Raw genomic sequence first — 932,908 nt, 5'->3', positions numbered from 1 at the left:
CACATCCTAGAACTGCTGACATGTTCCAAGGAACTCCAGGCAAGGTGAGCATCACAGGGGGGCCATGACACAGCAAAGCTTGCACCAGGCGAGTTGCACATGCAGGCTTAGTCACAGCACTGAGGGAGAGCTTAGACGAATATTGGTGTGGAAGCACACAATGCAGCTCAGATCTGTTTGTGGACTGATGGCTGTTGATAGTAGGGTTGTCTGGGACACATGCAGGGGCAGTGGCACATACCCTGCGGTACACCAAGGTTCATTGAGGCACTTGTATCAACCATGTAGCCTTCAGAGACATGGAAAGGGGCAGCTCACAGGGACATACAGCAAGGGACATACTTGGGTGCAGTGCATGTCTATTCCACGTACTTCATAATAAATGCACTGCCAACTTTGTTTTGGTCATGGTGGTACGCAACTTGCTCTGTAGTCATGGCTTGCCATATGGGTCTGTCTGCTTACCCAGGGAACATTGCATGTTGTGTGAATTGTGACACATTGGTGTTCCATTTGCCACGCACCCACCAGCGCCTGACTCACTGCATTGACTGTGTATGACCCGTCACAGGGGTGATGTTATTTATGGGTACGAAGCATCGAGCACTGATTGTCTGTTTGTAGAGTAGTTTTTTGCTATGGGGCATGTTTTGTGTTGTGTTTTCGTGTAATTGGCACATACAGGTTGTTGACTGTGTCTCTCTTTGCAGCATTGGAGTGCTCCTGTAACCGGCCCTGAGAGTGCGCAGGTAGGAGGCCAGCACTCAAAACCAGAGCTAAGTGTCTTGTTGTTTTCCTTACAAACTGCCCTGCATAGGCTTGCTGGGGAGTGTACTGATGCACGGATGTATGTGTGGTCCTATTTGGTATGTTTTTTTCCCTAATCACCCGTGATCCTATGCAATTATGAAACCTGTACCCTCTACCCGGTGTTCCTGCTTCCCCTGCCTATCCAAGCAACGTTCCCTGACCCTCTTTCCCCACTGGGGTTGCGGATGCCTGTGTAAGCCCCGAACTTGCAGGCGCCAAAACCCTAGAGGGGGTGGTTGGTTCGTACCACTCCTGAGCCTGGACTACAGAATGTCATGACAATGATGTCCAAGTTTGTTTGGATTGTGTATGTGTTCATGCAGGTTGTACATTTTCGTGCATTCCCTAGTTTCATGTGTCATTCCTCCTCCCCTCACCTGCCACTCATTCCAGTCATCCAGTGTGTCTACACCTGTCCCGACTGCATATCCCTGAACCTCATTCCCCACCATGATCTCAGGGGCCTGTGTGAGTTTGACCTTGCAGGCACCCGGGACATGGTGTGGGTGGTTGTTTCATGAGACTCCCGCGCCTGTACAGGGGACCTGTGACAGTACACATCCATTCATTGTGCATCATCCTATGTCATGTACCACACATGTCTCACATCCTGTCGTGACATTGTTCTGCTGTGCTACCTTGGTTGTTGCATCATTGTGGTAGTACTTGGCGTTTGTGAGGTACTGCTACGTCAAGTCATCTACTGGAGGGTGTTTGGGTTCGTTTTCATGCCTTGGATTTTGTGATTTTGTAAATGAGTGTGGATTCTGAGGGTTCAGGCATCTTTTTACACACAAGGTGGGAGATGGACACGAAGGGTAAAGGTGATCCTGTGGCCAGGTGGAAATGAGGGTTGGAGGCTCCATGACCCAGGTGCAGTTGTTCAGCGGGTCATGGTCATTTGCGCGGGAGGGGGGGGTTGTTGGTGATAGTTGCATTGCCCTGCAGTGTGATGGGAACTCTGACATTGTAATGTTGTTGTCCTATGTACATGTTGTGTTCTGCTGATCAATGCCTGTTCATGTGTTGTGTTTTCCTTTCAGGTGCGAGGGGATAGTTGTGGTTTGACATGCTGGGGTGTACACATGGTGGATGTTCACATGTGATGTGTAGGGAACACTGATGGTCACTTGAGTGCACATGCATATGTGGAGTGCATGTCCCTGCAGAACCACACACTTGCACTCGGATGCACTCCATGTACTCCCACCCTTGCATATCCACGTGTACACTGTTTGCCTTCTGGTGCCCACTGTGTCCCGGCAGCACATGTTCTGTGACAGATTATGGTTCCAGTACATGCCAAATTTGATGTTTGATGTAGTCTGTCACTTAGATGTGATGCTCAGGGTGTGCATTACACGCAATGGCTGTTCACTGTGCTGTGCGCTGAGCAGTGTGATGCAGGAGTGGGACACTGCACACATGAGCTGCAGTGTTGATTTTGCAATGCATAATGTGCATATAGACAGGCATTCATTGTGATGTTACGTCTACGACTGTTGCAATGCATTTGGAAACGACTTATTTTGGGTGGGACATTTTGTTGGTCTGTCATTTCATCTGATTCCGGGTCAGGCATCATTGTCCGATGCCACTGTACATTTAGGACATGGCAATGTGTTCCTTATTGTTACTGCGTCAGTGTATGGGTATTGCTTGCCATGTCATGTTGATGTTTGGGAGGGTTTGAGTGACATGACAATGATGGCCATGGCCTGTTTTGCAGGTGTGTGTGATGCACACCTTGCATGTCCAGGTCATCCGCTTCTCAGAGCAACTAGCTGGGGGTAGGTTTCTCTCCGCAGCAGGGCCCTCCCCCTGGAACAGACTTCCTGGCTGACTTGAACTTGAGGGGAACCATCTCCAGTTCTGGAAGCACCTCAAGACCTTCCTCTTTGCTTCTGCTTACTCTCTGCCTCTCCCTTGCAGAATTCTTCACTGGAACTGCACAGGAGCTGCTACTGGGACACTCTCACCAACCTCGGTCCCTGGCCCAGCCACTGTCCACTTGCACTGCCACCCTGGCAACCCCTGCACTGCAGTACTGTCTCTCTATCCCTACAGCCCTCCCTTCCCAGCACTTGTCTGCACTTATCTTTGCAGTTGCCACCAGGCGACCTATGTATTATTCTCTTGGCCTACTTCCCCTGTACTGGACTCCCCCCCCCACCCTTCCCCTTGCACTTTTCCCTTCCCCCTACCCCTGCACTTGCACAATCTCAATGACACCTGGCCTAGTAGTACCGTTCTCTGTGTTCCCTTGTTCCCCCCCCCTGCCTCATTGGGCCTTGGAATACTTGTGTATGGCCCATGTCATGTCATATGTGTGCCTTTTGGTTGCACAGGATAGCTTGTGTTTAAGTAGCTAGGGATGCAGACGATGTGGCACTTCCATGGCAACTATCTCAGGGTGGTAGGGTTGTGACAGTTGACTGTCACTTTGTCATCATCGATTGTCACCTGGTATGTGCCAGGCCTGTGTGCACTCCGCAGGGGTGGGAGTTTAGGTGAAAAATGTGGCCACAAGCTGGGTCCGGGCTTCCTCGCCACGTGCCCTGTCCCCTCCCATGGGCAGCGCCTGTGCCTGTGGTTGGGGATGTGGGGGCACCACCATGTCCACCGGGACGCCCTGCCGTGTTGCAACATTGTGCAGGACACATGCTGCCACAATGATCCTGCACACTACTGGTGGTGCATAGAGTAGTTGCCCACCAGAGCGGTCAAGGGAGCGGAAACGTGACTTGAGCACTCCGAATGTGCGCTCCACTATGCCCCTGGTTGCAATATGGGCGGCGTTGTATCTTACCTGGGGTGGTGTGGTGGGGTTCCGGATTGGCGTCATCATGTGGTTGCTCAGAGGGTAGGCACTGTCCCCTGGGGAGGTTATAATAATTGAGATTATTAGGGTTGGGATATTTGTCTGTGTGTGACTTGCATGCATGTGCAAGGGCATTTGTACTGACCTAGGAGCCATGTGTCGCCATGCTGCCCACCTTCCAGGGCTCGTCTCAGGGCGGACATTCTGTATATGAAACTGTCATGGGTGGAGCCAGGGTAGTTTGCATAGACAGAGGTGATGATTCCCTTTGCATCGCATACCACCTGTACATTGATGGAATGCCAGTGCTTGCGGTTTCGGTAGATGTGCTCAGTGGCCCTAGGTGGACGTAGGGCCACATGGGTGCAATCTATGGCACCGAGCACTTTGGGGAAGTGTGCCACCCTGAAAAAATCCAGGACAACGGCCTGCCTTTCTGCGGGTGTTCTGGGCATGTATATGTGCCTGCGGACTGAGGGGCGCGCTGTCATGATTGCCAGTACCTGGTGTAGGCAGCGTGACTGCGTGGCCTGTGAGACCCCCCCCACTATGGCAGTGGTCCGCTGAAACGACCCAGTGGCCAAAAAATGCAAGACATTGAGCAGCTTCTCCAAGGGGCTCAATGCTTGGGAGCAAAGGGTGGGGGATGTGAGGTCATCTTCCCACTCCCTGACCAGGTCTAGGATGATATGGGGTGGAAACCTATACCTGCCGTAGACCTGGTCGTCAGGCATCCCAAAAAGGCTTGTCCGTGGTGCAAAAATGCGTGCCCTGGCTATTCTCCTCCTCCTGCGGTGTCCCACAATCAGTGCAGCAACAAATGGGGCATTCATCGTCGCTGTATATACGCGTTTGTTGTTTGCGCGCACTTTTATGCTGTGCGCGGGCGCGGGACGCCTCCGTGAGGGCGGACTCGTTGGTTTCCCGTATTCGGGTGTCATCGCGTGTGATCGGAGGGGAGCGAGCGTACACGCGATTGGCCTGGGTACGTGTGTTTCGGGGTGCGCGGGTAGTTCCACACGCCATTGGCCTGGGTACGTGTGTTTCGGGGTGCGCGGGTAGTTCCACACGCCATTGGCCTGGGTACGTGTGTTTCGGGGTGCGCGGGTAGTTCCACACGCCATTGGCCTGGGTACGTGTGTTTCGGGGTGCGCGGGTAGTTCCACACGCCATTGGCCTGGGTACGTGTGTTTCGGGGTGCGCGGGTAGTTCCACACGCCATTGGCCTGGGTACGTGTGTTTCGGGGTGCGCGGGTAGTTCCACACGCCATTGGCCTGGATACGTGTGTTTCGGGGTGCGCGGGTAGTTCCACACGCCATTGGCCTGGGTACGTGTGTTCCGGGGTGCCGTGAACTTTCACACGCGATTGGTTGAAATCCACGTGTGTTCTGTCATCACGTGCAATGAGGGATACTCCCTCGCACGTCACGTCACAGACGCGCTCACGCGCTGAGGGCCTTTGGTCCAATGAAAATGCGTATGCGTGCAGACGCGCTTACGCGCTAAGGGCCTTTCCTCGAATTACACGCTGACGTGCAGAATTTTCACGTGCCAAATCACTCCGTATCAAGCTGGCCACGCGTAAGCACACGGAAGACCACGCTCCTGCCCAGAAGGCCGAACTACTGCCCCCCAGAGCCCCGAGCACGCTCCCACCTGCCATCTGCTGCTGCCTGACTGCCTGCTGCCCACGTGCCCTGCCATTTGCTGCCTGCACATCAGCCAGGGGTGCTGTTGGTGTGACCACCCCTGCTGGAACCAAAGACTCCCGACTGGGATTCCATCGCTCCACAGCCCAGCCCCAGGACCCAGTTGCCCACCCACTCCTGCCTCTGGGGTTGTCATGTCGGGGCAAACTCCATCTGTGACCACTGACAACCCCCGGCCAGAGAGGCAGAGGGGCACCAGCTTCAGTGCCACCGAAGTTGGGGTCCTGGTGGAGCAAGTCCTGGGGCAGTATGATGCCCTCTTCGGAAGTTCCCGCGCCGACAAGGAAGGACGGACTCGGATCTGGACTGACATCGTGACTGCCATCAACGCGGAGGGGGTGGCAGTCCGCGACTTCCAACATGTCAAGAAGCGCTGGGAGGACTTCAGGTCCAGGACCCTGAACAAGGCCCGGCGCCTCTTGAAGGCAGCGGATGCCAAGGGGCGCCGGGGCCACTTGTCGGAGGAACAGATGAGGGTCCTGGAACACATATCCCCAGCGCTCCACGTCCAGGTCCTTGAGAGGCAGACCCGTCTGGAGTCGAGCGGTGAGTGTACATGCATCCTGATTGTGAGCAGTGCGTGTGGTGATTGTTCAGTAGTGTGCAGGTTGCACATCTGTTTGTATGGGGTCGAGTATGGGTGCGGGTGTACAGGTCCGTGGGGCTGACACATGCGAGGGCTGTAATGTGTGAGACATGGATGGTGCCTGTGTGTGTGGGCTTGCATGCCAAATGCAGTTGTGTGGGCACACAAGTTTGTATGAATGTGTATGTGAGTAGACATGTCCGTGATGTCACGCATGTATGTTGTTTTCAGCTGCATGTATCAGCGCTGTGTACATGTGCATGTGTGTGTATTTGACAAGGGTGCAACAGTGATGCAACATGGATGCATGTGACAGCGGTATGTGGAAGCCTGATGGGCAGATGTGACATGGATGCCCGTCTGAACACTGCGACACTTGGCAGAGGTGTACACATGCATGCAAGTGTGGTGGTGTGTGTACATGTGTGGTGCACTTCCTGTGTTGCATGTGATGTCTGGCTCACCTTTGGCTGCTCATGCTGTTGTATGTGTATGGATGGTGTTGGCAGTTGCGATATGGCTGTGGTATGGCTCGTGTGTGCGAGTTGTAATGACATGTGTGTTGGGGATCGTGATGACATGTCTGAGGTTTGCCAATGCCACTCATGTACAACTGTCATGTGTGTATGTGTCCATTGTACATTGCCCTGATGCATGTGTTTTGTTTCTCCCTGTCTGCAGCGTCAACTGATGAAGAGGGCGGAGAAGGTGCTGTGGAGCACAGCAGCGGGGATCCCACCGCCAGCCGGAGACGCAAGGCCCGGCTCCCCTCCCATGTTGTCATCTCGTCGGGGAGTGAGGAGTCCGGTGCCGCGTCCCAGGCCGCAGCTGCCGGGGGGAGGTCCAAGAGGCGGAGGTTGCAGTTGGACTCCTCGGCAGCAGAAGAGGCAGCTGGGACCGCACAGGGCCCAACGGGGGAAGATGGCACAGAGTCATCCAGGTTGGTGGGGGGTTTGGTGGAGGAGGAGGCCGTGCAAGCACCAGAGACGGGGTCTGGGGGTGGGGATCCCACTGGTGCTAGTGGTGCAGTGCAGGACCAGGGACAGGAGGCAGCACAGGCCGCCGCGGAGGTGCCTGTGTGCAATCCTGTCCCTGATCCTGTCCCTGCATCATCTTGCACCAGCAGGGATGCCTATGTCCAGACCAGTTTTCAGGCAGGGGATGAGCTGACGTCAACTGGCCTTCCTCTGCCTGCGGACGTGGCTATCCAGGCCCGGGTTGAGCCTGTCCTGGCTGGTGTGGCGTTGCGTCAACGGGCCATGCGAGGTGACCTGCAGTCTTTTCATGAAGAGACTGCAGGTCATCTCGAATGGCTCGTTGACCACGTCAGCCTGCTGGGACAGGTCACCCAGGCCGGATTCCTCCGTCTGATGGGGCTTGCCACGACCCCCTCCTCAGCTGGACCCCCTACGCGCCAGTCGTACTCTGTGCCATCTTCCTACCCATCAGTCACCTGGGTGCCCTGTGGAGCTGCCTCTGACGGTGCGGCCAGGCTGGTGGAGGAGGCATCCCTGCCACAGTCGGGAGTCGGACGTCCAGCAGGGGTGGCCACGTCAACGACTGCACCCCAGCCGGCGGAGGATGTGCAGGCAGCAGGAGGCAGTGCAGGGGCAGAGGCACAGCAGCACAATGGTGGGAGCCATGAAGGCTCGGGGCCTTCGACATCGGAGGGGCAGGCATCGGCCGGAGGGCAGGAGGACCCAGGACAAAAAGTGTCTTCCGTGTGGCAGCGGTTGGGCCACGCCATAGATGCGGAGCGGCAGCGGGCGGAAGAGGCACGGCTCTCAATGGTCAGGGCGGAGAACTCCATGCAGAGGGCCCTGAGGCGGGCCGAGTGCCTCGAGGCAATCCGCAGGGGTTTGGAGGTGGACACGTCGACGGCCCTGCGGACCCTCGGGGCCATGGAGGAGGACCGCCTCCGGGACATTGAGGAGGAGTTCGATGATGCCCTGGCCCGGCACATCCAGAAGTGAGCCGTGGAACTAGCCCGCTGCCCTTGTACATAGTTATGTAGGTAGTGTTAGGTTTCATTTTTGTTTTTGTTTCATTTGGACCTTTTGGACATTGGCCACATTTTTGTATATATTTTTTTTATTAGTTAGTGTAGTTAGATAGGTTTCCTTTATTTTGTTGGGATAATGGACCCTGGCTTCTTGCATTGTACATAGTTGTAGACTTGTACATACTTTCTTTTTTAACATTCTCCATGGATCAATGGCTTTTATTTTTATTTCCCATTGGATTTTGTTTTGTGGACATTGACTTAGTACAACATTACTTTGGATTTCAATATATTTTTATTTTTTTTATTTTGAACGGACATGCTTCTTTTAATTTTTTTTCATTCACATTTCTGTTTCTTCATTTTTGATTCTATTCATGTTTCCTTTAATACATTATTTTTTTGTTGAACTTCATTGTGTGGTATCTCATTGTTTTCATGCATTTCATGTTATGTGTTTTGAGATTCACTGACACCCATTGGGTGTATGTGAGGGACATGTGTTTGTTTCGGAACTTGCAATTGGTGTTCTGTGATGTGATTGCAAATTATGAGTGGGTGGATGCAATACTCGGGTGGGTGTTTTGCATTTGGGGGCTGACCATAGAGACCAGGGTTCTGGATTGTGATGACATGTTGGGACAGGAACATGAGTTGGACATGGGTGGGGGCCTGGTGGAGGCTGTCCCTGCACTGCTGGGGGGTGGGGGTGCAAGGGGACATGAGTGGGACATGGTTGGGGGCCTGCTGGCAGGTGCCCCACAGTGCTGGGGGGTGGGGGTGCAAGGGGACATGAGTGGGACATGGTTGGGGGCCTGCTGGCAGGTGCCCCACAGTGCTGGGGGGTGGGGGTGCAGGGGGACATGAGTGGGGGCCTGCTGGGGGGTGGGGGTGCAAGGGGATATGAGTGGGACATGGTTGGGGGCCTGCTGGCAGGTGCCCCACAGTGCTGGGGGGTGGGGGTGCAAGGGGACATGAGTGGGGGCCTGCTGGGGGGTGGGGGTGCAAGGGGACATGGTTGGGGGCCTGCTGGCAGGTGCCCCACAGTGCTGGGGGGTGGGGGTGCAGGGGGACATGAGTGGGGGCCTGCTGGGGGGTGGGGGTGCACCCCCACCCCCCAGCACTATGGGGCACCTGCCAGCAGGCCCCCAACCATGTCCCACTCATGTCCCCTTGCACCCCCACCCCCCAGCACTGTGGGGCACCTGCCAGCAGGCCCCCAACCATGTCCCCTTGCACCCCCACCCCCAGCAGGCCCCCACTCATGTCCCCCTGCACCCCCACCCCCCAGCACTGTGGGGCACCTGCCAGCAGGCCCCCAACCATGTCCCACTCATGTCCCCTTGCACCCCCACCCCCCAGCAGGCCCCCACTCATGTCCCCCTTGCACCCCCACCCCCCAGCACTGTGGGGCACCTGCCAGCAGGCCCCCAACCATGTCCCCTTGCACCCCCACCCCCCAGCAGGCCCCCAACCATGTCTCACACCACCCCCACCCCTCCAGTCACCAGGGGCAGCCTCCACCAGGCCCCCACCCATGTCCCCTTGCACCCCCACCCCCCAGCACTGTGGGGCACCTGCCAGCAGGCCCCCAACCATGTCCCACTCATGTCCCCTTGCACCCCCACCCCCCAGAAGGCCCCCACTCATGTCCCCCTGCACCCCCACCCCCCAGCACTGTGGGGCACCTGCCAGCAGGCCCCCAACCATGTCCCACTCATGTCCCCTTGCACCCCCACCCCCCAGCATTGTGGGGCACCTGCCAGCAGGCCCCCAACCATGTCCCCTTGCACCCCCACCCCTCCAGTCACCAGGGGCAGCCTCCACCAGGCCCCCACCCATGTCTCCCACCACCCCCACCCCTCCAGTCACCAGGGGCAGCCTCCACCAGGCCCCCAACCATGTCTCCCACCACCCCCACCCCCCAGCAGGCCCCCACTCATGTCCCCCTGCACCCCCACCCCCCAGCACTGTGGGGCACCTGCCAGCAGGCCCCCAACCATGTCCCACTCATGTCCCCTTGCACCCCCACCCCCCAGCAGGCCCCCAACCATGTCTCCCACTACCCCCACCCCTCCAGTCACCAGGGGCAGCCTCCACCAGGCCCCCACCCATGTCCCCTTGCACCCCCACCCCCAGCACTGTGGGGCACCTGCCAGCAGGCCCCCAACCATGTCCCCTTGCACCCCCACCCCCCAGCAGGCCCCCACTCATGTCCCCCTGCCCCCAGGTCCTGACGAAACACAATCATGGCAGTAATGGGCAGCATACCCAGCACAAACACCCAGGCAAGGATTGCATCCACCCACATAGTAGATGCAATTACATGATACAACCCCAATGGCAAGTATGTAAATGAACACATGTCCCTCACACACACATACACAATGGGTGCAAGTGAATGTCAAAACCCATATCATGACATGCATGAAACCAATGAGAAAATACCACAAATGTAAGTAATAAATATATGTATTAAAGATGAAAATGAAGTAAAGAAATAAAACACACAACAATGGGGATGACAAAACAAATGGTCCATGTCCGAGAACAAATAGAAAAAATCAAAAAACAAAGGAATCCAAAAAATAATGTAGTCCAAAGCAAAATAATGGGGGGAAAAATAAGGAAAAACCATTGCCTCATGGTGAACACAAATATAAATCCAACAAATGTTTTCCAAACATCAAACTATGTACAAGAATATCCCAGGGTCCATGAGCCCAACACCATAAATTAAACCTACTACTACTAACTAATAATAAAAATATATACAGAAAAGTGGCCATTGTCCGAGCGGTCCAAAAAAAACTTAAAAAATAAAGGAAACCTAACACTAACTAACTAAAGAACTATATACAATGGCAGCGGGCAAGTCCTGCGGCTCACTCTGTGATGTTGCTGGCCAGGGCATCCTCGAACTCCATGTCGATGTCCCGGAGGCGGGACTCTGTCCTGGCCCCGAGGTCTCGCAGGGACAACCCCGTGTCCACCTCAAACTCCCTGCGAGCTTCCTCGAGGCACTCAGCCCGCCTCAACGCCCGACGCATGGAGAACTCCGCCCTGACCATGGTGAGCCGCTCCTCTTCCGCCCGCTGCCGCTCCGCACCTATCCGCTGGACCAACTGTTCCCACACGGAAGACACTGCCATCCCAGGGTTCTCCTGCCCTCCGGCCGATGCCTGCCCCTCTGATCTTGATGGCCCCGAGCCATGATGCCTCCCACGTCGAGCCTGCTGCTGCCTCCGACGCCACTGCCTCTGCCAGCACGACGGCATCCAGGCTGATGGAATCCACCGATGCCGTCGTGCACGTGCCCTGCCAGATGATGCCGGCACATCCTCCATCTGCAGGGGGACAGTTGCTGGTGTGTCCACCCCTGCTGGACCTTCGACTCCCGACTGTGGCAGGGATGGGGTCCCCACCGAGCTGGCTGCGTTGGTCGGGGCAGGTCCACAGGGGGCCCTGGTGGCATCTGGGCCGGAAGACGGCATGGAGCACGACTGGCGCATAGCCTCCACAGAGGAGGAGAGGGTCGCCAGAAGGCCACACACATGTAGGAAACCCCCAACCATGGCGGCTCCCAAATGGTTCACGTACGCACGGTGCTCTTCGTGATGATGTGCATGCTCCTCCCGGGAAGCATGCACCTCATCACGAATGCCAGCCGTGCGCAACGCGACACCAATCAGGACCCTCTCCACACGGCCAGGGGTCCCCTCGTCCGCAGGTAGAGGAGTGTCAGATGACATGGACATCTCCCCTACCTGCGGACGGGCCTGGGATGGGGCATCCCTGCTGGTGCATGGTGGTGCAGTCACAGTGTCAGGGACAGTGACATGCACAGGCACCTCCACGGCGACCTGTGCTGCCTCCTGCCCCTGGCCCTGGACTGCACCACTTGCACCAGCGGGGATGCCCCCACCAGGCCCCATGTGTGGCTCAGTAGCGGCCTCCTCCCCCTCTGTGGAAACCACCAACCTGGATGTCTCCACGCCGTCTTCCGCCGGTGCAAGCCCCTGTGGGGGCTCACCCACCCCTTCCGCTGCAGCCGTGGTGGCATCCCCGCCGCTCTGCTCCACAGCGCCTTCTCCGCCCTCTTCTTCACTTGCCACTGTGTAGAGGGAGACATAGAACACAAGCATCAGGGTACTGTACAATGGTCCCCTAGACAGGAAGCAACAGCAGATGAGTGGCACTGTCATACATCACTTCCATCATGTCCCGCCACAACACATGGGTCAGTGCAGGCAAAACACATACAGTAACAGGCATGGCGCATGCCATGGACATTGGCATACATGACCAAGGGACACATGATTCATACAATGTTGGTTTTAAACTCACATGCATCATGGGTCTTGCCATCACATGCACACACCTCACTGTAGTTCCATCCATCTGGCCTCGTACACCACAGACGCAGTGGATACAAGGATGACTAGGCTGCATCAGTGAATCTGAACATTGTCACAGACATGTGTCATGCATCCATGGCAGTTACAAGTCACAGACACGCAGTTCAGACACACACACATGGGCACCATACGTGTACATGGGACCAGCACCCATCCCTCACCCCCACCCATGTCCAGGAACAGAGACTGCCATGCTTCCATGTGTCCATTCCGCACAGAGCCCCCCATGTTGCAATAGAACACATGCACCAACCATGTGGTTCACACATCACTGTACTCACATGCCTGACCATGATGTCCCTGCACACACACATACGTACATGGCCTATGTCACACATACAGGCAGGTATCAGACAACCAGCACACTGCAACATGCCCTATCTCACACAGTAATGCTTGGCCACTTACCGGCCAACTCCAGATGGGTCTGCCTCCGAAGTATCTGGGCGTGGAGCGCTGGGTCTACGCGTTCCAGGACCCTCATCTCGATGTCACTCAGGCGTGCCCGGCCCCCCTCCGCGAGGCGCCGGGCCTTATTGAGGGTCCTGGACCTCAAGTCCTCCCAGCGCTTCTCGATGTGCTTGATGTCGCGGGTTGCCACCCCCTCCGCGTTGATGGCAACCACTACATCGTCCCAGATCCTCTCCCGTCCTTCCTTGTTGGCGCGTGGTCTTCCGAAGAGGGCATCATAATGCCCCAGGACATGCTCCACCAGGACACCAACTTCCTTCTCACTGAAGCTGGTGGCCCTCTGCCTCTCTGGCTGGGGGTCGCCACTGGTCTCAGATGGTGCTTGCCCCGACATGGCGACCCCCGAGGCAGGCGTGGGTGGGCAACTTGGTCCTGGGGCTGGGCTGTGGAGCGATGGTATCCCAGTCGGGAGTCTACTGTTCCAGCAGGGGTCGACACAGCAACTGGACCCCTGCAGATGGCTGATGTGCAGGCACCAAATGGCAGGGCACGGTGGCAGCAGGCAGGCAGGCAGGCAGCAGCAGATGGCACGTGGGAGGCTGCTCGGGGCACTGGGGGGCAGTGATTCGGCCTTCTGGGCAGGAGCGTGGTCTTCCGTGTGTATTCGCGTGGCCAACTTGATACGGAGTGATTTGGCACGTGAAAAATCTGCACGTCAGCGTGTAATTCGAGGAAAGGCCCGTAGCGCGTAAGCGCGTCTGCACGCATACGCATTTTCATTGGACCAAAGGCCCTCAGCGCGTGAGCGCGTCTGTGACGTGTCGTGCGAGGGTGTATCCCTCATTGCACGTGATGACAGAACACACGTGGATTACAATCAATCGCGTGTGAAAGTTCACGCCACCCCGGAACACACGTACCCCGGCTAATCGCGTGTGGAACTACCCGCACACCCGGAAAAACACGTACCCAGGCTAATCGCGTGTGGAAAACTGCACGTCCGCGTGTAATGCGCGTAATTGCGCGTGAAAAACTGCACGTCTGCGTGTAAAGCGCGTAATCGCGCATGAAAAACTGCACGTCCGCATGTGACGTGACGCGCGCGTGCGTTTCCCTCAGCACGGGTTAAAGGTGAGCGGGCCCAGCAGTTCGCTGTACGTGCCTTCCGTGGAGACCGACGTGTGTTGCTGCTTCCAGTTGTTTCGCGCGCCATCTACTTCACAGCTCTCAAGGACGTATCTCTTCTTTTGGCGGGGGTATTGGCTACGCGTGTTTTTCTGCATCGCGCTAGTCAGACGGTGAGTCGCAAACGCTCCTTTTCCCACTGCGGGTGCCCCTGTGTATTGCACCCATTTTCGATGTCATCGTAGCCTGCGTGTCCCACGCGTACGCGTTATTCGTGTTACTGGGTGCCACCGCGTACTGCGGGAGGTCAAATCCACGCACGTAGGCTGCAGGGTTGCGTGCACGGTTTTACTGCAGTTTTGGGGTGCCTGAGCGTTGCGTGACCCGTCACCACATCACCGGGGTCACATACAGCCTTGCAGGTGCAGGGGGGCTGTTAACATCTTGCTTCCCACCCCCTTCACCCCAATTGCCCAGGACAATTGTGGTGTACACCTCCCATTGGCACCACTCCATCTGTGCCAGCACTATTACATCTGTGCCATGGTTGGGAGGCCACCAAAGGTGAGGGGCGCCTCAGCTGGGCGTACTCCTCGTGGCGGGCGTGGTCGGGGACGTGGCCGTGGTGACCAGGGAGTAGGGGGACTCCAGGGTGTCCAGGGCAGCCACAGAGGGGGAAGAGGCAGGGGTGCGCCACTTGAGCACAATGTAGTGCCATGTGTCGGTGCAGCCATGCCACCACCCCCTGTGGTTCCGGGGGATGCAGCTCCTGCATCTGGCACTGGCACCCGTATGACCCAGCAGTCCGTTCCATCGACTGCCACGGGCCCAAGGGTAGCGGTAGCTGCAGGTGCAGCTGTGGACACCGCCACCCAGGCTCAGGGTCTGCCAGCGCAGGCTGCGTTGGCACTTGAAGAGCCCTTGGTAGATCTCCAACAGGCCAGGGGGGAAACCATAGGGGCACGCCGGGCTGCTCAGACCAAGACACGTGTCCCTGGGGCAGTCATGTCATCTGCTGCCCCGAACAGCCGGGTGTTGGCAAGTGCAGGGGCAGATGCACCCAACAGCACCCCGGTTGTGAGTCTGCCAACCAGGACCGTTGCGGTCAATGACCCTGCCACAGCTGATGTTGCTGCGCAGGGTCCATTAGTGGGCACCCAGCTGCCACTGACACAAGTCAGGCCTTTGGTCATCCCTCCACCTGCCACTCCCTCGGCTCAATCCACCGAACCCACTGGCCATACTGGTCAGGGCGGCATTAGCCAGCCAGGGTCTGCGCCACAGTCCAAGAGGAGGAAGGTTGCACCTGCAGCACAGGCTGGGACCCCACACACAGCCACGACCTCCTGCACGTCGAGGAAGAAGCCTTTCTGTAAGCAGGAACTGGACTTCCTCGTGGACTACGTGCGGGGACACAGCCGTGACATGCTAGTGGGTGCCAATAGTCAGACTACGGCTGCCCAACGTGACACCCACTGGAAGCATGTTGCGGAACATGTCAGTTCATTCGGCCATGAGGTGCGCACAGCGCAGGAGTGCAAAAAGCGCTGGAATGACATCAAGCGCAGCACTAAGGCTAAGCGTGCCTCAAATTACAACTTGACTCTGGTGACTGGCGGTGGGCCTGCACCAGAGGAGGAAGAACTCACTCCGCATGAGGCTCTCGTTGCGGAGTTCATACCACCAGAATTGGTCGAAGGTGTGGGAGAGATGCTGGACTTTGATGCCCAGTCCAGTGAGTGTTGAAGCGTAGTTGTTGAGGACGTGTGTGTTTCACTTGTGGGATGTGTTGTGCATGATTGCTGCTACATGTGACGTGTACATGGTTCTGAGGTGTAAGTAATGCAATGCTACCGTCATGCATGTCTCCTCTGCCTGCATGCGGGACTCCATGTGGGCATGCTCCCTTGCCCCTCCTCCGCCACTCTGCACCCCAGTTCCACCTTTGCACTGGTCTGCTACATTCTTGCCAATGTGTAGTTTCTTGTTCATGTGTCCTGTGTAGATGCTAACTTCCAGCTTAGAAACTGCCAGACATATGCCATGTGGTACAGCCTTAGTACTCGATGCAGGGTATCCCACTTGTACTGTGCATGGGTCAGATGTCCCGCAGGGACATGAGTGCCCATTCATGCTCCATGTGCATTGCACGCATGCCCCTATGTGTCCTTGACTGGATGATCACTGTAATATGAGTCCTTGGTTACATACATTGCCTGCCATATTATCGGCCTCCCCATGCCAACTGTGGCTCAGTCCTGCGTTGCACACATGTTTAGGCAATGACAATCTGTGTGGCTCACAGGCCTCAGCCTGTTCAATGGCCAATGACTCTGTCCAACTCTTGTCGTGTCTTCTTCACACGTGGCTGGCCTCCGGATCTTCCATCATGTGTCCTGCCCACTGTCCCAGCATCATTAGCAGTGTTGTAATTTGATTCACATTAAGCTGTTGATGCCAGTCAACACTGCTTGTCAATACACAGGTGTATGGGCAGCCTTTTGATACCATGCTAGGCATCCCTGCTTTGGTACTGGGGTGGAGGGGTGCTTGGCTGCTAGACATGGTACACATTGAATACACAATGCACGTGATGTCTGAATTTGACATTGCACTGCCTTCACATTTCCTGGCACACACCATGGAGTGCTTGTACATGTAGGTAGTGAGTGGCGTACACATTTTCAGCACTGCATAGACCCACTTCCATGCAAACTGCCACCTTTCAACAGGTCTGATCACAGTGGCTATTCTAAGTAGACCCAGCATGCATGCCAGGTCATATGTTGTGTGTCACATGTCTGCCGGATGCCTTTGCTGTCGGTGTGTGTGTGTTGTGTGCTTCTGACATGTGTAGTGACCTTTTCCTCTCTATTTTTCAGGTGATGACGCAATGGATGCAGAGGATGGTGTTGTCACGCCAGACACAGGGTTGGTAAGACCACATCAACCCGGCACTAGTGGGGGTCATGGGGTGGTAGGCCACGAAAACCCCCAAGTGCTGCAGTCCATCCTGTCTCTGGCTGCCTATGAGTCCAGCCTTGATGACGACTCTGACGTCCATGTTGAGTTGGATGACCATCAAGTCCATGTGTCAGGGGTGAGTGATTCTGATGTGGACACTCCTCTGTCTGCGACACCTGCACTGAGGGATCAGACAGTCTTGGTTCCTCCGCCCGTGGTGGATCGGGACGCAGGGTCACCCTCCACACCAGTCACTGATGTGCCTGGGACATCACGTCGACGGGGGCATGTAGTCGTGCAGCCGCAGGCGGTGCCAACACAGCGAGGACCTCCGGTCCTTGGGTCCCGCAGGGGTCAAGCCCGGCAACGCGGTCGCCGCGCGCAACCGCTGTATACTGAGTGGGAGCAAGACATGACTGCCAATTCCGAACGGCAGGGGGCAGCAATGGAGAACATCGCTGACAGCATGGAGCGTGTGGCCCGATCTGTGCTCCCCCCTGCTAGGCAGGTGCTTCTCCAGCAGCAGGCGGCACGGTCCACGGCCCGCTCGCTCAGGCTGGGCATGGCGGCCTCAGACAGGGCACGCCAGGCTGAAATGTCGTCTCTGCGTCAAGCAATTGCTGCTCACGCAGAGGCGCACATGGATGCCCTGAGGGAGGAGTATGCCTCCCTCAGATCCACTCTGGGCGTCCTTATGATGTCCCAGAGGCAGCAGGCAGAGGAGAGGTTTGCACAGCTTGAGCGCACCATCTCAGCTGAGCTACAGGCTTGCCGGGAGGTGCAGCGGTTGTCCAGCCAGGCCTTGCAGGAGGAACTCCGTGTTACACGTGCTACCTTGCAAGAGGAAGCACGTGTATCACGTGAGGTTCTGCATGCAGACCTATGTAACATCGCCACACAGAACCAGGCTCACCTGTCCGGCAGACTTGCTGCCGACGAGGGGCAAGCTGCGGCTAGGCGTGGCCAGGCTACTGTGCCACGTCCTCCTTTCCGGGATGAGCCAGACTCGGACGACCATCTATCTCCCACATAGGTCGTGCTGTGCAGGCGTTGAGCCCATGGAGGTATTTTTTTTTGGCTCAGCATCATCGCATGTGGATGTTGAGCAGCACCCTGTACCTCCCCCCTCCTGGGTGCCTCCCCTCCCCCCCGGGTCGTATGTGGCCATTTTTGATTTTTCGTTTAGTTTAGTTAGTTAAGTTTCTGTTTGATAGTTAGTTTAAATAGGTAATGTAGGTTTTCCATAGTTAGTGTAATTAGTTAATAGTTGAGTTAGTTTAAAATTTGTAGTCTATTGTGCTTTCATGTGACAGTGCGGTGCCTTGTGGTTTTTGAAGGCATCCACTGTCTGTTCCAGCTGGGCCCTTCATGGTTGTCTTGTGTATGTGTTTGCTGCTTGGGTTCCTTGACTCACATATGCCACTCCTGCCTCCCTTATCCATGGGCTCGCAAGGATGGTTCGGTGTTACAGAATTTTACACAAGGGCTTTGGACTGTCATATCTGTGGCATGTCTGGTGCTTTGTGACTTGTGTTGACACCCCTAGTGGGGATGATTTAGGTGTAATTGTCCACTGTTCAGCTTTTGCTAGATGGGGTGTGTCATGATTAATGTGGACATTGATTGCTATGCATTGTGTATTATGTCTCATTTCTTTCCTGTACACGTGCCTGTTGCAATTAATGCTGTAGATAGTGTTCCACACTTTGGAAGTCAAAGACGGACTGATGGTGTGATTTGTGATGTGACTCTCTGACATGGTCAAGTAATGAGATGCCTGATGAGACACACACAGATCACTTTGATGCATTAATCATTTGTTTCATGCACTTTCTGCAGGGGGATGAGGCACCAGAGCACCTTTGCCAGCAGACATGGCCCATTGGACGACGGAATTCCTGACCCGTTTGTTGGTGCCCACATGCACATGTGTGCACGAGCAGAGCCACAGTGATTGCAGACCCACATCCTAGAACTGCTGACATGTTCCAAGGAACTCCAGGCAAGGTGAGCATCACAGGGGGGCCATGACACAGCAAAGCTTGCACCAGGCGAGTTGCACATGCAGGCTTAGTCACAGCACTGAGGGAGAGCTTAGACGAATATTGGTGTGGAAGCACACAATGAAGCTCAGATCTGTTTGTGGACTGATGGCTGTTGATAGTAGGGTTGTCTGGGACACATGCAGGGGCAGTGGCACATACCCTGCGGTACACCAAGGTTCATTGAGGCACTTGTATCAACCATGTAGCCTTCAGAGACATGGAAAGGGGCAGCTCACAGGGACATACAGCAAGGGACATACTTGGGTGCAGTGCATGTCTATTCCACGTACTTCATGATAAATGCACTGCCAACTTTGTTTTGGTCATGGTGGTACGCAACTTGCTCTGTAGTCATGGCTTGCCATATGGGTCTGTCTGCTTACCCAGGGAACATTGCATGTTGTGTGAATTGTGACACATTGGTGTTCCATTTGCCACGCACCCACCAGCGCCTGACTCACTGCATTGACTGTGTATGACCCGTCACAGGGGTGATGTTATTTATGGGTACGAAGCATCGAGCACTGATTGTCTGTTTGTAGAGTAGTTTTTTGCTATGGGGCATGTTTTGTGTTGTGTTTTCGTGTAATTGGCACATACAGGTTGTTGACTGTGTCTCTCTTTGCAGCATTGGAGTGCTCCTGTAACCGGCCCTGAGAGTGCGCAGGCAGGAGGCCAGCACTCAAAACCAGAGCTAAGTGTCTTGTTGTTTTCCTTACAAACTGCCCTGCATAGGCTTGCTGGGGAGTGTACTGATGCACGGATGTATGTGTGGTCCTATTTGGTATGTTTTTTTCCCTAATCACCCGTGATCCTATGCAATTATGAAACCTGTACCCTCTACCCGGTGTTCCTGCTTCCCCTGCCTATCCAAGCAACGTTCCCTGACCCTCTTTCCCCACTGGGGTTGCGGATGCCTGTGTAAGCCCCGAACTTGCAGGCGCCAAAACCCTAGAGGGGGTGGTTGGTTCGTACCACTCCTGAGCCTGGACTACAGAATGTCATGACAATGATGTCCAAGTTTGTTTGGATTGTGTATGTGTTCATGCAGGTTGTACATTTTCGTGCATTCCCTAGTTTCATGTGTCATTCCTCCTCCCCTCACCTGCCACTCATTCCAGTCATCCAGTGTGTCTACACCTGTCCCGACTGCATATCCCTGAACCTCATTCCCCACCATGATCTCAGGGGCCTGTGTGAGTTTGACCTTGCAGGCACCCGGGACATGGTGTGGGTGGTTGTTTCATGAGACTCCCGCGCCTGTACAGGGGACCTGTGACAGTACACATCCATTCATTGTGCATCATCCTATGTCATGTACCACACATGTCTCACATCCTGTCGTGACATTGTTCTGCTGTGCTACCTTGGTTGTTGCATCATTGTGGTAGTACTTGGCGTTTGTGAGGTACTGCTACGTCAAGTCATCTACTGGAGGGTGTTTGGGTTCGTTTTCATGCCTTGGATTTTGTGATTTTGTAAATGAGTGTGGATTCTGAGGGTTCAGGCATCTTTTTACACACAAGGTGGGAGATGGACACGAAGGGTAAAGGTGATCCTGTGGCCAGGTGGAAATGAGGGTTGGAGGCTCCATGACCCAGGTGCAGTTGTTCAGCGGGTCATGGTCATTTGCGCGGGAGGGGGGGGTTGCTGGTGATAGTTGCATTGCCCTGCAGTGTGATGGGAACTCTGACATTGTAATGTTGTTGTCCTATGTACATGTTGTGTTCTGCTGATCAATGCCTGTTCATGTGTTGTGTTTTCCTTTCAGGTGCGAGGGGATAGTTGTGGTTTGACATGCTGGGGTGTACACATGGTGGATGTTCACATGTGATGTGTAGGGAACACTGATGGTCACTTGAGTGCACATGCATATGTGGAGTGCATGTCCCTGCAGAACCACACACTTGCACTCGGATGCACTCCATGTACTCCCACCCTTGCATATCCACGTGTACACTGTTTGCCTTCTGGTGCCCACTGTGTCCCGGCAGCACATGTTCTGTGACAGATTATGGTTCCAGTACATGCCAAATTTGATGTTTGATGTAGTCTGTCACTTAGATGTGATGCTCAGGGTGTGCATTACACGCAATGGCTGTTCACTGTGCTGTGCGCTGAGCAGTGTGATGCAGGAGTGGGACACTGCACACATGAGCTGCAGTGTTGATTTTGCAATGCATAATGTGCATATAGACAGGCATTCATTGTGATGTTACGTCTACGACTGTTGCAATGCATTTGGAAACGACTTATTTTGGGTGGGACATTTTGTTGGTCTGTCATTTCATCTGATTCCGGGTCAGGCATCATTGTCCGATGCCACTGTACATTTAGGACATGGCAATGTGTTCCTTATTGTTACTGCGTCAGTGTATGGGTATTGCTTGCCATGTCATGTTGATGTTTGGGAGGGTTTGAGTGACATGACAATGATGGCCATGGCCTGTTTTGCAGGTGTGTGTGATGCACACCTTGCATGTCCAGGTCATCCGCTTCTCAGAGCAACTAGCTGGGGGTAGGTTTCTCTCCGCAGCAGGGCCCTCCCCCTGGAACAGACTTCCTGGCTGACTTGAACTTGAGGGGAACCATCTCCAGTTCTGGAAGCACCTCAAGACCTTCCTCTTTGCTTCTGCTTACTCTCTGCCTCTCCCTTGCAGAATTCTTCACTGGAACTGCACAGGAGCTGCTACTGGGACACTCTCACCAACCTCGGTCCCTGGCCCAGCCACTGTCCACTTGCACTGCCACCCTGGCAACCCCTGCACTGCAGTACTGTCTCTCTATCCCTACAGCCCTCCCTTCCCAGCACTTGTCTGCACTTATCTTTGCAGTTGCCACCAGGCGACCTATGTATTATTCTTTTGGCCTACTTCCCCTGTACTGGACTCCCCCCCCCACCCTTCCCCTTGCACTTTTCCCTTCCCCCTACCCCTGCACTTGCACAATCTCAATGACACCTGGCCTAGTAGTACCGTTCTCTGTGTTCCCTTGTTCCCCCCCCCCTGCCTCATTGGGCCTTGGAATACTTGTGTATGGCCCATGTCATGTCATATGTGTGCCTTTTGGTTGCACAGGATAGCTTGTGTTTAAGTAGCTAGGGATGCAGACGATGTGGCACTTCCATGGCAACTATCTCAGGGTGGTAGGGTTGTGACAGTTGACTGTCACTTTGTCATCATCGATTGTCACCTGGTATGTGCCAGGCCTGTGTGCACTCCGCAGGGGTGGGAGTTTAGGTGAAAAATGTGGCCACAAGCTGGGTCCGGGCTTCCTCGCCACGTGCCCTGTCCCCTCCCATGGGCAGCGCCTGTGCCTGTGGTTGGGGATGTGGGGGCACCACCATGTCCACCGGGACGCCCTGCCGTGTTGCAACATTGTGCAGGACACATGCTGCCACAATGATCCTGCACACTACTGGTGGTGCATAGAGTAGTTGCCCACCAGAGCGGTCAAGGGAGCGGAAACGTGACTTGAGCACTCCGAATGTGCGCTCCACTATGCCCCTGGTTGCAATATGGGCGGCGTTGTATCTTACCTGGGGTGGTGTGGTGGGGTTCCGGATTGGCGTCATCATGTGGTTGCTCAGAGGGTAGGCACTGTCCCCTGGGGAGGTGATAATAATTGAGATTATTAGGGTTGGGATATTTGTCTGTGTGTGACTTGCATGCATGTGCAAGGGCATTTGTACTGACCTAGGAGCCATGTGTCGCCATGCTGCCCACCTTCCAGGGCCCGTCTCAGGGCGGACATTCTGTATATGAAACTGTCATGGGTGGAGCCAGGGTAGTTTGCATAGACAGAGGTGATGATTCCCTTTGCATCGCATACCACCTGTACATTGATGGAATGCCAGTGCTTGCGGTTTCGGTAGATGTGCTCAGTGGCCCTAGGTGGACGTAGGGCCACATGGGTGCAATCTATGGCACCGAGCACTTTGGGGAAGTGTGCCACCCTGAAAAAATCCAGGACAACGGCCTGCCTTTCTGCGGGTGTTCTGGGCATGTATATGTGCCTGCGGACTGAGGGGCGCGCTGTCATGATTGCCAGTACCTGGTGTAGGCAGCGTGACTGCGTGGCCTGTGAGACCCCCCCCACTATGGCAGTGGTCCGCTGAAACGACCCAGTGGCCAAAAAATGCAAGACATTGAGCAGCTTCTCCAAGGGGCTCAATGCTTGGGAGCAAAGGGTGGGGGATGTGAGGTCATCTTCCCACTCCCTGACCAGGTCTAGGATGATATGGGGTGGAAACCTATACCTGCCGTAGACCTGGTCGTCAGGCATCCCAAAAAGGCTTGTCCGTGGTGCAAAAATGCGTGCCCTGGCTATTCTCCTCCTCCTGCGGTGTCCCACAATCAGTGCAGCAACAAATGGGGCATTCATCGTCGCTGTATATACGCGTTTGTTGTTTGCGCGCACTTTTATGCTGTGCGCGGGCGCGGGACGCCTCCGTGTGGGCGGACTCGTTGGTTTCCCGTATTCGGGTGTCATCGCGTGTGATCGGAGGGGAGCGAGCGTACACGCGATTGGCCTGGGTACTTGTGTTTCGGGGTGCGCGGGTAGTTCCACACGCCATTGGCCTGGGTACGTGTGTTTCGGGGTGCGCGGGTAGTTCCACACACCATTGGCCTGGGTACGTGTGTTTCGGGGTGCGCGGGTAGTTCCACACGCCATTGGCCTGGGTACGTGTGTTTCGGGGTGCGCGGGTAGTTCCACACGCCATTGGCCTGGGTACGTGTGTTTCGGGGTGCGCGGGTAGTTCCACACGCCATTGGCCTGGGTACGTGTGTTTCGGGGTGCGCGGGTAGTTCCACACGCCATTGGCCTGGATACGTGTGTTTCGGGGTGCGCGGGTAGTTCCACACGCCATTGGCCTGGGTACGTGTGTTCCGGGGTGCCGTGAACTTTCACACGCGATTGGTTGAAATCCACGTGTGTTCTGTCATCACGTGCAATGAGGGATACTCCCTCGCACGTCACGTCACAGACGCGCTCACGCGCTGAGGGCCTTTGGTCCAATGAAAATGCGTATGCGTGCAGACGCGCTTACGCGCTAAGGGCCTTTCCTCGAATTACACGCTGACGTGCAGAATTTTCACGTGCCAAATCACTCCGTATCAAGCTGGCCACGCGTAAGCACACGGAAGACCACGCTCCTGCCCAGAAGGCCGAACTACTGCCCCCCAGAGCCCCGAGCACGCTCCCACCTGCCATCTGCTGCTGCCTGACTGCCTGCTGCCCACGTGCCCTGCCATTTGCTGCCTGCACATCAGCCAGGGGTGCTGTTGGTGTGACCACCCCTGCTGGAACCAAAGACTCCCGACTGGGATTCCATCGCTCCACAGCCCAGCCCCAGGACCCAGTTGCCCACCCACTCCTGCCTCTGGGGTTGTCATGTCGGGGCAAACTCCATCTGTGACCACTGACAACCCCCGGCCGGAGAGGCAGAGGGGCACCAGCTTCAGTGCCACCGAAGTTGGTGTCCTGGTGGAGCAAGTCCTGGGGCAGTATGATGCCCTCTTCGGAAGTTCCCGCGCCGACAAGGAAGGACGGACTCGGATCTGGACTGACATCGTGACTGCCATCAACGCGGAGGGGGTGGCAGTCCGCGACTTCCAACATGTCAAGAAGCGCTGGGAGGACTTCAGGTCCAGGACCCTGAACAAGGCCCGGCGCCTCTTGAAGGCAGCGGATGCCAAGGGGCGCCGGGGCCACTTGTCGGAGGAACAGATGAGGGTCCTGGAACACATATCCCCAGCGCTCCACGTCCAGGTCCTTGAGAGGCAGACCCGTCTGGAGTCGAGCGGTGAGTGTACATGCATCCTGATTGTGAGCAGTGCGTGTGGTGATTGTTCAGTAGTGTGCAGGTTGCACATCTGTTTGTATGGGGTCGAGTATGGGTGCGGGTGTACAGGTCCGTGGGGCTGACACATGCGAGGGCTGTAATGTGTGAGACATGGATGGTGCCTGTGTGTGTGGGCTTGCATGCCAAATGCAGTTGTGTGGGCACACAAGTTTGTATGAATGTGTATGTGAGTAGACATGTCCGTGATGTCACGCATGTATGTTGTTTTCAGCTGCATGTATCAGCGCTGTGTACATGTGCATGTGTGTGTATTTGACAAGGGTGCAACAGTGATGCAACATGGATGCATGTGACAGCGGTATGTGGAAGCCTGATGGGCAGATGTGACATGGATGCCCGTCTGAACACTGCGACACTTGGCAGAGGTGTACACATGCATGCAAGTGTGGTGGTGTGTGTACATGTGTGGTGCACTTCCTGTGTTGCATGTGATGTCTGGCTCACCTTTGGCTGCTCATGCTGTTGTATGTGTATGGATGGTGTTGGCAGTTGCGATATGGCTGTGGTATGGCTCGTGTGTGCGAGTTGTAATGACATGTGTGTTGGGGATCGTGATGACATGTCTGAGGTTTGCCAATGCCACTCATGTACAACTGTCATGTGTGTATGTGTCCATTGTACATTGCCCTGATGCATGTGTTTTGTTTCTCCCTGTCTGCAGCGTCAACTGATGAAGAGGGCGGAGAAGGTGCTGTGGAGCACAGCAGCGGGGATCCCACCGCCAGCCGGAGACGCAAGGCCCGGCTCCCCTCCCATGTTGTCATCTCGTCGGGGAGTGAGGAGTCCGGTGCCGCGTCCCAGGCCGCAGCTGCCGGGGGGAGGTCCAAGAGGCGGAGGTTGCAGTTGGACTCCTCGGCAGCAGAAGAGGCAGCTGGGACCGCACAGGGCCCAACGGGGGAATATGGCACAGAGTCATCCAGGTTGGTGGGGGGTTTGGTGGAGGAGGAGGCCGTGCAAGCACCAGAGACGGGGTCTGGGGGTGGGGATCCCACTGGTGCTAGTGGTGCAGTGCAGGACCAGGGACAGGAGGCAGCACAGGCCGCCGCGGAGGTGCCTGTGTGCAATCCTGTCCCTGATCCTGTCCCTGCATCATCTTGCACCAGCAGGGATGCCTATGTCCAGACCAGTTTTCAGGCAGGGGATGAGCTGACGTCAACTGGCCTTCCTCTGCCTGCGGACGTGGCTATCCAGGCCCGGGTTGAGCCTGTCCTGGCTGGTGTGGCGTTGCGTCAACGGGCCATGCGAGGTGACCTGCAGTCTTTTCATGAAGAGACTGCAGGTCATCTCGAATGGCTCGCTGACCACGTCAGCCTGCTGGGACAGGTCACCCAGGCCGGATTCCTCCGTCTGATGGGGCTTGCCACGACCCCCTCCTCAGCTGGACCCCCTACGCGCCAGTCGTACTCTGTGCCATCTTCCTACCCATCAGTCACCTGGGTGCCCTGTGGAGCTGCCTCTGACGGTGCGGCCAGGCTGGTGGAGGAGGCATCCCTGCCACAGTCGGGAGTCGGACGTCCAGCAGGGGTGGCCACGTCAACGACTGCACCCCAGCCGGCGGAGGATGTGCAGGCAGCAGGAGGCAGTGCAGGGGCAGAGGCACAGCAGCAGCAGCACCATGGTGGGAGCCATGAAGGCTCGGGGCCTTCGACATCAGAGGGGCAGGCATCGGCCGGAGGGCAGGAGGACCCAGGACAAAAAGTGTCTTCCGTGTGGCAGCGGTTGGGCCACGCCATAGATGCGGAGCGGCAGCGGGCGGAAGAGGCACGGCTCTCAATGGTCAGGGCGGAGAACTCCATGCAGAGGGCCCTGAGGCGGGCCGAGTGCCTCGAGGCAATCCGCAGGGGTTTGGAGGTGGACACGTCGACGGCCCTGCGGACCCTCGGGGCCATGGAGGAGGACCGCCTCCGGGACATTGAGGAGGAGTTCGATGATGCCCTGGCCCGGCACATCCAGAAGTGAGCCGTGGAACTAGCCCGCTGCCCTTGTACATAGTTATGTAGGTAGTGTTAGGTTTCATTTTTGTTTTTGTTTCATTTGGACCTTTTGGACATTGGCCACATTTTTGTATATATTTTTTTTATTAGTTAGTGTAGTTAGATAGGTTTCCTTTATTTTGTTGGGATAATGGACCCTGGCTTCTTGCATTGTACATAGTTGTAGACTTGTACATACTTTCTTTTTTAACATTCTCCATGGATCAATGGCTTTTATTTTTATTTCCCATTGGATTTTGTTTTGTGGACATTGACTTAGTACAACATTACTTTGGATTTCAATATATTTTTATTTTTTTTATTTTGAACGGACATGCTTCTTTTAATTTTTTTTCATTCACATTTCTGTTTCTTCATTTTTGATTCTATTCATGTTTCCTTTAATACATTATTTTTTTGTTGAACTTCATTGTGTGGTATCTCATTGTTTTCATGCATTTCATGTTATGTGTTTTGAGATTCACTGACACCCATTGGGTGTATGTGAGGGACATGTGTTTGTTTCGGAACTTGCAATTGGTGTTCTGTGATGTGATTGCAAATTATGAGTGGGTGGATGCAATACTCGGGTGGGTGTTTTGCATTTGGGGGCTGACCATAGAGACCAGGGTTCTGGATTGTGATGACATGTTGGGACAGGAACATGAGTTGGACATGGGTGGGGGCCTGGTGGAGGCTGTCCCTGCACTGCTGGGGGGTGGGGGTGCAAGGGGACATGAGTGGGACATGGTTGGGGGCCTGCTGGCAGGTGCCCCACAGTGCTGGGGGGTGGGGGTGCAAGGGGACATGAGTGGGACATGGTTGGGGGCCTGCTGGCAGGTGCCCCACAGTGCTGGGGGGTGGGGGTGCAGGGGGACATGAGTGGGGGCCTGCTGGGGGGTGGGGGTGCAAGGGGACATGAGTGGGACATGGTTGGGGGCCTGCTGGCAGGTGCCCCACAGTGCTGGGGGGTGGGGGTGCAAGGGGACATGAGTGGGGGCCTGCTGGGGGGTGGGGGTGCAAGGGGACATGGTTGGGGGCCTGCTGGCAGGTGCCCCACAGTGCTGGGGGGTGGGGGTGCAGGGGGACATGAGTGGGGGCCTGCTGGGGGGTGGGGGTGCAAGGGGACATGAGTGGGACATGGTTGGGGGCCTGCTGGCAGGTGCCCCACAGTGCTGGGGGGTGGGGGTGCAAGGGGACATGAGTGGGGGCCTGCTGGGGGGTGGGGGTGCAAGGGGACATGGTTGGGGGCCTGCTGGCAGGTGCCCCACAGTGCTGGGGGGTGGGGGTGCAGGGGGACATGAGTGGGGGCCTGCTGGGGGGTGGGGGTGCAAGGGGACATGAGTGGGACATGGTTGGGGGCCTGCTGGCAGGCGCCCCACAGTGCTGGGGGGTGGGGGTGCAAGGGGACATGAGCGGGGGCCTGCTGGGGGGTGGGGGTGCAAGGGGACATGGTTGGGGGCCTGCTGGCAGGTGCCCCACAGTGCTGGGGGGTGGGGGTGCAAGGGGACATGAGTGGGACATGGTTGGGGGCCTGCTGGCAGGTGCCCCACAGTGCTGGGGGGTGGGGGTGCAGGGGGACATGAGTGGGGGCCTGCTGGGGGGTGGGGGTGCAAGGGGACATGAGTGGGACATGGTTGGGGGCCTGCTGGCAGGTGCCCCACAGTGCTGGGGGGTGGGGGTGCAGGGGGACATGAGTGGGGGCCTGCTGGGGGGTGGGGGTGCAAGGGGACATGAGTGGGACATGGTTGGGGGCCTGCTGGCAGGTGCCCCACAGTGCTGGGGGGTGGGTGTGCGAGGGGACATGAGTGGGGGCCTGCTGGGGGGTGGGGGTGCAAGGGGACATGAGTGGGACATGGTTGGGGGCCTGCTGGCAGGTGCCCCACAGTGCAGGGGGGTGGGGGTGCAAGGGGACATGAGCGGGGGCCTGCTGGGGGGTGGGGGTGCAAGGGGACATGGTTGGGGGCCTGCTGGCAGGTGCCCCACAGTGCTGGGGGGTGGGGGTGCAAGGGGACATGAGTGGGACATGGTTGGGGGCCTGCTGGCAGGTGCCCCACAGTGCTGGGGGGTGGGGGTGCAGGGGGACATGAGTGGGGGCCTGCTGGGGGGTGGGGGTGCAAGGGGACATGAGTGGGACATGGTTGGGGGCCTGCTGGCAGGTGCCCCACAGTGCTGGGGGGTGGGGGTGCAGGGGGACATGAGTGGGGGCCTGCTGGGGGGTGGGGGTGCAAGGGGACATGAGTGGGACATGGTTGGGGGCCTGCTGGCAGGTGCCCCACAGTGCTGGGGGGTGGGGGTGCGAGGGGACATGAGTGGGGGCCTGGTGGAGGCTGCCCCTGGTGACTGGAGGGGTGGGGGTGGTGGGAGACATGGGTGGGGGCCTGGTGGAGGCTGCCCCTGGTGACTGGAGGGGTGGGGGTGGTGGGAGACATGGGTGGGGGCCTGGTGGAGGCTGCCCCTGGTGGCTGGGGGGTGGGGGTGGTGGGAGACATGGTTGGGGGCCTGGTGGAGGCTGCCCCTGGTGACTGGGGGGGTGGGGGTGCTGGGAGACATGGGTGGGGGCCTGGTGGAGGCTGCCCCTGGTGACTGGAGGGGTGGGGGTGCTGGGAGACATGGGTGGGGGCCTGGTGGAGGCTGCCCCTGGTGACTGGGGGGGTGGGGGTGGTGGGAGACATGGGTGGGGGCCTGGTGGAGGCTGCCCCTGGTGACTGGAGGGGTGGGGGTGGTGGGAGACATGGGTGGGGGCCTGGTGGAGGCTGCCCCTGGTGACTGGAGGGGTGGGGGTGGTGGGAGACATGGGTTGGGCCTGGTGGAGGCTGCCCCTGCACTGCTGGGGGGGGTGGGGGTGCTGGGAGACATGGGTGGGGGCCTGGTGGAGGCTGCCCCTGCACTGCTGGGGGGTGGGGGTGCTGGGAGACATGGGTGGGGGCCTGGTGGAGGCTGCCCCTGGTGACTGGAGGGGTGGGGGTGGTGGGAGACATGGGTGGGGGCCTGGTGGAGGCTGCCCCTGCACTGCTGTGGGGTGGGGGTGCTGGGAGACATGGGTGGGGGCCTGCTGGGGGGTGGGGGTGCAAGGGGACATGTGGCTTGGCTGGGGGGCATGCCCATGGTGGATGGGCTGCCTGCGGGACATGACCAGGGGTGCAGGGTAGTCCCCTGTGGTGTGGGCTGCCTGCAGAGGTCGTGGAGGGGGTAGAGGGGAGACCTGGGAGGACCCACACTGGCAATTCACCACTTCAACTTCCCGCACACCTACGTAATACACTGCCCCACTCGCACAGGCCCAGTCGCGTGTAGGATTTCTCGCGCACCCCTGAAATCCACGTACCCAGCCCAATCGCGTGTAGAATTTCTCGCGCACCCCTGAAATCCACGTACCCAGGCCAATCGCGTGTACATTTTCTCGCGCACCCCTGAAATCCACGTACCCAGCCCAATCGCGTGTAGAATTTCTCGCGCACCCCTGAAATCCACGTACCCAGCCCAATCGCGTGTAGAATTTCTCGCGCACCCCTGAAATCCACGTACCCAGGCCAATCGCGTGTAGAATTTCTCGCGCAACCCTGAAATCCACGTACCCAGGCCAATCGCGTGTAGAATTTCTCGCGCACCCCTGAAATCCACGTACCCAGCCCAATCGCGTGTAGAATTTCTCGCGCACCCCTGAAATCCACGTACCCAGGCCAATCGCGTGTAGAATTTCTCGCGCACCCCTGAAATCCACGTACCCAGGCCAATCACGTGTAGAATTTCTCGCGCACCCCTGAAATCCACGTACCCAGGCCAATCGCGTGTAGATTTTCTCGCGCACCCCTGAAATCCACGTACCCAGGCCAATCGCGTGTAGATTTTCTCGCGCACCCCTGAAATCCACGTACCCAGGCCAATCGCGTGTAGAATTTCTCGCGCACCCCTGAAATCCAGGTACCCAGGCCAATCGCGTGTAGAATTTCTCGCGCACCCCTGAAATCCACGTACCCAGGCCAATCGCGTGTAGATTTTCTCGCGCACCCCTGTAATACACGTACCCAGGCCAATCGCGTGTAGAATTTCTCGCGCACCCCTGAAATCCACGTACCCAGGCCAATCGCGTGTAGATTTTCTCGCGCACCCCTGTAATACACGTACCCAGGCCTATCGCGTGTGGGGACACCCGCACACCCCTGAAATACACGCTCCCCGCTCTGCGTTTGCTGCTGCCCTTTGCGCTGGATTGGGGATTTTGATGGCTTTTCCCTGCGCAAGGGGCGTTCTTGGGGGCGTAACTGACGCTGCTGCAGGGTCGCTGCGCCACTCTGCGCCACGGCTTTTTGTGGATGTTGGAATCCATGAATACGCTGTGCGCCTGAATGTGTTTCGGCGCACGCGGCTGGCGCAGACTACCGCACGCGCACACTGTGCGCCAGCCGCGTGCGCCACTTGTGCGCCGAATTCTATGAATTGGCCCCTTAGTATGTTAGGCACCATGTATGTTTCTTTAAGCACTTATTTAACCAAGTAAGCCTTCTGTAACAGCGCCATGATGCCCAAGGGCTGGTTGTGCGCTTTATAAATGCAAATAAATAAATTCAATACAATAAATAAAATAAAAATGTATGTAGCGATAGCAAAATCTGACGGCACGTAAAGTCATTTTTTGCTGCCCTGCAAAGCCGCCTGTGAGGAATTTGACCAATTTAACCCTATGGTAGCTTGTCACCATCCTTCCCGGGCAATTGGAGCTGTGCCTCAGCAATTGTAACCCTATGTTGCAACATTTATGTAGCAATACCAAAATCTGACTGCAGCCTAAGCAAAATCTGACGGCAGCGTACACAAAATCTGACGGCACGTAAAGTCATTTTTTGCTGCCCTGTAAAGCCGCCTGTGAGGTATTTTACCAATTTAACCCTATGGTAGTGTGGCACCATCTTTGCCGGGCAGTTTGAGCTGTGCCTCAGCAATTTTAATCCTATGTTGCATCTGTGTGTGCTCCTGCCCTGCAACATGGGGTAGGCTCCATATTTATGCCCACCGAATTTGACTCTTGCATCTGTGTGTGCTGCCGCCCTGCAACATGGAGTTAGGAACCATTTATGTCTTCTTTAGCACTTATGTAACTAAGTATGTAAGGCGCCATGAATGTTTCTTTAAGCACTTATTTAACCAAGTAAGCCTTCTGTAACAGCGCCATGATGCCCCAGGGCTGGTTGTGTGCTTTATAAATGCAAATAAATCAATTAAATACAATAAATAAAATTGTTTGTAGCGATAGAAAGACCTGACGCAGCAAAAGCAAAATCTGAAGGCACGTAAAGTAATTTTTTGCTGCCTTGCAAAGCGGCCTCTCAGGAATTTTACCTAATGGTAGCTTGGCATAATCCTTCCCAGGCAATCGGAGCTGTGCCTCAGCATTTGTAACCCTATGTTGCAACATTTATGCAGCGATACCAAAATCTGACGGCATCCTCAACAAAATCTGACGGCACGTAAAGTCATTTTTTGCTGCCCTGCAAAACCGCCTGTGAGGGATTTTACCAATTTGACCCTATGGTAGCTTGGCACCGTCCTTCCCTGACAATTGGAGGTGTGCCTCAGCAATTCTAACCCTATGTTGCATCTGTGTGTGCTGCTGCCCTGCAACATGGGGTAGGCTCCATGTTTATACCCACTGAATTTGACTCTTGCATCTGTGTGTGCTGCTCCCCTGCAACATAGGGTAGGCTCCATATTTATGGCCACCAAATTTGACTCTTGCATCTATGTGTGCTGCAGCCCTGCAACATGGCGTTAGGCACCATGTATGTTTCTTTAAGCACTTATTTAACCAAGTAAGCCTTTTGTAACAGCACCACAATGCCCAAGGGCTGGTTGTGTACTTTATAAAAGCAAATAAATAAATAAAATAAAATAAATAAAACAAAAATGTATGTAGCGATAGCAAAATCTGACAGCAGTCTAATCAAAATCTGACAGCACGTAAAGTCATTTTTTGCTGCCCTGCAAAGCCCCCTGTGAGGAATTTTACCAATTTGACCCTATGGTAGCTTAGCGCCGTCCTTCCCGGGCAATTGGAGCTGTGCTTCAGCAATTGTAACCCTTTGTTGCGTCACTTATTTAGCGATAGCAAAATCTGACGGCTGCGTAAGCAAAATCTGACGGCACGTAAAGTCATTTTTTGCTGCCCTACAAAGCAGTCTGTGACAAATGTTACCAATTTAACCCAATTGTAGCTTGGCACTGTTCTTCCTGGGCAATTGGAGCTGTGCCTCAGCAATTTATGCCTATGTTGTGTCATTTTTGTAGTGATAGCTAAATCTGACGGCAGCCTAAGCTAAATCTGACGGCACGCAAAGTCATTTTTTGCTGCCCTGCAAAGCCGCCTGTGAGGAATTTTACCAATTTAACCCTATGGTAGCTTGGCGCCGTCCTTCCCGTGCAATTGGAGCTGTGCCTTAGTAATTTTAACCCTATGTTGCATCATTTTTGTAGCGATAGCAAAATCTGCCGGCAGCCTAAGCAAAATATGCGGGCAGCGTTAGTAAAATCTGCCGGCACGTAAAGTCTTTTTTTGCTGCCCTGCTAAGTCACCTGTGAGGAATTTGAACAATTTAACCCTATGGTAGCTTGTCACCGTCCTTCCCAGGCAATTGGAGCTGTGCCTCAGGAATTTTAACCCTATGTTGCAACATGTATGTAGCGATACCAAAATCTGATGCAAACTAAGCAAAATCTGACAGCAGCGTAAGCAAAATCTGACTGCACGTAAAGTCATTTTTTGCTGCCCTACAAAGCAGTCTGTGACAAATGTTACCAATTTAACCCAATTGTAGCTTGGCACTGTTCTTCCTGGGCAATTGGAGCTGTGCCTCAGCAATTTATGCCTATGTTGTGTCATTTTTGTAGTGATAGCTAAATCTGACGGCAGCCTAAGCAAAATCTGACGGCACGCAAAGTCATTTTTTGCTGCCCTGCAAAGCCGCCTGTGAGGAATTTTACCAATTTAACCCTATGGTAGCTTGGTGCCGTCCTTCCCCTGCAATTGGAGCTGTGCCTTAGTAATTTTAACCCTATGTTGCATCATTTTTGTAGTGATAGCAAAATCTGCCGGCATCGTAAGCAAAATCTGATGGCACGTAAAGTCATTTTTTGCTGCCCTGCAATGCTGCCTGTGAGGAATTTTACCAATTTGACCCTATGGTAGCTTGGCGCCGTCCTTCCCGGGCAATTGGAGCTGTGCCTCAGCAATTGTAACCCTATATTATGTCATTTATGTAGCGATAGCAAAATCTGCCGGCAGCCTAAGCAAAATATGCGGGCAGCGTAAGCAAAATCTGCCGACACGTAAACATTTCTTTGCTGCCCTGCAAAGTCACCTGTGAGGAATTTGAACAATTTAACCCTATGGTAGCTTGTCACCGTCCTTCCCAGGCAATTGGAGCTGTGCCTCTGCAATTTTAACCCATTGTTGCAACATTTATGTAGCGATACCAAAATCTGATGCAGCCTAAGCAAAATCTGACAGCAGCATAAGCAAAATCTGCCGGCACGTAAAGTCATTTTTTGCTGCCCTGCAAAGCCGCCTCTGAGGAATTGTACCAATTTAACCCTATGGTAGCTTGGCACCATCCTTCTGGGCAATTTGAGCTGTGCCTCAGCAATTATAACCCTATGTTGCATCTGTGTGTGCTGCGGCCCTGCAACATAGGGTAGGCCCCATATTTATGCCCACCGAATTTGACTCTTGCATCTGTGTGCGCTGCTGCCCTGCAAAATGGGGTTAGGAACCATGTATGTTTTCTTTAGCACTTATGTAACTAAGCATGTTAGGCACCAGCTATGTTTCTTTAGGCACTTATTTAACCAAGTAAGCCTTCTGTAACAGTGCCACGATGCCCAAGGGCTGGTTGTGTGCTTTATAAATGCAAATAAATAAATAAAATAAAATTTTATGTAGCAATAGCAAAATCTGACGGCAACCTCAGCAAAATCTGACAGCAGCCTACGCAAAATCAGATGGCATGTAAAGTCATTTCTTGCTGCCCTGCAAAGCCATATGTGAGGAATGTTACCAATTTTACCCTATGGTAGCTTGGCACCATCCTTCCTGGGCAATTTGACCTGTGCCTCAGCAATTTTAACCCGATGTTGCATATGCGTGTGCCTCTGCCCTGCAACATAGGGTAGGCTCCATGTTTATACCCACTGAATTTGACTCTTGCATCTGTGTGTGCTGCTGCCCTGCAGCATAGGGTAGGCTCCATATTTATGCCCACCGAATTTGACTCTTGCATCTATGTGTGCTGCAGCCCTGCAACATGGGGTTAGGCACCATATACGTTTTCTTTAGCACTCATGTAACTAAGTATGTTAGGCACCATGTATGTTTCTTTAAGCACCTATTTAACCAAGTAAGCCTTCTGTAACGGTGCCAAGATGCCCAAGGGCTGGTTGTGTGCTTTATAAATGCAAATAAATAAATAAAATAAATTAAATTAAAAATATATGTAGCAATAGCAAAGTCTGACAACAGTCTAATCAAAATCTGACGGCACGTAAAGTCATTTTTTGCTGCCCTGCAAAGCTGCCTGTGAGGAATTTTACCAATTTGACCCTATGGTAGCTTGGCGCCATCGTTCCCGGGCAATTGGAGCTGTGCTTCAGCAATTGTAACCCTATGTTGCATCATTTATGTAGCGATAGCAAAATTGGACGGCAGCCTAAGCAAAATCTGACAGCAGCGTAAGCAAAATCTGACAGATCGTAAAGTCATTTCTTGCTGCCATGCAAAGCTGCCTGTGAGGAATTTTACCAATTTCACCCTATGGTAGCTTAGCGCCGTTCTTCCCGGGCAATTGCAGCTGTGCCTTAACAATGTTAACCCTATGTTACGTCATTTATGTAGCAATAGCAAAATCTGACATCAGCCTAAGCAAAATCTGACGGCAGCGTGAGCAAAATCTGACGGCACGTAAAGTCATTTTTTGCTGCCCTGCAAAGTCGACTGTGAGGAATTTGACCAATTTAACCCTATGGTAGCTTGGCACCGTCCTTCCCGGGCAATTGCAGCTGTGCCTTAGCAATTTTAACCCTATGTTGCATCATTTGTGTAGCAATAGCCAGATCTGATGGCACATGAAGAAATGTTTTGCTTCCCAGCAAAGCCGCCTATGAGGAATTTTACCAATTTCACCCTATGGTAGCTTGGCGCCATCCTTCCCTGGCAATTGGAGCTGTGCCTCAGCAATTGTAATCCTATTTTTATGTAGCGATAGCAAACTCTGACAGCAGCCTAAGCAAAATCTGACGGCACGTAAAGTCATTTTTTGCTGCCCAGCAAAGCAGTCTGTGAGGAATTTTACCAATTTAACCCTATTGTAGCTTGGCGCCGTCCTTCCCAGGCAATTGGAGCTGTGCTTCAGCAATTTTAAGCCTATGTTGTGTCATTTTTGTAGCAATAGCAAAATCTGACAGTAGCCTAAGCAACATCTGATGGCAGCGTAAGCAAAATTTGACAGCACGCAAAGTTATTTTTTGCTGCCCTGCAAGCTGCCTGTGAGAGATTTTACCAATTTAACCATATGGTAGCTTGGCACCGTCCTTCCCGGGCAATTGCAGCTGTGCCTTAGCAATTTTAACCCTATGTTGCGTCATTTGTGTAGCAATAGCCAGATCTGATGGCACATGAAGAAATGTTTTGCTTCCCAGCAAAGCCGCCTATGAGGAATTTTACCAATTTCACCCTATGGTAGCTTGGCGCCGTTCTTCCCGGGCAATTGGAGCTGTGCCTCAGCAATTGTAACACTATGGTGCGTCCTTTATGTAGCAATAGCAAAATCTGACTGCAGCCTAAGCAAAATCTTCCGAGCAGCATATAGTAAATCTGCCGGCACGTACAGTCTTTTTTTGCTGCCCTGCAAAGCAGCCTGTGAGGAATTTGACCAATTTAACCCCATGGTAGCTTGCCACCGTCCTTCCGGGGCAGTTGGAGCTGTGCCTCAGCAATTTTAACCCTATGTTGCAACATTTATGTAGCATTACCAAAATCTGACTGCAGACTAAGCAAAATCTGACGGCACGTAAAGTTATTTTTTGCTGCCCTTCAAAACAGCCTGTGAGGAATTTTACCAATTTAAGCCTATGGTAGCTTGGCACCATCCTTCTCGTGCAATTTGAGCTGTGCCTCAGCAATTTTAACCCTATGTTACATCTATGTGTGCTGCTGCCCTGCCACATGGGGTTAGGCACCATGTATGTTTTCTTTAGCACTTATGTAACTAAGTATGTTAGGCACCATCTATGTTTCTTTAGGCACTTTTTTAACCAAGTATGCCTTCTATAACAGTGCCACGATGCCCAAGGGCTGGTTGTGGTCTTTATAAATGCAAATAAATAAATAAAATAATCAGATTTCTTCAAATATCATCGTTTCCACCCACAATCTATTTGTTTCCTTATTTCTCAATTTTTCATTTCCTTAAACAGACGATACGACAATACTGACAAACTGGCCTGCCCACATGTACTTTAGTCCACGCTCCTCGTGACTACTTCTGCCCCTACAAATGACTCCTACGGAGTATGAGCTGTCCTTCTTAACGAGACCTTGGTCGTTTGTAGCCTAGATATCCACTTGGATTTTAGGACAAGCTCCTTCTAAACGTCCTTGACGTAGGTTAACGGGCTTCCTATATAGATCACTGTTTGTCTTTATACGTCATCGTCTCACACTTATGACGCTCATCATCTCAAATAAATAAATAATAAAATACCCCAACCAACCCTCTGTTGCTCTATCCCTGTTATCACTCTTCCCCTCTCGATACTCATTCAGTTTGCCACCTCACTCAGCCTACTCACCATTCGTGTCTTCGACTTCCGACCCTCTGGATCGTCTCCTCCTCAAATCAGTTGCTTCAGCCTTCAGTCCACTAGCTTTCTGTAGATGTCGGGAGGGGATTCTGCCTGAAAACAAGCGCCCATCCCACCTATACTTGCAAGATTTTTAAACTAACCGCCCCTATCTACAGGGAGCCTTACGTTCTTCGAGTTCAATGGTGGAGGACGTCCGATATTACTGGGGACCCCAAAGCTTACTAGATCGATGGGTTTTTAACCATCAGCTCTGCTACCACGGGAACGGGGGCATTATACTCAGCCCTTTAAGATAAGGTAGCAATACTTAGAGACAGATGGAGATGCAGAATATTACTCAAACATCAATCCTCAAACCTGACTCAGGAAGTTGGCAAAGTGTTTTAATATCAATTATCTAAAACAGGGAGTTACAACGAACATCAACACATTAGCTCGGTCTTCACACTCAATTCCACGTATTAAAAAAAGCAGATTATATTCTGCTATAGGGCTCTCTATTACTGTGATTATTGGCCTCCGCCGCACCCTTAGAGATTTATGCATATTAATTTGAATCACATCTAGAAAGCACCACAATAAGAATAGTGCTGTGATTATTACCCTGTGCCTCTCGAGGATAGCACAGTGATTATCACCATGTCCCACAATGGGATATTACCCTGATTATTGGCCTGCACCACACTGGGATAGCACAGTGAATATTGGCCTATGTCCCACCATTAGTTAATTGTTAAGAAGGCCTTTAAATCACATCTAGAAAGTGCCACATTGGGATACTACTGTGATTAATGGCCCTGCCATTCTGAGATGGTGATGTGAACACTAGCCTGCGTCGCACCCCGGAGAATCGTTTATGTTGCATTGAGCCTCACCCAGTGAGGGCCACATTGGGACAACAACTGAATTACCCTAGCGATATAACCCGACTAGACCTCCCCCACCAGACAGAGGCCAAGCTTGTATCAGACAATCCCCCACACCCAGTCCAACACCACAAGACAGCCGGACCAAAACACGAAAGACTGACTCTGCAACAACAAACCAAACAAAACCAATCAGAAAAATGCATACAACCGTACAATCATAACAATAATGAGCCAGCCAACAAAGCACTGCAAGAAGGCTACCGTCCCTGCAACCGCAAACTTAACCCCAAGGAAACTCAAAGGAAATACAAACCAAACACGTTCCCGAGAACGCAACCGTGACAACCCAAACTAGCAAAATAAAAACAAATGGGAGAAACAACCCTGTGTTACTCACTGCACCTCTACTGCTAGGGGCAATGTCGTCTTGGAGGTAGACAAAGCCACAAAGTCGAAATCGACAAGGAGCTTGATTTGAAAACGACCTCCCAGAATACAAGCCTCCTCAACTTTAGGGAAACTCTTTTTTACGACACACCCCTCTGCTGTTATAAAAAGACAGGCAGAGGAGTTGATCCCACAAAAGAGCGGGGAACACACGCACCGCTTACACCAATGCTGAAAAAGAAATGACAAGCATTAATGGCCCGAACACCAATAAACACATGCAATCTAACTAGAGAGCGGAACAAGCACCTTGTTATTGTCTTGCTAAGGACAGGATTCCCAAACCTAAAGAAACAATGGGTAATGAGTATTGGATAGATAGAAGAACCCCTAATACCACCCCACTCCCAGTCAGGGTTCAATTCTTACCACCAGAACGTAGGTCAAAGCCAGCCAAAGGGTAACAACAGCGGGAGAAAATAACAAACGGGAAGGTTAGTATAGGATATCACCCCGGGTGGCACTAGGGACGCACTGGTGACGAGATGGTGCACTGATCAGCAGAGCGTTCAATGTGCACTAGAATTTCCAAGGGTTGAGCGGTTCGTAACTGTACTGATGTTAAACAATAGTATGAAGAAAGGTACTCCGAAGTTGATAGTTGCAAGGGGTATGGTACAGGTAGTTTGGGAGCACTGGTATGAGGGAGCCAGGTGAGAGAGCAGAAATACAATTTGTTCTCAGAATTGATTCAGATAGATTACCGCAGCATGAAGAGTTAAAGTTGCAAAAGGACACTGAAGCGCCGAAGGTGCCAAAAGGCGATGCTGTCCTCCTGCAGGATGCCGCAAGGTACGGGAAGCAGAGTTTAGAAGGAAGCGGGCTGGAGTAGGAGAGGAGTCCTACAACGGTAAGCAATGCCATGGAATCGTAGAGAGAAAACAGGTCAAGGAAGTCCGAGGTCAGTTACCAGAAAGGTAGCACTTTAGCAGAATCGAGAGGCGAGGTCAGGTCCAAAAACGAAGAAGGAGTCGAAAGTCAGATATCCACAAGTAAGTCTCAGGCAAGGACGAAAAGTAGTTCGTCAGAGGAATGGAACAACTTCAATTAGAAGCACTGGAGCAAAGGAAGGGAAGACTATTTAACTTCCTGGGAGGGCAGAGACAAAACAAAATGTAGAAAGGACGTTGCAGCGTACGCCGATTCCTCAGGTGACTCGGGAGGAATGACTTTGTTGTTAATCTCCACAGCAACCTCCATTTACTCCACATGAAAGGGCTGCCGGACCGAATCTTAATGCAGGATCGTAGTCCGTTCTTAAGTGATTTCCGAGGTCGCTGAGTGGCCACGGATCTGCGCGTGAAACCCTGACACCATCTCCACAGCAGACCGCCAACTAACTCAAAATGCTGCGAAAACGAATTGGACCAAAATAAAGTCAAAGAGCAGAAAGAACAAACCTAACTGAACACCAACAAATACTCACATCTGCAGAACACACTCCGACTGACAAGAACGAAAAGAGAACCAGCGCCAAGAGAAGAAAGAAATCCCTATACCTAACAACATACCTTGCAAATAACCACTCAACGGAAACAAACCAACCCAACGAACAAATCAGGAAAAAACCGACAACCAAACACAACCACGCAGAAAAACGGACAAAGCTAGAGGTAACAAGAACACGATCGATGCCCTAACCCCCTACATCACCAAAACAGGAGGGCCCTCCCCTCAACAGCCACAACATTTAGAAGAGGAACCTGATGAAAACAAAAACCCAAGACTTAACCTAGAAGAGCTATTCGACGACACAGACACAGCTGTACCAACACCTCAACTATAGATCGACTTGGAAGGAAACCAAAACACCAGTCAGAAGACAAGGCCGACAGTAAAGCACAAACCAAATTATACCATAAAAATCCACTGCAACTTAATAAGGGCAAGATCCATGTCAAAACACTCAACAGAGATCTTCGACCTTCTCTGTGACAACAGTATCAACATCCTATTCATCACAGAAACATGGCTGGATGACAACTACAAAACCACACTCCAAAGCTGCCTACCCACCAACTTCAAATGCCTTCAGTTAAACAAAAAAAAAAAAAAAAAGAGGAGGCCTCGCAATAGCATTCAAAGAACACCTGAAAATAAAAACAGACGTACCTCTAAACATCGTGAACTGCGAATTACCAGGTTACTCACCGTAGTGACCACCTTACTCCTAGTCCATAGTCCCCTTTCCTCCATACTTATGGGACATCTCTCCGTCCTGTGGGACGGGACCGGAGCACTTTGTAAAAAGCATCCAAATTTTTTCCAAAAATGTGTCCCTCCTCTCTTTCCTGCGCGGGGCCCGGCACGCGGCCGTAACCCTGCCCACCTTGGCTCCGCCCCGTGCATCGCCCATCAGTCCTTTTCTATCGCAGGGTCAAAGACCCATTAGCAATAACAGAGGAACCTTATTAGAGGGGACGGCGGGCGAATGGAGGAAAGGGGACTATGGAATAGGAGTAAGGTGGTCACTACAGTGAATAACCTGGTAATACTCCTACGCCCCGTCCCCTTTCCTCCATACTTTTTTTTTCAAAAGAATTTTATTGATTTTTCAACACAACCAACAATACAAACCAAACACGCAGTGCAATTCACAACCATTACATTAACATCAATTAGTCTTTGCCCACTGCCCCCCTGATCCCACCCCCCTTTACAAGCCTGTTTGTCATTCACACTCAGTATCTGCTACACGCGGCAGGGCGTCATTTTCATCGGATTCCTCTGGATCTAATATTGTTCCATATAGCCCAGATATCAATGTTTTCCATGCCATCATGGTACCTACTTCTTCCTCCCAAGTCATGCTACTTGCCTCCTGCCATACAACTGTTTCAGCCTCTGCCCATTTCTGTAATTCCTTCCACCACACCTCCACCCATGGCTTGTGACACTTTTTCCATCCCATAGCTATCCTTCGCTTTGCAAACACGTGTGCCAAGTCTTTCAGTTTCCCAACATGCTTCAGTTTTCGTGGCCTAGGGAACCCTCCCAACAGAAAGGCCCAGGCCGTGTCTATGATGAGCGTGACCCCTTTCTCTGATAGCTTTTGTGCCACTTCTTTCCAGAAACACTCGATTACTGGGCATGACCAAAACATGTGTGTCATATCAGCGTTCTCCTCATCGCACTTAGGGCACGCCTGTCTCCCAGCATTTCTAAACTTAGATATCCTCAGAGGGGTCATATACGCTCTATGCATTACATACAGCTGTATTTGCTTCAGTCTGGCATTCCTAGATACCTTCTTGTGGTATCCCAGGGCACGCTCCCACATCTCATCCTCCATTTGGGCTCCCACCTCTGCTTCCCAATCTAATCTCAAATGTATGCATTCCTTCCCAACCTTAGTCATTACCATCTCATACAATCTAGAGATCTCATGCCCCCCTTCAGCTGTGTCATATATCATCTCCATAATGGCGTCTGGTTCTTCCGCCAATACTATCTCAGGCCACGTTTTCCGAATTTTCCACACCAACCTGTGATACATAACATATTGGCCCCCATGTAATCCCACCTCCTCCCCAAGTCCTTCAAAATCCCTGATGGTCCCCTCCTGCCATATATCCCCCAACGTGTCACGGATGGCACTCTATTAAGAGTGGCATAGGACACCCAGAAAGGGTTTGGGTGGTTGTGCCAAATAAAGTGGACAGACAAGAACACACACAGCGGAAAGGAAAGAGAACGAAGAGTAGGCAAGAGTAGCAAGGGAAAAGATACAGAATGAATACCCTCTTGGGGTGTATGCAGATATAGGAAAAGAATATTCCACGAACCTTGGTAATACTCTAGCCTTCTGCACAGTTTGCTATAACAGAGGCCCACGCTGTTTGCTCATGACTTGGAACAGCAGCTATGGATGCCTGTAATGTAGAAACGAGACAAGGGAAGGGGCAGAGGTTGACTGATGGGAACCAACAGACAAGCTCTGTACAAAAGGGTCTACAAACAGTACAAGAGAAGATACTACAGACAAATCCAGGAAAGGAGGTGATAGCAAACCAGCAGAAGGAAATGAAAGGAAAGTCGTGTAACAGGATAGGATAGCAGAGGACAGTAAGGAACAAGGTTGAGAGCTCAGAGGAGCAGGAAAGCAATGAGTAAGCCCACAGGAGTAGGACTGTAAGGTAGAACGCCCAGAGGAAAAGGGCTTAGGGCAGCAGAGTACAGCAGACTGCACGGCAAGGATCCCGTAAGGCCGGGCAGTAAGGAGTGAACCCTGAGGGACAGGGCCGCTGAACGTAGAAGGTAGCAGAGGACTGTAGAGGGCTGCTAGGCCGAGAACCCAGCGGAAAAGGTAGGTAGTTGGCAACGGAGCGTGATAAGCTGCAAAGTAGGAAGGCCCAGAGGACAAGGGCTGTAGGTAGCCAGAGTGAGGTAGGCTGCAGAGCAGGGAGCCCCAGAGGACAAGGGCTAAGGCAGCCGGAGTGAGGCAGGCTGCAGAGCAGGGAGCCCAGAAGACAAGGGCTGAAGGCAGCCGGAGTGAGGCAGGCTGCAGGGCAGGGAGCCCAGAGGACAAGGGCTGAGGCTGGAAAGCAGCAGAGCGTGATCAGCTGCAATGTAGAGGGTCCGCAGGGCAAGGGCGGAGGCTGGAAAGCAGCAGAGCGTGATCAGCTGCAATGTAGAGGGTCCGCAGGGCAAGGGCGGAGGCTGGAAGGCAGCAGAGCATGATCGGCTGCAATGTGGAGAGCCCGGCAGGGCAAGGGCGGAGGCTGGAAGGCAGCAGAGCGTGATCGGCTTCAATGTGGAGAGCCTGGCAGGGCAAGGGCGGAGGCTGGAGGGCAGCAGAGCGTGATCGGCTGCAATGTGGAGAGCCCGGCAGGGCAAGGGCGGAGGCTGGAAGGCAGCAGAGCGTGATCAGCTGCAGTGTGGAGAGCCCAGAGGAGCAGGGCTGTGAGGCAGGGAGCCTGGAAGGCTATGGCTGGAGGCAGCAGGGTGGAGCAAGCAACAAGGCAGGGTCCAAGCAGGAGTGAAGGTAAGCAGCATACAAGATCCGTAGGAAGATGCAAAAGGTGGAGGAAGGACTCTCAGATGCAAGAGGCTGAGCCACTGCAGGCAGCAGTCTTTATACTGCCTAGCCCAGCACAGGGGCAGGCTAATTGGTTGCACCTGGCGAAGCACACCTGCAGGCAATCGGCCACCTCCCTTTCTGTTCCTGGGCTGGTGGAAGCAGGGCAAGTCCCTAGGGCTTCTGGGGGGTGTAGTTCCTTTGATAACCAATAGGAACAGCCAGGAATCGATGCTTGTAGCCAGGTGCATTATGGTATGCGTAGTTTGTTGGAAATAATAATAAAGCACCAAAGTCTCGCAAATGGGAAATAAAGTTCCCAAAGTAAATATAGATGGATCCAAGAGTCTGTTGTAAATAAATGATAAACATATAGTCCAAATTGAGCGTAAATGGATGCGCCCATGGCGCAGGCATGACAGTATGCCCCTCTCCAGGCCCCTCTCCAGGCTCCCTGAAGACCGACCTACAGGAAGAATGTCTGTCACACCGTACAAGAGTCTTAATCCAAAAAGGCACATCATGAAGCACCAGAAACGGGTTGCAAGGTGAGAGTCTTGAATGACGGCGATAGTACCAATGTTCAGAACCTTTGATGTAGCAATCAGAATAGACAAAGCCTTTGGAACACAGACCCCAACTGTGTGAGCATGAAAAGAGGAACTGCGAAAAACTCCTGCAGGCTCCATGATAGATCTTGCTTTGACGGGCAACAATATGGTGCTGGAAAGTGGAGCCCTAGGTACAGCAGAGTTGGTAGCTTTAGGAAGGCTTTCCAAGACATCCAGAGCAGCAATGACAACATTAGGGTTAGCCGCAGAGAGTTCAGGAGTCACAGCGGCGGTTTTCCCATGATTAGTAGACAGATCAGAGGTTACAGCAGCAGTGAGATCTTGAATGGCTGTAGAGAGTATCAAGGCTGTAGCAACTGGGTGTGTGGGTGTCATGAGAGAGCCAGCGGGCTGGAACGCACCTGAGACTGGTAGAGTAGAGTCTGGCAGTCTTAGTGCCATAGATACACCAGCAGGAACAACTGGAGCAGTAGTCTTATCAGGAAAACTCTTCGCTGAATTTGCAACAGTTAGCATGGCGGATGAGGGATCAGGAAGAGAAGGTGCTGCGGGATCAGGTTGTGTAGCAGAGGAATCTGCTGCAGCGAGCACAGCTGCGAAGGAAGTAGAAATCTGGGCATCGGGAGCATCAGAATTAGCAGTAGCTTCAGGAATCACAGTAGCTATAGCAACCTCAAGATTTGCAGCAGAGACTTGAGGAGTCTCAAATGTGGCAGGGAGTTTAGGAACCACAGCAGCAGGAAGATCATGTATTGCAGTTGGAAGTTCGGGTGCTGTAGCAGCTACAGACAGTTCAGGTGTTGCAACTACTGGTGGATCGGGTACCACAACCACTGGCGATTCAGGGGGTATCGAAGAAACTGAAGATGTTGATTGCTCAAGAATGTTGTCTGATAGCACAGCCACACTTTGGCAAGCCCCGCTTGCCAACTCAGCATGCTCGGTGTGAACTGCGCCAGTCTCTTCAGCTGCCATTGTCATTTCAGAAGAGGTTGTAAGTGTGAGTAATGGACAATAGGCAAGGGTGAGGGCGGAACCATCCTTTGACTCAGAGGGATTTCCAATCAGAAGACCACCCTTGTTTTGTGGTGTAATGGCTGTGTGCGTGATTTGACCCACCGGAGGAGTCAATTCTTTTCTGTCAGTACAACAACCTGAGTTTCTGTGGCTGGAAGGTGAAAGAGCTGTGTCAGTCTTTAGAAGGGATACATATGCTATATTTAGGTCTTCCATCTGCTTGGTATAAGTCTGTATACTTTTCTGTATGGCAATTCCAGGCCTTATCATGTCGATCTCTAAAGATAAGATGTCAGGTGTTGGACATAGTGTCAGATGGTCTGGTGACTTGTGTCCCTTCATAAGATTCTTATAATGCAAATAAACAAAGTCATCATAGAGGTCTTCGGTCTTTCTTTTAAGGCGTAGGAGTTGTTCATGTAGCAGGTAAGTATCATTAGTTTGATCTAAAGCTTCAGAAGCTGGTGTGGCAGAAAATTCGGTTGTAGCAATGGGAAGACTGACCTTAGGGTTATTGTGGTTAGTAGATACTGTGGAAGCATTAAGACAACCGATGGTTAGTATAGGTCTTTTGTACCCAGGACCAGATGCACAAACCTCAGGATAATGACTGCCTTGTCCTGTCAAATAAGGGTTTCCAGCATTCTGGGGAGCTTGCCAAGCTGATCTTGCGCATATCACTCTGGCAACAGCGTATTCTGGTTTAGAGTCTCCCACAATGAGTGCTATATCCTTGTCTGTTGCGGTGTTAGAAGGCTTGTCAAAAGACGCAGGAGTGTTTTTCACTGTTTGGTTTAACAAGATCTGTAAGAATTCATTATCTTGCTGTAGCTCTGCAACAGATAAGGACTGCGGGTCATAGTCGCAAATATCATAATAATTGTACATGGAAGAAGGGTCAGCTAGCCAGTGAGTATAATACCGTGCTTGTAAATCTTTGTTTACTGAGGCGAGACTGTCCTTTAGACTAAGGTTCTTGTTTGCTGTCTTTAGGGAAACCATAGGTTTATGCAAAGGTTTCTTAACCCGAAAGGAAAGCATCTTTGTTCTGTGTGTGCCTTTCCGGCCTATGGAACAAGAAATTTTTGGCTCTTGCATTCTGTCACGGATGGCACTCTATTAAGAGTGGCACAGGACACCCAGAAAGGGTTTGGGTGGTTGTGCCAAATAAAGTGGACAGGCAAGAACACACACAGCGGAAAGGAAAGAGAACGAAGAGTAGGCAAGAGTAGCAAGGGAAAAGATACAGAATGAATACCCTCTTGGGGTGTATGCAGATATAGGAAAAGAATATTCCACGAACCTTGGTAATACTCTAGCCTTCTGCACAGTTTGCTATAACAGAGGCCCACGCTGTTTGCTCATGACTTGGAACAGCAGCTATGGATGCCTGTAATGTAGAAACGAGACAAGGGAAGGGGCAGAGGTTGACTGATGGGAACCAACAGACGAGCTCTGTACAAAAGGGTCTACAAACAGTACAAGAGAAGATACTACAGACAAATCCAGGAAAGGAGGTGATAGCAAACTAGCAGAAGGAAATGAAAGGAAAGTCGTGTAACAGGATAGGATAGCAGAGGACAGTAAGGAACAAAGTTGAGAGCTCAGAGGAGCAGGAAAGCAATGAGTAAGCCCACAGGAGTAGGACTGTAAGGTAGAACGCCCAGAGAAAAAGGGCTTAGGGCAGCAGAGTACAGCAGACTGCACGGCAAGGATCCCGTAAGGCCGGGCAGTAAGGAGTGAACCCTGAGGGACAGGGCCGCTGAACGTAGAAGGTAGCAGAGGACTGTAGAGGGCTGCTAGGCCGAGAACCCAGCGGAAAAGGTAGGTAGTAGGCAGCGGAGCGTGATAAGCTGAAAAGTAGGAAGGCCCAGAGGACAAGGGCTGTAGGTAGCCAGAGTGAGGTAGGCTGCAGAGCAGGGAGCCCCAGAGGACAAGGGCTAAGGCAGCCGGAGTGAGGCAGGCTGCAGAGCAGGGAGCCCAGAAGACAAGGGCTGAAGGCAGCCGGAGTGAGGCAGGCTGCAGGGCAGGGAGCCCAGAGGACAAGGGCTGAGGCTGGAAAGCAGCAGAGCGTGATCAGCTGCAATGTAGAGGGTCCGCAGGGCAAGGGCGGAGGCTGGAAAGCAGCAGAGCGTGATCAGCTGCAATGTAGAGGGTCCGCAGGGCAAGGGCGGAGGCTGGAAGGCAGCAGAGCGTGATCGGCTGCAATGTGGAGAGCCCGGCAGGGCAAGGGCGGAGGCTGGAAGGCAGCAGAGCGTGATCGGCTGCAATGTGGAGAGCCCGGCAGGGCAAGGGCGGAGGCTGGAGGGCAGCAGAGCGTGATCAACTGCAGTGTGGAGAGCCCAGAGGAGCAGGGCTGTGAGGCAGGGAGCCTGGAAGGCTATGGCTGGAGGCAGCAGGGTGGAGCAAGCAACAAGGCAGGGTCCAAGCAGGAGTGAAGGTAAGCAGCATACAAGATCCGTAGGAAGATGCAAAAGGTGGAGGAAGGACTCTCAGATGCAAGAGGCTGAGCCACTGCAGGCAGCAGCCTTTATACTGCCTAGCCCAGCACAGGGGCAGGCTAATTGGTTGCACCTGGCGAAGCACACCTGCAGGCAATCGGCCACCTCCCTTTCTGTTCCTGGGCTGGTGGAAGCAGGGCAAGTCCCTAGGGCTTCTGGGGGGTGTAGTTCCTTTGATAACCAATAGGAACAGCCAGGAATCGATGCTTGTAGCCAGGTGCATTATGGTATGCGTAGTTTGTTGGAAATAATAATAAAGCACCAAAGTCTCGCAAATGGGAAATAAAGTTCCCAAAGTAAATATAGATGGATCCAAGAGTCTGTTGTAAATAAATGATAAACATATAGTCCAAATTGAGCGTAAATGGATGCGGCCATGGCGCAGGCATGACACAACGTTACCAGCCCGACCGACTCCCAGTAGGTTCTAATAATCACCATCAGTTGCTTATCTCCTTCTGCCAAAGCAACCAGCGGTACCTGCGGGGAACACGGGAGCGGGTCCCTCATCATCAAACATGCTCGACGCCACATTTTCCACCCCAGCATCATCATCCCCGGACGCTCCTTCATTTCTGACTCAGGCAACCAGATAATTTCCTTCAGGTAAAACGGGGTACAGTCCCGCCCAAACAATCTAAATTCAGGGGTCGCTTCATCAGAGAGCCATTTGGCCACATATTGTAATTGACCCACTACATAATAAACCTCAAAATTAGGTAGTTTAATACCCCCTTTCTCATGAAAATTCTGCAACTTCCATAGCGCTACTCTATTCCGGGTACCATGCCACAGGAAGTCTCTACACATACCATTCAGTTGAACAAAAAACCTCTTGGGAATCATAGGTGGAATATTACTAAAATAATGTAGGAGCCTAGGCAGAACCACCATCTTAAGCATCGTCCCTCGTCCCATCATGGCTAAGGGCAACGTCTCCCAAAACCTCATACATTTGCGGATTTTTCCAATGGCCATCTCAGTATTATGCCTATGTTCCTCTTCCGCGTATGGTACACATCTATTCCAAGGTAGCGGAAGGAACCAACAGTCCATGGCACCGGTAACACCGGCAACCTTTCTACAGAGGTTCCCTTGTAACTGCCCAAAGGGAAAATGCTAGATTTTTGGGGATTCACCGCTATGCCGGACAGCCTTGCATACATTTCCATCACCTCCAGAATATACTGAAGATTTTCTTCCGGGTATCTCAAATATAATACCAAATCGTCCGCATATAGGGATATCAGGTGTCGTTCCCCTCCTACCTCAATACCTATTGTGTCATATTGTTGCCTTAGGTATAGTGCCAAGGGCTCCCGAGCCAGAATGTACAACATCGGGGACCAGGGGCACCCCTGTCTAGTGCCACTGCTAAGTTGCCATCTCTCAGATATCACTGTTCCTGTTCGAACCCTGGCTAGCGGTGCACTATACAGCATCTCCGCCCACCTGATGTACTCCGGCCCCATCCCATACTCTCCCGAAGCCGCCAGCAGCCACGCCCATCTAACCTAGTTGAAAGCTTTTACTGCGTCTAAAGACACGATTGCCATTTCTCCTTCATTGTCACAACCCCATTCGATCACCCGATGGAGTCGTCTGTGGTTGTGAGTTATATTCCTGTTCGGGACATAGCCCGTTTGGTCTGGATGTATTAATTTGCTAATTACTTTCCGCAGTCTATTCGCCAGGACAGCCGTCAATATCTTGCCGTCCTGGTTCAGCATCGACAACGGCCTGTATAATCCACAGCTATGCCCAGGTTTATTAGGTTTAGGGAGCGGTATTATGATCGCTTCTCTGAGCGACTCCGGCAACGTCGCACTTCAAACGCCTCATTGAGCATTTCTAGCATTGGGGTGAATACTTCTGCCCTATATGCTTTATAAAATTCACTAGGGAACCCATCTGCCCCTGGGGTCTTACTGGCAGGCAGCTGCCTAACAACCTCCTCCAACTCCTCCAAAGTAATTGGCGCCTCTAGTTCTTCTCTTTCTTCTGCACTGATCTTGGGCAATCCTATATCCTGCAAAGTTTCAAGTATCTCATCCTGGCTGCCCCCTCCTCTGTCCTCGTATAGTTCCCTATAATAATCCGCAAATTCCCTATTGACTCCCTTTTGGGTGTCCGCTACCTCACCATCTTCTCCGGTTATTGTCCTAATCGTGGGCCTAGGGGTTTCACTCTTATATAGCCACGCCAAGAGGCGGCCCGTTTTATCCCCACCCGCATGTTGTCTCTCAACGTACTTTTTGTAATTAAGGTTGCAGAGCCTTTCCCAGTGTTCGGCACACTGCTGCTGTAGTTTAAGTACTAGCTCGGTGTCTACACTCATCTTCCACTCTTTGTAAATCAGCCAGGACCCCATCCTGCAGACCTTTCGATTTAGCGATGGCCACACCCCGCATCACCACCTTGAAGGCCTCCCATAGTGTACCCGCCGAGTCAACACTGCCTGTGTTCATCTCGAAGTAGTCAATGATCTCATCTCTTATATCCTCTCTAAAAACTGGATCTTTGAGCGCCTCCACACGGAGGCGCCATGTCGGAATCCGTGCCCTAGGGCGGCAATATTGCCACCCCAGGACCAGGGGCGAGTGATCCGACAGGACCCTCGCTTTATATTCTATGTGAACGATCTCTATCATTAGATCTGGTGTGGCAAAAACATAATCAAGTCTTGTGTGCAACTGCTGCGGGGCTGAGTAATGTGAATATTGCCTCTCGTTAGGATGCTTTGTTCTCCACACATCTACCAATTCGAAATCATCCAGCAACGTCTGCAATGCCCTAGCTGCTGGGGCGGGCCTGTCAATCTTGTTATCCGATCTATCTACTTCGGGGTTCAGCACACAATTAAAATCCCCTCCCCAGATCACCGCGCTACCCACGCACAAACCTAGGTTGGTGCACCTAGTCCTGAAGTACGCCGCCGTGTTTTGATTGGGGGCGTACGTGTTTACAATGCACACCTCTTTATTCTCCACCAACCCTCTCACTATGACCAAACGCCCCTCAGTTTCCACTATTTCCTGTATTAGCTGGAACGGGACGTGCGGCGCCACCCAGACCAGTACTCCCCTAGCAAGGCCGAGTACAAAGACCCCACTACAGTACCTTTCCATTTTCTCCCCACCAGCTCCAACTTTTCCTGTGTCAGATGCGTCTCTTGTAACAATGCAATATCTATATTTTGTCTTTTCAAATACAGCATGACCTTATTCCTTTTTAAATAACTGTTAAGTCCCCTGACATTCCACGTCACTATTCCAAGATCCCCCATAGCTCGTTAGTACCCATCTCCCTTCCTCCCAGCCACTCCCACCCGCCCGCTCAATACAGATACAATTCTTGGGCTATTCCATGTAGGCTCGTGTTTAAACTCAAACTCCCCAAAACTATATACACATCAAACTCCCCACCTTCCTCCCCTCCCCCCACCCATCCCTTCCCCAACAACTCCCTCCCCAACTGTTGCCCAGCTCCATCCCTGGATCTCAGGCACCCCCACATCTAGCCCTCTTTAGTACGCTCAGAGCTCAGTAGGGTGAAGTCGCCCTAATGGCCACTTAACTATTAATACTAAATGGGGGTGTGAAGACTAGCCCTGCAAGGCTCCTTAATAAAGCAACAATCACAGTGCACACAATACATTATCTATTCTAATCTGTTCTCATCTACTAACAGGCCACATCAATGACTATAGTCAAGTCCCATAGTCTTAAGCCGCACCATCTTCCAGTGCTCCCATTACTCATTACTTATCTGTCCGTCTCCTTCTCTCGTCTGGATGTCGGAATCCTGGGGGAAACCCTGCGTATCAAGCCATCCCATGGCATCCTCCGGAGTGTCAGAAAACAAGGTCCTGTTTCTATGAAAAACTTTCAATTTTGCCGGGTAAAGTAACATGTACTTATGGCCCGCTTCCCTCAGTCTCCTCTTAACAGCCCCGAAGTTCATTCGGCTCCGCTGCACCATCAGGGTGTAGTCCGGGTAGGCTGTTATGTTTGCCTCCCCTCGCTTGATTGTTCCACCTTTGCGGAAGTGTTCCAGTATCCTCTCTCGGTCCCGGTAGTTAAGGATCTTGGCGATAACTGGCCTAGGTGGGTTGCCTGGCGGCGGCCTCCTCGTTAGAGCCCTATGCGCTCGTTCCACAGCGAATCCCTGAGACAGAACTCCTCCAGTTATCTCCTGCAGCAACATGTTTTTGACAATCTCCGTGGGGTTGTGGCCCTCTGTACCTTCCGGCAAGCCCACAATGCAGATGTTGTTCCTTCGGGCGCATCCTTCCGCTTCCTCCGCCCCATTCTCCAGGTTGCCCACTTTTTGCACCAGGGCATGCAGTTCCGACTTGTGTGAGGCACAGTCCGCTGTATTCAAGCTCCCTTCCTTCTCAAGGCTCTCTGTGCGCTCCGCCAGGGACCTTACGTCCTGTCGGAGTAGATTCACCTCTTCCTGCACTTCACCGACCTTAAGGTCCAACGCTGTTTTCAGTTCAGACACAACTATTTCAAGCTTGGTCTCCCAGGCCGCTTTCAAGTCTGCGTTCAAGTCTGCAATCGCAGCCAGGACCTCCTGATGTGTACCCGCGGCAGCCATGCCACCTGCGGGGGGCTTGTCTTTGCTCCTGGCACTTTCCGGGCCCGGCGGTGTCCTGGTGAATTCGTCCAGCGTAGGTTGCTTCCCTTTTAGTCTTGGAGGCTTGTTAGACATGACGCAGCAGCCGTATGCTGTGGGTCAGCCCACCTCTTATGCTCCACAATTAGGGGGGGCACACACTCAGTCCCAATATCCCAAGCCTTACCCAGGCATGGGGGCATCAGTACCTCAAAAGCTCAACCAGCCTCCTCCTTGACATGTCCTAGTCAGTCTGCAGTAATCAACAAGTCCACTTACACCCACCTTCTCTGCTATCTGGGCAGCGCCGGGACACACGTACTGGTCGACACCTTTGTATTATTTAGCGCGCTCGTGATTGCGCTCGGAGGTGCTACGCTGCGATGCAGAATGTCATCAGGTTCCATGCAAAGCATCCGGATTACCGTTTTCCAGCGCGTTTGGTTACTCACGCTCAAGGGGGCCACCTCAGGATGTTCCAAGCTGGCCCTTGTTAGCCGCAATGGACTGTGCTCTCCCACGTACTAGCATAAATTCCCACCTCAGCCTCACCTCGGGGTGAGCGGCACCCCCTTAGTTGCAGTATCACACGCTCACCTAGTTGCTTTTCTGTGTCTCAGTTGCCGCACTCTCTCCCACGTATGCGGCACTACTGTAAATTCGCAGCCAGCCTCCTCGGGGCGGGCCGCCTTTGTGTGTAGTTGCAGGCGTCCACAAGATGTGCCTGCCGTGCCACCCGCCTGGGGTGCCCCAGACGTATGTGCCAGGTCCAGTTGCGGCGCTCAGATGGGGCGTGCACCTTTTTCGGTCCCCCAGAGCCTTGCCGCACTGTTCAGCGCTTGTGCCCCCTGCCTGGCTGCTCCGCCGCGGGTGCACCCACTTGCTGTACCCACCGTGGCTCCTTCACAGCAAGGAAGTGTTCAGGCCGTCCTTTGTCATGCTCCTCGGGCGTCCCGATATGGTCCTTCACAGGGCTCCCAGACGCTCCACGTGCGTCTGCCTCCTCTTTGAGCCGCTCCGCTGCCTGCCACAATGTTTCACGATATTATGCAGCGCGAGCGCCAGGGCCGCGAAAACCCTGTGGGGCCTCCCCTGCACTGTGTGCGCCCGGACTTACGTCCACTCCGGCGTCAATAAGCAGCCATGTCCTGCCGCAGATTAACTTCAGGGGCGATCCGATTGGGGGTCTTTCTCGCCCTGTGCCACGCACGATTCCACTCTTCCGCCCCCAAATTCAGCTCGCTGATGTCCTAGCGGGTGGCGCAGCAGTTCCAATGCGCTGCACCCTGCATCCAAATATTTTAACCGCAGTCCCGTCACCGCCCTCGTACTATCGGCAGGCTCCCTTGTCTGTGCCTCCCGTCCGCCATTTTGGGTCACAGCTCCAGGATCTGCGGCCTCAACGAAGTTCACAGCGCCGTCCCCTTGTGTGTTACAGGCTCCAGGATTTCAGTGGACATGTGCACCGCATTCATAAGCGGGCACACGAGTTTTCAAAGCATATGCGCATGCATATATGCACTTTTGACAAGGATCAGATTCCGGACCGCAGGAGCTCTTACAGAACACGACTCCTCACATGGCTCTCGTAGCCACGCCTCCCCTTTCCTCCATACTTATGGGAGATTCCTAAACACTCCTTACAGGAACTATGGGTGGATGTAAATACCCCTTACTTAAACAGGTTCTTCAGCATAGCCTGGCCGAACTGAGCCTCTGCTCTAGAGCTCATATCGAGGCAGTAATGCTTACAGAAAGCAGATGGGGAGGCCCAAGTAGCCGCTTTAGCGATGGACTCCCAGGGAACATACTTCTGAAAAGCAACCGCGGCTGCCTTGCCTCGCACCTGGTGTGCATGGATACTTTTAGGAGATTTCAGCTTTTGGACGGTGAAAGATTCCGTGATACAGGCGGTAATCCATCTTGAAATAGATGCCTTCGACGCCCGCCTGCCCTGAGGCTTACCGAAGGTCACAAAAGTTTCGGAAGAGCTCCAAAGCTCGGAAGTCCTGTCCAAGTAGAATCTAAGAGCTCTTCGGACATCCAGGCAGTGTAGAACCCTTTCCACCTCCGAGGCAGGGTTCAGAAAAAAGACCGGAAGGGAAACCATCTGATTCAGATGGAATTCGGTCACTCCCTTTGGTAGGAAGCTGCGTTCGTCCTTGTGAAAGACCAAGGAAGGGTGCTCCACCGACAATGCCTGGAGCTCACTCACTCTCCTCGCTGACGTAACAGCTACCAGAAAGGACACTTCCCAGGACACGTACTTGAGGTCAACCGTAGCTCAAAGGGTTTATGGCACTGCATCGTCAGGACTACATTTAGGTCCCAAGGCGGGTGCAGACTACGAACCGGAGGGTAAAGGAGTGGCAAGCCTGCAAAATGCCTCTTAACCACTGGGTTACTCAGAGAATAAGAGCATTGGTCTATAGCAAGATAAGCAGAAACCGCTGAAAGGTAAGTTCTGCATGACAGAACGTAAACATCTGACTCTGCTAGGGAGGACCGAAGGACAGCACCTTGTCAATCGTAGCCACCCTTGGATCCAACTGCTTTTCCAAACACCAACGACAGAACCTGAGCCATTTACTCCTGTATTGGGATCTGGTCGAGGGTTCCCTGGCTGCCTGGATAATACGCATGTTATCCGTAGACAAGTTAAAATACTCTAAGACTTGAACTCAGGCACCATGCCGCCAAGCTGAGCGATTGTGGGGAGGGGTGCCACATCTGCTGTTCCCCTTGATGAAGAAGATCTGGGGTTACTGGTAACCTGATCAGCAAAAACACTGACAGGTGTTGAAGTTCTGAGAACCAAAACTGGCTGGCCACCACGGGGCCATGAGCAGAAGGGAACAATTCACAGAGTTCTTCAGCTTCCCAATTGCTCGATGAACTAGAGGCAGAGGCGGGAAGGCGTAAGCTCTCATGTTGTGCCATGGAATCTCGAGAGCATCCCCCAGAGAGGAGGCTCTCAGCCCCCCTCTGGAGGCATATCGAGGAAGCTTCTTGTTCACCACCGCAGCGAAGAGGTCCACCTCCGGTGTACCCCAACGCAAGAAAATCCATGAGAGGATCTCCGCCTTCAACTCCCACTCGTAGCTGACCACTCTCCGCCGGCTGAGGGCATCCGCTGTGACATTCAGCTGGCCCAGGATGTGCATCGCAAGCAGCCAGACGCCATGACGCATGGCCCACTCCTATATCTGGATGGACAGATCAACCAAAGGTGCCCACCCTGCAGGCAACAAAAAATTGTGCGGAAGGGGTATCCGAGCATTCGGTCATAAACTGACCGATAAGGATGCGCACAAGCCCGAGAAACCTGACCCAACACCTGAGGCCGATGGCACACCTGTAGGGGTAGCGTTCAAAATGGCCGCCGCGGTCGTGTCGGGAACGGGCGCCATTTTGTCATCACCTGAGGGGAACTGCGGCACGTTAGGAAGTGAGGTAGGGGTCCCCGTCGATGGATCAGGGGTCTTAACTTTAGCCTTAACAAAAGGAACCTCGGCAGAGCCGGTAGTATGAGGCCTGGAATGTTTCTGCGACATACCAACCATCAAATTAGCCTTCTCAGGAAGGACCTTGGCGCTGCCGATAAAAGAAGAATTTCCCTTCTTTGCCCCCTCAACAGATCTGGTGTCACCGCAAGAGCAGGAACGGTGAGATACAACCTTCACTGATAAGGCCTTGCAAGACCCTCAGAAATGTTGGTAGCTTTAGCCTCTGTACGAGGGACCTCAGACCCAGGTCCGGTAACAGCCTTACTCGCGCGGGTCTCGAACATCCGTTCGGTAGCACCAAGCCCCACCAAGGCATCGGGGCGCACCCCGGCATAAGAGCCAGTCGTCCAAATAAGGATACACATGGATACCCTGGAGATGAAGATAGGCCGCAATCACCCATCGTGAAGACACGCTGCGCCAAGCTGGGGCCAAAAGGAAGCACCCGAAACTGGAAGTGCTCCTCTCCCAAAGAGAAACGGAGGTGCCTCCTGTGTGGAGCCCAAATCAGGATATGCATGTACGCGTCCTGAAGATCCACTAAGCTGAGCCAGTCGCCCATCTGCAAAGAGGAGCGTATCTGGCTTGGCGTAATCATCTTGAATTTCTTTTGGGGTAGAAAGAGGTTGAACTGGGAAAGGTCTAGGATGGTGCGCAGGCCAGCCTGGTTGGGTTTGGGCACCGTAAACAGCTGGGAGTAGAAGCCCTCCCCTCGCTCCCCAAAGGGAACGGGTTCCACAGCCCTGAGGTCCAGGAGTTTCTGAACCTCAGCGTTGAGGGAGGGCAAGCCCAACGGCTGAAAAAGAGGGTTGAGGGGTGGGGTAGGGGGTAAAGGTAAGCGGAAGCCCGCCCGAGCGACTGACAAGACCCATCTGTCTTCTGTGATGGTCTGCCACGCCTCCCAATGAGACGCAATGCGCCCTCCCACCAGGGTCTCGTGTGAGCGCAGAAAACCCTCATTTGGCAGAAATACCGCATACGCTGTTGTCTACGGTGGTTATTCCCCGCAGGAGTATCCCCTCTGCAAATCTTGCGGTCGAGGAATCCCCTAAAACCAGAGGAAGGTCGCCCTTGCGACAACAGCCTTTGAGCCTCGAAGGGAGGTTTAACCAGAACAGACAATGATTTAGCCGTCTGAGTGCTATCCTTGGTTTTGGTGAGCTCTACATCAGTAGAAGAATGAAAAAGCTCCTTACCATCGAATGGAAGGTCCAATACTTTGTCTTGCACTTCCTTCGAAACTTAGTGGCATGCAACCACGCTTGCCTCGAGGTATCAACCCCGAGCATCATGCCCCGAGCCGAGGTGTCTACGTGATGAGCCGCAGCCTCCAGGAGATCCTGGACCAAGACCCTGGCATCGGAATGGCCACCTCTGAAGTCTTCCAACTTCTCGACTGGAATGTGCTCCTCAAACTCTGACAGACCTTTCCACATCCGCATGTTAGCTTCCGCCAAAATCAATTCGGCATTGGCCTGCCTGAGCTGCAAGGCCGAATTGGCAAAGATCTTCCTCCCTAGGGAGTCCAGGAGCTTGTCCTCCTTTCCCAAGACCTGAGTAGCCATCGCGGAAGAGGATGCTGCAGGTCTGGACTGCAATGTGGCCGCAGCCACCACTGTGGAGGAGGGAGGTGGACAAGACGACAAGGCCACTTCCTCCGAAGAGTGCAGCCTGTACCTTGCGTCAATCTTTTTATTGACAAAAAGTCCTGAGTGTGGCTTCTCCCAGACTCTTCGGACCTCGGCCAAAACATCCTTCTGCAGGAAAAGGCTGGTACGCTCCAAAGGAGACAGGGTGAACGCCCCAGAAAGCACGCCCTCCTGTGGAGCAGGTGCCTCGGGAACTGGAACATCTAAGAAAATCATCATGTCCAGTACCCAGTCATGAAAAGCTCTAACAGAGCGGGGAAGGTCCTCGTTGTCCTGCTCGCCTTGAGGGTCATCTGACAGGTCAGCATCCTGCTGAACCGTGTCAGGCACTGCCTTGTCCACTGGGGACAACAGTGGCAAAGGCGGAAGAACAGGGGCAGGCACCACGGGCAAAGGAGGCGCCGGCGGAACCACCAGAGGAACGGGTGGAGCCGGGGGCGCTGGTGGACAAATTTCCTTATAAAGCCCTTTGAAATACTCCCTCCTGGGGTGGGTGCGCATAAGTGCTTGAAATTTACCGAAAAAAGCGTCCTCAGGAGATTGCTTCGGAACCTGAGGAGGCCTCTCATGAGGTGGACAAACCCAGGGACGTAACGGAGAAGGGTGCCACGCCGGGCCCTCAGCCGACGTATCCACATAAATCAAAGGGGCCGCCCCTGCAGGTAACGAAACATTGTACGGAAGAGGCATTCGGGCGTTCCATTCATAAACGGGCCGGTAAGGATACGCATAAGTGACCTTAGGTTCACCCAAAGGACCGAACCCTACACCAGGGGCCGATGGCGTAGTTGTAGGGGTAGTACCTAAAATGGCCGCCGTGGTCGTGGCGGGAACGGCCGCCATTTTGTCTTCATCTGAGGGGAACTGTGGCACGTGAGGAGGTGAGGCAGGGGTCCCCGTCGATGGATCAGGGGTTTTAATTTTAGCCTTAACATAAGGAACCTCGGCAGAGCCGGTACTATGAGGCCTGGAATGTTTCTGCGACATACCAACCGCCAACTGAGCCTTCGAAGGAAGGACCTCGGCACTGCCGGTAAAAGAAGAACCTTGCTTCTTTGCCCCCTCAACAGATCTGGTATCACCACAAGAGCGGGAACGGTGAGAAACCGCTTTCACCGACAGGGCCCTGCCCAGCCCCTCAAAACTGTTGGTAGCCTTAGCCTCTGTAAGAGGGACCTCGGGCCTAGGCCCGGTAATAGCCATATCGGCACGGGCCTCGAACATCCGTTCGGTAAACACAAGCCCAGCCAAGGCCTCGGGGCGCACCCTGGTCTTGTTTTTGAGGTAAGCCGAAAGAAAGGCCTCAGAGCAAGCTCCTGTACCCTGTGACTCAGCAGAACTGGCTCTACACACAGCCCCCACAGGAGGGGCCTCGGAGGTTATTCCGGTGTACACAGGCCCCTTACGGAGACCCTCGGAGAAAACTCTGGTAAAATTATTAGGCTCGACAGGCACCTCAGGGCGAACCCCGATGACAGAGCGATCAACGCCCCTCCCGGCTCGAGAGGAACCCTGAAATGTATCCCCTGGCCGGGGTGCTCTGAAAAGAAAAGAATTACTGGGCATTTCTTCTTCTCGTCGATGAACGCCTGAAAATGAGATGGGGGAGTGCGTCAGAGCACCTCCTCCCACCGTTCCAACCGACGTTGAAGAGCCCGGACCGAAAGGGAGTCACAGTAAAAACAGGAGTCCCAACGGTGTTCCGGACCCAAACACTCTAAACAAAGAGGATGGGACTCCGCCCTCGCGAAGCGACGATGACACAAAGAACAGTCTGGAAAGTCTAATTTAAAAGACATAGACAGACTAGAAGACGAACGCTAGCGAGAGCCAGAGAGGAAAACAGGGAAGAAAATCTTCCGAGGATGCAAGTGCGTCCGGCCCCGATCGAGCGGAGAAAAGGACTGATGGGTGATGCGCGGGGCGGAGCCAAGGTGGGCGGGGTTATGGCCGCGTGCCGGGCCCCCCGCAGGAAAGAGAGGAGGGACACATTTTTGGAAAAAATGTGGATGCTTTTTACAAAGTGCTCCGGTCCCGTCCCACAGGACGGAGAGATGTCCCATAAGTATGGAGGAAAGGGGAGGGGACGTAGGAGTATCCATGGTCATACACCTATCTGCGAATTCAAAAACATACATTAAATTCATACTGGTTTACAGACTACCGACATACGATGCAACCTTCGTCAACGACTTCATAGAAGCCATCACTAACATAGCCATTCAACACGAGCATCTGATAATCCTGGGGGACTTCAACATTTGGTTCGAAGAAAAACACACCAACTCTCAAAACTCAATAATCGGGTAGCTAACAACCATGAAACTACAACAGCTGGTCAAAGGAGCAACACACTCAGCAGGACACACCCTTGACGCAATCTTTGCCAAGAAAAAACGTATCACCACTGCACCACTGATACAAATACTTTGGAGCGACCATCTCATCATTCCATTCGTGATCACGCTACCAACCAAAGTTACCATCCAGCCCCTTAAACTCCCAACAACCACAAAAAGAAACTGGAAAACCATTGAAGCAAGCAACCTAATAGAACAACTGGAGCTGAACAAACCTTCAACATCAGAATTAGAGAAGGCAGACATAGACAGAAAAATGGAGCTACTCCAAAAATGGATTGCTGATACAATCAAAAACATCTCCAAGGAAAAACCATTTACCCCCTCAAGAAAAAGAGCAATGGCAAAATGGTTCACCCCAATACAAAGCATCATGAAAAAGAACAATAAGAAGCTGGAACTAGAATGGAGGAAAGAATATGACCAAGATAAGAAAACCCAGTTCCAGAGACAAATCCAATATTATAAGAAGGAAATTCAAAAGCCAAAGAAAATACATTATGACGACAGAATCACCAAAGCCACCAACACACATGTTCAACATCATAGACGAAATGAGAAATTCACCAGGTTGCGACAACACTCCAATATCCTCACAGAAACTATGCAACAACTTGACAGACCATTTCAAAAACAAAATCAACGACATCTGACAATTCATACGAAACAGACCGACCAACCCTAACACTCAACCAACCAGACCTGACAAGGAGCCAGAGCACAAACTCCAAAACTTCCCAGAAATATTAGTAGAGACATTCATCAAGCTGGTAAAACACAGCAAGAAAGCAGGATCGCCCATGGATCCCTGCCCCCTTGACATCTACAAATCAATCCTCGCACAAGGAACGCCATCTGAATATGACAGAAATCTCCTGAATCTGTCGATTGTGACAGGAACTGTACCACGATCCTTCAATTCAGCATATATAAAACCACTTCTAAAAAGCACAAGTGGCGACGTGGAAGACCTCTCCAACTACAGACCGATTTAAAACATTCCCTACCCGGCTAAACTCCTAGAAACATACGTATACAAACTAACCCAAGAACACGTAGAAAAACACTGGTTGGTAGACCAAGCACAAATCGGCTTCAGACCCGCAAGAGGAACAGAATCGTCACTCCTATCCATCTGGGGCAACCTAAAAACGAACGCAGGCTCCAACACACCCTCGGCCCTACCCTACACAGTAAGCAATGACACCCTAATCAAAAGATTAGAAGATATAGGTATAATGGAACTTGGCACTACTCTGGATTAAATCAAACAGAACAGAAACTGTATGGATAAAACTCTTGAAATCTACTCCACGAGTTAACGACTGTGGAGTACCACAAGGATCCTCACTATCACCACTATACTTCAAGATCTACTAGTCTCTGTTAATCAAGATTTTCAAAAAATACAACATTACATGCTACAACTAGGCAGACGACACTCAAATCATCTACAAAATCGAAGATACACAAGCATATCACTCAACCCAAGTAGAATGTCTAAAAGAAATCTATGACTGGATGAATGCCAACAATCTAAAAATCAAATCAGGAAAGACAGAAATCATGATTATATCCAAAAACAAAGAGAACAACACCTACATTCCCTGGCCGACTGAATTGAGAACCGCCCCACACCATCTAAGGTAGTAAAAAACCTGGGAGTCCTAATGGACAACGCTCTAACCTTAGAACCACAAGTAAACGCGATAATTAATAAATGCTTCTTCCTCCTTCACTCAACAAGAAGAATCCTACCTGTCCTCTCCTTCACCCACAAAACACTGAGAATCGTCACCCTCATCATGTCAAGAATCGAGAACGCAAACAGCCTCTACCTCGGGATGCCAGAACACCTCCTGAAGAAATTACAACGCACCCAAAATGCAGCATCTAGACTCCTCCTCAAACTATCTAGAAGAGACCACATCACTGCAGCGCTACAAATGTTACATTGGCTTCCAATCAAACATCGTATCACGTTCAAAACATTGTGCATAACACACAGGGCAATCAACGGACAGGGAGCAGATTTCCTACAAAAGAAAATATTCTACAAGCCAACGAGACTCCTCAGATCAAGCAATTGAATCCGCCCAGAACCAAAACCATATGCCAGGAAAAAACGAAGGGGCTCCTCTTTCTCCCACCTAGCCGCAAAAACCTGCAACAACCTCCCAAAAGAAATAAGAAACACCAAAGACCGCCTAAAATTTAGAAAACTTCTAAAAACCTGGCTCTTCAACACCTCGGAGCCAGACGTAAACAATCAAACAGATAAATACAAAAATACAGACTGACAGAATATATGACGGCACAGACAACACCTAGGACTGACTAAGGGAAACTCCTACAAGAACTAGAGAGATGGTGCTAGGTGGAACAGAACACGAGCGACAACCCCATCAGAACAGAACAATATCAAACATGCCTAACACAAAGGCACTACCACCAATCTTACCCCCTCAGAAAGGGCGTAGGTTGCAAGTAAAGCGATCCGAGCGGACTAGGTTGCACCAACCACAAACTGGGATGTAGGGGTGGCCAAATACAAAGATAGAAACACAAAGAGTAGCTAATTTAACATAAGGACGGAGAGATGAGACAGACGTATCATGCTGAAACATAATCACTGAAAGGTTGACAACCTTCTCTAAATCCCAAAAGACAGAGAATATGAGTGTGCATTTTTGCAAACAACAAGGCTACTACCCAACCCCACAAAAACTACTTTAAAAAAACCTCACCACTCCTCACACACTCTAAATAAACACAACCACACCCCTTAAAACCGCAACAACAAACACACCACACAGACTCTCACACAACAGGACATGACAAACTCAGACCGGATACCACACCTAAAAGCTCAGTGAACGGTGTTAACCGAACTGAAGCTGCCAACAGTACATCAGAGCTCCCTTGCTTTTCTCCAAACGTTGTCCTACTAACACGCCTAACTTACCGCCCTTTTTGTTTCAGATCTGCCAGAGCGCCACTCCGGTTGTGATAGTGCGCACTACAAATATCCTTTAACATTAACATTTCTGTTGGTGCATTCCATGTGCAAATTAGGAGGTTTGTATCATACATGCCAACCCTCCCGATTTAGGTGGGAAACTTCTGATTTTTCACGGAAAAATACTATTTTTCACGTTCTCCTGCCTAAAATTGTACATTCCCCAATGCATTCCTATGGGGAAATTGTTCTTTCACGATTTCTCTGAAGAAATCTCCCTGCCAGGTGCCTTGTTGACATGTATGTTGTATGTAGTTTGCCCCAGAGCATCAACAGAGCTCTAATAAATGAGTTTCCTACATTTGTAATAATTCTGCATTTTGTTTTTTTTGTTATCTGTTAAAAATGCCATCTACCACTTTAGCTTATCAAAAAAGTAGATTGGAGCATGGGTGGGCGGTTCGTAGGAGCGAATGAGACCATATGGTTTCCCCCTTCCGATACTCCCCTGTAAGTCTCTGTGTCTTGGGGCACGCTGGCACAGTGGCTTAAGCTAACAACCTGGTCCCCTCAAACTTTTAAAGTACAAATCATACAACTGTATTTGAATTGCAATGATTTTGGAGAGGGCGCTGACTAGTGCGGGGTAGCAAAGGAGGAGCAACCCGCTGTTGTATGCTATCCTGCATCCCATGGTAACTTGTGGGAGGCAGTGCTCGTCAATCTTCGGAATCACGCCCACTTGATGGCTACAGCCATACATACAGCCCGAAATGAAAAGAAAATGTGATAGCCCACCCTCCAACATCTCTGTTCAGGGATTGGCCAGTGATCTTCTTGTAACTCGACCCATGTCCTTGAGCGTCCGTGCAAGATAGCATACAACACCACCCTCATGAAAAGCTAATGTGATAGCCCGCCCTCCAACATCTCTGTCCAGGGATTGGCCAGTGATCTTCTTGGGCGTGAGCTACCCGGTGGGCGTTGTTTCAGGGCCTTCACTCTGTCATGGGAAGCCGAATATCATACTGTACCGTATAATATACGGCTTCCCATGTTTTTTTTTTTTTAATACTGTGCAAAGTTACTTTCCCCACAGCAGGATCTGGGAGCCTAGCATTCGCTCATTTGTACATTTGCGCACATGTATAATCATAAGAAAGGTTGTACTGTGACAGCAGATGGGGCACTTTAAATTTTTTATGGCATAATTAACCTTTCTATATTTTATTCCAACATCAAAACACGAGCAATCACTGCAGGAGCCTCTCTTAAGGATAAAGGGGGATGTGGGCTGTAGCATTGTTGTATGTCACGGGGCTCTGTTAGTCACACAACTCTGTCATAATGCAGGGGGGGGCACGGGAGGCTCTCCCTTCAGCATGTGTTATTGGGAAGGGCAGTCAACAGTATTTTCCGTAATTTTTGTTAAGCTCCCTGTTCACTTGGTAAACTGTACACACTATCACACGCTGCTGCATATGGGGATGAAATGCAGACTAGTGAGAGTCTGCGCAATTACTTTCCTTTTGTCCTCAGCAGTGCTGGTCTTAGGCATGCATTCAGCCATCACGCACTAAAATGGGGCATTTCCAACCGAAAGAGCCCCTCCCCTTACAGGTACAACTATCAATTCTGTGTCTGCTTCCAAAGCAAGATTTATGTGAATACTGTGCCCCAATTACTATGACCCCCTAAATGTTGACTTTTTTATTTCGACCCCATTTTCACCCCATATATGCAGGGAGAGACACCAGCAGTACCCCTACATGTATTATGGTAATTCGCATCCCCTGTCTCCCTGGGGTTAACTCACAATGACACAAGTGGTCATCCTGTTTTACGTTTAATTTTGTCCCTACCAATGTATCGGCACCACCTATCTCCTCCCTTGACACCCCCATATGTTTTCATTGTGGGGGTGCATGGTATCATGGCCTGAATGCACCTAAGGTAATTCACATACCTGTTTTTCTGGGGTTAGCGCACACTGACACAGGTGGTCATCCTGTTTTATGTTTACTCTGGTCCCAAATAATGTAGAGGCACCACCTAGCCCCTCCCTGGATACCTCCATACCCTTTGATTGATGAACACAAGCGGTCATCCTGTTTTATGTTTAATCTGGTCCCAACCGAAGTAAATGTACCATCTAGCCCCTCCCTGGACACCACATACCTTTTGATTGTGGGGGTGCAAGATATCATGGCCTGATTGCACCAATGGTAATTTGCATCCCCTATTCTCTTGGGGTAATTCACACTCACACAAGTGGTCATCCTGTTTTATGTTTAATCTGGCCCCAACAAATTTAGATGCACCATCTAACCTCTTCCTGGACACCCCCGATATCTTTTGATTGTGGCGGGGGGGGTGAAAGATATCATGGCCTGAATGCACGTATGGTAATTTGCAACCCCTATTTCTCTTGGGGTAATTCACACTGATGCAAGTGGTCATCCTGTTTTATGTTTACTCTGGTCCTAACCAATGTAGAGGCATCACCTAGCCCCTTCCGGAACACCCCCATACCTTTTGATTGTGGGGGGTGCAAGATATCATGGCCTGAATGCACCTATGGTAATTTGCATCCCCTGCCTTCCTGTGGTTAATTTACACTGACACAAGTGGTCATCCTGTTTTGTGTTTACTCTGGTCCTAACCAATGTAGAGGCATCACCTAGCACCTCCCGGAACACCCCCATACCTTTTGATTGTGGGGGGTGCAAGATATCATGGCCTGAATGCATCTATGGTAATTCGCATCCCCTACATCCGTGGGGTTAACTCACACTAGCGCAAGTGGTCATCCTGTTTTGTGTTTACTCTTGTCCCAACCAACGTAGAGGCATCATCTAGCCCCTCCCTGAACACCCCCATGCCTTTTGATTGTGGTGGTGCAAGATATCATGGCCTGAATGCAGCTATGGTAATTTGCATCCCCTATTTCTCTTGGGGTAATTAACACTAGCGCAAGTGGTCATCCTGTTTTATGTTTACTCTGGTCCTAACCAATGTAGAGGCATCACCTAGCCCCTCCCGGAACAACCCCATACCTTTTGGTTGTGGGGGGTGCAAGATATCATGGCCTAAATGCATCTATGGTAATTCGCATCCCCTACCTCCATGGGGTTAACTCACACTAGCGCAAGTGGTCATCCTGTTTTATGTTTACTCTGGACCTAACCAATGTAGAGGCATCACCTAGCCCCTCCCGGAACACCCCCATACCTTTTGGTTGTGGGGGGTGCAAGATATCATGGCTTGAATGCATCTGTGGTAATTTGCATCCCCTACCTCCATGGAGTTTACTCACACTAACGCAAGTGGTCATCCTGTTTTATGTTTAATCTGGTCCCAACCAATGTAGAGGCACCATCTACCCACTCATGGAACACCCCCATACCTTTTGATTGTGGGGGGTGCAAGATATCATGGCCTGAACACAACTATGGTAATTGGCATCCCCTACCTCCCTGGGGTTAACTCACACTAGCGCAAGTGGTCATCCTGTTTTATGTTTAATCTGGTCCCAACCAATGTACACCGCCAGGTCTTTTGATTGTGAGGGTGCAAGATATCATGGTCTGAGCACAACTATGGTAATTTTGCATCCCCTGCCTTCCTGTGGTTAATTTACACTGACAGAAGTGGTCATCCTGTTTTGTGTTTACTCTGGTCCTAACCAATGTAGATGTACCATCTAACCGCTCCCGGAACACCCCCATACCTTTTGATTGTGGGGGGGGTGCAAGATATCATGGCCTGAACACAACTATGGTAATTTGCATCCCCTACCTCCCTGGGGTTAACTCACACTGACGCAAGTGGTCATCCAGTTTTATGTTTAATCTGGTCCCAACCAATGTAGAGGCACCATCTACCCCCTCCCGGAACACCCCCATACCTTTTGATTGTGGTGGATGCAAGATATCATGGCCTGAATGCACCTATGGTAATTCGCATCCCCTACCTCCCTGGGGTTAACTCACACTAACGCAAGTGGTGATCCTGTTTTATGTTTAATCTTGTCCCAACCAATGTAGATGCACCAGCTAACCCCTCCCTGGACACCCCCATGTCTTTTGATTGTGGGGGTGCAAGATATCATGGTCTGAGCACACCTATGGTAATTTGCATCCCCTGCCTTCCCGTGGTTAATTTACACTGACACAAGGGTCATCCTGTTTTGTGTTTACTCTGGTCCTAACCAATGTAGATGCACCATCTAACCCCTCCGGAACACCCCCATACCTTTTGATTGTGGGGGGGTGCAAGATATCATGGCCTGAATGCACCCATGGTAATTCGCATCCCCTACCTCCCTGGGGTTAACTCACACTGACGCAAGTGGTCATCCAGTAAAATGTTTAATCTGATCCTAACCAATCTAGAGGCACCATCTACCCCCTCCTAGAACACCCACATACCTTTTGATTGTGGGGGGTGCAAGATATCATGGCCTGAATGTACCTATGGTAATTCGCATCCCCTACCTCCCTGGGGTTCACTCACACTAACACAAGTGGTCATCCTGTTTTATGTTTAATTTGGTCCCAACCAATGTAGATGCATCATCTAACCCCTCCCTGGACACCCCCATGTCTTTTGATTGTGGGGGACTGTGCAAGATATCATGGCCTGAACACAACTATGGTAATTCACATCCCCTACCTCCCTGGGGTTCACTCACACTAACACAAGTGGTCATCCTGTTTTATGTTTAATCTGGTCCCAACCAATGTAGATGCACCATCTAACCCCTCCCTGGACACCCCCATGTCTTTTGATTGTGGGGGGTGCAAGATAGCCTAAACACACCTGTGGTAATTCGCATCCCCTACCTCAGTGGGGTTAACTCACACTAGCGCAAGTGGTCATCCTGCTTTATGTTTAATCTGGTCCCCAACCAATGTAGATGTACCATCTAACCCCTCCCTGGACACCCCTATGTCTTTTGATTGTGGGGGTGCAAGATATCATGGTCTGAGCACAACTATGGTAATTTGCATCGCCTGCCTTCCTGTGGTTAATGTACACTGACACAAGTGGTCATCCTGTTTTGTGTTTACTCTGGTCCTAACCAATGTAGATGCACCATCTCACCCCTCCCGGAACACCCCCATACCTTTTGATAGTGGGGGGTGCAAGATATCATGGCCTGAATGCACCCATGGTAATTCGCATTGCCTACCTCCGTGCGGTTAACTCACACTAGCGCAAGTGGTCATCCTGTTTTATGTTTAATCTGGTCCCAACCAATGTAGATGCACCATCTAACCACTCCCTGGACACCCCCATGCCTTTCAATTGTGGGGGGTGCAAGATATCATGGCCTGAATGCACGTATGGCAATTTGCATCCCCTATTTCTCTTGGGGTAATTCACACTAGCGCAAGTGGTCATCCTGTTTTGCGTTTACTCTTGTCCCAACCAACGTAGAGGCATCATCTAGCCCCTTCCTGAACACCCCCATGCCTTTTGATTGTGGGGGGTGCAAGATATCATGGCTTGAATGCACCTATGGTAATTTGCATCCCCTGCCTTCCTGTGGTTAATTTACACTGACACAAGTGGTCATCCTGTTTTATGTTTACTCTGGTCCAAACCAATGTAGAGGCATCACCTAGCCCTCCCGGAACACCACCATACCTTTTGATTGTGGGGGGTGCAAGATATCATGGCCTGAATGCATCTATGGTCATTCGCATCCCCTACCTCGTGGGATTAACTCACACTAGCGCAAGTGGTCATCCTGTTTTATGTTTAATCTGGTCGCAACCAGTGCAGATGCACCATATAACCCCTCCCTGGACACTCCCATGCCTTTCGATTGTGGGGGTGCAAGATATCATGGCCTGAATGCACGTATGGTAATTTGCATCCCCTATTTCTCTTGGGGTAATTCACACTAGCGCAAGTGGTCATCCTGTTTTGTGTTTACTCTGGTCGTAACCAACGTAGAGGCATCAACTAGCCCCTCCCGGAACACCCCCATACCTTTTGATTGTGGGGGGTGCAGGATATCATGGCCTGAATGCATCTATGGTAATTCGCATCCCCTACCTCCGTGGGGTTAACTCACACTAGCACTGGTGGTCATCCTGTTTTATGTTTAATCTGGTCCCAACCAATGTAGATGCACCATCTAACCCCTCCCTGGACACCCCCATGCCTTTCGATTGTGGCGGGTGCAAGATATCATGGCCTGAATGCACGTATGGTAATTTGCATCCCCTATTTCTCTTGGGGTAATTCACACTAGGGCAAGTGGTCATCCTGTTTTGTGTTTACTCTTGTCCCAACCAACGTAGAGGCATCATCTAGACCCTCCCTGAACACCCCCATGCCTTTTGATTGTGGAGGGTGCAGGATATCATGGCCTGAATGCATCTATGGTAATTCCTATCCCCTACCTCCGTGGGGTTAACTCACACTAGCGCAAGTGGTCATCCTGTTTTATGTTTAATCTGGTCCCAACTAATGTAGATGCACCATCTAACCTCTCCCTGGACATCCCCATGCCTTTCGATCGTGGGGGGTGCAAGATATCATGGCTTGAATGCACGTATGGTAATTTGCATCCCCCATTTCTCTTGGAGTAAATCACACTAGCGCAAGTGGTCATCCTGTTTTATGTTTACTCTGGTCCGAACCAATGTGGAGGCATCACCTAGCCCCTCCCTGGACACCCCCATACCTTTTGATTGTGGGGGGTGCAAGATATCATGGCCTGAATGCATCTATGGTAATTCGCATCCCTACCTCCATGGGGTTAACTCACACTAGCGCAAGTGGTCATCCTGTTTTGTGTTTAATCTGGTCCCAACCAATGTAGATGCACCATCTAACCCCTCCCTGGACACCCCCATACTTTTTCATTGTGTGGGTGTATGATATCATGGCTTGAACGCACCGATTGGAAAATTTGCATCCCCTGTTTCTCTGGAGGTAATTTGCAGTAACTAAAAGCACTAATCTGGTAATATATGTATCCTCGTTCCCCCAACCGATGTATAGTCACCTTTAGCCCCTTTGTAGACACCCCCAAAACCATTTGATCAGTGAAGTGCACTGATGGTGAAACCGAGTGCTGAAGTATTTGAGGATGACTTGGATAGGGGCACAGTCTGTGTGGGCGTAGTACCCATTGGCGAGAGTGGAGCTGCGATTGTGAGTGTATGTGAGATTGAGTGGTAATGTACTGGTGTGCAGGAGGTAGAAGAACGGTAGGGGGAAGAGTGTAGATGTCGAAGGAGAGCAAAGAGAGTGGACGTGAGAGGTGAGTGGTGGAGAGAGGGTGTAGTTAGTGGTAGAGCGAGGAAGGTAGAGGCAGGAGTTGTAGAGGGCGCTTATAAAGGGGTGGAGACTGTCATAGGTAAAGGAGGGAGTGTGAGAGATAAAAGGGTGAGGCGTTTGAGAAGATCAGACGGAGAGAGGTGGGAGGAGACAGGAAAAAGACAGAAGGGGAGAGAATGGAGACTGTCGGTAGTCAGAGAAGGTGGCAGAGTATTGTGGCAAGAGGTCAGAGAGAAGACACAATAAAGAGTAAGGACGTATAAAATCATGGAATGGAGTGAAAGAGAGTGCGAGAGTACAACTACCCAGTTCTATTTTTATACACAATTCATTTCCGCAGCATTAAGCCCTTTCCTGCATCCCCCGCTCTTTTTTATTGTTAGGCTACAAGTGATCATTGTCCCATACGATAATCTGCATCTCCTGATACAAAAGGGTACCCACTTATACAGCAGGCTTTCCTCTTTTCTATTTATTTGATTTGTCTGAACTATGCAGCAAAAACTGTACATTCCATTAAATGTTCATACATATTTCTCTCTCTGTATATATATAGCTCCAACTCATATGCCAAATTTAGCCCCTATCATACAACCTCATCTGGGATCATTTATATTGTTATTCAGAAAACTCCACCTCCTCTCGATTCGTCCTTGACCAGCACCTCCTTTTCATTTGCAATATTTCTCACTGAAGGCTCTCAATTCATGTTACCGTAGATCAGCAGAATTCAAACTGTGGGGCGCGCCCCTCTGGTGGGGCACAGCCCCATGCCAAGGGGGGCGCGCACCCACAGCCTGAAAAGGAAAACACAAAAAATGGGATACATTACAAAAGGATGGCGCTGTTGCTTCATCAAGCAGCAGCCCGATCCACAGCCCCTGTCCTTAGTGCGACAGGGGTCGGACCTTTTGTGCGGCCTCAGGCTCCATTAAGAGCCGATTTAGGAAGAAAAAACAAAAAAGCACACACCTTCTTTTGCCGTGATGACCAGTCATCGCGGCAAAAGAAGGTGTGTACTTTTTCTTTCGTCTTCATGGAAAGGCTCCTAATGGGGCCTGGGCCACACAAAGGCCCAGCCTCTGTCGCACTAAGGACAGTGGCCGGGCGTTTGTGTGGCCTCAGGCTCCATCAAGAGCCTATTTATGAAGATAAAACAAAAAGCACAGAACTTCTTTTGCCACCATGACTGGTCATCACAGCAAAAGAAGGTGTGTGCTTTTATTCTTAATGGAAATCCAAAACATTGTGCACGACTAAATAGCACCAATGAGGATTGTTGTATGCTTTGCATTAAATCACAGAGCATTTCAGGACTATACCAGTGATCAGAGATCACTGCATTTGATAAACCAGTCTGTGATAAAAGGATTGTATGTGTGAATCTCTAAATTCATGACGGATGCGTGGCTTGGTGCTCACATCACGGTTCACAATACTCACTCTAACATTAAAATGTTAGGAACCATGAACCATACATGCTCTTGGACACCTTACGTTTTTGGAAGCAACTAAAAAATGGCTGCAACATCAGCCACTAAAATGTGGTACAAGGGCTCTTTTGCTTCTTGTTTCTGAAGGAAGGGCTGGGTCTCAGTGTGGGCATCCCCAACCGCAATACAGCTACAACTTTAGGGAATCATATCTACAGACAGGGCAGGATACCACACAAGAGAGGCCCAATAAACAATGCACTGAAATGCTACACAGAAAGGATTGTACCACTTTCAAACTTTAGCATGACCAGTAATAAACTGATGAAGCGTTTTAAAAAAGAAATGTCTTCTAATGCATGGTAGAGGGTCCACAGATCCTCAGCCGATACCTCCTCAATATTATGCAAGCCTCAGGGGTTATTTCGGCAAAAAGGAGCAGGCCCATGCTTTATCTAACAGAGTTGGCATTAGCATCTCTTATTAGTGCTAGCCTGCAGCTAGTGAAAATCATGGCGTGGCAGTGTAGAATGGGCATTTGGCCTTCTGGATTTACAATGTGAGGCAAGTTCTTTCATTGCTTTGTGTGTTTAAATGTGGGCACAGTATGGCATGCTCATCAGAGCCACATATAGAAAACATTCTATTGTGCTTGTCTATGGACATCACGCATTCCGCAGCCATCTCTATAATTAAAAATAAACACCAGCACAAAGGTGCGGGGCAGGTGGGTCCCGAACAATTTATATTTTGCTCAGTGGGGCCTTGGCATAAAAGGTTTGAAGGCTGCTGCCGTAGATGTTCCAAAATACTATTTCCCCAGTTGGGAAATCTTTCAAGTTTTTATTCTTTGAATTTGGTAGGGTAAGTGGTTAATTTAAAAAAGATAGATGGGGTGGGGTAAGGGTATAGGATAAGGTAGAGGGGAAGTGGGGGGCTATAGGGAGTCTCCCCCGCATATAAAAAAAATGCAAAGAAAAAATAATTCAAAGTTTTCGCCATTAGGAGAAATGTATTTGGTGAAATCACATACATCCCTCCATTCATACTCAATATAATTTTCTTGTATCATATAACATAGCAGTGAACCTCTCCATTTCAAAGATATCTATCCCCAGACACCAGGGTCTAGTTTTGTTTTTATTGGAATCTCAGGATATGGTTCTGTATCATGCAGCACTCTCATAAATTACCCCCACGCTTTTTTATTGTGGTGGTTCAAGATATTATAGGCCCCCCCCCCCTCATAATTGCATCCCCTGCCCTGTACAGGCAACTCATGGATGGATCCAGGTAAACCGGCTTTATGTTTGTGTTGCAAGGAATTGTTCTGTACCAATGCTTAGAGTAACTTTTTTAATACAATTTTTTTAAATAACACAGATTGATAACAATAAACTACTTTTATGAAAAGTAATAACTTGAAAACAGAAACATAACTGTTTTTAAATACTGCAATTGTTCAAAAGGAGGCACCAGTTTTAATGGAGACGGCGCCCTAGGGTCTAATGCTGAAAGGGTAGTGATGGCAGCAGCAGGGCTTCAGTCACTTTATACTGAGTATGTTGTGGCAACCAGGCCTGTACAGTATTAGTTGCTGAGGTATTGGTTGTAGCAACTTGAAGATGTTGCTGCTTTTGTGATGAGGCCATGAATCTAAGAAGCCTTCGTAGCAATAGGTCTTCTCGAGGATACTGACCACTAAGGGATGAAGTTGTGCAGCCTTGTCTTCTGTCAGCTCTTGAAATTTCCCAGCGCACTCCTTTCAGTTCTCATTATGCCATCACATATCTGTAAAACTACATGAGAAAGTCCACCCAGTGTTTTAGACCTCTGAGCAACCTGATGCATGGGATCGACAGCATGGTTTCGATCCAGTGAAGGGCACCTCGGTTACATGTACCTCTGAGCAACTCATAGTCACCCTTGCTTGTGTGCATGGAGTGATGCCCCAGAGAGTTACACGAGTCACACTCAACAAAGACCTGGAGGAAACAGCTGTAGAGGTTTGCCTGCAAAAAAAGGAAATGCTTACGTTTCACATTTTAAGGTTTACATAGATTATTGCCAAAGTGAGAAAGAAATTAATGGGCCTCATTACGAGTTTGGTGGTAGCCGTGCTGGTAAAAACGGCGCGGCTGCCGCCAAACTCATGATTTTACCAGCACCCGGCAATGGGGATGAACGTGAGCATTCCGACCTGGGCGGACCTGGTCCGTCCCCATTGCCGTGTGCCGGTATTCTTTATTCCCCATTCCCATTGAGCCCCATAGGGCTCATTGCTAATGGGGAGGTTGGATGCAGCGGCACCGTTCAGAACGGTGCCGGTGCATCCGACATGCTGTGCTCGCGGGTGCCGCTCTGCCCGCCAGGTCCGACCTTGCAGGCAGAAAGGCACCCGCAATCACAACTCGTAGTTCCCAGACCAGCAAACTCGTAATGAGGCCCAATGTATTTGTTTTTAGTACCTACTTTAGAAACCATCATTGTTAACTGAAAAAAGCCATTACGCTTTAAATGCACGGCATTGCAAATTAATTTAACTGCTTTAAGACATACATATGTTTTAAGAGTATTTTAATACTCCTCTGTGGTGAAGTCTGTGATGCTCACATGAGATGTAATCGGGTGCTTGACAACTTCTTTTGACATCTGTTACACAGAAATTGTGCCTTGTCCACATCTACCGGTCTTTGTTTTTCATCCACACAGTTCCACTTGAACCATAGTTTGCATGCATCACTTGCAACCTGAAACAAGTTAAATCATATTAACAGAACAATTTTTATTACATAAGTTTAATTTCATTTTGTATTCAAATTCTACTTCCCATTTTTGCTACAAGCAGTCACTTGTTTCACACACTATCACAATCAGAAAGACGCACATTAATTGAATATATATCTGTCACAAATATCAGATATATCCAAGTCGCTCCCTACTTCTGTCACCTCCCCCTCCTCCTCACCTGAGGAAATGTCTTTGGAGAGCTTCCTTCTTCTTTCTCTGGCGGCGGATTTCTTTTTTAGGAGATATGGTCTACCACGGAACGACGCCACAATGGTTGCCAGAGTTTCCGGGAACCGGTGGCCCCGGATCTGTAATATCCGGAGGGGAAAAAGCCTGAAAGGCAAAAAACCCCTGGAGGACTCGCCAAGAGATGGTTTCAGCAGACTGCGATGTCCGGTAAGTAATAAATCCTCGGAAGATGGCGATGGTATTAGATACAAGGGGCGAAGAGTACTGGCAGAAGACAACAGAGGAGCAGCAGGCAGAGCGGGACGCCCAAGAAGAGACCCTGCACTAAGGGAGAAGCCACAGGGGAGAGGACAATATCCTCTAACAGGTAAGGAGAAGGCAGGGAAACCAGACTGAGAGGAGGCGCCGAGGGGAAAGCCCAGCGGGCCGGGAGGCGGAAACAGAAAGAAAGATAGGAAGGCGAGGGGCCCTAAGGACAGGAGGGGGCTCAGCAGAGCCAAGCGGAGCACTGAGCGCAACAACCAAAGGAAGCGAAGAGCGAAAGTTGCAACGCAGCGAGCCGGCAGCAACTGGACGCCAATATGCTGGAGGCGGCCATATTGGAAAAAAAACTAGACCGCTCTCGGAATGCGTCTCAAGACGTGGCGGGACATTCCATGGCGACCGAGCCTCCATCGGTGCCAATGACCGACAAAAAAGGGTTGCATGACAGTATGCCCCCCTCCAGAGCGGAAGAACCCTGGTTTAGCGGGATGCATCCGATAGAACCTTCTCACCAGACGGGGGGCACAAACATTGGAGCTGGGCTCCCAAGAGTCTTCGGATGATGGGTAACCTTTCCAGGAGAGCAAGAATTCCAATCTTCCCCGATGATAGCAGGAATCCTTAATGTTCGCCACTTCGTATTCCCCCTCCTCTAGTTTTTGTTCATTGGCCAAGCGAACCAAGGGTGCAGCAGGAAGGTCGGTAGGGGCCGGCCGTAACTGGGATGCATGGAACACAGGATGGATTCTCTTCATGCAGCGAGGCAGCCGAAGGCGAAAGGCCACGACATTGATCTTAGAAGTCACAGTATAAGGTCCTATAAACCTGGGTGACAGCTTAGACGGGTGAATCCACCTGGGAAGAAACCGGGTGGACAGCCAGACCCTTGAGCCTTCTTCTATGAGCAGAGTATTAACCCGTTTCCTATCTGCCAAGCGCTTGTATCGGTCACGGGCTTGAGCCAGGGCAATCTTGGCGGCTCGGTGTGCCTCCACAATCTTATGTAGTCGGTCATCAACCGTAGGACATACTGAGGTGGTACCGGTTGTTAGCAAGATACCTCTCGGATGTCTACCAAAGGTAACGAAAAAAGGGCTGAGACCCATGGCAGAATGAATACAATTATTATAGGCAAACTCAGCTGTGGGTAATAGGTCATACCAGTTGTCTTGTGCATGGTTAGTATAACATCTAAGGTATTGCTCCAATGTCCCATTCAGTCTCTCAGTCTGCCCATTAGTTTGTGGATGGAAGCCAGAAGACAATGCCCGCTCGATACCAAGTTTCCGACACAGAGCAGTCCAAAACTTGGAGGTGAATTGGCTTCCCCGGTCCGAGATGATCTTGTTGGGCAATCCATGCAAACGGAAAATGTCCCTCACGAACACCTCGGCCATCTGAGAGGCCGAAGGTAAGCTGGGGAATGGGGAAAAATTCGCCAACTTGGTAAGTGAATCAACGGTAACCATAATACACGTGTGGCCTCGAGACTCTGGAAGGTCCACCACAAAGTCCGTAGATATCTGCTCCCAGGGGTTACAAGGCAGGGGAATCTGTTCTAGCAGACCTATAGGTTTTTGTAACAATTCTTGCTACGAGCACAGCGGGCACATGCTTGAACATACTTCCTAATGTCTGAGGTCATTCCATGCCAAAAAAAAAGATCTTTGGACCAGATCTACGGTGTTCAGTATACCCCTATGTCCAGCTGTGGGATGGTCATGACACCAGGATATGACCTTTTGTTGTAGATCGGCCGTGGGCACAAACAATCTCTTATCCACAAAACACAAACCTTCCTTCATGTTAATCTGAGTTTGGGGGGAAGGAGGAGCCGGGGACTGCGCTTTGGTGGTAGCTGATCTTACTTGAGAGAGAAAAGATGTGACCGAGGCAATAAACACTCGGTTGGGAAATAATTTCTCCTTAAGGCTCTGAGAAGGATCTTCTGTAATGTATCGGCGAGAGAGTGCATCTGCTATCAAGTTCTGACTTCCTGGCACATAAGTGATCTCAAAGTCGAACTGGGCAAAAAAATGTGCCCATCTGGCTTGCCGCAAATTGGCACACTCCATGTTCTGCAGAGTTCTGAGGTTCTTATGATCCGTTCTAATAAGGAAGGGGTGTCCCCCTCCTTGTAAGAGATGCCTACACTCCTCGCAGGCCAGCTTAATAGCTAATAGTTCTCGTTCGATCACCGAATAATTCTTTTGGCTGGCCGTAAGGGTTTTCGAGAGATAAGCGATGGGATGTTCTGCGCCCGCCTCTTCTTGCAGGAGAACTGCCCCAACCGCATAGGCAGAGGCGTCAGCTTCCGCGATAAAGCTTTTGGCTTGGTTGGGCTGGATAAGAATAGGGGCAGAGCAAAATCTTTGTTTCAGGGCAAGGAAAGCTTCTTCTGCTGCAGAGGTCCAAACAAAGGGTTGGTTTTCCTTTTTCAAAAGGGACGTAATGGGGGCCACAGTAGCAGAAAATGTTTGAATGAACTTGCAATAGAAATTGGTTAACCCCAGGAACTTCTGTACTTCCTTGGTGGTCTTCGGGGAAGGCCATTCCATAATTGCTGCGACCTTCTTAGTGTCCATCTTTATTCCCTCCTGGGACAGGACAAAACCCAAATACTGGACCGAAGAGACCTGGAATTAGCATTTACTGGGTTTTACTAGAAGGTGATTTTCTTGAAGGCGGAGGAAAACCTCATAAAGATGAATGGAGTGTTCTTGAGGGGTCCTAGAAAATACCAGGATGTAAATAATAACAGAGCGGAACAACATATCCGAAAATGTGCGATCCATGAATCGTTGAAAGATCGCTGGGGCATTTACCAGGCCAAAAGGCATTACCCTGTACTCGTACAGCCCGTAGGGTGTTCTAAACGCAGTTTTCCATTTATCTCCTGCCCTAATGTGCAGGAGATGATATGCATTTCTGAGATCCAATTTAGAGAAAATGGTAGCGCCCCTCACAGCTTTGAGTATGTCAGAGATCAGGGGCATCGGGTATCTATTCCGGATGGTAACCTTATTAAGCCCGCGGTAGTCAATACAGGGTCTAAGTTCCGTGGAGTCTCTTTTGGCAATAAAAAACAGAGGAGCCCCTGCGGGAGATCACGAAGGTTGGATAAGGCCATTCTTTAAATTTGCGTCCAAATATTCTTTGAGTACTTCCTTCTCTTTGACGGAAAGGGAGAACATTCTGCCGAAGGGAACCAAGGCATTGGGTGCTAATTCTATGACACAGTCCTCCGGGCGATGTGGGGGTAGATCGTGATCAGCCTTTTCCACGAAGACCTGATGATAGACCTGAAACTGCAGAGGGATCAGATGAATACTTCTGGGTTGAGTCTCCAAGGCCTGTATAACAGCTGGCTGATAGCCCGAGGATTGCAAACAGAATTGATGGCAATGGGATGAGTGCAAACTGAGGGTATTCTTAGCCCAGTCAATTGTAGGGTTGTGTTGGCGGAGCCAGGCTATACCCAGTATAATATGAAAATGGGCAGCCCGGATAATTTTGAATGAAATGTCCTCTCGGTGTTGTTGAATGGTAAGGCCGAGGAGTTCAGTAGAATGGGTAATGGGACCGGAACAAAGAGGGGTTCTGTCAACTCCCTCTACCTTAAGATCTTCCTGGTTTTGGACTCGACGGATTCCCATTTTGTCGGCCCATAATGTGTGTACAAAATTGCCGGCGGCACCACAATCTATTAGGGCTAGTGTTTCCACTGCTTGCTCTCTCCATGTCAGCTGTATGGTAACCACCATCAAGCGGGTGTCTTCCGGTTGTGAAGATGGAGTGATGGATAATGATACATAGGGACCTTCGATAATACCTCGAACCATAGTCCCCTCTAGGTTCGAGGCGCCCCGTTTCCCGACCGTCTTGGAGGGACTTCTGGACAATTCCGTAATAAATGTGAGGGAGAACCGCAATACATACAGAGACCTGCGTCTCGACGTCTCTTCCGTTCTTCTGGAGTAAGTGGAGACCTCATAGACCCAATCTGCATAGGTTCTTCTTTGCTGGGTGAATTTGAGGATAGGGAGGGAGACAGAATAGGCCCCGGGAGACCGGTTGTACCCTTAACCTTCTTTCTTTCTTGTCTGCGCTCATTGATCCTATGTTCGATCTGTAGAACCACTGACAAAAGTTCTGAGAAAGAAGCCGGACGGGGAACTCGGGCCAACTCATCTTTCAGTTCCTCCTTGAGACCACGTCGGAATATTGTAAACTGTGCTTGTTCTGACCAGGCAGATTCCGAGGTGAGTCTTTTGAACTTCGTGATGTAAGTCAAAAGGTCCATCTGACCTTGGTGGACCTCCAACAATTCCTCGCATGCCATATATGTAATTTCTGGCCTTTCAAAGGTCTGTTTTAACTTGGTAAGAAATGCTTCCCAATCTTGTAGAACCGGATCATTACCAGTAACTAGTGGTTTGGCCCAGGCCAAGGCATTTCCTGACATGTTAGACACAGCAAAGCCTACCTTGCTCAGTCCTGAAGAGTAGGCGACAGGCCGGAAAGCAAAATATACGTTGCAGGCTTCAATGAATTCTTTAAGTGACTTGGGAGTGCCATCAAATTTACCCACTGACAAAGGCATAGAAGGAAGATCGGAGCAGGTTTCCCGATCGCTCACCAATTGACGGAGTACATTGTTCTCCACCTTAAGATTCTGTACTTCTTGGCTGAGATTTCGGACTTCCAGGTTAAGTGATTGGACAGCGGAAACTAATTCCTGAATCTGTTCAGGGGTAGCCATTTCGGTGTGGGTTGGGCGTTGCAAACTGTCATAAATATCAGATATATCCAAGTCGCTCCCTGCTTCTGTCACCTCCCCCTCCTCCTCACCTGAGGAAATGTCTTTGGAGAGCTTCCTTCTTCTTTCTCTGGCAGCGGATTTCTTTTTTAGGAGATATGGTCTACCACGGAACAACGCCACAATGGTTGCCGGAGTTTCCGGGAACCAGTGGCCCCGGATCCGTAATATCCGGAGGGGAAAAAGCCTGAAAGGCAAAAAACCCCTGGAGGACTCGCCAAGAGTTGATTTCAGCAGACTGCGATGTCCGCAATATAATAAATCCTCGGAAGATGGCGATAGTATTAGAAAACGGGCGAAGAGTACTGGCAGAAGACAACAGAGGAGCAGCAGGCAGAGCGGGGTGCCCAAGAAGAGACCCTGCACTAAGGGAGAAGCCACAGGGGGAGAGGACAATATCCTCTAGCAGGTAAGGAGAAGGCAGGGAAACCAGACTGAGAGGAGGTGCCGAGGGGAAAGCCCTGTGGGCCGGGAGGCGGAAACAGAAAGAAAGATAAGAGGGCGAGGGGCCCTTAGGACAGGAGGGGGCTCAGCAGAGCCAAGCGGAGCACTGAGCGCAACAACCAAAGGAAGCGAAGAGCGAAAGTTGCAACGCAGCGAGCCGGCAGCAACTGGACGCCAATATGCTGGAGGCGGCCATATTGGAAAAAAAACTAGACCGCTCTCGGAATGCGTCTCAAGACGTGGCGGGACATTCCATGGCGACCGAGCCTCCATCGGTGCCAATTACCGACAAAAAAGGGTTGCATGACAATATCAAATAGTACAGCAGATATGGGTGGTAATCATATACTCTCATTAGATAATAAGAGAAAAGGTTTTGAAATGTACAACTCTTGTGTAAGTGTATACCTGTGATACCATGCCTTTCTCACATACAGCACATGACTGTCATCTGTGGTATCAGTAGGGGTGGGTGAGGAGGGCTCAAGCACCCACAACCACCTACAGGATAGCTAGCCCTCCTCTACCAACCTCAGATTCATCACCTGCTAGAACTGTAGTGCAAGGCCCATTGTTCCTATCCTGCAACTCTTAGTATTGTTCCCCTAATGTACCAATTGCTGCCACACTGTATGTGCCTCCATATTGTTGCATGGGGTAAATTTACCCCCACTTCCTCGTGAATGCTCTGTGGTAGGTCACTGCCTGCCACCGTAGTGAACTTTTTACCATGGAAGAGGAAGGATAAAACAGAACATGTCTCCATCGAGTGCATTGCAGAATGACCAATGAAATATGACAGACACCATCACCAGACTGCGTATTAATGCTAATGACATTGGCACTGGCGTTTAATGTGGGCAGTCACCATTTACACCCTTCAATAGGCATTATTGAAGGATTGAGAGCTCTAATGTGGGCCATATTGATTTATCCCAAAATAATGTCTTGTGGAGAGTTTAGGATTTCCATATTGTGTGGTATCTGTAGTGATCATCACTGGAATACATGAATAACACAAAGCATCTTGAGAATGATGCATTTCAGCACCATTCTAACATTTTACTCAGAAGAAATATTTGTACTTGAGATACATACATCAAAGGTTTCAGGCACTTCCAATGGGTATCTTGCCTCACGTCCAAACATTAAGAAATATGGACTGTGCTTTGTGGTCATTTGTTTTTTTGTTCTTAGTCCAAAAAGTAAAGCCTTCAAGTATATATCCCAGGTCTCTGGTTTCCTGTTTACCAATTTACTCAGTGCTCTAGAAACATAACACATTTTGTTAATTTTCTGGCAGCTTTAATAGGACTCAAATCACAGGTTGAGCTACAAGACATACACAATCCACCTGTAAGTCAAATATGTAGGACTGGAAATTAATTACATTCACTTAAATAATTAGCACAACTAATTAGCACTGTTATTTCTTTGAATCATTGCTGGATTTGGTGATCAAGAATTGGGTAATATGTAGCCAAAAAGTAAAGCCTTCAAGTATATATCCCAGGTCTCTGGTTTCCTGTTTACCAATTTACTCAGTGCTCTAGAAACATAACACATTTTGTTAATTTTCTGGCAGCTTTAATAGGACTCAAATCACAGGTTGAGCTACAAGACATACACAATCCACCTGTAAGTCAAATATGTAGGACTGGAAATTAATTACATTCACTTAAATAATTAGCACAACTAATTAGCACTGTTATTTCTTTGAATCATTGCTGGATTTGGTGATCAAGAATTGGGTAATATGTAGCCGATGCATTTCAAATTGTTTAATGGTAAAGGTTTTTCAGATGAAACAATGTTTACCCATGACTGTAGCCTGTGACATAAACGTCTTGTATGCCTAGAAGCCAGATGTATTGTCCAAAAGATATTGATGGTCATTGTGGAGCGTTAAAATCATGTAGGTGGCAGTACTTTGCAAGTCCTCATGAGGAATAACGCTAACACCAGCAAGCTACAAGACCATGCACAAAAATGACAAATTCAAAGGTTAAAAATAACTTTGAAACAACCAGGATCATTAAAGGTTGGTGACCATATACTGAGTTTGTTTGTTTGTTTTTTATTATTTATAATGCGCATATAACCCAAAGGGTAACAAGGCGCGAGAATAGCAAGAAGGTTGTATAGCTTGGTTACATATAGCATATTAGCTAATGTCCCATGGAGTTACAATAGGGACACAGTGACAGCATAAGTAACAAATACCAATGACACTTTTATCTAGGGCAATTACATAATAGCAAAGAAAGTAGCAGGAGTACACTTGAGCATTCAAACCTACTGGAGATCACACTGGCCATAAATAAAAATAAAATTGAATAAAAAAAAAAATTAATAATGAATAATGCTGGCCAGGCATGAGGGATACCAGGGAGTATTAGTTATCATGGTCCTTCATCCATTGGATAATATTCGTCCTGAACTGAGGATAGGGGATGTCTTTCCTTAGAGGTGGCGGTAATGAGTTCCAATGTATTGCTGCTTTGACAGGGAAGCTGCTCCCTCCTGTCAACGTCTGTTTGAATCTTGGGACTAGTAGTAAGTTGGCATTGGCACACCTGGAGGGGCGGTGGGAAGCTTGTCTAGAGAATCTCGTTGTAAGATATTTAGGGGCCAGGTCGTGGAGGCATTTGTGTGTCAGGGAGACAGATTTAAGGAAGATCTTGTCTTTCGTGGAGAGCCAGTTAACAGATCTTCTGGTATCTTGAGATGTGGGCTTTCCTAGGGATACTTAGGGCTGCTTTTAGGGCGTTATTTTGTAGGATTTGGATCTTATTTATGATGTATTTGTTACTGCCTACATAAAGGGCATTACAGTAATCCAGCTTAGATAAGATCAATGCTCCAGCCAGGGTAATGGAGTTATTGGGGGTTAGGAATGGTTTGGCTGCTCGGATGAGTTTACAGGTATAGGCAGTGGCGGAGGCCATCGCGTTTACCTGTTTTTTGAATGATAATGAGGAGTCTAGGTAAAAACCCAGGGTTTTTACCTCCTTGGCCACAGTGATGATGTTGCGGTCAATTACAAATGAAGAGTAGTTTTGGCCAAGTTTGTTAATATTAGCTGAGGTGCCAAGAATGAGAAGTTCTGTTTTGTCATCATTCAGACATAGTCCATGTGAGGCCATCCATGCCTTGATGATGAGGTACACTCTGTTTACAAAGGCCAAATCCTTATCATAATCCCCCGTCAACGGGATGAGGATCTGGGAACCATCAGCATAGTTCATGTAGGTGATACCCAGACCATCGAGATCATCGAAAAGGGGCTTTGTAAAGATGTTGTACAAGGTGGGTGCCCTGAGGCACGCCGTAGGCAATGGGCGTGGGGTCAGCAGCTGCTAACGGTGAGAAGACGCGAATTGTTCTGTTACTGAGGAAGGACTGAATCCAGCCTATTGCCTCTTGGGAAAAGTGTGCGGCCGACTCAAGGTGTTTGCACAGAATCTCATGGTCGACTAAATCAAATGCTGCTGAGAGGTCAAGGAACAGCAGTAGTGTTGTCTTGCCCTGGTCTCTCAACTCGTCAATTTGTATCTTAAGGTCAATCAATGTGGTTTCTGTTCCGTGTTGGGGTCTGAAACAAGATTGTCGGATTCCTAAGAGATGGTTGTGTTCTAGATATTGTTGGATTTGTAGATATGCCATTTTATCGAGGATTTTAAGCATGAATGGTACTGTAGGGCAATAGTTCGTAGGGATGGAAGGGTCTAGGTTTTGTTTTTTTAAGTAATGGAGGATGAATGATGTGACTCCCACTTTGTATTTATTTTGGACATGGTGTTTCGACAAGATACATTTACAGTAGTCAGGGAATTACAGTAGAATATGTGTAATGGACAGTGAATCATATGATGTTGGTGGAAGGTAGGATTTGGGGCAGTGCGTACATACAGGGGACCAGGTAGAGGTATTTACAGGGACATGACTTTAAATTGTTCAAATGTTCTGGCAGTATTTGCGATACATTACAAGAATTATAATTGTTCAAAAGCAAACCAAATAATAGTCCAGATAGTACTTAAACTTACAATTGAATAGTTCCATTCATTCTTTCTACAAGTCAATTTGTCTGTGAGTGGTATGGTGAGGAAAGACTCTGTTGAATATCTAGCAAACGGCACAGAGCTGTGTTGAGCTGTCAAAATAAATGTTACCATGAATATGTGCACAGTTGGTGACAAGTGTATGCTGCTATTAAGATTAACTATTGTGATTCCATTAAATGTACAGCATTTTGAACTAGTTAAATAGGTTAGTTCTCTGTTTTCCCTTTGTGAACCTGATTACCTGTGAAAAATATGTAATGTAGTTTGTATACTCATTCCTCGTGCAAGTGCACATTGTCAGAGGTTGAAACAGAACACCCTGATTTCAAGGTTTTTTCCAGGTTTATTAACAGAATAAAAAAAGAAATATGAAAACAGGATGCCCTCAGAGGAGAAAGGTGGTACCTTATAAACGTTATTGTTGCCTCCACTTTCCCAGTCTCCCTGCCAAATTCTGTCCACAAGCTGGCCAGGATATTCCCAAACGTAAGGAACAACACCGAAGCTTGTCACCCAAGGCAAGACTGTCAATGTTCCTAGTCCCTTTTTCATTGCAGGAGTCTTTGACTTTTGACAATTCACCTTCTTGGGTTTTAGGGACGTGTTTGCTGAATTCCATTGTTAGCTTTTCCTCTTATACAACCAAATGGGGCAGTTATCTAATCAAAGTGTCAGTATGGGTGAAACAATATGATATAAACCCCACTCTATATGCAATGATGGTCCTGAGTCCAAACCCTACTCTATAAAGCAAGTGCCCATGGGGAGTCTGGAGTCTGCCATCTCCTCTGACAAACAGCTAAGCTGGTTCTGCTGAATGCTTGCGGTTGGAGATAAACTCTGCTCCACGATCATTCCAAGATTAGGGACAGAGGCTGCCAAAACGTGCAATGCATTTGCGATATGATAAGGTCTGGTATCCCCAAATGGGAAATTATATTACTGTGTCTGTTACACCATTGCGCCGATGGCAGATTAGGCGTCATTGGTCTCTGTGTGGAGCTATGATACGAGGAAACTCCGGTACAGCAAAGGAAACCCGTGTCAGCAGTCTAGTTGTCTCACATTGCCGTCAGAAACACGTGACCGATCATCTGATTCCTCTTAAGGAACCCGAAACTCCGCTCCGGCGCTTCTGTTGAATGTGATGCTCCGTAAGTTCGCAGAGAACCTGACCTTTGTATTCTATCCTATTGAAAACTATCTAACCCTCTTTTTTCTGACTAACCTTCCTTTTGTTGTAGAATTGTGTCCTGTCACGGGCTGCTCACTTCCTCTCCCTCGATCAGTCCATGGGTTTCTCCTGTTCCTTCAAGCGGGGCTCTCAATTTGATATCCCGCTCACACAGCAAGTCCGCCTTGCGGAAGTAAGTCCCGCTGCTACGTTTGACGTATCTTTTCCTTCTTGTGGAGGACTATACTAACCATTCTTCTCTTGCCAGTTGTTCTCCTCCTCTCTGGATTACAACGGTTTTAACTGCCAGGAAAGACCTATTCGAAGGACCTAACTCCAGTCACATCAAAGTTAGTTTCCGTACTCACCACATCAATTTACCCTTTCCTTCTGCCCTTCCTACCACTTACCTGTTATTCTTTCGTCCTGTAGGCCTATTCCCACTGCACCATCTAGAGAAGGGCCATCCTTTGAGAAAGCAAGTCCTGAGACATTCATCCAAGAAGACCGAGTCAAGATCTCCAGGGTTTTTTTCCCCCAGAGGGTTTCCCTGGGGTTCGTGTTTCCCCTCACCGGTTCTTTTATGTCCGGTGCTTGGGGAGGAACAGGGAATCCGGGTGATCCTTCTCCTCAGCAGTTGCTGCTCCGAACAAGTTGGCATCCGATCAGGTTAGTATATGCTCTCCTAAAATCTCCTTTTTGCGATTCGGTTATACAATACTGAGAGATACTAATATCAACGGTACTATAACTGTAACAGTGTCTTAGAAGCAGTGACAACCCAAGGGAAAGCTGCTCTATCCACCTTCTTGCAAGCACATTGGAAAATGGCTGGAATGTTGCAGTCACCTGTGGCCCAGCCCCATCATAGCAGAGAATGCAGGATGCCTCTAACTTACCACAGCAGCCAGAGACAATTTTGCTGTTCTTGGATGTATGCTGGGTACAAGTCTTTTATTGTATGTGCCCCAAACTAAGCTTTCCTGATACTGTATTGAAAATACTAAAATAATCCAGAGATGCCATGCTAAACCATTTTTGTCATCCATCAATTCATCACAAAATCCTATTAAGAATCATCTATTGAAAAACTGACCACGCTCTGCTCACCACTGTCTCCTTATCAATGTCAGAGCAGCTACGTTAAATATAATAAAACTTCATGACTGAGCACTAGTAGCCGTCCTAATAATTGCAGACATTTTGTTCAACACTTGTTTGGCCACATTCACCCTAGCAGGTGCCTCTTGGCTACTCATTTTGTAAAACAGACCAGAAGGCCGAGTGGTTGATTCAGCAATATCAATTTAGGCAGTATACATAGATCTATGGATCAGGTTAGGGTAGGTTCTTATCCACAATTAAGAGTGGACAATGTCTTAAGTGTGGGGATTTACCATAAAGGTTGTATCAATGCATGTGTGAACTTTCCTTGTGTGTCCCCATAACTATCCAACTTGCTTCCCTTAACCTCTTCCCAGTTTTCCTAACGTCTCCAGAAACTCCCCCTAACCCTCTTCCACCCATTGCCTGCCTCGTGGTCCTCTGTTGTGTACAAAATCAGTAACTCGTACCAACCAAGCTGGGTTGGTTCTCAATTCAGCTTCCGTGCTTGGGCAGTGAGTGTGGATACACACACATTCCCCTTGCTGCTGACATTAAGCTCAACTAATTTGAATTCATTAACATTTAACCACACATCAGTCTGCTACAAAATTCTCGTATTCTATCGTACCCATGACCCCAAATGTCTTTGTTGACTTTCTGTCACTCCTGATAGACCTCTGCATTACTTTGATTGACCGGATAATCGCAGAGGTTTTGAACATCTATCCTCCCTCAACATCCTCTCCAGAACACCATGTCACTCTAAAGACCACTGTCCAGATACTAAAATGGCTTACAGCAGTCCATCCATGTACACCTGCAACCTGCTTGTTAGCTTGTCTGATAACTCCACGATATTCTTCTCGTGCTTTGAACCTCCTCCCTCTTAGAAGATGCAAGCCTCAGCAAAAATCTGCCTCTTCTCATCTATCTAAAACATGTCATCCCCTTCTTAACAAAAAAGCCCTACCAATCATTCCCAGTGACAAAAGCTGCTTAGTGATGGGGTCTTTGATCAATGCCTGCTTGGACTATGGCAATGCCCTTTATGCTGGAACTTCTAACCGCCTAACAGAAAAAATAAACAAAGTGCAAAATGCCACCATCTGTCTAAGTGTGCCATTATACAAACACATCATGTATCCCCGCTTCGCAAAAACCCTTAATTGGCTACCAATGGATCCACCTTGAAATGTTCCATCTTGAAATTATAACAGTTAGAGGCAATTTGGTTTGCAGTTTGTGCTTAACAAATTAATAAACAAAAGTATGGAACAGAGGAGACAGGACATAGGAGTAAAGTCCATCCTAACATTGTGTCTCTTCCCCACCCACTGAGAGGGCTTTGGGCAGCTGACAACACTTTAAAGGATATGAATAAGGGCACAAGTTAATGATTTAAAGCAAGCACCTTGGCCACTGATAGCTTACGTTTTGAATGAAGTTGAAGGTGTTGCCGTTTATATTTATATTCAGTGATAGCTTTTTATAAGTTTATCTAAGTTTATTTAAATGGGCTGTCTACTATCCAGCACACTTACTCAGATACCTGGTGAAATTAAAATAAGTTACTCACTGTAGTGAACTTTGTAACCTTTTCCACTGTCCCATTACCTCATGCCCCATCACCATAGGAAATGATAACCCACAAGTATGGAAGAAACTGGATGTGATGTAGAAGTACAAAAGATTTTGGGGCTGATTCGTGGAATTTGTGCACTGAAAAACAGGGATTTGTGGGCCATTCTGCCCGCAAATCCCCATTTGTTAAACAGGGATTTGCGGGCAGAATGGCGCACAAATCCCATGAATCAGCCCCTTAAACTTTTGGAGAGTCAAAAAATGAATCACATACATTTAACAGATACCTCATTAATAAACTCTTTTCCATGATCTGTCAATATGCGCTTTGGTGCACCGAAACGGTAAACAAGTTTTACAATACGCTCGGTGACTTCGGCTGCAGTCTTGGATCTTAAAGGATATGCCTCTACCCATTTGGTCAAGTAATCAGTAATTGTACATATATACTGATTTCCGTTTTTTGTTGAAGCTAGTGGCCCAATGAGATCCATACCGACAAGCTCTCATGGTTCTTTCACCTATAGAAAACAATGATAGAAAATTTGAATTAATGTATGGAAGGCTAACATTTGAAGAAGCAAGACAATGCAAGGCTGGAGGTAGGCGCCCAAGATATTCCAAAACAAAGAGGTATGGTGAGCCCTAACAAGCAGATACATGTGTTTCTGGCACTTGAAACAGGACTGATGAAGAGGAAGGTTCAGGAGGAAAATGAAGTCGTTTTTTATAAATTACCAGTATTGGTGTGTATTGGAGCTGTGATTTAATATTGATTTTTTCCATTTGACACTCGGTGCACTGCGATACCTAAAACAACATTGAATTTCAATGTTAGTTATACACATTACACATTTACCCTTACACTTTACAATTGTATCCTCTGAATCCATGCAGTTCAGGAAAAATAAAAAGATGAACATAGTTTTCCATTAATTTGTAATAACAAATCAAAACTTCAAATACCTTAAGAAAAGAAACTAACATGCAGTGTGGGACACTGGGTGTGCATCACCCAAAGAGAATCTTTGGCTTGCAGACAATAATGGCAGAGATTTCAAAGATCCTGATCACTTACTTGCACACCTCATCGATTCGGACTGAGCTAGATCCCTCTGTCTCCTTCCTGACTTAGCAATCCTGCAGTTGTCTGATCTCACTTTTCACCTCTTATTTCTAGCAGGGTGCACCATGCACGTACGACTTTCTATTTGTGTCCAGCCCCCATGTGCACACCTGCTGCTCTGAACCTACTACAAGTGAGGGTCATAGGAAAAAGAAAAATGACTTCTATTCCCGTGTCTCCCGTCCTGTCACACGGTAGCCTTCTGTGAACTTTTTGAATCCGGGTTCGAAATTCAGGGCAGCTGGGAACTATTTAGTTCCTGCTTGCAGCCTAGAACCGCCTGATTAACTTGACACCAACAACTACCAGCAGCTACTTTTGGCCCCCCAAGCCAAATTATGGCAAACAAACATTCCTATTAGACATTATGTATAAATAAGCTTTATAACACATCTGTACAACATGTAAAAAAGCATAAGAGGTCATAAATAATGGACAAAATGTTAAGATTGCACATTACGTAGAAGTTAGATTTGTGGAACGCCATTTACTAGCCCCTCGTTCCCCACTGGTAGCTCCTCCACAATGGTTAATGCCGGATACACAGGAGCTGCCTTTAGCTCCTCCTTCTCCAATCTTAATTTCGATCCCCGTGAATGAATAAATATTAGGTATTATGTTGTGTTTATGAAAACGTAACCCAGTATCCAAACTTGTCTACGGGAACCCACCGTGGGGATGCTTCATTTAAATTTCTTTTTATTAAGCATTAATCACAGGAAATAGCTTGAAATCATTGAACAGAGAAAATAAGGCAACAGTCAAATTAATCCAGCGTAGATCATGCTAATGGATACAGGAACAAATCTGAGGAGCTCAAAGGACAGAGGGTTGTGGAGTTGCTTCAGGGAACGGGAGCCCTTGTCCCCAAGAGGGGAGACTTTGCCTGACCTTATTAACAGGACATGTCCAATGAGATAGCTGAGTTTTAGCCTTTCTACTCTCAGGCAGCGTTCGAAGACAAGATATGCGTGTGGATTTACACGCGAGCAGGATTCACGCAGTCCAGACCAGCAGCGCTTGAAGATAGCGTGCGCGTGTGGATTTACACGCGAGCAGGATTCACGCAGTCCAGGCCAGCAGCGCTTGAAGATAGCGTGCGCGTGTGGATTTACACGCGAACAGGATTCACGCAGTCCAGACCAGCAGCGCTTGAAGATAGCGTGCGCGTGTGGATTTACACGCGAGCAGGATTCACGCAGTCCAGGCCAGCAGCGCTTGAAGATAGCGTATGCATGTGGATTACACGCGAACAGGATTCACGCAGCCCAGGCCAGCAGCGCTTGAAGATAGCGTACGCGTGTGGATTACACGCGAACAGGATTCACGCAGACCAGGCCAGCAGCGTTTGAAGATAGCGTGCGCGTGTGGATTTACACGCAACCAAACAGCTCCAGGAATCAGCGTGTGACGGAAAACACGCTATAGAAGGCCCAAAAAGTAGCTGTAGTAACCTGCAAGGAAGCAGACCGGAGGTTCAGCTACACAACGCCAAATGATTCGATCAGAAGCAGCGAGTGAAGTTTCCACGCTGCTTAAATACGTAATGCCGTAGTTCACGTGACGAAGCAGAATACACGTGAAGTTAGCGACGTGAAAAGTGCAAACGTCGTTTTCCCGGCAACGTATCGAACAACCGCCATTTGGAATAGAACGGTCTAGCTGTTCTACGAGCGTAGGAGGTAGGACCACGTCCAGCATGCATGACAGTGGGACGGGTATGCCCAGACATGGGTCCCGTGCCTGCTGGGCCTAGAGACCCAAGCTACTCCTCACTGATGAGCCCCAACAAGTGTGAAACATGTTTGGGGATGCTTGTGGTCTCGTGCAGAAGGGATGCGACCTACCAGTTCGGGCTGGACTTCCCCTTTTGGGGTAGGGCCAAGCCTGATTTGCATATGGTCTTTCCCCTTCTGTAATGGCTTGGCAGGCGAAGAACGATGGTCTGGAGGGTTGCCCCGAGCAATGCCAGTGGTTAAGATTCAGTCTAAACCTTCCAGCCATCACCTCTTTGTTTTTGCTTTGTCACCCCGAGTGGGACGGGTATGCCCAGACGTGGGTCCCGTGCCAGCTGGGCCTAGAGACCCAAGCTACTCCTCACTGATGAGCCCCAACAAGGGTGAAACACGTTTGGGGATGCTTGTGGTCTCGTGCAGAAGGGATGTGACCTAGCAGTTCGGGCTGCACTTCCCCTTTTGGGGTAGGGCCAAGCCTGATTTGCATATGGTCTTTCCCCTTCTGTAATGGCTTGGCAGGCGAAGAACGATGGTCTGGAGGGTTGCCCCGAGCAATGCCAGTGGTTAAGATGGAGTCTAAACCTTCCAGCCATCACCTCTTTGTTTTTGCTTTGTCACCCCGAGTGGGACGGGTATGCCCAGACGTGGGTCCCGTGCCTGCTGGGCCTAGAGACCCAAGCTACTCCTCACTGATGAGCCCCAACAAGAGTGAAACATGTTTGGGGATGCTTGTGGTCTCGTGCAGAAGGGATGTGACCTAGCAGTTCGGGCTGGACTTCCCCTTTTGGGGTAGGGCCAAGCCTGATTTGCATATGGTCTTTCCCCTTCTGTAATGGCTTGGCAGGCGAAGAACGATGGTCTGGAGGGTTGCCGCGAGCAATGCCAGTGGTTAAGATTCAGTCTAAACCTTCTAGCCATCACCTCTTTGTTTTTGCTTTGTCACCCAGAGTGGGATGGGTATGCCCAGACGTGGGTCCCGTGCCTGCTGGGCCTAGAGTCCCAAGCTACTCCTCACTGATGAGCCCCAACAAGGGTGAAACATGTTTGGGGATGCTTGTGGTCTCGTGCAGAAGGGATGTGAACTAGCAGTTCCGGCTGGACTTCCCCTTTTGGGGTAGAGCCAAGCCTGATTTGCATTTGGTCTTTCCCCTTCTGTAATGGCTTGGCAGGCGAAGAACGATGGTCTGGAGGGTTGCCCCGAGCAATGCCAGGGGTTAAGATTCAGTCTAAACCTTCCAGCCATCACCTCTTTGTTTTTGCTTTGTCACCCAGAGTGGGACGGGTATGCCCAGACGTGGGTCCCGTGCCTGCTGAGCCTAGAGACCCAAGCTACTCCTCACTGATGAGCCCCAACAAGGGTGAAACATGTTTGGGGATGCTTGTGGTCTCGTGCAGAAGGGATGTGACCTAGCTGTTCGGGCTGGACTTCCCTTTTTGGGGTAGGGCCAAGCTTGATTTGCATATGGTCTTTCCCCTTCTGTAATGGCTTGACAGGCGAAGAACGATGGTATGGAGGGTTGCCCCGAGCAATGCCAGTGGTTAAGATTCAGTCTAAACCTTGGGGATGCTTGTGGTCTCGTGCAGAAGGGATGTGACCTAGCAGTTCGGGCTGGACTTCCCCTTTTGGGGTAGGGCCAATCCTGATTTGCATATGGTCTTTCCCCTTCTGTAATGGCTTGGCAGGCGAAGAACGATGGTATGGAGGGTTGCCCCGAGCAATGCCAGTGGTTAAGATTCAGTCTAAATCTTCCAGCCATCACCTCTTTGTTTTTGCTTTGTCACCCCGAGTGCGACGGGTATGCCCAGACGTGGGTCCCGTGCCTGCTGGGCCTAGAGACCAAAGCTACTCCTCACTGATGAGCCCCAACAAGGGTGAAACATGTTTGGGGATGCTTGTGGTCTCGTGCAGAAGGGATGTGACCTAGGAGTTCGGGCTGGACTTCCCCTTTTGGGGTAGGGCCAAGCCTGATTTGCATATGGTCTTTCCCCTTCTGTAATGGCTTGGCAGGCGAAGAACGATGGTCTGGTCGGTTGTCCCGAGCAATGCCAGTGGTTAAGATTCAGTCTAAACCTTCCAGCCATCACCTCTTTGTTTTTGCTTTGTCACCCCGAGTGGGACGGGTATGCCCAGACGTGGGTCCTGTGCCTGCTGGGCCTAGAGACCCAAGCTACTCCTCACTGATGAGCCCCAACAAGGGTGAAACATGTTTGGGGATGCTTGTGGTCTCGTGCAGAAGGGATGTGACCTAGCAGTTCGGGCTGGACTTCCCCTTTTGGGGTAGGGCCAAGTCTGATTTGCATACGGTCTTTCCCCTTCTGTAATGGCTTGGCAGGCGAAGAACGATGGTCTGGAGGGTTGCCCCGAGCAATGCCAGTGGTTAAGATTCAGTCTAAACCTTCCAGCCATCACCTCTTTGTTTTTGCTTTGTCACCCCGAGTGGGACGGGTATGCCCAGACGTGGGTCCTGTGCCTGCTGGGCCTAGAGACCCAAGCTACTCCTCACTGATGAGCCCCAACAAGGGTGAAACATGTTTGGGGATGCTTGTGGTCTCGTGCAGAAGGGATGTGACCTAGCAGTTCGGGCTGGACTTCCCCTTTTGGGGTAGGGCCAAGCCTGATTTGCATATGGTCTTTCCCCTTCTGTAATGGCTTGGCAGGCAAAGAACTATGGTCTGGAGGGTTGCCCCGAGCAATGCCAGTGGTTAAGATTCAGTCTAAATCTTCCAGCCATCACCTCTTTGTTTTTGCTTTGTCACCCCGAATGGGACGGGTATGCCCAGATGTGGGTCCCGTGCCTGCTGGGCCTAGAGACCCAAGCTACTCCTCACTGATGAGCCCCAACAAGGGTGAAACATGTTTGGGGATGCTTGTGGTCTCGTGCAGAAGGGATGTGAGCTAGCAGTTCAGGCTGGACTTCCCCTTTTGGGGTAAGGCCAAGCCTGATTTGCATATGGTTTTTCCCCTTCTGTAATGGCTGGGCAGGCGAAGAATGATGGTCTGGAGGGTTGCCCCGAGCAATGCCAGTGGTTAAGATTCAGTCTAAACCTTCCAGCCATCACCTCTTTGTTTTTGCCTCCTCCTTCTTGCACCAGTGTTTGTAGAAAGGGGGCAGAGTTGGGAGAATCCTATAAAATAAGATGGGGTGTGAGTACAGGAAAGGGGGTTACCGCATCTCACCACTGGCTGTTCACCCCCACTCCCTGAAGATTCCTCACCCAGGTGATCCTCCTGCACTGGTCCACCACCAGGGTCTGGATCCAAAGGCGATGGGCGTGCCCCGGCCACCTGAGAGAGAGATCGATCCCCGGGGACTAGCAGGTGAGACACCCTTTGGTTTCTCACAGCACTGAGTTCCACAATGTAGGTGCCAAAGTTAAATATGTGGCACCTCCAATCTTGGCTAAATTGGAGGCGGGGACCACTAGGAGGAGGGCAGTACTTGACCTTAAGAGTGTGGCTTGGGTGGTAAGACGTAATCTTTTCCTGTCAGTATTTTGGCCCAGCTTTGTGCACCACTCGCTGAGTAATGCACAGGATTTTGAAGGTGACTCTTGGTCCAGTCAGGAGCCAGTGTAGTGTCCGGAGTGCGGGGGAGATGCGATCCCCTGGTCTGAGCGCAAGGTGACGTCTGGCAGCCAAGTTTTTGACTCTTTGGAGTTTGTTTATTTAGTAGGCCGGTGCATCCCGGTAAAGTGAGTTTGAATAGTCAGGTCTGGACATGACAATCAACATAATTGCTGCCAGTCTATTGAGGTAGGTGAGGTAAGGGAAGATGTGTTTCAGAAGCGTAAGGTGCAAGTGGTAGGATTTGGAGACATTGTTAATGTGGTTTGACAGAGTTAGGCCAGAGTCCATTATGCAGCCAAGGCTTTTGACAGTGGTGGAGTTTTGGAGGGGCTGATCCACGTTGTGAACTGCACCCTTGCATCCAGTGCCAGAGTGTGTCACCCAGTATGAGTGTGCCACCTTCCCCCGTGCTATACAAACGTGGGGAGAGTGTTTGCTCCTAAAATTGTAGTTGTAGGGCAAGGTAGGAGTTTTCCAACCCCATTCAAGTTAAAATAAAGGTTTTGAAAACTTGCAGCTCTTGTGTCAGTGTCTCCTTGATGATATCATGCCTCCCTTACAGATAGGAGTATGCATTGCAGACAATCAGTTTTGCCAAGAATCTGGTGTTGGTGTGAGTGAGCAGGCAGTCACAGGCCCTCGAGGGAGGACTGGCATGAGGTGGGAGTTTGGGTTGGAAGTGAATAGCTCGGTGAGGTGGCAAAAGTTGTGTGGGCATACAGAGGTGGCAGGCTAGGTGCCGATTGGGATTGGTGTCCAGAGCGTGGGTGAGTAGGTGTTGTGGGTGGTTGGAGATGACAGGGGTAGGAGCTTTATTCAAATAGGGAGGTGGAAGGCATAGGTGACAGAGGGGGCTGAGAAAGAGGGGGTGGGAAAGGGTAGTAGGTAAGCTGATGTAGGCCAGAGAGGCGTGTAGAGCTGATGGTGAGGAGTAGTCCACTGGCCTTTGTGTTTTCTGTGTTTGGGTGGGAGAGGTTTGCGCAATCGGGTCGAGGGAGGCAGGGAAGGGGGTTGAAGCGATGGTTCAGGAAAGGGCAAGACGTGCCATACTCAGAAAGGGGAAGAAGTGGCAGGGGGTGGTCCTGTGATGGTGGTCGGGGGGGGGTAGAGTCGTTCAATAGTCGAGGGGTCATGTTTGTCAAGGGAGGTGTGGACAAGGCAGGGGAAATGGATGCTCGGTGGACTTCTATCCCCATAACCACAAGTAAGCTGGGACAAGGAAGAGGAATCGAGTAGTGCAGAACATAAAAGACCAAAAGCACAGGTTGCACTCTAGTTGTTGGGAGCCCAGTCCTGTAGCCGTGTGATTTAAACCACAGCCACAGCTCACAGGGACGGGCTACTGGAAAGAGAAAGCTGCTTCTCTCGGGAAGCCCAGAGAGACTGTGGAGCTGCAGAGGCCTTCGTGGAGCCATCTGGCTCAGGTAGACAGAAGCAGGAAGTGGACCACAAGAGAAGGCATGCTGCGAGAACACCAGAAGCCAGCACATGGCTCCTGGGCATTCGCATGTGCGGAGCGGCAGAGTTTCCTTTGCCAAAGCAAAACGGAAAACAGAAGAGCCCAGGAGGAGTCGTGGGAAGTGTATCAGCCAAGGAACGAACGGCGCGAAACAGAGAGAAGCCAAACGACCACCTCAGGCTGATCGCGGGAAGATAAAGGAACGCCAGCAAGAGCCAGTGAATTCCTTAAAGGGTTAAAGGGAAGCAGGGACACCGGGTGTACAGGGAGCTACGCCTAAGATGAATGAATGTGAAACATGTGAAAGACGAGAGAGAAAAGGAAATACTGAACCCTTTACAAAAAAGGAAAGCAAAAAGAGACATTACGTTTTGCAAGTGTATGCAATTCATATTGAAGAAATGCCCTGACAGGATATTGTACCAGGCAGGTGCTGTGTTAGATAAAAGTAGACTCAAGAGAATATTACATTTAAAGGTGTGGGCAGATGACATGGGAAGGAAAGCTCTGACACGAGAGTACCAGGCAATTGCAAGAGTGTAAAGAAAGCTCTGGCAGCTTAGTATACCAGGGAAGAACAAGCATGTCTGCAGGTGAACGTCCTGGTAGATCAACACACAAAGACAAAGTGAACAGTGTACAAAGAATACATCAGCAGAAAGGGGTAAAAGACCGTGTAAAACTAAGGCAACAGAATATTACCTTTGAAAGTGTGTACAGGGAAAATGCAAAGGAAGCCCTGTCATGGGTGGATACCAGGCAAGTGCAAAGTACGTGAAAGTCCTGGTAGGGGAATACAACAGGTGAAGACAAGTTGAACAGTATACAAAAAATATATCAACAAAATGGGGTTCTGATAAGGATAAATAAGGACCAGCCAAAGGTTGGATGAAACAATTCTAACAAGAAGTGAAAACCTGGCAGGAGAGTACACCAGGGATTCTAATAAGATAAGGATAAAGAACCAAGTTGTTTTAGTGGAACAGTTGCACTATGAATTAAGAGAAATTCAAGGGACTGATATCGTTCAGCATACAACAGAAGAAAGAGAAATCCAGGGAAAGGGAACTACTCTATGGAGGAAGGAACTCTGTCCCTCTGGAACTTTTGTGTTAGAGTTACGCATTCTTCTTTTGAACATTTATAAACCACTTAAAGCCAAATAATTTACGCTTTTAGCACAGAGTTTACTTTGTTAGCGTGTGATGGCCAGAATAGTACTTTGAACACGGGGCGGTTTTACTTTGGACCTCTTAACTCTGACAGACTCTTAGTTTTTGTTTTAGGTACGGAAAGACATCCAGTGCAGGGAAAGAGGCATTCCCCGCCCCCTTTTTCTTTGATTAAAAGTCTTTAACCAAAACTGTGAACCCCTTGTGTCCGAGTCTCATTCCTGGCTCCTCACACCACCCTCTGTTGTATTCGATGCGTGGCCTGCTTTGTGCGTAGTACAGATCCATGAGGCAAGACTATCATGGAAATCGCTACATGCCCTAGACATGCAATGGTTGACAGTATGCTAAAGAGTGTTAAGTGTGAGGCGAGAAGAAGGCAGCTGAGGAACATGCAAAACTGGGACAAATAGTCCCAAATAGTAAGATTAAGCAAGAATACATGAGGGACACTAGAATTGTAATGCAGGGTTTGAAATTGTGGGGAGCTGGGAGCTATTCAATGCCTGCTTCTAGCACGGTAGAGCCTCGTTAGGTTGAAACCAATCGTTACCAGGATCTAGCTACTTTTGACTCCTTCTGCCAACTGGTGCCTTCTAAACATGTAAATGTGGCATTAACTTTCAGTATTTGAGAATGTTAATAAATAAGAATTAGAAGACCTCTAATATACATTTAAACACAATGGTTCATACAAACTGGACAAAATGTACAAAGGAGCATCTTTGGTAGCTTCTAGTTCACCAGCAGTGGTTCCTGCCTAATGGGTGATGCCTGACACCCAGAAGCTGGTTTTAGGTCCTGCTCATAGAATCTCAATTTCGAACCCTGTAATGTTTTGAGTAAAGAAAATGTGGTATTGTAAAATATCAAGGTCAAGAGTTAAGAATTGGATTTTGTTTGAAGTAAGGTGTGGTATGCATGCAATTGAAATGTTTAATACTACAGTCAGCCAATAACTGGACTCATAAAATGGTATGCAAGAAAAAGCATATATTAAAAGCATGCATGAAGATATGGAACACATAAGATGCTTGAAATGAAATAAATGCTAATGGGCATATCACGACTGCTTCTGTAGACTTATTATGCAAAATAGCCAACTTATAGTGACCCAGTTCCTAACATCGGCATACATGTTTGGCCAGTAGTAGCGCTGGGCAACTGCATCACAAGTCTTATTAATGCCACAATGGGCACCAATTCCACTGCCATGGAAATGTTTAAATATTTCTTCTGCCTTTTCAGCGCTAGACACCACTTTTTCTGAAGTTATCGTGCCGTCCCTTTTAACAGTAACGTGACACAAATCTTCACCTGTAGAGAGGAATAATGGCAACATAGATGCGGATGAGAAAGGTATTGTGTATGAGCAGGATATATTATTCATATAAAAAGCCATGTAGGTGGCTGCTCCACCATTTACAATCACAGAATTGATTTTAGGAATAATCTTTCTTTTGTGATTTTTGTTCATCTATTGGTTTTATATAGTATACATTTGAACAATAATTGATAATTACTACAATGCACACACAAATTCACATGTTTTAAAAAATGATTGTGCATTTGCAGATGCAAATATTTCAATGTGAACAAGGATGATTATTATTTTTTTTAAACTTTATTTATTGAAGAGCTTGGCAACGCAACAACGGACATCGACAGTACATACCTGATCAGTGAACATACATCAGGTGTACATATACAGTCACAAAACGTTCATGAGCAGTAGAACAACTGTTTAAGGTGACCAGGGGAATGACATCAATACAAGTAACATGAGTATAGCAATACAAAGGGACTAAGCAACTTCAGGAGGGGGGGATGGTGGCTCGCTGACCTCGTCCCCCGAACTGGCAGACAGGGAGGAGATGTATGAGCGAAAGGGGCCCCACATATTACTTGGTCTAGCTCTTAATGGTTGTAGTAGTAGCCAGCATTATTCAATGTCAGCAGCCCATGTGACGGTGCAGTCATTGTTCGTGTGGGGGGGTCTAGGTCGGAGCCAAAGTAAGAGAATGCACCGGGTGGAGAGAAGCAGGCACAGACTCGACAGTCTCCTGGAGCCATGGTTTAACATGGGAAGATCGTAAAAGAAACACATCAAGGGGGATGAGGCGATGGTACACTCAAGCATTGAAGAGAAAGATGCACACACTTCGGTCCAGAATTGTGTAAGTCGCGGGCATGACCACAGCATGTGTATATAGTTTGCGCTATCAGAATTACATCTTGGGCATGTGGCGGGGTGTTACTGTGACATGCGGCGAAGCATGATTGGTGCATAGTGGAACCTGTGTAGGATCTTAAATTGCATGAGTTGAATGAGATGACGTGTGTACGAGTGCACATATATTCCCACCGTTGATCTGAAATCTCGGTTCCCAGATCCCTGGTCCACAGTTCCCCGAGCCTAGTGAGCTGTGGGGATATCCCACTCTGAAGGGTAGCGTATAATCTGGAGACCTTGCCCCTCAATAGTGTTTAATAGTTCTGATAGTAAATGGTTATCTTGCGGAAGTGAAGGGAAGTCAGGGAGTCTGGACTTTAGTGCACGTTGCAGTCCCGCATAGTGTAACCAACGATAAGGCCTGCCCCGCAGGGACCCCGGCAGATTGGCCCATTCAGTGAAAGTGCCCTGTACAAATATATCACGTATAAAATTCAGGCCGGCTTCCGCCCAGCGGTTCGCGGTCGTTATGTCAACCCGAGGGAATCAGGAAAAAAATTCCAGAGGGGGAACTCTCTGTGAAACGGCGGTGTGTCACCGGTCTCTTTCCACATCTTGCTTAAGGCTAGGGCGCTGGCGGCTACAGGATCGGCGGGTTCAAATCTGGTATCGCAGGGAGGACGACTATGGTAAGGATACCTTTGCTATCCACAGCAAGACGCTCCAATTTGACATGAAGGGGAGGGTCAGAGGGCATGAACTAGAATGATGCAAAGTGGGCTTGAGCTGCTATCCAGTAGCCATCAAAATTCGGAGCTCCGAATCCTCCCTTTGTTATTGGGGTGGTTAGTGTTGCTAGCTTCAGCCGAACCGCGTCAGAGTGGCATAGAAATGTGTTATGGTACGAGTGAGTGTAGCAAAGAATTCTCATCCCGGCCACAGTGGGACATTTAAGAACGTGTAAAGTAGTTGCGGCAGTACCAGCATTTTGAGAATGGCTATCCTACCAGCTAGGGTAATCGTCAGGTTCGTCCAACCCGCGCACTTCCGATTAGAGTGGCTAGGTATTTACTGAGGTTAGCATCATACAATGTGGCTGGATCACGAGCGACTACTACGCCCAGGTATGTAAACGCATTCTGGGCCCATGTGAACCCCTGGAGATTCGATGGCGGGGTGGTAGCTTCTTATTGGTATTGGAGGAAGGTTGAGCTCGGGTTGGCCAATGAAAAGGAGAGCATCATCCACATATAGTGGGATGATCTCCGATGGGCCCGCCAATCACGTGCCTCTGGCGTATCCTATCGGCTAGTGGTTCAATAGCCAGGGAAAAGACTAGTGGCGAGAAGGGGCAGCCCTGACTCATGCCTCTTGCTATCAGGAATTGGGTTGAGCAGAGATTGTCGGTGCGGACCCTAGCAACAGGGGAGGAATATAACAGTTTGACCCATGCTTTGAAACCGGGACCAAAGTTGCATTTCTCAAGTACCTGCTAAAGGTATCCCCATGAGACAGAATCGAAGGCCTTCTGCATATCTAATGTTGCTGCAACTGCTTGCCTGCTGGGATCAATGCGCGTCAGTACATTAAATCGTCGGTGTAGATTGAAGGAGGTAGCACGGCCAGGAATAAAACCGGATTGGTCCGGGCGTATAATATGGTGCATGTATGGGGCCAGACGCAAGGCTAACACTTTAGCGTAAATGTTAACGTCACAATTTATGAGTGACAGAGGGCAGTAGGAGCCGCATTGTGTGGGGGGGGGAGGGGTTGCCCGGTTTGGGCAGAACTGTTATTACTTCTTCACGGAGGGAAGGGGCCAGGGCTCCCACGAGGCACGCCTCATTCCATAAAGTCAGGATTGGTGGGACAAGATGGGATTTATAATGTTTATAAAATTTGATAGGGAGACCGTCGGATCATAGAGCCTTTCCCGAAGCCATCTGGTCAATGGCATTAGATATTTCGTCTGATGTGATCGGGGTATCAAGGGTATCTCTAGTTGTCGAAGAAAGAACCGAGAGCGGGAGACTGTCCAAGAACTACGCTATTTCGGTTCCACTGGCTGTATCAGTGTTAGAGTAGAGCTTCTCATAGAAGGATCGGAATTCAGTGTTGACTTCTTGTGATGTCACAGCCAGAGTGCCATCAGCCCTTTCTATTGCCGGGATATGTGATGCACGCCGTTCAAGTCTGATCAACCTGGCAAAAACCCGACCTGGGCGTTCGGCCTCGCCGTAATGCTGTGCGGCCTGGGGGTAATCCAAGAACTTCCGTTCCCGCTCAGCATGCGCACAAAACATATCTAGTTAAGTGCCAATATCAGTATGTAGAAAAAAGAGGGAGGGTGAGGCGCGCACTCTAGTTCCCAGCTTTGAATACCTGCTGCAGTTTCAGTTGCTGTTCTCCTCCAAGCGCTTTCATGTCTCGAACAATCTTCAGGGAGGCAGTCTTTTCAGGTGTTACAGATTAGTCTCAATTGGTCTCAAGGAATTCTGTTAGCTGTAGTGTATTTTGGTAACCAGGAACCAACTCCCCTCCAATAGCACAATTTTTGAAAACCCATTTTGTGGCTCTCCCGAGTAGGGCATGGTGACCCCGGTGCCGCTGCATCTAAAGCCTGGGACTTTTGAACCAATACGTAGAAAAAAGAGGGAGGTTGAGGTGCACAATCTTATGGGAGGCAGTCTTTTCAGGTGTTACAGATTAGTCTCAATTGATCTCAAGGAATTCTGGTAGCTGTAGTGTATTTTGGTAACCAGGAACCAACCCCTTCCAATAGCATAGCACAATTTGTTTTTCCCATTGTGGGGATCTGCCAGTATCAGCCAGAGTGTCGGTTGATTGTGTAGTGGCATATTGGGTTTCAAGAAGGGTGGGCCTCGTTTCACTTTTATCAATGTCCCTTCTAATAGTCCTGAGATTCTCTGCCTCCTTGGAGATCGCCATGCCTCTATTATAAGCCTTAAACACCTTCCATAGGGTAGCATGGGATTGGACAGTGCCCGTGTTTAAAGTGAAGAGTTCCTCAAAGTTAGTGCCCAGTTCAGATGCAAAGGTAGTATCTAACAGGGAATGTGGTTTGAGCCTCCACGACCGAGTTTTGTGTTCATCAGTGCCCCACCACAACGAGATTGTGACTGGGGAGTGATCGGAGTGTGTCCTAGAGAGAATAGACATATTGGAGACGCTCCCAACTAGGGTATCTGTGAGGAGCCATCTATCGATGCAAGAGTGAGAATCATGCACCGAAGAGTAGAATGAAAACATACGAGAGTTTGGATAAAGTAGACGCCATGGATCGGTAAGGTCGAATTGGGCTTGCAGTTCCACGATAGTTTTAGCTGCCTTGGACAGTTGATGGGGTTTGGAGCCTGATCTATCATAATGAACATCAAGAATGGTATTGAAGTCACCCGCCGCCCCCGGAGAATTGGAACAAGCGGGAATCCAGCCATTAGCGAGGAGAGATATGTATAGAAGTCGGGGTCGTCGATGTTGGGGCCATAGATATTGAGCAACACTATCTCCCTGCCCTGTAACAGCCCAAAGAGTAGGAACTACCGCCCTGCAGGGTCTATGTGTGCTTTCTTCAACTGGAATTGAAGACGGATGAGTGTCATAACACCTCGGTTCTGGGAGGAATAAACAGTGTAATACGGTTGGGAGCCCCAGGACTTCACGATTCCCTCACATGAGCCTGTAAGGGCATGTGTTTCCTGTAAGAAAAGCAGATTAATCTGGTGTCGTTCAACATACAGTAGCAATTTCCTCATTTTGACATAATTGCCCATCCCTGATATTCCAACTCATGCACTGTAAACAATCAGCCACCTACACATCGGTAGTATGGTTCTAGAAACAAATGGTCTCGGGCAGGTGTAGGGGTATAGTGACCGGGCCAAAAAACATGAATCAGAGATTTCACTGACCTTGCAAGAAAGAATAAGGAGATTCGAGCTTCCCATTGCTTGCCAAGCATTTTTCTACCTATAACTCCCTCCCCTCCCTCCTCCCACCCACACCTCCCTCACAATCAGAGAAGTGATACCCAAACACAACTTAACCCAACACATAACCTGTGGCGACATTGCCTGGGGTGCTTAGCGCCAAACGAGCGGCAGCAAGACTGCGTCGGGGCGTTTACTAGACATGATGCAGTGCATAGCATAGTGGTATTGCAATAGTTGAGGCAGAAAAGGATCGAAGTAGCGGGTAAGGGCCAGAAGCCAACGGGCTCAACACAGGCAGAGGCCCCCATCCAGGGAACCAATCAGGGCCAGACCCAAACTAGAAACTGAATGAAAGCATTTGGAAGAATTGTGATTGCCTCTAGTGCACCATCCCAGGTGTTGGGTCACCCGGGGAAGTGTTCCTCAATAAACTTGGATGCCTCCTCAGGAATGGTGAAGAACAGGGCCGGGTTGGATTGTTCGATTCTGTTAAGTTTGGCAGGATACAGCATTGAGTACTTGACCCCAAGGTCCCGCAGTCTGTTCTTGACGGCCAGGAATGTTTTCTGCCCTTGTTGAATTGCTGTGGAGAGGTCCGGGAAGAGGTGGACCCTGGAGGATCCCAAAAAGAGGTCACACTTGACCCTAGCAATACGCAGCAGAGCATCCCTGTCCCGGTAATTCAACACCTGTGGTATTATGGGGCGAGCTCAGGTCTTGGTTTCAATGCCAAGGACAGATGAGCCCTCTCAATGGCGAATTGTGGAGACAGATTCTGGGACTCTAGTAGAGATAACAACGTGCGCTCTATATAGTCTTACATGGGGCGCTCTCTGTTGTCTTCCGGGATACCAATAATGCAAATGTTGTTGCGTCTAGAGCATCATTCGAGATCTTCATTCTTCTTGCTGATTTCCTGGACCCGCCTGGACAGGGCATTCACTTCAGAACAGAGGGCTCCAATATCATCTTCGGCAGTGCCCACCCTATTTTCCACCTCATTCACTCTGGAATCTGTCTTCTCAATGTGAGCTTTGATTGAGTATATAGTCCCAATCATGTCATCCAACTTAGAGTGTAGAGCGGTGAAGCGCTCGCGCATGTATTCAAGCATTTTTGATGACTGTGGGGCATCTGAGGGTGCAGACGCCTCTTGCTTGGACTGCAGTCCGCCTGATTTTTGCGCTGTCTTTGTGTACATATTAATAGAACACTGATATTGGCCCCCTTTGTCATGGTATCAAACGTTATCCGTATAACAAAATGGCACAACCCACCCTACCGCAACCGAAGGTACAGGATGTATGCCCTTACCGCAACCGAAGGTACAGGATGTATGCCCTTCAATGGTTGCCAGCTGAGTCCAGGACACGTTAAGACGTGATGCCATGGGGGTAGGGCGGAGTGCCCCTTAGGTGCTGCGGGATAGGTCAGTCTGGTATCTGGGCCCGAGTCGCCCAACTCAATGAAGGGGAGCCCGCACCATCACACAGGCACAGGAGGGGTCCACACATGTAGCACAGATCCTTACAATAGTATGATCGGGGAGGGGACCCTGGTGTACACGGCTTTAGAGTTGGCAGATTGATGCATCATAGGGACGTGGCTTGGTGTAAGCCGAATCCCCTGGCTGTCCAAGGCTGGACTGTAGCCCCCCCACGTAGGTTCAAAAATGCGAAAATTACAACAGGAGGGCCAGTGCCGCTAGTTACTATGCCAGACCAGTAGTCCGCTTCAGCACAACAAAGTCACAGCCTGCTGAGACTCCCAACACCTGTGAGCCGGCGCTAGCAGTAATATGTAGGCAGAACCACTGGCGCAATCAAGGAGCACTGCACTCTGCCTTGCCCCCACGTGCCAGGTTGATGTATGTGCCCGCAGCAGGCAGGATTTATGAAAGGAGCACAGTGGAGGTTGTCAGACAGTGCATGTCCGCGTCCTGCCACCGTGGATGCTTAACTATGAATTCTTGGCAGTAATGTGAGAAGCCAGCTTGGTCTGAGTTTAGTTAGGAGACTAGGAGCTGTGCGGGGGGAGGGTTCAGAGGAGCCCCAGGTAGAAGGGGGACAAAGTGAGGCCAATGTACCAGGGTGCCCAGCGCAGCGTATGATCGTTGACTCCACAGTCGCCACACGTCGCACAAGAGCAGGCAGTTCTGACTGCCCGGCATGCTACAGCCGTAGGGGGCCGAGGAAGTCCTTATAACCTAGGAGGGTTTGTGGATCCCCTGCTTCTCATGCGCCGCCGCGCAGCATCCATGCACTGCGGGCTTCCCAAAAGCCCCTGCAGTGCCGCCATTGAAGGTCCTACCTTGCCCAAAGATGCGTCACATCATGCTGTGAGCGGCGGGAGGGGAGCCACAGGAGCACCCGGGAGCTGAGCCAGGCACCGGCGCCTCACTCTCCAGGCGCACAAAGTTCAGTGACCAGAGCGAACCGGGAGATGGGGGCCCAGCGCCAGTCTGGGAGGATCTCCAGAAGTCAACAGCCGCCCACCGAAGAGCCGCAGGCGTGATGGGGTGCTGTCTCCAAGTGGTGGAGGGCTCAGGCGCAATGAACACAGTGGCACCAGCAAGCATCCAACAGCCTGAATAATAGTGCTGCGGTATGGCCGTAGAGCCTTCCCCTGGGCAGAGCAGCAAAGGCGAGGCGCGCAGTCAGGGAGGTGACGCCCCGCCACCACCAGTCCTGCGAAGCCTCTCCTCTTGATTGTAGAATGAGCAGCGCCGCCTGGAGCTGCGGCCTGGGTCTTTGCAGGGGAGTCCCGCGGCGGTCTTCAAGCGGTTGTAGCTCCCAGGTCTACGGCCTCCCAAGGCTGCAAGTTAGCCAGTATCTGCAGGAGTGGGAGATGTAGTAGAGTTCAACCCAAGATATTCAGGATTTACTGCACCGCAGCAGGTCGGTTGCGGAAAAGGATCTTCCCCAACATGGAGCCCAGCGTTCAGGCGGCCATATTCATCGAGCGCAACAGTCCCCCTAACAAGGATGATGTGTGACATGTCATGAATGGTTCAATCACAGCTACTGAGTAATATGATTGTGAATTACATGTCTGAGAGTTGTATTGTGAAATATTTAACGATTCAGGTGTAAAAAATAAGAGTGACCAAAGACATTTTCATTGATGATTACTGTGGCTGATTAAGCTGGTGATTTCTCCATGTTTTGAATGTTTTGAACCTTAGTTTCACTGTAATTCAAATAAATATGAAAGAGTAGGCTTAAAATAGAAATATGGAAAAATGTTACCTGATAATTCAAAATGTGAGGCTCTTCTTCGAATTGTGTGCTTTTCTGACTTTGTGGCACCTAATGGATAAGTCGTATTTGACTTGTAATCAATTATTTATTTTATTTTTTGGGGATCCATTATCTAAAAGAAAACATTGAAAATATGATGCTAGTGGAATATGGGAAACATGAGTATATACAACTGTAAGGATACGCCTTGGCAAGAGCCGCAGGGCGAATCGGGCACACCCGATTCCAAGGACACTGGGGTCCAAAGCGACGTGACCACTCAACGGATCACGAACATTGATATGGTTGCGAGAACAGGAAGAGGAACCGCTGCTAACAGCCGCGGTAAAGCGACACATCACTCACCTGATCTGCGAGCCGGCTCGGATAAAGGTGAGCAGTGCTCACGGAGGCTCCAAGACGCGGGGGGGGGGAGCGGCCGACACATCGCCGCTCTACTTCTCATGTCGGCCCCAGAGCTGCCCGTAGCTGGAGGAGGGCACCCAGCGTCCGGACCCGTCCGTACTCAGCGCGGCCACAACCACGTGACCGACGCAAATGTTCCCCATTACTCCAGGAACGGGAATGGCAACACGCAGGAACGGCGGCCTTTTAGGGAGGCGGAATAAAGTCTCAAGAGCCAATGGGAAAGGGGCTAGTCAGGACACACTATGATTGGCGGGGGCCTGAAACCGACTACTGTTACAAAAGCGCGCCAAAACAATCTGATGGGTTGATCTCTTTCTACAGGATACAGAGAAGAGAGAAGAAGGAGAACCGGAGTGGTGGGCCTATCCGGACACCACGAGATAGGACCAAGTTGGGAATAACGCCAGTATACTTTGGAAGGCCAAGACACCGGTGAAGGAAACCGGAAGGACTTGATTATTATTTACCTTTTGCAATTAGCCCTTTCACTACTGAAATTAAATAGTTTCAGCATCCGCCTGTCTCCTGAGTCTTAATTCCACACTGGCGACGAAGGTAGTATTTAAGACAGCGCTATGGAGGCATTGATAAAGACTCTGGGCCTCATTACACGGTAGGTGGTAGGGATTTACCGGTACCGGTAAGGGATTACCGGTATCGTTAAATCCCCTCCACAATCACAACCCGAACAAACCGCTATTAGCGGCACCGCTAAGTACGGTGCCACTATTAGCGGCAAGTCCGTGGGCGCGCGACCCCTCAGTCCGGAAATAGCGCCATAGCGCTAATAGCACGCCATCACAAGCCATGCGGACATGGCAATACCGGCATGGCGAAGACCCAAAAAACCCTTACCGGCAAGGCGCTAATACCGGCATCGCGAACCACCCGTTAAAAGACCTGAGCAGTGTTCCCACCTGCCACAGGTTGACAAAATCAGCAGAGGTGGAGGCAATGGAGACTGGCAGCACAAAAGAGCACACCACACCCCTTCCCATACCCATTTCCACACCAAGATGGATGCAATACTAGCAGCATTACATGGGCTGGAGGACATGATTGCAGTGCAGCCGCTACAACAACAGGCAGCACAGAGGAGACGCAGGAGGAGGAGGAGGAGGGCAAAACAGGCGCAGCAAGCACCACCAGTGCACCTAGTGATACCACAGAGGCAGCCACCAATTCCCAGGATCAGAGCCAGTCCATTCAACGTAACCCCTGAGCAGATACACACCCTGTACCGTCTGGACCGGGATACCATCACCACCATTGTAGACATGATATACGACGACATTGTGAGTCTCATAGACATCCGTACTGCCATCCCCCATCTACTGAAGGTGGTAACTGTGCTCCACTTCTTGGCCACAGGCACCTACCAGCATTCGGTAGGTCAGATGCATGGCATATCACAACCAGTATTCTCACGCACGCTGAACCAGGTGCTCGATGCCCTCCTGAAGCACACAAGTCAACACATAGCCATGCCACGGACTGCCCAGGAGATCTCCAACACCAAAGTTGGCTTCCATTCACTGGCAGGCATCCCAAGTTGCATCGGGGCCATCGACTGTACCCATGTTGAACTGGTGGTCCCACATGCCAATGAGGTAGTCTACCGTAACAGAAAGCAATACCACTCCATCAACATCCAAATGGTATGAGACTCCAACAAGATCATCACACATTGTTGTGCCCGATATCCCGGATCAACCCATGATTCAATGGTCCTGCGGAACTCGACAATACCACGATACATGGAGCGACATGCTGGACAACGTTCGTGGCTACTTGGTGAGTAGCAGGCCAACCACATGGCAGTGTGATGTGGATTGTGAGTGTGGGGGGGTGCATACTCCAACTGGGTGTGAGTGGGGGGGGTGCATACTCCAACTGGGTGTGAGTGGGGGGGTGGGAGATGCATACTCCAACTGGGTGTGAGTGGGGGGGTGGGAGATGCATACTCCAACTGGGTGTGAATGTGGGGGGTGGGTGCATACTCCAACTGGGTGTGAGTGGGGGGGGGGGATGCATACTCCAACTGGGTGTGAGTGGGGGGGTGGGAGATGCATACTCCAACTGGGTGTGAGTGGGGGGGTGGGAGATGCATACTCCAACTGGGTGTGAGTGGGGGGGTGGGAGATGCATACTCCAACTGGGTGTGAGTGGGGGGGTGGGAGATGCATACTCCAACTGGGTGTGAATGTGGGGGGTGGGTGCATACTCCAACTGGGTGTGAGTGGGGGGGGAAATGCATACTCCAACTGGGTGTGAGTGGGGGGGGTGGGAGATGCATACTCCAACTGGGTGTGAGTGGGGGGGTGGGAGATGCATACTCCAACTGGGTGTGAGTGGGGGGGTGGGAGATGCATACTCTAACTGGGTGTGAACTGGTGTCAGAAGAATGGACATACATATTAGCATGACTGTCCAGTGAGGCAGCCCACAATGGACCAGACACAAAACCACATGCAAGTTGTGATTTGCCGGACAAAGATATCAATCCATTACGCCAAACATGCCATTTCCAACCACATGCACACCGCACAGCACACCATTTGCCCCATAACACAAATAAGCAACATGCATGGAAAAATCACATCAGAAATGTACGCTGAACAACATCAGAAATGATCCGCGCCCATGAGTGCATACAAATGGATCTCCTGTAGCCATTGAAGTGAGCCACACCCGTACAACACTACTGAATTGCCATTAAACAGCATGGTGACTTCAAATGAGGAATGGCAGTATACTAGCAGTGTGGTACAAACGTTGCCAGGGCCGGGAAACATGAATGACTTAAACTCAGCCAGGACATGGCAATCTCTGCCGTATGCATGCATGGTGCATGTCCACTTGCAAGGACTACCTCACCTTCCCACATTGCAGTTACCCTGATTGCCATGCGTGCTTGAATCAGTGGATGTCTTTCACAATGCTATGATTGTTTGTGTGATATGTACAGGTTCCACTTGATGTAAACACTTACACATACCCATTGTTGCACCCATGCAGGTGATGCCGGTTATCCCCTGAAGAGGTGGCTCCTTACCCCTGTATGGAACCCACAAAACAGGCACGAAGAGGACTACAATCGTGCACATACCCGTACCCACGTGGTAATTGAGCAGACATTTGGCCTTTTGAAGGCACGCTTCCGGTGCCTCAGCAGATCGGGCGGGGCACTCCTGTACGGGCATGAGAAGGTGGCCAAGATCACCATGGAATGTGTCATGCTGCACAATATGTGTATCAGACGGAATGTGCCAATGCCCCCTGACATTGAACTGGTACCACCTGCTGAGGATGATGACGGGGATGAGGATGGAGGAGAGGGGGCTGCAGGTCATGCAGGTGGCGATGCCCTGGAGGGACGTGCTGTGCGCCAGCACCTGATAGACCATTGTTTCTGATACACATGGATTAGGAGGGTGCAATTGATGTGGAGCTCAGGGCACTGGGTATTGGGAGGACATTGACACTGTGCACCCTTCACCAATAAAGCACACATACACAGTAATCAATGTCCAGTCATGTGATTATCCATGCCATAACGTGTGTATTGAGCATTATGTGAATCAAAAGTGCATGTACCCTCCACCCCAAACATCCTCTCCCTACCCCCCTCCCCCCACAACTCCCCCAAACACCCTCACCCCGCCCATAACTCCCCCAAACACCCTCACCTCCCTCCCCCCACAACTCCCCCAGACACCCTCACTCCCCTCCTCAACTCCCACAAACATGGTGTGCACATCAGTGCTGCATTAGTCTGCAAGTGTCAACAGTGACAGGCTGGCCCTACTTCCCTCCTCCACTACCACCATTGGGGGGTTGTGAGTCTGGCCGCCGCAAGGACCGGCTGGACCTGCGCAGGGTGCTTGTTTGGTCGGAGCTGGCAGACGAGGAGGTGCCTGGTTGATCAGGTCCCTGTGTGTGACGCATGCTCTCCATCGCCTCAGCAATGTGGGTTAGGACCTGCCTCACAGCGGCCATCTCATTACATAAGCGCGTCGTGTTGCTGTCCATGGCAGCTTTCATGTCCCTTGAAAACTCCCGAATCTCCTCCCTGGACAAGGCAGCCTCGCTCACTTGCCGGCCAACCTTATGCTTTCGTCTGTGGCCCTGCCCCTGTTTCTCCTCGGCGCAGCTTGCTGCATGTGGCCGCCATCAGGTGAGCTCGCCACGGGACTCAATAACCCTGCCAGTGATTCTCCGGCATACACCTCATGGATGCTGCCATTTGGTGTGTTGCATGGGCTGTGGTGTGAAGACAGCTGGGGACTGGGTGTACGCTGCACTTCCGGTGTCGGACCTGGGTCCTCCACATCACTCATGGGTGCCGTGGTAGCTGCTTCCCCGACGGAACTATTGGCTGCGGACAGCGTGCCTTCTGCCTCTGGCTCCTGAGTGGTGGGGGTGGGTGGTGTGGGTGCTACCACAGTGTCGGATGGGATATCAACCCTTGGTGTAGTCGGTGCGTGTGTGGCTTTGGACTGCTGGGCCACTCCAGATTTCCCAGTGCCGCTCGATGTACTGGGCCTTGGTGCCTGCATCCTTGCCGTTGCCCTGCTTTTTGGGTGGTGGGGCCTGCGTTGCAGAGTCCAGCTCCTCACTGTCAGATTGTGAGCCTGTGGGGGAGCAAGACAGGGATAGCATCAGTGATGGGTCAACGTGCATCATGCATATGTTGTTGTTGCTGCAGTTCTATGGATTTGGACATCTAGTTTGGACATGCAGTTGTTGGCCAGATGGGTGGGTCATCCAGACATGAGTCAGGGTGACACGTGTGTGAGGTGCTGCATGCATGTGGTTGTGTGGGGATGTGCACGCCATATGTGCAGGGTTCTATACATGTGTGTGTGATGCCCCCATCCATTAGATAATTCCCATGTCACATTTGGGGGAGGACCTCATGCTTTGCATCGCAGTGTTTTGCGTGGACACTCACCTCCATCTGACGTTGTTGCCACACCGCGCTCCATTTGGCCCACTCCCTCGATGGATTCAATGCTGATGGTGCTGGCACATGTCTCCTCCCACGCCTGCATCTTCATCGGGGATCCTCCTCCGCCTCCTGTGCCCATGGCCAGACTCCTGTTGGCCGATAGTATACTGCGTACACGGAGGCGCAGATAGCCCCACCGCTTGCGCACGTCCTTTACGGTGCGGGGGGTGGTGCCCACCGTACTGACTTTCCGCGCCACCTCTGCCCAGATCTCCTTTTTTCTCAGCAGTGCAGGACGCCGCATGTCGCTTGCAAACACTTCATCTGCGTTTTCAGCTAGTGTGTCTGCTAGCATTGTCAACTCCTCGTCGGAGAAGCGTTGTTTGCGCTGGCGCGCATCACCTTTTTTTAGGGCCTTGGGCATTCTTTGATGTCGTGGGAAGAGGTTTTTCCAGCTGTGGTGTTGCTGCAGGTCCTGCGTGCAGAGGATGGCAATGGATTGTGTTTTTAAAGATGGCCGCCGAGCTCTTTCCCGTTCCTGTGCGATGACGCTATTTCCGGTTCCGCTTTTTTACGGTGACCGCTAATAGCGGTAACCGCTAATGGCAGTAAGCGCTATTAGCGGTAACCGCTATTTCCATGTAGCGTGAGGGCGGAGGTGCTATCAGCACTTTGGTCAAAGCCGGTAAGGTGCTCTTGGGGGACTTTTGCGGCATGGCGGTAGGGTCATTTACCGGCATGGCACTATGCGCGTGTCCGCGTACTCGGAATGGGGCGCTATTAACGGTCGCCTGCGAGGGCGGACACGCTAATAGCGCCATGCCGGTAAATTCCGTTTTTTACCGCATACCGTATAATGAGGCCCTCTGTCTGAGGGCCAGCAGCAGTTGCAACAACTAGTACAGCTGCAGTCCCAACAAGCAGCTGCGGATCGGCAAGCCTTCCAACAGGCCATCCAGTTACAGGGCACCATACAAACCACTGCTCAGGACAAACAGCATGAGACTATTTCCCGTCTCACGGACGCAGTGAACAATACAAGAAACCAACCACTGGTGCCATCAGCGCTCCTGCAGAAGTATAAGGATGGAGAGGACCCTGCCTTCTTTTTCACCAGTTTCAAAAGGATTGCTAGAAATGCGCAATGGCCTCCGGAACGATGGGGACAGTATGTCGCCCCCCTCCTGTCTGGGGTGATGCAGGGCGCCTACCAGGCGGTGAACCCCAATGGCAACACTCCGTACGGGGAAATTAAGGCTGCAGTACTAGATCGCCTAGGCTTGGATGATGAAGCCTATAGGATCCAACTGAGGGAGACCAGGCTCAGGGCTGGGGAAAGCCTGCGCCAGCTATACTATAGAATAAAGGACCTGGTCGAGAAATGGCTACTGGCTCCAAACCCAACTAACCAACCCCTACTCAATAAAATAATCCTGGGACAATTTATCAAAGCCCTGCCAGGACAAATGCAGAGGTGGGTCAGGCAGCACCATCGACCCACCTTAACTGAAGCAGTGGATATTGCGTTGGCATGCCAGAAGGCGGGTCACCACCGACTACAGCCTACAGGAGTAACAGCCCGCATAGCCATCCCAATATCCGACCCTCATATGTTTAGGAGTGGCCGAGACCTGCCCATAACATGGAGACCTTCCGATGAGACCACCAGGAGACCAGAGGACAAGAGACCAGGAGTCGAAGAGAAAGCCCCTATGTCGACACCTGGATACAAGCAACCACAATGCTATGATTGCAACGAATGGGGCCATATCGCCCGGTTTTGTCCCAGGAGAAGACCAGTCAAACCAATGAACATTGGATACCTGAACCCGGTAGAGGAGGAGTGTACCCTGGGACCATATGTGGTGGATATTCGAGTCGACGGCAGACCATCACGCGCCCTCCTCGACAGCAGGCAGACCGCCATATCACCAACCGTAAGTAACACTCTGTGCTTATCTAATATAACGGTACCCATTAGATGCATTCATGGGGACGTAAAGTGTTATCCGAAGAAGGATGTGGTGATTGACTTGAATAACACATCCACTCCCTTGAGGGCTGCCGTCCTACCTTTTCTTCCTGCCCTGGTAGTAATCGAGACCGACCTACCCAACTTTGAACAGGCATTAAGGGTCCTAGAGGACGGGAAGAAGACTCCGCCCGAACCCAATGTTACGGGGACGGACTCTGTTTCCCTGAAATCCATACGAGGACGAAAAAGGCGGACCCGGATGGCATGGTGTCAGGCCAGTTACATGACCCGACCCATCGATTGGAAGTTAGAAGATAACGAAGACACCATTAGGGGGGAGACCCTAACCGACCACACTCTACGGGTGGCCCGGGAAAGGGCAGCCCAAGAAGGGGAACCCAACCTAGCCAGAGGACCAGGGTTCCTTCTACGGCAGGGTCTCTTATACCAGAGGTATAAGGGCAACGACGACGCTGTTAAGGAACAATTGGTGCTACCAAAGAATCACTGCATCATAGTTCTACAGCTAGCCCACAACCATCCCTGTGGAGGCCACATGGCTTCTCTTAAGACCCAACAAAACCTACTGAAAAGGTTCTACTGGCCAGGCATTTATGGTGAGGTAGCACAGTTTTGTAAAAACTGTCCCACTTGCCAGTTAACTAGCGGGGTCCTACCCGCAAAGGCACCGCTACAGAAAGTGCCCTTATAGCGATCCCATTCCAGAGGATCGGCATGGATATAGTCGGACCCTTGGAACCTGCAAGCCGGGGATATAAATACTTACTAGTCATAGTCGACTACGCCACCCGATACCCGGAGGCTTTCCCCTTGAAGGGAACGTCGGCCCGAGTATTATGCGATCAACTGATTCCGTTCTTTGCCCGAGTGGGGATACCTTCAGAAATAATCACGGACCAAGGTACGAACTTCATGTCGACCCTCTTACGTCAAGCATGTGGATAGCTCCAGATTAAACAATTGAGAACCTCGGTGTACCATCCCCAAACTGATGGGCTGGTAGAACGATATAACAAGACGATTAAGAAAATGCTGAGAAGGGTGATGAGACCAGATGGAAAAAACTGGGATCGGGTGATCCCTCTGGTGTTAATGGTATTAAGGGACACCCCCCAGTCTTCCACCGGCTTCTCCCCCTTCGAGCTCTTGTTTGGGAGACAGCTTCGGACGATACTAGATTTAGTTAAGGAGGAGTGGGAAGCCACCGAAGAGGTATCCTTAACCGAATACACAGAGGAATTAAAGGAACATCTGACCGCATTGCGCACGCTGGCCCAAGCCAACCTTAGTCATGCCCAAACAACCCAGGAAAAGAATTACAATAAAGGGAGTCGAATGAGAACCTTCAAACCAGGAGACCAGGTACTGGTACTCCTGCCTACCAGCGCCAACAAACTCTTGGCCAGATGGAGAGGGCCATACCACATCACTGATGTGCTCAGTCCAGTGACCTAACGGGTACATCAACCTGACCGAACCACCCCAGAAAAGGTCTATCACATCAATCTTCTGAAATAATGGAACGAGCCTCTTCTGGGCACTTTTGTGAATATCGAAGAACCAGAACCGGAAGAGATCCTGAACACCGTTCCCGATACCCTGGACTCCGTCAATTGGGGAGACGCCCTATCCCTGGATATGAAGACAGAGGTCATTAACAGGCTGTCCCCCTATGCCGGCGCCTTTTCCACCTTACCCGGGCGAACCAGTATACTAGAACACGAAATCAAAACAGACCCCGGACAAACCTTAAGACTTAGGCCTGTTACTCACCACTCCGGAATAGGTCGAGGATGCAGAGAAGTGACCTTGGAGATGATGGTGGTATAAGAATCGATATACAGCCTTCCATCCCAGCTCCCCTGAGTACAAGACTCAGGCTTCCTCAAAGAGGGGCTCTTTTCCACAATGTACCCCTCTGCTGTTTCAGTTGGGACAGACAGAGGTGTCAATTGAATAAAAGAGCGGGGAGAACACACACCGCCAATACCAATGCTGCAAAGGAATACAAAGATATTAGACAGTGTTGAGGTTTATGCAAGTGATTAGAACAGTTGAAGTAAATGGGCAACTACCTAGATAGATATTGGAGTGGAGCTTCCCCGGGGTGATCTACAAGGGATAACACAAAATGAGTGGAATGGTCTAATTCAATATCGGTTCCAACTATAGATATAGAATTGATAACAACTGACCTGAGTAAGGATATATTGAGGAAAGGAGTCCAGGAAACTGAAGACAACGACAGGAGAAAATAACAAACAGGGATGTTATTATAGGGAAGTAGCCCCGGACGGCACGAGGGACGCACTAGTACCGGGTTGGTGCAGTTTCAGGAAAGCGTTTATATGCACTTAAGGGCAATCTCACAGGAAAGTCACTCATTGTCGCAGAATCCAACAGAAGACAAATATCCAAACAAGTCGTGGAGGTAACCAAGCAGAGATGGGGATAGCCAATTAAATATGTACCTGAGTACACGAGTATAGCTGAGTAGATGTAGAAATGATCCGGATAGTAGACAGCAATTTGGTTCTGAGTGCAGAGCGGCAACCAGGAACAAGTACCGCAAGAGACAGAAGGGAGCCGGATCCAGTAACGTTCTAAGTCAATCAACCAGACGAGCACGACATGAGTAAAGGAGGAGGCGTGGCAATCCAGAAGTCAGGCAAAGGTCAAAACCAGGAGTTCAGATGAGGAATCGTGTAGGAAGACACGAAGAGGAAACGGACGAAACCGCTTGTAGCTTGTAACGCTAATTAGCAGCAACGAGCCCCTTGGAAGACGGTGGTTTTATAGTCGTAAGAGGGGCGTGGCTTGCCGTACGTCTTCCACGTACAAGACGTGTCAGGTGACCTGGAGTCCGTCGACGTTTGTACAGACGCCATGGTAGCCTGTACCTGGACCATAGAGGAGCTTGTAAAGAAGTTGCATTCTGCAAGGAGGCCCACGGGGAAGCCTGAAGTGTAACAGCATCCTCCCCCAAAGACTCCGGCAACCCCTTGGCGGAATGGAAGCTCCTCAGAAGAACCGGACAATGCAAATTGGAGAGAGGCTCCTAAGTACGGTCCTCAGGACCATACCCCTTCCAATCCACAAGGTAGATCAACGTACCCCTAGACACCCTGCAGTCCAGGATACGCGAGACCTCATATTCCTCCTCACCATCCACCAAGATCGGCGAAGGACGAGTAGGCAGAAGGGTCCCATGGATGAAAGGTTTGATCAGGGAGACGTGAAAGACTGGATGTATGCGCCATGATCGCGGCAGAGAAAGCTTAACCGCCACAGGATTGATAACATCAGTAATGACATAGGGTCCCACATATTTGGGCAGAAGCGAGCGTTTGCCTGCAATTCGTAAATTACGGGACGACAACCACACCTTCATGCCACTGCGATAGACTGGAGCAGGTGATCGATGCACATCTGCATACTTCTTGGCACGGTCTTGAGCTCGGAGTAAATGACAGCGTACATCCCGATGAATCTTATCGAGATCTCTCATGCAATCTTTTGCTGCAGGATTAATGGCTGGTAATACCGAATCAAGTGGGAGTGCCCTAGGATGACCACCATACAGGGCAAAAAAGGGAGAAACTCGAGTTGATGTATGCATAGAGTTGTTGTATGCAAATTCTGCATAAGGCAGAGAACTAAACCAAGACTGTTGGTACTGAAGGCATAAACAGCGTAGGTACTGTTCGATGGTAGCATTAGTTCTCTCAGTCTGCCCATTCGTTTGAGGATGGTAAGCCGAGGAGTACCTGTCCTCAATACCCAGAGAAGCTGTAAGAGCCTTCCAGAATCGTGACGTAAATTGTGTGCCACGATCGGAAACAATAACCGAGGGTAATCCAAAGAAACTAAACACATTCGTCAAGAACAGTCTCGCCAATTCTGGAGCTGCAGGCAAACCAGATCAAGGTATGAACAATGCATATTTAGTGAAATAGCCCTGAACGTCAGGAAGTTCCACAATGAAATCCATTGACAGCATCTGCCAAGGTTTGTATGGCACAGGAAGAGGTTGTAACAAACCGACTAGTTTGGCTTTAGAAGTTTTACACTGAGTGCATATGGAACAAGTCAAAATGTAATCCTTTACATCACGAACTATGGAAGGCCACCAAGCCCAACGCCGTAGGACTTCAAGAGTTTTTTTACTTCCTGGGTGTGCAGCAATCAAAGAATCGTGAGACCACTGAAGCGCTAAATCTCTAGCTTGACCTGAGGGTATATAGACGCGCCCTTGAATGAATGGCATACCCTGAATTATTTCCAGGTTGAGGTCAGTGATCTCTTTTGGATGGGTTGAGACCCAATCAAGGATGATTGAACGCAAAGAGGGCTGAACCGAACAACCACAAACAACTTTGTTCGGTAGAAGAGGAAGTGCTTCGATCTGTTGAGACTGGCCATCCGCATCTAAGCGAGAGAGAGTATCAGCCTAAAATTGAGCTTTAGCAGGACGGTATGTGATAACAAATTGGTATTGTGAAAAGAATAAATGCCACCGTGCCTGTCTAGCTGTAAGACATTTCATAGATTTGAAGGCTAACAGGCTGCGGTGATCCGAGTATACAGTTACAAGGTGTTTGGCCCCCAGAAGGTGATGTCTCCATTCCAAGAATGTGTCTCTGATGGCTAAAAGTTTGCGTTCTGTGATGGAATAATTTCTTTCGTAAGCTGTCAATTTACGAGAGAAGTAGGCAACAGGATGAATCTCTCCCGAATAAGGACAGGTTTGAGACAACACCGCCCCAAGAGCATAACCTGAAGGGTCTGCTTCAACAAAAAAAGGAAGCTCGGGATCAGGATGTTTGAGGACAGGGGCGGAAGTGAAGGCTGATTTTAATTGATCAAAAGCTCTCTGAGCTTCTGAAGACCATACAAATGGCACCTTGTCAGAGAGGTAAGAGGTACAGAGATTTCAGAAAATCCATTGATGAAGCGTCTATAAAGGTTTGCAAATCGCAGGAATGATTGTAAAGATTTGACTGAATTGGGCACAGGCCATTCCAGGATCGCACTAATTTTGGACTGACTCATGCGCACTCCATTGTTAGTAAGGTCATATCCCAGAAATTCCACCTCTGAGGCATGAAATATGCACTTTTCGGCTTTTACAAACAATCTATGTTCTCTCAGGCGTTGGAGTACTGTTTTGACATGTTTTTCATGGTCTTCCTGGTTTTGTGAATAAATCAAAATGTCATCCAGGTAGACAACAACAAATTGATCAAGAATGTCGTAAAACAGATCGTTCATGAATGCCTGAAAGGTGGCCGGGGCATTACATAAACCAAAGGGCATGACAAGATACTCAAATAGACCATAACGTGTTTTGAATGCGGTCTTCCATTTGTCCCCTTCTCTCATGCGGACGAGATTGTAGGCTCCTCTGAGATCACGCTTAGTAAATATTTTGGAAGAACCCAATTGATCAAGGAGGACAGAAATCAGAGGAAGAGGGTACTGGTTTTTTATGGTTGCTGCATTCAAAGCACAATAATCAATACAAGGACGTAGATCCCCTTCCTTCTTAGGAACAAAGAAAAGTGGTGATGAAATTGGTGATTTGGAAGGACGAATGAATCCCATGGTCAAAGCCTTGTCTATGTAATCTTTAAGGACTTCATCTTCTTTGAGAGTGAGGGAGTACACTCTGCCGGATGGTATCTTTACTCCTGGTATTAGGTCTATTGGGCAATCATAGGCTCTATGTGGGGGTAGAGTCTCCGCCATCCCTTTGTCAAAAACATCTGTGTAAACTGCATATTGAGAAGGTATCACAGAGACAACATTTTTAGAGACAGCTCCAATATGCATAGTAGGAGAAACTAGTGCCCTGACTGGACTATCCTGGGTAATACCGAGTAATGTAGTACATCGAGTATTGCATATATTGGGAGGGAACTGAATCTGAGATGTCGACCAGTCGATGGCAGGATTATGAAGCTTCAACCATGGAATGCCCAGAATGACTTTGTAAGCTGGTGCTTTAATGATATCGAATGATATGTCTTCAGTATGGCCTTCATCGGTACTCATATGCAGTGGAACTGTTTGGTGAGTTACCATTCCTGAGACAAGAATTGAACCGTCCACTGCATTCACTGTTTCAGGTATAGTTTTGCGAACCAGTGGTATTCTTGACATGGAAGCAAAGCATTGATCAACATAATTACCTGTTGCACCTGAATCAATCACAGCTGTTGTCTGGAATGAAACACCGTGATCTAAGGAAAATGTAAAAGGTAGGCGGACTAAATGACTTGGATTCTGTAATGTAGAGTCCAAAGGTGAGTTTCCCGACATAGGGACTCTGTCTACTGTCGGGATTTAGCGTTTCCCGCCTTTCTTTTAGGTTTTTTGGAACACTCAGGTAATAAGTGATCAGAGGCCCCACAGTACATGCAGAGATTGTGTGATCTACGATATTCTCGTTGAGCAGGGGTAAGTGGTCCCCTAACCACACCAATCTGCATAGGTTCTGGTGCAGGAAGTGAAGAAGACGAGGCCTCTGCTGAAACCGTGCTGAACAATGCTGGTTTCTTTTCGCCACGTCTTTCGGATTTACGAGCATCAATCTGAAGGACTAAATCTAGCAGTTCCCCGAATGCCGTGGGAACTACAGGAACAGTGGAGAGGATGTCCTTTAGTTCATCTGAGAGGCCTTGATAAAAGACGGCTGTCTTCTTTTCTTCAGGCCAGTCAGTTTCTGCTGCCAACGGATTGAACCGGGCCAAATAGACCAATAAAGAATTGTTCCGTTGTCGATGCTTTAAGAGTTCCAGGTCAGTAGCTTGAGTAGTATAATGTGTATCAAATACTTTACTCATCACAGCAAGAAGGGCACCACAATTGTAGAGAACATGACTATTGGATTCCAACAATGGGTTAGCCCAGGCGGCTGCAGTGCCTCCTAAATGAGACAAAACAAAAGCCGCTTTAGTTGTAGAGGTGGGAAATGAAGCGGGGCGACATAGAAAATGTAATTTGCATTGGTTAATGAAAAGGGGGGGACCTACAGCCTGTGTGCTTTATCAGTCGGAAGCTACTGTCCCATGAGTCTGCGTACTCGACCATTGAAAAGGAGTGTTTGGCCAACAAATGGGCCGTTGACTCACTCAGGTACTATTTGCGGGGTCGCCGGTTCACACTATACACGGTCCATGCACCCCTGCAATGGCTGGCCCAACATGAAGACACTAACCAGAGGGTTCTCCGCTGGTTTCTCTCCCTCCATTCTTTTGACTTCCTCACGTTGCACAGACCTGCCAGGTTCCAGCTGGTGGCCGACTACCTGTCCAGGTGTGCTCCCTGGCCCGATCGGCCTGGGGTTGGGGTGGGGATGTGTAAGGATACACCTCGGCAAGAGCCGTAGGGCGAATCGGGCACACCCGATTCCAAGGACACTGGGGTCCAAAGCGACGTGACCACCCAACGGATCACGAACATTAATACGGTTGCGAGAACAGGAAGAGGAACCGCTGCTAACAGCTGCAGTAAAGTGACACATCACTCATCTGATCTGCGAGCCGGCCTGGATAAAGGTGAGCAGCGCTCACGGAGGCTCCAAGACGCGGGGGGAAAGCGGCCGAAACATCGCCGCTATACTTCTCATGTCGGGCCCGGAGCTGCCCGTAGCTGGAGGAAGGCACTCAGCGTCCGGACCCGTCCCTACTCAGCGCGGCCCCAACCACGTGACCGATGCAAACTTTCCCCATTACTCCAGGAACGGGAATGGCAACACGCCGGGACGGCGGATTTTGAGGGAGGCGGAATAAAGTCTCAAGTGCCAATGGGAAAGGGGCTAGTCAGGACACACTATGATTGGCGGGGGCCTGAAACCGACTACTGTTACAAAAGCGTGCCAAAACAATCTGATGGGTTGATCTCTTTCTACAGGATACAGAGAAGAGAGAAGAAGGATAACCGGAGTGGTGGGCCTATCCGGACACCACGAGATAGGACCAAGTTGGGATGAATGCCAGTATACTTTGGAAGGCCAAGACACCGGTGAAGGAAACCGGAAGGACTTGATTATTATTTACCTTTTGAAATTAGCCCTTTCACTACTGAAATTATTGTTTCAGCATCCGCCTGTCTCCTGAGTCTTAATTCCACAACAACCAACAAGGCATCCACCATGAAGGGTACAAAAGGTTACTTAAATACAGGATTGAAAACAGGAAGCCATAACGAACGCCTCCCACCCTATACTCTACCACAATTCCTTGCCTACTGTGCTAGATTCTATGGATCCCTCACCAAATCCCTGACTAAAGTCTCCTCCCATGTGGCCAGGGAAAGGCGGACACTTCCTGATCCTGAGCTTGGAGGTGGTGCTCTGCGGGAGGATCACTTGGGAGGAGACAAGGCTCAGAGGTGAGAGGAACCAATGGGGTAGAGACATAGTATTTAACTTCCTCTGAGGAAGACAAGTTACAAATGCCAAAATCCTTAATTGCTTGTTGCCACAATAATCTAACTGTTCCACTTGTTGACCATATAAATGTAGGTAAAATCAGCCAAGGCTACAGTGTTATAAAAGAGAATACTCATTGTAAAGCCCAATGGTTCCCCAACTCAAAAGGGGGTAATGGAAAGATGTCTGAATAATAATCACAAAAAGCCTAAAACCCCTTAATCCTCTTTTCAAACAAGAATGGTCACTCAATTGTATAAAATTCCTTCAAAAATGGTGCAGAAAATAGAAGGCAAATCAGCAAAGCACAAAGAGCAAGAGAAACTAACTTTGTTGCAAGGGATTTCAAGTCCAATAATTCCCTCATTACTGGGACCAGAAGAGGGATGGCAAAGAAACACCACTGTGGGAGTGATCTCCTAATTGGTGTAAATGACCTACACCTGAAGGGGACTGAGAGGCATAAAAAGCCCCCTCAGGTGCAGGCATTAAGAGAGAGAGAAGAAGAGCAGCGGAAGAGGAAGATGTAGCATGGGCCTTGGTTGCAGCTCAAAGGGAAATCTGTGGCAAGAGAAAACGCCAGGACTACTGGTCCTGCGAGTCTTTGCCATTGCCTCTCCCTGTTGCAGAGGTCGCTTGCCCAGTGACCTTTCATTGTGAAGAGTTTGTGCAGCAGGAAGCAGCAGTAGCGAGGGAAGTGTTCCCTCTTCGGAGGTTCTAGGTGGCTGGGTTGCACCTGGCCCTCTCATAAGCAGAGAAGGTCCATTCCCGAGTGGCGTGAGCGGAGGAGGATCAGAGGAGGCTATCCACCTAACCACAAGGTGCCACTAGTACCGAAGACCTGTGAATACCGAGCGAAGTGTAATCGAGCGACTTACCCGGTGAGTTCAAAGCTTGCAAGTGACTCTGGAGCTCTCCGGCTCTGTCCGTGTGCTCACGGCAGGCCGCTTCATTTGCGAGTGTATGAAAGCAGCAGTAGCAGTAACTTTGAATACTGAACTATACGAAACCAACAAAAGTGGTGCCTGTTGAAATTATGTGGCTGTATAAACAAGCGTATGACAGTGTGGAAAGCCCAAAAGCCCCAAGGGAAAGCTTTAAACAGTCTAAAAGCTACAAGTAATAACCAAGCCAAGAGTGTATATTCAATCAACAAAACCAATATAACAAACCACACTCAAGGCCAGAGAGCAATACTGGGAGGCTTAAGGATTGTGAGACTTACTGCTTATGTGCTATGAAACACAGATCTTATGCTGATAGAAACATACACAGACAAAGCCGAGACAGAGGAAAAGTTAGACTATCTGTTGAGCATTATTTGTTTTTTGGTACAGAGGGGAAAAAAAAGGTGACAAACAGGCTGCCCTCTGGAGAAGGTTATCCAGAGAGAGGGGAGCATAGTTGCCAAGAAGTCTTAAAGAGGACTAATGTGGTGTCTTGTTTCCCCACAACTCGTTTAAAGTTTTATGCTGAAGAAGCCCAATGAAGTTGTTGTTATTCTAAGTTGGAAGTTACCACTGAAACACTTTTTTTCTGTTTTGTTGTTGAAGACGTAGACAGGCAGGCGAGTATACCTGTAGGGCAGAAGGTGTTCCCTACAAGAGCCCGGCAAAAGAAGGAGCCAGGTACTAGTTGATGCAAGTGCTGAACTATGGTTCTAACAGAAACCACTCATACTGATTAGTGACATTTGAAGAAGAATTGTAAGAGCTGGTTGAAGAAAAAATACAATTCTCTTTGAAACCAAGATAGCAGTAAACCATTTGTTAGGCAGAATTATATGCAGTACCCTTTGGGAACACCACACACAATTAAGACTACAAGTGACAGTACAAATTCACCTTTGGTACAAGCCTGTACTACACAGTTAAAGTGGTAGCGATGGCTGAGCAGCCAGACTTATCAGTATCAAATAGACACAAAAGACAGCAATTACTATGATTCAAACAAACACTGATTCAAGGTTTTCAAGTAAAAGAATATACATTTATTTTACTCATCAGTTGTATAACATTTCACCAAGTTAAAGCAGTTTAAAAGTCACACTCTTAATACACCACACCACTACCAATAAGTTCCAGACAAGTTAAGCTCACAAAATGAAGTGGGAGCAAAATGGCACTCCAGCCATTTAAAAGAGAGGGAAAGACAAAGTTAATAGAAATTGAACCACACAAACAGGTAAGTACTCAGGGCAATTGAGCAAGAGGAACTACAGTGATAGAATCAGGTAAAAAAAGCTTAGGGCCAAAGTCATTAGGTCAGAAGTCTTTTGCTCAAGATCACACAGTTCAGGGTAGTTCGTGGTAAGGTTTGTGCCACGAGTTCCGGACGGAGTTGGTTGCGCAGAAAAGTTAGTTCAAAGAGAAGAGAAGGACAAGCCCTCGGATTGGAGAAAGATTTCACACACTTTCCCCGCGGCTGGACGAAACGAGCAACCGGATTTGCACAGTACCTTAAAACGGAGAGGAAGCTGTAGCTGAGGCGGACGTTCCTGGTAGTTTCTGCAGGCTCACGGTTCCTGAAGCGACTGTCGGACTGACAAGAAGTAGGAAGACTGGAGGGTCCTGCACTACCCAGGGAAGAAACAAGCAGCAGAGCAAAGCAACGCTTAAAAGGTGCGCTCCTTAAAACCCAAGCAGGGTCCGACCTTCCTGGCTATCCGGCCCACTGTAGCTCTGTACAGCAAATTCAACCAAAGGAGGGGTCCTGGCTTGAAGTTTGGGCAAACTGGTTGGTCCCACCAGCTCAAGGGAAGAAGATTCCTGGAGGATCCTCTCTTGTCGTCGGATTCTGAAGATTCGGACCTGCAGCAGGGCTTCACCAGGTGGTTCAGTCGTTTTAGGACTCCTCTTCTGTCAGCTCCTCGTCGGTTCTTTCTTTCCAGTGGCGACTCTGCTTTTCTAGTCCCAGAGACCTGCTTTTTATGCAGTTTCCCCCATTCACACAGCCTGGCTGTCAATCACACAGCAGGGTGGCTGTCCTGGCAAGGACAGTCCCCCAGCCAATCAAACAGGAGTGCAACTTGGGTTACCAAGAGAACCCATGGCAGGGGTACTAAGACACCTCTCTCACATCCTGCCTACCCAGACTTTCAGGCGCCTTAAGGAGGGCTTCTGTGCAGAAGCCCGAAAAAAAATGCGAACAAAGGAACCAAACCTAGTTTGCTGCGCAGAGTAAAACATGAGAAAGACTTTAAAAAAGAAATGGTGAATAAACCCAGCCGGAGCCGAAATAAAATATATTTGGTCAAGCGGATTGATGTTCGAGGCTAATAAAATAGCCTAAAACAAATACCATGTTTATTTAAGATAACCGCGGTATGAAAAATAGGGTAGTTACCACTGCCATCAGCCAAGTCTTGATGAAAAGGGAGCGAAACAGTGCTCCAAGAGAAACAGACAAAAAGGGATACGAATTAACCCTTTCCAATTCTCCATGTAAGATGGGGTGTACTGGGTTTGTGGTTTAAAGAGACTACATAAAGTTAATGGCAACTTTACATGTTTCTGGGAGACAGTAGTCAGTCCCAGAAAAATGGAGTCAGTGGGAAGTCTGAAAGACAACCCTGTGTCACTGCACTGGAGGTGCTGTGTAACACACAAAAAAATGATGCCCATGGAGTAGGTGAGGCTCCAGAGCCCAAGATCACACAAATGGTAAAAACACACACAGCAAAGCACATGTAAGAGTGGGGAAAAGGCTCACACTCTTACCAAGTGAAAAGAAATAAACCGAGTGTATGAAAGCAGCAGGAACAGTAACTTTGAATACTGAACTATACGAAACCAACAAAAGTGGTACCTGTTGAAACTAAGTGGCTGTATAAACAAGCGCATGACAGTGTGAAAAGCCCAAAAGCCCCAAGGGAAAGCTTTAAACAGTCTAAAGGCTACAAGTAATACCCAAGCCAAGAGTGTATAGTCAATCAACAATAGTCTAGTGTTAACCCTGATGGAAATACAAGTGAGGTGGTTCAAACAGAATGCCTGCAACATAGGGCCAGTGAGCCCTCATACCGTGGCAGGCTGGTCACACCAGTGTGCTACTATGGACAGTTTTAAACTGCATTCAAGCAATGCATTCCCTAAGAGCAGGTGACTAAATTACCATTTACTTGGATAGAAACAGCTGGGTTTTCACCTTGAATTACAATGTAATGAAACCAGCTTCCTTCATTTAGCAACTATTCATGGATATTGAGGAGGGTTTTATTGTGTGAAACAGAGATGTAGTTTGGGAGTGACAGTTGCCAGTCAGAGGAGGTGCATTCTAGTTTGCCTTGGTCACCAAGTTGGTTAGGAACTGCCCTGGTGGGGGGATGTGCATGATCTTCCCAATGATCAATGCCCTGTCTTTGATCTGACTAACACATGCAAATGCAGTACAACGTATGTAGTTACAACACAGGAACTGGTGGCCAGTCTACTGCAGGGTGCAATTTGGACTGGCTGCCCTGCGGCTGCAGTGCACTAACACAAAAAAGCCCAGCACACAGGGCACAGCTTGCTATTGGTGTGCACTAGGCGACTCGCCCCGGCACAATAAGGAGACTTGAGAACAGGAACTGAGTCCCGCAGTGCGAACACGATCCAATCAAGAAGTGTTACGCGAGGTGACGTCCAGAGACCTGGAACTATAGGGGCTTTAACACACAGCACCCACAACAGGTGAAGAAATACGACGCTACTGCTCAACTGCGTGACATCTGAAAGGAACATACAGCCCCAGGCTGAGACCCACATAGCCCTATGGCCTCGGTATAATGACCACTAAGGGGGCGAAAGCCAGGCAAAAGCAGACCACCATGAAAACTTTCACAGCTGGGGGGCTACCGATAATCAAAGCCATCCCTGCTAGTAATGAGATGGCGTTTCCCGGAACAACAGAGCCAGCGGCGGAACCAGGAAATGCACAGATACTAGAGGCCATAAAAAACGCTGCAGACAACCATGGAGAACAAAATAGACGCAATGGCCATAGACTTGGGTCTATTGCGACAAGATGTCCGCAATATCTCTGGAAGGACGGACAAGCTTGAAACCCAGGTTCGTGAAAACACTGAGGCCAAAACTCGGCTCTTGAAAAACGTAGACGAACTGGCACAGAAAGTGAAGCAACTAGAAGATAGGGCTGAAGAAGCTGAAGGAAGGGCACGCAGAAATAACATTAGGATCCTGGGCCTGCCGGAGGGCATTGAGGAAACGGATCCCACTAACTATGTGGAGAACCTGCTGATACAAGAGATCGGGGCACAGAAACTTTTGCAGGGTTTTACCATTGAAAGAGCTCACCGGTCCCTCACTAAGCGACCGCCGCCAGGAGCACCACCTAGACCAGTAATAGCCAAAGTGGTTAATTACAAGGACAGAGAAGCAATCTTGGCTTTTTCGACAATGGGATGTCAGATCCAAAGAGACTCAGCGAAGATTGCCATATATCCTGATTACACCTTCCAAGTGCAAATGAAGAGGGCACAATTTATTTACACGAAAGCTAGGTTTAAAAAAGCCGGTCTACGCTATATGGTTCTATACCCAGCGAAACTAAAAGTACTGCACAAATAACAGGGTGCTACTCTTCGAGACGCCAGCTGAGGCCAGAGAATGGATGGACGGAGAACAGATACAGGACCTTGAAACAAAAGGACGCAGTGTACATTAAGGACAGCCCAGCGAGGACACAGGCTAGTCTAGTCCAATTACCACACAAAAAGAACTAAGTTTACACAAGTATTAGTTGGAACATATACTAACACACAGCAAGATTGATCAGCCTAAGGAGCAAGTCGGAGATAGTCTGCTCCCCACAAATGAGTAGACTACAGCAGACCTCTTAAACCCTGAAAGTTATTTGGGTATAGTTAACCGACTCGTAGGGCATCAGGAGACAAGGACAAGGTCGAATGGAGGAGAAACCCCGCTGGACAATGTTTGTTACACAGGAGTTCAAAGGTGGGAGAGGGAGGGCAAACAGGAGTTGGTAAACAAGTTGGGGGAACGACAAGAACAAAGATGAGAACACCCAGAGCTTCGCAGATAGTCGAGACCTGAGAGGACAGCGCTGAATGTGCCACTCACAAGAATAAACAGACCTTCAAACACCATGGCTGACAAGATCAGGATTATGACGTAGAACGTCAGAGGTATGAAAGTTTTGTCAAACAACGCCGAATCCAGGCACACGTTAAGCGGAATAAGGTCGGAATCGCCCTGCTGCAAGAGACCCACTTGGACGCAAGTAAGCAAGCCGCGTTAGCCAGAAGCTGGAGAGGTACATTGATAGGCTCCGCATATTCTACTTACGCCAGGGGGGTCCTGATATGGGTAGACCCAACCATCCCTCTTAAAATTATCACCATGAAAATTGATGACGAAGGGAGGATGGCCTTGTTACATGGCACAATAGAAGGGAAGGAGGTCTGTGTAATCAACACTTAAGCCCATAATCACAACGCCACTGTTTATTTCCACTCACTATATAAACATCTGAGTCCATTCAGAGATAGTACCTTGATATGGGGAGGAGATCACAACTGCACAATGGACCCCCCGAAAAGATAGATCAGACAACAAATATACACGCCCATCCCCACCTGCCAAAATCTTAGCAACACTAGCTCAACAATTCAGGCTAAAAGACCTATGGAGAGAACAGCATCCAGAGACCAGAGAGTACTCATTTTATTCACCCCTGCATGCTGTCTTCACTAGGTTAAACTATATATTCATCAGTGAGGAACAACAAGCTATGTTTGGGGATACATATTACTTGGCTAGAGTGTTATCCGATCACACCCCACTCCTGACCACCTGGACGGTGTTTGCAATCAGACCCCCCGTACCAGCATGGGGGCTTAGAAGTGAGGCCCTGCTAGACACAGCCTTTCGAGAACAGATCAAAAGATGCACACAGGAATACTGGCAGATAAATGAAAACAGTGTGCGACACGTTGGCACAGTGTGGGAAGCATTTAAGGTTGTTGTAAGGGGGGAAATGATTGACGCAATAGGGGGAGCCCAGAGATCCACTGAAACCACTTTAGCGCATACTGAAGAGGAATTAAGAGCATAGAAACGAAGGCCGAATCAAACTCAGAACATCTGGCAAAGGAAGGAGCTCAGACAAGCTTGCTAAACGTAGTGGGAAAAACTGAGCAAACTTAGTTAAACAAATTTATTGAAAGGAGCCATGCCCTTGGTGACAAACCAGGTAAACTATTGGCTATACAAGCGAGAAGCCCCTAGAACACCCACATGGCAAGTCCGTAACTCGGATGGCAAGGTAGCGCATACACAAACCGAAATGAACTCTTCTTTCTCTGCTTTTTACCAGGACCTCTATGCTAACACTCTCTCGGCCACAAATGCTGAAATAGAAGATGTCCTAGACATCATTAAACTACCCAATTTAGATGCACAAATGGCGGAAGCTCTAGATGAACCTATAACCCCGGAAGAGGTCCTGGTCACTAGCAGATCTCTACCATTCGGGAAAACCCCCGGAATTGATCCCAGGAGAGTTTTACAAAGCGTACGATGAAATATTGGCACCATTCTTAGCTGAAGTATATAATGCAGCGTATGAGGTGGGGTCACTCCCAGAATCCATGAGGGAAGCTGTCATCATCCCGCTATTAAAACCAGGAAGGGATGGGGAGGATTGCGGCTCATACCAGCCATTGTCTATGTTAAATCAAGACAAAATATTGACGGCACTCCTGGCGAGGAGACTGCGTAAAGTAATCCCTCTACTGATCCATCAAGACCAGACGGGTTCTGTGAATGGGCGAACCATCTCTGAAAACCTGCGCAGACTACTCCACGTTATATACAGCACTAGCGGCAGTACCGACAAATGTGTTGTGGCGTCTCCTGACGCCACTAAAGCCTTTGACTCGGTTAGGTCGAACTGGCTGTATGCTACCATGACGAGAATGGGGATTGGACCGGTTTTCTTAAAATGGACTAAACTCATATACACGGGCCCTATTGCCAGGGTGCGCACGGGCAAAACATACTCTGACAAATGGCAGCTATACAGGGGCACGCGACAGGGCTGCCCACTATCCCCCCATGTTATATATCATAGCCACTGAACCGGTGGCTGCGTATACTTTATTCTTGTATGTAACTACTCAGAGCCTGGACTAATGTATGCTCTGACTGGTGTATTAAGGTGTTTGTGTAACGATATGTAACTCTGCTGTGCACATGATTATGCGCCCAGCTACCTGAGGGTTCAGACGCGCTTTATAAATAAACAAACTAAACTAAGACAGGAATATGGAGATGGGGGCATAGTAATAGACGGAGTAGCCCATTTGGTGTCAATGTACGCAGATGACACGTTGCTATACCTGAACAATCCTGAACACATACTGCCATATATATTGGAAACACTAGATGGGTTCCACAGATATACAGGGATCCAAATTAATAAGGAAAAATCATGTCTCTTTCCCCTAGCTGCCCTGAGCGAGGTCAAAATCGAGAGTCTCCCGATCATGGCCTTTCAGTGGAAGACCACCTCCTTCAAATACTCGGGAATAACCATCCACCGTAACCCCGAAACTGAACACGCACTCAACACGATAAAAGCCTGGGAAGGCCTGGAGAAATCAATGGTCTTCTGGAGCAAATTACCACTGTCAGTGGCGGGAAGGGCTGGACCCCTCAAAATGGTGGCATTACCACAACTGCTACATTGCTTTAGCAACATTCCATATAACGTTCCTCCACGGTTCTTTAAGGACCTAGACAAGCTCTGCAGGCAATTCCTCTGGCAGGGAGGTAGGCACAGAGTCGCACTACAAGTGATGCAGAGACCCTATGAAAAAGGAGGCCTGAAAATTCCCAATTTCGAAGTGTACTTGGCAGGACAATTGCGACACATAGTGAGTTGGATGGTAGACAAGATCACGACTGACACTCGACTCCTACAACCAGCCATCCCACAAATGCTCCTCAGGGATCTACTCTGGACCCCGCAAAAACTAACACAGAACCACCCCTATTTGGTGAAACTTGGAGTTCAGCTCTGGAGACGGACATGTAAAACCGTGAAGGTAACGGACCCAATCTCCCCCCAGATCACCGTCGCAGCGACCATGGTGGGTAGACCCTGGGGACAGAAGGAGGTAAGAACTAAGTGGGAACCCTGCGGAGTAGCCACATTGGGGGATCTAATGAACGACCAGTGGATCCTGACATTCTCTGAATTGCATGAAACAACGGGCTGCCTGCCGGTCAGTTCCTGCTTCACAGAGCAGTGATAGGGGGGCTCATGACAAGATGGCCTGATATCAGTAATCAAGTAACAGAACGCAAAACTATTGAAAGCTTATTAAATGTCGCTGAAGAGGGCCACGAAATCTCGAGGCTTTATGAAACATTACTGAACAGAACAACCAACAATGAGCTTAAAAGTAAGGCGAAATGGGAGCATGAACTGGGCTCAGAATTTGAGGATGAGACATGGGGAACCATAATCCACTACCACAAAAAGGTATCCAGGAATGCCAGATTGCAGCTCATACAATTTCTACATCACCAACAGAGCGTACCTCACACCTGAGATGATCTCCAAGTTCAAAGGAGCAGGAATTAAGGAGTGCCCTAAATGTAATGAACCAATTGCAGGAATGACTCACATGTTTTGGGGGTGTCCGGTGATACAAGCCTTCTGGACACAGATAACTGCAAAGGTGGCAGTGGCGGACATTGTCCTGGACATACAACCGCCAGTAGTATGCATCCTGGTTAGATATAAGAAAAGCCGAAAGAACAAACCATTGAACAAACTAAAAGATTTGATGTACATACTAGCAAAGAGACGCATAGCCATGGGGTGGAAAAACACCAGGAGTCCAAGTGTGGCACAGTGGTGGGAGGACCTTCGGAAGTTGGTGGCAGCGGAAACAGGGGCATGGGAGAATACACTCCGAGAGGATCTAGACGTAAGCGAAGACTTGCAACAGTGGGTGGCGCTCACAGTGTTGTTACTTACCTCCACTATGGACAATACTACTACAGACGAAGAAGGGAGTCTGCAACCGGCACCTGTATTGGCGGATCCCTAGAACTGAGGGTGGTCCAGGGTGGGGGGGAGGGAAGAGAGTTGGGGGTTACACGTGATAATGAAAGATAATGTATTGATGATCATAACCAGTTTGGCTTATGTTGGTTGTAAAATCTCAATAAAAAAATTAAACAAAAAAGAAAACGTATCTAGTTACAATCATCAGGGTTCTGCCATGGGGGTATTGTATGATATTCTGCATCGCCATGGCAGAATGATGGAAGTGGTGTTCGGGAGTCTTAAAAGCATCGATACGGTAGGCCAACATCAGGAAAACTAGAGAAGGGGAGATTCTTGCAGTAAGAAAGTAATATATCCAGCTACACTGCACCTGTTGACTTTCTTAAGAACTTATGATCCCTCTTGGCTTTTCTCAATGCATCGAGTATTCCCTGGCCTCGCGATTTAAGGCAGCATAAACTCCATCATAATTTTCCCATTGAACGAACTGCACCTGATCCTTTTGTATTAATTGTTCCGTTAATATCAGGCAGAAAAGTAGGGGGCACATACACTGTAGAACGTATTATACACAAACGCACATGTTAAGTCAGGGTACATTATGTTGCAAAGGAAAGTAGCTTGTGACTACTGCCCTAAACGTTTTAATTTCCATGAAAGGTATTTGTGATTTCTTTAACACTTCGCAATGTCATGTGTACATGTTTTGGGCTAGTTTAACTATTTAATGAGATATGGTGAGGGCAAATGCGCTGGGGGGAAAGGAGAGCTGAAAAGATGGTCTGTTGTAAAACATTTAATCCAAGTTGAACATTAAGTAACGGGTTGTTGTGATGCGTAAGCAAGAGTTCCGATTTCTCACGTGAATGAACTACATTTTTACACCCATGCCCTGCCTTCAGCATAAACGTTGTGTGTGGACTGGATGAATATTTTAAAGGGTGAGGGAAGGAAACAGGTTATTTTTAAAAGTGAACAGAAAGTTAAAGTGGGTGTAAAACTGCTTTATATTGACTGTTTGAAGATTAGAAAGTGCTGCCATGGGGATGCAGAATATCATAACACAGGTGTATCTACATTCATTAAAAAGCTAAGGATTACACTTATTACGAACAGCATTGCTTGAAAATGGGTTTAATCATTATGTTTCTTGTATCAACCCAAAATGGAGAGGTGCCATTGAGGGAAGAAGTGCAGGCATGAAGGCAGGGTGCACCGAGAGCCAAAGGGTAAGTCTGCGGGCAGGGAGCAGGGGGCATAAGACGATTGAGGGAGGCCATGGGGTGTTGCCACGCAAAGAGCAGGATGGTGGAGGCAAGGAGCTGAGGAGGACCAAGGGTCACTTATGCAAAGACCAGCTCTTGTCAGGTCCAGGGGGCTGAGGGTAAGGGGAAAGGGGGTAAGGGCAGGGGGAGAACATGAAACAGCTTGTGAGCAACGAATGGTAAGCATACAAAAGGGCAGCAGAATATCGTACAAGACGAGATCCACCTTGCAGATCGCAGAGCTTACCTTGAGGCAGGAAAAATACGGCGCTTGCTGTACACTTTGGAAAACTGCAAAAGAAGAAAATACGGTAAGTTATGTGCACGGGCGATACAAAAGAAGAAAATTAGGACAACTGCGCAAGTTATATACACGGGCGCTATAGGACAGGGATGGGCAGGGGCGGATCTACAAAGAAGATCACTGGACAATCCCAGGAACAGAGCTGTTGAGCGCGGGCTATCACGTTATATTTTCATTTCACGCTCTATGTATGGCTGCAGCATCGGTCTTCCAGAAATCCGAACATGTCATACACACAGGTGCTGCATATGTACTCCTGGATGGATTCCAACTGAATTGTCTGTCAAGGATCAGGAAGTTAGATTCCATACACTCATATGGCCTTAATATGAGTTTGGTGGTATTAATATGGTAATGCCACTAAACTCATTTACGTTACCAGTGCCGGCATGATTCAGAGTCATGTGAATCCTTCTGTTAGTCCACATTTTGGAGTGCCATGGGACTCTATGGGCACCTGTAATTAATACATGTGGATATTACTGCAAGCAATAATGCATTTGTGGGAAGGTAGCTACCATGACACAGAAGCAGGTCTCGGGAGGATAGCTCAGGGGAAACGTGCTCGCCTTGGAAGCAAGACGACACTGAGCAACAAAGGTTCTAAGTCTTCGCTTAGAAACTTCTGGGTATTAAGCACGTTAAAAATAACCAATAAAATAAAATAAATAAATAAGTGAGAAATTGAGTTTCGGTAACAAAACTCAAAAGTGTGGCAGAGCGTGGAAGCATCCGGTACTGGAGGCCCAGGGCTGCTGAGGTTTGTAGCGGGGTAGATCCAAGGGACATGGTGGAAGTTAAGATCCATGGCATGTTTGGGGGGACGGGGAAGGACAGTAAGGAGTTTGTAGAGGGAGCTTACCTTGCATGCTAACATTTGCCCTTTTGCGCTATGTGAGTGTGGGGGTTTCAGGTCTGGACTAGGCACAAAGGTAACTGGGACCCAGGACAAGCCATAATTTATGTTTTTTGGAAACTAGTAGGATTTTGGGCTTGGGATTCACTTCCACAACAATCATAGTCAAAACGTGACCGTTTTTTCCTGCACACTTTTGCGGTTTGGTGTTTCTTCCTGATAAAATCAAATGCATATATATACTTTTTTAAACATGTTTATGGGTCTATGTAAATAGACTCAGTGTGAGCACGTATTAAAGATTGCAAGCTAAATCTACAACCACATTACAGAACATCACTTAGTTATACACAGGCCCACCAGCTGGAAAATGGCAACACTAAAATCGAGAACAAGGGTCGGGCTAGGACAAACATGAGCATCAAGGCACCTACACAATGGCCCATCTTTACAAAATGCATTTCGCAACTTAGTTTTCAATAAACAAATGCGTTCCCAGATGCTCGTAATCACTTTGTCTTGACAATCTGTGCAAACGTGTCCATTTTAGAGAACTTTGGGCTAACAACACTTAGTTATCCACAGGCACAACATCTGTAAAATGACAACATTGGCATCGAGAACCAGGGTCGGACTAGGACAAAAATGAGCAACAAGGCACCTACAAAATGGCCCATCTTTACAAAATGCAGGGAAGAACATGAATAACAGAGTTTACCTAGAGGCAGGGAAACTATTATGAGCAAGGCTGCTACACAGAAGAAAATACTAATACTAGAACTGGTACTTTGGGCACGTGCACTCGAGGAAAGCGGCGGAGCTAAAAAACACAGACAAAAATGAACACCAAGGCGCCTACAAAATGGGCCATCTTTACAAAATGCAGGGAAGAACATTACTCACAGAGCTTACAAGCAGAGAAAATATTGGGCTGCAAACTGCAAAATGAGTTAATAGAGTAAATTATGAGCACAGAAGAAATTCCGAGAACAACTGTGTAAATGATGGGCACGGACGCTTGAGGACAGGGGTGGAGTAACAAGAAGATCACTGGCCAATCCCTGAACAGAGATGTTGGAGGGTGGGCTATCACATTAGCTTTAGATGTTGGAGGGCGGGCTATCACATTAGCTTTTCATGAGGGTGGTGTTGTATGCTATCCTGCACAGACGCTCCAGGACAGGGGTGGAGTTACAAGAAAATCACTGGCCAATCCCTGAACAGAGATGTTGGAGGGTGGGCTATCACATTAGCTTTTCATTTCGGGGCTGTATGTATGGCTGTAGCCATCAAGTGGGCGTGATTGCGAAGATTGCCAACCCTGCCTCCCACAAACTACCATGGGATGATGCAGGATTAGGATAGCATACAGCACCGGTGTGGGAGGGTCGCATATTCTGGGAGTTTCACCAACGGCGAAATATTATCTAGCAGTTTCCCTGGTGACTGCACTGGATGATTGCAATTTCTTCAGCCGAACTGAATAAATCGGGTGTTTTAATATTCATTTGCGAATTGCAATTCTAAAAACTTAGCCCTAATTATTTCTGAATTTTTTTAAAACAATGAAAAATATAATTTGTATTCCGTGTTCGCTTTAAAACCCTGATATAAAATAAAAACCAACAGATCAAGCTTATTTTCACTTGTAAAATAAACGTATTAGACAGAGTCCAAGATGGCCACGCTCGCACATTGGTTTTCTCTGCGTTGGAGATGTCCGTTTGTGTGTGCATTCATTATTTCTATCACCAGAGGTGCGTCGATTTCGTATGTGGCCAATTAGAACGGAGAGTGTAGATTTACCCGCGAAAAAGCGAGCGTGTAACAGTTTGTTTTCAGCCGAGTAGAGCATGGACCCAGAGACTCTTCGGCGACTAGCCCCGAGGGTGGGGATCAGCGCTGCATCTGTCATCAGGTACAGTAAACAAGAATGGAGTTTGGGGTACATGCATATTACCCGTAGGAGGCTCAGGCTGACAGCTGTGCATCGTATGCTGCTGGATGTGCCGACTGCCATACTAAATTGTCATCACAGTATTAAGGACTCACTGCTGGACTAACATTACCAAACGTGTGCTACCGGTGCTGTTCAATGTCGCTGTTGCAGGTCAAAATACCGAACGCCTTCGAATGAATCTACCATGGCATTTATTTTGGCATACAACACCTTTGAGACATCTGGTTGCAGCGCACGCTTCCCATTGAGGGGGAGCAGACAGACTACTGTTTTTGGCAGTGTTGTTTGCGAAATTGAAACCCGATTGCGGGTTTCGTAATTGTTTCTGACAAGAATTAAACCCGCTTATTGTCGCGGTTTCCCAGGAGCAACATGCCAGACTTTTAATTGCAAGAACTGAGCGGCGATCTAATTAACTTACAGAATGTGCAACCCCACATGAAGTTGGCACACGTGAAATCATACACGTTTAGCAGGTTGACCTAATTGGCAGTAGTAAAATGCTTAGAAAAGAAATGACGAATTCCACCAAACCTGGTAATGTTTGTATTATTTACTTATCTTCATTATTCCTAGACCTGCTCTTTCTCGTCGCAGTACCAATGTGTGCGGCACGTCACCTCTCCCAGCCCTTTTGATATTTGTATTCTTTTTCCATCCAGCCCTGCCTCCCTTTATTGTATCTAGGCCCTCGTCCCCGATGCAACAACAGCTACCTTGGTAGGTGCCAGTACTGGGACGAGGAAGTGTAGGACTGAGAGTCGTGAAGATTACTGGTAAGTAATCCAGGCATTACCTGCAAATCCCTATTCCTTGTTTCAGTACTTGCGTGTAAAGTATACCAACCCAAGGTAAGGAATGGGCCTACAACATGAAGGAACCAACACCATGATGATCTGCACACTAACCATCACCAGATTTTATTTAAGAACAGGATAGAAAAAAGTATCCTGATCATGGCCAACACTAACCACAGTAGTGCTACACTGAACACTCTCGCCCCCTCCATTCCAAAGGCTCCTGCTTTATATCTTTGCAGGTTAATGGGTCTGTGCCCAATGAAAGTGCCCCGGTACCCACTCTACACATGTCTTGGATGGAGACTCCCCTGACCTCTGCCTAAAAAGCTGCCATACCCCTAGTGGATCACCCCAGAGGGAGGCGTGGAGCCCAAGGATACACAGTCAGGGGATATTGGGTCTCTTAGCCAATGGCGTCTGGAAGGTACTGTTTCCTTTCTCCCTGGGGAAACCCCCCCAGAGGTGATAAACTGGCTATTGCAGGAGAGCATGGCCCTGCTTTTTTCAAATGGGTGAGTACTGCACTTCTGGGAACTAAGGGGTGCCAGAGTTCCTCTTCTGGGGAGGCTGGCCTGGAAAAATAAGAGCAGGACGATCTCCTGAGAAAGATACAATTTGAAGACTACTGAAAACCGAGGTCACAAACCATATAGCTCTCTAACTGATATTTGCCAATAAAGAGACAACAGAGTGGATTGTGGTATGCCAAATGCAAGGTAACCAGCTTCAATTGCAATGTAAAGCTGGAGGAAAAAACTAGATTAACAGCCAAGCACTCACTCTTTTCTCCCACATTTCAACAGGAAACGGCAGTTTATATAGTCATTTTGATGTCATAGTTATGAAAACCTTTTGTTCCTGGTCATTGGTTCCCTCTACTAAGCTACATATATAATTCTATATGTCAAACAATAATGATTGGACAATTCTTTATTTAAGATCCCACCCATAAAACATCCCATAAAATGTGCTTCATCATCATGCTTGAATATTATTGGTAGGCACTAAATTACTTAAGGACATGTGCTTATCGGTTAACATGCAGTCACGCTCTCCGTGAATTGGCGGCATGACATGTTTTATGTAGATGGGAGGAGAGGATAAGCGTATCGCCTTTGTTCTTAATTAAATTAAACGGCCCATGTTATCTCTGCCATGAGTTTCAAGGACCTGTTCTTGCAACAGTAACTGTCATTCTGTTCTTGACACATTTATGAATAACTTATTTTGTAAGTCATGCTACTTCCACCATGTTAAGATTTCATCGAGGCAATTATTTGTCTTTTTAGCCGCATCTGCGTTTCTCTGTCACGCCTAGTCGATCGCTGAGACACTAATCTGTCTGCCACTTAGAAAATTTCCTGGGATGTTCAGTTCGTCCCATGGACTTCAAATAGTCTGCCGTGTTGTCACAACTTGATTTACCTTGTTGAATGCTCGCAATGGGATCTTGTTCTGCTATGTAACCCTCCCCTACGGAGCTCTGGGTTTTGACATTCCTTTGAGGCAGCTACCATCGAGCGCCATAGCATTTTCCTGAATGAAATGTATTTGTTCATATAAGGGGCTTAGCTGGGGCATTTCTTTAAAGCTACAGTGCTTAATTCTCTGCTGTGTTTGTGCAATTTAAAATAGCAACTATTTGTCACATTTTTCCTCTGCAGGGCACATTTGCTTGCTACCTACCTATTTCCTGGTGCATGCCTGTCACATGATCTCCCTTCCTATGGGTAGCCGCAACCTTATTCTGCCTACAAATTTCTGCCCTACTTTTGTCGTGAGTCCCTATCTTGTGTGCACGCCTTCCTGTCACCTAATCTATGCTGTTTTAAAACGCACTAATTGTGCAAGCTAATGCCTTGTCTGTTCCCATTTGTGTGGCGCAAAAGTAACTATTCTTTGTGTCAGCTGCATTTCCAGTGTCCTTTCTTATTTTGTTTCTTCTGAGGAAGGCAGGGGACAGAGCCTGAACATGCTCTCTAGTCACCAATTGCCGCACTACATTCCCCCTTCTGGCCGATCGACCACTCCTACATTTTCTCTATTATAGCCTTCCTTGGGTAGCCACACTCTGACTCTTCCTGATTAGCCCCACCCCCCCACCACCACCCTCCTCAAGTTACCTCCTTGTGCTAGGTATTCTGCTCGATTGCATGTCATAAGCCAGCACTCGCCATTGTCGTCACATTTCATCCAGTGCTCGTATTTATGGGTATCCTTTGGGCATGTAAACAATGCTCCAGGTTGTCTAGCTGGCTGACCCAATGGGTACATGGGACAATAAATGTCATCATTTCGAGTGTACAGAGTCAGCCACATTAAGCATTAGTGTCATTTGGATGCATTCTTGCCAGTCTTTTTACATTGGCTTATTGCTATTCTCAAGATGCAAGAAGCCATTAAGACCAGTCCCAAAATTGCCAACAGAATTTTGAATGCACCTGTCAGCCAGGTAGGCATCCAGGAGAATGGATAACTGAACCCGCTATCATCCTCCATGTCATCCACTTCTTCCTCCATTTTATTGTGCAGCTCTTTCAGGGAGTATATGGCCCCTGTCACGGTCCCATTCACCTCATCATGTGCAGGTATGTATGTACAGCAACTTTGTGCACACTCCTCCCTCTATGGCTCCGAGGTCCAGAACATACCGGTTCTGTAGGTAATTAATCTGACTGCTCTTAACTCCTCATTGATGGCATTGAAGCCTTTTATTGTGGCATTAATAGTTTGTAACAGTTCCCACCTAGTTATCTGGATTCTGTGTGCTTTGCTGCTGCTTGCCAGCCAGGTATTAGAAAGTATGTGAAGAACGTTGTTGTTTTATCAATTTATGACTCTATGGGATTTCATTGAATGCAGCACTGGCCTCCTTGAAAAAAATAGTTCATTCTTTTTGTGCGTTTTAGGCCTAGGGATCTCTTCTTCCTGTTGTGTGCCATTGAAGGAAAAGTCCCAATGTCAACTTCACTTTGTGGTATTACTAATGCTGGTGCATTTAGCAGTACTAGTGTACATATGCGACCCCAGTTGAGTGGAAGCTGCATATAAGCTCTTGTACAGCTGTGCCAACTTTTATACCTGGTAAATCTGCAGTGTGTTTGTACCCTTCATTGTTGTCAAGCTTTGCTGAACCATTATTCTTTTGTTTAGATATGGGTAGTGGTCCTGCTTCATCTTCCACCCTTGTTAAACATTTTGCAGTTTGTTTCCATTCCTCATGGCACACTGTCTGCATTTTTAAATCATTTCTATTGGCAGTCCATACTGCCTCAGCTTTGCATCCTATTCCATCAACCCATCCTCATGAGGAATGTACTTTCTCTTTTATTTGTAATTGTGGTCTGTTGGCACAATGAGGTATCAAATTAAACTGGGCATCTGGTCACCTTAATATTTGGTGATCTGTACTTCGATATCTCCTCTTTTTGGACCTGCTAGTATGTACTTGAGCACTTTATTTTTCGTTCTTATATTCTACATTATGTGTGCCTCTTTTACATAGGTCTACAAATGGGAATTCTGATCCTGTGAGGTACTTCATCATTGCCGATTGTCCCTGAAATTGTCCTCTAGTCTGGCATACTGTGAGATGTACCAAGCAGTGTGCTCTGTACTCGGGTACTTACTGTTTGTTTCTTTATTTGTAATGTGCGCTAGTCCATAGGGTATCAGGCCGCAGGATACATGAATATTTTCAGCTTGGTTACATTGTTACAGCAATACACAGATATTAGTTAAAATGTGATTTACAGCTGCAAGATGTATACATACAGTAAGCAAGTAGGCGGAATATACATAGACATAGTGGGACAAGGAATGAGTGGTACAGTATGATATAGTCTATTTACAGTCTATTGTCTAATTACAGTGAAAATGAGTAGAGATAGGACAGTAGCTGGTGTATGTTTAGTGGTCATTTTCTTTGAACCAGTTGATGTTATGTCTGAAGTGGGAGTATGATTGATCCGTCCTCAGGAAGGGAGGTAAGGAGTTCCAGAACTGAGCAGCTTAGACTGCGAAACTGCTGTCTCCAGTAAGTGAGGCCGTTTTGAGCAGAATTTTGTCACTGGTGGAGAGCCAGTTATTTTGTCTCCTTACCTCAGAGATATGCTCTGTCCTAGCTATGCCCAGGGCTGCTATAAGAGCGTTATTCTGTAGAATCTGGATTTTTCTGACGATATATTTGTTGGCGCCCAGATGTAGGGCGTTACAATAGTCCAGTTTGGACAGGATTTAGAGCTCTAGCCAAAGTAATGCAGCTGTTTTTAGATGAGAATGGTTTGCCCGCTCTAATCAGTTTACATTTATAAGCCGTGGCAGAGGCCATGGAATTAACCTGTTTGGCGAAAGACAAGCTAGAATCTATGTAAAAACCAAGGTTTTAACTTCTTTGGCAACCTTAATGGTGTTACTATCAATGTTAAAGGAGGTGTATTTGTGGCCAAGTTTGTTAAGATTGGGTGTAGTTCCCAGAATGATTTTAGTTTGTCGTCATTCAGGCATAGACCATGGACTGCCATCCATGCCTGGATGATGAAGTACATTTTATTTACCAACGCCAAATCCTTATCATAATCTCCAGTAAATCCTGGGTACTTTATTCTCAAGTCCCTTATTCCTTTTATCTTCTCTCTCAGCATGCACCTGGGCTCTTGTCCTGGGTCTGCTTTGTTCTCTTCTAGTACAAGTTGGGCAGGGAGGCGGCACTCTTGTATGGTTTTGCATCCGTAAGGTGGACCCGCGCCTTCCTGTCCTGCAATTTTACTGATGTAGGGCTACAATAAGTCCCAATATGGGGACTCGTGAACCTTGGGTGGTGCCACTTTCGCACATGGTTGAGGCACAGCACGAGGTGCCCAGGGAACAGTTGGAGAGGTGGAATAACTGTGGTAGTGTCCAATTCTGTCTTGTCTTCTGTGCCTTTTGCGATACCTCCCAGCTTTTCCTTTACCTGTTGAGAAATGAAAGGGAAAGATGTGTTTTGGGCATCTGTATGCGCGCGGTGTAATGGGTACATGTATCCTGCGACCTGTCACCAACTTGTGAGGAGTCGGGTGATGGTCTCAGCCTGGCTGATTGCGTAGGGCGAAGAGCGCCAGCGGAAGGCAATACATCCAGTCCTTATGCAGTGTGTCACGCCATCTTGCTATGTGGTCTTTCAGGAGGTCATTGAGGCGCTCCACAACGCCATTCGCTTGTGTGTGGTAGGCCGAACAGAGTTTATGCCTAATGGGGATGTTATTTTTGCAAACAGTTAATTTGTGACATGAAGTCCTTTATCGGATCTCAGCAACTTGCTCACTCCCATCGGGGGAACACTTTGCGTGCAAGGAATCTCGCTGCTGACAGGGCATCTGGGTGGGTGCATGGGCCTGCTTATATCGATCTGTAGAAGGGACCCACCACCACAATTACATATTTGTATCCCCTGCATGTTTGGGCCATATCAATGTAATCCACATGTAGGTGTCTGAATGGGCCAGTTGGGTGGGGCATTGTTCCTCTCAGGGGCCCGCTGTATATTTCTAACAAGTTGCACAATTGATGAAGTTTGTCACATGCTTGCGCAAGTTGTGCACAAACCACTCAGTGGAAATCTGCACTGCAATCCTTGGAATATGTGCTGGGTAGTGTAATGTTCTAATGCTACTGTAAGTAATTCTAGTGGCATTACAGGCTTTTCTGTGCTTCTCTGTCGCCATAGAAGATCGGTGGAGCACAATGATTTTCTTTTTTTCTTTTCACAACTTCTGCTCTTCTGGTAATGCCCGCCCTTGTATCTTTATTAACTGTGCTACTGGCAATACATTGTAACTTTCAGTCACTGCCCTCATCTTTGTCTGGCAAATGCACGGCCTGTTTGGCCTCGGTATCTGCTGCTGTTTCTGCAGGAAATAAAATCTGAGCCTCTGGTATGTGCTAAGCATTTTACCACTGCGTCCTGATGGTTATCAGTTTTTCTAACCGTGTGGCATGCTGTACCGTTGGCGCGCAGGAAACCCCTCCTTATCTGCCATGACAGTCCAGAATGCACTGTGGACATCACATAGTCGGAGTACACCGTAACTTCTTTATCTCTCTCTAGTGCCGTAATCATTGCCACTATATCTGCTGCTTGTACTGAAAAATGTGCAGGTAGTCTTATGCTTTCAACAGTCTCAAACTCCCATTTTCTTTTGCTCTTATTACTGCAGCTCCTGTCATTCTTGCTCCTGAATTTCTATCTATTGTTAACTGCCATCAACAAACCATTTTACCCCTGTTTCTAAGGCCACCTCCTTGGCGCCGGTCCGATAGCACAGCGAGTAGAGTGCTCGCTTTTGACATCTGCGCCAAGCCTGCTCACGCAGGTTCGAATCCCGGCAGGGCCAAACTCGGCCTTTCCTCCTTCCGAGGTCGATAAATGAGCACCACACACAGTGGTGCTCAGATACCTGAGGGTTCGTAGCGCTATATAAATGCTAAATTTATTATTATTAAGGTATCTCATAATCTGTGTATGTGAGGCTAAACATGCTAGGGCATTTGTCCTAATCGATACTGATGGCAAGAGGTTTAAAGCAGGGGTCTATTCTGGCCCCTGCTTTATTTAACCTTTACTTGGCTGACATCAGGGTTTATCTAGCTAGGAGGCCATTTTGTCAAATGGCTCCTGTACACGGATGGCCTCGTCTTGGTAGACCAAGTGGGCCTCCAAAGATCATTACAGGGGCTGGAAATATACTGTCAGAAATGATATGCCTTCTCCCTAAACGAACTAAGAAAATAAAAATGAGGACTATGAAGGTCGAGGAAGCCCCTTTGGAGACGGTGCACGAGTACCGATATATGGGTATTTAAGTAAATGATTCCTGGACAGAGAAGCCTTATTTGAATAAATTGAAAATGGTTACACCAGCTACCCAGGGACTATTGCTACACAATACGTTTGGTAGATACTCCTACGATCCACTGCTGTTTTATTATTTTTTTATGAACAGAAAGTGGTCCCAACCATGACTTAAGATGTTGTTTAAGGGAAGTTCTTTGTCAAGTTTGGACTGGAATAAACTTGAAGACCAATTTGGAAGAAGGTGCTGGGTCTTCCACGGGGGGATTCCGATACACATTACAAGACATAAAGTAACCGCTATCGCATCGCAATTCACTAGACAACCATTAATTGCTTTTCATTTTATAAATCATGTTGCACTAACTGCGATGTGATTTCAGGCAAGCTGAGCATGTTTATTCTTTGCACCAAACTCTAGGACAGTACATGGACTATACAAAGGAAAGCAGAGATCCAGGCTGCAGGCTGACCCCAGTGTTTACTTTTAATAAGCACTTTGGGTGATGGAAACTGCAGAAAAGGGTCACACTGTGGAAGCTTGTCTGTCTTCCACTGTAAATATTGGGAGGGAGTCAGAATGGTACTAAATAATTTGGCCCTTCTCTCTGATCTGTCGTTTATTCCACCTGTTCCCCAGCAGTTTTTATTTCATTATTTGTTTGCTCACTTTTGTATCCTTTATTGAAGGTCTACCCCACTTTCTTTTCCTTCACTTTCTTCACTTTTTCCTAATGTATCCACCAGTCCCTATACCTTTCTCTCTTGCCCATCTCCCTTCGTTTCTTCTTCCATCTATTTCTTTTCGCACCTCTAGCTTCCTAAATCAATTGTCTTCTAATTCCCCTCTCTTCACTGGCCACCTTTGCTGAGCTCTATATTCCACTGACTGCAATGGCCTTAAATATGATAGCATTTTGCATGCGCACATGAAATCCTATTGTGGGCATGCATCTGAAAGGCTGAGTGTGCACATGGGCATTTTTGATGTGCATGCATGTGAAGGGCTATAGTTTGTGTGCCTAATCAGCTATGCTGCATATGAAAGGCTAGATGTGCAGGTTGAGGTCTGTGTATGTGAATGTCTGCATTGCTTATGCAAAGCGGTGTGCATGTATTGTACATGTTACCATTTGGACACCATCTTAACCCTTATCTGCCATGGGATTTCCCCCCCAGTGCCACAACCTTTTTTGGTATGTTGCCATTCGATCCACTTTTTTTTTTGTTACATGAGATCTAGGCCAAATTTGGCCCCCTTTTTCCCCACATGTAGGCAGTCGTAACGTCACTTCTGAATCCTAATTTGCTGTAGGGGTGGTGAGAGGGTGAGAGGAAAATAACCAAAAAGGGAGAAGTTTTTTTTTCTTTTTCAGAACATGCCAATAAAATGATGTACAAAGAAGCCTGTTTTTTTTCCTTGTAAGAGCTAGGAACAAATGGTTTGCGGTGCTGAATTCCCCATTTTCCCAGCTGTGAAAACGAAAAAAACTTTTTTTGATCTGGGTATCGCCGTTTTGTGAGAGGTAGGTTTTTTTTTTTTTGGCCTTTTTTTTCCAATAGGACATGCATGGACGGAATGGAAGAAAAGGGTAGGAAAGCTGAATGGGAGGACATAAAGGCATACATTTCTGAAAAGTAGACAAAATTCAAGTATAGGCACAGGTGATTTGCGCAGGTCAGGCAGCAACTATGTAGGGGAAAAATTCCATAGTTTGGGGAAAAATTGGGAAAATTACAGAGAAAGGTATGTGGTGGACAAGGCTAGCCCGGTAAGGCAATGGCTTCTGTGAATTTTGAGAAAAACAAAGCTCTGCTACATTCCCCGACTCTTCCAGTTAGGAAATCGCAAATGTTTTGTAATGTTTAAAAAAACAAGCAATACCACAAGCCGAAAACGGAGCCATGGTACACAGGAGTTTTATGCTTGCGGCCTAAACAGACCCACTTAGCATGTGTAAATAAGGAAAACAAATGTGGTGAGGGGCAAGCATACATTTTATTTGAAAGAGCACAAGCAGACCTTTTTAAGGGTAGGTGACTTGTGCAGGTTACAAAGTGTATAGTGCCTAAAGCAGTGACTAAATGTAGGTCACATTTGGGAAATGAAAGTGTTGTGTGACAAAGGGCAGCAGCAAATGGGTCGAACGTTATGCAAACCACGCAAACGCAACAAATGTACCTTCCATCGTTCCCACAGGTGTCCCGATGAAAACGTTACCTGACGTGTGGGTGCACCTAACTGGCGCAAAGGGAAAAGGCAAAAACACGGGTAACCCCAAGTCTTTCGGCACAGTGGATTTTCAAGAAGTTTGCTCATGCGGACAACCTACAGATTTGGGCCTACGGTGTTGAAGCCACCCACGAAAACGGGGAACCCCATGCATTTCCAAAAAGAGGACACCTGTGGGAATTCAGAGGTCTGATTTGCGCAATATTACCCACAACCCCCAGCAAAGACCGAATGTGGTGGAAAAAAAAACTCTTTTCGCACATTTCACTCTGCTCACCCACCGAAACATGCCGCCAACAACACATGGCCTACCTTCCCGTGTTCCCCCAGGTGTCCCAATGAGAGGAGGACCAGGTATGCATAGGTGTCGTCACCTGGGTGAGAATGGGTAAATCATTTGTACAGTACATGCTCTGTAGTGCTCTCGGTAAACCGTAAAGTGCTGTCAGTAAGCTCATTCACATGCACCTTTGTTCACACTTCTCATACATACAGGTCACAATGCAGTCGGACAGACAAGGTGGGGTTTAGCACAAGGAGGAACCGCCTTGTTTAGCACAAGGAGGAACCTCATTGTGAGCAGTGAAGCCACGGCAAGGCACCCACCGTTTCACTGACCATTCATACACCTTTTTGTGTCTGCAGTCAGTAGGCATCCATTTCAGCAGTTGCACCGCTACCAAACCTCTGGTGCCGCAGCAAGCATATCTGCACACTTATAGCATGTGGACATCTGCTCACAAAGCAACCGTTTCTCCAGGGAATATCTTTCACATAATTTTCCAGCAATTGCATATCAACTGTGTATGCATTCAAATGTCATCTTCCAACAACTGTGTCTGCACACTCACAGTAATTGGACATCAGCACACATTGCAACTGTGTCTCCAGGCAATATAATTAACACCTTTTTCCAGTACTTGCATATCAACTGTGTCTGCATTGAAATGGCATGTGGCTCAAATCGTATCTGCACACTGATAGCAAGTGCACATTGGCTCACTTTGCTACCTAGGCTAGAGGTGCTGTCTTTCCCACCAACTTTGAGTATGCCCATACCAAGTATACCTACGTTCACCGTTCATGTTGAAACATTCATATGTGCAACCTTACCCACACTAAGCACCCCTTCTAACATGCTAATAATTTCTGCACTGCTGGGAAAGTGCAGTCACAGAAATTACATCTGCATGTACTACGTAGCTTTACCTCGCTCACCAATTGTATCCAAGTCATTCCTACAGAAGACATCAGTTACACCACACAACATTATTTCAGGTAAACAGTAAAGAAGGCAGGGTGGTAAGAGGTACGCAAGGCAACGCCGCCATATAGATGGTGTCCAAGTACCACTTTCATGACACTTGGACCTCAAGCGAGGGAGCCAAAGTGACGTGTACTATTTTCAAAAGACAACCCTTGAGTGGACAGGAACTAGAATGGTGTTCCTGTCTTCTCCAATGCACCCCTCCAGTACAGGGAGCAGGATGGACGTTTTCTGTAAGGCAAGCCTCAGGTGGAAGGAACCAGAATTGCGTTCTTTTCCAATGTACGCCTGACGTGAAGGGAGCTTCAATAGCATGCCTTGATAAGACCCCCCAAAGGGGAGTGAACCAGAGTGGTGTTCCCTTCATCTCCAAGGCATGACTAAATTGGAGGGAGCTGGAGTGTTAGGGAGAATTCTCAAAAATGTGCTATTTCCCTCCACCTTAGAGACCCCCAGCAACTTTGCTGGATTTTGAGGACTTGATTTTTTACCTGGAGTGTGACCCTTTTTTCCCCCCCACACTCTTGTGTATTTTAATGTGATTTTATACACTGTCTTTTTTGGTTATGGAGTCTAACCAACTCCATAGGCATCATCTTTTACAATTGTGTCACAAAGCACCTTCAGTGCAGTGCCACAGGGAAGTCTTCCAGATTTCCCAAGGTTTAAATAGATCAACTACTGTTTCCCAGAGCAGTAAAGTGAACTTGACTTTAATTAGCATTGTACTTGCTAGACCCAGCACACCCTATTTTACAATAGTGCTGGAGGGGTTACTAGGTATCCCCTGTGTTTAAATGCTCATGTAACATTTTTCATGTTGCCCTTTCCTCAGTTGACAGGCTGGTGGCAGTGGTTTTGTTTTGAACTACCTTGGTTTGCATTTACTGCGACCGTTCGCGCCTCCGGTCAAGTAACCGCGGGAGCCATCTTTTTCAAAATGGCGTCCAGCCATCTTTGCTAAAATGGCACCAGTTCTTATTTGAAAGGGCCTTCTAGAGTTTCTCTGCGTGCCAAACCAGGTTTGGTCTTTGTTCATTTTGTCTTTGGCAGGGTTTCTGAGAGAAACCTGCTTCTGGGGTAGGCAGGAAGTGAGGGAGGTGCCCAAAACTCCTTGTGCTTAGTCTCCTAGGAGACCCAAATGCACTCTGTGGTGATTGGCTGGCTGACTGTCAGGCAAGGAGAGTCACCCTGCTGGGTGAGTGACCGCTAGGCTGGAATGAATGGGAGAGAACTGAATAAAAGGCAAGTCTTTTGGCTTGGAAGGCAGAGTCAACCACTGACTGGCCAATAAGTGTCATACAGAAGGGCCCAAGATTTTTCAGGCGGTCATGGTTATTGCTGGCACTGTGGCGGTGTCCCAAGACTTAATTCAGCATGAGAGAGCATTCAGCAGGTGAGAACAGCAGCCCAGCTTGTAAAGGACTGCTCTCCGGTCCACCTAAAGATCGCTGGCAATGATTTGATCCAAAAGGTCAGTCACCCTAGAATGAGATGGCTCAACATTAAGATTTTGTAAGCAGGGCCTACAAGCAGCTACTGGGTATCCAGCGGTAACCAGTCACCAGAAGCTGCCATTGAGGAACGAGGAGCTTGTACATACCGTTAGCAAATCTAACTTCTGCATAAAATGCAAACCTGTAATTATACCTATCAATTTTGATTCCTCATGCTATAAATGTACTGATGTATCCTAATGTTTAAACTACTAGCCAGTGATAAACAAGTCACTTGCCACCGCAATTATACACATACATACAGCACGCAATTTCTTACGCGCCAAGGGTCAATTTTTACTGACTACTGGCGAGTGACAATCTTGCACCCTGAGGAAGTACAGGTGTCCAACACCTCTGCAAGCTGGCGATTCTCACACTGCCTCTATGGCCATCTTTATATTTGTCAAACTTTTAATCCGTCTTTGATGTGCCACAAGAATTGGCCATCACAAGTAATTGTTAGTTAACACTGCCATTAATGTGATTTTAGGTTTCTTTGCAAAATTCTCTGCTTCGTTTGGTCCCAACAATGTTTGTATTTATAGAGCACTTTACTCCAAAGCGCTTTACACAATATAAAAAAGGTACAAATCAGATAAAAGGAGTTCAGGAAGAAAGATGGTGCTTAAGATGGGAATGAAACAAAGTGTAGGACGAAACGGAGCGAGGAGGAAGCTCTTTCTTGTACATGGGTGCGAGCAGAGAAAGACTGAAAAAGAGATTGAGCACACAGAGGATGAGAGACAAAAAGAAGAAACAATCATTGATGGCTTGGACCGTGTAGGGCTATAGAAGAATATCAATGAAGAGCGATGAGGGAGGGGACAGATTATGAAGAGATTTGAAGAACAGACAAATGTAGAGTTGAGAGTGAAAAGAGAGCACACAAACAGATGCTGGAGAGGTAGAATCGCAAGAAGCTATATAAAAGATGTGTAGATGCATTATAGATATAAAAATGCAGACAGAGATGAGTTGCAAGAAGACTAAGAGTGGTGCAGTAAAATAAACGAGAAAGAAAATAAGGGAACACAAGTATCTTTGTTGCTTGAAATAATAAAGGAAAAGGCCTAGTTGTCCGAATGTTGAAGAGGTGAAATCGACAAGAACAAGAAATGCAAATGAGAGGTGAAGGCTAGGGAAGAGTCAATATGACCACTAAGCTTGGAATCGGACTGCGAGATAGGAAGTGACATGGGTGTGAAAGAGATGGAGGTAGGAGTGTGAGGGAATCATGGTAGCTGGGAAGAAGAGAACCTCGGTCTTGGATGGATTAAGATGGAGCAAGTGATCAGATAGCAAGACTGAATAGCAAGAAGGCAAGAGTTACATGGATGGTGTGAGAAACCTGAAGGTACTCGTCTACTCCCCAGGGACCTTCTGTTCAAGTGGCAATGGAAGGGCCATTTGGATCCCAACCCTGGCGGCAGACAAACGAAGGAGGATCTCCGGAGTGGAGGGAGCTTGGGAATTGGAGAGAGGGTAATTGAAGGCGAGACATGGTATTTTCCTCCCTCCCCTCCCCCCTTTCCTGATACTGACCTACCGTACCCTCCCCTCCGTTAGCCTTTATGGGTTATTACCAATGTTATCCCCCCCGCCCCTGTAGTTTTCCCTTAAGTACTGAGAAGTGACAACTGGGAGTAGTGCAGATTTTCCTATAATAAACACCATTCTGGTACTTGGCCGAAGAAAAGTGGTCTGGTGGTATGTAGCTATGAAAATCGAGCATATCACACTAACGGGCTCAAGCAGGGTCAGGCAATGGAGTATACCTCGTTTCACCTGCAGCCTGTTAATGGTAGAAGAGTATAAAAGGTGGAGTCCAGAAGCACATGAGGGGTGCAGCCACAGAAGGAAAAGAGCTGAAGAGTTGCCGTGCTGAGGAGCGAGATGCCGACGAAGATCCTAAGTTTTGCCAAGGTCACTGGGCAGGACTGGGAGCCCTTGTGAGGGAAGGTTTATAGCAGGCGCTGCCAGGGAGTAGAGGCAGAGCCAAGCATGAAGGCTGGCGTGTGCTGAGCAGAGCACCCATTTTACTAGCGACTTGGTTGTTCCCCTATGGAAGAAGCCCCCGAACAGAGCTGCAGAGATCCGGTAAGTGTCGGGAGACTTTAGTAGAGCCGCAGCGCTACAAGGGACCATGGGAATGGTAAAGGGCCATGGAAGTAGTGAAATAAAGCATTTATTGAATGCCGAACTGCATACAAAAATGTTGTTCAAGCTCACATAACTTAAAACTGCTTTTATTGAAATACCAAACTCTATGCAGGTTATTTAAACCTGCACAACTTGCATTTACTGAATACCAAACTGAATTAAATGTACTAGTCAAGCCTTCACAACTTAGAACTGCGTTTACAGAAAACCGATTGAATGAAAGGTCTTATCCTAACGAATACAATGTAAATTACATTTATTAAATATTGAGCGACAGGAAAGTAGTGGTTTGAGTGAAACCAAGAGAATGTTGCATTTATGATAAATTGAATGAAAAGAAAACTGTTACTTGATCAAACTATGAAGTGCTAAAGACTGCATGAACATTCTGGGACAATAGAGTATAGCAGGTAACCCACTGCCAGAAAAGCACCTTCAGAATAATATGAAGGACCTATAAAGGGATTGTAGAGTTCTTGAATAGTACTCAACGGCTTTGTGGCAACGTATGTTTGCGTGACCTGTGATGGGTGGACCGTGTGGTCCGACAGCTGCGCCTAAACCAGAAACCTCTAAATATTGGAGAAGTGGCAGAGGTGTGTGCCTTTGGTGAAGCTCTTCTCTTGTGAATAGAGGTCAACTGCTCAATATAAATATTGGGGCAGGAAACCCTGAGAACTAAAGAACTGCAGAGTATTTATCTTGCAGAAGGGAGTCCCGCGATCAGTGTTGTATGAACTTGATTACATTTGAACTTGGGGAAGGGAAACCTAAGACGCTCTTTAGATGTGAACTGATGCCTGTGAACCTACAGAAGGTAACTTCAGAACTTGATCAAACATTTTTAGAGAAACAAAGTTACATTGGAAATGTATTGAACTTGAGACAGAGAACTCTAGATGAACTTAAATTACCAGTAGCTGCACATTTATTTTTGAACACTTGTATTTGGTTGAGAACGTTTCCCCACTAGATTTTGTTGTAGTTGTGAGTATAGGTTTTGACACACAATTCTTGGTTTTACTTGTGGACACAGACTTTCCTAAGATTTCTTTAGGCAGGGAAAGTCCCACCATAGCCTGGGGTTAGTTATTAAAGCTTTGTTTAGAAATATGTATCTGTTGTCTGTGTCCCCTCTCTTGATACCATGCTTGTCTCACAATGGAGTAAAAGAGAAAGCTAGGAGTAGCTGGGTGTTCTCAGCATATAAGTGATGTGATGGACGGAAAGAAGTGATGATGAGGTAAGAGGAATAGTATAAAGAGAAAAAAGATGACCAAGGACAGAACCCTGAGAAAGGGTCTGAAGAGGGAGTGTATAGGAGGTGTGGCCAGGCTAGAAAACGAAATAAGTGTGTTTAGAAAGATGGGACCAAAACCAGTGAAGAACATCACCTTTGAAACCTAGAGAAGAGGGCCAGGGAGAGTGGTCGACAATGTTAAAAGCTGCTGACAAGTTCAAAAGTATTAAGAGTGTTTGGCATAGTGAGCCATTAGAAGTCAGTCACAGAGCGAGGAGAGCAGTCTCCTTTAGTGATGAGGCTGAAAGCTAGATTGGGAAAGGGGGGGGGGGAAGCAAGTTTGAAATAAGTTAGATGGACAATATACTTCCTAACCTTACAAAGGTTATGAAGGGGAGAAATGGGTCTGAAATTTTACAGAGATGGATTAAGAAGGCTCTTTAAGAATGGGGAGAATAATAGCGTGCTTAAAAGAAGATGGGTCTGGGGACAAGGGGAAGAAGACTGAAGGGGAAATCAACAGATGCAAGGTAGGAGAGAAGAGGGTAGTACGGATTAGACTAGTGGAGTGAATTAGCAGGCAGCTGAAGAAGTAGAATGAGTATTTGAGAGAATAGCATTGTTAAGGAAAAAAGTCGGAGGGGGAGGAACAGAAGAATGATGGTTGAACGTGGAGGGTGGGGGAAATAGAGGCGCATAGAAGAGCAATCTTAGAAAAGTAAGCAGTCAAGCGGATGGATTAGGAATGTGTGTCATGCCTGCGCCATGGGCGCATACATTGGCAATCCATATGGACAAATTGTTATTCATTTATCTACAGAAAACTCTTGGATCAACCGCTATTCACTTTTTGGACCTTATTTCCCATTTGCGAGACTTTGGTGCTTTTTTATTTTTGCCAAAAAACTACACCTACCACAATGCACTTGGCTATAACCATCTATTCCTGGCTATTTCTATTTTTCTTCATCAGAACTACAATCCCCAGAAGCCCTAGAGATTTGCTCGGCTTCCACCAGCTCAGGAACAGAGAGGGAGGTGGCCGATTGTCTGCAGGTGTGCGCCAGGTGCCACCAATTAGCCTGCCTCTGTGCTGGGCGGTATAAAAGCTGCTGCCTGCAGGAGCTCAGTCTCTTGCATTGAGAGTCCTTCCAGCTCCTTTTTGCTTCGAGCCACAAACTTTGTATGCTGTTTCCTGCTTACACCTGCTTTTGTTCCAGTGCCCTGGCGGGCTCCAGCCTTGCAGCCGATCACGCTCTGCTGCCTTCTACCTTCCGCCCTGGGCCTTTTGGGCTCCCCGCCTCAGCCCTGCTCCTCGGGGCGTCGTGCCTTGCAGCCTGCTACACCCTGCTGCCTACAGCCCTAGCCTTTTGGGCTCCCTGCCTCAGCCCTGCTCCTCTGGGCGCCCTGCCTTGCAGCCTGCTACACCCTGCTGCCTACAGCCCTAGCCTTTTGGGCTCCCTGCCTTACAGTCTGCATCTCTCCACTGCTTACAGCCCTTGTCCTCTGGTACCCCTGTCTTGCAGATTGCTACACCCCTCTGCCTTCAGCCCTTGTCCTTTTGGGCTCCTTGCCTTGCAGCCTGTTTTCACTCCGCTGCCTACAGCCCTTTTCCTTTGGGCTCCCTTCCTTACAGCCCTGCTCCTCTGGGCCTGCTCCTTGCTGTCCTGCTCCTCTGAGCTCTCTACCTTGTACCCTACAGCCCTCAGCAATCCACAACAGTTTACCTGCATTCAGTTATTGCAGCCCCCCTGTTTCCTGACTGCTGCTCCCTTGCTTTCTTTCTCATTTTCAACCCTTAGTTCTTTATCCCTGTCCAATTCAGTTATACTGCTTTCATTTCCTTCTGCTAGTTTGCTTATCGACTTCCCTATTTCCCTGGATTTATCTGTCAGTGTCTTCTCTTGTACTGTTTGTAGACCCCTTGTACAGAGCTTGTCCGTTGGTTTCCGTCAGGCAACCTCTGCCCCTTCCCTTGTCTCGTTTTCTGCGTTACAGACACCTTAGCTGTTGTTCCAAGCTATGAGCAAACAGCGAGGGCCTCTGTTATAGCAAACTGTGCAGAAGGCTAGAGTTTTCCTAAGGTTCGTGGAATACTCTGTTCCTATATCTGCATACACCCCAAGAGGGAATTCATTCTGTACCTTTTTCCTTGCTACTTTTGCCTACACTTCGTTCTCTTTCCTTTCAGCTGTGTGTGTACTTATCTGTCCACTTTACTTTGGCACAACCACCCAAACCTTTCCTGGGTGTCCTGTGGCACTCTTAATAGAGTGCCATCCCTGACAATGTGGGGCAACACTTGTGTATAGGCGCGTTACAAATGCCATATCATATCAATATCTGAAAGACATCGGGATGGGAATAATTGGAATCCAGATCCGTATTGTATTGTTTAGCAGAAAGTAAGCCAACATCAAAACTAAGAGTGGAGGGGATACAGAAGGTTGGCCAAAGTCCTATTCCACCTCCGATCTCAAAGACCTTCAGCGCGGTAGGGAGCATGACTCGGTGAGCGAAATGAAGTGTTATCCAAGGTTGGGGAGGCTTGCATGCCTGAGTGAAGAAGGAAGGAAGCGGGGTATAGTGCAGAGATTTTGAGTTGGGCGAAGGAAAGAGATCGCAGAATCAATCAGTGATCCAGCAAGGCAGCCAACCAAGGGATCTACGAGGCAAAGGCTGTAATGAAGGTGGCAACATTAAATTCACGAAGAAAAGTATGGTAATATTAGAGGTGGGATAACGGAGAAAGATGGAAGAGAATATCCAGAATACAAAGGAAAAGCAGGAACAGAAGTCAAAGATAACGGAGAAGGAAAAAATTGGGTCCAAAAAAGAACCATATTCGAAGGAGTAGAGACTGGAGAAGGATGAACTAGACAATTGAAACCAGAGGAACAGAAGAATGGGCCATGGACATGAGGATTAAAAGGAGTGTTGGAGAGAAGAAAATACAGACCAGTATCTAGTCATCGCAAAAGAGTCCAAATATCTGATAGAGTTTTACTACGCAAAGGTGGAAAAAGAGGAAGAGAAGGAGAAAAGGTAGAATGCCTTTACCCCAGGGGTTGAGGGTGTGATAAAGAAGTAGAGGGTGACGGAGCAGCAGGAGTAAAAGACTTCGAAGAAGATGTTCTGCTTCACTGAAACGTGGACAAGTGTACGTTAAGATGAAGAAAGTATCAAGAACAGTGATCCTTATGTTCTTAATATATAACGCACATTACACATAGCGAGATAACTGGGAGAAGTATGTTCCGGGAGGGAGAAGTTAACATCAGAAAGATTAAGTGTAGACTGGTGTAGTGGGGGCGATTGATGCATGAGAGGGGGTGAGACGGAACAGGACATGGTAGTCCAGAGACAGAGAAAGGAAAAAGACCAGGAACAACCAGTCTGAACGAGTGAAATACCTATGGTGGTAAAAGAATAAATGAAGGGATTTTGGGTGCAGAAAAATTCAGAAGCTGGAAAGGCATTTGAAGCAGGATGGAAGGGACAGTGGGGGCAGAACCATATAGTAAGTAGTACAGTAGAAAACGGCTAGAATGTGCAAAGAAATGGGGTTCTGCAGACATCTGCTGCCAGTCCACGACTTTGCCCGGAGTGGAGGATGACGTGTGGGAACAGTGGGTGGGTTGGGGGGCTGGGGGGCGGGTGGCTGCATGGCCAGCTCGAGTAGGGTGGGTGAGAGAAAGTCTGCTGGGAGCCGTGCAGCACTGCGGCGCAGACATCACAGGAGCAGGTAAAATGGCATTTCAGCTTTGCTATGACGATGGCTTTAGCAAAGCTGAAATGCCATTTTACCTGCCCACGAGGTGGAAAGTGGGCAAGCAGCTATGTGGGGCAGCAGGGCATGGGGCCTAGCTGCTGAGAGCTCTGGACGTTGCTGACATTGTACAGGATTTTTCTGTTACTCTTTGGACCGTCTCCTTTCTTCCTGCCCCAACAGGAGTCTATAGATTGTATTGTCTGTGGTGATTAATATTTTTTTTTATTGCGGTTGGCTCATGGAAAGGATGACGCATAGGCAGCCTTTTCAGGGTGGTTGTAGGTAGCCTGTAGGAGACACTGGGACTATTGGAGACACAAGTTTACAATTTTCCCATCGCTTGTTCAAACAGAATGTGCACTCCTCTCTGGGATGTTCCATAAGGGACTCCATGGTATAGATTTTTCACGTTGGCATTGTGCTCCCAACTGACCTATGAGCTGGAATGGCCTTGCAGTTGCTCTGCTGACGTAACACGTTTTGCTCAGTGCCCTAAGAATTTACTTTTCTGTTTGGCAACACATGCTTACCCTCAAACTAGCAATAGCTCTGTGCTTCTCAAATGCTTGTAGGTCACTAAATGGAAAATGTCTTGGGGAAACTGGAGAGTCGGGACTTTCAGTCATTGGCTGGGAGTGCTGATATCTGCTACTTTGCTTACAAGCAAATAGGATCCGCCATTTGCATGTATTCTGAAATGACGCATGAAACGAACCTTTTGATTGGGGTGTATCTCAGTTAACACCTGGCTAGGATTTGAGGCTTGTGTAACACACACAATTATATTCGGCAGGGTCTATAAATATTTTTACTATTTATTTTTTGGTGTGGTATGCAGCAGAAGCTGTCAAGAGTGTAGGTCATCATTAAACCCCATGTATGAAAATTTTGCAAAGCTGCCCGGCTTTGCCAGATATAATTATTAGAGCACCTTGGTTTAAAGTCTGATGCCTACTTCATACAGAATGGTAAGTTCATATACACAAGGTAGAACCTGATCATGAAGTCTGTTTTTCATTAATTTTGGCAGTTTTGTCTGCATAAAGCATAGTTAAATAAGTTCACACTAGAAGCTCTCTGGAAATCCCCAGATCGGATCATGTAGAAAGGGACACGCAGTTTAATAGATGGAAATAAATAAGATTAACACGTTTTCTCGGACACTGTAGCACAACTGCTTCAGTATGAATTTAACATGCAGCTCTACCTCAAAATATCCTCCATCGAAGACCTCCACAGGCTTAAGGGTTGCCTCACATCAATCCAATCAGCGCTTGCATTAATACCAACTCTTCCAAGACCGCATTGCTACTGCTGACCAACAACGCTAAACACCCTGACCACCAGACCTGGCTCTCTGCTGTGAACCTCAATGTCTTCACACCCCAGCTAGCCTCTTGTGTCAAGTCACTTGGGTTTGACATCAACAGGCACCTCTTTCATACTGCCCATAGCATTAAAAGGCCCAAATGGCTTGGCACTAACTTTCTCTCCTGCAGAAAATGAAACCTTTCATCCCTTTGCCCTTTTCCAGCTTGGTGGTGGCAATGCCCTTTTTGGTAGGCCTTCTGGCAAATACCTTGTCACCCCAGAGATATGTCGTACGTGCTGCAGCACGACTCAACAGGTTGAAAATTTGACCATCACCCCAACCCTTATCTAACTGCATTGGCTCCCGCTGCAAGTACGTATTCTCTTCAAATCCTGCGGCATCATCTACAAGGCTCCCTCCATGAGATACTCCACATCTCCGTACGCCTTTGAACCACTGGATGTATGTATGCAGAGTTTAACTTGACCGGGGAAGGAAGGAAAGAACCAGAAAACGGGCCGCCCCGGTCTGTGCCCCATACTCTGAAACCTCCTCACTGTCAACACAAAATTATTTCCCTCACGTTTCCAGAAGCATCTAAAGACCCTCCTCTTCAAGGAAAGGCTCCCCTCCTAACACCCAAGTCCATAACCATCCAACCCTGACCTAACCTGGGACTGGGTGATCTACTCACACTGGCTTCCTCCCCTGGTTGCTTGTTGATCGCTTGCTGCCAGGCAGCCTGCCCTCTCGCATTACCGGCTCCGCGCCCTGTTGTATCTCTGCTTCCCTCCCTATGATTTGTGAAGAGCTCCATTGCTTTTCGAAGTTAGGTCCGGACTCAACAAATACCCTAATAATAATCCATGAAATGTTTGCTAGAACCATCCTTGCCAGGCAATCGATTGGTTCATCTCCCCCCCCTGCATCGGGATTGGTATGGAATTGCTGCATCCATGTTTTATACATGTCTTTGCCGTTTTTTTTCCTTCTTTTTCTGATTGGTTGCACTTTGCAGACTACATGTGCAGTGTTTTATACTGTTTCCTGTGCACTGACATTGTGTCTGTTAACTGCCCTGCCTAAAAACTCCTTAAATTGCATTTAACGACGGTGGAATTGTTTCCTCATCCAACATTTCTGTTTTGTTTCAAAGAAAAGCGGAGGAGTTCCTGCGGATGTCTCAAGTGAAATGTGCAGGACTTGGTGCACACACAACAGCCACAAGTAATGCAGTGATGTGCCTCCATCTAGCCGCTAGCACTGCAAAGCATCCAGTAGACAAGGTAAGTGTTCGGCAATATTTAGTTCATGTCAAGGATGTCCAAAGAAGCTCAACCTAGCACATACACTTGAAGGGGGTACAATGTAAGTGTTCACTTTGTGTGCATGAGCTTTATTTTCACCTACTGGTGAGGTGGTTCAGAAGATTAATCCAGTTAACCCTAGATATGCACTCCTACCATAGGGCTTATCTGTAATTCTCTCAAGCTCACCAGCCACTAAAAGTGTTAGTGTTGCTCAGCTGCTTGCCTCATGAGAGTTAGGCCTAGAGTGCACTGCTTGACAGAAATAGAACACACTTTGCATGAATGCCAAATGAGAATGCCTACACCGTTTATTTTAGAAATGCATTCTTTATATGAGAAAAGGCAAGAGCTAAATCACTATACTTGCAGGTAAGTAAACCTTGTAAAATAAAGGAAACACTAAGTGGGAAGAAATGTTTCCAGAGAGTTCTTTAAAGTTCAATGAGTCTTTCCTAGAAGGGTAAATGCAATAGCAGGAAGGTAGAACGCTTGTATATAGGCCAGAAAACTTTAGAAGTGACCAACTGAGAAAAGTGCAGTTGCACAACCAAGGCCAGCACAGACTCCTGGAGCTTCTCAGATGGGTGAGATAGAACAAGGTTGCTTGCCTTATGTCCTGGGATGATTACCTCCAGTCTGGCCAGTAGTTTATGCAGCAAAGGGCGCCTAATTTTGGATCTGGTTATGAAGGCCGTCGCTTACTCCAGAGAGGCTAGGCCTTCGAGGAAGAGCTGTGATCAGGAGCGCCATAGTCTGTTCTTTCTAGGATTCTGGAGAGGCAGAGCCTTGCCTTTCTATTTGTCAGATGGTGAAGGGATGCTAGTTCAGAGCTTTGGTTCTTCCTCTAGCAGGGCTTCAGGAGTGCAGGTGTGAGTTCCAGCTGTAGAAAAGGAGTCTTTCCATCAGAAAACATTGTGACGCCACACTAACTGGGGTGGTGATTGGGATGTGTCTGGTATTCTAGGCTGCATGGAATCCACCGGCAGCCAGAGTGAAGCTCAGCACTGAACCAGTGAATAGCCCCCCTCGTTTGAATTGAAAACCCCTATAAGTACCTGAAGGATTCAGTTTGTGTAATAAGTCAGTGGCCAGATATCTAATATAATCGCGGTAGAAAAGTTAGGGTAGATACCACTGCCACCAGCCAAGTCTAAATGTTAAAAAGAGCAAAACGATGCTCTAGGAGGTACAGATAAAAAGGGATACAAATTAACCCTTTCCAGTACTCCATGGAAGATGGGGTGTACTGGATCTGTGGTAGATTGACTAAGTAAAGTTAATGTTAACTTTACCCGTTTCGGGGGGATAGTAGTCAGCCCCAGAAATGCAGGTCGGGAGGGTGGGGGGGGTTGGGAGTCTCAAAGACAACCCTGTGCCATGGCACTGAAGGTGCTGTGTGACGCACAAAAGAAGGGGGCTACTGACGTGGTGTTCTTCAGAGTCCACAATCACAAAAACAGAGAAATACACATGGCAAAACACAGGTAAGAGTGGGGGAAAAGCTCACACTCTTACCAAGTGGAAAAAAATAAACTCCAGAAGTCCAGCAAAGCTGCTGGGGACTCACTAGGTGAGGGAAATTAGCCATAAAAGGGAATTCTCCCTAACATGCAGCAGAATGGTCCCTTGTCTAACTTTGTAGAAATCATTGCAGCAGACGACTTGATGCCCCAACTAATTAATTTTGAGTTTTTCTGGTACTGCTGAAATAGTGTTGCCCCAACTGCTGGGGTTCAAACTTTTAGTTTAAACTAATTGCATATATGATGGTTATTTTGATTTTAATTTAGAGAAGCATTATTGGCCCTGATAAAGACTAGGTGTTTTGATACTCTTCGACTAATTTACCCAATTGTGGATAGATTGGACCGATTCCTGGTCCCAATAATTAATGGGACTATATTTGCATGTATTGGGATAACATTTAGACCAGTAGAGAGGTTGTTACATCAGTTGGCCATGTTCACCACGCACAATTAGCTGATTTTATGGAGGTTAGGAGTAGCACTCAGACCATTTTTTAAACAGAGGTTTGTGATGTGCTTTTGATATTGTGTAAAATGATTTATGTATGGAATGCTGTTTAGATGTAACTGTTGTAATTGTTGTTGGTCTGTGACATTATGTAGAAAATGTGTTATGAGATTTGTAATTCAGATCTGCTATTAATATGAATGCATTTGATCAATAATGGCTGATTTCTTATGGAAACGGGGCACTGGTTTGACTGAGCGTCAAATTAGAGGTGAGCTTTGTCATTAGATCTTGAATAATTAGAATTAATTTTGAAAAGTTATTTACTTCACATCTATGAAGAAATAGTGTGTAGTGGTACGTCTCTGGTCTTTGTAATTTTTATGGTCCCGTGTGTCTGGAAGAGAAGTTTTTGGGAGGTTTAACTTTGGTGCCATTCGATTTGCATGAAACTTTGCAAAACAAAAGTATATGGCCACCTCTGAATGATTTTGCAAAGATTTGTGTGGTTTCGTCAAGGGCATGCAAGTTATGGGGTGGGGGGAGATCCCAAAAATAAAACTCTTGGGAAGTGCGGGGGTGATGAGGATGAGATGGGATATGGCCATAAAAAGCGAACAATTGGGTGATTTTTCTTCTCCGATGTCCATGAACATAGATGTTCGGGGACATTCCTGTGATGTTCGCAAACTTGACAAATGGTAGAAGACAGCCATGCATATTCCTGCATTATAGGGCCGGTGAAGAGCAGTTTTTGGATGGCTTAGAACATTGGCGCCCATCAATGAAACTGTATGAAAATGTGCAATATCAATTTAGACCCAACTTCGAATGCTTCTGCAAAGTCTGGTGCTGTTTTGCCAAGAGGGGGCAAATGTAGAAGGGGTGCTCAAAATGCAAAACTAGTTTAGACTCCACTTTGTTTTTGTAAGTTTGAGATATTGTCAAGAGGGGGGGCAGAATTGGAGGGAGGGTCTCAACATTTTTAGATGGCTTATAACTTTGGTGGCGTTTGACGAATCTGCCCAAATGTTTGCATACAGATTATAGACCCAACCTTGAATATTTGTGCAAAGTCTGAATGGATTTTGCCAAGTGGGGGCTAAGTTATATCATTATTTCTTTTGTTTGTACATTTTGACACTTTTAAGTAAAATATGGACGGATTTGCAGCAAATTTGTGCGAGGAGCATTGGCAAGGACCCGAAAGCATGCTAAATGTGTCCGTGTTTTATTTTTGGAAAAGTGTCATAATGCAGGTACAAAAATAGTGATGCAACTTTGGTGTCTGGGCAATGAGCCTGGCCCTTGTTAAGGAGAAATGTCTACTCTGATTTGCTTATTGGGGCATGCGCCATGGCCGAAGGCCATGTCCCATGGATTGTGGAGACTGGTCATGGCAGTAAGCCATGAGCACTGGCCATTATTCACATTATGAGGGTGTAATGGACACTGAACTAGGATGCAGGGTGTTGGGGAGAATTCGCAGAAATGTGCTAATTCCCTCCACCTTAAATACCCCCAGCACCTTTGCCGGATTTTGAGGACTTGATTTTTTTAACCTGGCGTGAGTGAGATCCTTTTCCCCACTCATGTATTTTTTTTTGTTCCCATTAGACTTATTAAACATGTTAAGCAAAACAACAGCACCAGAAAACAACCAAAACGGCGATGGAATTCCCTTCCCCTACTCACGCCCTAAGCACCACTGGGTTCACATAAGGGACTGACGCCAGCAGCACCAAAACAACGCAAACGTTATCGACTGACACCATGGGTTCTGACAAAAGTCAACGCACCAGACCAGAGGCACATAGTTTCACTAGGGCCAGGAGGAATGACCCATCCACTGGAGGAAAGCTCAGAGGTGCAAAGCACCACAGTCGTCATGAAGGAGTACCAAGGTCCAGTCCAACAAAAAGGATTCCATTGTATCATGGGTAAGTGCCGACAACTTCTCATAGGTAAAAAATGACCCACAGTTTTGCCAGCCATTCCGATTTCGAGGGCACTGCACCACTCTTCCAATTCTGTGCTAATGCCAGCCTACCAGCTCTCAACATGCTTTGGGTTACCTTCCAGACAGCACCCGAGTCTGTATCTGGGGGATGGGCTACCAAAGAGAATTTCAAAGGGCCGCTGGTCGCGCTCTACACCCAAGATGTCCTTAATCCAACTCAACAGTTCAGCCCAAAAACTGTGCACACGCGGACATTCCCACCACAAGTGGTACCATGTACCTCTGTGCCCACACCCCCTGGGGCAAAAGGGGGAAACCCCAGGAAACATCTTGGACAACCCCACTGGGTGAAGGTGCCACATGTGCAGGATCTTAGTTATTTTCCATTGCCGCAGTGTACAACGAACCTGAGAATAGCGCCCCAAAAAGATTAGCCCAAGTGGAGTCATCCAACACCATCCCCAGTTGATCCTCCCACCGTTTCTTGAACCCCTGCCTACCTGACACCTGAGCCGAGTTTAAAACACCATAGATCCTAGACAGGGACCCCTTTCTAGAAGAAGATTCCAACACCTTTTCTAGAGGCTTGAGAGGTCGTGAGAGGAACTCCTGCCTATGGGCGCTGCTTAAGGGACCCTTCACCCAGAGGTAATCAAACTGTCATCGAGGCGTCTCCCATAGCTTCTGCTAAGACTTCGTAGTCCATGAACCTAGCCTGGCGGAAGAGTTGGGCGACTCGCTCTAAACCTGCATCCGACCACTGTTGCGTATTCCTAAAGCCTTTGCTGCCCAATCGAGTGGGGGTGGGGGCCTACAGAGGGGAAGGCCAAGACGAGAGGGCCTGGTTCTCCTTATTGTTTTTCCAAGAGCCCATAAAACTGACAGTCGGGTGCAATTTCACATTGAACAGTGACTATAAAAAGTCCCTGACTTTCTTTGGGTGCGTGCGAGTATCTTCAATATAAACCCAATAGGTACACAGCTCGTCTTTCATCGGGTCCAGCATGACTCTCAGCTGTGCAGCTTTGTGGTATAAGCGAAAGTCAGGGTGCCCAAACCCTCCTGCCCCCTCCCCCCCCCCCCCCCCCCACTGATCTCGACAAGGTCAAGGAGGAGAACTTGATTTTAGGTTGTTTGCCCTTCCAAATAAACCGTTGGATCATAGACTGTAGGGAGCTAAAAAAAAAAGCCTTCGTGGATCTGGACTGGTAAGGACACAAAAAGATACAAGAGGCGAGGAAGAATATTAATTTTGACGGATACCTTGCGTCCAAACACGATGGGGTTAAGGGCGCACAACGCTCCAGGTCTAATTTAATTTTGGCTAGGATCGTGGGGGGGGGAATTCAATTCGAAGAGGGAACTCAAATCCCTGGGGACTAACACCCCAAGATGATAATTTGCTCTCCGCGCGACTCTCAAAACCAAATCAACCCCCCCCACCCCCCAGTGTCATGGTCACACTCCCCCATTGGCGTAATGCAAGACTTTGATGGATTAATCTTCAGACCCGAGAAGGTCCCAAAGTAGTTAAGACCCAGGAGATTGGGAAGAGACACATTCAGGTTGGTGAGGTAAGCCAGGATGTCATCCGCAAATGGCGAGAGCTTAAAATCTAGTTCACCGACTCTAACCCCGAAATCCCCTGATGTTGTTGAATGGCTATGTTGAGGGGTTCCATTGCTAGAGCGTAAAGGAGGGCAGAGATCGGGCACCCCTGCCGAGTTCCCTGGAGAGGAGGAACTGAGCAGAAACTACACCATTACTGCCACCCTTTCCACAAGGAAGCCACCCACCCACAGAACTTCTCACCCAGACACATTTTCCCGAAGAACTTACCCATGTAAGACCACTCGACCCGATCGAAGGCCTTTTCCGAATCAACTGCCATAAGGTACGCCTCGACATTGTTACTCGAGGTTTCGTGTATAAGGTCCAGCGTCTTTCTAATGTTGTCCGAACACTGCCTACCCAGAAAAAACCCAACTTGATCCCCATGAACCAGCGACGACACATGACTTGCCAGCCTGTTGGCAAGGAGCTTCGCTAAGATCTTCACATCTTGAGCAATGAAATGGGACGGTAGGACGAGCATTGGGTTGGGTCTTCCCCCTCCTTGGGAATCACGATTATTCGGGCAGAGAGCATGGAGTGGGGAAGGGCTCCCGACTCAAGGGTCTAATTAAACAACTTGGCCAGAAAAGGAGCAAGTGTGGAACGGAAGGACTTCTAGAAAGTGACTGTGAAGCAGTCATCACCCGGGGTAGTGCCACTCTTCATGGAGCTTATCGTATCGACAACCTCCTGGGGCGTTATGGGGTTGTCTAGGGCGCTCAAAACCTCCGGGGCGAGACGGGGAATGGGGAGCGACTCCAAGAACCCATCAGCGTCCGAGTCATCTCCTATGTACTACGTAGCATAAAGCTTTTCGTAAAACTGACGGATCAGCTCGGCTATCCCTTTTTCATCCAAGCATTTGCCCCCCCCCACACCCCCTTGACCGAGTAAAGAAAGAACTCTCCTTTTGTTGAGTGCCCTTAATTTCCAAGCAAGAATTTTGTCACCTTTTCCCCCTTCTCCATATATTTTTGCTTAAGGAAAGCTAGTTTTCTCTGTTTGGCCCACCACTAGTGCGGACAGTTTCCCCTTAAGCTGCTGGAGTTCTGCGAATTTACCCGGGAGCATCTGGGACCTCAATTTACCCACCATTTGGAGGGCCTCTGTCTTACTCCTAAGGGACTTCTTCTCCTTATCCCTCTCGCGCTTCCTTCTTGCCCCCATCTCAATAAGAACACCCCTAATTTTGGCCTTTAAGGCCTCCCAATCACTGGCCACCCCCACTTCCTCATTGTTGTTGCTTAAAAAATAGCTCCTTATCACGCAACAAGAGATCATTACACGTCCAACCCGAGCCTCCCGACAAGGCTGAAGGAAGCCCAATCTGAACCCTCACCAAGTCATGATCCGACCACGGGATCATTTGTACCCCAAAGTCTGCGATCCTCTATAGAAGTGCAGAATCAACTAGGACCTAATCAATCCTGGAAAACGAGGAATGGGGGGGCTAGAGACAAAGGTGAATGTGGGATTGCAACCGTCCTGAGTAGAGTGAGGCCCAGGGCACCATTAGTGCTACGAAAAGAGGCTGCCATCTTCTGAGCTCTCCCGTCAGTGCCAGGGCGGTCTGATTTCCTGTCCCGTTCGGGAAAGGGAACCATATTAAAATCCCCGCCTACTAAAAGTACCCCCTCTGTAAAAGCCATAATTTTTTATTTCATCTCCCAGAACAGGTCCTGCGCTTCATTGGGGCAGTAAACCGAGACCAGTGTAATTAGGGAGCCTCTAATCTCCTCCTTAACCATACTGGAACGGCCCTCTGGGTCCTTACGTTGGGCACATGCTACAACATGAGCTTTGGGAGATACTACCAGCGCTACTCCCTTCTTCTTGACCTGACCCAATGCGTGGAACACCTCCTGTATAGCTTTGGATCTGAGGGACATTTCCCTACCCCTACCCCAGTGCGTTTCTTGAAGAAATATGAAGTGAAGCTTTAACCGGGTGAACTCCTTAACCACGAGAGACCTCTTAGGGGGGGGAATTCAATCCACGGACATTAAGGGAACCCAGTGTCAGATCCTGGAGAGAATCAGCCATTCGGGGGACGGGACTTTCTCCCATTTGCTCCAGGAGGGCACATGTTGTCCTCGACCCCCTGGGAAAGCATTCTAGAAAGATCCCATTCCGCAAGACAGCCTCAACGGGAGTAACCTCAACGAACAACCGCAACCCTCTCCCAAAACAAACCAGACCCACACCCCAACCTCAAATTACCCCCCCCCCCACCTCCCAGAGAGCCTGGGTAGCCTGCCACATCGAAGACGCCATCTAACCAGGCCACCAGTGCCTCTCTCCATCGGGATAGAGAATCAAAAAATACCACAACTTGAGGCTGTCAACTTTGTGCAAGCCATAGCTGAACCCCCCCCTCTCCATCTCTTCCCTCCCCCGCCCCCCCACACGCCAACCCCAAAGCCAACAAACCGCCCCGTGGACAGGGGCAACAGTGGGTCAGAAACTAGGGCCAGACCACAAGAGCCTCTAGAGCTTCCAATAACTACGAGGAGCGACCTCCACAAGGCTTACAAGGTACCACAAGGAGGAAGTCGGTCAGCTGAGGGATTGGGGGAGACTGGGGCCACCCTCCTGAATTTCCTGTTGCCACAGACCCTGCGCCTTTCCAAGAAGCCAGAGGGTTTGCCGGCCACCGGGGCATCAACTCTAGAAACAGCCTGGCCACTCTCGGGCGGGGGGTCCCCCATCAGCTCCAGGGACACTCTTCGGATGTCGTCCTCCGTAACCAGAGAGTATTTGAAACCATCGTGCTCAAAAGAAAGTGAAAAAGGATGCCCTCATCTGTACCGGACCCCCTTGGAGAGGAGCCATTTCGTTAAAGGACCATATAGCCGGCGCCTGGCCGAAGTAAAAGATCTTGATAAATCGTGACTTGTGCACCGTCCCATGTATCGGCCCCTTCTACCTCGCCAATTCCAAAATGTTACTCTTTTTCCAAAAAATAGTGGAACCGCACGAGAATAGAGCGCAGACTTCTATTGGGCGCCCCTGCTCTGTGGGCCCTGTCAATGGTGGGTTCCTTGGTGTTGGTTCCGTTGAACAGCTTGCTGACCGACAGTTCTTAGGATATCACCTGGTGTTTCACTGTCACTGTCCCTCTCCGGAATTCCCAGAAACCTCGTTGCCACGACGCTCCCTATTCTCGAAGTCATCCAGCTTAAGGGCACATTTCTCCTCCCTCCTCTCCAATTCTTATAACGAGCATGTCCAGCTGAGTCTCCAAGAGGTCATTTGAAGACTGGTTGGCCCCCAGGGCCTGGACCCGATCAAGGGAGTCAAGCCGCTTACTGATATCAGCCCTAAAGCCCCGGATCTCTTCTGACAGCGTTGTCGTGTTTCTATTCACCGCCTGGGCATCCACCAACTCCGACTGAGCTGAAGACTGAGCTGAAGACTGAGCTGAAGACTGAGCTGAAGACTGAGCTGAAGACTGAGCTGGAGGAGGAGGAGGAGGCTCTTCTTGCTACTTTGTGAGGCTGGAAACCCTGGTGCCTGTGGGGTTGGCCGGCAATGGCCAGGAGAAACAGAAAAACCACAAGGAAACTCCAACTGGGGAGTTAAGACGAGTAATCGTGAGTCCCACTAATAAAAACATGAGAAAGGTCAATATGTCACTGGTAGGAATTACAAGAAGTTTTCCAACAGGGGATGTCAGACCACGGACTACATCTCCCATAATGCCTCTGGGTCAGCACAAATATATTCCTTTTAAACTAAAAATGAATTAAAGGGGGTTGCATACCAGGAAGGAAAGGTTCCCTTTTCCCTATAGCCGTGACGGGAAGAGATACGAGGTGGGCAAAGTACGGGATATGGAAGTTGCACTGAGCCATGATAAAAACAAAGAAGCAGAAAACCAACGCCTCGGGAGGTGGAGAGGGAAAGGGAGGGACTGACTGGGGAAAGGTGGAAGGAATTGCGCACACCTGAAGGTGAAGAGGGTGGAGGGGAGGTGCGGTTAAAAACAGCCACCTGGAACTCATTAGCTCCCGATTCTTTCATCTAGGAGCCGAGTGCAGGCGCAGAGGAGTGGAGCCCGGACGTCAGTGGATTCGAGTGGGCATACTAGGTCAATCTATCCCTGGGACAGAGAAAGCCCCTACAGCCGCACATTCAAACCAGGGATCCGGACAACCACAGCGAAGACAAAGACGGCAAGGAAAGGGTGCTCTTGGAACTCCTGTGACATTTTACGAGCAGAGCTCTAATTGCGAGAGCACAACGCCGTCTGGGAGGAACGTTCGTGGTTTTGTTTTCTTTATTTTCCTTCCTTGTTCAAACACGGCTCACGAGGAAAAGCCGGCAGAAAAAAGGGAAATGTTTCGTGATATGGCCAGTGCAAGTGAGGTGCAGGACTGAAAAGCCGACCATGAACATTTGAAGTTCGTTTTGTTCCTCGCCAAGATTTATACCTTTCTGCCCCTGGACACTTTAACTCTGATTTAAAGAAGGCAAATCGGAGGCGGGACCTTTCTTTACTGCACAGTGCCAGCGAGAAGCATATTTATTTTTGCATTATTGGTGATTTAAGTTTCAAAAGCTGCAATTTCGTTCTGAAAGCACAGTGCCAGTGAGAAGCCTATTTACTTTGCATTATTTGTCATATGAGTTATAAAAGCTGCAAATTCGGTCGTAAAACCTGAATAAACCCCTTCTTTGATTTAACCTGAATTACTGACTCCTGCCTGCTATTTAACACACTTTCAGGGGAAGAACACCTCCAGGGCCACCCAACCACAAGGCAGCCGGGCGCACAGACTGTGGCGGGGGACAACCTCGGGCACAGCAAACCAGCCTTGCCCAGGACCCAGTGGGCTGTGGGGGCACACCCCGCCGCAGGGCTTCCTCAAAGTGGCGCTGATGAGCAAAAAAGTCCAGAACAGCAGGGGCGCCAGCACACCCAGAACCACAGGGGGAGAGCTACCAAGATCTCCAGCAGCTGAGATTAAGCCCAGACAAATGTGTAACACATGCAGGATCTCGAACCTGGGCAGACGAGGGCTTGCAGCCAAACTAGATGGCAAAAGCTGGCTCCAAAGAATCGCCACCAAGGGGCTCCACAGACACCAGGTAGAATTGCACCCCCGAGGCAAGCTGGCAAGGAGACCTCCAACTCGGGGAGGACCACTCACAGGGGGCTCACCGGACCACTAGGTGACCTTCCGCTCAAACAGTCGTCCCAGGCAGGGACCGGGGGGGGGGGGGGGCCCTCCAGGGACCAGGAAACTCCATCCACGGGCTTGAAGTCGGGGGGGGGGGGGGGAGGGGCCACCGCCGCCTTCCTGAGCCCCCCCGCGTGCTCCCCCTGCCCCTCATATGTCAGCAGGTGAAAACGCGGGCGGGAAACTCCAGCCGCCCGCACCCCGTACTCCGGAGTCCGGTTCCAGCAACTGCAGGGGGATCCAGCAGCCGCTATGCAGTGGAGCGAGAGCCAGGGATATCTGCACTTGAAATGGACAGCAGAGATCCCCACTCCGCAAGCGATGGCGCCCACATCACTGCACTCGGCCCTCCACGGCCGACAGGGGGGCACTCGGGGACGATCCCTCCCGAGCCCCACGACAAAGGTGCTACTCCTCCACACGCCCCAGATGCAGGGCTCACCAGCTCATCACATCACCGGGGCCTTGATACGTGGCCCCGAGTCGCCACAGCCCCTACTTTCGCCCCCCCGGGGCGGGAGGAGGCACAGCCAGTCCTCCACTCCAAACGCCGTCCCACTTGGGAAGGCGTCCCCAGGGGCGAGGGCGCGAGAGCGCAGAAGCCTGCCGCCTCCAAGGCACCACCGGAGCTCAGGAATCGGAGTGCCCCGCCGCAACAGAAATACCACCAACAGCACCCCAGAGCAGGGGCCGTCACCTGGGGGTGGAGGGGTCTGCTTCTCCAATCTACAGGCTGGGGGTGGGGAGTGGCTCAGATCCCGTTCGGCCTATCTTGATGCAGAGACAGATTGGTTAGTTAATCTCTGCGCACCCTGGTGGCTCCCTCTCATGTATTTTGATGTGATTTTGAACTGTTTCTTTTGGTTGTGGAGTCTGACAAACTCCATAGGCATCATCTTTTACATTGTCTCACACAGCACCTTCAGTGCAGTGGCACAGGGAAGTCTTTCAGATTTCCCAAAGGTTTAAATACCTTCTCTTGGATAAACTACAGTAAAGTGAAATTGACTTTACTTACATTTGCAACTTTCCAGACCCAGGACACACTATCTTACAATAATTGTTGGAAGGGTTACCTAGCATCCCCTTTGTCTAGCTTCTCATGTAACATTTTTGTTACCTTTTTCTCACTGAATGGTTGGTGGCAGTGGTTTTTTTTTTTTGACTACCGTGGTGTGCATTTACCACGGGCTGCGTTCGCAGCTGCAGTAAAGCACCCAAAGGTGCCATTTTTGTCAAAATGGCCCGGTCGTCTTTTTTCGCCATTTCTTAGTGAAAGGTCCTTCTAGAGATTTACTTTGGGCACCAAACCTGGTTTGGTCCCATTGTTCGCTTTTGCCTTTGGTGGGATTCACAAGTGAAGCCCGCCTCTGGCTCCAGGGTGTCTGGGGTAGGCAGTGAAGTGAGGGGGGTGCCTGAAACTCCCTGTGCTTAGTTTCCTAGAAGACCCAAATGCACTCTGTAGTGATTGGCCGGCTGACTGTCTGGCAAGGACAGCCACCCTGCTGGGTGATTAACAGCTAGGCTAGAATGTATGGGAGTGAACTGAATAAAAGGCGAGGCTTTTGGCTTGGAAGGCAGTCGGCCACTGGATGAAGGAACCGAAAAAGAACTTGAAGAGGACGCCTGCTGCAACTCCTGGACCGTTGGTTTGCCCGGTGAAGCCCTGCTGCTGTGCTGAAACTCCAAATTCGTATCGACAGAGAAGCCCCTGCAAGGATGACTTCTCCCCTTGAGTTGGTGGGACCAATCAACTCCAAAGTAAGCCACCTGGACATTCTCTGAGCTGTTTGCATTTCCACAGAGTTGCCGCTGGAAACCGAAACACCAGGGAGAGGAACACCAGATTGTGTGCGTTGCTTTTAAGTTGGCCAAGAGCTCCAGGAAGATGTCCCAGGAAGCAGGACTGACGGAGCTTGAGCCCCCTCAACAGAGTGTGGGACTCCAGAAGCAAGGAAAGTCCATTTCGACAGCCAGAAACTGCAGTGTTGCTATTTGTGGTAGTCCAGAGGAGCTTGAACACCGAAGTGCCACTTGTTTGAAAGATTGCTGGTTGCGAGCGGTGACATCCCATTGCAGAGCAGTAGTCCCCAGAATTCCTCCCTCTTGTCCCCACAAGGAGTCTCGGGAACAGTGAAAGCTGCAGAGCTGTACAGGAACAGAAGTCCTCTGCTGCACTTTTTCTTCAATACAAATGTACTGTAAAGTCTGAGAGAACTTAACTCTCATTGTAGAGTTGCTTGCATCTTCTACTATCACAAGTCTAATCAGCTTGTGGCCCTACATTTTCTTTTCTTTAACGGCTTCTAAAACATTGTGCAAAGACTTTTCTACTTATTTACCAGAAGTGCGTCATACTCTAGAAGACTGTTGCCCTGGCTTAACCTGTTATACTGAATGACTCTGCTTAAGAGATCCAAAAGTATTTGCCTGCTTAAGAATCTTTGCGGTCTCTTGTTGTTCTAATAACCTTTTCCTTTTACCAACTTCTAAAAGTATTCTAAATGCAAACAGTAAGATATTAATGTCCGCAGCACCCTAGCTATTGAAGTCACCTGAGGGTGTTAGTTGTGTCTGTGGGCCATCCCAAAAGGGTCTTTACTGATTTAGAAACTAGAGTGTACAGTATTGAAGTGTATTTGTGTGTTATTATATTGCTCCCTTCTGAAGAAGGCTTATTCTAACTGACCAATCAATTAATAATTGTTTATGCAAGAAACCTTGTATGTAAGAGCTTATTTGAATACTTGCCACTGTGAATCTCTGTGTAACTCCCCTACAGCTCACATTGACCCCTCTTGAGATGAGCCTGGCTGCTCAACACGCTACCAACATGCGTAGTACAAGCTTATACCAAAGGTTGGGTTTCTGATTACCTGTAGTCAGAGTTGTATTGCACCCTAAGGGTACTGCATACAAACTTTGCCTAACACAGGGGAGGTGCAGTGGAGAACTGGGATGGTTTGGTGGGGCAGGGTCATGGTCAAGCCTCATGCCTGAAGCAATTCAACCATGACTTGCATGTGCTGCTGATGACCTATATCATCAGTATGTGCTGCAAAAAAAGTTTGAGGTTTATAGTTATTTTATGTTTTTAAGAGGAATTATTAATAACTTATATATAGTGATGTATTATCATGAAACCTTTTCACCAATAAAAACCTAGGAAATTCACCAAGACTTTGTTAAAGGGACGTCATGGTTACAATTAAATTTGAAAAACCCAAGAAATTTGCCAGTTATGGTTGACCATGCAACTAACTTGCACCATCAGCATGCACTGCTAAGATGAACACCCAGGACATCAAAGATGACATCATATACGAGCTCTGATGAAGCGTCCCTACAAGGGGTTCTGATTAGAATGTTGCTAGTAACATATTAAAGTTGATCGGGAGACCTCTCATGAACTATTGCTTGCATCAAGAAATTTACTTATTTAAACTGCAGAGTTCTATTGAAATTTTGTATTAAATACACATGGGCAATGGCTGCAGCATGGTCCGTTTTTGATCTGGTAATATTGGCCAGTATAATCATAAATCCAAGCCCATCAGCATCTTGACTAAAGTTAAACTTTGAATGAACAGTTAACAGAATAATGCACACAAACCATACATATGAAGAGCATCAATGCATACAAATATGAGGAACATAGGAAAACTCTAGTAAGGAAGAAAGATGCACCATGACCAGAAAATGACAATAAGATGAGTTTGTGTATAAAAATGAATTGTCTGTTTCGGGCTGGCTTATTGTTCCATGTATGTGCACCATGCGCTCAGGCCCAACCCTAAGGAAAGTAGAACATATGACCAGGTTTACATCTAGATATATAGTACCTTTTTAGAATTTAAAAATTCTCACTGTTACTGAATAAAAAGAACTAGCCCAGATGTGTGATCTCATCAATTATGCCATTTGTAAAGTCTTCTTTGATGTTCAGGGTGTTCGTTTTAGTGCATGGTGGTGGCACAAGTTATGGTTGCTTACCATAACTGGCAAATTTCTTGGGTTTTTCGATTTTGCTTGTAACCATAACGTCCCGTTTTAACAAAGTTTGTTGTTCTCTGAATTTGATAGGTGTAATGTCCCTATGTCCCTTTTTAACGTTTTTACACTGATCTACATAATTGTCCCGTGATGTCGTGAGTTGATTTGAGATGTCTTGGGCAGGAGCAGGGATTGGTAAACATGTTTATCCCCAGCACCCCTGAAATTTAGCTCAAAATGCACTGCCGCATTGGAGGGTACTGCAGTAAGGGGTGGGGAAAGGTGCAGGGATCCCTCATATTGCGATAAGAAAAATCTGCGGCTGAAATAAAATGCACAGAGAACCGCAAGGAAGCTGTGGAGCATTGAGTCAGTTGTAGCCATACTGCAGAGGCTTGCACCTTTCGTCCACGAACTACATGGACTAGAATGCTTCAAGTAGAGGATCGGCCAGTGTGGACATGGAGTTTGAACATGCAGCACTGGATGGAAGCAGACGGAGGGTTGCAACAGCGGCATCAATAAAAACGATGGTCCACCACCCCATCTCGCCGGAAGCCTTTGAGGTGTAGCCCGCCCTCACTAGCAAGACCTGCAAGGACAGTGGTAACCCTACCCCATCCCCTCTTCCTTGCACTTGCGTGATCTGATCTGAATGGCACGAGGCCTAGTAAGATCGTTGTTTGAAATGTTTCCCTTGTCTTTTCGCACCTAGAAACACTTGTGTATAGGTGCGTTATGACTAATTATATCAGATCAATTTACAACTATGCACAATTGAAAGATTTGGCGACCAATTTTGGATGGCCAGCCAAATTCTGCATACTCTGGTACAACAGAGATGTGCAGTAAGGTAACTTGGAGACCTTCATCCAGCTGAAACAAGATGTTAGTCAAAAGGTGCTTGTGTATCTGTCCGGGACCTCCTCGGGTAGACTGTCCCTTATTGGCTTTTAGGATTTTGCTCATGGTCTGTTCAAACTGCTATTTTTGTGTTTGGCCTCATTGCTCACCCACGGCTGCTGCTGGTCACTGATGGATGATATGACTGTCTACAACTACTCAACGTTACAAACTCCAGTGTGACCTACAACCTTAATGTTATCCTGAAGGTATCATCTAAATCAATGTGAGCCTGGTTTCTATCTTTGTTGCCTTGCAAGGCTGGGATATGATTGCTCTAACCCGACCTGTCCTCTAGACTCCGTCCACAGGGCAACCAGTGATGGTAAAGTGGAACCGCAATATCCAAGTCTCCTACAATAAACCCTATGAGGGAATTGGGCTGTGATGTAATGAGGGTGTGATGAATTTTATTCCATTCTTGTATATATTCTTAACTTATTTTTTTATTTATTCACATGACACAATTTAAAACCTGCAGACATGTTTGCCTCATTAAGCAATCTGTGTGTTCACTCTATGAACAAAGGCGCCTTGATGCAATTACAAGTCATGGGAGGGGGCGTGGTAGCGGTGATGGAGACTGCTAATCAGTGGCCATCTAACTAGTGTTTGGTACATGTGAGATGGCGTTCTGTGCTATTACTAATCTTTTTTGAATGTGCTAAGTAACAATTGAGTTTATTTTTTCTATGTATTTGGGAAGTGAATTAATTGATTGCAAATGTATAGCCTTCCAAAGAAGCATATCTTTTGTAATCTAAAGCAATGCTCTGTTTGGACTATTACAGTACTCTTTTTCAACTAGGGTTAATTTGGTTGTAGCTTGAAGTACTGGCACGGGGAAGCAGAACGGGGGGCTAATGTGAGGGAATGAACGAATGCTGCTGTGTCTGTGCGAATTGAGTGAATGGAGAATGAATGCTGTATGGTCAGTCAACAATACCTTTATTCGACTTGCAGTCATTTGGCAGACAAAAAATGCATTGCACATATCCTAATTTAATAAAACTGCAGAAATGCAGGCACCCAACACCATTACCGTAAAAAATGCTATTTACAAAAACATGGAATAAAATGTGGTCGTTGAAGGATTAAAATATTAGCATGGACAGATTATAGTGCACATTTTACACAACAATTGTGGGCTGACTGAGGCTGCAAAGCTACATTTGAGTCAGGAGATCGGCTGTTAAACGTTCGAGTACAGATGTCCTGTTCGTATTTTCGTGCAGCGCATTTTCTGTCAGAGCTATATTCACATGTTTCCTCAGTCAACACCTCCTTAACTAGCCTCAGAGGGATACATTTAGCCACATGGTAAAGTGTTATAATCATGGACTCGTTTGCACATTGCCATAGCATTCTCGAGCCTGCGAATGTTAGAAGTGTTCCTAAGATCTCTATATTGCTGACACAAAACAGTGTACCAGTGACTCCTTTACCCACATGCTAAATAAACTATTTACTTGGTTCCTTGACCTTGTAAACATGGCCACATTGAAAGGGCCCATTCTTAATTTCACATACATGCACGTGCAAGTGGGGGTGAAAAGAAGTCCATATAATCTCGTACCCAAAGTCATGGGTACACGACGGATATGAGGATCCGACGGAAAGGCTTAAAAGTCTCTATCTTTGTTCGTGACAGGATCAAGGCTGCATGTTTAACAGTACCCTTGGATTATGCATCCATTTCACAAGGGTTGTACCAGTAGAGTGTTGCTAGTGTTTAATATGCTGTAGGCATGGGAGTGCTCGCCCTCCTTCCAAGGTCTTTACGTGTTGGAGCGCTTAATTCCTTGTACTTTTGGAGGTCTGCAGATACAAATACAGTACAGACCTTTTTCCAAAAAAGTTAGCAGGCGCCCCTCTCCAGAAAGAACACGGCATGATAACCTTTTATGTGTTTTTTTTCCACTTTGAGAGTTCGCAGCCATCGCTTTTTGCTCACTGTACCTTTCACAGATGGGGAATTTGCATATCAGTCTTTGTTCGATCTCGGCGATTAATGTGGAAATGCGTGTACCACCCAAGAGGAGCAAGAGCAGCCAGTAGGACTTAAAAAAAATAAAAATAATAACTAATGGTTGGGTGAATATTTGTCCAAACTGGACACACCAACCTGATGGGTCCAGTTTGGACTAATATATTCAGTGGCATCTTAAGTACTTTTTTTTTTTAAACTGGGCAACAAAGGTCGGCCAGTATGGACATGTTGCTTTATTTTATTTTTTACTGGGCAATACAAAGTGCTGGGGACGCACAACTGTTTTCAGTGTAGTCAATTATGCAGCAGTTCTACAACTTAAAAAGGTGGAATTCGGGAACACTCTTATATTTACCAACATGATCATCGGTGCTCGAATTGAATATACTAAGGAAGCCGGTGTGTTACAGCCTGAAGAAGGGACAGACTACTCTCGAAACGCGTAATGAATTCAAGAGACAATAAAGATCCATCATTCATGTATACATAGATTACTATTTAAGGGATTATGAAGAATGTTTTTCAATACGTTTGTTTCTAGGGTTGATTCAACCATCTTTTGGTGCATTTTGAATGTCCATTGTTTGAAACATTATGAACTGTTACTGAGTGTGCAATTCATGACCAGAATATAGTATATGAACGTTGATCATTTTTTTTACCTGCTAGTCTTGTGGGAATATAAACAAACATAATTTCTCATAACAAGACTCTAGAATTGATCTTGACTGTGTATGTTTTGGGAGGGTGGTGTAGGAGTGGCTGACATTCCTTCCGAGACTATCTGGGCAACAAGGGTGAAGGCAGCAGAAGGTTCCTACGTGGTACTGACCCACATTTGTGTGTGTGTAGTCCGGCCATATTTGCATAACTGGCATGCCATTTGGTACTGGTAACGCCAACAGGCTATGCTAATACTGGCATATATTGGTGCAGTCCCAGAGATATGTATAGGCACCGATGACTTGAAAATGTTTTTATACTTGTATAAATTGTGTGTAAAGGTATCATGAAAATGTGGTGAAAATTGCTAGTGCAGTGTAGACTTGCATCTATTGGATTTTATCATGTTGCCCTACAAAAACGATTGCTTTATTTATTTTTTTTGTATTTTTTTTTTTTAACCTGAATATTCAAAAAAAAAGTCATGGGGGAAGAACCCCTGCTTGATTCAGGCTACCTTTCTATGTTGTCACTCCACCCTATTCCAGGGAAACCTTTACGTCCCCTCAAATTAAGAATTCACCAGCTGCCAAGAAATAATTACCTTTTTGGTCGCACTGCAATTAATGGTATTTCTTTCTTTGAAGGACTATTTGGTTAAACTGTCGGGGTTACCCAAGAAGAGCTACGAGAGCTATTTGAAGTCTTTCGAGTGTTTGCTGGGTGTGGATTCTCACCTTGGGATCCGCGAGCTTGCTGTACAGTATGGCTGCTTGGAGGCAGTCAACACTGCCTCAAAGATCCTGCAGAGGTAGGAAGTACAGTGCTGAAATGACCTCTTCTGTAACTGCCAAGACTTCCACTTTTGTTTGCAAGCAATGTTGCTATGATGTTAGTCTGAAGTATTGTAGTTGTGGTAATGGCTAGTTATCGGACTGCTTCTTACCCATGCTTTATGACTTTCAGCACGTCTAAATTTCCCTGCATTTGTCTTTGAAAAATGTACAACAGTGTTTTGTGGCTTAATAGCTTGCCTACTCCTATTGCCAGCTATAGACCTATACAAGTTGGGGCCCTTTAACAGATATATACTTTTTTCTTTTTTTTTTTACCACCTTCACAATTGCTAGTGCTTAATCTAGGAGAATCCCAAAGGTCCATTTCAAATCAATACCTGGACAAATTGGATAAATTGATTTCAACCTGGGCCATCTAACCAGTCCATCCCAGAGTATGAGACTCATTAGCAAACCCTGAAGGTTGTGAGCTGTGCAAGTATGGGTTGACTCCTGGAAACTACCTACTCACTCTTGCTTTCACTCCCCTTTCTCCCTTTCCTAATCAACGTGCCTAATCCCTTTTTGTCTGTTACTACTTTACCTCCTTTCATGCGTTCAGTCCCGAGGTGACTGCCCCTTTCATGCTCCCTAATCAATCACATTAAATGTGACTGTACCAAAGAACAACCTCCCCCACCCTTTCTTGAGAGTTGCTGTTTCTGCTGTACTGTAGAAACCTAATCTAGAGGCCACCTTGCTAAATTCTGTAATCCCGTTTTCTGTATCTCCAATGTCATGGCAGAAATGTTATATGAACTGCACCAAACCACCAGCGTAATAGTTTCAGAGTGCCTAGGCTTGTTTGTCTAATGGTGTACTCTGCACCTGCCGGAGGTAGTCAGACATGGGTCTGCTGGAGGAAAGAAAATGACCACACAGAAGACTAGGATGGGAAAGCTTGAAATAGATGCTATGACCAAAGGGAGGGAGGGGAGAATGTTTTGTGATCTCAGATTCATGTCAGGCCTGGTCCATAGTTCTGTAACGGGAGTCTGTGTCCTTAAATGCAATGAAAATGTCATTTCTGTTGCCAGAGAAGATTTTAAGATTGCATGTTTTTGCATTATGTATTGTTGCACCAGAGTTGTGTGGTCAGCTGATGCTGGAAGATTAGTGGCTTATTTGTCTGGGTGTCTAAGGGTTTGAAATTGAGGGGCTTTGGGAGCTATGTAGCTCCTGCTTCTATCCAGAAAGAGTCTTGTTAGTTTGAAACCAACAGCTACCGGGAGCTACCTTTTTGTCTCCTAGGGCCAACTGGTGCCTTCTAACCATGCAAATGTGACATTAACTTGGAGTATTTGAGAATTTTAATATAGGAGAATTGGAACACATTTAATACACACGTAAACGCAATGGATCATAAAAAATTGCCAAAAAGTTAAAGGAGCATCCATGGTTCCCCTGCTGTAGCTCCTGCCTTCTGGGTGATGCCCAGCTTCCAGGAGCTAGTTTTAGCTCCTGCTCTTTGAATCTCAATTTCGAAACCTAACGTCTGTATACGTTGTACCCCAGGTCTAATGCCAGTATGTTTAGTCTATGGTTGCCCATCCTAAGGCAAGAGTGGCCTCATCCAGAATCGACTCAGTAAAGTTGAATTTTGTTGGTAGCATAACAGTGGTTGAACCAATGCCGTAAACTTGAAACCTCATACCTTGATGTAAAAAAAAAAAGTTGTCATAACCTCAAAGAAGGGGATAATATCAAAATTGTACAGGGTCCTGATCACCTGTGAGCTTGAAGGCAGACCACTATAAAAAGTATTGGGATTCGCTTTATGGGAAGGAAATCCTGGAGCCTATATGGGGACAAAATATGATGTCTCCTATGGTATAGAGGCGTGTTAAACCTATCTAAAATGCATGTGAGTGTCCCCTACTGTGGGCAAGTGGGGTCCCTGGCTCACTTGTGGTGGTCTTGCTGGGTTATCCAAATGTATTGGGCAGATGTTTTAAGCTGGAGGAAGGAGGTGACTGGTGTACAGTTCAAATTGTACCCCTTGCTTGTATTGCTGGGTATAACCCCGATGATAGTGAGGTACACAGTTTGCCTAGGATGTGGGAAACAATGTTTAGGGCGGGTAGGCGGACAGTGGCCCAGAATTGGAAAAACCGAGTGGTGCCTGACAGGCAAGACTGACTGAACAAGATGTGGGACATATGCTCAAGGGAGGAGTTACTTACCCAGTTCATGATGCTAGGGGATCCTTTGCGGAAGACTGGGGGGGGTCTAGTCACGGAGAAATGGGGTACTCAATGAAGTTTCTAGGGGGGCGAATGTCGTGGGAGAGGTTTGTGTTCCTAGGGGCCTGCACAACCATGTGGTTTGTCCAGTAAGTGAGGGGGAACAAAAAAGGATTACTGCTGTGTTGCTTGACGGCTTGAGTTTATTTTATTCAGGAATGTATCATGCAAGTCTGTTGATCCCTCTGCTGTAAAGAAATGTTTTTGTTTGGGGGTGGGTGGGGTGTTGTGGCGGTTTACCACATGCATAAACTTGAATACAAATATTTATGAAGTTGCCATTACTTTTTTCTGTGTAATGGCATGCTAGATTTTATTTTAGTTCAGTGAGACGGCGTGGTGCTTTGCTGGTGATTAGGCTATCGAAGTACAGCAATCCATAACCCATCTATAGTGAGAAAATAACCTGGAGCTCCTTTTCTCCTTATGCAGACTTTGTTCATAGACTGTGAAAGACAGATCTGTGACAAGCAAGGTAGGTAGGAAGGCGAGGGCTTGTTATCTGCCCTCTACGCAGGGACAGCCTGCACCCTTTTGTATGGAATCTGTGCTTCGAAGTCTAGTATTGTATGGCCGAAGGGCCCTGCAGCACCTTCGAGCATACGTTGCATCTGTGCCTGGAAGTTGAGTCTAGTGCTTTTACAGGCTTCTAGTTGCTATAAAAATGTAATTTGCCATTTTAGAATTCACCACGCTCTCCTGTGCCTTGGTTTCAGGGCTTTGAACCCTGTTTTGGGCTCTGTTTCTCTTTCCCGACCTCCTCCCGTTCCCCTCCACCCCTGATTGGCCTCCCAGTCCGGTATTGTATGGCAAGGGCCCAGCCCTGCAGCACCTTCGAGCACACTTTACATTTGTGCCTCGAATGTGAGTCTAGTGCTTTTCCAGGGCTCTAGTTTCTTTACAAATGTAATTTGCCATTTTTAAAATTCACCAAGCTCTCCCGTGCCTTGGTTTCAGGGCTGTCAACCCTGTTTTGGGCTCTGTTTCTGTTTCCCTCCCTCCTCCCAGTCCAGTATTGAATGGCAGGGGTCCAGCCCTGCAGCACCTTCGTCGAGCAAACTTTACATCTGTGCCTGGAATGTGAGTCTAGTGCTTTTCCAGGGCTCTAGTTTCTTTACAAATGTAATTTGTCATTTTTATAATTCACCACACTCTCCTGTGTGTTGGTTTCAGGGTTTGAACCCTGTTTTGGGCTCTGTTCCTGTTTCCTGCCCCCCCCCTTCCCCTCCTCCCAGCACCTCTCGACACCTGATTGGCCTCCCAATCCGGTATTGTATGGCAGGGGCCCAGCCCTGCAGCACCTTCATCGAGCCCACTTTGGAATGGATAGAGTGGATAGAGTGGATGGATGGATGGATGGAAGGGAGGGTGTGGATGGACCGGATGAAGTGCATTGATCTGATGTAGTGCTTGGAACAGATGGAAAGGATGGAGTGCGCGGAAAGGTTTATGTAGTTCAACGATCGAATGATGGAATGACTATTAATCCAAATGAAGAACCAGGCGAAATGTATGAACGGACAGAGTGAATAAAACGGATAGAATAAATGGTTCAAATGTGCACTCATCTCAAGCGCCTTACTGAAAACCACCATATCGCATCACCATGCTTGCACTCTCCTATACAGCACCACTCAACTAGAACACAGCGATACTATGACACATTCGGTATAACTGTTCTCATACGAACACCCGACACATACTCCTCATCATCCTAATTAAACAGAGCACACCCGCTAGCCTATGCGTCTCCTCAGGCCTAACGCAGCAAGAAATCAGTCTGGGTATCGCCCAACCAGAATGAACACATACTCCTGATCTCCCAACCACCACACCTACCGCTAAGAAGCAGCTATCATACGAGTGCTACACCAGCTGCGCACACATCCGGTGCTCCCACGCACCTTATGTATCTCCCTCTCTCGCTCTCTCTACTGACTTGAACTACAGTTCCTGAGGGCGTTCAACCTACCAGCGCCTTGAGATCATACCAATGAAACATAAGGTGCTATATAAATGCAAAGTAACATAACATGTGTTGGCTCAGCGGCAGTCAGGCTTTTAAGCTGGACGCAACTGTAGGGTGTCCTTGTGAGCCTGGATGTGTTCTAATCATGCACAGGAGTGCATGCATCATTTTCAGCAAGTATCTACCTGCTTGAATTCTATGATCGATGAATAATTAAACTCACCAATGGTATTTTTCAGTGTTGGTCTGAATTCTTTGTGTACATCGTGGGTTTTATGCTCGAAGTGTACTGTTATGGCAGCCATTAACACATGACTGTTTTACTTCCAAAGGTATGAATCCAGTCTTCCAGAGGCACAGCAAAATGACTTGGATTTATCAAAGCCCCTCTTCACCACGGCTGCTCTGTTTGCAGCATGCAGGTAAGACCTTAACACACACCACTATGCTTGAAGGCACACAGGCCAAAGCATATCACCTTATTTGGAACGCCTAACAGAGTTCTAGGGAAGTCAAACCAATAACTTCTTTTTAGATTACATACAGTAATTCAAGGGTAGTAGACCCCAACAGTTGCACCGTGACGCTTCGCAAGAAATCACATAGTAAGTCAACAGGACTATATACTTTTGGTAATAATGACACTTATTCTAGGAACAGTATCAACCTAGAACTTCTTTTGGGGTAACTTATTTATACTCCAGGTAGGTAAACCCTTTTGTGTAATATAACACTACAGGAACTTTTCAGTTCAGTGACACACTTCCCAAGAGAAGCAACTTTGTAACTTATTTAGATTGGCACGCAGCTAACTCAGGGTAAGTGAAACCGCTATACTTTTGTAAGGAGCTACCAGCTACCTAAGCAGTCTTATTCAGTACAGGCTGACAGCAAGTAGGGGAAAGCAAGACCCAATTGGGGACACTCATACAATAATAAAGTGAAACCAACAGCATTACCTTTGGGAAGACGATGACTCCATTCTCAGGTGAGTAAATTAACCATCAGCTACTTTCAGTTGGAATGGCGTGACAGTTTCTAAGGTAAGCAAGACTTCCAGATTACTTAAGAAGGCGCACAGCTTATTCAAGTTGTAAATCCTATATATACTTTTCAGCATGGCAGAACATAGCTGAGGCAAGTAATAATTTTTGTAACTATTCACTCAGCTTAAAGTTGCCAACTAACTCTGTTACAAGTAAGTACAGTTTTCAACACTTACTTTAAAAGGCAGACCCCAATTCTAGTACACAAGTTCTATCAAGGGTAGAAGAGGGACCCTAGTGGTCTAGGTGCCAGCAGTAGGCAGTGCGAGATGAGGCTCAGTTGCAGTTAAAGTCAGAGTTCCAGAGGAAGACTGGGCAAGTAGTTCACTTTCAAAATAGTTGGGGGTCCAGGGGCTTCACAGAAGACACCCTTGGAGGATTCCAGCAGTGGGCCTTGGGGAACTGTATGGGTGGCCTCCCCAGCACAGCAGCACCCCAAGGATACACAACAATCGCTCAGGCTTAAGGTAAGTAAATACCCAAGTCAGCACAGTACCTTATCAATGAAGAAGAGTTTCAGCAAGAAGACTTCAGCAGCTGCAGCCAAAAACCCAGTTGTTTGAATTCCTTTACCAAGAAGTTTGATGACGCTCTGGAAGGACGTTTGCAGCAGGAATCGCAGGGAAGGCTCTAAACAAGATGATCTTCACATGGGCTTCTCGGCACAGAAGAAGAGGATGCCAAAGGAGGGACTCCAGGATCTGCAGCCAAAAACCCAGGCACTACATTCCTGGTTAGGACAGCAGACAGGACCCTGGATGGGCTTTTTCATCCGGGATCAACACAGAAGCACAGAAGGCTTCAGGCAAGATTTTCTTCACGGCTGGTTGTGTTTCTGTAGATTTGTTTTTTTTAATAGCACAGACTAAGTCAGAATATCTTGGTTGGATTCTCGTCATTTGCAAGGTCCAGCATTCTGGTGAGGGTATTTTGGGACTTGAATCGTGCCTCTGGGGATCCATCAGGATGCCCACGAAGTTTCAGCAAGATTTGGAATTCACAAGACAGTGCACCGCGCAATGGCTCGAGGTCCCAGGGTATTGGGGTATTGCAGCCTGCGAGGTCACAGCACAACGTGGGATGTCTCAAAATGCAGGTCTTCTTGAGTCTAGTGGGTCTCACCAGGCTCTGAGCCGTCATTTTTGGAGTCCCCAGTTCAGTTGGAAGGAAGGGTAAAAGCAGGCTCTGGTTACACAGCAGGCTCTCGCGCCTATGGAAATAATCACTGCTGCAAATTCTTAATCTTTCTCTTTGATTTTGGTTCCAGTGGTCTCTTCAGCTTCCACGATCAGACTTTTATGCAGGAACACAGCCAATTAAACGGCCATGCAACATTCAAACCTGACAGGGTTGGCAGTCTTTTCAGGACAGATAGCTGCCCAGTTTGAACTCGATTCTCACAAGCAGACTGAAAGACAAAGGGCTGTGGAGTTTTGGACTCCTCCCTCGCTTCCTTAAAAATCGCATAAAGGAATTTCCTGCGGTCGTGCAAACAGCCTGCGGTAAAGGTGCGCCAAATTAATAAAAAGGTAAAAAGCTTCAATCCCACCAGCAATTAAAGGTAAGTTTGTCCTTGTAACATAAATGTTACATTTAGAAAGCCAACTTTTCTTGGATTACTTGTACCCACCCCTACCCTCCACCCCCCATTCGTCGTCCTCATTCCCTGCACTGTTAGGGGAGTTTTCCTCAAGTCCACTTGAGATAAGACTTCATAAACCTATCCCTTGGCATACAGGTCCTGTTTCGTTAAGTACGCTGAGACTAAAGGAAAGTTGCATGCAGTTCTATTTTATTTTGTAATGATAACTTACAAGTAGTCCAATGTTCTGGTAGCCAAGCAGTGGTTACCTCACCCTCCCAACCCATCCCTCACCACCCCGCCCGGGGCTTGTCACTTCTTGGAAAGTTCTGGCACAGACTGTCCCAGTTATTTTAACAAATCCCACGTGGCAGCGTTACGCAAGAGTTCACCACTTTTCTTCGCCCCAACCCCCTTTCTCTTCTGCAAGTTCACCTCCTCCCTCGGTGGCGGCGTACCACGTGGCACTTGCCCCCTGGATTCCCAACGTCCCCAGCAATCTTTGGCAGGCTCACCTGCTCCCCCCATTAGCAGTGTTCCGCGTGGTATGCCCTGGTCTTCCGCTGTCGCCTCTTCTGGCCGTTATTCGCAAGTTGTGCCTTGTTACCCAACTCGCACTGCGATCATTCACGTCAGCCCTGCGGCACAGTTTTCCAAGGCCGACAATACGCCCAGACGAATGCCTCTTTCACACTCTGACCTGCAGAGTCCCTCGGTCCCTCGTGGCACACCCTCCCCCCTCCTGGCAGGCCTCTTCTTACATACAAAGAGAGAGAGAACTCATTAACCCAACTCCGCCTCTCTCTGCATACGCACCCTGGCTCACACCTGACGGTCCTTTATTCTCTCAAGTCTTGCACACCCTGATTAACCCCTTCCTTGCGTGCAGCAGACTGTGCTCCCCTGGTTTTCACTGTCCCTGCCTCCCATACCCTCCCCACCAAGCCCTGACGTTTGGGTAAGGTATGCGCTCTTTATAAGAAACCTGCATGCTTTCGCAGTTTACCCGGCTGATGGACAGTCGTAAAGGTGAAGAGCTGTAGTGCCAGAAACCACAGCAGGAGCCTGGGGTTAGAGTCCTCATTCCTTGACATCCAAACCAACGGTGCATGATCTGTTGCCAGGGTAAATTTGCATCCCTGGAGGTAATACCTCGGCTTCTCAATGGCCCACTTAACCGCCAGACACTCCTTCTAAATATTGGCATAGGCCCTCTCCTGGGGCAACAATTTCCTGCTGATAAACTTAATCTGATGCTCTTCTTCACCCTGTTTCTGAAATGGAACCTCCCCTATCCATTTTCCAGACTCATCCGTATGCAAGAAGAAAGGCGCCGAATAATCCAGACAATGCAACACTGCATGTTCCGCCAAGGCCTTCTTCAGGTCTCTAAACGCCTGTCCGGCATCTCGTTGATTATCCTTGTCCTTAGTGGTCCGGGTCGATTGTAGGCGATCCGTCAACTGGGCGCCCAATGTTGAAAAGTGCGGTATGAACCTTCTATAGTAGCCTATGAAAGCCCAGATTTGTCTGGCATTGGAAGGGAACGGAAGCCGATCAATAACGTAGTAGGTGCCGTGTCCAACCTAGTATCCTAAATACTTAGCATGGGCAAAGGCGACTAAGTCTTCTTGGGATTAATGTTGAGAACGGTGGTTTCCAAAGCCTTAAACACGGCACGCAGATGGGAGCTCCAGGAAGTGCCATATATAATTACATTGAGGTAAGCTACTGCATACATTTTGTGCCCCTTCAGGGGTGAGTTCATGAGAAGTTCAAAGGTTGCGTGGGCCCCATGTAGGCCAAACGGCAGCACCGTAAACTGGTACAAACCAGAAGGGCTAGCAAAGTTATCTTTTCTTTGTCCCCTGGCCAGAGCGGGATCTGTCAATACCCTTTGGATAGATTGGTGGTGAGGTGCACTGCCTTTACAGTAGGTTGTTAATCCTGGGCATCAGCCAGGCATTTAACTTGGAGACCTAATTTAGTATACAGAAATCCATATAATCGTATGCTCCCATTTGGTTTAGGTACCAAAATTATGGGGAACACAATTGGCAGTACGCAGGTTTTATGACTCTCGCTGCCAACATGGACTGTATCTCCTTGTTCATGGCTTGCACCCTGGCTTCTGGAATTCAATAGGGCCGTACACTGACGGTGGTCCCCGGGGTGGCATTTATCTTGTGATATGCTTTCGTAGTCCTCACGGGCAAGGACGAGAACATCTCCCGGAACTCTTGTAGGAGCTGGTCAAGTTGTTCTCTCTCCAGTTTCCTCAAGTTCAGACTAATTTGAAAAGCCTCAAACCCAAGTCTGTGTTTGGTAAGAATTGATGCAGTCACAAAATGTGAGACTACACAACATTTATCTGCTTGGTGTTGTTTGGTATTGGTCTGTACTACACAAGTTGTTGGTGTGACTGATTGAGCAGCCATGCCTATCTCAAGAGGGGTAAATGTGAGCTATAAGAGCTGTAGCAATGACTTTTGTCAATACAAGTAGCCAAGTAACACTTACACTCAAGGTTTGTTATATTTGTTTAACATCAAGTTAAAGGCAATTCATGTAACAGTAAAAATATACTTTAAAAATACTTTTCAGAATCAAGATAAGTTTGTGGATAATCTTTGGATATGCTTCTTACACAATTCCTACACCCTGAGGGAATTTCGTTCACAAGGACAGTAATGGCATTTATATATCACACTAGTTATAGTTTGCAGGTTCTAAGGTTGCAGAAAGGAAAGGTTTAAGGAAGGAAAAAGGTTAAACAGATTCTTGGTGCACGTGAGGACACTTAAATCCTCCAATGAAATCTAGACCAGCCTTTCCCAGCAATAAGTCTAAAACAAGTTGCCACCTATGAGGAACAGCAATGTCCAAGTCAATGGGCTAGAAGAGGCTGCAGGGAGCCAGGACAGCCAAAGCCAATTTGAAACAGTCTATGGAGCTGAGGCACTTCTTAATCAAAGTCTTGCACAAAGTTAGGGAGTTTAAAATAAAATCACTTGTAGGGTCACAAGCTGTTAAGCCTGTGAAAAGAGTTGGAATCCACTCTCAAGGTAATCCACTGCACATTTCAACTGAAAAAAGCATGGCTAAAAACAATTGGGTAAGTGCCCCAAGTCTAAACAGCACCTCTAGTTTGAAGAGGAGGGGGGGTCCAGCTGGATTCTGTCCGGTTGCAGCGATACAGGCCCTGGGTTCCTGAGCCTCAGTCGTGGAGACAAGAGGGAGAACATCTGGAGGGCTCCTGAGACGGCACTTTGGAGGTCGTCTGCAGCTACGGGCTCTCTTTGGTTCAGCTGCACTTTGTGGTTTCAGGGCTCGGTAAACCGCACAGTCACGGATCTTGGATACTGGTTGGGCTTCCATCACTCCTTGGGTTCTGTGCTCTGGTGAGGTGACTCGAATCTGGTCATCCTGCTTCGGGAGAGTTCTTGGGAGACTCCTGGCCTGATTTAAAGGGATGGTCTAGTAAAAATGTTTATTTAAAAAATAGATAGGCAACATAAAAAAAAATACTAGCATGCTCCGTTTTAAAACTTCCTATGTAAAATTTTGAGCTATTCAAGCTCAAAATTCACAAAAGCAAGCACATGGGCGCATCCATTTTGTGAAATGGAGGCCCTCCTGTGCTGGCTTTTGCGGCACTAATGAAGGAAAAGCCAGCCAGCTGTAGTAAACAAAAGCTACCGCTGGGTGGCTTTCCCTTCATTAGTGCTGTAGGCGGAGGACGGGGACCGCAGAGCAGGAAAGCTGCAGCTGAATCTCGGTAAGTGCTGTTTTTTTTTTTTTTTTTTTTTTTTTAAATAAGCACTAGCTGCGTTTTTTTTTTTTTCTAAGTTTTCCGGGCTGGAGGAGCCTGGAAAACTTAGAAATAAAACCGCAGCTTTAAAACCTTATTTATGTTTGCGGTCGCTTTTGAAGCGACCGCAAACAAAAACAACGTTATTGTGTTGGAAAACACTGCGTTTTTTTTTTCCAAGTTTCTCAGGCTCCTCTGGCTCGGAGGAGCCTGAGAAACTCGGAAAGAAAAACCGCAGCGTTTGGAGCCCGAGAGCCCCAAATGGGAAAGCAGATTTAGGCAGACGCAGCATTTAGCATTTTAGCAAATCAGCTGTAGGTAGAAACACTACGCGGCATGTAAACATAACCGCGTTGTGTTTCTGCCTGCTGTGGCTTTCACTTTGGGTCTCCGGTGCTCCCCTGGGAGCACCGGAGACCCAAAGTGACAGCCACAGCAGGCAGAAACACACGCGGTTGTGTTGCAAAACGCTGCGGTTTTTATTTCCAAGTTTCTCAGGCTCCTCCGAGCCGGAGGAGCCTGAGAAACTTGGAAAGAAAAACCACAGCGTTTTCCAACACAATAACGTTGTATTTGTTTTTGCGGTCGCTTCAAAAGCGACCGCAAACATAAATACGTTTTTAAAGCTGCGGTTTTATTTCTAAGCTTTCCGGGCTCCTCCAGCCCAGTAAACTTAGAAAAAAAAAAGCAGCTAGTGCTTATTTTAAAAAAATAAAAATAAATAGCACTTACCGAGATTCAGCTGCAGCTTTCCTGCTCTGGTCTCCGGTCCCCGTCCTCCGCCTACAGCACTAATGAAGGGAAAGTCACCCAGCGGTAGCTTTTGTTTACTACAGCTTGCTGGCTTTTCCTTCATTAGTGCCGCAAAAGCCAGCACAGGAGGGCCTCCATTTCACAAAATGGATGCGCCCATGTGCTTGCTTTTGCGAATTTTGAGCTTGAATAGCTTGAAATTTTACATAGGAAGTTTTAAAACCGAGAATGCTAGTATTTTTTTTTTTTATGTTGCCTATCTATTTTTTAAATAAAATTCTTTACTAGACCATCCCTTTAAGACCTTGCACTTGACTACGATTTCTCGACCCCTGGCACTCGGTTCTTGCAGCAGTGAAATACAGCTAGTCGGGGAAGATGGTCCAGTGGATTTCGTCTCGGCGGGGTTAGTAGGTCCCACCAACCCAAGTGATGAAGTTGTCCCTTCCAGAGCTTATCTGTCGAATTGAAAAAAGAGTTTCAGCGGAGCTACAGGGCTTCACCGGGCAATTCAAAGGTCCAGGAGGATGCAGCAAGCTTCGTTCACTGTTTCCTCGTCGGGCATTTCTCCCAGTTGTCTACTCTTCCTCTAGTCCCAAAAACGTTGACTTTTTAAGCAGGTTTCTCCCATTTATGCACAGCCTAGGCTTTCATTCACACAAAGGTGGCTGTCCTAAAAGGACAGCCAGCCATGAGAGGACAGCCAGCAAGCCAATCATGACTGGTTGCATTCAGGCATTCCTAGAGTCAAAGGTCAGGGGACTTTCGGGAACCTCCCTTACATGATGCCTTCCCAGACAAACTGGAGCCAAAGGCAGGTTTCAGGGCTGAAGCACGCCAAAGGCAAAACGAACAAAGGCTCAAACCTGGCTCAACGCACAGAGTAAAACCCAAGAAAGATCTCACAAACAGAAAATGGTGACAAAAGAATAGCGTGCCATTTTGACAAAAAGGTCACCCATGGGTGCTGTATTGAAGCTGAGCGGTCAGCTTGCAGTAGACTAGCACAATGGTAGGAACATTAAACCACTGTAACCAGATATTTAAAGTAGTAAGGGTAACATAAAAAAAGTTACAGAAGAATGTTGGATAAGGGGCTACTAGGTAAACCCACCAGCACTCCACATAAGATGGTTTGTTCTGGACCTACAAAGAGAAAGGGTAAGTAAAGTCAATATCACTTTACTATTCTTGGGAACAAGAAAAGGTATTTAAACCTGAGAAATCCAAAGGACTTCTCTGTGACACTGCACTGAAGGCGGTGTGTGTCATCATACAAAAAGCAGATGCCTATGGAGTTTGTCAGACTCCAAAAATAGTGGAAACATACAATCCAAATCAGGTCAAAACACATGGGCGTGACAAAGGTCCCACTCATTCCAGGGTCCAAATCTGAAGGTGCTAAAGTCCAGCAAAAGAGCTAGGGGGGTCTCTAAGGTTGAAGGGAATTGGCACAGAAATGAGAATTCTCCCCAACAGTCGGTCCCATCTGAAATGCATCTCTGTATTGGTTTGGGGTTCCGTACTGATTAGGGCGACCGTCAGGACCCGCACCACCCATTTCTTCAGTATGTTGAAGTGATGGGTTTACAATGGGAATCGCCAGTCTTCTTGTTCTTGCCAGACCTTGCATGTAACCGGTCCCAGTATTTGCTCTTTCGTATACGGACCCCTCCAAGCCGCCAACATTTTTTTCTCTGAGTGGAAACGCCACCAATACCTCCCCCCCCCCCCACTTGAAAATTTTGCATCCTAGTTCCTCGGTTCCCTGGGTCTCATTACCCGTTGTGCTTGTTGCAAATGCCTTCTGGCAACCGCTTGCAGCTTTTAAACCCTTTCCGTCAACTTACTGGCATGTTCTGTCAAGGACACCTCTTGATGGAGCTGTTCCTCTCATTCTTCCTTCAGGATATCCAGGAGGGACCTCACTTGCTGGCCAATAGCTCAGAGGGGGCAAACCCTGTGGAGGACTGTGGTGTATTTCGAAGAGTCTTGAGGATCCCTGGTGCCATTCCATCCTAGTCCTTATCAGTGGGGATCCCCACTCGGGAAATAAACTACATAAAGACATCGCAGACCTGTTGCGTTTTAATGCTCCAAAGGGGAAATACTTTCTGGGACCATGTACCACAATTACCAATAAATCTTTATGCCCGCTACTGGAGGGATCAAGTGGCCCCACAACGTCCATTCCTAACAGTTGAAAGGGTACGTTAACTGGGGGCATTGTCTGCAGCAGTGCTTTCGGGATGTTAGCTCTGTTGGTTCTCTGACACTCGTCACGTTGCTGACAGAACCTCTGTCTGCCCGTACACACTGGGCTAGAAGAACCGTGCCAGGATTTTCTGTAAAGTTTTCCTGGACCCCAAGTTGCCCTCTCCCATTTGTATGAGCGACTTCCAATCCCGTAGTCAGAAAAGTAGGGACTGATAGCTGTTTAAGGGGTTCTTCCCTGGGTTGCGGTACCACCCGGTAGTATAAACTGTTTCTGTGTATAAAGTGCGCCCCTTGGTCTCTTTTTCCTTCATGCACTGCGACTCAGGCACTTTTTTAAAGTGGTGTCCAGCTCGTGTGCCAATCAGTAACTGTCCCCTTGCTCATCTATCTTCCAATCGACTGCGACGGGCATCATAACCTGTTCCTAAAAAATGTTCTGTATTGCCGGTTTCTCTGCCTGACTTTTGGGGCTGCCTCCGGCCGGAGGCTTAATTTCATCTCCCTGGAAGGGAGTGCTAGCCCACCATTTCTCTTCGATGCTCTGTATGAGTTTAGGCATTAGCGCCACATCCAAACCCACCACTAGAGGTTCAAGAGCACAGGTAGGACCGCAACCTTGACCTTAAAGTTCTCGCCTGCCAACTTCACCCTGACTTCCTGGGTCGGATACACTTTCACATCTCTATGCGCACAACATATCTGTATTTGTTCTCCCTGTTTGTTCCCACCACCTACCAGTTAGGCGCTGACAGCTGTTTGCGGGGTTCCGGAGTGCAGTAGGGCTCTCGTGGGGATTCCTTCCACTTCTGCCTCAGAAATAGGGTCTTTATGGAGAATTTTCATTTCTGTGCTAATTCCCTTCAACCTTAGAGACCCCCAGCTCTTTTTCTGGAGTTACGACTTTTTAATTTTAACCATGGAGTGAGTGAGACCTTTTTCTCATTCCCACATGTTACCCGATTTGGATTTTGTGTTTTCACTGTTTTGGAGTCTAACAAACTCGTCATCTGCTTTTTGTATGTTGACGCACAGCACCTTCAGTGCAGTGTCAATTTTTTTTTCTTATGTGAACTGCAGTGCCCAAGATTAGTAAAGTGAAACTGAGTTGACTTTTCTCTCTAGGTCCAGCACACACCATCCTGTAGAGTGTGCAGGGGGGTGGATGTGCGGAGGGGGGGTTACCTAGTAGCCCCTTATCCTACTTTCTAATGTAACATTTTTGTTACCCTCACTACTTTAAGTGACTTGTGGCAGTGGTTGAATTTTTTCCTACCATTGTGCTTTTCTACTGCAGACTGAACCCTCAGCTGCAGTACAGCACCCATGGGTGACCATTTTGTCAAAATGGCCCTGTCTTCTTTTTTCACCATTTTTTGTTTGTGAGGTCTTTCTTGGGTTTGCGTTGAGACAGGTTTGAGCCCTTTGTTTGTCTTGCCTTTGGCGGGCTTCAGCCCTGAAGCCCGCCCCTGGCGCCAGTGTCTGGAAGGACAGGATGTGAGGGAGGGTCCCGAAACTCCCCAGTCCTTTGTCTCTAGGAATGTCTCAATGCAACTAGTTCTGATTGGGTGGCTGTCCTTTCAGGACAACCACCCGCCTTTGTGATTGACAGCCTAGGCTGTGCATGAATGGGAGAAACCTGCTTAAAAGGAGAGCATTTTGGGAATACACGCAGTGTTGACCACTAGGAGAAACACCCGACGTAGAAACCGTGAACAAAGCTTGCTGCAACCTCTTGGACATTTTGAATTGCTCAGTGACGCCCTGCTGCTGTGCTGACCTCCTTTTTAACCTCAACAGAGAAGCTCCGGAGGGAACGACTGCTCCCCTTGGGTTAGTGGGACCAACTAACCCTGAGAGTAACTCCACTAGACCGCCGTCCCCGACTTGTTGTGCCTCTGTTGCTGTGAGAGCCCAATGCCCGAGGTCAAGTGTCCGTAGTAGAGTGCAAAGTCTGCGGCGGAACGAATCCGACTACAAGCTCCAGGAGACTCCTAAGGACCCTCCAGAAGCAGGGTCCCCCCCACCAGAGTGCAGGACCAAGGGAGTAAATGAAGTTCACCCGGTGTCCAAGAATTACATCAGTGCTGTTAAGCGCTGAAACTGCAAAGTGCAGCTGAACCGAAAAGAGCCGTAGCTGCCGACGACCTCCCAAGTACCGCCCTCCAGACGTCCTCCCTCTTGTCCCCCTGACTGGGGCTCAGGAACCAGGGTCTACGCCGCTGTAGCAAGACTGAATCCAGCTGGACCACTCTTCTAACCAGAGTTACTTTTTTAGTCTTTGGGTACTTGCCTTATTGCCTTTAGCCATGCTTTTCTCACTTGGGAATTGCATTAGCTAACCGAGTTGATTCCAATTCCCTTCTCACAAGTTCAACAGTGTTTGACCTCACAAGTGATTTTACTGAACTCTCTAACTTTGCAATACTTTCATCCAAGAAGTGCGTCGGAGCCATAGACTGTGTACCAAATGACTTTGGCTGTCCTGGCTCCCTAAAGGCCCTCTTCTAAATCCATTGACTTTGATATTGTTTGCCCCCTCGTAGGTGGTAGCTTGTTGTGTACTGGCAAAGGCTTATCTAGACTTCCTTGGAGGATTTAGTTGCCCTCACATATTCTAAGAATCTGTTCTAACCTTTTTGCTTCCCTTAACCTTTCCTTTCTGCAACGCTGAATCTGTAAAGTATAGTGTGATATAAATGCAAATACTATCCTTGTGACTGAAATCACCTCTGGTTGTAGGAGAAGTCTATGGAGCATATCCAAAGATTATTCACTGGCTTGTTCAATTCTGAAAAGTAATTTTAAAGTCTATTTGAATAGTTTTAATGGATTGCTTTTTTAAAGAATGCTTAGAAGTAGAGCTAAGGGAGTGGGGTAGAGTGGAGCGTAGTCCCTGCAGGCACCTAGGCAAGTGGTCTGTTTAACTTGACATTCTTGAGAGGCAGAGCTTTTGGTGAAAAACAACCCCAGGTCCGTGGAGCAGGGTAGAGTTTGTCCCTGCAATCCGAGCAGGCAAACAGTGCATAGCATCCAGCTGAGTGCATTAACAGGAAAAAGAGACTTCAACTACGGCAAACGGTGAGTGCAACGGGTGGGTCACATTTTCCCTTTATCTCCCACACTTCAAAGAATCAAGAACTAAACGCTGACGAGGAAAGAATGAGTTGTTGGCACTGAAAACCCCCATCAACCACACGTAATCCTGCACATCAATCACTAATTAGTCATTGGAAGGAGCAAGTCACTTTGATCCTCTGACTAAAATGCAATGTATGCGCGGAAGAACTAATCGCTATGTGATCCTAGCGCTGACTCCCGTCCAGTTGGTGACCTCATAGAAAGAAATGAGGTAAATCGGACTGAATCTTTGGGCACAAAGAAACCAGGCACGATCTCTGCATTTTTCACCCCCAAACCTTCTGAAACTGTTCAGTCAGGTGATCAAGGATGGGGGAACCGTGCCAGACAACACCATAACAGTTATAAATTAAACACAACCACAATTGCCTCCTGCACAGAAAATCTAGAGACTGAAATCGCTGGTCATGTTCTAACTGATTTAGAAGAATCACCACGACCTTAGAATCCAGTAACAAACGACTCAACATCACAAGATCATTCCTCAATACCATTTCATGGAAACAACTCCACTAACAAGTCAATAGAAGGCAGAACTTCGTCTCTGGCTGCCCTCAACATGGTTTTGCAGTCATTCATCCGCCTCTGACACTGGTACATGAAGTACGACTTGATACACAATCCCTGAATGAAATGAGACGAGACTACGGTCTAAAAAAACTGCCCAACGCGCATCTCAAACAAGCGAGAAAACGGTTCATCTTTACCCAAGAAACCACCTAGCAAAAAACCAGGAGTTATTGCAAACACAGGGAAATGGGAGTGGCATATTGTACCAATAGAAGACAGCCCGAGTAATGCCTCTTTACTAGTCAAACCTATCAATCCCAAAAGACCGAAAACTCTTGTTAGAGGAAATCAACAAAAGCGGATACTAAAAAAAATAGAAAAAATAAATAAAAATGAGGGGAACATAAACCTCTAATAAAGGGTCAACTTTTGCTATGCAACGTACTGCAGGTAGAAAAGAGGACCCATCAACAAAGTAGCGAGGCCAATTCTAGTGATATTAGTATCAATGAATCAGGATCATCGGGCCAAAGAGGAAAATTGAATCGGCTCAAGGTGCTGGCTCCTTAAAGAAAAAGTTCCAACATGATGAAAGGCCAGAAAACAAATACATAAACATTCAAAAAATGGTAGAAAAATGTATCATTGACTGACAGGAAGAAATTGTACTCTTAGGTTTCTAATGTTACTACACACGTCAAGCAGATTGACATAACTAACTTCCAGTCAAAACAACTATTTGATTCGGATAACAAGTACACCACTGCCTGTAATCATGAAGATCTGAACTGGGGTTGACCTCCCCTCCGTCTTACCCTCCACAGGAGGAAGTCGACCAGGCTTCGCCTAAAACATGGAACATCTTTTGTTGGCACTCAAGGGGTCACAATTCCTTTTTTGAATAGGGAAACAAACGCGGTATGGGATGATTTCAATCTTATTCTTCTCCAGGAAACATGGCTAACATGTATACCTGTATGGGATGGCTTTACTGTTGTGTCAAAGTTAGCAAACAAGGCGAGCAAAGGTAGGCCTAAAGGTCGGCTCATCACAGCTTACACAAACCAACTTACAAAATGGGGGTGCTCTTAAAGTCATACCCACATGGTACAGTAGCTTTGCATCATCGTCTATTGATTATATCTTTGTTAGAAATGTTGAATTGCAGCACACCGGAGCGCTTCACGTTATTAAAACTACTAGTGATCATTCAGTTCTCCAGATAGCATTGATGGTTGAAGGTTTTACAAATAACAGAGTATTGAAGTACGAAAAAACAGTTGTGGTGCTCAGCTCTGGGAACAGGGTGTTCATCTCCCAAACCCTGGTGATGTCAATCCACACCTACTGGAGCGGTGGAACACCCTTGGTGATGGTGACAAATGTGAAAATACTTCCTCTGCAAACTTTATCAAATTATTGGAAAGATTTAAAAAGAAAACAAAGGGTAGGATGACGTGAAAACAAACACAATCAGTTTTGCCCAAAAACACAGAGCTATGACAGCACCATCCAAAGCTGAAAACTATTGGAGAAATAACTAGATTATTTAAAATGAAGGACGAGAAAGAAAAACAAAAAAAATGTAATTTGATGCCATCAGATATGGTGCAAACAGCATAAATTACACATTTAATGACAACCAAGATTTGCTGAACAAAACAGTAAAAAAAGACACTAGATCCTTTTGGTAGGAATTGAATAACAAAAATCTCCAACAAGCAGTCACTCAATCAAATGGAGTAATTGAGGGCGACTGCGTGCACTATTTTTCCAGCAAATGCAAAGCGATCGCGGCTGTAGGCATGCATGATAAAAGCCGCAAACCATTATTCCTTGATTTCGATCACCTAGTTATAGAAATAATTGGCAAGCTAAAAAACACCAGAGGAAGTGGTTCTGATGGAATAACCAACAGAATATTCAAGGACAATCCTGTCCTTTGGGCAGATATTTTCTTCCATCTAGTTGAACACATAACCTCATAACTGCCCAGTGTCCTGGACAAAAATCAATATTGGTACCAATTTTTAAAACGGGAAACCGTGTGAAACCATCTTGTTATTGACCAATCTCACTCTTTGACAATTAATCAAAAAAATATCTAATCTAGTACTGGGAGATTTAGGAGTTTGGGAGAAAAGGTTGAACTTGCTCAGCCCCTTGCAGACTGGGTACAGAAACGGTATAGGCACAATAATCAGTGGGCTAACATTGAAAGCCTGTTTGTCAGACGTTGCAGCCTACTCGGGGCGCTCATATGTTGCAGCAGTAGATTTAACATCTGTGTCCGATAACATAGACATCTCTAACTTGTGGTCCAAATTGCTGAAATGGGATATAGACCCTTCCTTGTTAGCATTGATCGAACGCCTTTATTCAAACAATTCTACAAGGGTAAGACTGAATACTGTGTGAAATTACATTGAACAAAGGCATTCGCCAGGACTGTGTGCTGGAGCCTGCTTCTATCTGGCCGACCTATGAGAGACCAGTAAGAAGGATACGTACCAATGTGGTCCGGTCTGAAACTGAGGTGCATTGCATTTGCCAATGATATCCTCTTGCTGGATTATACCCCAGCGGGCCATCAATGGAATGGGCTCAAATTATTCGTTATTCGAAAGAAAAATAATTACAAATAAATACTGCTAAATCATAGGTTTATGGTTAGTGCTACCTAAAAAGGTAGGTAGGGAACACAACTCTGCAATCAAGTGAGTTTATTCAATAAGGTAAAAAACAAAGTGAAACAAACAGTGTCTGAATGGTTAAGAAAATCACCTCCTGCTTATCATTGCTGAAAATGGTAAAAAGTCAACTATGTGCCTATTCTGTAGCCCCTCTAATTGAGTTCTATAAAGTGAAAATGTTGACCATTGTGTTGTATGGGTGTGAACCTATGAACATCTCTAGCAGAAAGGTTTAGTTTAGTTTCTTTATTTATACCGCGCGCCGAACACTGAGGTAACTGGGCGCCAGAGTCTTCGACTTGTTAGAAGGTAAGCTTCTAAAACAAGTACTGAGACTTCCAGTCTCAGTCCCTATATGCGTAATAAGACTGGAACTGGGTCTAACATCCTGGTGGGCCCAGCCTATCTGAGCTCCATCGTTTAGAAAGGTCAGACCAGAATTCTTTGGGATTTTATCTCAACATCCTAATAAAGCAAAACACCAACCCACATTTAAAGAAATGGAAAAAAAGATTTGATAACTTTGCCACAATTATAGATTTGGATGGCTCAGTCAGAAATAGTTTTCAAAAACAAAATAAAAAGGTGGGATAAGCCAATGGATCAGAGTCACCTAAAACATTACAAGGGCAACTAGTGTATCTACCACTATCCCAAGACCATACTTAGCCAAATTTCCTAGTTCCCTTTATTGTGAATGGTATTTGAAAATCAGGCTCAACTGTTTGCCAACACTGGAGGTGGTGGGCCCGAAGTCGGGAGTCTTTTGGGAACTAAGAACTTGAGAATCCGTCTCTCTTGAGTCATTATTCTTTCTAGTAATGGAGTGGCCAACAATCTTGAGTTATTGGATATGGCATCTGGAATGGTTTATTCATTCACTATCTACAGTGCTGATGAATTGTTTATGGTACCGTCTGACATCTTCCCAATTATCACTGCTGATAGCCCTATTAAAGATGCTATTTGAAATTCTTGCAGAAATTGACAGTCACTGAGCAAAGAATTTTGGACCTAGCCAAAGTTATGTAACCCCTGAGCAGAGATTTAAAAAAATATTATGAGTGCATATCTAATTATTTTATTTGAGCTTTGGAACTGTAAATTATTTTTGGTTGTTTTTGATTTTATTTTTATATTGCATGCTAAATTTGATTTTTTTTTTTTAGTTTTTTTAATTTGAATGCAAAATTTGGACAATTGTTAGTGTAAACATAGTGATTCCATCGTTCTTGCGGCCATTGCGTGTTCCTGGCCCTCCTCTCAAAGTTAACAAAGAAATGTGCCGGGTCCTATCGCTATACTACCTTCTGGCGGTTGCTGCCTCTGCTAGTTCCGTTTGCTGTACCTGCAGGGCATGTTGAAATGTTTGCCTGTCTGCCTGGGCCTGCAGACTATGTATCTGTAGTGCATGTTGAAGTTGCTGTTGCCCTTCCGTTAGTGCTTTTAGCAGACTCTTCATGGCGTTATCTCCTTGATACCACTGCTGCCACCACTTGGGTTTTGTTACACAAAGTACGCTGAGTCTAAATGAAAGTTGTACATGGTTTATTTTATTTCTTGATGGTTACTTCCAAGTAGTCCAACAGTCTGATAGCTGAGCCGTGGTTACCTCAACCCCTGCCTGGCGCTTGTCACTTCTGGCACACTGTCCCGGTTATGAAAAAAATCACCCCTTTTCTCCGTCCTAACCCCCTTTCTCTTCCCTCGGCGGCGTGCCGTGTGACACTTGCCCCCTGGCTCCCCAACGTTCCCGGCAATCTTCAGCAGGCTCACCTGCTCTCTCGTTGGCAGCGTTCTGTGTGGTAACCCCTGATCTCCCTATGTCACCTCTTCTGGCCGTTATTCACGAGTTGGGCTTCATTAACTGGCTTGCACAGGACTGTGACCTTTCGCGTCGGCCCTCCGGTACAGCTTTCCCAGGCTGGCTAGTAAGCTCAGATGAACGCCTCTTCCGCACTGTGACCTGCTGTCTCCTCAGTCCCTCGTGGCATGACCTCCCCCCTCCTGGCGGGCCTCTTCTTCCTTACAAAGGCAGAGCAACCTCATTAACCCAACTCCGTCTCTCTGCATCCGCACCCTGGCTCACACCTGGCAGTCATTCATTCTCATAACGTTCTCGCACACCCTGATTACCCCCTTCCTGCCATGCGTACCACAGACTGTGCTCCCTCGGTTTTCACTGTCACTTCCTCACATGTCCCCAACTCTTTAGTATAAGGCTGTACTACTCAAGGAATCTTGGTAGAGTGGCAGAGCAGTCGGGCTCATCAGGAAAGTACACTGAACCCAGTAAATGCAATAGTCCAAAGAAACACTTAGACATAAAATGTTATATTAAAATGTGTATTGATTATATTTACACAAGGAAGGTAGATAAATACTTAGTTTACTTAACCAACACACATAGAATTTCATAATACTTTTCAAAGGCCATTGCTTTAATGGTAGTTGCTCGCTGTACAATTAGAGTTTGACACTGATAGTTCTGTATTATGAGTACTACTGCACACTCGCGCGAAGACAGATATACAGTAATTGTGTTTTTAGTTAGCAAAATCACTTAAGATAAAGTCTTTTTGGAAGGAAAAAGGTTGGTTAATCACACAGCAGCAGAGCTCAACTTTCTAGAGACACGTTTTGGACAAACTAATGCCTTAAAATTCCAATCCCTAACTATACAAAAAAACTCAGTGTAGGAGTCGATTCAAAGTCTTAAGCAGCAGCAGAACAGCAAAATAACACAAGGGGGGGGGGACTCTACAATCCCTAAAGGGACACAAGCTGGCCACTTGGGTCAGAGGTAGGGTGCACACCCTGGACACCTACACCTACACACCTACACACACACACACACGTCACTTGGTGGCGACCTTTCAGTTAAAGGCAAGTTATACCTCACCCTCACAGTACCTTGGGTTGGAAGAAATTCTTGTAGATGGATTCTCCTTTGTGCAGCAGCGACGGACCTGGTCTCCTAATTCCTCGGTCTGTTGATGAAAGTAAGTACTCTGAATGGGATGTCTCAGCAGCAGTCTCGAGAGAGGAACCTTGGCTCACCCGGTCAATCTTCGCTTCCGACGTCTTGCACTCTGGTGAGGGGACTTGGATGAATGGGATCGTGCCTCTGCAGCTCAGCAAAGACTTGGACGGATTCGGCCTTGCAAAGATGTTGCACAGCAAATGGGTTGGAGGTCTCCTTGTTTTCACGGCCAGCAGCTCTGGATAGGCACAGCACCTCGGGAGAGGGCACCATTTATAGTTAATCTTGGGGTTGGTTGGCCCCACCAGCCAAAGGGAAAGAGTCGTCTTTGGAGCTCCTCTGTCGAGTAGAAAACGGGGTCTGGGCAGCAGTGGTTGCTTCATGGTGATTGGAAGGGTATGCAGGCATCTCTGGTCGTCTTCAGCTTTGGTTACTTCAGTTTCCAGTGGTCAACTTGCCTTTCACATTGGGAACCTCCCCTTTTTTTTTAATTCAGTTTTTCCACACACTCCTCTGGAAACTCATTATTTTACAGAAAGGGGTGAGTGGCTGTCCAATCAGAAGATAATATCACGGAAAGATGCAGGTGACCCTACACTCTGTGCTGGGGTATTATGATAATTGAGCTCAGAAATTAGACCAGAGGAAACTGATTTATGAACAAAGTATCAAAAGGAATTTTATTAGACCGGATACATTATTTAAATGAATTAATCATGATTTAATCAGCATTCAACAAGTTATTCACATTGCAGGGGAATTGGCTATTAAGATAATTTCATAAAATTGACAATAAATCATACTCTTTATCCACAGTCACCATGCATACAACAATCTATACAAGTACTACCCAAAATCTTATGTGGTAGAACCTAACACACAACATTGACATTTTTATTTTGGAAAAGTGCATTCAATGTACAAGACCAACACAATTATATCGTATATGGTCTACTCCTGGAGTGGATCAATACGATGTATAACATGACCACATCCCCAATTTCTCTTTCGACCGGTTTCAACGTATGAGGATCACTTGGAACGTCTTGTCAGGAAAATACAGTTAGACTATAGAGAAAGAGAAACATAAAATGTTGTGTGAATCCCTATCTCTAAATTAACACATCAAGCGCGGACAGGGACCATCCAAAATGGGCATGCCCACAATATAGAAAATGATTTAAACATTAAGACCAAGAAAAACCACTAAAAAGAGGTGCAGACCAGGAAACAACCATTCTGAGGTGTACTGCTTATTTCCTATGGCGTCAAACAGGAAGCGCTACCATAAAAACACTGGTGCCCAATCAGAACAGCCAGCCCCCAAGTTGGAACTGGTTCCATTCAGGCACTGAGGCAGACGAAGGGGGGGGGGAAGTGAATAACTCCTCCCCCCACTTCATGCCTGCCCAGACGCACTGGAGCCATGGCGGGGATACCTAAAGCAAAACACATACATACCTCCCCCTCCCAGAAGAAGGGCTAACCAAGAAAAAACACAATAGAAATGGTGAAAAAGGGAAAGGGGCACCCTGTTGGAACATAGGTGACCTTATTTTGCACAAACAAGATTGTGAATACAGTCTGCAGTAAAATGGCACACCTGTTGGTAGAACATGTCCGCTGCTCCCAACTATAGGGCTGTCTGTAACTAATAGACTGGTGATCTGTGGAACGAAAGCGCTGTCCTACAGATGTCCAACACTTCTAGAAAAACTTCATCCATTTCCTCACGGAAGGAGCGACATATATAGAATACTTGCGGGCATTACGGTGTAACATCCTAACATGGCACTTCTATATTGTAACATCAGGATATTACGAGTCCTTTTGCCACACGCATCGGAGAACAGGAATACTATTAAATGTCCTGGTATTTTTCACATGAGGTCCATACAATCGTTTTTACAGAAGACGCGATCTCCCTACCAAGACAATCATTTTTCATTTGACTCTTCTTACAGTCAAGGTATCCTGAACTGACAACAGGAGACCAGCAGTTTTTTGGTTTCTTGGCCCTGCCTTGAAGAGGACCAAATCGGTCGACACACGTGTTGACACTTTTCTGGGCCCATCCTAGTGGAGGAATCCAGGTTGTAAAATTTTGTGAATGTATGTGCGGACGACCATGTGGCATCCGCACATAGGTCTCTGACCAGTACCCCTCTTTGGAGGGCCGAAGAGGCTGCGATACCCCTGGTTGAATGAGCCCTAAGATTCTGGGGTGGCTCTTTCCCTGCCAGTTTGTAACATTCCAGAATGGCCAAAATAATCCACCTGGAAATGGTTTGGTTTGTTATGGGTAATCCCGACTTGTGACCCGAGTATCCTACAAACAGTTGGTCTTCTTGCCTGATCCTAGCCATTCTGCTGATGTAAAAGCTTAGAGCTCACCTTGGGTCCAGCCTATGTAGGCTTTCTTCCTCTTTCCTGGATGGGGAGGAGGGTAGAGCGAAGGTAAGGTAATCTGAAATCGGAAACCACCTTTGGGAGGAAATTAGGCTTCACCTGTAGGACAACTTTGTCCTTGTGGAAAATTGTATGTGGGGGTTTACAGGAGAGAGCTTGTAGCTCGCTAACCCTCCTAGCAGATGTTAGTGCTACCAATAGGACAGTTTTAAGCATGAGAAATCTCAGTGAACAAGAGTGAAGTGGTTCGAATGGAGTGCCCATTAGGAAGTTTAAGACTAAATTTAAGTCCCATAAGGGAACTTGGAATGGTTTTGGAGGATAAACATTAGTTAATCCCTTGAGAAATTGTATCACTAGAGGTAGTTTGAAATACGATGGTTCCTCCGCAGTGCACTTGAAGATTGAAAGTGCTGCGAGATAGCCTTTTACAGTGCCAACTTGAAGGCCTGAGTTTGCCAAGTAGAGTAGAAAGGATCACACCTTTGGTGTACCACATGAAAAAGGGTCGATATACCCTTCTCTACACCAGCTGCAAAATTTGTTCCAACGGCAGCGGTATAAAGACTTTGTTGCTGGCCTTCTGGCCGAAAGCAACACCTCCATGATGTCATCAGGGAGATCCCAATCCTTGTACCTCACCCTTTCAGAAGCCAAGCGTGAAGGTTGAGGGTTCTGATGTCTGGATTGAGAACCTGACCTCCCTTCTGTGAGATAAGATTCTCTTTGAGTGGAAGACGGATTGGAGGGCAGATGTACATATCTAGAAGGTCCGGGTACCACGTTCTCCTGGCCCAGTATGGGGCAATTAGGATCATGGTTTTCCGGAATCATCTCAACCTCCTGATCATTTGAGGAATAACAGGGACTGGTGGAAACACGTAAAAGAGTGGAAACTCCAAGTCCACTACGAACACGTCTCCTACAGCTCCTCTCGGGGGAAATTCCCTTGAACAGATCGCACTTCCTGTTGGTGCTTGTGGCAAACAGATCCACCTGAGGGGTTCCCCAAAGGGCGAAGATCTCTTGAAGGACTTCCTGAGCTAGCTCCCACTCGTGGGAGACTGTGCTCTGCCTGCTCAGTGTCCGCTGTCAAGTTCTTCTCTCCGGCTAGGTGGACTGCCGATAGAGAGATTCCTTCCTGAATTGCCCAAAACCAGAGCTGCATTGCCTCTCTGCACAGTGGCAGTGACCCTACGCCTCCTCTTTTGTTGAGGTAGTGCATGGCCACCGTGTTGTCCGTCATCAGGACATTTCTCCCCTGTACTGATGGCAGGAAAGCTTTCAGCGCTAGTCTGATCGCTCTGAGCTCCAATAGGTTGGTGTGTAGTCTGGACTCCGATGGAGACCAACGACCGCTGATGGTCAAGTCGTTGGCATAGGCTCCCCACCCCGTGAGTGAGGCGTCTGTGACTACTGTTATCTCCTGCCATGGTTGCCAAAACAGTTCTCCTTTCAAGATGTTCTCTGGATAGGCCCACCATTGAAGGTCGCGGGCTACCCTGTCCGGAATCCTGAGGAGATCTGTCATTCTCCCTGAGAATTGCAACCACTGAGTTCTCAGTGCCCACTGAAGAGATCTCATTCTCAGGCGAGCCTCTGGATCAAAGGAAGATGCAGGATGCCATGAGGCCTAGCAGCCTCAAAAAGTCGAAGGCTGGGAGACGTTGGGCATTTTGAAACTTGTTGACATCTGCAGAATATCTTGATCCCTCACCTCTGGTGTCGAAGCTTTTCCCAGGGAAGTGTCCAGGACTGCTCCAATGAACTGGAGTCTCTGTGATGGTATCATCTGTGACTTCTTTAAATTGAGGGAGAAGCCCAGTTTGTGAAGGAAGTGGCAGACGTAATCTAGCTGGGTCTGAGCTTGTTCCGAAGATACAGCCCTGATCAGCCAATCGTCCATGTAGGGGTAGACGTGGATCCCTTCCCTCCTTAGACTCGCAGCCACTATGACAATAGCTTGGTGAAAACCCTCGGGCCGGAGGTCAGCCCAAATGGCAGAACTCAAAATTGATGAGTCGCCAATTGCGAACCTCAGGTATTTCCTGTGTTTGAGATGGATTGGCACATGGAAATAAGCATCCTGAAGGTCCAGAGATGCCAGCCAGTCCTGGAGCTGGAGGGGCCTGAAGGATCTGAGAGAGAGTTACCATCTTGAACTTGTCCTTCCTGAGGAACTTGTTCAATTCTCGTAAGTCCAGGATAGGTCTCAGTCCTCTGTCCTTCTTTGGTATGAGAAAGTAGGGGGGGGTGGGGGGGGGAGTACCAGCCCTTGTTCCGGTCTGCTACAGGTATCGGTTCTATGGCACCTTTCTCTAGCAGGTCTATAATTTCCTGCAAGAGGAGCGGATCTGGAACTTTTAGAGAGCTGTTCCCTGGAGGATGACTCTGAGGGATGTGTAGAAAGCGTAGGCAGTAACCCTGGGCAACTGTCTCCAATGCCCAAGCATCTGACGTAATAGCCTGCCATTCCGTCAGATGGTGAGTTAACCTGCCCCCTACAGGTGTTTTGTGTGGAAAGACCTCAGAGTGGTTTGGGGGAGGCTGATGCAGATGCCGAGGGTTAAGAGGCACCTGCTGCTGCTGCTGCGGTCTTAGTACTTTTGACCCGTCCACCTCGGGTGGATCTTCTTTGGCCTCTTTCAGCCGGCTGTCCCCTGCCTTTCCTCTCCCAGAGGTTCCTGAGGGGCGAAAAGGAGTTTGGCGATAGCAGCTCCTAAAGATTTTGCTGCTGCTATAGATGTCTGCAACTTTTCCAGACTCATCAGCCTATTTTCCGAATAATGAAGAGCCGTCAAAGGGCATATTCAAAAGTCTGGCCTGTACATCTGGAGCAAAGCCCGACTTTCGCAACCACGCATGCCTGTGGATTGTTGTACTAGCCGCCATGGCCCTGCTGATACTGTCAGCGGAATCGATGCCAGTTTGAAGTGACTCGCACATGGCATCTTTGCCATCTTTAATGTTAAGGAAGGCTTCCTTTTCCTCTCCTTCGGGTATGCAGTCAGCCGCCGCTGATGAAGCAAACTCCCACAGTGTGTGACTGAACCTGGCGAGCGTACAGGTGGCGTTGATGGATTTCAACGCCATACTACAAGCAGAGAAGACTTTCTTTGCCATAGAATCGTACCTCTTGCCATCTCTGTCCTGTGGGACAGTAGGGTAAGCGGTCCTGCTGCTTGATGAAGTTGCCACTTGGACCACCAGGCTCTCTGGAATCAGGGGGTTTTGATAAGTATTCAGGGTCAGCTGCAGCTACCCTATATTTGGCTGATAATCTTTTATTGACAGCAGGGATAACTTCAGGAAGTTCCCAATTAGATGCAATCTTTCTCTGTTAGGCTGCATGGAAGCGGGACCACAGGATCCTCCTGTGGACCTTTGTCTAATATGTCTGTCAGGTCATCCTGTTGAAAAACAGGCGAAGGCGCAGACCAACCCATGAATTCAATAATTCTTGCCATCAGGGTTCTATAGGGTGTTTCGGCATGTTCCCATGGGTCTGGCTTAACAAAATCCACTTCTGGGGAAGTGTCCAGCCCACTTGCCTCATGTAATGACTCCTGTAGGTCTTTCAACCTTCTTTCCTCAGAGGTGAAATCCTCAAACAGGTAGTGTGGTCCTCTGCAACTCGAAGGTTTCCTGGTCAGAATCTTCCCCTTCTTCATAAATTGAAGATAATCCAGGGTACTCTGACCCCTGAAATGGTATAAAACCCATTTCTAAGGCAGAAGGAGCCAAACTCTTCATTATTGGTTGAGAAAACGTCTGTCGCCGATGTGACAGGCTTCGAAGGAGTTGAGAAAACCGGAAGAGGCCTCAAAGAACTCGAGAGGATCGGGATCCTACTTAAGGTCTCTGCATCGTGCCGGAGGCTCTTGGAATCACCGTTGGCTGTGGAGTAGCCATGGTCTTCTCTTTCATCGGTAACGATGGCGTTGAGTCGATCGACCGAAGCGTCGAAGAACCCTTCGACAACGGTGTCGATGGCGCCGATCCATGCGTCGAAGGAATCTTCGGCGTCGAAGACGGTGCCTTCTTACCCAATGGCTCGTGGCACTCTCGGGTGGAATGTTTCGCTGGGTGCTGCGACTTGTGGCGTTTTGCTTTTTTGGGTTTTTCACCCGGGGTATCACCCTCAGCTGTCTTCGAGGGGGTAGAGGCCGCTTTCTCGGAGACGCTTAACATTTTCTTCCGGAATTCCTCCCACTCAGCCTGAGAGCTGTGTTTTGTGGGGCAGGAGACCCTTTCTGGGGAAACGGAAGATAACGAGGAAGGGCATCTTCGAAGTCTCTTCTTTGAATGTCTTGATTTCGACGAATGGTGGGAGCTACTTCGAGATCTAGAATGGGAATGTTTTCGACGGCGAGGAGACGAATGCCTCGACTCAGCCGAAGAAACTTTCGAGGAGGTTTTGACTGACTTGCCTCTCTCGAGCTTCCCCTTGTGCTCTTTCAAGGCTTTCGCCGTCATGGACATGCAGTCCTCACACTCCGAACAATGGTGCTCGGCTCCCAAGCACCACAAGCAGATCCTGTGTGGATCCGTTATCAACATTTTTTTACTGCAGTCTCGACATTTTTTTAAGCCGGATCGCGGCGTTGTCAGTCCGATGAAGATGCCATCGAGAACGAGTTAGTATATTTCGAGTAGATGTAGATTAAATTATCTGACTGAACTGAGCAACGATGTTCCGAGGCCCCACGAAGCGTGGAAAAACAGAACTGTAGCAACGGACGCCACGCGTGGCTATTCATGGGCATGGTGACGTTGGCGCCGATACGGTGGCCGTCGAGGGACATCGACTCGGCGGACATCGACGGGCAGCGCCCTCTACAGAAAAAATTTCCGAGGCCAGCAAGCTGGAAACGTATTATCAAAGATAAGGAATACGTCGGAGGACACGATCCCTTCGAATAACGCACTTTCCTGTGCTATTTTAGCCCTCACATTACCTACCCCTTCACTGGCTCACTCTGCTAGTTCACCGGGCTAACCATTACCTGTCTTTTCTCTAGGGGAGGCATTACCGACAAGGAAGCATACAAAAGGGGTCTTAAGCCCTGCACATTACTTGTACGCAGGTCTGCTGGTTTCAGGCAGCGTTTGCTTGCTCGATTCAATGTTCGTGTGAAGTCTTTCCGGCAGGTTTGAGCTGCTGGTTGAGGATACATGGAGCTCTGTAGTCTAGCATTAATTCTGTGCCCTCCAAAGCTGCTGCTCAATCGGGATAGTGCTAGATTTCACCCCCGAGCGGCAGAGGAAGGGAGTGGACTCCTATTCCAACAGTGGGTGAACAATTTTTCACTCCTTTATAAATCAGCTCAATTAGCTGGCCTCCTAATAAACCATTACCCAAGTCTTTAGTAGTAATGCTTTCTTCTTCGCACAGTGTGACAAATCTGGGTAATTCATCACTTGACCTCAAAGGGGAGCCAGCGCCTTTGGGATTGGGGAGGTAAGCCTGCTATGCAAGGTCCTCTTCCCCCACAGGACAAGGAGGACCCGAGTGAGGATTTGACTAACCTTTTTTTCTGAGACAGTCCCCATTGTTTATGGGATATGAGTTGAACCATGTTCTGAAGACCAGGGCCATGGCTGCTGACCCACTCTGGCCTATGTTCAAAATAAGTGGAACCAATCCTGTTTTCTCTCTTGCCAGATGGGAACATAAGGATGCCAGATTGAACATGCGAGTGAGGAAGAGCAAGTGTGAACCAGCCCGCACACAGGCAGAGCCTACGCCGTTGCACTGGCTGGATTGAACCTCAAGGCAGGACCACATCGGACACATGAGCGGAGGAATCTCTGGGCGCATGACACTGGCAAGCCCTGCTGGGCAGGACACCAGACAATCCAGTCTACGGAAGCAGGAGATTTATCCAGAGGAATTGCAATGCTGTCGACCCAAGACCGTGTCTACAAACTGGTGCCGGAGAGTCTAGTGCAAGGGTGTGGTCACAGCTGCCTTTCCCGAACCATGCCGCCAGAATCCAGGTACATGGCCGGCACAGAGAAAGGGGGAGGGTGGTTGGACTCCAGAGAATCCCTGATGGGGTGGTTGGTGGAGGGGTGCAGACACACAAACCCCTCCCCACCATATGGCCAATGAGGTCAAGCAGCCCACGAGAGGCTGGAAGAACCAGGGCCCCCGTAGGGGAGAACAGTGCAACATACATATGGTGAACTAAATCGATCTGCCCATGGGAGGATGAGGGGATCGGGATCCTTGAAGAGGATATGGAACTACAACACCAGATTCTTCAACCAGAGAAAGAACTTTGATTTTATGGGAATCCTGCTGAAGGGGTCACTTCTAACAAAGTGGCAAGGAAAGAACAGAAGTTGTTTAATTTTGAACTGTATCCAAGCTTCGTTGAGTGGATCAGGAGGAGTTCTCTTCGGAATATCTGGGAAGCCAGACACTTTATTATGAATATCTACCGACCGGTCAAAAACCCAGCAGGGGGAAAAGAACGAACTACTGGGAGGGTGGGGGAGGGGGGGTTTTAGGGAGTCCAGCCCGCCCCAGGACACTTCCCTTGGCTGATGTCTTGTTTACTTGTGGTAGGGCAGGCAGTCGGACAGAGGATGATTATTTTTGAAGACATCCCGACAAGCACCTTATTATTTTGTTGCATAGGGAGCTACCATCAGTAGAAGTAGGGCCATGATGGGGTTTTCTTATAGTCAAATCTGTAACAAACCTGTCCGTCTCTTATGACTGACTTGCCAGAACAGTAAGATAAAACTATGCATTTTCTTTATAGAGGCAAACGGGCCACGTTCTGATATAGGCACCTGGATGAAATCTCTGGCATTTAGCTTATCCTGCCAGACTTTTGCAGCAAACGGTGGATATTGCAGTTCGGGCGGGCTGTTTTTTCTCTAAGACCCCATGTGTGAAGAGCTACTGGGATGGCTTTCAAGACTTGTTCTCAATACCCTCCCAACCGCCTCTCCCTGCTCATAGGACTACTATCCAGTTAGAACTTTACTAAAACAGTTATTGCATGTTGGAAAGATTTAGACTTTCTTTGGAAGAGCTTTTTAGTGTTCATAGGGGCGAAATTGGTTATGGTTTGGTTTGTCTTCCCCCAGAAGCTCACTGTCTCCAGAGCCCTGGTTCTCTCGAAGCTGGACTACTGTAACAGCCTCTATCTAAATCTTCCTGCCTCTACTCTCCGCCCTTTGCAACTCATCCAGAACAGGACTGCGAGACTTGTCCTTGGCCTCAAGCCCAGGGACCGTATCTCTCCAGGACTGAAATCCCTACACTGGCTCCCAGTGGCTGCGAGGATTAAGTTCAAAACCCTCTGCATTGTCCACAAGGCCTTCTGGGGCCTTGGGCCAAAATACCTTCAACTCTCTTCCTAAATATCTTCCTTCTTGAGCTCTTCGCTCATCCACCTCCAACTACCTCAGGGTCAGCCGCTTCTCCAAGCAACGAGCTGGGGGTAGATCTCTCTCCACAGCAGGGGCCTCCCTCTGGAACAGCCTTCCTGCCTCCCTGAAACTTGAGGAGAATCATCTCCGGTTCCGGAAGCACCTCAAAACCTTCCTCTTTGCCTCCACCTTCTCTCCCTCTCTCCCCTGCTAAAATCACTGAATCTGCAACTGGGCCACTCACCGATCTCGGCCCTTGGCCCAGCCACCCTTCCCTGCACTGCCTACCTGCACTAAGGGACTGACTCTGTATCCTACAGCCCCTTCTCCCGGCACTTACCTTGCACTTGCCACCAGCTGGCCCTATTATTTATCTTGTATTCTACTAACCATGTACTGCACTTTCCCCTCTCCCCTTCCCCTTGCACTTTTCCCAGTCCCCCTACCCTTGCACTTGCGCGATCTGAATGACACCTGGCCTAGTAGGATTGTTGTCTGTTATCCCCTTGTTCCCCCCCCCCTCCTCGTCGCGCCTTGAAACATTTGTGTATAGGCGCGTTACAAATGCCATAATCATATCATCATAACTCTGCACTGCAGGAAATGCTATTGAGACCTGCTCCTTTTCTACAGACTTCCAAAGAATGACCTTCAGCATAGAGCCTCACCAGCCCTGCGTGTCTTCCAACGGTGTAGCAAAATGGTGCAGCTGCTTCCTTGTTACTTTTCCAATGGCGAATGCATACTGCGTCGCAACAGGACCTGGTGGCTTTAGGATTTTATGGTTTACACTTGTTTGTTCTTTTTTTTTTTTTCTTTTTTTTCGGTACGGCTCTTCTTCAGCTGACAGTTGAGTTGAAACGGAGTGTTTTAGGCTTTTTAAAAGCCTTCTTTGATTAGATCCTTGGACTTGATTTTCACTCGAGTGCTGCACTTACAGCATTTTTGTGTCCAAGGTCTGCTATCAGGGAACAATGGCAATCACCAATGTAAACTCTTAAACTTGCCTTTCTAAATAAAGATTTGCTTGTTTTCCTACTCTATACTCCTCCCCTCCCACCCCACTGCACCTGTCCTTGCTTTGGTACCTAAAGTTGTTATATTGCTCCAAAACATTTTTAAATAATTTGTTTACGTTTTGTTAGGTGTCGGAAAATGAAAGTCGAGAAGACCAAGCTTGTGACTGCTTCTGGTGTTAAGAAGACCATCTTTGACCGGCTGTGCATCCAGTTGGAAAAGATTGGCCAACAACTCTATCGTAAGTTGGGCGGTTCACACACAACCTGTCTAAGATGCGATAGAAGAACACAATTGCTTGCAGTTACAGAACCATTTGATGTTAGATGCCCCTGCTATTGACTGTAGGCTTTGCATTAGCGTGCTGCTGTCAATGATGTGATGTAGCTGTGAGGACTTGCTTTAATCCTGTGATTTGTTTTCACAAGGACATCTGTAGAAAATGTCAATGAAGGAAACCTATAATGGGTGCTAGAATACCCCCCTTGTGTCTTCACTGTTAAAAGGCAAATTGTCTTTTTGGCGCGGGCCAGCTGCCTCTTCTTGGACCTCTAAATCTTTTGCCCCTATCCACCCTTTTTTATGTTGGGATCTGTGACCTGCCTTTGTGGTTAGAGGGACTTCTACTGAATATGCCCAGCCACTGTAAATTTAGCCTAAATGGTTTTTTAAAGTAGTCTGGTGGCATATGTAATTTACTTTTGACTTCACCAGTAGCACATACCGATTTACCACATTAGTAGCCCAATGTACCTTTATTGGTAACCATTGGGCTAATGTATTTAAGTCGTGTTCTCCTTTGTCTTTTGCAATAATGAGGCAGGGGATAAATGGCTGTGGTCCATGGGAATCACTGTGAGCCCACCACCCTATATTGTGATTTGGACTGGTTTAGACCAGTCCTCGGACAGGCCATTACACTTTCTGTTTGGGTGGACCTTAAATCGTCATTTTTGTGGGTGTCTAACTGATTGGGTGACGAACATAATCTTTGTTTGGGTGCCCGGATGTATAATTTAGGGGCTAGCTTAGACCATGCATGTAATCCTGCCTCAGTTATGCTAGATTGTTGCTAGCAATTAAACGAATGTGCAGGGTTCTAAATTAAGATTAGAAGAACAGACGATGAAACCAGCTCCTCTGTGTCTGGTATCATCCAGTAGGCAGGAGCTACCTCTGGGAACTAGGAATGCGTACCCAGTGCACAACGCATTAGAACTTCCACATGAGATGCACACTTTAACTTTTTGCCCGTTATCTATAATGCATTGTGTTTAAGTTTGTACTAGGTGTGTCCTAATTTTTCTCCAAGAAGCTGCTACAGTTTTGGGACCAGTTTTGGCCGTACGGTCTGGGCTTGTGTCCTACATGCTTGGCTCTGGTATAAATTTGTTTTTGCTGCTAAATGTCCTTCCTGGGCTGTTTTCCTCATTGAATGGGCTAGGACTGATTATGGGTTTATTATTTTGTGTCCCTTTCCTGTTTTACTGCGTTGGTCCCGTACTGTACCAAGTGTAGGAAGATGCCATCAGCCAGTAGGCTATTGGGACTGTAATACCCAGTCTATCTTGATCCCTCTTGGGTCACTTCGGCTGTTTCTTCTGTAGGACAGTTTCCTGCTGGTTGGCTGCCTCTTTGTCCTTCAAGTAGCCGTAACTCCTTTCTCTGGTGGTTCTGTCCTCTTGGACCCTCTCGATCATTGCTTTCACTTCAAGCTGGTGGGTCCAAATCCAAACGAGACCAACTGTTCTTTTGGACTCTAGAGGTGTCTTTCTGGGATTCAAGTCCCTGGAGGACAGTATCCTTTAAACCAACCTGCAAGTGATCTGATGGTTTTTTTGGGTGATCCTGACATGCGTTATCCGGATCCACCACCATGAATACCCTTTCTGTGGCCCATGGTTGAGGGTTCCTGCGTAGGGTTTGCTGCATTTTACCATTTTCTTGGATTGGCCCGAATACTCCTTTGCTTCTAGTCTTCCTGGGGCTGCTGAAGAGTTCAAGAGGGTCTCCTCTACATTCCTCATAATTGCAATTGTTTCACTTATCTGAAACTCTCCTAAAGTTGCTGAAGGTTACGTTGTTAGGCAAAGTTTGTATGCAGTACCCTTTGGGACCACTACAAACAACTAGGACTACATGTGTAGGCAAAACCAACCTTTGGTAGAAGTCTGTACTACACAGTTTTATGGTAGCGTTGCTGAGCAGCCAGGCTTATCAAGAGGGAATGTGATCTATAAGGGTGTTACACACAGGTCTAGAATTACAAATATTCAAATAGACTCTTATACTCAAGGTTTCTTGGTAAAACACTTATTAATTTATGTCAGTCAGATATGAAACCTTCACTAGAAGGAGGCAATCTATATCACACAAAAAATATACTTCAGTATTTCACAATATCAGGTTGTGAGGCATTTAAACTACTTTGAAGGAGGAGCAAAATGGCATTCAGAGCATTTGAAGTAGGAGCAAAAAGGCATAAGTTAATAAAACAAATATTAGTTACTCCTAAACAGTTCAAATAGTTATAGTTCACCGGAGGAGTTGATTCAATGCTAAAGGGTAGTCCGAAGTCAATGGGCTAAAGTCTTGTATAGGATAAAGCAGTTCTGGGAGTTAAACAGAAAAGTCTTTGCCAAGGTTCTCAGAAGTAGTTTGTAAAAGAAAGATTCATATGTTGGGTCACAAGCTGACTAGGCCTGCAAGTTGCCAAAGTTTCAAGCACTTTCGCAGTGAGAGGTAAGTTCTCTCGGTCGGGTTTTCACAGTACCTTACAATGAAGAAAAAGATGCAGCTGAAGATGTCTGTTCCTGGCTGTTGCTGCAGATCTCGCTGTTCCTGAGCCTCAGTCGTGGGGTCAGGAGGGAGGACGGTGGAGGGGAGAAGGGGTGGTTGGGGGATGCCTGCACTGCACTGGGACTGGTCAAAAAGCTGGCAAAGGCAAATCTTCAATTCCACTAGCTGTAGTCAAGCACACAAACTGGTGTCCTTCTCCCTGGCTATTTGGTTTCCTGCAGCACTCTGAAGAAAATACAACCGGCTCAGAGAATGGTATCCAGGTGGCTTACAAGTTGATTGGTCCCACCAACCCAAAGGGAGAAGTCGTCCTTGAAGTGCTTCTCTGTCGAGATGCACTTGGCGATTCGGACCTGCAGCAGGGCTTCAACGGGTAAACCAACGGTCCAGGAGTTGCAGCCGCCGCCCTCTTCCAGCTCGTCTTCGGTTCTTTTGTTCCAGTGGTCGACTCTGCCTTCCAAGCCAAGAAACTCCCCTTTTATCCAGTTTTCTCCCATTCATTCCAGCCTAGCTGCCCCCTCACCCAGCAGGGTGGCTGTCCTTGCTGGACAGCCAGCCAGCCAATCGTAACCAGAGTGCATTTGGGTCTCCTAGGAGACTAAGCACAGGGAGATTCGGGCACCTCCCTCACTTCCTGCCCACCCCAGACACTCGGGCGCCTGTGGCGGTCTTCAGTCCTGAAGCCCGCCAAAGGCGTAGGTACAAAGGGACCAAACCTGGTAAACTCTAGAAGGACCATTCCAAAAAGAAATGGTGAAAAAAGAAGACTGGGACCCGTTTAACAAAGGAGGCTCAGACGCCATCTTGAAAAACATGGCTCCCATGATTTGACGCTACCGTGTTCACGGTCGTGGAAAATCATGGTAGTTTGTTGTAAAACCACTGCCACCAGCCATTTCGAGAGGAAAGTGGGTAGCATTTGACTGCTACATGAGTTTCTAGACATGGGGGGGGGGAGGGAATAGTGTGTGCTGGGTCTAGGAATTTGGAAAGACTAGTAAAGTCAATTTAACTTTACATTCTCCTGGAAACAGTAGTTCATCCCAGAGAAGGTATTTAAACCTTGGGACAACCTGAAAGGATTCCTCCCTGTGTCACTGCACTGAGGGTGCTGTGTCGCACACATGAAATGATGATGCCTATGGAGTTGTCTAAAACTCCACAATTGAAGAACACGAGTAAAATACATGAGAGCGAGGGGGGGGGAAAAAGCTCACTCTCTCCAGGTAAAAAAAATGAAGTCCTCAAAATCCAACAAAGTTGCTGGGGGTCTCTTAGGTGAAGGGAATTAGCACATCTATGAGAATTCTCCCTAACGTAAGTGCCCGCCTTGGACATTTTCCCTGGGCCCATCTTGGGTCTGGGGAGTTTTAGGCTAAAGATTTTAGCAAGTACCACCGATTTACCTGTATTAAAGTCTGATGTCTGAAAAATGACTTGTTGCGTCTATTCTTTGCTTATCGAATGAGTCTGGTGCTATAAGCCTACTTATATTTTACCATTTGGTGGCTCTCTGGGTATAGCTTCTAAAGTATTATCCCCTTTCCATTTACTGTATTTTGTGCATTTGAAGCTTTCATGTTTCCAGGGACGTCATTTCAACAAAATGCCAAGGGTAGCGGAAGTGACATCACACAACCCTTGACCCCTGGTGACATCACAGGAAGTGATGTCATTTGACCCCACCCCAAAGTGGTATCGTGGGAACTCGACCTTTCACCCGTTGACAGAGCAGGAAGTGCTATCACAGAGCATTGTACACTACAAACAATATGGTTAGGATATCGCTATAATATGATGTACATTTCATACAAGAATGGATCGCCATATGTATCGTTAAGATCAGTGTGTATAGGTCCATATTACCAAATGACTGTGAATGCAAGCAGACGTCCATAGCCAAATGATAATGTGTTTTTATATAGCCCTTACACCTTTTTATATAGAAAAAATATACACCCAATATCACCCAACCTGTGTTGATACTCATTTATCAACCTCAGAAGGATGAAAGGCTGAGTTGAGGCGTTTAAGAACAGACAAAATCAGTGACTCACCCCCTGAAGTGTGCCTGAAATAAACCTTTAATGAGTCTAGCAATTATTGTATAGAATCCCAGAAAGACACATTATTTGGTATTCCTAATCTTTGTTATTTAGGGTCAGTGCTGAAAGTGTTACACTTGTGCCACTCCTTTTCTTCTTTTTCTTCTTTTTTTAAGGGGCTTTAACAAGAAAGCCAGCCGCTCCACAACTAAAGAGCCACATGGTGCTGGTCACAGCCCATGAGCTTGCATTACAAAAAAACCCCCCCAAAAAATACTTTTTTTTTTCTTTTCTAGAGGTCACAAGGCTGACCAGAGGTCCCAAGGGAGACCTCAAGGTCGCAGTTGCGACCTCTGGCGACCCCCAAATGACGTCCCTGCATTGTTTCCACCTCCTAGGGGGTTAGGAATGCTTGCGACTGTTTTTGACATATGGGGACCAGAATGGGGCTACTGTCATGCTCCTTTTAAATGGGACGAAGTGGTAAATGTATGCCTCAATTTCCACTCTTCCCATTTTCCTACTGACAAGGTGGAGGCGGGGCACGGAGAGATCTGTCATGCTCCCCTGTCTCGTGTGAGCACTCCTGCATGAGATTGTCATGCATGTGTAAAATGGGTTCCTATGGAATCCGTCTGTTTTGCTCCCAATTTTTTTTTAAAAAGTGGCGTTCGTAGGAATCCCCTTAGCTGATGCCACCTGAAAATCACATTTGCAAGCAGCCTTTACTCCCCCCCCCCCCCCCCGAGACCAGTGGAAAATGGAAGAATAAAGGGGAGTTTGCCTCACTTCGAATCTTTCCTTGTCCACTTGCCTCATGGAGCTCCAATTGTATGCGTGCAATCCTGCAACATGTAGGTGCAAACAGTGGTGGTCCCCTACATGCAATTGCTGCATCCTCCTTTTTTTAAGTTTTTTTTTTTTTTTTTTTTTTTTTTTTTAAATGTTGAGGCGCTGTTTGGCTTGGGTCTATTAGTGCATTTAGGTTTTGTGCTGCCCCAGTGCCAACAAAGTGCATGCATCTCCCACACCTTACTTCACCCTATTTTCCAGACTGTGCCAAACCTGTCCGCTGCTCATTTTCTACATTAAAAGCAGAAATATTAAATTACAATAATGCCTTCAAGTCTATAGTGAGGTGTTATTGTAAAATGTTGCACACCGCAATGGTATGGACCATGGCCACTGCGGTTCTAAAGGTGCTTTTTTGTTTGTTTGGCGAAAACTGCAACATCACTTTTGCCCCATTTGTTTTTATCCATAGAGCTACACGTCTCTAATATGGTCTTTCATGATGATAAAAATAATTTTTATTGTATTTATTTGTTTCATGCCCAGCAAATGAATACTTTGCAAGGTTAGCATAATCATGCAGGGGAGCCCTCTCATTCTAAACTATGCGAACTGTTAGAAAATCCTTTTTCTATAAATGTTCACTTTCAGATTTTGTTGCAGCCGCACCATTTTAAAATGGAATCCAAAAGAAAATGTTGCTACATTTAAATTATGCCATTAACTATATACACTACTCCTCGTTCTGCGCTTCCCTTTGTTTGCTAAATTGGAAATGCATGTATTCCCCACTTCCCAAACCAAGGCATGCACAGTGTAAAGTGAACACTTTCTACTGCATTCATTGGAAGGGCCAGTTGGAAACAAACCGAAGGCTTCATATTGCTTAGGAAACACCTCCGTGAAAAGGCTTGCATTGTTAGGCTTTTTGGCTTGGCATGATCTTTGTGAAGGGAAGCAGTGCTTAAACTTTCCAGCAGTGCCAGAGGGCTTAATTAGCCCTAAATATTCTGTTCTACTTGGCTAATACAGAATAAGGAACTGTACAGCTAACTCTGGACCCGAGTGCACCTCAGTCTGAAGTGCTTTGTTTTGTTGAACAATTTTTTTTTGTTTGTTGAAAAAGCATGTGAGATTTTTAAAATTATTAAATAATGGATTGAATAAGTAAATCCATGTGTTGCTCTCATTTTGAAAAGCATAAGACCATGGAATAACCTCCTTATTTTACTAGTTGCTGCCTGTCTGGGCTGAAATTAACCTCACTTGCCAGAAAAGCTCACGAGTCTGGTATATCGAGGGTCTGAGTGCAATGCTCTTACTGGGAGAAACGCCCGCATTAGTACACTTTTTTTCGGATACTTATCTCCAAGTTATACACGTAATTCTCCTATTACCTGTTTCCAGCAACCCCCGCTTATCTGAGCGCAGGATCACCCTGGCGCACCTGTGGGAAGTGGATGCAAGATGCAAAGGTTGATTTCCCTATTCCCCAGGGAAGAAACACTGGGTTATTATAACTTTTAAATGCGCACAAGGAAAGGCAGGCAACGAAATCCTGGTGTACGGCTTTAGTTGGTAGATTAGTTATGTCTTTTCTCCAAGTAAACCAGAAGTTTGTTTTGTTAAAAAAACAGAGGTAAATGCAAGACCCTGCATACACTATTGCCATACCTAAGCAACTGCTTGACTTTAAAAAAAAGTTCCAAATGTCCTTTAAAAAAATTTTTAAAAATATATATATTTCTGAGGCTTGTGGAATCTGCTTAGATCACATGCTGTGCATAGGCCGACATCTACTGGAAGTTGCGGAGTATTAGTTTGTTTTTCGAAACTCGAAAGTGGGCGTCGACACAGGGCGTGCCAGTAATACTATCCCTAGTGTGACGTCCACTGTACCCATGATCCCTCACGCGTGTAGGACCATCAGATTGGTTTTTTCCGCCATACTGGTCGGAAGCATTCAGCGGAGTTCCCTGGCATTAGCCATACTTTGAAAAATATTGTTATTTCCCCCTTTTTTCTCCACCCTAACGTCGAGCCACCGAAATTCGACACTCGACGCCGAACCGGAGAAGAAGGTGACCGTCGAGAGCTTCACAACAGAGTGGGCCTAGGAAGGCCTCTGGCCTTGGCCCTACAAGTAGGGAGAGTGGGGGTGGACATACTCTACACTCTTATATATTCTCTTATATATATTCCTACACTTACCAGCCCGCTGCCTCAAGGTGCGTGTACCCCTTTCCAATTTTGCCCAAAGTGCAACCGCAAGTATCCTTGGGTTGACGGACACGCCACGTGCAATCTCTGCTTGCCAAGGGATCACCCGAGGCAAATTGCAGAGCGTGTAATGGGTTCAAACCTAAAACACTAAAAGACCGTTCCACCAAGCGTTGGGCCCACCACGCCAGGCGTCAAGAGGCCATGGCCGCGGAGTTTGCCGGCAGCAACGCCGTACTTTCGGACCGCGAGGGCAACGCGATGTCGAAAGACAGCCAGGCGCAGGTCCCCGACCTCGGAAGGTCGTCCGGCAGGGCGGCTATGGGGAAGACCCCGGCGACGTAAGCGCAACCCACAGCACTTCCAAACACACGAAGTCCCACCGAGACTCGACGCGCAAATCGAGCTCTCGGAAAGAGGCACATAGGGAACGGTCCGAATCGGCGTCCTCTGGGCGTTTGCGATCTAGATCGCCGCATGACGCCAGGCAATCATCCACTATTGCCAAAAGTGCCTCGCTCCCCAAGGTAACCGAGGTTCGATCGTCGGAAGACGAAAGTGACCGCTATCCCCAGACTGCACTCCAGGAGTTGGCGTCGGTACAAGTAACGCCCATTCCCGAATCCCAACCTACACGGTCGAAGGATAGTACCACCACTACCGAAGCTCGACGCCAGGCGTCAAAGCTCCGAAAGCCCAAAGAAGCAGGGCAAACACTCTTCCAGCCACAGGGAGGGGGGGAAAACAGAGGAAGCAGTCTCCGCCTACTTCCACACCGCAGAAACATTCCACTCCTCTCAAACAGACAGGTCTCACACCTCTATTGTAGATGAGTCGGGGAAACTCCCCCCAGGCAAAGTCATTCCCAGTTCAAGAGAGTGGTCCAGTGAGGACATAGTCATGTCAAGAATGTCATCATTGGCAGATTTCTATTCTAAAAATCCCGAACATTTTCTCACTTATAACCCTGATGGGTCAGCACCCTCAGGCTCCAAGGATCCTATGCCCCCTCCCCCCCCCCCCCCGTTTGCCCCCACCCCCCAAGTAAAAAGTCCCGGTTCGAAACAACAGTCTTCAGATCCCTTCCACATTCACCCTTATTCTCAGGAACAAGAAGATCCTTCCCTTTGTGAGGATACAGATTTGGGCATGTTGGAAGAACAGACTGGGACAGGCTACTATTGGGACGATGAGGAACAAGAGGAGGAAGAGGACGACCCAGAAATATACAGGGTAGATTCCCCGGTAGATAAAGAACCACCGGTTACCGACTCCCTTGTCGACAACCAGCCCCTCCTAAATGAGGACCTATCTAGAGCAGCAAACCACTTCCACATTGGCACCCAGGTTGCTCAAGAGGAAAGAGATTTTGCCAAAGAGTTGGTGGGAGAAAGGAGACCTGTTGCGCAGGCCATCCCTATCCTTAAATCCATCCAAAGAAGAATAGACCCTTCACTGGTAAACCCCAATCTCACCAGGGCAGTCAATCCCAGGATTGAGAAGCTATTCAGGTCAGCCCAATCAGACCCACTGTATATAAGAGGGCATCTGAAACCGGACTCCCTAGTCGTTACAAACACCCGCAAGAGGGCAGGAACACCCTTATCAGAAGCTCCTCCCGACAAGGAGAGCAAGAAAATCTGTGGGTTCGGCAGAAAGGTTGCCTCCACTTCAGCCTACGAAGCAAGAATCGCCAACTCCACCACCCTACTGCCGAGTTATAGCTGCCACCTGTGGGAGGAAGTCACGGCACTCATAGATTCCGCCCAGAGCCCCTAAAGAGTCAATTGGCATGAGTCTCAGCGGAAGGGAGAGCCGTATCCGGTTGCATTTTAAAGGCAACCTTTGATGCCGCAGATAATGCCGGTTGATTGATACCAGAGGGTACTGTTATCAAGAGACACGCTTGGTTACGGCAGTCTGGATTCAAGGCCGAAAAACAAGCATCATTGTTAGACAAACCCGGTGGAGCCAGATCTATTGTTCGGTAAGGCGGTCGAGGACGCTCTGAAAAATGCCAAGGACGAGTATGAAACACTCAAGTCCCTAGGTCAACTAACCACCAAACCGCCTAATCAAAGGGGTAATGGCAATTTTCGCTGCACACGTGGACAAAATTCCCAAAGGGGGTCAAACTATTCCCAGGGCCACGGTACGCAGTGGAACAATAACCAACAGTCTACCCAAGGTTATATTAGAGGGAATAAGAGAGGACGGGGTAAAGGTAGAGGCAGCCCCAGTAGAGGAGCGGCACACCTCCACCAAAACACTGACGCTCCGTTCAGTGTCCCTTCTCACTCCTCCCCAGTAGGACGACGCATTTCCAACTTCACCCAAGCTTGGGAAGGGATCACATCAGACAGAAGGGTGCTGTCCACAGTGTCCGCAGGATACTGCATAGAACTCTTAGAGCGTCCCCGAAACCACCCTCCACGACAAAGAACACATTCTCTAGACCACCAAAGAATCCTCCTCGAGGAGATCGTCAATCTGCTAGCAAAGGACGCGATCGAACTCGTCCCGGGACACCAGGTAAACAAGGGTATTTATTCAACTTACTTCCTTGTACCAAAGAAAGGTTTAACAATGCGCCCAGTATTAGACCTACGGCCTGCAAACAAATATGTCAAGCCCCAAAAGTTTCGCATGACTACTCTCCAAGAGGTAATCCCCCCCCCCCCCAACTCCTAAAAAAAAAAAAAAAAAAAAAAAAAAAGGGAGACCACATGGCAACATTGGATATGAAAGATGCCTATTTTCATATTTCCATGTTCCCAGCGCACAAAGTACTTGCGCTTCAAGGTGGACAGTCGGCACTACCAGTTCAAGGTACTGCCCTTTGGAATAGCCTCGGCTCGAAGGGTATTCACCAAGGTACTGGCGGTGGCGGCAGCACACCTACGCAGGGAGGCAATCCCGGTGTAGCCTTACCTGGACGACTGGCTCATCACGGGGGAAACCCCAGCGATTTGCAGAACGAACATTCAAAGAACAATCGACCTCCTCTTCCAATTGGGTTTCTCAATAAATGAGAAAAAGTCAAGTCTGGTGCCAAGCACCTCCAAACAGTTCCTTGGAGCTATCCTAGACACACAAGATGGGTTGACCTTTCCATCAGAGGAGAGAATTCGGAATATACTACTGCAAATTCCTCAATATCAGGCCGGTCGTTAGATAACGGTACGCAAAGCAATGCATTTGCTAGGCATGATGGCGTCATGTATTTACCTGGTCCTCCACGCGTGCCTGCGCATGCGTCCCATGCAGGAATGGTTGGTGAAACAGTGGTCTCAGGCAAGTGGTCAGTGGGACGATCTAGTGGTCGTTTCGCCAACACTGGTACAAGTCCTTCACTGGTGGACAAGAGAAAATCTGTCCAAGGAGAAACCCTTTTACGATCCCGAGATACAGGCGGTGGTCACATCCGATGCATGCCTGACAGGGTGGGAAGCTCACCTCCTCCACCACACAGCTCAGGGGCTCTGGTCTCACTCAGTGGCCAAGAATCACATCAACCTGCTAGAGCTTCTGGCAGTATTCAGAGCGCTTCAAGCGTTCGAACCCTACCTGCTGAATCTGTCAGTGCAGATCCGGACAGACGGCACTACAGCCATGTTTTACATGAACAAGCAGGGAGGGACTCGTTCGCCAAATCTGTCCAAACTTGCCCAGAAAATTTGCACATGGGCACTCAAACGGAACATCGTCCTGTCATCGCAACATGTTCCAGGGGATCTCAATTCTCTAGCAGATGCACTAAGCGGAGATCCCCTCCCAGAGGAGCACGAATGGTGCCTACACAGAGAAATCGTAGAAGATCTCTTCTCTCAGTGGGGTTCCCCCACCATAGACCTATTCGCCACAAGCGAAAACAGACAATGCCCAAGATTCGCGTCCAGATTCCCACAACCAGGATCCCAGGGGAACGCCCTGTGTATGAACTGGTCAGGAATGTTTGCATACGCTTTTCCACCAACTCCTCATCAGGAAGGTAGTGAACAAGATGAACAGGGAATCTATGACGCTAGTCCTAGTTGCTCCCATGTGGGCGAGACAACCGTGGTTCCCACACTTACGCAGACTAGCGATGTGCGACCCCCCCCCCCCTCAAACTCCTGGGCTGGTACAACCTACTGTCCCAGCATCGAGGTCAAACAGTACATCCTCTACCCAGCTCAATGAACCTACAGCATGGCTCCTGAGGTTATAGAGTTCGGACATCTAAATTTACCTCCAAGATGTATGGGCATCCTAAAAGAATCTAGGAAGCCTAACGCGAGGCACTGCTACTTTGACAAGTGGAAGAGATTTGTTATCTGGTGCCAGAATAGACAAATCAACCCAGTTGATTGCACTCCTTCAACTATTGTTACATACATGCTCCACCTGCTGGATGCAGGACTGGTTTTTAACTCACTGAAGGTGCATCTGGCAGCTCTGTCAGCATACACCACCTCCCATAACAAGGTGTCGTGGTGGAAAGTTCCAGTGGTTAAAGCCTTCATGGAAGGAGTAAATAGACTTCACCCTCCTATTTCAGAAGGGTTAGTGAAATTCAGACTGTGTGTGCAAGATCCTTTCTTTACAGTTCACAAGGATAAACTGGTTTTGCGTACACACCCTAGGTTCTCACCTAAGTTTATTTCCAAATTCCACGTGAACCAGTCGATCGAGCTTTCGGCTTTCTTCCAAAACCCACAAAGCTCGGCTGAGGTGAAACTACACACCCTAGATGTGCGTAGGGCGGTCCTCTACTATGTAAACAAGACCAGACCGCTAAGAAAAACAGACCAACTGTTTGTCTCCGTAGCTACAGGCAGAGAGGGGGGGTCGCGTCTCTAAAGGTGCCATCTCTAAGTGGATTATTAACTGTATCCAGCTGTTACTCCCTTTCTGAAAAAACTCTGCCTTTCACGCCAAGAGCCCACTCTACAAGAGGCATTGGGGCCACTCTGGCTTTCATTGCAAATGTACCCCTGGACACCATTTGCAAAGCAGCTACTTGGAGCTCTATTCACACTTTTACTCAGCACTACTGCATTGACACACATTCCAAGACAGATACACAAGTGGGACAAGCGGTTCTAAGACATTTATTTGCTCATGACCCTTCTCACATCCCACCTCCTTCAGGTACTGCTCGCTAATCTATGCACAGCATGTGATCTAAGCAGATTCCACAAGCCTCAGAAGGGATACATTACTCACCGTAATCGTATTTCTGATGCTTGTATCCGCTTAAATTCATATGCGACCCACCCTTCCTCCCCTCTGAGAGAAGGCGCATGGATGCTTCTAGTCTTACCTTTCTTTCTATCTGCTTGGATTATCTGTACTCCTGCTATTCCTCATGCTACCTCATGTCAGAAAAAATACAATCTGAGGGTCCTACACGCGTGAGGGATCATGGGTACAGTGGATAGGGATAGTATTACTGGCACGCCCTGTGTCGACGCCCATTTTCGAGTTTCGAAAAACAAACTGTAATACTCTGCAACTTCCACTAGATGTCGGCCTATGCACAGCATGTGAATCTAGGCAGATGCAAGCATCAGAATAAGAATACGGTGAGTAATGTGTGTATGTGTGTGTGTGTGTGTGTGTATATATATATATATAATTCCTTTTAGTGTTAGACTTTCCATATTACTTTACAGTGCACTGTAAACTATATATGAAAAATCCTTACTTGGGCGACTGCTGCCCGGGTTGTCTCACGGTCCTTCTTTGCTGCCCAAGGTGAGCGTGTGCAATGGTGCTCACTGCCGGCGCTTCCACCGTGGGACAACCCCCGGAGGCTGTGATGCCTCAATGTCATGACATAAGTCACCTCTTAGGTTGGGCAGCCTGACTCCGAGAGCCGTCTGTAAACTCGGGAGTGGGTTGTCAAAAGAATTATTGATCCGAATGTGCCGCTTCCCTGCACTTTGCTGATCTATCTTAAACCAGTAACTTGTTGGTTGGGGGGGGGGGGGGAGGGTGTCCCCTTTTTCTCCCAGCCAGCCCTGTTTTGCCTACCACCAGGTAGGTGGGCAACACAGATGGTGGCTTGGATTTGAAATGACCATTAATGTTTTTATACACGAGACTGCCCTTGGGTGGTGGCAGTGCGCAGTATACATCAACCTAACCTGCACTAAGTTTACATTATGTGTTTTAATCCAAGTACTTATTTGACCTTCTAGATTTGTAAGCATGATTTTATTAAGTGTGTATTTTTCAGTATTGTGCGTTGTCTTTATACTATTGTTGAATAACTGTACTTCACTACCAGCATTCCTTCCTTACTTGAGTTGAAACTGACTCCTCTGCCGTTGCTAAACCATCCGAAAGCATGGCCATTCCTTTTGGTGAAAAACACTGTTCTGCGATTGGGTTATATTTTTGCACACCCCCAGTGAGCGCTCAAACAATCTCCCTGACATTGACAACATTTAGATGACAAATCTGTTACCTTTCCAGTTCTTCCTAAGGCAAGCCAACAGAATATTGAACTCCGATTTAAAATAGTTCCTAGAATGGAAGCAGTGGCTTGCCTCTATAGTGTCTCCCTGGAGCTAATAATACCATTAAATTTATTTCGGATTACATATAAAGCATGCATGCATACATCTAGAGAGCATGAATTCATACAAAAGGCAACAAAAAGATAATACAATGACATCGCCTTCGAGTACCATCATATACTTAAAATGCAATATCAAAATACTGTGTTGCAACACTTTGGTCATGAAGGGGCAGGGGCGTGCACAATTCAATAAAACCACAGAATAAGTAATTTGGCACTCCGTCTATCCCAAGGGCTTTAAGGGGTATTAGAAGTCCGACAGAAGGGACAGACAAGAAGCTCTGGTGATTCAACAGTTGTTCAACAATTTAAAGAAGCCCCTTAGTTTAATCCCTACTTTCTAATATGTGTGCCCTACTCGAGGAACAAATGGGTGCTCGTCAGGATGTCTTCATACAACTTAAACTGTCCTCTGTCCAACTCCTATTGAACTTATTTCCACATGGTCTAACATGAATAAAGATAAAATTACTAGTCCTGTCAACCCCAGAACATTTTGCTGGACTGGTAGATTTTTTCCTATACCTCCCAGTGAGTAGGAATCTTTTTCCACACTGTCTTTTACTCTTTTTATGGGTGCCATTTTAAGACTATCCATACTGTCTTATAAAAGTTATCCTCTTTGACAACTTTTTGCAATACGTGCCTATTGTTGGGTTGCCCAAGGGGCTCCCCTTTCTCTGGCTAAGCTTAAGAACTACAGTTCCCAAGGGTACAAGGATCTTTGGATCCCTTTTACATTTTATTATGTGGGGTGCTTGGGTGATTAGAGTATCCCCTTTCTCATTTTAAATGTAACATTTATGTTACAAGGACAAACATATCTTTAATGGCTGGTGGCAGTGAACCTTTTTATTCGGTGCACCTTTACCATGGGCTGTTTGCACAGCCCCAGTAAAGGCACCAATGGGTGCTAATTTGACCAAAATGGCCCAGTCTTGTTTTTTTTGTCATTTTAGTGTTCCTTGTCCTTTCTTGTTCCTTCCCCTGACATCCAGGGTGAGAAATTCCTTTCATTTAAAAATAAAAATGTTTTTAATCTTCGGCGGGAATCCTGTTGATTCCTCACCCAAGCTCCAGTCTGTGGAGGCAGGAAATGAGGGAGGAGTCCAAAACTCTGCAGCTCTTTGCCCTCCATCCTACCTGTGAGAAGCCAGTTGAAACTTGAATGTTGCAAGGCTGTTTGATTGGCTGGGTTCCTGCATAAAAGTCTGAGCCTGGAATCTGAAGAGGTAGTCTACCACTGGGACCAAAACCGAAGAGTAAGATGAAGAAACTGCAGCTGAGACGATTTCCAGCGACTGGGAGGGCCTGCTGTGCAACCAGAGTTTGCTATGGCCCTTCCTTCCAATCGACCTGGGGACTCTGAAAACGACAACCCCGACCCTGGCAAGACCCACTAGACTCAAGAAGACCTTAATTTTGCTGCTGGTGGTGCAGGAGAGTTTCTGGTCAGACACAGGAGCTTAGTGTAACCTCTTTTCAAGAAACACAGATGCAGGCCTCCTCTCTAGGCGCTAGATCATGTGCGTAAAAACCGGGTTTCAGAGACTCGCCATTGCACAGCGACAGCAGACGTCAGTTGTCGCAGTTGAAGAAAGCCTCCCATCTCAGAACCCACTGAAATTTCGCAAGACCTCTTGTTGCACAAGCTGAACACACCTGGAGGTCCGGGCTGAAACCCGGAAAGGCAGCTCGTCTGTCGCGGTAGCCCAAACTGGAGCTGGTCAGCCCACTGGGTGGTCCAGGGACACTTCTGTAGGCTTACCTGTTGGGGTACCAGAAGACACCAGGACCCAGTTGTTCACACTAGCCCAGAGGGTCAAAGCACCAACGAGGGTCTTCAGAGATCAGTAGCCAGACAGGGGTCTGCCAGGACTGCAGCAAGAATCTGTCACCAGACGACCTCGGGGAACATCCATAGTACTTCACAGCTACGACAGGATACTTGGCTCCACTTCTGATCTGCTGGAATGACTGCATGACACCTTGGTGAGTGATCAGACTCAGCCCTCCAATGGCAAGATCGGGACCACTGTGGGTTTCACTCAAGCATGAACACCAGTCTCTCGGGCACCAGTATGTGGATTGCGACCAGACAGTCCCAGCCCACTTCCTGGGACCCTGCACACGTGGTATGCACCAGCCCGCAAAAAGCAAGCCTTTCGCCGACAAATGCATGTTCATAAAAGGATTTTCCTAACCTGGCAGGGCAAGGAACAAACAAATCTCATGGCACGGCCATGTTGGGACACTAACCAATGTTGGTAGCCAAACGCAGTAGGGCTGACAAAGTAAGGTTAAAAAGTACGAGTAACTGTTCCACCAGTTTGTCCTTGGGTAACCAAAAAAATCCCCTTGAGTGAAGTCTGTGGTCATACATTAAAAAAAAAAAGAAAACATTGCGCTTCATTGTAAGATGCATTGGGCAATGATACTGTTACCCAAAAAAAGTAACAGTCAAACATAGTTTCCCAGTACTGACCGCCTGAAGAACTAGTTAAAGGCTCAGTCGAGTGAAGCTGGAGGTTTCACTTCACTGTAAAAAGGCAGGACATGCTAAAAAACGAAATAAAAATGTTTGGGGGTCCATATGGAGGGAAAGCTGCTAAAAAAAAAAAAGAACTTTCCAAACACCAGCCTGTCCTGGGCGTACTGCATTTGTAACCCGAGTTACAAAAGGAAGATCGAAGGATGCAAAGTATCCTAACCCCACTTCACTTTAGAGCAGTGGAGTAACTGCTGAAAATGTTGTGGGGTGAGGAGCGGGTGGCATGGCATCTAAAGGAAGGGGGACAAAATGGTGTGCCACGAAGGTTGGGGGGTGGGAGGGATGTGGTCAAACTCACTTGTCTTCCCCACCAGCCAAAATGACACCCATGCTTTAGGGTGATGTGTGCAGTTGTAAAAGTACACAATCAGCGGCCAACTCTCAGTACTGATGCACCTAGGGAGTGATCAGTCTCCGGTTGTGCTCATTTTTTTGGGAAGTAAAGCAGAAGGCTTTACCAAAGGTCAGGTTCAGGCGTTAAAACCAAGCAAATAGAAAGGGTTGCCCATAGTCTGTGGGAGTAAAGCGGCAAAAAGTAAATCTCTCTCCAGAGTAAGAATTGACGGCGGTTTGCACTTGTGATAAGGTTCTGGAGTGTTCTGTATTTATTAATCAAACTGTGGATATGATGTGGAACACTGGCAAAACCATCTGGAGGGGAGTGGCAGGTATGCAGCCTCCCTCATCTTGCTTACCCTTGGGTAATGAGATGCTATATTATTTTTTTTTACAGCTCTTGCTAGTCCCCAGGAGTTATAGCTTTGATATGTAGGGTCCTACAAAGACTGACAAACGAAATGCAAAAATTAACACTCCACCCCCTTGTAATGTGATCCCGATTGTGCGGTGCAAGAGCCACAATGCCACTCCAACCTGCAACTTTAAGCCACATCCTGCAAGCAAGCCCAAATTAAATGCATGATGAAGAATGCCAGCTAAATAGTGGGTGACTGACGGGTGTGATATGAAGGAGCTAAACAGGGACCCTAACTGAGACCCTTCCTCCAACCCCTGGTAAGGAGTCTAGCTTTCTTTTAGTTTACTTGAGGCATCAGGAGTCAAAGACCAAGCTTGCAACTGTGCAACCAGATGCCTTATGATGTCACTACTCCAAATATAGTGCATTATTTCTTGTGTTCAATGGTTCTCGTAGGCTGCAAGGTTGCAGGTAGGGTTCTACTACATGCCGATATTTTAACCAATCCAAAGAGGGTGAATCTCGCCAGAAGGCAGTTTTATATTTACTTGGTGGGGTAGTTTCACAAGAGGAGTTTTTTTAGTTTAGTGAGATAGGCTTAAGTTTGGATTGCTCCCTATTACTAAAACATGCGGATGGGCTTCCAGCCTTATAACTGACCAAGGGATGGTGGAGATTTGCACAGATCTGAAAGGGCATTTTTAAGCGCAGTCCTCAATATTTACTCTCGCCATTGGTGAGTAAGAAATGATGTGCTGTGGGCATGTGCAGAATCTTGACTTTTTATGCCTGGCTAGAAGTTTGCAACCTGAAATTGTACCCCTGACCCAAGATTTGTAAGGCTGTGTTAGGTACGATTTGCACAGAACTCGTAAATCTTCCTGACCTGGGTCAACCCCAGAACTTTTTGCTTTACTAGTGGGATATTTTTCCTTAAAACCTCAGTGTGTGGGAACCTTTTTCCACACTCACATAATCTCAAACTCTTTTTATGGGTGTCAATTTTAAGACTCTCTAGTGTCTCTTTAAAAGTTATCCTCTTTAACAACTTATTGGCAAAACGTGCCTGTTGTTGCTGGGTTGCCCTAGAGGCTCCCCTTTTAACTTTCTTGTGCTAACCTGGAGTGAACTACAGTTCCCAAAGGTAGAAGGGAGCTTTGGATCCCTTTTACATTTTAAGTGAAACCAGCATAGCCCACCTTATGTGGAGTGCTGGGGAGATGCAATGTATCCCTTTTCACACTAAACAATTCTGTTACAGTGACACGCTTACCTTCAATGGCTGGTGGCAGTGATACCTTGTTTTAATTTAGCGCACCTTTACCGCAGGCTGTGTTCACAGCTGCAGTAAAGGGACCTAAGGGTGTCAATTTTGACCAAAATGGCCACTGTCTTTTTTTCACCATTTTAGTGTTTCTTGTAGTTTCTTGTTCCTTCCCTTTTCCCCTGGATGTCAGGGGAAATTCCTTTGTGGGATTTGTCTTCGGCGGGAATACCCTGGAGTCCCCGCCCAGGCTCCAGTCTGTCTGTGAGAGAAGGAAGTGAGGGAGGAGTCCAAAACTCCCCTCCCTTTGTCTTACGCCTTGCTTAAATGGGAACAAATCTCAGTGGGGGGAGGGGGGGTGCGGCTGTACTGATTGGACAACCAGACCGCCCCTTCTTGTAAAATATCAGGAGAGAATGCAGAGGTTGTGTTGTAATTCCGGATAAATACTGCAAACATGGAATCTGAAGAAAAGTCGACAACTGGAACAGAAGGAAAAGCGGCTGAGATGATTTCCAGTGACCAGAGAGCCTGCTGTGTAACCAGAGCCTGCTGCAGCCCTTCCTTCCAATTGACTTGGCGACTCTGGAAATTACGACCCTGACCCAGAGCCTGGTGAGACCCACTAGACTCAAGACCTGCATTTTGAGCCATCACACGTGTTGCTGCGTTGTTGCAATACCCTGGGACCTCAAGCCACCGTGCGGTGCAGTCTTCCGAATCCCGCTGAAACTTCGTGGGCATTCTGGTGGATCTCCAGAGACACGAATCGAGTCTGAAAAGTCCCCTTAACAGAGTGCGGGACCTTTTAAAACTACGAGAATTCAACTGTGATTTTCTGTCTTCTGTGGATTTGGCACCTTTTCAAGGAGCACAGAACAGCATTCAGCCACGAGGGAAACCTTGCCTAGAGCCTTCATCGATCCCTGCTGCAAAGTGCCTTCTGAAGTCTTTTCAGTCACCATGACAAGGAATCCACTGACCGGGTATTTGGTTGCAGACCCTGAAGTTCTCCTGTTGCAAAATCTTTCAATGCTCAGGTACTGTGTTGGCTTTGGTATGTACTTGCCTTAAACCTGTTAGGATTTCTGTGTAGCTGTGGGTTGTTTTCTGTGATGGGAAGGCCTCTAATCCAGTGCACCTAGACCCACTGCTAGAATCCTGCTAGGGTGTCTTCTGTGAAGCCCCTGGACCCTCGTCTAACTCTAAAGTGAAGTACTCGCCTGTTTTCCCAGTTTTCCTAAGGAATTCTGACTTGCTACTAAAGAACCCATTCTGACACTGCTTGTTGGTCACTAGTCCTAGTGACCCACCCTTCTGCCACTGAACACTCGTGCTCCAAGAATAAGGGAAAGACTTTCAAGGGATTGGGACTTCTGCCTAGAAAAGAAAGTAAGTGTTTAAAAGTTACTTACTTGTAAAGAGTTGGTTGGTAACTGTAATTCTAAGAGTGAACAGTTACAAAAGTTCTTACTGGTCTTGAATGTGTGATGCACTATTCTTAAAAGTATGATTAACATAATTTCTTCCTTAGCCACTGTTTTGCCAGTCTAATAGAAAGTAGATGAGAAGGTATGTTACTCTCCTGTGGTTAGGTTGGGCCTCTTCCCAAAAGTAAAGTGTTGGTTTCCCCAGATTAGCCCTTTGAGGATGTGAGTGTCCCCCAACTGGGTCTTGCTTCCCCTGACTTGCTGTTAGCCTGTCCTGAATGAGTCTGCGTTAGGTTGTTGCCTACTTTGAATAACTTTGTGTCCTTCAGTAAAGTGTAACATTGGGTTTCACTTTTCCCTTCATTGTGAGGTTAAAAAAAGGTATGTTTTTGGACTTGCTAGGTGGAGCATAACAAAGTGATGAGCACCAGCTTCAACTGCTTCATGATTTATTTATCGCTTACTTGTCATCTACATATTTCTTTATTCTTAACAGTTCTCATTTTTTTTTCCTTTAAGAATATGTATGTTTTAAACATCAAAGGCAAAAAGGTTTGTAACATACGAACTATAAAATTCCAATTTAAAAAAAAAAAGTATGTGGGTTTTACTTACCTTGTGGTAGCTGTGTGCCGTCCCAAATAAGTTATTACCGCTTACCTCCAATCTGGGGTTTGTAAAAGTAACCATTGGTTTTTACTCCCCAAGAATATACTTAATCTATACTGAATGTGTATGAAAAGGTTTTGACTTCCCTAGAACTACTGTTGGGTACTTCAAATAAGGTCTATACTTGGGTCTGTGTAATTTCAAATATAGTGTTGTGTTTTTATACTGTGATTTCATATAATGTTTTAGTGCTTACTTACCCCTAGATTTAACTGGGCCTACCTGTATTTAAATAAATCCTTTATTTTCACAATACAAAGTGTTTCAGTGTTTCTTTGGATAATTTTTATTACATTTTCATTTGTACTGATTCTACAGCCCTCGCCCTCCTAAAATGAGCCTGGCTGCTCTGTCTACGCTATCATGAACTCTGGTGGCACAGCCTTGTACTAAGAGTGGAGTCTTGTACTGCCTCAGTTGAATGGTTTTACTAAGCCTTTAGTTGGACTTCAGAAAAAACGTTCCTAACAGGCTGCAGGCGTTTGCAGTACATTTAAAACTAACCTTTAATGTATGTATTTTTTAATGTGGTGTTTAGAATTAATTGCATCATACTGAAATGATGTGCTGGTGGGTATTCTATAAATGGTTACTGGAAGTATATTTCCTGTTGAATACCATTTTGGATGAATATAGGTTTGCTTGCCCTTCACTGATAGAAGGGGCAGAATATAACCGCATTCAAAATGTTTGAGCAAAAATATTGCAGCCATTTGCCATTGATATGTTGTGCAAAAATGAATAGGTAGTGTTGGGTACGTTTTTCTAAAGTCCAATTGGGATTGAACTCTAGAAGACTTGTGCCTTGGTTTTAGGGCCCCAACCTCTAGTGTAGGCTTGTACTACCCATGGTTGGTAGAGTGGCAGAGCAGCCTGGCTCATCTTAGGAGGAGGAATGTGAGCTGTAAATCAGTAACCAGAAATCGGAACATGCATAAACCCTTAAACACTTGTAGTTATATCAATAATAGTGATTTATTTTATATATACACACAAGGCAGTTGTAAACTAAAGGAATAGTGGATCAAATAGCATCATCAAACGTACGCTAAGTATAATAACGAAAAATAACGCGGGTGAATAAATGGCTATGTACGTTTCCTATAAGAGCAACAATCGCCGGTAAGCCAAACTGTAGCAACTCTTGTAAAGCTTAGGCAGTCTTTTCTCTAACAAGAAAGGAATACTTCAGTTCAGGTTTGGGAAACCAGCAATGCCTAAGCCAAGAGGGTTAGAAGATTTACTGTTCGGAAAACAAATGCCGAAGTCAATAGCCGTGCAACAGTTCTGATGCATATCCTCTTAGCACAGATAGGTAACAAGTTGGTGGTTCTTTGAAAAAGTGCAGGAGCTTAGGAGAAGCCTTCCCGTAGGGGCACAGGCTATTGGACCTGGGTGACTGGAAATGGGTGAACAGACAAACAGTAGAAACAGTGCTCCAGAAGCAAAGAAGCGACACAAACTGCTTAAGGTAAGCGTACCCAGAGCCCCACCGTACCTTGAGTTTTGAGAGTGAAGATCCTGATGCAGCTGGACACCTTCTGGATGCACTGCTGCAATCCCGGTCTTGTAGTCCTTGGTTGTGGCGAGGAAAGTGGGACCCTGGACGGGCTCCAGCAGCAGTCGAAAGTGACTCGCCAGCAAAGAATGAATCACTCCTGTGTCATTTCGTGGTTTTGATGCCTTTTTCTCAGCACGATCACTGCCTGTTGAAATCTTCTTTTCTTGGTCCTGCACTCTGGTGAGGGGACTGAGGAGAGGATTGGCGCTTCTGGAGGTTCACACGGATGCCACAGAAGTTCAGCGCGATTCCTCAACAGCAAGACCATGAACTTCAAGGTTGTCGAGGCACCCTGGGTATTGGGATTCTGCAGCCCAGGAAGGTCGCTGGATGACTCAAATTGAAGTGTGTCTTGAGGCTGGTTATGCCCACCAAACCAGATGAGGAAGTCATTCTTGGCAGAACTTTCCTGTCGATTCAAAAACGTGTTCTAGACAGAAGTGGTACTTCTGCGGTTACTGGAGGTGCTGCAGGCGTTTCTGGTGGTCGTCTTCAGAGCTTTAGTTCCAGTGGTCATCTTGGGCTGCTGTCTCAAAAGCCTTACCTTTTATGCAGGAACCCATTCATTCAGTCCTATGGACTGGTCAATCACCTGTGGGAGGCTGTCCTTGCAGGACAGCTGTCCAGTTCAAACTGGTTCCAGCCAGGCATACCTTCGGACAAAGGCCAGAGAAGTTTCAGATGCCTCCCACACATCCTGCCTCAGCAAACAGTGGAGCCTTGGCAGGGATCACAAAGGGATCCCGCCAAAGGCAAGACTCAAGAGGACCCAAGCCCACCTGCAATGGTAGAAGGGCCAATCTGGAACACGCAATGGAAAATGGCAATAAAAGACGACTGGGCCATTTTGGGAAAATGGTCAACCATGGGTGCTGTACTGCAGCTGTGAAAACGGCCTCAAGTAACTAACACAAAATGGTAGAAGAATGAATCCACTGCCACCAGCCATTTAGGTGTCTGTTGCTGTAACTGTAAAAGTTACAGGAGCAATGGGAAAGGAGCTACTGTGTAGCCGCTCAGCATTCCACATAGGGTGGTCTGTGCTGATCCAACTATCCTTGCGAACAGTATTTCGAATGGTAAAGTAATGAGAAATAAAAAGTGAAGCCCAGGGGACTCCCTAGCAACACCGCCCATAGGGTGCTGTGTGCGGCAATAATCCATTACAGATGCCTGTAGTGAAATACTTGGAGGAAAGCATAACTCCATTAAAAGTAAAAAGAATGACGGCTGAAAAATAGGGTTCCTATCTTGGAGCAAAAAGAATGATTGGTAAAAAATCCCACTCACTCAGGAGAATAATGCAAAAACATCCCAGAAATCCAGCAACAGTGCTGGGTGTCTCTCGTTGAGGGGAATTGGCATAAGAAATTAAAATTCTACCTGACGGGTCGCTACAAAACTTGCAGAATGTAATTGCTCATAGCCTTATTCGGAGTCCAAATTGTAAAATGGCCCTTACAAAGCTAGTTTAAATGTTATGTGCATGAGTAACACTGGTACGGAGTACCGGATAAAAATGGACATGTGTCCTTTATCCTGAATTAAAATGTGCCTGAGGGAGGAAAAAAAGTTTGCATCTTGTTAGTGGTTGCATTTCAGATATTTGGCATCACATTTGAAAATGGCGATTTAAAGTTTTTGTTGTTGCAAATACAAAATATCTATTCATGTTCAGGTCAGCCTGGCCTCCTCCCTCTTTGTTAGAGCCTCCTCAAGCTTCCAACATAGAACCTTCTAGTCAATATCAAACTTTACCAAGATTCCAAGCAATTAACTTGGGCGTTTTCTTTGAATCCTATGGAGTTTCCTACACAGTTCAGTTTGCCCGCAATTAGAAATGAGTCATTCTTGCTGTAATGTGTACATGTAAAAACACCAGATTGCCTGATTCTTAGCCTTAGGCAAATAATGACTAGAGATGTGTTCCTAATTTACTTTTGCTTCAGCACCCCTTTGTCTAGCAAACGTGTGATTTGGCAAAATGCTTGTCATTTTGATCTTCCTCTGTCGAGAAGATTTTCCTGCTTGCAATTAATGACTTCATCAAATTTGGATGGTAATGGACTGTCATGTGGTGTACACGGACCAATAAAGGCAGGTTTTCTTTCTAATATGAACATGTATTTGCCAATGTCTGATCACTACTTTGGAGTTGGTTGTAAGAAAGATTCATTCTTTGCAGTCCAAGTCTTGGAGTAGCCAGAGTTCTTTTGTTGAAAAAGAACATCTGCATATGTTGGCAGGGAAAGGGTGACTTGTATAGGATACCTCTAGATTGGGTGGTGCTTTTCTTTGCTTATTTTTTAAATGGCCCCATCTAGAATTTGGTCCTAACGAAATGTCTTGCAGACTTGAATATGAATTTCATTCACTGAACATAATTGTTCTATTGAGTCGTTCGTTCAGTCCATCTACAACTGATATTTGTCTTCTCTTGAATACAGAAGAGGAGCTGCTGTCTGCTCAACAACCAACCAAAAGAACAAAGACTTTGCTTGAGAGGATTGAAACTGAAGAAGGTAGGCTTTAATAGCAGCTTGTCTTTATGCATATCCATGTTGAATAGCTGGATTATTTTAGACGTGACATTAGTGAAGGCTCTTTGTTGGTACTGAAGTTCAAGTTCAGTTGGCTTTTGTTTTGCAATCCAAGATCATTTGGAGCAAAATGCCTTGTGCTCTTGAGTGGACATGGGTAAATAAGATTTTATCAGAGGGTATTGGGACAGACTAAGGTGACCTGTGCAGTCTGTGAAGTGGGGGAGGAGGGGCAAGTAGAGGCACAGGTGTGAAAGTGAGGGGGAGCTTTGGTTGAAGAGCAAAACTGGTAAGAGCACTAAAGTGCATTGTGGAACGGAACGTGGTTGTTGTCGGCTTTCTCCTTGAAGCCTATTTTTATCTTGGCTTTCATGGCATATGAGAAACCAACCCTGCAGTGTTTTTCTCCAAATCAAAAAGCAACCTTGCACAAATGACTGGCATGTGCGTGGGTATGTTGGTCTGCAATACCATAAAATAATATCACAAATTTATATAAACGGGGGAGATTGGGAGGGGTGGCGAAACTGGTGCTGTCATTGATTTCAAATGTTTTATTGTTTTCATTAGTTTGTGTGTGTGTGTATTGTGGCGGGTCAGAAGGACTCACACTTTTGGAGGACTTTTTCAAAGATGCATTTATTAAAGAATCGGGATAAGGCCTAACTTTCCCTATAGCTATGAGGTGTTCTCTACCTATCAAACTAAGGTGCTAGTCGGTCATCTGTGAATGTCCCCAAGAATATGTCCACTGTCCAAACTAACACTACCACTTTTCTAACAACTAAAGACGAGACTAGCTTCTCCTGGTGCTTTGCTTCTTGCAAATCTCTTCTTCCTGGTTCTTCTTAGTAGGCGATTAGGTCTTTTGTGACTTTCTTTTTTGTTATGTTTTTTATTGATTTCAAATACAGAAGATTCAACATTAACTCATCCCCAATTAACCCCCCCCCCCCCACCCTCTCTCCACACCGGAAGATCTCTGTTCCTGTATCTCTTATGCCGTGAAAATATAAAAAAATCTTATTTTATGCGGGCACCATTGTTCCATATAGTCCGATTGGAGATATTCCAATACCTCTCCCCATTCTTTCATGAAGGATCCCCTTGTGCCCCGTATATTATGAATTAGTCTTTCCATTGGCAATAATGTCCACACCTTCTGTAGCCAGCCAACAGCAGTGGTGGGTCCCGTTGTTTCCAATTCTGGGCTATTGCAGCCCATGCCACTATCACTAAACCCATAAAGCTTCTCCATTGCGATTTCGAGAATTTATTTGCTATCGGGTCCTTTATCCCACATAATCATACCTTCTCCCCCAGTAGGTCAACTTGTGGAAACGTCCCCTGCATTTGTCTTTACGTAAACCCAGAATTCCTGAATCCCTTTACAGTCCCACCATATGTGTCCAGTTGCCCTTCTCCATGGCAGCCTCTCCAACACAACTTGGATGTGTGTGGGTACATTGTGTTTAATCTCACTGGGGTTTAGTGTCATTGGGTCACAATCTTTCTCCAGCATTGGATCTTTCATGGATTCACATGCTTAGAATATTCCCCGTCGTCAGACTGGGAACCCTCGGTACACATATATAGTCGTTTCCTATAGGAAAAAACTTCGACACTTGTGTGTCCTATCCACGTCCTCTCCGGGGCCGTCCACGCATGCCCCGTAGGACGTAATGGTATAAAAGCCCCGCGCCCGCGGGACCCGTCAGATTTCAACCGTCTCCAAAGATAGTGGGATCTCCTCACGTAGTCTCTACTTTCTAGGCTATCGTTGAAATTACTCGCACGAGCTTCTGTGAGGTTATTGGTTTTATCAGAATGTCGGGAAAACCTCTCTTTCGCCTGTGTGCTACGTGCGGATTGAAGGTTTACGAGGGGGACGGCCATCTCGATTGTATTTATTGTCTCCACCCTCACCATTCGGCAGACCAGTGTGAAATATGTAAAGGTTTTTCCCAGAAAACCCTGAAAGATCGGAAACGGCGGCTGGTATCGTGGTTAAATGACGGGGCGGGAACATACCCTCAGTCGGAGGTTGGCTCCGTGCGCAGCGTGGCCTCGACGAAAACATCGGGAGCCCCTCGCCGCTCAACCTCGTCGGAACCACCGGCGAAGAAGACTCGACCGGCGGAAAAAGATGTTCCACGAAGCCACTCTTCCAAGGACTCTTCTAAAGAATCTTCAAAAAAGACATCATCTTCGAAAAAACAAGGAAAGGAAAGGCCAAAATCCTCCTCGGGCGATCCTCATAGATCTGCCACGAGTAGAGAATCGGATAAACGCAGGGAGAGCGCTGTTAAGGCGGGACCGCCTAAGCCACCTGCAGGCCCACCGTCGACGACGAACCAGTCAGTGTCCTCACTGCCGCTGACGCAGTTGGTTTCTCCCGTCATCAACCCAATGACGACGGCGACGATGTCCTTGTCGACCGAAGTTCTGGCCTGGAGACCAGAAGTTTTTGATCTGGGGTTGCCGGACACATTGCTGCAGGAACAGGCAGTGTCGATTTCCTCGAAAGAAGACGACGGTTTCAGGATTGCGGGCCCGGAGGACCTTGGCCTGCGAGCCAAGTCGCCATCGGGAGCAACCTGCTCTCAGGTCTTTACCCGACTTCCAGGCTCTCAATCGGCCCTGTCCATGGAGGTCCTGTCCTCCTTACACTCGCTGCTGAAATCGCTGGATGAAAGGCTTCCACCTGTACCGTCAAATCACCCCATCCACACCAACACCCACCCCCACCCCCCCCCCCCCGTCGACGAGCCCGGCCCGTCACACCGTCCAACCATAACGATAGGAGTTCTGGTGACTCCAGTAGTCCAGGCGGAGGGTGAGCTTTCAGACTCTTTATCTGACCGTGGGTCAGCATCGGATATCTCCCTGTCTCCATCTAGGGATCCATCCTGGGTTTCGGATGTGGAACTGGAAACACGAAAGAGCCCCACTCACCCGTCACCACCGGACGATATTGGCGCTTTTCATTCAAAAGGCGTGCAAGGAGTTTGGCCTGGTCCAGCAGGAGGAGAAAAAGGACTGCTTTCTTTTCGACCATATGGGTAAGAATATACGTTCAATATTCTCGATACCCATTTTAGATCATGTCTGGAAAGGTGTCCAAACCATGCGTCACCCGTTCTCTGAACAGGCCGTTAAAGGCCGCATTGAAAAGAAATTTAAAGTGTCAGACTCTACCCCGAAGTGTCTCTCGGCCCAACCTACACCTGATTCAGTGGTGTCGGCAGCGGCGACGAGGAAAGCGAAGGCTCAACATAAATGCTCGACCCCTCCAGATAATGAGGCAAGACGCCAGGACGTGTTTGGTAAGAAGGTTCTTTCCGTGGGTGCTGCAACTGTGAAAGCAGCCAACTCTCTGGCTATTGTGGCCAGGTACGACAGGGTGATGTGGCACAGGCTAGTCCCTATTCTGGACCACCTCCCGGAGGAACATAGAAGAACGGCGATGTCTCTGGTACGAGAAGGCGAAGAGGCGTCGAACCATGCTATAACATAGCGGTGGACCTGGCAGATTCGGGCTTTAAGCAGATAAACAACGGAGTTGTTCTAAGACGCCAGGCTTGGCTTAAGTGCACCAACAGGAATGCCCTGCCAGAGTTCCTCCCACTGTGCTTTACTGATGGGTTCCCCCAGGGTACGTTCCCATTTCAGCATGTAACTCCCCTAATTTCCTCTTTTTGTACATTGAATAACTTGTACATCGACACAACTAGTTTCTTGGACCCGGGGTTGGTCAGTGTACATTTCTCAAATGGTGTGAGGTCCCTAGTGGCTGCTTCTTTGATAGTTGGTGTCACTAGCCAGTGCCTAAGCTGTTCATATTTGTATCTTTCCGACTCTTTAAGGTTAATCAGTCTTTTACAGGCCGTGAACAATCTGATTTCATGATCTTTAAACATTTCTCCTATTTTAGTACACTCTGCTGCTTCCCATTTGCTGTACGCTCCTTTTTCCAACCCCGGGGGGAATTCTGGATTCCCAAACATGGGTGCGAACGGGGCAAGCTCATCTGTTAAGGTACCCTTCCGCTGATGCTCATCCCAGGCTTCCAGTGGAGCCCTCAAAACTTCACTAACAAAGATGTGGATGCCTGTATTTCCCTTTCCACAGCATCTCTACGGGGGGATCTCGCCACTGCCCTGTCTTGCTCCGCCCATATTTTTTGGTGGCCCCCCCCATCCATTCCTTTAATACCCACAGTTGCACCACTTGATGGAATCTATAAAAGTGTTGAAGAGACATTTCCTCACCCACCCCCCTCCTGGATTGGGGCTGTTAGTACAGATCTAGTTACCCTTGGGGGTTTGTTTTTCCGAATGAATGAGGATATTTTTGTGAGCGCTCTAAAAAAGGACTTTGGGATCCTTATCAGGATAGCTTGAAAGTAATAGACCAGCTTCGGTAGAATGGTCATCTTTACCAAAGTGATGCGTCCCCACCATGAGATCGCAAGTGGGTTCCACTGCTCTGTGTCCCTCTTTACCTTCGCCAGCAGTTCTGGATAGTTGCCCCCTGTATAGGTGGTCTACCCTGCCCATGAGGGTTATGCCCACTTATTTTATCCCCAAATCTTCTGCCAGGATTAGTATTTCCGATTTTGTTTCTATTAATTTTCAGCCTGGATATTGCCCCAAATTTGTCTAGTTCTTGTATTGCTTCTGGCAGTGTGCATGCCAGATCCGTAAGGGCTACCAGCATATCATCCGCATACTCTATTTCCTTGTGCTGCATGCCTGCCATTTCTATTCCAGTAAAGGCGGATGACTCCCTGATTCAGATTAGGAGTGATTCCAAGAAGAGGGCATACTAAAGGGGTGGGGGTATAGCAGGCATCCTTGTTTCGTGCCCCTTGTTATCTCCACTCTGCCCGTGACTTCCCCGATTTATGGCTATTCTAATGGATGGAGTGTTGTAGTTGGCCCTAATAATTTCCATGTATTGCTTCTCAAACCCCATATATTGTAGCATTCTGGACAGCATTGACCATTCCACCCGCTCAAATGCATTTTCGGCATCCAATGATGATGATATTGCCGGTATGTGCGAGATCCTGGGCTTCTCTACCAGGTGTATCTATCTCCTCAAATTATCATGAGTTTGCCGGTTGGGGATAAAACCTGATTGATCCGCATTTATCAGCTTGGGGAGTACCAGTGGTAGGCTTGCTGCTAGGATCTTTGTACATAGCTTCGCGTCGAGATTGATAAGGTAATTGGGCGGTAGGACCTCGGGTTAGATTGGTCCTTTCCTGCTTTGTGAAAGACTAAAACCGTGGCTTCATTCATGGAAGGTCTTGCGTTCCCCACCTCCCTAAAAGAGTTGAACAGCTTAGTTAAGAAAGGGGTCAAAATGTATGCGTATTTCTTATAAAATGCGGCCGTAAACCCATCTGGGCCCAGTGCTTTGTTTAATAGGAATCCTCTTATTGCTTTCTTCACTTCCTTTCCTAATTTCCCGGTCCAAGACCTCTTTTCTCCTGTTATTTGTGGTAAGTTAATAGCTTTTAAGTATGCTTCTTGGTTTACACTATCAGGCCTACCGGTTGCATACATCGATTGGTAGTAGTCTCTGAAGACTTCTCCTATGTCGCTAGTGCGTGTTGGTGTCTCTCCCTGTGCATTGCGCACACTCTTAATCGAGAGCGCTAGCTGCTTGGCTCGTAGTTGTCTAGCTAAGTATTTATCAGCCTTATTGGCCTTTGTATAGTACCAGTGTCTGAGGTGGAGGAAGCTCTTCTCTGCTTTTTTAGTGTGGAGCAGCTCTAATTGTCACGGCACATGTCTCAAAGCCTTCTTCATGCTTATTGTGGGATTCCTCGTGAGATCCCTTTGTGTGTTATCTTCTGTTCCTGTCCTTTTTCCCCATAGGTATCTGTTTATCTTTTGATGGTTTCAGGGCTATCCTATGGCCTCGCAAGACTGCTTTGAAGGCCTCCCAAACTGTTCCCAACGAGGTGTCCCATGTCATTGTGGGCAAAGTACTCTTCTATCTTTTCCCGTATAGTGTCTCCTAGGATGGGGTCTAAGATTATTTCTTGGAGGAGCTTCCATCTCCACAGCCCTCTACTCCTGCCTGGTATTATTTCCATCCATAGTGGGGCGTGATCCGATAGCGTAATTGGGCCGATTTCCATCCCTTAGACTTTCCCCAGTAACCCTGCTGATGCCCAAAAATAGTCTATCCTTGACCATGTATTATAAACATGGGAGAAGTGCGTGTATCCCCTTTGTTGCCCCTTGAGTTCACGCCACACATCACACAGCGCCATGTAGTCCATCTTTTGGCTGAGACTTTTAGGGGGCACCCCCCCGTCCCTGGTGTCCCCCTGAGCACCTATCTGTTGGGTTCCATGCCAGGTTCAGATCCCCTCCCAGAATTATCTCCCCGTTTGCAAATTACTCCAGTGTCCCCAGGGTCTCCCGCAGAAAAATGTCCTGCCCTGTATTGGGTGCGTAAATTGAGGCTAAAGTGAAACTAGTCCTGTCAACTAAGGCGTTGGCCAATACATATCGCCCCGGTTTGTCGACCAGTGTGTACCCCACCCCCCAGAACAAATAACTCCCCCAATGAACCAACAACTGTCCCGAGGAGAGCCCAGGGACCTTAGGTTGCTAGGGTGCTTGGTGCGACGCCCCTGGCCCTCTGATTACTCGGGTGTAACCTCACGGGTAGTCCTAATCCCAGCATTTACCTCTGATTTGCTGGATTCCGGTGGTGAGGCCCCTCGCCAGGCTGTGTTCCCAATTGACCTTTGGTTTCCTCATGTCACCATTTCTCTCCGGTCCTGTGTTTTCCGCCTCGCCTTGTTCATTATACCCTTCCCCGTGCATGTGGATGTCTGGTTGTGATCAGCGATCCCCTCCCCCCGTTTGTTTCTTCTTGTGCTGCACTGTTTTCCATTCCCATGGCTTCTTAAAGTCCTCCCTTCGCCTCTATCCTCTTCCTGAATGTCCATCACCTGTAATCCTTCCTCACATATTGCCCTCCGTTGCTTACCCTCCCACGAGAAGAGTAGCCCAAAAGGGAATGTCCATTTTATACCTTATTTTCCTCGTCACCAATTCCTTAATCACCAGGGCCATAGCCCTCCTTTTCTGAAGAGTCACCAAGGCTAGGTCTATATCCTCCCCGTTCATCCTAATGTGGTCCATGGCTCTTGCCTTCCTTAGTATCTGTTCTTTTGTGACTACTTTAATCAGTTTGTATAACTCTTCCAAGAGATTAAACTTTTGTTCCTTCTCAACCATTGCTTTCTTTGACCTTCGATGAATGCTTTGATCTGCAATAATGTTGACGTAACTTTGATTCTGTTCTTTGCCTCTACAAAAGGGGTTTGCTTCCCCTTTTCCCAGGGTAGTGATATCCAGCCTCTACAACTCTCCCTCTTTGGATTCTCTTCTCACTAATTCATAGTATTCTTTGTCTTTATAGTCTGTCTTTATAAAACTCTGCCTTTCTCCCAGGCTTTTGGCTTTCAGTTTCTGCATTTTGCTTTCTCTCATTGTCATTATTCCAGTTTCTCACTTTAGATATTATGGTTATTTTGATTTTGCTTGGGATAAGTAGTCGCTTAACTATTCCCTGGTGGCCTCCCGGTCTCCCATTTTCTGTTAGCTTGGATTCTCAGGGACAACGTCACTGTGGGCATCCGTTCACTCAGGTTTTCTTCACTTTCTTCATTTCTCCAGTTACTCCAGTGTCATATTAGCAACTGTGCGGGTATCCGGAGCGTATGTGGATTTGACCACTTGGTGGTTTTGGCATTGTTTTGTGCACCGCCGGTTCACCACAAAGATTTCATGGTCATGCCACCGGCTTCTCGCTCATTCCTTAGCCAAGGACACATCTAGCGCTCAGCCTTCGGTACCTGAGAAGTTTTCAAACTCTCTGGTTATGCTGGTCTGAGTTCAACCCCTCCCCGCCCTCTACCCCCCTCCCCGTCCCCTCTCCCCTCTTGGGTGTTATTTCGCCATGGGGCTTCCCTGGCTGACGTTCGTGTCCCTCTCCCTCGCTTGTTGCCTCGTCTGTCCGGACTCCCTCGCTTCGTCAGTGTATATATATAGAGCAGCATGAAGCAATAACCTGAGTCGGAGCAGACCAACCAGACATCTCATTAAAATTGAGCATTTGCCTATGCTTACCTAATCGTACATCGCTTCATATAAGCAACAAAAAAAGATGGATGCAGGCAAAGTAGCATTCACAGGAACTTCCTGTAGGGTTTTAATTTGTCTATCAATCTTCAAGTACATAAACATTCAGTAAATGAGGACGAGTTTGTATCGGACTAAAGTTAAGGGCAGCTAACCTCTCATTCCAAATCTATACCCAATCGAAGTACTGTAACTTCGAATGGATTGTGTCCTCCAACGTATTCCACATCTTTGACATGTAATGTCCACAGCTGTGCACTTTGGAAAGTTTTTCAGCAGAGGGCGTCCTGGTCGATGATGTCGGGGTCGAAGGCCTCCGTCGAGGGCGACGTCACTGAATATTATAAATGGGACACAGAGCCCGCAGCCTCAGTTCTGTTTATTCCGCGAACGTGTTGCTTCATGAAACTCGGCGCGCCTCGTGTGTTTCATCGTTGAGATGTCTTTTTCTTTGACCCCTCCGACTATGTGGTCTGGCTTCAAGACGTGCCGGGACTGGAAGTCGAAAATGTCGATTACTGACCTGCATCGCTTTTGTTTGTGGTGTTTGGTTGAGAGTCACGACACGGACAACTGCTCGAAATGCCAGTCGCTAACTGCCAAGGCCTTGCGGAAGGTGAAGCTCCAGGTAGGGTCTCTAAGCTCAGTATGTCCCAGAAATCCAAGTTGAAATCCAAAGGGGTGTCCACCGACTACTCGAGGGGCAACTCTCTGCGTCGGGAGGAGGCCCGGGGTTCTCAGTCCCAGAGTGGTTCCTGCCATTCGTCTTCCTCGTCGCAGCATTCGTGGGAGCGCAGTCACCGGTCACCTTCCCTGTCCTCGGAAGATGGAGCAGCGAGGAAAGTGGCATGCCCGACGAAGTCTCGGACTCGGAGGAATGGGCTGCTTTTAAAGAACAAATGTTAGCGATATTAGTCGCAGGGCACGGGTCAGGTCGTGCCTTCTAACAAAGCCGGCCAGGATCAGTCTTGTACCGTGGCTCGCACACCTTTGGCCTCAGGTCCGCGACGCGACTCATCAGGAGCTGTCGGTCAGTCGCAAGAGATGTGCCTTTAGGTCTCGGTCCTCGTCCCCAGCGAGACTGCTGCAACCCAACAAGAGCTCGAAGCCAACATTGATCCGGTCGGCGCAGTGTCCGTCCGACTCGGACGTCGACACTTTGCTATCTTATCAGCCCACAGTGACGTCGACTCCGAAGCCTTCAGCGCTCACGACGCCGAGGTTGTCAACGCTCTCGGCGTCTAAGCCTTCGGCACACTCGACTCCTTCAGGGATTTTTGCCCAAAATTTGCCATTGGAGTACCACGATGTGGTGGATCCTCCAAGGAAGGCTACTGTGAAGTCTGCGAGGCCAGTTGTGGACTCCAGGCCCTCTTCTGTCCCCTGGCCTGGGTTTCAGCTCCCTCTGGACGACATATATGAAGAGGAAGAAAGGTCTGAATTTGAGGATGCTGGTGAACTGGATGTGGCTCCTATTTTTTTCTGGAGACGGTCAGTTGGAGGAGTTGAGCCAAACCCTCCATGATGCCAGTGGGTTGGACACTTCTCCGGAAGTGGAATTTGGTAGGCCTGAGCCTGGGGCTCATGCAGAGTCTTCATACAGGAGGCTCATGGCCAGGGTCTTGGAGTATCTGGGCAGGTCCAGTCCTCCTGAAGACTGTGTGCAGGATGATCTAATGGACATCTTAGATCAAGGTCCATCCTCTGACCCGGTGTTACCATTTCATCTCACCTTAGAGACAGGGTGGCAGTTGCTTGGCAGTCACAGGAATCTCTTCCGGCTGTTGATAAATCTTTAACAAGTACTGCCCTTCAGTTAGAGACCCCAGCTGTTTATCCACTCGCCCCATTCCCTAGAGTTTGGTGGTTCAGGTGGCTACAGCCACCTCGAGGCAGGCAGCATACCCTACCATCCCTCCTGATAGGGACGACAAACTCTTCGACGGTTGGGCTCGTAAGGTATTTTCAGCGGGAAGCATGGCATTGAAAGCAGCCAACTCCACTTGTGCCTTAGCAAGGTTCTCACACACTGTTTCCTTAGCGGCTGAGCATATTCCCGAGGGGGAAGAAAGGGATGGCTTCCTGGCACTCGTGCAAGACGGCAAGGATGCTGTGTGCAAATCCCTTCAGTCGGGTTTGGATGCGGAAGACCGTGTTAGCCGGTCCATGGGTCTGAGCAAAATTATACGCAGGTTTGCATGGTTGCGGAAGTCTGGTTTTGCTCCGGATGTGCAAAGCAGTCTCCTGAACATGCCCTTTGATGGCACGCATTTATTTGGCAACAAGGCTGACTAGTCTTGAGAGGTTGCAGACCTCGAAGGCTGCTGCAAATCTTTAAGCGCAGCCATGCGTTAACCTCTGCCTTTTCGTCCTAGGGGACAACAGTGGAGGGGAGGTTCTTTTCGTTACTACTCCTCCTTTGGTAGTACGAGAGGGGCCGCCAGTCAAAGGGGCCAGAGAAAATGTACCTGTGGTGGTCAGGGAAAGAGGTGCAAGAGCTGCTCAGGCAGCTGCCTCTTTGCCTTCAGGCACTACCACAGCCACTTCCAAACAGTCATGAGGCCATGTCCCATGGTTCGTCGGTTGGGGGCAGACTGTCTCAGCATCTAGAAGAATAGCGAGCCATTACTTCAGATACGTGGATTCTGGATACCATAGCACATGGCTTCTGCCTTCCCTTCCTAAAGCGGCCTCGCAAAAACCACCAGGGAAACTCTTTGAAGCTTCCAGATCCACTCCTTACGCAGGAAATCTTAAACCCTGCTGGAGAAAGCGGAGAAGAACAAGGGTTGGTATTCCCCTTATTTTTTGATCCCCAAGGAAGACGGGGGATTGAGACCCATCCTGGACTTGCATTGGTTGAACAAACTTCTCAGGAAGGAAAAGTTCAAGATGGTTTCTCTTTCTCAAGTCCTCCAGGCCCTTTAACCTCAGGATTGGTTGGTGTCACTGGACCTACAGGATGCTTCCTTTCATATGCCGATCCATCCCAAGCACAGAAAATACCTGAGCTTTGCGGCTGGAGACTTGCACTTTCAGGTCCTGCTGTTCGGATTGGCCTCTGCCCTGAGGGTCTTCACCAAGCTCGTGGTGGGGGTAGCGTACCTCAGGGGAAGGGGCTTTCACATCTACCCCTACCTCGACGACTTGCTGATTGGGGCGCGCTCTCCCGAGCAAGCATTGGATCACCTCGGTCTCACCTGTCGCTCCCTCCACAAGCTTGGCTTCTCCCTCAATTTCAAGAAGTCTCATCTGACACCTTCCCAACAGCTCAGTACATCGGGCGTGTTGGAAACGTCCTTGGGGAAGTGCTCGCCTCCCAGGGTGAGGGCTCATCACATTGTGCAGATGGTGGACAGGTTTCAACATGCCCAGAGTATCCCGGCTTTCGAATTCTTAAGGTTGCTCAGCCTCATGGCATCTTGCATTTCTCTGGTGCCAGAGGCCAGGCTGAGGAGGAGATCCCTGCAATGGGTCGTCAAGATGCAGTGGTCACAGTTCTCAGGCAAGATGTTGGATCCTGTTCAGATTCCCGTCTCGGTCTCACAGGATCTTCTGTGGTGGGCCAACGAAGGGAACTTGATGAAGGGGGAGCCGCTTTGGCAGCCATGGCCGGAGGTGATTCTAGTGACAGATGCTTCCCTCACAGGATGGGGCGCTCATGCCAACGACTTGACCGCCAGCGTTTGTTAGTCTCAGAGTCCAGACTCCACATCAACCTGTTAGAGCTGAGGGCCATCAGGCTAGCCCTGAAGGCTGTTCTGCCGACTGTACGGGGGAAGAGTGTCCTGGTCATGATGGACAACACAGTGGCCATGCATTACCTCAACAAAAAAAGGGGGAGGTAGGGTCACTCCTGTTGTGCAGAGGCAATGCAGCTCTGGTTCTGGGCCTTCCAGCCAGCAGGGAATTTCGATCTTTCAATTTCACCGCTGCATTTTCTTCTGCGGCCAGATGGGGACGCTGTGAACAGGCAGAGCATGATCTCTCACGAGTGGGAGTTGGCTCAGGAAGTCCTTCAGGAGATCTTCGCCCTTTGGGGAACCCCGCAAGTGGATCTCTTCCTCACCAGTGCTAACCGGAAGTGTGAGATTCTGCTCAAGGAAATTTCCTCCGAGGAGCCTTAGATGCGTTTGGGGTGGATTGGTCATTCCCACTTCTGTATGTGTTTCCTCCAGTCCCCGTCATTCTTCAAGTGTTGAGGCGGTTCCCACGTGATCCTCATTGCTCCGGATTGGGCCAGGAGAGCGTGGTACCCGGACCTTCTAGAAATGTCTATCTGCCTTCCAGGCCGTCTTCCTTACCGAGAGGATATGCTCTCTTGAAGGAGGGGTGGGGGATGTGGGGAGGGGGCTGGATCAGGTTCTCCATCCAGAGGTCAGGAGACTCAACCTTCACGCTTGGTATCTGAAAGGTTGAGGTATAAGGATTGGAACCTCCCGGATGACGTGATGGAGGTGTTGCTTTCGGCCAGGCGGCCTGCAACGAAATCCTTGTACCATTGGCAAAAGTTCTGCAACTGGTGTAGGGGACACAATGTTGATCCTTTCCAGTGCTCCATTCCTATAGTTTTGTCTTTTTTACTTTCTTTGGCCCACAGGGGTCTTCAAGTTGGTACTATTAATGGTTACTTGGCGGCGCCGACTATATTTAAGTGCTCGTCTGAAGAATGTTCTTAATTTAAGATTCCTTTGATTTCTTAAAGAACTGACTAATGTGTTCCCGCCGTCTCCTTTCCAGGTGCTGGTTTGGGATTTAAATTTGGTTTTGAAATTTCTCATGGGTGCTCCGTTTGAACCTTTGCACTCTTGTCCTTTGAGATTATTGTCCTTCAAGCCAGTGTTCTTGGTTGCGGTTATTTCCGCACACAGAGTGAGTGAATTGCAAGCACTTTAAGCCACCCTTTACTGTGTTCCACAAGGACAGGGTAGTACTTGGGGTACGTCCGTCCTTTCGACCTAAGGTAGTTTCTGAATTTCATTTGAGCCAGAAAGTGGTTCTCCCGTCTTTCTATCCTCCTCCTCATCCTGGTAAGGAAGAGGAGTGATTCCATCGGTTGGATCCTAGGAGAGCTCTGCGCTTTTACATTTCTAGAGTGTCAAGGGTTTGAGTGGACGATCAGCTCTTTGTAGGATATGCTGGACACCGATTGGGCCAGGCTGTTACCAGACCTTGTCCAGATGGATTATCCTCACTATTACGGAGTGTTATCGATTGGCGGGTAAGGACCCTCCTGAAGGGTTGCAAGCTCATTCCACTAGGGGCGTGGCTACTTCCACTGCCCTCCATAGGCATGTTCCTTTTAGGAATATTTGTGATGGCGCTACATGGGCTTCGCTTCACACCTTTGTTGAGCATTATTCCCTGGATACGATCCATGGTCAGGATATGGCCTTTGGTAAGGGGATTCTTTATTCCGCAATATGATTGGGTACTCTAAATTCTTTTCCTTCCTCCATTTACTGGTACTGCTTTGGTAGTCTGTCAAAGATGTGGAATATGTTGGCAGACGCAATCCATTCGAAGAACAAGTTACTTACCAACTGCTAACGTTCTTTTGACTGGATGTTCCTCCAATGTATTGCACATCGCCCTCCCAGCCTAACCCTCTGGAGAAGTTCCTATGCGATTGCAGCTTCCGTTTCCGCAAGGCTATGTGCAGTCAAGCAGGCATGAAACTGGTGCCACGCCTTCTCAGGGGAAAAAAACTTCAACTATGCTACGGGTGCCATGTGTCTTTTATAACATCCGGTGACGTCGCCCTCGATGGAGGCCTTCGAGGGACATCGACCCGACGTCATCGACGCAGGACGCCCTCTGCTGAAAAAGTTTCAGAAGTGCACAGCTGTGGACATTACATGTCAAAGATGTGGAATACATTGGAGGAACATCCATTCGAAAGAACGTTACCAGTTGTTAAGTAACTTGTTCATTTACTTTATCCCTCAGCAGCAGCATCTGTGCTTGTTGGGATGCTGTCAAATTCTGCCCTAAGATTGCATGTAATTTGTTTCTCGTCTAACCTTCTGTGCCATTAACAATGATTCCTCCTAAGTTTTCAATGTCATAGTCTCAACTTTAACTCTAGATGCGTACGTAATATTGGAGATTTGAGACATTTTACATTTCTGCTCAGCATAGAGCAAAAAGAAAAACTTGCAATGGCCCTTACCCGCATCCTCCCTCTACAGTCCCCCAATCCTTCCCACTGCCCCATCCACTACACATTTTTCATAGATGTTTACTGTCCTTGCAACAGTCTTCCGCATGTCGCTTTATTGTATCACTCACAAGTTCAGTAGTAGCCCCAGTGCTCTAAGCGTAGGTGGGCAAGTACAGTCCCAGTTAATGGCCTTGATATATTGTAAAAAGCAGTCCCATTTTGTGAAGATCGTCTCCCAAATAAGAAGCCGCCACATGCTCTTCAGCCAGTCATCTGTTTGGAATGTGCGCGGATTCCCATCGAGCAGCAATAGTGTTCCTGGCCACCAGTAGCATCAGTTTCAGTAGCCGTATTGAGTTGCATTGGATGCTCAATTATCCACCCCTGCTGGTGTCCACCAGCCCAGTAGGTAGATCTGCCTTAACATGTCCACCACCTTGCCCCCAGTATGGTTGTAAATTGGGGCAGCGCCACCATATGTGTAGGAAAGTTCCTGCCGCACCACATCCCCGCCAGCAGATCCCAGAATCGGTGGGCCCCTATTTCAGGCCAGAAATACCACATCGCCAACCTCTTGTAGCTTCGTTCAGCATACTGTGTGCTCACCATTATTTTCGAGACTCCTTTCCATATTTCCGACCATTGCTTCGGCTCTAGCTCCTTGCCCATATCTCTCTGCCAATCCTTTGTATAAAATGGTAAATTAGCCAATGTTTGCGCATTGAGACATTCATACCGGTGTGATATTGATTATTGATCCGCTAGGAGTGAAGACCACCTTCTCAAATATGAGTGGTCTTGTAGCTCCAGCCTCATTACCGTGAAAGACCCAATGCCAAAGCTGTAGGTATGATAAGCATTCTCCCTCAGTTATTCCAAAGGTCTCTTTGCAGGCTGTATATGTTCTGATCTTGCTCCCCTCGAACATTTGCAAGATGTAATCGCAGCCTCTCGCCTGCCATGCGTGAAAGGCCTTATTACCAATGGTCGAAGAGGGCGGGAGGGGTCGTGAGCGGTTTTCCTGTTCTATACTTTTATTTTAAAAAAACCTTTCCGGAATGGTTTCGTATTCAAATAAAAGTGTAGGAAGGAGTTGAAACTTGCACTTGCAGAGCACTACACTGAACATTCCCTTTCCCAGCAGGTGCATGTGTTTTAGAGTTTGTATTGTGAGTGGGAGGGGAGTGGCGATGGGGTTTGCGGGGAGTGGTGCAGGCCAGTACGGATCATAGTTCCACTACTTCTTTTCATACACTTCGACCACTGCTTATTAGAGGCTTTTTATCCTTGGCGTTCCTCAATCATTAATGGGCCAGGGATCCTTTGATGGTTCTGGGAACACGTGTGCAGTACAATTTTCTAAATATTTTTGATTGGGAGGATTTTTTAAATATATGTTCCATCATTCACGATGGAGTGTAATATTCAACTTTGACTGACCTTGTTTGAGGACAATTGTTACAGGTAAGAAATTCCTTCTAAATGAGTGCGTCAGTCTACTACTGTAGCCCATCTGTTAGTCCTTTGGTGTCAGTGTGGAGTCGGGAAAAGGGGTTGTCAACTGAGATCGTAAATGTGTGCAGTCTCCCATGATCCTCTGCGATTGGGGCTAAATATGTCAACCTCTTTCCTTGCAGAGGATGAAGAGGGCCTATGCAAGCAGCCAAAGATGAAGAATGAAACCGAAGGCAAACCAGACTATGAAGAATGGAAGCGGAAAATACTTGAAAAAGCAGCACAAGCACCAACAACTGGTGTCTGACATGTTTTACAGATTAACTGTTGGTCCCATATGACTGGATGCCGGTGTGCACGAAAAGCTTAGACCAACAGGATGGCTAATGTGAAGCATCCTTGTTTGGCATAACACATTGCACCTGTAAATTGGGACCTCCCAGCAATCTTCATGTCCACGCAGAGTGCTTCATGCAGATGGTGTGATGGTCTACCACGTTCCTTTGTGAACCCGAACTAGGCGGTTTTATTTATTTGCTTTAATGTGGCAGAAACTGTGGGGGGTGGGTGTGGGGTAAGAAAGCCGTGTTTTATGAGCAGCGTTTTGGATGGCGCTCTCCTTCATGGCTGTGCTCTGCCATCCGGCCTCTTAATTCACTGGCTTGGCAACAGCCATGTTCATTCCAGTGCCTTTTCTCTAGCCGCAGCGATTTCATCTGGGCTCGATGGTCTGGCCCCGAAAGGTCTCGCAGCCAGGTGTGGTTCAGGATAGCAGACACATCTGGATATTTCAAAACTGACAGTGTGCATTTTATTTATTCACGAGGCAACGTGTGTACTGTTAATTTATTTGAGTTCTAGTCTTCCTGGGCAATAAAGCAATTTGCCGACGCACCATTGATGATTGAAAATGCTGGGGTTTGGGGTCTCTGTTGGGGAGGACGGCACGAGCATTGCATGCATTGGCTTTTCTAGAATACGGTGTTTGATGTGTTAGCGACTTTGTAGGACCCACATCTGTGTGCAATGGTTAGCAAGTGAATCGTGAAGTGTCGACATCGAATCATTGCGCTTGCCATTGCAGCAATAGGTTGCTACGTGGACGTGGTTGGGGTGATTCAGTAAGCCGAAAATAAAGCATGTATTAATTTTTGCTATATTTTTCATGAACTTTTAAAAATATCGCATTTTCTGTAACGTTTTATTGCAATTTTAGACCGGTTTTTAGTACAGCAGTGTTCCCAGATGTCAGAGTGGCATGGTGGTTTTAAATATTGCTATACAAATGCTGTTTAGACATGCAGTGGAGGTATAGCATCCATTTTATTTCCAAAATAAATGAACTTTTTTCGAACAGTGTGATTTAATGCACATAATGTTTGTAGTATTAGTGGAATATTTTTATCCTTCCTTGGCAAACAGTCTGACCTGCCCATTTTTTACACACAGAACAATTTAACCCACACAAAGGTGAGGCTGCACAGTACCTCAATGGGTGTCTGGATTTTATGTGCAAGGTGGGGCAGGACACCGGGCCTGAAAGGGATTTTGCAAGCAGCGCTTGGTTTTAAAACTGTAGTATTCCAGTGTACAGAAGTCTTAACCCTCAGCTAATTTTGTAAAAGTAAATAAAATAGCTTTTATATAAACCATGTACCTTGTTTTAACGTGTACGATTATCTATGTGTAGTATGCTACAGCATGTAAGCATCCGCCTGCAGACGTGTCTAATCTGCAGCCAAGTGCTGCGTCACCAGCCTGAATGGGAGCTGAAGGCTGTTGGGAGCGCCGTCAGGAATTGTTTGCAAGCCTGAAGCTTAGCTCCCTGGAGGTATGCAGATTGGCGGCTTGGATTGTTTCAGGTATAGGAATACTTGAGCATAAATGAAGGGACAGTTTGTCAGATCCCCCCAAATGTATTTACCACTACATATCCCCAAGTTTCACCACCGCAAACGGTGGCCAACAGACTGGGCAATGCTAGCAAGGGATTATTAAAGAATATGGTGCCGAGGTGAATCCGGGAGTTCACAATCGCTGTGCAGCTTTTCCATTCACTATTTAGATGCTGCCACCTTTTGGTACACCATGCAAAAAAAAGCACACGGCAACATTGGAAGAAGCTGGCACGAGCAGTGGTTTTGTTCCAGGCTCTGAACTACTGTAGTTTACGTTTCGTCTGTTTTTGTTATTGGGTCTGCTGTCCCATTTATGGGACCACCTAAACCTATTTTGCTTTTTACTCTTTGGTTGTCTATGATCTACCTTCTTTGTGGGTAAGGGGGACTTCAGTAGAAGTCTGTCAATACAAGCCATTTGACCTTTTTGTCCTGTGATCGCCCATATAGATGCTAGCACAGGGGTGCTTTCTAAGCACCCTAGGTTTGGATCTTGGGTAATATCGGCATGCAGCAGATGTTTACCACATTGGCAGCCTATTAAGTTACCTTATGACATATATTGCAGTACTAGTGTATTATTTCAAGTCCTACTCTCAGCCATTTTGTTTTTGTCCATCCCTTTTCGTATGGGAGCCTGGAGCCCGGGTCAAAATGGCAATTGCATGAAGATGGGCCCAATCTAAACCCACCCTGTGTATTGATTTGTCTGGGGCAGTCAAAACCAGTCCAAACTGTTTATAAAAGTTCGGTGGTTTTTAGTGCCAGTCTGGTTGGCTTGCCATCAAAACCTTTGTTTGCTTTTTGTGTTTGAGGGCTAGCCTATGGCGGTCCACCCTGGTAGGGTAGTTTTTCTGGAGTCCACCCAAAGGGAATTTATAAAACTATACTGTACCACCTGATATTACGCTAACAATAATAGAGCAGCCAGGCTTATCTTAGTAGGCAGAGGGATCTGTAGAGAGGTAAAAGGACTTGTAGCATACATATGGTCCAAACAAACCATTCTAATGATAATGGGCCTCATTATAAGTTTGCTGGTCCGGTAACAATGTTACCGGTAAGCTTGCCGGTACTGTTACTGGACTGGCAAACTGCGAGTTCTGCTCGCGAGTGCCTTCCAGCATACTGGCACCCGCGAGCAGAACAGGTCTGATGCACCAGCAACATTATGAATGGTGCCGGTGCATCCGACCTCCCCATTCCCATTGAGACCCAAAGCGATCAGTGGGAATGGGGAGCATTTTTTCCCAGCACCTGCGAATGTGCAATTACCAGGTCCGGCGGGGCTGTGATGACCTGGTAATTCCCCATTCGTGGATGCCGAAAAAAAGATACCAGCGGCAGCCGTGCCCCTTACACTGGCACGGCTACCTCTGGTATTGTAATGAGCCCCAATGTGTTTTATAGTGCCTTAATCCAACTACACTGATGTATTGTAAAAATATAGGTTTATTTATATATACACAGGCAAATAGAATTCTTTTAGAAAGGTAAGTACTATTAGAAGTCATAAACACATTAAAAACCAATACAATGCTAAGTAAACCAAAGCTTAAACCACATTTAGAAAGCAGTATGCAATTCAAGGTGAGTAGCAACCACATTAGTAGACTTTTTTTTTTTACAGTATGCAATTCAAGGTAAACGGACGCTATTCGTAGTTAATTGTTACTTATTCCGTTTCGTGGATAATATAGTTATACCAACATAGTTATAAGTACTTGGCCACTTGTGCAAGTTTTTCTATTTCAGTAATAATACAATTACACTACCAACCAAACCAGTAAGCACATGCAACATATGGAACGTATTCTTCTTTCAGGAATGATAGTTACACCAGATCACTTTTACAATAGTGGAACACAATTCAAAGGTAAGTAATAACTTATTAATTGCTTTTCAGAATGGCAGTATGCACTTCAAAGATAAGAACTCCATATTACACATATAGAAAGGCAGTATGCTATTCAAGGTGATTAAACCCCTACTGTAGTTCTGTCTTGGGAATATGTAGGCACACCAACATTACTTTTTTAGAATGGTGAAACACAATTCAAAGTTAAGTGAATAACTTTGTATATTTTTCAGACTTGCTGTAAGCAATTCAGAGGTACGTAAGAACTTTAACACTTGTAATCTGTTCTATTTCAGAGATAATCAGTTACAGCACGAACACATAGCAAGTAAGCACCTTGCAGCACTTGTTTTATTTTCTAGACAGAGGCCTTCTACTTTAGAAGTCCTTCCCTTTTCCTGGACATGAGTGTTCTCGGAGGCAGAAGGGGGACACTGGTAGTCCAGTGGCCAACAGTAGGCTGGTCAGGATAAGACACAGATGCAGGAAAGTCAGAGTTCAGAGGGTTTCTCATCCAACAAGTACAGACTTTAGAGTTAGCAGAAGGTGTTCATGGACTTCGTAGAGGACTTCATAGATGTGTTCCAGCAATAGGCCTAAGCGAACGTTATGGGCGAACTCCCAGTGATGCAAATCACCACCCTAGCCACACAGTAGCAACCCAAGACTTTAGGTAAGTATTACCCTCAGCCCTGCAATAGCTCAACAATGAAGAAGAGCTTGCAGACGGACGCCTTCACGATGCAGCAGCACAGGACCTAGCTCTGGATTCTTGTTCGTGGTGACGAAAGAATGGACACTGGATGGGAACTTGCAGCAGCAGTTGACAGAAAAGTCTCCCAACAAAGGATTCTTAAGTGCTTCGCGCGGCTCTGTGAATTTGGTGCCCTTTTCACAGTACCTGATGTGGAACGGTCGTCTTGTGTTATTTGGCATTTGTATAGCGCCTTTTACCATTGATATGATTCCAAAGCGCAGTGGGTTGTACTCCCTCGGGGACCGCAGTCCAGGTCAGTAGAAATTAGTGTCGTATAACGTGCTTTAGTGCACTTGTTATGTGTGCAGCCAGTGTTGCAGTAGGTCGTGTGTAGCTGCATTCTAGTGCTTGGTGTAATGCAGTGGTTGTGTAAGATCAGAATGTGTAGCAAGACCAATGGAGTCTTAATTCTGGCGGGGCTGGTATTTTGAGAATGATGTGTGCAACTAGGCCGATTTCGAGGGGGAACATAGCTGTGTTCTAAAGACTGTTGAGGTCAACGTGGAGGTATTCAAGTATCTGTGCAACTAGGCCGAATTAATATAGGTGTGTAGCTGCATTCTATTGTATTAGTGTAACAGCAATATTTAGCATAGTGGGGTGTGTTTTCTAGGGGAATCTTGTTCCTGTTCAACTTCCATTGCCTGAGGGCATGGTTCTCCCTGTTTCTTGATGGGTCAGATTGTTTTGGCGAAGACTGATGGGTGGCGACAGGCAGATCTGTCCCAAAACTCTTGTTGTTTTATAGGTGCTAGCAATGTCCTGGGTCAGCAGTTTTGCTAAATAGAATCTCCGATGGGTAGTTCTACTAGGAAATTCCCAGATAGTGCGGATTAGCAAAGAATAAGTGCTAGTACGCTCCTTGCTATATCATTCTCCACAGGGATTTCCAGATGTGTAGGATTAGCAAGCTACAGCATTTCCTGGAACGATGGCATAGTGCATATGCTTTTATAATTTTTCTACTGTGCTGCCTACATCTCTGCCCTGCCCTCAGCCTGCACCATTAGGCTGGCGAGCCCTCTCCATCATGGCCGCCTCGCGTGGCGTTCTCACCAGCTGATCGTAACATTCTGATCAGGCTCACCTGATTGGCTGGGGTGTGGGATTTCAGGAAGCCGAACCCCAGAGCTGGTAGGTGATCGCTGGCCCCCCTCAAGGGCCACCTGCTATAATGGCGCATTCACCCATGCTGTGACCTTTATTCTTTTCTACTGGGCTTCCTACATCTTTGCCCTGCCCCTCAGCACACGATGTAGCCTGCACCATTGGGCCAGCGAGTCCCCTCCATCATGGCCACCCGCATGGCATTCTACTCGGCTAATATTCACATTCTGATCAGGTCCACCTAATTGGCTGGGCCCGTGGGATTTCAGGAAGGTGAACGAGCCCCTTAGCCACGAGGCGATCGCCGGCCACCTAAAAGGGTGAGGGTCTCTCACTGTCTGGATCTGATGTCTTCAGCCTACAGCAGGCGAGTCACACTGAGACAGTAAGGCTTCCTCCACCTTTGTCAGATCCCCTCACTGTTTCTTTGTCACCATGCCACCTGATGCATTCTAGTTATGCCCACCTTCTGATTGCTGCTGCGGGCGCATGTTCCTCATGCCACCTGCAGTTCCTCAGCCCTGAGCTCCATTGTTTCTGCTAGTCTCTGTACGGATGGGCCTCCCCGATGCTGCAATTAACTCTATCCAGGACCCTCTGCTTCCACTTTCCTCTCCTAATTGGCTCCCTTGCCAACTTCATAAGCTGCCCACACTATCTGCTGTGCTCTATAAATTGCCAAGACAATCCTGGTATCTGTGTTCACTTTAACTACTGTACTGCCAAATGCTGCAAAATCGATTCTGATTGTTTAATACATCTTGCATCATCAATGTGCTCCAATTTGGCTTTTTGCTTTTAAATGTTTAAATTTGAATCTAGCTGTGCTGGACTTTGGTTTTGTGAGTTAACTTCTGCAACAAGCCTCATGACCTGTAAGTGACGAGCAACCTGTTTTCTCTTCACCTGCTGCTGCATCTTCTGTTTGGCTCATTGTATGCATATCCTTTAAACTGCATTCTATTGCCTCTCCCACATTGTGTGGCCCTGCCTTGCTCCTAACTGCACCCCAGTAAATGTTGCTGTTTCTTAAAGCACCTCCTCCGTCTGTGGCTGCTAGGCCGCCTGGTGAGTTTATTCGTGCACAGTACAGCTCCCCCGTCTTCTCTCACCATGTTCTCCATCTATAACATGGTGCTATCTACTATAACTGCTGCTCTATCACTTATCCTGCCTCCCTCATGAAGTCTGGGAGAAAAAAAGTTTAAAGGCCTCCTGGCCAACCTATTGCTAACACCTACGTCAATGCCACCAGGCAGACTATTACCTACATTCTCTTCTCTGTCCCCTCCCGAGACCTATGGACTCCTTACTTGGTCTCTGCCCTGTCTCGTCTTCAGCCATTAATGGTGGTACTAGATAGAAAGTACTCATGGCATACTTCTCATCCTCTAGGGGCTTCATTAATGTCTATCACAATGATACTATCATGGCCCAAGGTTCTCAACCTAATCTCCTTTTTGACCAGCGCCTGCCCTCTCATTAACTTCCTCCCCTCTTCTAAGCTCTCCACCACCACCAACTGGAGTACCACACCCCCGTAACCCCTTGAAAAACTTTCAAAGGTGGTAATCGGCATCTTAGCTACTCTGTATGCTTGCGCTGCTGTCACACTCCTCTGAAATCTGTCTCCTTCTTGAAGACCTTGACCTCAACGTCCTCCCCATTACTGAGATGTGGTTCAGTGCCAGCTCTGTGCTCTTGATACTCTCCTGAGGGCTACAAACTCCTCTCCATACCGAGCCCCAGCTGGCCTAGATGTGGAGTGACCCCAATTTTTCCCTGAGTAGGTCCTTCCTATCATACTTACTCAATCCTACTTCTCCTTTGAATGCCTCGTCTGTAGGCTTAAAGTCTTGCCTACTCTCGCACTCCCTGCCATTGTAGGATTGGGCCTTTTGAGCACTAACCAAAAGCAGGCCCATCGTTGGAATACATACACACTTTGTCCGTAAAACAAGTTTATTGTACAGACTGCTGGGAGGGTGTTAGGTGACATCAAAGACTCAAACTAAACTCTCTCTCCGAACCACACACTGCATATTTCTTTATAGAATTTGCAACAATTAAAACACTCCAAAAGATTTTGTTAGTCAATCCCCTCTCCCCCCCACACGATTGGTTAAACCTATACACTGTAACCATATTCCCTTTTAGTTCCTACACGCCTTATTGGATACATTCATCTAAGCACCATCCTCTTTAACTTATTGCATGTTTCATATAATTACACTACATCCCTCTCTGCGGCCTTTCCATATTTGGTCATAGTCCCATCTTCTAGTTACAGTATACACAACTTACAATTTCAATATTCACAGGTTCCATCTGGTTAGGAACATTTACACCTACTTGTGAAGCACACAGCTATTTTATGGAAATTCCATTGATGTAGGAGAGTGAACACATTTCTTTATCTATTGTTGCTGGTTTTAGCGCCCAAACAGGTTGGTGTCCACATTTCATTCTATAAACTACACAACTTGCCATTCCAGCGCACATGGCCCTAACCCACACCTTTACAACTGTATAGAAAATCCATGATCTATCGGTGCCCCTTTCCCGTAAGCAGCCTGCATCAGGTTTACTTGTCAGCCCCCAACAGGTGGCCGGAATCCTCCTTTTGATTCAATAACCGACTCCTATATACTTAAAGAGATTGCATCTCCCCTTCACAATGCACCTAGACAATAAAAAGACCTGCCCAAAACTGACCATCTGATATTAATCACAACTGCTGCTGTTTTTCCCCAACCTTGTAAAACTAGTTTTTCAGTCAGTTCTGTTTCCCAAACCAGGTTTTTAAACAACTCTGTGGCAAAGCAGATCTGTATATTGATACTGCCCAAAACCCCTATGCATGTATACCTACACATGTATATTCAGGAGTACTGCATCCCCTCGCACTGAATTTCCCATTGCAAATCTCTTACATCGTATGCAGAGCTCCCCGCTGCCTCATTAAGCGCTATGTGACATTACACACCTGTATTGCGTTATATATGGCATTTATAACGTGCCTATACACATGTTCCTAGGCATGACAAGGCAAGGGAGGGGAAAACTGGGAGGACAAAAAACAATATTACTAGGCCTACTGACATTCAGATCGCGGAGGTGCAAGCGAATGGGGAAGGGAGAAGTGCCAAGGGGTGGGAGGATGGTGAAGTGCGGGGCAAGGAAAATAAACAACAAATAGTGAAGCCAATGGGTGACAAGTGTGGGTGCTAAAATGTGCAGACAACGATTATTTAGTGTAGGATAGGTGACTGTAAGATTACAGATACAGACCACAAGTGCAGGGGTGCCAAGAGGCGGTGTGGATTTGCAGCAGGACAGGGAGGGACCTCGGCCCAAATTCAGAGGATGGCCAGGTGCCCAGTGTGTGGATCAGACAGGAGATCAGCAGGGGAGAGGAAGAGAAAAGGCAGAAGCAAATAGGGAGGTCTTGAGGTGCTTCTGGCACTGGAGATGGTGCTGCTCAAGTTGCAGGGAGGGCTGTTCCAGAGAGAGTCACCAGTCGACGAGATCTGCCCTTATCTCGGTAGAGAGAGAGTTGGAGGTATTGCGGTCCCTGGTCCCAGAAAGCCTTGTGGACAATGCAGAGGGTCTTGCTGCCACTGATAGCCAATGAAGACATTTTCAGTGCTGGAGAGAGAAGATCCCTGGTCTCCCCTCAAGCCCAGGGATAAATGCAATAACGGCTAGAAATGATGGTGTATATAAACAATCTATCCAAATGCAAGATGTGAGATATGGCTGACGAACACAATCTACCTAGATGTGAGATATCCCTAAATAACGCAGTTGGCCTAGGAGTTAGAAATGGCTAACATGCAAACGTGCGGCTGACTAAAAGCTTTTAGGTAATACGATCTGTTGGACAGTTTAATGGGGAGCAGCAATTGTCATTTGCTGCTTGTTGATGGCTCTGCTGGCGAACACAATCTGGAGCTGCTACTTTCCCTGGAGCCCCTTAGCTCAGGGGGCTGCCCTGTGAGAGAATCCTAATTGAACAAAGGGCCAAATAGGGGGATGGGGAGGGCTGGGAGGTGGGCACGGGGAGGGGGAACACGTAAGCGGTCCCGTGGAAGGAGGGACTTTGAGCGGCCTGCGATGCAGCAAAAAACACTAAAATCAAGGAAGAGGTTGAGGTGCAAGATATGATTCAGATTAATGAAGTGGAGGGCCAGGTTGTGAAGTCTTGGTGGGCCTAGATGTGGTCGCCCTGTATACTAGCATACCGCAAAGGGCATCTTTAGATATGCTAGAAGAGTGATTACTCATTGAATACCCGTGCTCCACGACCCCAATATCGTTTGTACTATGGTGCGCCGAAATGGCACTTGGAGTTATTTCCACTTTAACGGCGAGTACTTTAAACAAATACAGGGCACAGTGATGGGGGCTACATTAGCGCCTAGCGTGGCCAATTTGTATATGAAGCAATTCGAAGAGAACAAAATATTATCAGCAATGAACCCATTTAAACACAACATCAGAACCTGGAAAAGAGATATATATTTTCGTCATATGGCAGGGGAATCCACAAGAATTGAAAGCTTTTTATGCTGGCTCAATCTACAAGATCGTTACCTGAAGTTCACATACACGCAGAGCAATCAAGAATTGAACTTCTTAGACATTACGATTCTGTCCAATTAAACCAGCAGAGTGCTGAGTGTGAAACCATTCCACAAAAGCACAGATAACCCGTTATTGCACTACGAGAGCCTTCACGCCAGACATTTGTGGGATAACCTGCCATTGGGACAATTTTGGCACCTAAAAAGAAATGGCACTCACCCAAGACTTTAAGAGAAGCAGATGTTTTGCGTAAAAGGTTACTTGAGAGAGGTTATCCGGAGAAGCTCGCACATCGGCGAAGAAACGCGCCCATAACAGGCAAGCTCTACTCGCATACAAAACTCACCCCAAGACTAACAATGATGAGAAATTGTTGTTTGTTAACACATTTAGTCACATTTCAAACAAAATAAAAACAAAATTATGCTCAAGAATTGGGACATCTTAGAACAAGGCCTTAAACCGCTTGGCAAACCGATTGTGGTGTTTAAAAGAAGTCGCAATTTCAAAGAGCTAATTTCACGAAATTGTGCGTTTGAATCTTATGAAACAGAGTACCCTCCATGAACAATGGGGTTTTCCATAACTCGTAGGCCATTCAGCGTGTGGACACTGTTTGTGTTGCAGTTCTACATTAGAAGTACTGAACTGAACTTGGGTCTAAACACCTTGTGGCGGCAACACCAATTTAGTAACTAACTCAAGCATGTTGGTTTATGGAATTTGGTACCCGTGTGACCGGTTATACATTGGCAAAACTGAACGCAGGGTGAAAATACGGCTCAGTGAACATAAGAGCTGCATTTGAAATGGGACACTGAATGCCCACCTGGTAGACCACTGGGTAGAAATTCGTACATAAAGTTGAGGACCTGCATTGGAGTGTCATTTGGAAAATTAGTCCATCTGGCGACCGTAATCGAGACAAGATCAAACTTCTACAGAAGGAACAACGCCTTATATTCTTAACTAGAAGCTCAGTTACTGGACTTAATGACAGATTAGAGTGGGGGGTTTGATTGTGCTACGGTTGATTGACCCTTACCTGACACAACCCCCGGCCACCTGTCTATAGCTTATGAGCCCCACTCTTATGGCAACCTCTTATCTTATGGGCGATTGACACTCTTACCTGACACAACCCCTGGCAACCTGTGTTCAGTTCACAAGCCCCATTCTTGTGGCGATCTTCCACATTTTCCTTTCTGTACGCAGTATGGGCAAGTTTATATCATCATTCTCATAATGATGCTTCCATCAGTCCTTAAGATTTTGAAGATTTGGGCGATATGCTTACTACCTCTGGCTCACTGTTTTTAGATCTTCAGGCTGATATGCATGGTTCCTCTGATTTCTCCCAGACTTACATTTGAGTCTACACTAAGACTGGGTATTTTGAACCATCCTTTATGATCAACTAGATCCCGGCCACACCGCCAAACTAAATACTGTTACTCAGACGTTTGAACAAAGACAGGGTGCTATACTATAGTGGTCCATGCTGCTGCCACGGATGTAGTAAATATAGAACACCAGCATATCGCAGATTTCCTATTCCTGACTTTATGGACGACTGAATTGAGAGCATCTTTCATCAGCTCCTTGTTTTCAGGGTTGCCGACTTTTGCTTGGGATTGCCATCGACCACTGTTATTAGGTGGGACGCCATCACTAGACTAACAACCTAGTTGAGTGCTGCATTTTCAACTTTCACCCGTGATAAATACCATGTGCCAAACGCTACAGGATGGGGCAGTGGCTGGCAACCTGTAGTTAAGGGGATGTTAATTTAATATGTGCACCCTTACTATTCAACAGATACCACGATCGGACTAATCTCAGGCCAGGTGGGTAATTGTGGATCCAGCAGTCCACCTAATTAACACTGCGAACTTCATGTTGCAGTGACATGCAGACTGGTTACTCATATTTACAGGTACACACTGAACGTTGTGTCCGCTTGAGTTTTTTGTTTATTAAATCCCAACCCAGCTGCTCTCATTTGTTCCCAGCCTCGCTAAAATGGGATTCATTTGTATTTCTGTCATTTTTCTAGTGAATGTTGACCTTCACCCGCAGAAAACCCAGTGATTGACGACTGAAGGTGACTTCCCCCCGCCCCCGCCCCCTCCCCCTCCGTGTAAGAACATTAAAGATTTCCAACTTGATTTGTAGAGCGAGGTATGAACCTTGTAGCACGTTGTTGCTGGGCGGGGATGGGTGCTGAACTAGCTAATGTATACTCTGTAGCCTCCTCATGCCCCAGGTCCTGCTGACAGCATATACTCTGCTTTGATCACAGGTTCCACAACTGACTAGAGAGGGAGGAAGTTTACCGCGTTATATATTTTTTCACGGTTCTTTGTTTCGAGCGACATGCCTTCAAAAGCTGTCTACCTCTACATATCCAGGTGGTGCATATCACCAAATTTGGTAAGCAAATTGAATGTTAAGCTGGTATTCAGTGGCCAGTGTGTTCTTTTGGCTGCAACCTAACAAGTGTCAACTTAATGTCATTGGGGAAAGTCCAACTATAGTGGCTGTTTTCTCCCCAGGTGAGAAATCTATGTAGATGGCCTTTTGAACGAGTAATAGTAAATTTGTCCAACTACACGGCTCTTTTTGACATTTGCTATCCCCTTCTTTTAAATATGAGCTCTCCGTATCAGTGAGCCTTTGTGATGCGTGAACTTTGAGTTACTTTGAGCTCCACAGACCACGTAATTGTACAGTCTGTATAATTAAAGACCATTCACTAGTCTTTTTATTTTCCGTTTGTTCACAGGTGTGTTTAATCCAGCGGGAGATAGCCAAAAGGCCAAACTGATTGCCAGTGCAGGAATGAGCTGCCAGCATTCAACAACAATAGTGCTTGGTTGGGTTGTCGACTTTTTAGAGTGAAATACTCTTGAATTAGAAAACGTCTGTTGCTGTTTTCACAGCCCTTCGTTGTGTGAACTGTTTTTAGATATAAGTGCATAACCCTGATGAATTTCCCTTTACTCTGTGTGTTTTGAATGAGTGAGGAATGAAATGTTGGGTTGAATGGGATGAAGTGTGAGATTTAGTGTTTAATTGAGTATTGTATGGTTTGAAATCGGTCAACTTTAGTAATTCCAGTTCGACCGTAGGAAGTGATTTATTCAGATGCCCATGTTCTTAAACCTGTTTTTGTTTTGGTTTATTTACACTTTCCACCCCATGTGCTTTTTGTTTTTGCAATTTCAATCGTAATTTTCTGATGAATTGTATTCATGTTTGAAGGTGCTTTTGTCTTTTTAAACTAGGGATTATTAATTATTGTGAATTGTAAAAAAGTTATGTGAATATTTTGTTTGATGTGTAGGGCTAAGCTTAAGCTACCCCAATTTGCTTAGCAATCAACACCAAGGGTTGTTGTAACCCTCCACCTTGGCTCACTGCAGCGGGTGATAGATGTCCCACCTGTGACAACACACTGTTCACCAAACCTGATGTTGGTTGTGTATAGGATTGCCTAAGTCAGGGGCCAGTTTGACTGAGCAGTATAAATACTTTTTTGCCCTTTCTCCCTGTTTGTTGGATTGAGGTTCCTCAATCAAAGGAGCATGGACCTCAAATTATATTCAGAAACAAAAATTCCACCTTACCACGGTGCACTTCAAAGTAGAAATTGGTCTGATCGATTTGCCTCGCTATCTCAGTCCAGCACTCTGGGGAGGGGAATTCAACGAGTGGAATCTTGCTTCTTGAAGTCCAACAGGAGTCCACTGAAGTTTCAGCAAGATTTGTTCATGGGAAGACATTGCACAGAACTCAGCCTCAAGGTCCCATGGTATTGGCGGTTTGCAGCACAGGAAGGTCCGAGCTCGTCGTGGGATGGGTCCATGCAGGTCTTCGTGAGAATGATTGGTCCCACCAGTCTGTGTTGGAGTAGTCTTCAAGACTTCTTTGTCGCATGGAAGAAGGGGTCAGCACAGGCAGCGGTTAGACAGCAGGCCTCTCCTGTCGTCGGAGTCATCTTCATCCGTCGTCTTATTCCTCATCGGATTCAGCTCCCGTGGTCGACGTATCTTGAGCTTCCAGATCCAGCCCATTTTATCCAGAAACCCAGCCAATACGCACACATGCTAAATTAAAACTTTGGGGGGTCGCTATTCTTTCAGGACAGGCAGACATGCCAGAAGATGAAGGGTTGCAGAGTTTTTGACTCCTCCCTCGTTTCCTGTATTCAGACTCTCTGGTGCCTCGGCAGGCTACACAAAGGGTTCCTGCCAAAGACAAAAATTAAACCACAACCTCCCCCTCCCAGTACGGCAGAAGGTCCAAGAAAGGACAAGCACACTAATTGGCAAAAAAGGAAAGCCACCATTCTAGATGAATGGTGACCCTTCTGTGCATTACTGCGGCTGGTTTGACAGCCTGCAAGTAAAAATTGCAAAAGTCGGTAGAATACGTCCACTGCCACCAGCCATGAGTATATGCTTGTCACTGTAACAGAAATGTTACAGGAACAGTGAGAACGGGGATATAGAGTAACCTTCACGCACTCCGCATAAGATGGGGTGTGCTGGTCTCACAACAGGGATTGTAGAAAGGATAAAATGTATCCTTCTGCCCTTGGGAACATTAGTTCACACAGGGAGCACACCAGAATAAGCAAAAGGGAGCCCCAGTGGCACCCTAGCAGCACTGCACAGAAAGTGCTGTGTGCTGCAATAGAAAAATACAGATGCCAAAGAATTTTATAGGAAAGTATAATTCCGAAATATAAGTATCGAGAGTCATGAAAAGGACACAATAAAAAATGGTTAGTGGGGGAGAAAATTTTACCGCTCACTCAGGAACACAGAAAAAGAATCCAAGTTGAGAAAGTGCTGGGGGTCTTGCAGGTGAGGGAGATTTAGCATAAATATGAAAATATAACCTAACGCACCCCATGAGTGGGTAGATCTAGTAGAGATGCTTAGACGCTGGCCATTCCTTAGGTCTGTTCGGATTTTTTGCTTGTGTAGTTACCAGTATTGCTGGAGGAATTGTCGAGCATGGCGGTTAAATGGAGAGGTGGCGGTTTATAAGGCGAGGCTCCAAGTGAGAGTTATAGGGAAGTGTGGGAGAGAGCTATGTGTTCCTTAGATTACAAACTTAGTTTGCATGCAGAAAAGAGATTATTCTACACAAAACGGGCATGGAGAGAAAGTAGGTTCTTTAAGGGCTCAGAGGTTGAACATGAGATTGTAGACCGTATTGTTGATTTGAAAAGGAGAGTGGTGAGACTTCAGGGAAATATTAGATTTGTGATATTTTTTTTTCTTTTTTTTAATGACAAACACTATATCCCCAAACTGCAATTGTCAGAAGGGGAAATAGCAAGTGTCTTACTGCAAGAGTTGTCTTAATTTCTGCTATTGCAAAGAGATAGTTTGGAGTTGTAAGCATAAAGAAATTATTGAAGTAATAAATACAATAAGTGTGGGGTAAGAGTCCAGCACCGGATGGTTTACCAATCGGATTCTATACAAATATTCAGCCAGGAATGATCTGCTTTATTAACCAGGTTGTTTAAAACTATTATTGATATAGTAGCTATCGCGCCAACATGGAATCTGTGTTAATTATAGTAATATCTGCAAGAACCTTTTAGTTTGAGCAAATTATCGGCCAATATCTTTTGAATGTATGTTATATTAGGGGAAATCTATGCCAGATGGTTCGGTAAGTTGCCACCTTCTGTAATTCACATAAATAAGACTAGCTTTATATCTGGATGTAACAGGTCAGATAATGAGAGAATTGATTTACATAACTCATTTGCAAAAAAAAGAATAACAAGCGCTGCAATAAGTATTGATCCTCGAAAAGCATGTGATGGGGTTAATTGGAACGATCTACAGTTGGTGCTTGCGAAGACCAACTTTGGTCTGAATTTTCTTAAGCTTTTTGATGCACTTCACAATCCTGCTAATGCCCAAGTTACTGTGTATGGATAACAATTTGACATTAAAAGAGGAACTAAACAAGGTTGTCCACTTTCTCCCCTTCTTTCATTTGTTCATATAACCATTAACATGTCTGAGGAATGACGCAAAGATATCTGGGATAAAAAATGGTCAATATGAATCGCAAGTTTTATTATATGCAATTGATCTTTTAGTATTGTAATCTTTAATCCAAATGGATCCCTTCAATTATTAGAGGTTATAGAATACTTTGGAAATTGTTTGATTTTAAGGTAAATACCTCCTAAGACTGAAATGTTTCCAATAACAAGATCGTGTCAGAGGACTATTTGAGATTGAAAGTTGAACTGGGCGGGTCAGGGCTTTAAATATTTAGGCATCAACATTGTTAAGACGTCAGCCAAGTGTCTGCAAAGAAAGTGCTGATAAAGTTGTCAAATGTGAATTCTGTGTCAGAAATGGAAGAGATTAAATTTAACTTTATCGGGGAACGTAGGGGTTATTAAAATTACCCTTTTATCCAAATTATGGTGCTGTTTGGTATGCTTCCATTGCAGATCCCCAGCAAGACTATATATGAAATCCACAAGTGTTTCTTATTGGGGCTAGAAAGTGTGAATAGCTCTTGAGTGATTGTAGAGCCCAGTTAATAAAAGGTGCTTGGGCTTTCCAACAATTGTCCAATATCACAGGGCATACTCATTTCACACATTTGGTTATTGGGTGGACACAACATTAAAAGATCCCCCCCAAACTAGGTTAATATTGAGGTAGCATCTGTCCATCCTATTCCCTTGTACTATTTGCTATGCATGGATATAAATGTAATGGCACACACCACGCTAATTCCAATTAAGAATATAATCCAAGAATGGAAGATGAGAAATCACTGTGGGAAGGTAGGTAAAGTATCTATTGTATAAAGCCTTATGCATTTGGAAATATAAAGCAATCTGTAATTATAACAGTGTGATCTCATGGAAGACCTGGCAGAAGGCATAGATATGGAGAGTAGGACAACTCCTTGTTGATAATACTCTGTTGGATTTAGATTTCCTTAAATTAAAGTATAAATTAAAGTTTAAGCAAGTACAGTGTAAACGTGAACTTCAAGGTTGGTTTGAGGTTCTCCTTTAAATGCTAAAATACATGATTTACCTGCCATAATCCACCTCTCAATGTTGTCTATACCTTTGGCAGCCACTCTGTATTGCCTTAATTCCAACAATTGACTCGCACCCATGACTGGTAAGATAGTTATTTTAGCAGTACTTGTATAGCGCACCGTCACCAACGGAATTGGTCCCCAGGCGCTCTGGAGGATCTGTAAATGAGAAGGTGGGATGGGTTAGTAAGGTGAAGAGGGCATAGGATAGTGAAAGGAGTGGTGTACTGTTGGCAGCTTCAACTCGGTAGACACCGGGTGCTGAGCTTTGGTGCGAGTATTGGATCTGTGTCAGTCCGTGTGTGCTGTTGGTTCAGCTTATGTGTTGCAGTGTGGTGAAGTGCGTGCAGCTGGTTGTGCGAGAGATGGTTTTATGAAGTATGCAGAGATTTAGAGTTTATATTGGTTAGTGGGTTATGTGACATTTTGGGGCTGATTCATGGAACCTGTGCGCTGAAAAACGGGGACCCTTGCACCACTCTGCCCGCAAATCCCTGTTTAACAAATGGGGATTTGCAGGCAGAATGGCGCACAAATCCCCCTCCGTCGGCGCACCAACTCCAAGAACCAGCCCCTTAACATGCAATCATTCACAGTTCTGTTTAAGTGTAGCACTTGCTGACCTATACAATTCATTCTGAGTGTGGCACTCACCGACCCTCACAATGCTTTAAAAAAACAGACACATTAACTATTCACTCAGACATCTTATTGACCGCTCTGGAAATGTTCCTATTTGCATCATCGTTTTGCTTCTGTGGTTAAACTGCAGAGATTTTGAGTTACTCACCTCATCTGAATGGCGATGGGACACTTCTTTCCTGATTTTTCTCATTGTAGTTTTTCACGAAGAAAGTTTGGAAAGGGCTAGGCACGCGAGAAAAGGAGGAAGAAGCCAGAAATACGATGTTTCCTTCTTTGCTACGAGCTGCTTAATGGACAGGAAACGGCCTTCCTTCAGATGAATAGTGCGCTTCAGTAAGACGCTAAATCCACAGCAGCCGCTCCTTTTATTTTAAGATAAAATAGGAAGTAACCCTAATTATGGAGCAACTAGGTGAGTGATACAGTAAAGGTTATGAAAGCTCAGTCTATATGGAAGAAAATAACTGAATAGGAGTGTATTTGAAGTGGATTGGAGCTAGATATGTGCCAGACCTAAACATTGGAAAGTTGACCTTTGATTTGCCTTGTACACAAAGGATGATTCACGATCTGTATTGGTCCCCTGAAAGAAGGAAGGAAGATGGATCCATGAGCTACATGTTTTGGTACTGTGAGTGAGAATATTGGTAAGAAATCCTACACTGAATAGATTTGGTCATAGAGTTTACATTCCCCAGACTGCCGATTCATGTAGTTTGTGATAACAAACCTAGTATACATGGATTTCACTGAAACAAAGCAAAATGGGCATATCGAGCACTTATAATGGCAAAAAAGCAAATATTGCATTTGTGGAAAAGTAGCGCTAGTGTTAATCTCGGTTAGAGTTTACTATCCAAAAGCGTGATGCGATGGATGACTACAAAGATGTACGATGAATTTAACTGTTTGGTTTAGAATATAACGAAATGAGTTGGCGGTTGATGGGTGATTTGCCTATTTCACTCTGCCTTCCTCTTTCCTTAACTTCTTTCTCACCTCCCCTTTAGGTTTTTCTGAATTTATAATATCAATGTGTAATATGTTTAACAGACTTTTACCTTTTTTAATATATTATGAAAAATTAGATTTCTTCTAATTTTCTTTTGTTTACCAGTTTGGCCATGCTGGCTGGGCCCAGTTTCCTATCCCTTCGCTCAGCAGGCAAAATAAACCAGGACATCCTCCCTGTGGTTCCCTTTATCCTCCCCGGATATCTCATCCTGGGACTGTTTTCAAGCTTTTTTCCCCGGTCTTCCCATCTTGTCCTCCTGGTCGTAGCATATCAAGATAGGGGCCCTTTTTTGTCCTGATGGTTAGTGGGACACCCCTGCTGTCTTGGATCACCTCAACTGTTGTCCCTGGGATGGGACAGTTTTCAGCTGGCTGCCTGCTTTGCATTGTCCTCCCAGGTCCCTGGCGACTCATGCCCACTGCATAGCCGCCCTGTGCAGCAACTTTCAGTGTTATGCGAATGACACTCTGCTCTCCTTCAGGCTCCCCTCAGCTGCCGCTACTCCTTCTCTCATTGCTGACCGTCTTTCCGCAATTCAGGAGTGGTGTGGCACCAATGATCTCTGCTTTAATGCCAGTAAGACTGAGATCATCCTCATCGGAACTCCAGCTCCCTCCTTTCCTCTCACTCTCTGGCTGCCCAAACTGGGCCCGCTTCCTGCTCCTACCTGTGAGGCTATGAACCTCTGGGTCGTCTTCGACTCCACACTCTCCTCATATTTCTGATGTCTCTATGAAGTCAAACTACCCGCTGCACCTCCTCGGAGGCACTCTTCCCTCCCCCCAGAAGCTCACTGTCTCCAGCGCTTTGGTCCTCTCTAGGCTGGGTTACTGCAACTGCCTTTCTAAATCTTCCTGCCTCTAAAACTCATCCAGAACAGGACTGCAAGACTTGTCTTTGGTCTCAAGGCCAGGGATCGTATCACTCCAGCGCTGTAATCTCTGCACTGGCTCCAGGTGGCGGCAAGGATCAAGTGTAAGACCCTTTGCATTGTCCACAAGACTTTCTGGGGCCTGGGACCACACTACCTCAAACTCTTCCTAAATACCTGCCTTCTCGAGCTCTCTGCTCCTCCACCTCCAACTCTGAGGGCCAGTCGCTTTTCCAAGCAAAGAGTTGGGGGCAGATCTTTCTTCGGCTGGGGCCTCCCTCTGGAACTTAAGCAAAATCCTCTCCGGTTCCTGAAGCAACTCAAGACCTTTCTCTTTGCTTTTGCCTTCTCTCTTCCTCTCCCTTGCTGATCACCTGCCTGATCCATGCACTTGTCACCCTCTGAATTTGGGCGCAGGTCCCTGCCTGTCTAGCTGTAATCACACACTGTCTCTTGGCTCCCCTGCACTTACGGTCTGTATCTGTAACCCTACAGTCTCCTCTCTTGCACTTATTCGCCATTCGTTGTCTACACTTATGAGTACCCGCAATTGCCACCCATTGGCTGCACTCTTGTTTCTATTTTGTCCCGCACTTATCCAGCCACCCCCCCACACCCCTACTCTCGACCCACCACCATCGGCACTTCTCCCCTCCCCCCCTTCCCTGCTCTTGCGCGATGTGAATGACACAAGTCCTAGTAAGATTGTTGTTTTGTCCTCACTTTGTTTCCGCCTCCTTGTCTTGTCGCTCCTAGAAACACTTGTGTACAGGCGCATTATAAATGCCATATATCATTGTTGCATTAGCTCCTTGCTGGTGGGGCACTCTTCTAGGGAGATTGATCATTTGGGTTGTCTGTGGTCCAGGCTTCAAGTCCTTCGGTGACCGATACTGTGCCTCACACTGAAAAAGATGTGTACTTGCAGAGTTGTTTTGTTGTACCTGGTGAGTGCAGACTCAACCTGGGTTATTATTTGGATTTTTCCCTCTGAAGCTCCCTGTGTCCATGGTCATGGGTTTTTGCAGGCCCCCTTTTCTGAATTACGTTGCCTGAATGCTGTCTGTGTTGCCTTTCTTCTGAGTCCCAGACCTAAAAAGAACTCTACGGTTGGTGCTGCCACTTACACACGTGTGGTAGAAATGACTGCCCTGACTTTTCCCCATAACCCACTGGTTTGCCTATTGGATGTGTCCCATTTTATTATTATGGGAAACATACAAACTCCTAAAGTGACTTTCGGAGGTGCTGATCTGTACACTAAAACGGTGGGTAGGTGAGCACAACGTTGGTTGCTATAGTATAAATGTTCAACTGCTGTAGAGATGAATCTGAAATTACTGTAACCTGGAGCTACCAGTTTAAAAAAGGTCCTTTGGCATTCAGACCTCACAATACAACAACTGGGGAACAAATGGAGTGTATATACCCTATTTAGAACTGGTGCTCACAGTTGACCCTAATCAGGGTTGCATGAAGTAGTCGAATGTACTTTGTAAACTTATTCTCAATTTTTCAAACATATAATTACAAAACACTTGTATTTGCACAAGAGAAATGTTTTATTCACATTTCTATTCTCATATCTCATTTTTACTCTTTTTTTAAATGAGGCATCCCATGAATACGTGGGTAAATTTGTGACTTAGTACATGAGCCAATGCATTTCGGTCTAGGACCATCTTCAGGGCTGTACTACTATCTACTTTTACAACACTGTTCAGATTTGTCAAGTAGGACAACACAACACATTTCGTTTCAATCAAAGATGTAAAAATGTGTAAATGAGTAACACATACCCCATGGAGGTCCGAAGTTATATGGTAAAAGGGAAAGAAACCAACAACAGGAGTATATATTATGGTTACGCTATTTCAAATGAACACACTATTCGAAAACGGACAATCAGTAATATATGCTGTTCTGAACATTCTGTACCTTTTGCTGCAAATCGTATTGTGGCGTGTGTAAGTACACGTAGCGTCCAATGCTGCTGTATGGTATAAGGAAAAGAAACTCAGCGTGCCGCTGAATGCACGGGCAGTTTTAACATCTGGTGTGTGAGAGTCTCTTACCTGTGTGCTTGTAGGATGCAATCTAGACGCGAGTGCATTCGCGTGGGTAAGCGAAATGCACGCGAGCTACGATGCTTCGCTAAATGCCCATGGCAACGGGGGCGGGCGCCGGGGAGCAGCGCGAACGCTGACGCACGTACGCCTCTGGCCCCACCTCTCCGTGCGAGCACGGAGAGGCGGGGTTGTTGCCATGGTTATGTCAGTGCGCGTCTGAAGCTGGTGAGTGTGAGAAATATTTCTTCTATATCGTATTGCTTGTATCGCTTTCTCTCAAAGGAATTCACGTGAAAAAAGGGGAGCAAATTACTCGTCCTCCCTCCGTTGCCAATATAGTGCATCATGATGTAAGAAGTGTGGTGTGAGTGGAGTGAACCGGTGAAATTGAATGTGCATGACGTGGGGGAGTATGCATGAGTGTGGAGTAAATTGATATGTTCCTACTCTATAATGATGACCATCAGTGACCGGGGTACTCTCCATAATTGTCCTATATATGACAGTTGAGGGAACATTGTGAAAATTACCTATCACTTTGAGGATACCTATATTGCAAAAAATCAATCAATCAAAAATATGGTAGTAGAATGAAATAAATAAATCAACATATCCAGATAGTACTGTCATTAACATTTCATCAACAAAATGTATCTAGAGGCTACAAAAAAGTTCTCAATGTTCTGGTTTGAGTAACCAATTTGTGCACCCCCCACACCCCCAATCAGAAGAAACTCATGTCATTGATGCCTTTCGGTGTCAAGGAGCTCAGTCTGTCAATCCAATATGTCTCTCGTTGGTCCAATCTCTTTTGCAGATCTTCATGTTTCTCTCTGCTTTGGATCTTTTCTAAAATTACAAATTTGATTTGTGCCAAATTGTGCTGTTTACTTTGCCAATGTCTGGCCACTGCTGAGTTTGCGTTTTTATTTCTGATGCAGGATCTGTGTTCATTCCACCTTGTCTTAGCTGATCGCTGTGTTTGGCCGACGTAATGCAACCCGCATGGGCATTTGATCCCATAGATGATCTCTGGTGTATCACACGTAGCATAACCTGTTAGTTTAATCTTCTCTTGGAGAGACCAAAGGGAGTACGAGACATTTGCAGTTACTGTCAACAAAGATGCATGATTTGTTTTTAACCCGAATGCCATGAGACCTATTGCTTCCTATTAACAGTTGACATTGACGGCCTGTGAGAGGAATAAATAATTTGTAGTTTGAAAACTGATCATTTTCTGGCTACTATCATAAGTGCATTTCCTGTAAGCAAAAATTGGAATTGAAGATCCTGAATTTGAAAAAAATCTCATTGAAGCAGCTGCTAGACCAATCGAGACTGTATCATTCTGCAGCAGAAATGACATGCTTGGAGGAAATGGCTTCCAGTTTTGAAAAGATCCTTGGACATCATACATGGAGGCCAAGTACAGCCCCTGATTAGAAGGCTTCTATAGGCCAAGTTCGATGGCAAGTTAATGCAAGTAAGACTGAGATTCTCCTCACCGGCACACCTGCTCCCTCCTTTCCTATTTCTCTCTGGCCGGACTCTCTTGGCCCGATTCCTTCTCCCACCTATGAGGCTAAAAACCTCATGGTCATCTTCGACTCCACACTCTCCTTCTCTCCTCACATCTCGGATGTCTCTTAGAAGTCACACTACCAACTGCACCTCCTCGGAGTTATTCTTCCTTTCCTCTCCTTCCCTCAGAAGCTCACTGTCTCCAGAGCTCTGGTTCTCTGTAGGCTGGACTACTGCAACAGCCTCTTTCTTAATCTGCCTACTTCTACTCTCTGCCCTGTGCAACTCATCCAGAACAGGACTGCAAGACTTGTCCTTTGCCTCAAGACCAGGAATTGTAGCTCTCCAGGACTGAAATCTCTGCACTGGCTCCCAGTAGCTGCAAGGATTAAGTTCAAAACCCTCTGCATCGTCCACAAGTCCTTCTGGGGCCTCAACACCTTTAACTCTCTCTTCCTAAATATCTTCCTTCTCGAGCTCTTCGCTCATCCGCCTCCAACTCCCTCGGGGTCAGTCGCTTCTCCAAGCAACGAGTTGGAGGTAGATATTTATTCAGCTCGGTCCTCGCTCTTGAAAAGCCTCCCTGAAACTTGAGGAGAACCATCTCCGGTTCCGGAAGCACCTCAAGACCTTCCTCTTTGCTTCTGCTTTCTCTCCTCCTCTTCCCCTGCTGAACTCTTGACTGAAACTGCACTGGTCACCTGGTTACCTTCTGATCTCAGGCCCAGGTCACCTCCCCTGCCAGTTGCACACCTGCACTGCCTCCCAGGCAACCCCTGCACTTGCGGGCTGTTTCTGTATCCTTATAGTCCCCACCAGCTCTTGACACCTGATGTCTGCACTTACCCCTGCACTTGCCACAAGCTGGCCTCACTTTTACTTATTGTTTTATTCTATTATTTATTACTGTTGATCCTATGTACTGCACTGCCCCTTACCCCTCCCCACGCACTTTACCTTCCCCCCCTTCCATGCACTTGCGTGATCTCATTATCACCTGGCCTAGTAAGATCGCTGTCTGCCTTCCCTCTGATTCCCTTCCCTTGCCTCGTGGAGTTTTGAAACACTTGTGTATAGGTGTGTCAGAAATGGCATATATCCCACTACACGCATAGACTGTCCTATTGTTTACACTCAATCCAGCAGCTCATGAAGTCAAGAGGATTTATTTTTGTAAATATGTGCTATATAAATGTTCATCCTAATTACTTGGAATTGGTGTTTCTTGCCTTGAGACTTTGGCTGATTGAGGATGAGCTGTCCAGACTAGGGTTTGGTGTTGCTTATGAGAAGGTAAGATGGCAGTTTACAATTAATGGATTATAGTGCAAATGATCTTGCAGCAAATGGAGGATTTTGTCAGCCAGTAGCCAACGACTAGGGCCTCTGTTGTTCCGACCTTGATGGCCTCCATTTTTTGCATTGAATGGGAATAATTGTCTGCTACAGGAGCATCGCAGCTGGAGTCTATTTGGAACTTCACCAAAGGTGAAACCTGTGAAAGTTTTGCTTTCCAAGTGTGCACTAGAGTCTTTGCACCAACTCTGGCATCTTTTACTGCATCTAGATTGCTATGTTATTAGACCACCAGTCCTATTTCCCTTGCCCCAACCATCTTGCTTTCACTGTAAGAGTGCTTCCTCTCATGTGGCACCCCCTTAGACAAAGGGGTGGTGCACCACGCTTTGTGGGGCTCTTTAGGGAATCCACACCCCACCTTTTATCTTTCAGTCTCCTTATTTCATTGCGAATAACACCCTTCAGCATTACAGCAACATTCCTTGGAGCTGCCTCAACACAAAGTGATTGAGGACTGCAGGAGTTTTAGCATGTGGTTGTGACCATTGTCTGAGTGGTATCTAAGGCTTGTGGGAGACACTGTGTCTGCCAGATGTCTACCGCAATCAGGGCGATCCCTTGACAAATGCTTCTGCTCATAAGTAAGATTGTGTAGACTGCCAACCAACATAACAAAGGTGAACCACGGCCTGGCCTGCTCTTACTCCAAGAAGCCCTTTCTCTCAGCCAAAGGATCTTTACACCTGCGAGTGGAGTCTCCAGACTTCCTCTTCCCAGATCCTTGTTGCACACTGGGTACAATGTAAGTGAGAGATTGAAAGATATTTTGACTGGCAATGTGAGAAGGTTAAATGGTGCTCATCTATAAAGGGCCAGTGATAAGAGTGTTATTAGGACGCCACATATTTCCTCTTAAACCATGTTCCAGGTGTTTCTATCACTTTGAATACTTTACAATGACTTTCATGCCTTGATATGTCAAATTATGACTTGATATGTGGTTCAGAATTGTCTGCATCAGTCAGACCTGTCCATTGGGTTCTGATTGACCCCCTTCCCCCACAAACGTATCCTCTCAAATTCTACATTCCAACACCATACGCATTGCAACCAAGCCATAGGTGGCAATGAAAAGTGACCACCCCTCCCGACGGGCATCAACTAGCTGAACACTACACTTCTACAACCAACTTAATTCCACATCCCTGGTCTACCAGATTGTTTAGCCTGCCTGCTAGGTGGGAGGGCTCTTCATTGGGACAACTCTGGGTTTATCACAAGAGACCTTATCCACAGTTTGTGGCATTCCATCACATCACTTATTGGCAGCCTTTCTTCTTCTGTAGGAGGAATGATATAAGGAGTAATGCTTTCCTCCTGTCACTACAGACCCTGGCACAACTGCACTTGTCTGGTACCTGCACGCTCTCCCAGTAAACCTGAGTCAAGAACCGGTACAGATCTGCGTCACTGCTTGATCAGTGCGCATGTAGGTGTAGTGGGAGCAGAAGGTTCCATATGAGTGCATCAATGTTGTGGGATACAGTGATGGGCGCTACCTGCCTCCTTGTCCAGTTGGGTAGCACTAAGTTATCACCTTAACTACAGGGAAAATCGTATATGAAACTGGCATACATAACTGCTTCTGAAAAGTGTGTGTTCACCAGCCACACCATTCAGGGATCTGTTATTTCTTACCCATCCTGGTTCATTAGCTGTTTCCTAAGTATATGTGAGCCTGTGCCTGGAAAGCTTGTATTATAGTGTTCCATCTAGAATGTTTTGGTGTGAGTGCCAAGGTTCTCCCTGTTCAGTTGGAAAATGAGCTGAACAGAGGGGGGACCGGTGGATGCTGCCCTCCCTTATGTACTTATCCTGCCTGTAACTTATTACCTGTGACTTATGTACCACAAACCCACTAAAGTCTCTTAACCCAACCTGGTCTCCTGGCTCATCATTGCAACCCCTCAACCTGCGTTGTAACACTGGCGACGAGGATTACTGATGCCTGTTCCTTGGAAACAATAAAGAAAGGCAGGAGCAAGGAAGGAAAGAAAACAAGCAAGACCCAGGACATGCAGGACAAAAGGACAACCGATGACCACAGCGGCATTGAGTGGCCAGCAGGCAGAAGCAGGGACCTTGAAGCATCCACCGGTTCCCCCCCACACCCTGGCCCTCGTCCTGCATGACTGATTAGTGAGGGACATTTATAGTGATTTTGGGGGGCAGCGCTCCTCACTTTCATTTGTTCTGCATCTGCCACAGCAAGGGCTTCTTAATATATAAGGCATAGGCGCATTTTTAGTTTGGCGCTTCACAAGAAGTCAGTGGCGTGTTATTGGCAGAGCAAGGGGTCGGGGGAACAAAATAGAGACTCTGCTTATCAGCAGGGCAAATGGCTCCAGCGAGAGAGCGCATAGAAGCAGCCGGGCATTTGACAGCACGCCCACCTTCATAAGACTTTTACAAGCTGCGTTTGAACAGGCTGTAAAAAGGAGCGGCTGCAAGTCATATTAACACTGAGTAGGAGTTAAAGTCGCAGCTGGATTGACTGTTCATTACCTTCGGCATTACTGGAACGTTACATGTACTGCAATGACTGGAGGATGCATTTCAAGGCTATCAAAATGAAAGCGGCAGGCATTTATTTTCTATTAGCATTTCCATTTTGTCTGATCGGATCGTCAGGAAAGTGTTTCTGCCTTTCGATTTTCTTGAAAGTGTAATGTGCAAACTCAAAATGTTTTGCCTTATGTACATTGCAATTTTTTTTTTGTGACTGCCATTTTATTGAGCTGATATTTAAGAGTTGAAAGCAACATGCAATGTACCCATGCAACGTTTCTTTTGTAAATGCAAAGGCCATCACATGCTAAAATGTTTGGAAAATGAAGGCAATGCATCACTTTGGGAATGTGATATATGAAAACATGGGTCACATTTTGCAGGCATTGTGGTGTAGTTTTTATGGTTTGTTATATGGCATTCTATAACATGCTTCTGGGAAAGGAGTTTCCTGTTTTTTGTGCCAATAGCGTTGGCAGGAGTGTTGATTTACAGTGGCCATGTGCTGTGGGTCTCTTTATTGGTGTGAATATAGTTATTGGTGTGTGCCAAACTGTAAGCATGAGTGTTACCCAAGGGTGGGCAATTGAATTATTTTTTGGAGCCATATGGTGGCTATGTGCCAATAAGTAGTGTTTTATTATGGTGCCAATGTGTTTTGTTTGGCAAGTGTTTTAGTAATTGCATTGGACCTAAAGTTATGGTGCCAATGTTGGTTATTGGCAAGTTTTAATTGGAAATGGCTATGGCACCAATGTTCTTAGCAGGTTTTAAGTGGTAATGGAATGAAATTAATGCAACCAAAAGAAATGGCAGGTAATAAAATGTATAGTGTAGTTTGCAGTAACTAAGCCACAGTTACATATCAACAAAGACTCTGCAGGCATAACATTTTGAACTTTATTGCGGCGCACCTAATTTTCGGATTATCAAAATTTGTTATGCTGAATTCGCCTTGTTGTTTTTGTGTGGATATTGTGAGTGCCATAGAACTACTGCATTTCTTAGATATGTTCACTTTGACAATGTTTTTTATTAACCTAACAATTTTCCCACAGGTATATGTCAAAACTGAACTTTGCAAGCATGATTTTTGGGACTCTATATGGTGGTGTAACTTAAAACGTTTTATATTCCCAAATTTTTCAAGCTGAATTCGTTCATTAGTTTATTTAACAAACTGTGTAGGTTATTAATAAGTCAGCTGTGTGATTGTGGTTGTGTGAACGTCTGTTTGCCAGTATGAGAGCATGGTTTGCTCATTGTCTAGTAATAGGTTAGTTCCTTGACCTTTAAGCATGCCTATGTTTAATATGCTTAGTTGTGGCGAGCATTCTCTTGTTCAGGTAGTGAACTTACTTAGGTTCAAATGTTAATGTGCTCAGTGGTGAGCATTGGTGTTTCAAGGTTAGTAGCTAGGTTACAGACCTGGTTTTATGTTGGCACATTTTTTGTGTCAATGTGTTAGTTAATGATTGATCATTTGGTTGGGTATCAACATTGGTGCTATTTGTCACCGTTAATGTGGTTGGTGCTCAGCAGGATGTTATGTGGAGGCAATTTGTGTCTCTAAATGATATGCATTAGGCAGATAGAGGGTATTAACCCTGTAGTTTCTTTCAAGAAGCTTTTGATTTTGGAGAATATTGTAACAGGGTTAATGATATGATGTAGGTGGTCGGGTTTGTTTATTAGATTGTGGGCTGGTTCCCTGTAGCTGAGTTCCATAAATGGCCATTATGGTTCTGGCGAGTGTCTTGTAGTGGATTAGCTATTTTTAGCTATATCATGGAATTGGAAGGGAATAGCATATGACTATTAGTGGTTTGCTGGATGGGATATGGAAGGATAGTTTTTTTTTTAGAAATATTGTCCATTTATGACTTTTCCTTCTGTTTCCTTCCTTCATTGTATTGTCATGTAAGGGGGAAGATGTGTTATGTCTTACCCATCCTGGTTCATTAGCTGTTTCCGAAGTATATGTGAGCCTGTGCCTGGAATGCTTGTATTATAGTGTTCCATCTAGAATGTTTTGGTGTGAGTGCCAAGGTTCTCCCTGTTCAGTTGGAAAATGAGCTGAACAGAGGGGGGACCGGTGGATGCTTCCCTCCCTTATGTACTTATCCTGCCTGTAACTTGTTACCTGTGACTTATGTACCACAAAGCCACTAAAGTCTCTTAACCCAACCTGGTCTCCTGGCTCATCATTGCAACCCCTCAACTTGCGTTGTAACAGGATCCTTGATCCTCTATCCTCTGCTGTCTCTGACCTAGCACTATGGAATGAATAGAATCTAGTGCTATGGCCCACAAACATGATCACCTCAAATGGCCAGAACACTTGAGTACATCCATCATAACACTTGCCTCTTGCGTGGGGATACAAGGAGAGGGGAGAATGTTGGTTAACGCAATGGGGTGCAACTTTACAATAGAATTACTTGCAAATGGCAGCATCTTGTTGATATAGGGATCAATTGGGGAACTTTGTTTTAAGGACAAATGGACCAATAACCCGGACCCTGTCTTAAGCTTATTAAAAAGCCAACTCTGTAGTATTTATATGATGGCCTGTCATTAAACAGTATTCCAATAATGAGACTAGCAATAATATAGACACACTTAAGGGAAATGTTCCCCTCACCAGACTGTTTTTGCAGTATCCCTGCAACATGGAGTCCTATTCTAATATGTGCACCCTTAGAATACTACCAGCCTACAACTTCCACAAGGGGTGTGTTGGCTTTGTGGCACCGAAGTATAGAAAGCCCTGCTTTGGAAGTATTTGAATGGGTACTTTGCTTCTCTTGTTGCTTGCTGGAATCCGCAGGAGCTTATGCCGATCCCACAGACCCTCACCAGGAGTTCCCTACTCAACCCTGTATTCACAGCTGAGTCGAGAACCCCAAGGAAGAACGAGATACTGCAGACTCCCAACCTTCTGGACCATCTCTGGTATCGGTAGAGGAACAAATACACCAGGTTATATACGTTCAGTGTAAAACAAGAGTGTAAGAATTATACCTGTAGTTAAACAATCTGTTACCTGTTATGCCTCTGCTATTAGCTTGGAGGCGTACTGTTGACTAGCTGAACACCTTCTAAATGACTGACCTTGAAATACTCGGTAAAGAATAGTTGAGACAACAAGAGTTCTATTACTAGTCTCTTCCAGAAACTTTATCTTTTTTTAGGTTTTTTTTGAGTAATTACTTTCTGCTTTCTTTTTCTATTACTTTAAAGAAAACCATTTATTTTCCTGAGATGCGGTTGAAAACAGGAGTTAATGTCTTCATGAATTACTAGTATGGACTGGAAGCAATGTTCTTTCTTAGACTTGCAATTGTAGCAGAAAACAAGAAATCTTTGAAACTTGCAATGGTAGGCTATGAACAAAGTACTTTCATTTCTTGCTTTAATTAATCTGTAGTATGTTTTACAAAGTACTGTTCTTTCTCATTAGTTGAACACTAATGTTAAAAGCCTTCAGAATTGTCTTGGTGGTAGCTCCCTTAAGAAGAGCGTACTCCCCTTTCTGTTTCTATGAATGCGCTTTAAATGGGAAGTAACTCGCAAGCATTTGAATTTAAATGAACTCACTGGGATGTAGCTACTGTAGTTCCTGAATGCCGCCACTGGTACGGTACTGCGCCTTTACAAAATAAGCACCGTATCTGATGACGCCAGTTGTTAGTTCACATTGCTCGAAGCCTCACTGCGCTGATGAAAAAAAAAACAAGGACTTGCGCATGAAACTGCTTGCGATCCACCGCGCGCTGGTAATACAATGCTGGTTTTCTTCAAACCTTAAAATTCACAGCGCCTTCGAAAGAATATGAAAACATGCGCCTGAGATTACCAAGCAATCTCTTTTGACACGCGCACTGTAACGTGGCGCTGACTAGCTTCAGTTACAAACACCTCCACACCCCTCTAGAGGTTACTTAATTTGCGCCTCGCGTGTTAACAGAATCCCCGTTGGCAAATTCCTCAAATAGTTGCTGTGTCAAAAACAACTGAAAAATCATGCACTGCTTAATCAGGCGATGCAACCTGCACTGCTTGTCTTTGGCATAATGCGCTTATTCAAACGTTAAACTTCAAATTATTTACAAAACACTATGAAGATAAACTGTTCTGCTGCTTGCTATGACAACCTCAGCATGTTTTCTTAAATTAAATATACTGTTCCTTTCCATCTTAGATTTTCTGAATGAACAGCTAACTTTAGTCTTGATTTTTTTTCTCAAGCATTTGATTTAAAATTGAAATGCTCCCACCTGTGACCTTCTAGGGAAATGACTCACTGCTACAGCTGTCTTCTTACCTCTTTGAAGGAATTTCAGGACTCTGGATTGGGCCTAAATTAAGGAACTATAAATCACACAACCTGTCTGAATTTCTCTTGATGAAAGGCAGTTATAGAACACTCAGCACAAACCAAGTACCCCACGCTATTGTTCTCCCAACCAACCAATCAGATCAGCCCTGCATTCCACCATCTTAGCTTGGGAACCCTGTAATGCTTAACCTTATGAAAAGATGCAAAACACCCACTTATTCTATGAACCAGCACAGGCCACCTCCAACTGCCAGACCCCCTACACCTGCCAGCCCTATCAACTACCAGCCTCCCACTTCAACAAGGGTTTTTTGGCTTTGTGGCACCGAAATATACAAAGCCTTGTTTTGGAAGTATTACAAGGGGGGGGCCCGGGGGGAACGCTTCGCGTTCCCCCGGGGAGTTTTTGGCGCTGCACACGGCCAGTGAGTGGCCGTGGGGGCAGAGCGCCTCCCGGGGCGTATTTAAGGGCTCAGGGAAGGTTCGTGAGGCAGGCGACGGTTAGGACTTGATGATTGTCTCAGTCCTGTCGCCTGCTCCCGAGCCTTCCCTGAAGTAGCTGGGCAGTCGGTGCTGCAGGGTAGAGTAGGTGAGAGGGATAGTTTGTAGTATTGAGGAGGTTAGGTATAGTTAGCAGGAACATGGTTATAAAATATATATTCTTGTTATAGCCGGGGGTACCGTAGATAAGGTACCCCCACTTACTGTACTTGGCTCTGGTCCCAGCGTTGTCTGTGGTCCGGGCAGGGTTTTCTTGCACGGCATTTTGTCCCGGCGTATTTCCCATTTTGCTGTAGGGTGTGGGGTTTTATTAAAAAAAAAAACATGCTGTTGAACGCAGGTCCGGGAGGGGGAGGGGGAGCGGGGAGGATATTGGGCATCTAGTGTGGTGCTTCTTTCCATTGGAGTTGTAGGGGGTATTTTAATTAGGGAGCGCCGGGTCCCGTGTTTGCAGCTGTGAGGGGAAAGATACGTGCGGTAGCCGTCGCGTGTCAGAGGGGGCAGTGTGCTCACCTTAAAGGGACAGTGCTGTTAGTATTTGGTGCAGTGGTGCTTACACGCAGCCAGGGGGCAGTGTGACACGAGCATATCTCGGGCCCATTTATAGTTGGGCTGCTGGTTTTTTGCGGGTTTTCCTTTTCCCGTGGCACGTTATTGCCTGGGCAGGGGGTTTCAGGGGCTAGGGCAGTATTATAGGGGTTTTACAAAGGTAGCGGGCGCCCCTCTCTCGCAAGAACAGACATGATAACCTGTTTAGTGGTTATTAACCACTTGAGAGTTCGCAGCCACTGCTTTTACTCACTGTGCCTTTCACAGATGGGAAATATCCATTTGCATATCAGTCTTTGTCCTGCCCAGGGGCAGTCCAGCACCGAAATACAATGGCAATTCCAATCTGAACGAGAGTACCACCAGCAACCCCATACACGTGTTTCACCCTTGTTGGGGATCATCAGTGAGGTGAAGCTGATGCCTCTCTAAGCACAGTCATGTTATCATGTCTGTTCTTGCGAGAGAGGGGCGCCCGCTACCTTTGTTAAACTATTTGTTAAGGAACCTGGGGTTGGTAACCCTAGGTCTCCTGGGGGCAACCAGACGTGGTCTCCCTCTCACTGTGCTTAGAGAGGCATCAGCTTCACCTCACTGATGATCCCCAACAAGGGTGAAACACGTGTATGGGGTTGCTGGTGGTACTCTCGTTCAGATTGGAATTGCCATTGTATTTCGGTGCTGGACTGCCCCTGGGCAGGACAAAGACTGATATGCAAATGGATATTTCCCATCTGTGAAAGGCACAGTGAGTAAAAGCAGTGGCTGCGAACTCTCAAGTGGTTAATAACCACTGAACAGGTTATCATGTCTGTTCTTGCGAGAGAGGGGCGCCCGCTACCTTTGTTAAACAGTATTATAGGGGGTATATAGAGGTAGATAAATAAATTTAAAAAAGATAAATTTTTTTGTTAAATTGATTAATAATTTTGTAATTTGCATTGGGGATTTGATATTAAAGGTTGGGTTTCGCTAGTGCTTTTTTAACTCATTTCTCAGTTAGTAGTTGGTCAGTTGGGGTTTAGGTCCACGGGTAGTTTGGCTCGGGGGCTTAGGTTCGCTAGATTAATTTTCAAGGGGCATATATACTGTAGTGCACTCAGATTAGTAGTGCACAATGGTGGGCCAGGGAGCCAGCAAGAAGGGGCTCGTTGATGCTAAGGCTCTGAGGGAGGCCTTAGAAATAATTAGTAGGGCATCCAAGGCCCAGTTGGAGGGGGCAGTGGGGGAGGTCACTGGGGGAGAGGTCACGGGTGAGGGGGAGATAAGTGGGGGTAGGCCGCAGCGTAGAGCAGCGGCAGATGGGGCTCTCGCGGCAGTGATGGCTTGCACCCCTGCGGCGGGGAAAGGGGAGGTGTGGGAATCCAGGGGTAGGAAGTTGAGGAGGGAGATAGACAGGAGGGAGTCCGGGGGAGAAATGATTTTGGGTGGTCAGCCATTGAGGGAGGGAGTGAGTAATAGCCCTAGGGAAGATAGGAGTGCTCAGATGGAGGTGGCTCAAGGGAACAAGAGTGGGGCCAGTGAGGGGGTGCAGAGGGGGGTGTCAGGGCAGAGGGGAAGAGGGGGTAAATACCTGCAGAAGAGTGCAGGTGGGAGAAGGAGGGAGAGGTCCCCATCAATTGAGGAGGTTAGAGTGGGGTGCGGAACGGCCCCCCCGGGTAGGAGTGAGGGCGGAGGGTGCTGCGCAGCCCCCGCTGGTCAGGTGGAGGTAGAGGGTTTCAGTACGGCCCCTCCTCGGTCAGCGTAAGGAGTGCCTAGAGGGCGCAGCACAGCCCCTAGCAATGAGGATTCCAGGGTGGAGGACGGAACGCCTCGCCCGAGAGAAGAGGACCAGGCAGGGGTTTCCACAACCCCGCCGAGAAGACCTCAAAGGAGTGGCGGGGCGGACGCCCCGGGCTCGGAAGAAGATCATCAACTCAACTCGGGCAGGAGCTCGCATACGCAATGGTATTTAAGGGGTGATGAAGTGGGATGGGAGAAATATGTGGGGCAATGGGAAGTGGAAGATTATGGGGCGGAAAGGGAAAGGGGGGAGGAGAGAAGAAGCTTGAGGTGGGATAGGGAAGGGGAAGTGCAGGGTGGACGGGGAGGAAGGGGAGGAAGGGGTCAGGGGAACTATTGGCTGGGTGAGTGTGCTGACATGTTTTGTCCCCGCAGTAGGAGCCCTCTAAGAAAGGAGAGGAGGAGCATCGGTGTGGACGCCAGACCACAGGCGGCAGGTGTGGAAAGAGGTGAGCGGGAAAGGGAATGGTCATCTGCATGGCAGAGAGGGGTCGCAAGAAGGGGGACGGGATGAAGGGTCTGGACTGCAAAGTGTAAGGAAAGAAGTTGGTGTGCAGGCCATTGGAGCCGCGGGGGTTGAGAAGAGCATTTGCTCAGTGGAGGTCCAAACGGACAAGGTGGTGGAGCCATTGGTGCTCGAAGTGCAAGCCGGAAAAGATGAGTGTGAAGTGAAAAGAAAGGAGAAAAAATTGCCATACATGGGGATAACAAAACCATTGGGGGTGCACTTGATGGCAGCGACCAGGGAGAAGATTCAGGCAGGGGAATTTGTGGATGTCTTTAAATTGCTCCATAGGGAAGTGAGAGCAAAGGAGGGGGGTCTAAGGAGGAAGAGAGGGAACTGGCTTCACGCCCAAGGGTCCCGGTGACTATTGAGAATTGGACGTCGGCGTTTATCATTTATGCCAGTGTGTACTGTGAAAAATTCCCGGAGCGTTGTGTGGCCCTGCTTAAATATATGGACGTAATTGGGAAGGCTTTCACGAGTTTTGGGGGTTTTGCCTGGGTACGCTATGATGAGGAATTCAGAGCGAGAATGGCGGAGGACAGTCAGGCGGTCTGGGGGGAGATAGACATGGATCTTTGGCTGCAATGGATGGCTCCAATGAGGCCTGCCCTGACATTGCACACAGCAAGTGGGCTGCCTGTGCCTTACTGGCCCTTTCGTGGTCGCCCCAGCCATGAGGGGGTCGGGGGAGGAGGCGGAGAACAGCCCTCGACAGCATGTTGGGCGTTCAATAAAGAAGGCTGCACGAGGTGGATGTGCAAATTTAAACACGAGTGCAGCAGGTGTGCGGGTTGGCATCCGGTTACAGATTGATTTCAGGCAGGGGACAGTGGGTCAGGGCAAGGAGCGGGGCAAGGAAGTGGGGGGGGGAAGGACCGCATGCCAGGTAAATTGGGGTGTGCTGGTAGGTCGGGCTCAGTTTAACGTAAAAGGAGGGGGGGGCACAAGGTTTGATGAAAGGTTTTTGGGGGCGACTTAAAGGGGGTAGGAGAAGGGTGAGGAGGAAGAAGCGTAGGTAGGGGAGGGCCGCAGGGGGGATGTAACTGTGGAAATTGTTAAGGGGTGGTGGCCGTCGTTTGGAGGGCATGGACGACGGTGGCGAAGCCCTCACTCTTGCCCCACGTCAAGGTGAGTAAGCTTCAGGCTGCATGGACGGAGGTGCGGGAGTGCCTCTGGTGCAGCAAGGGGAAGTGATGAGCTGGGTCTGCATGGACGGGGGTGCACTAGGGCCCCTGGTGCAGCTGGGGGAAAGAAGTGGAGCAACGAAGCAAGGTGCTGGAAGAGGAATTTATGTGGAATGGACTGCATGGACGGGGGCAAAGGTTTGGCCCCTGGTGCAGCGGTGGAGAGGAGTAAGGCAGAAAAGGGGCCTGCATGGACGGGGGTGCACTAGGGCCCCTGGTGCAGGTGGGAAACAAGTGGTAATGGACGCAAGGATCTTGAAAATTAGTTATAAGGATGGGACTGCATGGACGGGGGTGCAGGTTTGGCCGCTGGTGCAGTGGCGAGAGGAGCAATAAAGTAAGGGGCCTGCATGGACGGGGGTGCACGTGGGCCCCCAGTGCAGGGGGGGGGCAACGCAGGGCCAATATTAATAAGGTGATGGAAGGTGGGGGGGCAAGGGGGAGCAGGGGGGTAATAGTTTAGAGGAAAAGGGGGGTCTAAGTGGGTTTAGGTGTATTGTTTAAAGGTTAGGTGAAAGGGGCGAAATATAGGGGGACGGTAGGAGAAGACCTGAAGTGTTTCCGGAGAGGGTTAAGGAGATGGCCAGAAAGAATAGGGTACTGAGGAGTTGTTACTAGTGGTGTGGGAAAGGTTAGGAGGTTGGAACTCATTCATTTAGGAGGGGTGCAGCATCTGAAAGTAGCAGGCTGGGCTATTAAGAGGAATAGGTGAAAAGGTTGGGACGCTGGGAGTAAGGGAGATACAAAGGGTATGTCAGGGACCGGGGCAAACAAAGTGATTTTGTAATTTCTTTTTCAGATGCTGCTAGGAGGTCCGGTCATGTCAAAAATCTGGTTTTTGGGACATTCTAGGGTTAAGTGGGCGGGGAAAGAAGTTGAGAAAAGGGTTGTTGGCAGGCAACTGAGGTGCAACTATAAAGATGTTGTGGTAAGATGTCCGGGTTTGGGGGGCTGGGATGGGATTAGTTGCTTCCTATGTTGGCTGGGGTGAGGGAAAGCTATGGGCCTCCAGATGGGGGGGATTAGTCTTGCTGGGGAAAATGATCTGGTAAGGGATACGGGTGTGGCTCTTCTTAGGTTCTGGGCTGGGAGACTGGGTAAAAAGTTTGAGGTAGAAAAGTTTGGGGGAGAGGGGTGGGGCAGAAAGAACTCCTCGGGGGAGGGTTTTTCTGGTGCCGGGGGCATGGCCCCTTTTGATGTGGGGGGAGGGAAGCACAATGGGGGAATGACACGGGAAAGGATGGGGTGGCGCTGTTTGCACAAGCAGGTCACCCCGGTGGAACAGGTATTGAGCCTTTAGGGGCATGGCCCCTGGGAGAAAGCGGGACGCCTGGAAAAGGGGCAAGGAGACGGTAGGATCCAAGGGATCATTAGGGAGGACTTGGGTTATTTAATTATTTAATTGTTCGGGGAAAATGAAAATGAAAATGGTTAATTTATTTAATTGGTTGTTAAAATATTTCTTTAGTTTGTTAGGCCATGGAGCCAGTTAAGCTTTTGATTGTAAGATTTGGCCTGTAACATTAAAGCGACCTTTTCCACTTTTAAATGAGTCTGGGTTTTTGTGCAGTAAGCCAAAATGGAAACTTTGCTTCTCGTGTTGCCCCTGCCAGGGAGAAGCCACTCCTACGGCTAGTACGGTTTTTTCACAGTAGCCGTCACAGGCCCCGATTTTCCCCCCCTCTCTCCAGTGACATCTCTCACCCGGAAAGGAAATAGGAAGGTGAAGGTATGGCCTGGCAGTGGCAGTAAGAGAAGTAAACTCCCCATTTAAATACTTATTCTGTTTAAAGTTGAGTTGAATGTGCAAGCCTTTTCTATCTCGGCTGTGTCTTATCATTGCGATTATTGAAAAGCATCATTCCACTCTGAGCAAAATAGATCTGCTCTGAAGAAGGCTGGGTTCTTTGAACATTTAAAAACCTGTATGGTTGTAACTCAAGTAGGCAAAGAGGAAAGCTGATTCATTCGTGATTTTAGTTTTTGTAAACTTTACTCGGTAGGTGTGAATTCACTCTGGTGCCATGTAATACAGACTAGTGGCACACTGTGTTTTGAGTCTATTGGTGGCGAGAGCTATTAGTTACCTGAATACTTTTGAACACGTACATTTCATGTTCAGAAAACGGTGTTTGCACAATACGATGGTCAAGCACTATGTTTTGGTTGTGTATGGAAGGATGTTTGGTCGGCTGCTGTGTGAGTGTTGTGTTCGAGTATTTTTATTGATGCTTTGTTGCTGTTGATCCAACTGTTAATACCCTGATATGTACTGTTTGAATGCCTTTTTGCACTAGAGGGTCTTTGCACTGCTGCACGTTTTGTAGCAATCATTCCATGTTCTTATTAAAAGTAATTTTTGCTTGAATAATATTGTTGATTAAAGACAAGTTGAATTTAAATGCACATTGGATCCTTCATGTGTTGTTGTGGTTCCCATTGATCCTTTGCTATAAAGTAATCCGTGGGTTGACCTTGTTATGTGTTTTAAAAAAAAGGAATGTATATATGATCATGCAGCACACATCAGGGAGTTTTCCCACATCCCCAAACACCGTTGAGTGGACTGATGGACAACCTTTACAAGCATGTTTGGGGGATAGGGGTCAAAGATTGTGGTTTCTTGTGGCAGGCATACTGATACTTGTAATAGGTTGCTTCTTTTTCAAGTTATTTGTGGCTTGGTGCGCGAGTAGCATGAACTCTATTACAACTATAGCTTTGCACACTTTGCTTGACACAGGTGCAGGAAGAGTAGATCACGAACTCCGCCACAAAGAATATTTTAGGCTGACTAACATTGCAGCATGAGGGTTTAGAGTGATCTTCTCAGAAAAGGGAAGTGTGAGGTTGCCATTTTGTAAGCTATACTTCGCATCTTAAATTGCTTACACTTGCATCATAGTGTTAATCCTTGGAACGCGCACAAGATGTCATAATGGTTAGTGGGAAGACAATGACAAGGCCACTTGTAAACTCCGGCCGACTTAACCTGTTAAGCAAGCAAACCTCATTGTGTGAGACATTACGGTGTGTACTAAAAACGAAGGTTGCCCAGTGTTTTGATAATGAAGCCACGAACAGAATGACGGGTTTATTTCAACCGTCAAGATTATTTTCAGCTTTTCAAGCGTTAAGGGGTTTTACAAAATACATGTCTGTCATTGCATATTTCTCTTTGCAGTTTTTAGCTATGAAGCTCTTGCAATAATAAATGTATCCTGCATTATGCTAATTACAAAACTGTGTGCAGGTCCAATTTTGTTCTAGAAGAGTATTTGCGTTATTCCCTACATTTCCCTCTGGACCAAAGACTGCCAAGGAATGCAAATCCGACACACTTAAACAGGGTCCAGACCCTCAGCGCCATTTTTGGTCTGCAAACCTGGCCTGACTCTCTTCTGGTGTTCCAGAGTGTTTAGCTAACTCATGGTGAACAGGGCTTTCAGTCTTGGCTGACTGCGAGAATTCTGGTTCTCACCCTAAAGGTATCCTGTTTGACAATGGAGCGTGGGCTGAGCAGACTGGAGACAAGTCAGTGCTGTTGAGGGGATTGGGGGCGGATGGGAGGGGACAGGGTGTGCAGGAAGGGGTGTGATGGGAGCTGGAGTAAGGTTGTGGAGGGGGGGGTGGGAGTACTCTCCAAAAGTAGACCAGAGGAGATGAGGGGGGGGAGTGAATAGCTTTGCAGGGGGCGACCTTCAGCAGGCAAAATTCTGCAATATCAGCCTTTTTTGAACAGAATGCAGATATGGATCCGAACATTTCTCACTAATTAACTGAGAATGTGTTAGTCAAAAAGTTTATTTTGGATACTAAGATCCATAAAACACCAACAACATGACCTACATCCATAAAATAGCAAATTTCATAAAATATCTTCTTGATCATATACAAAGACAATAGAAACATAGCTGTGGTTAAAAAGCATTTGAAGTAGTACAACATTGCTGTTCCAACTACTCAGTTACCTCAATAACTGAAACATTAGCGCCATTTCCAACTATGTTCCACCAAGATATTAAAGAACTCATTCTCCCTGGAGCCTCATCAGCCCCTTTCTAAAATACATCGCTCTCTTCAAAAAAGAGAGCAATGCCCAGTCAGTGAGGACAGAGTCTGCACTCAAAATTAATGTGAGTGGCGCTTTATAGTAGTGAATCTCTGCCTTCTTAAGCACAGGAATCAGAGTTGCTCTTCGTATCCCTGTATACCCTATACAAAACAGCAACACATGAGCCAAATCTTCTAAATGATGACCACACACCGGGCACCCGGCAGAATCCGGAAACCCTTTCCAGCTTGCCTCCTCTTGCGAGGGAATACAGCAATCGAACCTCGCCCTAGTAATTAGCCACCGATCTTTCTTATAGGAACCCCAAATTAAATAAGGTTGGATCACAAGGGGCTTACTTATCACCATATGTAATTGTACAGATTTGTTACCGTACTGTAAACATGTTCTTTTCCTCACAACGGGCTCGCCCAGCACAGATTTATAACTATTTCCCTCTGCTTTGTTAATAATACACCTTAGCAGAAAAAGAGCACTTGGGTTGGCTTCACCAAGGGATTTACAAATATAGTCAAGCCATGGGATTCTGTGCCCCCCCACCCTGCCCAAAACGGACCGGATGATAAAGTGGCAGAGAGAGATGCATGTTTATTTGCCCACAACCAGACCCAGAATAAGGTCGGTGCTAGCACCCACTGGTCCTCCCAAAACTCCAATCCCAGTTCTCGATGAATAGATATACATGCCGCGGAGTTCGGAAGGCCCAACAGACTCCTAAGGAATTTGTTCTCCTTAACTTGTACTTTGTCAGCCCTCTGAAATCCCCATAGGGGTGCCCAGTAAATTTGAACTGTATTGGCTTGCTCAACATACATTTTAGAGATCACCTCCAGAGGCTGGCCCTCACACCTTGACATTAAACAAAAGATGCCGCCTATTTGCTGACTCATTTTAGCCGATTGTTTGGCCAAGTGGGCCTTCCCAGTTAGAGCTTCGGAGAAGCTTATCCCCAAATAATCAGACCTTAACTCTAGGGATAACTTCTCTGGCACAGAGCATCGGTCTCATTGCCACTGTCTGTTTTCTGCCCACACGAGCCATCACAGCTGATTTTTTTTGGTATTGATTTTTAGCCCTAGTTTACTCATAAAGGTAGTATAAGCATTTATCAAAATCTGTAATGTTCTCAGGGTTCTAGCCAGCAATACGGTGTCATCCGCATATGCTAGCACAGGAAAAGCCTGACCCTCCCCTCAACCCCCCAGAACCAAAAGGTCAGCCAAGATGTTTGTTAGATGTAATAAAAGGCTGTTAATGTATAGGCAAAAGCAGATTGGGGCCAACACACAACCCTGCCGCGCACCACAACCGACCCTGAAGCATGATGTACAGTGTCACCCGCCCCCCCCCGACCACTGCTCACACAAGCCTCATTGTCAGTGTGGATGTCAACCAGGACCCTCAGTATCTCCCCCGGTCAGCCCAACGACCCAAGCACGGCCTAGAGCTTTGCCCTGTCTACCTTATCAAAGGCTGTGCTCGGGTCCATGAACACTAGGTATACCACCTCACCCCTACAGAAGACCGAATTAGCCACAAGAAGGTACAGATTGGGACTCTGTTCCATAGTTCCAACTCCCGAACGAAAACCAAGCTGGATATCTGATAAGACCGATAGTTCCGACAGCCATGTTTCGATATGTTATAGCAGGACTTTCCCAAAATTTTTAAACTAAGAATCCAACAGTGAAATAGGTCTATAGGCACTGGGAGAGGCCTGGTCCCCTTTTTTTGAAAATTGGAAAAATAATAGCCCTTTTCCACGAGGGGGGGATAACTACCGGATTCCATACAAACATTGAACACCACCGTTAATAGTAGTGCCCACAAGTCCATAGGATCCTGAAACAGATCTGATGGAATCATATCCGGGCCTGGCGCCCGATTATGTGCTTGCTGGTTAATGGCCTTCTTTACTTCCTCCACTTTGAATTTTAAACGGGATCCAGTTTGATCTGCCCATTCCCCAGAGGTCACTACCCCAAACAAACTCCCAAAGTGCTTTATCCATGTCCCTTCCTTTACATGGGTCCCACTACAGAGATACACCCGACAGAGCCACCCTTCACAAACTCCCAAAAAGCCTTCTGATCCCTTAGTTTATGCATTCAAAAAGCCCTCCTAGGAGACCCCTTCGATTTCCAGTTTCCTTTTTTTGAGCTTTATTCAATAAGATGTTCTAGCCTGTGTGATTGCTCTTCTACTAGATGTTGGATCCTTTAGAGTCTCCAGCAGGCCTCTCTTTGCCCCTCTACAGGCCTCATCAAACCACCCTTTCTGCGGGGCTCTCCCCTTGGCCCTAATTTCTATCATAAACTTGCTGGAGAAGGCACCCACTAACTCCACAAATTTATCCACAATTAACTTCGATAGTAAACTGTCCCCCAATATACCCACCAAAAGGGGTTTGTTCTCCACAATTGATTCATAATGCAATTTCTCCTCCAAAATAGTCCCCCATTTGATTCTTCTAGAGTCAATAGTTACCCCCTTCACTGGACAGGGAGTGACAACCGATGGTACCCTTACCCCCAACAATCCCGATAAGGTCAAACGAATAGTGTGGTGATCACAGTTCACATCAGGGATCACCTCAAAGCCTGTTCCCAGAGACTCACCGAAATACAAAAGTAGTCGATTGTTGAGGAACCCAAATAGTTGTTGGTCACCTGGCCTGGAATATCCGGGGCCATGTGACCATTAACAGTACGTAATCCCCATTCCGTCAACGACGAGCACATTTGCAGACCCTTTGAGCATGCCCTTGCATCCCTTATGCTTGAAGCAGGGATATTCATGGACCAATCCTCCAAGGGGTCTAAAAGATCCTTAGCCACACCCATTGCCATTTTGATGTTAAAATCACCTCCCCAAATATATACTTCATTTCTATTCCTACCTGCAGACAATAGGTCCTCATTAAACCCTTTAACCTTTGTTAATCAGCCTCTGAGATATGCAGGCTATTGTAAAAATTAATAATGCAGATCGATTCACTCCTTGCAGTAGAAAGATGAACCACCTGCAAATAATCCATACTTGTATCAGTCACCTTGACCCTACAATTTAACGAGGCCTTGATCAGAATAGACAGACCACCATAACATCTGCCCCTCGATTTATTTTATTTTTTCTTTCTTTTTCATAGCCGGAATTCCATAAGAAACAAAATCATCTAATTGCGGGGTATCCATTGCCCAGGTTTCTTGTAAAAGAATCACTTCATTAGTTTGAAGAAACTCAACAACAGAACCATTATCTAACTTCCTCTTTGAGCCAGCAATATTCCAGGAAAGCAAACGAAACTCAGCAGGTTTACTAACCTGCAGATTACCGCCCGAAATAGGTACCATCACTTGCTCTCACGTACTTGTCTCAAGAGCATTGCAGCCCCCTGGAGCAACCAACTATCAGTCCAGATCCTCACACGAGGTGAGGATCTCAAACTGATTGGCCAACTCCAGAGCGACAGAGGGTGCCCTTTCCTTCCGGACAACCCTCTTTTCGTGGGCATTAGGCTCCAGCCACCCACAGTGTCACAAACAGGTGCTGGGGGAACTGCTCCCCACACCCCTTCTGCCTTCCTTCCCTGAGACTGACCCCAGGCCGCCTGCCCCCGACCCTCACATAGAAGTAATCCAAGGGGAGAAGCTTACTGAAAAGTCTATTACCATTTGGTTTGAGGCCTCAGGCAAGGTTGGAGCTCAAAAGATAACCAGCCATAGTTGCATCCGAAAAAGTCACTACTACACAATTGCCAGGCAGATTTTTGGGCCTACTACCAACCCAGCCCACTCTTCTGGCCATACGAATGATTGTGGGATCTACCTTGGGCCCCATCAAGTTGGAATTTATCCAATGCAATGCTTTATTGATTAAAGAGAGGGTTAATTCTGAGCTTCCCTTTGGGAGCCCCGGAAGGCCAATAATAATCACCACAAACGGGACTGCTTCTGGTGGTAGGTTTAAAATTGTTTGATCCCCTATCCCTTGAGAAGAAACAGTCGCCTCAATGGCTTTATCCCTCTCTAAATTGCGAATGGGCACCATTCCTATCGGTTTATAGTGAAAGGGTCGAATACATTGTTTCGAAATGCAATAGTTTTGAAACAAAAGGACCGAAAAAAAAAAAGATTTTAATGCATGTTTTTTTTGGGGGGGGGGGGGATTCCCCCCCAAACCCCTGTATTTTGGGGAAACAATGTATTCGAAACTTTGACTGGACACCATTCCTATCTTATGAGCCACAGGCCCTTCACCCATAGCCACTGCAGTTGCAACAGATGATGGACGACTCAACTCTTCCATGACGATGACACAGCTGGGAGAATGTCCTCCCTTCATAGATGCACACAAAGCACAGGGTCCAGGGCCTGCCGCCCCTTCCAGCCTATCTTTAGCCAGATCATACATCTTCATTGAGAGGGCTCTGATAGTCACCCACAATTGCTAGAGTATTTAGGCCCCCCCCGCTTCAGTCCCTGCAGGGATTTTAGGATCAACTGGAGAGGCTTTAGTTTATCATCAAGTAGGGATTCCAACCACACTGTATCCCCCTCACAAGCCGAGGAGTCCAAATCCAGGCTGGCATGGTCCCCAGACAATCGGCTACCCAACCTTGAGGTACCCAATATAGATGATTCAAGCTCAGTCTCCCGAGCTGCCATCAAACCATCTAAGGCCCCACCCCTCAAACCTCTTCTCACATTGCAAGGGTCCTGGGCCATCGGCCCCAACATCTCCATTACAATGGCCTTCTAGTATTGGGGCTATCTCTCTAGATGCTAACTCTGCTTCCCCCTTCCCTGAGCCCCCCACTCAACCTGCTCTCCCCTCATCCCCAGCTTTTCTTTTCCCCATTGTTTTACTGGTACAAGTGGTTGATGGAGCAGAGAAACAGTAAATCAGTGGAACAGTAAGAACAATAAAAATCTAATAAAATAAAATCTGATAATAAAAAACTTTGCAGCACCGTTCATTGACTGACAATTAGCTAACAATGCCCTAAATGTATCAATAAAACCATATACAAACGCAGTATAGTGCAATAAAACAGTGCAAGCCCGTGCACCCCTATTTACCAATATAATACAGTGGTACAATAAATACTGTTAGCAAATAATAATGAATACCTTTTGATATTGGTGCTAGGGATTACTTAGACATACAATGGCCTGAAAGGATAAAAACACCACTAGAGCAAAAAAGGCGTATAAGAGGCTTAAAGACTGGGGGGAGAGAATAAACTCTCTCTCTACTCCCGCCTACTGACCCAAAGAAAAAGCGGGTGGGTGGAGAACATTATTTGCAGTCTCCTAAAGGCCCCTAATCCAAATCCGTCCAGACCAGTCCCAGACAGACTAAACAGACTCCAGATGGCCGTTTCCCTTTCTCCAGCAAAAAGGAAAAACAGGAAAACAAACAAAAATAACAATGAGGGTAGCGGATAGCAATTCAACTGGTGACGGGTGGCAGGCAACAGATAACACCTCTAACACTACCATCACCGCTGTCACTTATTCCCAAAAAGAAGAGGTTTTCCAATACGGGCCAAAGCGCCTCAGAACAAAGTGAACTGTCAAAGTCAGTACCACAAGATTAAAGTATACAACATGCGCAACCAGAGGGCGGGGAACACCAGGCAGCTTAAGGAGCTGCCAGAGTCCAACTCTTTCTCCCCCCCCTGCCGCCCTGCCCTCAGAGAAGTCTGGCGTAAAATGGAGTCTGTGAGCCCATTGGTGGTACCTGATAAGTAAAAGTTCTCCGTGCGCAGGCGTGTCACCCTTCTGCTACTGGAGGACTGAAGTTTCTTGCTGGAACGCCTCTCCAACTGCGGCGGCAACTTCATGGTGGAACAGGCCACAGCAATCCTGGCTACTGCCTCTTCACGCCGAATCGTGAAGGACGCCAAGGACTCTGCGGGACACTCCGCGCCTGGAAGGTCCTTTGTGGGGAAAGCTCCGCCTCCACCTCTTCAAGCACTGTTAACCCTTTACTGCCACAGGCAGGAATGACAGTTCAAGGACGCCAATGACACTGCGCCCGGAAGGTCATTTGTGGGGAAAGCTCCGCCTCCACCTCCTCAAGCACCGTTAACCCCTTACTGCCACGGGCAGGAATGACCCAGTTCAAGGATGCCAAGGACTCTGTGGGAATGTGTTTGTTGGATGATCTTTTTTGGCTACTGCATTTGTATTACTCTAATCTCTGTATATCCTCACTTTGTTCAGTGTATTCTACAGGGAGAGAGTTTTTTTTTGTCTGAAACCAATCCACATTGGAGGCATTATGTATTACTCAATGGATGGCATGAGCAGGTGTAGAGCATGCAGTTAGCTGACATTTCTTTCATGTACATCTTTCTTTCCAATTTTACATCTATAGCATTAAATCCAAAAAGTCAATCTGTATCACTATACTTCACAGTAAAATGAAGATTACTATTGTAATTTTATTTCGGCCACAAATTGCCATAAAAGTTAAAGGCCATTACAAAAAGCATATTAAAACAACCATACAATAAAATACAACACATACAACAATTGCTATACATTAGGCTAAAAATGAGCATTCCTTCAAAAAGGCCCAAACCAACAAAGTTTGCAAACCATACAGGCAATACTTGCATCATTACAACGTCCCTACTTACTAGTTAAAAATACTAAATACATCAAATACTTATCATAAAACAACTTAATTTCTCCTGCGCCAGCCATACAATACAGAAAAAGCAATCCATAAACAGAATTCAAGATCACACAAAAACACCTATGCACAAACAGTCTTTCGCCTTACACTTTAAGCCTCTGGTGTAGAAGATATGAGATTTCCTTAAATTCAAAGCTTCCTTTAAAAATCGAAGGCAGCACCCATGCCTGATAAGGGGTATCTGCTTTTACCATGAAAAATAGTGCGTTCCACATTATTCAAAATTAATCTGTTGTAGGACAGGCAGAATTGTGGATTGTCTAATGGATAAATATAGAGGGCAGAACATTACAACAGTTAAAATGTCCTCAAACTGGTACCCACAAACTGGGCAACTAGAAGAATCTGAGTAGCCCTTCCAAAACAGCGCTCAACTAAAACGGGCCCTAGTTAGTGTCCACCAATCCTGTAAATAAGCCCCAAAACTAAGATATGTCTGCATAGTGTCCACTGAGCTAATCATGACCAACCTCCTATTGGCCGGGACAAGCAATGCACTGATGAGTTCCTTCGTATTGTAAAAAATGTTTTACTTTCAAACTCGATACGTGTTCCGTGGTTAGCAGATCATGGTGGATAAAACGGTGAAAGAATATTAGACTGTATGAAAAAGCCATTCATGTATCTAAGCCATGAGATACTAGTCCATCCTTCCACCACTATAATAGCCCAGATGATAAGCTGTGTTAGGGCTGATCTTGGGTTAGACCAAATCCTTAACCAAAAGAAAATGGGAGTCAAGAGCCAGTCATTCTCTAAAAACCCCAGACCCAATTCAGCATGAATGGAATAAATGGGGGCTGAACTGGGTAAGCCCAGCAGCTCCCTCAAAAACCACAGGGTTCTCTCTCGCTGGGAGAGCGGTGGCTCCCTCAAACCACAGGTGTAGTCACCATATTTGGTAGCAGCCTTAGTCTTGGCCGTATAGACCTTCACGATCATGTGCAGTGGTTGACAAGTACACATGGCCCTGAAGCACGACACTGCTCCCAGAAGATTAAATTCATTTGAATTTAGTAATGCAACAAATTCTGGTAGAACTTTACAATTCTTTTCCTTTAAAAAAGCATGTTTTGTATTGATTTTAGAACAGCATAAACTGATAACTGTATACAGCAGGCAGTCATATAAAAACATACAATTTCTTTCCATACCGATATCAGTTGATGTATAAATTAAAGCCAAATGAGACCCATCTTTCCTGATATTACTATGGGAATAGTAAACCTGTTGCTCGCAATAACCCATCCTGCATTTATGTAATAGGAGCACATTTTGTCCCCATGGCATTTACATGGATTTGGTTAAAAAAATTAAAGGCAAAATATTTAAGGAACTAATTCATTCATTTCTAGTACCATTTCTGTGTGTTCTCTAAAATTAGAGAAACAATACCACAATGTTCAATGGTAACGCTAAATCACTGTCATGATGTCCAACAGATGCGCAGCATGACGTGACATCCAACTGTGGGGTGGTGGATTTATTTGCACTTGGCACAGGACAGGTGTAGGTGGGCACATTAAAACACTTTTGTGGCTTGTACCTTTACCGCGTCCCTGCTTGGCCAAAGCCCTGTGATCACCCTGGGTTTGCCGCACTGGGATAATGGAAAGGTCAGGAAAGGTGCTGGGATACCCCAAACCCATATAAAGGGAAACACTTGGGTACACCGAAACACAAGGGTGGGCAGACACAGGTACGCCAGTGTACAATCTCTTTAGTGATCAGATGTTAACATAGATAGATTTGCATTTAGCCCTGTACACCAGAAGTTTTATGCTTTGTATAAAAAAGTAGACACAATACACTCTACTAAGGAAACCTAATACGAAGGTGCATAAAAAGTTGTAAAAGCTAGGAGTTCTTAAAAATACATATGTTATGTTACTTGGCATTTATATAGCGCCTTATGTATCATTGGTATGACCTCTAAGCGCTGGTAGGTTGAATGCCCTCAGGAACCGCAGTTCACGTCAGTAGAGTGTGTCATATGGTGTGTGGGCGCACCGGATATGTGTGCAGCTGGTGTGGTTGTTGCATGATAGCTGCTTTATAGCGGAAGGTGTGGTGCTGAGGAAATCAGTTGGAATATGATCAGTCTGGAGGGTGGACACCCAGACTCAGATCTGGCTGTGTTAGGCCTGAGGAGATGCCTAAGCTAGTCCGTATGTGCTTCAGCTAGCTGTGTTTTATTAGGATGATGAGGTGTACGTGGGGTCATGCTAGTATGAGAACAGCTAGGCCAAATGTGTCATAGCATGGCTGTGTTATAGTTGAATGATGGTGTATAGGGGTGAGTAAGCTTAGTAGTGTAATATGGTGATTATCAGTAATGTGCCCGAGACCAAGCTCGAGAGCAGGACATCTGTTCCATTGCTTCATCCGTTCCATCCACTTCATCCGTGCTACCCGCTTCATCCGTTCCATCAACTGCATTCACTATATTCATTGCATCCACTCCTTATACTCCATTCACTCTGTCCGTTCTATCTACTGCGTTCGTTCTATCTACTCCATTAGTTCTATCCACTCCGACCGTTCTTTCCACTCTATCCGTTCTATCGCCTCCATTGGTTCCATGTGTTCCATCTGCTCCATCCATTCCATCCACTCCATCCGTTTCATGCACTCTGTCCGTTCCATCTACTCCATCTGCTCGTATCTATCCACTCATCTACTCCATCCATTCCATCTATCCATTTCATCCGTCCTTTCGTCTTTCCATCTGCTTTATCCATTCCATCCACACCATCCGTTCCATCCACTCCATCCGTTTCATCTACTCCATCCGTTTCATCCACTCCATCCTTTCCATGCACTCCAAATGTTCAATCTATTCATCAGTTCCATCTATTCCATCCGTTCCATGCATTCCATCAGTTCAATCCATTCTATGCAGTTCCATTCTTTCCACCCGTTCCGTCTTTCCCATCCACTTCATTGAGTCTAATCCGTACTATTTATCCAATCCATGTACTTCATCCGCTTAGTCCGTTTCGTCCGCTTAGTCCGTTTCGTCCGCTTAGTCCGTTTCGTCCGTTCAGTGCGTTTCGTCCGTTCAGTGCGTTTCGTCCGTTCTGTCTGCTTTGTCCCTTCTGTCTGCTTTGTCTGTTCTGTCTGCTTCGTCCTTGCCATTCGCTTCGTCAGGGCCAACCATTACGTCCGTTCCATCGACTTTAGCCGTTCTATTCATTCCATCTGTTCCATCAACTCGGTACGTTCTGTCTATTCCATCTGTTCCGTCCGTTCCACACTGTCCGTCCCGCTCTGTCTGTCCCATCCACTCCATCCATCCCATCCACTTCATCCGTTCCATCCACTTCATCCGTTCCATCCACATCACCCGTTCCATCTACTTCATCCGTTCCTCCACTGCATGCACTCTATCCACTCTGTCCGTTCCATCCTCTCTTGCCATTCCCGTCCACTCTTGCCATTCCCGTCCACTCTTGCTATTCCCGTCCACTCTATCCACTCTATCTGTTTCATCTACTCTATCAGTTTCACCAGGTCTCTTTGCTCTTTATTTTCTTGTTCAAGCAATCTTGGATTTCTGTTTGAAGTGGCTATTCATTCCATTTGTTCTACGTGTTTATCTCTTTGCTTAAGCGATCTTAGATTTCTGTTTGTTGTGGTTACTCATTCCATTTGCTCTATCTGTTGATTCTTTAAGGGAAGAGCCATGTTTTCAGTAATTTGCAGAATGACAGGTAGTCTTCGGTCTGTTGAATGTGGGGTGGAAGCGAGTTCCATAGGGAGGGGGCCAGGGCTGAGAATGACGCTCCTCCTAACTTGACTGAGTTGGTGTTTGGTATCACTAGAAGGAGGGCGTAGCTTGATATTAGGGCACGCGGTGGGCGGTAGAGTTTTAGCTTGTCTTGTAGGTATTGTGGGCCGGTTTTATTCACTGCTCGGTGTGAGATGCAAAGGGTTTTGAAAGTCACCCTTCGTCCAACCGGGAGCCAGTGGAGAGTTCTGAGAGCTGGGGAGGTGTGGTCTCTTGGGCCAAGTGCTAGAAGCAGTTTGGCTGCAGCATTTTGTGCTCTTTGTAGTTTAATGAGATGGCATGCTTGGACCCTGAGGTAGAGGCAGTTGGCATAGTCCAGTCTCGACATTACAATAGATTGGACAGCGGCCAGTCTGTTGGGGAAAGGAGAGGTATGGAAAAATGCGTCTCAGAATTTTGAGGTGGTAATGGCAGGATTTAGAGACGTTGTTGATTTGGCGAGAGAGGGTTAGGTCAGAGTCAAGAGTGCATCCGAGGTTTTTTACTGTGGTCGAGGTGGAGGGTGGGTTACCCAAGGTTGATGGCCATGGTAGAGGATGTGGGAGAAGCTCAGTGTTGCCGCACACCATGATTTCTGTTTTAGTGGGGTTTAAGAGGAGATGGTTTATGGTCATCCAGCGATCAATGTCAAGGAGGCAGGCTGCAAGGTTGGGTTGACAGCTGGGGTTTGAGTTGGGGAATTTTAGGATTAATTGGGTGTCATCAGCGTAGTTATAGCACAGGATATTGTGCGGGTGGATTATTTCTCGGAGGGTGGACATATTGAAGGTTGAACAGGAGGGCTGATAGGCATGCTCCTTGTGGGACTCCAGTATTGACTGGTCGGGCGGCGGAAGCAAAGGTGGAGAGGAGGGTTATTTGTTTCCTATTGTTGAGGAAGGATGCTATCCACTTGAGAGCGTTTCCACGGATTCCTAGGGAATGGAGGCGGTCAAGGAGGATTGAGTGGTTGATTGTGTCAAAGACAGCAGGGAGGTCTAGGATTAGTGCAGCGCATCCCGCAGAGTCTGCAGTGATCTTAAGGTCGTCCCAGATTGAGGTCAGAGTGGTTTTGGTTCCATGTCAAGCTCTGAAACCAGATTGTGCAGGGTCTAGGAGATTGTTGGATTTGACAAAGGCATTTAGTTGGGAGTATGCGGTTCGATCGATGAGTTTAGCAAGGAACCTGGTGTTTGAGATGGGGCGGTAGTTTTTGGGGTTGAGAGGATCGAGGGACAGTTTTTTCAGAAGAGGTTTGACATGAGCAGTTTTGAAGGCATCGGGAAAGATTCCTGAGGAGAGGGAGTCATTTATGATGGTTCTTGCGTACTCTCCTGCGCAGGTGGATGAGAATATATCTTTGAGGATTGAGGCGGGGCACAGGTATAGGGGGAAGCCAGATGGTTTCTGGGCAGAGAGAAGTTTGAGAAATTGGTCTTCAGATATTTGCGTGAACGAGTCGAAGGTGGGTTTGTGATGTAGTAGGTGAGGCAGGCGTGGGGGTGACTGGTAGGGTGGGTGGATTACCTGGCAGGGACATGGCGGCTAGTTTGTTGTTTAGTGAATTTGTTCTGTCGAGAGCAGTGGTGTCGAAGTGGAGGGAGAGTGAATCGCAGAGTGACTGAGATTGTGTCGATTGGGTGGAGGTACAGGTTGGGCTGGTGAATTCAGAAATTATTTTGTGAAGTTCCTTGCTGGGGTTTTCACATTTGAGAATTCGGGAGTCTTAGTGGACTTTTTTTGCTTTTCAGATTTCGGCTTTGTAGTGGTGATGGTGCCGGGCCAGATTGGATCTAGTTAGGTTGGTTTTATCTTTCCACCATTTGCGTTCGAGGGATTTATAGAGTTATTTTTCAGTTCTGGTCTTAACCTTTTGGGATAAGGGCCACAGCGAGTGGAGGATTGGCAAGTTGGGGTGAGCAGGATTGAGATATTGAGCCATGAGTCAAAGGAGTCGGTGGTTAAGGGTTCATTATGTGGGGTGGGTGAGGGAGGAGTTTGGAGTAGTGCATCGGCTAGGTTGGAGACGATTTTTAGTTTCTTCCAGCATTTGCGTAGATTTGTGGTTTCTGGTTCAGGAATGGGGAGAGGGGTCGGAAAGTGAATGGTGAAAGGCACAATGAAGTGATCAGACCAGATGATAGGTGTAGGGGGGCTTAGATGTATCTGGTCGTGTGAGTTAAAGATGGCATCAAGGGTGTGTCCTTTGGAGTGAGTTGGGCCGTTCATGTGAAGGTGGAGGTTAAGTGCATCTAGGGAGTCGACAAGTGAGTGAGCCATGGGGTTGGTGGGAATGTCGAGCCAGCTATTGAAATCCCCTAGTAGAGTGAGGGTGGGATGGTTTATTTGGATGGTGGCTATTGAATCACAGAGGTTGCTTGAGAATTGTCTGTCATAGCCAGGGGGTCTGTAGATGATTAAGAAGCTGTGGGACAATGATGAGGGTAGGGATAGTTTGACGAGAAGCAATTCGCAGGAAGGGATGATTGTCTGAGAGTCGATGATTGAGGCGGAGAAGTGTGACTTGAAAACGATTGCTAGTCGTCTTCCTCTAGAGGGATGGTTGAGTGGAATGAGGGAGTATTCTGGGGGGGGGAGGCTTTATGGGCTATGGGGGCAAAGTCATTGGAGAACCAGGTTTCTGTGATAAAGACTAGGTTGGGTTTGTCTGAGGCGAGATGGTTGAAGATGCTGTGTCTGCTTTAGTTACAGATCAGGCATTGAAGAGGATGCATCTTACTCCAGCAAGTGGGGATGTTGTGGAGGTTGGAGGGGGGTTGGCGGGAGGGAAGGAAGGAGGGAGGGAGGGAGAGGGGTGGGTAGGGACGGAGTGGGTGGGAGGCTGCGGGAGGCTGCGAGGTGTGGAATGAGGGGAGTGAGCGGAATCTGGGAGGTGAGAGAGGCGGTTTGATCGACGGTGGATATGAAGAGTAGGTGGGCGGGGGAGGGGGTAGGTATGGGGAGGATGGAGTTGGACAGGAAGGTGAGGTAGGGTGGGTGGTAAGACTGATTTGAGGCTGGTGATTCGAGGCTGAGGCCTAGGGGGTTCTAGGTGTGGTTGGTGAAAATTCAAGGGAGAGGGGTTCGAAACAGGATCCGGGAGGGGAGGAGAGTGGTGATTGTGCAGATTGAGAGATTGAGGAGGTTGGTCGGGACAGGAGGGGCGAGGAGTAGTGTGAGATTGAAGGAGACCAGGATTGTTTCCTTTTTTGGGGGGTTTGTAGTGTGGTTGGTGTTAGTAAGAGACTAGGGGGGTCATAGGGCGATGGAGCTGTGGCCACTGTTCTTGCCAGGGTGAGACGTGCAGTTTTTAGAGAGGGGAATGAATGAGGTTGGCGGAGTACGTTGGAGGGAGTTGTCACGGTGAAAGGGGTGGTGGTGGGGCGAGGCCGGTCTGGGGGGGTCGGTGGGTGGTTCGTCGATGGGGACAGGGGTAGCGGGTGGGTGGAGGGGACTTTGGATGTTCGGTGCGCCATCGGGCTCCTTTGGCTTGATGGTTGGGTCGGCGGTGGGGTGAGGGTCTGGTGGAGGGTGGGGTGAAATGGGATGGGGGGCTTCTACTGGCTTGAGAGTTGGATATGGGGTGGACTGGGAGTGTGGTGGAGGGTCAGATGGTTTGGGACGGGAGGGGGAGGGAATTAGGTGGAGGGGGGAGGGAGGCACGCCAGAGAGAGGTTCTGTCTCTGGACCTAGCTGGGCAGGAAGGATTCTTGGCATGGCAAAGGGCAGAGAGTTGGTTATAATATCAAGATTCAACTATACCACAGTGACGCTAGTTGTGCACACTTTGTAAATCAACTGTACTACAGTGACGCTATTAGGCATATTTTCTAGGTTCAGCTTTTGCACAGTGATGATATTAAGCACACTTTATAGATTAAACATTTTAGCACAGTGATGATATTGGGCACTTTTTCTTCAACAATACCACAGTGATGCTATTAGGTACACTTTCTATATTCAGCTATTGCACAGTGACGCTAATTAGGCAGAGTTTCTAAATTCTTCTATGTCATAGTTACACTATTAGGCACACTTTCTAAGTTCACAAATTGGCATAGTCACACTATTGGGCACACTCTCTAGCTTTAACTATACCACAGTGAGGCTGTTGGGCACACTTTCTAAATTCAACTGTACCACTGTTACGCTAGTTAGGCACACTTTCTAAGTGCATACTTTGGCGCAATTACTCCATTGGGCACACGTTCAAGATTCAGCTTTAGCACGGTGAACGGTATTGGGCGCACTGTCTAGATTCAACTTTGCACAGTGAAGATATTGGATTCTAAAATCAACTATACTCCAGTGACGCTGTTAGGTATATTTAATAGATTTAACTTTTGCAATAGTGATGATATTAAGCACACTTTATAGATTCAACTTTGCACAGTGATATTGGGGACACTTTCTAAGTCTGACAATACCACCGTGACAGTATTAGGCCCACTTTCTCAATTCAACTATACCACAGTGAGGCTATTAGGCACCCATTCTAGATTAAACTTTGCACAGTGGAGACATTGGGCACAGTTTCTAAATTCAACAATACCACAGTGAACGCTTTTAGGCACACTTTCTAAATTCAACTTTGTACAGTGAAGATGTTGGGGACACTTACTAAATTTGACACTACCAGAGTGACGCTATTAGGCACACTTTCTAGATTCAGCTTTCCACAGTGAAGAAATTGGGTAGACTTTCTAAGTTTAACACTACAACAGTGATGCTATTAGGCACACTTTTTAGATTCTACTTTGCACAGTGAAACTATTGGGCGCAGCTTCTAAATTCAACAATACCATGGAGATGCTGTTAGGCACACTTTCTAAATTCAACAGTACCACGGTGTTAAGCACACTATCTTAATTCAACAGTACCATAATGAATGCTATTAGGCGCACTTTCTAAATTCAACAATACTACAGTGATGCTGTTAGGCGTGCTTTCTAAATTCAACAATACCACGGTGATGCTCTTAGGCACTGTTACGCTCACCTGGCTCCCACAGAGGCGTCGATCTGAACTGGACAGCTGCGGTCTCCACCAATGTGACGCCTAGGGCCGAGATGACGGACTTGACTGGCCCACCTAGCTTCCTTTGCTTGGCCCGTAGGAATATTCTTCTGCAAATTGAGAAAGGGAATTAACCCCTTGTGGAGTTGAGTGTAAATCTCCCCACCCCCCGCTGTTCTCCTCACGGATCACCTTTGATGTCCCCTCTTATAGTCTCACCTGATGGTTTGAAAAGATGAGCTCTCCATCCTGCATTGAACGCAGGGGCGTGTTGATAACCAGTTGCTTCACTGGCTCGAAGGAATTGGTGAGTTCCAGAACAATATTGACTCCGAAAAGTATGTAGTTCGTAAGAGTTCAAATGCCTGACTTTCACTCTTGTCCGATTCCTTGCAGATTGCAGCTTGACCCTAGTGAAGAGTTCCTTGTGGCAACCAGTAATATTCTGGTAAGGATTTGTATTTCCAACACAGTTCGATAAATGTCAATATGTAACCTGTTGCTTTCTCCCTTATTCAGGCACTGAGAGAAAGTATGAAGTCTCGGGGAATAATACCTCTGGCGGTAAAATCAGGTAAGTCTAATGTAGTGAGGAGGGTTCCCCTTGATAGTCCCTTTGTTTCACTTTGCTGTCCTTTTGTTTCCCCTTAGGGGCCGGGGTCCGGTGAAGATGCAGTGGAAGCTGCGCCGACCCATGAAGAGGAATAGTACCCCCGGTGGTAAAATCAGGTAAGTCTATTGGGGGGTTACTAATATTCCTCCGTGTATTCCCTTGGCTCACCTTGCTGTTCTTGTCTATTCCTTAGGTGCCGGAATGCGGCGGGAACATGCAGGATGATGCAGTGGAATGTGAAGATGCTGCGAAGGCCGGTGAGTTCAGCGCGGCGCTGCAGCAGGCGAGGCGACGCGCATAAAATAACTTTTCTTCCAGCTCGAAGGCGCGATGGATCGGGAATTCAGGTAAGGATCAAAGGTATTGCTCTTGTTCTAACCTTTTCTCCTTCTTTCTCCCTTTTTCTAGGAGCTCCAAACTCGAGGCGGGCGTGGCAGAAGGCTGGATGCAGACTTGCAGGCATGGTGAGCGTTACGCTGCTGGATGCAGAATAACACGAAGTGTGTGCTGCTCTTCGGGCGTGGTTTAAATAGCCTCCAAAGTAGTCCCAAGTAAGTATTCCTCCCCAGCCCCGACCAAGTAAAAAAATAGTCCCTAAGTAAAATGGTCCCTTCCAAGCCTCATTTGGCTTGGAGCTCTTGCAGCATGGTCTGCATCAGGTAAGCTTGCAGCATGGTCTGCATCATGTAAGTTCTACTCTATGAGCCTGGCGCCTATGGCGCCAGGACTGACTCTCCATATGAGCCTGGCGCCATAGGCGCCAGGACCGCACCCAAACAGCCCCTAGCAGGGGTTTTTGGGCTTGCCCAAAATAACTTGATGCCTGCTTCCGGGGGTAGGCATCATGACAGGCACACTTTCTAAATTCAGCTTTGCACAGTGAAGCTATTGGGCACAGTTTCTAAATACAACAATACCATAGAGATGCTGTTGGGCACACTTTCTAAATTCAACAGTACCATGCTGTTAGGCACACTATCTAATTTTAACAGTACCACAGTGAATGCTGTTAGGTGGACTTTCTAAATTCAACAATACCACAGTGATGCTGTTAGGCGCGCTTTCTAAATTCAACAATGCCACGGTTATGCTGTTAGGCGCACTTTCTAAATTCAACAATACCAAAGTGATGCTGGTAGGCGCACTTTCTAAATTCAACAATACTACGGTGATGCCGTTAGGCACATTTTCTAAATTCAACAATACCACATTGATGCTGTTAGGCACACTTTCTAAATTCAACTTTGTACAGTAAAGATATTTGGGACACTTACTAAATTTGACAATACCAGAGTGATGGTATTGGGCACACTTTCTAAATTCAACTTTGCACAGTGAAGATATTGGGCACAGTTTCTGAATTCAACAATACCACAGTGACGCTATTAGGCACACTTTCTTAATTCAACAATACCACAGTGATGCTGTTAGGCGCACTTTCTAAATTCAACAATACCACAGTGATGCTGTTCGGCGCACTTTCTAAATTCAACTTTGCACAGTGAAGATATTGGGCACAGTTTCTAAATTCAACAATACCAGAGTGACGCTATTAGGCATCCTTTCTGAATTCAACTTTTCACAGTGAAGATTTTGGGGACACTTACTAAATTTGACAATACCACAGAGATGCCATTAGGCACACTTTCTAGAATCGGCTTTACACAGTGAGGATAATGAGGTAGAAGAGGTAGGGCTTTCTGGCATGAAACTATTGTTTCAGACCCTGCCCTAGTTAGTCACTTTTCTGGTTGTGGCTGGTTGACGGCAGGCTACTGGCTTCTTGCTTCTCCTGTGGATACCTGCAGATGCGATCTGGAGCTGTCACCGTAGGAGCCGTCCTTTGCCATGGTGTCCTTAGCCGTGGGGGCTGCCCTGGTAGGGCTAGTCAAGAGCAGTAGGAACAGCCAATCGGGGAGGGGTGGGTGGGTCGGGAGGGATGGGGAATCCGGAAGAGGGTGTGTGGTGGGATCGGGGAGCCAAGGGGCCTGGCAAGGGTCTCGGGCCCAACACAATCAGGGCAAATTCAAACAAAAATCAGGCAGCTACTGCCTGCAACACTCGCTGTGCTCCAGATGGAAGAGGAGCCGGTTGGGACAAAAAAGTTGTTCGACTCAAGGCAAGAATTTCACAGACCAATGGGAGGAGGGGGGGTCGGGAGGTGGGAGGGACGGGCAATCCGGAAGAGGGCGCAGGGTGGGATCGGGTAGCCAAGGGGCCTGCAAGGTTCTCGGGGACCAACACAATCAGGGCAAATTCAAATGAAAATCAGGCAGGTACTGCCTGCAACACTCACCGTGCTCCACATGGAAGATACAGTGTATTTAAAATGTACTTTATATTAAAAGTATGTACAAGGCATTTTTACTTGGCAGGCAGCATGGCCAAGGCTGCCTGAATGTCCACTTTGCAGAAAAGGGGTTTAAAGGTGATCCTGTGCTTGAACTTCAATTGTTTTAGGGCAGCAGCAGATTTGAGGGCGGCCCCCAGAGTCCTTACCCAGGCTTCAGCTTTCAGGTGCAGCCCGGGGTTGTCCTGATGGCCCTTTAATGTCTATATAGCTCATGCATGCAAGGTGTGGCCTAGCACAATCCACAGCAGTGAGTGGGCCCTGAAGGTAGTTTACTTTCCATGCTGTGTATGTCAGGAGCAGCCTGGCATTATCACAGCAGAAGGGGGCCCAGGTGAATCCTTTGTTCCTGTCCGTGGGTATGAAGTTTGCTTGGGAGTGAAGATGGGCTTGCCTAGGCAGTGGGCCTGCCCCACAGCACTCGCACCCTGCTCTCCTTCTGCACGGGGAGAGCCATGCGAAACAACGGTGCAACCCGGTGGTCGGCGGTGCTGGTGGATATGGCGCTCCCCGTAAACGTGGGGAGTGACAAATGATGAGGCACAGGACTGTGACGCTGCTCTATGGTACACAGCACCCCTCCAGGCAATCAGGTGCAGGTTGAAGAGAGGCTGGGCCACTCTGGTGAAGCTTGGTGAACGGCACTGTGTTAACGGCAGGATTAACCAGGTATGGCTGGATTGGGCGCACTGTGCAGAGCACTATTCGATCCTCCATAATACAGCTAATGGAGGTAACAATTGGATGCCCTAGGGTTAACGCTTAACTTATGCATCTTAGCAAATACATTAAATGTAGGAGTTGTTGGACATTTTACAAATAAAAAAATCTAATTCCTCCTTATAAATGAACCTTCTTTCAAGACATGGCATTCAGTTTGTTCTTCAATTTCATATTGTAATCTAAAGTTGGAGTTGCAGGCAATTTCTTATTACATGAGGTATGATATAGTTGTTTATTATCCTCCCTGAGGTGTGCAGTTCTACCCTTCTCCAGCATATTGCCCCCTTTAGCTGATGACTTAATAAGGAAAGCAGGGACAGTTCCCAAAGTAGTTTTTTTGTGTGCTAAAAACCCATGTATCTAAATCCGTAGAAGAACAAGTTACTTCTTACCTTGTTACGTTCTTTCGATGGGATGTTCATCCGACGTATTCCTTATCTTAGATATCTCCTTCCAGCTTTGCTGGCCTCGGAAAATTTTTCTCTAGAGGGTGCTGCGCGTCGATGTCCGCCGAGTCGACGTCAATGTCATCCCGCCTATATAAAGGCCGCGCGCAGCATCCGTTGCTCAGTTCCTTTTTGTAGCCCAGAATGATTCTTTCTGGACTAGACTAATCACCCTGAAGGAGCGTAAGATGCAACAACAAGGGAAGTAGTACTGCGGGGATGGATGGGAGGGTCGATAAGGAATACGTCGGAGGAACATCCCATCGAAAGAACGTTACAAGGTAAGAAGTAACTTGTTCTTCGAAGGGATTGTGTCCTCCGACGTATTCCTTATCTTAGATAGGCTCCCATAGCAGTATTCTGTTATTGGAGGTGGTAGTACTGACTTCATGCTTCCTTTTATTGATGAATAGAGTGCAATACTGCCCTTCCAAACCTAGTCTCTTGACTGGAGGAGGAATCCAAGTTGTAAAACCTTGTAAAGGTATGGACGGACGACCATGTGGCAGCCGCACATATGTCTCTAACCGGCACTCCTCTTTTGAGGGCCGATGAAGCTGCGATACCTCTGGTCGAATGAGCCCTAAGATTTTGAGGGGGCTCTTTTCCTGCCAGTTTATAACATTCCAAAATGGCTAGAATGATCCATCTGGAAATGGTCTGCTTAGTTATCGGTAACTACAGCTTGTGACCTGCGTAGCCTACAAACAGCTGGTCTGCTTGTCTTATCCTAGCCAGTCTACTGATGTAAAAACTTAAAGCCCTTCTTGGGTCCAGCCTGTGTAACCTCTCTTCCTCTTTCCCCGGATGAGGAGGAGGATAGAAAGATGGGAGGGTAATCTTCTGAGTGATATGGAATTCAGAAACCACCTTTGGGAGGAAATTAGGCTTCACTTGCAGAACAACTTTGTCTTTGTGAAAGATTGTATGAGGGGCTTTACAAGAAAGAGCTTGTAACTCGCTCACCCTTCTAGCAGATGTAAGTGCTATTAATAAAACAGTTTTAAGGGTAAGAAATCTTAACGAACAAGAATGGAGTGGTTCGAAAGGTGTGCCCATCAGGAAAGTTAGGACTAAGTTTAAATCCCATAGGGGAACCTGGAATGGTATTGGGGGATAAACGTTAGTTAACTCCTTTTAGAAACTGTATTACCAAGGGTAATTTGAAATAGGATGGTTCTTCCGCAGTGCGCTTAAAGATGGATAGCGCTGTGAGATAGCCCTTAATGGTGCCAACTTGAAGGCCTGAATTTGCTAAATAGAGTAGGAAGGACAAAACCATTGGTGTACCACATGAAAAGGGGTCGATATTCTTTTCTCTACACCAGCTGCAAAATCTGTTCCAACGGCAGCGGTATAAAGACTTTGTTGCTGGCCTTCTTGCCAAAAGCAACACCTCCATAACATCAGGGAGGTCCCAATCCTTGTACCTCAGCCTTTCAGAAGCCAAGCGTGAAGGTTGAGGGTTTTGATGTCTGGATGGAGAACCTGACCTCCCTTCTGTGAGAGTAGATTCTCTCTGAGTGGAAGTCGAAATGGAGGGCAGATGGACAAGTCTAGAAGGTCCGGGTACCACGTTCTCCTGGCCCAATCCGGGGCAATTAGGATCATGGTTTTCCGTAATCTTCTCAACCTCCTGATCATTTGAGGAATGACAGGGACCGGTGGGAACGCGTACAGAAGTGGAAACTCCCAGTCCACTATGAACGCGTCTCCCAGAGCTCCTCTCGGGGGAAATTCCCTTGAACAAAACAGATTGCACTTCCTGTTGACACTGGTGGCGAACAGATCCACCTGAGGGGTTCCCCAAAGGGCGAAGATCTCTTGAAGGACTTCCTGAGCTAGTTCCCACTCGTGGGAGACTGTGCTCTGCCTGCACAGAGCATCCGCTGTCAAGTTCTTCTCTCCGGCTAGGTGAACTGCCGATAGAGAGATTCCTTCTTGGATTGTCCAAAACCAGAGCTGCATCACCTCTCTGCACAGAGGTAGTGATACTACGCCTCCTCTTTTGTTGAGGTAATGCATGACCACTGTGTTGTCCATCATTATCAGGACGTTCTTCCCTTGTACAGATGGCAGGAACTCCTTCAGCGCAAGTCTGATGGCCCTCAGCTCTAACAGGTTGATATGTAGTCTGGACTCCGATGGAGACCAACGACCGCTGATGGTCAAGTCGTTGGCGTGGGCTCCCCACCCCGTGAGTGAGGCATCCGTGACTACTGTTATCTCCGGCCAGGGTTGCCAAAACTGTTCTCCTTTCAGAATGTTCTCCTGACAGGCCCACCACTGAAGGTCTCGAGCCACCCTGTCGGGAACCTGAAGAAGATCTGTCATTCTTCCTGAGAATTGTGAGTTCTCAGTGCCCACTGGAGGGATCTCATTCTCAGGCGAGCCTCTGGCACTAGGAAAATGCAGGATGCCATGAGGCCTAGCAACCTCAAAAAGTCGAAGGCTGGGAGACGTTGGGCATTTTGGAACTTGGTAATCATCTGTAGAATATCTTGAGCCCTCACCTCTGGTGGCGAGGCTTTTCCCAGGGAAGTGTCCAGGATCGCTCCGATGAACTGGAGTCTCTGCGATGGTATCATTTGTGACTTCTTTAAATTGAGGGAGAAGCCCAGTCTGTGAAGGGAGTGGCAAACGTGATTTAGCTGGATCTGAGCTTGTTCCGAAGATACAGCCCTGATCAACCAATCGTCCAGGTAGGAGTAGACGTGAATCCCTTCCCTCCTTAGACTTGCAGCCACTACCGACATTAACTTGGTGAAGACCCTCGGGGTGGAGGTCAGCCCAAATGGCAGCACTCGAAATTGATAATGAGAGTTGCCAATTGCGAACCTCAGGTATTTCCTGTGTTTGAGATGGATAGGCACATGGAAATAAGCGTCCTGAAGGTCCAGAGATACCAACCAGTCCTGGAACTGAAGGGCCTGAAGGATCTGAGAAAGAGTTACCATCTTGAATTTGTCTTTCCTGAGGAATTTGTTCAATTCTCGCAAGTCCAAGATGGGTCTCAGTCCTCCGTCTTTCTTTCGAATGAGGAAGTAAGGGGAGTACCAGCCCTTGTTCCTCTCCGCTACAGGTACCAGTTCTATGGCACCTTTCTCTAGCAGGTCTAAAATTTCCTGCAAGAGGAGCGGATATGGAGCTTTTTGAGAGCTGATCCCCCGGTGGATGACTCTGAGGTATGCGTAGGAGAGGCAGGCAGTAACCTTGGGCAACTGTTTCCAATGCCCAAGCATCTGACGTGATAGCCTGCCATTCCGCCAGATGTTGAGTTAACCTGCCTCCTACAGGTGTTTTGTGAGGGAAGTCCTCAGAGTAGTTTTGGGGCGGCTGATGCAGATGCCGATGGTAAAGAGGCACCTGCTGTTGCTGCGGCTTTTGAATATCTACCCCGTCCACCTCGGGTAGTTCTTCTTTGTCCCCTTTGAGCCGGTCGTCCTCTACCTCTTCCGAATGTGGAGTAGAAGCGAAAGGACTTGCCTCTCGCAGAGGATCCTGTGGAACGAAAAGGTGTCTGACGGATTGCAGCGCCTAGGGATTTTGCTGCGGCCTTAGATGTTTGCAGTTTTTCTAAACTGTCATCCGCCTTTTTCCCAAACAAAGAAGAGCCATCGAATGGCATGTTCAAGAGCCTGGCTTGCACATCTGGGGCAAAACCAGACTTTCTCAACCAAGCGAATCTCCTGGTTGTTGTACTTGCCGCCATTGCTCTGCTGATACTGTCAGCCGAATCAATGCCCATCTGGAGGGATTCGCACATAGCGTCTTTACCGTCTTGTATGATATTTAGGAACGCCTCCCTTTCTTCTCCCTCCGGGATGCAGTCAGCCGCTGTAGAAGCACACTCCCAAAGTGTATGGCTGAATCTAGCAAGGGTGCAAGTAGCATTAATAGATTTTAACGCCATGCTACATGCCGAAAAAACTTTCTTTGCCATAGCATCATATTTCTTATCGTCCCTGTGCTGTGGGACGGTAGGGTAAGCCGTCTTGATGTCAGTAGAAGATGCTGCCTGTACCACCAGACTTTCTGGGGATGGGTGTTTGGACAAAAACTCCGGGTCTGCAGAAGATACCCTGTATTTAGTAGACAGTTTTTTATTTACTGCCGGGACGACATCTGGGGTTTCCCAGTTCGTCATGATTTTCCTTTGAAGAGCTTTATGAAAAGGCACTACAGGATCCTCCTGTGGACCTTTATCAAGAATATCCGTGAGGTCATCTTGTTGGAAAGCCTGTGAAGGTGTTGACCACCCCATAAATTCTGTGATCCTGGCCATTAAGGCTCTATAGGGGGTTTCAGCATGCTCTCCCGGGTCTGGCCTAGCGAACTCCACCTCAGGGGAAGTGTCTAACCCACTTGCCTCATGTAAGGAATCATGGAGTTCCTTTTAACCTGCGTTCTTCTGAGGATAATTCCTCTTGAACTGGGGTTGCAGGTCCGTGCAAATCAAATGTCTCTTCTTGGTCAGCTAGTTCTCCTTCTTCCATAATTGAGGACATAGTTCTCAATTGGTCTGAACTCACAAAAGGTGTGAAACCAATCTCCAAGGCAGAGGGTGCCAAACTTGTTGTAATCGGCCTCGAAAACGTCGATGTCGTCGACGCCGACGTCGAAGGCTTCGAGCGTGGCGTTGAAAACAAAGGCGGAGGCCTCGAGGACCTCGATAGAATTGGGATTCTGCTCGAGGAAGTCAACAATCTCGACGCCATCGAGGACCTGGGGATAGCCACTGGGTGCGCCGCAACCGTGACTTTCCTTGGCGTCGACACCGGTGTCGGAGATGGCGTCGAGTCGACAGACCCGTGTGTCGAAGGTCCCTTCGACAACGGCGTCGAAGACACCGACCTCGGCGTCAACGGAACCTTCGTCGACGGAACCTTCGAAGAAGGTTTCGAGGTCATAGCTTTACTCGAGGGTTCGTGACGCGCTCGAGAAGCTTCCTTCGCCGGGTACTGCGACTCGTGGCGTTTTTGACATTCGGGTCTTTCGACCAGAGCATCGCTCTCGCCAGTCTTCGAGGGGGTCGAGGCTGCTTTCTCGAAGACGCTCATATTTTTGCGGAATTCCTCCCATTCAGCCCGGGAACTATGTTTCGTGGGGCAAGGGATTCTCTTAGGAGAAACAGAGGAAGAGGAGGACGAAGAAGGGGATCTTCGACGTCTCCTCTTCGAGTGCTTCGATCTCGAGGAGTGATGGGACCCACTCCGAGACCTGGAGCGCGAATGGTGACGAGGAGACGAATGTCTCGACTTCGTCGAGGAAGAAGAAGCTTTTGAAGTCTTACCTTTTTCCAGCTTCCCCCTACGCTCCTTCAGGGCCTTAGCTGTCATGGACATACAGTCCTCGCACTCCGAACAATGGTGTTCAGCTCCCAAACACCACAGACAAACTCTGTGAGGGTCAGTCAGCGGCATCTTTTTCCCACAGTCTCAGCATTTTTTGAAGCCGGACCGAGGGGTCGTCGGTTCCGACGAGGAAGCCATCGAGTATGGATCGAATATCTCGAGGAAATAGGATAAATTCTCTACGAAACTGAGCAACGATATTCCGAGGCACCGAGTAAGTGCGGAAAAAACGGAACTGAGCAACAGACGCTGCGCGCGGCCTTTATAGGCGGGATGACGTCGACGTCGATACGGCGGCTGTCGAGGGACATCGACTCGGCGGACATCGACGCATAGCGCCCTCTAGAGAAAAATGTTCAGAGGCCAGCAAAGCTGGAAGGAGATATCTAAGATGAGGAATACGTCGGAGGACACAATCCCTTCGAAATGTGTTTCTAAATTTAGATCTGTTCTGTTATAAAGCTAACCCTATAGTACTGTTCGAACGGTTCTGGGGCCTTGTCCACATCCTCATCAAATGAGTTCTGGATAAAAGTGTATTTAGTTCTGAAATTGTTTTAATCCGGCAGTCTTTAATGAATGCGCAAAGTGTTAAAATCCACTTCAGATATCTCAAAATTTTGGTCACCATTGACAGAGGTGGCCTCAAGAACACACCAACTCTGGAAGACAGTTGAAGTCTTTTTATTTGTTTAATGGTCAGTGACTCTCTTAAGGGTCGTCCCTCTCTATTCTATGGATGGGTGTTCCCACCTTAACATTGGCATCCCTCAAACCCAGGATAGTCACTAGAGCTCTGTAACCCCCTAGTGCCAAAATCTTATCTTACTAGAGGTCATGACCTATAGGCAAGCGTTTTATCTGACTTCCTCAGGGATCAATCTAGGTGGTTCCTGTACTAAACGTCCCATTGATGACTTGGGTTGTATTTTAGGTCCCTTCCAGACACTCAGTCCCCACTTCATGTTACCATTACACACTTCTCTCCCTACCTCTTGCTGTCATTCTCCTTTTCTCCTCCCTCCTGTTCAACCAGTCTTCCCGCCCTCACGCTTCCTCTTCTGTCCCTCCAACAGTCCTCTCTCTACTGCTTGCTTCCACCCTTCAATCTTCCTCTCTACTGCCTCTTTTATCCCAACTTCTACACACCACACCACTACTAGTCACTCCTGCCACTCCTTCTCCCCAATAACCCTCCTCTCATCTCCCCCCCCCGGTCACTCTACTCTCCCACTACCAATAGCACTCATGTACACTCAAACTCCATGATCACTCTCTCCCACCAACCAATACTTCACCCTGTGCATTCCTTCAACAAATCTCCCCCACACTCTTCTGCTCTGTCCTTTCTGCAGCTTGTCTTTCGGTCCTTCTGCTCCCTCCTTGACCTCACTCTAATAACTCACACCTTCCTCTCCTTCCTTGTATCCTCACGCTCCACCTCCATAGGCTCACTCCCTCACCCCGGGTAAACCACTAGCGGTTCTTTCCTTAGGGAGGTATTACAAACAGGCAAAGATTCAAAAGGAGTTATCTGCCCCACCAACTTTTCATGAACAGGACCACCCTTCCTTGCACGGGTGGCCCGCCACAATGAATGTCCAAGTTCATGTGAGGGTCTTCCGGCATCCCAAACATGCAGGATTGTTGAAGGTGCAGCTGCGTGGCCAAATTAGACCTTGCCCCACTGGGCTTGCACTGGTGTTCTGCATGCAAGTTTTCTTTCATGTAGAGTACCACTCCATGCTCCAGTTCGCTGTATTGTTTCTTCAGGAGCAGGCGGTGTAGCAGCATATTTGGCCCATGCTCACAATGTGAAGGACCTTTGATCTCCCACACCCCGTCTTTGCAAGGTCAGGTCTTTGACCTTGTCACTCCATGTTATAGCTGTCGTAAGCACATCACAATGCCTGCTTCTCTCATACTCATTAAGCTTGTCTCTTGCCCAATCGCAGGTGATAAATTCCCATGATTATAATTTTCAACATACATTTTAGGCAATCTCCACTTCCTGCAGGAACTTAAATCAATTTTAATATCAACACAGGTATAATACTTCAATTTCATCTTCATTCAATGTCCTTTGTGAGGAAATTAAATATTTCTACACAATGCTATTCAGAGACCTTTTAATGGGAGGCCAAAAGTGCAATCTTGGAGGGGTCCCCAGAAGCTGTCTGATCAAAAGTAGTCAGTTTCCATTCTTCACCAAACTTAAATGGCACATTTCAGGCTATTTTGGGACATGCTGCTGAAGCTCCAATCTATTGCCTGTCTGTTGTTGACAAGTAACTTCTGCTCTGCTACATTCATCCTGTAATGATGGCACAGCTCTTGTCACACCTTTCTGTGGGTATATTGATCATGTGCAATAGCCAAACTTGAAATGAATATTGATGAACTTGTGTGACGCAATGGTGCAGACGATAGCGCAGTATATTAAGCACTCATTTCAGAGATCTATGTTTATATACAATATTCCAATTTCCTAGGTCAGAGGTTGATAAATCCTGCATGTAATGTACTTTGTTCTGTAGCACAGCAGGTGCTAATCTCACTATGGTGCCTGCACCAGATAGCGGTTGCTAGAGAAACTAACATGGCATCAGTATGATGAAGTGCTAGAAATTGGTTTGTTCAAAACGGGGTTGTAAGACCTAGGCAGCCATCACAATGATGAGCATGACGTGTTTGTTAGGAGAGGTGATTAGGTATCCAAATTCAAGACATTGGGTTCAGTGTTAGGGAGAATTCTCTTAAAAGGCTAATGTCCCTTACCTATAGAGTCCCCCAGCAGCTTTGCTGAATTTCAAGGGTTTATGTGTTTCTCCTGCTAAGAGTGAGACTCTTTTTCCCCACTCTTTGGCATATGTATGATGTGTGTTTCAGGCTATTTTTGTGCTTATGGGCTATGGAGTTTTTCTCACTCCATGGGTATCATCTTTTTACATGTGTGTTACACAGCACCCTCAGTGCAGTAACACAGGGGTGTCATAGTGACCCCCAAACATAGATTCCATACCCTGTGACTGACCACTGTCTCCCAGGGCGTGCAAAGTTACCATTGATTTTGCTAATCAATAGTTATGAACAAAACCAGTACAATCCATCTTACTATGGAAGTACTGGGAAGGGTAATAGTTTTCCCCTGCTGTTCATTTTCGAGAGGGTACTGTCCAGCCCCTCTCTCCAAAGTTTCTGGCTGGTGGCAGTGGTTACTACCGTAAATATTCGGCCGGAAATATTTTCCTATGGGATTTACCCATTGTTCGAGGCTACCACTTTTACTGACAGCCTCTAACATACTGCTGGGTTATTTTTAAATTAACTTTAATCCAGTGGTTTTTTTTTTTGCCAGATCTTTAATATTTCTTTCTCGTGTCTCTCTCTGTAATCCAAGCCGATGTCGCGACCCTCCAGAAGCCCTCCTTTAGGCGCCAGTAAGTCTAGGGTAGACAGGATGTGTGGGAGGGGGAATAGGCACCCTGGACTGGGTTGCCTACGCAACCCAAGTCACACACTGCCCTGATAGGCCGGGGGGTTATCCCGCCAGGATAGCCACCCCACTGTGTGATTGACAGCTAGGCTGTATGAATGGGGGTTTTTCTGCATAAAAGCAGGGACCTGCGGACTGGAAGACAGAAGTTGCCACTGGACCTGAGAAATCCGAAGAGGAGAGAAGTGCCACAAACCTGTCCTCACTCGGGCGAGATTCATCCTGTTGCCTACTTCTCTCGTAAATTGACACCTTACGAAAGGAACTACTCCATTACGGAATGCGAACTCTTAGCCATCAGAGACGCATTCTTGGAATGGAGACATCACCTTCTTGGGGGCCAAACACCTTGTAACGGTATGCTCGGATCACCGTAGTATGTTAGCCTTCAAATCTATGAAATGTCTTGCAGCTAGACAGGCGCGGTGGCATTTATTCTTTTCACAGTACCAGTTTGTTATCACATACCGTCCTGCTAAAGCTCAAGTCTCGGCTGACACTCTCTCACGCCTCCATGCGGGTGGTCAGTCCCAACAGGTCGAAGCACTTCCTCTCCTACCGAACAAAATTGTGTGCGGGTGTTCGGTTCAGCCCTCTTTGTGTTCGATCATCCTTGATTGGGTCTCAACCCATCCAAAAGAAATCGCTGATTTCAACCTAGAAGTAATTCAGGGTATGCCATTTTTCCAAGGGCGCGTCTATGTACCATCAGGTCAAGCTAGAACCTTAGCTCTTCAGTCGTCCCACGACTCTTTGGTTGCAGCACAACCAGGAAGTCAAAAAACTCTTGAGGCCTTACGGCGTTGGGCTTGGTGGCCTTCCATGGCTCGCGATGTAAAGGACTACATTTTGACCTGTTCCATATGCACTCAATGTAAGACCTCTAGAGCCAAACCACTAGGCTTATTACAACCTCTGCCTGTTCCGTACAAACCTTGGCAGATGGTGTCAATGGATTTCATTGTGGAACTCCCCAACGTCCAGGGACACGACACCATTTGGGTGATTGTAGAATTATTTCCACTCACTGTGCTTATTCATATTTTGTAGATTCACCCCAGGGAAGCTCCACTCCAATACTTACCTAGGTATTTCCTGTATTATACTGCTGTTCTGATTGCTTGGTTTATTTTCAACACTGTATAATGTCTTTGTATTCCTTTGCAGCATTGGTATTGGTGGTGTGTGTTCGCCGCGCTCTTTTATTCAATTGACACCTCTGTCCGTCCCAATCGAAACAGCGGAGAGGTACATTGTAGAAAAGAGCCCCTCTTTGAGGAAGCCTGAGTCTTGTACTCAGGGGAGCTGGGATAGAAGGCTGAATATTGGTTCTTGTACAACCATCATCTCCAAGGTCACTCATCCACGTCTTGGGCCTACTTCGGAGTGGTGAGTAACAAGAAGCCAAAGACATCTGCAACGACTGAACCACCGGTGAAGCCTACCTGCAGATCCTCACCACTTTTCTCCGACAAGAGAAGATCTTCACCTGCAAGAGCCTTCTTCCCTTGAGCTGGTGGGACCAACCAGTTCACCAATCGCCTTCCAGGACCTGCCTTGGTCGAATCGCCAGTGCCAACCGATTTAAAGGAGCGTACCTTTTATTCCGTTTTGGCAGCACCGCGGCTGGCTTCATCCCTGGGCAGTGCAGTAACTCAAACCTTCCTTCACGACGAGAGCCTCTCTTCCTCTGCTTGATCTCCTGAACTGCAGGCACTACCAGGTACTACCGCCACCGCAGGTGCCTCTTGCACTTTTAAGGTACATTGTTCCGCCAGGCCTCCCGTTTTGCTGGGTACTGCTAAATGTGTTACCTTCTGGGTTGGCCGTCCCTCTCGTCTGACATTGTCTTTCTACCTTCTGCACCATCCTTTTCAATTGTTAAACAAAGACTTGACTGCAGCTACTAGAACCGTTTGAACCTAGGCACTTGGCCTTGTACCACTGACTCTGGCACAGGCCTATTGACTCTGGCTAAAGCTGTTACAACTGCCTTCTCTACATTGCTTTTCATCAAGAAATGTGTTGGTGCACCTAATCTCTTATAACCACCTTTCGTTCCCCTTTATATATTGTTGAACTGCCATTTTGCTCGGTTTTCACCTAAGTATTGCTTATGCTAAAGTACTACCATGCTTAACTTGTTCACAATCCAATTGGGAAGTGTTGCTGGTGTGTTTAGGAATCTAAACCTGTATAACTTGACCTTTCCCTCCCTCGGAAGAAATTGTTAGAGTGCCATTTCTGCTTGGTTTATACTGTGCCTTTTTGCTCAGTTTTCACTCTTGCTCAAACTTCTCTACAATTTAAATAGGGAGTTGTGTATACTTTTCTTGACTGTTTTAACTTGCTTTAAATATAGTGATTTATGTGAGGAACTAAGAGTGTGTAAAATAAATATATATTCTTTTTGATACAAAGCTTTGGTCAGTGTTTCCTTGTTCCATAGTACTGTGGTCCTATTGTGTAAACTCTGAATACTGCTCATCTCCCTCTTGAGAAACGTCTGGCTGCTCAGCCACATATGCCAACTAAATCTGTGTGGTACAGACTGATACCGAAGGGGATTTATTGCATATACCTGTAGTCCTAATCTTCTGTAGTGCTCCCTAAGGGAACTGCATAGGATTCTGCCTAACAGAAGTGATTGGGTATCCAAATTCAAGACACTGGATTCAAAGCGTTCATGCTTGTATCTTGGCTTTGTCGGCAGACAATAGAGTGATCCTAAACAAATCATCTTATATCATTGTCAATACTGTGCTGTCTTCTGTGAAAAGATTTGCTGTCTCACATTCCGCTGCCATTTCCCGATCTTCCTTTTTATGTGGGCCATTTGAGTGGAAGGGTCTCTAGACAGAAGAGAGCGGGCCAGATATTGCAGGCCTATGGCAACCATATTTTAAGATCTACTCATTTGACACAAAAAACTGTTTGCTGTTTGTACAATTCAAAGCTTTCTCTGCATGTTTTAAGTAACCATCTCACAAGTCTGCTTTGGGTGTATTTCAAGCTTTACATTATAAAAAGAGAAACCCAGATAAAGGGAGAAAATAAAGATTGAATCATTCCCATGTTGCATAATCTATTTTGCATAATGTTGCTTCTATAACGTTTTCTTTTTTTAAATGGTCATGTTAGGTTATGTGATTTGTGTACTTTCCACGTCAGTTCTATAAAATGGGGTTATTTTAGTTCATGGTAAAAAAGTGGAAAAGAAATTGGTAAAGTGCAGACATTGCAGAGTGGGTGCGAATGCCAGCTTCACCTCTTCACAAATGAGCCGCCCTGGGTATCGCATATAATCTGTTTTGCCTAACCTGCCACAATTGCAAGTGCCTAAACCCTATCAAAATTGTTAGCGCTTCAGAGGGATTTCGTTCTCAGGGAATGATCTTCAAAAAAAGCTGTACGCTTGGTTTCACAGGCTATATAGTTTGTCTTCGTTTATAATAGTGAGCATTGATATATTGTACACCACAGCCACTTGTTTCTTTGCTGTCTAATGGCAACACTATTTTAAAACCATGTCCTTCTAATCTTAGTCCGTCTGGATTCAGGCAACTTCCTCCTAAGCATCCTACACCTATGTTATGGTATGTTTAGCTTTCTCTTGGCTTCCAATTGGTCCCCTGTATCGATGCTTGAGCACTTGTGCATTCTGTGATGCAGCTAACCTTAGCCCTGCCTTTTCTGTATTATGTGCATCTCTTTCATAGATCACTGATCTGCATTTATACTACGGCCGGTAAACCTTCCTTGTGCCTGCGATTGATGCAAGGTTTCCTGTACCTAAGCTAGAAGATGAATGCCCTTGTCGTGGACGGCTAATGTTCCCTTGAAATTCGACGTGTTTATCATTCTGATTACAAGAATGAAGAGGGTAAGGGCACTGAAAGGGAGTTCCCCGTGCATATTTTGATTGCTTGGCGGCAGCATATCAAGTTGGCTTGTGATCATGACAAGGCGGGGCACAACCAGATATTCTGGCTCCCTTAATGCCTTTGGTTCGGTGGAGGAGGGCCCCCAACGTGGCCATGCCCCAAAACTGCTTATGATGGCCCTGGTGCTATACATCTTTTTGAGAGGGCTGTAGCAATTTATATTTGTGACAAAATATTGTGGGAGCAGATATATAATTTGGGACCCGGGGTACATTATAATTGTGTGCTCCCGGGCAAATCGGTTTATGTGGTGAGTTGGGCCGCTGCACAGTGGGCTGGGATTTTCATTGTGGGATGTACTTGCCCCCCAGACCAAACTATGCCAGTCCTCCCTTGCCATTGAGCCACTCCGCACCTGCACCATAAGGCGCTCGCATTAATACCAGAAGGTGGAGGCCCATTCAAACAACCAGCTGTGAAGTTAGGAGTCTGGGAAAGGTTGCTTAAGCTTCAGGCACTGTCTGTCTGAAAGTGCAGACGAGATATTTTAAATTAAAAAAACAAGCAAAGTGACACATAATACACGACATAGGATGATGAACAGGCCATCCCCATTTTGTATTACTTTCCTGGTTGGGGTGTTTAGTGCGCCGAGAGGAACACTGGTTGCTTTTTTAAATTTGATTTTCAAAAGCGTGTGATCTGTCAAGTTCGCTCCGGGTGTGATAATCGTGAAGTAGCTTCTTGGTCCGAATGTTCTGGTTGAACAGCAGATTACAAAGCAGGAAGTGAGTCTGTTATCATTGAAACAGAGTTGCATTGACTTATCTTTGCCAGCAGGCGCCGGGTATGCGCACTGTAATTAAACACGCCTGTCTTTTAGCTCCATTCATCTTGCCAAAGGGGAAGATTGCGCGCGAGCACATCGGAAGCCGCCTGTGACATCCGTAAGTATTCAGGGGCCCTGCTGACACTTCATTATAAATGTCCACATTTCAAGCGTGCATTGTTGTGAAGAAAAATGCATGCTGCGTGATGCGCGATTTTTAAGCAACTTCAACAGATATTGCAAGTGTGATTTGGGCGTGTTGCCAAGTTAAAAAAAAAAAAAACCCTGCATTAAAAGCGGTTAACATTGTTCAAATACCTTTTGCCCTATTATGGGAACTTTTCCTCTTTGCTTCGCACATTTTGTCGTTCCATGTGCCAGGGTCGTTTTTTCTCCCCTGCACCCTGTTCCTTTTGATTGATACCGTCCACAACCATCGAGTTTACCCGCCATTCACAAACGTGTGCGCGGTGTACTTAAATACCTTTTCTTTTCAGACCTGCATTGCAGTGCCTTTTTTTGCCAGTGTAATCTCTCATTGTTTCTGTGGTTCTCAGTTTTATCAAAAGTGCTGATGGAATGCAGGGGATTACCAACATTAGCACTTATGTGCAGCTGGGTCTGCTGTATACAATTTTCCACTTTCACAAAACGGAGTAGTGAAGGAAAGAGTAAATACAGGGGAAATTACCTTTTAAAGCTTTCATTTTAATCACCATTATGGGAAGAATGTAAATGCTGCCTGCAAGTTATTCTTTGCAGACGGAATGTGCACCTAAAGATTGGCACGGGGACCATAGGGTAGCTTGTCCAATGTGTGGAACATTGGAGGAGTCTATTGCCCATTTTTGTTTGGGTATAAGGGTTATAATGACCTCAGAATGAAAATATTTGATTCCGCTGTTCAAGCAGGCCGGCACTCTGCAGGTCGAGTTGGCCTTGGCTCTCTGTGCAGATACTTGCAATATAGCAGTCGCTTTTACTCTAGCCAGTGTGAGAAGCCTGAGGGTATTCTGACTCCTCATCCCCTGGGATCCTCTGTGCAGGTGGCCAGGAAAAGCCCATTGTGTTTGGATCCTGACCCTGGGGGTGGACAAGCAAGGGAGGATGTGGAGGATCCTTGGGTCAACCCAACCTCCCCCAAACCTTTATGGGCTATTACAAATCATCTCCCTTCATTTCCCCACCCTTGTCCTTTAACACTACTGTGATGAGGAAGAGGTGACTAGGAGTAATAACCACAGACAACTCCCACGTCTACTTTAACACCGGGACGAGGAAGAGACATCGTAAAAGCTATGGCAGCCAGGCATGTCCTCTTAATCAGTCGGGCAGAATTGGACAATGGTAGACACCTGAAGCCTATTGAATGATTACAGGTGTATAAAATGAGAAACCAACAAGTGAACGGAGGGAGACACCTGGGGAACTGTTGAGGCAGAGAGCAGCAGGAAACACCAAAAGAGGAGACAGCTGTGGTGGGACTCAATGTGGAGGCGGGATGCTGGCTGACATCACCAAGCTGTGGGGAGCCTCTGATGGGAAGTGGGAGAAACAGAGCTGTGGTGAGGCTAGAGCAAAGGGGACGCTGTGTCCATCCTCGCAGAAGCAGAGTGTCAGTCCACAGGTGAGTGGTGCTTGTGGAAACAGAAGTAGCAACCGGAGCAGAGGAGAAAAGCAGCGAGAGCTGCCGGAGGAGGAACCCGACGATGGTTGAGTGCTGGGAAAGCCAGTCGGAGACCGGGGTGCTCCGTCTGGCTGCTCAAGCGTAGAACAGCACTGAAGGATTACGTGCTTCAATTAGAGATTAATCTATGATACTAAGTGAATGCAAGAAAGGCAAGTTGCGCGAGGCACAGTAATTTCCAATATTTAACTTGGTGAAGGCAACTGAAAGAAAGTAGCAAATCCAGTCATATTAAGGACTCTGACTACAGAGTTGAAGTCAAGTCTGAGAAACCATTTGTTGAATAGCAAACTGATTGAACCTTAAAACTGTGCTTAAAGGACAGTAACCTACATACTTGAAAGAAGCTAAGCACGAAGGGGGAAGAAGGGTCACCAAAAGAGATCTGTGGTACTCTATGGAAAACCTAAAAGGCAGACACAAGGAAGCCAAGTTAAGGAAACTAAAGCGCAGAAGCAAGATACTGAGCAGCCTATGTGTGAGCAGGAGAACTAAAGGTTTGTTTGTGGTACCTGCAATGGGTCCGACAACTGTGACCATACCAGAAAACACCAACGTTTTGAAAAAGGTCAAGATAAATATGCAAAGTGTCGAGAAGGAAATCTACCATTGTTGCATTTAAACCTTGGGGAAAGAAACCCTGAGCTGTGAAGAATTATCGGGAATTACCTTGAGGACAGACTCTCAAGACCATTTCTTTTGTGATCACTGTTACATTGAACTTGGCGAAGGGAACCCCAAGACCTTCTGTGATGAAACTGTATTGAACCTGGGGAGGGCAATCCCGAGAAAGGTGTGGAACTGTATTACCTAACGTCCAAGAGAAGGGAACTTGAAAACTGTTGTGAACTTTTTTGTACTTGGGGAAGGGGAGCTGAAGAAGAAGCCCTGAGCTGTAAATAGCTCAGAACTTTACTTTTGCAACACTGTTCAGTTTATGGTTGACATCCCTACACATTGTTTTACTATAGGTGTGAGGGCCAGCATAGGATTTGGACACAGTTTGACTATTAAGTTGAACTTACTGACACAGACTTTGCTTAGTTTCTTTAGGTAGGGAAATCCTACCTTAGCATAGGGCAAGTTGGGCCTTACACCATTCTGACATGTAAGTTAATAAAAGTATTTGTGTTAATATATGTACACAGAGCTTGGCTGGGGAGATTTAAAAAGGACAGCGCTTTGGCCTTAACAATTGATTTGTTCTGTTGCAGTAATAGTTATGCAGACCAGAAGTATGAGATACAAATAATTGTACTGTATCACACTGTACTTTAATCATAGAAAATTACAAGATGTAGAAAGAGTTTTTGATAGGTTTTAAGCTGTATGTTATGTCACACTGTTACTAGGGCCTATATTATTAACAAAGGTTTTATGTAATTGTACGAATTTGAGTGATGTCATGGCCATGTGTCATCTTGCACAAATAACCTTAAAAGTAACCGTTATATTACTTTCATATATTTGTGCCAATTTGCAACCTTGCCATCACCCCAGCCCCCAATATGGTGCACGCAATTCAAACTTCTCTTTAACCACGGGACTTTTATTAACTATGCCAGCATTTATTTATACTGAAGAGCTGTATATCAAGGTAGGTACACAAAATGTATCTCCTCCTTTGTTGTATTGCACAGATACCCTGGTGGATCTCTTGGGCAGAGATCTCTTGAGCAAGCTCTGTATGTTGATTGCTTTCACAGAGGAAAGTATAGTATGCTCTACTCCAGGAGTGTATCCAGTAAGAGAAGCAGCACGTTTGCATGCATACTGTAGTGACAGTGAGATGCCTGTACATTCAACTTTCTTTATGGGGTAATGGTTTTGTTGAGTTGGGTCCTGGGAATTGGAGAACAGACATGGTGGGTACCGATTGAGTTTCTGTTTTGGCCTGTTGTGCCACTGGCGGTAACACCAGGCACCATTCTTACAATTCTCTTAGAGGCAGTAGTGATCAAGAAGAACAGGGTGGTTCTCTCAGGCACTGGTGAGGAAGGTGGAGAGAGGTGCACAGTTCTGTGCATCGATCTGACCTCATCGCTAAGGGACGTGTCCGATGAGCAATTGTTCGAAGACAATTGCAGGTTGTGCCGAATTCATAGACCTGACAATACAGCTGGATCACCGATTGCAGAACTGGCAATCTGATCGGGCCAGATCAGAGACTAGATCACTCTATGTTCGTTCAAAAGACTCTGGAACTCGTCCAATGACTGAAAGTCATCCTGAGCCAATGCAGTTAGGAGGTGTTCGGAGTCCCATATCTAAGGAAGAAAGAGATGAAAGAAGACAGCAGAACTTATGTCTCTATTGTGGTTCAGCAGGTCCTCATTTTCGAAACCGTCCAATGAAACCACCATGGAAACCAGTGGGAGCAGTAGACAAAGTGGACAGGAAGATCACAGAAAGTGAACAGCTGGAAAACTCCAACGCCCGACAACTTTTCGAGCCAGAAGAAGGAAATTCAGATCTCTCATTTCGTTGTTCCAGTCATCTTAAGTAGTGCCCTTCAACCTTCCAAGATATTTGCTCTGCAAGCATATGTGGACAGTGGTGTGATTGAGAACTACATGGATTACGACCTGGCAGGCAAGATGGGGTTTGGAACGCACCCAAAGGCTGTGGTAGAAAATGTCACTGCAGTAGATGGTACTCAACTAATATCCGGACCAGTGACGAAGTGTACTGAAGTTTGAACCTTGCTTTGCCAGAAGGGACATCGGGAAAAGATCTTGTTTGACCTAATTAGTGCTCACAGTTTGAAGTGATATTAGGAATTCCATGGCTAGACAAAACCTTAGTTTTTACTGAGGAATGCAGGTGTTCCTGCGATGTTCAAGGCAGAACCTTTGAAAAAGAAGTTTCAGTGAATTTAAGAGAAAAACACACCTTAGGGTTAATAGGTACCCTTCCGCCAGAGTGTCAAGATTTTCAAGAAGTATTTGAAGAAGAACAGGCTAAAGTGTTGCCTCCTCATCGGCCATATGATTGTCAAATTGATTTGATCCCTGGTTCAAAAACCCCATGCAGCAGAATTTGTGCCTTAACTGAACAAGAAAATATTCATCTGAAGACCTATTTGGATAATTACCTTGCCAATGGTTTTATTTGGCCCTCTAATTCCCCCATGGCGTCTCCTCTGTTTTTCGTGCCCAAGTAAGAAGGGGACCTTCATACTTGCGTAGACTACCGTGCCCTCAACCAGATCACAGTCAAGAACCAGTACCCTCCCCTTCCACTCATTCCAGTGTTAAAGGATCAACTTATGGATGCCAAAATGTTTACTAAACTAGACCGTTGAGGAGCTTACCACTTAGTGAGAATCAAAGAAGGAGATGAATGGAAGACTGCTTTCCGCACAAAGTACAGCTTGTATGAGTACCAAGTCATGCCCTTTGGCTTTTGCAATGCCCCAGCAGCTTTCCAGAATTGTATGAATGATGTTTTATGCAAATTGCTAGATGTCTGCACTGTAGTGTACCTCGACGACATTCTCATTTATTCAAACTCAGTCCAAGAACACATAACCATGTAAGAGCAGTACTCCAGAAACTGCAACAACACAAACTATTTGTCAAACTAGAGAAATGCTCCTTTCATGTGACCTCAGTGGAGTTTTTGGGATTCGTCCTGTCACCTATGGGAATCCAAATGGATAACTGAAAAGTTGACGTAGTTCTAAATTGGCCTTCCCCTACGTCGGTGAAAGGAGGCCAAAGTTTTTTAGGGTTTGCACATTTTTGACAGACACTTTGTTGCAGGATTTTCACAACTAGTCCACACAATAACTTTGTTACTGTGAAAGCACAAGACATTCTCCTGGACCAAAGAAGCAGAAGAGGTTTTCCAGACATTAACAGAAAAATGTACCAGTGCTCCCATTCTAAGACACCCACAGCCCGAAGTATCATTTGTAGTTGAAACTTATGCGTCCAGTACTGCAATGGGAGCTGTATTATCCCAGAAAGATATTGCAACCGGACAACTACATCCAGTGGCCTTCTGGTCCAAGACGTTTTTAACAGCAGAATTAAATTACAGCATCACAGATAAGGAATTGCTAGCAATAAAACACGCTTTCAAAGAATGGAGTCACCATTTATTAGGGGTCCGGCAGACTGTCACAGTTTTCACAGATAATCGAAACCTGCAATATTTATGCAACGCAAAGGCTCAGTCATCCCGACAACTCTGTTGGGCGTTATTTTTCATGGCATGCGATTTTGTTATCACTTATCGCCCAGGGGTACGTAATGGCAAAGTGGATGCCTTGTCAAGGATTGGAGAGAGAGAAGAGATCCGAAGTACAACAGATCCTGTAAATATAATTCCAGAAGAGAAGGTGTTGGGAGTCACGGGCTCTTCAGAAGAAGACTTGAAGACACAAATTCTAGTTAATAGGACCACTTCGGAATTAGAGCCTTGGGATTCAAGAGGACCTAAGTTTTACATTCGAGAAGGTTCACCCTATTTCCAGAGTCGGCTTTACCTACCCAATCGGGAGTTACAAAAGAAAGTCATGGCAGATTACCATGGAGCCACATTGGAAGGCCATCCTGGAATTGCTAAAACCACAGCCAAAATCAAAAGGCATTTCTGGTGGCCAACATGGAGCAAGGATATCATAGATTTGATTCAGACCTGTGATATTTGTGCCCAAAACAAAAGCTCAAAGCAGAGACCAGTAGGCCTGCTTCAATTGTTACCCGTCTCACCGGCGCCATGGCATACCATTTCTATGGACTTTGTTACGGAACTGCCCCCTTTTTCAGGTTATAACACAATCCTTGTAGTAGTGTACTTTATTTGCAAAATGGCGCGTTTCATAGCCCTTAAGGGGCTTCCTAGTTCCTCAGTCTTGGCAAAGGTGTTCCTGGAACAAATTGTGCATCTTCATGGATTTCCATTTACAGTGATCTCTGATAGAGGAAGTCAATTTGTATCCCAATTCTGGAGAAAATGTTGCGAGTTGGCTAAAATTGAAGTGCGCTCATCTACCAGTCACATCCACAAACTGACGGTCAAACAGAGAGAATCAATCTGACTCTTGAACAATACCTTCGATGTCTTCTCCACCAGATAGATTGTTCCTGGGTGGATGTCCTTTGGGTAGCAGAGTATGCTTATAATAACTCAGAACACACTTCCACAGGTTATACTCCTTTCTACATACTTAATGGTTCTCATCTTCAGACCTCCACCTTCAATAAAACAGAATCCTTAGAGATGTCAACAGGACAGTGCCTTCATGATAACATTATCGGAGTACAGGAAGACCTTCTACGACATTCGACTACAGCAAAGGAAGGCCAAAAGAAATTTGCAGATGGATTTTGAAGAAAATCTCCAGAGTATAAGATGGCGGAGACACGGTATGCTTGTCTTCAAAACACATTGCACTTAGAGACCCACGTAAATTATTCTACCTTGTAGATTGGAAAGGGTTTGATCGACAGGACAGAACTTGGGAACCTAGCTCAAACATTCATGCTCCCAAATTACTTCAGAAGTTTCATTGAAACCACCCTACTGAACCAGGACCGGAGGGTTCATCCTTGGGAGGGGTCTTGGGGGGGGGGGGTGGGCGAAACTGTCATGATCCCAGTAAATGAGCACAGTTCCCATTCAGGCATGCAGGAGAAGCAAGGGACATCACATCGGTCAGCAGGTCAAAAGTGGGTACAAGCCTGGCACAAATGGCATTTGTACCATTCATAGCATGTTCCCCCATAGTCTTTATCGTGCTTACAGTGGTCTCATACACTAAACATGGCTGCCGCCAGGTCCATCGATAACTTGCAGTAGATTCTATACCTATTGCAGAGGGAGCTACTTAAGCCCCGCCTCCGCTGGAACGCTCGCTTCGCGTCTACTCCGCTGAGAGCAGGTAATGCTACCGGTGTCTCTCCTCACAGAACCTGTCAAAGAAAAATAACGGACATTAATTTTCACAGAAAAAAATAGAATTCATAGTTACAGTAAAGACTTAGCGTACCGAAGTATCGCCGAAACGTTTCTTTAGTCAGCTGTTTTTGTTCATAGCCGCAGCATCTTCTGTCAGAAGTTCTCTCACAGCCGCAGTATCTTCAAGCAGCAGTCTTCGTTTGCGGTTGCAGAACCTTCATGCAGATGTTTACCTCAGCAGCCTCTGCATCTTCCGAAGGTATTTCTTCCTCAGCTTTCCGCAAACCTGCAAACAAATAAGGTATTTCATTAATGAACAAACTAAATAGAAATAAGAAAGAAGAAGTTTAAGTTACGTAGCTGACGTTTCTTCAAGTTTTCACTGCTTAGTTATTACCATGCTCTCTCCTGAAGGCTGCTATTACTCCTTATAGATGAACTTACGTTTGTTGAAAGTTTCTTCATTCCGAGTAACGTCGCAGTCATTCTGCAGCCATTAACCTTTCCGAATTCTGAGAACCTGCAAGAATGAGGGAAAATATTAGTAAGAGAGATCTCTCCGACGTAGGGACTATTCAGAATCTAACCACTATATTTTCTCCAAAAACTTACCAAAGACAATTCTTGAAAAGCAAAGACATTATAAAACAAGAGTTTATCGAATACCTCAGCCTTCCAAGTTTTGAGTTTCTTCATTTCCAACGCGACCCTGTAGAATAACAGAATGGAGAGCTCCATAAAACATACACACAGGTGAGAAGGGAGGGATTACCAAAAGTGCAGTCATACAGAAACTTCTCATAAAATAGATATTATAATAGTTCTATTGTTATTATTGTTGTTTCACAGATAAGAAATCCTTAAAGGGCCCAAGTAACAGATCAACTGGCCGAGAAGGCATTACGCTCCAGAGGAGTCCAGGTAAGCGTTAGAAAAGGAGAGATGGTTTTTGAGATTGCGGTGACTTGCCAGATGGCAATAGAGCAGAGGGGCGTACCACAGACCATGTTCATCATTAGAAATAAATTGCCACATTGGAAGGAGGATTTGGAAAAGGTGCCAGACTATTATTTATGGGCCAGCAATCCCTATGATGTGGGGCTGATAAAGAGTGTTGGAGCAGTGTGAATAAATTTGAAATCTGTTGCAATATTACCATGGGTTATGCAGTACCCCATGTCTAGAAAGGTGGACTAATGTATTATGACCATTATTGCGTTGTTGAAGCAAGGCATAATACAAACTTCTGTGTCCCTGTGTAACATGGCCATCTACCCTGTGAAGAAGGCGAAGGGGTCCAATTGGAGGATGGTCCAGGATTTGCACCTCCTCAATAATATTGTTGAGGTGGAATTTCTGGTGGTACCAAATCCTGCCACCATTTTCTGTAATATCTCTACTGGGTCGACCCACTTCATGGTGATTAATTTAAAAAATGCATTTTTCTCGGTCCCCTTATACCCTGATTCTCAGTACCTTATGGTGTTTACTTATCGTGGTCAGATATTCGAGCAAACAAGGTTACCCCAGGGGTACTGTGTATATCCAAGTTCAACAGGGTGGTTGAAATGATTTGGGGGAATTTTACATGTGCCCAGTACAGTGATCCAGCACTTGGATGATTTGCTAGTCTATTGCAATTCAGAAGAGCAGGGTTGGGGAGATTTAATAACTATCCTTACCATGCTTATGGAGAAGGGGTCCAAAGTGGACAAAGAAAAATTGCAGTACTGCCAGACAAAGGTAATATATTTGGGGCAAGCGATATCACCTTCAGGAAGGAAGGTAAATGCCAGAGAGAACAACCACAGTTCAGAATACTCCTCAGCCAGTCCTGATGCAACAAATGCTGCAGTTTTTGGTAACTATTGTAGATCTTGGATCTTTGACTACTCTAGTTACTTGAGGCCCTTACTGCAGGCACTTAAGGAAGCACAGAAGGTAAAGGGTCTGATTAAAAGAAACCATTTTATTTGTTTACTCACTCAAACGGGCAGGTGATGACAGCAGTCTTGACCCAGCAAACATTGTTAGGCCATAAACCTCTAGCATACTATAGCGGACTCCTAGACCCAGTGATGCAGAGACATTTCCTTGTGACCAAGCTTTAGCGGCAGTGACTTTCGCGATTCAAAAGTCCTCAACCATTACCATGGGTTGTATGGTGACATTGTACATGCAGCATGAAGTCTTTGCGATCTTGGAGAAGTCCAAGTCGACTTTGACGACCCAAAGAGTCTCAGGGCATGAGGTTATTTTATTGAATGCATCTATATATCCCATACGGTGTCACCTAGTCAAGCCTATGACATTTGTAGCCGAGCCCATGAAACCCAATGACATTGTCCATGATTGTGCAACCTCTGAGGGAAAAGAGAAAGAGAGGATGAGTGTTAAGGAGGAAAGTGAGGTACTCTTTGTTGATGGTTCCTCGACAATCAATGGCTGACACTGGTGAGAGGCATATGGGTGCAGCCGTTGTGGGACTTGTGGATGCGGAATACCAGGTCAGACTGAATACCCAGTTGCCTTTGCATTGCTCTGTGCAAGTGGCAGAAATAGTGGCACTTATAGAGGTGGTAGAAATGAGTAAGGGGAAGGCAGTCAATATTAATTCAGACTCTGTGTATGTAACCTCCACTGTGCATTCAGGGTTATCAAGGTGGCAGAGAAGAGGGTTTAGGAGATCTGACCGGACCCCTCTCTCTCCAGCATGCTATACTGCTATCCTAACTAATCAAAGCATTAACCCTGTCCACAGAGCTAGGAATTGTAAAATGCGCTGTGCACACTAATCATACTAACTTAAAAGCACTTGGAAATTATGCTGCAGACAGGGAGTGGTGAAAGAAGCTGGATATTTGCCATTTGCAGAGTCCCAGAACATGGAAACTGTGTCCCAGTAGGTACAGTTGCCAGCTCCATATATTGCAGTCCTATTGCTTCAAATCACAGAAAAGCACAGAAAAGCACCTAAAAAGGAACTGGAACTTTGGAAAAAAGAGAGGATGTGTTGTCTCACCCATGGATTTGCTGTGGAGACAGGAGCTGACTGGGAAGGTAGTAATGCCTGTAGAACTCCTCCTTGTGGCTCTAGAACAACTACATTTTCTGTCGCACACTTCTCAATGACAAAATGCAGCAGAGGTCCAGGAGGAATGGTTTATACTGAACCTCCAGGAACAGGTAAGTACATGTGTGGGAAACTGTGTTGTTTGTAAGGAATTCCATCCTGGAAATACCATGAGGTCAAAAAGGGGAGTTTTGTCCAGGCCCTCTGGGCCATTTCGGGAGCTCCTCACCTATGCCAACAGATTTGTCACTATTATGTCCATTGCTATGTCAAGACTGGACTATGCCAACTCCTTACACCTGGGTGCACTAGCATACCAACTTAAACTCCAAAGAGCCCAGAATTCTACTGCCTGACTCCTTGCTCTGGGACACAGGGATCACATCTCCCCCACTCTCCGCACCCTTCACTGGCTCTCTGTGCGAAGAAGGGCCACTTTCAAAACCCTATGCATTACCCACCGAACAGTGCACAAGACCGGGCCAACATGCCTACAAGAGAAGATTAAACCCTACCTCCCATCACGCACCCGAAGATCAAGCACTGCCCTCTTACTAGTGATCCCAGCCTCAAATTCAGCCAAGATTGGAGGATCCGCCTTCTCAACCTTGGCGCCAAACCTGTGGAACTCGCTCCCCCCACTCATTCTACCCACCCAAGAATACATGGCCTTCTGCATGGCCTGGTTCTTTCCGTAAACCTGATTAAGACAATTTAGGGCCGCTGAAACTCAGCAACACCATGGACCATGACTTCAATGACATTGCATTGGAAAGTAATTATAGCCTGTGGACAAATGTTCAAGGAGATACCGAACAATGACACGACTGAAAGCGACTAATCAATCACCAAGACAGAACCAGGAAACGGACACCATAGATGACACCCTTAGCGTCCGCAGGTGCTAGATATATGACTGCTGACTCCGCTACCTGAGTCTACTACACTGGTCTAGCTGCCTCCTGTGCCATCCCCCCTGAGTGCAGCTGCTGTGAAATGCGTGAATTTAATCCTGAACAGTGGGCTCGTAAAAATAAAACATCCACTCCAGACACTCCTCTCCTATCAGTATGCTCACTCTCTACTCTACACCAACACTCAATAGAGCACAGCTACACCCCTCGATCAATTTCAGCCTAGCTGCTCACATACGAACAATACTCCATGAGCACCTCAACATCCTGCTAGAACACAGCTATACCTCATGACAAATCAGCCTAGCTGTACACATAAGCGTCCTACACAGGTCTAATGCTGCCAAAATGCAGTTACTGAGACCAACCACCAGACTGCACACATTCAACTGATCTCTCAATACCACCACACCTAATGTTAGGATGCAGCTACCATCAGGCAATCTCATCAGCTGCTCACATATTGGGTGCACCCAAGCACTCTGTGCTACCCTACTCTCTCGACTGACCTGGACTACGGTCCCAGAAGGCGTTGAACCCACCAGTGCTTTGAGGTCATACCAATGGTATATAGAGCGCTATATAAATGCCAAATAACAATAACAACAATACGCTTATGAAATGTAATAACTACCAGCACCTTATAGTCATAGTTTTCCCACTCTCCTGATGGCATGAGGTTGGTCCCTGCATACACCCTGATGCTAAGTCTGCAGCAAAACATCTGGTGAAGGAGGTATTTCCACAGTGGGGAATATGTGAAGTCCTGAGATCAGATAATGGGACCCATTTTTAATGCATTATTTACTGAGATTACATCCCTTCTGGGGATCAAGCACAGGTTGTGCTCCATGTATCACCCACAAGCCAACAGGATAGTGCAAAGGTTAAATGGGGTCCTCAAGGTACGGTGTTGTTTAATTTGAGAAATCAGCCAGGGAAAGAGTACCACCTCAGCCCTCATCAGATCATGACAGGCATAGATTACACACACATCTCTCACCTGCATGAACAGCATCAGATGCACATAAAACAGGAGAGGTCCTGAGTGAGGAGTTTAGGGAGTATCTTGGGACTTTAACCAAAAGTGCCAGAATTATTTATTCACAGGTTGTGTCTTCTCACCAACAGTGTACAGGAGGAAGCGGTGAGTAATGTGATGATCTGCACCAGCTATCGTTGCTCCACAGGGACTCAATTTATTTCCGGACCTGCATACATCACTGTAATGAGTGGTGTTTTCATGGGCTGCACCGTGTGATTTTTGTGACTTGGACTACTGTGAAGGTGGAGGGCTACAAGAGCTGGATTCATATAAGCGACATACCAAAGGGATACCGGTACCCCTCCACCAGCAAAGGAGCAGAAGCAGCCTCAAAGTTAAGTGTGCCCGAAGGATTTGCAGTTCATTCTGCTGTGGAAAAGGGGGGTGCAGATAGAAATCCAGACATTTTGTTTGTTTTAAAAGGAAGAAAAAAACTTTGAATTTATAATGTATATTAGTATGATTGTTTATATGTTTTGTGTGTTTATTTTGTCATGTTCAGAGATGGCAAACAATGTGGATGGGAATGCTTTAAATTCATCCAGTATCATACATTTTGAGGACATATTATTGAGGCCAAAAGGAATATTGATGTTGATTTCCTGAATCATGAGAATAATAAAGAAATGTTGTCATAATAGTAGATGCACGTGGTTTTGCAGCAGATAATGTATGGTACAGCCACATGAGGAGGGTTGGGAGAGAGAGAGAGAGATCTGTAGGATTTTGCTACATCTGCTCAGTCATCCCACATGCTTGTGGTGTCCCGAGGGTGTTTACAGCGAATTAAATGGAGTTAGCAGTCGCACTGTGTCTAGTGCATCTAGCTTTGTGCAGGGTCCAAGGGCAGTTCAAAGGACAATCAGTCATAGCATCCATTTGACCTGTTGACAAAGAATGTTCAGCTACTGATCGTAAAGAGCAGATGAATGTTCTGTGTACGCAGAGTCCAATTGAGTTTAAAAGGGGCTATTATTACTAATAACTAATGGGTGCAAAGGGTGAAGGGTTGCAGAGCTGGAGGAATTAGGGGATTCTCACAATAAGGGGTGGCATGGGCAAGGCAAGAATGTGGCAATGTGTGGCAAAACTATCTACAAGATCTGACATGGCTCAACGAGCCAGAAAAACCTGTAGATACAGACTTTTACCCATTTTTCTCTGTGTTTTAAGGGTGATGGTAGAGGGGAATGTAGATGCACACACCTAATGTATTCAAAATCTTTAAGAAGTGAGTGTAGATCATTTTAAGTAATCTTTTAAGGTCCGGGGGAGGAAACGTGACCCTGGCACAGGATCACAAATACCTATCCGTACTGAGAAAAAAGAGGGTCCAAAGGTAGGAGCCCTCCCGTCCCCTGCACACTATTGGTGTCCCGTATAATAACGGTTAAGAATAAATTTAAAATAAAGCATAGATATATGGTGATGTAAAATATTTAATCATATAATTTCAAGACAAACAAATGCTTCAAATTTTAGAATTCAATGGTTAAAGACCATTTTAATTGAAGAAATATACATCAATAAATCTTGTGATGCTGAGACCAAAACCAAATGTCAAATGATATACAATATACAAATTGTTTGGGACCTTGTGGACCCAGTGCGTATATAATCACAACTCAAGTAAAAAATGGCTGACGAGTTTCGGGATCCTGTCCCTTCTTCTAGAGCCAAGTGAATTGTAATGCATAGTTACATATTCTTCCAAAAGCACCTATCCTCCAAGGGGGAGTTGGCAATGTGACCAATAAATAATCCTCACAGTTGATTTGTCTGAATTATAGCCGAGATGAGGTGAACAAACATATTAATTATATACATGAAAACATCACAGAAGATACCCAAATGTTGTTACAGGACACGAATTAGAGAGCACAGGTAGAGACTAACATACCTTTAAATAGTGTTCTTGAAAAGAAAAAGTGACAGCCTCAAGGGCGTGATGTACAGGTGTCGGTCCTCAAAATTCAGGACGAGTGAACAACTTCCCTGTCAGGGCGGCAATCTATATGTGTAAAGAACAATCATATGATATAATAATAACGTCTGAACTGACTAAAACAGAATGTCACTTCCAGACTCCAATAAATAGGTGTATGTTCTGAGACATATTCAAACATGCTAATAGATAGCCTGAGAAAGCAAGCTAATGTAACTCAGAGAGTAAATGTAAAGGCATACCTCTCACTACATATGCAGTCAAGTCCAAGATAGTTAAATGCTCTTAAAAATGCTGCGGGCTGAAGATGGTGCCCAGTGGTAGTTAAGTCCTCAGGATGCAATGGGTTTCTCAAGTGTTCTAAAGACCGAATCCTACAACAAAATAAATTGTCTAGTTATCTATTGTCCATATGCCCTAATGAATATAGTAGTATTATAAATGCAGGTGACCTATGGATAAGTGCTACATTGAAGGTTCTAATGCTTACCCACGGCTTGGATACAAGTGGACCAAAATGTTAGTAATCCGGGATTTACGGTGTAAGCCGCTCGAAGGCTGCGTCTGAAAATCACGCTAGCGTTTTGAAACTTCTTGAAATACACAGGTTAAAGGTTCCGGCCGCGAGTAGAAAACTGCGGCCGGAGCGTGCCTCTCAAGGGTTAAGGTGGGCTATGCTGTCGCTAGGGAAGCCGACCCAGACTGCGGACTGGTATCTAGGGGGCTGCTTGCAACGATCACGCTCGAATGGGCAACATAGATGACGGACAATGTGCTCTAATCTAAGAACAAACAGGTTATACAGGAATCGATATGGTGCATGGGCGCCATCATGGAATGGAGTTTGATGACACTACTACTTAAGTACCTAATGTACTGAAATGTAGCCAACATTAATGAAAATATTGAAAAATATGACATTCCATGGTAGCAATCTTAAATGATGAGACAAGTGCAATGGTGCTGTATATAGAGCAACATTTCTGATATTCCGCTGCTGACGAATGTCACAAAAAAATGGGTTTAAAAAGGGACCAAATGAAGATATAAACAACTGTTAAAGATTATAGAGTGGTCACAGTGGCAGGCGGTGCTGGGTAGGTGGCAGGTAATGATATCCTTAATATACATTGATATTAACATTCCTACACAAATTAACATTCATTACTGATTAATGGTGCTATAAATAAACAACCAGATGCATAGTAAATCTTACATAAAAACTATGACAATATTCTGCTTGACAACCCATTAATTCAGCGGGCCGGTTGACAAATCCCGGGCTTGTCAATGTTTAACAGGTATTCCACTGTACATTAATACCAACTTCAAGTACACTGCCTCAGGTGGATGATGCCAGTGCGAGCTACATGCAGATGTGAACACATACAGTGAGACAATGTTCTTGTCATATTGTAAAGGTCAACAGAAAGTAAAAACATATCCAGTCACATGTATTTCAAATAAAACATCTCAAGGAAAACTCCTCATTGAGTCCTCTGGGGCTGAGAGTGTCCAGAAGATCTATCCAATATTTTTCTCTGCGTGATAGCGTTGATTGTTAATCACCCCCTCTATATGGTTTCTTGACAACCTCTAAGACCATGTACTTCACTTGGGCTACTGTGTGTGAAGATTGTGAGAAGTGCCTGGCAAGGGCAGATTTCACATTGTTGCATCTAATGTTGGACTTGTGTTCCGTTATTCTCTCTTTAACTACTCTAGTGGTCTGACCAACATACAATTTACCACATGGGCATTTGATGGCATATATCACTCCTGTAGAAATAGAGGTGGCAAAATCCTTCAGTTTATATTTTTTACCGGTCAGTGGGTGTGTTACAAATTCTCCTTTAATCACATTGTTACAGTGTGAGCAGGCTAAGCAAGGATATGTTCCCTTTTTCCTTGAACTTAACAACATCTGTTGTTCTTTCGGAGGCTTCTCGGATCTCACTAGCTTGTCCCTAAGATTTTGTCCTCTTTTGAAAGCCATTATGGGGGTTTTTGGGAATAGCTCCTGTATGAGAGGATCACTATGGAGAATACCGCAGTGCTTCTTAATGCATCTCCCTACTTGAAAGCTTTGTCGGGAATATTTAGAGATATAAAGTAGCGGTGTGTCTTTATCTCTCTTTAGCTGCTGTTAAAACTGAATGTGGATAACCCCTCTTCTCAAATTTGTCCATAAGTTTAGTACACTCCATATCAAGGCCTGCAGGGTCAGAAATAATTCTTTTGAGCCTTAGGATTTGACTGTAAGGCAAGCAGTCCAACATAGATTTCGGGTGAAAACTTGAGAAATGTAGTAAGCTGTTCACATCAGTAGGTTTATGGTAGACATTCGTTGATATCTGGTTGTCTTTGATTTCCAAGCAGACATCTAGGAAATGTAGAGACGGGGCCCCTCTTTCCATGGTGAACTTAATGCTGTGATGTGTTGAGTTAAGGTAATTGAAGAATGATGTTAGTTCTTCCTGTGTTCCACACCAGATGCCAAAGATATCGTCGATGAAACGTTTCCATAGTAGTATCTTGTCTGACCAATCACTATTTTCCAGGACGTAAGTATATTCAAACTTATACATAAATGTATTGGCGTACACTGGGGCCATTGCCGACCCCATTGATGTCCCCGTGATTTGTAGATAGTAATTACCTTGGGATCTAAAATAGTTGTTCCTAAGTATCAGGTTCAGTAAGTTCATGATGAGTTGTGGATCTCCTCTGGTTGCTTGTGAATTCAAGAGTAGCTACTCCACAGATTGAATCCCTTCATCGTGCGGGATAGAAGTATGTAGGCTACAGACATCCATACTAAAAAGTATGCAGTCATCACTCAATGCTCTAACTTCTTGTATACAATTGATGAAGTCAGTCGTGTCTTTAAGGTAAGTTGGAATTACTTGAATAAGTGGTTGTAGTAAACGATCAATGTATATAGCCAGTGGATCGAATATGCTCTCTGTTCCGGCCACTATGGACCTGAGGGGAGGATCATTCCGGTTCTTGTGGATCTTTGGTAGTCCATAAAACACTGTTGTAATGGGATGTTGATTAATAAGAAACTCACTCGTTTTGTTGCTGATCCAGTCATTTTCTACAGCTTCTTCCACTACTCTCGTGATCAATGTACGTATTTTAAAGAGGGGATCTCCGTCCAGCTTCGTATATGTGTTAGTATCATCAAGGAGTTCTAAACATTTTCTTATATAGTCCTTCGTGTCCATTAGGACTATGGCTCCGCCTTTGTCGGCTGGTTTTATAGTTAATTCTTCATCCTTAGCTAAGGCTTCAACATGATCCAGTTGACACTTCTTCACATTGTGGGGTGTAGACATCTGATAGTTGATCCGTTTTAGATCTGTGAGGATGTTTTTCTCAAACAAGTTTAAGATCGAGTTCTGAACATGCGGGTCAAAGTCACTTTTTGGTCGAATCTCTAGCATTTCGCCTTCTGAGCACCTGGTTCTCAGGTTTTCATCTGAGTTAAAGAAAATCTTGAGTGTCAATTTTCTAAGAAGCCGATGAAGACAGATTTTTTCTTCAAATAATATGGTGTTATTGGTCGGGACAAAAGATAAGCCACGATTCAACATCTCGATTTGACCACTGTTGAGAATTTTCTTTGAAATGTTTACCACTAAATTTTCGATTATCTGTTCTTTCTTTTTTTATTTGATTTTAAGGGTGATGGCACAGTGCCTGTTGGCACAAATGGGAACTGCAGCTGCATGCTTCGCATCGACGACCTGCCTGGAGGTACAGCTGCGCTCCTGTACATTTTTGGACTTGCGGTTCATATGCATACAGGCAGTTGCCTCCAGCCTGGAGAGGTGTGTGCAGTTCACAATGTTACATGTGCCTGACATTGTCGTTCCAGAGGAACATTTAATCATGGTCCACCCGATGCCCAAAGCCACATCTGTGCCCTCCTTTGTCCCCTGTGCCTTTCGGCGGCATCTTCAAAGGCCTTAATGAACATCCCTGAACAGTACCGACTGTTTAGTCACACAGAGACCTTTTTCTCATCCCTCCTGGCACCTGGAGTCCAAGCTGCAGCAAATGCCAAGTGGCTCGAGGTGACCCGGTATGAACTTTTGCTATTTGTTAATTCATCCGAATCAGCTTTCAGTGCCATCAAAGAACTACTGCAGGCCCTGAGGCTTATAACATTGCAAAATAGGTATATTCTCGACCTCCTAACCGGTATATAGGGAGCAGTCTGCCAGTAGGTAGGGAGCATGTGCTGTATGATTGTGCCTCCCAATAATTTAGAGACTAGGGGTGTGGCAAAGTTGACGTGATGCTACAATTTTTTATGTATCCATTGTAGTTAAATGTCAATGGGATGTGTTACTTCAGGTGTTACTCTGTTCAAGATTGATACATATCATATTTGCATGCGTGTAGAAAGATAAATGCCAAAACCACCAAATGAAATATAAAACACGATCCAGATGTGCCTAGAAGTTGGATGGCCAGGAGTTTCATAATGCACATTTGAAAAAAGGGGACTGGTCACAGAGGACCCACTGTAAAGAAGAGACACTATTTATTAAACATTCAAGCACACTGTGATACATACACAGGGAATGTATACATCTATACGTGGTGGGCTTTTATGAATGTATTAAACTCTGCAGTCAGGAGTTCGCAGGGTGATTTTTAAGTTACTGGGAAAAACAAGTTCTTCAGGGTTGGAGACAGGAGTACTGAATAACCATGCAGAAGGGGAGCAAGTAAAATTGCCATGAGTTTATGGCCTGGTAGCTTCGCAGAAAGCAGATGTAATCTCTTTTAAGTGCATGGGAACTTGCAGAGGGGTCTTGCCGTTTGCTTTTGACCAACAATAAATGTGGCTGAGGTGACGCTCGAGGCCAGAGTGACTGATATTCCCTGTGTTTCGATAGCTTTCTAAGGATGTGGCCAGAGGCCATGAGGGTTGAATTGGTAGTCATATATATTAGAATGTTCCAATGACTCCAGTAAGCCGGTGTGGGTGAGATGGTTATCGACGGTTCAAAGGGAACCTGTTTATTTTGCTCTTCCTCATGTCATTTGAAGTATTTGTGCAAACCATGTGCAATTACATTTAGACTTAAGAGGTCTTAGACCAGCTGGGACTTGTAATGGATTGTGTTTGTATGTGAACATGCAACTGCGTGATGATGTCATGACCTGCCATGAACAAATCCAAAAAAGAGGTTTACTATTAATATGATCTAAAGATGGTAGTTAAAATAACAGTGACCAATGACAATGGATGGAGGAAGGGGAGAAAGATGAATCATGTATGGGGATGGATTGTAATAAAATATATGGGAGTGTTTTAACTGTTGCAAAAATGTATATAATATTTCAACATATGCGAGTCAGGGAGACTCAGGTTAGTTTGACTCTACAGCGCCATCTAGCCCCTCTCTCAACGATTGGGCAATAAACTTGCTTTACGAACAAATGTGCACTTGTTGCTTAAGTGTTGGGCCTGCTTTGGGTTAAGATGACTAGGGGCCCATCCATACAAGACACATCAAAATGGCTACTTCTTCCAGTGCGATACGTTGAGTTTGCTTCCCTTCCTAGGAGAACAAAAGACAGAATAGAAAAGTCCATCTATACTTCATCTTAGAGTTCTTGTAAGATCCAGTCCCTGAGCAAGCTTATGCCCATTCTGTGGGATTTGTTACAAATCCGCAGTTAAGGCTTTAACCAGTTTCAGGGCACCTTTAATCGGGCCTCTAGTCTCACTGAAGGCTCTCCACAATGTCCAGTAACTCTCCAGCAGGCTGAGGCACACAGTTAAGTAGCTGAACTAGGTGCATTTTTCCCTCTTGCAGGGAATGGCTTTGAGTGATGCACACCTCTTCAGAGCACCTGTGCCGCTCCCATGCTGATGATTGTTCAAAAACGTGCATTCTACGCCATCATTGCTATCCACGCAGGCAATGACTGCAGAGCTCATGTGCTACCCTCAGTCCTTCCTGGCAGTGACTGCGGAGCTTGAGTGCCCACGCTCAGTCCTTCCTGCCATCGACCTTGGACACCTCTACTTGCAGAAACCACCAGCACTCAAGTGCTTTCAGCCACACTACATGAGACCTGCGGCACTGCAGCATGAATACATGCCTTCCTGAGGTGCAATTCCATAATGAACATACAAACTACTTTTGAAGAGGCAAACATGCACTTGATTGAGTTAATCCGTGCAGACAGTACAGAGCAATCTTTGTTGCAGGAGGCAGGTGTACATAGCATGAAGGCTCTGCTGTTAAGTTGCTTGCATCAAAACTTCAATTACATATACAAACCGGAGACACTCACAGGTTATATAACTCACTCCAGTTCCACCCCAAACTATCACTCACATGGAATATTCATTGAAAACACTCAGCCAACATTGTCCAAACGCATGTGCACACAGCCCACATCCCAACACTCTAGCCCTCACTCCTTATGGCCAGCAGGACAGGCAGACAGGACACACCAATACACATGTGACCTTTTCTTTCCAATGCAGAGTAGTTCTGTTTTCCCTGCCTGTTACTATCTTCACAGCCTTCCCCCTTGTCCCCTCTGATTAAATGGGTATAAAGGGAGACATGGATGGGCCCAAGATATGGGTGGGAGTAGCATTGATGGAGGCATCAGTCAAAGATGGAAGCTCCATTTCTCCTTGTCTAGTGGTGATCCAATGGTATTGTATCTAAAGATATGGCTTTCTCCCTTATTTTGTTCTGCAGTTGACAAAGGAATGGTATAAAATGTAGAGCTTGCCCGTCTAAAATGATTTGTGTCATCTCATTCCAGTGATTGTAAGGGAATGTATGGCAACCATGAATCAGGATAAGGTGTTTTCTTCTATTGCCTTGCCCTTTGTCACAAGCATCAGGGTTAAACAAAGACTCAAAACAAGGATGTGCTTTTCCATTTGTCTTTATTCTAAACTTAGAAATAAAGAAAAATAACTTTCCCAATTCCGAAGAGAAGCAAAATAGATCAACCATACTAATCGGACTGAGGTCCATAAGTTAAGTCCTTACCTATCTATCCTTGTGGTAACCTTCCTGGCATCCACAGACAAATGTATCTCACATTCCTGGAGGTTTTTGACTGCTCAACACTTCTCCATGTCACTCCGCCCAGGTGACCTACTTCTGCTTCTCGTCCTGGTAATTGCTCTCTGCTGCTGTTTGTGATGTGACATCTTCTAGCACATGAGGCCCCCCAAGTTCTTCTACCCACTCTCTTGGCTCTTTGGGTAGAAGACTTCCCAGACCCCCTGCCTTCACTACCAGAGTCAGTGGTGATTTGAAGAGCGCAGCCTCCTAGTATACCACTATTGGTGTGTACTCCTTTCCCTGGGAAAACCTTTCCCAACCCCGCTGGCATCCTAGACCTCAACAAACCTCTCAGTGAACCTCTCTCCTAGCTTCCCCATATCTATGTTTGTACCATTGCTTTGTGGGTGCTCCTCTTTCCTCACCCCACTCCCTCTTTCAGGGTCTGTCCCAACTGGCCTACTTAGTTTCACTTTCCTGTTGGGTTTTCTACAGAGTCCTTATTTGTTTGGAGTCTCTACATTTTGTTCCCTCTCCAGGATTCACCTTCAAACCACTTCTTCCAAAGGTTCCTGCACATTTCTGATCGGTATTGTGGCTCAAGAGCCAGTGGATCGACAGTGAGAGATTTCTGGGTAACTGTAAAACCTATTGGGGTATCCGTGCTTACCGAAGACCACACATTCCCCTGGGAAGGGTCTGATGAAGAAACATGGTGCTTCTGAAAGTCTGCACAATTGGGGGGCTTATAAAAATCCAAGGAAATCTCCCTGTAGCTTTGTAACTGTAGTTTACAGATCAACCTTTTGTGTTACCTGTTCTGCACGGCTGCTTGCAGGCTGCCCATCTCACTTCTCGACTGGAAGTCACCTGCATCACATACCCTCCTGCCTTGCAACTCAGTGTAAGCACTTCCAAAGACCCCAGCTTCCCCATTGGAGTCTTACCTTGTAGCCGTTCTCTGCAGCCACTGGTGCTCAGGAAGCCAAATACTGCACGGTAGTCAGCATTTCAGAAGGGTGTCCTAGTCCAAGGACACTTGCTCTGGGGACTAGCGATGCTCGGCAGCCGGAATATCCGAAGGGCTACCTGGTCCAAAGACACTTGCTCAACAACTCCATTAAGGACTATCTTGTACAGACTGAATTGAAACATTACCATGGTCCAGAAGAGGGCTTCTCTGGGACCTGACATGGATATCTCTTCTATTTCCCCTCTGCTGTATCCAGCATTACCTGAGTGGGGAATTGCTTACATGTATTACCAGCTCCAGTCAGAGCTTCAAGAAAGTAAATGGTATCCCTTGAAGTTAGAGGATGTGATCTGGTTTATGGTATGGAATAAGCTTTTCTTTAATAGTCTTTGGCCCTCATTAGGACCCTGGCGCTAAGTGTTTAACGGCACCGTAAAAGGCTGCAGCGCCGTTAAACACTTAGCGCCTAATTACAAGGTCCCTTTGCGGGACCCGACCTTAACGGCTGGTCTACACCAGCCGTTAAAGTAGGGACCCGCAAAGGGACCTTGATGGCAATTACGGTACCGCAAATTGCGGTACCGTAATTGCCGCCTTCCCCATTCCCATTGAGCCCTATGGGGCAAAAATGGGAATGGGGAAGGGCCATGGGAAAATGGGGAAATACCGTCCTGCCAACCTTGGAATGGGGCGGTATTTCCCCATTTCACCATGGCGGACTCGTTACAACACCGGCACCAACCATGGTGCTAATAGCGCCATGGTTTAGCGCCGGTGTTGTAATGAGGGCCTTCGTCAAATTAAAAATTGATGAATATCATTCCTCGTCTGAGATGCCTTAATCTACTTTAACAGTAATCCTCAGTTCCTCAGGTTTAGGTGTCATTGCCGGACTGAATGATTATGAGACTATCCTCTCCTACACCATAGGCTATGGATCAACTGGAAAGCCTGGGGGCCCCAACTTTTCCACCTCCAGGGCTGATATCACGAAGGTGGTGTTGGCCCTGATCCCCATTGCTCCCCCGGTTCCATTCCTTAGCCTGAACCATGGGACTTCATCACATCTGCTGGACCAATTTTGTGTTCTGGATTTTTTAAATATTTTTTTTAGCAGCACAATGCCCTCGCCCCCTTCATCCAGCTGCTTCAGGGATGTTGTTTGTATTGCCAATTTCAAAGCTTGATTGGACATCGGTACGGAATTCCTTCCTTGGAGGGTCATTGCCTTTCACTGGCAGGGTCGAGGGTGGTGTGTTTTATAAATTATCATGTTTCAAATCAGCCTTGTGAAAGAACCTTTGGAAGCAATGAATAGATACATGGCCCTGGGAGTTTAATTTGGGAGGAAGGGGTGGCTAAAATCCCGTAATTTTCCTGCAGAGGCTCACGGAAGTTATGAACTTGCCCCTTTATGACAGATATGTCTTCTCTCCCTTGCCTGGCACCCTTAGTTGGCATAACAACGCTGTGGTTATGCCAGTAGTCCTTTTATGCATCCCAAATATGAACTCTCTCCCTCGCCCACCAAAAGCAATGCGATAGCTAGAAAGCTGGGTAGTTGGGGTTTCCCCTCATGGTTTCTGGGCTTTCCACACAGTAAAATGGAAGAGAAAGCCTTGAGGCCAGAACTACAGATGGCTGCCCATTTCCTATTGTTCTTTACCAGGGGCTCTTCTCCCCTTATCTCGCGCCCTTTTCCTAGGTGGCTAAATCTCTACCCTTGGAAATGATATTCCCACACCGCAGCAGCTTGATCCATTGGTTCGGGTGATACAAACTCTCTCGACATACTTTGTTCTATAAGGCCCTCTCCATGTTCAGAGGGTGGCGAAGGTTCTGTTGGGATTCTCCAAATAACAAGATCCTTTATCCGTTTGCATGGGCCCTGTTATTTTTGTAAGTCTTGCGACAATAACCGTAATGGGACGTGGTAGCTAATTCTCCATTTTGCTTCGGCCAGCCTACCCAAAGTCCCATCAGGGATCAGGTAGGAATCGTTTGCTCTGTTTGACTCAGTCTCCAGCGGTGGCTCTTGCCTATTCTTTTTTTTCAATATATGGGCGGGATGCATTCATCCTGCCCGGGCATGGTCCCTGCCTCCTTTTCACTGATTTGAGCACACAGCACCACTTTAGCACAATCCTAACCGCAATGGTCTAATGTTTCTGTCAGTATCTGGCCCTCTGTGCAGTCCTCCATGCATGACGGTAGGAGTTGGGCCCATTTGTCAGTAAGGCTTTTTTCCTTTCTCCGAACTTTCTCTACTTGTCTGGATCTCTTTTATACCCCTTCTATTCTTATTCTGTCCTTATGGAGCATTAATCACAGTTTTTCACTTTCCTGCTGAGTTTTTCCCCCATTGTTAAACTGCTTCTATGAAAGTGCTCTTTGCTGAGCGAGAGTTTCTTCATCTGTTTTTCAAGGTGGGTATGATGTTGGGAGGCTTTTATATGATCAACATGTTCCCAAACTATCACACCCATCACCCCTCTTCTTTTAACTGGCCTCGCCTTGAATCTGTTTGTTTTGTCTGCTCCCTCTTTCCCCTACCCTACACCCGTACCTTTTCCTCTTCCGCTGCAGAATACCGCCTGGGTACCCCTGGCAGGGGCACAATTCACCAACTTCCAGAAGAACATCTGGGCTCTGAGAGACAACTACAGTGGTGACCCTGTGCAGTGTAAGAGCTTTGTAACATAACGCAACTTCCCTGTTGCTTCTGGGGTAACTCTGTAGCAGGGAGGATGGCCAAAATCTTGATAAATAGCTTATGCTTTCCTTTGTCATCTTTTTTTAGGGACTTCCCCCAACAATCGTGCATTTGTATCCCAGTATGCGGACTCGAGTGGGTTGGGGTCTTTTTTTAAATTCGAAAATATTCTGCATTGTTGAGCTTTTTTCTCCTGCATCCTCCATTGCTCACCTCTGTTCTCTACATTAGGCTACTTAGTACTGAGGCTCTCTGTCTTCTGAAGAGGCCACACTTTCTTCTGTCCATTGGGAATTCTTTAACTGCAGTAGCTCGCTTTTGTTTCTGGCTGGCTTCAGCCTTCTGGTTTCCCATGGTGTTCTGACTCTCTACTGCCAGTTTCTGCCTCTCTTTAATGGGTGGATGCTTCACTGTATTCTGGGAGAGCAGAGAAGAGATGAAATATGAGCTACTATCGATAGTGACGTAGGCCCCGGTAGCCCTAAGTCTCTCTTTCCCTAGGTGGCCCACCACCCTTCTATATCGCCCATGTTGCGTTTGCAAGCTTTGTAAGAGAAGGCAATTGGGGAGGGCTTGGCTGGTGTATGGTGAGAGTGGTACGGCTTGGACCGGGCTGCGTGCCTGCCCGTCCATGTTTTACCTATTTTGTGGTCGGTGCAATTGACTCAAGGTCCAAATAGTTGAGCCATTGATGGAGTTTCGGTTCATGTCTTTGTAATGCCCAGGCGTCACCTTCCCTGGAAAAAGGGGGATGTATGGTTTACGCACTGTGGACACTTCCATAGAGTCGAGAGTAATGTAGGACCCTACAGCAGGGGGGCCTTTAGATTGGACTATGACCTCTTTACGTCTGTGTGTGGAAATCTCAAGGCGCCCATGTCACGTTTATTTCAGTGGAGAACCTTTATTAGTTTGAGCTATTAGAGTACAGATTGGGAGTAATGGCATATGAGGAGGGAAACCAAGCTTGAAGGTGTTGTTTGGTTATTTGCACACCCATTGACTGCCCATGACCAGGCTAATCCCTATGGTAATTCCCAGCCATTTCCTGCTCCTCTGTGTCCAAAACATCTCCTCATGGGAACTCTTTCAGCTTGCTTTAATTAAGCCTTACCATCAAAATTTGCACTAGAAGCAGTCTTCTGAGAGCTAATGACTTAAGTGGAGCTGTAAAAATGCCACTGGTGTAATAAACATATCTAAACTAGATCTGCCTTCAGCCACTCGATTAATAAGCACTCTGTGTGTCCATCACTGAAGTCCTGTTAAAAACAGGCATTGGCAAAGCCAACAGTTTTGGCTTGTCTGACATTGCTGTTAGATGCCTAGGCACTGTGAAGGTATCATGAAATATGACACAGACAACAGACTTGGGGGCTAATTCATGGAATTATTCTGCCCTCAAATACCTGTTTAACAAATGGGGATTTGCTGGCAGAATGGCGCACAAATCCCTGTTTTTTGGCGCAAATAATTCCATGAATCAGCCCCCTAAAGTTCAAATAAAAGATATTTAGTAACTTAAATGTCAGAATAGCTGAAGGCCTAACTTGCCCTATGCAAGGGTGGGATTTCCCTACCTGAATAAAACCAAGGAAACTCTGAGGCAAAGAGTACAAATGAAAGGTCTGTCTGTGTCCAAAACATATCCTTGCCCTCACATGAGTAGGGATGTCAAAGGAAATAGTGTTCAACTCAAAGTTCTGAGCTTCTTCCAGCTCACAGCTCACAGCTTACTTTCATCTCCCTTTCCCGAAGCAAGTGGAAGTTCCATGAAAAAGTCTCAAAGTTTAACTTTTCCCAGTTCAAGGTGATGTAGTTCAGAGCCAACCCTTGGGGTTCCCTTCCCCAAGTATCAAGCAACACATCCAAAAAGTAAAAGGGGTCTTCAAACTGTTCTCAAGGCAACACGTGTGGTTCCTTTAAGCCTTAGGGTTCCCTTCACCAAGACTTCAATGCTGCCATTTATACTTGTTACAGTCTTTCCAAAGAAGAGTCTTAACAAAACACTGGGTCTCTCTCTCTCTCTCTCTCTCTCTCTCTCTCTCTCTCTCTCTCTCTCTCTCTCTCTTTATCTCAGTCTCTCTCTCTCTCTCTCTCTCTCTCTCTCTCTCTCCCTCTCTCCCCCTCTCCCCCTCTCTCTCTCTCTCTCTCTCTTTCTCTCTCTTTCTCTCTATCTCTCCTTGGCACTTGCTTCTGTGCACCAAGTCACCTTCACTTAGATCCTTTTTGTGGCCTCTTGGCTTTGTGGGTATTCTTACACTTCTCTGGCTTCTCGTTATTAGCCTCGTGACCCTGCCACCATGTGTCACCCACCTCCTGCTAAGCTGTGGCCTTGCCGCACTGCATTCACTCATTAAAGTTCACTTGTTGATTCTTTTCCCCATTTAATACTCTTGATTTTGATGTTTCAATTAAATCGTTGTGCAACTTGTGCTCAATTTGGTTCAGTGTTTAATGTGCACTTTTATTGTTCAGATTTAAAGTTCTATTCATTTCGATATTCAATATATACCTTTTGGTTTCAATGTCCAAGTTTCCTCAATGAGCATTTCATTGTTCAAAGTTAAGTTTCTCTTTAGTTTGGTATTCAATTAACACATTTGTTTCCATAATACAGACTGGTGTTCCCTCGATGTCCTGTTGGAGCGCCCTGGAGCCCCTCAGCCCTCCAGGCAATCACCGTTCTTCTGTGCTTTACCAGCGTTAACCCAGCTCTCCTGCTTTATATTTAATTATTGTTTGCTTATTAGACGCTTCTACAATAAGAACATAATGTTTCAAAGCACTCACAAGGCAGGGCGGTAGCAAGGGAGGGAAATGCATTACAATACATTACAACAAAATATTTAAGAGCAGTGGGGGCTAGAGGGAAGGGATGAACCTACTATGCCTTGTAAGTATTCAGAACGTGCAAGTGCAGCAAGGAAGGGGGAAGACGGGGAAAGTGCTGGGCAGTTTGAGCTCATGGGTGAGCCACAGATGAAGTGCTAGGAATGTTGAGTACTACACAGACTGGGGCTGCTGAAGGTGTAAGTGCGAAACTCCAGAGCAGAGGGTGTGCAGATGCAAGTGCTGTGGATAGACAGGAGCTGTGCAGAATTGGTGTGGAAGGTCAGGGCCCGAGGATGCATAAGGGCCAAGGACACCAATACAGCAACTGTAGGATTAGCAGAGGAGGGAGGAGGGAAAAGAGGAGGAAAAGAGGAAGGTCTTAAGGAGCTTCCAGCCAGAGGAGCATAGTGGTCTAGAGGGAGAGTATTGAGTGAGATAGAGTTGAAGATAGTTTGGTCCCCGGGCCCAGATAGCCTTGTGGATGATACAGAGGGATTTGAATTTGATCCGTGCAGCAACCGGGAGCCAGTGAAGACTATTTAGTGCAATGAGCCTTGTGCCCCTCTCTGCACTCGGCAGCTTCGGTGCCTCTGTCAGCTCACAGGCAGTGTCCTCTCTACTTCAGCTCCAAGGCAGCTCCTGTTGCTGGCTCTAGGGTCGGAAGTGTGAGAAATGTAGGGGTGTTCTCCCATCCAGAACCTGAGAGTTCTCCATTCAGGTGGCCGGGGGTGGGGGCATCGCTTTTAGATCCTAACCCTGGGGGTGGATGAGTGAGGGAGGATCATTTGGGTAGAGGAGACCTGGCTTGTCTTGGCCTGCCTGGTTTTGGCACCCGGTGGAAGGCCCTCCTGGCCCCCTTCCACTCCTCTAAGACCATCATTAATGTCTACTTAAATGGCACCGTATTGGTCCTGGGCCCTCAAGCTAATCTCCTCCTCTATGATAGATGCTTCCCGCTCCTTATCAACTTCCTTTCCTCTCCTGCAATCCCTTCTTACCCCTCTCTGGCTTCTCTGCCACATCCTTCCTCTGCCACTTTTTCAGCACCCCTTGATGCTTCTCTGGCCATCCTGTTGTCTCTGTTCTCTGCCTCCCCTCTGGCACTCTCTTCACCCTCTGACTACCCTGCCTTCTCTTCCCCTTCCACCTCTGCCCATCCTCGGGCACCTCCAACACTGCCGCAGGGTGAACCTCTGGCCTGTACCCCTCCCGGAAGTCCTTCAAATGGTGCAACCTGCTCCACATTGCTACTCACATCTCTCATTCAGCTGTCAAACACTCCTCTGACATCTGCCATCTCCTGGAAGAGCTTGATTTGGAAGTACTCTGTCTCACCGGGACTTAGTTCACGGTCAGCTCTGTCACAAGTTTCGAAACTCTCCTTCACGATGGCTACAAGATCCTCTCCGAACTCAGAACCAACTGTCCCGGTGGGGGTGTAGCCTTGATTTTCCCAGAGTGGATCCCTGCTTCTATCATTCCAATGCAGCAGTACTCTTCCTTTAAAGCTGTTCTGCAGGCTCTCCATCTCTCCTGCCTTCTCTCTCACTGTGGGCACTATCAACAGGCCGCCTGGCCAGGTTGCCCTCTTCCTCTCTGAATAGGCTGACCTCTCCTCCTCGCTCCTTGCCTCTACCTCCCAACTTCTCCTCAGAGACTTGAACATCCACCTGGATGCTACCAGCCCTTTTTTCGGGACTCTTTTACAACCTCTGTGAGTTTCTCTCTCTCTATTCTTTCCTCTGGCCCGACTCACTCTGCAGGGCAAACCCTGGATGTTCTGATCTCCTCGGACCTCCCCTTTTCTAACCCTCTCACCACTCCTCTCTTGGAATGATCACTTTCTCCTTTCTTCCCACCTCTCTCTCTTCCCCGCAGGACAAGCTGACTCCAGCACTGCCACCTATCTTCTCGGTCATCCGACCCATGAAGCGTGTCTCAGTTGAGGCTTTTGCTGCTACTTTCTCTCCTCCTCCTGCACCTATGGCTGACTCACACCCTGACACAGCCCTCTGTAACCTTCATCTCTCTATCTCTAACCCTCTGGATGTCTTTGTCCCTGTCATGGGGATCGGCTTGAATCCCAAATCCAAGTGCAACTCTCGGTACGATTCCAACCTCGCTGCCCTTAAACGCACGTGTAGGGCGGCAGAGAGGATGTGGAGAGTCTCCTGCGCACCCCCTGACAAACTGGTCTGCCGCCTGCTCCAAAGGAAGTACAGACTCTCTGTCCTCTCTAATAGGAGAGCCTACATCCAAGCCCGCATCTCTGCAGCATCTAACAACTCGGCCAAACTTTTCAAAATCTGCAAGGAGCTGGCCAATCCTCCTGCAGTCTCTAACTCTCCTGTTCCCTCTGAGGCCCTCTGCACAGCCTTGGCATTTCATTTCACTACTAAAACTCAGGACATCCTGTCCACCTCCTCCTCTGCCACTCCTGGCCTGTCTGAGGCCGTCTCTCCTCCTCCTTCCCCTGTTCACCCCTGATGATGTTTCTAGACAAGTCCGATCTATGAAAGTCTCATCAAAGCAGGTTCTTCCCTGCTCATCCAGAACTATCAATGACCACATCGACACCCTTGCTCCAGCCTTGGCCGATTTTTGCAATCACTCCTTTGCCACTGGAACTTTCCCTTCCCCCTTAAGCACACTCTTGTGCATCCCGTTCTAAAGAAGCCCTCTGCCAATCCTTCCTCTCCGGCTAACAATCGCCCGATCTCCATCACTCCTTTCCTGGGCAAACACTTGGAAAACCCGGCCATCTCCCAGCTTAATCTACATACTGAATCGGTTGGTTGCTTCCATGACCACCAGTCTGGCTTCAGAGCTGGCAGAAACATGGAAACTGCTCTCCTGAACACCCGTGAACTTGCTCTCCAATCTTGACTCTAATCCCCCTTCTGTCCTCATTCTCCTTGATCTATCATCTGCTTTTTTTTCTCAAAATTAATTTTATTGATTTTTGCAGTATAAGGAAAACTTTACATTTACATCATAAGTAATATGTTACTACCTTAGTTGAAACAATGGATTCCAAAAAAACATTTAGGAGACACAGTCATAACAGTTTGCAAAACTCCCCTCCCTCCCCTTCAGGTCTATGGCATATGTGAAGCACACTACTTTGCATACATTGATCTATTTAACTGGGCCGTACATTGTCCTCTTTCCACATGTTGGTCACGACATGGCATTCAATCTTTTAAGGGCACAGCATTGGGCCATTTTTGTTGCAGTCTTTCGTTTGAGGTCTCCTGAGGGTAGAGAGTGCCCCTTGATTGTCCATGATACGTTTGTACCAAAGGTTTTGCGTCATTAGCAGCAAATGCATTTGTAAAATCACTCCACAGTGTTTCGTGGTGGGTCGATCTACCGTGGAGGGTGGCTGTAATCCTCTCCATGGTCTGTATATTAGTAGCTACTCCAATCCATTATTTCTTTGATGGGGAGGAGGGCACCTCACCTTCCATCTAATTACTAGGCATACACAAGCCACTAACAACAACAGGCCCACTAGCCCACCAACTCTTGATACTCCGTCCTCATCTTCCTCTAGACCAAAGAGTATAAGGAGGGGTGCCACTTCTCTGGTAATACCATCTACTTGCTTTATCCAACCTAAGACTTCATTCCAGTACATCTGTACCCTGAGGCATTCCCACCACATATGCCAGTATATTGCTTTAGTACCACATTCCTTCCAGCACCTGGGGCTAATAGACTGGAACATTTTGGATAATCTGTATGGGCCATATTGCTATCTGTGTAGCAATTTGATGGCGTGCAATTTGTACTGGGAAGCAATTGATACCTGTGATGGTGTTTTACAGATACTGGTCCATGTGTGTTGATCTAAGTCTCTGCCAAAGTCTTGTTCCCACCTTTGTTTGAGTTTTACTGTTGACCCCGAATCAACGTCAATTAGTGCACAATACATGTGTGTTATGAGGCCTTTAGTTTCGGTGACTGTGTCAAGGAATTCTCAAAAGGTGTCAATTCTCTTTGTATTTTCATTCTCCAGTCCTCCCTGGACATTACCCCCTTGAGCCATAAGTACAAGAAGATTGATATTGGGGTCAGCAGGAGTGCCTCCTCTAATTCGGATACCGTTATAAATACTCCACCCCTCCATAGTTGTCCCGCTCTCTCCAAGCCTGCATCGAACCATGGTTGGTAGTTAGGATGGTCTGGTATTTCTTGACAAATTCCCAGGGTCCAAATGTGACTTAGGGGAGAAGGCCATGTTGTGATGCCTACCAGATCTGCCCCTTCCCTCCATATCTCCCAGATAGTGCGAAGTATGGAGTAGTCTCTAAGTCTTTTCACAAGTTTAGACCGAGGGACCCATAGCCATTCCGACAATGTGACTGAAGTCATGTTGTTGTTGTCTAGCTGGACCCACTGTAAGACCTTCATATTTCTCAAATGAGGGATCAAATATGCTCAGTTGGGCTTCCTGATAATATAGTTTTATGTCCGGGAGACCCACCCCACCTTTATCCTTCGGGAGGATGAGAACTTCATATGATATTCTAGGTTTCTTTCCTTCCCATAAAAGCACAGTATGCCGCGTTTCACTTCTCAGAAGAATGAGTCCGGAACTTTCCGAGGAAGGACCTAGTAGGGATATAAGAATCGAGGGAGGCATACCATTTTGATGGCGTTTAGGCGTCCTATCCATAAGATTGTGAGGGGTCGCCATTTTGCAAGGTCTGCATGAAATGCTGTAAGGAGCTGCGGGAAGTTGGCTTCGTACATGTCACTAATGTCCTTTGTTAGGTTGATCCCTAGATAGCGCAGTGATGAGCCACCCATCACTAGCCCTAGTTGTGAGAGTTCTATGATGGACTCGTGAGTCAGGTCATGTAAGGGAAACAGGATTGACTTGGACCGATTTTATTTTGAATCCAGCTAATGAACCATAAGTCTCGATCTGTTGTTTTGCTCTGGGTATAGATGTGAGGGGGTTCTGGATGTGGAGTAAAATGTCATTGGCGTAGAGGGCCAATTTGTATTCCCTGCCGTGGACCCACAGGCCTTCCACCAGGTTATCCATTTGGGCCAGCGGTTCCAGGGAAAGAGCGAATAATATCACTGAGAGGGGGCAACCTTGTCTCGTTCCCCGTTCGAGCGTGAACCATCTTGAGTATTCAGAGTTCACCATCACTGATCACTGACTGGTTTTATCCCTTTTCCTAATGTCGGCCCCAGCCCTATCTTACACAGCACTGCTTCCAGAAAGCTCCATTCAACCCTATCAAACGTTTTCTCTGCATCCATAGAGAGTAGTGAGGGGGCTGTCGTCATTTTCCGTGCCTCGTGTATTAGATGTAATGTTTTACGGGTGGTATCTGCACCTTGTCAGCCTAGTATGAATCTGACTTGGTCTAGGTGTATCAGGGATGGCATGTGCACTTCGAGTCTTGTCTGCCAATTCGCGTGTGTATATTTTCGCATCAATATTAAGTAGGGAGATGGGTCGGTAGGATGTGCATTGTTAGGGTCGCTGCCTTCTTTGGGGATGACTGAAATAAGTGCCTGGGAGAAGGATTCCAGGGCTATTCCAGTTTGAAGTATATGGTTAAACGGGTCTACCATAAATGGGAGGAGGGGGCCAAGGAAGGTTTTGTAGAATCCAGCGGTGTAACCATCATTCCCGGGGGCTTTCCCGAGTGGAAGCCGCTTGATAGCGTTTTCAATTTCATCAGGTGTTATTGGGGACTCTAATGAGGTAACATTTGAAGGCGAGAGTTTTGGCATACATATTGCGTCCATATAATGGTCAATCTCTGCTGGCCCCTGTGTGGCTTCCGATTTATATAGATGTTTGTAAAATTCAGCGAAGGTCTCGGGGATGCTCCTAGGGCTAGAAGATGAGGAGTTGTGCGGGCTCTCTATGTCCATGACCCAGCGATCGGCCCTTTGTCTTCGCAGCCTAGCCGCAAGTAGTGCATCGGCTTTGTCCCCTTCTTCATAATGTTTTTGCTTGAGGAATTGCAGTTTACGGTTGAATAGGCCCTCCTCTAGATGTTTAAGCTCTTCTCTCTTCTGGACTGCTTCAGCTATCCTATCCCTTCTATCCTCATCGTTGGATTGTGCCCTGCGGTCTAGCTGTGCGATTTCTTTTCAGAGCTTATTTTCAATTGGGGCCCTTTCCCTTTTTTCCCCGCTCCCACCCTGATTAATATGCCTCTCCACATTGCCTTCCCTGCCTCCCAAACAGTTTTTTTTGGACACCTCCCGTGTCGTTCTGCTCAAACTAGTCTGTGATCTCTTTCTTTAGTTGCTCATAAAACACTGGGTTTTTCCATAGTGTTTCATTACACGGCCATTTTCAGTTTTTGTGCAGGAGAGCCATAAGGCTGATATTTGTGGTGACCAGGTCGTGGTCCGACCAAGAGATCAGGGAAATCTCTGAGGTAATTACTGCGTCCTTTAGGCCGGAGGTGAGATATAAGTAGTCATTTTTTGTGTATGCTGAGTTTGGGGTCGAATACAATGTGTACCCTAGGCGGTTGGGATGGAGGAGGCGCCAAATGTCACTTAGCCCATATAGGCTCATCATATTGATTACCTCTGTACGTCCACCGTCAGCTGGTTCGTGTGCTGCCGGGTTGCCAGCTTGTCTATCGAGAGCAGGGTCTGCCCACATGTTAAAATCACCCCTTATATTGACCTCCCCTTGAGCTTCTAGCATCATTTTTGGAATCATCTGTTGGAGAAATGAAATGATATTTTATTTATATTGCGTTCGTACACGAGTGGTTCAGAGCGCGATCAGGCAAAAAGGGAGGGGAACAAGGGAGAGAAAAAAAACCCAGCAAAAACAGTGGTCTTACTAGGCCCAGTGACATTTAAGAAAGTGCAAGTGCATGGGAAAGGAAAATGGCGGAAAAGTGCAAGGTAGGGGGGTGGAGTGGGAAGTGTGAAACAGAGGAGAGAAAACATAAATAAATATTAAATAGAATAAATAATAAATAGGGGCTTCAAACCATGGTAGTGCAGCCAGCAAGTGGCAGGTGAAAGTTAGTCAGAAAGGTATATCTGATAAGTGCAGAAGAAACGTGGGAGGGGGACTGTATAAGTACAGATACAGAACCCTAGTGCAGATGGTGGCCTGGAGGCAGTGCAGGAGGGTGGCAGGGTGAGCAGGTACCTGGGCCCGAACGAAAAAAGATTCCAAAATTGGTGCACTCCTAATGTGGTGAACTTTTGAAGATAGTAAATAATATTCTCAATTTAATTTAAGGTGCAGGGGAGAAACTGAGATCCTGGCACAAGACCTCCACAAATAACAAACAAAGAAGGAGAAGATTCAAGCTTTGAACCCTCCCCTCCCCTACACACTATTATGTGTTGGCTAAACCAACTACTATGACCTAAAGACAATAATTTCTGTGCGTAAATAATGATAATCAACCATAGCAAGTTTTGTAAAACACATAGGTGTATATATTTTGTTTTAGATTACAAATTAGATACAAAGACAAGAGCAATCTGTCATGCCTGTGCCATGGGCGCATACATTGGCGATCATTATGGACTAATGGTTATTCATTTATCTACAGAAAACTCTTGGATCAACCGCTATTCACTTCTTGGACCTTATTTCCCATTTGCGAGACTTTGGTGCTTTTCTATTTTTCCCAACAAACTACACTTACCACAATGCACTTGGCTATAACTATCTATTCCTGGCTATTCCTATTTGTCATCATCAGAACTACAATCCCCAGAAGCCCTAGGGATCAGCTCTGCTTCCACCAGCTCAGGAACAGAGAGGGAGGAGGCAGATTGCATGCAGGTGTGCTGATCCAGGTGCGACCAATTAGCCTGCCTCTGTGCTGGGCAGGGCGGTATAAAAGCTGCTGCCTGCAGGGGCTCAGGCTCTTGCATTAAGAGTCCTTCCAGCACCTTTTTGCTTCGAGCTACGGATCTTGTATGTGGTTCCTCCTTACTCCTGCTTTGGATCCAGTGCCCTTCTGGGCTCTCTGCATTGCAGCCGATCACGCTCTGCTGCTTTCCAGCCTCCGCCTTTACCCTTCCGGGCTCCTGCCTTGCAGCCGATCACACTCAGCTGCTACCTTCCGCCCTTGTCTTTGAGGCTCCTGCCTTGCAGCCGATCATGCTCCGCTGCTACTTTCCGCCCTTGTCTTCCAGGTTCCTGCCTTGCAGCCGATCACGCTCCGCTGCCTTCAATCTACAGCCTTCGTCCGCTGGGCTTCCAGCCTAGCAGCCCTCTACAGTCCTCTGCTGCCTTCTACAGTCAGCAGCCCTGCTCCTCTGGGCTCACTCCTTGCTGCCTGGTCCTTCTGGGCTCCTTGCCGTGCAGCCTACTTCACTCTGCTGCCCTAAGTCCTTTCCCTCTGGCCTCCCTTCCTTACAGCCCTGCTCCTTTGGGCTTGCTCATTGCTTTCCTGCTCCTCTGAGCTCTCAACCTTTTACCCTACCGTCCTCTTCTATCCACAACAGTTACCTACATTATTTACTTTCAGTTATTGCAGTTCCCCTGTTTCCTGACTGCTGCTCTCTTGCTTTCTTACTTGTTTTCAACCCTCTGTTCTTTATCCCTACCCAATCCTGTTATATGGCTTTCCCTTCATTTCCTTCTGCTAGTTTGCTTATCAACTTCCTTTTTCCTGGATTTGTCTGTTAGTGTCTTCTCTTGTACTGTTTGTAGACCGCTTTGTACAGAGCTTGTCTGTTGGTTTACGTCAGGCAATCTCTGCCCCTTCCCTTGTCTCGTTTCTGCGTTACAGACACCCATAGCTGTTGTTCCAAGCCATGAGCAAACAGCGTGGGCCTCTGTTATAGCAAACTGTGCAGAAGTCTAGAGTTTTTCCTAAGGTCCGTGGAATACTCTTTTCCTATATCTGCATACACCCCAAGAGGGAATCCATTCTGTTGTATCTTATTTCCTTGCTACACTTGCCTACTCTTCGTTCTCTTTACTTTCAGCTGTGTGTGTACTTATCTGTCCACCTTACTTCGGCACAACCACCCAAACCCTTCCTGGGTGTCCTGTGCCACTCTTAATAGAGTGCCATCCGTGACAGAATGCAAGAGCCAAAAAATTCTTGTTCCATAGGCAGAAGGCACACACAGACCAAAGATGCTTTCCTTTCGGGTTAAGAAACCTTTGCAAAAATCTATAGTTTCCCTAAAGACAGCAAACAAGAACCTTAGTCTAAAGAACAGTCTCGCCTTAGTAAACAAAGATTTACAAGCACGGTACTACACTCACTGGCTTGCTGACCCTTCTTCCATGTATAATTATTATGACATTTGCGACTATGATCTGCAGTCCTTATCTGTTGAAGAGCTACAGCAAGATAATGAATTCTTACAGTTCTGGTTAGCCCAAACAGTGAAAAACACTCCTGCGTCTTCTGACAATTCTTCTAACACTGCTACAGCCAAGGATATCGCACTCATTGTGGGAGACTCTAAACCAGAGTATGCTGTTGCCAGTGTGATATGCTCAAGATCAGCTTGGCAAGCTCCCCAGACTGCTGGAAACCCTCATTTGACAGGACAAGGCATTCAGTATCCTGAGGTTAGTGCACCTGGTCCTGGGTACAAAAGACCAATACTGACCATCGGTTGTCTTAATACTTCCCCAGTATCTACTAACCATAATAACCTTAAGGTCAGTCTTCCTATTGCTACAACTGAATTTTCTGCTACACCAGATTCTGAAGCTTTAGATCAGGCTAATGGAACATACCTGCTTCAAGAACAACTCCTACGCCTTAAAAGACAGACCGAAGATCTCTATGATGACTTTGTTTATTTACATAGTAAAAATTTAGTGAAGGGACACAATATTCCAGACCTTCTGACACTATGTCCTACACCCGATATTCTGTCTTTAGAGATCGACATGATAAGGCCTGGAATTGCCACGCAGAAAAGGATACAGACTTATACCAAGCAGATTGAAGACCTAAATTTAGCATATGCATCCCTTCTAAAGTCTGACACAGCACTTTCACTTTCCAGCCACAGTAACACAGGTTGTTGTACAGACAGTAAAGAATTAACTCCTTCAGTGGGCCAAATCACTCACACTGCCATTACACCACAAGACAAGTGTAATCTTCTGATTAGAGATCCTTTTGAGTCAAAGGATTGTTCCGCTCTTACCCCTGACTACTGTCCTTTACTCACACTTACAGCCTCTTCTGAAGTGATCAAATGAGAAATGTACTCTGCTTCTAAGGGTTTTTGTACACCAGACCACGATTCTAATTCTGAACAATACCCAGTACCTGTCTGGAATCTAGACTTTCCATCAGTCAATACCCCAGACCCACCTAGCAATCTGAGCACACCAGACTTTGAAGATCAGCCTTTAGAACGCCTACCCTATCCTGACCCCACATCTGTCATACTACCTGTTACTGTATCTGCTAGCCCAATCTCTGCTGCTTCTCCTGCTAATACTTCTAAATCTGCTACTGTTGCAGCATCTCACATCACTCTTTCTGCAGTAGAAGCACCCCCTTCCTCTCTGTCTGCAAGGACAGAACCTGTTGCTAAGTCAGATAACAACTTTTCTTTTAGGACTAAACCTCTGGTTGTTCCTGCTGGTGCCTCTGCAGCACTAGAACTACCAGATTCTACTCTATCAGTCTCAGGTGCGTAACTGCCCGCTGGTTCTTCTATGGCACCCACACTCCCAGTTGCTACAGCATCAGAACTATCTACAGCCATTCATGATCTCCCTGCTGCGGTGGCTTCTGAACTTCCTACAAATCTTGGAGAACCCGCCATTGTGACTCCTGAATTTTCTGCGGCTAATCTTGACTTTGCCATTGCTGCTTCTGATGCCTTGGAAAACCTTCCTAGAGCAACCAACTCTGCTGTACCTCTGGCTCCACCTTTCAACACCTTACTGTTGCCTTTCAAAGCAAGATTTGCCATGGAGCCTGCAGCAGTCTTTCACAGTTCCTCTGTCCATGAACACACTGTTGGGTTTTGTGCTCCAAAGACTTTGTCTTTTCTGAATTCTACCTCAATGGTTCAGAACATTGGTACTGTCTCCGTCCTTCAAGACTCTCACCTTCCAACCTTAAACAGTTTTTGGTGCTTCATGATGTGCCTTTTTGGTATGAGACTCTTTCACGGTGTGACAGACATTCTTCTTGTTGGTCGGTCTTCAGGGAGCCTGGAGAGGGGCCCGGAGAGGGGCATACTGTCATGCCTGCGCCATGGGCGCATACATTGGTGATCACTATGGACTAATGGTTATTCATTTATCTACAGAAAACTCTTGGATCAACCGCTATTCACTTCTTGGACCTTATTTCCCATTTGCGAGACTTTGGTGCTTTTCTATTTTTACCAACAAACTACACTTACCACAATGCACTTGGCTATAACTATCTATTCCTGGCTATTCCTATTTGTCATCATCGGAACTACAATCCCCAGAAGCCCTAGGGATCAGCTCTGCTTCCACCAGCTCAGGAACAGAGAGGGAGGAGGCAGATTGTATGCAGGTGTGCTGATCCAGGTGCGACCAATTAGCCTGCCTCTGTGCTGGGCAGGGCGGTATAAAAGCTGCTGCCTGCAGGGGCTCAGGCTTTTGCATTAAGAGTCCTTCCAGCACCTTTTTGCTTCGAGCTACGGATCTTGTATGTGGTTCCTCCTTACTCCTGCTTTGAATGCAGTGCCCTTCTGGGCTCTCTGCATTGCAGTCGATCACGCTCTGCTGCTTTCCAGCCTCCGCCTTTGCCCTTCCGGGCTCCTGCCTTGCAGCCGATCACGCTCAGCCGCTACCTTCTGCCCTTGTCTTTCAGGCTCCTGCCTTGCAGCCGATCACGCTCCGCTGCTACTTTCCGCCCTTGTCTTCCAGGCTCCTGCCTTGCAGTCGATCACGCTCCGCTGCCTTCAATCTACAGCCTTCGTCCGCTGGGCTTCCAGCCTAGCAGCCCTCTACAGTCCTCTGCTGCCTTCTACAGTCAGCAGCCCTGCTCCTCTGGGCTCACTCCTTGCTGCCCGGTCCTTCTGGGCTCCTTGCCGTGCAGCCTACTTCACTCCGCTGCCCTAAGCCCTTACCCTCCGGGCTCCCTTCCTTACAGCCCTGCTCCTTTGGGCTTGCTCATTGCTTTCCTGCTCCTCTGAGCTCTCAACCTTGTACCCTACCGTCCTCTGCTATCCACAACAGTTACCTACATTATTTACTTTCAGTTATTGCAGTTCCCCTGTTTCCTGACTGCTGCTCCCTTGCTTTCTTACTTGTTGTCAACCCTCTGTTCTTTATCCCTATCCAATCCTGATATACGGCTTTCCCTTCATTTCCTTCTGCTAGTTTGCTTATCAACTTCCTTTTTCCTGGATTTGTCTGTTAGTGTCTTCTCCTGTACTGTTTGTAGACCCCTTTGTACAGAGCTTGTCTGTTGGTTTCCGCAAGGCAACCTCTGCCCCTTCCCTTGTCTCGTTTCTGCGTTACAGACACGCATAGCTGTTGTTCCAAGCCGTGAGCAAACAGCGTGGGCCTCTGTTATAGCAAACTGTGCAGAAGTCTAGAGTTTTTCCTAAGGTCCGTGGAATACTCTTTTCCTATATCTGCATACACCCCAAGAGGGAATCCATTCTGTTGTACCTTATTTCCTTGCTACACTTGCCTACTCTTCGTTCTCTTTACTTTCAGCTGTGTGTGTACTTATCTGTCCACCTTACTTCGGCACAACCACCCAAACCCTTCCTGGGTGTCCTGTGCCACTCTTAACAGAGTGCCATCCATGACACAATCACAATATTATTACAGAAAAGAAACAAATTGAAGAAATGTTGCCAGTAGCCTGCTTTCAAATGGCGATGCGTTTCGAGGATGGGCACCTCTTCTTCTTGGGCCTAAACAGACTATAAACAGAGATATATATTACCAACAACAGAATTTGTCAAAGTTTGTCTTACATTTATACCCTAAAAGTTGAAGAATTTCTAAACTGAAAAATCAAGTGTGACACTATTTCTGAGGTTTAAACATAAACAATGCTAATGTATTCTAATCAACATCAGTTTGCGTTGCTTAAAGTTTGAATACCCCCAATTTTTCTGAAATACCAGTAGAATTGTTTCATAATACATAAATGATAACCCCTAGTGAGGGGAATCTAGCTTGAGTGGAGAGCGGTCCCGTACAACCTACCACCCGCCAACCAGAATAACAATTAAGAGGTGTAACAGAAATAGGAGGTCAAGATTACCTGTTAGTGAAAGGATGAATGATGAAAGCACAATATCTATCACCCCAAAAAAGGGAGGGGTAGTGCATATAACAGATGCAGAAGGCTGCTTCAAAGGATGAATGCTGGCGATCAGCCGAGAAGTGCCCAGAATGGGCAAATCTACAGCCGCTGGCTCAATCTGTAAAACATAGAGGTAGATAGGACACTAGTACCAAGAATGGTGTAGAACATAGTAATAGCGTAGCAAATATGCCTTGCAATATCCAATGATAACTAATTAGATAATGTAGACAAAAATATCCAAATCGCCCCAATAGAGGGGGAGATGGTGTCCCTAAACAGGTACAGAGTGAATGTTATGAGATGGATAAGCCAACAAAATACACATGACTTACACTGTTCTCATGCTGTGTGCGAGTTCAGTGAACATTTTCAATCTAATTTTCCTTAAGAGTCGATGTAAACAAACCTTCTCATCAAAGAATGTAGTGTTACAGGTTGGGACAAAGGACAAGCCTTTGTTCAGTATGCTCAATTGACCACTAGACAATGGGCCTCACTACAAATCAGGCGGTCCGGAAATAACGGTGGCGGTAAACCCGCCGCCACCGTTGTTTCTGGACCGCCTGATCCTGACTCCTGCAGGCAGGAGGTGATGTTCCCTCCAGGTTTGACCTGGGGGGTTTAACACCGCCCCCCTGCAGGCGGACGAGGAAACACCGGCAGCATTACGAGATGCTGCCGGTTTTTCCATGATCCCCATTCCCATTGAGTCCTATAGGACTCAATGGGAATGGGGATTAACACCATTCCGCCTCCGTGATTCCCGGAAAACCGGGGTTGTAATCACGGAGGCGGAATGGTAATACGAGTCCGGCGGTAACCAGGCGGTTTTACCGCCTCGGTTACTGCCGGACTCGTAATGAGGCCCAATGTCTTGCTAGAGATGCTCACTACTAAATTAACAGAGTCTATTTGTTCTTTTTTCTGGGCTGTTTTTTTGCTGCCTCTCCTGGCCTTTCTCTTGTGCCTAAAAAAACCCTGAGTTAGATGGTTCATTAGCTATTTGCGGTGTTGAGTTATTGTTTTGAGATCGATCTTCAGTTTGTGGAGCAGAACTAGGCTGTTGTGGAACTCGATTCTGTATAGGTTCCCCTATGCTGCTATCACTACTGTTACTTGAATTTGGTGACCCGTTCTGTCTTGGTCTTGTTCGATTAGAATTCCTCTGACGATGAAATTCCTGCCAATCGTACACTATGTAATTTAAGTAGTCGAAGGTGTCACTTTTGAATTTACGTAATTTTCTTTGTTCAATTTCAGATCTATAATCTGCCAATTTAGAATTAATCTCATCTAATAAATCAGACAATTCTCGAGGTGTTTTGAATTTTGAAAGTTGTTCTTTCAAGGTTGAAATGGCAGTATCAATAGTCGTAAGCGATTTAGATAGTTCTTCTATAGTGAGAAGAATCAAATCTAAAGAACACTTATTGAGGATTTGATCCCATCTAGCTACAAACGCTTGGTTGTCACTACAAAGTGTAGGTCTCAAGTAGACCCTAAGGCCCCTCTGTATTTTTTGTGATTTGTGGTACTCAACTAGGGTACTTGCATGGAGCTTTTGCCTTGGATGTTAAGGAATCGATCTGTGACTGTGCCCTTTTGCAGCAGAATCCTCGGCACACATTTAAATATGGTTTTCCCGACTCCATATCTGGATGACTGTTGAACACGTTAGAACTTATTCTTTCAGTTCTTTAATTATTTTGGTACGTTTTTCATTTTCCCTTCTCCCTACGATTTATTCTCTTTTTATTCACCCCTAAATACACATTATCTACATTTTCTTCCACTGTTTCTATTTACAGATCTCTGTCATTCAAAAAAATCTTTTTTGAAACTGCATGCTACTTTGGATTGTCACCTACTGCCACTTGTGGTTAGCAAGAAACCTCACCTTTAATTCACTGAACTCGCACACAGCATGAGAACAGTGTAAGTCATGTGTACCTTGTCGGCTTATCCATCTCATAACATTCACTCGGTACCTGATTAGGGACACCATCTTCCCCTCTATTGGGGCGATTTGGCTATTTTTGTCTACATTATCTAATTAGTTATCATTGGATATCACATGGCATATTTGCTACGCTATTACTATGTTCTACACCATTCTTGGTACTAGTGTCCTTCTACCTCTATGTTTTACAGATTGAGCCAGCGGCTGTAGATTTGCCCATTCTGGGCACTTCTGGGCTGATCGCTAGCACTCATCTTTGAAGCAGCCTTCTGCATCTGTTATATGCACTACCCCCTCCTTTTTTTTGGGGTGATAGATATTGTGCTTTCATCATTCATCCTTACACTAACAGGTAATCTTGACCTCCTATTTCTGTTACACCTCTTAATTGTTATTCTGGTTGGCGGGCGGTAGGTTTCACGGGACCCCTCTCCACTCAAGCTAGATGCCCCTCACTAGGGGTTATCATTTATGTATTATGAAACAATTCTACTGGTTTTTCGGTAACATTGGGGGTATTCAAACTTTAAGCGATGCAAATTGATGTTGATTAGAATACATTAGCATTGTTTATGTTTAAACCTCAGAAATAGTGTCACACTTGATTTTTCAGTTTAGAAATTCTTCAACTTTTAGGGTATAAACGTAAGACAAACTTTGACAAATTCTGTTGTTGGTAATATATATATCTGTTTATATTCTGTTTAGGCCTAAAATGAAGAGGTGTCCATCGTCGAAACGCGTCGCCATTTGAAAGCAGACTACTGGCAACATTTCTTCAATTTGTTTCTTTTCTGTAATAATATTGTGATTGCTCTTGTCTTTGTATCTAATTTGTAATCTAAAACAAAATATATACACCTATGTGTTTTACAAAACTTGCTATGGTTGATTATCATTATTTACACACAGAAATGATTGTCTTTAGGTCATAGTAGTTGGTTTAGCCAACACATAATAGTGTGCAGGGGACGGGAGGGTTCAAAGCTTGAATCTTCTCCTTCTTTGTTTGTTACCTGGGCCCGAAAGAACAGAGGGTGGCCAGGTGCACAATGCCATGAGAAGAAACAGATCAACAGGGGAGAAGGGGGGCAAAGGCAGAGGCAAAGAGGAAGGTCTTGAGAGGTTTCCGGAACCGAAGATGTTTTCCCTCAAGTTTCAAGGTGGCCGTGAGGCTGTTCCAAAGGGAGGCACCAGCCGAAGACAGGGATCTACCCCAAGCTCGTTTTTTTGCAAAACGACTAACCCTGAGGGAGTTAGAAGTAGAGGAGCGAAGGGTTTGAGAGGGGAGGTATTTACGGAGGGATAGTTGAAGGTATTTTGGCCCCAGGCCCCAGAAAGCCTTGTGGACAATGCAGAGGGTTTTAAATGTAATCCTTGCATCCACTAGGAGCCAATGAAGGGATTTCAAGGCTGGAGAGATATTTCCGGAAACGAAGATGTTTTTAGAGATTGTCCCGTATTGGGAGCATATATCGATGCGAGAGTGAGAGTTGTGTTAAGTAGCCTACCCTCCAGGACCATGGCTCTCCCCTCTGGATCAGCCCAGCTCTTCGTGACTTCAAACCTGAGGCTTTTCCTAAGTAGGATGCTCTCTCCCGCTTTCCGTAAGGGGCCGTCTCCTGCAAGAAGAGTACATCCAGGTTGGCTCTCTTGAATTCGTGGGCAACCAACGATCGTTTGGTGGGGGAGTTGAGTCCCTTAACATTCAGGGGGCCAACTTGAATGTGCCCAGGTTTACCTGTCTTACTATCCGTTGTAACTTAACATGATCGTTTTCAGTATCATTCTCCCAGAGCCCGACCCGGTGAATGTTCATTCCTTGAAATAAGAATATACCCTTTTCTGTGTAAATATGTGCCATGACCAAAATCTGGGCCCCCCTACCCATCCCTCTCTTGTTTGGCGTCCGGTCCAGCTGGGTTAACCTCACCCAGTTAGTCTCGGATTACCAGTTCAGACCATACTGAGATGGTCCATTGGTTTAACACTTCTAATACAAATGAGCCCCTTCTCACCCCCTGTACCCCAGCTTTCTGATCTCACCATTTGCTGTCAGCAATCAATCTTAATTATTACCATTTTTACAGGTCTTGTTCGTTTTTAATTCAAGTGCGTCCACATGGTGGGGGACTCCAGTCCCGCCTGTCAAGGCCTGTCGCCCCCTCAACTCGAGTTCAGTCGGATCTCAATGGTTTCCACAGACTGTTCAATGTTCCGTATGGAGGCGTTCATCCTCCTGAATTTTCACGAATCTGGGATCTTTCTGCGTCTCGGTCCTTTAATTCTCCATTCCCTATCTCTGTTTCTTCCTTCCTCTGTGGCCGAACCTCCTTCGTGTGCTTCAAGTAGGTCTGCCATACAGCCGTTAATGTCCTTTTCGGATTTCAATTTTATTGTGTTCCCCTCCCATTCAAAGGTCAGCGAGAAGGGATACCCCCATCGGTACCGAATTTCCTTGTCTTTCAGGAATTTAGTGAGTGGGAGGCATTTCATTCTCATGGCTAAGGTAAGAGAGGAGAGGTCTTGGTAGATAGTGATGCTGGCTCTATCCATGAGGATCTGGGTGCCGCGTTTGACCTTGTCAAGGACCCTAGCTCTGTCGGCATAATCATGGAATCGGGCCAAAATCGTCCTTGGACCCCCTGCAGTGCCACCAGCCCGGTGGATGCGTCAAGTTTGGGCTCATCCACTGAGTCGTCTTCAAATAGTAGTTTCAGGAGTGTATGTAAAGTTTTTTTCAAGTCGGATTCTGTTTCCCCATCTCGTTCCGGGACACAAAAGATGCGTATGTTATTGCGTCATTCACGGTCCTCAAGGTCATCAACTTTCAGGTGAAATTCTTCTTCCCTCCTTTTGATATCTGCTAGTCTGATGTCTATTTGTGTTTCCAGCGTGGACAGGGAGGTTTGATTGTGCTCTACCTCCTCAAGCCTTTCCTCCATCTTATCAAGCCTATGGTTAATTTTGTCTATCTTCCCGCTGATATCAGCACGCATGCTTTTCATTTCTGATAGTAGATCAGCAACATCAGCTTTAGTTGCTGTGGCTTCCGGTCCCGAGGATGCCATCTTGACGCCAGGAAGGGGAGCGTTGAGCTTGTTGTGTGGGGAAAACTTGTAGGGTGCAAATTTCTCTTTGATGTTCCAGCGCCCTGATTCCAAGGTACCCGAGGTTCAGACATTCCAGAAGGTGTAATGGGGAGCTGCAAAGGATGGTCTGAGGGAGCACTTTCTCTTCTAGGACTGGGGTAGTCTTTGGCTGCACCTGTGTAGGCGTTCGGGTCGTTTGGTAGCCTCTTGTGTTCTCTGGATAGTCCCACGCCTGTATTATTGTCGATGTCATCTACTTAGGGACCTCGTGATTGCTTGAAAGTGGGTCCGCTACACTGAGGGCAAAATAGAGTTTGTGCGCACTTGCCTCGCTCATATTCACTTGTGATGTTTGCTGAGTCGAACCCAGTATCTCACTTAAGGGAGGGTATCCAGCTGTGACACCTTTTGTTGGGTGGGTCGTGGGGTTGGTGATTTCAGAGTGATTCCAGGATTAATTTTTTCTGTTTATAATATTTACGCCTAGGCAAATACAGTGCTTCATCTGGGTCTCCTCAGTATGATACTCTTGGGAGGGGGGGGGGGTTATCTTGCTTTATTTAGTATAGTCCGGTTGAGGTTTGTCCCTGCACTGGAGGGGCATCCAAAGGGGGGGTCCCCCTTTATTGCCAGTGAGTTTAGGAGTGTAATGCTTAGCCTTTTAGCTGGGCAATGTGATGTTGTTCCCGTGTCAGGAGGCAGTATAGCGTCTTTGGTTTGTACTGCAGTGAGAATCGGGAGACTTTGTGTATTCCTGTTCACTCTCAGGTGGAGTTGCGTGGGAGGCCACGTATGAGAAGGAAAGCGTGGGTTGCAGAGGTATGAGGCCTGCCAGCCGGTTCTGGTTAGTGCTGGCGTAATAGGCTGTTGTGACACTTGTAGCAGGCCCTTAGTTTTTCCTCCCCCCTACTCGTTGCATGTATAATGGAGAGCTGAATGGGGAGTTCTGTGCAGATTGCAGAGAGTTTTGTAATGGTACTCCAGGCAGCGTTTGCTTGACTAGGGTGTTGCCCCTCTTGGGTCTGCGGCCCGCTCCTTTATCAGGTCTGTGTGGTGGCTCTGCGTGCACAGTTGTTCTGCAGGCGCGTGCTATGATCGCTCACCGTGCCTCCGATCATAGCGTGACCAGCCCCTGCCGCCTGGTCGTTGTTGCACTGTCTGTCCTGTGCGTGTTCCGAACCTGCTGCAACCGTCTGGATTGTCCGGGACCAGCTGGGAGTGTCGCTCCAGTCGGTGTGCTGAGTCCTAATCAAGGGGTCATGCCGCTCTGGTGTTCAGTGGGCCAGAGAGTACCAGAGCCATTGTGGATGGCGAGGTGTGCGTGTTATGAGCCACGGCTGTTGCAGTGCCCCAGCGCTCCGGAGTTCCCTTTGACTCGGCTCCCCCACGTCCTCTCTGAAGAGCTGTTCTCCAGTGGGGGGATCAGGGCATGTGATTCGTGTGTGTGCAGTCACCTCAGCTTGGCCGCCGGGTCTTTTGTGTTCTCTTCTAAGTCGCACGTGTGTTGGCTCTGGTTTTTGTTTTGATATGACGGGTCCCAGAGTGCAATTAGCTTCACTCTGTGTTTTGTCGGCCAGTCCTTCACCGATTTTCTTCACATTTTCTCCTGCTGAGGGGGGAGACACTCCTCTCTCTAGGAGCCGTTTTCTGTGCAGGGCGGGGGTCCAGATGTGGGGGCTCAAGCCACTTTGTGGACCATAGAGGCAGAGCTCACACAGTGCCAACTTGATTTTTAAGTAGCAACAGGCTGGTTCATTATTCAGACATATCCTCATAGGAATACATTGAGTAGCCTATCCTCTGCTTTTGACATGGTCAACCATGCCATCCTGCTCAATCGTCTCTGGGAAAACCTTGGTATTACTGATCAGGCCCTAGCCTGGTTGACCTCCTTTCTCACCGACCAACCCTCTCTTTGGCTGACCCACTATGGGCCCTTTTTTCTTCTACTTCCTGTGAGGCTAAGAACCTTGGTGTCATCTTCCACTCCACCCTATCCTTCTCTCCTCACATCTCTGATGTCTCTAAGAAGTCAAACTATCAGCTGCACCTCCTCCGAGGTATTCTTCCTTTTCTCACTTTCCCCCTGAAGCTCACTGTCTCCAGAGCTCTGGTCCTCTCTAGGCTGGATTATTGCAACAGCCTCTTTCTAAATGTTCCTGCCTCTACTCTTTGACCTTTGCAACTTATCCAGAACAGGACTGGGATACTTGTCCTTGGCCTCAAGCCCAGGGATCGTATCTTTCCAGCTCGGAAATCTCTCCACTTGCTCCCCATGGCTGCAAGGATCAACTTCAAGACCCTCTGCATTGATATGATATGGCATTTTTAACGTGCCTATACATGAGTGTTTCAAGACGTGATTGTCCACAGGGCTTTCTGGGGCCTGGGACAGCTCTACTCCAACTTTCTCATCCAAAACATCTTCCTTCTCGACCTCTCCGCTCATCCACGTCCAACTCTCTGAGGGTCAGACACTTCTCCGAGCAGAGAGTTGGGGCAGAGCTATCTCCTCGGCTGGGGCCTCCCTCTGGAACACCCTCCCTGTCTCTCTCAAACTTGGGCAGAACCACCTCTGGTGCCGGAAGCTACTCAAGACCTTCCTTTTTCGCTTCGACTTTCTCTCTTCCTCTCCTCTGCTGATGCACCTGACTGCTCCATGCACTGGTCACCTGGTCACCCTCTGAACTCTGGCCCAGGCTCCTGCATGTCCAGTTGCCCCTGCACTGCCATCGGGCTCCCGAGCACTTAAGGTTCTGTATCTGCAACCCTATAGTCCCTTCTCTCTGCACGTATGAGTCATCCGCTGGCTGCACTTGTGAGTTAACTGCACTTCCCCCTTCTGCTCCCCCTGACACTTCTCCCCTTCCCTCTTCCCCGCAATTGCGCAATCTGAATGATACAAGGCCTAGTAAAATCGTTTTTTGTCCTCCCTTGTTTTCCCCCTCCTTGACTTGTTGCGCCTAGAAACGTTTGTGTACAGGTGCGTTATGAATGCCATATTATATTATATTATATCATATCCCACTAATTGAGTCATGCAGAGTCAGGCATTTGATAATGACCACTCACACCTGACTGCACTTGACTGTTCACCTATAAAAGGTATGTTTTTGTTTGTTTATTTAAATAGCGCTCCAAACTCGGGGGTATCTGAGCGCTTTACAAGTGATTATTCAATTTACAAGTTGCATACGGTCGGGTACAAGAAAGTTACAGGACATTATTACATTGTTTACAAGAAAAAAGGAGTATGATACATAAGATCTATACATGAGTCCAGTAACATGGGTAACAACCGAATGTTAATGAGGCCGGTCTAAAAAAGTGCAGGCTTACGTTGAGCTTGAGTCTTTTGTGATCAGCCAACTTTTGGTACTTTTTCTAAAGCTGAAGAAAGACTGATTCGCTCTCAGGATTCTAGGTAGGGAGATCCATAAATGGGCCAACAGAATGGGAAAGCTGCTACCCCCTGCTTTTTTAAGTTTGAATGTGGGGACTTTTAGGCAGAAGGAGTTGACAGTCCTTGTGGGGTGTGTTGAAGAATTTCTGACCATTTCGTCCATTAAGTTCGGAGCTGAATTGTTTAGACATTTGTGGGTGAGGGACACTGATTTGAAGTTAATTCTATCCTTGACTGAGAGCCAATGGTTCATCAATGGCCTACACTCACTCAACAAGCTGAACTTGTGTGCTCTCTTCGAGAATAGAAAGTTGACTTTCAAAAACATCTACAATACATTTGAAATCAAATCAGCCTGAATACATATGTGTGAGCAAAATATCAGGGAAATAATCTCATAGCCAACTTTCAGTGCTATGCGGACAATACTCAGCTCATTTTCAGGCTACCCTTGGCCTCCGCCTCTTCTTCCCTCATCTCTGACTGTCTGTCTATCATCCAGGAGTGGTGTGCCGCCAATGACCTCTGCCTTAATGCCAGTAAGACTGAGATTCTACTCATCGGCACACCCACTCCCTCCTTCCCTGCAGCTCTCTGGCCGGCCTCTCTTGGCCCTCTTCCCGCTCCCACCTGCATGGCTAAAAACCTTGGGGTCATCTTCGACTCCACACTCTCCTTCCCTCCTCACATATCTGATGTCTCTGAGAAGTCACACTACCAGCTGCAACTCCTCAGAGGTATTCTTCCTTTCCTCTACTTCCCCCAGAAGCTCACTGTCTCCAGAGCCCTGGTTCTCTCTAAGCTGGACTATTGTAACAGCCTCTATCTAAATCTGCCTGCCTCTACTCTCCACCCTCTGCAACCTATCCAGAACAGGACTGCGAGACTTGTCCTAGGCCTCAAGCCCAGGGATCGTATCTCTCCAGGACTGAAATCTCTGCACTGGCTCCCAGTGGCTGCGAGGATTAAGGTCAAAACCCTCTGCATTGTCCACAAGGCCTTCTGGGGCCTGGGGCCGAAATACCTTTACCTCTCTCTTCCTGAATATCTTCCTTCTCAACCTCTCCGCTCTTCCGGCTCCAACTCCCTCAGGGTCAGTCGCTTCTCCAAGCAACGAGTTGGTGGTAGATCTCTCTCTTAGGCAGGGGCCTCCCTCTGGAACAGCCTTCCTGCCTCCCTGAAACTTGAGGAGAACCATCTCCGGTTCCGGAAGCACCTCAAAACCTTCCTCTTTGCTTTTGCTTTCACTCCCCCTCTCCCCTGTTGATTTTCCTGACAGATACTGCACTGGATACCTGGCCTCCCTTCTGATCTTGGGCCCAGGCCCGCCAGTTGCCCACCTGCACTGCCTCCCTGACAACCCCTGCACCTGGGGACTGTTTTCTGTATCCTTACAGTCCCCCTACAGTCCCCCTACCAGCACTTATGTTCTGCACTTACCATACACTTGCCACCTGCTGGCCGTTTTTATTTATCTTATTTTATTGTATTATCCCTTGTATTGCACTTCCCCCCTCTCCCCCCCCCGCATTTTTCCCTTTCCCCTTCCCATGCACTTGCGCGATCTGAATGACACCTGGGCTAGTAGGATCGTTGTCTGTCTTCCCTTTGTTCCCCCCTCCCTTGACTCGTCCCGCCTTGAAACACTTGTGTATAGGCGCGTTATAAATACCATATCATATCATATCATATCATATTCATCTGGCCTCAGAGATATGTTGTCTTCATGGAAAGCTGAGAGCCGTTCTAAGTGCATTGTTCTGTAAAATTTGAAGTTTGTTGATGATGTATTTGCTTGCACCTAGAAAAAGTGCATTTCAATAGTCGAGTTTTGCGAGAATTAAGGTTTTCGCTAGAGTAATGCAGCTCTCTGTAGATAGAAAAGGTTTTCAGGCATGGATCAACTTATGCAGTCGCTGAGGCTTTGGCGTTAACATGCTTACATAAGTCCAAGGCTGAATCTAAGTAGAAGCCCATGGTTTTTACCTCCTTGGCCACTTTAATGTCAATACGGTCAATATTAAATGACAGGTATTGGTTGCTGAGTTTGTTAAGCTTGGCTGAAGCTCCTATGAGAAGGAGCTCAGTCTTATCATTAAGACACAGGCCATGTACGGCCATCCACGCCTAAATGATAAGATAGATTTTGTTAACTAGGGCTAGGTCAGTATCATAGTCGCCGGTCATTGGTATGAGGATCTGGGTGTCATCTGCATAATTAGTGTAGGTGACACCCAGAGGGCAGGGTCATCAAACAAGGGCTTAGTGAAGTTATTGTACATCATGGGCGATACACAAGATCCTTGTGGAACTCCGCAGGTTATTGGAGTAGGGTCTGCTGCAGCCGAAGGTGAGAACACTCTCATAGACCTGTTGTTCAGAAAGGATTGAATCCAGGCTGTTGCTTCCGGGGAAAAGTGGGCCGCAGTAGACAAATGGTTGCAGAGCACTTTCTGGTCCAAATCACATGCAGCAGATGAGTCTAATAGGAGTAGGAGGGCAAGTTTCCCTTTGTCTTTAAGTTCATCAATTTGGTTCTTAAAGTCAATCAGAGTCGTTGCAGTACCATGTTGAGGTCTGAAACCAGATTGCCGAAGTCCTAGTAAGTTGTTGATTTTCAGGTAAGATTGTATCTGGAGGTAGGCTGCTTTGTCAAGTATCTTTAATAAAAAAGTGACTGTAGTGATAGGTCTAACGTTAGTCAGGATACTTGGGTTGGGGGAAGGTTTCTTTAAGAGAGGTAGGAACCATGCATCCTTTAGGTTGGTAGGGACGGTACATGATAGAAAATACGCGTTGATTAAGGTTGTAATGAAGGGGGCAAGGTCTCTAGCTGCTTCTTTAATTATGGAGGCTGGGCAGGTATCTCCCTGGCATCTCGAGGGCTTGAGTGAGGCTTTGATGTCTGCCACTTCTTGGGTAGAGACTTGTGCAAATTTAAATCGCTGGGCCGGTTTTTGGAAGTTAGATAGGGTACTCTGAGTTGGCCTACGCTGGGCAACGTCAGTACTTTAGCTGCTATTTTATTTTGGAGAAGGAAAATCTTAGTGGATAAGGCATTCTGGATATCCCTACACCAGTTTCTATCCTTGCTGCAGGTGTCTGTAGGGCGGGGATAGGAGCTCCCAATTCTCTTAGGATGACAAAGAGTTCTCTTGTACTGGAACTAGCTTTGCTGATCCTGTCATTGTAGGTGTCTTGTTTCGTTTGTAGTATTTCTAATTTGTATGCCGCTGTAATTTTCATTAAATTGTCTTTGTTGGCCGCTGTAAGGTGATTTTTCCCACAAGGCTTCAGCTTTCCTTTTTTCTGCTCGAATGGCTTTGAGTTTGGGAGTAAACCAAGAATTCAAGTATCTCTGGGTTTGCTTTTGCACATTTTGAGGGTTGCAATATTGTCTATGGCTTGGGAGACAGTGGCATTGTAGAGGTCTACTAGCATAGCTGGATCTGAGGTAGCTGGTAATGGGTTTAAGATGTGGTGGAGAAGGGGCCTTAGCTCCTTGTGAGTTGCGGGGGGGGGGCAAGCAGATTCGTGCTGGTGGGGGTGGGCTATCTTGGATAGTGTAGGTCAGTAAAAAGTGATCATTCCAAGCGTGAGGTACAATGGATGTAATAACTGTCTTGCAATTGAGGTCTGCCACCCAGTCTAAGGTTCTGCCTTTAATGTGAGTCTGCTGATGGACACTTTGCGTAAGTCCTAGCTCTGTAAAGGTGTTCGTCAGAGTCAAGGCATGCTGATCATTAGGGTTGTTGTTTTTTTTTTAAACTTTATTTTAGATTTTCAACAAATACAAACAAAAACAACTTGTATCAATAAATGCATGTACCAAGCCACGTCCATAACACATGTAGCATTCCATACAGTTTCCTTATCGGATACCATAAATAACATAAGCATCAACAATTGGGTTTACTTCCAAATCAGCTCGTCTTGGGTGGGGAAATGGGGAGTGATTGCTGGGTGATGTGCCAGTCTAGGGGCCTATGTTTGGGAGTTCGTGGTGTCGGTGGTGGAAAGGAGATAACTGATGTAGGGGCCCCAGATATCCGGTGGGCGTGCATGTAGAGGGAGGGTTCTTATAAACTCAGTGTCCATATCCTGACAATATAGAATGTCTTTTTTCCATGCTTTTAGTGTAGGTAGTGGTCCTCGACCCCACGTCAACGCCACTCTTCTGCGTACAAGGACAAGGAGCAGCGCGGCTAGTTTCCTCACCGGAGCTTGTAGCTGTCTGGTCAAACTCAGGAGTGCGACCATCGGGCAGGGAGTTAGTCTCCCCAATCACATCACCTGTGTGTTGCAAAACCGCGGACCAGAATCAGGCTATTCCGGGGCAGTACCACGCAAGGTGAATGAAGTCTGCCGGGGAGGCACTACATCTTTCACATTGGTGATGTCGTCGTTTTAATTGGGGTGGTATGGTACGTTTGATGCACAAAATTAAAATGGATCTGCTTAAAGGGTGTATTTAGGGCAACCTTTTGGGTTTGCCGGAGGACGTAGGTCCAGTCCTCTACTGGGATTGAGGAATGGATGGCTGTCTCCCACTGATGCTTCGCTCTGAGGGCAGGAGCAGCTGTGTCGGTTATCAGTGATCTGTATATTATAGAAACCAGTCTTCCCTCCCCCTTAGCTTGAATTACGTTGTGCAGGAGGGCCCATGTCGGTGGTTGTTTGGGGAATGTTGGGAAGTGGGCCTGTAGGGTATGTCGCAATCTGAAATAGATAAATATATCGAGTGACGTGGCGCGGCCCCTTTCTCTTACCATTTGTGGGGTGAGGAATGAACCGTCTGGGAATAGGTCGCCAATGGAGAGAATGTTAATTTTTTCCAGCCAATTCAGGAACACTTTTTCGTTAGTGAGGGGTATGCCAGGGATGAATTTGATTGGTAGAAGCGGGGAGTATCTTGTATGTATCTCATATTTATGGGCAATTTTCTTCCAGATGGCGTAGGATGATAGCACCGTGTTTAGTGTATTGTAGGTTACGGGCAGGTTGCTGAGAATGACGGCTGTAAGAAAGTTAGGCGAAGCCAAGGCGCGTTCAACCTGTACGTGTGGACAGACGTAGTCAGAGGCGTACCAGTGACTTAGAAATTGTGCCTGTGTGGCCCCATAGTACTTCTCTACATCGGGGAGGGCAAGGCCACCTTGTGCTACCGGAAGAGTTAGCATTGTGTAGGCGACTCTCGCGGGTTTACCAGCCCATATGAGTTCTAAGATAAGGCTTCTGATTTTTTGGAGGAATGAGCGTGGTAGTATTAGGGGTATATTTGTAAATAAGTATAAGAGTTTAGGAAGGATCATCATTTTAGTCAGCGAGACCCTCCCCCAAAGCGTTAGTGGGAGCGACTTCCACCTCTGGATACGTTCACGAAGAGACTGGAGCACTTTCCCGTAGTTATCTCTGAATATTTCTTCATGGTTAAGTGACATGAGGATGCCGAGATAGCAAACTTTAGTGCTTTCCCATTTAAATCCGTGGTCATCTTGGAACTCGGGAGTGGCAGCTGTCAGTGGGAGAATTACTGATTTGGAGTGGTTGATTTTCAACCCGGAGATCCCGCTAAAAAGAATCACCTCACGCATGATGGGATTAAGGTTAATTTGGGGATTGTTGATAAACAACAGTACATCGTTCGCATACAGGGAGACTATCAGCCTGTGAGGGCCCAGGGTAAGGTCCCGATTAATTCGGTGGGCTCTTAGTCTGGAGGCAAGAGGTTCCACGATTAGGGCGAATATAAGAGCTGACAAAGGGCAACCCTGTCGGGTGCCGCGCTCTAATTGAACTCCGGGGGATTTAGTGTTGCCCAGGGTGATGTAGGATGGGGGGTCTTTATACAGTAGTGAAACCATTTTAATGAAGAGTCTCCCAAGGCCCATTTGTGTGAGTGTTGCGAAGAGATATGGCCATTCGACAGAGTCGAATGCCTTCTCGGCGTCTAGTAGGACAGCGATAGCCTGCTGTGCGGGGTCAAGTGCTGCAATGACTCCAAACAGACGACGAATGCAGTATGTTGTGTTGCGCCCTGGGATGAAGCCGGCTTGGTCGCCCAGTACCAGCGCAGGCATGAGGGGAAGGAGCCGTGTCGCTAGAATCTTGGCAAAGATCTTATTGTCGAGATTAATTAGGGAAATCGGCCTGTAGGAGGAGCAGTCATCTCAGGGCTTGCCTGGCTTGTGGATGAGAACTACGCTAGCTTCGCGAAGGGTAGGTGGGAGGGTACCTCGCTCCAGGGCCTCTTCGTACACCCGAAGGAGTAGTGGGGCTATCGTGAGTGCATGTGCTTTGTAAAATTCTCCTGTAAGTCCATCGGGACCTGGCGCTTTAGTATTCGGAGATATTTTATTGCCTCAATCATTTCCTCCTGTGATATAGGAGCGTTCAGTGGTTCTCGCAGCTCTTGGATCACCCAGTACAGTTAATTGTCATTCAGATAGCTCTGGAGAGCCTCTGGAGTCGTGGCGCATTGAGAACTATATAGGTCTTGGAAGAATCCGTGGAATGTGTTGACAATCTCTTCCTCAGTATAGACCAGCTTTCCTTGCATATCGCGGACACATTCCACACGAGGGAGGGTCTGATCAAGCCTCAGGAGGTGGGCCAGGAGTGCCCCAGGTTTCTGCCCCTCGCCATACTGTCTGATTCTGTGCCTACGGCCCAGGAACCTCAGCTCACACTCCGCAGTCTCATAAAATTTTCCTAGTTCTTTTTGAGGTCAGCTCGGATCTGTGGGTCCAGGGATGTGGATTGTTTAATTTCAAGATCTTTCAGGCGTTGTTCGCTGTCTGATAGCTCACGCCGTATCAATTTTAAGGTACCATTTTCTTTAGCCATGCACACCCCACGTACAAAGCATTTTAGGGTTTCCCACAAGGTGCCGGCTGAGGCCACCGACTCCTGGTTGATTTCAAGGAAGGTGGTAATCTCCTGCTGGAGCTCAGATGCAAAGATCGGGTCAAGGAGCGCGCCCGATTTAAATCTCCAGTTGGGTGCAGTTTTTCGGGTATCGGGTAGTGTGCACTCGAGAGTGACCATGGAGTGATCCGAGAGGGACCGAGGCAGGATTTGGCAGTGAGTCCAGTGGAAGGGGCTGTCAGTCGTGGCTAGTATATAATCAATGCGAGAACTTGTGTTGTGGACCGCCGAATGAAATGTGTATTCTTTCAAATTCGGGTGGGTGTGTCTCCAGATGTCAGATAGCTCAAAGGTCTGGCAGATTTCGGCAATCTGCCGACTAGCTTCGGTGATCCTATTGTTTACGCTGTGGGATTTGTCCATTAGGGGATCCAAGTGAGTGTTGCGGTCCGCGCCCCAAATAGTCGTCGCTGGGGTATATGGTGCCAGATGTGACATGACCCAGTTAAAGTTACTCGGGCCGTCGGTGTTAGGGGCGTAAGTGTTCACCAATATTATTTCTTTCCCAGCCAGCAGCCCTCTCACCAGAAGGGACCTGCCCTCTTCGTCTTTCTTAAAATCAATCAGGCTAAAATTGGCTCTTCTGTCGATCAGTATTGCGTCGCCTCTCATGTATGAGGAGTGTGAAGAAAAGTAGAGATGGCAGCCCCATGAGAGGTGCTCTGCAGCTTGTAAGAGGTGGGTTTCCTGTAACATGGCAATATTGATCTTGTGCCTGCGCAGGTATTGGAGGACTTTCCTGAGTTTAGCAGGTTGATTGCCACCCCTGATGTTCCAGGTAGCGATTTTAATAGTACCCAGTCTGAGGAGGTAGCAAGGGGGCGACGAATGCCGTCCCGTCTGTGCGGATCAGATAGTGCGTATGCGTGTAGAAGGAGCTGTTGAAGACTACAGGTTGCGACAAAGGGTTCTGTGGTATCTGCATACTAGAACGTAACAAAGCAAATTGAGGTAACTTAGTAACTTTTACAACCCTCCCTTGCGTGGGCAACCCCCAACATGCCCACGATGTACCCACCCTTAACAGTCGAACTACAGACATTGCTGTGCTTGGGGCATTAGTCGCGGTGCAGGAGGCAGTGTGGCTCAGAGACATTTAGATGTGAGGTTCTGTGGTGAATGGTGGATGTCGATGACATCTAAAGGGTCTGTTTCGCTGCGCATTGCCGAGTTTGGAGGCTTATGGTGGGTCCCTCCGCATACGCTCTTCGCGTCGTGGGTTCAGGTTGTTTGAGGCAGATCTACAGCCGGTCCGATCTAGATATTCGGTAGCCTCCTCTGGTGTGGAGAAGAAGTGGGCTTTCCCGTCGTGCTGGATACGGAGTTTGGCGGGAAACAGCATGGAGTAGAGTATGTGATTATCTTGTAGCCTCCGTTTGATTGACATGGAGGAGCGCCTCTGTGCTTGAACTGAAGGTGAGAAATCGGGAAAGAACTGGATGGGGTCGCCATCAAATTGGAGTTTCCCTTTTTCTCTGGCTGCTTTGAGTATTGCGTCTCGGTCCTTGTAGTTGAGTATTCTGACTATGATTGGACGTGGATTCCCTCCCGGGATAGGCCTAGCTGTGGGGATTCTGTGCGCTCTTTCCACCATGAATAGTTGTGAGAGGACTCCCGGCCCGAACAGTTCAGAACAGATACGTTCAACGTGGTCCTCCATCTTACTCTGGAGTTGTTGCTCCCTGACTCCGATATTTCTAATGTTGTTCCTACAGGAATGCCCCTCCAAATCTTCGTTTTTGGCAGCGATGGCTTTCACCTGGGATTCCAGCGCGGAGACCCTAGTGGTTAGGGTCGCCGTGCCATCATCAAGATCTGACACACGTTGCTCCACATTGTCCAGTCTGTCAGCGTGTTGATCAAGGCGGTGTTGAATACGATCCACTTTGGACGACAAGTTGTCCAATTTACTTCATAGGTCGCCTATTCCAGCTTTTAGGTCCAAAAGGATTTCTTTGATATCGAGACCTGGGGTCCTGTTGTCGGTAGGTTCAACGTCCATAGCAGGGGACACGGGTCTGCTTGTGGTATTTGTTGGCCTGGCGGAGGAGCTGGCCTCAAAATTCAGTTTTTTCTGTGTCTTGTTGTTCTTCCCCATGGCTTGTGACCGTCCGGGGCACCCGCTCCTGACAGTAAGCGTAGTTGGCGCACTACTATGTCGAAACAGGGTCCACGTACCGAGATTTCTGGTAGTGCTTGGAGTGTGGTTGGTGATTGCTGGTCTCGCTGCAATGTGGTAGGGAGTGCCTTAACTTCAGTGGGTGCAGAGGTTTCCTGCAGCTGGAATGGCTAGGCGCGAATGGACGAAGGGTGTCTCGGGAAACAGCGAGGTCGTCTGTGAATAGTTGGACTGCGTCGGGGGAATGTATCAGCGGACCTCCAGGAGAGTGGCACTGCTACCGCCGGCCGGGGCCTCACTGTCCGCCCCCTTGGTGTAGGGGCGTTTGTTGTTGTGTAACAATCGATTTGTGTCCACTCACAATGGCTGGGCTCTGCTATATGGCGCTGGACCCCTGGGCAGGGGATTGGAATGCAGGAGTGTAGCGTGGTTTATTGCGGCCCATCCCCCAGTTTTCATTCAGTAAGGTCTATTTGGGGCACAGCATGATTTCGGGGTGCAGGTGTGTCCTGGTAGGCACCCTGTCACATGCTCCGCAGACAGAGTGCTCCAGGGAAGGCTCCTTATTGTGCAGTCTTTCCCGTGTGGGTAGCCTTGACCATGTGTGTATGCCGTTGCTTTATCACATCGCCTGGCGGTCAGGGTGTCCTGCGCTTTGATGTTCTGGGGGCCGCGCTGGAATCTGCCTTGAGGAGGGCGCCACAAGAATGATGGGACGGTGCGCTGCTCCGCAGCTCGTCTGGTATGAGACAGTCGGCAGCCGGGGAAAGCGTGTGTCGGATTTTGCGGGCAATTGTATCGCAGGGCATGGAGTCTGGCGCCAGCTCCTGCAAAGTCTCCGGGATGGTCACGGCTCACTGGGGCACAGAGACAGCGACACGCGTGCCCGGCAGCGCTCCTACCTTCTCCGCGGGTCAGAACGGACCGCAGGGCAGGCCGCGAGCCGTCGCGGGGACGGAGACCGCTGTGTCTCTTCGTGCACAGAGGGTGCGCACGTCAACCCGCCTCCTCCGGGAGCTTCTTCCTGGTAGGCAGTGTGGCTGCGGCCCGTGCCGACGATATTCTGGCGGTTGGGGGCCCCGGGGCGATCTCCACTTGGCCCGCGTTCCTACCCGCCTCGCGGGTGTCAGTTCACTCGAATCGGCGGGCTGCAGAAAAATGCCTGTAACTCAGTCAGTATTGGGAGTTTCAAGCTCAGAATAGTATTGGAGTGTGCAGCTCGGCTTCGGGAATCAGATCAGCGTGATCAGCATTGAGATTGGCACCACAGAAGGATGGATGGAACAGGATTAATTCTGAGCCACGCAAAGCTCCCTAGGAAGCCGCCATCTTGCTCGGCTTGCTAGCGCCCCCTTAAATCAGATGCATGTTTAAGGTACGGGACTTGGGGAGGGGTAGTTTCACTGTCAACAATTCATATGAAGTGAGTAGAGTTTCTGTCACGACTAAATCCTAAACCAGCCTAAGCGATAAAGGCAATGCAGCCGCCTTTTCACAGAAGAGAGCGAGCTGGAGATGTTGTCCAAAGAGGCGAAGGAGCAGAGAGCAGCAGGACCTGAAGCCTGGAGAACGGTGTGCTGAGACACTGGCCCGGTGTTTGTGAGGGGCTGCAACATGACTAGGGAGCCATGCCTCCAAGGAGCCGGAGTGAGGCAGCCTGCATCCTGCTGTTGGTGTTCAGCAAAATGCTCATTCCCTTGGGACTGGTGTCTGCCCCAAGGATGTCTGAGGGGCAGGTGATGAGACCTTGTCCTCAACCCTGTGTATGCAGGAAGACCGCTCATCAACGCAATGCTGCCTAGTGAATTTCATGTCAGTGAGAGAGAAACTCAGGGGCGTGTGGTTGATTGGAGTGGATCAGGAGAATGACACCGTTTGTAAAGCGGCATGGAAGGGAAAGCAAGAGGAAGCTTCAGAAAACCGTTTAAGGAAAGCAGAAAGAAGGAAAAGGCGCTAGCAGCACAGAAGGAAAGTGAAGACATTTAAGGTGTGCAGACGCGCAAGAAGAAAACAAACACGTGCAAGTGTGCACATTGAGGATAGGAAAGTGGGTACAGTGTGCAGAGGCACGAGAAGAAAACAAACAAGTTCAAGGGTGCACGTTAAGGAAAGGAAAGTGTGTAAAGTGTGCAAAAGGCACAATACAGATGGAACAGAGGAAGGTGCAAGTGTGCACAAGAAAGCAAAGGAAACAAAGGAGAGCAAGAAAGGGTGCAGGGATCACCTGAGGTTGAAAGGTCAAAAAGAAAGAGCAAGGAATAAAGAGAGGGGATACAGATCAGAGTGGTCACGCCTAGGAGAAGCAAAGAACCTGGCGTGTTCGAAAGTCTCTGATTGCACCCTCACGCGAAATGTGCATGAAAGAACTGAATTTAAAAATGAATGGTACATCCTGACAAGTTTGAAGAGTGAGGGCAAGCATAGGTTTAGACACAGACAGATTATTGTTTTGGACTTTCAGACATTGACGACCCTTAGAAACATTAGTTAAGGGAACCATACCTTTAGAGTTTTTTATTTTTTAAATTTCTTTTATTGATTTTATGCAAACAAAACAACACAAACCAAACAAGCAGCATAATCATAATAGTTCCATTACACATCAATTTATCTTAATCACTGCTCCCATAACCCCTCCCTCCCCCCATAAGCCTATTTGTCAATCTCATACCATACCTTTAGAGTTAGGGCCAGTTGGGCATTACACCAACCCAGGAACCTTAGTAAATAAAGGTTTTGAAACTAATATCTTGAATCTGTCTCTCTCTAGATACCATGCCTGTCTCACAGAAGGCTCTCATGCTTGGGGAAATCACACAGCCCACCTACATCGGGTCCCTCAAGTCCACTGGTTTTGTTGCTGGCGTCCTGGCTCGAATGGCTCCAGTCCCACCACGGCTGCCTCCTCAAACGTTGCTCCCTGCATCACGCTCCTTCTCCTTCTCTGTCTGACTGACCTCCCTTTATACAGGCTGCAGGTGTGGATATCCAATTAGCCCTGCCTGACCATAATCAAAGAGAAATACATTACCCTCACAATTTTTTGTAGGCATCTTCCTCGTCCCAGTACCAAAGTGGTGAAAAGGTGTCATCTTCACTGCTCTTAGTGGTCTCTTTTTTGCCCCAGTACTGTCAAGTGTTACATGTGGAATATTGAGGGGAACTGGCTTATAATAGCTCATGAAGGTTGGGGGAGGGTAAGGTTGGTTGTCAACAGGGAAAGGGGGATACATTGTCTCGCATGAGGACACCCCAGTCCCAATCCTCAAGGATCCTCCACCGAGGTGATCCTCCCTCGCTTCTCCGCCCCAGGGTCAGGATCTAATAGCGATGGCCTTTCCCTGGCCACATGCACAGAGGATCCCAGGGGAGTAGGAATAGGAATATCCTCAGGTTTCACACAGTACTCGCACCATTTTGCACCTGCTACTATCCATGCCCACTGGCCCAGTTAATAACACTATGGTAGTACCTTTCCTATGCTTACAAAAAAGCCCAAACTGTTAGCATTGCCAGTGCTTGTTTTGTTTTACGCCACTGCACAGTGCACCTGCTATTTATCATAGCCTATATTCAATACCCATAATTGGTATGGATTAAGCAGTAACAATATACTTAACAAAAATACTATTTTTTTTAATGGAAAATGTAGTTTGCAAACATGTTTACTTCATACGTGAGAAATGACTTTTTTTAAGATGTGTAGAGCCACAATAGGTTTGATGTGTGTGTCAGAGGTTAACAGGGGAAAGGACTATTGGAATATTCTCAGAGACCTTTAAGTACGACTTCTGAAGCCGACGTTCAGCAATAAGATTTTTTGTTTGCATTTTCTAGTTGCATTTCATATACAATGGGCCCGCTCCCTCACCCCGTGTCTTTGTTGAGATTTTAACGAAGTGCCACACATGTGATCCTTTAAAATATAGATCCCCCAAGAAGGCCCACAGCAATGTGGAGTAGCTAGGACAGATTACACGAGGGGAGTACACTTTTTGGGTTGAGAAATAGGGCCCTCTTTTTGTTCCTGTTATTTGTGTATTCTGTCTGTGCAAGTGTGCATTTCATACATCAATACATCTATCTAAAGTTGTAAAATATGTGTCGCTGTGCATATTGCGTGTATAGTTGGCGCGAAAATGGCGGCTTCAGCCTTTTCCATCTATACCAAGGATTTTCCTTTTTTAACTTTGGGGGGAAATTGAAAAGTTCCATTTGAGATCTGCCTTGTGCATTACGCACAGGATGGTAAATGGCAACCTGACTTTGCCAGAGGCCAGGATGACATCTCAGACGGGGAAGGGGGAAGAGCATGTCATGTGTGTCTGTGGTATGGAGGCCTCTCTGTCTCCTTAAAGGCGTGAGAGCTTAATGGGCCGTTTCTGCTTATTAGCATCCTCCAGCAGAGGCAGCTCACAAGGGGCTGCACTGCATTACGGTCTGCAGGAAGCCTCTGGGAGAATGCTTTCCCACAGTTTACTTTAAGGTGGACGGAAGTGCTGGAGATGTCAGCATTGCTCATCAAAGGCCCTCTAGGCCTGGCTCAATGGAGCTTGAGGTCTCTTGCTAGCGATGTTTAGTTATTGAAACTAGACGGCAACTCAGACCAGGGGACAGATTACAGAAACGTTCCCCAACGCAAGTGCAAAGTTTGCACAGTATTAGCACTAGGGCAAGGTTTCCCCTTTTTTTTTTAAAACAATGGGCCACATTAGAAAACGATTGCACATGACAAGTGAAGTTTGCCATGTTATAAGCACCAGGGCAAAAATTACCCCAGTGCAAAAAAGATGAATTTTCAATGTGTTTTTTTTTTTTACCGGGGCAAAGTTTGCCCTAGTGCTAATATCATTTCGTATTAGCACTAGGGCAAACTTTGCCCTGTTGCAATAATGCAAAGAACATTTATCTTTTTTGGCCGAGGGCAATTTTTGCACTGCTGCTTATAGCCTGCCAAACTGCACTTGTCACGGAGCAATAGTTTTCTAATGTGTCCCATTGTTTTAAAAAATAGGGCAAACCTTGCCCTTGTGCTAATACCGTGCAACTTTGCACTTGCACCTCTGCAAAGTTTCTGTAATCTGGCCCCAGGTCAGCTCCATGCCATCTCTGTTTTTCTGTGCATTTGCTCCTTGGTTGGTGGTATCTTCCTCCCATCACGAGTGCACAGTTTTGCATGCATGCAAGCTCGGCCTGAAAGCCAGACGTGTTGAGGGTGCAAGCAGCAGCTGACCTTTGAAGGCATACCCTTATTGTAGACAGCAGTGGCGGGACCAGCATTGGGGTCAAGAAATGGTTTCCTGTGTACAACGTGTGAAATGGCAACAAAGAGCACATTTGCTTGTACACTCTAGAATGAATTGCCTATTTGAATATATGGCTAAATGGCTGCTAACTTGGACCGCCTGACCCAGGTAGTCTGCCCAATTTCCATACATTCTTCAACATCAGATTCTGCTTAGTTTATGGCTTTGTCTTTCTCTTACATTAGAAATGCTCCCACCATCTTTGGTAGACATTGCTGTGATTAGAAAGCTTAAATTACTATGACCCACTCCTACCTATTGACAACCCCTACTGCCATTTCATCAAGAGACAGGGGTCTGACCGTGCTCGCGTCTGGTGAGCTTTCGAGATCTCCAGATGCGCCGAGACAGACGGGGCATCTCTCTTGGTGGGCAGCACCTGAAGCAGCTGCACCCAGAGAGGGAGGCAGAGGCCTCTGAAGCACCTACCAAGGCCTTGCAGGTGTATATGGAATGTTTCTTTTTATCCTCGTGTTGTGTGGGAAGGGAGACTGACCCACATCTAGGCAACAGGGATGCACGCAAGCTTTCCCTAGCTCACCTTAGTTATCCACGTTGCTAAGCAGCCAGTGGCAACTCTTAAAATTGCAATGGTGTGGTTAGGAGGATACACTGCAACAGGCACAGAACATTTAAAACAAAGATGTAATGTAAAGGTGGGATGTTAAGTATCTGTTGTGCATGTGAAGGTAAGTAACATTCAGCAAGAGAAAGGGTCTCCTTAGGAGAATGGCAGTAAATATGGTGGTAATTCCTCCAAACAGAATTACTGTTACTGGAAAAATGTCAGGCAGCATTACCACAATATTTATGATCCCGTGGCCTTGCACCAAATTAACCTGGTGGTCACAGTTACAGAGTGTTAATTCCACCGATTTCTGGGGGAATTACCATTACCCTCAGTTGTATTTGGAAGAATTACGATTCTGCCCAAAAATTGCAGAATTACCACAGACATAGCTTTGCACCAAAAATGGTAAGTTGAGCGGCAGCCCTCAGTAAAATCTGAATTTATTGAAAATTACCCATTTCCTGCTGCCATCCAAGAGTGAGGGAGGGTGCATTCGTGTCTGGTGGAAAAAGCAAAGGGCCTGAACTGGGACCAGGAAGCCAAAGTTTGGCTGTGGACACTCAACATGTTACACCAATAGGTTTCTTCTTAGTCTAGTAGACATGGCCTTCGCCCGTGTACAGTGTAAATGTTGCACCAATAGGTTTTTTCACGACCCCCCAGCCATGGCCCTTGTTCACGCTGTGGCCACTGGCCATGTTGCACCAATAGGTTTCATTGGGGCCTACTAGCCATGACCTTCTGCACAGAGACCCATTGCCCCCTGCCTAGGAGATGTGATCACTGCAGGTGTAAAACTGCATTTTTTATTTCTCTCTCTTCCCATTCCCGCAGGATTCCCCAGATATTTCCTGGATAATGGCAACAAACCACACATACAGCAGCATTGAACTACCCATACCTGAAGGATTCCTCTGGTATTCCACCAACAATGTTCAAAAATCCCAAACTCGTCCCTGTCCTCCCAGGAACTCACCAAGTACCCCCTTACTCTTTCCATAGTTCCTCCACTCCCGTTAATTGCTTGTTTCCTCCTTGGCCCTCTCCTGGCCATTACCCACTATCACGGTTTGGTTTGTGTCATGTATTTTCTTCTCCGAGGTGGACTTGATTGAAATGCAAGTTCTGAATTTCAGGGGTTTTGTTGCATTAAATATGATCAACTTAACTCTCTCTTAACAAATGGGTTTTCACTAAATCTGAAGGGTTTTGCTATACCGTAGTTTCCTGAAGGCCCACTAGCCGTGGCCTTCTGCTGTAGTCACTGTACATGTTGTACCAATAGTTTTATTTTGGGTCATCTACCCATGGCCCTCAGCCATGACCGAACAAATGTGACATAGTTTCTTGAGGTCTCAAAAGCTGTTGCCTTTTGGCCGTGGCATCTGTAAGTGTTGCACCAATATCTTACTTTTGGGCCTAGTAGTCATTGCTACTGGCCGTGTCACATCATTAACTTGTTACCAAACACCCATTGCCCTCTGCCCAGTAGATGTAGGCACTGTAGATGTTAAACCTTTTTTTTTTATCTAACTCCGTATTCCCATGATAATTTCACAGTAATCATTTCCAATAGCAGTAATTCCTGTGGTAGTTTGGCAGTTCGCAGATTCCCCCGATAACGGGAAAAATGGCTCTGAATTAAAAAGTCTTCAACACTCTCACAGGCACTCAAAATATGTCCATTTATGTTTTCCAGATCCCCTCACTCCACTCGCTATCCTATCATTCATTGCTTTTTGTGAGGCACGTTTTATTCCGAGCGCGTCTTGCGGTATTGCTGATGTAATCTTGTGAGATTCACACAGTCTTCCCCTGATAAACACAACATTTTCTACCCGTAACTGGCTCCCCAACCCACCCCCAAATCCCCAACTTTATATGGTGTCTTCTTTCCCATTGCTGACCTCCAGTCTGATGTGATTGCTATGGCTATTGGTATTGGTTTTATATAGCGCCTATGGCCAGGCCATCTCAACGCTGTTGTTCACAACAATCAGTGTTCCCCTATCAGTGACTACACAAACAGAAGAGTTTTGAGTCTCTTTCTGATGTCAAAAACGTGAATCTGAAAGGACACAGGGAATTCGTTCCAAAGTTCGGTCCAAATCTGCCCAGCGTTTTTCGCCCTATGGCTGTTCAAAAACTGCACCTTTTCTCTACAGGAAAACGAATGGGAGTCGGTTGAAATCTGCTATTTCATGTGTTCTCAATAACATTTCATTTTTTGACCAATTGTTCCTAAAATGTCCAGTTTAACGGGGCCCTTGACAAACCTTTGGTTTAGAAAATGTCATCCAAATCCATCCTGCAAGTCAAAAGTGATTAGCCTTTCTCAGCTGCTCTGCTGCAAAGCAACAAGACTGATATAAAGGTTTTAAAGGTGTAATGGCACCCTGTTCTCTGTCTAATATTTTTAAAACTATTGGATGGATTTACCCTAAGCCAGTTAATTCAATGCTTTGTTCCCAAATTGTTTCTCATTTGGCCTGAATCTGCCAAGCGGTTTCCACGCTATGGCTGTTAAAAAAAAGGCACTATTTCTCGGGAAAATGAATGGCAGTAGGCTGAAAACGTTTGGCAAACGTCATCCAAATCCATCCAGCAAGTCAAATGTTGCTGGCCTCGCTCAGTCTCAATTCTGTAAAAAGCACTGAGGCTGATTTAAAGGTTTTAAGGAGCAGGGGGTACCCCCTTTTAGTGAAGTAATTTTAAAACTACTGTATGGGTTTACCCCAAAGCAGTCAAGAGATTTAAGTCAATGTTTTGTGCTCAAGTTATTTCTTATTTGGTCCAAATCTGGCCATGGGTTTCCGTGCTACAGCTGTTCATAAACTGCACGTTTTCACCTATGGGCAAATGAATGGGCTAAAAACTGTGAAATTGTGGTGTATTGTTGTTTTAATAACGTTTTTATTTTGTTATGGATTGTTCCCAAAATCAGCAGTTTGGGGTGGCCCTTGACAAACGTTTTGTTTTTAAAATTACATCCAAATCCACTTAGCAAGTCAAAAGTTATTAGTAATAGAATTTTGGGGAAAAAATGCTGCTTTCTCATTTTTGAAAAGTCTCTCTGCTGCAATGCACCACAGGAGATATAGCTGTAATTTTAGGAGCAGGAGGCACCCCCTTCTCCGTCAAGTATTTTAACAACTACTGGTTGGAATATTCCCAGACCCCTCATGGAAATAGAGTCAACGTTTCGTGCCCGAGTTCTTTCATACCTGTTCCAATTCCATTCATCTTTTTTTGCTGTGCTTAGCGCAGACATTTTTACTTTTTCTCTATAGGAGGATGAATGCGAGTAGCCCGAAAATAGTGTTTTTTTGCTTTCTTAAAAACGTTTTCATTATACATACATATGTCAGATTGGCTAGGGGCAGCAGGCCAACCTGAGGACTGGGTGGGCGTTAAACGTGACCCCAGCAGTTAACAGGAAGTTGTGGTCTATTCGGCTGAGGTCAAAGGAGGAAGAGGTGGCAGACCTAGAGACCAGGAGGAGGAAGGACAGTAGAGGGAATTGAGGAAGCAATTTTTGGGACAGGTGAGTTATTGGTTGTTGAGTGCAATGGGTGCTGCGTACGTGTGCATGAAAGATTGGCGAGTGCGCTTAGGATAGGACAAGGAGTGTATGGAAGTTAATGTGAAGTGCCTGGGTGAGTAAAAGGAGGATTTATGAGTAGATGGTTGGGTGGAGGAGTAGTAGTAGTAGCAGTGTGGAGGAGAGAGTATTAGTATGGAGCAGGGTGTAGTAGTGCAGAGGAGGGAGTTGTGGTGTGAAGGTGGGAGTTGTAGAGTGCAGTCAGGAGTAGTAACATCGAAGGGTGGTGGAGGCAGTAGAAGGAGTGAGAAACATCAGAGGGACAGAAGAGAAGAGGCCCAGGGAGAAGAAGGTGGGAAGTTAGAAGGAGTCGGGAGAAGGAGAGTAGAGAGAGAGAGGTGAGAATGTCATGAAGTGAGAGGGAGAGGATTGAATGGGCATGACTGTCTGAAAGAGCCAATCCAATATCCCTGTTTAGATAACTAACCCCAGGATAGTGTATGGTCTGTCCAGAAAGTCACCGAGGGAGGTTAGACAGATAAGGGGTTCTGCCTTTAGGTCTTCACTGCTAGTATAAGTCACAACCTAGACAGTAGGGTGTCAATATTTGGTATATGCTAACCTGGTGAGTAGGGACACCCGGTTAGGGAGGATTGTTACTATCTAGACAACGGAGAGAGAGGGACATTCCTAGGCCACTGAAAAATCCAATAAAAAGGTTTCAACCATTTGTGAAACTTGGAGTATTCTTTGAGTCATCTGTGACATCCATTAGATTAGTAAACGGTATTGCTCTAATACTGTATTAATTGTAGTAATTAATTTCCATCCATACTCAGACTTTTTCTCTCTGTGCCTGTAAGTATCGTTGCATGTCTGGAGGTGATTCCCCATCCCATTTCTTAAGGAGGGTTGGCGTGCATCTATTTTTTCAATGTTATTTTCCATCTCATATATCGTGATCTATCACTATCCAAATCCTGAGCGTCATTCAGGGAAAACCTAAGTGACAGACACTTAAAGAGGTCTAGAGTCTTTGGTTGAATATTCATCTTGATTACTTTGATTCATCCTGTGAGTGCCTCCAGATCACCTTGAAGTTTAGTCAGCTGGGACGTATAATTTTCCTTTTAAATATTCTGTCAACTGTGATTTTAAATCCAAGTTATTTTATGGAGATGTTAGTTAGATCCAGGGCAAAGCCCTCCATATTCATCATGGGAATCTGGATTGTCCTCATTATTCAACTATCTGTTGATTTTCTGTTTTCTGGTTATTGCCTAATAAAGCTTATATGGTCTCCTACAGTGCTTCCATACATTTATATATATATCACTATTGAGTCTCTCTGAATAATATCTGCCATAGATTCAGTGGCTATTCCAAAATGTAGTGGGGAAACGGGGCACCCATGTCTTGTTCCTCTCCTAATATCAAGCCTTTTGATATTATCCATGTAGAGAGATGAAGTAAGAGGAGAGCTGATATAATTCACATTTTGTTATAGTATTCCAGACAGTATCCACCAGGGCCTGGAGCTTCTCCGGGCATCAGCGTCTCCAGAACAGAACCATATCTAGTTCTCCCTCTGAGGAAGGAATGCATAACTCCTTCCTCCTAGCCTGCTCTATTGTTTGTAGCTGTAGGTTCTTATGGGAGGACTTTATGCCACCATCAGCTGCCTTCTCATTGGTATAAAGGTGTGTGTTTTTTCTGGCACAGCGTTAAACTATCTTCCTTGCTCCTGTGACTCTTTGTCCAGTTTGAGCATCAATACGTTTGAGGATCTGGGTTCTTGCTTTACACTTTTTATTCTGGTGGGCCAACACTTTCCCAGCTTTATTTCCCTGCTTGTAGTATGGTTGGTGTATATGTCTAAGACCTCAATCCATGGACTCTTAGAGTATTGTGTGTATGACATTTCTAGATTCCATTACTTCTTTTTTAATAATAATGATTTTATTGTGATTTAGTCAAAAATTTGAACTTTTACACAAACAGAACAGTATACATCACAGAAAATATCACAATACCCACCCAATTAATAAAATAACCAATTTGAATAATAAAATAATAAGATAACATACAGCAAAATATGAAATGTAAATAGATACTAAAATATGAGATAAGTGAGTCATTCATGTGCCACTGCCAAACAACATCCAACTACTTCCCCAACTCATTTACTTATGTATGCGTGCCCTCAAACTGAATCTCAAAGTATGGTACGTCAGTTTATGCAATCCAAAGAAGTGCAGGAAGAAGAACTATACTCTAGGCTACAGGGATTGACCCAATTCGGGGGAACAGACAGGAGACCAGACAATGTCTTACATAGCACTCCCTCTACAATAGGAAGAATACCAAGTCAGGTCGCTTGAAAGGGTCTAATCCAGCTGGAGATTCCTTACATGGGACCAATCTCTAAACAATGCAAACTGAGATGAAATGGTGTCTGTAGTAAGGCAGTAGTCCCAAAACAAATCCTTGCTTATGGCCTCGTAACTATGCACCGGTTTTCCCAGCAAACATATGTACAACGGCCCCAATTCGGGGCATGATGTGAGAACATGTCTGATAGTCTCCAGGGAATCACTTCTCCCGCCGATACGATAAGTCCTGTCCTTCAGGACTACACCCAGTCGTGTGCCTGTGACAGCAAGGGCCTGCAGTTGGTTACTACGTAACCTTCACAGGAATTGTCTTACTACAGGGTCCGGACACAGGAGCCAGTAAGGTTGTATCCTCCTGTATCTATGTATTACATGAGATGCTGCCTTATACCCTTTCAGCTTTTCCAGGTGGATGTAATTTTCACACCAATCCCATCGATTTAGCTTGTGTTCAAATGATCTTTTAAAGTGGGTGCATGGCCTAGTTCTCTTCGTGGAGTGGATCCAGCCTATCTCCAGGAAAAGAGATTCATTAAGCCGTTTGAAGTTTCGCCCACGCGGGACCTTTTCTGAGTCGTGATTACAACCCACTATGGTAAGCAGTTTACCGGCAAGCGAAGTACATGCTTTCAAATAGAAAGCAACCCGGGCACGCAGCCCAATTATAACCTCAAGTATTGCATGGAACAAGAGGGCCCGAGGCCTAATACTGCCCGCCAGTAGTGGCCCTCAAGAATGTTAAGCCAACTCAGGTCCTGCATGGCTAACGCTTCCAGGCCATAGAATATGGCCGGCACAAGACACTGCTGGTGCAATTTTACAATACCGGCCATACTATACCCTGCAGTTCCCTTTGCGAATTTACAGGCCTGGAGCATGAACAATTTGTCGCGCCTCTTTTTTTGAGCAATTATCAGGCCGTAGTTAGATAGTACATCAAATTCCAGGCCCAAATAGGGATTACTTCTTTTTTAGTAGTATGATTTTTCCCATCCGTTTCCTCATATTTGTATTTTAGTGCCTTAAATGAGGTCTGAAGATTCAATATGTGTTCGTCCCAAGACAGCTTTTGTGGGAGGTGTATGAAATAATATGTCTGCTGAGCATCTTGTAGCCTATCCCATAGGAGCAGTGATGGACTGATGCGGGCCTGAGGAGAATGTAATGTGCTCGATATCCTAGTGTTTTGCCCTCTATGCATCGAGAAGATCCAGTTCCTCCATTACTTGAGTGGTTATTTTAGAGGCCTTCCCTGTTGTCAATCGGATGCCATTATTACCCCTATCTCAGTGGAGGTCAAGAACTGTGTTAAAGTCTCCATCCCATAGTAGTCTTCCAACTGACCACATAACTAGGTTTTCAGCCAAGGTTCAGTAGACAGTAGTCCCTGTGTGGTTGGGGGGAATACCTTTGAAAACAAACATATCTTCATTTTGGATCAATCCAGCAACCCATCAGTTTAAAGTTAAGGCTTGTGTGAATGACAGTAGCAACTCCTTTTGAAACCCCGTCAATACTCAGGGCTGCATACAACTGACCAACCAATAATGTATTGAGGCAAGTTCCCCTAAGTGTGTTTCTTGAAGTATAATGGCATTCCCGTTTAGTTTCCCAATTTCATTAAAATCTTCCTAATTTTCTCTCTATTGGTTAACCCATTGTCAGTGAGTGAGATTCATTTGATACCACCTACAAGGCAAATCTCGTTTTCCTTTACGCACAGTATGTGTATCGGAGCAGCTGGATTTGGGTACAGTTTTCTCTATTTTGAGTATCAGAGAGCATAACCATTTTGGGTTTTGGATAGGACTCTAGCAGTTCAGGTGGCGTCCATCTGGGCCAGTGTTGTCCAACTCCAGGCTTCGAGGGCCGGATCCATGTCCGATTTTCAGTATGCCCCTCATTAATATTCACGAGATACATTTGCATAACATTATTCTAAACGTATGCACATTTTTGCTCATGAATATTAATGAGAGATATTCTGAAAACCAATCAGATTTTACGCCCTCAAGGCCCGGAGTTGGACAACCCTGATCTGGGGGGATCATGTCGAGCAAGTTTGGATTTCCTGGGCTAGAAGCAGCCATAACCGGAAAGCCATTTCTGCCGATAGAAGTTCTTGAAATGTAACATATGATAAACCATAGCTGAAATTAAAAACACAGGTAGACTATATTTCTCTGGTCTTTGTCCCTTCGGGGAAAAGAAAATACGCATTTCTCTTTTACTTAAGTTAGCTCTCTTTGGGGACAGCCCAACTGGGAGTCATGAGGTCCTGTAATATAGGTGAAGGATGGTGAAGGGGCTAATGTGATAAAATAATATGGTTATACCATACCTGTGAACTCACATGCTTTTGGCCAGTGTCATCCGCTATGTGAGCAGCTCTCTCACCCGCCAATCGCCTTATTTGCCCATATAAGTCAATGGGCTTTCACCCACCAAAAACAAAATCAGCTGTTTTTACCCACCCTCAGGCCACAAAAAGTTGAGAGCTATGGCTATACTATTAAGGTGAGTACTGCGCATCCTTGTCGCCACTAGAGTTTCCGTAAAGTGTAATACTTAATGGTCGAGCTATATGAGAGATCCCAAGCTTGTGATTTCTCAGGAGTGAGATCACCCGAGTCATCTCAGCTTTATGTGGCTAACATAGACATAAGTATGATCAACTTTTCAGGCGTCCAATCCATAGAGTCTCCGACTAGTGGAGCCTCTGCGCTGCATTCCGTTGTTTCTTCCTCAGAGTCTGACTGCGGTGCGGTTTCCGTCCTCACCTGATTTTGTTTATTGGTGGGCAGTCAGGTGTCCACCTAGAAGGAATCCCATTGGCATAGTTGATCTTTATGTTGGTGCTCTAGGTAATCCACTGATTGCTCTGGTGTGGTGAACCAATTTGTTTTTCCTCTGTCCACTAGTCGTAGTTCTGCTAGGGCAGTGGTCCTCAAACGGTGCGTCTGGCACCCCTACAGGGGCCGGAAGGATGTCCAGGGAGCTCAGGGCTCTTTAAAAAGGGATTATGGTAACTGTTTTTTGTTAGAAAATATAAGCAGTTATAGCTTGTTTCGGGGCCCAGAAACAATATATTTACTCAAGGGGGTGTTCAGTATAAAAATTTTAAAGACCACTGCACTAGAGAAAGACGGTACGCTAGGAATTCTTTTGACTTTCTCTCCCAAAAGGTTAACTGAAGGACTGCATATAGCTAATGAGCATAGCTACTATATGCTTTTCCTTTAAGAAGACTATAATAAATATATAATAGCAAAAAAGACTGAAAAATTAGCTGCAGCAGGCTTCTGTACAGGGTTTCCCTACAAATATTGCCAAAGATAAAAAAGGGCATTTTGTATTCATTTTCCTTTTATTATATTCAGAAAAAGTGCTATTTGTTCAATAATACATGTCAAGATTGAGTTTGATGCCTCTGCCTATCAAAAGTGACATCTACAGTAAATATAACATTTGCAAAGTGAATTTACAATAAGGATATGTATTTTTCAAAGGCGGGTTTGATACTCTGATCCTGTTAAGAAAAAAAATCAGATAAACACTTGCAGAATTTCCATGCTGGTTTTCAAATAACATAAATCACAGATAAAAACAGTTTCCGGATACACAAAGTTTAAGTAATACATACAACAGGACTCTAGATGTCTGTGATCAATACAGTGCGTTGGACCATGTGGTACCTGCTGGTCAGCTTTTGGCTTCATCTGGCAGTGCCTGAGCAATCATACAGTGCAGTCTACAAGCAAATGTTAAATGTGACATCTCAGAAATAATGCTGCTAGACTGTAGGCCAAACCGCTTTTACGCATGCACACAGGCCGCTGCATGGCCGGTCAATCTGTTTCCAAGGGGAATGATCCAAAGATCCAAGATTCGATTCACAAAGATTTGCATTGGAACAAATTCCGGATAAGCCTCGGACGGATGTATGTGAAATTGTACGTGAAATTGTCAATCCAAAAAGTCAGCAGGAAAAATAAACGAGTAATGTTGAACCTGCAGCCACAGGCGTTGCTAGGGAATGGTTTAGGGGGCTATAACCCCGGGTCTTTTGGTTGTAGCCCCGGATAGAATCTCAGAGACTACAACCAAAAGGCTAGCTAGCCCCCAGTCCCGACAGTCCCGACATTAGCATAGCCCCAGATCTTTTCCAGCAACACCCCTGCCTGCAACAAAATGAAGTCTATGAATATATAGCAGAATCGCTATAAAAATAAAACTGAAATTACTTTTATCATTTATAAATAGAGAGTGCAAAGTATTTGTTACCTTAGATTAATTTGCCGGGTGAGAACTTCTGGGTTCTTTTGAGGTAAGTGAAATGGAAGAATTACATTGATCGGGAAAAAAAGTGAGTAAAGATAAGCACGCGTAATATGGCGGTGAGAAAATGATTACGCAATGACTAATAAAAAAAAGCAGTGGAGAGAATTTAGATGTGCAGCTTTACGGGCGCTCCATCCCACATGCGCATTGTGGGTTTTGCCACGTTTGTCGGCAGAGAAACGGAGAAAGCAAATAAAGACACACTTCTTTTTCCCAGTCCCCATGTCCCTCATTTTGGCGCGCTTCCGCGTAGAGACCGTTTGGGAGAATAGAGGTTCTATAAGAAGGGAAACACAAAATCTTGTGACGAGGATAGGATCTTTGCACCTCCTCATAAAAAAATAAATATATATACAACATTCGCCTGTGTGTACACACTAGCAGGTTTGAGTCGCACTCTCAGTCAGGGTATTCCACTGTGACAGCGCACAGTCAATGAAGGATCACCAAGTCCACAAAGTAGAATTAAAATGTCTTCTTTATTCAAAAAAATTATAAGTGTTAAAATCATCTGTGCAGCTCCACAAAGAGTGGTCAGGGAAGGCAGCAGCAAAAATGATGCGTTTCAAAACAACTAGTTGCTTGGTCATATATATATAAAGCTGGTGAGCACCACACCTTCCTGGAGTGCAAGGTTTGCAGTCAACATGTCCGGAAGTGAAGAGAGCGAAGGTCAGAGGCCGGCAAGGGAAGCGTCCGAGGATGAGGGGGCCAGCTGCCTTCCGCCGGCCAGGCCATTTTGACATGGGTGACCAACAAGCCTTGGGACAGCGATGGGAAAGATGGCTGCGAAGGTTGTAGAACTACATGGCTGCATACTACGAGAAAGCAGCAGATACATTTGCCAGGAGACTACTCATCAACTTAGTGGGAGATGAAGTTGAAGATCTCATCCCTGCATTCCCGCCTGAAGAAGTAAAGACATGTGAGGGACTCAGGGAGGCACTGTGTTCATATTTTGACCCTCAACGCAACATAGACCATGAGAGACATACGTTCAATACAACATGTCAAATGACGGATGAGTCCATGGATGCGTTGGCGACTCGACTGCGCAAATTGGTGGCTCAGTGTGACTTTCACAAATGTTCAAATGAAGAACCCATTAGACTGAGAATTATTGTAGGGTGCCTATCATCCCAGTTCAGGAATAAACTATACTTCGAACCTCTTCCACTTGTCACCATCTTGCAAATGGCAACGACCGAAGCGAGAGCTGATTCCTAGGCCACACAGATTGAGCAAGCAAGGGTGAGGGGAAAGCATATTACATCAGTCAAGGAGGAAGAGGCAACACATTCAGCAATGCCCGAGCCAGAAGGTATGGCTCAACTGGAAAATGCTATAGGTGCAGTCTACCGCTCCCACATGAGGAAGGCAAGCAATGGCCTGCATTTGGACACAAATGTGCCAACTGTGGAAGGGAAAACTACATGGCAAGAGTATGTAATGGTACCTCATTATCATATAAAAACAGATACATGAAGGTGAGGTCAGAAAGCAGCTCTTCCTGACCGCATCTCCAGTGGTTCCTGATCGAGAATCTCAATCGTGAACTATTCTACATCCAAGTAAGTTACAGATAGGCCACGCTCCTGTATATGTATATTTTTATTTCTGTTCTATACCCATTCCTTAAACCAATGCTCTCGCTCTCTACAGCTTGGGAGAACCGAGACAGCTTTATCGAGCGGCATGATGGGCACAATATCCTGCTTTTTGCTCAACCTCAATGATCAATGCTTAAGCATTCAAGCCTGATCGGGACTTTATCCCGTTTTTTACAATCTTTTTTCTTCAACCTTCAAGAAGAAGGGTGAGTTCCTTTTAAGGACACTTTCTATTATTTTAAGCAATGGCTTGCACAATCTTCTGTTGCTACCATTCTCTGACATTACAGACATCGAATTACCTTAGGTATATTAATGAGTGTATTGGACAAATACATTATGCTTACTTCCACAGACGCATTTTATATTTCTTCAATAGCAATACCTGTTCTCAATTCTTGAGTTAGGACATTTTTCTACACATAAAAAGTGGGTTTAGCATTTAGAATTCTCTTCCTAATATGAACTGTAAGAATGTACAACACATTCTTTACAAATAGGCATATTTATCTTCTCTGACCAACATGAATACATTTTTGCATCTAGGCATCATTAGGATCCCATTGGTATTTGTGACAGGATGTCTTCATAATGCAACAATGTTCTTGGAAAACTTTGTTTCAATAAATTTTTAACATTTAAATATAATTTTATCAATCTAAAAATTTAAAAATTGTAATATTGTAATTAATTTCCTCTTTTGTAGATACTTGTGAAATTTTGTTGAATTTGCTGCCCCTGATGAAGAGTGTATCAAACTCGAAACGCGTTGGGCCAATCAGAAACAAATAAAAAAGAAATGATTGTCTCTTCTAATGGAAAGGAGTCATTGAATCTTTATATGCTAATCATTAGAATCTCCAGTTTGACTATTTTGAATCATTTATGATAAGAAATTGATGTTTAGAATAGAATTCTATTTGTAATTCTACATAATATCTTTTAGGCTTTTGCCTCTTAGTGTGCAGGGGACACAGTTTTTCATAATTTGGATCTCTCTGTTTTCTAAGAGTATGTAATGCACCACTGCACCGGGCGCAAGGAAGCAGCAGCAGAGGGGCCAGACAGGAATACAGTATGCGTACGCCAGGGCCCAGAAGAGACGTCAACGCGAGAAAAGATCTGGTCAGTCATGCCCAGCAAATAACTGGGAGGTCTGTTTCATCCCCAGCAGTGCAAGAAAGAACCATGCATGAGTATGCATATATGATGAATGATATGGTGACTGGCCCGGAAGCAGACATCTATATCCAAGTAGGTCAACACCCTGCCAAGTTTGTCATTGACACGGGAGCTACGCTAAACATAAAGTGCATCTCAGAATGTCGCAAAATGGTGCATCCGCCCAACCTGATACCATCAGAGTTGAAATTATTCCAGTGGGCCGCCAGGGGTCCAGTCCAAAACCAAGGAACATTCTCGATACAACTAAGACACAAAGGGCAACAAGCCATGGCAGAGTTGCATGTCCTTCAAGTAGATGTGCCGGGAAGTAATCTTTTGGGGAGATCCGTGGCCCTCGAAATGAAATTGCCACAGTGATGTATACCATCCAACATGGAATGCCAGTAATGCAACGATTTCCAGAATTGTTCAAGGGAATTGGATGCTTGAAAGGAGACCCAGTTACCCTTCACATAGATGGATCAGTACCTCCAGTAGCGCAGCACCCTCGACAAATACCCATTCACCTACAACCGCAGTTAGGGAACGAGATTCAATGTTTATTGAGAGAAGACATTATAGAACCTGCCTCCGGTCCCACTCTGTGTGTCTTGCATGTGGTGGCAGTGCCCAAGAAAGGATCATTCGATATAATCCAGCTGTGTGTGGACATGCGTCAAGCCAACAAAGCAATCGAACGATAACGGCATCCTGGTATGCATCTGGACAATATGATTAGCATGCTAAATGAAGCAAAAATATTCACTGAGCTTGATCTATACAAAGGGTATCACCAGCTACTACTGGATGAACAATCACATTGCATAACTACATATGCAACTTGCGAGGGCTTGTTTCTGTACAAGAGATTAAGCTTTGGGATATCGTTGCCTGCTGAAATCTTTCAGGAGAGCATCAGGAGAGTAATTAGACACATCAAGAACTGCTTTAATTACAGCAACGATATTTTAGTTTTTGGTGTGGATCTCGAACAACACGATCGAAACACTACATCAGGTGCATCTGGCGTTCTCTCATGCGGGGCTAACACTAAAGGCCAAAAAATGTACATTTCACAAGAAGCACCTCAAGTTCTTTGGACATGTATTCTCGCAAGATGAAATGAGACTTGAGCCTGGAAAAATGACCGCAATGGCAGACATTTCTCCCCCACAAGACATTAGTGAAGTGAGGTCGTTTATGGGTATTGCCAGTTACTGCAGCAGGTACCTGAAGGATTTTGCTACGATCATTGCACCTTTTGGAGAGATCACCAAACAGCTATCTTAAAGATGGGCTGGGCACGAAGGGCACTGTGCCATGGTGGCCACTAAGACACAGATAAGAGATGCCATGTGGTTCCCAGGAATTGATGCAATTGTGGAAAGCACGATAAAAAGATGTCAACTGTGTCAGTGCACGTCAAAACCGAACAACCCAGAACCACTCGAGATGTCAGAGTTGCCAGAGTCTCTGTGGACACATGTGGCAGTTGATTTCTTTGGACCGTTTACAGGTGGAAAATACTGGATGGTGGTGATGGATGAATTCTCTCGTTTCCCTCTTGTCCAAATGATCTCCTCCACGGCAGCTGTCATTCCCAAATTGGACAATACTTTCTCGGCATGGGGAATTCCTAAAATACTAAATACTGACAATGTGCCACTATTCAGCAGTCTGGAATGTGCACAGTTTATGAGCTACATGGGCATAAGTCACCGGAAAATCACACCGTTATGGCCGCAAGCCAACGGAATGATTGAGAAGTTCATGAGGAGTTTAAAGAAAGTGCTTGAATAACATGAGCTGAGGATTACAGAGATTCCCTGCACAGAATGACGGGGAGGTGCCCGCCCATCAGAGCTGGTGTTTCAAAGAAAAGTGAGAATGAGACTTGCCCACAGAGAAGAGCATCGGGAGCATGGCCTCATGACTCTGCAGGCAGAGGATACAGCCAAAAAATGTGATATGAAAAGATAAGCTAATGAAAAACGGAGAGCAAAGTCTTCAACACTGCAAACGGGAGACATGGTGCTCGTGTGTCGGAAACAAAAACGAAAATCAGAGTCAAGGTTCGATCGGGCGCATTTAGTAATCACACAGACCAGGATCCATGGTGACTGCGCGATCTCCGGGCAGGGTGATCACCCGGAACATGTCACAATTCAAGCTTTATTGTGAAAGAGAGAAAGAGCACGACGGGAAGGAGAACCGTGAAGAAGGCAAGCATGACAGGTCAAGAAATGATGATGCAGGCTCAACGGAACCTAGACCCGCAGTGGAGATGTAGGCAAGACCAAAACGATGTATCACAAGACCTGTGAGATTGATTGAAGAAATGTAAAACTAACTATGAGTACAGTGTTTTATTTTGCCGAGAGTAGATGTCGTGTCTGGGAAGGACACGGTTAATGCAGCGTGACGAGAGGCCTCATCACGCTGGACTGGGACCAATAGAAATGCGCGCCCTCACGCATGCACACTGGGGGTTTTGCCGCATTCGTCGGCAGAGATAGGGAGGAAGCAAATAAAGGCACACTTCTTTCTCCCGGTCTCTGGGTCCCTCATTTTGGCGCGCTTCCGCGCTGTGACAATTAGGGGGAATAGAGGCCCCATTAGAAGGGGGACACAAAAAGGTGATTTTATCGGCTGTTACAAAACGAAACCAGAAGCATTATGAAGGCGGATGAAAACGATTGTTGGCTTAATCAGCATTTGCGATAGCGCATAAATGTAAAAATCATATGAGGCATGTGTATGAAAGCTGCAGATAATTATTTAAAATGGCAGCGTTCAATAGTGAAAGGTCATCACAATATGGAGATGATTATTCAATTAATCAGCGTTAGCGAGGTCGCACATATGTTAAACTCTTGTGAGGCATGTGACTGAAAGCAGCAGGCTATTTGCACGTTAATTGGCAAAATGTGCGTGCAATTCGGAAATGATTGTTGGATTAACAAGCGTTCGCGAAGGCGCATGCATGTTCATATAAAGTGAGGTATGTGAATGAAAGCAGCAAAATAAAAGCACAATACAGAAATGATTGTTTCATCTGGGTGAAGATAGAATAATTGTTTGAATTATTCGGCCGTATGTAATTTCCGTATAGGCGAAATGCGTACAGTTATGCCATATGTTCTTTTCTTCCGTCATTTTCTATGGAAAGGCTCCGGACATCTGAGATTTGCTCCTGCTGCCTTACACCTTATTCACAAAGCCAGCATCCGGAGCAAACCTGGAGCCTTCTGGAACATTTTTGAGGGGCTGATGTGCAAAAGTGATTCGCAAATATTTGCACATTTTAGGCTTTGTGAATCTGGTGTGAGGGAGAAGTAGAAAACCTTGGATTCCCTGGGCATCTCCTGATTTGTCCCACTGCAAATCTTTGTGATCCTGGTCACATGAGGGGCGAGGGTATGAACATCTACTTACTGAGGGAGAGTTATTGCACAGTTCGAAGCATTTATTGTGGGTCGTTTTCTAGCGGTAGCACATTGTCCGAATTGTCTCTCACACCATCATTCATTTCATGCCTTTAGTCTCCCAAAACTTGCTGGATTTGGTGGATCCTAGCTCTGAGACCACTCTGAGGAGGTTGCACGGTTGTTCTTTCAGCATGGCGTCCCTGGTACAAGAGCCCCCTGGTCCACTAAGGCGTCAAAAGGGTGGCTAGCTTGTCATGCTAGCTGTAGTCAAGAACATTCTCTGCCTTTTCCAGAAAAAGGCGAGTTTCTTCATTTTAGGCTATCGCATCATCAGAGGGAAGCATTGAAATGGTGAGAGATGTCCTACTGGAAAGACTGTGATAGAGACTACACGTGAAATGTGCTGATGCAAGACCTCTCTAAAACCAAGTCTTGGGCCTTAGCCTGGCCTATAGAGCTCAAGGAAACCTCTAAAACATGTTCAGTTGTTCATGCCATCCGGCTATACAGGGGTGGGCAGGACTCTGCCTTGCTAAAGAATAAGCAACATTCTTATCCCGATGGATTTTGTCAGTGCAAAAAAAGGTTGAAAAACCTTGAACTCTTGATTCCGGTCCAAACAGTTTGCAATAGCTGCAGGAAGTCTGGGTTGTTTTTTGAGAACAAAAGATTGGGTCAACCCTCCACCAAATTGCTAAACATTTCTAAATTAAAACCGGAGGGGGATAGTGGTGGACTGCATTCTGCTTGCACCGTAGGATCAAGGAAGGACCCTGGGGTGAATTATCTGGTCCTGTGGCCATCTGGCAGACGCACACGAAGGGAAGACTAGGAGCAATGTTGTGGGTGCTGAATGAGGAAGGCACAATAGTCAGTTTATTGGCAATTGGCGTACAGACAATTTCTGGTATGGTCTGGGGCTAACGGCAATTAACACAGGCAAATGCTGCTGGGTGCAACAAACACGGCTAAATCACAATTGAGAGACTCTCTCTCATCTGGATAACATCATAACAGGTGTATTTGTCGAGTGCACGTTCATCCCCAAGAGGGGCATCTTGGCGCTATTGACAGATAACAGATGTTCATTGTTACCATATTTAAGGGTACTCATTTTATCAACCTCTGAAGGATGAAGGGCTGAGTGGACCTACTGGGATCTGTACCTGTGACCAGAAGGACAAACACAGGCCCCGGTAGTGGATGCATTTGTCCACTGAGTCACAGACACGTCTCTATCCTCTTCCAATTTGACACCCCAGGTAGCAGGGCGTCTCCATTCCATGAAATATTCCAAAACTACATTAGGCCTTTAATACTGTTTGTTTATGGAACATACCATGGGGTGAGGGGTGTCAGTGACCATGAATAGGGCCACAAAGAGGAGTTCTGCGATTGTTCTATAATCGGATGCCTCATCTGAGTCAAACATTTTTATATTGTCCCTTCATCAAGAAAGGTTGCAGCTTTTCTTTCCTTTCCTTTTGGGGATTATTTGACTATCCTTTGAATGCAGAGTTTGGGGTGTGGTCCACTGCAATAGCGTAAGATGTGATTACATTTGCACGGCTGGGTTTATTGGAGGACCCTGTAGGTTTGAGAGATTTCCTGTTTTTTATGGATTTGTCCACATAAAATGATTTCCACCTGATGAGGGTCAACACGATTTAGCCACTTCACACTGAATGCCCGGGCCATGGAATTAAAACTAGTTAGGATTACATTTAGTTTATAGAATCTGGTTTCTTAAATGGATCCAGGAAAAGGAAAGTTAATTTACGGCGACTCTCATCTCAAGTCCAGAAAACAGGGAATCTGGTAGTTGATACCACCTGCATTATGAGTGAGTGAAATGGTGGCATTACTCATTTTTAGTAGAATTCTGCAATTCTGAGTGATACAACACAATGACAAGCCAGGCTCACCTTTTCTGATCATCAGAACTGTCCATTCCAACTTTTCATCTACATGCTCACAAAAAACATATTTGCACTTTAATTTGTCAGCTAGACTACTTAGACTGAACCCATTTCTCTGGCATCCTAGTCGGCTTTTCATGTACGCAGGAATATTTTAGCACAATGGTCACCATTTTGACTGCATTTACTTTTTCCAGCCCCAAGAACGATGTGTTCGAAGTCCTCATTCCCACCTTGAGTTGTGGTTGACCGTGGCCTGTGCATAAAACAGGCATTGATGGATTACCCTACTGCAACAGAGGTTTGTCATCTTCTCTTGTAATCCTCACCCAGAAGGGTATATCAATGCTGGAAATGCATGGGCTTCCCACTTTGGTCATAAACAAAATTGGGGATGTGCATTTTTTGTTCATGAGGATGAAAGTGGATAGACAAGTCATCCAGCATTGCATTTCTGCATTGCTTTTGTGTATGGGTTATGTTATGTTAAGGACATTTATTAAGCGCTCGTTCACCCAAGGGTATCATGACCCTGGTGTAGGAGAGAGAGCAGACCAGCATGTAGAACTACTAGAACAGGTAGGTTTTCAAGGCCTTTCTAAAGCTGTGATGATTGACCACATTTTTCAAAAAGCAGTGGAAGGCTATTCCAGAGCGGAGCTGCGGCAACTGAAATAGCACGACCACCAATACGGCAGCGTCGGATCAGAGGGACAACAAGAAGGCGAGCTGTGACCGAATCAAGGATTGTGTGGGAAGATAGTGGGAGAACTTGTCACAAAGATATTCAGCAACTTGAGCATGCAAGGTGCGATGGACCAGGCCTAGAGCTTTAAAAACAATGCGCTGGGTCACCGGCACCAGTGTAGTGAACGCAACACCAGGGATATTGGGCACCGTAGGGGGAACCAGTGGCGACCCGGGCAGCCACATTTTGTAGCCGTTGATGCCGCTGAATAAGACCCTTAGGCTGAGATAGATACAGAGAGTTACAGTAATCGAGCAGACTAAGCACAAGGGCAGCCACTTCTGGTGAATCCAGATGAGGAGGTAACAAAGGTTAAGAGATAGCGATTTTTATTGAGATCAAAATGTGTCGTTATCCCTGGAAGTATTTCTGGCTCATTATAAGAAACTGTCATTCATTTCGAAATTAGTTCTAGAAGTGAACATTTGAAATGTGTAACTTCTCAAGTTAACTTTACATTTCTTAACACTAACTAAAAACAGTGTTTCAGTCCCCATAATGTATTTAAAAGTATGCAAAACAATGTTAAGAATTTGAATTTGAACTTGTAAAAAGTAATCTATTGGTCTGCTTTTTAAAGGGGTGAATTTGTTTTGCATGACTCAAAACAGGATAAAAGGCTGCAAGTGAATTTTGGATTCCAAACTCAAAAGAGGAAATAATCGAGTTTCAGAAGCGAAGACAGGGGCGTGATCCTCTTTTGGGAAAGACATGTTTGGCTTTATCGTAAGGAGACAGGTTTAACGTTTTAGCCCAGCAGGTGAGTGTAGCCGAAGCATCCAAGAGTGACATCTTTGCTACAACCATAGTCGAATCAGATGAGGACATTTCCATCTTGGTACTTCAAATATCTGAAGAAGCTCACAGCAAAGAGCTACATCATTTAAAAGCATCGGATTTGGCAATTTGATGCATGTTTTGTTCCATGAAGGTCTGCAGCTTCGACACAGGTGTAGCAGCTCTTCCAATAGCAGGTCCACAACACCTCATTAGGCAGCATTCAGGGACATCTGTTGTAACTTCCTTAAACGGTTGGCTGCCATAACCACATGGAAATGTTTCTAGGAACCAAGAGGAGAAGAAAGGAGTCATTAATACATGTTTGCAATTAATCCTGCAACAGCGAGTTTAAATGTTCCGCAGTGAGAAGTTTGAAAGGATTAATGTCCTTCTGTTTGGACGTTGGTGCTTGTTATCAGTATGGTGGTAATGGTAAAACCGTGGGGTGCTGTCAGTGATGGTTGTTCTTACCTTGCCCGCCATTCTCATAATAAGATCTCTAGGAATTCCCACCCCGTTCCTCGGATTATCTGAGTAGGAAACATGCTCTATGATTCGCAAATGGGGTGGACATCAAGTGGCAAGATTACAAAGAATCTCTGTGGACCTTAATTGAGAGGTATAGGAGTCATGGCACAGAAGCCCTACTTTCTTTCAGGAGAGAGACAAAGAAGTGATATTATACACAGGTGTCCTACATTTCAGAAAGGTGTTCGAAAGGAGAAAGCTTAGAGATCTAGCAGAGCGATTGCCTATTTCAATGGATGCTTGCAGAATTTGCAATGGAAATTGCATATGCTCCTATCGACATTATGAATTGAAAGGCAGTAGCCAATTCTCAGAAGAGGGATGGTTTCTTTTTGCATTCAAAGTACATGACAGGGAAAGCATTAAATACAGTTCACATTTAGCTTAGCAGGGGTTTATTTTGTAAGAGGGAAAGGTAGTGGATCCTAGTTGACTAGAAGTCTAGATGGCATTTCAGCGTCAGTCAAAACGATCTGTGGTCAGCGTGGAGTTTTTAGTGAACATGTGAGTTGCTGTGAGTTCTGCCTATAGGACAGTGGTCTTCAAACTGTGGGGCTGGTCCCCCTGGGGGGGCGTCGAAGGATGCCCAAGGGGGGTACAAGGCTCTTCAAAAAGGGATTACGATGACTACTTATAATCGAAAATATAGCAGATATGGCATCTGGGGGGTCAGCAACAATATTTTTACTCGAGAGGGGGCTCAGCCCAAACATTTTTTAATACCACCGCTATAGGACATGGGGTGGGTTATATTGCGGTTTTCATGGTATAAAAATACGTTAAAAGTGAATTCAAATCTTATGACACATATTTTGCAGATATGCTTATACATCGAAATTGAGAAGAACATCGAAAAGAATTGTGAACATTGTGCATTTTGCATTAACGCATCCACAAATAACCATAGCAAAAATACAGTGTTGGCATAATGCGAACCCATATCAATGTCAGTGGTGTATTTTAAGGTTACAAAATAAAAAGAATTAAAACATGACATGTGAAGGGGTGCAGTGCCTGTCTAAAGATGAACCTTTGCACACATACTTGAGGAAAAGCAGAGGAAGGATTACAAACACACCAATGCCAGAAATGACATCACATAATGATATCTCTTTCACCAGCTGTACTAAACCATATGCTGTCATTATATGAGACAATTTTCTTCCGGCTTTAGAATTGCCCAAAGCATGGCTATCAGATGGCCACTAAGTGATGGAGGAATGAGACCGACTGCAAGAGGGTAGCGCATTGTTTCACCCCGAGGAGCTTTTTTGATGTAATTTTTGTCAAGAAAAAAAGCTCATCTAAACATATGGGGTGGGGCAAGGGGCTATAAGGGGTGGGGAGGGGGTTGTTGGGGTAGGGTTTATAATTAAGGGAAGGGGAGGGGATTTGGGGGGACACCCCAACAAAAAAATAAAAACATTCAATTCGTTTTATCAAAATAGTTTTTTTCGAAAAAAACTCACGGCGATATAGGGACATAGAACCGTGTAAAACTCAGGGCGGGTTTTTTTTTTTCATTCGGCATGAATAGGAAAAGCTATTGACTCCGTATTTCTTCATCACACTAAAGTGTTATTACCAAATCACAATGTATTAATGATCAGTCTATGTGATGGGGTAATTCTTAGTTCAAGCCCTAACCAGGATATTGCATTATTCTGATGATTCATCCATAGATCAAATTATGTTGTGTAGTGTTGTGGGGCTGTTTTTCCCATGAGATGTCACACATTGCCATCATTTCACAAAAATCATACAAACAGCCGAAGTGACATATCCTTTTACCCTACTGCTATGGATGACATCACATGATCTTTAACATTATGCTTCCGCAAACCACAATTTCACATATCATTTGAATATAAAAGTCGGTGGCAAAGAATATCTGGCCATCAATTCCTTTCCCTATGCAAGGTGCATGTGATCGGTTTTATGCAGCGTGAACCCAGCTTTGTAGCAACAGACCACTGTTCTACGAGGGGGTAGAGTAGTCATTGGCGTGTCCAGCGAGTGGCCTGGGGTGGCACGTGCTACCTCTGGAATCTGATTGGCCACACCAGGTGCCACTCCATTATCCTAAACTATGATTGTTGTGTGTGTGCTCATACTTCATGCCACCCTTGCATACGTGAGAGCCCCACTGGCGCCACCCCAGTCAAATGATAGTGGACACACCACTGAGTGTAGTGGGGTACAATATTATCGATGCAATTTACCCGCAGTAGATATATGGTGTGCAAAGCTGTCTAATATACACTGCTGTAGGAGCTAGAAGCACGGACGACGGCTAAGCAGTTAAAACCGCTGATAACCACTAAAAACACCATCCATGATTCAACCAAGTAATCATAAGCCCCACTCTTTTACCTGTCCGTGTTATTGTTCATTGCAGAGAGAGGACACTGGAGCACCATATCTGCTATCGAGAAGGGCAAGCGCATGCGCAACTCACCCTGATACCATATCATCTAGACTACAACTGGGTTTCTTTAAGGAATTATTTTTTTGTTTTGGCGCTTTTTGGCATAAGCCAAAATATCGCCAACACTGTTGCTACAGTAAAGAAAAGGCTTCCAAGAAGCAGTCTTCATCGTTGGCCTGATAACAGGAAATGCTTTGCCATACAATAGCCAATGCACTAAGCGTTCATATCTGTTGCACTACACAGATGTAATCCAATAGTGGATTGTTTAACGTCTTTTCTCCCAATCAGGAGTACTGTCACATGTCACGTGCCCGTGTGACTTTCAGAGCGTGGAGTGATCTGTATTCCAAAGGAGACTGAGGCAGGCCTCCCTTCTCGCGACTGGACGAGGGCAACCATCCTGTATATTTTTTTCCCTTGTTGATTGAGTTATCTGTGAGTTACCTTTCGCAGGGTTGGTTGTGCGCGGCCACCTATTGGCAACAAGGACTAGAAACTGCATCAGAGCGGGAGGGAAGCCCCCGGTGACCTGACGCAGCGGAAGCAGAGTGGCGCGGGCCCAAGAACGAGGCTACGAGTGAACATCGAGTCCAGCAAGCTATGAAAAAGCTCTGAAAACATGGGTAACACTGGCGACTGCCCAGAATACACCCGGGTCCACCCGGATGGGAGGCCCGGGGCCGTAAACTGGGAGGTGGGGGATTTGTGCGAAGTCCGGTGGGGCAGCGCCTTTTTGGCGTTGCCCCACTTAGCATGCACATGGTGGGGTCGGGTTGCTGGGTCCCTTAACAATGGAAACCCAGACAGCGCGTCTCCCGCACAGGAGGGTGAGGTGAGAGGGGCAGGTGACAACCGGTAGTCGCTGCCCACTGTCACCTTGCCCTCCATACTTCAAAAGCCCCCCTTCCCATCCTGCGGATGCTGAGCGGGGGCCTTTTGAAGTTCGAAGAAAGGGCCGCCTTGCCCCCAGGCCGAATTTTGCCTTTATCTGGCGGGGGCAAAGTGGCCCTTCTCATGCTTCCTCCCCGTCAGCCACGAACAGCAGCAGGACGGCTGCAGGTCGGAACTCGCCGGAAAAGAACACGCTTTTGAGACTGGAAGAAGTCTCTGCACTCCTGCGGTGTCTTTCATCTGGCCTCAGCAGAGCACTGCTGGACGTCAGCTGCACCAGCCCTACAGACAGCGACGGTGCTCAGAGAACAAACAAGCCGTCGTAATACAACGGACGGACAGGGAACTGAAGAGTGGCAGCAGGAGGCACAAAACTGGTCCGGGCACACATTCAGGAGTGGAAGCAGCAAAGAGGAATATTTTTGCCCTCTAATCGCCCAAGGCATGGTAGGTCTTTTCACATTCCCCAAGCAGCGATTGCCAACCCGGAAAAGCTTCAATGCGGCGACCTATTAACCCTGCGCAGAGGCGCTTGGAAGGGCGGCTTTCCGTCCCAGGCCCCTCCGACACAGTTGCGATTGCGACAGCTGTTCTGGGGACACTGAGGCGACGCTGCACAAACATAAGCAAGAAAGCAGCCCGTGCCTGGAACGGTAAAGGCTAAAAACCTCAGCCTTGGAAGCAGGTCGACACAGAGCAACCTCGAGAGAGGTAAAACTCGAACTGCGAACTTGGTATACATAATATTGAATTTTTCCGCATTAGCACATCAGCACATTGCGGAAGGCAGCCCTGCAGAAAGTGATCTCTGTAAACTCCTGGGGAGCTGAATGCGGTGATAATAATAAGCCGAACTGGGCGAAAGAAAAGGCTCTACATTAATCCTTGTTTCCAGGCCAAACCACCACAGAGCAGGACCACGGTGGTGCTGACAGGCCGTCTCCTTTCCAAAACACAGCACCAGCAAGCATCTGCAGAGAACGCAGACAGCTCTTAACTCAGCAAAAAAGCGCAAAACAAGTTTTTGGAAGCACGAAGACACGGAGCAAGAAGTGTAACTCATAACTGGTGCCATAAAGAAGAAGGAAGGCACCCTACATCATATGGTAGTGCTTGACCCCTGGCAGCATTGGTCAGAAGCGAGCACACAGGGGCACAGCACACTAAGTGGGCAACACAAGGACAGCCCACTACAAACTAGCACTCAGAGGCCAAAAGAGGAAAGTGATGGCCAACACTTTAACCCTAAAAAGAAACACTACTCCTGGAATGGGCCAAAGCAGCGGAAGCAGTCCATGGCATGGAGGTAGTGCAAGAAAGAATGGCAGAGCTCGCATCCACCAGCCTCAACGACGATGACACAGACGCCCTGGAAGATGAGTTCGACGGCGATGAGGGGTCTGCAGAAAGGGAGCAGCCGGCCAGGAAGAAGCAGCGCCTTGACGTCCGCAGCATGCCCGCCTATTCAGACACCCACCCAGGCACCAAAAGAAAATCAAAATCAGGTACTGTGAAAAGCAATGATTTGGGGCCTATGCTAGAACAATTTTTAATATGGCACAAGGGTGCGGGTGCTGGGAAAAAGATGAGGCACGGGGGTGACTCGAGCAGCTCCAGAAGCGAGAGTGGCAGCACAGACAAAGAGTCGGAATCTGGGGGCGAGGATGACCAGGGCCACCTTAAAGCATGGGTTGGGCCTAGCAATGATGTTATGTCTCCAAGCCCACATATGACTAAATATGGGAGGCGCACAGCCGGTAAAAGTGAAAATAGAAGCCTAAAAAGGACTATTGCACGGCACATAGAGCGAGAAATTAAGGGAAAGATTTGGAAAAAGCAATTCATTGATATTTTTTGCCTATTGGAATACAAAGAATCAGGTTTTGGCATTTCAAAAGGGGATAAGAAAGAGGAAGAAAAAGAGAGAGCAAAGAGGCCCACACTGGAGTAGAATAGTCAGGACTGAGAAGCCTCAAATCCTATCAACAATCATCCTAGAAAAATACCCAGAAAAGGGCACTGCACTGATTGCCTACCACCACAGGATTTTGGAGATTCACAAAACCTTTGGGTGGGAGTCATGGCTGAACTATGATAGAGAGTTCAGGAAGGAGATGCAGAGATTCCCTGACCTAGGCTGGGAAGAGGAAGACCCCAAACTGTATATTTCCCTTGTCTTAAAAGAAAACGCAGCTCAGAGTGCTCAGAATAATAAGGACCAAGAGCAGTAAAGCAACAGAAGGGATAGAAACAGGCAGCATAACCAGCATAGGTCACAACAAGACAGTGCAAATGCCAACAAAAACAAACACCCGTTTCGAAGACCGTCCCCAGGGGGCCAAAAAGCAGGGCAGAATCAAGGGCAGTTTGGCAACCGCAGCACGGGGGGGCAAAGGGAGCACCCCGGGGACCTGCTGGTATTTCAACAGAGGGTCATGCAACAAGCGCACTGAGTGCAGATACAAGCACCAATGCAGCACATGCAATGGTGGCCACAGCAGCAACGACTGCACAAAAGCCTCTCCCTCCAGGCCCAGCCCAAAAGTCACAGAGGGTAAAAACATGTACTAGTTATAAGATGGGGGCCTCACCAATAAAAATTGACCAACTAATAAAAATATTAGAGAACTGCCCTGACCCTGCAGCTAGATAATTCTTGGGTCAGGGCTTCAAAGATGGGTTTCAGATCCCATTCAAGGGCCAGGGATCTCCCACTATACCCAAAAACCTAAAATCTGCCTCTTCCCTAGCCAGCATAATAAGAGAATAAATTGGTAAAGAGCTAAACCTAGGGAGGATTGAGGGTCCCTTCCAACACCCTCCCTTCATTGAGTTCTTATACTTCCCCCTGGCCATTGTGCCCAAAAAACAGCAGGGGGAGTTTAGGATGATCCACCATTTATCGCACTCACCCGGAAGCTCTTTCAATGTTGGCATCCTTGCCGCTGAGGCTACTGTCTCTTACAGCTGCGTGCAAGATGCGGTTGACCTAGTAAACCGGTCAGGTAGACACGCTCTCATGGGCAAAGCCGACATTAAGTCACCATTCAGGCTGCTGCCTGTGCACAAGAACACTTACCAGTGGCTGTGTTTCCATTTTGACAACAAATTCTATTTTGATAAATGCCCCCCCATGGGCTGTGCCATCGCGTGTGCCTACTTTGAACAGTTCAGTTCTTTCCTAAAAAGGGTACTCCAACAGGCCATGCCTAGAGCCAGAATGGTACACTATCTAGATGATTTCTTCTTCACTGGCCCAGCAGGGTCTCCCCTATGCAGCTCATCCATAAAGTTATTTAGTGAAACCATGCAGGCATTAGGGGTTCCACTGGCGCCTGAGAAGACAGTAGGACCCACCACCACCCTGTCATTCCTAGGCATAGAGATTGACTCTTCCAAGAGGGAATGCTGCCTACCCATAGACAAAATAGAGGACCTTCTAAAGACAATAAGGTTGATGACAGGCAGGGACAAGGCGACGCTGCGGGAAATACAGTCCCTTGCTGGGAAGCCCAATTTTGCTACCAGAATCATGTTCCAAGGCCGGATCTTTAACAGGAGCCTGGAACTAAAAATGAGGGGGGTTACTAAGCCACACCACCACATCAGATTAGGCAAGGAAATAACACAAGACCTGGCCATATGGGAATCATTTCTTAACAATTTCAATGGCCAGGTGATATGGCGCAAAACCATGAATGGAGCAGACAAAAGGTCCTTATTCACACATGCTGCTGGCAGCAAAGGATTTGGGGTATGTTTTGGTAACAAGTGGTGCGCTGCGCACTGGCCTCCCAGCTGACAGAGGAGGGGCTGGTCCAGGAACATCACACTGCTAGAGATATTCCCCATATGGATGGCACTCTATTTATGGGGGGACTTGTTGGCTAGCACAGAACTGGTCACATGGTCAGACAACATGGCGGTTGTACACATTTTAAACAAGGGTGCTGCCTCCTGCCCTCTGGTGCTAAAAGTGTTGAGAGAAATGACAAAAGTCACCCTGGAAAATAACATGGTAATTATTGGGCGGCACATTGCAGGCAAAGATAATAAGGCCGCTGACGCTCTGTCCCGTTTTCAGTTTCTCCACTTGCAAGGCACTAAACCCACAGGCAGAAGCCAGGAGGACAGCAGTTCCAGAAGAGGTTTGGGCCATCATGGACACATCCAAGGCAGCCCCTCCAGCCAGCCGGTCACAGCTCTTCCATGAGTTGCCCGCTCCCAGCTCTACCCTCCCCTCCGGGCCCGGGCAAAAAAGGGGGTTTCCTTTCCCGGCACCACACTCCTACAGGTGAGCCTAAAGGTGTCCTAGGGGAACTGGCCAATAAAGGCGCCGGCACAGAAAACTGCCAAAATGTACAATAACTGCTTGACTGATTTTGGAAACATCACAAAAGTCACCAACATCAGGGATATACAGGAAAGTCATGTCAATGACTTTATGGAGTGGGCTTTCAAACAAAGCAAAAAGAAGGCATGGGCTTCATCCCATCTGGCAGCAGTTTCATATTACACTAGATTAGCGGGGACACCCGACCCCACCCACGGCGCACTAACCAGATATGCTCTCAAGGGTTGGTCCAATATGGAAGGGGTTCAAGACAGACACCAGGCGCCCCCTCAATTTTGCTAAATTAAAAATTCTGCTAGACACCCTCCCTGCAGTATGTAACAATGCCTACGAGACCTCACTATTTAGAGCTGCCTTCACACTCAACTACTCTGGGGTGTTCAGGATCAGCGAGATAGCCTCCAAAAACACAGGATCAGAGGTAGGGCTGTGAAACTGTGCAGGTCCAAAACTGACCAATTAGGAAAAGGGAGGATCATCAACCTGTACTGCATTGAGGACACAGAATATTGCCCCATCTGCACCACCAGGGCCTTCATGAACAAGCGCCCCAGCCGGGGGGGGGCAATTATTCACACACAAAAATGGGTCTGCCCTCAGTAGATTCCAGGTGAGGTCTGTCCTCAGGAAGACTATAATAGCTATAGGATGGAAACCTACTGAGTTTGGATCCCACTCCTTCAGGATAGGAGCAGCCACTTCAGTCTGGATGGGGGGGGGGGTTGCAAGAGAAAGCCATAAAAGGGATTGGGGGTTGGAAATCGGGGGCTTACAAAAGATACATCAGGAAAGACTTGATCTAATAGTATCCTCCTACCCCCCCCCCCCTCGATTATCCCATCATCCACCCATCTCGGGGGCAATGACTTGCCTCAGCTGGGCAGGAAGCTTCTTCTGGCTTAAATCTGCACCTCCCTCAGATCCCTGGCCCGCATGCTAAGACTTCGAACAGAAGTGATGATGTCAGAAATCATCCCGCGCCAACAAAGCCATGGAGATTTCTAGGCGCAAACTGAACAAAGCTGTGGCCGATTTCTGCCTTTTCTTAGACCTCAAATTTATTAAACATGGGATCTCGGTACACAACCAGGCCATGTTCTGCAGTGACGGGTTTCACCTGTCCATTGAAGGCATGGACATCTTCACCAGGAAGATTTTCTGGACCCTGGCAGCCGGAGGATATTCATAATATCCTATTTTGGGGGGACCTGGGAGACGCCGGTCAGCATCCCCTCAGGGTGGCGGCGGGGATCAGCCTCGAGCGGCCCCTAATTGGGATTAGGGCCCCCCGCTCATCTGTTCCCTCTGTCCCCAAAATATAGTATTGTTATCCTTATGTGATGCTATGGCTGGTTTTTCTTTTGCACCATGGCTGGTACTAAAATAAAGCTTGTGGCCAAAGTTTTTTCCACCTCACATCCTGGTCGTCAGTCTCCTCATTCCCGCAACTGTCATTACTGTATTGCCTGTCATGTCACAATTGTCACCCATCCATGATACCCGTCACCCGCATGCCACTCCCCAGCACAAAAACACTTCCAGGCTTATACACCCGGGCCCACCCGGATGGGAGGCCCGGGGCCGTAAGCTGGGAGGTGGGGGATTTGTGCGAAGTCCGGTGGGGCAGCACCTTTTTGGCGTTGCCCCACTTAGCATGCACATGGTGGGGTCGGGCTGCTGGGTCCCTTAACAATGGGAACCCAGACAGCGCTTCTTCCGCACAGGAGGGTGAGGTGAGAGGGGCAGGTGACAACCGGTAGTCGCTGCCCACTGTCACCTTGCCCTCCATACTTCAAAGGCCCCCCTTCCCATCCTGCGGATGCTGAGCGGGGGCCTTTTGAAGTTCAAAGAAAGGGCCGCCTTGCCCCCAGGCCGAATTTTGCCTTTATCTGGCGGGGGCAAGGTGGCCCTTCTCATGCTTCCTCCCCGTCAGCCACGAACAGCAGCAGGACGGCTGCAGGTCTAAAAACCATCCCTCCCACCCTGCAAATAACTGTAAGGAAAAGCTATAGCGAGGGCCAGGTAGAAGATGGAACACAATCATATCATTAGGGGAGGCTAAAACGCCTCACTTTAAAAAATAAACATAAAAATTCAACTCCAAGAAGGGCCTTTTTAAAATACCAGGGGGTCTTTTGTCTATTAGTTAATATTCTAGGAAAATACAGTTATAGAAGACACAGGCGCTCAGAATCCACCAGAGAACATCAATACAGGTGGGAGCTCTAGGGGTATTACAAAGCCGAAAAGGAGAGAGGAACTTGAGCAGAAACATGTACTAGCAAACCTCAAGTATCCACCTCCATGCATGCAGAAGGGGGGGTCTCACCACAAGTGGATCAGGAGCAGGGTAAGTTCCTAGTAAGGCTCCGGAACCCACCCCCTCGCATTTTTTATCCAAGATAAGCGCACTGGGGTACGCAAGTGGATCGTGGGCAGGGGAAGTTCCCAGCTAAGCCCGTAGAACCCACCCCAGCAACGAAATAGTACAACACAAGCACTGAAGGGGTTTCACAACACAAGTGGAGCGGGAGCAGGGAAAATTCTAGTAAGGCTCTCTTTTTGAACCCATTCCAGCTGTAAAAACAGGCAGCCTTAAGCGCTGAGGGGGTCTCACAACGCAAGTGGATCGGGAGCAGGGTAAAAACCTAGTAAAGCTCTTTGAACCCACCCCGGCTGTAAAAACAAGCAGCTTTAAGTGCTGAGGGGGTCTCACAATGCAAGTGCATCGGGAGCAGGGTAAAAACTCAGTAAGGCTCTTTGAACCCACCCCGGCTGTAAAAACAAGCAGCTCTAAGCGCCGAGGGGGTCTCACAATGCAAGTGGATCGGGAGCAGGGTAAAAACCCAGTAAGGCTCTTTGAACCCACCCCAGCTGTAAAAACAAGCAGCCTAATGCGCGGAAGGGGTCTCATAGCACAAGTGGATCAGGAGCAGGGAAGACCCTAGTAAGGCTCCTAGAACCCACCCCCGAGGAAACAACTAGCCCACAAACGGAGCGTGGGGGCTTCAAAAAATCAAGTGGATCATGTGTGTAGAAAGTGCCAAATTCACCTCCAAAGAGTAGACCAAGAGGCTAAAACGCCTCCATTCATGGAAAAGTACAAAACACATGATCAAAAAATCAAAATGGCTCTAAGAACACATCCCGAGGAGTATCAAGTGAAAGGCTTCACAACGCGGGGTTTTGTTTTATCAAGAAATATGGATCAAGAGCCATAACTTCAGCGAAAAACACCCTGTGAGCAAGAGAGGGCGCAAGTGCTAAACCTGGTCAGGTTGGACAGCAATAAAAGGCACACAAGCGCACACCTCCCCACCTCACCTGGAAAGGACAAGAGAAAGCAGGCTGAACCTGCTCCAAAGGACAAGCAATTTATGAACATGTCACAGCTCGCACGCTGGGGCCAAACAATTGTCACAAGCTTTCATATGATTGGCGGCGGGGATCAGCCTCGAGCGGCCCCTAATTGGGATTAGGGCCCCCCGCTCATCTGTTCCCTCTGTCCCCAAAATATAGTATTGTTATCCTTATGTGATGTTATGGCTGGGTTTTCTTTTGCACCATGGCTGGTACTAAAATAAAGCTTGTGGCCAAAGTTTTTTCCACCTCACATCCTGGTCGTCAGTCTCCTCATTCCCGCAACTGTCATTACTGTATTGCCTGTCATGTCACACTTGTCATCCATCCATGACACCCGCCACCCGCATGCCACTCCCCAGCACAAAAACACTGCCAGGCTTATCTCGGGCATACTTTGCATTCATTGGTAGTGTATCACCGCCACACTAACAAACCCTGGACAGGCGTCGTACCAGTGGTAAACATGGCAGTGATCCTGGGCAGGCAGTGCAACATTGTTTAATGCTGCCGGGTACAAAAAGCTACAAAGCACGGTCTGGGAGTACGTACAGAACGGAAACAAAACAGGCGCAAAATGGGAGCAAAAGCGCAGAGCATAGGACAGACACTGCGGATACCGCTAGAGGAAGCAGGGCCCCCGCAAAGGGTGAACTGAGCACCGCACACTGCAGCACACCGCCGCAGCGTCGAACTGCGGTGCCGGTCAATGGCAAAAAAACAGAATAACCTCAAAGCAAACGCAAACCCGCTCACAACAGAGCAGGCTTGCAAAAGGTGGCCAGAGCATGGTCTTGTGAGAAAACGCTCTGCGTGATCATCTTCTGGGATTTACTGTTTCCCCCGGCGGTGCAACGCTGTGCAGGTCATCCCCAGAGCAACGCATGGCAGCCTTGGAAGAAACCTGAAGGAGAGCGCCACAGCGCCGCAGCACAGGAAGTCCCGGACAGAGTTGGTGATCAGCGGGCGCTAACGAAAGGCTATGCCAGATCATTACGCAGAGTCAAGCATGATTGCGAGGCTCCAGACGCACTTATGGCAGAGCAGGGATCGAGGGAGAAGGAGCTTCACTCTCGATGAAAAGCACGGAAAGGGAGTATGGCACTAAATGGCAAAGAAAAGGGCAGAAAGAAAAATAATACAGGTGCTAAGAAAGGGGCAGGTTGAAAAGTGATAAGGCAGTATAAAGTGAAATTCACGCCTCCCAATAAATGAAATAAGGGCTTTGAGTCCCACCACACTCATACCGAGCTCTGTATTCTAAGGTGAAAGGAAGGGATCATTGAGTAGCGTAAGTCCTGGAAGTGGGCCAAACCCATGCAGAGCTCTGCGTTTTATCATATAGAGGAGTTAAACTGTACCCACTAAATAGCGTAACTGCTGGAAGCGGGTCCACGCCCATGCTTAGCTCAGCATTTTATCATAAGGTGATAGGAAGTGCCATTTACGGTGCCCGATAAATGGCGTAAGTAAGGCTATTTGTCGTACGCTCATACAGTGCCAACCATCAGCCCCGAGCAGGGCTTAATTTACCAAAATCTTTCAAGAAAGGCTTATTGCCAACCATCCGTTGCTTTTTGGTTTGCACTAGGATGCAAAATGAACCTCCTTGCCCTTTCGAGCTGCTGGACTTGTTGCAGTAACGATTGAATAAAGGAACACATGCCCAAAGGGGACCATTGATTGAGCCCGCCATTTTATGCTATCTAAAGTTTTATAGTTCTGTGCATCAATAACTTTAATTATTTTTTAAATTGTAATCTCTGAACAAGTCACACGAATATCTAATATGTTCTTTTGCAGGATCAAGGCCATACTTGAAGCAAACAAGCCTGAAAGAGTGAATCCATTCATGATCAGGGATGCACAGTAAGTCACATGTACTCTATCGAACTTCAAAAACGATCAAGTACGTATACTGGCTTTGCCAATGCTTGTTTCAAGTTTCTCTTGACTCATGTCCGACTTCAGTGAAAGCCAGTGGTGCAAGCGAATATTTTCATTGGTGGGGAAAAAGCTATACAATTTACACAATTGGTTTTGTAGGGTTACATTAAAAAATATATAAATATTTGCCAGGTTACCAACAGTACACGGGGGCGTTTTCCAAGATATGTTCGTGATGCCTTTGCACACAATATATCCCAGTATTCTGCCGCTGTAAGACCATATTTTCATGCTGCCTGTGTCACTTTATGCCCGTATGCCCACATAGGAACACACTCATTTTGGCTTTACCCTTGCCAGTAATATTGCCATGCCACGGGATAAAACATGTCCAAGAGCTGTGCCAATGGAGCACAGTATCACCAGGTAAGAACACTCTGCCCATACTGCCAGTAACAATGCCATGACATGGTATTAATATATGTCCATGCAGGCCCTGCCACTACAGGCCAAATATCCCCACATCCCCTCTGCACGTGCACAAGGCATAGTAGGTTTGTGTTCCCCTCCCCATTGGCTCTATTGTTTTGTTGTATTTAAGTATTTAATCATTGTTGCAATTCCATTGTCTTTCATCCCCTGTCCCCTCCCTATTGCCCTGTGGGCGCTTTGAAACAGTATTTGCTTCCCGTATAAGAGCATAACAAGTAAACAATAAATAAATAAATACAAACACACATGTCTTTGCCCATAATGGAACTAATATTGCTATCCTATGGTATGAAAACATGCCCATGTAGGCTGTGTCCCTATAGGCCAGTTACCCTCACATAAGAACACTCACGTCTTTGACCATAATGCCAATTACATTGCTAGGCTATGCTATGAAATCATCCCTATCCACGCTTTGCCACAACAGACCGGTGCCTTCAAGTAAGAGCACACCTGGTGTCTTTGCTCATAATGCCAGTAACACTGCCAGTCACTGTATGAAAACCTGCTCACTCAGGCTGTACCACTATAGGCCAGTTCCCACATTCAATACAATAAGTAACACTCGCATTGTCTTTGCCCATGTTGTATTGCCAATGTCACTGTATGAAAACATCCCATTCAGGCTGTGCCAGTATAGTCCAACCCCCCACCCCGCTTGCAACACACATTCCTTTGCCCTTTATTCCATTAACGTTGCCATGTCATTCTATGAAACACACACACACAGAATTGTTAACTTGCCTTTGGGCAGCACTACTGACATCTTCGCCAAAGGACTCCATCGAGGCACGGGATGTGCTGCGCAGGTTGGGGGTCAGGCGGCTTCCTTCACCCCTCCCTCTCCTCGCTCTGAGTCAGGTTGGGTGAAGGGGCAGCCTTCTGTTCCCGCTCTCAGCCTGAGACAGGCTGGGAGAGGGAGGGTTGAAGAGGCATTTGTTTTGTTGTAGGGGCCAGATTTCGAGAGCCCATACAGGCAGGGTCGACTCGGCCATCAAAGTGTCCCGGGCACCAATGAAAAAGTGGCCTGCAGTTGCAAATGGCTATTCAGTCCTTTTGTGACAGTTTGAATAGTACCCAAGGAGGAGTTTTTTGATAAAATGTGATGCAAATTGTGCATTTGAAAGAATATGTATTAAGCACCACTGGCCAAAACTACTAGCCACAGAGTGAAGTAATTCATCAAAATGGCCCACATTTATTTATTTATTTCATTTGTTATACGCGCCCATGACCCAGAGGTATCACAGCGCTAGATTATATACAGTAAAGCATAGGTAGTTACTGTACAGTATTTATTTCCAAAAAAGTGGCCCACGTTGACCCAAAAAACTAACCCACACTAGCCTTTTGCATTTTTGGTTCGGCCATGGGCCTATTGCCCTATAGGCCAGTCTGAGCCTGCATACAGGGAAATATATGTGATAACATTTGTCAAGGTCTCCCTAAAGTTTAAGCATGTACATGAGACACCAGAGGGCACTGACAGCCTCCAGCCCGGGCCCATAGTCATCCCTACCAGTCTTTGCATTTGCAAATAATGTACATGTTTTTGATTTTCTGCAAATGCAACGTCTTCACTTGCATTATGCAATGCACATTTAAAAGATTTATTTTTTGCTTGGATGTTTTCGGGACTGAAAGGTTCTCAAAAATCAGGGGCGAGGCACTATAACTCTCCGTATGATAGGCGTTGGACCGCCTGTGCGAGGTTTCTCTTGTACCCCAAAAGCGCCAACAATGGCTCGTGGTCCAGCCGTTCCCCAACGATACGCGAGATCTTGGACAACACTTCCCCCAGTACCAAAAAACCTGCAGACACTCCCAGGCCAGATGGAGAAACCTGGCCGGGCAAAAGCCACATCTGCCACATGAGTCCGGAGTGGAGGGGCATTGTGTATGGAGCGTTTTCGGGGTATGATACACCTGGTGTAGTAAATTAAAATGGAACAACTTAAAATTTGGAGTTCAGAGACACCTTTTGCGTTTGTCTGAACACATAGAGCCAGTAACTATCCATGATACCCTGGCCAAGGTCTTCCTCCCAGCATAGTTTCGGCACGCCCCCGGTCCCACAGGATGTCGGCCATAAAGCTGTGATACAAGCGTGCTACCAGATGGCCCTCCCCCTGCGACTGTATCACCCCATGCAATAGTGGCCATATAGGGGGCTGCAGGGGAAAGGACGGAAACGCTGCTTTAAAGACATCCAGCAAAAGTGGACCCACCCCTGACCTTCGCCTATTGCAGCGAGAGAAACGCGCCCTCCACAGAGAAAGCACCAAAGGTTATAAAACCCAGTTTATCGACCCACAGGTTAATCGACCCGCGATTGCCACAACGGTAACGGATTTAATGGGAAGCAGCAGTGAATACAAGATGCCAATGCCCACCTTGCTCGCTTGCCTTTCCCCATAACGCATAAGTAATCTTCACTATGTGTGGCGTTCCAGCAACCCCCCACTGAACCCCCAAGGATCACTGAGCGCAGGAGGTTGGGGGTGACCAGTGCCCTTTCCACCTGGACATGCAGACGGTTGAAGTGCGTGCAATACCAATGCGCCAAATAATGCGGCTGTGGCACCCAATCTTAGGGCTCCAAATCAGAAGGGCCAAACCCCCCTTCGCACAAGGGTTGTGTCAATGTGGCGTAGTCAACCCTGGCATGTTTTCCGGCCCAAACTAAGTCTAGAATAAGACCCCACAAACGGAGAAAGAAGCCAGAGGAAAGGAACAAAAGAACCTTAAGGAAAAGCTATAAAAACTTCGAAAGGATAATCATCTTGACCATGGAAATGCGGCCCAACAAAGTGAGGGGTAGAGAGTACCACCTCACCACTTCATCTTGGAGAGATCTAATAGCTCTTCCATAGTTATCCCGGTACAGATTGGACTGGTCCTGCGATATCTCCATCCCCAGGTACCGAACCCCTGCAGCCTCCCACATGACCAAACTCGTCATTGAACATCTCAGTCCCCTCAGTAAGCGGGAAGACCACTGATTTGCTCTGATTGACACGCCACCCTGAGAACTCCCTGAACTTGATCACCTTGCGCATCACAGGCGACAGATTATGGGTATGCTCACTGGGAAATAGAGCCACGTCATCTGCATACGAGATAATCAGTCTATGAGGACCCAGCTACAAACCCCTCTGAATGTGCCTCTCCAGCAGGATGGCTGCCAGTGGCTCCATTGTAAGAGAGAAGAGGAGTGGGGACAATGGACATCCCTGCATTGTCCCCCACCCCACATCAATGGTCTCAGACTGGTGGCGCCCCACCACTATCTTCGCAGCTGGGCTTGAATAGAAAAGCAACACCAGGGACACAAAATGGGCCCCCAGGCCCAGCTTCCGAAAGGACAGCGAACCTGTACAGCCATTACATAGAATCTAATGCTTTCTCGGCGTCCGATAGCACCGAGACCACCTGTGACTCCGATGCTAATGCTGATAAGACCCCCGAAAACCTGTTAGCCAAAGATGTATTCCTGCCAGGTATAAACCCGTACTGATCTGCCAGTACCAACCTGGGCATCATAGGAAGGAGCCGGTTGACCAACTCCTTAGCTAAGAGCCTGTTATGCACATTAATTAAAGATATTGGCTGGTAGTATGCACACTGCTTGTATGGCTTCCCCTTTTTATGCTGTAGAATAATATGGGCCTCACGTAACAAATGGGTAAAGACCCCAACGCGAGAGACTCGCCTTACAGATGCAACAACACAGTGCCGAGGATGGATGCATACGACTTGTAGAACTCCCCAGAGAGTCTGTCTGAACTGGGGGATTTAGAGCTCGGGAGCTCTTTTATAGCTGCTATTATCTCCTCTAATGACACCTCATGGTTAGAGCCTCTCTGAGTGGGGAGTCCACCCAATACAGGTCTATGCTGTCCAAGTAGCAATGCAGACTTGTATCCCAATTAGAATGGGAGACGTAAAGGCCACTTTAGAATTCCTTGAATGTGGCCGCTATTTCCTTCTCAGCATGCAGAGGGCGCCCCTGGGGGTCCTGAATGCATTCAATGTGTGGGGACCTCCTGTCCGCTGCAGGCAGCTGGGCCAGCAAGGCCCCAGGTTTTTGCCCTTTACCACTGTGTGACTCCGGTCAAGGAACTTAACCTCCCTGGCGGCCTTGGCCTGGACAGATCCAATTCCTGTTGCAGCTTAGCCAGGACCTTGGGACCCACCACAGATTCATACTTTCCCTCCAGCCACTTCAGGCGTACCCCACTTGCCGCAAGCTCCACCTTCATCAATTGCAGAATCCTGTTTTCTTTAGACATGCAAACGCCCAGCACATAACATTTAAAACATTCCCAGAGTACCCCCGATGACGAGATAGAGCTATTATTGCACGCAAATTAGGCCACAATCTTCTTCCGAAGCTCCCAGTGGAAAACCACATCTGGCAGCGCATCAGGCTTAAAGCTCCATACATGGTTCCCTCCACAACCCCCGGCAACCACACAGTCCAAGATGACCGGCGAATGGTCAGAAAGAGTCTGGGCAGAATCTGACTGTCACCAAAAGAAACCGCTCCCACCCTCCCCGGGAAGCTAACAGATAGTCCAGCCTGGAGCTAGAGCCATGTACCCAGGAGTGAAAAGTGTAATCACTACACTGACCGAAGAAGACAGGCGGAGGCCTCACAGTCGGCCACATGACCTTGTGGCTCTGCACCAGACTTGACGTTGTTAACATTGGCTCCTTTGAAGTCCTCTCCTGCCACTTCCTGCTCTCCCTGAGGGACACAGTCAATTTGCATCTCATCTACGGACCACCCAAACCCAACACTGCCTTCATCAGAGACTTCACCAACCTGGTCACCACCATGTCCCTCACGCACGCCAACCACATCTTCTTAGATGACTTTAACGTCCCAGACAACAAGGCCACCAAACCAATGAAGGAAGCTCTCCTCAGGCTTCTCAACACCCTCAGCCTCACACAGCATATGAAGCACCGAACACACGAGAAAGGTAACATCTTTGACCTAATCATCATTGCACTGTCTTCCCTCCACAACTGCTCTCCTATCCCGCTGGTCTGACCACCTAGCCATGCCTTTTAGCATCCTGAACACCACCCCAGTCAAGCACTCGCAGCGGAAACCCAGCAGACAAACCTTCAGGTACTTCAAGAACTTCCTTGTGGAAGTCCTCACGGAAGACCTTGCCAACCTCAACTGTACATTGACTGAACACCCCCAACCAAACAGTGACTCTCTACTGGAAGCACTCAACACCACCCTTTCAGCCTCCATCAAACAACAGGTGTCTCTGAAACAACGCACCTGCAAACTGAAACCATCAGCACCCTGGTACTCGCAAGTACTCAACCTCAGTAAAAGAGTGATCAGGAAACAAGAGACAACTTGCCACCGTTCCAGGACCACATCCAACCTGGCACTCCACAAGAACCTCTGAGTAACCCGCTGACAACTCATCAAAACAGCCAAGGCCTCCTACTATCAGAACACCATAGCAGAAGTCGACAACAAAAACAGAGCCCTCTTCAAACCAGTCAAGCACTGAATAAACCCGCGAACCGCCTCTGCCATACCACACTCCATCAAAAAATCCACCGCCATCAACACCCTCTTCATTGACAAAATCAGCAACATTCGTCTGCACATAGACACCTGTTCAGCATCCACAGACCCACCTCATGTCCCTCTTTGCAAAATCTCTGCACCCTGGACAACATTCCAGATACTCTTGACAGAGGACCTGTAAGAAACCCTGGCTGCCCTGAAAGCCACATCGTATACAGACAACAAACTCGCACCATCCATCCTCAAGACCCTCTACACAGAAGCTCTCTTTCCCTACCTGGAGATCATTGACAGCTCCCTAACTCAAGGCACATTCCCATCGACCCTAAAAACAGGAAAAATACTCCCTCTACTAAAGAAACCCACTCAGTATCCGGACAACCTAGGTAACTCCCCAGAGAGTCCGTCTGAACTGGGGGATTTAGAGCCCGGGAGCTCTTTTATAGCTGCTATTATCTCCTCTAATGACACCTCATGGTTAGAGCCTCTCTGAGTGGGGAGTCCACCCAATACAGGTCTATGCTGTCCAAGTAGCAATGCAGACTTGCATCCCGATTAGAATGGGAGACGTAAAGGCCACTTTAGAATTCCTTGAATGTGGCCGCTATTTCCTTCTCAGCATGCAGAGGGCTCCCTTGGGGGTCCTGAATGCATTAAATGTGTGGAGGTCTCCTGTCCGCTGCAGGCAGCTGGGCCAGCAAGGCCCCAGGTTTTTGCCCTTTACCACTGTGTGACTCCAGCCAAGGAACTTAACCTCCCTGGCGGCCTTGGCCTGGACAGATCCAATTCCTGTTGCAGCTTAGCCAGGACCTTGGGACCCACCACAGATTCATACTTTCCCTCCAGCCACTTCAGGCGTACCCCACTTGCCACAAGTTCCGCCCTCATCAATTGCAGAATCCTGTTTTCTTTAGACATGCAAACGGCCAGCACATAACATTTAAAACATTCCCAGAGTACCCCCGATGACGAGATAGAGCTATTATTGCACGCAAATTAGGCCACAATCTTTTTCCGAAGCTCCCAGTGGAAAACCACATCTGGCAGCGCATCAGGCTTAAAGCTCCATACATGGATCCCTCCACAACCCCCTGCAACCACACAGTCCAAGATGACCGGCGAATGGTCAGAAAGAGTCTGGGCAGAATCTGACTGTCACCAAAAGAAACCGCCCCCACCCTCCCCGGGAAGCTAATAGATAGTCCAGCCTGGAGCTAGAGCCATGTACCCAGGAGTGAAAAGTGTAATCACTACACTGACCGAAGAAGACAGGCGGAGGCCTCACAGTCGGCACATGACCTTATGGCTCTGCACCAGACTTGACGTTGTTAACATTGGCTCCTTTGAAGTCCTCTCCTGCCACTTCCCGCTCTCCCTGAGGGACACAGTCAATTTGCATCTCATCTACAGACCACCCAAACCCAACACTGCCTTCATCAGAGACTTCACCAACCTGGTCACCACCATGTCCCTCACGCACGCCAACCACATCTTCTTAGATGACTTTAATGTCCCAGACAACAAGGCCACCAAACCAATGAAGGAAGCTCTCCTCAAGCTTCTCAACACCCTCAGCCTCACACAGCAAATGAAGCACCCAACACACGAGAAAGGTAACATCCTTGACCTAATCATCATTGGACTGTCTTCCCTCCACAACTGCTCTCCTATCCCGCTGGTCTGACCACCTAGCCATGCCTTTTAGCATCCTGAACACCACCCCAGTCAAGCACTCGCAGCGGAAACCCAGCAGACAAACCTTCAGGTACTTCAAGAACTTCCTTGTGGAAGCCCTCACGGAAGACCTTGCCAACCTCAACTGTACATTGACTGAACACCCCCAACCAAACAGTGACTCTCTACTGGAAGCACTCAACACCACCCTTTCAGCCTCCATCAAACAACAGGTGTCTCTGAAACAACGCACCTGCAAACTGAAACCATCAGCACCCTGGTACTCGCAAGTACTCAACCTCAGTAAAAGAGTGATCAGGAAACAAGAGACAACTTGCCACCGTTCCAGGACCACATCCAACCTGGCACTCCACAAGAACCTCTGAGTAACCCGCTGACAACTCATCAAAACAGCCAAGGCCTCCTACTATCAGAACACCATAGCAGAAGTCGACAACAAAAACAGAGCCCTCTTCAAACTAGTCAAGCACTGAATAAACCCGCGAACCGCCTCTGCCATACCACACTCCATCAAAAAATCCACCGCCATCAACACCCTCTTCATTGACAAAATCAGCAACATTCGTCTGCACATAGACACCTGTTCAGCATCCACAGACCCACCTCATGTCCCTCTTTGCAAAATATCTGCACCCTGGACAACATTCCAGATACTCTTGACAGAGGACCTGTAAGAAACCCTGGCTGCCCTGAAAGCCACATCGTATACAGACAACAAACTCGCACCATCCATCCTCAAGACCCTCCGCACAGAAGCTCTCTTTCCCTACCTGGAGATCATTGACAGCTCCCTAACTCAAGGCACATTCCCATCGACCCTAAAAACAGGAAAAATACTCCCTCTACTAAAGAAACCCACTCAGTATCCGGACAACCTAGGTAACTCCCCAGAGAGTCCGTCTGAACTGGGGGATTTAGAGCCCGGGAGCTCTTTTATAGCTGCTATTATCTCCTCTAATGACACCTCATGGTTAGAGCCTCTCTGAGTGGGGAGTCCACCCAATACAGGTCTATGCTGTCCAAGTAGCAATGCAGACTTGCATCCCGATTAGAATGGGAGACGTAAAGGCCACTTTAGAATTCCTTGAATGTGGCTGCTATTTCCTTCTCAGCATGCAGAGGGCTCCCTTGGGGGTCCTGAATGCATTAAATGTGTGGGGGTCTCCTGTCCGCTGCAGGCAGCTGGGCCAGCAAGGCCCCAGGTTTTTGCCCTTTACCACTGTGTGACTCCAGCCAAGGAACTTAACCTCCCTGGCGGCCTTGGCCTGGACAGATCCAATTCCTGTTGCAGCTTAGCCAGGACCTTGGGACCCACCACAGATTCATACTTTCCCTCCAGCCACTTCAGGCATACCCCACTTGCCACAAGTTCCGCCCTCATCAATTGCAGAATCCTGTTTTCTTTAGACATGCAAACGCCCAGCACATAACATTTAAAACATTCCCAGAGTACCCCCGATGACGAGATAGAGCTATTATTGCACGCAAATTAGGCCACAATCTTCTTCCGAAGCTCCCAGTGGAAAACCACATCTGGCAGCGCATCAGGCTTAAAGCTCCATACATGGATCCCTGAACAACCACGGGCAACCACACAGTCCAAGATGACCGGCGAATGGTCAGAAAGAGTCTGGGCAGAATCTGACTGTCACCAAAAGAAACCGCCCCCACCCTCCCCGGGAAGCTAACAGATAGTCCAGCCTGGAGCTAGAGCCATGTACCCAGGAGTGAAAAGTGTAATCACTACACTGACCGAAGAAGACAGGCGGAGGCGTCACAGTCGGCCACATGACCTTGTGGCTCTGCACCAGACTTGACGTTGTTAACATTGGCTCCTTTGAAGTCCTCTCCTGCCACTTCCTGCTCTCCCTGAGGGACACAGTCAATTTGCATCTCATCTACAGACCACCCAAACCCAACACTGCCTTCATCAGAGACTTCACCAACCTGGTCACCACCATGTCCCTCACGCACGCCAACCACATCTTCTTGGATGACTTTAATGTCCCAGACAACAAGGCCACCAAACCAATGAAGGAAGCTCTCCTCAAGCTTCTCAACACCCTCAGCCTCACACAGCAAATGAAGCACCCAACACACGAGAAAGGTAACATCCTTGACCTAATCATCATTGGACTGTCTTCCCTCCACAACTGCTCTCCTATCCCGCTGGTCTGACCACCTAGCGGTGCCTTTTAACATCCTGAACACCACCCCAGTCAAGCACTCGCAGCGGAAACTCAGCAGACAAACCTTCAGGTACTTCAAGAACTTCCTTGTGGAAGCCCTCACGGAAGACCTTGCCAACCTCAACTGTACATGGACTGAACACCCCCAACCAAACAGTGACTCTCTACTGGAAGCACTCAACACCACCCTTTCAGCCTCCATCAAACAACAGATGTCTCTGAAACAACGCACCTGCAAACTGAAACCATCAGCACCCTGATACTCGCAAGTACTCAACCTCTGCAAAAGAGTGATCAGGAAACAAGAGGCAACCTGCCACCGTTCCAGGACCAGATCCAACCTGGCACTCCACAAGAACCTCTGAGTAACCCGCTGACAACTCATCAAAACAGCCAAGGCTTCCTACTATCAGAACACCATATCAGAAGTTGACAACAAAAACAGAGCCCTCTTCAAACCAGTCAAGCACTGAATAAACCCGCGAACCGCGTCTGCCATACCACACTCCATCAAAAAATCCACCGCCATCAACACCCTCTTCATTGACAAAATCAGCAAGATTCGTCTGCACATAGACACCTGTTCAGCATCCACAGACCCACCTCATGTCCCTCTTTGCAAAATCTCTGCACCCTGGACAACATTCCAGATACTCTTGACAGAGGACCTGTAAGAAACCCTGGCTGCCCTGAAAGCCACATCGTATACAGACAACAAACTCGCACCATCCATCCTCAAGACCCTCCGCACAGAAACTCTCCTTCCCTACCTGGAGATCATTGACAGCTCCCTAACTCAAGGCACATTCCCATCGACCCTAAAAACAGGAAAAATACTCCCTCTACTAAAGAAACCCACTCAGTATCCGGACAACCTAGGTAACTATCGCCTCACCACCCATCCATCCTAGGTAGGTAAGATCATCGAGAAACTGCAGCAACACATCAACACCAAGAATCTCCTCCAAACCTATCAATCCGTGTTCAGACCCAGAGATAGCACAGAGACAGCAACCATACAGGTGGTCGACGATGCCCTCAACACCCTTGATGACGGCCACTCCAGCCTCCTTGTTCTACTCGACCTCATGGTCGATTTCGACACAGTAGACCACCAGGCGCTTATGGACAGCCTACATCTACGGCTGGGGAACATCAACCTTATCCTACCCTGCTTCAATTCCTACCTCACCAACTGCCAGAAGTTTTTCAGATGGACTCATCTAGATTGCCAATGCTACCCGTCACCTGTGGAGTCCTGCAGGGTTCCATCCTCTCCCCATTGTTCTTCAATCTATACATGGAGCTTCTGGGTGCCCTCATAGCCACACACAAAATCCACATTCACCAATACACCGACAACACACAGCTATACCGGAAGATCAACTTCATCATATACATCCATAACTTCAAAACCTGCCTCTTGCTGATCCAGTCTTGGATGTCCAGCAGTGCTTACTTTGAAGCTCAACCCCTCCAAGAACGAATTCCTACACCTCACCAACAACACCAAAAACCCATACATATATGACCTGGGTATCAACCATGAACTCCCAAGGGCTTCACTCCTTAGCTCACGTCCTCCGCCAAGTCCCTCGGGTTCCACATTGACAAACACCTCTCCTTCAAGACGCACATAGGTAGGAAAACTCAGACAGTTTGGTATTAGCTCTCCCTCCTGTGAACATTCAAGCCCTTCCTCCCTCTGGACAGCTTTAGATCCACCATTCAAGCACTGTTCCTATCCCACCTGGATGGGGGCAATGCGCTCCTCAGCCTCCCATCGTCCTCTCTTGCACCCCAGAGAAGTATTCTACATGTGGCTGCACGCCTCATGAAGGGTCTAGGCCGACACAACCACATCTCCCCAGTCCTCATCGACCTTCACTGGCTCCCACCGCATGCACAAATCCCCTTCAAGTCTTGCTGCATCATCCATAAGGCAGTCACTCTCAAGTCACCCAGCTACCTTGTGGAGAAACTCAGCATCTCCGGCGGACAGTGCACCACCAGAAGCTGGGACAGTTGCAAACTTGGAATCTGCAGCTGCAAAAAGGAAAGGACCAGAAAACAAGCCTTCTCTGCCTACGCCACAAGACTATGGATCCTCCTCCCCACCAGCATCAGACTAGCCCCCATGCTCCTACAGTTCAGAAAATAACTCACGACAAAACCTCCTCAGGTCTCTGCCTCAACACCTAAGCCATCACATCACCCCTCGCACCAACTGACTTGCTAGAAGCTGTCCCCCTCTTCTCCCTGCCACCCGGTACAACTGTACGCCTCCTCTGTGCGCCTCTGTATCCCACCCCCGCTGTATCTCTGTTCTGTTGCTACCACTGAAAAGCACTCTGTTATGCATCAATTCTGTTGTATACCTCTGTAAAGCGCCCCGTTATGTGTCTGTATTGTTGCATACCTTTGTAAAGTGCTCTGTCTGTGCTCAATAAATATAATAATAATAATAATAATAATAATCTCAGATATCCCAGTGCTGCACCCTTCACGCATCCACCAGATAATAGGTGGCACAAATTTCCATGATTTTCCTGCTCGCCTTGGATTGGGGACCCTTGCATCCTGGATCTGTCACAGGCCAGGTCTAAGACTGTATTGAGATCCCCACCCCACACAATAGTGGTCTCCTGGCATTCTGCACCATCACCCAATCAAAGGAATTGGCACCGTCCACATTCGGTGCATATGTATTACCCACTCACCGCTTCCAGAACCCAACAGACCAATAGAGCCCTCCCCTCATCATCCTTTGCCAACGGGGTTACACTGAAATGAACACCCTTGTTGATCAGTATCGCTACCCCCCTCGCATATGCAAACTATAGTACCTGTGGCAGCCCCAGGCGGAAGCCCAGCAAGACTCCAACAAGGCCATAAAATGGGTTTCCTGGATAAACGCTACATCCACCTTATGCCTGTGCAAGTATTGAACAATCCTCCGGACCTTAGAGGGCTAGTCCTGCCACCTAATATTCCATGGGGCTACCTTCAAGGCCAACCCCCTTTGATGTTTAGAGACTATAGATTGCACCCTTCTCCTGCCACCAAAGATAAAGAAAGTTGCCAAAATCAGTATGCCAGTGAGTCACTGTGCCCACACCAGACTCTGCAAACACCCCCCCCATTCTCCCAACAACAATCCTCCCCAAACCCCCCACTCAGACAACCCCAACCTACCAGAAGAGTACCTCCCCTACCCACCCTCGATACCCGCCTCCCACCCCGAAAAATAAACATAGAGCTAATGCTGCGCTCAGGGCACTAGAGCCCAGTATGGACCGACTCAAACGAACACAGGAGAGTTAAGAAACCCATGGCGGCCCGGGCTGCCAGGACATTAAATGCCTAATGACCAATGGCCCAGGCCTATGACACAAACTAGTCCATGGCCCGCAACGTCCAGTATTCAGAATTCAGAGGTCCTCCTGGCCTTCCTAGCCATGGTTCCTCGCGATATTCCGTTGCCTCGGATGGTACGGGCGGTGTGCTCTATCGATCACATCCAGGAAGGAACTTGCTGACTCCAGTGATATGAAAAATGTGGTCTTCCCTTCATACTGGATCTGCAGCTTCATGGAGAACAGCATAGAGTATTGTATATTATTGTCTCAAAGTCTGCATTTGACCCACACAAAAGACCTCTTGGACGCCTGCACAGCTGTTCAGAAATCTGGACAAACTTGAAATGTATCACACTCAAACTGCTGCTCCCTCTTCTGCCATGCCAGGCGGAGAATGGTATCATGATCCCGGTAGTTCAAGAGGCGTGCAGTGACAGGGCGAAGGGCAGCCTCTGGCAGTGACCGCGATGCCGGAATACGGTGTACCCTCTTGACCAAAAATAGGGAAGAAAGATCTGCCTCTCTAAAAACAGCTCTGAAAAGGAACTCGACACATTCCTCCATTTTGGTCTGGCCCTGACGCTCCTGAATCCTAACCAGCCTGATCCTCATCCTTGGCAGCGACCAACTTAAGGAAAGGGATTGTATACAGGTGCACACCTAGTAATTTGTTTATGTATATAATAGATTCAGGATTGGTAGGGAGGTGCAGAGGAGTGTATAGCAACCCTGACACTAGGTTGCATTAGTCGTAAAACAAGAAGAAACGGTGTCCACGGTCTGTGGAACACTCGCGTCCCCTGCACACTCTGGGTTTTGTCAAAAGACAAACAATGGATGATGAATCCTTATTCTGGAAACAAGTCCAGAGTTTCAATGCTCTTTGTTGTGAGAAAGTGGAATATCCACTTCTAACATTTGTACTAAAGTAATACTCATAGAATCTTTTGGAAATGTCCATTAAAATTGTATTCATAAGTTTGCATGAACAAAATTGTATTCAACAGTATTTTGTCAATGAAATAGTATACATCAGTTTTCATCAATAAAACAATCAAATTGTGACAAATATTCCACAATATTCAATTCATATTGTATACAGCATATAGGTCAATCTATTTCATTATTCCCACATCTGGAAATGAGCTCTATGCGTTTCGGGAATCGTGTTCCCTTCGTCAGAGCACTATCTCATCTAATACTTGTGGTTCTTATTACTTCTGGAAGTTCATTCATCAGATTCTGTGTGGTAAAGTAAAAGAAAAGGTGTGTGTTAACTACATTCTTGTAATTAATCAAAGAGTCATTTTTAATTGATGCAAAGTAAATGGTGCATCCCTACCTCTCATGGGTGCGGTTAGGAGACCCCCTCTGGGGTTTGATAGGGTGGTAGAAAAGAATTCAAGACAGTTCTTTCCCCTTTAAAGCAATGTGGCCTGAGGAAAGGAGAAGAAATACTTAGAAAGTGGCTCTATCCCCGTATGAGTGTGAGGCAGTGTGGGATGAAAGAGATTCTGCTATGGTAAATCTCCCGCCTACCTGTTGGCAGGCCTTCTGTGTATGGTTCTTCTGTAATATTCTCTTGACTAGTCATCAGCTGGACACTATGTAAGAGTTGCTGGCTTGTGGCCCAATACGTTCTTTCACCTAAATTATTAACGATTAAAAGTATTCCCAATGAGGTTCTCAGTGTGTTGCTAACAGCAAATATACTGGGTTCTTTGTGTGTCTAAGACCAATTTAAGCCAGGCCTCCAGTGTGGATAGCATGGCCGTGAGTGACACTGAGCCATCCTCCAGTCCAAATACTCTCTGCTCCTCCTCGTCCACATGATCACCAGGCTCATCGTTTTCGGTGTTGTAGCATATCCACTTTCGTGGAGAGTGAATCAAATTTTGAGTCCAGATCTCCAATGCCATCCTTGCGAAACAGTAGAATCGCCCAAATGTCAACCTGTGGTTCCTGGGCCACTGCCCCAATGGCAGCCTACACCTGCCCCCGGATCCCCCTGCTGAGACTGGGCACGGGGCATCCTGGACGAGGATCCCCCTCAAAGGAGAGCTTTTTCTGCGATTTGTTGGTCTTCACCATCGTGGAGCCCAGGAAGCGCAGGTAACAATCACCATCCCCCAAACCCCAGAATAGGGCAGCCTGACCTGGCAGACCTTCAAAAGGCAACTGGAAGCTGTCAAATTCACACCAGAAACCCCAGACTCCATGACCAGCCAGCGCCATACAACTTCCTACACGTACAGGGCGGTGTTGTACCTAGAGCTGCCGCTGGGTTCAACAGGATCAAGTCCTCCAACTGAAGAAAGCCGAACACATGGCTGCACAGATGGGCCACACGCCTCAACAAGCCCACTGGGAGCCTCAACCAGGACTCCGGCAGATCCAACGTTATAACCCAGGGGGTCACCACACACAGGAAATCACTAACTGATGTTAGTGAATGCTGTAGTCTCAACCAAAAAGCCTGTTGTTGCCACCAGGTAATCCTTGTGCACTCGTAATCAGGTAATTACCCCTGAAAATAAAACTTGCTGTTTACACTACCTTCAAACCCCATGCAATAGATTACATTCTTCACAATGCATATTTAATATTTGCTTTTTTGCATGATCTCTCCTTTATCTCCAAATTCAAGTGAGAGGCAAAAAAACATAAATCTCCAATTGAAATCACTCAATATATTTATACAAATTTCATATGGAACATCATTACCAACTCAAAATACAAAGTTCGAAATTCAAAGTATAAAGAACAGAATACTTATTTAGTAATTCTGTAACTAAACCAATTTTCACATCAGTGGTTATTTTTACAACAAAAACCATTGGCGGCGAGTTTCGGATATTCTAAATTATCCTTCTTCCAGGGCTAAAATGATGTTCGAATGTATATTTCCATCTATAATAAAAAGATGATGGATCTCAGAATCTCTTGTGCTATATCTTCCTTATAATATGCTGATATGTAAGCAAAAAACGTTATATTTATCCACCTCCCGGTCTCACTGTTCTTTCACCTTGTGCATATCTAAAGATCAAAACATCAACAACCAAACCTCACTGAGTGCCCCAGCTAGACACTACCTAACATTATCCCTAAAAATGCTTAATTCATTAAGAAAAGAGCACTCATGTGCGCAGCTTCCCCGACTTCATGTTGGTCAGCGTTTGTGGCTCGTTGCCGTGGGTGCAAGTTTCGGCATGTTAATCTTGTAGACGGATTCTGCATCTAAAGGTACAAGAGGTCCCACTAGAGTAACTCTAATTAAAACGACATTCTGGAATCTTCCTTTGGGCTTACAGTACCTAATGTGTGTACTTACAATACCTTGGTTTGATTTCATGGTAGCGGAACACAAGTCATCCAACCGGCTAACCGGTCTGGAGCCTCGCATCCGCTTTGTGTTTATACCATTGCCATGGTTGTGCCCGCAGTGAATGCTGCAGTATCCGGCCCCAGCCCTCTGCACTGCCGGTCTACAGGTATTACAAGTGGGAGATCCCCAGCCTGTTGCGATCCTCTTTCAATGGGGCCCGCTGAGCAGTCAGAGACACAGCAGGTCACCCCAGAGTGTCAGGATGGGCTGCCACCACTGAGAGAGGGATGGCCAGCCCCTGATGCAGCTCCCCTAATGGGCTCCGGTCCTGAATCTCTGCTACGCTACCAGGCCAGCTGTGGACGGGCTCCCAACTGCCGCCACCTGACCCACACAGATCACCACAGCTTTGTCAGTCACCACCCGGCGAGCAGCTGTAGCTCTGCTGCTCCACCAAACAAAGCACCACTAGTCGATGATTAGGGGGGCAGGGCTCCCGTCCACTGTCTTCCACCCTACCACCCAGAGCCGGGTCGCAGCAGGGGCTGTCCCACCACCAGCTGAAATCGTTGGCCCCACTCAGCTGCTGCCCACCCCAGGTACGGTTGCCTTCACTCTAGTGTGTTCACCGCTGTTCACAGATGCAGCATGCACACTGCTTCCCGAGGCTGCACGGCACAACCACTTGCCAACAGCGCCAACTCAGGCCGGTGAACGCGGCAGCCCAGGGGACACCACCACCGGCAACCACAGCGCGAGCGCAGGCCGGCGCTCCGGATCAACCATTCACCCCACGCCAGCATGCATATGCAGAACAATAAGCTGAACTTCAGTGAGACACCAAAGGGAAGCATGGCACACATACAGAGTGAGCTAATGTGCAAACTACCAAAAAAGGTCTTGGAGCCCCTCGACCAAGAACGAACAAAGCCAAATAACACCTTCCCCTGGCAAGGTGACCCCTGCCCCGGGAAGGTCTACAACCACATTTTAGCTCATTTATTTCACAGAGGAGATATATCCATTTGCATATCAGTCTGGTCCCACCCACTTGGACTGTCCATCACCGAAATGCTAGGCAAATCTCCTCTGAACAAGAATACCAACAGCAACTCCCAGACATGTGTTTCGTCCTAATCAGGCCTCATCAGTGAGGTGAAGTTTTGCCTCTCTAAGCACAGTAAGCAAGGGGTCCAGGTCTGGATTACCCTGGGTAACTTAAGGTAAAACCCCAAGTTCCTAAAAATAAAAAAAGTGTCTGCAAGGCCCTCTACTGGAAATGGCTAAATAACCTGTTCTCTGGTAAGGTGCCTACTCGGTCTACAACCACGTTTTAGCTCATTATACCTCTCACAGAGGAAATATATACATTTGCATATCAGGCTGGTCCCTCCCACTTGGGCAGTCCAGTAACGAAATGCTAGGCAGATCTTCTCTGACAAAGAGTACCAACAGAAACCCCAGAAGTATGTTTCTGCCTAATCAGTCCGCATCAGTGAAGTGAAGCTGCGCCCCTCTAAGCACAGTGAGCAAGGGGTCCACATCTGGATTAACCTGGGAAATTTAGGGTGAAACCCCAAGATCCTAAACATTTTTTTAAAAAGGTCTGGGAGCTCCTCTACATATCAGTCTGGTCCCACCAAATTGGACAGTCCAGCACTGAAGAGCTAAAACGTGGTTACAGACCCTCGTGAGTGGAAGAAATTCCATAGAACAGGTTAGTTGACTAATGTTCGTTCTCAGTGTAGGTGCTCCCACACTCCTTTTCAATAATGTGCAAACTACTTTTGGTGTCGCTCGAGTGATCTGACGAGGTGGAACTTGCTCAGAACAAGTTAGCTCGGGTAAGTAGACACCAAACATGAAATCAATTTGAAACCAGCACTGATGAGAGAAGGAAAGACTGATGCGTGTTTGAAATGAAGGCAGAAGGTTGATGCCAAAGACATTAGGAGAAAGAGGAGGCTGGAGAACGAACAAAGCCAACATAGAGAAAGAAAAGCAGAGAGATTGCTGACATGAGGCTGCAAGACTCTGAATGAAGAGAACTAGTGAAAAACGGTGACAGCTTTATGTGTGAGGAGAGAGAGAGAGAGAGAGAGAGGGAGAGAGAGGGAGAGAGAGAGAGAAAAAGAGAGAAGGAATTGCAGAAGCTTGAAGTCATATCCCCAATGAAATGTTGCAAGCTGGAATTCCACAATAACATAAAAAGGTGATGCACATTTGGAATTTAAAGTAGACTGTGTACAGTCAGATACCACAGTACACACTCCACACATGGCTAGATTAACACCTTTGCTTTCACTCTTTTCTGAGGGGTTGGGGGAAGGCCTATAGGAGGGTGGCAAATAAATGAAAAGAAGATTCTTTGGGAAAAGTGCCTGGGTGGGGGAGTAACTCAGTCAGTGGAAGGCAGTTTCCGAACTAAAGAACCTAAGGTGCAGTCTCCAAACCCTACTCTAGCCTTCTGCAGTTCCAGGGCATCAACACACAGGAAAAGAGATTCGTATATCCCTCACAGTCTCAGGGTGGTTTTAAGTGCCCCAGCACACTTATTTACTTGGGCTTTGGCAAATTATCCCAATAATTTCCAATTATTTGGGATCTAGCCATCTAATGCACACCCACAGGGATAAGACTTGTGTTATACCCCTCTTACCGTAGTGGTCTCTGTAGCTTCTTTACCAAGTCAAGCGTATACCTTTTCCTTCTTGCACCGGGGGGGACGGGGTGGATCTTGGTAGGATTTTCCTCCTCCACCAGGCCCAGAAATGATTTGGCAACCTTCCCTGGCATGAGCCTACAAATGGCTCAAGTCCATTTTTTCAGGCCACGGTTGCTCTTAAGCTATGGTGGCTTTTCAGCACCCACTGAGATCTGGAATAGCACCACAATTAGGAAATATTTGTATTCAGACTTTCTATTGATTCCTGACTCCTGTCAATTACTCTGTCAGGGCTCCAGCAGGTACTCTAATTTCTTCTCTCCTGCCAACTTCAGCTTTCTTTCCGCGTGGCCTACTTGGCTTAGCCACCTCCTGTTGCCCAGCTCTTTTAAAGTCTGGCCAAGATGGCGAAGCCACCTCCGGTTCTCCCCTTCTCCTCCTGCCCCACTCCCCAAAGTTACCCCAGCACTGGAAGGCTGGCATAAGGGCCCAAAAATAATCTGAAGGCTTCTACCTCTTTTTATAGTTTGGCTTGCCAGCTAACTGTTGCAATGATGGTGGTGACTAGTGAGTGTGTTTCTCCATTAGCTTAGGGTGGGTGATGGATGAGTGGTTAAGGATTTCACCTCCCCCCCCTATCAATGCCCTTTGCTTTCACCTGTATTCAGGTGTCTTTGCAGTGGCCCCATGCCATCGATATTATTTAAAAAAAATGTAAGTGTGGTAACACGCATTTATCAAAACAACATTACATCATAATCATTGAATACAATACATTGTTCATTAAAATTGCAATCTATACTATACAAACATCCTCCTGCGTAAAATGGCGTGCAGCCCATACAAATTCGCGTCATCTGAAATTCATTTAAAGCAATATTAGTTCAATTACCATCTAAAATGCCATCAAAGCTATGATCAATGACGCCTTGTTACCTACACACCATAGTAACCAGAATCCTATTGATAAAAGAGGGACAATGCACATATCTATGTAGATAGGACCCTCTTCTGCTCCTCAGACATCCCCCTCTCTAACCCTCTCACCACTCCTCTCTCTTGGACTGACCACTTTCTGCTTTCCTCGCACCTGAAACTCTCTGTCCCTCAGGCAAAGCTCACCCCAGCACTGCCACCTAACCTTCTCGGTCATTCAGGAAATGAAGCGTGTGTCAGTGGATGCCTTTACCTCTTCTTTCTATGCTCCTCTTACTCCTGCAGCTGAGTCACACTCTGACACAGCCCTCTCTAACCTACATCTTTCTATCTCCAACACCCTGGACATCCTTACTCCTGCCATGAGAATCCATCTGAAGCCTACCTCCAAGTGAAACTCTTGGTATGACTCCGGCCTCGCCACCCTGAAACGCAAGTGTAGGGTTGCTGAGAGGCAGTGGAGGGCTTCGAGCCCATCCTGCGACAAACTGGCCTGCCGCCTGCTCCAAAGGCAATACAGACTCTTTGGTCCTCATCATGAGTTGGGATGAGTGGTAAAATGTAGCAGTAACGCAAATACTGCCGCATACCGCTCCGCCCAATCCAGAGTATGGCCACATTCACCTCCAGCTCCGAACTGGAGGTGAATGCGCTGGTGGTATGGGCTATTTTGGTGCTATTACCCCTGGCGGTATTTGCTCCAGTGGTAATAGCACCACCAATCCCCATTGGGTTGAATGGTCCCAATGGGGAATGGGGATTTACCACCTTACCACTATTCGTGATCGAACGCAAATTTTTCCGGACCAAGTAGCGATAGCGCATATTGCGTCGGGTGGTATCCTGGCAAAATTATAGCCGGGATACTGCCCAACTTGTGATGAGGCCCTTTGTCCTGTCCAAGGAAAGAGTTCACATCCAAGCCCGCATCTCTGCCGCCTCTAACAACAAGGCAAAACTCTTTAAAATCTACAAAGAGCTGGCCGACCCTTCTGCAGTCTCCACCTCTCCTGTTTCCTCCCAGGCTCTCTGTACGGCTCTGGCTTCTCACTTCAACACTAAAACTCAGGACATCCTGTCCTCGCTCTCCTCCTCCTCCTATCCCTCTCTCGGCCCCCCTACGGCCGCCTCTCCTTCTCCACCTCCTTTCTCCTCTTTCTCTCTGACAACACCTGACAATAATTCTCGACAAGTCTGATCTATGAAAGTGTCGTCCAATTAGGTGCTCCCCTGCTCCTCCAGAACCATCAAGGACCACATTGACACCCTCGCTCCAGTCTTGGCAGATTTCTGCAATCACTCTTTTGCCAATGGATCTTTTCCATCTCTCCTCAAGCACTCTGTTGTGCACTCCCTCCTAAAAAAGCCTTCTGCCTATCCTACCTGTCCGGCAAACTATTGCCCGATCTCTATCACTACTTTCCTGGGCAAACTCCTGGAAAAGCTGGCAATCTCCCAGCTTACTCTCCACACTGAATCTGTTGGTGCCGCCCTCTAGAATGGCCTCCCTGGCCCTCTCAAACTTGGACTGGACCACCTGAAGTTCTGGAAGCAGCTCAAGAGCTTCCTTTTCTCCTCTGCTTTCTCTCTCCCTCCCCTCCACTGCTGACCTACCTGCCTGCTGCGTTGACTGGTTGCTTGGCTATCCTCAGAGTCTAACTGGGTACCAGACTCCCCTTGCACTGCCGCTGGGCCTAACACGCACTTTGGGGATGTAACTGTAACCCCTACAGTCTACTGCCTCCTTGCACTTACCCAAAGCCGTGCTGCCCTGGCTGCACTTACTCCGTCTCTCTCCCTGGCACTTCCCCCTCTCCCTTCACCCTGCACTTTGCATTGGTGCACTTGCACGATCTGAATGACACAAGGGCTAGTAAGATCGTTTGTCTTGTCCTCCCTCTGTCTTCCCTCCTTTGCCTTGTCACGCCTAGAATCACTTGGGTACAGGCGCGTTATAAATTACTTATCATGTCATATCATAGTGAATGCATTGCATTGCAATAGTAAATGCCTACTAGTTTCAGGCATATCCCTCTTACCATAAAGTTTACATATTCTTCTTTTGGTAGGTGTTCCCCGTCTGGGACCTAGGATTGCTAGGCATGACAATTTATTAAGTCTTAATTTTAAAAATAAATGCCTTGTCATAGGACTCTGACGGTTGTGTTGGACCCACTAGGTAGGTTGCAGCAACTATGTCCTGTATACATTTTTTAGACCGGGTCAGTTCCCTATTGTAAAAGTTGTCTGATCAACTTGGCTTGATTTTTAATTGGCTGAGAAGTTGCTCATATGCAGGGTGCCAATCTATATTCCAGTCAATGGTATCAAAAACATTATTAGCACCTTTACATATGGTATCCAACCATACGTATCTTCTTGAGTTTGCAACTTGCCCCAATAGGGCCCATGCTGAGTGGATAGAACACGTCACTATCTGTATGCATAGTGCAGCCTCCCTTATCATCACCTGATTAAACAAAGACGGAATACCCAGCGCTAATCCTATGGTTGCCACTGGTGTGCAGTTAGGCAGTCGTAAAAGTTGTCTCCATATTTACCTTTCTATGCGATACAGTCTGCTTCTAGAGTATTCTAGTCCTGCATTCTTGCCATATAAAAAAGAAGGCACCAGACTACTTCTGTATACTTGCATTGTACCTTTCATGCTAAAGCCCCCAAAACGTCTGGTAATGTTTCTAAGTGCAGATACCGTGCTCAGTGTTTTATTGGCTATAAACTCCCATATAGCCTTTTCATTATGTCTACAATGTATGAGCTTGCCCAGATCAACAAATGAGTCGACGCGTTCCAGCATTGTATTGTTAAATATAGAAATAAATATAGGGCACTCCGGGAATCCACGAGCCGGATAATCTTTGTGGGCTCAAACATCCCCCTGGACTCAAATTAATGAACTACCAACACACAAGGTGTGTTGGTAGTTCATTGTATTGTTAAATGCCATCTGGCACTGGGGCATTCCTTTTTCCTTCCAAAATACATAATATTTGATTTCGACATGTTCATTGTTAGACTGTAATGCACTGAATAATGACGGAGGGCGTTTAAATATATTTTAAGCCCTATCGGCGTGTGGTCGCGCAGCACGATATCATCGGCATAGCCAAGCCAGTTAACATGCATATTTCCAATCTTGGGGGGGAAAGTTGTTCACCTTGTCAAAATAATGGATTTATTCACACCGTTGTCCGGCTTAACTACAACAGGAGTGTCAGTGTATAGATGCACTATTATATTAATCATATTAAGGAGGCCATTGGGAATTCCCCACTTATCAAGTTTAGACCAGAGCAAGAGATGGTTTATTGGATCACAAGCAACCATGTAGTCCATCAAGGCCACATAAAATGGGGGACTGAATTGCAAGGCGTGTCTAGTAAGGAGTCTGAGCAGCAAGATATGTTGTGCAGTACCGTATCCCTTTCTAAAGCGTGCTTAACAATTATGCAATAACGGCCTTTGCTACGCCCCCACCGTACGTTCTCTGAACAAGACCTATGTGAACACCTTACCTGGAACATCCAACATGGCCAGGAGGAGATAGTTAGATGGGCCCATACACTGCTTCTTTTTGTAGACTGGTACCAGACATGATTATCTCCATGAAGCTGGAATCCTGTCAGGCCTGACTATTTTATGGAAATATCACATGCGTATATCTGCCCAGACATCTATACTACTCTTAAGCATTACATTTGCCAGGCCATCTGACCTTGGTGCTCTAGAAGCCTTCAGCTTTTTAATATAGGAGGTGATAGCATTGTGTGTATACCAAGAGATGTCAAGTCTGGTCCCCACATATTTAGCTAGATCCCAAACGTGGCCAGGATTCACAAAATGATCCTCAATGACATTACACCCGGTTGCTTCTTCAACACAATTAACTATGGGTCTCTCATCTGGTTAATTACATTTGTTTACTAAATTCCAAACATTGTTGCTATCCTGTGTTCCCAGGGTTTGTAACATAGCTGCCAGTTTGCACTATTGTTAGAGTACCTATGCATTTTGAGCAAGTAACAATATTTATGTTTCCTGGCTAAGAGCAGCCAGAGGGTAGGAGGGAAGGAGGGAGCTGGGGTCGCAATGAGAAGGATCTCAGTCTTACTGGCATTAAGGCAGACATCATTGGCAGCAAACCATACCTGAACAGCAGTCAGACAATCAGGGATGAGAGAGGAGGAAGAGGAAGCAGTGGAGGGAAGCTTGAAGGAGAGTTGCGCGCCGTCTGCATAACACTGGTAGTGAGGAGATAAGGAGGAGATCAGGTGGGCCAGAGTGCAAGGTAGATGTTGAAGAGCCACAGCGAGAGGATAGAGCCCTGAGGGATGCCGCAGGTGGAGAGGGTGATAACAGAAGAGAAGGGTCCAGTTGAACCTGGGAAGATCGGTCAGAGAGGAATGAGGTCAACCAGTACAGTGCTAGGCCCATGATGCCAAGGGTGTCACAGAGCTGATTTGTCAGGGTGGCATGATTGACCGTGTTGAAGTCAGAGGAAAAATCCAGAAGGATAAGAACGGATGGAGAGTTGGAATCGAGATTTGAGAGCAAGTCATCACGGTGTTCAGAAGAGCAGGTGCTGTGCCTCTGGCTGCTCTGAAGCCAGACTGGTGGTCGTGGAGACAGCCAACAGAACCAGTGTGTTGGATCAGTTAGGAGATGACCAGCTTCTCCAGGAGTTTTCTCAGGAGGGGGGTAATGGAGATAGGGCAGTAGTTAGCCGGGCAGCAGGGGTCGGATGAGGGCTTTTTGAGGAGAGGATGCACAAGGGAGTGCTTGGGGAGTAGCGGGAAGGAGCAGTGGCAAAGGAGTGATTACAGAAATCAGCCAAGGCTGGCTCAAGTGAGGCAATGTTGTCCTTGATAGTTCTGCAGGAGCAGGGGAGCACCTGTTTGAAGGAGACTTGTCTAGAGAGCTCATCCGGTGCTATGAGTGAGAAAGAGGAGAGTAGAAGGGAAGTGAGTAGGGGCCCAGGGGAGGCCTGAGAACTGGGAGGAAGGAGGGAGGGGTGCATAGGCGAGTGATAACAGGATGTCCAGAGTTTTGGTTGGGAAGTCGGAGGCCAGTGAAATACAGAAGGTCAGGGATGGCAGGGGAGAAGTAGAGACTGTAGTATGATTAGTGAGTTCCTTGCAGATTTTAAACAGTTTGCCTGTGTTGTTAGTGGCCTCAGAGATGCAGTCTTGGATATGGGCCCTCTTCCTCAAGCGGATGGAGAGTCTGTATTGCTTTGGTGCAAACCTCCCATGGGTCTGCCTTTAGTACCTTAAGTGGCAGTTCAAAAAAATATCTTATAACCATCCAACACCTGATACCTAAACCAACATTCCTGGATTTAAAAAAATCTCTTAGTACTTTTGCCCCCTCCCCATGGCTCATCAGATGCTAAAACCCTGGTTGTTACATCAGCAAATTCCCAATTCTGAGGAACCTTTGTTAGGGGTGCTTGGCTAGCTGGGGCTGCAATGTGCCAGATAACCACTCCCAATTATCAAAGGCTGTGCTTGAATCTACGTATTTAACTGGGTAGGCATCATTTAGAATCCTCCTGCCTAAATGATCACAAATTATCCTGGTTTCATCCTTTATCATATAATGGTCAGGTACACCTTTTGCTAATGAAAGATTTTAACCCATTTCGCGGATATCTGCCACATACAACGTAACCTTACGAAACAATATGAGTCGATCCACAGTGTATGATTGCACTGCTGAAGGTGTTAGGGGCCAACTGCTCCCCATATTCAATGTCCCCTGAGGTTACCACTCTCAGTGAAGGTATCACTTGCAGCATTGATAAAATAAACAACATGTTTTTTTAACCAAATGGTTCCTGTATCAGAATACACTTAGTGGACATTATTGTTTCAGGGAGAGAGTGCGTCACTGGATTGTCATTAATATTCAGGTCTTGAAGACTATTACCTCTGAGCAATGCTGGTGCAGTTATTTTCAAAATACCCTGGCATGTCGAATTATCAGGCACAGATGAAACACTAGAACAGTTTTCCTCATGGGCAATGTCCGACGTAATCTGCTCAACTGTGATTGGGTCTTTCAGTGTCAAATATTGTATTTCTACTGGATTATCATTATGTGAAGTGAGGTCCTTGATAATCCAGTTATCCAGGTTGTCATTTGTACCTTTACTTTGCTTCTGCTTTCTCTTTTTAGATGTCTTCTTTGTTCTTTTTCTCTTTTTGTTTGAGATTATCTAATATTATAAATTCAGTTGAAGTTTCCTTCAATTCCGCTTGTTCAAAATGTAACTGTTCTTGTGGGGTTCTTCATTTTTTCTCTTCTCTTTCCTTTTGGGTTGCTTCTTTTCCATGTGCTTACAATCAGACTCCAGTTCTTGTAGATTGCTGTTCTCATTAATAGGCAAACTATCAATGGCATCAACCAAAGCCGTAGTAGGACTTCTAGCCCCTGAGGCTCACCCGCTCTTACGATGATACCCTCATTTCTGCACCTGAGAGTGCTGTTCCCGTTAGGTGAAGCCGGTGGATCTACACTTTTAGGTGATCACACAATCAGAATTGCAGACGTGAACTCCTGACAAGGAATAATAACAGATTTGTGTGCTAGGTCACATGATTTCGATCGATCCAAATGCTGGCCGACCTGATTGCTAATCACAGGGCGATGATTATAGTCACACAATAAACCTTCAATTTTTTTACACCATATCGTGTTTGGCATTTTGAAATATTACAGATGTCTTTGCATATTTTAATAAAATAGCTGTTGAGCCAGGTTTCCTTCTACCGAAACCATTGATTCCTGTAATGAGGTTTTGAAACAGTTTTCACCGATTTCGCGTCAGTTTTAGACTAACACTAATATTAGTATCATCAAAAGTTGTGCTGTCATTGCTCTGCTGATATCACTTTGCGCCTGACCAATCGACGCAGGGATTATGTCAGCCTTGAGGCTATGACATAAATTCAGAAGTGAATTATTGGCAATGGGTGCTGTTTTGTGTAAAGTCGTAGAAAAGGCTATTTCCATAGTCTCCCTACTCTGGGGGGCCATAATTGCTTGGTGCAGATTTAAGACATTGACAGAGTCCCCTGAGATATTTCGGAATCTGCTACACTAGCACACTCAGAGTGGCTATTACTACGCAGATTATAAACCATAGCAAAGTCTATTTCAAAGTCCTTTGGATGATATTGATGCTAAAAAGAAGAGTGTAGTACTATGGAAAGGACAGTGTTGCCAAGCCCTGTGCTCTAACTTGACTATTAGAGTGAATCAGAGAACTTCGGCAGTTGCAAAAACCATTTCCTGTGGACCACAGACTAATATGCACTTTGCAGGGCACTTCGCGGGTTCTCTTCGAGCGCCTGGTTTTTAAAGTGTGGCAGTCTATTGGATGAAAAAGCAGCCAATCAACTGTCAGCACTTCCTTTGTTGAAAAAAATTCACCGTCCTCTTAAGAGCTCCAGTCAGGTAAGACACAGCCGACACTGCAGACTGCGATGCACTTTGCGGGCACTACGCTCGCACACCTGGTTTTTAAAGTCTGGCAGTCTGTTATATGAAAAAGGAGCAAATAAACCGACAGCACTTCCCTCGTTGATACAAATTCATCGTCCCCTTAAGACCTCGAGCCAGGTAAAACTCAGGTGAAACTACAGACTGCAATGCACTTTGTATAAATATGCATTTGATAGATATTAATGAGCCCAACCACCTTCTGGGGATCAGGCAGTAGTGCCCTGGCAGCCAATTTATCCAACCTTTGGACTGAAAAGGCTGCAGGTAAGGTTGTTTGCTCACCTTCAGTATATGCCAGTGGAGCACAGATGCATATTCTTTCTGCTGAAGTCGAGCATTTCTTGTTGGCCGCACTCTGTGGGCCATACCAGTGCGCGCACACCCAATGTGTGCTAGCTACATAGTTCCGCTCCACAAGTTCCTCTCCTGGATAGGGCCCGACGTTCCCTTCACACTCCCTGCATATGGATTACACCTAGCAAGCCTGTACTTGGGCGGATGTTCGGTGGGTTTCTTCCCCCTTGTCTCATTTCCTCATAAAACGGTAGCACTACGCCGCCTGCCCCAGACTCCTCATGAGAGATACTTCCTTTTGGGGTACAATATGACTCCTCACATGCAGTGGTGGAAACCAGAGGAGATCTGGGAAATCCTCCATTTACAACTTCCGGGGCTTGCATCATAGAGCTGGTGGCTTCCCCTCTCCTGAGTTCCACTCCCTGGCTTCATAATAAGTGACTGAGTCACAGAGAACCTTCCAGTTGTTGATTCATGGCTGCAAGTTGAAATACCATGCTCATACAAAGAGAAGATAACACAAATGTGTATGTTAAAGGGAATGTGATACAGCACATCTGCGCTGGAACATTCTTGCCAGTAGGTAACAACATCTAACGAAAATCTGCGATCAGCTCTAAAGGTACCCTCTTGCTTTAATTCACATATTAAATTAGGACAATACATTTTGTTTTCTCATCTCAAACCACCAACCCGTGCGTCGCGACACCCTGCCGCGTGTTCAAGGCACAAGCGTTTTCTGTTCTCAGCACCTTTGGAAGACCCTTATACATGGTGGCTGCTATTTTTGTGTTTGCAAGCAGGAGTACTGGGTAGGGCCTTCAGCACTTGCAAATGGGCATACAGAGCAGGGACTTTATCATAATCGCCGTATTCCACTAGGCACCTAACCTATTGTCACAAGACTCGCCATGGCTCTTCACCATTTCACCACCTGCATTATCAGGGCATCGAATGCGTGACCCATCAGTTTGTAGAACCTGCTTTACTGGTCCAATGCAGGAGAAAGGGAACACCTGTTCTAGAATGGAATCTTATCCCTGTTCTTTGTTTTTGGTGTTCTGGGCTGCATCACCTTTATAAGCAAGGCGTCCTACACCTGCACTCTCTAGCATTTGGAATCCCTTTTATTGGCCCAATGCTGGAAAAATGGAGTTCCTACTCTAGCAGGGCTTGTCACCCCTGCCCCCTCCCCCCCCCCCGCCGCCAGAGTGCTTTGGTAGGCACTCAGGCAAGCAAGGCAACATATGTAAACAGGCCCTGCCCCACAGACCTCTGGGATTTCCGCACACCAATCCTTTAAGTTATCAGCCTCTTTTGCCAAGACCATTGACAACACAACGCACACAAAACTAAAGAAAGAAAGGGGCTAAGCTTAGATGCAGACAGCCTCCACCATGGTCGCTGAATCAACAAGAACCAGACTTGCTATGGATCAGGGCCTCCTTACAAGTTGTGCAGTAACAGGAAAACTAGAGTGACCAGATTTTCGCATTCATGAGAAGGGGCAGGGGTGATTACAGTTTCGCCTGCATATGAGCTGTGCTGATTTAGCTGTGACCCTGAGAACACCGGACACAAAGGAGTTTTTTCAATCATTGATATTCCCTGCAAAGTAGTTCTCTCAGCAGTCTCGGTTGTGCAGGAAGTTACTGCATAAGGCTGGGAACTGAAAGCACGCCCTTAGAACAATCATCATTTGATTGGCGGGTAAACAAGCTTTTCAATTCACCCTTTGTGATACTATCACAATGTCTGTGTTCCCTGCAACAGCACAGTCACTGTAGATGCAGAAATATTCACGGACACTCAAAAATACTTTGCAGACAAAACTCTCAGGACGCCGGGACAGGGGACTTAGTGCCTCATTATAAGGGTTCCATGTAATAATGTCCCCGCAAAAATGTCTCCTGACAAAAATGTTGCTGAATGAGTGCCAAATCAGTTACCGTTAGCCCCACTCAGTCCTGTGGATTCGCGCCGAGATTACGAGTGGTGACAAGGCAGTGTTTATCCCCGTTTTGGAGTCCATTGGCTACATGGGGATTTTGGCAGAATTACTGTGGATGCTAATTCTGCCCATTTTCGGCCTTAAAGTGGCGGATTTACCGCTAGCTCTGAAATTTGGCAGTGTAGTAGGTCAAACTCGGAATTCGGCAGTGCTGTAAAATGGCTGTAATTCTGTTACTGCAAAAAAAGTGACAGCACCAGATTCACCACCAGGTTTTCACTGCACCGCCAAACCCGCAATGAGGCTCTTAGTTCCCAGATAGCCCCGGCAATCCCGGGACATCTGGTCACTCTAAGAACAAAAGGCTGTAGATAATTCACTTATAATGCCTGTTTTAATGCTTTGCACAATTATGGGTTTCAGGACCCATGTACTAAACATGAGAGCAGTAATGACCAAGACAGAAGTACAGCATGCACTCTGTGCCTGCCCCTAGTGGAGCCCAATGGTACTCCTAAATGAGGATTAACCAAAATGACTGTTGCCGCATGCAGTACAGATATTGAGTTTGGAGGAATTAGCAGAGCTAATAATGCCAAACCCATAATGAGGCCAGAACAAGCAAGGTGATGTATGTCCTCAACATGCAAAATTATCACTGCTACTTCCTTCATTATGTAATTTGGTATAATGTGGAGTGGTCCTGCACAAAACACCACTGCCACATTGGCGGCCTTGTGCGTGAGGGGAGAGTGTATTTCTGATGCCTTTTAAATTAATCATGCTGGATTTCCACTATCCTTTTAAAAATCTGCTTATGGTGAGGCAGTGTCCTATGGGCACCCGCAGGTACCAATTTTTAGCTTCTGTAAATTATTGCATATGGCATAAAGTGCCCCCTACTGTACGTTAAACAGGTATTGCAATTCACTGAGGGGTTCTTTAATGAAAGAGAGGAACGAGGCTCAAGGCACCTAAAAACGTTTTTGTTTTATATAGAAATAAACAATAACATGCAGATTCTTACGTTCATGTGTTAAACGCCCCTTGTGCACAAAAAAACGAACACATAACCAGTTCCTTATCAGCTAATTTGAAAAGATGACCATGGTGGTGAGAGCTCTGGAGGTCAGCGTGCCCTCTGTTGCGCAGGCCCACTACTCAATTCGGCCTCTGCTTAAGGTCTGCATGCTCACCCATAAAAGCTCATACCAAACGCAATCCGTTGTCAAGGGACACGTGCTTCCACCAGAGATAGCAACACATCTCATTGCTAGGGTTGAACTTGCGAGGATGCATGCTTCGGCAGAGGGTCCTTTCCTCTGAGGTCCTGTGCGGGGACTGTGACGTCTCTACCAGGCGCTGAGGGCTCGTCATGTGCAGATGGTAAAACGGTGCCTCATAGGGGCACCACGGCTGTCACCCAATTGGACCGCAGACCTGCTAGACACTGCTACTAATTTCTCCAGGAGACGTGGTCAAACATGCCCCCTTCTCCATGCCCGCACACGGTCCATCGCACCTCAAGATCTCACTGCTGATTACCGCACCGGGGTGAGGGTCCTCTACAGGTGCCTCGTTCTGCCTCCTCCAGGGATCAACTCATCGCCATTGAAAAGATTACCAGGGTGGAGGCAGGTAAGTGTTTTATTAATCAGACCTGTAGAGCGGAGCCTTCCTGCTCAGTACTCCAAGAGAGAACTATAACTCAAACTTCAAACATAAACAGTTCTAAACCGACCTAACAAAAGTATTCTAAAGTAAACAATACTGAGAGAAGAACACAGATGTAGAACATGGATCCCAACATAATGGCCATACATTGACACACACAGTTATTTTACAAGAAAAGAGTTTGAAAAGCCTGTCCATTGATTATTTATTTTACAAGAAAATAATTTTAAAAGCTTGTCCATTGATTATATGTATCAGCAACTGGAAGATCTGTTACATTAGATTAAGCCAGAGGCCAGGTATTAAAGGTGGTGACAATGTGGGGCCATGCATTTTAAGGAATAAAATATCCCCACCCGTGCATAAAAAGGATATTGCACGTCACCTTGGAGTTCTGTGACCTCTATTTGCTCATCGAACCCCTCAGTCGAACCCCTCAGTTGGTTGCAGGGGGTGCTTTATCCTATATATAAACCGAGCTTGAACAATGAAAATTCAAGACTCAACATACAAATATACAATGACACTCATAATGTTAAAAGGTTGCTGAAATTACGTAAAAGGAGCAGGATATTTGTTCAGGTCGGGAAAACAGCAGTCATTTCTGCCTTAATGCTCCAGGTTATTCCATCAGCAGGACTTTATCCTTTCCTTTGGTAAAATAATGCTGCGAGTTTTGTCGGGATTAAACATCAGCGCCATGTGTTATCTGTATGTACTGGAGGGATGGGAAAGAAGACACACGCCCCAGTCTCATGTTGGAGGGATTAAGCATGTCCTAGAGGTGGTCACGTGTGTGGAGAATTGGAAGAAAGGGAAATAATGCGCCCACGCTGCCCTTACATGAGCAACAAAATACCCGCTGTGAAGATCTGAAATCACTCTCAGGGTTCACTGTAGAGGACAAATGGGAGAAGCGTAAAAAAGAGCGGACATTAATGGGGGGCAATAGAATGGTGTGGAGGGCAGGCCGCACATGGCATAAACCTGCAGCGGGAATATATCTTTAAATTGGGCATTGCAACAGAGTACATAGAGCTGGGAACAGGACATCAGGCTCCCAGCAGGTCTGCCCATTCTGATTTCACCACCTGTTATAACCCCAGGGATATCCTGCTCATGTCTTTGGTTTAATCTGAAATTGCCATACGTAAGTGTTAGGAAAGATTTCTCTTTTTGCGCAACTTTCCCGCCATAGCTCCCTGGTCCCCAATCTTTTTGCTCTATTTTTTTAACCTGTTCTTACCTTTTGAAGGGTGGCAAAGCCTTCAGATTCACTTCTCTGGCCTTTTGCCCATTGTTATGGGGAAACTGATCAGTCCTCCACAAGATCAGTACTGGGAAACTATGTTTACCTTTTGAATTCCTTAACATTGCACACAACACCTTACACGCGCGGTGCAATGGGGATTCCTTTGTATCACCCTAGCTTTTTACGTATGGGATTTTTGGTTACTTTGTATTTGTGCCTAAAGACAAGATGGTTACAGCAGATGCATTTTTACCATTATTGCATTATTTGTATGTGCACATTTGCATTAACCGCATTTGGCTGCTAAATATAGCTAGTGCCCTGAAATGGCCATGCCATGAGATTTTCGCTTGCATCTTTGGCCATATTGCTGTTTGGCCTTCTTCCTGCCTTGCCAGGTCAGGAAATTCCTTATAAGGTCATGCACTTTCCCAGAAAAGCTGCTGATTCACAGCCTAGTGATGCCTTTGTGTGTGTGGCCCAGGAAAGGGGTGGGACTCTCAAGTCCCACTCCTCAACCATGGTGCCAGAAAGTCTAGGTGTGGGGCAATGTGAAACCAGTAGTTGGCCCTCATTACAACCCCGGTGCTAAACCATGGCGCTATTAGCACCGTGGTTGGTGCCGGTGTTGTAACGAGTCCGCCATGTTGGAATGGGGAAATACTGCCCCATTCCAAGGTTGGCGGGGTGGTATTTCCCCATTTCACCATGGCCCTTCCCCATCCCCATTTTCGCCCCATAGGGCTCAATGGGACTGGGGAAGGCGCTAAGTACGGTACCTCAAATTGCGGTACCGTAATTAGCACCAAGGTCCCTTTGCGGCACCCTACTTTAACGGCTGGTAAAACCAGCCGTTAAGGTCGGGTCCCGCAAAGGGACCTCGTAATCAGGCGTTAAGGGTTTAACGGCGCCGACACCTTTTACGGCGCCGTTAAACCCTTAACGCCAGGGTCGTAATGACCCCCGTTGTCTCTGATTGGATAACTACTGGCTTTTTGAATGGTGCAGATCTTTACATTGGTGGGCTTTCACTTTCTTCCAGCTCAAACTTTGGATAAGAAGCAGACTTCTGCAGCCCTTTCTTCAGATCATCGTTGGAGCCAAGAATCCCTCGAAGAAGAACAGCCCAATGAAGATTTCAAGACGACTCCTGGAGAGGCTCAGCATCCCTTCCTGTGTCTGGCCCGGTGAAGCCCTGTTTGACTACCTTATCTCTGAAAACCCTGAGCAGTGCTTCAAGCCTTGGACTAGTGGGATCAACTTGTATCGATACCTTTCTGAGCCTTTGTCAGGGTCCCTAGACTGCCCAGTGGACTGAACAGCTCTCTCGTGGGTTTACCTCACCATAAGCATTGCCGTTCTGCATTCAAGCTCAGATCTTCAGTGGTCGCCAGCTCGTGCCACAAGTTGCCTTCTCCCTGAATGTTGGCATCCCACCATCAAGATATCCTCTACTGGAGCAGCTTCTATGACCACGATTTGAAAGACACCTGTTTTCACCTGTGTGCTGAGACCGTCGCCGGAACTCACCTTTCTTCAACCTGTGACATGTCTTGAAGAGGTCTGCATTGGCGATTCTTGCATTTTTACATCGACAGAGGTTGCATCTTGCAGATGCATCCAAGCGGAAGAATCCTCAAACCAATTTCTGGGCACCTCTCAAGGGAACCGATGGTGGAAGATCAAGCCCTCAGTGACGCCCAGACGATCCATCAAGACATCTGGGAAAATCAGAGTCATGGGGGGTAAGCAAACACAGTGGGCCTCATTATAACAGTGGCAGCCACGGTATGAACGGTGCCGGTACCGCACCAGCACCGTTCATACCGGGCCGCCGCATTATGAGTTCTCCTCGCGGGTCCCTGACAGCCCGCCAGGTCTTACCTGGCGGGCCGTGTGGCACCCGCAAGCAGAACCCGTGATTGAGCCGGCACCATTATCAACGGTGCAGGTGCAACCATGCTCTCCACCCACTTTCTGCCCTATCGGGCAGAATGGGGATCGGGAGCCCGGCATTACTGCCACCCGTGAATGGGCAATTACCAGCCAACTAATCTCGTAATAGGCCGGTTATTGCCCAATCGCGGGAGGCGGTTCTGGAGGGGAGCATGGCGCTAGCCGTGCCTGCCATGCAGGCACGGCATCCGCCATGCTCGTAATGAGGCCCAGTGTATCTGTCCCTCCCTGTTCTGCATAGGGTAACATTGGGAATAAGTCCCTTTGCTTGTAACATTCCATTTCACTTACGTTTTGGACATCGAACTTGGGTAGAGTAACCTGAAATATAAGAAAAGATTTACTTACCTTTAGTAAAATTGTTGAAGAACTTTTAGAACTTTCAACAACGCAAGTGAATTGCAACTTACCTGCAGAGATTCCCTTCAGGGGAGAAACATTGTGGCTCCTGTGACTTTTGGGCACAATGCTCCATTCTTCCTAGGATTTGGCCTGCTTAAGTTAAGGAATTAAATTGTGACCTGATTCCATCATTTATTGCATTCAATCTACATACCTTCTTGCTGAATAAGTTCCTTAATGAAGATTTGAACTGTGGTGATTGCATATATTTGTATCATAGAGTATTGTGCGATAGCACTACCTGTTAGATTCATTTTTGAGTGGATTCAGAAGGTCTATAATAAATACCTGTATGTTTTATACTTACTGTCTAAACTGAATTATTGTGTGCCATAATGTGTGGACTCATTGAGGGCCCCTGACCCCACTCACACTCTCCTTCGAATAATCTTGACTGCTCATCCATGTACCTTTATTGGGTTTTGGCAAACCTCTCAGGGTTCCCGCTTCACTATAACTTGAGGTGCCTTCTAAAATCTGTCCACCAGGCCAGGTTCTAGAAATCCATCTTAACAGTAAGAAAAAGATTTTTTCAAAAACATTTTCTTTTAATGATTATGATCATGGTATTTATTGAGCACGAACCTAGATTCGAGAAGCAATGGGGCACTTTACAGAGGTATACAACAGTACAGATGCATAACGAAGCACCTTTTAGAGGTAACCATAGAACAGTTATACAGCGGGAGGAAGGATACACAGGGACACACAGGAGGGCAACAGCTGTACAGGGTGAAAGGGAGGAGATGAGCGGACAGCGTCTAGCAAGTCAGGTGGAGCGGAAGCAATGTAATGGCCTAGGTGTTGAGGTGAGGAGGAGAGACTCCTTGAAGGGATGGGTCTTCAGTTATTTTCTGAATTGTTGGAGTGCAGGGGCAAGTCTGATGCTGACGGGGAGGGGGCTCCATAGTGTTGGGACATAGGCAGAGAAGACTTGTTTTCTGGGCTTTCCCTTTTTGCAGCAGCGGATTTCAGGTCTGCACATGTCCTGGCTTCTGGTGGTGCGCTGTCTGCCAGAGATGCTGAGTTTCTCCGTGAGATAGCTGGTGACTTGAGGGCTACTGCCTTATAGAGGATGCAGCAGGACTTGATGGTGATTTGTGCGTGTAATGGAAGCCAGGGAAGGTCGATGAGGGCCGGGATCATGTGGTCGTTTCTGTGTAGACCCTTGATAAGTCATGCACCGTGTGTAGGACACTTCTCAGTGGCACAAGGGAGGACGATGCCTAACACTTTTATTGTCCCTCTTTGTAGAGGACATTTCGCTCAAGCCTAGCAAGACCCATTTTGCTTCTTAAGGTCATTCAGCCATTCCACCTCTGCACCCTGTCTAGGTCAAATCAACGTTGCACCATACAGTTGTTCAGCTGCTCCTATTAAGGTCCTCAGCAGTGTGCCCTGAGGGCCATTGTCACACAAGAGTGGCATGCATGAACCATGCTGGTTGGACACTCCCTCATGGTTACACTTTGCACTTCATTAGTGCCACCACTTGGCATGCATACACAGTTGTGTTCCATGCCAGAAATGGATACACAGGTGAGGAATTCCCTCTCAGACACCCGCACAACTCTCCAGCATGTGTCAGCCTGAACTGGGATCACCAGGGTCAGCAAACAAGACCCCACAGTTCCAGTATGGACCTTGACGGTAACGGCCAGTACACTATGCAAAGTCATATGAATACAAACCAGTTGCTCTGTCTGCAGATTGCCCTCATTGGCTCTGCTGAAGCATGCATCACAGCCCAACACCAGATTCCCAAAATCTCACCAACCACCTGATTCTGTTCAACAAAAGCAGAGACCACTGTTGAGCAGCCTCCATGTCTACACTTGGACAGCCGTAGTTTACGGGTCGACTAGACTTGCAAAAGTTATGAAGAGAATACCACTGACCCAGGTACTTCGGGGAAGCAGTAAATGGGCAGTTCAGTACTAGGGCTGCCACCAGCATAGCAGATGGTATAGCATTCCCCACTAGTCATCTCCAACAGTCTCAATCTTCCTGTACCAACAGTTGTGAGTGGAATTCCATGACCTTACACCTTCCAAGCTTCTCGCACACATCCTAACTTCCACTGTATCATCGCAGAACGAAGAATGAGAGTTTATCAGGAGCACACATTGCTCAGAATCAGTCACAAGTGAGATGACAACAAAGGCAGAGCAAAAGAGGGAACATTGCCCGCAGACAGTTCTACAAAAAGGCAGAAAACACATAATCAGCCTCTGTGTTATATGACAGAAACTCTGGCCCAACGTGGTATCGGGTCAAGATCTTACTGGTTTGGTTGCTCTTTGAAGTTGCCTTTGTGGTTTGAAAATCTCATGGAAGCACTCAGGGGCGTTGCTAGGGGGGGTGTAAGGGGGCTATAGCCCCTGATCTTTTGGTTGTAGCCCCGGATAGAATCTCAGGAGCTACAGCCAAAAGACTAGCTAGCCCCCAGTCCCGACAGTTCCGACATCAGAGTAGCCCCGGGTCTTTTCCAGACCTAGCAACTCCCCTGGAAGCACTGTAGAAGCAGTCAGGCGTGAACCAAAAGACCTGCATATAGAGGCTGATGCGAAGCAAGTATTGGTGTTCGGACATCCAGACAGGCTTTGCTACACTATGTTAGGGCTGATGTAGCTGCAGCAGGCCACACACTTTAACTGTGGGACATTTGGCACGCAACAGTGAGCTTTATCCACAGACTTGCTTATTGCAGCACAGAGCCTTTGTTTATGTGCCTCTTCACACGCAGTAATTTCCAGCTTGGTGCAAGCTGACCTAGCATCCAACGGAACACTGATAAGAGTTTACAAGCTTAATTGGGATGCTATCACCAAGCTGTGCTTATCATGTATGGGGTGAAGGGAGCCTTCTGAGGGAAGTCCAGCGCTTTTTCTTTCCCATAAGGATAGTTGAACTAATTGGAAGGGTGTGAAAAATGCCCTTAATAAAGTCATGCATTGTTTACATGCTCATTGGTTGCAAATCATTGAAAAAGCTATGTAATATGATACCCTTATGGAGGATGGCACACAGGATCAGTATTGTCTGAACAGTCTTGTTGGTGTACGTTTCCTGTGTCCACCTCTCAGCTGCTGCTATTAAATAACTATCAGACTAACCTCGCCTAAATTGCAATACTGAGTCTGAATTTGTCATTGTCACGTAGGGGCTCATTTACAACTCTCCCGTAATAAGGCAGGGTGGACCAGTTACATTTACACTTGTTTGTAAGCAGGTCCCCAACCTCCTAATGTTCCTTGTTTGCATGGCAGAATGTAAAAGAGGAGTGTAAAAGGCCAGCTTTCATGCTTGTATGCCGCCCTTTTTCACAGCACTGTGCCAAAGAAGTGCAAACCGCCTGCCATGTATCCATGGAAGGCAGTGTTCACAATTGATTCCTATGGAGTCTGCCTGCTTTTTGCTGGTATAAAAAGCATATTAATCTGCAGCATTTGCACTAGTATACAAATGCTTTCTGGTGCAAATGCTGGAGTATTTGTATGGTGGAGAAGAAGGAGGTGGCAGAATCGTAACTTACGATCTGCCCCTCCTCAACATCCTTGCAATTGAATGAAAATGGGAACATGACATACGTGAAAGGTGTAAAAGCCTTGCATAAGGCTTTTATGCCTAATGAGCTCACAAGTATTTTGATTTGTATTCGGGTGGAGCTGCCTATACAAAATGAATAGCATTCAATAAAATGCTATATAAGGTAATAAAACTGAACTTCAAGACTCGTGGTCCCTGATTATGTTCCAGAAATGTGATGTATCGAGAATTAACAATATCGGTTTGCGATTTCGAAGTCTCTGCCAACAAATCTATTTTTATATAATCAAGGTTTGAGGCACATTTCCTAAAAAGGTGATATCTTAATAAGCTAACCACTTGTAGTCGATCAGCAAGTGCATTCAAGATTCAAAATCGTCTTCTTGCTGACACAATCTGCCATTTGTTACCTACCTTGGCATACTTCTCCAACCATCCGTAATTGGCCATATTTCTAGACTGTTAGGATGCAGTTACAGAAATTGGCTCTGGGAAATTGATGATGTATTTCTGGAAGGTCATTGAATCAGGGAGCGCTTTGAGGAACTCCTCTGCTAGACTCTTAGTTTTGAGGTAATTTACATTTTCCTGCCAATATGTAGGTCTCCTAACTTTAGCAGGAAGATGTGGGTTACATTAAGAGGTTTGTTTTCTGTCTATCAATCTATCCTTATATTTATACAAGTGAACATTTGTGTGTTTGTTTCTGGGTTTGTGGCTTGACAAAGCGTTGTTCCTTATACATTTCCACATTGTTTCACCGATCTGCACCATATTTTGCATAGTTACCTGTAAGGACCCTGCGGACAATACTGGCAGCATGACATATGGGCACCCCACCTTATTCCCCAGATTTCAGCAAAAGTAAAAATAAATGTGTGGGTTTGTGGCTTGACGAAGAGTTGTTCCTTATTCAATTCCACACCATTTCAGCAATTTGCACCAGATTTTGCATAGCTACCTGTTAGGACCCTGCGGACAATACTGGCTACATGACATTTGGACACCCCAACCCTTTCCCTTGATTTCAGCAAAACTCAAAATTTGTTTGCGCGTTTGTGGCTTGGCAAAGCGGTGTTCCTTATACAATTCCACACAGTGTCACCAATCTGCACTGATTTTTGCATATTTACCCGTTAGGACCATCCAGACATTACTGCCTGCATGACATTTGGCACTCCACCCCTTTTCCCAGATTCCAGCAAAACTCTAAATTTGTTTGCGGGTTTGTGACTTGGCGAAGAGTTGTTCCTTACACATTTCCACACTGTTTCACCAATCTGCACCAAATTTTGCATAGTTACCTGCTAGCACCCTCCGGACATTACTGGCTACATGACATTGAGACACTCCACCGCTTTCCTCGGATTCCAGCAGAACTCTAAATGTGTTTTTAGGTTTGTGGCTTGGCAAAGCATTGTTCCTTATACAATGCCACACTGTTTCACAAATATGCACCACATTTTGCATAGTTACCTGTTAGGACCCTCTGGAAATTACTGGCTACATAACATTGGACACCACTATCAATGTGGTCGTAGAAGGACCCTCTTCAACCCTAGAATGCATGGTTTCTGGGACATTTGCACCACAATGCACTGCACTAAACTGCACTACGTCAGGGTGAGGCAACAAGTGGGGAGGGAGCACAATAGGTCCCAGTATGCAGCAGCACACCAACTCTCGCCTCCCCCCAATGTCTGCTCTGGGGTATGTCAGCCAGCGACACACGCCCATTCTCAGTGTAGTTTACTTCAGAGTGCAAAGCACATCAAGTGATAAGCGAATCGGAACAGCAACCTATATTGATTTTCAACAATTGATGAGAGTGTTGTCATGTCTGTCCACCGAACCCGTTCGGAGAATGGGTACTTTTTGCTAGTATCTGTTATCTATAGGTGAAAAAGCATGGCAGCCAATACGCACTCCCGTCTCAAACCTCACTCTTTTCTATTAATGCCGATAAAGTACCACACATGTTCAGTGGACCCTAAGTTTTGTAAATTAATCAGGTAATACAATCATAGTTCATATACCCTGCGGTCAATCCCCCAGTCATGTAGCTTCCTTCATAAAGTGTTCTTGTCCACCCAAAGCTGTGAACTACCCTTGTTCGTAGCTTTTGTAGCCAACATTGTTAAACAGAGAATATTGTGAATAGTGAACAGGCGAGGACTGAAATCGGGTTAGAAGGGGAGGGGGAGTTGTTAATTGTTTTCGCCACATATTTAGGACCCTTTAGTAGAATAGATGCAAAGATTTGACTTGAGGCATCTAGGAAGTCAATGACGCAGTAGTTGCTGGGGTCCTCACTCAATATAAATGGGAACCAAAATAGCATTTTTCTAGGTCCCAGGCTGGGTCTACCACATGACAAGGGGCCTAAACAACCAGAACATGTAAAAGACCAGGTAGTTGTATTCTCTTTGATAACAATATTTGGGAGACCATTGGAGCAGTGGGGCTCTGGAATCTTCCCCACTTAAAATGATAGCCCTTGTGGTTAGTTCTGATGTCTCCCCTAACCGTTGATATGAGTTATCAATCAAATTATTTTGCCCCGATAACGTCTTTTGCTTAAAATTTCGATTGATGTATTGCTCCAATTGACTTGCTAAGATCGGGTTAATCTGTTCAGTAGACGAATCAAGCAATCTATTGTTAACTAAGAACCAGAATGCTTTGTCATTATTCTTACCCAGTATCGAAAGCATTCCCCCCCCCTTCATTGCAAAATTGTACTATACCTGTTTCTTTCAATCCACTTTGTTTAACGTTCCTAATATTGATAGGGAGATCAGCCAGTGTCATTTCTCGAGTCATTGTTTGTGTCTAGTTATGGAATTACATTCTCTGTTTCTACTCCGATTGCCCATCCTCCATTTTCAATAACATGTGCCTTTTAGGGGCACTTAGTTATCCACATTTGCACTCACTTGTTAGGGACTTCTCCATGGTCGGACTGGGACAAAAATTGGGCCCGGGCACCCCCAAAATAAGTGCGCCTCCTCCGTGAATCACGGCAATTCACAATCTTAAATGATACGCTACTTATGGAGTTTGTGAAGGGTTGATAGCGTTTGTTGTTTTGAATGTTTTGTGCAAAGACTTTGAGAAATCAACAGTTCTGGATTGTACGTGTGTATTAAACATTTGCAGGCACTTGCAGGCATTTGCAGGCACTGCTACCAGATGCCCAGGTACTCGCACCATTTTACAGATGCTACCATCGATGGCCAGTTAATACCACTATGGCAGTGCCTGGCAAGTGCCTTTCCCATGCCGACGTAAGCCCAAACTGTTGGCATTGCCAATGCTTGTTGATATTACCATTACAGTCTGTAATCTGCAGGCTAAATGCAAACCTCTACAGCAGAGGTACATTAACTCCAAACAAGCTCTATTTTTCCGCATGTTATATTTAAATCCCCTCTTTCTATCACTCTTCACCATTCTTATTTTTATTTGCACGCCTCGTCTACTCCTTCCCTCACTTCTTGCTGCCCTTCTTTGCCTCACTCCTCCCAAACCCTCTCTTCAATGCTTATTCAAATGTCAAATCTATTGGCTTTTCAAATGTTTGTCCAAGTAAAATTCAATTTATTTTCGTTATTAATCCATAGAATCACATAGCACACAATTACAATAAGATTTCGGGGGTGGGGAGAGGGGGTAGCAAGCCTGTTAAAACACATCAAGGATACATACCGACAACCTGCAGAAAACCAGATATTTTTCCCACAACCCAAATACAGGGCAAACTGCACATTCCGATAAACCACTGCTTTACATTAAAATGTCAGTGTTTTCTGTGCAACGCCATACTGAAGAGATGGCCATTGTAAATTAGCATAAACAAGTTGCGATTATTGGGGATTGTATGTGATAGTAAAGAATAGTAATGCAACAAATCAATAGGTAGCTAGCAAGTCGCATATAAACATATTTTTAAAGCAATGGGCTTTATTAGAAAACAAATATTCAGCCTGTCAAAAGATATCCTTTGCACACCATTTTATAGCATCGCAGGAGATAGAGCATAAAACACATGACTATTAAATTGTGTCAGGCCCCAATATGTGACTGTCCCTAACAAGGGCGGCATCAGGGCCTTTAACATGAAAGGGGGATCAGAGGGCCCACAGCCACTGCCCCCATGTTGCCATTCAGCAGTCTTGTAACAGGCAAATTATACATTTCTATATTTTCGTTCTGGGGCTAAACATGTGCACTTTGCAAATGCATTGCTCGCATCACAAGCTGCGTTTCCTCTTCTGGGATACGCAGAAGTGTTATCATATCGCGGTCACAGGTCACCTCATTGTCTCCAGATCAGCCGCTTGCTGACAAATAAGGGTTTAGACTACAGCTCTTAAGCCCTCTGCTGGCTATCGATCTTGTGCGAAAAAGGCAGGCATACTTGGCACTCCTCTTACTTGGTTCTCTTCTTTTCTTGTGGACCATATTCAAACGATATCTCTGCCTCCTTTTAAATCTGCCTCTGCAGCTTTGACATGTGGTGTCCCTCAGGGATCGCCACTGTCTCCCCTTCTTTTCAATCTGTATCTACATCTCTTAGCTGATCTAATAGCTCTAGATGAGGTGCATTTTTACATCTATGCAGATGACACACACATACTTTTTCGCCTCACCTATATCTGAGCATCCATCTAAATTGAGTAATTGTCTGTCTGTGATTGATGACTGGATGGCTAGATGGCTAGGAACTGGTTGAAACTAAATGGGGACAGAACTGAGATCCTTGTGGTTAGCTCCCCCAACACCAGCCCAGACTGGAGTGCAGATTACTGGACGTTTACTTTGGGCTTGTGTCCTGCTCCCAGTGAATCAATGAAGAGACTTGGTTTTAAGCTTTCTCCATCAGGCTCTAGAGAAGCCCACATTTCTTCAGTATGTAATGCAGGCTTTGTCAAACTGAAAGTTCTGAGGAAGATTTTGCCCTTCCTTTCGTTTGAGCTTTGCACCAAGGTGGTGACATCTTCCTTCATGGGTTCCTCGGACTACTGTAATGGAATCTACCTTGGCCAACCGATTTCTCTGATCCAATGGCTGCACTTTCTGCAAAATTCTGCAGCCCGTCTGGACTTGGGGGCCACTTGACTCTCTCATCAACTGCTGTTGTTACGGCAGCTTCACTGGCTTCCAGTGAAAATCTGCATTTATTTTAAAATACTATGTGCCTAATTAACAGAAGCCTTTTTTTTTTTATTTTATTTTTTTTTAAATGTTATAGTTTAATTTTTTTAACTTTTCATTTGTCTCCAGTTTTCAAAGTTTACTTTTAACTCGTTAAAGGTTTGCCAAGGCTTAGAATTTCTTGTAGAAATTGGCATAATGTAAGGATGAGTTTATGCTATCTGCCGTCAAGCATCTCCATCCATCTCTCTTCTGTCTCCATCGTCTGTTCACCGATCTTATAGTAGGTGCCAAATCTGGATCTTTGTTCAGAAAGTTTGTTACATTCCATTAGTAGGTGGAAGAGTGTTTCTGATTGTTGGGTGTCTGAGCACAAGCACCAGAAGTCTTCTTTTGGAGGAATTTGTCTGGTTTTTGCTAAGTAGAAACGCGTTGGTATTGTGTGGCAAAACCCCATTGGGAAACGTCCTGTGAATTAGGCCCTATGTGTTACGCACTGATCAATCCGTAATTCTGGTGCTGATTATCTTCCATCCAAACTGATCCCTTACCGGCCCTGCAGATCTCTGCGCTCAGCCTCACAAATTGTACTGAGAATCCTAACATACCACAGAGTTCAAGCGGGGCGACGCTCCTTTTCTGTCGTCGGTCCTACGCTATTGAATTCTCTGCCACTTCAACTCCAAGAAATTAATGATAGTCTTTGTTTCCGTAAAGCTCTAAAAACTAATTTATTCTAAATTCTGTTGCTCGCTGGAAGATATCCTACTGCTTGCATAGTGCCTAGGTGCCTGTTGGCCATAGTCACGCTTTATAATTTTTTTTACAATACAATACACAGGTCACACGGGTTCCACATCAGCTTGTCATTATTGACAAATAAGGGTTTCAGGTTCCATTAGCAGGAAATGTGCAAGTTAAACAAAAAGATAAACACACCACCATGGAACGTGGCGGCAGGCAGCCACGTCAGGCAGCTGAACCTGGGGAAAATAAGTTGTGCATATAAAGTCATTTTATACATAGTGACACGATGCAATATGGAGTGCATTTCTTCGGCTCCCAATGCTACTTGTAAAAAGCGTCCCACATGACTCTCATCTCGTTTGGCCCTGGGCCGTATGGCCAAATGGCCGAGTGGCCAGTCCACCGCTGGACTTCTCCCAGACTGAAAAATGGTTCGGCCAACAGAGCTCTCTGTTATTTACTATTCATTTCTTATCTGACGAGCTTTGCAAACTAAGCTATCTATTCATTTTGTTTATGTTCTGGTTCAACCATTTTAGGGTTTTTCCTTGGCACTTATTTCCATGCCACCTTCTTTTGCCTCACAAAAGTCACTTTCTGTGTGTTATTATCAGTAAAAACTTTTTATTGGCACTTAGAGTTGGAGTTATTTTTTTTTTTTTTTTTATTATTGAATATAGTTGTATTACAACAACTTTTTCAATTTTATACATGTTACAAAAATCCATTCTTGCTTAAGTAAAAACATTAAATCAATAAAACAAACGTTTACAATTACAACCATCTTCCACATCAAGTTTTCACAATTTAAAAGTGTTGGTTAACATGGTGTATATCAATCATTCCAGGTTTAGAGATTTTAAAAAATTGATAGTAGCAATCCTTATACCCATACATTCAGTTGCAGCCAGAGCGACCCATCTATTACTTGGGTCTATTTGTGAAAAATACACAAAATATTTAGCAAAATGCATGTTTCTTAAACTCAGAAGTTTAGGGGCTGTGCACTCCAATAGTAAATGTTGCAAGGTTTCAACAATTGTTGTGTTTCGACAAAACCTGCACCAATTAAAGTCTGATGTGATTTGTCTCCTTCTTACTTTGACTTCCCTAGTGGGCCAGATGTTAAACCGCAGCCTCAAGATCTCAGATCTAATAGCAGAAGAAGGCGACAGGCACAGGTACGAGGCAATGTCTTTATAAGATTTAGGACCAAATATTGCAGGATCAAAGTCTCTATAGGTTAAACACTTTACTCGGGTTTCAATCCAGTCCATCATGTGGACTTTCTTCTTTGCTCTCTCTGGATGATCTAATAAAAGGCTCAAAGAAATATCGGCCTTTACCATAATAGAGAGAACATTTGAAGACCACTGTTTCGGGAATTTTTCTGCTGAGTTTAGTATGTAACTGGAGATGGCCGACAAGGCAGAATTGTCCTGTGTTGATAGCAAACATTTACGCAATAAAGCGCATAGGCGCCAATTATGATGGGCACTTAATGAGGTTAAGCCCAATTCATAACGCATCATTGCCCCAGGAATACATTGCGGTAGATGCAAGATGGCTCGCCAAAATTTGGATTCTAAGCGGTTAAGAAATGCAGTTGGTAAAATTTGCGTTTCCATGCCATAAAGAATAGTTGGGACAACATTTTGATTCCAAAACAGAAGAGCTGCTTTGAGTGTAAATTTGCCATACTTAGATACAATTATTTGGGTCTGACAAATTGCCATGGTTAGCTTTTGTTTAATTTTATTCAACTGTGAGTCTGCAATGGGACAACCATCAAAAATAACACCCAAATAGACATAATTTGGAACTATCTTTATGGGGGTTGTCTCAATTTGCCACTCTAATAGATGCTTGCGTAAACCTTTAGGGATAAACGTAACAATCTGAGTTTTAGCAGTATTTACAAATAATTCATTTTCTTTGAAATAGCTGCAAAGTGCTGACAGAAGATTACGTAGACCACTGGGTGTTTTTGACACAAGAACAAGGTCATCTGCATACCATAATGCACTAATTTTAACACCATTCAGTATTGGAGCGTCAGCCGCTATTTTAGTAAAGATCCAGCGAACATCGTTAATAAAAAAGTTGAACAAGGCTGACGCTAAGCTGCATCCTTGTTTTAACCCTCTGTACGTATAAACAGGCGATGACAGGAGACCTTCAGCATTTAATCTTACAAAGATCTTGGTTTTTGAATGTAATGCAAAAATGATGTCTATAAGAGTGGGGGGACATTCCGCTTTGATTAACTTGTTGATAAGTTTAGGTCTTGAAACCGAATCAAAAGCGGAGTGTAAGTCCACAAATGCAAAATATCTAGGCTGTCTCTTACACTGAGCTTGTTGTCGGATAGCATTTAAAGTTAATAAATTAACACTAGTGCCCAGACCAGCCACAAAGCCAGTTTGTGCTGGATCACGTTGACCAGTTGCCGATGCCCAAAGAACAAAATCTCTTAATACTAACTTGGTAAACAGCTTCCCCGGGGCATCCAATAATGCTATCGGACGATAGCTTTTAGCGTCCATGCGATCACCCTTCTTATAAATAGGGATAATCACGGACGAGCGCCAAGAATCTGGTAAACATTTGGTGTGTAAGATGTGCTGAAATGCATTGTTGAGGATTAGAGCCCATTCATTTATGTTTTGTTTAAACATCCAGTTAGTAAGACCGTCAAGGCCTGCTGCTCTTGACGAAGACGCTGTTTTAATAAGGGACTGGATGATATTTTCAGTACATTGCAGCTCCCAACATCTTGCAGTACTGCCATTGTAAATATAGCTACTCATCTTAGGATCATCATATAAAGTGTTGAAATGTTTAATCCACACATCTTCATGAACACCATTAAGTTGGAAATACGCTTGTGGAGCCGTACCACATTTGTTTAGCAGTTCCCAGATCAAACCAGAGTTTTTATTACGGCATGTTTGTAAAAACCTTTCACTATCTAGTTGGTATAGTGCAGCTTTCCTTGACCGTGCCCAATTTCGATATTTTGTATTAGCAGACCTGACCGCCTTAGTTTGTTCAAGTAAAGGTAATTTTCGAAGTTTTCTGATCTCTCTGCGAAGGGATTTCTTTCTCTCATGAAGAGCTATATCAAACCCATGAACATGATTTCTCAATGGTCTGTCATGAACAGGCTGGATATTTGCAAAGGTGCTTAAAATATCTATATAGGACGTAGCCCCTTGTGCCCTTTGGTTGTTTAGTAAAATTGCTTCATTCAAGGCCAACAGATTATTCGTAGACCACTTAAATCGATTTTTACCATTATTCACTATCAAAGTCTGTTTATAATAACGTGCATATTTTAAGCAGTCAGGCGCGGGGACTGACCAAGATAGAGCTAGCAGATGATGGTCGCTAGCTGTTTGTTTTACAACGACAAATTTGGAGGCATTCATAAAGATATTGTTAGATATGAAAACATAGTCTATTGTGGATTTTGAATTGCCTCGCTCCCAGGTGTTCATTGAGGGAATATCTCCTCTAATTGAACCATTTGCCATTTTTAAGTTTAGATCTTTCATAAAAGCCATCCACCGAACTCCATTGCGATTTTTACTCGTTGGGTTATGCTCGACACATGAAAAGTTTAGATCACCCATTACAAGAGTTCCAAATATATTACCCTGAATAGAGATCAATTCAAAAAGAGATGACAAAGCTGTGTAAAAATTTTCATCAGTGATGCCTACAGGGTTTCGGTACACATTAATAAGGGCATATATGCGCTTCTGATAGGATATTTTAACCAATTGTATGTATTTATTTGGCGCTCTCCAGGGGGAAATTTTATAACCCTTGCTCACTTTCACCGCAACTAGTAGGCCGGCAGTAGGTCTGCCTTTGCCACTATGTTCCGCTGGGAGAAGACTGAGCTCGTGGTCATCCCAGACGGGCGACTTTAATAACCATGTTTCTTGTAATACAACAATATCATATATGTTCAATTGATTATTTAATGTCCATTGCAAATGAGAGGAGCCTCGGGTATTCCAACATGCTAGTGAGATTTCAGTGAAAGGCAAATGTATTGATGGTTATGAGTCGTGATTAACAGTAGTCAACATGCCTGTGCGTGGATCATTGGCACAGTAGTTACAGCCACATACTAATTGAGGTTTGAGTTTTATAGAATCTTTATTGCCTAACTCTTTAGTGGATTGGCGTGCTGGATCTTGAGCTAACAAGAACCCAAGATTAAATAATTCCATTCTTGCATTCCAAAGAGTATTGCGAACTAATCCAGATTTAATCCATAATCTTACTACGGAGAGATTTTTATCACACAAGAACTCTATTTGATTTATGTCAGAAGAAGCAATAGCATCTAGCCCTTCAATGTCGCCGAAGATGTTGAGAACACTTGCCCTACATAAATCATATTTCGGGTAGGACCCGTCACGACACTTCAAAATTAAAGTATGAAACAAGCTGAACTTCTTTGACAATGCAGTACTAACTTCATCCATATGATGGTTGTTTATAGCTTGGCCAGTTTCTGAGTTCAATCTGATGTTTTCTTTTGCAATATCTTGTATACAACAACCATTTCCTGGGAGTGGATTCTGATTTGAACTAGGACCAGATCTATTGTTATAGGAAGGTACTTCCATAACACTCTCATTAAGTGTCTTGTATATCTGAGAAGGAAGGGCTCTACCACTCGGAATTTCAGGCAGGGCCTCTGAGATTTTTTTTTGTAAGTAAGCATCTACCGCGACTCTTAATGAGGTTAAACGATCGGTACACCCTGCTAATGGGTCAACTATTTGAGCAGGCTTAGCTTCCATACTTAAAGATGGTTGTGAGTGTGCTGAAATGGTCGTCTGCAGAACAGGCAAGGGTTGTATCTTGTTAGATGATGTTAACAATAATTTTACCAACTCATTCAAGGGATCATGTTCTACAGGCAGAATTGGAGCCTCCTTGGGGGCTACGTGTGGAATTGAAGAAATACAAGTCGAGACATTAATTACCGAGGGTGTGCTCGCGGTGGTGTGTGGTTCAGACTGTATGATATCAGCACCACTATCTATGGATATAATCGGTACACCAGAAATAATTTTTTTTTGGACTTCTGCCAGGGGACACTTTTGAAGTTGTTTTTTTGAGCCAGTCTTGGTGGCTACAGCTTTCAATTTTTTATTATTCGCGGTTGTACGACTATTCCTTTGAGGATTAGGCTTGTGACAACCGCGTGCGTTATTATTGTCAATATGTTGAACATCATTCGTGGCTGGTGAATCTAAGCTAATCCAAGACTCATTATTTTTTGCAGTCCTGAGATCCTCAGGACACTCGATTGGTCGAATGATATTAGAGAATGTTGGTAGAGCAGAAGTTAAGCTCACGGGTACTGCACTGGCAGATTCCAAAGAGCGAATACGGTGTGTAATAGAGGCACCAGGATTTCCGAGCAATACTTGCTGAGATGAGACATATGTTTCGAGAAGGGAGACTCTTTGCTCCAAATTTCCTAAAGATAAATTTGCATTAGATTTCACTGTATTCACTTTCATCCAATCACTAATGGTGTTTAGCTTATTTGTTTGAGCAATTATTTTCTGCTCCAAAGAATTAAAAAGCTTAAATAGGCTATAAATCGTAGTATTAATTGCCCCCAAAGTGACCTCTAAAAGGGCCGGGTTTTCAGCTATTGAACTTCCTTGATTTTTCCTATCAGTAGCTAGGCAACGACGAGGAGTTGGTTGAAAAAAGGACTCCTCGACCTCTCTAGTTGAGTCAAGGGAGCAGGGTTGGGCATAATCGATCTTAATTGAAGCCCTCGAGCTCTCTAAATCTCTGCAGACAATGGTATCAGAGTGAGAGGGTGGAGGGGATTTAACGGGACTAACATGTCCCACAGTTTCAATGCTTACAGAAGCCACCGAATCATTCAAAATTGACGTTTCCTGAACTGCAATAAAATTTGTGTTTAATGGGTCTTCACTCTCATGCATTGATTCTTCTATAACTGTGGCAAAGGTTGGTCTGGGTTTAGAGTTCCTTGTAGGGGAATGTGATGCGGTTAAAAGCGTCTGATCAGAGATGGTGGTACTTAAAATAGAAGCAGGAAGAGCACTGTTTATAGAAATTACTGATAGATTCACATCGGTTGTAACTGATTTAGGTATACCCAATTTGGGCGTTTTGGCCACCGGAAAATGCAGGTTCATTGGCTCAATCAAAGTTCTCCCACTTTGAACTTTTCCATAAAATTTGCGTATGTCATTGTGGATAGAACTATTGCTAATTGGAGTCAAGATGATGTTTTTTCTTGACACCCGTGTACCACTTTTAGACTTCTCCTGGGTTTTTGGAGTATTCTTGTTAGAAGGAGTTTGCGGGGGGGATACTTGAGCTGATGCACTCTGCATTTCACTAGACCGCAGCGCCATGGAATCTCTACTGCTATCAGGAGGCATTCCTGACTTCAAAGTAAACATTTTAAAATAAACCAACAATTAATATACTATACCTATAAACCACAATATTGCAACATATAATGGAGGTGGTAGAAATTCACTTTAAATTTAAACCTGACGATAATTGGAAGAGAAAAGTCAACTGATTCTGCCGATCTTTAGCAGGGTCACCTCGCCACCATCCGCTTAACAGCCGAACAACAGCTTGCAGACTTTACACCTGACGGGCTTAACGCCGCGAGGGTGGTGCAAGGCAGTTTAAATGTCCCAATGAGGTCACGTGAAGCGTCACGTGTTGTCCGCCAGCCCCGCCTCCTCCAGGAAGCGGAGAACGAATGGAAATGGGCAGCAAGAGCTAGTAGATGCTCGCAGTGCTGCAGTGGTTAAACGAGCGTTCCACAGGTAAAAACGCCTTAGCACCGATTCACAACACAACCCGCTCGGGGGGTGCAAGGCAGTTTAAATGTCCCAATGAGGTCACGTGAAGCGTCACGTGTTGTCCGCCAGCCCCGCCTCCTCCAGGAAGCGGAGAACGAATGGAAATGGGCAGCAAGAGCTAGTAGAAGCTCGCAGTGCTGCAGTGGTTAAACGAGCGTTCCACAGGTAAAAACGCCTTAGCACCGATTCACAACACAACAAGTTGGAGTTATTACTTTCATGGACCATACTTCTGATCAAATAAAAACAACACAAAGGGCCTCATCACAAGTTTTTATCGCCGGGGATATTAGCCTTACCACCAAACCCCCTGGCGCTATTAGCGCCGGATCACGGGTTTGGTGGAACGGTAAGTTCCCAGTCCCCAATGGGCCCATTCGGGAATTTCCCATTCCCCATTGGACCCAATGGGGAATGTTCGGCGCTATTACCGCTGGCGGTATTACAGTAATAGCGCCAAAAAGTGGCAAAATCGTGGCGTATTTGCCCCCAGCTCAGAGCTGGTATTAAATCCTCCAAGCCTGTGATTTGGCGGATGCTTAAATGCGGCGTTAATAGCATTACCGCCACATTTAAGGGTTACCGCCAAACTCGTGATGAGGCCCAAAGTGTGAAGGCACTACCGTATGTCCGGTCACCCTTAGGGGTACTTAGGGTACTTAGCATTGAGGTCTCCTGCCAGAATTTTGAGGGCCAAACTGAATTCTGAAATCCTCCATTCCAAAATGTCAACAATCACATCTAAAATACAATTAGCTTGCAGCACACCTGGCAGTATAGGGCGGTGGGGGAGGAGGGGGCATAACCTTTCTTAAAAGTTGCACACTATTTTTCACCAAGTCTAAACCTGAGATATCAAGGGCAAGAATGTATGGCCAAGTGAGGGAAAGCACGTGCACTCTAGTCTGCATTTTGTTTTGTATGAGGATTAAAAAGCCACCATTGGCCATACCCCTCACGCCTTTACGAGCAGGGTTTGTGAACAAACCTTCTGCTGGCGCATAACAACATCAAAACCGGCTCTGTGCTCCAGTGCTGACCCATGTTTCAGAAAGTGTTGGTTGCCGCTGATTTCCAAGACAGCAATGTTAGTGCTGTATGTTTTAAAGATCATCGGTTGGGTTGGAGTGTGGCTGCCAAACACCTCCACTCATCGATGAGTTCTTGCTCTTCGTTGCGCTCTCCTCTGCAGCGTCCCACTGTTCTAGACTGACCAACGCCCCCATGCCGTTCATGTTTAAAGGTACTTGAAGGACTCCCTGCCAGGACATGGTTTTACAAGGCTGTGCATGAGCATCTCTATCCCGTTCAGGTGAAGTCTTTAGTGGAGCAATATCGAAGCCCATGGAGAGGAAACTCTCTATTTGACCCAGTGCTAAACTTGGTGTCGCTTCCGAGCCACACTAACCTTTTCCTTAGGTCTAAAAATTCAATCTTCTAAATCAATTTGTCTGAATCCAAAGAATTAACCATTCTTAGCACTGATATTTTGTACAAGATCTTCAAAATGTGGGCATCCATCTAGTAGTGTAGATTTGTCATCTGGAAAGAGTTCTTCCAGGGAGAAGGGCGGTGATATTAGTCCCTGCGAAAACCCTCATTGCAAAATGTGGGATCTGTGGCCTGGTTGCTGCCCTACTTTGATCACTGCAAAGATTACCTTTGTGGGCCTGTCCAAGTTCAACCACAGAATGAAGCCCTTAACCTGCAAAGTCCTCCTGTTCCGGATATCCCCCCCTGAGATTGCTATGAAACTAAAGACGTGGTTTGGGACTTGAAAACAGTTCTCATCAAATAAATGTAACTGTGCCCTGCTGCTGGAGGCCGAAAACCACGTCAATACGTTTGCATTTCACAGTCTCGATGAGGAACACAGCGAAGACGGCTTGCGGCTTTTAGCACTCTGTTCGCGGGAAGAGGAGATGATTAGTACTTGCTGCAGAAACTCTGCAAGCGGTGTAGGACTTCCCATTCGCCTTTGTAAAATAGTCAGTCCAATGGGAGAATTTAAGGTGAGCGAGAAGCGTCGCACTGCCGTAAGAAGCCACGTAATGAGATAAGCTTGTTGTACATAGTTCTCCAAAATCCTAGCGTTTCTTGGTTTTAACGCAGAGCAGTCATCTGTGCCATGTTTTTACATCTGTGCTTTTTATTGTTTGTCTCTAGTGCATTGGTACCTCTGCATTTAGGTTTGCTAATTTTTCAGGGAACAAGAAAAACAGATGCATTGAAGCTTAAGGGGTTAAAGAAAAAGGTGAGCGGCCAAAGTGGGCTTTTACAAAAAAGGTACATATTAAGTACCTGTAAATACATAAAGATGCAAATGCACAGATGTAAAGACCTCGTTCTTGTGAAGATACGAAAATGCATACATTATTCTAAGTGAACTATCCGTCCCAAACATGACATAGAGGCTGTCCAGTCATTTGGTCGAAAGACATTTGGTCGAAAGACAAATGGTCGACGGAATTTGGTCGAAAGCCAAATGGCTGAATTGTTTTATTTATTTATATATATATATTTTAGGTTTTCGTTTAGGAAAAAAAGGGTTTTTAAGCAAAAAAAGGGGGTCAGGGGACCCCCCCCCCCAAAAAAACAAAAAAAATGAAAATACAAAAAAACAAAATTCGACCATTTGTCTTTCGACCAAATTGTGTCGACCATTTGTCCTGTCGACCTTTTTTTTCGACCAAATGACTGGTAACCGACATATACACACCTATAGCAGCACAAACTGCTGTGCCATGGTGGTTTGGCTGTGGTCCATTCTGGGCCTGACATTCAGGCAGGCTGAGTGCATGGGCCTGGCAGTTGAACTCATTTGGCGTGGGACCTGAGGTAGTAGAAGCTGTGACCTCGTTTGCCTTTGCCTAGCAATGCTTCCAGGAGGCCAGGGCAAGGGGACATACCTGTCTGGCAGCGAGGGGGCTTTGTGGGGGTCCCGGGTTTGTCTCAAACCCAAGAAGCACATTGACTTACTGTGCCTCTCAGTGAGCACAGTATCTTTTGGATGCTTACTGGACGCCAGAGGCGTGACTCTTCTCAGAAGAGGTTGCAGGGGCATGCTGTCTGCTCCCTGGAACTTTGTTGGGTTCCTGGTGTAGGACTCCTCGTTGTAGCACCCCTCACTGTCTACTTTGGGCAATGCATGGTGAGCCCCCCCAAGCGTGCTATCTTCCTGGCATACAGTTAGCCTACTGTGCTTTCTGTGAAAGCAGCTCACTCTTTCCCAAAGAGTCTCACACTCTCCCAGCGGATGTGTGAAAGTGCAGTGTCAGCAGAGCACCAGACACTGAAATGCAGAGAGACACGGTAAGCAGAGAGTTGTGCGCTGCAATCTAGTGATGAACATGTGTATATATCAACCACTGCCCCAGTTAGCCTTAGCCTTTTATATGCTGTGTTTTGCTAGTCTGGGAGTCCAGAGTCAAACCCCGATTTATTGTAATTTGAAACAGGCGATCATTTTCCTTCCACATAGACCTAGCAATTCATTCAAATGTTGAAGGGGACAGAGGATAAGTATACTAAACAGAAGAAGCAGAAACATTTTCCCAGAACCCCACTGTGCCTTAGAGAGGCCCAGCTTCAGCTCACTGATGAGGCTCGACTAGGCCAAAACACGTGTCTGGAGTTGCTGATGGTACTTGTGTTCAGAGGAGAATTGCCATAGCTGTTCAGTGCTGGACTGCCCCTGGGCAGGACAAAGACTGATATGCAAATGGATATTTCTCCTCTGTGAAGGGTGCAGTGAGCTAAAACGTGGTTGTAGTCCCTCCTGAGTGCAAGCAATTCCATAGTACAGGGTAGTTGACCCATGTTCGGTCTCAGTAGAGGGGCTCTCACACTCCTTTAAAATGTATTATAAAACATTACTAATGAAATATAGACAAAACAAGGACTAATTATTAAATATTTAGAGGGGAAAGTTAGTGGTTAGTGGAAGGGGGCTTCTGGCTCTTTCTGTGAGCAAAAGTGTGCCCCACAGCTGAACAGGAAGTTACATCTCCCATTTTCTTTTCTTCCTTTCCTTCTTTCTTTCTTTCCTTTTTCTTTCTTTCTTTCTTTCTTTCATTCTTTCTTTTTTTCTTTCTTTCTTCTTTCTTTCTTTCATTCTTCCTTTCTTTCTTTCCTTCTTTGCTTCTTTCGTCTTATTATGAGATAATATTCATGTAGGGAGGGGGTAGCGACACTATGAGTGGGGTGCTTGTCTGGTGATGCCATTCTTCATACACTGTGGCTTCCGGTCGCAGAATGGAATGCCGCCTTCACGGTTGTACAGCCCATGGTACGTGGAACACTGCGACAGTTCCTTTGAGTTGGTTGAACACTCCGCCTGGCCTGAGTCATAGAAGGAGGTCATGCCGGAAGCGGTTTCTAATGTACTGGGACAGCTCTGGGTTAAATGTGGGACAAGGGAGCGGAAAGTGGTGAGGGCCTTGGGCTCACTGCACTAAGAACCTAGTATGCATTGTTAGAGGGGGACACTGAATATTCGGGTAAAGGAATAACTTGTTTTAAGAGAAATGATGGAGAGTGCTTTGCAGAGAGCACTGGCTGTTAGAGTTACCAACACAAGGCCCAAACGCCTATCCCATGCACCCTTAAATGAGAGGTACGGGCATAAGAGAGGAAGTCCAACTGGAATCCAGTCACATGGGATGGGACTGTGCTAATAGCGATGACGATTTGGATTGGGATGAGGTGATGCAAGTTCTGGTGGTAGATGCTGAGGAGGTAGTTGGGAGAGAACAACATATTCCCCAAAAAAATCATGAATGATATCACGGTGCAGAGACAGTGGATAAACTAATGAGGATTAAGATGGAAAACTGAAGTATTTTTCGTTGCCCTAGTTCATAAATACATTAATATCATGGCGCGCACCGAGTGAAGTACCCAGAAGTACCTCTTTGCCTCGGCACGCTCGTTTGCTGCTACTGGACTGTCTGAAAAACATTGTGGAGTTTCATGGTATTACAGACTTTGAATGATTGTAAACATCTTTTCGTTGCTGGAAGAGGGGTATACTAACAACTATTCCCTTTCCCTATATCCTTGCCATTCTTAATGTATACTGGAACCCGATAGCGTTGTCAGTTGATGTGTTTTTTAGAGACTTGAACGCATTGTTGAATATGGTGGCAGAAGAACCAAACATCAAGTACCTCGTATTGGCGGGGGACTTAAACCTAAACTGTATTGCTGATACGAAGTGGTGCAACAAAGGGAGATGCAGTAAATGCAACTTCTTGGTGAAATCTAGAGGTCTACATGTGCTCAATGGCGCCTTTGCCTCTGACATATCCCCAGTGGCAACCTGGCACAAGGGGGACAGCACATCAATAATTGACTAAATATATGTGACCACTGCATTGTGGCCTGTTATGAAAACGTTGTGTGTGATTAAATCTGACTTGAGTGACCATAACATCCTGATGGCGGAGTGGGGAGCCATGGTGGCAAGTCGAGTGGCATTAAGTGAACCCTCACAAGGTTGTTTGTTGTGAATGCTAGTGGGAACCGTCTTTGATGGTCGGAGCACAAATTGTTGCACTTTAATCGTCTATTGACTCAGGGTGAAATAAGCAATGACTTCTGGGGAGGGAAAGGGGGGATAGTATACTGCGATGTAATGCGAGCCTTTCAACAGGGGAAAAACAAATACAAAGCCAGCAGTGCAACATTTGCACACCTTTGATGATGCTGTAAGCCTAAAGAAATCACAGTACCGCTATGTCTTGAGAAAGCTTGCATTTTGTCCTCCCACCAGCAGGACGGCTGTAGCAAAACAGATTAAAACAACTTACAGAAATTGGATCAAGGGGCATAGAGCACTTCTATTTCAACAGGATGGTGCTAATATTCTTAAGATCTTAGCAAGTAAAAATATCTCGAAAATGTGGGCTGTCATAAATCAGTCAATCGTGGGTCCCCAAATAGCAATGCAATCCACTGCGATAAATAGGCAACTTTGGGTATCACATTTCACACAGCTATAGGCGGTGGCTAAAGGCAGAAAGACCCTTAAGCAACTTGAAATTCCAGTTGACTTCCATCTATCAATTGACCAATCAGATATCTTACATCTCATTACAACATCTAGCAACTCTAAGGCAGTCGGACCAGATGGTCTTTCTAACATACACTGAAAACACATCTAAAGATGTGGTCCTCGATACTGTATAAGATCTTTACAGCAGTAAATCACACCCAGACGTTACCCGGGACATGGACACAAGCCATCACGGTACCTAAGGAGATCGACAATCTCCGGCCATTTACTGCCCAATTTCACTCCTAGATGCACTGGGGAAAATATTCTGTCGACTAATCCTCAGAGAGGTAAATATTTGGGTCGCAGCCAAAAAACGTATGGATCCCCTACAAGCAGGATTTGTCAAGGGCTTGGCTACGGTTCCAAACATATTAGGCCTAACCATGACTCAGTTGCAATTTGCTGCTAGAGGTCAGGCGCTCTATTTGGGTTTTATTGACTTTAAAGCCACATTTGATTCGGTAGATAGGGCACTGCTTTTCACTAAATTGAAATTTCATGAATCCCCTAATTCCTTAATTTCTTTGCTCCTGTTATTTCATACGAACACCACTATGCAGGAGCGAGTAACTCTTGACAGCAAACTGTCTCCCACAATTCCCACCCACTGAGGCCTGAAACAGGGTTGTGCACTAGCTTCAGTTTTGTTCAATTTTTTCCTATTGGACATCGGAGCCTCGTTCACAAACTGTAATGGCGATCCCCCCAGATTAGGAGACCAAAAAATCCCCTATAAATTATAAGCAGATGATTGGTCCTCCTATCACAAACGCCAAAGGGTCTTCAACAAATGCTACAGCAACTGGGACACATATGCGCAATTGAACAATTTAGAGATTAATCTAACGAAAACACAAATTGTTGTCTGCAACGATACGCGGAACACAACAAAATGTAAGTGTACATGGCATCTGCAGGACTCTGCCATCGTCGCTCAATATAAATACCTAGGTGTAATGATTCGGCATGCTAAATCCGTGCAGCAAGATGCACTCGAACTTTAAAACAAGCTCCTGCCCCTAATTTCTCAAACAAAAATGTAAACAAGAAAGTTTGGAAAATTTTCTTTGAAACATATTGTTATGATTTATAAAATGAAGGTCATCCCCATTATATTATATGGTGCAGAAAGCACAATTCCCAAAAAAACGCGCATTCCGGGATCTCGTGGAGTCTAATTATTGGAAACAGATACTACACCTACCAGGTAGCACTCCTATCACTCTGATACGTCACAAACTAGGTGTTTTGTCACTATACTCAGAGGTAAATTGGAACAATGTGCTTTACTCCGAAAAAGTTTGATGGGATTAAAAAACACCACCATCTTGTCAGTAATAGCGCATTACTTGTTAACATCAAAGAATGGGTTTCCAATCACCGGGTGCCATCATGCACTGGACAGGCTAGCTGATGCTGATGTCACCATAGACCTCCTGATCACTAATCCAGATTGGGCTAAAACAAAAATATTTCAAAAGGATTGGGTAGACAATCTAACAAAATGCACTCTATACAAAGATTTTGATAACTCTCTGTTTGGTTCAAAAAGGTATGGAGTTATGGCGGAATACGTGGTGAAATGTCCCTCTTCCAACAAACAGGCAAAATATCTGAGATTTACATTCAATCTATGGAACACACGTGAAGTCTTGTGCAGAAGAAACATCCTATCATCTGAACAAAGTTATTGTAGATATTGTTTAGATCGAAATCAAAAAGAAACTCTTAAGCATCTTGTAGTGGAGTGCATGGAATTAAGAATGGGTCGAGAAAGATGCTTCAAGAGAGTACTCACTTTGCAAAGCAATCTAGATCGAGATTATGTATGGCAATTTCTATTTTCAAATCCGCGGACAACAGTGAAAATTGCTATAGTGCAATATTTAGTGCAATATTTAGATATGATTTTACCCACCTGCACAGAATGATTACATTGACATTTGCCTTTAGGTGTGGAGCGCATAAATGTGGTCAGCAAAAAGGTGGCTAGATCAACGCAGCTGTAAACTTTATGAATGGCAAAAGTAAAGGCAGGTTTATTTCTATATAACCTCCGTGTGTGCTGTGCTGTGTTGTTTTTATTTATATAGTTTTCGGTTTATCTCTTTCCTGTTTTATTAACTCTGCTTCACGCGCTGTATGTTGGATGCTCCATCTTCCTGTTACTCCAAAATTCCATCTTAGTACTATGTGAAGGATAATTGATAGGTAAAATATTTGAAAAATTGTAAATTGTTTGATTTTACTTTGTTAAGTATCCCTATGGGAATATTGTAATAATTTTTATTTTGGTAATATGTAAACGATAATGAGATGCAAAATATTTCAAAAGTTGTTAAATCAACTAAACAAATAATACAAAAAATAAAAAAAATATTATCATGGATATTTTGTGGGAAAGACCATTGATACAGATTGGGGTCTATTTACATTTGATATTAGAAGAATGAATCTGAACGTTGTACAGTGTTGGTTGGGCATGCAAAGTGGATCCAACTACATACCCTTACCAGAACTGGTATATAATAAACAGTACTGACTCACAAGAAGTCATCAAGGAGTTGGTTAGACAATTCAGTAATTGGTGCACGCAGGCATTGAGCTCCCTGGCACCAGCCCACATAATGTGCCTATTTATTTCATCCGGAAGCCTGATGGCTCGGTGAAACAGCATCCTCACCACACGAGCTCAGGCCACGCCGCTGCATGGGGACCTTTCTGTTCTTTTTGTCTTTGTTCACATGCAGTGCTGCTATTAAAGGTTTGACAAAATAACCTTACCCAAGATCATTAGTAAATAAAAATAAAAACTATAGGTTTAAGATACTCATTTTTAATATCAATATTCATAATGATGCAAAGAATATTCATGCAAACATTAGCAAAGCATGCAATATTCAAAAACACCCACCTTCCATTTCCGATGTGCCAGATACTTCTGCAGTTGAACTTGGGATTTGAGCCGCACTTTGGATTTCTTGGCCTTGGCAGGTAGGTCATTCAGCCACTCGTGCTTCAAACATTGAGCTGCACTCATCCTGCCACTGTCAAAAAGATAACATGATCAGTGTCACTGCAGAGAGACAACACTGATTTGCACAGCATATTCTTTCAAGGGCTGAAGAGGAGACGTTATTCAGTATGGATTTATATGTGTTCATATGTGAAAGATTGTTTTGTGCATGGAAAGAAAAAGACAAATACCTGTAAGACAGAAAATACTATGCTGAAGCTCTCCCTCAGCGCCCCTGCAATTATTTAGAAAGTTCCACTTGGTGGACCTACGTTTTTGACATTTTCCTGGTGAACTCTGATCCCTGATCCTAAATAGGGATTCATTTCCTGATGTGCGCCCCCAGGAGCCCAGCGTTAGCAAGAGAATGGGTGAGACTCTATACGCTGGGCTTTCACAGGTAAGTAATACTCATTTGGTTGGAATTAGGGAGGGAGGCTCCATGCTTTATGGCAGTTATTACCATTTTCATGTAGTGACGTTGCTTTACCTTGGGGTGCTATTATAGGAGACGCTTTCTTTTTTTTTTTAAAGTTTATTTATTGGCTGACATAAACATTACATATTCCATTACAGTGCATTTCACATTGAATGGTGCAATTTGTTACAGGTGGTTATGCATACATACAGTCCATGCGTTAAATTATTCATGTTATGGGGGTCGACCCGAGGGTGGCTTCAACTTAGCGATTCTGAGCGCTGGCCGGACAGGTCAAGATATCTCCGGACGGGGGCCCATATGTCTCTTGGGCAGTTGATTGGTGCGCTGATTCTTATACACCCTGTTTCACAATCGTGTGTCTCAATCAAGTCTCGAAGCCAAACTTGAATTGTGGGGGCGGTTTTAGCTTTCCAGTGACGGAGGATGTTGTGTTTGGCCACGCTGTTGCCACTGAAAAGAATTTACGGATCTTTGTTGGGAGCTTGCCCAAGAGGCCCAGGAGATATTTCAGTGGTGTTGCCGGTCTGCGGGTCTCAAGGATGTCACTGATACAAGCGGCCACCTCTCCCCAAAACCGTCTAGTGGGAGGACATTCCCAGTACATATGGAAGGAATTGGCCTCTTGGAGCTGGCATTTGGGGCACATTGATTGTTTGGGTTTATCGAATTTAGCCACCTTCCCCGGGAGAACATGCAGATGATTTAGCATTTTATATTGGATCAGTCTGAGGTTAGTATTTAGTGAAATATTCTTAGTGTACTGGCAATATCTGGTCCATTGTGTATCCTCAATCACTAGCCCAAGGTCTTTCTCCCATTTAATTTTTATGTTGTTTCGGGTAGGAGTGTGGGACTGGACTGTGCTGTAGATTTTAGAAATAGAGCCTTTGAACCATTCTTGGTCTAGTAAGTCTACCATGAATGGATGAGGAGGAAGTACTGCTGGGAACGATGGCCATTTCCGTTTAAGGGCAGATTTCAGGCTGTTATATTGTAGAGTTGTTATAAGGCCCTGCCCCGCTATGTTTTGGGATTCTGTCAGTGATAGGAATTCCCCATTAGGGAACAGTTCTCCCAGTTTCATGCCTTTATCAGGGTCCCACTTCCTCTGCATCATGGTGTCCTGTGTGGGGATTATGTCTGAGTTGTGCCATAGGGGGGCGTGCTCCCACCAGGGTTGTGTGCAACCAGCTCAGCCGAACAGTGCCACCCAGGCTCGTGAAGTGCATGTCACCGGGGAAACCCCCATCCGGCTACCGTGATTTCCGGTGAGTATACTTAATCGTATATCTGACGGGGCTACTAATTGTTTTTCCACCTGCGTGTGTGGATATGACTCGGCATCATGGAACCAATATATAGCATAGTGAGCCTGTGCTTCATAGTAGTGGAGAGTGAAGTCCGGCGCTGCCAACCCGCCACTCTCCACATTTTCGCTCAGTTTGATCCAGCTCTGTCTAGCTGTTCCACCTCTCCATACAAATCCTGATGCCATACGTTGCAGTTTTTCAAAGAGGTGTTTGCCCGGCCAGATAGGTATGTTATTAAATAAATAAAGTAGCCTTGGGACCACCATCATTTTCAATAGTGCAATGCGGCCGTAAACAGAAATGGGAAGTTTATTCCAAAGGGTTAGTTTTGTTTCCAATTGTGCGATATAGGGGGGGTAGTTGGCTTTGTAGAGTGTATCTGTCTGTGGCTATAATTATCCCCAGGGATCGCGCTGAGTTTGATGACCAACAGAACTTTGCCATGGCCTCCGACTTGGTAACTCTCAGAGTAAGGGGGATTATTTCCGATTTGTCCTGATTAATTTTGTAGCCGGAGAACCTGGCAAAGTCTGTGATGTCTTGCATGACCGGTGTTAGGTTGGTATTAGGGTTTAGTATATATGGAAGCATTCCAGTGCAGGTTTGTAGGATTTCAGTCCTGCTTGTTTATGCTTGGTCCTTTTTTTGTTGTTGAAATAAGGATGGCCGCCGTGTGCCTGGGGCGGCTGGCCGTGAGCCTTGGCGTGAAGTGTACTACTCGGTATAGGTGTGTGACACCCTAGCCGTCTGGCCTGTGTGGGACTGGCGTTTGTTTCCTCTGTGGGGAGACTTGACTGGAGTGGAGGCTTCAGAATGTATTCCACGCTCACCTGGGTTGGACCGTTGTTGAGGCTCTCAGCCTGTTCCTGTGTGCCTCACCCTTGTGGCAGTGTGTGAATCCAGTTTCTCCTTCAGGATCGCCCTGCCTGAACAGAGTCAGAGTTCCATGGAAGGGGTCCCAGGGGTAATCAGCCGCTGTCCGCCGCTGTCTTCCAGCTCACACCCTATTGGGGTGACTGGCCCCATCCGGGATGTAAAATTGCACCCACGCTCACAGGGCCCCTGGATTGTGTGGGGCAGCGAAGGATACAAAGGCCCACCCGCGTATCTTGATGCCCAGCCAGCCCTGGCACGGATATCTAGGCGGGGGGAGGCCCCGGCGCCATGTGATTCCCACGTGGGTCTGTTGCAGGTTATAGGGACTTGTAAGCTCAGTCTCCTCTGGATTTACACCATGTGGACCCCACTTATATGGCATTCCGGGCACGTACCTCCAGGCCAGGGACTTGCCCGCCGCTCCGCTCTCACCCGATCCGCCAGGCTGGATCCGCAACCTGAAGTGTTGGCGGGTGCAGAGCTATCACCGAGGAGCGGGCTGTCTCAGTCACTATAGGGCACCCGCTGGTGTGACTGCTGCCCGCTACCACTTGGCTTTGTGGTCTTCAGGGGGTTGGGTTCCCCCGGTCTGCCGTCCACGTGGGATCACGGTTTCAGGGCGGCCGCCAATCTTTGTCCCAGCATGCCGGGATCTAACACACCAGGCACCATTCATCTCCTCGGTCTGTTCATTGGGAATCTTCGCTCTGATCACCTCCACACTGAGCTCTGCTCCCCCTGAGGCACACGGATGTGCCCATAGTCAGTGGATCACTACGCTGGTGTTTTGGCGCGCAGCGAGCCAACCAGGCCCACAGCTCGTCCACAGTGTCTTTGCTCGTCCGAGGCACCAGGAGTTCTGATTTTTGCCCAAATTCGCACTGGTGCTGCTGACATCGGTATCGAGCACAGCCTTGACCTTGTTTACTACAGCAACAGCTTAACTCTGCAGCATTTCGTTAGCAGGATGTTTCGGGTTACGGAGCTCACGGTTCAGGCAGCCATCTCTATCGGCGCACCACAGCACCCGCCATAGGGGATGCTTTCAGAAATCCAGTGGTGGTGTACAGCCGCCAGAAGGGTTTCCTCAGTGTCTTTGTGTGACACAGATGTTGTTATATATGGTTATCAATTGTTTTCCTGGAACTTTCAGAGTCAGGATGAGGCAGGACCAGTTCTGACCAGTATAAATGGGATGTCCAGAAATGTAGTGCATCCACATATTGAGCCTTTTGCCTTAGATGTCCACTAATTGACAAGCCACCAAAATGTTTGAATGAATGCCAGCATCTGACTTGATTTTGGGGCCAACACCAACCCTCCATAAATATGCAGAGTCGAGGGCACCAGAAAGTGGCTTTCTACATGGCCACATTGTAAAAAAGCTCCAGCACCCACACTGATAATACTTTGAAAATTGTGGTATGAGGATAATATGTAGGAGAAGATTTTAGTTTACTGCCTAATGGTTATAGTTAGAAGATTTGCATCAGACATGCCACTGTCCGCTGCGATTGTAGAGGAACTCTACAGGCACACGTAAGCTGAGGTGCACACACAGTGACAAATAGAAGCAGTGAGATGTCCAGTCTCTGATGACAGTTTACTGGTTGGTGCAGTATGGGACTTGCCTGAGGTAGCAAATCACAAGCCTTATTAATGGACAAAGCAGCTCATGAGGTTCAGGTAATTTATGTATAAATCTGAATATCTAAACAGGGGTCTCTGGGCATGGCCGTGGTCCTCAGGTTGGCTTAACATTCTCACTACGCTGAGAAGCCGCTGGGCTGATGCTTGCACTCTAGGTAGAGTGGAAGTTGGACATGTGGAAACCCACTGGTGGGCTGCTGAAACATTTAGTTGGCCTGTCAGTGTTCTATTTGGAGTTCTCACCCCCTCTGTCTTTCAGGGTGGGACCGCGGCCATGCAGATTACCCTTACATGCATGTTTGCTTGGTACAACGTCCTTTCATCATGGGATGTTTTTTTCGCGGGGTATTTTACCGCAAATTTTTTGCCGAAAAAACTCATCGAATTTTTTTAGGGGGGTTAAAAAAATATATGAATTGGGTGTGGGTGTTCGGGAATATATACAAAATTAAAGGGGATGGGGCTTGAGGGAGAAACCTCTCCAAAATAAAAAATAAAAAATGTGATGACTTTTTTCGAGAAAAATAATCTGCTGTAAAAAACCCTGCAATGAAATGACATGGAACCGTTTGCTTTACCCTCGATGCACAGTTACTGTACATCGAGGGTAAAGTAAACATGATAAGTGTTATTACGAGGCTAGCCTGGCCGGGCCTTGATGCAGTTGTTGTGCATCAAGGGTAAAGCAAAAATGAAAAGTATTATGTGGCTAGGCTGGCAAACATTCAATGTATGCCAGCCTAACCATGTACTAACACTTCACTTATCGTATTTGCTTTACTATTGATGCACATTACTATGCATCAAGGGTAAATCAAGAAAATAGACCCATGTCCCCAGCAGCCACTACACATACATTGAGGGGCTTCGTTGAGTGGGGCAGCTAAATGTAGGGATGGGGCTGAAACACACATAAGCACACATACAACACTTGCACCTGTGCATTCACATATCATTCAAACGACACCTTGCATGCACGAATTCATAAAAACAAACACACTACCAACATACATGTGCACATACATACATACACAGACAAAACATAACAAACACTTGCTTGCACCCTCCACAAGTGCTGTACCGCAGCTGAGGACCCGGTAGCCCTGCTCTCCACAACGTTAGCATGCTGACTGACCCTAGAGGACTCCTCTCCTGTCAGTCAGCATGTCTATGCTGTTAACGCAATGATGAGAGGCGGCAAAATTGTCAAATGGACTGAAACTGACATCTGCCGGTCCCCAAGGACCGCTGCCATGCATAAGGTCTCCAAGAATGCCTATATTTGTCAGAGGGAAAACCTGGTATGGATACAGAAGAATCAGCTACAGATCTGGGAGAAGAACGACAATGGAGAAACCCTAAGCAAGTCACCAAAGCAAGTAGGTGTGCAGAGTTACCCAGATCCTGATAAGAAACCCACAAGGGAAGAACTACATCTCTTGCAATGACACCCCTTTGCAGAAGGAAACCCCAGAACTGATTTAGGAAACACATTGACAGAGAAAGGCACAGGAAGACTATTTGGAGGTCCTGAGAACCTGGCATAAGTGCTTTCTACACCCTGAAGAAAACATTCACAGAGGACCTACACCCCTATCCGATTTAACCCCTCGTGACATGGGTAAAATGCAGCCATTGGCAGGACAACAACCAATCAAACAGACAAGACCCTTCTTCAAACCAAAGGGAAGAAAGCTAATGTTTACCTCACAGCTGCAACCAGGAGACGGTGGGAGACCAAACCCTCCATTAAAAGTGATGAGTGAAACACCTACTTTAATCACAATACTGGGGAAACATAGTTCAGCCTTTGAACCCCTCAAAACTACTACACAGTAGACACAATGACATGTTAGCTACAGCGAATGGCCAAATCAGACCCCAGAGGGAAGGAGCACTGGAGCAACACACAGGGAGCGAAGCAGCAGCTGGGGCCCATCCACGAGGAAAAAACACATGAAAAAGATCCAAGATGGCAGCTGCCATATTAAAGTTTTCCTCCAGAGAGTGAGGATTACAAAGCATCCCAAATACTAAGCACGGTCAGACAGGGCACATGCTAGACAATCAGGGAGAACATTCGGAATACAAGCCCTACATAGGAGCTAGCTTCCAGGACAGCAGCAAAGAGAAAACCAGGAGTGCCAAGCTGACAAACACAGTGTTGGAGACTTGGAGACCTAGTGAAGAAGGAGGACAGAACTATCAAGGGGAGGGGAAGACCACCAGAGAAGTGAAATGGTGGTATCCTGGAAGTCCTCTAGAGCAAAGAAGCAGGCAGACTTTAAGACCTGAAGAAAGAGGTATGGCGAAGACTACCAGAGGAGAAAAGGGGGAGAGTGGAGTTGAGGAGAGCCATTACAGGTGGAGATGATGCAGAGTGGAGGGAAGAGAGGGTGATGTCACAGGAACAAAGGAGAGAAGGCACCGACTTGATGAGCAGAAAGCTGCTACAGTTGGAGGAGAGAAGTGGCAGAGTTGAGGAGAATTGATAAAGACAGAGGGGAGGACAGGCGAGGAAGCACTAACGAAGGAAGAGTTAGAAAGGCAAAAAGAAGGTGAGATGATAAATGAGTATGGAGCAGAGGAGGTGGTGAAGGGAAAGAGGAGGAAAGGAGGAGAACTCATATGAGGTGGACAAAGCAAGCAGGCTAGCTCGCCAGAGGGAAAAGAGAGTTGAGCAGGGCATCTCATCCAAGAGACAGATGGAAAAGACGAAAAGAGCAAGCTGATAGGCTTAAGCCCAAAGGAGAAGAAGGCGAGCAAAGCATCTTATTCCCTTAGAGAAGAGCCAGAGGCAGTGGCCTATGAACAGGCAAAGACGGGTGGTCTGGGGAATGACCACAGAGGTAAACGTGAAGGTCATGACTAAGGGAAAGAAGTCGTAGCCCCGGCTCAGGAGTGGGAATAAATCCAGAAGACCTGGACAAAGATGGTGTAATGAGCAAAGTTGCTGAAGCTATAGCCAAGGGAAGGGCTGAGGGAAGGACGGCAGAAGCCATCGCCTGGAAAATGTCCAAAGCGAAAAAGGCTCAAACTCAGTCACAGCAACAGACATAGGAAGAAGACAAAAGGGTAGAGAAATTAAGATGGATCCCTGACCCATAAAAAGACAGAGAAGGTGAAGATTGTGGCCCTGACAAGGGGAGAGGGCTGAGAAAAAGAGGCCAGGGACCCTTCCCAGGAGGGTACTGTATGATTAGACAGGATAGAGAGTCGGGGAGGGGAGGTGGGGTAGCCTGCATCTTAAGGAAATCATTACTAGCCTGGAAAATTAAGGGACATTTTATGGAAGGAATAGATTTTCTTCATATAAAAATAGGGATGAACTAAAAAACCGCAGTGAACATTGTCCTTATTTATCGGCCACCTTCATGCCTAGGCAAATTCAGCACTGAACTTGCAAGCTACCTTCTTCCGTTACTGAAACCCAATTCCTGTTTCATAGTGCTTAGTGATTTCAATCACTGGCTGGGTCATCCTAATGACCAGACCGCATTTGAACTTGCGCAATCATTTACAGATCTAGGCTTCACACAAATAGTTCAAGCCCTTACCCATAACCTGGGACATACCCTGGACTGGGTAGCAGTCATTAACAGTCCATATCATGACGTATCGGTATCTCCCTGTCCATGGTCGGATCATGATGCCGTTCATTTTTCGATCACTGTACCTTTTGTTACCAAAGTCCAGTCAGTCTGTTTGGAAGCGATCTCATATCGCAACACTAAATCCTTAACTTTGGATAAAATAGAAGCCCTCATTACTCAGACCCTACATATTCTAGAGACAGACGACATTGACGCTCTCTCTAAGAAAATTAGCTCTAATCTAAGCTTCTTCCCTCAAGCTATTTTACATCTGGAAAACTAATCAATCACTCATAGTATTATCTAACTATAAAGAAACCGCCAACAACTATAAAAGAGCTATCACTGAAGCCAAGAAATCTTATCTGGACTCCAGAATTTTACAGGCAACCTCGAATTCCAAGGAACTTTTCAAAATCCTGAAAGAACAAGAGGCTGTTCCAGAACCTGTAGTGTCTGTGATTACAAAAAACGACGACTGGTGCTTGGACATCCAGAATGCCATGGCAAATAAATTGGATGGTATCCGGGAATCCATAGCCACAAAAAAAGTGCTTCCGACACACAGGGCACCCATATAGTTAGTAATACCTTTACTAGGGATCCAGATATCCCTATTTTTGACTTCATATCTATATCCAAGCAGGAGCTGGCTTCCATTATTAACAAACTTAAAGCAACTAATTCAACAGGTGATCCATGTGCTTCTACTATCATCAAAACATGTCCCCCAACTCTGGTACAGGCCATATGTAAATTTGTTAATGCCTCACTTCGGAATTGTACCGTTCCAGATAATATGAAGCAAGCTTGGGTTACCCCATTACTGAAAAAACCCAATTTGGATCAAAATGTAGCCACCAACTGTGGGCCGATAACTAATACCCCATTCTTATTAAAGATACTGTACCGGCTCGCCTATATTCAAATGGCTGAACATCTCAACTCCTACCCTATACTCAATCCTTTCCAGTCTGGGTTCAGACAAGGCTTTGGCACTGAGACCTCGTTATTGGATCTCAAGTCACAACTGCTCCAAAGAATGGATACTCAGAAGGTCTCTCTCCTTATTTCTCTGGACCAATCGGCAGCGTTCGACCTGGTCGATAATGCCATACTGGCAGATAGACTCATGTCCGTAGCCAATTGTTCACGGGCCGCCACCAATTGGCTGCTCTCTTTTTTATCTAACAGATCCAGTAGGGTATGTGCCAACAATGCTAAAGCGCCGTCAATCCAGATACTTTTTGGAGTGCCACAAGGAACCAGCTTGTCGCCGTGTATTTATAATATCTTTATGACTCCTTTCTTTGCCCACCTTGCCCAGGAAGGCATACTATTCTCAAACTATGCAGATGACACTCAATATGTCATCATCCTCTTACGGGCCAGCATGATCAGGACGAAAGAGAACTCAACCGTATATTCACCATCATTGAACAATGGATGATGCAGAATAATCTTGCACTTAACCTTGGAAAGACGGAACTCATGGTGGTGGGATCTGATAGCAATCTAGCCAAATTAGATCCAGTTTACAAACACTTTCAGCTGGGAGACGCTCTAATCCCCACCCTCCCCAAGGTAAAGATTCGGGTGTGGCTCTGGACCAATCGCTCACCATGAAGTCTTATGTGGCCAGTACTGTGTCCTCTGCCACCTACTATATTAAACTGCTGTCCCACCTGCGACCACTTATTTCTCAGCCTAATGCAGAGTCCATCGCTCGTGCTATTATAGGATCAAAACTAGATTACTGTTGCAGCCTATTAGCAGGTTCTAGCAAAAAGACCATTAACCGTCTCCAGGTGATTCAAAACAGAGCGGTTAGAGTGGTTTCTGGACTTGCACACAGGGCACATGTATCTGAGGCACGTCGAGCATTGCATTGCCTGCCCGTGGATTCACGAATATCCTTCAGACACAGGGGGCCTCATTACGACCCAGGCGGTAAGTTACCGCCTGGGCCGTGACTTTACCACCATGGCGTAAACTACGTTTACGCCATGGTGGTTGGCGGACTTACCGCCCCATTCCGAGGTTGGCGGGGCGGTAAGTCCCCAATCCCCATTTACCCTTCCCCATTCCCATTTTTGCCCCATAGGGCATAATGGGAGTGGGAGGGGCGTTAAAAGCAGGTGTTAAAATCCATGGCGCTAAGGGACCTCGTAATCAGGCGGTAAGGGTCGGCGCTGTTTACGCTGCCGTAAACCCCTTACCGCCTGGGTCGTAATGAGGCCCATGGTCATTACCTTTAAATGCCTCAAGGGCAATATGCCCACCTACCTACAAAGGTATATAAGAATAAAACCCTGCCTTAGAAATCTTCGTTCCAATAATCAGAACCTGCTTCACCAGCCCAAAGTCAAAACCAAGAAAGCACAATGGGGCGACTTCGCTTTTGCAGCGCCGGCTCTCTGGAACACCCTGCCAGCTCATCTGAGAAACTCGGTAGCCCTGAGTAACTTCAAGAAGGGCCTTAAAACCTTCCTTTTCAAACAGTAGTCTTCGCACTTTTTAGTACCATCCCCCACGGTTACAGATCTCCCGGTTTCTCCAAGTCTTTTTTTGTATCGTCTGCGCCCTCACACCCATGGGTCTATGGTTGCGCAATATAAATGCAATAAAGTAAAGTAAAGGGACCCTGACCAAAGAGAAAGAGAAAGCACCCAAGGAGAGGGCAGAGAAAGAAACGGCAGAGGGCCTGATCAGGACCTATTTCTTCCTGCACAAGATCCTCGGGCCCTTTAACATTGCCAACAGGGCTTTTCCACAATGCACCTGACCACCAGCGCTCCTGAGTGGCTGGGGTTATGAACAAGTGATGCAGATGCCTAACTTACTCGATCCTCTGATGGCAGCCTTGCCCGGGCAGCCAGCTCAGGGCTCAGGAAAAAGGCGCCTTTGTTTGGGTGCTCACAATCCCTGCTTGTCTATTCGCCCTGGCTCTCTAGTACTCTCAGGTAACGTATGCCTAATTTGTAATTTACCCCAGAGTGTCCCAAATGTAGGTTTTGCTGCCTTGCTATCTCACCATTGTTTGTATTTTGCCACTACTTGCATTTTGCCCCAGAGTGTTCCAAATGTAGTTTCCACATCACTCACTAATCCAACTAACATTTTTCGATATGCTGCATACTCACCCTCAAACACCAAACAAACACCCAAATACCTGTACAGCAGTATAAACCTAATACCACCACAATTTCTCACACACCCAGCAACAACCAACTAAACACAACACCTCTACAGATAACTAAACCAATCATACACAAATCATCCCACACACTCATACAACAAACACCACCCAACCTGTACCAACTAAAAACAAACCAAGCACACAGTGACTGTTTTTTACAAACTGAAACTACCAACAGCACATCAAAGCTCTCTAGGCGTTTTCCCTGTGTATCCCACTAAGCTCTCCCAGCCTTTCTTCCTTTTCAGATCCGCCACAGCACCTGGAGACCATGGAAATGGCAGCCCTGCGCCCTATGGGTCACAATAACATAACATAACATAACAAAAAGCAGAACTCGAAAAGTGCATTCAATTGTTATTAATGCATTATATTGTAATTAACGACCAGTCAAACATTGACCACCATACATCCGGTGTCAGGAGAAATAACGCCATTTGTAAATACTGCGCCAGAAGATAGTTTGTGGGCCTGTAAATATCCCAGCAGTATTTCTATGCCAAAATATTAAATGCATTTGGAATTGCTGAATTGTATACCTTGCCACTACTCAAACATGGCAGCACTGTTTGGCATGACAGTGTTGTTCAGTATGATACACAGATGCTCTTCATTACACAGACTGACAAACATGAAAACATGCTGATCAAGGAGTCACAATGATATGGGATATTAATCACTTGTGCCTGAAATAACCTGCTGCCGGACAAATAGTGTCTGTCATCTCACAGTGCACTCTCTATACCACGAAGCGGCATGAAATGATGCAGTGGCACACAGGAAAACACGGTCCTGCTCAGTGTGGCACAGTGGGGCTCAGCATGCAAGCCTGAGCCGTCTTTCTGTGAGCCCGCACAGGCGCGTCATTGTATGCAGCAAAATCTACATGTACCTGCATTGCCTAATCAAGCTCCAAGGATCTCCTCGCGCGACAGGTAATGCAGTCTTTAGGATACTCTAAGGCAGTTCAGAAATGCAGCCTACCAGCCCATCTCCTCCATAGCGCATACAATTAAACCCAGGGTTTAAGAGCTTGAGACCATTTCTGGCCAGCCCCCTGGTCAAGACAATCAAAGCTCCAAGAGAATCCTTTAGGGTCAATTTATTCTTAACCTCCATTGCAATTCTGTTAAACACATGCTAATGAAAAAAATAATAAAACAGAATTATCAATATATTTTGGAGCACACTGTTTTGCAACAATTACAGAGCTTCTTTCAATGCATTCCCATGTAGCTATACAATGATAAGCCTTTAAATGCATTCATACCACGAAGAGGACACCAGAGGATGCTATCTGAGACTGCCCCCCCTAACTCTCTTTGTCTTGCTCTCTTTCTACATCCCATCACCTCTGTTTCCATTCTCATGCCCTTGGTAATCTTTCCAACCCCCTCTACCTCTCCATGGCTCCTTTGTCCCTAAATATATGCGTTCCTAAGGATGTGTGTGCTTTGGGGACTAGGCATACTCACTGTCCCAGACTCAGCTTCACCTCTCAGCCCTCACCACTTCTAAAATTCAGAGAGCACCAGATCTTGGACCCAAAGCAGTGATAGATGTCACAGCCATTTTATCCTCACTTCTAAGTCTTATGGCTATCGAAAGGCGTGTACATGGCTGAAGGATAGAAACATGTTGTTAGGGTGACTGTTGTGGTACAGAAATGAGTACCAAGCCTAGTGTACATTATGTGCTTTGTGATGAAATGTTGCATGCTTCAATCACTGAGATACTTGTAAGATATGAAGATTTCTCGCAAAATGCTCTTTGGTTTCATGCAAAGCATCCAGGAACCCTCATTGGTGTTATTTGTCCCCTTTCCCTTTCTCATATTGATATCTTGAAAGAGTATAATAGGAACTCAATATATGGTTATTCTAATTTTAATAAGTGTAACATTCTTATTATGATTTTAATACATACTGAAAGTGATCATTAGAAATTAACATTTTAACATTTTAAAAAGAGCCAATATACAAAGTTGTTACAATTAAATAATTTGTTATTTTCATTGTTTCTTTTTCCAACAACAGATGCCATTTTGTCCCCCTAAACGTCTTTTCTTCTTTTCGTCTTGGAAAGGGTTACGTGCAGATTAACAGCAATGATCTCTTACTTTTGTGAACACCAAGGCAATGTTTCATTGAGAGACACACAGAGGACGAGAGAGAGCGCGAGAGACAGAGAGGGAGCGAGGACAATGTGGAGATAGAGAGGGGGAAGCACCATAAATAGTGATAGAGAGAGGGACATATAGAAAAAGGGAGGAGAAGGAGGGAAGAATAGAGGGAGGGGGGAAAGAGAGGGAGAAACTAAAAGAGGGAGGGGTCTAGGGAGAGAGAAAACCAGACCCTACTTAGAGAGTGCCAGTGTACCAGACAGCACTGACACAGAGAGATAGAAAGGAAATACCGGCACAGCAACACTATCGGATGAAGAGGCAGAGGGCCAACCAGACCAAAGGACCACTTATAAAAAGAAACAGACTGCACTGAAGGAATGAGACAGAGGATACTGACAGAGAACAGAAAGGACACACATGACAACGGGACTCTCACCCAGAGAGAGTTAGAAAGTGAGGTACAAAGCGAGAGAGAGAGCAAGTTAGAGAGAGGGAGAGGGGGTTCGGAGAGAGAGCTAGGTTGATTTATTATATGGCGGGTACAGCTAGCACGTAGACACAGTGAGCAACAACATATGGCACTCTTCAGAGCTTGAAATGTAATATAGTCAAGTGCAAAATTCGATAAAAAAAAGATTCCGTTTGCAGACACAAGCGTTGAAATAATTATGCTAACTAATCACGTATTTAATTAGACCTTGAAAAGCAAATTACTTAAGGGCCTGTACCACACAGGAGGTTGATGAGAGAAGCTGTACACTTAACGTTTCTCTCTAATTGTAGCACTTTAATTAAAGACCCAGATTAACCTGCCGCCACCTTTATTTTGAACTCTGCGCTTTGAAATTTGAATTCTAAGCTTCATCCCATCCTGAAATAGGTAGTGCAGCCTCCTTTCCTGGTTAACATATTCCTTTGTCTCGAGGGCTTCCACGAGACTATGGAGGAGCATCGCCTCTTGTGCTTCTGAAATAATATCCTCCATTGAGGGATAATAGACATTTCTCTCTGGTCTGTCCAATTGCTTAAGGCAGTCTGGCCAATCCAGCCCATACACAAATAGTCTGCACCAAGCTGTATCTTTACTGCCTCTTCGCCATTTCACTTTGGAGATCTAAGCATAAGAATGGTGGCCAAAACAATGGGAAAGAATGTAAGCTTATACTAAGGGCCTCCTCACGATTGCTGCTGATTGTTACAACTCTGCCCGATCTCGAGTCCGGCGTGTTTACCCCCAGCTCAGAGGTGTTCTGTCTCTTTGTCTCTTGCCATGCTGCTTTACATTCCTTTACTTTTTAAGTTCTCTTTAAATAGATTGCTTTCCCTTTTATTTTATGTTTTCTTTCCGGTCAGGTCTTTCATCTTGATGCTGTCTCTCATTTAGTCGTTACCAATCATTGCTGCTCCATCTTAACTCTGCCTAACTCTGCTACTGCATGAATCTGTGTTGCTGTCTCTTTGCTGGGACCTCTCTTGTGAGGGGTCTTGCTCACTCGTTATCGCTAATCTCGCTGCAGAAGGAGGCCCCCATACATAGCATGCAACAAATCTGGCTTCCAAAGGATACCCTAACCCCAGTTCCTCAGTAAATTCTTTGGGTTTTGAAGAGTGGGTCCCTGGAATGGCCATCTTGACCCACATAAGCATGACAGCGCGAAGAGCCAGAAATGCAAGATGCCAGTCACTGTTTGGACAACCCCCAGCAAGGCCAGTGACATGCACATAATCAAACAGATATCCTCTCAGGCAACCATTCAAACCTTATCCAGCTGATGTTTTCGTACATACAGGCACCTCATTGATTATGGATAGAGGTGCCTCACTGGACCTGATCGACTAATGACAAATATCTAACTTTGTTGACGTCATTAGACAAACCACAATATAGTAACGCTAGCCATGAAGCAAACTCGCATCCCGGCACGAAGTTACATGGACTCACACGTGCACACACAAAGAACATACTTGCACAGTTCTGTAGACAGAGGACAGATACTTATACATACTGTTGAAAACCTTTATTATTTTTTCATTAACCAAATGCAGAAATGCAAAAATGCAAGAAAAGCAAGAGATGCAGAGCGAGCTTGCATATGCTTATTGCACTAACTATATGGAACTGCAGGATTGTATAAGGAACTTGGAAGAACCAAAATACGACTAGCCTATACGAAGAACAGCACAATATAGACATATAGCAATTATAGCATATCTATGGCAGAATTACATGAAGCTACAGGCCTCAGGACGAGAAGCGAAGAAAAGCAGAATTAGGCTGCACGAAGCACCAGGCCAGTGCTCGCAGCCAGGGTCAGAGATGAGCCGAACATTCCTAAGTCTCAGAGACAACGAGCTGCCTGCATAAAAGCAGAGTAAATCCTCACTAATTGCAGACCAGAAAGCACAATGTTGCCGTCTTCACCTACATGGTGCAGCCGAGCCGAACAATGGCCATTTTTTCATGGTGGGAAGAGGAGCAGTTCCCAGCGAAACAGACACAGAGCTATGCATGTGTTGTTTTACAACGTTGCAACCCTGCAAGCAATCTCAAAGGCAAAGTGGTAATACGGATGGCAACAAGGGGGACACATAAGGGCTCATTACGGGTCCGGCAGTAACCGTGCCATGCTAACGGCGGGTTGCCGCCAGACCTGTAAATATTTACCAGTGCCTGACTTCACAGTGCCACCGGGAGATTACAACCCCGGCAGCCGGAAAGTCAGGCGCCATAAATTGTAAGTCCCCATTCCTACAGAACTCTATGTGAGTGGGGACCACGGAAGCACCAGCGCCATTGCTAACAGTGCCAGTGATTCTGTGACAGTCTGCCTACCATGGCTGCTGAGCCCGGCAGGGTCAGACCTGCCTGGCATGGCATCTCTGGCAGGCAGACCGGTAGTATGCATGTCCGGAAACAATGGTGCTGGTAAGCTTACTGGCACCGTTGTTTCCAGACCGGCATACTTGTAATGAGCCCCATAGTCTTTTTCATCACCTTGAGAGGGTGCATTGAGCGCTGAGAACAGAGCTGGGTCTTAGGCCTGGGGAGATCAGCTCAAGCCAATCAGGGAACACAAATCTGGGGGTGGATGGCAAAGGGCAAGGGCCCATGGTAATCCTGCAACAATGCAATAAATAGTTTCCGGGGAAGGTTCAGGCAAGCCACCTGACATGCAAGAGCCAGTCAGAGAAACCTCTTTATGTGCCGGCTATAGGTAATACCACCCCAATCACCCAAGCATGCATGATCTTAGGTTTTTGGGGAAGAGCCCTGATGTGTGATGTCAGACCTTACCAAAAGCCTCTTACACAGGCACTAATTAAATGTTAGGTTCTATATTTCTCCTTTATCTCAGACTTTTTTCAGCGAATTCTTCTTAGGAAGATAAAAGATGTTTTGCTTCCTTCGGTTTTCCGTACAGGTAAGGACAGCAGTTCCAACATGATGGCTCTCTTTAGAGAGGCCACTATAGTAAGTGTTTAAATAGTGGTGGTGTTTACAGTTTTTCACAGATAGAAAGATTTACATTGAAAGTAGGTAAGTAATAACAGTTAGAATACATTCTAGGGAACATATGCCATTGTACACACCCTTGTACAGTACATGTACCGAACCACACTAACATTTACCTTTTATTTTGTAATGAATACAATTTTCACATATATTCAGATAATAGCATATTTTACCAATAATTAATTATAATTATAATTGTTCTTTTATAACACGCTTAATACAGGCGAGTGGTTTATAAGAGCGGGATCGGGGATCTGGATTCGAATCTGTGATGTACTGCGTCCTCCCCAATACAAGTGTGTCTGGGTGGTTTTTCATGACAATACACAAGTGGTGAGTGGTGGCATCTTTACTCAGTTTTTTCTCCAGTTGTAAGGCACTCAGTGACCCCAAATAGATTGTGGTGTGTAACACACACACACGAAATGTAGCAATTAAATTACACTTTTTTCTATTTGCCATTAATAAATATACCAATCATTGTGCTTGTATAACCAAAATAATCTAGACACAATACTTGTTACGTTCTTAAAGTAATAACTTGAATTTACATCTGTAAAAGGTGTTTAGAAAATAAGTATATTTTTAATGTGGCCTAAAAGTTTGTTTTTTCTAAAAGAAAATGTTTTTTTTCGAAGACTTCAAAAGTTCCAGACATTTTACTCCATCACTATCTGTGCCCGACAAGGGGGTCCATGAGGGCCAGATACCCTTCTTGGGTTCACGCAGTAAAGAAACAGTTCAAAGATGCCAAATTGCCAATGCAGGGAATGGTGCAGGAAAAGGTGATGGCCATAGTCGGGTCAGATTTCCACAGTATGGGACCAGGTACTCGGCTGTCTCCACTCATCCAGAAAATCGCAGGGTCTAACTGTCGAGAAAAGAACCAGAGTTTCTGAGGCCATAACAGGGTTAGGGATCCATGGTGTAAGCTCAGGCCTTTTTTTGTGTAAGCTCAAGGACACTTGCGACTCCTCCGTATGTTTTTTCTTGGCAATACATAGCTGCTGGCCATGGTCAAGTCAACCCGAAAGAAGGATCTTCACATAGTGCCATACATCCAAGCAGAGGGCCATGCTCTGAGTCTCCTGGTACCTTCTGGCTGCTCCTGGGTGTCCCCCTGTACCCTGAAACGTCTGCAGCCAGAAAGTCCCTGAGCAAAGTTAGTGAGATGAGGCCAAGGTCCTTCAGGTTAACAGCTGAGATCATATAGCGATTATCATACTAACCTGGGGCTAAGGAGGTCTGCGCTAGGGAGGAGCTGCTTGGAGACGAGAGGCACAGCCCTGGGGCGCATTGATTTTTCAATAAGATCCTTGAACCACCTCTCAGATTTCGATGCATTCTTGTGCCATCCGTGAAATTTGACACTCCAAAGACCAACATCTGCCGGGAAGATTCTCAGGCTAACTCATCAAGGATGGGAAATAGCTATTAATTTATATATGTCAAATATACCAACCAAGCAGAATATGAGGCAACCTTTTTAAACTTCAATGATTTATTGCCACTCTTTAATGTTTGACATATGGGTCAATAGGGTCCCAGAAGCCTTTAATGTGTTGCCTCTAAAGACTCACATGGCGGAAAGCATTGCAGCTCAGGGGGAAAAGAGTTCCCATCTCCACTTGACCTGTGGGCCCCATTGTGGGCAGGAGCGTTTGGGAGCAGTGCGCTTCTACTTTTTAAAATTACGTTTCAGGTTCCTATACTTTTATCTTAAAAAGAAACAGTTCCGGAATGGTTTTGTTTTAAAATAAATGTGTAGTAAGAAGTTGCAACTTGCAATTCAGTGCATCCCACATACCCTTACTCTTTTGTGAGTGTAGAACCTTTCACTTACTGGGGAATCGAACCAGGGACCTGCTGGACCAGCTCCGACCTCACATCACAGTGAGCTGTTGTAGAACTGCTGGGCTGCTGTTCTTTTTCGATGGCCTGCTTGGAACAAAGTTCATTGCTAAGCCCTATCATAGCCCTGCTCCCGCAGTAATCAGCTGTTTGTGCAGTTAATGGGGAGGAGTGGCTTTAATCTTTAGAGTGCCCTTTAGGTGGTGGGTCATTAGGAAGGTGAGGGTGGGTAAAGCTGCATGTTGTGTGGGAAAATGAATGAAGGTAATGGGGGTAGGTTCAAATGCATTTAGCATTTTCGTTCACTGTGATCCTTTCAGCCTTTACACAGGGATGGGGGTGGAATCATGGAAAGCCGGGTCACAGGTATCAGGTTTATATTGCAAGTGGGAGGAGGCATGGCGATGGGGTTAGTGGGGAGCTGGGCAGCAGGGAACATAGTTTCACTACTTCATTTCGTACACTTCGACCACTGATCTAAAGGTACACATCAGAGCATTTTGGAGTAACTGTCCATCGCCACAGTGCAAAGGTAAGGTGTGACTTTAATCAGGGATTTAAACACAGGGAGCTGAGTCCAGCAATGTTAACGCCGCAGACTCCTAGAGGCAGTGCCGGATTAAACCCTGTGGCGGCCCCTAGGCATTCAAAATGTCGGGCCCCCTCACAAATTATCTCCTAATACATTCTGCACTGCTTTATTTTGAGCCATTGTCATGGGGCCCCTAAAAGGAGTGAGGCCCGAAGGCCGGTGCCTACTTGGCCTAATGGATAATCCGGTACTGCCTAGTGAAGTCCCAAATGCAAACAGAATCGAGCAACAAATGAAGAAAAAACCTGGGGAAGCACACATTGACTGATGGAATCTCTCAGACCGTTACTCTCAGGTCTGATTCCTGTGACAATTTTGACAACAAATACGCTGCTAAAATTCAGAAAGTAAAGGAAACAGAGTTTTCCTCCTGAATTAGTAGAATACTGTAAAGACTGGAGGGGGGGTTTCTGTACTCCTGCCCTCTATATGGCAGAGTAGAAGCACAGATCACCCCAGCCAAGATTCTCTATAAGGTAGCTATGGACAAGCAATTAAGGCTTAAGTCGCAGGAGGTGATGCAGGCTGGCTCTTAAGTACAGAGTAGTCCCCAAGCCCCCACAAAGGAATGTCCACACACTATGTTAGTGATAACACAGTTCTTTATATAAATAAGGTTCAAGTTATATACACACAATAACACACTTTGTGCTCAGGCAATACTATAATGACAAATGTACAATTTCTATGTGGTACCACAATTACTCTTTGACTCCATTAAAATGCACCAACTGGGCCCCTACTCACTTCTGTGTGAGGATCCCCTCACCATGGCAACCTGTAGGTAATGATATATTGACAAGCCCAGTTCATATATTGTTTAGTAGAATCTTATTTACTTCTATAAATGTTCTACTACCCCAATGTACCTAGTTTAGCAGAGTTCGACATCCGGTCGTCTACGGATCCTTCTTGAGTGAACTCCCTTTAAGGCAGGAGCCATGGATTGTTGAGATCTCTTGAAGAAAGGGTGAACAATGGCGTCGAGGCAGCAGCTTCGGTCCTGGCGGTGCTAGTCGACAATCAGTTGTGGGTGTCCTGCGAAGATGAGGCGTGCGGTGCACTTCGACGACGATAGTTTGTTGCCGCAAAGAGTGGATGAAGAACGTAGGCCCAGCAAGGGTGTCGGGTCGTCGGCGTTTGGCATCGGCGATCAGGACTCGACCATGACTGGCTTCCAGATTTTCATCAGCGTCTGTCAAGACTTTGGGTGGGGGGAAACCCACCGGTGGATTCTCCTCAGTTCGGCAGCGACCTTCACTTTCTCTGGCCGGACAAAGCGGTCAACGGTGATGAGCAAGGGAGTCCTTGATTTCAAAGTGTCAACAAGGTTACAGCAGTCCTCCAAACCTCGGTCGACGGTAGCGGTTGTTGATGGCCTCGACGTCACGGTGCTTCCCTTCAGATTACTCAGAGGTCCCCGTATCCGGTCGGCAGCCTTTCGATGACTGACTTCCAGGGAGCTTTGGTGAAGGTTAGCTGATGCACGATGTTCCCTCGCAGCTCGGGAAGAGGTCTCCTATTCTTCCGGCTCGTCTTCGAGAGTAAGCATCAAGTTTCGACTTCAGCTTTCGAACAATTCCAGTAAGTGAGAGGTCCCCAGATATAAAGTTCTGTCTCTCATTCAGACTGCAGAGCCAAGCTCAGCAGCCAATCATTCAGAAGGACATTCATGTAGGCAGGCAGCCAATCAGACTCAATGTGCATTCAGGCCATTCTTCTCCATCCAGACACTGTCACAAATCTCTGGTCTGTCCGTAATGTCTAAGTCACTTTCCAATTCGGTCTCCTCCCCCTCCTCCTCACCTGATGAAATGACCTTCTTCTTTCCTTCTTTACTGTAGTATTTCTTTTTTAGTAGATATGGTCTACCGCGAAACAACGCCACAATGGTTGTTGGAAAATTCCGGAAACCAGTGGCCCCGGATCCGCAATAGCCAGAGGGGAAAAAGCCAGGTAGGCAAAAAAAAAAACTTCCTCGATTCCAAAGAAAGGAGCCCTGATGACTTTCAGAGGAAGAGATTTGTCCACAAGCATCCACGAGAGCCAGGTAGTGTCAGTGCAGACGTCCTACGTCATAGAAAGGAAGACTTCCTGCGTATGAGGCAGACGGGGAAAGGCGTGGATGTGGGGTCCGGAAACCCAGAGAGAAGCAAAGGTAAGTGCCGAGGGAGAGAGAGGCAAAGCGCTGGGAACCGTAAAAACTGAACGGACCCAGAGGAGCAAGAGAGAACAAGAGACAAGAGCCAGGCAAAAAGGGGACCGTCCGAAGGGCGAAACAGGACGTAATAAACAGAAGGGACGAGAGGGACGGGCAGGAGCCCAAGGAAGGACAGGGGGGCTCAGCAGAGCCAGGAGAGAAAACACAGCGTATTAACCAGCAGAATAGAGCAAAGTTGCAACGCGAGTTGCCCGCAGCCCCGGAGCCCTGATAACCCTGGTGGCGGCCATCTTGGGAAAGACTAGCACGCAGCCTAGCGTTGCGGCTCGAACGTGGCGGAACAACTCAATGGCAGCTGAGCCTCCATTGATACCAATGCTTCGTGAAAAAAGGGCACATGGCAGTATGCCCCCCCTCAGTGCGGGCAAAACCTGGCTTGCCGGAGTGAGCCTGAAAAAACATCTTAACCAGGCGTGGAGCGTGTACATCAGAGCTGGCCGTCCAAGAATCTTCCGAGGAAGGATACCCCTTCCAGGACAGTAAGAATTCCAATCTCCCTCTTCGATATCGAGAGTCCTTGATCTCCTCAACCTCATAAACGTCCTCCTCCGAACTCCTTACCCCTGGGGGGCGAACCAGAGAGGAGGTGGGGACCTTTTCCTAAGCCAGACACAGCAAAGAAGAATGGAACACCGGGTGAACCCTCCTCAAACAATTGGGCAACTTGAGGCGAAATGCAACCGGATTGATCCTGGAGATCACAGTATAAGGACCCACGGATCTGGGAGACAATTTGGTCGGGTGGACCCATCTGGGTAAGTACTTAGTAGACAACCAAACTCGTGAACCCACCTTGATCAAGGGTACTTCAGTGCGTTTCCGATCAGCATACTTCTTGTAGTCACTGCGAGCTTGAGTCAAAGCTTCTTTGGCTGTTCGATGAGCTGCCACAATTTGTTGCAATCGATCATTAATGGTAGGGCAGGCGGTATCGGATGCCGAGACAGGCAAAATGGTCATCGGTTGTAGCCCAAATGTGCAATAGAAAGGACTCAGACCTGTGGCTGAATGAATAGCATTATTATAAGCAAACTCAACCGTGGGCAACAAATCGTACCAGTTGTCTTGGGTATAGTTGATGTAACAACCAAGATATTGCTCAAGAGTCACATTCAATCTCTCAGTCTGTCCATTAATTTGTGGGTGGAATCCCGAGGACAATGCCCTTTCCATACCCAGTTTCTGACACAAGGCGGTCCAAAATTTGGAGGTAAATTGGCTTCCCCGATCAGAGATTATTTTCAAAGGTAATCTGTGCAAACGGAAGATCTCACGCACGAACACTTCGGCCATCTGAGAGGCAGATGGTAAACCTGGAAATGGGGAAAAATTTGCCAATTTGGTAAAAGAGTCCACTGTAACCATGATACACGTGTGCCCCCGAGAAGCAGGAAGGTCTAAAATGAAATCAGTGGAGATCTGTTCTCAGGGGGTCTTGGGCAAAGGAATCTGTTCCAAGAGGCCAATGGGCTTTTGATATCGATTCTTACTTCGGGCACACTGGATACATTCTTGAATGTATTTCTTAATGTCAGAGGACATGTTAGGCCAAAAGAACGATCTCCGAACCAGCTCTAATGTGTTCTTTCGTCCCCTATGACCCGCGGTAAAGTGATCGTGACACCAAGACATGACCTTGTGCTGTAGATCGTGTTGAGGCACAAACAGTCTTTTGTTTACAAAACATAGCCCTTCTTTCATTTCCATCTGTTTGCGGGGTGAAGTAAGGACAGGTAGAGAAACTTGGGCTGTAGCTGTCTTGACTTGAGTGAGGAATGATGCAGCGTAGGCAATAAACACCCGTTCAGGGAACAGTCTTTCCTTGTTGAGAAGGGAAGAATCTGTGGTGGTATAACGACGGGACAGAGCATCAGCAATAATATTCTGACTGCCTGGAATGTACGTAATCTCAAAATCATATTGGGAAAAGAAGTGTGCCCACCTTGCCTGACGGGAATTGGCGCATTTCATATTCTGTAAAGCTTTGAGATTCTTATGATCTGTACTGATGAGAAATGGACTACCTCCTCCCTGTAGCAGATGTCTCCACTCTTCACATGCAAGCTTGATCGCCAACAACTCTCGCTCGATCACCGAGTAATTCTTTTGGCTGACGGTGAGAGTCTTAGAGAGATATGCAATGGGGTGTTCTTCTCCTTCGCTTTCTTGCAGGAGCACTGTTCCCACTGCATTGGCAGAGGTGTCCGCTTCCAAAATAAATCTTTTGGTTTGGTCGGGTTGGACAAGAACAGGAGCCGAACAAAAACTTTCCTTCAAACTTTGAAATGCTGTTTCCGCCTTCGAAGACCAGGAGAAGGGTTGGTTCTCTTTCTTTAAGAGGGAGGTTAGAGGAACCACCGTAGAAGAGAAGTTTTGAATGAATTTTTGGTAGAAGTTGGTAAATCCTAAAAATCTCTGAACCTCCTTTATGTTAGCGGGAGACGGCCAATCCATAATGGCAGAGACTTTCTTTGGATCCATTCTGATACCATCTTGGGATAGAATAAACCCCAAATAAGGAATTGAAAAAAACTGAAACTCGCACTTACTAGGTTTCACAAGTATATGGTTTTCTTGAAGTTGGTCCAGTACCTCGTGAAGATGAACTAAGTGTTCTTGTTGCAATTTTGAGAAGACTATGGTGTCATCTAAATAGATGATCACTGAATGAAACAACAAATCAGAGAAAGTACGGTCCATAAACCTCTGGAATACAGTGGGGGCATTCACCAATCTGAAAGGCATTACTCTGTACTCGTATAAACCGTAGGGTGTCCTGAACGCTGTTTTCCAATCATCTCCTGCCTTGATGCGCAAGAGATGGTACGCATTTCTCAGATCTAGCTTTGAAAATATTGTCACACCTCTTACAGCCTCAAGGATGTCTGATATGAGCGGCATCGGATAACGGTCCCGAATGGTCACTTTGTTGAGTCCCCAATAATCTATGCAGGGCCGAAGCTCTGTGGAATCCCTTTTGGCAATGAAAAACAGAGAAGACCCTGCAGGAGATCTCGATGGTTGAATCAGGCAATTTTTCAGATTGGCGTCCAAATATTCCCTAAGAACTACCTTCTCTCTGGAAGAAAGGGAAAACATCCTGCCAAAGGGCACTAATGCTTCTGGGATCAGGTCTATAGCGCAGTCCTCAGGGCGGTGGGGAGGCAGATCGTGTTCAGCCTTTTCCAAGAAGACTCAGTGAAAACTTTGAAATTGTGGTGGAATCAAGTGGATTGTCCGAGATTGCAAGTCAGCCGACTGTGAAACTGCTGTTCGGTAATGGGAGGATTCCAAAGTTCTTGGTCCAGTCAATTGCAGGGTTGTGTTGACGCAACCAAGGTATTCCAAAAATAATGGGAAAGTGAGCAGCTCTGATAATCTTAAAGGAGATATTCTCTTTATGATGTTGAATGGTAACTTGAATGGGTTCGGTGGAATGAGTAATGGGACCGGAGCATAACGGGGTACCGTCGACCCCTTCAACCTTCATGTTTTCTTTGTTGGGTAGACGACTGATGCCCATTCTTTCAGCCCACATAGTGTCCACAAAATTTCCCGCAGCCCCACAATCAATAAGGGCCATGGTTTCCACAGATCGCTCTCTCCAGGACAAATGTTGGGTAAGTACCATCAGGCGTGTGTCTTCTGTCTGACTTGAGGGTGCTATCGAGAGAGATACGTAGGTACTTTCTGAAACTCCTCGAACCATGGTCCCCCCTAGGTTCGAGGCAATCCGTTTCCCGAACGCCTTGGTGGGACATCTGGACAGTTCCGCAGTAGACGTGTTGATGATCCGCAGTACATGCAGAGACCCGCTTTTTGGCGTCTCTTCCGTTCCTCTGGAGTTAACGGGGACCTCATGGATCCAATCTGCATAGGTTCTTCCTTTATGCAGGTTCCGGAAGAAGGTGCAGGAGTCTGTGAGGGGGCTGGGAAACCGAAAGTTCCTCTTCCCTTTTTCTTCTCTTGTCTGCGTTCATTAATTCGATGTTCAATCTGCAGAGTGACTGATACAAGTTCCGAGAAAGAGATTGGGCGGGGAACCCGGGCCAATTCATCCTTCAGTTCCTCTTTCAGGCCCCTACAGAAAAGAGTGAATTTGGCTTGTTCGGACCTGGTAGATTCTATGGCTAATCGTTTGAACCTTGTAATGTAGGTCAAGAGATCCATCTGTCCTTGGTGTACCTCCAACATTTCTTCACAAGCCATGTATTTTATTTCTGGCCTTTCAAAAGTTTGCTTAAGCTGAGCAAGGAAGGCATCCAAATCTCTTAAGACTGGATCATCGGTGGTAACCAGGGGGTTGGCCCACGCAAGTGTGTTACCGGTGAGGTTGGAGATGACAAAGCCCACCTTACTAAGGCCGGTAGCGAAAGTGATGGGGCAGAAGGCAAAGTGCACATTGCAAGCTTCGATGAATTCTTTGAGAGCCTTTGGCGTACCGTCAAATTTACCTGAAGCCAGTGGCAGGGATGGTAGGTCGGAGTTGCGTGGCTCCCTATTAGCCACCAATTGACAGAGTACGTTGTTCTCTATTTTTAAATTCTGCACTTCCTGGTTCAGGTTTCGAACTTCTACATTAAGAGACTGAACTGCTGAGACCAGTTCCTGGATCTGTTCGGGGGTCGCCAAACTGGAGTGAGTTGGGCGTTGCAAACTGTCACAAATCTCTGGTCTGTCCGTAATGTCTAAGTCACTTTCCAATTTGGTCTCCTTACCCTCCTCCTCACCTGATGAAATGACCTTCTTAACCTTCTTCTTTCCTTCTTTACTGTAGGATTTCTTTTTTAGTAGATATGGTCTACCGCAAAACGACGCCATAATGGTTGTCGGAAAATTCCGGAAACCAGTGGCCCCGGATCCGCGATAGCCAGAGGGGAAAAAGCCAGGTAGGCAAAAAACCCTGAACTTCCTCGATTCCGAAGAAAGGAGCCCTGATTACTTTCAGAGGAAGAGATTTGTCCTCAAGCATCCACGAGAGCCAGGTAGTGTCATTGTGGACGTCCTCCATCGTAGAAAGGAAGACTTCCTGCATATGAGGCAGACCAGGAAAGGCGTGGATGTGGGGTCCGGAAACCCAGAGAGACGCAAAGGTAAGTGCCGAGGGAGAGAGAGACAAAGCGCCAGGAACCGTGAAAACTGAACGGACCCAGAGGAGCGAGAGAGAACAAGATACAAGAGCCAGGCAAAAAGGGGACCGTCCGAAGGGCGGAACAGGACAGAAGAAACAGAAGGAACGAGAGGGACGGGCAGTAGCCCTAGGAAGGACAGGGGGGCTCAGCAGAGCCAAGAGAGAAAACACAGCGTATTAACCAGCAGAGTAGAGCAAAGTTGCAACGCGAGTTGCCCGGAGCCCCGGAGCCCTGATAACCCTAGCGGCGGCCATCTTGGGAAAGACTAGCGCGCAGCCTAGCGTTGTGGCTCGAACGTGGCAGAACAACTCAATGGCGGCTGAGCCTCCATCGATACCAATGCTTCTTGAAAATTGGGCGCATGACAGACACTCACAACAAGGAATGTGGATTGGGACAGCACCCAGCCATTCAGCACTCCACACTGCATTCATACCAGTTTTGGGCAGGGCTGTCTCACTCATTGTGTCACACACCAGAAACCAGACACCCATAATGTATATTGGTCACACACTCCATTCACCCAGGTCCCACCCCATGGGTGTACCCACAGCATACAGTAAATGAGAAGGCTCCAGCCAGTCTGACCTGTACTTTCCCACAATACCATATATGGAACTTCCACCCAACAGCCAGTCAGGGGAATGGACAGGGTCTGGGCTTCCCAGGACCTTTGGAAAACAAGGTCACAGGCAATAGAAAGCAAGAGGCCACAGGGGCCATCTTGTCTCCTATCAGGAATCAACTGATGATTCCAATGGCAGCGTCTGGGTATCCCAAATGGAGGATACTCAGAGCACCTGTCAAATTCAGCATGGAGCTGCCACCAGCCCATACCCTGCTCTGTGAGCCATATAGGGATCTGTTCACCAAACCAAAAAGAGGAAGAGCTGCACTACCAGGAGTCCCACATGGACTCCTGTGCAGAAAATAACACAGAACACACATGATAAAAGGACTACAGGACAAAGACATGGAGGCCCTGTCACTCCAATGCATTTCCAGCATCACAGTCGCCCCCCCCAGACTGAGGTTAGGGTGGTCAAATTCCCACAAGGTTGACACCCTCATCCAGACGCTCAACATACCTTCTGGAACGGCCATCCACATTATCATGACTCTTCCCTGGCCTATGCTCAATGGTGAAGTCTAGCCCTTGCAGGCTAATGAACCACCTGAGCAGTTTCGGGTTTTCACCCTTCATCTGCATAAGCTATTTTTAGGGCTTATGGTCTGTTTGGACCTTGAAGGTAGACCCTATAAGGTAGGGCCTAACATGCCTAATGATCCAAACTATGCTAAAACATTCCTTTTCAACAGTAGCCCATCTAAGTTCTCTACTCGTGAGTTGTCTACTGATGAATATGATAGGATGTTCCCTCCCTTTGTCATCTAACTGGGTCAAGACAACTCCAATTCCGGTGTTGCAGGCATCAGTCTGAACGATAAAGGGTTTGCTTTGATCAGGCGCACACAACACCGGTGCCCTACAAAGACTTTCCTTCAGACCAACAAAGGCCCTCTGACAGTCTTCCATCCAATGCACCTTCCTCAGTTGCTTGGGCGAAGTTAGAGCTGTCAGAGGGACAGCTATGGTTCCATAGTCCACCATGAAGTTGCAGTAATACCCAGTGAGGCCCAAAAAGGCTCTCACCTGGGTTTGAGTAGTGGGAGTCTCCCAGTCATGTACACCCTGTACTTTGCTGGGGAGAGATTGGATTCAACCCACCCCTACCTCATGACCAAGATAAGTGACTTTCCCCTGAGCTATCTGGCACCTGGTGGCCTTGACAGTGAGGTTAGCCCTTTTCAAGGCCTGCAACACCTTATCCAAATGAGTCAAATGCTCTTCCCAGGTGGAACTGTAGACAGCAATGTCGTCTAAGTAGGCCACACAGAAGGCCTCCAGCCCACTGAGCGCATGGTTGACTAATCTTTGGAACGTGTCAGGTGCATTCTTCAACCCAAAAGTCATGACTCTAAACTGGTAGAGTCCCTCAGGTGTTGAGAACACAGTCTTTTCCTTGCCATGGTCCATCAGAGCTATTTGCCAAAAGCCTGAGGTAAGGTCAAAGGTGCACACAAATTTGGCAGCACCTATGATGTCCACAAGCTCATCAGCCCTGGGAAATGGGTGGCGTCAGTTTTGGTGACGGCATTGACCCTCTGCAGTCCACTGTCAGGTTTGTCAGGAATTTCTGCTTCAGAACCACTGTGTATTTCAAGATCCACTTCCTCCTCGCCTGATTCCTCTGTTGAAGTTTTTGCCTACTTCCCTTCTTTCTTTGCTCGGTCTTCTTCTTCGTGAAGAGATATGGCCTCCCCCGGATGAAAGCCACAATGTTGACGTGTAAAACTATGGCATACACTGGACCCCCGCCCGGAAATGCCTGTACAAGAGGAAAAGCTTGGAGCAGTAAAAACCTCTTGTTTGGCTGGTCGTGTGTTAGAGTCTGTTGGAAGGGCGAGCGGGTCAAACCAGCATAACCCGTGGAGCAACGCAGCCTGGGAACTGCTAACTAGGACGGAGGACCAGAGAAGAGGCAGTGTAACCAGAAGACTGAGAATACTGGACTGAGTAAGATAGGAACACAGAAATGCACAGAGGATGAATCGGCAGAGAAGCGTCGAACGAAATCCGAGTGATGTTGAGAGACGCAAGAAAGGAGATACAGAAAGGAAACGAGAAAAAAGAGAGCTTGCGACCAAAGAGTGCCGTGAGGGAGGCACAGAGAGAAAGAAACACGGACCGAGATCCGTGATTTGCTGTAGGCGGAAGCTGCGCAAGAAGGCACACAGCCCGGGAGGCTAGAAGGAGAAAGAAAGCAGGACAGCAGCCCCAACGGCTGAAAAGAGGAAAACAATAGCGTCGAAGCCCAAAAGCAAAGGTAGCGAAAGGGTTGCAACGCGAGGGCGAGATAGAGAGGTGGAGTTAAGAACCCGAGTGAGAGGAAGACAAAAAAGACTAGCCTGGTAAACGGGATTAGAGTACAACGTAGTGGAACATTCTAATGGCGGCGGAGCCGCCAAGCTTTCCAAAAGCGCCAGGTTGGTCGGCGCATGACATCCGCACAGAACCGCCAATCCTTGGTACCTGCCTGGGAATTTGCCTTGGGGACAAGGACCACTGGACTGGACCAGGGACTGGTTGAGGGTTCAATTACACCCAGATCCAACATCTTGGTGGCCTCACCCTGGATGTGGTTCTTAACCCTGGCTGACATTTGGTAGCACCTGCTTTTGACAGGCACACTATCACCAGTGTCAATTTTGTGCCTGCATCACGGGGTGAGGCCAGGTGTCAGTGAGAACAGAGGGGCATACTCTGGAGCAAAGCCCTGCAGGCCCTCTGCTGCTGCAGTGTCAGATCTGGAGAGCGATGAACTCCCTCCACTGAGCCATCCTGAAGGTTGCTATGCAGCAAATCAGGAAGAGGCTCACTCTCAGCCTCTTCTTGCTCTGAAGCTAGCAAGAGACATGAGACTTCTGCTTGCCTATGGAAAGGCTTGAGCCTGTTGACGTGGAATACCTGAGGGGCTACCCCAGGGACTCCCATGTCAACCAGATAATTAACTTGGCCCATCTTGGAGATGATCCTGAAGGGTCCAGTCCACTTATCTGCCAAAGCTCTAGGCTTGGTAGGCACCATCAAAAAGATCTCCTGTCCTGGAGTCCAATCCACTTGTGATGCTTTGAGGTCATGCCAGTATTTGTTAAATTCCTGACTTGCCTTAAGGTTTGCTGTCGCCTGACCCATCATCTGTGTCATCCTCAGTCTGAGGCCTAACACATAGTCCCCCACTTGCTTGGAGGAGTGGCTTCCAAACCTTCTCTGATCAAGGCAAGGGGCCCCCTCACTGAATGTCCAAAGAGCAACTCAAAGGGGCTGAAACCAACACCCTGTTGAGGTACTACTTGTAAGCGAACAGCAGACATGGCAGGGGGAGATCCCATTTCCCCCTTAGTGGCTCTTCCAAAGCACCCAACATGCCCTTAAGAGTTTTATTAAATATCTCAACCAGACCATTGGTCGTGGAATGGTAGGAGGTGGAGAACTTGTAGGTTACCCCACTCTCTTTCCACATCGCTTTCATGTAACTCGACATGAAGTTGGATCCTCTGTCAGAGACCACCTCTTTAGGGAATCCAACTCTGGTGAAAATGCCCAGGAGAGCCTTTGCAAACACCTTGGCTGTAATGGTCCGAAGTGGTATTGCCCCAGGGTACCTGGTGGCATGATCAACCAAGACCAGGATGAACCAATGTCCACCTGAAGTGGGAGGGTCAAGGGGACCGTCAATGTCGATGTCCACCCTTTCAAATGGTGTACCAACCACTGGTAACGGCTGCAGTGGGGCAATGGCATTGCCTCCAGTCTTGTCAGACAACTGACAAGTGAGGCAGGTCCTGCAGTGGGACTCCATGTCTACTCCCATCCGGGGCCAGTAGAAATGGGCAGAGAGCATTTGCTTTGTCTTCTTGGTCCCAAGATGACCAGCTAAGGGCACCTCATGCACCAACTGCAGTAGGAAGGGCCTGTAAACATGGGGTACCACCAACCTCTTGAGGGCACCAGGTTCAGGCTTAGTGGGCTCACTACAAAGGGGCTCACCATCCCAATAAATCTGGAAAGACCTAGGCATTTCTCCTTGTGCCTGGGCCTGGGCCTGTTTACTCAGACCCTGGAGATGTGGCACTCTCTCTGACCCTTAATGAAGTCTCCCCTTGAGGGACCCTCTTCAGCCAGCAGGCATTGAAGGTCGGGGTGATCCTCCGGGTTGAGCACCTCTCCCGCAGGAGGGTCTTCTGGCTCTTCTCCCTCAGGAGTTGAGTTTGGGTTTACCACTGGACCCAGCCCATCCGGAGCATGAATCCCAGTGGGTGCTGCTGAAGCAGCAGGAAGAGAAAGGGCCCCACTCGCAGAGGTGGCCTTCTTGCTCTTCCTTCTTGCCTTGGGTTTCCCCTTAGGCTTGGGTACCTGACTCACTGTCCGACCCGGTGTTACCTGTGACCTAGTGACTGCAGCAGCAGTCAGGGGGAGACCATCAGAGATCAACCCCAACTCCACTAGATCATTGCCTAATAAAATGTTAGCAGGTACATTGTCCTGAACCAGGACAGGAAACTTTGCTGCCTTGTCCGCAATCGGGATGGTGAATAGGGCTACAGGAGATCATTTGGGAGGCCTGTCAGCTAACCTGGTAGTTCTCAGAGGAGCATCTACATAGTCCTCTGGCATGAGCAGGGTCCAGTCCACCACTGTCATGCTTGCCCCAGTGTCTCTCAAACCAGTAGAAGGCTGGCCATTCAGGAGGACGCTTCTCAAAGATCTACGGGAGGTTTGTGGGATTGTAGCCAGTTCTTCTGCTTACTGGTCCCAGGCCCCAAGGGACACTAGGGAAATCTCTGCAGGAGCACCGAATGTTATTCCTGTAGAGGACGGGAGGACATTGGCCTCCACCTCAGGCATGAACCAAGGGTAGGTCAGGTTGACAGCCTGGACTCCAAGTGCCTTACCTTTACACTTGGGGTAACCCTTCTTGTGGTCCAGAGCCCCACAGTCCCAACAAGTGCCAGTAATGCGGGGTACGGTACTGAAGCCAATGGGAGCCTGCTTTGCAGCAGGAGGGCCACTACCCTTACTCCCACCCACATAGGACTTATCCCCACTAGAATTTCTCGATCTTAGGAGAGGAAGGTTTAGATTTACCTGACTGTGACTGCTTTTGGGACTCCTCTGACTTCTGAGAGGCCCCCTTTTCTTTGTCCTTGTCCTTCCCACTGGGTTTCGTAGGGGACACCCGGTGGTAGACCAACTTGTCAAGTAGACTGGCCAGCTTAAAGGGATCTAAAATGTTCTGGTCGGCAACATACTGTCGCAGCTCTGGTGAACAGGCTTCCGAAAAATGCTCAAAAAACAAAAGGTGGGACAATTCAACAAATGTTTTCACCTTGTAACCATCAATCCACCCCATCATGTTCATATGTGCAGCACTCACCCAGTCAAAGCAAGACACATGCTCTCTTTTCTTATATTTCCTGAACCTTTTAAGGTTTTGGGTAGGTGTCTTGACAAACTTGGCAATAAAAGTCGATTTCATGCATTCATACTGACCCCTTTCTACCACACTCAGTTTCAGAATATATTCATAACCAGTCTGAGGCACTCTACTTAACACACACTTAGCCCAATCTCTTTTATCAGAATCATGGATTCCACAAGCCATTTCAAATGCTTAAATCCACTAGAGGATATCAGAACCAACCAAATCTTTCCACATACACACCAACTAAATCTCCACATATACACCAACCAAATCTTTCATAAATTTGGTGACAGGGGACCTGACACTCTCAACTGGTTTGGCTAAAGTCTCCACTCTAGCTTTCTCAAACTGGATTCTTTGACATTCAGTATCCCTATCGTTGAGTATCACTTGCTGTGCCAACTTTTTATATTCAAAGGCTAATTTCATCCTCAATAATTCAAGTTCTAAGGAATTCTCTGAAGAAAAATTGCTGGGTTTCGGAATAGAGGCAGCAGGAGTGATGGCACCCACAGAAACAGATTCAGTAACAACCCCAGGGGCAGGGTCCTCAATGGTGGCATCCCCCCCTTCAAGAGCTTCACAATCAGTCTGGTAGTCCACCAGGGGTACTCAGCCCTAGACTTGTCTTCACAGTCTAACTCCCTGGCTTCACAAGCACTCTGTAGAGCCTCTAAGCTCATCCTAGTCAATTTAACATTTGCAATAGATTCCATTGCTTGTAATGTAGTTATCTAGTACACAACTAAACCTCAAATTCACAAAGTTTCGATATTATGTAAGTAGCAAGGTTAGACACTGATTCTTAAAATCATAAACATCACACTGCAGCCACCAGTGTAAAGACTGGAGGTTTTTTCTGTACTCCTGCCTTCTATATGGCAGAGTAGAAGCACAGAGCACCCCAGCCAATGTCCATGTTTTAGCAGAGTTCAACGTCGGGTCATCGACAGATCCTTCTTAAGTGAACTCCCTTTAAGGCCGGAGCCACGGATCGTCGAGATACCTCGAAGAAAGGGTGAACAATGGTGTTGAGGCAGCAGCTTCGGTCCTGGTGGTGCTCGTCGATGATCAGTCGTGGATTTCCTGCGAAGATGAGGCATGCGCTGCACCTCGACAACGATAGTTTTTTGCCGCTAAGAGTCAAAGAAGAACGTAGGCCCAGCAAAGGCGTCGGGTCATTTGCGTTTGGCGTCAGTGATCGGGACTCGACCACAGCTGGCTTCTGGATCTTCATTAGCATCTTTGAGGACTTCCTGTGGTGGGAAACCCACCAGCATATTCTCCTCAGTTCGGGGGCGACCTTGACTTTCTCCAGCAGGACAAAGCAGTCGACGGTGATTAGCAAGGAAGTCCTTGATTTCAAAGTGTCTTAGGCAATGGAGCGTTGCAGCTCTGGTCGACAAGGTTGCATCCGTCCTCCGAACCTCATTCGACGGTGGCGGTCGTCAATGGCCTCGACGTCCTGGTGCTTCACTTCAGATTCTTTGGCGGTCCCTGTCTCCGGTCAGCAGCCTTTCGATGACTGACTTCCAGGAAGCCTTGGTGAAGGTTAGCTGGTGCACGATGTTCTCTCGTAGTTCACAAAGAGGTCTCCTAGCCAGAGCCCCTCTTGGATCAGTCCTTAAAGGCACGACAGCTTTCAGATTGCGTCGATGGAAAGCAACAGCAATTCTTCTTCTTCCGGCTCGGCTTCGAGAGTAAGCATCAAGTTTCGACTTCAGCTTTTGAACAATTCCAGTAAGTGAGAGGTCCCCAGATATACTGTTCTATCTCTCGTTCACACTGCTAAGCCAAGCTCAGCAGCCAATCATTCAGGAGGGCATTCATGCAGGCAGGCAGCCAGCCAATCAGGCTCACAGTGCATTCAGGCCATTCTTCTCCATTCAGACACTCACAACAAGGAATGTGGATTGGGACAAGCACCCCGCCATTCAGCACTCCCAACTGCATTCATACCAGTTTCGGGCAGGGCTGTCTCAGTCATTGTGTCACACACCAGAAACCAGCCACCCATAACATGAAATGTATATTGGTCACACACTCCATTTACCCATGTCCCACCTTAAGGTTGCACGCACAACATAGAGTCACTGAGAAGGCTCCAGCCAGTCGGACCTATACTTCCCCACAATAGCATATATGAAACTTCCACCCAACAGCCAGTCAAGGGAAGGGACAGAGTCAGGGCTTTCCAGGACTTTGGGGAAACAAGGTGACAGGCAATAGAAAGAAAGATGCCCTCTTGTCTCCTATCAGGAATCAACTGATTCCAATGGCAGGGCCTGGGTATCCCAATGGAGGATACTCAGAACGCCTGTCAAATTCAGCATAGAGCTACCACTAGCCCATACCCTGCTCTGTGGGCCACACACAGGTGCCCAAAAATATACACTAGGAGTACAGGTTTGTACTCCCACCCATGGGTGCCATATGGGTATCCCAAGGGTCTGTTCACCAAACCAAAAAGTGGAACAGTTGCACTGCCAGGGGTCCCACATGGACTCCTGTGCAGAAAATAACACAGAACACACATGATAAAAGGACTATAGGATGAGGACATGGACGCCCTGTCCCTCCAATGCATTTCCAGCATCACACATACTCTCCTGTTTTTGCTTTCTCCTCCTGAAAACGGCACAGCTGATTAAGATGGTTCCACCATGAGCTAGCAACATGCAAACCTTCAGCTATAAACACTGCTCTCCACCGAGCAAACAGGGGCTTTTGGGTCAGAAAGAGGGACACAAAGCCCTATTGAAATGCATTTTAAGTGTATTTCAACATTTTCACCAGACTAACCTTTTGTACACAGGATAGATTGCTGCGTCATCACAATTTTGAATATGGGGGAAAACTTTAATTGAACACGTTACATTTTGAAAAGATACATGGTTAGGTTGTGCAACATAACTTACACGAAAAACGTTTGATTACGTAAGTAATCTTTGTTTCCCTGCCTGTTTCTCCTCTCTCACTCAGGAGTTAGACTAAGGGTATACCTGCGTTCACAAGAAACTGGGCCTCCTTTGCCGCATCTCAAACGACCCATCGCCTTCAGATCTCACTGTTCTTAAAACCCAGGTGAGAGATGCAGCTTTTTAACAACTGTCTTGGAAATGGTCACAGGACTTTTGACAGTGCCTGCGGGCGCACGCGCGCGCAAACAGCAGAATCCCTACTGCCGCTGCTGGAGTCAGTGACAGAGGACATCCTTGGGTCTTCTAGACTGACATTTAATTACCTCATTAGTAAAGATGACTTTCAAAAACCCTTCTGAGAACAGCATGTGCAAAACATGTTGGAAATCATTAAATGTTCAAAAATTCACCCAAATTCTAAAATCGAATGATTGACTGTAGCGTATTAAAGACCAGATGAAAGGTTCTTTAGTCCCCTTTTTAAACTGAGTACAAAAGCTCCCATCTTTTACAGTATCCATAAAAGGGAAAGGGAGTCACTGTGCTCAGCCGCCCTTGCCCGATTACTCTGAAAGGTGTTCAATTGCATTCAGTCTCCTGGCAACGGGGCAATTTATGTTCTTAAGGTACCCTTTTAAATAACATGTCAAATGATAGGAAAATGGCATTGTCCTGAACTTATTCTCTTCATGCACTCTTTCAGATAAGACTTTTTTTGTTGTTGCTTGGATAAGAACTTCCATGGAGTCTGTGATGTACCTCTTTTCTTTCACTAGAAGTTGAGAAATGAAATCCCTGGCTTCGTCCGACACCTGTTCAAATGCTTCGGCATTAAAATCCCAGTTGCAGTTGATAATGTAATTCATCGTCTCTGTGTCGTTCTCGCCCAAGAAAGGAGATAAGCCGCTAAGCCTGAAAGACAACAACAGAAAGTTCAGACATTACTCACTAATTTCTCCAAATGGCTAATTGCTGGATCACCTCAAATGTGCAAAGGAAGTCTGAAATTACCCAGCTGTTTTAAAGCACGAGTCAAAACCAACAGGGAAATAAGAATAAACAACCAACTACCTTCTGAAATGGATGTACAGGTACTGGAAGGTTGCTGCTATGCCTGGATTTAATTTCTTTAAGGTTGGTTCACACTTATTTCGAGAACTGTGAACTGTGTCCTCCTCTTTGACATGCCACCCCCGTGCCGTGCCGTTGGTTTGGCGTCACTGGCATCTACCACTTCTGAGATCTCCTAATCACTTCCATGAAGTGATGGGCTGGCTCGAAATGTCGCGAAACAAAATTGATGGGTAGGCCCAATATTGATATTTGTACAGTCAGTTGGGAAAGGCGATGCGTTACTAGCATTTGTAACTATAAAGGCTGCAGTATGTTTTACACTGTGATTTCAAACATTCAAGTGTGCAGCAAACTATTAAGTTCACATGTTGCGCTATATAGGATCAAGAGGGAATTTCTTAACCTCAAATTAGTAATCATTTGAACTTAACTAAAGATTTTGTGAAGAGAGTGGATGCCCCCTTTTCAACTATTTCCCGCCAAAGTCTGCCAGTAACATTATTGAAGAAAATTATATTTTATAGACCATCCTCAAGCAAGGTAATTTACACTTAGTCAGTGTTCCCTCATTTTGTAAAATAAAGTATACTTAACTACAATGTGAGTACCTAGGAGCTAAAGGACATGTTTTGTTTAATATCCTAATTGCCATTGGGATAGTGGGTTATTCTAGGTACCCAACCATTCCATAAAGCATCTTGCCAATATTTAGACTTTAGTGACAGGATTGTGGATACATTTATAATTAAGATTCTGTGTCCTCTGGTTCTTTCCTAAAATAAATAAGGAACTGTTTACTGCCATACTAAATCAGAGCGCCACACCTGGTAATACTCAGACTCAATGAAAGCTATAATATATAATACTAAATACAAAAACTCGCTCAGTCTTCCAGGAAATACCTACAAGTGTCTGAAAGCGCTGCTCATGATATTACCAAAAAGTACCCCCTTTAGAGCTCTAAGCCTGCAGAGGAGCAAATTCGTGGGAGGCACAGGATCAGATGGGATTAGAGGGCAAGCTGGTGGAGATGAGATTTGACAGGCAAGGGCTGTGCAAAAGCGCCAGAAGGTACAAGAGGAAGGACCAGAAGTTATGGAAACTACTTGTAGTAAAGAACCTTGGTCAGAGAACACAGGCGGCAACGTTAATTGAGAAGCAAAAAGAAAAGTATGAAGGCCCCTTGCACAGTGATACTTCTGTGAAGGTGCTGCATCTCAGTGCAGTATAGAACATGCTAGTGCCGAGTGCTATCCCTATTCCCACCGCATGTGCACATAAGGAGTTCCGAATGCCACAACCATGTGGCAATCAACATCTTGTGAATCGGCCCTTGGCAGGCGAAGAACGATGGTCTGGAGGGTTGCCCAGAGAAATGCCAGTGGTTAAGATTCATTCTAATCCTTCCAGCCATCAACTCTTTGTTTTTGCTTTGTCCCCCCGAGTGGGACGAGTATACCCAGACGTGGGTCCCGTTCCTGCTGGGCCTAGAGACCCAAGCTACTCCTCACCAACAAGGCTGAAACATGTTTTGGGGATGCTTGTGGTCTCGAGCAGAAGGGATGTGACCTAGCAGTTCGGGCTGGACTGACCCTTTTGGGGTGGGACCAAGCCTGATTTGCATATGGTCTTTCCCCTTCTGTAGTAATGGCATGGCAGGTGAAGAACGATGGTCTGGGGGGTTGCCCAGAGCAATGCCAGTGGTTAAGATTCATTCTAAACCTTCCAGCCATCACCTCTTTGTTTTTACTATGGGATCGATGTGACATGAATTGCTAGGAATGAAGACATCACTGAGAGACCCCATCTGAAAGAGGAAAACTGCAAAGAATGTGATTAAGTCCCAGAGCCAACTGAATTCTGCTCGTGTGCTGCTCACGGGCCTGGGGTGCAAGTCTGGCGGAGAGATTCAGAGACAGGCGGTCATTCATTAGGGGCATCTACTGAAGAGGAGTCTTCTTCAATGGATTGGACTGCAGGACTCTGCACTGGCCACCTACCAGAGGGCTTATTCGAGGGGCCCTGATTCTCTCCCGAAAGAGAGCCAGAGGAAACTAGATTAGGTCTGAAAACAGCCTACCAGAGCATCGTCATTGATGTTGGAGGTGAGCCTCATTGTATGTTTCTTGGACCATACCCCTTCCAGTCCTCAAATACTGCAACTCACCTCAAACCAATGGGAGATTAAAGATCCAAAGGACATTTAGTTGGTGTTGCGTACCTTAAGCATACAGGGATGGGAAAGGTGCAAGCGGATCCCATTCACAAGAGGTTTAATGTTGGACATGGGGAATACCAGGTGGAGGGTCAAAGAAGGAAGCAGCCATCTGATTTATAATACAAGGAATATAGAGTAGGGATTCACAACAAGGATTGAGCTTGATGGGTCTTCATGGAGGCATGACAAAGAATCATCTTGGGTGTTTTGTTTTCCAGGCCGGAAGGTAATGCCAAAATCAAAACTAGAGAAAAAAAGAAGTCACCTAAAGAGCCTTTGGTTTGTACAGTGGAGAGTATCCAGGTGTTGAAGATTGTGGTTGTCAGAGAGGACAATTATGGTATCCGGTGTCCCTTCAAGCAGATGTCTCCTTTCTCAGTAGCTGTTTTACGAGGAAGATGTGGCTGACCATGGCTGACTTCATTCATCTGGACAGGTTTAAAATATGATGTTCATGACAGGTATGTTCATCCCTTTGGATAAAACTGCCCCATAATGCAGTAGTGGATCTCTATAATGTGAGGTCCATTCAAAGTAGTAAGAGCCAGCATGGGAGTAGAAAAGTAAAGGCCCACTTCAATATATAAATGGCTATCTTTGCTTCCTGCATTCAGAGGAAAGGGTGTTTCTTCTTGACCAATGCAATGAGAGGGTTGTGATAAGTATGAAAGCTGGATGTGGTATGACTCGTTGGTAAAAGTTTGAGAAACTAAGAACATGATGCATATCATTCAGGATGTAGGAGTAGCCCAATCAAGGTTTGCTTGTAACTTGGTGGTGGACATTGCTCTGACAAAATGTCATTTACGTGGGTTGGCAATTCACAGCTTTTAAAAAAAATGTGCAACATCTTTTTTTCTATTGTTTGAAACAGAAAATGATGTTGGTCATTATATCTCATAAGCTGAGCTCTCCTAATCGGGCCTCACCTTCCTGTATGTCTGCTGGGACTGTCTACTGATAACCCAAGCAGCTGCCATATCGTTTGGCGACATGCCATGTGCATTCCTGTAAACAGTCACATGTGCAATCCTGGAAAGAGTCTGCTGGAATCCACAATTCCAACAGCCAGGAGCTGCCGTTAACCATGGGCACCCCTGATCTAATTTGTATAAAAATGTGTACATCCCAAAGGCCTGGTGGCAGAATCATGTGTAAATTAAACATATAAAGACATATCTGCTTTGATCTAGTGGCTAATGGGACAAAAGAGTTGTACTGGCCAACACCCCTTTTATGTCATCTTTTAAAAGCGATTTCTGGTGACCTGTCCAACTCTCAGTGCTGTGTATCTGCCTGGTACTGGGTTTCACCCACAGTAAGCTGATGGGTAACATCAGAAGCATCCTTTGTTTTCCCAAAGAGTACAGCAAATACCCCCACAGGGTAAGACGTCGACCGGTGCTTCAAAGGAAAACCATGCCAGCACAATGAGGAACCCACAACTGGGCAGTAACTAATGGAGTCTCTTTGATGTATGTCAGCCAGGCAAAGGGAGGAGTTACAGAATCCCAGGAGAGAAGATACATCAAGGAGGCGAGTTCCATTATCTTGATATGTCTTAGAAGACTCAAACCTCCTGTGCCCCCTCCCCACTTCCTGCAGACAAGGCACTCTGGGAGCTGAAGAAAGAAGGCAAAACCCTTGCACAACAGCTGAGATTGGCTCCTTGCATAAGGTTTGAACTGGACCAATAGGTTGTAGTTAAATGAGTATATAAAGAGAGAAGATCCCACCCCTCAATCAATCATCTGTGGACCACAAGAAGAAGGTTTTACCTGGAACTTTATTGAGGTACAATCTTCCCAAATTCCTCTGCCATAGAGGTGAATATAACGTCTTTCAAAGAGGGAGCAAGACTCTCCCCTAACCCACTTCAGAGGGCCATTTGAAGCACCCTGCTGTTGGACAAGGCATGCCAGCTGCTGAGTCTCTGGTTCTAAGGACACAGCTTACTGGAGTTTTCAATCCTTGCAAGTGACCACAGCAACCTTTGTGGCTGGGAAGGGCAGAAGAAGGACTTGCCTAAATGTCTAAAACTCTGGACCAGGTCTAAAAACAACCCAGAAGCAAAAGAACAGCTTTGGACTCTGTTTCCTGCCTCAAACCACTTTTGAGCTGACTCAACCACTTTTATGTAGTTTAGGAGCCGTTGCAAGACCCACAAAGTTGCCTTTTGCACTGAGCGTATTTCGAACCACTTTGAGCTGCCGACACGACCTCTGTGTACCTGTTCTCCAGCTGCCTTAAGACGATCACCACTGCAGGACCACATCGCATGAATGGACCATATTAAGCCAACTTGACATTTTCAAGCCACCAACTCCACCATTGCCTCCATGCTCTACTCCACGATTTGAGCAGATCATCACTGCAGAACCACATCACATCTCTAGATAGCATCAAACTGACTGTACTGTCCCGACTCTGACTTTATCCATTGGAAGCACTTGGCTCAACTGTCTCCACGTTGACTCATCCCATTGGAAAGCACCAAGAATCCAGGATGATTCTGTCGAGCCCCAAAGATGGATATAGAGCTCGGGGGGTTTATCAACTGTGGTTTATTAAATATTAAGGAAAACATATTTTTGAAACACTTGTTGACACTCGGTATTAGTGCTCCTTCAGCCATCACCTACTTGGAGCTTGGAGTCACTGCGATTGGTGCCAGGCCATGTTTAGCTCTGTTTTCCTTTGGCCAAGAATTTGGCAACAACCAGGATTGGGCAAATGCAGAGAAGCGCTAGTGCATTTGTTGTCTCTGAATGGCGGGAAAGGTCTTAGTTGGTTCGCACGCATGCTTAACCCTCTGGATGCTGTAGTGCTGTGGGAAAATCCCATGGAGCACCTTTGCTGCCCTGAGTAAACTAAAAAAGATGCGAGCATGGGATTACCTTATAGCTGATGCTGCCATCTCCAAATACAGGTCTGAGTATCGTGTACATAGTTTGGAGATTAGCTCTAAAGAGTATTTATATTTAAAGTCTTTGGCTTTTGGAAGATCATTGTATGTGCGGCTCAGACTTGACATCCTCCCCGTTGCATCTTTTACTCATTCTTGGTGGGAATCAGCTCCGGAGATATGTTCGTTGTGCGGGGCGATAGAAGAAACTGTTTTGCATTTCTTACTGCAATGTGACAAGTCCCGGCGATTAAGGGATACGTGTTTGAGACCAATTTTAAAAGAAGCCGGCATTCGCTCATCCAGAACTGCAATGACTTTCTTAATGTATTGTCCACTCCCACACGTGACATTTGCACCTCCTCGATACAGCGAGTAGGAAAAAGTCTCTGAATCAACATTCTTAACTTCCAGGGCCGCAAGCATCGATCTCCCTGTTTTAGATGTTTAGATCATTTTACTCCAGAGAATCTGTTCTAATTTATTATCCATTTATTATTGAATATTGCCACATGTTTTCCATGGTTTTACACCCTTATCGTAATTTAACAAACTGAATGATTGTCCTATCTATGTTTTTTAATTTCCTGTAATTATGCTTTTATGGTCTTTTTATGCCGAATAAAGTTATGTTTAAGCAGAAGATGGATGTAAAAGGCAATCACAGTATTTCTGTCCCTGTAGTCTCATTTTAGGGCCATATTGATCATTTAAGACCCCAGTTCATAACCTTTAAAAGGCTTTGAACTTCACATTGCTGCAAAGACAATTTCCAGCAGACCCCTGCCAGAGTGCCCTGTTTAACCAAAGTCTGCCTATTCTATGCATTTCTTTACAGGGGTGGGTTCCTAGTATCTTAATATTGTGCTTGCAAGTTTAGTGTAAATAAAGACTCCAATTTTTCATAGAACCTTGCTTGGAAATGTCTTTTATTGTGTTAGCACAGTACTGTTGCTGTTCTGGATGCTTCATTTCCAGCTCACACACTTCTTGAAGGGCATAGCCTGCCCTCGGCGCACACTACCTTAGGAGGTGAAGGAGGCAGAGATATACCATTCATATTTTGCCTGTTTCACCTTTATGATTGAGATCACGGCTGATTTAGTAGTAGTGTGGGCCGAAGCAGGTGTTTAGAAAGCACTATTCATCCCCGCACCCCTGCAGAGCAATAGTCATTTCATCACAATCACATACCCTGTAGAGAAATCATCTAGCCCGAGGAGTGAATCGTGATATGGTCGAAACACCATTTCTAGGGGTTTGACCACCAAATGGTGTTCTCACGGCTTATTCAAGACCACACAAATGGGCTTGACACTGTTGGGTGTTGCTTGAGAATATGGGCAGATATCATTTAAACAGACTCAAAAACAGCGCTGTTTACTGCCGATATAAGCAATCAATACCATGTTATAACATGTATTAGTACCCGGCGAGAGTCAAGCAGAATGCAACACGCATTCTGATTGGCTCTCGCCGGGTCCTTACCTGGCCGAGAATTCCTCGATTCTCGGCCGGGACTCCAGCTGCCTTGTCCTCGGCGGGGGGGCGTGGCAGCCCCTCAGCCAATGAGGAGGCTCGAAGCGGGGCCATCCCCGCTCCGAGCCTCCCCACGGCTGAGAGGCTGCCTCCGTCCCCCGCTGGGGACTCGGGTAAGATTTATTTTTTTCTTCCCTCCCTCCTCCCTACCCCACCCCACTTACCTTCTTGCTCTTGCGTCCCTGGTGGGGGACGATGGCAGCCTCCAGCAGTGTGGAGAATCTGCGCCTCCACACAGCTGGAGGCTTCCATCGTCCCCTGGCAGGGACGAAGGTAGGTTTTTTTTTCCCCCCCTTCCCTCCCTCCAGCCCTCCCAATCCCACTTACCTTCTGCTTCTTTTTTTTTCGGGAGCGAACGCGCTGGGAACACTTGTGTTCCCAGCGCGTCTGCTCCCGAAGGCCGCCATGGAAAGAGAAAACGGACTCCCGTTTTCCCTTTTCCTCGCGGCCATTTTCTTGGTCGTTTTCTTTTTTTTTTCTGTCCCGAAACGCCGCGGCTGTTCGGGACAGAAAAAAATGCTTTTAGTGCCCCGGTCACGCATATAATGCGGTCCGGGGTACTAATAGCAATATGACCCTCGCGGCGGAGGCATTACCGACTCAGGTAATGCCCCGGGGCATTACCTGAGTCGGTAATGCCCCCGCCGCTCGGGTCATATTGCTTAATTAGCACCACCGCTAAGCCCATTAGAATGGTCAGAATGCAGTCCATAAATATGGTTATTGACTGCATTCCGATTGCTCTGATTTCAGAAGTAGACAGGGAAATAGCATAACGCATTTATCTGCATTCAAGAACAGCAACACAATTTTCATAGCAACCTTTCTTTCAACACGATATTTTCTCTCAGCTAGTATGTTTTTGTCACTGCCTCTTCAACGTGATGGACAACATCCAATTTACTGCATGAAAGTGAAAGCTAAAACAGGGGAATATGCTTGCACATTCGTATAAACTGTGATGTTTACATTACGTCCAATTCATGGTCATGTTAAAACCATTCCAGTTCAACCAAGTTTATAATTAAAAAGCGTACCTATATATTTTTCATCCTGTTATTTAAATACTAGAAAACAAAACCTAAATTGCTAACTCGTTTTGTTCATTTACTTTACTCACTAATAAATTCCTATGGTATCTGAATATTTTCATCACCTGCTAAAAGCCGGTGGATTCCCCAGGAATCCATTGTAAATCCTGTCTGCCATGCGTTTAGACTTTTGACAGCACACCGCGCAAAAGCGAAGGTACAGATGCGCTTTGGACTGGTTTTACACTTTGCTTTTGCACGTTGTTTTACAAAGTTGAAAACTGCACAGACCCCGCAGCACTTAAGTACTAACGTTGGCAGTCCCCTGCATTCAATTTGCACTTATTGTAAAATGAGCACCAAATAAGAGTAGCACAAAATGCGCCTGGCAAGAGAGGTAAGAGTTAAGCAGTTGCCTCATTCATCTATGTTCAGCCTGCAGGGCTCAGGTTTGAATCGCAGCAGCGCAAACTCAGCCACTCGACCTTCTGAGGAGGACACGTTGCATGTTATTAAATTGGGCAACAATGACACCTTTTCTATCAGTGCTTGGAAGTGGCAGGAGTCCAGCATAAAGTGCTACATACAAGTGTGATACTTTCATGCAGTGGATGCCATCTGTGCTGAAGGCAAAATATTTAGGAGTGATACCCTTTAACCTGATTGAGGAGGACCTCCTTGTATGCAAAATATAAGTACATTTAGCTGATGAATCCACGCATTCATGGATATATATATATATATAGCAATAACACTTCAACTTAAATGCTACTTACAGCATGTACGTAATGACGCCAAAACTCCACATGTCTGTTGGGAATGAAACAAAATCGTAGTTCACAACTTCTGGGGCCAAGAATTCCGGAGTGCCAAAATTTACTTTCAGCTTCTCACGGGGCTTGTACCTTCACCAAGAAAAGAAGAACCATAATTAAGATGGGAAGAAGCCACAGTTCATTTAATGACGCATTGGTGCTCACATTTAAAATAGAGAAATACGCTGACGTCAGGGTTCATGCAGCAGGTAGAAAATATTTGACCTGCATACAAAAATAATTGGGATAGAGACATGATTTACAAATGCTTATTTATAAAATGTTCTTAGAACGCTGGTGCACTGGCAACCGAGCATGTGAAAAGTCTTTCTTGCCTTGGGATCCTGCTAAAATGCTGTGCAAAGAAAGGAAACATTATCACAAGAGCCCAGGGGAGAGCCAGATGTGGCAGCCATTTTATCCTCGCATCCAAATCCTATGGCTGCCCGAATCAGCCTATAAGGTTAATTGCTACAAATATTTTTAAAGTTGGACTGAGTTGGGTGAAAAATTAAAAGAGCCCAGTGTGTATTATGTACTAAATTATTCAAGTCACATCCATTCCGCAGATAGCACTTAATGAAAAAGCTGAAGTCAGCTTCAAATACTGTGGGAAGTTAACCCTATCCACCACCCAATGCTAAATAGTATAGAGTGGCATCCAAATGTTTAATCCCAAATGAGGAACTATTATGATATGATAGGTTATTTATGATAAGTTATTTATAACACGCTTAATACCCGGTAATTGACCCTGTGGTTCTCTGTGTTGTCTTCCTTCCAAGGCGAGCACGTTGCCCCTGAGCTATCCTCCCGAGACAAAGATACGTCGATGGACCCCGTTTATGATCGAGAGAAGCAACCTCATCCATGAAACAACCCAGATCATCAGACCAGTTTACCAGTTCATGAAAGGGTCCCAAGGGAGGCGCAGCTTAGCATATTTCCTATAAAATCTCCTGCAAAACTATAATGCATTTGTATTGAATACAAATTATTTACACCAAGGTCACTGCCTTGAAAGGAAAGCAGGATCAGGAAGAATCAGTCGCGCGTCAGGCAAGCCTTCAGCCAGTGGCATATCAGGGAAGTCTTTATTCTGTTACTGATTATGCAAATTCCTACCCTCCTTTCGCTGGCAGGAGCACATCAGGAAATATCAGAACTTTCCCGCTGATCAGCTCACCTCTGATGAAAACAATTAGTTAGCCAGCCATCAGCTCACCGAATGTTCACCCACAACTTCCATCATCCCTAGCCAGCATGGTCAACGTTGAAGGATCATGGGAGTTGTAGGCCAAAATATATGGAGAACTGCGCGTTGCCGACCCCTGAATACTCACATTCAGTTTGTAGGCCTTCTTTAGGAGTCAAGTATCCTGATGTGAAAAGTGTTTAAATTACACTGTTAACATCATAGTGTCTGTGGCTCACAGGAAATTGTGTACTCCTCGCACCGCCTTAGAGTACATGGGATTGGTTAACTTAAAGTCATGTTCTGGAGTTTTCCTTAGTGACATATGTAAAGTTGCTACTTCATTTTACACACCTTGGCCCATATTACATAAACTTTGCACCAATGCTGTAACAATCTGCATCAACATTTACTCAAGAGCACAAATTCCCCAGGTGGAATTATGTATTGTAGCATAATTGCACTGGGTGACATTCCTGCCCACAGGATACACAGATGCACAATTGCACTACATATATTACCTATACATGCACTACTACAATTCACAGCATATAGGCCGCCTGATTGCAATATACAATGTCTGGTTGGTAGTTGAGAGCCGCCTGGGTATCTCTATTTGAAGCATCAGCGTGTTTTGGCCATTTCCTCCTAACAGGGTCAGTTCTTAAATTTTAATCTATGACTTATTATGTCAACAAATGTGAAGATATATATATAATGAAATACAGTTAGGGTTTTCTGAAATTTAGATTTCTAGGTATGTTATCATTGTATCTTGTTATCTTGTTCTAATGAATATATTAACCGATTTCCATGATTTTTATAATTTTCATATTTTAGGTTTTTACGATAGAATAGTTTTGTAAACAAGTGTCAATTGTGTAATAGTCAATTAATGTTTACATGTGAAAATAATATGTATTTGTATTTCATTGTATATGTGTAAAGTTTATTTATAAACTATATACATTAAAAAAAAAAAAATTGCACTACACCAGTGAAAGGTTCATGCAAAACTGGTCAAAACTGATTGGATCATGACCCAAGTGCTTTATGATTCTTCTAGTGATTCCCAGGATACCTTGCACCGGCTCTCTCTCGCCTTCTCTTTCTCTCGCTGACTCTTTCTCTCTCTCTCTTCCACACACATTATCTCACTCAGGATTGTAAAGTGCCTCTTTTGAACAATGTACAATGTGCATTTCTAATAATCACATCCAGTATATATTTTAGTAATAATCAGAATGTTACACTTGTTTAAAGGACATTATCAAAACTTAGAATAACCATATACATTATTTTCTAGTAGAAGTTTATAATTCCAAGATAGGACGTCTGGTACATACATTTGAAACCCTCCTCTGAGAAAGGAGGAGAATGGGACAAAGAGCACCAGTGAGGGTTCCTGCCAGCTTTGCATAAATCAAATAATGCATACTGGGACTGGTACTCAATTCCTTTTTTCACAACACTCACACTAAATTTCAAATGTTTGTAACATGGAACCATACATACTTGATTTGGACAGGCTTAGGATTTTGATGTGAGGATAAAATAGCTGTGACATCTGTCACTAAACGGGGGTCTGGTGATAATGTTTATTTTCTCTGTGCAAAGGTTTAGGCGTGCCTCAGCATAAGAATGGCTTTGCACATGCTCAGTTGCTAATGCACAGTCATCATAAGACAACTGTATGTATAGATTGTATCAGAATCTCACAATGTATTAAACGCAAGTAAGCCTGTGTGTAAGATGAAATGTCATCATACAGGGGCCAATCGGTAAAGGACATTTTCCGAGTTTACTAATTTCCTGGTGCAAGTTTGTTGCTGAAGAAATGGGGGCAAAGGGAATATAAAAGGGTAGTTGATTATGGAGTGGAATAGAAGAAAACTGTAGTTATTTAACTCTGTTTTATATGTGCCGTGTTTTCTCTCTCTTTTTGCATTCGACCTTTACCTGGATATAGGAAGCATTTGTAATGTGTGCATTGATATTTATGCTTTGTGTACTTTGGCAAGAAAAAAAAAAAGAAAAAGGTCAGTTGCTGTTGTCTAAGGAACAACTGATGAATACTTCGAAATAAAAAAAAAAAATAGAAAAACTACATAGATGGGAGTGCTTCTTTACAGGGTTTACAGCCCCTCCTTTTGAACCCTTGGATCGCGTACATTTGAATATGCTTCTAACCAATGTCAACTGTCATGTGGCCAGAACTTTGGCCGAAGGCTGAGTGAAATTGGGCCTCTCTTAATCACCTCCCTACCTCCAATTAAAATATAATGGGTCCCTTTTGCGCTCTAATCCTTCGTCCACCACAAAGGTGTTTGTGTGGTGCTACCTACCAAAATAAAATAAAATAAACTGCCTTGCGCAAAACCTTGAAAACCACCTTATTCACCTGATCACCATACCCCTGTCATGACGTCCATGGATATGTTAACTATGTTCATTTTATGTATAACTTGTATTACATCTCTGCACTCCAGTGTTGTAACTTATGCATAATGTAACTAAGCTTGCTGCAAGTAACAGCACCACAATGCCCCTGGGCTGCCTGTGCGCTATATAAATGTAAAAAATAAAAATAAATAAAAATAAATAAAATATATAAATATAAAAAATAAAAATAAATAAAATACCAAGCGATTTCTTTGAACCTATCCTCTCACGAGGATTCCTTTGCTCATCTTTTAGATGTGAACAAAGCTGCCGGAATGTGCCAGATGTTTCCAAAATGGATTCTCCTTTTGTTAATTTTGATTCATATCACAGGGGTTTACGGACTCCTCCACCCCCATTTTACAATAGATAGATCAGGCTAGCGAGTCAAGAATCCCACGCTCAAGCCGCGGCTGAACTTCCTCTGGTGGTTTTAGACCTGTTCCACCAAGGCATTGGTTGCCTCCTGGGCTAAATTTAAGGAGTCTTCCTTTGTGACATATATAAAGTTGCTACCTGGGCCTCTTCCTCTACTCCTATAAAACATTATAGACTTGTAATGGGTGACCATTCAGCTGATGTCTTTAATGTAGGGGTTAAACGTGCCACTTCTGATTGAATACATTATTTTATGCATTTGATTTTAAAAGTATGTTTTTGTATTTCTTTAGTTGGATTTATGTGTACATGCAGGCACATTGTGCTTTAATCAGAAACACATTACAAAAGGTAATACAGTGGGAGAAGCTTCCGTATTGCTGGATGCTTTCCAATAGTGGAGTAGTTACTGGTGATGGAGGGACTTCTGTGGAAATAAAAGGGGGACTGCACAGATACAGGGTACATGCATATTTGAGTTTGAAGTATAGTTTGAACAACATACAGTACACATATGTAGCTAAAGTGGAGGATTGGGTTGGAAATCCAGGAGGAATGAGGCCCATGCACATCCAAGAGGCTCCCTCGATACAAAAGAGGTGCATGTTTAGGATGCTCTTGAACCCCATCACTGTTAGGAAATGCTTGCGGTCAGACGGGGAGGCGGTGCAGTGGTGGGGAGCAAGGAAGGTAAAGGAGCAGAAGCGGGAGGCAGCAGCTGGTGAAGCAGGATGGTGTGTTAAAGGAGCGCTTGAGATTGCAGCGAGCGGAGGGGGATAATCTGCGAATGAGTGAGACAGAATGAGGGTATGACTGGGTAGAGGGCTAACCCATGAACAATTATGATCATGGTAATGATCTGGCAGTTCATTTGGGGCAAAGGGCAGCAGGTAGATGGGCTTTGCACTCTGCGTTTTATTGGGCATGTTATTTCTACATGCCTCGACTCACCGTGACACTGTGCAAGGCTCAAGGTCTGGCCATAAGCACTTTGCGCACAAGCCTAGTGTTTAGGTAACCATGCACATGAATGAGGGAATTTGGATTTCTGACATACAGCCCTTCCCAAATGTTGTTAGGGGCCTAGGAAAGTAAGCGTAAGGGCTTTGCCACATGTGTTTTCTTGGGCATGGCTTCAACATGGCCAGGCTCACCATGCAGTGAGTAATTACCAGACATACCCTCCTTGCATAGAGAACGCCTCCTCCCCAGCTATCTCTTCTTGGTGCAGAGCCCCATTGAATATAGCTGAATCCCATGATAAATTCGGGCCAGTTGTACACATAGCTCCTCTACCTTTCCCTTCCCATGCCTTCCTGTGCATCTTATCTATCCCTCGCCCTCATCTAAACTATCTACTCAACTTTGCTTCTCCCTACAACTACTGAATGTTCTATCATACTCCTCCTTTGCCTCTCTGACAGGCAAAACGCTTCAAAGCTATACACTATGGCAAGAGGCACTAAACAAATACAAGATAACATAACATATGTCTCAATCACAGTGATAATCAATAAACATTAACTTTTAATACACATTGCAACTAGTCAGAGAATGGGGTTTTCCCCACACTTCAACACTGATAGTCATGTCTGCTCCAGCCCCTATTGAAAAAGCACTGCTTACAATAAAGTGTCTATGTGAAAGGCACAGTAGTTATTCCCAGTGGCAGTAAAGCTGCTGGAGTGGGCAAGGAAACCCCACCCTCAACCAATTCATAAAAGAAATCAAGACTCCATCCTTCTAGTAGCACCTATTTTGAACCCTGTAACAAACACCCACAAGCCCAATATCGCATAGCCCAGCATCCTTCCAGATAACCACTATATTCAGCCAAACTCCCCAAACCCTGTCATCACTGTTCCCCACTAACTGTAAATATTAACCATTCCTTGCTACCCTGAGTGGTGTGCGCTAATTAATGCTAGGCTTTAAACTACCACTGGAGTCTTCTTCTGTACAACTGCCATGTGCAGCTAGATGGGTAGTGTGACAAATCAACTTCCGGGTACCAGTAGTCCAGGGGTGAATAACAGTTTCTAAATCATCAATCAGCCCCACACCTTTAATACACCAGAAGGGATCCGAACAGATTGGAATAAAAAGCAAATTATAAACCTCCTTGTCCAATTTTGGTAATGTGGACGGAAGGACAGGTTGTTATACAAAAGGTTGTGGATCGTTAGTTAGTTGCAACACAGTGAAAATACAATTATTACCCAATGATAAAAGGGACTGTCCACTCAAGGTTGTACCAAAAATATCTACTTTATTTTTGTCACAACAGACAGTTTTAGCAACACTGCAAAATACAATCCACCCTGTAAAGGAATGCAGAGGACAGACAGTTTCAAATAAGCAAACTGGATGCACTCTGGATACTGACAGGAGGGTAGTCGGTATGGTTAATAATCACAGCAGTTTGTTAAGGTTTCGTGGCTTTAGCACAAAGGGAGCAATGGGTCTTAAAATGTCTCTAAGGGCCTTCTGGTAAGGATCAGGAGGACAGAACCATAATTTACCTTGTGCTGTAGGTGTTCTTGGTGCTGGACAGGGTCAAGTAAACTTCAGGGCGCTTTGCAGACTTCTGTGACAAAGTTCGATATGGGAGTCAGCTGCGGGTATCAGGCGGCAAGACGGTTTGGCAAGCAAAGCTGGACTAATGGCTGCAGGCTAGCCTACACATCGGCTCAGGGTCAGGAATCGTCTCAGCGCTGATCAGCAGTTCTAAAGCACAGGTCGAGACGTCTCTGATGTCTTTAAGAAACGACGGCTTGACAGATTGAAGAACTCGACTGGCTTGAAAATGTCCTTTAAGGCGGACATCAGTAGATGCTCCTCGAGGGACTTAGGATATGATAGTTTATTTATATAGCGCCTATACGCAATTTGTTTCAAAGTGCTTCAAGGCAAGGGAGGGAACAAGGGAAAATACAATGACATTCTTACAGGCCATGAACAGTAAGGATGTGAAATTAACTATTGTACTTGGCCTGATGACATTTCAGTGCAAAAGCTAAGACATAGATAAGGAAGGGAGGGGGAGAGTGGGAAGGAAATGGAAACAGACAGGTGACTACCGTACTAGGCCTGACGACATTTCTGGTAGAGCCGGAGAAAACAAAAGGTGAGGGAGAGGGGTGCAGAAAGGGAGGGGAGGAACAAAACAAGCGACAATCGTACTAGGCATGGCGGCATTTCAGATATTGCTGGAGGGGCAGGGGAGAGAGGAAAAAAACAAGTAAGGGGTGGGGTGAGGAGACAGATGAGGTTGCTATCATACTAGGTCCAGGGACAATTCTGATAGCGTAAGTGCATAGAAGAAAGTAAGGGGAGGAGGAGAGGAGATAGGAAAAGGGAGAAAGGGAGAGGAGGAGAGAAGAGAGAGTAAGCTGTCAAAAAGAGTGGAGATGCAAGAGGGGAGAGTGAAAACAATAGTAGACGTCAGTAGTAACACATAATGTTGCAAGACTGGATACAAGATGAAGATGGGAACAGCATGATTCAGGGCCATCATGAGAAAGGGTGACGCACCGTGAATCAATGAAGTCCATAAAAGTCAAATCCAGCATTGGCCACAAGACGGTGATGGTGAAACCAGAATATATCAGGACATACTCCTGCAGAGGTAGGCTGGAAGGTGTGGAGGGGGTGCAGGGTACAAGATACAAGCAAAACAGGCAACACCAGTGTGCGAGACGGTGGGGGGCACAAGGGAACATCACGGGGGACCAGAGGGGTGGGGATGGCCTGTGGGGACAGAGGGAGCAAACACATGTTGGTGCATGCTTACCTGCTGTCTGAGCAGGGGTTCGAGCCCTGGATCCTCCTGGTCCGAACAGGTCCAAACAGGAACTGCCCTTTTCTTTGTCTGCCCATCGCTTAGGACGCCCGGGCGAGAGACGCTCTTGATCTAAGAGTTAAGAGCAGGAATGAAGAGGCAGGGCTAAGAAGGTGGGTGGTACCTATGCCAGGTGACCTAGATCCACTTGCACCTGCTCCCCGTCTGCAAGGGAAAAGAGGCTGGAGAGTTCCTTACGTAGGGAAAAATAGCGGCAACCAGGAAGGCACGAGGTGGGCGGGGCTTGCTAAGTGGGGAAAAAGAGCAGCAACCAGGAAGGCACCAGGTGGGGAGCGCTTAGGCCATGTGACCAAGATCCACTTGCACCTACTCCCCATCTGCAAAGGAAAAGAGGCTGGAGGGCTCCTTAAGTAGACAAAAAGAGCAGCAACCAGGAAGGCACCAGGTGGGCGGGGCTTGTTAAGTGGGGAAAAAGAGCAGCAACCAGGAAGGCACCAGGTGGCCGTGGCTTGCTAAGTGGGGAAAAAGCGGCAACCAGGAAGGCACCAGGTGGGCGTGGCTTGCTAAGTGGGGAAAAAGAGCAGCAACCAGGAAGGCACCAGGTGGGCGGGGCTTAGGCCAGGTGATCAAGATCCACTTGCACCTGCTCCCCATCCCAGCTTCTTCAGTGGGCTTGTGTCATCCGTTAAGGCAGACATCTTCTAGCTGTGTAGTGTGCTACAAGCAGCTGCCTTGTCTTTTGTTGTAAGTTCAGAGACCTTCTGGCACTTCCTAGCTAGGAAGCTTGCTGCAGAGTCTTGCAGGGCATGCTTTGTGCTGGCTGGGCACCAGTTCTGGAGCGGCTGGAGGGTCCTCTGAGTTCTGGATCTCCCTCTGTTCCCTGTGAGATGTTTAGGAGCGGGATCTTGCTTCCCTCTTTGGAAATCCTGGCCTTTCTTCACTGGCAGAAGATGTAAGACAGACTGTACCTTCAGCCAGGGTCCAAGGTTAAGTTCTTCTTTGTTACTTCTGGTGAAGTCATCAGATTATCTTCCAAAAGAGGGGCTCAGCCCTCTTTTAAAGCCTACCTTAATGAACCAATCCTGGGGTCCCTACCAACAATCTCATGTATGCATAAGGTCATAACCAGTGTGCTTTGCAACTGGAAAGGTAAATGGGTGAAAACTTGTGATACTAAGTCCCACCCTGTCATAAACAGAGTCTGGGTTACCACAGACTACAATCAGGTATACACCAGCCTCAGATTATTCGTAAAGGATACAAGGGGTCAACAAGACCTTAAAAAAGGATACGTGATGAGTCGGCTGTATCCCGTGTTCAACAGTAGAAGTATGCCAGAGAGACGGCTAGAAGATCAATAAGAGACCTTCCAAATGATAAAGCAATCTATCTACTTAATGAACAGACAGAGTGAGTGATCAATGGAAAGGGCCAAAAGAGAACACACACCAACCTGTAAAAGAAAAGTACTATAAGGAACAATACTATAGGCCAAAATATACATCCCAAACTAACCTGTGGTGGAGGAACTTCAGGTCTGTAGAACAACATAAATCCAATCCAGAGTCAACGACTAGGAAGAGGGTAAGGTTAGTGGGGAATCTACTCCCGAACGGCACGAGGGTCACGCTAGAGCCGGGTTGGTGCACACCAGGTTAGCGTCCCAAAGTTCGTGCACTTTAAATGTAAACTATGTTCATGCAAAAGTAAAGTATTCCATTCTCTGGAGGCAGTTCCAAAGGGCCCTTGAAAGTACTGTAATTATAATGTCCAACTGAATATATATTAAATTACACAAATGATGATAGCTTGACAGTGCTTACTTGAAGTCTTCTGGCCTGTGGATGAAGACCTTAACCTCTACAGGAAACGGGGACACTATCACAGGATCCCACCAGCGCAGTTGAACACTGATAAACACTTTCTTTATTCCTGTTGTAGTTGCCCTGGGTGCCCGCATGAAACAGAGGATCGCGGGAAGGAATGCTAGAATACAGGTGTTCCCGACTTGAAGGAGAGACTTTGTTGCGGGAGACATCCTGCTGGGCTGTAATACAGCGGGAACTTTCTGCTTGTAAGAATAGAGCATGACACGCTCTGCTTGGAGTCCTGGCAGTGGGAGACAGCCTGCTGGACTGAGATACAGCGGAAATGGAGCGGGACATGCTCCACTTAGAATACTGGCCGCAGGAGACGTCCTGCTGGACTGAAATGCAGCGGGACCGTTCCGGGTGTAGAATGGAGCGGGATACACTCCGCTTGGAGTCCTGGTAACGGAAGATGTCCATCTTGGGAGAGTGCAGCGGGAATGTTGCCGCTTGAAGGAGTGGAGAGGAATATTGAAATGAAAACCGAACTTGCTGAAAGGCGTTATAGTACCGGAGCTTCGGTAAGGAGGAACAAACAATCAGAAGTGCCGGTCAGCGCCATTGATTGCTTATATGCGTACTACGGCATCACGTAACAAATCACGTGACTACCGCGGGGCACCTCGTCTCTGCTGCCTTTCCCGAAGCGAACAGAACAGCTTCCATTGTGTAAAAAAGGGTCTTGCTGTTCTATGGGCGTAATGCTTATACCTTTGAACTTGATGTCCTCTGTGAGGAGGGGGAGCAGAGGCAGCAGGCATGACACACCCATCTTCCTGTCTGTTGTTGATTAAAGAGTCTCTCTGGTTGATGGATCTCTCTGTGGTTCCTGATTAAAGTGGCAGGTCTCCCTTGAAGCTGTGGTGAGACCAGTCTCTCTGGCTCCTGCAAATTACATTCTCATACCTTATGAATGGGGTCCCTCTAACAGGGTGGCCTACTGAAAACACCAGCCCCAGACATGACAGTTCACTGTCATTGATACTGACTGTTGGAGCTGGCTTCAGGTTGGCACATTTACACATGATAAGCGGTTGTGTTTCCTGTCTTCTTTGTTAACCTCTGCCGCCAGGCCCCCTGTGGGCCTGTTTGAAGTACCATCTAATCGGTATGTTAATCGCTGCCACCCGCTGCAGGGCCTAACAAAAGAGCTGGGTGGATCTATGGAGCTTTTTTTATTTAATTAGGCAGGCCATGGTAGGGGGAAGCTTGGCCCTCCCCCTTTCTGGAGATGACATAGTGTATTCCTGGCTGTCAGATCCAACTAAATATGACAGGGCAGACTGTGCCTGTAGGTTGTGTCCACCCAGAGTACATGGGTCTATGCGTTTGTTGTGGTGTGAGCATAGGAACATGTGTGTGGACTAGCCACACACATTTTCCTAAGGTTGGTCTACCATCATTCCATTTAATGAAAACATTCAAAAAGCCCAGGCGAGCACACGTCCACCATGCCGATGGACGAATTCCTCACAGGTGGTAGACCTGCACATTTGCCGGGACTGCTCTTCCAGTGAAGGCTGTAGGATTGGTGTCACAATTTGTCCCAACTAATCCAGTAGGTAGCAAATCATTACCAACATCACTCCATTAAAGGCAACTTGGAAATAAAAGAAATGATTTAACAAATGTGGTTTACAGCACCAGAGGCAAAAAGGAGTTCCAAAGAGACAACGTGACAAGAAAAAAAGCCATATGATGTATATAATGTAAACGAGTAGGTCAATGACCCTGCTGTAGACATCTATTAATAACCTGATATTAGCTAGTGTGAGCCATTGCATTGACAGTTGACTCTCAATAATTCAACAATAACACAATTATAACACAGCCATACTACATACTGAAACAAAACAAACGTTCCTAGTATTATATAGTTATGCTTCAGTAAATGCTTTGATTGTGGCTTAATCAGAAGACATACTTAGAAATGGCCCACCCTACGACTGGGAGTCGCATTGGTCCTCTATGGTAGGACGGTGCAGAGTAAAAGGCAGGAAACAGTGAGAGTGGCCACAGTCTATATTGAGGAGAAGGAGGTGACAAACAGGGCGCTGCAAAGATCCCTCGTTAAACGCCGTTAGCGACCATTGCAGCAGAGCAGGAAGCAATAGTGTATAAAAAGACGGTGTCATGGTCTTGCATTTGATTTGTACACCAGTAAGAGAGGCAGGGAGCGCTGCATGATGGGACATGAGTTTTGGAAGCTCACTAAAAAGATGAGACAAGTAAGATGAAAATACAGGAGAAGGAGGGAAGGGAGGTCGACACAAGTTATGGCGTCACATCCCTTTCAGAAATAAAGACAGTGCCGGGCAGCATTCTCAAGGACAAAGAAACAATGCGGAAAATAAATGTCGCAACTTGAGGCTAATGTCGCAATTTGAGGCTGTCAGGGATGTCGGAGGTGGTGGTGGTGAGGGACGGGGCAAGGGGTTTCGGGTGGTTAACTGAAAGGAGAAGTGTGGGTGGTTAGCAGCAGCATTAGACACTATTTGTTCACACACAGAATCTCATTTTCGAGTTCCTTGTAAATACGCAGAGTATCTGGTACGTTTAGACTTTTGCATAGGCAGGTCACCTCTGTGCAATTTTTCACTTTCACATACTTGTACGCTACTCTTTTGCACTCTGCCATGCAAAATAAGTAAATGCTGCTTGCCATTTAAGAATGGCAGGCAGCATTTACAATGGGTTCCTATGGTAACCGACTGCTTTTTGCTGGTTGTTAGGTAGAATCCTGTGCAGTGCCCTTAGGGACCACTACACACAATTAAGACTACAGGTGGCAATACAAGTTTTACCTTTGGTACAAGCCTGTACTACTATGTCAAAGTGGTAGCAGTAGCGGAGCAGCCAGCCTTATCTCAAGAGTATATGAGCAGTAGCAGAGATTACACAAAGGGACCACAATTACTGCGACTCAAGCAAATACTAACTCAAGGTTGCAGGTAAAAAATATAAACCATTTGTTATAAACACGACACTTCTATTAATTCAAAAACCACACGAAAAATACACTACAACCAACCAATTCACTTTGTATATTATAGCTCAAGGTAAGTACCCTGTGTTTTAGCGGACCGGTGTTGCGAAACAAAAGACGTTACCAGGAATACACTTGCAATCACTTTTTGACAGTTCGGTCTTACTAAATAAACGCAGATCCGAAGCAAGAAATGTTACCGGGGCAAAACACACTTAGCACCTGAGATACCCAGAGAGAGTTGGGGGCAAAAATCATAGGCAATACTTTTGTCATGGCAGACAGAATCAGAGAACACTCATGGACAGAAATTCAAGAGTCAATAGGCCAGAGCCAGTGTCAAGTGGAACCGGGTTCCTGTTGTTGAGGATCACACATTCGGACAGTTCACGATTCAACGTAGCTAGGAGTACTTAGATATTATCAACAGAGGAAGCAAATGTTATAAGAAGGAGGGAAGACAAGGGCAAGCCTTGGAGATGAAGAAAAGGGATTCACCCTAATTCCTCAAGCAGAACACAGTACCTTATTCAAAGAAGAGGCTGGTGCCACGGCAGTTGTTCCTGGTAGTTTCCTGCAGACCCTCGGTTCCTGGAGCTTCGGGGCGAAGGAGAACGTCTGGAGGGGTCTGCACCACACAGGGATGAAGCCGGCAGCAGCGACGGTGAATAAAAGGTGCGCTCCTTAAAAACAGGAAAGGCTCTTCAAATGGCTATCCGGACCACTACAGCTGTGTGCAGCGATTTCGACCAAGAAGAGGATCCTCTGGGTGTAGAAAGTGAGCTGGTTATCCCCACCAAGCTCAAGGGAATAAGACTCCGGACTGGATCTTCTCTGGTCGTCGTAGGGTAGATAGCTCAGGACTGCAGCAGGGCTTCACCGGGATGGGATAGTTGCAGCAGCTGACTTCTTCTCCACTTCTCTTCGGTTCCTTGTAGTTTCAGTGGCGACTCTGACTTCTAGCCCAAGAGACCTGCCTTTTATGCGAAAATCCCCCATTCACACAGCCTGGCTGTCAATCACGCAGCAGGGGGGTTGTCCAGCCCGGGCAACCACCTCAGCCAATCATGGCAAAGTGCGTCTTGGGTTTCCTAGGATACCCTGTGGAGGGGACGACTACACCCCTCCCTCACATTCAGCCCACCTAGACACCCAGGCGCCTAGAGGAGGGCTTCTTGGCAGAAGCCCGCCAAAATACAGTGAACAAAGAAGGCAAACCTGATTTGCCGCGCAAAGTAAAACACAAGAAGGACTTTAACAAAAAGAAATGGCGAATAAACCCCACCGGAGCCAAAAGAAAAAGTATTTGGCCAAGCAGGTTTAAGTTTGAGGCTAATATAATAGCCTTAAACAATACCACGTTTATATAGTATAATCGCGGTAGAAAGGTTAGGATAGATACCACTGCCACCAGCCACGTCTAAATGTTAAAAGAGCGAAACAATGCTCTAGGAGGTACAGATAAAAAGGGATAAGGATTAACCCCTTCCAGTACTCCATGTAAGATGGGGGTGTACTGGATCTGTGGTTAACTGACTAAGTAAAGTTAATGGTAACTTTACCCTTTTCTGGGGGACAGTAGTCAGCCCCAGAAATGGAGTTGGGGGGAGTCTAAAAGACAACCCTGTGTCACTGCACTTAAGGTGCTGTGTAAAACACAAAGGAATGGGGGCTACTGAAGTGGTGTACTTCAGAGTCCACAATCACAAAAAACAGATGGAACACACATGGCAAAACATGGGTAAGAGTGGGGGAAAAGCTCACACTCTTACCAAGTGAAAAAAATAACTCCAGAAAATCCAGCAAAGCTGCTGGGGGATGCACTAGGTAAGAGAAATTAGCCATAGAATGAGAATTCTCCCTAACACTCGCCCCCCCCCCGACTAAGGGACAGGAGGATTTAATCCACTCCTGGATGGTTCTCATACCTCTAGTCGGTTATAAACATCCTAGAGAGACCATCAGCATGTTGGCTGTGACTTTCTACTCTGTTTTCAAGGTTACAATCAAAGGTTTTCCTTTGTAAGCTATATGACCTACACACCCTTTGAGAGACATCTTTCTTTTTGAAGCTATAGGGGATCTGGCTGACCAGTCCCTCAGAAGTTGGTACAACTCCTGAACCTGTGATAGGCATTTTCAAGGGGTCCTTATAAAGGATACCCTTAGATCTAGAGTGGCCTCCAGGGTTCCTTACCACCTCTCTTTTGGGAGCAGGTTGGGTCTCAGGCATCATGGTTGGAGGGGCGGGGGATAAGCAAGGTACATGCTTCCCCTTCCTCTTAGATCTAACCTTACCTACTTTAGGAGTTCCTCTCCTAACATTAGGATTTGGGTTGGAGTCTTCTGTAGAAGGTCCAAGAGTCTGAAAGGCTTTGGCCTTAGACTTATCTTTTCTGGCTTTCCACCAGCACTGAGAATTACCAGTTCTCTTAGGCCTAGAGAGGGGTCCAGTTGGTCTATCCACCTTTTCCTCAGAAGCAGGGGGAGTCAGAGACTTTAAAACTGGGAGAACAATGATGGAGCGTGGTTTGGGCTCCCATTTCCCTAATATACTAGCCTGAAATTTGCCTGGGTTAGAGATCAACCTACTAACACCAGGGCTTGTAGTGGGGTTCTCTGTAGAGGTTCCCAAAGGCTCAGAGTGGTCCCTTAAGGTAGCCTCTCTAGCCAATTTGGTTTGGTTCTGCTTCTCCATACTGGGAGGCCTGGGGTACTGGATACTACTCCTAGAGTTTTTAGATAGATCATTCCCCAACAGGACTCTCCCAGGCACCTCACTCTGAATACTGACATGGATCCTCACTGTCATTTTGTTATACTGAATGAGAGCTGGTAGAATAGGAACCATTTGGAGAGGGCCTCCAGCAAGTTTGGTGGGGTCTTTGGGTGCCTTAGCAACATCCTCAGGCCTGGAAAATCTTTCATCCACAACTGTTCTGCTGGCCCTAGTGTCTCTCATGGCAGGGGTGTCCTGGCCATTTACAAGAACACTGTCCACATAATACTCCCTAGAGTTTTCAGGAATGGAGTCATACACATCACTATTTGGTTTCTTACCCAGACCCTTGGACTTTAAGGATACAGTTGCTTGAAGAGCCAAAGGTTCTTCAGCAAAAAAGTGAAAGTGAGCACTAGCCACCTGTACTTCTCCCTCTGGGGAGAACGTTAAGGAGGTAGTGCTGACCCCTGCAGGTTACCCTTGCATCTGGGATCTCCTCTCACATGGTCAGTTGACCCACAACTAAAGCATTTACCAAATGCTCTCTGGAATGGGGTTATGTCCTGACCTACCTCTGGTTTGGCGCCAGGAGGTACACTAGCCCTATTTGGTTTCCCTTATGGCTTACCCTGGTTATGTTTGGGGACCTCTTCTGGATGGGAGGTATTGGAATTCTCCTTGTCATCTTTCTTTAGCTGCTTTCCCTCATCCTTTTTCTGAGTTACCCCAGAATCCTTGTGAGTAGCCCTGTTGGCAACCCACAAGTCAGCAGCCTTAGCTAGCTTCTTAGGCTCTATCTCCTTTGAATCAGCCAAGTGCTGTCTAAGCTCAGGGGAGCAGACATCAAAAATAGACTCCAACATTACAAGATTCCTCAAACCTTCATAAGTGTTCACTTTGTAACCCTTAACCCAACCATCTAAGTTTTTCAAACATTCACACACCCCGGTAGCCCATGGGGTACCATCATGCTTTGTGAGGGTTCTAAACCTCTTAAGATACTGGGAAGGGATCTTCCCAAATCTAGGTATTAATGCTAGCTTCACACACTCGTAATCCTGTTTATCCTCCTCCCCCAACTCCATTACAGCATCACTTGCAACAGGGGGAAGCCTAGAGAAAAGCTAAGGAATCAACTGATTCCCTGAGATACCTTGAATACCATGATTGTACTCAAACATTGCTAACCAATCCAAAATATCAAGTTTAGTCTCATACATACCAATCATCTCCTTTGGCATACGGGGTCTCTTAGGGCTGGAAGACCTAGAAGACTCTGGGAGAGAAGCATTTTCTGCAGACAATTTCTTCATCTCTAGTTCGTGATTCAGCTCCATTTCTCTGAGCCTTAACTCTTGATGTTTCATGGCAGCTTGTGCATCAATACGTTTCACTTCCAATTCAAGTCTCATTTTCTCAAATGCAATACACTCAGGAGTAAGTGTAGCACCTGTGGGGGTCCCTGTGGACAGAGGTTGTGCTTTCTGAGCAGGCAAAGGAGTTGTAGAGTTTCCCAACAAGGACTCATCTACTTCTTCAAAATTAACACTCTCAGAATCATAAACATCAGTATCCACATTTCCTGGAGGGGTAGGCCCTTCTGACCCACTCTCCAGACTTTGTTTTCCCATTAACTTTGCAATCAATTCAGATTTCTTTCCTTTACCAGAGAGACTCCTCTCCCTACACATGGTTCTCAAAACCTCAGCAGTGTAGTTCAAGAGACCCTCTTCAGTGTAGCTTTCCATATTTGACATGATTTCTTAGTGTAATATAATTTGTGGTGTTAGCCTTGTGGTTAGTTGAACCCAAGCAACAGCAGCACTATAAGTGTAATCACTCTACTTCCAAATCCTCACCGCTGTACACCAGTGTTAGGCAGAATCCTGTGCAGTGCCCTTAGGGACCACTACACACAATTAAGACTACAGGTGGCAATGCAAGTTTTACCTTTGGTACAAGCCTGTACTACTATGTCAAAGTGGCCAGGCTTATTTCAAGAGTATATGAGCAGTAGCAGAGATTACACAAAGGGACCACAATTACTGTGACTCAAGCAAACACTGACTCAAGGTTGCAGGTAAAAAATATAAGTACATTTATTTTTAAACCATTTGTTATAAACATGACACTTCTATTTATTCAAAAGACACACGTAAAATACACTACAACCAACCAATTCACTTTGAAAAGTATAGCTCAAAGTACCCTGTGTTTTAGCGGACCGGTGTTGCGAAACAAAAGACGTTACCGGGATAACACTTGCAATCACTTTTTGACAGTTCAGTCTTACTAAATAAACACATATCCGCAGCAAGAAATGTTACTGGGGCAAAACATACTTAGCACCTGTGATACCCCGAGAGAGATGGGGGCAAAAATCATAGGCAATACTTTTGTCAAGACAGACAGAATCAGAGAACACTCATGGACAGAAATTCAAGAGTCAATAGGCCGGAGCCAGTGTCAAGTGGAACCGGGTTCCTGTTGTCGAGGATCACACAGTCGGACAGTTCACGATTCAACATAGCCAGGAGTACTTAGATATTATCAACAGAGGAAGCAAAAGTTATAAGAAGGAGGGATGACAAGGGCAAGCCTTGGAGATGAAGAAAAGGGATTCATCCTAATTCCTCAAGCAGAACACAGTACCTTATTCAAAGAAGAGGCTGGTGCCACGGCAGTTGTTCCTGGTAGTTTCCTGCAGACCCTTGGTTCCTGGAGCTTCGGGGCGAAGGAGGAGGTCTGGAGGGGTCTGCACCACACAGGGATGAAGCCGGCAGCAGGGACGGTGAATAAAAGGGGCGCTCCTTAATAACAGGAGAGGCTCTTCAGATGGCTATCCGGACCACTACAGCTGTGTGCAGCGATTTCGACCAAGAAGAGGATCCTCTGGCTGTAGAAAGTGAGCTGGTTATTCCCACCAAGCTCAAGGGAAGAAGACTCCGGACTGGATCTTCTCTGGTCGTCGAAGGGTAGAGAGCTCAGGACTGCAGCAGGGCTTTACCAGGATGGGATAGTTGCAGCAGCTGACTTCTTCTCCACTTCTCTTCGGTTCCTTGTAGTTCCAGTGGCGACTGACTTCTAGCCCAAGAGACCTGCCTTTTATGCGAAAATCCCCTATTCACACAGCCTGGCTGTCAATCACGCAGCAGGGGGGTTGTCCAGCCCAGACAACCACCTCAGCCAATCATGGCAAAGTGCGACTTGGGTTTCCTAGGATACCATGTGCAGGGGCTGACTACACCCCTCCCTCACATTCAGCCCACCTAGACATGCAGGCGCCTAGAGGAGGGCTTCTTGGCAGAAGCCTGCCAAAAGACAGTGAACAAAGAAGGCAAACCTGGTTTGCTGCGCAAAGTAAAACACAAGAAGGACTTTAACAAAATGAAATGGCGAATAAACCAGACCAGAGCCAAAAGAAAAAGTATTTGGTCAAGTGGGTTAAAGTTCGAGGCTAAGATAATAGCTTAAAACAATACCACGTTTATATAGTATAATCGCGGGAGAAAAGTTAGGGTAGATACCACTGCCACCAGCCACGTCTAAGTGTTAAAAGAGCGAAACAATGCTCTAGGAGTTACAGATAAAAAGAGCTAAGGATTAACCCCTTCCAGTACTCCATGTAAGATGGGGGTGTACTGGATCTGTGGTTAACTGACTAAGTAAAGTTAATGGCAACTTTACCCTTTTCTGGGGGACAGTAGTCAGCCCCAGAATTGGAGTGGGGGGAAGTCTAAAAGACAACCCTGTGTCACTGCACTTAAGGTGCTGTGTAAAACACAAAAGAATGGGGGCTACTGAAGTGGTGTACTTCAGAGTCCACAATCACAAAAAACAGATAGAACACACATGGCAAAACATGGGTAAGAGTGGGGGAAAAGCTCACACTCTTACAAAGTGAAAAAAATAACTCCAGAAAATCCAGCAAAGCTGCTGGGGGATGCACTAGGTAAGGGAAATTAGCCATAGAATGAGAATTCTCCCTAACACTCGCCCCCCCCCCCCGACTAAGGGACAGGAGGATTTAATCCACTCCTGGATGGTTCTCATACCTCTAGTCGGTTATAAACATCCTAGAGAGACCATCAGCATGTTGGCTGTGACTTTCTACTCTGTTTTCAAGGTTACAATCAAAGGTTTTCCTTTGTAAGCTATATGACCTACACACCCTTTGAGAGACATCTTTCTTTTTGAAGCTATAGGGGATCTGGCTGACCAGTCTCTCAGAAGTTGGTACAACTCCTGAACCTGTGATAGGCTTTTTCAAGGGGTCCTTATAAAGGATACCCTTAGATCTAGAGGGGCCTCCAGGGTTCCTTACCACCTCTCTTTTGGGAGCAGGTTGGGTCTCAGGCATCATGGTTGGAGGGGCGGGGGATAAGCAAGGTACATGCTTCCCCTTCCTCTTAGATCTAACCTTACCTACTTTAGGAGTTCCTCTCCTTACATTAGGATTTGGGTTGGAGTCTTCTGTAGAAGGTCCAAGAGTCTGAAAGGCTTTGGCCTTAGACTTATCTTTTCTGGCTTTCCACCAGCACTGAGAATTACCAGTTCTCTTAGGCCTAGAGAGGGGTCCAGTTGGTCTATCCACCTTTTCCTCAGAAGCAGGGGGAGTCAGAGACTTTAAAACTGGGAGAACAATGATGGAGCGTGGTTTGGGCTCCCATTTCCCTAATATACTAGCCTGAAATTTGCCTGGGTTAGAGATCAACCTACTAACACCAGGGCTTGTAGTGGGGTTCTCTGTAGAGGTTCCCAAAGGCTCAGAGTGGTCCCTTAAGGTAGCCTCTCTAGCCAATTTGGTTTGGTTCTGCTTCTCCATACTGGGAGGCCTGGGGTACTGGATACTACTCCTAGAGTTTTTAGATAGATCATTCCCCAACAGGACTCTCCCAGGCACCTCACTCTGAATACTGACATGGATCCTCACTGTCATTTTGTTATACTGAATGAGAGCTGGTAGAATAGGAACCATTTGGAGAGGGCCTCCAGCAAGTTTGGTGGGGTCTTTGGGTGCCTTAGCAACATCCTCAGGCCTGGAAAATCTTTCATCCACAACTGTTCTTCTGGCCCCAGTGTCTCTCATGGCAGGGGTGTCCTGGCCATTTACAAGAACACTGTCCACATAATACTCCCTAGAGTTTTCAGGAATGGAGTCATACACATCACTATTTGGTTTCTTACCCAGACCCTTGGACTTTAAGGATACAGTTGCTTGAAGAGCCAAAGGTTCTTCAGCAAAAAAGTGAAAGTGAGCACTAGCCATCTGTACTTCTCCCTCTGGGGAGAACGTTAAGGAGGTAGTGCTGACCCCTGCAGGTTACCCTTGCATCTGGGATCTCCTCTCACATGGTCAGTTGACCCACAACTAAAGCATTTACCAAATGCTCTCTGGAATGGTGTTATGTCCTGACCTACCTCTGGTTTGGCGCCAGGAGGTACACTAGCCCTATTTGGTTTCCCTTATGGCTTAGCCTGGTTATGTTTGGGGACCTCTTCTGGATGGGAGGTATTGGAATTCTCCTTGTCATCTTTCTTTAGCTGCTTTCCCTCATCCTTTTTCTGAGTTACCCCAGAATCCTTGTGAGTAGCCCTGTTGGCAACCCACAAGTCAGCAGCCTTAGCTAGCTTCTTAGGCTCTATCTCCTTTGAATCAGCCAAGTGCTGTCTAAGCTCAGGGGAGCAGACATCAAAAATAGACTCCAACATTACAAGATTCCTCAAACCTTCATAAGTGTTCACTTTGTAACCCTTAACCCAACCATCTAAGTTTTTCAAACATTCACACACCCCGGTAGCCCATGGGGTACCATCATGCTTTGTGAGGGTTCTGAACCTCTTAAGATACTGGAAAGGGATCTTCCCAAATCTAGGTATTAATGCTAGCTTCACACACTCGTAATCCTGTTTATCCTCCTCCCCCAACTCCATTACAGCATCACTTGCAACAGGGGGAAGCCTAGAGAAAAGCTAAGGAATCAACTGATTCCCTGAGATACCTTGAATTCCATGATTGTACTCAAACATTGCTAACCAATCCAAAATATCAAGTTTAGTCTCATACATGCCAATCATCTCCTTTGGCATACGGGGTCTCTTAGGGCTGGAAGACCTAGAAGACTCTGGGAGAGAAGCATTTTCTGCAGACAATTTCTTCATCTCTAGTCAGGGACGTCATTTCACCAAAATGCCAGGGGTAGCGGAAGTGACATCACAGTGCCACACCCCCAAGAGTGGCATCACAGGAAATGATGTCATGTGTCCACACCCCTACAGGAAGTGATGTCATTCGACCACACCCCCACAGGGAGTGATGTCATTAGACCACACCCCCACAGGAAGTGATGCCATTTGACCATGCCCCCACCGTGACATGGCCTCATGAAGCATTATCCCTCAGTGCACTAAGAAAAAAATGGTTATGATATCAGTGTATTGTGACATTTCATACAAGAATGGATCATCATATGTAGCAGTGTCAAGGTCCATGTTGCCACGTAAAGTTTATGAACCCCAATCCCAACTTGATGTAGATCTGCCCTGTTATTTCAACACCACACCGGAAAAACATGGCAGCTGTTCTGCTGGAACACAGCCTAGGTTTATTGTACATTAAACCCTGTACCAGTCGTAAAATCCGCAGACGACGACAGAGACACGTTTACTTGACTTTGTTCCCCTATATTCTGGGTTAAAGTCAGTACAGGAAAATGAGCGAGAGGGTAATCTAAACAAAATAATGCTCATGTCAAGGGCTGCCATAACTTGTGAGGACTGAGTTTCTAAAGTGCTAAAGGCCGGAGTCCATTCTTTTCTCTGGGTCAGGGCCGTGGCACCATGTGTAGGCTGGACAGTCACTTTCACACGGTTTTATCCCCTTTTGCCATCCATCTTTCTTCTCCATCTCTACCTCACTCTTACCTCAATCCTACTTCATTCTATTCCTTCTCTATGGCCACACAGTGCTTTTCTTTCATTCTGCTGACCTTCTTCCTTCCTCTAAGTGTTTACTTTTCTGTTGCTCTTCCTTTCTCCTTCCTTCCACCCTCCTATGTGGTTTTCTCTCTTCCTTGCTTCCGCTCTCCCTGCCTCTGTTGTTTCAATATCGCCTCTATACTCTCCTTGCTCCACTTGGCCACTTCTCTCTCTCTCCTTACCCCTAGCTCTTCCTGCTCTATCTCACCCCCTCTTTCCCTGTCCCTCCTCATATGCGGTCTTCTCTCTACACCTTGCCTCTTCCATCCTTCTGTCGCTCATCCATCTTCTTCTCACCTCTAATCTCTTTTAGTCCTACCTCACCTCCCCTTTCTCTCAGTCCCTCGTCACTCTTTGCAATCTGCCTCCTACCTTCCACCACATTTATTGGGACAAATGCCTTTTTATATCCGTGCTTTCCATGTAATTGGGCTGATTAGTACTGCGCTGGGGACACCTGTTTGCTCTTAGATATTCACAGGTCTAGGTTGGGTGCTTGTCCATTCTCCCACTTTCAACTGAAGTGAAACTCCTAACCTTTGTTACTCTGTTAGGTGGTCTGTTGCTCTATAGGAGGAAGCCACAAAAGGGTCTCCATAATTTTGGAGTAAGATGTCTTTGTCATGGTGCCTTTGTCTTTGAAATGGTGGGTGCCTCGGCCCCACCCCTTAGCCTCTTGTTAGTGACTCTGCCACAAAACATACATGTTTAATTTATTTTGGAGGCACTCATATTTCATTTCTAGCACCCGTTTCAGCCTCAGTGGTTGTGGTTTCTGAGGACTCGGATAGGGAATTGAAACACAGAGGAGTGGGACCCCAGCCTGATAGGTTCGCCCCATTGCATTGTAGATACTGACAATGGCCCTCATTAGGACCCTGGCGGAGAGGGGTTTACGCCAGCGTAATGCATGGCGTACCTCTCCGCCAGACTACGACATTCCGTAGCGCCATGGAGATTTTTACGCCTGCTTTTTGCAGGTGGAAAAATCCATGGCGCTACGGGACTCGTTGTTAATTACGCCACCGTAATTTACGGTGGCGTAATTGACGCCTTCCCCACTCCCATTATACCCTATGGGGCAAAAATGGGAATGGGGAAGGGTAAATGGGGATTGGGGACTAACCGCCCCGCCAACCTCGGAATGGGGCGGTAAGTCCGCCAACCCCCATGGCGGTATTGGCAGCTCTGCGCCATGGTCCATGGTGCAAATTGCACCATGGACCTCCGCCAGGGTCGTAATGAGGGCCAATCTCAGAACAATTTCCTGCCTCATCAAAACCTCAGCACAGGTAGGTTTTGCCGTTTGCTGCTTTTAATTAAGGAGTAGTTCCTATCCCTTCTGGATCTGCTCGATCAGTGGACCACATTGCTGTAGAATTAAGCAGCTTTGTTTAGATCTTACAGGATTCTCAGTTCATATATCCTATGCTCTTCAGATATGTTAACTTTCCTGCAAGACATGTATATTTATCTATGTTTCTTTTATAGTGGACCCCTGATCTCACATATAGTATGCACACAATCATAGGCTTTATCAAGTTCTCATTAATACAATGTTCATATAAATATAGATTGTTTACTATAATATGCACATGCACTCACTAACGGGGGAACGAGTGAATATTGTTTTTCCCACTGTCATAACGCAACCAAACAAGCACAACAAAATGCATAACCTTATAGAATATGTGTATTTGTATGATGTCCCATACCACAATATGGCATAGGTGGAGAAACTAAGAAACCAGTGGTGGGGCTGGCCTACAAGGAAGTCTGGAGATGTCCCTGTTGGCCTCTGCACCATGGGCCACGTGTGTGGGCGCTCTGCTGCATGGCTCAGTCGCAATGATGATGTAATCAAAACAGAACAAACTCTGCGTATGTTTATGCTATAGTGGCTGGGATAAGTTCTGCTTGTTTATTGGAAATGGTAACTGGGAGGTCCCACAAGGGAGGGCAGAAGGAGATGGTGAGGGTATAATATGTCCACCCCTCCAAGGAACGGAGCAATACTGTTGTGAGTCCTGGCTTGTTAAGGAAGGCTGTTTGTATTGCCTCTGACCTGTGAGGCAGGGATAGCTAAGAGGGAAGCTCGCGAAGTCCCCTGATTGCGAAGAGCAGGATTTAATGTTGTATATCATCTAGAGGTTTGAGAGGAAACGGGAACTGCACTACTAGCATGACCCGTACTCGTACAGCTACTAGTATTAGACAGTTTCCGTTTTTTGTGCACTGGTGGTTCATTTTGTGTAAGTACATGCAAGATCCATCCCTTAAGTAGGCCATTTTTGCTACTTAATGCTATTTCGCAGTGGAAAATGGTTACCACTAGAGAGAAGAAGGGCTACATTAAGTCAAACCTTTATCAACATATCAAACCCTTGCCCATTCGCCTTTCGGTATGTCCGGGAGCAAGTATATTACTTTCAGGTAACGGAGTGCCTGCTGTCGGCACCAAATTCATTTTACTAACGTGCAAATATGTGTCGGCGGCAGCTTGCAAGCCGCCGCCGACACATATGCACGTTGGTAAAATGAATTATGTGCTGCCTGCACTCGGCACCAAATTCATTTTACTAACGTGCAAATATGTGTCGGCGGCAGCTTGCAAGCCGCCGCCGACACATATGCACGTTGGTAAAATGAATTATGTGCTGCCTGCACTCGGCACCAAATTCATTTTACTAACGTGCAAATATGTGTCGGCGGCAGCTTGCAAGCCACCGCCGACACATATTTGCACATCAGTAAAATGAATTAGGTGCTGCCTGCAGTCGGCACCAAATTCATTTTACTAACGTGCAAATATGTGTCGGCGGCGGTTTGCAAGCCACCACCGACACATATTCGCACATCAGTAAAATTAATTTGGTTCTGGCGCTGCCCTGCCGTCGGTCGGCGGCGGCGACCGCTGGACTCAGTCACGTGTCACTCACCTCGAGAGACGAGTCGGAAGTTAGTCACTGGTCACTAGTCTGGCCTCCTGGATCAACGTGGATGCAGCCAGCCTGTGGACAAAACTCTCAGCCTCAGCAGCGCCAGCGAGATGAGAAGCGCACCACACGCTTTTCACATGCAGCAACAATAATCAAAATGGAGGCCACAAGCGTCGCAGCACGCTGTGGCCACGCCCCCTCCTCCTCTGATTGGTCAACGCCAGAGGTCGCAAGAGATTGACAGGGGTCGCTGGCCAATCGCCAGCGGTCGCTCTTGCGACCTCTGGCGACCCCCAAATGACGTCCCTGTCTCTAGTTCGTGATTCAGCTCCATTTCTCTGAGCCTTAACTCTTGATGTTTCATGGCAGCTTGTGTGGCAGCTTGTGCATCAATACGTTTCACTTCCAATTCAAGCCTCATTTTCTCAAATGCAATACACTCAGGAGTAAGTGTAGCACCTGTGGGGGTCCCTGTGGACAGAGGTTGTGCTTTCTGAGCAGGCAAAGGAGTTGTAGAGTTTCCCAACAAGGACTCATCTACTTCTTCAAAATTAACACTCTCAGAATCAGAAACATCAGTATCCACATTTCCTGGAGGGGTAGGCCCTTCTGACCCACCCTCCAGACTTTGTTTTCCCATTAACTTTGCAATCAATTCAGATTTCTTTCCTTTACCAGAGAGACTCCTCTCCCTACACATGGTTCTCAAAACCTCAGCAGTGTAGTTCAAGAGACCCTCTTCAGTGTAGCTTTCCATATTTGACATGATTTCTTAGTGTAATATAATTTGTGGTGTTAGCCTTGTGGTTAGTTGAACCCAAGCAACAGCAGCACTCTAAGTGTAATCACTCTACTTCCAAATCCTCACCGCTGTACACCAGTGTTAGGCAGAATCCTGTGCAGTGCCCTTAGGGACCACTACACACAATTAAGACTACAGGTGGCAATACAAGTTTTACCTTTGGTACAAGCCTGTACTGCTATGTCAAAGTGGCCAGGCTTATTTCAAGAGTATATGAGCAGTAGCAGAGATTACACAAAGGGACCACAATTACTGTGACTCAAGCAAACACTGACTCAAGGTTGCAGGTAAAAAATATAAGTACATTTATTTTTAAACCATTTGTTATAAACACGACACTTCTATTTATTCAAAAAACACACTTAAAATACACTACAACCAACCAATTCACTTTGAATAGTATAGCTCAAAGTACCCTGTGTTTTAGCGGACCGGTGTTGCGAAACAAAAGACGTTACCGGGATAACACTTGCAATCACTTTTTGACAGTTCAGTCTTACTAAATAAACACATATCCGCAGCAAGAAATGTTACTGGGGCAAAACACACTTAGCACCTGTGATACCCAGAGAGAGATGGGGGCAAAAATCATAGGCAATACTTTTGTCAAGACAGACAGAATCAGAGAACACTCATGGACAGAAATTCAAGAGTCAATAGGCCGGAGCCAGTGTCAAGTGGAACCGGGTTCCTGTTGTCGAGGATCACACAGTCAGACAGTTCACGATTCAACATAGCGAGGAGTACTTAGATATTATCAACAGAGGAAGAAAAAGTTATAAGAAGGAGGGATGACAAGGGCAAGCCTTGGAGATGAAGAAAAGGGATTCACCCTAATTCCTCAAGCAGAACACAGTACCTTATTCAAAGAAGAGGCTGGTGCCACGGCAGTTGTTCCTGGTAGTTTCCTGCAGACCCTTGGTTCCTGGAGCTTCGGGGCGAAGGAAGAGGTCTGGAGGGGTCTGCACCACACAGGGATGAAGCCGGCAGCAGCGACGGTGAATAAAAGGGGCGCTCCTTAATAACAGGAGAGGCTCTTCAGATGGCTATCCGGACCACTACAGCTGTGTGCAGCGATTTCGACCAAGAAGAGGATCCTCTGGCTGTAGAAAGTGAGCTGGTTATTCCCACCAAGCTCAAGGGAAGAAGACTCCGGACTGGATCTTCTCTGGTCGTCGAAGGGTAGAGAGCTCAGGACTGCAGCAGGGCTTCACCGGGATGGGATAGTTGCAGCAGCTGACTTCTTCTCCACTTCTCTTCGGTTCCTTGTAGTTCCAGTGGCGACTGACTTCTAGCCCAAGAGACCTGCCTTTTATGCGAAAATCCCCTATTCACACAGCCTGGCTGTCAATCACGCAGCAGGGGGGTTGTCCAGCCCAGACAACCACCTCAGCCAATCATGGCAAAGTGCGACTTGGGTTTCCTAGGATACCCTGTGCAGGGGCTGACTACACCCCTCCCTCACATTCAGCCCACCTAGACATGCAGGCGCCTAGAGGAGGGCTTCTTGGCAGAAGCCCGCCAAAAGACAGTGAACAAAGAAGGCAAACCTGGTTTGCTGTGCAAAGTAAAACACAAGAAGGACTTTAACAAAAAGAAATGGCGAATAAACCAGACCAGAGCCAAAAGAAAAAGTATTTGGTCAAGCGGGTTAAAGTTCAAGGCTAAGATAATAGCCTAAAACAATACCACGTTTATATAGTATAATCGCGGGAGAAAAGTTAGGGTAGATACCACTGCCACCAGCCACGTCTAAGTGTTAAAAGAGCGAAACAATGCTCTAGGAGTTACAGATAAAAAGAGCTAAGGATTAACCCCTTCCAGTACTCCATGTAAGATGGGGGTGTACTGGATCTGTGGTTAACTGACTAAGTAAAGTTAATGGCAACTTTACCCTTTTCTGGGGGACCGTAGTCAGCCCCAGAATTGGAGTGGGGGGAAGTCTAAAAGACAACCCTGTGTCACTGCACTGAAGGTGCTGTGTAACACACAAAAGAAGGTGGCTACTGAAGTAGTGTGCTCCAGAATCCACAATCACAAAAAACAGATGGAATACTCATGGCAAAACATGAGTAAGAGTGGGGGAAAAGTGTCACGTCCCCCGGTTTCTTAGGGTATTCTTATGCCCAGGGGAGAAGCCCGTGGCGTTTAACTTGGCGTTTGCGGCAACGCCGACGCCACCGCCGGTAATCAACTACATCTCCCAAGAGGACGATGCCCGCCAGGAACCTTTGGAACGCTTTCTACTTCCTTTTGCGTGCGTTCCACGCCTCGATTGCATTTCATTTCCTATAATTGGCCACGCCCCCAACAAGCCGGTGCTCCTAAACCATTGCGTTACGCGAGCTTCGTTCTTGGATTAAGTTCCTTCTCCCCTTTTTCCTTGCCTTTCTGGTTCCTGAAATTCTATGCTTACCTTGGACTTTGGACCTTTGTTATCGTCTCCTTGGTTCTGCCTTAGACCTTCGTTTGATCAACTCCCCTGCTCGACCACGGAATACACCTCGGACTGATTTTGGATTCTGCTTCTCATCTCTGGTTTCCGGCCCCCTTCAACCCCGTAGTCTTCAAATCACTCCTGGCCACCCGCTCCCCGAGTGGAGAGCCTCACTTCTTGGTTATATTTGGGACGCTTTGCTGTGCTCATCGTTTGTGGGATTATTTGGGACGCTTTGCTGTGCTCATCGTTTGTGGGATTATTTGGGACGCTTTGCTGTGCTCATCATTTACTCCGCCCCCTTGGATCTTGAGACACTTGGCTTCACTCCTTGGATAGTGGGACGCTCTGCTGTTTTCTTTGCCTATTTGCTCTTGGAACATTTGATTTTTGTTTTCACTCATTGGAATGGAGGACACTCTACTGTTGACATCACCAATCCATTATTGAGGGAAGTCTATGGTCCCCCTTCATTCTAGCCCTGACCTTCACGCACTCCCATTCTTGTGTATTGTCACAAGTAGGTGTTCCGCTGAAGGAAAAGAATACACAGGTAAGCTTGTGGGGCTCGGAGGGGGTAAAGGGACTGGAATTGTCAACAAACGGTATGTAATATTTGCTTTGTTTGTTTTCTTCCCTCTAGCTCCGCTGTGCGTTCTGCCTTTTTGCCTGAGCCCTTGGCCTGACAGGTGTTTCTTTTCCCTGCAAGCTGTGCTCTCAGGAAGGAAGTCTGGATTACTTTAGTGGCATCTAACCCAAGTGATTCCTCAGACTCATCGTGGAACCCTCGAACCGTGACAGATTTAGGAGCCTAATACTGGTGCCTGTCTGTCCGAGACGGATCCTAATGCAGATCCTATGGCTGCTATGATGCAAGCCTTTACCACGTTACGCACAGACATGGCAGCAGCACATGCCGCTTTGCACCAACGCATGGATGTCATGCAAAGCTTTGTGCAACCCTTGCCGGTGGATGAGGAGTTTGGGGATGTTCCCGCTCCTGTACCACCACCAGTTCCTCCGACACCCCTAGCCCCTGTGGTGTTGCCGGGTCCTTTTCCATTGGCACCACCGGAACGCTTCACGGGAGACCCAAAAACGTATAGGACATTTGTCAATCAATGTCGTTTACATTTCCTATGCCGTCCCTTGGCATTCCCTGATTCTGTAACAAAAGCAGCTTTTGTGCTCTCTCATCTAGGGGGTATGGCTGCGGCCTGGGCAAATCCGTTGTTGGAGTCCAATGACCCGGTCTTGTACGATTTCGATGCCCTACTAGTCGCCATGAATCTGGTCTTTGACACCAGATATAAGGCTCAGGCTTCGGATTTAGAGTTTTTGGCAATATCCCAGGGGAAACAACCTCTTTTGGCGTATCTAGCCCGATTCAATCAGCTGGCCGCAGAAACCTCTTGGCCTGAATCAAAAAAGGCGGCAGTCTTCTATAAGGGGTTATCAGACGAACTTAAGGACGCATTGTCCGTTGTCCCTTCTATCCCTTCCGTATTTCCTGAATTGCTTGATTTGGTGTTACAGGTCGATGCTCGGATGCAACAAAGGCGTGGAGAACGCCGTCACCTTGAGCCTCGCCCTGGCAGATCCGAATTAGGATCTTCTCCAGCCTCTGGAGAGGTAGAACCCATGCAAATTAGGGCAGTAAAAGGTCCCCTCACAAAAGCAGAGAGGGAGAGAAGAATGCAAAACAATCTGTGTCTGTATTGTGGACAAACGGGACATTTCATTCGTGTCTGCCCTAAACGCCCTGTTAAACGGGCGGGAAACGCCACGACCCGTCCCTAAATCGAGCCGACGTGACGGGTCAGCCTTCCAATGGCTCATTCCTTCAAACAGCTGCCGCGCACATATATTTGGATATGTCCTTTATGTTGCCCAATTCTCAAGTCTTTTCTAGTCCAGTCATGATAGATTCTGGGGCAACAGGTAATTATATGGATGAACATCTGGCAGCAACCTATGGTATCCCGGTAGACCCTAAGGAGACACCAGAACTTGTCTATGCAGTAGACGGCTCCTGTTTGGTTTCGGGTCATGTTGTGAAACAAACACAACCCTTACGGATGAGCACAACGGAAGGGCATGCTGAATACCTGTCCTTCGATCTCATTTCCACACCACAATTTGGGGTCATCTTGGGCCTCCCATGGTTGCGTAAACATAACCCTATCATTGATTGGGTGGAGCAAACAGTGCTTTTTTCTTCTCCCCTGTGTTTGAAGGACTGCTTTCCACTTCACGGGACATCTCACCCATCTCCATGTAAGGCTCTGATTTCAAGTATCCTCACTTGTAATGCTACTACTAGGATGACGGTGGAAATTCCTTCTGCATATCAGGACCTGATGGAAGTGTTTGACAAAGGTTTGTCTGAACAACTGCCGCCACATCGGGAATATGACTGTCCGATTGATTTGGTACCCAATGCCATTCTCCCCCACGGAAGGATATATTCTTTGGCACGGCCTGAGGAAGAACTCCTAAAGGAGTACGTTGAGAAATCTCTGAGATTGGGCCATATAAGGCCTTCCCGTTCTCCAGCTGCTTCTCCGATTTTTTTTGTCCCAAAAAAGGAAGGGGATCTCCGGCCTTGTGTAGATTATCGTACACTTAATGCTGTGACAATAAAAAACCAGTACCCATTACCCCTCATATCGGAGTTGTTGGATCGTCTCTCTACCGCCAAACTCTTTACGAAACTAGATCTAAGGGGGGCCTACAATCTGGTGAGAGTGCGTGCGGGCGACGAGTGGAAGACTGCCTTCAAGTGCAAATACGGCCTTTTTGAATACCTAGTAATGCCGTTTGGTCTATGTAACGCCCCCGCAACCTTCCAACACTTTGTCAATGACATCTTCCGAGAACTGTTGGATGTTTTTGTTGTGATATATCTGGATGATATATTAATATTCTCGGAAACGTTATCACAACATGAGAACCATGTCCGGACGGTGTTACTCCGTCTTCGGGAACATGGGTTATATGCAAAGGCTGAAAAATGCGTCTTTCATGTTTCCTCTGTGGAGTTTCTAGGATTCGTGATATCCTCTCAGGGTGTTCACATGCATGATGCAAAGATACGAGCAGTCCTTGATTGGCCTGCTCCGACTTCGCTTAAGGGTTTACAATCTTTCCTAGGATTTGCTAACTTTTATAGACGCTTTATTGCATCCTTTTCAGCCATTGTAGTCCCATTGACACGCCTTACCAGTCCTTCAGTTCCCTTTTGTTGGGACATTCAGGCTCAGGACGCCTTTCAGGCCTTGAAAGAGGCGTTCACTACGGCTCCGGTCTTGCTACATCCAAACCCCCTATTACCTTTCATCATCGAAGCTGATGCCTCTGCCCTTGCCCTTGGGGCGATCTTATCTCAGAAATGCCCCACGACTCGGCAACTACACCCTGTAGCCTTCTTTTCCAGGAAATTGACTTCTCCGGAGAAACATTATACCATAATGGAACGTGAGCTATTGGCTATTCGAGCTGCCTTTAAGGAGTGGAGACACCATCTACTGGGGGGTCGACACCCTGTCACGGTTTACACGGACCACCGTAACCTACAAGCTCTATCCACGGTGAAATGTACCAACTCTAGACAAATCAGATGGCATTTGTTTTTTGCACAATTCAATTTCACGGTTTCTTATCGACCGGGCCCCTTGCATGGCAAGGCCGATGCGCTTTCTCGTATCGGAGTTGATATCCCCTTCGAGGAGACAGCCCTTCCTGTTTTGCCACACAACACGGTTATGTGTGTCTGTGCTGCAACCGGTTCCTTATTAGAACGGGTCCGTCACTGGGCTGCTGACCATGGGGAGGTACTTCAAGGGCTAAAAGCACAATTGGGAGGCCACCAGGGGGCGCGGGCAGGATGGACGCCTGAACGTCGAGCTCCGCACCCAGCCCCGGGTGAATCACGATTTATCGGCGAAACGAGGGTCCCATATACTACGCGACCCCCCCCAAAAGACGTGGAAGCCTGTGGCCCCCACCTGGGTCCAACTTTGGTTCCGATCCGACGCTCCTGTGCGGAGTTACACGGACCAAGGCGATATCGGCTGCCCCTCCCCCACGACCTGGCGCGGAGTGGCGCAGGAGACAGCACGAGCCGCGCCGCCCACGAATAGGCCCGAGAGGGTGAGCCCGCGGCGCTTCCTCCCCTGGGCATCCTCCGACTTGAAGAAAACCGTCCACCCACACAGGGAACGCACGCCCGGCGCCTCTGGTGCCCGAGGCCCGGCCTGACCCGGAGAAAGGCGGCGTCCGTCGTAAACTGGCCGACACGAACCCCTCATGAACTGGAGAGAGAACTTGCTGAAATATCAGTTTGTTCCCAAAGAAAGGACCATGGCCGCCGGTAGCCCCACCGTCCCACCCCCGGATCTGGGGGCTATCCAGAACAACATCCAAACGATTCTGGAGGAGATACGAGGTATGAGGACAGACATGGGGGCCAAACTGGCCGACCTCACCACCAAGGTCGCCACCCTAGAAGACCGCGTGGAGGGCGTCGAGAATAACCAACTTTCGGCGACACTCCTCGAAACCCAAATGGACATGAGACTCCGAGACATGGAAAGGCGCGAGGAAGAGCTTCGGTTCAAGGTTGACGACATGGAAAATAGGGAGAGGAGGAACAACCTTCGAATCTTTGGCCTGATGGAATCTGAGGGCGAATCCGTACAAGGACTTGAAGGCAAAGTGCACGATATCGTGAGGATCGCCCTGGGAACGGAAGACGTGGGGGCGACCAACTTCGACAGGGTGCACCGAGCGGGGGGGGGAGGCAGAGGCCCACGCTCGGTTCTGGTTCGGCTGCACTACTACAGGGACAAGATCAGAATCCTGGAAAAGGCGAGACATCTTGGCACCATACAGTACGGTGATTCAAAGGTATCCATCTTCCAAGACCTCTCGGCCCTAACCCTGTCAATGAGGAGGAAATGCGGCACACTCACAAGATGGTTGCAGGGAAAAGGAGTCCGATATCGGTGGGGTCACCCCTTCTATTTGGAGTTTGAGTGGCTAGGTGAGAAACACCACCTGGTGTCGGAGGAGGACATACGAAGAGCCACGGACGATCTGGTGAACGACCAGGCGGGCCATTCGGGCGCCCAGGAGGGAGGACCACGGGACCCCCCTAGGGGTCCCGACGGCCCAGGAAATCACAGTGGGAAATCTAAGGTCAAGGGGGCCCGAAAGTTTCGGAAAACCAGACACCCGTCGATGAACCCGGAAAATCACACTGACTCATGAAAATGACGTTCGATTGGAAGGAGAGAAAATCATGAGGTGAGAGACGATTCAGGGTACGGACGCAGGAGGCCCCGGGCCCACGAACTGCCTTGAACGGACACCGCGGCGGTGTCGCGTTTGGCCCACCGGACCTTGGGTCGGCAGACCATTATGTTAAAAAGTTAACTGTTTATTTGTGTTGCCCCGCGTTTGGGTTTCTGGTTGTGGGTTGAGGGCCCGGGCGGGGTCTCTGGTTTTTGTCTCGGTTAAGTGCACCGAAGGCCTGCGGGGGCCGACCTGAATCGGACTTGCGATCTGGGACTCTCCAGACACACGAAAACCCCGGGGCTGGGGTTGGAGTCCTTGGTGGTTCGTTGACCGGCCCCAACACATGTTGGGGAGAGTGGACGGACGCCTCAAGGTACAAGGGTGGGGAGGGGGGAGGGAAGACACGGGGAGGGGGGTCAGTTGCAAGGGGGGAGGGGATGGGGGGGATAACGGGGTAGTTTGGGGGACTCAGGGGGAAATTCAGTTCAGACCGCAAGAATACGCTTGGCAAGGGGCACTAAAATTCAATCACCACGAGGGGTTCAGAATACGCACACGGTATGATGACAACGATTGAAGGGAAGGTGGGCACGTTAAATGTCAAGGGTCTAAACTCTCAAAATAAAAGATCCCTCACGGGCAACATGTTCCGAAAACAACACCTGACGGTCCTATTTCTACAGGAAACACATTATAAGCGCGGGAGGGAATCCAGAATCAAGGGGAAAGACATCGGTAGCAACTATTGGGCTTCACACCCGACCTCGAAGAAGGAGGGGGTGGGCATTCTCCTGGGAAGGGCTCTCCAACTAACGGGGGTGGAAACCAAGAGGGGGTTTGGGGGTCGATTTCTGGGTGTCAAGGGGCTTTGCGAGGGGCAGCGAGTTACTCTCGCCACCGTATACGCGCCCAACACGGGCCAGGTGGAGTTCCTCACACGGATCTTTGGTGTCATGGATGAATGGGCCGAGGGGGCCATGATTCTCGGGGGTGATTTTAATCTCATAGCCGACCCCCAACTGGACTGGTGGTCCGCCAGAGGTGGGGTACCCAAGGGGATCACGAGGGATAACCTGGCCTTGCAGAACCTCTTGAAGGATCACTACTGGGTAGATGTTTGGCGCAAGGCGTACCCGGCCCAGGGTGGTTACACATTCTTTTCTCCCCCGCACTGCACCTACACCAGAATCGACCTTCTGTTGGCCTCAGAGGAGGGAGATGGGGCGATGACCCAACCAAAAGTCGAGACCATAACGTGGTCGGACCATGAACTACTTATAGCTAACTGGTCCCTGCCCATCGCCCCGAGATCGGCTCGATGGCGGTGCAACGACACGCTCCTTAGGGATCCAGTATTCCGTGAGTTCATGAAGCAGGAAATGCTGGCCTACTTCGAGACAAATGACACGGGGGAGACGGACATGTCCATGGTATGGGAAGCGGGGAAGGCCACCTTCAGAGGCCTCCTCATAGCGGAGGGCTCGAGGCGTAAAAGAGAGAGGGGCCTGATCGAGAGCAGACTCCGAGGGGAGCTGCAGATCTTGCGGGCCAGACTGGGAGTCCCGGGAGTGGACCGGAGGGCACTATTGGACGAGATGCAGGGCAAAAGACAGGAGCTCCATACGGTTCTCATAGGGGAGGTGGTTAAGAGGATGCGATATACCAAACAGAGATACTACGAACAGGGCGACAGGGTAGGCACTCTGCTGGCTCAGAGGTCGAGGGGGTGTAGAGTGGAGAGAGGGATTACCCGGTTGACCGACGAAGAGGGCAGGGTTCATGGGAACCGGCATGAAGTGACGGAATGCTTTGCTGAGTACTACAGCAAACTCTATTCTAGGCAAGCGGGCGAATCTCGGGAGGACATTGCCTCCTACCTGGCAGAACACCCCCTCCCCAAACTGACCGACCAGGACTTGGAGGCCCTCGAGGGGGAAATTTCAGAAGAGGAGGTGGAGGGTGCCATCAAGAGACTGAAGGCCGGAAAGGCTCCTGGCCTTGACGGCTACACAGCGGATTTCTATAAACAGACCCAGTCCACCTTAGTGAAGCCCCTGACCAAATTGTTCAACCAAATTAGAGGCAACGACACGATCCCCCCGACTTTCCTACAGGCCCTCATCACCGTCATACCTAAACCTGGTAAAGACCGGGCAGCTTGTGGGTCTTACAGACCCATTTCACTTCTCAACTTAGATGCCAAGATCTTTGCTAGGATCCTGGCCTCCAGATTGGAAAACTCCCTCCCACGCCTGATACATCCTGATCAGGCGGGATTCGTCCTCAATAGACAGGGTTCCGATAATTTAAGGAAGACCCTCCATGTATTGGCCACGACCGAGGCCAGGAATGAAGGCGCTCTCCTACTGGCTCTTGACGCGGAGAAGGCCTTTGACAGGGTCAGCTGGGCTTTCATGAGGGAGGTTCTCTTGTCAGTGGGGATGGGTCCAAGGTGGTTGGGATGGATATCCGCGCTCTACTCCTCCCCCTCGGCCAGAGTGGTGGCTAACGGGATTGAGTCTAGGGAATTCCCCCTTGAACGTGGCACGAGGCAGGGATGCCCCCTGTCTCCGTTAATCTACGCATTGGTGATGGAACCGTGGGCAATCTCGATCCGCAATGATGCGGACATCAGTGGTGTACAGATGGGGGATATGCACTGCAAGATCTGCCTCTTTGCGGATGACGCCCTGCTCTATGTCACCAGACCGTCCCAAACAATCCCTCGGGTTCTGCAGGGCCTCGCAAGATATGGAGAACTATCGGGGTATAAGGTTAATTTGGACAAATCGGTCGCATTCATGGGTGGGAACCTGCCAGACACGGAGGTGACCTTTGTGGAGGGTCTCCCCTTCAAGCGGAGCGATGAGGGGTTCCGTTACTTGGGAGTCCAAATCACACGTAACCTTGAGGACCTGTATGGGGCCAACTTCCCCCCCCTCTGGTCAGCAATCAGGAGAGACATAGAAAGGTGGGCGGGAACGGGTCTCTCATGGATGGCACGCCTTAACCTTATAAAAATGGTTATCCTCCCAAAATTTCTGTTTCTCTTTCAAATGCTCCCGGTCCAAGTCCCCAAGGCCTTTTTTGACGAGACAAAACGCATCCTCCTTAGATTCCTCTGGCAGGGCAAAAAACACAGGATTTCATACGAGGTTCTGACTAGGACCAAGGAAGATGGAGGGGTGGGCTACCCTGATCTCGAGACGTATTATAGGGCTTCCCAGTTGAGGATCCTGGTCGATCACTTCTCACCGGGACCGAAAAAACAGTGGGTAGCCATGGACAATAGGCCCCTGGCGCCCGTCACACTAGAGGAATGGCTCTGGGTCCCAAGGAGAACGATCCCCAGATCAGTCTTGAACCACCCGATTCTAAGAGTACTGTGGTCCCTGTGGAGAGAGGGAGGTTACTATAGATGGCTCACGACATGGCCCTCCCCCTTGAGCTGCATCTGGGCCCCTCCTTTCCTGGCCAAAATAGCGGAACCAGCAGCCTACCAGACATGGTTCGAGGCGGGCCTTAGTAGGACCGGCCAGTTGTGGGTGGGGGGCTCCTTCCTCCCCTTGAAGGACCTTGAGGAAGCCCTGGGAATAGGCACGCTTTCCCCGTTCCGATATCTTCAGCTTAAGGGTGCCCTCACGGAACCATCTTGGGGTGATACCCTCAGGAGGGAACTCACAGACTTTGAAAAACTCCTTCTGACCGCAAGGGGCTCCAAGGGGATAATCTCCCGCCTATACAAGCTCTTTCTGTTCTCCATCCCCCGAGACCCGCCACCAGCACGCATACAATGGGGTAGGGACCTGGGCGAGGAAATTGATGACGAGAGATGGACAGAGATGTGTAGACGGGCCAATCGATCCACATCCTCCCTCCAATATCGCCATCAGGCCCTCAAGATATTACATAGATGGCACTACCCCCCGCAAAGAATAGCCAAAATGCGTCCAGGATATGACCCACACTGTTGGAAATGTAGGACAGAGAGAGGTGACTATATCCACATGTGGTGGGGATGCCCAGTGGTCCAGAAATACTGGGACAAGGTGCGGACCTGGATCAAAGGGGTAGATGGGATAGAACGAGTATCCTGCCCGTGGCTCTTCCTCTTCGGGATTAGTAACGAAGAGGACCGGGGTAACACTCATGATCACATGCTCCAGGTGATGCTGGTAGCAGCTAGATGCTGTCTAGCGCAGAAATGGAAACACCCGAGAATGCCAGGGGAAAAAACCTGGGTGACCAAAGTAAGGGCCATCTACGACATGGAGTTCCTCACACACCTGCTCGATGAGTCTAAGTCCAGTATCGAGGAAATTTGGCTCCCCTTCTTTGATAAGTACGGCCGAGTGGTCTAGGTCCTGAAGACTGAGCTGAGGGATTCCCCTCCTCCCCACGGATGTGGGACCATGGGCCAAGGACCCGGCTGAGAACTGAACTCGTTTGGCCCATATGACTTTGGCGTGCCACACGCATATTGTATTGACGCCTCCATCATTAAGAGAGCCCGTTGTGCAAGTGTTTATCAAGGCTATGTAAGCGCGAACTGAAGGGGGGTGGGGGGAGGGAGAGGGAGGGGGGGGGGCATGGGGTGTGTTTCGTCTGGTTTTCTCTTTATGTTAACTCACATTAATAAATGCAATGCAAGAATGTAACCTCGTTATGCACCAAGGAAACTTAATAAAATTGATTTTCAAAAAAAAAAAGCACAATTGATATCGGGATTACCTTACGTACAGGAACGTCTATATATCCCTGATGCTCGGACCCGCTTACAGGCCCTAAACTGGTCCCATGATACACGCCTGGCGGCCCATCCAGGACAAACTAAGACAGCTAATCTTCTCCTCCGGTGGTGTTGGTGGCCCAATATGAAACGGGATGTGGCAGACTATGTATCTAAATGTGCCGTCTGTACGCAATGCAAAACGGTGCCTGGAAAACCGGTGGGGCTTCTCCAGAAAATGCCCATCCCATCACGCCCATGGCACACTGTGTCACTTGATTTTGTGGTAGAGCTACCACCAGTCCAGGGGTTTACCACTATCTTGGTGGTGGTAGATGCCTTCACCAAGATGGCACGCTTTGTCCCCTGCAATGGTGTTCCTTCTGCTCCTACATTGGCCAAGTTGTTCTTCGAACAGGTGGTTCGCCTATTCGGCCTCCCTCTGATCCTTATCTCAGATCGTGGATCCCAATTCACCTCTCGTTTCTGGCTAGCTCTCACTCGATTTCTTGGCATTGACGTTCGTCTATCCTCAGCATACCATCCTCAGACGGACGGGCAAACAGAACGTCTCAATGCCACAATGGAGCAGTATCTCCGATGTTTGTGTTTACAATATCAGTCGGACTGGCTGTCTGTATTGGGGGCTGCGGAATTCGCTTATAACAATGCCTGCCATGCATCGGCTGGTTGTTCACCCTTCTATGCCATGTATGGTTTACATCCTCGAGTTCTACCATCCACCCTTCCTTCGGTGGCACGAGTACCCGCAGCTCAGGCAACAGCCCAGTCCTTACGATCTATCCGTGCCGCTGTGCTTCAGCATCTACGCCAAGCACAAGATCGCACGAAACGGAATGCTGATAGGCATCGCAGGACAGCCCCGGAGTATCACCTGGGGGACAAGGTCTGGCTATCCACTGTGCACCTTCGCATACCAGGAAAACGTAAGCTGAATCCCCGCTACGTGGGTCCCTATACCATCACGCGATGCATCAACGCCGTGGCCTATCGTTTAGGCATACCCTCGGCTTGGAAGATCCACCCCGTGTTCCACGTCTCCCTATTACGGCCTTATGTTGCCGGTACGCGTTTGGGTGATCGTCCCGCTCCCGTTGCGATTCAGGGGGAAGAGGAATATGAGGTTCAGGCCATATTGGATACTCGAGTAATCCGGGGCACCCGGCATTATCTGGTAGACTGGAAAGGCTATGGCCCCGAAGATCGTACCTGGGAACCTGCCTCAAATCTTCACGCTCCGCGTCTTTTGCGGGCGTTTCTCCGGTCTAATGGTTCGAGACCCGGGGGAGGCCCATCTTTGAGGAGGGGTACTGTCACGTCCCCCGGTTTCTTAGGGTATTCTTATGCCCAGGGGAGAAGCCCGTGGCGTTTAACTTGGCGTTTGCGGCAACGCCGACGCCACCGCCGGTAATCAACTACATCTCCCAAGAGGACGATGCCCGCCAGGAACCTTTGGAACGCTTTCTACTTCCTTTTGCGTGCGTTCCACGCCTCGATTGCATTTCATTTCCTATAATTGGCCACGCCCCCAACAAGCCGGTGCTCCTAAACCATTGCGTTACGCGAGCTTCGTTCTTGGATTAAGTTCCTTCTCCCCTTTTTCCTTGCCTTTCTGGTTCCTGAAATTCTATGCTTACCTTGGACTTTGGACCTTTGTTATCGTCTCCTTGGTTCTGCCTTAGACCTTCGTTTGATCAACTCCCCTGCTCGACCACGGAATACACCTCGGACTGATTTTGGATTCTGCTTCTCATCTCTGGTTTCCGGCCCCCTTCAACCCCGTAGTCTTCAAATCACTCCTGGCCACCCGCTCCCCGAGTGGAGAGCCTCACTTCTTGGTTATATTTGGGACGCTTTGCTGTGCTCATCGTTTGTGGGATTATTTGGGACGCTTTGCTGTGCTCATCGTTTGTGGGATTATTTGGGACGCTTTGCTGTGCTCATCATTTACTCCGCCCCCTTGGATCTTGAGACACTTGGCTTCACTCCTTGGATAGTGGGACGCTCTGCTGTTTTCTTTGCCTATTTGCTCTTGGAACATTTGATTTTTGTTTTCACTCATTGGAATGGAGGACACTCTACTGTTGACATCACCAATCCATTATTGAGGGAAGTCTATGGTCCCCCTTCATTCTAGCCCTGACCTTCACGCACTCCCATTCTTGTGTATTGTCACAAGTAGGTGTTCCGCTGAAGGAAAAGAATACACAGGTAAGCTTGTGGGGCTCGGAGGGGGTAAAGGGACTGGAATTGTCAACAAACGGTATGTAATATTTGCTTTGTTTGTTTTCTTCCCTCTAGCTCCGCTGTGCGTTCTGCCTTTTTGCCTGAGCCCTTGGCCTGACAGGTGTTTCTTTTCCCTGCAAGCTGTGCTCTCAGGAAGGAAGTCTGGATTACTTTAGCGGCATCTAACCCAAGTGATTCCTCAGACTCATCGTGGAACCCTCGAACCGCGACAAAAAGCTCTCACTCTTACCAGGTGAATAAAATAACTCCAGAAAATCCAGCAAAGCTGTTGGGGGACTCACTAGGTAAGGGAAATTAGCCATAGAATGAGAATTCTCCCTAACACTGGTGTAAAAAGCCGGCAGATTCCATGGGAATCCACAGCAGTTACACCAGCATCAAAATACATGCTGGTGCAAATGCTTGAGTATTTGCATGGCAGAGAGAATGGCAGAGGTGGAATGGTAGCTTACGATCCGCCCCTCCTCTCTTCCATGCAAATGGTTGAAAGTGTGCTATTGCAGAAAGGCTTTTACGCATTTTCTTTACGTCACGGCTCCACAAAAATGACTCCCCCACCCCCTATGTTGTAAACCACAACTCACAAGAAAAATCCTTCAAGGGAAACATTAACAATGGAATGATAGTGTGTGTGTGGCCCAAAGGGACCTCTGACATATTTGTCAGAAATGAAATGCTTAGTTTTGCACATGAAGAATACATGTGTATGTTTTATGTGAACTTTTTTGCGTTTACACATTTAGGGGAACATGATGTCTCCCTTCTTTTAGCACTTTGTCTTGCTTGTGTATGTTTTTATTATATTCATATATATTGGACTAAGACAGTAAATTGAAGTAACTCAATGTGATCCCTCGTTTTTCACCTACTCTTTGCTCCTTTCATCTATACAGTAGAGCACATTCCAATTTGGTTTATATTTGTCTTTTATAATTATAATTGTTCTTTTATAACACGCTCAATACCGGAGACCAGTTTCTAAGCGAGAGACCGGGATTCGAACCTGTGTTGCTATGCACTGCTTTGCTTGAAGACACAAGCATTGCCCGAAGCTATCCTGCCTAAAAAAAAGATTTTCACATTGGTCTTCCCCCGTGAGACATCACCCTGTTTTGTGATAATATTGACTCCAGGTGTCGACGGGTTATGGGGTATACCCCCCCTCTTTGTTAATGGTTGAAAGTGTGCCATAACATAAAGGCTTTTACGCATTTTCTTTACGTTACGGGTCCACAAAAATGACCTGCATAGGTAGTGAACCACAACTCCTCAGAAAAATCCTTCAAGGGAAACATGTTGAATGAAGCTGAGCAGTGCCTGACACAAACACAAGGAAAGGGCCAGAGGAGAGCATATCTGTCCCGGGCATGAAGGTTACCTTGCATCCGTAAAATAACTTCAGTCAATATCAATTTGGACACCTAAGTATGTAGCTCAGGTTGGGATTTTGAGTACGTGCCTGTCATGTCGTGACTAGGCGAGCTCCGCGCCCTCCCGCTTCGTTATGTGGGATGGTCCACGTTCGGGCCAGAACACTAAGGGAAGTGATGTTGGGATAGGGAGGGGGCGGAACAAGGAAAGGGGAAGTTCATTTGACCATGTAACGGCATAGATTCAAGTACGCTTGTATTCTACCGGCCGTTGTGCGTGTCTCTTTTGCTGGAGGTTGCCCTGCAAGACCAGGCTCTCTCCTCATCAAGCGCAGACCGCTCAACTTCACAGTGCCTACGATTCCCATCATGCGGAGTGTTGCAGACTACAAAAACATGGAAGCGGACCCGCATGGCAGGGGCTATTTGGCAGCTCTGGGCACTGTGGAGTCGAGCCTGAGTCTAGCGATCATGCAGTGATAGAATGTACGGGAATGGGCAGACGATGGGCTTAGCAGACCACAGGTCTCGTCCACCGTCCAATGCTGGATTTCAAACCATGTGCGCTTGAATGTTGTCAGGCCTCTGTGTGTTGTAGGATGGCACCCAGTTTCAAAACATGTTTGGTTAATTGCAAGGAGTGAAGTAGAGTAACAAAGCAAATGTCTTACTGAGGAGAAACATGACACAGATTTCAAGTATTCGTATTTAATCACTAAGCTTTGCAGCCTTCTGCATGCTTCTAAACTAACGAATACTTAGGTGACTGCCATAGCTATTATGGCGTCTTTCCCTACTAAACCCACACAGAGGGAAAATGTGCCTTTTTGAAGCATCCTCTAACAGATGACATTTCTTTCTGCCAGGCCCGATATTCTCCTCTTCTCATTCTTCAGAACAGAGGAGTCGATAAGTGATCAATGGCTTTCAACAGGGATCTGAAGATGCGCAGAAGCTGTTGTGACAAGCATCGAAAGATAACATGCTCTCACATTGGACGTGCAATGTTTCAGAACTCTCTGGGCTTGATGGGAACTGGCCAGACCTACGCTCCTAGGGATTTTATCATCGACAATGCAGTAGAAAAGTAAAAGAAATTATTATTGAAACCTGATTTCTACTCTTTGTGCTGCATTTCTCCCACGATTTTGAAAAAAGAGTATAGACTCAGGGAAATGTCTTTTGTGTTCGTTTTGGGAGCTCTGCCATGCAAAGAGTACTTCATCAGAAAACACTGAAGGGGGCTCATTCTCATGGGCCTCACAGCGGAAGGCGGTAAGAGGTAATACATAGTCAATGGAAAGGGCGTTATGATTAGACCCCTGATTCCGCTTGCACCGGCCCTCCACAAACAGTGCATATTGCATCGGTATGTGCTCTGCCAGAGGAGATCTAAGAAGAGTCTCCTTGGGTCTAGAGACATCACTGTTACCAGTGGCTGCTTTCGCTTCCACCGGCCCTCCACACACAGTGCATATTGCAGCGGTATGTGCTCTGCCAGAGGAGATCTAAGAAGAGTCTCCTTGGGTTTAGAGACATCACTGTTACCAGTGGCTGCTTTCGCTTCCACCGGCCCTCCACACACAGTGCATATTGCAGCGGTATGTGCTCTGCCAGAGGAGATCTAAGAAGAGTCTCCTTGGGTCTAGAGACATCACTGTTACCAGTGGCTGCTTTCGCTTCCACCGGCCCTCCACACACAGTGCATATTGCAGCGGTATGTGCTCTGCCAGAGGAGATCTAAGAAGAGTCTCCTTGGGTCTAGAGACATCACTGTTACCAGTGGCTACTTTCGCTTCCACCGGCCCTCCACAAACAGTGCATATTGCAGCGGTATGTGCTCTGCCAGAGGAGATCTAAGAAGAGTCTCCTTGGGTCTAGAGGCATCACTGTTACCAGTGGCTGCTTTCGCTTCCACCGGCCCTCCACACACAGTGCATATTGCAGCGGTATGTGCTCTGATAGAGGAGATCAAAGACGAGACTCCTCCAGTCTAGAAACTAGAGGCGTCACTGTCACCAGTGGCTGACACGCTTCCACCAACCCTCCACAAACAGTGCATATTGCAGTGGTATGTGCACCGACATAGGAGATCAAAGACAAGGCTCCTCGGGTCTAGAGACTAGAGGCGTCTGTTTAAGTAATGCAGGGACGGCTCGCCCATTATGGGCAATGGGCATCGACCCACCTCGTCTTGGTCTCCTTTCATCCATTATGGAGGAGCGAGCCCAGTAAAATACAAGCCCTCCCTCAGCTGTTTTTTTCAGCTCGGGGAGTGTTCTGAACTATGAAAAGGAAACTCAGTTCCCCTTTCACAGTAAAATGTCCCCAGCCGTGCAAGCTCAATGAGCCATGCAAGGCTGGGGGCGTTTGCTTCCCCAGCCTCGCATGGCTCATTGGAAATGCTGGCTAGGGAACTGCATGTCTGTATGTGCAAGGGGGCACTCCTGTGCCTGCTCGCACATACAGACAGAGCAGGCTGGAGTGGGGTGTCTCCGGACCCAGGCTCTGGCCCCTCGCACGCATGTACAGGAACCCGGAAGATTCCTGATTCCTGTTCATGCTTGCAGCAGGCTGGAGCACTGCAACCTCCGGACCTGTGGCAGAAGGTCATGTTTGTTTATGTTCATTTTTTAAATTTAAATTATGTGTATGGCTGCGTGTATGCTTGTGTCATGAGTGAGTGCATGATGGGTGCTCGTGACTGTGAATGAGACAGCGAGTGCGTACTGTGTGTGTTTGTGCTGGTCCGAAATGATTTTAGTGAGTGGGGGTAGGAGGTTAGTGCATGGGCGTGTCTTGGCCCCATTTCACCCATTATGGAAGAGCCAGACCAATAAAATATGAGCACTCCCCCAGCTGTTTTTTTCAGCTGGGAGAGTGCTTTTAATTATGAGAGGGAAACTCTGTAGCTTATTCAGAGATATCTGCCAATAATTACAACTTTACTTCCTCTTCAGGTACCTGCATTGGGAACTTACAAAGCCAGTATGGCATCTGTGGACCTCCTTCCTTATCCATAGAATTAGGACAGTTTGGGAAGATGCATCACCACTCTTATGTTCCTCTTGCTGGTTCCTTCCTTCCAGGTGTCCTTCCAAACTCATTACTTGATCCTTCCTTGTCTAGTCTCTGCCGACTCACCAGGGAACCAAAAACCTCATGCATTTGTTTGTGCCTCAACCCTTTCCACACTTAAAGGGGCTACTTCTAATGCAACACGTTACTCGACCAGCCAGGCAACCTTTAATTAACGTTTTGGTTAATTAAAGGTTTGGCATGTTATGCCTTATCCTATGTCTATGCCAATCCAGTACTAATCTGGACAGTTTGTAAGGTCTCTTTGTCCTGAATGCCGGAATGGCCAATTGGAGATAGGATAAAGCAATGTTCATAATTATGGGAGAAGTATGTTTAACAATGTTGCGTCCTTGAGGCCTTTGCCTAGGTTGGAGCAGCCCAGAGTCACCACACTGCGTGGTCCATAACCCACCTATGCCCAGAGCTTGCCTGTACCCTCTTCTAGATCTTGGACCCTGCTCCCTTCTGTGGCTCTGACTAAACCTTCACTTGCCTTTTTGACTGGTTCTCTTCCCTCCTTTTCCCCTACATTTGGCCCAAACTGGTCTCCTTATACCTTCCAATTTCATGATTACTGTCAGGTTTCCTTTTAACTCTCTCGGTTTTCACCTCAACCTCCTCAGAATCGCTTTCCCCTCCTGATCATACCATCTCCTCCTCTATGCCACCTTCACCGCCTAATGTTATCACCTTCTCCTCTTTACCCAATTATCCATCTGATATTGTCACTGCCACCTCTGTACCAATCCCACCTCTGTACCACCTTTACCTCCATATCCTAACACCTCAGGATCTATATCACCTTTACCTCATGATGTTACCACCTCCTCACCTGTATCGGTTTGTTGCCTGATGTTACTACCTCCTCATCTATGACACCTTAGCCTCCAGATGTTACCACCTCATCCTGCCCTGTCTCCCCCACCCCTCCTCTTGCCTCCAGATCTTGCATTGCTGCTCTCAAACACTCTCCAATCACCTGCCACAATCTCCTTCTCCAACAACCCACTGCAAATGACTGGGGTATCTGGATGTTATAGGGCTCTGGCTTTCCCCCTTGGCTGCACATTTTGTGAGGGGTTTTTACTGAGTTATAAGATTGGTGCTTTGCTGAGATTGGATTCCTTTCCTGGGCTGTAGGGGACAGACCAAGTCCTTATCAGGCTTGGACACCAGCTTGGAATTCACTTGTTACTGCTGAGTATTGTCTGGGAAAGACACATATCCTCTGATTCCCCTCTGTAAGCCTGCTGTTGGTACATCCCGTGACAGTCTCTCTGTCTTTTCCAACTGTACAGAGAATTTCAGCTTTTGGTAAATTTGCCATTCTGTTCCAGCTTTGAGGGAATCGTCTCTGAGAAAATAATGGTTTGGTAGGTTTGTATCAACCACAGACAGGGAGGCTGCCAGAAAACTGCAATCGCATAACATTTGGAGCCTCTCTGAGTGACTGCAAAATGACTTCTTTTCTCCAGCGGGAAAACCATAAATTGAGAACATTGTTTCCTGCACAGAAACTCTGGGCTCTGGGAACATCTCCTGTTATATCGGTATGTCCCGATGCTGTAGCCTCCCACCTCGCGCACCCCCAACACTACACCGCACACGGGTGGGAAAGCATAGGAATAAAGGGGCATGACCCAAGGCTTCCGAGTCAGTAAATAGCTGGGTCACATCCAGAACACACCTGTTGCCTCCTGTGTCTATCTCAGTAGTGCAGAGAGCCCGAGCCACAGATCGGGCAGCCCCAGACAGCACAACACTGGCGACGATCACAGGATCCGATGTGGCATCCTCGACAAGGAGAGCGAACGGGAAATATAATTCAGTACGCAGCCAGCATGTTCGGCTGAGCTGCCACACATCTAGTGTGCCCGCCTCCAACAACAGTGGCACACCCACCATCAGAGGCCAATCCAAACACTTCCACTTGTCCCCTAGCCCAGAGCCCAACCACCAGCAATCAGAACACCTAAAGCGCAGGCCAGTGATGGCCCCAGTTGAACCCATGTCCACACCAGAAACCAACAGCCCATCTGGCCACCGCCGGCCCACTAGCCACGCCACGCCAACCAGGCTGGCAGTCTTGTTTAGAGTCCGGGACCCTGATGCCCCCATTTTACCTGTACATTGATCCCTCATCGGTAGGCCACAGGTGGGCCATGTGGCCTGAAAAGACATCATCACCCCAAGGAAAATGAGGCCCCACCTGTTACTAAATATGAGATATGATGTCCCCTAGACCTTCAACTCCCTCACCAACACAGGCATCACAGATGACTACGAGTTAGCAAAAGAGACACTGGTAAATCATTTTTTTCCACAACTCAAATACTTAACTTCAAATGAATATGGGGTCAGCAAATGAAGGAAGGGTGCAGTGTGAATGATCGGGAGGGTAAGAGGAGCAGAACACCAGAATACCCACACAAAAGAGGCCAATTGTGCAGAAGCCCACAGAGAAACATCAACGTTCCCTGTAGGCCAGTCCACCTCTGCCAAGCTGGTGGCCTGGTTAGTAATACTTTTGGGCGGCAGAGCTGGTAGTTGCTACCGGGTGTGAGGCAGAGTGAAGGAAGGAGCACAGAACAGGTAGTGGAACAAGTGCTAGAAGAGTGAGATCATTAGAAAGGAAGGGTTTTAGGAAAACCAAGAAGAAAGAGAGTCAGTAAATTTGGGGAAAGGAGGGCATCAAGAGAAGAGAACCATAAGGTGGAAGGAGCGAGGTCAAATGAGTGAAGGGGAGGCATTGAAAAATGAAATAGACAGGAGGGAGGACAACATGAAGTCAGTTAGAGAGATGGTAGAAAGAGAGACACACAAGGAGAGGGACTGCTGCAAGGGAGAGGTGGGAAGGAGAAAGTGGTGCACAGTGAGGTCCAGATAATCAACCCAGCATTGGCCAAGCCAAGAAGACAAACAGCCAGAGGGGCAGTCAGTAGATGGAAGGAGCGAACAGTAGGGCCTTCGATGAAAAAGCACCAAAGTAGCTGAGGTGAGCTGATTGAAAGCCTTGTTGAAGTGAGGCCAAGAACTGGTGGTACCACACCTAAGGATACCATAATGAATAGACCTCAGTTAGGCTGCCTAGTAGCTGCTGGAATTGGCCTGTTGACCAGTGACAGTAACAAACACTGGCTTAGTGGTCTAGAGCCCCTTGTCTGCTACAGTGGAGGCTCCATTGTGCATGTGAGACTGGTAGGTGTCCCCAACTGCTGTCATGAAGTGCGCTGTTTGGTACTGATGGCGCAGTCTCAGAATGAGGAGAATGGGTGCGTCGTCACACTGGAACCAAGTTCATAACACTGAAGTCTAGTCTTTTAGCATAAAAACTGAGGTTACGTGTCTGTGCGTCCGGTTTCCATTTCTTTAGAGTTTGCTGGCGTTTACTTCATTGCAACGCTTCAGGTAAATTTTTACTTGCAGTTTTTTCAAGTGTTGTTCCATTTTTCCCTCTGCTACGCTCTCTGCCCTTGCTGGTTGTCTACTACTTCTTTGTGTCATTTCCCTTGAACACTTGCCCTCTGTGGGGCCCTCTCTAAAGTTCCCGTACATACCCTTAGTTTCAGCTGCATTGAAAAGTTGCCTTTGCTTCAGAAGAGCCTGTTTACCAGCACATTAGCACATCCTTACCATCTTCAACCTTGCTGGCGCTCTTAAGATCTTAACAAAACCAAAAGGAGGTCCTGAATCGGGTCTCTTGATTCTTTCCAATACCCTATATATAACACATTAGCGAAAGAATCCTATTTACTTCCAGAGTGCTCTATAGAGTCACTACCTTGCCCTCCATAAAAGCTACTGTCTGTGGTGTGGGGTGCAAAACCCTAGTTTTTCCTGGTGCACCACCTATCTATAAAAAGAGGAGACAGAAGGAGACACTTGCCCTAATTCTAGCAATGAGTGTAACATAACATGGTGCACTGTTTTTCGAAGTAATATGTGCAGTGGAGTGGGACCATCACAGCCGAGATGACTTATTAAACTTTATTCTGAAATTCATCTGGGTCGGTGGCTAAAAAAAACTAGAGGATCTGTTTAACAACATTGTCCTTAGTCCAAGTTGTGGTGAGTAAAAATCCAAATGACAGTGTATATAATAACGAGTTCCTCATAATGGAAGAGAAAATAATTTATTGGGGACTCAAATTAGTGAAAAGAGAAAGAAAAGAGACACATAGGGCCTCATTACGAGTATGGAGGTAGCGATGCTGCTTTTAGCGGCATGGCTACCCCCATACCGGGTACCAGGTTCCAGGAATGAGCAATTACCGGGCCATTCCGACCTTGGTGGAACCCGGACCCGATACATCCCCATTCCCATTTGAGCCCCCATAGGGCTCAATGGGAATAGGTAGGATGCTAACAACGGGCCCGTTAATGACGTGCCCGTTGTTAGCATCCTGGTCTGTTAGCAGGTCCTGTTTTACCAGACGTCCTTTGCGGAACCCACGAGCAGACCTTGTAATGAGGCAGTAGAGGGATAACGGGGCCGGCAGCTCTACCGGCGCCGCTATCCCTTTACCGCCTTCCTCGTAATGAGGCTCATAAACTTTAAAATGCTGCTCATATCACTAATGCAGCCAAAAGGTTCCTTCTCTTGGGGTCAACATGTTATTTGCTGTTTAACTCCCATTTCAACAAACAGTCAAGCTCCTAAGATCTTGCCACCTGCATATGTATGGTAGAGGGTTTTTTTTCTTTCTTTTGTGGGTTTTCCCCTCTCTGGTGACTCTTGAGTGAACACCTTATTCCATGCATTGTCCATACTTTTTGGGGAATGGTGGCTGCACAGAGGGTTCAGCCTTACCAGAGGGGACAGGTACGGGCAAATAACAACTGAGCCCAGTCGCTAAATACCCATAAGGAGAACCATTCCATTACAGAAGACCAGTGATGCGGGCAAGGCAATGTTTGTGGTAGCAGGGGGTTATAATGACGACAGCCTAAAAAGCCTATCTGATCACACTTGCAATTCTGCTGCATTGTTTTGAGGTGCTTATTGTGAGGGGCAGGCTCCTATTACCTTTTTCCATGCCCCTGCAAAACTCCACCACCCTCCTAAAACCTCAAAAATCACATTTTAAAGCAGCCTAACCCAGCCCACTCTCTAAAATAAGACAGCAAAAAATACGGCAAAGCTGTCATTTCAATAATTGAGCTGTATGAACACACAAAAATGTGTGTACGAGCGCGATATAAATAAAATATCAGTATCAATATCAAAAACAGCTGCGATCAAATCGTCTGGTACCGAAAATCAATCCAGACAGATGGAAAATAAATAGCATGTCTATGGCAGAGGGATATCTATGATCTATAAAGGTCAGGTTTTGTCTATAGACTTGCAGAGTGTGGAAAGATCAAAACACAGATAGCCAAGGAAATCGGTGTGATTATTTGATTCAAAGCTTGAGAACTGAGGCCTGGGGACCACATGCAACTCTTTGGTGCCATCCAGGGTCCCATAAAATGTGACCCCCCCCCCCAAGAACTGAGAATGCCGTGGTTCCTTTTCATCCATTAAATTAATTTGATGTATAACCTGAAGGTCTTCACAACATTGCAGGTGGCGCAAAGGCATTCAGGAATGGTTCACATGGAGGATTTCACATGAAAAATGCTACTTATGAGCCCAAGCATGATGTTCTGACATTTGAAATTCAAACACAACCGGCGCATATTCAAAATAGTCCCAAGGATGCCCAGTTACAATGGAAGTTGTTCCTTAACAAACATTGGGATTTGGGTTAAAAGATTTTCCAAAGAAAATACTTTGCCTCACACTCAGCTGAAGATAGAACAACACCTAGAAGTGGCTCTACACACGACGGTGCAAAATGGTTACTTGATCCTGAAGGAAGCTGGGGTTTACACAACAAGCCCCTGCTGGCCAAAACTCAAGTTCATCTTGCACAACTGACATTTAATTAGTTTCAGTCTCAGAACGTTCTGACACAATTCCACTGTCAGCTTTGTTTCAACGATTTGAGGTTAATTGTGTGCCCATTGTGTCCTCTACTTACTACATGTATTTAGTGGAGAAGTGATTATTATTTGTCTCATAATATGCTGTTATAATAATGTGACATGTTTTTTCTATTTTTGCTTTCTGTCATATATGCTTTCATATGATGTTGATTGTTTTGTAGTTCTCCTTTGTATATTAATGCAATAAATACACCCTAAGTTTACACCTTACCTACTAACACTGTTGAACTTGGAGCCAGGTTGACAGCCCATCAGAAAACGGCCATGAGTCTTGTGGACATTTCCTCTGAACCTATCAGTTCCATCGCCCTCACCATGTTTGCAGAGATCTTTCCCACATTGGCATCGCCTTCCCTCTAGTCCTATCCTATTGTGTACAGCCAAACAAAACCTGTTTGTTACCGGAATATTGCCTTTGGAGTCCCTTCACAGTTACAAGAGTCACCCACACTGGACTGCGTGGAGCTGACCATCTTTATTAGTTCAGATGCACAAAGCATGTTGGCATGCGTGCAAGCAGGGATTATACAACATAACACCTGTGAACATTTACAAAATCCTTGCAATGCTTTACTGAAGCGATTCACCTCAGAACTAAGTCCTTTTCCTTGTAAACACGCGTCTTTGCGGCGGCAGTACGAATACACTGTATTTCTGCAGAATATGAGGCCGATTCTGAGGTGCATGCGAAAATAAAAAAGTATTGTTCCATGGAGGAGCAACACATTCGTAAAAGCAACATATTCTGTTAAACTAAGAATATGGCGGCTGGTCAGCAAAGCCTCGGCTTTTGCATGTACCTGATTTTTGACCTGACAACAGCCCTAGTGGCCATCTTTAATTCAGGGCAGGCACTGCCGGGGCATTCCCCTTTGTAAAGCACTTGTTACATTTCTACACAAGTTTTTCCTTCGAAAGCTAGGCATTTCCCTGGAGGGCAACACCCCTTTTCTAATTTACTGAGTGATGGCTCAACAAGACTTAATGAGAAGTAAATGGGCGGAACCCTCTTTTTTTGCAGGGGACTTGACTCTGGAGGGCAGGAAGTACAGTAAGAGCAAGAGTGAGTCAAAGCTACCCTAACCAAAGGCGTGACATGGGGTCACAAATTAGCAGCGGAGCTAGGCAGCTGCTAGCTCAAGAGAAAACACCTTTAGATACAGGGATATCAAAACAATTCAAAGCTTTAATTTATACTAACAAAAAACAAGACATATTTACAAGCTGCGCCATTGCACTGAAAAAGTGCATTTTTTAGTCCATCATGGTCTGCATTTTTGTGAGTTAGTAGGCAGAGTGACAGAGGTATTTCATGTATTGCTTGAAATGACAATACATTAACATTGTCGACACACAATTAGGTGTTTCTGGTTCGGTATTCAGATGACAGGTGGCAGCGCTGTATAGAGTGAAGCAGCGCTGCTGAGTAGTACCGAACGGTCTTCAGGACAGTTTGTTTGTGGTCGGGTCAAAGTTAAAAAGAAGGAAGTGCGTCCACCAGGTACAGGAAAGTAGAGGCCTAGGTTCAGGTTTTGACGCGTACAGGTACAGGTAAGTAGACGCCTAGGTTCAGTGGACACGTTTTGAATGACACAGCTCGTTTCCACTCCTCGAGGTAGAGCTCCTGCCGTCGGCTTAGCTTCGTAATCCACCCAGCAGCCCAAGTCCTCTGACTTTCGCAGACAGGCTCCCAGTCCAAATCAACCACTGGCCCTTCAAGACCTGAACCTAGGCATCTACTTACCTGTACATGGTAAGACAACAAGACTTAAGTAAATAAGACAAATGGCAGATATTTTAGAACTCCTTATAGTTGAACTGGTGCACACTTTGCACCCAGAACAAAACATTTTATGAGCTTTTGCAACTGGAAAGCACGACAGCTCCCCTCCAATCCTTCCACCCAGCTCAGAATAGTGGTGCTGGAAACTGGAGGGGAGAATGCCGGTGTTCCACTCCAGTTTTTGCAAAAGCTCAGAATCGCGCCCCAGAGTAAGTAATGCGATAAAGGTTACTTTTCACCAACTGCTTTTCCAAAGAGAAATAGATCTTTTTTAGAGTATAAAAGATTCCTTAAAATGAGTCCCCACATTCCACTAGAGTTAGTTAAATGATTCAGGTTAATCTAGGCTAAATCATTTCCTATAGTAAAATGTCTTTTGCAGCAGCATCAACTGAGTGTAGCCCACTATATTGCTTTCTAAACTATTTGGTGTGTACTGCATATCGAAAATTCTGTTTCATTCCTCAAAAATGTATATATTTAGAAAACAAGATTGCATTTACAAATAAAATGGTAACGTGCATAACCTGCTTATTGGACATACTTGCAATTTGGAAGTACCCACATTAGCATCAAAAGGGGGATTCAATGGGACCACCAATTATCATTCGCAATGAGTTGTGATAACAAATGCGTTGCCTGGAAATGTCTATGTTTGATTGGTTTTAATGTGCACATTCTGCTTGCCTCTTAGGAGGGTTGCCCCATCCATCCCTCGGTCTTCCACTCATCCCCCTAATCTATATTTAACCCTGCTCTCCCCTGTTTTTTGATTTTTTGATTTGTTCACAAAATCCTTTTTTGGGGGGATTTCAAGGGTGTTTTGCTTTTTTATTATTATTCTTTTATTGTTTGGTTTATATAAACCTTTCACAATTTACAACATTTTCATACAAAATTTCCAACCACTAAAATTTTTCACATAAATTCACATGCTTCTAATCGCTAAAACTTTAACTAATCACACTATACAGACAGATCTTCACTTAAAATAGAATAACAGCATTCATACTTGATTCCATGCTTTCGTGGTATCAATTATTTACAGATCATACAGTTCCTCATTTAGATACTACTTTTTTACAAACTATTGAGTACTAATTAAGATCCAGCTAAGCAGTTGCCCCATCCTATAGTTCATTCTAGTGAACATATGGTATTTAAAAATGATAACACTTTCAATTTCAATGCTATTGAGCTACCATGTATGTATGTTTTGCTTTTTTAATTCGTTTTATTGTTTTTTTTTTCTGGGCATTCATCCATTTTATATATGCAGACTGCTCTGAAAATAATCTGCACATAGGTTATCCATACAGATACAGGCCTATCGAATCCTTAAAAATCCGACTACACCTGCAGGGAGAGTTTCTTAGTTTACACACTCGACCTAAAAGAAATGCACTCGCCCCACAGTGACAAAATATTTACCAGTTCCATCTGTAAAAATGTGTCCGTCACCGTAAGCACACTTCACATTTGGTGCAATGCTGCCAGACAAAAGGCCAGCCATGCACAGTGAAATGTATTTGCCATTTACTGCAAGGAGAGTTTGTTTGCAGTAAATGTCAAATAAACGTTTCTGACATACCCATACTCACCAGCATGGACGAGTACCATGGAAATGGTTCTCGCTCTTAACAAAATCTACTTGCCAATGCTAGTGGCCAAGTAGATTTTGCAAGGCCTGAATCCCACTACTGCCCGACAAACAAGGTCATGCAGAAGGCACTGAGAAGCGACAGTGTTCAAAGTTGAAGCCATATAAAACACCAGTCTATAAATAAAATAAATGAATAATGCACAGAAACAAGAAACATGCTTGAAAACTAAATTGCCCTGGGAGCCATTTATATGAAATGCACCTTACCTTCTGGCCAAACCAAAGTCAATAATTTTTATTTGGTTTCCAGTGTGGTTCACACATAGGATGTTTTCAGGCTGTAAAGGCAAAAGCACATTTTTCAATTACATACACGTATGTGCGAAAATATGTGCAACAATTTTAGACATAAAGAATTATAAATAGGAAGATATAGGTAGCATATATAAATCAAATTTGCTATTTTGGTGACTGACTATGTACGGGAATCTTATAAAATGTTTTCTTTGAGTCTTCACCGTTACTATGGCAGGTCTAGATGAATAATGGACAGTCCATATTATGAAGCTATAGCCTAAAGGGGGTGGATTTAGTAGTAAATAGCTTTATTCGGATAAGAAAACACATAACCATCAAAGCATAAAACACAACATTCATATAGTTCATACATTATAAATACATAGATTTTTCTATAAAACAGTCTATGATTCATTGACATAAAGTGTCCAGTCTGCATCCAGGTGTTTAGAAAAATCCTCAAATACTTCTTGCAACGTCAAGGTTTTAAAAAATACCATAGCAGATCTAGAACCCAGAATATTATTACTCGCCAATGCATACATAGGATCAAAGACGTTTGTCTGTAGACCATATAAGCGGGACAAAAGAATACAAAATGAATTAAGTTTTCACTGATATTTTTCCAAAACTGGCAGCCATCTGAATTCCCTTTGCACCACTTAGCAGTAGAAGTAGCTAGAGTAAGGAGATTCAATCTAAATTTAATAGACAGAGTCTGATTTCCTGGGCATGTTAACCTCTCCAAGTATTGTTCACAACCCCAAGTGGTCTTTAGGCATAAGTATTCAATTGACAATTCACCCAATTTTGGGCTATTAAAAAAAATTGCAAATTGACCATTCTTCTAAATTCTTCTTAATACTGCTAATCGGGTGGAGTTTAAAATGGAGGTTATGTGTATAAAATGAGTTGCGAGTAGAAAGCATGGCCACGTATGGTATGCACTGGCTCTCCTACATGTCATTCCTCCAAAGAGGGCCTCCCATGAGTCTTTCCTTCCTCCATTATTCCTTCTTATTGATACCCACCTCTTATTCCGAAATAGAAACTAACAAGATCCTTTACATTCACCACTTGGGGTCAGAGGCAATAAATGGACCTTATCCAGCACCAGGATTGACATTGTGGCCTACGCAGTCTACGCTTTACGGTTGATCAGTGTCCTTCTGACTGTCCTTAGCCAACATGTTCAAATTAAGCAGTATGGGGTAGATGGGAAGCCATAATAACAGTATAGCTAGCTTTAAATGTGTGGCAATAATAATTTCTTGGTTATTTTTTATATCTTGTTCGTATAGCAGGGCTGAAGCTTCAGCCAAATTGGATAGAAAACTCACCCCACTCATGACCCAATTCTGTAAATGGTCAATGATCCCAGCATTAAGATTTTATACACCAAAAATCCAACTAGACTTACTTTATGGTATAGAAGTAGTGGATACCCTGTTTGACAAAGAGCTGGATATCATCGAAGGGTTTTAAGTGTTCCAAAATGTACCCCACTAGTTGCTATTTGATTGGAGTTAGGATTGCAATCAATTAGCTCCCTTACATTATCTAGGAACCTGATAATTTTTCATAAAATGTTATATCATCCAGCAAATTCATTGTATTTTATTTTGAAAGAGATTGTAATTGTTGCATCATCAGCAGCCCTAAACTCCTTTTGAGATGGTTGTAATTTAGTATTACAGGAGGTGGGTTGTGATGCTGCCCTACTAGTACCAAAAACAGCCAGGGTGAAATGGAAATGACTCAAATTTGATGAGGCGAGGCAATATGAGGGTGTTCGAAACAATATCTCTTTACAGGAATATGCGAAGACTATTAGGAAATACGATACAGTTCGCAGCTATCTAAGACGATTCCCAGATCCCAAGTTGTGTTTAATATTCATGTGTTTTAGATTGAACCTGTTTCATTCTTTGGAAACCTGGGGACCTAGAAGGAGTCTTCCAAAGGACCAAAGAACTTGCAGTCTCTGGAAGGAGCAGGGCATTTTAGAGCCTGGTTACATTGTTATCATAAAATGTTTGTGTACTTGAATATTGTCCTTTGAAACTTTGGAAAATGTGTCTTGGGTTTTTGTTTGGCACCCCCAAATAAATTCCTGTCATCAAAGGAGTCGTGATTATTTATGGGTCACAATCATAAGCTAACCATTTCACAGACATACTTTATTAAAACCATGTATACTGTTTGGAGTGAGAGCTGGCCGTTCGGAAAAGATCAGTAGGGAAAAAGTGCCTGAGATTATTCTGTATTATATATTTGGAAGTATATTTTTGAAAAGGTGTGAACTGTAAAGCTTTATTTATTTTTGGTTTTATATTGTATTAGTATGCTGTTATTAATTGCTCAATATGCATTTATAGTTTTACATTTTTTCTTGTATTGCACAAAGGTTTTTACAAACCAAAATACAAATTAAAAACAATAAAAATAATAATAACATAATGACAACATATAGCGAAATAGGAGATTGTTAATATTGGGGAAAATTGCCTTTTAGGTTTAGTTCATTGCAATATTGAACGCCTTATTTTACATATAGTAAAATGTTTTCAAAAGAGTGCCTGATTTGCACAAAAGGGGAAAAGAGCAATGGCTCACCTTTGACATATTCTAAGCACTCACCTCGCAAGTTTAATTAACGAGTAGCATTAAATTGGGTAATATTAAAATCTTATTAAAGCACTTAGAAGCGGAAAGAATCTGACATTGAGTGCGATTTGAAAAGCTGGTCTTATTAATACTGGTCTTCCAAACTAGATGAACATATGTATTTAGGTTAATGTTGACACTATGCACTTTCTATCAGTTCCCCTTGGAGCATTGTTTGTCAGGGACTGATCTAACTGCTTAGCTGTCAGAGTTTAGTTTTATGAATACCTTTCACAGCCTCAACCAGTTCACCTAGGCTCTGTACACCATGAATGAATTATTGCATCAGGTTTTAAGCACTTACTGTATAGTAATTGCTCATGCCCGATAAAGCTGCCTTTTATGTATAGCGCTTCTCTGTACTGGACCACATTAAATAGCTGAATTATGAATGTTTTAAAAAGTTAAAGCAGCGGTTCAGTGATGAGGCTCCAATTTATCAGGCATAACTCCTCGATTCCATAAGCAAATGTTCAGGCTTTGACCTTCCCCTGAGTGCTCATAGAAAATGGTGCACATGTGTGTGTAATGGGCAGGGCATGCATTTGCAGTGCGGGATGCATTGACCCACTAGGCTCTGCCCTGCGACATCACTATGTGCTGGTGGCACCAGAACCAGCAAAATGGCCGCAAAAAGCCCTATGTGCGCTAAACCTCTCATAAATTGCGCAGCGAAACCGGAAAAGTTGGCTGCCAATCTACATTGCCTGTGTCAGTGGTGGAACAGGAGACCACACTGCTAAAACCTGTCATTGGTCTGCCCACAGAGGGAAAATAAATGGAAACTACATGAAAGGCAGTGCTTTATTGCCAGGAAACCCAAAGGTGCTCTGAAATCCGTTTTTACTTTGGCTGCTGAAATTGCAAAATAATGGTTCCAAACATCAAGAAATATCCAACATCCTTGCTGGGTGTTAACCATCACCTTATTTAAGGAATCCACATAAGCACACAATGTCAGGAGAAGCAGAATCCATCATAAGAATATCCACAGTGTGCTTGTCTGTGAAAATCTGTAAAAGATGGGCGCGGTACCGTCGGCCGCCTGTATGAAAGCTGTCCTTTATTTACGCTGTAAGCTTAACTTGTGCAGTTAAAATCACATGGTTGAAATTAAGTGACTTGCCATCAAAAGCAATATAGGTTGCCACTACTTAATCTCTATGCTTTAAAAAGACTGGAATTAGAGATCTGTTTGCCTATTTTGAAATGTAAGTTTATTTTATCAAAGACACATTTAAACAAGTTGGGTTTTAAGATGAACTGATACCAGCCAAAGAACTTCAAAGCACATTCCACAGTTTGCTCCAACAAGGCAGCTCTCCTGCTTCTCAGCAAAGCCAGGAACTCTCAGTCAGGTGTTAATGAAGTGGGGAGGGGATTTTGCTCTGCTGCCCCTGAGAGAGACAAAGGATTTCCTGGACTGAAAAGAATATGCAGATGCGAGTGTCAACAGAAACCCCTGCCAGAGGAAAGGGGTAGAGATTGCTCTTGACCCACCAAAACTTTGGGGGCGGGACAGACAGTTATGTGTATTCTTAAAGCACAAGAAAGTATATTTTTGAAATGGACTGACAGAGGACTGTGCAAAATTGTAAAAATGTGTAAAAGACAGTAGTGTTAATATGAAAATTATGGTCATGTTTTAAAACTACTCAGAACTCTGTGCTATGTTCAGGGGCATGACTACAGAATGTGTGGTTCTGTAGCAATTGTAGTGATGCCAGAAACAGGAAACTTCACATGATTATGCCCAGATATCATGCGCACATGTGTGTAAAAAGGTGGACAAATCTGACATTGGGTACCAGACCAAAAAAGCGAAAAACTGCCAAATCTGAACCCAAGCTCTCACCGACATGGGGCTGGCATGAATACTTTCTCCACCAAATCTGTGATATTAATATGCTATTGCTAGCTAGTTTGTAAAATTGTAAATATGTCTTGTATGAAAAATAGATATTCTGTGCAGAAACAAAGGGGAGGTTCTCCCTGGATCATAAAATACAGCGTCATCATGACAATCTGTTTTCTTCTCAAATCAGGGGGGAGGAAATGCTCTAACCAATAGAATTCCTAGGGGTGTGCCTAGCATAATTCAGAATACCCACCCCTTTAGAAAAGAAATGAATAGAGATAGCTTAGAGGACACACACATCCACCCACCATCCGATTGCCGGCGGAGCACTTTGCAAGAGAAATCCATATCCAAGACTCCAGACTTTAGACTCGAAAATTTGAAAGCAGAAAGGCCAACTTCCAAAGCTGAACCCTTCCCAGCTTGGCCTTTAATAAATCCTGAAACCAGATTTTACCCCAGACCTCCAAGGGGAACCAAAAAGAACAGCCTTGCTGAGCTGTTGCTGCTTTCTTGCTAAGAATTCTTGCCAGAATCCAGAGAGCGAACCCAGTATAGCAGAGCTGTGACCAGATAGCTGCGAACCAGAAGCAACCCGTCAGACCCAGTCCAGCCCCGCCGTGCAGTGTCCAGTGTGCCGTGCTGAGTGCAGAACCAAAGCGCCTTGAGTCCAGTCCGGTGTGCTAGCTGAATTCCTGTCCAGAAAGTCTCCCTGACCAGATCCCTGACGGGTCCATTCCAAACAATGGTAGTGAGTATACATAGCATAGGATTGTTGCTAGAAAATATATTATCCATAAGTAATCCTATCCAAACCCATTCTATTATATCCAGAACTGCTTTGTAGAAAATCTTTTGTTTTACCTGAATATTTCTCTCATCCCTATAGTCCTTTGGTAATAGTAGTGTTAAAATCATCTTTGCGCTAATATATTTTCTGAAGAAAGGCAAGCGTCTCGGCAGGTAGAAACCATCCAGAGGCGTCGCTGGGTTGGTGGCTGTGCTGTCGTGTAGCTTGTGGCTTCATAGTCTCCCTAGTGTAAAGAAATCTTGTGTATAATTTTAAAAGCGCATCTTTGTTTTGCAAATTTTGCCTCTTTCTGAAAAAAATCGACCTCCACAAAAACCTTCATAACTTCTTCACTGTGAAACGTAAATTGTGTCTAATTGAAGCTAACATCCTCAGCTTTCAACGCACCTAAAACTGCATCCCAACTCCTTCTAGTTTTTCCACAATCACGCTTACCGCGCGCGGAAAAGTTTGCCGCGAATTTTTCGTTTGGCTCCAATCCATCACGTGTGAAATAGCTGTTCTTTGCATCCGACCTCAGAATTAAGTTTTCAACCTGCTAGTTATTCAATAATAATTGCTAGTGTTTGTCAGATACCATAAAAAGCGGCTCCCACTAGTATTGAAACTATTTTAGTGAATTAAATCCATTTTCAGTGTTTTTTACCATTTCATTCAAAGCCACATTCAAAACCATTTTTGACAAGTTTGCAATCATTCCGGTTTTTCTCTGAGTTTGCTGGGGGAAATTGGGATTGATACTGTGTTGTTGAATTCTGTATTCCTGAAACCTGTTTTCTCTCCTTCCATCTCTCTATATTGCATATTGGGGGATTGAGTAGTGTGCAGGGGGGAAAGAGTAATCACATTGCATTTTGATTGAATCCACACAAAGTATTATTCTATGCTGCATTATTTCCTATCATTACTCCTTGAGATTCAAGAGATTTATTGTGACATCACCCATTGGTGATCCTTGTATAAATATTAAATAGTGTGATATATATATATTGTGAAATACATAAAATAAATCCTTTTAACTTTGCAAAACAGCCTGCTTCCTGGTACAGTGCGACCGGGGGAAGGAGGGGGGATTAAAAGAGAGGGGCGTGATATAAGGGTACATCATTTAGAACTAAAAGAACTTATAGACATAAATATATAATTAAGGGTTTCAATTGTGCATCCCACACTAGGCATTGACTTAGGTGAAGTGCCGGGTTGAAATCACTTACAGCAGGCATCGTGACCCATGTTGAAGGACTCAGAGACACATACGATTTAAATAATAAAGAGCTCCCTGAGCTGCTATATTGACCGTGTCTCATGGAGATTTTGGAACTGAAATAATGGTACTATGTTCTGATGATAGAACTGATGCAAGTGAGAAAAAACTGCGATATGCTCAAAAGTCCTTCTCATAAACAGTTATTCCAATTGGCTCTTGGTCTGACAAGCTAAACAGCACTTCCCAGATACAAGCTAATTCCAAGTACATTTTCAGAACAAGCATTGACACTACAATAGTTTCAAGTGATGTATAGTCACTGTATTGTTATTGTTCGGGTATTTGGATATATGTTGAGGCACTCACATCATTTTCCAGCTGTTGCCATCATATGCCCAGGGTACACCATCATTGCTCAAGTAACTGCATGCTAGGCTCTGATACTTACATACCCTTATGCTCACACTATTGCAGGTGTTACCATAAACACTCCTGGGGCCAGATTACAGAAACTTTGCAAGTGCAAAGTTTGCACAGTATTAGCACTAGGGCAAAGTTTGCCCTATTTTTAAAAACACTGGGACACATTAAAACATGTTCATTTGATTGTTATTCAGAACTACTTATCATTGAAGTCTTCGGCTTGAAAACGACCAGCGTGTCGAAACACGTGTCGGCTGTTCGCAACTGAATTAAAGTCATCATTTAATTCTCAAACTTGAGTGATTCTAACCACTTTCTTACTGGTGCTGAGCGCATCACCATCCCATACCCTTAATTCTGTATTCATTTGTGCCAACTGGGGTGGATAGGTTGGTGGGACCTGAGTGATTGCTGCTAGCACACATCTTCTCACCTGATATAACCTGTAATAGCATTTTGAGGGTGATCATTGGCGCACAGATTTCTAGTCTCGAATCCACTAGTCAATCCCATTTGTTATATAACAGACTAATAAAAGGTATTCAATTAAATAACGTTAGCCAAACAAGTGGTCGTGGACACATTTCAACATACCCATAGTGGTTTGGGTCAGACTTCATTTGTTTCCACATAGGTGCTGAATTTTACAGCCCAAAACATGGCAGCTCTCTTTTCAGTTAGCCATTGACACCGAAAAAGGACTTCATATCATTGTCATGGATACAATTATAAACACTCGTCTAGTCATTGACTCAGCGATTTTACAGAACTGCCGACGCGTGTCAAGGGGTCACTGCACCTAGCAGGTAAGCCACCAGGAGGATGGGCAGCACCATCCTTGCGGCCGCCCATTAACGTTACTCGGAGATAGTATAATTATATGTATGGGGACGTACAAAATGCAGCACAATTATGCAATGCACAAACAGGCACTAGCCACTTTTAGCGATGTGACATGGATGATTCTTTCACATTCACACAAAGCAATGTGTAGAACGTTTTCCCACGGGTGCACGCACAACCAAATATGATTATATGAATACCAGTAAATGCTCGCTAATTTTAAAAAATAGCGTTTGCCCGCGCGCAACTTAACGTCATTGGCACTCCTATTACCTTTAATACTATTCGATAATGACAGAAAATTGGCATCTGTCCAGTATACAAATCGAAATTAGCAGTCATAAATAGGCAATATCTCAGGACCTGGGATATGCAATGACCTATTGGAACCATTTTGCAATTTGTTTTATTTGTACAACATCCGTTTTAGGTGGGATTCTAACCCAGGGATTTGAACACAAGACAACTAATATTGGCTCGTACCAGACTCAACAGAGTGATGGTAAGACTATTACTCTATATTCATTAAGGTGAAACGTCACTTGGCCCATAGAGAACAATATGAATATGTTTAATCAAGTAGGCATGTGTAACATTCAGAGAATTATTCAGTTGGGTGTCAGATGAGAAACACCTTAATATAGTATACCTGATGTTTCACATCTAACACTGTCATGTGACAATTAACATGCAACTAACTCGAGGATTATTTATTCTATCCTTCTCATTTCCACTAAATCCCACTCTTTGCCCCTCCCTCATCTCTGTCTTCTTATACACTCTAATTTCATTGTGCTTTGAACAGTGATCATAATGGCATTGTGTTATGTTGTGTTATGCCCTGTTTTGAGAACGCGTGTCAAATAAAAAGGGCTCTCCCACGGGAGATTTGTGACTTACAACTGGTTTGCACTTATTTGGCTAAATTTGTGTGGCACAGTCACCGTGTGAAATCTTTACCTATACTTGTCTAAAACCTCAGAGGAGGGGTACGGGTTCCTCCAAACACCCTTTCACACAGACGCGACACGTGAGATTTTCATTAGTATAAAAAGGGCGCAAGGCCTATGAGGTTGACCCCAAACAACTACTCAACCACAGCATCATGTTTATGTTTATTGTGTTTATATAGCACTTTACGCCAAAGCGCTTTACATTATAACAACAACAAGGATACAATAAAGATGAAAACAGTAGAAGCAAATTACAAAATATGAATCAATCCAGTAAAATAGTAAGTAGAACAATTTTGAGAAAGGAGGGGGTGGAGAAGGAGAGGGAAGTGGTAGACAGGAAGTGGAATAGACTGAGGATGAGAGAGGAGGAGAGGGGACTAAGAGGAATGGAGCAGGAAGAGAAAGGTAGGAAGGGGAAGGTCTAAGGAGGAGAGAGGAAGGTGGAAGGAGGGGATAGGAGTGTCAGGGTGGGGAGTGGAGAAGAAGCGATTTCAAGGAAACACAAAAGGAGGAATAGGTGGGGGTGGAACGGATAGAGAGAGGTAAGGAGTTCCAGTGTAGTGGGGCAAGGAGCTGAAAGGAGCAGAAACGAGAGGAGGCACATGAGGACGGGGGAACAGAGAGAAGGAAGAGATCAGCGTATCGGAGAGAGTGGGAGGGAGTGTAGAATGAAATGAGAGAGGAGAGATATGGGGGAGCAAGATCGTGAATTTCTCCTCGCCACGTCTCTGCTGTTTCTACTCTTTTCCTTGTTTCAACCATCTCACCATTCTCATCTTCTTTGCAGTAATTCTTTTCTCCCCTTCATTCTGCTACTCCTCTTCTTCTCCATGAATCCTCATATTCCCCTGTCCTATTTCACCGTCTTCTCCTTTGTGCTGCTCCTCTTCTTCTTCTTATACCGGCTCTTCTTACACTCCTCCTCTCCTATGCTGTTAATACACTGCGCTGTTTCTCTGCTTCTCCTGTTCCTTTCTTTTATTTTCCTCCTCCTCTCCTGAGCTGTTATCTAATTCTCCACATTTCCTTTGTTCTCACACTCCTTCTCTCTACTCTCATCAACGTCATAGCCTTACACACTCCAATTCTTTGTCTCCAACTTCCCCCTTATTGCAACCTTCTCTCGGCATCCTCACTGTCTGAGTAAACAGTCCCCCCTTTACAGCACTGAGGAACTTGTAATTGAGGTCCTTTATTGGTTGCAGGGGGTAACATGTAGGGACTTAATGTGGAGCATTTGCATTGGCTATGGGTGGCTCTAAAGTAGTGTGCATCCTCATGCTACACGGGAAGGTCTCCTCCAGGCCATTTGGGACCTTTTGAGCCTATGATCTTGATTATCTGCCTTTTTCCTGACCAGAACTATTTTCTTTTTTTTTCCTTTAGGGTAATGCTTCACCATCCTACTCCACGTATTGAGGGTTATCTAGAGAAATATTGGGGCTGCTGGTGGTATCTTGGACCCTAATCCTAGGTTGGGAGGATAGCTCAGGGGCAATGTGCTTGTCTTGGAAGCAAGACAACGCAGAGCAACACAGGTTCGCATCTCGGTCCTATGCTTAGAGATTGGTCTCCCGAGTTAAGTGCATTATAAAAGATAAATTCATTAACCTAACTTTTTTTACTCTTCCCTTAAAGCTCCTTCACTCTTTGTGGCAATTGTGTCCCTCTCACAGGGTTGTACAGTCATCTCCTAAGGCTATTGTGACAAAGTCCCCTGATTGATTATTGGGACTTCTAGTGAGGTGGTCAAGGGGTACAGGTACTCCCCCAAGTTAGAGGATGGGTCAGAGGCGGCATTTTTAGAGTCTGTTCTGGCTGAACTGGTCTGCAAAAACCTTCCTGGTCCTCCCTCTAGTAGGGGGGCCTGTTTTCCTCCCGCCTCCTCATGTATTGTAGTCATATCCCCTCAGACCTTCACACTCAACCACTGATGTTTAGAACTTTAACTTCCTTCCCTTTTCTGGTCTGTAGATGTCCTGATATTTCCTCTTCTACAAACTCCTCTCTCGCTCGCTCTCTCTTCAGACGATATCAACTCACCTCTGGCCCCTTCACACCTCTCTTTCTCTTATAGTCCACATCCACGCCTTCTCAACAACACCACTCCTCCAGACGAAAGCCCCTTCTTTTTCCAACATCCTCACAACTGTCTTTCTCTGATGGTATGCCTCCTCCACGTCCCAACAATTTTTCTCATGTAGAAGGCCTCTCCCTTTCCCATATATGAAAGATCCCCCGTCCAACCTCATTCATTTTCTCAGACCTCCAATTCACTTGCTGATGCTTCCTTCTGCACCAATCACCTCCAGACTCTACCTCAAACCCCCAGCTCTCCCCTACTGCTCTACTACCTGTACTCCTCTGTCTCATCACTCTTCACCAAACTCCTTCTTCCAATCTTCCAATTGCTAATTGAATTCCCCACAGACTGAACTGGGAGTTCTTTATAGTACAATTCTCCCTCTCCTTGGGCAGTGCTTAAGCATATTAAGGATGCCCGTGTACTGAGGATCGCACTTTACTGTGATCGGGCCATGTGCTGTTGGTCACATGCTCTGGTAGGGAGCTGGCCTGGGGTTACATAAGCGCCTTTTGCCATCTTGGATTTCAGTGAGGCCATGGGCAACTATGGGATCTTCATCCCTCCTCCTTGAATCCCTGCTACGGTTACCTGTGTCAATCTGGGTCCTTCCTTTCTCAGCATTTGTATTTGGGGTCAGAAAATACTCTGATAAGTATTGAGTGATGCCTATTACCTTTACCATGTATTTGTCATGAGAAGTTGCAAGTTGGTGATCCCAGCAATGCTAGTGGAGCTGGGAGAATGGGGTTTGCTTACTTTTCTGCTCGCACTGTAGTTGGGTGAAAGTTTATAACCACAGGACTTCCGTGAACTGCCCGAGTATGAGCCACGCTGTGTTTTCTCATTTCTCAGATGCTTTAAAATGTTGTAACATTATTCCATTAAATGGAGAAGCTTTAAATTCTACAATGGATATTGGAGTTTGACTAGGGGACTTGAATGGCTATTCTAATATGCCAGTATCATGAAAAGGGCTTTGGGCCTCCCCTTTTCCTTGTTGTGGCATGAGACATGGGAGCCCATGTTCCAACCCCCTTGGGAGCCTTGTAAATTTGTACAGGTGGTAGTGGGGTGAGTGATCCTATACCTGTCTCTCAGGTGGTCCTGGATCTCTCTCTGCGTATAACGATGTGAGTAAACCTGTGACTGCCCCTGGGTTGTCTTGGATGCCTGTCGAATGGGTCAGGTTGGGATTACTCCTGTGACTGCCCCCTGCCTTAACACATAGATACAGTAGGGTTGGATCCGAGGATCCTCTGTATACTTGCGCTGGTTACAGCATCCACTAGTTTGGGGTGTACCCTAGCCCCTTTGACCACCTCACTGTCCGACAGGTCAGGCAAGGGACTTTCACACAGCAGTTAAGTGCAAGACTGGTTGAGGGTGTATTAAAAGGCTAAGCCCATAACCCCGGGTTGAGGTTGCTTGGCCTTTTTGTGGCCTGGTAGCATTTGACTGAGTCTGGGTGTACCAGCTTGTATGGGTCTGGGTTTCCAGATGGCTGCAGTCTGATTTGGCATAGTAAGTTGTAAAGAGTAGGACACTGCAGAATGGTAACATTTGTCCCATTTATGCTTCGAACATTGACATTAACTTAACATTGAATGCAAAATAAAAAAAAGAAAAGCATACAAGCCAACTATCCCTTGTCATTCCAGTCAACATTTTTTTCTCATAATGGAACTAGCACCTAGATACCGAAGGGTTCAGTGCGCTGCAACAAATGCAAAAATAAATAAATAAGCATTGTACGTTTATGCCCATTTATCTCAGTATGGCTAGATACTATTATGACTAGTTCATACAGCATGCCAGATTTCATCATATCCAGTTAGAGATTCCCTTACTCCGTGCAGAATGCCAGGTTAACACAGTAAAGGCAGATGCCATAAGCCAAGATTGTACAGTAAGGCCAAACTCCAGTATGTCCAGTTAGCACTGCAGTGCCAGAGTCCATTATACTATCAAGGCATTGGATATAATGGGACAGACCACTTATCTTACTTTCATATCAAAAGATATGATATAGCCGCCCCTTCAGCTAGCATCCTAAACTTGGATAAAAAACGACGAATAAGCAGTTTACAGTCGGGGCTAATCCCATAAACCTGCTGAGGTTGTTCAGCCTATGCATGGCCTGGCCACTAGGCCCTCATTCCAAGTATGGCGGTCCGGAAATAAGGGTGCCGGTAGCAACGTAATGGCACCCTTTCTGGACCGCCATACTATGCAAATGCTGGTAGAGGCTCCGGATACCCCGGGCAGGCCCGACCTGCTGGGTTTTCAGGTCCCTACTGGTGTGTCTCTCACTGAAGCACAGGCACCAATAGCAACAGTGCTTAATTGACCCTATTTCCAAGGAGTCCAACAGGGGTTATTTACCGGTTCCGCCACCTGCCATAATGTCCTGGTGGCTCCGGGAAGTCGGGCGGTGGAACGGTGTTGTGGGTTGCCGGTAACCCGACGCCTACAAACGGGTTTTCCGGCAAACCCGTAATGAGGCCCTAGGAGAACCAGCTTGCATAGGTTTGGTGTTCCAGAAGACAGTAGTCTGACATGTCAAAAACTGCAATGAGTAAGATACTGCAGAATTGTAACATTTGTCACATTGATGCTTTGAAATTCCATTAACATAACAGTGAATGAGGAATTAGAAAACATAAAACTATACATGGTAGACTATTGTTTGTTGGTTTGTTTGTTTATTTATTTGGTAATGCGCACCAGACCCTTAGGTAGCTGGGCGCAACAGGACAAAAAAACTTAAAGCTTAGTTAAAAGACACTTTGGGTACATATAAATACATACAAAAAATATCCAATTAATGCCACTTCCAGGTTACAATAGAGTGGTGGAAGCTGGGGGTCACATATTACATACTACATATAGCACTATCCCTTACCCGTAACAGTCAGAACTATACTGTTATACTTTCATACCCATTTATCTCAGTATAGCTAGATAACTTTATGGCCATTTAGTACAGCCTTACAGATTTCATCATGTCCACTTAGAGACTCCATTACTCTGGATTAGCATGTTACGGGCACACTCCATTGTGCCAGGTTAGCACACCAGATGCCATAGGCCACAATAGCATTCTTAAACCAGTGCAGGAGTGCCAAAGTCCATTATACTATCAAACAGCAGATATAAAGGGAATATCACCTTGTCTTGCTTTCCTACCAGAAGATATGGTCTGACTTTTCATGTAGTCAGCATTCAAACCTTGGATGAATAGCAAGGAATATGCGACCTCCAATTATGGACACAATCCTAGAGAGGAAAACCTCAAGTAGATAAAGAAAAATGGCAGGAGGGTGAGAACAGCATCTGCCAGAAAAGAACCCTGAATGTGGTGGGCGGGCAAGAGTGTTGTGCTGAGAGAATCAAAGATCATGGAGGAACCTGTGAGAAGCATGAGAGAACCAGAGGTCACAGTGAGACCTATGAGGAGCTAGGGTGAACCATCAGGTTCTGGTGAGACCCCGGAAGATTGATGTTTTAATTGAAACAAGGTCTATGGAGAGGGCTAAGGGATTGGTGCTGACCAGAGCCCTGCATGCTGAAGGCAGACCCTGGAGTAACATGAGGAGGAGGCTGCCCAGGAAGTCTTCTGATGTTTGCATCATTTCTAGAATAGGGAGGAACTTCAGAGGAATCGGTTTATGAACACTCTTGTTTGCCAAACTCAGAGAACTCTTTTGCTGTTGCTTAGGGTTAGCTTGGAGGCTAAGGGTTTAAAAAGAATAGATTGAAACGTTTTGTTGTCCTTTACTGTTGGACTCTAGTTGTTACAATACCTGTAAGAATAGGAGTAAGATTATTATGTTAAAGTAGTTCATCAACCTGTGATGCAGGGAGTGTCTGGAGAACTACGTTTTGAGTTCCCCATCCCTGACCCGAGTTTATTGAGTAGTTTTTTATTTTGGCTAGAATACTTGCCTGGTACTGATAGGCATTTAATGAACTGAAGATCTTGTGTTGCGCATCTTAAAAAAACGTGTTAAACTGTACTTGTACATTGTGTAATTGCTCAACATCCTCAAAACAAAAAGATGATGGCTGGAAGGTTTTGAATTAATCGAAATCACAGGCATTGATCTCCCTCCAGACCACAGCTTTTCAGTCTGCTATGCCATTACAGAAGGGAATGTACATATGCAAGTCAGGCTTGGTCCCTGTTGCATGCTGGGCATACCACTCAAACCAGACAGATCAGAGTAATTGTTATTGTTATTGTTATTTTGCATTTATATAGCGCCTTATATACCATTGGTATGGTCTGAAGGCGCTGGTAGGTTCAACGCCCTTGGGAACCGAAGGTCTTGAAGTAAGTTCCATTTATTTAGGTCCAAAGTTACAGGTACAATCAGGAGCGGTTCATCATAATAGGTGAGGGAGCACTGACCCACTTATACCGTTGCCCATTATGGAAGAGCAGCGGTTAAAACTGTCAACGGAAAACGTGGTTTCCCTTTAACAGTTTACATTCCCCAGAGCGCATGTCCAATGGACCATGTAAGGCTGGGGCATTTTGATTCCCCTTTGGGGATGCAGGCTGGGGAACTGCACTACTGAATGTGCGAGGGGGTGGTCCTGATCCTCCCCACACCTCCACGCTCAACGGCATGCTGGCAAAGTAGCACTCCGGCTCCTGCGCACATGTGTAAAAACCAGGAAGTGCTTTGGGGCGCTTCCCGTTTCCTGTTCTTGTGCATGGGAGCTGGAGGGTCCTTGTCACAGGAGGCAGTGTCTGAGGCGAGCATGATCCGGGCGGAGGTAAGTAAAATGTAATTTTGTATGTGTATGTTTTTATGTTTGTGTATGCACGTGTGATTGAACGAGTATATGAGGTATGGGTGGTTGGGACCATGCACGTGTAAATGAGCGAGTGAATGATGTGTGAAAGAGCGAGTGAATGTTCTGTGAATGTGTGTTTGAATGAGCTGTTGAATACTGTGTAAATGCTTGTATAATTGTGTTGGGTTTGTGCTGGCCCAGAAGGCTGGTTTGGGCGAGTGGGAGATCGAAGGAGAGATTTTCTACTGTGCATCTATGATACTGTATTATAAATGGGATCTATTTAGAAAGAGCATTTGAATTTGCGCATAATATTCCCATTTGTATCCTCATTGCACAAATAAGGGGCAATATGTGCTCAATTCAATGCACATTCCAAATTCACAAATGGGAAAACAAACAAATTCTCCTACTTGGAACAGATGCGGGGGTGGTCGCACAATGCATGAAAGGGTAATTTCTGCCATGCATTTTTTTAAGTGTGACAGCAGCAGCTTGAAATGCTTCTGTCAGGCTTGCATTTCTATCTACCAACCATGCTTTTCTTTTTTTGCATTTCAAAATAACAGGAAATGTAATGTCTTTCTCTGAGATTTTAACGTCTGTTAGGGAGAATTCTCATAAATGTACTAATTCCCTTCACCTTTGCTGGATCTTTTACCTGGAAAGAATGTGAGCCTTTTTTTCCCACTCTTTCATGTATTTTGAAGTGTGTTTTTCCTCTTGTGTTCTTTGATTATGGAGTTTTAAGATAACTCCATGGGCATCTTTTCATGTGTGTTACGCAGCACCTTCAGTGCCGTGACACAGGGATGTCTTTTTAAACTTCCCACAGGTTTAAATACCTTCTCTGGGATAAACTACTGTTTCCCAGAGAATGTAAAGTTAAATTGACTTTACTAGTCTTTTTAAATTCCTAGACCCAGCACACACTATCTTCCCATAGAGTGCTGGAGGGGTTACCTAGTATCCCCTATGTCTAGAAACTCATGTAGCAGTCAAATGCTACCCTTTTCTATCGAAATGGCTGGTGGCAGTGGTTTTACAACGAACTACCATAATTTATCCCGACCGCAAACACTGGTAGCTAAAAATCGTGGGAGCCATGTTTTTCAAGATGATGCCTTAAGCCCCTTTGTTTAAACAGGTCCCGGTCTTCTTTTTTCGCCATTTCTTTTTGAAAAGGTCCTTCTAATGTTTGTCTCTGCACGCCAAACTAGGTTTGGTCCCTTTGATTCCATGCCTTTGGCAGGCTTCAGGACTGAAGACCGCCTCTGGCGTCTGAGTGTCTGGGGTGGGCAGGAAGTGAGGGAGGTGCCCGAAACTCCCTGTGCTTAGTCTCCTAGGAGACCCAAATGCACTCTGGCGTGATTGGCTGGCTGACTGTCTGGCAAGGACAGCCACCCTGCTGGGTGAGTGACAGCTAGGCTGTAATTAATGGGAGAAAACTGTTTAAAAGGCTAGTCTCTTCGACTGGAAAGCAGAGTCGACCACTGGAACGAAAGAACCGAAGACGAGCTGGAAGAGGACGGCTGCTGCAACTCCTGGACCGTTGGTTTGGCCGGTGAAGCCCTGCTGCCGGTCTGAATTGCCAAGTTCATCTCGACAGAGAAGCTCTGGTGGGACCAAATCAACTCGTAAGCCACCTGGATACCATTCTCACAGCTGGTTAAAATTAACCAGGGGGAAGGACACCAGCTTGTGTGCTTGACTACAGCTACTCAAACTGAAGTGACTCCATTTTGTCAGCGTTTCCTGGCGATCCCATGCAGTGTAGGAGTCCCCCGACGTCCTCCCTCCTCTCCCCACGACTGAATCTCAGGAACAGTGAGATCTGCAGGAATTGCCAGGAACCAACGTCTTCAGCTGCATATTTTGCTTTATATTAAGTTACTGTGCCAACCCGATTGAGAGAATGCATCTCTCGCGGTGAAAGTTCGTGGAACTTGACCAACTTGCAGGCCTAATCAGCTTGTGACCCAACATATGATTCTTTTTCGTACAAACTACTTATGAGAACTTTGGCAAAGACTTTACCGTTTACTTCAAGAACTGCTCTTTCCTATGCAAGACACTAGCCCATTGACTTTGGCCTAGGCCTATTGAACCGAATCGAGTCCTCTCGTGAACTGAAACTATTTGCACTACCTAAGAAAGTATTTCACTTAGTGCTGCATGTGGCGCACCCCTACAGCAGCATAATCATCATATGCATTGCACCTTCATGGTGGCCCAGACAAGGCATTGTGGGAGTGGCCTGTGCTTCTCCAAGAAAATTGGGGGTCCTCACATTTGCGTTACGCCACTGACGCTAGGTACATGCCCAGGCCTCCATACAGAGAGCAAACAACTTGAATGTTTTTAGTAATTCAGTGCCGAAACAGGTGTTTTCTAATGGGCACTTTATCGTATTGCACAAATGTAAATATTTTCTATGGATGTATGCCTATATTAGGTTGCACTTGTGTTTACTTTCAATTTACCATGGTAACGTGCCCTTCAACTTTCCAACTGAAGGAAGTGTTGTACAGGTCAAACTGTATGCACTACTCTTTTTTTGATAGGTACCTCTCACTCCATGGTGGCAGATTTATCTCCCTTTTCTGGCTAATTAATTCTAAGACACATCCTTACTAGTAGGATGACACCTCCATAAGCAGTATTTATCCTAGAATCTTGCAGCTTGTATGACTCCCCTTGGAGCACCCCCGCCCATTAGCAGCTTGCGGTTCCATTAGACAGAACTCGATGCTGCCACATAATTGCTTAGGCCACCCTTTGTGCCTGATGTCACCATTTTATCAGAGTCCATCAGTCTGAATGGGGCCCCTGCACTGGCTCCTGCAGCACCCTTGCTGCTGAATGGGGCTTCCCGAGATCATGTTCCCATTGCGCATGCCCCAGGAACAACTGCTCACTAGCAGAATTTACATCACACGCCTGCCACCAGCCGCCAATACTACAAACACAGGGCATGTGTGATACTAGTCCACGGGGAGAGCGCTCTTCCTCCACAGTTGCTGCATGTGGTTTAGAAAATGAACAGAGCCTGTTAAAGATCTCGCACAATCACCTTTTCTACCGACATCACAAAACATGGCTTCACGGCAGCGCTCAGCTGAGCTGTCTCTACGGAAGGCGCTCTGCCTAATAACAGCTTCTTACTGTACGCTTCCAGCCTGTGACCTACCGGGCCTCTGTCGCCTCTCTACAGGGGCGCAACGAAACCTACATTTGGGGTGTGGGGGGCTAAGTGGTGATGGGAGGGGCCACATCAGAAAATAAGTGTGGCAAACTTGGAGGCTCCGCCCCCAGTGTTCTACTCACCCCAGCTCCCATGGTCTGCTGTGGGGACCAACTATCAAATAGTATTTTTTACAGTACAATATGCAGAGAGGCGATGGAAGTCTTTGTTGAAAGTAGCAGCTTTAAAGTTTTACTGCGTTTGTTCAAGTACATTTTTCTGAACAAACACAGTAAAACATTAAGACCGCCAGTTTCGGGGAAAGGCTTCCCTCACCTCTTTGCCTAACAAAATGCAAATGCGTACATTCAGGGGTGCACCTAGGCTAAAAAGTAGGCGCGGGCTACCCCATCAAATGTTGGGTGAGGCGCTAACTTCAGAGACGGTGGAGGAGTGGCAAACTTACTTGTGTAGGGGCATCTAACTTCACTACTCATTGTAATGAGACTATTCTAGTGCAGCTTCAATGTTACAATCAGTTAACTCTCTCCTTTAAGTCTGAAAACACCCACTTCTTGTAGATCCTGAAGGTCCTAGAAAGTGTGAACATGGCAGATGGTGTACAATGAAAGACTCGATATCATAGCATAACAGGACATTCCAGAGTGTGGGGCAGTACTCTGGACAGCCCAAGCAACTTCAGTGGCTGGAAGCAACAGGGGAGAAAATGTAATGTTGGTTCTAACACTGTTAGTCTGCTATACGAGAATCTCTGGTGCACTGACTGGCTGGTGTCACTGTCTGCCTGTCAAATCCAGTGTTACGAGACTGCCGCAGGGCAAGTGCAGCAATAATGCAATTCTATGTGACAGTTTTGGAGCCACTAGCAAAGGTGCACCAGGGTACGCCAATTTGTCTGTACACTTATTAAAACTGTCCTATTGTAAGGGTGTAAACGTAATCACTTATAAGCACTCCAATTTTTGCAGTTGAAGTCAGGGTGAGTTTACATTATTTGCCTGGGATCACACACTTATGCTAAACAGCGAAACAGGGATTTTAACCCACTCTGCAATTTGGCCATGGCCACCTTCTTCCACGCTTTATTTGAAACAAATATTTAAGATTTGGGTGTCAAGACCAGCAATAATAATGTTCTATAGAGTTTACTTGCAAAAAACGCAAATTGCATAGTAAACCATCATGACAACATGGAAATCCTTATAGCAGCATGTTGGGTCAAAATAATATAGTGTACCTTTATTTTTCCCATTCGGAATGGAAAACTATAAGATGCAAAAGGCAAAATATGTATTTACCCAATTTATTTTCAGTGCTTTAAGGCACAAAATAAAATAGGTTGTGTCATGAACTCACTTAGGTTTGAGATTCGTCACAAACCTCCAGCGTGTTGTTATGTATGGTTTTAAGAGCATTCAACTAAGGATATCAAAGCAAATTTAACTTTTTAGCATATCAAGCTATTAGACGTTATGGGTATGAACACATTTTGAAAAGGTGCTTTATTGTGTTGCTCGCTTTAACTGTCACAGATTTGCAAGGTGACTGGGGGTCTTTCAGTGGAAAATTCACCATCGTGCATAAGAAAGGCTATTCTGCTGATGACAAAAGAAACGTGTTGTCGAGTTCATTACTGCTCTAGCTGCAAAGCCAGTGATGAAGCCTGTGTGTCTCAGGGGGGCTGTGACTCTGGGAAACCGGCAATGCTTGATGAGCCGAGCTCGCTTCGACATCTGTGCTTAGAGCCTGCCGACGCAGGTTTGATTCTTTGCAGGGCCATACTCAGCCTTTCATCCTTCCGAGGTCGATAAATGAGCACCACACACCGTGGATAATAATAAGCAGCGCTCAGATGCCAGAGGGTTTGTAGCGCTATATAAATGCTAAATTATTATTATTTTTATTAGATAGTAGATTTGCCTCGGAAGAAACAAAATGCGCCCAGAAGCATGTTCCTGTCCTTTGAACTGTTAAAGGGCATGAAAGCCCCTCCCCTCAGCTAACAATTCAGGGGGGGGGGGGCTTCAGCCCAGTCAGCTCAATGATGTTGTGCGCATGTCTCCCTAGGTGGTGGGACTTCCACTGAGGGGTGTTGAGTCCTCTGCTGGCTGCTTCCCCATCACAGTATACTTCCAGATTCGCGTCCAGGTCACATCCTCATCGCCGAATCGCTGAATCCTGCTCATACCAATCACGCCGGACACATCAGATCAGTCTTGAAGTAAGTTTCATTATTTATGCCCCCAAGTTACATGCACAGTCTTAATAGGAAGATTAGCCCACCAGGTTCCACCACACAGCTAGGCAGCTCTACATGACATTGAAAGAGTGCTGGGTAAGGAACATATTGTCGATCTTATAGTGCATGACATTACACACTCACCAGAAGATATACAGGGAAAGAACCAGAATGCCACAGTCCCACCAGAAAAGGGGAAGTTCAGCCGGAACTGCTAACTCACATCCTTTCTGCAGGAGACCACAAGCAACTCCAGACATGCTTGGACCTCATTTGGCATCAGCAGTGGGGTGTAGCTTGGATATAATAATAAATAATAATAATGCATTTCTTATATAGTGCTACAGACCCAACTGTCTCAGAACGTTAAAAATGACAGAAGTCATTATTACCCACAGAGTGGCACTCAATCTATCAACCTCGCAAGGATGAAAGGCTGAATGGACCATGCTGGACCCAGAGCAGGCTGCGAACAGATATCAGGGGCGAGCGCTTAGCTCACTGTGCTATCTGACCGGCATCAAAAGGCAATCATGGCACAGCAGGCCGGGGGGCCACGTCTTGCCATGCCCATCCTACTTGTGGTGACATTTGTAAAACAGAAAGGTCAAGGCTGGAAAGGTTTTAATTAATCAAAATACTAGCATTGGTTTGGGAATGTTCCAGACCGCCGTTGGTTTTTCAGCCTGCCATACCATTATACCATTACAAAATGGCAAGACCGTATGCAAATCAGACTTTGTCCCATCCCCCCAACACTCATTTGTGTATACAAATTAGAGATTTTAAACATTGTGTCTTCCTGCAAAAAGCTTCCTGCCCTGCGTTCCAAAGGAAGGCTGCATAGTGGTGCCTGTTTTCCAAAATGTTCCCATTTTCAGAGTTGAAAAATGTGGGAAAGGACATGACGGACAGGAAGCACAGAGCAGAAAAATAGAAATGTAACGGACTGTAATGTAAATGTACAGGCGTGTAAAGGGGTGTCGGCCAGTTATACACTGGACATCGAAACCTGCATATTCTTTTTACATTTAGAACTACACAAAGCCATTATTGATTAAAGACATTGGGCCTCATTACGACCCAGGGGGTAGAGGGTTAACTGCGCCGGTAGAGCTGCCGGCGCCGTTAACCCTCTACCGCCTCATTATGAGGTCTGCTTGCGGGTCCCGCTAAGGATGTCTGGTAAAACTAGGCGTAACTTAGTGGGACCCGCTAGCAGACCAGGATGCTTAGCATCCTCCCCATTCCCATTGAGCCCTGTGGCGGCTCAAATGGGAATGGGGATGTCCCGGTATGGGTCCCGGGTAAAGGAATTACTGGGCCCTCCAAGGTCGGAATGGCCCTGTAATTCCACATTCCTGGAACCCGGACCCAGTACCCGGTATGGGGGGAGCCAGGCCGCTAAAAGCGGCATGTCTACCTCCATACTCGTAATGAAGCCCATTGACTTGCTCTCCATATTTTAAAGATCTGGGCTTGAGGCGTTGCTGGGGTGGTGCTGAGGGGGCAATAGCCCTGGGTCTTTTGGTTGTAGCCCCGGATAGAAGCTCAGGGGCTACATCCAAAAGCCTAGCTAGCCCCGAGTCCCGACAGTCCCGACATTAGCGTTGCCCCAGATCTTTTCCAGACCTAGCACCACCCCTGTTTATAAACATGTAAAGTTAAAACCAATATTTCACTCATTACATGGAAACGCTAGAAGATCCACAGGTCTCTTTCCGCCGAATGGTTGTATTTTAAATAGCTCCTATTTCTTTTAAATCCGACCAAATCAGAACTTCCGATCTGATGAGACATGTATGGCATGAGGCACATGGAAATTGCGTGTAGTGCTTTCAATGTACCCCATGCTGTAAATATCCCATGTGATGCCAACCTGTAATTAGCTATTATTTGTAAAATAAGAGAGATTTAAAGTACCAGTTGTTTTGATCGTTACCGTTATACCTGTAATGAGGGTTTTTGTGCAGTACATTTATAAAGTTTGCCCTTTAAGTCCTTATTCGGACTCTGCGGCCTCCCTTTGTTCCGCGGTTGCTTGGCAACTGTTCAGGCAGCGCACGAGAGTCAAACGAGCGTGCAGAGAGACTTGCTCTGGCCCTAAATGTTTTTATTATTTTACTGAAGAGGACATTGCAACTGGGGTCACAAACTCTCCGGCATCTCTGTATTCCGATTAAAGCAACCAGCCTGCAGGCCCCCACTCTGTTTCACATAAAGCTGCACACAGCTTGAGCCATTGTTTCAAAATGGACGACAGCCTCATAGAGAAAGGATGCCACATCCCTATGCACTGCCCCCAAATATGAGGAAACAAGGAACTGCAACAACCTTATGCTCGGTTGCTGTGATTTATGCCGCACACTGCTGCGTTCGCATAGTCTCCAGGCACTCTGGCGCAACTGAAAGAGAGGGTAAGGGGGGTAAATGAATGGAGAGGCGGGAAATGTGCGCGAGCGTTGCTGCTGCGCTGATGTGTGCAGTTTGGAAGTACCCAGGTACTGAAGAGGAACTCTCCCATGGAATCACTCACATGCAAAATGTGAAGACTAACGAACACTACGGGGGTCATTATACATTTGCTGATATCCCGCCAGTAATTCCAGCAGGATACCGGCAAACTGCCCGACCATTTCCACTGCCTGATATCCCGGTAGTACTGGGATATTCCAGGTGAGGGAAACGGTGGTAAAAAACAAGGAAAATCACAGTGATTTTGTCAAAGTAAATGACCAGGTTGTAATTTAATTTGCCAAAATAACATAGAACCCTCACCAGGCAATCCTTCATGAAAGTCCTTCCTAAGAATGGGGGGGGGGTCAAGGACACACACATCGGTAGCAGGATTGTTTCCTCTCAAGCCAGTGCTTAATTTGTAACAGAATAAGTGCCAGGGCCCACATATTTTGCAGCACCTCTTTGACCCATTGGGGAGGGCATCTCCATGCCATACCTGCTACCTCCCACGGCTGCTCCCAATAGTGTCAACATATTTGGGCTAAAGCTGCAACTCACATCAACTCTTTGGGGTTAATGGATGCACTGATTATGGCAGATATGTTCTTACAAATACCCATCAACATAACATAAACTAATCTTGTGATGAAACACATTTAATAGCATTGCATGTTTAAACACATAAACAATGTTAACACTTTGCTCTGATTCTACAGGTGGCAAGAGGAACATTTTGACTGTCTAGCCCTACAAGATAATTCCTCCATTGGTAGATTGATGGACAAATGCAGGCACAATAATTACTGAACTGACAAACCTTCCTGTGAAAGAATAAAGGAAGATCTTGTGGTCTTCCCAGGACAGGTTCTCCTCTTTGGCAGTGGCCTTGGTCCTGACATTGCCCCAGTGCTGGTGCTGTTGGATGCCCTCTTGTTGTTAACACACCCTTCTGTGGCACTCCTGCTGGTTATTACAGTAAATAACCAGCTGCACCATGTCATGCAAGCTGACTGAAGCAGTGTGTGGGCACGATCAGCACGAATGCCCAGCATTGTCAACGTCCAACTCATTGCTATTCATGAACATTGATACCTAGCACTGTCACACCAGTATAGGTGATCAGCTTCATGTACTAGAATGAGCTAGCCTAAGGTGAAGACACAGACCCGGTTCACACTGTTCCTTGTTGTGTACCGATCTAACTTAGGGGTGCCCTTAATCAGTCTAGTGAGGTGCAGGAATGGTTTACATGGGTTTGCACGCAGATTTTCTGCGTTTAGACCGAGTTATGATTTTTCATATGCATGTTGTTGGGGTACTGGCAATAGTTACTGGGAACCCTGCGCAGGGTCCTTGAGATGCAGGCCTGCTTGCAGGGGGCCGCACGCACTGTTTGAAGGGTGCATGTATTCACATCCGTGGAGCACTCAAAGGTAGCTGTTTCTGGCTGTTTTTCCTTTGCGTGGGGGCATGTCAGCGGCGATCATTCCGCGACTTACCTACACGGTTACATTGTGCAGAAAATTCCACGAACGTGCAGGCACGCATTTTTTATCCCCTGCAGAGGCCCTTGATTCAGATTGTGCTGCCAAGGCAGACAATGTTGGCATGCCCATGTGTGTCTGGCCATTACCACAATATGCTCTTGGCGAACACACACGGGTGGGTTGTAGTGACAAGTGCATCGAAATGTTACATCGCTATAAGGTGCAGAGTGGTTATGCTGATGATGAATGGATAAACACTACAAAGCGCACCATTTCTTTAACCACCGGTGATAATAATATTAATACCCACTAATGCTTCGTTGATCATCTGGTATCAGCACTAGGGCCCGACATTAAGGACCTTGCTTTGCTTGGGCCTATAACCTGGGCCCTTGGCCGTTATCTGCTAATCCAGCCTGCCACCCCAGGTATGAATGCTTAATTGAGACCTCTTTTGGATATCAAGATAATTCCTGGGTGATGAGCAACTGAACATGAACATGCTTTAGAATGCCAACTTAAAATGAAATGACCAGTGCTGTTGAGTGAACTGACCTTCAGATCTAGGTGCAGAATGTATTGTTGATGTAAGTAGTAAACCCCTTCACATATCTGCCTGGCAAACAGAATAGCATCCAGCTCAGTTAAAGTGTAGTTCTCATCTGCGATTCGGTCAAATAATTCCCCACCGTCAACACTAGTTCAAGCAGAAGAAGAAAGAAACAGGTCAGACACCGGAACTCAACATTTCCAGAATAAATGTCATCTAAATACCGCGAGTATTTTTTAGCGACTGACGTAAGTTTGGAGAGGTTTTTTAATTTTTTGCCAATGAAATTCATGGTCATAAAACAGCTCGAAACGTACTGCAGTTCATACAAATAATCCGCTAACACTAACAAATCCTTTTTTAAAGAAAAAAAAAATAAAACAAGTAACATTGCTTTTGCTGCATGCGACATTGTGTCCGTAGAACGTCAGCTCTTGCCTCTTTTGGCTTGCTTGACACCTCTGAAAGCGGCAAATGCTGCAAAAATGATTTGACAATTTCTTTTTTTGTTTTTAGCTAAGACACGTATTTATCAATTCACGGATATGACATTTACATCTGTTGCCATTTTGAATTTCTTTTGATCATGTAAAGCCACTGCCACCAAAACAGACAACAAATCCTAACAATAACCCTTTAGCGCTGACAGATGCTCGGCTCAGCAACCACAATTCATGTGACTTTGTTACTGCAGCGCATGTCTTTTCACCACCACACCTTATACTAGTGGTATTGCATCAAAGGCCTCTCCTCATTGCACGATTAAAGCCACATTCTACATAAACGGCGTTTGTTACTTATGTTCTCAGCGCTCAGGTGTTATTTTAGGGTTTGTGATAAGCTCTGAGACCTGTTTAATGTTTTGGCCATGTAAATTCACTGCCACCAAAACTGGCCAAAACCCTCAGCACTGACAACTATTTTGTTAGGCATACAAATGATAGTGCTTTGCATTTTACAGAGTGTGCTTACAGGCTGTCTGCTTTTACTCTTGAAAAACAGCCCTTGACAGCACGAGAGCTGTTTCACTGTACAAAAGTGTCGATTTGGGGCCCGATTCATGGAAAAATGCACATTTCTCCCGCAACTACCGAGTGCCCAGAACGTAACTGCACAAGCCTGCACGCAGAATAAAAATGCACACACCGCGTATTCATGGAATTTACTGCGCAAAGTAACCGTATTCGCAAGTCGCCCCGGAACACCCCTGATATACCCCCACGCAAAACATAAACAGCCAGAACAGCTACATTTGCGGACTCACCCTGGTACAATTACACGCACCCTTCAAAGAGTGCGTGGGGTCCCCCGCAAGCAGGCCTGCATCTCTGGGACCCTGTGCAGGGTCCCCTGTAACTGTTGCCGGCACCCCACCAACATGCGTGTGACACTTCGTAACTCCAGCATAACTCGGAATATCTGCATGCGAACCCCGTAAGCCGGCCCAGCACCCCACTACGCAGCGCACATTCATCCCTAAGTCCAATAGGAACCCCGTCAGCGTGCACACCCCCCTAAATCCGACATGCAAATTAACCTCTGCGCTGAGAATCCTATGTGCAAGTCTACTTACGCCTGCCTTCGGTTGCCAGAGAGATCGAGGGATTTGCATGGGCTTTTTGCAAGCAAGAGATTGCGCAGTCACATCCATGAATACGCTTTGCTGTGTGCATATATCAGGCATGATATGAACTGCCTGTGGACCGTCGCTCGTAACGCCCACTTGTTTCCCTGTCCTTCCTCATTTTCCGAGTTCTGCCCCCTACTCCGCCCTCTGCGCAAACCTCGCCCTCGTTCTGCGTGGAGTCTCGCGAAAGGCACTCGGCCGCTCGCAGAGACGTGCCGAGCCTGCGTGAAATCCAAGGAATATCCTGCACATTCGATTGCATGAATCGATGAATGGGATTTCACACGCAGTTTGGTGCGCAAGTACCCTATTTTCCGTGCAAATATTTCCATGAATCAGGCCCTTGACCTTTAATTGAAATGTTGTGCAACATTAGAAGGATGCAGAACAGACTGAGCATTCAATGGAGGCAAGCCAACATGAAATATTGAATTTAAAAAAACAGCAGACCGCTTGAACTGGGTAAAAAGGGGTGGAGTAATGATGCAATGGACCAATCAGAGGCCCTTTCTGCATCATGGAACCGCTGATTGACACCTTAATCCCTCTAGAGGTTCTTCTCCAAGATCTGTGGCAGAATGCTGTCTCTGTCAAGACCTTAAAAGGATTTTAAGCAGGTTGCACAAGGTGAATGCTGATTATTAGCATCTTCGATAAGATTCCTGTCTAACTTACTACTCCATAATCAGGGTGAAGCTGTTCTTGCACTCAAATGCGTCATAAAGCTGGATCAGGTTGGCGTGGCTCAGCTGGTTCATGATGTTTATTTCATTTTTAACTTCCTCCTATTTACACAAACGAAAGAAGGCAGTTGTCAAACTGGGCACTTCTGCCGCAGTCCAATCACAAAATATCTTTGCAAAGCACACATTTTAGAGAGGTTTCGGGATCTGTATGTCATCATTCTCTTTGCCTTTGATGCATTTGTGAAATCAGTTATAATAATGTGCACATTCCCGATGAATAGCAAAATCCCGTGCATCCAATGAGAGAACGGGGCCTGGTTGTGACTGGTACATTTACATTTACAGCCTTCCGGCAAGAAAAATGGCAAGTTGTAGACTACAAATCCATGATGTCATAGAAAAGGCAGGGGAAATGCACAGACTGGCGGGTCGGGTGCTCCTTAACAGCGTGTTCCTATTGGCTGCTGCCATGAAACACAAAAGGGTTTCAGTGGGGAGAAGCTTAGTGGCTCCTTCCACATGCCTTTCTGGATGACTTGAGCAATTCAATCTAATTTAGAAACACACTGATGTGTAGTGTATGATACCCTGTAGTGTAAGGGGTACCTGCGGATTTGTAGGGTCATTGCAGAATTCAATACTGTCCTATGGATACAAAGGTCGAGATCTGGGGCCTTATTACAGGACCTTTGCTTTGGGGTAAGTGCAATCTTGCATGGTATTAGCAGTAGCACAAAGATTGCCCTAGTGCAGTATATCTATATTTCAATGCATTGTTGCACAACACACGGTTTGCCTTAGTGCTTGGGCAAACTATGCCCTGGTGAAAAAATGCCTACAGCAATCTTTGCTCTACTGCTAATACGGTTCAATATTGCACTTGCGCAGGTAAAAGGTTACTGTAACAAAGGCTTGTTAGGCTTTATAGTCATTGCATCGAATGCAAGACCATAGAATGCCTTACCATAGAAGAAAAAAATGCATTGAATGGGTGGTCCCCCCCTTTTTTTAACCTTTAAAACCCATTATAATTAAAATAAACCCGTCCCTTTAAAGAAAATACATTTGATGCTTTTTTTCAATGCTTTTTTTCTATGGTAAGGCATTCGATGGTCTTGCATTCGATGCAATGACTAGATACCCTTGTTAGTGGTGGTTAGAGAGATGTTCTGAGCCTATCCAAATAGCAGTATTCTTATTTGAAGGACTCCAGAACATATGAAACTTCATTAAAAGTTTGGCAGCATTGGTAACAACAGGCATGGAAACACAGGCAATCTCGGATATGTTTCAGCAGGGGAAGCTAGCCCATAAAGGGGCACGGGGCGGCACCCCGCCAGAAGCACCGACCATTGTGGAGGAGCTGAGCCAGCACACTGAAAACACTGAGTGCTCCCTCAGCTGCTTGATGCAGCTGAGACAGCACTCCTGGGCTGGCTTTAACTATTAAAGGGAAACATAATTTCCCTTTGACAGTTTTCTTCCCCAGCGCCCATTTCCAATCGATCATGCAAGACAGGGGGTGTTTTGCTTCCCCAGCCTTACATGGCCCATCGGAGATGCAGGATAGGGACCCGCACCTGTGAATATGCGTGGGGGGTGCGCCCTGCAAATTCAGATGGCCTGGGACTTTGTGGATGGAGCACTCCGGCTCCTCAGCACATGTGCAGAAACCTGGATGCGTTCTGTGCTTCCTGGTTCCTGCTCTTGTGCAAGTGAGGACGGAGAGCAGAATTTGGACTGGGGCTGAAGGTAGCAGCAGAATTCTGCATGTATAAATGAGTATGTTGTTTTGTGGGTGTGTATGTATGAGTGTGTGAATGAGCAAGTACATGATGTATAGATGGTTTGGTGCATGTGTGAATGAGCGAGTGCATGGGTGTGTGTCGAATGAGCAATTGAATGCTTTATCAATGAGTGAGTGAATGTGTGTTTGAATGAGCGAGCTAATATGTGTGTGCTCTTGTGCCAGTGCTGGGCATTGATTGGGGCGGGGGGAGTCATTTCTTTGCTGGGCATCCATGATAAAGCTTGCGTGATAAAACACTCCGTCTCCCCTTTTAAGCTAACCTCCTACTCTACCACTGACAAAGCCTTTAATAATTGTAACACTGACTGCCCTCAACACTCACTTCCGTCTTTCAACATTTACTCCTAAACTCTCCCCTCCTGGTCCATGGATTAAACATTTCATTTGCACCTCAAAAACTACAATGAGAAAAAAACCTTTGTACTTCATCTCTCACAAAAGCTACTCCTCTGCTCTTGACATGGCCAAACACAACCTTGATCTCTCCCTCATTTAGCCCCAATGCGCTCAACCTAAGGTTCTCAAGAGATCACTAAAATCTATTCTCTCCTCTCAAGCCCTACTCCATCCCCTCTACTCTTTCTGCTACTGGTCTTGTGCCCTACTTTGCCTATAACATTTCTACCATTCAAACTACCCTAACTACCTATCTGGGCTCCTCCCCCCAAAATGCACTTCCTTTCTCCCCCACGCTCCTCTCTCACTATCATGTCTTTATTCACCCCCACAAATGCAGACAAAATTATTAGCCTCCTCATCAGGGCTAATCCATCCTGCGCCCCTAATGACCCCGTATTACCCCTCCCATTCAAATCCATAACCTTAGATGTTGCTCCACTACTTTCTTCACTCTTCAACACCTCTCTAAATCATGCCAATGTTCCAGATTCGTACAAGTCTGCGACTGACATCCCCATCCTTAAGAAACCTGGCTTTGATCCTAACTGCCAAGCCCAACTACCACTCTGTCTTCCTCCTACCGCACTACTCTAAAATTCTTGAGTGTGGTGTATTCAGCCGACTCACTGAAGTCCTAGATACCAAAAACCTTGGGGACCCTCTCCAATCGGGCTTACATCCTATGCACTTCACCGATACTGCTCTCCTCAATGTCAACAACCACATATCTTCTGCCTCTGATCCTAGCCTCTCTATAATCCTCATTCTTCTCGACCTCTGCTGCAATGGACACTGTCAACCATTGTGACCTTCTCTCAACCGTATCTCTCCTTGGTATCTGATATAAGGTCCTAATCTGGTCTGCCTCCTATTTTGCCCCGCCCCTTCCGAATCTCCTGGAACAACCTCCTCACCCACTCACCCTCTTACTATTGGCATACCCCAATGATCAGTCCTTGGTCTTCTTCTCTTTACCTTGTATACCTCTGCTCTTGGCACCCTTATTTCCGACTTTGGCTTCTCCTACAGCACTCAAATCTTCTATCGGACAAACTGCTATCTAAAATCTCCAGCTGTTTCTCTGTCATCAAACATTGGATGGCTTCAGACTCATGTTCAATGCAACTAAAACTGAAGTTCTTTACTTCCTGTCTAAACAAACTATCTCCTCCTCGCCCTCCTTTTCTCTTCTGTTCTGATCCCCTTCCCTACTTCAAGTCTGCTGGCTATCTGGGAGTAGTCTTTTACCCATCTCAGAACTTCTCTCTGTTCATCTTCAAATCTTCCAAAGCCGTCCGACTCAATGTCCTTAACATCAGAAAAATAAGCCATTTTCTAACCTTTAAAACTTCTAAACAGCTCCTCGCCTTCCTTGTCCTTTCTCGCTCTGACTACTGTTCCAGTCTCCTCTAGGACCTTCCCAACTATTCTTTCACACCTCTAGCTAAAGTCATAAACTTTGCTGTTTGCACACTCTTTGACCTTCCTCACTTTTCTTCTACCTCCTCTGCCTGTCGCCAGATTGGCTGGCTCTCAATGAAACAAGGGGCTAAAAACAATGTTTTACTCATTATTTTTAAAACAATTCATGGACTTGCCCCACACCACCTTTCTGCTTTTCTCAATACCCACTCACATGCTTGTTCCCTTTGATCAGCATTGGCCCACCTTCTAGCCACTTCTCGTGCCCCCATGCTTCCTCTCGTTTCCGCAGTGTCACTCTTGCTCCCCTATTATGGAATGCTCTCCCCTTCTCTCTCGGCACCACTACCACTCTACCGCTCTTCAAAACCAACCTGAAAGCCCTCTTCCTTATTGAAGAACTGACAGCCTAAAATCCAATACTTTTCTGTTCTCTCATCCACCTTCCCACTTTTCCCATCCACCTTAGTCTATTCTAAAGACCTTCTTCCCCATCCCTCCTTCCTAAACCTAGCACTTCCTCCAGATTCCCATTCCTTTCTTATAATGTCCTGTCTTCATTTCTTTCTTATTATGTCCTGTCTTCATCCCTGGTGCCTGTTCCCACCTTCCCCTACATCATCAGGACTTTGAACCCCTCCCCCAACCCCATTGTAAAGGACACATGTCCTCCACTCTGTTAACTATGCTTAGATCTCTGTTAGCATTTTCATTACAAAAATGCATTTGCTTTCCTGTATCGTCTTCAAATAAATACAATAAAATAAATGATAAGTGCTATTACGTGGCTAGTGTGGCATTTTGGTGTAGCCAATCTAGCCATTTCTTTCTGTGGCATGAACTGTTTTACTGGACCTATCTGATAAAGTAAACATGATAAGTGTGATTACATGTCTAGACTAACTTAGATTGGTGCAGCCAGTTTGGACATGTTTTCTTATTTTTTCATAGCATTTTTAATGGCAAAGCCAACAGGAGTATGTTCTTACATGGGGATACTGCTATATATTGACCAGATTGGAAATGTTTTCTTATAGTATCATCATTGACATTAAGCACAAAGCAAGTTTGAGTTATGTTACCTTTTTGTTTTATAGTTAGCAATTGTCATATTGTCATTGATTAATTAAAATGGAGTATTACACTATGTCAATGGTATTGGAAAAATAGACCTTTGCTGGAGTTTGTTGAATCTCGCGCACATGTAGTGTGTGCTCTACTTTTCTGAAAATACATTATATATTGTGTTATAATTGGACTTATGAATGGACCTGCTCTTATTAGTACCTGCAACATCTTATCCTGTAACTGAAACATTTGATAGGCCCCGAATGTCATGCTATACAAAACTTGTTCATTATTAACTGTAAGAACTTTCGAGCCAATATCTGTAAACATAAATAAATATTAAATGAATGACGCTATCATTTTCGTTGTTCCATTGGAAAGGTCTGGCACCATTGTAAGTTGGATGTTTCAGTGAAGTTGTAATTACTTATTGTTACGCTTGCTTGTCTTAAACCTTATGTTTATGATTTGTGCCTAAGAAAATAATTTAAGAAAAAGATAAATAGTGCAAATTCTTAGGTTGTTTTGACAAATACAGAGCACTAAGGGCTTTGCAAAAAATCCATATTGTTTTTTTAAAAAGAAATGTTTTATTTACTATTTTATTGATGGGCAAACTAAGTGCCGAGCGACAGATGTCAGAGCGCGTGAGTGGGACTCTATCATTTGGTTTTAAAATGTTTTTATTCTGTAGATAAAGTAACTATTGAAATATTAGGATTACTTAAGGAGAGTATGTCTACCTTTTAGGATTGGTCTGTTATGTTATAGTTGTACATTAATTTGGTTTTTAGTGGATTTCAATCTGATTGATGAAAAACGAAGATACATAGTAGAAAACGAAAAGGACTATTATTTAATATTTATTTATTTCATTTAAGCTTTTATACAAAGCTGACCCCACACAGAGGGTCTCAGAGTGCTTTAGAAAGTTCAGAGGGAAGAGGTGAAAAGAAGTTACAATGTTTTTAACAACAGGATAGATTAGGCTAGATAAATGATAGGGGCGGAGTAGGTCTGGATGGATTAGGATACGCACTAGTGGCATAGTAGATCTGGATAAATAAGGATAGATAAGCGATAGTGGCGGAGTTGATCTGGATGGATTAGGATTGATACACGATAGTGGCGTAGTAGGTCTGGACTGATTAGGATTGATAAATGAGAGTGGCATAGAAGGTCTGGATGGATCAGGATAGATAAACAATAGTGGCAGAGTTGGTTTGGATGTATTAGGATAGATAAACGATAGTGGCGTAGTAGGTCTGGATAAACAAGGATAGATAAACGATAGTGGCAGAGTAGGTCTGGATGGATAGGCTAGATAAACGATAGTGGCAGAGTAGGTCTGCATGGATTAGGATAGAAACATGACGGTGGTGGTGGAAGACTGGATGGATTAGGTGTGGGGAAAAAGGTATGTTTTCAGGATTTCTATTTTCATTTTAAGTGACCAGACTACTTTGAACAAATTGAACATGCTCAGTGAAATGTCCAACAGTTGGCTTCTATAAAAGGCTTTGCATATGGTCTTCACTCCAGGCAAAATGGTTTTCTGATCATTGTTATTTGTTAAATCTGATTATGCTAATATAATTTGCAAAGCCCACACTGCCTATGACACCTCCTCGTCGGGGACGGATTCCAGCCACCTTTGCTGCTGAAAGGTTACATGAAGCTGAGCAGGGGTAGAAAGAGATGTATATCAGAGTGGATGAACCTAAATATGTCAAAAAGATGGGTCTCGTATCATGAAATAGCTAGTGGGCTGAAACCGTGCCAAGGCCAAGCCCGGCACATCATCTGCCTGGGGTGCCCAACTGAGGAGTACAGCCAGGCATATCTCTTCAATGTGCTGATAAGTAGCCCCAACATCTTTTTTGGCTGCATCATCGTTGTTGCCTCCTTTTTCCAACTACCCGGCTGCAGTAACCTGTATCTGACTCAGGCCATACAATTATCTGGGCTGAGAGCATCACATCGCCTGAGTAGAAACCCAAAGCTAGAACATCGGCCCCTGCGGCAGAGTGCAACCTCTGATTGGCTGGCCTTCACCCCTTTGTGTCTCGATATGGATGGTGGGCATAGGGCGGCCAGTTTGCCTGTTTGCCGGCCTGTCGTCCTCTCTGACTGGCCCTGCTGGATTCCCAAATAACAGCCCAGGAGGAGATGCTCCCTCACCACATCTGTAATTACATCCATATGTGTGCCTTTTCTACTTATGGTCCACAGCTGGCATTAGGATCTCGTGTATAGCTCAATTTATAACAGGGGGCTGGAGCCTCTGGCTCTAATTCCCTCCTTTTGTCCCAGGATTATGTCCAGTTGCCAGTACAACACTTAACGTCCTATTCATCGGGCCTTTCAATCATACTATGTGTTCAATTGCATTGTGCTCCTTTGCCTCCCCTCCTTTCTTACCCTGTACTCATGTTCTTGAGCTACCTCTCTGAGGCCCTATCCCTCCTCCCACCATTTCCCCCTTTCCTCTCCTTATTTCCTCTCTCCAGGATAAGCAATGCAATCCCCTGGGTTTAGCTGTGATTGTTGCCTTTCCTCTGCCCTCTACCACTGTCCCTCTTTTTAGACAGGACCTAGAAGGCAACGCCCTGATCTTACCTGTGATAGGCCGCTGACCTTTACCCTCTTGCGTCAGTCAACCCTCTGAACTGAGTAGCAGGAATCAGACTGCAGGTTGTTTCAGTGACTGTGGCCTATCTCCCTTTCCCCTACCTTTGCTTTGAAGCAATATTGTTTAGCAATGCAGCACATTAGGAAACATAAAATATATTTTGGGGTGAACTCCAGAGTCCTGAATTTATCAATTCTGGCCTTTCACTCGCACGCTGTTTGCTGGGCAGCCATTTGTGTAGCTTGGTGTGAACCAGAACAATGAACCTTCTTTGAAACCACAAGGTAAGCTCTGCCTTAAACGCAGGCCTTTTTGGTATAAGTAAGGTGAAGGGGCAGTGGGCTTCCTATCGTTCCCTGAAATAGTAATGGCTGAATGGGAAAGTATGAAAATAAATCTACATCCTTAAACTATTCCTATTTGTTACCAGCAGTGAAGTATATTTTTGTAATGTATTTTCTTTTGGAGAAATGACCCATGGTTGACAAGAACACACAATACATATACCCAATTGTAAGGAAAAGAACATGTGTTACAGACAGTGGAATTTACACAAGAATCACAGGATATCTTTCTAATTCGCAACACGTGAATTAGTAGAAGTATTTCATGGGTTTTGGTCTATACCAGTAGTCTTCAAAATGGGGGTGCCCCCCTTCAGGAGGAGGGCTAAGGAGGTCCATGAGGGCCCAGACTCTTTAAAAGGGGATTAAGATTACTGCTTGTAATATAAAACATTATTGAAGTGACTGTTTTTATAGGAAATAGAAGCAGTAGATAATCTGTTTATATTCTAAAGAGCGTGGGCCCTCGTGGGCATCCTTTGGGCTCCTAGGCGGGGCTAACCCCTAGGTGGCGGGGCCTAGAGACAATATTTGTACCCAAAGGGGGCCTCGGAATGAGTACTGCTGGTCTATACAATGTGTGAATGTGGCAAATTATTTCAGTGTGCTTCACTATTTTTGTCACAGCCTGAGGCTAGACTAGTTTCCTCTCAAAATGCCCGACATGTTTTGGGACCTGTGAAAAGATTTTGAAGGCAAATTAGTTTTGTGGAACTGTAAACAAAGAGATACATGAGTGAATGCTCCAGGAGGTGGCCAGGGAGACTGGGAGCGAGGGCGAATGAGAGAGAGAGTTTTCCATTTGGTACACTATGTCCCCTGTCCTGTGGAATCCGGGTCTAGTTGCCCCTGTCCTTGGAGGGCTGTAGCTCCCAGCAGATCCATTCAGCTGCCAGCAATGTATCTTCCAAGGCCACATGCGCAGCCAGCAAGCAGCACAACAAACATCGTTCAGGCAGCAGACTTACCCTGTCCTTGGCACTTTTCACTTTGATAATTTTGGCAGCCAAGGTGAGGCCTGACGACATCTCTGCACACCTGTGAACTTGCCCAAAGCGACCCCTGCGCACACAAAGGACAAGAAAAGACATGCACTACTTTAGGAGAAGCATGTTTCGCCATTACAACACATAATTAATGCTATTATCTGTGATCAAAAATAGCCCAGTGCAATGTGAGCGGGATCAGCGATGCCCCTAGCAGGATTACTCGCATTGTCTGTCCCGGCCAGTTGTCCCATACCCCCCAGGATTGCTCGACTGCTTTGGACGGCCAGCCTCTTCTGGTATTTTGTTTAGGAGCTATAAGTGGCCCCTCGTGGGGCCACTTACTATGGTTAATCAGGGCGGTTATTTTTTCATCTGAACAGAGAAACCGCTGCACTGCAGAAGGGGCATGGAATGTTAATGTCAGCAAAGGGACCCTTCCTTGCACGCTGCACCAGTTCATCCACCCTTATAAATTCCCTGGATGCACGGGGGTGGTGCTGCACTCCTCCGATTTTATTTACACATCCTCCAAGAAGTCCCTACATAGCAGGGCCGGCCTTAGGGCAGGGCCGCCCAAGCACCCGCCCCGGGCGCCATTAGCCCCTGCCACACCAGCTCAGGGGAGTCTTTAAGTTCTCCCCCGAGCTGGCATGGTGGGAGAAGGCATAGCAGGTGCCCTATTGAAATTAAATGCACCCTGCTCGACCAGGGGTGCGTGGGTGGGGGTGCCCATTTTTGTTTTGCTGCCACTGCTAAGGCCAGCTCTGCTACATAGTGTGTGGGCCAGATCACGACTTTGGCGGTAACGCCGGTGGTATTACCGCCGGCGGTATTAGCCCTACCGCCAAACTCCCCGGCGCTAATAGTGCCGGATCACGAGTTCGGCGGTAATGTTCCCCATTGAGCCCATTCGGGAATGCCCCATTCCCCTTTGGGCTCAATGGGGAAAATTTGTGCTCTTACCGCCGGCGGATTTCCCGCCGGTAGTAATAGCGTGAATTTTTGGTGGATTTCCCCCCAGCCAAGAGCTGGGGCAAAATCCGCCGAAGTCCTAATTTGGTGGACCCTTAAATCCGGCAGTAATAGCACTACCGCCGGATTTAAGGGTTACCGCCAAAGTCGTTATGAGGCCCAATTTGGTCAGATAAATCATGACCCTTAAGATCTAAAATAAATACGTGCTGTGTGATCTGTCACCTTTTGAAGAATTGCGGTAGGTTACCTAAAGTAAAGAAACATTTAAACACTGCAAAAGGAATAGGATATAAATGGAACGGAATGCCTTCATAATGGCAACCTCCTATTTGGTATGCGTTGATAACAAGTGTTTATTCTCTGTACGGATTTTGGGAAGGCAGTCTAAAGTATTGGTAACGGCCGCGGCCTTGGTTGCTGGACTGACGCATTTAAAATGGCATTGCAGGTGACTGACATGGCCGCCGCCTCCTGAACTTAATGGTCCTATAATGACAGGCAGTGTTTTCAGGATGTGATTGCTGTAGGAGGCTGCTGTCAGAAAGAGCTCCTTCCGCAGATGGATTTGATCTGATTGGTGCCAGAAAGCTTCCAATGTTCGCTCGGTAATAGAGAAAAATAGCTGCATGCAGTATTTTTCTCCCGAATGCCCTGGGGCCTGTCAGGTGAAGGAGGATGGAGAGTATGCACTTTGGCACTGAAGGAAGGAAGGGAGCTGCCACAAAAAGAATTAAGTGATAATGCGGAGATGATATCCCCAGTTTAGTGAAGGCTGAGAATGGCAGAATTACAGACGAAAGGTTCAATTTCTAGATTTGGCGAGACAGATCTCCCGACATTATAATTATAATAATTGCTTATTTATAATGCGCTTAATAGCAGAGACAGGTTTCTATGCGCAGGATCATGATTGAAACATGTGTTGCGCTACGTTGTCTTGCCTCCAAGACAAACGCGCTGCCCCTGAGCTATCCCCCTCACCCCTCACCCCTCCCATTGTCACAAGACGTACATTTCTATGCTCAGTTTTATTCCACTCCTAATAATAATGTTAGTTATCAAGTGATGCATTAAGGCCAGGGGTGGACGGGCCTATAGGGAACTGTGGAGATTTTCCAGTAGGCCTCTGCCCTTTGGCTCTCTTTTGTGTGGTAACCTAATTTATTTCCATATGTTCTCATAGGAAAAGGGTGGGGCTTGCTGAAAATGTGCAATATGGGGTCACCTTAAAAATGATTTCCAGGGCCTCTTATGGGATTTAGGGGCACAGACACATTTCGGCCCTACGGATAAAATGTGTTTTAAGATCTCTGTTTGCCAATCCTCTCATCACCCCTCCATCTTGTTGGAATCCGAATAATAAACAAGTGGCATTTCAAGGGCAACACGTTTTGATGAGGTTACCTGTATTCTACCAAAGGTACATGATGCATTTCAACACTAGGCAGGAGGAGCTATATGTATGTATATATAAATATATATACGTATATAGATAAGTTATTTATATAGCGCCTTTATCCAAAGCGCTTTACAGAACACATGTTTACATACAATATCACCCAACCGAAATTGGTACTCATTCATCGACCTCGGAAAGATGAAAGACTGAGTTGGCCTTGCCGGGATTCGAACCTGCGACCCGCAGATCACGCTCAGATCGTAGCAGCGAGCGCTCAACCCACTGATCTATCTTACCGGCTGTGTGTTCAGTCAAAACACTTTGTTAAAGGGACGTTATGGTTACAAGTAAAACTGAAAAAAGCCAGAAATTCACCAGATATGGTACGCTAAGCAACCAGAACTCGTGCCACCATGGTGCACTGCTAAGACTAACACCCAGGATGACATCACAAATGTTTTTTTTTACTGAATTTCATAGGTTTTTATTAGTGCAACTTCACCATAATGTCACTTTTAAAAAGTTTTTCCACTGAATTTCATAGGTTTTCATTAGTGCAACTTAACCATAACGTCGCTTTAACAAAGCTTTTTCACTGAATTTCATTGGTTTTTACCAGACCTCTCCTTAATTTGCTACACGTTCTTTATATCATACTCACCCCAATGTTGAAGCTATAGAGTCCGCGGGCAGTGCGAAAGTCTGCAGACATCAGGTAGCATCAACAAAGCCCAGAAGCACAGGGGACTACAGAAAATGTTGTATCCACCAACCAACAAGCACATGTACATAAAACAACAATACTTATATTTACTACAGCCTAATATACCTTTTTGTACAATTCATCATTTAAAAATGTAAACATTATTTTTGATTTACCACACAATATAATGGTCTCTTGGTTCACATGACGCCTGAGAAAAAAGATTGTTTTGTAAGACCCAATGAGTTGAAAAATTGTTTTATTCATAAATGAAAGATTGCATAGATTTTAATGTTCAATTTGAAACTAAGCTCTTCATGCTTTCTTTTTGGATTTCTGTGCACCGTGTCCTTGTGTCCTCTACACCTGTTTCACCACCTCAATGTGGCTCCTCAGGAGGAATTTTTTCATTGCAAATAATATCTAATAATGTCCAAAATATGTTGGTGAGCAAAGAATCTTTGTATCCAGATTTGCAACATGTGCATTTACAGAATCCAATCCTGCCTTTTTGAATGGCGATGATTCAAGTGATAACCTCAGGTTTTCCCAATTATGTTGCTAAATCCATAACATGTTTTCAATTTCTGGAAGAGAAATATCTTCAATTTTTTCTTGAAGCAGAGGTATACGATTGTCCGTGCTTGTTTGGCCGCAATCGTTTTTCTCAGGTGCCATGAAAACCAAGAGACTGTAATTTCATAGCTTATTTTCACTTCTGGGCAAACACAGAAGGTAGTCTCCTTATAAGTGACAAGAGCATCTCAAACAATCAAGGAGAGTGCCAAGACCAAGAGGGAATGTTTGCAAGCTTAATTTCACACAATATAATGAAATGCACCAAGCACAAACCATAACTGTACACCTCATATTATCAATTTAGTGCAACTCTTCATACAAACTCACATAAAGCAGGAGCTCATTCCAAAACAACCTCTTCTAAAATAGCAAGTACACTGTATTTATTTCTCTGTTGTCACCATGCATTATATCAATATTTCTTATAAGCAAATACCACTATTTTTTTATTCTAACAGAAATGGCAAACACCCTTGAGTGGTTGGAAAAAAAACATCCCGAAAGAAGAAATTAGTGATGATGACATCTCTAATTGTAAACAATACATCTTTCAATATAAACAAATAATGTAATTTATACAAAGCTCATTGAAATAAAAATGTCTTCTTTTCCTATAGTACATACTTTACATGAAGAAACAACACCCCGTTTTAATTATGGTGAATCGCAAAAACCACAAAGACAAGTCCTATCACTAACTGTACATAATGAAATCATGATCTTGTCTGAAAAATGTGATGAACTTAGTAACGACTTTAAGGAACTTCTAAATTAGTTAAAATCATGTTGTTAGAAATGTTGATTATCAGTGTCCTTCTTGTACATGTCCCCATTAGCCCCAGCAATCACCCGCATACAATTTCCAAAATGTAAATGAAAGACGCTTTGATGAAAGTTCTCTCTCTGCCTCCCCTGATGATCATTGTATAGAAATCCCAAATTCTCCCATGTATTTTTTCCATTCCAATAACCCATCCCTTTCATAAATAAATGTATATTTTGTACTATAAATATCTTGTATATTCTTCATTGATACATTTTAGTTTTTTTTAAACCCCAATTAATAGTCTGTGGACACGACCTCAGTCCGGGGTGTACGTTTACGCAATGGGGTGTCTGCTGACATTGCGCCATGGCTGGGCATGTCCGGTTTGGCATTAAGCACTTTTAATTAGTCTGCGGACAGTGTGCCAGTTTGTGGACACCCATGCGCCAGGCAGTCTCCCACCCAATGCTGTCTGCAATTTGGTAAAATGTTCTTGAAGGCGGGCTTCGGGCTGAATCTAATCAGTAGAAAGCTGAGCCATGACTGCTTAAAAATCGGCCATATTTTAAGGAGTGGTAAGGGTTCCCTCTGTTGGGGTTTCAGACTCTGAGAAGGAAAAGGTCTTAACCCGTTCAAAGAAGGTTTCGAATTTATCTGACCATTCCGAGCTTGATATTGGTGAAGGGGTTTAGCCCAGAAATAAATGGTTCAGGAAAAGGTGGATTTAAGGCAGTAGGTCTAATGAATATATGGGAGGGTCTTATTTGTAAAACTATTCGGTCCCACTGTTGTATTTGATAATGGGTTATTGGTAGGGTGTCTAATATCACCTGGGTTTTGAAAAACAAACCTTGTTGGCTAACTGGGATTTAAAGTTGGGAGAATAAAGGCTCCTTAATGTTGGATATTCAATCAGAATCAAGGACTATTCTCCCCTTCAGGTGGGATGACAATTACGAACATGGGTTCTCAACTTTTATCAATTGAGTCAGATCTCACTCCTGATACCATATGTAGGGGAGGCATGGTATCACAAGTATTACACTGACCCAATGGGACCAATTTGTAAAACCATTTTTGAAATGGTTGGGGTTGGAGAAACTACTAGTCTGCCCTATAACTAAGATGGGAGTAGTCTCGACCATCAAATAACAAATAACCCAGTCCTAGTGGAGTCTCTCAAATTAAAATGGCCTGTGCTAACAAAACCTAATGCCTACCCAATCTCTTGTACAAAAAAGTGAATAAAGGAGAAATGTATGCAAAAGGAAAGATCAGTGTTCAAATGAATAAATGTGGTTGAACCAGCTCTCTTTCCCACGTTAGACCTCACAGAGTAAGACTGTTCCTGTAGACAGGATGACACACTCTGGCTCGGCTTCCAACACAAATACAGTTCCGGAACATGGATCGAGACCCATCTGGCCTTCAACATTTAAGTCTCTTTTCTCGACTTCCAAAGATTATGTTTCAACCAAAAAGTTCACAAAGACCCCCCTCTTTGGAGCTCAGAACTTTCACCACACAGTTCTTGTAGGTTCCCCTCTGCCAATGCTCAGACATCGCAATAACGTTCAACACAAACTTGCAGGGGAGGCTCCCTTCCCCAAGCTTACTTCACTTCGGGTCTCCCTCTGTCGGGCTCGGACAACTTTCGGATGTCGAAGGCTTTCAAATGTGCGTGGCTAACTTTTCAGACCACTACAGGACCACTTTGACTCAAAATGTATAGTTCAACTTTTACTTTCCCCTTTCTAGGAGTTAAACCTTTCCATATCACTTTTGCTGTATTTTTGTTTTCACACTTAGAACAATTTATCTTTTCACAGAGACTTTTGAGTGGGCTACTTCCTTTCACCTGACCACTCCATTACATAGTATCGCTGAACTCACAGCTGCCTTTTACTTCAATGTCCATTCACAGGTCTGCCCTTCCTTGTGTCTTATTCACACATGTGCAGCCTTCACTTTTGATAAATATTGCTATTTCAAACTTTAACACACACCAATCTTTCAGGTTGCTTGCCAACTCACCAGCCGCGTGCGAGTCAAGGTTAGTACCACATGCTTAGCCTCGCCTCCCCAACTCTGCCGTTCACCCGGGAGGGTTGCTGGTGTCCTTGAAAACCAATGCAGTTTTCACTTGTGCGATCTGGCCTTCTCCATATGTCTCCCATGGCCTGTCAGAGGCAACGACCTCCAGTCGGAAGGTCTGGGGATTTCTAACACGCTGTATCAGGGTACTTCCACCATCGCTTCATTGCCATGCTGCACTTCATCTGCAATAAAAATACCCCTCCACTTGGAGAAGTGGAACACTTCTTTTGGAGAAAAGAATATCAATCCAGAGGAGCACCACACATCCACATTATTTTGTGAATAAATGATGCTCCCAAATGTTTCCATGACAGTGATGCCACAGTTTTAAAATGTATTCAAAAATACTTTCCTGTGAAATCCCTTCAGAAACCACAGTGGCCTATGTACACAAATCTTACACTTCCAAAAACATACGTGTGCAAATACTGTCAATGTTGATATAAAAACAAAGGTACATACTATACCAAATGATGCTTTGGTTTCCCTAGATCAGTTTGCACAACAGAACAAGTAAATAGCTTAATGTCTTCTTTTAGACACGGTGTAAAAGGCAAATCTCCTAAAAACACATACAACCTTAAAAGCTTCATCCAGAAAAAGAGTACTAAAATCCTACCAAAAGATAGAAACAATAGCCACAAATGATCCCAACAGCCAGGCCATTTAAAAAAACAATGTAATTGACACATACAAAACAAACAGAAGTACTAGTGTGGAAAACGTGTCTATATGACATAGCTCAAAACTACTCCTACAAAAGCAACGTCACACCAGATGAGAAAACTGGCAAATATTCAGTCTCAACTTGGGGAGGAAGCCTGGTTAAACTTACAAAACCCAGCCTAATTAATCATATAAAGTTGTCATTCAAATCTCCACAAGATAGAGAACTTTATTACATGGCCCTACTACAACTTTTTATACCTTGGAGAAAAGAAGAATGATTTGCTGACCTTGACTCATTTGAAGCTGCATTCAAAGCAAATGAAAGCAGTATAACAAATGTCAATTTCAAACAATGCAAACAAATGTTGGACAATGAATGCCAACAAGAGGAAGCAATTGAAGCTATACTAGACAGAGACACTCCTGAGGGCAGTCAACCTTCCCTTACAGGAAGCCAAGAAGCATGTGGAGAACCACTCATTCTAAATGAAAAAGAAATAGCCACGACTGAGGTAGAAAATACAATGTATCAATCTAAACAATCTGAAGAAGACTTGTCAGTGCTCAAATCACAGCTAAATGATGACAACTCACCATTTATCTTGAAATCCCTGAAGAAATTGAACATTGTCTTAAACATGAAACTAAAACTTGTAGCTGTAAAAAATATAAACCTCTGCTCCTGTATGTAAGTGTTGAAGCTGGTTCTAGTAAAACATTCTTAATAGAAATAATCATCAAATTTCTACAAGACTTAACAAACAACAACCTTTCAGCTGTTCTACCATCCCCCACAGTTTTAGCTGCCTACAACATAGGAGGTGCAAGTTTACACTGACTACTGCTCCTCCAAGTAGAACACCAAAACAAATGAGAATACTACAAATTATCAGCAGAAGCTGCTACTGAAGTGTGCAGAATTCGTAAATAAATGAAAGTGCCCTTGAAAGATGAAGTAAGCATGGTTTCCAACCTCATGTTGGCTTTAATTCACCTCAGAATGCAAGAAGTCCTAAAAACCGACTACGAAGAACTGTTTGAACGAAAACATGTTATTGGTTTCGGAGACCTCCTACAGTTAACACCAGTGTGTGGGAGCGAGGGGTCCCTAGCACCCCCTGTCTCCCGTCCATTCAGTATAACTTGGACCATGTGCCTCCCAATGGTGGGGAACGCTTCCATCGCCCTTCTGTTAACATTAGCCTTATGCTGATGTTAGCGTAGATGGGGCTGTTGGGCAGGACATGTGGCATCCATTTTGTGCACCCTCGACTCCATCTTTGGACTATTTGACTAGGCCTTACTGCGATAATATGGAAAGGCTTCTCTTCCCTCTGCAACACTGCGCACATCGCTCTCATGGCCCCCAACTTTTCTCTCTGTGTCTGAAAGCTTTGAGGCCCCATTCTCACGCTTAAGCCAGAGGTAATTGCAACAAAACAAATGTAGCATCTCGGTCTTCCTCTGAGATCACTGCCCCGTGTGTGAACCAGCTTGTGCCAGGCCGCATGACTCATCCATCTCCACAAACCTGCCCGTGCCCCCTCACCCTCGCTGTAGGAAAATTACTGCCAGTATAACCCTGTGTCCCTGCAATGTATTCTCTTGATGTAGCAGATATGTGACCCTGCCATGAAGACCACCCCAGCCTGCCCTTAGCTAAAAGGAGACCTCTGTCACAATATATTGTCTTGAGCGACTGATAAACGTCTACTTGCCCCCAGCCTCTTTGATGAGTCCAGACCCTCCCCATAATTGATGTTATCATAGTGGTCAAGACCCCTAACCTGGTGTTGCATATAAACCCTAATGAATAATAGCATGACTGTATGAACAAAAGTTATACGTTTGCAATGATTTACTGAAAGGAACTGTGATGATTATTATTTAGTGCATGTTATCAGAATGTATTATGTTAGCTTAGTTAGTGGCCACCCTGCCTCACAGAGACCTGACCCTCACCCCTCCTGGACACAGCCAGATGGACCTTGTGATGTTCGCCCTCCCGCCAACCGCATAGCCAATCATGGAGGAGCAGCACCTAAAGGCACCTATACATTATCGTGTTGTGTCCAATTATAACGAACTTTGTAATCTTTGTATCAGACATCATTGATGATGATTTTTCATCTTATAATCACGTGTAAGTGTAAGATTTGTCAGAGCGCTCTCAGGCAGCAGAGTCCTCTGGATGCCAATTTTCCTATAAACGATTGAAACCTTCGCAGCCTGTCCTCTTAGCCTTATTCCCCATCGTGGGTGTGTCTCATTTATTTGTATTGCATGTGGTAAAACGGGGAGGGCTCTTACATTTGGTGACCCTGACGTGATTTGGGAGAGGTGCCCCGAGACCCTGTGCTGTGCGGTGAGATCCGGGACACCCCCTAGCAAAACCATTGTCTCTGCGGTCAACCAGCCTGTGCGCACAACAAGAAGGGTCCAAGGGTTCCCGTTTATCGAATACCCAACTAAAAAGCTGCTCGCCGAGGTGGGCCACAGCTTGGTTGGGGTGCGGACCAGATTGTGGATAGACTGTGAATGGTGGCTCTCGGACCACCCGACTGAACACGTGAGTACTGGTTGCAAAAGTTTCTGAGGGATAAAGAAAGGGTTGGGAGAAGGGGAGCAGATAGCAGAGTTAGGGTCTGTGTGTATGATATTGAGGCTTTTCTGATCTATCCTTTATATGGCCATTAGGTTTTGTGGGGATAAAAAGAGGTAAAAGAAGTGTAAGTGCACCTAACCCGAACGGGATAGAAGGCGGCGCTGCATAGCATTGTCTCATCCAGTGCAGGTAAATAAGTGAAGATGAAGAGAAAATAGTAGGAGCCTCATATATTTAGTAAGCTCGGAGTAGTAATTTAGAACATTCTTTTTCCGTGTGAGCAGAATTCTTGGTAGCCGAAGGGAAGTAAGAGGTGGGGCGTGCGTGAGAAAGCAAGAGCCAGGGGTAACTAATTGAGCTAATTAAAAGGGGAAGCTAAGCGCAGGGAGTTCATGTTACGTATTATCTGTTTTATGTTTTTACGTGTATCAAAGTGTTACATGTTGTTCTGTCGGTAAGTAAGTTAAGTGTTCGTAAAATTAACAAAACTTGAGGTTAGTTAAGAAAATTGGTAATAAAATGTGTAAGTAAATGAGATATGTTTGGATTCTGGTATACAATGAACATTTAGAGTTGAAAATAATTAACGGTTCTAGCAAAAAGGTGTAAGTGAAAAGGTTGTTGAAATAAGGTAACAAAGAAGTGTTATAGAAAAAGAGACCATTAGAAGAATGCCTGTGTATTTGTAACCGGTATACAAAGTGACCACAGATGCGAGCGATAAATACATTATCATGGGGGGGATAAAACCATTAGAACACATTTGTCAGCATCTCCCTTTGTATAGTGAGAAAATACAGAAATACCACGACCAGTGGGTGGTGGAAATAAAAGGAGATAGCGTAACACCCATATGGCCGGAGGGAGGGTCCTTTGACAAGAGGGTATTGGATCTAGTGTCCACACACTTGCTTGCGAAATACAGGGGAAAGCAATTGCAGAACAGAAGGGAAGTGTTAGATCTGTAGCGAATGTTCAAGGAAGTAATGCCCACCGGTGAGGTGAGTAAGGACGCAGTGACTGAGAAAGAGAAGGTGCCAGAGGGACGAGATGGGGCCATAGGTGGAGAATGCACAACAACCACAACAGAGAATGACCCCACTAGAATATACCCGCTGCTAACACGACCCACTGTAGGGTATAGTGAGCCTCAGTATGTGCCAGCATGCCCCGCACCAACAAATTCGACAGTTGCAGTAGCCACTGCACCGCCCTCGTACGAAAGAGAAGGACTATATGGTCCAACCAGTGCCCCTCCAGTAAATTTAGCGCGGTTAACAGGAGATCTGGACAGGCAACTTGCGCATGCAGAGGTAACGCGATTACGAGCCTTATGCGATATGGGCCAGATGTTGCCAGGGGGAGGGGAAGTGCCACCATTAACGGCGGCGGACCTCACACCTTCGCCAAGTGTTGCGGGAGAATGCACACCATCCACGCCACCACAGCCTGCACCAATACCAAGAGGACAAGAGCAGGAATGGCAATCGGGTGAGTTCCTGTTCCATTTAAACAGTAAACCTGTGAGGATAATACGGCCAACAACCTCGGACAGCCAACGAGGGGAAGGGCAAGAAGGAAGGGATCAAGAGGAGGAGGTAGAGGAGGTATGGAGCGATCTAGATGAGTACGAGGAGGGAGCAGCGGGGTCTCCACTGCCAGTGTTCTTCGACCAAGAAGATGAACGAGCACTGCAAAGATGGCAGGGGAGGTTAAGAGAAAGGGCAGGGAACATGCTGGTAAATAAAACAAGGAAGGGAATGGTAAGTAAAAAAGAAGGAAAACAAAAGCTACAAATGCCATTAATACACAAAGGAGCAGGAAGGCCGCACTACATACCGTGGGCTCAAATGGACAAAAATAATTTGCTAAAACTTCTCCCTCCACTATCGGGTGGGGCGGGGAAATGGATACATGCATTTCGAAAAGAACACAGCAGGGGTCCCTTTAGCAATAGGGGATGTGAAAAGTTTGCTAGTGTCCGCTGTTGGTGATCAAGCAGATGCAGTGTGGGTAAAGGGGGGGTTCCTGGGAGTGCCAATGAGCTGTGACCGCCATGATGGATCCCAATTCAACAACGTTCGAGCACAGGTATGGGATGCATTGCGGAGAACGTTTCCAGACATACCAGACTTACACTTAGTTATGCAGTGCACTATGGGAGAGGAGGAGGAGCCTACGCAATTCATCCTCCGGGTACAAGACCTGTAGAGAAGTGAAACAAGTACGGCATGGGATCAATCTACCGCCTTGTTCTATTTCATAATCAAAAAAGGGCTCCCGAAGGAAGTACAGAAGGCCTTGGATAAAATAGCTGGGATAGAAGCCAAGGGCTAGCCCGAGATTCAGAGAATAATTGTAAACCATTGTAGGTGGATCAAAGAAAGAGAAAAGAGGGTAGCACAGAAAAGGTTGGCAGACGAGGCAAAGCTAGTATAAAATAAATTAGTAAAGGTCGCAGCGCTGAATGCCACAACATCAACAGATAGGAACAACGAAGGAGAGGAGGGAATTGGAAACATACCAGCTAGAATGGCCGCAACATGGGCTGCAAATGGACAGGAGCAGTGGGACGGAGAAGAACAGTACGGAATGACCCAGTGGCAAGGAAGGCCAGCAAGAGGATGAGGTGGGTACATAGGACCGAGAGGGGGATTCGGAGTAATAGGGAATAGAGGATTTGGTGGGCCTGGGATGAGAGAAGGATCACAAGGGTCATGCTGGAATTGTGGGAGGTAGGGGCCTTATTCAAGAGAGTGTAGAATGCGACCAATGGGATATTACCAAGGACAGCCCGCATGGGAAATGACCAACAGTATGGGCACCCACACCCAGGCAGTCCCTATGGGTTGTCAATGGGAGGGGGTGGGCAAAATGAGCAATGCTATAATGAACCCCAAATACAACCAAGGCAGCAACCCCAACAACCGCCACAGCAGAGAAGTATGCAGCAGCAAATGGCGAGGCAAAACGCTGTGGGTAATGCCAACAATAACATTTTTGCAATATCTGCTAATGGTGCACCTGCACCTTTTCGCGGCAAGGCGGTGGTAGGAGACAACGTTTTCTCAGTGCCAGGAACTGAGGCATATGCAGATTAGGACAGCCCAGAGAAAGCACTTGCGTGTCCAGTCCTATCCACTACCCTATGTGCAGAAGACGAACCACTAGTGGGAGGAGAGATAGGCAACAAACAGTTTATCTTTATGGTGGATTCAGAAGCGGAGAAATCATGCCTTATGGGAGGCCAGTTTCCGCTCTCTGGAAGAAATTTGGAAACGCAAGAGTTCTCTGGAGCTATTTTGAAAGTTCCTTACACAAAAGATCTAGATATAACAGTGTGGGGAAAGACAGTGCGAGCACCTCTACTATATCATGAAGACGCGCTAATACATTTATTGGGAAGAGACCTTTTAAGCAAGCTGAATATGACCATCTCGTTTACTGAACGGGGGGAAATAGTCTGTTCAACCCCGGCAGTATGCCCTATATGGGCACTGTAAATGATCACCACAATGACAAATGAAGTTGCGGTAAGAGGGGTGCCTTTTGACATGAATATCTTTATTTACGGGATCATGGTGTTAGCATGAGTGGTGCCAGAGATAACAAGAAAAGATTGGAAGATACCCTCAGATTTTATCTTTCATCAAATTGTAAATACAGACACTGTGCCAGGAACCATTTTGTCCATTGATTTAGAGGGGGTTCAGGTCTCGAGCAAAAGTATTGCGGTGATAGGACTGGACACGCAGGGGTCCGAGTGGAGAGCGGTACTGTGCATAGACCCAAACATAATGCTGCGCTATTTAACTGATGAAGAACTGTTCACTGACAGTGATAATGATGGGGAGATAATAATGGAAATAAGTATACCATGAAACATCATGATCCAACACAGAGAAATACACAACCCTCTCATGGCAAGTATCAACGTGCCACCCACCATATTTGAGAAAGACAGGGAGAAGGTCCTACCAGAAATATGGACCACAGGCCCCCATGATGTGGGGTTTCTACACGAGGTGACGCCAATCAAAATAAAACTGGAACCAGGTGCCATACTCCCTAGAGTTAAGCAGTACCCACTATCGAGAGAAGCGGATGAAGGAATTAAACACACAATAGATGCACTACTGAACCAAGGGATAATAGTGCCATCTAATTCCCCATGTAGCACAGCAATCTTCCCGATCAAAAAAGCAAAGTGTGGGGCATGGAGGATGATACAAGATTTATGCCCACTTAATGATGTCATCCAGAAAGAATTCCCATTAGTGCCTAACCCAGCATCAATATTGTGCAGCATACCTAAAGATGCCACGTGTTTCACAGTAGTGGATTTCAAGAATGCTTTCTTCTCAATACCACTCGACCCGAGCTCTCAGTACCTGACAGCGTTTACGCTAGGGGGGAACAGATAAGAGCATTGCAGACTACCGCAGGGATATTGCGAGAGCCCCAGCATCTTCAACAGGATCTTGCATGAAGATCTCGGAAACATTGATGTAGAAAGCACAATAATACAATATGTAGATGATTTACTAATCTGCAGCAAAAGTGAAGAACAGTGTATAGATGACTCTATAACATTGCTGAATTTGTTGGCCACAAAAGGATGCAAAGTAGATAAAGGGAAGCTGCAATACTGCTTAGCAGATGTGCTCTACTTAGGGCAGCTAATATCAAAGGATGGTAAGCGAATACTGCCAGACAGAGCAGCAGCCATACGCCATATGATAATACCAAAAACAGTGAAAGACATGCAAACATTTCTCGGCATGTGTAATTACTGTCGCGCATGGATACTTGACTACACAGCATACACACACCCATTGCTGCAAGCACTGAAAGAGTCACAAAAGGATAATTTCCCGATAAAATTGACAAATGAGGTGATGATGCAGTACTTCAAAATGCAAGATCTGATTGCGAATGCACCAGTTGTCGGGAACTCAGATTATGACAGGGAATTTTATTTATTTTCACACTGCAATGGCACCTTAATGACTGCAGTGCTGATGCAGAAGACATCACTAGGCCACAAGCCACTGGCCTATTACAGCGGAACACTAGATTCAGTAATGCAAGGACATTTCACATGTGAACAAGCTCTCTCTACAGCGGCCTTAACGATTGAGAAAAGTGCCACATTCATAATGGGATGTTCCGTGACACTGTATGCAGAACACTCACTCTTTACGATTCTAGAAAGGTCAAAATCAACCTTAACAACACAAAGAGCAACCGCCTATGAGATAATCATTTCCAGCCCAAACGTCCATGTAGTAAGATGCATAACAGTGAACCCAGCCACATTCATTACTGAACCATGTACGGTAGAAGACATGCAAGAACACGACTGTGCCACATATGAAGGAGAGGAAGATGATATTCCCAAAGCGAGCGAAAATGCACTGCAGGAAGGAGAGACTTACTTCATAGATGGCTCAGCATCAATAGACAGTGAAACAGGAGAAAAACACGTGGGGGTGGCAGTTGTAAGAATGGAATAAGAGGGATATGAAATAATAATACAAAAACGCCTCCCTTCTCATTAGTCCGCACAAGCGGCAGAATTGGTAGCGCTGATTGAAGCACTCCGGACTGCAAAAGGATGTGCAGTAACAATATATTCAGATTCAGCATATGCCACAACAACAGTGCATTCAGGTTTGTCACAATGGCGGTGAAGAGGGTTCCGAAGGGCAGATGGGTCACCAGTACAACATGCTGCACTACTAAATGAACTGATAGAAGCCTTAGCAGAACCATCAGTAGTGGCAGTGGTGAAATGCCAAGCCCATACCAACAATACAGACGCAATGTCATTGGGGAACGCAGCAGCAGACGCAGCGGCGAAAAATGCCGCATACTTCAATGTACCCCCAGTAATAGAGTGCATCATTAAGACACATCAAATACAGACATATTAGAAGAGAGGTATAGCCATACACCGGTATCCCAAATAGTAGAATTGCAACGATGTGCACCAGTAGAAGAGCAAGAATTGTGGGTCAAAAGAGGGTGCAAGCAGTCACCAACAGATTTAATATGGAGAGAGGAACTAACCGGAAAGGTGGTAATGCCAGTGGAGTTGTTGGAAGTAGCATTTCAGCAGCTGCATTTCCTGACACATGTAACTAAGCAACATATTGCAGCAGACATACAAGAGCGTTGGATCGTACCAAACCTATAGGAACATTTGTCAAAATTCACTATAGAATGTACGACATGCCAAACCTACAGCTCAGGGATGACCTTAAGAACATTGCCACGTACAGTGGGTCCCTTTAGAGAGCTCCACATTGAGTATGCGGATATGGGAGAGAGATGCAATGGAGCAATATATTTAATTGTGGTAGTGTGCCCCTTCTCCAGGTGGGTGGAAGCTGGACCATGCCCCCACCTGGATGCGAAATGCGCAGTGAAATGTTTGGTTTGGGAGGTGTTCTCAAAGTGGGGCATATGTGATGTAATAAGATGAGATAATGGCACACATTTTGTGAATTACCTTTTTAAAGAAGTAACAGCATTACTAGGGGTCAAGCATAAACTGTGGTCGATTTATCACCCGATGGCTAACCGAGTGGTAGAGAAGATAAACGGCCTGCCGAAAAGCAAGTTATCAAAATTGTGCAACACACTCAAGAAAAACTGTGTGTATTGCCTGCCCCTAGCACTGTTCCAACTCAGGACACAGCCAAGTAAGGACCAACACTTGAGCCCTCATGAAATAGTGACGGGCAGGCGCATTCATATGCCACTTTCCCCAGTAAGAACAGCTTCAGATGCGCACAGGGATGCCACAGTGCTGGGGGAGGAGTTTAAGGAATATCTTACCCATTTGACACGCTCAGTGCGCAGCATAGCACAGCAAATTGCGCCACCCTTTACTGACAATGCAGCGACAGGTACTGCAACACCGGCCCAAGACAATCCAGAGGGCCCGTTGATGGCAGGTGAAAATGTTTTGTTCACAGATGGAACTCTCCAAGATTTCATGGCCTGTATCAGGTCATTTATTGCACACCTACAGCAGTGAAAGTGAAGGGATTGAAATATTGGGTGCACCTCTCAGACGTGAGGAGGGCGCGTGATAGTGTAATCCTCCAATGTGAGCAAACAAACAGCAACGGGGTTGCAAATGGTTAGGAAAATTATTACATGACCTATGGAAGGTGAAAATGAATGAGCAGAAATTGAAGATGAGAAATGATGCAGAAATGACACACCCTCCCTGTATCTATCGTTACTACTTTTCTTATCTCTTTTCTATCCACTCCCCTACCAGAATTAATTAGAGATCAAATAAACTGCTCGTTGACATAAATGATGTGTGAAACTAAAACAAAATGATATGCATGATGAGCAATTTGAGATGTAGCGGATGTAAAAATATTATAATGATGTAGATAAAGGAGGAAATAATATTTAGCAAACAAATAGAAATTAATAAAGATAATAATGACATGATGAAAAGTAATGAAACTGACTATGAAATGTATGCATGTCACTTAACAATTTCGTATCGCCCCTCCAGGTAACACATTGGCCAAAAGGAACGCGCTTATAGCCAATGGCACACCGTTAGTTAATAATGGGGTTGTTAGTAGAGCTGATATCTATTATAATATTGAATGTGGTCTTAAGTACTGTGCAATATTGTTTTCTATAATGTTATTTTTTATGGCCTGGTATTACACCATACTCTCTACTGTAGACGACATGCAGAAAGGGAGGAGTGGGGCACAACTAATACGTGAGGGGACAATGCTGATATAGGCAGGTGTGAAAACAATGTGGAAGCATAACTATTCTGTAAAAGACTACTCTGCTAACACAAACATCACAATGCTACACCCTAATAACACAACAATGACCCCCCTCCTTCCACTTACTGCCATAAATTCAAGCAATAATAATGAAACAAACTAGTATGATGGTGATTGCTTTTGGGAAAATGAACCTAACGTGATAAATGTTTATGCGTGAACAACCATAGAGCCTACCTCGCAAGGTACCATAATGTATTTCCACGATGCTGCTACCCAGGAGTCCCCAGATCTAAAAGCTGGGTACATTGTGAATGAGCTGAATGATACAAAATAGGCAGGAATGTTCCCCATACATTATCGAAGATTAAAAGGAATGAACAACCGGGAAGGGGGAAGGAGGAGGCGGCAAAGGGGGGCGGGAGGGAAAAGGTATGATATTTGCCACGGCTTGGGCTTAAATGAAATAGAAGACCCCTGCCACCCTGATCAGTACAATAAATGGTATTCAGACATGAGTGCTACAGCAAAACAAGCCACAAACGAGAGCTTCTACGTCTGCTCTCTCATACTGCACGCATTAGGCACACCCAAAATACTTGTACCACATGACGTGCCCTTGTCAGACGCCCAGTGTTTGAATCATCTCGTATTGTGTAGAATTCGGAGCACCTTCCAGGCACACACAGTTACAATAGAAATGCTGCAGAATGAGAAAACATGCGCAAGCAGGCACCAAGGAGTAATATGCATCAAAGAACCATTTTTCGTCATAAGAGGAACAAGGTTCACGGAAAATAAATGGCATGACGAAACGATCGAGTGTAAAACTGAAGAACTCAGAGGAGTAACGGAATAGAACTTTCCATGGGTCAAAGAAACTTGCGCTCCCATGTGGTCCCAGCAAAATCGCAAAACTCACCTGGTCAGCGCACTTGAAAAGCCTTTCAAGACTCCACATGAGCTTTGCTTCCACAGAGAGGGGAAAGTGCCAATGGGAGCTAACAAGCAGTGCAACAAAACAATCATAATCCCAGACATGAAGAAAGGAACAGCTGCACTTATGGACATGTATTGGGTCTGCGGTAAACAAGCCTACCTGTATCTCCCAGCATCATGGAAAGGCACTTGCGCCCTGGCCACCCTGCATTCAGCTCTGATGGTGATCCCAGAAAGACATATTGAAGGAGGTAAAGGTTCGGCTGGCATATCGGCAGCAGGAGAATCGGCTGGCATATCGGCAGCAGGGCAATCGGCTGGCACATTGGCAGCGTCCCAAGTAGCAATAACAGAACCTCCTTCAAATGAACTATTATCAGAAAATTACCTAAAAGACAGACTGTCTCGCAAACGCAGGTCATCAAACTACATCTCCAGTGAATCATCTGCTCTTCTCGCTGAGATCTACAAACTTTTCAGTTCTGCAGAGACATTCTTTGCTTCCCTCTTGGCACCGGGGCTCCAGGCTCGAACTAACGCCAAATGGCTGCAGATCGTCTGCTGGGAGCTGATCCAACTGGCCAACGACACTGAAGAAGGATTCAATGTGATCAAGGTGGAACTCTGTGGCTTGCGCCTAATGACAATGCAGAACCGGTACGTCCTAGACCTACTCACAGCGATGGACGGCGGGGTTTGCCGAAAAATCGGGAGCACATGTTGTACATTCTTACCCTCTGAAGATGCAGATAATGGGACCCTCTCCCACATGATCTCAGCAGTACACAATCTGGGCGAAAGGATGTCGAAAGAAGGAGGAATAGAACCAAGCAACTGGTTCGACAACATGTTCAACTGGATACCGTCCTGGTTCAATATCGTGATGAACATTTTTCTTCCTGTCAACGCCTTTATCTTACTATTTTTCTGTGTGTGCCAACTAGGTATCCGATGTTGTGCAAAATCTATGCCTAACTCAACAATGATGATGGTAACGATGGGCCGACAGACAACGATAGCTACTATGATAGATGCCCAAATACAAACAGGAGAACCCACCAAAGTATCGCATTACAGCTGTATATCGCCAGAATGGGGACAGGGTTGATAACTTATATCACACCACCATAAAAGAATCAAGGGAGCTGTAGTGGTACAGGGAAGGGTGAGTGGACCTGGATGGGGATGGGGGAATATATATGTCATGCACCCCAGATGAATATGCAAGAAGGGGTAATAGTTTAAGAGACGTATTCAGGGCATGGATGGCCATAAAAGGAACACCCGCTTGGGACGAAGCAGTAGCTGAAGCAGAGTATTATCGAAATGAGCACAAAAGTAAAAAATAGTTTGTTACTTTAGATGTAACGAAAGGGGGGAATGTGTGGGAGCGAGGGGTCCCTAGGACCCCTGTCTCCCGTCCATTCAGTGTAACTTGGACCATGTGCCTCCCGATGGTGGGGAATGCTTCCATCGCCCTTATGTTAACAATAGCCTTATGCTGGTGTTAGCGTAGAAGGGGCTGTTGGGCAGGACATGTGGCATCCATTTTGTGCACCCTCGAACCATCTTTGAACTATTTGACTAGGCCTCACTGCGATAATACGGAAAGGCTTCTCTCCCCTCTGTAACACCGCGCACATCGCTCACATGGGCCCCACCTTTTCTCTCTGTGTCTGAAAGCTTCGAGGCCCCATTCTCACGCTTAAGCCGGAGATAATTGCTACAAAACAAATGTAGCATCTCGGCCTTCCTCTGAGATCACTGCCCCGTGTGTGAACCAGCTTGTGCCAGGCCCCATGACTCATCCATCTCCACAAACCTGCCCGTGCCCCCTCACCCTCGCTGTAGGAAAATTACTGCCAGTATAACCCTGTGTCCCTGCAATGTATTCTCTTGATGTACCAGATATGTGACCCTGCCATGAAGACCACCCCAGCCTGCCCTTAGCTAAAAGCAGACCTCTGTCACAATATATTGTCTTGCGTGACTGATAAACGTCTACTTGCCCCCAGCCTCTTTGATGAGTCCAGACCCTCCCCATAATTGATGTTATCATAGTGGTCAAGACCCCTAACCTGGTGTTGCATATAAACCCTAATGAATAATAGCATGACTGTATGAACAAAAGTTATACGTTTGCAATGATTTACTGAAAAGAACTGTGATGATTATTATTTAGTGCATGTTATCAGAATGTATTATGTTAGCTTAGTTAGTGGCCACCCTGCCTCACAGAGACCTGACCCTCACCCCTCCTGGACACAGCCAGATGGACCTTGTGATGTTCGCCCTCCCGCCAACCGCATAGCCAATCATGGAGGAGCAGCACCTAAAGGCACCTATACATTATCGTGTTGTGTCCAATTATAACGAACTTTGTAATCTTTGTATCAGACATCATTGATGATGATTTTTCATCTTATAATCACGTGTAAGTGTAAGATTTGTCAGAGCGCTCTCAGGCAGCAGAGTCCTCTGGATGCCAATTTTCCTATAAACGATTGAAACCTTTGCAACCTGTCCTCTTAGCCTTATTCCCCATCGGGGGTGTGTCTCATTTATTTGTATTGCATGTGGTAAGACGGGGAGGGCTCTTACATTTGGTGACCCCGACGTGATTTGGGAGAGGTGCCCCGAGACCCTGTGCTGTGCGGTGAGATCCGGGACACCCCCTAGCAAAACCATTGTCTCTGCGGTCAACCAGCCTGTGCGCACAACAAGAAGGGTCCAAGGGTTCCCGTTTATCGAATACCCAACTAAAAAGCTGCTCGCCGAGGTGGGCCACAGCTTGGTTGGGGTGCGGACCAGATTGTGGATAGACTGTGAATGGTGGCTCTCGGACCACCCGACTGAACACGTGAGTACTGGTTGCAAAAGTTTCTGAGGGATAAAGAAACGGTTGGGACAAGGGGAGCAAATAGCAGAATTAGGGTCTGTGTGTATGATATTGAGGCTTTTCTGATCTATCCTTTATATGGCCATTAGGTTTTGTGAAGATAAAAAGAGGTAAAAGAAGTGTAAGGGCACCTAGCCCGAACGGGGTAGAAGGCGGCGCTGCATAGCATTGTCTCGTCCAGTGCAGGTAAATAAGTGAAGATGAAGAGAAAATAGTAGGAGCCTCATATATTTAGTAAGCTCGGAGTAGTAATTTAGAACATTCTTTTTCCGTGTGAGCAGAATTCTTGGTAGCCGAAGGGAAGTAAGAGGTGGGGCGTGCGTGAGAAAGCAAGAGCCAGGGGTAACTAATTGAGCTAATTAAAAGGGGAAGCTAAGCGCAGGGAGTTCATGTTACATATTATCTGTTTTATGTTTTTACGTGTATCAAAGTGTTACATGTTGTTCTGTCGGTAAGTAAGTTAAGTGTTCGTAAAATTAACAAAACTTGAGGTTAGTTAAGAAAATTGGTAATAAAATGTGTAAGTAAATGAGATATGTTTGGATTCTGATATACAATGAACATTTAGAGTTGAAAATAATTAACGGTTCCAGCAAAAAGGTGTAAGTGAAAAGGTTGTTGAAATAAGGTAACAAAGAAGTGTTATAGAAAAAGAGACCATTAGCAGAATGCCTGTGTATTTGTAACCGGTATACATAGTGACCACAGATGCGAGCGATAAATACATCATCATGGGGGGGATAAAACCATTAGAACACATTTGTCAGCATCTCCCTTTGTATAGTGAGAAAATACAGAAATACCACGACCAGTGGGTGGTGGAAATAAAACGAGATAGCGTAACACCCATATGGCCGAAGGGAGGGTCCTTTGACAAGAGGTATTGGCTCTAGTGTCCACACACTTGCTTGCGAAATACAGGGGAAAGCAATTGCAGAACAGAAGGGAAGTGTTAGATCTGTGGCGAATGTTCAAGGAAGTAATGCCCACCAGCGAGGTGAGTAAGGACACAGTGACTGAGAAAGAGAAGGTGCCAGAGGGACGAGATGGGGCCATAGGTGGAGAATGCACAACGACCACAACAGAGAATGACCCCACTAGAATATACCCGCTGCTAACACGACCCGCTGTAGGGTATAGTGAGCCTCAGTATGTGCCAGCATGCCCCGCACCAACACCTTCGACAGTTGCAGTAGCCACTGCACCGCCCTCGTACGAAAGAGGAGGACTATATGGTCCAACCAGTGCCCCTCCAGTAAATTTAGCGCGGTTAACAGGAGATCTGGACAGGCAACTTGCGCATGCAGAGGTAACGCGATTACGAGCCTTATGCGGTATGGGCCAGATGTTGCAAGGGGGAGGGGAAGTGCCACCATTAACGGCGGTGGACCTCACACCTTGCTGTAAGAACATTACTGCCACTATAACCCTGTGTCCCTGCAAGGTATTCTCTTGATGTACCAGATATGTGACCCTGCCATGAAGACCACCCCAGCCTGCCCTTAGCTAAAAGCAGACCTCTGTCACAATATATTGTCTTGAGCGACTGATAAACGTTTACTTGCCCCCAGCCTCTTTGATGAGTCCAGACCCTCCCCATAATTGATGTTATCATAGTGGTCAAGACCCCTAACCTGGTGTTGCATATAAACCCTAATGAATAATAGCATGACTGTATGAACACAAGTTATAAGTTTGCAATGATTTACTCAAAGGAACTGTGATGATTATTATTTAGTGCATGTTATCAGAATGTATTATGTTAGCTTAGTTAGTGGCCACCCCGCCTCACAGCGACTTGACCCTCACCCCTCCTGGACACAGGCAGCTGGACCTCATGATGTTCACCCTCCCGCCAACCGCACATCCAATCATGGAGGAGCAGCACCTAAAGGCACCTACACATTATCGTGTTCTGTCCAATTATAACGAACTTTGTAATCTTTGTATCTGACATCATTGATGATGATTTTTCCTCTTATAATCACGTGTAAGTGTAAGATTTGTCAGAGCGCTCTCAGGCAGCAGAGTCTTCTGGATGCCAATTATATATATATATATATATAATAAACGATTGAAACCTTTGCAACCTGTCCTCTCAGCCTTATTCCCTGTCAGGGGTGTGTCTCATTTATTTGTATTGCACGTGGTAAGATGGGGAGGGCTCTTACACCAGTAAAAGGTCAACCTATTTTCAAAACATTAGGACACAACAATGCCGCAACACACTGGGCAGTATGAAAATATAAATCTCTAGCAACATTTTCAGAACAGACAACAAACTCAAACCATGTGTCAGTATGCAGACCTCCCCTATGCTAACATTTTTAAAAAAGCATTAGGACTGGCCTGCTTACAAAAGATGGAAGATCCATCTCAAATTCTAGACTAATCCATGCGCTATATGGGCGAAACATATCTGCTCCTGATGTCATGGAAAAATTAAATCTGAAATGCATGTCCTTAATGGCAACCCTTGCAAGCTGTAGTCAATTCAACAAGACAATGTAAAAAAAGAAATGCAACCCATACTGGATATCAGCTCTACAAACTAGAAGTGCACGGCATGACACTCCCTATATGTGAACAAGCAACCGCACAACTAAATACCTTAGAAAATCTATCTCCAACACAGCTGGATTAGAGAAAATATTAACTTTGTGCCTAGCAGAGCAATTCTAAAACATAACCTTGATGTAGAACATGGTTTAGTTAATGGCACAATTGGTACAGTTGTTGATTTCCAAACATATCCACATGACAACAACATTCAGTTTGTCAATATCCACTTTGACAAACTTGCAGTAGTTAAAAAATGGCTGCACATTAGCATGTTCCTTCTTTTCAAAGACATGTACATACGCATAAAACAATTTTCTCTATCTCTTGCATATGTTGTCACTATACACAAATCGCAAAACCTAGATCACGCATTGATTGATATTGGCAGCACGGTCTTTAAGGAAGATATGAGCTATGTAGCACTTTCACGTCAGCGCACACTCAATGGTCTATTCCTAGTTAACTTTGATGCAAATAAAATCAATTCTGACAATCCTTGCATTCTACAATACAACAGGCTACGGGCACTATACACCGTCCCATCTAGATATGTACTCTGTACCTCAAAAAATAAAACCTTTAAAAAGAAAAGTAATGCTAACAGAATCTACAACACATCTCCCAACAATACTGCTAAAGAAACAATGACCAACTCCTCCATCAAATAATTCAACCACAAAACTATCTACTACAAACTCAACTGCACATCCATCAGAAAAGAAAGCGGCAAATATCTATTCTACACAGAAATCTGCAGGCCCATCAAATGATGGAGACATGCAACTTTCTAGTCCATTCAAATTCTGCAACACAACTGGAGTAAATTGCTATGCAAATGTAACAATGAATATTCTCTTCTAATCACCACCAATTGTTCACAACATTTACTTAAACGGCTCAGACCAGATGTGTTTGCAAATGCTCGTCCTTCATAGAAATTGCACAAATAATCCTGACAGCACTTGCAGTATCTCAAGTGTAAGGCAATAATCGGACTGTGCAGGAATGGTAAAGTTTACCATAAACACACAAGAAGATCCTCAATAATTCCTAATGTACTTACTACAAGTACAGGAAACCAAAAACATCCCAATAAATGAAATATTCCAGATCTTATACACATGGAAACATACATGCCTCTGCTACCATGTTTCACAAGAGTACATCCGTAATGAACGATGTGTATATGTATCCATATCAAATTGTGAATTCAATCCATTTCACCAGCTTCTGCAGAATGCAAATCATGGCATATCATGCCATTTTTGAAATTCAGACAATCGCTCCAGTATGCAAATCATCTCACATAGCCAATATGTCATACTAATGCTTCTTAGGAACAATGCAGATAGTACCAAAAATAACTGTAAGCTTACTAGCTTCACATACTGCCAAGTATCTCTTGGCAAGAAAACCTTCACAACAATAGGTATGTTTATTGGAATCCAATGGGCATTACAACTGCCAAGTTTTTGAAAGATATAACAGATGTCCTGGAAAATGTTATGCTTGTGCGAGAAATTATATATTTTGTTATTGCAGGTGACTTGAATTTGCATCTTCTTAACAAAGAAACTTTAAAAGATCTTGAGCGTATAAGATTATGGAACAAATTCATGAAGACATGGAATTTAATTATGCTGAATGGCACAAGTGCAGCGGATTCACCTCCATTACCGACATGGCATAGCCAAAAACAGTCAGCAATTATTGATTTTATCTTTGTTTCCAGAAATCTATTCGCGCACACTACTGATTTTGCCATCAAGTCATCACAATACAGTGACCACTGTCCATTAACATTTAAGATCAGGCTGACCCCAGCACCGTTTGTAGAAACTCAATCACTTATGGGCAAATACGAAACCAATAACTCTCTAAATCGATTAAAATGGTCTCACGAGTCCTTAACATGCTACCGTGACCATATAAGATCTTATGTAGAAATCTCTCAAATGTCAGTAGAATCATATAGATTGGTCCCTTTTGATCTTATGCAATTATATGCCACAAAACAAAACATCAAACAAAAGTCTGCTCAACCTTATGACACTGCCATTCGAACTAGGAAAGCTCTATTTAAAACACAAAAGCGACAAGCTCTCAAACTAGCCCCATCTTTAAAGACTCACACATTAAGAGCTATCAAAACTGCATATAGAAATTGGATGAAAGAATACAAAATAACAAAGCAACAAAAAGAAGGAGAAGCTATGTTAGACCAGATTAAGAACAAAAATACAGCACAAATTTGGCAATTCCTAAACTCAGTAACTAACGCATCGCAAGTATCTTCTCATATAAATGGAGTGTCGGAAAACGATTGGTGCAATCATTTTTCATCCATATATCTTGCTCCAACCGTAAGCGAGCCCTCGGACATGATAATGTCACCTTTTACTTTAAAATTTGATCAAGATGACATTCTTTATTATACTAATAAATCAAGCATGTCACGGGCTCCTGGGCCTGATGGACTCTCGAACGCAGTCTTAAAGAAACATATCGATATGTGGGCACCAATTCTGTACTCACTTTTTCAATTAATCATATACCTTCAAAAAATTCCAAGTTCCTGGACACATTCTATCATTGTCCCTATTTATAAAAAAGGAGATAGGCAAAATCCCTTGAGCTATCGACCTATTGCCTTATTAGATGTACTGGGAAAAATTTTCTGTAGGCTAATATTGCGTGATCTGAACAACTGGTCTCTCCAGTACAAGCGTAGAGACCCGTTTCAATCGGGTTTTGTAGCAGGTCTCGGAACAGCTATTAATCTGACCATTCTTAATGCAATTAAACAATCCTATGCAATGCGAAAGCAACCCTTATATGTTGCATTTGTGGACTTCCGCATGGCATTTGATTCCGTTGACCGAGTACGTCTTCTGAGGAAATTGGCGCATTACGGTTGCCCAGGGAGACTGTTAAAAATCGTGAGTTTGCTACACTCTAACACTTCTGTCCAGGTGAAACTTAATTTAGAGGGCCTGTTGTCTAAATCTATTCCAACTGAGAGGGGGCTCAAGCAAGGATGCATACTTGCCTCTACTCTTTTTAATCTATTTTTGCTTGATTTGGCGGATGATCTCGCGGCGGCACAATCTGATCCCCCAAAGTTGGGAAATCAAGCTGTTGCCTCGACTTTTATGTGACAAAAAATAACCTCACAGTGAATGAACACAAGACATAAATTATTATCCTTGGGAAACCAAAGTTGTCTCTACGGACTAAATATACATGGTCGATATGCAATAAAAAACTACAGATCGTGAACGAATACAAATATTTAGGAGTATATTTTAACAACTTTGCCTCAGAAAATGCACTGGAGACAATAACTCAAACCAAACTAACAGGTTTAATTTCACAGGCCAGAATAATTCATGCAAGATTTGGTAAGTTTACTTGCATTCCGATTATGAAATTTTACCAGCAAAAGGTAATACCTGTTCTTATATATGGTATGGAATCTCTGCTCCCACGAACTCTCAAATTCTGGAATAGTATTGAAGCAAAATTTTGGAAACGAGTATTTGGACTCCCCAAGTCCACACCGAACATGTTACTGAGGTTTGAACTTGGCCTGCTGTCCATTCATGCTCAAGTCACATGGAAAATGTGCATCCTTCTAAGAAAATGTCTTATGGGGATAAACAAGCGAGATAGCCTTGCCATCTTAGCAAATTACCTTTTATTCTCCACACATTTATTTCCACAAAGATGGAGAACACATGTCATGAATGCCCTAGTTGAAGCACATATATCAATTGATCTATTGATTGCAAATCCGAATCGAGCAAAGACTAAAATGTATCAGACCGATTGGATAACCACTCAAGAAAAATGCCTAAGACTAAAAGACTTTAATAGATCTCTCTTTGGTCACAAGGAATTTGGTAGTATGGCTGAATATCTCACTAAATGTCCATCTGTAAATTTAAGAACGAAAATCTTGCGCTTGCGATTTAATCTATGGCCAGTCAATTAAATTTTGGTAAGACGTGGTGTGGTCACAAAGAAGCAGAGCCATTGTCGGTTTTGTAATGATAAATCTCAAACAGAAACGCTTGTTCATATCATTGTCCAATGTAATGCCTTTGTTCCACATCGATTTAAATTGATGAAAGAAATGACACGAGAACATGTCAGTCGATCCTATGATGAAATATGGTATGAAATTTTCAGTGCAAGAAAAATATCGATCATCATTGCTGCTATACAATTACTTGACATAGCATTTCCTTATGTAAAAAGAATTTCCTAAAAAGTTGTATCCTTTTATACTTGAAAAAGAGGGAAAATATTTATTTATAATTTTATAGTTTTTTTTTTTTCTCTCTTTTTCTCTTTTTTTATATATGCTGTAACTAAATGGTGATTTTATTTGTTTATTTATAAAAAATGAAAATTTGTAAAGTTGTACTAACAACTAAATCAAATAAAAAAAATAAAATAAAAAAAAAAAAATATAGGTATTTTTTTTTTATTGTATTTGGTTTATTAGAATAAAAACCTTTACAAATAGATTTGAGATTAAAATATAAAATACTAGACATCATTAATTTAAGACACAACATTACACCTTGACAATTAAAAAGAAGACATGGCTTTCCCTAACAAAAAAGCTTTAACATCATTATAAATAAACAAAAAAAAAAATGATAATTCCGAATTTCCATTTGATTAGTAAAACTAAGACGATTAAAAAATACAATTGAAAGACAATGGAGACAAACACAAAAAAAAAAAAAATTTCTGAAAACAACATCCAAATAACATTCAAAAAATAAGGTTACAATTCGGTACTTAATGTGAATACCTAGGAATCATAATAATACCGTTTGATATTATTATATTAAGTGTTCATTCTCACCCATCTACATCATCTAATAGTAGGATTTACTCAATTTTGTTTGTCCTACAGGTCTTCTGCCAACTTCAATTCTATAAATGCCAACAGGTTAGTAAGACAGAGAGTAAGATTCTGACTAAAACCTTCCATACAGCGTTTCCAAAAGAGTTCCTTTGCAGTAACATAATTTGAGTAGAAATGCTCAAAAAATTGAATGCGATGAGCTTCAAAGAATGGACAGCTAATCACTAAGTGTTTAAGGGTTTCTAGTACTGTGCAGTTTTTGCAAAAACGGCAACTAGTATCAGTATTGCTATTTAGATAATCAGTCCAATGTTTAAGTCGTTCGCGGGTGTGAAATTGGTTGAGTTGAAAGCGCATATAAATGTTCCTTGAGCGAGCTGAGGGGAACTGTAAGATATATTTTATTCGGATTCCCCATCTGCCGCGGACTTCATTGTATTCTTTGAAGGAAGTATATTTACCCATTTCGTCCATCATTATACACCAAAAAAATCTTTGAAATTTAAGTTTTTGGCTTGGTAACCCCATACTCATGGATAATGGAGTTTCATTGATAAGAAGTAATATTTTAGTAAGTTTAAGCGAATAGGTATTGAGTGATTTGATATGTGATTCACTCAATAATTGATTCAGTTTAACATATAGAGTGTTTTTCGGTGGGTTGGAGATCTTAGTCAGATTGATAATTTGACGCCATGTATGTTTTACTGACAATTGTAGTAAGTTTAATTCATGGCAAATCATAACGTTGGGGATCGACATTGATAGTCCCAGAACAGTTTTCCATAATTTCCCCTGTAAGATATTTAAGTAGGTATCTAAATCATATGTACAAATGTCCAGTGAATATAAAATAACAGGTTCGACTTTCTGTAGATAAAATTGAATTAAGGGTATTAAAGAGAACATACAATATTTCTGATGAATAATTTTCATCTGAGATGTCAACCCCCTAACTTTTTGGTTAAGATAGTTTTTCCACATTGTAATTGAATATTGATCAGCTAAGGGATATCCCAAATAGCGAAGCATCGGAGAGTATTCAATTTTGACATTATTCATATGCCAATAATATCGATGACATCCTAATTTTTTTTTGGAGAAGATCGATATAAAAGTTTTCGTTGGATTAGGCGTAAGATTATGATTGGAAGCGAATTCCAAGAATAAGTCCAGCTTTCGTTGGAGACCAAAGGGCGTTCGATCAAAAAATAACAAATCATCAGCAAAGCCTAACCAATCTAAGTTCAGAGAACCAAACTTCACAGAATAGCATTCCCCAGCAATCCATTTATCGTCCAATCCTAACAAATACAAGTTGAACAATATCGCTGCCATATTACAGCCTTGTTTCACCCCGATCTTAGTAGGAATGGGGTCAGTCAGGGCTCCTTCCTTGGTAAATCGTATGCGATAATTAGTGTTTTTGTGGAGTAGTGCGATCAAGGCAACCAATTTAGTTGGAATGCCAAGATGGATCAGTTTTTTCCACAAGATTTCACGGATAACACAATCAAATGCTGCAGTCAAATCCAAACTAGCCATATAAATTGGCCCTGAGTGACTAACCAAGGAGTGTGCCTGGAGATGAGAAAGAATTGTAGCGTTTAATTGACAACCAATAAGTTTTCTGAATCCACTCTGATAAATAGACAACATATTTTTATCGTTCATATAAGTTTGTAGTTGTTGAATGAGTAGAATAGAAAATATTTTGGAAGAAGAATCAGTTAAGGCAATAGGGCGATAATTAGAGGGACAATCCGGAGAGCCCTTTTTATAAATTGGAATAACTAACGCAGAAGACCATGTTGTGGGGATGTGTCCTGTTTGTAAAATCAGATCAAATTTGATTTTAAGGATGTGAGCCCAGAATACTGGGTTCGATTTATATACACAAGATGGAATACCATCGGGACCAGGCGCTTTTGAGGGCTTCAATCTACCGATGGCATCTATGATGTCTTCTATGGACCATAATGAAGGAGCATCAAATTCCAAGCGTGGTTCACTACCCTTTAGGAAGTGAAAACGCTCGGGCATGGTATATTTGAGTTTTACATATAATACCCAATTTTCAGCGGAAATTACAGAATCAAAATTAGTTGTGGTTTCCGAGGTGATGGATCGAAGAACATTCCAGGTTTTCCTTGAATCGTGCTTAAGTAAATGGTAGAATAATTTTTGATTATCTGCGTAAAGAAGATGTTTTTTTAACCATTTTAATTTATTACGGAATCTTTGTCGTACTGCTTTAATCAATTTATCTCGAGTGAAGTCAGAAAGAAAGGTTCTATTAATCTGACGAATTTCATGATTTTTTTGCGATTTTAGGTGAGCGACTTGATTGTTGAATTTGTGCGCATGAACCTTAGTAGCTTTTTCGTGCATATCCCTTGAATGAAGCATAGCATCTAGATGGATTTGAATTCTAATAGAGTTTAGACGGTCTAAATGAGTAAGTGAATAACTGGACGATGATAAATGTGAAAAGATACTAGGATCACATTCTAGATTCCGAATAAAAATTGCACACACTTTAGGGTTCCATCTCACTGTATAGTGAGGCCGGTCAGTTTCTACCAGAGATAGGAAAAAATTGTCTTTAAAACGAGCCAAAGGAATATTCATCCGCATGGAAATAATCATATGGTCTCCTAAAACTGGATCAATAATTTTGATGGCATCTATATTCGAATATAAACTCGAGGAGATGAAGAAATAATCTATAAGTGAATTGAGGTTTGCTCTAGTCCATGTATAGGTATAATCATCTAGAGCGAAATAAGGAGTTTGAATATCCCATTCAAGAAAGAAGGAATTCCATATAGCTCCGAGCTTTTGGGAAGTAATTGAGTGCTTTTCCCTGATTGCATTATTATGAACACCTATTTCATAGCAGTAGCAGTTGAAGTCACCACCTACAATAATTCTTGCCGTGGGGTATAAAATCAGTCCCTTTTCTAATACATCTTGCATTTCCTCAATAATGATCTCAATAGGTGTAGACAATTTATTCCAATAAATACAGACCAATAAAAGAATAATAGAGGGATCCAAATCATCTTTCATGATGATTGCTAAGATGGAATCTGAACTACTAATCTTCTCCAATGAGCATTGAAGGGCAGAATTAACCAATATAGCCAGGCCACCTGAAGGACGACCTTCGCTGCCTCGCCTTGCAATCTGAAAATGTGCAGAATATCCGTCTATAAAAAAGGAGGATTGATTCATGGTCTCTTGAATGAAAATGAGATCAGGTCGATTGAACTGATTTAGGTGGTACCATTTTTTGAAGTTATTTATACCACAAGAATTCCACGAAATAATGTGGAGTCGGAGTGGGCTAAGAATGTTTCATTGCCTTTTGTTGGTTTGATTGCGTGTTGTTAATTGGGTCCCTCCAGGACATCTCCTTTAAAGCAGACATAAATGACATGAACTGTTTCATAGTATTAGCATCAATATTTGCAAAGGTATCCTGGGTTACATTATCGGTGACACTTTCGACGCTTGGAGGAGTAGTTTCTAGGTAACTTTGTGCGTCATCAAAAGATGAAAAAAATGATGCAGTTAAACCAATAAATGCCAAGTCATCAGAGTGATCCCATAACATCTTCATTATAAAAGGAGACATAAATTTACAAATCATTCGATTGTTGTTAATATCAGCCAATTTCACCCAATCTATGTCATTAGATCTAATGATTCGTAGGGCAGGGATATCCTGAAAAACAGTCATCATAAAGGTGCGGTTCAAGCGAGCCTTACCATAGCGAGCTTCATCGCTTTCCCAGCCCATAATTATAGCAAGATTTTGGGTCGCCATAATTATGGTTAGTCGGGGATTCCTGATTATCCGTAGAGGATTTCAGATTGGTCAATTTAGAGCACTCCTTAACTTGTGGACGTTGCAAACTCAAGATAGGTACCTTTGGGCTAGTACTTTGATGAACTAAGTTCTCAATTTCGTGAGTAATAAATTGTTTACTAGGGTCAACATTATTATCTGAGGTTAGTTCTTCCGGCTCGCTTGAACTTGCACCCTCCAAATTTTTATTTTGGGATTCAGTTGGATTATTAGGACAAGTGAGTATTTTATTTTCTCTTTGTACATTAGCTTTACCCAAGATCACTTTCGCCATTTTTTTAATTTTCAACATTGGATAATATTGGGAGAGGTCAGTTTGAACGCAATGGGGGGGCCCTGCAGTTGAATTAGCCGCCGCCCCAAGGTCAATATATCCCCTCTCCTCTTTGTCCTTTCCCTTGTTTGCCTTAGATCGTGATTTGTTAGATTCTTGCCAAGCTGGTTCATCAGACAAGTCCTCGTTTTCATTAGTTTTTTTGTTTTTTATTAAAGGTTTGCAGGGGGCTTTGATAGCTGCAGTGTTCAAATCTGGCTCTGAAAGGTTCAGCAGAGCCTTAGATTCCTCGCTCAACTGATTTAAATCAATGATATTATCACCCTCTGAAAGATTGCAAATATCTTTAATATGTGTGTTATGAGTATCATTTTTGTCACGTGATTGGTTCTTTGTTTTTTTTTCCTGTTTTCCCTTTTGTAATTTGGCTAAAAGATTTCTCTTTTGAGCCCGAGCCAGAGCCCTTCTTTGTTTTCTAGTAAGGGCAATGGTCGGAGTTTGATAATGCACCTCTTCATTATCTTGTATTTCTATTGTTTCCTGAGGGATAGGATCTATTCGAGTTAGATCAATAAGATCAGTTAAGGCTGAAGGACTGTCTGGAGGAACACTTTCTTCTACACACGGGGTCGTCAGTGGTTCCTTGATGATTGACTTGGAAAGTATGGCAAGATTAGTTGCCATTTCCTTTACAAGGGTAGTCAAGACAACAAGGTTAGATTCATTGGTGTTTTCCAAGTTCACTACCTTTGGGTTCACAACCTTACTGTTTTCTAGTTTAATGGATGATTCTTCTGTCACTACCTCTGAAAACAATTTAGTTTGAGTGCCTACAGTTTGAACATGGGCCATCGAATCTTTTTTGTTTAAGATGGAAGAAAACATATGGCAGGCAAATAACATGCCCTCCATTTTACCAAGAGAACTCGTGAGGTCAGACATTTGAATCTGTAGAAATGTTATTGCCTCATGAGTCTGCTCGTGGCCTTTATCAAGTAGATTAAGAATTCTGGTCATGACCGGAAAAGATTTGAAAGAATGCTGCAGTTCGGCATTCCATTTTTCTTGTTCGGAGGTAGGACAGTTCGGCTGTGGACGAATCTTACAGTGAGTAGACTCGTTGGAATCGAGACTAGGTACTCTATTTCCTTCATGACTAGAAGGATATTGGCAAGTAGGGATCATTGGTTGTTCCAGTATAGGGGAGCTATTTACCATCAAGGAGGGCCCTCCAATGTTGTTATTACTCGGAGTGTTAATTCCCCCCAAGATACATGCTTCCTTCTGTGCACTAAAGTGTGAGGGTACAGAATAGGTGTATGCTTGGGGATTGTTAAATAGGAACACATTCTCAATCCCATACTTACTTCTATTCACTGGAGTTGAGGGTTCGTTGGATAGACGAATCCGTTTGCCTAATTCTATTTCAATTGCCGGGGCTAATATGGAAACATCTGCAGTTCGCAGATCAAATTGCTCAATTCCCATTATTTTTTTTATTTCATCTCTATCAAGACTCTGATCAGAGTTACAATCAGCAATTTCCCAATCCTTAGAGGAGCTTTCATTCACTTCTTTGACCGACATGTATACTGGTTTAATTTTGGAATCCATGTTTTTTCCGGCCAAAGTAGTTTTAGGAGTCGCATAGTCGATATCCACCGACCGTTTTTTTCGGGAAAATTTGTTCCTCAGAGTCTTCAGGGATTATATCGACAGGGACATCCTTGTTAGATTTCTGTAAATCATCACAATGAAAATTCCCTGTCGTATATTTCGTTGGCAAAGAAGCAAGTTTCTTAGCATCCAATCTATTTTTCCATTCCTGATTTTTATTATACTCAAAAGAGGCAGGTGTGGGAATAACTTTATTCTCAACATTGCTTTCTGATTTTAGGGCCATTGTAAGATTTTCAGGCAACAATGTACTGCTATGATTGGAGTCAAGCAAGGGTTTGAATTCTTTGTTCATCTCTTTTTCAGGCCGATTTAAGGGCATTGCAGCGGACGATTTTACTACATTGGAGTCCGCCTCTGTTTTTTTAGGATTAGTTTGGGACTCTTTTTTTTTATGCTGCGAAGCCCCTCTGCCATGACCAAAGCAGTTTTGATTGCAATTATAGACTAGGAAATAAAGGGCAATGCAATCACACCACTTTAGCTCGCTATATCCCCCTCCAAGCAATATTTGGCAATCTATATTAAGGGCACAAAAGGTAACCCTACCACCTAGCCACCTTACCGCCTAACAGCCCAACAGCCACACTTCGCAGGCACTTCCGGATGCGCGCGCCGGATGCGCGGGTCCGAGTGCAATTAAGGAAGTGGTCAGTGGGTTTGTGGGCGGGCAAACGGGCGGTTTAAGGGGGGCGTGGCTAAAGGGAAAAAGAGAAAAGAATGGGGTCACTAGGTTGCCCAACATACAAAACCCGCGGGAAACCCGCGGACACTAAAGTATGGGGAGCAGAGTCCTCAACAAATACCCAGTGTGAAGGTCCAAATCAATCCAGTAAGGTGCGCGTTATGCGCAAAATTCAAATCAAGTCCTTCTTCTTGCCGACGGCGCTGCAGGAAGAAAAATCCAAAGAGGCAGCGAAGCAGCGAACACAGCCCAACAGCCACACTTCGCAGGCACTTCCGGATGCGCACGCCGGATGCGCGGGTCCGAGTGCAATTAAGGAAGTGGTCAGTGGGTTTGTGGGCGGGCAAACGGGCGGTTTCAGGGGGGCGTGGCTAAAGGGAAAAAGAGAAAAGAATGGCGTCACTAGGTTGCCCAACATACAAAACCCGCGGGAAACCCGCGGACACTAAAGTATGGGGAGCAGAGTCCTCAACAAATACCCAGTGTGAAGGTCCAAATCAATCCAGTAAGGTGCGCGTTACGCGCAAAATTCAAATCAAGTCCTTCTTCTTGCCGACGGCGCTGCAGGAAGAAAAATCCAAAGAGGCAGCGAAGCAGCGAACACAGCCCAACAGCCACACTTCGCAGGCACTTCCGGATGCGCGCGCCGGATGCGCGGGTCCGAGTGCAATTAAGGAAGTGGTCAGTGGGTTTGTGGGCAGGCAAACGGGCGGTTTCAGGGGGCGTGGCTAAAGGGAAAAAGAGAAAAGAATGGCGTCACTAGGTTGCCCAACATACAAAACCCGCGGGAAACCCGCGGACACTAAAGTATGGGGAGCAGAGTCCTCAACAAATACCCAGTGTGAAGGTCCAAATCAATCCAGTAAGGTGCGCGTTACGCGCAAAATTCAAATCAAGTCCTTCTTCTTGCCGACGGCGCTGCAGGAAGAAAAATCCAAAGAGGCAGCGAAGCAGCGAACACAGCCCAACAGCCACACTTCGCAGGCACTTCCGGATGCGCGCGCCGGATGCGCGGGTCCGAGTGCAATTAAGGAAGTGGTCAGTGGGTTTGTGGGCGGGCAAACGGGCGGTTTCAGGGGGGCGTGGCCAGTGTGAAGGTCCAAATCAATCCAGTAAGGTGCGCGTTACGCGCAAAATTCAAATCAAGTCCTTCTTCTTGCCGACGGCGCTGCAGGAAGAAAAATCCAAAGAGGCAGCGAAGCAGCGAACACAGCCCAACAGCCACACTTCGCAGGCACTTCCGGATGCGCGGTATAATATACCCTTCTGGTGTCACAACCACTTTAGAGCACTATACTGCATTTGTCAAAAAAAAAGTGGTTGGTTTCAATGTAACGATACGTCCATTACTCCAAAACATAGGTTACCAGCAAATCTAACATATGCCTGCTTAATATTAATTCAAGTCAAAATTACTCACTAAACTGTAGCACAATAATACTACAATAGTACTTTTAAAAGTCAAGATAGTTAGAATACGCCAACAGGTATCTAGCTACTTAGAAAATACCCTTCATTGCAATACACTTGAACTACGCCATAACAATTCTTGTTACTACAAAACTTATTTTAAAGTCTAATGTAGTTAGAATAAGTCTAATGTAGTTAGAATATGCCAACAGGTAACATACTACTTTACACAGTCCATTAACAACAACACACTACAAACAAACATACCATCACACTTCCACTTTTTTAATCCTCTATGGATTTTTTTCCCAATGATTATTGAAGTCAATATAACAACAGTGTACCACACACTAATTCCAAACATAGTACATAAAATGGCTAATGGCAAAATGTTGCCTCCATAATTAGTAGACCCTCCTTTACACCACATATATATATATGGGGGGTATATGATATAATAGTAATATGGGGGAATGCAGGGGTTCTACCCCGCATATGTATGTGGTGTAAAGGGGTTTAAAAAAAGAAAATAAAAAAGTCTGCATTTGGGGGTCGCAGTCATCACATAGATCCCATAGAATGTACTGTTTATGAGGGTCAGAAAAAGTAAATGTATATCTAAAATTGTATGCTTTTATACTTCTTCAACTATTCTGCTTAAGACATTATACTGAGATACTTTATACAACTAAGTAACCGTACCAAGTTTAAACAAATACATATTCCATAACCACTATCCTCAATTCTACTACAATCATAAATACCATATACTTTCTACTCCCCCTACAGTACCTATAATTACTATAGACATATTACTATAATGGTTGTGGCCAGTGTCCACATTTTTGGAGCCACGGTCCCAAAAATCTGGTCACTGGCCACAACAACCATAATATAATTAAACCATATAACAAGTACATACAATACACCTGCAAATAACAAAACTTGACCTGAACCCCAAGTCATTAAATTGGTGTCCGCGGACATTGAAATTGACCGCAGACTCAGCGGCACCTGCAGATCCTATTTTCACCTATAAAAACAGCCCTGTATCACCTTCTTCCATTCCCCTACCCTTTCTATGCCCTCTTTCAGCCATCAAATAACCTAAAATGTGTTTTCCAAGCTACTCGTTCACAGTGCTGTGCACGGACTACCGCTGTGTGCGCGGAGCAGGCGGCACCCGTACACACTTTTTTTACCTAGAAAAACAGCCCTGTATCAACTCTATTCCACTCACCCACCCGACCCTCCTTTGGCCATCAAATAACTCAGAATGTGTTTTCCAGACTTTCCCCCAGTGCACTGTCCATGGACACTGGCCGCTGTCCGCGGATCCAACATGGCAGGCGTTTCCAAAAATATGACACACCTCACACTTTTCACCATCCAATCAGCTGGCAGGTCCGATGTCCACGGACATCACGTCAGCCCAGGGCCAATCGGAGGCCTGTCCGCGGACCGAACAGGGAGAGTCTGCGGACCGAACCCAGATATCACTAATTTCATTTACCTCATTCTTTGGCCATTTAAAAAAACTACTGGGTGGAATTACACCAAATATACAAAAGCACGCTTTTGGGAGCAAGCCGCCAATCCTGCCGCAATTGTGGTGAAAATCCATCTAGCAGTGTGGGATGTAGGCGTGAGCAAAAACATTTTTCCATTGCGTCTATGAGAGAAAAAACACACATTTTGGGATCCACCTATAACTTTATATGCTGGATGCGGCTGCTTGTGTGGGTGTGTCTGTCGTTGTAGCAATGCGGTTTGACACAGTCAGCTTCTTTATCGTTATGTCTGAGGGTCCTTTCCTCTGATTTTTTAAAACACTCCTGATCCTGCGGTCTGCTTACAGGGCCATGGTCCTTCCTTGTACCGGGCCCCCACTCTGCGCACTTGTGGATCAGTGGATCTCTGCTCCTGGAACTAGGATTGAGTACGAAAACAGTGAGACAGGGAAACGTTTGCCCCGGCTGTTTTGCCACAGGTGCTTGGGACTATCAGTGTGTCAGCAACTATGGTGCATGTTGGAGGTGGGTGTAGGTGGTGAGTGTGGAAGGATAGCAGTCATGTGGCAGTGAGTGCACACCACACCCTGCCTGACTCCTGCCCTGCCCCTGGTACAGGGTTATTTCTGTTTTCTTCCTGTACCTGTTGTGCCCCCAACTTCCCCTCCTCTGTTAGCAGTAACTGCTCATTTCTTGAACCAGAATTTCTGCAGTGCCTTTGACAGCTAGTATGGTCACGGTATAAGCAGGGGTTCCCAAAGTGAACCCGGGGAGACTTACCTGCTGAAAAGGTTGGAGGGACCTCTTCCTGTGTGTGGCGGTCTCTGGGGACACTCCCCTTTTGCTAGGACGCCCTTTGGCCCATCTGAGTCAATACCTGGTTTTCTTGCTGGGGGTGTTGGCCGCTTAACTCAAGGGTAAAGCAAATCCCTCCAAACCTGTCCCTCGGAGGGCATCCACTAGGGCTTCAAATCAGGCACCATCAAAATAGCCAAGCAAACCATTTCCAAACTAAAACCCGGGAAAAGAAAACAACTGTCTTCATGACAAAAGAAAATGGGCCTCATTACACTGTAAGCGGTAATGGTTTACCGGTACCGGTAAGGGCGCCAGTACCGGTAAACCCTTACTGCCTTACTACGAGTTCCCTTTGCGGGACCCGACCTTAACGGCTGGTTTTACCAGCCGTTAAAGTAGGGTGCCGCAAAGGGACCTTGGAGCTAATTACAGTACCGCAATTTGCCGTACCGTAATTAGCACTTTCCCCGTTCCCATTATGTCCTATGGGGGCAAATATGGGAATGGGGAAGTGCCTTGGTGAATGGGGAATTACCGCCCCGCTCACCTTGGAGTAGGGCGGTAATTCCGCCATCCACCAAGGCGGACACAGTAAAATACCAGGGGCAACCATGGCGCTAATAGCGCCATGGTTACCACCTACCGTGTAATGAGGCCCAATGACTTAATTTCCTCAGAATATTCACTCAAAAACCACAAGCCCTACGAAGCTAAGTTCAAGTCCAACGCACAGCCATGTGAGGTCCACCCATTCAACGTACTACAAAGCTCCATCTTGGTTGATAATAATCAATCTCTCCTGAAGCATTGCTTAAATTTGAAGTGAACTTCCATGACCCCGCAAGACTACAGTCGCACAAACTCTGGGATATCCAATTTATCTGGCAATCCCAATTTCGAGAAATTAGTTTCACCAGAATTTTCTTACTATTCTGACACATCACGGACGGGACTGAATTTGCCCAGGAAGCCAGTCTTATTTGTCCCCTTGGGGAGACTATGGTGACTGCAGGTGCCCCCCGTTGGATCTTGTTCTAGCCAAACTCGATGCCTTGTTTTCACTTTGCTCCAAGCCAGCTGAGGACAATGCATCAATTAAAGGTATTGTGGCTCAGCTTACTCTGGTTGGACATGAAGAGCCTCAGACCAATAGAACTATGCCTTCTCTCTTCAGAGATACATCCTATAATAAACTTCAGTAGAGGAAGAATGGCCAGGATATGGAGGCCAAGTTAGTCCTGCTGTGCCAAGTGTCTCTCCAGTTCCGGCGCCCCATAAAAAGTGATTGAAAAACCGGTGGTCGTGCAGGGCCCCTCGTTGGGTGTAACAGCTCGATCACACAAACAAGCATTGGAGGCTATTAATGTTGAGCAGTCTCTTCTTGCTGACCAGGGAGCCCCCCCAACCCACAGGAAATAAAAGAGGCGCAGGACCAATTCCTGGTAAGGGACCCCTCCCCTCACAGTGGTGACCCATGCTATGGCAGTTGCCAAGCCTTTTACACACAAATTGTTGAACAAGAAGGTGGCATTAATCGGCATGGGGAAATATGTGTCAATAAATACACTTGTGGATGGAACTACTCTTCAATTGACATTGCATGGCCCCCTGAACAAAAGGCCCTCCACTTTGGCCCCCACAGCCACCCGGGGTCATACTCCAGACAACATCATCCCACCAATGGTGCCGGTTCCAGTGGGTCCCCATAGTGGGGTGGGTCGGCACATTGGTCAGTTCACTATTGCCCCTAACCTGCAATCATCTATGTGTAACCATCATCAGGACGGGTGGACTGTGGGTGAAGCTACCCCTCTTCGGACAGTTTGGCAGTCGCTTGTGGATGCTGGGAATCGGAGTCCCAGGGAAGGGAGATTATCTCTGGAAACCGTAAGGAAACGGGCCCATTCCAAATTTATCAAGATAGTAGAAACTGAACACTCTGCAGCCAATCTGTTTTTAAATAGATCAGGGTTACTCCACCTTATCCCAGACCTTTATGAACTTACTTCGGAGGACATTGTGAGCATTGAACTTCCTTACTACTCTAGTGCTACAAATTGGGTACTCTTGAAATTTGCTTCCACCTTGATCGCTGATTGTGTATGCAAAAACGCAAATTTTTTTATGATGCAGGTTTTTACATCTTTTCTTTCTTCCCTGAAGCATTGCAGGCCCCTACAGATACTGGGCCACAAAGTGGCCCCCATGGTTCAGGCCCTGGGGCATCGTTGGCCAAGGTTTTTGCAAGGGGCCTTTTGCACCAAAACTGTAGATTATGTGGCAAGTGGGCACGGGTGTTCTCTATGGCCTGATTATCGGTGAGTGATCTGGTACCTTTTACTTTACTTTCTTGGAACTCACTGGGCCATCGTTCTTTTCTTGCCAACCCTTTGGGTGCAAAAGAAATATTGTCTGTTCTAGTTTTCTGTCTTCAAGAAACATGGCTCACATCTCCCTTTGCTTTAGATGGCTATTCTTTGTTCTTTCGCCTCTCTCATCCCACCTCATTGGGTCGCCCTAAAGGGGGACTATGCATTGATGTTAGATCTACATACTCCCCGGCTCTCTTCCGGGCTATTAGGGAGATGGAGAACTGTTTGACTGTCTTCACCCCGACTTACTCACTAGTTATGGGGGCACCCTAGTGGTCAGTCGCTATGACAGCCCAGGGGGGTCTATAACAACTGACCTTTTGGATAATGTATATGACCTCGTGCAGGCCTGGTTGGGACAAGTGTAGCGGGGGGGGGGGATATCATCATTAATGGAGACTTCCATGTTGATTGTACAGCTGAGTCGATGTACCATGCCAGGGCCCAAGGGCATTCAGGTATAAAGAAACGTGCCAGTGCATGGCACAAACTTAAGTTAGTCTTTAAGCTTACCCCCTGGTGGTGGGATCCCCTGCAATCAATTTTACTTGGTCTAACGGAACGAGCCACAGCCAAATTGATTTCATTTTTGTAAATGAGTCAATTAGAACCTTTGCTCTCAAGCTGCACATAGAGGAAATCTATATGAGTGACCATGCTATGCTCGTAATGCAGTGTATTTGATGTATATCAACTCTAATGAACATCTCAAGGTCAACCCACAGGTCAATCTGGCAGGTCTCAGGCTACTTTGGTCCACCTATAATATTGCTTGCTTCAACCGGGCAGTAATGAGGGGCGAACCATCTATTGATCTTGTCCTTAATAGTTGTCAATGGGATCTGAGATATCTAATGGATCTCTGTTGGCCTCTGGGGCTGAAGCAACTCGAAAAGCGCATTGTCACAACCAAGCCGGGTGCCCCATACGATGCAATTATTGCAGCCAAGAAAAGAGCTATGCGAGCTAGATTGAGACAAATTAAGCATGATAGGGTGAATCAACCATCAGCCTACCTTGAACAAATGAAAAGCACAAAAAAGCAATTTCGGGTATGGTTGAAGCAGCACAAAGCAAGTTACACCTCAGCCACATGGCAGCTAATTCATTTCTGGGCTGCAACCCCTGACTCGAAGAAGCTTTGGCATATGGTAAGAATTGTTTGAGCTAATGGGGCATCCCATGAAGCTTGTTGTGTTACGGAGGCTGCCCGGGACAGTCTTCTCATAGAACACTATTACTCCCCCAGTGAGCAGAGTTGTAGGGATACTAGAACTCCAATGATTAACACCTGTGTTTGGTCTCATATCATGATGGGTATAGAGGGTATGATCAAAAATCTAAATCCTTGTGAGCCATCGGCCGGCACTGTCTTTGCAATGTCATTCTTAAGATGAACCCTCCTCTTTTTGGGCTACTTTATTGAAAAGACTCTTTCTACACATATGCGAGAATGGCGATATTCCCCTATCTTGGCAGGATTCGATCTTGGTCCCGGTGTTTAAAAGGGGACCTCGGGAGGATCCTACTTGTTATCGCCTGCTAGCTATGTTGATTTGTAGCTCTAAATATTTTGCGGGATTACTTCTCAACTTGCTGACATAATGGGTTCAGAGAGAGAATTTGCTTGGCCCTCATCAGTCTGGTTTTAGAAATGGTTTCAACACCTACCATTCTATTTGTATTATCCAGACGCTTATATCCAATGCATACATCTATCCGGGCATGCCATTGTATTTATGTTTTTGTGGACTACAGTGCAGCATTTGACAGTGTGATCCATTCGCGACTCTGGGAGAAATAGGCAGAATGGGGCATAGACCTTGCACTATTGTACTGCATAAAGCTCTTGTACTGTGACACCAGCGTTAGGGTTAGACTATCGCAGGAGGGGGCATTGACAAGGTCCTTCAGCACAAATAGGGGGCTCAGACAAAGGTGCACACTGGCACCTCTCCTATACAACTTATATGTTGCTGACTTGCACCAGTCCTTAAAATTGGCACTAAGTATGGTATGACAGAGATTGTGTGTCTTATGTACGCAGATGACACAGTGGTGATGGACAGGACCGCATTGGGATTACAATTTTCGTTAAATGCACTCCAGGCCTATTCAAATCTAAATGGCCTGCAAATAAATATTACCAAGACTAAGGTCATGAGCTGTGCCAGCAGGTCCAAGGCCAGGAAGACATTCCCTTGGGCTTTAGGAAATGATAGGTTGGAGTGGGTCCTCACCCACAAGTACCTTGCTGTACATCTGCAGGCTTCTCCGTCCTTAGTCCATCTGGAGGAGGGCACTGTATTGAAATCCTGGACCAACTGGTTGGCTATCAGGTAGGTCATTTTAGATAAGTGGGGTGCATCTATCGAAACACTTGTGATCGCATACAGGGTTTCTATCATACCCACCAATATGTATGCTCTTGAGGTCTTTCCAGGTAAGGCTTTCTTATGGCTTCCGCTATTGTAGGCCAGGATCCTTCGGTCCATCTTGAACCTTTCTAGTTGTGTCCCCATGGAGGCTGTAAGACTGGAACACGGCCTCCACTCACTCCTGACTGCCTGGAAGATCGCAGCCTGTAAATTATGGGCAGAGATTAAATACAACTGGAGTGCCACGCCCTCTCTGCTTTTTTCTACAATGGGACATTCTTTGTGCTGACAAAAAAGCTCATGGTTTAGGGAATTGGAGATTACGGTTGGCTTGCATTCTTATGCTAGTAATTTATATTGCCATAATAAGAGTGATATCCACTTATTCCTGAGCAAATTAAGCTCCAAATCGCACATAGCTGATCAGATGTCATCACTCAGTAGATTGGTAGATTCTCGCAAGTATGCTATCTACACCCAACCGGGTTCATTTGGGGAATCCCGCCTGTAAATATTTGGTGTCGCTCCGATTCCCGGCATGTACTAGATTCATACTTTATCTATTATTGCCGGTATTGGCTTCCACAGGGGCATAGAGGGGGATCCCTAGAGACGCTTGTCATTGTCGGCTCTGCCACGCACACGTGGAAAAGGCCCACCATGTGTTGACCAATTGCAGGGTTTTGGATGCTACATTTGTAAGGCAGTATGCCAAATTTGTTAATTGTTAATCCGATCAGTTTTGGAGCATGCTATACTCTGCTGAATCCCATGTTATTTCTGCCTCGGCCTTCCATGTGTGGCTTAAAATCAACAAAGTATATAATATTTTTGAGTAATCTTTTTAGATAATCTTGTATGAGTGTTTTATCCTCCTATGTAAGTTTTTTAGTAATGTACAAGCATGAATTGTATCATGAAGTCAATAGGTTTTTTAATGTTTATGTAGCAAATGTAATCTGTGACAATATCACACAGTTGATGTATTTTACTGATTATACATCTTCCTTTTTATAATCATCAAAGGACCATGTTAATGGATTGGTATGTTGATATTTTATATGCCGATATTTTATATGGTGCGAAAAGGCCTAATGTGTCTTAAATGCACATAAATAAATAAAAAATTCAAAGAAATAACATTGACCCCCCCCCCAGGGCGAAACATCACTAAACTTAGCAGAATCAATCCGAGGGGGCAATATACTTCTTTTGCCAAGTCTGGTGAGGATTCGTCCAGGGGGGACAAAGTCAAAAGCCTCCCAAAAGGTGCTCCTGCTACGGGTTGAGCAACTTAACCATAACTACAGTGCTGCTACCGCAGGCCATCTAATGATATCATAACATAAATAGCTGCTACAGGAAAGGTGTATGGGATGCACCATAGGCACAGGACACAGATCAGCAGCCGTATGGAAAAGGTGCACATGCCCAAGCATTATAACAGAACTTAGATTTGCAGCAGCACCCAGTGTACAAGTGCTCAGGCTTGAATAAAACAGACAGATTAGCAGCAACTAGAATGCTTCCCAAACCATAGTATAGATAGTGGATACTGGTCAAAAGCTGCCATGAAGGTGCAGGTATCCAAACATTAATTGAGGTTAGAAGAGTGCCCTGGATTTCAAGGGGTGTTGCCATTAGTGAACAGAGAAACAATTTACTTTTTGGTGTACACTATATCAATCATCACTATTATTATATATGAAAGCAACAATAGAGCCAGTTAAACAATATGCCTCATTACGAGGTTGGAGGTATCCATGGTGCTATTAGCACCATGGCTGCCTCCAAAACCCTTCCGACTCCGGCCTGGTGAATGGAGCAATTACCGGTCCATTCCGAGGTCGGCGGGACCGGTAATTCCCAATTCACCAGGGCCATTCCCCATTCCCATTTGAGCCCCCATAGGGCTCAATGGGAAGGCGGCAATAAGGGTACCGCAAATTGCGGTACCGTTATTGACCCTGGTGTCCCTTTACGGGTCCCGTCCTCAACACCTGGTAAAACCAGGCGTTAAGGGAGGACCCGCAAAGGGAACTCGTAGTAGGGCGGTAAGGGATTACCGGCACCGGTGCCCTTACCGGTGCCGGTAATCCCTTACCGCCCACCTCGTAATGAGGCCCAATGAGTGGTATCCTAAGTAGTAAACCCCCTTTAGGGAATGACAATATTGAAATATTCCGGGATTAAAAATGTTGATAGGTTAAGCACTATGAAATGAAATGAATTGCCCAGGATCACACACTTTCATCAAGAAGCTATGATTTGGTCTCAGTCTGCAATTTCTGTACTTGACACATTGTTTGCTAGCTTTTGTGCTACAGAAGGTGCCATGCTGTATGAACATTTGATTGACTTTCATGAACTCAAATAATACCCTGTCCTGGAGACTTTACTTGGAAATTACACAAATCACAAAATAGCCAAACATAAAAACTTTTAAAAAAAACTTTACAGAAGCATACTATGAAAAAGGAGAATGAATGCAGGTTAATTTTCTCTACTGCCAAGGAAAGAATAGAAGTTCCAGAACACTAATTGATGTGATACTAATAAATGTCAACTGGGTTTTACTAGTATATTTTACAGCTTTAAATTCAATACACCCAGTACACAAAGGTTCATGATGTGCAGAAGTACATTTGAAATTGTACCAAAAAAAGAGGTGCTGATGAGCAGCCTGCAAGATTGCTGCCAAATGATGAGCCTCCGTGGTGTCCACCACCCACTCAGCATTGGTAATGCAGTCGGTGTGACCACTAGAAAATATGTAATCTGGCGTGTGAGGTAGCCGACAATAACTGGAGAATGTTTTGAGTCCCTGTGTGTACTAACACCTGAGATATCTGGCTCTGACAGTGCTGACTGTATAGCCTTGTGATTTGTTCGGAGGAAGCTCCGAAGCGTGGGCACGCTCTCTCAATGGTGACCAGGTGTAAGGCATTAACCGGATCAGCACCAGCCCTCACATCTCCGGTGATGGCTGATAGTGGTCGGCAGTAGCATGTGCCCTGTAGTTGCCACACGAGCCAAGCGGACTGTGAGAAACCTGAAGGTGTCTCCCCAGCTAGTTTCCGGGGATCTGTAATCCAGGTGGCCAGGACATGGCCATTGCTATTGGATACAGTTCCTGGGGGTGGACCAGTGAGGGAGGATCACCTGGATGTGGAGTCCTTGGGGAGCAGGACCCCTTCTTTCAACACCTTTTCCCAACCCTACCATGTAGGATATTCCAAAACACTGCCCCCCCCCTTTCCAACACAAACACCTTCGCACAACATGAAAGACAATGGACTAACACCCGAGCAATTTACCTGACATGTCGTAATACAAGGGTCAGGCAAAGTCAGGCAATTGACCGGAATCGCACACACCTGACGCTCTTTCCCTTCCCCATAGGGATAAAAGGTGGAGCACAAGAATACAGGACGAGCAAGGCAGACCGCACAACGTGAGAGCTAACTGAGCATTACAGTTCAATAGGAGGAGAAAGACGGTGCATACCGAGAGGGTGGCAAGGAGACAAGCAACCTCACTCTTTCCAACCAAGGTCCGTGAAACCTTCGCAGAAGGAATCATGAGACCGCGAATAATAGCCAGCATGTGTTGCAGAAGATTTCAACGGTATACAAGACCCTCCTTCCCTGATTACCAAGCCGGGGAGAGATGCTTGTCTCTGTGGTACGTACCAACTTTGATTCCAAAGAGAAGAAAGTCAAGCGGTTCATCATAGCCAGTGAGTTGAGGGGAGAGTCGATAAGAAACCAAACAGTGTTGACAAGAAAAGTAGCCAACGGCTACTCTGGCCGATTACCCAGGGTAGAAACTACCGTAACCAGAAGGCCTTGGGATGGTTGAAAGAGGTCAAAGTGGTCATACAGCGGTCTTGTAAAATCCTCTGTATCGTTGAAAGTCTTGTCCGACAGATGATTGCAAAGCTAAGGGAAAGGAATCTTGTTTGGTGAAATGAACACATGAACAGTGTGTTGAAAAAGTTGGCAAGAGTGAACCCGGCGGAGGGATGCTAACAAGAAGGGGCAAAGCCTTAAGTCCCATGAACAGTGTGTTAACAGGGGTAAACCCTGAGGAATTGTTTAAAAAGACATTAAGATTTGTGAAAGCAAGAAGTATTGTACGAGCAAGGGAAGTGAATTGTACCCCTTGTTATTTGGGTCCGAGCCCTGACCGAGGGAGATTCAGGGGTGAAAACTCATCACCCAAAGTCTATTTGGAAAAGGAACTCTTTGTTTGTTTCTTGTTGATTACATCAGGCCCTCGAAGGCAAGGGACTTTTTATTGAAAAGAGACGTAACCATCGAAGAACTTGATAACTGGTACGGAACTGTCGGCTCGTGCTGGGAAAGCTCGAGTGTGTGCTGTGCTCAGGAGATCCACCTTGTTTCGTGCTCAAAACTTGGGGAAAGGGAGACCCCTGGCAATCACATCCTGACATATTATTTGTGAATGCTTCTTTTTTTATGGAAAACCCCATCCCACACTCTTTCTGTAAGTAGTTGTACAGATTTGGCAATAGGTTTTTTTTTTAGCAAAGGCCTTTTACTTTGACAAGACACCAGAAGGACTGCCTTATTTTTCATTTGATGGTCGAAGCTTGCTCCCATCTTAGATGTAGGTTTAGGTAAGGGGTTTTCCCACCCTGCATTTACAGTTTAATGCACACCCTTGAACTGTGACCACTTGTGTCTGTCTTTACTGTTGCCACCATGAGTTCCTTACAGGACACATCGGGTGCATCGCTGAGGAGAGGAGCACGTGACTCTGGAGCTTTGGAGGGTGATGCAAAGCCACTGGGAAGGTGAGAGGTGCTGCTCTGCTCTGTGCTGTGTCGCAGCTGCGGGCCACGCATTAACAGACCACAGAGCACGGACTCTTAATTAACAGCTAAACAGTTGCTGTCTGCCTGATACTGAAACATACAGAGCTGGGGGCTTATGACACCAATTTACACCTCCAGAAATACCAAGGAACAGTACATAGTGGAGGAGCCGCTGGGCGCTGGAGTGACATTAACCCTCACTTAGCGACAACAGAGACGGGAATGGGAAGGCAAAATTATTTCTGGATTACTATCCGGCTCCATAAATAGACACACAATAAGGCAGCTGGTTGGTTTCACATGGGGTGTGAGAGAGAATTGGAAGGAGTGCAATCTCCCAGGGCCTTGGCAAGGTGGTGACGCGGTAAGCTGAATTTGCAGCTAGGAGGTAGGCTCCACATACAGTCAACCATGGGAAACTAATCCCTACAATACTGCCGGTAAATGCGTGCAAAGACCGAACTGAATAACAGTGAAGAGTAGCGAGCCTGCAGTACTAATCAACAGGGGAAAAGGTATTTGGACAACGGGCACAGTAGATTAGCAGCTGCATTTCCTCTGCTCCAGGCCTGCTGAGTGCCAGATTGCCTAGAGCTCAGGGGTCCCATTCTCCCCCTTTGAAGTCGTGTACATATATGGGACGCTACCTCCTGGCAGTTTCGGGCCACTCAGGTCTTCTCTGTATATTTGAGTAGGTGATTTAATATATTCCTGGCTCAACCAGCGGCACATTAGGTCCTCAAAATAACTAAATATATAACAAAAAAACAAAGCAATATGGAAGCATCCATGCGCCAGACTAGCAAAACACAACCCGAGCCAGCGATGGAACCAAGCAGAACACAGGGGTTGCATGAGCAGGACTGTCCGGACCAATGACAAATCCTAGAAAGTATGAAATCTGGATTTGGCTCAATAAATAATAAGCTAGATGATATAACATCCATCATTGGCACCCTTAATGCCAAAGGGGAACAAGAGAGTGCAACAGTGACCAAAGCAGAATCTCGAATAGTAACGGCACAAGATGAAATCCTTGTGCCCAAAAATCAGATGACTACAACATATAAAGAACTGAAGCGGGCCCTACAAAAATGCAACAAATTAGAATCACGCTACAGGTGTCACAATATTCGGATTGTTGGTCTCCCTGAGAAGAACGGCCAAGGTCCCATGGAAGAGACGGTGGTAGCCATGTTCAAAGATACACTGGGGAATCCAGTCTTCTCTCCTACATTTGTGGTGGAAAGAGCACATAGGACGCCTGTGATGAGACTAAGGCTCGGGGCACTCCCCAGACCAGTAATAGCATGATTGATCAATTATAGGGACCGAAACAGAATTCTACGACTAGCAAGGGAGAAAAGATTGCTGCGCTTTGAATCTCACACCATCCACATGTACCCTGATTTTTCAACAGTGGTCCAGATGGAACATATATCATTTTTGGGGGTCAAAAATATGGTAAGGGAAAGGGCAAAACAATATGCAATGATCTTCCCAGTCATATTGAGGATCCAACAGGGGCAAAGTCCTTTTGTTCACATTGCCGGAGGAAGCAGTGAGTTTCATTGAGGCTAACATCCCTCTGCCCCGCAGGGCAACTGGTGGTTGATTGAATGGAGACCCTGCCACACTAAAAGACACAGACGAGCTGCATGTACCCTGTGACTAAATGCGAACACTATTATCATTGATGTAGTGGTCCCTCAGGAGTCGGAGCCTAGAACTCAGTGTTAGAATAAGCTTCAACACTTGGTTAGAGTTTCACTAGGGGCTTACAATGATTATCTGAAGTCTTAAATACGGGATGTGAGGTGGATAGTGCTGGTAACATGGGTTGGCAGAGGCAACAGCGGTTTGTTTGTTTGTTTGTTTGTTTATTTGGTATAGCGTAGAAACCAAACCCGAAGGGGTAGCTGGGCGCAAACAGTACAAGGTTGCTTAAGAACTTAGTTACAGGAGAAATACACGTTATACATTCGCAGTTAAATCATGAAAGTGCAGTTTATACAGTTCACCTTAGATCAACGGTAGGTATAGTGAGAAAGCAACGGGAAAAGAAGAAAAAAAAAGAAAAAGGGGAAAAGTGCGGAGCTAGGGTTAAGTCTAGTTGATCGGATGTCATTCAGCTGGTTGCAGATATCTAGTGTCTATGTGGGAGGGGGAGGTCCAGCTAAGTGTCATTGGCACGGATCCAGGTAAGGACTTTTCGCCTGAAACTCGAGTAAGGTTGGTCCATTCTGAGATCCAAGGGAAGTTTGTTCCAAGTTTGCGCAGCTATGATTGGGAAACTAGTGCCGCCGGCTGTACTCTTTTTGAATCTAGGCATCACTAAGATGAAGGCGTTGGTCAGTCTAGTGGGACGGTTAGAGGTTCTCTTGTGGATTCTGTTGGCCAGATAAAGGGGGGCAATGTTGTTAAGACATTTGGATGTGAGTGAGAGTATTTTAAGGGTGATCCTGTCTTTGATTTTTAGCCAATGGATATTTTTCCTAAAGGTGGAGATGTGGTGTTAGGCAGAAACCTGTGCAGTTCCCTTGGGGAACACTGCAAAAGATTTAAGACTACAGGTAGAGCAGTAAACCCCTTTGGTAGCAGTCTGTACCACCCAGATTTACCTGGTAGCTGTGGCTGAGCAGTCAGACTTCTCTCAAGAAGAGTTAGGCAGTATGTAAAGTATACACAATATGTACCAAAACACAATAGCACAAGCAAACACTGACCAGAGCTTGGTTTCAAAAGTATATAGTTATTTATTTAAAATACACATAAGTTAAAAACACTCTAGCAAAAATATAGTAAAAGCACTTCAACACAGTTATACTGAAAGTAAATTCAATCCTTTCTCCTATCTAGACAACTCTAGGTTAACACCACTTAATTAAAACAGAGGTGAGTGCTTAACGTTAGATGACACTCTAGTAGTTTCCAAGAAAGGGAGAGAAAAAGCAGAAATAGGTTAGACACACCACTCTAAGGTCCAGAACACTTGCAATAGGCTTAAAGAAGAATAAAGTCACAGGTGAGCAAAAGTCACTAGGCAGGGCCCACTCTTAGAGTAGCCGGAGCGAAAATGTGCCCAAGATCACACTGTTAGTTAGAGATTCAAAGTCTTGCAAAGAGTCAAAAAGAGTTTAGAGTGGCTCAGAAAGTTTAGCCAAAGTGTCCCAGGCACTCCCAGGTTCGAAAGCCGGGGACTAAATCTACCCCGTACAGTCGGTAGCAAGGGAAGCCAGGCGGAACACAGTACCTTAAGCGGACAGGATCCTCCAGCGGGGGCAGTTGTTCCAGGCAGCGACAGCAAGGCTCGACGTCGGTCAGGGGAGAAGAATATCTCGCTGAAGAGCAGAAGAGAAAGGTCGTAGCACTGCCCGGGAAGAAACCAGCCGCGGAGTCCTCCGGTTAAAGGGTTGGTACCGACTTTCGCGGTATGGGGGTAAAGTGTGGTATTCCGGATGCCGGGGTGCTTGGCACAGGCAAGGCGGCCACGAGATACCTCAAAAGGACGGAAAGAAGGCGAAAACTGGTTGTCCCCACCAGTCAAGGGAAGGAGCCACTCCGTTAAGAGTTCTCCTCGGTCGTCGGGAAAAAGTGGTGAGACGGTTCAGCAGGGCTCCACCGGGTGGTGTCGTCGAAGCAGGTCGGCTCAGCTCTTCCCTCGTCGGATTCTTGGTCCTGTGGCGACTTCTGAAGTCCCAGTCCCCAAAGCCCTGCTTTTATGCAGCAAACCCCCATTCACCCAGCCTAGCTGTCACTCAAACATGCTAAGTGGTGAGCCGGGCGGCTCACCACTTGGGCCAATCAGGACGGAGTGCGACTTGAGTTACCAAGGTAACTCAGTCCAGGGTGCCTAAATCCCCCTCCACCCCTCCTAAGTACCCCAGACAGAGTGGCACCACTTTGGAGGGCTTCTGTGGAGAAGCCCGCCAAAAGTGGAACAAAGGGCTCCACTTTGGGTCAGAGTTACAGAGGCGAACACCAACGCCATTTTAGAATCAAGTTTTGGCAAAAAGTCCCAACCGGAGTTATAAAAATAAATATATAAACCGGCGGTATGTTTAAGGCTACCGTAAATAAATAATTAAATGTGTTAGCCTAAAACAATGGGAAATCCCATAGGGAAATATTCGCGGTCGAATATAAAAAGTAGTTTCCACTGCCACCAGCCAAAACTCGATCAGGGGGGACGGAGACGTGCCCCCTCGACTAACAGACCCTGGGGCAATCGAATTGCCCCAGCCAGTACGTCCACAATATGATGGTTTGTACTGGTTCTGTTCAGGATTCAAGACTAGCAAAGTCTTTGGTGACTTTACATGCCCTGGGAGACAGTAGTCAGTCCCAGGGTATGGAGTCTATGTTGGGGAGTCCCTAGGACACCCCTGGGTCACGGCACAGAGGGTGCTGTGTGACCCACATCACAAAAATACATGAGGCCCTATGGAGTAAAAGACCCCATAGCCCATTCAACACAAGGTTTAACCAAGAAAACACACTTCAACATGTCCAAGAGTGAGGGTAAAAGAGTCTCACTCTTGGCAGGAGAAAAAAATTAAACCCCAGAAATCCAGCAAAGCTGCTGGGGGACTCACTAGGTAGGGAAATTCAGCCTAAACAGAGAATTCTCCCTAACACTCGCCCCCCCCAGACTAAGGGACAGGAGGATTTAATCCACTCCTGGATGAACCTCATACCTCTAGTCGATGATATACATCCTAGAGAGTCCATCAGCATTTTGATGGTGACACCTTGACCTATGTTCAATGGAGAACTCAAAGGTTTTCTTCTGCAAGCTAACGGACCTACAGACCCTTTGAGGAACATCAGTCTTTTTGTTATAGGGGATCTGGTTGACCAGTCCCTCAGAAGTTGGTACAACTTCTGAACCTATGTTAGGCTTTTTGCAGGGGTCCTTATAAAGGATTCCCTTAGATCTAGAGGGGCCTCCAAGGTTCCTCACCACCTCTCTTGTGGGAGCAGGTTGGGTCTTAGGCCTCTTGGTTGGAGGGGTTGGGGTTAGGCAATGTACCTGCTTCCCCTTCCTCTTAGATCTACCCTTACCTATTTTAGGAGTTTCCCCCCTAATATTAGGATTTGAGTTGGGGTCTTCAGTAGAAGGTCCAACAGTCTGAAGGTTTTTGGCCTTAGACTTTTCTTTTCTGGTTTTCCACCAGCACTGAGAATTACCAGTTCTCTCAGGTCCAGATAGGGGCCTAGTTGGTCTATCCACCTCTTCCTCAGAAGCAGGGGGAGTCAGAGACTCTGAGACTAGGGGAACAATGATGGAGCTTGGTTGGGGCGCCCATGTTCCTAGCATACTATCCTGAAATGTGCCTGGGTTAGAGGTCAACTTACTAACACCAGGGCTTGTAGTGGGGTTCTCAGTAGAGGGTCCCACAGGCTTAGAAGGGTCCTTCAAGGTAGCCTGTCTAGCCAATTTGGTTAAGTTCTGCTTCTCCATACTGGGAGGCCTGGGGGTATGTGACACTACTCCTAGAGTTCTTAGGTCATTCCCTAACAGGACCTTCCCAGGTACCTCAGTCTGAACACTGACAGGGATCCTTACTGTCATGTTGTTACATTGAATGAGGGCTGGTAGAATAGGAACCATTTGGACAGGGCCTCCAGACATCTTAGTGGGACCTTTGGGTGCTTTGGCCACATCCTCAGGTTGAAAGAAGCTTTCATCCACTACTGTTCTGCTGGCCCCAGTGTCTCTCCTGGCAGGAGTATCCTGGCCATTGACAAGAACACTGTCCACATAATACACCTTAGAGTTAACAGGTAGGGAGTTATACACAACCCTATTCTGGGGACTAACCAGACCCATAGGCTCTAAGTTTACAGTTGCTTGAAGACCCAAGGGTTCTTCAGCAAAGAGTTCAAAGTGGGCACTAGCCATCTGTACTTCATCCTCAGGAGTGAAGGCTAAGGAGACTGTGCTGATCCCTGCAGGTTTACCCTTGCACTTGGGATCTCCTTTGATATGGTCAGTACCCTGACAGACATAGCATTGTCCAAATGCTCTCTGGAAGGGTGGCTTGTTCTGACCCCCTTCTGGCTTGTGGCCAGAAGGTACAGTAGCCTGACTAGGTTTCCCATGTGGCTTACCCTGGTTATTTTGTGTTTTGGGGCCCTCTTTGGGATAGGAATTATTAGAATTCTCTTTGGAGTCTTTTTTTGGCTGTTTCTCCCCATCCTTCTTCTGAGTTACCCCAGAATCCTTGTGAGTGGCCCTGTTGGCAACCCACAAGTCAGCAGCCTTAGCTAGTTTCCGGGAATCCAATTCCTTGGAATCAGCCAAGTGTTGTCTGAGCTCAGGAGAGCAGGCATCATAAATAGTCTCCAACATAAACAAATTCTTCATACCTTCATAAGTGTTCACCTTGTAACCCTTAATCCATCCCTCTAAGTTTTTCAAACATTCACTCACCCAGGTAGCCCAAGGGGTACCATCATGCTTTTTGAGGCTCCTAAACCTCTTAAGATACTGGGAAGGGGTCTTCCCAAACCTAGCTATCAAAGCTAGTTTCACACATTCATAGTCCTTCCTATCCTCCTCCCCCATCTCCATTACCACATCAGTTGCAACAGGGGGAAGCCTAGAGAACAACCAGGTGAGTAAGTCATTTCCTGTGATGTTCTGGAGCCCATGATTATATTCAAACAGAGACAACCAATCCAACACATCCAACTTAGGCTCATACATACCAACCAATTCTTTAGGCATCCGGGGTCTTTTAGGACTGGAACTTCTAGAGGAGCCAGAGAGAGAAACATTCTCAACAGATAATTTCTTCATTTCTAAGTCATACTTGAGCTCCATTTCCCTTAGCCTTAGTTCTTTGTCAGTTTGAGCATTAAGTTTCTTATACTCCAATTCTAGCTTCATTTTCTCCAGTTCAAAGTACTGAGGACTAAATGTGGGACCTGGTAAAGGTCCAGTAGGTACAGCAGGTAGAGCAGGCAGAGGCCTAGGGGGGACAGTTACAACAGCCTCACCCTCCTCTTCTGACTCTTCCTCAGAATCATCAACATTTTGCTCCATGTTAACTTCAATACTGTCATCTACAGTTGCTGGAGTGGTAGGTTCCTCTGAACCATCACCCAGACTTTGGTTAGCTAACAATCTTTCAATCAGCTCCATTTTCTTGCCCTTAGTCAGGAGATCCTTATGTTTACAGAGCACTCTTAAACAATCAGCAGTTTTGGCTGCAAGGGACTCTTGACTATAGCTTTCTATAACTGACATGTTAGAGGTTTTACTTTTTCAGTGCTAAGCTTTGTGGTTAGTTGCACTAAGGTATCTAAAGCACAATAAAATGTATACTCAATACAAATCCCACCGCTGTACACCAGTGTTAGGCAGAAACCTGTGCAGTTCCCTTGGGGAACACTGCAAAAGATTTAAGACTACAGGTAGAGCAGTAAACCCCTTTGGTAGCAGTCTGTACCACCCAGATTTACCTGGTAGCTGTGGCTGAGCAGTCAGACTTCTCTCAAGAAGAGTTAGGCAGTATGTAAAGTATACACAATATGTACCAAAACACAATAGCACAAGCAAACACTGACCAGAGCTTGGTTTCAAAAGTATATAGTTATTTATTTAAAATACACATAAGTTAAAAACACTCTAGCAAAAATATAGTAAAAGCACTTCAACACAGTTATACTGAAAGTAAATTCAATCCTTTCTCCTATCTAGACAACTCTAGGTTAACACCACTTAATTAAAACAGAGGTGAGTGCTTAACGTTAGATGACACTCTAGTAGTTTCCAAGAAAGGGAGAGAAAAAGCAGAAATAGGTTAGACACACCACTCTAAGGTCCAGAACACTTGCAATAGGCTTAAAGAAGAATAAAGTCACAGGTGAGCAAAAGTCACTAGGCAGGGCCCACTCTTAGAGTAGCCGGAGCGAAAATGTGCCCAAGATCACACTGTTAGTTAGAGATTCAAAGTCTTGCAAAGAGTCAAAAAGAGTTTAGAGTGGCTCAGAAAGTTTAGCCAAAGTGTCCCAGGCACTCCCAGGTTCGAAAGCCGGGGACTAAATCTACCCCGTACAGTCGGTAGCAAGGGAAGCCAGGCGGAACACAGTACCTTAAGCGGACAGGATCCTCCAGCGGGGGCAGTTGTTCCAGGCAGCGACAGCAAGGCTCGACGTCGGTCAGGGGAGAAGAATATCTCGCTGAAGAGCAGAAGAGAAAGGTCGTAGCACTGCCCGGGAAGAAACCAGCCGCGGAGTCCTCCGGTTAAAGGGTTGGTACCGACTTTCGCGGTATGGGGGTAAAGTGTGGTATTCCGGATGCCGGGGTGCTTGGCACAGGCAAGGCGGCCACGAGATACCTCAAAAGGACGGAAAGAAGGCGAAAACTGGTTGTCCCCACCAGTCAAGGGAAGGAGCCACTCCGTTAAGAGTTCTCCTCGGTCGTCGGGAAAAAGTGGTGAGACGGTTCAGCAGGGCTCCACCGGGTGGTGTCGTCGAAGCAGGTCGGCTCAGCTCTTCCCTCGTCGGATTCTTGGTCCTGTGGCGACTTCTGAAGTCCCAGTCCCCAAAGCCCTGCTTTTATGCAGCAAACCCCCATTCACCCAGCCTAGCTGTCACTCAAACATGCTAAGTGGTGAGCCGGGCGGCTCACCACTTGGGCCAATCAGGACGGAGTGCGACTTGAGTTACCAAGGTAACTCAGTCCAGGGTGCCTAAATCCCCCTCCACCCCTCCTAAGTACCCCAGACAGAGTGGCACCACTTTGGAGGGCTTCTGTGGAGAAGCCCGCCAAAAGTGGAACAAAGGGCTCCACTTTGGGTCAGAGTTACAGAGGCGAACACCAACGCCATTTTAGAATCAAGTTTTGGCAAAAAGTCCCAACCGGAGTTATAAAAATAAATATATAAACCGGCGGTATGTTTAAGGCTACCGTAAATAAATAATTAAATGTGTTAGCCTAAAACAATGGGAAATCCCATAGGGAAATATTCGCGGTCGAATATAAAAAGTAGTTTCCACTGCCACCAGCCAAAACTCGATCAGGGGGGACGGAGACGTGCCCCCTCGACTAACAGACCCTGGGGCAATCGAATTGCCCCAGCCAGTACGTCCACAATATGATGGTTTGTACTGGTTCTGTTCAGGATTCAAGACTAGCAAAGTCTTTGGTGACTTTACATGCCCTGGGAGACAGTAGTCAGTCCCAGGGTATGGAGTCTATGTTGGGGAGTCCCTAGGACACCCCTGGGTCACGGCACAGAGGGTGCTGTGTGACCCACATCACAAAAATACATGAGGCCCTATGGAGTAAAAGACCCCATAGCCCATTCAACACAAGGTTTAACCAAGAAAACACACTTCAACATGTCCAAGAGTGAGGGTAAAAGAGTCTCACTCTTGGCAGGAGAAAAAAATTAAACCCCAGAAATCCAGCAAAGCTGCTGGGGGACTCACTAGGTAGGGAAATTCAGCCTAAACAGAGAATTCTCCCTAACATGTGGGCTCTGTTGGGAATGTTTAAGGCTACTCTGATAGCGTTATTTTGGAGAGTTTGTAGTTTGTTAAGGATATACTTGTTAGAGCCTGCATAAAGGGCATTGCAGTAATCCAGCTTGGATATGATGAGAGCATTAGCTAATGTGATGCAGCTAGTCTCAGTTAGGAAAGGTCTACATGCTCGGATTAATTTGCAAGTATATGCCGTGGAGGATGCTAGTGAGTTCGTTTGCTTTTTGAATGTGAGCGCTGAATCAAGATAGACCCCAAGGGTTTTGACTGCAGGCATCACTTTGATGACGTTATTGACGGTGTTCCCCCTATGCTAGGTTGCCAGGGTCAGTTGGGTGTTTGGGAGGTGGTTATGGCAGGTGGTTATGGGTGGGACGACATCAAGCCGATTTAGAGGGGGTTGAGGGATGGTAAGGTGGTGACTACATGGGGGAAAGTTTTTTCAAACTGTTATCTTGGCAGACACAAAACGTTGCAATCTGGGTTATGTCAGGTATTATGCAATTTAGAGCAAGATTGATACGTGTTATGGCCATTTCAGAAATAAGATCCCTACATGAATACTGGTAGTGTTTTGAGCTGCAATGTTTGAGGACTGGGTAACCAATCCATATCTAGGAAAATGATGGCTTCAGTTAGCAGACACAATATAAATGTCCTCCTCCTCCAGGAAACACATACCACAAATGGAGTCAATAATAGCTTTGCTAAAACATGGGGACATAATAGGTTCTACATAAATTACTTGTCTCAATCCAGGCAAGTGATCACATTGATACATACATTCCCATTACTAGGTACCCATATAGACCCAGATGGGAGGTACGTGGTGATACTCTATACATTAGTTGATACAGAGGTACTGTTAGTAAACACGTCTGACCCTAATCTTGATGATCCGGAATTGTATGTAAATGTAGCTGATTTATAAGAAAACATACCCGCCAACTCCTATAATATGGGATGGAGATATGAACACTATACTTGACCTACAACTTGATAGCAAGCAAGACTATTAGACAGCTGTCAAAAGCAGCACACAGTATTTTATGTCAGATGGGCAGAGTAGAACTTTGCAACATATGTAAGACACTGCATCGATAGGAGTGTGAATGGACGTATTACTCTACGGTGCATAGCATAGCTTCTAGAATACATCTCTTCTTGCTGTCTTGACACCTAGTGGGGAAAGTCAACAGCACCGAGATATACCCACATACTTATTCAGACCACTTGCCCATACTCTTACAATTAGGTCTTGGGGATCATACGCAAAATTGAACATCTTGGAGAATCAAATCGGAAGCACTGCAGGACTTAGGGCCTCATTACGAGAATGGAGGTAACCATGCCGCTATTTGCAGCATGGCTACCTCCATTCCGGGTCCGGGTTCCCTGAATGGAGAAGTACCGGGCCATTCCAACCTTGGAGGGCCCAGTATTTCCCCATTCAGGAAAGCTGGACCCGGTACATCCCCATTCCCATTTGAGCCCCCATAGGGCTCAATGGGAATGGGGAGCATGCTAACAACGGGCCTGTTAATGACAGGCCCGTTGTTAGCATGCTGGGCTGCTCGCAGGACCCGCTAAGGACGCCTGGTAAAACCAGGCGTCCTTAGCGGGTACCGCAAGCAGGCCTCGTAATAGGGCGGTAAGGGGTTAATAGCTCCGGCACCTTTATCGACACTCTTAACCCCTTACCACCCTCCTCATAATGAGGCCCTTAGTATTTAATAATGGCATGGTTTCTCATAGAATACTATGGCAAGCCTTTAAAGTGTACATTAAGGGGCTGGCCATGTCCAAAGAACTAGGTTAGCTCAGGACCATTTAGAGAGATATATTGCAATGCAAAAGTAAACTCAAAGCTCTGGAAAGTAGTTATACCAAATCCTGCATGGCTGTCAGATATACAACAAACCTGGAACAGGTCACAGAGTGTGCACTTAGAGATATTAAGTATTTCACAAAACCTAAAGCAGCAAGGAAATATGGAGAGGGAGAATGGCCGGGAAGAGGCCCGTCGAGGCTGTTAAAACTGGAAAATGGCACAGTGCAGGTGGCCAGTATTCAGGATGATCAAGAAACAATTAGATACACAGATCGTGAAATCAATGCTGTCTTTACCAATCTTTACCAAAGCCTCTATAGAGCAAGTGAACCTAAAGGTGTTGTGAATATACATTCTCTACTTATATCTAGAATTTCCAAACGTGCTAGAGACCAAACGAATACTCTGTTTACCATTGAGGAGATTATGCAGGTCATAAGAGAGCTCCCAAGAAATAAAACCCCAGACCCGGATGGGTTGACTGCAGAATTTTATATAAAGTTCAGTGCAATCCTGGCCTCGCACTTAATGAAAGTCTGGGAATAGTCTCTCCAGAGTTCACAACTGCCAGAGACACCACGAGAGGCTACTATCACAGTCCTCCTCAAATCAGGGAAGCCCGGAGACGAATGCAGATCATACATTCCGCTATCACTAATGAACGTTGACTCCAAAATATATGCAAAAATGGTCCTGAATCGCAGGCTATCCCTGATGGCTCACATGATCCATCGTGATCAGGCGGGCTTCATATCAGGCATATCCACTACTCTAAATATAACGCGGGTGTTCAAAGTATTGGCCCGTATATCACCTGAGACCTCTTCAGTTGCAGTAACACTAGATGCGCAGAAATTATTCGAACTGGTATCCTGGGAATATCTTTTTGTTACGTTGAATAAGTGGGGGCTTGGTGATCAGATGATAAAATATATCAAGTTATTGTATACACACCCAGTAGCCAGACATTTGGTAAATGCTACCGTGTCTGAACCGTTCGAATTGGAAAGAGTGACACATTAAGGGTGCCCCTTATCACCCATCTTATTTGCACTGGCAATAGAACCCATGATGGACTTAATCAGGGAACGATACAGGTGCCAGGGAATACGTATTGCTGGATCCCCAGAGATTATACCAGTTTATGCTGATGATGTATTGTTTTACATTAGAGATCAACAAGTGAATCTAGATCTCATTAAGGAAGATATTACATTTTTTAGTGGGTTTTCAGGGTTTACAGTGAATTACACTAAATCAGAATTTTTTCCCCTAACCAATACCATGGCAAGTCCACAGGGGGTGTACCCCCTGAAATGGGCACCAGATCCATTTAAATACCAGGGGGTGATGATATCCGGAGGGAGGGACTCACTATATGCTAGCAACTACTGCACACAGGAAGAACACTTGACAGTAAAGCTGAGCAGATGGGCACATATGCTGCTTTCACTTGCTGGCAGACAAGCAATGATTAAAATGATAATGCTGCCCAAATTACTATATCTATTTGTCAACATGCCCCTATGCCCTGGAAAGAGTTTTTTGTTACCAAAATACATGGCATCATGTCCACGTTTCTATGGCACATAACCATAACACAAGGGTGGGGGGGGTTGCAGCCCCGCACTTTGACATGTACTGGATTGCAGCATATTGGATTGGGCAAGAAAATAGACAAGTTGGAGCATGCAGCAGACCTGAAAACGTTATTCTTAGATGGTAAATACAACGATGCATGTATATATGATCCAGTATAAACTACACCTATTTTTGAAGACTGGCACGCCACGTCCTGTTATGCAGCATATTAGCTCTTACAATCACAGCATACTCACGTTTTTCAACCTCTGAGAGAGGAAGGTTGAGTCAGCCATACCCGGAATTTGATACTGTGATCAGGCATATCAACACAGATCACAGCAACAAATGTTTAACACACTGAGCTAATTTGGTTGTTGCAAATTATCAATATATTCCCCACAGAAAGGTGGAAACGCTGCATGACCTGTGCTATAGTTACTTTCGTGAACACAAAACGCATTGTTTGATTAATTCATCAGATCGGAGCATACTTGTCAGCAACATCCAGGTAGCAGACTCAGACTGCCCACACTACACCATACAATATCATGACATGTGTTATTTATGTTTTGTAAAAATTGATACTATCAAACACCCATGAGGGTAGCCCTCACTAGGCAAGGATCCGGTGCACATGCCGCTTTTGCCCTCCCATAAAGTGGTCTCTGACCAGAGGTCATAAGGTGTTTTGTTTTATTCTGGAGGGATCCCTCCATACATGGTTCGATTCTTTTGTATTCTGTATTTGTTGATTACATCATGAATGCTGCTCTACAAGCCTTGAAATGCAAAAAAAAAAAAAAATGACTGGACGAGCTACAGTATTGAAGCCCAAGTGAAGTAACGCTGTGTTTACTTAACGGTAATCTTCATCAACCGGAGTCCTAGTATTTCTCGTTGGGGTCCTTGCTACGTGAGGCAAAGCCTACTTGAGACAGACTGTACCTACTATCCTTTTGAACTAATTTTGTAAAGGGGGCATGGGCAATCAGGACATTTTGTTGGCCTAGGAAGCTATTGTAACTGTGCAACACATTTTCCCCTCACCCATCTTCCTTTTCATAGTGCTTACTACCTTTTCAACTCATTTTGAAGAAAAATCCCATGGTCTGCATCCGTCCTTCTTTTATGTTTGTTGATTCTTTTTCTTGTTCTACACAACCTGTCCATTATATAAAGAATCCTACAGATCCTTCACTGAACCCCTGCCTGAAGTCTCCTCCCAGGTGGCCAGGGGAAGGCAGACGCTTCCTGATCCCAACCCTGGGAGTTGTGTACTCCAAGAGGATCGCCTGGGAAAAGACAGGGCCCAGGGTGGTAGGGAGATTTTGTGGGATGAGACACAGTATTTTTCCTCTGACAGGAAGATTCTTACCAGTGTACCTAGGGAGGTCATGGCTTATTGTCATTTTAATGTCTCTCAACCTCATATACGATCTAAGGTTATGAGCCCTACGGTTGTTAAATCCGAACAAACTATACTGACTTTTTGGTATCCTAGACTAAACACCTAACTAAACCCGAAGGGTATTATGTAAAGGATTATGGAAATGTTGTCTTCACTAAACCATCTTCCTCTATGATAGCTACATCTCATAACCCCTCTGTTAAAAACCCTAAGGGAATAAAATCCACCCTTATAAATAATGCAGAAGTTGAAAAAACCTAACTTTTGTAGAAGAAACTACAAGTCCCAGAATCCTAGGACTGGGACGAGGAAAGAGGGCTGACGAGGCATGCAAATGTAGCAGTCAGGCCATTGAGCTTAGTAGCCAATGCAGTAGTCAGGCAATTAAGGCTAACAGCTGACACCTGAAGCCTATTGTCATACCTGTGAGGCATAAAAGGCCCCACAGGAAAGAAGTAGTTGAAGGAGCTGGAATTAGGACTGGAAGGCTGGCTGTAGTAGCAGTAGCAGAGGAGAGGTACAAAGCTGGCAAATCACGGGAATAGAAGGGAGACCAGAGCATGGAGACAGCAGATTTCACCTGCAACCTCTGAGAGAGTTATTTTCTGTCAAACTCTTCATTGCAGAGGCTGCGCAGCGGAAGACGTGCAGGAGGCTGAGTTTTCCCCATTTGAGCCTTGTGCAGGGATTGCAGAGCCGTGGAAGTGCAGGAGACTAAGGCCAGAAGCAGAAGGCAAGCCGAGGTGCACAGGAGAAAAGGGAACTCCCAATTAAAGTGGCCGGACCAGAGGCACCCGTGCTGAAGAAGCAGAAGAAGTCTGGAAAGCAGTGCAACCCACAAAACCAGTGTCATTGAAGCCGGTGAGTAAAGCACAGCGTTCAAATACACTGCAAGAGCCTTGCGATTAACTGTAGCCAGCTCCTAACTGACTTGCGTATGGGTAAATGCAAGTAAATGTTGTTAGTTATATCAGAAGTCGTTCTAACAATGGAATTGTAGCACTCGCGTATAACGTCAAAGGTCACTTGAGAAGCTAAAGCACTTGATATCCAGTGTTGAATCTTTGATGGCGCGTGTCCCCTATTTAAAAGAGGGGACGCTTCCTAAACCATTACTGAATACCGAACATTGTCCATATATAAGCTTCGAGATACAGAGAGTGAAAACTACTTGAAAGAGAGGTTGTGTGTGCCTAATTTTAATTCCGAAAGGAAGTCAGAATCTCATCCTTTACTGTTACATGTGAATATAATTCATTACCCAACTTTAAACCCTAAAAATCTATTTGAAGGAGAGGTTGCATGTACCTAATTGTGTTTTGACTTAAGAGACACAGCTTTATACTGTATCCATAAGTGACATTTATTCTATTTTAAAGAAGTAAAGAGTCAAAAGTATTGAGAGAAAAACAAGCATTGCCCAATCAAATAGGCATCCCCTTTTTTGTAGTGAAACCAGTCTTGCTAAGCGTTTAAGAGCCATTTAACTCAACTGTAACGTTGTTAACAATCAAGTGTCATAAGAAACAAGTACCCCATTGTTACCTGATGCTGAGCGAGTCGCGCATAAGCTTCTGGGTAATTAATTGGGCTGATACCTGGTGGAAAGGTGGGAGCAAAGCTGGGGAGGGGGAAACACATGCTTGTGAAGTGTACCCTGAAGTAGAAGACAGCCTGAGGCGCGAAAGACTGCTGAAGTTAGGAATGAGAGAGTTTGGTGGGCAGAAGCAGGTGTTGTGGTATTTAGACAGGCTGAAGAAGCAAAGAGGCTGCCTCTTTTAAGAAAGTCATTAAAAGGAGGAGTGCCTTGCCTACCTGAAAAGTTTGTGTGTCTGATTAAAATCTACCTAATAATTCAAGAGTACTGGAGTAGTAGTAGTAACACTTGAACTGTGCTGTTATATAAAGTTGTCAGCATTGAAGTGGTTAAAGAAGTAACGCACGGTGGGACAAAGGTGACTGTTCTCATAGTACCAACAGTAGAAGTGTGGTCTTTGAAAATAGTAGCAGCAGCACACAGAGAGAGTATCCTGACAAATACACCAAATGTAAAGTTGTAACTGAAGAAGTCCTAAAGAATTGGGTATTATCGACATTTGAGGAATATTACACTTTCTTTGAACTGTGGCAAATTATCTTGAAGAAGAGACAAATAATCATCATAACCAGGATTACCATTGGTTCTATTTCTTTTCTGGAAGTTGGAAGGGGATCTTGTCATCCAGGAACAAAGAATTGTTACCAGTGGACCTTTGTTTGATGAACTTTTGTTTTGACTTTGAACTTTCAAGAGCTTGAACATTTTGAAGTTAATCCTGAGGAAGGGAACTTGCCCAGGACAGGAGAAGGCTATTCTGATACTCTGTTGATCTTGTTTATTATATTTATTGTTTAGTGTGAGGGCCGGTCTACCAATGCTAGAACCTGTTCCCTTAGCCTCTAGACTATGTATGGAATTCCTCTGTAGAGTAGGGCAAACAAGGTATTTTCTCACTATATTTTATTTAATAAAATGGCATATTTTGAGGAATCTACAAGCAGTTGTCCACTTTGCATTTCTGACCCCTCACATAACTCATGCCACTACTGTTTAATACCAAGGTGACTCAACACACGATGAAGGGCGTGGGAATGTAGGACTGTGACCAGGAACACTAAGCCTTGGTGCAATAAATATTACCAATAAGTTATCAGGCCAGGAGCCCCTCAACTGGCATTCTCGTCACAGTCCTTACTACGTGAGGATCTACCAAGCAGTATCCCCGTAAGACATGCACAAATAATGTACCTGCATAAACCTGATATAAAGCAATACAATGCAGCATTAAACAGTGGCTAGCACTTCTCTACCACAGTAAGACATCAGATACTTACCTGTAATCGATATAGGCAACCAAACTTGCTGTAATTGTTCACGTAACTGCTGCAGCAAAACAAAAGAGGTGATGGTTGGAATGTTTAGAATTAATCTTAGCTTCTGTCATTGCTGTGGAAACCCTCCAGACCATCGTTCTATGTCTGCCAAGCCATTACAAGAGGGGAAAGATCATATGCAAATCAGGCTTCGTTCCACCCCAAAAGGGGCAGTCCAGCCGTAACTGCTTGGTCACACCCCTTCTGCATGAGACTACAAGCATCCCCAGACATGTTTCAGCCTCATTGGGCATAATCATTGAGGAGTATCTTAGGTCTGTAGGCCGAGGAGGCATGGGACCCACGTCTGGGCATGCCCATCCCACTTGGGGTGACTATAGCAAAACAAAAGTGGTGATAGCTGGAAGATTTACAATTAATCTTGACCTCTGGCATTGCTGTGGGCAACCCTCTAGACCCTCGTCCTTCACCTGCCAAGCCATTCAAGTAACTACATATAACTAGAGGTAAGGGGAGTAACAAACTGTAGAGCGCCTAGCTTCCTTAGGTCTATGTAGTTAGTCTGCATCAGAGACAATAAACAGGGTCCCCCTACGTCCCCAAATGCAATAATGAACAATTGTGAATATTGTGTTGCCAAACAGTGCAGAGAAAACTGTAGTGTAATGTCCAATGATAAGTAGGTTCAGATCCTATAGGTGTGATGGAAACCAACAAAAGTACTATCCTTCAATTGTATATAAGAAGATTTATTCTTGTTACAGCTTGACACGTGTTTCGGTCATTAGGTCGTCCTCAAGGCAAGACTTTCTTATACAATGCCCCTGGCCAGATTAATAATGCTTTCCTAGTAGAGGAAGTACTGCTGTTGTGGCTCTTCGATGAAAATTCACATTCAAACTTTGATGGTTTGGAAGGTAGCCCAAAGTGCTAATCTTGAAAGATACTTGTCAGTGAGCTCATAGTAGAGCGTCTGTTGCGATGTGTATCTATTATATCAGGTTCAAAAATACCTATGTACCGTGATGTGGTATAAAAGGGTTAGATCCCGTGCGCGCGGGATCTAATCCCCTTATGCCACATCACGGTACATAGGTATTTTTGAACCTACTTATCATTGGACATTATAATACAGTTTTCTCTGCGCTGTTTGGCAACACAATATTCACAATTGTTCATTCAAGTAACTGCCAGCCATATTTTTATTAATTTGGAGCCCCAGGCACTGGCTAAGATGCTGAGTCCATATGTGTGGAATGTCTCTGTATTAAAGCAAAGATGGGTAAATTACTCAGTAAGCTGTGGTACCGGCCAAATAAATCTACCTGCCTAGAACGAAAAAGGGAAAGTCTTTGGACCTTTTATGTAACCCCAAAAACGAGTAAGCTAAGCACACTGAAGGAATGTGCTGTGGGGCTGCAAAGAAAGGTATGGCCTCGGAAACCCATGGTATGTGGACTATAAATAGCACTTAGCAAGAATTGTCCTTCAGGTGTTGGAAAAAGGGAGGAACAGCAGGACGTGGAAATGGACATAATTGATGAGTAAATGGAAAGGGAGAATTCACAACCCTGCTACAAACACCTCATGAATGAAACCATTGCACAATAAGATGCAGTACTGTAGTCATCCACCCCCAGCAAATGTGTGACCAGAAATGGTAGCTATGCTCCACCTAATTCAGATGTACGTGCTAGAGGAAACCTCTGCAGAGCTCTTATAAATTGTGGAAGAATGTCCAGTCGATAATTGAAGGGGCCTCCTGGGAAGGGATATTCTAGATCTACTTTGCAGAGATTTTGGAGGCCAGATTTACCACATGAGTCAACCCTGCACAGAGGGCTCTGACCAAAGAAATTGCTGCCCGCTTATTATGAGAGTGAAACAACAGGGGGCCAGGAAGAGGTTGACGCTCAAGGACACAACAAGAGGAAATAGAGTGTGTCATGGTGCAGATACTCCTAAACACATGACCATCAGTGCTGGCCGTAGCGGTGGCAGCGCCCTGTGCGGTTTAAGAAAAATGTGAACCCCCCCTCCCAGGGTGCCCCTAGTCAATGCGGGGGGGGGGGTAATTTCTTTTTAATTGCCCGCCTCGGCTCATGTGCAGGGAGTTAATCACTGGCAAAAGCACCTCTCTCCCACATTGGGGCGGGGAGGTAATCATCTCAATAGGGTGCTGATGCTTTTGCATCAGCACCCTATTGTTATTAAATGCGCCCCACTGCCACAGGCGCATTTAATAACAATAGGGTGCTTGCCACGCCTTCTCCCACTACGCTAACTCGGGGGAGGCCTTGAAAGACTCCCCCGAGCTGGTATGGCGGGGGGCTAATAGCAGCCTATGGTCTAATGGTGCCACGGGCGGTCAACTGGCCCGTCCTGCCCTAAGGCCGGCCCTGATGACCATCATCTGGCCGTTAAGAAAACATTTCACACTATTGTGACAGCTCAATGTGGAAGCTTTAAACATCTCCAGGCTACGATGGTGCTTGTGATTTGGTGGGAGGGTCTAATGAGGAGACACAGAGCAGCAAGTAGGCTAAAAGCTGCCACAGTGGAAAGAGAAAATGTACCCTGCTCTAATGGAGCAGTAGGGAACACTGGAATGTCGAGTGAATGTTAGAATCGTCACACCCTTCCTTTGACAACTCAGTAGTACCACAGGGAGAAAGGGGCAGAGGAAATGCACCACCCCAATCCTGAAGCTAGGTGAAGGAAAGAGGATCTGCCTCCCAAAATCGTAACCTGGGTCATTAGACTACACTCACAAGTACATGATCATCATTGAACAACCCAAAATAGTTGGGATCAATAACTGGTGACAGAAGCAACAATTCCACTCTCGGGAGGATTGAGCAGATGAGGTGCTATGTTCTTATTCTAGGAGCTAAAGGTTATGAGACAAATGCAGGTCACTGGACATAGAACACCAAAGATGCGAACAGCGTACGGAGGCCCTGTGCAAAGAAGGCTCTCAATGAACATATATTACTCTGACTCATTGAACAGCTCAACTTCAAAGATGCAATCTCTTCTGTCTGTCTAGCAGCTTGAACCCAGCACCCCGAGACACAACTTGCAACGCTGTATGTATCCCCTCTGCTAATCAGTCTTCTCTTGTCCTAGACCATCCAAACTCTACTGGGTCTGATGCCAGATTTGCACCACAGCTGGTTTCTCCCTTCGAGGGCACTTACATTTGTATTTTTTTTGTATTTTATTTATTTCTATAGCGCACCAGGCCCAGGGGCAACCGGGCGCTTAACTTAGTTACAACAAGATGAAAGCATGACAAGGCAATGTGACAGAGTATTACAGGAGAATTTACAGAATATACATTCAAGCGAATATCGATAAGGCAGTGATTTACAGGGTAGTTAATAAGGGATGCAGAGTAGGTCAAAGTGCAAGTAGGGCAGTAAACTAGTGTTAGCTGTCTTGGGCGGATAGCCAGGCTTTGGTAAGGTGTTTGAAATTCAGGAAGGAAGGTTCTGCTCTAAGGTCATTGGGGAGTGAGTTCCAAAGTTTGGCTGCCAGGATGGGGAAGCTGGTTCCACCTGATCTTTGGAGATTAAAACGCGGGATGACAAGGCAGTTGGCTTGGGCCGCTCTGCGAGGTCTGGTGGAATTGTGGAAAGAGAATCTGTTTGCCAGGTAGCGAGGGGCTTGGTTGTGGAGGCATTTGTGTGTGAGAGCCAGGGACTTCAAGGAGATGCGATGTGGGATAGAGAGCCAGTGCAGGTTGCGCCTGGTGTCAGATATATGCTGGCGCCTAGGAATGTTAAGGGCCGCTCTGATCGCATTGTTTTGGACAATTTGTAGCTTGTTTAGATTGCGGAGATTAGTACCTAGATAGAGGGCATTACAGTAGTCGACCTTGGATAGTACGAGGGTCCTGGCCAAGGTTACACAGTTGGCTGTGGTTAGGAACGGGCGACAGGCGGTGATGAGCTTGCAAGTATACGCTGCTGCAGATGAGACTGCGTTGGACTGTCTAGTCAAGGATAGGGTTGAGTCAATGTAAATCCCTAGGGTTTTCGTGTCCTTAGCAATAGGGATGGTGTTCCCATCAATGGTGAAAGACTTGAAAGCAGGGTCAAGTTTAGTGAGTTTTTGTGGTGAACCAAGAATGAGGAGCTCTGTCTTTTCATCATTTAGGCAGAGGCCGTGTTGGGCCATCCACGCTTGGATGACCTGGTAGATGGCGTTGATGGCGAGGGAGTCAGTTGTGTAGTCTCCTGTGATGGGGATTAGTATCTGGGTGTCGTCAGCGTAATTAGTATACGTGACGCCCAAATGGTCCAGAATATCAAAAAGGGGTTTGGTAAACACGTTATATAACGTGGGCGAGACACAAGACCCTTGAGGCACACCACAAGAAACCGGAGTGGGTGGTGCGGCCGCAAGTGGGGAAAACACGCGCATTGATCTATTATCAAGGAAGGATCTGATCCAAGTAGAGGCATTTTCTGAGAAATGTGCGGCTGATTTGAGGTGATGGCAGAGAATTTTGTGATTGACAAGATCAAAAGCAGCAGAGAGGTCCAGGAGAAGTAATAACACCAGTTTGCCTTTGTCTTTGAGATCTTCGATCTGCGTTTTTAAATCGATAAGGGCGGTCTCAGTGCCATGGCGAGGCCGGAACCCTGATTGCCTGAGTCCCAGAAGTTTATTTGATTCAAGGTATTCCTGAATTTGTAGGTAGGCCGCGCGGTCAAGGATTTTTAGTAAAAAAGGTACAGTGGTAATTGGTCTGTAGTTTGTGGGTATGCTGGGATCCAGGGTAGGTTTTTTCAGAAGCGGGATGACCCACGCATCCTTAAGATTGTCCGGTACAATCCCAGAGCTAAAGGAGGAGTTGATGAGCGTAGTGATGAATGGTGCTAGGTCGTGAGCTGCTTCCTTAATAATAGGTGCAGGACAAAGGTCACCCTGACAATTGGACGGTTTAAGGCTAGTGATGATCTTTTCCACTTCGAGAATGGAGAGTGGAGAGAAGCTAAAAGGAGTCAGAGAGTCTGTGATAGAGAGGTTTATGGTAGGTATAGGGATCTGTAGAGGGTTAGATTGAAGGCTAGATTGTTTGTTGTTGATTTTAATTTGGAGAGTGGCAATCTTACCTAGGAGAGCTTCTTGGATTTTGGAGCACCAGGTGCTATCTTTGGTACAGGTGTCAGGTGGAGTAACAGGAGTTTCAAGTTCTTTTAGGATTTTAAACAATTCTTTGGTGTTAGATTTGGCTTGTTCGATGCGTTTGTTGTATGTGTCTTTTTTTGCCTGGAATATAGCTTCCTTGTAGTTAAGGGTGGCCAGGAGTACGCATGATTTGTTAGCTAGAGAGTGATTGCTTCTCCAGTGGGATTCTGCAATTCGTTTTTCTTTGCGTAGAGCTCTGAGATGGGGTGTAAACCAAGAGTTTAGGTGGGCTCGAGGTTTAGATTTTCTCAGTTTCGAAGGTGCAATGGTGTCTAAGGCTATAAGCATGGCTCGGTTGAATGTGTCGACCAGGGCCGTAGGGTCAGAGCATGAGGGATCCCGGTCATTGAGAGCTGGAAGGAGGAGGGGGAGGAGTCTATCGCAGGTAATGTTGCGTTTGTTACGGGTGGCCATAGCCGGGGCAATGCTGTGAGGGAGGCTGATAGGTTTGGACTCAATATTGAATGTAATTAAGTTGTGGTCTGTCCAAGCGCACTGTTGGTTAGAGGTGATGTTGATGGGACAGTTGAGGGCGGCTAGCCAGTCAAGAGTTCTGCCCTTGTTGTGGGTGGGTTGGTTTAGGAACTGAGTGAATCCAGCATTAGTGAGGATGTTGTCAATAGACGAAGCAGCAGTGTCCTTGGGGTCGTGGAGACCTAAGTTGAAATCCCCCAGTATCATGACCTGGGAGGTAGCTTTGGTGTTGTGTGTGAAGATGTTAGAGAGGTCCTCCGCGAAGGTGGATAGTGGGCCGGGTGGCCGGTAGAGTAGATGGAAGGTGATAGAATGGTTAGGTGTGACAGCTAGTTTAGCTGTCAGTGCTTCCAGAGTGGAGGAGTGATGTGTGGCTGAGAGGTGGAAGTTCAGAGCGTTTTTGTGGATGATGGCGATGCCACCTCCTTTAGATTGGATGGAATTACGGTCATGTCTGATAATGTTGTAGCCTGGAGGGATAGCGAGGGAGAGAAGAGGACCTGAAGCTGGGTGGAGCCAGGTTTCAGTGATTGCTATAAAGTCGAGGTCAAGGTTGAGGATCAAGTCAGCTACTTCTAGGGCGTGAGCCGGGAGTGATCTGGCGTTGATTAGCGCACCTTTGATATTATTTGAGTTAGGGGAGTTGGAAGATAGTGGTAGATTAGGTGTAAGTGTGGGTGGTGACAAAGGGTGAGGCAGTTTGATGCGGTGAGCTAAATGATGGGAAGCGTGGGTAAGACGCGAGCCAAGTCTAGCATTTCTCAAGGAGATAGAGCAGGGTAGGTTAGGTAAAGGTCTGGTGGCGAAGTGCTGGATCCAGAGGGCTGGGTTGTTAAGGTAAGGGTTGGTGTGGTGAGCGTGGGATGGCATAGTTGAGGTGTGATGCAAGTAAGAGTGGTAGATAGGGGTGGTGGTATGGTATAGTGCAGTCCAGCCAGAGTGCAGTATAAGGAGGAGAAAGGTGGGCAGCAGTCTGGTAAGTAGGGTACTGAAAGAGTACAGAGGAGAGTTTGCAGTAGTTAGACTGTTGGTGGGGGGCATGTTGACCTAGTAGAGTCTAAGAGCGCGTGGTCTGGTAAAGATCGCGAGGGCGACCATATGACACTTACACAATTACAGTAGTCTGTTAGTGACCAAAGGCACAACACAATTGCAGTGGTCCGTTAGCGACCATAAGGCACAACACAATTACAGTGGTCCGTTAGCGACCATAAGGCACAACACAATTACAGTGGTCCGTTAGCGACCATAAGGCACAACACAATTACAGTGGTCCGTTAGCGACCATAAGGCACAACACAATTACAGTGGTCCGTTAGAGACCATAAGGCACAACACAATTACAGTGGTCCGTTAGCGACCATAAGGCACAACACAATTACAGTGGTCCGTTAGCGACCATAAGGCACAACACAATTACAGTGGTCCGTTAGCGACCATAAGGCACAACACAATTGCAGTGGTCCGTAAGCGACCAAAGGGCACAGCCAATAGCAGTCATGAGGCATAAAGCACTAGGGGCTGACAATGACTGTACTATTAAGAGGTGGCAGCAGTAACGTATTGAGGCAGTGGAATTGGAGGCATAAGCGTATGCAGCAAACAGTTATCGAAGGTGAAAATAACCGAGTTCAAATGTTTATGATTGCGGAGTAGCAGAAGACATACCAGAAAGCACAATAGTGTAGACTGAGGGTATCCCTCTACTCACAATGGATTAAAGGTCCGAGTAGACACTGGCTCCAAGGCTCCGGAGGCGAACAGGGGGCAAACAGGGGCCTTAGTGCGGGCCTTTGTTGAGAGGCCGGCGTTCCCGCCTGCCGGCGGAAGGGGATAATTATGAATGGGGAGGTCAACAGCTGATTCGTGCGGCGAGAGCCTCGCTCTGGTGCCGCGATGCGCCCGCCATTGCTGGGCCAGGCGGAAGAATCTGCCGAAGTCAGGCGATTCTCACGAAGCGTTGCGCTTCAGAACTCGTCGTGCAGCTGGAGATCAATAAATATGCACGATGGGCATACCTGACTGTGATATGATGGCAGCCCTCGCCCTTGAGGGAATTCGGTGAGGCAGGGTGATCCGAAGCACGGCCGAACCGTGTGTAGCTGAAGATGCTCCTCGGCTCAGGAGGCTAGGGCTCCTGCCCTCCTCCGTGGTGTGCTGCTGCGGCTGCAGTGAAGAGGGAGTGATTCAGGGGGCAAACAGGGGCCTTAGTGCGGGCCTTTGTTGAGAGGCCGGCGTTCCCGCCTGCCGGCGGAAGGGGATAATTATGAATGGGGAGGTCAACAGCTGATTCGTGCGGCCAGAGCCTCGCTCTGGTGCCGCGATGCGCCCGCCATTGCTGGGCCAGGCGGAAGAATCTGCCGAAGTCAGGCGATTCTCACGAAGCGTTGCGCTTCAGAACTCGTCGTGCAGCTGGAGATCAATAAATATGCACGATGGGCATACCTGACTGTGATATGATGGCAGCCCTCGCCCTTGAGGGAATTCGGTGAGGCAGGGTGATCCGAAGCACGGCCGAACCGTGTGTAGCTGAAGATGCTCCTCGGCTCAGGAGGCTAGGGCTCCTGCCCTCCTCCGTGGTGTGCTGCTGCGGCTGCAGTGAAGAGGGAGTGATTCAGGGGGCAAACAGGGGCCTTAGTGCGGGCCTTTGTTGAGAGGCCGGCGTTCCCGCCTGCCGGCGGAAGGGGATAATTATGAATGGGGAGGTCAACAGCTGATTCGTGCGGCCAGAGCCTCGCTCTGGTGCCGCGATGCGCCCGCCATTGCTGGGCCAGGCGGAAGAATCTGCCGAAGTCAGGCGATTCTCACGAAGCGTTGCGCTTCAGAACTCGTCGTGCAGCTGGAGATCAATAAATATGCACGATGGGCATACCTGACTGTGATATGATGGCAGCCCTCGCCCTTGAGGGAATTCGGTGAGGCAGGGTGATCCGAAGCACGGCCGAACCGTGTGTAGCTGAAGATGCTCCTCGGCTCAGGAGGCTAGGGCTGTAGGCAGGAGGGGTGCGGGATGATCCTTGTTGGAGATAGATTGTGAGCACTACCGTAGGAAATGTTATTCAAAAGAAGGCGAACACTAAAGCAGGATCTAGGAATGATGTGATGGGGGAGATTGGTATCTAGGAGACAGCAGGCCATGGGATTGAGATGGCATCTGATCAAGGGACCAACTGTGTGGATGCTCTTTTCTTGAACCCTGAGCCCCACCATGAGCAAGGGGCTTCTTGATCCTCAGGTTCTGTTGGGAGTGATGACTACTGGATGAGAGAATATCCAAAAATGTGCCCACAACATGTTGGAGTAATTGAAAGAAATTCATTGACCCATGAGACATTGTCCAGTCTATGGACAGCCAAGGCACCCTAAGAAAAGAAGGTGCCTGATGAACAGACATAGGGCCTCGAAGCGCTAGTTACTGAGATGAGAGAATTTCGACACTAACTAATGTCTGCACTGACGTTTAGAGCCCCGATCTCCCCAAATGCAGGTGCCAAAAACAAATTCGAAGAGGAGGACTGGCAGTAACATTTATTCCTGTGTGGTAATTGGCATATTATGTGGCAGCAATATTTTGCACATAGGTTTATTATTCTAAGACATTCAGCTCTCAAGGATGCCAGCAACCACATTTCCAAAAACGAATTGCAGACCATTGGACTCTACCACAAAAGAGGTCCAACGGCTTCATGGGAGATGCTTCATTGGGACCTGGACAAGTGCTTCTGCAGATGCATTGATACCCACATTTTCCTGATTGTCCAAGGGGACTATTGTGCCCCGAAGTGTCCATCTAGAATAGATGGTAGGCAATGCCAGAAGTACGCTCTTATTAGGACCACAGCCGGTTGGTGGTACCCTGATTGTGACTGAGCCATAATAATGTGGGCCACTTCATGTCCTGGGAGAAATATGCATATTCTGGTAGTTAAGAGCCCTGACTCCCTACACACACCCCTACATGTGCATCGAGGAGAGGGGGATGCTGCAAAGCCCTCCGGTGCGCTATGTGGCAGGAAGCTGACACTCCCTCCCTCTGTCATTTCTTACTGTCCAGAGTGGCACTTGACCCCAAGCGGCAGCACGGCAGCGCAGCACCACAAACCTTGGTTTGACAATCTGTTACATTTGTATCCTTAGGAGACTCTGCAGCGTCCTCCCTCAGGAATGCTTTATTTTAGATTCACTTCCAGCAGTACTCCTGGATGGTATCTGCTCGACCCTCACGCCTCCTCTTCCTTGCCCAGTAGTGGCTGCACAGAGGCTGCTCCTCGGCCACCTATAGCAAAATGTTTCAGGCAATTCAGGTGATCATAGGAGGAGAATGTGGGTTCAAGGGAACTGCATTTAACGAGTCTCACAAATGGCATGGAAAAACTGCATAGTGCGATTCCAACATTAATATGATGCAAAGCGAGAGTCTTTTAGCACAATCAGCCATGCCATCGGTGGACCCGATGTATTTCAGAATGAACCCTCCTCAAAATGGAACAAGCGCTCAGCACTCCTATCCACTACATATTAATTTCCAAGAAAATTGTATATGTCCTTGCCTGCTGCGTTTTCCTGCATGACACGTCATCCAGCAACAGGGATTAAGGTTGGGGGGTGAGTACTCATTATTCTGAAATGACTTAGTCCTATCCGCTATGATAACTGCCTGCTTCACCATTGAAGCCCAGTAACTGCAGTGTTGCCTTTTGTTAATGAACTCCCTGAAGTTGACTCAAGTCCTATCCACCTTGCTGCTAGTTCACAACAGATAGGGTGTGCGATGGAGGTTGACAAGCCAATGAGGGCTCGAGCCTGGCTCTGATTCTGCTCTTAGCGGTTTGGAAATCAAGAGCCAATGAGAGCTGAGCCAGACATTACATGTGCGGTTTTCGGTGGAGGTGGGCGCTGGGGTGTGGCAAAAAAGATGGGGAGATGATTGAGAAAGAAAGGGAGGTTTGGAGGGGTAGGGTATGCAGAGCAAGACACGTGAAAGACATTGAGGCAGCTTCCATTCTGAAGATAAAGTACCATTACTAAGTAAAGGAAGCGAGCCTGGTCAACAGAACAACCCGCAGCTACCAGACTATCAACCTCTCCTGGTGCCATTCAGATCTCAATCCAATGGCTCCAGACGGAGAAACAAACCCGCTACACATGAGTACAGCAAAGAATTGGTCATGAAAAGGCGCCTAGTGAGGAAAGCGAGAAGAAAACTGCGCGTTTTTCCCTCGGCAGAAAACCAAGCAAGCTTCAAACGGGTCCAGCGGATCTACAAATCTTGGATCAGACAACATCAGATTCACCTATACCAACAAGACGCGGAAGCCATGTTGAAGTTGGTCTGCGGTCATCATCCGCGAGAGTTCTGGTCCCTCCTCAGATCAACATCTGCTCCCTTAGAGGAATCAACAATAAACCCGATCTGTGAAACAGACTGGATGAACTTTTATTCAAACTTGTTCCAGACGCCCGCACCCTCAAGCCCTCCGGCGACCAGTACTAAACAGGAGCCATGGGTAGATCTGAGCAACGAAGCAGAGATCACCAAAGTTCTTCAAAGCCTTAAATCTTCGAGAGCCCCTGGCCCGGATGGAATCACTAACCTTGACCTTAAACAACATCCAAAAGAATAGGCCACGCTGATTAGTGAAATTTTCAAACGATGTGAAAAGGCCAGGCGAATTCCGTCTTCATGGACCACATCAATTGTAGTGCCCATATTTTAAAAAGGGCGCAAAGAAGACCCAAAGAATAACCGTCCTATAGCACTTCAGGACACTGTCGGTAAGGTCTTTGGCTCACTCCTACTGCAACACTTTCAGCGATGGGCAAGAAACGCAGAGTGCGCTGACCCATTTCAAACAGGATTTACTAAAAACAACGGCACGACGACAAACATCATGTTCCTCAGTGCCTTAAAAAGCAAAGTCCTCGGAGGAGGCTCGAGAGTGTTCCTGGCATTCATAGATCTGGCGCAAGCTTTTGATCAAGTAAATAGAGAGAAACTGTGGGGAAAACTGAGTCTTTGGAAATGCTCTACAGAATTTCTTCAACCGATTCAAGCACTACACCAGGACACCAAGCTGCGTGTGAGGCTAAATCAAACCAGCTTGTTATCGGCAGAAATTCCAGTTGGTAGAGGAGTGAAACAGGGCTGCCCATTAGCCCCGGCCCTCTTTATTGCTTATCTCGGCGATTTCAAGAACTCCGAACTACCTATTCGCTCCTTTCCACCGTCGATGGGGAAGCAAAAAACCACATGGCTACTATACGCGGATGATTTAATTCTAATGGACATGACCCCGATTGGCCTCCAGCGCCAACTTGATAACTTGGCCGCTTATACCCAAGCAAATGACTTAACCATCAATGTTTCCAAAACTAAGATCATGATCATGGAAAAAACCAAACGACCACAAGAAAAACTATCCTGGTACCTGGAGGGGGTTGCAATAGAAAAAGTCTCAAGCTTCAAATACTTGGGAGTAGCACTGGACTGTTCCAGTATCAACGCAACCCTCCAGAGCTGCTTAATGAACAAAGCAAAGAAACTAGCGGCACAAGCCCGCGCCCTGGATAAGAAATTTGGACGTTTCTCCTTGCTACCAATGATCAAATTTTACCGTGGGAAGGTGGTTCCTTCACTCACCTACGCAGCAGAAGCTCTTCCTCACACGCCAGTGCATTTGTGGCTGAAGTTAGAGGGCTATTTCTGGCGCATGGTATTAGGCCTCCCAAAGTCAACATCTGCCCCACTCATCAGAAGAGAGCTAGGCCTTCTCTCCCTGGAAGGTACTACGGAGATAAAATCCATGATGCTTTATAGGAAAACGCTGCTCCCGGAGTGCCCGCACCTGTTAGCCATCATACGTACTGAAACCCTGGCTGCATGTTGTAGTGTGTTAAAATCTTGGGAAACAGCGTGAAAAGCGAAACTACTGGAAATTCACTCCTCAGAGCAAGACCTCATCTGTAATCCGACGAAAAGAAAAAGAAAAATTGGCGATCTCGACTGGATTAAAACCTTGGACAATGCAGCAAAAGCAAAATCAGTCAGTCATCTTCCGCCCCATCAAAGTAAATTGAACACTGTTCCAAACTATCTGAGCAAGTTCCCCAGCAAAGCAGCCAGAAACTTGTTCTTGAAAGCATGTCTAAATTTACTGGAAACCAACGAGATCTTAAAACTCAGAGGACAGAGTAATTCAGACACATGCCGCTTCTGTAAGAATGACACAAAGGTGGAAACCATACGCCACTTGCTCTTAAACTGTCCAGGAACGAGAGAAATAGGCGAGAAATTCCTACTACCACACCTTTCGGCATCATATACTAAGGAAGAGGAACTGTGGTGGAGCCGCTTAATGAGCGGAGAAAGGAACACTTGGACAATCGCCACAACACAGACTCTTAAGATTATTCTATCTTTATGAAATCTAAACCACTACTCAAACAACAAACTTAGCCACTAGAGCGCTGTTTGCTGAAACGACTTCTGCAAAAACGTTTTTCTTCTTGGTTTCCTTGGTTCTCTTCTTTTACATTTTGAAAACACTGATCGTCCTTCACATGAATCTCTTCCGCTTCTTTTGCTATGCAGCTTCTTTTTTTTTCTATATACAGTTTTGATATACAGTTTCTTCTTCTTCTACAATGTTTTGTAAAAATCATTAATTTGATTAAATCAACTAAATAAATAAATAAATTGAGGCAGAAACGGGAGAGAAAAATAGTGTGTAGCAGAGACTGAGAGGAAAATAAGAACATTGAAGGAGACCCACATATTTTTGGAAAAACAAGATGAGATGGAGGTGATTGTACAGAGAGTTTCAACAGAGCAGTGCTTGTCAATGCGAATAATAACTGGCACTAGGGTCATTGGCGCTCCTAGCAACGATCGGCATTTAGGTAAAAACGCAGAGTATCGCAACGCTGCACTGTTTGGGCAGCCCACTAATGCCAATATTTCTGCAGTGCATGAAAACATATGTGGGTGACACCATGCTTTTGAAACATCAGTCCACTCAATATCGCCAAGAGTGAAGCAAAAACGGTCATCTCAAAATACAACAAATAAACGCATCTCGCTGTGAAAAAAAAGATTTTAAAACATATTTTTGTGGGAAAGGCTCTAGCAGGACTCAGTGAATGCACAGATTTAATATCATCACAACCTTATGGAGACATGCCCCTTGATTGTGCTCTGCACAGGAAACTTTCTGTCCAACGCAGCTCCCTCTTTGTTGTAGTGCATCCACTCCAATATCAAGTTAATCTTTAGGACGCCTGGCGGGGTCCTGATATACCCAGGTGGGTACAAGTTTAAATATAAAAGAATATTTAAACTGATGAAGGCCAACACTATGACAGGCCTGAATCCAGCCCCCCATGGCCGAAACACTCATGTGTCGATCACCTGTTACACAGCTGTATAAACCCCTTTGTGTATGTTCTGTAGAAAGTGTTGTGTACACTCTTGTGTCAATCACCCCCCGGACCATTTTCCGTCCTGGGAGCACCTTATTCAACTATAGGTCTACCCTACTGTCATTTGTGCCTGTGCCCGTATGTGGAGTTTTTACCTCGACATTATAGAGGTTGATACTTACCTGTATTTCCACTGTACATAATCACACCTGTCAGTTGTCACTTTCGTGCTTATCGAAAGTTTTGTAAAATAATTGAGAATTGATCTGCAAAAAAATATCTTGTGTTTTGAAATAAATATACCTGTTCAGAACCACACAGCTGCTCGTAGGATCTCTCATCCTGATTCTTTGATATTTAAATCCACTCCAATATCTTCCTGATAAAAGCCCAGAATAACCATACATTATTTTATGATGGAAGGTTATCATTCCAAGATTCATGTAGCACTTGTTGGGATGCACGTTCAAACCACCGCCCCTCCTAGACGATTTAGATTGCAAAAAATATATTAACACATGGAAATGAGCGCGGGGCAGTGTAAGGCGAGAGCGGTGTGTTATGGTGGGGATAATTGGCGGGAGTAATTGGCGGGAGTGAGAAATCATACAGGGGAAAGTTATTCAGTAATTTTGCAATTGAATTATGTAAGATGTAGCATACATATATACACGACAGTCATAACCTGAACTTTTACCATTGCATGTCATAGGCCCAGTAACCGGAGCATATGCTTTCTGGGAAAGAAAATCTCAGGCAGCGATGTGCAAAACCATGGAGCTGACAAAGTGCAACGTGTCTACCTTACACTACGCCTCAGTGAAAGGCACGGTAAACATAATATGCGGCGTCAGGCTCGAAGGGCCAAACTTTTCAACAGTGAATTTTTGCATGTATAAGGGTTTTTGGAGAGCTCAGCAGGTTAACGATATGATATGATATGGCATTTATAATGCACCTATGGCAGTTAAGCACCTATCTCAGTTATCTGATACCCCTAGTCATAGGTTGAAATCACAGCAAGGCTATTTAGCCCGTTATCCTTCGAAGATTGTTAAAAATTAGCACCATAACATTGGAGAACAATAGCAGTGATAATTACAGCGCTGCGAAGTAGGATGAATTACAGCGCTGAGAAGTAGGATGAATCCGGCATGAAATGTTATATAAAAAAGTTATATAATTCTATCACCCAACCCCTTTCGCCCTCTGTGACAGCTGTGCAGTGCTCTGTAAACAAATAACACCCTTTAATTTTAGTCTCTGGATAATTAAAAAGTTGCCTCTTTGATTATATAATATCATTATGATGATGGCTATACTATCTTTTATTTTGCCTCTTCTGTCATTCACTAGACACCAGGCTGTCTAATATACACACCGTATCTCCAGGGGCTCAGTCTTCTCCAGTTTCTGCATATCGCAGCCTGAAATGAGGATCCTCGTCTACAGACCTCAACTGACCCCCTCTTTGCAAGGTACGATGAGGTGTGTTGACTCATTTTTAGTTAAATTCCCGTTCAATCACCCTTTTCTTTCTGTGTGGCCCCTCAACATATTCCCTCAGTCCAATACCTCACGCCTGGGAACTTTGGAATTTATGTCGCTGTGAGATTTGTTTGTGAGAATTTCACAAACATGAATGTGTAAGCATGCCGGTACCATAGTGCCCGAACCGGCAAACTACAAGTTCTGCTCTTGGATGCCATTGCGGCCGCCAGGTCTAACCTGGCGGGCAGAGCGGCACCCGCGAGCAGAGCATGTCGGATGCACCGGCACCGTTGATAGCGGTGCTGGTGCATCCGGCTTCCCCATTCCCATTGAGCCCTCTGGGTCTCCAATGGGAATGTGGAAGAATATTTTCCGGCGCGCAGGAATGGCCAATTAACGAGTCCGGCAAGGCCGTAATGACCTGGGAATTGCCCATTCCTGGGCGCACGAAAAGAAAATACAGGCAGCAGCCGTGCCTGTATTACAGGAACGGCTCCCGCCAGCCTCGTAATGAGGCCCAATGTGTTACAATTAAGGGTTCCGGTTTAATTATTTTGCCATTTCTGTCTTTATCCATATATATTTTTGGGCATTTTTTCTGTATTTATCCAAATGTATGTTTTGTCATATAAAAAGATAATTCACAACCAGTATTTTTCTGTCTTTATTCTAATAATAAAATGCATATATTAAAGCACACATGCAGCAATATAGAAAAGAAATGCTAGGTCAAGATTTTTCCATAAAAAAATGGTTGCTCCTGTGACTGATGCTGCCTTAAAATATATACTGTCAGCTATTTGAAAAACGTTAATGCTATTTTTATGCAACTTTTACACTCTCCATGCTGCCAATCTGCAATGCAATTGACCTGCGATGTATGAGTAACATCACAGGGAACCAAACAGAAAGATGTTTTTCAGTTTTTTCTACGATTATAAATACAGAAAGAAAGCAGATTGATTGCCATCTGTATTTATGTGAAAAAATCAGTAAAACGGAAAACTGGAAGCCTTAGTTACAATAGATGCAGTTTCCACCAACAGTCTTGGACAAAGTTACAAAGCTACAAGGATGCACCAAAGTCAGAATTCAGAAATGCTCAGGTACACTTTAGGAAATGTGAGTGACCTTGAGAAAACTGCCTCTGTCCCTACAAACCTGCAATGTGACCAGAATTTCTGGGACTCAGACCCCAAGCATGGCACGCAGATGAGCTCTGTAATGCTAATTCATGATGCTTTTGCAGTATGGCTATATTGGACCATACCACAGTGAGAACACATGCCATGCGATTTCATGCAATGACGGATTAAGGGTTCATGAAAACAGGATTCCACTAGGCTTGAATGCTTTTTCATTGCAAGCGGTTTATGGTAATAAAGTGAGTTAATCAGTATTGAAAAACCGTCTAGACCAGTTTTGCTTGTAGCTAACGAAAAAGTAGTCTTTTTGTGGTTTGTTATGGTGATCAGGGGTGTTGCTAGGTCTCGAAAAGTTCCGGGGCTACACTAATGTCGGGACTGTCGGGACTCGGGGCTAGCTAGACTTTTGGCTGTAGACCCTGATATTCTATCCGGGGCTACAACCAAAAGACCCGGGGCTATAGCCCCCTAAGCCCCCCCTAGGCACGCCTCTGATGGTGATGGTAAATAGAGCATGCTTGCTATGGCATTTCTGTTACTTACAAAATATTAGACTTCTTAATTTACTGATTTTTCTTCCAATGGCTTGACTAGTACGTTGGCTCTTCGGGTCAAGCCAGACTTCTGGCTTGGCTGTCCCTATACATTTCTTGGCTTGCCCTCCTCTACTGTGCAGTCAAGGTCACTAAACTGTAACAGTGTGCAGCGCTGGCTCCTGCTGCTGTCTGTGCCACACATGAAAGCCAAAGAGGGCCCCAAGCTTCCGGGCACTGCTTTACTGCCAAAATGCACCATGCTGCCAGATTTGAAAAAGTAGCAGCTCAAAACTGATAACCTACCTTTAGCCATCACTGCCTGTTCCACCTTGCAGGTTTTGAGGTCCCGCCGCCAGCCCATGACAGTGAAATATCCTTCAAACAATTTAGAACTAATGTTTGTGCAACCAGGGCCCTAGTTGGAGTTTATCAACTAGCCACGCCGGGTTGTCTAACTCCAGGCCTCTAGGGCCAGATCAATGTCGGGCGTTCGGGGTACCCCTAATTAATATTCATGAAGTACATTTGCATACAAAGATTCTAAAAGTATGCACATTTTTCCTCATGAATATTAAAGAGGAATATCCTAAAAACCTGTCAGAATCCTGACCCTGGAGGCCTGGAGTTGGACAACCCTCCCCAGATTTACAGGGAGCCAAGGAAAGTAGTAGTCCAAAATGGAGACCCAGCTATACCCAAAGTTTCTTGAGCCACCAGCAGGTCTTGGGACGAGGCTGCCAGCCGGCACAGAAGTGTTTTGCATACAATTAGTCATTAGGCCTGTCTCACAATTATTGGAGGGCATAGAACAACAGTAGCCATAAGCAGATAGCCCAGCAATACCTCCGAAATATCCTTCAAATAATTATTATATTTCATACTGCTTTTGTTAGGAAGTGGTGTGAGTATGGGAGGTCACATGGAGGTGAGCAAGAAAACAAATCAACGAACATAGTAGAACGACTATTGCAGAGCCTAGGATCTTTTTTTCTACATTAGTTGGGAACAGTAGTTACAGTCTGTGTCGTGGAACCTTTGCCTCACATAGCAAAGACTATGACAAGTAAGACTGGCGACGGGGTAAATGCATTGCTCAGTTGAAATGACTTTTCAGGCCAACAAAATGTCCCAATCGCTCATGCCCCCTGTTAGCAAGTGTCACTGCCCACTTTTGGCAGGAGATAACTTCAACATAAGAAGGGAATGCTGGAAAGATCTGGATTTTGCAGGTGGCTTTAGGAAGCCAGCAGCAATCGGAAAGACCCACATACTGCGGATCATCATTTGAGAAGGTCTATAGACCTCCATCGCTTACCTATCCATCGAACATGGTCATTCGTGGACATTCCCATACGGTGGGGCACTGGGTACACTGGCTTCACGCTTGCATCCAACCATGCATGCGTTGGGAGTGGGTTGTAAAGTGAGCCATGAACAATGGGATTACCATCCTTAAAGGCTTTGAAGGCCTGGGGGCCTTGCTTTAATTGGTACCTATGACCTGTCGATTAAGCAACAACCTCTTCAATGCCTGCTCTGTAGGGCTGGAGGTGTGCAGTAGGGATGCTATGAATTACACTTTGTGCCAATGCTGGCAAGGTGAGTGGGCAGGGGTTATGCCAATGGTGGAGCAGAACCGCTTGCACTGTCTCTTGCTGGAAATGGGTAACTCTCCATCACAATACAGTAGGATCTGAGATGGGGTCCTATGTGTGCGTTTTGCACAATTTCCTTTGTGCATCTGCCATTGTGCGGATTCTTTTGTGGAAACTGCTGCGCTCCCCAACGGATAAAGGGACCTGTGGGGACACACCAGAACCACTGGCACTCACAGCAGTCCCTGGACACCCACCAGAGTCTACTCACCTCCTCCGACCCATTGCCCTCACTCTTTCCTCCCCTCCTCGCCTGCCGCACTCAGTGCTGCTATCCCAGGCCTATCACGTCCAAGGAATAGACTATTCACACTCCAGAACGTGTGATGCCCCTTTTTTGCATTGATCTCTGCTGATGGTATTCTATTCTATACGGTGCAGTCCTTCGCCCTGTGTTGGGCCATGTCAATATATGTAACGATCCTTGCGACATACCTCATTAGGATATGTCTGAGAATGTTAGCACTCCCATATTCTGATTCATGCAATAATGCAATTAAAGTGCTATATCACGCTGAGTGGTTATTTGCTATGATACACCATGCTGAGCTGATGTACGGTGTGTAGGCAAGTAGTGATCCGGGAACTGGGGATATAGGTGCCCCAGGCTGCATTATGAAAGTAAAACTCGGATTGTGACTAACATCTAACTCAATCTCCTACACCCGTGCCACTCTAAAGTTATACACCCTTCCTGGCCTTATTCAACATCATCATGCAAATCAAGCATGCACTATATCTCCTGAGCCCATCGCCTAGTCTTCCCATCTCACCATACCTCTACACAGACACATACACCTGCAGACACAATGGAGTTCACCTTGATAAACACAAACATTAGTATGTTGCACACAAAGCACCCAAGCACACACAGGTAGACAATGGTAATACACAGTCTAACCTGTGCAGGTTACATTTCATTTTAATGAGAAAAAAATATCTTTTTTAACGAACTTAAAATGTCTAAAAAAATGACACATTTTTATTGTTATTTTTGGGCGGTCCCCTCCCCAACCCCCCTATTATTATTTTTTAAAACCCCAAAAATTACTGTTCCCATTCCCAACCATATATATATATATATATAGTTTTTAAAAATTCTTTATTTTTTTAGGCGGTTTCAGTTCTTCAAAAATGTAATTCATTGTTTTATATTCGTTAACATCACTGCATACCCCTGTGAAGCTAACCTAATATCAATTTCCTTTGCTTGCCCCCTGTGCTCCTACTAACTGACCAATACCCCCACTTTTTTACGATAGCAAGGCCCAGTACATAACCAGAGCTCCCAAGATTTCCATGGCTATTTTGAGAAAACCATCCAGACCTGGAATTCTGGGACTTGTAGTTTCCTAAATTGCAAATGGGAATAAGGAAACCTCAGAACTCTGCAACAGAGATATATTGGACTGGCGCCCACAAACAAGGGGTGCAGCTCCGGGGCTCGAGGGTCCACCTTGAAATATATTGCACTTTGCTGAATTTCTTCTGATGGAACACTGCCTGTTCCGGTGAGAAGGATTTCTGTCTTTTCTTTGTATTCACATATTTATAAAAGTTACAGAACAGTTGTCAAGGACCCCACCCACCCCTGTCTTCTGCCACAGTATCACAGATGTGAGTAAACTTCCAAAACTCTGCCCCAGATACTCTCGAATAACTTGTTTTTCTTCTCATGTCTGTAAATAACCCTCCTCATCACTGCAAGCTTGCACATTTCATCAATCCATGTGCTCTCCTCAGAACGAATTGTTGACTTCCAATGTCTCAAGATCAATGTCTTAGCCATCAAAGAGCCTCTAAACAACCACCTTTTCTGTGCAACAGTCAAATCATGAATGGGCCGATCATCACCCAGAATTAAGATATCAAAATCATAATCAAGTGACATTCTCAGCACCCTATTAAATATCAGGGTCAACTTTTCCCAGTAGAACCTCACTTTATTACATTGCCATAGCATGTGTTCTAATGTTCCCACCTTGTGCGAACATCCCCAGCACATATCCGTATCAGCCATACCACGCCTATACAATCGCTCAGACGTCCAATTGGACCTATTCAGGATCTTAACTCGTCTCGACCTTTCCCCTGAGCTGATTTAAGAGAGCTAAGAGAGAGCCACATTTCTGCAGACATTTGCCCAGTGCACCTTAGTGATATCACCAGACAATCCCACCGACCATTCTTGCAATCATGCAGTATTACTATTGGCCGAGGACAAAATCAATTTGCAATAAACACACACACACACATAATATATATATATATATATATATATATATATATATATATATATATATATATATATATATATATATACATATATATATATATATATATATATATATATATATATATATATATATATATATATATATATGATCTATAGGATTTCTGAGTCATAGGTAATACTTCTAGCATATAGGAAGTGCTTCCAGGGCATAGGCATTGATATTTGATACATTTCAAATGTATTGATCCTGAGTGTATTTTTTATAAATTCAGCACATATGCATACAAACCTTTGTTATTAACTCGTTCTTATAAATTAGAGGCCGGACCCATATGCCCTATCACCTGCCCACCAGCAGGATAGCTCAAGGCAGTAAGTGCTTGCCTCAGACATTTGTGTCAGACATCTGTGTTTAACTGACAGAATACAGGGCCGAATCCCAGCAAGGCTAAATCAGCCCTCTATCCTTCCGAGGTCGAGTACCTTTAATTTGGGGAATAATAGCTATAGTTACAGAGCTTAGATCGGCAGTAATCCGGCATGAAGTGACATATACACATGTGGCATTGTAACCACTGAACAGTTTTCAGCATGATAGGTCTCCCAAGATGGCCTGACATTGGGATGTCTGTCTGTATGGTTTGGTGCGCAGGTAGTCATGAACATAGTAAACCTCCGTGCTGGAGTGCTTGACTCTTCATGTGGCACCAATATGCTTGCTTGTTTGAGAGACTTACCCTCCCAAAACGTGATCCTGGCACACAGTGTAGCTTGTGGTTAGCGGGGCTTGGTTGACACTCACTATCCGGTGGCCAAAAGGAGCAGGCGGCGGGGGGCTGTCATCTGAAAGACACCAATAATAAACCTGCTGAGACATTTCACATCAATTGTGCAACCGCTGCTGTTTTTCAAGTAAGCATGAACGTTCAACTGAGTTACTGTTCCGGGTTGTAGTCCTGCGAGAAACTGATTTCTGGAGAGTATCTTACATCATGCAAAATGTGCAGGCCAGCCTCCTGCACTGCTGTATGTTTCCCTGTGCAGATACCACAATCACCTGATCCCTCAGCATTGGCATGCTAGACTCACGTCCTCCTCGTCTACACTCCAAAGCTGAGCCCCACTGTTCATTACCACCAAGTTCAGTTCTGTAAGGCCATTGTCCTAAACCTTTAGATAAAGGATTGGCTGTTTAGCTAGGGGACAAACTGATCATCTGCTGGGATTATTTTGCTTTAAGGGTCTCTCAGTTTAGAGCTACCAACTGCCATTAGATTCAAAATATTTCATGGAATTGGTGGGCTTTAGATCTGTTAGGGGGGGCTGAGGGGTCTATACCCCCGGGTCTTTTGGTTGTAGCCCCGGCTAGAAGCTTAGGTGCAACAACCAAAATGCTAGCTAGCCCCGAGTCACACCAGTGCCGACATTATCTTGGCCCCTGATCTTTTCCAGACCTAGCAACACCCCTGGATCTTTGCAAGAACACTCAGGGCCTGATCTGCAACGCGTTTGTCAATCGGATAGTGCCACTGTAAAATGCTTTTGTAAATCAGACCCTTAGATTGGCGTCACTTAGTCAATAAATGAATTGTTTGTTGCTTTCAAAAGTACTGGATAATTTGGAGAAAGAGAGCCATGCAGCCCTCAGGAGCCTTGGACCTTCAAAGTTCTTCCTAATATGCATATCTTTGTGCACCAATTAATATGCATCTACCCAAGTCTTTATGTGTGCTCCTAGCTTTCCTTTGTTATTCTGGGGGTCATATTCCGTGCCCAGCGGAGAAGTACAAATGGGAGTGAAAGTGCTGGTACACTTTTACTGCCATTGTTAGCGATTACTGGATTGTCCACAATTTATCAGGTGGAGTTTGGAAGTAGGATGGACTTTCCCCTCTCCGCCCATGGAAATGCTGCTCCATTACCTGCAGCATGCATTAGCCTTCTGGCAGGAAATGCAATGGACTCCTACACCATCGGACTGAATTTACCACCTAGTAAAATCAGGCGGTGTCCATATCAATCTATTGTAAATACCTCCCTCAATCGTACATTGAGGGACGCTTACCCTTTTTAACAGTTGAATCGGAAAAGTAAAGTGTAAAGGTCGATTTCAGCTGTGTTTTATTCTTCGCTTTTAGACTGCACGGTGGAAAAGTTAAGAATTCTATTTATAGGAGACCGTTTGCACTTAAGTTCAAATGGAAGTGGTCCTCTACATTCAATGAAGGTGTTAATTTAAAATGGCTCCCTAAGTGTGGACCAGACCAACGCGTGTTTCATGCCACAAGGCAATGTGAAATATTTCTGTACCTTTGATCTGATCTATGGTACGGTAAGCATATGTAGGATGGGAAGTCCTAGCGGCTCATGTGTCCACTACTGGACATGGACGCCTCAAAGCTCTTCAGGAGTGTGTGTCTCTTTTCCTCTAATTCTTCCAAAGTTTGGGGCATCAATTGGAAGTGCCCTGCCAGACAGACACAGACAATAGGAGCTTACCACAAATCCTCTGAGAGTGATAGGGTTACTGAATCCTTCTCTCTACTTCCACTGCTCCTTTTTGTTACGTGGACAAGATGGAGGACATCAGGGGCTTTACAAATGACTGCTTGCCTCAGAAATAGCTCTGTGATTGGAACCATCAGGCTCCTCCCCTAAGCCACAGTTAATGGTGGTGAAACACCCATAGCGCCAGTGTGCATCGAGGTGTTTAGGCTGTTTCACCCTCATTTGCTCCAATTACGCACAGGGCGGAGACCGATCATGAAGGTCACCACATCCGGGCAACGTAAAACATGGGAACGCCAAGGTTGACATACCTTTCAGCGCATGGTCTTGGGATGATAGCTCGGGGGCAATGCACCCGCCTTGGAAGCAAGACATTGCGGAACAACACAGGTTCGATCCCCGAGTCCGTGCTTACAAACCTCCGGGTATTAAGCGTGTTATAAATAACCAATCATAATCATGGATGTGGTGAGTCATGCAGGTCCACATACTGTGAAGATCTGCAGGTATCCTCCCTTCGCTACACCTAGAAAATGTCCTCTACTACCTGCACGTCGCCAGATATCTGCTTTGTCAGACATTTACTTCTTCATGCCCTTACACCGTCTGCATCTTTACATTGTGAAGGTGGCAATGCATGTGAGTGAGTGAGATTAGCTAAATGGTTGGGGTCTAGGGATTTTCAGTGGGGGAGAATAAGAGGTGAAAATGATATGATGGGTTATTCATAACACGCTTTATACCCATGGGTTTCTAAGCGCCGACCTGGGGATCGAACCTGCACCATGGTCCATGCCGGAGTCCGCCATGGAGAAAGGGGGAATTACCACCCCGTTCCAAGGTTGGCGGGGCGGTAATTCCCCCTTTCTCCATGACCATTCCCCATTCCCATTTTTGCCCCATAGGGCTCAATGGGAATGGGGAAGGCAGCAATTACGGTACCGCAAATTGCGGTACCGTAATTGCCATCAAGGTCCCTTTGCGGGTCCCTACTTTAACGGCTGGTCCAGACCAGCCGTTCAGGTCGGGAGCCACAAAGGGACCTCGTAGTAAGGCGTTAAGGGGTTAACGGCACTGCAGCTTTTTACGGCGCCGTTAACCCCTTAACGCCAGGGTCCTAATGAGGGCCTTAATATGTAATGTTTATAACAAAAATGTTGATGCTAATAGTATCTCAAGCTGGAACCTATCTGGATAGGGTGTTTAATGCCAGCAATAGGGAATCTCGTATTAACTTGAAACAAGCAACCGGTTTACTCCTTATCCTTCAGTGTCCCCATAGGACTTATGGGCCCTCATTATGCATATTTGGCCTTAGCAGTATGGCGCACTTGTTTTCACATCAGGCATACTTATGTGGCTTGCAAAATCACCACATTCAGTAATTCATAGGAAAACCACATTCAGAAATGACCCCCATTGTGAAGTCAAATGCCACAGAATTCCCTTTAAATGTTTACCTCAACCGGATAGGTGGGCGTATACTTTTTAAAAACTCTCCTGAAGTCTTTTGAACGGTTCCTCGCTGAAGAGAAGTGCAATCTCTTCCCTTCAGTACAGGCAACCGAGTTTTTCTCTGTGTCGACATTTAAAGGGTGGAAAGGTGGCCATATTTGGTGCCGTTTCTATCAGCATGTTTGCCATGTAGCGGACATCAGAATGTAACCTTTTGTGTCTCTTAAAAGCTTGTAGAGTAGCCGTACGAACTGCTACTATACGCACTCCATTCCTACCCTAAACAAGCATTAGCAATGGCAGCAGTTTGGGCTTTTGTGAAGGCATGAGAAAGGCACCTGGCAGGCACAGCCAGAGTGACATTAACTGCCCATGGGTGGTAGCAGGTGTAAAAAGATGCTAGTACATAGGCACCTCATAGCAATGACTGGCAAATGTCTAATACTTATACACAAGCCCAAACTGATGGCTTTGCCAATGCCTGTTTTTACCAGTACATCCGTATAGGACGCACATACCGCTTATAAATCAAGTGGCTGAAGGCAGATCTGGTTAAGACATTTTTATTATACCAGTAGCATTTTTAGAGTTCCAATTAAGTCATTAACTCAGCAGACTGCTTTGAAAAAACATTGACAGGCACAATTTAAGTGCAAAGTTTGATGCTAAGGCTTGATTAAAGAGAGCTTGCGTCTGTAGTATGAGCTAGAAGGGACACTGCTCACCTCTTTACTGATTCCATATCGAGTGACTGACAGCCGATGATCTGGTACCTGTGCCTGGCTGTCAACAATCTTTCCAAGCGCTGTCTCTGGTGGCTACATCTTGACCCAATCTCACTCACACTGTTGTATGGTTGAATGAAGGACAATCCACTGTGAACCCTCTGAACATCAAATCCCCACCCTTCCACGAAACCCTGCACAACATATCTGCATCTTTTACGTATGCTTAAATGAGTAGTATTTGGGATGTGTGGATTATGTAGCATAATAAATCCACATCACAGGGTTTGCGGTGCAATAACATTGACCATCAAAACATCTATGCTCTTTGAAATCCAAAAGATTCTTGGGGTCTCACCCAAGGATATGGAATGATAAGATGTCTGACTGAAATTCGGAAAAGCCTGATGAACACAACTTTCCAGGAGTTCTTAAACTTGAAAACCTGTTGTTTTGTGACACTTTTTGATGTCTTTTCTTGTTTTATTTCTGCCCATTATTTTTTGTCTCCAATTTTTACATTTTATGCTCAGAACAGATGCCCTGCAGATGCTACCTGTGTTTACAAATGGATAAATAAGTATGACCCACCTACAACAAGGGCCGCCTGGGCACCAGGGTGACTGTCACCGTCGTCGGGCCCTTTGCTGTCCGTTGGTTGGTCTCGATGTGGAATTGGGTCAATGTCTGCTTGACCTGCTTGCACTGGGTCTACCTCATTGATATCCTTGTCTGGTTCTTTGTTGGACCCAGCTGCATTTGTGCAACTCTTGACCAGTTGTGTTGCCTCTTTCCTGTGCTCCTTCTCTTTGGTCTCTGTTCTTATCTTGCATATGGGCAGCGATTGCTCCGCCGAAGGCGTATGGAATCGGATCTGTGGTTTTCCATCCTTGGGCATCTGCCAGTCGGATTTGTTCTCCGATGAGGCTTTGTTTCCTTCTTCAGAGGGGCCAGTTCTGGTATATTTGAATTTAGCAATCAAATGTCTGCTTCCTGACGCCCCAGGAGGTGCCAACGATGAGCCTTTATCTTTAAAACCACTCTCTGGCAAATCATAAACAAATCTTTCTTTGGTCACTGATATTGTCTCCCAGGTGTCAATCTTTTTCAAAGTAGTGGAGATGCTGCAAAATAAATAAAGAAGGCATGGTCATTATTCCCTGGTACAGGGTTAGCTAGCACAAGGAGAAGCAGGAGGAACATGGAAAGAGCCTTTCCTTCTCAGGTGGTGACAGCTCTTTTCATGGGCGTCAATTCAACGCAATCAAATATAGCACACAACTAAACAAACAGACAGTAAAAGGAGGTAAGAGAAGTAGCTAAGGAGAATAAAAAGTGTAGGAATACGGGGTAACATGCTGTTTAACAAAAGAAGGAAAAAAAGGAAAGGAATTAAACTTGATCTGCGCAGTCAAAAGGTTGAGGTAGGTCTCCCTCAGCAGACTGAGCCATCAACTGGTGGATTCACCAGCTTGGATGGTTCCACGTCATATATTCGCATTTTAGAGGTCGCCTAGCAAAAAGACCGATTTTTTATCTCTTTGCCTTGCCCCTCACCCCTACCCTCTCTGACCGCATGACTTCTAAATGGGGTGTTCCACCCCCTCCGCGAACCTCCCTTCCTCATCCGCCGCCGCCTCTCTCCCTAACCCTGGCATCCCATTCCCAAAAACACACACACAAACACGCACCACGCAACACACACACATAAACACATCATGCCAACACACACAGCAACACTTACCTGTTCTCCCGGGCCTGTCAGCCCCTAAGCGCACTCGTGTGCGGCAGGGGCATGACAGTTTGATTTAGAAAGACCGATCCGTGCGGTCACCGAGCAGTCTTTCTAAATCGATCTTCTTTGAATTCGGGTTAGTGAAAACTATCTTTTCACTTAATACCACTTGGATTTGCTACACCGGAACACGTGCACTGGTGTGCAAACACAGATCTCTGGATTAGGAGAGATGCATGTCTCCCATGCCGCATGGCTCCCTCCGAGTGGAAATACTCTGCACCTCTACGGTAAACTTCTGTATATGTTTAGATCATTACAAGTATCTCAGGGCTGTGAATGCTGGTTCTGTGGATTTCCAATTTTAACTCTGTTAAATGTATCTCAAAGGAGCAGTAGCAGAGTTAGTCCTAATGTGGTGGTCCACATTCTGGGGCAGTCATTGTTGTGGGGGAGACAAGAGGATCTTCCTAATGCTGCCCAGGGATGCAAATCAGGAAGGTGGTGGGGCCCAGCTACCTGGGTTGACCACACACATGTATTGAGGGCCAGAGAGGACGTGTCATCACAGGGCCATAACCCAGACTCTTGTGAAGGGCCTGGGACTGCCAGAACCAGACAGAAAACATCACTGACCTGAGCTGGAGCCTGGAATTAGCTGAGATCCTAAGGACATTTACCTGAACCTGCTGTGAGTTCAAGCCTAGGGAAGCATCCCTTAGCTGTTGGAAGATAATGGGCCTCATTACGAGTTTGGCGGTAGCCGTTCCCTTATACGGCTACCGCCAAACTCGCTACCTGCACCGGCACCCGCGAATGGGACATTACGGGCCCATTACGAGTTGAATGGGCCTGTAATTGCCCATTTGCGGGTGCCGGTATGGCTGGGCTCCCGATCCCCATTCTGCCCCTCAGGGCAGAATGGGGGCGGGGAGCATGGTTGCACCGGCACCGTTCATAATAGTTGCACCGGCACCGTGCAATAACGTTCATAACAGTGCCGGTGCAATCACGAGTTCTGCTCGCGGGTGCCGGTCTGCACGCCTGGTCAGACTAAGTGTGCAGTCCGGCACCAGCGAGCAGAACTCGTACTGTGGCGGTAAGGCAACAACAGCGCCGGTAGCACTACCGGAGCCGTTGTCGCCTTACCGCCACTGTTATAATGAGGCCCAATATCTTCATTCTGGAAAGCACCCAAGTGGGGGACGGGACGATGGAGGAGAAGTTGCTCCTGGTAACCATTGTGCATATCCCATAAGGACAGGGCAATGCATAGTTTTTGGCTGGTAGGCAGTGATGCGATGTGAATAGATATTTTTCTAATTTGGCGTATTGGTTAATATGATGGTGTGATTCGAAACCTGATTTGTTTCAGAGGAAACAAGTATTCTCCACTTTTGGACCCATTTGTTTTACTATAAGGGACCAAAATATATACATGCAATAATGCATAGTCATGTTTTCAAATTGTGTGTGCCTGTGTTGGGAACCCACCCTTGTATGTTGCGTATGCGATGTGTCTTCAGCTGCAAAGCACGTGGCCGACCCAACAACCAAAGACAATCTTGTTGCCAACTGGAGCAACTGAGAGGGTGTTGAATGATGCGTGCTGTGGTGCCTTAAACATCCTGAGACTGTGAGTGAACTGAAGGAGGGCAGCAGGGTGTTGCAACCATGGGATCTTGATATCAAGTGTAAGGCTGTGGGCTTGGATTTGGACACCAGATCCCCCTTGCATTGGCTTGGTTACTCCTGCAGCCTAAAACTATTAACAGTAGCATGTTCCTCTTGCCCTCCAATTTTCCTACTTTAGACCATCAGTTATCCTCACTCCTACCCTTAATTCCTCATCTCACAACAGCGAAGGCCAGTCCAGGGCTAGGAAATAGAGAGTTCACCACTACTGGTTTAGTTTATTTCTAGTCCCAAAGTGCAGTATACAGCCAAGTAGGTCATCCTAACTTGTACACTTTCCTTAGGGAAAAGCATTTCTCCCTGCCTTGACTCATAATAAAGTTGTAGAATCCCACTCCTAGATATGTTGAATATTCTGTTTGTCTTCCATAATGACAGGGCCATGATCTCACTGGCAGCCAAAGCAGACCTCATAGTGAAGAACCATATGAAAGCCCATCCTATTGGTATACAGGATGATGGACGCGTCTTTCCATTTATACCTTATTTGTCAAATCCTAGAGTTTCAATCTGGTCATCACTAAAGTTCACAATGCTACACTTATCATTTGCTATTGATGAATGAACATCTGATGCTTACATTTTTTCTTTCATGGAAGGATCAAGGGAGATATTAGATGGAAGCAGATGGTGATATGCTATTTTGATTTCTCGTTCATTCTTATGTGGCAGAAAATTCAACTTAGGGTGATGGTGGCGGGCAGATACAGAGGAACACACATCTCTGCAGAAATTGAACTTCTCACCCAAGATAAGTACTCTGGATGAAAGAGTTAAAATGGCCATGAATTCTAAGGACCAGATTCTCAAAAATAAAAATGCACGCATATCACAGATGTTCTAGAAATAGATATGTCACGTTCACAGAAGTGTGCATCTCAGAGATATGCCACTTTAGAAATGAAGCCCAAAATGGGCAAAACAATAGAGGTGATGGCTGGAAGATTTATATTTTTTTTATAATTTTATAATTTTTTATAATTTTATAATATATTTCTATATGTGTCTGGAAGGGATCATGGTCTGCTGAGGGTACGAAGGAAAGCCCTTTTTCCAGTAGGTCTTTTTCATCTGTGGTAAGAGTGTACTGTGATAGATTCATCACAAGGCTTTCCATATATGATGTTTGATCCACAGCTCCATAGCCCAACTCATAAGGAAAATACGACTGAAACAATACTTCGGGCTGATAACAACTACAGGAGAAAAAGGCGCAATTAACCTCAGAGGTAAATCAACCTTTTACCCTCCACCAAATGGCATTTCGCCCGAATCCATTACCTTTGAAAGATCACTATTGAAGAAACTTGAGGAGCTTGAATCAGAGGTGCTTCCTGGCTACAAGAACTTCTCTAAGAAAAACAAGCTGGCATTACAATCTTTAGCAGCAAATCAATTAATTACCATCAAGCCAGCAGACAAAGGGGGAGCCACCGTCATAATGGACACCACAGACTACAGAAAGATGGTCATGGACCTGCTGAATGACCAATCTAGCTACAGACATATAGGGATAGACCTCACCAAATCAATCAGGCAACTGATATTGCCCATCCTGGAAGAAGCTAGTACGGAAGACCTGATCATCAATAAGGAGTATGATTTTCTAAATCCCAAAACACTAAGGAAACCCGCCTTCTATGCATTACCTAAAGTACATAAGGGGAGGTATCCTTCACCAGGAAGACTCATCGTGTCCGGCATAGGCTCAATCCTGGAACCTCTCTCCCAATTTGTGGATTTTTTCCTGAAGCCAGAAGTAACTAAAATGAGATCCTACCTCAAAGACATCACGGCAGTACTAGAACTAATACAGGACCATCGGTTTGATTCCACACAAGACCTGCTGGTTACACTAGATATCGAATCACTGTACACAAAGATACCCCAGATGGCAACTCTGAGAGTGATTGAAAAGATACTGCATGAAAAAGACCCACCAATGCAAATTCCAGTAACATTTGTAATGCGACTAGCAGAGATCGCCCTGACCAAAAACTTTTTCATTTATGAAAACACCCACTATGAACACGTGTCGGGGACGGCGATGGGAGCCACCTTTGCTCCCAGCATTGCTAATCTATACGTCGCAAATTTTGAAGAAGAGAAAATCTACAATCTGAACTACCCGTGGCTAACCAAAATGGAACTCTGGTCGAGACACATCGACGATGTACTACTAATCTTCACAGGCGATTTATCAGATCTTGAATCTTGCATGAAGTGGCTCAACGAACAAAACCCTTTTCTAAAGTTTTCAGAAACACAGAGTAACAGCTCTGTTCATTTTCTAGACCTCAACCTTGAGATTAGAAACAAAACCATTATAAGCACTGTCTTCAACAAGCCAACGGACAGGAACTCGCTCCTGACCTTCAACAGCTACCACCCGGCTAGTCTGAGGAGGAATCTACCATTTGGCCAGTTTCTGAGGTACCGCCTCAATTGCTCAAAACTCACACACTATGACCAACAATCAACATACCTGGCGACAAAACTAATCAACAGAGGATACCCTAAACATATAGTGAAGCAGGCGCACAAAAGAGCAATGAACATTCCCAGAGAAGTGACACTGGAACACCATGTGAAAAAAAAGGAATCCAATGAACAAATTACAGCAGTCTTGAGTTTCTCTCCACTTACCAACAGAATCAAGAAGGAGGTCCTCAAACTCTGGCCTATCCTCAACATTGGTACCCAGAGTCTAGATACCCCCAGGTTTGCCATAAATAGAAGGAGGAACTTACGAGACTCCCTCGTGCATTCATACAGAGACACAGATCCAAAACTAAATACCCTGTGGGGCCAGAGCCAAGCTAAAGGCCACACACCCTGTGGGACATGCAGCTCATGTTCCAGCACCAAGAGATCAACCAGCATTGACATAGGATGGCATTATCCGTGGACTCAAAAGAACCTCACTAACTGTAACAGCAGTAATGTGATCTACATCATCACATGCCCCTGCAAAAAACACGATGTGGGCATGACCACGCGCCCCATCAAGACACGGCTCGCAGAACATAGATCTTTCATACGAACAAAAAAACAACAGCACCTATGGTGGAACATTTTATTTCACAGAAACATAATCCAGCAGACTTCACATGGTCAATCATTGAGAAGATGGCAACACTGAAAAGGGGAGGCAACATCCACAACCTCCTCTTCAGAAGAGAACAGCTGTGGATATTCCCTCTCAAAACAGACAAGTCAGGCCTGAATGAACCGACCAGCTGGCAAACTTTAGCTCCATTGTGAGGAGAACGACCACCTGTGCACAAAGTACCACCCCTGAGATCTTAGCCATCGGCGCATAGATGGGTTAACTGTACCTTTGTCCTGCGTATGCAGGTGCCGTTTTCTCTCTCAGAGGACGTTGCATGTCGCCCTAACCAATATTATGACTCGTGGAGCACATCTGATAGTGTATAATTGTAGAATTGTGTGGCACAATCTGTTGTCACAGTGTTCTGTCACTTCTGCCAATTTGCAAAGTAGCCAACTCGAATGTGGATGATAGACCACATGTTGTAGCACTGTGCAGTATCTTGATGTATTGTTCTGTAGGTCCACAATGTCATATAAATGTGGCTCATGACAATGTTGTAACGTGCGGCTGATGAGCAACAAAAGTACCAGCCTGACTCAAAGATGGCTGCCTGGCTGTCCACCCCAAGGTGGCCATTTTGAGATCTACCATGTGACGCCCTCGAGCGCCATAGCAACCATATACACAAGGGTCTGGTAAGCCGCAGCGTTGAGAACTCGCGCGCGGCTCGCCAGATGCCACGTACTCATTTAGAAGGTAAGGCCCTCACCCCGACCCAGCGCGCGCCGTGTCACTCCCCCGCGAGCGGGGTTGAGAGACGTGCGTACAGGGCTTTGATAATGATTCTAAAGACTGTGATCCCGCCTGGAAGGATGTTTGCAGTGCGAGCACACGTGGTTTAGCGCGGCTCGCAAGATAGTTTTAAGGTACAGACTCATTTATAATTGCCATTTAGGTGCAGAAACAGATACTTTCAATCGTGTACACGATGCAATTGACAATTAAGTGGATATTGCCTTTGGCCCCTCGGTAACAGGCTGCCTCACTCTCCGTGCACCAAGCCACCACGTAACATGGAGGCGGTAAGCCAATTTTTCCCCCTTTCATTATGGTACTCAGATTACGCAGTGTTAAAATATAACTACTACTCCAGAGGATCATAAATGGGACATGCTTTTATCTCCCCCCTCCTGTCATCCTTACAGGTAGAGAACCCTAATCATAGCAGACAACGCTGCAAATTTAATCGCTAAGGCTCACAAGCTGAGGCCTTTTTATTCTAGCCCTGAAGAATGTGGTTTATCGACAAAATACCACAGAAACCGGTCTGCTTAAGAACATCCTAACTAGTGCACAACAACACCCGCACAGTTGTAGTGTGTTCCTGGTATATATCCCATACAAAACAAATTGGGATTCAGCACTAAAAACTCTAAGGGAGTAACACATTGAGGAACTCTTTCTTCTTTGTTTATATATAAACCTGCACCTGCTCAACAGAGAAACCCCATTAAAGAAAAAGTTTTTCATCTGAACAGCAGATGACACATGTCTAGCCTTTGTTATACTAGCATGTGCCTTTTAGCACAACACGGCGCATCCACACAAGATTGAAAGCAAGGCCAGGGACGCCTGTTCCTCTGAACTTACATAATCGATCAAACTGTGCGGTCTCTCTAGTGTGACTATTGAATTGGGCAACCCACAGTTGGAAATCCCAGAACAGTCCTTTGTGTTTTGTATTGCCCCGAAATGTACCATGACATCCAGCTATTCCTTGGTTGATGTTCCTGTAGAACCTGATAATATAGGGGCCTGATTTGTTATCAGTACAGAATCATTACACACCGTTACCCATCATTACCTATTGTTACAGAACCATTATCCAGTATTACCCCTTTAGGAATCCAGTTATCCATTCATCCTGTTTAGTTATCCATCATCTAATTAGTACTGATTAGGAGTACATCAATAGTAACATTATACTATTCACATTAACACCATGCATTTGAAGAGAGAAATAGGCCGTGTTATATGATGGGTTTGCTTAGTTGTGTTATTGCATATATGTTGAAAGAGATGCTCTTAGAATTATGTATTATGCATTAGAATGTAGCGCTTAGGCTGAGAGAAACGTGCTAGGCACTATAGAGAATGAATGAGGCCTGGCATATTTGCAGAGACATGTAGTGTCATTTAGAGACACATTGTTATATTTGTAGAGACACATATAGAGACTGTTATGTATTATGTATGCATGTAGAGAGACACGTATGCATTGCACTTAGAATATGCATGAGTTTGCATTATGTAGCACTTGGGTTTGCGAGAGAAAGTGTAAACGCTAGAAAGCATTTAGCTGGCATTATAAAGCCATAGTGATTGTAATTTTGTGCTTGTCACATTGGGAAAATGAAAACACCAGAATCTACAGTACACATGCATTGATTTTATGCATTTTTGCATTTTCGTTTTCTGCTTGTAGACACACTTTCACACTTTTGGCTTGTAGAGACACTTTACACTTTTGACTTTTAACTTGACTTTTGCTATGATTTGATAATGAGAAATTTGAATATGCTATTCTGAATTTTGACACATTCGCAGTTATGCATTTGAATTTTTAGATTGCCACTGATAGAGTGAAATGCTTGCATCATTTTAAGGGTTTTTTGCATCATGAATAGAATGTTTTCCCTTTGCAATGTTTGCTTGGTATTAGCATGCCACATTGCTATGTCATGTTTGACATATAGTTAGTATGATTATGTAATGATAAAAGGAGAGATTGTAGAACCTAATAATATAGAGGCCTGGTTTGTTATCAGTTATCCATCATCTAATTAGTACTGATTAGGAGTACATGAATAGTAACATTATACTATTCACATTATTACCATGCATTTGAAGAGCGGAATAGGCCCTGTTATATGAAGGGTTTGCTTAGTTATGTTATTGCCAAATATGTTGAAAGAGATGCTGTTAGAATTATGTATTATGTATTAGAAAGTAGCGCTCAGGCTGAGAGAAACGTGCTAGGCACTATAGAGAATGAATAAGGCCTGGTATATTCGCAGAGACATGTAGTGTCATTTAGAGACACATTGTTATATTTGTAGAGACACATTTAGAGACTGTCATGTATTATGTATGCATGTAGAGAGACACGTATGCATTGCACGTAGAATATGCATGAGTTTGCATTATATAGCACTTGGGTTTGCGAGAGAAAGCGTAAACGCTAGAAAGCATTTAGCTGGCATTATAAAGCAATTATACAGAGAAGCGCCACAGCATTGCGAAGTTGTTATGGTACACTGTGAGAAGGAATTCGTAAACAGTTTGGTTGATAAGAGGTTGCCTTTGCCATAGTAGAGACGGCCTGACTTATCAGCATGACTTGGGCTGTGCTTCGCAGAGACAGAAAAGGTGGGAGGCAGCGCCATGGGCTCTGTTGTATGGTGAGAGGGAGAGGTGCTTTTGCAGGGAGAGCCTTGCGCACAGACACGGAAAGAGAGATTTTGTGAAGCTAACAATAACAGTGAATGGAGAAATAGATGGATAGATGGTGTTTTGCACCTCAGGCAGACAGACAGAAGGCCATGATAGAGACATGCTTTGAAATGTCACGCTGACAGAACACGCAGTGTTTGACCAGAACATGGAGTGAAAGAACATGCAAACACAGACTTTCAGGCATTGTTCATAAATATAGAACGCTGAGAGACAGAGAAACGAAGGAATGCTTAAAGTAACCATAGGGATTGTATACGTCATGGAATAGTATAACCGGAGGTGAAGAGATTGGAGTTTTTAGATGTAGATGGAGTTCGATGAGAGAAAGAGGCGTTTGGTTGCCATTGATGCAGCTTTGGCAGACCAGCTTGGGAGAGATCGAGAGCTTAGCAAAGGCAGAGGCAGTTTGAGTGACCAGATCTTGAGAGGCAGACACTGACTGGCTGGTTGCAGAGTTGTGCATAGAGGAGAGACTTGGCAAAGACAGAGCTGGAGAGGGGAGAGGGGCACATTCAAATCAGAAGTATGGTTTATATCCTGAACTGATTGATTAGAACAGACACTCACACAAAGAACTTTGGGTTTGGGAAAGGGGAAATCAGACAGGGATTGTCTTAGAGAGAGAGAGAGTGAAGTATGGTGTGGAATGGAGAGGAATGCTGAATGCTGGCACTTGCCATCTGTATATTGCATTAGACACGGAGAGATCCAGCTACTCCCAGGCTTGCATTAAAAGCCTGTAAGGCTTATAGTTATTCACTGCATGGTAGATTTACACCAAAAGTATAAAGGGGCAAATTCGATATTTGCATAGTTTTAGGCATCATGCCTTGTTATGTATGAATACATGTATGCTATTGTTATAATTGAATCGATTCTTGTGTTTTCTTTGTGTCTTGTGTTTTGTGTCCATAGGAGTAAGATAGGTTTATGTTGTTAGGCGCAAGATAGGAGTAACACAGTGCACATAGGGCCTGAGCTACGGAAGAAGGGGGGTATAGTGATCCACACCCCCCTAGGAGATTGTCTAAGATTGTCTAAGACCAGTCATGGTTGCCCAAGGGGGGGGGCTAAACCATGGTAGGAATTGTTTTATGGTCTCTCAAATGGCACCCGTAACACAGGACTTCACTAATGCTGACTGATAACATGGAACAGAGGGTTCCACTTATCGATTTTGCAGCAGTCGAAGTTTGAACATCGTGTGCAGCTGTTTTTTTGTTAGTTCATGGGAATAGATTTTTTATGTTTTATGTTTTGTCTCTCTTGGGGATGTTATGAATTAGAGCATGCTTCGTCCACAATGTTGTTTACCGTAGGAAGGGGGACGGAATTGTCTGACTAACTTTGAATCCGGAATTTGAATTTTGAATGGATCCAGATCAGTATTTCATGACTGGCAATTTTTTAAGGGGAATTAATGTACATTTATTTAGCCGAGCTAGAGAAACAGTTTTTTCTTGAAGACGCTTGTGGTATTTTGTTTGTTTGGAAACCCGCGGAGACTGACACTTTTTGGGGAAATCTAACCTTTGTTTTGAATTCCTATTGGTTGAAATATGTGTGCACATTTTTGGCAAGTAGACGACTGTATCTGCATATTTAGAGAAGTCTTGGAACTTGTTTTTGAAACTCACTTAAGTGGCGTGAGGTTTGTAATTAAAACTGCAAAATGAGCTCATTTTTTAATGATCTGAAAGCGATAAGAAATCGGCTTAGAAATATGCTTGACGCCTGGGGAGAAGTTTCACCGGCACCAACCATATTGAAAGTGAATAGTGAAATAGCTATGACAGAGATGAGTCCATATATTGATGACTTGCAAGCAGTAATATATCGTCTCAGACATGTAATTAAAGACTGGGAAAATGTCCCAGCAGCAGCTGTGAAATTAGACCCATTGAAAACAGCAGTGATGGGTGGGAACAGAGTTCCTAGAGAAATTAATATTGTTCGTGGGGAGAAAGAGTTACCTCAGAATAATACGAGAGATAGTGCATTTTTGACAGACATGAAGAGAGTGCATAGAGGGATTGCCTATGAAGATTTGCATTGTAAAACTGTATTATTGGAGACATATTTGCATGAAAACAGCTATGTGCATGGAAGCACTTATATGAAAATCTTTGATTTGAATAGGCATAGCATTTGTAATGACATTGGGCCTCATTCCGAGTCATGCCGGTAAGTACTGGTACTTTTCGGCATGGCGGAAAGTACGACACCGTGCTGGTTTAAGAGCGAAAATTTCGGCCCATTCCGAGTTCTCGGACACGCGCTTTCCGCTATGCCGGAAAAGGACCGAGCGGCCTGCCGCAAAACCCCCGAAAAACCCCTACCGGCATGCAGCGACACGCAAAGTACAACACCGCCCTGTAAGCAGTAGCGTTAGTGCATAACAGTGACCGTAATTTACGGAGACTGCAAATTACGGTCACCGAAAAAAGAGGAACCGGAAATTATGACATCGCACAGGAACGGGAAGGAGAGCGGCGGCCATCTTTAAAAACACAATCCATTGCCATCCGCAGCCGCCAGCACCCTTGAGAGGAAACTAAAGTTGGAAACCGGACCAGGCACCGCTTAACATGCCAAAAGCACCAAAAAGGGCGGCGGATCGCATTCGCAAGCAGAGATTCTGCCCCGATGAACTCCAGGCCATGGTCGACTTCCTGGCAGAGCATGCCGATGTCGTCTTCAGCAGCGACATGCGGAGGGAGTCGACCCTTCCGCAAGAAGAACATTTGGGCGGAACTGGCACAGAGGGTGAGCGCTGTTGGCAACACCCCCCGTACTCCCAGGGACTGCCGCAAGCGGTGGGACGACCTGCAGGTGCGGGTGCGGGGCCTCCTCTCCAGCAACCGCAGCCAGGCCCTGCAGACGGGAGGTGGCCCAAGTACCGCAGTCCAACTTGAGCCATGGGAGGAGACCTGTGCGGAGCTCATTGGCACTGAATCCATTGAGGGCGTGGGGACCATGGAGTGCGGGGGAATGACTTCTGCAGAAGGAGGTGAGTGTCGACAGTGTACACTGGCAATGTCCATTGCATGATGTAAACGGACCCAGGAGCCATCGAAGGCACCCTCTCGTGTTGCCCTCCCCCCATCCAACGCACCCCCCATCCAACAAATGCTGAGGCAAGTGCCGCCTAACGATGGCCTAAGTGCGAGTACATAACGCACATCAACCATAGTGCATTGACTTGCACAGCCCATCATGCACACTGTCCAGCGTGGTAGGCATTGTACTAGCCAAAATGTACATGACCAGGGCACAATGAGTCACTCCCAAACATGTGTATATGTCATCACCATGCACATGTACCACTGCCATAGCTACCCCCCAAACAGAACAAAACGTAAATGACCGAAATGTCCATGCAGCCATGTATGCAAATAGGACATTGCACATACACTAATGTTGTCCCTCTCTTCTACCCCCACAGGCGCTGACCATGACAGCACAGAGCCCCAAGCAAGCCGGCCAAGCACCTCCACGGGTACTGGCAGGGTCAGGCCGAAGCCAGCACCAAAAAAAAACACCCCCAACCCACGGAAAGGCCACTTGAAGCTGGCAGACCAGCATGCCATACAGCATCAGTGGCAGCAACTGTGCCAACCCCCAGCTCGGCGCAGTCGAGCGTCTCAGGGGAGGCTGCTGCTACCGCGCCGGATGAGTGGGAGCCCAGCCCGTCACCCATCCGGGGGCCCATGTCGGAGGACAGCCATGACACAATGCACAGCCCGGAGCCATGCTCCGTAACCCTGGCGTCATGCAGTGACTCCGGGGATGCACCATCACCTGTGCACAGTCTGGAACTCAACCTGCAGGGGTATGACGCCGATCCCCCCCAGTCCACCCATACCGCCCCCTGCAGAGCATGCTGGTGCAAGTGGATCTTCAGATGGTCTCCCTTCTTTTGACCAGCAGCGAGTGCACCAGTTGACTGATCTCATACAGAACTACATTGAGGACAATCGCCAGGGCAGAATTGCATGTAGAACTCAATCAAATGCGGCAGTCCCTCACCGACTGCACCACCAGATTGTGTGACTCTTTGACTGACAACACGACCCAGCTATGTCATGTCCTTAATCGCATAGCAAATGCCCTTGAGGCAGGGCATCCAAGTACCGAGCCACAGCAGGAGGACACATCCGCAACCAGTGAGGCCACGCAATGCAGCCCGGAAAGACGCACTCGGCGTTCCTTGTGTCAACGGGATTTGCCTCCCCCAGACAAGGGGAGCAAGAGACATTAGGCATTCCTGGCACATGTGGGCCCCACATCCTACATGGGACGACTGCTCTGGAGTTGGGGGGAGGGGGGAGATGGTGTGTTCTGGAGTTGGGGAGAGGGGGGAGGGGTGAGATGGTGTGTTCTGGAGTTGGGGGGAGGGGGGAGATGGTGTGTGCTGGAGTTCGGGGGAGGGGGCATGGGCAGTTGCTGATGTAAGCACTATTTTGTTTTTTTTCTCACAATACACAATTGGTGTCGCAATCTTAAACCGTTGTGGACATTCTTCATGGCACATTTGTTCATTGACTACTGCCAGTGCATGGTGTACAAGTATGCACTAGTCCGTTGCCCTGTGTGCCCATGTCAAAGACACCCTCTACTGACTTGTGTCCTGGAGACCTTGTCCACTGTAAGTACAGAACATTGCATGTCCCTCAAGTGCACAGCCTCAATGACCCTTTGTTGGCACTTCACCCATCGCCTTCACCGCATCGTCCTGTGGTTGTAGCAGTACCATGTCAGGGGTGATAGCCGCTCACGTAGGGATGCACTTTTTGTCCATCTGCACATATGGCATGGGCCCATTCGACACCAGATATCAGTGGAGGGATCACCCACCAGTCCTGCTTCGCCGGCACATATGTGCATCACGCAAGCCAGGTGACTGCTTCATCTACACGCATGCACGGGTATGGCCATTGTCTGGTTGCCCCATGGCCCTGTTCAGGGGGTTCGTGACAGGGGTCATGTGGCTTGCTGTCAAGGGACAGCCAACAACAGCTGCATGTGTCGCCAAATGAGGTGGGTGTGTGGACTGTCATGGTGGAGAACAGTACTTGGCTGTCGTGGCAGGGTTTCAATGATGGCCATCTGCACATGTCCATGGATGTATTGCGCATGATCATGGACACAAATATGTGTCCGATGCAATGTAATGCAGTGGGGTGTTGTGTCTACATGATGGCCCGTGAACGATGGTGTGGACATCTTGGGGTACATGTTCCTTTGTTGCATGCTGCTGTCCTGATGTCAGATCAATGTGGTGCTGTGTACTGTGTACATTCTTATTTGGGTGTGATGGCTGTAGTTTGTGGATCATGGTCATCATCCTGTTCTGATCCATTCTATGATGATTCCTAACACTCCATTGGGTGTGCCATGCCGGTGACGTGATATCGTACCCCTGCTGCCCTCTGTGAATTCCACTCCCAGGGATGGGTCTCAAATGTGGTGCCAGGCTGGGGGATGCCACATTGTGCATGTGCAGTGTGTCCTCCGATGTGCGCTTACGGTTGTGGTGTCCGCCAATGAGTGGTGCTGGTGTAGTGTGATTAGCCCTTGTCAGTTGGTGGAGATGTAGTGTGATGTGAGTGCCTTATTCTAGCAAAGTGGGAATCTGTTCATATGTGCCGTTGCACTGGTTCTGTGGCAGGTTTGTTGTCAGTGTGAACACCGTACAATGGCTTCATCGTTTCAACCCACTTGTCACAGTCAGACGACTCAACAGCCAGCCAGGTAGGTCATCCTGCATGTTCGACCATGTGGTGCGGTAGCGTGGTGAACTGTTGGCCCTTTGAGTCATGTGTAGTTGTTTGGTGTCGGGCCCACCCATGTATGCGGTTCTTGGTAGCGTTGGATTCCATCTGCACGTAGGGGAAGTGGTATTGTTTGCAGTTGCTGTCCGCCACCTGCATGCCATGCTGGTCCACATACGACCTGTGGGTGCTGTCAGGGGCACCATTGTCATTTAGCTTGCCTCCATTTGCATTAGGTCCAGCTTTACTGTTGTGTATGTCATGGGTGGTCCATGTTGGGGATTGGTGTACCCTTGTGTGCTTGGGGAGGTGTGACGGCACTTGTATATGTGGCCGCCTAATGGACGGTTGTGACATGCCACTGTGTGCTGGTAGGTGCCTTTGGCATGGGTGTGGGGCACAGGCAACACCATCACTTGTGCCGGGTTGGCACTGTACATTTGTATGGTGCTCGCTTTTCTTGTGTCTGTGGCGCAATATGGTGGTGACGGTGTCACAGTCTAGGTGGTCTGGGGTCTCTATCTGGTAGGACTTCTCCTAGAGTGGCCGGACATGCTGCGTGTGCATGGGGGCTGCTGGGGTGGTAACGGAGGCTGCACTGGTGCTGCATGCAGGGCCTGTCTCCACCTCCTTCTACCCCTGTGTCTCCTCAGTGGGGGGGCGTGGTGTTGTTGCAGGGGTTTGTGTGGTTGTGACCTTGCTTGTTCGATTGGTGTCAGCTTGGTGTGGGAGGGGGTGGTGTGTGGGTGTGTTCCTTTTCTGCTGTGGCAGACTTCTGGCCTCCATCTGTGTTGCATGTGTCCAGCTGTGGCTCTGGGTCCCACTGCTCAGGGTTCTTTACTCCTTCTCTGAGATGCCTGTATGTACTCCATGCCGGTAAGGTACTTTACGGCCTTGAGGAGGCTGTAATTTACGTGTGCTCCTTACTTGTGATCAGCTCCGGTTTACGCCATGCCGTTAATTTCGGCATGGTGGGGCGCGCGCGCGACCCAAGACCGATAATTACGGCATTGTAGTTTACGGTGCCGTAATTAACGGTCTGAGGAGTCAGAATGGCATGGAGTGGAAAACCATGCCGGTAATTCATTACCGGCATGGTTTGTACCTCACCTCCATGCTCGGAATGACCCCAATTGTTGGCAGGAGTGAAAGCACCAGTATTTTGCCTATGTTATCGAGTGAATTTTTTTTTGTCTAATGACATAGAAACTTGGATAACATTGAAGGAGAACGCAGATAGAGTGAATCATGCTAAAATTGGATGTTTTAAGATAAATGATTCCTGGAACTTGTTGAGTTTGTATGAGTGCATGGAGAGCAAGTTTGTTGACATTAGACAGAAACATCGCACAAACTGTTTATTTGAAGTGTCGGAATGTTGTTTGAATCTGAATTGTATTGCACATGTGGGAGGCAGTGTTTCTTTGAATGAAATCGATTTGTTTTTTCAACATGGAGTTATTCACCTTTGTGAATACATTATGTTGAAAGGGGAGTGTGTGGCTAGAAGACATGGAAATGCAGGACATGGAGTGCAATTGAATGAGAGGAATGCAGTGGTGCAGCATTTGAATGTGCAATTTTTGAAGTTGCAATTTTTGGAGTATGTGAAATTGGCTGTTCTGTTTTGTTTTGAAAAAGACAGGAACGGAAAAGCATCTTGAGGCATGATTAGACAGGCATGGTTATACAGATGCACTGATAGACAGACTGACACTAGCACTGATACACTGAGGAAATAGCATTGATGTCTTTTTAGAGACATGGGGAATTTAGAACTAGCTATGTGCACTGCAACGCACAATGGAGAAATGCTGTTTTGTTTTTGGCTTTGATTACATCTGAATCTGATTGAAGACTGATACTTGCACTTTTATTTTCTTTGCATGAAATCTGGAGAAGATACCTTGACCAGACCGAGATCGCATTGATGACTGACCAGATGGCATTGCACGAATTGACCAGACCATGATTGGCAGCAGCATGACGACTGAAAGCAGCATGACCAGAATGATGGACTGACCAGACCAGATTGACCAGACCTTGAAAGTGATGTGACTTTGCATCATGGCTGTTTTTGAAGCACCACCGAAAAGAGACTGGCTTTTGTCACCTTGTGATGTGACACCATCTGACTTTTGCTATGCTTTGCAGCAGCACCTTTGGGGAATGCCGACTGACCAATTTGAAGCCTTAGAGTGAGGCTGTGCCTATGGCTGTACTCTGAGAATGTACCCAGAAAACCTGCTTGCTACCCAAATTTCCTGGCATGACAACTATTGCCATGGAAAGTGAAGATAGTGACTGACTTGAAACTGACACCTTGCATCATTCTGTGCCAAGAGAGAGAGAAAGAGCAGAGAAAAAGATGTTCAGCAAAGAAAGGAGAAATTTGTTTGTGAGCTATGTTGTAATCTGCAGCGAAAAGAGAATCCATTTGGAATGCCTTACCTTGTGAACCAGAACCAGACACAAGTTTGGGCCTAAGGAGAAAGAGAGAAATGCAGGAATGAGCAGGAAGACGCGCTCTGAAAGCATTTGAATTCCTGTCTACGTTTGAAATGTAGTGAAGCTTTGTCTCTTGAGTGAAAGAGAAAAAGAGCATTGACACCATGGTGCTTTGAAATTTGCACTTGCATTCAACGTTGGCTGGTCCCTCATTTGAAGAGCAGGGACTGGCATGGCATGAACTGGCATGGCATGGCAATACTGGCAACAGCATGACCTGGCAAGGAAGGAGAGGATTTGAGCCTGCTGGAGTTTGGACTATGCCAAGGGCCACTGTGCATGGAATTGCCACTGGAGAGTTGCCATCTGCATTGTTTTGCAAACACTCTGAATGAGTGCCAAGTGAATGCATTGTGCTGCAGTGCTTTGTTTCGCCTTTGTTCCCAAAATGGATGAAGTGGGAATGGAGGCCAAGGGAAAAGGGAGCGTATGAGCTGATCAATCTGCATCAACTTGAAAGCTCTGACACACGGTTTTCCCGGTGCTACCATTGAAAAGTTAAGGACCCGAGATCGAGGAACGCAATCACATCATTGAGAACGTGCTCAGGGGAACGGGTTACGCGGTGGGGGAACTGCAGGAAGTTTTTGAAGAGTACTTTGACTCCCTCTATGCATCTCAGAACCCTCAGGGCGGTTTACAGGAAAGGTTCCTAAAAAGAGTGCAGCTGCGGAACATTGGGAGGGAGACTCGGGAGATCCTTAATCAGGGAATTACGGAGGAGGAAGTTCGAAGGGTGATCAGGGCTTTGCCGGCAAACAAGGCCCCGGGCCCAGATGGCTATACTGCTGCCTTTTACAAAATGTTTACTACGCAACTGGCCCCGCAATTAATCTTGCTATTTAACACATTTCGGCAGACAGGTAGAATTGCCCACTCGATGGAGGAAGCTAAGCTAACCCTCATACTTAAGCCAAATAAAGACCCAGAGGAAAGAACATCCTATAGGCCTATCGCGTTGACAAATATCGACGCCAAGATATTTACAAAGATCCTGGAAAATAGACTTGAAATCCACCTTCCAAATTTGATACACCCCGATCAGGCAGGCCTCATCAGGGGCAGGCAAACGGCTGACAATATCAGGCGGGTGGCTCACCTGGTGGAAAAGGTGAAGAGAACGAACACTCCCGCTGTCCTTTTGGCACTAGATGTGGAAAAGGCATTTGACTGCGTGGAGTGGTCCTTTCTGTTCCAGGTCATGCAGAAAATGGGTTTTGGAGGGGAATTTATGACTATGGTTCAAGCTAACTACCAGGTCCCATCCATTAGATTAGTGGTGAACAGAACAACGTCAAGACCGGTGAGACTGCAGAGGGGAACAAAACAAGGCTGCCCGTTATCTCCAATACTTTACGCGATTTAACTGGAGCCTCTCCTGCTGGCAATACAGGAGGAGTAGGGGATTCAGGGCATTCCATTTGGGGGGGAGCAACAAACGGTAGCAGCATTTGCTGACAATATGTTGCTCACCCTGACTACACCAATCTACTCGATCCATGTTAGCACGACCCTGTTGGAAGAGTTTGGGGAGGTCTCAGGGCTAAAGATTAATGTTAATAAATCTGAAATCTTGAATCTAACACTTAAGCCAGGGGAGCGCAATACTCTGAAGGCATGTACTTCGTTTATATGGAGCCCGGGAGGGGTTAGATACTTGGGAGTTAGGATCACGGCAACCCTGGCAGGTTGGTACGTGGCTAATTACCCCCCACTTCTGAAGGTAATTAAAAGAGACTTCCAGAAATGGAGAAGTCTCAGGGTGTCGTGGTAGGGGTGGATTGCCGCAGTTAAGATGGTCACGCTCCTGCGATTGTTGTACTTATTTCAAGCGATCCCACAGCCGATACCATCGGGCTTCTTTAGGGAATTGGGAGCGTTGTCTAATGGATTCTTATGGGAAGGGAAAAGAGCTAGGGTGAGCAACCACCTATTGATGGCATCCAGGGGGGAGTGAGTCCTGGCCTTACCGAACTTTAGGCGGTACTATGAGGCAGCGCAGCTTCAGGTTATTAGGGAATGGTTGAAGGGAGACGAGGGTAAGCAATACAAGCTATGGGTGAAGATGGATAGGGTGGTTGCACATCGTAATTTGGCGGAGGTCTTATGGCTTCCGAAATGACACAGACCTAAACACCTTTACAAGAGCTCTATAACTAAGCTCATGGCAGATATCTGGGACAAATTGGCGGGACCCAAGGGAATTACGACATTTCCATCCCCTTTCACTCCTATTTTTGGCAACAGGGATTTCACACCGGGAATGGAGAAGGGGGCATTCATGCGTTGGCAGGAGGGAGGATGCAGGAAGCTCAGTGATATGTTCCGAGGAGGGGAACTACTGTCATTTGAGGACTGTATACGGGAATACGCAATACAGGAGGGGGAAAGATTAAGGTATGCACAGATACGACACTGGGTGTTGCACCCGGGTGTTAGAACGGCGGCTACAAGGGAGCCAACAAAATTTGAAAGTTTTCTTCCAATGATGGAACGAAGGGCCTAATCCCCAATCTATATAAGATTCTGGATAGCACGAATGCAGGCCACCAGTGGACATATATGCACAAATGGGAACGTGTCCTGGGGAGGGAAATTGACAGGGCAGAATGGGAAAGGCTTTGGAGGACAATACCCAAACTGGCAAAAGCTTCCCAACTGCAAGAAGCTTGGTATAAGATATTGGTCGGGTGGCGCTATACACCGGCCCGCCTTCATAAAATTTATCCAGGGACCTCAGGGAGGTGCTGGAGGGGTTGTGGGTCGGTTGGCACAGCGGAACATATTTGGTGGAAATGCCCAAAAATTTAACCTTTCTGGGGGGAAGTAGAGAGGGCACAGGAACAGGCTTTTGGCCCGGGAGATGGAAGAACGCCGGTACAGATCCTCCTAGGCACTAGAGGAACCACGAGAGTAGGGGAACCCAGGGCGAGGGAGAAAGCGAAATTGATACTAACATTAGCGACTATGATGGTAATAGCCCAAAGATGGAAGTGCTCGGAGGCCCCCCATGGTTCAAGATTGGCTACGGAAGATCTGGGAAATAGTAGCTCTGGAATGGGCAATGTAGGCCATGAATAATAAGGTACAGAACTTTGCTCCGGATTGGGGGGAAATCATGACTTTCCTCAAGGACGACTATAGGGTGATGTGGTGCCCGTAGCATCTAAGACTGCTAGATCTACAATAAACGTGGTGTGCGGGTCCGGAAGGAGGGCGAACCAGAAACTGAATGATCGTTGTCTCGAGGGGAAGGGAGAGGGAGATGATGTTGGGGGAACATTTTCAATATGTTGTAAAGTCAATAAAAAGAGTTTAAAAAAAAAGTGAAGGACCAATGTGATCACCCCATGGGAACAAATGGGGCGCATATGGTACCGACACAATTGATGCTTGCTCCTGCCTTTTTGGAGCTCTGTGCAAAAATCTGCTTCACGTTTGTTGCTGTGGAGAACTTTGCGACAAACATTGAAAACCTTTGCAGAACACATATACATGCTTGCTGTGACACATTTGTGACCAATTTGTGAACACTCGCTTCTCTTTGTTGACATTCCTTGGCTGAGAACAAAGGGGGGTCTGGGAATCTCTCTACCAGCACGAACACAGCCCAATGACCTGTTCTTGGGTGAATAACCCCTGGGAGAGACTCTACCAAGTCTTTAGCTCACTGTCCTTTGCCCAGGGGCGGTCCAGCGCCGAAATGCTAGGCAATTCTCCTCTGAACAAGAGTACCATCAGTAACCCCATACACGTGTTTCAGCCTTGTTGGGCATCATCAGTGAGGTGAAACTGTTGCCTCTCTAAGAACAGTGAGCAAGGGGTCCACGTCTGGATTGCCCTGTTAACTTAGGGTGAAACCCAAAGTTAATGTATGCAAACAAATGGGGGGTCTGGGAATCTCTCTACCAGCACGAACACAGCCCAATGACCTGTTCGTGGGTGAATAACCCCTGGGAGAGACTCTACCAAGTCTTTAGCTCACTGCCCTTTTCACAGAGAAGAAATTTCCCCGCATATCAGCCTTTGTCCTGCCCAGGGGCAGTCCAGCGCCGAAATGCTAGGCAATTCTCCTCTGAACAAGAGTACCATCAGTAACCCCATACACGTGTTTCAGCCATGTTGGGCATCATCAGTGAGGTGAAACTGTTGCCTCTCTAAGAACAGTGAGCAAGGGGTCCACGTCTGGATTGCCCTGTTAACTTAGGGTGAAACCCAAAGTTAATGTATGCAAACAAAGGGGGGTCTGGGAATCTCTCTACCAGCACGAACACAGCCCAATGACCTGTTCTTGGGTGAATAACCCCTGGGAGAGACTCTACCAAGTCTTTAGCTCACTGTCCTTTTCACAGAGAAGAAATTTCCCCGCATATCAGCCTTTGTCCTGCCCAGGGACAGTCCAGCGCCGAAATGCTAGGCAATTCTCCTCTGAACAAGAGTACCATCAGTAACCCCATACACGTGTTTCAGCCTTGTTGGGCATCATCAGTGAGGTGAAACTGTTGCCTCTCTAAGAACAGTGAGCAAGGGGTCCACGTCTGGATTGCCCTGTTAACTTAGGGTGAAACCCAAAGTTAATGTATGCAAACAAAGGGGGGTCTGGGAATCTCTCTACCAGCACGAACACAGCCCAATGACCTGTTCTTGGGTGAATAACCCCTGGGAGAGACTCTACCAAGTCTTTAGCTCACTGTCCTTTTCACAGAGAAGAAATTTCCCCGCATATCAGCCTTTGTCCTGCCCAAGGGGCAGTCCAGCGCCGAAATGCTAGGCAATTCTCCTCTGAACAAGAGTACCATCTGTAACCCCATACACGTGTTTCAGCCTTGTTGGGCATCATCAGTGAGGTGAAACTGTTGCCTCTCTAAGAACAGTGAGCAAGGGGTCCACGTCTGGATTGCCCTGTTAACTTAGGGTGAAACCCAAAGTTAATGTATGCAAACAAAGGGGGGTCTGGGAATCTCTCTACCAGCACGAACACAGCCCAATGACCTGTTCTTGGGTGAATAACCCCTGGGAGAGACTCTACCAAGTCTTTAGCTCACTGTCCTTTTCACAGAGAAGAAATTTCCCCGCACAGATGTGCAGCTATGTCCAAGGAGCTAGATCTATTCTGGAGCAACAATGCCACTGCGTAGTACACTTCAGAACGTAAGACAGAACTGCTCGGAAAACTTTCAACCAGGGATTGCACTTATTTCTAACGTCTCTACGAAAGGTTTACTAGAATACTTGTAGACGTGACCTAGGATGGCTGGTGAGATCCAGTTTTTTCATAAGCTTCCATTACTTTTCCCAGTCATAAATGATGGGAGAGAGAGGAGGCTGGAAACTGGTCCCACACCTCCTTAGAGACTATATGGAATTTGCTAGTTGCAAAGGTTAGAAATCAAATGGAAGGTTATACACCAAATCTCATCAAATGAGGGACCCAAATCTCAACAACTAGTGGGACTCCCTTAAGACAGTGATTAAAGGCAAGTTGGTTACCATAGCGGCCAATTAGAAAAGAGAATCAAGAGTTTGGCAACAGCAAACCCTGAAAGCTGAAATTTTAATCCAGAAATTAATATAAGTTACCAGGAACAAGATGAACATATCGTGAACTCCAACCAATCGTAAATCAATTAAAATTTGAAAGAGATATTTTCGCTGAATTTGAAGCATAGCATCAATGGGAAGTGAAACAAATTAGATAGATTACTCATGCAAGCGTCAAAGATTAATGTTTTGGTAAGGGAAAAACACTTCAAGCTTCAAGTGTTTAAGGAATTCTATAGAAAATTATATGCAAGGAAAGCTACGGATGCCTTTGAATAGGGAAAGTATATAGCAAGAATGGATGTTCTCAAAATAGCTCGGTTAATATGCAATAGAGGCAGCCGTTACCAAGGAACTGGTTCTCCTGGCAATCCAAGGTCTGAAGTCCAATATGGCCCCAGGAGCAGATGTTCCCACAGGCCACAGGGTGTTTCTACAAGAATGGTTTGAAAGACTGTTGGATCCAGTAACTTAGCGCTAGAACTCATTTGCTAAAATGAGGTTTGTCTCACGCTCGATGTCAGAAACTCTTGACCAGGAGTTATAAAAGGAAGCCCAGCAACGTTTTATAGAAACAAAACGTTTGGCGAAGTAAATTCCTATCAGGCCTCAAGTACTGATGGAAACTGAAAATTGACAGCTGTACTTCTTCCAAGCCTTGTAACAGGGCCTTATCTAAGAACACAATCTGGAGACTGACAAAGAAAACTGCAGATAAAAAACATATGCAACAAGCTGCACATTGGCAGATTTGACTGAAAGGACTGACGGGTGGGGGGATAGCTCAGGGGCAATGCATTTGTTTTAGGAAGCAAGACAACACAGCGCAACACAGGTTTGAACCCCAATTCCACGATTAGAAACCACAAGTATTTCTTCTCCTTGCTTAGGGTTTTTCAGGCTGGGATAGTCTCACCTAGCACGGGCTCCCGCCCCCCAGGGTCAGAGCTCTCACCCCTTAATAGCCTCTGAGGACACTTGTAACATACTCCTTTCATCTAGTCCTGCTCTCAGCCAATGTCTTAAATATAGCCCTAAGCAGGCTTGCAGGTTTACTTATTCCTCCCAATCTGGTCTCACCTTCTAGCTTCCTTCGACCATCTTCTGCCTTCGGGTCAATAATTTGGTCTGCTGGTCTTCCTGCCTCGAGCTACAACGGTTTGTAATACTCTTGATTAGGTTTCTAATCTAGCAAAGCTCATGATTGATGTTCCATGATTCCCCTTTTACTCCCTCCTTGTGATTGTGCATGCCCCAATTCTCTGTTAGTGTTTCCAGGTGGTTGGGTTTCTCCCTGGTTTCCCAGGTGGTTGTTCGTACAGTATTCATTTATGCAACTAAGTTTAATTAGGCTTCTGTGTGCAGCGGCCAAAGGTTTAAAGAGCTGTCTGCCATTTGAAGATCAGGTGGCAGTGTCTGACCTGCCACCGCCCAGAAGAGACTGGATTGGCTTGCATGGGCACTCACCACTCCAGTATTGGTCCACGAAAAAGGTCTTCTGCATGAACATGTTTGCACTGATTTTGGGGAGCAAGGGTTCCCAGAAGACTGCACTCAATCTGGATGTTGGGGTGTGACCCATTTTGATGGGAATGATATAAGGGTAAATGGATAGCACGAATGATGCCTCATAGAAGAGCCTAGATCTAAACCTATCCCTCAAACAACCGATAGGTTGGGTGGTGCTAGCTCCTGTTATTAATACACATGATGACCTGGGAAGTATGGAGGACTTGTGGGGAATTCCCCATAAACCACATTAGGGGGCTAGTGGGCATACCCGGTTACAGAGCCACTCTTGTTCCCAAATGACGATATCCATGCAGTATGGCATTGCCACAAGTCCTCTGTCTCAGGTAAGTTTCTTAGGAATTTTAGTCAGGAAAAACCCATTATGTGTGTTTTCTTATTATACATCTTTTATTCTTCTTGACCAGACAATATTGCAGAAACAGACATCAAAATATGTGCCAATGGATTTCTGAAATACATTCTTCATCAGGGCAGCTCTAGAAGAGTAAAGAAATAAAAATACAAAAAGTAAAGTGATCCCTCTAATCAAGAAAAAAGAAGGGACATATCATGGCCACCCAACTCCCTACCCCACTAGTCAGACAGTGTGACTTCTTCAATGATGAGGCAAACATTTGACAATATCAGTCAGATTTCTCATAAACCCAGAGATTTCTGAGATGATCAACAGTGTTATTATCACTGAATTCTCCAAATGTTTTTATGGGTATGGGTTTTTATTCGTGTATTGGGATTCATTGGCCAGCCTATGGGAAACATCAGTTTAGAATCTGGCTTCAGGAATTTGATAATGACCAGCTATTAGTAGGCAATTTAAGTCTCCCTTATTGCTTGTGCTTACAATAGAACTCCTTTCTAGATGAGTAGAACCAACATTTAGATTAAGGAGATTTGATTTGTCCACAATATCCAGAAGCAGTCTATGGTTCCAGACAATGTACTTGCTCTGCCCACAAACCCTCTCACCTGCCTGCCGGCTCTGGTAACTGAGATTCAGGACTTTGCCAATGTCACTTGTTTTAAAGTAAAATCAGGGCACCTAAATATCGCTGCCTCTCCTGGAGAGTTTCTTGCGCTCTATTTGACAGTATTGTCCAAATGGGCTTGAAAACACAGTAAGTACTCTGGGCTGGGTGGATAGCTCAGGGGCAACACGTTTGCCATGGAAGCAAGAGAACACACAGCAACATAGGTTTGAATCCTGGTTCTGCCTTTTAGTCACTGGTCTCCAGTGTTAAACGTGCTATAAATGAGAAATTAACTAACTACTTGATGGTCAATATTAGCCTGAATCTCCTGGATTTGGTTAAAGATAACTACCTCAAAGCATTTAATTCCCTGAGAATTGGCATGGCAAATTGGGGGAAACTTTTAATCTTATCGGTAGCTCAAATCAATGTCATCCAAATGCATCCTTTGCCATGCATGTTCTAATTCTCCCAAGCCCTTACCATCCCCCACAAGTACTGTGTTAGGGTCAACTTCAAGGGAGATGAGTAAGCTTCTCTGAATTGTGAAAAGACCACCACCAAACATATTTGTGTCTTACTGCAGTGGTATAGCAGTACGGATTGGCCAGAGTTCTTAAAATATGAGTTCACAACCCAAATATAGACTTTTTGCGGAGTATTGCAGAAGTGCATCATGGCGGCACTGGTGGGAAATGGAGTAGCTGGTACTTTTATGTGGAATCATTCATGCCTCCCTAACAAGCTCTATCCTCTAGACAAATCCTGCAGCTGCTTCCGGTATGGTGTTGTGGGACAAGAGACAAGCTTGCACTATCACAGAGACTTACCCCATTTTCCCCTTGGGACAGGTTTGCCCTATCTCAGGGGTTAACCTATTTTCAATCTTTAAAGGAAATGATACTGCTATCCACAAAGCGATCCAAAAGCCTCAGATATTCCCTCATGTTGGATGACCCTGCAGGTCTAGCTCCGGGTTCCACACAATACGGATTAAGGGGATTAAATAAGACTTGGAGAGCAGTTAAGAAGAAGACATCTTGGACAGACCTCTTTTCTTCCAGGGTATTCATGACTTCACTTGCTCTGATCCTCCTGGCTTAATGTCTGGCCTTGTGCTTGTCAAAAGGGGGGCCTTCTGAGTTCAGGCTCCTTAACTTGCATGTAGGAGTTTAGACATTGCCCAGAGAGCAGGGAATTCGACATGAGATCCCTCGTATCAGGCACATACCCTTTTCCAGAAGGGGTGTCTGTGGCATCCTCCACATTCCACCTCCAGGAACCCCCTTTGTCATTCCCAGTAAGCTTGACAATCTCCTTAAGCTCCAAGTAAACTTGACATTCCCAGTTAGCTCCATGTTTGATATTCCCATTACACTTGATATTACCAGTAAGGTCCCAGTTTACATATTTTAAGTATACAGGACTTCATAAATATATCATATCAAGCTACTGTTACAGAAGCACTACTTGTGTTGTTCCAGCTGGAAAGACAACACATATCCCTATCCCCATAGAACATAAGAGCAAGCTTGAGTGGGATGAGTGGGATGACCGTGGGGAGGGACCTTCCACCCACTCAATGATTCTGGCCAAGAGGCTAGATACAGGATCCATGGGTTCACCATCCAATCCCTACCCTCATTTGTAGAATGTCTACTATCCCCTCCCACGACCCCCGTGCCCTGTTGTGGCTGAAAAAGCAAACAACAGATTCTGAAAGAGGAAGCAACAAGAACACGTAATGATCCGCTCACAAATGCTCGGCCACAGGATTCTGCAAGCTGTTTGATAAACATAATGAGTCTTATCTGCTTGAAACACAGAGGCACGCAGGCACTACTTATGGATACTGTCACAAGCCCCACTCACCTCAAATTACGGTGGCATGCACTTGTGCGGAGAAAACCAGATTCCATACTGCTGAGGGATTTCAGTCAGAGAGTTCAACAGTCTCATTGCGGAGATGGATCACTATGAGATGGCAACAGACGCATTCCAAGTTGGCAGATAGCTGATGTCTTACCTTTGTGTGCAGAGCTGCGTGCCCGCCCACCTCAGAAGTATGACCTCCTGTTGAAATTGCAGTTTTACTGGGCTATCCCGAATCGCCAAGCCTGCTTTTGACAGACAGGTAATATTGTTTCCATATTCACAAACCCCAACCCCAGGCCTACTTGTAATGGGAACAGATCAGTGGGGCAGTGTGAGAGTTAAGAGTTGGGGAGCAGAGGTGCAGAAGTGACAGATCTGAGAGTGGAGAGAAGGAAGGAGAGAAGCAAAGGCGGGAGAGCGGGGTGGAGGAGACCAGAGGAAGAAAGAGAAGGAACATCAAGGAGGAAGGTGAAAGAAAAAGGAGAGTGTGTGGGAAACAAAAGGGGAGAGCTTAGAAGATGGAAGAGGAAAGAAAAAGGAGAACAAGTGGAGAGGGGGGGAGGGGAGAAGAAAGGGGAATGACAGCCTTTAAAAATCTAGCCTGTAAGGGGGTTCTTGAAAGAAGGATGGTCTAAATAAAAACCAGAGAGCAGAACTAAATAAGCTAGCCGAGGACAAACTAAGAAACTGGTTGGCGAAAACCAACAGGAGGGAAAATCTGAATGCACCCTGGAGTCCATCCCAAAAACAGAACTAGAAATGCAAGGCTAGGGTACTTCGTAGGAGAGTCTTGGAGAACCAACACATGAGTCTATGATTTTGGCAATGAGAATGAAAGACAAAGATTCAAGGAAGAAGTGTTAGGGACACTATCAATAACAGAGTTTGTGAGTGACTGTCCCTGTGAAGAGGTGGACCTAAACTAAGAGAGAGAGGGAAGGTCTGAGGACAACAGTCCCAAGAACCCAAGAAGACTCTGAGGGGAGACTCAGAGTATTGGGTGTACAATCCTTAATATTTATTTATTTATTTGTGTGGGTTATTCATAACATTTACAAAACATTCAGAATACAAAAAACACAACTTAATCTAAAATAGTTCATCATACAATACTAAATCCAGTATAAATAACAATTAATGTGATTCAAAGTAAAGAAAACCAATTATACTTATATCACAGATTTCATGAGAAATTAGACATACAGATATACCCAATTTCTAACAGTAGGACTTCACTACTCCCATTGTTATGAAATTCGGCTGTCTCCCTATTTCCAATTCCAATAGAAAAGTATTACATACAGTTCACCTACGTCATTTCATTCACTGAATATAAATCTACAATTCATTTCTTTATTCAGTTTCTATTGGCGATATTAATTGGCAAGTATTTCTCAGAAATCTAACCACCGCACACTGCAGGGAAATATCTTTCCCATATAACATTTCACGCCATAACCTTTCGAGATCAACATTGTCCCCATTCACAAATTTCAGAAAGTAATGTATACGATAATTTCTCGGTGAGTTACAGTAAATTAATAAGTGCTGCAGAGTCTCTGACAGCCCTAAAGTGCCACAGAACCAGCACAGTGATGGTATTATGTTCCCCCTTTCTCGCAAATCTGTGATTTCCCTGGTCAACAACACATTACATTTGAAACGCATAAAATCATTCCGCCATCTTTTATCTGGAAATGTAATCAGGTATGGTTCTATACCACCTCCCCTTTTGTAACCAGATACCAGCTGTTTGTATAGTTTGGTTCCTTCAACCCTAGCACATGTTATATTCCAATCCAATTGCTCTGAATATTTCTTTGCCTTATTTGGATTGATTATAAGCATTTCACATGTTGCTCCAAAAGTAGTTAAAAATGCTATTGATTCCATTGTTAATTCCTTTAGGAATTCTAATACACATGTTCCAGTGAGTATCCCTTTTCCAAGCATATCATAGATAGTATCTTTAGGACTAGTAATCAATTTAAATAAGCAAAAGCTGCGCCACATAACCATGCTTTTGATGGAACACAGGCCCACCTCATAGAGCAGCACTTCCAGCGGAACACACTTAGGTAAGCATCAAAACACAGATCTTAGTATCCTTGCCTCATATCTATCTAGTTCTTCTATGGCCCATCTTGGAAAGAGTTCAAAACCATAAAAGAACTGAGGGATCAGTTTACATTTATAATATCGCATAGTTGGATCAAATGAGAATTTCCCATATTTCGCATCAATTTTTTTAGATGAACTATTAGTACCTTTACCTTTCCATCTAAAAATTACCTATAATTCATTTTCTTTTTCGTTTCCAAAAATGGGATAGCCCAAATAGCGCAGATGAGATTTCATACTCAGCTTTTCATGATTCAGAAACCAAACTGGGTTTCCCCTGTTTACACTGCAATGAAGGCATAGAATTACCATTTTTTTAACGTTTATCATAAGGGCATTTGCAATTGTATAATCTCTAAATGCTGTCAGTAAATGTTACAAACCACGAGGTGTGTGGTCAAATAACATGAAATCATCTGCGTAGGCAATCCAAGATATCTTGACTCCCTCAACTGTTGGTGGTACAAATGCAATTGTCTCCAACACATCACCTGCGTCTGATACATATATTGTTGGTGTGAAGACACAACCCTGTCGCAGTCCATTTGTAACATTAATTGCCTGCGACAATGATCCCGAATTACTTAGATGCACCTGCAACTTAGTGCCTTCATGCATATGATACAACATCGAAAGTAGGGAGGATGGCAATCCCAGATGATATAACTTCCCCCAAAGAATGCTCCTGTCCATCATATCAAACACCATAGTCAAGTCTATGGATGCTACATATACTGCAGTGGAAAGCATGGAAACAAGGAAGTCCACCAGTATATGGTGGACTTCCTTGTTTCCATGCTTTCCACTGCAGAATATTCATTAGAAGCCCCCCTGCATCAGTACCAACATTTTTGCGAAAGCCAAATTGCAAACGAGATAAGGTTTTATTTGCCGCTGCCCATTCTTGGATGTGTTTCAGTACCAATCCTGAAAACATCTTTGAATCTGCATCCAAGAGTGCAATTGGTCTATAATTTGAAGGGGATGACCTCTCACCTTTTTTGGAAACTGGCACTATATATGATATGCGCCATGAATTCGGGATTTCTCTCAACTTCACTATATCAGTAAACAACATAAATAGAATTTTTGCCCAGACATTCATGTTGCCCTTGAAGATAATATTCGCTAACCCATTTGGTCCACCCGCCCTAGAAGATGATGCCTTAGCTATCAACAATCTGATATCATTTTGTTCAAATGGAAAATCCCAATCATGATGAATAACCGAATTTAGCAATGGGTTCCCGATCTTGGAATGGGCATAGACAGTGCCAAAATGGCCCCTCCACTGCTGCTCAGATATTGCACAAGTTTGAACTTGGGCCTGTTGCACATGTCGATTACTTATTAAGGCCCAAAACGATCTAGCGGAGGAATCCCTTAATGCTGCCAACATAGCTTCTCCATCCGCCTGATACATCTTTGCTTTCTGTGCTTTGATTTTATTCTTCCATTTATTCTTGATTTTTTTCCCCCAGGTCCTCTTTCTCAATAGGAACAAGATGCTGTTTGCGAAGATGTCTCAACTCCCTCACTCGATTATTTTTTCCATGTTTTAGCTACTGCATCATAGATATGTAAATGCTTTATCTTCCTTTGTTTGATCCTCGATACAAAAACTGTCTGTTCAATAGTTGTTTTAATATAGTGATTAAAGAAATCTGCACCATACAGAGTTACCTTTTTCCCAAGGCTCGTGCCATTGAAATCAGTTTGAAAAACAGCGTTCATTTTAACCACATTATCATTGTGCCAGGTGATGCGAGTACCAGATGTATTAACCAAATATGTCTTTGAACATGTCATAGGTTCAGAAGCACTCTCCATCCCCTCAAATTGTACCTCCAGGATCTTATGATCGCTGCAATTAGTTTTCCTTGTACACAATGAACTCGCAAGGCCATATAGTGGAGTAGAGAGATAAATATAATCAATTTTAGGGGAGAACTTGCCATTGAACCATGTGGCTTTATCCAGTGAATCATCCTGTAACTCTCCAGCGTTAATTAATCCCCATTCCTCAAAGAATTTAAACCACAGTTGTCCCTGGCCAATTTTGTTAATATGATCTCCCCTTATAAGGCGATATTCTGTGCCAAGGGTAGGTTTCCCCCCATTATCAGGAGGAATATCAACATTAAAATGACCTGCAACCACTATCATTACATCAGAGTGGAGTTGATGTGCTTCTTCTATAATTGCACGAAGCGATTCCAATGAGGCCATCATGTCGTTTTTTACTTCCAATAAATATTAACAAGCAAGAAATGACAGGGACCAACACAATTTATTAAGTTAAATAGCACTGCTAGGCACCATTTTGGATATATTTTTATAATTACGGGTCCCGTTTCGACTTGTATGGCAGTGATGAAACCTCCAGACGGCCTACCCAATTTCCCTTGTGTTGCTAATTCCGAGTGTACTATGAAGCCGTCTAAGACATTAAGGGGTTTTGAACCAGGTCTCCTGTAGACAAAAAAAGGTGCATGGAGATAGCAGATGACATATTTCTGGAGAATTTTTTAGAAACCAGTGACCCCTTGTGTTCCAGGACACTAGGGTAAAACTACCTTTGGGGTTAACTATTAGGTTTTAGACCCTGAAGCTGCATAATAGAGTGTCGAAGGGTCATTGCTAACCACCTCAGGCTAGAGTCATTTAAATCATCCTTGTTCTGTTTCTGAGCCTTACTGGTTAGGTTCTCAGGCTGTTCAATGGCCTTACCATTTGAAAACAACATACCAGAGCCTTCATTGCTACTTTGGAGACCTCTACTATAATTGCATAGGTCATAGCCAAACCTGTAAAATGTTTCCGCCTCCCGCAATACTACTTCATAAATTGATCTCGAGTAGAAGACAATTCTAACATAGTCGTATCTCTCCGGGTGGACATAATCAATCAATTTAATATCCCCTGAAGAGACAAGACTAAGATTCGGGATCTCATTAAATAAAGCCAGAATTCTCCTTCTATTTAGTGAGGAAGGCCCACCTTGCGGAAGCAAATAATACATTAGGACACTGGGAAATTCCAGATAGTGAGGCTGTCTCAACTGTGTTTCATCACATGGCCAGTTCCTACGGACCTCTTTATTTGCATACTGCTGATCTGATTCCTTACGCACTCTACTCCCCACTAGAGGTTTCCCTATTTCACTCATTCCACTTCTCCTTTCACCCTGATCTTCCACTACTTCTTCAGTAAGGATTCGCCCCAGAGTCTCAGTTGCTATAGGGATTTCCAGATACTCATTCGTCATTAGCTTCATCACTTTCTGCACAGTTCTTTCTGTCAGTGGTAGTTCCCCCTCCATACCATCTAGATCTCATCCCTTGACTCAGTTGTTTACTGAGTTTCCCCCTTGAATCATTTGTTTCATCACTTTCCATACCATTCTTTCAGTCAAAGTTAACACTCCTTCTTTATCATCCACCAATCCATCATCAGCATTCGCTATTGCATTTCCAAGTGCTTTAGTTACAGAACATTCCATCCACACCTCCTGACCCTCTACCATATATTTTACAATATATTTCCCCGGCCCATTAGATTGGAAACTAGATTTAGCTCCAAATATCCTGGAGTAGGATAGTGGCGACAACTTCCTGTAATCATTGTGGACAGGAACTGACTTGAACATTGATAGATTTGAGCTCATTGCCAGGTCCCCTCTCTCATTCATCTCACCAACAACAACATACTTATCCAGATGTCTAGTTTCATCAAGTTCACTAGATTCTAAATGAGCATTATCAGAATTTAAATGAACATTAATGGGGTCAGGAATAACAATACCTTCAGTTTGTATCAGTGGTTCCGTCTCTTTACCTCCAATTTCATTAACCACTTTTTTCTTAGGGAAGAAATTTAGGAAGCTGGTCTTACTCCTGGTATTTCTCTGTAGATCATTGCTCACATTAGGTCTACCTCCTTGTTTTTTATTTTTTCCTTTTTTTTCATAGTTTCAATGAGCGTACCAGCCGCCACCATGCCTCCCTCCCTGGTACAAATCACATCCTCCTCCCTTGTCACAACCAATTTTGTTTCCATATGAATATTAGATACCTCTTCCCTAATCATGTTTCGACAACTTTTTTTTGCTGCTCTATTGTGCCCTTTGCCGGGCTTCCGCTTTGTTGTATTATTTGCTTTTTTTGGGAGTCCCTCCTGAGTTTTTGGTGAGGATGCATGTGCCTCTTTCGCTTCTGTGCCACTCCCCTCAAAACCATCAACAACAGCAGGGGACACCCCCGAAATTTGCTCATGCGGGCGAGTCCCTATGACTTTATCCAGCATCTCCTGATTCCACATTTCCATTTATGGATTCAGGATTCATCCCTTTACTGACCACCACTTTTCCCTCTGACATTACATAACCGCATTTATTCATTTCTACAGCCTTGATCAGATTGCCAATTAACAAAGTATGGAGTTGCAGTTCAGCTAAGATTTGCACATTTAAACGCCCCTCGTGCAGATCCTCCCAATTACCGCCTTCAGGTTGATTTTCTTTTTGGGCGGGCGTTACTTCCCACTCAGCCTCCTGATTCAATGGGTATTGAGATAAGGCAAGAAGTGAGCTGTCTATAGGGGAATTATCATTTTTCCCCTATTGCTTAATCCAGAATCAATCAGGAGCAAGGAGGCATCTTCCACAGTCAATTTTTGGGGCTCTATTGCACTCTCACTAATAATCTCATCCTCCTTTGTCTGTCCAGATTCAATCAGTAGGATGGATTTGTCTCCTACATTCATTTTGAAGGCTTCCAAACCATTTTCACTTGGAGGGGAAGGAGGTAAGGGCATTTCCAACGCCATTTTCTTAGTGCCCTTCACCGGAGTAAAGACCAATGGGGCAGAAAGAATGTCATCGTATGCACGCACCCCCGTCATTGTCTCCCTTCTGGTCAAAGGCACTGTCCTTTTATAGGAATATCTTGGATGCTTCATACCATCTATACATGCTCACTCATAGACCTATATTCCACACAACCGTACTACAACAAATGAAACACCACATAGGTAATCAACTGGCCATACAGTATGCCCACAGTCAATTCACTCCTTCAAATCCAAACCCGTGAGCTTACCCCACTGCCACCCGCATCCCTCATTTGCCTGTAAATAAGAAGGGCCAATATCAGTGTGCAAGAACAGGCAAGCGTGGAGCCCCCGCCGCCACCCGAACAGCCAAAAAGTCTACTTTGGACAACTTTGGGAGCACGTGCGGGTGCGCTGGAGGCACGGTGTAAGAGCGGGTTTCCGGGTAGGTAGGGGGCAGGACCACAGAGCACAGGACCAATCACGCTCTAAATAGACAGAAAGGGGACAGCGTTACAGCGCTAAAGTCACAAACGTGAATAAAGTTCACTGTTCACTGTTGAAGACTATATTAGTTGCATATGACAATGCTCAATTCTCAATCCGATCCTGTACCTCCAATGTAGCAACAATGTTACGGCAGCAAAAAAGCTTCAAGCGGCTTCCTCTTGCTGACGGCAACACTCAGCGTGCAGCACACAGCCCAGCCAAACAGTCTACTTTGGGCTACTTCGGGTGTGTGCGCGGGTGCGCTGGAGGCACGGTATAAGAGCGAGTTTCCGGGTAGGTAGGGAGCAGGACCACAGAGCACAGGACCAATCACCGCTCTCCAATGTAGCAACAACGTTACGGCAGCAAAAAAGCTTCAAGCGGCTTCCTCTTTTGCTGAAGGCAACACTCAGGGTGCAACACCCAGCCCAGCCAAACAGTCTACTTTGGGCTACTTCGGGTGCGCAATCCTTAATCCCATCCCATGAGCACAGTCAATCCTAATCCCCACTGTTTATGACCAACATAAAACTGATAGGGAATATTTAATTGGTCAAGAGCTGTCTGTTGTTCCCTTGGCTGCAAGAGATCCCATGAGAGGCTAGCAGCTCTGCAGCTTGTGAATACACATCTGTTCATGGTCTTCCACAAGGTAAATTCCCAAACATTGGCTTGCACAGACTGCCAAACAAGAAAATATATATATATATATATATATATATATATATATATATATATATATATATATATATATATTCCACAACACAGCACTCATCCAACTAAGTAACCATATCAAGTATAATCCTATTGTTTATCTTCACAAAAAACAAAATACATATTGCATAAACACTATCCTCAATTGTACGTCAATCATAAATACTGTGTACACTTGAATTATATCATTCTACAATATTAAAATATTGTATACTCCCCCTACAGTACCTATAATTACTATATACATTTTACAATAATGTGTGTGGCCAGTAACCAGATTCTTGGGGGCACGGCCAAAGTGCCGTGCCCCCAAGAATATGACTACTGGCGGCACCCGCCACAATTGAATTAAACCATATAAAAAGTATGTACAATGATGCAATGGCAGATTGTAGTTGGAGCAGTGTTTGGTGTCTTATAGTAGTGGTTGGAAAAGAACACTACTTTGTATGCAAGGTGAAGTGTTTTATATAGATACTTTGGTACTATACACATATGTGTGAGCTGGTGGAGAATGGTGGTACTATACGGGATGTACTGAGAAAGATTGGAAAGTGTGACATTTATTTGGAATGAACAATTGAAAATGCTGTGCATTTAAAAATGTTTCTTTTTAGGAGAATTTTGTTGAAATTTAAAAAATGCATATGTGCATTTAGCAGCACTGTGTGTAACCTTTTTTTAAAAGAAAGGAAAAGCAGATGTAAAATATTTGTAGAACATTTTTAAGTGGTACTTGGGGTTGGAAGTTTAATATGTTGGCCGTACATGCAAGTAACTGCCAGTTGATGTGAGCAGGTGCAGAATGCTGCAATACATGGCATTTGATAGAGTGGTTAAAAAGAGAATATGCTTATTGAGAAGCTTATTAGGGGTTAAAGGAATGGTTCACCCAAAAAATGTTATTGCAAAAAAAGATGGGCATAAATACAAAAAAATAGATTGGCACTTTTTTTTGTTAATTCCCTATGTACAATTTTGAGCAATTGAAGCTCAAAATTTACAAAAGCAGGGACATGGGGGCATCCATTTTGTGAAATGGATGCTCGCCTGTGCTCGCTTTTGCTTTTGCGGCACTAATGAAGGAAAAGCCAGCCAGCTGTAGTAAACAAAAGCTACCACTGGGTGGCTTTTCCTTCATTGGTGCCGGGACTCGGAGGACGCAGACCGGAGACTACAGGCAGAAAAGCTGCATCTCGGTAAGTGCTATTTATTTTTAAAAAAATAAGCACTAGCTGCAGTTTTTTTTCTAAGTTTTCTGGGCTGGAGGAGCCCGGAAATCTTAGAAATAAAACTGCAGCTTTAAAAACATTGTATTTATGTTTGCGGTAGTTTTTGCCCATCTTTTTTTACAATAAAAATGTTTGGGCGAACCATTCCTTTAAGTGGGAGCAACCCTGTTTATATATGTTTGTTAAAGTGTTGAAAAAAATGCATTAACAAATATAAGCATACTGGTACTATGTCTTGTTAGATGCAGATGTTGTTGAATGTGTAAATAGAAATATTGGAGAGTTTCACAGTATTTGTTGATGCAGGTGGCTGTGACTAACAGGACATTTGTACTCTGAGAGTTCACGCGTATATCTGAAGTGTTTAACTGAAATGACAGGGTTACATGTCGGGGTTTTGGATGTGATTGGTGGATGGATGTGTGACTGTTTGAAAGCAGCCAATAAGGTAGTCTTACAAACATATAAGTAAAAAGCGTAGAAGGGCTGCTTTGTTCTATGGACGTCGGTGGACATCGTGGGATTAGACAATCAGGAAGACAGGGCAGCAAGAGTTATTTTTGTTGTGTTCAGTGAAGATGGCTATGGCTATAGCTTTGAGAAAAGAGAGTGCCTGGATGGTGGGTGATTCTTGGATTTATTGTTCAACGGTGTACTGTGAGCAGTGTGGATCACCTGTGAATCTTGGATTTGAAGAATTTGAATGTTCCTGGTATGGAGTCCCTGGAATGAAGTAGTTGGAATGGCTCCCGTTTTGCAAGTGTATGGTTACTTTGAAGCATCCAGACATCATTGTAGTTTAGTGTGGAGGCAACAATTTGGGCTATGTCACCAGAATTTTCTTACTGTTTTCTATGAAGGATACATTTGCAAAGTTAATGGAACTGTTTTCATGTTCGAAGATTGTTTTACCTCAGATAGCTCAAAGACAAATGTGGAAACATTCTAATTTATTTTGTCCCCAAGTTGAGAAATCAAGGTACAATGTGAACAAAGCTGTATGTGCTTTTATGCAGGATGTTGGAATGACATCTTTTCACTATGAAAACACCAAGTTTGATATTGCTAAGATTTTCCGAGGAGATGGAGTGCATTTGACTAATGTTCGAAAGCAGATTTTTATTTTGAATATGCAAACTGCATTGAAATAGTTTTTGTGAACACATGAAATATGTAGTGAAGTTTTATTTGGTAGTTGTAGTACATAAAAAGGAAAAACAGAAGAAAAAATGAAAAGCAGTTTTTGTGAATGTTAGAAAAAATAATTAAGTTCAATAAATCATTTGTTAGTTTAGCATATAAAACCCCAAACTTTTTTTTTTAAAAAAAAAAGGTTATTTTAAGAGCCACCATTTTTGAACGAAAAACAAGCTGATTCATTTTAATTCCTCCACACTATGCCTGTAGTTTTCCAGGTGTCTGCGGACTGTCAAGGCTGCAAAAGTCCTGTGATTTTTATTTTTAGTTCTATTTTTAAACTGTGAAAGTTGGCTCCAAAAGGAACATTTTTTTGTCTTTCTGGCTTTTATTTTTGAGGCGATTTCGTTTTTTGTAGGAGAGATGAGAAGGTAAGGTGGGGAGGGAAGGGACACCAACCACAGATACGGAGGGGAAGGTGGACAGGGGGAGATGTTGGACATGTCTTAAATCTAAGGTAGGGGGCAGTGTTTCTCATGCTCCTTGAAGGAATCCTCGAAAGCACTCCAAAACTGCTCCCCCCTGCAGACTGATGTGTTGCAGGACAAACAGAAGACTGTGACCCTTGAAAGGTAAGTATCAACAGTGTCCTGTATAGCCTGCGAGGCAGCCGGTGGGATCCTCTGCCCCAGAGAAGTACCCTGTGTGGTGGCAGGAGAAGTTGAGGAAGATGGGGTAGAGGAAATCACCTGCTTCTCCCTGAGAAAAGAACAGCCTTTCACAGAGCACCCAGATGGATGGATCGAGTGTGGCGACGCATTGAGGTGGTCCCAAATTACTACTGCCCTGGTTTCTCATGACTGAGTACGGCCCGGCACTCAATGCATTTCGTCTGGGCAACTCAAGCTTTTGGTACACCCCAACAATGGTAAAAAACCACCACTCCCATGACCCTCTCTGGGTGCTGGAGGTGGGCACTTCCTCTATCTCTTCTTACTGTTCCTCATCATCCTCGTCCGCATTACCACACCTGTTCCCGTGTCCAGGCCTTCCAGCAGGTGGTTGTGGTGGTGGCCCATGGGAAGGAGGGACGGCCATCGCAGATGCCACTGGAGCAGGTTGTTAGTGTTCTGGAAAGCATGTGCTGTCAGATGCTCTCTTCTTTATAGCCAGATTGAGAATGACTAAAAGTAATGGGTGGGTCCCTTCTGAGGAACCGTCTGCGGACCGCACGACCGTCCGCTGACTATCGAGTTAGAGAATAGGCCCTGTAAAGTTCTAAAAAGTTGACAGATCAACTGAGAATGAGTCCAGGAGCTCTAAAAGGGTAAACTTTCAACTGTACTTTATTTCCTCTACCCTGCTAATTCTGCATTTAGCTGTGCCCAGAAGCTGTACTGTATTTCATCTACCCTGCTAATTCTGCATTTAGCTGTGTGCCGAGGCTTTATTGTATTTCATCTACCCTGCTAATTCTGAATTTAGCTGCGCCCAGTGACTGGGTTGTGCTTCATCTGTCCTGCTGTTCCTTTAGTGCTCTGTCTCTTCCGCTTGCACCCCTTACATTCTTCCTTCATTCCCCACCGTTCCCCACTCTTGCCCCTCTTCCACATCTCCTTTGGTTCTCTCCATCTCTCCTATCTTCTCCAACTGCTTCTCTATCAACTATCGTACTCTGCTCACTAAGTCTAGTAGGAAGAAGTTCAGAAAGGACATCCTGGTTTCCAACCCAGGCCTCCCCATAGCTGATACCTACACCAGCGCTTCCTCCAGACAGACCCTCACCGACAACCTCTCGGTCGTAACTTCGCCAGACCTATGGACTTCTCATATGGTCTCTGTGCTCTCACCTTACTCTTCCTCTCTCATTAATGTGGTACCTGGTGGCCCTCCTGAGTTCCTTTCTCTCCTTTAAAGCCATCATCAATGTTTACCTCAATGGCACTGTCTTGGTCCAAGGCCCTTAGGCTAACCTCCTCCTCTTTGATGGACGCTTCCCGTGTCTTATCAATTTCCTTTCCTCTCCTGCTGTCCCTTATCTATCTTCCTCGGCTCACTTGTCTCCTCCCTCTGCCACCACTGTGGCACACTCTTCCTCCTCCTTGGCTACCTTGTCCTCTCCTTCTACCTATTTGGGCTCCTTCTACACCTTCATAGGGAGTACCTCTGATTTGTACCCCTCCCCGAAGTCTTTCAAGGATGGCAACCTTCTCCACCTCGCCACTCTTAACTCACGCTCAGCTGTCAAACACTCCTCTGACATCTGCCATCTCCTGGAACAATTCGACCTCAATGTCCTTGGTCTCACCGAGACATGGTTCATGGTTAATATCAGTGTGTATAGGCCCATATTACCAAATTACTGTGAAAACAAGCAGACGTCCATGACCAAATGATAATGATGTTTTATTATTTAGCACTTATGCTTACATGCTTTAGTTTATATAGAACAAATATACATACAATATCACCCAATCTGTGTTGTATTCATTTATCAACCTCAGAAGGATGAAAGGCTATGTTAGTCTCGTCGGGATTCGAACCTGCAACCTGCAGATCACTCACACATCGTAGGAGCGAGCACTCAACCCACTGACCTATGTTACCGGCTATAGCTACCTTACCAGCGATAGTAAAATGAGCAATTACATGTTCTCAAATTCAGAAAGCAAATTACACTCTGTAGTGAATAGCATTAAACTGGTAACTGAGATGTAACAGCAGGTCAGTTCATCTGCGGTCTGGTGCAAAGTTGGCCACATACCAAGCCTGCATGGATCTACTTTACATGCTTCAGAGGTTGGCAGAATACATACCATTGGAAGGGGTCATAACTGTGTATTAAAGAATTTAGAGTAGCACAGGGAAAGCAGCACAGTCACATGGCATCCCGTACTCAGGGCACTTGTTACCTCATACATGCAAACAAATATCCTGAACAGCATGCCAGATTAGATAGACAAATTACAACAAAGCAGGAAATCAAGGGCCACTTTATGAGCTGTGGTCAAACATTTCTACACTGTACTCAAGGTTCTAGGCACAAGCATTTTGTCAAGTGACCATGGACACCGAGATGGAATGTCTTGTGATGATCATAACAGAGAAAACGGCAGAAAAAAACATGCTAAAAATGCAACTTGCGAAAAGCAAAATACGTAGACTGAATTGGATGCTTATTCTACTCTAAATGCTTTTTGGACGTTTTGGTCAACATTGTGAATGTGAGGTGTTTAAGAACAGACTAAATCAGTGACTGATCCCCTGAAGTGTGCCTGAAATAAACGTTTAATGAGTCTAGCAGTTATTGTATAGAATTCCAGAAAGATAAATTGTTATTCCTATTCTTTATTATTTATCTATCTATCTGTGTTCTTGTATTGCACCACTAACCCAAAGGTCTCAGGGTCACTGGTCAGTGTTACCCTTGAGGTAACCCCTATTTTGTTTTGTTGAAGGGGCCTGAAGAAGAAAGCCAGCCACTCAAGAAACAAAAAGCCATATGGTGCCGGACACAGCCCAAGAGCTTCAATAAGATTTTTTGTAATTATTAGTTTATTAGGGGTTGCAAGGGAGAGCACAGCGGTAGCATGGGAGATCTCTGGGGTCGCAGTTGTGACCCCTGGCGACCCCCAAATGAGGTCTGGAGCTGTGGAAGGGTAAACTTGAAATTTGTGATGTCATCTTTGATGTCCTGGGTGTTAGTCTTAACAGTGCACGGTGGTGGCGCGAGTTATGGTTGCTTAGCTTAGCATAACTGGCGAGTTTATGGGGAGTTTTAGTTTTTACTTGTAACCATAAAGTCCCTTTAACACAGTTTTTTCACTGAATTTCATAGGCTTTTATTAGTGCAACTTAAGCATAACATCCCTTTAACAAAGTTTTTCAAAGAATTTCATGGGTTTTTACCAGTGCACCCTAATTTCCTACAACTTACTAATATCATACTTACCCCAATATAGCAACATTTTTTGTCCAATTTAGTATGTTTCACCTTAAACCTCTGCCATTCCCCACCTTCTACCATCACTTTTAACACTTCTATACACTTTTTACAACTTTTTCCACTGTTTTTGTGCTCATCGACGTTCGTAAAAGTCTGACGTAATCGCAGACTTTCGGACAGTGTCACATGACCATGCGCATGCGTGTGACATGATGACGTGTTAGCGAATGCGTCTGCACTTCGCAAACGGGCCAGTGCTTCGTGAACAGTTCAGAACCGCATTTTCCAGCTCATCTCGGAACTTTGAAGCTCCTCTTAAAATGTACCCTTGCACAGCTCCTCCTACACCTAGACTTACACATTATCCATTAACAATCTAGCACACAGCGCATACTTGAAAGAATAATAGCAAAACTGCTATTTATCTTAAAAATGGCATCAGCTACTACCATCCCATCTCCCCAAGAGCCAACACCACCACCACCACCAACTGGAGGACCTACACAATGAAACAAGCGCACTCATTTAAAAGACAATGAAGTGGATCAGGAAGATGAGGTAGAGGAAGTGCCTGCCACTAGCACCCAGAGAGAATCATGGGTGTGGCAGTTCTTTACCACTGTTGGGAATGTACCAAAGGCTAACGCTACCAAAGTGAAATGCATTGAGTGCACTCATTCCCAAACTATCTGGGCAATACTACTACGGGACCACCACCATGCGCTGCCACACCAAATCGAAACCACCGCAATGCTCTCAGAAAGGCTGTTCCTTTCTTAGGAAGTAGTAGGATGTCTTCCTCTAACTCATCTTTCTCAACCAATTCCGTAACCACAAAGCCTACTTCTGTGGGACACAAAATCCCACCAGCTACCTTGCAATCGATAGAAGAGGCAGTTGATCCATATCTTTCGAAGACAACAGTACTCTGTATTTACAGCAATACAACACTCTGTAGGGGGGGGCAATTTTGAAGTGCTTTTGAAGCTGTAATCAAGGAGCATGAAAAACACTGCACCGTACCTTAGATGTAACACACACGCAATATATTCCCCTGTCCACCTGCCCCTCCATATTTGTGGTTGGTTCCCCTTGCCTCATTTCCCTCCCCACCTTACTTTCTGGCCTCTCCTGCAAAATCAAAAAATGAAAATAAATAAATAATGGAAAAAAAGGTTCCTTTAGGAACCACCTTTCGCAGTTAAAAAATAGACCTAAAAAAATAAGCTTATAGACTCCATCTACTTTACATTTTTCAGTGAAGTATTTAGATTTAATAAGATTCTCCAACATTCCCATTAGCATTTTCTACTATGCTAATGGAAATAATGGACAATTGTATACTAGAGAAAAATTAAAATGCACAGAAACAATTTTCTGTCAGAAAGCCTTCTCTCTAGTATACAATAAACACCATAATCCATGGCTCTTTATGACTATCCACAGTCTCTGCATTCCCCTGTCTAGCCCATGCCTTATTAGAAAACCCAGATTGCACATGCACACCATCACACATGACAGCCCTTCGACTCTTTTTACTGGTATGTTTGTAAAACTCCCTCATTGCCTGTTTTAAACCATTCACACATATATCCCCATCCACCAATCACTTAAAGAAACTCTATATATAGCCTATCAACATATTAAACTTCCACCCACCAACTGCCACTTAACAATGATCTACAAATATTTTGATTTGCATTTCCCATACTTATGCCAACAAATTATACGTAGTGCTCCTATAAATGCACGTATGCATTGTGCAGTGAGGAACTCCATAAATAAAAGGGGTAGTACAGATGGACAACTACTCATGGAAACCTAGGAGGGAAGTGCCAAGGTATGCCAAAGTGGGAGGCCACCAGCTAACTTCTGGAGCACAGGAGTCCCAAGGGTGGGGTATATCTTAACCGCAACGTCCCTTTAACATCATTGTTTCTGACAATTGAATAGGTTTTTATAAGTGACAATGTTTCATAATGTTACATCACTATATATAAGTTATTGATAATTCTTCTTTTAACACATATTAAACAACTATTACCCTCCTTTAACAAACATATTTTTTACAAAGCATACTTCTGTATATCGTTAGCAGCAGTGCATCCTGGGGATGCAAGCCATAGTTCAATTGCCGAGGGCATGAGTCTCGACCATGAACCCAACCTCACCAAAGCACCCCCGTTATCCACTGAACCTATCCAGCATCCTAATTCAGTGTCCACTATACCCTCATAATGTAACCAATGGCCAGTGCTCATGGCTTGCATGGCCAGTCTCCACAATCCATGGGGCATGGGCATTGGCCATTCCGCATACCCCCATAGGCAAATCAGAGTAGACATTTGTCCTTGCCAAGCGCCAGGCCCACTGCCCACAGCAGAAACGTTAGATAACTATTTTTTTGTACTTACATTTTGACACTTTGAAAAATGTAAAACACATGAAAGATTTGCAAAATCATCCATTCAGGTCCTTGCTAATGCTCCTCCCACAAGTTTGTTGCAATCCCGTCCAGCATTTCAGGCAGCCGCAAGCAGAATTTTGTTCCCCATTTAAACTTAGAGCTTCGGCCATGCTGCCTGCCCCAATAAGTTAATCAGAATACATGATTATCAAGTAATTGCAGGGCGGTAGAATGGGTAGATCACTGCGCTTCATCTAGTACTTTAAATGGATTACCATGCTGCTAGTTATACGGTTCTTTTGTGAAGGTGCCCTTCCTTCTTCAAGTGTTAGGATTCGAATAGGAGAGTGAGCCCTGTTCACCTTAGTGCTGAGTTATTCAATAAGTAACTATTGTAGTAATATAGCAGTCTGGAAAACCACTGTTGGGGGGCGCTGTTGAGCAGCCTGGAAAATTGCTGCCTAGCTCTGTAGCTCCGCGCCACGCAAGAAGACGAGCTAATGAGGTGGTGGTCCCGTCTCTTCCTCGGCCCTCAAAATACTCCACTCGACCTCTGAAGCGTGCACCGCTGACTGAAGTTTCGGGTCGACTGGCGGTCCCTGCACCGAGGGAGGGCTTTCTGCGTGCACGAGCGCCAGCAGTGCCACAGATCCCATGTAGCGCCTACTTGGGCCTCGGTCCATCCTGCCTGGGTCGCTGGAATCCCCTATAGTGCAGATTACCACCACGTACCAGCTACGCGGCAAACGCTGAGGCAGGGATCCAGAACCCGCACGGTACACCGCTGACTAAGTGGCACCCTCCTACCAAAATGCTGCACGAACATTGATGGTCTCGGAGGCTTGAGGGACACCTTGCTTGAAGGCGCTGCGGTGCCCGGCCTGCCCGCTCACAACCTCCATAGTCTCATGCCACAGAGCATGCAAGTGGGATGCTGGTCCCTGCTCCAACATATGCCTGGGAAGCCCAGAGGATCCTCGCTGAGATTGCAACCAGAGGCTAAACACTTTTGCATTACTGCTGATTCAGCTCCGCAGGCTCCTGCCATCCGGGACCCTGCGCCCTTCCTGCAATGGATCCGCCTGCAACACCAACGCAGACCAGACCTGCTCACAGCGCCAGCAGACTGCTTTGAGACCACCCCCGGGACGGGGAAGCTCTGGGTGAGGCCCCGGCCATGCCTGTCTGCCTTTCCCCTGACCTCCATATGTAGAGCGCTACCCGCTTCTGTGCTGGAGCAAGGATGCGTACCTCTGGACAAGGGACAAGACCGGGCTCCCCTTGTTGCGGGGTTGCGCTGAGGCGCACGTTTGCTGAGTGTGCGGGCCTGTCCGCACCTATATGCCCAAAATTGCTGACCCAAAATGTGTGATCCTGATGCACCCAAACTGAACTGAATTGTGTTAATTCCTTCAAATTGTAACTCAGTAATCCTCCCCTACATCTTGTGCTGTTGGTATGCTTAGTTATCTGAATTTAATATGCTGAATCTATAATACAAAATGTCCCCTCTGTCCTGTATCTTTTTGCCAGTAATAAATAAAGGTTTTTAAAAAAAAGAAAACCATTGTTGGTGCTATATTTAATGTTAGAAGTCACCCGACAAGTGTTTTGATTCTCTAGGGTCTCTCTATATGTGTCTGGATTGTGGGCCAGTCATTGCTGTGAGGTTGTGGAAATGAGTCCAGCATGCATACCAACTTCTTGTCCCGTATGGTCGCAAATAAAGGGAGTTAATGATTTGAAGCGGTGGCCTGGTGACCACGTAGGCACCTGGTTCGGCGTCCTCAGTAATCATCTGCTGTTTAGCAATATCTCAGAGTGTGTGCAGCAGTAGTCACAGCGATCTGTTGATACAATCCTGTGTAGCCACAGGAAGAATTTTGGCCACAGACAAAACAAAATGTCCCATTCAAACCTATCCCGATTTTGAAAAACTTTACCACATAGCCATTCTGTGGTGGTCATGCCCACTTTAACCCCATTGCCAGTCCCTCGTAGTCATGGACAGTAGCCAGATTGTCTCAGTCATGGCCTTTGACCATGACTCAGACAATGTGGCCGCTACCCCTGGCTCAGTCACCAAAAGTATATAACAATTTTTTGTACCTACATTATGCACTATTCAAAAATAAAACACAGCTACATTTGCAAAACTGTGCTCTCAGGTCCTCGTCAATGCTCCTTGCAAGACTGGTGCAAATCCGTCCATGTTTCATATTTTGAAAAGTGTCAAAATATACGTACAAAAAATAGCCATATAACTTAGCTCCCACTTGAGAAAATCCATTCAGACTTTGCACAAACATTCAAGGTTGGGTCTCAAATTTTTCTAAAATCTTTTGTACACATTCATCAAATGGCGACAAAGTTATAAGCCACCTAAATAAGTTAAAATTCCCTCTCTAACTTTGCCCCCCCCTGGACGAAACCCCACCAAACTTTGCGAAATCAATCAGAGGTGGCCATATACTTTTTCTTTGCAAAGTTTAGTGAAGATTCGTCCGGGGCGGGGGGCAAAGTTATAAACCACTCAAAAAGTGCTCTTCCTATGGGTTGAGCACCTTAACCATAACTACACGGCCGCTACCGCAGGCCATGTAATACACATATAGTGTGCACTAGCAGTGTTTACTTTCTTTGAAAGTGCTTCTGATTTTAGCAGACCTTGGAACAGAGACCACATCAAGATGTCAAATAGTCAAAATAGTGCGGTCATGGAGGTTGAAAAGCTAGGAGAATTGTTTGGGACACAGGGCGATTACTTTGTTGTATTATCTACGAAGGAGAATTCAACAGTCTGTTGTAGAAGGGTTAATATGGTCAGATATTTGTTCTTTACAATCGGAATGGACTGTGTGAATGTTTACGAAAGTGGCCATGTCACAGTGATCGGCAATGGATGGTCTATTTGTCTTGGCTATAGGATTATGGAATTCTTCAGTTATTGGAAGCATAAATCGAAGTAAATTAATAGGCTTCCTTGTCATTTTTAGTTAGATGGTTACATTGCTTCATATGCCGAAAAGAGCCCAGCCACAAATTCAATAAATAAGCAATTTTATTGCCATCCTTAGAATATATAGTGCTTCATTACAAGTTAAACGGTGCAGTAAAAAGGTGGTGGTAATTTTACCTACACTATTATTGTCATTAATGGAATTACTGGCGCTTTTACCACAATGCAGAATTTCGAGTTTTGACCTTGAAATGGAGGATTTACCTGTAGTAAGATGCTGCAGATAAATCCTCGATTTTAAGACCTAAAATCAGTGCATTTACCACAACAAAATTACTGCTCTCTGTAAATCCCCCGAAAATCATTATGAAGTCCCATAGAATCCAAAAATGAGGATTTACACTGCCTTGCCACCACTTATAATCCCATGGTAAATTTGCGCTACCGAGTGGCAGTAACTGTAAACGAGTTTGGTGGTACTGCCGTGGTATTACCAGGAAATTACAGCCTAACTCGTAATGAGGCCCATATATTCTTACAGAATAAGTGACTCAAACTGTGGGACCACATGGCTCTGGCTCTCAACTCGTTTAACTTGCTTTCAGTAAAACCAAGCATCAAACTAAAGAAGCTCAGCCTGGTGCATCAGTGTTTAGAGAAAGAAGCCCAAAGTTATCTCGCCCAGTATTTCCAGAAATACATCAGTGCAGCCCATTTGACAGTATCTCATGGAAGTTTGGTTCTCTTCCCACGAGCTTCAAAAGAGTCAAACATAAGGGGGCAAAGCAATTGCTCTACAGGGTTCCAAATTATGGAACAACTTGAGTCTAGCACCACAAAATGAAAAGAGCAACAAAAGATTCTGTAACATTCTCAAGGCTTGCCTTTACTACTGCACTCCATTCTTTTAATTGCCAACAGTGGGAAAAACATATACAGCAAAAGGCCCCATTTGTGACTTTTAAGACCATACACTGTTGCCGCCCAAATCATTATTGTAATCATGTACATATGGTTCACAACAATGTCAGCATGTACCTTATATCGCTGTGGCAGGGCTGGCGGTGGTTCTGTCTGCTGGCCGTCAGTGTGTTCTCTGCACCATGAACCGCTGCATACGGTCTAGTCCTCTTTGAAGATGGCGGCAATGTCCAGACATGAACATAACGTCTGATATCAACAAAGACGGCCACCACACTTACCAGAGGATGCAGAACACTGAAGAAGACATTCGCTCATGGCAGGGTGATGCATCACAACATACTTGTTGCATAGCCATGTCCCTGTACATTTCTTTCCTGAATCTTTGCCTTGTATTCCTTCTGTGCTCATCATTATGTTCTTGGCACCTTTCTTCCTCTTCTTAGTGCTCAGCCTCTCATCCAATGTGAACTCTGCATCACTTCTTTGTGCTCTGGCTCGTTTGCCTGTGTTGATCCTGTTTTGGAGAGCTGAAGAACCCTGGAACCATCAGAGCACTTTCAGGTTTTTCCTCCCTACCAGGGAGGTTTTTTCCTGGACCTTCAGCACTTTGGGGAGCTCTTCTGTCTATGTGTATTCATTGGGGTTAGTCGTGGCTGCTCAAGGGGATCGGCCTACCTCTTCCTAGAGAAGACTCATGAATCAAAGCTGGTAAGGCAGGTCCCTGAGAGTCAGACAGCCTCCACAAGGTAGAAATATTTCAAGTTTTCAGGATAGCCAATAAACATCTGGAAAATCTGATCTGTTTCCAAATCAATTGCTTAGTTTCCGTTCTTGAGAATGAAGCTCTTTGGAGACCAAACTTTTTTCAGTCTGATCCCAAAGGTGCCCTGTCTGTGGCACGTCACAAAACTGGCATCTTGCACTCCAAGGAACCCTGACAAATACGGTAGATTAAAAAAAAAAAAAGAAAACTTGACTTGGTTCCCTGGTTCTGACCTAGACCTTGAGGCATGTGAGAGTCAGTGTGCCCACAGCATGAGCACTAGATTAGAAGTTAGGAAGTGACAGAATGTGAAATGCTGCCACCACAAGAATGTCCTAAGACAGAACCTTGGGTGGAGGTCGGTGAAGGTTCACAATGTATGCTGGAGTAAGGAAAACATATTCTCAGCGTATATCTCGCATATGCAGACTGTGTGGAAACCTTTGGCATTTGATGTAGTTGTGCAAATTAACATTGGGACTAATTAATACATATATTTCTATGTCTATTATTGATATATAGTAAATACAGGCTTGGGGTGTTTGGAAGTCTACATGCAACTAAATGTATGACTAGCATAAAATGGGAACATGTTAAATTATGTGAACTCCTTACCTTGACGTATACCTTTATAATCTGAACACTAGCATGCACAATAGAATTCAAGATCATTGGTTGCAGACTCTTGCAAGTGACTTGAAACTTAGACAGCAATGGGATCAGTGGAAAAAGAGAATCAAATAAAAACATATCAAAAAATATATCACAGTCGCTCAAGTACAATACTAGCGGACTGTTCATTGTGATATGACCTTTTGATGGGTAGGATTACCTTGGGCGCACAAAATCACATTGTGTTGAAGGTCTGGATGTTACTTGAAGGACTTCCGAGATGCTACTGCTGGGCGTAGGAGCCACCCTTCCGGTGTCCTCTATTTCACCACAGGTATGTTTTTGTGGAGTGTCGTCTTCCAACCGCTTCTTCTCTTCTGTCCTTGCCACACTGCTGCCATTATTGCCAGAATCATGCTTCTTCTCAAGATCTTGCTTTGTAGAGGTCCGGTCAATATCTATCACTTGTCGACTTGAATCACTTTGCTTCTGGCAGGTCTTGGAATGGCTTACTGCATCAGAAGATAATTTCCTCTCTTCTACCGATGTTCTACAATCCACATTTAGGAGCTGGGAATCACGTGCTTTAACCTTGTCACATTTTTCAATCTTGTGATCAGCTCCCTTCCCTTTCTTGGTTTCTAAATAGAAAATAATATATGTTACCCATTCATTCACATATTCAAAACATTTCCTGATATGTGATATCAACTATTCATGACTTGGAGTAACACATTAGAAATTCCACGCACACTGATTGGAAACAATAACCTGACATCGAGTAGACATTTCGACAGCTTTTAGCTTGCGCAATTTGATCATAACCATCGCAATGTTCATGTATTCTGGGCTTGCATAGCACAATTTCTGCCATTTTGGTGGCGTCTTGGTGCTAAGTTGTGTGAGAGAAAGAGGAACATGGGAAGTAAGGTGGAGAAGAGGAAGAGGCATGATGCAAAACCTGGAATGTTGATGAGCACAGATTATAATGAGTTATCTGTGTATCAATATATGTCTCTAGGTGAGTTGTGATGATGGCACTTGGGGTATGTGTATACTTGTAGGTACCCTGTTTCTTTAACTCTGAACAACGCCTACCCTGAGAGTGAGGATGGGTAGGGTGGTTGTGGGAGAGGTGTAGAGTTTGGATGGCGTTGGTGTGTGCAGGGGTAGGGTGAACTAGTTGGTATTTCGGAACAGTGTTTGGTGGTTGTAATGTAAAGTGGAAAGAAGAAGTGTGAGCAAGATAGCGAGGTCATGGAGCTATGGGGCTTGCCAGGCTGAAGTTCCTGGATATTATTAGGGTGAGGTGCTTTGTAATTATGGAAGTTTGATCTATCGCCTAAAGTCAGGTGAAAGGTCTTGTTGCCCCAGTCTGTCTTGAAAAGAAAATGAGTGAATCTGATCCAAATGTGTTGGTAAAAAAGATCATAAATTAACGCTGGTTGCCAGGCTGGAAGGTCCTAGAATGTAAATTGGATACAGTCACTTAACAGTTAGATTAAGAGGCATATGTATGTGAACGAGGAAGTACTATTCAGGCCTGGTTTAAAATAAGCATGGGCCTCCATAAATTAGTAGCTAGGTCTGTGAAATAAGCCCCTTTCCGATGTTTCCTAATGAAAATCTGGACACTTACTAAGGCTGCCATAGTGGACTGTAGCTTCCAATTTGGCACATAGTTTACCAACGTCTTCACAGTGGCATTTGACTAGAAGCCAGTGAAGTAACCAGAGTACTGGGGTGGTGTTCCCATCTTCCCAGTCTCACAGGAGGATGGCTGCTGAGTTTTGAATCTCTACAGTTCGATAAATAGTTCAGGAAGCCTAGATAAGGTTTGTTGGTGTAGACTATAGAGCAAAAGTACACGCTCTGCCAAGATTCTCAACTAATGTTCCGTGTTGGGGGTTGCTGCATGGCTCAGTGTGTTTTTCCTGGACTCCAGACTTCTTCTGCCTTCTGACCTGTCCCCCAGTCCACTTCAGCTCCTAATTCCTGCTTGTTCTCATCTTGTCGTTGGACCCCTTTTTTCTGGACCCTTGTGGATATTCCATTTGGAGTCTGTGCAAGTGACCTTGGAATGTCCACTGGATTTCGTTTTTTGGATTTGGTCTTGGCTTATGGTTTTGGACTTGAAACTGCTTCCTATGATTTTTGGACTTCGGCTGTTTAATGAATTGCTTTTGGATTCCGTATTGCCCTGAACCAGCCTTGGATACCCCATTGGGTACTTCCCTCAATGCATGTGTTTCCAACATGGCATCTAGGTGAAAGCAGACTGTATCTACATCATACAGGTACTCTGCTATGTAGGCAGATACATGATAAGGTAAGGAGTTACTGTGATCTCCCTTAGCTTAATTCTGTTTTCATTTAGTCTTTTTTCACAGCTCAGGAGAAGTGGTGGCTTAGCCCCCCACCTTTTTCACATATGTTTGTGGTGCAGTAATTGTCTTCTTTCATCCTGTACCGTGATGTTGGGAGGAAGGTCTTATCAAGTCGATGGTTTTTCTGTGGGCTCTGCACCTTGATACAGGACTGTTGTATAACAGTCCACTTTGCCAGCACAAATCTTCCAACTGAGTCTTTATTTTAGTAGCTTAGCCTACATCTTACCTTCTTGAGAAAATGTATTGAAACACATTTAGATTTTGAGTCCCCTTTACTCAAGCCATCCCTAACATCCACACATTTCTTCAACAACGTACATCTTCATCTAGCAATTGGGCTTCCTGCAGAGGACCATGTCCACTTTCATCCTTTTAATGACACTCATGACTGATGAAACTTTAAGCCCCCAACAGTCCATGAAATTGTAATCACCATCCAGGAACTATATATGGAAAACGCAGGTCAAGATTATGGTAGGAGAGCCAAGGCACCACAGAAGTCACACCTATATGCCAGTAGCTCCACGGTGAGCAAGTGATATAGTAGACACGGAAGTCATATGCAAAACAAAAAAGTGGGTAGTGATACATGAAGCCTATCATGTTTAACAAGGGATTTGAAAAATCTCCAAGTAAAAGACTGCATATGTAATTTACAAAGAAATAAACATGCAATCACAGAAATGTGTAATCATGAGGAGAGTACGGCAAGCCCACAAAGCTGAACTCCCTAACCTCCTTTTATCTCATTCCAAAACCAACACCCAGAGAAAGTAAACAGTGTTAGTCACATCCTCACCCTCAAATCACAGGGTAACAAATAAATATCTAAATGCCTACCTTGCCAAGTACCCATCATTCCCTTCACCAGCTTGCCCATAGAGGGCAAAATCATCAAGGACCTTGCCTTCTCGATTCGGCTGTGTACGTTGTTTTCTGCAAAGGAGACACATGCTTGTGACCTAGTAAATCTGCTACCTACCAGGATGCAGATCCTCCCATAACCATTTTTCAAATCAGTGAAGTGTTTCCTGCAAACCCCTCTTCCACCATATACCAGTGTATGTTCATGAGGTCGTGGATATGCAAGGTTTTGTTGGTTAAGTGAGTGGTTGTTGCATAGAACAATTGTGGCAATATGATCAGTATAGTGTTGTAGCCATATAGGTTAATGAACTGCTTGATTGGTTTTAATGTTTCCTTTTGTGGGTATTGTGAGCATTTAATGGGCCTCATTACAAGTACAGCAGTGCAGGTAAAAGTGGCGTTAAAGTGGCAGTAATTCCATTGCCACCACTTTAACACACCGCCGTACTATGAGTTTGGTGGCATTGTGGAAGATTCACCTGCAGCAAAAAGCTTGAGGTAAATCTTCCACTGTGCGCCCAAAAAATCGTCAGACTTTCCAATGCAGAATTACCACCAGCAGTAATTCCTCCAAAATCCCCATTGAGTCCTATGGATACCAAACATGGAGATTAATGCCACCCTAAGTGACGAAGTGAGGAATTCAGTCACTTCTCCCCCAGGGGGAGCCTTTCCTTGTGAGGCTAGTGAGGTGAGCCCGATACGTGGTATTCCTCCTAGGGGTGGCAGTAAGTGGGACCCCACAGGGAGACACTCCCCCATGGGGACAAGGATTCCTGTTCCCTCAAGGAACTCCCTACTGCCCTTTCATATGAGCCCCTTATACCATCAGGGCCTCAGACAAATCAGCCTGAACAAACCACTGTCTGCTATTGTAATGGTTATCACAACACACACTTTGAAGCCAACCATACTGAGAAGAAGAAGAAGAACGAGTGAGTAATGATGAGTGCTTTAGAGAAAGGAAGAAAGAACAACGGTCTTACACTTGGGAGGACCCAGCTACTGCAAGTTAAAAGGGAAGCAGGACTAATGTCCAGAGGACCTGAAGCCTGTGAGTTTCAAACATGCAAGGAAGAAGAAGCTGCTGAAACTCGGGACCAGGCGGCAAGATAAGAAAGCATGGAGAGGGCAGGAAGCCATATATGCATACTCGAGGTCAGAAGAAGCGGTGGTGTGACCCAGTAGAGGTGGACCATGAGGTCCTTTTAGTACGCTCAGACTGCTGACGCATTCCCTGTAAGGAGCAGCGAGAGCACCCACGGGGAAGAAGGGGTGAACACTGACCCAGTGACGCAGCCCCATTCAAAAGGAGGTAATGGGGAGAGCGGGAGACCCAGGGAGAAGGGCGAACACTATAATTGCAATAACTGGACAGCTCAGAGTTACGAATAAGAGCGTAACGAGCGTAGCAATCCTACCTGTGTCAGTACTAAGAAGTGTGAAGGTAAACACTCGGCCAATCATACTCGCCCAAGTACTGAGAAGACATCAGATAATAACTGGGCCAATCATACTCATACCAGTATTATGAAGAGTGAAGATAATCACTGGGCCAATCATACTTGTCCTAGCACTAAGAAGAGTGCCAACTATTACTGGGATAATCACACTCGTCCTAGTATTAAGAAAAATGAAGATAGACACAGAGCCAATCATACTCGTCCCAGTACTAAGACGATTTCAGATAACGACTGGAATATTTATACTCGTCCCAGTACAGAAAACTGCTGGGCCAATCATACTCGTCCCAGTACAAAGAAGACTAAAGATAACTACTGGGTTGAACATACTCATCCCAGTACCAAGACAAGTGAAGAAAACAGATCACAACATCCCAGTAGAGAAAGTGATATAGATATAGTGCAAGTTACAGAGACGCAGCAATTTTGGACTTTCTTTGTTGTTTTGCTTAGTGGTAGGGTCAGGATAGACTAGTTTTGGATGGAGGATGGACTCTTGCTTTGGACTACACTATTGACGATGAGCACCCTAGTTAGTCTTGTGTTAGGTAGGGAAAACCCATAGAATAGGGATAGAAAGGCCTGTTCTTTATCATTTGATTAAAGAAACACATTTGACATGCCACCATTTGGTCCGTCTTCTTCTCTTGACCTACCACACATACCACCACTCGTCATCCTACGGTAAATCCACAGGACCAAGTGGCAGTAACAGTCACAGAGTTTGTCGGTAATTCAGCGGATTTACCACTGAATTACCACCATGCTCATAAGTTTGAGGCCCACTGTTGTCTGCTTAGTGTGCTTTCTTAGCATCCCTATCTCCACCCTGTAGATCCAAAGTTGTCGTTAATAGGCACCTTTGTCAGCTAATTGTAATTGATCCTCCAGATTTGCTTGAGGTCCTTGTGGTCACTAGGTTACAGTGTTGAAAATTTTACAGCGAGCCAAGCTTGTGAAGGCCTCCTGTTATCCAGCAGTCCTTTGTTTTTTTCTTTATGCAGCATATGTTGGCAAGGGTGGATTTGAGGCATATCGGACTGCAAGGATGTCCTTCAAACAGATGATTTTCCATGGGCTAAGGCTATAGGTGGGGCCTTGGTGCTCCTAACTAGTGTAGCAATGGGTGTGAGAAAGGTGAAAGGTATAGAAAAGTGGTTGCTCTAGAGCAGACGAGGTGGGAATGCGACTATTGTGTACAAGTTAAAAATATTTACTTATGTTCACAGAATATACAATGTTCATCTGCCCAATGTGTTTGGCAAATAGACTTCTATAGTTGACAAGATGGGTGATGCTTGCAGTGAGGACAAATGTCTTAATTTGCACCCCTGGAGCATGCTGCCCATGTTTTGTACTTTTTCTTCGACTGGCTTAATGACATTTCTATGATTATTTCTCACAAAAGGCCTCATTGGGACGCAAATCCTGTATGTACCCATGCAAGACCTAAAACCTCCCAATGTAAGGTGTCCAAGAAATGACCTGCTCCCTGTACAAGTGCCCTAGCACAAATAGCTGTGTGGGCGCCATAGTTTGGTGGTAGACTTTGTAATTTATCATAGGGTACAGCTTGTTTTACCACAGGGGTGGACTTCTAGGGAACCAAAATCCCTTTGTAAATTCATAACTGAATCTGACAGCCTCATTTTGTGCCCTGAAAGTGAGTGGGAAACAGGTGATGACATATATGGGCATGGCCCCTGTCTGCCTTAGAGAGTGAGGGCTGCAGTTGCCAAATCAGATATGGCCAGACGCATGAATTTTGTCTTAATGCAACCTTGAATCAACATCTGTATAAAAGCCAGAGAAGAGGCCTGCACATTTTGAATGTGCTGGTAGCCATGTCATTTGGGGGATGAGATGCTCTACAGATCCCAGATTCCTTTTTAACCCAAAGGTCTGCACCTATACCTTGTCATCCGTTAGGAGGCGTGTTGACAAACAAAGACAAATCATGAAGAAGCTCTGCCAGACGTGAAATCCTTAAAGACCTTTTCTGATGGTGAAGCTCTACCAGTGTATCCAAATATCAGACTTCTTCAGTGACTAGAGGGAGGCCAAATCATGGTACTATCTTCCCTTGTCCCATTGGTAGCAGGCAGGTTTCCAGCTCAAGTAACTTTGCCCCGTGAGCGACTTGCTGCTTGTTCCTTTGAGGACTTGTCATGAGGAGATGATCCACTAGCCAACCATGTGAGATGATAAGGTCCTGTGGTTATTTAAGGATTTGTTTTGTAACCAAGGGGATGTATTACATCCCGGTTCCACCAGCAGGCGTTTTGGTATCGCTGGAGGAGGGTTTGTTCCCTGTATATTATTCCTCCCAACATGGCTGCCGAAGTGCCATGTAACTTTCTAGTGGTGGAGGTGTGCCAAACAATGACTGTTGCAGCTACAGCATCGGTCTGCAGTTGGAGAAATGTTCAAGTACAGGGGAAACCGGAGCCATGGGGCGTTGCTACTTCTCAGCTGAACGCTTGTGAGGCCATTACTCTTACTACTACTGTCTATCCTTGAATTCTTGTCTTGCTTCCTCCTCATTTCAACTCTATGTGCTCACAGTCTTTCTCTCATTCTCAGAACTCACTGCTACTGCTCCTTGCGATTGCAATCGCAATTCGTTTAGCTGCTGTTTCGCATGCCTCCCGCTCCAAGACAGAGGAAATCTCCTCTATAATCAGAGAATCCTCGCCGCTTACCTTGAGTGCTGCACGCTGACTTCATTCTGCTCTTGTCTTCTCCTGCAGCATGCTAACTTGCAAGTCACAACTCCTTCAGCCCTTGTCATCTACACGCGTTAAAGATTCCTTGCGGAATACAACTTAGAAGAGCCGCGGACACCACATAAACAAACACTCCAGGACAACAGGCTTTTCCCCCCCTTGAGGGTTTCCCTGGAGTCTCTGCAACCCTGATATTACTGAATCGGGTTGATAAGGATAACAGGGAGATTCTTTCATTCATCACTGGCGGTTGTATCAGAAGCAGGTCAGTCCATTGTACGCTAATTAAAGTATTTTAAGGTAAACATTACCATAAGACTAACATAACTTTTCTGACACAGTGCCCTCTCAAATCCTTGTTCACCTGGGTCACTGCACCGGTCCTGACAATGGAGAGAAGAAAGCACTTTTGCAGTTTTGATGCACATTTAAGGTCAAGACTGCAAAGGCACTGGTACCCATTCCTTCCGCTCCACAGCATCGCTTGAAATTTCATTGTTGAGTCATCAGAAAATCAAAAGACACACCCGAAGATTTTCTGAACACATCATTATTCTGCCTGTAACTTCATCAACTCTTTCCTGCAACAGAAGATGAATAATATATGTTCATAATATCTCTGTATGAACCTTCCATTATTCAATGTAATCTTGTGTTACAGTGACCTTGTGTATGGTATGCTTCCCTCCCAAGAGATGACCTTGAATGAGTTGACCTTGAGGAAAAGCTTACTGGAAGCTGGCTGAATAGGATTATTTAGTAAGTGCTTTCATTCCCTAAATACAGGGCTAATTACCACTTTGCAGGTCCAGAATTAATGTGCCGGTATTACCGTATAGCGACTCGTTTCTGCAGCAGCCAAGTACAAGTTTGCCGGTGGGGTGGAGGAATTACCTCCAGCTAAGAGCTGGAGGTCATTCTGCCACCCTACCGGCAAAATTTGCTGGTATTACCAGCCCTGGTGTTTCCAGGGCTGGTAATACTGGAAAATCCCCCCATGGAATGGGGATTCACCCATGTCACCGGCAGTCATAATCCAGTGGTAATTCTGCCGGACTGAGTGCCGGTAACAGTATTAACATTTACCTGTATCCTGGCGTAATTACCGTTGGGATACCAGCAAGTTGTGATGAGCCACATTGTTTTAGTACTCATTCTGCCTGTAACTTGCAATGACCCCATTGTGTCCAGTTTTGAAGTCTACCACATTGTTTTATTGTGTTCAGCTAGTCTCTGACAATGTGTCCTCAGAGAGTGCAGTCCAATTATCCATGAGGACAGGACTTGTACATTAGTGGCACTTTGGAAACATGCATGGCCCCCAAAGGTGGGGGCTACCATCAAACGTCCCTCCCTTGGTCAGTAACCAGACGGTTGTACTGTTTCCAATTGACATCAGTGTATATTAAGTGGCTCTATAAGCTGTACCTATTTTAGCTCATAAGAGGCCCTCTTCCTCCTGGAAGTTATCAAAATATAATCTCAGGTGCTGTAAAATCCAGTAAGCCAGCAGTCGTACTTTGCTGCTCTTTCAAATGATGGTGTGGAAACCAGGAATAATGAGGTAGGTCATTTTCTAATCTGAGCTTCAGCCAAGGGGGACTGTGTGGTTGTACCTCTTGATGACTGATGGAAGTGACTGTCTGGGAGTCCTAAGGAATCCACATCCCCTGAGTTTGCCCTAGCAATGCCCAGGAAGGTTGGTGTGCGATGGCTGGCACTGATTGGGTGCCACTAAGTGTTTTAATGGTGTATGAGTGTGTGATTGGTGGTTAGGCTGGCCATCTACCTCCTGGTTTGGCATAAAACCTAACTCTCTGTGCAATAAACTTTGTCAGGTGCTGGGATTTGATCCAACATAATCCAAAGAGAAGACTGACCAACGGGCGATGACAGAAGCTCTGCACCAGCATGTGTTGGACATTAAAACACTTGACATTCAAGAACCACTCTCTGATTACCAGGAGGAATAATGTTCAGTGCTCCTTTTCCTTCATCAGGTGGAGCTCAATAAGGTGGGGTGTTGGCCTGGAGGCATTTTCCTGTCCATCCAACTTCTATGGGTAGCCCATATTGCTTGATGCTTGGATCCGAGCAACATATCTGTCTGGCTCCCTGGCTCGGTTGTTGCCACTGCTAGCTGTTTTGTTCGACAATTTGACTGTGTTGCTGGACTCTACTACCATTCGCCCACCATGGAAATCTCTAGTAGTGTGTCTTGCTGCCATTTAGTTGAACTGAGAGCAGTAATGCCAGGCTTGGGTCACAATTGCAGTATCTTTGCTTTCAATTCATTGATATTCAGTTATATTGTCAGAACATCTTCAGGGGGTACTGGATCACTGGTCCTTTCCTGTTGGGTCTGGTTCTTAATTTGCTGACCTTACCCAATTGGCTAACAACCACAACCATCCCACTGCTGCTTGAAGGCCATCACTGTACAGGCTCCTCAATGGCATGGTTCTGACTTATTTTCTTCTCCGCAATCCCTTTGGGCGTCTTATCAAGTCTTTCATGGCCCCTGTGCGGAGACGCCCACCCAAAACCAAAAGCTGCTAGTGTCATCACTACTCATCACTGCAATCTCCCATCCTGGAAAGGGATGAGTGAACTTCTGTGACTGGACCTTGCCTTCTGGGTCCTTGCACACCATTGAGGTATTTGTTGGCTCTGTCTTCTTCGTTAGGGCCCATATGCAGACATCATATTTACATCAACGGATCACATTTGCCGATTGATTTGTTTGGGCCCACAGAGTAACAGTGGCATTTATGGGCATTTTGTTTTCTCTGAACTCTGTGAATCTCACAAAACGTCTACTTGTTATTTGTGCTCTTGTGTTAACATTTCATGTTCCTGTAAAATCACTATTCAGTGATTTTACCATATTCTGAAACGCTATTTGATTTACTCACCTATAAATATTTTGTATTTATTTCCTATGAACAACTTTATTATAAAGAATACATTTGTGCAGATATATTGTGTGGACAATCCCTTATTGTGTATTTATCAAAGGTGTTTACTGCAGTTTTAAACCAGTTTGCATCTTCTAGAGAGTTACATGGGCTATTCATCCATTCTCTCGCTTGTAGAGTCAGAAACTCAAAAGAAAGGTCTTGGAAGTCAAGTAGATTGATATATGTGGGCCCTAGATATAAGGCCCAAAGTAATTTCCCTAACATCTGCTGATTGCGGTGGGATAGAAGTTTTTATTACTTAGTGAACATCTGACCTAATTGACAACAAGAACGCTAGGCAATAATTGTAAAGCCTAAATACGAAATACTATCAGGAAATTAAATTATATATAAACACTAACCTGGCTACCTTAAGCCAATCCCTACGCTAAATACAAAAAGAAGTGTGGGGAAAATGTTCTTAGGAAAGAAGGAGGTGTTCACAAATAATGAGTCAGATTCTAGTACTTGGGTTCTCCCTTCCCCACGTTTTCAGCAGGGGATAAGGTGGGACTTTGGAGCACAGCAGAAACTTGAGCTTTTCCAGCACGAGCTAACAGTTCCACTTTCAGCAACAGAGCTTTTGATGGTTAAGTCTCTTTTCTATCAAAAAGTCTCTTGCCACCGTGGGCCTGATGTATTCAAATAATAAACAAAGATTTCCTTTTCACATATACATTGGGTGTTGCCTTTTTCCACCTCTGAGTCGCCCTCTTCCAGGCTCGGACCTTTCTCAATTGTTAGCTTCCCTCCACCAGGTTCACTATGGCTTTCAACAGAATCTTCTTTGTGACACTCACAAATCTTAATGTTTTTTTAAACAATTCACTGTGGACATCCATCGGCCGGGTGCACTTTTGTCAAAAGACTGTATTACGGGACTTTATAATTCATCCCCTCTTTATCAACGTTCCTCGTTTGGTTTTATGCTTACCAATTTGTCAATCACGTCTTTTCCATTCAACTTCTACGATGCCGGATTCACTTCCCTTAGCGTCACAATCTTCTGTCGGTCAAAGACTTTCAACTTTACAGAGGATTTTACCAGACCCCTGTATATAACTACTTTGACCCCCTTCTCGCCTTTGCCAAGGCCTTCTGGTTATGGTAGTTTTAACAATTGGGTAATCGCCCAGAGTCTCCTGAGTGAGCACCCACCTGGTCCCGGACTCCTCTGTTGCTGATTTTCCCCCTTTTACATCAATCGCTCTTTATGCTTTCACAGTTCAATTAGCCATGTGTTACTTTTTGTTCAAAACACTTAGTTGTTTTATCACCTCTCCCTTCTACTCAACGGCTGTGATGAACTGCTTGGCTTTGCTTGTCTCTGGAGTCAAGGTCAGTACCATGGTGGCAAGCATCTCTCCCCAGCTTGTTTATCAGCGGAGGAAGACCCTGTGTACCGTTGACATCTGCTGCAACACATGCTGGCTATTGTTCGTGGTCTTAACGTTTCCTGCTACTGAGGTTTCACAGGCCTTGGTCAGAAAGGGCACGGCCGCTTCTCTCTTTGTCACCCAGTCAGTATGCGTCGTCTATCTCCTCCTCTTGAACTGCCGTGCTAAGTTAGTTCTCTGGACGTGCGGTCTGCCTTGCTCATATTGTGCTCCACCATTTATCCCTATGGGGAAGGGAAAGGGCTGTCTGGTGTGTGTGGTTCAATTGCCTGACTTTAATTTACCCTGGTGTTGGGACATGTCAGGTAAATGGCTCAAGTGCTAGTCCGTCGTCCTTCATATTATGCGAAAGTGTTCATGTCGGAAAAGGGGGGGTGAAGTGTTTGTGTATCCTAGGTGGTAGGTTGGGGAAAATTTGTCTGAAGATGGGGGAAACTGCATCTTACCCGTCGATGTTCCATTTCCACTCCTAGAGGACCCCCCATCCAGGTAATCCTCCCTCACTGGTCCACACCCAGGAACTGGATCCAATAGCGATGCCTGTGCCTGGCCACCTGGATGACAGACCCCCGGGGACTAGTCAGGGAGACAACTTCAGGTTTCTCACAGTGACCATTGAACTAGTTTCATGGCTCCATTGCAGGGCTAGGGTACGACTGGATACATTAGTATGTACAGACAGCCGTCCACAAACAGAAGACCATCTACTTGTACCACGGGACATGTGTCCAAAACAGCTGGATGTGCAGCCACCCAGGAACGCATGTCTTAATGTGAGGCTGGAGTCGAGGTTCAGACACACAAGAAATTGTGAGACAGCAGTATTGTCTCTGGAAGAACAGGGGAAGAGGTTGACTCCCAAGAATAGGATAGGGCATCCACCTTACCATTTTGTGATGGAGGTCGATATCTAATCACAAAATAAAACATGTCAAAAACATGGCAAGCTCGGCAAGCCACGAGCTTGCCGAGCTGATACACACTGGCGGAACTCTAAGGCCTGTAAATTACAATGGTCCATAAAAACTGTAATCCTATGTTGCACACCAAACAGATGATGGCACCAGTCCTTGATTGCTTCCTTGGCCACCAACAATTCCCATTGTAATATAGGATACAGTTACTCTGCAGCAAATAACTTAATAACTTATTTGAAAAGAAAGCCCCCAGAGTCATTTGTTCAAAAGAAGGGCATTTCTGGGGCAACATTGATCTGACTGCTACAGAGGAAGCATGCTTCAACCACAAAGGAACTGTGGCCCCGGGTGTGGTTGCACAGGAGCCATTGCCTTCGCCTGTTAGAGAGCATCCGAAGAGGCCTGGGCCTGCTCATTCAAATGTAAGGGCACAAGAGGATCTGTTAAATAGGTTAGTGGACTAACAATAGAAGAGCAATAATGATTTAACCACCTGTAAAATGTTACAAAGCCCAAAAAGGATTGCAATATTTTTCCTGATGTTGGCTGAGGCCATTTTACTACCTTCACATGTGCAGTGCTCATTAGAACCCCTTCTGAAGTTATCACAAATCCCACAAACTCTACTCGGGAGGTGTGAAAGATTTTTCCAACTTCACAAACAATGTGTGTTCCCAAAGACATTGAAGCACCGACCATACATGTACGTGGGTTTCGAGGGACGAGGAAAAGATGAGGTTATCGTCCAAATAGACCAGCACTTATTGGTCCAGACAGTGCCGAACTTCTGGAAGGTGGCTGGCTCGTTACAGAGCCCAAAGTGCATCACAAGATGCTCAAATAATGCATAGAGAGTGCAAAAAGCAGTCTTCCACTCATCCCCCTTGTGGATCCACACACAATTATATGCTCCACAGAGGTCTAATTTAGTAAAAACCACAGGGGCCTGGAGCTGGTCAAGAAGGACTGAAATCAGGATAAACGGGTACCTATTCTTATCCGTGATCTGATTAAAAGCACGGTAGTCGATGCACAGTCTCTGATCTCCTTCCTTCTTGGTCATGAAGAATAAGGGTGAAGCCGCCAGAGAATGGTAATGCGTATAAAACCATTCTTCTGGGCTCAAGACAGATACTCGCGCAGGACTTGATCCTCCTTCTGGGTTGGTGAATACACTCTACTACAAGGTATCATGGCCCCTTCCAGCAAACTAATTTGGCAGTCATACGGCCAGTGTGGTGGCAAAACTTCAAAGCCCGCTTTACTAAAAACATTTGCGTAATCCTGATACTCCACTGGGAATGTCTGTTGTACTGCCCCAATCTCATGACACCATGACATGAATGCCTGACATAGTATTTCTGGCCTGTTGGTGAGGCCCAGACACTGACTGAGGCAAAAGTCATAGCTGAATGCAACCATCTTCTGTACCCAATCCATACATCAACAATGCCTTACCCAAACTATTGACCTACTTGCTCCCATCACCACTAAAGCCCGTAAACCTGACAAACGCTCCTGTTTTTGGTTTAATGAGGAACTTGTAGCCTTAAGACGCACAAAAAGATCACTCGAACACCTCCACAAGAAAAACAATACCCCAGAATCGGCACTAGCCTTCGCTGAAGCCAACAAAACATATAAATCAGCAATAATCACCCAAAAAGCCAATGCCTTCAACCTCCGCATCACTAATGCGTCCTCTGACAGCAAAGAACTGTTTACCATCCTTAGAGAGCTCGAAAACCCCTGTCAAACTTCAGCACCTTCTAACACTAGCAAAGACTGGTGCACCACCATACAAAACGCACTCTCATCTAAAATTCTCCTACTGCAAAATAGAATCGATAATAAAAAAACCCTCCTAGCCGACAAAACGCCACCCACCTTATCAACGACCACACCAAATGCCACTATTGGCCCCCCATTTGAATTTACTCCAGTGTCTAACAAAGAAGTATTTGACACCATAATGAAACTCAAAGCTTCCAACTGTAAAGAAAACCAATTCCCCTCCCATCTAGTGCAACTCTGTGCCCCCACTCTTACACCCATAATCACCGAATTCATCAATGCCTCTTTCCTCACAAACACAGTCCCCACCAGTATCAAAAAAGCTTGGGTGACACCACTCCTAAAAAAAAATCCCTGGACCCATCAATACCCACTAATTACCGACCTATTACAACGGTCCCATTTCTCCTAAAAATAATTGACAAAATAGCCTACTGCCAAATTCAGAACCATTTGGAACAACATCAACTATTAGGAGACCGCCAGTCAGGATTCCGTCCCAACCATAGTACAGAGACAGCCCTCCTTGATCTGAAGATCCAAATGGATGCCACCAGAGAAGCAGGTAAACTCTGTCTGCTGATGCTCCTGGACCTCTCAGCGGCCTTCGATCTGGTTGACCATGACAAACTCTGCAACACTCTAGCAAACAATTTCAACCTAGCTCAGAGCGCTACCAACTGGATCAAATCATTCTTGGTTGATAGGACTTCCAGAGTGTCCATCGGCAAAGAATCAGCAGACCCAATGCCTGTCCCAGCAGGTGTGCCGCAAGGCTCCTGCCTATCCCCCACTCTGTATAATGCCTACACCAAGCTATTATTTGCAGCATTGGATGCCATGGGTGTCATCTATACTAACTTCGCCGATGACACCCAAATCCTCATTCCTCTCTGAGGCAATCATGAGCAAGACTCCCTCCTAGTTAACCAAATCTACTCACTCATCCAAAACTGGATGGCTAATAACAGCCTTTGTCTCAACGACAACAAAACGGAGCTCCTCATACTAGGCTCCTCCAGCAAAATCAACACCCTTGAGCCGGCCTTCAAATCATTCACCATTGATGGAACCACAATCCCTGTTCTTAAACAAGTCAAGACCCTTGGCGTCTACTTAGACGCAACTCTATCCATGTCTAAACAAGTAAACACATTAGCCTCGTCCACTTCCTACACCTCCAAACTCATCTCCCTCAGCCGTAAATACCTCTCAGCCAAAAACTGTGTTACTCTAGCCAGAGCACTCATACTGTCTAAGCTAGACTATTGTAATATCCTCTTCCTGGGAACTTCTAAAGCCAACATAGCCAAACTCCAACTCATGCAGAACAAAGCCCTCAGAGCAGCTTTAGGCATCAAAAAATCTGACCATATCTCTAACACCAGAAGAGACCACCACTGGCTCCCCATCCAAGCCAGAATTCTATTTAAAACCCTGAGCATCACCCACAAATGCAGGGCTAACAAAGCTCCCAAATACCTCAACAACACAGTCACGATGAAGTCCCAGACTAGACTTCTCAGGTCCAAAAAAAACGCATACCTTGAAACCCCCAGATACAAAAGAGAGAAAGCAGGGGGCAGTAGCTTCAAAACACTGGCACCTAGACACTGGAACGCGCTACCTACCCACATTATGAACGAAATCTCCTTCCCTAAATTCAAAAGCTTCCTGAAGACTTGGCTCTTCAATAAGTTCTAACTGAACTAGAGCACTAATCCGCTCCAATTAACTGTACATATCTGACTGCTTCGCATATTGTTGTATATTATTGACTGCCTTGCATATTATTGTATATTATTGACTGCTTTTCCTGTGTGCCTTTGTGTACTTTCTAAGATTGCATTCTCCCATTGTCTGTAACTACGCCGTGTTACCCCCGGGTCTGGGCGTATAACAAATGTAATAAAATAAAATTAAAAAAATACATGGATTATTTGTCTGCAGCCAGGGTATTTCAACAATGATTCGAACGTAGGGAGCAGAAATCAAATCAATACTCATCCACCGCCGATGTCCCTGTTCGGTCGTCAGTCATAAAGGCACCATCTGTTCCACTAATGGACCCGACAAACTGGAACCCTCCACAGCATTTACAGGTTCTGTACAGGTCTTAAGAAACCATTTGATGCCTGCTTGCTTAGTGCAGATGGATTCCATGTAATTTCCAGAAGATCCTGAGCCAAACATGACTCATACTTCCTGATCCAAGATCCCAGAACCAGAAAGCGGGACGTCCATGTAAACATGCGTGGCCACTGAAGATGTCTCAGCACCTTTCTCAGTCTGACTCTTCCCATCGGTCTTTACTGGGGATGTTCTTGGCATTTCCTGACTTCTTAGTGAAACGTTGCAGGCAAGATCTGTTGTAATGTCCAGGCTTCTCGCAATACATCAAGAGTTTAAAACCTGGCGTCTTTCGTGTTCCACAAGAATCAAGGACCCACATATAGAACCAATCGGCATTGGCTTGGGGCACCAACTGCATCTGCCGGTGGGCCCTTAGCCCTTAGAGGCTGTCTGTGGGACAAAGCTCCAGTTTCATTCTCCCCTATGCTCTGCATGCCTAGCGTCCACTTGTAGGACTAGATCTAGCAATCGCTGGAAGACACTGTGTAGGATAGGAATGATGGAGATAGCATCCTTGAGATCTTCTGATAGGCCCTTACAAAAGACTGCAGCTTTTTTCTGTTCTGGACAGTCATTCTTGGCAGCCAATTGGTTATTATTAAATAGTTGCACATACTGTAGGAGCCACTGTTTCCCCTATGTAAGGTCTGTGACAAATCTCAGAATTGCGTCCCTTCTTCCCAAGGGGTAAGCCTCCTGGCAGAGGCTAGGGAGGTGAGCCCACTCTGCAATACCCTGCCCAGAGCTAGAGACACGTGGGACCTCCCCGGCAGAGACTCCCCCTTTAGGGACAAGGACTCCTGTTCTGATGAGGAACTCCTTAAAAAACATATTCATAATATCTCAGAAAACATCTATTGTGGAACCATACATGAAGAACAAACCTGTGTCTGTTATTATCAAAAAGAAACCCAAAATATCTTTATAAATGGAATTTCACATTCCACTGGGATAATGAAACCAATCGAGAGTAATAATGAGAGACCACGATGGACACCGGGGATGTCCCAGTAGCATGTCATACATACAGAAGGAGGAGACTGGGAAAAGAAAAGGTCTGCTAGCTTCAAAGTGCTGGTGTTGAAGGCTACTGAAAGAGAAACAGACATGCAGTGTGTTGCCTGGAGAGATGCTCAGCGTCTACATGGAGAGAGGGAAGAAAAATAGACGCACAGCGGTTTACCAATACAAGCTATAATATGATATGATATGAAAAGGTATTTATAACGCCCCTATACACAAGTGTTTCAAGGCGCGACGAGGCAAGGAAGGGGAAACAGAGACAGCAATCCTAAAAGGCCAGGTGACATTGAGATCGCACAAGTGCAGGGGAGGGAGGAAGGGGAAAAGTGCGGGGGGGGAGAGGGGTGGCAGTGCAGTGCATAGGATAACAGTAAAATAAATAAGACAATAAATCATACATAAATAAATAAAGTGTGGCCAGCTGGTGGCAAGTGCAGACATCAGGTGTCAAGTGCTAGTAGGGGCTGTAGGGATACAGAAACAGTCCCCGAGTGCAAGGGATGCCAGGGTGGCAGTGCAGGTGTGCAGCTGGCGGGGAGGAGACCTGGGCCCGAGATCAGAGGATAGCCAGGTAAACTAGTGCAGTTTCAGATTCAGCCAGGAGATCAGCAGCTGAGAGGAGGAGAGAAAGCAGAAGCAAAGAGAAAGGTCTTGGGGTGCTTCCGGAACAGGAGATGGTTCTCCTCAAGTTACATAGATGCAGGGTGGCTGTTCCAGAGGGAGGCCTAAGCAGAAGAAAGAGATCTACCACCAACTCGCTACTTGGAGAAGTCACTAACCCTGAGGGAGTTGAAGGTGGATGAGTGAAGAGCCAGAGAAGGAAGATATTTAGGAAGAGAGAGTTGAAGGTATTGAGGCCCCAGACCCCAGGAGGCCTTGCGGACAATGCGGAGGGTTTTGAATTTAATCCTCGCCGCCACTGGAAGCCAGTGCAGAGATTTCAGTCCTGGAGAGATACGATCCCTGGGCTTAAGGCCAAAGACAAGTCTTGCAGTCCTGTTTTGTATGAGTTGCAGAGGGCGAAGGGTGAAGGCAGGCAGATTTAGAAAGAGGCTGTTGCCTAGTCCAACCTAGAGAGAACCAGAGCTCTGGAGACAGTGAATTTCTGGGGGAAGGAGAGGAAAGGAAGAATACCTCTGAGGCGGTGCAGCTGGTAATGTGACTTCTTAAAGACGTCAGAGATGTGAGGAGAGAAGGAAAGTGTGGAGTCAAAGATGAACTGAGGTTTCTAGCCTCACAGGTGGGAGAGAGTGACAGGAAAGGAAGGCACAGGTGTGCTGATGAGGAGAATCTCAGTCTTGCTGGCATTAAGGCAGAGATTGTTGGCGGCACACCACTCCTGGACGGCGGACAGACAGTCAGAGATGAGAGAGGGAGAAGAGGTGGCAGAAGGGAGCCTGAAAATGAGTTGAGTGTCATCCGCATAGCACTGAAAGTTGGGGCAGAGAGCGGCAATGCAGTGGGCAAGAAGTGCCAAGTTTTGGTTGAACAGCCAGGGAGAGAGGTTAGACTCCTGGTGAACACCACCGGTAGAGATAGAGATAGAGGAGAGGAAGGACCCAAGTTGGACCTGGGAGGGTCGGTCAGAGAGGAAGGAGGTCAGCCAAGCCAAGGCCTGATAGGTGATATACAGGTTATCACGGAGACGGTTGTGCAGGATGGCATGGTTGACCGTGTCAAATGCGGAAGAGAGATCAAGTAAGATGAGGACATAGGGGGTGTTGGAATCAAGGTTGGAGAGCAGGTCTTCATGGATGTTCAGGAGAGCAGTTTCCGTGCGTCTGTCAGCTCTGAAGCCAGACTGCTGGTCTTGGAGACAACCAACAGATTCAGAGTGAAGATTGAGCTCGGAGATGGCCAGCTTTTCCAGGAGTTTGCCTAGGAAAGGATTGTTGGAGATAGGACAATAGTTAGCCGGGCAGGCAGGTTAGGCAGAGGGTTTCTTAAGAAGAGGGTGCACAAGGGAATGCTTCAGGGGGGATGGGAAGACTCCAGTGGTGAAGGAGTGCCGCAGAGACGCAGGCTTGAATGTGGGCTCTCTTCTTGGTGCGGACAGAGAGCCGGTATTGCCTTTGGTGTAGGCGACAGGGCCAGTTTCTCAGAGGATGTACCGGAAGCACGCCATTTTTCTGAGTCGTACCAAGAGTTGCACTTGGCTTTGGGCTTCAAGCGGATCCTCGTGACAGGGGCAAGAACATCAAGAATATCAGATATAGCAGAGTGGAGCATGGAAAGGGCTGTGTCAGGGTGTGAGTCAACCAAGGGGGGATGGGATAGAGATAGGTGGATGCACAGCATCCCAGGTCTAAAGGAAAACGCAAAATTGATATCGACACACAGTGTCTTACCTGGAGTCAGATGAGGGAAACAGACAGACGTGAAAAATATACCAAAGGTGGTGGCGTGACCACAAAAGCCTCATGGTGGACCAGGAGTTCCCCAAACAATTCCGAAACCAGCCTGCAGAGAAAACCAAGGAATTTAATGGTACTGGAAATATCTTATGGACATCCTCAATATAAAAAGGGAAAGAGAGAAACCTGACAACACAGAGAAGCAACTCCATGCCACAAGAGGTCCAGGTGGCATTGTCAGAGAAGTCACAGGTAAAGGGGAAAACAGAAAACCTGAGAGGGGAGATCATAATCGTTATGGGACTACTCCTACTCATCCCAGTCAAAATAAAGAGACTGTGATATTTGAACCCAGAAAGGGTAGTGCTAATCGTTATGGTATTGATCGTACTTGTAGCAGTCAAAATCAAGAGATTGTTATAAGTGAATCAAGAGGAGAGTCAGTGATACTTAAATCAAGAGAAGTGAGCAAGGATCATTGTGAGATTGATCATACTCGTGCCAGTCATAGTAAAGATACTTTAATACACAAACTAAGACAAGCGCATGGAAATCATTATGAAACTATTCTTACTTGTCTCAGTAAAGATAAAGAAACACATATTATAAAACCTCAAGAAGTGTAAAAGAGCTGCTACTATAATATTCAGTCTCAAGTGAATAAAGCTCAAGAGAGGGCATTGGAAAGAGAGACTGGTAAACGTTGAAACTGTTTATCTCAGGAAGAGAGAAATATAGATTTCTATGAAAAGGATCAAGAAAAACAAGTCAGAACCAAAAAGGATAACCATCTCAGAAAGGCAAAGCCAAGTAAAGTCATATATGAACTGTATGAACTGATCAAAACCATAACCAGAGTCTACTTGAAGATTAATTATTGAAGAAGTCATTTGCATAAAGCAAACCACAAACAGGAGAAGGAAGTCATTCTCCTGTTCTTAGTTTTTATTATAGTGGTAGGGTCAGTTATGTTAGTTTTGATAGTGGACAGTTTCTGTTAAGACATTCACCAACGACTGCCGAGCAGCTTAGTTAGTTGTGTTGTGTTGGGTAGGGATGTCTTATAGTATAGGGAGAGTTAGGTATTTTCCTTTTCTGTAAAAATGCTGAATATAAAATAGTCTGTCAGAGTCTGCCACCTTCTTTTGATCCACCCATGGTCCATTAACTCCATTTCTCGAGCTTGAGCCTTGTATAAATTATCCAATATACGCCCCACAGCGTCCCATAAGGTGTCCAAGATGGGATAATTTGCTTCCATCAGAGGGTTGGCCAAAGTGGCTACAAACCCCCTTAGATGAAACAAAAACAAAGGCAGCATTCATGACTGCATTTGGAACCACGGCGGGCCTACACAGGAAATGAAGCTTGCATTGATTCACAAAAGATCTATACGTATGTGTATCAACATGGAACCGTTCTGGGTGCCAAAGGAAGTGGTCTGGACTTTACAGTGGGTAGAGGGGCCTTAGGGAGTGGCAGCCTGTTGGATGAAGCTGATGGTTGTCCAGATGATCGTCAAACTTCTCGTTAGGCGGTAACCGAAGCGCCCTCTAAATTGCGTCAAGCCTCTGGTTAATGGATGCATGAGGCATAGTTATGTTGGCTCTAAGTGAGGCCGGCATCTGAATTAAGTTGGTGACTGGATCAGCACCACCTTATATAAGTCTAGTGGAGGATGAGGCTTCTCAGTATGTTGGGTGGGTAGAACCTCGAAGGACCACTCCTACAAAAAGCATCCAGCAGAGATATAAGTCTTTTCTCCTGATACTCCCATGGAGTGAGAACAGTAACACACTCAACTAGAAAATCAGATGGAAAGTAAAGCCAGGATACAAAATGTTCACTGGAAGGTATGGGTTTCAATAGGGAATAATGTTGAATGCAGCAAGGGGAAAGCACACAAGCATTAGTATTACTTACTTCAATAGCAGTCCGTAATTCCACACAGACAACACCTACTGGGTCTTTGCTTCCTTCTTCCTTTCGATCTCCCCAGGGAAGAACTATTTTGTTGTTTCCATAGATCAGGAGACCACCCATTGCGCGAAGCGTGGATGGATACCAATCAACAAGTCCTAAAATGTCTGCCAGGACCTGACACCCGACGACACAAGGATGCCTAAGAGGAAGGGGGAGATCCACAAACAAGGATGTCAGAACCGGTTTCTCTTGAAGCTCCGGAAAGGTGAGTAGTGTGATGATGAAGTCAATCCAGGAGAGATGGAGTCCAAATAAAAACACATAGCCTCGATCCAAACAGTCACACAATAGAGGACAGGACTTGACTTACTCCTCAAGGCACCACATCACGAAAAGTAATCCAAGCAAAATCAGGCAGACACACAATTCCAGGAAAAACAGGCCGAGTCCAAGAAACCAGGAAGCAATTCAAACAAGGCGTAGTCCCAAAACACCAAGAGTCGACGAATTCCAAAAAACAGGCAAAGAGATCTAGCAAAAAGGATAAACAAGGTAATGACAATAATGCCACTCACCGAAACGTTGAGAAGCACCAGCAGGTCTCAGTGTACTTTAAGCTTCTCGGATTTCAGTTTCAGGCTACGTCCTTGCAGGGGGGCTGTTGGCAACGTGAGCATTGCTGTGATGATGTCATGGGCGCTAAGCAACAATGTCACAGCGTGCAGGATTGTCAGGAAGTGTAGCTTGCTTGCCTCCTGTTCTGCCTGGTCCTCCAGGGAAAGATCAAGAGAAACAAGACAGAGCCAAAAAGGATAACCATCTCAGAAAGGCAAAGCCAAGTCCAGTCATATATGAACTGTCTGAAATAACAAAACCATGACCAGAGGCTACTTGAAGATTAATTATTTTCATAAAGCAAACCAAAAACAGAAGAAGATAGTCATTCTCCTGTTCTTAGTTGTTATTATAGTGGTAGGGTCAGTTAGGTAAGTTTGGACAGTGGACAGTTTCTGTTAAGACATTCACTGACGACTGATGAGCAGCTTATTTAGTTGTGTCAGGTAGGGACGCCTTATAGAATAGGAAGGGTTACAAATTTTTCTTTTCTGTAATAAAGCTGAATATAAAATGGTCTATCAGAGTCTGCCACCTTTTTCAGACCCGCCACAGGTCCATTAACTCAATATCTTGTGCCTGAGCCTTGTATCAGGTATCCAACATACGCCCCACAGCGTCCCATAAGGAGTCTACATCATACAAGACAGGATCATTTGTTTCCATCAGAGGGTTGGCCCGAGTGGCTACCAACCCCCCTAGATGAGACAAAATAAATGTGGCATTCGTGACTACATTAGGAAACGCAACGGGCCTACACAGAAAATTATGCTTACATTGATTCACAAAAGATCTTTACTTGTGTGTATCACCCTGGAACCATTCTGGGGGCCAAATAAAATGGTCTAGGGTTTACAGCAGGTAAAGGAGCCCGAGGGGGGGATCAGACTGTTAGATGTAGCTGATGGTTGTCCAGATGGACCACCAAACTTGTCGTCGGGAGGCAATGAAAGCCCCCACAATCTGAATCGCTTCAAGCTGTTGGTTAATGGATGCATGTGGTGCAGTCAGGTTGGCTCTAAGTGAGGCCGGCACGTGAATTAAGATGGTGACTGGATCAGCACCACCCTATATAAGTCTAGTGGAGGATAAGGCTTCTCAATCTGTCAGGTGTGTAGAACCTCGAAGGACCACTCCTATAAAGAGCATCCAGTAGACATAGAAGACTTTTCTCCTGATACTCTGGTGGAGGGGGAAGAGTAACCCACTCCACCAGAAAATCAGATGGAAAGTAAAGCCAAGATACCAACAGTTCGCTAGAAGGTCTGGGTTTAAATAGGGAATAATGTTCAATGCAACAAGGCAAAAGCACACAAGCATTAGTATTACTTACTTCAAAAACAGTCTGAAATTCCACACAGACAACACCTAATAGGTCTTTGCTTCCTTCTTTCTCCAATCTTCCCTGGGAATAACTGTTTTCTTGTTTCCATAGATCAGGAGACCGTCCGTTGCTCCAAGGGTGGAGGGATCCCAATCAACAAGTCCAAAAATGTGCACAGGGACCTGACACCCGACGACACGAGGACGTCTAAGAGGAAGAGGAAGATCCACAAACAAGGATGTCAAAACCGGTTTCTCTTGAAGCTTGGGAAAGGTGAGTAGTGTGATGAGGACGCCAATCCAGGAGAGAGAGAATCCAAATAAACACAGACAGCTGAGATCCAAACAGTCACACAGTAGAGGACAGGACTTGACTTACTCCTCAAGATACCACATGGGGATAGGTAATCCAAGCAAAAGCAGGCAGACACACGATTACAAAAAAAGCAGGCTGAGTCCAAGAAACCAGGAAGCAATTCAAACAAGGCGTAGTCCCAAAACAGCAAGAGTCCATGAATTCCAAAAAACAGGCAAAGAGATCTGGTAACAAGGATAAACAAGATAATGCCAATAATGCCACTCACCGAAACATTGAGAAGCACCAGCATGGCGGTCTCAGTGTACTTTAAGCTCCTTGGAGTTCAGTTTCAGGCTGTGTCCTTGAGGGGGGCGTCATTGGCAACGTGAGTGTTGCTGTGATGATGTTACAGGTGCCATGCGACAATGCCATAGCATGCAGAATTGTCAGGAAGTGTAGTTTGCCTGTCTCCTGCACTGCCGGGTCCTCTAGGGAAGGCACCATCGGTCTTACAGGGACAGGCACCCGCTGCAGCTGGCCGCATCTGACAGTAAATGCTAAAAACACTAGTGCACTCAGAGATACAATGGCTATTAAAAAATATATGCAGAAAAGGGATACACATATTTAGGCATAGATATTGATTGAAACTTAAATTGATTGTCACATAAGCGATATCAAACATTGAGTATTAGTTACTTTAAGAAATATTCAGAGATTTGAAGCTACATTTGGATCTCATTTCTGAAAATCTATAATTATGCTAAATGCAATGCAAATTGTTTTCTATATGGATTTATGGAACTGCAACTGTCTTGAGAAAGAATATGGGCTTGATAAACCAAATAGAAAGTATAGCATTAAAAAAACAATTTCAGGAAGATTAATAAATTTCACTTGAAATGGGTATTATTCCATGAAAAACTAAAAATAGAAGCATTTGTATTCCGTCTGTGGATAAAAATTTGATAAGCTAAAGAGAAAACCTTAATACAATACTTATGTGAAGACATTAATAGATTTTAAATGACGTTTGTGTTCAGAAATTAAGAACATTGTAAGACATTTTGAATCTTTAAACTTGATAACAAATTGTGAAATAAGAGGTATTTCAACAATGAAACTCCAATAAGAAAATAAACGTCATTAACAAATGCAGGAAAATGTAATGTAAAATGTAGATGAATAGGAAACAACATAATGCATTGTTCTGAAATTCTTATGAAGGAGGATTACCACAACATTTTGTGAGTTAATTAAACCATTAGAAATATTAGATTATTCTTTTGTTTTATTTAGATTAAATGAATTACCCATTTTAGAATGAGCAGGTTCTTGGAAAGGTTTAGAAAAACAAGACCTGGTATGTAGATTGTGTAAAAAAAGTTCTCGTATCCCTTTTTTGCCCTATTTTTCTTTCATGCCTGATACTTGAAGATAAAAGTCTATGGTTGGAGCTGTATTTAAATTAAATTAATTTATTATCAATCGAACAGAAAATTATGTTTTAAAGAGGTGACAGTAATCCAGTTTGTATACACCTTTATGTATTTCTTTAATGCTTGGTGAAAAAAGATTAATTTATGGAATCGTTTTTGTAGTAATGAGGCATTGCTAAACAATGTGAAAAGTGTCCTTTTAATACTGTGATATGTTTTTGTTTTAACTAAACCTTTTATCTCTTAAATAAAGAAATAGAAAACTGGGTCTAGTATGACCATGGTGGATGTCAGGTTCATCATACATCAAGACGAGATACTAGGTGCTGCTAGAGCATGGTTAGTCATTATGTGGCTTGCTGGATGTTTGCACTTCAACTCCCATGCTCCCTAGCAGAATAGTCAGTGGTAAAGGATGATGCCAGGCGTAGTCCAAAACACCCAGAGGGTCACATAAAGAGTAATTCTCAGAATATCAGAATATTTTCCTGCTTTACTACAATTCAACTAGTGGAAAGTTAGGTTCTATGAACGTTTGGCAGGTTTGTTTCCCTGAATGGCACCTTCACCAAATTATGTTTTGCCGATTTTGCTGGTTTATTTTTTACCACAAACAGAAGGGGGGCCACATCCCTCCTTACATCCACCTGACCCCCCATTATACACCTTAGTCCAACTTACCACATATCTGATTGTGGTAAAAAATAAATCATTAAAAACAATGCGGCAGAACTGAATTCGGCAAATTAGTTGCTGATGTGCTCACTAGATCACAAGCAAATGGTAAACCTTCGAAGCGCCATGCTCCTCAAAAAGCTGTGAAAGTGCCCTAGCCCCAGAAGAGGGGGAAGGCTGTCATCTGCCCTCATTTGCCAGAAGCTTTGCCTTCTGTCTTGTCTCCTCCTGTGAAAGAGGAAGAAGAGGTAGCTGCAGCGGCTGAAGTCTCTAATCTTAGTGACATCCCTGAATGAAAAAAAGTATTTTTGGAGATGGGAGTTCTAGGGTGATGGAGGATTTTGAAAGGGTCAAACAAATATCCCTCTCTTTAGGGTTTTTAGACATCATGCGCTATTCTGAAGGAATACACTTGCGAAAAAACGACTGCAGGCTATGCATATTTGTCAAATGTCAATCATAGATGGTACAAAAGCATATAAATTTACCCACAAATGAACCATATGGTAAAACAATTAATATCCCAAAGAAGAAGACAAGGGAAGAAAATGTTCTTTAAGTAGTGTGTGGAAGATGGCAAGAGAAGAGACAGAGCGAATATGTAAAGGAAGAGGGTTTGAATACACAGGTACCCAAGTGGCCCTTACCAGTTCTTTTTGAAAGAGTTGCTGGTCCCCTTGATCCTCCCCTTTGTTCATAACCAGTTACGTTGCAGACATACCTATGAGAACTGTCACTACCAAAGTGGTGGCCAGGGATTTTATTGGCTATTTTTACCAGGATTGGTTTCCCTAAAGATGTTGTCACTGATAGGTGAACCCATTTCATACCAAATTGCATGAAAAGCATGAGGCAGAAATGTGGTGTTTCTACCAGTTCTTCTATACTGCTTACCATTCGAAGGCCAATGGTCTGGTGAAAAAGTTTATAAAAACCTCAAAGAGCATGATAGGTGCTTTGTAAGTGCCTCTTCGATGGACATGGAAACTCCTACTACCCTGTCTCTTATTACACTACAGGGACGTTCCTCAGGCTGGAGTTGGTTTCATCCATTTTGACTTTCTCTTTATCATCCACAGAAAGGCCTGCTTGCCTTAGTCAAGAAAGATGGACTGTTTCCTCTCCCAGTGAAACATCTGATGACATGGATTATGTGCTAGACCTCAGGAGAGGGATAGTAAGATGTTGATCAATCCATATAAAAACCCAAAGACAAGAAAAGTTATAGTCAAATAGTGAAATCACTAGAAGCCCTCTCAGGCTGTTTTTAGTCGAGCTATGGATAATAAAAAGCCTAGGGATGTGGGTGATAGTTATGATGGCCCCTACACGACGGTGGCACCACCAATGAGGGGAAGGTAACCACCTAGTTAACAAGAGTGTCCCCACGGGACCTCTTACAATCTTCCACATTAACAGGCTCAAGCCTTCCCTCAGGCAGGTGGAAATGGCTGATTTAACCAGAAAGAAGGTGAACCTTTCCATGATATTCCTCAGAGCAAAGCCAATGATCCAGTTGATGGATCTGAATGCTCCCCAAAACTGACTCCTGGCCAAGAGAAGATCTGCAGAGCTTTGCCTCAGCAGTATGTCCCCCTATTCCCAGTCACGCCAGGTTTTACCCCATGTTGCAAGCATTACATAGACACTGGTGATAGTGTGCCATTAAAAACAGGACTTATTGGATGTCAGACAAAGTCAGAGATTACAGTAAGGATGAGGTCACGAAGATAATGGACCTTCAGGTGATTGAACCTGCTAAATGTCCTTTTCTCAGTACTGCTGTTGACGTGGACCAATTACCAGGCCACAGATCAGAATGGGCAAGTAACTCACATTTATTAGGGACACTGTAAAATGTATGTCCGAAATAATAATGAGGAACGTAGAATAGATACACTGCAGTGTCAAGGTAACTTCTCATGGGTCTCATAAAAGCTGTCAAACTCAGGGACAGACTTTGCCTGAGCATGTGCCCCAAGTTGACTAGCAATATTCAGTAACATGTCCAATAATTCCTCTCCTTGGGTTATGTTATAGTGTGTTCTGTTATGTTACATTATGTAGGGGTTATTTGTGTAGAACATCAAATAACCCCTATCTTTGCGCTAGGTGCTTGTGCATATGCACATGATGGATAAGGAAAGAAATAAACCGACACTAATGAGAGAGTGTCATGAACCATCGGACGTGTCCTTTCTGGACTTCATGGTCCCTGGCCCATACGGGCCTGCACTCAGCAGTACTCCCAACATGGTTGCCGAACGCGGAACGCTGTTTACCAGTCTCCGTGTCGTATTCACTACATTCTACAGAACTGACATTCCCCCGCGTCGCTGTGCGTCTCAACGCTACTGTTTGCAGTAGCCAGACGTGTGCTGCCGTAGTTCGAACAGCAAATTCCTTTGATTCCTGGTTCCCGGTCCCCTAAATTCCTCCTCCTTCATCCTTCCCTTACTTGTCCTCAGTTTGCTTCCTGGATCTCCTTTGCACTCGTCTCCCGAGTGCACTCCTCGCCGTTTCCTGGACCTTTCCCTGACATCTGAACGTTACCTGGAGACGGGATGCAGAACGCATGCTGGAACCCGAGGACCTACGCACAGGGTTATACAAGACCCGAACTGTGCGAAAGAAGACTTCATCGAAGAACCCCAACAAACAACACAGACAGGTGAGAAGGGGGGAAATCTGTGACAGATTGAGACGCCAACAAACTGATACAGATACGGACATAGAGGCTGCAGTTCAAGACCTCATGCTCAGCATGCAGAAGTTAACAACAGAAGTTCAGAATCTCAAAGCCGAGAATGCCGCATTAAAACAACTAGTCCTGTCACATGATTCTGCGACCAAGGAAAGTGTATTGCTGGGCGTAGTGGTGGATAAATATGATGGCTCATCAAAGAACCTTCGTGGCTTCCTCGATTCATGTTTAGTACACTTTACCTTTAAGCCCTACAACTTCTCTACCCCCAGGGCAAAGGTGGACTTTATGATTTTGTATCTTTCCGGGAATGCATTAACTTGGGCTACACCCTTAGTTCATTCTGGAGATGCCCTTCTGGATGGATGGTTTCGTACGGGCTCTAAAGACCATGTTTGACCGCCCAGAACAGGTTTACAGTGCCCAAGAACGCCTACTGGATTTCCAACAAGGGTCCCAGGATATGCTTACCTATGTAACACGCTTTAAGCAACTGGCCAAGGAAACAGATTGGTCCTCAGAGGCCTGCTTTCCCCTTTTTCGAAGAGGCCTGAATGAAGAGATAAAAGACGAGCTAGCCAGGGTAGCTCGCCCAGGTTCCTTCCAGGCTCTCATGGACCTCTCTTTACAAATAGACTTTCATATCCAGGAAAGGAAGGCGGAAAAGAAGAAGACTAAATTGCCCTACTTAAAGACCTCTACAGAACCTTCCTCTAGACCTGAGCCCGCTCCTGCCCCGACCACAGACCCAGAACCAATGCAAATAAGGGCCTTCCGCCGACCCATATCTCCACAAGAAAGGATGCGCCGGATTCACACCGGGCTGTGTATGTACTGTGCCTCTGATAAACACCTTGTGAGAGAATGTCCTTTAGCCCCTCCACGGCATTCGGGAAACGCCAGCTCCCGATCCTAGATGGAGCACAGCTTTGGGAGAGAGATGTTTGCTCCACATCTATTCCATCCTTGAACTCTGATCTCCTGGACAAAACAACCTTGTGATCTTGCAGGCCTTTCTATCGCCGTCCAAGAAAGAAGCTTATCCCATTCTGGCATTAGTGGATTGTGGGGCCATGGGGATATTCATAGATCATGATTGGGTCACTACCCACCACATTTCAAATGAAACACGAGACATCATGCAACCAGTAGAGGCCACCGATGGAAGACATCTCTCTTCAGGACCCATAACCCTGCAAACCAAAGAGATCCCCCTCTCGATAAACTTTCATCAAGAGGTGATCAAATTTGACATCATAAAATCTGCCCATTATCCAATGGTACTGGGTATGCCCTGGTTACAGAAGCACAACCCATACATCAACTGGGCGGCAGGATCCTTGTTTCTTGGTTCAGAACATTGTATGTCTCACTGCCTATCACTGGATTCCTCGTCAAGATCCTCTGAAGGTACGCTAACAGACCAGCAAGGCCCATTCACGGTTTCAAATATTATCCAGGTTCCCAGGGCCTATCAGGATTACACTGATGTGTTTTCAACTGCCATAGTCCAGGCCCTACCCCCTCACAGACCTGAAGACTGTGCTATTGATATTGAACCCTCAGCAGTGATTCCCTTTGGAGGGATGTTCATTCTATCAGAACCAGAGAAAAGGGCCCTTCGAGAATACTTGGATACCAACCTGGAAAATGGCACTATACGACCATCCAAATCCCCGGCGGGAGCTTTGTTCTTTTTTGTTCCCAAGAAAGATACCAAGGAGCTTCGGCCTTGCCTTGGTTATCGTGGTCTTAATCAATGCACCCTCAAGGACTGCTACCCATTGCCCTTAATCTCGGATATCCTGGAAGCAGTGAGAGGAGCTGTAGTCTTCACGAATTGGATCTCAGAGGTGCCTACCATCTGATCTGTATAAAGGAGGGTGACAAATGGAAAACAGCTTTTAGAACACCCTTTGGTCACTTTGAATACCTAGTTATGGCCTTCGGACTCGCCAATGCCCCAGCGGTCTTCCAACGTTTTATGGACCGGGTGTTCTCCGATATGCTGTTCCTCTTCATCATAGTTTACCTGGATGATATACTGATATACTCCAAAGACCATCTTAAGCATGAAGAACATGTTAAGGCAGTTTTACAGCGGCTACGTAAACATAAGCTCCTGGCTAAACCCGAGAAATGCCTTTTCCATGTCTCTACTGTTCACTATCTCGGGTTTGTCCTTAGTCCAGAAGGAATTGGAATGGACCACTCAAAAGTAAACTCCATTCTATCCTGGCCTTTTCCAACTACTGTGAAACAGATTCAATCCTTCCTGGGGCTTGCCAACTTCTACCGAAAATTCATACCTTCCTTTTTGGAGATAGTACAACCGATCATTACATTGTTGAAGAAGGATACTCCCTTTCTCTGGACAGCAGTCCAAGATGAAGCGTTCCAACGAATGAAGTCGGAGTTTACACAAGCCCCCATCTTGACTCAACCTGACATTGATCGACCCTTCCTAGTGGAGGTGGATGCCTCCAACTACGCCATCGGAGCAGTCCTAAAACAGGAATTCGATGACAAATTAGAACACCCCATCGCTTATCACTTGCAAACCCTGACTCCTAGCGAGACCCATTATTCTGTTCTGGAAAAGGAACTATTAGCCATCCGTCAAGCCTTCACAGAGTGGCGTCATCTACTCCTGGGAGCAAAACATCCTGTTCAGGTCCGCACGGACCATCAGAATCTTCAAGTTCTACAATCCCTGGAATGTAGGAATAGTCGTCAAGCCCGTTGGGCCTTCTTCTTTGCCCAGTACCAGTTCCAAATCCATCATGTTCCTGGAACACACAATATAATTGCTGACGCCTTATCCCGACACCCCGACTACAAAACTCTTGAAGACCGATCCTCCCCAAAGATGTTTCCCCACACAATATTTGTAGCCCAAGCAATCAGTCTCCTGGAAGACATTTGGATTCAAACCCAGTCCTCTAGGATCTGGAAGGAGTTTACTGGGAAGAATCGATGGAATCTTAAAACAAGGGACGGGTATTTGTTCAAGGATAATGGCCTGGTCATTCCTACGCAGAGATTGCGACAAAGGATTACAAGCCTCTGTCATGATACCCTTCATTCAGGACATCGTGGCATCACCAACACTCTCCGTTTAATACAAAGACAGTTTTGGTGGCCAAAAATGAAAGTTGGCATCCAGCAGTACATTCAAGCCTGTGCAGTCTGCATTCAAAACAAGCATGATAACAAGAAACCGGCGGGTCTCCTACTCCAACCAACGCTACCAACAAGACCTTGGGAATTCATCGCTACGGACTTTATTGTGGAATTACCGCCCTTCCAGGGGATACACAACTATCATGGTTACCATTGATTGATTCACTCACATGGCTCATTTTACACCCTTATATAAACTACCATCTTCCTCAGAACTCACTGGAATCTTCCTGGAACACATATTCCGACTTCATGGACTCCCATCCAAGATCATATCAGACAGAGGACCTCAATACATATCTCAGTTCTGGAAACACTTTTGCCGTATACTAGGAATCCAACGTGCCCTCTCCTCAGGTTATCATCCACAGACCAACAGGGCTACTGAACGTGTGAACCAAACCCTGGAGCAGTATCTTCGCTGTTTCAGCACCAAGGTTCAGGACGATTGGTCACTCTTAATACCAGTGGCTGAATTTGCCTATAACAATTCGGATCACTCAGCTGTCAAAATCAGCCCCTTCTTCTGCAGCCAAGGATTCCACCCTTCGGTTCTACCATCCATTCTCCCACATCCTACACCAGTTCCTACAGTCGATTCCTGGATTGAAACCCTCATCAATGTACACAAGGAAGCCAAAGAACACCTCGAAAGGGCCCGAACAAACACCAAGCACTATGCAGACTCCAAAAGAAGACCAGGGCCTTCCTATGCAGTGGGTGATAAGGTCTGGCTATCCTCGAAACTACTGCCTCGACACTTACAACCAAATAAGTTGGCTCCCTGGTACTGTGGCCCTTTTTCCATAAAGGAAATCATTAACCCAGTGGCCTTCCGACTCAAACTACCAGACTGCTGGAAGAGGATCCACCTAGTTTTCCACACTTCTCTGTTGAAACCATACGTCCAGTCCTGCCGGACTGCTCCACGATCTACCCCTGTGGTTGTCGATGATCAGTTAGAATACGAAGTGTCCAGAATATGTGACTCCAGGTACAGATGTGGTCAGCTACAGTATCTGGTCGAGTGCAAAGGGTACCCTCCCAGTGAAAGCACCTGGGAACCAGTCTCAAACCTAAATGCCCCCAGACTACTCCGAAGGTACCACCTTATACACCCGGGCAAACCCAGAGGAACAGGCCTTTGGAGGAGGCATGCTGTCATGAATCATTGGACACGTCCTTTCTGGACTTCATGGTCCCTGACCCATAGAGGCCTGCACTCAGCAGTACTCCCAACATGGCCACGGAACGCGGAACGCTGTTTACCAGTCTCCGCGTCGTACGCACTACGTTCTACAAAGCTGACACGCCCCCACGGCCCTGCGTGTCTCAACGCTACCGCTTGCAGTAGCCAGACGTGTGCTGCCGTAGTTCGTACAGCAAATTCCTTTGATTCCTGGTTCCCGGTCCCCTAAATTCCTCCTCCTTCATCCTTCCCTTACTTGTCCTCAGTTTGCTTCCCGGATCTCCTTTGCACTCGTCTCCCGAGTGCACTCCTCGCCGTTTCCTGGACCTTTCCCAGACATCTGAATGTTACCTGGAGACGGGACGCAGAACGCAAGCTGGAACCCGAGGACCTACACACAGGGTTATACAAGACCCGAACTGTGCGAAAGAAGACTTCATCGAAGAACCCCAACAAACAACACAGACAGGTGAGATGGGGGGAAACCTGTGACAGAGAGAGGGAAAGAAAACTGATCTCTGTAGGCTGCCCTGCTTGTTCTGTGTCGTCCTTCGCAGCTCCGCTTTCCTGGATTCTGCCCGCCTCTGACGTGTCTTACCTACGCCCCCACCCCTACCATTGCCGTTTCTGTAAAGATGCATGCATGATTGGGGAATGCTCAATCCTTCCTTGCGTTGTGCATCTCGCTGGAACATTTTCTCTGTTCTTGCAAAATTCTATTGATGGTATTGCCACTGGGGCCATTTTACCAACGTAAGTTTCTCCAAAGGATTTGTCTCTGACAGGGTAATTTGACCATGGGCCTCATTACGACCCTGGCGCTAAGTGTATAACTGCGCCATAAAAGGCTGCGGTGCCGTTAAACACTTAGCGCCTTACTACGAGGTCCCTTTGCGGGACCCGACCTTAACGGCTGGTCTACACCAGTTGTTAAAGTAGGGACCCGCAAAGGGACCTTGGTGCTAAGTACGGTACCGCAATTTGCGGTACCGTACTTAGCGCCTTCCCCATTCCCATAGAACCCTATGGGAATGGGGAAGGGCCATGGTTCAATGGGGAATTACCGCCCGCCAACCTTGGAATGGGGTGGTAATTCCCCATTGAACCAAGGCGGACCCGTTACAACACTGGCACCAACCATGGTGCTAATAGCGCCATGGTTTAGCGCCGGTGTTGTAATGAGGGCCCATGTCCGTTGCCTGAACTATGTGTTATGGAGGGGTGATTGTGGGGGCTATGTTCCACCACCTACTCTATGATTCAGAGCCCGGGTTATTGTAGGGGATCCACTGGACACCCCAACAACACCCAGGCAAATAGGAGACCGGTTGTCACATTTACCTCTCTTTAACATCTGATCTTTTAAGGAAAAATATACAGAACTTTGCTAAATGTGGGAGAATGAATGAGAGGCCTGTAGACCCTGTAGGGCAGGCACACAGTTGAAAAAACACTTTGCATTCTGATACTGAATACTGCATTGCAAAAGAGCAGGAGCCATGCATACCGGCATGCAATAGGAAGATGATTTGTGAAGAGGCTTCCACCGGAGCAATAACGGCTCAGCTCGTGAAGCCTAGCCCATGCCTACAGGGTGTACTAGTTAGGAGGACGGAGGAATAACCATCTGGTAGGGGACAGATGAGTCCAGCCAGGTTTTTCCTAGACATGAGCAGGTGAGATGAGACTTGGGATGATGAAGAGGACTGTTTGAACAGGCCGGGGGGCACCGGATCAGTGCCTTCAGTGTCCCAAACCCAGCCTACCTTAAATCTAGACTCAGTAGCTCCATCGCTGAATGCCAATGTTCTCCATTCTGGCAAGACGTTTGGAAATAAGTGGTGGTACTGACTATGGTTTGTGGATTTTCTACATTGACAGTGACTCACCCAGAAACAGTGAACCTTAAAAATACAGCCTTACCCAGGACCCTAAAATCCTGAAACTAAGTCACCTGCCACTCAGCAACATGTTTTCTTCTCTAAGTGACTTTGAGCGACACCAGAAAGAGACACATACAAACACAAAATATGACATTGCTTTGGTTAAAGTCACACATATACCCTTACCTTCGGCAGGTCTACGGATTTCTGCCTGGTCTCCTCTCGTGCTAAGAGCATTCTTTGGTTTAGCACCTTTTTCATCAAGCTTTTCTTTGGTCTTTGTAAAAAAAAAGAAATCTTTTTTAAAAATGTGGGATAATTTCAGTTTGGCAACAGACCATCCTAGACATAAAAAATTAGAAGGGGAATCCATGCTATAGCCTCAAAGACTCTATACGTTATAAGATGAGTACCATTAATTCAATCAAGATACAGCACATGTCATCAACAGTCTAAATATCAGGCAACACTTGTATGTATCCTTTGCTCTGATATGTGACCCTTTCTCTGGGCGAGTGGCCAATGGGGGATGTATTTACTACCATAGCAGATAGACCTAAACCCAGACTAACAATATCTCCATTCACCCCAGTATGTGGTGCTAGACCCAAACTACCCTGCTCATGCCCACATTTTTTGACCTGGTGATGACAGGCTGTGCTTATCCTTATGTATGTCTGTGCGGGCTTCATGAGCATGGCATTGGGAGTGAAGCGGTACTGAATCCAAAGAGAAAGCGAACCACCGAGGTGGACAGTTTCTGAGTCCTTTGTGGTTGATGGAGCACTTAAGCATGCTAAGCACTCCAGCCAGCTGGACCTTATGAACAGCATGTAGATCCTACGCACACATGAGCCACACTTTCTATAAGCATCAGCATGTACAATCCACCAGGGACTAGGCAACTGGGCTTAATCAAGTACTGTGCATCATCAATAAGCCTTGAGGACATGCTTGACACACAAAAACGTGTGCCAGCTGATGAATGTAACCACACACAAATAAAATTCACTTTGTAATGGTGACTTGTTCTCATGTAATGGATATATGAGTATATAACTAAGTGAGAAAGCGCAAACAAATCGATTAGCTGGATGATTGCTTCCTTTCTCTCTCTATAAACCTCTACTAGGATCATAGGCAGATGCTCCATTCTCCAGCAACACATTCCGTACAGTCTCTCGGGGCTAGTAAAAATACCCACCCGGCTTAAATGTTGTGCTGGATCACTAGCCTGCTGTTTTACTTTGTGTAATGTATGCCTGCTTGCTTCTGAAAACTAAACTGCTATGGAATCAGGGTTTGAATCTCACTTCCATCAATGCCTTTTTTTAAATCACCTTTTATTATTTTATTTGTCGGTTTTGTTTACCTGTTGAAAATGGTACAAGAAAAGATAGACTATATAGGGTCAGAGAGTTTAAACTCATAGCTTGGTAGCAAAAGCAATCTGCTGCTACTTGAGAGAGCTGGAGGTAGTTCATCCACACACCAGAGCGTCATAGTTTGGAACCCCTTGACAACCAATGCCATTTTTTAGTTCCCACTCCATAAACAAATCAAACCTTTTATTACTTCTGTTACTGTAAAGGGCCCAGTGTGCCTCTGGGCTCTTGATGTTTTATTTGCACCTTTTTACATTGGCGACTTCTGGTCACCCTGGAAGCAAAAGGTCAATAAGCACTGATTATGGTGCTAAGCCTTAATGGGTGTATCAAAACAGTACTCTATGAAATTGTTAAGGTGGTCCCAATCAATATTCAATAATCAATAAAGAAACAAACTCAAGAAAATTGAGTAATTCCAAGTGCATGAGAACACCCAGCTATATTTAAACACGAATCCGCCGGAAAACCCAAATAAGCATTCTCAACATTACAATGTAAAACAAAAGCTTTTAAGTCCAAAATACATCACACATGACGACATAGTTAGTGATAAGAAAACATCTTCTACCATTGGTTAAGGGAATATAGTACCTACACATCCTATACATGACAGGTACTACTATTGGATATTCTTTAACTGATGGCTCCTCCTAAGGTGCACACCTGAGAAATGTTATCTAGTGGTTTGATTCCCGTGTCCCATAACTTTGGTGCCCAAGTGTCTGTATAAATATTGTGTGGCTTGGTACTGTGTGTGCAAAGCAGTTTTGATTCCAGGATTCAGTATTTCATAATGAAAGCCTTTCACAGTTCTGTCTAATATGGTGGCACATTGTTTCACTCTCCACCATGTTAATGCTCTTCATGCCTCGTGCATTGCATGCCATCCTACATTTAGTCTCTGCCCATGTAAGATGTCATCTACTTCTACCTATGCTCATGTCTATGCTACTTTGTGCAACTCCATCTGGGTCTGCTGCAACCTTTTTAAGCATGTAAGTTCCCTCTACTTTTGGGCCCTACTTTGTGTGGCGCAACCTATTCTGCTCTTTATGGCGGCTCCATTGTCCCTAATGTTTAAACTAACTCACTTGTCATTTTTGTCAGTTTATACGTACGTTCACTTCTGCGAACGTCTGGGGGCAGGGCCACACCTGGTATTTATTTTTTCTGCATCATGACACTCCCCCCTCTTGTCAATCTATGGACCACATACCGTTGAGTTGTCCTCTTCTCAGCTTTATATTTAGGAATCCATACCCTAAAGACCCCCCTCAGACTGCTTCCCTTTTCCATATGTTCCTCTGGGCCACACGTTAAAAAACAGACAGCATTCTCCATCATCTTCACAATCCAACCATAACTGTGTATAATTTTGAGAATCTAATGGGGGTTCAAATCTTGTACTCATGGGGCCAAATGGCCTTTCTATAACATGTATACAGGGCTGTTTGTCTGGATGTGAACATGAATTACATTATGATTACCCAGACCTATTGTCAACATGTGCTTCTCTATTATTTTCTTACCTGCTCTTCTACATTGTTTCAGTATTATTTGTAGGACACAGAGACCAGTCAGTACTAGCACTATTACTGCTATTAATATTTTAAACGCGTTACCCAGCCAGGTAGGCATCCATGATAACAAGTAGTTAAACCAGTCCTCATCTTCTCTTGCATCTGTCACCTGCACCATTTTTGTATACAGGTCTTGCAGGGATATTATTGCTTCTGTCAAACTCCCATTCTGCTCATCTCGTGCTGGTCTGAATGTGCAGCAACTTCAGCTAATCTTTGCGCACAATCCCCCCTCCATGGCAGTGAAGAGGTCATGGACATACCTGTCCTGGAGAGTCATCTACCTAAGAGCTCTCAATTCCTCCTCCAATCAGGATATCTGCAACCACTTTGCATTGGCAGCTGTTTTTAAGGCTGGGACAAGGAAGGATGCAAAGAAGATTGATCATTTGCTAAACAACCTGTGTTCAGGTGGTATTTCATTCAGTGACTATACTTTTCTTTGAGAAATAATTGTCTTTGAGAAATAATTGTCTCTTTTTGTGGGTTGTATTGTCATTTATTCCTTTGTTTATTATCTGTCAGGGGGTAGTCACCAATCTGCACCACATTACTTTGGGCCACTACTAGTGCCGGTGCATGCAACACTGCCAGTGAACATAATATACCACCGAAATCTGGTGGGAGCTACATATAAGCGGTTGTACCACAAGCCCAATAGTGGTCCATCATGTCTGGCAGGTCCAGGATGTGACCACATCCTTCATTCTCTCCTACTTTCATAGTCAAATTGTTTCTGAAGCACAAGGAGGCATTTACCATCTTTATTATGTCCTTTGGCCCTCTTCCATCCTCTATCCAAGTTAACAAATTGGTACTTTTTGGCCACTCACCAAGAAATTCACTGTTTGCACCTACCCAAACTCCTTCCCGTACTCATATCAGGGGTTCTGTTCTAGATACCATTATTCCTTCTACCTATCCTTCAAAGGCATAAATGTCCCCTATTATGTGCAATTGTGGTCTATTCCGACAGAAGGGTATTTCTTTTCCTTTTGAATCTTTACACTTCAACAATGGATGTTCGATCGTTGTTACTTCACCTCTGCGTGGCCCTGATAATATGTATTTCATGACCATTACTTTTGTTCCTCTCACTCTCGTTCGTTTAATATAGTTGTCTTCCTAAGGCGAGTCTGCTTTTGTAACTCATTTCATAAAAGCTTGTTTGCCCTGAAACTCTCCTCTTGTTTTGCACCTTGCTAGGTGCGTTGGGCTGTGTGCTCTTTTTTCTGCTAACTCTTTGGCCACAAATACTTTGGAGGTACTCAAAGTGTGTGGAATGAGGGAGCATGTGAAACAGTTCCCATTCTATTTCTCACTCCCCACATTGGTCATGATGCAGTACAACAAGTTATTTAGGGCCTCATCAGGAGTTGGGAAGAGCGGTAAAAATGTGGCAGTAACGTGATTACTGCCACATTACCGCTCCACCCATCCCGAGTTTGGGGGAAACTCGGAGCATTCACCTCCAACTCTGAGCAAGTGCAATTACCACAACATAATTACTAACTGCAGTCATTGTGCTGATAATGCCCCATTGAGTCCATTGGGACTTACCCTGCCACTGCAACTTGTGATCCGGTGCTAATAGCACCAGACCAAGTTGCGGTAAAGCTAATTGCATTGGGCGGTATCCCGGCCGGTTTTCCACAGGGATACCACCCAACTCCTGATAGAGCCGTTAGTCTTCCATTGTAACTTTCGGAATTTTTTTCAAAAATCTTTCATCGGACACACCTCTCCTAGCTCTCTTTGTTTCTCCACTCATGTTAGCAGTTATGTCAATGGTGTCATTGCTAAAAAATCAAAATTGCTATTTTATACAAAGAACAGAGACAACAAAGGGAAAAGAAAAAAGCAACAATCATAATACTGATAGAGTCCATCCTCTCCAGAAATCTTTTCCTGGACATATGCTGGGGCATTAGGGGAACAGTGTCAGTTTTCTTTGAAAAGTCCATTGTTCAGGTATGTGATGTCACATATCACATTGCTGGTCAGCTCTCACTCTCGCACTCGTCTGTGGTCTGGTCACCTTGTCTTCTTGAAGTCTCTCTTCTTCCGACAGGGGGGGGCGTACCTTTACACATTTTTACATCACCTATATGCACCCATGCTTTTTTGCCTTACACTTTTACCGAGGAGGGGGTTGCATACTGGACAGAATATGGGCCATCAAATAAAGGCATATGCCACTTGCGAACAAAATTCTTTATGTATACAAGGTCTCCAGGGAAGAGTTGGGGAGGTGGTATAACAGCATTTATATCTACAATTTTTCTCTGCTGTCGTTGCTTGTTTCTTGGCCCCCCCAGCTGCACCTTTGTCTGTTGAGAAATACATTCCAGACATTTAGTCATGGCAGTCAAATAATCATGCATTTCATTTCCCAAAACTGTTGCTGAGCTTTGTGCATCCAATTGAGGCCTAGTGGGTGGAGCAATGGGAACATGCATTCTTCTGCCTGCCATGATCTCATGGGGTGTGAGGTGGTGATTTGACCATGGTTGATTGCGTAAGGCAAAGAGAGTCAGGGGAAGGCAGTACTGTCAAAGTTTATTTAAAGTGTCTCCTAATTTTGCTATGCATTATTTCAAAAGGCTGTTGATACGTTCTACAACTATGGGATATTTCAACCCATTTCAATGCGCCCTATTACACCCCTTTGCCAATGGGGAAAGGAAACTGCCAAAAATGGATGCACTAACTCCTGTGTGCGCCAAATCTGCAAAACTATGCATGGTTCATAAACCACAAAAGAGCTGCATATCCTGCCACACACAGGCAAAGTTGATGCCAAAACAGAACTCCTTGCAGGAGAATGCCAGGGGGTGCTGTTACCCGTCACATGAAGCTGGCCACAAATGTGGGCTCAAATTAAAAAAATCATTTAAATACAGCTTCCCAATCAATGGCAACCTTCAAAAGTGCTGTTTTGACACAAAATTCAGTAATTTTCCAAGTGAATTATTGAAAGGAAAAGTGTGCTGAAATCATAGATTCTCCAGTGCAGTCAGAGGAATCCAGGCCTCACTGACTGACAGCTGCATAAGAAATTTAGCTGTCAAACCCAGTTTAAATGTGTTTCTTTTTCCTGAAGAAATTGCAAAATGCGCCTATTTAAAGCATGTTTGTGAATGGCTTAATTCTTTTAAATGTCCAAATCCCTTATAAACCGTGCTTATTTTTATATGTGTTAAAGAAAAGACTTTATTGTGAATTTTAAAAGCAACCCAGTATTGGAGTTAAGTAACTGCTGAATTCTGATTGGGCAGTGATCAGCCTGGGAACGTTTGACATCTCAGTTTGACACTCCCTTGATACAGGAAGCTTTAATGGTTCCTGCATATTGACAACAAGGAGCACAATGAGACCTCATTAGACATTCGTCTTTTTGTTGAGCCATGAACAAAGGGCAGGCTGAGCATTGACCACTGCTGGGGATGGGCAGGATGCTTCCATCTACACCCCACCCTGATCAAAGGGATCTGACAGCTGTTGTTTGTTGGAAGGAGAGAAAAAAAACTGCCTGAACCTTTTGATGTTTAAACCTTTATTTGTGATTAAATGTGAAACTGTGCAACCGGAAGAAGGATAAGTCTGAAAATTGGTAGAAGTTAGCCTCATTTTAGGCTTTTGCTTTGAAGACATTAATGAAACCCAAATCAAGTAAGGAACCAAAGTTACGAAAAAACTCTCATTGTAGCAGAACTATTAATGTTGCAAGTCTAAGATTGTATGTACATGATCCACTGATAAGCACCCAGAGATGTACCAAATTAGAAATTATTAATCCGAACTGTTATGATTAAAATTGAGAAAATTCTATAGAATGAGAAAGACAGCTTGCACAGAGATGGGGAATATAGCCCATCAAATATTAAATGTATATGTCTGATTTTATTAGGAGACATAATTTTAGAAATGTACATTTGTGCAAAAGTTAAGTTTTGGTCAAAATCAATGTGGGAGTTCCTAAATCGCATCATAAAGATGACAGCTCTAGTCTGACTGTCTACAAGGACAAGGCAAGTGCCTGTGGCCACTCACAGCCGTGGGGGTGTGTTTTTAAATTCTGCCCACACCATAAACTTGGTGATGTCATTTGATAATATAAATATAGGAACTTCACTCCACATAGGACAGACTGCTTCCAGAACACATCCGTATTTCCGCACAGTGTCTTGTTCCTGACTTCTTCATCTTGTCCAGAACTCTTCACCTGGTAGCTGAATCCAGACTTCCTTGCATAATCCAGGCCTTATCATTGCTGAACTCCTTTAGCTAGGCCCAAATTCAACCATCCCAAAACTTAAAAGAATAATTCTGATTCAGCTTGGCTTCCTACTATTAAGGCTTTCCCGCTGAAGCTTGCATCCTGAAATCTGCTGTGTCCAGTGACCAGAAGGCCCCATCCAAAATCTAGTCTGAGGTGCAGTCAAAAATTGACCAGAACCGCGCCGATGATCCACCCCCTCCAGAAGTGCCCTGCTGCCGGTAGACCTGACCCGATCCGATGACCAGAACTTTGACGGTCCAATTTTATTTACAAGGGACTGTAAGTATTAATAGGAAGAACAGTGACCCATAGTATATTTTCATTGTCTTATCCCATTTCAACCCATCCCATCTTTAACTTCAGAACCATTCTTGCGCTGATTTTTCTCTCATCTGTGTTTCAAAACCCTAAGTCATTAGTGATTTTGAGTAACTAAAGTAAATCCCAGAAAGGAATCGAGTATCCACCACGTGAAGGTTTACGCCGGCCACGTAACTGTGAAGATTCATTCTCTTTTTCATAGTCATTAATATAGTATAATGAAACGCATCTGTCATTTTTAAAACCAAATTTCTGTTTTCATTTTCGAGCTTGTTTTGCAAAAACATCTGTCACTAAAACCACCATAACTTCTTCCAATTTATAGATAGAAACGAAATTTCAACTCTCACTGATACCTAAAACCATTAGCTACATCCACAACTAAAGACCGCATTGGAACAGAGTATTTGACCCGGTTTTCTCAAATATAGCTTAGTGAATTTTTGCCGCGAATTTGCAGTTTTCAAAAGTTTACACGTGTCTTTTTCCCATTCAAAGTGTTTCTCAACTCTCATCCTGATCTATAGTGTGCACTGTTGTTTATCTTGTAGCTCATGTGTGTTAGAACTTGTTTCGAGTTTCTTTCTTCAGAATTTTTCTCCATTTAAGCATTTTTGCAACTTTTGCATTGTGTCACAAAGCCATTTCCACCTATCAATTTTAAAAGAGTCAATTTTCAAAAATGGTTTTCTCTCTAGTTTGGCGAGGGAAGATTCTAAACTCTAGACATTGTCTTTCATTCCTGAATACCTGCTGATTACTGACATCTGTATAGGATTGCTCATTTGTACCTTCAGTAATTTGCAGGGGGAAATATTAACCTAAACGCTATCTATTCACAAACCAAAACTGTTCCTGATTCCTGTATGTTCTATTCTACATTATTATAAGTGAATTCAATTGCTTTACTTATTTTTTAATTGTATTGTCACCGCTTGATGATTGCTGCCCCATATATATATATATATATATATATATAGAGGGAATATATATTTAGAGTGGGAATTTGGACACAAATGTAATCGTATTTTATCACATCAGTGTCTCCCTGAGGGTATACAAAAACAATTAAAGAAAGTAGTAGGGATTGAGGAAAAACCATGCCCTGAAATACAATTAAACATAGTGCATTTTTGCCCATGAAATAGGAGATTGAAAAGAATAAAAGTGAAGAGAGGCAGAGGGAGGAAGCAAAATGGGTACTGAACAAATTGGCAAAAATATCCCTAGAAGGGGTAATGATTACGAATGTGGGAGAACAGCAGGGGCGGGAGGCATACAGCCAGATACCAATGGATATTTTGCAGGAAGTGGGGAAGGGGTTTGGAGTTGGGTTTGGATGGGGATTTGATGGTAGGAAGCCACGACTTGGGGGTCCCAGTGAATTTCGGGGGTCATGTTGGACATGTGGAAAAAATAGGCATTTTTCACAGACATGTAGGAGCAGAGGAGGGGCTGTGTAACAGGGATGACAATAGTATAGCCCAGGAAAGGGGCCTGCATACCCCCAGCATATAGCAATTCTGACCCACATCAATCGCAGAAAGAACACAGCACATTTGATTACACATCTGATTACACACAACAGCAATCATTTTCAAATGGTAGTCAACAGCCACAGGTACAACAAGGAATGCAATGCATACCACAGTCACAACAGCAAATCCCACAGGAGCAGTCACATGTATCGATATTGCAGATACAGCAACCAGAGGCTCAACAACAGTCTTAAAATGCATTACAAATGCAAACACAGCAGTTTGGACAGTGGAACAGGAACATATTACCACAAACACTGGTATCCAGTGTAGGGGGAGTAACAGTTGTGGGTGTGAACCATTTTACGGGGACAGGGCTGAGCATGTATCCACAATAGGATGGCCCACCGAGCTGCTTGATGTGTCCAATACAATCAGTAACCCCCGACCCGGATGAGGACCGCCAGGTGGAAGTGAAAATAGAAGACAGAATATTTTCCTTTTTAGTAGACACCAGGGCGACGAGATCTTTTGTCAAGGAAGGGAGTTTTCCAATGTAAGAAAATGTGATGGACACACAAGGATTCTCTGGGGCTTTGACAAAGGTTCCATTTACAGAATGATTGCCCATAAATGTAGGTGAGCATACATGGCTGCGCCATTGTTATGTTCCCGAAAGACACCAGTGAACATACTGGGGAGAGATTTAATGAGCAAGCTGAATATGCCGATTTCATTTACTGAGGAAGGAAAATTATGTTCAGTGCCAGGTATTCATTATGTCAATGCAAAGTAATGTATACACGCATTTTATGGCCAAAGGGAACAGAGAGGAACACCATTATCTGCAGAAACATTATTTTACAGTGTACAGGTGTTGTCAGCATAGCTCCCACGGATAAAAGACAACTTGTTGCACTTGCCTGCAGAGTTTTTATTTAGGGTGGAGGTGCCCACAGATATAATAGAAGGTGAGATAATTACGATACAGCTAGAAGTGGCAGTGGTCCAAGAGGACAGAGTAGTATTGCATGGGACAGATGACAAAGGTGTCAGTTGGCATACAGTGAAAGCACTTGATGCAGCACAGCGACTAAGTGGCGTGACAGTTGATGACTTATTTGACGATGATGAATTATATGATGAAGTTATTTTTGACATTTGTATTCCATGTCAGTTATTGATACAATATAGAGAAATGCCCACTATAACATAACTGGTCAAAAATGTACCATCTCTTCTACAAGAAAACTTGGCATGAGTACAGAGTGAAATATGAACCAATAGCCCCTATGATGTGGAATTATTGAAAGGGGTTGGAGCAGTAAAAATGAAATTGAAGAAAGGACCAATTTCGTCCAGAGTAAAACAGTACCCATTGTCCAGAGAGGGAGACAAAGGAATTTATGAAACTATTGTTGTCATGATGAAGCAAGGGATAAAAGTACCATCAGAATCCCCATGTAACAAGTCTGTTTACCCTGTGAAAAAAGCAAAGGCAGTTACTGGAGATTCATACAAGATTTATGCCCTTTCAATTACACACCTACTGCCAGACATTTTATAGTGATTGTCAACTCCAAGAACCTCTCGCTCTTCAGAACCCCATTCCTCCTCACCTGAGTCTTCTGTGGAAGATTTCTTTTTTCCTTCCTTCTTAGGAGTCTTCTTTTTTGAGAAGAGATATGGTCGTCCCCGGAAAGAAGCCACCCTGGGACCCTAAGAAAACAGGGAATCAGGGGACCCCCTTCCGGAAAATGCTGGTAGAGAGGAAAAAAGCAGTGCTTAAAAAAACCTCTCGGAGTGTTGGCTGGCAGGTTGGAATTGAAGATGTTTAGCTTGTTGTCTGAAGTATGCAATGTTCATCAGGTAAGTAGAACAGGAAATAGTATGTTTCTGGTAACAGGATCAAAGATGTTCGGAGTCGTGGAGCTGGAAGGAGTATCCACAGTAGACGGAAGATTCCTGTTAGCAGAGCGGAATAGCAGAATGACTCCGCCGCCAGAAGTACGGAGGAGAAACAACAAGTAAGAGTGAACCACAGATCGAGAGAGGAAGCTAAGGTAAGCGGTCCATAAAGAAAATAAGGATAGCCTCCTGAGAAAAAGATAGGAGAGTGAAAGGATAAGGGACAGCTTAAAAATAACAAACCCGAAACACCACAGAGAGAGAGAGTCGAAGGAAAGACAGCGCCGCCCCCACCGCGATATCGGACGCCAAGCAGCAGGCGAACGGTGCAGGAACTCCAGAGAGAAAAAATAGCAAAAGGGAAGGCAAGCTCGGAAGAGAAAAAAAGATATCCGAGCCAAGGGGAAACAACAGCGGTCAAGAATATTAGCGAATTGCTAAGGAGGATGAGAGAGGGACAGCACCGGGAGCGGAAAGCGAAGGGTTGCAACGCACCAGACAGAACGGTGGGCGTGGCTGAATACCGGAAGGGAAACAAAGGAGGAAAAAAGACTAGACCGGAAAATAAGGAAGTGTGGAAATCCTAGTGGGACATTTCAATGGCGGCAGAGCTTCCATCTACTCCATACCTGCCACGACGGGGTGCGCAGATAACGCATGACAGTGATTGATTTGAAAAATGCTTTCTTTTCCAACCCCTTGCACGAAAAATCACAGTATTTGACAGCGTTCACCTATATGTTAACCAGACTACAACACAAAAGACTGCCACAGGGGTACTGTGAATCCACTAGTGTGTTCTAAAGGGTGCTACACATGGACGTGGGTAGCTTACAGACCCCCAATAGCATTATTCAATATGTAGATGACTTGTTAGTGTGCAGCTCCAAAAAAGACCAGTGCAGGACAGATTCAGTGACATTGTGGGCCCTGTTGGCTGAGAAGGGATACAAAGTGGACAAGGAGAAATTGCAGTATTGTCAGGAAGAAGTACTTTATTTGGGACAGTTAATATCAAAAGAGGGTACAAAGGTGACACCAGAAAAAGCAGAAGCAATGAGTAATATGCCCGGACCAGAGACAGTGAAAGAATTGCAGCAATTTCTGGGGCTATGTAATTACTGTTGTGTTTGAGTTTTTGACTAGCAGGTATGTTCGGGCCCTGCTAGAAGGACTGAAGGAAGCGCAAAAAGAAAACAGTACCATAGTGTGGAAAAGGGAGAGGACAGATGCATTTGACAAACTGCAAAAAGCAATATGTAGAGTTCCTGTTTCGGGAATACCCGATTACAATGGAGAATTGTACCAGTTTTCCCATTCAAAGTAGCATGTGATGACGGCTGTCCTTATGCAAAAGACTACAATGGGACACCAACCATTAGCAAATTATAGTGGGATGTTAGATCCAGTGATGAGAGGACACTAGTCATGTGAGCAAGTGCTAGCTGCAGCAGCATTTGCAATGGAAAAGAGCTCTACAATAACAATGGGCTATTCCGTCAAACTGTACGTGCAACTCACCCTTTTTGCTTTTCTTCAGAAACCAAAATCTATGCTCACCACTCAGCGAGTGCCTGTATTAGAGGTGATATTATCCAATCCATCGATTAAAATTGTAAGGCGCCACACAGTGAACCTGGCAACATGTATTGCTGAACCAGTGGAGGCAGGAGATTGGGTTCATAATTGTATCACACATGTTGACCTATATGATGACATCCCACAGGTTAGGCAGATTACACTAGAGAGGGCAGAGGTGGTTTTCGTTGATGGGCCATCAACGATACATCAGAGCACAGGATTGAGGCATTCAGGTACATCAGTGGTAAGAAAGAGAGGTGAGGATTTTGAGGTAGTGCAAAGTGTGAGCCTACCAGGACACTTTTCAGCACAGGCGGCACAATTAGTGGCAATGAAAATTGCATTTGAACAACATGAGGACAAGACAGTGACCATATATTCTGATTCAGCTTATGTGACATCCACAGTATATTCAGGACTGTCACAGTGGGAAAGGGGGGTTTTCAGCATGCAGACGGCACACCAGTACAGCATGCTGCATTATTATAAAGATTGATCGAAATGCTGGCACACCCAACGACGGTTGCGGTGGTAAAATGCACAGCCCATACTAATGACACAGATTTTGTTTCTCGTGGCAATGAAGCAGCAGATGCAGAAGCAAAGATGACAGCATATTTTTCATAAATACAAGAAATAACGTACACAACACATAAAAAGGAGCATGACCTGATGATGAAATAGAGCTATACTGCATTACCATTGACACAACTGATTAAGCTGCAGGGATGTGCACAACCAGATGAACAAAATGTGTGGATAATGAGAGGGTGCTCATTGTCCCACACTGATCTGGTGGGGTGGCCAGGAAAGCCTGTGATGCCTATCGAGTTACTTGCAGTACCATTAGAGCAGTTACACTTCCCAGCACTCACCACAAGGGAATGTCTTACAGCAACCATTTCTGAAGAATGGTTCGTTCCTAACCTGAATGAAAATGTGAATGTTATCATTCATTGCTCAGCATTTCAAAAATATACCGCTGGACATACTTTGAGAACAGTGAGAGGAGCAATAGCCCGCCCTACAGGCCCATTTTGGCATTTGCGTATAGACTATATTGCTATTTTCCAAAACTGTAATGGATATCGATATATGATCGTAGTCACATGTCCCTTTTCATGCTGGATAGAAGCAAGGCCATGTACTCATGCAGATGCCAATTCGGCTGCTAAGTTTCTTGAACATGAGGTTTTTTCCAGATGGGGAGTGTGCGAAGTGCTAAAGCCAGATAATGGATCACACTCTGCAAATTAACTATTTTCCAAAATGACATCCCTGCTTGGCACTAAGCATAAGCTCTGTTCTGCTTATCAACCCAAGGCCAACAGTGTTGTGTTAAGGATTTCAATCAGGCACACACCCAGGTCTCACCTAGCATGAAGTGCGCAATGAAACCCTTATTTATTTGTGTTACACTGAACCAGGAATTAGGCTAGTTTGTAAAGGTGAATATTTATTTATTTATTTAATATTCAGATCACACAGAAATTTTAATATATATATATATATATATATATACATATATGTATATATATATATATATATGTAGATTCTCGTGGATCTACTGCATGCATGCGGCAGGGTCTTCATTCGCCCACATTTTGCGTGTCATAATCGTGTTCATGTCCAATATGTCTGGGAATTGTACCCTGAATGCCCTCCAAATGTCTGCTTAGCAATTATTAAAGGGTGACCAATAATGTGTAGTGCTCTCCGCTGTTACCTCTGTATAGCCTGCTCTTTCCCATATGTCTTCTGATGTTTCCCCCAAGATGGAAAAGAATAAACTCTTCATGTCCCCTTCTGTTAATGACAAAAAAGAAAGGTGATGGCTGGAAGGTTTTGAATTAATCATAACCACGGGCAAAGCTTTGGGCAACCCTCCAGACCATCGTTTTTCAGCCTGCCAAGCCATTAACGAAGGGGAAAAACCATATACAAATCAGGCTTGGTTCTAACCCAAAAGGGGCAGTCCAGCCCGAACTGCTAGGTCACATCCCTTCTGCACGAGACCACAAGCATCCCCAGACATGTTTCAGCTTTGTTGGGCATCATCAGTGAGGAGTAGCTTGGGTCTCTAGGCCCGGCAGACTCGGGACCCACGTCTGGGCATACCCGTCCCACTCGGGGTGACTTTAGCAAAACAGAAAGGTCATGGCTGGAAGGTTTTGAATTAATCATAACCACTGGCAAAGCTCTGAGCAACCCTCCAGACCATCGTTTTTCAGCCTAGCAAGCCATTACAGAAGGGGAAAAACCATATGCAAATCAGGCTTGGTTCTACCCCAAAAGGGGCAGTCCAGCCTGAACTGCTAAGTCACATCCCTTCTGCACGAGACCACAAGCATCCCCAGACATGTTTCAGCCTTGTTGGGCGTCATCAGTGAGGAGTAGCTTGGGTCTCTAGGCCCAGCAGACTCGGGACCCACGTCTGGGCATACCCGTCCCACTCGGGGTGACTTTAGCAAAACAGAAAGGTGATGGCTGGAAGGTGTTGAATTAATCATAACCACGGGCAAAGCTCTGGGCAACCCTCCAGACCATGTCCAATGTGTCTGGGAATTGTACCCTCAATGCCTCCAAATGTCTGCTCAGCAATTATTAAAGGGTGACCAATAATGTGTAGTGCTCTGCGCTGTTACCCCTGGATAGCCTGCTCTTTCCCATATGTATTCTGATGTTTCCCCCAATATGGAATAGAATAAACTCTTCATGTCCCCTTCTGTTAATGTCATTCCCGATTGTTTGTTTTTCAAACTCTTAGATCCACTTCCCTACTCCTGCCGTGAGCGATGGTAATTTAGTGATTAAATTTGCCTTGACTTTCTGTGGCCATTGTACATATAGAGCCAGCCCCCTCCCTTTTTGGAGCAACAGTAATAGTGTCATGCCTGCCTTCCATACAGGCACAGCCACTCCCTTTTTTCTTTTCTCTTTCACCACTATGCAATTTGCTCAGCGACTTGGCAAATTCCTCAACCTGTTAACATATAGCGTTTTCCTTTCCTGAATTTACTGGGAGTAGCCCCAGTAGCGAGGGAAACCATTCCATATTTACTTGTCATCCCGCAGGTCAATTAACACACCGTGTGGCGTTGCAGGTACACGGCCTTGATGAGCTTGTGATGCCTCCTCATTCCCCGCTTCTTCTTCTTCCCAATCATCTTCTTCTCCCTCACTTACCTCTATCTCCCTTTTACAACCACTTCCAAGATCTCCCCTTACATACACTCCTCTTTCTATCTCCCCTCTTATGTCTCTGCTAACGCTGTCACAATCCTCCCTCATGTTCTCTTCTCTTTCCTTGTCCTCTGTCACTCTTCTGCTGATACTAGCATTAACCTCCCTCCTATGCTCGTCCTCCTTTTTTCCTGCTTGTCCCTTCTTTCCAATGCCTTCACATTGTCATTCTCCGTGTTTGCCCCATCTTTTTTAAATACTATTTGCCTTCCTGTCCATTTGCCTTGGATAATTGCTGGTTCTTGTCCCCCTTTTCTCATGCCTTGCACCCTTTTCAATTCTTATTTTGCTTCTGCCAATTGCACGTCTACACTGTGCAGCGCATCACTTTCTGCTTGTAATGCTAATGTGCTTCTGGTGTTGCCCTTCATTCTTTCCATGTTAATATCATCTTGGTCCTCTCAGGTTAGAAACTTAGGATGTGTATAGCCTGCTGCTGCTGGCTAACGAGTATAACCCTGGCACAGGCGAAAATGTAACGCCCTCTGAATTAAAGGGAGGCGGTGTTGGTTGTACATGCCCTTCTTCGTGTGGATTATCATTATTCTCTTTTTTAACCTGCTCCTCCTCCTCAAACATTTTCCATGCCTCAAGTATGCTTAACATGTTTTGTAATGTTTTCCCTTTGTATGTGACATGTATGTATGTATGCATGTGTTGCAGCAAGCTTTTTGAATGTGTCCCTTCTTGAGGCCACGCTGAAACATTTTACTGTCCGTCTCTTTGACCATTGCACGTGGTACTTAACAATGTTCTCCTTATATTGGGGAGCAACTTACACAAATGAGCAATGAGGGTGTCTGGCATTATGACAGTTCAAACAATACAGTTTACCATTTAAATCAGCAATCGCCACTCCAATGCGTTCTCACCTCCTTCTCTTGTTCTCACCCTTTCCCCTTTTAGTTCCTTACAATGTTAACACAGCGACGTGTCCCTTCTGAACCATGTCAAAGCACAATAAAATCCTCCTACACCACACCATCAATGCACAATCTCAATCTAGTCCATACTTACCTGCAAACAGACCTATCTGCAATGTTACCGTCACACAAAAAACACCTCTACTGCCCTATTTATTTACAACAACAATGCCGGCATAAAACAAAACCCTTATTGATACAGCTGTCTTCCCTTTATATGGGGTGACTTCTCTTTATTTCTTTTTCACTGCACCCCAAAGGAGGCTGTGCTTTATGCCCTACAACACAATCTTCTCCAACTACTGTCGGAGGTATCCTCTTTCTTTCACCTTCCATAATCTTTGTTCAACTTAAAACAACACCAACTCTCCCTCCAGGTTTCTTCGTGCACAGGAATACTCACAATCTTAGGATCTGAGAAGTCTGACGATCATCGAGTCTCCTCTATCTACCTTCTCCACCCACTGCACCCAGCATGCCACCTGAGAGACTGGGCAGGATGTTTACAGGAACAGGCTCCTGCCAGCCTCTTCTTAAGTGCACACTCAAACCACTTCCCGCAGGCGGACTCTGCTGTCCATGGGAGGCGCAGTAAGGAGCCCTCGACCCTCTGCCAGACACTATAGGTATCTCAGCAGTGCCTCCAAGTGTTAAGATGGTCCCAATCAATAATCAATCATCATTAAAAAAAAACTCAAGAAAATTGAGTAAATACAAGTGCACAAAAACACCCAGCTTTATTCAAAAATAAGTTGGCTGGAAAACACAAAAAGACATTCTCAATGTTACAATGTAAAACACATGCTTTTAAGTCCAAAATACGTCACACATGATGTCATAGTTAGTGATAAGAAAACATCTTCTACCATTGGTTGAGGGAATATAGTACCTATACATCCTATACTACTGTTGGATATTCTTTAACTGATGGTTCCACATAAGGTCAGCCAACTAAAAGTGTTTACGCTATATTCTGCTACTTTATTGGTTGGCACCATGCTCCGGTGGCCAACCTGGTGGAAATAATCCTAATCGGACAGTGGTTTGCTCGTCGGACATTGGGCACTTTAATGTGATGCCAGGATTCATGTTGGGGAAGGAGAGATGGGTGGAATGCTATGATTCAGTTTGAAGAAGTCAACTCCCTTCCTATATTCATGCCTGAGACCTTCATTTGCCAATTTGCTTCTGGCCTTGAAGCTGTGCCTGTGTCTGCCTGCATCACAGAAATAGCAGGTGGGCTATCTAGGCAAGTCAGGAAGAAATGGTCATTGTTCTAATCACGTGTTAGGAGACCACTACTTCAGACCTTATTTTCATCTATTTATTGAGTTGTCCACTATTGACCCATATTTGATGCTCTGTGAGTTTATTTATTAAGAGGCTGTTTGGCACAATCGCCTCCTGCACCTGGAAATCAAAAGCTATCTGTATTTTCTCACTGCTACCAATAAAAATGCATTAACTTTTAGAGTTGCATGCTGTGCACTTCTGGAAAATGTTATCTAGTGCTTTCTATTCCCTGTTGGGGGCCCCCCGTCTCATAACCTTGACCCCTGAGAGTCTGCCTAAATACTGCGTGGCTTAGGACGGTGTGTACAAAGTAGTTTCGATGTCAGGATTGAGTATTTCAGAATGAAGGCCTTTCATAGTTCTATCTTAAATGATGGTACATTGCTTCACTCTCTGCCCTGTTGATGTTCTTCATGTCTCGTGTGTTGCGTGCCGCCATACATTTAGTCCCCACCCATGTATGATGCCATCTACATCTACCTATGTTCATGTCTATGCTACTTTGTGGAACCCTATCTGGGTCTGCTGCAACCTTCTTAAGCTTGCATGTGCTCTCTACTTTTAGGCCCAAGTTTGTATGCAACAACCTTTTCTGCTCTTTATGGTGGCTGCATTGTCCCTAATGTTTAAACTGTTTACATGTCACTTGTCATATTTGTCAGCTTCTACGTACGTTCACCTCTGCAAACGTATGGGGCAGGGCCACACCTGGTGTTGATTTTATCTGCATCATGACAAAACAATTAAACTCCTCCTTCAAACCTAACTCATTTCGAGGACCCCTTGTTGAAGAGCATGGTGCGTGTATTTTCTGTGCATTGCAACTCGTGATCTACTGTATTTTACTTATTGTACAATGCTTCAAATCATCAGCCCGGAGATGTACGCCAGCCTGCAAGAGTTTTCAGCACACTGTACTCCACGACAGAAATCCAGCAGTCGGGTCATAACTCTTGGGATCTCCCACTTGTGGACTTATATCTACTACAAACCTGCGTGCGGTGGAAAAGACACCCTCACAAGACAGAATTAACCAAGGAAATGAGAAAGGGCTGTACTGTGCTGTAGGGATGTGCCATAATGCAGGAGGTGGTGTTACCCCCACAGAGAGTTTGGTTGACTGCATATAATGATCGCTGTCTTTGCAGCACTAAACCTTAGGAGGGTATTCAGAGGGTGACCCTATTGCCTCTGCCCTGGAACCTGTAACATTTGCGTGCATGAAAGCACTTACGTTATGTAGTTGCAGTGGCTTAGCTAAAGATTACAAGTACAAGGTAAGTTGGTGTAGTGGGAGAGCTCATCCCTATTGGGTTTAGCTGAAAATGTTTGCAATTTATCAGTGGTTTGTACTTTCTTATGGTTCTGAACGATAGCATTCTATTTTCCTTGCCTTTGTTGTACTTTTCTGAAGTACGTTTAGGCACCTGTGTGAAATCCTTGTCTCCCTGGTTTAGAAATATGTCAGTGAACTGTGCCCTTGCTCCTATCTTCCCTGGATTCACTTTAGAGCTTGAGTCATCTACCATGCTGAGCGAGCCCTCGGTTGGGAACTCTGGACTGGCCTGTGCCTGTGTGGGTGGGTGGGGGTTAGGAATGTGTGGAAAAACATAGCCATAGTGTCAGTCTTAGAAGGCATAGATAACTCCTCTGGGTCTACAGTCCAGTGAAATCAGCCTGGAGCATTGGGGCTATGCAAAGGTCTCTTGATGACTAGCCTTAATACTATAACTCTCATCAGTCTGTCCAGTTTGACTGAGCAGGGAAGGGCGGCCTGTGGAGCTTAAAGTTGTGCTCCCAGCATTGCAGGGGTGGGGGATGGGGGTGGAGGGCATTCAGCAAGAAGGACAGCCTCTGAGTCAGGGGTAGAGGTAGGTCACTATTCACCCCTCATTCTCAGAAACAGAGCCCAAAATTCAGTTTTTAGACTGTGAATAGAGTGTTTGGCGTTCAATTGTATTCTTAGCACAGTCTTGAGAACAGGTGCTACAGTAACCTATACTGTATCTCTTTTTAGAAACATTGTTACAGCAATGTGTGACTCAGCCAGTTCACATCCACTAACAGCACCCTTCCACACTCAGACTTTCACACAAATGCAGTCCTATGTTTACTCTGTCTGAAAATAGAAAATATATTTTGAAAACATATGGTAATAGTTTCAAATCTGACAGATGAGCACAGCCCAGAACTAGATCGGACTCCAGAATAATTAGGAAATGCTCCAACAAGATTAAGGTTTTCATTAAGTTGGAACTAATTGTTATAACATTTCATAGACATCGTTGTTCATAATTTAATTTGTTTGGGAGCACATCATCATTAGTGAGGAAAAAGACCAATGGGCTCATTACGAGTCTGCCGGTATATGGTAAAAATGGCAGTAACTGAATTACTATCACTTTTACCACACCATCGAATTAGACGTTGTCGCTAATTCTGCTGGCAGAATTACCGCCAATATTCGAAACATTATTTCCGCTGCATCAGAAGTTGAAATATCACTCGAATGCCACCAAAAATCTGCATTAATTCCACCAAAAACAGAGTGCCGTTAGCTCCACCTAAAGGCTGGAGGTAAATATATACAGATGATAGAAAACAAGTCACAGGTGCACCCAATCCACTCTGAAAGACCACAGAAGGCCTGCACCAGACCCAAACACACTTTAAAACAACATGCTGACATCAGCTGTCGCTGACTAGGAAATGCATGTCTGTGCCAGGTTTTCTTGCCAGCGGCACCTTCCAGCACACTGTAGGCATGCATGTTCCAGCCCACTTGTGCACTTGTGCTCGGGCAGGTGCTGGATGCATTCCTGTGCCTGCTATATCTGAAACTCTCAATGTTTTGCCCATGTCATGAGGATCAGCTTGAAGCCCAAAGCCAAATGCAATTCCTGGTACGACTCTGACCCCGTCACCCTCAAACGCAAATGCAGGGTTGCTGAGCTGAAATGGCATGCTTCTGGTACATGATCTGACAAACTGGCCTGCCGCCTGCTCCAAAGGCAATACCAGCTCTCCGACGGCACCAAGAAGAGAGCTCACATCCAAGCCTGCGTCTCCACGGCATCTAACAACTCAATGAACTCTTTAAAATCTGCAAGGAACTGGCCAATCATGCTGCAGTCTCTACCTCTGCTGTCCCCTCCCAGGCCTTCTGCACGGCTCTGGCTTCTCATTTCATCTCTAAAGCTCAGGACATCCTGTCCTCCCTCTCTTCCTCTCCCCCTCCACCCTCTACTCCCTGCTCTTCCTAGGGCCCTTCTTCGGCCACCTCTCCTACCCTCTACTCTGCCTTTCCCCTGTTCTCGCCAGATGAGGTTTCTAGACAAGTATGATCTATGAAAGTCTCATCAAAACAGGTTCATCCCTGTTCCTCCAAAACCATCAAGGACCACATTGACACCCTGGCTCCAGCTCTGGCTCACTTCTGCAACCACTCCTTCACCACTGGAGTCTTCCCCTCCCCCCGAAGCACTCCCTTGTGCACCCTTTTCTTAAGAAGCCCTCTGCTGACCCCTCTTGCCCGGCTAACTATCGCCCTCTATCACTCCTTTCCTGGGCAAACTCTTGGAAAAGCTGGCCATCTCCCAGCTTAATCTTCACACCAAATATGTTGGCTGTCTTCGTGACCATCTGTCTGGCTTCAGAACTGCCAGAAGCACAGAAACTGTTCTCCTAAACATCCGTGAAAACCTGCTCTCTAACCTTGATTCCAACACCCCCTGTGTCGTCATCTTACTTGACCTCTCTTCTGCCTTTGACACGGTCAACCATGCCACCCTGCTCAACGGTCTCCGTGACAACCTGGGTATTACCAGTCAGGCCCTGGCGTGGCTGACCTCTTTCCTCTCTGATCGACCCTCCCAGGTCCAACTTGGGTCCTTCCTCTCCTGTATCTCTATCTCTACCTGTGGTGTTGCCCAGGGGTCTAACATCTCTCCCTGGCTTTTCAACCAATACTTGCCACTTTTTGCCCACTGCATTGCCCCTCTCTGCCCCAACTTCCAGTGCTATGCGATGACACTCAGCTCGTTTTCAGGCTACCTTCGGCCACCTCTTCTCCATCTCTCATCTCTGACTGTCTGTCTGCTATCCAGGAGTGGTGTGCCGCCAATGATGTCTGCCTTAATGCCAGAAAGACTGAGATTCTCCTCAACGGCACACCCGCTCCCTCCTTTCCTGTCACTCTCTGGCTGGCCTCTCTTGACCCTCTTCGTGCTCCCACCTGCGAGGCAAAAAACCTTGGGGTCATCTTCGACTCCACAATCTCCTTCTCTCCTCACATCTCTAATGTCTCTAAGAAGTCACACTACCGGCTGCACCTCCTCAGAGGTATTCTTCCTTTCCTCAGCTTAACCCAGAAGCTCACTGTCACCAGAGCTCTGGTTCTTTCTAGGCTGGACTACTGCAACAGCCTCTTTCTAAATCTGCCTGCTTCTACTCTCCGCCCTCTGCAACTCATCCAGAACAGGACTGTGAGACTTGTCCTTGGCCTCAAGCCGAGGGATCGTATCTCTCCAGGACTAAAATCTCTGCACTGGGTCCCAGTGGCTGCAAGGATTAAGTTCAAAACCCTCTGCATTGTCTACAAGGCCTTCTGGGGCCTTGGGCCTCAATACCTCCAACTCTCTCTTCCTTAATATCTTCCTTCTCGAGCTCTTCGCTCATCCGCTTCCAACTCCCTCAAGGTCAGTCGCTTCTCCAAGCAACGAGTTGGTGGCAGATCCCTTTCTTTGGCTGGGGCCTCCTTCTGGAACAGGCTCCCTGCCTCCCTGAAACTTGAGGAGAACCATCTCCAGTTCCGGAAGCAGCTCAAAACCTTCCTCTTTGCTTCTGCTTTCTCTCCTCCTCTCCCCTGCTGAACTCCTGGCTGAAACTGTACTGGTCACCTGGTCACCCTCTGTTCTCGGGCCCAGGTCGCCTCGCCTTCTAGTTACACTCCTGCACTGCATCCCTGGCATCACCTCGACTTGGGGACTGTTTTCTGTACCCCTACAGTCCCCCACCTGCACTTGACACCTGTTGTTTGCACTTACCCTTTGTACTTGCCACAAGCTTGCCCTACTTCTCTTATTGTTTATTTATTCGATTACCCCATGTACTGCACTTTCCCCACCCCCCTTCCACTCCGCACTTTTGCTCTTCCCCATTCCCCTGCACTTGCACGATCTGAATGACACCTGGTCTAGTGGGATCGCTGTCGCTGTTTTCCCTCTGTTCCTCCTCCCTTGCTGCATCACGCCTTGAAACACTTGTGTATAGGCGCGTTATAAATGCCATATCATGCATCCCAGCACATCTCCAGGCCCACCACGCTGGCAAAATATAACACATCTCCTCCCTTTTGGACTCTTGGTGACTTGCCCCATCACTCACAGTCTCTGGATTAAATATCTTTCTTGAAATGTTCTCTGGGCATCGGCAGCCACTCAGACTCTAGGGGGTGAATTGTCTTTCTTAGGCATCCTGCTTTCTTGACTGCATCTTTTTTACCTTCAGTATGATGGAGAGAGCTCCATCTGTGGTCTTAAATTCTGAGTGGTAGATGTTAGTTGCGGCAGTGAAAGAAGTTGAGACAAAGATTACCTTTTCACCAAAGGCCGAGAGACTCGAACAATCAGGTGCAATCAGGCAGCAACTTTAAGGTTTTCATCTGGATTTCTACCAGACCTTTGGCTAGCTCCCTGCCTCAGGGTCCTGGATCTAGTGTCCAACAGCCAACACTCTCTATCTCATCATGGAAGAGTCACTATATGCTCAAACATAGGGGACCTTCACCTGCTCCTTTCTTCTCCGGCTTTCTGCCTTTGGGTATCACCAGCACCTCCTCATGCTCATTCCCACACCATACCTGGCTCTCGCTTTTTAGACTCAGGTTCTGCCCTATGCTACAATACAAACTTAGTTACGGCTCAGCCAGACAGGCTCTTCTCTCCAATACCTTCTTGCTCTCTTGTTATTCCTCATCTCCTCTCTAAACAACTTCCATCTCTCCTCTGTAGGTATCCCCCATCTCCTCCTCGCATCTTTTCTTACCCTCCTACTTCCCTCGGATATTATTCCTCTACTAATCCTTGTCTCTGTGTGTATTCCTCCTTTCCTCCTCTCTTGGCCTCTTCTTTTGGTATTCCGCTCTTCTGTTGGTGTCTCTCCTCTTCTTCCAGACTTCTCCAAATGAACGCATTCTGCAAAAACTCACATTTCAGCGAGAGCACCTCCCTTGTGTAGGGGCAAGACACAGTCTCTCTGACCTCCCGCAGTCTGACAGTCTTCAGGTTTACTTATTCAGGATATTCATGCTCTGATTCCTGTGTTCATTGCACTACTGCCTCCATTCTCCGGGTCTCCCCGATGTAAGATAATCATGGACATGCATCCATCTTCATTTTGTTTACCGCGTAGACAGAGAGCGGAGGCTGCACATATACGCTCTCGCTACCGTGTTTGCGCTGCAAGTGAATTACCTTTTCAACGTGTCTGAGTGTGCCTCTCCCTGGATCCCCTGACTGTTCTTTGACAGTTGTCTCAAATGTCTGCATTGGTTGTTTCTCTATACCACTAATTGCCAATACTGCGTGCGAGTTGCAGTGTGATTGTGTCTAATGTTTGATTTGAACTGCAGCACACATTCTATACTTGGCCATACTTAGGTCTGTTAAAGGTACTTCAGCATATTGTGGTCCAGTGTGTCATGCCTCTTTCTCCCGCCTCCGACCTTATGGGGTTGGCATGGAGATCCTCCCCAATCCACCACAAAGACAACACTACAGCATGAGTGGCAGCAGTTCCCTCTGGCCACCCCGACCATCAGCCGTAGGGACAGGTAGTGGACTTTGCTATAGTATATACGCCGTTTTGAGAAGACTATCATCTATCCAGGTTCCAACCCATAAAAGTGCAACATTTCACTTCGTAGAAAGTAGATATCATATTCTTATAATGTGGCGAGGCATGAAAGGGACTTAAAAACCCTTTTCCAAACTGATTAACAGTAGAAATCCACAAGTGATATTTGCATGTGTAAAAAACAAGGAATCTATTAGTTTCTTGTATGTGACAATTTTCCATTAAAATGACTACCTCTGCACTAAAATGTTTTTAAAATATACGCAGCGCTGTGCCCTGTCGAGATATGACTCCTGGCTCCTGCAAGAAGGCCAATTTGGGATTCACAGAATACTGATTCGGGTGAGAGTGTTTACAATTCTTTTAATGATCTGTATCTTCACCACAAATAAGCAAAGGAAGGAAAAGATGTCCAAACTCAAGTCTTTCACACTGTGCCCCAGTGGAGTTGCAGTTTTCCCCGGGGTTACTGAACCCTTTCTTCTGACTTAATCCGTTAAGTGTGCATAGTCTCTTGGTCAAGTGCAAGGTCTTTTTAACCAGTTCTATCTTCTCGGTATATGTTGGGATAGCAGGGATGGTAGGATCATCGCCTCCATTGGTGGTACTCTGCCCTCTCGCAGTTCGGAGTGCTTATCTCTTTCACGTTTCAAACCTTGGATGGATGCCTGCACACTTTCTGCATTCACTTCGCCAGACATTCACTTCGTCACTTTTACCTCTTCATACCGTTACTTCTTCTGCCTTTTACTTCTTCTACTATTCACTTCTTTACTACAGGGGAGACTCCCTGTGCCCCGTGTTCTTTTCTAACCCATATTCTTCACCCTACCCACCGCCTTAAAAATGTGACGATGCGCACCGAGTATAAGCAAGAAGAAGTGAATCCATGCAGAAGTCAACGTAGACGAGGTGAGTGTTCAAGAGAAGTGTAGTGTAGAGGGCCCACCCTCAATGAGTGCTGTATTTATTTATTTAAATTTATATAGCGCGCTAGCAGCCCATGGGCATTGAGGCGCTGTTCCTTGCAAGAGCTTAGTTACAGGAATAGTGGCATTCAGTGGTACATTATGAATTCTACAAGGCATAAAACTGATATTTTGGTTGGTACAGTTAGTCATTACAATACAGTTTATGCAGTAGGAACATATGCATATGATATGGATACCACTGGTGCGGCGCAACTTATGTGAATAAGATGGTTTTCATGGTTTTGCGGAAGGCACTGAGGGAGGCCTCACCTCGCATTGTGGGAGGTAGGGCGTTCCAGTGGGTGGGTGCGAGATATGGGAAGCTGGATCCGCCCGCTCTACCTTTTTTTTACTAATGGCACAGACAGCATGTTTGCATATGGTGATCTGGTTGGCCTAGTAGAGGAGACGGGGTGGATCCTATGAGGCACCTGCCTCTCATCTCACGGGGTCCACCTCCCTCTAGGGTCAGGCTGACCACACCTCACAAGTACAAACGCAATAAAAATTCATAAAGTCGTTCCTGTGAAGATGCAATGTAATTCTGGGGAAACAATTAGCATATCAACTTTTTAGAACGCTGTCTGGGATGAACAAGTTCCTGAGAATTGTCTGTTGGGAGCACTGCTGCTGATTTACTGATTTACTCAAAAACGATGTCGATGTAAAAATACGGCAGACCACGCTTTCTGCAGATTGAATTTAGCCATGAAGACCCTGCCCTGCACTGCTAGAACATTCTCATTAATGGTCTGACGGAGGCAGGCAGCAACATTTAACTAAAATTACATGTCTAGAAAGGTCAGGCCAGTTAGTAGACGGAAATAAACAAGAACATTGCTTGCGTAACGCGCCACGGGAACGCAGCGCGGCTCTGTGCTCCGCCGTTGGACACGGGGCCTTCTTAACCAAAGCATCCAAGCGCAAAATATTCAGATAAGGTCATAGGACGGATTTTTCCAAAAAGCATGCATAAATGGATTTATAAATGGAGTCATGCAATCAGTCAACGATAGTGTAGGGTCCGGGCTGAGCGTGGGGCATGGGCAGGACTCAGGAGATGAAAGTGCTACTTTCACATACAAGAGGCATTGGCAAAGCCATCTACAATGAGACATGCTCCCCCAATTCAGGTATTTTAACATTACAAATGTGTATGTCACCAGTGGTCTAAACCTTTGCCTTTCAAAAGAAAACAATAATATGTTAGTGTTGGTCTTTATATTAGCTATATAGAAGAAAAAATCAAGTCACAAATGTTAATTCCGGGTTGCGTGATGGGATAGCGGCACTTCTTAGAAATCAAGTGAGGGAAAGCACACTTGGTTACAAAGTTTGATTGCACGGAAAGCTGCTTAATAGCTTCAATTAAATCACTGGGCCTCCTTACGAGTGTGCCAGTCCGGTAACAATGGTGCCGGTAGGCGTACCAGCATCGTTGTTACCGGACCGGCACACTTCGAGTTCTGTGGGCAGCTGCCATCCCGCCCGCCAGGTCAGACATGGCGGGCGGGACGGCACCAGCCCGCAGACTTTGACGGAAGCACCGGCACTGTTGCACACGGTGCCGGTGCTTCCATCCTCTCCATTGATTCCTTGAGGCTCAAATGGGAATGGGAAGTAACATTTTCCGGCACGTGACTTCACGGACTGCCGGGGCTGTAATGCCCTGGTTATTCCGTGAAGCTAGGCACCGGAAAAAATAACAAATTCGGCGGCATCCTGCCAGTTTATCCGGCACGGTTCCCGCCGGGGGTTATAATGAGGCACGCTGTCTTTCAGACAGATGTTTTTGCAGGCTGCCATGGATGTTTTAAATCCCCTAAATGTCACACGAATAAGGATCAAATTAATGGTTATGCTTAATCCATAAAGTCTTAGATACTTTTGTAGACATAAATTAGTGTTGTAAGTCACGTAAATGTGACAATTTAAGTAACACTGTGAAGTTGCACTTGGTCATCGTTCTGATGTGCAGGTAGCCTTCTACAAATGCCAGAAAATAGTGCCAAACCAGCATGCACTTTCCATAACAATCGCTTCTCATAATGTTAGCTATATTCAGCTCTAGTAGCCAAAATTAAAAATACGTCCTCGTTCTCTTACACCCTCGGTTGACCTTTCCCTGCTCACATGTTGGCATAGCTACGGGTTTGTGAGTTTCCCAGACCTTAAATGGCTACATATTAGAGCAATAATTAGGTCTTATCGTATGTGGTATTTATATAGCACCTAACTGCCATTGTTGTGGCTTCAAAGTGCTGTGGATTGTCTAGGAATTCTGTAGACTATAGTCCAAAGATGACATGTTATGTTATTGTGCATTTGTATAGCGCCTAATATACCATTGGTATGATCTCAAAGTACTGCGGATTGAATGCCCTTGGTGACCGTAGTCCAAGTCAGTGGAGAGAGTAGGGTAGTATAAAGATCATGGGTGCACTCAATATGTGTGCAGCTAGTGTGGTGTGTAGCTGCATGCTAATGGTAGGTGTGGTGCGGTGGCTGTGTGAGTTCAGTAGAATGTCTGGTCTGCATTCTAGCAGTGGTGGCGGTGGTGTATGACAGTGGGCCTCATTATGAGGCAGGCGATAGGCTGCCGCCGCTAATGATTTTTTACTGGTGTCCAGAAAAGGGCAATAACCGGGTCATGCCGACCTTGGCGGACCCGATAATTGCCCTTTTCTAGGCACCGTTAATATTTATTTCCCATTGGGCCTGATAGGGAGTCATGATAGGGCTCAATGGGAATGGGGAGGATGGTAGCAGCGGTACTCTTCATAACGGTACCATTGCTGCCATCTAGTGCTGCTCACGGGTGCTGCTCTGCATGCCTGGCCTGACCAGGCATGCAGAGCTGGAACCGCGAGCAGAACTCATAATATGGCGGCATGGTAACAACGGCACAAGTAGCACTACCGGCGCCGTTGTTGCCTTACCGCCACAATCGTAATGAGGCCCATTATGTGTACAGCTGCGTTCTAAAGACTGTTGAGGTGTTCATGGAGTTGAATAGGTATGTGTGCAACTAGGCCGAATTGATCTAGGGGTATAGCTGCATTCTATTGTTTAGTTGGTGTAGAGGAGAGAGCAAGCATATTGCTTTGTGTGAGTGTCTGTGTGGATTGTTTGGAGACCCCGGTTTCTGATTTCCTTCCTGTGTTCACTGAAATGACCATGCCTAGTCTAGAGGAGCATTGGTTCTCAGAGAGAAATTCTCTGTGAGATTCCTCGCCTGCTTTAGAATGCCTTCCCATGAGGTGGGACAAAGTCTGTTTCAGAAGCTCGGTTATAAGTGTTGGTGGGCCCATTTTTCCCAGGTCTCGGGTAATGGTTTGCGGCAGGTAGGTGGGTATTCCCAGGGATGTCATTTGGAGGTCACCAGGGGTCGCAAACTGCAGCCCCTGAGTTTTCCCTTGCTACCCCTGTGATCTCCCTTGCTACCCCTAAAAGAAAATGTAAAAAAAAAGTTATATATGTTTTTTTTTACATTGAAGCTCCTGGGCTGTGGCTGGAATTTATGTTGAGGCCTCTTAAAAAAAACAGGGGGTTCCACAAGTGTAACACATTGAGCAGTGACCCTAAATAAGAAAGAATAGGAATAACAATTTGTCTCTGTCGAATTCTATACAATAATTGCTAGACTCATTAAAGGGGTGAAAGGTCATGTTCTATCGCTTCACATGATGTCACTTCGGGGTGGGGTCAAATAACATCACTTCATATGATGTCATCAGAGGTCAAGAGTCATGTGATGTCACTTCCGTTACCACTGGCATTTTGATGAAATGACGTCCCTAGGTATTCCTGTCCTAGTTTATGGTTTGAATTGTGGAATTGTAAAGCATTATTGTCCCTTCCGGGAGCTGAGAGTGCTCGAGAGCTCCTCCGATCGGAGGGCATAGTGAATATCTGCAGGAAACTGGAGCAGGTCTAGCCAAGCAAGGTTGCTATTGTGCCCCCGGAGAAGGAGTTCATTGCATCATTACTAGGCAGATCAGGGGGACCTGGCTTGATCAGAGACCACCCTGCATGCCTGATGGATGATATGATCTGGTCCAGTCGTAATGTTTGAACATAAGTGCTATTAGGTTCTGGAATTGTAGTTCCGTGAAATAATTCCCAGATAGGTGGGATTCACACAGGTTAAACAGACGGCCCTGGTCATGTTTTTTAGAATATAAGTGCAATTGCGCTCTGGGTTGTAGATGTGTGCATTGATTTACAGATAGTAAGATTGACACAGGTTGTCCTCTCCTGGACATGATAAAACTGAACATTACATTGCAGGATTATAACAAATGTTTTAGCAAAGATAGTTGGTGAGCTGGTACAAGTGGATCCAGTTCACCTGGCCTAAGCACCACCCACCTTCTTAGACCTGCCTCTTCCTTTCTGCTCTTAACTCTTAGATCAAGGGCGTCTCTTGCCCGGGTGTCCGAAGCGAAGGGCAGACTAAGAAAAGGGCAATTCCTGTTTGGACCTGTTTGGACCAGGAGGACCCAGTGCCGAACCGCTGCTCAGACAGCAGGTACAAATTAACCAACATGTGTTTTCTCCTGCTGTCCCCTTAGGCCATCCCCACCATCATAAGCCACCATCGTGAGGACAGGGGTTCCATGGCACAGTAAATTGTGCATTTGTAAAAGTTGCATTCTCGCGCTGGAGCGCTTGTGTGCCTGCTTCCCCTCCCCCATTGGTCCTGGTTGATTCCTTGTGTGTTGGCCCTCCCTCGATCCCTCCCACAACACTCCCATTGGTTCGCAGGCCCTTTAAATCTGCCACCCAAGGCATCCCCTGCTGTGGCAGCCCCCTTGACAAAGGACCAGAGGTTAAGGACAGCTCCAGTGTTGTCTGCCGGTGTCCGCCGTGGTAGCACGTAGCCTGCAGCTGTCGACCTGCTGCGACTGATCAGGTAAGTCTCATCTGGGTGTATTGTATTGTGCTCTGCTCAAAAATGTGCCTTTTTACCCCCCTTCTGGAAAAGTCAAATCTGGGTTTTGTCACACCCCTCGCAGGACAAGGCCGTGGTGTTGAGCAACGCAGGTGCAGAGGATAGGCTGTCTGATTATATGTAGCATGCTTCGCTATGTCCATGCTTCCGTGCCTATAAGAACCAAGGTACGAACCCTCTGCGGCAAAGCCCTCGCAGGACAAGGCCGCAGTGTTGAGCGACTCATGTGTTTTGCAGCGATGGGGTAGAGGCGCAGACTGTGAGCATGGATGACCTCACCCTCCTGTCTGCAGCCACAAGGAAAGAAGGTTTGTTTCACTCCACACACCTCCCCCTGACCTGGTGCCCCTTCCCGCTCTTGCATACGCATTGCTCCCACTGCAACCAATCCTCCCACCCCCATGAGCTTGCATCTCCCTCTTCATGTGCACCTTTAAATCCAGACCACGTGCGCTCCATTGTTTCCCTAGCCACATGCGCTCCCTCACATCGTAGGTCCCCGCATCCTGTTTGCGTGTGCTCCCGCTCAACTTGGCCACATGCGCTCCCTTACTTCACTAGCCGCATGCGCTCCCTCGCATCATAGGTCCCCTCATACTGGTCGTGTGTGTGCGCTCCCTCACAACTTGGCTGCACACACTCCCTTGCTTCTCTAGCCACGTTTGCTCCCTCACACCGTAGTTCCCTGCATACTGTTCCGTTCCCCCCTGCGTTTCCCTTCCTTCCTCTCGCATCTCAGCCATTGCCTCTTCGATCTATTGTGTACTATTCTGACACTGTCTGGTTCTCCACTGTTTTTCTGGCATCACATTGCAATTGCCTGCATTCTTCACTTTTAGGTTCCCTGTTGACCTCTGTGTTTTGCTTTTGGTCCTGTATTGCATCTACAGGCTTTACTTCCAGTTCCCTGTTGTGCTTTGTGCTTTGCCTTGGTTCTCCACTGCATCTGCATTCTCTACTTCTAGGTTCCTTGTTGTGCTCTGCTTTTTGCTGATGCTTCTTTACTGCATCTGATTTGTAAGTTTGTTGTTCTTGTTCTTTGTTGTGCCCCCCTCCCTTTCGTGTCCCCCCTGTGCCTCCTTCCTGTCTGCCCCCCCATGTGACCTCCCCTCTGCCCTCCCCTGCCTTGGCACCCCTCTCCCTACCCCCTCTTTGCTCCCTGCAGCCCCTATGGTGATCTCTGTCTCACCTATCTTTTCCAACTGCTTTTCTATCGACTATCCTATCCCTCTCACTAAGTCTGGCAGGAAGAAGCTCAAAAGGGACATCCTGGTCTCCAACCCAGGCCTCCCTATCGCGGATACCTATAATAGTGCTTCCTCCAGACAGACCTTTATCAACATACTCTTTGTCATTCCCTCTCCAGGCCTATGGCCTCCCATATGGTCTCTGTCCTCTCTCCTTTTTCCTCTTCTCCCATTAATGGTGGCACCCGGTGTGAGGCCCTCCTGGCCCCCTTCCACTCCTCTAAAACCTTCATTAATGTCTACTTAAATGATACCGTCTTGGTCCAGGGCCTTCAGGCCAATCTCCTCCTTTTTCATAAATGCTTCTTGTGCCTTATCAACTTCCTTTCCTCTCCTGCTATCCCTTCTCACCTCTCTCTGGCTCCTCTGCCGCTTCCTTCCTCTGCCACCTGTTCGGCACCCCCTGCCGCTGCATTGGTCACCCTGTGGCCTCCCTCCTCCACCACCCCTATGGCACTCTCTTCCCCCTCTCTGACTACCCTGCCTTCTCTTCCTTCCTCTTCGGCCTATCCTCCGGCACCTCCAACACTTCTGCATGGTGTACCTCTGGCCTGTATCCCTCCCCGGAAGTCCTTCATATGTGGCAACCTGTTCCACATCGCTACTCTCAACTCTCGTTCAGCTGTCAAACACTCCTCTGACATCTGCCGACTCCAGGACGAACTTGAATTTAATGTACTCGGTCTCACCAAGACTTGGTTCACGGCCAGCCCTGTAACAGGTTTCGACACTCTCCTTCCCGATGGCTACAAGATCCTGTCCGAATCCAGAACAAACCTTCCTGGTGGGGTGTAGCCTTGATTTTCCCAGAATGGATCCCTGCTTCTTTCATTCCAATGCAGGACTGCTCCTCCTTTGAATGCCTGGTCTGCAGGCTCTCTATCTCTCTTGGCCTCTCTTTCACTGTGGACACTATCTACAGGCCGCCTGGCCGGGACACCCTCTTCCTCTCTGAGTGGGCTGACCTCTCCCCCTCACTCCTCTGAAAATTGAACATCCACCTGGATGCTACCAGCCCTTATTCAGGACTCTTTCACAACCTCTGCGATTCTTTCTCTCTCTCTATTCTTCCCTCTGTTTCGACTCACTTTGCATGGAATACCCTGGATGTTCTGATCTCCTCAGACCTCCCCTTGTCTAGCCCTCTCACAACTCCTCTCTCTTGAAGTGATCCTTTTCTCCTTTCTTCCCACCTCTGTCTCTCTTCCACGCAGGTCAAGCCAACTTCAGCACTGCCACGTAACTTCTCGGTCATCAGACCCATGAAGTATGTGTCAGTTGAGGATTTCGCTGATACTTTCTCTCCTCATCCCACACCTTTAGCTGGCTCACACCCTGACACAGCCCTATCTAACCTTGATCTCTATATCTCCAACACTCTGGATGTCCTTGCCCTTGTCATGAGGATCCGCTTGTGCCCGAATCCAAGTGCAACTCTAGGTACGATTCCGACCTCGCCACCCTTAAACGCAAGTGGAGGGCGGCAGAGAAGAAGTGGAGGGCATCGGGTGCACCGCCTGACAAAGTGGCCTGTTGGCTGCTCCAATGGCAGTACAGACTCTCTGTCCTCTCTAAGAAGAGAGCCTACATCCATGCCTGCATCTCTGTGGCATCGAACAACTCAGCCAACTTTTCAAAATCTGCAAGGAGCTGGCCAATCCTGGTGCAGTCTCTACCTCTCCTGTTCCCTCCCATGCCCTCTGCACGGCCTTGGCATCTCATTTCACCACTAAAACTCAACACATCCTGTCCTCTCTCTACTCTTCTACCTCCTCTTCCTCCCCCTCTACCACTCCTGGCATGTCTGAGTCTGTCTCTTCTCCTCCTTTCTCCTCCTTTCCCCTGTTCACCCCATATGATGTTTCTAGAGAGATCCGATCTATGAAAGTCTCGTCAAAGCAGGTTCTCTCACCCCTCGCCATCCAGAACCATCATGGACCACATCAACACCTTTGCTCCAGCCTTGGCTGATATGTGCAATCACTCCTTTGCCACTGGAACTTTCCCCTATCGCCCGATCTACATCACTCCTTTCCTGGGCAAACTCTAGGAAAAGCTGGCCATCTCCCAGCATTTCTACATATTGATTCTGTTGGTTGCCTCCTTGACCACCGGTCTGGCTTCAGAGATGCCAGAAGCATGGAAACTGCTCTCCTGAACACCCGTGAAGACATGCTCTCCAATCTTGACTCTAATGTCCATTCTGTCCTCATCGTCCTCGGTCTAGCCTCTGTTTTTGACACGGTCAACCATACCATCCTGCTCAATCACCTCCATGAGAACCTTGATATTACTGATCAGACCCTGGCCTGGTTGACCTCCTTTCTCACTGACCGACCCTCTCAGGTCCAACTGTGGTCTTTCCTCTCTTCTCTCTCTCTCTCTCTCTCTCTCTCTCTCTCTCTCCCTCTCTCTCTCTCTCTCTCTCTCTCTCTCTCTACTTGTGGTGTTCACCAGGGGTCTCACCTCTTCAACCACTACCTAGCAACTCTTGCCCACTGCATCACTACTTTCTGCTCCAATTTACAATGTTATGCGGATGACACTCAGCTCTCTTTCAGGCTCCCCTCAGCCACCTCTGCTTCTTCCCTCATACCAAACTGTCTGGCCGGAGTTCAGGAATGGTGTGCCGCCAATGATCTCTGCCTTAATGCCAGTGAGACTGAGATCCTCCTGATTGGGACACCTGGTCCTGCTTTCCTCTCTCTCTCTCTGGCCGTCCACTCTGGTTCCTCTTCCTGCTCCTTCCAGTGATGCTAAGAACCTTGTTGTCATCTTCAACTCCACCCTCTCCTTCTCTCTTCACATCTCTGACATCCATAGGAAGTCAAACTATCAGCTGCACCTCTTCAGAGGTATTCTTCCTTTTTTTCACTTTCCCCCAGAAGCTCACTGTCTCCAGAGCACTGGTCCTGTCTAGTTTGGACTATCACAAGAGTCTCTATCTAAATCTTCCGCCTCTACACGTCAACGTTTACAACTTATCCAGAATAGGACTGCAAGACTTGTCCTGGCCTCAAGCCCAGGGATCATATCTCTCCAGCTCTGAAATCTCTTCACTAACTCCCATTGGTTGCAAGGATCAAGTTCAAGACCCTCTGCATCGTCCCGAAGACTTTCTGGGGCCTGGGACAGCTCTACCTCCAACTTTCTCTTCCAAAATATCTTCCTTCTCGAGCTCTCTGCACATCCACCTCCAACTCTCTGAAGGTCAGTCGCTTCTCCAAGCAGAGAATTGGGGGCAGATCTATCTCCTCAGCCTGGGCCTCCCTCTGGAATAGCCTCCCTGGCTCTATCAAACTTGAGCAGCACCACCTCGGTTCCAGAAGCAAATCAAAGCTTTCCTTTTGGCTTCCGCTTTCTCTCTTCCTCTCACCTGCTGATGCACCTTACTGCTCTGCGCACTGGTCAGCTGGTCACCCTCTGAACTCGGGCCAGGTTCCTGCATGTCCAGTTGCCCTCGCACTGCCTCTGGGCTCCCCAGCACTTAAGGGTCTTTATCTGCAACCCTACAGTCCCATCTCGCTGCACTTCTGAGCCACCTGCTGACTGAACTTGTGAGTTAACTTCACTTCCCCCTTCCCCTCCCCCCGGGCACTTCTCCCCTTCCGTCTTCCCTTCACTTGCACAATGTGAATGACACAAGGCCTAGTAAGATCGTTATTTTGTCCTCCCTTTGTTTACCACTCCTTGTCTTGTCACGTCTAGAAACACTTGTGTACAGGCGCATTATAAATGCCACATCATATCATAACTAGTACTGTTACGTTATCTCAAAAAGTTACATTTTTGGTGGAGATTACTGCGTGTTTAACTATGCCCATGAATTACATATAGGTATACGATGGTGGCTAGACACTGGCACGTAGACAGACATGCCGACTTAAGCATGCAGATGTGCTGAATATTGCATGTGCGGAAGGGGTGCTAGGATACCAATGGAGACATGGGCCTCATTATGACCCTGTCCAAGAGGATAAGCCATGTACGTAAGACATATTTCTCTGGGATTAAGCAAAGGAGTAAACATTTGCAAGTGCTAAGTATTGTACAATTAAAAAGGAAAAAAGCATATGCAAGACGGAGCAACCAAGTCTCCAGAGGCCGAAGAGAGTAATAACATCCAGTATAATTTAATCAAATAGCACTAACTAAAATGACAGAAAGGACAAATCATGGTCTCCTCACATGTGGTGCAAGACCAGAAAACAAGGCCTATTCTTAACGCGCCAGATGCAAATAGCAATGTAACCTCACTCCCTTAAAAGTTCCGGAGAAGAGAACAGTCAGCAAGGTCAACACAAAGAAGAGGCCTTGGCTTACGGCCTAACTGATGAGAGATGGTAAGGCTAATTGGCAAAGTGGGCAGTTGTCTGACGTTGTTCCCGGCAACCTGTGTTTCGTTGTGCTTACGTGATGCTAACAAGCCAAATGTCAAAGGTTGGAAGAGGATGCCAACCAATCAGGATGGCCTATGCGATGATGGACCATACATTGTTGCAGAACCCAATCCGCTGCTATTGTACTATTATCGTATTAGACATACTTAGAGGTTGTTTTAGGTGTGCCTCACTGAGGCCAGCCAATGATGTTACTAACGCCTAAATACGCTATAGGTATATATATATCCCCTTAACCTATCCCTCACCTGATAGGTTTTTACTATTTGCCATGTAGGGTGACGTCTTAGATGATGCATATTGAGGTATAAAGACTTTGTGCAATGGAAGTGTATTTGAAAGTGAGTATGATGCGATTTGTTATGCTTTCCAGATTTCCCTGCTTCATTGAACTGATAACAAAGTAGTACTTTGCCATATTCTTGGAGCCTGCCTTGTTATTTGGGCCCATAATTAGTTGTTATGGTATTCCCGTTCAGTGCTTGACACGCTCCAGGTGCTACTGACAGGTGTATGTAGAGTAATTAAGGCACTGCGGGGTCATGACAAGGTTGGCAGGCTTGGACTGGCTCATGGGGCAATAGGGCAATGCCTGAACCAAAAACGCAAAATGCTAGTGTTGTGTGGGTCCGTTTTTTTATCAAAGTGGGCCACTTTTTGGGCAAATGTGGGCCAGTTTGAAGAGTTAGTAGTTTTGACCATTGTTGCTGAATACACATTCTTCAAATTGCACAATTTGTATCTCATTTTATCAAAATAATATCTCCCTTGTGTACTGCTCAAACAGTCCGGCCCTGTAGTTCGGGAGAGGTGGGGGGGCAGGAGAGCAGAAAAGGAGGGTCTGGAGAACCTTGCTGAAAGCAAAGAGGATTAAGGGGGCGCGCCAGTGACAAGGAGGCCCAGCAGCAATTCTGCAGGCTTCTGAGGGCAACAGTCTTTAGATTGCCGGGGGATTGTTTCCGGCGTTGAGTTGTCCCTGCGGCATTCTAAGCTAAATGTGTGAATAAGTGATTGCTGGCATGAGAAAGGAATGTAAGACATCTTTGACTCTGGTCATGGAAAAACGGTGAACGGGGCTACATCTTGCAGCCCCCCATTTTCAGAGCAGGATGACAGAAGGAAAGCAATCACTGAGCATCTACATGATCATAAATCACTATTCCTAGAAAACAATTGGAAGAAAGCCAGATAGGCGGTAAGGGAATGAGAAAGGGAGAGGGAAGTCAAGTAGAGAAGGAAGAACCATGTATGGATGGCAGCTGAGGAGGAGAAAAGAGGTAGCAGATACAAAGACAGATATGGAAAGAGGACAAGGGAAAAGTGAGAACACCTGGTAGAATGAGTGACAAAAGAAGAAGAAAGGTAACGATGAGGAGCCTTAAAGGGAAAGAGCAGGAAGAAGGGGCGAGAGTTAGGACTAGAAACAGGGGAGGGAGCGAAATTGAAAACAATGGTACAAGACAGGTAGAATGACATAGTAGAGTGAGGAGAGGAGAAAGAGACATATCAAAGTAGGGGCCAAAGTGAGGGATGGATGGAGAATGATAGAAGGGGAAGGCGGCTGAATAAGAGTGGAGGGAAGGAAGGGAAAATAATGCTCAGTCTAGTGACAGAATGAGAGGGAAAGGAGAAAGAGATAGAAACAGAGATAGAAGGAGGGATAAAGAGATATAATGGAAACAATGGCAAACAAAGAATGAGGGAATGATGGAGAAGAAGAAAAAAGATGAGGGAGATGAGACACTGGGAGAGAAGTGATATAGACAGAATACAAAGCAAAGTGGGAAGCACAGAGAAAATAAGAAAGGGAGATAGTGGTATAGGAGTCTGGTGGAGCGAAAGAGGGAATAAGAAAAAGAGAAGACGGTGAAAGGAGAAAAGAGGTGAAGGAGAAACAAGTAGAAAGATCAAATGCTTGCAGTGATAGGTGTTAATGAGAGCTCTACCCCTACCCACATTGGACTGCTGTCAATTTTGCTGGGACTGTTTGCTGTGTGAGGGAAACCTGCACTCATGTTGCCTGTTCTATACCAGGCCTTTGTGAACGAAAACCACTCTCGAATATTTTGTCCACTGCCTGTTCCATATGCAGCGGGAAATGCGCACTGCCACGGCCAGTGCAGCACTGTATATCACCTTTTTCAATTAGGGTTGCACTGCTGTTGCAAGTGCTACACTGAATGGTGCTTTTTGTTAGAGCCCTTCCACTCACTATTGCTAGATGCCTACGTTTGTTTGTGATAGCATAGGAGTAGATGCAGCGCTCCAAGGTCCACGGACAGATTTTCATTTAGTCGAGGGACACAAAGGGGGCCATTTTGTAATGGGTGGAGCAAAAAGTACAGAATCCTTTTACACCTTCATTTTCCGTTCCATCCTATTTTCAAATGCTTACAAGCAGGGACGTCATTTCACCAAAATGCCAGGGGTAGCGGAAGTGACATCACACGACCCTTGACCCCTGATGGCATCACAGGAAGTGATGTCATTTGACCCCGCCCTGAAGTGATATTGCGGTAGCGATGGAACACAACATTTCACCCGTTGACAAAACAGGAACTGGCATCACATAGCATTGTACACTACGAAAAATATAGTTACGATATCACTATGTGATGTACATTTCATACAAGAATGGATCGCCATATGTATCATTAAGGTCAGTGTGTGTAGGCCCATATTACCAAATTACTGTGAATGCAAGAAGACGTCCATGACCAAATGATAATGATGTGTTATTATATAGCACTTAAGCTTAAGCGCTTTATATAGACAAAATATACACCCAATATCACCCAACCTGTGTTGGTACTCATTTATCGACCTCAGAAGGATGAAAGGCTGAGTGAGGAGATTAAGAACAGACTAAATCAGTGACTCACCCCCTGAAGTGTGCCTGAAATAAACATTTAATTAGCCTAGCAATTATTGTATAGAATTCCAGAAAGACACATTATTTGCTATTCCTATTCTTTCTTATTTAGGGTCAGTGTTGAAAGTGTTAGACTTGTGGCACTCCTGTTCTTATTTTTCTTCATTTTTTTTAGGGGCCTGACATAGCTCTCAACCATTTGTCTTGCAAAGGCGGGTGAAATCGACCGATTTTGTTTTTGGCGGGTGAGAGGCCCATTGGAATGAATGGGCGTGCAGGAGGCTTGGCGGGTGAATCAGCCCTTTACAAGGCGGGTGACACCCGCCAAAAGCGTGTGAGTTGAGAGCTATGGCCTGAACAAGAAAGCCAGCCACCCCAGAAGTAAAGAGCCACAGGCCAGGAGCTTGCATTACAAACAAAAAAAAAAATGTTTATTTCTTTTATTTTTTAAGAGGTCTCAAAGGGAGACCACATAGGTCGCAAGGGAGACCTCAGAGGTCGCAGTTGTGACCTCTGGCGACCCTTAAATGATGACCCTGCTTACAAGATGGAGAAGGGGCACAGCGCAGTTAACCTCTCTGCCATGCTTTCTTGCTCCGTCTTGTAAGTGTACGTTGTTTTACGCCTGGGTGTGATTTTCATGCAGGTGTAAAACTAATGCAGTCATTTAGTACCTGCTAAAAGCAAGTGTATTCTGTAGGAATTCATTAGCAAATGCTTCCTGTAAAGCATCATCTGCAGGCTGTATAAATAGCTGAAAATAGGACTGGCAGCCTACCTAGGGAGTTACCAGGTTCTAAACCGTACCCTAGAAATACCAAAGCATCCAACTCTGTGCAGACAGCACCCTGGTGGGTTAGAGAGGAAAATGGCACATTGAACTTGGATAAATGTTGTCCAGACTCTTGCGGCCAAGCCATTCCCACTTATCCTCAAATAAAACCTGTCAATCCCAATTACCTCAATTACTAGGCACAGGTTGTCACAGATGGCCTCAAGAACACACCAGCTCTCAAAGACAGTTCAAGGGTTTTTATTAAAATGTTCCAATAGTGTCTCACTGAGGGCCGCCCCTCTCTCTCTGTTTTCTCCCATGGCCTTTTCCCTCGCTAACCAAGGTGTCCCTAATTTCCAAGGTGGTCATTAGAGATAGACAATCAAGTTATCTTTCTTGCTCCCACTAGGAATTTCTAAGTGGATCCTACCCTGGGGTCCCACAGGAAGAAAGGATTTCAAGAAGTGGTGCCTTTCAACTACCCAGGTCTCACTTGGCCTTTACCTTGCACACTCTTGTACACCTCTCCAAGATGTGTTCTCCTTCCTTTCCTTTCTTCTACTCTCCTACCTTCTCTTCCTCCCACTGTACTCTTTCTCTCCCTCTCCCTTCCTGTTTCTGTCCATCCAATGTTCTTCTGTCTACTGCTACTCTCACCTGCTCTCTCCTAATCTCCCCTCTACTACTCTCCACTCTACTACTCTCCCCACCCCTATGGTTCCCCCCTATTTAAACTGCTCTCCTAAACACCTGTGAAACCATGCTTGCAAATCTTGGCTCCCATTCTCCAGCTGTTCTCATTTTCCTTGATCTCTCCTCTGCCTTTGACACGGTCAACTACTCTATCCTCATAAAACGACTCTGTGACACCCTTGACAACACTGACCAGGCACTGGATTGGCTGACCTCTTTCCTCACTAACCACAATTCCCAGCTGCAACTGGGCCCTTTCTCCGGCACCACCTCACTTTCTACCTTTGGCATCCCCCAGGGTTCTCTGCTATCACCATGGCTCTTCAATATCTATCCTGCCCCTTGGGCTCACCTGATTTCCTCCTTTTTCCCTCAGTTCCAGTGTTATGCCGATGAAACACAGCTTTACTTCATACTTCCCTCTACTACCACTTCCTCCTCTCTGATCCCTGAAAGTCTCTCCGCCATTCAGGCATGTGTGCAGCTAACAATCTCTGTCTTAATGCCAATAAAATGTATATCCTTCTCATTGGGACACCTGTGGCCTCTTTTCCTCCTAGTTCTGGCCAGCCTATTTGGCCCTCTATCCCCACCATCCTGTGAGGCCAAAAACCTTGGGGTCATCTTCGGCTCTGCTCTCTCCTTCACCCATCACATCATGGATGTTACTAAAAAGTGTCATTTCCAGCTCCACCTCCTCAGAGGCATTCTTCCTCTTTCCCCTCCTCCCTACGCCCCCTCCAGCTAATCCAGAAAGAACTCACCTCAAACATTTGTGTATTTATTTTTCTGCCTGTACAACATGCACGGATCGCCGAGCCAGAGTTCCCTGGGGGGGAACGTTTTCAGAGGCTATATCAATCATCTTCGGAGTGCCTCAGGGAGCAGGCTTGTCTCCGCTGCTCTTTAATATCTATATGAGAAGCATCTGTGACCTGTTGGATAGCGTCAGCGTCTTTTTTACAAACTACGCCAACAACACGCAACTTGTTATCGAATTGGAAGGAGAATATCTCAGGGATAGTGCTAAAACAGCTGAAGTTTACAACATCATAGACCTATGGATGCAGCATCATTGGATGTGTTTAAATAACACTAAAACAGAGCTAATGATATTCGGAACCAGCCACGCTAGAGCTAAATTAGGAGAGGAATATAAAACTTTCTCCATTAAAGAGGCTAAAATCCAGGTCATGAGCCAGGTCAAGACACTGGGGATGATGGTTGATGCCTCAGTGAGCTCGGAGGCTCAGGTTAATTATTTGTATAAAAACAATGCATATTACCTATGCGTCATGAGAGCAATCAGAACGTACCTTAATGAGGAAAATACAGCCACTATTGCCAGAGCAATAATCTTGTCGAGATTAGATTACGGAAATGCACTGTTACTTGGAGCAACCAAAAAAGATCTTGAGAGATGCCAAGTAATAGAAAACGCTGCAGTACGTATAGTAAAGAGGATAAAAACTAGTGAACATATAACAACGGGAAGAAAATCCTTGCACTGGCTAAAAGTTGAAGACAGAGTTAACTTTAAGTCAATGACTATTGTACATAGGTGCCTCTTTGGAGATGCTCCCCGTTATTTCAAAAAACAATTTGTAAGATATATTCCCTTGAGACAGCTACGCTCAGCGGATAAAGGACTGCTTAATGTGCCAAGATACAATCGTATGGCAGGACTAGGCAGATCCTTTTCAGTATGTGCTGCGCAACAGTGTAATAAACATTGATGCTTTTCGACAAGCCAAGAGATTACTTTTCCACATAATTAAGGCGATTTCCTAATGCATGGTGGTGCTCCGAATTTCTAAGATTTCTCCTTAACTTATTTCCCACAAGAGAGATTCAGTTCATTCGGCAAAAATAGGTTTATGAGGATAACCTGAGTCCCTTATGCGTGAATTCAGAACCACAGATTCTAAAACATCTGTTGACTGCTTGTACAGGAACATGGGATTTGAGAGTCATATTTTTGTCCTATTTTGTGGATAATGTGTGGTGGTTATCTTCTGATTCTTTTAGGAAGATAATTGATTCAGGTCATGACGTTCGTTTAAGTATAGCTGTTTTAAAGGTGCTGAAGTAGCTTGGCTTCGCGTTTTGTAATGCGTAGCTGATGTTTCTTTTCTTTCTATTTTTTTCATGTGTTTCTTTGTAATATGTGTTTATTTTATGTATATGTGAAAAGTCGATTTTTTGGCTATCATGCATTAAATTAAAAAAATTAAAAAAGGTTAGGAGTACAAGTATTTTTACAGACATGTTTTTTTCCAAGCATGTCTTGAGTTATTACTGCACGAATCTCGGGACATTCCCTCCTTATTCCCATGATAATCTAAAAATCTTTTAACTGTAACTGCCTCCCCAGACCAACCAAAATCTCTAATTTAATATGGTGTCCTATTTCCGCCTTCCCATCTCTAGCCTGATGCAATTTCATCCCTTTTACTCTTCCAATAGCTTTTTTTTGCAGTTTTTGTTTTCACATTTCCACAGTATTACAGAGGTAATCGCTCACATCGAGCAAAAACAAAAATAGTGCCTTTTCATTTCCGAAAAGCCTCTCTGCTGCAAAGCACCATGGTAAATAAAAGTATATTTTTGAGAGAAGGGGGCACCACTTTCCCTGTCAAATATTTTAAAATCTACTCGACGGTATAACCCCAAACCTGTCCTGGAAATTAGGTCAAAGTTTTGTGCCCAAGTTGTTTCTTATTTGGTCCAATTCCGTCCAGTGGTTTTTGAGCTATGACTTGATACAATGTAGATTTTTTCTCTATGGAAAAATGAATGGAATTAGGACGAAAACAGGTTTTTTTTGCTTTCTTAATAACTATTTGATTTTGTTAAACAGGCCCAGCAGTCCCAGGTATTCCAGAGATACTAAAATTACTGCAAACCAGGGGTGTACCGAATAGTAAACTTACTATTCAGCCGAATACCGAATAGTTGGCTTAAGTATTCGGCCAGAGCAAACAGTGAGTCGAATAGTGGTTTACTACTAGAAATGTGTATATATGCATAACAATCCAAAACTGTTGGCTTTTCCAATGCGTGTGTTTTTTTTTTATTCACATATTTATCATTATTTGACAAATAGCATTCTATATTACATCACATTTTACACATTTTACACAATTAACTGTACATTGAAACCACAGTAGTTCAGAAAATAAACAGTTATTTAAGACCCTGGTCATAGATCCATAAATCTATCCCATATCTCATCATATAGCTCTCTTTTCCTGTTTCTGTACATTATCACTCTTCCATCTTTGACATTTGCACCAAATATGACATCCATTCCGAAACAGAATAGTGATTCGAATAGTGGTTTACTACTAGAAATGTGTCAATATATGCATAACAAGCCAAAAGTGGTGTCTTTTCCAATGCTTGTTTTAACAGGCCTTCAGTGAAGGACATGATTAGTGCTTATAAATAGATCATAGCTGTAATAAGCTTTAGAAGGGGAGTTTCATTATTGCTTGCTTTCACTGTCTAATGAGAAATTCGGTTGGGAACTGGGGCCGTGTGGTAATGTTCAGTCGAAAACGTTCCATCACAACTTCAATTACTCATACATTTGCATATCAGAATAGGCACTACTAATAGAAAAGAAAAAAATGAAAAAAGTTGTTTTCCCAGTATTTCCAAATCAATCCCTGCTCCATCAAGTAAAAGGTGAAGCCCACTTAGCGAAATTGTGTTCCACGCCTAGTGTGCTGAGAACACAGAAGATGCATGTTTGTCTGTCCTTTTCTTCTTCAGGGTGGGCCCTGAAGGAGACATTATGGGCACTGCAGGTGCTGGGGAGAGGATCAGGGAGGACTGCCTGTTAAGAGCAATGGCAGGTTGAAAGGTCCCATTCACAAAGCACTTTACTCAAAACTCGAGCTGGTGTCTGGCAACCCGTCCCAAGGGCTTCGCCACTATTAGCATGGAAGTTGTTCTTCCATCACACGCTTCTTTAAATCACGCATTCCATCCACTTCGCCTATGCTTTATTGTGCCTGTAAGTGCTACTACAGAACTGTTAGTTTAAAAACATCATATTCCATTTTCCACAATAAACATCCAAACCCTTCACACCTGCGCAAGTTCAGCAAGAAGATTGTGATGCAATGGCGAGACAGGCAGAGGAGACGGCAGCCTTTGAGGAAGTAATGAGTCGGGAGGGAGGGGTGGAGGAGTCAGAGAGCAGAAATCAAGATGCCACAGAGACAATCGCAGAAACTGCAGCACCGGCACAGGCATCCATGCTTTGGAATTTTAAAGGTATGTGTTTTTTCATTTGATAGGGGACACCTATCCATTGGGGTTCACTCTGAATTATATCCCAATCAGGTTTATATTACTGCAAGCCTTTACGCTGCCTTAAATTAGTCAATCTTTCCACATAACCTCTTTGCTGAGGGCATCTGAAGGATGGTGTCCTTCATTTTAATTGTATTTTGTCATCTTTGGATGACAACTGTTCGCGGTTTCAGGAACAAATGTCAACGCTAATCCCTGATCACTTGTATCAAAAGTGTACAGGCAAACCTAAGAGCTCATCAGAATTCTTTTGTGGGGCCGGAAGACGTGGATAAACACTGATAGCACATTATGAAGGGTCAAATCAGCAGTAATTGGGGTTTTTGGCACTTTCGGTGGTGAGCATATTTGTGTTTTCCTGTTGCATGCGTTCCATCTTGGCTTTTTGTATCACTGTCAAAATGGCTTTTTCTTCTGTTTGTGTAGGCAGAGGGGGAGCCATCCTTAGATGTGGATGCCCTGCGTGAAAGAATGCGCTCCGGTGTGTGAAGCAGCTGAACTCCCTCCAACCCTGGCCGAAGGGAAGCAGCCTTAACAAGCTTCTTCCTGCTTTGGATCCTGCCATCAGCAGAGCTCCCGCCTGCCTCTGAATCTGGGTTTCGCAGCGCTCTCTCCTGCTTTGGACCTTGGGGTCTGCAGAGTTCCCTCCTGCTTTGGAACCTGGGAGCAGCAGAGCGCTCTCACTACCCAGCATGGCTCAACAGCAGCTGATGGGCTGTCCATGTCTGATCAACACCAACAACAGCAGCATGCTCTGTGCCTGCGCTCACCCCTGGCTTGCTCCATTACTACCTGACCCCAAAGCACTGAGCTCTACCTGCTGAGCCAGCTTTGGGGAGCATGCTGCGGAAAACCGTTGCAGTGCTGTTCTTCAGGCCCACAGGGAAAAACCAGGTCCTCTGCCGGATGTAAGAGGTAGTTATATATAGTGGTGTAACTTCGGTTTCAAGTAAGGTTTAAAGTAAGTATTCGGCCAAAGCCGAAACACTGTTTTTCAGCCAAAATTTGTCTGAATACTTTCTCGAAGCCGAAGTTCGGTACACCCCTACTCCAAACCAAACTCAATGATGAAGTAGACAAAGTGCAAGGCAAAGTTCACCTTCATTATCATCTAAATAAAGCACAGAGAGCATACAAGATATAAATCTTGAGTCTCTCGTCTAGAACATGCAAAACAACACCTTAAATACCTTGGACGCGTAATATATGGTGTCATACATCATCACAATTTTACAAGCCCTGTGGAGAATGGGGATAGGCTACTCGGATTGGCTACCTAAGGGGTTAAAAATTTGATTGGGTTAACTAAATCCGATGGCTCCTCCTGAGACCACCCAATATTGATAAAAATAAAAGTACATCATTTCTAAGAAAAACAATTACCTGGCATACTACGTGGTGGGCGGCATGACACTAAGGGATTTGATTGGTTGGCTTCTTGCTAACCAACCTTGGACATTTGACAGGTCATCAAGATATGCGCCAGACTGCGAGTAGGGGGAGAGAGGTCCAAGGACTGTCTTCTATTCATTAAAGACGTTACCATTCCTCATTCCTAGGCGATGAGCCCAGGCACTCTCTTTATATTTAGCCTTGTGTGGCAGCTTGTTTCCATGTGTGCTTTTAGGGATCACCACAGGTGTCCTTTATCTGTTGGCTCCTAGTGAATAGACAGTGTTCCCCAATTATAATTCATGTGTTAGGAGACTGTGTATGAAATGGAATTCACTCCTATCTATTGGTATTTTAGCTAATATTAACATTCACACCAAGTTTTCTGTTGCCTCTAGGGACACTCTTGAGTTATTCTCCATGGGGTCTTTTGGCTTGTTGTGAGGTTCTCCTCGGCTAACTAAGACGGGGTGTTTTCTTTCAAACCTTCAACTAATTGGGGAGTATCTTGCTTGCTTCCTGAGAACTACTATCTTGTGCCTTTTCTCTGTCATTCCCATGCTTCCTATCTAGTTCTAACCTTGGTAATAATTTCAAGCTATTCTCCAAGCTCTGCACAGCTCTGTAATTCTGTGGATTCCGCGTTTTGAGTTATTTTGAAGTCTTGAGGCCTTAGCCTATTTAAAAGCATGCTGCGTGGTTCATTTTAAAGAAGATGGCTGCCATGGTAGTGGGCTATACTCACGTGTCATTCGTGTTGCAATGGGCTTATACATTGGTTCAATTATGTTCTTCATGTCTTGTTGTTACTATGTTAATATTGTTCATGTATAAATGCATAGTTGAACTAGTGTGCATGTTCTTGGTGTCGAGTGCACATTTGATTTGTGTCTAATGCATGCGCGTTACTAATGTTACAACGGTAGCTTGACTGCCTTTGCCAGTGTAGAGGAGCAGCTGAATGCCTCTGCAGGAAGTCCTCCCCACATTCTTCCTATATGTTGGAAGCTGGAAATTGCATCATGCACAGCACCAGTGCGGGTGCCTATTCACCGGAGAGTAGTCGAGAAAAGGTATCCATTGAGAAGACCCTATATGATGTATCCCTGTAGAGATGACAATCTCTTGGAGGAAATCCCTGAAAGAATATTAGGACTAAAGAAAGAGAAGTTGGTGACGTCACAAGAAGCAAGTGTGATGCACTAAGAAGAGTGGTTGAAGAAGAGGATGTATGGCCTTTATGGAATCTGATGACGAAATAAAGAGTCAAGTAAACTTTCATATGCGAAGTGAAGATTGTAGTTGTGAAAAGCACTGCAGAAAATACAAGCTGTTTTATAACTGTACAGATGCAGAAACGCAAGTAGATTAAGTGATCTTAAAGGCTACCTATATGTAGTGAATAGACTGCAGGTGGTGCCGCCATTATATGGAATCTGGACTTCGGTGTCACATATTTAGTAAGCTTAGACCCACGGAGAACGAAGGATCTGAAAGTTGTACTGCAGCAAGAAAGCAGCTGAAGATCGAGGAAAGGCTTGGAATAGCTGTCTGGTCTCGTGTCAAGGATGGAGAGGCCAAGAACTGGTTATCTATCCTTGAAGTACAGTGAACGTGAGAAGCTGAATCAGCCCTTGTTAAGGTACAAAGAAAGAAAACCATGAGTGCCAAGTTTATTAATTCAAGAAAATTAAATGCTGCAAAACAGGCTGAAATACGGTCTTCTGCCACGTGAGTCAAGGATGGACATAGGAATTGGGCATGCAGACCTGAACTGTGATAAGAGTCTGCCTGTACTCGCTTATATTTTCAGGAGTGAGCATACTTTGCCAGGTCCAGTTCAAAGACAGTCTGAATGGCAGAAGACATGAGCGATGAGAGATGTTGGGCTAATTGGGTGGGAAGACATGGTCAAGTCCACCCACTGACACCTAGGGTACCAGCTTACGTGCTGCTAGTGATCCAAATGTTCCAGAATGGTACAAGCTTGCCAACCAATTGTAGAAGGCCATATAACAAATGGCCTTATAGTTTCCGAGCCAATGATGTACTGTATACTTAATAACTGTTGAAGATGACTTGCACTAGGGATGGGCAGAAGTTGTCCGCCTGACTGTAGAGACCGAATCACAACCCAATCCCTAATAGAAAGTATAGTTAGATATTCCCCTTGAGCGTATCACAACACCCCGTAGGTTTTTCTTAGTTTGACACGTAGTATGACATCACGTATGATGAGTTTTTGCTATGAAAGTATAATCTTTTATGAAATGCGTTGAGAGGATGCTTATTATTTGGTGTAAGAGTTACTCTGCATACCATCCATGCGTGACTTGTTACTGATTTAAGGACCCCTTGGGTTCACGTGGTAGCAATGTCGGATTATAGAAGACCTATCAACCTTTTGACTCCAGTGTTTCGGATGATCGAACATTCTCCGCCATCTAGCCGGAAGATCGTGGGTTTCCTGTGGAAAGTGGCCAAATAGAAATCTTGCAAGAAAATCGAGACAGTGGGCAAGGTCCCTCTTTCATGAAATCCCTACCTGGTTTCCAAAGGCGCTTTGTGGATGGAAGGTGAAATTGATTGGTTGGAGGAGGAAGTTAATAACGAAGGCCTTGAGCTAAATGAGAAAATGGTGAGTAGACTAAGGGAAATGGAAAACTAAGGGGTAATTTAAAAAGTAATGAAAGTAACAGGAGTAACAGGAATAACAGGAAATATTGTATAAAGAGAACAAGAGAGATATAGCACCCAGAGTCCTAACCTTAGGGGTTTTAGATGAGGTTGTCTCACACTCCAGTCAGAGTAAACTAGGCTATGTGCAGGACAGGTCCGCATAAAGTGACAATCTAAACTCTGTGATCAGAGCATTAATTAGGGGCACAAAGTAAGGGTGATCACCAAGGATTTTATGTAAAGAGTCGACTGGCCTGTCTGTTTATGTATTTGTGTTGAAATAAGGTGTCAAGGAGCGACACAAATAGCTGTGTGAGAATTGAGACAAAGTCAAGAAGTTATGCTATCTAGCTAAGGAAGTGGTTGGTACCAATCCAGAGGTAGACAGAGAAAATTGGAGAAATAGAGATTTTAAGCTGCGATTGTCGGAGCACGCTCATATTTATTGTTTTTAAGAGATTTAAAAGCGGTAAAGTTATTTTATAAAGGTCTGGTAAGTATTGACAGTCAATTGAGACTTGTCACAATGGGAGATATCACTCCTCTGAGGCATTTATGTAAAACATTGCCAAAATACATGCCTAAACTTAAACATTATGGAATGGGTGCAAGGAACGGCAGATAAGATGTTCATGCCATGGCCACAAAGGGGATCATTGTCAAAAGCGGTATTGCAACACATGACCACATACTTGCATGCTACGTACACGGGAAAGAAGTTGGAGAAGAGGTTAGCAATTTCAGAGCTATGGAAAATGCACCAGGAAGAGAGGGAAGACCCACCACCCAAACAGTGGATGCTTAACCAGTGTAAGGAGGAAGTGTTGAGCCCCCAGTTCCCCATACCTAACCAGAAGTAAAAGGCGATAGATAGTACGGAAGAAATAAGATTGTATACTTTAAAGGAAGTGAAAGCGGTGACAGGGTATAGTAACCCAATATATACGAACTGCCGGCTTATAGCAGTGATGATAATCCAGAGGAGAGTAAAAGAAAAGAGGAGATCTTTAAGATCTTACAAAACAAGGAAGAGAAAAGTGAGCGATCAAATGTATCGACAGAGATAGAATGAGAGATTAAGAGATGGAAAGGAGAAAAGGATAAAGCTGATGAGGTAACGCTCGTACAGAATGGAAGGATGGGAGGACAGATATTGCTCAAGCTAAATGGGAAAAGCATCAAGGAAGTAAGGCAAAGAGAAGATCAGGATGAACAATATAGAAAAGACAGGGAATTAGAAAAGAGATTAAAGGAAGATGAGCATAAATGAAAGAGCAAACAGCAGAGAGAACAGATGTATCAGGAGGAGCAACAAAAGAAAGAAGAAAGGGGAGAGAAGCAAAGAATGAATTACAATAGGCAGAGAGAAATGGAAGAATAGGATAGACAAGAAAGGAAAAGAAAAGAGGAGGAAGCGCCGAAATTAAGAGACAAGAGAATACAGAGATGAAGAAACGAGGAAGAAAGGAGAGCTGGGGTAATGAGAGAGGAGATGAGACTGGAAGAGGAGAGAGTTAGATGGAAGCGAGAAAGCAGAGAGAATTAGATAACGAATCAGAACGTAAAAGGAGACAGCGAGAGCTTGATATTAACCGCATTCAAAAGAAGCTAATGGAGCCAAGTCCAGAAATACAATGGGGCAGTATAGAAGAGTTCCTTCCGTTAAAGGGAGCGATGTCAGGGCCATCTAAAGTGACCTTAGAAGAGAACTTCGATAAAGGAGGTATTGGATACTGAATCAATAAAGCCTATCAAGAGCTAAAGGAAGGTAGCAAATCAGGAAGCCGAGGGAAGCGAGAGCAAACCCTAGTCTTCCAATCACGAAGCGAAGAGGAAAATCCATTTAGTCTCGAGCACAGAGCCTTATCCTTAATTAGATGGACCTTAGATAAGGGTGAAGGGGATGATAGCCATAGTAGTTGGGGACTAGACATGTCAAACGAGGAGAGGGAATCCTTCCTTGGGGAAGAGGGAGGAGGTGCATGTGCCCCTGAGGGAAGCCTGTAGGCGGACAAGGAAATAAGATGGTCTTAGCTAAAGCAAGGGAAGGATAGGACGCCAGATCCCATAGCATATCAAGAGTGGCCCAGAGGACGATCATATAGTGAGAAGGGAGAATCACCGCTATATGTGAGCAGGTTAAGATTGTTACCAGGAAGGAGACAGTCAGGGACCATTGTCCCTACCATTGGTTAGGCCAACGATGGGAGCTGATTGCTTGTTAGGGTTTACGCAGTTTCCCTTATTGGAAAAAGGGGGAGTAAGACCACAGTATATTCCATGGCCGCAGATGGATAAGGATAGTTTAAGATGAAAACTCCCGAGTTTGACAATGGGTGCGGGAAAATGGATTCATGAATTGTAAAAAATGACAGGAGGAAACACGCTAGTAATAGGAGAAATGGGTCTCTTGGAAGCCATTCTTGGGGAAAGAGCTGATGACATATGGAGATGAGCAGGCTATTTGAGTGTGACAGCATAGAACATAGCCCACAATGTAACGCTGTTTAATCATTGCAGAGGCGATGTTTGGAGGGCTCTCAGGGTACAGTATCCTGACGCATCAGACATGGGTGCAATCATGACACATAAGATGAAAGAATAAGAAGATCCTCTTGCTTACAATCAGGACATTCAAGAGCATTGCACTCTTGAAACGAGGGAACTATGGGAAAAAACGGTGTACCACATTTTATGTCAGGGGTTGCCCGTGAAAGTACAGAAGCAGATGAAAAAACAAGTGGGAATGGAAGCAAAGCCATGGGCTGAGATACAGTTTTCGATAATGCATCACTGTCGGCTGTTGCAGGAAAAAAAACAAGAAGAGAGCTGAGGCTAGTAAACTCGAGGAAGCTAAATTAGCTCAGAAGAAATTGTCAAAGCATGCCATAGAAGGGGGGTATTGACGAGTAGAGAAGGGCTAGGAATACAACAAGCAGTGAGTACATCGCAGGTGAATAATCAGTGCCAAGGAGGGAATGGGTTTGTACCACGAGGTAGAGGAACCGGTTACAGAGGAAGGGGTGGATTCCAAAGCAATCAAGGTGGGTCCAGAACGCGCAGAATGAGAATCAGAATGTGCAAGGAGGATTTAAACAAGGGGGACTAATTAGAAGGGCTCTTCCCGTATGTTGGACTTATGGGATGAGAGAACACATTGCGCGCATATTTAGGAGCCAAGTAAATGTACACAACGGACAATTCTCAAGAGGTACAGCTTATGCTCCAGCATATATCTCACAAGCTAGGGAAGGGTTCGCCCAGGATCAGACAGTGTATCAGACACAAACACCACAAATGCAACAGACGCAAAGGAATATTTGAACTTGACTCTGTTGCCTCAAGAGAATGGCTATGGTTGGCATACATGTGGGGCTCGACTACCAAAGCCATCTTACGGCTTACATGTTTCTTATCTATACTGAAAGTTGACCTGGACAAACAAACAGCCCATCTTGTAGGTACTCCTGTGCTGAATAACAATTGTACTTTATGAGAAACCCAAACCCTTGTGGTTACATTGGTTTGGAAACAGTTGGAATTACGTCAAAACTATCAACAAGGTTGTTAATGATAATGTGAAATTGTCAACTAGAAAACAACAAGTGCTGTGATTGCATTTATGGGGTTGCATCAGGGTAATCAGAACGTAGAAGTGAAAGAAAATGGAGAAATAACCTCATGAGATCTACTTTTGTGGTTGTAGAATGTTTTAAGTGTCTTTTAAATATAATTTTATAGGAATAACCTTTGTATAATGTTCATGCTAAGAAAACCCTCTGAAAATTGAGTGCAATTGTAAAATTGGAAACTAAATGAAAACAAAAAGTTGTAAAAGTTTGTTAATCAAACTATAAACAACGTTTTTGAATAAAAAAAAAAAGAAATAGTGTTCTTTATGAGCATCACATATTGTATTAGAATAGATAAAAGGGAGATCCCACAGCGAATGGTGATAATGCGGCAGCATACAGCATTTTTTGACGAAGACTTGGAGAAAGTGCCAAGTGTCTTATGGACTACAGGCCCTTATGATGTAGGATTGTTAAAGGGCATAGGGTAAGTTAAAAAAAAAAAGTTGAAACCAGGATCGATTTTACCTCGAGCAAGACAGTACCCGTTGTCTCGAGAGGAGGATGAGGGTATTTTCAAGACTATTTCAGCACTGATGGAACAAGATATTCCGGTATCGTCAGAATCATCGTGTAATAACGCGGTGTATCCTATGAAAAAATCAAAGGGAGGGTTGTGGAGATTTATACAAGATATGAGACCGATTAACCAGATTGTAGATAAAGAGTTTTCTTTAGTTCCTAACCCGGAAACAATATTGTGCAGTATCTCAGTAGATCGATTTGAAAAATGCATTTTTCTCAATCCCATTGCACAAAGACTTGACTTCAGTTACGTTTCGCCAAATTTGCTTGGAACATACTGGGCTGCCCCAAGGGTATTGTGAATCACCATTGATCTTTAATAGAGTCCTACAGGTGGACTTAGGCAATATTAATATGAAGAGCATTGTGATACAGTAGGTAGATGACATTTTAATTAGTAGCACTCCAGAAGATGAGTGCAGACAAGACTTGATTCAGTTAATGACTATCCTAGCAGACAAGGGATATAAGGTAGACAAAGAGAAATTGTAGTACTGTCAAGAAGAGGTGTTATACATAGGCCAGTTGATTTCTCATGAGGCAAAGAAAGTGACACCTGAGAGAGCACAGACGATCATGAAGACTGCAAAACCGCATACAGTAAAGCAGATGCAACAGTTTTTGGGGCTATGTAATTATGTAAGAGCCTGGGTGTTTGATTATAGTTCAAATACGAGACCCCTTTGTAGACTTTAAAGAAAGCACAGGTAATCAAGGAGAAAATAGAATGGACTGAGGAAATGGAGGAAGGGTTTGAAGAGTTGAAGAAAGCAATTTGTATAGCTCCTGTTTTAGGAATCCCCAATTATACTGAGGAGTTTTTCTTATTTTCACACACAAATGGGACAGTTATGACTGCAGTGCTCACACAGAGGCCCACATTGGGGCACAAGCCTCTAGCGTACTACAGTGGGATTCTAGACCCAGTTATGAGTTATGAGGGGACACTTTCCTTGTGAACATTTATTGGCAGCCGCCATGTTCACAATTGAGAAGTCTACAAGCATTGTAATGGGTTGTTCTATGACTCTTTTTGTGGTATTATGAGAACAGGGGTAACACAGAGAAGGTGGAAAAGAAAAAGGGTGATTTGAACACTAGAGTACTTTTGCAGCAAATAGCACGAGGATCGAGGGGCGGAAACACTCAACTAAGGGGTCAGTTTGCGCCATAAATAGGAGCACAAATGGGCCCTGTGCACATGAACCAGTGTGCGTATTGTAGACAGGAAGGCCATTGGAGTGCACAGTGTCCGTCCCTCCAAAAGCAAACTAATAACCCATATGGTACAATCGGGAGGCGATCAAGGGGCATCCCGCCATTGGGGGTCCTGGTAGATACCAATTTACACAGAATCAGCTGAAACAACCACAAGACACGAATGTAGGAAGCCATGGAGAAGGACAGCCACAGAATGCGGGTAGTGGGAATGTTTTTGATAATCCTACTCACGCTCATTTTACTGAAGATTTTACATTGGACAATGTATTGTTTCGCTAGGACAGCCCGAAGCAGGTTCTAGAACTACCACCTATTCCCGTAGATCAGAAAGGGCCCTACGTTGAAATGAACGTGGGGAAAAGGGAGCATATCCTTCTAGTAGATACCGGAGCACAGAAATGTTCCATTGACCATATGCAGGTTCCAGAAATTCCAGTGTCATGGCGGAGTAATGTTTCCGTAGGGTTCTCCAGTACTCCAGTAGTCAGTCCGGTCTCTCAGCCGGTATTGATCGCGCTAGGGCCATTTACTGGTTCATGTCCATTCTTGCTGACAACGAATTGCGGCGAAAACTTGTTGGGATTAAATTTGTTGAAAAAAATTAATGCTGTGATTTATTGTTCTCCAGATGGAGTGTATTTGACGATCCCTCCCCAACAAGATTCCGCTTCGCAATTCTTGTCTATGCCTTTACTGAGTGAGTTGAGTGCAGTACCCGCACATTGATGGGCGGTGAATGATAATGATGTGGGGATCCTGAACGTTGAACTGGTATGGATAATGTTGAAATCAGGTATTACACTGGCACGTATTCCACAGTACAAAATATCAGTAGAAGGCGAGCTTGCTTTCAAGAGTATTATTTCAGATTTTATACACCGAGGTGTGATTGAAGAGATTTCAGGGAGTGTGTGTAATAGCCCAATTCTACCCGTATATAAGAAAGGATATCATGTTTTAGCTTACAGTTTTATAATTGATTTGCGCGCAGTTAACAAGATAGTCGCGCCACAGTTTCTGCTTGTCCCTGAGGTTATGACCATTTTGACTATGATTCTGGCTACAGCAACACATTTTAGTGTTATTGATTTGAAGAATGCTTTCTTTAGTATTCCTATACACACAGATAGTAGGTACTTGTTTGCGTTAACTTTAGGAGGACGCTCTTTCAGATTCACACATGTTCCTCAAGGTTATACCGAAGGTCATAACATATATTATTATTATTATTATTATACAGTAGGGCATTGAAAGAACAGCTTGATATGCTTGGGTTGCCGTCAACCTGCACGTGCTGCAGTAAATTGTCTATCTGCTCATTGCCGCAGATTCTGAGGACGCTTGCAAGGAGGGTACTATTTTACTGCTTATTCATTTAGCTACACATGGACACAAAGCATTGTTGAAGAAGGTTCAGTATTGTCGACAGGAGGTCGCCTATTTAGGCTATCTCCTGTCAAAGGAGAGAAGGTGTCTGACACCTGAACCTATACAAAGCATCTCTGACATGTCTGTTCCAAATACACAGAAGAAAGTCGGAGCTCTGATTGGCATGGCTTCTTATTGTAGACAGTGGATTCCACATTTTTCACTTTTGATCAAACGTATGCTGGCATTGACAAAGAAAGATGTTAATTTGCTATGGGACATAGATTGACAGAATGCTTTTTAACTGCTTAAAGCTGTGTTATGTTCCGCACTAGTATTGGGCACACCAAATTATGAAAAGGATTTTGTTTTGTACGTGCATGAGAAAGAGGGTTGTTCTTTGGCTGTATTGACACAGTAACATGGGGGAAAGAGCAGAACAAGTGTCTATTTTTCCTCCACGTTAGACCATGTTGCATGCACTTTGCAGAAATGTTTGAGAGCTGCGGCTGCTGCTGCATCAGTGAAACAAAGTGAGGGTATGGTTTTAGGTCACTCTTTAACCGTGATGGTACCTCACTCTGTTGATGTTCTACTAAATGGAACACAGACTCAGCCTCTCACTTCTGCTCGATTAACCAGATATGAGTTGATTCTATTTGCACCACACATCCAAATTAAGAGATGCTGTACTTTGAATCCGGATGAACTTTTGCCATCTCCATACCATGATTGCCTGTATGTTACAGAACAAGATACAAAAGGCAGAATTGACTGGAGCGATGCACCTTTGAAATCTTCAGATAGGGAACTATTTTGTGATGGTTCCTGTTTTAAGTTACCCAATGGTACTTCCACTGCCGCCTATGCAATTACCACATTAGACACTGTTGTTGAGAGCAGAAAGATACCGCATAATTCCACCAAGAGGATTATTGCATTGACCAGAGCATGCGAGATTTCTCAAGGGCTTAGTGTAAACATCTATACTGACAGTACGCGTCTGTTGTGGTTCACAATTTTGGACGACTATGGGCAGAGAGGGGAATCTTGACATCACATGGCACCCAAAATTCAACATGGTACTCTGATAGTACAATTGTTATCAGCACTAGCGCTTCCTACACAGTTAGCGATAATGAAATGCGCTACACACCAGAAAGTGACGGACGATGTAGCAAAAGGAAACGCTTTTGCCGATAAAATTGCCAAGCAGGCTGCTACTGATCCACACTAAGGAATGTATGTGTTGGATGCGGCTAAATGGGTTGACACTAATTCGATGGAAGAAGGGGTCAATAGTGTGAAAGAAATTCAGGCTGAAGCAACAACAGAGGAGATTAAATAATAGAGCAATGATCTGGCGGGATTCGATTTTGAGGGTTGTTGGGTAGACAATGAGAAGCAAAGATGATGCTGCCCAATGCTTATGTCACTGCTGTAGTCACTATGGCTCATGGTCGAGCGCACAAATGTGTGAAAAAGATATGCCAGCATTTAGATCACGTATGGTACAATGACAATATCCCGAGAATTGTTGAACGTTTGCTTCAGAACTGTATGATATGTCTGCAACACAAAATCGAGAAGGGCACGGCCAACACCGAAGGGTAGTTTTGGGTCTTCCTCCATGCCATTTGAAGTGATTCATTTTGACTTTATCGAGATGAAACGCTGCCAAAACTACAGATACGTGTTAGTTGTGATTTGTGCCTTTGGCAAATGGGTTGAGGCTTTTCCCCTGCACTATTGACGGCCAATGCCATGTTAAAGGAATATTTTCCTAGGTTTGGCCTGCCGAGAGTCATTTGGTCCGACAATGGGCCTCACTTTATCACTGATGTCATTCTGCAAATATGAGCGGGATTACAGATCGATAAACGTTTTCACTCAGCGAGACATCCTCAGAGTGCCGGTTTGATGGAACGCCACAACGGTATTTTGAAGAATAAACTAGCGAAGGTGTGTGTACACAGTAATCTAAAATGGCCAAATGGCCTGACGCTTTACCAATAGTGTTACTTTCAATGCGAACATCCGCACAGTCAAAAACAGAACTTTCCCTGTACGAGATTGTTATGGGAAGACCTACAAATGTATAGAATGCACCGAGACCTAAAAAGTTGGCCGAAATCAAGTATTCATTACTGTCTGACTATTGTGACCAGTTGACTGAAAACTTGTGTTTGATTCACCAACAGGTTCGAGCAGCCTTGCCTGAGAAATACTAGGGCCCAGGCCATCAAATTCGGCCTGGGGAATTTGTTCTGTTGAAGAACTTCGAGAGGAAAACGTGCCTTGCACCTACCTGGTGTCATGACCGCTGCCTCCAAAGAGTCAGACCCAGCCCAACATCCTTGGAAGCAGGGTCACCACTTCCATTCCAGGCACCAGTCGGTCCCCATAGGGGCCTTTTGGACCTTGTCCTGGCGCCAGTGGCGCCAGGCTCATAAGGGAACCCAGTCCCGGCACAGGAAGCGCCGGGCTCATATTGAGAGGAATGGTGCTTGGGTGGACCTACCTGCTGCAGACCATGCTGCTCACTTACCTGTAGGATGATATCCTCATCCATTCCTGGCTGGAACTACTTTACCATCTGGATGTGGCCAGCACCACTCCCTGGAACTGGATACTGGAACTGTTCTGGAAGCTGGAACTTCTTTCTTACCTGGGCGAGGCCGTGGAAGGAGACACCTACGCACTCCAGTGGCCTATTTAAACCACACCCGATCAGTGCAACGTGCTTCGCGTTATTCTGCACTAGCAGCAGGACGCTCACCGTGTCAGCTCCAGAGAATCTTCAGCTTCTGCATCTGTGAACAAGAAATCTTCAGTCTTACCTCCCGGAAAACCAGTCTTCAGGCTTCAGCAGCATCTGAAAGAGAACAAGGACACCAGGTTAGGACAAGGCAAAACCAGCGCTGCACTTGCCTCGTCCATCGGTGCATTCCGAGGCCGCGTACCGCACTCTTCATACTCCGGCAACCCTGCGGAGACAAAGAACATTGGTTAGTGAACCTCCGTGATAATTTTGCTTACCTGTGCCAAGTACTCCTCGATCTCCGCCAAGCGCTGTTTAACCGCACCTGCAAAAACAAGAAGGACATCATTAAGAGCACTGTACGCCATCACTACTTACGTGCCTTCTAGCTGTAATCTGCTTGCCCATACTCCGGCACGTACATCGACGTCCATCTCTAACGCCGGCTGCTACGGCTACCTGAAAAAGGGACAAGAGACATTAAGAAGTGCATTTAACTTCGAATAACATTCTTTTGCTTACGTGCCTTCACGAGCTCCGGCATTCTTCTCGCTTACCTTATCTGCATACCGACCTGCAAAGGCAAGAGACATTTAAGGGGACATACAAATAAAACTCCATAGTCAAGCAATTACCGTTCGTGCGGCTAACGATGGCCTTGCTCTCCGACTTCATCCTCTGCAATCAAGAGGCTGGGCTATTAACCAGTAAAGCAACTGGCATTAGCGCCCCTGGACAGACGCAGGATGGAGAGCTCCGCTTTCACCTATCTAAGGTGAGCACATTCAGTCAACGAGTAACGTGGGGAGTCCAGAAAGGGGAAGGTCAGATTGGCCAACCAGACATACATTAACCCCTTGTTCTCCTACTTGCAGACACCTCACCCTCCAGGTCAAAATTACGGTGAGGAGAGGGCCCATCCAGGGTGTTACCAGAGGTCTGCGCGTGACCCTAGAAGACACTGAAATCTCCCAGCCAGGACCTGCGCCTCCGAGGGATTCAGGTGAGCGTTACAGAACGCGAAGCCTACCGCAAATTTCCCACCCAGGCGCAATGGAAACCTCGGACACAGATCAATTGGCCCAATTGCTTGGGGCACTGAGAGCTGAAGTACAGGCATCCCGCCAAGAGAAAAATGCTTTACGAAGGGAGTTGATCGTTTCCAAAGAGCGAACGGATGATCTGGCCAGACAGTTGTTACAAGCACAAGCGGGACAGACGCCTCTGCCTGCCTCGGGAGGGAGTTACACTCCTACAACCTCAAATAATCCGGTGCAAATTAATCTGCCAGGGAATGTGCCTTTGGCCCCGCCCGAAAGTTTTTCAGGTGATCCAAAACGGTTTGCAGTATTCATCAACCAATGCCGCCTGCATTTTCTATGTAGACCCGCCGCATTCCCAACTGACCAAACCAAAGTAGCGTTCGTACTTTCCTATCTTAGCGGTAGTGCTGCAGATTGGTCCATTCCTCTTGTGACACAGGATGATCCGATCCTCTATAACTTTCAAGATTTCCAGACCAGTATGGAAAAGTTGTTCGCAAGACACTCACAGGGGCAGGCCTTGGACAATGAACTCCTATCACTAAGACAAGTGAATCAGGATCTCCTGGCATACATAGCATCTTTTAACCGACTGGTGGTTGAGACTAGGTGGCCTGAGGATAAGAGAATCACGCTTTTCTACAGAGGGCTGCGTGGAGAACTTAAAGATGTCTTAGCACAGGTGGTGAATCCTCCGCAAGATTGTTCCGATTATATCGACCTAGCAGTCCAACTAGATCACCGGCTACAGAACAGGAAGACCGATCGTTCCAGATTTGAAACCCAAATATTTTCAAGACCTCAGAGCTCCGCTAAAGGAAAAGATTCCGTGGAACCCATGCAGATAGGGGTGGTTAAAGGACCATTAACCCAAAAGGAACGGGAAAGGAGAAGACAATTACAGCTGTGCCTCTACTGTGGGAATTCCAGACATTTCCTTCGTGATTGTTCAGTGAAACCGGTCAAGAAGTCTGTAGGTCTGTAGGAGCTTCCGATAAGAATGCTAAAGAATTAGAATCGGGAAACGAACCCGCCCGACAAGTGTAGAGGTCCGCTTGCCGAGCGTTAAAACCAGTTCATTGACCTCGCATTTGGTAATGCCTATGGTCCTCATAAATCCAGATCGACCAGATTGCATGCATGCTATTAAAGCATACATTGATAGCGGAGCGATCGGTAACTATGTAGATCAAGATATGGCAACCAGGATGAATCTTCCTCTATGTTCTAAGATGGTTAAAGACGTAATCGCTACAGTAGATGGTACAGAAATAGCTTCCGGACCGGTTTCTCACACCACCATGGAAGTAACGTTGCTATGCCAAGATGGACATCGGGAGAAGATCGTGTTTGATGTAATCAAGGCCCCGCAGTTTCAAGTGATCCTGGGAATTCCTTGGTTGGAAAAGCACAATCCTCAGATAGACTGGCGAGCCAAGGTAATCCGGTTTCCAGAATGCGCCCCAACTTGCTATCCTCGAACCGATAACAGGCTAGCAGCCATCGCTTCCGAGAGCCCCCAATTGCCTCCTGAATACCAAGAGTTCTGCGACTTCTTCCAGAAAGATCAGGCCAACACCTTGCCCCCGCATAGGTCATACGACTGCCAGATAGACCTAGTACCTGGATCTACTCCTCCGTGCAGTAGAATATATGCTCTCACTGAGCCAGAAAATCTCCATCTCAGGCAATACTTGGACCAGTATCTGGCTAACGGATTCATTCGTCCCTCGAAATCTCCAGTTTCTTCAGCTTTGTTCTTCATTCCGAAAAAAGAAGGTGACCTGAGAACATGTATCGACTATCGCGCCCTGAACCAGATTACAGTCAAAAACAGATATCCTTTGCCTCGGATTCCCGAATTATTGGACCAAGTGAAAGGAGCCTGCATATCCACAAAGCTAGATCTCAGAGGAGCTTACCACTTGGTACGCATTAAGAAGGGTGACGAATGGAAGACGGCCTTTCGCACTAAATACGGATTGTTTGAATATCAAGTAATGCCCTTTGGACTATGTAACACTCCGGCCGCCTTCCAGTTCTTTATGAATGACGTTTTCCGAGAACTTATTGATGTATGCGTAATTGTGTATATCGATGACATCCTGGTATACTCATCCTCAGAAGCTGATCAACGAAGACATGTCACAGCGGTTCTACAGAGACTTCGCCAACACCGTTTGTTTGCTAAATTGGAAAAGTGTACTTTTCATGTAAAGGAAGTCGAATTCTTGGGGTTCATCTTGTCACCCAATGGAGTTCACATGGACTCAAGAAAGGTGGATGCTATCACCAAATGGCCGTCCCCAACTTCCGTGAAAGGAGTACAGAGCATGTTGGGCTTCGCTAATTTTTACCGGAGATTCATTCCAGAATTCTCTCGAGTAGTTCAACCCATCACGGCCCTTCTGAAAAAGAATAAAAAATTCGAGTGGACTCCAGAGGCCGAACAAGCCTTCGAAGAATTGAAAGCCAAATTTATCTCCGCTCCAGTCTTAAAGCATCCTCGTCCAGAACTTCCTTATATCGTCGAGACAGACGCATCCAGCCTCGCAATGGGGGCTGTGCTATCACAAAGAAATCCCGAAACACACCAATTACACCCTGTGGCATTTTGGTCCTGCAAATTTTCGGCCCCCGAAATCAACTACACAATTACAGACAAAGAACTTCTGGCAATTAAGTCCGCCTTTAAGGCCTGGCGGCATTATCTCCTGGGAGCCCGGCACACTGTTACTGTAATCACTGATCATCGTAACCTCCAGTATCTGAAGTCAGCCAAGGCCCAATCTTCGAGACAACTCCGCTGGGCATTATTCTTCGCGGAATTTGATTTTGTGATCACGTATCGGCCAGGCAATAAGAACGGAAAAGCAGATGCCCTTTCCCGAATAGGGGTAGACGAACACACAGCTAATCCAGAGCCGGTACCAATAATCCCCGAACAAAAGATACTGGGAGTAATCAACACGCTATCCCTTGAAGATATCGAAGCGAAAGTCAGTCAACTAATAACTCCTGAAGATTCATTGAATTGGCAACTGAAAGGAAAAGATTTTACGATAGATCAGAATCTATTGTATTTCCAAGGAAGACTATATTTGCCATGTGTTGACTTACAGAAGCGGGTCATCACCTGCTACCATGATTCTCTAATAGAAGGACATCCGGGAGTTGCCAAAACCTTAGAGAAAATCAAAAGACATTATTGGTGGCCATCTTGGAGGAAAGATATTAAAGATTTTGTGGCTTCTTGCGGCATCTGCGCACAAAACAAGAGTCAGAAGGAAAGACCAGCGGGTCTGCTACATCCAATAGACATTCCACCATGCCCTTGGCATACTCTCTCAATGGATTTTATCACGGATTTACCCCCCTGCTCCGGATACAACACAATTCTAGTAATCGTGGACCTTTTTTCAAAGATGGCTCATTTTATTCCACTGAAAGGGTTACCCACAGCTCCCGTTTTGGCCCGAGAATTCCTTGAAAACATTGTCCGGTTGCACGGTTTCCCTTCAGTGTTAATCTCCGATCGAGGGAGCCAATTTATTTCTCATTTTTGGTGAAGTTGTTGTCGTTTAGCGCAAATTGATGTACGACTTTCCACCAGCCATCACCCCCAAACTGACGGGCAGACTGAGAGGACTAACCAAACTCTGGAACAATATCTACGCTGCATGTTGCAACAATCGGAGGGCACTTGGAAGGATGTCCTTTGGATTGCTGAATACGCCTACAACAATTCAATCCATTCAGGAACTGGAAAAACCCCTTTTTTTCTGCTGTATGGGACTCATCCTCGAACCTCTAATTTGGATCCACCTCAAGCTCTCGGAACGCCCGCTGTAGACCATCTGCATGCAACAATAACTCAAGCATTTAAGGAAGCCACAGCCCACCTTCAACGAGCCAAGGAAATGTATAAGAAAGGAGCGGATCAACATCGAAAAGAGGCCCCTCAATACCAAGTAGGAGATCAAGTCTGGCTGTCCACTAAGCATTTATCCATAAAAGGACCACGCACCTTCAACCCAAGGTATTTAGGACCCTACACGATCACGGCTGTGATAAATCCGGTGGCTGTGAAATTGGAACTACCTACTCAGATGAAGATACATCCCGTTTTCCATGTTTCTCTCCTAAAACCTATGCAACCCGGAACCCGTTTGACTAAACCTCCAGAGCCAATCCAGGTTGATGGAGAACTCGAATTTGAAATTCGAAACATATTGGATTCCAAAATTTCCAAATCGAAACTGTACTACCTGATTGATTGGAAGGGATTCGGCCCCCAGGAGAGATCTTGGGAGCCTTCTGAATATGTCCATGCACCTCGTCTAGTCAGGAAGTTTCATCAGACTTTTCCCAACAAGCCAAAGCCTCCGGAGAAGACAAGCTTGGGAGGGGCCTTGAAGGGGGGTGCTGTCATGACCGCTGCCTCCAAAGAGTCAGACCCAGCCCAACATCCTTGGAAGCAGGGTCACCACTTTCATTCCAGGCACCAGTCGGTCCCCATAGGGGCCTTTTGGACCTTGTCCTGGCGCCAGTGGCGCCAGGCTCATAGGGGAACCCAGTCCCGGCACAGGAAGCGCCGGGCTCATATTGAGAGGAATTGTGCTTGGGTGGACCTACCTGCTGCAGACCATGCTGCTCACTTACCTGTAGGATGATATCCTCATCCATTCCTGGCTGGAACTACTTTACCTTCTGGATGTGGCCAGCACCACTCCCTGGAACTGGATACTGGAACTGTTCTGGAAGCTGGAACTTCTTCCTTACCTGGGCGAGGCCGTGGAAGGAGACACCTAAGCACTCCAGTGGCCTATTTAAACCACACCCGATCAGTGCAACGTGCTTCGCGTTATTCTGCTCTAGCAGCAGGACGCTCACCGTGTCAGCTCCAGAGAATCTTCAGCTTCTGCATCTGTGAACAAGAAATCTTCAGTCTTACCTCCCGGAAAACCAGTCTTCAGCCTTCAGCAGCGTCTGAAAGAGAACAAGGACACCAGGTTAGGACAAGGCAAAACCAGTGCTGCACTTTCCTCGTCCATCGGTGCATTCCGAGGCCGCGTACCGCACTCTTCATACTCCGGCAACCCTGCGGAGACAAAGAACATTGGTTAGTGAACCTCCGTGATAATTTTGCTTACCTGTGCCACGTACGCCTCGATCTCCGCCAAGCGCTGTTTAACCGCACCTGCAAAAACAAGAAGGACATCATTAAGAGCACTGTACGCCATCACTACTCACGTGCCTTCTAGCTGTAATCTGCTTGCTCATACTCCGGCACGTACCTCGGCGTCCATCTCCAACGCCGGCTGCTACGGCTACCTGAAAAAGGGACAAGAGACATTAAGAAGTGCATTTAACTTCGAATAACATTCTTTTGCTTACATGCCTTCACGAGCTCCGGCATTCTTCTCGCTTACCTTATCTGCATACCGGACCTGCAAAGGCAAGAGACATTTAAGGGGACATACAAATAAAACTCCATAGTCAAGCAATTACCGTTCGTGCGGACGCAGGATGGAGAGCTCCGCTTTCACCTATCTAAGGTGAGCACATTCAGTCAACGAGTAACGTGGGGAGTCCAGAAAGGGGAAGGTCAGATTGGCCAACCAGACATACATTAACCCCTTGTTCTCCTACTTGCAGACACCTCACCCTCCAGGTCAAAATTACGGTGAGGAGAGGGCCCATCCAGGGTGTTACCAGAGGTCTGCGCGTGACCCTAGAAGACACTGAAATCTCCCAGCCAGGACCTGCTCCTCCGAGGGATTCAGGTGAGCGTTACACCTGGAAGGGGCCGTACCAAGAGCTACTGGCCACGCAGACAGAAATACGTGATACGTGTGTCTGGAAAGCGTCATTGGATCCACGCGACACACGTAAAATGAGTTCCACTGCCTTTGCCTCTCGACGAGTGTGACAAAAAGGAAATCGATCATTATGTGCCTGTTCTGATCGACACCAAGAGTGATACGAATCCACTTCCTGAGTCCATGGAGCTTGGGGAAACAGTTCTTTATTTTTCCTCTGCATCGACCGACATTGTTTCTGCTGAGATCAACAATCCTTTGTTCATCGATCATTCGGTATCTGGAGCTTTAAGGTACAACCTTTGACCACGAAATAAGATTTAGTTCAGGGATTGACATTACGTTTTGTAATAGATAGGAAAGTGTGGTAGAACTACTGCACCAACAAGAAGCCACCATTGTGCCATGCCCTAGTCATTCCCCTCCGGGCAAGCTAACAGTCAGGGAGCGGCAAAGAAGACTACAAGCAACATTGGCCATGTGGTCAGGTGCCACCAACGGATGAACTTATAAAGCCTATCAGTGAGGCTTCTTAATGGATGCTGAAGGACTATGCCCGTGTTTGCGGCTGCTCAAATAAATGATGACATGGTACATTTTCAGAATGATGGGCCTATATATCAAGGGCCATCGTCCCCGAGGACAAAATGGATAATACTCACAGTGATAACCTGCATTATGGTCATATTGGTACCTGTATTGTGGTACTTGGAAAGTGGACATCCACTCAATACTCTGTTGCCAACTGTCAGTGCCTTTACAATGTCTCCCTTGCACGTATATGGATATACTCTTCATCCACATGACCTTAGTCATAGAGGGGGTTGTCGTAACAACACCCTCATGATGATTTTGAATTCCACCCATGCTATTCTGAATAAAACAAATCTTTGGGTTTGCTCACATCTGCCACAGCATGGTGAGAAGGGGATAGGTTGTTATATTCATCCTCTCCCTCTGTCTACTGTATGTTATGCCTCATTCAGAGCACTGTTCTTTGGGCGATGGAACGACAGTGCCACTGATAACTTTGATGGTACAAATGTTAATTAATTTGATCGACTGGTATTATTACCTCTAGGATGTTCAGTGTTCACAAAGAAAAGAACCCTCAATACTGCTACTGCCAAACATTCTGACAAATATTCCAGACCTTACCAATTGATGATCCCTTCTAAAATGAATCGAGTAGGGAATAAGGAGGTTGCTCCTCCATCATACACCATCAATAATGATCCTGAAACTGTCCCGTTCTGTTTGCTAAAGGAAGGTTCCCGGCCTATGGGCTCCTATGATAAATGCATGAACTCGGCTGTTCTAGTAAAAGAAGATAGGCCTCTGTATATAGGGGGTTACATCTATTTCGTTTGTGGGAGTGAAGCTTATCCTTAGTTACCAAAAGACTGGCAGGGTACCTGTTATCTGGGAATACTTTTACCTGGGTAATATATCACTTCCACTGCTGATATTTTGAAAACTCGTCCTAGAAGGGAAATAGAAGGTGACAGTCCTCTGCAGGTGTTGGGGACATCACTAAGTCCATTATTCCATTCTGGGGACAGATAATCAACTCTCAAGACATTAGAGAACTGGCTAGGATTTTGTATAAAACTATCACTGGGACCACTGATGATATGTTCAATATGACGTTGGAACAAAAGTCCATTAGACAAGTGGCTCTTCAAAACAGGATGGTGTTAGACGTCGTCCAGGCTGAACATGGTGGTGTATGCAAAATGGTTGGGTCCGCATGTTGCGTTTACGTACCCGACTACGCCCCACCATTTTGCAAGCAATCAAGAGATTACACATTTTGGGTTCAGAAGTACACCTTCCCTGAGGGGATTGGGATCTCAGTACATGGTTCGGGAGCTTACTACAGACTTGGGTGGGAAGATATTCTCTGTCCTAGCTATAATCCTTAGTACAGTTCTATTTTGTTGCTGTTGCATCCAATGTCTACCTGTCCTGGGTTGCATGATAGGGGATTGTTGTGCACGTTCATTGGTCAAATTGAAACCAAACCCACACTTGCCTGTACACATCACCAACGCACTAATCATGCAGTACATTGCTATTAAAGAGTTTATGGCCATCAGTGTTTATGAAAGTGATGATTCAGGGTGTTCTGATGATGACACTGCATCCTGGTCGTCTGGGGATGCCATGTTTGGATGATGCTCTTGGCTAAGGCCAAAAGGGGGGTTTGTGAAAATGTATTCAGTTTAGTGTCCCATGTACTATGCATATTGGCCTGAGCACATTCCCATTTCTTATCACATTACAAACTTGCTGCAATAATGATGGTCACGTTGCCATTTTGTTTTATTCGCCATCTTGAATGCAATGTTCAGTGCCCTGGTAATTTTGCGTTTTCACTCTGAATGCAGTAAAAGACAGCGGCATGACCTTTCTTACCATTACGAGACAGGAATGCACATTCTGCTGAGTGTGTTGTTTGTCTTACACTGTAGAACCTTGAAGTCTTTGCAGGAGCATAGCCAATCGATAAGTAGGTGCCCGCCTGTCTCGACCATGTTTTCCCCACCAAACCATTAATTGTAATAATGTGCATCCCAACCATGCTCCTCTAGTGAAAACCCTATTCCCAAGCTTTAGAGCAGTCTGACCTTAGGCTCTAGAAGCGACGCAGATAAGCTGTACAGCAAATGTTACCTTGTACCAGGGAACACAATATGTCCCCATGCACTGCTTTACCCTGCTCCCAGACAGTAAATTGTCAGTAGGAGGACAAGGAAATATGCAAACCCGTTGCCTTAGCAATACCATCTGCGTGGAAAGGTCATGAACCCTATGGACACTATCATATGAGTGGGCTGGAGAAGTGTTTTCATATGTGATCCTGAATGTATATATGTGTGTGTTTTTGGTGACTCAAGGCTCTCTCCCACCACAGTGTCTGTACGCATGCATCGTGGGGCGCTGAGACGCCAGTCTTGACTGTAATAAACAGGGTTCTTTGACCTTGTGACTGGCTATGTCCATTTCTTTGAAGTAAGCCTCATTTTGTGGTCTTTCAGTGGAGCATGCTTTGTTTGCCATTTTAGAGCAACCCAAAGGCACATTGACATCCCAGAGAGCTTCCGTTTATGAAGTGATAATTTGAAATCCAGTGATTAAAATTGTCAGATGTAAAATAGTGAAACCTGCCACGTTTATAGCTGAGCCAGTGACAGAGAGTGACCATGTGCATGATTGTGCAAATTATGAAGAATTCTATGATCATATAGCGTGCATAAAGGAAAACGTGCTGTCAGATGGGGAAATTTGCAGTAATCTAGACGAGAAAGAATGATTACTTGTGCTATTGATAGGCAATTTGTCTCTGAGACAAAGGGTTTTACGTTTTTTAGTGATCTGAGGTAATATTTGCAGTTTTTAGAGATGTGGTTTACCAGAGTCTCAGTGCTGAGTGAGGAGTCGAGGAAAATGACTAGGGTCTTAACCTTCACAATGACTGGTATGGTACAATCCTGGATACGAAAGCAGGAGTATTTATTTCCTAGCTTGACTCGAGCCAAAGGGGATCTGAACATCAGTACTTCTGTTTTTCCTCCATTTAAAAATAGCCAGTTCTCAGTCATCCAGAGTTCTATCGTGCACTAATGGAATTGAGGTTAACTGTATCAAAATCATAGTCCCCACTGATTACCAGAATCAGCTCAGTGTCGCCCGCATAGTTTGTAAAAAAGACCCACATCTCCCCAAAAGGCTACAGAGTGGTCAAATATATAGATTGAAAAGAGTAGGGGATATGCAAGCACCCTGGGGCACACCACAAAGGATTGGAGCTGGTTTACATGAAGCACCTCCCCAAAACACAGAAGAATTTCTGTGTGAAAGGAAAGATTCAATGCAGCTGATGGATTGCTGGTCACAGTTCCCCATGTCTGCCAATGTATGGAGCAAGCATTTGTGATCAAGTAATTTGAATGCTGCTGACCAATCTAATACGACCAATAACCCAGTTTTCCCCTGATCCAGAAATTCAAACATGTGGGTCTGAAGGTTGTTTAAGGCTGTCTCAGTGCTATGCTCCTGACTGTCTAGTGTGGAATTTAAAGGATGCTTCAAGAACGGCCTGCTGTTGTACGGTTTCCACTTTATGCAATATTTTCAATAGAAAATGTTAGTTTGTGATGGGTCTTAGGTTTTTTGCATCTTTAGGGTCCAATCCCTTTTTCTTCACTAATTGGGTGATGGTAACAGCCTTGGTGGACTTTGGGACAAGATTATGGTCAAATGAGGAGTTTACAAAAATCTAGTGAGAAAGGGGGTAAAAATTCTCTTATTATCTAGCACAGGTTTGGCAGGAATAATATTTTTAGGAACTGATGTTGGATGCTTTGAGGTAAGAATAATTTCCATATCAAAACTTGTAATGGATTTAAAGAAGAATTGAGGTTGTTCCTTTTTTTGCAGTTACGCTAGGGAGTTGTTGGAGAAAGGTAGTTTCTGTGCCACTAGGGAACTCTTCAGATCGTTCTTAATTTTGTCGTGGGCTACCGCTTGTTTGTTGGCAAAAGCCTGCTGGACATCATTACAGTAAGTTGGGAAGGTAGGTTGAGAGAGTGCCTTGGGTTTTTCGAGAAGATTTAAGATGTCGAAAGGTTTTTGGGAGTTATTAGCCCACGATTATTTCTTCATTAAAAAAGTTATTTTTGGCATTCAGAATTTCGAGTTTGTATGACTACTCCTGTGTCTTTCAGCTGGCCTTATTAGGGGTGGTTGGATGTTTTAACCAATGTTGCTCCAACTGGCTTTTTTTTTGTTTTTTTAGAATGGAAATATCTGGGGTATACCATTTCTGTCAGAGCAGAGTAAGTCTCTACTAAAAATGCAAGGGTGTCAAAGTGTAGGACATAATGTAGTAGAGACAGCCCTGGAGATGCGAAGCTTTTACTTTTTTGAGGTTGCGACTACATACTTCTTTGATGGCGCTGTTTTTTTTTTTTTTGCGATGTCATATAGTTGAATGGTGAAGTTAATCACACAATAATCTGATCATATGCATGGGCTGGTGTTCTTGATTGCAAGTTCCAAATTTCTTGAGACCACCCAGTCCAGAATGTTACCTGTATTTGAGGAGGGTTTGTTATTCTAGATCTGATAGTCACTCTCTTCAAGTGCTTTTTCCAAGGCAACGGCTTCCTCATCTTTCGGGTTGTTGTGCCATCGTTAAAAGCCGCCTCCCAATAAGGTGGAGCAATTAGGAAAGTTAATCGTTTTTAGTAGCTATATGATATATTCGTTAAAGTTAAGCATGAGGATGGGAGGTTGGTATTGTGGGATATATTTACCCACTTAGCAGTACTTCCCCACATCACCAAGCTGCACTTCAGCAGAACCAGCAAAATGGCGGCGCTGGCTCCTGTAAGCACCATTGCATCCAAACTGAGTATTGCGGCGACAAAAGGAGGGCTGCACTGTTTTGCCAAGCACCATTGGGCAAGATGGAACAGGAAGCACCCCGGGAAAGGCTACTAGGGTGTGTTCTTGTTTGTCATAAAGACATGGAGTGAAAAAGCAGCGCTGCTTTGCTGCAAGCCCAAAGTTCCTATTGAAAAAGGGAATATTTCACCTTTAAAATAATGCCGCTCTGATGCTATTTTTCCCCTGTTCTTCATCACACTACCTTTATCAAAAAGACCCTGCCATACCCAGCCATATTTAGATTGTGATCCATCAGAAAAGAACATTATTCCTGAATGGCGGCTGTGCCAGCCAAATCTGAGAAAATCAACAAAAGCTTTACTTCAGCTGCATGAAAAAATGCTTAAACTTTTGCTACAAAATGTCAAAAATCAAAGCTTGAAAAGAAATTCTAGCTTTCTGTGCACATGTCAATTTCAGGAGACCTTTGCCTTGTACAGACTGTTGGGTAAAAGGACCTAACTATGGATACAAAACAATGTTTCAATCCAGATAGAAAACTAGAATTTGAAAGGAATATGCCAGCTTTCACCACATGTGTCAGAATGGGGTTTTGCAAATCAAAGAAGAAAATGGCTGTTTTAAAAGTACTATGTTGAACAAAAACTTACCCTTGCCTAGCAATGTGAAAGGGGATTGTGCTGTGAAATGTATATATGAGAGGTTTTATTCAGCAGGCTTTTCTCTGATTCAGGACAAACATAAATAAGATAAGGAATCATAAGGCAGTGGCTACATGGGGGAAGAAAACAGCCCAAAACAGGTTTCTGCTGGGAGGATGCTAACAACAGAAGGACCCTCACAGTAGATCCTAGACACACAAGTGATAATTGCTACTTTTACAGCCTCTTACAATGGGATTTCTGGAACACGGACGTGCAAAGTGAAAAATCACACCTCCCCGTGACTTCTACAAAAAGCTTTAAGGAAAAACTCCATGACAACCCTGGAATGATGGGGGTAGCTTGGAAGCTATGCCCGTATATGGCGAACAATACTAAACATTTGCTTCCAAAGACTATTTTATAAATAAAACTTGTAAGACTTTTATCTTTGCCACAGAACTTTGCAAACATGTGAAAAGTTAACAGTTTAAATGTGATTTTATGGGCTTTCATTTAAGACATCATAGACTTCACTGACACATGGGGAATAGAAATGGCAGAGAATTGGGTATTATAAGGAAAGTATCCATGATGCCATTGCGAATTTTAATATTTACATCCCTTATGATGATCCTCACCCTTGTATAAAGTTATAGAATTTAAGGCTGCATATTTCATACTCAAAATGACTAAAAAGTATTAAAAGGGCGAAACAACGTCTCACAAACTGGAGGATTGGACGGCTATGTTCTACACAAAATATGTAATCTGCCTATGTAATTGGTTAAAATGCCACAACTGTACAAATGTGTAAATTATGTTCAGGTTGATTTTTGGCTAAAAAGTCTGTGGGAAGTCTTTTCATCTCATAAAATGCAACCGCATAAACTGAGTTACCTCCTAGAGGAGGTAACCAACATTGATTGTCCTATCCAGTTGTTTAGAGGCATGCTCAGCTAAGCCTTCCCCACCATAGAGTCTATGATGTCACTATGCATTATAAATAAGAGTCCCTGACAGGACTCCAGAGACTCTCTCCTGAATTTCCTGCGCTGCGTTCCTGATCTTCCATTCATCCTGCCAGACTCCAGAGCCCACTGCAAAGCCAAAGCATTGCTGATTCCAGATTTCACTGCCAGGCCAAAGCATAGCTGATTCTACTCCAACAAAGGCCTATATTCAGAAAATCCCACTAAAATCCCATTAAAAAAGGGAAAAGCTGGGGTACCCTTTTTGGGAAGTATCCTGAAACCAGACCGGTTTCTTGCCACTACTTGCATGCCCGCTGACCTTTAGTATCCAGTGACCAGACCTTGCCCAGCTGTCTTTTGCCAGGAGAGTTGTTAAAACTGGAAACTTGTTAAAACTGTTAGGAATCTCTGTGTATCTTGTCATCTATCTCTAAGCGTTAGCGCCACTTTCCTATTCCTTTTTGTCCTGCATAGATCATAAGCCCTCAGTCATATTTCGAATAATGGAAGTAATTTCCGGATAAAGTTGAACACTGGGGTGACAGGGTTGACGCCGTCAATCAACCTTGGATCGTACTGTGTCCCTCTTTATCAATATAGTCTTGATAATTTAGTTTAAGTCCAACCTGTATTTTTCTCAGCATATTTTCTTTTCTCTTTCATTTTACCCAAATTGAACCTTTTTCTATCTTGCATATCTCATTCAGTTTCATAGCTAGAGACATCTTTTCACCTCTATAGTATCCCTGTGACATACATATATTCCCCAACCAATAAACCGCTTTGAAAATCCAAGTATTTCACCTGTTTTTCATAAAATTTGTTTGTGTCATTTTGAACGGGAATTGAAAACAAATGCAATTTTCTAACGTGTAAATTCGGCTGCCGCATGTTCTAGCTTTCCACTTGTTTAAGAATTGTATGCCTTTTGTTGATCCATTGCCTTGTGATTGCTAGTGTTTATGCATTACTGCCTTTGTGAGAAATCATATTTACCTCATAAATTTAACCGCACATTAATTATTTATTGGTCAATTTCTGAGTGTCTTTTTATGCCATTGCAAATCAACTTATTTCGTGAGGGAAGGTCAGATTTTGATTCTGTTTAGTGCCTTCTATCCCTGACTACCTGCTGCTTATTTCTATCCACTCAGAATTAGATTATTCGTGGGTTGAGGGAACATTGCATGGGAAAATCTTAACTTGGGTGCTATCTATCCTAATTCAAAAAGTGCTCCTATTCAATTGTGCTTTGGATATGTTCTGCAAGCAGGTTACCCAAGTGCATTGCTTCCATTTCCATTGTCATTATCACCCTATTGGTGATTGCTGCTCAATATTAAAATGTGTGTGATTTTTGTGAACTTTAAAATAAATAAATATTGTATTTTCACCAACCTGCCTAGTTCATGGTCAATTGTGACCCAGGGTATTTGTAAAAGGGGGTGTGAGACAAGTCAGGTAGCGCCTCAATTTGAATTAATTGTAATTAAAGATAAAGCATTCCTATTGAGGGGGGGCGTGGCTAGGAAGCCATGTGAAAGGACGTGTCTGTACGGGGGCTCCCGAAGATCCGCACATTATCCGACTAAAAACAGTGCAAGGACCGATGTAATTTGGCTGAGACTGATATGACTGCGTACATGAAACTCAGGTGAACGTGTGGATACGTTTCGATACGGGCCTGCACCGTGAGAGCGCAACAAAAAGCTAAAAGAAGATCTGGAGGCGAGAGTGCGATGAACGAGAAAATGGCCGCCGCCGCCGAACGAAGGAACAAAGGGGTGCTTGATCTGGGTGCCTGACGGTCGCACTGGAGCGTGGTGGTGGTGTAGGTGCATGACGCGGGTGCATCAAGGTCATTAAGGACACCCAGTCCTCCGAGGCCGACGGCGTGGACCTGGGAAGGGAGCAGGGCCTGACCGAAGATACTTGGTAACCGGAGCGTGCGGTGTGACCGGGAACTGTGCCCCGGGCCCTTTGTGGCCTAAAGTGCACCTCAGAGGGTGAGACGCGACCTGGCTTGGATAGGTGATAGACAAGATGGCCGGGGGAGCCGGAGGACAGAGGAACTTTGTGCCGGAGAAGTGGTGATAACAATGGGGCACCTGCAGAGCGCACTGTCATACCCTGCCCCAGATCCGAGCGGGGATAGAAGGACGGAAGACATGTCTAACAAGCCCCTGAGAGCGAAGACCAAACAGCACACGCTCGACGAATACGCTAAAACGCCTCCCGGCCCAGACGGAGCCAAAAGCAAAGACAAAACGCAAGCCAAGGAAATGGCCGCCGGGGGTGCGAACCACGAGGTCCTCTCTGCGATCGCAGACCTGAAAGCGACCTGGGAGACCAAGCTCCAGCTCGCTGTGGCTGAACTGAAGACCGCAATGGAACTCCAGGTTGGGGCAGTGCAGGAGGACGTGAACCTCCTAAGGCAGGACGTGCGTACCCTGGCAGAGCGCACGGAGACTTTGGAGAAAGAATTGGGCCCTACCGCGGCGGACTGCGCTGTGCACAAGCGTGAACTCCATGCCCTGGTGCAACGCGTGGGCAACTTGGAGAGTAGGGCGGAGGAAGCAGAAGGGCGCGCCCGGAGGAACAACATCCGTATCGTGGGCCTGCCGGAGGGAACTGAGGGCCACAATCCAACGGAATTTATCGAAAACATGCTACTGCAGGAGATCAAGGGAGGCACCCTGTCGCAGGGTTTTGCGGTTGAGAGAGCGCACAGGGCCTTAACTAGGAAGCCACCACCGGGAAACCCGCCCAGGCCAGTGATAGCTAAGATCCTAAACTACCGGGACCGAGAAAGGATCCTTGAACACTTCCGCAAGGGAGGCACAATACAACGAGGAGCGGCGAATATAACGGCCTACCCCGATTACACCCTGCAGGTACAGCGCAGTCGTATGAACTTTGGAACAGTGAAGAGGAGATTGCGGGAAGCGGGGCTTAAATACATGTTGCTCTATCCGGCCAAACTGAAGGTTTTCTTTCAGAGCAAGCTTCTGTTCTTTGTCACCCCGGAGGATGCTATGGAGTGGTTGGATGCACAAAACTGCCCTCAGGAGTCAGATGTTCAGATGGCCGGTGGAAAATAAAGGACGAGATAAGTAACGCTGTAGGCCCGGTCGGGTCATGAACATTGGGACTAGATTATAGTCATTGAACTCGCTTGAGAACATGCGCGCGTCAGGGGTTATGAAACGTGGTCCTTGCGCGGACATGGTTACGAAGTTGAGGAGCCGCCTGAAGCCACCCTTTACACCCCCTTTTTGTGTTTAGTTTAGTCACTGTTAGTGGGGTGACACCCTGTCGGGTTCTCTATTTGGGTATTCCAAGGAGGACCGAACACAGGGATGCCTGAGATCCAGGGATGGAGCTGGGCAGTTGTTGGGGGTAGGGTTTTGGGGGGCGGGGAGTTTTAGTTTTTGTATGAGCCTGGGGGTGAAACCGGGAGTGGGTGTTCGCAAAGTGGGGAGGGATTGCCTCGGATGGGGGGAGGAAACTACTGATAGGCCATGGGAGACCTCAGGATATTAACGTGGAACGTTAGGGGGCTTAACAGTTATCTCAAGCGAAATAAAGTCATGTTGTATCTTAAGAGGCAGAAGATAGACGTAGCCCTACTACAGGAGACACATCTAAAGCGAGAGAAACTGGAGCTGGTAGGGAGGAAGTGGAAGGGAACAGTGGTAGGATCAACGTACTCCGCCTATGCCAGAGGAGTGCTGGTGTGGGTGGCGCCACACGTCCCATTCAAGCTAATTGAGGAGGTTGTGGAGGAGGATGGGAGGTTGGTTATGGTGAGGGGGCTGGTAGAGAACAAAGTAGTGTGCATTGTAAACACATACGCGCCTAACCAGGAAACGGCGACATATTTCAGGACGCTGTGCACCAAGCTCAGTGTTGGGATGGGGGGAACGGTGATATGGGGTGGTGACTTTAATTGCGTGTTGAACCCCAGGGAGGATAGGTCGGATGACAAGATGGCTAAGCCCAGTCCGGCGGCTAAGGTATTGCAGACGCTGCTGGCGGATTTTGGCCTAGTGGATGTGTGGAGAGCGAAACACCCGAGCGCGAGACAATACTCGCACTATTCGGCTCCGCATCTACTGCACACGAGGCTTGATTACTTCTTCACTACGCCAGACATAGTCGCGGAGTGCGACCATATAGACTACAGGGCGAGGGTCTTCTCTGACCACTCGCCCCTGGTCATGAGATGGCAACTGTATTCCCCACGAGCGCGTATACCAACATGGCGCCTAAGGGCGGAGGCGCTCAAAGACCCCGCCTTCGGAGAGGATATTAGGGAAGAGATAACTGCTTATTTTGAGGTAAATAAAGGGAGCGTTAAGTCGGCTGGCACCTTATGGGAGGCCTTTAAGGTCGTAATGCGGGGGATCGCCATTGCGAAGTCTAAGGGATTGATGGGGGGAGTCCTGGCGGATTTGCATAGAGCTGAGACTGTGCTGGAGGATGAGTTGAAAGGTGGTGGGACAGATGCGGAGGCGGTCTCCAAATTGCAACAGGAGTGTGCGGAACATTGGGACAGGCTCTGTAATTTGAACTATAGAAAGTATATTGAGAGACTGCATGCGGGGGGAGATAAAACGGGCCGACTCTTAGCTTGGCTGTACAAGAGTGAGACCCCACGATCCCCGATCAGATTGGTAACCAATGTAAAGGGGGAGGAGGTAGACACCCAAGAAGGCGTGAACAGGGCATTTGTGGAATACTATAAGGTCTTATACGAAGATTGCGAGGGGGCAGCCAGGAGGAGATAGACGAAGTGCTGGAAGATGTAGGCTTGCCCAAGGTCAGCGATGAGGAGCGAGAGGAGCTAGATGCTCCGATCACCCTGGAAGAGCTGAAGGAGATTGTGAGACAGTTGCCCACTAGTAAGGCCCCAGGGGCAGATGGGTTCCCCAGTGAATTTTATAAAGTTTATGCAGAGGAAGTGCTCCCGCCCATGCTGGAAATGCTCAACGAAGCGTACGAGATGGGACGGTTGCCGGAGTCACTTAGGGAGGCGATTATAATACCGCTCCCCAAGCCAAATAAACCGGGACATGATTGTGGCTCCTACAGGCCGCTGTCGATGCTGAACCGAGATAGTAAGATCCTGACAGCTGTCCTGGCTACTAGAATGCGTAGAGTGATCGGCAAGTTGATCCACTCTGACCAGACGGGCTATGTCCCTAATAGGAACATCACTCACAACCACAGGCGCCTCCATAGGGTGGTCGAGTGGGGTGGTGGTGAGGACGGCGAAATGGCGATAGTGGCATTGGACGCGGTTAAGGCGTTCGACTCTGTTCGGTGGCCTTGGCTGCTCGCAGCTCTGAGAGGGTACGGGATGGGACCAGGTTATGTTAGGTAGGCCGAGATGTTATACAGTGCACCACTAGCCAGGGTCCGTACGGGTGCGGTGGTGTCAGAGAGATGGCAGTTGGGCAGAGGCACTAGGCAGGGGTGTCCCTGGTCCCCAATGTTGTACATCCTGGCTCTAGAACCCTTAGCGATTTACCTCCGGCAGCAATATGACCCGGTCGGCATCGATGTGAGAGGAGAGTGTCACCTTATATCCCTGTATGCAGATGATATGCTGTTATACCTACGATACCCAGAAGAAAATTTGCAGTATGTCTTAGAGGTGATGGGGAGGTATGCCTGGTTGTCCGGTATAGCGGTAAACCCTCAGAAATCCACCCTATTTCCGCTGGGGGGCTATGTGGGGACTCCAGTGGAGAGGTTGCCAGTGTTGCAGATCCCGTGGGCGACGATATCCTTTAGATACTTGGGAATTGATGTGTATCACACGACCGTGGAAGAGCACAAGCATAACACTGAACTTGCTGTGGGGAAGATCGAGAAATGTATGAGGTTCTGGGAAAGATTGCCACTAGCGATGATGGGCCGAGGAGCTATGCTTAAAATGGTAGTGCTGCCCAGGCTTCTGCATTATTTTAACAACATCCCCTACATGATTCCTAAGAAGTTTTTTGTGAGGCTACATAGTGTTTGCAGAGAATTCCTGTGGCACGGCATGCGCAACAGAGTTGCACTGTGGAAGCTGCAGAACTTCTATGATAAGGGCGGAATCAAGCTGCCGAACTTTGAGGCATATTATGTGGCAGCGCAGCTACAATATGTGTCCAGGTGGCTCTCTGATGACGAGACCCCTGAACACAGGCTGTTTGGGAGGGATTGCTCCCCTTTTTACTTGCGAGAGGTGATCTGGGTGGCTAATGCATGCATGGGGGAGCGGCCTAGTATGCTAGCTTTGGGACGGAACATGTGGAAACGGGCCTGCCGGATGATGGGCAACCCTTTGCCGTGTGTGTTGCAGTTCCCATTGGTCGCACTGGCGAAGGGAGATGGGCAGCTCAGAGCAACCATTCGGACATACTGGGAGTCAGTGGGGTTGGTCACCATGGGAGATATTTGGCAGGATGGGACCATCTTGGAATTCGAAGAATTAGAGGCAGGGTTCGGACTGCACAGGGGTCAATATATGACATATCACAGGATAGTGCAGGAGATCCGGAATAGGTGGCCCGAAACTACCCTGGCCGATGAACCGGATGCCACGGTGGAGATACTATATGACACATCGGAGGGCGGGCATGAGGTCTCTAGGTTGTACGAGATGTTGATGACGAAGGTTGGGAGCGATTTAGAGCACTTGAGACTGGAATGGGAAACGGAGATGGGGGCCCCGATGGCAGATGGGTTGTAGGGAGCGAGCCCTCGGGTATCATAAAAAAGTATCGAGAAACGCCAGGTTTAAGCAAATACAGCTTTATATAACGCACAGGGCATACCTGACCCCTTTGAGAATATCCAAATTTCGGGATGTTGGACGCCAGGCGTGCCCCAAGTGTGACGAGGAGAATGCAGACATGATACACATGTTTTGGGCGTGCCCAGTAATTGCAAGCTATTGGGGTGAAGTGGCGCAGAAGCTGGCAGAAAAGGGAGTTACGCTCATAGTGGATTCAGCCTGGGCCTGCTTACTGGGGGGATATCCCAGAGCGCGTAAACTTAGACATGTCGATAAATTGAAAGATCTGGCTTATGTGCTTGCTAAACGTAGGATTGCCATGGGTTGGAAGGAGTGTCATAAGCCACGAACGGAGGTCTGGTGGAGGGATCTCCAAAAATGGGCGGAGGCCGAGACGGCTGTGTGGCGGGATGCCAGTATTGCAGGGGAGGAGGAGGAAATGTGCTCTCTTGCGGCATGGAAACTGTTGATAGCTGAACTTTTTGGAACGGGGTCGGCTCCAATTGAATCTGAAAGTGATGACGCCCCCTCGTCCACAGCGGATACCAATGGCGGACACCATACAGGCTCATAGGGGGGAGGGGTGGGGATTGCAGTGTTGTTTGTTGTTAAATGTGTTTATTTATGTTCAAGTTGTAATGTCGTGTGGTTTATAAATATAAAATAAAATATATTTAAAAAATAAAAAAAAGCATTCCTATTGAGCGCCACATCACAGGATAAGACTAAGTGTCCTGGTCCGGTTTGTGACGCCTGATTGGTACCCTTAACAGTATGTTAGAAGGAGATAGAGACCTGTGAAAAGTGCAGAGCGTATGCATTGGAAAGCGAAGGTACAGGACGCTGCAGGCCGGTGGCAAGCCGTAAGAAGGAGGCTGGTGGGACTGAGGGAAACAAATGTGTGACTCCTGTGCTGCAGAGGAAGCACTACTGGGTGTGCGCGAGCCACTGAAGACCACCGGGAGAAGACGCCAGTAACCGTACAGAGAGAAAGAAAATCATGGTGGCAGAGGACCTCGCAAGCAGCCGTAAGACCGACCAGTGAGTGCAACCAGAAAAGGGGAACACCGTGCTGGCAGGCGGTCAAAGAAATAAAGCTATCAACATTCATATAAATGGAAAGCAAGGCATTTTGAAAACCAAACTAAATGAAAGCAAGACATTTTAATACCAAATGAAATGTAAGCAATTTAATGCAGAGGAAAGGCATTTTGAATATAGAACGAAATTAAAGCAAGGTATTTTGAACAGTGAATGAAATAAGAGCAAGTTAAAGCAGAGAAAGGGCATTTTGACTACCAAATTAAATGAAAGCAAGTTGGGAATACTCTTACATCTTGAGAGGAGTGAAGGAATAATTGTGAATCTTACTGAAGGGAAGTTGTTGAACTGCATGGACACAATGTACTGCATTAACTGAGAACAAGTGCTAGTAAAGCCAAGAGAGCACATAGGGTTGTATGCATGATATAAGAAAACCAGCATTGGTCAAAGCCAAGAAAGTGCAAAGAAATTTATATTATAAAGAAACAAGCATTGGCAAGAGCCAAGGGAACATACAAAAGTGTAACAAGTGCATGGTGGACAACCAAAACACAATCCAGTCAGGAGAGTGTGACACATGTGACTGAGGTAAGCCTCACTGCTGGGGAGAAGCAATGGACTTTAGTAGTAGGGGTATTGGTTGCGCGACCTGTAATGGGCGGACCGTTTGGTCTGACAACTGTGCGTAGACCGGGTGCCCCCTGAATGGAAAAGCCACTGAAACGCCAATAGAGAAGATTGTGTTGTGCAAAGACCTTTTTGTGACTTTGAAGTCGAGTATTGTTTCGAAAGCTGGAAGATTTGAACTCATGGGAAAAGAAGTCTGTGTTGATTTGCTTGTAAGATTAGAAGATTTTAACTCTTGGGAAAGGGAACCCCTGTGCTTAATGAACTACTTTGAACCTGGGAAGGGGAGCTAGCTAATTACAAGACAAAGAGCTAGAAGAAGCACAGAACTTTGCTTTGAACACTATTAATTTTGAAGCTGACATCCCTACACATTGTATGCAGTTAGTTGTGAGGACAATTCTAGGTTTTTGGACACAGACAAATGTTTTCATTTGGACGCAGACTATCCTTAGTTTTAGAAATCCCACCTTAACATAGGGCCAGTTAGGAATTTCTCCACCCTTTTTGAGTAAATAAAAATTTGTTGAAAGAACTTGAACCTGTTGTCTGTGTCTGACTCATGATGCCTTCAGAGAAGTATCAATGGATTCCAGTCTGGTTGGAGCTAGGGTTTCTGGGAAAGGTGCCTTATGGTTGGAACTATGCACAGTCTTGGTTATGGGTGGCTTTAGTACAGGTGGGGAGACTTCTTTGAGAGCAGTACTCCTACTTATTACGGAAGCACTTGTCACATGTTCTTTAGGTAAGGGTGTTTGAGGCGTCCCTGAAGGCTGAGAACGTATTTTCAATTCTATGTTAGGGCATGGGTTCATTAGAGATTTAGGGGGGTTGTCAAGTTTCTGCATGAGGTATTTATTAATGATCGCTAAATGCAAGGCTTTTTGAGCCGTTAATAGTAAGCTCATTTCATATGAGACCCATCACGTGCCGTAGGAGCTGTCTAAAAGACTAACATCTGGGGCACTGTGTACTACCTGATGTTTGCTGTATACGCGGAGGTTCCTAGGCGAACAAGTGATACAGTGAGCTATGCTAGAAACCCTGATATGAGAAAATGGGTTATTAGGTCGAGCAGGATCTCAGCCCAACGTAATGGTAAGAGGAGAAATCAGCACTCTTGCTTACGTGGTTGAAGAGGATAAAGAGAACTTTGCGCCGAGCCGCCGATGACGGCGAGGACCGCCAAGTTGCTAGTACGCCTTGTCACCAGCTAAGTACTTCTGAAAATGCTCAGGCACCTGGGAAATGAAGTTCTTACCCAGCCCAGTCAGCATCCAGAAATGCAAGCAGACAAGATTAGAGTATTACAGATAGAAGGATAGTCAGGCTCTCTCTGTTTCATACCAAATGTGTTAGCAGCAACGCAAATCACGGCAAACAAAATGCGATTCAAATTTAGATAGGTATTTACATTCAGTAAGTGCAATTTAACTTCTAGTCTGACTGTCTCAAATGCTATGCACATTCTGAGTGCCTAAAGTTCTATCGCACTCTATTACAAAATCAAACGTTCGAGTCTAACTCGTTTCGCATATAACCTTATATTTTGTTATATTTTATTGTTCATATGAACCTAGCTCAACAGCACTAGAGCGCCTTAAAACAGGATGGTGACAGAATTGGGCCTGGCAGTCACTAATATTAAAAGCATCTTTTTCAATTGTTCCCACACCAGTACCTTTTAACATAGGAGCACATTATTTTGCTTTTAAAAATAACATATTAGTGCTAATACGACTTATGTTGGAACTCAAATAAAACTGTGTATGGGATTCAGCACGGCATTTTACACAATACGTTTTGCAAAATATTGTCATTTATGACACATAGGGCATAGTTGTGTCTCGTTTTTTCATAGCCGGCAGCTAATCCACAATGCAAAATCAGAGGTCATAACCTGAGCTATACACCCCTGGTTCCTTTGTGCTTTTAATTATTGTGTTAATGGTATTAGTATTACTTACCCACATTGTAAGCATAATTGATCAAATGGTGAGGGTGTTGGCAAGTCCCCCATTGTTAAGTAGTATTTTTCTACTTTATTCTTGTAAGCAATGTGAGCTACAGTATGAGAGCTCTCCTCGGAGACTGTAATGCCTACATGACCTTCCATTATCGCAGCCAGACAGAGGGTGAAGCTCTGCCTGATCTCATGTTTGTCTGTTGTATAGTCATTCTTGGTCCTATATATCTGCAGTATAGGTGCATAGTGCAGTATAAACAGCATGCATATAAAAAGAGAACTGGTGGAGAGGTTCAAACCCAACTGGAATGGCTGATCCGCTTTTCAAAGATGAGGGTTCAAACCTCAGAACTACCAATGATTTAGTTACAAGGCACGTACATGGTATTTGAAATTATAAATGGAGCACAAAATGTCTGTATATGCCACACGTCATTTTTGGGGTAGCATTCAATGCATATGCTGCAATACAGTAGGTAAGGTTACATGCTGGGTATGGCTAAAACATTGGTCACAGGCAGTATGATTTGAGTATATATTTGCAATTTGTGGAAAGAATGCTTTTGTGCAGTTAGTTTACTTTCAGGTGCATCCATGGCAGGGAGAAAATAAGTAAATACAGATCAGGGCAGTGTGACGTCTCAAAGGAATTCGTCCCTTCTCATCAAGGCGGAGCCACCCCCTTTGGGACTAGGGAGTTGAGCTCCCTACGCAAGACACTACCTAGGGGATAGGGCAACTAGGATCTCACTAGGGGTGACCCTCCCTTACAGGACAAGGAGGTCCTGAACAAAGATGTAATTACACCTTCCTTTGAGACAGAATCTCCATTATTTATGGGCTATGGAGTAGGCGAACAATTTTATGAGGCTAAGGGCCCTTCAACTGGGAAGGGCCTGGCTGTTGACCCCACTGTGTGTTGACTTTGTTGCAAGAAACGTGGAACCAACCCTGTTCTCCATCTCCCTATGCAGGGTAAGATAAAAGGAAGCAGGATTCTACCTGGACCGGTGCAGCCTGCATACAAGCAGGGCCTTTGCTGTGATGCTGTTAGATGAAACTTGGAGTCAGGACTGCATTCGATACCTAGTGTGCAGAGGAATCCTGGAGTTTGCGGAACGCTGCTGAGCCCAGGCAGGCAGGTCACCCGACGATCCTAAGTCTCCTAGAAGGGAAAACCAGAGCAGGAGAAACCTGACACGCCCACACAGCCAGTGAGGTCAAGCAACCCACAAGAGGCTGAGCGAACCAGTAGCCCTGAAGGGGACAGAGACATTGCAACTCAGATACGGCCAACAAGGCCAAGAAGTCCAGGAGAGGCTGGGAGAATCTGGACCCATGGAGGGGATGAGACCAGTATAATATGCATATGGCAAGCAAGGGCCACTAGCCCACAAGAGGCTGAGAGGAACAGGAACTTTGAAGACAATAAGAATAGGAAACACAGACAGGAAAAGGTTGGAGAAAGAACTCTGACTTTATGAGAATCCGGCTGAAAGGTTTAGGAGTTCCCTTCTGACCGATTGTCAAGGGAAATGCAGAGGTTCTTTGATTTTTGGAAATGTGGCCAAGCTTATTTAGGGCAACGGGAGTCATTCTCTGTGGAATATCTCAGAAGCAGAGACATTTTGTTTTGGACTATCTTCAGAGATTGAGACCGAAAGCCAAAGGGCGAAGAGAACTGGAATTATGAAAGCAGTGTGGGCCAAGCGCCAGCTATCCCAGGCCTAGAGGGGAGCAGAACACTTCCATAAGCTGGTTTGTGGTTCGTTATTGTTAGTGGTAGGGCAGGCAATAGTATAGAGTAGGTTTAGGACAGAGGATGATTGTTATTTTGAAGACATCCTGACGAGCACCTTTCTTTATTATTTTCTTAGAATAGGGAACCGCCACCAATAAACATGTCTTTGTGTCCTTCTCCCATGCCGACATACCATAGACCTCACTAAGATACAGAAAACCTTATTGCAGAACTACATTTAGTGGAAATGGTGATCTAATGTCCCAGTCATCTCAGTCTAGCACAGATCTTCACATTTGCATTGCTGATCTAACCAAGGAGCCTGAGGACACTTGGATATGCTATTGGAACAATCATTTCAGATAGAGGCGATCAATTTCATTGGTACATTTTAGAAATTCTCCCAGTTGCTAACACTAAAACAGACAACAGTTATTAAACTATTTACAAAAAAAGACTTGAGTGTTTCATGGATATCCAGATAAATATTGTACTTTTTTCTCACAGTGACAACATGTCCTCTGCTAAATGATAAGCAAACACCTTAACCTGCTATATGGTATTCACATGTATACTTAAATGTTAAATGTTATGTGTGGTTTATTTGTTATCTGTTTCTGGACTCCCATCCTTTCCCCCTTCCTTTTTTCCTACCGAACCAGCCAACCATTTTCCTTTCTTCCTTTTTTCAGACTGCAGTTCCAGCCTTCCTTTCTTGGCTTCATTCTTCCTTCCTCCAGACTACACTTCCTTCATGCCTCCCTTCCCTCCTTTCTTTCCTCCCCCCCACTCTTCCTCCCTCCTTGCCTCCCTCCGTCCTTCTGTCCCTTCTTCCTTCTGTCACTTCCTTCCTTCCCCTCTGCATTTCCATGTATCCTTTACTTCTCATGTATGTCCCTTTCTCCCTATGTCCTTCTCCTCTCTCTCTTCCCCATTCCTCTGTCCCTTCCCTAAATAATGACCAATTCACAACCCATTCAGGATAGCATGGTAAGTTGACGCTCAACAAATGGGAATTGAGAGTTTTGTTGGCAAAAGAAAGACCACAAAATGAGAAAGACTTATTTTCTTTCTATGGCATGAGGCCCTTTGTACTGCACATAAGTAGAAGGCCTGTGGGTGATCAAGGAGAGCTGCATGGCATTTGAGGCATAACCCTGCAGACCTCCAGCATGTGGCATTTGGGGTTTGAGAAACTAGAGAGTGGAACAGCAATAGGCAGAAAGCGTGAATGGCAAATGGAAGGCTGGCAGATGTCTGACACTAGGCCTGCAGTGGAGATGAGTAGGTCGGCACAAGTGCCAGATGCTGAGGGTAGACAGTGTCATTCTGAGAGTGAAAGGCATGTGTGAGAGATCTCAAACTCAGAAGACTGAGGTTTGGACCCAAGGCCAACAGGGAGAGACAACCCTTATCACGGTCATCAAGTGGCAAAGCCCTAGGTGAAGACTTGGTAGTTCTAGGCAACTTTCAATTTAACTCTGTAGTCTGGGCCAGTCTTTATACGGCTCTACAACTCAATTGTTAAAGATCACTTATTGCCATCTATTTCGGGACAAACTATTGTTGTTCCTTTTTTTAAGACGGGTGCTAGGACAGACCCTTGTTGCTATTGCCCATTTACATTGATTAATTCAGCATGTAAACGGTTTGGGAGATTGTTTCTGGCTGATGAGCAGTATGGTTTTCATAAAAGAGTTAGTACCATGGAGCAAGTTCTTAATCTTTGGCTGATACTTGATACATATGCTCTTGGGTGTAGGTGTCCAATATTTCTTGGATTTATGCACTCATGTGCAGCCTTCAATCATGTTAATCGCCAGACATGATGGGAACATGTTATCCATTCTAGGATTACCTAATCCATGGCTTTCTATATTGGTGGCTCTGCGTGGGAATGTAACTGCCAGGGTGCATATTGATCAGTCTACGGCACAGGGTTTTGGGGTTATTATTCAGTTGCCAACGTAGGGAAAATCATTTCCTGCAATGTTTATTTGGGGTTTGAAAATGTGTCCCTAGGTAACTATTGCATCGAGATAACTTCTGAACCATTGGCCAAAGGTCTGGAATAGTAATGGCCAACAACTGACTCCTTGGATTATTCATGATCTGCTTGCTTCTGATATCGGACACTGTAGTGCTTGGCCTGCAATGCCTGAGACAAGCATTTGCTGCATTGGCCCTCATTCCAAGGTGGGCGGTAAGGGATACCGGGTAGTCTGACCTGCCGTTGTGGATGGGACCCGTTAAGGGACCAGGGCGCAAATAACAGGCTTGCAAGTCACAAGCCCGTTATTAGCACCCTCCCCATTCCCATTGAGCCCTATCGGGGCTCAAATGGGAATGGGGAATGGCATGTTCAATGGGGACTTACCTGTCCCGCAAAGGTCGGACTATACCGGTAAGTCCCCATTGAACCACACCGGTGCCGGACCCGTTATTGGTGGCAGTCATGGCGCAAATTGCGCCATGACTACCACCAAACTCGGAATGAGGGCCATTGTGTCTTATTGGTGCATGTTTGGAACCATCATGGGCAACCTCAATAGGTAGGAAGACACTTTGTTCTGAATGTATTTGTGCCACATCCCAAGATGGACATAATTTAGAGTGTGTCAAGCACTGGGTAAAACATTATTTTGATCATGAGTTGTACCATTATATATATAATTATTGTAGATGGTTCCATGAACCCCATAAGAAGGCTATCCTGTTTAATTTGTGGAGAACCGTCTTCCAGTGGCCTTCAAAGTTTGCATTTGGAATTGTAAAAGACATTTTAGTCCTCCACCGACTTGTGTGTCTGATGACTCTATGGTGAATGATTTGACGCATTTTTTATTCTTCTTAAAGGATTAAGAAGCAAATCTCCTCTACCAATACTAAGGGCATTGTACTTGTAAGACCATTACTAGCAGTATGAAGTGATTCAAGAACGGGGGTGGCTGGAGCAGTGGAATTGTGTGGCTACCACGCTAAAACGTGGTTCTTCCAGGTGGGTGCATACTGGCAGCCCGTTGTAAGAACCGAATGGGGCAGTGCTCAATGCCCCCGGGTAGAAGTTGCAGAGGGGCTGGGGATTCTTACGTTTGCTTTCCCTTCCTGAGAGGAATATTGCTTATGCTGTATATTATAAGCGTTATTTTTAAAAAGGAATTATAATGTATAATATACATGTTTATATTTGCTGTTATGTTGTATGTTAATGTTGTAATGTGTTTTGCTTTTAAGGTGGTTTTTAATCATCAAAATAAAGTTTAGTTCGGGTCAGAGAGGAGAGTCATGCATCAGCGAGGCTGAGGAAACAAGTCAACAAGAGGGCTCGTGAACTGGATATGTGTGAGGAAGAAGAGCGAACCAACGAGAAGCCTCACGGATTTGAGATGTCTGAGCGAGACAACAGAACCGATCCGACAAGTGGGCCCTTCCCTTGGAGGCCTGTGGAGGAGATGCCCGAAGCATAGAGAAGGCCCATGAATGCAAGATGAGGGAAAGATGATACAGACCTGAAGAGAGGAGCTTGAGAACCTGAGACATGTCAGTAGACATGTTGTTGCCAGAGAGGGGCCCACACACCTGAGACATGTGAGCAAGACAATGGCACCCGATATAGGGCACATGGACAAATGGGAGCTGCATGACCGGAACAAAGACAAGTGGCAAACAAGAGAAACCCAGACGGGGAGCTCCTGTCAGTAAAAGCAAACACCAGTCAGGAGAATTCAAATGAACGTACTGAATCCTGGCAGACAGACTGAATCCCAAGGTGTTTAAAAAAAATAAGAGATGAAACTTTGAAGCAGTGAATATTGATAAGGAGGGATATTCAGGGCATGAAGAAAAGTAATTAATGCGCTGCATTCAGGGAGATAGTGGCCAATCCCAAAGCATAATGGAAATAACACTAAATTCAGACAGATGCCGACATAGGTTCCATTGCATGAAGTAAAGTAATTGATACATTGCATTCTGGGAAATAAGATTTATGGAGGCAAAAGAGAAAGCCTTGAACTCAGATGAAGATAAAATAAACCCGTACCTAAAGGACTGTAGTTGAATTGTTGACATTTATTTTTTCTTTAATATATCTTTGAAGCTTACATTTTAGTTTTCTGCATTCTTAAGGCCACTTCGACACAATGGATAACCAGCAGAGGGACATGAGCAATGAAGATGGTTGCCTTTTTCTAGCTCAGACTTACATGGAAAGAAGCATACTTGACGTCATTTAGGCCCGGGGCAAAGTTCTCCCTCACAAAACTTGCCATTTGATTCAAGCTCCATATTTGGAGTTCAGCTGACTCGCAAGTGGACAATCTGGGAATGTGAGAAGAAAGCGGCTCTCGTGTATTAGGGAGACCAGGAGAAATATTCGAGGTTGCAGCTTCAACATAGCAGGGAGAGAAAGCAACGCTTTCATGATGACAAATCGTGTGCAGCAGTGAGACCCAGGGAAATCTTCTCAACTTTTTGGCCCCTCAGGTAGCAGGAAGGACTTGCAAAATGTTCAAGGTTTTGCTCTCATGTAGCAGGGCGAGCCGGGGAGATTCTGAAGGATCGTATTTGCCCTGAGGGGTGGCGGCTCTTCTCTGTGCATTATTGTACTTCTATAATAGCATAAATCAAGAGCACTAGTAGCGCGAACAGCATTCCAGTCATCACCAGTTGGTCAATAGTGCAATCCCTTTCACAACTGCAAGCATCACTAAACAACCCAGCGGTGCTTCTCTGTGTGAGGCTTGAAGCAGACACTGAGCCTTTGTCATCAGGCTGGTGTGATGGCTGTGGCTCTGTGCCTTGACATAGGACCTCAGCAGGAGTTGGCCAGTGTGGTGTTAACGAGCCGGTAATTCGGTTTACCTGCACATTACTGCACTGGGCAACTCCGAGTTTGCTGGTGGGGGTGGCCGGAATTACCTCAAAAATTGCTGCTAATACCAGCAACTCCCCCCATGGAGACTTTTGGGAATCAATGGAAGTGTGAGTAACTGCCCTTACCGGCACTCGGAATCTGGCGGTAATCCTGCCAGAACGAGTGCCGGTAACGCTAACTCCGTTTGGTGTTAACCCGCCGGATTTACCAGCAGGATACCACCCAATTTATGAGGCCGACAGTTTTCCGAAACATAGTGTTTTCAGTGTTTTTGTATTGTAAATTTTGGAGGGGAATTCCCTCCGTTTTTTAAAATAAAAATAAAATCCGTATTTATCAGTGTTTCCAACTTTTTCTTTACAAACATTTTCGAACAACAGTTTTTTCCGGTATTTAGAAAAATCTTTACTTTGTTACTGCGTCTATAAAACGCATATTTCTTTTGAAGCAGAAATATAAAAGGATGCACTAAAGAGGGAGCAAAAGAGCAAGGGGTGGGGGCGAGGGAGAAAGTACCGGATGTTGAGAAGGTGAGAGGCAAGACAGGAAAGGCAATGCTGGAGATAAATATAAAAAGAGGGAGAGAGAAAGAGAGAAGGGCAACGAGGGGGATGTGGTGACGAGGGAGGATCAGAGAAATGGAGGGAGGGATGAACTGCAGAAATAGGGTCAACAGGTGGCGCTGTATCACAGAGGCAGCATGTTTCTATATTACAAATCGCTGATTTCATGCGTTGCTAGGTCTGGAAAAGATCTGGGGGTACGCTAATGTCGGGACTGTCGGGACTCGGGCTAGCTGGCATTTTGGTTGTAGCCCCTCGTCGCGTTGACAATTGGGTTCTGGGGCAGTGGGGCGGGTTGCGGCGGATGGGAAGGGGGAGGGAAGTGACGGGTGAAGAGAGAATAGTCAGTGCGTAGTTGGAGTGCAACGAATAAAGACGTGGTGTGAGCACTCCTGGCTGTGGTGATTATTTCATGCGCAGCATGGTGCGCGATGCCGGCACGGCTGTCCCTCACTAAGGAACGCCTTTACACCCCTCAGCTTCTATCCGGGGCTACGACCAAAAGACCCACTCAGCCACCCCCCAGCAATGCCCTAGCAATGTGTGTAAGACCCAGTAATCCAGTTGAAGCATACAAAGGCTAGCACTAGAAAAGCCACGCCAGGAACGAAAGTGGAATGATCTGGTCACACTGTGCAGAAACAAAAAGCATCCGGCCTGAATGGAAGTGAACTGCATTTCACACCGCCCCTCGCCCATTTTCCCACAGTGCAATGCACGTATGGGACCAGGAGAGGCCTGTATGGCACTGGGAAAGCCGAAGGGGGTTAGGAGGAAGAAGGCACAGAACCCATGAAATATCCCGCTCATTTAAAGTTTGCCAATGAAACCGCAAAGCCACTATAAAGAAACGTTGTTAATTTTATCAAACTCATTGAGCTCATTTTACCAGCCTCAGAAAGTTGAAATTCTAAGTCTGCTGGCGAAGAGTTAAACAAGGAATGGCAAGACCAATTGTTTGGCTTTTACAGTTGCATAATGCATTTAGCATTTCTGGGCATGGACTTGTTTCGGCCCTTTGGAAAGGGCCCAGCTCAAAGAAAATGCAAGCTGACGGGTGGGTAACCATGTGGCTATTGCCAGGAGAGCCTTTAGTCTCTGCTGGCAGATTAAATACTATTACAACTTGAACTCAGCAGCTCAGGCACAAAGCCTGCAGCTTAAACACCTTTCTACAAAGGCCCATACAATTCATTTGATCTCTGTACCATGCGGCATGACACACATTTGTGTCCCGATGTACAACACAAAGGAGTAACCGCTAAATTTCTGTTTACCACCAGGCCAAAAAAGTAGGGATGCATTAACCCGAAATAGAATGCAGACATACATGCTATATGAGCTCATCTATATACTGCGTGAAAACTAGTGTTTGCTGCAAGATGAGGTTATTGTGCGGCACCAAGACCCGGCGCCACATTACCCGTCATGCGCATGCAAAGCGAGCATTAGCATGCATGTATACATGCTAGTTATGACTGATGTACGAAAGGTCTGATCGCATGAAGGCCATTTCAAGCTGAGAAACATGTGAGCAGAAGTCATGCCTTGCCATTTCCCTCCGGGACAATTGAAGTAGCTGCTCTCCGCAGTCATCACCTGCAAGCGCCACACTCAATAACAGAGCTTAAGTTCCATGCAGACCTAAAACCCTTCAACCAAGCCAGGTCCTTTGTTGCAAAATGTAGATACACCACATAGAGACCTATATGCAAGTTTTGGGTAGGGATTGTTTCAGAAGAATTGAACAAATACATTGACATACATTACATTACATGATACGCTTTTCAGCCTTCATACCCATTCAGCTTTTAATTCTTGTGTCGCCTCCTGGCACACTATTTCCATTCTGACTGGCACCACACTCCCGATGAAGGGAAAGAGAGAAAAGGATGTGTCGCTCTGAAAGTGGCGCTGGACTCCGTGAATAGGTAGTTGCTGTGGGAGTCACTGAGGTGGAAAGTGGTATGTAGGGATGGCAGGGGCGCTTCACAGTGGTAATGGGACAAGAGTAAGGTACAGCCTCAATGGAGAACGGACAGGGCCATTTTCTGCAAGGGACGGGTTTTAGATAGGGATGCGAGCTTGTGTCCACCTTATTTAGCCTGTTTCAGAATGCTTTAGAAGAGTTTCTGGTTGGCCAGAAATTGGATGTGGCCAGGATGGGTGGCCAGGGCATTCCTCTCCAGCTGTGCTACTCACTGTCATTGTGAGAGTGATGCATAAAATACTGGGAACACTTGTAATTGCTGCACTCCTGAGACACTTGTCATTAAGGAGAGCAAAACAAGGCAATGGTTCCAGCTAAATGCCCCAGCAGCAGGACCTTCATAAATGGAGAGGTTTACATATAGTATTGTTCTTATTTCTATTTTATTGATTTAGCTGAAATGTATCAACTTTACAATATAATCATATGATATCGTCGGATACAATTGCAAGTTCTTCAATCGAGCATAACAGAGATACAATGTCAGAGCAAGTATAACATAAGTATTTAAGTACAGCGAAACATATTAAAATCTCACTTTGATTAACTGGGCATCTACTTTGACAGTACAACAGTGTGGTGGCCACAGGTGGAAAAGGGTTGGCACAAACTGGGCCAACTTCAGGGGTCTGAGTTCCAATAGGAAAGTTGGGAGGATTTCCCTTGCACAGGCCTGTGATCTCTATGAACGGAAGTCTTTCCCTGCGGTTCTATACGATGCGGAAGTCTGGGGCCAGGCATCATGCACCATGGTGACAGTAGCTGAAAATACCTTCCTCAAAATCCTCTTATGAGTCTAGAGCAGGCGTCTGCAACCTGTGGCTCTCTAGATGTTTTGGACTACAAATCCCACGATCCCTCAGCATTGACTTTACTGGATATGGCTGATGGGAGTTGTGGTCCAAAACACAGTGAAAGCCAAAGGTTGCAGAACCCTGGTCTAGAGAGCCGGGTGTGTCCTATGGCTAATCGTATCACTATCCTACCAATTGCATGTTGGATTGGTCTTGGGGTAACCCGGAGCCCTGAGTATACCAAGACACATTGAAAGATATTTTAGGCTTGGCGGCTAGTATGAATATTCCGTGGTCGACCTGGGCGAAGAAAGCTTTGTATTCTTTGGGCTTTGGAACCCTTTTGGCATCTCCAGATACAATTACTGGGGATTTTCTAAGAGAAGTGAGGGATGAATTTTGGGATGTGAGAAGGGAGGCAATGGTAAGTAAATGGGACGAACACCCCATGGTGTGCTGGAACTTCAAAGCAAATGATGCATGAAGGATGGAGGCTTATGTCAGTCGGTCAGATAGCACAGCGAGTAGAGCACTCGCTTTGACATCCGTGCAGAGCCTGCCGACGCAGGTTTGAATCCTGGCAGAGCCAAGCTCAGCCTTTCATCCTTTCAAGGTCGATAAATGAGCACCACACACAGTGGCTAATAATAAGCAGTGCTCAGATGCCTGAGGGTTCGTAGCGCTATATACATTCAAATTATTATTATTATTATGTGTCCTAACATAAGTATACACAAAGCGGTCAGAAGCTATATTTGGGCTCACTGCTAAGTGGGGCAAGTCACCAAGAACCAGACTCTGTGCATGTGATAAGACCATTGAGATAGTGGTACACTTCTTACTTGCCTGTGTTATCACAGAACGCGACAAAAGGGGCTCCAACAATCCCTGTTTAAGGCAAACAATATTTTAGGACGGTGTGGAATATTGCACGTCCACTAAAGATGAGAGGGCGACAGAAGTGCTGGCCTTCTAACTCAGTGCAGCCTGGCATGAAACAAAAAGGACTCTTGCTCCCTAGATTTGCAAGCCTGGCTGAGACAGGGATAAGGAGATCAGTGAGCAAGAGGCATCGGGGAAGTTTCATGTCATTCGTCATTTTTTTTGCTTGTGTATTAGTATGGTTATGTTTTATTTTATGAATTGTGATCTTCTCATTATATTTTTAGTGTATATATCTATGATGATATTATTTTGTGTTATACTGGTAAGGGTGTTTGCTTTAAAAGAAAGTAGTGATGATGATGGGAGAAAGAAATAGCAAGCAAGACAAAAAGTGAGATGGAGAGACAAAGAGCGACATATGGAGGAAGAAAAGAAGAAACGATAGCTAAATCAATAGAGATGGGGGAAGAGAAAGGGAGTGACTACCAACGAGACTGTGCCTCGGCCCCCTGGACTAGAGCAAAGGAGAAGGACTGTGACAAAGGAGAAGGATTACGGTAAAGGAGAAGGACTGTGATGAAGGATAAGGGCCGTGCCAAGGAGAATAACTGTTGTGACTCTGATAAAGGAAAGTGAAAAAGGAGCAGGATTTGGGTGAATGGAAGCACTAGTATGCAATTGACTGTGATAGAAAAATGGACTTCATGAAAGAGCAGGACTCTGTCGAATGAGTACTGTGTTGAAAGAGCATGTGTGATGAAAGAGAAGAAATGCGAAAAGGGCGGGCCGTGAGAAAGGAAAAGGAGTCTGAGGGAGGACTGGTTGAAGGACGTAAGAAGGAGAAGAAGTGTGATGAAGAAGAAGAACTGACAAAAGAGAAGAACCGTGATGAACGAGGAGTGTGGTGAACGAGAAGGACTGTCACAAAGGACTGTAACGATGGTGAAGGAATATGATGAAGGATAAGGACTGTGGTGGAGGGGGCCCCTGATGAAGGACAACTGTAACAAAAGAGGAATGGCAAAGCAGAAAAACTTTCACAAATGAGAAGGACTTATAATGAAGAAGAAGGGATGTGACTAAGGAGAAAGATTGTGAAGAAGAAGAACTGCAAGGGCTGTGATAGACTGTCATGAAAGAGAAGGACTGTGATGAAGAACAAGGACTGATGAAGTAGAAGTGTGATTGTGATGAAGGACACGGACTGTTAGCAAGGATTGTAACAGAGGAAAAGAATAGTGATGTAGAAGCACTGCGACAAAGTAGAAGACAAAGGACTTTGATGAAGGAGAAAACCACTATGAAGGACAGTGAGAGGAAGGAGAAGAAGGGACAGTGACACATGTGAAGGACTGTGATGAAGGACTGATGATGGACAGAAACTGTGGTGAAGGAGAAGGACTGTGATGAAGGAGAGGACCTATGCAGAATGAATTAGATGAAGGAGACGGACTGTAATGAAGGAGACGAAAGGACTGTGAAATGGACACTGACAAAGGATAATGAGTATAATGGAGCAAAAAGACAGTGATGAAGGGCTGTGATTAAAGAGGAGGGCTGCAATGACTATGATTGAAGAAACAGTCTGTGATGAAGGAGGTTTTTCACAACGAGCTGTGATGAAGGAGCAGGATTGTGATGAAGGAAAAGGACTATGACAAAGAAGAAAGATTGTGAAGAAGAACTGTGATGAAGGAGGACTGTGATGGACTGTGATGAAAGAGAAAGTCTGTAATGAAGGATGGATTTGGTAAAGGATGGTGCCAATGGAGAAGGACTGTGGCAAATGACTGTGATGGAAGAAAAAGACTGTGATAAAGAAGGACTGTGATGAAGGACAGTGATGAACAAGAATTTTGATGAAGTATGATTATGGATTGTGATAAAGGACAAGGACAGTTACCAAGGACTTTAACAAAGAAGCAGGATTCTGACGGAGAAGGGCTTGATGAAGGAGAAGGGCAGTGATGAATGGCTTTGACAAAGGAGGGCTGAGATTAAAGCGAGACTATGGGCCTTACTATGAGGTTGCCGGTAAACGGTCGGCGCTACCGGTGGGTTGCCAGCAACCTCGTATTACTGTTACCACCGCCTGACATCCCAGTGCTACCGGGATATGACAGGTGGCATCGGTTTGGTATTTTCCGATTCCCATGGAGTCTAAAAGGACTCCATGGGAATGGGAACCCTGAAGCACCGGCACCGCTGTTAACGGTGAGAGTGCTCCAGTGAAAAACCTGCCGGTAGAGGCCTGAACTCCCAGCAGGTCAGGCCTGCCTGTTGTTCAGTGCCCCTACAGGCAGACTCGAAGTGAGTCGGTCTGGGAAAGGTGCTGGTAACAAGTTGCCAGTACCTTTATTTCCGGACCGGCTCACTTATAATGAGGCCCCATGACTAAGTAGCATCATGATAAAGGAGAAAGTGTGACTGTAAAGAATGGAAAGGACTGTGATGAAGCACTGATGCAGTAAAAGGACTGCAGTGAAGGAATGTTACAAAGGAGAAGGACTGTGATGAAGAAGAACAGTGATGAAGGAGAAGGACTCTGACAAAGGAGAAGGACAGACTATGACAAAGGACTGTGAAGATGGAGGATTGCTTCGCTACACCATTTCACTTCGCTCTCGTCTCTGTCGCATTTTCGTGCCATCTAGGTGGTGCTTATCTGTGCCTTAGCCAAAGCAGAATTACAAGATATACAAATACCAAACCGAAAGCTCGGATACAGAGGAGTACTTTGGTAGTTTTCTTTGCCATCTTTCAGACAAAGCTAAACCCTGTATGTGCTGATTGCACACAGATCTTTGCATATCACCATAGATTACTGAAGATCAACATACATAATTTAGCCTTATGGGATTAATAAGTAAAGGTGTAGCTTATCTCACATAATAGCAATACGCATCCAAAGTAACTGCACAGTAAGTGCATCTTGGAACACATTTTGACGTGTATTACTTCTATTAATTTTGAAAAGCTACTGCCCACTTTTCCCCTAACATTGCTACTGTATTCATACTAACTTCTCAAATGATATACATAAATAGATGTCTTAAGTGATGCAAGTGCAGTCTTTCCCAACTCATATCATTTTACATCCATGTACAGCACTTGAATCATCCAACAACCGACACTGGGCAACTTGAGAACTCAGTAAAATATCCTCTATGTTTTATTTCTGCAATTTCATGATATAAATACACACACAATAAAAGTCACCGACAGGCCACCTGTTACCGTCATTGAGCTATAGCTTGCTGTGCACTTTATACAGTGCCAGGGTTTTAGTTTTGACAAGGAAATGTAGCAATCTGGTACTAGTCTCTTACTCTTCTGAGCAGTGTTGTGTGTTATAAAGTAGCAAATCTGTGCACTTGAAAAAGAGAAAATAGTTCTGCAGTATCCCACACACTCTCAGGGCCGCAAGCTGAGGCTGGGGAAATACTGTATTCTAACATGTATTTTTTGCTCTCAAATGTCTAGCAGCAAAGTAACTGCCTATCAGTTCTCACTGAAAATAAACCGTTCAATTCCTTTCAAGTTCCTCCCAGTTCTGTGCATGGTGTTGCTTCATATACAACAGTAAGGATGGGTACCAAAGTTGGTCCCAGGCTTTCCCCGGCCCATAGCTTTCTTGCACAGAGTGCAGGTGGAAAGACATTGTTGTCCTTTGTCTTTTTAGAAAGTGTGAGCAAGTCACTTGTCTAGCCTTGTGGGTTCACAGGGGTGTGGTTCAAGGGACCTTTCATCATGCCCTGTTGATGCTGGGGACAGATGAGGTATGCGGGCGATCCACTGTCTACCCCCTTTGGGTCAAGGCAGGGGACAGTCACAGGAGCAATCCTACACTCACAAACACTGATGACAACCAGGATAAGGGGGTTGGATACAAACCCCTGTAGGATAAACCTAAGCATAGTAAATGCACTCTTGGAGAGCCATTCCACACCATCCCAACCCCATACACAGACCCAAACACCCAGTTTAGGAATTAATGCCATTGCCCTTTGCAACGTTGTGAATTCACAGGTGCGTGTGCAAATACTTTTTTGTGCCATGGTTTATTATAAAACCTCCCACAGAATTGCAAAAATATAAATCAAAAACAACATGTCATAAATAAAGTTATCAATCTGTAAGTACAATTTCAGATGTCGTTCCAATATTCAACTTCATTCATTTCTGGATAAAGGCAATACAATATTTTAACATACACATTTTCTCACAATATTCAACAAAACCTGTGTGCCGTTTAGGAAATGTAACCAAACTATATCTGCACACAATATCCCCAAACAGTTTACAAAATGACCAAAAATCTCTGATCTAATTAAGAGCATATGGGAACAATCAATGAATAAGTGTCGCAACATTTCAATTTGATTATCACATTTACACAATATACAACAGTGATTATCACAAATTAAATTAGCTCTTGCTCCTGCAATCTCTACAGTTTCCAATACATGTAATCTAAGTTTAATAAAGTAATAGCTTGCATTTCAGAGAACTTATTATATATTGAAGATTTCTTAACTTCTGGATATATTTTTAAATATTTTGTGAAGTGTATCTTAGTCGCTAAGTGAATATAGTTATTTGTGGTAATCCATTTATGGGCTTTCTCTTTTACATCTTTAAGTTTAACTTCTAAAATGTTACCATCATGCATGTCACAATTGATTTCTTGAAGAACAAGTTCACATTCTAACACATATTGTTTTAAAATGGTTGACTTTTCCAAGTCCATGCATTTTCGTATAAAATGTATTATCAAGTTATCTTCCGTAAGTCGAATTATTAAGAATAACGACACCTTTCTAAGTGGGGCTACATACTGAGGAAACCAGGCCACATTCCGCTGGTCTCAGGTAATATTATCCCCATATATATGGTTGCCCTAAATAATATCGCCGGGAAAAGGTTGTGGCGATATTATATGGGTGACCATATATATGGGGACAGGGGCAAAAGAAAAAAATTGGGGGTTGCGGGGGTGTCCCCCGCATGTTCCATGCAATAATGTCACCACAAAAGATGGCAATTTTTCGGTGATATTTTTGCATGGCGAGATTTTTGTGGCAACATTATTACATGGAACCATTCCGCTCTAATGGACTGAATGGGGGAAGCCATTTTGAGTCTCAATATAGTGTTCTGAAATCGCCTATCTAAACGGGTTAAAAGAAGTCTAGGACAGTCTAGTCTAGCCTCAATCCTGTATAACGCTCTAGGTGTCATCTTAATCTTGTAGACCTCAATCAGAGGTAATAAGGGAAACCCATCATGTTATGATGAAATCCTCTAATGGCTGCAGAGAGGGATATTTTTCAATATCTTGCCATTGATATGTGCTGGATCTTCAAACGAAGACAATCAGACTACCAGGCACAAGATGTCCTTTACCACTTCAAATGTATGACCTCCCAACCACCACTCGTACTTTCATTTCTTTGAAGGACAATGAGAGGCTAAAGTATTTTTTGTTTTCAATGTATTCATTTCAAGAGAGTTATTCTTGGCATATTCCCATACTGATTTTAAGGAATGATACAGGACTATCTGAGACACTTCTAGCAGTACAATGCCGTCTGCAAATCTCAACCAGGCAATATGCATCTGGTCATTCACGGGCGGAAAACGGACCTTACCATTTAATGCTGTCGCTAAATCTGCTAAATACAGATTAAGCCGCTATGATGCCAATACTTAGCCTTGTTCCAGGCCACGATTAACTAACCTTCAGTCATCATTTAGTCTCACTAAGGACATCAGTGTCAGAGTATAGCTAAATAATTAAATTGAGCAGACCCTCGTCAGTTCTAGCAGGTAAATGTTTAGCCCACAACCTACACCGGACTATTTTTTCAAAGGTTGTCATAAGGTCAAGGAAGGCAGGCTATACTGGGAAAATGTGTCTCTGCTTTTCCTGAGCTCTAAAAGTGGTAAATACGGACGCACTCCCAGTGGCTCCTGTGCCTTTTCTGATACTGGATTGGAAGGCAGGCAAGATCGGCATTTTCTTTAGCCACACATTTATTCCTTTCAGAAGTAGAGATGCAAACACCTTGCTAAAAAGATCGAGCAGGAGTATTAGCCGATAATGAGGGTCAGAATGTTGTTCCTCCCTAAACATAGGGATAAACAATTTTGTCCGGAATCTCTGCAGGTCTAAGCTTTTAATAATGTTTGTGAAACAGAGATTATTGACCCCTGCCCAGCCAATACGGGCCAGGCGCCTGAGATTTTTTAATTTTCTGTATTATTCCCCTATGTTATCAGCGAAGATTTTACCAGACCATCTTGGTCAAGTATCCTAGCCCTTGTGATTAAAGTGTTCAGATGTATGTCAATGAGTCTCAATTTACAATTGCCATGCAGATTCAGAAATTACATTTACCAAGGCTTCCCTTTGTGCGTTATTGTCTTGGCAGAACACAGCCCCAAACTATTTAGAGTCATATCAATGAATAGCCTCCAGCATTTAATTCCAATGGATTACATTATTCGTACCTACATGGGACTTTAGATGATTCTTGTATTTTTGTTGTTTCGCTGCTTGGCTTCATTCACTCATGCACAAATTAGCCCCTGGCCAGAGTTTTTAAACTATCGTAGAGCTGCTCTCCTCTCCCTTTTCTTGATGGCTAGTTTCATATCATAAGCATTTATTGCTCGATTGCTTAAAAGATCTTGACAATTTCCATTACAAATGGCTACCCTATTAGTCCAGTTAGAAATGATCAGTAAGAATAAATTGGGGTTGAGCAGCCATTATGCTCTGGTGTTCGAAAGTCATAATTCCCCTGTCATTCCATAGACCGTACCATTGAGAATACAATTGTCTTTTTACCATAAGATATCATGCTATGCACGATTAATCAGCACCCCCATGAGACAGCGGCAATGTATTAAGACCTTACCCCTACTCTTAAAGATAGAAAGGTGTGATCACTGAGACCACTGTGTGTTAAGACAAGTGAAACACCCCTGCAACAGAAGCTATGTGAAATACAAAATGAATCTATTATGCAACTTGCCCACCTGTCAATCTTCATGAGCCAGAAATAGCAGCACGCATACCACCATTTGCCATCACTAAGCCCCATTAACACAGGTAATCTGCCCAATGTGCTGCTATCTAGTTAGTTTTTTTTTGTTGTTGATATGTTCATGTATTTATTTCTTTGCGACACCTCTGGGCGTACCTCTCAATTTTCCAATGTGAAAACACTGTGCCTAATTTCTCCTATATTTCCATAAAGGCTTGTTTGTCTCATGGATATAAACATCTATAATCATAATACCCAATCTGTCAGATTAAATGGGTCTCGCTAATAAATTGTTTGATTACTGCAGTAATCAGGCTCCCAGCACCGTGACCCCGAACTCCAGTAATAAGGGTGCAAAGAAACATCTGAAAATCCTCAAAGCCCAGTGATTCCTGGAGCCACACCTCCAGTAAACAAATGATATCAACGATTGAGCAGCCCTCCTTTCAGGGTAGTGTGGTAGTGGGTCGAGATACCCAGAGTTAGCCCTAAGAGCAGGCTCAAAAGATAGAGCCCCAACGCCTGCCCCTGCCCTGATGCTAGTATGTGTCTTTGTAGTAGCCCAGCTCAAACCATGTAGCCTTGCAAATATGCTCGTCAGTGTTGCTCTTTTTATTTCAGCAAAGAAGCAGTACAAAGAAAGCACAGGAAAGTCATCAAAAAATTAAAAACACCACAGGACTGAGATAGCTAAAAGCTGGAAGCACCCAGGCGTAACAGAGCGGAGTGGAGTCAACGTTGAGCGCCTGATGAACAGGAGAAAGAGAGTGACATTGGAGAAAGAAAGAGAACCGCTGTAGACAGCTGAAAGCCTGCATGGCATTCAGAGAGAGACTGTGCGGAGGCACAAGAAGCACCAGCGGACATCAGCACATGCAATCTGAAAACATATTCCATCAGGGACTACCAAAGTAGACCTGTTGTCCCCATGAACAATTTACCTTGACATTGGAAACCGAAGCTCGAACTCAAGCGTTGCCTGTTCGGGACCGCTACTGCCATTGTCACGCTGCAGAGCCACATAGAAGAAGTGGGCAGGGCTTAAGGCCCGTTTGTAAAATTTGTTGAAGCTTGACTCTTCCGGATGGGACAGCAAGGTCAGATTGGTCAGGGAAAGAATACCAATCACTAAAGAATGTAGCCTGGAAAAAGAGGAAGCAGGAAGGGTGGTTTTTTTGAGTGAGGTCAGAGGAGATGGAGGACCAACATACTAGTACGAGGAAGGAAGGAGCAGCGGATTGTGGTTTGAGTGACAGTGGTACTGCTGATTGAGTGTGCGTGTGTGTGTGTGGCAACTGTGAGTAGAAATAGAGAGTGGAGGGTGAGACTGCAAAGTGAATGGTACTGGGTAGAAGGAAGGGGTTTGGCTGACAGTAGCATGGGACAAGTAGTAATGTGGAAGTGGGAGAGTGGCTGTAGTAGTAGTGGGAGAATGAGAGTAGTCATATGAGTAGGAGAGAATTTGTGACAGGGGAGAGTTGTAACGGGAGGAGAAGTGTAGCAGTAGGAGGCAGAGAGTAGTAGTGAGAGGTGGAGTGCAGTATTGGGAGGAAGAGAGTTGTAGTGGGAGGATGCTTGTAGCAGTGGGAGGAGGAGAGTAGAAGTGTGAAGGAGGATAGTAATAGAAAGTGCCAATAGTGGAGTGGGGGGAGTGGTTACATCAAAGGATGGAGTCAAGGGGTAGGAGGAGTGAGACACCTAAGGCAGAGTAGGATGGTTAGAGGAGTACGTCGGATGGAGTAGTAGTATGAATAGTAAAGAAGAGGTCAGTGGGTGTGATTGAACTAGCCCAAATATTACATAGCAAGTGAAAGGCACTCTCCAATCTCCCATTCGAACACTAATCCTTGGTTAGAATAGGACAAGTTAGTAAGTCCCAGAGGAGGGCGGGGGGGGGGGGGTAGACAGCCTGCACTTAGAGAACTACAAGTAAGGGAAAGGCAGATCTTTAGACAGTAAGGGGTCAACATTCAGTAGAACTAACCATGGGTTGCAGACATCTGGTTTAGGGAGGAAGGTTGTGGGCAGACAGACGAGAGAGAGAGGGGGTGGCATTATCACCACTCCCCAAACCCATCTCCAGCCAGTGCCTTCAATCAAACAATATGCCTGGCTCAGCCGCGAACAAGCTAATCATTCCTCAAAAGAACCGGTCACATACCATGTGCTGTATCTATAAAAAAAAATCCTGCACTGTCTCAAAGAGCCTGAGTGTTTTCTGTGTCATCTGTGACAGTTTGCATGACTTATTCTTCCCCGGGCAACCAACTTCTATAACCCTGTGTAGTGCAGGACAGCATGCACAACAATACACCTGACTTTCTAGTTACGAGCAATCAAAGGGGTTGATGAGTTTCCAGCACCCAGGGACAGCTTTTACTTTCCTCCACCTTGGAACCCCAATTGCCTGCCATGTACACCACTACTGGGTAATTTGTACAATTCACTCTTACATGAAGCAGAGCTCTGCTATAGTCATGAACATCCTACATCTCCATGTCACAAATATCAGCCTTCCATGTTTTTGCTCCATTACCTTTACTTAGAGAAGCTTTTCTCACTGATGAAAGAAGCCTATGAGAGAAGAAGTTACACTAGTGCAAAACCTGGGACTCTACAAATTGCACATGTTCTCACGACAAACAATACAAACATGAAATATAACTTACATGCATTATCCATGTGGACGACAAAACAAATAAACACTTGTTTCCCACCCCAACTAGAGTGTCATGGATTACAGGTTCCCATTTGCCAACAAGAAAATGCTGGCATTCAAACTGAAAAGCCTTCCTTGCTTAACAAAGGGCTCTCTGATATGATATGATAGGTTATTTATAACACGCTTAATACTCAGAGATTTCTAAGCGTGGACACAGGGATCAGACCTGTGGTGCTCTGGGTCGTCTTGCTTCTAAGGCGAGCACGATGCCCCAGAGCTATCATCCCGAGACAATTAGAATTTTGATTTACAAGCTGAGAAAACAGATTAATGAAATTCACAACAGGCAATGTCAGCAACACTCCAAAGGGGATGGAAGGAGACCTCACATATATCAAGGGCAGTTATAAAAACTCATGATGGAGACAGGCCTTGCAATAAGCTTAGGCCCACCAATTTCAGACAACATGACCACAAGCACATGGCCCAAATCACAGACAAGGTCAAATCACACTATACAGGTGTAATCCATGTTCTTATGTGTCATGCAAGAGAAGAAGAGACTAGACTATAAAAGCAATATTGGTCAGCCAAAGTGTGTGAGGTGTTCGAGAAGGAACCAGAAGAAGGTGCTTGGAAGAGTTTGTCAAGCTAGTGGACTTTTGAAAGGAGAGCGTGGAGGAGAGATTTGGAGGTTGGAGTGATGAAGCTATATTGCAGGGATCATTACCGAAGAGTTTGTAGGAAGAATTGCTACCATCAGAAAATAGTTATTGAAGAGGTTGAAAGAAGAATTAGTACCATCTGGAGAAATGTAGTGAGGGGGCTGCATGGAGATGTACTGAGGCGGTTGGAAGGATAATTATCACCATCCGGAGGGAAAGGTATTCAGGATGCTGGAGGGAGACCAACTGAGAAGGTTGGAAGGAGTATTATTGTAAATTGGATGAAGATTTATTGAGGACGTTGGAGGGGTAGAGTTATCTGGAGACGAGAAATCGAGGAGGTTGGAGAAGGAGAAATCCATTACCACTTGGGGAGGAGGACAGCGAAAAGCTAGAAGGGGAGACAGAGTTACAAGACATGAGAAAGTGGAAGGAGAGCAGGCCCTACCACTAGACAGTGGGAAATGGGAGGTTTCAATGGAGCAGGTTGGTGCAGGGCAGACTTCAGAGGTGGGACAAGGTATGAGATGGTTCAATCTCAATGAGAGACAGGGAAGCAATGACAGGGGAAGCAAAGAGGAGTTGTGTCCCAGGGACCAGAACCCTAGAACAAGGAAGTGGTTAGGTGACAGAAAACTTCCCAAGCACGTCCAGGGAAACGTGGAAGAGCAGACTGTTATGCAGAAAGCTACATCTCTGTCTCAGACATCTGGAAGAGGACTCAAGACTCTGCCAGCCATGTGACATGTCAGCCACAGAGGGCCCTTACCACAGACTCTATAGACGTGGGTTCTGGAACTCTGAGATCCTGCCACCCAAACACAAACACCAGCATGTTCTACTACACAATGGAGACGGGCCAGGATGAACCCCAGTCAGGAACCTAGCAAGATACCTACCTTTTTTTGACTCCCAACTCATTATTACATATTTCACATTCTGCACATTTTTTGGGGACTATTGAGAGAAACCTTTTTTTTTTTTTGCAACGCTGTTTAAGTTTCATCAGCTCCCAACTCGATTGTATTCCCTGTTTGGGTGTGAAGTCATCTACACCCAAGAGAACGCTGACACTACTGAACTTAACCCTACGTTTAGATCCACATTCCCCCGTTATCTGTTCTAATTATTTTTCTCACCATCATATCCCTGAAGCACATTGTTCTTTGGCTAACTAACAAAACACCTGAGTTATTCTGATCATCATGTCTTGGGTTGTGTCCCTACTTTGCGCACTTTGACACATAAGAAATTCTCTGCTTTAGATTTTCTTGTTGGGCTAAGATGTGTTCTGAACTCATTTGGCTGCATAAACAGTGGTGGAGGTAATGTTTGGGGTGTGACTGCCACATGCTGCTGTTATTCACTTGTAAATCTTGCAGGCTGTGTTTGAAAGACACTGTGCACAGATGGAAGAGTAGCATTCTCATTTGCACATGTCACTGCATCTTTAACTATGTCCTTTGTTTCCTCGACCTGATGTTTCTGTGGTTTCCGGAATCATGTGTTACAGCCTAGACTCAAATGGGTCATGATCTTTATCTTGTTTATTATTGTCATTATTTTGAGACTCATGATTGGATTTGTGTCTCGTCGCAGTCAGGGATCAATGGATGACATGACGCCCATAGAATGTTGTGCAGAGAGGTTCAAAGGAAGCCATGGTAAGCAAATCCAACCTGCTTAAAGACTGTAGTGCATCAGTCCGTTCAACTCTCCCCTTTGGCTATGCCAGCTGGTGGTCAAGTAAAGTCACTCACAGTCTTTAGGGATTTTGGGACGCCCCATTTTACTAATTTTCTAGGCTTGACTTTTTGGTCTCTCCTTCATTGCACATTTCAGGAAATTGCTCTGCTTGGTAGCATGTTCCACCACACTGGGTTTGTGGGGAGCTGCTTGTTCATGGGTCAAGCCTCCTGGTTTTGACAAATGTGGTCCTCTGGGCCCAGAAGAAAAAAAAAGGCAAATCTCTGGCATCCTGATACCATTGGAAAACTGTGCCACAGACACTGCCACTACTGATGAGGAAGATACCATACTAGTTGGGTGCTCCCTATCCTGGGAACGTCCATCTTTTCCTGACCTGCCTTGTGCTTCCCTCTTCTTTATTGCTTTACAGTCTTAGCTCTCTTGCTCAACACAAGTTAATGATCAGGACCTGCTCACCTAATGTGTCCCCTTTCCTCTATTCCCCTGCTAATAGCTTCTACCTTGGTCTCATCTGTTGCCCCCTTCCTTCTCTCCGGCAGCTATTCTCCACCTCCTCCTTGGTCTGCTCCATCACATCCACTTTCTCTGTCATAATGTTCATTATACCCCACTTGCTAAAGTCTAACCTCCACCCCAGTGATAGTCCAAATGCCCAAGTTGGACTGTGGTAGGTTTTGCAGCAGTAAATAGTGCTATCGCTGATGTAAGGCACTAGAGAGAGTTGGATCTCTGCACTTAACCACTACCTGTGTTCCTGACGGGTTTATTATTGACAAGCATATTTGTATGGGCCTACCCCCAGACCATCAAGGAACCCATTCCTGTTACTCTTGTGTAACAACAAACTCTTACATTTGCAATATAGGGCTTCATTTACAGTGTGGTGTTAAATCTGTCATTAACAGCGATTGTGGGGTGCTGTCGAGCAGCTGGCGTATGGAGAAATGAGTCTCACAAGCTTTGCCCGCGCTGCCATTATCCTGGTGACAATATCCTGATATACCGACTCAACAGCCTTCCGTGGCGTATTGCCCAGACTACTTGCTGTCCGCTTCCAGTGCGCATTGGAGGCTGGGAAGACCTAGTCCGACATGTGAAAGCGGGACCACTGGCAGGCGCCAGTTTAGATCAGCAGCCCGCGGGCCGGCAGTACACAGCGACTCGTGGGCAAGGGAGGCTGTGCAGCACTGCCAGGGAGAGGGAGGGAACTGGCATATGTCTCCTGGCCGCCCACAAAGGGAGCAAGCTCTGTCGACTGTCTGCCATGCGCCGGCGGGATTGAAGCTGCAGCCCGCCTAGCAGCTGTGCCCGCGCAGACGTGACATCCCAACGCAAGTAGTGGGGAGCTTGGACCCGCTCTCCTCGCTCTCAGGGTGTCGGCACGTGGTGCTGGGTCCCATCCGGGCTCATTGCAGTTATCACCAGTGACCGAAAACATCCTACAAAAGGTTTGGCAGCTACTCCGGTTTATTCCCACCTGGAGTGCTTTTCCCCCGGCCCGATGGTTGTTTTGCCTGCATCTTCTTTCATACGAAGTGCAGTGGGTGCCCTCAGCACACCCTCCTGGAACTGCTCAGGCCGTGGCACGGAGGCGTGGGGGTGCAGTGATCGGGCCCGGGTGGGGCCCTCCACCACTGGGCCTACTGGTAAATTGGGGAAAGTGTCTGCAATACTGGGTGGCACAGTGCCACGTAACCATGGCTGTGGGGCCCGCAAGGGGTGAGAGTCAGGCTTGGAGATCGCCCCGAGATGTGACAGGCCACAGCACAGTGCTGTCCCCCTGACTCTGAGGGCAGGGGGGGGAAGGGGCGGTGTGTTGGACTTGTGGCTGAGCGAATCTGTGGAGTGGCAGTGGCATACATTTAGGATGGTGAAGGATAAGCAGCGGAAAGCAGCCACCCAGAGCAAAATGGACTGTTAGATAGTAAGTGGCCCCCTGCCCACCCCTCTGTGTTGCATTAATCGCTGGCTGCCAGCTCTGGAGTGGCAGGTGGTGAGCCTCAGCTCTTGCTCATGGATGTATTAAGTACGATTGGGGACTCCGGTCCTCTGTGGAGGGGAAAATAGATGGCCTAACGTCAGAAGTGTCCTTCCTGGGGCGTGGCTTGGCGGCCATGCGAGAGTGAGCAGACTCCGAGGAGCTCCCACCAGATCCGACCAGAGATCCTGAGAAAGGCGTATTTCAGTAAATAAAAAGACAACAAACGCGAGGAAAAGGCGTCGGAAGATCCAAGGCACACACGGGAGAAGACCCGAGGAAAAACGGAGACCAGAAGGGTGAGAACGAGAAGGGAGAGAAGCGCGCGGCACCACCAACAAAATGGCGGACGCGCAGCGTTGAAAAGAGAACCTCGTCCCGAAGCACGAAGAGGGCCGAAGAGCAAGAGCAGAACCGGACGAGACAACTGATCGAAGTCCAGCGCAGGCAAGACCGAAACACCACCGGAGTGGCAGAAACCCGAGACGCCGACTGCAGGGATTGCCGCGTAATACCGACCCGGAGAAGGTGAAGACGGCACGGCTCGAGAACGGGGAGAGGCCCGCGGACCGGAGCTGGAGAACAGCTTTTCCCAGCCGAAGCGGAGACGAGCAGCAGCGGCAGCGGCAGCAGGATCCCGGCGGTACTACGAAGAACCTGAGCGGAGAAGAAGCGAAGGCGAGGCGAGGGGCGACCCACAGATCGAACCCCAGAAGAGCGAAGGTGAGAGATAACGGCGGAGAGTCAACAGGGCGACGTGGGACCCCGAGAGACGAGGTGGTGAAGACCGGGAATCGACCCGAAGACCGGACCGAGAGAGCCCCCCCTTGATGCAGAAGCGGCGGAGGCCCAGCTGAACAATCGGAGAATCGGAAAGCGAGGCAGAACGGATGGAAAGCGGCCCACAGACCGAACCGAGGCAGATTCCCTCGCGTTGAAACGGAGGTGAGCGACAGCGACAGCGGGACAGCGGAGCAACGAGGGAACCCACAACGGCCAGACCATAGAAGAGCTTCCCCCGACCGACGCGTAAGAGAGCAGCAACGACAGATTGGAGTGCCGAAGAGGAGCCCTTACCTGCCAGTCCGGAGCGGAACCGAGGGGGACAGCAGATCAACGCCCGGCATAAGCAGGATCGAGGCGTCACCCGACCGACAGCGAGAGGAGGCACTGACGGCAGCAACGGGAGGGAAAGCCCGAGACAGCACCACGGAAACGGCGCGACATCGAACGAGGAAGGGGGAAGGCGTCGAGACCTACGGTCAGGAAGCAGCCCACAGATCGGACCGAAGAAGAGCCCTTCCCTGTCGCAGAGGTGACTAGCTGATCCTGAGAGGAGAGGCAGCGAAGAGACACAGGAACCAGGCCCAGGGAACAAGAAACATACCGCAGAGCGGGTCAGGGAAGCCGAGACCCAACTCTAAATACCCAAAGAGAGGGGGAAGAGAACACCGGAAAGAGACACGGCAAACGGACAGAAGGGGTAAAGTCACAGGGAGATATCGCTTAATAACAAGGTAACACACACAGGAAGAGCAGAAACGAGTGGGGGAACTGAAAAGGGACCCACTGCAGCGCAAACGGAGCCAAACTGAACAGGACCCAACTACAGGCCAAGAGCAGTGGGCATTAACATGCCAGACAAGCCTAAAAGCGGCAGAGGGAAACAAACAGTCATGGAGACATACACCCGGAAGAACGACGGCCAGCAGCCGGGGGCTGAGGAGAAAGACATGCCGGAGTCATATGCCACGCAAGGAGAGATCAGGCAAGTGGAAAGCAGTATACTGGAAGCCATAGGGGCGTTAAAGACGTCGATAGAAGGAAAGCTAGATGCAGTGATGGTAGATGTGGGACTTCTTAGACAAGACACGAGAAATCTGGCGGAAAGGATGACAACAGTAGAACAACAAGCACAGAGTAACTCAGTGGAAGTGTCCGCCTCGCGAACACAAATGTCGGAAGCACTGGAAAGAATTAATATACTAGAACGCAGAGTGGAAGACGCAGAAGGCAGGGCCCGACGCAACAACGTACGAATAGTGGGGCTGCCAGAGGGAGAGGAAGGAAGGGACCCCACGGACTACATAGAGAACCTCCTGATCCAAGAAGTAGGGGCAGGGACCCTGTCCCAGGGCTTCGTAGTAGAAAGGGCACACCGAGCGCTGACTAGAAGACCGCGCCCAGGAGCACCACCAAGACCAATGATAGCAAAAATTATGAACTTTAAAGATAGGGAGAAAATCCTGACTTTCTCGAGAGAAGGAGGGAACATCACAAGGAACGGGGCCAGGATAACAATATATCCAGACTATACGGTACTGGTGCAAAAGCAGAGGGCCCAGTTCTGGCAGACTAAAGAGCGCCTCCGGGCGGCAGGGGTGAAATTCATGCTGCTGTATCCAGCCAAACTAAAAATACTGCATGACGGGAAAACACAGATCTTCGAGACAGCGACCGATGCCCAGGAGTGGATGGATCAGTGTGGGATTCCACAGCCGGCAGAGAGGAACGAGCGAAACAGAAACCACCCCCAGCAAAACAGAGATTAGAATCGAGCACAACAAACATACCTAACGCTACGGGAGCAAGAACGAGACGGTAGAGATGCCCTACCGGGAAGTTATGAAAAAAGCAACCGACAGCCACCAAGTTGAAAAGCCCATAGCAAAGAGACTCACAACGGGAGCACGAGACTTGGAGAAGGGGAACCGCCAAGACCCACAGAGAGGCCCCAGCAGAAACAATGTTCATAGTGTCAGTTTCAAGACACTACGCCGCGACAGGCAAGGCCGAGGAGGAGAAAACGGCACCTGGAAAGCGACGGAGCCCGAGCAGAGGAGAGGAGGCTGGGCGTTTGTTGACGTTATTTAGGTTAACAGTTATAACAGTTGGGAAGTTAAGGCAAAGCCCACAAAGAGAGGAGGAGAGCAGAACAAGAAATAATAGTTGTCACACACAAAGAATCAGCAAGGAAAACAAATTCAGGGGACAGTACCCGCAAACAAAAAGATGGCGGGAAGCACGAGACAAAAAACTCAACTGCCAGAAGAAGGGACACAGATCCCCGGCAGGAACGCACCGTGAGAATGAGACACCGAGCGAGCCCATGGGAAAGAGCAGGCCGCAGGCGCCAGTCCCCACAAAGACCAAGATGTCTTAAGAATTGTCACGTGGAATGTCAGGGGGATGAACGCATACGTCAAGAGGCTAAGGATCTTTACCTGGCTAAACAAAACAAGGACTCACATTGCACTGCTGCAGGAGACGCACCTGACGGCGGAAAAACAGGCCAAAATAAAGAAAAAATGGGGAGGCCAGATGTATAGTGCAACGTATTCCAACTATGCCAGAGGAGTCATAACCTGGGTCGCCCCGGGCGTCCCATTCCAGCTCATCAACCAAGAGAAAGACACAGAAGGGAGAATCCTGGTAGTCCATGGGATGCTAGAAAACCGGGAGATATGCCTCGTAAATACCTATGCCCCTAATCACGACGCTACAGCCTTCTTCAGAACGCTCCCGCCCCGGCTGGCCCCGTATAGGAATGCAACGATGATTTGGGCAGGTGACCATAATTGCACACTGGATCCCCGGCTGGACAGGTCGGACGATAAGTACAAGAGAGCGGCACCGCCAGCGAGAGCACTACAACAGATACTAGACCAGCTCGGACTCGAGGACGTCTGGAGGAAGGTACATGGGGAAGAGAGGGGATACACACATTACAGTGCCCCACATAGAACATTCACACGGATTGACTACCTGTTCACGGGCAGGGAGACACTGGGAGAATTCACTGAGGCATACATACACGCGCGAACCCTATCTGACCACGCCCCCCAGACGATCACATGGGCGCACACACACAGGAGAGCCCCAATACCAACATGGAGATTGAGGGCAGAGGCTTTACTGGACACGGGCTTCCAGGAACACATCCAAAGCGTGATAGAAGACTATTTTGAACATAATGAGGGTAGTGTGGAGAGCACAGGAACGGTATGGGAAGCCTTCAAAGTGGTAGTCAGAGGAGAGGCGATGGGGAAAATGGGAGGTCTCCGACGAGAAACCCTAGCACAACTAGATGAGATAGAAAGGAAAATTGAGAAAGCGGAGAGACAAGCGGGGGAAAAGGGGGCGGAACAAGAGAACCTCACCACCCTGCGACAACAGTGCGTGGAGACCTGGGAAAGATTGGGACGCCTAGACTACGGGAAATATATACAAAAACTACATGCTGAGGGGGATAAGCCTAGCAGACTCCTAGCCTGGCTAACTAAGCAGGAGACTAAGCGGGAGCCAATTAACGAAATTCAGAACAGGGAAGGAGAGGTGATAAGGTCCCAAGAGGGAATAAACGAGGTGTTCTCGCAGTTCTACGAGGACTTATACTCCAGGGTCCAGGAGGCAGAGGAGGGGGACCTGAGGGAAGCCCTCGCGGAAATCAAACTCCCACAATTGACGGAGGAGCAGGCCCAAACATTAGATGCCCCTCTCACTGTGGAGGAACTAACGGAGGTTATCGCCCAGCTCCCGACAGGGAAATCTCCGGGGCCAGATGGGCTCCCGGGGGAATTTTACAAACAATACAAAAATGATATAGCCCCAAGACTACTAGAAACATTAGAAGAAGCATACGAGATGGGAAGACTCCCGAGCAGTATGTCAGAATCCATAATAGTCCCGATCCTTAAACCGGGCAAGCCCCCCCTCGAATGCGGTTCCTACAGACCGATTTCCCTAATAAACCAGGACTCCAAGATCCTGACGGCGGCACTAGCCAACCGCCTGAAAAGAGTGCTACCCACCCTGATCCACACGGACCAGACAGGGTACGTGCCAGAAAGAAACACGTCCTGGAACCTGCGTAGACTCCATTACGTTATAGAAAAGACAAACCAAGAAGGTGGGGAGTGTGCTGTAGCTTCACTGGATGCAATTAAAGCATTCGATTCGGTGGGATGGGACTGGCTCCTGGGGACGCTCACCCACTATGGGATTGGCCAAGGGTTCACAAGATGGATAGAACTACTTTACAGAGACCCGAGAGCGAGAGTCAAGACGGGTAGACAAATCTCTAGAGAATGGAGCATAGAGCGAGGCACAAAGCAGGGATGCCCCCTGTCCCCAATGTTATATATCCTAGCCCTGGAGCCATTCGCAGTATTCCTAAGAACGGATTATAAAGACACAGGCATAGAGATAGACGGGGAAACACACCAGATATCCATATACGCAGACGACATACTCCTTTACATACAGAACCCACGCACCCACCTGCAGGACCTGCTGGAGGCGCTGCGCGCATTCGGGAGGTTATCTGGAATAGTGGTCAACAGGGAAAAATCAGTGCTGTTTCCCCTGGCAGACCTACGCGCAGTGCCGACAGATCAATTACCACCTCTGGGCATCACGTGGGCCCCGAACACCTTCAAATACCTGGGAGTGGAGATCTATCATGACACCATGGAAACACACGCAGGTAACACACAAAAAGCTTTAGACAAAATTGAAAAGGCTATGAAATTCTGGCAGACGCTGCCGTTAGGCATGATAGGCCGGGCGGCACTACTAAAAATGACAGTCCTACCCCGACTCCTATATTACTTCACGAACATCCCATACAACATACCAAAGCCCTTTTTCAAGCGCCTACACACCATAGCGAGAACCTTCCTATGGGGAGGGGGACGGAACAGGGTGGCACTAAGCACACTACAAAGAAGCTATGAGTGGGGGGGCATCAAACTCCCAGATTTCGAGTATTACTATTTGGCAGCACAACTCCAATTTGTGGTGCGATGGCTGGGCGAAGAGACCTCAATAGACGCAATAATTATGGGGCCAGCACTCCGGAAGTATCACCTGAGAGAGCTATTATGGGTCAACGCCGCCCAAGCCAAAGAACTGCCCAAAATAGCCCAACTAGGCCGAATACTATGGAAAAGAGCCTGGAAGACACAGGGCATACGAGACCCCTGCTCAAGACACATCCCACTGGCGGGGCTGGTGGACACCCGAGTGGCCAGCCTGACCACGTACAGGGCACAATGGGAAGACAAAGGCGTGGCCCAAATTGGGGACCTGTGGCGTGACGGACAGTGGGTGGACTTCCAGACCCTGATGGATGAACAAGATGTACACAGGGGCCAATTCATCCTACACAATAGCCTAGTCCAGACAATAAAAAAGAGGTGGAGCGCTATGCCAGAACCCGAGGACACCGAAGGAGAATTAGAGGCATGGTACGATATATCCGAAGGAGGTCACACGGTGTCCAGACTCTACGAGCAAATACTGGGACACACCAACAAAAAGACACTAACAGCACGGATGAGATGGGAAGAGGAACTGCAACAACCCTTCGAAGACGAGGAATGGAACAAAGTCCTCATGTACACAAAAAAGGTGTCCAGAAACGCCAGGTTCAGACAACTGCAGATATACATAGTACATAGAGCATATCTAACCCCCAAGAGAATGTCAAAGATAGGAGAAGGACAATCCCGGAGCTGTCCGCGGTGCGGAGACGAACAGGCCGACATGGTGCACATGTTCTGGTCGTGCCCGCAAATAGCAGACTTCTGGAACACGGTGAGAGAAAAAGCGTCGACAGCAGACATACAGATGCCAGCAAGAACGCCAGCAGCATACCTATTGGGCCTGTTCCCAAGAGGGCACCGGCAGATGACGCATGTGGCAAAAATGAAAGATTTAATGACGATACTAGCGAAACGCCGCATAGCGATGGCATGGAACAAGAGAGAAGGCCCTTCGAAGGAAGGATGGTGGGCCGACCTACAAAAATGGGCAATAGCGGAGACGGCAGTCTGGGCGAGAGCTACACAAAAGGGAGAGAGCAACAGCGGAGCCAGATTACAAGCATGGAACTCCCTGGTGCAAGACCTGCTTGGCAGTGGAGGCGATGACGATACGACTGACAGTAGCGATCCAGGGGACACAGAAAACGACGAAATTGAACCGCCCACGTCGGGAGGCACTACATAACTCACAATGGAGAGAACTAAGGGGAAGGAAAAGAAGAGGTTGTGACCTGTGCGGACTCTGAACAGTGCAACTCCAACTGGGAAAGACCAGCAAACACACGCAAAGACAAGGCCAAGGGAAATTTCCGAGGAAAGGAGAAAGGCCACTGGGAGACTGGCCCCTCAGCCACGAACTTGACAACGACCGGCGCCGGCCCCGAGGCGGCAAAGGACCAAGAACATAATGCGGCTGCCTTTAGGGAGAGGGAGGGGGGAGGGAGGGGGGAAAGACAATGGGAGAGGGACTTTCGTTTCTGTTTTTTGTTTGTTCTCTCCCATCCCTTTTATGTTGTAAAACCAATAAAAAGAAGTAAAAAAAAAAAAAAGTGTCCTTCCTGCGCAAAACCTCTGCCAGCTCTCTTCATGAGTGGGGGAGGTGGAACAGTGCATCTCTGACTCGGAGAACGCGCTCAAGAAGATGGAAAGGCAGCTGGCCGGCCATTTAGCAAAAACATAACGCCCTGAAGAGCAAGGCAGAGGACAGTGAATGCCGCTCACGGTGCAACAACCTTCGTATCCTTGGGCTGGCAGAGAGGGAGGAAGGACCCAGTATGGAACTCTTTCTAGAACGACGGCTGGTACAACTTATGGTGTTGAAGAAACTTTCGGATTTCTTTTCTATAGAGCGAGCTCATAGGGTCCCAGCGGGGCATCCTGTCTCTGGGGCTCCCTCACGCACTGTCATCGCATGGCTGCTCCATTATAGGGACTGTGATACTATCCTGCGTATGGCCGGGGCTCTGGGCCCGATGACGTACAATGGGAACCAGATCGGTTTCTTTCCACACTATATGTGGGAGGTACAGCGGGCCCGGCAGTCCTTTGACTCCATCAAGAAAAAACGGTTATTTCTTGGCAACAAATATGCCCGCTTTTTTAGGCACAGTTCAAGGTGTACTACGAGGGGAGGGTCCATTTGTTTTATAATTCCAAGGAAGCATGGGACTGGATGGAAACATATGTCATATCGGCGCCACAGTCCAGATCGCCCAAAGAACGCTCCAGACTGTGTCCTGACTGGCAATGCTCCCATCCCGTGTCTGAACCGCAGGGGTCTGTCCTACCTGATCACATTGGCAACGCCCCAGAACAGGCAGGCACTGAGAGAATTGGGAAGAAGTGGTCCCCATCTCTCTCCTGACATGTCAGACAATAGTCTGCTGATCACTGCAGATTTATGATTCCTACGCTTGAAGTTCTTGTTCACGGTGTGCCCTGATCGGGGGCTTATATGAAGATATGGATGTTTTTGCAGTGACCCCCCATCTGTGGTTAAGTGGTTTTTTCATGCTGTGTTAACACAGAGTTCGGGCGACAGGTGCTTCTGGTTGGGGGGGGAGAGTACAGGGTGGGTTGGGGGAGTGGGCTGTTGGAAAGGGCAGAGGGGGATTGTTAAATTGGGTGACAGTGTTGTTTTTAGGGATGCTATGGTTTCTGGTGTTTTGATTGGGTCACATCATTCACAAGGGAATACACAATGGCCAGCGCTTTCTTCCATATAGTTACAGGACAGGCAGGGCTGGATGTTGGGACACACACCTAGGCTTATATGGCTAACGCAGCAGTGAAAGTGCTGAAATTCCTCACCTGGAACGTAAATGGTCTTGGCTCTGGTATTAAGAGATGATTAGTGCTGCAGCTCCTCAATAGGTGCTCCCCGGATATAGCCCTCCTCACCGAAACGCATATGCAGGGTCAACGTGCACACTCTTTCGCAGATAACACTATAGGACGTCACTACATTTTGACTTCTCTATGGGGGCCAGGGGAGTCCCGATTTTGATTCATAAGCACCTTCCCCTCAAGCTGTTGTCGGTACAACAGGACCCTGGGGCAGGTTTGTCCTACTAATTGGCGAATTATGGGGCACCACCATTGGCACTATGGCAGTGTATGCCCCTTCACTACTATCGGCAGACCTACTTGATGATATTCTGGGCATATTCACGAAACACCATGCAGACCTGTGGGTCCTCAGTGGGTACTTCAACGATGTCATGGATGTGACCCTAGACCGATCACACCTATGGGTCAGGAATCCTGGTGTAATGACAAAACTGTCCACCTTCTCAACTGCATTGGGCCTTACTGATGTCTGGAGGGACTTGCACCCACAAGAACGCGGATATTCATATCACTCCGGGGCCCACACCTCACTATCCCTCGGCAGGATGCACATAAGGTGACCTCGGCGCGGCTTCTTGCCCGAGGGATCTCGGACCACTCAGCATTGGTGATGAAGGTACGCAGTGATAAAACAATGCATGCCCTGAACTGGCATCTAAATGGGTAATACTTCAGCCTCAACAGAGGCTCAGAGGATAGCTCTGCAACACTATGGCTATGGGAAGGAAACAAAACGGTCCTGAGAGAGGAAATGATTTCGCGCGTTACAGCCCGAAAGAAAACCCAACTTCAACGGGTGCGTGATACTGAAGACAAGGCCGCAAGGTTGGAGGCCAAATATCTGATTTGGGCTCTCTCGAAGCACACCAATTGCTCCTCAACACCAGAAAGATACTTCACAATATCTCCCTGGGCAATGCCAAACATGCCCATTGGGCGTCTCACAGTTCATCTACAAGTCAGGTGATAAGGCAGCGAAAATGCTGCCGTGGCTTGAGCAGAGGGACCAGGGTCACCGGCAGGACGGGAGCTGATAAGGAGCGCAGTGAGGCGATTAGGACAGATGAAGGCACAGCAGAGACCTTTGCTGACTACCATGCAGAGCTGTACCAAGACCCTTGTGGGTCGCACAGGCTGTGGGGTACTACTGTTCACGATAACCTGACCCTCCCCCAATTATTAGAGTCCTTATTCTTGCAGCTGGATTCCGATATAACAGAGGACGAAATTGCTTACGCTATTTCTCAACTCCACTCCGGGAAAGTACCTGGCCACAATGGCTTCCCCGGTTGAGACATGGAAACATGGAAGAAAATTGGCGTGGCAGTAGTCATTACATCATTACAGAGAGGTGGGCACATACACCCCAGACCTTTGTAGAGTTAACATAGTGGTCTTCCCCAGCAAATCCAAGCCCCCTGAACTCTGCGGGTCCTATCGACCGATCTCACTGATTAATGGGGAGGCCAAGATCCTTGCCAAGGTGGTTCAGAACTGCTTACTGCCGATTATCTCCTCTCTGATTCACCCCAATCAATGTGGATTCATGCCAGATAAGTCCACTTGGATGAATATCCGACGGCTGCATTTGGCAATTGAACGGGACCCCATCATTCGGGAACCTTTGGTGCTCCTTGCGGTGGATTTTGAAAAAGCATGTATTGTGGGACAGCCTATGGGAGATCATGAGCAAAATGGGATTCAGAGAGAGCTTTTTACCCTGTTTCCACCTGCTTTAAGAGTCGCCAATATTCGGGTAAATGGGACGACCTCTAGAACCTTCCTGTTGGGAATGGGCACACGGCAGGGATGCCTGCTATCACCCCTGTTGTTCACAATTGCCATTAAAGCCATTGGCCGTACAGCTTCAACAGGATCCGATGTGGGCGGGCTTCAGGTGGCCCTCGGTGGGCAAGACAAGGGGCCCCATTACAAGTGTGGTGGTCCAGAAACAATGGTGCCGGTAAGCTTACCGCCACCCTTGTTTTTGGACCAGCACACTACGAGTCTGGCTGCCGAGGCCGCTACGCCTGTCAGGCAGACCTGTCGGGTGTAGCGGCCTTGGAAGAGAGATTTGTCATGGATGCACCGGCACCATTAGCAATGGTGCCGGTGCTTCCACCTCACCACTTACGTCCCATAGGACTCTATAGGAATGGGGACTTCCGAAAACCGGCACCTAACTTCCCGCACCGCTGGGACTTGTAATGTCACGGTGGCACTGGGAAGTCAGGCACCGGATTTGGTGTTACAGGGTTGGGGGCAACCTCGTAATGAGGCCCAAGTTCTTGCTATATGCAGATGACTTACCAATATATTTGGGTACCCCGGTCCTCTCCTGCCCGATTGTGACACAGCAGCTGCGGGAGTATGAAATATTTAGTAAACTGGAATAAATCCATACTTTTCCCGGTTCAGGGTGCTGATCAGGCGATCCCCTCGAGCTGCCTGTATCGAGTGCAACGAGAGGGCTTCCAGTACTTGAGCATTCGTACTGGTCTAGACCAGACATGGTTCCTTTCCTGTAATCTTTACCCCATCACCGATCACTTTCTCAGAGATGTCTAGCATTGGAAGTCTCTCTCGCTGACTCTATTGGGAAGGGCCGCCCTATTCAAGAGCTCATGCTGCCCCGGTATCTATAGATTTTGCAGATGACCCCCTTCAGGTTCCTCAAAGAGAATTTAACAGAATACACTCCACCCTTAGGGATCTTCTGTGGGCTAGCAAACAACCACTGATCACCCTTAGCACACTGCAGTGGTCAGTTTGGGAAGACAGAATCAGGTTACCGCATGTCCAATGTTACTACTGGGTGAGTCAACTGGTGGCTGCTAACGATTTGCTCCATGGGGACCCCTGTCTGCCCCACATCTGGGCCAAAAGGCTGTGGATGAAGGGATTTACTCTACTCCGCTTTTTGTATCGGCAGGCGCGGCTGACCTCCCTGCAGCTAATGAATCATCATGCAGCGCAGTGTGGAGGGAGCCCCATAAACATATTGGCTGTGATAATAAGCTGACCCTGGTGCCACCGCTTTGGGAGAATGCACTGCTGCCGAAGTGAGTAAATTGGCAATACCCATGGCGTGGGTGGAGGCAGGCATCTGGAAGCTTAGCGATGTGATACACGAGGGGAAAATGGTACCATTTACAGCGCTGCGGCAAACATACAGGTTATCCTATGTAACACGTTATCGCCTACAAATAATACTCCCCACTTGAAGTGAATGTTCTCCTAGAACACATAACCACTAAGGTCACCTCCACCCTATACCAAGCTATATCCGCTTTTGCGACCCATGAGCTATCCGCTCTCAAAACCAGGTGGGAGGCGGATGTGGGACCTATTAAACCTGAGGACTGGGTTGAGGCCCTGATGTTCTCCAGAGAAGTTGCGATCTCCTCCAGGTTTCACCTGGTGCAATTTAAAATCCTCCGTAGGGTGATTTATCCCAGTGTCTTGCTGTTTCGATGGGGTCGTACTGATAGCTCTAATTGTCTGAGATGTGGGGTAGAAGAGGGCACCTTCTTTCCTATTCTACGGGAGTGCTCGCAGAATCACCGCTTTTGGATGGCATGCTGCACCAAGCTATCAGCAATACTTGGTGGCGGGGTGTCCTTGGACCTTAAACTACTACTGTTGAGAATGTGGGGTGAGAACTCATTTAATCGTTATGAAAAATTGTTTTTGTCAACAGCGTAACATCGCCATGAAATAGGGTTCCCCAGTGCGCCCTCAATGTGGACAGTGGGGGATTGACATAGACATGTGTATGTCCCTGGAGAAGCGCATATACCTTTCCGCTGGGATGCCCGGAGAAGGCAGACAAAACATGGCGACGCTGGAGGGAGGAACGCTAAGTGTTCCTGGGAGAGAGGGGAGGAGGGGCGCAGTACATGGTCTCTTTTGAGGTGTGCCGCGGACACGTCTGATCGTATATTGTCATGACATTTTCAACTTGATGTGAACAATCATGCCTTTCTTTGTTTGATGTGTTATAAAATGAATTTAAAAAATGTAATTAAAAAAAATCGATTGTGAACTTTACCATTACGGCATGCAGTGAATTGAGGCACACTGCCCGATTCAGGCTTCACTACCATGCAAGCGGTAGCATGGGCAAAAATCAATATACCACATGTAGTAAATATGACAACACCACATGCGATAAACACCGGAAACATGACGCTGCATGCAATAAATAAAGGAAATGCGAAGACGCATGCAAAAACAACGCTTCCAGATGTGGATACCAAAAGTGTAGAAAAACAGTGGCCATCACTAGAATCACAATCCAATATGAATGTGGAACCCCATCCACGAAACATGAGCAGCACACCGGCCTTGTGGGATGCTGCAGATGCCATGGGTGCTTATGGGTGCCAGTAGATGCTAACGTTGAGCCAGCTGGATCGGGCATTCCTGGGAGAGGAGGTGGCCAAGGAGGCCCCGAGGCAGGTTGGGAATTGAATGACCAAATCAGCTCCCAGCCTGCTGCACTCTGGGACCGTGCCTGGAACTGTGTCAGAGCAGTGTTATCCTCTCCCAGGAGTACAAAGGATTTCCACAAGCAATGGGATGACCTCAAAAGACGTATTTAAGGCATCATGTCGACCATTGCATTGAAAATTACATGGTCTTGCACCAGTAAGAACACAAGTCAACAACTAGGACAAGAAGGGAAAACTTAAATGTCTTGACCCTTTAAAAGAACATGGGAACTCCTACGGCAAGATGGGAAAGCTTCTAGATCTTGTCCAGGTAGGAACGCAGAGCGCAAAAAGACTAATCATTGTGAGGACAATTTCCCCAGGCCCAGTGTTAGGCAGAATTGCATGCATTACCCTCTGGGACCAGCACATCCAATTAGGACTACAGGTGTAAGCAAAACCAACCTTTGGTATAAGTCTGTACTACACAGTTTTTGGTAGCGAGTTGAGCAGCCAGGCTTATCTCAAGAGGGAATGTGAGCAGTACAAGAGGTTACACAAAGGTCTCACAATCACAGTGGTTCAAACAGACACTTACACTCAAGGTTTCTTGGTAAAACACTTATTCATTTATTACACAATCATTTAGAAAACATTCACTAGAAGGAGGAAACTTAATATTATACACAAATACACTTCAATACCAACCCAATGAGTTTCTGAACAAATTAGACTTCCCTGAAATAGGAGCAAAATGGCATTTCAGTTACTTTCAATGGGAGTAAAAAGACACAAGTTAGCAGAATAGATCACAACTACTTTCTTAGGCAGTGCAAATAGTTTTAGTTCACAGTTCAATAGGCCTAGGCCAAAGTCAATGGACTAGTGTCTTGGATAGGAAAGAGCAGTTCTTGAAGTAAACGGTAAAGTCTTTGCCAAAGTTCTCAGAAGTAGTTTGTACGAAAAAGAATCATTTGTTGGGTCACAAGCTGATTAGGCTTGTAAGTTGGAAAAGTTCCATGAACTTTCACAGCGAGAGAGGCGTTCACTCAATCGGGTTGGCACAGTACCTTAATGTGAAGCAAAAGATGCAGTTGAAGACGTGGGTTCCTGGCAGTTCCTGCAGATTTCGCTGTTACTGAGCCTCAGTCATGGTGACAAGAGGGAGGATGTCGGGGGACTCCTGCACTGCACGGGATCGTTGGAAAACGCTGACAAAATGGAGTCACTTCAGTTCGAGTAGCTGTCGTCAAGCACACAAGCTGGTGTCCTTCCCCCTGGTTAATCCTAACCACCTTTGAGAATGGTATCCAGGTGGCTTACGAGTTGCTTGGTCCCACCAACTCAAAGGAAGAAGTCGTCCTTGAAGGGACTTCTCTGTCAAAAGGAGCTTTGGTCATTCGGTCCGGCAGCAGGGCTTCACTGGGCAAACCAACGGTCCAGGAGTTGCAGCAGCCGTCCTCTTCAGCTCGTCTTCGGTTCTTTCGTTCCATTGGTCGATACTGCTTTCCAGTCCAGGAAACTCACCTTTTAAACAGTTTTCTCCCATTCATTCCAGCTTAGCTGCCACTCACCCAGCAGGGTGGCTCTCCTTGCCAGACAGTCAGCCAGCCAATCACGCCAGAGTGCATTTGGGTCTCCTAGGAGACTAAGCACAGGGTGTTTTCGGGCACCTCCCTCACTTCAAGCCCACCCCAGACGCTCAGATGCCAGAGGCAGTCTTCAGTCCTCTAGCCTGCCAAAGGAATGGAAACAAAGGGACCAAACCTGGTTTGGTGTGCAGAGACAAACACTAGAAGGACATTTCCAAAAAGAAATGACGAAAAAAGAAGACCGGGACCCGTTTAAACAAAGGGGCTTAAGGCGCCATCTTGAAAAACATGGCACCCGTGATTTTTAGCTACCGGTGTTCGCGGTCGGGAAAAATCACGGTAGCTCATTGTAAAACCACTGCCACCAGCCAATTCGGTAGAAAAGGGTAGCATTTGAATGCTACATGAGTTTCTAGACAAAGGGGATACTAGGTAACCCCTCCAGCACTCTATTGTAAGATAGGGTGTGCTGCTGGGTCTAGGAATTTAAAAAGACTAGTAAAGTCAATTTCACTTTACATTCTCTGGGAAATAGTAATCCAAAAGGCTGCACGCATCAACTTACTGCGCCACAACAAAATTTGAGAGAACTTGAGTTGTTGCCAAAAATTACAAGGTTTATTTATTAATAGCCCCTTATTTGATGACACGTGTTTCGGCACAATCCATGTGCCTTCCTCAGATCAGGGCAATATCCATCAACTTATTTCTCAGCTATACATTAACGTAGTTTTCAAATGAGTCCCATCAGACTCTATTCGTCTTCTGAAAGTATCAGAATTCCCGCATCACGCGTCGGAGTGTCAGGCTCCGACGCGTGATGCGGGAATTCTGATACTTTCAGAAGACGAATAGAGTCTGATGGGACTCATTTGAAAACTACGTTAATGTATAGCTGAGAAATAAGTTGATGGATATTGCCCTGATCTGAGGAAGGCACATGGATTGTGCCGAAACACGTGTCATCAAATAAGGGGCTATTAATAAATAAACCTTGTAATTTTTGGCAACAACTCAAGTTCTCTCAAATTTTGTTGTGGCGCAGTAAGTTGATGCGTGCAGCCTTTTGGATTATTGTCACAATCGGAGTGGGGGAACTCAGTGTCTCCGGTCTTCCTGCACGCACCATTGCGACACCACCTGAATGGTGATTAGAACTTCAGTCGCGGAGGTCCAAGAGTGATTCGTTTCAAAAAGTTCCCTGTGTTTTCATATTTCTGGGAAATAGTAGTTTATCCCAGAGAAGGTATTTCCACCTTTGGGAAGTCTAGAAAGACAGCCCTGTGTCAATGCACTGAGGGTGCTGTGTAACACACATGAAAAGATGCCTATGGAGTTATCTGAAAACTCCATAACCAAAAGAAATACACACAGAAAACAAACAGAGTTCAAAAGTACAGAGTCCCAAAGTTCAGCAAAAAAGCTTTGGGGTCTCTAAGGTAGAGAGGAATTAGCACATTTTGAAAATTCTCCCTAACACCCAGTAAACAAGTGTGCTGGGACATTTAAAACTCAATGACGCTGTGAGTGAATTGGAGGGGCGCGTTTCTGGGTGAGGACACCCCAGAAATGTGTGGATTAGAATCAGAATTTTACATTGCTCTAAGGATACTAGGTTGGATACTAGGTCCTCGAAGCATATATCTCTCACTTGATTTGATGTATCCCTCCTTCTGTACACTGGTATCTGGGAATCTCCACTTCATGCTGGTTACATGTTACATCAGGACCACAATTACCATGTTGCAGACCCCTGCCCCAGGTCCTGCATGAGTTTTCAAACCCTTATCCCCCACCTCTCAGAAGTCGTTTTTAAGAGAAACTTGCTTGGGGAAAACGAATGAGGGATAACTAGGCTCATTTTTAGACAGGAATCGGGATGAAGGGGGTGACTACACAGATGATAATTGGTGCTGACTGTGCAACCTCAGGTCATCGCGTGCTGCCAGAAAGCCTATCCTATGAGTGCTTTTTGCTCATTCAGAACCTCATTTCTTCCAAGCAGGTCCTCTTCTGTTTATAGTACACCCCTGTCCCTACAAACCTCATCTTTTGGTAACCCAAAATAAAAGTTGTGAAACTACACTATTTACGTGCACGAGTGGTATTTCTTTTCCTCTCTCATCACGAGACTAGTCACAACAAGCTAGCATGTTTCTTGGCCACCCAGTTACAGTCACTAAATGTAATATCCTGCCTCCAATCACCTCTGTGATGTTCTTACCAGTAGCAGTCACTGTTAAACATGCCCTGTCATGCCACAATGTCACTGGGATGCTCTGCTCCCGAGTCCCAACAAGCTGGGATGTGGTGGGCTCACTCATTTCCAGCCACTGAATGTAATCTCGTAGCTCTAAACAAGCCTGGGATTGTCTCCTCCCTATAGTCACTCACAGCAAATGCCACATGTGCATGCAATGCAAGCTGGCCACAGGGAGTATTTCCTCACTAATCACAACAAGATGGCGTGCACGTTGCACATGGTATCAGATAATATTATCCCCACCAACAATATTGCTGGGTGGTCAGGAACGGCCATAGGCGATATTTCTTGTGGGGATAATATTAGGTTTTTTTGGGAGCAGGGGTTGCAGGGGTGTCCCATGCTCCTTTTAAAATAATACGGCGGTTGCAGGGGTGTCCCCCGCAGGTTCCATGCTTTAATATCGCCGCAAAAATATGGCGATATTTTTGTGGGGATATTAACACATGGAACCGTTGCACATTCAATTAAATCCAACGAATGTCATTTCCTGCCTCCAACCAACTCTGAGATTGTCTCCACTAGAGCACTTACGCAAAGCAAATTGTACAGGCGTGTGTGCCATGTAAAGTGGTCACTGGCATTCCCTCCTACTTGATCCCAATAAGATGGCACGAGTGATGCATGTGACATGCAGTATCAGCCTCTGGATGTAATGGTCTGTTTCCAACTGATTGTGGGTGTTGCTTCTGCCCAGTAGTGGCCCATAACAAGTGTCACCCGTGTGAATGTCAAGCAAGGTGGTCACTTGGATTCTCTCGAGCCAGGTCACAGCAAGATGGCAGTTGTGTTGCACACTCGTTTACACATACCTAATGTTATCTCCTGCCTCCAAGAAACTCTGGGACCCTCAATAAAATAAACAGCGATACGATTTGATTTCTACCTCTCGCTGAACGCCCTAAATGGAATTTACAGTAAAGCCCCTCTCCTATTTACCTACATTAGTCAGGCCACAATTCTCCTCCTCCCTTAGCCCACAAGACTGACCCCAAACTCCAACTGTGCACACCTTTCATGTAGCCTGCGAGGCTGGACTCCAAACTACTTCACCGGAATCCCCAAAGAAGTTAGGGAGGGTTAAGCCTTTCCAAATCGGCTGAGCTCATTTCTCAGTGACTCCTGTGAAAAAGTCGCGTGTTTGAGGCAGATTAACAGGACTGGGGTGGCACTGAGAGGTTTGGACCGCCACTCGCTCCTGCATGGCAAGACCCTGGCGCAAGTGCACATGGTGGAACTCCCCCACCCCAGCCGATCACTAGCGTTGTACGTACGAACAGCAAATCTCAGGGTAAAACCCCGTTGCTTCCTAGGAATGGACTCCATAATGAGAAAGTCACTAACTGTTGGGAAGAGAATCCACTAAGGTCCAGGCCCGCTGGAGGTGTATGGGCTTATGCTGACCGAATGTTTCCCATCCAAGTTCACCTGACAGGATCATATCCAATTCACCTATGCAAAGCGCTTCACAAAGCTTCACCCTTTAGGCACAAGCACATGTTCCTGCTCCCTTTTAGACCGGCCCATCCCTTCATGGTCAGTTTTTCACCTCCTCGTCCCCTTTCCCTTTCAACTGGCCCACTTTTGCGCTGGGCCTCTTTCTGTGGGGGGGGGGGGGGGGGTCAACCAAGACAGATCTGTCAAAAGTCAGGAAGGAAATACGTGTGAGACACTATCAATCCCAGAGAGCGTGACTGCTTTGCTGTAGCAAGGGAGGGCCAGATTCTCGGGGGAGAGGGAGGGGAGCACACAGCACAACAATCCTGTAAATAGTTACTCTCCAGATCCCGACCCCGTGGGATCAGTAAGACCAAATCCCCTGTTTTCTGTTAAGTAATTAAACAATAAAGTGAATATACCTCTAGTTCCAAGTAGTCTTTTTCATCCCACTGCCAGGACACTACAAGAAAAACATCAACAGACTGTATAACGTGTGAAATACTTGGGCCTGCATCCTAATGGGCTAGTGATAGTCACATACTCGAGTGTAGTGTCTTGCCTGCCATTCCTAAAGAAAGTCGAGGGTTAAATGTTGGCTTACTGAACTCTGCATGTCATTATTGGTGTACTTGTGCATTTGAACTCAACTCAAAAAGCAGAGGTTGATTAAGTCCATCACTCTCTGTATCCTGAGAATAAAAATAAATGGAGATAAGAAGCGGCAAGTGATATTCCCTGGAAAGATCTGGAATGTGTTAGTGGGATGGCCTTCCATTGGACTGTTGATCATGTTGAATGTGCTTGCATTTCTTAGAGCTGGTGACGAGATGAGTGAACAATTGCATTTGAAGAAGTAACGGGAGGGTGGGGCATAACCCCGTAATTTGGGGCTCAGGCGAATCCAGCCTTCAGGGCCTGTTCGCCCTGATAACATGGCAAGGATTAGCATAGGCAGCACGAAGTTATTAGGACATGTAGGACCTGATTCGTGGAATTTTAAGACTGTGCACTGCCAGCCAACACCCTGATTCACAGAGGGGTGCAAAGTGTATTTGTGTAGTGCAAAGTCACTTTGCTCCACTCTAAAAATTCCATGAATCAGCCAGAAGCTGAACATTCTAGAAAAATAACAGTAAAGATGATGGTGGAAATTGCCTTAACAATTTCTGAACCCGCACATTCAGATAGTTCTCTGCAATGCGAGTCCTGTTTGTGGGAATTAAAGGACATGCCTGCGGGATTTGTCATGGGACAGTGTTATGCACAGTTCTGTATTCTGTGATGATTCTCACTGCATGGAGGGCCCCTCTTTCTACAAAATGCGTGGGGTTCAATTTGATTGCATCTTTCCGTGAGCGTGTGCATATCATTCTGCGCTGTGTGTGTATGTGTCTAGGGGTACGACGTCCATTAATTTTTTAAAAACATTGAAAAATATGGGGGGGGTAGAGAGATAAGGTTTCAGGGTGTTTCGGGACTAGATTCTAAATAGGTGGGAAGGTGGGTTTGGGGGGAAACCCCCCCAACAAAACAAAAAAACATTTGATGAGTTTTTGTGGCAAAAAACCTGCGGCAAAAAATGCAGCGAAATAAAAATGGGCGATGGAATGACATGGAACTGTGTCTAGGCATGGTGCTTGCTGTCGTCCAAGACTAGCTGAGAAGCAGTGGACTGACGGATGAAAGAAGGGGGGTATACAGCATACAGCAGAGCTAGCCGGTGAGTAGGGGTGCACCCGGCGCTGGTGAGCCACTTCCCAGATCCCGCTGGATCCGTGTGTAGGATTCTGTAGAGGAATACACTGTGGGGCGCATTCTGAGCAGGGGAGGGCAGGCCAGCAATGTACCCAGGGTGGAATCAGAAGACACGGCAAGCGGGAATGGCAAGGGAGGTGGGTGCACCACGATGGATTCAAATCCCGGTTTCAGAACCGGAAAAAAAGAAATGAGCAAAAGAAAACTTTGTAAAATCTCTACTTTTACTATTCACTCTCCAACTAAATACTGTAGTAAAGGAAAAATCAAGTTCAACTGACAACAGACAGCATCACTCATTAGCCCCCTGTGGGAGGAGGCACCAAGCAATCTGATTGGGTGTAACGCGAGCTGGAATACCCATTATAAGTCCGTATTCCAAATGGCCTGCCGGTGCCTCTCCTCAATTTGCCATTGTTTCCCCTCATCCTCTCATTTTGTGCTTCCCCCCTATCGCTTCCATGATGTCCCCTGGTTTATGTCATCTCATTCGTCACCTCAGTCTCCTCCCGCTTCTCTCCACTTACCTGCAGGCCGCTGCTCTGGCCCCTCACAGCCAGGCTCCTGAGATGGCTGCCAATAATATATAAACCAGACTTTTCTATTTTACGCAGAGCCCATCTTGTTTTGTGGTTTTTGAAAGGAAATCAGCCTAGCGCTGTAAGCGTGGACTCAATTTCCTTTGAGAAAGAACAATATAAGCACCCCGGAGGGAGCCCCAGGGCCTTAATAACATTAAGAACCTCGACCGGTAAGGATTTGGGGGTAGACGTGGCCGATATCGGCCCTAAGCCCTTTCCGAGGCCCTCGCTCTGCTAGGGCATACCAACGCTCTGGCAAGTAGGCCCATATCGGCCAAACCTCCCCCATTGAGGTACTTAACACTAAAATTCATGCATCAAACTACCCTTCATCAGAAGCAACAAGGACTTTGATCTCAATTCATAAAGGGCAGAGGGTGCAGAATGTAATTGCTTTCTTGGTCCCCCCTTTCCAGCCATGGAGAAGCTGGACTGGGTTAAGGCATGCCAAGGTAAGATCTCAGTTGACATCTAACATAAAGTTAAGGTTTCTTACTCAGGACACCGAACCCCTCTGTTGGGCAGTGGGGCATACCTCTTATTACCAGGTTAGCCCCATTAATCCGAGTAATGGGCAATCGGCTATTCACTAATATCTAAACATACATGGAATTGAGTAGCATTTCATTAATAGTGTGGTGCTCTTCAATGACGCCTCCAGTACTACAAGATGGGCCGCATACGAATCCGCTTATTTGGGACCCCACTATCAGTAGAGTGGTAATGGTAAGCTTATTATGACATGGGATAGCATGGGATATTTACTGCTTGTGGTACATCGGAAGGAATGCATGGGGTAAATATGGGGGTCAGTATGGATTATTCACCAGATTCTGAATTTTCGATTTACCCCATGCTGTAAATACCCCATAGGAGCCCAACATAGACTTAGGGGGTATTTCAGAAATAGAGGTTATTCCAAATACATACTACATGTTTTTACTCTTACTGCCATGTTCATAATGGGGCCTGTAGTAAAAATCGCAGGCTTTGAGGAGTAAGCAGTGCGCGTCCAATCTCCAGTAATACAGTGTATTGCCCACTAGGCATGATATCTGAAGGGCCAATTATGCAAGGCAGCTGCCAAGGCTTTTGAAGAGTTCTTTTGGCCTGATCCTACTAGATAAAATGATCTAAATCACAAACACACAGACACACATACATTGAATGGCGCATTAGCATCTCCATAATAGTGTGTTGCAGTTTGACTAAGGCACGATTGTGGAAAAAATGTTCACGCAAGGTAGGAGTCCTGTTGACCTTGTTGTAGTAACAGCATGTATCAAACAATGCACACCTCGATTTCATGATAATAAATGCACAATACACATTTGTTGGGAGACAACATAATGACACCTGGACCACTACAACACCTTGGTGACCTAAAAGCTCTGATTCTTGAGAATCATACGCGAGCTAGTTACGCTGCATGCCATTTTATCATTTTGTGCCCACGTACAGATTTGTAAGTTCTGTTACATACTTTCCCAGGTAACAAAGTGTAGACTTTGCCCTGACATTCTCATAATCAACCCAGTACACGCTTAAGCATGGCTGCTATTCATTTGAACATTGATTGGGTCACAAGTTAACCTGGTTCTTGGTCACCAAAATCTTAAATAAATTATCGGTCAAAGAGAAGACCTTTTTAAGCATAATAGAATTTTTTTTAAAGTGACTCATTCTCCATCATCTGTCAAAAACAATGCATATGTAAACATGACAAACCTCCATAGGGATTTCTGCCAAATGTCCTTTTCCGCACGGAACAACGCCCTTGAGAATAGAATCCACCATTTTGGAATTTTTGAAGACCTCCCCAACAAACGAGACCACCTTGTCCATGGCAGAAACCATATGTTCCACGCCCTCCAGGGCTCGCAGCTGTTTCGAGGCATCTTGGGGCACGTGTTTCACCAACCTCAAAATCTCTGAGCAAATATCATGCAACTGGCAGGGATATCTACTGTCACTCTGGCTGGGATAGATACTATCACTCTGGCAGGGATAGATACTGTCACTCCGGCAGGGATAGATACTGTCACTATTCGTCCCGCTTCGCTGACACCCTCTCAAATCAGCGGCCTCTGGAAGTGTCCTCAATTTGTCCATCCCTTTTTCTAGGCCGTCAATACTTAGATGCACACTCGTCAATTTTCCCATCACGTCTTCTTGGAAGTTCAGGATCTTGTCTACTTTTTCGTTCAGCAGGTTGAGTTTTTTGTCCATGGCTGTAAAATTGTTCCCGCTTGCGGCGGACACGCGAGGGCCATGTTTCCCAGGAGTACCTGGTGGGTCCAGGTTGGTTTCATACATCCTGGCCAAACAAGAGGTCAGCGAGGCGGGTTTACTCATTTCACAACGAGTAAACGGAACCAGAGGTCGCCCAGAAGCTCAATGCATGTGGGTCCTTCCTGAACTTCAGAAACGGCCTGGAATTCCGAGGCGAAGCCCTGGTAACTTGGAAGTGCCTCTAAACTGCTCCCTTCCGCAAGGCACATTGCACGACTGTTGTGTCACCAGGCTTAATTTGTTGTGTTATCTGACCTCTCGGCGTAAGGCTTTTAAGCAATCGACTGAACTTGGCACAGCACTGTCCTTGGGGCACGTTGACGTCAAAAGAGAGCTTAACATTCCTTCTCTAGAGGCTGCTGACGGGCGGGCATTTTAAGAATGGCCCGCGCTCTCTCTCTCTGTGACTTCCAGAGGAGACGGGACAAAACTTGCTGCGTTTCGAAATGTCCGATAATCCTTTACACGTGCCACGTGTTCTTTTTAAACAGATTTTATGTTCGTGATTGGTGGAGCAATGTAGAAAATTACCTGACTCTGCACTAGTTGCTTTCATAACGCAGAAGCGAGTCTCGTGTCACAAACACAGGAGCTTGAGGGGCGGTTGTTTCAGAAGCTTGGCAGTCACTGGAGTGTAATAATAGAAACACAAGGGTAGAACTTTAACCTTGTCTGTCACGGCAGCTTGTTGATGGAATCAAAACGCCTAGCGCTTCCCCGGCACAGTTCAAATTATAAAAATCAACTAGGGTGACCAGATTTAAAAAGTTAAAAAACAGGACAGGGCAAGTGACATAAAAGTAGGACTAACTTCTTAAAAGTGGCTGTCAAGACACTACACTTCAGTAGCGTTTGGAGGAGAAGTGGCTTTGAGTGTTACCAATCGAATAAACACATGTTATAATCAATTTATCACAAACGAACACTATCTTAAGCTGTAAAAGCAGCATTTCTTCTGTGCGCGCTGTGCCTGCCAGCTATGAAGACCTACTACCAAAAACCAGGACCACTGCAGTTTCCAATGGGAGCATAATCTTGAGAAAGGGGGACAGAGCAGCAAAAACCGGGACAGTCCCGGCAAAACCGGGACATCTGGTCACCTAAATTGAAAAATCAATTTATCGCAAACGAACATTATCTTAAGCTGTAAAAAGCAGCATTTCTTCTGTGCGCGCTGTGCCTGCCAGCTATGAAGACCTACTACCAAAAACCAGGACCACTGCAGTTTCCAATGGGAGCATAATCTTGAGAAAGGGGGACAGAGCAGCAAAAACTGGGACAGTCCCGGCAAAACCGGGACATTTGGTCACCTAAATTGAAAAATCAATTTATCTCAACAAACACTATCTTAAGCTGTAAAAAGCAGCATTTCTTCTGTGCGCGCTGAGCCTGCCAGCTATGAAGACCTACTACCAAAAAACCAGGACCACTGCAGTTTCCAATGGGAGCATAATCTTGAGAAAGGGGGACAGAGCAGCAAAAACCGGGACAGTCCCGGCAAAACCGGGACATCTGGTCACCTAAATTGAAAAATCAATTTATCTCAACAAACACTATCTTAAGCTGTAAAAAGCAGCATTTCTTCTGTGCGCGTTGTGCCTGCCAGCTATGAAGACCTACTACCAAAAAACCAGGACCACTGCAGTTTCCAATGGGAGCATAATCTTGAGAAAGGGGGACAGAGCAGCAAAAACCGGGACAGTCCCGGCAAAACCGGGACATCTGGTCACCTAAATTGAACATACGTTTGGCAGTGAAACGGGACGGTAAGCTTCGAATAAGTGCATTCATTCACAATATTTATAGGAAATGAACGTCTAGTAAATGATTATATTGTTTGAAATAGCTCGTTCACGGGTAACGAGTAGGGAAAACGCTTCCATCTACTTCTACTTTCATTCAATGTTTGAAACGGAGTACTGGCAAGCACGTTTTTTTAATGTTATATAGGAACCCTGCTGTTTCGCCTCTGATCCAGCTGCACCTTTTGGGCCTGATTGTCCAAGGTCTGCACAGGGTGAACAGAGGAGATGGCGGCATGAGCTGCACCCGCCTCGCTGCACGCGACTCACAAGGCCTCAAGCTTCAGGGAATCTCGGTATGCTCGGGGCATCGTGATGCGCCCAAGAAAAGGCCATTCACAAAGATGTGTCCACATGGGTAATTAGCTCAAGGGCATAACAGCAATGCTCCAGTTCTCCCCAGACTGGATCCGGTTTCGGGCTTTGTGACGCAGGTAAAAATCATAGTTGCTCATGAGCGTCTCTTGTTTGCACCAATGAAAATCGTTATTGTTTATTTATTTATTGGAAATGTGTATGGCACCTATACACAAGTGTTTCCAGGCGACACAAGACAAGTTGGGGGCGGGGGCATAGGAAAGGAGTAGAACAACAGAACGGTTATTTTGGCCATGTGACAATCCTACCATGCAAGTAGTGCAAGACAAGGTGGTAAGTGCGGGGGGGGGGAGTGCAGGAGTGGGGTGCCCAAGGGAAAGTGTGAACAAGTGCTGGGGGTGGGGGAGCAAGAGGTAAGTGCCAGGGGAAGGAGGGGGGGGGATAAGTGCGGTGGACAGGGTGGACCAGGTTTGGGCTAGTCTGGGAAAGGA

The 932,908-nt window shown here is 46.2% G+C and overlaps 2 protein-coding genes across 2 annotated transcripts; one reads left to right on the top strand and one right to left on the bottom strand.

Moving 5' to 3' along the window:
- The first annotated feature begins 136,740 nt into the window (after window positions 1-136,740).
- On the top strand, window positions 136,741-254,815 carry ORC6 (origin recognition complex subunit 6). The gene is made up of 7 exons (XM_069607067.1): window positions 136,741-136,892; window positions 159,206-159,335; window positions 178,287-178,450; window positions 183,020-183,109; window positions 212,364-212,476; window positions 237,279-237,353; window positions 253,346-254,815. The coding sequence occupies exons 1-7, from the start codon at window positions 136,828-136,830 to the stop codon at window positions 253,468-253,470; spliced, it is 762 nt and encodes a 253-aa protein (XP_069463168.1). The 5' UTR covers window positions 136,741-136,827; the 3' UTR covers window positions 253,471-254,815.
- Window positions 254,816-400,669: 145,854 nt separating this feature from the next.
- On the bottom strand, window positions 400,670-930,529 carry MYLK3 (myosin light chain kinase 3). The gene is made up of 13 exons (XM_069607066.1): window positions 929,734-930,529; window positions 799,550-799,640; window positions 764,328-764,748; window positions 714,365-714,897; window positions 709,823-709,928; window positions 622,047-622,140; window positions 613,393-613,502; window positions 611,096-611,237; window positions 585,466-585,536; window positions 530,488-530,616; window positions 521,704-521,856; window positions 485,370-485,502; window positions 400,670-411,592 (listed from the first exon to the last, which is right to left on the bottom strand). Exons 1-13 carry the CDS (start codon window positions 930,358-930,360, stop codon window positions 411,521-411,523), a joined length of 2,682 nt encoding a protein of 893 aa, XP_069463167.1. The 5' UTR covers window positions 930,361-930,529; the 3' UTR covers window positions 400,670-411,520.
- Window positions 930,530-932,908: the final 2,379 nt, after the last annotated feature.

This window comes from Ambystoma mexicanum, chromosome 1p, assembly GCF_040938575.1.
Source record: "Ambystoma mexicanum isolate Mex_15411 chromosome 1p, UKY_AmexF1_1, whole genome shotgun sequence".
NCBI classification, from domain to species: domain Eukaryota; kingdom Metazoa; phylum Chordata; class Amphibia; order Caudata; family Ambystomatidae; genus Ambystoma; species Ambystoma mexicanum.
Note: the sequence above shows the minus strand (reverse complement) of the source record. Positions and strands in the feature narration are given on the sequence as shown.

Bases quoted from the DNA above. Each gene is read 5' to 3' on its own strand.
- ORC6 (XM_069607067.1), top strand. From the start codon at position 136,828: ATGGACCCAGAGACTCTTCGGCGACTAGCCCCGAGGGTGGGGATCAGC. The intron at 183,110-212,363 runs GTAAGACCTTAA...ACGTTTTGTTAG, and splicing joins GCTCTGTTTGCAGCATGCAG to GTGTCGGAAAATGAAAGTCG. The intron at 237,354-253,345 runs GTAGGCTTTAAT...CTTTCCTTGCAG, and splicing joins GAGGATTGAAACTGAAGAAG to AGGATGAAGAGGGCCTATGC.
- MYLK3 (XM_069607066.1), bottom strand. From the start codon at position 930,360: ATGAGTAAACCCGCCTCGCTGACCTCTTGTTTGGCCAGGATGTATGAA. The intron at 622,141-709,822 runs GTAAGTCTCTCA...TTGTGTGCGCAG, and splicing joins CAGGATCACGTTTTGGGAGG to GGGTCGCTTTGGGCAAGTTC. The intron at 613,503-622,046 runs GTAAGTCTGCTG...TTGTGTAAATAG, and splicing joins TGAAAAGTGCCAAGGACAGG to GAGGAAGTTAAAAATGAAAT.